The sequence below is a fragment of the Kogia breviceps genome, chromosome 13 (assembly GCF_026419965.1).
Source record: "Kogia breviceps isolate mKogBre1 chromosome 13, mKogBre1 haplotype 1, whole genome shotgun sequence".
Classification (NCBI taxonomy): Eukaryota; Metazoa; Chordata; class Mammalia; order Artiodactyla; family Physeteridae; genus Kogia; species Kogia breviceps.
Genome location: NC_081322.1, coordinates 58418488 through 59385917, shown reverse-complemented (window position 1 = coordinate 59385917; position 967430 = coordinate 58418488). Strand labels below are relative to the sequence as shown.

General features: G+C 36.3%; 1 protein-coding gene, 1 non-coding gene and 1 pseudogene across 10 annotated transcripts; 1 reads left to right on the top strand and 2 right to left on the bottom strand.

The window, feature by feature from the left end:
• Positions 1-37375: 37375 nt before the first annotated feature.
• LAMA2 (laminin subunit alpha 2) lies at positions 37376-645855 on the bottom strand. Of its 9 annotated transcripts, none has more exons than XM_059083777.2 (66): positions 645538-645855; positions 490245-490415; positions 483857-483969; positions 436395-436637; positions 378375-378554; positions 375377-375466; positions 373638-373755; positions 367709-367887; positions 361435-361534; positions 350466-350626; positions 336662-336802; positions 334130-334303; positions 290023-290124; positions 288415-288626; positions 279834-279945; positions 274419-274472; positions 274124-274237; positions 267899-268026; positions 257420-257506; positions 249006-249217; positions 244036-244142; positions 243018-243278; positions 238305-238485; positions 235326-235462; positions 223883-224119; positions 222094-222237; positions 220221-220400; positions 219924-220112; positions 219708-219841; positions 215427-215544; positions 207812-207946; positions 195351-195475; positions 188685-188771; positions 184879-184934; positions 171374-171516; positions 167907-168005; positions 155946-156057; positions 150668-150830; positions 149144-149354; positions 142175-142291; positions 141309-141472; positions 139829-139967; positions 118364-118466; positions 109348-109464; positions 107696-107878; positions 102666-102820; positions 96002-96145; positions 94861-94994; positions 92612-92771; positions 89032-89156; positions 84178-84340; positions 83354-83498; positions 76835-76973; positions 74197-74208; positions 71154-71274; positions 68495-68671; positions 64714-64862; positions 59754-59930; positions 59346-59514; positions 50073-50185; positions 49562-49751; positions 47464-47619; positions 44739-44892; positions 41938-42068; positions 39492-39714; positions 37376-37748 (listed from the first exon to the last, which is right to left on the bottom strand). In XM_059083777.2, the coding sequence occupies exons 1-66, from the start codon at positions 645665-645667 to the stop codon at positions 37591-37593; spliced, it is 9558 nt and encodes a 3185-aa protein (XP_058939760.1). In that variant the 5' UTR covers positions 645668-645855; the 3' UTR covers positions 37376-37590. The 9 variants fall into 9 exon arrangements, with proteins under 9 accessions (XP_058939760.1, XP_058939757.1, XP_058939758.1 ...); XM_059083774.2 differs by having other exon boundaries at positions 184741-184934; positions 645538-645837; XM_059083775.2 differs by lacking the exon at positions 74197-74208 and having other exon boundaries at positions 184741-184934.
• On the top strand, positions 528869-529025 carry LOC131740297 (U8 small nucleolar RNA). Its single transcript, XR_009330889.1, has one exon. It is a non-coding gene; the product is annotated as a U8 small nucleolar RNA (small nucleolar RNA).
• Positions 645856-837447: 191592 nt separating the features above from the next.
• Positions 837448-837561, bottom strand: LOC131740269 (U2 spliceosomal RNA; annotated as a pseudogene).
• Between the last annotated feature and the right edge of the window lie 129869 nt (positions 837562-967430).

Here is a 967430-nt window from a genome sequence, read left to right as displayed (position 1 = left end):
ATGAAGATTTGATCCAAATTAGAACAGATTCAGTTATTACAGTATGAAAGCCTCAAGAAATTATCTTTTTGCAAAAGAAATAGTAAATGATTTAACGGTCCCCATATATGTGAATGTTGCAAATGTATTTGTATCATAATATGTAACATAATTGTGTAACAAAAATATCTACAATAAATCTTTCAGTATTAAAAAAATATGTATTTGGAAAAAAAAATGAATCCAGAAGTTCCAAAAAGCAAAATAAATTTGCACACTCTCGCAACTATTTACATAGCATTTTTATTGTAGTAGGCATTTTAAGTAATCTGGAGATGATTCAAAGTATATGGGAGGATGTGCATAGGTTATATGCAAATACTGCACCATTTTATATAAGGTACTTGAGCATCCATGGGTTTTGGTATCTGCTAGGGTCCTGGAACCAATCCTCTGCTGATACAAAGGGATGACTGTAAATAAAATTATATGGTATGTTGAAAGGATGGAAATACAGTGGAGACAGAAAAAGGATGAGCAGGGAATGTGACAAATAATGGAGGGATTGGCTCATTCCTGTAGTAAACAGGGGGTCTCACTGAACATCTAAAAACTGAGCAAAGACTTGAAGGAAGTAAGGAACTTGCCACATGGATACCTGGAAGAAAGCATTCCAGACAGGGAGTAACCAGAACAAGGACCCAAAGGCAGAAGTGTGCCTGGTTCACCAAAGGTTAGCAAGGATGCCATCATGGCCGGAGTGAAGTGAGAGCCTGTGAAAGTAATGGATGAGGTCAGAGACAGAACACTGGGGTGAACGTGGGCGTGAGACCATGGAGGGCCTTGTATTAGGGCGACCATAATTTATTCAAATCAAAACTTTTTTTTTTTTTTTTTTTTTTTTTTGCGGTACGTGGGCCTCTCACTGTTGTGGCCTCTCCCGTTGCGGAGCACAGGCTCCGGACGTGCAGGCTCCGCGGCCATGGCTCACGGGCCCAGCCGCTCCGCGGCACGTGGGATCCTCCCGAACCGGGGCACGAACCCGCGTCCCCTGCATCGGCAGGCGGACTCTCAACCACTGCGCCACCAGGGAAGCCCCCGTAAACTTGTATTTTTATTAGTGGTATTATGATCAGTATGATCAGCTGTCAGTCTCATTTGGGGTTATTGGTTCCAATATCATAAAAGTTTTCCACCTGGAAATCCCTGGCAGTAACTCTTCCTCAGGGTATATAGGGCATTGTAAAGGGCACAGAAATAATTCCAGAACATCTTTTCTCTACTTGAAGTGAGTTCAGCTCCATTTTAAATATGATTTGTTTCATATAAGGTAAATAAACTGGCATAAGGGACAGAGTTCTCTCCCTGCATCTGAGACCTAGATGCCCAAGAAGAAAACAGACTCTTAACTGGTTTATTTTCCGTACTTGATACCTTTTTCACTCCTGGGATGGTCCTAGGCATCTCCAGTTGGTGTTCACTGCTCCTGCAGGCAGAGGTCCTGCTACATTTTCTTGGCTTTTCTTGGTCTATGATTTCTCAAATTTCGTATTTAATAAATATAGCAATAAGAATTTTCCTTCCATTCCAGTTGGCCTCACATCTTAGAATCTGCATTTGGCATCTAGTTGGTTTGTTTTGTTTTGTTTTTTCCACTTCTGGCCTAAAGTATTGCATGGTGTAACTTGGCTCTGCTAGAAAGGGTTTCATATGAAACACTAGAACCCCCTTCCTCCATGTAATCATTTCTTAAACTCCTTAAGATGTCTTTGAAAGTTTCCACGGGCTGTTTTTGCACGTAGCTGCGTACTGTATAAGAGAAGCAGATTGGCTGCAAGAAAAGCTTCTTTCATGATCTTTCCGACTAAAGCCACCGTGCACTGTCTTTGTCACAAGCAAGCTTTTTATCTTGAGATTTCCAGTCTTGATTTTTCAACCAAAGGAGTTCAGATAAGCTTCAGAGAAAGCAGCCCCACTCTCTTCCATCTTTCCTCTTCTTTTAATGTTCACCCCTTGTTGCACCGAGGCAGCTCAGTTCTGTCTCCTGTTGCATCTCCTATAACCTTTACAAAATTATGGCTTTCATGTAATCTCTGCCTTAAGTCACCAGCCCCTGCAGCCAGGGCCAAAGTGAACAAGGAATTTCCCAGGAAGGGAAGTTCATAAGGAGACTCACAGAGAGTGGCCCAATTCTGAATAGTCAGTTAAAATTTTCTCTTTCATCGGACAGTCACCTTGTCACAAATTAAAAAAAAAAAAAAAAAAAAAAAAGAAATGGTTTAATCATTACTTGTTCCTTTAAAATGCTCATTTCAATGGGAGAAATCTTGGGGCATCTTAGCTTTGGTTGCTTGTATCACCCAGTTTGTATTCAGCAATTCCACTGAGAATTCTACTGAGAACAAGAAGAATTAATTAACTATTGAGAGATTGTGCATCACTTTTGTCCAAAAATCTTGAAACACATTCTAGGCACATGCATCATTCATCCTCATTCTGTCTTCATGTTAAGGCGAGGGAAGGAATTCACATTCTTCATCGTTAAGAAACTATTAAACATTACTAGATAATGCCTTAAAGCATAGTATGAGTTCATTAGAAGATCTTATTATGATAAGGAATACTTTAAAGTTTCAGGAAGAAATGTTAACTATCTATTTGTTCCTCTTTCTTCTCCTTTCCTTTGCTTTCCAAGCATTTCAGTGCTTTCTCTTGCTGCACTGTAGTTTATATTGTGGTATTGTGAAAACCAATCACACAGTATGATGCATTTTCACAGGAGATTATGTTTAGATTTATGGGGAGCATTGATACAGGCTGGTGATAGGGAAGGTATTCTCAGCAGATGAATCTCTGATCTGAGGAAGGCAGAAATGGATGCAACTAACTATATATTTTATTTATAGATAAAATATACTGGGGAGCATAGAGAAAGGGCACCGTTAATTGGGTAATTGGTAATGGAGGTCATGGTATTTAAGCTGGAAGCCCAGTTAGGATACCAAGGACTAGACCAGGCCTGAAAAGATGAGATTCAGAATTAGGCCTATGGCAATGAAAATGGGTGAGAATGGGTTATATTGATGTTGCAGAGTTGGGGTCAAGAGAACTGGATGATTCCATTGGATAGGGAGGAGATAGGTCTCCTAAAGACCCCTAGGAGTGTTCTAATTTCATTCTTTTACATGTAGCTGTCCAATTTTCCCAGCACCACTTATTGAAGAGGCTGTCTTTTCTCCATAGTATATTCTTGCCTCCTTTGTCATAGATTAGATGACCATAAGTGCATGGCTTTATCTCTGGGGTTTCTATCCTGTTCCATTGATCTATATTTCTGTTTTTGTGCCATTACCATACTGTCCTGATTACTGTAGTTTGTAGTATAGTCTGAAGTCAGGGAGCCTGATTTCTCCAGCTCTGTTTTTCTTTCTTTCTCAATATTGCTTTGGCTATTCGGGGTCTTTTGCGTTTCCATACAAATTGTAAAATTTTTTGTCCTAATTCTGTGAAAAATGCCATTGGTAATTTGATAGGGATTGCATTGAACCTGTAGATTGCTTTGGGTAGTATAGTCATTTTCACAATATTGATTCTTCCAATCCAGGAACATGGTGTGTCTCTCCATCTATCTGTGTCATCTTTGATTTCTTTCATCAGTATCTTAAAGTTTTCTGAGTATAGGTCTTTTGCCTTCTTAGGTAGGTTTATTCCTAGGTATTTTATTCTTTTGTTGTAATGGTAAATGGGATACATCATACACAAAAATAGACTCAAAAAGGATTAAAGACCTAAATATAAGGCCGGACACTATAAAACGCTTAGAGGAAAACATAGGCAGAACACTCTTTGATGTAAATCACAGCAAGATCTTTTTTGACCCACCTCCTAGAGTAATGAAAATAAAAACAAAAATAAGCGGGACCTAATGAAACTTAAAAGCTTTTACACAGCAAAGGAAACCATAGCAACACGAAAAAACCCTCAGAATAGGAAAAAATATTTGCAAATGAAGCAGCTGACAAGGGATTAACCTCCAAAATATACAAACAGCTCATGCAGCTCAATATCAAAAAAAACAACCCAATCAAAAAATGGGCAGAAGACCTAAATAGACATTTCTCCAAAGAAGACATACAGATGGCCAAGAGGCACATGAAATTACTAATTAGTAGAGAAATGCAAGTCAAAACTACAATGACGTATCACCTCAAACCAGTCGGAATGGCCATCATCAAAAAATCTACAAACAATAAATTCTGCAGAGGGTGTGGAGAAAAGGGAACCCTATTGCACTGTTGGTGTGAATGTAAATTGATACAGCCATTATGGAGAACAGTATGGAGGTTCCTTAAAAAACTAAAAATAGAACTGTCATATGACCCAGCAATCCCACTCCTGGGCATATACCCAGAGAAAACCATAATTCCAAAAGGTACATGCACCCCAGCGTTCATTGCAGCACTATTTACAATAGCCAGGACATGGAAGCAACCTAAATGCACATTGACAGACGAATGGATAAAGAAGATGTGGTACACACATAAAATGGAATATTACTATTACTCGGCCATAAAAAGGAACGAAATTTGGGTCATTTGCTGAGACGTGGATGGATCTAGAGACTGTCATACAGAGTGAAGTAAGTCAGGAAGAAACAAATATGGTATGTTAACGCATGTATGTGGAATCTAGAAAAATGGTACAGATGAACCTATTTGCAAAGCAGAAATAGAGACACAGATGTAGAGAACAAATATATGGACACCAGGGTGGGAAGGGGAGGGTGGGATGAATTGGGAGATTGGGATTGACATATATACACTATGATGTATAAAATAGATAACTAGTGAGAACCTACTGTATAGCACAGGGAATGCTACTCAGTGGTCTGTGGTGACCTAAACAGGAAGGAAATCCAAAAAGGAGGGGATATATGTATACATATAGCTGATTAACTTTGCTGTACAGTCAAACTAACACAACATTGTAAAGCAACTATACTCCAATTAAAAAAAAAAAAAAAAAAGACACCTAGGAGGAAATGGTGGTGCTTTGCATTGAGTCCTAGAAGAAGGTAAGTACAGGTTTGGGGTGAAGGGATTGGGGCAAGAGAGAGCTGTGTATTATGGGTGTAGAAGGGAGAGAAAATGAGGATATGTTGAGGTGTGTGAAGAGCCTAAACAATTGGAAATGAAACATCTTTTAGGTAAGATGTCTTTAAAAGGTGTATATTTAGAAAATGTGTACGTCAAGATAATAGTTCAAGCCATTGGGGTATACAATCTTGAGGGCGTAGGGCCAAGAGAGTTCCAAGAACAATTTGGGGGTATATCTCCTTCCACTTAAAGGATCGTAAAGGAAGAGATGCTTTGGAAGGAGCAGTTCAAACCATAGTAGTAGTGTCAGAAGAGGAAGATCATTGGCATCAGGGAAGACAATAGGTCTTACAAGGAGGAAATGGTCAACTATGTCAAATAATTGAGAGAAGTAAACCAGATGAAGATTGATTAGAGACGAAGATTGGAGCTGAAGTTTACAAGTTCAAGGCTGACCTTCTTAGAGGGCAGGTAGTTTTGAAGTGATGGGAACAGAAGCCTACTGGAGTAGGCCAAGATATAAATAGGACTTGGAAGCTACGAGTTTAGTTGGGATTGTTGAGGGGAAGGGAAAAAGGAAGACATTTTATCAATTATTTTTTTTTCTCCTTTAATATTTTGCAGAGGGGAAACTTGATCATAAAATAGTTTTCGCACATAATTTTATAATATCTGATATTATCTGTAATTCTATACTTAGTTAATTCAAAAGCTTCTTGGTCCCTGTTATCTAAAATATTGCTCAAGTAATTGAATAACTTTTGAAGAAAACTGTACTAAAGGTGGAAAATTCCCCAAGGATTTTGTCAGTCCTTGGGAGAGATTATTTTTATTTAATTTTGATGATTTTTTTTTTTGCGGTACGTGGGCCTCTCACACCTATGTGGCCTCTCCCGCTGCGGAGCACAGGCTCCGGACGCGCAGGCTCAGCGGCCATGGCTCACGGGCCCAGCCGCTCCGCGGCATGTGGGATCTTCCCGGACCAGGCACAAACCCGTATTCCCTGCATCGGCAGGCGGCCTCCCAACCTCTGTGCTACCAGGGAACCCCGATGATTTTTAAATTTAAGACTGTTTCCCAAGTTTAAAATCAAATGATGTTAAAGTAAGCATGTTTGGAAGCTCTTGTTAAAGGGGCTGATAGCTCTGATATATTAAAGCTTGTTCCACATTAACAGCTCTGTCAAAAGTACCCTTGAGGGCTTCCCTGGCGGCACAGTGGTTAAGAATCCACCTGCCAATGCAGGGGACACGGGTTCGATCTCTGGTCCGTGAAGATCCCACATGCCGCGGAGCAACTAAGCCCATGCGCCACAACTACCGAGTCTGCGCTCTAGGGTCTGCGAGCCACAACTACTGTAGCCCATGAGCCTAGAGCCCGGGCTCCACAACAAGAGAAGCCACGACAATGAGAGGCCCCTGCACCGCAACGAAGAGTAGCCCCTGCTCACTACAACTGGAGAAATTCCACGCAGCAACGAAGACCCAATGCAGCCAAAAATAATTAAAAAATAATAAATATTTTTTAAAAAATACCCTTGGTTGGGAGATGTCGCTGTGTCTCTTCCTGCCTTTCTGCATTGCCACATATAAAAGTCATTACTCTGCCCACTATAATCTATCTAGCAAAACTTGAGGAATATATATTAGATACATTGGAAAATACGATACTTTGTAAAACAAGATTTAGGACAAGTGTTATAAGCTTTGTTTCCAAATTCTAATTACTGAGAGGTAAACAGCATGCATTGAAGTGCTCCTAATTCTCTTCTTCAAATTTTTTCATTTGCACACTCTCTAAAATGATTTTTACCAACTGTGTATCACCTTGCATATTTTTTAATTGAAATCCAAAATTTTTCATTGTAAGTTTAAATAATTGCAAAGGACATTCTAATATTTTTAAATGTTTCAAATGGAATTTTAGTACCATAGTGACTTGATACCCTGTTATCTATTTTACAAAATGCATGAAAGTTCTAATAGTAAGATATTTTAAATTGTTCTGTTTTTCCTTGAACTTCTATTTCCATTGTACTTTCTCCTTATAAATTTATCCTAAAGTAACCTATTCAGTGGTACAGATTAGTTCCATTTCTCTGCAACAAAAAAGTATATATATATTGAAGTTATAGTTGATCAAACAAAAATATATCACAAATTTTGATAGTTAATAAATACAAAATTTAAGTTTTATTGAAAATGGGGTTCTTAATGAGAAAAGGATTTTTAGGTTTTTTCTGTTTAATTATCCATGAATAGATATTACTTTTTCCTAATAAATTTAGCATCTATTTTTCAAATATATATATATATGCACACTGAGAAACTTGTTTACATACAAATGTAAACTGGAATTTAAAAAATTAGTTATAGCAGTGACAGTTTTTTAACTCCTTTAAAAGTTTACCACATGCCAAAAATTATAGCGATCTATCAGCAAAATTATTTGTAATGATCCACCAGCTAATAGGTCCTTCTTTATATTTATTGAAAACAAACAATTTGAAATAATCTGACTTGTGTATGGAATTGTTACCCAGCCGTTATGGTAATTCATTCTGTCAATTTCTGAGAAATATGCCAGCAAAATTATTACTGAATCAAAGAGTATAAGAATATTTAAAGCTCTTGTTGCACATATTGTCAAAGTGAGGATGAAGAGGCATTTGGGTAGAAGTAAACTTGTATATGTATTTGAGATGTAAGGGGTTTCTCAAACTTTTACACCAAATATATGTAAGTACGAGATATATCTAAGTGTAATTTTTATGGAACTGTCAGTCATTTGGCTAAGAAACTACATATGAAGACAATAATAAAGAGTAAGAAAAGTTAACTTATCTAGGTAGAGAAATGCAATGACTAAGATTCCAGAGATATATGATTAGTAAAAAAAAAAACCCAAATCTTTCAGTCCCAGGACAATATACAGTCAGCCTAGAAGGATCCTTTGGCATCTGACCTCAGACTGTAAGAAGGACTTGCAAATTTCTGAATGGGTGCAAAGGTGGCAGATGACTTTCAAGGATGGTAAGTACAAAGCCAAGGATTTGGGAGACACATTAAATTCAAATTTAAGACATAAAATATATTACTAAAATGTACTACTCTAGGTCTGACCTATAGTAGAAGCTTGGTAGACATTTTGTAGGTTGTTCCATGAAGACAAAGACCTAGTGACCTGTTGTGACCAAAAAGCATGCTGAGCATTTAGACTTATCAAAAGAGATGCTAAAAAACAACAGACTACACCCATGGAGCTTTAGTAAACTAAACTGTATGAGAAGTCTGGATACAGTAAATGAGGTAAGTTATAGGAACAAACTCTTTAAAGTGTACCCATCATTTTGTGAATATTAGTTATGATGATGGCAATGGTGATGATGCTATTTTAATGGAACCAGAGTAGGACTCGCAGTGATGGCCTGTGGGATGCTGTCATTTGGAAAAGATTATGATTCTCCAGTGTGAATGCGTAGACTGAGAAGTGAAATCATTATAAATCATAAAGTTGTATAAATTGTGGATTTGTGAACATGAAGTGAGCATCAAACTAAGTGTTAAAGTAGATAATGCATCCAGGAATGAGATTGTCCACACATTGAGAACAGAGTATTTTCTCATCTGGTATCTGCAGTGTTGAATGTAGTAATTCACACATGGTAGGTGCCCAGTGAATGTTCATGATTGTTGATCTAAAACCAATAGACTGCCAGTTATCTCTCCAGCAAAAATGGGTTTATTCGAGGTCAACAAAGAATTGTAATTCAGGGTTTGCAATCATGGTGGGCCCAATGCAAGTTCTTAATGAAAATGGAAAGGAGAACTCTTTTAAAGAGGGGAGAAATAAGTTGGGAGGGTTACAGCAAACAGCGTCCATTGAGGAATTGAGGGTTGGAAGTACAGTGGCTTTTTATTGACTGAGTTGTGACAGTTTCTCATTGGCTGAGCTCTTGCCAGCAAGAGGAAATCTTTCTTCTTCCTGTTGGGCCCTTCTATTGTCCTTGGGTGTGCGAGCTCCCCCTTCTGGTGGCCTTACTCTATTTTAATTGAGGTTTTGTTTATTAATTTTTACATGACTAAAAAACACTTAGAGATTACACGTATGTAATATAGGAGAATTCTAAAAGGATTCAAAGAAGGCAGGCAAGTTTAGCCATGGCAGAGGCATAATTAACTAAAAGATGCTGGTATCTTTGTCATGTTTCAAGTTGTTGTTGGTGAAGATGTCCATGTCATCCCATTAGGCATTTGACAGGACTCTGGACCTGGTGGCTGGAGGCATTGTCCTGGAGTGGCCATTTTCTATTTATTTATTGTTCTTAGATATAAGCAATGTACTCAAGTATGTAAGATACAGTCTGTTTCCTCAAGAAATAATAGTGATGTTATTAGCCTTTATTGGGCAGTTATTTTGTACCCAACAATATATTATCTGTTTTTGGTTTTTGTTTTGTTTTGCGGTACGCGGGACTCTCACTGTTGTGGCCTCTCCCGTTGCGGAGCACAGGCTCCGGACGCACAGGCTCAGCGGCCATGGCTCACGGGCCCAGCCGCTCCGCGGCATGTGGGATCCTCCCGGACCGGGGCACGAACCCACGTCCCCTGCATCGGCAGGTGGGCTCTCAACCACTGTGCCACCAGGGAAGCCCTATCTGTTTTATATACAGTGCAATCTAATTTTCACACCACACCTAAAAGGGGGTGATATTTTTATCGCCTATTTTACCAGTGAGGAACCTTCCCCACCAGGTCAATTAAGTGGCTGTACAAGGATTCAAACTGACCACAAAGCACATATCACTCACAGTGTGCAAAACGTTTACAGCCTGATCCAGGAGATGAAACCAAATGCTCCGGGGATGAGAGAGAGGGATATATTACATTACCTGGAAGGGTAAGAACGATTCCTCATGAGATGGCGCTGAGTTGGGTCAGTGGGGAGGCAAAGCCTGTCATGCTCAGTACCTGCAGGCCCTGCAGATAAGTGATCTCTCATGACTACTTGCCTTTCTGCGACTACATGCGTGAGGCTTAGTTGATATGTCAACTGGAATTAATTCAACAATATAGCTGTGATGTTGTGTCTCATGATAAGAAATATACATTTGGTCTTCATTCCCATTTCTGGCACAGAGCTCCTAAAAACCCTGGAATTTCCTAATGATGAGAGCCATAAAGGTGTCTTTTGTTATGTTAATGAGGTGAATTGGAAAGCAGCAAGGGAGCCAATCCTAATTAGAGGTTTGGAACTTTCAGTCCCACCCCCAGCCTCCAGGGAGGAGAGAGAGGCTAGGGATTCAGTTCAATCACCAGTGGCCAGTGATTTTATCAATCATACCTATGTAATGGATCCTCCATGAAAACCCAAAAGGAGGTGGTTTGGAGAGCTTCCAGGTCGGTGAACCGGAAGGCTTTCCTGTGCCACTGTGACAGGCCCCAAATTCCATGGGGACAGAATCCCCTTTGTTCAGGACCTCACCCTATGAATCTCTTCATCTGGCTGTTGATTTGTTCTCTTTAATATCCTTTGTAATAAGCAGGTAATCTAGTCAGTAAACTGCTTTCATGGTTTCACTCTAGCAAGTTAATCAAACCCAAGGAGGGGGTCTTAGGAACCTCTAATTTATAGCCTGTTGGTCAAAAGCATAGGTGATAACCTGAACTCTCAGTTGGCATCTGAAGTAGGAGTGGGGAGCAGTCTTGTAGGACTGAGCCCGTAACTGTGGGATCTGATGCTGTCTCCAGGTACGCAGTGTCAGAAGTAAACTGAATTGTAGGACACTCAGCTGGTGTCAGAGACTTGCACAGTGGTGTTGGAAAACCTACACATTGGAACTGGAGTTAGAATAATAAAAGTACTGGTGATCTTTTTTTTTTTTTTTTTTTTTTTTTTTTGTGGTATGCGGGCCTCACTGTTGTGGCCTCTCCCATTGCGGAGCACAGGCTCCGGACGCGCAGGCGCAGCGGCCACGGCTCACGGGCCCAGCCGCTCTGCGGCATGTGGGATCTTCCCGGACCAGGGCACGAACCGGTGTCCCCTGCATCGGCAGGCGGATTCTCAACCACTGCGCCACCAGGGAAACCCCTGGTGATCTTTTCAAGGCAATAATGCTATTATTTCAAAGTGACTGGCTGAGGTTGAAAGAGACTCAAAATATCACAGTACCAGGCTTCTGTGACATATGCCAATATTCATACATGTTCCCTGGTAAGGAATGAGCACATACCAGAGTCTGAATATCCTCAACTTGATGTCATCTTGTAACCTTTACTAAGACCCATGCCCTTTAAACTTACCGTAGTAAAATATAATTTGTTTAAGACCTATGAATCAGCGTGAATTCTGAACAGTCTCCAAACCCAATCCTTGAAGGTTGTGTTTGATTTCTTTTTCTAACCGGTAGATCTCTAGAAAAAGGGCATTCTACCCTGAGGAAAATCACAAGGAAACCCAGAGGAAGGATGTGGAAGAAATGGCAAACTGATTAATGTGTCTGAGTCTGGGGTACAGAAAATGAAGAGAGGGGCAAGGCAGACTGGACACACTTCTGGCATGTTTGTAATGTATGACCTGTCATGTTAGATTGGACCAAGGGTGGACACTTGAGATGGACAGTCAGTTTTCCTGGGAATTTAGAATTTAGACTGAGCGTTCTCTTGTTAGTCTCCACACCCAGGTGGGATTGCTTCTGGAACATTCAGAGTTTCCTTATCCCATCATGGCTGAGCAGAGAAAGGGAAGGTTTCCCAAAATCAGGAGAAGAATATGTAATTGGTAGGCAGTAGAGAGCCACTGAGATCTTTTTTTTATTTGAGAATGACCTGTAATCAATCATATAGTCTGCCAGAGACATCTAATACTTCTTAGTTCTGAAAATTGCTAAATTCACTGTGTGAAGGCTGTTCCAAGAGCCTGCTCTAGTGTACTTTGCTGAGATGAAACCTAAGTACTTCTTTTCCACAGGAACTCAGCCTGAGTTCATGGGGCATCCAAAGGGAAGAATGACAGCCACGTGACTCTCCTCCCTTCTGAAAAGGCTCAGTCATTTTAACACCTCTTCATTTGCTTATCCTGGACCCGGAGTTACCCCTTGGCTTTTGGAAAATTATATTATTTCTTTGTTTTTTTCTTGACCATATGCAACTTACAAACCGTGGCTGTCCAAATCCATTGGAAAGCTCAACAACGTGGGCTCCCTTAGTCTTAATAATATCTGAGATTGTCTTCAGAGTTTTATTGTTGACAACAGCAGTCTCGTTATTTTTAAGTGGTTCTTTTTCATACACTGACAATGCCTTCTGGAGAAGGTTGCAAACAGCTTCTTACCACCTTTCGTATAAAGAGGGTTAATATGCCTATGTTTTCGCAGAGAGGGCAGCTGCAGCCCAGCGAGTACGGCCAGTGTTCTCATTTATCCTCCTAGTGTGCTTTCAGATTTCTGATGATAGTGAGCCCAGCAGTCTGGGAGATGAGCTTCTCCTGGCACATCAGTACTCTCTCCCCTTGGCTCCTACCTACTTCTTCCCTTACCTGCTCTTAGCCTGCTCATTGTAAACACACTTCAATCCTTGCTTGATTAAGATTACTTGGTATTGACCCTAACATTCCCTGTACTGTTTCCTTGCTGGCCTCTTTCCTGCTTCCCTCACCTTTTAAAATGCTATTTGCAATTCCTTGAAAGTTATTGAACTGATAAACATATAAGGAAAAAAGGCTGTAACAATTAATAACATTAATAATAACAATAACAACCATTTGGGTACTTAATCTGTGCCATGAACTGTGGTAGCACTTTGTAAACATTGTCTCATTAAATTCTGACTAAGGTTCAAAAGTGAGATATTTCTATAATTATCTCGATTTTCAGAAAGAGTAGCTGAGACTCAGAGTTTAAGTGACTTACCTAATGGTAAACCTAGTAAGTGACAAAGCCAGGGCTTGAATCTACTTGTCCTGCCCGTCTATGCTTCTATACATAATACTATTATAACTCATTGCTTGGTGATACAAAATCATTTCTGAGAACCCTCAACATTGTTCATTTTCATAATATTTAGTCTTTGGCAGCCAAAATTCCCAGTGGTGATTTTGTTTCTCCTTGTTTTACTGTTATTGAAATCTGAGATCCAAGTTCTATTCAAGCTCATGGTCATCTCTCACTTCTCTTACTTCCTTTACCAGGAGGTATTTACAGACATGTTTTCTTTACCTAATCAGGCAGTGCAGAGGCCAGCTCCTTAACCCAGTGTGATTATGTCAATGTTTTATTGGTTTTTAAATACCTCTTGTTAGCTGTAATTCCCCAGGAAGATAGACAAAACAGTACAAAGGCCACTAGAAGGGAATGCTCTTGGCATGTGCGTGGATGGGTAAAAAAAGCCAGTGTGGCTGAGGCGGAGTGAGCCAGAGTAGACTTGCAGGATGATGAGGTCAGAGAGATAATAGTGGAGCCAGTTCATGTAAGGCTTTTCCTTGAATAATATGCGTTAGTCTTGGAGGGTTTTGAACAGAGCCATAAGATGCCTTGTTGTAGGTTTTAAAAGAATCACTCTGTTGCTGTTTTGAAAATAAATTCACAGCTGGGGGGTAAGGATGGGGATAACAAGAATGAGAACAAAGATCAGTGAGAAGGCTGTTGAAAGAACCTAGGCAAGAGATACTATTGGCTCAGACCAAAATGGTAGCATGGGATCAGCGAGAATTGGTCAGATTCTGGTTGTATTTTGAAAGGTAGGGCCAATGAGGTTTCCTGACAGAATGGATGTGGAAATGCAACTACAAGATTTTTGGTCTAATCAAAGGGAGAATGGGATAGTCATTAACAAGGATGGGGAGAACTATGTGTACAGCAATATTGAGAGCAAAAATTGGGAGTTCAGTTTGGGGCATGTTAATTTTGAGTCATGTTAACATCTAAGTGGAGGTGATGAGTGGCAGTTGGATATTAAAATCTGTCCATCAGGAGAGATGGAGAGATGGGCTGGAGATCCTTGTCTGGGAGTTGACAGCATGTAGATGGCATTTTAAATGATGAAGCAAAAGAGAGTCCTAGGAGATGGAGGCAGGATAAGGGATATGCAGGGGCCTCACCATAGGGATTGGAGTACAAGAAACAAAGAGTAACTGGGAAGTGTGAATTAGAAATGATTGCAACGTGTGTTGGGGAAAATCTATCTATATTACCTTAGGAAAATTAGTTGTTTATTTTCACATAGAGGGAGCTACTGATTCTCTATGAGAAAAAATCAAAGTTTTGCATCAAATCTTTTGGTCCCTTTTCTTTTTTTATTTTCGCGGTACACGGGCCTCTCACTGCTGTGGCCTCTCCCGTTGCGGAGCATAGACTCCGGACGCGCAGCCTCAGCGGCCACAGCTCACGGGCCCAGCCGCTCCGCGGCATGTGGGATCTTCCTGGACCGGGACACGAACCCGTGTCCCCTGCATCGGCAGGCGGACTCTCAACCACTGAGCCACCAGGGAAGCCCCCTTTTCCGATTAACTCTACCAAATACAATATAAGGAGTCCACTTAGGTATCAGTATTTGCATTTCTTATGCTTACGGCAGTGATATCATTTTCCAGAGCCCCATAAATCTCCACACATTGTATTTGAAGATGTCTATTCGTTAAGAAGTGAAAAAATCAGTACAGTGACTTGAAACAAGGATAATTTTGTGGTTGGGGAATGGAATTCCTAAGTGCACATTTTGTAGTCTCCCTCCTCATCCGACAGGTTGTTCTACTCTGCTCTTTTGCTGGAATTGGACGATAGCACTTACCTTTTGTTTGGCACTTTATATATTATGAAAGTTTTTCATGTATACTCTCATTTATTCCTCCCAACAGTCTTAGGATGAAGCTAATACTATTCTCATTTAGAGATGAGGAAACTTAGGCTCAGAGAGGCAAAGCAATTTACCCAAGGTCATTGAGCACATTTTGGACTTGACTCAAACTTAGAACCACCAGTTCTTTTCCTACTTCATTAAGATACACGAGTATCTTTCAATTTATTAGCTTTTTAAGAAATTTCAGTTCAGAGTAAGAAAGAGGGCAAAGGACATTTTCTGGGCTTGTTAGAAATGGGTTCTACTAGCCATTAAAAAAATACATGAGGTTCTATAAAATGTAATCTAAAGATAATTAAGCGATTATAAATTTCTTCTAGGAAATTATTCTTTCTTAGTTCTTGTGTGCTTCTCTCTTGCACAGATTAGTTAGCATATAGGACATAACTTTTCCTTGATTGTTCCCAAGCTGCCTTGAGATTGATCGAAATTGGAAAGCATCATGAAAGAAGAAGAAGGAAGCCAGTGAAGAAGACTAGGTGTGTGCCCCAGTTCACTGAAATGGGGCTTGCTAATGGTCTCCATTTTGTCCAGAAGTTTCCATCATTCTTATCTCTTATGTTTGCTAAAGTCTGTACTGTGTGAATTCCTCAAAGAGAACTAAAAAGCAATATCTTAAGTATTCTTGGATACATTTTCTGAGTATTGCTGATAAGGAGAGAGAACAGTAGATAAGGAGAGAGAACAGTACCAGAAGTGAGTGATAACCATTATTGTTATAAACAAGTTGCCATGGGGGCAGGTTTCCAACTTGATTATTTGCTGCCATGGATGAGAAGTTTGGCTTCATGAGGAAGAAGTGTGGGACTAATTTAGAGTACTGAAAAAAAGGGGGAGGCTTTAGGGAGCAAAAGGGACAGGCTAGATCAAGCTAGTCCTGATGGTTGGGAACACTGTATGTGGAAAACATTGAAGGATGACTCCAGAAGGAGGTGGGGATATGGAAATGATACATTTATTAATAAGATACACATGTAAGTGGAGATGAAACAATATATCCCAAATGACAGAATCTGAGTATATTTAGTTAGATGCTTCCATGTAAAAGAAATGAGATGTCAAGAGAATTTGGTGATGGCATGACTCAGGAATAACCATTACAGAGAACAATTTGATAAAAATGGCCTGGTGGAGGGGGAACATTTAGAAACTCAAGAGAGAGTTAAATTGAGTATTGTCAACTTCCTATCCCAACTTCCACTCCCCAACTGTGTAAAGTTGTATACAAGATATTTATGGTTTTGGAGAATATCGTTGGTTTAGTGTAACCAATATGCCCAACTGAAATAAAGTAGGATATTCCTGAAATAATTAAGTGGGCATTCCATGGCACTTATAGTCACCAAGGAGCCTACACCTATTTTACTATGTTTCCTAGGTTTATGTATGACTGAAAATAATGGAAAACTGATATTTATTATACTTAGGTTAAGTTGAAAGATAGTGGAAGAAGATAATGGTAGCAGTTAAAATTTCCATAAAAATGTGTTCTATTATAAGAAACAGGAAACCAAATCTTAAGCTTTAGATCTAATATTTGGGAGAACACTGACTTAGAAACTAGAAGACAGCTTACTCTCAATTATTAGTTTGTTGATATTGACCAAATCATTGACGTGAGGATAATAAGCCTGTGTCAGTGAGTCAACCTGTTCCGCAAACATCTCCTGGGCAAGCAGTGTGTGCCAGGCCCCGTGTTAGCCTTTGGGGAGGCAAAGCAGTCTCTGCCCACAAGGACTTCAGGATCCTCTGAATGATAGGATTGTTGTGAAGAGTAAATAGGTTTAATGAGATGCATATAACAACACTGTGTACATGGTGAGCCTCTGTAAATATAAGATAGTAGTATTTGTGTCAATGAGCCTTCATTAAGCATTGAATGTGATAGATCGTGATCAGAACATAATGTTAAACCATTACATGAGATCTTTCTAATTTTTTTTCCTGTTAAGTGTTTGTGTTTCTAAGCATAACTTCCTTGAAAACAAAGACGTTCTAAAAAGCAGTTAGAGTTTCACGCCCACGTCATGCCCTTTTATTCATTAGCTCTCTCTCTCTCTTTTTCTGTTATTTTGAAAATACTCACTTTGAAGGAGAGAAACTGCCAGGAGGAAGCGCCAGGCAAACATCACAGCTGCCACGTACACAATGGCAGAAATTCACAGGCAAAATGCAACTCTGGGTATATTTTGAAGGTAGAACAAATAGGATTTTCTGATGGATTGGATATGAAGTGTGAGGGAAATACAACATTCAAGAATGGTTCCAAAGATTTTGGCTTGAGAATCTAGAAGGATATGTTTGCCACCATTTCAGATGGGGAAGACTTCAAGGAGAGAAGATTGGGAATAGAGAGTGGTAGAGACCATATGTTTCACTTTGGGGTATGTTAGATTTGAGATGTCTACTGGCTTCCAAGGGGAGAAGTTAGTTAGGCAGTTAAGACAAGCACATCTGGAGTTCAGGAGACAGGTCTGGGTTGGAGTTTTAACTTGAGAGTCACAGCATCTTTATAGGCAGGAGACTGCGTGTGATCACAAGGAGTATGAGCATGGATTTAAAAGAGAGGGGAGCCAGAAACAGACCCAGTACGCTCCAGCTTTTAAGAAGTCAAGGAAAAGAGGAAAATGGAACCAAGAGATAGGAGGGAAACCCAGAGTGTGGCATCCAAAAGCCAAGTGAAAAAGTGTATCAGGTAGGAGGGAACCACCAGCTGTATCACCCTATCAGATAGAAACTATCAAATGTTGTTAACAAGTAAGAGGAGGACTGGCAGTTGATCATTGAATTTAGCAACATAGATTTCACTGGTGATCTTTTTTTTTTTTTTTTTTTGCGGTACGCGGGTTGTGGCCACCGTCGTTGTGGCCTCTCCCGTTGCGGAGCACAGGCTCCGGACGCGCAGGCCCAGCGGTCACGGCTCACGGGCCCAGCTGCTCTGTGGCATCTTCCTGGACCGGGGCACGAACCCGTGTCCGTTGACACGGGTTGACAGTCCTGTCAACCACCGTGCCACCAGGGAAGCCCGAGTGTGCCGATTTTTAAAATCTCATTGTATATAAGACTTTTATAATAATAATAATTATTATTATTACTATTATTATTTGGCATAGAATGACAGGACTGCTTCAGGAACTAATAATCAACTGAATTACTTTTAAGATTGCCTGGTACAAACATTCCCAGGCTGGTAGTGACCAAAGCCCATTACTGTTGAACAGTTGTACAGTAGACCACCATATTTATATTTCCCTAGACTCAAGCCTGAAACAGGAAGAATTTTCTGCCTTGGGAGCTGCCTCTCTCTGATCCTTAACTTCTCCATAATTGTTTGCTTTTTCCCTAGCTACCTCTAATTTTTGTTGTTTTGCTAAAGTCCTGCTGTGCTATCATTACATGTGCCATGAAACTTGATCACTTAGCAGAGTTGGTTATAGCATACTCGGTACTAGGAGGGAAGGCATAATCAGAAATGTGTGGAATCAGCTTCCCCTATTGCATAAGCTGTTCCCCCAAAGGGGGTTAGACTCATTGGGAGCCTGTGATAATCCAGACCACCAGGGTACTACTTCATAAATTACTATTTCTTCATGGTAAGCTTTTCTCTTTGGTTGCAATTTCCGGGGCTGCTAGTGGTGACTGCTTGCAATATCCAAAAAAGAGAGAAAGTGGGGCAATGATAGGGAAATAATAGAAGCAGGATCCAGAGCTTGAAATAGCTTTAGGACAGCATTGCTGACTGTAAAACATGGTCTACTGAGTGGAGTAATGTTAGATCTTTTATCCATCCATCCATCTGTTCACCCAGATGGCAGAATAAATAGTCTAAAAAAACCCTTGGCCATTATGGAAGGAAAGTTGTAAGATTAAATGTAAAAGAGATATATGTATATATACCCTAAATTTAGGTGTAAGAATTAATCCTAAAGTTACGGTATGGATCACCCTACCTTAAGCAAATATGTGCATGTATAAATAACAGGTGATTAAAAACTCGACATCACTCAAATAGCTGTTAAAAAGCTCTGTGATCATGTAAACAGAATTAGAATCTCTATCTCAGTGGTTTAAGAGTCATGTTTTCCTCAGTGATGTTTGATTTACATCAGGCCATTTGGTTCTGAAACCACATTTAAGAGGAGCATTGTACACTGGAAATCTCAAGCTGAAATTGGTCAGAAAGCTGTTGGAATGTGATACTGGGAGCTCTTAATGGCTATCTTTCCAGTTTATGGAGATACTTTTCTGCAATATGAAAGACTAAAGCTGATAAATATAGAGACAGATATGGTTAGTCAGTCTTTGAAGTACCTTCATCAGGAATCCACACTGTTACAGGTGGATGCTTAGCATTTCCAATATTATCAAAATCTTCATCCGAGAGATTGTTATTAGTTTAAGGGCCATTGGAAACCCTTTCTTGGTGAAATGTGTCATGTTCAAGATAGATGTTTGGTTAGGAACATTGTATATACAGGTTCAAGGTACAGAAGTCCAGGTATCTCAGAAGACTTCTGCAATTACTACTGTGCCTGAGTTCTACAGCGCCATTGGACTTATGTTCCTCCAGTTCATGAGGAACCCAGCCACCTGAACTGGCGATAAGTCTAGGTAGTTCTGCCATGAGAATACTGTTTCTGTACTGGAGCAAGGTTTTCATGCAAGGTGCTGTGAGTCAAAGACCGCAGCATGCAGTTAGAAAGTTCTTGCTAATAAATGTTTGCCTTCTCTTCTGTGGGAGACTGTTGAAGAGCATTTGGCTCATAACTTGCTTTCTTTGTGATACACCATCTGTTATTGAGGCTATGTCTGTGTGGTATATGTGCTTATGTGTGGTATCAGCTGCTACTTACCTCAAGCCACAGGAAGATAACATTTACCCCCCAAATCTGCTATTTGCTGAATGATCAAATTGACCCACATCTTTTTGCAACAAGGGGATGGGGTTTTAATACCAGGAGCAGAGATGGTGTTGAGGCTGCAGGTGCCCTGCCTGGCAGAGTGCCAGACCTGGGCTCCGTTCATAAAGGTAAATGGAAAACTGCCCTATGGGGATGCTTTCCTAAACCAGGGCACATAAGACTCTCACCATGATAAGCACTCAATCAAAAACTACAAAACACTCAAAGCACTCTACCACCCTGAGATTGTTAGCTGGCACAGAAATTGGGAGCATTCCCCTCAAGGAATTATAGATAATAGAGAAACTTAGAATAAATTAAAATATGTGTCTTTAAAATGCTTAGAGATTCAGAAGAAGTTGAATACATAAAACATGAAGAGGATATTATTTTTTAATTACAGGAAGATGTGATAAACAACAAAATAAAAATTTCAGAAATAAAGAGGCATTGAAATGAAAAATCAACAGATGGGATAAATGGTAGACTAACTTCACTGAAAAGAAAATTCATGAAACACCAAATGGAAGCTGAAGGAATCAGAATACAGTGGAAAGAAATAAAGAAATGGGACAGGTAGAGACAGATTTACCAGATTTATAAGGAAATAATGATGCTTATGTCTAGGCCCTTCACTTGCCCCTTCCAACAATACACCTCTCTTTACAATGTGTTCATTTTAGTATATGTTTGTATAAAGTTTGCAAAAGTGAGATTTTAAACTGCAGTTGGTTAATACTGCTATATCTTTCCATTCCAATTAGCCTCTGTCACACTCTCCTCGTGTTGGGTAGCATTGGAGTAATTATGTACATTTTGGGGAAAGTTGACTTGGGAATATTTGGTAGGATACACTTGTGTAGTTTGCAGCAACTTCTCTGTGTAGCTGAGTTACTGCAGGCATTCCTAGTTCCAAGATTACTTCTGCCACAACTGTGCCAAAATACCTAGCATCGTGTCACTGAAAAACAGGGCCAGAGATGATTTCACGACAGAAAAATGTCCTCTAGCCCCGGCACTGGGACAGTAAGGATAATTAAGAAGAAACAAGACTTGATATATATGGAGTCAGAAGGTGGTCTTCCAGTTTATATATGAAAGAAACGTGCTAGCAGTTTTCCCCATATTTGACAACAATCCTAGACACAGATACTACTAATGATGAGTTGTGGCACTACAAGAAAACTGCTTAAAAACAAATTATCAACAATAAGAATCAAACTAGAGAACAACAGAACAAAATATCCTTCTATTCCTTCAACTGAAAAAGATATTACATAATCATTGTCATAAAAGAATATGCAACCAAAAATGAAGGAGAAAAAACTATTATGGAGGTATTTCAGCAGTTAATATACAAATTGTATTTTTTCTAGTTTATTATGTTTGTAGTATTTGCTTTGTTTTGATTTATAATTTGTGTGATTTATTTTTTTCATTATAAAGAAATATTCACTTCAGGTTTAATTTTCTGTTCATACTTTGTATTCTTTTTTTAAAAAAGACTCCCAGATTGTGGAAATTGCAGGTCCCCAAAACCTGGATCTGTCTGTGTAAGTATGAAAGACTGGTTGAGCTGTGGAAGATAAAATGAGAAATTCCAATTTAAGTGGGATTCAAATGGAGAAATAGGAGAATTTGGAAGAGGCAATAATTTAAAAAGATATGTTGGAGAATTTCCTCAAATTGCAATAAAACTTAAGGCTTGTATTAAAAGGTACATTAAGTTCTGAACAGCATGAAGAAACCAAATCTTCACCTAAGTACGTTACAGTGAAACTACAGAATATCTTTAAAACTATCAGAGAAGGGGACTTCCCTGGTGGTACAGTGAATAAGAATCTGCCTGCCAGTGCAGAGGACACTGGTTTGAGCTCTGGTCTGGGAAGATACCACATGCTGCGAAGCAACTAAGCCCTTGCACCACAACTATTGAACCTGCGCCCTAGAGCCCGTGAGCCACAACTACTGAAGCCCATGCTCTTAGAGCCTGTGCTCCGCAACAAGAGAAGCCACAGCAATGAGAAGCCTGTGCACCGCAACAAAGAGTAGCCCTCGCTCGCTGCAACTAGAGAAAGCCCACGCACAGCAATGAAGATCCAACGCAGCCATAAATAAATAAATTAATAATAATAATAAAACTATCAGAACAGAAAGAAAACTTACAAAGATGTCAATCAGAATAAAAACAGACTTCCCGTCAGTGATAATTGTTACAGAAGTACAATGAAATTGTATCTTCAAAGTGCTAAGGGAAAATGTTAACCCAGAATTCTGTACCCCAAACTATCATTCAGTATTAAGAGTGAAAGAAAAACATTTCCAGACATTTAAAAACTAAGAGGTTTACTTTCACTGAGCTACTTAAATAATATTCCTCAGCAAGAAAAACAAACAAAAGAATCCAGAATGAAGACGTGAAAGCCACGAAGAAATGGTAAACAAAAGTTTTTAAACTAATGTATTTATTTAAAAAACAAACCCAAAACAACAACAGAAAAACAGCAACAACCAATTTTGATGGATTTAAAAGCAAAATGGAAGTAAAACACTATACAAAAGTAACATAAAGGTGGAAAGGATGAAGATGGAACATTCCAAGTTCTTTTAGACTGCTTTTTTTGGTAAATTAAATTTAGATTTTGAGTTGAATATATTAAGGTTAAAGAATTAACCTTACATTTTAAAAATTAAGAAAATAAATTAGTATAATTGCAAAACCAGTAGGAAATAAGAGAATTATTCAACATAATGCAGGAAAAAAGGAGGGAAAAATGCAAAACCAAAGTCTGTGGGTGAGGTAAGCAGAAGGTATTATTTTTATTTAGAAATGAGACAAATGAGGCTCAAAGAGTTTAAATGATTCATCTAATATCAGACACCTAAGTGGTGGAAACCAGACTTTCATCTTCTGCCTTTTAGGTAGATTATAGTTCTATCTCATTAAGCTATGTCTCTCTTTCACTTCTAAGAAGAACACACTCTGTAATATCTCTGACACATGGTTATATTTGAATACTTCCAAAATAGCCCTCAGAGCAAATGTTTCCATCAGATATTTTCTTTCTACCCAATCATCTCATCTCACACTTTTTGGTTTTGGTTGACACAGCCTTCTGAATACTTCACACAAAGCAGGAAATTTGTCCATTGTCCCTGTATCCTAACCTGCCCCCAATACAACAACTCTCATCTCCTGGCCTTAGTAAATTACCTTACCATTGAAGCAAAACAAGGAGGAATTGAAATGATGTGAAGTAAGGCCTTTGCTTATAAACTCAATTTTATTTATGCTTTTTGGGTTTACCCAAAGACATTTTTGTTGGATTTTGTGGTCATGTTGGAGTTTCCTAAGAAAAGAGCCCCCGAGAAGTCAACTGTCAGGTGTTCTTTCTAGTAGAAGCTCAGCTTGCAAAACAGTGTCAGTGGCCTTTCCCCTTTCTGCAGACACCTGGTCTTAAAGGGCGCTCGCTGCTCACCTTTGTGTCTGTGGTGTGCGGGGGAGAGGGGAGAGGTGCGGGAGGCTGTAGTTAGCAGTGCTGGTGCTTGTGCCTTATTCAACTTGCTCCTTTTGTCTGCTAGATTCTATTACATTATCTATATTTTTATCTTTTACTTTGAGATTTTATCTTGCTTGCTTTTATTCTACTCTATTACATGTATAAAATTTTATTACTTATTGATGGCTGGAGAGTGATTTATTTTAACTGAATCATTTAAGCTCTAGAAATCTGGAAACATTCTGCTTTCTTTCAATTCCCAAATTGCAACATGGCTAAGAGTACTTGGGTAAGAGGGCGTATGTGATCTGATTAGTTAGTGATCTCTCAGTTACTGGAGCTGCATCTCTCTGAGAACCAGTGCCTTTTTTGGAGTCATATAAGCTTGTTTAATGGACCAGTATCTTTTATTGAAATTGTGTGTGCACACATGTGTTCAAATAGTTTAATGTTCTTTCATTCTACTCCTTTGGTGTGAGTGAGGCAAATTTATATGCAAGCCATTGGGCTGACACAAAATAATCCCTTTACAGGAAAATAGGAAATACTTAATGTCTATAAAAGCTCTCTTTAATTCTTTGTTTCTCCTTCACTGTTCAAACCACTTCTTCCTTCACCAATCTACAGAAATAGCTTTTGTTGAGGTCATCACGTTGTCTACCAAAAGACTGTCTTCTTCATCTTTCAAAAAACACATTCAGCACATCTCGAAACACTCTCTTCTCTTGTCTTTTCTGACATCACATTTTTAAAATTAATTAATTAATTAATGTGGCTGCGTTGGGTCTTCGTTGCTGTTGCTGCCCGCGGGCTTTCTCTAGTTGCCGCCAGGGGGACTTCGTTGCGGTGTGCGGGCTCCTCATTGTGGTGGCTTCTCTTGTTGCGCAGCACGGGCTCTAGGTGCACAGGCTTCAGTAGTTGTGGCTCATGGGTTTAGTTGCTCCGTGGCACGTGGTATCTTCCCGGGCCAGAGCCCGAACCAGTGTCCCCGGCATTGGCAGGTGGATTCTTAACCACTGTGCCACCAGGGAAATCCAATTTTTCTTTAATTTTTAGTTTTTATTTTTTTGGCCATGCCCCGTGGCTTGTGGGATCTTAGTTCCCCAACCAGGGATTGAACCCGGGCCTTTGGCAGTAAGAGCATGGAGTCCTAAGCACTGGACCGCCAGGGGGTTCCCTCTGACACCACATTTTCCTGAAATCTTTTTCTGCTCCTCTCATTCTACATTGTTGACATCACCATTTCTGTGTCCAGCCTCTAAATGTGTTGGTTCTTCAAGCCTGGTCCTGAGTATCTCTCTGTCTCTCTCTGCTCTCTGCCTAGGAGATCTTACTAATCTCCATAGATCCTTGAGTCCTTGCCTCTCAAATTCATATATCTTGCCCAGATCTTTTTTTTTTAAGTGTAAGATTCACACATCTAACTGCCAATCTGACATATTCATGGGATGCTTCATATCTCAAATTCAACATGTTCATAAAGGAACATAGTTATTTTCCTCACCCATTATAGATACTGTTAGCCACCCATACATCTCTGTCTTATATCTCCTACTGGCAGAACGCTGACTTTATTTTAACGGACAATTTTTAGAGCAATTTTAGGTTTACAGCAAGATTGAGTAGGAAGTACAGAGAATTCCCATATGTCTTCTTCCCCTGCTCCCACCCTCCTCACCCCATACCGCCACACCATTTCCCCTGTGATGCACATCTTGCATTAGAGTGGTACACTTGTAACAACTGACATAATGATATTAATACATGATTATTAACTGAAGTACATAGGTTACATTAATGTTTGTATTTGTGTTGGCTTTGACCAATGCATAATGTCATTAGTTTTATTTTATTGCATTACTTACCTCTTTCTCCCCACAGAATGAAAGAGACAAGGGATTCCATCCATATTATTCAACATAGGGTCTCCAGCACCTAGCCAATGTGTGACATATAGGAGGCACTCAGTCGTAGGTGCTAGATGAAAGAGGAGCGATAAACTTTACTTTTTATTATTTTTAGGAGCGATAAACTTTTTCTTATTTTTAATAGTCATGTCCTTGATCTTAATTTGGCATTCACCAAGATTAGATTTTTTAAATGAAAGGGTGACATAGTGGAAAGGCAGAGAAAGTGGGAGAATCAGAGAAAGAGAAAAAGGTGGAATAGGCATTTAATAATTTATCACACTATGAATATTACGACCTCATTTTAGAATGTCTGATCTAGAAAGCATAAATGAAGGTTGTTATATGAGTTTTACAATTTTTATTCCATTTGGGAAAACAATCTACTTTAATTCAGTAGAGATGCTGTGGGTCCGGTGACCATATCCACTTGTATGCGTTCATAAAGTGTTTGCTGATAATGAGAAAGAGGTTACTGGGTTACTCTTCACTCTTTTTTTTTTTTTTAAATTTATTTATTCATTTTTGGCTGGGTCTTCTTTGCTGCGCACGGGCTTTCTCTAATTGAGGCTAGCGGAGGCTACTCTTTGTTGTGGTGCGCGGGCTTCTCATTGCGGTGGCTTCTCTTGTTGGCGGAGCACGGGCTCTAGGCACGTGGGCTTCAGTAGCTGTGGCACATGGGCTCAGTAATTGTGGCTCGCGGTCTCTAGAGTGCACCTCAGTAGTTGTGGTGCACAGGCTTAGTTGCTCCACAGCATGTGGGATCTTCCCGAACCAGGACTCGAACCCATGTCCCCTGCATTGGCAGGCGGATTCTTAACCACTGCGCCACCAGGGAAGTCTCCACTCTTCACTCTTGAGAGATGTTTTTATTTAATATCTGTCTTACTGCCATGAGGAAAAGTAGCTTTATTAATTTTTCAGAAATACATTAGATTGAGTCAATTATAGATATTCTGTTAAGTAAATTAGATTTTTTTTTTTCATATTTGCACTATGTGGACTGCAGTAAACACAAACCAAGCATTTTGAGTAAACCTTTAAGTTATGGAGCAATTTAGATTGATTTATTCGGCAGGTGAGGTTCTTTAAAATTTAGCAGGGGGCGATAGGATTTTAAAAACTCATTATCATTTAATCAATGACTAAATATTTTTTGGTTGTGGTGATAAAACTTTCATTTCTTTCATTTGTAATCTGTTTTTTGGAAGGATTCTATGAGACACTGCATAAATCTTATAATCTCTTTGGAAAGATCAAAAAAGTGGTAGTTTTAACATGCCAGTTTTTTTTTTTTTTTTCAGTGTCTGTTTCTGTTGTTAGATGTTTTATCAAAATATGATCCTTTCATTCATCAGATCACATTCTGTAGGAGTCCAGGTTTCAGGTCTCCCTGTTTGGATTACCTTTCCTTCTCTGAAAATCCCTAAGGCCAAGTTCAAGTCTGTGATATAGTAATTTACCAATATTTACATATTTGGTCTTTTGTCTATTTCTGGCACAGAGCTCCTAAAGACCTTGGAATTTCCCAGTTGTGAGAGCAATAAAATTGTCTTTTGTTGTGTTAATGAGGTGACTTTTGGAAAGCACCTAGGGATGGGGGCTGGTTGCTCAGAGAAACAAACATGTGATCTGAGGGTTGAAAGTTCCAGTCCCATATCCACCATCCTCACCCCCCCACCTCTGGGTTGGAGAGAGGAGATGAGGTTGTCTCATTGGCCAATGGCCAGCGATTTAATCAATCATGACTATGTGATGAAGCTTCTATCAAAACCTAAGATGATGGGGTTCAGAGAGCTTACAGGCTGATGAACTCTTAGAGATTTGGGGAGAGTTGCATGATCAGAGAGCATGGAGGCTTCATACCTCTTACCCCATGCCTGGCCCTATGCATCTCTTCCATCCGTCTGTTCCTGAGTTATATCCTTTTATAAGAAACTGATAATCTAGGAAGTAAAAGATTTCTCTGAGTTCTGTGAGTTGCTCTAGCAAATTAATTGAACCCAAGGAGGAGGTTGGTTGGAACCTCTGAATCACAGGTGACAGCCTGGAATTGCGATTGCCATTTGAAGGGGATTGGGGTAGTTTTGCACCACTGAGCCTTTAACCTGTGGGATCTGACACTATCTCTAGGTAGATGGTGTTAGAACTAGTTAAACTGTAGGACACCCAGCTGGCGATAGGGGAAAAAAACCCCACACATTGGGATCGGGTGCTGAGTCGAAGTTGGTGATCAGAAGTCAGAATTCCACCAGGGACTCAAAGCCTCTCCTAGCAGCCCCACAGAACCCCTTCTCCCCTGAACTTCTCTGTACTCTAAATTGAGCACTGACTTTGTCTTGCTGCTGTGTGATCGTTGAACAGTTTTTTGAGTTTCTGTGTAGTCAACCTCCCTATTCTCTGGGCTCACTCCCACCTCTCAGCCACTGGGGAGGGTTATAAACAGGTATATTTGTCCTATCTGATTCTTCCCATGGCCACACTGATTTGATCATGAGCGGTCAACCCTGGATTCATGCTCAGCCAGAAATGCTTTCTGTTTAGGGAATTTAAAATTTGGATCAAGAGCATCTAGTCCTTCTCTGTGGGGTCCTTGAAAATGACTTCTGTAATCAGAGGTTGTCTATTTACAGGCAGCCGTAGCAGGGTATCCCATCTGGAAAGCGGGAAGGGTGAAGCAGCAACCCAGCGGGAAGCAGAGATGGAGGCAGAATAGCTGCTGGGGAACCTGAGGGTTTTCAGTTCTTGACCGCACATCCCTATGAGGGGTCAGGCTTCTGTTGCTTCCTTAGTTTCCACGAAAACCCCTGATATTGTGATAATACACACCCTTGTGTTGCTTTGGCTGCTTTAATGGAATTACTCACATGCTAAAGAAACTTGGATAAGATCTATGCTTCTCATCTCAACAGTGCCTGTATATTTTAGGAGTTAAAAATTTTTGTGAAAACAGAGATCTGGAATGATAGCTTTTTCTCTCTCTTCTCAATGAGAACACCCCTAGGCTCACAATAACTACTTTTCAACTTAATTCGGCAAGTTCTATTTTATAAAAGGTAAGACAAGTGTAAGAAAATAATAATCGACTTTATTTTCAGAAAGTATTGAACCTAGTATGAATATTTTCAATATAAAATCAGTGGTTCCAGGACTTCCTGGCTGGGTGACTTTGGACGTCACTTAATTATTTTAAGCCTCTGTCTTTTTCATATCTAAAACGGGGATGATGACAGCACAGCCATGAAGGGCTGCTGAGAAGACTAGTTTGGAGATTGTGTTGTGCCCAGCACGTAGATGACACGTCTGTTAGAACCGATTGTTCCAAGTGAGAGAGAACTCTGATAATTGGCTTTAACAACAGAAAACTATCGTGCCACACGTAGTTGCAAAGACCAGAGTTATGACAACCTTCAGATGAGGTTTTACTCACTGACAATATGGTTTCTCCACTCTCCTTTTTTTTTTTTTTTTTTTGCGGTATGCGGGCCTTTCACTGCTGCGGCCTCTCCTGTTGCGGAGCACAGGCTCCGGACGCGCAGGCCCAGCGGCCACGGCCCACGGGCCCAGCCGCTCCGCGGCACGCGGGATCCTCCCGGACCAGGGCACGAACCCGCGTCCCCCGCATCGGCAGGCGGACTCTCAACCACTGCGCCACCAGGGAAGCCCTCCACTCTCCTTTTTGCAATACCAGTCCCATCCTCAGATTCTATCCTGTGGTCCCTTGGCAGATCTGGGCTCTCCTCTCTTGTTAGCGAATTGGATGCAGCAGTCCCAGCTCTCACAGCCTTGTGCACACTATGCCTTAGCTCAAGAGAGAGGTTGTATGTTTTCAAATGGGCCTAACAGAAAACTCATTGATTCTCACTGGATTTCTTATCATTCCAGTCAATGTAAGCAGGAGAATGGGGTGCAATTCACTGATGAATCACTCCAAACCAGCACCTATTTCTTCTGTAGGGATAGTGGGAAGGGTAGGTCCTCAAAAGTAAGAGGGATAGATTTGAGGCAGATGTCTTCTATAACTCAGCACATTCAGTAAATGTACCTTTTTTTGTTTTCACCTTCAAAAGGATTTTAAAAACCTACACAAAATAGACCATATTATCTTCCCCAATATTTTATTTTGTATGAGTTCTCACAGTTGTGTAACTTTCATTAGTTTGTATATCAGTGTGGTTTTTAGAAAGGCATCCTAAGAAATATTTTATTCTTAATTGAAAGGTTGATCTGAACAACTTATTATTTGGCCTTTCAATAGGGTTTCTACTTTCCAGAGTCTTCTAAGGAAATGGGATTTTTGCAGTGTTTTAATTAAAAAAAAATAACTTCATATTAATATGCTGGGTCCTAATGTCATTGGTTCCTGTTATATTCCTGTTCAATTATTCCTTCAAGCACTTTGTTCTCCCATGACTCTTCCTTTTTGTTACCACATCTTTTCAGAGATGAGCTTCTGGACTGAACCTCTTGGTATCTGGTAGAGTCAGAGCAATCACATCTGGGAAGCTATTTATTAAGCTACACTTTTAAATATTCTAATGTAGTTTAAGAATTTAGTTTAATAGTGTACATTACATTGGCTTAAATAAACCGATATAATTTGGATTAGTACCTAATTTTTACAAATTTGTTATTCTAATCTCCCTGAAAAAAATGTCCTTATCCCCGTTCTTCTTTTCCCATTTTATCCTCCTATTTTATTGTTTCTGATCATCTCTACTTCAAATTTTTAAACTTGTAACCTACAGAAATACATTTTACATATACTTTACATTATGACCCAGCATATATTCACACATACATATGTAAAACAAGTTTTACAAAACAATACTTACCCGTACAATGCAACTTGATGTTGTCTATTCTGTTCTGTTCTATTCCATTCAACTTTATTATATAAGTTGCTCCTTTATAATCCTGTTATTTGACCTCATGATCCACTGATGTATCTCAACAATATAACTTGAAAATTATTGCTAAAGCAGTACTTCCTCACTGGGAGATTTTTACCCCACAGGGTTTTTATGATTGTACTCAAAGGAATTTTGTCTCATAAAGGCAAAATAGCAAATATTTCTATTTCCACTTAAAAGGGCATTATACAAAATAAAATAATTATTGAAATGTTTCTCTTAACTACACAGTTGAAAGCCCACTGGAACACATCAAGTGACAGTACATGCCAGTAAATGAAAACCAGATAAACAGTATAATGATTCAGTTACACAGGTTGGTTTACTACCCAACAGAGCAATTCTGGGTACCTTGATGTTTTTTCGTTTTGTTTTTTAAATTTATTTTTATTCTACTTATTTATTTATTTTTGGCTGCATTGGGTCTTCGTTGCTGCACACGGACTTTCTCTAGTTGCGGCGAGCGGGGGCTACTCTTCATTGCGGTGCGTGGGCTTCTCATTGCAGTGGCTTCTCTTGTTGCGGAGCATGGGCCCTAGGCGCGCAGGCTTCAGTAGTTGTGGCACGCGGGCTTCAATAGTTGTGGCTCGCGGGCTCTAGAGCGCAGGCTCAGTAGTTGTGGTGCACGGGCTTAGTTGCTCCATGGCATGTGGGATCTTCCCAGACTAGGGCTCGAACCCGTGTCCCCTGCATTGGCAGGTGGATTCTTAACCACTGCGCCACCAGGGAAGCCTACCTTGATGTTTTGACTATTATGAAGTTAATTTTGGCAAATTTACATCATCAGATGCATGATTTATATTTGTCTGATAAAAATTTTTATATGATGCATTGTCTAATATATTAGAAACCAGTTTATGAGTGAAAATAAATTATTAAATTATATCATTTATTTTTTATTTACTGGGACTAAACTATTCACAGTAACGATGTGTTATTTTTGAGAAGTGCCTGCATGGAGTAATGTAAAAATTCCTTTTTTGATTGTCATTGAGAAACAAAAAATAAAAAATATCAAAATTAACCAATTGATACTTTAAAACACAAAAAAATAAGAATTGCAAACATCAGATCATAGTTTTGACCCATTTTTGATGCTGTAACACATTACTAAAATTTCAAAGTGTGTGCATTCTGCATATGGAGACCAAACAAAAGGAATTTATCAACAAATTTGCTGTTACTTATATACTTATTTATTTTTTTGTTTCTGTTTTGTTCACTAGGTTGTTGTATTTTTTAGATTCCACATATAAGTTATATCATACAGTATCTGTCTTTCCCTGTCTGCTTATTTCACTTAGCATAATACCTTCCAAGTTGTTGCAAATGGCAAAACTTCATTCTTTTTTGTGGCTGAGTAGTATTCCCCTGTGTGTGTGTGTGTGTGTGTGTGTGTGTGTGTGTGTGTGTATATATATATTTATTTATTTATATATATATATATATATATATATATATATATATATATATACACACTACATCTTTATCCACTCATCTGCTGATGGACATTTAGGTTGCTTCCATATCTTGGCTATTGTGTTGAATATAATGCTGCTGTGAACATTGGGGTGTATATATCTTTTCAAATTAGTGTTTTTGGTTTTTTTGGATATATACCCAGGAGTGGAATTGCCAGGTCATATGGTAGTTCTATTTTTAGTTTTTGGAGAAAATTCCATGCTGTTTTCCACAGTGGCTGCACTAATTTACATTCCTGCCAACAGTGTGTGCAAGGGTTTCCTTTTCTCCACATCCTTGCCAACATTTGTTATTTCACAAGAAGTGTAGCAATGGAAACATGGGGTTAGGGAATTAAGAAAATTCAATTATAAACGAACAAATTGTGTGACCTGGATTTTTTAAATTAAGCTGGTTCCTCCTCCCCTGCTATGGTATAGTTTTCAACAGGTTAAATATTCATGACCCTCAGGCAAATATAATGTGAACCCATGTCAAAGATTTTATTTAATTCATTAATTAATGAGGAAACTTGTAAGATGTTAAAACTGGTCTAAAGAGCATTTGAGAAGCTACAAACACCCACATAAGCAAAGGAATATTAGGATAAGATTTTTCAGTTAGATACAAAATTGTTACCTTTGGGGTTATCTCTGCCACCAAACAAAACAAATTATTTACCTCTCTACTAGACAAACATCTGCAAGAAATCTTTGACCCTATAGAGTTGTAAAATAGAAAAAGAAAGTCAAGCCTGGTTCTGCACTGAAAGAACACTTGGCAGTTTATTTTGCTTATTTTCAAGTTCTGAACAATTTTTCTGACACTTATTCTCTCAATATTTTTAATGTTGGAGTGTCCATAATCCTCTGTCTATACTCACTCCCTTAGTGATCTCAGTCAGTCTAGTGGTTATAAATTATATAAACATTTGGATGACTTCTACAGTTATATCTAAGTATAAATATTTAGACCTCTTTCCTCAACTCCAGACTTGTATATTCAACTGCCTATGGTACAGTGCTCTTAGATATCTAATGGACAGCTTAAATTCAACACATCTAAAACTAAACTCCTGGTTTTCCTTTCTATAAAAAGGCTATTACACCTGTATCCCCTATCCCCCAATATTGGCTACTCTATCCTTTCAGATAAGCAGACGTTATCAGTACCTTATTTTCTCACATTCTATAGGCAATCCTTCAGGAAATACCAATCCACCTTCAAAATATATCAGAATCTACTTCTCACCACCTCCACTGCCACCACCTCATATATCATTAGGTTTGTCCCTGCAGAAGGGCTGAGCTCCAGGGAGAAAACTTTCCCAAATAAAGCAGAGCTTTGATTTGTTCAAGGGTAAATGAATAGTTCTCTAAACCTGGATATATATAAATAAATATATATATATATATATATATATATATATATATATATATATATATATATAAATATACAAACTGGCTCTCCAGAAAACCTATTCTCCTGAAAAGTTCAGTAAGTGGTGTTATTGAGTAGAACGTTTTGTCTTTGATTTATAATTGCTATCTAGCTATTCCTAATATCCCCAAGCATGTATAAACCAACTTCCTCTATTTAAGTATGTTGTGAAAATTCTTTTATTTCTTTTTCAGTCTCGATTTTTTTTTCTATTCACTTACATAAGTGATAATAGTCACTGTTCAAAACAATTGATTTCTCTGATGTACATGTCACTCTTCAGGGAACCTGAAATGTGCTGATGCTTTAGGTATGTACTTGTGTATCTATGCAGAAAGGGTCTGTAATAGCTTTCTGGGACTGCCATAGCAAAGTACCACAGACTGTCTGGCTTAAACAACAGATATTAATTTTCTCACAATCCTAGAGGCTAGAAGTCTCAGTTCAAGATGTCAGCAGGGCTGATTTTTCCCTAGAGGCCTCTCTCCTTGGCTTGTAGATGGCCCTCTTTTCTCTGTGTCTTCACGTGGTCTTCTCTCTAGTCCTGTCTGTGTCCTAATCTCTCCTTATAAGGACGTCAGTCATGTTGGATTGTGGCCCACCCATTTGACTTCATCTTTCCTTAATTACCTCTTGAAAGAACCCATTTCGAAATACAGTCACATTCTGAGGTACTGGGGGTTAGAACTTCAACACATGAATTTTGGAGGGAGATAATTCATGCCACATTTTCACTTCAGTAATGGGCAGAGATGTCATGTTAACTTAGATAACTGGCACAAATGCAAAGGAGTGATCTGAGATCTGAGTCACCAGCTTGCGTGTCAAGATTGCAAAATAATGGAATTCAAGGTCCAGCCTGGGGCATTCCTTACCTTCATGTGCCCTTTGGTTTGAGGTATCTACTAATCTCAGGTCCAGCAAATGAGTACAGTATATTTGTTTGTATTTCTCTTGACTCAACACAGATAAAAAGATTGAAAAACAGAGATAAAAAAGTTGCATCAGTAACAAGTCATATTCTTTGCAAATGGTAGTGGAAAAGAAGACGACCTTCTGTACTTACGAAGACTGAGTATTGTGTTTTGTTTTCACATTAATTGTAGATACCAGTTTTATATACAAAATAATTCACTAAATAACTCACGTAAAATCAAGAGATTTTAAAATTTGTCAATGTAGTCTTTTTCTCTGTTAAGCAGAAAATCTAGAAGAGTTCTGTAGTTGGAGACAATAGGCTAAATCAAAGAAGGAGAAAATAGTTATGATTTTTAAAACCACTGAAGCTTTAAGTGTCTGCCAGTGTTCTGGTGATTTGGGGCTGAAATCTGCTCTGTTCCTTACTTTCCTTTGTCAGCAGTGTTCACCATGGCAACTTCAATAAAACTCCCCTCACAAATGTTTTTCTTCTAGAGTGCAAAGCACCTTTTTAAAGAAGGCTGACAACCTGGTAGGAATGGGTGTTTGGAAAAAATCAAATGAAAAGTATTCTGCTTTCTTCCCGATTGCTGTAGGTGGCAGGAGGTGAGGACATTATACAGGGGATAAAGTTGGGTGAAAAAAACATTTTACCTTGTTTTGAGATAAAAATTAATGGGGTTTTTTTGAGGTATAAAATTAGTTTAAAATATGTTAGAGAAACTTTTCCCTTTCATAACATTTCTTTATTTCTCATCTTAGAATTTGGACAAGCTTTGTCCATACAAATTCATGAGCCACTTGCGAATGTGGATGTTGTATGGACAGCTTTAGCCAATTACCTGATTTAGTGAAAGCTGCTTGGGTCCAGATCCATTTCTTGGGACTACTTTGGTAAGCTGAACTAATGTGGGATTTTGAGCACACCATTAAATCTCCCTGGGTTCCTTTTAGTCCCTCCCCATAAAATGTGGAGGCAGTAGAAGCCCAAGAGTCCTCAGCCTTAGAATCACATTAGAATCAAGTGGAAATGTTTTGAAAATGCCAATGCTAGGGCCTTACCCAGAGATTTTATATATATATATATAACTTTTTTTTTTTAACCCCACATTTGTTTATTTATTTATTTTTGGCTGTGTTGGGTCTTCGTTTCTGTGCGAGGGCTTTCTCTAGTTGTGGCAAGCGGGGGCCACTTTTCTTTGCGGTGCGCGGGCCTCTCACGATCGCGGCCTCTCTTGTTGTGGAGCACAGGCTCCAAACGCGCAGGCTCAGTAGTTGTGGCTCACGGGCCCAGCCGCTCCGCGGCATGTGGGATCTCTCCAGACCAGGGCTCGAATCCGTGTCCCCTGCATTAGCAGGCAGATTCTCAACCACTGCGCCACCAGGGAAGCCCCCAGAGATTATATTTTAAGGTCTAGGTGATACTCAGATGTAAGATTTTTTTTCTTTTTAAGTACCCAAGGCAATTTTACTGTCTAGCTAGACTTAAGAATCACTGTATTTACTGATCTCAAAGAATGCTTCCAACTACACCTTTCTAAGGCACTGATGTACAAGTTGACTCCAGCAGGGCTTGACTCTGATAGGAGTGCTGATTAAGTACCTTTGCTTTCAAATTTATGTATCTTTTGTTTCAAGGTTCAGGAAAGAATGGCATTAGCTTTTAATTTAGTAGCTTAGCATCTTTATTCCTGCTTATCCATTCATTATCCAGAATAAGCCCAAAAGTCATGTCAGTGTTCAGTGCAGAGGTAATATCTTCACTTTCAAAACACATTGGTTTTCAAAGAATTTTATTGCTTAGAGGTTGGTCAAAAGGCATTAACTAGATACAATATTATATTAATTTTTTTCTGTGTGTGAAAATGGCCAAGACAAAGTAAACAGCAGATTTTTCAAATGACTCCATAATTCTGTGTTGCCATAGTGGATAACTTTTCTCTTTAGAACAGTGGGTCTCAATCCTAATGGCACTTCAGAATTGCCTGCGAAGCTTTTTAAAAACCTTCATGCTTAGGCTATCAGAATCGCTGGACCAGGCACCAGTTCTTTGAAAGCTTGCCTGGTAATTACAAAATGGAGCCAGGGCTGAGAACTGCTTGCTCTAGAATGAAGTTGTGTGGACAAACTGGGTCAAGCAACTGGCCAGTGATGCAATGCTAAGAGCGTGTCAGCCATCTCCTTGATTAGAAACAGCACCTCCTTTTCCCCTGTGGATAACACTGTCAGAGATGATGATTCTTCTTTTGCTAAAATTACCACTATGAGGAAAATCTATTCCTTTAAATGTTCAGTATTATTAGACTACAACTATTTCTACTGAAGGTGGCAAATGAAACGTTTCCTTAAGTTGATGAATAAAACCTAGGCCTGTCTTCTCACAGATCCCTTTGAAGATGATTGAAATAGTGGGTAAAAGAAGGACCAAACACAACAATTTTTTAGGAAATTAATTTGTTAGGTTAAATTGCAACTCAAAAAGACCCAATGGTGTGTGCCTTTTAAGTTTCAGCTTTGTTGTTTCCTCATAGGTAAAAACTGCATTTCAGCATCATTCCTCTGTGATTTTCCTCTGTAAATTGTGATAGTCACTGGAAACTTAAAGAGTCCAGAGCCTCAATACTATAGTATCAAATGTGTGCTAAATTGTCATTCTGGGTTCTGGTGTCTCCCCAAAGCCTATAAATCATCATCAAACAAGCAAATCAAGTAATTAAGCTCTCTGGCCTGAATCTGATCTATACTCTCCACCTTAAGCCTAAAAAGGTATCCATTCATGTAGCTAGTTAAATCTTCCAATAATGAATCTGGATCAGGGAAATGATTTGCTAATGCTTTTCACAAACATGGGGAAAGGGAGCTCATTTCCTCCCATCACACACCCCAAACCCACTGTGTTTTCAGTGGCCCAACAGAAAGCCAAAGCTGACATACATGGAAAAAGGATGACAGAAGTATTAATAGGAGTTAGTAAAAAAAAAAAAAAGTGTTGCCTTCACAAATTACATCTGAGCTTTTTTTTTTTTTTTTTAAAGAAGATGTTGGGATAGGAGTTTATTAATTAATGTATTTTTTCTGTGTTGGGTCTTCGTTTCTGTGCGAGGGCTTTCTCTAATTGTGGCAAGCGGGGCCAACTCACTATCGCGGCCTCTCTTGTTTCGGAGCACAGGCTCCAGACGCGCAGGCTCAGTAGTTGTGGCTCACAGGCCTAGTTGCTCTGTGGCATGTGGGATCCTCCCAGACCAGGACTCGAACCTGTGTCCCCTGCATTAGCAGGCAGATTCCCAACCACTGCGCCACCAGGGAAGCCCCCGGAGCTCTTCTTGAGATGACTCCAGGGCATGTTGCAAATTCAACAATTTATGATCAGTTGCCTTTTATTCTTAAAATCACGCAAAACAAACAATTATTTAGAATGCAGTAAATGGTTTAATATTTATGGACTTGAGAAAGAACTTGAATTAAAATTCAGTCTGGGATCTGAATTAGCACCATCAGAATATAGAAGGAATTTAATATGCATGCACAAATTAGTTTTAATAACATACATAAGTAAAATGCATTTGTTTTACTTGATACGGTTGTCTTGGAGGACCCTTCTTGGAGTTGAACTTATTTTTATTAGTTGGCTGGGCATGATACAGGTTGAACACCCCTTAGTTCCAGGGCCTTGGCAAAATTCACCTCCAATGGCTTTCCCGTGCCTTTGGTGAGCCTTAGGGATCGGATGCAACCTCGGAAACGAATGTTGGTTGTCAGGCCAAACTGGTTGAGGCCCTCTGAAAAACCAAGCAAGGAGGGCTCAGTTTTGAAATTCAGCTACTATGTTAAGAACATGCTTCAAAGACGCAGTTGGAATATGCTATTTTATGTAAAGTTAGTGATTTTGTTCTTAGCTTTACTAACAGTTAAACTGGTAGAGAAACATCAACTTTTTTATAGTTATGTATTATGAAATATGGAGACATCTATAGTTACACATTTGAAGACATCAAAGAATTTGGTTTGGAAGGGACAAGTTTACAGTTGTGAATTAAAATTATTAAATTTTATTTAATGAACCAACGTAACTGATCAAATACTTTAAGTACTGAATTAGGACATGGACTTTTTTTTTTTTTTTTTTGTGGTACATGGGCCTCTCACTGTTGTGTCCTCTCCCGTTGCGGAGCACAGGCTCCGGACGCGCAGGCTCAGCGGCCATGGCTCACGGGCCCAGCCGTTCCGCGGTATGTGGGATCTTTCCCGGACCCGGGCACGAACCCATGTCCCCTGCATTGGCAGGTGGATTCTCAACCACTGCGCCACCAGGGAAGCCCCAGGACATGGACTTTTAATGGGGACTTTATTACTTTCTTCCATTGTAAAGATAAATCCCAAATGGTTAAGTTTGTTGTGAACTCACACAAAATCTTTCTCTTCTTAAGGAGAGAGTCCCTTCTTTTAGCAGGCCTACTAGGTGCTAAGATCCCATTTCGTAGACTGTAAATGGAGAAGTATATTATCTCCTTCATAATACCTTGGGGTTTATCCTGATTGAAGCAGGAGATATTTTTTTTGTCCCCGGAAAAAAAAATTTTTTTTTTTTTTTTTTTGGGCTGTGCCATGAGGCATGCAGAATCTTAGTTCTCTGACCCACCAGGGATCGAATCCATGCCCCCTACAGTGGAAGCACAGAGTCCTAACCACTGGACTGCCAGGGAATTCCCAGAAGGAGATATTTTCAAAAACCCAGGAGCAATTTTGGAAAGAGGAATTCAGAATTGGTCCCCATGACTTCTATATCTTTTCCATCATCAACTGCTGCTGAATATACATTTTGCTTGTTTTGTTAAGGAGAGGAGCTCTATATAAATGGGGACAAAGGTTTCTCTTGCCAAAATACTGAAAGACCGTTCCAAGAGTCTGCGTTATTACAGTATTTATTAAGAGGCTCTTGGCTTACTTCTTATCAAGTTGGGCACTCTTGTTTATAGGCACTTTAGGTAACTCTCTGTGGTTCACATGCTATATTTAATGTGCTGGAGAGGTAGTTTTGAATGCAGATTTATTGCTTGGGTTTCTTTGTAATATAAACTCTATAATAGTCTAAGGGGGAAATTAGCTATGTTTAACCCAATGATTTACAGAACTTGAGAAAATAAGTTCCATAACATTTTATGATTCCTCTGGTATATTAATTTTTGAAAAATGAGAAAGAACACCAATTCTGGCCCTGATTGCTGTTAAATGCCTCATATCTTTTATCAGCCAAATTCATTTCCTCTAGCCTCCATTTCCCTACGAATGAAATTTTGGAGGCAGTCATGAAAAGTTCAGTCCCGTGTGGTTTATGTAAGTAAAATGCTCATTTTACACACTAGAAATGTCAGATAATGTATTATTTATTGGAGCAGATTCTAAAGCTAGGAAGCAAGTATACTTAAGCACACATTCTTGGACGTATTTATAGAATACAAATGTGGTCAAAACCACTAACAAAACAGAGCAAAGATATTCTTGTTGGGGTAGGCAACACTCACCTGGGAACCCTCCAACAAACACTGGGTCATTTGTATCCGCGGATGTAGATGCTCCATTTGGGCTCTGGGCTTCCACCTGGTTCCCGTCTACTGTCAGCTCGATTCGGTGCTTGACCTTGTTGGCCGTGACTTTATGCCACTGTCCGTCACACAAATGCCCTGGGATCCCAGCATCGTAGACGGCAGTGAATCGGCCGGCGCCATTGTCCACATGAAACATAAGCTAGAAAGCAGGAAATTGAACAGCCACAGATGGTTTCATTGGAAGGGTGTCATGGTGGTTCACAAAGTAAAAATTATCTCTAGAAAAGTCATTAGCTGAAATAGTTTGACGTGAATAACTTAGGCATATTAAATTAAAAAAAAAAAAAACTGGACAGAAATTAGAATGCAGATTTAATGACCAGGAGTCACAAATTATGCTCTTTACTTTTGGACGTCGTTGGGAGCAATAGGCAAGACGTGTGAGGCTGGTAGTAAATAACTCTGCTTTCAGAAAATGTGAAATACAATTTGAGGCCAGGTGACAAAAAAAGGATGTAGTATATGCACTGGGAAAAATTCTACCACAGATCTTTTTAGAGTGTGGGAGTTCTTAGGAATCTGGTTTACAAATCCATTTGAAAGGATGATTTTTTTTTTAATTTAAGATTTTGATGTTTTAATTGTATATTTTTTCCTTCACAGAATCTATTTTATATATAGGATTGAGAGTTACATAAATTACATTTTGGGGCAAGTTTCATGTCACAGTTACCAAAGACTTTGAGCCAGAAGGCCAGCTCAATTCTTAACGATGAAGAACTTAGACTAGGAGTTCTTGTCTAAATGAGAAAAATCTGTTTTTAGTAACACAGAATGGGCCCTGAAACTTGAGATTGCAGAATCCTTTTGAAGCTGATGAAGAAAAGAAACATATTGAAACATTAAAAACAGTCAATTTGGCAAAACATTTGACAAGGTAAAAGAAAAGAAATAGGGGTTTTAAAAAGAAGATTAAAAGTGCAAGTAAATAGGTGAAAAGTTTGTAAACTATACAGTGATGTAAATATTAGTTAAGATTTTACTATATTCGGTGAAATTTGTAACAAGGGAATTTGGCATGTAAAAAGAGCTTGGTGAGAAATTCATGTGCATTGTGATGGAACTTGACACCCTGACAAGTTGCAGGGAACTGTGGTTATAATCAGGTGAAGAGCAACTGACAAGATGCAGTGAAATTGTGTGTTGAAAATCTGGCAAAACTATTAAGTGTTGCTTATTCCCCCCTTTTGTCTCTGTGCTCCTGGATCTTTTTGCTTTACTGCCTTTGAGGATGGTTTGAAGGCTGAGAGGAAGGAGGGAAGAGGATAAGGAAAGCGTATTTTAGGTCAGTGTGTGGTTTTTCTTCTTGGGAGGCAACAGCACCCTAGAAGTGGAAATGTGAACAGAGCTGAAGTATGATTCCTGTTGAAAAGGCAAATAGGAAACTTGTGCAATTTCTTGCTTTGCCTTCCTCTTTTTACCTGTGCCCTATAGTACAAAGTACATGAAAACTGGTTATCTCACTGCTGGTTGCTGCTCATAAGCAGGTAGGGACAGAAAAGGCAGTTAGAGTTAGATTATCCATTGTGAGCAAACTGACACAGTACTTTATATTCTACTAACATAACTTTATTATAAATTGTTCTATTGTGCAATGGTACGTGGATGCTTTTAAATAAATTGAGAAATCAATATGTCAGCTAGACATCTTCATTTCTGAGAGGTGCCTACCCTGTTATAAGAGGCAAAGACTGATTTTGGACAATCTAATCCCTTTTTTTCCCACTGGAATTGATAGCTTCATAGAGCATGTATTCATAAAGAGGAGAATAACTTTACTTTTAGCCACACAGTAACTCGCTTGAGATCCAAAACCACTTAGGCCATTATTAGCACAGTTGGCTTACCGTAGAATTAGCAAATTTAAAGTTTACACTGGTCTACAGAATAAGTGTGTTTAAAACACACAAGAATTGAGTTAATCCAGAAGGATGAGAAAAGATCCAATCTAGCTTTCTCCCAACAAAGACAAGAGCAAGGCTTCAAAATAGAGCAGACATAGAGAATGGACTTGAGGACACGGGGAGGGGGAAGGGTAAGCTGGGACAAAGTGGGAGAGTGGCATGGACATATATACACTACCAAACGTAAGATAGATAGCTAGTGGTAAGCAGCTGCATAGCACAGGGAGATCAGCTCGGTGCTTTGTGTCCACCTAGAGGGATGAGATAGGGAGGGTGGGAGGGAGAGGAGATATGGGGATATATGTATACATATAGCTGATTCACTTTGTTATAAAGCAGAAACTAACACAACATTGTAAAGCAATTATACTCCAATAAAATTAAAAAAAATAGAGCTTTCTACATGCAAACGACAATATTGGGAAGACAGCAGAAATATTTAGACTGCTGATGCTTACCTTTTCAGCAATCATTTCAATACCCATTCCATCCATTTTCTGGCTGCTGATTCCCAGAAGAACTCCAGTAGTTCTAGTTGTGCGGAATTCAAATTCTACAAGAAGGTCCAATCCTACTTTGAACCCATCAACTGTAAAATGAAAACATTTTTTAAAAACTGTGGATTAGAGTTGAGGAATTGTTAATTCAAGTTTGTACAATGCAATGGTTTTATTGGCTTTCAATTCATGTGTTAGACAACTGTAAGTTCCAGACTTTCATATGGCCTACACCTCCACCATTTATAGTTATTGCTTATTTTCTTGGCTGCCTTCGTTCCTAGAATATAAATTCTGTGAGGGCAAGGACTTTGTCTATATTGCTCACCATTTTATTCCTGTGCTTACCAAAGTATCTGACACATGGTGGAGGTTGAATATATATTTGTTGAATGAATGAACGAACACAGACTGATTGACCCAAAGAATCTCACAGCCAGGTGTGATTGTCAGAAGTCTTGCTGCTGGATGAAGTCAAGCATTTCAATGATTATTCAGTAAAATTTTACTGGGGCACTCTAAATGGTGCCATGATGATCTGAAAGGGCTCAGATATCCCCAAACATTTTATTTATAAAGAACGGAATTACAAATACAATTTTGAAGGATAAGATTCTGGGACATAAATAGACTTTTCTAGTTCATCAAGTTAAGTCTTTTCTCTATAATTTTCCATATTTGATTCATTGGTTTACTTAATCTTTTAGCAAGTATTTAAGACATGCTTCTTAGAAACAGTGATCCATTAAGATCAGGCTAGACTAGACCTGCATGAAATATTAGAGGAAAACTCATGGAAATTTTTTCCAGGTCTCCTATTTATTAAGCAAGAAATAAATGCTATGTGTAACCACGACTATCTCCAATGAAGGGAGGCAGCTGTTATGTGAAAGACTTTTTTCTTCTGCTGAGAACCTTGATGAGTTTGAGTGGACAAAGACGGGCTTAGGGCAGATTTTAAGAATAAAGGGTAGAAGCAGCTGGAGTTTTCGGCAAAATAAAACAATGATTTTGTTTCTGTTCCTGAAAGGAGGATAAGGAAAAGAGAGAAATAACATGAAGCCATTCAGCAGAGGATAGGGGGAGTGAAGAAGCTATTACACCCCCAGAAACTGGGTAGCTGGAAAGCTTTTAAGGACAAAGGTGTCAAAGGTTTAAATTGAAGTCGTATATTTTCCAGTAATGTAACCTCCTCTGACCACCCAAGTCTTACATTGATTGTATTACACTGTGTGTTGAGGTGATGGCAGGAGTTATTGGAAACTGGGGAAGTGGCTAATTTTCTGGTCCAGTTTGATCTCGAACCAAAAAAGCCCAGGCAGGATGGTAAGTTAATCTGTTAACTGCAGAAGTTGAAGCTGAAGCTTGCCATCAATTTGACGAAGCTAATGCCAGCTATCTGAATTTGCAGAAAACTTGAGAAAAGCTTTGGGCTTTCACAGAACATGGAATTTGGGGTTCAACATAACCTCCAACATTTCAATATTTAACATATCCTGTGTTTCTGTTTTCTGCTTCTGCACAGGGGAAATTTCCCACGTATCCCCTGCTGCAGGGCCCTGCTCTTCCGTCTCCAACCTTTGCATGTGTGTTCAACTCATCTTTTAAACCTACCTCAAATGTCAATTCCTCCATATAACCTTTCCTGATTTCCCCAAATTAATGTTTCCTTAAAATATCCATAGAACCTTGCTTGTGTGTCTTCTACAGTTTCTAGTTATTTTTTACTTGTCTTCTTGTGATTTCTGAGCATAAAGAATCTTATCTATTGATAGCATGTTCTTGAAGGAAGGGAATGACATCTTATTTACTTCTGTTTCCCATGTTAACTTCTACATATTATGTACTCATTAATTTTTTTCTGACGAGCAAATGCATGTTCCTATGGTAACCATAGGACTGATTCTATCTTAAAGTATGTTAATGTCAGATTTTTTTGTTATTATGTACAAGTTATTTCATATTTTTCTTTCCAAATTGTACATTCACTGTCAGTGACCCAGACCTGCACTGAAAATGCTCACTGGAACGGGGGGAGATACTTAAAGAAAGTCAGAGAAAGGTGCCAGTCAACATCACCATCAGCAAGAAATGGGCACCAGTACGTGTGCATTGTGTGTTTGAGGGGAGAGCATGAAATGGAGCCTTGCAAGGAATTGAAGAGAGGAAGAAAGGAAAATGCTATCTCATCTCCAGAAAGAAAGGTAGGTGGGGAAAAGTAGAAAGTAGATACATTACATAATATAAACATATGAACCTTCTTGTAGAATTATATTCATTTTGCTATTATTGATCTCCAGGGAAGGAGATGGAATAAACTCACCAGATAGCCTTTTACTTTATTTCTTCTATTAGTTCTTATCAGAATCGGACACATTAATCTTTAAGAGGCATTTTTTATTACTTCTAAAAGTTGTTTTTTTTTTTTTTTTTTGCGGTACGCGGGGCCTCTCACTGCTGTAGCCTCTCCCGTTGCGGAGCACAGGCTCCGGACGCGCAGGCTCAGCGGCCACGGTTAACGGGCCCAGCCGCTCCGCGGCACGCGGGATCTTCCCGGACCGGGGCACGAACCCGTGTCCCCTGCATCGGCAGGCGGACTCTCAACCACTGCGCCACCAGAGAAGCCCCTAAACGTTTTTATTTCTGGTTTAAATAAACGATGCTAGTTTCAGACCCCAGGGACTTTTATTTTCCCACACAAACAAGGAGTCAATATTTGGACCTAGTTTATATTCAACAGAAAGGACATGGAAGCACCTCACCTGCTTTGGCAAAACCCGTTCCATCAAAATATGTTCCTTTCTGAGCATTTGCAAAACACGTCCCGACACGGTAGCTGGAGGTTGGCTGTTCAAGATCAGCAGGGGCTTCTGCCATCTGAAGATTCCTGATGCAGCCATCAATGCTGTAGGTCACCTAGATATTCGGGTTAGAAGAAACATGTCGGGTTTTAGCAGAAGTTTGCCTTTATGTGGAATGTAATCATTGGTAAGGTGTTCTGTTTGTATAAACATCTGCCGATTGTCCTAGGCCATCTCCAAAACTGCCTGGATCGGCACCATCACCCCAGGCTTCAGAGCACAGGTGCAGAGAATCCGGTGTTGTGCTTCGCAACTAAGACAGCGGTCCCCATCCCCCGGGTGGCGGATTGGCCTGTTAGGAACCGGGCCGCACAGCAGGAGGTGAGGGGCGGGCAAACGAGCGAAGCTTCATCTGTATTTACAGCTGTTCCACATCGTTCCTATTACCACCTGAGCTCCGTCTCCTGTCAGCATTATGGTGAGTTGTATAATTATTTCATTATATATTACAATGTAATAATAGAAATAAAGTACACAATAAATGTAATGCATTTGAATCATCCCCAAACCATCTCCCCTGCCCCACGGTCCGTGGAAAAATTGTCTGCCACGAAACTGGTCCCTGGTGCCAAAAAGGTTGGGCATCACTGAACTAGGATGTTATCTAGCCTGGAATATGATTGTTTTGATATTCGAAATACTGCACACTACGTCTCTAGTGGGACCACTGGTTCGACAGAACTCTGGGCCCCTATGGAAATTGTAACTTTTAATTAGTCTCTTATGTTTCTATTTCATGTTTCTAGTAACAGTTTATTAACCTTACTATATATACATATTTTTCACAATCTATGTTCAAATTCTGCTTGAAAAGATAATTAGGTTTGGTTCAGTGCTTCTTCCTTATGAAAATCTAAGGAAAGCAGTGGATACTTTCCTAAGAAAATGCACATACACGTGAAACTTGAAAGCTTGCATGAAACATTCAAAGTTTAGGGACTTCAGAAATAAATCAATCATACTCTGCTTCATTATATTTCCTCTGGGTTAAGGGATGCAAGTTAATCACTCTTGCCACTCTCTGTTCAGAGACTCTCACTTTGATTGGCCTACATAGCATAGCCAGTAGCTGTGAAGGGGAAGTAATACTGATCATCCACAAGAGGAGTCGAGTACTGAGAATTGTAACCATCATGAACAATTGTCTTTGATGAAGAACAATGCTGCATCATCACGTGTTCTCATTTGAGCACAGAAATGAACCACACTTGTGTGTAGTGCATTTTCTAAACACACTAATCCCCTGTGCTTCTTAAAAGAATGCTTTCCAAAGCCAACCCGGACACATGGTCTGACAAAAAATTATTTTGTGAATGCTGATTTACAAAATTTGTGAGGACTTTAAACTTTGACTCCAGTATTGGATAACAGTACTCTAGATCAGGGATCCCCCATCCCAATGGTACTGGTCCGTGGCCCGTTAGGAATTGGGCCGCACAGCAGGAGGTGAGGGGCGGGAGAGTGAATGAAGCTTCATCTGTATTTACAGCCGCTCCCCATCACTTGCATTACCGCCTGAGCTCCGCCTCCTGTCAAATCAGTGGCGGCATTAGATTCTCACAGGAGCGTGAATCCTACTGTGAACTGCGCATGCGAGGGATCTAGGTTGCAGGCTCCTTAAGAGAATCTAATGCCTGATGATCTGAGGTGGAGCTGAGGCAGTGACGCTAGAGCTGGGGAGCGGCTGCAAATACAGATGATCATTAGCAGAGAGGTGTGACTGCACAGAGACCATCATAAATCAGTTGCTGGCAGACGCATATCAAAACCCTATCAGTGAGTGGCAAGTGACCATGAAGCTGCATCTTACGGAGTAGACTGGCCATAAGCAACACACTTCGGTGTCACTGTCTCCCATCACCCCCAGATGGGATCATCTAGTTGCAGGAAAACAAGCTCAGGGCTCCCACTGATTCTGCATTATGGTGAGTTGTATAATTATTTCATTATACATTACAATGTAATAATAATAGAAATAAAGTGCACAATAAATGTAATGCATTTATGCAAATGAATGTAATTTATGCAAATGAATCATCCCCAAACCACCCTGTGCCACTCTACCTCCCCGCCCCGGGTCTGTGGCAAAACTGTCTTCCACAAAACTGGTCCCTGGTGTCAAAAAGGTTGGGGATCACTGCTCTAGATACTGCATCTCTCAATATTTGCTAAATCTCTAGTCCTGAAACAATACCATCAATATCATCATTATCATCTTCCTGGTTGGCTTAGTGCTTTCTATATACTTGGTATTTTTCCAAGCACTTTAAATATATTACCTCATTTAATCTTTCCAGCAACCTTGCTTGTTTGGTATTATTTATTAAACTATTTTACAAAAGAGGGAACTTTGTCAAAGAAAAATTAAGTAACGTGCTCACGATCACACAGCTACTTAACAGTTAAGCACGTATTCAAAGCAAGGGAGTCTGGCTCCAGGGTCCACACTCTGTTTTGTAATATTGCCTCTCATAGTCAGATCTGTCTAGAAAATTTGTCACTTCTCAGAAAAGATGATTTCCTATTCATCTATAATTGGTCGTGGGCCAACGTGACCTAATAATTCAAAATACATTCATGACTCAGGCAGCTATTTAGGCCACAAAGAAACAAATTAGACACTTACTGGACCAATTCTTCGGGTAGTGTAGTTAATGGGTAGCCCGCCAATATACAGCATTCCCACAACATCCAGAATATCAGCTTTCTTGGGACTGATGGTTCTGTTGGAGGCACCGTCTACATAAATAACTCCTTCTTTCTTAATTCGAATAATCTTAATCTACCAAAAGAAGAGGAGTCATTAATACCAATCATAGATAAATTTCAAATATGCAGAGTATAAAACATAAGAACTTTTAGGATATTCCTTAGGAAAAAGTGAAACAACTTACTGAGTGCCTAATATGTAGCTAAACCCATAGTGTAAGTGAAATTAAATCTGTTTACAGAATGTCTCAAAGTCTGTCTTTTCCATTAGTACCATCTCCAAAAGAGGAGAAAATCTTCCTGGGTGAGTTTTAGATTGAAGACTCTTCTGTAGTTGCCAAGTGAGCATCTGTATCAAGAGGTATGCTTGTCATAAGGAAACTTGCTGATTGAGAGCCCTGTCATGAATTAATTGGGCTGCAAAATTCATGTCCAATTTCAAAAGTTCATTGGTTTGATTGAGCAAAGCCTGGTCTCCCCAGCACAATTTCAGATATGCTACATCCCTCTGCTTAAGAGGCACTTCTCGTGCAGAATTGCAGGAATGCAGTGCATCCGGGCTGCACTGCCATTTCTGCAACAGCTGATTAGTACAGAGTCAGGGAGAAAGATGGAAGGCTGACTGGGCTGAAATGACAGCGGTGGATTGAATTATTTTCTGGGGCAGAGTGAAATAAAAAGTGTGGAGACTAGCTTGAGCATAAAATCCTTGAGTCTGAATTTAGGAAAAGGAGCATGTAACCCTTTGAAATGCTGGAGTACAATAATGGTTTAAAAACGAATCTACATCAGGATTAGAGTAATTTAAGACCTTATTTTACACTGATCTATTCTGGTTTCAGAAATAATTTTCTAAAAACCTGCAAGGATAAAATCCCTCCTTAATTTGGCTACTTAGCGTAATCCCAGCCTCATTGTAGCCCAACAATATGTCTTTTTCTCAAGTGTCATATTTATTATGCTATTAGACAGAGATGAGAATAAACCTTAATGAGAGCTCCTGCATAAAGTATTTGCTAGTCATAAGCTCCCTAGAAAATTTCTTACGTCTAGTTAACAAATTAGTTGACTTTGCATTGATATTATATTTTATCAGGTTCCTTGGCTTTCTATATGATACGCCAAGTCCATATATGTTAATATATAAAATCCAATATCTAATAATATCTTACTCTAAAAATTAAACATTAAATTCGTCCACCTAGGGAAGCTTTACTTGATAGGCTACCACAGGTGCAGAGACAAATTTCGAGTTTTCATTTTAATCAGGCAGTATCTTATCTACTTGCAGTCATGCCAAAGAGGACAGTAAGCTGGCAGGTGAGCCTTCTGTGCCCATAACAGTACCAGCTTCTGGGTGTAAGGCCAACATTTAAAACGTTGTTCCAAATGACTGTTGGTGGAAATGATACCCCAGAGGCCTTTAAACATGAGGTAGCAGATTCTCAGACTCTTGGTGTGCTCAGACCACTATGGGGTGGGAGAGCGGGGGGGGGGGGGGGTAAGCAGCCATAGGGCCCATTTTAGTGTTGCCAGGTTTTAAGTTGGTCAAATATTTCATAAAGAGAGGTTATTTTAGCACTTTAAAAATAGGAAAATATAATCTTAGAATAAATATTATTCCTTTAAATTGAATACATAGAGCTTTATGATTAACACACTCCATTGTCCCATAATAATAATACTTACTTAGAGTATTGGAAATGCCTTCAATTGCCTGGCTCTAGTTTGTGGACAGATGTTTGGGAACCACAGATGTACAGCAATGATGGAATCTTATAGTACCCTGATGAGGCATGTAAGTGGTCCACTATAAACCTACCCAGGTTTGATCACATTTTGCAAGGTTGGGCAGTCGTATACGGCACTTACTTTATTTTTAGCCTCGGCCACATTCCGGTAGCGCCGGAGTCAGTGTCTGCACTGGCGAGATAATACTGGCACCAGGGGAATGCCGATGGCTGCCACCCAGTAAGCCCCTCGTAGGGTACTGCCAACATCCTGGGGACTATTACCTTGTGCCAGTGGCCATCATTGATTTTGGTGGGGATCATGGTGTTGGTGTCACCGCTTCCCAAGTCATAACTGAAGTAGGGCAATCCATTTCTCAGCTGCACTGTAGCAAAATCAGCATGATTGACCCGGGCCATGTAAAAGAGCAAGCCTGATTCAGCTTCGGTTCGCACTTCACATTCAATGGTGAGACTGTGAAATAAGAGTATGCGAAGTAACACAGAAGAATAAGAACGTTCTTATTCTAGGAATAGAGTGGCATCTGCTCATGGTGCTTTTTCATAAAGGATAGCAAAACCTTTTCCAAGGTGAGGACTGTCCAGGTCTGCTGAGTTCCTAAACTGGCTTCTCAGGCTCAGACAAATATTGATATAATTCTATTCTTTACAGTACTCAGTGAACTAAAACAGCTCACCTCATTTATTAATAAACATAGTTAATTAAACTTGAATAAACAAATATTTAGTACTTCCATGTATCGGTTCTTGTCTAATATCTCAGAATAAATCATACCGGTTTTTAACTTTGCTGTCATCAAATGCAATTGCAATGTGACTGTTTCTCGAAAGCCCAAACTGTTTGCTCCCTATCAGGAGAGCTGGTTCCGATTCTGCAGCGCAAGGACCCTGTAAAATACCAAGGAGAGAAGGAGCAGAGATTTTGGACTCCATTCTTTAAAACTGTAATGCTGCTGTCTAATGTTTTCTTATATTTTAATGTTCTCACAAAATCTCGTTTAAGTTCCTTAGAAATGAAAGCTGTCTCTTATTCATCTCTGTGTTCTACTACATAGTAGGTACTTACTATTTATGCTGCACCTTTGCATTGCCAAAGGAATGGTGCTCAAAAATATTAATTGATTAATGCGTGTTTTCATTATCCTTTGAGAAGATCTATTGTTTATATTTCTGAGAAAACTGGAATTTCCTTCTCACTTTTACTTCATTTATGAAGAGTTATATCGTTAGAAGATTGAACAGGGAAAATGACAAACTTGCCACTGGGTTACAAGAGTAGAAAAATGTGTCCTTATTGTCCTCCCCATTTCTCTCTCCCACCGTCTTACTTTTTTTCTTGAAAATTATGGGTGCTAGAAGGTTTCCATGAATTTAGACTTTCAAGCTGGCGTATCTCGACTCGCAAGTCAGCCCATTCAGGCTTAGCCCGTTGCTAGGCAACCCGGCACACTTTTAATGTAACCTGCCGTACACCATTTCAGCTGCCACTGTTCAAAGATCAACTTCCTAGGGTGCTTACAAGGTAGAGCTCGCTGCAGGGCCAGCTTCAGAGGCAGGCTTCCTGTGTAGTCACTGAGCTTAATGCTCTGCTGTCACCACTTTGAAATTCTTAATAATAATTTTTTTTTTTTTTTTTTGCAGTACGCGGGCCTCTCACTGTTGTGGCCTCTCCCGTTGCGGAGCACAGGCTCTGGACGCGCAGGCTCAGCGGCCATGGCTCACGGGCCCAGCCGCTCCACGGCACGTGGGATCTTCCCGGACCGGGGCACGAACCCGTGTTCCCTGCATCGGCAGGCGGACTCTCAACCACTGCGCCACCAGGGAAGCCCCAAAATTCTTAATAATTTTTGAACAAGGTACCCTGCATTTTCACTTGGCTCTGGGCCCTGCCAATTACGTAGCCAGACCTGACTGGGTAGACCTTACTTGGCTACTGTAACCCTCAGCTTAGTAGTTAATCCAGGCTCCTCAAATTACCAAAACCACAATTCCTTTCCTTGGTCTCTGTTTTCACAAAATAGCTCCAAGTACAAGCTGCTTAAGAAGTCTTTTACAACACAAAGTACATGAGAAAATAAATAACCTGCCTGCTCTCAACAACACATCTGTTTTTAAAGATCTGCACTTAATAGCTCTGGATGGGCCACTGCCCCAGTGCACCGCTGACTCAGCAGAGGTTCCCAAACAGCCCAAGGCACGCTCTTCCCAGGGTGTACCTTGGAGATGACTCATCCACGCACAGGAAATTTTTACTTGATGAGGCAAAGCCTTGCCCTCTTTTCTCTTGAGCTTAGTCAAATGGAGCACTCTGCCACAGCAGGTAAAAAGCTTTAAGTGTTTTGAAATGCTGTAAAATTGGGCTTTATGGAAGTATTTCCCTTCTTGCTTCCCAGGAGATGGTCAGTTACAAAGAGCAGACTGTGGCTGAAATTCACACGGATATGCAAAAACCCAGCGGGTAGAACAGGAACATGCTATTTATTCACACAGCTGAATGGGCCTCTCTTGGGATCAACACGTGGCACCTTTCTGATTACCCCGACTGCAAAAAGAGCCCAAATGGAAAGGCCTTGGTAGCTTAATGTCTCAGCCTTCAATGATGCTATTAATAGAACTGGGATCATTTATCAACCTCTCACAATATTTCCTGTAGAGAGGACCATCACAACACACGTAAGTAGCCTGCAGTCCTCCTCAGAAATCTCGAAGAGAATCCAACCTGCTGGGAGTCCATCAGGGGCAGAATTTAGCTAAAATATCTCTAAACCCTCTGCTCTGAAAACTGAGGGATTGAAAAGGTCACTGGATGTGGAGGAATTAGGGAACTATAATGTGTAGCCTAAAAGGAAACCCCCAGCAGGTTATTTCCGTGTGATTGTTAACATTGTCTAGTGGCTACTATATATGTTAATATAAAAGAACTTTTCTAATGTAATTTTTAAAATTATCAAAGTGGCTATTGTAAAGAGTAGGTCTTTTATTGGTAGCAGCTATTTGTCGTGGAGACCTTTTGTCTGTACATGTTTGGGGCATTGTGGCCTGAACGCCATGCTAACCTTGCTTGCTGGTGGACTGGACACGTGATTTCCAACACCGGTCTTGAGCTGAGCAGCTCTGCTACATGTTAATCAGATTTTCTAGATGAAAAAGGCCCTGCTTACATTGTTTTAGAAAAACCTTTGACTTTGTAAGGGTTCTGTTTAGAAGCGTTACATAGTACACCCACTTGAAATTTAGGAAGAGCAGTGTTCCCCGGAGAGGCCTCTGCTTCACTTTGACAACAGGTGGATCCTGAGAAGCAGGTGGAAACAGTGGCTAATAAAACTGTGTTCTCAGATTGGCCAGTTTTATAGAAGAGAGTCATAACAAATGCATCACTCTATTAGGTAAACTCAAAGTATAAAGCCGTTATGTGAGTTCATTGTTCTTTAAGGACATCCGAGTTGACATTTACTGTCATCAATTTGCAATGGGATGGATATTATGGAAACAGTTTAAATAAACTATCACCTTCCTTTATAAAACTGGCAGTTGAAAGAGGACAGAGAGGTTCCAGTGTAGAGGATTTTCTGTGTGTCTACTTTAGGATTTAAATGGGAAGAGAATTCTCCAACAATTCTCTAATCTGGTAATGTTTTTGGTGCGAGCCTAGATGTCTCCTCTCACTTGGTTAAGGGGAGGCAGGATGTAGTGTCTGCTTTGCATCACTTTGCCACGGGTGGATCTGAAACCAGGCCCGACATTCCCAGCAGGTTTGCCTCTTGTGCCTCCTCTTCCTTGTCCCTCACACCCCTCAGAGGGTGGAGCTCCTCACCTGGCCAGTCAAGCAGCTCTTTCCTTCGAATAGCATTTTAAAGAGGGACCATGTGAGATGGAATAGAAAATGCCCCAAGGTTTCACGAGAATAAAATGATCTTGTCATTAATGCATTTTCAACCCTGCTTCCCATAGAAATCTAAGCTAAGAGGAAGGGTCTTCTAATGAGGTTAATTTTAAGGAACCTTTAAAGAATGGCTGTTGCAAGATGAATCGTCCTCCTCCAAGCCAGTGTGAGCTGGAGGGGAGGCATCGTCTTTATGGATGGGATACATGACCTGTGTTATTTTGGAAACACTGATCTCTGAAATGTGTTAAAACAATAATACAAATAGCAGTGGCTCATCAATCTCAGCATGTTACAATCCTGCCACCTTGTGGGGACTCTTTAAAGTACATATGGGGGAAAATAGGAGAGGACAGGATGTGCTTGCTCCTTATTTGTCTCTGCTTGGCAGGTGACAAGATGTAGGCAGTCTAAATGTGGCCCTGCACCTGTTGGTGAGAACAAGGACACAGCTGGAGAGGATGCTGAAGGAAGCCATGCTGCCCATAGCCGTGTTTAGGCAAGTGGGTAGAGCCACAGGTTAGTAATGGAGCTTAACATTTTCACCTTCATATTGTTAATTAATTTCAGATCAGACTAAAGCATGGTCATTTCCGACTGCTGATTGTTGGCTGACATTTGGAAATGAGTTATTGGATTCAGGATGGCATATGATTGGTGGATAAGCCTTCCTTGACTCTAGATTGGTGCAGAGTAGAGACTTCAGTTGCATTGATCAAAACTGGCATCTCTGTTCTTGAAAGCACCAAATGATGAATGATATAAAAATTGCATCATTGGAGTATAATCTGCAAAAATACTGGTTCACCATGCTGTACACCTGAAAATAATGTAATATTGTAACTCAACTATACTTCAATAGAAAATTAATTTTAAATAGCATCATTTTCTTCTTTCATGAGTCAAAAATCTAACAAATGTGGGTTAAAATGACATCTGCGAAGTTGGGTGCCTCTTTGTGATGCTCTTCTTTCGGCATGAATACTGAGCGGAAGATACTTTTTACGGCACTGACTTTAATATTCTGAAACACAAAATCCCTATTCAAGCTGTTTACTGAGAAACTGAGTTATGTTAACTCCCTGCACATAAGCTTTTTTGCTAAGTAGTGGGCATTTGCGCCACTATTTACACACTAATGCCTGAACAGTAATTCTTTGCAGTATGGAAAATGTATGTTTCCCCTTTAAATACATATCAGTATCCAATTGATTTATCCTTTGGCCGGGACTGGACTTAGCTTTTAAAATCACAGCATTCAATCAGCTGGAGGAAGAGCTTTCCCTTTGCGCTCTTCTTTCCTTCTCTGCTCACTTCTTTCCCCCAACTCCCCAAGAGCCCCAAACAGCACAGGGACTCTTCACGGCTGTTTATGCTGCTCTTCTTAGTTATTCACGTTTTAAAATGTGAAGTTCAAAGTTCAACTTTCCAATAAACTTCAAGTAAAAAAAAAAAACCCAAAAAACATGCAGCCAGCTTACTGTACACAAATCCACACAGGCCATGCTGGTAGTAAAGACTTGGTATAAACGCCATATATACCTGCTGAGAACCTGTCACATTTTGACAATTTTCTGTAATACTAGAAGTCCACACTCTTAATCCCTCCAGTCCTCCACGAGAAACAGCCGCAAATATAACCTGTAGAAATGTTTTATCCAGCTCTAAATGGGCTGAAGAATAAAAGTATAAAGAGAAGACAGGCTACCATACTATCAAATGAGATAATACGCATCAAATATGCTCTCTGATCTATGATGTTCTGGCATGTATTAATAATAGGATAGACATAATCCATTTCACAGGGCAGGGCTTTCTCAAGATACTCTTAAATTGCCTTGGAGGAGAGTGAATGTCGTCCTGTTGCTGTAAATTGCTGGTGGGGAGGGGTGCGATGGCGTAAAGAAGAAAACTAAAGGAACTGAGAATAGGAGAGGGTTTCTGTCAACTGTGCTAGAACAAGTAAGAAACACATTAATATGGAATTAATGTGTAAGTCTTAACTCTTAAAATGCTGAATTCTGATTTTAAAAAAAGAAAAGAAAATGGTGAGAATTGAAAATGATAGGAGACTTGAGAGACAATAACGATATCGTGTTGGAGTTTGTTTGAAAAGGAATGCTCACCCTCCTTTTCCTAGCGCTTGATCTCACCCTAACAAACAGTGTGAAAGGTTAAACTAACTTGTTCCCTTAGAAGAATGGTGGAGTGTTACTGTGAGCCGGGCATGGTGCCGGGTGCTTTGCACACAGTGTATAATTTAGTCCATGATAACCCTCAGGGTAGATATTATCCTCATTTTTCAATGAGTTTACTTACATTTAGAGAGGACAGTAAGTTATTCAGTGAGCCCCCCTGAGTTCACTGAGTAAAGGTAGGTGGGTTATATACCAAGACAGGCAGGCAGACCCGTATCGTGGATAACTTGGATGAAAGACCCAGTTTATTTCCTCAGTGACTCTCAACGCAAAGGAGCTGAGAGGGGATCACGCACCATGTCCCTCTTCCTCAGTGAAGAAATCAGCCATATAAATGGATGTTGTGGAGGAATTAAGGTTGAAAGACTGCTGCTTTTAATTATCTTTTTAAACATTTATGAAAGCGAAACACATTTAAGAATTTTTTTTGAAATGATGAAAATCATCTCTGGACCATATACCTCTGCTGTTAGCATCTGATGCATTTCTTGGAAAGGTTTTTCTTATGCATTTTTCTAGCTATTGATATAGACATGATTATGCAGTATACAGAGTTTTATATCCTGTTTTCCCCACTTAACATAATGTCATAAGTACGTCGTCCTCATTTTATATTGTTTCAATTGAAAGATTGTAAGTATAAGAGTATGTTGGCATATTAAAATTTGCATTTTATGGACCTGTTTTCACACTTCTAGGTACCACTACCCATTTTGTTTGGATGGAGTTTAACGGTGTCCCCTGCCATGCTTCTAACTGTCCGTCTTGGAAGCTAGCAGGTTGTGTTTGCAGCCCATATTAAATAGGCATTTATCCTGACTGACCTCTACACATATTTGCTTACTGTGTTATTTATGTTAATGTCTACTTTCTCAAATATGTCTCTCAGTTTCTCTTTCTCTGGTAGGCTCTTAATAAATATTTGTCATAAAATAAATGTCATAAATGTCTTATTCATCTTTGCATTTAGTAGCCATTTTAATAAATATTTGTCATGAAATAATTGTCAAACCTTTAAGTAGCCTTTAAAAAGCCGACACTTCTCTCCACACACACAAAAAATAAAGAATGAAGATAAGGGAAAGAAATCAGATTAAAAGAAGAGATATGTATGGTTTCATGATCTGAAACCCTGAAAATACAGTACAGTCCAATGGAGATGAAAAATTCTAAAATATGTCATTTTGACCACATAGTCATAAATAATTATAATGGGCGAGATCTGATGTTCTATGAGTCTTTCTGTATCAATGCACGGGACTGCTACTCAACCTCTCTTTTGCTTTTGTCTTATCTACTAAGTGGAATGCTCTTTTTTGGAGAAGTTAAAACATATACTGCTGAGAGAAAATGGAAACTGGAATAAGACAGAAGGTTATAAGAAAACTTAAATGAGTTAACATCTCCAGTCCAGATGGGAAAGTACCTTTGTTTTCAGAAAAAGGGAAAAAATGAGATCTCTAGAAACCACAGAAGGATATGCTTGAGACCCCCTATAAAACAAAGTTTGTGTTTTAGAAACACAACTTAGAAAAGAAAGGTGATCACTGAGTACCAGCAGTGTTATTCACCAATAAACCAGACCAATTCAATGTGGACTGGCGGAGGGACCTGATTCAAGAGAAGTTCAAGTGGTACAAAGGCCCTCAAGGTTTTGGTTGACCGAATATGGTACCTAATGATGAACTAACGGCATGATCCATCCGTGTAAAACATTAAAACATTTAATGTTTTAGTAGAATATGTATTCTAGAATATGTATTCTAGGTGTATTAGTAGAATGTGATGACAGACCAGTGAAAGGAGGAACTCTGCTGTTCTCTGAACTGGGCACTCCATTTTGAGTAGTATGGTCTATTCTAGGTGCCATATTTTGAAAGAGATATTTCAAATGTAAGAATATTATCAGTGTGGATATGGGAATTAGACATTAAGAATTAAGAATGCTTGAGATAATGGAATATTCAGCCTGGGAAAGGAGAACACTTAGCTGTTTTCAAATGCTTGAAGGGGTGTTAGAGAAGATATAATGTGTTTGGCTACAGAAACACAATCATTACGTAGAGGCTATAGGGATACAGTTTTACTTCATTATAACCAATGGCTTTCTAACAACTAGAGCCTGCCTCATCATAACACTGGAAAATCCTTGTCAATGGAATGTTCAAGCAAAGGCTGTTAGTCCACATCAAGTATCACATAAAAAGATTCATGTACTAAGATGGCAATTGGACCAGCTGGTCTCTAGGGCTTCTGCTAATTACAATTTATAATTCTTAGTCAGTTGTTCAGAATTTAGGATCCACTTTTCTATAGAATCCAAAGGGACATTTGGATCCAAGGTCAAAAATGTTTAACCATGGTGTTTTAAAATTCTTCAGTTGAAAAGACTTTCCTGAGTCCAGGGAACAGACATAAGGGAGAACAGTCTAGAGAACAGTACCTGAAGCAGAAGGGAGGGAGGATCATTAGCCTTCCCTTTGCTGGGGGAAATCGAGCATAAGGTCACATTATGAAAGAGCTAAGGAAACATTCTAAAATCCATGTGGCAGATCTCAGTGAGGTCTTAGGAGAAAATCAACTCCTTGAACTAATCCCCACGTGACTGATAGCCTTTCACTTGCTAGCTGTGCTGTGTGATTGTAGGTATTTTCTTCTGTGAGCTGGGGCTAATAATACTTCCAATGATATAAATAAACATAAATAAAACTATAGCTTGTGAGAATCAAATGAAATAATGGATATACAGTGCCTGTCAGAATACTGGACACATACTATATAGTTACTTAGTAAATGCAGGGATTCCTCACAGTATCTATGTGTGTGTGCTTCTTCCACTTTTCAAAGAACTTCCACATATATTACCTCATTTGATTCTTACAATAATCCCATCGTCAGGCAAGGTAGGTGTAATATCCACATTTTACAGAGGAGGTAATGATGCTTGGAATAAATGGCCAGTTTTCCTAAAAGATTATTATTTGGCTTCACAAAATGTTGCAGTGATAAGGAACCAGATTGTATAACCAGACCCACTGGATCAAAATTCCTAACCTGTCACTTACTGGCCGTGTCTGGGTATATTACTTAGGCTAGCTAATTCTTATGAACTCAACTAAAAATGGGATGATGGTATATATTTTACACAGCTGTTTAGGAAGCTTACAATAATATTGAATGGAAATTGTTAAAAAGCAGTCATTATCATTACTGTATAGTAATTATGCTATTTATTAAATGCTTAGTATATGCTAGGGGTTTAACAAACATTTTTTTAAATCCTCATAATGACGCTGATATATGCGTTGTTACTATACTCATTGTACAGATGAGGAAACTGAGGGGAATAGAATAGCCAAGTAGCTTTCCCACATTCATACAGATGGTAGGTTAGAGTGCTGGGATTTGAACCCAGGCAGTCTGACTCTGGAACCCACACTCTAATCAAGGATATACTACCTCCTGTGCTATGAAATATTTTGTGTGTGTGTCTCTGTCACACAAACACATATACACATACACATTTAATCGTATTAGACATGCACATTTGCATGATGTTTAGAAACAATTTTAATTATATATTACTGGTTTTAAAAAACAGAATACCAAATTGTATGCATGATGTGCGATCTATGCAAAATGCAAATAAAAGGGGCTGAAAATCAATATGGCTACCTCTGTGTGGTGCTATGGTAGGTGGGTTTTATTCTTGATTCTGTAGACATTTCTGTGCTAACTTTTCAACTGAAAACACATGACCATTTTATAAACAGGAAAATTAAAGGAGAACAGATATATAAAAGAAAGTAATCCAAGGAAGATGTAAGGAGAAAAGGTTTTCATAGACAGGTGACCCCTTCCTCTAATTCTAGCAGTAGAGTATACTAGATATCCTGAATACCTTTGTTCTGAAAATGACTAAAAACACAGGGTTAAAATGAGAAAGCAATGGGATATAAACACTTACATGTGCCAGAACTGGGGTGGGTGCAGGTACGGCTGGGGTGGGAACTGGCTCTGGCTGGATAACTGTTTCAGCTGGAACTGCTCCATCTTCATCCTCAGTTGGTTTCTGATGGGCACAGCGACCGATGTCTGCATTTTTGAAGGATACGGGCTGTGCAAAGTCCATAGGGCTAAGGGAATATAATTAAAATTCAATACTTTCTCCTATTTTTCATTGTCCTGCTTCCTTACCATGACATCAAATTTCCCCTTTCCCATTTTAAAGGTCATCAGTGCAATTAAAAAACAAAAATCTAACTTGAAGATCTTCACCGTTTCCTTCCCCCTATGGTTTTGGATAGTGTAGATGCAACAGTGGTGCTCATACCAAAAAAAAAAAAAAAAATTAGTAACAAGGAGATTCACTTACACAGAGTTTATAACAAGGTTCCATATACAGCCTTCAAAAGGAGGAATATTTCTGAGTGGGGAAGGTTGAAATTCAGGTGGAGCACCCCCGACGAAAAGCTTTTTAACTTCTATCGCCTGTTCTACTGTCAGATTTTGCACATGCCTTCTGTCTTCATCAACTTGAACAGTAAAGGTGCTGATAAAACATTGAAAATAAACAAGTATAAAACACACAACGTCCAACACAACCGGAAATCCAACTCTTTCCTGCCACCCCGCACCCCTCCTTCCTGAAGCTTTTAAGAGGGCCAAATTTGACGATTAGGGATTCGACACTAAGCAAACAGTAGTTTCTCAGGATCTTGTCCGTCTGCCTCCCGTGTAAACTCGCCTTGAGAGTTTCCGGAAACAAGGCAATGGTGCAACTGCAACACTAGCCTCTGGTGGTGGTTGACAACAGCGGCCTTACACGTGAGCCTGTGGAGCAGAGGCTTCTGTAAGGGGTAGTAATGTCTAACCGCAGGAGGCTCCGTCGGTTTAGCACAGCATGGGGTCACGTTTTGTTTAGCTCTTTATTTCTTGCTTTGTGCTGGCTCTTATCTTCTTGCTAGGGAACAAACTGTACTCCTGAGAGCTTAGACTGCAGGAATCAACAGCGAACACTTACAGGATGTTTTATAAAGAATGTAGCTGCTGGCTTTTGAATAGAAGACACAGGCCAGAATACCACCATGCTCACTGTTCTCGGCCATGATTTTCCTTAGTGGCTGTTTCATTAATTTCCCTAATTTGCTTATGAGAGATAACTCACACATTACTAACTGAGCACCTCAGGCTACTTATTCACTCTGTGGATCCTGGGGCAAAGAATCAGGAGACAAAGAATTCTGCTGATGAAAATGACCAAAGGCATTTTCTCTTTTGTTCTAGAAGCAGGTTTTAAACTTTAGTCCCAATAGTCAGCATGGGGCTCTTAGTCATAAGTGTTAGTCAACAGCCTTAGGATCATGAATGGATTACTGAAAACTTATTTCACATCTGGGGAGAAAACCCTAAATACTTAGGTGGAAAACTCAGTTCTAAAATGCCATTTTACTTGATTTTAGAAAGAAGAAAAACCACATGTAGAATTAGAAACAATAAACTAGGGCAAAGATGCTCTGAAATGGCACTGAACAACTGGCCCACTTTGGGACAATTCGAATGTAAGAGAATAAGACAAAGAATAGATATTGTTGTGGCTCAAAATGTCATTATTCAGGAGGTGTAGAGGAGCAGGTTGGGTTTAGTTTCAAAGGCAAAATAGGGGAAATGATACATTGATGTTTTGCCAGACTCTGGGCCAAGGACCATAGCAATGATCCTTTCTTACTGGATCATAGGGTGGAGATGTAGAATGAGCCTGAGCTTTCAGAAGGAACAGACTGGAATTAAGCACTAGTATGGAAGCTTACTAGCTGTGTGACCTTGGGCCAGTTATTTAATGTTGCTCAGTCTCATTTCATTCATTTATAAAATGAGGATAAGAACACCTATTTCGAACCACGGAAAGCATTAACTAAGGCATTGTGCTGAGTCTGTATTACTTAATAAGGGCGTTGCTAGAAGACTATAGCTGAATCCAGTTTGTATTTTACATCCAAAATGAGGATAAGAACACCTATTTCAAACCATGGAAAGCATTAACTAAGGCATTGTGCTGAGTCTGTATTACTTAATAAGGGCATTGCTAGAAGACTATAGCTGAATCCAGTTTGTATTTTACATCCTAGGAGCATCAAATCTAGGTCATTTATTTAGTTCTTTGTAAATAGGGATATTACCTACATGTCCTCTCTGATTCTGCTGCATTTCCTTTTTAAAAAGTACTTATTCAAAAACTCTTTACTGTGGACTTACTATGTGCAAAAGGCATTATAAGAATCATTACATTACTATTAGTATTGTGATAGGTCAGCTGAATTTCCTTAAAATTTCAATAGTTGATTCTTGAAGTTTGATAATTAAATATTTTATTACTTAAATTCTATTTGTATGGAATATTGATCTAAGATTTTTTTCAAACCACCACCAAATGAATTGCTTACGTGGTAAAAAGATATTAAGAGAAGTGCCCTGATATTTGCAATTTACATGAGAAACAAAATCTGAAATTTTAAAAATTGATGGTAAGAAAGAAATATTTGGGTTGCAGTGTCCAAACCATGATCCCTTTCTGGAAACCTCAAATTACTCCTGAAATACTTGCTACAACTTTGTGGTCTTTAGCCTAATTCTGTACCTGTGTGAAGAATGCTTTCACGGAGGAGAATACCTACTTGCCCAAACGTCTACTCCAGGCTCTTAGGGTTTACTGTTTTCATCCAGTTAGAACTACCGGCCACTGAGGTGGACTCCAGGTGGAAGATCAGAGGGCCAAGCAGTTTTAAAAGGCAGAGGTCACTGGAGTACTAGGAAATTAGATACCAAAGTGCAGGGAGTGAAATTTTTGCAGAGAAAGGGGTAGAAAAGGAGGGAGAATGTGGGACGACGGGTAAAGAGAGGCAGAGAGGGAGAGAAAAGGGCAAGAGTAATATTGAAAAGTTTGCCTCTCTATTTGGTAAAAATCTATTGATTTTATGAGGTGGTATTAATGGTATTAAAATTGCCATCTTATCCAGAGCTTTAAGAAAAGAAATAACAATCGACATTTATGGTCTAAATAGTGTTGGAAGAAAGCAAATATTTCCAAGTTAATAGGAGTATCATAATCAACATGAAGTAATACAAATCTCTGAGGTCACAAAAAGGGTAAGAATAAACAGCCGGTGAGCACAGATTGGGGGTGTTAAAGTCAAGTATATCTGGGTTTAAATCCCGCCTCTGTTATTTACTAGCTATGTGATTTTGGGCAAATTAGTTAATATGTCCTCATCTGTGATGAAAGGATATTAATACAGATCTCACACATTTAGAATGACTAAAGGACATAATCTTTGTTTAGTATTTGACACAGAGCATGCCATAGAGTTGATATGAAGTATTAAAATATGTTTCTGGGAGATGTTCTTAGGGTCATTAATGATCTCTAGTTAATCAGTTAATTGAAGTGCTCGCCTAAAATAGGTGATGATTGTTTTTTGACCTCAGAGTGCTGAATGAGACATTATGGTGCAAATGAGTTCTTGCTTTGCCACAAACTGCAGTGACAACCCACTAATATGTCCAATACATTATCCCTTAATTAACAGCGAATAGTAAAACTGTTTGTTTATATTGCCAATTAACTGAATGACCAGTTTTCAGGGGATGCACTATACACGGAGCTTAATCAAATAAAGGTTGGATTGATGGCCAACAGCTGTGAAGCTGGCATAATAAAATACCCTGCTTGAAGAGACAACTGTTAAAAGGACACCTTAGCATAACATCATAATGCACTTGAGAATGTCAGAATTCTTTCTCTACAAAATAACATATTTGGATGATTTTTTGGTCAACTCTATTTGTCAGATCTGCATTTGCTTCTTGAAGTTATTTAAAATTTAAAGACTTCAGAAAGTCTTTCCTACAATGAGAAGGACTAACATTTGGCAAAGGACCTGAAATCTAGTCTAGAAGACATGTAAAGTCAGTATTCTAGAGCATTCCCTAAGATTCAAATGAGAAAATTCAGTTTGCATTTCTCTTCAGAGACCATGACTGCAATATGTGCCTATAAGATTAGTAAAGATTCTTAGTTTGTCCAAATATTGATCCCTCATTTGTCTTAATCATGGTTTCTAAACATCTCAGTTAGAAGATACTCTGCAAGAAGGCTTAGTATCAGTTCATCCCACAACCTAATGCTCTAGGTAATAGAAAAACATGAACCAAGGAGAGCTTCATCACTTACTTAGAAGACAAGGCATTCTTATTACTTATTTAAACTGTTATCCACACAAGAGGATGATTAGAAAATGGAGCTCTTTAAGTACAGAATAACATCTGCTTACTTGAACTTTTGCTACACAGTCATACTGTTGTTGTGTTTAAAAGTATTCTCTGTGTTTTGAGGTTTCATCAGATTTGATTTCCAGTTCTCTTCTATGTCTTCAGTCTAATAAATGGATTGCGGGTCTGGAGGTCTGAAGTCTCTGGGTTTTTGTTTTCTTTTTCTCTAATTGTTCTTCTAAGTTCATTACCTCTCTGAGTTGTCATACAACATTTTGATGAAAAAAAAAAAAAACCAAATGACTTCCCCAATAATGTAAGTATGAAGTACTGTAGCATTCTGAAGAAATGAGAAATCAGCTTATAACACTGATAAGCAATTCCCTGACTCAGGGCTGGGAAGCAGGTGCTCTGGTGGATCTGCAGAAAGGCAGCCTCCGTGCACGGATGGCAGGACAGCAGCCTTCTCCCTTCCCTCTCTCAACTCTGTTCCCTCACGGAGCTGTCCTACAGGGACCCAGCACACCTTGGCGGGGGTGGGGTGGGGGGGTGGGGGGGTGGGGGGGTTGAGGGCCAGGGATGAGGCATGCACAGAACCGTGCTCCGTGGGTCCTGCAGCCACGGCCGCGCTCTGTATCTGTGACAGATTTTTAAGCAGCTGCCATAACTGCTTTGGAACCTGAATGAAACAGCAGCTGCCAAAGGCTGGTGGCTCCAGCTGAGCTGTTCTGTGCGTTTCACCATGAGCATGCCCTACTTGAGAAGAGAGTATTTGAGAGGTGAGGAGGGAGAGAGTTTTCTTATCTACGCTTCAGAAGATGCACTTGGTTTTTCCAAAGGTGGAGAGGAGAACCACCTAGCATAAAAACGTTAAGAACAAAACTCCTAAGGGTCAAGGGAAATGAGGTTCCCGAAGTATGAAATATAAAGAAGATGAAATTAAACTACTTGATAGTTTTGCAATGCATCGTATGTCCATACACACAAAGGTCCAGTAAAGGACTAAGGCGAGCAAAGGAGTTCACGTTAGTTATGACAGTACAGTCAGTCGTTAGGACTATTGTTACCCTCTAGTTCTCTCTACATGAACAGAATGTTCTCTCCCGTCGTGAAACAGACTCGGCTCTGGTTTGACGGCAATTTTCCTCATTGTTCGTGCCCCTGTGGAGAGATGCACTTCCAGACGACCCTTGTTCAGGAATATCGCATAATAGGCCTGCAAAAGCAAATGGTCATTGAAGATTAAAGAGGAGTCTCATCTATGACTTAGCTTAGTTCCCTGACAGAACTGCGTATTCATCCGCTCTGAGATCTTACCTGAGAAGTTAAGACTCAGTATTTTCTTAAAAAGAGTATTTAAAGCAGCTGGAAGTAGCTTTTTAATCATTTACCATTTTTGCTTGTTAGATGATGTGGAAAGTGGAGATAGTAACATAGCAGTCTCTGCAAAGCAGCTTTGCAATGCTGAAAGGAACAGTTGTGCTGGCACTGGGCTTCTAACTCAAAAAACCCATCAGGAAATAAAGAGTGTCAATAAAATCCCTCTCCCTTATATTCACAAACGGACAGCTAGCTTCTGGGAATGAGGTCTGACTCCCAACCTCACGGCATTTTGAGTGTTTAGATTTCAATTCGTTCTCCAGGCTGGTGGAATAGATTGCTATCAACATGTAACTTGTCTCCCACATATAGAAAGAAGGAAGACAATTTTTCATCCACAAACAGGACTGCTTTCTTTTTGCCACTGTTACTATAGAAACAGTATGGTTTTGAGATCAGTTTATGAACCCCAGGGAGCTTATGCAGTCCTTGTCCCCAAAGCTGACGCCACGCTTGCTCCCTTTCTTGTGGAGCAGGGGGGTGGCACCTGATACTCGGTGATCACTTGGTCCTCTGCGAGTCACCTGAGGGAGTGGAGATGGTTTCATTCAAACATCATAACGTCTCCAATGACTTAACAAAATCGTCTGTGCCGCGTCCTGTCCACCACAAAATGGCCAGAGGATCTGGATTAGTGCTCGCCATTCATCAAAAGGGGCAACTGCCATCTACTCAATTAAAATTTTTTTAGCTGACTGAGTTCTCAAACCCCTTTAGCAGAACATAATCACAAATGACCCTATGGGTACCAAAACTGGTAGCTTTGAAAAATAAAGTATGTCGTTTAACCAGTATTGATTCTACAACAGACGTGAACTGTTTAACATTGTTTCCTCTTTCAGATAGCATTGACAATGAGATTTTAAAAGCTAGATACTCATTATCATTAAAATGTTGAAACATTAACATGTTATTTCTAATTTACTTTGTACTATAGTGCTTAATATTTTCTCATTTTAATTGTTTTAATGGGAACATGTTTTATTTTAAGAACTATCCTGAAAGCTGATGACTCAAGTCCATTTATTTAGTTCTGATGAGGAGAAATCTGAAAACGATGGCTGGTGCTTAATTATTTGACTGTGACCTAGGAAACACATATCCTGTAGTGAAACCTATTTCAGAATATTTGATCTGGCCCTCTTATTATAACTAACTTATCATTTGTAGCAGTGAGAAAATAATTTTATTTTTATGATTAAAAGATAAAGGCTTTAAGAGAACAGTTATATTTGATATTTATTCAGAGCTTATGCATCGTACAAAAATGAGATAAAATACCACTTTTTCTCCCTCTACTCTTCAAAAAATATTTTTTGGTTTTTGTTCTTCCCGAAGAAATCCTTTTCTTCCCTAAGGTCAAAGGTTATCCTTTTATATTTTCTTCTAAACTTTTAAAACTTTTTTCCTTTCATATGTAAGGCTTTAATTCATTGGGAATTTATTTTTCTGTCTGGCATGAAGTAGAAGTTAGTTCATTTTTTTCTGTATGGATAACCAGTTGCCCCAGAATCATTTACTGAAAGGGCCACTTTTTCCCTAATGATGTGCAATGCCACCTATTGCCAGATGTTGTTTCCATCTATACTTGGCTCTCTGTTCTGTTCCACTGACACAGAGTTAGCCATGAATCAACACCATACTCCCATGATTCAAAACTCTAGCTTCTAATGTGCTGATATCTGCTAGGACAGTCCACCAACTTATTCTTCTATTTCAGGAGTATCTTGGGCTTTTGATCTTTGATATAAATTTTAGAATTAGCTTGTCCTGATTTACAAAAAGATAAGGTGGTATTTTCATTGAAGGTGAATCTACATATCACTTTGTGGAGAACTGATATATTTTTAACACTGAGTTTTTCCATTAACATGTTGACTTTAACAAGTAGTCTGATGTAATTTTTCAATAAGTTTTGTAATTTTTTCCATATAGGTCTTACCTTTGTTTTGTTATATTTATTCTTAAATTATATACTTGTTCTTGTACTATATTTACTTGTTCTTTTGTTATCGTATTGGCTAAGACTGATATAGTGATAATATTCATCTTTTCTTGGGCTTGATTTCATAGAAAATGTTTATAATGTTTTCCTATCAAGAAGCCCCATCCTGTTCTTAGTTTACCAAGTCTTTTTTTGTTATTGTTTTTAATCAGGAATGTTCGTTAAGTTTTACCACAAGTTTTCTCTGCATTTATCAAAATGATTATATGATTTTAGATTGTCTAATATCAAGCCACCTTTGTATTCCTGAGATATTGCAAATTATTCATGGTAATGCATCTTTGGATTTTATTTGCCAATACTGCTGACCTTTGAACAACACGGGGCGCTGAACCTCCGCACAAAAATCTGAGTATAAATTACAGTCAGCCCTCCTTATACGCAGTTCCTCCGTATCAGATGTTCTGCATCCTCAGTTTCAACCAACCTCGGATCGTGTGGTACTGTTGTATTTACTATTGAATAAAACCCGTGTATATCTGGACCTGTGCACTTCAAACTTGTGTTGTTGAAGGGTCAACCATATTTTGTTTAGTGTTTATTTTTTTTGTGGGGGAAGAAAATAGTATTATTATATGACTACCCATTACTAAATTTTAAATGCTAAAAGTGATTTTAAAGAACATATAATCACAAACAACACAACCTGATTTACAAGAATGCATGCATATTTAAGGCTATATTTGTAAAGCACTCTGAGCTTTGGCCATGGCATACTGGTAATTCCTAAGAACACTTTCACTGAGAAAAATGAGATTAAATGGAAAAATGTATATCTTTAAAAATGTGATTGAAAGTATTGGAGGAATATCCATGCAGTAAAGAGTTACGGTGCCTAGATCAGGACAACTAAGAGACAGCTTTTAACAGAATCAAATGGCTAGGGGGTATGAAAACTAAAGCTCACAACCCTACAAAGCAGACACTGTGTAGGCTTTATTTTAATGTCACTAGTGTCCATGCCTGTGTTGGTTGTGTTCTCTTCACCTTCTCCTGCCCAGGTCCATTCTCTGCCTTCTCTCTGTCCAGAGAGGGTGCAGCAGGTTAGGGTCCAACAGACTGCATCACATTAGCTAGTGAAAATGGGAAGCTGATCCTAAAAAAATTTAAATTTAAATTTAAATGTAAGGGACTCCATCTGGTTATCTACAGATCTGGTCGGAAATTGGACTTAGAGAGAAGATTAACACCATGTGAATGTATTTTAAGCTTTCTCTCTTTATATATGCAAAACCCATATGAAATATGGATGTAAATACAGGTGTGTCTGCACCTAGAACTGAGCAACAGGAAAATCCTAGTGGAGATAATTGTCCTAAGAAGATGATAGTGGAAATAAATGATGCAAATCAAAAAATATAAAAACAATTTATAAACTGTAAATGCTTCACCTGAGTCTCTATAAAATAATTATTTTATATAAGCATTAGGGAAAATGCATTATTAGCTAGGTGTGAGGGTACCTGTCCAGTTTGCCTTCGTTTTCTCCTAGGTGGCGCTGGTGTCCCTCCACTTCCCAAGAGAATAATACCAGACTCATTCTTGGTGCTGAAGGACAGGTTGATTTCTGTTCCTACATCAACAGGCACAGGGGACAGCTCTACAAAACCAGGCTTCGGGAAGCTAACTGTGTAAACGTTCTTTGGGTAAAAGGAAAGAAGGGAAGAAAGCATTAGAAATGAACATTTAAATTAATTTCTCCATCTCACTCACCCTCCTCAATGCACTCAACGTTAGTATGAAATACAGTGCCATTTTAGAACACATAAAACCCCACAGTTACATGGAGAGCTTAAGAGCAACCAAAGAAATATTATTTCTGGCTGTAACTGAATTTTCTGAGCAGTTTGAGTTAATATAAAAATTTGGGCCTCTGCTTTTATTCTAGAACTTTTGATTTGAAATATAAAAGATTATCACTGACAGGTAACATTTTCTTTTGGTTTAATTCTGTCTTGCTAAGTCTCCCTTGAAAACTCTCTAATTGATCCCTGGAATACCATCTACCAACTAACTGCTTATGTTTTATAGCTGAGTCTGACCATGGTCTCTGTCTGCATTCTTCCTCAGTGAAGAGGCCCAAGGTAAAGATGTTCGCTGCTCTCAAGTATATAAAGACACTCTAGCGGAATTTTTAAAAAATCAGATACAATCTATATCTTAAAAATAAATAAACCAAATATTTCTTAGTCTAGTTTTCTTCTCAGAATGAAAGTAGTATCATTGTCCTTGCTGATAATAAAATTTAAACAGGAACATTTTAAATGGTAACAAAGTGCAAAAGGGAGAAAGTAAAAATCACCCCCATTCCAAAGCTGTGTAGAAGCATATAGCTTTTTCTAATCCATTCATTCACGCATGCATGCACGCATGTTTTCATTCACTCACTTTATCTTTTACACCTTGCCCTCTTCCTCTCTCCTCCTGTCTATATTTAAACTGAATCATGACAGGCACGTTCATTTGTAACTTCTCTTTCTCACTTCACATGTGGAGGATATCTCTCTGTCAGTAAACACAGATCTCATCATCACTTTTAATAGCAGGAGGTCATTCCATTGTATGAATGTGCTAGGACGTATTTAAGCGCGCCCATGGAGTCGGGCATTTAGAGTGCTTAAAACATTCATTTAAAAAGTCCTGGATTTGGCTGGAGTGAACACAAGGGATCCTTTAATGCAGGTTATTTTCCTCCACAGTGTTTGAGGCCCAGTTAAATGTGTTGTAAAGATGTATAATCTGTTTTTGATTCCAATTTTCAAATCATAGAATTTTGGATACTTCAAATAAAACTACTGTGCAGATTTTTCAATATTTATCAACTATTGAACTTTCTGCATCATATTTTAGTTGCAAATAACTCTCAGTTATTGAAAAGTGCCTTTACAGAATCATCATTTCCACACATACAGGCTATTCATTTTCTGGACAGTTTTCCATCCTCATGTATATATCTTTTGCATATGGATGACAGCTAGGCTTTGGAAGATTAAAACTTTGAGTAAAAAGAGGCTAGTATGGATTCTTAGAGATTCGATTCTGTATGTACTTCCTTTTTCCTCATTCCCAAGCTTCTCAGGGTGGATATCTATGGCTAATTCCAACTTGGAGACTGTAACTAGGCACAGTGAAGATCCTGAAAGTTCTGTTTCAGTCTTTAACCTCGTGGCTCAGTGGCGATTTACTTTTTCTTTTTCTCCAAATCCCTTCGTCTCCTATCACAATGCTTTAACATAATCTTAATTGGAGGAAGCAGCTAAAATGAATAGTTGTGTCACATCAGGGTAATTAAAAATTTGTAAGTATGATATATTTAACATGTTCTTTTTAAAACAAACTCATCACTTTTAGAATTCCCATAAAACGTTTACTAATATTTGCTGATGACTGTTGGATCTTGTTTACAGATATAATAAGAGAGTAGAGCTGTGACCTGTGTTCCTCTCTCCTGTGGGTCAGCCTCTACTGAAGAGTCAGTGCAAAATAGTCAAGTGGTATCAGGAAGCTTCTGGGCTGCTTTGGCAATAAAGAAAAGATACTGAAGATACCTGATAACGGGGGACTTTACAGTCCCGTCAAAGCTAAGTCTGTAGATGGTTCCCACTATGTGCCATTTTCAAAGAAAAGGAGGTTTGACTTCTAAGCTGTGAACAAGATTCTATGCACTAATGATCATGGTGTAGACTATTACTTGCTATTTGTGTAAACTCCTAACACATTTCAGAAAAATAATTTAAGACTGCTAATAAAGCTATATAAAATACCTGAAGATAAACTAAATCTAATATAGATGACAAAAATGAGGAAAAGAGATAAGTAGTGTGGGAAAGGAAGAAGGAACCAGAAAAGAGATTAATATTAAAAATACATGCTATGAAGTGCTGTACATGTGGGAAACTGGTTCACAATTTGGGGTCTCTATAATACTGTTCTCCTAAGTTCAGTTGATCATGAAAACTTATAGAAGTACTTCAGTCTTGCTTTATCATTTATGCATAGCTAAGACTAGGGTCAATAGGACTTTAAAATATATTAACAAGGACTGGTCCCTGTAATAGACCCAACCTAAGTAAGTGAAATCCGATATGAATGTATTTAGGAAGTCATTAAGAAGAGACCAACCTCCAGTGAACATCCTTTGGTAACACCAACATAATCAGGGCTGCTAAGTATATTATATGGAGTTCTTGAAATTTCAATATCTTTGAGGCAGCCAGAATATTTCTTCAAATTTACTTCCGGCCTGTTGAAAAGTTAAATGGAAAACAAAAGCAATATCATTAGGGCAATGGCGGTATAGTGTATGTGCCTAGTGGATGAAAGCCATATGGAGCAAAGTGCTGCACAGGCAGGCACGTCTCTCAGACTGTGCACACGCTCACACACGCACTCAACAAACTATGCTTCCATTAGCTACTGGTTGGATAAGTGGATATGAGCACGATCCTGCACAAGGAGTCTTTATGTAGTTCTTCTTCCTCTCCTTTAAAAAAATAATCTCACCTACTGCATTTAAATACAAGGTACAGGAATTAACTGATTTCTTATGAACTGCTTCATATGCATAATGAGATGTGTTTCTTTTTTTCCAACAAAGGGCAGAACTTGTGCCCTTTGATTATGGGACAGCATAATCAAACTACATACTGACAAAGTTAAATAAAATCTTGCTCAAAATTTAAAAAATATCTGGAAACATTGATTTTGAAAAGATAATATTTTCATTGAGACTGTTTTTTGGGGGGTGGTTAGCTGAAGAATCAGATAATGTCATATTTCTCTTTAAAGATTTTAATTCCAATAAAACCTGAGAAACATTCTTTTGGATTACATAGTCTAAAAAAAGGATACTTTAAAATTAAGTTTACAGATTGACCCTAAAGTCCTTATTCTGTATTGCAGCAGTAACAAAATCAAGCAACCAAAGTCACGAAACATACATTTAATTTTTCCAATAAGGTTGAAAATGGCTTCAGTACCTAAATGCCACTTGAATGTTTACTTTTTGCTCACTACTTCTTAAAAAGGGATAAACATGCTAGCACGTAGTAAGTGCTCAATAAACATAAGCTAGCAGGATGTTAATAGTGATAACACCTCTTTCATCTATAGCAGCACTGTCCAGTAGAACTTTCTGTGATGATGGAAATATTCTTTTCTGCATTGTCCAAATCAGTAATTAGTAGCCATATATGGCTGTTGGCACTTGAAAAGTAGCTTGTGCCAATGAGAAACTGAATTTTTATTGTTATTTATTTATTTTTTTGGCGGCACCATGTGGCATGCAGGATCTTAATTCCCCGATCTGGGATCAAACCCGTGCTCCCTACATTGGGAGTATGGAGTCTTAACCACTGGACCACCAGGGAAATTCCATTAAAAAATTTTTTTTCTTTAATTTAAATTTAAATAGCCACTGTGGCTAGTGGTTACCATATTGAATAATGCAGGTCAACAACAATAGAAAAAGTAATACTTTTTGTGATGTTAATAAGCAACTCTAAAAACTGTCCAATCGACACCAAGATATTATATTTATTTGGATAATGATTAATTCTCTCCTCACTGTGCCGTGATGGCAGGATTCCATTTTTTGTCTTAATAAAAAACACATGACATGAGGACAAACAGGTAGGAAAGCAAATCAGACCCTGGGAGTGTGTATCAGGTGATTTATGTCATGCTGGGTATTTGTTCTATTTGTTTCTCTCTCTCTGGGACTGTTTTATTTTCTTTGATCATTTCCACTTGTTCCCAAGGTCTTCCCCTTCTGTTCAGCCAGCTGCTTATTACAAAAAACATGCCAACTGGAGAGTGAGAATCTTGCTTATATTCTTCTTGTATAAAGTGAAGGAAATGGGTGAACTTCATTTTCAGTGTTCATTTGCTTCCATGTTCGCTTAGAGGAAAACTGATTTATCACAAGTTTCTCAGGGGTCTTATCAATGAAATAAATCACTCCTACAAGTTATACCCTTCATTGTTTCAGGGAAATACAAAGAATCATTTCGAAACACAATGATTTAGCAAGCTCGACACTATGAAAATCACAGGGTATAAGTAATCACATATGGTGATCAGATTCCTAATGAAAACCACAGGCCACTGTTTCCTCTGTTTGCCTCAGAGGCAAAATTACAAAGCTACACAATGTCATTCCAGAGTTTGATTAGCATATATTTTCACTGAAAGCCAGCCTCTGCTTTTTAGCCATCTCAGCAAACAGCACTTGATTGGTCTTATAACTGTATCGTGATTAAACAACTTGGATTGTTTTTTTCACACTTTCATTTCTATATAGTCTAGTTTCTGGTATTAAAAGTCTAGCCTTTGCTTTAAAAAATTTCTTGGATCAGCTCAGCTTCATTATGTCCTTTCGGGAAATTTGGCACCATTAGGTTCTGAAATACCAAAACACTCAGCAGTAGCTCTAGCCAGAGTTTGATCAGGCACTTACAGAGGCCTGCTGCTTACAACTTCCAAGCTAAAACCTCCTGCCTACAAATAGGAACTGAAATGCTCCTGAGAAGCTAGGACGACTGTCCGTAAACTTCCTCGTCATTAATGCAAACACTTGTTTTACATATAGTATTTCCAGAGAAATACTGACTCCGTAGCTAAATTCTAAATAAACATGGCAAGAAAGAAGCAGCTTTGTCAAGAGGTGCAAGGGCCATGTTAACGCTTGCATATTTGCAGGCTTGCAAAAAGCAACCAGGCAGTAGTACGCATTTGGGAGCACAGGTTGATTGTTCAGCAGACAGTACGGTACCTGAGAGACCAGAGTCTGAGGTTCAATCCAAGAGACCAGTTTGTTCCCCAGAACTAGATTTCGCCCATAAACCTGGCCAGCTGCCCTTAGCGTGTGCTGCTGCATGTGTGCACCTGGCGGCGCTGTGCGTGGGCGGATGAACAAATAAGCAGAGCAACTTTGTCATCACAGCTGGTGAACAAGTCAAACTGCAGTGATGGCGGGTAAGCAGCAGCATTTTTGTAAGCAAAGGGCAGCATGAGAACTATCTCAGAATGCATTACTTGTTTGTGAAATGTACTGTGAATAAAGCTGCATAGGTGTCACTCTGTTTCTGCATCACTGCTTTATCTAAGAAGCCACATTTACCCAACCCATGCACTTGAAGAAGGCATGCATAAATTTAAATTTTACCTTGCTTTCATACTAGGTCAAAGGGAAGAGAAAAAAAAATGATTTACTTATAATTACATTTTCATTTAGTAAAACAAACTTTAATCATAAATCTTTTAAAAAAGAAAGCATTTCATAGAGATCTACAAAGGAAAGGAATATAAAACACCAACAGAAAAGAAAACAGACATATACCCTTGACTACAGTGAAAATAGAGTCCAACGGTGGCCATCTCCCACACTATTCTCTTGGAAAATTTTAATTTTGGAATTGAATTTAAAGCACTCATATTTATCTTTCTTACAAATGGGAAAATGCACAAGTGTTGCTATGCTGTAAAGTTCATGAGTAGCCTGTAAGGAGAGCTTATTGCCTCTTTGAACTTAATTTGAACTTAATATACATAAAAATAATTCATGTTCATCACATCTTTTGCACTTTATCATATTAAGATCCTGTTTGTAGGCAAAATTACAGCTAACTATGAATGCATGGCTCCTTGACTAGTCACAAATATATGTCTAAAGACTGTTTTGAAATAATGTGCCATTCCATAGAAGTATTATAATTATGAAATGCTGTACTGTGAGAATAAAAATATCTTGGCAGTAAAGACTCATCAGGCACATATATACAATGGAATATTACTCAGCCATAAAACGAAATGAAACTGAGTTATTTGTAATGAGGTGGATAGACCTGGAGTCTGTCATACAGAGTGAAGTAAGTCAGAAGGATAAAAACAAATACCATATGCTAACACATATATATGGAATCTAAAAAAAAAAAAAATGTCATGAAGAGATTAGTGGTAGGATGGGAATAAAACACAGACCTACTAGAGCATGGACTTGAGGATATGGGGAGGGAGAAGGGTAAGATGTGACGATGCAAGAGAGTGGCAGGGACATATACACACTACCAAATGTAAATTAGATAGCTAGTGGGAAGCTGCCGCATAGCACAGGAAGTTCACATCTGTGCTTTGTGACCACCTAGAGGGATGGGATAGGGAGGGTGGGAGGGAGGGTGACACAAGAGGGAAGAGATATGGGAACATATGTATATGTATATGTATAACTGATTCACTTTGTTGTAAAGGAGAAACTAACACACTATTGTAAAACAGTTATACTCCAATAAAGATGTTAAAAAAAAAAAAAAAGACTCATCAGGTAAGTAGTCTGCAAACTAATACATAAACCCATCTCAATTATACACTTTTGTATACAAATATACACTTTTGTAGATAATTCCTAAAAATCACTTTATGGTAATTAAAGCTACATTATCACAAGAATAAATGAAGCCACCTTTGGATAGCCTTATTTTGGCTACATTTAATTCACTCCTAGAGAATTTAGTTAGTGATCTTGCAAAGTAAATCTTAGCCTTGAACAATTTGCTGGATCCCTAGTATTTAAATAGTACCTGGAACATAGTATTGATAGATGCTCATCAAACACCTGTTGAATGGATAAATGGATTTTCAAGTAATAACTATGCCACTATTCAAATACACTTAATCTGCAATGATTTTTCTGACCAGACACTTTAAATCTATATTCCTAATACAAATGCAATATCATGTAGACGAATGCAGAGCCAGTTTATCTGCACCATTAAAGCTTATCAGCTTATACCCTTGATAGACTGGTAACTGGACAGGTGCCTGGTTTGCGAGTTTAGATACAGAGAGGAGCAAACCTCAGTCTGCACGCTCACTATCATAAAATGAGATGGAATTTCCACTGCTTATCTGAGAAATATGAAAATAATTGACCACCGTACTTCTCAGTTATTCTGAGACCCTTCCTTTCGTAATGTGTCTTTTTAGAGTAGAAACACCTAGACAGGACTTCTGCAACCATCAAACGCTAACAAACTAAACAAAACAAAAATTAAAAACATGGTGGTCTGTATTTATAGTAAACTCTTATGGGTTAGCCAAATCAATTCATCCCATTCTAATTAGATTTAATTAACATTTATTGAGCACCAAATACCCTATACCTTGTATTTCTTATAAGTTGTTTTATAACAAGAAGCAAACTAATTAAATACCACATGAAATATTTTCTGACACTTTTTAGTTACTTCTATTAATTTTGTGAGCTAGTTAAACTGCAAGCTATATATATCTCCCTATCTGCTCTCTAAAAATCATACGTGTCATTTTAAAAAATGTTGACATGGACACGAGAATAACTAACACCACTTTAGCATCAGGCATATGGAAAAGTTCCAGTACTGTTACCATGCCTATAAAATAGGTTATACTCACAGTGTCCTGGAACACTGACTACTTTTCAGAACACTAAGCAATGTCAGTGCACCATTATCTCCACTGAATGTGCAAGGAGAAAGGCAATTACATTCAACTCCAGTTTCCACCTTTAATAACTTGTATAATTCTTTTCACCCGGTGACTGTAAGGGAAACAGTAATTCCCATCCATCTCTTCAACAAAGATATCAAATTAATCTTTAGTTTTTAAATCCTGGTGTTATTGTAACATGCAACATGAATTTTTAGATTAGGCCTTTCTGCAACTAAAGGTTATGACATTCCTGTTGTAATTAAACTTGAGAACTCTAGTGAGCCTAGTGGCCATTTAATTAAAACTTAATCCTTAGCTCTAAATATACACCAAATTACCTCAAATTTCTCAGTGTTGGCAGACCACCAAAATATATTTTGTCATCTGCTTTCAAGTCAAGACCGAAGTTGTTTCCAGGAGATGAAGTTGCTATGTTCTCCTCCCGGTTAGTATCTATATCTACAATTGATATGTTGGCTGCAAAGGAAAGAGGAAGTTTTCACTTTCTATTTGTGCAATACCAACCACATCTACATAATCACTGTTCCTTCAGGATAAATTTACTTTAATTCTCAAATTAACATTGACTTTCTCAAGCACATATACTATATACAGCTATTTAATAATTGCAGAAACGACAATAACATCAATAAATACATTGTTAAACGATCCACAAAGAAAGCACGAAAATAACAGCCTGAACACCAGTGAAGACAAACTAATCAAGATAAAAGAAAGAAGTGTAGAGGGACAGCAGAGAACCAGTTGACATAGTTTTCCATAATATAGATAGGTAGTTAGAAAATAGAATAAGATAATTAACTAATGCTAAGATAAATATCGAATTAGAAATGAGATTATTAATTAGAAATATACAGAATTTGTGGTTCCTTCTGTAAATTTCAGTATCCACAGAAGTACCGGGGTTGAAGCTCATCCACAGAGTGATGTTGATAAGACGGCTGTGCATGGAAGTGGAGAGATGCGAGTGTTTGTTTTGCAAGATGACGGGATCCACGTCCGTGGTAAATTACATTTTAGTTGGGGGATGCTGAGTGTTTTGAGAGAGGTACAGTCTTCATGCCTTATTGCTTTTCTCTCAGGTCTCTAAAGGTTCTTCCAGTATAATGAGGATAAGAATTCAGAAATAGAAAGGAAATAGGAAAAAAGAGAGGCTCTTCTCTGTTTAAACTGCTTTGTTCAGAGAGCAGATGGGAACACTTTATCTCATTGATTTTACCCTCTTCATTCTTAAGAGTCAAGCTAGGCTCCTTCTGAAGTATGTGCTTTCTCACCATAATATTTGCCTAGGCCCAGCCTTTGACCGCTAAATATATTTTGGATCCTTGATGCATATTGAGGCATTGGTTCATTAACATGACAAATTTAGCCTCTAAATCTTTGCCTGATATAAGATCTGAAATAGCAAGGGTCTAAAAATGGCCACTTGAACCAATGGATTATAAGGGCATTTCTAAATGTTTATTCTTTGGAACACTAGTTTCTTGGGTGTTCCTGGGTCACATAAATATGACAGTCACTGGGTTAAGCAAAATTAAACATATAATTAATTTTATAGCTGCTCATATCTTTCAACATGCTAATATGTAATGTGCTGCTCCAAAAGAGGGACACAGAGCATGAAATATTTCCCAAATTTGTTTGACCCTGGAACATTATTATTGTCTCTCAACTCATCATCTTTTAGAAGAGTGTTCTTTGAAAAATAAAAGAATTATCAAACCTGAAAATTCCATTGTAATCTGTAGTCCTTCCATTTCAAAAGAAGTATTTTCAATAAAGCCAAACGTAATTGCCTTATAAAAAATGTCCAAAATAAAATACCTAAACCTATTAACACTTCAAATCCTCACAGCAGAATTTTGTAAAAATAAACAAACAAAAAAAACCTGAAAAATAAGTTCCCAATTAAAAAAATATTCTGCAAGTTAAGATTTAAAAAATGAATTACTTTCCAGCACATATTAATTTCATACACACATATCTTTTTTGACCAGACTGGTGGCTGAAATAAAAAAGATTTATGAAACTGTTTTCCAAACTTTTTCACACATATTCTTTTTTATCCAGATCAGCAAAGAAGTTTTCATATAGGGCTGTTGACTGGAACATGAAAATAGCCTTTTTTTTCTACAGACCTGGTATGTATCTTAATGGTGTCTGTGAAAATGAGATTCTCTCTCTATCACAGGCAAGCCAGAGACTGGAGGTAGCTTTCCTTCTTATCCCTGAGTGAATATATGCATTTAAAAAAATCATTCTAAGAAAAACTGATTAAAAAGCAGAAACACAATTGAACTGAAACTCACTGGCCCAAGTGTTAGCTTCGATAGAGAGACAGAGGATGGCATATTTTTACTGATTTAAAGGAAGGACTCTACCCTATCCTTTATGAGTGATAGCAATGAAGTGGGTTCTGCTATGGAATGCTAACACTTGCTTTTATTTCTTGCCCTATTTCTTTCCCTTACAGAATAGCCATTAACATAAAATTTTAGAGTTGATGAGTTCAGACATCATTTATGGGTAAGCAGGGAAATAAGGGTTTTATTAAATACTAGACACAGAGTAGGGGCTTAACAAGTATTTTATAAACAATGCTATAAAGGAGTTGTTATAAAGGAATTGTTTTTACTTTGGTAATTCTTTTCTTCTCTTAGTCCATTCAAAATCTAAATGATCCATCTTGCATCCATATCCATGCACTTGGGGGGACAGGGAGCACTTCTATTAGTGACTGTGGTTCCACAGTGTATTTGAATTTCAAGGGACAGTGCTTTTACAAACTAGCTGAGAATAAAGCAACTAATCTGGTATCTGAAAAAGAGCAATGGCCTTACTTGAATTCCTATCCCACTATTCCATGGATTCTGATCTTGCTAAAATCCACAGTGCCCTCCCTACATCCAAACTCACTGGGGTCCTTTGATCCTTATCTTAATCCCTATCTATGCAGTATGTGAGGTTAAAATTTCCATCCTTCTAGAATTTTCCTCTTTGACTTCCATAATGCCAACTTCTCCAAGCTTCTCTTGCCTTTCCAACCTCATTCTCAGTCTCCTTCCCCAGGACCTATTTCTTTGAACACTTCTGAAATGCTGATGTTCCCTAGTGTGCTTTCATTTGGCCACTTGTCAGGTTGCAGCTCTCTGGGTAGCTCAAGTTTATATCTACTTACCATATGTTGACAACTCAGAAATATATATGCCTGGACCTGATTTTTGCCTAAAAATGCACATTCAACAGGTGAGTCACTATATACCTCCCCAGTTGATATTCCAAATTAAAGTGGTTCTCTTTTTCCTCCCAGATTTGTATTATTTATTTTATTTGGTGGCACTAAGACTCCCACCCAATCACCTAAATTAGAGTCATCCTTTCTCCTCACCATTCCACATATTACCAATCAACAGCCCTACTAATTTCATCTCCTAAATAACTCTAATATCTGTCCTTTAAAAATTTTTTTAAATTTATTTTATCTAATCTTTAATTTTTATTTTATTTTTGGCCATGCTGCATGGCTTGAAAGATCTCAGTTCCCCCACCAGGGATTGAACCCAGCCATGGCAGTGAAAGCCTGGAATCCTAACCACTAGGTCACCAGGGAAGCCCTCTGTCCTTTTTTTAAAAAAACACTTTTATCGAAGTAAAATTGACATAGTATAATTTGCCCATATTTAAAATGTACAATTTGACAAGTTTTGAGATCTCTATACATCATGGAATGATCACAGTCAAGAAATGAACATATCCATCACCCCAAAAGTTTCCTTTTGCCTTTTTGTCATCCTTCCTTCCAGTCCCTCCCTACAAAACCCAGCCAACAAATATCCTCTATCGGCTTTCTGTGACCATATGTTAGTTTGTGTTTTCTATATAATTTCACATAAATGTACTTTTTTGTCTGCCTTCTTTTACTCAGAAAAATTATTTTGTTATTAATCCATTTTGCGTGCAAATTAATAGTTCATTTTTTTAACCACTAAATACTATTCCATTGTGTGGATGTGCAACAATTTGTATATCCATTCACCTGCTGATGGATGTTTATTTTTTGTTTTCTGAGTATCACAAATAAAGGTGCTATGAACCTTTTGGTACAAGTCGCTGTATGGATATATGCCTTTACATATCTTAGGTGAATACTTAGGAGTAGAATGGTTGTTTCATATGACAGGTCTATATTAAACTTTTTAAGAAACTGCCAAGCTGTTTTCCCATGTGGCTGTACCATTTTACATCCTCGTCAGCAGTGTATAAGAATTCTACTTGCTTGACATCGTTGCCAGCCCTGGGTATGTGCAGTCTTTTTAATGTTTGACATTCTAGTAACCGTATAGTGGTATCACGTTGTGGATTCATTTTGCATTTCCTTACTGTCAAATCCCACTGCAACTCTTATTTCAAGCCATCATTCATCTGTCTGAACTACTATTGTACCTAATTGGTCACCCTGCTTCCAGTTTAATCTGAAAATGTACATTTCTTATTTCTCCTTTCTCTGATTATTTCCTTATAGCTCCCTTTGTGGGCTCCTCCTTTACTATACTGCTGCAATATTGCTGTTTGCTCAAGGGCTTTGGATCACCTTATTCTAGATATGACTGTTTTGTTTTTCTCATCTCTATTAAGGTACAATGATTTAAAACATGAGGATGCTTTGTAGCTATCCATCTCTGCCCCACAACTCTGCTAATCCTCAGATACGCATAACTAATTGCCTGTCAATTACACAGCTTCCGTAGGTTGCTAAGGATACTAAGAGTACCTTTAATACAGCATATCCAAAATAGAACTCAGCATCTTTTCTAAAAAACTATGCTGCATTTTTCCTGTATCCAATAGCTTGGTAAATGGCACTGACATATTCTTTGTTATTTTAAGAAAAAAAAAAAAGGAATCATTTTTGATCTCCTTTTAAAAAAAATCTTACTCTCTGCATTAAGTATATCATAAAGCTCCTCAATTTTAAAATGCTTAATATCTTTCAACTCCATTCTTTCCTATCCATTCTCAAGGTTCCCTTCTCCTTGCTCCTCCCCTGGTTTTCCTGCAGACTGCAGGAGCATCTGAAATTGTCACCATCTACCCTCCAGGTTGTTGCTAAAGAAACTTTACTAAAACACAAATCTGATGGTGTCACATTCTTGATTAAAACTCTTAGTAGTTCCCTATTGATTTCAAGAAGAGTTGAAACTCATTAGTCTCGCTCATAAGGCCCTTTATAAACTGACTCTGTATTCTCTCCAGCTTCATCTGGTAATTTTCTGCCAACATTCATCCTGTTAGCCTATGGATTGACTTGTAGTTCCTAAAGCATTTCCCAAAGTGTGTTCAGCCAAATGCTAGTATGGCATGGAAGGATTCTGGTGATCAAAGAAGTTTGGGAAGAGTTGGATCAAACAGAGTTAAACATTCTTCTTCACTACTGTGCCGAGCCTCTAACACGCAAATGTGACTTACGCGGGAACAATGTATACAGACAACAGTATTCCAATTTATTTTACGAGTGCAAAACCAGTTTTTGTCCAAACTGAGGAGTTTCTCCTGGGTTTCCTGTTCCAGGGAAAAGCAGTTGGAAAACGGGGTATGATGATGTATTATGCTCACCGAGCCCTTGAGGATTTCACACAATGTTCACCTCTCTGAATTGTCCAGAGGTGCTTTTCACCCAGAGTACCTCGTTCCTGCTCATGCCTGGGGTGCTCCCCTGGGGGCTGACCTCTGGGTTTGACTTTGACATTTCTCTCTTCTGAGATTCCTAGCCTGCTATGCAGATCTCTACATGGCAATTAGATTTCCACTCTCTAACCGCTGATTGACTTGTCTATCTCCCCCATTAGACTGCAAGTTCCATAAAGACAAGGACTTATCATAGACTTCACTTCGTTCTTGCAGAGTATTTATTTGGTTCTTGGCAGATATTTGTTAAGTACAGGAATGAAAGATGGTGCAAAAGTTATGCCTAAATTTTCATGAAATGTCACATTGGCATGTTCAAAATGAATTAAGTCTAATTATATAAACAGAAGAATCGAAGTTTCATTTGCAGATATTGGTAATGCCATAGTACATAGAACTAGCGGAATTATACTAAGATAAAAATAGCAGCCCACAAAGACCTAATAGGCTTGGATTTCTGTCTTGGTTGTGAGATCTTATGTATATATGTCTGGGACCACATATAAGTCGGAGTCTACACTTTCCTTTCTGTAAACCAGAACAAAATACCTGCTTCATGAGCAAATGAAATAATGTTTGTGAAAGTGTTTTGAAAATGTCCTGGAATCATAAAAATTACATTATAATTTTACATTATTATTAAGTTACATTATTAAGTTATTATTATTAAGTTATTATTATTAAGTTATTATTATTAAGTTACATTATTATTAATTATTAACTTGCACACATACAGATTTTTGGCATTTTCAAAAAGTAGAGAACTGGTAGCTAGCTGTGCTCTATCACCCCTACAAATTCTGCCTGTGGGCCACTCTAAAGGAAATATCTTGGCAAAACGGAAAGAAAAGGAAAGCACACAAGTTTTTCAAATCTACTACAGGATATAATTTTACAAGTTGTAAGACAGTTTTATGCTTTCAACTTAAACTCTCAGTTTCAAAAGAAAATGACAGAGAACCATTTGGCTCTTCAATCAGTCATGTCTAACCCAAACCACCTATAAGCTAAGCCAAAGAAATGACTGTCAATTTTTCACAGAATTTGTGAGTACCTAAAATAACAGACAGGGTCTTCCTCATGATTAGGTACGTGGGAGCTTTGGATAGCACGATTAAGGTGCTGAGTGCATTACTACTATAGAAACTCACCTTGTTTTTGAGTTCTTGACAAGGTGAATGATTTCCATTTCCCATCATTATGGTTTTGATTGCTGACAACAGAAGCCATTCCTGAACCCAGATCATAGCTGACTTTTATGTGCCCATCAGTGAGCTCTACACTCATGAAATCTTTCTATTAATAGAGTAAAAACACACCAGTGATTAGATACACAGAGAAACATATGGGTATTCATTTTCTTTGTGGGGTTTATAATAGGGCTTTATGGCTAAATTACTGACTGTGTTCATCTGTAATTGAAATCCATTTTTGGATACAGAATTGGTGTTACTATTTTGTGAATGTTTGTGGGTGTGATATTATGGTGCAAATGGTCACAACCAAATTACTAGGATGTATCCTTTTATGACAGGAGTAAAAGTGGATTCCTTTGAAAACATATTAAGCAAACTAAAGAGTACATTTCCTGAAAGAATTTACTAAGAAATATTGGCCTGGAAAAAATAATGAGGCTATTTAGAACCACCTTTTGACTTAGGTCTCTAGAAGAAGACTTAAGGGAGTAGTTTTTCTGCTGCATGTTTCCATACCGGGGGAATCTTTACTGGGTGTTTCTCTTAAAAGATTATAAGGGAGTTATACTGAAAATAAATAAAAATTAAATTGTATCTGTAATTAAAGTTACGATGGAAATATATAAACACTATGCACCACTCTTGGCTATTACACAGCCATCCCAGACTCCTTTGAACAATAACTGATAATTCAACAAAACTGATAACTGCATTGGAACCTTACAAAAAAGAAGCAAACATATTTTCAGTCATGAAAGATCAGCTGTGCAAATCTTTACCAGGTCTCGTGTGGCAAGGTACATCAGGAGAGCATTTGAAGAAAATGTCCTGAACTTGAACATGACAGTAGAGATGTTGGGGTACCAACGAATGGGGCGGCTGACTAATGCATAGCCTTCTCCATCAAACTGAATAGTCCCCTCACTATCTTCTACCTGCGGACTGAAGAGAGACATTTCACATGAATCACACGATGTCTGCTTGGTCCATCAGTATTCAATGCATCACACTACCGTCTTCTGAGACTGGACTGCAGGCTGTTGTAGGGCAGGAACCATCCCAGATATATCTTCCATCCTTCCCCTTCTCTCCAGCTCCACTGCCACCATCAGACCAAGTAACCACCATCTCTCACCTGACTTCATTAGGTGTTCAGTAACTAGGTCATTGATGTTTTAAATACTTTTGCTGAAGTGCTTGGTGGCTAGTTAAGTGTTTAAGTGTATTTTAGTGGTTTGAACTAGTGGGATTTTGGAATGGGCTGAGAATGCATTATTACATTCCCCCAATACATAACATAATAGGGAGTAGGGGTTGGCTGAAGAGTGAAGGTGGTTGAAAGGTGCTAACTTAAAGTTGTAAGAAAAAAAAAAGCCATACCAGGATATAGGCTTCTATTCTCTGAACTCCTGCTATGCAGTAGGTTTTTCTGGGACAGATTAAATTCAGATAATGAAGGGTTCCTCTAACTATGTGTGTCTGTTGATCTGTCTTCTTCACCAGGATGTAAGCTCTATGAAACCAAGTAGAGGTTATGGGCCAGCCTCCATGCTAGGCACATACTCAGCATCTAGTGTGGTACTTGGCTAATAGCAGAATCTGGTAGATATTCGTGGAATGAAAGGGATATTAGTAAAGCAAATTGCCTCACAGAGAATATATGTTCAATCAATATTGGTTGAATAATTAATGAATATCTAAGATAAGTCTTGTAAATATAACATTTAAAAAGATTTTTTTCAAATGAAAAGTTATCATCTATCTATCTTATCTAATTGATGTTAACAGAGTAAGTTTTGATTGTGGAGATATTTTTAAACTTTAAATATCTGCATATTAGCTTATATTTGAATCTGTGAAATTGGAGTTTTGTATTAACTTCAGAAAAGAGAGGAGATATGAGAAATTATAGTAATCTCATAAAATAACAAGAGGTTAGAATAGTATTTGCATGCAATCTTGGCTAATGAGAAAAATCATAGGGTATAAACATTAATGGACTTGAGGAGGAGGAACTGTTACACATTTTAGACAAATTGGCTTTTTCTCTGTTTCTGGAAAAGGAGAAATAAAACTCTGAAGACAAAAGGAAGGGAAGGGTCTTAACTATGCGTTTCACAGTAAGGTTTTTGTAAATTTAAGATATATCTAAATAGGTATAAGATCAGATGATGCCATATCTATTTTTTCTAATGTACACTTAAAAAATGCTTTTTCAATATTTATGAAAAGTGTTCACTGAAAGGTTGAGGGACTAAATCAGCCTATTAACAATATATGTGAATAAATCAGTTGAATAATTTTGGCCTTCCTTCATCATTATAACAAATCCATTAAAATCTAGAGCACCACATTTGAGATAAGAAAATGTAATGTAGCATCTACTTAGGAGAAGTTCCATGAGGTTCTCAAATCCTAGGATTTTGCATTATATACTGCCGTGCTACCAGTGACAACAGGGTGCGGTCACCACTGACGCTTTCCCGAGTGCTTTGGCCCAGTGCATTGTTACTCACAACTTAAAGAGAAAAAACCACAAAACTTCATATATAATGTCAGGCTAGGCACTGGAATAAAAAAATATATATCACAGTTTATTTTCCTTGTACGGAAACCCTGGGATATTTGTATCCTGGTGTTCTTATGCCCTTAATCTATTAATTTCCTCAACACACAATGGAAAAAATAGCAGAGTAGATGGCAGGTACCCTGGAGTCTGATGTGGAATCTCAGAAGTCACTTTAACACCTCAGGTTTCAGTGTCTCCACTCTGAGATGAAAAGGTTAGATCTACTCCAACCCTATTAGAGCTTCTTCTATTCAAGCAACAGGCAAATCTGCGAGCAAGAGTTTTGTACAACAATAGCAAAACATACAGATGTAAATCAGCCTACTTCATTTAATTCATTAGTCAAAACCAGTAAATCTGGCTTCAAATTGTTGACTTTGAGGTGGGGGAAAATATGAATCTTTCCAGGTATAGACTCAATATTTCAACATCTAACATTATACTAGAGTTTTCCTATTCATTTTCAATACATTTACCAGGAAGAGTGACTATTCTTTTCTAATTAATAAATGCTAAGCTTCTTAACTTACCTTTTGTTTCTCTTTTGAACCTGGATTTCTGGTCAAGTTAGTAAAGATTAATTATGCTATTTGGAACAGCCATGCTCTTCCATGTAAAACTTGTTAACCATAGAACTAGATGAATATTGAAATTTAGTATATTAATATTTCATCATTGTTTCAGTGTTCAGCTAAATACATTTTACTAGTAGCAGTTTTTTTCCCTATTTTAATCTTAATGTGATTTTTCAGAAGTTTAAGAAAAATAAGATACACTTTTTTTATAGCCCTGACAGATAATCCTTTCTAAAACATTACAAAAATTATATCCTTTTTACTGACTACTGAATAAACGCAAATTTCTAAAACTCACATTCCAAGATCTTCTACAAAATGTTCTTGGTCTATGTTTTGTAGCCTTGTCTATTTCATGTCCCCCATTTTATCATTTCTGCTCTAAAAGTGCAACCATTAATTTTATGTTAAAATGTGTTATATGTTCACCTGAAAAGAAAACAAACACCAGGAGTTCTAAAATATTTTTCCTAAAATTACCAAGGCTTATGAAAAAATAGGGCTAGGGCAAGCCACTCAAAACTTATGTGACTTGGTAATCAGAGCACTCACAAAAACAGTAACATTCTTCTTCTTTTTTTTTTTTAATAGCTCTGGGGAGTAACTGAGGCTTGTATTAGATTAATTTTTTAATATATTTTTTTAAGATGTTGAGGGTAGGAGTTTATTAATTAATTAATTAATTTTTGCTGTGTTGGGTCTTCGTTTCTGTGCGAGGGCTTTCTCTAGTCGTGGCAAGCCGGGGCCACTCTTGATCGCGGTGTGCGGGCCTCTCACTATTGCGGCCTCTCTTGTTGCGGAGCACAGGCTCCAGACGCGCAGACTCAGTAATTGTGGCTCACGGGCCTACTTGCTCCGCGGCATGTGGAAACCTCCCAGACCAGGGCTGGAACCCGTGTCCCCTGCATTAGCAGGCAGATTCCCAACCACTGCACCACCAGGGAAGCCCCGACAGTAACATTCTTGATCAAAATATTAGTATAATTCAAAAAGGTATATTAGGAATTTTTAAAATAAGGAATTATTTCAGTAAATGTAGAACTTTAGCCTATTATAATTATATTAATTCATATAATACTTTATATAATGAAGGCCTAAGGTCTTTGCAGAATTGATAATTAGTGATGCTACAGTCTTAACACATAATATGCACTGCTGAAAGGACATTTAAATGCTTTAGACGTTTGTTTGATAATAAGCTTTGGAAAATCCTACTTATAAATTTACCAAAGAAATGTTTAAGGAAAAGTTATTGTTGATTTGTGAGTAGCAGAATGTTAATGTAGACCTCATTGTTCTTGTATTGAAAGAATTTTACAGACATTCTATATTATATTTTATTGAAGATTATTAACAAAACCACTTTAAACTATGAATGTATCAGGCTTTCAAACTGTCCTCAATGCCATACTGAAAAGTCCATGATGACAAAAAAAAAAGTAGAAAGATGAAAGTTAAAACTTTTGGAGAGGGAATATTTTGGGGCTACTTTCTTCTATAAAACTCTAGAGATGTTGAGAAGAAAATGTGACGTATACTCTGCTACATTAATGGAGAAGTTAGGTCCTAACAATGTACATGTTCCCTTTATACTGGAAATAAAAAATATAAACTCCTTAGCACCTAATGATGTTAGAGTTACTATGTATATATATTAAGGTTTCAGGTATTTAATTTAAATTTTATAGCTTTAACTAAGTATAATTAAAATTGTTGTAGGCTCAGATGATCAGTGGGCTTTAAGTTTTTTATGCAGAGAAATCCTCTACTTCCTCTTAATTGTTTTACATCCTCTATTCAGGTTTATGTAAGAATATTTATATATGCTTTATATGCTCTTTAAATATTTTTGAATTCCAACATTCGAACCTCTATCTTATAATTAATGATGTTTATTATGAAACTTTCTCCTGGCTTATCTTGACCTCTGCTTCTTAAGCAGAATCTTCAAGTCCCATGGGTTTCCACTTGAAACTTTTACATGGTGCTATGTGTCATTTGAAAAATCCTGTAGGAGATAAAACCTGCAATATCATTCTATATTTTGTTGTAAACACAAGCAGTGTGTATCCAGGCTCTGAGAGGCCTGAAGCTTAATCAGTTTAGGGAGACCTTTCCTTAAGTAAAAATAAATGATGACTACAGAATATCCACAGACACGCAACACCTCCTGAACATGAAGGTAAGCTGGAGTGGAAGGAGATAGTAGTCTTAACTGATTGAGGCTAAAATATCTTACCTTTGCAAATTTTACAAAAACATATGACTGTCAAAGTACTAGGATACTTCCCAAATCCCTGGAAAGTGCTTGCACAAGTAAGGGAGGGGACTTAAAGTTTCTTAGCTTCCTGGTAAATCCACCTCTGAACATAATCACTTCAAACTTGTTGTATATCATCTACATGATAATAGAACACTGTGCAATAAAATTAAAGCTTTTGTGTTACACAGGCCAGAGAGACCTTGGAAGAGTCCTCCTCTCAACGAACCTGACGGTACATCCTTTGCAGTCACCTTCTATTTCTCGGAAATTCCACAACCCTATAGGTTTGCTGTCAAAGTATGCTTCTCCCATACAGCCAGTGAATGTAATCACACGTACAGCATCAGCCTTCTGAAGAGAGAAACATATTTGTTAGAATTTCACAAAAAAATTAAGAGCACCCATGAGGGTTATTATATGAGCAGCAGAATCTGGAGTAGTTATTATCCACTCTTCGTGAAAGTCTTGGTTGTGTACGTATCCATCGTGTGTGTGTGTGTGTGTGTGTGTGTGTGTGTGTGTGTGTGGTACGCGGGCCTCTCACTATCGTGGCCTCTCCCATTGCGGAGCACAGGCTCCGGACGCACAGGCTCAGCGGCCATGGCTCACGGGCCCAGCCGCTCCGCGGCATGTGGGATCTTCCCGGACCGGGGCACGAACCTGCGTCCCCTGCATCGGCAGGCGGATTCTCAACCACTGCGCCACCAGGGAAGCCCCGTATCCATCTTTTAACCATATAATATCCTCATGGATCCTGGTTATTCTGTGCTTTACCAGCTTATCACCATTAGTAAATAAACACTCCAAGCTTCCGACCTTAGGTAAACTGCTTATTCTGAGATTCTATTTTTTTTATTGGTTCGTAACATGAGATTATTAGGAGAATTAACTAAGAGAATCTATTTATGGTACCACATTCAGTGCCTGGCACAGAGAAGGTGTTTGATAAAAGTAAGTGCTCCTATCCACTAAGGAGGTTTACGAGAAAGGGTACATACTGACGACACAAAGGGGGAAAAAAGCTTGCATACTGATTACCCTATGATACTGCTGTCTCCAATTTTTCATTTCCTTTTACACCCAAGTAGGTTTCTAGGGCAGGAGAATGAAGGGACGGAGTAAATTTGTAAGAGAAGAGACCTTGTGGTTGTTGTTTGCGGGCATATACAGCACAGAGCCCGACATCTAATAGGGGCACAATAAATATTTGTTGAATGACAACTCTCGTGTCATTCTCACAGGGAAATGTCTTTTATAAATTTTTATTTTATATTGGAGCATAGTTGATTAACAATGTTGTGTTTGTTTCAGTTGTACAGCAAAGTGATTCAGTTATACATTTATTCCTTTTCAAATTTTTTCCCATCTAGGTTATTATAGAATATTGAGCAGCGTTCCCTGTGTTATATAGTAAGTCCTTGTTGGTTATCTGTTTGAAATATAGCAGTGTGTAACATGTCAATCCTGGGTATTTAGCAGTCAAGAAGGAGGGGAACGATCCAATCCACTCTAGAGAACCTTGCTGTAATTTAAACAACTGTTCCTTTAAGTGTCGATATATTACAATTCTATAACTTCAGAAGCACTTTGCCAAAGCGAATCCACATTTATCTGAATAACCTGGAAGGAAAAAGTGAATTGATATGTTTGCATTTTAGAAAAAATAGAAGATAGGCACTGAGTAGTTAAACATTTGTAGTTACAATTTTAGGTTAAACTCATCAACACATACATCTTCCCACCATTATGATGGTAGGGGCAAGTGGGGCACTGCTATGGAGAAGGAATGTTGTCAGACACAGACATATACAAGTCAGGAACAGTCCCCAGAATTCTCTATCATCTGTGGAAGCTTCTCTTAATTTTCCAGAGGTTGATTATCCTACTTGTGAATTGTACTTGCTTTTTGCTTTTCCTTCTTGCATCGTAAAAACTATACTTGGGATATTTTCCTGCTCCTTTGAATTTTCATTAGCATGTTGATTTAATTACTTGTTTTCAGTTTTTTGGTTCATATTCTGGTACGGCAGAAGCCTTGAAACTCTTGGCCAAAATGATGAAGATTTTCTATAGATTTCATTTGCTTGTGTTTTTTTTCCCCCCTCAGACTGGCATAAATAAGTTTCTTTATGTTTAGTGACATCTGAATAATAAGAAGAATTATTTAAGGTGCAATTTAAGGTGTGACTACCATATCTTAGGCATGTAATCTCACTATTCGTCGAGGTAGCAAAGGGTGGTGATTAAGAGTAGAAATTCTTGTGCCTGGTAATGAGTGTTCAAGTCCCACGTACACCACTGATGTCTATGTGATCTTGGGAGAATCATTTAACTTCTCTCTTACTTAGATTCCTTAACTATAAAATGAGGAGGATATTATCTACATTTTGGGGTTGTTATGAAAATTGTTAATTCGTGTAAATTACTTAGAACATTACTTAGCAAATAGTAAGGGTTATATAAATGTGAAAAAAGTGTATTATTGTATCCTACAATATGCAAGCAAGGTAGATATTTTTATCTCCCTTTCTAGTTAAGGAAACTGAAGCCCAAGAGGTTAGGTGACTTGCCTAAGGTCATATTTTAGTGAGTGACAGAGCAAGGAATTCAACCTGGAATTAATTTCAAAATTCATGGTTTTTTTGCATTACTCGGTGCTATCCCTATATTTATCTTTCTGAGGAGGAGAGAAAGTTAGCAATATGACTATATATTACTATATACCATATATATTTATATGCAGCTCTAAGAAATGAGGATGAGTTTAGTGTGTAGCTGTGGAATCCATTCCAATACTTTAGTCACATCTCATACACAAAGCAAATAAAACAACCTCACTCTATATGAAGGTTGAGTTCTCATAAATTTGGGGTCACCCTGGCTTTTCACATTTTCTGACTAATCTCATCCCAGGATGACTCTGCCAGGTCCCAGATTATGCACTGTACTTGGTTGTGCTCTTACATCTCACCCACAGGTCGTTTTCCAATACCTAACTCCATTTAATCAACACGAGCGTCTTTAAAACGCAGGCATTTTGTAATCTGAAATTGCACAAGGACCTGTCACAAAGCAATTATGAATATTAAGTGCATTATTACTCGATAAGAATGAGAAGAGCAACTTGAAAACTTTAAAAATCGGATCAGGATCTGAAGGCTTATGGCCCCTGTGATATTTCCCAAGGTATTAATAAATCTTTTAATTAGATGTGAGTTTGAACTTCATAGCACTTTGTATCAATAAATCATAAATTGATTCAGAAAATGAGGTATCTTTAAAAAACACTTTGCTCTTGAGGAAACTAGAATATCAAAAACTTGATGCCACAGATTAGGGCAAAACAACAACTGTTTAAGTAAATACACATAGGTTTAAAAAGACTGTGGGGCTTCCCTAATGGCGCAGTGGTTGAGAGTCTGTCTGCCGATGCAGGGGACACGGGTTCGTGCCCTGGTCCGGGAGGATCCCACATGCCGCGGAGCGGCTGGGCCCGTGAGTCATGGCCGCTGAGCCTGCGCGTCCGGAGCCTGTGCTCTGCAACGGGAGAGGCCACTACAGTGAGAGGCCCGTGTACCACACACACACAAAAAAAACCCAAAAAACATAAACAAGACTGTGCTTCCAGATTGGATATTCAAGGAAGAAAAATCTTACTCAACATATATTCATGTTTTCATAAAAACAAATTAAGTAAAAAGTGGTCAAGTTTTTGCAGCTCTTTATCATGTCTTTGCCCAAAGTCATCACGCCAGGAATTGTCTGCAGAGATTAAATAAACAGGATGGGGAAGAACAACACATTACCTTCAACTTCCCAGTCAAGCCACCAACAAACAGCATTGCGTTTGCATCCACATCTAGAATATTGTACCCTGGAGGTGACGCTGAATGGTATGTACTGGGCATAATGCTGGCTTTGGGTCCATCCAGAGCTCTCACGGAAATTGTTCCATTTCTCCCAGTTCTTCCAGGGTACGTGTTGAAATGAAATGAAAGAAAATACAGAAAATGAAGTATGTATCACATTTCTGGTCACTTCAGATTTAAAAGATATAAAAAGTAGAGATTTGTTTTGGAATGCTTAAGAGATAGCTGGGTGTTTAGCTTCAAACATTCCAGATTCATTAAGCTGCAAATCAAAACCCAGAATCTGCTCTCTGCTATACGTTTACCATCAGATTAAACCAGGACCACTAAGCAATCTACCCTGATTCTGAATGTGTCCAATGATAGGAAATGACACAGCAACAATTAGCTGATGGAATTGCTATTGGTTAAATGGAAAGTCTTTTTCCTCTTGCTTTACAAAACAATGTGCTACTTACCTACACGGACTATTTAAACAAGTTTATATTATGTCATTCAGCATTTTGTCTAATTTAATTCAGCAAGTGAACCCCAAATAAGGGGTTCAGCAAGTGAACCCCTTCTGCATTATAAGCTGCATAATTTATCCTAAGAGCCCTGATTATATCTTGGATCCAAGTTTGCTGAAGTAGTCTTCCTGGAATCATGCATCATTTATTGTTTGGCACACCATCTTAATGTGTACACTTTAAAATCCAGGCTACAGAGTTGTGTATTCAAATTGTACAGAAGAACTTCACATTTAGATTCAATTAATAGACTTTTGGAAACTATTATTATTGTATTTCATTTTCTTTTTTTAAGTGATTGGTTCCCATGAGTTGTTAAACATGAAAATCTGATCTTTTTCCTGAGATAAGCAGTCATAACAAAACTTTGTCATATTTCTCTCCCTACTATCTCATTTTGGTAATCTTTTTATCTTTGAGGGTGCAGTATTAACTGAAATACGTAGAAACAATAGAATGAATTTATCAAATAAGGTTCTTCTTTAACAGAATACATCTCTTCTAATAGAACAACTGGACTTTGCAAATATAAGTATTCTTTTTTTTTTTTTTTTTGCGGTACGCAGGCCTCTCACTGCTGTAACCTCTCCCGTTGCGGAGCACAGGCTCCAGATGTGCAGGCTCAGCGGCCATGGCTCACGGGCCCAGCCGCTCCGCGGCATGTGGGATCCTCCCGGACCAGGTCACGAACCCGCGTCCCGTGCATCGGCAGGCGGATTCTCAACCACTGCGCCACCAGGGAAGCCCAACAAATATGTGTTCTTAAGCCCAATAAAGTACTTACTCCGTCCCCCACCATCACACATGTAAGCATTTTATCTGCTGCTCTCTCCTCTCTCTCCCTCCCCCCCATACACACACTTTTATTTAAGATCTTAAAAAGGAATTGAAGATATTTCTTTTCATTAAGTTTCTTTTAAACTTTTAATTGTGAAAAAATTAAACATATACACACATAGAATGAAACTCTATGTATCTATCACCTAGATTCAACAATCACCAGATCTTCAAGTCTTCTTCATCTCTGATCAACTTCCCTTGGCCTTTAACAAAATCTCTTGACTGTTAGCTGCTTTGTGTTTAGTAGGTAGTTGGGAATTAGAAAAAGAAGAGGAGAAAATGAAGAGGAAGTATTGAGGACAAGAATGGATTCTACAGGTAATCTGTACACTGTTAGAAGTTAACTAAATTAAAGCATCAAGGATAGAATTAATCAATTTCCTATTCCTTCCCACAAGTAGTGTGGACCTGACATATTTTATATTCATGCCAGCATTTAGATACTGCACCCGCCTGTAGCCAAGACTGCTGTGTAGACTAGAAGAGGTGCTTTGCACCAAAGACAGATACCAATGGCACCTCTTATGCTCTGGATTGTACTGAATAAGGGCAACAGAAAACAACTTAACCTCAGAGTTTCTACAGAACAACCAGATGAGGGGGCCAAAAAAGACTGGTCATTCTGTTCAATACCTTGAAGGTTTGTCAATTCCTAACACGTTCTACAAAGGTACCATTCACACACACTTATACGTGTATATAATATATAACATTCGTATACATGTGTGTGCGTACCTACATAGCTACCTTCCTGAAACAGAAACAAAAGTTTTCTTATAAACTAGGAAACTACTTCAAAATTCTCTCAACGATCTTAATCTCTATTGAGTTAGTTACCTTGATGCCTCAATACGGTACCAATATGAGTCATCAATAGTCAAATCTGGATACTCGACACGTCCAACTCCGGATCCAACATCCCAGAGGAAGCTTACTTTGCCTTTACGCATTTCTATAGCCAGAAAGTCAATCTAGTGCAGAGAAATACAAAAATAATAGATATCAGATATAAGGCACCTTGAAAAAGGAAGCCAGCCGAGTCTTTTCAACAGGTGCCATTTACAGATATATGAAATAATTAGAAGCCTCAAAATAAAGATTCCCAAATAATATGATCTATTATTTCTATGATTAAATAATACTTTATTATTGTATCTTTACAATACAATGTCCATACACATGTTCATAGTGCTGAGGCAAATGTGTTAATTCAACCAATTCTAATTAGGTCTAACATTGAGACAAATGTCTTTCCTTACACTGATACTTGTGGTAGAGATAAAAGCAAATATTTGGGTTCAAAATTCATTGTTTTCACCATGGGCACTGACATTTTTGAGGGGCCAGGTATGCTTTTTCACCCAAGGTGATACAAAATTTCTCACCTGATTTCCAAGTATTGATTTATGTGATAAGTGGTCTCTTAAAAAGTCTTATTCATTTTGGAAGGTCTCCATGTGTATAAAGTCAAATGGGTCAAAGGAAAGGAATTAGAAGTTTGAGGTGAGCCCTTTTAGATACAATTTCTGTTATTTCAGTTTGAGACATTAATTCAACATGAATCAGAAGAGTTTTCATTGGTAAGAAATAGTACACAATTTTCAGTTTCATTTCACATGAAAGTTCATTGTAATTTCTTAGTTAGAGAAAAATTTTTAAAAAGCCTTATTCCTATTAATCTTTCTTCTTAAATAGCTGGATCTGAAAATATAATTCAAAAATAAATGCTGGCATACTCACAAATGAAAGCAGATATGCCTAAACACTGTAAAAAGTTTTCATTTCATTTGCCTCCTAACTTAATTTGACACTTCAGAACTTGGTGAGGTAAGATTCTGAGGTTTTCGAATCTGAAAGCCTACCTTATTCAATTTTGGGACCATTATATTAGACTCTATCTATTTCCCACACTACCAGGATTAACCTCTGACTATACACATACACAGTAGGCCAAAGAAAGGCTGAATGTTAGACTTACAAATTTGGCACTTCCAAGATAAAAAAGGAGGTTGTCCGCGACAGCCGTCTTTACGTTGACAATGATGTTATTGTAGCTTCCTTTCTTGATTTCTGGCTTGTATGTTCGAATGCAGTCACCTCCCGAAGACACAGATACTTTGATCTTCAAGAAAAACGAGGTACAAAGAACCAAGACTAAATCTCTCAGAAAGTTTGAAGTAGCTCCCAAACACAAAGCCATCATCATCTCTTCTTTGAAGTTATTTTTCCATCAGCAAATGGTATCATTAAATGCCCATATGCAGACCCCATTATACTCATTAATGAGGGCACAGAAGAGCACCTTTCCACCAGTATTTTGACAATGAGCTGTTCACAGTCCCATGGCTTGTTAGCACGCTACTACGTTTTGAAGCATGCGACTAACAAATTCTTGCCTTCAAAACTTACTCCTCTATGAATAGGGGAACATTCTCAAGAGGTGATTTTATATGAAGCTAATGGTATAGATCTTCATTCAGGTTGTTGAATGAAATTTTACAATTCAAATTTCAGTGATTTTGGTATCACTTAAAGTAGGAAACCATTTTTCTTTTAGTTTTTGAGAGGAGATTACCTACCCTGCCTTGTTCTTAAAGTTGAAAGAGGCCAACTACATTTTGTTCCAGATGTTCTAACAATAAGAAGAATAGTAATCATTCTACTCAGAACATACATTTCAGAATAAATTATACCTTTTTATTAAGTCACCAGGAAAAGGAACAGAAACAATTTCCAGTGGCTATCATTATTAATGTATTTAACAGCTCCTTTTTCTTTTGACTAGTACTTTAAAAATTACTATAAATTGCTAAGATAGAAATTCCTACGTGACTACAGCTGACACTGTTTGTACCAATTTTCACTTACATTTAGGGAGCCTTTCTTCAACCACAAATAACACTAGTTGATTATTCCATTTAATTTTCTTTGGTTCATGTGTACTATCAAAAAGGTATTTTCAAGACAGCAATGTTGTTGTTTGGACTCAGAGAGATTCTGTTACTTTGTTAGTGATAGTAGGAGGTGGAGACACATACAAAACTTCTCTCTGTCACTGATTCAAATTCCCGGCTTCAGGCTTCAGGAAGCCTCTTGGCCCTCAGTAGGGGTGAATTTCCATTTTCTCATCACTTACAGCACTTTGCACACTTTGGAGAAAGCCAACGGCTATTATTGTTACCTCCATAAAAGGGCTGTACACACTCCAAGCAAGATAGCCTAGGACACCAAACCCGTCTCCATCTTATGGTGAGACAAGGAGGTGTCTTGAAGAGTCTAATGAGAGAGTAGGTGTTAGGCAGCACCAGCACCCCTCTCCAAGGGTGTACAGACTACACAGAGGACGTGCTGGATTCAAAATTGGCTGGATTCAAAAGAGAAAGCTAAGGAGAGATTTTTGGTTCTGACAAATACGTAAATTCATCTATGTTTGAGAATGCCCAGGGATATAGCAGATCTGTTGAATCTCCTGCGGATCCTGTGTAAAGTCATATACTTGTACTGTTTCCTCACCTAATCTGCTATCCAAATTGCATTTCCAAGCAACGAAAACAGTGTGCTGGGAGGAAACAGGGGCTCACGCTAATGGAGTTCTGGGTGGGACCCAGACTGCCAACTGAGGGGCACAGTACTGGTCACCAGAGTGTGTGCTCTCTGTCCTGGAGAGTTAGTCTTCCTGCTTGTGTGGTTTTCAGTTAAGAAGGTAGCTCTTTGTTCCACAAAGATAAGATAGGATTTCCCTTCTACATAAAATGCTAAGAGTAGATGAATCAAAATGACGTGCAGTCATCCAAAAAGAACACAGATCAAGTCCAGAAGCCTTGACAACAGATTTTTATCAAGGATTTTTTTCCCCTAGTCTTAATGAATTTTATTAGAAGGAATAATCTCAAAATAGAACTGATAATGGTTAAAATGTCACACTGTACAATTTGTTAGAGATTTTTAAAAAGATCAAACTGCCTTAATAAAATTCATTTATTTATTTTTAACAGGAAAAAAAAAATGACTTGCAGAGAAACAGAACCAGGAAAGGTATAACTCATTTTTGTTATTTGTGATTAAACTAGCCATAATATGTTATTTTGGTTATTTCTTTTGTTATGACAAATAACTCATATGTGTTATAAAGAACACAATGTAGTAATACTCCCCGGTTACTGTTTAGAGAAGAAATGCCTGAATATGGGTGGAATGCATGACTGATCAGGATGAGTTTCTGTCCTTGCTTGGGTATACCTGGTAAAAATGGTAGGGGATTACATGACTGGAGTGCTGAAAGCGGGGTTCTCAAAGCGTTGTAGACAGGGCACCAGTACTGAAGCCTAATTCAACTGATGAGACGCCATTGGAGGACTGAAAGTCTGAGTAGCCATTTTAGGACTAAGGGTTTTTAACATCTCTAGGAGTTAAAATTAATCTGCCTTATGGCATACTTTACATATCAAAAATATATGGATCTCTGAACAACATGGCATTGTTATACCCAATACGCCAGGAATTAATCTTGTAAAGTAACCTATTGCTCAACTCTTACACATTTTTATAAAAAACCTCTGGATTTTCTGTTCTCTGGCTTACAGTTTTGAATATATCCTCAGTATCTGAAATATTCTGGCAGCCCAAACTATCGGTAACCAGTCAATAGCTACTAATCTGTTTAAATACCTTGTGTTTTGTTTTCCAATTATAGATATTTTTAAATATACATTAAGACAAGTAAATCAAAGGACAATATTTATAAATTTCTCTAGAAGAAATCTCTGACATATATCCCTCTCATAAGAGGGGAGAGATTTCTGAAATACAAACATTCTCTTAAGATATATGTTGCTATCAATTATTGTTATTTCTTTTCTGTGTGTGAATTTTTGAATTTTATTTTATTTTTTTTTTTATACAGCAGGTTCTTATTAGTTATCCATTATATACATATTAGTGTATATATGTCAATCCCAATCTCCCAATTCATCACACCACCCCCCCGCCACTAATTATTGTTATTTCTAATGTGAACCCTTAGTAAGACTTCTAAACAAAAATCACTAAGAAGTAGGTCTCTCTGAGGCATTTCTCATACAACATTATTTACCAATTGGTCATCATGAACTCAAACATTATTGAGGATCTCATTATTATATCTATTGAATTTTCACTGCATTTTTTCATCCAGTTAACTAGGTCATTCATTTAAAAAGAGTATCAGCCACTCAATTTCAGAGTCAACAAACCAAGAGAAATCTACTTTAAAATAAATGTCTTTAATTTCTTGGTCATATTGAATATGTGTTAGGGCCACATCCAGACACTCATGCCAGATTACAAATATATTTCTAAAATCGGGCAAATGTAATGTTCAATTAGTACGTAACCCATTTGAAAAAATACGTTGGCTGCTTACAAATTTATAGCATCTTACAAAAACAGAGCACTTTGTTGTAACTTCCATTTCCAAAGGTAGTTACAAATTTCCTTAAAAGGCATGGACAATGATTCTTTCTTCAAGCATGACTTTTATACCTTTCTTTCATTTTGTATTTTGAGACAGGCTTTATACATTTACATGCCAGAATTTTATCTTCCTTTCCAGGGGGGTGGGGGTGGGATGAGGAAGCATTTGTAACTGATGAATATATAGGCATATTTTTAGATTTCTTTACAGTGAAGAAATAATGAAAACGTACAGATTTCCCTGCTTGGTAACTAAGTCAGAAAATGTGGCTAAGTGTGGGATTCACAAGAGAACAGTTACTATTACTGCTTCTTCAAACTTAACATGGCAAAAATACAGGAGGGAGACATCAATCTCTTTCTTTCTCTTACCACCGCCACTGCTACAGTTGGGTCTCATTAAATTTGCTTCCTTCTTTCTAGTTTCTCTCATCTATCCCACAAACTACTTCTGGATTCATATTCACAAAGCACCGTTCTGATTATATTGCATTTCATGTTCAAGAACTTTCAGCTTCTCCTCACCAATGAGGTTTATCTCAGGTACAACTGTGGCTAAAAGAAACTGTTTAACTTACCATTCAAGGCCTGAGAAAACCTGGCCTCCGTTGAATTTTCTAGTTTAATGTTCACTCTAACAGTAGTCTTGGCGAATTAGACTGTTCTGTCATGAAATGACCCTGAACCTCCTTTTCTCACTGCCTTGGCTGAAGTCATTCCCTCTCCTCAGAATGTTCTCCTTCTTCACCTTCTCATCCCATGTCCAGCACTATCCCATTTCAGAGCCTGGCTCAAATCCTTCCCTTCAGGAAATCTTCCTGCCCCGACTAGAGGTGATCTTTCCTTTCAGAAACTTAATAGCACTTCCCAGCACTCATGGAATGTAGCACAATATTCTGCATTATCTTAGAGTTATTTGTGTACATATCTTATTTCTTCTACGGCGTTGTAAACTGTTTGAGTGGAAGAACATGCCTCACAGCGTGTAACCTTGCGCATAAGAGTTGCTTTTTCTGCATTGGTTAAATCTTAAATAAAAATCCAAACCTTGGAGTAAATCTGATTTCTTTTCACCTTGTGCTTCACATATACAATGCTCACCTGTCATCCTTACTGCCTGCAAGGTGTTCATATTGTAGTTCAATGTATGTCTTCTCAACCCTATCTGCTTCTTTTACTCTGAGTTTATGCACTTCATCTTCACTAATCTTTCTGTCATTTTCTAGGTTTCTCTTCAATTAGTCATGAATTCCTTTTCAAGGCTCACCCTGAACTTATTGTCTTGACCTGGTTTAAAGGTATCAGGTATGTATAAGGAGGGAGAAGAATATACTGTCACTTGGGCATCATATTCTTGGCCACTTACTAAAAAAATAAGTTTATGGATTAAGAAAGTTTATTTCTGGTCATTTTAGCTTCACAGTTGTTTAAAAATAGAATTTTTTAGGACTACCATATGATCCAGCAATTCCACTCCTGGGTATATATCTGAAGAAAATGAAAACATTAATTTGAAAAGATACATGCACCCCAGTGTTCAGAGCAGCCTTATTTACAATAGCCAAGATTTGGAAGCAACATATGTGTAAAGAAGATGTGGTATATATATTCAATGGATTATTACTCAGCCATAAAAACAAATGCAATTCTGCCATTTGCAACAATGTGGATGGACCTAGAGAATATTATACTTACTAAAATCAGACAGAAAAAGACAAATACTCCATGTTATCACTTATATGTGGAATCTAAAAACTAAAACAAATGAATGTATATAACAAAACAGAAACAGACTCACAGATATAGAAAACAAACTAATGGTTACCAGTGGGGAGAAGAAAGGGGAAGGGGCAAGATAGGGGTATGGGATTAAGAGATATAAACTACTATGCATAAAATAAATAAGCTACAAGGATATATTATAAAGCCCAGGGAAATATAGCCATTATTTGTAATAACTTTAAATGGAGTATAGTCTATAAAAATATTGAATCACAATGTTGTACACCTGAAACTAATATAATACTGCCAATCAACTATATGTCAATAAAAATAAATAATTAAATAAATTTTAAAATGGAATTTTTAAAATTGAAGTACAGTTGATTTACAATGTTGTATTAGCTTCTGATGTACAGCAAAGTGATTCAGTTATATATGTGTATATATATACAGATACATATGTATACACATATATATATTCTTTTTCAGATCCTTTTCCAAAATAGCTTATTACAAGATATTGAATATAGTTCCCTGTGCTATACAGTAGGATCCTGTTGTTTATCTATAATACATAAAATCATGTATATCTGTTAATCCCAAGCTCCTAATTTATCCCCCTTTTCCCCTTTGGTAACCATTAAGTTTGTTTTCTATGTTTGTGAATCTGTTTCTGTTTTGTAAATAAGTTCATTTTTATCAAAAAATGGAATTTTTGAGATGGAAGGCTTGGGTATCTAAAGAGATTTCAGTTTAAGCCTGATAACATTAAAACTGTTATTTTTTTTTCATTCTATTTCTAAAAAGATCATAAGATGACTTCACAAGGCTAAAGTTTCATATTGGTATTTACAGTTCTGTCCTCGTTCATTAAGATGCTACCTTCTAGAAAGTTTTGCCTCTATCCTTATAGTCTTCTAACTGGCTTAATAAAGAGCATAATTTTGAGACAAGTGAAGTGTTTCCTATTCTTGCTCCAAAAAACTGTAGAAATTGTAAGCAAAATAATTTTTGGTTGCTTGTACTCAAAAGAATATATAGAAAATAATAGTTCCTCTATGCTATTATTCCTTATAACCTTGTCCGTTCATTCCTTCTCCAGCCTCACTGGTTGGCCTGTTTTGCTTTCATTAAGAGCAAGGCACTCTCATCCATGCCTTTTCAGTACACAGAAATCAGGCTTTCGTTCTTACAGTTTGTATTAACTCTATTCAAACAATAATAAAATATATCAGAACTTTCATTTCTAAAACAGTAAGTAGTGATTATTCTTCTCAAGAAATGTCTTTTGAAATTTATGGGAAAAAAATCTAATCTTCCATTCCCCACCTCACCTGCAAATAGCTTCAAATTAAAGGAAAAGAACCAGAGATCATTCAACAGGATACACTGAAGGAAGGTATTCCTTCTGGGAATAAATACCCCAAATTACAATCATTTACTGATAACTGAAAGCAGAAAGAGCTTACAGAATTGGCCTGCTTCCGGGCTTGGTTTATCAGTTCTTTTATCTCAGAAATGTTTTTCTTCAGGTTATCCTCAAGTTCCTTGATCGGTTTGAGTTTATCTATCAGTCGATCAGCTTCTTGTTCTAGATTTTTTACAGTGGCATCTGCATCTGCAACTGCATAGAACAAGATTAGCGCATACCATGCACTCACACGCACACACACACACACAGACACACATGCACATGCATGCACACACAGACACACACACACAGAAATGAAAATAGCAGTATGCTTCAGTAAATAATGAAAAAGATCTCATCTCATCCACACGACAAAAGCAAGGCCATGACAGTTGAAGCAGTTTGTGATGGCAAATGGAAATATTTTAGTTGGGACTCAAGCAGACCAGAGGAGGAGATGTTAGAGAAAGAAGGCCAACACTTTGGTTTTGTGATTAAGCTGAAAGTTTGCATTGAAGATTGAGAATATGATGAACTTAATTCAATGCTTAATTTCTAGCTTCAGCCCCAAAGCTAACCTTTATAGCATAGAACTTTAGTCATAGAATCAAGGAGTTGGAGAAGCATCTTTAAAATGTCGCCTAGTCTGTCCAAGCCAGAACTGTATTTAAATCAGGGTTCTCACACAAAATTGGTTTTCCTTCTTTTTCTCACTGTCTTTCTTTGTACATCTTAACGAGAAAAGCTATAAAAATGTCTTCTGAAAAACATCGCAGCATTGAACAATCCTTCGACTGAAGGCCTATGTTATACTTTAATTAAATCTTTCATGCTGCAGTTCATTTTCATTTTGAAGAATAGTTGATTCTCCTGCTCTTTACATTAGGTTGAACCACATTAAACTGTCACTTTTGTAGTTAAAATTTAAAGAAGGTTGAATATTGACAATTGTAAAAGGGGCTTAACCCTAAAATAATTGAAGGTTATCACTGATCCTTAGACTTCCAGCTTGTGCTTTTCATAGGAGGGCAAATGACACATGGAAAATCAATTATTCTGTCCCTAGGATGCTGGCAGTCTTATCCAAACCATGTCATTAATTATCTGATCAAGTGTGTATTGTTCTGTTTTCTGTCACTGCGACCCTGATGAAAAAGAGAAACTGCTTAAGGTCCAAGGCTTTTGGCCCTGATGAACTATGAACGATCTGGGAGTTAATCCTTAGGAATGAATCAGATGTGCTCGAAAGGAAGTAAGTTATTTTAAAACCAGGTTTTGAAGTATTTTGAACTCATGCTCATAAATATGAGTTATATTGTTAGTGATGTTTAAAAAGAACTTGGTCTATTATTTTATTTTATTTTTGTAAATTTATTTATTTTATTTATTTATTTTTGGCTGCATTGGGTCTTCGTTGCTGGGCGCACGCTTTCTCTAGTTGCAGCAAGCAGGAGCTACTCTTCATTGCAATGTGCGGGCTTCTCATTGTGGTGGATTCTCTTGTTGCAGAGCACGGGCTCTAGGTGTGTGGGCTTCAGTAGTTGTGGTGCAGGGGCCTAGTTGCTCCGTGGCATGTGGGATCCTCCTGGACCAGGGCTGGAACCCGTGTCCCCTGCATTGGCAGGCAGATTCTTAACTACTGTGCCACCAGGGAAGGCCCATGGTCTATTATTAACTTCAACTAATAGAGTTGCTAGAGCAAGAACTGACTCTTCTGAAATGCAGGTTATTGAGGTCAAAGCGCTTGTTACATAACTGTATAGGTATTCAACATAAAGACAGTTACCCCTCCGTTTTTCCCCTTTAAATAAACCATTTATCTATTTTCCTCCTTCCTTTAATATTCCCCAACATTACTCTGATATTCTAAAAGTTATGCTAGAAGTGAGAAAAAGTGATTTAGATTTAGATTCATGAGAATGAAAAAAGGGCTATGCAGGGACTACTTAGACAAGTAATGGATCCTTTTCTTCTAAAGCTCCCAGAAGCTTTTATCAAATGTTTCAAAATGGAACCTGGAGGTCCCCCCATCCCCTACTTTTTTTTCCCCTCTATCTTCTGTAGCAGTCGAAGTCATATGGAAATTATCTTCTTGAGGTTTTAAAAATAAATAACCTGTGATATTGAGTCTGATGCTCTCTTGTGCAGTAGTTTTTGAAAACTTCTCACTTTCTTCCATAATTATTTGTGTGGATTTTTTTTTTTTTTTTTTTTTTTTTTTTTTTTTTGCGGTATGCGGGCCTCTCACTGTTGTGGCTCCGGACGCGCAGGCTCAGCGGCCATGGCTCACGGGCTTAGTTGCTCCGCGGCATGTGGGATCTTCCCGGACCAGGGCACGAACCCGTGTCTCCTGCATCGGCAGGCGGATTCTCAACCACTGCGCCACCAGGGAAGCCCTATTTGTGTGGATTTTAAAATCATTGCTGAAGATAGATTTTAATAACAATGTTTTACTAGAGAATTATCTATCTCTTTTAGGCTTTACAATTTATTAGCCTAGAGTTTTGCCAAGTCTTCTCTTACCTGCTAAATCTTCCCTTATCTTGTTATATCTCCTTCAGAACTTGACCTATTTGTGCTTTATTTTTCTTGATTAAGCTTGTCAGGCCTCTAAAATTTTTTATCTTTATATTCCTAAAGATCTACCACTTGAATTTATCACATCTATTATCTTCTGTCTTCTAATTCATTAACTCTTTTTTATCTTCTTTCTTTTAGTTAATTTTATTTTGTCTGACTTATACAGTTGATTGCCTAAATTGTTTATTTCAATGCTTTTTAGTAATGTCATTCATTGCATTCATTTTCCACTGAGAACTGCCTTCATCATATTTCTCAGGTTTTGATATGCTGGATTTTATTATTACTATTTTCTATTTTGCAGTTTTATTTTTGACTTGGAATTTAAACTATGGAATTGTTTAAGACAGAATATTTTTATATCCCAGTGATTGCTCACTTGTTAAGATCTGATTTTATTAATTTTGTTTTATGTGTCTCCAAATATAATGCTCTTCAAGTTGAGATTACTTGTAAGGGGGGGAGTGAGCTTCAGGGGGGACAGCAACAACAGCAATGTAGATTTTAATCTATTTTTAATCCTGCTAGAAAGAAGTCATTTGGACTTCGGTGGCTGCATATATTTTATCAAAAGCATCATAATTTAGTTGAATCTGTGGGAGAATTCAATTTTCTACTTTTATATGTATAACAGATATTTCACTAACTTTTCAAACACACAATTAAAATATTTATGTCAAATATATTCACATACTAACTTTTTGAAAGGGATGATTCCTTTATTAATCCAGCATTAATACTGTGACACTGGAAAGAATAGCTATCCAATGTTTAAAGCAATACTAAAACATTGGAAACATGCAAAGCTGAAGCTTTTTGCAATAGGCAACCAAGCATAAAAATTACTAAAAGGTATGCAAGTAAACATATACATACTGATTTCTTCAGGTAATTTCATATGGAAGTAAAACAGAAAAATAGAAAATTCATAAGAAAATATTTTTAATAGGTATTATAAAGTAGTGATTATCAAAAAAATAGAACTTTTCAGAACACGTGCTAATTACAAATTCAACCCATTTTAAGTCAAACGAGCGTTATCAAGTAAAAGTTCACAAAAACATGGCATTTAGCAGCCATTGTTCATATTAAAAGGAGATTTATTATAATGTTCTAATAAGATAGAAACAGACCCAGTTTAATTAGTGTTTATAGATATTAACTATTTCTTTTGATAGATGATAGAATCATAAAAGTGAGATAAATATTATAAAAAGGCCACTCTCAGCTGAGAATCAATCCGAAAATGAATGAAATGATACCTTAACTTACATAATAAAAGAGAGAGTGACATTTACTTTAAAATTTATTTTCATTCATTTCTTGGGGGGAAATATTGTGATTTGGCATGACTCTGAACCAGTTATTCAGATGGTGTCTTTGAGCTACAGGGGTAAGCTAACTCTGGGCTTACATAGAAATAAATTTAAAACTATATATCTCTTCTTTTTCTTCCCTGAAGAAGTGATGAGGAGTGAAATCCTTCTCCCTAGCTCTGAAGTGCATGTCAGCTGTGTTTGTACTCTTCCTTGCTCAGGAAGGAGTCATGCTAGTTGTATCTATTATTTCATAGCATCATGAGCCTTTGATCTGAGGCAAAGGTGCTGAAAAATTAGGCTCCACTACCCCGTCAAACAGCATCTGGATTATACAGTGTATGACGTCAATAACTGTGTTTTTGTTATTACACTCTACAAATGTTTTAATTCCTAATAAATATATTGGTGCTATATAAAGCGGGCTAATCTCTTGAGACTGACAAGTACAAAGAATCAAGCATCTCCTTTGGTGAAAGCACATACTAAAATAACAGTTTATCACTTGAAAGAATAAAAAATATTAAAAATCATAATGTTTATTGAGTATAATTAATAAATTTTTTTAAAATAAATTATTATATTTAGTTCTCCCACATTTTCTTGTAAATCCTTGTTAACTCAATATAGTTTAATGCAATATACAAAAGATGTAAAGAAATATCCTTCTTGATAAACTAGATAAAAATTTTAATTTCCTGATAATGTTAACTAACCAGAATCTAAGTAATAAAATATTAATATTTTCCAATTTGAATGCATTTCAAGTTGATCCCATTTAATATCCTGTTCTAACAGGCCTGCTAATAAGACTTCTCCTTGACCTCCAGGTTCTATGGAATTTCACCAACTCCGAGGGTATAATTTCCCAAGTATAACTGTATTTTCAATCACACTAAAGGATTTAAAAATATTTGGCATCGCTATACCAAATAGCATGTAGATTTGAGAATTCCTAATTTCCTCTCAATTGGATGAAATTTGAATAAGATAAGCTCTAGTGCGGAGCTGGGAGTCTTGGATTCTGTTTCTGGAGCTGCACGCACTCAATTACTGAGCCCAGTCTATGAAGGGAGGAGGGCAGACTACACCTCTACGAGGGTCCCTTCCTGCTCTAACAGTTATGAGTCTAGGATACTTTTATAGTGTGAAGAAATAAATGACATAATCAAAGTGAAAAAGCACATCTTACTGTTCTTTGAAGGATCTTTTACCACGGCATTTGTTTTGGCTACGCTGTCTGCCAGTTGATTGTAATTTTTCTTCAGGCCATCAAGATTCTGGTGGAGATCTTTAATCTGTGCCAGTACATCTTTAGCTGTGTCGTTGGCTTGTCTTGCTTTGTCCTTAACAGCTTGCAGTTTAGTGGCTGTGTCTGTCAGCAGAAGACGGTATGAGAAACAAAACAAAGGGTCTGGAGTTAGTGGCTTAATCCATGCTTGTCAAAGCGAGGCTGTGGCTGGCTGACCTCAGGGACACAGGCACAGAGGGAAAGGCTGAACTCTGTCTCATTCAGTCATAGCAAATGAAGTACATTTTTAACTAAATTGAATTTTCTCAGGGGCCTTTGCTATGAATACCTGATTAGCTCTTAAAATAGCAATGTGATTGTTCTAAATGTTCATTGTGTAAGGGTATATTGTGATTTACTGCTGAACATATTAAAGAGAGAAGTTTATCCACATGAATCAAACAGCTTCATCAAAAGTAGGTTTAAGATTTAATCTGCATTTCTGAGGAGGTGGGGGAGGGAATGAATGTGTTTCCATTTTAGTATAAAGAGACTTTTTCAGATATATTAGACCTTGCAGTTTTGTATTTATATTTGTTTTCAGCATTGGAAATTTTCTATGTACATCTTTACTACTGAAGAGGTGACATGAAAATCGGGAAAGTTACTTAGGATTTTTAATGTTAAAAAAATAAAAATCATTAAGGTTTTAATATTTCCTGTTTTGTATAGATGTATGTGTTTCCTTCACCATAATTTGTATAAAAAACATATATAAATATATGTGCCTAGTAGTATGTTGTAGATGAGTGGTTAAGACCACAGCCTCTGAAGTTAAACTGCGAGGTTCAAATCATATATGCCTCTTTTAACAATGGCCCTTAGTATCCCTAAGTTTGTCCCCTATAAACTGGAGATAACAATGCTATTTACCTTGTAGGATTAGTATGAGGATTACATACATTTAACATAAGCATATTGAAAAAGCACTCAAAAAATGTTAGCAACCCTTGTTATTGTTATATCATGCTACTAAAATATAAAAATAGTATCCCTAAAAGAATAGTGCTTTCTGGAACTAATATGAAACATTAACTCCAAGTACGTGTAATAGGTAGAAAGATATTACAGACATGGTTCAATTCTTAATGTCTTAATGTATTTGAAAGCTAAAACATTTAAGTAACAGAACTTTGCCAATAAAGATACGCTGAAAGGCAGTTGGCTCTACCTATTACTGTAGGTACTGTAATAAGCTGCAATTATGTACATCAACTTTGTAGAGAATAGTATCTGTATGATTTTATTTTTCCCACCAATATAATATTTCCTGGGCCGAAACATGGAAGGACAATACAATAATAAGATGTCTATATTTTCCTTTTTGTTATTTATTCCAACGAACGTCAGCTAAGGTAACAAATGATAACTATCACAGTGTAAAGTATGATTTGGTTTCTCATTCTCACAAAGAAGAATTCATAAGTAAGAAAACTGTTATTGAATAGCATGACAATGGTACAAATGTAGTGTTAGGGAAAAAAGGCAGAAGTTAGAACATTCTTTAAGAGTTCATATCCACTGGCACGGTTTGCAGTATCCTGAATGCTTACCATTTGGAATGGCTGATAACTTTTCCAAAGTGTCATTCAAAGCTCTCAGGAGAACCCTGTTTCTGACATTGGCATTGTCTAATCTCGTTGTCAAGTCATTCAGATGGTCATCATTTTCTGTGAACAGAAAACAAAAAAGTATGAAATAATTTTAATCATCTCTGAACTGATATATGGATATAAAATTTCAGGTTATTTTAATAAAAATTTAGTTAAAAGCAAGAAATTGATTTACTTTACTGGCATCTGTCCATAAATATATTTCAGACCAGAATATAAAATATGTGTTTATATGACCATTTGACACTTCAACATGTTCAACAATTACATTTTCCTCTTGGTATCTGATCTTTATTTGACTTAATTTCATGGTTTTCTATGGAGAAAAAACTTTGACAGATTTGGTCTTTTATTGCATTTATAATGATGCCCTCTTGACATCACTCCCATTATGTCATTATTTTAAAAATTTTATTACACTTGACATCACTCCCATTATGTCATTATTTTAAAAATTTTATTACCAAAATGAATCACTGAATTAGCTTTAAAAAATCTCAAATAGATATGATTGTTAAGCAGAATCTCCCAACTTTACTAAACATCACTTATTAATATTTATTTGAAAAAAACAAAAATCAAAAGAATGAATAAATAGCTTCTAGCACATTTCCAATTTTTTATAGAGAAAATAATATTTTACAAATTACTTCAAGTAGGCTTTATATAGTTTCTTTCTTTCTTGTTACTTTAGCATGCTTCCTTTAAAATTAAAATATATTATTTACTATTACTAATGTAATATTACTAGTGTAAATTTTCCAGCTTCTCTCTCCACTAATTTTTAACATGTCTGAATTTTAAGTTAGTTTGTATATAATATTGTATTTTATAGCAGATAAAAACTAGGAATTGAACAACTAAGACAGTTAATGATGGTGTGAGCGACAGTGTACTAAAACCTTTCTTTTTATACCTGGTTGTGCTGGTTAAATTGTTTTCTCTGTGCAAATATTTTGCTTTTTTAACTAAAACAGTAAAATAAATAAGCAACTTGGACTGGGGAAGACTGTTATTTGCCAACACCGAGACTGTTGTTTTCGTCACTTTCCTGGTACCCAGAGTGGGCAGACCAGGAGAGACTACATCTCACAGAACAGAGCCAGAACAGTCTTGATTTGATTGTGTTTCCACCCTTGTAGAGGTAGTGCATCTGGCTTCTTGCAGGAACCAAACAAGCCACTGGCAGCTTAGGGAACAATGCCTGCCTTTATTGGCCTTCGTCTGGGAAGAATAGCAAAGGGAAGGGAATATAGATGGAGGATTCTTAACTGTCAGTGTACTGGGTGTGAAAAAGAGTACTGAACATATTAATGAACGATCCACTCCATTTCATATCAGGGTTTTATAGGCGGACAAATTACACCACTGTTATACTACAGTAATATAAGTACATAATACTGTTTGAGGCATCTGCTTTTAGGTTCCAAGCCAAAGACCTAACATCACTGAAAAACAAAGCATAAAGTATTCCAGCAAAACATGGCTCTAAAATATCAGTATGTCCATTTCAGTCACTAAGATATTATTATTTTCAATTCTAGTCCTTCAAAATATACTTTCCAAGTGATTAGATTTTCTCCTCTGTCAATCACAATTCACTTTTCTTTTAATACTTCTGTTACTTTCACTGCACTAAAGTAAAATCTTTGACTAGGTAATGGAAAGAAGACTTTCTGAAATAAAGACAGTCTGATTATGACTGTGATATCTATATGAATTCCCTGAGAATAGTTAAAGGCTGCTCTTTTGATAGTAATTTAGAAGTCTTCATCAATTAAGGAAATAGAACGGTACAAATTTCACTTCTTAGTTTCTTGATTGTATTTGACTTTTTAAATAATGAAACATGTAAAATGTTCTGGCAAGTAAGATATACATATACAGTTGCAAAAATCATTAATTTAAAGGGCATCACTTGGTTTACACTATTTTATGAATTCTGATAGCAAATACTGGAAGAATAATCAGGCCAATTATTCAGAAGAACGACTGATCTGAAGAACATTGTTACTGCCGTCCCTCATGTTTCAAAGCAGTGATTTTGTTCCTCTGCTTTCTGTACTAGAAAGTCAAGATGTGAATATTCTGAGCCTGTCCTGATTTCTTTGTTTCAGCTATTTGACTCTATTTTCTTGTTAATTTTTCCTTTCTTACACTGATCATTTTTTCTGAAGTACTTTTTGGAATTTCTCAAACCAAGTCTAAACACTTTATACCTTTGTCAGTCTAATTCTTTAGATGAATAGAAGTTGTATGCAGAAAAGAATTACAGATTTTAAAAGGGAAAACTTACAAAATATTAGCCATGAAAACCTAGAAAAATAAGCACTCCAAGGCTGGCTTTAAATGCAAAGATATATGAGGCAGTGGTATCTATAATCAAAAATGTAAGGAAGAACGCCTGTGGTCCAGTTAGAATGGTAACATGGCCAAGGAAACAGAATTATTGGTAGTTAAAAAAATATCCAACCCAATTCTTTACTTGTAATTTTTGGAGAACAAGAAAAGGATCCAAATTATAATCATAGTGCATTTTCCGCTCGTTATTTCTTCAGTATTCATACTCATTAGCTGTAGCCAAGTCATTTATCTTCTCTCTAGATATCACACCCAACGAACCTCAAAGGCTACACATGTGCTCCAGCTTTGGCTCTCCCTTTCTCATCTTCTCCTCACACATCAGAAGACAAATGTCCAGGAATGGGTTCGTCAGAGACAGAGCTCATAAAGTGAGGGAAAGAAGCAGAACAGCCAGGGTAGACTGTGAACATGCCTGACAATATCATTCCCCTTTGTTGCATAACCACTGACATTGAACCAGGTAGACATATTCAGAATGAAAATCACTAGACAGAGTTGTATGTTACTTCCATTAATAATATGCATTTACTTATGTTGATCTCATTCCTGGTACTGTGCTAAATATATTAGAGTTTAGTTTACTGGGGACTGCTAACACTGAACTATGCTATGTAACATCTCAAAATAAAGGTATTACAAGTAAATCAATTATACAGCAGAAACTAACACAACATTGTAAATCAGCTATATTTCAATAAAAATTTTAAAAAATAAAATAAAATAAAGCTATTACAAGTATTTCTTGGATCACTAATAATGCATTCTTTTACAAATTCTAGCCATTAGAGAAAGTAGTGTGGTGCAATGAAATTATTACAGGACTTGGAGCTGGAAGATGTGGGTTCAAATGTCATTTCTATCCGTTTTTACCTGTGTAAAATGAAGATAACTTCCTTCATATGACTGATATGAGAAATCAATGGAAGGATGTATGAGAAAGTACTGGATTTATCATGGCAGTTACTAAATAGTAACAAATAATTCATGTTCGTTTGATAATTTACATTGGTCTGATAATTGCCCTGGTACGTTTGCCAGTTTTCAATAATATTATTTATTATTTGCTTTCTTCTTTGTTTAAACCACATCATCCAGAAACTAAAGTTGTTAATTTCTCTATTATACTTTTTTAACATATGTATATAGCTCTCATTTTCAACTAAATGTAAGAATGATTTTCATAGATTTTAAAGGGAATGTTCTATTTTGACTGTTCACACTCATGTAGTTAAGTTCCTCAAATGCAATTTTAAATTTTTTATTAATATGAACAAAGCACAAATAAATACCTTGAGAGAATCCCTCATTCACAAGGGTGAAGTTTGTAGAAATGTTTTTAATTTTGAAGGGATCTAGCTAAATGGAATCTACAGCAAAATTACCATATAGATAACATTTTGCAAGCAAAATTTTCATTACCATGACATTCGTCTTATGAGCTACTGCTTGTACTCAATATCACTTCTGACTTGCTCCTTTACCAAAAAATGGAGAAATATCCTCTCTTTAAGATTTCTTTGTAAAAAAATTTTACAAGGCTACAAATAATCTGTTTCATCTTTTGTTCTAGAGGCTCCTTCTGAATTAGAGAACAGGTTAATCTCTACAGTGCTTCTATCTGCAGTTCCGAAGCAGAAAGTTTGGAATAGGTAAGGGTTCTGTATGAAGTCAGGTGGAAACCTTGATTTTGACCTTTCTGGTAAAGAGAGATTCCTGCTACTCTCTTCCATTCACTCATTCTTTATCAAACATTTGTTAGGGCCATGAGTTTTAATGTGTCACCTCTGCACCATGGCAAAAGCCCGGCGTTTTTGTCCAGCAGTGGTTAAAAGCATCAGCTTTGAAGCCTAACTAACTTCGGCTAGTTAAATTGTTGGCTCCACTATATTTATGAAGTTTATTCAATCTGTTAGTATTTCTTCGACTTAAATGATTTTGCTTTAAATATCAAAGGTGGCCAACTGTACTAAATTATATAATATGTGATTGCTCTGTACAATTTATTAATTTTATTACATTGCATTATGTTTTTACCTTTGGATATTTTAAGAACATAAGAGGTACAATTTCCCTCAAGTTACTTTACTATAATTTTTCATCCATTTATATAGTCCTTTGTCTTCTTAATATTGAGATTTCTAAGAACCTGCCCCTAGGTCAACCCCATGACTGAGTACAGGATCCCAACACCTGTGCAGAAGGAAGAGCAGCTGTGTAAGGAAGAAAGCTGGGTGAAATTCAGAACCCTATTCCTGTCCCTAGCATCCTGATCATTGATTTGATGAGGTTGCTACACCCAGTCTTTCCACTTTGGGGTACACCTAGCCTTCTTTCATGACATTATTCCTATGCTTCCCTTTCCCCAGTTGCTGTCACAAGTTTGCAAAGTGTCCTAACTTTGATTGCCTCTTTTGTCCAGACATATACCAGTGACTCTGTATGGGAACTTCTAAGATCACTTAATGGAGCCTGTGTTTATAGGAAGGCATATTACCGATAAACTTTGTCCTGATCTAAAAGTGCCAAGTCAGCTCTTGTTCAGCATGGGCACCGTGCTTTCTAGGTCCTCAACAGCTGTTAGCTGCAACTGCACAGGCTCTTCCTCCCCACTACAGGGTTGTAGTAGAAGCCCAAGGAGAGGAGGAAGGGGAATTTGCCTGGTGGCAAGATCTCCAAAAACTTAAAATATCAGGATAGAGGGAGTCCTCCTCTCTTCAGCCAGTGGAATGAGAAATCAAAATGACCAGACATCGAAAACTCCATGTGGCTCCTTTAGGGCAAGCTCTAAAGCCTGACTGTGGGCTTGCAGGCTCGTTTTGTTTTAGCCAGCAAGATATTCTAAAAGAAATGGAATTTAAACAACTTTAAGTAAGACAAGTACTCTCTCTGGTTCTAATAGTTCCTGCCCTTCTATGTTTGGCCACTATTTTGCCCCTTTTCCTTTTAACTACTAAACCAAGCCCAACTCAGTTTTAATTTCTCAATTTTCTCTATTCACAAGGTTAAGGAGGAACAAAAACTGTATGAGGAATCAGCAATTTCTACAGGAAAAGATTGCTTTGTTCTTCAGACTACAGTAGGCTAGGTAGGGGAGCCAGGCTTGGTTTTGTCCATTTAGTCCAAAATTATTTTTTGTCAATGGAATGGATTTTGTTTGTCTTTCATATGCCTACCTATGGGAAGGCTGATTCTGGCAAATTCAAAAGGAGTATATATATATATGTATATTTTTGGCTGCTCCACGCAGCTTCTGGGATATAGTTCCCCGACCAGGGATTGAACCCACACCCTCGGCGCTGAAAGCGTGGAGCCCGAACCACTGGATCCCAGGGAATTCCCCAAAAGAGTATATTTTTAATAATATAAAAATTCTTTATTTACTTTTTTTGGGGGGGGCAAGGAATAGCGACTTTATTTGGAAAGCCAGCAGACTGAGAAGACTAGTGTCCCACAATATTTAACTCCTGAGTCATACTTTGGCTTAACATCACTGCAATATTCCTGTTTATTCTCTTTTTTTCTAATCTGAGATAATAACATAGATTCTTAACAGGTTAGTAATTTCAAGTGTTATTATATTCATGATCGCAAAACCATTCTGATACACTTGTCTGGACTTAATGACTCAGTGTCTGGAGGATCATAGTACAGAAGAAAAGTATGGATTAATTTGATTAAAGTAAATGTTTGGAATAATTCTGGCATTGTTCTGTATTTTGGACAGCATCATATGTCATACAATTCACTGACTCTGTATTCTTAAGCTTGGAAGTAGAACTTTTTATTCCATATGCATGCCGTCCGTTTTACAGAAATGTTATCTATTTGTTCATAGGTAATTAAATAATTTCACTTATTTTGGGCAAAGATGAAAAGTAGGGATAAATTAAGAAGTAAAATAAAGTTGAAAAGTTACTCTATATAAGGTATATAATTACAGAATCTTAGTATTTCCAGACTTCTAATGTACCATCCTCAGCTTCATTCCATGCCCTGTACACATTCCATGAGAACCTCAACTAGCTATTTTATTGACAAAAATCTTTTGTCAATCTACAAAGTAGTATTAATTCACCCAGTGGCATTAATTTATCTTCTAACTCTTTCAATCATCAATTTGTACCAAGCCCCATATCCATCAACAAAACAATTTTTATCTCCATGGACGTTCAATCAATTCAATGTGGAATGGCTTCAAGTCTCAAATGCACAGAAGGGCAAATTTACTTTTAACAAATGTATAGTCAAAAATTAAAAAGCAAAACAAATTGCTCCTGGCAAATTCAGGTTCCCTCAAGGCAAGGACAGCATAAAAATGGCAGGGAGAAGCTCTAAGTCATTCATGACTAAAGCTCATGAACTAACTGGATTGCACTGAATCGAACCAAGGAACAACTTAGAAATATGGAGTGTATACTGGCCTCACCATTTTTATTCCTTCTAAGTCCAGGCACCATAGAGAGAGGAATGACTAAATCTCTATTTTTAATAGCTGCTGTAAAGTATTTTGCTCTGTAGGGCCTATTTCGGCAGTTCCTGGTGGTAATATATGGCATTTCCCTGATTAACAGCCATTTTATAACTTGTGTAATTGGCCACAAATCAGGTGAATGTCATAATGTAGCAAGAAAACATTCCCATCTCCATCAGAGCCTTGGCCTGGATTTCTGGAGGAATTATTACTTGAGTAGTTTGTGGGTTTTCATTACTTTAAATAATGTACTACCTGAAGTACAAAAAAAGACATTTAAACTAATGAACATTTCTGTCACCTAACCCCTTCTACCATGCCTGTCCTTAGATTTCTTTTTCCCTTGGAAAAAATTTCTTAAAAATCGGATTCTTTTTCATTTTTATAACACCAGTATTTGTGGGGAAATAGAGGCAAGGGCAGGGCTGGAAGTAGGGTGAGGTGACTCAGGCACTCCCCTCAGGTGTGAAATTCAAAGGGGCACCAAAAAAATCAGTGATCAAGGTAAAAATGTTTTAATGCAGTATTTTTTTAAAAAATCAAAATAGATCAATGATGAGCAAATATTAACATTCAAAATAAAAACAGGATCTAACTCTGTACTTGCATGGCTCAACCTCTCTCACCTCACCCTGATCCCAGTTCCGGGCAAGGACATTGGAGACAAAGGAGTGATGGCAAAGTAATGAGATCAACTCAACTTGCCCAATAGGAAAATAGGGTTGACTCTATAGTTACTGTTCAGGTTGTAATAAGTGCAATCTCCTGCATAGGATTATATATATATATATATATATATATATATATATATATATATATATATATATATATGTATATATATATATATATATATATATATATATATATATGTATATATATATATATATATATATATATATATATATATATATATACATAGGGCTGTATTTCACCTGTGATACGTAATCCAAAGCATTTACTATCAAAGTGCCATCTATAATGGAGAAAGAACGTGTAATTCCATACCAGGCTCTATTGGAGACTCTTCGTTTAAAGCATGACAAATATAAATGATGATAAAATCTCTTTTGTTTCTAAGGTTAGTAAAGACCAACACCATTCTTTTATTTAAAAAATATGCTTATTTCCTGATTTGAGATAGTCATTGTGATACTATACACTAGAAATACAAAGTTAAAAAGAAGACCCTGTGACTGTCCTCAAGAAGATGGAAGCCAAGTCCATGGTTGCAGTGATTTGATAAGTCTATGAGAAAGGTATGCACAGAGAAGAGGCATGGAATTCAGATGGGGTGCTAGGTTTCCCAGAGAAGATGACATTTGAGCTAAATCTTGAAGGTCTGGTAGAAGGCAGTTGGATGAAAAAGAAAGAAGGATGGTGAGAAGTTCCAAAGAGAAGAATGAACACTGTGGAATGTGGAGTCTTGAAATGGTAGCATGTTTTCAGAGGACATGAATGTTTCAGTAAGGTTGCAGAGCTGGATGCAAGCCAGAAAAGGGTGAGTGAGACTGAAGATAGAAACAGGAGGCAATTAAATGAGAACAGGAGATATCTAAATGAAATAAAAACATAATAGCTTATCTAGAGTGTGGCTGTATTGAATAATACATTTTAAATGCAAAACCCAATAATATATCAGGGTAGATATATTGTGCACTTTGATCCTTCAATTAGGAATAAAATACTTAAAAATGTATTTAAAAGGTGAAAACTTTTCGAGACGTGCCCCACTAAATCGAAAGTTTCACAAGGATATTTATACTACATCTGCCTGATTCATTCCTTTGTGACTATAATTTCCAAAGTCAAAAAAAAAAGGTGGGGTTTGGTGCTCTTTAAAATTTATCATACTTTAAAAGTTCCTAAACTCCAGATACAGATGAAATGATGCTATAGAAATTAGGCTTAACAATTATGAAGTATTGCCCAGTGCAAAATGAGGTGTGAAGGCAAAATACCGTAAAACTGATCAGAGAGTTTACTTGCACTAAATCTAGAGAGTAAAAATAATCATAAAAATTATGCTGCAACAATTACACTTTTCCAATAATTTGATAAAATATCCTGCCAATTACAACTACAATTAAACTGAAAATAATAATAAAAAGTGGTCACACTAACCTTTTACATCATTTGCTAACTTCTTGGCTTCATTAAGAAACCCGAAGCTTTTCTGAAGAGAGCCTTTGGCACCTTCGTGTAATGAACCCTGAGGACCTGTTGCCTGCGGAAAGAAAAAGAAGTGTCACATATCTCAAACAAAAGAACTATGGAGCAGAGATATCTAGCAGGCATTTGGCACACAGAGTTTACCTTCAGGAAAGCATTCTGGGCTACATATGCAGAATAATAAATTATCAGCACATATTTGTGATTAAAGCCAGGAGACTGTTTATTGGGAGATGAGCAGAAAGCCTAGAATAGAACCCTTAGGAATCCCAACATTTAAAGGCAGGTACAGAAAGCTGGGCTGGCAAAGTGATTGAGATTCCAGAAAGGACAAAGAGAACCTAGGAGAGCATGATATTATGGAAATCAAGAGATAGAGAAGTGGCTCAGAGTATGATGACTGGCTATGTTGCAAGGTCAAAACTGGTCAGTACTATCAAGTGCTGTCAAATGGTCAAGCAAATTAAGAACTAAGCACATCCTTGACTTTATCCCTAAGCACATTTCATTCAAGTTGTGGGGTAAGTGGGGGAGCATTTTCTGTCCCCTAGGTGTTGAAATGAGGAAGAACACTGCTCCTTTTTTGAAATGCATCTCAGAGTACTAGGGCCAAACAAAATCTTCTAAATGCCAATCTCTGAGCCACAATCATCTCCTAGCAAAGATGGATTTGTTGAGCCTTGGACTAAAAGAGGTGACACAAAGATAATAGAGTGATATGGGAAAACGATCATTTAAATTGAATGCTTAGTTATCCATTATAACAGTGTTTGCTCTTCAAGAATCATTACATAGTACATTAATACCAAAAGATAAATCAAATGGGATCTTACCTGTAAATTTGAAATTGGAAGAGTATTTCAGGGTGCAAGAAGGGCTAGAGAACGCTAAATACTTACTGCTGAAGTTATAGATCTGAACTCAGGTTAGCCCGACATAATACTCTTCAAATACATCTCCAGTGCCTTAATAACATTTTTTATCAGTCATATGATTTAAACATTAAACTAGGAGAGATTACAGAACTTGCTACTGTAGTGGCAAAATTTATTTTAAGGTGTTATTCCAACAGTTTTAAATAATCTATTGTCCATAGAACAGATTGATTATATAAAACTATGACATCTACAAAGGGACATATTGGAAACATCCACAAAAACAAAAAGAGACATTGTGCATTTACATCTAGCACTTGCAAAAAGAGCTGTCTGACAACCCTGACAAATTATTCTATGGGAAATGGACAATCTCTTCAATTGAGAACACAGAAATTCTTAGTCCTGCAGTTTCCTGTGGGAAATGAGGTACAGTGACACCACGTAAGTGTAATTTATTTTGGAAAAAAAAGGAGGAAGAGTGTCAATATAAATGGCACAAATCCAATGGACCTTACTCAAAAAAAAATAAGCCTCCATTACCCACTCAGGTTCTATATTTGTTCCAAATTTATATGCCGTTCTTACTCCCTTGGTTATAGGTTTCCTGAGTCAAAACAGATTAGAGAAAGGACATTACAGAGAAAGAAGGATGAAGATTCTCTAAATAGGCACATGAAAACAGCTGAAGTGACAGCTGACAATCTGTCTGACAATGAGGAAAGAGAAAACCAACAACTAGAGAGAAGAGTTTTTAAATCTCAGAAATCCAAATCGATAAGGATAAGGATGAAATAGGATGCCGATATTATTGTAGTAAAATGATTAATGTTGATAATGATGACCCTGAGGCATCAGGATAACACCGATCATTCATAGTGCAAGATGCAACCAGACAAAGCAAACTTTCCCCATAGCCTTAATGTGTGAATTCCTCTCTACAAGAACATAATCTGGTGAGTATCTAACAACCAACATTTTACAGCTAATCTTGGCTATGCAAAGTGAGGCATGGGAGTAAAGGAGGGAGAGAGAGTTGACTTGCTGTCCATAAGAAAATTAAAGAAATGAGGTAAGAGAGAAGAGAAGGGCCAGACAACATGTGAAGAGGCTAAAGTCTGAGCCGTGGAAATTGTGGAGGGATTAGGAACAGTGATGGGTAATATTTATTTTTTTCTACTTTCTTACACTTTTCAGCAGTTTTATTGAGGTATAAAAACACTTCACATATTTAAAATTTACAATTTGATAAGTTTTAACATTTATACACCCATGAAACTGCCAAACAATCAAGGTAGAGAACATATCCATCATTTCTTTTCAATCCCTCCCTTCCACCCCTCCTTGTCTTCCCCCGTCTCCACTGATCTGCTTTCCATCACTATTAGTTTGCATTTTATAGAATTTTATACAAATACAATCATCCAGTATGTACTCTCCTTTCTGTCTGGCTTCTTTCATTCAGTGTAATTATTCTGATGTTTATCCATGTTGTGTGTGTATCAACATGTGATCCCTTTTTTATTTACATGGATATGCCCCAATCTATTTATTCATTCATCTCTTGATGGACATTTGGATTATTTCCAGCTTTGGCTATTCTAAATAGAGTTGCTATGAACATTTGTGTACACATCTTTGTATGAACATATGCTGATTTCTCTTGGAGTGGAAACCTCTAAGTGGAGTGGCTAGATTATCTGGCAGATGTATGTTTACATTTTTTAGAAACTATCAACATGTTTTCTAAATTATTTGTACTATTTTAAATTCTCACCAGCAGTGTATGAGAGTTACGTTTGCCTACATCCTTGTCATTACTTGATATAGTCAGTCTTAAAATTTTAGACATTCTAATAGGTGTGTACATCATTTGGTTTTAATTTGCATTTTCCTTGTGACTAATAATATTGAGCATCTTTTCATGTGCTTATTTATTTATTCTTTGGCTAAGTGTTCCAATTTTTTGTCCAAGTTTTAACTGGGTTTTTTGTTGAGTTTTGAAAGATATTTATGCATAATATGAAAACAAATCCTTCATCAGATATGTAATTTGCAAATATATTCTTCTAGTCTGTACCTTATCTTAATAAATGGTTGGATTTGATTTGTTTTAACATTGTCCATAATGTTTGAATCTATGTTCATGAGGGATATTGGTCTATAATTTTCGCATTTTTTTTTTGGTAATGTCTTTGTCTGGTTTGTACCATAGTAATACTGGCCTCTTAGAATGAGGTAGGACATATTTTCTCCTCTTCAATTCTCTGAAGAATTTACTATTTCTTTCTTAAATATTTGGTAGAATTCACCAGTGAAGTCATTTGGAACTGAAGTGTGTGTGTGTGTGTGTGTGTGTGTGTGTGTGTGTGTGTGTGCGCGCGCATGCGCGTGTGTGAATGTATGTGAGGGTTTTAAAATACAAATTTAATTCCTTAATGAGTATAGGGCTATTCAAGTTATTTATTTATGGATGAGTTTCAGTAGTTTGTGATTTTCAAAGAATTTTCCCATTTTATTCAAAATGTCTAATTCTTGGCATAAAGTTGTTCATAATTTTCTCTTATTATCCTTTACTGTATGCAGAAGTTGCTGTGATTTCACCTCTTTTATTCCTGATATTGGATATTGGTGGTCTTTCTCAATTTTTCTGATGAGCCTGACTAGATGATTATCAGTTCAATGATCTTCCATTGGACATATGCACCATCATCCAGCAACATGACTGAATCCTGACTGAAGTCCATCTTCCGATAAACTTCCCTGCTGCCAATTTCTTATCTTGCATTTATGAGTGTTGCCTGCCTTTTGCTTCCAGACATCTTGTCTTTCCTGTTTTTTAGGAAGCCAGTGATTTTTTCCTGGATTCTTAGTCAACTACTCCTTGCTCAGATGTAAGGAGATGGGTGGTATATATGGGGGCATAGGAGATATTGTAGCAACAAGGTAAGGAAAGACAAGGAGACAGGGAATTTTGATGTGTGGATGGGAGAGCAAGTATTTTGGTTGCAAAGGACTGTAGATTTTATGAAGGGCAGTGTTAAGAAGTAAGGGTGTTAGGTAGTTTGGAGTCAGTTTCTGGAAAGTTTGAATGTTAGACTAAGGAAACTGGACAATAAGCAATATGGAGCCGTTAAAAGTTTCTGAGTAGGAATGTATGCTCAGAGCAATAGTCCAGGAAGAAGAATTGGGCAGCTATGTGGGAGGAAAAGGAGATATCAGTTGGCTATTGTAATAGTATGAGCCAGAGAAAATAGAGTTGTAACCTTAGGCAAGGGCGTTGGAAATGAGAGGTTTGGGTTCAAGAGATGTGGAGGAATAGGACACGTTTCAATATTTCAAGAAGCACTTCAAAATATTAAAGTAAAGAGCTGATGGAGTACAACTGTCAGCTATAAGCAGTGTACTAACAATCCAGGTTTAAAAGACAAGCCTTTCATATGATAACAGAATGGAAAACACTAACACGTTATGGATGAACAGAACTGTTTCAATTCATTGGAATTTGGAGAGTTCATTTTCCAACATTGCTTAGTAAGTCACTGAAGCACATCAGCAATATCAGGACAGGTGATGAAGCAGCATTTTCCAAGCTAATTATACTTCATGCATATTTATAAACATCACATCTGAGTTTCTGGGCTGTGTCTACAGCATATGTGAAATATAAATGAGGTTCTTAGACTTGCAAGATATTTTGTTACTTGCTTTTTAGAGACTGTATTTTTATAAATAATAAGTTCTTCTCTGTGTATATATACATATATGTATTTATAAATTATCTAAAACCTTTTATTATATCACACAAAATAAGATCTATTATTACATGTAGGTTGCTATATGTTTTATTAGCTAATAATCATTTATAAAAAATGTGAGATAATTTAAAACATCAGAGAAGGAAAGATACAGGAAAAAGTAAAATGATAAAGTCTACAAAGATTTAACAGAGGCTTGGCACTTACTTGGCTTTTAATACATGTTAGTTTTCTTCTTCCTACTATTTGTTAAGTATTCATAGTGACTTGCTTAGGCACCATGTTATTGATTAATAGATGAATGAATTGACTGATTTACCCAATAAAAGTTTTTAGCTCTCTCAAGCACCAGAGTAAGCTCTGATTATTCAAAGATCGAAAGACTCTGCCTTCTCTAATGGAACAAGTGGAGTGGAGAGACAAACCAAAAAATCCTTATAAAGAAAATGATGACTGCCATAATGGAGTATGGAAATATCTAAGTGTTTTGTTGTCAGAGGAGGCTCTCTTAGGGGGAGGAGATGTGCAGGTGAGACCTAAAGTTAAGTTTATCAGGATGGTATACCCACACCCCACTGATGTATTATTTAAATAAGTAAATTTAGAAGTTATTGTTTATATTTCTTTCTATATTATATTTTTATTATTTTTCTGAATGTTCCTCTACTAACTTCTTTATTAGAGATAAATTTTCTGAATTCATTGAACAAGTTGGTGCTAAGGAGAGATGCATAATTGTTTTTGTTTATTTTTGTTTTCTAAAGAAAGTACTAGCTGAAAATTCATCAGCATGGTTTATAGCCTATTACATTACTTCCTCTTTATGAAATAATTTTATTTTAGAGGACAAGTCTTGCACATTTCCAAAGGGGATAATGTGTCAAGGTAATATGTGACTTAGATGATTTTAAATTCAAAATCTTTTTAATAAAGAAAACTGTTCAAAATGTGCAGAGGTATATGTAAGGGCTGATCATTAGCTGCAGTGTGTTTATGTAAAATATTTATCAGAAGAAATTTATATTTGGGCATATTAGGCTGTTGTTAAACATCAGGGAAAAATTTCTTACTATAATAAAATAAATTCTTAGAAGAAATGGTGGAATCTAGCCCTATATACATTTTAAAAGACATAACTTTTGAGAACACTGAAAAATGTGCAAATGATGTTACTAGATATATTAAACTACAAAACAGTTATGTAAAAATTACCCATTTGTACAAAAGCTATTTGCACAGGAAAAGGTAGGGGCAGATAAACAACATTATAAAAGTAATTATTTGTGGTTGGTGAGATTACACACATTTTAGATTTTCTCCCTCTTGCTTGTCTGTATTTCCTATTTTGTTTTATAATGGACATGAAATGCTTTTGTAATAATTAAAAAGATCATACACAATTTTTTAAAAAGGAAATCACTGTGTATTGATTTTAAAGGTGTTTTAATATAACCCATATTTTAAAAATCTACAGGATACTAGAATGAAATCGTGAATCAAAAATAACCCAAAGAATGACTTTGGTCAGAAATCTGGTGAAAGAAAGGCTGTAGATCCTAGCATTGCATATCCTAAAATGGGACAGGGGTTAGATGAGTCTCTGGAGGACTGGAAGCAACTGAGCACACAAAGGAGACCAAGGGATGAAATAGAAAATCTCCAAAACTACTCACAAGATTTTAGAATTCATGACTGCGAATTTGCAGCTTGAGAACACCAAGAAAGACAACTGAGAGAGGATTTAAAAGTATATAACATAATTGAAAACAGGTTTTCACCAGTCACAGCATGAGAACCATTGCTCCATCACCCTTGGGTGCCACTGGCTTGCTGCTGACAAGCTGTTGAGGGTAGGATGGGTGGGTACCACAAGGAGTCTTGATTTTGAGTACAGACAATGGATAAAGGTCTATTGAGTTAGAAAACCTTCTCAGAGGGCTTACTGCTTTCTTTCCATTTAAGGTACAGAATCAAACTCAACATGGCAATTTCACTTCTTGATTATTCATACATTTATTATTGTATTTATTCCTACTGGTGGAAATCTCAAATATCAGGTCTGAGAGCATTGCTGCCTTGAATAAAATTAGTTTAAATTTATATTGCATTATAGCCTCACCCCAAAGAGTTTCTGTGTTGCTGACTGATGTAACAAACTTTTTGATTTCATTTTTAACACTTTATGTCCTCAATTTTTAAATATGCCAAATTCTGGGTAATCAAATAGAAGTTTGTTATTCTGCTTCCAATAGATTTTCTTAAAGTTATTGACACAAATGAGTGTATCATGTACAAAGAAAATCACTAAAGTCAGCTGGCTTGATGAATACCGTTTTCACACACATATTCAATATTTTTCTATGTAACTTAGATACTCACTGACTTTTCCATATTTCCTCTTGTGTGAATCAGTTCTTAGATAAGTTGCTGAATTGCTGATGGAGAAAAAAATGCTCACCAGTTTTAGTGACAGATTCAATTGTCACACCTATTATGGATTATACTATTTTTCCATTAACACTACACTGGTACAAACTTTAAATCCCAATGATTATAGATATTAATAAGAAGTCAAAATTATTGTTTGAACGACTCCTAAGTAATCACTGGCAGAATAAAACACAAGGTATATGCGAGTTAAAGTTTAAAACTTGACTGACACTATATTATATTGGGCCTTTTTTTTTTTTATTGGGCCTTTTGAATGCAATGTGTATTCTGCCAATATTTGCACACTTCTTTATGTAGGAAATAAAAACTCAAAATGACCTTGCAAGTATTCTTTACGTATTTTGATTCATCCAATTACACAAAGCAAATATTAAATAAGACAGACTGAAAAGATGATATGACCACATTTCTGAATAGATACTCATTAGAAATACCTTAATGTTTAATCCTATTGTAAGATTCACAGTGTTTAACTATATGATGTATTGATCAATAGCAGTGATATCAAAAGACTCTGGCTACAGATTAGGAACCAAGATGGCGGAGTAGAAGGACGTGCTCTCACTCCCTCTTGCGAGAACACCAGAATCACAACTAGCTGCTGGACAGTCATCAACAGGAAGACACTGGAACCCACCAAAAAAGATACCACACATCCAAAGACAAAAGAGAAGCCACAATGAGGTGGTAGGAGGGGCACAATCACAGTAAAATCAAATCCCATAACTGCTGGGTGGATGACTCACAGACTGGAGAACACTTATACCACAGAAGTCCACCCACTGGAGTGAAGGTTCTGAGCCCCACGTCAGGTTCCCAACCTGGGGGTCCAGCAATGGCGGGGAGGAATTCCTAGAGAACCAGAGTTTGAGGGCTAGTAGGATGTGATTGCAGGACTTTGACAGGACTGGGGGAAACAGAGACTCCACTCTTGGAGGGCATACACAAAGTAGTGTGCACACTGGGACCCAGAGGAAGGAGCAGTGACCCCAGGGGAGACTGAACCAGACAGACCTGCTAGTGAACCAGACAGAACCAGACTGAACCAGACAGACCTCTCCTGCAGAGGTGGGGGGTGGCTGTGTCACACTGTGGGGACAAGGACACTGGCAGCAGGCTTTCTGGGAAATACTCCTTGGCGTGAGCCCTCCCAGAGTCCACCATTAGCCCCACCAAAGAGCCCAGCTAGGCTCCAGTGTTGGGTTGCCTCAGGCCAAACAACCAACAGGGAGAGAACCCAGCCACACCCATCAGCAGTCAAGCAGATTAAACTTTTTACTGAGCTCTGCCCACCAGAGCAACACTCAGCTCTACCCACCACCAGTCCCTCCCAATAGGAAACTTGCACAGGCCTCTTAGATAGCTTCATCCACCAGAGGGCAGACAGCAGAAGCAAGAAGAACTACAATCATGCAGCCGGTGGAACAAAAACCACATTCACAGAGAGATAGATAAGATGAAAAGGCAGAGGGCTATGTACCAGATGAAGGAACAAGATAAAACCCCAGAAAAACAACTAACTGAAGTGGAGATAGGCAACCTTCCAGAAAAAGAATTCAGAATAATGATAGTGAAGATGATCCAGGACCTCAAAAAATAATGGAGGCAAAGACCAAGAAGATGCAAGAAATGTTGAACAAAGACCTAGAAGAATTAAAGAACAAGCAAACAGAGATGAACAATACAATGACTGAAATGAAAACTACACTAGAAGGAATCAATAGCAGAATAACTGAGGCAGAAGAATGGATAAGTGATGTGGAAGACAGAATGGTGGAACTCACTGCTGCAGAACAGAATAAAGAGAAAAGAATGAAAAGAAATGAAGACAGCCTAAGAGACCTCTGGGACAACATTAAATGCAACAACATTCGCATTATAGGGATCCCAGAAGGAGAAGAGAGAGAGAAAGGACCCACGAAAATATTTGAAGACATTATAGTCAAAAACTTCCCTAACACGGGAAAGGAAATAGCCACCTAAGTCCAGGAAGCTCAGAGAGTCCCATACAGGATAAATCCAAGGAGAAACATGCCGAGACACATAGTAATCAAACTGGCAAAAATTAAAGACAAACAAAAGTTATTGAAAGTAGCAAGGGAAAAATGACAAATAACTTACAAGGGAATTCCCAGAAGGTTAACAGATGATTTCTCAGCAGAAACTCTACAAGCCAGAAGGAAGTGGCATAATATACTTAAAGTGATGAAAGGGAAGAACCTACAACCAAGATTACTCTACCAGGCAAGGATCTCATTCAGGTTCGATGAAGAAATCAAAAGCTTTACAGACAAGCAAAAGCTAAGAGAATTCAGCACCACCAAACCAGCTCTACAACAAATGCTAAAGGAACTTCTCTAAGTGGGAAACACAGGAGAAGAAAAGGACCTACAAAAACAAACCCAAAACAATTAAGAAAATGGCCATAGGAACATACATATCGATAATTACCCTAAACATGAATGGATTAAATGCTCCAACCAAAAGACACAGGCTTGCTGAATGGATACAAAAACAAGACCCATATATATGCTGTCTACAAGAGACCCACTTCAGACCTAGGGACACATTCAGACTGAAAGGGAGGGGATGGAAAAAGATATTCCATGCAAATGGAAGTCAAAAGAAAGCTGGAGTAGCAATACTCATATCAGATAAAATAGATTTTAAAATAAAGAATGTTACAAGAGACAAGGAAGGACACTACATAATGATCAAGGGATCAATCCAAGAAGAAGATATAACAATTATAAATATATATGCACCCAACATAGGAGCACCTCAATATATAAGGCAACTGCTAACAGCTCTAAAAGAGGAAACTGACAGTAACACAATAATAGTGGGGGACTTTAACACCTCACTTACACCAATGGACAGATCATCCAAAATGAAAATAAATAAGGAAACAGAAGCTTTAAATGACACAATAGACCAGATAGATTTAATTGATATTTATAGGACATTCCATCCAAAAACAGCAGATTACATTTTCTTCTCAAGTGCGCACAGAACATTCTCCAGGATAGATCACATCTTGGGTCACAAATCAAGCCACAGTAAATTTAAGAAAATTGAAATCATATCAAGCATCTTTTCTGACCACAGTGCTATGGGATTAGAAATCAATTACAGGGAAAAAAACGTAAAAAACACCAACACATGGAGGCTAAACAGTGCATTACTAAATAACCAAGAGATTGCTGAAGAAATTAAAGAGGAAATCAAAAAATACCTAGAGACAAATGACAATGACAACACGACGACCCAAAACCTACAGGATGCAGCAAAAGCAGTTCTAGGACAGAAGTTTATAGCTATACAAGCCTACCTCAAGAAACAAGAAAAATCTCAAATAAACAATCTAACTTTACACTTAAAGGAACTAGAGAAAGAAGAACAAACAAAACCCAAAGTTAGCAGAAGGAAAGAAATCATAAAGGTCAGAGAAGAAATAAATGAAATAGAAACAAAGAAAACAGTAGCAAAGATCAATAAAACTAAAAGCTGGTTCTTTGAGAAGATAAACAAAATTGATAAACCACTAGCCAGACTCATCAAGAAAAAGAGGGAGAGGACTCAAATCAATAGAACTAGAAACGAAAAAGGAGAAGTTACAACAGACACCACAGAAATAAAAAGCATCCTAAGAGACTACTACAAGCAACTCTATGGCAATAAAATGGACAACCTGGAAGAAATGGACAAATTCTTAGAAAGGTACAACCTTCCAAGACTGAACCAGGAAGAAATAGAAAATATGAACAGACCAATCACAAATAATGAAATTGTAACTGTGATTAAAAATCATTTAACCAACAAAAGTCCAAGACCAGATGCTTCACAGGTGAATTCTATCAAAAATTTAGAGAAGAGCTAACACCCATCCTTCTCAAACTCTTCCAAAAAATTGCAGAGGAAGGAACACTCCCAACTCATTCTATGAGGCCACCATCAGCCTGATACCAAAACCAGACAAAGATACTACAAAAAAAGAAAATTACAGACCAATATCACTGATGAATATAGATGCAAATATCCTCAACAAAATACTAGCAAACAGAATTCAAGAACATATTAAAAGGATCATACATCATGATCGGGTGGGATATATCCCAGGGATGCAAGGATTCTTCAGTATACGTAGATCAATCAATGTGGTGGACCATACTGACAAATTGAGAAATAGAAACCATATGATCATCTCACTAGATGCAGAAAAAGCTTTTGACAAAATTCAACACCCATTTATGATAAAAACTCTCCAGAAAGTGGGCATAGAAGGAACCTACCTCAACATAATAAAGGCCATATACAACAAACCCACAGCAAACATCATTCTCAATGGTGAAAAACTGAAAGCATTTCCTCTAAGATCAGGAAAAAGACAAGGATGTCCACTCTCACCACTATTATTCAACATAGCTTCAGAAGTCCTAGCCATGGCAATCAGAGAAGAAAAAGAAATAAAAGGAATACAGATTGGAAAAGAGGAAGTAAAGCTGTCACTGTTTGCAGATGACATGATACTATACATACAGAATCCTAAAGATGACACCAGAAAACTACTAGAGCTAGTCAATGAATTTGGTAAAGTTGCAGGATATGAAATTAATGCACAGAAATCTCTTGTATTCCTATACACTAATGATGAAAAATCTGAAAGAGAAACTAAGGAAACACTCCCACTTACCACTGCAACAAAAAGAATAAAATACCTAGGAATAAACCTACCTAGGGAGACAAAAGACCTGTATGCAGAAAACTATAAGACTCTGATGAAAGAAATTAAAGATGATACAAACAGATGGGGAGATATACCATGTTCTTGGGTTGGAAGAATCAATATTGTGAAAATGACTCTACTACCCAAAGCAATGTACAGATTCAGTGCAATAACTATCAAATTACCAATGGCATTTTTTACAGAACTAGAACAAAAAATCTTAAAATTTGTATGGAGACACAAAAGACCCCAAAGAGCCAATGCAGTCTTGAGGGAAAAAAACGGAGCTGGAGGAATCAGACTCCCTGACTTCAGACTATACTACGAAGCTATAGTAATCAAGACAATATGGTACTGGCACAAAAACAGAAATATAGATCAATGGAACAGGACAGAAAGCCCAGTGACAAATTCATGAACCTATGGTCAACTAATCTATGACAAAGGAGGCAAGGGAATACAATGGAGAAAAGACAGTCTCTTCAATAAATGGTGCTGGGATTGTGTGGATATACTACTTTTAATCTATTCACTTGTGGACATGTTAACTTTTTTCTAATTTTTGACTTTTGCAAAAGTACTATAGACATTTGTGGAAAATTATTTTAAGGACATTTGCTCTCTTTTATCTTTAGTCTATATGTTTACCATTTTAAAAAACTATTGCAAAGTAGTTGTACCATTTTACATTCCTACCAGCAGTGTGTTAAAGATCAAATGGCTCCACAACCTCTCTAATATTTGGTATGGTCCATCTATTTAATTTTAGCCATTATAATAAGTGTGCAACATTATCTCATTGTGATTTTAATTTGCATTTTCCTAATAAGTAGTGATGGTGAGCATCTTTTCTCTAAATTTAATTATTAGTTCGAATATACTTTATAGATTCGTTAAGATTTTCTGTTTTCAAAGTTATGTCGTCTACGAAAAGAGATTGTTTGCTTTTAAAAAAAATCATTTTGATATCTAATTCACATTAAAGAAATTCACCCATTTAAAAAAATAAAGTAAAAAAAAATAAATGGTGCTGGGAAAACTGGACAGCTACACTCCCTAACACCATACACAAAAATAAACTCAAAATGGATTAGAGAGCTAAATGTAAGACCAGGCACTATAAAAGTCTTAGAGGAAAACATAGGAAGAACACACTTTGACATAAATCACAGCAAGATCCTTTTTGATCCACTTCCTAGAGTAATGGAAATAAAAACAAAAATAAAAAATGGGACCTAATGAAACTTAAAAGCTGTTGCACAGCAAAGAAAACCATAATGAAGACGAAAAGACAGCCCTCAGAATGGGAGAAAATATTTGCAACTGAATCATCAGACAAAGGGTTTATCTCCAAAATATATAAACAGTTCATGCAGTTCAATATTAAAGAAACAAACAACCCAATCCAAAAATGGGCAGAAGACCTAAATAGACATTTGTCCAAAGAAGATATACAGATGGCCAAGATGCACATGAAAAGCTGCTCAACGTCACTGATTATTAGAGAAATGCAAATCAAAACTACAATGAGTTATCACCTCACACCAGTTAGAATGGGCATCATCAGAAAATCTACAAACAACAAATGCTGGAGAGGGTGCGGAGAAAAGGGAACCCTATTGCACTGCTGGTGGGAATGTAAATTGATACAGTCACTATGGAGAACAGTATGGAGGTTCCTTAAAGAACTAAAAATAGGGCTTCCCTGGTGGCGCAGTGGTTGAGAATCCGCCTGCCGATGCAGGGGTCACAGGTTCGTGCCCTGGTCTGGGAAGATCCCACATGCCGCGGAGCGGCTGGGCCCGTGAGCCATGGCCGCTGAGCCTGCGTGTCCGGAGCCTGTGCTCCTCAACGGGAGAGGCCACAACAGTGAGAGGCCCGCGTATCACAAAAAAAAAAAAAAAAAAAAAAAAAAGGAACTAAAAATAGAATTACCATATGATCCAACAATCCCACTATTGGGCATATACCCAGAGAAAACCGTAACTCAAAAAGACACATGCACCCCCAATGTTCATTGCAGCATTCTTTACAATAGCCAGGTCATGGAAGCAACCTAAATGCCCATCGACAGATGAATGGATAAAGAAGATGTGGTTACATATATACAATGGAATATTACTCAGCCATAAAAAGGAATGAAATTGGGTCATTTGTAGAGACGTGGATGGATCTAGAGACTGTCATACAGAGTGAAGTAAGTCAGAAAGAGAAAAACAAATATCGTGTATTAACACATATATGTGGAACCTAGAAAAATGGTACAGATTAACCGGTTTGTAGGGCAGAAATTGAGACACAGATGTAGAGACCAAACGTACGGACACCAATGGGGGAAAGCAGCAGGGGAGTGGGGGTGGTTGTGGGATGAATTGGGCGATTGGGATTGACATGTATACACTGATGTGTATAAAATTGATGACTAATAAGGACCTGCTGTATAAAAAAATAAATAAAATTCAAATTAAAAAAAATTTTAAAAAAATACCATAATATTGGATGAAGGAAGTCAGGCCCAACAGAATAAAAAAAAAAAAAAGAAAAATAGGCTTTTTCTGCATTTACTGGGATGATCTTGTGGATTCTGTTCTTCAGTTTGTTGGTGTGGTGTATCACATTGGTTGGTTTGCAGGTTTTGAACCATCCTTGCATCCCTGTAATAAATCCCACTTGATCATGGTGAAAAAAAAAATCTGGCTACATATGGACTCAAAAACTAATAAAAAAGAAGAAATTATTAGGAATACTACTAGTACTAAAAGAAATAACAATAAAGAAAATAATAATAAGGAATGGAAAAATTACAATAATGGAAAAGAATAAGTTATGAACAGTGCTTCTCTGGTGGTGCAGTGGTTGGGAGTCCACCTGCCGATGCAGGGGACACGGGTTCGTGCCCCGGTCCGGGAGGATCCCACATGCCACGGAGCGGCTGGGCCTGTGAGCCATGGCCGCTGGGCCTGTGCGTCTGGAGCCTGTGCTGCCCAACGGGAGAGGCCACAAGAGTGAGAGGCCCGCATACCACAAAAAAAAAAAAAAAAAAAAGAATAAATTATGAACATAAAAGTTGGAAAGTATTATTTTCATAAGCATAACAAATAATAAAAACTTAAATGATTACTGCTGGTTTGAGGACAGGCAAGAATTCTATTTATCTTTATTCCTGTGTGTTTCATAATGCTACTATATATTAAATACAATAAATATGTTTTTTTAAAAAAGCTTTTAAAAATTTATAAAATAAATTGAAAATGTGAACATGCTTAATACCTCATGTCAATAAACAGTTCAGAAGCACCTATTATAAGCACCACAACTGCATCAAGGAAGGATAGTTGGAGACTGAATATTAAACCAGATTAAAAAATAAGTGTTAAGCTTTGGGGAAGATATTAACTATCAGCATTAAACCAAGAGAGGGATCCGAATAGACTGCACAAAGTTTTTTAAAAAGCTATTACTGGGCTTCCCTGGTGGCGTGGTGGTTGAGAGTCCGCCTGCCAATGCAGGGGACACGGGTTCATGCCCTGGTTCGGGAAGATCCCACATGCCGCAGAGCGGCTGGGCCCGTGAGCCATGGCCACAGAGCCTGCGCGTCCAGAGCCTGTGCTCCACAACGGGAGAGGCCACAACAGTGAGAGGCCCGCGTACCACAAAAAAAAAAAAAAAAAAAAAAAAAAAAAAAAGCTATTACTTTAGCTGACACAGCTCAGTACATGGACAATATGCACTCAACTTGGAGACAGATCTTCTAATCCTCAAATTCTGACCTGCTATCTTCTTTCCACAGCCTGATTAGGAAATTCTGGCACACTACTTGAACCTAATTCTAATCAATAAAAAATCCTACAAGGCATCTACATTCAAATAAATATTCATAGATGATCTCAAACTAAGTAGGGAAAGTGATTTTATTTTTTCTTTGAAATTTTCTTCTCTATTCAACTTTCCTAATTCTCTTGGCAGTATATATATCTTGTTCATTCTGAAAATCTGGAGCATCCTAGCCTTTCTAGATTCCTAGTATCAATGTTTGGAGATGGGAGGGGGCAATTTACATTTAGTGATCAGCTACTATATTCCAAGTATTACCTATATGAAAATCATGGAATATATTACTTGTGAAATAATGCAAATGAAATTCTCACGGAGTTGTTCATGCTTCTGTCCCCTCGAGGTCTATTTTCAGCTTAAATTTTAATTGTGGAGACATTATTTTCTGGTAAAAGGAAGTAGAAATAAGAAAACACCACAGTCACTAAGCTGTGAAATGGTGGCAGCAGGCCATGGGAGCAGAATACCCAGAGTAGAAAGCAGGCAGAGATGAAACATCTTTCAAAGCCCCGGATGCTGTGGCTGTGCAGTTGGCATCTGACCCAAAGCCTTTTCTCCCTAATTATTTTAAGACTTTGTTTTCTTTTTCTCTTTAGTTCTGTAGTTTAACAATGATCTTTCCATGTGTGGAATTATTTTATTTATTGTGATAAGCTTCCTTAACTTGAGAGATCATATCATATCTTTCACCAGCACTTGAAAATTTTCAGTATCTCTTTTACTATTACTATTCCCCATTCTCACCCTTTTCAACTTACGGAACTCCTAATAGATTTGCATTTCATTTTTACAATCTATATTCCTTGTTTCTTACACTCCTTGTATGTTTTACCATACTTGTTGCATTCTGGGTAATGTATTCAACTCTTTCTATTAACTCATTCTCTTTTCCTATATATTTTATTTTTAGAAATTTTATTTGCTTCTGTTACAAATTTCCGTAATCTTCTGTATTTTTTCTTTTTATCACTCTTCTCTATTCTTTTTAACATTTCAATACTTTTAAACACGTTTATTGTACATTCTCTTTCAGATTTTTTAATAACTTCAGGATCATGTTACATACTTTGCCTGCCTACCCTCTTTCCTACTTGATTATTTATAGTGTATCTAAACAGACCACTTTTCTGTGTCCTTCTAGATGCTCTAGAGTTTAGAAGAGCCAGGAACAGTTCCCCTCCTCTCCCCATTAAACTTTTAGCTTGGAAAGTCTTGTACCATATGGACTTTAATCCATATATAAATATATACGGTATTAATTTGGACTTCAGTCCACAGGCTTATGGTTTTAGCAACTTATGAGAGACATTTTTCACAACTGGAGGCATGAAAAGTAACAAGGCTCCTTGGCATGTTCTGGGCTAGAAGGAGTGTTTGTTGATGAGAACAATTGTTTCCAAGTCTCACGGTTTTGCATACTTTCGATTAGTCAAAAAAGATTCCTTCTTTTGTAGGTTTAGGATGATATCTGTGATGTCTTCTCTCACTGCCTGGGCTTGCTTTAAAATCCCAGTCCCTAGACATATGACCTATATTTATGTTCCAAATTCATTGAGTCACCAAGCTGCCAGCTCTAGAATGGGCTATTCTGTTTTACTCTCGTTTTTATTTTTAGATTTTCTTTTGTTTCCTCTTTATAAAATAAAGTATGTGTAAAATTTTGGGGAGTTAGAATTTACCTAGCATTTCTGTGAACTTCTCACATTAGGATGGATCTGAATTAACTCAGACTGCCATGTTGTTAGAGCTCCCTGACTTTGCTTTCTAGTATCCTTATTTTCTATCAGGGTTTTTCTCCCCACTGATCTGTCACATAAGAGTGAATTTACAAAAATCCAATGTATTCTGTAGACTCGACCCTAAAGCAAGAAAAAACTCCTTCAAGTTTCAAGTTTTTTGAAGAAAAAGCTTCAAGTTTTTATGGATGTTTACTCTCCTCATACTAAGGAATCAACAGTGGGAAGTCACTTACAACAGCAATTCATGTATTTTTAGAATCAGGTGTCTAAGGCTTTAAACTTACTTAATTTTAGGTATATTTTCCTCCTGTAAAATATTTGTTTCAGAATTTCCCCCCCTCTTTTTAGTTCATCTAAAGCCTACATATCACTTACAAAGCACTGTTCTTTACTAACTGTCCCACTATTACTGTTTCTATGAGAAAATGCATTACTCACAAATTGCACTCACTTTCTTCTGTATTTTATATTATTTTTTCCTAGATGTGCCTGAGAAAGTGCATGCCAAAGCTATTTAGACTAATGGCTCCCAGGAGTGATGGGTAACTGTAGCAAGGGACAGAACTTGAATTTGGAGAATAAAGAGGAAGACCACATTGTGTACTGGTGTTGAAAGCAAGTATAAATTCTTCTCAATTTCTAGTGCTGATTCTTAGTGAAGATCAGACTAAACACTGAGACTGAGACTAATTGAGAAAGAGGATTCTGGATTAGAGGAAATTAAGGGATTTTGCTGGTGTGCGTGTGTGGTGGGGAGAGAGAGAGAGAGAGGGAGAGTTTCAGACAATAACAATGATTGCAGTGTAAAGAAGAGGGTATAAAAGAAAAAAGAAATCTTCAGTTGCTGTGGGAAGTGATTCTTTTTTTTTTTTTTAATGCAAGATACCTAGGGAAGGTGAGGACTGCCTACATTTTTTACACTGAAGTATATATCACAGAGCACATTCCATTCACTTTGAGAAAGGGAGAGAGGGAGAAAAGAAAGAAAGGAAGGAAGGAGGACAGCATTTCAGAATAGATGGAGACTATGTGATTATTGTTGTGTGATGATTCTTCAGGATCTTAAAGAACCAGATCTAAGGAATCCATTCTACATTAGACTTCCTTTTTGTTCCTTCCTTTTGTTTGCTGTTTGGATATACCAGATTCAAGTGCACAGCATCTAAGAACTTCCCAGTGAAAAGGGCAGAGGGTCTCCTCTCCCAGTGCTACTGATACCGTGCCTATTGCCTCTGGAGGTCATCCCAAGGATCCAGCAGCATATGAAATCTACTTTTCACCTACTTCTAAAATCTGATCTGCTTGATAACATAGGTTTTAAGTTCACCTATGATCTGGAAAAAAATTTTTTAAGGTTTAATTCTCTGTTATTTTAGAGTCTGAGGACTTTTTATAGCATCAAAGCAATAAAGATTAGAAAAAAATTACTGGATCTTCATATTCTATTTTGTAAATGGTGACATATTTCCTTTCTCTTTCTCCTTGTGCACACCAATGAGAGGTACAAAATGAGATGTTATCTTGGAGATCATGAGAACAATCTTTTGTACCAATGATATAATAATAGTAGTTTTCTGCCTAGCACTAATAGAAATAGAGTGTTTTTTCATGTCTGTTCCTAAAATAATATTTCATTTTGATATTTAAATAAATTATATATAAAAGGGGCTGTTACTCTTCACATAGGAACTATACTACAACCTTGAATTGTTTATAATCTACACCTGCTTATTATTTAATTAAAATAAAGGATCAACTTTTTTCTCACTCATATTTTCCTTTCAATTCCATTGTTGATTATGTGTGCCCTACAAATAGGTAGACTTAAGCAGATTTTTAAAAGTAAAGTGGCTTTACAAATGCTGTCAATTATGCTTTGAGACTATTCCATATTCATTTGTTTCTTTTCCTGCGGTATTTTCAATGCTTTTTTTCTTCTCACATTATCTACGTCCATCTTCTTCACAGTAGTAATTGATTGCTTTATTGCTTGTCTAATATGTCTTTTTTCTCCTCGTATAAATTCCTGCTTTGTTTCCTTGTCCTTTGTTTCTAATTCTCTGAAAACATTCTTCCTTCTTTGCAGGACTAGACTCAAATGACTCTTTCATACATAAATAATAAACTTAATCTTACTCTTCTGTGTTTATCTATAGCTCTAGCAATAATACCAGCTCTAACATTTATGGGATGCTAGTACTATCTAGGTAATTGCTCAATTTAATGGCAATTATATTTCTTTTCCAGTATAATAGCACTATATTATAATGAATTATTAAAATTAAAACTTTATTTATTCTGTTCTTGAAACACAGTCCAACAAACTTTCTGGCCAAATCAGTCTTCTGTGTGTTTGCTGATAGCCACTTAATAAATCAGTGATTCTCTTTAGCTTTTACTTTGTAATTTTTCAGACATTTAATTATTTTTACATGGCTTATAGAGAAGGAATAACAATAACAAGGGGACATGCTGTAATGCAGTAAAACTTGTCCTAGTTAAAACAAAAAACAACAACAAAAAACTTGTCCTAGCTCTATGTTTGAGTTTGGCTAGCCTATCATGTATAAGCATCAGTGTTGAGGAAAAGTGAATATTTCATGTTGGCATGAATATGAGAGTCTCCTGAGTATAAAGTGATGGTATTAAATTTGGGTGAAAATAAACAGATCTTTAACATAAAGTGTTAAAAGTTTATAAAAATGAAGCAATGACAATAGTGAGGATTTTACTGGTACAAAATGTTGTAAATAGGCATGGAAAATGTCATTTAGAATGACATTCATTCATTCATTCACTCATGAGTGTCTACTCTCTGTCAGGTACTGTGCTAAATGCTGAAAATGGTGATCCAATAAAACATGGGTCAGATGAAAATGGTGAACTTGAAGACTAGGATCTTCAAATAGATTTGAAAAATGGTTCATTTTGAAAGGATAATTGAACATAGGGAAGTTTCTGTAATAATTGTGTCATGATTTTGAATAAGAAATAAATAGAACATATGGTATTGGTAGAGCTCATTCCAGAGAAACCAAAACAGTACTAACTGCTGATGGAATATGATGTATCATTCATCATGAACATAAAATAAACCTGCTAAGAGTGTGGCAAATACCTCCAATATCCCCGAAATCCATGAAAGCATTGTGCTCAATACCAAAGCAAAGAAAATACGGATCTGTTTCTTCAACATCACTATTTATGCATATTTCATTCACAGTCAAGTGTCCAATCAAATTTTTTTCTCCTGAAATTCTGATGTATTGGGGGGGGTTCTGTGTGAAGCCAAAGCAGTAAGCGATGGTTCTGAACATTTTAACTCACCACGTGCTTCCTATGAAATGAAATTTGACCTAAAATAGTATTACCAAGGTTTATCACATAACTCGGTTACAAAATGTTGCTCTACATGTAAAGGAAAACGATTTGTTACTATTGAAGATACTCAGAAAATGTGCTATACTTAGAACCCGAAAACTCTAAAATATTAATTGCAAATTTACTTTGAACAATGACAGCAGCCAAAAGTAGCTTTGAAGGTACACATTTCAACTGATAAAAATAGTATAATAGTTTAGAAATATATAATCTAGCGTGTTTGTAAAATGTGTAACTTATAATCAAACTTTACATAGAATCAATCTGTATGTGACTATAAGCACTGGTGTTAATGTCCAAGGCACTTTCTTACTGAAGACATATGGAATAATAGTGATAAATTTCCCTGTTCAGAGTCTTATGTTTGACTGTTTTTCCTTTGCGAGTTGGTGGCACAAACTATTTGGCATCTGTGATAATTTCAAGACCCTTATTAATAGTGAAAAGCAGTAGGTGACTGAGAAAAGAGTTCTGCTATGACTGAGCATTTATTTTGGATAAAATTTAAAAGGAGCCTTTGAAAATAATACAAAACAAATATTCTAATTTACTATCATTTGCCAGAGTTTTGAGAAACTTGAGAAATTTAGTTTAGGTACTTATTCAGACAGATTGAACTCCATTCTCAGTACATAATGCTATTTATTTCTTACCAGTTCTGTGGCTTCCTGTGCAAGAACTTGGGCTTCTTTGGCAATTTTCTCAGCTTCATCAATATAGTCCTTAATATTGCTGTAAGCTTTGAAGGCTGCAGTGGCATTGAAGGAGATGTTTTTGGCCTCATCAAGGATTCTGTTGGGATTGCCCCAAAAAAGAACATCAGAGCAGCTGGTACTCAAACGAAGAACATCTTACTTATAACAAATATGGCTTCCAAATGACCATGGTCAGTATAAATATGTTAATTCCAAACCACAGTGAGGTATCTACTAATTGTAATATTGTAATTTTCAGTTTAAACTCATATTCCTAAATAATTAAGCAATGAAATACTACCAACATATTTTTAAGTACCCATAGCATCCTCCAGAAGTTTCTGCAACCATGAGCACCATGCAAGTATGAGCAGTGAGACGATTCTTTATGTTATTTGTGAAGCACGCACAAGTTTCAGAGCACTTGTTCTATATTATTGGAATGAACTTCACAAAATCTCTTTAGAGTAGGTGCACTTCTCAGATGAGGACAAATGAGTCTCGGTTAAATTGCTTGTCTCAGGTCACATGACCAACATGTCACTAATTAGCTAATTAAGGACTTGAAGCCTGCCTCTGTTGACTTCTAGCTTACTGCTCCATTTACCATCCTTCAGATAAATTAGCAAAATGTTAAAAAATGTTGTAAAATTGTTATAAAATGAATTGTATGTGAATTTTTTCCCAGGGTCTTCAAACATTAATATTTTCCTTTGTATCAAGAGTTTTAAGTATTGAAACAGAACCTTACACATGGAGTATATTAAATACAGATTCATTTAGGAAAATTATTCTTGGGGCTAATACACCTATTTTGTTATGACAACCCCGAAATCGTAGGGGAAGCACACCAGTTATACCTAGAAGGCTGTTTACTAGTCAAACACACCTCACCAGTTGCCCCTCCCTCATTGACCCGTATAAGAATCCCAGTTCTAATGAGCTGTTATTTCACAGGGCAATATGTAGTGTCTCCATGGAATTTGAAAGAAAAAAACAAGACTTAAAGGCTATGTATGGAGCCACATTTTCAAAAGCTACCATTTTCACAATAAATAGTTTGCTTTCATTAAAAATATAAAACTGAAATTTGAAGCAGAATGCGTGTTTATACATTATTATTTAAAATGCTAATAAGGAAACCGCTGTGCTCTCCAATAAAGAAAAGAAAATATTTTTTTCTAAGTGTAGCCTAAGGCAATGTTCACTCCCCACCATGCCATATTTGAATCTACTTTTAACTCAGACTTTTGATGCTGCTCCAGAAGAGCTTTGCCCAGACCCTTCTAATTAGGCTTTCCCACAGAAAGGCCATGTAGCTCGTATGTGCATAACTACAAAAATCAAGATTTGAAAGCAACTCTCTACCATTTCTGCTAGTCCAAACTTTTGGACAAGTGTCAAGATACATAGACATTTCCAACAACAAATGACATACCTATCAAGGACAGCGGATGAATCGTTTAACTGAGCCGCATGGCTCTCAGCCTGGGACACCTTCTCAGCAAGCTTCCTGTCCTTTATTTCTTGGGAGAGGTCATCTATTTTACCTTTCAGATCCTCAGCCAGGGGTGGCAATTTAGTTTGAATGTCTTCAACATACTGATATGTAGAGAAAAGAAGGCATTTTAAGTAAGTGAATCCAAGCCTCCTCCCATTTACTAATATCTCGTGGAGATCTAATTATACACGCTTAGGTTTTTATGAAACTTCAAATTTACTAACCTAGCAAAAAAGAATAGAAAATAAAAGCTATTATTTAATAGAGATTAGGAAATATATGAAGGCAATTTATACCAAGAAGAACCTGACAATCTTTTTAAATAAATGCTACTTTGTAGGTCTAAATGCATAAATGATAGTCATTAGGATCTTTTACACTATTTGCATTTCTATTACCATGCATCACCATGTATCAGTATCTACTGCATTAGACAGTATGTTAAAAGTCTGTTTGTAGCTTTACATTTCTCTTTTAACTAATATCCTGTGAATATTGAAGCAGATTTTAAGTGCCATCCTAGGAACAATAAATGCCCTTCATCACTGTGAAAAAAATACAGGTTGGTGTGAGTGTGTGAGTGCCCTCACCAGACATTCATGTCTACTGAGAGAATAATGTGAAGTTCTAATTGTTACCAATGGGTGAGCACGGTCACAATAGAATAAGGCAAAAACAACTTTATACCCACAAGAAAATAACAGTATTTGCTTATACTACTGAGATTTCTCACTGATTCCCATTTATGAGAGCTTGCGTCATTATCATCTTTCTTTTAGCTTTGGGTTTCACCAAATACTCACGTCTATGACTGAGTTGATTTCATCTGCAAGACGCTTGGCTTCATCAAGTATGTCAGTGCCTTCTTTTAAAGTGTCCTCAGTTTGTCGTTTGCCACTTTCAATAGCCTCCTTCTTTTTCTGTAGGACAGTAGAAACAAAACATCAAAATGCCCTTTGGGGAAAACCCTATCCAGCCCTGTATTCCTGACTTTCCTAAGCTGTCTAAACAAGGCTTTGCAAAAAAGATATGGCATGTTGACTGTGAGACTACATCAGAGTGACATAGACTACCCAGCCAGCCCTCCAAGAGTTACTTTATTTAAATACCTGTACAGGTACTTTCTTCCTCCTATTGTGAGAAAGTCATGCAAGAGAAGAAAAGTTATGTGATGGTAGCTGAGGAATTAAAAAATATTTTTAAAGTGAGATGGACATCCATTTTAACTGAAATGTGAGTACTGAATATGCATTGCTGAGCATGTGGTAGTACACTGAATTACATTGGAACGAGACATTAAATTCCAGAATCTATGTCCAAATGAATGTTTTGTGAGCATAAATGTAAGCAGATTTATTCTATGGGAGTTCTGTAAAAATTGGAAGATGTGGGATTTTATTTTTTTTATTTGTTATTTTTTAAAATTAATTAATTTTATTTTTGGCTGCATTGGGTCTTCGTTGCTACGCACAGGCTTTCTCTAGTTGCAGAGAGCGGGGGCTACTCTTCCTTGCGGTGCGCGGGCTTCTCGTTGCTGTGGCTTCTCTTGTTGCAGAGCGTGGGCTCTAGGCGAGCAGGCTTCAGTAGTTGTGGTGCACGAGCTTAGTTGCTCTGTGGCATGTGGGAGCTTCCCGGACCAGAGCTTGAACCCATGTCGCCTGCCTTGGCAGGCGGATTCTTAACCACTGTGCCACCAGGGAAGCCCAGAAGTGGGATTTCAAAGGAAACTTAGGGAAAGTACTTTTCAAAAAAAAAGAGAAACTCTCACATGGAAGAATACACTTAATGGACTGTTCCATAAAAAAGAGAGCAGAGTCTAATTTTTCTTTGAAACTGATAGCTTGTCTCAAACCACATGAAACTCATTCCTAGTCTGGAAGAGTAAAATCAATGAGAAAGATATAGTGTTATTTCTCCGTTTGGAACATAACTTTGCCTTTTTTTTTCTTTCTATTTCTGACTCATTCTTTCAATCACCTTTTTACCTGTGGATTTAACTGCATCAATTATAATTTTAAGCCTTTGCCATTTACGCTTTTTATATAAATAACAATGCTAGTTTATATATTCATTTAGATTTCAGTATGTGCCAGGTAGTTTATAAGCTTTTCTCATTTAATTCTATACTAACACATGTCCTGTGTTTATCACCTTTTAAATGAATAGAAAATTGACCAAGTTAAGTGATTTACCCAAGGTCACACAGTACAGTAGTTAAGATGTGAATCCCAGTCTACCTAACGATAGAGCTTCGGTCCTGAGCTGTGAAAGCACTGACTTTCCAATTGTGTAAATCACACTTCTTATTTGCACTGGATAGTGCTTATTTCAAACCCTACTTTCCCCACCTCTTCACCAACCACTTCAATCTGCTGCCAGTACACACATCTTATTCCTGCCTCTGAGCCTTTACAGTTGCAGTTGGCTTCACCATGTGCCCTTCCCCAGTTCCTTGCCTTGTTTCCTCCTCCATTTAGCTTCATGTAAAATGCTTATTCCCTCAATACTCAAAATATGGCCCATTGACCAGCAGCATTGGCATCACTGGGAAGCTTCTTAGAAATGCAAAATCTCAATGCCTTTTGGGGAACTACCAACTCAGAATCTGCATTTAACAAGAACCCTAAGTGATTGACATACACAATAAAATTTGAGAGAAATTGGTTTAGAACACAGCCTGGCACACAGTGACTACAGAATTGTTAACTATTATAATTACCTTATTTTCTTTTCCCTAGAACTCATTTATCTGAATTATATTTTATAGGGTGGCCATCGATTATAGAAACATAGATAATACGATTTTATTTTTTGTATAGACTGAACGATCTTGATTGCTTCTTCTAAGAGTTGCTAAAAGCACAGGTTATTTAATGATAATCAGACACCACTTCATCACAAGATGCATGCATAGGGAGGAGAGGAAATGTACAGCCCATTGAGCTGGACCTAGTGGATGAAGGATAACATTTAATTCATCAGGCAATATACTGAGAACAAGTCACTTATTATGCATATTAGCCCATGCTCCAGACGTTATGGCCATATTATATTCTTATTTATTGGTTTAGTGACTATCTTTCTCACTATAATATAAATTCCATAAAACAGTCTTTGTATCACTTTATCTCCAGTACCTAGAAGAGTTTCCTCAATAAATAGTTCTGTTTGCACTGGTGACTCTTGGTTCATTCAACTACTCCCATGCCTGGCTAAATCAGAGAAATTTCATTCTCCTTTCACGAACAGCAAATGTAGAGGTAGTCCTGATATTCCTGGCTATAAGGCATATCTTATTTTCCAAAGGTCTGACACTCTTATATAACTATCAACTTTAGCCCTTAGCTTTTGTATGAACTGATTTAAAATTGACCCTGGACAGACATTCAAGAAACTTTCTTTAGCATGGCTTGCTTGTATTTATGAATCAAGGTAACAAAATGCTGTATCAATAGGAGGGATAATATTTCTACCTATATGTGAGGTGAAAACCTACATTCATTTTGGTTTCAATTAAGCAGTGAGTTAGAATCTTTATAAAAGCTCTCTTTGAGTCACTTTAAGGAACCCATTGTTATGCAAAGATCAAAATGTGCTTTTTTAAAATCACACTGAAGCAGAAATGATCTAGGGATTAAAGAGATTTCAGTGGTGGATAGTTTCAGATTAGACACTAATGAAATCTAGCTTTGAACCAAGGAAAGATGAAGATTTGGAGCCCCTAAATATTGATAAAAGCATCGATATAACATTTATTTGTGTTTGCTTTATAGTACTTTCTTCACTGAGAAAGAACATTTCTGTTCTGTCTTTGTGCCACGTACTATTCTCTGCCCTGGAGATACAGTGGGCCAAAAGACATGTTTCTCATGGCTTTCTGGAGGGAAAAAAAATTGAATGAATATATTAATGTATATTTTTAATGATGAGTGCTATAAAAATAAATAAAGACAGGGAATGGATAGAGAAGGAGGTAGGATATAAAATACTTAAAGATAGGAAGCTTTGAGATTTGAGGAGCAAAAGGGGGACTCATGTTTAGACAGAATTATTCTCCAAGTGTATACCACAAGCATAATTGTTAAGTGATTCTGATTAGACACCAAAGTTGTTGTATTTCTACTTTTAACTTCTAATTAGATCTTAATTCATTCCAGAGCTTTGTAAGTTTAACACCTGTTTTGTTTTGTTTTGTTTTTGCTGAGGGGGGTTGCTGGGTGGTGGATTAAGAACTTACAAAAGTTACCTTCCTGTCTATCTTTATCTAGCAACTCATTCTTCCCTTTCTTCCAACTCCTTCCTGTTCAAGGTCATAATGGTAAATTTGGGGACAGACTGCTCAAAGCACGTTACTTTGCTTAACTGAATTGCTCATCTTCTCTTTGCCCCTCAGCCCATAGTTTCCTCTGCCTTTTCTCCATTGCTGGAAATGGCATTCTAACCCTGTCCTGTTCTAGAAAGTAGCATTCAAAGCCTTCTGTGATCTGGTTCCAAAGGCCCATGTTCAGAGCCATCTTCTGCTACAGACGTACATAGATTACGAACAAGTGTCACTGCTCTGTTCGACATTCCCTAATATCACACTTTCAGAGCTCTGTGTTTCTGCTAATGCTGCTCCGTCATTTCTATCAACTTCTATGATGTCGTCATTTGGGTGTTTGATTCTCCCAGCCCATATTAATCACAGTGTTACATATAATGAAAGGTTAAAATGCCTGAAGTTTCAGGAAATCGTAACTTCTCTGAGGCCAGAAATCATTCCTATTCAGCCTCTAACACCCTGGTCACAAACAGCATCTCGATAATAGTAGGTGTCTAACAGACATTTGCATATTACTCCTGCCTACTTTCCTAGCCTTATATCACACTATTTTCCAATACAAAACCAATCCTCCAGTTTACATGAACCACTCAGAAAGTCCCCCAAATATAATTTTAATCCATGACTCCAATATTTCAATTGCTTCTGATAGATTTCAGGATAAAACCAAATTCCTCAGCTTAGTTCTCAGAATGCAATTCTCTTATAACTCAAGGTCTGGACCCTCTCTGTCTTCGTTGGCTTTCTAACCTCTCACTGGTTCACAGGCAGTCTTTATTCCAATCCTATCAAATCACTGACATTTCTCCAAAATGCCTATATGTTTGCATGTTTTGTTTTCCTATTTCTGGAATGTTCTTCCTCTTCTACTTTGACTCATTAGAGCTCACCCTTCAGGACTTAGCATACGTGTCAAGTCCTCTATGAAGCCCTTCCTAAATCCAGGGGTGATTTCGATGCCCTTCCTTTGCATACCTCCATGATAACTCCTGTAGTGTACAGACTAGTTTACTTGTGTGAGCCTCCCACTAAATACAAGTCACCTGAAGTCATCAGAGGTGGTGTCTTAGTTTTTGTATCGATATCAGTGTCTTTAAAGCTTAAGGCTGCATCTGAATCATGGGTAGGATTTTAAAAACACAGGTTGCTGGGCTCTACTCCCAGTTTCTGAGTGGATAGGTTTGGGGGGAACCTGAGAATTTGCATTATTAACAAGTGTCTAGGTGATGCTAATTCTGCTGTTCCAAGAACCACACATGAGGACCAGTGTTTGATATACTCAGGTTTTGTTTAGTACATTTCCTGAACTTAGTAGGGGCTTGATAAATGTTTTGAATAATAAAAATTACATGCTTACTTCCTTAAATTAAAAAAAATGTGTTGGGTCTTAATTATATCACCATTTTGTGGGCACAGGCTCAATGAAGTCATTTATTTAAAGCACAACTAATTACTCAATCAAATGGATACACCATATCAGTTCTTTTAAAATCTATATGTACATCAGATTAACCCAGGGGATGTTTTAGAATATGGACCCTGGACCACACCCCAGACCAGCTACCTCAGATTCTGGGTGGGAGCCCAGGGGATGCATCTGTTTAGCAAACTCTAAACAGGTGATGCTTTATTGGCCAGTATAGCATCAGCCTTGGCAAGCAACCTTAAATAAGCTCTGCCTTATTCATATTAATTTACTCAGTTTATCTATTTATTCTAGTAAGTTTTAAACAAGCCTTTAGTTAAGCATCACGTGTAAAATGAAAATACAAGAAGGACAACTTACACTTTAATACTGACTACATAAGCTCCAGGCTTCTCTAGGGGTACCCAAGAATGATGGCTCTTGGTTTTAAACGTCACTAAAATGAAGGAATAGCTAAAAAGCACCATTTACTGTGCCACTACAACTCTTCTTGAAATACTGCCCAGATGCTTATTATACTTTCCACACAGGTAATTTTAATTTCTTAAACTGTTGCCATAAAATGGAGTGGTGCACCTCCGGGTAAGTTACACCACTGGTGTATCACTGAGCAAGGTGAATCATGCGGGAGGCTGTGATATGAAGGCAGCCTAGCATCCTGCCTAACAAGACAGTGCTTTTTCTTTAATATTGCCAGCATGTCCGTAGATCCCAAATTGGTTAAGATTAGATACATCAGTGAGTCTTCTCAATCCTCTATCAAAATGACAAGGCTAAGTCCCAGGAGAGGGATCCAGAAAACAATTCTTTTAAAAAATTAATTCATCCTTTTACTTCTTAATCCAAAGGAAAATGGAAAGAAATGAATGGATAAAAAAATCCAGATTCTTTTTATTCAACTCTCATTCCATGAACAGTTTTGAGAGCATAATATATGCCAGAGAGTGTTCAGTTATAGTTGCAGGTAAAATTTTATATTAGAAGAGATAAAGGTCTGCCGCTGTTTTCAGATCTGTTGGGGTCAAATACTTTGAAAAGAACAAAGGTAAGTTTGTTTCTGGTGAGGAAGTTTTTGTTTTTTGTTTTTTTTTTAAATGCTAAATACAGGTTTGTGCCATCATATGTGCTGAATTCACTGTAGGGAAAAGCGATCAGTTTGCCATGTTAAATATTAAGAAAGAAACGAGAGAGAGAAAGAGAGGGAGAGAAGGAAAGAAGGGAAGTAGGAAGGAAGGGAGAAAGGAAGGAATGGATGGAAGGATCTGTTTTAGTTTTAGCTTCATTAACACTCTAAAAAAGGCAGAAGCTGCCTATCATTTCTTGAGGAGAGAACTATCTCTTGTCTAAGGAAAAGGAGACAAAAATAACTCAGACTTGATCTGCTCATGTTAGTCCGTTGTAAAATATCATTTTCATAGAACATGTTGCAAAGAAGAAGAGAACCAAAATTTTCCCAGGCTCTTGTCTCTCAGTGAGCTGTTTCTTCTGTGCCCCAATTCCATTAGAAAATCCTTGGCACTTCTGTGATTTATGGCAGCCGGATGTCGAAACCATGGTTTGTGGATCAGGTTCGGTGGACTTTACAATCATATGGTATTAGTATTTGAAGAAACTCTAGATATGCCCTAGTATAATGCACTCATTGTATAGTTGAGAGACTGATGCTTTGAGACTTTAACTGACTTGCTCACACTAGTACTTCTAGTTAGTGGCACAGTTGTTGTTAAGACCAAGGACCCCTGACTCCCAGTAAAGATCTCATTCCACTGTACCATTCTTCCCTTAAAAATCTTAAATAGTTTAAGTTATCTAAATTTTATTTGATTATATGGGCAATGATCATTCATTAAAAAACAAAAAGAAGGATCATTCCCTGTTCTGCTTCTTAGAAGTCTCCTTTCAGAGTTGCCACACTTGATTTCGTGCGTGTGCATCAACTTGCATCAACTTGACTTACTCCGCCATGGTCAAATTTGCTCCCACCCTGTGCTCCCAGATTCAGGTGAAAGAGCCTCTAGGACTCACCTCCAAAGCAGTCATGTTTTTCTGGTTTTCTACAGATAAGAGATTAGCTTCTTTGATTTTATCTGTGGCTTCTCTCAACAGGTCCCAAGCATCATCAACATTGCTTTTGTAGTCTGCCAGTTTCTCCCGGAGATCCTTCTCCATTTCTTCATTTTTGCCTCGGGGTTCTCCAAACAGTTTCTTCACTTTCTTCAGAAGGCCTTCTGCAGCTCTATAAACACCCCAGCCCAATAAGAGACAATAAGCCCTTGCCACGGCCTCAGGGTTTATTGGTATTAAACAGTGTTACAAAGAAATGCTAACATTAAAAGTATGGAAAAATTAAAAACAATATTTAAGGCAGATTGACTGTGTGCTAAACCAAGTTGAAAACTGATAGCTGAAAAGTGGCAAGAGCATTTATAATTAAAACTAAAGAACAAAAAAATCCACACATTTTAAATTGATTAGTAATATAACATTTTCATTTGGAAAGGATCTCATGTTATTCGCATAACCTGGCTGATGAAATCAGTTTTATGATTTACTTCACACACCAAAAATAAAATCTACCTGATTAACCATGAGATATTTTCTCTGTTACTTTGAATATAAGATATGAATATTGATATGTTTGGTTAAAAACTGTGAATATAGCGCCATGCTGTTGACATGCTAGTATGATATAATTTTGACCTACTTTTCTTTTCCTTTGAACTGAGTGTTCTGGGAGTTTCCTGGATTCAACTTAATGGTTTTCCTAAAGTGATAATATCTGAGCCCTTTAAGGAAGGCTAAATATTTGAAGAACAGTAGTTCTCAAACTAAAAGGCATCATAATTCCCTGAATAACTTGTCAAAACAGATTGCTGGGCCCCATCCCAAAAGTTTCTGATTCAGTAGGTCTAGGGTGGGGTTTGATAATTTGTATGTCTAACAAGTTCTCAGGCGTTGCTAATGTTGCTGATTTAGCATATACTATTTGATTATTAATAACATCATCACTTTGAAGTTAGCTGACTATGAATGTAAAAATGTATTTTTTTATTGAGTGTACGGTCACAGGAATTCACTGGCATTAGTAAAATCACTATCATTAGTCACAACCTCAAATTCCCAAACTTTATTTCATAGTATTAGGCATGTATTATTTGACAATTCTTCTATTCAGTATTTCCTAAGATGACAAAATGTATAGGATGGCCTGTTAAATTCATAACTTTATTTATCCAAAGATATTTTTATTAAAACAAAAACAATTAATAGTTTTAAAGGCCCTAGTAATGGAAATTAATAAAGCAAGACCATTAGCCTAATTGCAGAAGGGACAGCACCAAAAAAGATCATTTACTTGATTATTTATATATAGGTATAAACATGCCTTTGATCCGTTTTAGAGCAAGACAAATTATAACTAAGTAGATGAAAAATAAATAAAGAACAAAGTATCTCCTACTGATATGTGATGGAAAATTTAGAAATCTCTAAACAACAATTTGGAAAGCTCAGTTTATCAAATGAAAAAGTAATGGAGCTTCTACTCACACCAACTCATCTTCAGCAACTTCCTTTTGTGTGTCTAGATTTTTCCTCCTCAGTTCTGTCATCATCTTATCAACTTCATTCTGAAGCTCTTGCAAGTTTCCCTCAAAGGCCTTGTCTTGAATTCCCAGAGTTTCATTTAGTTTTACAGCTTTTTCACTTACAGCTGCAGGGGGTAAAACAAATTTTGCAAATTAGTAAACATGCAAAAATGGCACCCAGCATCTGCTCTTCTCCACCATCTCCAAGAGAAATGTTGTTTGTCATGGGTGTTCCTGCTGGGAAACAGAGAGGCAGTTGCTATAACAATCCATAACAAACAAGGAAATGTGACATATTTCTTCATATTATATTGCTTTTAGGGGGACACAGTAATTAAAACACAGTGTTTCTACCTCAAAAGGAAGAAATAAAGTAAACAAATAGCTCAAAACTTCTTCAGGTAAGAGGTAAAAAATGAGACATGTAGCATAACACTTGGAAGCTGAAAATGCAAGGTCTGCAATGCTGATAAGACACAATCATATTCAATTTGAAAACCCTGAGTATAGAAACACTATCAGCGATGAGATCTCTCAAAACGAACCTGCCCTTGTACCTCCACACAGTTCTGTGTTGATCTGTGTAAAGGAATTAGGAAAGGAGCCCCTATCTACGGACAGGCATTATGCATTAGGGCTCACAGATACCCTCCAGCAATAACAGCCATCCTAAGAGTCTGTGTTTATTATGCACTAAATAGGTTTTCAAACTGTGCTCTTTGGAATCTTAGGATTCTCCAGGCGTTTCAGGTATTCTACAAATGATATCTATTCTGCCAAGAATCTGTTTTATAGGTTGGTGTTCTGGGCAAGATTTCATTTGAGAAAAGAATTCTATGTCAAATAATAGTTTGAAAAATTGGTGAACTGAAACATGTACACAGTTCTACCTTAGTTTTAAACCAACTTTTCCTGAAGTGTGTTGTATGGCGCATTAATTTAGCAAGATGAAGAGAGGTGTTTTTCTGAACTCTTTTGTCTTCTGAACACTATTTCTATTATATAATATTACCTATGAAAATCCCCAGAATAAAGGCTATGGGTTGGCCAAGAGACATTTTCTACCATTCAAAGCTGTATCCTAATACCTCTTTAAGACCTAAAGAATTTTCAAAACTCATTTCTATTCTTGGAGAAACTTTTCTGATTAACAATGGTGGGAGCTGTTCCAAGGGTCATATGAACAGAGCTCCTGAAAAAAGTGCACATAGTTAGGCAAAGTAGACCAGCCATGGGGATGTGACATGGTGGGTTAGTACAGTGGTTCTGAAATGTGGTCCTCAAATTAGCAACATCAGATCACCTGGGAACTTGTTAGAAATGTATATTCTCAGGTCCCATCACAGACCTATTGAGTCAAAAAGCCTGGGGTGTGGACCAGCAATTTGTGTTTTTAACAAGCCCTCCAGGATCTTCTGATGCACCTGGAGTTTGAGAATCTTGGGTTAGGAGAAGAAATTGAGTTTCAATCTCTAATTCTACCCTTTCCAAAATGCATCTTTCTAATTGTTTCTAAATGATAAATGTCTTTGGTTAGAAAATTGCTGCAGTCAACCTGTTATTTCTGATAACCATAGTTTAATCTGCAGAACAATCTAAATCAGGTCTTTTAAAGAACAAATATGGCCATTCTTAGCCCTGTGGTAGAAATTATTGCTCAGGTGCTATTCTTAGAAGTAGGTGAGGGTGCCTACTTTCTGGCTGACTACTTCATAGTCATCTCTTGACATATGCCAAAGAACCTTCTTAAGATTCCAACACTATGATTAGTAAGATATCACCTAGGCCATGTCATACTTGTTAAGGAAACATGGGAACCATGGACTGTTGATTGAGAAGCTCCTTGGTCCAGCAGACTATGGGGAAGCCATGCTAGAATGTTGATGATTAAATGTAAAAAGGTTTCTACTTTTTAGATTTCAAGAAAGGTAGTAGTAGATTTGGCTCTACTGATGATATAGCCCCATCCTTTGGTCTGAGTGCATGCCTATCTGCACAGTTGATTTTAACCAATTGTAGCATGTAAGTAATCAATGACATCATTTGTCTTCACATTTTTTTTTTAATGAAAGGGATAAGCTCCACTTTCCAACCTGACAAAGCTGTATGTTTTTTCATTATTAAATGAATACATAAATGAACTTTGCTTAAAGACGTTTTTGGAAATGGATGGTATTTAGGTCCTGGGCCTAGGTAGTATTGAGGAAGGAAGGAATGTGAGATGCAGCCTCACTATTTCTTTTGTGGTCTAATCTAACAGCTAAATTTCTACAGAGAAGAATTTGATGGAAAAAGAATGATGGAGTGAGAAAAGGAAAAGATGGATTGCATTATTTCTTTTAAATTAAAGCAATATGTAAGCAACCAGAAGAAATTATTAGGGTACACAAAAACTGCTTTAGCAAAATGATGCTATATTAAGAAAGCAGCATTATTTTAAAAGAAGAGGTCTGATTGCTCCTTTGCTTCTATACATGGAATTTGGAACTTCTCTGAGTACTTTTAAACTAAAGATAAATGTGTTATGTAGTCTATTATTCCAAATAGACTATCACTTCAGTATGTTTTCAACAGTATTAAAAATACTTGCAACATAAACACATCTTTTAAATTTAGTTATCTTTTCTTTCTAATTTATTACAAAGGGAATTTAAAGTCATTTTAAAATATCTTTAAAACAAGATAAAATAAACATAAAAGGAAATGGGGCAAAGATTTAAAAAATTAATGTAAATCAGGCAAGGAGTTACTAGACAGAAAGGCATGCTGTAATGTCCAGGGCAGTGGATCCTAAATCTAGTGTTAAGTATCTTAGTAGCCAATGCATCAGGATAAAAAGGAGTATTTTAAGAGGTATACAGTATCTATAACATACAAACTAAGTAAATAAATTCCTCAGGAGAAGCAAAGCTGGTTTTCATGCTGAATCTGAGAAAAATAGCCTATAATGGGTAAATTTATCATGAATGACTAATACTATTGTGACCTGAAGAACAGGAAAGAAGGGTATCCAGCATTTCTTAAGTCCTATTATACATCAGAACATATGCTAATGGGTTAATATATATTCACTCGTTAATTCTAATTGTGGAATAAAATATAGTTTATTCATAATCGAATCACGAGTCATAGCACAATAGACTTTATAAAATTATAGTGAGATAAGAACGCCTTAGATTAATAGAAGTTGATTTCTATATAGAGGCTATGACTTATAATGGAATATACTATGAGTAAGGTATTTCATCTATCTAAAAAGTAAACAGAAATAGACAAATGCCAGGCTGAAACATGCACTTTTCCCAAAGCAATTTATTACCACTAATAAAAATAAAAACACTGATGATTATCCACCGTTATTATAGTTTCGAGAGGGAAAAAAAAGTATAGGTATGTTGTATAACTCAAAGTTTTTAGTGAGTTTTCTTTTTTTAAAAAAATCCCGTAGACATCCAAGCCTTGTTATATATATGTAAACCCTTTACAATTTAACTCTGGCATATTCAAATTTGAATTTTCATGAAATTTTAATAGTTAGATTAATTCTGTCAAAGTTCTTTTACAAAGAGCTGTGGTTACCATTTTTGTTATCATTTACGTTAGTACCTGTTGGAAGAAGAGAGTAGTATTCATATTGTCCTCGGGTATAGGATCACAGCACTTCACATGAATTAGAAAAAGGTGCCCCATTTGGACAGACACAGCCAGACCACCTGACTGATGCACAATGTAGGAAATGGGAGACACCTTTGATGACATAACCCCTTTCTTTGATTGACAGATTGTAGATGGTGAGCCAAGCCTGGGTTAAATATCATCTCCACTCTGCCCCCTGCTGGTGCCGTTGTGGCACGCTCAAAGATGTAGATAAAGCAGGCAGTGCCGGTACTGGAGTCTATCGGAAACGTGTATTAGGATTTATTCTTATGTAGCAACGTTTGATTGAAATGATCACGATTAGTTCCTAGGATAGGCTGCTGGGTGTTAGTGTTTGAGACTGAGTTGGAAGGAAAAGGAAAGTCCCTGGAGTACTGACTAATGTCTTCAGGGATCCAGGTAGAGTGAATCTGCTCTATCTGCAATGGGATTTTTTTGGCGGGAGGCAGGGAGAGTGGACACTTTCAAACAACATTACTGGAAAATAAAAACAGGGAAAGGACAACAACTTCATCTAGCAGAGGAGAAACCACAACGAGTTAACTGAGATTTTTTTGGTAGGAGTAACTTCTGTTTCGGATCCTGACATGTCTTGCCTGAGATTATGCCTCAGATTAAAACTCTGTTGTTTCTTGCTGTGGGGAATCTTTGGAAGTTTCTTTCTCTTCTTGGCCAGTGATTCCGAAGACTGACCTGTCAGGATATGCCTTGAAGGTTCTCACATTCTGATTTATTTGGCTATATTAGAAAGCAAAGTATCTAAAATGTATAACATTACAGAGCAATAAAAATGTTTTAATTTTAAAGCAAAAATAAAACATTTTTCATATTTTTTCAACATGCACGCATGTTAATTATATATTAGTAGATATTTAAGAACTAATGTTTTGTTGTTGTTTTGTTTTTTAAGGTTTTTTTTTTTCTTCTTGCATTATCTGTTTTCTTTGAGTTTCTTAATCTGGGCTTTTGCCTAAAAATGGCTTCCACTTTGATTGTCAAATCAGATTGGTAGATGCCAAGAACTAACTCCTTGAGAATTGTGGACTAAATGCAGTAGAGCTTCTGGTAAGGTAGCACATCCAAATCCCAAGCAACAGATGTTCATTAAAAACTGGTACCAAGTATTTAAAAGCCATTCTGAGAAATTAAAGTGCTGCTTTAAGGTACTGAGCAGAAGGATAAAATTAACTTTTTTTTTTTTTAAATCAAGGATCTTTTAAATAGTTCTGAATACAAAAACAGCACCATAGCAGAGGATAAGTTGCCCATTAACTAATTTAATCATATTTGATCACAATAGCCATTCCTCAAGGATCAGAGCATTCATAAAGGAATGCATTCAATTTACTGCTATTTTGTACTCATAATTCCTAATTCACTGACTTCTGTCACAAATTTAACACTGCAGGCTGTAGATTCTCAGTTGATAATGTCCTTGAATATGTTGATCAGAAAACTTTTAAAAAATCCAACCCTCAAATTTAGAAATGTCATCTCTTACTAGAGAAATTCCAGTCCTGTGCAATCCTTTTTTTCTTTTCCTGTTAGGAGAAATAATGATTAAATTGTGACTTTTCTAATACCTTCTGCATGCTGGGCCAGGTCCTTAATGAATTCTCCTAAGGAGTTTGCTCTCGTGTTGGTCCTCTCTGCATCCTGTCCAGTTTGCTCGCCATCTGCTGTCACTTTGGTAGCCTAATGAACAAAATTCAGGAAAAGCATAATTAATAGAGATGATGAAGCTACAGCTAGATAAGCTCTCACCGGCTGCATATTCTTTCAAATATTACTTTGAGCCAAAGGAAATTGATGAATTATTGATCAGATGTACTGGAAATGATGCCCCATGCTCAAATATACAATTAAACTTTACTACTTCTTCCGTCAAATGGAAATCAGAGAGCTGTATTTGGTCTTTTTAAAACCCTCATTGTATGCAATGGCAGTAGAAGCCATAAAGCAGAATTATTTTTGAAATATTTTTAAGGTACTACTGCCAAACGTTTTTAATGGATTCTTCAGCCTGCACATGTTGCAGTTTTGTCTGCATGTTATTTACTGAAAAAGTGTGGAGTGTAGCAATGATCTCTCAAAAGAGGCACAGACAACCTTTCTCAATCGGCTTGATCCTATAGGTTCGGTTTAGATCAATGCATTAATTAAAGAAACAAAGAAAGGGAATGCTTAGCTACTAAGTATAAATGCTTGTTTTATAACACTGTAAAGATCTAGCAAAATGTTAAAGAAGAATAAACGTTAACTTTCCCCATATAACATCACCAAAAACGATTGCAGTAAACACAGGACCATATATTACTGTCAACAAAATAGAACAGAACTCTACAACAGCCCCACTTCCCAAAGAACGTCCTCATATTGTTTCACCCTTATTCACATTGAAAATCTCATTTGACAGAATGGAATCCATTTAATGTGTTCATAGTTAAGATGTACCATATATAATCAAATGGCATGTGTAACATTACAAGTTTCAGATACTACAAGGCTTAGAGCACCTTGTAATAGGTTTATACTTCATTTTTTAATGTGTATGCATATGCTAATAAATATGACTTTCTTTTCTAAAAAAATAGGGATAATCTAACTACAGAAAATGAATCAAAGAATCACAAACTGCCTCAATACAATTTAAATAAAGGTTCAAGCTGGCAGAGTATTAATACTCCACAATCTTGTACCAGAGTGCTTGCATTTTAGACATGCCCAGAGAATCTAAATTGTTTTATACATAAATGGATTTTAAATAGAACTTAAGATAGAACTAAATGTCTGGCCAGCACAGAACATGGTAGGAGGTGCTGCAGGAATTACAGTGCATTTTATGATATCCCAGGGGGCAATAAGAGGTTTAATACATGAAAGTTTTCACACTTTTAAATAAAAGGTAGAATATAAAGTCCAACCATTATCATCTAATTTCTCAACCTTCAAATGTTATCACCACAAATGAAAGAATGAAAGGAAAAGAATCCAATGGAAGTTTTAAAAAATCCTCTTTATAGTTTCAGTATATATACAAAATGATTTGGTGTGTGTTAATCAATATATTAGAATGCTCTGGATTAACTCTTCCAAAACATTAATACTGGAATTATTTTCACTTTTAAATTCGAGGTCCAGGGTCAAGAAACTCTACACATACACACCACACAAATGTATGCTCACATAATTTTTTAAATGTTGCTTTTGAATTACTAAGGTCAGCTGCTTAAGATGTTGGTCATCTAAACTGCTTTAGATGTTTGTCTAGTCTGGATTTTACTGTGTTCTATAATATCTCTACTATTTTCACATATCACAGAATACTATAAGGGATTTGATCTACATTATTATCATCTTTCAATATCTTAAGAATTAATATACCACCAGCACTAGTATCACTTACTATACAGAAAATATACGTTATAATTTGAACTAAAATTTATTTCTTGCTTCATCAGTATCTTATTTACATAACTAAAAGGTAATAATTCCTATAAATCTCATACCATCGAGCTTTCCAGCTCTTGTATGCTGAAAGCGTCTAATTTCTTGAAAATAAATGTATACTGATACACTCTCCTTTTAAAATTCTGGATGATCAAGATAATATTCATTGCCTTGACTTCTACTTATCAAATTCATTTATACAAAAATGTGTAAGAGTCATTGTTAACACCCTTATACCAATAATATGAGTACTCCAATATTAAGATGTGAAGAATTCTACATGACCCATGATAAGAAATAAGTCAAAAATGTTATAATTAAGACCCTATGCAATCAGCTTCCCTGGCTTCCTTTTATATGTAATATGCCAATCTCTTCCCTTCTTAGGGTCTTCTCATATTCTGTTGTCTTTGCCTGGAATGAGCTTCTGCTCAACACTTTAGTAGCTGGATCCTTGTCATCCATCAGCTTTCAGTTGAATAAGTATCTCTTCTTGGTGTGGCCATCCCCAGGGCACCTATCTAGGTTTCTCAACTTCCTGCAGAAGAATATTTCCTTCATAGCTCCATGCATTTTAGAATTACTATTTACGTGTTGGCATACCTATGTAACGTCTACCTGACTAAAAGGTAAGCTCTAAGAGGACAAAAACTTGGTCTGTTTGCTCATTACTTTATATCCAGCTTCTAGTATGATGTCTCACTTACAGCAAATATTGAATGAATGTTGTTAAATATATGACTAAACAATTTCCTAACTAATCTTGTCAACATTATTGCCTACATATTGCCTACTTATGGCCTACCTTTCCAGAAAAAGCTTTGTTCATACTATTGCTCCCTAACTCCTCTCCAATTATCCAAAATAAATCCAGCCCCCAAGATAACTCGCTTCCAACTTCACCTTCTCTGTGAAGCCATCCCCAGTGATTTTGACCCATACACTCCTGTCCTAGATTTTCAAAAACAACTATCATTACCACTATTCATGACTGTTGTGGGTAATTATTTTTTTAGATGTTTCATCATATCTATTGAATCGCAATCCTTGGGCCAGGGTTATGTCTTATCTCTTTTTTATTCCTCTGAGTGCCAGGCACAGTGTCTGGCAAACTGTAGGGGGTCAAGGATGTTGGGTGATTGACTGGTGTAATAATAATAAAACAAACTATCCCTTTGAAGTTCTAAAGCCTGATGGAGAAAGAAATATCTCTTTCCATATGCCTTTCTGATACCATTCAAACTGTCCATACGCCTGGTGTTTTGCTTACCAGTGAATGTGGATGGCTGGGCATTTTTTCTGGACATTTTTCACAGCCTTATAGGAAGCTGCTGCTGAAGGGCTACAGCTGAGTGCTTAGGAGGAGAGCCAGGCCTGAGCGCCTCTGGTCCCAACCATGCTGCATTCTAGTCACTGGCCTTCTGGTAACTCAAAACTAGCCTGTGATTGCACACCAAATACCACGCTGGTGGGGGTGAGTGGAGGCAGGGGCCGGGGGTGGGCAGAAATCTTTATGGCCAGCACAGTACTTACTAAGGGAGAAGATAGCCTTCCCTCTGCACAGACAAAAAGAGCTTCTTCTCTTGGCTGCACTCCAGGAGAGGAGGAGATGTGAGATTCCTGGACCAAAAGGCATTGACTTATGATATTAGCACTCTAAGAGGCGGGTTATACAGTCAGGCTCAGTTGTACCCCAGACTGATATGCGTATTCAGAGGGCTGACAATACTCTTTGTGTTTCATTTACTCTTCCTGCCTTTAGAGATACATAGAGGGCACGATCCCTATTTTCACACTGGTGAGGATGAAGGTATGAAGAGGTTAAGTGACTTATCTGAACTCACACATATAGGAAATAGGGGACAAGACACAAATTTTCTGTCTCACAGCCTTGTATGCTGTCTGTATTAAACATTAACTTATGTTTGGCTAACATTCAGGAGGACTAGGAAGATACTTGAAAAAGTTAAGCATTCTGGGTGGGAGTAGGGACACGGCTCCAGCTTTTATGTATTTTAAGTGCATAAGCTTTAGGTTTTAGTAAATATCCTTAAAAATCCATATCAGAACATCATATAGATACATTAAAAATAAATCATGTCCCTGGTGGTCCAGTGGTTAAGACTCTGCCTTCCAATGCAGGGGGTGCAGGTTTGATCGTGTGGTGCGGTAAAAAAAAAAAAAAAAAAAAAAAAAATCCTGTCTCATTACACAGTAATGAAGTTGAAGAGTCACCTTGTCAAAATCACCCAGGAGAGACTCCATAAAGGATGGCAATTACAAATACACTATCACCTATGGGGAGTGGTGATAGATTGTAAAAAGTGAAATTTACAAAAATCAGTTTCATCCAGGACAGGCTATTGATAATGTTACAGATGAAGGCTAAATAGTACATGATAGGAACTGTCTGCCTGATTCAGTTTGGCTCTTCTTGTATTTTATTAAATTGCCATCCCCATCCCTTAGTCAGCTTCCTTCTAACTATTATCTTGTCCTTTGAGCATCTGACAAATATCTTCTCATTTATCCTAATATGTTGTACAATCTTCCTTTCATTCTCTATCTTAGATTTTGTTATTTTTACTTTCTCTTACCTCTGTTCTACATATTTCCAGTGTTCCTTTGTAAATGATAGCTCACACACTGCTTTGCATGTATCTCTCTTACCTTTGATTATCTTTTTTTACTTTCAAGTTCACTCAACTAGGTATTTTTCCCTTTTATTTTTCTTTTATTTTCTTTGTGGGTTTTTTGGGGAGGTATTTATATCTAGGCAGCATGCATTACCATTAGGCACACATTCATTTACTTCTGAACAATGTAACTGTTACTTTCTTACTTTAGCTCAAGCAGTTCTCACTGTGCCTCTTGAAATCTGCACATAATTTTCTTGGTTGGATATTACTAGTGTCTTTCATTTTCCGCCTTCTTTATGTTAAAACTAAAACCTAATGGAGCACTAATGGAGCAAATCTAACTACTGAGTAGACAACATTGCTTAGATGCCATCCACCTTTGCATTTGCAGAGGTTTTCTGCTAAGTTTAAATTTGAGATCTAATCATTTACATGGTATTCTTTAGGGGCACCTTCAAACACTACTGCTTCTGTATATCCAAGGGTCAGTGAAGTACTAGGACAAGCTACTAGGACAGACAGCACACAAAGAGAGAGATAATCAACTGACCCTGGGGAATGATAATAAGTCAGTTCTATGTGAAATTTCTCCTTAAGTATTTCAGGCGTCAGTTTTGAAAGTTCCAAATAAACAAATGTGATTTGTTATACATTATCTCTCTCTCTTTTTAAAAAAATTTATTTACTTATTTTTTTATACAGCAACTTCTTATTATCTATTCTATACATATTAGTGTATACATGTCAATCCCAATCTCCCAATTCATTGCACTACCACCACCACCACCGCTTTCCCCCCTTGGTGTCCATACGTTTGTTCTCTACATCTGTGTGTCTATTTCTGCCTTGAAAACCAGTTCATCTGTACCATTTTTCTAGGTTCCACATATATGCGTTAATATATGATATTTGTTTTTCTCTTTCTGACTTACTTCACTCTGTATGACAGTCTCTAGGTCTATCCACGTCTCTACAAATTCTCTCTCTTTTAAAATATAACAGCAGAAATGAAAAACATTGTTGGCAACTTAAACATTTTAAAACTATAAATAAGGCACTGTAAATATATATATGTGTGTGTGTTTATATATATATAGTAGGCACTTAGATCATTTAAAAACTAGTTTCATCATTTTGGAAATGCCTCATCTTCATTTAAATTTGATTTTCAATATACAGTAAGAGACAAGGTAGATAAAGCTAAATTTTGATATTTTATATAGTTCAGTCTATTACATTGCATTCACCCCTTATGAAATATAAACAGTTAAGAGATGTTTATCAAAGAAAGCAAAATATTCAACTCAATATAATTATATACCTGATTTTAGTGCATTTTAGAGAAATTCAAAATTAATGCTTATTGTGGGTTTCTATACCTTTCATTTATTTTTCTGCTATTTTAAAAATTATTCACAATTAGTTAATTAATTAATTAAACAAATATTCACTGAACATCTACTATATACATGACACTGGTGATACTGTGGTAAGGGGGAAAAACCCCACACTTCCTGCTCTTTTGGAGTTTATAGTCTGGTGGGATAGAGAGGTATTTGTTTAATGATCATGAAAATAAGTTATAACCACAAACTGAAGAAAAAGCACAGTGGTATAACACAATTATAAGAGGAATCACATCACACCTGGAATATCACAGAAGACTTGCAGTAGACTTCGAGGAGCTGAGGTTTAGAAAGTGAATTGGAATTAACAGAAGTTAACAAGATGTAAGAGGAAGTGATTTACTTCAGGGCTAAAGAAAACATGTCCGGAAAGGCTCTGCGGGACAAAGTAACTGAAGGATACCATGGCTGGAGTATAGATGGCCAGGGTCAAAGTGGTGTGAGATGTGGCCAAAGTGAGACTTTGGCCTTTATCTGAAGAGCAATGAGAAGCCAGGGGGACGAGTTTAAGCACTAGGGTGCCATGTTCAAATTTGGGATAGCAAAAGTGCATTCTGGCTATACCTTGGAGAACAATCAAAGGAAAATAAGAATAAAAGCTGGACTAGCTAGAAAGCTAATGTGGTAATCCCAAACTAAGGGCTGGATGAGAGTAGGGTAGTGAAGATGAGATCTATACACATAAGTGGAACCCACTGTATTTGGCAATGGGTTAAATAAGTGGGAGGATGAGAAGGAAGAAAGTGGCATCAAAGAAGATTTCTAGGTTTCTGGCTTATATGTTCAATGCATCAGGGTCCAGATAACCAGAGCATGAGTTGGGGAAGAGATGAGGCTGAGGAATTAAGACCATGAGGAAAGAGCATCACATGTCAATGAACAAAGTGGAGAATTTGAAGGAGGAGAGTGATGTGATCAGATCTGTGATTTAGAAAGTTCACTCTGCCATAGGAATAATAATTGTTTGGAGTTAGATAACGCTTAGGAAGAGAGGTAATAGAAGACCTCTGAATTGGGTTGGGGTAGAATGAAGAGCAACCATTCAGTTCTATTTTGGGAGACTGGTAAATATTGGAGGATAAATCATTGAGGTGTTCTAAATAGAAGAAAGCATAGGTTTTAAGAGGAAGACGGTGAGTTTAATTTGAGATGTCCAGTTGATAGGTACATAGGACTGAAACAGGAGAATGAAGTCTGTCTTGAGAATATGGACTTATTAATCATAAACATATATGTGGCGATCGAAGCCAAAAGAGAGGGTTTACAAAGTGAGAAGTGGTGTGGACTGAGGACTGGACCCCAAGAAAATCGACTTTTGAGGGATGGGCAAAGGAAGAGCTTGAAAATGAAAGGTCTGAGAATTAAGATAAAAGCAGAGAGGAGAGTATGTTAAGGAAGATAGGGTCAAAAGTGGCAACTGCTGTAGGAATTTCAAGTAAAATAAAGTTTCCACTGGATTTAGTGACCAGCTTGTCACTGATTACCTTGTTGAAATAGCTTTAGTAGCAGGCTGGGAGTGGAAATCTAGACTACAGTGGAGTGAGAAGTGAAAGCAGACCAAGTCTTTGAAAAAATTTGGCTGTGAAATGGAAGACGGAGGTAAGGACAGTAGCTACAGAGGTATATGGAGTTGTCATCAAAAACATCTCAATGTTCCACACTCATCATAGTGTCTGACAGTATGAACATGTAACATATGATTGCCGTATTCAAAAAACATATTCCAAGGGGGAAATGGAATGACAATAAATTAAAATACATTGAAAAAGATACATGATTATGCAACATTTTGCTTATGTAATATTTGACATTAAATTATATAAAATAAATGTTTAAAATGTTAATCTGAGGGAGGAATATTATTCTCTTTACCATGTGCTATTAGAGAACGAAATTGCTTCATGAAAAAGATAAGCACAAAATATACAAGCACTTGCAGGACAGAAGGCAGCTCACACCAGCTATGCAGGATCAGACTCGCCAGATGTTTTGACAAACATAAAGAATGTACTAGTCATAAAGTGACTCGCCAGCTAACAAAGTAGAGAAAAGGATCCTCAGAAAGATTGGCGGTAGCAGTGAAAGCACTTTCCAGAGGAAAGGGAGCTGGAAGCCCCGGGGACCTCTAGGCTCACCGTAGTTTTCAATCTAGGCTGACATTAGAGAATCATCTGGAAGCTCTTGAAAGTCCCAGTGCTCATACTGTGCTTCAGACCAAATACGTCACGACCTTTGGGGGTGAGACTGGGCACCACGTAAGTCTAATGTGCACTCCTAGTTTAGGCACTATCTCCTCTAATGTAGCCATGGATAATAGGAAGTCATGGCCCCTGCACTTATACTCTGGGCCCAACTGCTGAATCATTCATGGCTGTGAGATAAAGGTACTGGGGGTCTCAGCCAATATTAGTGGATATTTATGTCATCTAGTCCTCTAGTTAGGATTCCACGTGTATCAATACACCTTTTGATTATCACGCTGATTGACCACAGGCAAAGAAAGAATTGATCATTTTGACTTGAATATTGAAGGTCTCCATGACAGTCCTGTTTCTGGTGGGGGCAAGGTTAATAAATAAGTGAGGATTTCTATTTCCTCCCCATCCTCACTTTATCAAGGAGATACTTACTTTTAGAAGTCTTATTTCTAGGCTTTTTATGTTATAAAATCTGAAGAATGGGCAGATAAAAATGGTATTGAAGTGTGGAAAGGGGGAAAAAGAGTAATTTTCCAGTGGAGAAATGTGGCAAATGCTACCTCAGTCAGGTGATCAAGATCCACATCAACAGTAATAAGACATATTGATTGCATGGGTTCTTAATATGATGTGATAAAATGATACATTATCTCTGTGGTCTTCCCCACAAAAACCTATATGTCTATTCTAATCATGAGAAAAACATGAGGCAAACCCCAACTGAGGGACATCCTACAAAATACATGAACTTGTCAAAACTGTCAAAATCATCAAAAACAAGGGAAGTCTAAGAAATTGTCACATTCTACAAGCCATAGCCTAAGAAGACATGATGACTTAAGGTAATATCCTGGATAGGATCCTGAAACAATAAAAGGACATTAAGTAAAACTGAAGAAAAAGCAGAGCCTTTAGTTAATAATAATAATAATCAATATTAGTGCATTTGTTGTGATAGATATATCATACCAAGATATTAACAGTAGGGGAAAGTGGGTATGGAATATATGGGAAATCTCTGTACTATCTTTGCAACAACTTTTCTGTAAATATAAAACTATTTTAAAATAAAAAAGTTTATTAAAAAATAGTATTGGAATGAACTCAAATTGGATACTAGACCTAAATATAAAATGCAAATTCTAAAACTCTAAGATAACATAGTATAAAATCTAGATGACTTTGGGTATGGTGATGACTTTTTAGTTAACGACACCAAAGCAATTGATGAAAGGAATAATTGATAAGCTGGGCTTCATTTAAGTTAAACACTCTGCCTTGTGACAGACACTGTCAAGAGAATGAGAAGGCAAGTCACAGATTGGGGGAAAATATTTGTAAGACATAGCTAATAAAAAACTGTTACAAAGAACACTTAATAATAATTTAAAAAACAATTCGATTAAAAAATGAGAAAAGTCTTATTTCATTCAGGCTGCTATAGCAAAATACCACACACTAGGTGGCTGATAAATGACAGGAATTTATTTCTCACAGTTCTGGAGGTTGGGAAGTACAAAATCACATCCCAGGCATCCCAGGTGTCTGTTGAGGGCCTGCTTCCTGGTTCATAGGTAGTGTCTTTTCACTTCGTGCTTACATGGCAAAAAGGGACAAAGGATCTCTCTGGGGTCCCTATTATAAGGGCACTAATTCCATTCATGAAGTCTCTGCCTTTATGACCTAATCACCTCCCAAAGGCCTCACCTCCTAATATCATCACCTTGGAGGTTAGGATTTCAACATAGGAATTTTGGAGAGGACACACGCATTTTTTCCATAGTAAGACCTGAACAGATATCTCACCGACAAAGATATACAGATGGCAAATAAGCATATAAAAATGCTCAACATAGTATTTCATTAGGGAATTGTAAATTAAAACTAGAATGAGATACTACTACATACCTTCTAGAATGGCCAAAATTCAGAACACTGACAACACCAAATGCTGGTGAGGATTTGGAGCAATAGGAACTCTTACTCATTGCTGCTGGGAATGCAAAATGGTATAGCCACTTTGGAAGACAGTTTGGAGATTTCTTACAAAACTAAACACACTCTTCCCATATGATCCAGCAATTGCACTCTTTGGTTTTCACACAAATGAATTGAAAACTTATATACTTGGATGTTTATAGAAGCTTTATTCATATTGCCAAAGCTTAAAAGCAACCAAGGTGTCCTTCAGTAGGTGAATGGATAAATAAACTTGGTACATCCAGAAAATGGAATACTACTCAGCACTAAAAAGAAATGAGCTATCAAGCCATCAAAAGACATGGAGGAAATCTCAATGTGTGTGGTATTTTGCTATAGCAGCCTGAATGAAATAAGACTTTTCTCATTTTTTAATCGAGTTGTTTTTTAAATTATTATTAAGTGTTCTTTGTAACAGTTTTTTATTAGCTATGTCTTACAAATATTTTCCCCCAATCTGTGACTTGCCTTCTCATTCTCTTGACAGTGTCTGTCACAAGGCAGAGTGTTTAACTTAAATGAAGCCCAGCTTATCAATTATTCCTTTCATCAATTGCTTTGGTGTCGTTAACTAAAATTGGAGGTTGCAACCTCCTTGAAGACAGACTGAGCCTCATTTTTATCTTTCATCTGCCAACACTTAGCGCTTGGGCTTTGTATGTGGTGAACATTCATATGTGCTGTTGAATTGAGATTACTTTGGCATGGTCCATTTAAAAATTCTTATTTAGTGTATTCACATAACCAATACAAAATTGTTAATTATTGCATTGATATGAGATAATTTGTACTCATTAATCTGATTAATATCTAACTACATTTGGCAAGAAACTCTGTTCTGTATTTGTACATTCCATACTGCTGGTAGGAGATTCTGAAAAAGTGTTTAGTACGCTATTGGTAACATCAGGGCCTCAGGGCCATTGTTTAGCATTACGTGCTCAGAATCCCATTTGATTTCCCTGTGGAAATTCTCCTAAGCCAGCAGCAGGTTAGGTGGAAATGGTACTGGGCCAGTGGGAATCTGGAATCTGGGTCCTACTTAGGTCCTTGAATTTGGTGAAGTACACGGCCATTGCTAATTTATTTCACTATCATGGCCTGAGGGATTTCTTCTTTAAAAAAATGGACTAGACAATCTGTAAGAACCTTCTAGCTCCAATATTTTTTGTCATTTACAGTTCTTTGATAATCAAACTGGATCCCTAAATTCCAGGCCAGTTTTCCAGTTCATGCATTTTTCCGGCCACAAGATGGCAGACTTTATGCTCTTTTCTTCATTCTGTATCAGGGAAAAGAACCTTAACCCTCTTGCAGTTTTGAAAATTTAAAACTCCCAATAGCTTAAAAAGTCTGATAAACGCAACATGGACTTTACATTCTGACTCTAAAAAGTGTCATGAATGCTTTGGATTTTCATGATAAAGAAGATTTCCTCTTTTGTGGGGGGATAATGATTTAGGCTGTATTTCTATACAAACACAAAAACCTTACGAGATCAAAGAGACTACAAGTATTTTCATTTGTTTTTCTCTTTCCTTACATAGTCAGAGCCAGGGCTTTGGGAATCCAGAATCGATAAAAACTTTACCATGGAAGCTACTGGATAGAGTACTCAAAATATACTGTCATTCTGATATTTTTAGCCATTGTCCTTGACAATTCCCAAGTATGTATCCCCATCTTTTCTTGTGCTACTGGGTTCTCAGATTTTATCTGTGGCAGAAGTAGCAAGTCAAAAATACATCTATTTCATGCACCAAATTGGGATTTAGGAAGAACAAGATTTGCATTTCAGAAATTTGAAGTAATTTTCCTTAATTATACATAATCTATCTGCTTTAAGAAGAAGCATGATTTTGCCAACTTACCCTGGTCAGAAGTTCATTCATTTCTGTCACCAGCGTGTTCAGATTGCCTTCTGCCAACTGAATGAGCCTCTCTGGGGCCCGCTGAGGTGAGAGCAAATGCTGAAAAAGATTTCATTCCATATGTTTTTTAGTAAATGGTCTTACAGCGATCATGGGTTGAACATTTAACAGAACATATTTTTTCTTTATATACAAAGAACTTAGCCTTCTCTCCTTCAGAGAAGCGAGAAAGAAACTATTTCAGTTGGGCACCTACAAAGCACCGTGCAGAATAATCTGGCAAATAATGCAAACTGCTGCAATTTATTGAGACATTACTATGTTCCAGGTCTTTTTGTTTTGTTTTGATTTTCATTTAGCTCTTACAACAGTTCTATGAGATAAATGCTGTTTCATTTTGTCTATAGAAAACTGTGGCTTAAAGAGACTTAAAAATTTATACAAGATTGCACAGCCACTAAGGGGTAGAGTCACGATGAACCTTGTCTGAGTCTTTAAGGCTCCCATTCTAATCAACAGAGGTACAGTTTACAGGTTTATTACCTCTTTCTTTGAGGACAGGAGCCCTGACAGAAGGACCGACCTGGCCAGACATTAACTAACTGCATGGCATCAATGTTGTAGGAGCTGGCCTGGCACTCACAGATGGGTCATTTTCCTCTCCTACTGAACATAATCAATCTCACCAAACACTAACAGTAGACAGGATCACTCTGTGAGAATGATGAATGAAACAAAAGATGAGACCACTCCATAATCTTATCTAAATGCAGATGAAATCAGGGTCTCTGTGCAGACCACAAAAGTACCTCCAATCCCATTTTCTGGCTAATATGAGTGACCACTGCCTCCTTACTAACTGTAGCTTTAGCCTCCCTTTTTCTTCCCTCCTTCTAGATAAGATTCATTAGAATACTTAATTATGGAATTATTCCCACTTCCGAATAGTACCCAGTCCAACACAAACCCCTGTTTCCTTGAATCTGCCCCCAAATTCCCTAGCACAAACCCCCAATACTCTAAGTGATTCCTAATGCCCTGTTATTGAGACAGCCCCAACTCCCCATACTGTGCAGTGCCCCTTGTTGCAACAAGTTAGTAAACCCAACTTTGTTCTATCACATGTGTGTTTCTGGTCATCTCTGGCTGGAACCCAGGGAGCGTTGACACAGTTGAAGGAACGGAACAAAGAGGGCACATAGCTTGCTTAAGGATTTAGAATATCAAAATGGGGTTCCAAATATCCAGATATTAAACAAATTATGGAAGAAGAACACAAACAGAATCAAGAAAGACTGGAATTTAAGGAAAATCGAGGTCATTCTGACCAATACCCAGCCATAAGGAAATAAATAGGTGACTGAACCCCAGGCTTGGTTGATGTCCACAGATTGGAACCTCTTTCAGAGGGCCCTTCAGTACTTTACCCATTGTTTAAGTTATTACTTTAAAATTATTTTACGTCCTACTGAAGTATTTGCTTCTCTAGTTTAATTTTCTTTCTTTGTATTCCTTCCACACATGATAACTGGTCAGCATTTTCTTTATTTGAACTCTGCCCTTCTGAATGCTGGGCCTACAAAGCAAACTCAGATTCCTCTGCCTGGCTTTCATGATTGTCCTTCATATCACCCCGGGCCCAGTGAAGTCTCCAGCCTTATCTTTCACTAGCAGGCCTGACTTCTAATGTCTGCTGGACAGGCCTTGCTCATCCACACATCTGCCTCTGCGCATGTGGCTCTCCTAGATTCAGTGGCAAGAGTATGTATGGATGGGCTGGGGGTCAAGGAGACTTCGCTACTGGCGGACTGAGCCCTTCTCTCTTTGAGCTGTGTGAAGGTAGTTTCATTCTCACAGGCCCTAAAGTTAAACTACCTCCTTCCAAGTCCCAGCTCTGTACCTAGTAGCCATGTGACCTTGTCTCTGTGCCTCAGTGTCCCTACCCGGCTATCTGAGACAAACATAGCTAATACAGTACTCCTTTCCTACTTCTTGGAGTTTCTGTAAAATCTAGGTATGATAATTCACATAAGACTTTAGTCAATTGTCCAGCACAGAGATACTCATCAATAAATGTTATTTTTCTATCTTCATGATTGGTTTCTTCTTCTGGTAAATAAGGATAATAATACTTACTTTGAAGGCTGTGGTCTAAATTAAAGAATATATTCCCTAGAAGAACGTCCGCCAGTGCCTAGTGAAGAAATCTTAGATTTCTCCCTCCAGTCTTCACCAATAATTCTCTGCCTATTGAAATCGTTTCTATCCTTCAAGTTCTAACACAAATTACACTTTCATTAATGATGTATTCCCTGGTTACTCTGGGTCTTATCTATTTCTCCAATCTTTGAACTCGATTGTATGTCAAATTTCTGTAAAGCACGTGGTAATTATATATTTTTGCTAATTGTTTAATTATTGTTCAACTATTTTTAAACCACATAGACTCTAAGCTTCCTAAGGGTAGTGACTGCATTATAGGGGTCATGAAACCCCTGGGGAACCAAGTGCAATACTGGGGCATTCCAGAGTTTCTTAATAAATATCCAGTAATTGACTGATAGTGTATAAGGAGACACTTTTCATCTTTTTTTTATTCAGGTGAAACAACTCCAATTTCCTTAACATTTCCTCTTTATCCCATTAACTACTGAAAGCTTTAACGATGCCTTAGAATAGTGTTTCTCTTACAACAACATTAGCTCTTGTTGAAGTACTTTCAAAAGTCTCCTCATTCTCTAGTACAAAATTTTCACCTTGTGTTTTCATTTTGACAGTAAACTTAAATGTTAATGTAAGCATTTCTGGAACCCAGGCTGGGCACCTGAGAGATGCACAGAGCCACTTGATCTTAGCACCTACATTTGCATGCCTGTTTGATCATATGGCAGACTGAGCACATAAATCACTTGTCAAGTGATGCCAAATGTCATTTCAGGACCCCTCACAAAGAGTTCTCTAGTTCAAACTGTGGAAAGGTAGGAGAACTGAGTTACTACATGTCACATGCTGATGAAAGAACCTATGTGGAAGTAATATGATATTCTTGTTGCAAGTAGCAATTTGCTTTCAGCAAAAATCATCTGTTATTTTATATTAATGTTTTTAATTTGAATTTCATTGGTTTTTTAGGCTTCTGTAAAGATTAATTTGTTTTGATTTTATAGAGCTATTAAGTATAAGGAGTTCATATCTGATTTTACATTTGCACATATTTAAGGAACATAATAAAATTGATTTAGGCCAAACACTGGGGGTACATGAGCCTCTTTTTCCATAAGAGCAATCAGTATATTATAGTTCTCAAGTTTGAAAAACACTGGTTTAGAAGGTCTTTGAATTTCCCTAACGGCTGCCTGCCTAGATTTGGGACAAAGGGAAGAGCATTTACCAATTATGGCAATTACCCCTTTGGAAGCTTCTGTCATTTTTTTCCCCTGGCTCTTGCTGTTACTGCTCCAACCTACCTTGAGTTCCTGAGTCCTATTTTCAAGACCATACAGAATTTTATAAGGAGCGGGCAGTGGGCCAGTGAGGTTGATGCTCGTGGCCATCTGCTCCAGACGAGCCAAGTCACCGAGAAGAAGGCCGGTGCATTCGTCTCCACAAACTGTGAAAGGGAAGCAGCAAAGAATGTTTACTTCTGCTAAGCATTCCAGGCAGATGTGCAAAGATTTCAGCTATGAAATACTTTATGGCCTAAGTATTATTCTATGAAAGATGATGTTTCTCATCTCAGAATATTAATGCTTTCGAATGGATGACGGTTGATAAAAGATGAAAAGAACAACAAAAGAGCAGACATGCCTGTTGCCCAGAACCTGAAATATGGATGATGATATAAACTGAGAAACCAAAGAGGAGGAACCAAACAGATTTTGAGGGTAAACGAGTGTATTACCTAAGTACTAAAGGAGAGGTGAAACATGGACTATAACATTATAAATGCCCCAGAGAGTCCCACATGAACAATCTAGAGGAACTCTGTAATTGGCAATAAAATATGCTTTGGAATCTAAAAATGTACACGTTGCCCCATTAAATTGCAATGTGGAGTGTCTAATAGCAATTAGGTCTCTACGTGTTTCAGGTATTACATATTCAAAAACTGTATGACTCTTTGGCTTGACATCTATTGAGAAGAATATTTTTTAAAGTCAAAGGAACTCTTCTTTTTACAATTTGGTTTTTTTCTCATGATGAAATATATTTATTTATTACTTACTTGTTCACTTACTTACTTATGCATTTGCCAACTCTTCCTCTTTAACTATTCAGCACATTATCACTCATGATTAGATGCAGTCCCACAAATTCCTACTTTGATGATTAACCTAATCTTGTCTCGTGGATAAATAATTGCCAAAAGCCAGGAAAACTTTATTCTTGAAGTAGCCAAGAGTGTTAGTGTTCTACCTATATTTTTGCAATGATTAGAAAGAGGGACTATTCAAATTTAGTGGTGGTGGAAGGGGGATGGATGGTAGTAGGGTGGTGGAGAGAAACAATGGTTTCTTCACCATTATCACATGAATCTCATAAATAGTACAATTTCTAAAATTAAAAGATATTGATTCTTTTTGAGGCTTTATAAAATATACCTGTTCAGTTTGGATTTTCAGTTCAAAAATTTTTTTTCACTCTGCATCAGAGTAATGAGATGTAGCTTCTCCATGCCAAGAAGCAAGTGCTACCATATTTATGATATGCGTTCGTGCATACAGTTACAATTTCTAGCTTACATTCTGCAGATAGAGGTATAAAAGCTATACACATATTAGCAGAGAGGAAAATACATAACATGAAAAATACTGAGACTTGGAGCAGCTTTGGATCATGCCCCAAACTGGCAAGAATTCAATTAGTTCTCTAAACAGGACTCCCTTGAGCTGCCTAATGGAGAGAAAACCTTTAACTGAAGCTTGTAAACAAAGAGCAGTAGTACAGAGAGTGATTCTGTGATGGGACAGCAGTTAGAGGTGAGTTACAATATCCCTTCACAGGGATTCAACTGCCCCAGCAGAGCTTTTAATAAATCAGCTCCTTGCAGGTGACACCTGTAAGTGTTGAGTGTCACCTGCAGGGGTGCTGTAAGCTCCTGATGCCTTGCAAGCTGAGTGAACAAAGAGGCTTTGGGAGCTGGAGGTGGAATCTGAAACTAGAGTTGGATCTCTTCCTCTTCTAGTCAGAATGAAAGAGAATTTGCTCTGCATGGAAACTAAGTAAAAGGAAGAGAATGCTGTGGCTTCAAACCCTCTGTTCAGTGCAAGTGCCTGAGAAGCTTCAACAGACCTCCTGACATGAAGTAATTGTAGAAAACACAACCTGGAACACAATTAGGTACCAAACTGACTATGTCTAAACACCAAGGCCCAGTCTGATTCTCACACTTGAGTGGGTTTCAGAATCATCTGAAGGCTTTCTTAAATCAAAGGAGGCTGGGCCATACACCTAGCAGTTCTGATTCAAGAGGTGATCGAATCACCTGGTTTCTGATTCTCTGACTGAGCATGTGCTTTTCTAACAAACCCCCAGGTGAACACTAACACTCTGGTCTGAGCACCACACTTTGAATAACTACTAGGTCAACAGCAATGGCATGACCTGGGAGCTTGTTAGAAATAGAATAATCTTGGGCTCTATCCTAGATCTAGTGAACCAGAATCTGTATTTTAGAAAGATTCCCATGTGACCTATGCATGTTAATGTTTGAAAAGCACTACTGTAGGTCAGTGGTTCTCCATCTTGGCTGCATACGAATCATGGTGATTTAAAAAATACAGGTATCTAGGTGTTTCCCCTACCCACCTCCAGAGAATCTGATTTGATGGGTCTGTGGTGAGGCCTAGGCATCTGTATATTTACGAGATTCCAGATGATCCTATCATATAGCCAGAGTTTAGAACCACTGGGCCAGATAACCAACTTTAGGGATGCTCTATCCTAAAGGGAGCAAGGATTTGGAGGAGGTCATTTTACTTGCTGTCTCTTCTGCCGAGAACACTTCTTTCTTCATCTTCACCCATGTGACTCCTGGAGATCTAGGTCAAGTGCTCAAGTGTTACTTCCTCGGAGGAAAAGGCCCTGATGACTCTGAAATTACTGTCCCCACCAACCACTACTGTATTCCCTTTGTCTTTTTATCTTAACACTCATGCATGTATTGGCTATCTTTTCATTTCACGTGTTTATATATTGTTTCTCTCTCCTCAGAGAGGGACCTTAATCAACTTTGGTTACAGTGCCTAAGAAAGTGTCTTGCACATAGTAAATAATCAATAAATATTTGCTTACTACTATCTTTGTGAAAGGAGAGCAAAAAATATTTTGGAGAAGATCAGGGAGTTACAAGGAGAGGATTGAGAGAAGAATAGAGAGAGGGAGAGAAAGAGATAGAGAAATAGAGATAAAAATATTGGCCAAATAGGAATTGTCTGAATGTGAGAACATTATATGTGAGACGAAATGAAGAACCACACAGTGGGAAGCTGCCGCATTGCACAGGGAGATCACCTCTGTGCTTTGTGACCACCTAGAGGGGTGGGATAGGGAGGGAGAGATAGGGAGAGAGGGTGATGCAAGAGGGAAGAGATATGGGAACATATGTATATGTATATGTATATGTATAACTGATTCACTTTGTTGTAAAGGAAAAACTAACACACTATTGTAAAAGTTATACTCCAATAAAGATGTTTAAAAAAAAAATGAAAAAAAAAAAAAAAAAGAATCACACAGATATGTGAGGAACAGAATAGCATAAAAACAATGGCCAGAGAGAGAAAATTGTCTTGTGATTGGAGAAGCAGAAACTGACTGATGTCAAGGAGATGATTGCTATGATACCTGCATGAGGTAATACTGACACAGGAAAGGTATTGGAATGGAGGAATGGAGGGGAAGAAAAGATATACAAAAAGTTAATAAAAGAAATGACACAGTCGGGTTACTGGCCAGATAAAGATGATGCTCATTTCTGGGGAGGAGGGAGGGTTAAAGGTGTTTACCATTTCTTTGCTGCTCCTCCCATTAAGAGGTGGAGTCTACTCCCCCGCACATCCCCCTTTGAGTCTGGGTTGGCTTCATGACAAACTCTGACCATCAGAATGCTTCAGAGGGACACTGAGCCTTAGCTTCAAGGAGTTCGGCAGTTTCTGCTTCCACACTTCTGGAATCCTGCTGCCTTGTTAAAAATCCCAGGCTAGCCTTCTTGAGGAAGAGAGGCGACATGAACAACAGAAAGGCAGATCCAACCATTCTAGCTGAGGTCCTACCATGCGAATAAGGCCATCTAGGAACCCGCCCCACCGCATGATAACAAAAGAACTATCCAAGGGGACCCTGTTCAAACTGCCAACCTACAGAATAGGGAGGATATATAGAGTTGTTGTATATTATCAACAACTATTAAATTTTGGAGTAGTAGCAATAGATAACTGATAAACATTCTCAAGTTTCGCATGTGTGATTTAGCATGTGAATTCAGCTCAGAGACTTCAAGTTGCAATTCATAGGTTAAAAACTATTAACAACAGTTCTTAATTTTGTTAAAAGTTAAGAAGAATGTGAAGGTTCCTTTACCACTGAATCCAAGTTCATCACTACTTTAAAAGTTCCATTCAAAGCATTGTGCTCTTTTTTCACTTTCAAGATCTTGAAAGATACTTGATAATATGACATCTCACTATGCTTTTTAGGGTAGTGTATGCTTCAGAAACACTTTGCTAGCTCTTCCTCTAATTTATCTATAATTCATAACCTACACAATTCTGAGAGGAATTGAGTCAGCTCATTGATAATGGTATGGCTAGAGGCTCTTTACTGATGGTTCCAGAAATATTTTCAGGGAAATGTTTTCTCAGTATTCTCAGTTTTCACTTCAGACAAGCAGAAATCAGGGACTGGAATGCAGAACTAGATCTGATTTACTGTAATACACTACAGAGTAAATTGGTGAGCTAGAATGCCAAGAGGCATGATGGAATACGGATTTTTCTGTCATTTATTCTACCCCTTGCCCATCTGTTTTGGCTCCTCATCTTCAGTTGTTGAAATGAAAATATACTTAATTGCTCTTTCAAGGACTCATAATTCCATTTTGTGTCTCTGTGTCCAAAGGTCTATTATTATCCCATGTCTTATGGTCTCCGTATCTGCTTTGGGGGGAACAAAGTACAAGCACATTTCCATAGATGAAAGGTAAGTTTTATAGTATGCTCCAAGTAATACACTAACATCTGTCCAAATGGGTCAGAAAGACTTAGGAATTCTACAGCCATGGGATTTTTTTCAAAGCTTCTGTACAAGTCTAGTTCATGCAGTTATAAGATAAACACATGGGGAAATGTGCCCTTTAGATAATGGTTTGCTATTTTATCCTGACACAAAATATTTAACTTACACCACAAGCTACTTTTATTTGTCCTCAAAAAGTCTGAAATGTCTGGCAACGAACACTGGAAATGGGATGCAAATTAAAACCACGTTTAATTCACTATGATAGGGAAGATGTGAAGAGTGTACAGAGACAAGGAATGTTCACATTATGTAAACAACTGTTCTTTGATAAGGGTGCAGTAACTGCTCAGTGTAAATTAACACCTATCTTATAATCAAGACCCCCAAGGAACGTCTCCAAACCATTCTCCTATTCAGCAATAGAGATAAGGTTATAAAATGAGATTCTGCCTGAAATGCATGGGAGCAAAAGCAAATATTTCAAGACTATGATTATATTTTACATGACTAAATGTTTTTGAGGCTTTGCTTATAAAAATGTCAGGATAAATTTGTGTCTAATACTAGCAAATGCAATACTACAGTCAGGTTGTTATAGCTGGGCACATGTAAGGGGCAAATCATGCAGCTGATATTACAGATCTTTCTGTTAGTAATTAGTAAAAAATACTGCATTTCTACCAGAGTCCTCCATGAATAATAACTACTGGCTTACCGTCACAAAAAATTCACACACTGCATCCAAACCAAAGAAGTCAAAGCTGAAATGAGTGCATTGCATATTTTTTAAAAGGCCAAACCTATTAACCAATTTTAGGTAAAGATATATAAATTGTCTGCTCTAATCAAAAAGGGATAAAATGAGTAAATATACATTTCTAACAAAAGATAAAATTTGTGTGTTAATGTGTGTGTTTTAATTTAATACTTGTACATTAAGGCCATTGATAATTCCTTGGGTATGGATTGTATATTTCTCTTTCCTCTTTCTTCTTGAAGAAGAAAGTTTTAGATTGGCATTTATTTAAGGCTTATTAAAATGGATTCAGTTATTCCATATTATTTATAGATAAATATCTTCTAAAATAAAAATGTGGTTTCAGACCCATTAAAAAGGCTTTTTTTTTTTTTTTTTTTTTGCCTGTTAGTTCTTTGAATAGAGGGAAAGACTTTCTGTAGGTTTAGGATGAGGCTGATGAATTTATTCATGTACCAAGTAGTTGTGATATATATACATATATAAATAGTAAATAAAATTATGTATGTAAATATATATTAAAATAAGTTTGATATGGTTCAAGTATGGTATAGCCCTTCAAAAAACAAATGGAAGCTTTGAAAGTATTATAAGTAATAATGAGACAGTAGCTTTTATCTATACAATATTTACTACATTGAAGACAATATGTTGTGTCTTACCTTCATTATCTCATCTAATGTTTTTTTTTTTTTTTTGTGGTAGGCGGGCCTCTCACTGTTGTGGTCTCTCCCTTTGCGGAGCACAGGCTCCGGACGCGCAGGCTCAGCAGCCATGGCTCACGGGCCCAGCCGCTCCGCGGCATGTGGGATCTTCCCGGACCGGGGCACGAACCCGTGTCTCCTGCATCGGCAGGCGGATTCTCAACCACTGCGCCACCAGGGAAGCCCTCATCTAATGTTTACAGCAATTCTATGAGGTAAGTACTATTAATATCCTAATTTTAAAGATGAGAAAAAAGTTACAATCATAGTGTTTATGAATCTATAAATAATGTATTTGAAGAACTTTAAGAGAAGAGAAAAGTGTAGGGTCACCATAAAAGGGGTTGTCAGTGACTTGAAAAGCCTAGAATTATTAAAAAAACAGAATTTAGCCTAACCTAACTATCTCGTCAAAAACTGCGGAGCTGCACAAAGCATCATGCTTTTGAAAAAAAAAGATCAAATAATAACCATGATGATAAGAACAGCTAAAATTTAATGAACATCTATTATGCTTAGACACCACCTGATGTACATAGGATTTTATTTCCACTTTATGGATAATAAAATGAGGTTTAGAAAAGTTAACTAATCGAATGTCACACAACTTTTATGTGGCCAGCCAGAATTCAAAGCTTCTATAGCCCCTTCACTATAGCATGCTTCCTTGCATTAGGAGATGGTCTGTTTCAGGGACACCACCGAATAGATGATTAGACTACCTCATTTATAAGACTTCCAACTTTAAGATGATGTGATCTATTTTTCTTCAAGGTTAATAAACTCCCTGGGTTCTGCAGAGTGCAAACTGCAATCAAGTAGAGTTTACTCTCAAAATAAAGCCTGACTGAAAAGAAAAGAAATAGTGATCAGCCTCTTCCATATAACAGTTCAACAGCACAACTCCTTAATCTATTAATGGAATGGCTTTCTCAATGTGATATACATACCACTGAGACTGATGGCCAATAAGAAAATTACCTGGAATCAGAGTGATAGATGCTGTTCTACAGCATTGCTAGCCTGGACCAAGGCCAAGAACGTTGCCAACAAGAAACTCAAAGCATCTTTCACTAACAAAATAGATGTGAAAAAGGTGTAAGGAGGGTGAACAGAAGTTACTTTTATAGCTATCCTGATGCCTGGATTTGAGCAACATGTCCCAGTTTAGAGTTGTAGAAAACTATAATAGACATACTGGGCTTTGAATAGGAACTAGTACTTGAGGATTAAATGGGGACAGAGAGAGGATGGTGTTTAAGAGGTTAGGATGTAAACAGAGCTGCAATGAACATTTTGGTACATAACTCTTTTTGAATTATGGTTTTCTCGGGGTGTAAGCCCAGTAGTGGGATTGCTGGGTCGTATGGTAGTTCTATTTTTAGTTTTTTAAGGAACCTCTGTACAATTCTCCATAGTGGCCGTGTCAATTTACATTCCCACCAACAGTGCAAGAGTGTTCCCTTTTCTCCACACCCTCTCCAGCATTTACTGCTTCTAGATTTTTTGATGATGGCCATTCTGACCGGTGTGAGATGATATCTCATTGTAGTTTTGATTTGCATTTCTCTAATGATTAATGATGTTGAGCATTCTTTCATGTGTTTGTTGGCAATCTGTATATCTTTTTTGGAGAAATGTCTATTTTGCAGCTCTATTTACAATAGCCAGGACATGGAAGCAACCTAATTGTCCATCAACATGAATGAAGAAGATGTGGCACATATATAAAATGGAATATTACTCAGCCATAAAAAGAAATGAAATTGAGTTATTTTTAGTGAGGTGGATGGACCTGGAGTCTGTCATACAGAGTGAAGTAAGTCAGAAAGAGAAAAACAAATACCGTATGCTAACACATATATATGGAATCTAAGAAAAAAAAAATGTCATGAAGAGCCTAGGGGTAGGAAGGGAATAAAGACACAGACCTACTAGAGCACGGACTTGAGGATATGGAGAGGGGGAAGGGTAAGATGTGACAAAGTGAGAGAGTGGCATGGACATATATACACTACCAAACGTAGGGTGGATAGCTAGTGGGAAGCAGCCGCATGGCACAGGAAGATCAGCTAGGTGGCTTGTGACCACCTAGAGGGGTGGGATAGGGAGGGTGGGAGGAAGGGAGATGTAAGAGGGAAGAGATATGGGAACGTATGTATATGTATAGCTGATTCACTTTGTTGTAAAGCAGAAACTAACACACCATTGTAAAGCAATTATACTCCAATAAAGATGTTAAAAAAAAAAAGAGGTTAGGATGGAGTGTGATCACATGTCCAACAGAGCCTCACTAATTAAATAGCAAATGGAGGTCAACTGATGTTTTTCATCATCTTTTATTATAGGAAGTCCCATTTTCTTTACAGTAATCAACCACATTCCACTATTTTGTTCCTGCTCTCATATATAGGGGACAATAACTGCCATTAATAATCATCTTTGATTATAAGAGTACTGCAGGGTTCTAGTGATAATATATAAGGGCCCCTGCATTATTGTGATAGATCCTTGCTGGCAACTGGCTATTAAAAACAATAATCTATATAAAATAGATAACTAACAAGGACCTACTGTAGAGCACAGGGAACTATACTCAATATTTTGTAATAACCTATAAGGGAAAAAAATCTGAAAAAAAATATACATATATAAGACTGAATCATGCTGTATACCTGAAACTAACAAGACACTGTAAATCAACTAGGATTCAATAAAATTAAAAAAATAAAAATAAAAACAACAATCTAGACTGTGTTTCTGCAGGTCAGTATCAAGTCAGGGTAAAACTTCAAATCTTGGGTTTTATCAAGTGTCTAGAAAGTGCACATTTTACAGAGTTAGTGCATTACCGCATTTAGTTATGCTTACCTTAGGTTACATGTAAAAAAAACAGTTCATAATTGCTTTTGCAACATTAGCAAGCAAAGCATCTTCTTAAATGTTATATTCTAGATAAATTGTGACTATAAATAATAAAGCTGATATATACCTAATATTTCATATGCTCTGAATAAAAATAGAAAGCATCAATATGATATTTATAAAATGATATTTCAGGCACTCTTTATGGAATGACATCCTGCCAACAGCTACTAATTTTAAATTCTGTTCTTTAGGAGAATAATATATTTTACTACACCACTCATAATCTATTTTAAACATTGTACAAGTTGTTCAGTGTTAATTACTAGTCTATAGAAAATAGGACATGAAAAAATCCAAGTTTTGGGCTTCCCAATACAAAACTTTACTATTAAATAAATAATGCTTTTCTTGCTGAGTCTCAGATTTCAGAAAGGCAGGTGGTTGTTCTCACTTCATAAAATGACATGTAAATTATGAATGAGGATTGAAAGAAGAAGTTGGATTTGTATTAACCTAACTTACTAGGAAGTCCTGATTTGGGAAATCCAATAAAATATCTACTCAGAACTCATCAACATCTGTAAAGAAAGAATTCATTGCAGAGCTCTCTCCAATTATTCCCACAAGAAAAAAATGAAAAGGCTTTGGAGGAAATCTGAGCACCCAGTTAGTGTGTCTTCTCATCTGTACAGAGGACAGGATTCCACTTGACTATCTCTGATGAATAAGAATCTATCATAACTACCATAATGTTTTTGGGTTTTTTTGGCCACACCATGTGGCTCATGGGATCTCAGTTCCCTGACCAGGGATTGAACCTCGGCCACAGCAGTGAAAGCTCTGAATCCTAACCACTAGACCACCAGGGAACTCCTGATAACTACCATAATGTTTTAAAACTTAGAGGAAAGAGTCTTAATGGTTAGCAGAGGGGAAAAAATGTATGTACCTACTGACATTATGCACATTAAATTTTTTTTCATTTCTTAAGCCCATTTTATCTTTCTTCTTCATAGAGGTAAGATGGGCTCTAAGCCCAGAAGAAGTAAATTAATTAAGAACTGAAATAATTAATGTTGAATATATTGGGAAAACCATGTTTGCTTTTTGTGTCTTGCATTAACAGTCAGCATAGAGGTTAAGAAAGTAAGATTTTCAAGACAGATCTAGGTTCAAATCACAACTCTGTTGAAAAGTCAGGGTGAACATTGGAAAGGTGACTTAAATCACCTAAATTCAGTTTTATTTATTTATTTATTTAAAATGTAAAAATTTTTGTTGGGGTATAGTTGATTTCAGTTTTTTGTTTTTTGTTTTTTAAATCACACTGTGGACATAATAATGTATGGGGATGTGGCAAGAATGAAAAGAACAGCATATAAAGCGCTTAACATCATTTCTGACAAATGGTAGGCTCTCAACATGGGTGAACCTTTAAAGAATTACTACTGTGATGAATCCTGTGTGGCGGAAGGGGCTGTAGGGGATGCCTGGGATTGAAAGCAGATATGTTGGTCAGGTGTGCCCAGGCACTGAGTGGGCTTGGAGGGGTTGATAACGTTGGTGGGTTGAATTTGGCTAACTATAGAGAGACTCTTGTATCTAAATATTTCCTACTAAGGGCACAGACTATTTGTGTAAATTCTTCATGATAGTAATGGAATGCCCATGTATAAAAGCCTGTGTCCTGCAAGAAATTCACTATTTTGGATTGAATAAAACCCTAGCTTGCTCTCTGGCAATTGTCCATGGCAGCTATTAGTTTCTTTTAGAAATGTAGGTGGTCAAGAAAAGTTCTTTCATGCTTTCTGCATTTTCTCTGTGTTCTCTACAGCACAATTTAAAATTATTTGTTAAATAAATTAAAAGTATAAACTAACTACACAGGGAGACTCCTTCCACCAATATGCAGCTCACCTAAGATACTGCAATGATCATGCCTACGTCATTTATCCTACATTTTTTTGGGGTATACATATCCATGATGTAGGCCAAATTAAACTGTATTTTCTAGAGGATGAACCAGAGAGAAGAATTAACTGTACAATACATGCTCCAGGCTCCAAAGAAGCTTTTCTCAGAAGATATTTCTCTTACTACATAAATATTCTCTTTCCAGGACCAGGCTACTTTCATCCATTCCCACTCATGGGCATTATAAAATTCTACTATAGGCACATGTGACAAAACAGGCCCTGCAGATCAAATGTGCTGGGTCAATCCATTCTTTGGTTTCTTGTTCTAAGTTAGCTTAAGGATATAGAAAGATAGAAGGAAAAGAAGAAGTAAAACTGTCACTATTTGCAGATGACATGATGCTATATATAGAAAACCCTAAAGGCACTGCCCCAAAACTATTTGAACTCATCATTGAATTCAGTAAAGTGGCAGGACACAAAATTAATATACAGAAATCTGTTGTATTTTTATACACTAACAACAAACTATCAGAAAGAGAAATTAAGAAAACAATCCCACTTACAATTGCATCAAAAGAATAAAATACCTAGGTATAAATCTAACTAAGGAGGTAAAAGACCTATACTTGTAAAACTGTAAGACACTGGTTAAAGAAATTGAAGACAACACAAATGGAAGGATATACCATGCTTATGGATAGCAAGAGTAAGTACTGTTTAAATGACCATACTACCTAAAGCAATCTACAGATCTGATGCACTCTCTATCAAAATACAATGGCATTTTCCACAGAACTAGAACAAATGATTCTAAAATTTGTATGGAAAAACAAAATACACGAAAGAGCCAAAACAATCTTGAGAAAGAAGAGCAGAACTGGAGGAATCATGCTCCCTGACTTCAGACTCTACTACAAAGCTACAGTTATCAAAACAGTATGGTACTGGCACAAAAATACACATATAGATCAATGGAACAGGATAGAAAGCAAAGAAACCAACAAACTCATAGAAAAAGAGATCAGATTTTTCTGATCTCACCTCTAGAAAATTAATTACTTTAAAGTTCAAGTTCCGTTAGATTAGCATTTAGGTTAGGAATATCTATATACTATTTAGTTAAATATTTCCATATTAATAATTTAGTTTTAATAATAATATTAAAATTAGTTGGATTACACTCGAAGTCCATTTCAATTATCATTAAAATATGCCATTCTACTTGAGAAGAGTGAATATGTATATACCAATAACTGAATACGATAACGTAAATGTATATTACATATTACACTTCATCTCTCCCCTCCCATCAACCTTGACACTTATTTTTATTTTAAATGCAATACACTTTCATCAAAGATTATTGAAATACATAGAAAAAACGTTTAAAAAGTTATATTCCCAAACATACCCAGTCTTTACCTTTTGGCATATCTAAAAAGCCAGCCTTAGCTTTTGAGGTAACTCATCAAACTAGAGCACAAACAAAAATTCTAGTTAAAATGTTAAGCTTTAGACACACATAAGATGTTAAAACCAGAAATACTGGCATGTGTAAATACATTAAAATAAATAAATATTGAAATAAAAGATACTCAAATAATTTCCATTTCTATTTGTTAGAAAGAATTAAGACCACTAATGTAAATTCCCTCAAGGAAAACAATACCATAATATAATTGTTCTCTCTAAATTTATAAATAACTGTTTTAGATTAGAATTTATATAAGATCCAAGAATTCTATTTAACTACTGATATTCGATGTATGTTCAGTATGGCATTACTGAATCCAGAAGCAGTTATTAAAACAAAACAAAACATATGAGTAAAAACACTTCAGTTCATTGTCACTAATTCCAGGTTCTGTAGGGCAAAAGAAAGTTATGAAGCAGGATGCCCATGGATTTCTGTAAAAACTCGGAAAAGAAAAGTCAGTTGTAATTCAAGCCTTACAGTGTCTGTCCAGCTGATTACAAATTCAGGAGGATTCTAAAAAAATTTAATAAACCCAGACCTTTAATCTGTCACAAAGGCAATGTCAGCTTTAGGTAAAACTGCAAACTCTGGGATGGGCAAAATAAAATAAAATCTGCCTCCGGGAGCTTTGCTGTAGGTCTTCAATGGACTGACTAAAGCATGCTGAGGATTTTCTCAGCTGTTCTTGGCTCAGCGGGATGGAGACAAAAACAGCAGGCAAACAGAAGAAGGTGGATAGATAGTGTCAGAGGGAATGAAGAGTAGCACTAGCTATTGCAGAATAAGAAAAAAAAGTCAGTCTTTCTCATTGGAAATGAGATAGAAATGGAACCAAGGCCCCCAGAACTAATAGCTAAGTTAGTATACGTACAAACACACTCCATGCCCTCACGCGCATGCCACTGTTTGCAGCCGTCACACTTCTGCCCTGTGGCTCCGGGTCGGCACGTGCAGATCCCTGTGACTGGGTCACAGGGGACAGGCAGTGAGCCATGGGGGTCACACTCACACTCTTGGCAGGAGCCTCCGGGGCTGCTTGGGCTGCCAGTATAGCCAGGGGCACACCTGAATTTAAACAGTGACAAAGCAAAGGAGATTAATAATAAGTCACGCCTCGAAATTGTTGTTGTGTGTGTGTGTATTGTTTGAATGAAACACAATTGATACCAAAAGTCAGTAGATGAGGGGTTAGCAAACTTTTCCTGTAAAGAACCAGACAGTAAATATTTTAGGCTTTGCAGGTCAAGAGGCAAAATCAAACTTGTGCAGTGAAAGAGAAAGAAATTTTCAAACACTGTTGGTTGATGGAATTCAAAACATAATAATAGAATATAAATTGTTTTATAATAATAATCTACTAATGGAAAACCAAACTAATAATGAGAAGAATGGGATTCTTGTTAAGGTATCAAATTTACTTAACTAGGGCTCAAATTTAGGGCTCTCTGTCATCATAGTTTGCCCATAACCGCCATTCCCAGCTTGAGTGCCATACAGGATTAGGCAATGGGCCAAATTTTGTGGTCCATACTCTGCCCACTATTGCTCTAGATCATAAACTTTATTTTGAAGGTTTCATTTTTAAATTAGAAATGAATAAAATTTTCTATTTACTCCTGGGCTTTCCTAGATGCATGCATTTTAGAGATCAAAATGACCAAGGAATTCAACCCATTAATTTTACTAATGAGCAAAAAGAAGCAAGTGGCGATAAACTACTACATTTTCTATTTAATTCAACTGGTATTTCCTTTCTACCACATCTTCCTCAAGATGGATTTTTCATTGTGTATCTCTGGAAGTGGGGTAATGTTATGCAAATAAAATATGTAACATCGACTTGAGAAATTAGAAAGGAAATCCAACTGGATGAAGCCAAATTGCCATCCACTCTCTTCTACCCGTCTGTGCAACCATTCATCTAAGTATGTACCACTGTCGGTTATGTTACTGGAAGTCTGATAACTTTACAAGATGCTGGCAAAACCATATGCTCTAGTTTAACCAGAATGGTCCCAGTTTGCCTGTTGTCCTGGCTTAAGTATTAAAAACATATTCTGTCTTTCCCTAGAGTATCCTGGATTGGAAAATAAATTATACACATAGTCAGCCTAAATATAATCAACAGTAAGAATTTTTGTTCAAGAGGAAAATATGGGAGGAAGATGAGACACAATAGGAGACTGAAGTCAAAAGTTGCAAACACTAGCCAAATAATCCTGGACCATCTTTAGTGGCCTGGGATTGTAGAAATTTGCAGGCTGATTGTGAAAATTAGTTCATCCCATGTTAGAAAAAGCGAAGCAAGAAGACAATTATCTGTAACGTTAGGTTTTTATACATTTATGGTTTTAATATTTTATTTCCAATGTACTATTACAGATGCTCAATAAAAGTATCATTTAAATAAGCCCACTTAAATTGTTTCTTAACATTTTCAGGTGAAAGAATTCAGTTCTAAGCAGGTTCAGAATGATTAAATGTTCAGAGTTTTACAAGAGTAATGAAGACAAAGCATGGGTAGGGGCTTCTACAATACAGCGACACTCAAGACGTTTAAGCAGTTTTAGACCTGAGTTGATGAGTTTGGGCAGGTCATAAGGTGATTTAAATGATTTAAGAAGCTCTCAGAAGTGAAACAAATTTATTTGGAAGGTTACAATAAAAATTTAAGCAAGACCTTTGGATTAATTTAGCTGAATAAAAGCAATTTTTCAGGGAAATATAACCGGATCATTTATGTTAGAGATGATGCATATGGAGCTGTAACAACATTTGAGAACTGCAAAAACAATTCAAGCCATTCCCATTTGATAGTGTATGACGCTGCTCATCTCTATGCTATATAAACTGTCACCTCTTATTGATTAAACATTTATTGATATTAAAAAAGTAATTTTTCTATAATCACTCTGCCTTATGACAATAATTGTTATTTCAGTGTACCCTTCCAGTCTTTTCTATATACACACTTTTATAGATAGTGGAAACTCCAGTTTACAAATGTAGCTATAGTATCAAACATTTTTTCATAAATTATGGCAGATAATCCCCTTGGCATCCAGGGATGTTTTAGTCGTCATCTTGCTGGTGTTTACAAGGGCATGAAATGAATATTAGCCTAAGCATGAACACTAAAGCATGCTGGCTGACATTAAAATATACATATTCAAATGATGTATATATCTCCACAACAAATGGAAATGTTTTTGGATTTTGTACTGCTTTTAGTTACCTAATTGTTACAAATCTCTGTTGGCATGGAAATTGTGACTGTACTGTTATATATATATATATATATATATATATATATATATATATATATATATATATAAAATATATGCAAGTAGTGGATATTGTGTTTAAAGTTACCACATACAGAATTATTTAGGAATATGTTTTGTAAACTTACAGAAACAGAATTGGAATTTATAAAACGTGTTTAATTATTTAGTTACCTATTTATTTCCATTATTAACACAACCATTGCTGGTTATATTAAAAGATGATTCTTAAATTGATGATGATAAAATTAATATTGGTTTATATTTGCAAAGAGATTCATAATTTAAGGAAGTGCTCCTAGAAGAATCCAGCAAAGGAGTGGGTGAAGCAGGAAATGGAAAAGAAAGGATCCAGGCAATGGTGTGATTCCAGGTGAGGTCCCAGTCTTAGCCTAAGTCCATGGAAAGCTCTGGAGCATAAATAGCATCTCAAGATTTGTTCAGCTTTTGGGCAAAGGAGCTGGACTTTTGTACTCGCACACTAGTGAGTCATTAGATCTGGGCCACTGGAGGAAGGCGTGGGGGGGTAAATTCTCAGGCTTTTTTGCCTCTCCTATCGGAGAGGAGACTTCTATGTAGGTACTCAGGCAGGGTATCCTCTACCTGATCTTCATAATGTCAGTGGAAAGTAAGTAGAGTATCAGCTTAGAGTATCAGGCATCAACTATTCTGATGTTATAAATGAGAAAAATGAGACCCAGCAAAGTTTGTGGAGCTCAGTTGCTCTCCATTACCTTAGAAGAATAAAAACCTACTAAAAATAGTGGTGATAAGTTTGAATTTCCAAGGTACTGATCTTATAGAAAATATGCATCCAGAAAAATATAAATTACAACCTTCCGAGACAGTCTGGAATTCTGTTTCTTAACTTACCATTTGTACTACATGTTAGCATTCAATTTAATAACTACATACGTGCATTATCAGAATTTGTATAAAATATGGTGAGAGGAGGCATTTAAATACTATTGTTTGCGTGTTGAAAAGGAGAACCAAATAACACTTTAATGTTTGGTGGTGTTAATTAAGAATTCCTGATACCATTTATACTCTGAATTCTGTGTATACTTGCTGATGTAGTGCCAGAGTGCTCAGAACAGTGATGTGCATGCAGTTAGTGCTAGCCAACAATTTCCAGTGAATTAAAATGAGAATTATGTGTGGCCAGCTTTTTATTACTGTTAACTACAGATAAGCTTTTGGAAATTGATTTATTTGTTCTTTTAAAATGCTCCCTCCCTCTGTCTCTCTCTCCCTCTCTCATCTATGTTGGAGTATATACATATATATATGCTAAAATATAAATTAGATAATTGAGAAATAATTTAGAATCTTAGAAAAGTCTCAATAGATGGAAGTAAACAACTTTCTCTGGATAAAGTCTAAAGATACAAAAATACTTTTGAAAGCATGTAAGCTACTAGAGAATCTGAAAATAATGACATAAAAATAATGAATACTTTTCTACTATGATCTTTTATTATATGATCTCTATGCATCATTGCTCTCCATGTATCATGACTGTTCCTACCGTTCGCAGTACTGGCCTTCGTATTCTCGTGGGCAAGCTGTGCAGCGGTAATCATCCAGGCCTTCTGTGACACAAGAAGGGCTGAAACTGAATCAGAAAAGAAAGATTGCAAAAAATCTTTTGACTTATTTATTTTACAAATTTAAGCAATTCTATCTATTAACTAGATGATTGGAACTATTTTTTGATGGTTAGAAATGGCATATTTATAATTATAAGTTTCTATTCGAGGGTAGGCTATCACAACTAAGTACTACTAATAGTCAGCAAATAAAGATTTTTTTTTTTAATTCCTTTACTCTTTTTTTTTAGCAAATTGTATTTTTATTTTCTTATTTATTTATTTTTGGCTGTGTTGGGTCTTCGTTTCTGTGCGAGGGCTTTCTCTAGTTGCGGTGAGTGGGGGCCACTCTTCATCGCAGTGCGCGGGCCTCTCACTGTCGTGGCCTCTCTTGTTGCGGAGCACAGGCTCCAGATGCGCAGGCTCAGTAGCTGTGGCTCACGGGCCTAGTTGCTCCACGGCATGTGGGGCCTTCCCAGACCAGGGCTCGAACCCTTGTCCCCTGCATTGGCAGGCAGATTCTCAACCACTGCGTCACCAGGGAAGCCCGAGATGGTTGTTTTTTGATGAATTCACAATGCATCTCACCGACCATGTAAAACTTTGAAATTTTAATAATTATGTGACAACCAGGAAAATATTAGATAAACACCCAGAACAAGTGTACTATTTTTCATGAATCAAAAGAAAAACATGATGAGAATTCCTGCATATTTGTCAGATAGTAGAGTAAGTATTATTGAATATCTTTTGGGTAAAAAAATGGGGACATAAAAGCTATATAATTTTTTTTTCTAAAAAGCCCAAATTGCCACTGGCATTTCAATGCATGACATGTGAATAGATGTTTCACTTAAAATAAAAGAGTGCCTTTTCTAATTTATATACAGATATCAAGCTACATTTTACTTTAAACACAAAATAATGTGATCTACTGTGAGGAAAGAAGAATGGAAATCTTTCTGCATGAAAATGAATAGCTTTCCTGACAATTTTATAATCTCTTCTAGTAAGTAGGTCTCACATAACATGCCCTGTTTTCACTACAACACTGACAGACCACGGCCAGTCAGCCTTGCTCCAGGCTTCTTGATCACCTTACCCCACAAAAGAAATACAAGACTTGAAAACTAAACTATGCTAAAACGTAGTTTTGTATTGTTACAAACTTCTCTCAAATACAAGTAGTGCTTCATTCCCACTGGACAAAATGCATGGTGCACTGGAAATTTAGGAAGAAAAGACACATATATTTGTTGCAAAATGTTAATGCTGCAAACACCATTTTCCTTTTTGTTGGTCTGCAAAAGCAGTTGATGCTGTAAAAGCAATAAAGTATATAGACCAGAGCTGCAACTCCTCTTGGCCAGGTGCCATTAGGACACTATTTCAATTGTCTGTCTAATGCACTAAATCAATAGTACATGAATGAGTAATAAACTATAACCTTTGCAAAATATGTGAACAAACTGATCAACCACTCACAACCTCATTATTCAACAAATTATTTTTTTGCCTTCACAAAAATAGACCCACAAATACATAATTGACACATTCTTGCAAGCTTCTAGCTCTTTTAACTCAGCTTGATGCTGAGTTCATCTGTGCACACACACACACACGCACACACAAACTCATATACATATATAGGCACTCGGAAACAGATTTTTAGACATTCAAGGGAAATTCTACAGAGCCAACACAATTAAATTATATTCCTTTATAGTAACATATCTGTCTCAATTACTATGCAGGAATATTATAATTCTCCTTGGATAGTAGATATAAACTTTTTTGAATTATGACATTATGGTGGACTAAACTTTTTCCTTACATCATATATAAGGACTTATGAAAGAGGAAGTAGGAATTACACCTTACTTGAGGTTAGACTTTATTCTTTATGATCCCCAATCCTTCATCTCCTCTCAATTTTCATACTGTCTGCAGGACCACTCAGAAATCCGACTGTTTTTCCTCTTGCAGGCCATCTTTTACATTCCCCTAGATTTGTTAATTCCAAAGTTGCTTCGACAGAATTTCTGAGATTTAGAGTCTGCTACTGTGTCATCCCTTGTGGAGTCTACTGAAATGAACTGGCTTCTGGGATCCCACCCCCTTATCCCAGTTCACTGATTGCTCCTTTTCAGTCTTCTTTGCTGGATCTACATCATGCCCTTGACCTCTTAATATGCTTCACAGTTCAGTCTTCAGGTTTCTCCTATCCTGTCCTGTCCTTTCTCCCCTAAATGATCTCGTTCAGTACTAAAAGGCTCTAAATATTGCATCTATCCTAACAGATCCAAAACTGAGCTCCCGTCCTCCAAAAAATACCGCTAACCATTCTATCATTTTCCCTGTCTCTGTCAATGGCCATACTTTGCTTCCATTTGCTCTGCCATAAACCACAGAGTACCTTTGTCTCCTTCCTCTCACATTCCACAGGTATTCTATCTGCAAATGCTGCTGGTGTTACCATAATTAATTCATTGCATTATCCTGTTCTAAGGCACCTGTTGCCATTGGCAGAGTTTTAGCCTTCAGGACATTTAGTTACTCACTGGAGCTTCCATGACTCCCCCTCCTGTCACCCTTCCCCTGTCCCCATTCACTCTGCTCCAGCTGCCCTGGATCCTTGCTGTCTGCTGTGTGTGGCCCGTCTCCAGGCCAGTGCACTTACTCTTTCCTCTGGCTGGGCTGCTCTGTCTCCAGATGTCAGGTGACTCTCTCCATTATTTCATTCAAGGCTCTGAACAAGCCTCACCTGTTTGTGCTTGTGAAGATCTTCAAGCACCCTAACTAAAAGGGTACCCCATTCACTCCAAATTCACTGAGGCTGCTCTATTTTTCCCTGGTGGCACTTTCACTATCTGATATTTTTCAGCTTTATTAAAGTATAACTGGCAAATAAAATTGTAACATATTTAAAGTGTACACGTGATGATCTGATATATGTGTATGGTGTGAAAGGATTCCCACCATCTAGATAATTAACACATCTATCACTTCATATATTTACCTTTTTTGTGTGAGAATTCACAAGTTCTACTCTCCTAGTAAGTATCCATTATACAATAATATATTATAAACTGTAGTCACTATGTTATAGATTAGATCCTTAGACCTTATTCATTTTATAACTGAAAGTTTGCACCCTTTTACCACCCTCCCCCAGTTTCTCCCATTCCCTGCTCCCTGGCAACTACAGTTGTACACTGTTTCCATGAGTTTGTTCATTTTTAGATTACACCCGTAAGTTAAACCATGCAGCTTTTTCTTTGTCTGGCAAAAACTGCTGAACACATCTGGAGAAGAAAAACTCTGAGAAACTCAAACTTGGCCTCATTGTAGAAGGGCGGAGAGGGCATTGAGCCTGGAAAGAGGGGTCAGATTGCAGAGGTTTTCTAATACTCTGCTAAAATATCTGAGCTTTCCTTGGTAGGCAGTGGAAAACCCTTGAGGGTATGTGAGCAATGCTGTACTGTCACAATGGTTAAAAGTTTATTGTATTTGTTTTGGTAAGAGATATTGGAGACTTGAACTAATATGTGGGTGAGTTAGTAATCACTTACTCACCATCCTCCATCTATGAAGAGGGATATCTCAGCCTCCTCCATCTATGTTTCAGAATCTTTTTTTCTTATCTCAGGGAGAAGTGCTTCTCTTCTCATCATACATAGGTCTTTACTTTGTTAATGAATGTTCCAAACTTTATGTGATTACCTTAGGGGGTCATGAAATCACTTTAGTGGGTTTTGACTAAAGTTTATTCTAATAATGCAAGAAAATAAAATTGAATAAAAGTTACAGTATATATTATATATGTATAGCTAGCTAGCTAGCTAGCTAGCAAGATATCCACACACACATTTTTTGTGTTCTAGCTTATGATTAAAAAAAGGTTTTCTTACAGTGGTTGCAATCAATAAAGTTTGAAAGCCATTGAACTAGCCACTTTGATTTCACACTTGATTCTTACAGGGTCCTTTATATAAAAATATACTTAAATTACATAAATCGTATAAAACAAAAATGAAACAAATATGAAAACACTTTTTTTTGATCCTGCTAATCAATCAAGGTAGTATTATTTCTTTCCCTTCTTCAAATTTCTTAAAGCTGTACACTCACACCCATGTGACCTAAAGTCTGCTTCCACTATTGATTGTCAAAATCCATCAGGGACCTGAACAGTTAATTGCCACTGTATGTACTTAGTCTTCCTTGGGAAAGCAGCATCCATGCTCATTCGCTCCCTGCTGCTCTTTTCTCTCACTGTGTCAGTGGCAGTGTGGCCTCAGTTCCATTGCCTCCCTCACAGCTCTTGTCTTGGCTTTTCTTTCTCTTCTGACTTCTCTAACGTACATAGTCTTATCTTTCCTTCTTTCCATGTGCTCCCGTGAGTAACATGACCCTGGAGAATCTTATCTATAACTCATTTATTAACATATCTCTTCCTTCATCTGCCCTCCCACTTTTCAGGTTTTGATTTCTTGTGGCTATTTGCATATTTCCATTCATTTAGACCTTTCATATCAATTTAACTTATTTGAAACATAAATTGTCTTTCTTCTATAGCAGCTCTCTCCTGGTTTCTATTTCAGTTAATGACCCCACCATTTTGGGGGTCAACCTGGCTACAAATCCCTGTCTTCAAATCCTGCTTTGCCTAAACCTGTCATATCTAATTAGTTATCAACCCTGTAGAGCTGCATTCAACAATTTTCTCACATCCATTTCCTTGTCTCTATTCTTGTTGCTATTACCTACTTTCAGGTTCTAATTATCTTTTGCCTAAGCTAGTGCAATAGCTTTTTAATCAGTCTCTTTGCTTTTCTTATTTTCCTGTTTCAATTCATTATACTCAATTCCATCATAATAGTCTCCCTAAAGTGTGGCTCTCATCACATTAATCTTTTTTTTTTTAATAAAAATTTGTACTGTTTCCTCATTACATAGAAAATTAAATAGCAATTTCTTAGACTGGTATTCACGGATTTCTACACTATGGCCTCCTTTCTCTCATTCATTTTCTTCTGTAATTATGAAATTCTATTTGAACCCATGCTCCAAACGCTTAACAGTTCTTAAACATGACTTGTGTTTTCTGCTGCTAAGCTTTTGCTCCTTAAATTTTCTACTATCTCCACCAGTAAAAACCCTTCAATCCACTGTAAATTTAATAATTTAAATACATTTAAAATTTATTATAAATACTCCTACTTCTTTAAATATGTTCTTTAAGTTTCCACAGTCAACTGTGGTACTTTGTGCCTTTGAATTCTCTTTATATCTCAGTTGACCTCTCTGAAGACACCTATTGTATTGTGAGCCTCTCCAAGAGATGTTATGCTTCTTTTTTATATCTCCTGGAGCTTTTGCTATAGTCCACCCAATAGGAAATTATCAATTAATTATTGAATTTTTCTAATCCAGAACATTTACATTTTAATAAACAATAAACAACATTCTCTTGTTCAAAATCTGGTCATCAGAGGTAGATTAGGGAAAGGAAAATGATATTTTTCATACATCTACCACTTGGTGCTTGGATGAAAAATAAAATCATGTATTTTATCCTCATCAATATACCACTTTCCTAAAAATTTACATTTGAGACCCTATGCAAAACTTGTGACTCTGTTCAACCAAAAAGAGGTGCTTACAGAGGAAAGGGAGACAATTACATGAAAATGTTTTCAAAATGTAAACAAAGCCAGAGATGGAAAAAGAAACTTAGTGAGTATAGGTGGAAATAGCTCTTCATCTAAGTTGCTTTGTGCTTCTTATACACTCAAGATAAGGTGTCCAGGATTCTAATTCTGAACAAAGTTCCCTACATTCTTTTCAAAAGCAAATTCTTAGAGAAATAAATGCCCTACATGTAGAGATTGATGTCTATAAATCACTTAGCAGAAAGTATAGATAGCCTTAGCAAAAAGGTAAGTGAAAACACCTAGGGGTTTTCATCAATACATAAACAGTGCAGAATGTTCTGACAGCACTAAAATAAAATATGCCAGCGTTTGTTTCCCCTTATGGCTGTGTTTCCATGGTACCAAGCTCAGACTATCTTAACAGAAAGGGGGTTGTGATTCTGGGAGATACTGACTTACTCTGGAGTATAACAATAAGTCACCCTGCTTTAACAACATTATTTTTCAATTATTTCCTTGATAATTCTTTACCAATCATGAATTAAACACATAAAATGAATGGAAACATCTATAAAATTTATATAATATGCATCAACCAATACTTCATAGCTGAATTTATGGCAGAACTATATGCAAACACTAGACCTTTCTAAAAATTTATAAAATTATGCACATTTGTACATATATTATTTATTTCATAAATATAAGTTAATATTGGTGTTTACATTTTAAGTAATAAGCATTATTTACTTGGTACAGAGTTTTAAAAGAAAAATGAACCACAGAGTATTATGTGCTCACTTTTGTCATGTTTTTATATTGTTTAAAAACTCAATCTTAAATTGAGATTTTTGTCTACATGAAAAGAATAGCTAAATCATAGAAAGCCCATGTGCTACACAGATGGTGTTACTGATTGGGAAACATGGTAATATTTTGCAATCTTACTTGTTGCTGGAAGAAATCAGAGGGCAAGCACATTGCTGACAGTCATCTGGCAATCCCTTGACAATGCCATAATATCCAAGAACACATCGTTCACAGAAGTCACCAGCAGTGTGATGTTGACAATTCTGTAAAGGAAGAGGGATGTTTGTTTTTAAATTAATGAAAGAATGTAATTTATCATACGGCTCCCCACCTACAAGTTTGTGTGCTCCTGTGAACACACATGCGCGTGTGCACACACATATCATTGAGAGAGAACTCAGTTCTTAAACATATTGATACATATTTTGAAAGAAGCTCTTTGAGAAACGAATACTGGGCTGTCTTTGATTTGAGAAACGAATACTGGGCTGTTGTAGCTATACTGACAAGAGTTTCTATTCTCTTTTCCCTACATCAATTTCTGCATTAATTTTTCTCTTACTCTAATCTGGGGAATAGACTTCACAAATTTCTAAAATTTATTGTATCATCTGGCTATTTACGTTTCTTCTCTACAAGGTGTTTAAAAAGTGCTAAAAATCCTGGGGCCTTGGTGCATACCCATCAGTGGGCTTTTTGAAACCAAACCAAAGTGGAAAACATAAATATTTTAAGAGGCAGAAATAGCGCAAAAAAAAGTCAGCCTAGTTACCACATTAAGAATGTTATTCATCTAATTCTTGCCAAATGTTGATTTTTCTTTATAGATAGAGAGGACCCAACCTAAAACCAGGGATCTCAAGTCAAGATTTTCTTTTTATGTTTGCATAGTAAGAGGCACTTGGGTAATATGCTTTAAGACACTTCTATAAGAAAATGAGAAAAGTTTCAGAATACTGTGTAAACAGCTTTGAAATTAAAATTCTCACAAAGTGGAATTTTATTTAACAATATATTTAGCAATTATTCACGCAATAAGGACTTAGGAAGAGCTACAAGCCAGGTACTGAGAAAGGCGCTGGGAGGAATCAAATGAGGGAAAAGGTAAAATAACATTCTAACCTATAAGAATTTATTTCCACTTTTGGAAAAAATTTTTTAAAATGGCAAATAAGAAACATGGCAAATAAGAAATGTGGAATTTAGTGGAAATGGGACAGTTGACTTTAGGAGTTGAGAAAACGGAAGAAATAGAAGGAATTTAGAGTTGGATTTTAGTTTGATTTTATAAAACCGCATTTGGAATGGTCAGAAGGGTAATTTCTTATAAATAGTATTTTTTAAAAGGTTAAGAAGCAAAAATATCAGTAACAAAATAAATGTATATATATGCTAGTGAACCCGTCTCCTGATCAGCTCAGCTGGAACCACATAGCCACCTGTGAGCTCTACAGTAAATTTTCCATATGCTGGGCTCTTTGCTTTATTCAATTAATGTAGAAGAACATATTTATTTTTCATGTGTCGTCTAATGGCCAGTGTTTGGTATGGTATATGGTCATTCACCACAAACAATAACTGAAGTCTCTTCCTCTGACATTTTTTATGTTTATGTTACTCTCTGGGGAGAAACCATGCCATTATCACAATGAATTTTAGAATACTGTGGGGTTTTTTTTTCATTCTTTGTTGTTATATTTGAAAATACATTGTGTTACTTACAGATAGATTTTATAATTCACTCTTAAATGGATCCAGTTTTCTATATGATAGGATGCAAATCTCTAATCTTCTAATTCCCCACCTCATTCTCAGCAGATGTTAGCCATCTATTTTCAGAGAAATGCAAGCCCTCATTGGGTGTTCCCTTAGCTTCCTGTCAAACAACACACCATCTTGTCTGCATTACTTTCCATCCATTCGACATTTAGTTCTGTCCACAAGAAGTGGTGTGTTGTTCTCTGTCTAAAGCTGCTCTCTTCCTAGACTCTGGTTTAGGAAGAAGGCCCTCCTGTCTCCCATTTCCTCCAGAACCTGCATTTTCTCCTTCTTTGATGGTTTACTTCCATTGACAGTTGAGGTTGGTCAAGCTTTTCTTATCTTAAAAAAATCTCTGGGGTTTCTGGACAACTTCCATCCTAGGTTTGATAGGCTTTCTAAAAGCACTGTTTACATTGCTGGTCTCTACTTCCTCATCTCCCTTTCACCTCTTCATTCTTTAAGCAGGCTCTCTCTCTCTCTCTCTCTCTCTCTCTCTCTCTCTCTCTCTCTCTCTCCATATATATATATATTCTTTTCCATTATAGGTTATTACAAGATGTTGAGTATTGTTCCCTGTGCTATACAGTAGGTCCTTGTTGTTTATTTATTTTATATATAGTAGTGTGTACATGTTAATTCCAGACTCCTAACTTAGCTCTTCCCCTCCCCCATACAGGCTTCTGATTTCACTATTGAAAGATAAGTCCAGACTCATGCATAAGATCTTTGTTGCTAAATAAAACTTTACTGACAAAAATCAGTCTTCATGATATATGAATTATCTGCAGCAGCTGATATTTCTGGCCACTCTTTCTTTGAAATTTTCTCTTCCTATGGGTTCTTTAATAGTACAGTATGTAGATTGTTCTCCTACCTCTATGGCTACTCTTTCTAACCCTCCTTCATGGATTCTTCTTCCCCTTTCTGTTGAGTAAGATTGGGGTCCTTGATTCTAATTTTGGCTCTTATCTCTTTTCTTTCCTACATTTTCTACCTTGGTGATTTTAACCGTTACTAGAAATTCAGCTATCTTCTATGTACCCCAAACTCTAAATTTTATATATTCTGCCTAGATATCTATCTCTAATGAGTTCCAGACTTATGGGGTTTTTTTGTTTTGTTTTGTTTTGATTTTTGTGGTATGCAGGCCTCTCACTGATGTGGCCTCTCCCATTGTGGAGCACAGGCTCTGGACGCGCAGGCTCAGCAGCCATGGCTCACGGGCCCAGCCGCTCCACGGCATGTGGGATCCTCCCGGACCGGGGCACGAAAACATGTCCCCTGCATTGGCAGGTGGACCAGACTTATGTTTCTAATTGCTTTTTAGCTAGGTCTTATTGCATAATGCAAAAGCATTTGAATTTGAGATGTCAAAAATCAAGCTCATCTCTTTTAAAACCTGCTAATACGCCTGCATTTCCCATTTCATTTGAGGTCACTATCATCTCTCTGGCATGGCAAGGAAGACCTTTATAATCTGGCTTCTGTTTACCCCTCCAGCCTTCTGTCTAGCCACTGCAAAGTTTGCACTCTATGCTAAACCCATATGCGACCATCAGAAATTCTCAAATTATGTAGTGCTCTCTCTTACTTCTAGGACTTTTCATATGCAAATCCCTTGTTTTGGAATGTTTTTCCTCCTCTTACCTGGCTAAAACCTATTCATTCAGCTCTCATTTTCACTGTTGTTTTCTCTAATAAACATTACCTGTTGCCCCAAGTCTGGGCTAAATGCTCCATCTAGCTCAACACAGTGACTGAAATATGTTGACATTCAATGACTATTTTGAATGACTGCATAAATGAATGCATGTTCTAGGTATTATAGAGGAAACTGGTCAGGCTTCTTAAGATGAAAAAGGCCAAGCTTCAAGCCTGATGACTTTGCAGAAAGGTGGTTAGCAGGGAAAGAGGATTTGTCGTATTTGGATATTGATTTAAGTACCATAATCCTCTCTTATTCAATCATCCAAAGGAACCATTGTATTTTAGCAATAAAATAGCCATTCCATATTTAACAGTAGCATGGTGAGTGATAATGGTTCCAAGATAAAATAATTATGTATGAATTGCAATCTAAAATCATTCAGCAAGGTGCCAAATGATGAATAAGTGTCAACTGGAGAGTGTTTTAAGAACACACTTTATAGTTACAGAAATGAACATGTGCCCCAAAATACATGGAATCTAGAACAATAATTATCAACTTTTGCCTTTGTAAAAAAACTAACTGCATGAGTTATTTTATGTAACCTCCTATAATGTCGATAACTGAATTAAAACAAAAAATGCTAATCATTACTAAAAATACAGAGATTGAAAAATATGGTTTGCCTCTTTTATACCTACAACTCTGTATAATTTCTTCACAGAGAAAGCAAATATTTTAACTTTCTTTGGACAGTCAATCTTTCACAGGGCTGCTGACATAATAAACTTGGTTAACGGGATCAAATGTCCCTGTTAGGTCCACAAACACAGCACATAAATCATGATGCTATTTTTGAAACTTTTTGACATCGACCTTTCATATGACTTTCCTGTCTGCTCTGAAATAATGGACATAATATTTCTCTTGTATAGAAATTAATCTTTAGGAAACATTTTTATATTTTAGATGCCTAATGAGAAGTTTAATTATCTCAAGATTAATATGTGCTACTATCTTTTCAATAGTAGATTAGAATATATGGCATTTGTTTTTGTTTTTTGTACATGGGAAAACTGGTGGTATATATTCTTTCCACTAGATCAAATGAATATTATATTTATATTTGGTATCTTAAAACTAAGGTGAGAAGTTACTTAACCTTCTTTCCTTATAGGGATGCCTCTACACATTCCCTGACATATTATTTAAATGCATGGATTCTTATAAGGCAGCCCTTTTCATCTTGTATAACTACAAGCTATAAAGTTTTTCCTTATGCTGAATGAAAACTTGTTTCACTCTAATTTTTAGTCAGTGATCCAAATTCTGCCTTCTGAAGCTATGCAGATTAAGTCTAATTCCCATTTCCTGGGGAAAGTGTTCAAATATCTAAAGAACACCATTATTTCCTAAATCTTTTTTCAACCTAAATATCTTTTTTTTTTCCCAAGCTAAACAGCTAAAAACCCTGGTTACTCAGAATTTCTCTTAAAATAGAGATTATAAATTTTGCAAATATATTTAATGTACTTCCTTCCTTGATCTTGATCTTGTACAAATGAATCTGTAGTCAAGTAAGAACTCCTATTTCACAGAAATTGCTACTATGTGTCATTTCCTTTATTCTTTCCCTTAAACACTAGAATATAAACTCCTAGAGGGCAATGTTCACACATTCCTCATCATTATTCTCCCAGCACCCACCACAGTGCCTGAACTTTGGAAATACTTATTAACAAATGCCTCAAGGATGAATAAACAAGTGAGCCTACGTAAGTTCAAAATCTATTCTATTAATTTCACCTCGTTAATTGTAGCTCATAGTTCCACCTGCCAGGCTCTTTTTGATTCTTGACCACCATTCAACACAGTAGGTAAAACTTCTAGCTTTATGTCATCTGAATATTTGATAGATCTCATCCAAATCACTGATAAAGATTTTGAACATGACAGGGTCAAGCACAAATCCTATTCCTCATCATTGGAGACATCTCTAGAGCTTATTCGAGGTCAAGCTGTTCAGCACCTTCTAACTTCTGTTAACTGATTACCACTTGGCCCATATTTTCAACCATGTTTGTGAGGATATAATGAAACATTCTATCAAATGCCTATTTAAACAAACCAGAGTTTGAACCATAGATCTAACCCTTATAGGTTTATGACTTAAGCAAATTATATAATTTCTCCCAGCATCAGTTCATCAACTGTATTAGAAGGAATAATCCTGTCTGTCTCATAAATTTACTGTAAGAATAAATGAGAAATGATCTATCTACAGTGGCAAGCCCTGGTTCTGGTACATATATAAGGTGGGACACATGGTTAGCTGTTACCATTTTTACTAAATTTGACATATGATTTATCACACTGTCTGATGAATTTGAAATTATACTGAGATTCAGTGACCTAGAGTCTCAGATATTATATACACAGTAACTCTAGCAATTAGTTTGATATGTTTTGTTTTGAGGGAACCTATTCTGATTCCTGTTTATGTTTCACTGGAGATCGAAATCAATCTGTTTCTCATATTCTACAATATTTTCCTTTAAAAAACCTGGAATGACATTTCACTGCTTTCCATCCTGTGACAAATTTCATATTTTCATGATTTGGCAAATATTTTTCATATATGGCTCTTAATCACACTGCAGATTCTAGCAGTATTCTAGGGTATAATTCACCTGGACCTTCAAATCAAACTCATTTAATCAGCTAAAAGTGTGATTACTCTCTCTCACAATCTCCAGGTACCATTTTGCAGTGGATTTGAAACCTGAGTCTAATGCTTTTTAGCCAAGGCTCTGTAAGTTAAATTTTTTTAGGATTAATTTTCAGAGTTATAATGAAATGCTAATAATTCCTACCTTGGTAAGAGGTCAGATAGATTAAATAAGAAGGTTTATAAAACACCTTAAATACAGTAGATTATAGTTATAAGATTATTTACTGAGGATATAGCTAATTGATTAACCACAGATACTGACAATGTTACAGACAACAGGGCAGATCAATGATAGAGATTTATTTTATCCTTTTCATTTTAAAATAAGAATTGTGATAGAGTGAAAATAATATTTTCACAAACTATTTGGTCTTGAGAAGTTATTTGCACTAGCTGGGACTTCAATTTTCCCACGTAAAATATAGGAGCAATAATACTGACTATAGAGCTATAGTGATAATTAAATGAGAATATATATGTTTATAAATAAATATAGGCATAGATGTGTGTGTTATATAAACTCTGAAAACTCTATCTATGTGATTGTGTGTGTGTGTGTGTGTGTGTGTGTGTGTGTGTGTGTGTGTGTGTACTGATTAGTACTAATTCACCTACCTCTTCTCCCCCTTCTGGCTTGGGGTTCAATATCATGTAGGTTTTATTCCTGTATTTTGAAGAAAATTTTCCTTAAGGGGTAATGGTCACTGAGCTATTGGTAATAACATGCCTATGTATAGAATTTATTAGCACCTACAAAGAAGCAACAGCTCTCTGTGTCATGAGGAATTATGAAGTGAATAGTTACAAAATGATGTGGGTTTTATTTAACAGTTGAAATGCCTAGACTGTGACGTTTTCTATAGTTTTATTTCTTCTCTTCCCCTTATTTTTCAATAAAGGAATAAAGAAAAAAGAAAAAAAAGTGAGAAAATCTAGTATAGCGCCAGATATAAGTGGTTTTTACATTAATTTTTGATTATTTATCATCTGATTGGTTCTTAGACTATAAATAGTGGCTAACATGTATGGTAATGATCATCTTTATCATTATCAATCATCATAGCTATAACTTCCACTATAGAGCTTATCATGTGCTAATTAATGTTCTAAGCGTTTTATCTAATATTTCACTGAATCCATAGAAAAACTCTATGAGTAGGTACTATTCTTATCTTCATTTTATAAATGAGGAAATTAAGACACCACTGAGGCTAAATAAATTGACTAGGCCCACAGAGCCCAAAAGGGATGAAGACAGGATTTGAATCAAGGGAGTTTGATCAGAGTCATGCTTATAACCACTATACCAACATAGAGGGCATTGCACTGTGTAGTGGATATGATATTAAACTGGGAAACACAGTACAAATTGTAAAGAAATCAGTATGCTTCAGTTGCCTCAGTTATAGCATCGGAGTAATAATAGCTATTTTCTATTTGCCTCATGGGGCTGTTTCAAAGATAAACAAAGTTGTCTAAATTCAGAAATTATAAGTTCCCTGAAGGAAAATATAAAAATTCAGAGCACAGCAATTTATACTAGCTGTGCATGTTTGATGCACCTATGTATTTATTTTTTACTTCATCTAGGGTTACTCAGAAAATAGACCTCTAATAAGGATCCTTAAGGCACAAAAATAGATATAATAGCCTATTGGTCAAAACAGGACAATATAATGACAGCAATTTTTTATCCTAAATAAAAATGAAATTAAACTCTATATTTTATGAATGCTTCTAAATTATTCATATGGAGTGACATTACTATTAAAAATTCCAGCGATGATTGCATAAGAAAGAAAAATGCATTTAATTCTCACTTAAGAATGCATAAGTTAACCACCTCCCTGAAATTATCTATTGAATTTTACAAGCCAGTAGACTGCTGAAAAAAATGCTACACTTAAACCAAATCATGATTATTTCAAGAATTCAAGGATGGGTAAGACCTTCACCTCCACTCCAGTCCCCACAAATAAGCATATGATAAATTTCCATACTCTGTCTTGATTGAAAGAAGATATCTTTAAGAAGTCAGGAATAAAAAGAAGTTTTCTTAACATGACAAAAAATATTTACCTTAAACTAATCACCAGCATCATACTTCGTGGTGAAAGATTTGAGGCTTTCGTATTAAAATCAGCAATAAGATAGGAAGCTGACTACCCTCCTATTTAACATTTCTTGGGAGACTAAATCAATGCAAAAAATGAAATTATTATACTAGATATAGCTCTGGCAAGGAAGACACAATTATAGTTATTGCAAATATTATTGTTGTAAATATAAAAATAACTGAAAGAATCAAGCAAGAAACTTCTAGAACTAGAAAAAAAGTGGCTGGATATCAAACACATGTAAAAAATATATTTTGTCAATATTTACCAGTAATGACCAGTTAATAAATACACTGAAACAAAAAAAAATGCAATGCTCACCATTAAAAAGAAAATGTAAGCTAAATGGCAATAATTTTAATATAACAAATGCATAGTGCATATGGATAATATTAAAAACTGTGAGACATAAAATGTTCGAATAGAGAAGCGCATCATTCCTGGGTTTAGAGAGGATAGCTGAATAGTGTAAAGATAGCAATTCTTTTTTTTTTTTTTTTTTTTTGGTGGTACGCGGGCCTCTCACTGCTGTGGCCTCTCCCGTTGTGGAGCACAGGCTCCGGACACGCAGGCTCAGCGGCCATGGCTCACGGGCCCAGCTGCTCTGCGGCATGTGGGATCCTCCCAGACCAGGGCACAAACCTGCATCCCCTGCATCAGCAGGCGGACTCTCAACCACTGCGCCACCAGGGAAGCCCAGCAATTCTTTACAAACAGGTTTAATTCATTTTCAATAAAAATTCCAGTAATATTTTTTGGGAAGAGATTAAAATAGTGAATCAAAATGTCATTTGGAAGAATATATAAGTACATCAAGTTAAGAAAATTAGGAAAAGAAGAGTAGTAAAGGGTCTTGCTTTACCAGAATTTATAACTTATTATAAAATGAAGGTAATCAGAACATTATAATAGGAAATAAAAGGTAAGCAGAAAAGAATAGATGATCCTTTAAATATATCTTAAAATGAACAGAACAAATGTGTATATATTCAGATAACATGATGTGTCAAGGAGAAAAGGAAATATTAACAAATAAATGTTTCTTTAAAGTAACATATTGAGGAAAAATGATCTCCCCACATTATAATAAATTCTGCAAAGATTAAAGAGTTGGATCTATCATTTAATCATAGAAATAATGGTAAATATTGTGAGATCTCAGTATAGATATTGAAAGTCATTGCCTGGGTGAGATCACCATGAGAATGAGTGTAGTCAGACAAGCAAATTGCTCCAAGGATTGAATCCTAGGAATACCAGTATACTGATTTCAGGTAATGAGGCACAAACAGCAAAGAGGACTGAGAGGAGCAGCCATCTAGCTTGAGAAACCCTAGAATATCATGTCCAGAAAAACAAACTGAACAAAAGCTTCGAGAGGAATGGCTGCTTCAGAGGAGCAAATGCTGTTGATAAATCAAGTACAATGGAGAGCTGAACACTAGTAGTTGGTATGCATATAGTGGTGGAGGAAAAGCCTGATTTTAGTAGTTCCAGGGAGAATGGTAGGAGAGAAATTGTAGACAAGAGTATAAACTCTTCTCTATGTGAAAGGAGAGGAATGAGGTGGTAAAAATCAAGAGGGGAAGTGGAGTCAAGAGAGACTTATTTATTTGTTTGCTTATTTATGTTTTTTAAGATAGAAGAAGTACCAAAAAGTGACTCAGAAGGGAGGGGAGAATAGGCCTGGCCAGAGTGATGTCCTTGAATCAGAGTGATGTCCTTGAGTGGGAGGGAGGGCTGGGATCTAGAGCGTAGGTGGCAGAGTTGGTCTTTTCTACAAACAAGAACAGTTCATCCAAATTGGTGGAAAAACCAGAGTAATTGCCCACAGGTGCAGAAAGGTAGGTGCATGTGTTAGTGGGAGCTTGGGTGAGTTCTCTTCTGATTGTTTTTAATTTCTCAGTGAAATAAGAAGAAACAAGGCCATCAACTGAAAGTAAGGATGGAAATGGGTCTGGGAAGGGTCTGGGATTTGAAGAGGGAAGAGAAGGTATGAAATTATCACGCAGGAATGTGAGAGAGGCACTGGACTGGAGAAACGTGGCATGATGGAAGAGCAGCATAAAGGTTCCCTTTGAAGTGAGTGATAGTGAACATACAGTCAGACTAGTCAGCATAGTCGAATTTTCCACAGCCAGATTCAGATTAGAAGACATAGCTATTGGAGTAGTAGGATTTAACCAGAGTTGGAATTCACTGAGTAAACGTAAGGAGTGGTAATCAGAGAAATGAACATTACAAAGCAGTGATATTAAAGAAGGGTCATGGGACTTCCCTGGTGGTGCAGTGCTTAAGAATCCGCCTGCCAATGCAGGGGACACAGGTTCGATTCCTGGTCCAGGAAGATCCCACATTCCGCAGAGCAACTAAGCCCATGCACCACAACTACCGAGCCTGTGCTCTAGAGCCCACAAGCTGCAACTACTGAGCCTGTGTGCTGCAACTACTGAAGCCCGTGCACCTAGAGCCCGTGCTCTGCAATGAGAGAAGCCACCGCAATGAGAAGCCTGCACTTGCCGCAACTAGAGAAAGTCTGTGCACAGCAACGAAGATCCAACGCAGCCAAAAAAAAAAAAAAGGGTCATGAATATTAAGCTGGTTAAGAAAGTGAGGGCATGAGAAACATAAGGAATGATAAAGACGTGAGCGTGGATGATGAGGCAAAATGTTGACACTGAAGTACTAAGAAGAAGTGAACTGGAAAGAAAAGAAACGGTGGTCAAAGAGAGGATAGTTGACATTGAGACTATAGAGGCACTCAGTTCCTGGTCATGACAAGTTCTCAGACAGGCTCATGGAGTGAGGACAAGATATGGGAAGAGTCCATTTTATGGGCATCAAAATCGCCAGGAATTATGATAGGAGTGGTGCTAGAGTGAACGGCAATGATGCAAAGGAGAAATCTTCAAGGAATGAGGTGGGTGACCTGAGGGTTAATAAATGGCTTCAACAAGCAGGTGTAGTGGGCAAATGGATGGAGACCTGAGGGTCAAAGCTAGGTGTTGTTACAGAAGAGAAAACAAGGATGAACTGAAAGTGGCAGTGAGGAACAGGGCCACGGCCCCACCCTCGGGCTCAGGGAAATGAAGAATGTGAGAAAAAACAGTGGCTTCCACTTGAAAGGCTGCCAGGGGAGTAGAGTGTTGGGAAACGAGGTTTCAGTTTGAGCAAATAAAGAGGACCTCAAAAGAAGAGGGAGGGGCTTCCCTGGTGGCGCAGTGGTTGAGAGTCCGCCTGCCAATGCAGGAGACACGGGTTCGTGCCCTGGTCCGGGAGGATCCCACATGCCACGGAGCGGCTGGGCCTGTGAGCCATGGCCGCTGAGCCTGCGCGTCCGGAGCCTGTGCTCTGCAACGGGAGAGGCCACAACAGTGAGAGGCCCGCGTACCGCAAAAAAAAAAAAAAAAAAAGAGGGAGATTACGTAGGGGATCTTGCTGATCTTGCTGGTCATGAGTTCCACAAAGCTCCATGAAAGAGTTTCAGGAGGTGAGGAGAGGTGGAAATGAGTTCAGCAGAGGAGATGCCCAGAGTTGCCTGGGGACCCGAAGTGGTGACACAGGAATCCTGAATTTCTCCACAGTCCTGATTGTTCCAGGGGTGACAGAGTAGGGTGTTAGCAGGAATATAATAACAACAAAAAAATAAGAGCAGTAAACTTTTTTAAAGAAATGGCTAAATTATGGGATATCAAATCAAACATTGTAAAGATTTTAGAGACTTTAACAATATGCTCATGATATGCACATTTTTAAAAATGCAGAACATAAAACTACACCTCTGGTGTTATATAAATCTTCTTTATAAACACATACATAAAATTGGTGGGAAACACATAAAATATTAAATGTTTATCTTATGTTGAATTTTGGGTGACTTTTATTTTTTTCCTTAACATTTTTCTATGATTTCCAAATGTCTTATGAAGAGCTTATTTTTATTTATAATCAGAAAAAAAAACCCTCATGTGATTTTTAAATAAATCGTTGTGTTGTCTGGTATTTGTCTACGATGCTGTTGATAATAATAATATACTATTTCTTGACATAAGCAGTGGTTTTTCCAGTTGTAACTTTTAAATTACTTTAAAAAATGCATAATATGGTAAATGTATTTTTTTCCCACATGTTTTGTTTCACACACACAAACACACACACACACACACACACACACACACACACACACATTCAGTTATGTCCCCTGCAGGTTAGCTGACCTCTGCACTCAGTATATGAATATGGGTAAAGAGAAATGAGCACATATCACTTCTCAGCCTTTTGGCTAAGATCAAGTGTAGAAATGAGCACATGGGCTTTGTTCAAGAAAGGCTTAGATGAATACCTGGCATATGGAAGTTTCAGGGTCACACAGGCTGCTGTGTCCATGACACTGACATGGAACACAGGTGCCCAGGGCTGGTCCAGGGGTATGGCCACCTGGCTCAGAACGCAGTCGATAAAATCCTGGCATGCATGCCTGAAAGAAAATGAAGCCAATTAGGACAGCCAACTTGGAAATCTTTCTTTAGCAACACTTGGGTTCTTCAGTAGTTAAAAAGGAGGATTTCTTTCCCCCCATCAGCGGTAAAGGCAACACCACTTAGAAACAATGAAGGTCACTTTTGATTCCTAACGTGTATTCTGCCTGGTCCATAGAGCATACAAGCAGCATCTGTGTCATCAGACTTTAGCAAAGGCAAGCTGTCATTCGCAAACACCACTCAGCCTGGACAAACTACAAATAGTCTTCTTTTTCTTGAAAAAGAAGTTTGTTTTTATTTTTATTTTTTATTTTTTTTTGCAGTACGCGGGCCTCTCACTGTTGTGGCTTCTCCCGTTGCGGAGCACAGGTTCTGGACACGCAGGCTCAGCAGCCATGGCTCACGGGCCCAGCCGCTCCATGGCATGTGGGATCTTCCCGGACCGGGGAACGAACCCGTGTCCCCTGCATCGGCATGCGGACTCTCAACCACTGCGCCACCAGAGAAGCACAAGAAGTTTGTTTTTAAATAAAATTGTCATATGGACTAAAGAGAGAATTCCAATGTCCTTGACAACCTAAAATCTGCTTCCACTGTGCTTGATGGGTAACTAGGAAATGTCCACTGAGACTCAGAAAAAAATTAAATAAATAAAAAAGTGTCACGGTCATGTTATTTATATCGGTATAATTTGAAGACTATAAAAGTAAGAAATTCAAAATACTAAAAGCTCTACATGTCTTGGGAATATTAGGCCACCAATAAAATGTATCTTTCCTTGACCTACTTTTCATTTTGCAATAAAAATCTGAGAGCAAACAGGAAACTGCTAGCAAAGCTGACATAGGCAAAATCAAGACTTCCGTCTTCATTCAGGTTTATTATGTAAATGTATCAAGAAACATCTCTGGCTCTTTGGAAGAAAGCCCATAGCTCTGAAGAGGGAATGAGAACAGTCTTGTGTTTTGGTCTCAGATCTCTTAGTGTGCAAAGCTGCTGCATTTATTAGCCATTGTTTGATTTATGAGTAAGAGATAAGAGTTAGTTTTCCAGATTCCACTGAAGATTAAAAAGGGATATTAGCTACGTAAAGTTTTTTTTCACAGGATATTTTGCTCCCATTGATGAGAAAAGTGATTGCTGAATAAGCAGGGGAAAAAACAGTTAATTAAGAACTTCTTAATGCCTTTGCATCCTTTTGGTCTGGACTAGGTCATCCAGAGTGGAGTATGTAGAGGTTCCTTAGAAAAAAAACGATCAATAGTCAGCACTCTCCTTGTTTGTTTTGATTTGGATAATGTGAGAGTACTTCAATTAAGCATTTAAGAGTCTCTCTGCTTTTATCTCAGCCTATAAGAAATTCTAATGAGATTTAATAATATCCTGGATTTGAGCAAGCTGATAAAACTGGAAATAGTTTTCAAAATATCATGAGTCCTATTTGTCTTATAGTGGACCTAAGATATTTTAATAAGTTTCTTCATATTCTTGAAAATAAAGGTTCATTTTTGCCATTGTTACCAAATAAGGTCTGGAAATTATGGCTGAGGAATTCATTTAAGCATAAATGACTAAACAATCCAAGGTGTGTTTAAAAATGTTACATAGTATGGGTGGTTCCAGTTCTGGTGTGTGCTGACTGTAGAATAAAATTGGATTTTCTTTATATAGATTTCATCCTTGGATATTTATATAATTATTGTTATTTTACTGGTATATTTGCTTGGTGTGTGTGTGTGTGTGTGTGTGTGTGTGTGTGTGTGTGTGTCTTTAAAAATCACACAAATTGAGAGTTCCTAGCTCTACTTTTTATATCAAACAAAAGTTTAAAAAAAGTCTTAGAAGAAGAATAACATTAAGAAATGGTACTTTTCGTTGAGGAATCATAAGAAATTCAATGTTATGGACTGAAATCTGAAGGTGAGCACTGCAGGTGAAATTTATACCCATTTTCTCTTATTACTATGGCTCTTCTCTGGGAAGAGTAGGAAAAAGTAGAAAAGCATTCCAGTGTGGGTAAAAGTCTGGGCTCCAAGTCAAGCTGTGTGTGGAAGCTTTTAGGCCTGTCTATGTGATCCTCAACCCTGGCTGCATATAGAATCGTCTGAGGAGCTTTAAATATTGGATACCTGGCTCTGCCCCCAGAGATTCTAATATAATTGGTGGAGACTAGGGCCAGGGTTTGCTGTAAAACTCCCAGGAGGGTCTAATAAGCAGCCAGGATTGAGAGTCACTGGTACACTCCTCAGTCCCTGCTGGGAATGTGTGTCTTTGAAGGGCATACAGACTCTGGTACTGTAACATCAATGACTATGGAAGCCTTGATTTTACTAGTTAGTTTTGCCTGAGGGATACAGGCAAGTCGTTTGGTGTCATTGGGATGTGGTTTCCTCATCCCACAAATGAGCAGATGTATTAACTCAGTTGATTTCTGAAGTTTCTACAGTTCTAACACTCTAGATTAATTTTGTGTCCTTATAGATTAAACTTCTGAGTTAGAAAAAAATTAAAAAGAGAAAGAGACTATTCCGCAACAGAAGAATTAGCAACTTCAAACACACTTTGTAAAGGAATGAGACATATTTATTTCTCTTTAATCTCCTCCTTTCGTGGACCCTGTATTTATTTCTTCCATTTTTCAAATATTTGAGGATGTTTTTCAAAATCAGACGTTTCTCTTGTCAGTCAACTGGGGCAAAATTCATGAGAATGATTATATTTGAGTTGGGAAAAAAAAGAGGAAAGATAATAGCTGCTTTTAAAAGTTCCATCTAAAATTCTTCTGGAACAAAATAAAGAATTACAGAAAAGCAAGTACATAAACACTGTCCTAATCTTATCCTTTTTTTTTTTCTAACTCAAACTTTTCCAAAGTTCTCTTCTTGCCTTGTGCTGAAATTATTCAGAGCTCAATTTTCTTCTGCTCTCCTTCCATCTTTGTTTTCATAATATGGTATCCCATCATAATGTTAGAATCGAATTGCACAAAAATGTGGGAGGGAGGAAAGAAGGGAATGGGGACAAAGAGAGTAAACAGCCAACATGCTCCAGGTGCCGGGTTACATAACACAGAGTTTAACAATTAAAAAAAAAATAGATACCTGTGCTGTTGCCAGTAAAAACACTATCTTGTATCTTTACATGGGTTTTGCAATCAGACAATCCTAAGTTTAATTCCTGTTTCACCACTTACTACATATGACTTATGCAGGTTTTAAATACTGTGGGCTGAAGCTTCCTCACGTGGAACGTAAGGATGTTGTATAACTTACTAGTTGAGTATTAATGTAGCTAGGTTTTTTGAAACAGACTTAGGTAGGTTCAGATTGCTGTTTTGCTGTTTTCCAACTGTGTGATAAAGGGCAGGTTTCCTAACCTGCCTGAGCTTCCATTTCCTCACCCATAAAATGGGAATTATAATGCCCTTAATGATGTTGGTGTAAGTGTATTAGGGAATGCACTTGACATTGTGCAGGATACAGTAAGCACTCAATAAATGGTCAGGTTTGTGTGTTTTTTTAACAGGGTTGTTGTGAGGATTAAATGAGATGATGTGTGTGTAGTGCCTGAAATACAATAAATCAATATGGGTGCCACTATTCCAAATAATTTTTTAGATATAGTCATCGGGAATACACTGAAAACAAAGGCAACAGTGGTCGTTCTACACTGCATTGGGAAACAAAATTACAATATATGCCACTTACCCATACCATGTTCTTTAATATTTTAATGTATATGAAAAGAGTCTTTGGGTCTTCCATGTGCAACTGAAGTGGTAAAGAGCATCCCTAGAAATGTGCATGTGTAAGAAAAAAAGTCTAGTCTCACTATTTTGTCTTTTGAATTTTATGAGTTGATAATAGGTACTGTTTGAGGATTTTTGTTTGAGGATTTAAAAAATTATTGTTGATAGCCAGTTGACGGCTTGTGAGTGGTGATCCAGTATACATTAGCCATTCAACTGTGAGCCAGAAGCCCTATTAAAACATGATGGAAAGGGGAAACAAGATGAAATGAGCAAAATATCATTAGGAGATCACCTGTGAATTTCTGACTTCCATGATCTTATTGCAGAGAACCACATATTCAGCATTGAATAGTTTCCATTTCTACCTACAACCTAACCTGAGTTTAGGTCAGTTTAGGCAACAATGTTAACCGAGACAACAGTGAGGAGTAGCTTAGGTAAAGTATGGTAAACTCAACGGCTCCCACACCACCAAATGTGGTGAGGAAATTGTGTTCTTTATTTGACTTCTAAAGGTAACCTAGTCTCTACTTCAAATCATAAATTATAATAAGTAGACATTTCTAGAACCGACACTTTTTATGAACAGGGCTACAGTGTTATAACCCTACAGGTAATAGGCAAGGCTAAGTGTCTTCACAACTGGCTATATGTACAATGGTAACCAACACTTAATTTTGTTTCTTTGCAACCACATTTCTGGATAAAAACATGAAATGAGTAGCTTGTAAAGGCAAATGTCTCTAGGATACCTTACATTTGGTGAAAATACTGTAAAGGAATTGCTTTGTGTTTTCATGACCCAAAGCATATGTTACTAGAATGGGATGTATTATTTCAAAACTGTCCTTAGTTCTTGCTTGCATGATTAGATTTTATGCCTGAGTAATTACACTTTAGATTCAAGATGAATTATAAATAAGATGTATAATGGATTAGAGGCAATGGGTTGTGGAGGAAACCTCAGGTAGCTTATTATAACAGATAGGTCTTTATCCCCTAATCTCTCCTCCAAGATATTACTGTAATTATTGTCTGTTAACAGGAGCTTAAGTGAAATTCACAGGACATAGGTGAAGCTACCAATGCAGATAATAGTTTGTATGTGTTTCTAGTTTTTCTTGATTTTCTTCATATCTCATTGGCTTTATTTGTATTTGTATTGGCTAATTTATATTTTCATATAATGATGGAAAATTACTAAAATTAATGGGAAAGTATGTTTTAGAATATACTACTTAAAAAGCCTGCTGGTCATAATAAGATGAATTTTAACATTTCAAATCTGGAATGGAAGGTGGATTGCATTAAAATAATTAAATCAATTAAATAATTAAATAAATTAAAATAATTTGCTACTCTGCTAATATTTTTGTTCTTAAGTGAAGAGTATTCTTTAAATAAATGCAGAAAAATATAGCTGTAGTAACTTTCTCTTTAAGATATCTAAGGTCAATCTTGACTACTTAATATCTTGTATAGCAAAATAACATTGCAGAATTAGATAATGTTAGAACTTCAAAACCCAACCTGTAATTTTATAGATTGGATAACTATATAATAACTAAGGCCTATAGCAATTAAGGCATTGACCAAGGTTACACAGTGAGACAGCAGTACAGCCAAACACTCCCTGGAATAAATAAAATTCTACCTCTTGTCTAGAAAAATCTCAAATTCTATCTTTTATCTTTTTCATGCTCATTGGAAAGGTAGCATATTTTGTATGTGCCTCTGTCACTGCCTCATTTTTCACATCTACAATGTGTGTGCATATATATATTTCACACACATTGGGTTGTGCATATAGGTACACTATATATACTTACTGGTGTATGTACAAATGTATACATGTGTATGTACGAGTTATGATTTAATAATGAGATGGATTATTTGGTCATTTATTAGATCAAAATAGACACATTCAAATAAATATTGCTGTTCAGATCAGTCACAAAACTATAAAATTATTCCAAGGATATTTCACAGATATTTGCAGTTATTCTTATGAAATTTGTTTTCTGACCTGTGTGGAATTCATACAATGGCAACTAAGTTGAATGACATTTCAATTTACAAAGGAGCTTTTATATGTATGATTTCATTTAAATTAATCCTCATGATGATTCTATGGGTACAAAATCCCTAAAGTTCAGCAACAAAGAGCAAATGTCCTGTTCAAGTGGAGAAGCTAGGGAGGATTCACTGAGACCAAACTCATTTTTTCTTTTCATTACACCATGCCACCTCTCAAGAGAGTTATATTCATTGTTTTTAAGTGCATTTCACCTGCCTTGTGAGCCATACTTAATAAAACTTCCTATTTACAACAATAAAACTTCCTATTTACAACAGATATACAAAATTACAGTCCTCCCTAATTATCTGCCAGGAGATTAGTTCCATGAGTCTCTGTCGATGCTTAAGTCCCAGAGTCAGCTCTCTCATATCCTCTGATACAGCATTAGTGGATTCAAGCAACCACGGATGGAATTTTTGATCTGCAGTTGGTTGGATCTGTGGACTAGAAACCCGTGGAGGGTCCACTGTATATTTACTGAAAAAAATTCATACATAAGTGGAACTAGGCAGTTCAAACTCATGTTGTTCAAGGATCAACTGTATTTATAAATAAATCAATAATTAGATCTATAATCACTTATTCCATTAATAATATTATTAACCATATTGACTTTGGTTATTATTATTATGACTACTACCAGGCAATGTGATAAGTGCTTAAATTCCAGTTCATTTAGCCTTCATGTGATTCTTCGGCTGTAGGTACAGGAGATATTAAAAATATCTAACTAGTATGTAGTGGCCACCAACCAATCTGACTAAGGGGAAAGAATCCATGCTGTAGGGCTGGAGCAGGTCCTGGAGGCCCCTCCCAGGCCAGCCTTTATTTTTTGCACTGTGGAGAGGACTATAGGGTCTGCAGGAGAAGGGGTGAGTGTGGTGGCAGTTACTCAGGGGCTTGGAGATCTACCAGCTGAAGCTTAAGCAGGTTTACAAGCTGCACAAGGTCTCAGTCTTAGTATATGATGAAGTAGAGATTCAAATCCAGGCCACTTTTTCAGCAGTTCCACCTCTCCCTAGATCATACTCTTCCTATTAAGATTTAATATTTGTAAAACTGAAATTGGTTCCACAAAATGAAGATCTAGAAGATTTACCAATTCTGAAGATAGTCAAAGGAATATCCTAGAAAGTAAAAAAATGCAGTTTTAAAAATATAATGACTGAGTGACAGTGGCACTATTGGAACAATTTATGCCCTTCTGAGAAGCCTATGTTAAAGGGAACAGTCTGATATTTATTGCCTAAGTTTTGTCATGTTCCATATAAAAACAGTCTTTCAAATCCCAATATAATCTTGTCTCATAATCACTGCAGTTTAAATGTCTCTGTTCAGAAAATGTGCCAAGAAAACAGATCAGATAAAATAAAGGGGCCTTAAGAAAACATTCTTATTTCCTGTTTCATATTTTTACAAATCTTTTAATTTTTATTAGATATTTCCCTTGAGTTGTGATTCCTACTTCTAAGGAGCAATAACATCATCCTCTTCTTACTGCATCTCATATTGTGAGTGGAAGATCAGATAAAATAGGTTGAGGGTATGCCTGAAAGTAAAACTGACTGAAGTAAAGGTGGTCCTGGGAGTATTTCCATTTGGCTGGTTGAGCGGGGCTTAAGAAGGTTAGTTGGAGGCAGCTTACCTCACAGGACAAGCCAGAATAGCCCGGAGGACAATCACATCTTTCTATCAAGTGAGCTGGAGGAGTCGTTGCTGTGATGCGTCCTTGTTCAGCTACCTCCATTGAGATTTCAGAAATCCTGGAACAGCGAGCAAATACTTAGATGGGGGTACCAGTCAATTAAGCTTACCTAGCAAACACTCAATCCTGAAAGAAGGGTCTTCTCAAGGTTTTGTCAAGAACCACAAACTTGTTCTATTGTTTTGAAGCTGCTAAACTCCAGGGGCTCCGTGTGCCACATCTTATTCCAGCATCTTTGCTTCCTCAAAGGGTGAGATTACACATTAGCAAAATATTCACATAAATCATAAAGTGTTTAGGGAATCAGATGTCTGATGTCCTATTGAGAAGTTATTATAAAGAGTTTTCTTCCCACTTTTAAAAATGTGAGTGGCTTCAGGTAGACATGGCCAATTAGTTAGACATTTTCATTCTTTCAAACAGACATCCAACATCATTCCCTGTTGGAAAATCTCCAGTCGTTACTAGTGAAATTGCTTTTAATTTGCAAGCGGTCCCAATTTCTTGCTCTTGAATCTCTGAACGTCCTTTCAAGAACTTTAGAAAACCATCTAGGAAACGACTGAGCATAAGCTAGTAATATTGATAACTTTCCAAGGATAAAGAACCTCTCAAAGTAGTCTTTTGTTAACTTTATTGAATAAATCCTACAAGTAACTTAACCCACCCTTCCTATTGGTGGAAAGGTCCTTATAATTGAAAAAAATTATTCACAATAAAAATGTTGATATCCTTTGTAATAATTTGAAATTATACATTAAAAAATTTACACAGTTCATAAACTCAGACTGTTTCATGACTAACTGGTAACATGAAATGTTCTGCAAATAAACTTTTAAACGAGACAATGAATAGTTTTGCTTCAATAAAACGCACCTCTAATAGCTTAAGGAGCTTGAATCATAAACTTTATAACAAGCATAGGTAGGTTTTATTGACACTGAATTATGAATGCGCATTCTGACTTGGCTCCCGTTGTAATCTACAATCTGAAGACCAGCCAGGCTTTATGAAACACATGTTCAGTTAAAATTCAGATTTCATGCTCCCCTCATTATAGGACGCACAGCAGTTGTGATCTGTAAATAAACCACTTCCGTCCTACAAGAAAGACTCTGGGCTCTCTGAGGGCGTAGGAAGGTGACTCGGTGTTTGTTGCAAAGTCAGCTCTGCTAGTATCTCATGGTATTTTATAACCTGAGGAGTTTCTAGCATCACGTTCCCTTCTCTGGCACATGCATGCACACAACAGACTAGTGAGTATTTAAAAACCAAGTGAAACCTGAATAGTGTTAGCAACAGACATTTCTGCAACACATCATTATTTTTCCTCAGGGAATCAGAGAGGAACTGTTTTGCTTGAATCAGGAGTTTGGCCAAACTCAGGCATCTATTTAAATGAATACTGAAAAACAAAGTCGTTAAGTTCTTCAAATAAATGTAAGAGAGGACAAAAGCAAAGAAAAAAGAAAATTTCAGCATTGCAATATGTACAAAGTCAGAACCTCAAACCACGTGTATAACAAACTCTCTGCCTCTGAGACTATTTAAATTTGTAACTGAATAAAGATGCAGGGTTATGTGTTAACTACTCTGAGAGGAAGACTCAAACATATCTCTGACCTTTGTCAAAATTCCACTGTCTTACAAAATCAAGTGCTGATCCACTGTTTTATTTGTTTTTATCGTTACTGGATGTTCACTCTAGTTTTTATTGAGCCTAGAAAAAGTGAAGTATTTACTTACTCTAGTGTCTAAAAAAAGGAACTCCTAAGCCAAAGGATATTATTTAGTGAGGTATATGAAATAAAGTGATAAGAGAAAGAGACTTATGGGGAAAAAAGCAACCTTACAGCGAAGGAAGGTGGAATCGGTGTGAGAGAGGCAAAGAAAGCGTAATGAAAAATGCATAACAACATTGTTTCTACCAGATCCACTAACAAAATGTTCTGCACACTACCAAACTTTTTTACTGAAGCATGGAACAATTTCAAAATAACATGTTTTCACACTCACAAAGTAACCTGCTGTCTTCTAGGACATGCAAACCTGCTTTGGCTTCTGTCACCTAATTTACATTTGAAATTCTAAAATAATTAACAATATAACTGACAAGATATTTTGGTATATGTTTTTAAAAATTATTTCATATAAAAGAATCTCCTGTTTGGGATTGACATGTACACACTGCTATATTTAAAATAGATAACCAACAAGGACCTACTGTAAAAAACAAAGAATCTCCTGTTAGAAAGGAGAAATATGAAAAAAAAATCAGAACAATATAGACTTAATAGTAAATTTTGGTCCTTGATTTGGTCCCTACTTTTGGTACAATCAGAAGAGCAATATGGATCTTCTGCAACAAAGAAAGGATTTTCTGCTACATGTTTAACAGTGTAAACATTTGAAACATGGTATTTTTTTAAGGTATTTTATTTTATTTTCTTAATTTTTAAATTTTTTATTTTATTTTTTTAACATCTTTATTGGAGTATAATTGCTTTACAATGGTGCTTTTCTGCTTTATAACAAAGTGAATCATCTATACATATACATATATTCCCATATCTCCTCCCTCTTGCATCTCCCTCCCCCCCTCTATCCCACCCCTCTAGGTGGTCACAAAGCACCGAGCTGAGCTCCCTGTGCTATGCGGCAGATTCCCACTAGCTATCTAACTTACATTTGGGAGTGTATATATGTCCATGGTAGTATATGTAAGTCCATGCTGGGACGAAGTGAAACATGGTATTTTTATATTCATTGGTTTGTCAATGAGAGGATTCATAATTTTGTTTTCTTTTGTGTCCTGCACTGATCTACTATTTTGTTATATAAGATTATTTCTAAACATCTATTGATTTCATATTCTTATAGACACAACAGAGAAGGTAATATGCCAGAGAAGTTGAGACTATGTGTATGAACTCAACTTTCTGCCTCCATGGTTACATTTAGCTACATCTGTGCAGTTCACCATTTTATCTCATTAGATACGTTTTCCCTTATACTTGAGGTACATGACCTCAGGTATACTCATGATGTTGAAGTATCCTGGCTTCTCCATTATTTATTTTCTCTTTATTCTATCATTTTTTAATTTATATCTTGCTACTAATTCCTCCCCTTCCCCAGCCCCATGGTATATAAACATGCTTACTTCTCTCTCTGATTAAACAATCCTCCCTTGACATTTGACACGACCTCATTCCTCCCTTTTATGATTTTGTTCATGGAGAGCAACAGTCTACATTCATAATATTAGGTTCACTGCATCCCATTCATTCCTCAAAACCTTGAGACTATTTCTGCCCCAGGACTTCACTAAAACTGGTATTATGAATGTCACCAGCGTGATCCTAAGTGTCAGTTTCAAAGAGCCTCCTTTTAATTGTCCTCTTTGGGTCATACGAAAAAACCATACCTACTCCCTTATGGTATTCTCATCCTTTGGCTTTCATGACATTCATTCTTGTTCTTCTTTCGTGTACTTTCCTATTCAATGTGATTCCCAGTCTTTTCACATCATAAGGCACAGGGAAAATGGCAATATAGTATGGCACACTGGGGTGAACAGATGAGAATGCATATGGTTGGGAGAGACAGGACCAACTTGGCCCTGCCTGGTTCCCCTGACGCTTGAAGGAGGATACCTTCTCAGCAATCCTGCAACCTATTTATAGCACAGCAGTGAATTCTCTCTACCCTGCAGGACATCTTCTCCTGAATTTCTGCCTGACATCTAAAATTCACCATGTCAAAGATCAATTCAATATTCTTCCCCTTAATCTTGCTTCTGATTCTGTTTCCCTTTTGGAGGGAATGGCAGTAATTTCCACCAGATGACCTGGACGCCATCCTTGACTAGTCTTCTATCATCACACTCCCAAACCAAACTTTTATTTTTTTATGAAAAAAATTTTTTTTTTGCGGTACACGGGCCTCTCACTGTTGTGGCCTCTCCCGTTGCGGAGCACAGGCTCCGGACGCACAGGATCAGCGGCCATGGCTCACGGGCCCAGCCGCTCCGCGGCATGTGGGATCTTCCCGGACCGGGCCACGAACCCGTGTCCCCTGCATCGGCAGGCGGACTCTCAACCTCTGCGCCACTGGGGAAGCTCCTAACCAAACTTTTAAATCTTTCTTGTCTGATGCCTTACTGGTCTCTCTTATAGACTCTAGAATAAGAAATTAACTTGGATATTCATTATAGTTTACCTGCTTTGTCTCATGATATTTCCATAGGTAGCCTTGATAAGAATATAATGGATATCATACAGTACATCCAAGAAGTCTTCACGGGTCACAGTTCTACTGATTCGAGGATCATCACCATAATATTTCCATTTTTTCTGTTAACAAGAAAAGAAACCACTTTGCCGAAACCGAGTGCAAATCACTGGCATCCTGGCACCCTACAACTAACCACCTTACCTCTGTCATTTCAATTTCATGTCTTGTCAACTGGCCAATTAGAGGAGCAGCCATATGCCTGATGATCATTCTCACATGACTAGGAGTCCCACCTCGAATGATAACTTGTGGGTTATATGTAGAGAAACCTGTCTCTTCCCGAGCCTCAAAATAGATTGTGTATTTGAGTTTGCCACCATAGGCCATCAACTGATAAAACAGAATGAGGAGTGATGAGTTAGATAAATCTCCAAATAGCATTATTCTAAAAAAATATTTTATTTTGTTCTCACGTGACTTCAAAGTTCTCGTCCTTACCTTCTTTCCTTCAAATTGTTCTGGAAGTTTCCAGTAAAAAGGTTCCAAATGGAGATCTTGTCTCACCAGATCCATGTGTGCAACAATCTCTGGATGTTGAAAAATGATGCCTCTGGTAGTTGTGTGCTGCAGCGCCTCATCCACCAGGGGCAGAATGGTCTGATCAGGCTTCAGAGTCACCTGTATGGGATCAAAACACAGCAGGGGGCTGAGTTTAAGTCTTTGGAGGGCTCCTTTAAACTTAACCTCCAAAATTTACAAGCAGCTCATGCAACTCAAGATCAGAAAAACAAACAACCCAATCCAAAAGTGGGCGGAAGACCTAAAGAGACATTTCTCCAGAGAAGACACACAGCTTGCCAACAAACACATGAAAGAATGCTCAACATCATTAATCATTAGAGAAATGCAAATCAAAACTACAATGAAATATTACCTCACACCAGTCAGAATGGCCATCATCAAAAAATCTATAAACAATAAATGCTGGAGAGGGTGTGGAGAAAAGGGAACCCTCTTGCACTGTTGGTGGGAATGTAAATTGATACAGCCTTAAAAAACTAAAAATAGAACTACCGTATGACCCATCAATCCCACTACTGGGCATATACCCTAAGAAAACCATAATTCAAAAAGAGTCATATACCACAATGTTCATTGAGGCTCTATTTATAATAGCCAGGACATGGAGGCAACCTAAGTGTCCATCAACAGATGAATGGATAAAGAAGATGTGGCACATATATACAATGGAATATTACTCAGCCATAAAAAGAAATGAAATTGAGTGAGGTGGATGGACCTAGAGTCTGTCATACAGAGTGAAGTAAGTCAGAAAGAGAAAAACAAATACTGTAGGCTAACACATATATATATATATGGAGTCTAAAAAGAAAAGGTTCTGAAGAACCCAGGGGCAGGACAGGAATAAAGATGCAGATGCAGAGAATGGACTTGAGGACATGGGGAGGGGGGGAAGGGTCAGCTGGGATGAAGTGAGAGAGTAGCATGGACATATATACATTACCAACTGTAAAACAGATAGCTAGCGGGAAGCAGCCGCATAGCACAGGGAGACCAGCTTGGTGCTCTGTGACCACCTAGAGGGGTGGGATAGGGAGGGTGGGAGGGAGATTCAAGAGGGAGGAGATATGGGGATATATGTATATGTATGGCTGATTCACTAACACACCACTGTAAAGCAATTATACTCTAATAAAGATGTTAAAAAAAAAAGAGTGATAGACTGCATGTCTATCTGCAGCCCCATCCCCTTCTGATGAAGTGTTCTCATGAGAAACAGAAGTCGTGCACAATGAACAGGTAGGAGAGGGGATAAACCCTTCTGACTTGTTTGCATAGTGAAATCCACAACATCTGTGAAAACCGGTCTTTTACACTAACAATAAGTAGAGTTTAAAAGTAGGAAGAGTTAAAGGAAAATTAAGGCAAAAATGAACTTTTTTCCACCCTAAAGAGCAATGATTCTCTAAGGCTGGTTGGACTAAATGTGCAAGTTCTGGTTTTCATTACTGCATGAACACACATCTACCTTCCTGCTCTGGTGCCCTTGCTCTTCAGAAGGCAGCTTCTTCCCATCCCCAAACATAACATTTCCCTTATAATGTTTTCCTTTTTCACTCGGCATCTATTTCCTTATCCGCAATAAATGAACTCTTTTAAAGGCAGGATAAAAACGATATTTACTCCAACTGTTTAATGGCACACGGCCCCTCTACCAGTTCTAAACGTGCGCAGGGGAAAAGGTTACTTAAATGTTTTGCCATTTCCTCCTACTCCTCAGTGCCTGGCTAAAAGACACCAGCAGGAACTAACATTATACCATTACATGGCTCAGCAGTTCCTTACTCACCCACGTATGGATCAGTCCTTTTGCTTCAGAGCACTCAGTAGTGGCGCCAAAGCAATAGCAGCTGCTGCAGCCAAGTGGGTTCTTGGCCTCAAGTCCGAATTTGCCAAGCCGGCACCTGTCACAGTGGATGCCTTCCACATTCACCTGAAGAAAGATGAGAGATCCCGAGTCCATACGGTGACATGGTGAGAGAAATAAACTCAAGAATGAATAACAGGAGCACATTTTAAAGACAATGAAACAAAAAATAAAAGAATGCTGAATATCAGACTCACATCTCAAATAGCATATGTAGTTAATCTCTTTGTTAACATGGCGTAGGTCTAAAAAAATGCTTTATTTATAAATACATGCGTTACTAAGGATATTGTATACTGTTTTTTAAATTGAAGCAGCACATTTCCCATTATTCCACTGTGAGGAATATGAAAGAGTCATGAGAATTTTGAAAGCAAAATAAAAACATTGATTCCTAGACAGTGGTGTGATGCAAAGCTGTAAAGAACAGGCAGGATGTTAAAATATAGATTTATATAATTATTATTGAATACTGTATATACACACATATAGCATGTATTAAGTATAATGTATAATCATAATTATCATATGTAATAATGCAGCATCATACTTTGTGCTTTGTCTAGGACTTTTAATGGCAGAACCTTCCATTTTCCTAAATTCTCAAGACTCTTAACAACCACTCACTAGATTTCATCTTTCTGTTTCTTCTGACTCTCTCTGCACAGATTTTTTCTTGAAAAGATACTTCTAATACAGTCTTTACTGCATTTATCCTGGGATTGATTTTCCAGAAATATCTAAGGAAGAAAAAAATCCTTCTAACCCTTTTATTGTTGTTGTTAATTTATTTTTTTAAAATTTATTTTTGGCTGCATTGGGTTTTTGTTGCAGGCTTTGCAGCAAGTGGGGGCTACTCTTCATTGTGGTGTGCGGGCTTCTCATTGTGGTGGCTTCTCTTGTTGCAGAGCGTGGGCTCTAGGCTCGTGGGCTTCAGTAGTTGTGGCTCATGGGCTCTAGAGTACAGGCTCAGTAGTTGTGGCTCATGGGCTCTAGAGTGCAGGCTCAGTAGTTGTGGCTCGCGGGCTCTAGAGTGCAGGCTCAGTAGTTGTGGCGCATGGGCTTAGTTGCTCCACGGCATGTGGGATCTTCCCAGATCAGGGCTCAAACCCATGTCCCCTGTGTTGGCAGGTGGATTCTTAACCACTGCACCACCAGGGAAGCCCTTCTTACCCTTTTTAATTGGCTGCTTTCCTACGTCATTTAACAATATTAATGAGGACTGAAATTTGCATATAGTTACTGTTTGTAATGTGCTTATACATGATGAAATTTTACTGAACTTCCACAGCAGTAAATATATTTTTCAGTGTACAGTGATTGCGGATTAATTTGAGGAGAAATTTTTCTTTTAATAAACCTTATCATTTAGCTGTGATTTTCTCTGATGATGCTTAAGAGAACCTTTTATTTCTCTCCCACATTATTCTTGTTGAAGCAAAGTGAATATGTAAAGACAAACTGAACTTTACTGTCAAAAATATATTATTTATACGAGCTAGAAAAATATGTTGGGTTTTGGTTGAAAATCAGTTCTTAAAAATCAGTGCTTAGCTGTATGCTAGAAAAAAACTGTGTCTGGCAATGAATTTTCATTTGTCTGTCTGTTTGGTCTAATGATGCAGGAATAAATAACTGAATGAAGTTAAAACTGAGCAATGGAAATAGAATTGAGTAAGGTTTTTCCTGACTGAATTTCGGCAGCACATACCTTACAAGTACACTGCCCAGTCTCATCGGTACAGGAGCATTTTTTAGTCTCTAGATCACAGGTTGAGACATCAGTCCCTGGCAGGAAGCAGTCACAGGGATTGCAGTGAGGGTAGTTCCAGTGGCCTCGATTGCACTCTGTACATTTTGCACCAGAGAATTTGGGACGACAGTTGCATTGCCCCGTGTTTATATTGCATTGGAAATCCAAGGATCCCACCGAGCTGCAGTTACAAGGCTATGGAGGAGATAAAAACAGCAATGATTAACACCATTTCATGGGCAATATCTTTAAATTTTAATTCTAATGTTTCTATGCCTCCATTAAGCACACATTAATCATGTGTCTGTTATATGCTTTGTACTGTTCTAGTTTAGTCGCTTGGGAAACATCAGTGAACATAATGTTAAAATTGCTTCCTGCATTTACTAAAATATATGAGTGTCCAGAAACCATAAAGCTATTGAATAAGAAAGAAACTGTGTTTTCTCTGTCTTTGTGGTGAGCAGGAGTTAGGTATAGGTTTTCTTCAAATACTTCTTACTTCAAAGATTGAGCTTTAGACAAAGCCATTTTACCTTATCATTTTATTTTTATAGCATTTATTGTATGGAGACATACCTTACAATCTAATGTAGGGAGAGAAGTAAATACATAAATATAACACAGTGGAATAAGCATGATATAATAGGGAAAATGCAAAGTGCTATGAGAACGTATAAAAAGCACCAAACCAGATGTGGGGAAGCCAGGGAGAATTTAGAGGAGAAGTGATATCTAGGATGTTGTGTTTTAGAGTTAGGTTTGCAGAAAAGCCCAATCTGAGGTGCTTTGCTGGTAACCTTTCTTCTTCTTCCTAGATATGCATAGGATTTTCTCTTTATATATGTAATTTGAAATTTTGCTAGAATTTTTTTTTAATGCTCATTCCAAACCTTTTATTTTAAACACTAAAAAAAAAAAAAAGGTAAAAGTTTAAGCAGTTAAAAAGTGATGAGGGGCTTCCCTGGTGGCGCAGTGGTTGAGAGTACGCCTGCCGATGCAGGGGACAAGGGTTTGTGTCCCGGTCCGGGAAGATCCCACATGCCGCGGAGCGGCTGGGCCCGTGAGCCATGGCCTCTGAGCCTGTGCGTCCCGAGCCTGCGTTCCGCAACGGGAGAGGCCACAACAGTGAGAGGCCCGCATACCGCAAAAAAAAAAAAAAAAAAAAGTGATGAGACCATTAAAAAATTCCTATTGCTAGGGTGATGAGAGGCCCTTGGAAAATTTTAACCTATACAAACAAATAAGACTGGATTAAACACATTCCACATTATTGAAGCTATTAAGATTATTATACTGTGAAATATGCTGCCAAGGAAGTGCCAGATCCACCACCTCTTGAGACACATAAAACTCAACTAACAAAACAGTACAAAATGTATTTCTGGGACAAGGAAACTAGCACAGAAGGGGATCAAGCTACTAAGTCAAGATATCTTTTTATTTTCCTTCTGATATTCATGTTTAAGCAGCTTTTTATTTTAAGAGGGAGGAGATATGGGGTTATATGTATACGTATAGCTGATTAACTTTGTTATAAAGCAGAAATTAATACACCATTGTAAAGCAATTATATTCCAAAAAAGATGTTAAAAAATATTAAAAACATAAAAAATTTTAAAAATAAAATAAAATGATGCCAAGTTTTGCTAGAATTTTTAAAAGCTTGAGTCTTTTTAAAAATTAATTTACTGGAACAGGGTGAGTTCTTTCAGTTTGAGAATAAAACTGTTCTTTAATTCAGTGCTATTTCTTCAAATTTGTTTCTGATTTTTACTTCTGTTCTAATTTACCAATATTCTTCTTCAGGATCACTTATAATTCTTAAAGTACATCATTTCTGTCTGTCTGCCAAATCAATAATATACTACTGTTTTCTGTAGTCTCTTCCCTATTTGCCTCTCAAATTTGTTCTCCATTTTGTCCCTTCCATTCGACACCATGAAAATTCTGTTGTATATATATACCACCAATACTTATTTTAATTACACTGCTGCATCTTTAGCTTCTTTTCAATAATTTCTTTATCTCATCTCATCAGCCATCTTCAATTGCCATCCACATGTCTCTTCGTCTCCTACTGCTTAAGGCTCTCTGTTTCTGATTTAGAGATCATAGTTCCTTGCATTTTAATTAAAATTCAAAGTGGATTTCTAAATGTTATTCAAGGTCTTGGAATACATCATTTTCACAGATCAGCTGTGCCAGTGATTACTCTGCTGTCTCTGAGTTCTAATCTCACTCCTCCTTGCCCTGCTTTGTGATACTGCAGTTAGACCCTGTGGACATTTCTCCCTGGCCAGGTAGCAGAACATTAGGCTTATTCATTAGGCCATAGCGATGAAAAGACATTTCTGTTCTGGGGTTTTGTTCTTCATTACTATTGCCATCATTATTATTTAATTATTTAGCATGGGAGCCCAGAGGCCCAGAAAGAATTCCAGCTATGCCATCAAGCCACTCTCTCCCCTAGGCTGCTTAGGTCGGCACACAAGCTCTGACCACAACAGGCTGCTTCTAAGTAGCTCCAGCATACCCATATCCTCCAGCAATGATGGGTAGCGTCTATAGACCAACACTTGCCCACAAACTCTGGCAAGTTTTGTGTATTATTATTATTGTTTGTGTTTTACCACCAGCAGGCTATGCATTCCTGTGGTAGCCACATTCATTTCAACTATGTCTGAACCTAAGCCTTGTTGGGAGTCGGGGGCAGGGAGATGCCTTCCCCTAGCCCTTGGTTCCTTTATTGTCCACCACTCCTCACCCTGGAAGTAGTAGCTACTCTTTTGTACCTACTACTTCAGGACATTTTATATCCCTCTTTTATCCTTTTACCGGTTAACAATTCTTTATATTCTACTTTCCCTGTTTAAACAACTAGTGTGGTTTCTGTTTCCCAAGTGAGTACCACCTGCCTCTGTGTCTGAGTTTGCCACCATACAGGATTTGTACTTAGTCTATGACCTCTTTTTGGTGATTTTCTGTTAATTATCCATCTCAGATCTACAGCTCTGTGGCATACTCATATGCATAAACAACTTGCCAAATTTCCAGATCCAAGTCTGGCTGGATCTCACTCTGCATTTCTCACACTTTCATTGCTCAGCTTAATTTTTATACCCACTTCTACTAGGGCTATTCCTGCTTCTACTCCTGCCAGCAGTTTGTTTACGGGACAACACTTTCCAGGATGTGATGTACCATCACCAGCTTTCCATCTATTATCTCTTCCCTGTTGAAATGTTTGGTGAAATATTTTCCCAGATTCTGATATTAAAATATCACCTGGCCTTATTTTTGGTGTCTTTCTGGTTCAGTATTTTTCTGTTTTCATTGCTATCCAGTAAAAAGGCCTGCAGTAGGGGGTGCCCCTAAAAGGTATTTTAAACTCAAAGATCTAAAATGTGATTATTTATTATACTACAAACATGGCCATAGTTTCCAAAGCATAGAACAAACAATTGCCATCCCCCCAAGTAACTCGTCTTTATAGAATATCAGATGTAGAATGAGAATTCAAAATAAGGATGACTGACTTATTCCTTTAAATAATTTTTCCTTGACTCATTTAAACAAAACTGACCATAATCAAAAAGAGAAAATTATATGTTATGGAAACTACAATCATGTAATAACGTTAAAAATTGTTTTATGAGATAGAGATACTTAACTAAAATAGATGTCTTAGACTTTATTAACTAAAATAACGGTCTTTAGACTTGAACTAAAATATGAAATGTCTGCTACAAATTTATTATTATAAAACAAAAGCATTAATTCTTAAAGACTAGTCAACAGTACAGATAGACATTGGGACCTTTCCAAATCAGGGAGTTTATTCAGGAAGTTATAGTAGAGAATAAAAGAGACCATTAACCATATGTTTAGACAGTACTATAGCCAACATGAAACGTAAATCATAATTAGATGTAATGTTTGTTTAGCAATAAAGGATTTATGCGCTATTCCTCTGCTAGTGAAAGATGGCAGGCTTTGTATTCTAGTTCAATAAAAGCTCAGATGATGTGTGTGCTCACACCTCAGCACAGAGAAATTATCCATGACACAAATAAATGAAAGCTATAAATCTCAAATCACTGTTCATTTAGATTATAATCATTCAAGATTTTTAAATAGTAGGATACATGCTTATAAATATTTGTGAGGGTTGTATGAATTTTTTGTAATTATTCATAATGATGAAGTGTCTAGCTATTCAGAAATTTAGATTTTTAACAGTGGTTCAAAGTAATCAAAATATTTTGATCGACATCAGTCAACATAATGCTTATTCAATCATCAGTAAATATAATGGTATCAAACATACAAATGCTTAAAAAAAACTTGGTCTACATTCTGTCCTGATTTACATCCTGAACATTAAGCATCAGCTTCAATTTCAGGAGTTTCATTAGAGGTTGGCCACATCATAGGATTTTGTAGATAACATGGAACCCTCTTAAGTTTATGTACAACTTATTCATGAGTCAAGCGATGGGGAAGATGCTTGGATTTGAGGTTGAAAATGCAAAATGTCAGTCATAGAAACTTAAAACATTGTTCATACTCATCAAAAATCTTTGGAACTCTTGAGAAATTTTTGTTTTGCTTCCAAAAATGTAGCTCCATGGACCTTCAAACTTAATAGTGCTATTGACAATAGAAAAATGAGCATCCTGTCCAGTTTTTAATTTAATCACATGTCAAACTGAAGACATGTATCTGCGCTTCCTTGAACAGTCACCAATACTCTTGTTTTCCTCTAGATCAGTGTATTCTAGACGAATGTATTCAGATATTTTATCATATATGTAAGAATGGTTACAGTCTACATGTGTGCTAACTCAGTAGAAAATAATAGTTTACATCTCTATAGAGTACTACCATGGAGTCAAACAGGCCACACTTGGTCATTGTGTTCCACTATTTCTCAGTCCAATGTGATCAACTGGAATGGCTCTCACTAACATCAAAAATGCCGTTATTTATAGCTCTTAAATTTAATGGACACAGTTCAGCCCTAATCTTACTTGACCTTTGTGTTGCACTATGCACTAAAGAATATTCCTTCTTTTTAAACAGTCTCTTAGTTTTTAGAGCACTTAACGTGGTTTATCTCCTCTCTTTTAATCTGTTAAACTACAAAACTAAAAACAAAACACATACACAAATAAAAACCAAGAAATAACTGTTTTCAAACATTGGATAACAGAAAGCGAAGGACTGTGATTTTTGAGAGAAGGAAAACAAATGAGTTAGAACATAAAGGCAGTCTAGTCTGCAACCCAAAGAGGGGAAAACCAAATAAAGTCCAAAACTATAGCTGAATTGAGAAACAGCAAAGAGTTTGAAGAAGCTGAGGCAATTAGAATTTATGGAAGACAAGTAGAATATGTGTCCAAAAAGAAGGAGGTTAGAGAGAAAATTCCAGAGATATGCAGAAGGGTTCCCTTGAGTCGTTGGCTAAGTATTGATCTATGCATGCATGGAATGAAATTCTACATGGTTGGAGAAAAAAATAATTGGAAAGCCTGAGGCTGAAAAATTCCTAGGGTCCACAGAAAGCTTGGAATAATTCATAATCCCAATATCCAGAGTGAACAGATAGTAATGCACTGGGTAGTGTTCTCAATGTATTTAGCCCCTTAGTAGTAGGGCTAAGTGATTCCTAGATTAAAGGCTGCTCTGGACCTTTCCTAATAAAATTTAAAAGCAAGCATCAAAAGGATTCAAGTGATCGGTGAGTAACTAACCTGATAGCCAGGATAAAGTTCAACTCTCTTTAAAGGAATACAGCAAAATCTAATGTGCAACAATGAAAAAATGTACAACATCTGGCATCCAAATAAAAATCACCAGTCACGCAAAGAAGCAAGAAAATATAGTTCATAACCAGGAAAAATAAATCAACCAGTAAGCATGATCTTGAAATAAAACAAGTGATGTAATTAGCAGAAAACTACCTTACAAAAACCAATATTTATAAATATTCTCAAGGATAAATGAAAATGTGAATATAAGGAGGAGAGAAATGAAAGATATAAAAAGATCCAAAAGGAAATTTAAAGATGAAAGATACATATTTGAAATGAAAAAAGACTAGCAACTGGATTAACAACAGATTAGATACTACAGAAGAAAATAAAATCAGTGAATTTCAACACCTAACAACAGATACTAACAAAAATGAAGAATATAGAAAAAAGAAGAATGAAAGAATAAACAGAATTTCAGTGAGCTGTGGGAAAATATCAAGTGGTCCAACACATACATAATGAGTTCCAGAAGGAGACAATGGGGATGAAAAACAAACAAAAATTTAAAGATATAATGGCTGGAAAACTTCCAACTTTGATGAAGTCTGCAATCCCACAGATCCAAGTCCAACTAACCCCCTGAGAAATGAATATAAGGTGACTACAAAAAGACAACATAATCAAATTGATGAAAAACAGAATTTAGGATTATATATTCAGAAACAATAACTTTGAAAAATGAAGGAGAAATAGAGACTTCTTGGTAACAAAAATTGAAAGAATCATTGTCAGCAGACCTGAAATACTAGAAATAATAATAATAATAATAATAGAAATTTGGATGTACCCAAAGGCATAAAGAGAACTGGAATTGATATTTATATAGAAAAACAGAAAATAAGTTTTTTCTCCTTTTGAAAAAATAATTGATTATTTAAATCAAAATCATAAGATTATATTGTGGGACATATAATATATAGAAGTAAACTATATGACAACAATAGCATAAAGATAAGAAAGAAAATTAGAGGTTTACCCTTATAAGTTTCTTATGTTAAATGTAAAGTGGTAAAACATTATTTTAAGGTACATTAGGAAAAGTTAAAGATGTATGTCCCTAGACAAAGACAAAAATATAAAATAAATAAGTAGAGCTAAGAAGTCAAAGTGAATATAAAATGTAATTATAAAAAATTACTCAGTCCAAAGTGAGGTAGAAAAAGAAGAAAAATGAAGGTAAGAGCAGATAGGGCAAATATAAAGCAAATAGCAAAATGTAGATTTAACCCATTCAGACTGATAATTACATTAAGTGGAAATGATTTAAATACTTGAATTAAGAGGCTGAAGCATTAAGATAAGATAAACAACAAATTTAGATATATGTTACCTAAAAGAAACACATTAAACTATTTTTTAAAAGAGATGGAATAAATGATAATGTTTAAAAATGTATACAACCACAAAAACACCAATCAGAAGAAAGACAGAATAGCTATATGAGTATCAGAAAAAAGTATACTTCAGAACAAGGAACATATCATGGATAAACAGGGATGCTTCATAATGATAAAGGCATCAATTTTTCAAAAAGAGAGATTCATCTTAAATGAGCATACACCTAATATCACTGCTACAAAATACATGAATCAAAACCCGAGAGAACTGAAAGAAGAAATAGGTCACAGGTATAGCTCAACACCCTCAGGTATTGAGAAAACATGCAGACGTAAAAATCATTAAAGATAATTGACTTTTATAGAAGATTTTATCCAACGACGCCAGAACATAACACACCTTGTTTTCAAGGACACATGTTAATCAAAATGGATACGATTCTGAGACAAAAAACAAATCTCTATATATTCAAAAGGACTAAAAAATACAAATTATGTTTTCAGACCAATACAGAACTAGATGACAATAACAGAAAGAGATCTTGAAAACTTCTAAATATTTGCAAATTAAAGAACATACTTTTAAATAATCATTGGATTAAAAATAAAATAAGTAAGAATATTTTAAACAATGATAATTGAGACATAACATATTAAAATGTATGGGATACAATTAAAGTAGTGCCTGGAAGGAAATTTATAATATGAAGTGTTTATATTAGTAAAGAAGAAAGATCTCAAGTCAATAATCTAAGTTTTCACCTTAAGAAACATGAAACGCAAAGGCAAATTAACTTCAAAGTAAGAAAAAAAAAAGGGATGTTAAAATAAACCTTTGAAAACATTCCTCCATTCAGTTCATTTAATGTTATCAAATTTATTGTTTTAAGTTGTTCAGATTATTCCCATATTATTCTTTTAATGTCTATAGGATCTATAGTTATGTCCCCTTCTTTATTCATGATTTTATTTGTTTCTTCTCTCTTTTTTTCTTGAACAATCTTCTTAGAGTATTGTCAACTTTATTAATCCTTCCAAAGAATTAGTTTTGGGCTTCACTGACTTTTTTCTAGAGTATTTTTGTTTTCTATTTCATCGATTATGTAAATTCTTCAGAAATTATGTGATGGGAATACTTCCCAATCTATTTCATGAGGCTAGCAGTACCCCAATACGAAAAATTGGAAAACAAGACTATGAAAAATATAAATCAATATTCCTTATGAATGTAGATCCAAAACCCATTTACAAAATGCTAGCAAACATAATCTAAAATAATTCTAAAAGAATAATCCCCCATGATCAAGCAGGGTTTATCTGAGGATTACAAAGTTGGATCAACATTTGAAAATCAATCAATATGATTCACCATATTAACAGCTTAAAAAGAAAAATCATATGATCATCTCAATAGCTGCAGAAATTCATGTGACAAAATTGAACACACATTCCTGACAAAAGTTCTTAGCAACCTAGGAACATGAGAAACATCCTAAAACTGATAAAGAGCATCTATAAGTAAAATATAGCTAACATCATTCTTAATTATGTTTTAATTATAAAAAGACTGGATGCTTTCTACTTAACATAAGGAATGAGGCAAAGATGTTTGCTCCAACTTCTTCTAGTCAACAATTTACTGCAGTAGGTCAAGAAAATGAAATAAAACTTATATGGATTGGAGAGGAAGAAGTAAAACTCAATTTGCAGATGACACTATTGTCTAGATAAAAAATCCTAATGAATCTACCAAAAAGCAAGTAAAACTAATAAGCTTAGGAAGATTGCAGTATATGTATGTTAATGTATAAAAATAATTGTATTTTTCTATTCTAGTAACAAACAATTGGAAACTGAAATGGAACAAATAATAGCATTTGCATCAAAAATATGAAATACAACAGTAAATTTAATAATGCACATGCAAGTCTTGCACACCAAAACCCATAAAACATTGTTGAGGAAAATGATAAAGACTTAACTAAATGGAAAGTTATGCCATGTTTATACACTGGAAGATCTGATGTTCTTAAAATGTCAATTTTTCCCAAATTGACCTGTAGATTTAACATAATCCCAATGAAATCTTAGCAGGCTTTTTAGAAAGAAATTGGCAAGCTGAGCTGTCAATTTTTATGGAAATGCCAAGGATTCAATGTAACCAAATGGTATGGGAAATGATGAACAAGGTTGGAGAGCTTATACCACTTAATTTCATTCCTTGCTAGAAAGCTACAGTGATCAAGACAGTGTGCTGTTGGCGTAAGGATAGACATAAATCAATGAAACAGAATAGAGTCCAGAAATGTGTGAACGCATATAGGGTCAGTTTATTTTGACAAAGGAATCAAAGTAATTCAATGGGGAAAATAAGATAGCCTTTTCAACAATTGGTGTTGGAAAAATTGGACATCCAGAAAAAAGGTGAATTTTGACCTTTACTTCACACCATATATAAAAATTAATATTGAAAATTGAACATGGACCCAAATTTAAGACATAAAACTGTAAAGCTTCTTGAAGAAAACACAGGAGAGATACTTCAGACCTTTAAGAAATATAAATTTACTTCCTAGATGGACCATAAAAAGCATGAACCATCAAAGAAAAAAATAATAAACTAATTTTTATAAAAATTAAAGATACTTAGAGGAATTGAAAAGCAAGTCATATACTAGGAGAAAACAGTTGCAGAACTAGATGTATTAAAGGGCTAGTATCCTGAATATACAAAGAACTCTTTCAACTTATTACTAAGTAAACAAACAACCCCAAATAAAAATAGGCAAAAGATTTAAATAGGCACCCAGAAGATATATAACTGACAAAAAAAATCACAATTATTCCTAATATCACTGGACAAAAAAAAAAGAAATGCAAATATATGAATACACACCCAATTGAATGCTTAAAATTAAAAAAAAGACTTAGAATCTTGAGTACGGGCAGGGATGTGGAGTGTTCTTGTGAAGAGGAATGAAAATGTGTCTACACACCTGCTTCTGACATTTATACACTAATGGTCACAGCAAAATTATTCATAATAGGACCAAACTGGAAATGACCCAAGTCATAGCATATCATACAATGAAAAATTATTAAACAATTAAAAAGAACTACTGATAAAATATAACAGATGGATGAATTACAAAAGCATTATACTAAGTAGAGGAAGCCAAACTAAAAATAATCCCCCCAAACAAACAAAAAAACCCTCCAAACAACAGCATGGAATATGACTATATTTATGTGAGTTTGTGGAAATGGAAAAACTATAGTGATAGAATGAAAAGAGTAGTTTCCTGGTGCTGATTGGGGGTGGGGGGGAGGGGAAGTAGACTGCAATGGAGCACAAGGGTTGGTTATATAACTGTAATCATTGATCAAAACTCCTCACTTTAAATAGGTGAATTGTGTTTTATTTAATTAAAGTCTCACAAAAAGCTGACAAAACCCCCCAAACTCATCACCTTTCCTTTTTGAACTTGCATCTCCTCCTATAATCCCTCTGGCAGTAAATGATATGATCACCTGTTGCAAAGCAAAACCTGGCAGGCATCCCTAGGCCTTCTATGTCTTACCCCCTAAATACACGAGTTCAGCAGGCCATATGAGTCTAGGAGTTCTATAACTTAGCTTGCCGCCTAAATGCTAGTGGATAATTGACTGGGGCCAAACCTCTGTCAACTCTCACCAACATTTCTGCAAAGGCCTTACAAGCAGCCTTCTACCCTGAAGCTGTATAGATTTCTCTGAATGTGAGTCTGGTCACACCACTTTCTATGGTCCACTCATGGAAAAAAAATGGGTAGTTTTGTAAGCTAAAGGTTGTTTATATGACTCTTCAGAATCCTCTCACCTACTTCCTGAAAACTGACACCTAGGTAATAAGTTGGGGGAAATTCTTATGGATTTTTGGCAAATTCTTTAAATTCTTTCTTAATTTCCTTTTACTTTGCAGATATATTCATTGTGTGTAGGTATGAAGTTATAGATGTTTCCGGTTTTATTTTAGAATTTTTGGTTCTTTTTCCTCCTTTTTTTTTTTTTTTTGTAAGTATCATGGATGAGTGTCTTTCCCACAAGTAAAATATAAGATACTGATCAATACCAGCAAGTGTGCTATAGTGATAGTTCTGTATTGTTTTGTAATATAATATTGACTTTTGAAATGCCAGACTACTGAGGTCTACCAAAATAGAAATCCTTAAAAGACATTGAGATGAAATAAAGCAATTCACTCACCTTACAACCAGTGGTAATGCTGTGGCCCCAGGTATTAGGTACACATTTAGAACATTTCTCTCCGATGGTATTGGGTGGGCAAATGCATCGACCAGACTTTGGGTCACAATTATTACCCAGATGGGAACAGTCACAAGCTTCACAGGTGAAAGGATAAAAAAGAAAAAAATAATTTGATATAAAGTGTTTGTGTTGTTTTTTTTGCGATTTGTGTTGTCTTATTTGGTTAAAGATCCTTGAAAATGACTCACCTCATTCATGTTTTATATTATAGTACAGTGTATTTCAGAGGTGTTTTTCAATAAATATATACTGAATTTCATTTAATGATTTTAAAGGGTAAAACATTTTTGCTTTTTGATTAAGGATAAAAAGAACTGATATATCAGATTCCCTGTTAACTGTATTCCCTTATATATAGATACTATCAAGGTTACAATTCTGTTTCTATATTTAAGTTCATAACTAATGTTTCTGTGTTGTATAGATTAATATTTCCTTCCTGTTGACTCAGATTTGCAATAAAAACAATAAGCTTCCTAAATTCAGTATATTGTACATTTAATTAAAATGACATCAGGATATTTCAGTTTTGCAAATATTTTTTAAATAGTTGAACTACAGAAATATATTTACATATAAAAATATTTTTTGAGTTTCATTTACCACCTGCCTTATTTCTTTCTTTTCAATGGATTTTTCATTTTCCTAGCTATGATATGATATATGAAGAGTGCAAACATCCCTATCCATTGCACTTTCTCAAAGAATGCAAAAATAAGATCTGAAGGAAAAAAAAAAAGATTTGAGAAGATCCTCAAAGCTATTCAAGACAAGGAGTGCAAGCCACTTATTAGCTATAGTTGACTCAGTTGCTGAGTATACTTTAGTGCAGCATTTCGTATCAAAAAAGTGAAAGAGAAAAATACCATCAAATACTCAGATTCAAATAGAAGACTAATGCTATGAGAAATCTTTAATTAGTTATATGTTGATTAAATCTTTCTAAAAATACGTTTCGTTTATTTGATTAAGTTCGCTTTTCAAGGGATCACAATTATCATTGCTCACAGCATTCTATCCCTCTGTGAAAAATGCTTAGCACGATGCTTGACATAAATGTTAGCTGTTGTTTTTATTATTGTTGTTGCTAATTTTAAGCCAAAGGATTTCTTTTATATATACCCTTTATTAAGATGAAACATATTTCACATTAAGTTTAAACTTATGTGCTAAAGAATGTCTTGGGACAGTTACAATCTACTTGCAAGTAGAAATTCTCTAAGTAGTTCTTCAATGGTAGCACAACACTGGATAGGAAGACTTGAGTAGTTAGCGAGTTTTCCCTACCCAAACAGAATGTTTATCACAATTGATAATATTAATAAACAAAAATGATAAGGATGATGATGATGATAATAAACACTTACATAGCACTTTTAGTGCCAGGCATTACTCTGAATCTTTTATAGCCACTAACTCAACTAATTCTTACAAAACCCCAGTGAGGTAGATACTGTTATTTTCCTGACTTAATAGATAAATTTTGCAGAGAGACAGTGAGGCTAGGTCACTCAGTCAAGGTCATATAACTAGTTGCTGGTGGAGTCACTAAACAAATCCAGGCTCTTTGGTGAGAGTCATGTTCTCAACCATACTGCTACCCTGCCTGTCCTGTGCTATTTTTACTTCTGTTCTGCTTCTCCAGGTTCGAATGCTACCAAGTTTGCATTTCTAAAATGTTATCACTGTTTCATAATTTTGAATAATTTTTTTGGTATTTATAATTTCTGGTAGTGGATATATTTGAATGTGTAGTACTTTTTCATCAATTCAGGTTCAGTGAAAGCTAGTGAGAGTTGTGTTTATAAAGAACAGAGTATATTTTTAAATGCAGCTCTATAAATTTTTTAGTATATACAGATATTGGCTTAGAGATCATATATAGATTCTTAGAGGATCTGTAATTACAATATTCAGAATAACTTATAATGGCTGAATTTATGATAAAACCTGTATACATCGGAAGTGGTTGAGAACATCTGAAAGCTATTGGCTTTTAAAAGAATTTTAAATATTATTCCTGCCACTTCTCACATAAATTTGCTACAGTAGTCAATAACAGTATCTTAAAATCTTGCCATGTATTTATCATGGTGCTGTGAGTGTAAGAGTACCATCAATGTTGCATCAGTGAGTTTAGTAAAAACACGGGTAATATTCAACCTAGTGACTGTTGGAATAGGGGTCAATTCCAACTTAGTGGCATAAAATTAAGGCAAATGTTCAATCTTTACTTTCATCTGTAGTGTGCTAATTCCTATTTTCTTCATTCAGGATCTGTAGGAAGGCTGTGGCCGGACATAGGAGAACACTGCTTGAGGGAGCCATGGTTAGAAAACCTGGCTTGCAATTTCTCAGAAACTGACAAATATCTAGAGCCAATCTATTTCTCTCTCAGAACATCACAGTTTTCAAGGCACCTGGAAGTAGATGAAAACATTTTTTTTTTGTACCAGAGAAAGATATTAACTTCCCTGATCCTTGTACCAATTTCGCAATAGGAAAAGGAAAAGTTGAACTGGATTAGCTTGCGAGCAGTGTTTAAACGAAGGTAACATTGGCACCAGAAAAATTGAACATCTGACTTTCAAGCTGCAGTAGCCTTTGAGTGACTGGCTGAATAGAGGTCACAGAAGGGGAGGGAGACAGCAGAACTGGGACCTGCTGATGGATTTTTATTGCAAGCACAGTTATTTATGGGGCAGTGTTTCAAACTGCAATGTATTTCATCTAATTTATTTTAAATATATATATATATATGTTAAGTTAAATATTATTTGCATTATATATCAATACTTGCTTGTTGTCAAAGTGTATTTCCCTTAACTTCTGGGAACCTTGTAGAACCAACTGTTACAGATGCTTAAACACCAAAAGCAGATAATGAATGCATGGAGCTTAGTCTCATTTACAGACCTGTGCATCCTCCTTCCTGAAAGTTGAAATAGCCGTGGGCACAGCGATCACATTTCTTTCCTGTTACTCCAGGCTGGCACCAACACTGACCACTCTCTTCGCAGTCAAATGATTTAGACCCAAAGGAATTGCAGTTGCAGGGAATACACCCCCTTGCTGATTGGAGGCCAAAGGTTTCAGGCTGGCATAGAAGAGGAAAGAGAAAAATTACATTTAAATCAATTAATTCACGATGGCACAAGATGCACGGTAAGATCAGGTGGGAAAAGAGGAGCCTGGGGTTATCCAGGTTCTTCAGTGATGTTATGACAACTGGGCTGTCATTTAATCCAATGGACCTTTTCTACAATGTCCAAGAGAAAAGTTCAATTACTTTGAAATTCTATCGAGATTATTGGAAGAATTAGGGCACTATTATTGTCTGTTATATTTTCACCAGTGTTTCCCTACACCTCTCTAAAGGCAATGTGGAAATAAGCGAGGGTGGCATTTCTATTTAATTAAATATTTTTCTTGTTTCATTCCTAATAATCTGAATTGATTATTTTCAGATTTTATTAAGTCCTTTTACTTGGTAAAAATGTTTTCAATATTATTGGCCAGCAGCCTAAAGTTAAAATAAATCTTTTCCTCCCTCTTATATTTGATGTAATTTTTGTCGTATATCCATAAATACGTCTAATCATCACTATAGGGCTCACATTATAAATATAACTCTTAGGTTATGCCTATACTGACAAAATAAGTGGTTTGACTGATATCTAGTTTGTTGGGTTTCATTCTAACAATCAAAACTGATTTGTGAGATCACATATCAAAGCACCAGATTAGGTAGAAAAAGGGAAACTTTCATCCTCTGATGAGTGATTCATATGCATATCTCTTATCTGTTTATAACAAATAACCTTCCATGGTCAAGCATTATTAGCTTTGGCTGACTTTCTGGAAATACATGTTATCAGACCTAGAGTGACTATGTTAGAAAATGCTGATGGGTTAAAAATTACTCCTGGGGCTTCCCTGCTGGCACAGTGGTTGAGAATCCGCCTGCCAATGCGGGGGACACGAGTTTGAGCCCTGGTCTGGGAAGATTCCACATGCCGCGGAGCAACTGGGCCCGTGCGCCACAGCTACTGAGCCTGCGCGTCTGGAGCCTGTGCTCGGCAACAAGAGAGGCCGCGATAGTGAGAGACCCGCGCACCGCGATGAAGAGTGGCCCCCGCTTGCCTCAACTAGAGAAAACCCTCGCACAGAAACGAAGATCCAACACAGCCAAAAATAAATTAATTTAAAAAAAAAATCACTCCTACCAGAAAAATGAAAAGCACATATCCTACTTAAAGTATGTCAGGGTTGTCTTTTAAATAGAAGTTTGTCACATTATTATGATATTTTTATCTGGAAAATTAGTCTCAGTAATTACTTCTTTGCAAAACTAATTCCTATTTTGGAAAATTAGACTTAATAATTACTTCTTGGAAAAAATAAATCTTGCTATTTAATGTGAGCCACCCAAAGAGAAATGAAGACTCATTATGTATTTTTGCCATTATTGTTAACAATATTAAAAATAAGTCCTAGAAAACAAAATCACACTGAAAATTAGTCTCTTAAAATGACTGTTGCTAGGAATAGTTTTGTTTTTTAAATCTAAAATGGGTTATGTTTGATAATCATTTTGATCTTTATATTTCCTGCTGACTGTATTTTTATTTCTAGTTCGATTTCAGCTTTCACTATATAATTAAAGAAGGAAGTGTGCATCACTTCTAACAAATGACCTAACAATTGATTTTGAAGTTAAATTCAGTTATAAGAAAAAATGAAAACATACAGTATTTTTATTCATAAAAAGCAATTCAATGTAGCCTTCTAATACGTAGTCAGAAATTAAGAAAATGGTTAAAGTACAAGCATGCCCATTACAATATTATTTATCATAATGAGTAACTGTAGAGGCACTTAAATGTTCAATGTTAGAGAAAAAGTTGAAAAAATTGTGATACATTCATATCATGAAATATATGCAATCATTAAAATCCTGTTTTGAAGCAGTTTTAATGATATGAATATATGTAGAATATAGCATTAAGTAAAATTTTAAAAAGCAGAATACAAAATTATATACACACTATAATTCTCATTACATATCTGTAAAAATACACATACCATTCAGACACACACTAATAGAAACATATACATAGAAATAAAAGACTAGAACATTACACATTAAAATTTTTTAAAAAGTTGTACTTCGCATTTGTCCTTATTTCCTACATTTTCTTGACTTAGAATGTGACTTGTAGAGATAGTACTTTACATTCATCTTTATTTCCTAAGTTTGCTTTACTTAGTGTATCTATCTATCTATCTTTAATGGATAAATCAATAAAATATTAAATAAACTTTCAAATCATTAGTTATTTTAAAAATTCCAAGTTGATTGTATGAAGAAATATACGAGAAGTAATGTCCCTATCATACTTTTCTAATATTTAACTAATGTAATTTTAAAGCCTAGGTTATACCAAAACAAATACTACCAAATTTCTGTAATAAAATTTTAATAAATTGGTGACCAAAACTTTATTTCACAGACCAGGGAAAACCCTGTAGCAAACAAATTTAAGGAACAAACATTCTTAGTCAGTAATTGAGATTAATGAGGTAAAACACATATGGGAGAAAGTGCCTGCCTAGTCTCAGTGGGGAGTTTGATGAGCTCCCATAAATTATTCTCATTTGGGGTAATAATAAAAACTATCACTTACGTATTGTGCTTGCTATGTGCCAAGCGCTGTTCTAAAGCCCTTTAAAAATATGCATTCATTCAAAATCTCAAGGCAATCCTGGAAGATAGTTATTAGCATCAACTTTTTACAGAGTGGTGAAACTGAGGCATAGAAAGGTCAAGTAATTTGGTTACCAGCTAACCAGTTGTGGAGTCAGCCAAATCAACCAGACTGGCTTCAGAGTCTGTGCTCTTGACTCTCACACATACTGCCTCAAAGGAAAAATGGTCTCAGGACAAAACACCACTCCATCATACGTCAGTGCTGTACGATATGTAGGAAAAGGGCATGTATCAGGGTTAAAATTCTGCTGAATTTATACTCTGGAGACATACTGATCAGTTATTGTCCTTTTCTTTCATTTTAAACGTATGTATTTATTTCTGAAAAATATAATCTCTTTTAAAGATTTCTTCATTTAATAACAATAGTAATAATAACAGTAATAATACCTGACATTTACTGAGAACTCTTCAGATGTGTGTCTTATGCACTCTTCGCATGACACCTGGAAACAGCCATGGAGGTGCCTGGATAGATCTCCCTGCAAGAGAGCCTGAAGTGGGAGTGTCGCTGATTGACAAGCCCCAGCTTCCACTCTTTTGGATCTAGTGGAGAAGCTCACAGCAAGTCACGCTTCTCCAAGTCAATGACTGGTAAACTGAAGTACTAGAATCTTCCTGCCCAATCCAAGATTCCTCCAATGGGCAAATTTTGCTGGGGCACTCCCTACTGGCCAGGCTAAGAATTTGGGATTGAGGCAGAATGCACCCAATGAGACTTTCCTACTCAATATTTCCTTCCCTCTCTCCTTTCACATGGTCAGACCCGCATTTCAGTAGAAGGCTCCCTGCATACTGCTCTCTCCTCCATCATCCTTCACTGGGGTTTCCCCCAGTAAATCTCTTGGCATTTGCTCCTTGGAGGATCTGAGCCAACACAAACCCAATGAAGTAGGTCCTACTATAGATGAAAAAGCTGAATTACAGAAAGATTTAAGAAACTCTTTTACAGTTTACAGGCAGTGTTGGAGTTGGGATTTGATCTGAGGCAGTCTGATATCAAAAGTAATTTTTTTAAAATGTCAATAAAGAGCCAAGAAATAAAACCATAAATTTGTTCTTCTTCCTCCCCGCCTTTCTCCTTCTCCTACCCCCTCCTACTTCTCCATCTCTTTTTTCTATCCCCTACCCTTAGTTCTCCTAAGCTCTGATTCTACACTGTCAAGTCCTGTCTCCTGGTACTTTGCAACTTGGCCTTGGACCTATTCTTCCCTCCTTCCTCCTCTCTTCCTTTCTCCCCTCTCCCTTCCTAACTTCCTTCCTCCCAACATTTGTTTTGTTTTGCCCTGTGAGAAGGGGGACCAAGCTTTTGTAGTAGAAGACATGCTAACTTACTTTGTGTATGTTGTACATTTATAGTGTGTGAAAGTGCATTTCTTGTGTTTGTTGTATACGTGAACAAAATTGTAATGTGGAAATGTATCAAAATAATTAATTATGATGAAAGGTCAGCCAAATGTCAGATCAATGGGCTAGATTTTCTTGGCTAGATCTCACTTTCTTTGCTAGATTTCCCTTCATTTATTCATTCATGTGTTCCCTTCATTTGCTGCAAATGATGCCCGAGGTTCCCTCCCCTTCTAAGATTGTAGGTTCCTACTGATAAATTCTTCTTTGTTTTCTACATATCCATGATCAACTGAAACTTTTATGAACCTATGAACTTGAATAGGCTTTAAAAAAGATATTGATCGCTATTTTTAAAAGGCAAGACTTCAATCAGGAATTGCCTAGTTTTCCCATTTGCAGTTTGCACGCGTAGCAACCGTTATTTGGTAAAATGGCACCAGAGCAGGTCAGTTGCAGCACACGGAACACAACATGCTGAGGCACGAGCCATGCAGCGCCTCTGGGATTACCGGAGCTGGGGGTCGATAGGCTCCCCGAGGACATCCACTGGAGCTGACACCCCACCTCTGGGGAGACCCCAGCACTGGCTGCGCTCTCTGTGGCTGCTCCTTCTGTGGGTGCACCTGCCTGCTGAGGTTGCATTGTTTCCCTATGAAGCCTGATTTACAGACACATCTTCCTGTGATATCACACTGTGGGGTCACAGAGCCAATGGGATTGCAGCCACAGGACACACAGAATCGCTTCCCTGGGTCCCACCACATAGTGGGCTTTAAAAGCCAACAGAAAAATAAAACAAAAACAACAAAAGAGAGCATATAATATTATTCACGAGATAGAAGCAAATGATATTTCCAAACTTCCTACAGATGGCCAGTTTGACACCTGAGAACTGCTTGGTTCTGGTTAACAGTGTTTATCACCAAAAAATTACATATATATGTGAAAGAGATAGTGCAAATCCATGTCCTCTTATGGAGGAATCTCAGGTGCTCACCATACTGAAGGCAGGGCAATACATGCAGGAACAGAGAGCAACATATTTTGATTCTTGTTTCATTTTAGCAAAATGGCATCTAAACAATATTTTGATTTACTTCTCTACTGAAAACTTTTGTTGAGTAGAATGCTCACTAGAACTTTTAATTGATGGAACTAGTACAAAGTGTTTGATAAAAGCAAAGGGTGTGACACTTTTTTTTTTTTTCTGCCAAAAACATAAAAGCAAAAGAAAGAATACATGACTCACCACAGACTGGGATTAAATTTGTATGTTGTTTCAGAAGCATCTGAATTACAGTAAATATTACACAAATTCACTACCAAGGAAATAGAGGTTGAGGGTCAAATGCTAGTGTATGGTAAATTTTGTTCTATTTTGAAAAACACATTTCAACGATCACAGTAATTTTATATGTACAATGAGATATTCCCGAACTTGTCTTTCAATATGCTCAGGAGTGTGTCAGTGAAAGCCAGTGAGAAGTCTGAAGGAAGAAGTAATCACGGTCAGCTCCTACTTCTTACCTTACATTCATCACACTGCCTGCCCTGCACGTTAGGTTTGCACTCACACTGTCCCGTCTGAGCATGGCAAACCTCAGAGAAGGAGCCGTTGGCGTTACAGTGGCAAGCTGCAAAGAGAAGAGAGATCTGTGACTGGGAAAAATGTTCTAACAGTCTTAATAGGCTTGTGAAATAGTAATATCCCCCAGGTGGTAACACTGGCCACGAAGTTTTAGAATAGAATGTTTTCTGATGGCTAGCGGTTCTGTTAAGCATTATATTATTTGATGTTTACACCCACTCTATAAGCTGTAGAGATATTTATGTAAAGCAACAGCACAGTTCCTGGCACATTCATATGCTATGAAAATACTAATGTCACCATTACTATTCAAATTCTGAGAATGAAGATACTGAATTTCCACGTAGCCATAACTCAAACAAGGCCACATGATTAGTAGGTGATATAGTTGACTTCAGGTAAAATCTTCTTTCCATCAGTCCTCCAGCTGTTTTGCTTCTTCATAGATACACTGGGGTAGCACCTAAAATATAATCTCAATATGAGTAATGCATACTGACTCTAGAGCTGAAATAATGTTGAGAAATTATCAAAATTAATAGCACCCATGGCATAATATTAATTCTACAATTAATGAAGCAAAATTAATTAATGTTTTCCAATTTAATGATTATTTACAATATGCCAGTTTTTGTTTTAAGCTCAAAAAATGAGCTTGAGGGGAAATATATACACACCTTTAAGATTAGAAAAGTATGTAAGACCGTAGAACCAAGGAGACATTTTTCTAAAGAGGATATCAAAGTGGCCAACAGGCACATGAAAAGATGCTGAATATCACTAATCATCAGGGAAATGCAAATCAAAACCACAATGCGCTATCACCTCACACATGTTAAAATGGCTGCCATCAAGAAGACTAGAGACAACAAGTGGTGGTGGGGATGTGATGAAAAGGGAACCCTTGTACACTGTTGATGGGAGTGTAAACTGGTCCAGCCACTATGGAAAACAATATGGAATTTCCTCAAAATGTTAAAAACAGATCCACCATACAATCCAGCAATCCCATTTCTGGATATATACCCAAAGTAAATGAAAACAGTGTTTTGAAGAGATATATGCACTCCCACGTTTACTGTAGCATTATTCACAATAGCCAAGATATGGAAACATCCTAACTGCCCATCAGTGGTTGAATGGATAAAAAGGTGTGATGTATATACACAATGGAATATTACTCAGCCAAGGAAGGAGGGTATCCTGCCATTTGGATGGACCTTGAGCACACTATGCTAAGTGAGATAAGTCAGATATAGAAAGACAAGTACTGGGCTTCCCTGGTGGTGCAGTGGTTGAGAATCTGCCTGGTAATGCAGGGGACACAGGTTTGAGCCCTGGTCTGGGAAGATCCCACATGCCGCGGAGCAACTAGGCCCATGAGCCACAATTACTGAGCCTGCGCGTCTGGAGCCTGTGCTCCACAACAAGAGAGGCCGCGATAGCGAGAGGCCTGCGCGCTGCGAAGAAGAGTGGACCCTGCTTGCTGCAACTAGAGAAAGCCCTCGCACAGAAATGAAGACCCAACACAGCCAAAAATAAAAATAAAGAAAGAAAGACAAGTACTGTATGATATCACTTATATGTGGAATCTAAATAAGTCACTCATAAAAAAAAAATAGAGAGAAATGATCACTACCATAGGATGGAGAATGGGGGGATAAAATTAATGCTGTTTAAGGGTAAAAAATTGCAACAAGTAATTAATAAGCTATAGTGATCTAATGCACAGTATAATGTTGTTTATAATACAGATAACAATATTGTACTACAAATTATGTAACAGGATAAATATCACTACAATGGCAACCATGTTACAATATATAAATTTATTAAAGTAACATTGTACACCTTAAATTTACACAATGTTATATGTCATACGTATTCAATAAAATGTATATAAGATAAAAACAACTTTTTCAAGTGTATTAGGAGTACAGCATTATAATTTTTAAACTGAGTAAGATATATACTATCCTCAGTTTATATACTATAAACCTTATCACTATGATAGTATATATTATATACTATCTCCAAAGATAGAAAATGTATTTGGTTTAAGTAACCTTTTGTCATTTTTATGTTACAAAGTTGTCTGATGTTATTCTGAAACATATAATAGTCTAAAAATTAAGAAGCTTTTTCACAAATAGAACAGTAATTAATGGTTCACTCTGTACTCTACAAGTGTATTTTTAATGGTACATATAATTGCATTGATACCAGAATAAAAATGTGAGGGGGAGACGACATGGGAATTTAGACTATTTGTAGATGGTTTTTGTAAAGTTTGTACAATATTTCATGTCTCTGAATACTTTCATTTGAGCACAACTTACAAATACATTATAAAGAGCTACTCCATCAGCCTGCACTATTTTTCTGTTCATGGGGCTGGAAGCACTACTTAGTTTTACTGCTTTCCTAAAAACTGCTTGATTTTTCTTCCAATAGTTTGGTCTTCAGTGTCTGCTAACTTAATACTTGTTGGGTGGCCATTTAAAAACTGGTCCCAGCCAGTTATCTTACTCAGGTAATAGCCTACGGATAGTCTATAGCTGGTGTGTGAGAAGAGGTTGAAGAAAATATTTTCTTTAAATATCCATTTCATTTGGCTAATAGAATTGTTACATATACTTTTAATTTCTTTATATATTTCATATATATACATGATACATCATGTATTTTTTTGCAGTATGCGGGCCTCTCACTGCCGTGGCCTCTCCCGCTGTGGAGCACAGGCTCCGGACGCACAGGCTCAGCGGCCATGGCTCACGGGCCCAGACGCCCCACGGCACGCGGGATCCTCCTGGACCAGGGCACGAACCCGTGTTCCCTGCATCGGCAGGCGGACTCTCAACCACTGCACCACCAGGGAAGCCCTGATACGTCGATTTTTAAAATCTCAAATAATTTATAAATTAAAAGCCACTTTTTCTTAGAGTGGGGAATACAAGATTAAATTTACCATAGTCATATTAAAAATAACAAAAGCAATATAGAATTTTTAAGTGGCATTTTTAAATGAAATGTATGACACAAAAATATGTACATTAATTTAAAAAGCAAAATATATTTCTTAGTAGTGGTGTACTTTTCATGAACAGATCCAGAGGCAACTAAAATAATAGTTTATTATGAATTTTCTTTTTGTAAAGGTTTACTAGCTATGCATAGAAAAGCTATTATATCTATGAAAAGTTAAAAGTAGATAATAAATGTGTTTTGGTATTTTTATATGCTAAAGAGCATTAAAAACATAATTATGTCAATACTTCATGGCAAGTGATATAAAAATTGGTGATGGTTCAAAAATGTTTTTATACCATATTCTTCTATGTGTTAAGACTTCATGCCACAGATCCTGAACTTACCACAATAAAAAGAGTGGACCTGTCTCTTCAACTTTATGGAGGGGGTTATTGGAAGATAGAAAATGAGGTCATTCGGTGAGTAACACAGTCTCAGAATTAGTGAGTATCTCTACAAAAGGAGACACCATGTGTGAGTATCCCATGCCCCAGGCAGCTCACTAGATACTCTCACGTGCTAGATCCTTTAATCCCCATTGAAAATTAGGACTCTTTATGTAAATGAGGAAACGGAATCTCACTGAGGTCAAATGTCTTGCCCAGCATCAGATAGGTAGAAAGTGTAGATCCTAGATGATGAGTTTGAACTGGAGAATTTCTTAAGTTCCTTGTGATTTTACACAGGTGCCATAAACCCACAGTGTTTAAAGGCACTTCTGAGCCTGTTGGAAATTTTGCTTTAAAAACATTTGACAATTTACACGTGATATTAATAGCTGCCGACTGTTCCAGAGAGTGGTTTGTTTTTGATTCAACGAATTGTCATTTTTAAATGACAAAAAAGCTGGCACTTATCTTCCAAACCTGTGAGGAGAAAGACACATTTCTTATTGAAATGGGGGACGCTAGCAGGTCTTTGGTGTTTACAGCAGAGATACTAACAGACACAACATTTCCAGTGGTTTCCGTATTGTTGCAGGTCCTGGGACCCAACTGAATGATTGGAAGAGTCCCTTCTTAGATAACGAAGTCTGCAGAAGTGAACTGTTGAGCTGGTATCATAACCTGCTCTGCCTAAAAATTATCACAGCAGGTGAAGTTGATGATGGCAGTGTCCAGCACTAATGTGGACTAACAAGGATGTTCATTCCATTTAATTCTTCACAATGAGATCTCTCTTGCATAATATATTACCACTAACATAAAGCATTTGTAAATTCTATGCAACACCAAAAAATACAGCTGAAGAGATCAAGATGAGGGTAGGAATGTACTGACTAATATGGATGAAGTCCTGCAATAGCTAATTTGTGGAAGTAAAACACAGAAATAGCATTCGGTGAGTAGTCCTAAGGTTAATACCTCAACAGTTACAAATGCCAGTGTGTAAGGATATTGGCAGAATTTTACAACTACTGTGAAATGCAAGAATGTAAAGTTTACATATGAAAGCATAACAGATTAATACCTATTGACAGGTACTAATGAAATAATACGGACTGATAAATTTATTTCAAGAAAATGGTTAGAAATGTAATAAACAATGAGGATAAATAGGGGCTACCTAATTTTCAAATTCTTCTTTCCTGTCACAGACAGAAACTTATTTAAAAATCTTCATCCCATGTGTAAACAGAGATATGTGTATCATTTGAAAAATGATACTTCAACAATGCAGCAGTTTTTGAAAGGATTTAATCTATTAGCACAAAGAAATGTATTAGAATATTCAGACCCTGTGTATAGGCTGTGTATCTATCTATCTTACATGTATTACACATAATTTGCTACCCTCCAATTCCCACTCAAGAACTCATCAGTTACTTTGAGGTGCAATGCATCAATTCTGTCAGGGGCATCAATAGTTCAGGACTTACACTGACAGTTCTTTGCATCAACTGCGTCTCCGAAATATCCATCAGCACAAAGCTCACAGTACCGGCCTGTTGTACCTGGCTTACATATCAGACAGGAGCCAGACAAGCTGTCACAGCTGCCAGGGATGGAGAAGTCAAGGTTGTCATTGCACTGGCATGGCTGACACGATCCTCCAGGTACAGAAGGTTGTCCAAAATAGCCTTCTGCACACCTAAGGTGAAAAGTTTCATCAGTGAGTATTTGGGAGGAACTCATGAAACCCTTTGGGGGCAATGTTTATATATTTTTTCATTCTATCCCTCTCCCAGGATATGCTTCCCTTTAAGTGCTCCTTTTCTCAAATGCAAGGTGATTAAAAGAATGTTTTTTCTGTTACTGCAGTGTAGATACAAGATGAAATCCTGCCAGCCCCACTGGTAATTAGATTTCAGCCAGAAAAAAAAAAATCTTGTCACTGGCACTGAAGACGAGACCAAAGCATAATAAGAAATCTGCCGCTGGCACTGCGGCAGGATCCAGGTCCATGCTGGAAAGCCTTTGCAGTACAACACATCATATGTACGCAGCTGGTTGCTTCCTGTACACATATGTAAGGTTCACACATTTCTGTTGCTGCAGCAAGAGCTTGTTGTGGGGAAGCAGGCTCACAAGGCAACTCAGTAGTGAGAATTCAGAGTTTATTAAATAGAAAATTGAAAGAGCCTCATCATTTGTGTGAGGGCCGTATGTCTGCCTTACTAATAGGCTTTTATACATTTGCACATCCATATGGAGTCAGGTTTCCACTGAAGAGTCTTTACTGAGTAGCAGGCCTGCTGCATATTATGGTAACATGACATAAGGCGAGGCTTAATGGTGCCCAGAGCTCTTATTAGCAAACTCCAGTTCTTATTTTTTTAAAGGACTAAACACTATTGTACATATTATTGGAAAAACAAAAGTTCATTTATTTATGAGGCATGGGAGAGATTTTTTTCAATTATAGTATCAAATTTCCCTTTAACCACACCGTTATGTTTTACAATGCTACTTAATGTTACAAATGCACAGATACACCTTTATAGGAAGCACTTATTTATATTCCGCTCTGTCTTCTCTTTCAGTTACATTTGCTTATGCTTCATATTAAGCTCCACTTGCCAAAGGAGAAATGAAACAGTACATCTGAAGTCTTATGGTCAGGCTAGCTCTGTTTTCTGTGCCATCTTAGCAAAATAGAAAGTCCTTTACAGCAAGGGTCAAAATTGAAGGGGAATACATCTCAAAAGTACATTATGTTTATGCTCATCTACTTACAGATATGTAGAGAAAAACGCTCTCTACTCTAGAAAGAGAAATGGTTTAAATACAGTACATCATATAAGGATACTTTAATAATATCATGATTGTGGGGCAAAGTCATTAATTTGGTAAGATACATTGATTAGTCTAAGTTTTCTAGAACATTTATAGGTGCCATAATAATCTTGTAGAATTAACCTTTTATCATAATTTTTAATGAGATTACTAGTTTTAATTTTAACAAAATCTTTTATAAATTGTGAAAGTCATTGTGTAAATATTGCTTGGAAGACTACTGCCACCCACAAATGTTAATTATTAATTCTCTGTTGTAAAAATGAACTAATATTATAGTGCATAAAATTCCCCCACAATCCCTTCAGGAGTGGTAGTCAATAAAGATAAGAAGAAAATCCTCTTGAATTTTAATCCGATTCTTCTTGCCTTACTTGATATTCAGAGCTCATGATCACATCCACATATATTCATATCTCATTTTGTTTACCATTAAGAGAGTGACTTAGCTCCACCAGAATAACAATATACAATGTTCATTATCACAGATAACAAACCCCCATTATTTTCAGCTCACTTTCCTCAAAATGACTTACTGCCCTCAGGAGAGATGGCGTTATATAACAAGATCTGGTAATTTTTTTTTTTAACCTAGATACCAATTAATAAGTCCCAAATTCTCCCACAACAATAATCAAAAAAACCAACTCAATCCATGAGAAAATAATTACAATTAAATAGAATAACTGAAGAGGCATCTGTCTTTTACTTTTTGTTGTAGGACATGTAAGGAGACTTACTGAATATATATGATACATCATTCATACGGCACTTCACTGAAAGTAAGCATTCAGATTTTATTAGGGGTGTGCAGGTGTGTGTGTGTGTTTCTATACATAGAACGGTATTCTTAGAGACTTACAGAAATGTTTCAATAGAAATATTTTAAATTAATTTATTATTTATATATTTTTAAATTTTTGGCTGCATCGGGTCTTAGTTGCAGCACGCGGGATCTTCACTGAGGCATGCGGGCTCTTCGTTGTGGTGCGCGGGTTTCTCTCTAGTGTGGCGTGCAGGTTTTCTCTTCTCTAGTTGTGGCGCACAGGCTCCAGAGCGCGTGGGCTCTGTAGTTTGTGGCACATGGGCTCTAGCTGAGGTGCGCAAGCTCAGTAGTTGTGGCACGCGGGCTTAGTTGCCCTGCGGCATGTGGGATCTTGGTTCCCTGACCAGGGCACAAATCCCCATCGCCTGCATTGCAAGGAGGATTCTTTACCACTGGACCACCAGGGAAGTCCCATCAATAGAAATTAAAAGGTAATTCTAGGGTTAGTGAATACAATACTGCTAATCATCTAACTTGTATTAATAATAGTGTTTTATAGTCTGATCAAGTTGGATTCATCTAATTAACATTAGTGTAAATCACAGTCCTTTAGACCTTTCCAGCTTCTCAGACTTTCACTCTACCAAAACAAATTGTTAGTTGAAATCTAAAGTCCTCTCATTTTCATATGAAAGACATCTGTAAACAGAGAGTTAATTGGATTTTTTATTTTTGCTAGAGATGGACCTTAACATGACAAGGTCCCTGTTCCTTTGTACATTTGCTAACTTTTTTTCAAATCGAATTGCAATATTTTAGAAAGAGATTCTTTAAATGTAGACAACACATGCAGTTATGTAAGATGACTTAGGAACAATATTAAAGGAAGGTATATATATATATGTCTGTCTATCTATCTAAGTGACAGCAACAGCGAGAGTGGGAGAGAGAGAGAGAGAGGAAATGACAGTGGAGAGAAACAACAATGAAAAGAAGAAAGGAAATTGGTGAGACTTTTCTCTATTTCATTCTGCTCCATCATTTTTCATCATTTTGGCTAAAATCTTTGGTTTATGTTCTTCCTATCTATAGACTGAAAACAATGCTTCAATCTCTCTAAGCAAGTTAGAAAAGCTCTTGCTTTTTTCCCCCCTCCCACTCTTCCTTAAACATCTACTGAGCACTTTCACATGATACTAATATAAATAAGGAACAGTTTTTATACTACAGTCCATGGAGAAGAAAGATATAGAGTTAAACCTTGAACAACATGGGTTTGAACTGCGTGAGTCCACTTCTACGCAGATTTTTGTCAATAAGTACTATGGTACTACGTGGTCCGAGGTTGGTTTAATGTGCGGATACCACACTGTGGATACAGAGGGTCAACTCTAAAGTTATACACTGTTTTCAACCGCACAGGGGTCGGTGCCCCTAACTCCCATGTTTTTCTAGGGTCATCGATACTTAAAAATGTAGCCGTGAACTATTAGAGATATGCAAATACAGTTAAAGAAGTATAGCAAAGGGCAACCAACTGGAACTAGGATTCATCAAGGACCCTTTCAGGATGACAGAGCTGAATTTTAAGAGCGCAGCAGAGCTGGTCTCGGGCAGAGGTGGGGGAAGGGCTGCAGTCTTCCAGGCAGAGAAAGCAGTATTGGCAAAGGCACAGGGGAGGGTGGCTGGAGTTTAAATGGGAATGGTTGTGCAACTGCACTGTATTCTTACTACCTCCCAATTGACTGAATCAGCTGAAGACTGAGGAAGTGTGCCTGCTTCTATGGTGCCTTTCGGCAAATTTTTTAAAAAAAGATTCTCTCTGGGCAGACGCAGAAGAATGAACAGACAGTAGACATGGCTGGGCACCCAAGCATGGCACAGCTAATGTATTGGCAAGAAGAGGGCACACTGGATTCGAGCCCCCAGTCTCCCCCTTGGCTGAGTACTTTTGTGCAGTGTACACACTTCACAACCACAGTTGAGCAAGTAGCCTTTTGAAACCTCACTTCCAGTCACAATTTTCCTAATGGCACTACCGAGTAAGCCTAACTGTGTCTCGTCTCTAATTTCTGTAACCCCATGCTCTGCATCCAGGACTCAGGCATCAAGGAGACTCAGCCATGAGTAGAAATTCTCACCAGCATACTGATCAGATGACAATTAGACTTGGTTCAGAGTCAAGACGTTTCTGAAGCAGAGAATATCTAAATTGGATTTTGGAATTGAAATTAAAAAAAAACAACAACAACAACAAAAAAAAGGGGCTTCTCTGACACTAAATATAAATCATGTGGATAGAACTGTAGGTAAATTTTCCAAATACTAAGCAACTGAATTCAAATACCTCCTGCATTCTCAGTGGAAATTGAGAAATTAAAGTTAACGTTGACTTCTCTCTCCCTACTTAGGGAGGACATAAAAAACAGCTCAGGAGGGGACAGGGTTTAAGGGGTCCACATAGCTCATTAAGTTTCTTGTGGTCCTATGGATCTCATTGGATGAGCTTGTCACAGTCTCTTAAAATGTCTGTCTCCATGAAGTGTGATATGTTGCTGAGGTTACAACTTATTCAGAAAATAGCTTAGTACCCAGTAGAGCAGATGTCATCAGCATTTAGCTCACTTTATTTCCTCCATGTTCCTTTTTTTTAAAAAAAAAAAAAAAAAAAAATTTACTTTTGGCTGTGTTGGGTCTTCGTTTCTGTGCGAGGGCTTTCTCTTGTTGTGGCAAGCAGGGGCCACTCTTCATCGCGGTGCGCGGGCCTCTCACTATCGCGGCCTCTCTTGTTGCAGAGCACAGGCTCCAGGCGCGCAGGCTCAGTAGTTGTGGCTCACGGGCCTAGTTGGTACGCGGCATGTGGGACCTTCCCAGACCAGGGCTCGAACCTGTGTCCCCTGAATTGGCAGGCAGATTCTCAACCACTGCTCCTCTCCCATTGGGGAGCACAGGCTCCAGACGCGCAGGCTCAGCGGCCATGTTTCACGGGCCCAGCCGCTCCACGCCATGTGGGATCTTCCCGGACCGGGGCACGAACCCGTGTCCCTTGCATCGGCAGGCGGACTCCCAACCACTGCGCCACCAGGGAAGCCCCTATTTTTCTCTTCTTGTCCAGATAATAAAAGCCTAGAATCTTAGCAAAGTGCCATGATGAATACCCAGTTCCCTCACCCCTGGTTCTCTTCTTTTCATTTTGTTTAAAACAGTCCCGAGTCAGAGGAAAGCAGTACTATCTCAAAGTATGAGTGCTTTGGCCCCAAGCAAAAGTTTCTGAAAACTGTAACCAGTGTCCTATGTGTGACAGACTATCAGCCCATAGTTTGTCGTATCTTGTTTTGCCATCCTCTTGTTCACATTTTTTCTCCATTCCCTCAATTTAAGCAGCAAGACCAACTGTGCTGCTTGACTGAGTTAAGGGATCTGACAGGAAGAAAAGCAGAAACATAGGAATCTTTTGGACTTTGGCTTTAAAGGTCACCATTTCTACGAATGTGGCACCTCCTCCTGCAGTTCATCCCCAAGCAGGAAATGGGATGGAGTTAGAAAGGCAGATGGAGGAGAAATGATGAGATTAGAGATGTTGGTGGATCCCAGTTTAGAAAGAAGACAGCAGTATGTGTCCTGTGTGCTCATAAGAGGTAGGAAAGTAGTGGGGAGAGTTATTAGGCCTGAGGAGAAAGGTAATCAGGAGGACAGGAAACAGGAAGAGGTCAGCAGAAATGCATTTGGATGAATTACTCAGAATAGGTTGGCCCTACCATATGTGCACTACCCAAAACACAGTTTCACACACACACACACATACACACACACACACACACACTTATTCCAGCATTCAAGGCTCTTGGTACTATAAGTAAGCTTGTTAGAACTTTGGTTCTAACCAAAGCTAGAGGTGGAAAATGGAGAGGAGAGAAAAATTTTAAACAAATTTAAAAAAACTGGAACATAATTGACATATAACACTGGGTAAGTTTAAAGTGTACCTGACTGAGATTATGTGTCCAAGGCCTCATAGCTCCTACATATAAAGAATTTGATCTCAAAGTAGAAATTAAACTGAGATAAAAATATAAAGTTATAATTCCCGTCTATCTGAGTCTGAGATGCATTCTTGCTATATAATAAAAGTAGGGGATTTGTGGTCACGTAGGATTAGAAAATGATGAGTTAAACAAATTGAAGAGATTTTTTTCACTCCAGGACTGGTCAGAACCTTTCACATGCTAACCGATGCTTCTCAAACGTAAGTGATCATAGAACTCTATTCCAAGAACATCTATAGCTTGGAAAACACAGCTTCAGTTTTTCAATGCTGATTTTGTGTAGATGACGTGCATAACTGATTACACCAATCACTCACAGAATAGTTTTGATTACAAGATTTTCAGTACAACCCCTACCTCCTTCCTTCCCTGACCCTTCTCCCTCACACCCCGGTCTACTTCAGCCTGCACACCCCCAAAAATGTTTCTCCTAATATTTTGGATTCATCTAATGGACTTCTTAGCTCCTACAAACACAGAGAAATGATAGACTCTAAATATTCCTGTAAAACCCTAATCTGTATTCTGGCTAGAAAAATATAATATCACATCTTCCATATAATAATGGATTAAGGTTATTTTTGACTGGAAAACTTGAATGAGAGGTAAGATATGCCAAAGATATTTGATGCATGTTTCTCTCTTCTTTTTGATCAAATTAATAAAGGTTCTAGACAGGAAATCATTCTTTCTGTCAGGTATTTCTTTCCTAGGTGAATTTTATTATTCAGACCAGAATGTTCTCCAGAATATGTTCAAATATTCTCACCCACATTAAAAATTTGAGCTGCTTGAGGGCAAGGATGGTAGGATACATCTGTTTATAGCCTATGTCTAGCCCCATGCACAGCACATGGTAGTTGCCAAACAAATCTTTCTTAAATAAAATGTAGGATTTTAAATTGTAGATGGTTCAGAAACCATTGTCTAACGTATACAGAAAATACATATCATGGAGCAAAAGCAGTATAAATACATCAGAGATAAAGTCCACCTAGATAAATGGATTTAATGGCCTTGTATGACAGAGCAGCTGTCATTTTCCAGTTGCTAAAAGAAAAGGTTGCCTGTAGTGAGCCAGAGGGATTAGGCATTTGATGTAAATCTGTCTTGGCAATGATATGTTCTCCTATTACAGTAAGTAATATGCACGCGTCCTCCTTTTTTAAAAAAAAACACAATCAAAGACTTCTAGTTTCTCAACTGCAAATAAACCCTCCTTATTTCAGTTCTGTTCCTCCACTATTAATTTACAGATGCTGCCATACTCACAAATAGTACTTGCTGCTGCTAGGAGCTGTCACTGGCACTGTGTCCATAGACTGCTAGCTGATGGCTAAATTCTCTCTGGGTGATTGGCTCTTGCTTCATTAGCTTTATGCAGCCTGGTTGAAATAGGGTTGATGGCTGCCAAGGGGACAGGAAAGGATAGGCAGAAATAGCCCTCTGTGGTGTTAGGCTTGGTGATGCTGGGTGAAAGCAGGATACTTTCTCTGCCTCTCCCCCTACCTTGACCCCCACCCACCCTCTAGTGACAGAAACAAAATGGACTATTTTCAGTGCTACACCCAGAAGATGCTGTTGTGTTTGTCAATGACATTATGGGAGAATTTTGTACCATTTTCACTGAGAGTGAAATAAGGTAGAACCTTTTCCTCCAAATGATTTTAGGAGGAAAAATAATCACACAAATTACATGAAATAACATCCCTGGCTCCACTGCAAAACAACCTAGTAAAATCAACGGGAATTAAAATACTGGCTTAGAAGTAATTAGATGATAATATAAATCATGATAATAAATTACATTTTGTTTCGATTTTCAAATATATTTAAGGTAAATTATGGACCACTTGCTGAACTATGAACTACACATTTAAGCTACATTTTAAGGACAAAAACCTACTTATGAAAAATAAATGTTGCCAACGTAGACAGTAAGATAAATCTTAAAGTGCATGACTTTCCACTTGAACAATACTTTCTAGAAAGATTGCAGGTTAATGCTTAACCTTTAAGATTAAAACATTAATAAAACACTGCGTGAATGGAGATTTATAGAGCAATTTCTAGAGAATAAGTTAACTATAAAAATATACTGCATTTGTTTGACAAGTGTGGTGAGAAACTTTATTTCACCCGAGTGTGGCGGCTTTTCTGGGGTAGTGCGAAGGATGATAATGCCTGTGGTTTCATAACTCCCAAGGTGGAACTCACATTGAAAGACAGTGTAGTATGTGCTTACCTCTCACAGTGTGGTCCTGTGTACCCGACAGGACATTCATCACAGATCAAGCCAAGACTTCGGTCCAAATGGCACGTCGGGCTAAAGCTATGTTGATGTCATTGGGAAACAGTGGGGACAAGGAAGAAGTATATACACAAAGTCATTAGCAGCATATTTTCATTTCTCTTCTTCCAGTGTTGCTGTGACAAAAGGGTACAGGCTGGTCATTCTCGTCTCACAGACGGAGAGTAGGATCTGGCCAATCCAGGATAAAATGGCATTGCTATTTCTGCAGACGTGAACACAGTCCAATGGACAATAGTATCCCTGTGATATGGTATTAACTGAGTTTTGACTGTTCTGGGTCCCTGATCATCAGTAACAAGTGGGACTATATAGCTGCTCTTGAGGGATTCCCTGGGCCTGGCAAAATACTGTCTCACATACTTTCTCTCTAGCCAAATCCTGATGAATTTGAAGCAACCCAGAGAAATCTGTTAGAGATTTTAGAAAACTCAGTATGTGGTAGTGGAAGCTGTGGTAGTGGTGGTGGTGGTGATGGGGTTCCTCTGTCCAGTACTTCTGTCATGGTTGTGGATGTGTGTGTGTGTGTGTGTGTGTGTATGTGTGTGTGTGTGTGTGTGTGTGTGCGTGCAGGCTGCTGCCCATGTGTACTCAGGGTTACGCTGTTCTGTTACACTCAGAAAAGCTTTCCAATGAGATCAAGCACGCATATTCTGCCTAAATTTATAATAAAATGAAACACACCAAAACAACCTTGCCATTTCATATCTTCTAGCATGTTCCAAAGTTTACCTCTCTCTCTTTGTACATATTTCCATCCTGGGTCTGAAATCACAGAGCTGAACACCAAGTCAGGAGCCAGCAGAGGAATTACGTGCTAGCTTTAGCCTTCATCAACCTGTTCAACTCTGGCCGTATGGCCAGTTCTTTGCCTTGAGAGAGACACTCTTCACGCATGGGCCGTTACCTCAGAAGTGACACAATGGCTCTCTGAAGAGCCATCAACTGTTTTTGAATTCTGTGAGTTCTGCTCCTCTGCTGTTTTCAAAGGAAATGCCCCCAATGACTCTCTCACTATGTTTTCCCTAAATAGATTTATTTTCTATTATATATGACAGGACAATTCAGTAGAGGTTTGCTTGATGGCTAAATGAATTAAAGAGAGAACAACAAATTAAACACTGAGCTCATTTTGCTCCTGACACTTGTATGACTTTGGAATACTTTCTTAACTTTTGTGCAGATCTGATCATGCATACTATTTTTTAAAAAATAATCTCCCTTTGGCTTAACTCATAGTAGTCCTATAAATAGTTAATAATTCTTTTATTTATTTATTTATAACTGAAGTATAGTTGATTTACAAGATTGTGTTAGTTTTGGGTACACAGCAAGTGATTCAGTTTTATATATATATATATATATATATATATATATATATATTTTAATTATTTTCCACAATAGGTTATTACAAGATATGGAATAGAGTTTCCTGTGTTATTTAGTAAATCCCTGTTGCTTACCTATTTTATGTATAGTAGTTTGTATCTGTTAATCCCGTATTCTAATTTATCCCTCTCCCACTCCCTTTCCCCTTCGGTAACCATAAGTTTGTTTTCTATGTCTGTGAGTCTGTTTCTGTTCTGTATATCAGCGATCCCCACCCTTTTCGACACCAGGGACCAATTTCGTGGAAGACAATTTTTCTATGGACCGGTGGTGGAGGGGATAGTTCAGCTGGTAATGCGAGCGATGGGGAGCGTCAAATGAAGCTTCCCTCGCTGCTCACCTCCTGCTGTGCGGCCTGGTCCCTAATACGCCGTGGACCACTACCGGTACATGGCCTGGGGGTTGGGGACCTCTACTGTATACAGATTCATTTGTATTATTTTTTGGATTCCACATATAAGTGATATCATACATTATTTGTCTTTCTCTCTCTGACTTACTTCACTTAGTATGATATTCTCTATGTCCATTCATGTTCCTGCAAATGACATTATTTTATTCTTTTTGTGGCTGAGTAATATTCTGTTTACATATATACCACATCTTCTTAAACAGTCTTCTATTGATGAGCACTTGGGTTGTTTCTATGTCTTGGCTATTGTAAACAGTGCTGCTATGAACACTGGGGTGCACATATCTTTTCAAATTAAGAGTTTTCATCTTTTCTGGATATATGCACAAGAGTGGGATTGCTGGATCACATGGTAGCTCTATTTTTAGTGTTGTAAGGAACCTCCATACTGTTTTCCATAGTGGATGCACCAATTTAGATTCCCACCAACAGTGTACCCTCTCCAGCATTTATTATTTGTACACTTTTTTTTTGTGTGTGTGGTATGCAGGCCTCTCACTGTTGTGGCCTCTCCCGTTGCGGAGCACAGGCTCCAGACGCCCAGGCTCAGTGGCCGTGGCTCACGGGCCCAGCCGCTCCGCAGCATGTGGGATCTTCCCAGACCGGGACACGAACCCATGTCCCCTGCATCGGCAAGCGGACTCTCAACCACTGCGCCACCAGGGAAGCCCTATTTGTACACTTTTTTTTTTTTTTTTTTTTTTTTTTTGTGGTAGGCGGGCCTCTCACTGTTGTGGCCTCTCCCTTTGCGGAGCACAGGCTCCGGACGCGCAGGCTCAGCAGCCGTGGCTCACGGGCCCAGCCGCTCCGCGGCATGTGGGATCTTCCCGGACTGGGGCACGAACCCGTGTCCCCTGCATCGGCAGGCGGATTCTCAACCACTGCGCCACCAGGGAAGCCCTATACACTTTTTGATGATAGCCATTCTGACCAGTGTGAGGTGATACCTCATTGTGGTTTTGATTTACATTACTCTAATAGTTAGCGATGTTGAGCCTCTTTTCATGTGCCTATTGACTATCTGTATGTCTTCTTTGGAGAAATGCCTATTTAGGTCTTCTGCCCATCTTTTGATTGGGTCGTTTGCTTTTAAAGATTTAATAATTTTTATTTTTTGATAGTAGCAAGCTATTAGAACCAAGTAGTTCGATCATTTAAAAACTTTCAACTCAATGGAACATTTAAATGAATCTGTTGAGGTAAGTGGGGAAAAGCCTGGTCTGGCATATCCTGAGTTTACAAATCTTACTCAGATAAAAGATTTCACGTTAAGTGGTTCTGGTGGCTGACACGAGCAGCAGAAGCAAGTTACACACAGCCGATGGTCTGTGAGAGGGGACCCATCTTTCAGAAAGCAGCCTGTGGCTTGCCACCCATGACCCAAAGGGAGCTCACCAAGGGTGATTTTCTTGGCAGGAGTATGACTGCACTTAGGACAAGAGGCACACGTAAAAGTGTAAAGAAACAATTGTTTTTTCCTCCTCATGCCATGATTTGCTATTGTTTTCAGACATAAAATGGAGGATTGGATTTTTACAAACCTCTGGAATGCATGTATGTTTTCTTTTAAAACTGGCATTCTTTAACTACCTCATCAGCTACAGAGAAAGAGACTCTTAACTAGAAGCCCTAGGTTTACCACCCATGTGGGACTACAATGATTGAAAGAAAACCATACCAATTGTTTATTGATCCTAAATTAGTTTACCATAAGTCATGTCAAAGGTTCTTGATAAGGCTTCTGACACTTTAAAACTATTTATAAAATAGATTTCAAATGCTTAAATATACTCATGCCTCAGTTAAGGCTGACAGAAGTAAAATAAAACACACTCACTGACAGAAATCAATGCTTTTTCAGAAAAAAATTAAGCAATAACAATATATCAGATTTGACTAGCTCTTTACATTTTTAGAGTGTTTTTATGAATAATTCTATCATATTTTCACAAAATCCTATGAGCTGCTGGGGACGGGCATAATTTTTCTTGCTCAAAGTCAATGCTTATTTCCAGAATTTAGCACGGGATCTAAAATTTTTTATTTCTAACTTGATGCTCTCTTTTCCCTATAACCATCCAGTATTCAGAATTAAGTGATTTTAAACTTCTAGTAATGTAACTATTTGACATGATGACTCTAAATAAAAGCTCCTCATAAAATATATTTGTATTTGTGCTTTAATACTCTTTAAACAATGTAAACCGAGGGTTCATTCCCTTACTGCTGTAACTGCAGTTATAAGTATGGAGAAGATGGTATTCAAATACAAACATAAAATTAGAATGAGAAATAAACGTGTACAACAAAAAATGTCTATAGAATTTGGATTGGCAAATGCAGCAACTTGACACTGATTTTGGCAAATACATGAAGCTAACTGTTCTGTGATAGAAAGAGGGAACTGTAAGATCTTTGTTGACTTCAAGTGATTCCAAGATTATGTCATCTAACTCTAGTTGGCTCACTCTACACCAGCAGAGGCAATATTCGGCTTCCTGGATTATCTACTCCATGCTACAGAAGACACAAGAGATCAAGAATAGCAGGCTTTTTCCACAAACAGGGGGAGGAAGAGAAGCTATTGCTGGAATAAACAGTAAGGAACTACACATAGAAACAGTCTTTTTAAATGGCTAAATGTAAATTTTTATATTTATAATAATCCATTTATAAGTAAGTATATATATGTACATACAAACGAATATGTATGTGAGCATATGTGCATGTATTTAGGTATGTGAATGTATAAATACAGATATAATTAGCTTTGTTCCAGAATGCATTTAATCTTACCTATCAAAATATGCACATTAAGATAAAATGATACAATTAAAGAGAAAAAAACTAAAAAATAAGATAAAATCGGGGGTAAATTTAGAGTGCAGAATGTGTATTGTAAAAAATGCATATATATGTGTATATGTATATATTGTACAATATGTTCATTGGATAGTGGCAGATCAACATATGGCTTTGAACTTCCTCACAGCCAATGCAAGAGGGAACTGAATTGCCTCTTGGTTTCTGTGATGTGACAGGAAATAATGAATTTTATCATCACTGGTATAAGTTTTCCATCATTAGGGGTTAGACAATCAGGACACGTTCTATGTTTGCATATAAAATAGGAGAGCAGGACTCCTTTTAACTAACTGTTACCTGGAACACTTGGGTAGGGGAAGACAGACCAGAAGGGATAAGATGCTGCAAAGTGTCAGCGAGTGAGGAAGCTAGGGCTAAGATGGTGTGACTGTCCACGAATAACTGCTGAAGGAGCAGAGGACTGAGAGAAAGAGGAGAAAAATGAAGGGCAAATCATCTTACTTCATGACTGTGGTTTGGGTCACATGAATTTTTGAAATTTCTCCAGAAGTTTTTTTTCTTCTTTCAGTTCAGTGATATCTGTTCTCTTTATTCTCAAGAGACGCATTTAGCAAACATATTTCTTTAATTATCTTTAAATAATGTGAAATCTGATGTAATGTCCATAATTGGATTTTGTAATTAGAATTGGGTTATTTTCTGTGTTTCTCTAAACGTGAGTTTCTCATTTAGCAAAACAGGAATATGATCTGAGTAAAGCCTTCATGCTGATAAATTATGAAAGCAAATACTTAGCATAGTGCCACAATAAATTAACTAATTAAACCTGCAGTTTTTCATCCTGTCTAGCTCCTTACATTTGAGTTAGCATAGCTGTTGCCAAACACTAGAGTCATTTTTTACAATGGACATTCATAGTCTGTCTGACATTAAGTTCTGTTAATTTTTTTTCTTTTGCTTCTCTTCAATGTCTCTGTAATTATTTCTTTTTCTATAGTGCCATTGGAAGAAGCACAGAGAGGTGAATCAGAATATACGGGTTCTAATATTGGTTCTGCCACAAGCAAGGTGTATGATCATGATCCAGGCACTTAATTTCTCTGGAGTTTAGTTTTCCCTCTGGTATATGGGACTAGGAAGATACACGATAATCACCCGTGTGTACATAAAACTATATGTGGGAAAGTGCTCTAAAATACCTAGCACACTCTAAAATTTCTAAATAAAGTTGTTGAAATGAACATGTCCTTAAATTTAAATTTTGTCTTAGAATATTTCTATTTCTCTGTTATAAGTACTAATTTTAACAACAATTCAACGTGGCCCCTTGAGTGAGTCCAAAAGTCAGCTCTAGAAGTGGTCCATCCTTTCAAAAATGTAAAGTTTAGCATTTCTGATGTGCACAAAGAAGTACTATTCACAATGATATTAGTAGACAGAACTTATTAAGAGCCTACTCTGTTCAGCTTTGTGCCAAGATTATCTCCAATTTTATTATATAACTGATGAAAATCTACGATTTCAATAATATTATTTACTCAAACACATCCTAAGTGTTCAAGGGCAGACAATCATGTGTGTCTTTCATATCATATTTAATCTATAAGCTGTGTGATGCCAGAAATTAATATAAACATTTGAAATATTTACATTTTTATTTGCTCTCTAGAGATAAATTTCACTACCTAGTTACAATCTATAGCTAGAATATATACATCACCAAGATGAGATGGCTAAGCAAACAGTGGACACTGTAAGTAGTTGATGAAGTGATATATACATATATATATATAATTTAAATATTATATGCTTGTCTGTATTCATACATAATAATTATACTGATGTATCTCTATCTCCCTACATATTTGATTTATTTTACAATATTATCTAATAAATTTGGGGCCAAAATGCTTATGATCTGTGAGATTTATGGCTGGGGATTAAATAGATAAATCACCAAGGCTAAACTATCACTAAGCCTTACAATTCTAGATGAAGGTTGCAGCAACCTTTAGTTGAATTTTTTTTTTCTGAATAACTTATGAACATTCAAATCCCATCTTCTGAATAATATGTAACTAGTCAAGTTATTCCTCATAGTTTCTAACTCAGATTATAAGTGTAATGACTTTTTAAAAACTTTTTTAAAAGGCGAGTTTCTCTAAGTCATTAAGTGTCCCCATTATTTAGCGAATAAAAAAATTCAGGTTATTAGATTAAAATGAATTTTTCTCATCACTATTGTGCAGCTAAACTATGTTAATTTTCAAAGTTGTTTTAAATTTAAAAGACCTAATACCTCTGAAAACAAATTTTTAAACAAAGTGGATCATCACTGTTCCCTCTTTCTACTTATAAAAATGCCACCTTTTTATTGAAGTATAGTTGATTTACAATATTGTTAGTTTCAGGTGTACAGCACAGTGATTCAGGTTTTTTACCGATTATATTCCATTATAGGTTATTACAAGATACTGGGTATAATTCCCGGTAAAAATGTCACATTTAAAGCTGGCATTTAAAATTGGTTTTTGCCCTCTATTGCCAATTCTACTTCTAAAGTTAAAATTATTACTTAATAATTTAATAATTATTTAATGTAAATGAAAGCACCTGAAATTAAGAATCTTTAAATATTTGGTGTAACTTACATTGTTATTATTGAGTTGTCTCTATTTTAAAGAATCAAGATCTGCATAATATACCGAACTATAAGACAATACTAAAGAACATTTTATTAGTGGACACTGGGACCTCAATCCTTTTTAGCACTGACGGATGGTATTTTAATGCTTGCTGACTTTCTCCTTTCAGGAACACAATTAGAATCCATTTTAAAGTAGAGGCACAGTAAACAGAAATGAATGGGTCATGAATGCCTATAATTAGCCAAGCAAAGTTCTCTCCCTAATGGCTCTTCTGCATTTCTAGTAATGTTGGTCTAATTTGAGGATAAATTCATAACGTCTACATAGTCACTACATTACATAATTCTGCAAATGTATTAGGCTAGGATTCCCATGGTACTATGAATGGTCAGCTGTGCTGAAGTGACAGCTGCGCTAATGCCATAGACATTTTGGCTGAGAAGGAGTGCAATGCAGATGAGTGGCCAGATGCTATCCCTTTGTTTTCCTCACCTCAGTGAAAGTTTTGTACACGTTGGATGGTTCTGGAGAATTCCATTCAGCTACGTGAGTGAGTAGGTTCTCCATTGCTTGATCTGACCCTTCATAAGTACACCAGAGAGCAAGGTTTGTGTCATGTTATGACCAACATATTCATTATTTTCCAGATCTCCTTTTGCCTTCTTCCTCTTCTCTGACATCCCTGGTTACCAAAGGATCTTCAGTTTTGTAACCACCCAGGCTCATGCCTTAAATTCTGAAAATGTTCTGATCACTAACATATAGTTACCCATTTCCCATTTAAGTCTCTTAATGCTATCACTTAAAATGCAGTGTGTTTTTTAAAGAAGCCCTCAATGTAAAACTGTAGAGGAATGGAAAGCACATTGGACTTTAAACTTAAAATTCCAATTCCGATACTTTAATATTTTATGACTCTGAGCAAATTACTTAATAATGGTCAGTCATTATATTAGGCTCACCATGTTCAAACATTGTTTTAGGTGCTTTGTGTATTTTAATTTATGTAATTCTCACAAGAACCCTATGAGAGGGTCCTATTATCACCACTAATGACAAGAGAATTGAGGCACAGAGTTTAAGTAACTTTCCCAGAGTCACACAGCTAGAAAGTATGAAACTCAGCATTTAAATCAAGGAATTATAATGCTCTTTTCCCACTTGGAAACTCTTTTCTTAATCTATAAAATAAGAGAAATAATACCCACTTATGGAATAGTTTTTGAAGGTAAAATAATGCCAAATATAGGCTTGAGTCTATGCCTAGAATGTAGTAGGCTGCTTTCATTAAATCTTAGTTCTTTCTCTTCTTTTCCAGTGACTAAGATGGAAAATTCTGAGGGAGGAAGTTTGTCAGGAAAGAGGACAAGGATTTCATGTGAGATGAAGTGTAGGAAGCATAGTTCCTATGAGGACTTTTAAATTTAATGACAGAATTATTCTCAAAGTCTTTAGTTTGTAGTATTTATGGACTCCAGTAACAAAAGACCATTTCCATTAGGAATATCTTGGGTAAGACCTCAGAGTATGACCAACTTGATAACACCTTCACATTAAAAAACTGTAACCGACAGATTTCATTAAAAATCATTAAAAACTTTTGCTCTGCAAGCATTAATACAGCATTTAGAAACAGGTGGAAAGTACATAAAATAATATGAATTTCATTAAGCACTAAACTTGCCTTTAAGAAAAATTTTTACAATTTCTTTAATTTAAAACAATAGTTATTTATAATTTTTACTAGTAAAAAGTATTGACTATTGTTCAACATAATATGTCCCATTAAAATAAAAAACATTTTTGGTTTCAGGATCTTGCTTACGTATTTGCTTAAGGGATGGCTGCTCTAAGGGGAAAGTGGATTAGAGCAGCTGAAATACAGTGTTCCCCTAAAAGGTAAAAGGAAGAGCAGACAAAATATATACTTTTAAAAGTCTGGTATAGAAAGAGAAAAACAAGTATCGTATAATATCACTTATATGTGGAATCTAGAAAAATGGTACAGATGAATTTATTTGCAAAGGTGAAACAGAGTCACAGATGTAGAGAACAAACTTATGGTTACCAAGGGGGGAAGGGGGGGTGATGAATTGGGAGATTTGAATTGACATATATACACTACTATGTATAAAATAGATAACTAATAAGAACCTGCTGTATAGCACAGGGAACTCTACTCAGTGTTCTGTGGTGACCTAAATGGGAAGGAAATCTAAAAAAGAGTAGACATATGTATATGTATGACTGATTCACTGTTGTACAGCAGGAAACTAATACAGCATTGTAAAGCAACTATATTCCAATAAAAATTGATAAAAGCAAAACAAAACAAAACCAAACAAAAATCAAAGTCTGTTACAAAAGGTTATTATTTTAGATGAACAAACAGAAAATCTTTTAAAAAGACAGAAAGAAACCTGGATGACTAGAAAAATTGTATGAAGTTTGCATTAAACTTTTTCAAGATGTAGTTTATGTAAAATAAGATGCAAATTGTCACCCATATTTCAATATTCATATAATTTATCATATAATACCATTATAACTATTTCAATAAGATAAACATATATATATACATAATATATGATAATATGATAAACCATGCGCTAAAGGACAGAACTGGTGCTTAAAGGTCAACTAACTGATTTCTTATTTTACCTTTTTGTGGGGTTTATGACTTGCCCAAGAGTTACAAATATTGTGTGACTGGGACCCAAATGAGCAGTATTTATATTAGTAGTCTTTTTATTACAGTATGAAGATGTCTGTGTGTGTGTGTGTGTGTGTGTGTGTGTGTGTGTGTGTGCGCGCAAGTGCTTGCCTGTGGGCACATGTCTACGTTTGTATAATATATGTCTTCTGTTCTTTGGAGTTGGTTTAGAAAATCTATTTGAGTTCTGTCTCTTAGATATTAAATCCCCCAAACCAGAGCTAAAATCGTAAAAATTCTGCGGAATAAATAGCCATAACTTTAAATGCTTTATATTTAGAAAAACTCACAGTGTCTTCTTGAGAAATTCATGCATACATTTATTATTTTTTTATGTGTGACAAGAGAAAGACTAATTCTATATCAAAAATGCACTTGCAGAACTAGATTCCCAGCTCATGAGAGAGGTTAAGTTTGTTACTCACTTATTGGATGGGATATTGAGTGGACAGGCACAGGGCTGACAGTCATCAGAGGTTCCTTTAGTAGGATCACCATAGAAACCAGGAAGACATTTATTGCAATATAGGCCACCAGTGTGATCCTTACAGTTCTGAGGAAGAAATGCACATCAGAGTTTATTATTTCGGTCTCAAGCATCAACATGTTACCAAAAATAGATCTACAGAATCATTAGTCTATTCCCCGCCAGAAAGAATAATTTTCCACATTAAATGGTCAATTTTACAGCTGGGAAAGAGCACTGAAAGTTAATTTAATATCTAGCTTATAAACTACACAATAATTTCAGCATATGCATACTTACAAAAAGATGATTGAAATTCATTATAAATTTTTTTCATTATGCAAATAGTATTTCCTTTTCTTTTTTTTTTTAAAGGAAATACAACTGATTGTGTGTATGTGTGTATAGTTATAGAGTCTTAAAATATGTTTAATGGAAATTGTACCTGATTTAGGTAAAAATCAATTGTTCAGCTTAAAACTGCTGATTTAATAAGAATTATGGCTAATCCTACAAGTCCTCTGACACTATGGCCTTTAACATCAGAGATTAATTTGGACCTCAGTAGGCTCTGATGATGTGGACAATGCACTAATGTATTTGAGCTGTGAAGGCCTTGCTTCACTCATAATTTAAAAATGAGAATATTGAAAAATTAAAAAATGTATACCAATAAATAATAAAACCACAAGGCACATAACAATTTCCCTCACACAGTTTTTTACTTTTTATTTATTATTTTTTTAACATCTTTATTAGAGTATAATTGTTTTACAATGGTGTGTCAGTTTCTGTCTTATAACAAAGTGAATCAGTTATACATATACATATGTCCCCATATCTCTTCCCTCTTGCATCTCCCTGCCTCCCACCCTCCCTATCCCACCCCTCTAGGTGGTCACAAAGCACTGAGGTGATCTCCCTGTGCTATGCGGCTGCTTCCCACTAGCTATCTATTTTACGTTTGGTAGTGTATATATGTCCATGTCACTCTCTCACTTTTTCCCAGCTTACCCTTCCTCCTCCCCGTATCCTCAAGTCCATTTTCTAGTAGGTCTGCATCTTTATTCCTGTCTTGCCCCTAGGTTCTTCTCACCATTTTCTTTTCTTTTTTTTTAGATTCCATATATATGCGTTAGCATATGGTATTTGTTTTTCTTTTTCTGACTTACTTCACTCTGTATGAGAGTCTCTAGGTCCATCCACCTCACTACAAATAACTCAGTTTTGTTCCTTTTTATGGCTGAGTAATTTTCCATTATATATATGTGCCACGTGTTCTTTATCCATTCATCTGTCGATGGACACTTAGTTTGCTTCCATGTCCTGGCTATTGTAAATAGAACTTCAGTGAACATTTTGGTACATGACTCTTTTTGAATTATGGTTTTCTCAGGGTATATGCCCAGTAGTGGGATTGCTGGGTCATATGGTAGTTCTATTTTTAGTTTGTGAAGGAATCTCCATACTGTTCTCCATAGTGGCTGTATCAATTTACATTCCCACCAACAGTGCAAGAGGGTTCCCTCTTCTCCACACCCTCTTCAGCATTTATTGTTTGTAGATTTTTTGATGATGGCCATTCTGACCGGTGTGAGATGATATCTCATTGTAGTTTTGATTTGCATTTCTCTAATGATTAATGATGTTGTGCATTCTTTCATGTGTTTCTTGGCAATCTGTATATCTTCTTTGGAGAAATGTCTATTTAGGTCATCTGCCCATTTTTTGACTGGGTTGTTTGTTTTCTTGATATTGAGCTCCATGAGTTGCTTGTATGTTTTGGAGATTAACCCTTTGTTAGTTGCTTCATTTGCAAATATTTTCTCCCATTCTGAGGGTTGTCTTTTCATCTTGTTTATGGTTTCCTTTGCTGTGCAAAAGCTTTTAAGTTTCATTAGGTCCCATTTGTTTATTTTTGTTTTCATTTCCATTTCTCTAGGATGTGGGTTAAAAAGGATCTTCTGTGATTCATGTCATAGAGTGTTCTGCCTATGTTTTCCTCAAAGAGTTTTACAGTGTCTGGTCTTACACTAGGTCTTTAATCCATTTTGAGTCTATTTTTGTGTATGGTGTTAGGGAGTGTTCTAATTTCATTCTTTTACATGTAGCTGTCCAGTTTTCCCAACACCACTTATTGAAGAGGCTGTCTTTTCTCCACTGTATATTCTTGCCTCCTTTATCAAAGATAAGGTGACTGTATGTGCGTGGGTTTATCTCTGGGCTTTCTATCCTGTTCCATTGATCTATATTTCTGTTTTTGTGCCAGTACCATACTGTCTTGATTACTGTAGCTTTGTAGTGTAGTCTGGAGTCAGGGAGCCTGATTCCTCCAGCTCCGTTTTTCTTTCTCAAGATTGCTTAGGCTATTCGGGGTCTTTTATGTTTCCATACAAATAGTGAAATTTTTTGTTCTAGTTCTGTGAAAAATGCCAGTGGTAGTTTGCTAGGGATTGCATTGAATCTGTAGATTGCTTTGGGTAGTAGAGTCATTTTCACAATGTTGATTCTTCCAATCCAAGAACATGGTATATCTTTCCATCTATTTGTATCATCTTTAATTTCTTTCATCAGTGTCTTATAATTTTCTGCATACACACACTGTTTTTTAAAATTGAAATTGTATTTTTCTGTCAATTAGTATTTTTTGAAACCATGTTCTTTTCAAAAATAAAAAAATCAAATTAAAGTAATTTATATCTTGATTTCTTCATATTAATTAAAGTACATTCATAAACCCACTTTGTGTTCACAAAATTGATCAAGACTGGTAAAGGTGAGCAATCAGATAATCAACAAATGAAACTGTCTATAAAGCATTGATAAGTTTTAATGATGTTCTGGCATCATGTAAACATAACTTCTTCAGTCTCCAATGATACAATAAAATGTATCTCATGCCTATTACCTATCATACGATATGGATTTATTATGACTGAAATACATTTTTAATTTTACAAGCATATAGAATGCTATTTTTTTCTCATTTCAAAAGAATTCATCAGAGCTTGGAGTGCAAAACCTTTAATTTTATCATCAATAACTAAATAGGTAGAGGAAATGGCTAATAACCAAAATATAAATTCCCTTTAAGCATAAAGTAAAAATTTATTAATCTGATTGACTAATGGGATAGCCAGTTTGATTCAATGAAAATTTTGAATTATTATTTCTTTTAGTATATTTTTAAGAATCTCAATTTTAATTACACTTAGTCAATGGATTTAAGAAAAAAACAGCCATAAATAAACACTTCTGAACATAGCTTGTTAACTTCCTTGGGGAGAGGGACAGATTCTTCATTGTAGACAATGTTAATGAAAATCCAGTAATCCACTTGCTGACATTCTGTAAATGTGTGAGTTAAGCTCACAATATATGAAGTTTTCAAGCTCTGAAATCTCATGACAGTTTCATGACAGTGAGTAGGTAATTCTTTAGTATCTGGTGACAATTGAAAATAGGTTTTTCTTTAAGGTATTTAAAATTCTCATATTTATTTAGCAACCCTCTATCAAAGTAGCAAAGGTGTTAACTTTATTATCCACATTTGTCTAAATAACAGCACATTGGGATGGAAGGTTCAAAACATGGATCAATTTGATGAAAGGCTTTCCTCTTTGATTTCATCTTCATATTAGTTCCTTGCAGTTTTCAAGTTTAAAGTTGTCTCTTACTAAAAAAAGTATGTTTTTTGCAATATTCTTTGCATACTGTCAGGTTGACACAGTCAAAATTATATCTTCAAAGACTTAGGGGCTTTAAAAAATAAGACTATAAAACTGATTATGTTTTAACCATGTTGAAAATGGTATTTCTAAAACTCAACTGAAAATTTTGCACAACCCAGAGACCCTGCTTTTCTTTACTAATTTGAAAGAAAAATAACATGTAGGAGTTTCTTACATTTCCTAATGTCATATTTCAGTTAATGTAAATAAAATTAATCTTAAAACTCAAGTGTTTCTGCAGTTGAAACCATAAAACAACATTAGACAACGATACAATGGACAACCCAAACTGAAAAAGACGAAAGGTTCGCTCTGATGGGCTGGTTATTTTTACAGGTGTCCTGCTACAGAAGTACTTTCCAAATGTCTATTCACATCGCTTATCACAAGAACAATGACAAGGAACAAGTATGCAATCTTCCCATGTGGCTTGAGTGTTTCCTAGGTCACTTCAAAAGTACTCTGAGTCAAAATGACCTTTTAATATATAATAAGTCCACCCTATAACAGAAGTCTGGATTTTGATCTGATATCAAAAAATATTTCAGTTAATTTCTAATTAGATTTCAAAGCCAAACTAAAAAGCAGTTTATCTGTAAGTTTTGTAAATTTTCTGTCTAGTGCTGGTGGGGGGAAGCATAAATAATAAAAAAAAAAAAGAAAGCTGAAATGCGGGTCAACTGAACAGTAAGAATGTCTTTGATGTGCAACATTTAAATATTTTTCTCTTTGTGGATCACATTAGAATGAATACTCTCAAAATGGAACATCAGCATTTAGTTATCAATACCATTTCAGATAAAGAGCATTTGAAAGTCTCCAGAAATATCTTACATGATCACCTATTTACCAGCTACAGTGGAAAACTCAGAAAACACCCCAGATTCTATCTCTATCATCATGATCTCTGTTGTTTCCCTAAGATTCATTGTGTTATTTGAAGTAGTCTATCTCCCTGTCTATGAAACAAAGTCAATAAACTAGGCTTCATTAGTAGAAGGCCTCACATAATCATTGATTCCCTCCCTTCTTCCTCCCAAAATTATGCTGGATGAAACTATTTTATTCTAAAACAATGGGCTTTCATTCTTAGAAATATTATATAACCAAATGAACTAACAGCATGATTTTAGACTTAATGAATGCAACATGAAATATTACTATTGGGAACATTAAAAGTCTGGTATCATGAAATATTCATTTTTGTCTTTCTAGGTTTCAGTAAAGCAAATCTATATCTGGTTTGGGCTGAATAGTTCCTATTGCATGTTAGTAAAGTGTTTAAAGGTAACTAGATATTTTTTCCAAGGTACATTTTAAAAGACTTATTGTATAATTAAAATGAAAATCACTTAGTCTTTCTATTCATAACAATGCCATTTGAAAAATCTACTGATTCACAAATTAAGGCTATCACGCTTTATACTGCAATGCAATTAAACAAAATCTTCTATACAGAAAACAGAAAGAGCATCAATAAACCTAAATGCCAAATCACATTGAAACTAAAGCCCTGAATTTTCATTTTGGATTTTTCCCAGAAGCTTTTAAGTAGAAGAAAAAGGGTGGGGGGAAGAATGAGCAAGAGAAAGAGGGAACATTAAGAAATACAGATAACAGAGTCTGCCTTAAATTCTACAGGGAAATGAGAGTATGATATCTTCCTAAACTGGCACCATTTCAAATTGTGTTTCTGCAAGACTAATGAAATGAGAATTGTTGTTTCAAGCTTCATGCCATGTCAGACAATGTAAAACTAACATGCCCTTGAGTTAATCAGAATGGTCTATTCAGTGTAATTCTCTAATCCAAAAGCTTCTTAGCAGGATGGAAAGTACTTTGCCTTTTGCAGAGCTTTTTTTCTGGTTAAAGTATAAACTTAATTGTAAAAGGAGTAAGCAGCTCTGGTGAATATGTATTGTATATATTTATTATTTTTAATCTATATATGATGCTTTGTATTTAGTTAAGTGCTGACATTTGAAAATTTTTTAAAAATGTAGTATTCCCTCATTTTCAAAGTGAAAAAAACTGAATTATGCCTATTACAGAGGTTACATTTTATACTTTTCATATTATGGGGATATAAATTATTTCATGCTACAGAAATACAGGGTTTTTTTGGTAGATTTATGGAAGGGATTGAAACCATATATATATATATATTTGTGGTAGATAGGTATCCCAGTCATTAATTATGCTTTATTATGATGTATCTGATCTTAATTCAATTCTTAGACTAAAATGAATAAACACTTTCTAATGCTTGTTAGTCAGGGAGACCACATATGAAAGAACGTTCTCAGCTTCCAACTCAGTTCAATATGAAGAGTGCCATCAAATCACTTCCTGACTCAAGTATTTAAAGTCCCAAAGGCAGTAATTGAATTGCAGGGCCTATTGAGCTGACTTCAGCCCTGTCAATCAGCATCTCCAAAGGAGAAAGCACTTACCAGGCATTCTCCAGTGATATCATCACAGGATTCCGCGTGACCAAAGCACTGACAGGGTTCACAGATGCCACCAAAAATAGTGCCGTTAACTCGTCTGTGCCTAGGCCAACAAGACTGAAAGGAAGATAAGGCTTCAAGTTAGTCTCAGGGATTTTTTAGAAGTTTGCTTTTTGTCTTTATTGGATAAAGGAAAATATTTAGGTAGCAAACCCAGCAAATGTGCTTGCCAAAGCATTGCCGTTATGGAAATATTGCTACAGAGCTATTCCTCCTGACATGGGAGTTTCGTACTAACCTTAGTGTTATTGGCAGGTATGGGATTAGAAGAAGCATTAGCTTGATGTCTCTTCTGAAATAGCAAAATAAAGCAGAGATATAAAGAACTGAAACATGACAGTCTCAAAGTAAAAAGCACAGATAAGAAAATGGAAGAAAAAGTACTGAAAAAATGCAGCCGACAGAAATGGACTCTTCAGAACCTTAGCCTAAGAGAGCACCTAATGTCATTCCAAGGAATGTAGATTCTCTGGAGTGACCTCCGTTTCCCACGTACAAACTGCCCATAACTCTGTCACTTTCAGAAAATCTTTGCAGTCATTTGGAAGAAAGGAAGCATCCGCTCTTAACATTTGATCACACGCACATATATAATTTATACCTCTCATTCTCAACTTCCTCCATCCTATTATGCTTTCTCAAATTTACACAAAATAGTTTATGATTTATTTACCATATATTTATTCCCTTGATATTTTATTTTATGGCATTATTCTACTAGAACTCTACTTATATCTATCATTTCCTTTTTAAGTGTGAAGCACTTTACCGTCCAAAAATAGAATTCTGATTAGAAAAAGGGTATTTGGGCCATACAGTATCTGTGTGTCTGTGCTGGCTTTCAGTTCACCATCACGTTTAAGTTTCTCTTCCGTGGGGGTCACTATAAATTGGACGGAATATAAAATAAGGGGACAAACTTCACTGCCTTCTAGGAGGTTATGATCTCCATCAAGTTAAAATTGCATTTTGTGGGTTATTTACCATATTTCTGGATGGTTAACTACGACATAATATATCATGAAAAGGCCTTTTTTTTCCCAGTTGAAAATGGAAACAAGACAGAAACCACTGAAGTAATAAAGATTGTAAAATTGTGTTGTGTGTTGTTGGAAATGTTCCTTCTGCCTCAGGATATGAGGACTCTTAAATGTGAACATCGATAGCAAACACATTAAAAAAAGGATGAGCTGATACTTCATATCTGAAAGGAAAACAAAACAACTTTCCTCTTAATTTGCGCAGTACAGAAAAGGTGTCAATTTTCTAACCTCTTCTAATAATTTCTCCTCATTAAAAATGTTGTCACCCTAGACTCATTATAGAAGAGATTTTGTAATGTAATATATATTTCTAAAAACTGGTGAAGCTACATATCCAGAAGGGGGTAGAAATTAAGGGTGTTGATAACAAGGAGAGAACTGATTTACTCTTTTCAGGGCAAATATTCATGAAGTTGTCATTAATAAGTGATATATATATACATATCTGCAAATGTACTACTCATACCCCATCTTCTTTCTTCAAATTTCCCAACTCTTTACACCTCTCTCTTAGCCAGTAATTTCATCTCATTAGTCACAGAGAAAATTAAAGCCATTGGAGGCCAAATTTCCACTACCAAGTCCACAAGCATAAGTGTATATTTCCATTTGTCATATTCCCCTCTGGAACAGGCATGCAGGAATCCTCATCCTCTCAAAGGAATATCATTGCACTTGTAATCTGGATTCCATTATCTATTGTCTTCCCAGTATTTCCTCTCTGTGCTGCATCAGTAATAGCTTTCCTTTCTGTTGGATCATTACTATCAGCTTGAAAGTATGATCTAGTGTCTCCATCAAAAATCAGCTAACAGAAAAAAAAGACAAAATTACTTCCTTAATATCCTGTAACTTTCAGTTACCTACCTGTCTTTCTTTTCAGTAAGACTGCGCTGAAAAGAATGGATACATATACATATATGTATAACTGATTCACTTTGCTGTACCCCTGAAACTTTCACAACATTGTAAATCAACTATACTCCAATAGAAGTTTAAAAAAATTTTTTAAAAATTAAAAAAATAAAATCTTTTCTTCCTCACTTCCCTTTCATGCTTCATTCCATCCTAATCAGTCTTGTGCTATCACCACTTGATTAAAACTGCTCTTGTCCACGTCACCAAATTTCAGGGAGCCAAATCCAATGAACAATTGTACAATCGACACTTTATTGCTCTCTCAAGATATGATTTAGTTGATTCCTATCTCCCTCAAAAGTCCTCTTCTCGAAACTTCCATGATATTACAGACCCAAAGTTTCCACCCCATTTCTTTGCTGTCTCCTCTGCTTCAACCTACTACTCATTGTCAGGAGCTCCTGGGGGCTTAGTCACTTTTCTTTTTCTTTCCACAGTTTCTCCCAGGTCATTTTATTTAGTCCCCTAGTTGATGATTCCTTCTAAATACATATCTATAGACCAGACAGATATTCTGAGTTCAGGACCTACATTGGACACTGACAATACACTTCATAGCTCTTTCAAACCTAATATTTCCAAAATGGATCATTGATTCCATCCTACACATCACAGCTGTTCCTCTCCCAGTTTTCCTCAGCTCAGTAAATGGCACCACATCCAATTGCTCAAGCTCATCATCTGACTCATTCTTAAAATCTTTAGATTTTTCAACTCTCCCATGGCATGTCTATCAGTAAGTCCTATTGGTTCTACTACCAAAATATATTTAGAATAAACACATGTCTTTCTACATCCTCTGTCATTATACTAACAAACCACTATCATCATTGCATTCTACCACAGTAGCATATTAACCATTTTCCTTCCTACCATTCCTGTCATGCACAATATGTTCTACACACTGTAGTTATAATGACTTTTTCAAAAAAATATAACTCAGATCATGGCATCACCCAGCTTAAAGTCTTCTTTCCATTGCATTTAGAATAAAACCACAAGTTCTTATCATGCATGCAAAGCTCTGAATGGCCAGCCTCCTTCAATCATACCTTGTGCCACTCTCTTACTTGCTTACTAAGCTCCAGCCATACCTGCCCCCACTCAGCTCCTTGCCGACTTCAAACTCTGTTTCACTTCCTCCTCAGCTCCTTTACCTAAGCTGACCCTAAACTCAGTTTAGATGCTACCACCTCAGAAAACCTTCCTGACAACCTCTCATAAAGTAGTCCCTCCCATCTAATCTTCCTATACCCATTCTCAGTACCTCTATCAAGGCACCCTGTTTATTTTCTTCATGGAATTTATCATATTTATCTAAATTTTCTTTGTGGCATCATATAGAAGAGGGAACTGAGATTTGAATTAAAACAACTTTTTTTAGTACACAACTTTGCTTTCACTTCCTCACCTGTTCCACTTGTCAAGTGAGATGAATTATGATGATACTAGGAAAGTATGAAAATATTTGAAAGATGAACTGTGGGGGGATTTATAAGAAGTAGAAATGAGAAAAAAAAAAGATTCTGAATCAACATTGTGGACCCAAGCAAAACAGAAGAGAATGATTTTATAATGGAGTTACAGAATGTGTTTTTGGTAAGCTAGAATTAAGACATTAATAGTCTTTGGAGTTTACTCAGCTTTTAAAGGATCCAGTGATAATAGTGATTACAAAACTAGAGTGCCTGGCGTTAGGAACTCAATAAAAAAAGCAAATGAATTTAGGAAAGGATAGGAATAGATAATAGTGAGTTTAAGGATAGGAAGTTTCAATAAAGAAAAGAAGGAATTATTAGAGGGTAGAAAAAACTAAGAAGCCAGAGAGAAACTCCAGAGTTCATTGTCTTCTGATTCAACTAAATTCTTTTATGGATTCCAAAGTAACTTTATTTATCAATGATCATGTGAGAGGCACAGGAAGGTTTTCTCATCCCTGCTCTGCTTCTTTGTTCTGACTCTTCCACACTCGCTTGCTTCTCTCTCTTCCTACCTAATTGTTACCATTATTTAGCATCCAATTTGAGGTTTTTCCACCCTAGGATACTTTCTGTGATGTCTCTCTCCACCGGAATTGCTCACCTCTTTGAAAGATTATTACACTTAAGTTCTGTACCACTTACTGGTGCCTTAATTATATAGTGCTGTGATCCAATTTTTCATAGGTATTTGTTCTGTCTCCCTAAACAGACTGTTAGCTCTTTAAGAACAGAGATTGTGATGTAGTCTTCTTGATAATCCCCTCAGCATCTAGGACAGAATTTACCAAAGATTCTTAATAAATACTTTTGAAGAAAGAAAAGAAGAAACAAAATGCATAACCAATTAAATAATTCTAATATTCAGACAATTTTAGATTCAATGGGCATTTGAAATTTGTATAAAAGATGATGAAGGGCACTGAGAGTAACCAATGTGGGAATAAGTATTAAACCAAGAATAGAATCAAGGTATTTATTATTTCAGTTGAAATAAGAACATAAAGGTTCAAAGAGAGCTTTCTGGTTTGAAATAAAAACTCCTTGGCTCTTAATAAAAAAAAATACTTTTCATCAAGTACAGTATTTATTTTACATGTAAAATCAAATTTGGGTTGACAGAGCTAATTCATTTCCATGATTATTTTTCTCTTCTCTATTTGAATTTTGGAAAAGTGACAGTGAATTACATTTAGTTTTATTTCCAGATAGGTGAATCTGAGCCCAGTTAAAGAAAACACGTCTGTCATCAGTATGACTCTAAGCCCTGAGTGTCCTCTTGTAGCAAGCATTACTTTAAAGTACAAGAGAAAAGACAAAGCAAGGCCTAGGGTATTTCTGTAAATGGCATAATGGGGTAGTGTGCTGAAGTGGAACATCTTGGTACAGTCAGATGATTTCTTAAAGGCACCATTTTTAAAGAATTTAAGTTCCCATTTATCCGCAAGCCATGCCCTCTATAAGGGAAATGGTGTTTATATTTTTTTGACCAGATTTCAAGTAAAATCAATTTTCAAACAACCTAAAGAAAATACATAAAAGTAAATAAAAATTATTACCTTAGAATGACACACTGTGATATTAAGTAAGGAACATTAATCTTATTATAAATCTAGAATATTGAGACAGCAATAAATATCTCAAACTTTAGGTGCTAAACAAATCAAAGACCTGTAGGAAATTTTCTAGATCAAGGTATTTCTTCCATATATTATGTTCTGGACATTTTAAAGATTGAGTCCTTCAGATGATTGTGATTTGGTTGTATTCTTAGGAATAAAGTAGAGAAAGAATGTGGTACATAGGATTAAAAAATGTGGAAAGGGTGAAAAAGAAAAGAAATAGTGCTAAATTCCTCATAAGTACTCAGGTGGAAATGAAACAGAAATATATTGAAATATTATTCCACCATCATTTATCCTATTTTATCAACAGATTAAATCAAAAACAAACACTTAAAAACTGAGATTTTTAGCTCTATGTCATAAGGCAAAATATCTCTACAAGAAACCTGATTTAAAGATGGCATTATATGAGTAACACCATTTGAAAGTCATGACTTTTTCGCAGAAATTGGAGTTTCTCCTTTAACTAATAATACGCTATCATTTGTGCAATCCTTGATTAAAAAACTAAGCTTATTTTAGAACAGTTTATGGAAAATAATGCTGAAGGAACTTAGAATGCACTGAAGTTATATTCTTGCAAACTTACTTCACAGGAGGAGCCAGTATACCCTGATGGACACTGACAAACTTCCACAGCTGCTGCACGGTTTCTGTCAGTAGGATAGGGGACAGCAGATTCAAGGCCAACAGAGCTCAGCCTGGAGGAGAAGGAAAAAGAAATGGTAAATAAGCAACAAACTCCTAGGTGTTACATCTCTTGAGGAATAGTACAGAAACAATGATGTAAACATAAGCAAATTTTTATGTTGAAAAAGAAGGCAAATGAATATCCATAATGTGATGCTCTGGTCATTCATCATATTAGGCAAAGTCAGCCTAGTTAAAAGTGCTCACAACCCGTACCACAATCAAATGTGGAAAAGATATGACTATTCTTGCTCATTTCTTGATTTTTGGCTATGTGTTTTGATTCCCCCCCACACACTTTTTTCTTTGAGATACAGAGTTTAAAATCACAGTTGAAGGGGCTTCCCTGGTGGTGCAGTGGTTAAGAATCCTGGTGCAGGAAGGTCCTACATGCCGTGGAGCAACTAAGGCCATGTGCCACAACTACTGAGCCTGTGCTCTAGAGCCCACGAGCCACAACTACTGAATCCATGCACCCCAGAGCCTGCGCACGCCGCAACCACAGAACCCGCGTGCTGCAACTACTGAAGCCCATGCACCTAGAGCCTGTGATCCCCAACAAGAGAAGCCACCGCAATGATGAGCCTGCGCACCGCAACGAAGAGTAGCCCCCACTCGCCACAACTAGAGAAAGCCCGCGCGCAGCAACGAAGACCCAATGCAGCCACAAAAAAAAAAAATAGTTGAAGGAATTTTTAAAACAGAAAAAAACATTCATATGACTGACTTATTTTTAAACTAAAAAAGCAGAAGGACATAATATTAATATTCAGTCCAACCTTTTAAATTTAAAGAAAAATGGAAGCAAATAAAAGAAAAAGAAAGACAAGAAAGATGGAAATCAGTTTGGTTGCTTTTTCTCAGAGATAGATCTTCATGTTGGTAGGTAAAAGTGAAACTTTTTCAAATGCTCAGTTGAATTAGTTAGAACTATTTTCCTAAATTGTTTTGGGCCTAAATTAAATTCACTATTTTCTGTACTTACAGGCTTCATTTTACTGGTACTTCTGTACAATCTGTTGATTTTAGCACAGAGATTTGGTATCATTCACTATTCCTAGGGAAAGCTGGTTTGGCCAAACTGAAAAATGCTGTTACATAAGTGGTATATATGTATAGTGTGTGTATGTATTTCTTTCCAAATATGCAACCAATATACATTTACAATTTAAATAAATGTCATTAGTGTCTTATTGGCTTTTTCCCATTAAAAAAAAACAAAATGTAAAATCTTCATTGTTACAAACACAAACTCAGAAGTCAGATCAAGATTCATATCCTGTCTCTGACATCTACCAGTCCCGTAGCCTAGGGAAAATTACTTAACATCTCTCGGCCTCAATATCATCATCTATGTAATGGAGATAAAACAAGAGTCCATACATGATGAGCTTGATTAAAGGATTAAATGAAATAATGAATGTAAAGTTCTTGATATAGTACATAACTCATATACGTGGTTATAAAATGCTAGGCATTTTATTAACATATATTGACTGCTGCAACAGGATCAAAATGACTATATGAGTAGTACAAGAAATACTATTTCCATTCCCCAAACTAGATTTTTGTCATTTTAATGTATTAAAATAAATTTTAAATAAACTCTAAGAGCACAAAATTAAATGACTGCTATTGATTCATAATGATAATTACTGTTTTTTAAAATGATTGATAGATCTCCATAACACATAATATGCCATTATTTAACCATAAAAAAGATGTAACTGATTCTTGCTAGGGTATGCATTTTTAGTTGCTTTCTTAAGAGTGGTGGTAGATTTTTATTGTTTGGCGATTCACAATTACCAAAGAGCTTGCCAGTTTGAGAATCTATGTTGTAATCAGGCCTGAGAACAAAGTTAATCAGCTCATTAAATGTATCTTCAGAAGTGACAACCTTTAACCAAGTCATAAGCTTTTCAGCAACAAGCTTCTAAAATCTTTATTGTTTTTAATCCTGATTTTCTTAATCCTACAAGCATTAAAAATCACTGTTTTACAGTGTTCAGGTTACACAGAGATTGAAAAAAATTTTCAAACGGTAATTTTTTCCACCAAATAAACTTGTATATGAAGTGTCACTGGCAATATTTTTTAAATTGAGGTGAAATTCACATAACATAAACTAACCACTTGAAAGTGTCATTTAATATATTCACAGTGTTGTACAACCACCATCTCTAGCTAGTTCCAAACATTTTCATTAGCCCCCTCCCCCCTCCACAATAAAACCCTGTATCTATCAAGCAGTCACACTCTAGTCCACTGTTCCCCCAACCTCTGGCAACTGAGAATCTGCTTCTGTTTCCATGGATTTACCTATTCTGGATATTTCATACAAATGGACATACATAATACATGACCTTCTGTGTCTGGCTTCTCTCTGTTAGCATAATGTTTTCAAGGTTCATCCATGTTATAACACATATCAGTATTTCATTCATTTTTATGGATGAGTAATATTCTATTGCATGAATATACCACATTTTCTTATTTCATTCATCTGTTCATGGATGGATGGCTATTTCTACTTCTAGGCTATTGTAAATATATTGCTATAAACATTTATATACAACTATTTTTGAGTACCTGCTTTTAATTCTTTGGGGTATATAACTAGGAGTGAAATTCCTAGATCTGGCAATTTTTAACACAACATAAGGATTGGAAGAGTTGCTAAAATAAGGATAGTACTTGTTTATGCTAACATGAGTTTATGAGTACTCCTTAAGAACAGAGACCCTGTTGTGTCATCTCTCTACCTAGCCTGATCACGTCAATACATGCTCAACACATTTTTGTTGGATGGATGAATCTCTGAATGGATAGAAGTATAGACAGATAGTGGGTAGATGAATAGATAGATGGATAAACGGATGATACAAGACCAAGTACATACATAAATGAATAAATAAATGTATAGATGAATGGAATGTAGTTATATTACAAACAATGTGTAACATACTCCATAACAAATGATACACTGAGGCCAGGATCCACATTTCAGATGAATAAAATCAGGTAAGTAGAAGAAAACTTAATTGTTTTATCTAACAAAGAAAATGAACTGCTAGCATTAGGACTTGAGGCCAGAGGCAAGAACTCATCTGAATTTACTGTGACATCTAATTAATGGACTGTCACATGACAAACTTGTATTTCTGATCACTTTAATTTCAGAATTAGAGATTACTACACTAGTTGATTATCATACAAAAGACTATCACAACTTACTAAATAGCAGCCTGGTCAATTGTATATAGATATAATCCCAGGATTTTCAATATAAAATTAATGAGCAAAACATAAAGAAAGATTACTGGAATGTTTTAAAATAGAAAAATGAGTAATTGACTGCTTGAAGAAACAATTTAAAATAGAACAAAACAAAAAAAAATATTTTCAATGAACTGCCAACCTTCATTTGTCTTTTGAGCAGTCCCAATGTTCATTAGGTTCTGCTATTTGTTAAATGGGATTTTAATGTGTTTAACAGTTTTTAGTGTTACTCATGAAGAAGGCTGCAGTTTATTCTTTTTCTCCCTTCAATACAGTCATTTTATTTTCTTGATACAGGCTGCATTCATTTAAATACATAATGCTGATAGTAATAAAGTACTAAAGTTTGGAGATGCATGAACTGTCAAAGATTTGTCAACTAAATCAAATATTTTAGCTGGCTATTTCTCTTTATTATTATGAGTGGGAAATACAGATAACATGATGGATGAAGAGAAAAGACATAATTATATAAGCTAGTATTGAAAATATTGGAATCATATAAGAAACACTGTCCTGGAACTGCCTTAAAGATTGTTCTTAATACTTTTGTTTTCCTATATTTTCCAGCAGAGTTAGCTATGTCATGCTTCACACACAAAAAAGAAAAAAACCCAAACCATTCTTTAAACAACAGGACATTTGATCTTAAAACTCTTTTAAATAATTATTTTAAATTCACCTTTTTTGTATAGAAGATATCTATTTAATTCTACTTAAACAACTATTACTTCAGGTTGGTCACCATAGATAAAGATTTTATCACTGTTCAGGTGCTTTGTTCTATTTCATTTTTGACAAAACGTAAGATAATGACTTAGAACTTCCTTTAGCCTCTGTCCTGTGGAAGTTCCACAAAGTACCACTCAATTAGTGAAGCCTGATCATTTTTACTTCAGTCCTAAAAAGGCAACAGAATCATTCACTGGTTCATTCAATATCTGAGTGGGTCATCTGGGAATGAGCTGGACATTTTCTCCAAACATTTTCACTCCCATACCAAGTAAGGAAAATAACTGACAGAATCTGCTATTGTTGCAGCCATTCATCAAAAATATATTAAATGCTAATATAAGAATTCACCTCTTCCTCCCTAGTTCCACCAGGATGCTCTATGCGCACTTCCATTGCACTCTTTATTATACTACCATAAACGTTACTACATGTCTGCCTTTCATACTTGACTATGCCTTCTTTGAATTCAATGATCCATTATCCATCTTTGTATCCTCTTTCCTTAGCCTAGAACTATCACATAATAATTACTGTGTACTGAGTGTCTTCTGTGTACTATCATAGGAACTTGAGACATAGCTCCTTTAAATATCAATGAAACTAATGTGGTAATCATGTTTTTTTTTTTTTTTTTTTTTTTTTTTTTTTTTTTTTTTTTTTTTTGCGGTATGCGGGCCTCTCACTGTTGTGGCCTCTCCCGTTGCAGAGCACAGGCTCCGGACGCGCAGGCTCAGCGGCCACGGCTCACGGGCTTAGTTGCTCCGCGGCATGTGGGATCTTCCCGGACCAGGGCACGAACCCGTGTCTCCTGCATCGGCAGGCGGATTCTCAACCACTGTGCCACCAGGGAAGCCCCGGTAATCATGTTTTTGTCCACATTTACAAAGGCATAACCTGAAGCTCAGAGAAGTAAAGTGCCTTGTCACTATAATACCATTAGCAAATGGTGCAGCACAGACTCAAACCCAAACCCAATGGTTAGCGTGTTACTCGACACTGCCTCCCAACATATACTAGATAGCAGGTCAGATGTTTTGGATACATCATTTTCTCACCTTAGCATTCAATCTTGAAAGTTAGGTATTCTTTTTGCCATTTTACAGAAGAGAGAGCTGCGACTCAAATACACAGGGAAGGCATTCAGTAAAAGCTGGCAGACTGAATGAATCCAATGTTACAGAATAGATTTGGGAGGTAGTCAAAGATAATGGGGAGAAAACACATGTGGGCATAAACCCTGGCTGAACCTCTTCCCAAGAGCAAGTTACATAAATCTTTTTAAGAGCCTGAGAGCCCTTGTCATAATAATTTCTTCAAAATGCGATTACCTGTATCATTAATTTCAAAAGGTAGAAGTATACTATCAACACTATTTCTATAAGTCTCAAAACACTCCTTTGTTTATACGGATTTTTCTAGATTATTACATAAATTCTGTGTAATATTTTTGATACCCATACCAAAAAATTTACGATTAAAAGTCATGTGAAAACATCTTGCCTTGGAGAAATTTCATATTTCTTTTCAAGCAATAAAGACACATGGGTTGTATCACAATAAAGTCATGATGGGCTCAGTTACGCTGTGGTAACAGACAACTCCAAATCTCAGTGGCTTAACAGAAAACAAAAGTTTACTCATGTGAAATCCTCTACAGGTCTGGGTAACTATTCTGGGTAGCTGACCTATGTGTGCTGTCAATATTTCAGGCTGTTTTGATCTTCTGGTAGTTAAGTAATCTCCACAGAGTCTCAAACTGGCAATTCAATGCTTTTCCAGGGCTTGGGGGGAGGAGGAGAAGAATAATACATCATTTCAGCTCACATTTCATTGGCCAAACCAAGTCCTATGACTACATCTACCCTCAAAGGAAATGCAATATTCCAAAAGGAGGAGATTAAAAATTTTATGAACTGTACTAATGTCTACTATAGGGTATAAGAAAAAATATCAAGTTAAATATCAAGGCTGCTACTAAAAATAAGGTTTGGTGAATTTAAAGGAGAAAGATACACAGTTAGGTTAAGCTGATTTCTCTTACATTCTTAAAGGAAGAATGAAAAATTTTCCATTTTTATCTTCATCTTATCAATGAGGACAATGAGAAGGAAATCAATTAATTTGATCGTATGGGCCTCAGCATTGTCGAAAAGGATGACAGCAAAATGGTCTCAATTTTAGAAATATCAGTCCACACTTTATTCTAGATGTCTCCAAGTCTTAACGGTACTTGGAAAAAATGGTATTCCCTGGAATGATGCAGGTCAGATAGAAATGCTTTGGATTTGTGTGCTGATTTGCCATTAGCAAAATGCTTTTGCAGTCCTCTAATTCCATTCTCGTAGCGACTTTCTGATGTTGGCAAGCTATTATCCTCATCCTTATTTTACAGATGAGGTGATTGAATCCAAAGAGGTCAAAATGACACTTATGTTTACAACTATTAAATAGCTAAGTTGAAAACAGAAGTCAAAATCCTGACCTGCAGCCCACTTCTCCCTCCACTATTCAATTCCAGTTCCTCCATAACGGGAGAAACATAAGCCCATTTGCTGACAGAACTACCCTGGAAATAAATCTTCCTTAAGTAATTCTAAACATGAATTTCTGTTGAGATAGCTTCAATTTACTTGTGCTTGCACACAAGCTGTATACCAAGTTGGAAGCCTACTGTGCAAGACAAGTTGAAATCAATTCAAATGATGTTTTACAAATATGACTCAATCTACTAGTAGATCAGAGATAAATAAAATATAACAAGCGTACTGACTCGGGATTCATGCTGACTTTCGGCTCACCTGAAGTGGGTAGGAGTTTCAAATATGATATGGCTTTCTCTTCTTGAACCACAGTGCCTTAAAAATGTAGGCTGCAGAAAGCATCACCTACTTGGATTAGTTCCTGTGTCAGATCCCATAGCCACACTCTGTGAACACGTTGTTCGTGTATGGGAAAACCTCAGCAGGCTCAAATGAAACTAGTGATTTTTAAGATGGGTAGACACTAAAATTATCTGACATGAATCAGGGGGATTCATGTTTTGGGATTAACTAGTCTGAGAAACAATGCTGGCAAAAATAAATAAGTCCCTCAGCTACTTTCTGTCAATTTGCTTGTCATTTATTTTGAAATCCAGAGGACTCATCTCGTTAAACATCATGGCAATCTCTATTTACTAAATGTGAAAAAACATAATTAATTCCTAAGTGCTGCTTCTCATCATCATGGCATTTTAACCCAGCTTCTAGCATAATTGACTATGCAGAAGAGGTACATTGTTTGGCAGTGGTTCTGTTTATGAATCTGAGATACTCTCCTTTGGGAGATGGTAATGATGATTACACTTAGTTAAAATACTACAAATGAAAGACAAACTAGGCCATGCAAGCATATGAAGGAGGTAGGGGAGCATCAGTAACCAAAAAAAACCCTTTTGCAGATAAATCAGTATCGGAGACATTGCTTTGATTATGGGTGTGCCAAGTTGGCGGTTTGGGGTCACATTTGGTCATCTAACTTAACCTGGTTTAGGACAAAATTGCCACGAGAGCTTGTGTTATTTACTATTCGAGTAGAAAAGGAGGAAGGAAAAGAGCTCATTCAGACACAAAGTTAAAATTTTGTCAGAAAAATACATCGTTTTAAAAATGGAAAGCACAGCAGCCTACAGTCAGCCCCTTATGGATGTTTGGTTCAAGTCAGGGAGTTCTCTCTTTAAGGAAAAAAAAATGGAGAACAGAAAGGAATAATCGTTTGAAAGTGTTCTAGGTAAAGAGCACTTTACATAATTATCACATATAATTTTCACAGCGACCCTGAAAGGTAGGCACTATTTTCTCCACTTCACATTTGAAGAAATCAAGTTTCCACAAGGACCAACCACTTGCCAAAGGTCACACATATAATAAGCAATAGAGACAATTTAATTCCTAGTCAGGTTACCTCCAAAGCTCATACTTTCCTTTATATCATGCAGTCATTACAGTATTACAGTATTTTTTTTTAAACTTGTAGTTACTTAAATGAAGGTGCTTACATTTCTCATCATAAACTATATACTGTTAAGTCAGAGACGACTGAATTAATTAATGGAAAAAAATATTTTACAAACCACTTTCTGAATACGGGTATACTGGAATTGTATCACTTTAGTTTTCCACTATCTGAGTCATCATAAAGGAGACTCTTTTCCAGTATAGCATTTCTCGGTATGGGAATCATTCTTATTGCATGCTCTGGCAGAATTCAGGAAGAATCATCAATACTAAAAAAGTACTAAGACAAATTCATCTTGGGTATGTAAAATTTTAAAGCTTAATAGAAACACTTTTCAGAAAACCAGTGCTCCGTTCTTATCCACTATTTGAAGACAGCAAACCTTAGGGATCTTCAGTCACTCAGCACGTGCATATTTGCCCCAAGGTAAATGTGTGAACACTGGGAGATGCAGTTCTTGAGTTTACCTGAAGATGGCATCCATCCCAAGGCTGTATGTGATTTGTATAAGGACTCTCTTTAAATTCACAAGCACGGTCATAAACTCTTTCCTACTGACTTGGAAATTTGTGCCATGTATGGTAAATAAATCTTCTTTAAGTGACAACACATTAATATGTTCTTCAGATGGTTGCAGATACACCTCATCTTGGGCTGTGCTGATTCTCAAGTCATTTCCCTAAAGAGAAAAAGAAAGTATAAAAGGGTAAAACTGTGAAAAAACGGATTCTCTTCTCTGTGGATTATCCTCAGTAGGTTTTTAATTTCAGGTTAGCTTCCCCTGTCAGTCAGCATATTTCTAGTATGTATAAAAGGCAGAGAAAACAATTTAAATATTAGCCTTAACCAGATGTATCACAAAGTATAAGCTTCCTGGTTATGCATGACTTTGCTTCCTCCATTAACTAAAATAATAAATACCTGGCAACTCACAGATATATGTGATTACAAATGTCTCAGTTTTACAGAAGTGTACAAAAATTGCATATTTCAAATATGCTATTTTATGGTGAATGTGGGTTGTATAGGAAAATAGGGAAGAAAACTTAGAACAGTGTATGAAGCAACTGTTTTAAAGGACTCTTCTATCTGGGGAAAAAAACCCAAACAAACAAGGAAAAAACCTGCAGTTTAATGTTCACAATAGGATAATGGCATCATTACCATTTGGGTTAACATTTTATCTTACTTCATTCGTATTAATAATATGTAACTTCTCAACATTTTACATTTAGAGAATCCCTTTTATCTCAAAGGAATTCCATGACATACTTCCAGTTTCATACACATACATATGTAATGATATATATCACCCAGATCACTTCATCTAATACTGGGAACATTCATTTTGGGGAAAGAATTTTTTTTATTGATTCTCATGCATGAAAGTTTCAAGACAAAAAACAACAGAGCCTCATGCTAAATCAACATAGATCCATTTGGACTCATAAATATGCATGAAATGTGTGCTTTTGCATGAGTTGAGGGGAGGAGAGCATGTATTATGTGAAAGGAAGAGTATGAGAAAGGATGGAAGACAGCCTTTGTGATAACTTTAGCCTTCTAGCATTTGGGAACTGCCTATGGCCCTCCAAATCCCGAAAGCAGTTTCTCCTATATTTTTCTTACCTAAATTAGGAGTTTTGAATTCGATTTAACTGCACCTAAATAAATGTTTCCTTTTCCATTTACTTCTACCTAATATAAACAAAGAAATAAACAGTAAAATCTATTTGGAAGCAAAGAGAGATGGAAAAAGTACAACTATGTAAATCTGCCATTTGCCTAAATACTTTCAGTATCCTTATATTCTTGGGAAAATGGTCATTAAGTTTTAAGTTTAAATTCCAAATCTGCTCTAAAACTCCCATTTACCACTGGAAGCCAATGCCTATGTTCAGTCTTTTAGCTATGTCTCACAGTGAAACATAAGACTGGCATAAAAAAATTCCCCAAATATGATATTTTTCTCTAGTAGTATGTAAATTAATGTTAAACTAGCCAAGTAAGGAATAACCTCAAATAACATAAGAGTGTAAAGCAGTTAAATATAAATGACACTTTCCATACTCTACCTCTAAGATAATCATAAGCTGGAGTATGTGTTCTGTATCTTCCTCCTCTTCTTCGAGGTCATATGATATAGTAAATGTCAGTTGTCCTCCAACTGCTGTGAGCTACAAGAGAGGAGATGCGTAATCATTACAGGACTAGAGATGGGTCATTAAATCATGTTTTACTTATTGTTTTAAAATTATTACATTGTTCTAGAGGGCAGGATTTGGAAGAAGCAGAAATCATGAGCGTGCAGAGTGAGAATGATAGACATTTCTTTAGGAGTAACCTTTATACGAACCTTACCCATCAATAGCAAGCCTGACACAAATATAAATTCATGTATTATTTTCCCTGGTATTGCAGGCTTGCTGAAATAGGTTAAGTTCCAGGGAACCAAACACAGCCCCTCCTGTCATTCTCCTAGTGTATAGCTTGAGCTTTAAAATTCCCAAACAGAGAAGTGTCTTTGTTAAAATTGGGAGATTTCTACCCATCCCTGAGGGTCACTCACTTTCTGTGGGTCTGAATGCTTTCAGCAAAGACATCACTCCATTTCATAGGCACTTTACCTAGACTGTAAGCTAAGCTGGGAAACGTTGTTGGTCAAAGAAAAAGAAGTGTGGCAGCAAATTTTATATCATGATAAAATTCAATCAAAACTCCCAAAGAAGATACACTTTCCCCGTGCAATCAAATATGCTTAGTTTGAATGAATGCTGTTATCCCTTTTCGTTAAACAAACTTCTTTCCATCCAACATGCATGCCGAACCCCATACAATGTATGCTTGAGGTTTACATCCTCTGACATTGACAGTAACCTTGCAGAAAGGATAAAAAAAAATAGGAAAGCAAGATCATTTACAGGATAGGAATCAACACTGGAGCTTGAGTGACAGACTCGATGCAAATGCTGCAGTGCTTTTTAAAAAATTCCACCCCAGCATTGTAAATAGACTCATAAAACAAAGCTGATGATTTGTATTCTGCAGTTTCCTCCATGCTGACAAACCGACCCAGCTTCGCAGCCCTAGGCTCTTTGTGGCCTCTCACAGCAGACCCTGACCACAAAGCAATTCCCTATGATGCTCTGGATTGAGGAGGAGGTACCCGGATTCCTCTCAGAGCTGTTCCATAGGGAATGGAACATAGCTCGCCATGGCTGATTAAACAGGGTTTTTAAATTGCAGCTCTTTAATGTCTTCTAAGAGCTCATTAGAGGGAGCTCTATAAGGAACTAAAATTCAGAAAACTTTTAATCCCCTGCTCCACTGAGAAATAGCCCTATTCTAATGTCTTTTCATATATAAAATAATAAATATCTCTCTGGACTATAGCCCTTGGCATTATTGTGAGTAATGAGGGGGTGAATCTATGTAAAAGGTTTTTGGTTCTATTAAGATAAGCTTCCAAAATTTCACATAGCATACTTGTTCAAAATCAGCCAGACATTTTCTCCACGACAGGAGTCTAGAAAGGCAGCAGAAAGAATGTTTTATATATTTCAAAGAGGACTTAACTATTCAGAATTTCCTAAATTAATAAAAATATTTAGTAGGAGGCAGGGATTGAGTTTGGGAAGGACTTTGGGACACAGACCTATAATGTCGCAAACTTTTGAGCTTCCAAATGTATTTTGATTATTTAAAATTTGGATTACATGTTATTATTCTTCTGGAATATGCTTCTCTAAAAAAAAAGACCAATGTAAATGAATTCTTAATTTCTTAAATCAATTTGAGAAACTTAGAATTAAAGGTAATTCCCACTTTGCCAATAAAAAGAGCCAAAGTGTGTGTAATTTGAGTATCCCAGATGTTAAGACTTAAGATGAAATACAAAAATGTTTGATCTGTTACAATATTTGATTTGTCAATGTATTTTTCCATACCTGCTTATAATCAAGTCATATAGTATATGAGATAATATAATATGGGAGAGTAATGAGGGTAGAAACGGGGAAAAAAGAACAAATAACTACATAGAAAAAGAGAGGGGCCTTTTGTGGGTCAATGAAAATATAAAACATGAACTAAGGAATAGAATTAATTCAACCTATTTTCCTGAGGGCTTACAATAATAGTAGTAATAACAATAATGAAAAACTGGTTTCTCATTCACATTTCATAAAACAACTGTTTTCCAAACTCTTACATGCATATTTGATACCCATGCTTTGGCAACATTAGAACCAGTTTTTGAATCATCTAACAATTTTCATGAGTGAATCTATTTTGCTTCCACCTAAGTTGTGAAAAACAGGAAATTTTAAATAGATGCATGATACTGTTAACAGATGTTTTTTCCCCAAACAGCAAGTGTTCATTCCTATAATAGTAAAATCACTGTCTACTTAATTCACCCTAAGGTATGTATTTATGATCACCTCTATATAACTACTTAGTCAAGTACTTAGGTAATTTTTTTTTTTTTTTTCGGTATGCGGGCTGCTCACTGTTGTGGCCTCTCCCGTTGCAGAGCACAGGCTCCGGACGCGCAGGCCCAGCGGCCATGGCTCACGGGCCCAGCCGCTCCGCGGCATGTGGGATCTTCCCGGACCGGGGCACGAACCCGTGTCCCCTGCATCGGCAGGCGGACTCTCAACCACTGCGCCACCAGGGAAGCCCAGGTAATTTTTTAAAAGACTAAGATATCATCCTTCAATTTAGAGATTGTACCTCCTAGGAATAATTACTTATTCTCTGTTAAACTCCTTTGCCTCTATTTTTCCTTCAACTCCATAGAGTAATCTCTTCATAAGCAATAAGACCAAGAACTTCCTGGTGGTGTCTCCAGCTAATGTGTCTTCCCCAAAAAGTACATACCATTGTAGGGTCTTTGTAATGATTCAATTATAAGATAACACCTTTTCTGAGGAATATTGTTTTGGGGGGGAAAAAGCTTTGCGAATACTCAGAAGATAAGTTGTCCTTTCATATATGGCTTGGATGAAGAATTCTGTCTCTTCTCCATCAATGTGCTGCTCCATATTCCAAATGCCATTTTTACCTGGCTCCTCCACATGCTTGCTTCTCCACTCTCCTATAATTCCTTCAGTATCCCAATCTTCACTTTCTCCATCAAATCAAATATGCACAGGGCTGCAAGTCATCAATTAACTCTGTTGTCTCCTCTAGCTGTTATCTCTGGTTATTTTTGTTAGTTTTGCTGTCAAACTCTAAGATATGCGGTATTACACTCATTTTCTTTATTTCTACCCATCCACCCTTTTTATATTTTCTTAAGCTGCAGCCTGCTTTCCACCCTTAGTACTTCACTAAAAGTGTTTCTTGAAAGGTCATTTATCAGCTTTATCTAGCAACCACTAATGGGCTTTTGTCCAGTTCTATGTGTCATGTGATAATTCTTAAGATTCTTGACTCCTTAGTCTTCTACTACATTAAACTTTTCTGATACTTCTGCCCCTGGAGTACGACAGAGATCATACCTCTGTCTCTGTGATAGATACATTTTTCTTTTATTCTATACTCAGTGTATGGATGTCTCCAAGACCCTTACTCTCTTTTTGTTATCCTTTCTTATTGACTTTCCATTCCTCTCTCATGGATTGAACTATGTTCACACCTGGTTTCTCAATCTGTATCTTCTATCCTGTCCCATATCCCTGTATTAATTTTTTCCTGGTGTCATAACAAAGGACCAGTGACTGGGTAAACAACAGAAATCTGAGATCAAGATGTCAGCAGGGTTGGTTTTTCTTAGGGCTCTCACCCTGGCTTGTATTATAGATGGTCATCTTTTTCCTGTGTCCTTCCATGGTCTTCCTTCTGTGTTTGTCTCTGTCCTAATTTCCTCTTCTTATAAGGACAACAGTCATAGTGGATTAGGGACCACACTAAGAACCCCATTTTAACTTAATTAATTAATTGGAATAAAAGATCCTTTCTCCAAATACAGTCACATTTTGAGGTTCTGGGAGTTAGGACTTCAACATACAATTCTGGGGAACAATTCAGCCTGTAACAGTTCTGTACTGAATGATTGTTCAGTAATGTATCACACACCCAACATACCTAAAGATAATCTTATTATCTGGGTCTTCCCAAGAAACAACTATTTTCTTAACTTCCATGAAGCATGGGTCAAGCCAATTGCTTTGTTTCTCTACTGTAATTTGGAAATCATAGGTACAGCATAATATTGTTTTCACTTTATTTTCTGTACCAGATTAGTGCTTCAGTCCTATTCCTTGAAATGCTTCATGTCTAACTTTCTGTTCCCATTGCTACATCACACTCACGAAATCCTCATCAAGCATTTGAATTCAATTCCCTGACTTCAGTCTTCTTTTTTGGGGAAAGTGTTATCAACAATTACTTCTGTTGTTGCAGTTGCCTAATGAAGAACCTCTAGTGGCCCTGGGATCTATGATATCATTCAAGTTTCTGTGCAGTTTCAATACTCTATAGGATCTATCTACCCCCTGTTCACAAAATCTATGCAGAGATATCCCAGGGCACTTCAGTAAACTCACAAAGGCACTGTGGGATGTTGTAAATGTTTGAAGGAAATACAGCAATACTATATAATGGTTGGACACCACACAAGCAACTAGCTCTAGGTAGTTCACAATTTTAACAGATAATGCTATATTCCTCTAGAGGATGTTCTCAAAATTTTGAGCTATGTTTTTGTTTACTTGCATTTTCAGCCATGTCATATCTTTGTTAAGCAAGGTTTTCAGTGGATGCTGTGATAAACAAAACCAAAACCAAAAACAAGCATTGTACAAAAATCAATGTGAAACAGAAAATAAAGGCAGCAATGTCTCATCTGATTCTCGGTTTTGAGAACTTGAATATTACTCAGCAAGAAAGATCCCATTAGTAAGTAATTGTGGTAATTTATGAAGAAAAGAAATTATTATATTGTCTAAATTTATGTGCATTATTTTTTAATGACTGCTAAGTTGTTAAATTACAAATATTTATTAAGGTGTTTAGCCCTAACTACTGCAGCATATTTCAGTTGATCTAGAAGGCATTGTGAGTAAAACATGGAGACACTAAGAATACCACAAATTGAAAAAGTTTCAGAACTCCCAATCTATCCTCTGTATCTATCCATTCTGCTACTTATATGTGCTTAAAGTAATTTTCCTGCTGAAATTCTCATTCCTACAGCTCTCTGACCATTCAAATGCTGCTTTTCTTTCTTTGCCTGGTTGATGTCCCGCTGGACAGAAGACTGAGGGAAAAAAGTTCTTTCAGTGATATTCTTAAAGTCTACTGAGAAGTCAGTGGCAACCACAACTAGTAAAAGAGCTAAAGGACAGAAGAACAGGTAGAGCTCTGTATAAACCAACTCATCCAATAACATTAAAGAATTCTAACCATACATCACATGACATTGGTAAGTTATGTGTACTGAGCATAACTTTAACTTTCCACAATCTTGGACTTTGTAGACTCTATTAATTTTCTATTTGAGGTTTTCATATTAATCCTTTTTGGGGACAATATTGATTTCTCTAGTTTTACAGAGCACTGCATGTATAGCCAATAGAACATTTCATTTTCTCCTGCTATTTAGGAACTAAACTGAAATATACTTTTCCACAGGTAGAAATAAGTGCAATTCCAGTTTGCTTTAGGGCCTTTCTTATATTTACTGGATGGATTAGACTATATCTACCAGAGATGAAAATTATATTCCTTTTCATTACAAAGAGAACGTGAATTTAATGAAAATATTTCATTCCATAAGAGTCCCCAAAGACCTAGCCTTTTATCTTTCCCCTTATCTATTAAGCAAAATTCTCTTTGGGGAGATTCAGATATCAAATTGCAAAGGCACTGCAAGACAAAGGAGCAGCACCCATCCATTCCTGGAGATGGTTCAGAGAGAAGCCCTTCACTCTCCTGATCCTCAAATTCATCCCATTAAGAAAAGAGCAATGCGAGTAGCTATTTCCCATGAATATCTGTTTTAATTCTACCTTCAGGGGAAAGGAACAGCTTGATTGCAAGTAACATTATAGTTACTATGCAATATATAACCTAATGTCACACTTAATAATGTAGTGTGCATACAGCACATTGCATTAAAGATCTAATGAGGCAGGAAAGTTTTTCCCCATGAGTGGAAAAGGCTAAAGTTAATTCATAAAACTAAGCTTTACAAAAGCATTTAGTATTATGTTTTGTGTGTTCTAGCCTCTCTTTTTTCCCCCCAATTTAAGAAGTATGGATTGAGGGATGAAGGGTGGATGATCTATGGAGGACAATACATCTGCAAGGAAAATTTTCTCAGAAAAATAAGCCTGGAATATTTGGTCCTCTGATGTCAGAACATCATCACTCTTACTCCACAAAATGGGGTGTGAAACCTAATATTTGCTTTTCTTACCAGAGCAAATATTTCAGAAGGGATATACTAAAATCAAATGAGGAAAAGGCTTTGTAATATTGAGCAGGATAAGTGAAACAGAGCTGTCAGTTTCAATTTAGTATCACAAAGAGGGCAGGCGATTCATTTTTCTAGATTCCAAAGCCCCAGAGTATTAAACTCTGAAAAGGTATCCTCCCATTTAAGTGTTTATTAATGCATCTATTCATGAAGCTCTCTTTCAAAACAGAAAAAAGTATTCCACTACAGGCTTTGTTATGCTCTTCTGTACATTTATAACATTGAGATAAGTGCATGTTTCTCTCCTTTCAAAACTTGATAATTAGAATAGAACCGATGCAAGGGGATGTTGAATTAGAGAACAGGCAGAATTTACATGGGAGATCTTAAAGTTACATCATCTTTAACGCACAGAAAATGGACTAGTAGTTGTGGGTGTCAAATGGGGACAATACATTCTAGAAATGTTGCTTTGGAAGGCAAGAGGCTACTTTATGCAGTCCAGGAGATACAAAGAAAAAACTCGAGGAATTTTACTTTCTGCCTGCCTTACTCCCTTTCTTTTCTTCCTCTCTGCTTGCTTTTTCTGCCTTCTTTCCTTCCTTTTACACATCTCCCTCAAACACGACTCCAACTCCCACCATCTCCTTCTCTCCTCTTTGTTCCGATTTTTTTTTTTCCTTTTAGACTTGGCCACTTCCAACCCAATAAGATAATTTTGCATCCCTCTGTACTTTGTATAATCTAAAGTTCATATGTATCCAAAGCAGTGATTAAAATCGTGAATGCATCAGGGCCAAGGACAGAGTTTTGTGGCAGCCCACCAGGGATACTCCCTCAGTGTAACACTCACTAACTGATCAGTCAGTGTCCTTGCAGCCCAGTCCTCCAACTGCTTACAGAACTACTCACTCACATTTACTCTTCCCAGCTCTCACCATGTTTTTCCAAATTCTCACAACCTACCTCCTAGCTAGTATTCATATACAATGTTTCTTATTAATAATGCCAAGAGATGTTCATTACAGCATCTTGGTAGGCAAAGGGAAAACAAAGTAATTGTGAGAGATAAGCTAGAGGAACGAAGAAGTCAATATGAGATTCCCATATGAATTTTTGTTAAATTAGTTGTTTATTCACTTGAGTAATGCCAACCTATCTCCAGCATAAGCTTTCTGTCTCCTGCATAACCAAGTGAGGCCCAATTATACTTTCCCTATACTCAGTTATGATTCAAAGCAAATGGAATTATAAAGGTTTGATCAGGAAAGAATGTTTCTGGTTGCAAGTGAAAACCAGACAATTAGTGGTTCTCATATAACAAGAAGTCCAAAGGTAGACAGATCAAATTTTTAAAAATTACAATGAATGGGTTAATGTTTTTCTATTTCATGTATTTTCTACAAATGCCTCGATCCTTCTGGGGGCACTTAAAAATATAAACATCTCATGAATAGATTTGCTAAACTTTACATAGAAGACGAAGCACTTAGAAGTACATCCCATCCATAAATTAGTATTTAGTGTTTCCTTTAAGTTCTCTGACTTAGAGAACTACTTGCTACCTTGTGACATGCACTGATCAAATATTGAGTTGAAATAGTACAGTCTCAACAGATGCGAGTAAATGGTAGCAGCCAAATTCTCCAAACTGTTTTTTTGTTATCAAGCCCAGACTCAAAAATAGGATTTTTGCAACAGCTGTTTGTCTTCTGTTTACTTTTTATGTTTGGATGGAAGCTTCCATTAGTAATCTTTCTTTGGGTTGGATTAATTTATGAGTAAATATTCAGTACAAAAAATACATGTAGTATATTATTAAACATTGATCTAATCAAATAAACCACAAATTATGGTTTTATATATACATATGTTTCATATTGACTAGGGCTTAATTTTTTTCTTTAAGTTCTCTGCCAAGAAAACAGAAAACTATATCCTCAAGATATACAACATTGATCTGATTAAAATAACAGGACCCATTTTAATCCAAGTTCCAGTAAGTTAAATAGAAACAGACTTACTATTTTCACATAAATGACGAATGAAAACAAAATATACAATCCTTGTGGAAAATTTATGAAAACACTGTAAAAAAGAGTTATCAGCATTGCTATTTTCTATGTGAATGAGAATTTTAGTTAACCTTTCTCTTACTGCTTAAGTATTTTGTCTTATAAGTATATTCATTACTTTGGATAGTATATGGCTATTATATAGCCTTTTCCCCTCACATTGCAAAAGTAGCAACAAGAGTGTAATAAACAGAGCTTTCCTCTTGCCCATAGGCAATTCTAACAGTTTAATCTTTAGCAACTCTAAATATGGTTGGAACTGCTGTATGTTTAAATAAGTTCAATTAATTTTAGGTTACATTATTTAAATAGAGGTTGTTTTGAAATAGCAGTCAACTTATCTCCCTCAAAAGCAGAAGCCAGAACACATCTTGGAATACTATTCTGATTTGATGTTAAATTGATCTACCACTATTCTCTTTTCTTTCTTTCCTCCCTCATTTGTGAACTCTGCAGGTGATTCTTTATTACAGCAATAGAAGCTGATTACGAATTTTAGAAGAAAACATTCCCAAATGTGCAATGGAAACTAAGTCACACCCTAGAGGAGAATCAACAGGCTAATAAAATACATTTAAGTATCTTCTTCCAGAATGAACAGATAAAGGGCTGTGTTAGTTATCTGATGTCTATTAATATAGGGGTCAGATATAAATCACACCAAAGATCAAGTGCATTCCTGGAGATTTTCCTGACCTAATTTCGGATCCTGGTTCTGCCTTTAAATTGCTGTATGGCCCTTGGGAAAGTTATTTATGCCTTCAGAGTCTCAGTTAATTTTCACTAAAATGAGCTGAATTACACCTACCTCAGAATTTTGTTCTGAGTATGAAATGAGAAAATACAAGGTAAATTCTACACCTGGCACCTAGCATATAGTATATAAGTAAAAAATATTATAAGTTATACTGTTTTAATATATTTTCAAAATTAAATATATACACACTTCACACAAAAAATCTAATCATAATAATATTTATTTCACGATTCTAAATGCACTTTAAAATCTTAGGTTTTCTGGAAGAGTCACAGTGATGGCAGGATTCAGATCTTATTCATGTTTTAATGTTTCCCTCTGGTACTGTGAATAAGTATCTCACAGACAGTAGATGGTACATAAATATCTGCTGAATTTTAATCAAATTCAACACCATATATCATTTCATTATATGATATTGAATAGATGGAGAAGGCATTAAAAAATCTTGGAAAATTTGTACTACTCCATGAGATAACTTGCAGTTGTTATTAAAGTAGGTCTTTATTGGTCTCTCTATTATTATCTTTACCAGTCCTAAAAACAAACCAAACTAGACATGTCTATTTGAGCTTTTTGGTGATTTGAGCTTACCACAGGAACTTACTGTACTGCTGACTGGCAAACTATAAATGCATTTGTTTTAAAATAAGGAACGTTTAGCACTGGGAAGTTTGATCTGAAGGTGAAGGGAAAAAAAAACAATATTTAAGTCATTTAGACATTTACACACATGAAGCAACTATATGCCATTACTTTTCACCAGCTTCTATATGCTAGGATAATAGCGCAATTTCCAGCACCCACTAATACATATTTTACAAGTCATATGCACATTTTCAATACGTTCGATACATTGGCAGACAATGTACTCTCTGTATTAAGAAGATACCTAGCATACAGATTAAAGGAAGCAATAATCCAACTGCAATCACAGCTAGTAGGAGCACATTCTTGATATTACAGTTTAAGAGAGTTGTTGACAAATTAGAGTTCAAAGAGGAATGACCAGGATGTTGATGGCTCTAAAAGCTGAGCAAAACGTTTAGAAAGGTAATGGGAATCTTTAATCTTAAAAAAGAAAAAACTTAGGGAAAACATGATTGTTTTCTCGAATGTTTGAGGCTCTAGCATGTATAATAGGAAAAAATCGTGCTCTGTTTGTAGCACAGAAATTGAGCCTATATAAGGAAGTGGGGAGAAGGAGTATTGTTTGGTCATGTGGAAAAATTAACTTCTAATATCTAGAACTGTTGAAAATGGAATGAACTACCTTGTAGGGTATCCATATCCCTGAAGATATATGAATAGAGCTTCATCTGTCCAGGATGATGCAGGAGGAATGCCTATATCAGCTGAAAGGTTGGACTAGATCTGAAATCACTGGGCAACTTGAAATTCCACCATGCTGTTTTATAGCTACTTTATTACAGTTGGTGACTAAATATCAGGGTAACCCTCTGCAATTTCTATTGTAGAGCCCCAGGATAGTATCAGTTTTATATACATCTGCTTTCTGCTCTGTGATTTTGGAGATAAAGAATTTATAGGAAAGAGCAACACATTTTATTAAGAGAAAACTACTTGTATACACAAAGACAGAATCGCATAGTCAGAAAAAGAACATGTTCTGGAGTTAGACTTCTGGGGAAGAAAGAGTCAGCTCTGCCACTAATTAATTGCTTATGACTAGAGTAAATTACTTAATCTCTCTTTGTCTCAAATCTTCATCTGAAACATGGATATGATACAACAGTAAATGCTTTATAGGGTTGTTGTGAGAATTCAATTGAATAATCTAGAATGGTGCTTGACACTTTACAAGTGTTGAATAACGGTTAGCTGCTATCATTGTTCTTGTTGCTATTATGTAAAACAATCTCCAAAAGTTTGTAACCATCCAGAGCAAGATTCTCTGATTACCACATCATTGTAACAAATCAGTATGATCTGGGTATTTTTAAGTTTGAAAACAAACATCTGTCACATTTTTAAGCAATATATGCATAACATAAAAGTACGGTAGGTCTCAAAAATTAAGGGACTCAATTACTGAGCCTTATATAATCAAGCAAACGTTTATATAAAACTTTAGAATTTCAATAGCACATTTGGCATCATTTTATTTACTCTTGAAAAATCTTATAAGTATTATTATTATATCATATCATATACAGGGGGAAATTAAGGTTCCAAAAGGTTAAATTTTTCAAGGTCACACTTATACTTTAGTGATATCGAGATGCAGCCTTGATTTATGTTTACCTTTTTAAATTCAAGACTCTGTATCTCTCCCTGCCACCCTCCCTCTCTCTCTCTCTCTCTCTCTCTCTCTCTCTCTCTCTCTCTCTCACACACACACACACACACACACACACACACACACTCAGTGTGCATGGTATCTATAATGCAAAGATCCTGTGCTCCAGAATAGGACTGACTCACTCTCCATTACATTTACTGTGTGACTTTAGACAAATTAATTTAATTCTATAGTATACATAGTGTTATGTCTAAAAGAGAATGAAAATACCTACCTTGAAGGGTCTTTGTAAAATAATTCATGAGAGAAACTATGTAAAACCTATTCTTCATGTTCTATACCAGGCATATTGAATTTATTCAAACATAGTCTCATTTTCTCTTATAATTATTCTGGGAATTGAGCAAGCTTAAAATAAGTTTGTTAATTTGAGTCTAAGTGTTCGTGTAGAAAAGAAAATACTGTTGTTTCTTAAACATGAAAATATATTATCTTCATTAATAATGAGAAGAAAACAAAGTAAAATTTTGCTAAAATACCATTGCTTACTCATTGAATTGGTAAAGATCTGAAAGTTTGATAACATACTCTATTGGTGAAGGGCTTAGGGAAACAAGCACTTTCACGCATTGGTGGTGTACGTATAAAATCTATGGGATCAATTTGGTAATATCTAAAGTACAAATGCATATACACTTTGATATGGCAATTTTACTTCTGGAAATTTATCCAACAGTTATACTTGCACATGTAAGATATAGCTAAGCACGTGATTATTCATTGCAACAATGTTTGTACTATAAAAGCATTGAAAATAGACCCATGTCCATCAATAGTGATCATTCTTAGACATATTAATGATAATAATGGAGATGGCAAATATTCTGCAATGTGGCTATACATATATTAACTCATTTGACCCTCAAAATAATATTCATACAGCCTTATGAGATAGGCATATTGTTATCATTGTTACATTTATTTATTTATTTGTTTGTTTGTTTTTTGCGGTACGCGGGCCTCTCACTGTGTGGCCTCTCCCGTTGCAGAGCACAGGCTCTGGACGTGCAGGCTCAGCAGCCATGGCTCACGGGCCCAGCCGCTCCACGGCATGTGGGATCTTCCCGGACAGGGGCACGAACCAGTGTCCCCTGCATCAGCAGGCGGACTCTCAACCACTGCGCCACCAGGGAAGCCCTACATTTATTTTAAAGATGAGAAAACTGAAGCATTGAATGATTACGTAACTTGCTCAAGGTTATAAAGTTGGTAGGTGGTGAAACCAGGACTTGAACCTCACGACCTAGCACTAGAGTCAAAGTTTAACCTCTTTTATGACTGCTGAATGAATTTGGGTGCATCTATTCAACAAAATAAAATTAACCAAAAGTTATATATATAAGTATATATATATATGTATATATATATATATATATATATATATATATATATATAGTTCTATACATGGAGGAGAAAAATCTTTATCCCTTAATATGGAATTATTTTCATCACATTAAATAAAAACTATAATGTGCTTTTATAATATGTATGTCATACTACCATTTACATAAAATGAGAAAAATTATATATATGCATATATAATATATATATACATAAAAAGTAATGTAGAAATAGGGAAAATAAGAGTTAACCCCAAAATACATGGCAGTTACTATTTTGATATTGTTTATTCTTAATTTATCAGATGAAATAACTAATAGAATCAGCATCACTAGCTGGGGTATCTGAGTAAGGTCAAATATTTGTAATTTAAGTACCTGCAAAATGGCCCTGGTAACCAGGGAGAAAGTGTATTTTACAAAGAATGCTTTGCAAGTATATTTAGAGGGGTTTCTGGAATAGTGATACTGAGGAAATACAAAGAAAAGGGAGTCAGGAGACTTCAGTGTTAGCTACCCCTGCTCAAACCAGATGTGTAATTTAAAAAATATTTGTTTCTGAAGAACAAAACCAAAACCAGACTCTGAATATGGAAGTGAAAAGAGCTGACATGATGTCTCAGCTCATGAGTATTTCCACAGAAGTATGACATCTGTCATACTTATATGACATATTTATCTGAAAAGAGCTTTAAAATCATCTTTACTGTGAATATTTCAATGATTTTCCTGCTATTTTACTGTATTATTTTGAGACTTCTAAGAAGTAATATTAGTATATTTTGGAGACTACATATATGTACATTTTTATTATTTGATACCTTTAGTTCTAAAATTCTATGACTAAATGACAATAGAAATCTGATACATCAGACTTCTTGCTTCAATAGTGAAACTCTAACACGCAGAAATGATTGCATTCAAGTAAATATATTACACAGTATTTCAGATATGCTTTGCCCTCATTTCTTTTCATTTTAAGTAGATAAATCATTACACTAAAATATCCCTACCTGAATCTACAAATTTCATCACTCATATATTAAAAGTACATCAGACTATAGACTCCTTAACTCAAAACAAAAACAAAAAACAAAAACCCAGAAGTCAGGGAAAAACAATAGTCAAAATTTTAAGATAAAGCTTAGTATTTCTTGTAAGATATAGGAGAAAATTTGTGATTTTCCTACTAAGTGCCCCAATTCCCATAAACTGTAGGTACGCTTTTATAACAAAGGGAGTACAAATAGTGTTCGTTACTATTTTCTAAGAAAACAGAGTTTCTGCCATACAAAGGCAGACAGACCCTTAGGACATTCCATTCTGCTAAGAGTTCAAAAAGGCGCATAAAAGCAGCCCCATCAATCACAATATGAAACACACATTTTCTCACACTCTCACAGGGGTGCAAATATTTATGCAGCTTTGGACACTTATTTTCTCTATGCACTTTCACATCAGCATAGCAATTGTATACTTTTTTTTGGGGGGGGAACATTTATGCAGTCTTTGAACTTTAGCATATTGCATTGAATTTTGTAGTACATACTTTATTTTATATACTATTTCTAAAGCTTTCAACATCTCTGTTATTTCTCTTTCTTCTCAGTCATAACTGAACATCCCTCCCACACAGACCAGCTGTTTCTCTATTTAAAAGAAGGCAAGTGATTTAACATCATAAATACCAAATTGCATCTCAAGGTCAGAGTCAAAAGCTTTTATGTCTCATTAAGTTTTAGTCTCCTCATCAGTTTTTCTCATTGAGCTACCATTTATATTTTGGTATGTGGAAAAGCGTGGGACTTGTATTATCAGTTAAAACAGAAGGCTATCTCCAGCTACTAATGACTAATATAAAACATTTCCAATTAAATGTGTAGTACCTCATATACTTTGTAAATGGCAACAGCAAAACTTCATCAGCTTTCTGGTCCATTTAATAGCAACTTCCCTTCCCACTGAGGGAGAAGAAGGAAAACACCTCTTTGAATTAATCCATCCCCTAAGTGCTGAGACATAAAAATATGGACCTTTATCTCTCCTAAGTCAAATCAGTTAGACCACTCACATAATTCTTGGAAGTGACAGATTTAATTTTAAAATATTAGATATTTCTTAGAAATTCATTAAAAGTAGGTAACAAAGAAAACCTATATGCATCACTGTCTGATTTTAGCACTCATTTATTCAATGATAAATAAGCAGAAATGTGATAACATGAAGAACCTCCCATCGTTTTAGAGTCTACAGCAGTATTTCTGAAAGTAATCATGTATGAAGAAATTGATGTCACATCAACTGACTTCATTTGTTTCCTCACCTATAAAAGGACTTTTTATGCCTTTTGGCCCCCAAACACTTATTTTATCATAAGGAAAACGTCGGACCAGAGAAGATATGTGACCTGCCCAAAGCCAAAGGGTAAATAATGGCAGAGATTCTGGGACTTGGTTTCAGTTCTGCGTCTCTACATGTGTTCATAGATACTATTTGCTTACGACAACATGTTTTCTGTTCTATTTTATTTTGTTATAATTGTTTTAAAATACTGTCACAAATTCTTTGACACCCATCCCAGTGAGAGTCAATGAGGGTGTCTGTCCTCTCTCTTGAATCTGAACGGGTTTGTGATGGCTTTGACCAATGGAATATCGTGTGAGATTTCTGAGGTAAGGTCATAAATCATCATTAAGCTTTTGCCTTATTTTCTGGGTACATATTCTATTGGAACTCTGAGCTGCCATGAAGGTTCCTACTACCCTAAGGCCACCATGCTTTGAGGAAGCCCAAACTACATATATTGGTCATGTGTGGGATGCCTGGTCTGTCTCAGGTGAGTTCAGCCTTTGAGCTATTGCATTCCAGGCAATAGTCATGTATGTGAAGAAACTTCCAATGGTTCAATTCACTCACAACCATTCAAGTCTGCCCGCCTGAGCCCCAAGATATTATTGAGCAAAGAGTAGCCATCCCCACAATACTCTGTTCAAATTCCTTACCTGCAAAATTTGTGAACATATTAAAATAGCTGTTTTATACTACTAATTTTGAGGTGGTTTGTCACTCAGCAATAGATTACTGGAAAACTCTTAGCGCTTAGTTTTTTCCCATATGGGTTAAGCATGCTGGCTAGTTTGATAGGTTTAGCTATTACCAGTCAAAAGGTATACTGTTCTATAGCTTAGCTTTTCTTAAATGACCTTTCTTTAGAGCTATAATTCTGCCATCCTTTTGCATATTATTTTTATGAGCATAGAATAGCACTTTTTTTGGTTAAATTTCTTTTTAAATTTCATTCACCAAACATGTATTGAATATATAATCTATATTTTAAAAATTAATAGATTTCAAAGATATAGAGGTGAACAGAATAAAATAATTATTCTCCAGAGAGTGTGGGGAGAGAGAGCTGCTGTGATTTTTTTGTCCTTATTTTCCTCTTCCTCCTTTTTTTATTTTATAATGAAAGCACTTAGGACTTTAGATTTACCCTGAATACTGCTTTTGCATCAGCTGAGTTTCTGCTTTATCATACACAGTTTTCTAGATTATATATATTTGTAATTTAAATTTCTTTTTGCAGGATAGTTAGTTTATAGCATGTTTCAAGATTTTAATTAATTTATTACTTTTAATTTATATTTGACCACACCATGATCAGAGACTGAAAACTAAACATTTTCTGGTTTTAGAATTTCTGAAAAGTGTGTGTGTACATGAGTATGCCTGTGTAGTCTGTCATGAGACTGATTTTTAAAATAGTCCATCAGTATAGGCCCTATTTATGAATATAAAATTAACAAAGTGCTATTATTTATTTTTTAATCTCCAGTAAGATTTATCAATGTTTACATCCTCTCTCCTTACCTTTCAAAGACTGAATCATGTATTAAAGTCTATCTCACTACTACAATTGTTTGCTTGCATATCAATAAAATAGTGTCAAGGAATATGCAGTGAGAATTCTTCAAACATAAGAAGAAATTCATGATATACTGGCATAGTTTTAATTCTAACAAAAAAAGCCTGGGGTAAACTAATGATATGTATAGTTACATATCTATAAGACAACATTTGGAGCATTTCTAACTAGCAAGTAATTCTAAGAAAATATACTAACCATATAATTTATTTATTTAAAATTGTAAATTAAGAATCAAATAATTAAACATAAACAATAAATTTCACTATTTCTAAAAATGTTATCAAATCTGACAATATACTTTGAATGCATTAAGAAGTTCAAAAATGAGAGGAAAAAGAACATCCAGGCAAAGTATTTTTTATGCAAGGTAATTTGCATAATAAATTTTTAACAGATTAATGCCATAATAGACATTTTTAGAGTTACATTATATTTAGCTAATGAGAATTGAAGAAATGTTAATGTGTATCATAATCATCAGGCAAGCACATTCATCATTTTATTAACTTTTTCTATCTATTTTATACATCTGACATTCAAGAAAATTTGATCATTTTTCTGGACCAAATAAAATTGTTATAATTTTAGTTATTAGGTAATTCAATAAGCATATTTTTACACATGGCTTGGTATTAAGCTTGGCCTTATGCAAAAGTATGTATAAATCTAAGGATATAGCAAAAAGAATCATGTATTTCTATTTTGGTTTAATTTACAAAATGTGAACCTTTTTTAATGTCAAGTTAGAAAGACAGAAAAGCCTGGTAGCTGTGTCAATGGATGAAAAAGGTGGGGTGAAGCAAAGTTTGCTCTTTTGGAGGAGTACTGATTATGCACAGCATGTGAGGGGAGAAAGCAAGAGCACCAGGGGCCTTTGAGTCATCTTGTTAAAGCTCATTGGTTCCTCACCATGGCCTGATAAGAGCAAAACAAAACAAACCCGAAGTGTGGATACTCTAGAAGCATAATTATTAAGAAGAACCCTTTTTTTTTTGTCCACAAACTCTATACACTGAAATAAATAATGTTTGTTTTCTTCCAGTTCAATTGGTTCTAAGCATCCCAGTCCCTGGAATCTTCTTGCTTGTCAATCATGCCAATGTGAACATTCAATTCTGAGTATAAAACATGCTCAGATGAGTCAATGCGCTCATGTAAAGGCTGGTATTTTGAAATTATCTTTTTAATATTTCAGAAATGTGTTTAAAATTTTACTTCCAGCTTTTAAATCATATATTTTGTCTAAAATAAACTAGAATAAGATTAACTTAATGTACTGCATTTCGTTCACTCAAGCACACAGGTCACAGTTTGTAGTAGGTTAATGAGATGAACTCACTTGAGTCCATTGACAAATTTCTCTTTTTTTCATATAGTTTCATAAAGACCCAGAGTCAATGATCAGTTTTACGCCTCCTAGTATTTGCCTAGGCTGTTTAACACTTGAATACTTAAACACACATTCCATGTAACTGATTTTCTAAATTGCATGAAAGTATATACACAATAATGAGCATACCGAGTTATTCACATCAATATGGCTTAATTTTAATAATGCAGTTTTGATTTTTCAACTGTTCATAAGTGTACCCTCCCAAGTAAACATTTTTTTGCTTCAATAAAATTTACTCATTCAATTTAAACTATATTCATGTTAATGGATTTCTTATCACAAAAATAGCTCCAACTTCCCTGGTGGTATAGGGGTTAAGAATCCGCCTGCCGATGCAGAGGACATGGGTTCAAGCCCTGGTCCAGGAAGATCCCACATGCCACAGTGCAACTAAGCCCATGTGTCACAACTACTGAGCCTGCGCTCTAGAGCCTGCAAGCCACAACTACTGATCCCGTGTGCCGCAACTACTAAAGCCCACGCACCTTGAGCCCATGCTCCACAACAAGAGAAGCCACCTCATTGAGAAGCCCACGCACCACAACAAAGAGTAGCCCCCGCTTGCTGCAACTAGAGAAAGCCCGTGTGCAGCAACAAAGACCCAACGCAGCCATAAATAAATTAATTAATTAAAACAAAATAGCTCCAGTACAACATGCGTATGGAGCAGAAATACCATTATTACATTCATTCTTCAATTTATCTCCCATTTTTGTTATACTTTGAACATCCTGACTCTGTGATATAAGTGAAAAACACAAAAGTCAGCAATAGGTGAGCTCTGAGGAGCTTCTACATAATAACAAACAGCTGGATTGGTAGAATTATTATGATAAATGATTCACTTTGGGGGTTTTAACCTAAATATGTGGCATTATACATCATTTAAAATGGCTGAATATTTGGACATTAATTACTTCAGGTTTTTCTAATGATAAATATAGTCTGTTTTACATGATGCCCATATTCCCAGACCTCACAAACGTATGGGTAGAAATGAGGTCTCACTGACATTGGTGTCCAATAAAGATAGTCTTAGACCCCTTTCATTTCCAAAGGAAATCTGTTCTAGTCGCTCATCAGGACACCTCTTCATTAGGTGGCTGCTGGTACCCATAGCAGGAACCCAGATTCATGCAAAGCTTCTCTGAACTCTCAGGATATCAAATCTGCTCTTAGTTAGATGTGGGGGAAATGGGCTTTTCCTCTGCTATGTTTCACAGTTTGTCTCACAAAATTTTCACAAAAATATCTTACTCATTTTCAGTCCTCCACCTTTTTCTCTATTGTAATGAGGATTCAATTCTCACGGCCCTCCAAGAAGGTGAGAGGAGAAAAAGGGACAAAAACTATGACATCTTTTCCTATTGATTTTTTTCATCCCATTATTTCCTCCTGGTCTTTTGCACAAGATAACTCTCACCTCCTTCTGACCAAAGATACAAGCATCCATATATATTATATTAGTTTCCAATTGCTGTCAGAACAAAGTTAGCAGCTGGAAGCAACACAAAATTATTATGTCACAGCTCTGTAGCTGAGAATTCCAACATGGGTCTCACTGGGCTAAAACGGCTAAATCATGGTGTCAGCAGGACTGCATTCATTTCTGGAGGTTCTAGGGGAGAATCCATGTTCTTGTTCATCAGAGTATTGGCAGAATTCAGTTCTGTGGTTATAGAACTAAGGTTCCCATTTCCTTACTGGCTGTCAGCCAATGCCCATTCTCAGCTTCTAGAGGCCATCCACATTCCTTGGCTCATGGGCCCATCCATCTTCAAAGCCAGCAATAATGGACAGAATCTCTTTCATGCTTAGAAGCTCTCCTTCCTCCTCCTCCATTGTCACATCACTCTGACCTTCTTTTCTGCCTTCCCCTTCTAACTTTAAGGCCTCTTGTGATTAGATTGAGCCCACCTAGATAATCCAGGATAATCTCCCCATCTCAGGGTCCTTAAACTTAAGCACATTTGCAAAGAACTTTCTGTCATGTAAAGAAAATTTTACAGGTTCTGAGGATTGGGATGCGGACATATTTGGAGGGGTCATTATTCAACCTACCACATATATCAGTCAATATAAAGAAATTCTTGAGGGGTCACTAGTCACCAGCTCTGTAAACAGATCCAGAATTCCAATTTGCAATCAAGTGCTGTGATATAGAAATAGTAAAAATAAAACGTGGAGGAAGGGAAATATGGAGAAAGAAAAAGGGACTTGCAATTATAGATTTTGTTCTAAGATACAGAATGGCTGCACAATTTCCAGGGAACAATAGGAGTTAACAGATTAAATCATAACACCCAGAAAAGGAAGGCTTACATTGAAAATTCTGACAGGTTTCTAACAACAGGACTGCAAGCCCTAGCAGACACAGCTATAATAAGACCATATACTTTCCCTATGTATCTAATGACATTTGCTGAGTTTCAAGCAGGAAGAAGCTGAGATCTCCTTATAAATCATGTCAAAAGTAAGAGTTAAACTCCAAAATAAATTAAGTAAAACTTAAAGTGACTTTTCTAAGCCTAGCACATACAGACACAAATTAGGACCATATTGTACATAAACTGTGTGATGACAATATTCTGACAAACATGAAAATGTCTTCTTTAAATAGACAGCTATATTTTTCAGGATATTGAGCTAAAAAGAAAGAACATTGTATAATGCAGTTTCAATCAAGGGCGCCTTAGTGACCACTATTATTTCTATATCATTTTTCTGCAATGTATTTGGAAGTCTATATATATTGTGTTGATATAGCTATGGTGACTACATTCAAGGCAGAGGACATGTATTCATTTACAAGTAAATGTCACTAATATCTAATAACATGCCACTCCAGAAGCTGAACATTTTCTTTAAGCAGCTGAATCATTTTATGCTTAAGATGCTCTAAGCAATATTTTGGAGGGCATATGTTCCATTGGCTTCTTTTTGTTTAAAAAAATTTAAGCTCTCCATTTTAATCATCAGTGTAAAAAGAAAGAGGAAGGAAGTGCATGGGCAGATTGAGGAACTAAAGGACAAAGAATAAAGTGTGTTTATGCCTAGAAAAATGGGTGTACTCTACAATGCTGCCTTAGCAGCCTGAAACTATTCAGTGTCAACACATGCGAATGAAAAGTGAACAACCATACATAATATTGCAAAACATTCCTCCATTCCCCAAGTAATAAGCACAGTTTTAAATTGTTTGCTATATAATAAGAATAATGATAATGGATACTTCAGAGCACTGTGTGAAGGTCAAATCAGATAATGTAGGTAAAACAATTGGCACTGTGTCATGTACACATGTGAACACAAAGTATTTCGGATATACACAAAATTACTCAATACATTTCAGTTATTGCTAGTACTAATATAATTATGAAATATGACAATTGGTTAAGTAATTGGTAAACACTCTTTTGCGTATAGCAAAGTGTTATTTCAAGACATTAACCTATATTTTCCTTGTTGCCATATTTTGTACTGGATATAACAAATAGATGATTGGCTTGTTTTTTGTCTTTGCATAAGTATTTTAATATTATATAAACTAGCTTTGCTTTGGGGGGCATGTAGAAAAAGGCCCATTTCAAAAAAGAAGAAAAGGCACTGAGGTTAAAAAACTGTTCATGATTACTTACCGTTCCCTTAATTTTGGTGAAGTGCTACTGATGTTTATTGTCTGGGGGGTCAAGGATACTAAATATTTTATAATGCCTTGCATAGTCCCATAAAACAAAGACTTATTTTACCTAAAATACCAATAGCATTTTAAATTCTTTATTTTTTGTGGCTGTGTTGGGTCTTCATTGCTGGGCGCGGGCTTTCTCTAGTTGTGGTGAGCAGGGGGCTATTCTTCGTTGCAGTGTGCATGCTTCTCACGGGGTGGCGTCTCTTGTTGCAGAGCACGGGCTCCAGGCGCACGGGCTCAGTAGTTGTGGCTCTCGGGCTCTAGAGTGCGGGCTCAGCAGTTGTGGCACACAGGCTTAGTTGCCTTTACTCTTGCCTTAAGACCCTCTTGCCCAAGATATCCACATAGTTTGCTCCTATATCATCATGAGTTCTTTGAATAAATATTTTATCTAAAATTATAGCATCATCAACCTACCATCACTCTTCCTATCCTCCTCCTTGATCTATTTCTCTCCTTAGCATTTTAAAAATTGATTTATTTTATTTTTATTTATTTTTGGCTGCATTGGGTCTTCATTGCTGTGCACGGGCTTTCTCTAGTTGTGGTGAGCGGGGGCTACTCTTCCTTTCAGTACACGGGCTTCCCATGGTGGTGGCTTCTCTTGTTGCAGAGCACGGGCTCTAGGTGCATGGGCTCCAGTAGTTGTGGTGCATGGGCTTCATCACTCCACGGCATGTGGGATCTTCCTGGGCCAGGGCTCGAACCCGTGTCCCCTGCTTTAGCAGGCAGATTCTTAACCACTGTGCCACTAGCGAAGCCCTCTCCTTAGCATTTATAACCACCTAACATACTGTATTTTATGTACTTAATCAATTTTCTCTTTTCTAACTAGAAGAAATAAGCTCTAGGAGGGCAGGGTTTTTTCTGTTGTATTCACTGCTCAGAGACTAGAAAGTTCCTGATAAATGAAAATATACATAGGTCATCAAATGGTAATTTGCAATGATAATTCTCTTAAGTGTCTGTCTTGAGTACTTAGATCCAAGTAATAGTATAATGAAGAGGAATAGAAGAATCCTAGATAACCATCAGGAGAATGGGGGCCATAGTTGGAAAGACATTAATTGTGCATGAAAGACAGACTTCATCTATTCCACAGATTTTTCTTAGGGCTGGATTTACTGCACTACTCAGTTACCTAGAGCAGGGGTCATCAGAATTGGTTTTACAATTTTAGCAACAAAAATGCTTTTTAGGGTATATACACACATATATATGAGAGTACATATATACATGCATGTGTATTGGGTTGGCCAAAAAGTTCTTTCGGGTTTTCCATAACATTTTATGAAAATCCCAAATGAACTTTTTGGGCCAATGCAATACATACATGTATCTGTACACTCTCTTTTTATATGTCATGAACTCTATGGCAAAGAAAATTTGATGTTTCTAATATTTGAAAAAAACAAATTATGAACTCTGGTGAATTTTGGTGATGCGAGCCAAGAGCTTTTGGCATTGGGATTGTGCTGGTTGGCATACATGTGACAATTATCTCCTCCTCTGTGCATTTCTAAGAAGTAAAGAGAGAAAGACACTTCTTCACTTTACTAGGTTTACCACTCTTGACTTTACTAGGTTTACACAGAGTATTCTGGAACACAAACTACTGGTTACTGGCCCAAATTTAATTTTCTCAAGGGACTTTTAGAAACATTTTTTGAAATGTGACAATATCTCTTTGCATCTGAGCTTCAGAACTAATTCTTCAAGTTATAGAGGCTGAACTGCCCCAAGCCCATAAATAGGAAGCTATCTTTGTCTGTGAATGACAGTCTAGAATAGTTTACATCCTGGAGTTTTCAGAAACTCTGACATTTGTTTAAACTTGTTTTCATTTTTTTTCGCTATGAAAAGGCTATCAACCAGATCTTTTTAACAATCTTATTTCAAAGTAGGAAGCATCTCATGTTTTAATATGAACAGATTATTTTAAAAGAGGAAAGCTTTGAATTTATTCACAACTTGGTAACAGATGATCTCCATGGAAAATGCGATGGAAACGTTTACAGGAGAAAGATTGTTGAGGTAAAGTAAGGTATAGTTCTCCATATTACTATGGTAGTCTTACTGAAGGTAGTCTGTTAACATTCTTTTCTCTAGTTTAAAGGGAAGGCTGAATTCAACTCCAAGGAGAGTAGACAATTGCCAAAAAGATTTCTAAGACTGACCAAATGATTTGATATTCACATGCATTCACATAATTACAAACCTAATAGACATAAACTGATTATAGAAACCAGATGTTCGGACTTGTATATGGAAAGAAGTAACTGATTTAAGATTCTAAAAATATGTATTTTTTATTCAAAACACACTCTTTGTATTTATCTACATTTTAAGAACATAATTATACAGCTTATTTTCCTGCTCCAAAATCTAATTTCAAAACAAAGGCCTTGGGGCTTCCCTGGTGGCGCAGTGGTTGAGAGTCCACCTGCCGATGCAGGGGACGTGGGTTCGTGCCCCGGTCCGGGAAGATCCCACGTGCCGCGGAGCGGCTGGGCCCGTGAGCCATGGCCGCTGAGCCTGCGCGTCCGGAGCCTGTGCTCCGCAACGGGCGAGGCCACAGCGGTGAGAGGCCCTTGTACCGCCAAAAATAAACAAACAAACAAAAAAAAAAACAAAGGCCTTAACCCATGTTTAGGTACAATTTGTGTTTCCAATAAGTACAATCTATACAAAGTATTCTCAATAGCTTTAAAGTATTTTATAATTTTGCGACAAAAATCATGCATCATAAATAGAATATTAAGAATGGCACTTTATATTAATGTTCTTGTATTATTTATTAAGTTAATACTCAGTGTATTAATAAAATGAAATAATAATTTCCATTAAGAGTGAAAATGGATCTCTTATATCCCTCCATGATTCAATACTAACTAGCATTTATCATGACAATACCTGTAGTTGTAATGTAGATTATTATATAATCCAAAGAAAATGTCTTTTGCATTTCAACCATTAATTAATACCTACTTGTAACATAGCATTATTCATTACACATTCCAGAGAAGCAAAAGTCTACTTATTGTAAAACTACCTCAAGGCTATTCAGATAACCATGTGTCTCCATCCTCATGTCAAGGAACATCATTTTAATTATAGGGATTGCTTAATATTTATATAATGTGCCAGAATATGCTCAAGGCAGCCCTAATGTATGAAAGGCATGTATTGCCCTAAAGGATATTGTCCTATCCTCAAACTGACATGAAAACAAAGAAGAACAGTTTTCATAAATTATAAACAATAAAGTTTCTATCTCTACAATGGTGTTTATTCCATAGAATGTCGCTGCAGGTTACTGTAGTTGTACAACTAGAGACTCCATTTGCTAGCTGATTTGTGGTTATCCATCATTTGTAAAACAGAATTTGCTTACTGATTCATGATTTCTGTCATATATTGAGCTCATTTTTGCTCTGCACAGTAGGGCATCGACAACCATTATTGTCCTTGTTCATCCTGAATCAGTAGGCAGCAATTTGTTTATGGTCACTGATTCTGTTTCTTCTCTAGATACTTTTTAAAAACCAAAGAGAAAAATAAGTGACAAGCCTCTTCCTCCAGATTCAGTTAGTCAACTGGAATCTATCATATAATTTCGCATATTAAATCAAATTATTTTTATGGGAATATCAAGGGAAAACAAAGGGATAAATAATAATCCAGTTCCTATTACATACCAGGTGTTTTATGTATTATTAAATGAAATCATCATGGTAATTCTGTGAGGTAGCATTTACAATCGCCATTTTATAACTAAAGTGATGAAGGATATGAAGTGAAAGAATTTTTCTAAAATCTCACAGCTAGTAAATGTTAGGTTTAAAAAACAAAATCAGGTCTGTTTGACTCCATCATTTTTGCTATTATACTACACAACCTTGAGAAATATATATGGGCTGGGTACCACAGCATTCGCCAGAAATGCATTATTGCAGCATAGAGTGGCAAAACTGGTATTTCTAGTTACTTCTTACTGAGGGAAAAAAAAGACATGGATATGGGGGAGTGGTCTAAACCAGAAGCTTTGATATTGGGTTACATTTGCAGCTAGCATACTGTACATACCCCCTTTATGAATCTATTGGGAATAAAAACCTCTAAGCTGGATAATCCCTTGGGGTCCCATTCAGTCTTTTACCTCCTGGAAGATAACACAGGAGACAATCTAGACGATCTTAGGTTTGGTAATGAGTTTTTAAATACAATACTATAGTTATGAAAGAAAAATAAATAAGTGGGACTTTATTAAAATTAAAAATGATCTGCTCTGCAAAAGGCACTGTCAAGAGAATGAAAAGCAAGTCACAGTTTGGGAGAAAATATTTTCAAAAGACTTATCTGATAGAGAACTTATTACGAAACATAAAAGAACGTTTAAATCTCAACAATAAAAATATCAACAATCCAGTTTAAAAAACGGGCAAAAATAGGAACTGACTACTCACCAAAGATTTTATACAGTTAGCAAGAAAGCATATGAAGTGATGCTCAGCATCATACATCATTAGAGAATCAAGAATTAAAACAATGAGATACCACCACACACCAATCAGAATGCCTAATACCTATAACCTGACAACACCAAATACTGGCAACAATGTGGAACAACAGGAACTCTCTTTCATTGTTGGTGGTAAATGCAAAACAATACAGCTAAATTGGAAAGACACTGGCAGTTACATATAAAACTAAACATTCTCTTCCAATAACCTAAAGGGATTGAAAACTTAAGCCCACAAAAAATTCTATATCCACAGTAAAACCTGCCTGTGGATGACTGCAGCAGCTTTATTCATTTTTACCAAAACGTGGAAGCAACCAAGATGTCCCTTAGTAAGTGAATAGATAAATAAATTGTAGTGTGGCCCCCAAATGGAGTATTTCTCAGCGCTAAAAAGCAATGAACTATCAATTCACCAAAAGAAATGAAGAAACTTTAAATGTATCTTATTAATTGAAAGAAACCCACCAGGAAAGGCTACATACTTATGATTCCAACTACATGACACTCTGAAAGACAAAACTATGGAGACAGTAAAGAAGAAAATGGCCTATCGCATCTTTGCCACTTCTTCTAAAACATACAGATTATGAAAGTAACACGTATATTGTCAAACAGGTGCTGCCAAAGCAGTGTCATGTCTATTCAGGGGATGCAGAGAGATAGAAAGACAGCCAGACCTAGGACATCATAATAAACATTAAAAATGCTTTAAAATGCGTACACCTCTCTCCACAAGAATACTTTAGAAATCAGCAGACTAAACAGCACTAAGTCAAACGTTTAAATTAAAAGCCACAGCTGACCAAATATGATTGTATCTGTTTATTTTACTATCTTGAAAGACAGCTGCTTCCTATGTGAAAGCAAATTAAACTTAGCTAACAAACTTCTTTAATTTGATGGCATGAACTCAAAATTGATGTTTCAAAACAAATGTCACAATTTTAACTTACCTTGACCATTATGTAAATAACCTGCCCTTTTTCATGTGTTGCATAGGAAAAATGGAAAGAGATCTGCACGGAAGTCAGGGGGTCATAACTCTAACGTCAGCCTGGTCTCTGGAGAAGCTGTGTATCTTTGTTCAAGTGACTTCATCTCTCACAGCCTCAGCTTCCATTCCATGTACTCTCAATGTGCAAACTAGATAAATACACCTGGTCTAAGAAGGAAAGGGGCTCCCTGTCTATTCCATGCCTCCTGTCCCAGCACAGGAAGACCACACAGAACACAATGTGAAAAGCATTTAATAGAATATGGCTCAAATGATTTCCAGTTCCGAAATTCTTTGTTTCTGTGTAAATATTCAAAACAGCATAACTCCCTCCTGATTCACAGAGAACAAGACTTTTACTCAAACGATGCTGCTCAGGCTCATACAATTTGAGGGCTGGAAAAGAATTTGGCAGACTATTCAGGTCATCTGCCTGGCTCTGAATGGATGTGGCCTTAAATGATCCCAGAATTATTTTTTACAACATTTAGAAAATCCAGACAGGCACTTCGGAAGAAATCCCAACCAAGTTCTTTTTCGACAGCTTCAAAACTTTTTTATTTAGGAGAATTCTACCTATATTTCCTCTTGTTCATCTTCTATGGAAACAGAAATAATAACTATTCACATAGAGCATCTATTTATTCACTCTACAGGGGATATTATTAAGTTCCTAAACAACACTAAGCAATGTCCTAAGTCCTAGAAGTACAAAGGTGAACAGAACCCAGTTGCATCCAGGAACTCACAGTTTAGGGAGGAATATTTTTGTTTGCTGGGTGGTGGGAAGTCTCAGGGAAAGAGCACAAAGGAAGGCCTAACTCAGCCTGTCCTGGGAGATGGGGTCAGAAAATTTTCCTATAGAAATCAATGCTTGAACTGCATTCTGAAGGATGAACACAAGTTAGTCACTCAGGAAAATGGTACAAGAGAATCTCAGACAAAAGGAAAATGTGAGATAGGAAAGTATGAGAGAGAATGGAATACATATAGGCATTTGAATGGCTGGACCACAGAGTTCCTTCCTGAGTACAAGACCAGAATTGTCTCAGAGACCTCACTGTATCGTTAAGACAGTGCAGTGGACGGAGGCAATCAAATTTGAGTTTTATAAAGATCTTCCTCCATCAGGTATGTGAATAAAGTACTAGAATGGGAAGGCTGGAGGTAGAAAGTTAGATGGCTTTTTCTGTAGTTTATGTAAGAAATGATGTGGGCTCAACTCTGACTATTCAGTGTCTTAAATCATTTTAGTTGCTTTGCTCTGAAACCTCCCACATTTTCTATGGCTGGGTGTACGTACCATCAAGGCATCTGGATATGGACAGTAACTCAGCTGAGAAACACTTGTGTTTTCAACTGGTATCAAGTAGCCTCTTTACCATACTTTGTAGAGTTATTATTTCATTGTTAATAGTCAGCTGATTGTATTATTCTGTTTGGTGTTAGAATCATAAAATTTTAAATGTGCAAGAGACTTTCTAAGTCATTTGGTCTGTTTGTTTTCATACCATGTTTCTCCAAAACCTAGTTTTCTTTTGGGGAAACCACAGATGAGGCTATGGAATAAAATGCAGACAGAGCTCCTGGCCGTGTCACCCAGTATAACCAGGACCGGCCCTGCCAGTCATTGTAACCAGCACCGTTCCTGTCTCCCCTGGTAACCAGCACCAGCCCTGTCACCCACTTGAAGGATTTTTCTTGATTTTGTGTGTTCTAATTAAGATTTTATTTGCAAAACAGGATCTGTTGCGAAAGTTTTAACCTCTCCCTAACTTCACCAATAAAAAATTCAAACACAATGAAGTTAAGGGTCTTGCTTGTGTTTATACTTAGCTCAAGCAGCAAAACTGTTAACACATTCAGGAAGAGCTGGAACCTCTTCTAGAATCTGAAACTGTCCCTAATCCCCAGGTCATATTCTGATCTTGCCAAGCTTCCTCATTCCAGATATTAATGGCAGGGCATTTTGGACTTCCTGTTAAAAAAGAACACAGCTTATTTCTGAGAGTCATTTTCTTCCCATGTGAATATGTATGTGTGTGCGTATTGTGTGTGGGTGTTTCTGTTTGTAATGAGATGGATATATAGATTTGGATTTACACATTTTGTGGTAGCTAAGAAAATATGATAATAGGGTTCCATTGCACAGGCTAAACTATTACTGTTGGGTAAAAAAGTCAACCTCTGAATTCAGAGTAAAGCATGCGGCAGGATTTTTTTTTTTTTTTTTTTTAAGCTTTGGAAACTTTCACTCTGGAATCATATACAGATACTTAATTCATCAGCAGTAATTTTTTAAAGTAATCATAAAAGAGTGGCTCTCAAAATGTTATGCGTAAAGAATCACTTGGGGAGGTTGTTTAAAAATGTAGATTTCCACACATTTCCCCCAGATCGCCTGACTGAGTGAATCTAAGATAGGGGTCAGTAATGTCCACTTTTAATAAAGACCCCAGGTAACTCTGATGTGGTCCTGAGCACCACACTTGAGAGACTGATGTAGCTCTAACTAGATATTAAAAAGGGGTTGATGTAAATGGTTTAGCTGAACCCCTTAACGTGGCTTGTCGCTTTCTTGTGTGTGTGCGGTACGCAGGCCTCTCACTGCTGTGGCCTCTCCCGTTGCGGAGCACAGGCTCCGGACGCGCAGGCTCAGCGGCCATGGCTCACGGGCCCAGCCGCTCCGCGGCATGTGGGATCTTCCCGGACCGGGGCACGAACCCGCGTCCCCTGCATCGGCAGGCGGATTCTCAACCACTGCGCCACCAGGGAAGCCCTGGCTTGTCTCTTTTAAGTAAAATTATCATACCACACAAGTCAGGGACATGGAACCAAACCCCATCCCTGCTAAGTCTTACAGGATCAAGTGGTCATAGGGTTCATTCCCAGGATAGTTTATATTTTCTTTAGCCTAAACGTCTTTCACCAGGCAAAAGTTCATGTGTTTGGCACAATAGAAAGTTATTTCTTGTTCCAAACGCTTACTCTATCCTTCATCCTCCAAATATCTGCTAGACAGTGAGATCCATTAAACTGCTGTGCTGTTTCCTGTGTAAAAGTTTCAAAAGAGTTTCTCATCAAGAGCAGAATTAAGATTAGATATTAACATAATCAAATTTTATCTCTACATGTGTTTTGAAAGAAAAGCAAAAAGTATTTTGACTTTTATAAAAAACCATCACATCTTAATTTAAAATTATTTGATATAAGACAATGCCCCTGTTCATTTTTTTTTCCCTGTGATGATAAGTAAAAATAAGCTTAAGGCATTAAATGGCCTCGGAGACCTTCAATGGCCTGCCAAGCTTTGTGCTTGTGGGTTATTTCCAGTTCCATTTCATTATAAAGGACTTATTTCAAGGACACTGGGGCTAATAATCATGTCAAACCCAGCCTCAGAAGAAAACTGGAAAAAAGGGTATTTACACAAAGATCAAACCACCTCTTCATAGATTTGGACTAGGAGAGAAAGGTCCCAACAGATTGTTACTTTCTAAATCAAAACACCCTAAAAAATGAAATATATATGAGCAGATTCTTCTTTACCTTTTTTGCTCTATTTCTCCCTTCCTTCCTTCCATCCTTCCTTCTTTCCTTCCTTCCTTCCTCCCTCCTTTCCTTCTTCCCTCCCTTCCTTTCCTCTCCTGTCCTTTCCTTTCCTTCCTTTCTTTATGGGTAGTTTTTCTAAAATTTCAATGAATAATGTCTGACCTCAAAATAGGCCCACTAATACTGAGTGCTTATTATTTATCAAGCAATGTCTTAAGTGCCGTATATGTATTAAATCCTCAAAATAACTCTGCTGAAATGGGTATTAGTATTATCTCCACTTTACACATGAGGAAGCAGTGGCACAAAATAACTAGGTAACTATGTTATATGATCCCACAGCTACTGTCTGTAAGAACTAAAGTCCACATAATTCCTTATTCCTATGTTAAAACTGGGAGCAAGCATAATTGATAACCCCTATTGCTGGAATATTTATGATAAGAGCTCTGGGACTTGCTTCAGTGTGGTGGAGGGAGGGAGGTGTAGGGGAATAGGTGTGATTATATTTGAAATAAGATTGTCCATGAGTAGATAATTGTTGAAGCTGGATGGTAGGTTCATTATAATAGTCTCACTACCTTGTATATGCTTGAAACATTTTATTATAAAAAGATAAAAATATATGGAAAACTAACTAACTAACTAATTCTGCAAACAAGCTCCAAGAGAACCTGGTTCCTGGACTGTGATCTGTCTCAAACAGCCCACTTATATACTAATAGCATGCTCTTCAACACTTCAAGACTCTTGTGACAAATCCAAGGCTATGGGTATCATAAATTCTGCCCACTTGCCTTCAATTCAAGATGCACCCTGAAGTCACCCAACCTTTCCCCTACTGGGATACTGCCCACGAGTATCCTCCTCTGCTCTTTCCTTTCCTTTGAGACACTACTAAGACTTTGTCAAGGTGGCTGGTGTTTTCCCTTATTACAGTAATTTCATAAACTTAGTTTTGCTTGGTGAATATGTTTTTTCAGGATATATTTGGGAGGCTGGCAACTGACCTCTGTCTAATAATTATTAGCAATTAGAAGACTGTATTTTGTTATAGACATAATAAATAACCTGTTCTCCTCTAATTCTTCTCAAACCAGAGATATCACTACTGCAGGATAAGGAAATTGATATCAACCTTCAGTAACTACTTAAAGAATTTTTGACATTTCCTTAAAATAGAAATGCGAAAACTAAAGTATTTACGCTTGTGTGATTCTTAAAGCAAAGAGCTTTACAAAAGTTCTCTACAAATAAAAAGAAGTCTCTGACTAGTTTCCCTAACTCACATCAAACATAAATTGTGAGATTTAAATTGTGAGGATTAAAATAATTAGTTTTTTAAAAACAGTTGTTTGTATAGTACAAACTTCTTCAATGTAAAAAAAATATTGTTATTCTGAAATTTTACTCAAGCAGGAGACCAAGACTGGGCAATTTAAACACCAAAAACAACAAACAAAAACTAAGACAAAAAACAAAACCGGAAAAAAACATAGTTATCTCGGAATGATGTAGCTTTCTTGCTGATAAAGGAAACATCACATGGTAAATATTTCAGGTGTGAACACACAAGGCACAAGGAGGTCCCGTTTCTTTGGAAATAGCTGTAAATATATCATCTGAGTAAAACAATCATCTGTGTCTAGTCATGCATGGTGTCTGCTCCTGTGGCTGTCACTGTTGTCCATCTGAACTTGAGAGGTAATGGCCTCATGATTCAAGGAAACTGCTGAAGTGTGTACTCAGGCTTCAGTTGAAGAGATGGGTTCATTTATCATCATAATAAGCTATTACCATCGAGAGGTCACAACTCATTGAAGAGACAGTCAGCTTTCGAAAAGTCAGGCACGATGAAAGCTGACGGAATTGGCTCAATTCCGTCAGCTTTCGACGTGCCTCAAGGAGATAAGCACTCTTTCACAGGTAATTTTCAATCACCCAACAAACTACCTGTTCAATAATTCATCACATTTCAGATTGGGATCTTACCACATAGCTCCTTTTTCCATGTGGCAAATGTTGAATTTTAACTACTTGGAATCTCCAACCTAGGTAATAGAGGGAGAGCTTCAGAAAAAGTAAGGTGAGAGAGTGTCTGCTTTACTCAACTACTACTGTTGGAAGTGACAAGAAGACCTCAGTAATATAAATGTAAGCTTTATGCTTCCCCAACATGCCCTGCTGACAATAACAGAATTTCCTGAAACTACCTGGTAAGATAAGAGTGCTATTGGAATCCTTTTGATTAATTAAGCATGACAACCATTTTTAGCTTATAGAATTGAGGCACTTAAGTGATCACATCAAAGCGATAATCTTTACAACAAAGTCTAGAATAGAAAATTAATAGGTTATAATAGATCAAAATAAAAACAGACTGTTACTTAAAATATCTTATTTTACAACTTTGACAATATTACAATCTTGAGTGGGGCAGTAGATAGTCTCTGAGGCAAACTCACCTCAAATCAAATGCTGGCTGTGACTTTAAATAGCTAAGTTACCTTATAATTACAAGCATATTATTTTTCTCCACTATTTTTTACACAAGTGATGGTCATATATACACTATTCTACTTCTAGGTTTACTTACTTAACCATATACCTTGGATCATTCCATATTCGTAGACAACTTCTTTTCTTATTTATAGTTTTATAGTGTTTGACTGTGTGTATGTACCAAAATTCATTTAATCAGTCTCTCAGTGACAGACATTTTTGTGTTTATCACAAACATTTATGAATGAATAACTTTGCATTTCACACGTTTATATATACCAGTAGGAAATAATTCCCAGAGGAGAAATATATAAGCACGTGTGCATTCATAACTTTGGTAAAGATTTCTAAATTAGTTTCCTTGGATTGCATCAATATGTATCTCCACTACCAATATTATAAGATTTTTGTCATTTAACAATCTTACTAATACTGTGCTATCCACTTTGCCATTTTGTTGTCTTTTCCAAGATAAATGACAATTTCTCAGTGTAGTTGTATTATGAGTCAGGTTGTACATTGTTTCATATACCTAAGCGCCATCTGTATTCCTTTTCTATGAACTGTTCATTCATATCTGTTGCCCATTTCTTTATTGAACTGTTGGTCTTTCTTATCAATTTCTATAACTTCTTTAGATATTAGATTAGCCTTTTGTTTGCTATAAATTAAAACAAAATGAAAATTATCAAATTTTTAAAGTTGATATTTTACTTGATTTGTTTGCTAAGGCTGCCACACAAAACCATAAACTAAGTGTCTTAAAAAACAGAAATTCATTGTCTCACAGTTCTAAAGGATACAAGTCCAAAATCAAGGTGTTGGCAGTGTTGGTTCCTTCTGAAGGCTGTGAGAAAAGGATCTGTTTTAGGCCTCTCTCCTTGGCTTGTAGATGGCTGTCTTCATGTTCACATGGCATTTTCCTTGTATGAGTATCTGTCTCCAAATTTTCCCTTTTTATAAGGATATCAGTCATATCAAGTTTGGGTCTACCTTAATGACCTCATTTTAACTTGGTACATTATAGCTGCAGGGTATTGATGCTGTTTATAATGCCTATAAAATTAACTTCCCTAATCATTTATTGATGGACAGAAATCTTAAATCCCTTTAAAAACTTCAGTAAAGCAGGAATAGTTAGATGCTTATCACGTCATTTACTTGGAAAGACAAGAAGCGATGCTTGTTTGCTTTATTTTGGTACCTTCAAGATAAAGTGTAAAACACTCTGCAGGTTTCTCAAAAATCTACATAATTGATTTAATTTTTTCACATTTCCGTAAAACTGCTGTTTAAGTCACATAATCTACTTACTTGCTAAAATTAACTCTCTGTGATTGTCCATTTTTATTTTTAATGCTACCTTATCTTTACCACCACCAGATGCTATATCAGATAGCAATAATAAGCAAGGGACAGTGTTTCAACAAGTGTCTTATATTGATATAAACATTACCTCTGTATAAATTACTGCAGCATACAACTACAGAGATTCTCAAAGCAGTTGACATTTACTGAACAGCTTCTGCATGCTAAGGGCATTTTTGAGGGCTTTGTACTATTCTGAAGAGGTGCTGGAACTCTCAATTTGCAGATATTGAAAGTAAGTCTCAACTAAATAATGGGATGTGTCCAAGATTACAAAACTAATAAGGAAGAGATACAGCATTTGAATCAGATCTGTGAAAGACATAAGGATCAAAACACCGAAAATAACTGACCAGAGCCTCCCCATGCATAAATAATAGCTTTCAATCAAGAGCAAGATGGTGGGAAAGGATGGGACACAGATATGTACAGAAAATGAAAATGAAGAAAGAAAATAATTACTCCTTTGGCAGTCCACAATCAAGATGTCAGCAGGATTGGTCTCTTCTGAGGGCTGTGAGAGAAGGAGCTGCTCCAGGCCTCTCTCCTTGCTTTACAGATGGCCATCTTCCTTCTATACATATCTGTATTCCATCCTTCTCCACCATTTTGCTCTTCTCCCACTACCAACAATTAAACAGCATACACTGGGTTACATACAAAAACCCAGTAGATAAAACACTCTGGCCATGATAGGTTCAGAAAGGGCATAATACTGCCCCCCTAAACTACAACAGCAATAGTTGGTGGGTCTGATCTATTGCAAGTGGCAGAGGCCAGCACACTGGAGGTTTGTCCCACAAGGACTTAGGGTAGTACATCAGAACCAGCAATCCACCGGTTCCCTATAGTTCTTCACTGAGCTGCACATGAAACGCGGGTGTAAAAGTGTTATTGAAAAGGATATAGTAAAAATGTAAAGTTTTTCATTAAGATTTGACTGAAACTCTTTCAAATTGATGGTGGTTTTGCTTTCTTTACTTTTGAGATAAGGAATGGGGGTTTCATGGTCTTCCATTTTACAATTCCAAACAAAAAATTATACAGAGTACCCAAATTTCTATTTTCACCTTGTGTGTTTTGTCATTCATTTGATAACCATTATGTTAAGCCCCAAGGCTAAAGAGGTGACCAGCCTGAGGTCCCATAGTAGGTGGCAATCCGTGGAGAAAGCATTATTATTTAGCTTTTGTGTTACTCTTAGTTTCTTTTTGTAGGGACAAATTTCCTCTGCTATCATATTCCTTTTACTGGAAGAACTGTCTACCTTTCTTCTAGTGATACGTTGGTGAAAAAGTATCTCACCCTTTATTTCTCTGGAATACTCTTTGTTTTGCCTTCCTTTTTCAAATATATTTTGGCCTGGTAAAAATTCTAGATTAATAATTTTTGTTTGCTGTTGTTTCTTTCCCAATATTTTAAAATATCTCTGTACTGTATTCTGGCTCTTGTGATGTCTAAGAATCTTCTATCTTATCTTTGTTCTTCTGTACATGTTGTGTCTTTCTCTGGCTGCTTTTCTTTTCTTTTCTTTTTTTTTTTTTTTTTTTTTTTTGCAGTACTCAGGCCTCTCACTGTTGTGGCCTCTCCTGTTGCGGGACCCAGGCTCCGGACGCGCAGGCTCAGCGGCCATGGCTCACGGGCCCAGCTGCTCCGCGGCATGTGGGATCTTCCCGGACCGGGGCACGAACCCACGTCCCCTGCATGGGCAGGTGGACTCTCAACCACTGTACCACCAGGGAAGCCCTCTGGCTGCTTTTAAGATCTCTTTATCTTGACCACTGTTTTTCTAATAATTTGATTCTGATGTACTTTGACATTATTTCCTTAACATTTTGGGTCTGTTTCTGTTGATTGATTTTTCTCCTGGTTATGGCTCATATGCCCCTGCTTGTTTACATGCTTGGTCATTTTTTATTTGATGCCAGACATGATAGATTTTACATTGTTGGGTGCTGAATTTTGTTGTAATTAATTAAGTAGTATTGGATTTTGTTCTAGTATGCAGTTTTGGAAAAAATTGGTTTCTTTTAAGGTCAGTTTTTAAGATTTGTTAAGGTGGGTTAGAGCAGCCTGTAGTCTGGGGCTAATTTAGCCCCTCTACTAAGACAGTACTAAGTATTTTACTGAAGTTGTCTCTATTATGACACTCTTCCCCTTTAGGTGGTGGGAAAATGAGCTAGGAATTGTTTCTTGTTACTTTTTGGTAGTTCTTCCATCAATATTAGATAGGTAGTCTTCTGCCATCCAAGTCAATATTCAGCCAGGTTGAAAGTTCCCTTTACATCTTTACAGATATCTGGATTGATTCTCTCTTCTCTCTCATTTTCTCTCCACCTTCCTCTTCCCTAATATTCTGTCCCACAAGTTCTAGCTTCCTGGGCTTCCCTGAACTCCAATCTCCCTCTTTCAAACAATGTTGTTTGGGTTTTCCCTCAATGCATTTCACCTTGGAAACTACACCCGGGCAACAATCTTGGCGGCTGTTAAGCCTGAACTCATCTATTTCTTTTTTCTCAGGGATCACAGTCCTACACCATCTGCTGTCCAGTGTCTAAAAACTCTTGTTTGACACTTTTTCTCAAGTTTTCTTGTTGTTTAAGAAACGTTTATTCAATCATGGTCAGAAGCAAAAATCCAAGGTATTGTCTTTGAAAAGCTTTTTTAGTATGATTTTTGAAATTGTAGTCTTTGATTCAATTAGAGTTTATTTTATGTATAATATTAGGTAGAGATGGTTATTATTTTTTCCTCTTTAGATAACCAGTGGTACCAGTAGCATTTATTATATGGTCTACCTTATTGTCATTGATCTGCAATATCTGTTTTGTTAAAAATCAAGTATCCATATATGCACGGGATATTTCTGGGCTGTTTTTTTTTTTTTTCAGCTCCATTGAGCATTTTTAACCTATTTTCACACCAACAGCACTTTGTCTCAGTAATTATTTCTTTTTTAAAATGAGTCCGAAGTCTTTATATCAGGTAAGTTTTAATTAATACTCCATTTCCGGCTTTCTTTAGGATTTCCTTTAATTATTTTTGGCCCTTTGGTTTTCTGTATAGATTCTATCCTTGGTACTTTTAATACTTATCGCTATTATAAAGCACTTCTTTTTTTGTTAAGTTTTCTTTTTTTTTTAACACCTTTATTGGAGTATAACTGTTTTACAATGGTGTGTTAGTTTCTCCTTTACAACAAAGTGAATCAGTTATACATATACATATGTTCCCATATCTCTTCCCTCTTGCATCACCCTTTCTCCCACCCTCCCAAGTTTTCTTTTTTTAATTGGAGTATAGTTGCTTTACAATATTGTGTTAGTTTCTACTGCACAGCAAAGTGAATCAGCTATACGTATACATATATCCCCTTTTTTCTGGATTTCCTTCCCATTTAGGTCACCACAGAGGACTGAGTAGACTTCCTTGTGCTATACAGCAGGTTCTCATTAGTTATCTATTTTATACATAGTATTAGTAATGTATATACATCAATCCCAATCTCCCAATTCATCCCAACACCCCCCACTTCCCCCTTGATGTCCATGCGTTTGTTCTCTACGTCTGTGTCTCTATTTCTGCTTTGTAAATAAGATGGTCTATATAAAGGACTTATTTTTAAAGTGTTGTTTTAACTGATTTTTTTCTGATGTAAAGAAACACAATCGACTTTTATAAATTAACTTTGTATACAGTTTCTTTCTTCATTCACCTATTAATAATTTATCTTCTGAATTCACAAAGCAGATAATCATATCATCTACAAATGACAGTTTTATTTCTTCCTTTTCAATCTCTGTATCTTTTATTTTTTACCTTACTGCACTGTCCAAATATTCTAGTACAATGTTAAATAAAAGTGGTCAGAGTGAAAATTGTTTGCGATTTTAAAGAATTCTTTCAACATAGATGCTATTCATTTTTGTGTAGATACTTTTCATCAGATAAAGAAGTGCCTTTCCAATCCTAGTCTGCAAAATTTTTAAAACATCACGATTCATTATTTAATTTTAACTATTTCTTTTTCTACCTCTATCGAAATATTTTTTCCCGCTCCTTTAATCAGTCAATATTGTCAATCACTTACACTGATATTTTGATATTAAACCAACATTGAACTCCTATGATAAAAGTAACCTGGCCAATTTAGTTTTACCATTTTTATACATTATGGATTGTTCATGCTTTGGTTAGGATGTTTGCATCTATTTTCATGAATGAGTTTGAACAGGGATTTCCTTTTTCATACCTCCCTGATATCCAGCATATTAAGCCACATAAAATTGCTTGAGGAGTAGTCCTCACTGTTCTGTTCTCTGGAAACCTTGTAAGATTGAAAAAAACTTTTAAGGTTTGAAATGTGATTGAACAAAATAAACAGAAGTAAACAAAATACTTGTTTTCTTTATGGGAAGAACTTTTTGGCTACTGATTCAATTGCTTTGACATTCATATCACTTTTCACATTTTTCCACTTGAGTCAGTTTTATTAATTTTCATTATTCTAGAAATTTGACTTTGAGTCCCCATAGGTAGGCTAATTTTGCATAGTAGACATTACCAGAACTATGGGCAATAAATGAGTTCTTGAGTTCTTTTGTTTGCTTTTTAATAAATATGTTTCCTCATTTGCCCCTAACAATTCATTTGGTTTATTCTTGACAACAGATCTTCTTCTAGTACTACTCCATTACTAAATCATTTTTTATATGATCTCATTTATGGAATAAAAATTCAATCACAGTTGATTTCTCTTATTTACTTTTATGGCCCTACCATTCACCACATACATAATATTTCCTTAATTAATCCATTTAATCTAAGACTTAAATTGGAGGATATTAAGGATGAGGGAGAGAGTTTGACCTTTATTTCTGAATAATTTTGAGGAATGTGGAGCAAAGAAGTCAGAAATACAAATTATGCTGCTAAAAGGAGCGTGGGTCATGCTTATTAGTAAGTTCTTAGTTCTTTTTTAACCAAGACTGAAATCATCTTTCAATTCTAACTTAAATCCCAACTCAAGAGTCATTTCTGAGCAATCTAATGAAAACTATTCTGTTGTTGTCAAAAATGTAGCATTGATCACAAAATATTTGTGAAGTTCCTTTTATGTAACAAGGACTACCCTGTCCTGCGAATCTCAAACATCAATCTCCTTCAAATCCACAGCTTTAATTAGGGATCTGAGGGGTAGAACTGAAAGTCAAGCAAACACAGCAAAGAAATACCAGAGATTATTTTTAGAACCTGATACTATTTTGTCCACAGACTCATAATGTGCATCTTAAGCTAAACTATAGGTATTCTTGGCAACTACATGAAACAATTTAAAAGTTTCTCTAAGCTAGAAACAGAAAAAGATAGTATAATGTTGTAGAAAATAAGCATTGTTTTGTAAAGACCAAATGACACAAGATTAATTTAATAACACTCAGAGAGAGATTTTCAAACCTTAATGGTAATGTGGGAACAGTAGATAGGCCAAGCCAGATTCTCAGGGAACTTTACGGATGGGAAGAGAATTGCTTTTGGAAGCTGCACTATCTATTTCAGACCACTAGGGTAACCTTAAGTAAATGACCATTTCAATGTTCCAATAGCACTTAGTTTACTAAAGCAGTAAATTATTCCAACTCTGAAATACCCAAACTGTTTCTCAATAGCTGTAGCCTGTAGCAAATCAGCAGGACTCTGTCCTCTAGCTCTTTCGATTCCTGCCTAGCCTAGTTTCATGCTTAAACAACTGCCCTAAAACCAAGTATTAACATGTGCCAAGCATTTTGAAAATAAGCTGCTGCCTAGTAGAGCCCTGTGGGTGCCTGACTTAATTCTCTTTGAATATCTAGAATGGAGGGGGGCACGAAATTAATACTCGATTGTGACAATTGTGCTAAATACTCACTCACACATGAGAAAAAAAAACATTTTCAAGATTGCTGTTGAGGAACTAACTCATAGTTGAGATTGTAATCCAGCAAGACCCTTTAGGGCCTTCTTGGGACAGACCCCTTCCCCCATGTCCTCTGCTGGCCTCTTGTTTGTAGAAAAGCTGTAGTCTCCCAGGCCTCCCCTGAGTCACAAAAGCCTGGCTCAAGAATTAACGATTGAATGTGTAGTGACAAAAATAGCAGTTGGGCCAGGAGAATTGGTGAGAATTTAAACAATAAATCAGCCATATGACAGTCACAGAATCTTTAGTTCCTCCCTGAAGCACCTAGATAACTGTATCTGATGCACATTTCCTGAGTTGTTTTACAGATGCTAAAACCCCTACCAAATGGAAGAAGTTAACTACTTAATGACCATAAGCACGTAGCCCCCAGACCTACTGAACCTGAAGATTGATAATGTTAAGCCCTGTGACACTACCCTGTTATCTCGCCATCAACCAATCAGAGAATTGTGCACAAGCTGATCACACACCAGGCAACTCCCCTCCATCACTTTGCCTTTAAAATCACTTTGAGGATTTTGGGTCTTTTGAGCATGAGCCACCCCATTCTCCTTGCTTGGCCCTGCAATAAACCTTTCTCAGCTCCAAACTCTGATGTTTTGGTTTGTTTGGCTTCACTGTGTGTTGGGCACAAAAAGTTGCAATTAACAACAAGATCATGGAAATTTTTTAAATGGGTAGTATAAAAATGTGCTACCTTTTTCTAGGCCTCATCCACTATCCACATACATAACTATATTCATTTATGTACTTATCATTAGTCCAAAGAGGAACTGTAGTAAATAAAAATGTTTCTTAAGATGAAAAGTATTCCTTTGCTAAATTGGCTAGTGCTCTTGAGTTTAATTATGATCAGGCAGGTTTCTATGTTAGCAAACTGTATCCCAAGTGAGAATAATTTTATTATTTGGAGTTAGGTTACAAAAAAAAAGAAAGACTGGCATGTGGCACCTTCATTACAGCAATATGTACAACACATCTCCCTTCTGGTATAAGTGGACTTATAACCAAGTAACTTGGAAAATGTTTGAAAATTGGTTATATAAATATTTAGGAAAAGCTAATAGCATCTCATAAATATATACATTATTTGACTTAGGAATTAACAATAAAAAGGCAGAGGAGTGATTATGTACCTACAGCCCCCTGGTCATGGATGTAAACAAAATTCAGTATTTAAGCAGATGTACTAGTTTCTTGATATACTATTTCTGTCAGATTCTGGCAATGGCTCTGATTCCTACAGCAATTACTGGTAAAGAACTTAGCCTCAACTATTTAGAAAAGTGGCTTTACTGGATTTACAAACAAGACCTTACAATTTTCCATTTCCTTAGCAAGATATTAAATCAACCAAGCTAAGCATGTCATCATGACTGTAATTTATGTGATATGACATGACAGTTAAGATGTACTGTGGTAATTTGTGAGAGTTGGCAGTATTATTGTAGTATCAAAAATTTATATGGTTCAGTTATTAAGGTGAATTGTTTCATTCATACTGAGATATCTGACCATAAACCACAGAGGGATTTCACATTACATTAAAAAATGTCTTCCATATTCAAACAATTTGCATACCCTGTTACGATTATTTTGTTCACTGAATGGAAACTGAAGCACCGGCAAGCACAGCTTTTTGATGTGAAAATGATCTGTGGGGGACATGAAGTACTTCGTTGTGGGTGGATATAAGAAGCAGTTCAGCCAGGATAAGGGAAGTTATCTTTGGGAACCAACAACTACGAACAGGATGTCCAAATCCTTTGCTCTGATGCTATTTAATATCGCATTTGCTTGTTTTCCTTCTGTCAGTTTGATTTTCAGCCAACAGAAAGAAAAAGCATATGACCAAAGAAGAAATTATGGAAAATATGGTAAAGAACATTCTATTTTAAAACTATCTGTAAGTAAATTTCTCCACTGTAAGAAAAGTAAGACCTCTGAAACTCATCCAATGCCTCTTCTCTAAACTCCTCAGAGCAGTTAGAAAAAAGACAGTTTATGTATGTATTTATTTTTTTGGCAATTTTAAGCTATAGACATTCAAGTCATTCAAGTCGTATATGCTATTTTATTCCTGTCAGGGATTCAGGAAGTTCCTAAATAGAATAGGATAGAAGGACTTCTTGTTGGAAAGGGCTTTGAAGTAAAAGTTTAATTGGATTTTATTACAGATAGAAAATTTTATGCAATATACACTGTCTCTTTAAAAATACATATTCAATGAAAATGTGTTTTATTCATTTACACATTTTTCATAATGGTATTCAGAAGCTTGTAAAAATAAGAAACAGGCCACGAATTAAAATGTTTTCAGTCAGCTAAAACCACTGGTTCCCATTCATATGAACTAGTAAGGTTTTCTATCTCAATACTCACATGCCACTATTAATATATTTTAATTTATTTAATCAATGAAGATTTCTTCAGAAGTAATGCTATATTCTTATAGGTGAAAACTAGGCTTAAATAGCATCAATTTGCTAATGAATTTTTCTCGGACTGTCACAATTTCTGGTGTGATTAGGTGACTTAACTATTAGCTGGAAAGGTATTAAGCTCCACAGACCAAGCAAATAGTCCCACTTAGAATTACTATATCAAATTTTGTTTCCAACAAATTGTTAAGCAAAATAAAATAAAATAAAATGATAAAAGCCAAGGAACCTATCTAGATAAAATTAATCCACAACAGGCAGTGGGGGGAGGGGGAAACACCTGCATTTCTGAGATTGCTACATTTGTTTATCTGTGTGTGTTTTTATATGTGTGTGAGTGGGCTTGGAAACAAACATGTGCTTTTAGTCTGGCACTTCTCTTAGGGTAGTTCTCTTCCTGAGCTCCAGGAAATATGGTGTTTATATAAGCTTCATGGCAAGCATTAAATTAGTTGTGTAATAAATTTCATTTCCAGTTAACATTCAGACAAGGTAGAAAAAATAGCTCTCTTGAATATCAGTTTTGAAATGAAATAGAAACAGATGAGAAAAACTTCAGTAAGTATTGCACCATAGACAACTCTCGAAAAACAGCTATTTCAGGAAACATAACACCGTCTCTTCCAATATCTATAATTTGTTTTGCAAAAAATATCCTAGAGGCTTCATTAATTTATGTGTAGATGCAAAATGTTGACACAGAACAGCAACTATGTAGAGTTGTGAAGTAGGGATGCTGTGGCCCACGGGGCAGGGCAGAATGTCCAACTTAATCTGATTCAGCTGTTTCCAGCAATTCAATACAGTAGATATTTGATTTTATCTGTCTTTAAAGAAAGACTATATAAAACCCATTATTCTTATTGATCAGTTAAAGCAAAGTAGCAAGAAGCAAGCACTATCTGGACTTACTTTGTTTCCCAGATACACAGCTGGTGCACTCCAGTAGTAGCTCTGGGGCAGGGCTCGTCGGGCCTCCACACTGCTGATGCTGATCTGCTGATGTGGATCTAATTCATCCTGCTGCGGAGTCACTCGAATGTGGCCAGAGATGTCAGTCAGATACCAGCCACTCATGTCTTGTACCTTAAAGAAAACACACAACCATCGTTACTTAGGAAAAAAAAAACCCCACCCACTTCTTTTCTCTTTCATATTCCTGTAGTGTTCATATTTGAAAATTAAAAACACAAGAACTATGAAAGCTTAGAAAAATATGAGAGTTGTGAACATCATTAAACTTATCAGATGTACTCAACTTTAGGTACCAATTATTTTTTTGCTTGATGTTTCTAAGAGTTTGGATGGTACGATATAGTAACCTGCTTTTATTGATCCAATGTGCTTTTTAAAACTTATGATTACAAATACTTCTTTCTTAAAAACAGAAACTCATTCAAAATCACACATAATGTTATATAAATTATCAAATAGTTGAACTTTGATTTTCATGTTTTTCACTCCACTAGTAATTTCCTGTTTCTTATGGAAAAAATTATTTCAAAAGGTGTTACATATGTGTGTGTAAAGCAGAGGAAGAAAAAAGATATGAAAGGTAGCTTTTCATTTAATACTTCCTTCCTTTTCATATATTTAAATTTAAACTTTGAGGCTCAAGGGCATTTGAATCTACCAGCTCACAATACTGTACCTATTCCTTCGCATGAGGTTGGAAGTGTTGTAGGAGCTCCTAGCCTAGATCCTTGGCCCAGAGAAGGAAGGAGCCTTTAAGGAGGAATTAGGGAATACATGATGATTTGCTTTTACATGTTTATACTCCAGCTATGGGTGGGCACACAGCTACAATTCAAAACCATCCAACCTCGTCAGGACAAAACACTGGATACTGGGGTTTGTGGCTACCAGGGGCCCACTAGATGTGTGTGAGCTGCTTGGTGTTGTAGGTGATGGGGAGCAGAGTGGTAATGGTGATAATATGTGGATGAAATATTTTTTAAAATTTCTTCATGTAGATGTCATTTGATTCTGCATCTCCCAAAGCTGTGGAATTGCTGGGACTGCCCTGGTCAAAGAAAGAGAGATTAAGTAAAAGCTTATGGGATAGCCACACTACAAGATACATATTACTTCCTTCTGTTCCCTTTCCAACAACATCATCAGACATACTAAGACTGCCCAGTGAGATTCACAGAAAGTTCTTTCCAGAAGACCTACTGAAATGCAAATATCAATGGACCTAGTTTCTGAAGAACAAGGCTGAGTTCTACCTCTGTTCCTCTGCTAACCATAAAACTTTAGTACATTAGTGGAACAGTCTAGAGGGTGAGGTGCAACTCTACAAACAAAAGAAAGAAGTTAGACTAGATGTTCATATGTTGTTGGTTCTATATAATCTGCTCCAAAAGCTATGCATTTGATAAAGTATGTACAGATTCAAATTTAGGTATGAGAGTATAATCAGAAACTACTCATAATATTTCAGACTTTAAAAGCAATACAGGCAGAGAAAATTTTCATCGTTGTGTGAAGGATTAGTTATCTGACTGAAGTTGAAAGGCAAGAGTAGTGTTTGGAGGACAGTTTTATTAAAATAGTGATCTTTGTAAAACCCAACCCTAATTGTAACAGTCTCCTGCTAAAATCCTCCAGTGACTCTCCAAGATTAAGAACAAACTTCTCAGCAAACTCAGCCCTATATGGTATAGTTTCTCATTCACTCTGTAGGTTTCTCTTTCTTTCCCCAGCCTGTTTCCTGTTACTCTGTACTCCTAAGTGCTGCCACATAGGCTATTTGAAATTCCCAAAGGTCCTCTTTTATAAGGAGACAAATCGCTGTCTGTGAACGGATGAAAAGGCAATGGGAGTATGGTGAGCAATGAAGGTGGGGAGGGAAACATGTTTATGTTTATGATACAGGGAGAATATCCCAGTAACTACTAAACAGGTAATAATTTGAACTTTTTCAAATCAATTAAGAATGAAGTTATTGTTCAAATTCAGTGTCTCCTTTTAATGAAGAAAGGGCCCTAGCAACATCAAACCACAACTAAAGGCTGGTGGGTAATATGTACCATGTATATAGTTATTAAAGGAGTTTTTATTAATGGGTATACCGAAAATACTGGTGAGTGAAATACATAATCCTTCATAGCACAATCTGATGTCTTCTCTGTTGAATCATCTGCCCTTGAGGCTAAAGCAACATTAATTCCATTACTGCTTCACATAATAATCATGGACACTGGAAAGGCTAGGGTTGACTTATTCTAAGAGGTTCCAGTCTACACATCGGTACAAATAAAATCTTAAAGGCTTTGGTCAAAGAGGCACAACTAGCATTTGAAAGAAAATTCTATCACTTCTTCATGATAAGTTTGAGTAGAAGCTCACTACAAGAAAAAAAATTAATTTCTTATAGAAGGAAAACAACAATAGCAAGAAGCCCCGTGGAGCAGCACATAGGATTCAAAGGCTGTTGCTTACATTGCCATAGGTCCAGTAGGAGCTCTGACATCTGTCTGAAACCCCTGAACAGAAACACTCATCACAACCTTTATGATTATCCTCTTGCAAATTGAAGAAGCCGAATTTGCAGCGACTACAGTCTCCTCCTTCGACATTTTCCTATAAACAGAGAGGTGGGTTAGCAACAGACATGCCCTTCAAAATGCAGCATTGTCTCTATTTCTGTTTATGAAAAATATAAGCTTTCTATTCTTCATTTTACCTCTTAGCCTTATTTAAAGTATAATGATATTTTAAAAAATCTTCTCAAAAGCTTCTTATTAAGTTATATGCTGTCCTAACCACATTGATGGGAAATAACTTGGATTTTAATCGACTGAAGTAAGTTACAATTTGATCTTCATCTCTGCCAAGGGTATGGAGTAAATGTCATGATAAATACAGCAATAAGTTAGACATTTGGTTTACTATTTACCGTTCTATGCTGTTGAAGTACTTCCTCTTAGGAACACAGGATATATGATAAAAATAAAAGACATTAGGCTAATACATGGATGTAGGATAGAACACTGAAATTATACAGATAGTAAAATACTTTTCACTCCACATATGAAAAATACGTATATTTGAAGCAAGCATAAGAATCTGACAGGTAGAGAAACTGGGGCAGATAGTTATACTATTTCCCTGATGAGATCCAGTAGGAAGGGAGGAAAATTTTCCCCGGTTAATTTTCAGTGTTTCCTTTAACCCGTTGGTATAGCCAGTTAATCATATAGTAACATGATGGGAAAAAAATAATTCTCATTCAGTGACTGCTCTCCAGATTGGTTTCATTAATCCTAGGCCCAATACACTGAAAAATTATTTGTTTATAGGTGGGATTCAGGCAGGGAAAGCTGACTATATGTTGAAAAACTGGGAAGGGTGTAATCTCTCAATTTAAAGAATGGTTAATCTTGACTAATGTCTTCTCAATGAAAATTCCCTGCTTTCCAGCAAACAGATTCTCAATATTCCCCACACACGAATTTGCTCCACATTTTCCCTCTTCCTTGAATTCCCTTATTACTTCAACTCTGAAGCTTTCCTTTTCCTTAGAGAACTAACTTCTCTCTCAAATGTGTTTCCACTGCCCTTTACACATTGCTCTATTCTAACCACAAAAATGTACTGCTGTATCTTCTAAGATTATTCTCTCCAGCTACATACCATAATCCATTCAGAGGTAGAACCCTGTCTTACTTACCTCTATAGTACCAGAAAATGGCAGTGTTCCTGGTACAACACTGAGCACTAGCTTAATAAAACTTTATTAAGTTTAAATAAGTCTCTTGGTGGTCATATTTTTCACCTAGTAGATGTTTCATAAAAACATTTTTGAATAAAGCAAGATTGTTCAGAAGATAGGATAATAAAATCTGCGAACATGGGGGAAAGACAGAAGAGGGAAGAACAATAGAGAAAAAAATAGACAAATGTATAAAAAATAAAGAAGTTCTCCTTGTATCCAAGAGAATAATTTATTTGAAAGTAACTTTTGGGCTCAATTTCTATGAGCTATTTACCACCTCAACCATTTCTACATTGCTGGGAACCTAAACAAAGAGGCATCTCTAGGCCCGTTTCATGTGTCAAACTTTAGCCTCCCAATATGTACACAGATTTAATGACTGCACTGATATTCTTGCTAGTTTTTGTTTCTAAGGTAAATTTCAGATTTTTTGAGATGGTAGATGTCAACAAAACTAATCAAACTAATTTCAGACCTAAGGTGACAAATAAATCCCCCAAACGCTGAAGTTGAGAGCATCTTCAGAAGAGTACACAGGCAGGAAAGATGAAACATATCTATAATTATAATTTAGCTTATCCTGTTGAAGACACAGTACAGCTGTTCTGTACACTGTGTTCTTATGTGGTTGGTCTAATCTACGTTCATTTACTCTAATTTGAAAGCTTGGAATTCCACTTTTCTGAGATTCAGACTGAATTCAACAATTAGAAACTTTTAGACATTAGTTACATTTTCTGTAGCTACATTTTCGCCTGGCAATATGACCTTGAAAAGTAATGATTAAATAATAGCAATATTCAATTTAATTTAATAAACTGAAGCATCACATTAGGGTAGACATTCTAGGGACTATAAAGATGGGTGAGTCAAGGTCTCTGTTTTTACAAGCCAGCATCTAGAGTTGAGTAAAAAGATACATTTACAATCAACCTTAATGCAAGGTGGAATATGAAAAGGGCATCTCAGAAATAAATTAATTATGGCAACACAGAGGAGGAGGGGCTAGTTTCTGCTATGAAGGCTTGAGGAGGATTTATGACAGGAGTGGAATTTGACTTAAACTTTGGAGCATGGTTTAAAAATTCGACCTGTTGGAGGGGACAGAATAGAGGCCTATGTTAGTAAAGATATTAGGAATAAGAAATAATTCAAAGCTTAGAAGATTCATTCAGTATTTACTCTTTAAAAAAATGTATAGAATATTTCTTATATGCTAGGAACTTAATTTGGTACTTGGGTTCCAGGGCCCCTGACTTCATGTAATAAACCTTTAAGGCTACCCTAAGAGATATGGGTCTTGTCTCATAGGAATTGGTGAAAAGTCATTAAAAGTTATTCAACAGGAGATAAATCAACAGAACTACACTTGAGGCACCTAAGTTGTCCATAGCAAGTAAAATGTCCATGAAATGTGAGACACTGGAACAAAGAAATCTTTCAATACCATATGGCGCAGCAAAGGATTAATTCAATGGGCTTGGGTTACTCAAACCTTGCACTTTCTAAATTGAAAAGACTGTCCCTTGAATAGCTCCTGGGAGATAACTTATAAACTCTTAGAATATCTTGCCTGCTAAGAATGTCCTTTTTTAAAAACATAAACTTATTTATTTATTTGGCTGTGTTGGGTCTTTGTTGCTGCTCGTGGGATTTCTCTAGTTGTAGTGAGCAGGGCCTACTCTTGGTTGCATTGTGCAGGCTTCTCATTGTGGTGGCTTTTCTTGTTGCAGAGCACGAGCTCTAGGCACGTGGGCTTCAGTAGTTGTGGTGCACAGGCTTTAGAGCGCAGGCTCAGTAGTTGTGGCGCACGGGCTTAGGTGCTCCCTGGCATGTGGGATCTTCCCGGTCCAGGGCTCAAACCCGTGTGCCGTGCATTGGCAGGCAGATTCCTTTTTTAAACATCTTTATTGGAGTATAATTGCTTTACAATGGTGTGTTAGTTTCTGCTTTATAACAAAGTGAATCAGCTATACACATACATATATCCCCATATCTCCTCCCTCTTGTGTCTCCCTCCCACCCTCCCTATTCCACCCCTCTAGGTGGTCACAAAGCACTGAGCTGATCTCCCTGTGCTATGCGGCTGCTTCCCACTAGCTATCTATTTTACATTGGGTATCGTATATATGTCCATGCCACCCTCTCACTTCATCCCAGCTTACCCTTCCCCTTCCCCGTGTCCTCAAGTTCATTCTCTACATCTGCGTCTTTATTCCTGCTGGCAGGTGGATTCTTTTTTTTTTTTTTTTTTTTAACATCTTTATTGGAGTATAACTGTTTTACAATGTTGTGTTAGTTTCTGCTTTACAACAAAGTGAATCAGTTATACATATACATATGTTCCCATATCTCTTCCCTCTTGCGTCACCCTCCCTCCCTTAACCACTGCACCACCAGGGAAGTCCTAAGAATGTCTTTGTATAACTGAAACCAGGAGTCACACCAGATATTTTATGCTAATGATGTGATTTATGGTGAATGCCTAGTTTTGTTTACTTGGGACCCTGGCCTTGTTGTATCAGTTTGACTTCTGAGGTTATTGGAGACTGAATAAATAAGGCCAGTTATATGAGGACTCCATATCTACTTAATTGACCCCCAATAAAAACCCTGGACACCAAGACTTGGGTGAGTTCTCCTGGTTGGTAATACCTCATATGTGTTGTTACATACTGTTGCTGGGAGAATTAACCACTCTCTGTATGATTTTACTGGGAGAGGATAACTGGAAGTTTGTGCTTGGTCTCTCCTTGATTCTTCCCTATGCACCTTTTATCTTTGCTGCTTTTAATCTGTATCCTTTTCACTTGAATAAGCCACAAGTATAACAGCTTTTCAGAGTTCTGAATCCTTCTAGTGAATCATTGAAAATGAGTGTTGTCTTGGGTCCTCCAACACACCACGGTAAAGATAATAGGATGTCTACACCTATAAAAACAGGTTAGCCAACTGGTAGTTTTACTTTGTTGATTGTGACAAATCTTTGAGGCAAAATATTTTAGATCCTGCTATAGGTCCTCAAGCTAATCCTATACTCAATTCACTTCAACCCTCTTCACAAGCAATTATCAAGTCATAAATTTACAAAGACCTTATATAATATTGTATAGCATCCCAGCTTGAAGCCACCACTTTAAGTTTCTAGACTTCTACTTTTTCAGTCCTGAGTCTATACCATACTTTTTCTTTATTTCATACTTTCACTAGCTCCTAATCAGATTGAGCTAGATTCATTCAATTGAGAAGTTCTTGGTTCTGATTTTTCTCTAGCTCTACTACAGTCAAATATTAAGCCAACACTAAATAGTAAATATGGTGGGTATAGTACCTACTTATATGTGTGTCCTTACAGACTGGTTAAAGAGCCTCTTGAAGCTGGTAGGAAAATGAAAAATCAGGGAGAATACCTTTTTAGCTCCCTAGCACTCTGCTTTCTGGACATGTATAGAATTAAATAGTTATATCAAGTTCTACTTCCTTTTTAGTTTTCTAATCTCCCTTGAGAAAGTATATATCTAATTAATTTCTTATTTAAGGATTGTGTCTCCAGAGTTTTCTTTAAGAAGATACTAGTTTTAAAACAGTGATTACTAGAGGACATTACAGTTTGATATTTAATAAATTTTAGTTTTCTAGAGTGACACAATTCAAACACAGAAGCATGGTGTTCCAGGACTTTTATTGCACCTTCATAGAGACAGAGGTTCCCCACTTTCTAGTAGTTTGTTAATACATGTGATCTTGGAAGCTTGGGTCTCAATTCTTTTTATGGGTTCCCAGGTGCATAATTGCTTTTTCAAAACTTCTTTATGACTCATCAACAACTGTCATCCATGAAGCAACCCCTGATTGTATTCCTAATTTATTTTCAGCTTGATGGGTAAGTTTTATGGTAAGTTCGTTAAGCATTTTAATTTCCTTTGCTATCAATATCAAATTATTAATAAATGCTCTGTATATCACTTCTCACTGTTTCTTTATTCTCTGTTATTATTCATTCATCAAATCATAGCTGAGCTACTACATATAAGGCATTATATGAAATGCCAGAGGGAATATAAAAAATGCCCTCAAGACAATTATAGCAAAGGAAGTAAGAATGTGGACAAATAAGTATAATATAAGGCACAAGGGAGTTACTGCCCTAAGAGGAGTATTGAGTACGTGCTCTGGATATGACACCGGATTTATGACCAAAGTTCTCCAACCTCCTGGAGGAAGAATAAGACAGAAAAGCCACAAGGCTAAAAGAAAAAGGTGTATCCCAAGGTTTGCATGATAGGAGTAAAATAGGCTACTGCAGCACTGGTCTTTTTAATTAGGATGTTCACAGATGTAAGAATGTCTATTGTAGGTCTTTTAGATCAATCAATCAATCCAAACAGTAAAACCATTTTTTTTCCTTTTCTTGCCACTTATATTACTAAGATCTTCAGAGGCAAATACCCTATAATGTGTCACCATCCAACTCAGTCGCTAAAGCACGGATGTGAAAACAATTGATCGTGAATACCTAATAATGATGGTGAGAGTCTGTGACTTCTAGCCCAAATACTATTTTAGTCATTATGAGACTTCTCTTTCCTTTAGCTATTATTCTATCACTTCTTTGCACAGATCAACTTTAAAAAGAATTGTTAACATGTAATTTAATACAAACTTTAAAAGTCGTTTTAACTGTTTATCTAAACAAAATGGGGTCTAATCTATTCTCTCTCTCAGCATTTCAAATGGGTAGCTCTTGTCAATCCAGTAAATTTATTTTAATATTTTACTGATTTAGAGTTCAATAGTGATTCTTTCTAATTTGCAAATTTAATGGTTATTTTTATACCTAAACCTATGAAATAGGTAATTTCCAGAATGCTCCAGACTTAATTTCCAGAATGCTCAGACTTTCACTCTAGAGATTAACATTCCCTTATATGACCATATTTTCCTAAAAACATATTCTGGTTTTTTCATTTCTAAACCATCACTCCAGTTGATTATATTAACAAAAATTAAACAGGAACTAATGAGAGTTAATTATTTTTTCATTGTCAAATATTAATCCACATAATAAATATTTTTATTCTCTTACATATCGTGATAATAAAAAGTGTCACTTCAGACCAGTGGTTCTCAACCTAGTTTTTATTATCTTATCCCTAAGGAGCCTCTTTAGTCATTTTTTTCATAATAATCTCCACCATGAAATTTTAATTCTACAGATATACTGCATGTGCTGATGCACTGCGTGAATATGTTTGCCTTATACATAAAATGGATATGATATTTTTGCCCCTCAAGAACAAATTTTCATCCCCTTAGAGAGAAATATGTGTTTTATATACATATTTCTGTTGAACATATTTAGCTGAGTATCTAATTAGATATTTTGCGGCCTACCCTACAAAAAATATATGTAATAACTGTTCTTTTTGTCTTTAGTACTTTTTTTCCCTAAAAACAAAGTTGAATTAGAAAAATCTGACTAGGTTCTTTTTTCTTGAAGTGAGATACTGTTGGGTTGACATCAATTTTCTTTTTGCTATAGTTTCCCTAGCACAGTTTCTCTCTTGAGAAATATAGTGACAATAGTTTCCCTGTATTCTATCTTATGAAGCCACCTTCTTAAAAATTAGGAACAACTTCAACAGTACATGTTTATCTGTGATTGTTAGCCAACTGGGAATTCTATTGACAAAGTTACCAGGAATATCTCCAGTGACATTTAAGTTATTTTTTGTGATAATTGCTTCAGAAATTTTTGCAGTCATGCTTGTTTATTGGGGTATTTGTAGTCAATTACAGATTTTCCTGTTATGGCCTTCATTCTAATGTATCCTAGTATTAAACGAAGTTAATAAAAGAAGGATAATTAGATAATTAGCATTATTTATTGAGTGTTTACTCTTTAAATATACTGTTCCAAGGCTAAATAATAAATACTTGGTGGGTTAGAAAGAGAGAGAGAAGAAAATAAATGAAAATTTAGTTCTCACTTTTTACAACCTTAACTTTTAATATTAGAAAAAACAATTAATATTTTTGAACTGTAACTGTTGCAAGAGACAAATTCTGGTATATACCTTTTATGCTAAAAATTTTACATCTGTAATTTAGATTTGGGATCAAATATATAAATAGAATGCCTCTTGTAAAAATGCCCTGGGTTCGAGCCTAACAAGTTAAAGAGGTAATCATTCCTGTGTACATAAACGGAAAAGAGGAGGGAAACTCAAACCAATAAAAATATTAGCATACACCATAAAAATCCCATTGAGGAAAAGAATGGAAACTTATCTCTACTTGTAAAAAACAATATAAATAATCAAAAAATTAATCCCGCAGGTATTTATGATTATACTTTATATTTGCACAGGGCTTCAATGTTATAATTACACCTATTGAGAGCTGGGCAAGAAAGATTTAATATCATTTTATGGATTAAGAAATGTGAATCAGACAGTTTAAGCAATTGTCAAAGCTTCACACTTTTTTTACTTTTCTCCTTTCCTTCTTTTTTATGTATGAGCCACTGTGTTATCTTCTTATTTTTCAATGACGAACAAAATATACAGAACTGATGTCATCACAGAGGTGCAACAGCCATTAAATGGATTGCAAATTGTGAAAAGATCATAAAGGAAAAGAAAAAGGTGACAAGTGACTATAGCAGAAGAACGATTTATACCGGGGGATAAAGGATAGCTTTGCTGAGAAGTGGAACTGAGCCTTGAAAAATGCCTAGGTAAGCAAAGGGAAAAGGTCAGAGTGAGGTTTTCCCAGCAGTCTGAATAGAATCTGTAAAATTCCAGAGTTAGAAAGAGGTTGATGACTCAAGAAATTTAAGCAAGGCTGGAAGACAGTGGCTGAAGCTCAAGAATATTCTGGCAAGGTAAACCAAGGTTAGATCACATCATTTTGTGCGTCAGTAAGAACTTAATGTAAAGTGCAATAAAAAAGCCAAAGCAAAACAAGATGAAAATACAGGTTTTGATTTCTAGTCTTTTACTTCACTATTTATCTTTCCATTATGACTTTGATAAAAATAAAAGCACACGTTCCTACCTAGATCAAGGTCTATTTATATTATTTATCAGAGCCTGCAATCCAACTGACTTTGGATACATAATATGATACCAAACTTCAAAAAAGCCAATTTTTAGCATGTAGTACTTAAAATGAACAAATACAAAGAGTCAGAACAACATTTACATTTACTTGATTTGTCATATATCTGAGATTGTCTTATCTCTTGTAATTTACCATAAGAGAGAGGAATTTTCAAAATTTTAAGAATGCATAACAATTAGTAAATATTTTTGTGTTGCATTGTTTTCATATTTTGAAATATAATTAGGATGGGATGCTCAGTAATATCATTATCTAAAGAAGGATATAACAGAAAATCTTATGTGTAGAGGTAATAGTATTTGACAGTGTATTAAGTGAGAAATTTTGTTCACCTATTTTTAAATCAGGAAATCCTTTTTTTTTCCTTCAATTAGAGAAAGTTTAAATCTGGAATTATTTTAAAGCATTAGAAAAGTACATATAATATGATAATTATCCACTACCCACAACCTAGAGGTAAAAAATATGAATATTTTCCCAAGTGTGCTTCAGCTATATTTTTAAAGAAATAAAACTTAAGCACATTTGAATCTCCCTTCTCTCACTGAGCTTCTATCCTATTCCTTTCCCTCTTTCTCTAGAGTTAACTATTATTCTGAAATTAGTACACATCATATCAGTGTATTTAAATTTTTTAAATTTATATTTGTGTGCTCATAGAATGTTTTATGTTTTACAACTTTACGTAAATGATAACATAATGGCATTTTTTTCCTTCACTTCACCTGAAATTTATCAGCATTTTTACATGTAAGACCTATTTCACTGACTCGAGTTGTTTTTTGTACCAGATTACATGAATATATTATAATTTATTTTTCTTCTTTATGGATATTTAGATTTTTCCTAATTTTCATTATAACAAGTAGGTCTATGTTGAACATCTTTTACATACTTTTATATGCCTCTTTATACATGTTATATAAGATTCTTTTGGGGTAAACATCTAGATATTGAGTTGCTGGCTGACAGGCTTTTAATATCTTTAATGATACTAGATAATGCCATATTGGCCTCCTAAGTAGTGGTACTAATTCATCCTAATAACAGCATTTCCATTTCTCCAGATTTTCACCAGCACTTGATATTAGCAGCTATCTCCCCATTTTAAATATTACTTTATGGTCTTCAATAATCTTTTAAAAAATACCTGTACTTGAGAACATTTATTTCTAAGCACCACATAGTTTTGTTACTATTCTAAATATTTTTATTACATTTCCTAATTGGTTATCACTAGTGTATAGAAATGCTACTGCTTTTTACAGACTGATTCTTGTATTCTGCAATCCAGTGAAACTCTTCTGGGTTCAAAATTCTTTGACTAAAGTACATATATTCTGAGTTTTTTCAGTGAAGTTGAACTGTTAGTGGGAAACACAATAATCTGATATTTGTCTCTAGTTTTGATATTTTTCTCTTTGTCTTGACTAGTGGGCAGGGTTTCTACTATAAGCCCTGCTGGTGGTCTTTTATTTTTTTTTTATCTTCTTCAAAGGATGTATAATTTTCTTTAATTCTACATAATTCTTTACTCCTTCATTATTTCTTGAATATTGTTTCTCCCCAGTTTCATTTAATCTCTTCTTTAAAAGTCCTGCTAAATTTTATGTTGTTTTATATCATTCTGTCAGCCATGCCACTTAGCATCTCATATCTTTATTTCTTTACCTCCCTATGACAATTTACAAGTAATTTCCTCCATTCTGTATTTCTGATTCTCTATCCAGCAGTTTCTTATCTCTTGTTTAACCCATTCACTGAATTTTAAATTCCAATGACTACATATATTTTTATTTCTAGAACTAAAGTAACATTTTTCCACACCTGCTTATTCTTTTAATATAGTGCCCTATTTTATATTGTTTTTTCCTATTTTTTCTTTCTTTGTTCTTTTATTTTCTAGTCATATTTTCATGACTGTACATTTTCTACATATTTTATTCTATTATAAAATTATGATTACATATTTTATGTTTATATAATTTTTTAGACTATCCTATTTTTTTTTAGTTTTTAGTGTACAAATATTCTGAATTTTATGGCTTCTGATTCCCTTTTGTAGTTATTTTCCTTCTGTGCAGTATAGTGCTTTCCAGTGAGCTCACTGTCAGTTAAGGCTATACTTTCTTTCCTATGGAAATACCATTTGCTTGACTTGTTGAAGAATTCTAGCACAGAAAGGGAGAATAAAACTGACCTCATTCCCAAGTGGCACACAGGTTTGAGGGTTTGACAATGCACTATTTTTACCCACCTAGAGCCCCAAAGAAAGAGAATGTTTTCTAGTTGCCACTCCTAGCTTGCAGGTGCAATTTTCTCATGCCTGTTTGTTTCACTGCCAGGGGACATTCTAAAGTCTAAGCTTAAGTGAATTCAGTTCCAATTTCCCTCAGTGAGTCCAAATCCTTATGTCAAGTCTCAGAAAAGCCATTAAAACTCTAAACTTTAACCCCCATTTTGGGACTATGACCAGTCTCCCATCCCACCCCCCGCCCATGACCTTAATTGCACCGTTTTGCTTGAGTTTATGCTTAACTTAGACTTCCCTCTTTGGTTTAACATCTAGGAAATTCCCTTTCTTTCCTGAATCTATGTGATTGCAAATTTATTTGCTCTGTTTTTTCCAGAATACTTGTATTTGAAATGGCAGAAATGGGAAAAGCCGTGTCAACTTTTCTCAGTACTTCATTTTAATAGAATGTTAGTCATTTAAAACTTACAACAGAAATAAATTTAGGCCCAAGACTTTATGACAAAGTACTTTCTTAAAATGTTTACAAACTTCAGTAAATATTTTTTCTAATGAAAATTATGGAAAACTGTTATATATTATATTGTAAAAGAATAAATGTGCAAATGTTTACTGGTTAATACACACTTTGGAGATGAACACTTTTATAGATATCACTTTACCTGAATTTAAGTCTCTAGTATCTTAGCTTCTCAATAATGTTTTACCTGTTAAATAGCATTTGCTATATGTTGTTTTGAATAATCAGCTGACAATCCCATGTCAAATCATGCTTTTGTTAAACATGCATATAATTCATGACTTTTAAAATTATGTAGATATCTACTGAGACTTGCTTTCTGCAAGGTTTTATCCCCAAAAACATTTAGTTTATAAGAACTTATAGGAATCTATTTAAAATATCACATAGTTGAAGGGTAACTCTTTTCATGATGCTAGTTACTTAATTTTTCATTCTCTTTTATGATATCTTAATTGCTACTTATTGTTGTGTTTTAATTGTCTATGTAGAGCTTCAAGTGACTTTGTAGAAGGCATTTTTCTTATTAGGATTATAATCATTCTCAGTGCAATATTGAGGCAGGCAGAGAGCAGGTGGTGGCTCGAGGAACTATCCCTCGGATCTCTGCTAATGGCGACAACTCTCCTGTTCTAGTCTTTCTCTATATATTTTTCAAGGAAAATGAATGGGGTCTGCCTCCTTTATGTGTTTGTTACTCTTTCCTCGAAAACTACTGGGCATCTCCCTTCTATAAATAGTATGTGTGTAACAAGATTCCCTTTCTCTTTTTTCTTATAATATTTTTTTAAAATTCATTTTTGGCTGCTTTGGGTCTTCATTGCTGCGCGCAGGCTTTTTCTAGTTGCAGCGTGCGGGGGCTACTCTTCGTTGCGGTGGGCGGGCTTCTCATTGCAGTGGCTTCTCTTGTTGCGGAGCATGGGCTCTAGGAGCGTGGGCTTCATTAGTTGTGGCACGTGGGCTCAGTAATTGTGGCTCGTGGGTTCTAGAGCGCAGGCTCAGTAGTTGTAGTGCACAGGCTTAGTTGCACCACTGCATACGGGATCTTCCCGGAACAGGGCTTGAACACGTGTCCCCTGCATTGGCAGGCGGATTCTTAACCACTGTGGCACCAGGGAAGCCCCCTTTCTTTTTTTTCCAGTTTGATTTCCTAAATTCTAGAGACCCAGGAGGTTTCTCTTCCATTCTAAGCACAGCTGTGTCTGTACTTTATTTGAGCAAGTGATAAAGGTTAGAGATCTCTGTGGAGTTTTGGAAAAGGAATAAATCACACACAGGAAATATATTTGGTAAATATTAGAGAAGATGCATTAAGAGCCTCTAGGATTGCCCCAAAAGACATACAGGATGAAGATAGGTGGTGTCCTTTAAAAAGTGATCACCCACAGACCACTCCAGTCTTGATCTACAAGTGTAAGTCTTCATTTCTGATAATATTAGAATAAAAGGTACTAAATCTAGTTAATTTACTATATTTCAGTACATGGCAACTCTTTACCATGGACTGTAGACTTTCTGCCTGTTTATATGGACAGGAGTTTTATTGTTTCAGTGGTCCAAGATAGGTACCTAAATTATCCTTGGTAAAACATACTTATTATATAACTATTACAGTATTTAGCTTCATATTTCAGACATTCCTGTCCCAATAAATGAACACTCAACATCAATACTAATATTTACTTATTTTATGGTCTAACATTTGTATACATATGCACACTCATATAACAATTATCAGCATATAATTTATAGCTGCCTAGAGAAGACTAATGAATTAATAAAAGAAAGATTCTTAAGATTCCACCTATGTTTGAGAACAAAGAAAAAAAGAAGCAACATTTATTTTTACATCAATATGGAATGCTAACTTTTTCAATGGAGCGTTTATTCTCTCAGCTAATATAGCTAACACTGTCTGATCTGAACGTTTTGGAACTGATTACTATAGCTAAAGGAAATCAGTTTTATCATTTTAGACTTGGGCTTGCCTCTACGTTTCCCCTATGTGTACATAAGCTGCAGGTGTAATGTATCCCTTGGTGTTAAAATGATGAGCTATTATCTGAGTGTATACAACAAATAAAGTTGCATTTCTGAAAGTACTCTTGGGAGGAAATATTGAGCGTTTAATCAATTCCACTAGGATTCCTCACATTATTTGGTAATTAAACAGAGGATTTTGAACATGGTATTTTCAGACCTATCTGGGTTCAAATTCAGAAGATTATTTAAAAATCTAGAATAAAACCCTTGACAGAATTATTTTCAGAATTAGATACAAAGCTAAAGTAGTTTTCAGTGTACAATAGATTTAAAGGACTGCTAGTTTTAGTGTTGTGTATTTTAAAATTAACAGACTAGAAAGGTAGTGGGGGAAACCTGTTTTTGTTATAAAATAACACATTACTAAGGTGACTTATCTTCTGTATTTGTAGGTTTTTAGACAAATGGCATGTGTCTTATGGCAGTGAACCTGGTTCTAAAGACACTTACAGGAATGCCACCAATAGAATAGAGAATGGAGATTTACAGAAGTTCCAATTGCTTAATGCCTGCAGATATATGAGAGAAACCAAGAAAAATGACCTTTGCTCTAAACAATGGGACATTACTAGAATAAACAACGTACCTTGCAGTTACAGGATCCAAAACAAGGGTCCTCATTTGTGCTCCCTGCACCACTGCAGTTACAGGGTTTGCAGTCTGGGTAGCCAGTGTAGCCCCTGGCACACCGATCACAGCTCACCCCTCTGAAGCCAGGTTTGCAATGACAGGACCCAGGTGCCAGACCTAATGGTAGATGAGATACATATCAATATTTCCTAACTGACTCATACCCCACCTCAGACTATCACAAGATGGGAAAGTGCCTTGGGCATAAAAATATACTACTTGAAAAAAAACCCTAACAACAATCATCTAAGTACAACATCACTAAGTACAACAAAGAAAAAGACTAAGGGTGTTCAACCTAAATGTCCATAGACAGATGAATGGATAAAGAAGATGTGGTACATATATACAATGGAATATTACTCAGCCATAAAAAAAGAATGAAATAATGCCATTTGCAACAACATGAGTACAACTAGAGATTATCATACTAAGTGAAGTAAGTCAGAAAGAGAAAGACAAATACCATATGATATCACTTATATGTGGAATCTAAAATATGACATAAATGAACTTATCTACCAAACAGAAACAGACTCACAGACCTAGAGAACAGATTTGTGGTTGCCAAGCAACAGAGGGTTGGGGGAAGGATGGACTGGGAGTTTGGGATTAGCAGATGCAAACTATTTATATAGAGAATGGATAAACAACAAGGTCCTAATGAAGAGCACAGGGAACTATATTTAATATCCTGTGATAAACCATAATATAAAGGAACATGAAAAGGAATGTATATATATCTTTAACTGAATCACTTGGTTGTGATTTATACAACATTGTAAATCAATTATACTTCAATAAAGTAAATTTTTAAAAGAGACCGAAGGTGTTCATGGTAATACATATTTGGGGGATAAAAAGGAATAGAAGAGGGAAATAATAGCTGTTTAAGTTTGCTTTTTCATTTTAAATAGAGAATTGCAAAAGACAATTTTTATTCTTGTCTTTGATTAGAAAAATAGAAAAAAAACCACATGAATGAATACAAGTTATTGACCTTCAAAATCTGGAAAAATATAAGAGCAAATCAGTAAAATATAGTCCACTCAAAAAAACAAAAGAAGGGGGCTTCCCTGGTGGCTCAGTGTTTGAGAGTCTGCCTGCTGATGCAGGGGACACGGGTTCGTGCCCTGGTCCGGGAAGATCCCACATACTGCAGAGTGGCTAGGCCCGTGAGCCATGGCCACTGAGCCTGTGCATCTGGAGCCTGTGCTCCGCAATGGGAGAGGCCACAACAGTGAGAGGCCCGTGTACTGCAAAAAACAAAACAAAACAAAAAACAAAAGAAGGGAGAAAAAAGCAAGGAAACATTATGCTGAGAAAACATAAAACAATGATAGAAAGAGTGCCAAACATACATACTAACAATACATAAATGAGTTAGTCTTACTCTTTCGATTAAAAATATGTACATGTAATGTTCACAAGAAATAGACAAAATGACAAGAAACATTAAAAATAAAAGAAGGTAAATATACATTAGGAAAGCATATAGAAAATTAAAAACAGTTGTAGTAATATTAATGAGGGCCAAAGTAGAATTCAATTAAAATAAATTCAATAGAACAAGCTCTGTTTACATTATTAAAGGTACAATAAAAACATAATTTAAGTTATTATATTTATGCTCCAAATAAGCACTAATTAGAAGTACAAAAAAATATAGACAATGAAATATATTGGAAATGAAAGAAAAATTGCCCCAAAATCAATGGCTGAGAATGACATTAACCTACCAACTTTAAATATTTACACATGAATTAGTAAAAAGCAAAACACAAAAATTGGAATAATCTAATAATGTTGAATTATATATTAAATGGCATATAAATATTTATTGTAGCTTGTCATTAACTAATCCACAAAAATGTTCAATTTCTCAAAGCATAAATTACTTAAGGCTTATTTTCTTAACATAAATTGCAACTTCTATATTTGTAACAAATGCCACATTAAATTAGGATTAAATTAATTATGAATATAAAACATGAAGATAGAATTTTATGCAAAACTCAGCCACTCTAAAAATTAATACACATTTCTTCCTAATAACTCTTAGGTTAAAAAGAAAATCAAGACTTCAATTGCAGGTCAAATAGTTTTTTAAATAGAATTTAAAAGCAGTAAGAAAGGAACTTAGCAATGTTCATTGGATGTTGAAAAACTGAAGCCAAACTTTTAGGCTTAAATATTCCATTATTTTTAAAAATGTGAATAAACTTAATTCATGTAATTATAAAAAAATTTAATAAATCAAAATGAACACCCTGGGAAAGAAGGTAGATTTGAAACATAAACAAAAAGAAAAGGAAGCAAAAAAAGGAAACTTAGACAAAGCTAATTAAGGATATCAAAAGAGAACAAATGATAAAAGAATTCCCACAAAAATATTTCAGTACCAGTTAATTTTTACAATGTTTTCAAAGTTTGAAACTCTTATGGAGCATATAAAAAACAGAGAGGTATGTAATTCAGTTTATTAAACTAGTGAATATATGATATAAAAATCTAACAAAGAGGGCTTCCCTGGTGGCGCAGTGGTTGAGAGTCCGCCTGCCGATGCAGGAGACACGGGTTCGTGCCCTGGTCTGGGAAGATCCCACATGCCGCGGAGCAACTAAGCCTGTGAGCCATGGCCGCTGGGCCTGCGCGTCCGGAGCCTGTGCTCCGCAACGGGAGAGGCCACAGCAGTGAGAGGCCCGCATACCGCAAAAAAAAAAAAAAAATCTAACAAAGATAATCCAAAATAAACATAATGACTAACATTTATTTATTTATTTTTTCGGTACGCGGGCCTCTCACTGTTGTGGCCCCTCCCTTCGCAGAGCACAGTCTCCAGACATGCAGGCCCAGCGGCCATGGCTCACGGGCCCAGCCGTTCCGCAAGGCATGTGGGATCTTCCCGGACCGGGGCACGAACCGATGTCCCCTGCATGGGCAGGCAGACTCTCAACCACTGCGCCACCAGGGAAGCCCACGACTAATATTTAAATAGCATTTATTTTATGCTAGGCATTACACTTTGCTTACACACTACACATATGCTAATTGAGTTAACACTCAAAATAACAATATGAGGTAGACCCTATTATCTTCCCTGCTTTACAGATGAGGAAACTAAGACACAGAGAAATTTAGTGATTTGCCAAGGTAGCACAGTTGGCAGGTGTCAGACCCAGGAACAAGTTAACATATGAATCCAGATAAGAAAATACTAATAAAATAAACACCAAGCTGAACCCTAAAGTACTGTAAATTAAAAGGACCTTCCATGATGACCTAGTAGAATTTATTTTGGTAATATAAATACCTCATTTTATTTCACTTTGTTTTATTGTGCTCTGCAGATATTTTATTTTTTACACATTGATGGTTTGTCCCTGCATTGAGCACATTTACTGGCACCATTTTTTCCCACAGCATCTGCTTACTTTGTGTCTCTGTGCCACATTTGGATAATCCTCCCAATGTTTCAAACTCTTTCATTATTATTATATTTGTTATGGTGATCTGCGATCAGAGCTTTGATGTTACTATTATAATTGTTTTGGGGCACCACTAACCACACACACATAAAACAGCAAACTTAATCTATAAATATTGTGTGTGTTCTGACTGCTCACAGACTGGCCATTTCCCATCTCTCTCCCTCTCCTCAGGCCTCCCTGTTCCCTCAAACACAATATTTAAATTAGGCCAATTAATAATTCTTCCATGGCCTCTAAGTGCTCAAGTGAAAGGAAGAGTTGCATGTCTCTCACTTTAAATCAAAAGCTAGAAATAATTAAGCTTAGAGAGAAAGGCATGCCAAAAGCTGAAATAAGGTCTAAAGCTAGTCCTCTTTCACCAGTTAGCCAAGTTGTGAATGCAAAGGAAAAGTTCTTGAAGGAAACTAGAAGTGTTACTCCAGTGAACACACAAATGTTAAGAAAGTGAAATAGCCTTACTGCTGATATGGAGAAAGTTTTATTGGTCTGGATAGAAGATCAAACCAGCCATAACCTTCCCTTAAGCCAAAGCCTAACCCAAAGCTAGGCCCTAACTCTCATCCATTCTATAAAGGCTGCAAGAGGTGAGGAAGCTACAGAAAAGTTTGAAGCTAGCAGAGTTGGTTCATGGGGCTTAAGGAAAGAAGCCGTCTCCATAACATAAATGTGTCAGGTGAGGCAGCAAGTGCTGATGGAGCAGCTGCAGCAAGTTATCCAGAAGATCTAACTAAGATAATTCACGAAGGTGAGGACACTAAACAACAGATTTTCAGTGTACATGAAACTGGCAACTATTGGAAGATGCCATCTAGGACTTTTATAGCTAGAGAGGAGAAGTCAACACCTGGCTTCAAATCTTCAAAGGACAGGCTGACTCTCTTATTAGGAGCTTACGCAGCTGATGACTTTAAGTTGAAGTCAATGCTCATTTACCATTCCAAAAATCCCAGGGCCCTTAACAATTATACTAAATCTACTTGGATGACAGCACATCTGTTTACAAGATGGTTTATTGAATATTTTAAGCCCACTGTTGAGAACTCTTGCTCAAAAAAAAAAGACTAATTTCAAAATATTACTGATCATCTTGACAATGAACCTCGTCACCCAAGAGCTCTGATGGAGATGTACAATGAAATTCATGTTGTTTCCCTGCCTGCTAACACAACATCTATTCTGTAGTCCATGGATCAAGAAGTAATTTTGACTTTCAAGTCTTATCATTAAAAATATGTATTTCCTAAGGCTACAGCTGCCATAGATAGTGATTCCGCTGATGGATCTGGGCAAAGTCAATTGAAAACCTTCTGGAAAGGATTCACCATTCTAGATGCCATTAAGAACATTTGAGATTCATGGGAAGAGGCCAAAATATCAACATTAACAGGAGTTGGAAAGGAGTTGATTCCAACCCTCATGGATAACTTTGAGGTTTCAACACTTCAGTGCAGAAAGTCACTGCAGATGTGGTGGAAATAGCAAAGAGAAATAGAAGTGGAGCCTGAAGATGGAACTGGATTGCCACAATCTCATGTTATATTTTAATGAATGAGGAGTTGCCTCTTCTGGATGAGCAAAGAAAGTGATTCCTTGAGATGGATTCTACTCCTGGTGAAGATGCTATGAAGACTATTGAACTGACAACAAAGACTTTAAAATATTACATAAACTTAGTTGATAAAGCAGCCACAGGGTTTAAGAAGATTGACTCCAAATTTGAAAGAAGTTCTACTATGCTTAAAATAGTATCAAATAGCATTACACGCTACAGAGAAATCATTCATGAAAGGAAGAATCAATCGACGTAGCAAACTTCACTGGTGTCTTATATTAAGAAATTACCACAGCCATCCCAGCCCTCAGCAGCCACAACCCTGATCTGTCAGCCGCCACTGACATCAAGGCAAGACCCTCCACCAGCAAAAAATTGCAACTCACTACAGGCTCAGATGATGGTTAGCATTTTTTAGCAAGGAAGTATTTTTTTAATTATGGTATTGTGTTTTTAGACATAATGCTATTACACACTTAAGAGACTACCTACAGTATAGTGTAAACGTAACTTTTATATGCACTGGGTAACCAAAAATTAGTGTGATTTGCTTTATTACAGTGGTCTGGAACTGAACTTGCAATATCTCTGAGGTATGCCTGTATCGTTTAACATTAATACATTTATTTTTTAAATCGTATGTATAAGTCAAATGGAAAAGAAATCCGATCAATAAAGGTTGCAGAAGCATCCTCCCAAATTAGTATTTTTTTCTGATGTTAAGATCTCCAGACCTTGAGACCAAATGCAGAAATACTGCAAGTAATAAACAATGACTATTATTATTATTATTATTTTTTTTTTTTTTTTCAGTACGCGGGCCTCTCACTGTTGTGGCCTCTCCCATTGTGGAGCACAGGCTCCGGACACGCAGGCTCAGCAGCCATGGCTCACAGGCCCAGCCGCTCTGTGGCATGTGGGATCTTCCCGGACCAGGACACGAACCCATGTCCCCTGCATCTGCAGGCGGATTCTCAACCACTGCGCCACCAGGGAAGCCCAACAATGACTCTTAATGTTTGTTTCTGGAAATATTATGAAGTAAATGTCCATAAAGGCTTCCTTGTTCAGAACACTTGACTATGCAGGATGAAACTGAAGATAGACAGTTAGCAGAGAGAGATATATATAAATTGGTTGTGCTATTATGAATAGAGAAACCCCTTGGAGATCAGAAACTAAAAAAATTACTTTCTAGAGTGGTAAGCCAGTCCTTACACCAGTGTCTTTCCTGAAATTGACTAATTCTGATTAACTAGTCTAGAGCATGAAGCATGGTTTTATGGAACAAAAGACAAATTCTAGGTACTACTCAGGTTAGGAGGACATATCAGATAACTTTACATATAAACTCAAGGACTCCTGAAAGGGTAAACTAGAAAATACACAGGTATGTGCGCACGCACACACACACACACACACACACACACACACACACACACACACACACACTATCATGAAACACACATAAAAACAAGGCCCTGATAAAGACTTTGCAGAAAAATCAAACTGTAGAATCAAATAGATAGCAGAGAATACTAGTAACAGATACAAATTTTAAAATAAACAGAGCTGTCCTCTCTTATCTGCGTTTTCACTTTCTATGGTTTCAGTTAACCTGTGGTCAAACACAGTTGAAAAATATTAAATGGAAAATTCCAGAAACAGACAATTCATTAGTTTAACATCAAGTACCATTCTGAGTACAGTGATGAAATCTTGTACCATCCCACTCCATCCTGCCCAGGATGTGAATCATCCCTTTTTGCAGCATATCTCATCCCCTGGTCACTTAGTAGCCATATTGGTTTTCAGACTGACTGTCAAGGTTTTGCAGTGCTTGCATTCAAGTAACCCCTATTTTACTTAATAATGGCCCCAAAATATGAGTAGTGATACTGGCAATTCAGATATGCCAAAGAGAAGCCATGAAATGCTTCCTTTAAGTGAAAAGGTGAAATTTTTCAACGTAAGAAAGACAAACTGTATGCCGAGGTTGTTAAGGTCTACCGGAAGAACAAATCTTCTATCTATGAAATTGTGAAGAAGGAAAAAGAAATTTGTGATAGTTTTGCTGTTGCACCTCAAATTGTAAAAGTTTTGACCACAGGGCATGATAAGTGTTTGGTTAAGATGAAAAAGGCATGGAATTTGTACAAAAAGATATTTTGAGAGAGAAAGACCACATTCACATAACTTTATTATAGTATATTGCTATAACTTTTATTTTATTATTAGTTGTTCTTACTCTTGCTGTATCTAATTTATAAATTAAACTTTATCATAGGTATGTCTGTATAGGAAAAAAACATAGTATATGCAGGGTTTGGTACCATCTGCAGTTTCAGGCATCCACTGGGAATCTTGAAACATACCCCCAGGGATAAGGGGGGACTGTATTTAATATGTTTAAAGAAACAAAAATAGGGCTTCCCTGGTGGCGCAGTGATTGAGAGTCTGCCTGCCGATTCAGGGGATACGGGTTCGTGCCCCGGTCCAGGAAGATCCCACATGCCGCGAAGCAGTGGGGCCCGTGAGCCATGGCCGCTGAGCCTGCGCGTCCGGAGCCTGTGCTCCGCAAAGGGAGAGGCCACAACAGTGAGAGGCCCGCGTACCGTAAAAAAAAAAAAAATTAAAAAAAAAGAAACAAAAATAATATTAAGTATAGGTGAATTAAAAGAGACTATTAGAAAAACAAAATGCAGTTAGAAACTTTTCTTATAAAATATACCAAAATAAATTCCAGATGGATTAAAGAATTAAGTATCATAAAAAGAAATCAAGTGGTCAAGATGAAAGTGGTCAAAGGTACAAACTTCCAGTTATAAGATAAATAAGTACAAGGGATGTAATGTACAACATGATTAATATAATGAACTCTGCTGTATGTTATACATGAAAGTTGTTAACAGAGTAGATCTTAAGAGTTCTCATCACAAGGAAATTTGTTTTCCTTTTTCTTTTATTTTGTATCTATACCAGATGATGAACGTTCACTAAACTTATTGTGGTAATCATTTCATGATGTATGAAAGTCAAATCATTATACTGAACACCTTAAACAGTGTTGTATGCCAATTATATTTCAATAAAACTGGAAGAATAAAAGGAAAGGAAAACTAAAGAAATAAACAATTTGTCTAAACTTGGAGTAGATAAGAATTTTAGGATTATAAAGGCATGTAAGAAATCCAATAGAAAAATATTACTATGCATAATAATTTTAGCTGTCATTATTATAGCTAAAGTGGGTTTTCTAAATTTTCATAGATTATATAAAAATTTTTAAATTATATACATTAAAAATTCTTATCCATAATAATGAGACACAAAGAAAATCTAGAAATTGTTCATAACAAATATGACATACTATTAGAGCTCTTACAAATCTATGGAGGAAAAAAAAACACCTTACACCGAAAAGAAAATTAAGGAAACAGAAAATTCACACACAAAGTATTTGTTTTTCTCTAGTAATCAGGTTAATGCCAGTGAGATAGTGAACATCATTTCTCACGATCTGGTTATTCATTCTGACTAAGAAATCCAAATCATTAGACTACATCTGAGACTGTTTCCTAAAGAGATCATCAGACTAAACAGGAAGAGAAAAATGTATCATGGTTATATGTCTAATTATTCACTCAAGCCCATATTGAATAAAATAGATCTAATTATAATATTACAAATATTGATTATTGCTTTCAATTTAAAATTAGAAAAATTAATTATTGGCCTGGAACCAAATATCTCTACACAATTTTTGAAAAGGTGAAGATGCAATTGACAGACATTGTCAAGTAGGTTGAAGGTCAGGGGAGAATATAAGGATGGTCTTTTTCTCATTTTGTGTAGTATGACCTCAAGGGATAAAGTCCAACTTTAATAAATCAAAAAATAGGCATTTAAACTTTTTATTTAACATGCTAAAAATACCATAGAAGAAAAAATTTATAAAAAGATATGAATGGTAGAAAGAAAGTGATATGAATGAAATGTTTGTGTTCCAAGATGGACAGTCAATAGGCAATATTTAATGGTGATGAAAAATACGAAGAATATTATTCAGATATTGTTTGAAAGATAAGTTCTTCCAAAAGAACTTAGTAGGAGGAAAGGATCAGTGTGATTAAATTTGGAAATGAGACTAGGGGTGAATAAGTTGAAGAGGACACTTCGCTGTTTATTTTATTATCTTCCCTACTGTTAAAATTTTATTTGACCATGTGTTGTTTTTATAATAATTGAAAAATCACTATTTTGTACAACTCTAACATATAATATTGTACATCAACTATACCACAATTTGGAAAAAAGAATTTAGAGCACAGAGGAAAAAAATAATTGAAAAATATTTTTATCCAGAGATCTTCATTAAAGCATTGGTTAAAATATACAAAATTTAGAAACAATCTTAATATCTATTCAAAGGTGAGTACTGTATTCAGGAGCTAAAACCAGATTTCAGAGAAATGAACATATACAGGGAAAAGTTCATCATGTAAAGTTAACACACAAATGTTAATAATAGTACTATGCTGAATTACTTCATTGAATACTCATTTTTCTACCTTTCTATTTTTTAAATCACTTTTTTCAACAACAAAATACCTACCATTTTAAACTCGGGGATAAAATTAAATTACATTGCTCAAAATAATGTTATTTAGTTGCTACCATAAAAAGATAAGGGACCATATAATGAAAAGTGACATCAATAATTCACCTTTTGAGTTTTTAAATAATCATTTTTTAATCTTTTAAGATTTAAGACTGTAAGGCTTAAACAGATAATCAAATAGTTTTGTAAAGAAAGCAGGTAAGCTAAACTGTGCCAAAGAAATATTGCCAGTCTTTTAAATAGAAGGTCTTTTGGGGAAAAAGCCTATAGCATAGCCATGATTTACTTTAGTCTTTCCACAGAAGAGAAGAATCCAGTCTTAGAAGTATAAAGAAACAGTTCCAGATATATTCTATGAATTTCCTACTTTGGCAAGCAACTTTCCTGGAAGTAGCTCCCATTTTACTTCAAAGAGTTAATTTGGCATTTGATTCCTAATGTTTGGAGTTCATCGTGAACTTCAATCCTCAAAGAAGGTTTTGGCTTAATGTCAGCCTCTTTCCCTTCATTAACTCATTCCTACTGCCTTTTACAGTCCTTTCTGTAGACTTCTCGCTTTCTGTATTATTAACTACATCTCAGTCTGTGATCTCATCTATTCACTCTTCCCATTGTAGCACACACATCCCTCAATGAACACTGTCATTTCACCCTAGAAATCATACATTCTACAAAGCAATATAATAAATAATAAGACCTCAAAAAATTATATACACCACAGATTTATAATAGACTAGAAGATATATATATAGATATGTAAATATGTATATATGTGTGTATATATATATATATATACACATGTATACTAATGCAAAACAAATGATTCAACTCTTCTTGCTTTTAAAGTATAATTAAACAAACATAATTACTGAGATGAATTAAAAACTGTTTCCTGTAGGGGACATTGATAGCTATAAGAATAAATTTATACTAAGCCCACATGTGCTCTGGGGCCCACGTGCCACAACTACTGAGCCTGGATGCTTCAACTACTGAAGCCTGCACACCTAGAGCCTGTGCTCCACAACAAGAGAAGCCACCACAATGAGAAGCCTGTGCACCGCAACAAAGAATAGCCCCACTCACCGCAACTAGAGAAAAAAGCCCGCACGCAGCAACAAAAACCCAACGCAGCCAAAAAAAAAAGAATAAACTTATTACATGAATGAAATTTATTGCAACATGTTCTTCTGAAAATAATCACACACTTGGCTTTACTTGTCCTTTCATCAAAACAACAGCCTTCTACTATAGCTCTCACCTCGTTGAGCACGTTTTTCATCCTTGACACAGACTTCATTTAAGGAACCAACTGGGTCACAATGGCATGGCTGGCATGGTCTTTGATAATTTGGAGATATCTAACAAAAAAATAAAAATTCTGTTTTAAAAACACTAAATTTTTCAATTAAGCAAGTCTTTAAAGAAAATTTTAATAAATAATAAATTATATTTAGAAAATGATAATGTAAGAAATTTTCTTTATTATATGTTTGCATTTTCTAAAATCCATTTCATCTAAGTGGATACACAGAAATAAAGAGGACAGTACAATAAACTACTAAATATTTGTTACCTAGATTCAACAATTATCAAGATTTTGCTATATGATTCATCACGTTTTATTCTTTGCTGAAGTTTATAAAGAAAATCCCAAAGTCTTTCAATCCCTACACATTTCAGTATGCATCTTTCTTTTATAATCACAGTATCATTACCATTGCAAACAAAAAGAAAAATGTTTGCTTATATAGAGAACATTAGAATATTAGAGAAATATACATTCCCTAATAAAATCTTCCTTACTGTTTTATTACAACATAGTTCAAAATTAGTAATTTTTCCCCAAATTAATTTTTCAAAAACTTTTTACATTGATAATGATATAGCTAATTAAATAGAAATTTATATTTGGTGCTTGAAAAAGATGTTAAATATTTATGTTAAAAATTTGACTTTCTCAGGAGGCAGCATAATCTGGGGGGAAACAATGTAGGCTCTGTAATTAGGAAGGCTTGAGCTCATATCCCACTGTGTCCACTTACTGGCTATGTGGCCTCCTGCAATTTATTTACTTCCTGATAATATGAGGATAATAGTAGAAACTTTACTGATGTTATTAAATTAAAATTAAGAGGAGGGCTTCCCTGGTGGTGCAGTGGTTGGGAGTACGCCTGCTGATGCAGGGGATGCGGATTTGTGCCCTGATCTGGAGGGATTCCGTGTGCCGCGGAGCGGCTGGGCCCATGAGCCATGGCCACTGATCCTGCGCGTCTGGAGCCTGTGCTCCGCGATGGGAGAGGCCAGGACAATGGGAGGCCCGTGTACCACAAAAAAATAATAAATAAAATAAATAAATAAAAATAAATAAAATTAAGAGGAATAACATATAAAGCATCTCATAAGATTCCTCACATACATTAAATACACAGTAAAACTAGTAGTCTTTAATGTTAGAATATTTTAATTAAACACACCTAGACCATGCTAATGTACCAAATATACAATATTTATTTTCAAGATGCAATAGGATAAGAACAAAAAAAATAAACAAATTCTTTGCCTAGGAAATACTAAAATACTCTGTATATAAAAAATTGTGTATATAAGTATATATATGTTTCTCTCATAAAATACAGTTTTATATATGTATATATCTAGATTTAATTGATAAATGAAAACCTGTTTGCTAATATAAGTCAAAGTTTCACAAGTAGAGAAATATTTACATATCTGATAGAATTCAATCAACTATATCCACTGATCAGTTTCAAAATCATCATTTGTTTAAGACCCATTCATTCACTTCCTATTATGAATGACTGTGCAAAGCACAGATAAGGCCTGATTTCTGCCTTAAAGAAGCTTACAGGAATAGCAGACTTGAAAGATATTGATTAAACAGAATGTGCAAAGTGATAAAATAGACACAGAAGCAGAGCGTTCTGGGGCAAAAGAAGAGAGAGTAATAACACATTGAAGTCAAGCAATGTTTCACAGAAAAAGTGACATTTAGACTGGAGCTTGAAGTATGAGTAGCAATTTGAGAGTGGAATTGGGAGAAGGGCTTTCTAACCAAGAGAAAACCAAGACGTGAAGAAAAACAAAACAAAACTCTCTGTGGGCATACAGCAATAAATTTCTTTAGGATAAATTCTTAGCTCTCACAAATATGATTTATGATTCCAATGACGAGCTTGAGTAAACCAAAGCCTCTTAATTTGTTATCCTTCTTTGTGGTAATTGGGAAAATCTGTCTGAATCAGACTGCTGATCAGGAAAAAGTTCTAACATAAGAGATTTTATAAATTCATCTACTTTATACTTGATTTTTAATTTTATTAAAATAATCAGATTACTAATCAATCCTCAAAGTAAGCACTGCTATATGTGTGTGTGTGTGTGTGTGTGTGTGTGTTTTAACATTTAATTATATGTATTTAGGAGATAAATCTAAAATTAGATTTTAAGGCAATAATTTTAAGAATATCATAGAGATACATTATTTAGCTATAAAATTTGCAGTGCACAAAACTTTTCTTTCTATATCTTTATAAAAACACAATGATTTCTACCCAAATATTAAGAACCTGAAAGATTTGAATTTTTAACCCAATATAGCATATGTATTTTTATGTGTTAAAATACCAAAATCTAGGCTCAGATTCACTTAATAACTTGTAATAACAGCTTGATCAAGCTTCCAGTTTTAATAATGGCACAGTGTCTTGTATAGGTCTAGCACATGGTCAAATGACAATTATGAATTCTGGACAAAATATAAAAATCATACACTTAAGACTTGGGAGAATAATCAAAAGCAGGCAGAAATTAGAAGGATTTGAGATTTGAAAGAAGAAAATGCAGTAGATGAGATCCATGTTCATATAAGGGTAACAACAAAATTTGCATATCAATACCCCTCAATTCTTAACTGATCCTTTAATTGTACATTAAATCAGGGGACTCCAAGGAGCCCAGTGGAAAGCAACAGCTGGAAAGCTAAATGATCTGAGTAAAATTTTCCAGTCTACACACCATAAAGTGAACAGAAACGAGAGTTTATCACCCAAGTTGGAAAGGTTAAACACCCTGAGCTTTTTATTAATCTGTCCTAACAAGGTATAAAAGCAAGCCTGCTCATTTTAATAGTGATTAGTCAGTAAGTTGATTACCTATTAAAACAAAATTCACAAATCTTCAGAAGACAACAAAATCTTGTCTCTACACTGTATCATCCTCAATGTCCTGTGTAAATCATAAATTACTAGACACGAGGAGAAAAATGAAGGTGTGGTCCTTATTCAAGAAACAGCAAGTCAATAAAAACAGACCCTGAGGTGTCCCAAGTATTGAAATTAGCAGACAAGGACTTGTACAGGTCTGTATATATGCCCAAGAATATAAAGGAAATAATGTTCATAAGGAGTAAACACATGGATTATTTCAGCAGAGAAATGGAAACTACAAAAAAACACAATACGTCTAAAAAGCTGAAAATAAAATATCTCAAGGAAAAAATTAACTGGATATGCTTAGCAGCAGGTAAGTGATGGCAGGGAGTAACTCAGGGAGTTACTCAGTAACCTATAGGACACAGTCCAGCAACCTGACCTGTATGCAGTTGGAGTCATAAAAAGGGGAAGAGAGAGCATGGTTCAAAAATTTTTTTAAAGAAATAATGCCCTAAAATTTCCAAAATGTGGTATAAAATCTCAATTTATAATTACAAGAAGCTCAGTAGCCAAGAAGGTAAGCACAAAGAAAGCCACATTTAGACACACATGGTCCAATTCTGAGATTGGAAAATATTTTCTGTAAATAAAATTGTAGGCTTTGTAAGGCACATAAGGTTTGTTTCTTCTCTTCCTCCTCCTTCTCTCCTCCTCCTCTTCCACCTACTTCTTGCTCATCTTGTTCTTCTTTTTCTTAATTTTTTGTTGTTCTTTTCATTTTCGTTCCATCTCCTTTCCCTTCCTCTCCTTTTTCTCCTCCCCTCCTTCTCCTCTGTCTCTTTGTTTTTCTTTTAACAAACGTTTAAAAATGTAAAAGAAAAATTATTTGTTTGCAGGCCATATAGATACAGGCCATGGGCCAAATTTGATCTAGAGGTCATGGTTTGCCAATACATGTTTTGGCTGTTAAAAGGCAAATAAAAAGAGGATATCTTGAAATCAGAGAATTAAAGACACTTTATATATAGAAGAAAAAAAATGCAAATGATGGCTGCCTTCTCATTAGAATAAGTGAAATCCAGAAAATACTGTATCTTTATTTTTTAAATAAATTTATTTATTTTATTTTTGTCTGTGTTGGGTCTCCATTGCTGCATGCAGGCTTTTCTCTAGTCATGGTGAGCAGGCTTCTCATTGCGGTGGCTTCTCTTGTTGCGGAGCACAGGCTCTAGGCATGTGGGCTTCAGTAGTTGTGGCACGCAGGCTTAGTAGTTGTGGCTCACAGGGTTAGTAGCTCTGAGGCCTGTGGGATCTTCCCAGCCCAGGGCTCAAATCCGTGTCCCCTGCATTAGCAGGCAGATTCTTAACCACTGTGCCACCAGGGAAGCCCAAGAAAATACCATATCTTTAAAGTACTGAAAGAAAAACAAACAACTCTTTCCATGTAATGAAAAGATACTTCAGTAATAAGGGTAGAATAAAGACATTTTCAGATGAAATAAACCTGAGAGAAATTGTCACCATCGATTCTTGCCCTATTTTTAAAAAAAGCTAAAGGAAGTTCTTCAGGCAGAAGGAAATTATACAAAATTAACAAATTAACAAAAGACATGCAAGATCTCTACACTGAAAACACTGATATGAATAATTAAAGAAGATAGAAATAAGTGAAGAGACATACTATATTCATTGACTGGAAGACTCAATATTGTTAAAGTGTTAGTTCTCTCCATATTTGCATTTAGATTCTATACAACAATCCCAACTAATATTTCTGTCATTGAGAAGTTGATTCTAAAATTTGTATGGAAATGTAAAGAAACTACTATAGCCAAAACAATCTTCAAAAGAAAGAATAGGGCTTCCCTGGTGGCGCAGTGGTTGGGAATCCGCCTGCCGATGCAGGGGACACGGGTTCGTGCCCCGGTCCGGGAAGATCCCACATGCCGCGGAGCGGCTGGGCCCGTGAGCCATGGCCGCTGAGCCTGCGCGTCCGGAGCCTGTGCTCCGCAGCGGGAGAGGCCACAACAGTGAGAGGCCCGCGTATCGAAAAAAAAAAAAAAAAAAAAAAAAACAAAAAACAAAAAAAAAAAAAAAAAGAAAGAATAAAGTCAGTGCACATATGTTTCTGAATTCTAGTTTTATTAAAGCTAAAGTCATCAAGATAGTGTGCCATTAGCACAAAGATGGACAAATAAATCCATGGAATAGAACTGGGGCTCCAGATGTTGACCCAAAAGATCAACTGGCTTTCAAAAAATGCCTCAAAACAATTTAAAAGAGAAAAAGAAGTATTTTTCCAAAAATGGTGCTGGAACAACAGATGAACCACATAGATCTCAATCATTATTTCATACCCTACACAAAGATTAACTTGAGATGGGCCATAGCCCTAAAATTTAAAATTATAACATTTCTAGAATAAAAAAGAACAATTTCTTGACTTGAAGAAATACTTCACAAGATATAGGAATAGCCAATAAACACTTAAAATAAGAATTTAATCCATGCGATCTGCTGTAAATTCATAATAGAAGATCTGCTGTAGCACCAAGCATTGATGGGAATGACTTAGTGATTGCCTAGTACCCGACTGCAATACCTACTACACCCACATCCACTAGAATGGCTAATTCAAAAAGGTAGTCAAGACCAAATAATAGAGATAATATGGAAGAACTAGAATTTACATACATTTTTGGTGAACATGTAAAACAGTATTACTAACTTGACAAAACGTTGGCAGTACCTTACAAAGTCAAACATATATCTATCCTATGAAACAAGTACTCTACTCCTAGATATTTACACAAGGTTAATAACACATGACCACAAAAAGACTCATATAAAATTGTTTTATAGGAGCTAACCAAAAACTGGAAATGACCCAAATATCCACCAACAGAAGAATGGATTAAAAATTAAGATATGTTCATGCAAAGGACTACTCCTTAGCAATTTTTTTTAAAAAAGAAATAACTACTGATGTGTACAACATGAATAAATCTCAACAGGTTAAATTGAGTGAAAGGAAGACCAAAAATTTTATGTACTTTATGATTTCTTTTTTAGGAAATTCACTAAGAGGCAAAACTAATTTATGCTCTAAAAATCAGAACAGTTTGCCTGAGGGTGGTGATTGACTGGAATGAGGCACAATGGGACTTTCTGGAGAGATGGAAATATTTTATATCACATCTTGAAAGATTTATACAGTTTCTACTATGAAATATTTGTAGTCACCTTTGAGAATTTGAAGTCCAACTATTTAGAGAAGCTATCAAAATTATTTTTCCCTACAATACATCTCTGTCTGAAAAAGCCAAAATAACACTTAATGAAAGAAAAAGCATACTTTACCCCTTTGGGTCTGAAGAAACCATCAGTGCATGTCTCACAATTTATACCAGCAGTGTTTTGAGTACAATTAATGCACACACCCCCTCCAATGTACTTTCCATGTATATTTAAACTCAGATTTCTTCTGGCAACATTTTCATCATAATAGCATTCTTCAGCTTTCCCATGACAATTGCAGGCTGCATTAGGGAAAAATAAATTTATAAACATTAATTTCAGATTTCAGATATATTTAAAAATAATATTTTGTTACATAAGAGATTTTTATACCATATGGAAAATTATATTACATTATATATATATAATCAATACAAAGGTATCTAGAAAGGTCTTGGATTTATTAGACATTAATAAATTTGCATGTTTTAATGGAACTTGAAATAGTTAAAACATAAATTAAGTTGAAGCATATGAAATTGCCAATATTTGACTGATTTTATCTTATAAAACTGATATTTCATATATTTCACACCACAATTTCCTATTATGACAAACAAATTACTGATGTATGGTACTGAATGATTAACATCCATGTAATCTGTAATGAATAATTATTATATGTGAACCTCTGTGTTAGATACTACGGGTAAAAAGGATGCTTAGTATATACACTTGACCCTTGAATAATGCAGGAGTTAAGGGCACCAATCCTCTGCGCAATGGAAAATTAGAGTATAACTTTGCAGTCAGCCCTCCCTGTCCTTGGTTTCTCATCCCCCAATTCAACCAACCACGGACTGTGTAGTACTGTAGCACTGTTGTCTGCATTTAGTGAAAGAAATCCGCCTATAAGTGGACCCTTGCAGTTCAAATCCATGTTGTTCAAGAGTCAAATGTTATTCCTTTCTTTTACTACTAATCATAACTAAAACTTAGGGATTTTTTTATATGCCACATTCTGTTCTAAATGTTTTATATTTATTACCACTGATTTTAATTCTCAAATAGTTTTGTGACTTATGGACTCTATTAACATCTTTGCATATATTAGGAACCTCAAGCAAAGAGAAGTGAAGTAACTAGTAAAAGTTCACCAAATCAGTATTGTAAGCCAAACTCTGAAGTCAGGCTCCAGAGTCTGCAGAGCTAACCACTACCACAATCCCTTCAAGTTATCTGATAAGAAAAAGCTATACGATAAGTGCCAAGGTATCAGGACAAGATGAGAACTGGTTTGCTCAGTGGTGAGATCAAGGTATTTCGTGCCAGTCTTGGACTTGGGTGTCCTCTTCACTCCTTAGTAGTCCTGTGAGGTAGGGAACTTCAGTTCACTAAGGCTCAGTTTCCATATAAAACATGAAGTGGTCAGTAGTAATTACTAGGTAGGGATATTTAAAATGCACGTAAAATCATTAGCATAATGTGTTATAAATAAGTTCCCAATTGATTTTCCCTGTTCCACTTCCTCTCATATTCATCCTCTATGTTTTCATAGCCCCATTCTCCTCTTCTCCTTTTCTTTTTCATATCACATTACAGGAGGACAGAGGAATGAAAAATGACTTCCTCAGGAAGAATTGGGTAAGGCTTTGAAAAATGGGTAGAATTTATTGTAGGATGGGAACTAGGCAAAAAATATACTATGCAGTGTCCTTCCTCATATGTTGAGTTTCTTAGGTGTCCTTGCATTGATTTCCACATGTATATGTGTGTCCGTATGTGTGCGGGCCTGTGTGAGGCACACAGCTCAATCTTTCTTTTTAGTTCCACCAAAGGGGACATTTATATACTGTTCTGAACTATTTTTTACTAACAGTAAATAGCATGGCTCCTTCTCTATTGCTATTATGTTTTCCCTAAGGCTACACTGGGTACTTCTTGATTAATTAGATGCCTAATAGTGGGTAGTTACATTGTTTCCAGATTTCTCCTTTGTAACACTGAGTACCTACCAGGAGGGCAATGGAGGTGGGGGTAGGAGTGGGGGTCTGGGGTCAGACGGCTCCCCATTTGCCAGCTGAGTGACTTTGAGGAGACAGTTCAAGTCTTAGCGTCATTTTAGTGCTTAACTCTTAGGCTGTGGTGAGAATGCAGATCATCTAGCAGAACGCCTGAGACAGTAAATACTCAGCCCTGTAAATGTCAGTAGCATCGGTATTAGCAATTGGGTACTAAAGACAGGGATCATAAAATGTCCTGTACAGATATCCAAGTCCATCTACAGATTAAATTCCTGCAAGTAAAATTTCTAGTCAAGGGGCATGGGAAATTTTAATTTTAATTAACTTGAAAAAATTCCCTCTGCAAATGCTATGTCAGATTACTCTCCCTCTGATAGATAGGATAAAACTGTTTCTGCACAGCCTCACCAAAACTGTGTAGTACCAACATTTTCCATTCGGTGAGTATTCAAACATATGTTGAGTGAATGAATGAACACTTTTGTAAGTTTAAAAAAAGTACTTTTATTGTTTTAATGGATACTTCCTTAATTATAAATAAGTGTGATAATTTCTTTATATGGTTATGTCATACTTTTTTCTTGAGAAATGTCTGTTTTGATCTTTGTTCATTTTTAACAGTTTGTTTTGAATTTTTTTCTTATTGCTATGGAAGATCTCTTCATATAGTAAGGATATTATCTCCTTTTCTTGTTTGTTGCAAATATCTTCTTCAGCTTGTTGGCTTTTTTTTTTTTTTTTTGTGGTACGCAGGCCTCTCACTGCTGTGGCCTCTCCCGTTGCGGAGCACAGGCTCCGGACGCGCAGGCTCAGCGGCCATGGCTCACAGGCCCAGCCACTCCGCGGCATGTGAGATCTTCCCGGACCGGGGCACGAACCCGTGTCCCCTGCATTGGCAGGTGGATTCTCAACCACTGCGCCACCAGGGAAGCCCAGCTTGTTGGCTTTTGATTTAAGATATAGTACTCTTGCTATATTAATCGCGAGTTTTCAAAAAATATTCTAGGGGACATGTAGTCACAAATATAAATCACTGAGCACCATAAGCAGTTTTATATCTTTAGGACAATGCACAGGAATTCTCAAAAATCCTGTAAAAATATATTGCAAGAAATAGTCAAGATTTCTGCTACAAGTACAACTAGAGGGAAATACAAAGGAATACAAATTTATTCTCACATTATTTAGAACTAGTATTGCTGACAGTACTTATAGCCATAAGCTAATGCAGGTAAAGACTGATGCCTGAGGAGCAGTCCTTTTCACACTCCATGTATGAGGGCCCTTTCCTACAGCCTTGGCTGCTGTTTAAAGGTCCTGGGCCTGCGCAGCTTTCATCTATAGCCTTAGAGGACATGGATAGTATCTACTCACAAAGAGCCATTTTTCACTCTGTCATCAGCAGTTTGTTATTTCACAGAATGTCCAAGACACATGATAGAAACTGTCTGTTAGTACAGGCTTAGCAATGGAATACATATCCTTTGCACTTTAGAGATAATAACCTGCCTCAAATAAGCTACATTGATAAAAGTCAAAATTAAATTCAAATGAATTAGAAGGCAGTTATTCATTTTATAGAGGGATTTGTCACGTTGCAGAAGGATTTTTCTAAATATTAAGAGGTGATTGGAACACAATTCAACTTGGAAAATAAAATTTTCATATAAGCTTTTACAAATGTATACATTGCTAAAAGCACAATATTTATACAAGGTTTTATGGTTAAGACCCCTATCTTTAATTTGTGGATTTCAAAAAAAAAAATATGTTTTCAGTTTGGAAATACAACCTCCCATCTCTTCCACAAAGAAAGATAAACTTGTTTTATAATAACACTATTTTATAAAAATGTATATAGCAGCAAGTGGAAATTTCCTTCTGTGTTGCTTTGTCTATCCCTCTTGCTAATAAGTCTGATCCATCCTTTCTGTTTTCTTGTTTAAATACATATACACAAGTGGAGAGCGGTAAAGGATTCTGCAGATCCACTTAACGTTACATCATGATAACTTTGTGATAGAATGTCAGAGACAACAGGAAGAATCCCTACCCTCAAATGCTCAAAAGTTCCACGTGTGACTGCTGATATTCCACAAGCAGAAGAGAAATTAATTAAATTTAAGGAAGTCTGAGAAGAGATATTCATGGTATCATTTAACTTAAATTCAGTCTTAGGAATGAATGTCTGCTCTTGTTGGGAGAAGCTGTGGAGATCCTGAGGGATCGTCAGGAATGGGGTTGGGGGTAGATGATAAAAAATAAGGGCTGGGCATCTCATACCCGCCCTTACAACACTGGGTAGTGGTGGCCCATTCCCTCAGATACATCTCAGTAACAATGAGTGATATCTAAACCAAAATATCTTCACAAGCACGCAGACACAAATCATAAGGCAAAAGAGTATGTGCAGAAAATGAAGGGACTCAAGACACCAATAGGATAGGCAGAATCTTAAACTGAAAAGAAAATGTATTTTATGTTTGGGGAATATTTTATGATTAAAGTCTGTTACAATTCAATAGTTTTAAGGACCTATCTTGTCTGACACATGATACATGATAAATATTTTTATTCAATAAATATATAAGGTTGGTATTGGTTTAAAATGTCTACCAAGCCTGTTTTGGTGACCACATACACCTATTGAACTGAAAAAATGTGATTAGGACTGATTCACTAAAATATTAATATTTGAATTCAATAGAATCGGGCTTTCTGGCTACTTTGGATTTATAGTTCAGCAGAAGTCTTTGTTTTTAGGCCTCGTCTTGGCCTGAACAGATCTCCAGAAACAGAAGCTTCTCTAGCTTCCCTGTCACTGTGTTGGGACAGTTGGCAATATTAGGCTACAAAGTCATCTGCTACCTTTCTTGGGTATTTCCCTTCGGAAAAACTTCAAAAGTGATAGTATTAAAGTATAAACGAGTACTTGTTGGCAAATGTTTGCATAGCCAGTTGTTTTATGATTTTTCATTACCGGCTTTTTCTGGGTTGTCACTGTCCAATAATTACTATAGCGTAGTTTATGCTAATGATTGTCACTGATACCATTTCTAATGTTAGCATTTTATACAGTTATTAATGTGAAACCACACATTTAAAATATTAATGCTTATTATTAAAATAAATATTCTTTCTCCACAAATTTGACTTCTTGCCTTCTATTACGTTTTACTCTCCTATTCTTCCCAGCTACTGCCCCCAAACACTACCCTTTAATAAGTATAACTAATGAATCAGAATCCTTTCTTTCCCAGATAATAAACTGACTCTAACTTGTAGGGTATGATCTCTCCCCTCTGGTTTTTCTCCATTTATTAAATGATGGGTATTCAAGAGCTATTTACTATTTACCCAAGCTATTTAGGGGAGGCACTACAAAGGGAACAGGCAGAAGGATCTGGAGCTCTACTGGTTTCAGAACCATTTTATACACATACGTGTTTAGAAGGGGAATCTTTTGATTTTTTGCGGTACGTGGGCCTCTCACTGTTGTGGCCTCTCCCGTTGCGGAGCACAGGCTCTGGACGCGCAGGCTCAGCGGCCATGGCTCACGGGCCCAGCCGCTCCATGGCATGTGGGATCTTCCTGGACCGGGGCACGAACCCGTGTCCCCTGCATCGGCAGGCGGACTCTCAACCACTGCGCCACCATGGAAGCCCTAGAAGGGTAATCTCTATACCCTGTAGGTTTTACTAAATGTTTATTTACATTTCTCTCTATATATTACCCTACAAGCTTCAGATTCACCCCTGATGACAGCAAGTGTATACTATGCTTTTATCTATTTCTCATTATTCTCACACAGTGGTAAACTCGTGGGTGTTGGGCAAATATTTGTCAAATTAAAAAAAAAAAAAAACGTGAAAACTCTAAAACAGGAGGGTAAGAGAGCTTACCAGCTACTGTCTTGGATAAAATATATGAACTGGAAGTATGCACTCACCTGAAATCAGCCCATGTTTATATCACCTGTGCCCCAGGAAAGGAAGAATTACCCATGGTGCTGGCTTGTCAAAACATACCTTCACATTCAGTTTTGGTCAGAAAAGTGCCTGCTCTCCACGGTTTCTGATGAAATCCAGGACAGCACTGATCACAGCTATCACCACACGTGTTATGCTCGCATTCACAGCGGGATTTCTAGTCAAAAAATGGGGAAAAAGCATACTTTCAGCATTCTTTGGAAGCATAAATGAGGGGCTTCCCCTGAAAGGTAGAATGAAGAGAAAAGAAAACATCAAGACTATGTACCAAAATCTAAAACTCCTGTCAGTCTGGGAGGGAAGAGGTGCCAGCCTTGGGAGTGGGTATATTTGATCAACACCAGCTTAGGGAGGGAGATCCAGGCTGGCTCTGGAATCACTGGGCTCAGACATAGAAGAGAGAAGAGGCCCAGCTGGAGGTAGTCTAGAAGACTAGAATCCCTTCTCTGATTCCTGAGATCCACAGGTCTTCTGGGTGGGATGTATCCATTTTAAGGATTCCCTCAAAGTACAATTAACATTTGGTGTAGGAAGAGGGGAAAGAGTAGATTCCTGGGCATGTGGGGGCACGGATAGAATAGAAATCTAATATCCCCAAGACTGCATCTCCTGCCTATGTGTGTTTTGAGTACAGTCTTATTTCATTACATGGAACTGGCCCTCCAAAGCTGCCGCGTGGGCTCTCAAAGTTTGGAAAATTGGGCTTCCTTGGTGGCGCAGTGGTTGAGAGTCTGCCTGCCAATGCGGGGGACACGGGTTCGTGCCCCGGTCCGGGAAGATCCCACGTGCCGCGGAGCGGCTGGGCCCGTGAGCCATGGCCGCTGAGCCTGTGCGTCCGGAGCCTGTGCTCCGCAACGAAAGAGGCCACAACAGTGAGAGGCCCATGTACAGAAAAAAAAAAAAAAAAAAAAAAAAGCTTGGGAAATACTGCTCATCAATACCCCTGATAGACAGTGCCCACACCCTGAAGAAAGCAGGACCACAACCTTGCCCAGAAAAATATGCCAGGGGTTTGAATCTTCCCGAGGAGGTAATACTATGATGCATTAGTCAGAAAACTAATGCTATTTGAGAAATACCACTTGTATTACAGTTTTAGTCGGAAAAAAAATCTTTACATAGGTAGCTACGTTCACTGAACTTACTATTGAATATATTTCTTCATACACTATAAAGTCGGTGATTTTCTATTTCACCAGTTTATTTATGACTGAGAAAAACAGATGCTCATTCATCTTCTTTTCTAGGTTATGTTCATTTAGTCCATTGTCATTAATGAAAAATTCAACCCAAAACCATTCCAGCATGTTCTGGTCTGGTGGGTTCAAGCTCTGTTGAATACTCTCTTCCACCCTACTCCTTCCTGCCCCTGTCCTACCTCAGCCTCCGGTTCCATGGTCATTTAGATTTACTTCCATGTACATTTTTCATTTGTTTGCATTAATTTTTTTGATGAAAATTCTTAAAAGACACGGTCAGGTTGATTGATGTCAGGCATCTCTAAAGCTAAATCATACAGCAGGCTGTCATAGCTAGAAAGGTTTCAGAATGTATAGACCAGTTTGGAGCCTTTTTTGAAGAAAACTAATCTGTTTTCTGATACTGTGATGGCTGCCTTCAAAGTCTATCATCCTACCTGCCAGCTCTAACCCTGGCATGGCTTTCTGTTAAGTGGGGACCTGACACCCATTCACAGCGTCCCTGTCAGCAAAGCTTCTCATGAAGCATTTTACAGTTCAGAGCTTCATTTTACCTAAGCATTCTATAAATATACATACATTTGTCACTGGATCAAGTGGACAAGCCCTGGCATGACCATAGCAGATGCACATCCCTCCAACAGAAATATCCTTGACCGAGTAGTAATACTGCAAAAAAGCAATCCAGACAGAAATCCTATTAAGACTACTGGAAGGTGAAAGCAACAAAAGGGAACATTCAGTTAAAAACTTGGCTTTCTGCTTGTATCCTTAGTTTGAAGCACTAGAAAACAACAGAAGGTGCAAAAAAGTATCCAGTAACTCCTCACATTGAAATCATAGCCCAGGGACAGAATGCCTCTAATTTACGTTAGGTGGGCATTTTAGAAATTTCTTTCTTACAGACAGTACAAAGGACTGCACAGTACAACTACTCCATGCTGGAGTATTTATTATTGAGAGCAAATTGTTATGGGGCTGGGGAGCAAGGGCACTAATTCTTCTTAAAAGTTGAAAGAAAGAAAACCTCTTTTATTATCATTATAGGGACATCGGTGTTCATGAATCATACGCAGACTGTATTACTTGATGGATTTGAAAAGAATCAACCAATTTAGGGAAATAGTGCTCATAACAACACGTTTCTTAACCATATCAAGAAGAAAATGAAAATGAATTATAAGATTGATTTAACATAATGTGAGAAGTAAACTAGACGTGCAGAACACTTTTTTTTTCATTATTATGTTAAAATGTCCATGCAATTACTTTCCTATCTCAGTTAACAGGACTGTTTCTAATTATTTTCATCTACTCAGCTATTTTTAAAAGATTATTTGTAATTACAGAACAGGACTATTTAAAAATTTTACTTAATTTGTATATAGCATTTATAGTTTTGAGAGTACTTCAAATTACCTTATGGAATCCAAATAACCATCTTATGGTAGATAGTTCTATTATTCCAATTATTTACACTAAAAAAAACCCCCACACATTTAGTGAGAATAAGTAGGTGGACACAAAGTTCCCTGACTACAAATTCCCTTTTCTAATTTACTTCTTTTTAAAATTATTTTTGTTTGTTTTTGCTATTTATATATAGTATCTTTTATAATATTTTTGTTACTTTATCTTACTTGATATACTTAGACCTCACACTGTTGTAACTTGCAAGGAAGTTTAGGTTTAGTTTAGACATTAAAAAGTCTGCTTTTCACTAACTTCATCACCTTATAATACAGACACAAACAGGGACAGTTGCTCAGAAAGCTGATACAGTAGTTTTGTAGGTGTTTTTAAAATTGGGAAATTTGCTTTAAATATAAATGTGCAATGCTTCATTTCTGTGTCATGAAGAGGAGCTAAAATTCAATATCCTATTTTTATATATTTAAATTTATATGTAGTGTTTACAGAACTTGAGTACTTTCAAAAAACATATTTATATGTTGAATTTTACTGCACTATTTTAAAGGCTCATGTCCAATGAAGTTATAAATAATAGACGTGCACCCTAACCCCCTCTCTGCTTTCTGCAAAAGATGATAAAAGGAACACATTTATTTCCATTGATTTTTTTTTCTTTGATAGATATACTGTCAAGAAAGATTAAATTTCACTTCAAAATTATTCAGTCTTCCTTGGTGTGCATTTTTAAGTCATGCCAAAATTATAATTAAAAATCTTTTTTTTAACAAGTGAAGAATCTAAACATTGGTGAAAAATAATGATTACTTTTACATTAGACAATTTACAATATACTGAAATATAAGACAAGGTAAAATTATTTCAGGTTTGGAAATATAGGGCACTAAAACATCCAACATGTGTTGCATGGGGACAATAAAACTTTAAAAGTTATTTTGCAATTATGGAGTGGTTAGGTTTGAGTAAGTTAAGTAATGAGAAGAGAAAATATGCGAGGGGTACTCAGGAATTGTGAAAAGTACCACCCTTCAGTATTCAGCCTGCCGGTTCAGCAATTTGGTAATTTGTGGCAACCGTCTAACTTAGTAGGGTCATTCTACAACAATGCTTTTTCTCACAATCTCAGTTTCTCCCTACAATCCTCTTTTCTCCTCCGCTGTTAGCATATATTTGTTCTATGGACTTGGTAATAGCGTCTTGGCTGTGTAGCAGCATATAAAAGAGATTTGTAAACCAGTGAATACGGTGAGGTGTGGATAGGAGAAAGAACAGTTATCACTCATAGCAACTTGGGCTGATCGTCTATGTCATAATCTCTCAAATTCCTGTTTAACACTGGAGAACAACACTTGTTAGCTCCTACTTTCAATGATCTGTTGAAAGGATGCTATAACCATTTTTTCCTGATATTCAATTCATAAAGGAAAATAAAATAGTATATATAATCACTTTTTTCCTATAGCAGCACTCTTTTGAACTAGCAGTGCCTTGTGATTCATTAATGAAGCATAAAACTAAATTATTTAATTAGACAAAATGGTCCACAGAACAGTGACATCCATATCACCTGGGAATTTATTAGAATTTCAGTTTCTCAGTTCTGCCCTAGACCTACTGAATCCAAATCTGCATTTCCACATCACCAGCTGATCTATGCACATTAAAGGTTATCAAGATGTCATGTGATGTGTATGTGTGTGTGTGTGTGTGTGTGTGTGTGTGTGTGTGTGTGTGTACTGAGTCATGATATAAAATGTATTTCTTAGTGTGGGCTGCAACCAAAAATGTTTCAAAGCCCATTCCCTTCCTGTAGTAACCCCCCCTCGTCCGCCAAAGCCAATTATAATAGTAGTATGGATTACCCAATGTGTCGAAAAACTAACTTAGGCCTCAAAATTAAGATAATGATCTAGGCATTACAATCTCCATTGTATCAAAGAGGAAATTAAAGTTTAGAAATGTTAAAAAGTTTGATAGATGTTACACATCTAATAAGTGGCAGAGCTTAGATTTAAACAAAGGAAGGTCTGTGGAATTTCAAAGTCTTTCACTCCTTCACTGAAAAATATCTTTTAAAACTATTTAACAGACAAAATGATGGGTGCAATATCATTCACAAGTTCCGGTATGATTCATTGTAACTTACTCTTCGTGTGACAATGGGGTCAATTTCTCTTGGGTCTTTGTGAGCAAACATCATCAAATCGGCATTCAAGGTGCGGATCCTCTGAAATCTCAGGCGAATATAGCGGGCGGAGGTAAATTCTAGCAGTTCAGGAGACAGATCATCAGCACTCGGTCTCCCATTGATCAAAGAGATGTGAATCTACACAATGCGGGAAATCATTTGACAAAGTTACCAAAAATTAAATATCCGGTTTTGTTTAATTTTTCTTAGAAAAATAAAGTTAAGCTCCCTTTCTCCCAGTTAGTCAGGCAGTTACAGTTCATATTTATTTACTGGAATGCAGTGAAGTAATTGAGGAATTTTATGAATGCTTTAGTACATATGCATGCAATTTATTTGCTTATATTTCAGGTGTGTTGTATATACTGCAATTACCCATATTTCTCTGTTCCAAGGCAGTACATCTACTTGACTTTCCTAGGATTTCTACAAATTCTTAAGTCACTCATTCTTTTTCTGAAAATTATTGTGCCCTAACATTATTTAAGACTGCAGTATATAGTGGGAAACCAGAAAACTTGTTATTAAAAAGTTACAAAATATCAGACAAAAGCAAGAAACCATCAGGAGCTTTAATATTTTTTATTCTGAACTTGAAAGTATCTAATTATATAGCTTTAAAATATGGAGAGCAAAAATGGATACATTACAAGAAAAATTACACAAATCTCCAAGCACAGTGAGAAATTTCAATAAGCTGGTTTTTGTTATTGTTGTTTGTTTTTTAGCAATTGATAGATCAAGAAGGCAAAAAATTTACCAAGGATATAACACATTCTATGAAAAATACACTGTATGAAAATATATTAAAACCTGGACAGGATGGCAATTTTTTCAGGAAAATAATTTAGCACAATTGACACCCGAAGAAATCAAATCTAACCATGCCATTTTCCATGTAAAAAATGGAGAAATGGTCAAGGATTTACCCTCCAAAGGTAATTTGGAGGCATGAGGCCCATATGTTCTAACAGGAAATTCATGAGAGCAGAGAATTAATGGGGAATAAACCATTTGATAAAATAAAAAGTACTTCTATCACAGATAAAGGAATTATTTTTCTAATGCCTAAAGAACTCCTATAAATCAACAAGAAAAAATACCAACAACACAAAAACAGACAAAAGATGTAAGAGGACTATTCAAAGAGAGGGAAATATAAATGGCTATTTAACTTTTGATAAGATAGTGAACCTCACTCATAACAGAACCATTAATTAAAACCACTCTGAAAACCTTTTCCATTTTTTCAGGTTGTCAGAATCCTAAAATATTGATAATACTCCCTGATGGCAAGACTAAAGAGGTACAGCAATCCTCACATACTTACAGGTGTGAGTATAAAATGGCACAGGCCCTTATGAAAGTGAATTTAGCAATAACTGTCAAAATTACAAATGCACAGAATTTTTTACTTAGAAATTTCAATTCTGGGAAATTATCCTACAGATATATATATATATATATATATATCACTAACATGTAATTAATGAAGTGTAAAACTATATTGAATTCCCACCACATTTTTTGGTAATAGCAGAAGACCGGAAACAATCTAATATCCATCAATGTGAGACTGGTTAAATAAATTATACATCTATACAGTGAATTATATGTACCTTACAAAAGAATAAGGAAACTCTCTATATAATGATAGGAAGAACTACTTTCACTTTTTTGTATTTTGTAAATGCATTATTACCTATGCAATAAATCAAATGAGATTAAAATTGTTAAAAAAATTGAAATTGAGTGGTAAGTTTTGGACTGAACACACACACACACACACACACACACACACACACATGCATGTGTACACACACACAGAAGGCTAAAGAGCAAAGGAAACCATAAACAAGATGAAAGACAACTTTCAGAAAGGGAGAAAATATTTGCAAATGAATCAACAGACAAAGGATTAATCTCCAAAATATACAAACAGCTTATACAGCTCAATATTAAAAAATGGGTGGAAGACCTTAATAGACATTTCTCCAAAGAAGACATACAGCTGGCCAAGAGGCACATGGAAAGATGCTCAACATCACTAATTATTAGAGAAAGGCAAATCAAAACTACAATGAGGTATCACCTCATACCAGTCAGAATGGCCATCATCAAAAATTTTACAAACAATAAATGCTGGAGAGGGTGTGGAGAAAAGGGAACGCTCTTGCACTGTTGGTGGAAATGTAAATTGATACAGCCACTAGGGAGAATGGTATGGAGGTTCTTTAAAAAACTAAAAATAGAACTACCATGTGACCCAGCAATCCCACTACTGGGCATATACCCTGAGAAAACCATAATCCAAAAAGAGTCATGTACCAAAATGTTCATTGCAGCTCTATTTACAATAGCCAGGATATGGAAGCAACCTAAGTGTCCATCAACAGATGAATGGATAAAGAAGATGTGGCACTTATATACAATGGAATATTACTCAGCCATAAAAAGAAATGAAACTGAGTTATTTGCAATGAGGTGGATGGACCTGGAGTCTGTCATACAGAGTGAAGTAAGTCAGAAGGAGAAAAACAAATACCGTATGCTAACACATATATATGGACTCTAAGAAAAAAGAATGTCATGAAGAGATTAGTAGTAGGATGGGAATAAAACACAGACTTACTAGAGCATGGACTTGAGGATATGGGGAAGGGTAAGGGTAAGCTGTGACGAAGTGAGAGAGTGGCAGGGACATATATACACTACCAAATGTAAATTAGATAGCTAGTGGGAAGCTGCCGCATAGCACAGGGAGATCACCTCTGTGCTTTGTGACAACCTAGAGGGGTGGGATAGGGAGGGTGGGAGAGAGGGTGACACAAGAGGGAAGAGATATGGGAACATATGTATATGTATAACTGATTCACTTTGTTGTAAAGCAGAAACTAACAAACCATTGTAAAACAGTTACACTCCAATAAAGATGTTTAAAAAAAAAGAAACAAAATTTAGTTATTTCTAGTGAGGTGGATGGACCTAGAGTCTGTCATTAAGAGTGAAGTAAGTCAGAAAGAAAAAAACAAATACAGTATGGAATATATATATATATGGAATCTGAAAAAAAAAAAGGTTCTAAAAAACCTAGGGGTAGGACAGGAATAAAGATGCAGACATAAAGAATGGACTTGAGGACACAGGGAGGGGGAAGGGTAAACTGGGTCGAAGTGAGAGAGTGGCATGGACATATATACACTACCAAATGTAAAACAGATAGCTAGTGGGAACAGCCACATTGCACAGGGAGATCAGCTCGGTGCTTTGTGACCACCTAGAAGAGTGGGATAGGGAGGGTGGGAGGGAGATATAAGAGGGATGGGATATGGGGATATATGTATATGTATAGCTGATTCACTTTGTTATAAAGCAGAAACTAACACACCATTGTAAAGCAATTATCTTCCAATAAAGATGTTAAAAATAAAATAAGAAAAAGAAGAAAGGAGTCCTGTGCTGGGCTGGCAGCTATTAAGGAACACAGCAATCTGTGAGTGCACTGGGAACTGTGACTTGAGGCCACCCACTGGAATTTTCATCCACTTTTGCAAGACAATATATCATTTGTGTTAATTACATTTTTTGACAGGAGAGGCAATATGTGTCTCCATTCCTAACCTTCTGCATTTAGATAATCCCTGAGAGAATTTTACAATCTGACTGCCAATAAACTACTGAGTCACCAGAGGAATAAATACAGCAAACTCTGGGATGAGAAACTAATTCTGATGCCACAAAGAATAGACTCAAAATGCTTCATGATAAAAATATGAAATGTCCCAGCTAATTGAACCTACCTTGGATACTTAGTAAAGAATAAATTCACTTAAATCAAGTTTTGAGGATGATAAAATACAAGGTCTCCTAAATAAATCTCCTAATAAATAAATAATAAATCTCCTAATAAATAAATCTCTCCTAATAAATCTCCAAATACTGAATATCCTCCCCCTCTGATGTAGAAAATTTTAAGAGTAAGACAGATCTTGTATATTCCACAGTTTTGGCATCTAACAGGTGACCCAGAAATGTGTTTAAAATCAAGTCGTCTCTACTTAAGAAGGATCCATTAAACGGTAAAGAATGAATAAATAGATGTATGAAGCAATTAAAATGAATTCCCTTACAGATTAATTGTGGCATCCAAAAATTCACCAGTGCCCTTGAATTCATGCTTAAATTTCTGCCTTATCAGCTTTTACTTGACTGCTCGTAAAAATGCTATTTGAAGGGAGAAAACCAGACCATGTCTAGAATTAAGCTTTCCAAAAATTATTAAGGTTTATTTGTCGTTAATGCTATGGTGAACTGTTATTTGCGCTGTACATGGAATCAGTAAGTGCCTCATTTAAACATACAGGAACTTTAAAAAATGGTGAACATGTTCTCATTTACGTTAATAAACCATATGATAGCTAAAGAAAGGCTTCAGCAAAAGAATACTTTTCCTCACAGCTTTCATATTTTCATCAAGCTACACCACCAAGAGATCTTGTGAGTATAGTTAGTCTCAAGCTGTTTCTGAGACAGAAAACCAGACAGCTGTTTGGCCGTGTTTTGTGCAGCTTATTTCCATCATTTTTTTTTCCTTTTTTAAAAAACTCTCCTTCAAAATAAATCATAATATTGGACAGGATATTTCCACTGGAATCTCACTGTGTAATTCCAACTCCACTGGATAGCTTAGCATACTTCCTGATTTCCTGTGGGGTGACAACTGGAGGGTGTCTATCTTCAAAAAGATGAAAAGTATCATTCCTCAAGACCACCACTGTCTTGCTGCGAGGCTGTGGGAAGTCTGTGGCAGTCTAGTGTCTTCTGAAATGATTTCCATTACAGACATGTTAGTGGATACATGTCCATGCTGTCAAAGGAATTTATTCCAACTGAAAATATCAGCCTGATTAACCACCAGTTTTTTAGATTTTAAAATTACACTCTTCTTTGAAATTAACTTTCACAGGTAAATAAAGAGAAAAAAAATACTCATGAAAGATCATCTCTTTTACGACCAAAGGACTAAATCAATATTACACTCTACCCATCCAAATAAATTATTTTTATTAGTGTATGGGTGCTATATAAATCATCTTTCCCTTGCAGATGGGTAAGATTTGAGGGCCTCTATGGCATTTTTACTTTGATAATTAGAATATAATTTAAAGACGTTTTATGCAGCAAATAATCAAAATTCTAGTATGGATAATGGCCCCTTATTATTATGTTTTTCTATTTATATTACTATATCTGCTTCAGATTACTGGAAAAGCTATATTCCTAACAGCCTCCCCAATGATAGAAGTTTATTGAGTGGATGGATGGGAGGGATGCGAGAATGAAGGCTACTTAAGGATCATTAATAAGGATAAGAAACTTTGAAATGAGTAGTGGAAGTGGATGGAGTTGATAACTTGACGAACATTTTAAAATCCCCATTATCAATCTCTAAGTGTGTCAATGAAATTGGTATAACAATTTGAAAGTAAGGTGACACCAGGAGATAGAACAATAATTTTCATATGTATAGGATGAGATCAGCTATCTATAGGTGTGGTCAAAGAACATGTATGTAAATGAGTGGTTGAGACTTGTGGAACCTCTTAAATCTAATCATGATCAATGTGATGTTAATTCAGAGAGGGAGAATAAGATCACAACGATAACTTTGAAAAATGAACCTAATCACTTGTTTTTTCCCAGCATGGGAAAAAAAAAGAAAGAAAGCATACGTTTGGAGAAAGGGGGTGATCTGTATGAAGCTTAGGAAAAGGTGACAGTGCAACAATTTGCCACTGTTGTTTCTAGCACAGCCCAAACAAAGGCTCTGACTCTGGCTCTGGGTGGTCAACAGGAGCCTCTAAATGATCAATTTTCAGTCTCCACCATACTTGATCTATTAACTGCATTTCAAACAATTGATTACTCCACTGATTTCCAGGACACCACACTGTCTTTGTTTGCCTCCAGCTACCCATTCCCAATCTCCCTCTCTACTTATTACCTTCTCTCCTCCCTAACTTTCTATTATTGGAGTACCATGGTGCCAAGTCCTTGGCCTTGTCTTCTGTTCTATCCATACTCACTTAGCGATCACATCAAAGCTCACAGATTTAAATATCATCTATACTGATGCCTCTCACACTTATATCTCCAGGCTTGATCTCTCCTAAGGTGCAGATGCAGAATCCAACTGCCTTCTTGATCCATTTACGGGACTGTCTAATAGGTACCTCAAACTTATATCTCAAACTGAGTTCCCTTTCTTTATCCCCAGTGTTCCCAATCTCATTAAATAAGTTTATCCTTTCAATTACCCAGGACCAACAACTTGGAGTCATCCTTGCCTGCTTTTGTTTTCCTTCTTCCTACCTCCAACTTTTTCTTGTTGGCTTTACCTTCAAAATATATCCAGCATCCAAACACTTCTCATCACCTCTACTAAAACCATCTTGGTCCAAGAGCTTTCATCATCTTGTACCTGTGCACTGCAATAAGGATCCGAACAGGTCTTCCTGCTACAACTCTCACCTCCTTAGGGTCTATTTTCAACATAGCGGCTGTTTTTTTGTTTTTGTTTTTTAAGTTTTTAGTAAATGTTTCCATCAATTTATTCTCTGTATTCCTTAAAAACAAAAATCATAACTTTAATATTAATAACTTAAAATATTATGGACCAAACAAAGCCAACTCTCATTCATGCTGCAAGTTGGTAGGTGTTTTCTTTACCTCTGTTCGCCAGGTGATCTTCAATAATTTCTGCCAAGAGATTCCTCTTCAATAGGTTACACACAAGAGGTAAAAGCTGGCCATCAACTTTGTGAAAATAGTGTAAACCATAGCAAAAGAGGTCCATTCCCATCTCAAACCCCATACCATAATCACACTCATCATTAGAAAACTATACCAAAGTCATTATTTCCTGAAGGTGAGCAAAAGCTTTTATTCTATCCTCCTAATTTGGTGCCTCAAAAACTGGCTTGCAAATTTTGTCAAGGACAACGTGTTTCAGGGAGCCCTCTAAATGTTCCTTGAAAAATATAACTCTGGTCATGTCATGCTTTTCCTTAAGACCTTCCAATGCTTCTCTATTGCACTACCAATAAAAGCCAAAATTTTTACAATGAATTATGAGATCCTATACTATCTGCAATGTCACCACCCCACTCCTATCCCTTAATACTGCCAAAGGAGAAAACAATGACTTTTTGGAGCTCTTTTCCTACTTTCTCCCTCATCCACACTGCTCCAGCCAGGCTGCCATCTTTGTTTGGGCATGTGAGATAGGATCTTACCTCAGGGCTTTTAAACTTGGGATCCCTTGTCTGGAATGTTATTCTCCCAGATATTACAATGCTCACTTTCCCATTTCTTTCAAACCTCGCTTAGACGAGGCCTTCTCAGTGAGTCCTTGCATGACTATCTAATTACAGTGCAAACTTCATCCTGGCACTCACAATTTCCTCTATTTGCTTCATTTTTCTCCACAGTACTTTTCTTCTAACATACCGTGAATATGATTTATTTGCTTTGTTGATTATTCCTCTCCACTCTCTAGAACATAAGTCCCAAGGGTTCAGGGATTTTTTAATCTTTTTTGTTAACTGACATAATCCCCAGAACACAGGATAATATCTAAAAATAACTGAGTGCCAAGTAAAATTTTTGAATAAACAAACATGTAAATTCTAAATATTTAGCATATTCAACTAGCTTCCTACCTGTAAAGCAATTTCATAGAATAATTAATCAGATTTTTCTGTTATTATATGAGTAAATCTTTGAGTATGGTATTTCCACAGAATGAAATTAAAGTCAGTAATCCTTCATATCACTTTCCAAACCCAAGCATTTTGGGTTAAGTTGATTTACAGAAAATTAGGCATTAACAGCTTTGATCCACAATTTCCTTATATCTAGGTCTCCTACATTTGGTAATATTAGTTAAACATCAGTTAACTTTAAGTTTCATTTTGACAGGCTATTTTCAGCTGATAAGGACATAGAAATGTCATAAGACATTGTGTTTCAACTTAAGAACTATTCAACTTAATTTCAACCAGAGCAAAGTGGACCTCACCCATTGGTTAGTTCCTTCAATCATATTCTGACTATTTCATAATCTAACCAATAAATTGGATGCGCTATTAGTCACACAAGAGTCCATGAAAACATAATAGAGTATATTTTAATTATAGAGTATATTCCTTAAACACTATGGGCATGCAACGACTATCGATAAAGTTAATTAACAATTAGAGTATCTTGTTTCTACAAGAAAAGTTTTTACTGAATGTATTATCATCTTTATGGATTGTCATTAGTTTTATTATATGTAACTGAATAATTATTGAAAAATAACCTTTCTTACCTTGTCATAAAAGTTTCACTGCAGCTTTTACCTTTCCAAATCAATGCAATATTTTTAAAGTCTTAAAAATATGAAAATACATGAATATATGAAAATTAATTCATAGGTAATAAAAACATATTAGACAAATAATAAAACTTACCTAATATGTCATTTATAATACAAGTTAATAAAATATTTTAACATTTCAGACTAGAGATTTCCCTATCAAGAAACTTTAGGTTCTTAATGAGAAGATGGGGTATTATAAAATGAATCTTTTTCTAGTCCATTATTTCCAGTTATATCAGGCACAGTTTATTGAAGTCCTCTTTTCATTTTCCTTTTCCTCACATTTGGTTACTTCCTCTAACTAGGGACTATTGTTTTATGATTATTTTTATTAATTCAAATACTGTTCATTTGTACATCCAGAAAATGAAATACTCTGAGGGCTTAAAACACATGCTTACAAAGCTTTATCTCTAGACCACGTCTTCATGCTTCAATATTTCTCATTCATTCATTTAGTCAGTCAGTCTCTCATTCATTCAAAAATATTTATTGGATGCTTACTACATTCCAGGTCACTGAATCATATTCACTTTCCCTTCTGTGTCATGATCTATCTCACCTTTGGGCCTTTTGTCAAACATGTTTTATGTCTCCCTACTGCTCCCAGTAGCACAGATATACTTTATACCTTTCAGGTCTCAGCTAAGATGTCAATTCCTTCCTTCCATGAACACTTCCATGTCCTGTCTAGGAGCTCTTCCTATGAATTCTCTGAGCTCCACTGTGATCACTGCCTATTTACTTGCTTGCATCTGCTACTAGACTGTAAGCTCAATGAGAGTAGGAACTTTGTCTTATTTACAATATAGTCTTAGTGATTAATATAGTGAGTAGCATATAGTAGATTCAATAATTATTTGTTGAATGAGTAAATCATTAACAGTGCCCAAATATTATAGACTGTGATAGAATTTCCAACGAATTAACTCTTTCTTCAAACATTCACAATTTTTGAATTGTGTATGTCATTTAAATTTTGACTTTGTATATATTTCACCTATATTTTTAATTGCATTTATTGGATGTACATCAAGAATTTTAGCATAAATTTTATTTGCCATAATTCAATAAATCTCACTAGAGGTGTAATAATTCAAGTACCTAAAAAACATTACAGGCAGATTCCTGTAGACCCAACATTTGGATAAATCATCCAAAAATTATTTAAGTCACTAATAGAGTCATTTTTGAATATAAAAATAATGCAATATACTTGTATATCCTTAGGTGCCTCAGTATTCCTACTTAACAGAACTGGAAAGATTTTCATTTCATGCAGAGTGTAGTATACTGAATTATCTTGGAAGGTCCTTAATAAACATCACACTATCATCAGAAGTTTAGAAGGCCAACCAAAACAACTACTATACTTCCATGGTTGATGACTACTGTGCTGCTGGAAAAGTAATATTTTAACATATAAAATGTCAAAGACTGTGACTGACATTAACTTCCTTAACTAATCTATTCCAAGAATATAAGGAAACATCAGCCTAATGAACTATTTAACAAATATGACTGTATCACTGACACCCTGTACCCGGAGCTTAGTCTTAACAGGTCTTTCAGACTCCCATAAGATATCTGCTTTCTGACACCTACTTAGCTCCAATTGCCCCTGAAACTTAGATTGCTTTCCTCCTGTTCTTTAGAATTACAATTCGTGAATTTGTTATTCCTGAATGAAAACTTTTCCTTCCATGAAATATTTACACAGATTCATCACTGTCAAAGCAATGGTCATTAATAAACTGCAGTAGAATAAGAAAATCAGTTTTCTTCAATGAGTATCTGTCATCTTTTTTTTTTTTTTTTTTCTCCTCTCTTAGTGAAACTAGTTAAAATATTGTGCTCCAAAGGTTGTGTAGCTTCTCTCTTGGTCAAAGAAGAGAACCTCTCTCTCTCTCTCTCTCTCTCTCTCTAACTCTCTATATCAGAGGTAATCAGAGTTATTTATTTTTTTGTATAAATACCAGATTTCATGTGGCAGTGCTTTCTAAATCCTATGGAATTAACATACAGAAAAGCTAAGTGGTTTGGAAAGATAAAAAGTCGAAGTAAAGTCTTAGCTGCTTTAGGAGTTCCAATTTTCTCAAAGTTTCAAAATTGGTAGGGTCCTTCTTTCAAAAAGTTTCTGGTGGTGTTCTTGCTTTGTACGAGTCAAAGCAATCCAGCAAAGCATTTAATTCTAAGCCCTTTTATCTTAGATTAGTTTCATCTGAAACATGTCCAGATGAGTGACACGTAATCCATCATAATTGAATAGAAGAGCCCACTGGTCATGATGTATGAAAGAAACAATGACAATTAAGTTCCTGAAATTTTCAAAAAAAGGGAATAATTATTAAATGTAAATATCTTTTTTCCCTCAGAAAGGACCTTGACACGTGACCTCATTTTACATCTATCTAAAATTTTATAATTATTTTCAAATAATACTTTTAAAAAGTACTCCAAGTTGTGAATTTTTCATTTATCAATTGTGTTTTTCTTCCTCCCATTAAAGTATACAATATTTGCATGGATAAAAGAAGAGTTGTCAAAATAGGTTTTCTCAATCTCTTTTGGGAGCGTCTCATTTAAATTTTATCAAATGCAGGTGTCATTACTAAATCTTTGTGCTGTCCAGCTAAGACTATATAGGGATATAGATATCATCTGAAATTCACAGCAAGCAAAGAATCTAAGAGGAGTTGCTTCAGAGCAGACCATGAGGGAAAAATCACCAGAAGAAAAATTCTTTCAACTCTCCTCAAACATTTGCATTGCTCCATATTTTGTTCTGGGTGTGTCTCAACTAAAGAGAGAATAAGAGAATAAATCATTAGTTACCTATTCCAACCTCATAGCTATTTTAGAAATTTCTCTGCAATATACAGGAGCTTACTCATAAAAACATCAGTGATTAGGATTCTGTACTTACTGGATACCAGACACTCTTGCATATAATCTGTGTGTACTAACTCAAATAGTATTAACTCACTTAATGCTTACAATAACCTCATGAAATTGGTGCACTATCTCCTTTTTTAAGAGAAAATAGACATTGACATTTTAACAAGGATGGCTAAGTTCATATAGCCAAGATGTGTTCTGATTCTAGTCTGACTTCTTTGGCTGAGTTCCTCAGCTCACCATTTCACTACCTCAAAGAATAGGGGTTTAGTGAGCATTTGTTGAATGAATAATAGCTGGTCATCTAGGCTCTATTTGAAGACTTCTAGCAACATTAAGCTCACCACTGGTAAGACAATCTTCTCCATAAATGCTCTCCATTATTTATTTGCCTTACTTCCATTGCAGACCTGTCTGTGACTGATACCAGTATTTTAACTTCATTTTCTCTCTATTATCCTGCTCTTGCTCCTCTGGAATTATCTATCTTGTTCAATTTCCCCACCTCTTGGCTTTTCTTCATGAATTTGTTTCAGGTTTATCCCACTAGTTTTATCTGTTCTAGACTTCCTTGGGTAAACTGTTTACCATGCCCCAGGTCACCACTCAGGACCAACCCCCAGGTCAGATGGTGTCCAGGCCTCCTGCAAAGGGGAAAGAATTAAGTATATTAAAGCACAGAGGATCACTAAGGCAAGGGATCGCCACAGACCTCATCAACATCTCCTGGCATTGATCCATATCAGTAGAGAACCTCCTGGTAAATGGAAGCAAAGCTCTACATTAATCAAAATCAGAACCAGAATCTGTCCAAGAATTGAAGGCTAAAGCACCAATCGTTCTGAAAAGAACCAACCCCTAAGGTCTTACTAACATCATAATAAATGAAATTAGTTATGACAGGTTTAGTACTTAAGCATTTTAGTAAGTGAAAACCACGTGCTGGTATGCAAAAAAATTAATTTAAACTTTACGGCAAATTCTACTAAGTAGGAAGTACTAAAATCTCAAGTTATAGAGAGAAGGGGAAAATAATGTGCTAATACCAAAAATAAATATCTGTGAAACTAACATGTTCTTCCTTATTGTGGAGAGCTATTAGAGACGGTCCTGAATTGAAAAAAAGCAACTGAGGGTACAATGACCTACATTAGTAGGATAGAACAATCAGTACACTTGAAAGACATTTAATAACAACACAAAGGAAAACTTAAGCAACATTTTCCTGTTTTGTTTTCAGTCCCTGTGTGGGAACACTTGTTTAAAATTAAAATAAAATCTTGGAGCAAGGGGTCTAAATACAGTGCCAGATCCTGTGTCATTCGATTGGAACAAAACCTAGATGTGTACTTGAAAAAGAAATGCAGTCTCTCATTCTCATTCTCTGACTCAAGAGTTCCTCAGAGAGAAGGGGGTGTGTGGTGTGTGTGTGTGTGTGTGTGTGTGTTGTGTGTGTGTGTGTGTTGCAAGTATTTAAATGAAAGCCGTAAAAACACATTAATTTGATTTTTCTCATTTATATAGAATAGCATTTGGGGATGGTCATTGGCAATCTCAACTAATTTAACATTCAGAAAGGCTCAACTTCAAACGACATGTCAGAGATTTTAAATGATCAAGACATACTAATATATACCTAGAGAGGGGTCTGAACATAGCACAAGGTCCCCAAGATTGAGCATGCCCTCTAGGCTCGGCGTTATTTCCAATGTCCCTGACCTATGTGTGTGTAAGCTGACTGCCGCGTACCCCACCCTCTGATATGTGTCCCCCAACTGCCCTCTCACACCAATATAAGGGCGGGCTCTTTCTCTGAATGTTCCCTTCTTTTGCCACCTTTCTCTCTCTCCTTTTTTTGCTTTCATATTATTAATTTTTTGGTGTCTTCTTCAAATCTTTGCTTATTCTCCACATGCCTCTTATGGTTTTTATTCTTGCCCTGCTTCATTTTATTTCATCTTTAGAGTGAAACTCTCCATCCACAGTTGATCAAGTTTCTATGCTTTCAAGTGAAAACATGTGTTCAATTACTTTAAATATGGCCTCTAGCCTAGCTTTGTAAGAAGAAACTACAGGTTTTACCTCTTTAATCCTAAGATTTTTCATTGCACAGAGTAAAAAAACATTTGTAAAATAAGTTGGGTTTTTTGTGGAACAAAATTTTATACTTAGATAACCGAGGGCTTTTTATTTCAGTGGGCTTGTAAATCTGAGTACCGATGAGTCTGTATGTAAGAATACAAAAATGTTTGTACATATATGCTTTTCTAATTTGGGCTAATACTGTTTCTGGTGCTTTGTATGATAGTATGTGTGGATGCGTGTTGTATGTGTTCAGATAGTTAATGACAGTTGAAGACCATATATGTTGAAGCAGACTGCCTGGGATCAAAGTCTGGCTCTGCCACTTACTACTTGTGTGAATTTAGGCAATTGACTTAATATCTCTGTGCCTCAGTTTCCTCTGTAAAAGGCAAGTAAGAATAATAATATCTACTTATTATGCTGCTGCTAGATTAAAAAAGATAATTCATGCAACCTGAATAGAAAATGCCTGGCATACAGGAAAAACTATTAAGTGTTAATTGTTACTCTTGAAAGAGTAAGAAAACTAACATAAACAGTTGTGTGTCTCTTTGCTAAGGAGAATGTGCTGCCCTCTTTACCTATCAGCAACCTGGACAGCCTCAGAACAATGGAAGTAGTAGTGACAAAGTTCCCACCCACAATGGAGAGGTGAATCTGGAAACACTAAGGATGTTGAACTTCAACGGGAGATTATGTGTCAAGAAGAAAGAGCAAGACCTCTTCCTGCATTTTGCCTCCTTGGTCATATCCAATTTCACACAAGCAATTAAGAGAAAGAATGATCAGAGGACTTTCTAGCTCAAACCCCCTCCAGCTCCATGCTGGGGCTGTTGCTTTGGGGATGGCTTATATCCCAATCCCCTGACATGACAACCTTTGGGCTTGAGGACAGAGTAGGTGACCAAGTGCCAATGCAAGGACTGCAGGAAGAGGAGGCTGTAGAATTACCAACAACTGGGCAGTAGTTTGTGAGAAGAGAAAGACAAAAAGGAAAAGGATCTGTCACAGGAAGGGACTCTATAAATGTGCAGTCATACTTAAAATTTCGTTGGAGTCACCAGGTTTGCAACACAGCACTGTGATGTGCACAGATGACTAGATACCATTTGAAAATATCAAGGTTTTAAGGAAGTTTTTCATTTAAGAGGTTAGGTGTTAATTTTACATGCTTTATTGAACAAGAACAAATATGATCCATGTCAACCGTAGCCGAAGTTCAGGTTCTTACCACTATTCTGTAGAGAATTGGACAATAATCATTTATTTACTAGGTTTATAAGACGTTGGCTCCTTGCACCCCTGACATCTGTACAGCACCAACAGATCTCTAGTTCCTTCAAAGAAACAGAATGCACCAAGGGACCTCTCCTCCCACACAAACAGAAGATGAAGTTTTCTGTAGATTCACCAAGTACACAGTGTTCTTGTTCCTTTGCTGGACTCCCACTAATAACTGACCACAGAAAGCTGCAGGGCCATGCCCTCAAAGAAGCTCAAATACAGCTTGTGTTGTGGTTAGCTGGCGGGGGTGGGAGGGTGCTGAAATTCAGGGTCTCATTTTCTGCAGGAACCCATGCAGAATAGCGAATATTCAGAAACATTCAAACTTGAGAAAAACGAATAAACGGCTGATTCAAGGTCACTGATCATTATCCTGTTATTTGTTTAAAGTGGATTTTGTTTTGCAACACTCCCTTTTCTCTCTCCTCTGACAAACATGGTGTGAATGAAAGGTAAAGGGAATAAAAAATTTAATCAATCATCTAGGGGCCAGGGCTGAATTGCTTTCTGTTACACATTTGCTGCCAAGTTCACAGAATCAGGTTTGTTTTAAATTATTTGTAATATGCTTTCCTAGAAGAATTTATAATAGGCTGTTTAGGCACTGTCCCCCTTTCTATTAACGACAAAAATACAACTGTTCCTCCTTAGCAAAAAAGAAAAGGAGTTAAATTAAGAAAATTGTTATGAATGCCACTGTTGGGCTTAAGAATTTTTGTTTGTTTCTCCAATGAGAAACAGCAACCAGATTGTTTCATTTCTTTTTTCCTCTTACTATGTTTATTTCCAAAATAAAAAGCTGCCATTAATCTTTTTTGAGATAGTTTATAATAATGATACCTACAAAATATTAAAAATAAGCATATGTCATGATTATCTATTGATATGTTGCTTTTGTAGTTCTAACAGCTGTGAACTTCATTCCTTGAAATAAAAGTACACTGTAGGGCTTCCCTGGTGGCGCAGTGGTTGAGAATCGCCTGCTGATGCAGGGGACACAGGTTCGTGCCCCGGTCCGGGAGGATCCCACATGCCGCGGAGCGGCTGGGCCCGTGAGCCATGGCCGCTGGGCCTGCGCGTCCGGAGCCTGTGCTCCGCAACGGGAGAGGCCACAACAGTGAGAGGCCCACAAAAAAAATAAATAAATAAATAAAAGTACACTGTAAGTCCAGTGAATATTCACTGACCAGAATGCAATACTTCCAGTCTCTCCATTTCCAAAATTACCTTTTCTCTCTCATCACAGACTTCCCTGTATCTTTTCTCTAGGCCTCCTGTATCCTGACACTATCAGCATCCCTTCCATCTTCTGTCTGATCAAGTGCTTATTAAAAACATAGACTCATTAATAGGAGATGTCATTCCTTATTAGTTGCCTAGGTATGGCAGTCTTTTGAGAGACACAAGTAAGAATCTCTGAAATCCTATTTATAGGCATCCCGTTGGGCTGATTACCTATGTGGAAAGATGACATACAGACTTTTCTTATCCCAGTCATCTCACTCCATTGCCCAGGCCCAGGGACCACAACAGCCATGCTCCAAAGCCCACCTTTATTCACAATGCACTAGAGCTGGTTTTGAAAAAATATATGGGGCCTATGACTGCATTAGTATGGACTGGGGTTTATTTGTAGATTTTTCTAAAAATCTGATCAATATTCATTCCCTTCTCTCCTGATAATCCACCTTCTTTTCTGTTTCTCTTTCTTCTCTATCATAATTAAGCTCTTTCACTGGTTTATCTCATGACCTTTCCATCCTCCAGTAATTTACTTTAGGAGAAATAGTCCTTCCTCTTAACTGCTGCATATATACCCCAGCTTCTTTAAAGTCCCTTTACTGGGTCTCAAAAGTATGTCATATTTTAAATAAAATTGAACTAATTTTCAATTTTAATTTACCACCTTGTTTTTACCTGAAATCTTCCTGCACAATTATAAATCCCTATTTTCCTACCAGTAGTATATTTAAGAAATGATGGCACTGACAAAGAGAAAGGAAAACATTCTCTTATAAATATCATTATCAATTTATACAATGTCTACAGAAGTGCACATATACCACCAGCAATACCATTTCTTCTTCACATAAAAATACAATATGTATGTAGGTCAACAAACTAGTGAATAATTTTAAAATAAGTATTCCAGAGTTCATACATTCAAGTGAATGCTGCTCTTTCAAAATACCTATTTTGGAGTGTTCTATTTACAACAATAGCGCCTTCTCCTTAATCATTTTAATAGTCCTTGTGTTTTTCTTTATTCCTGAAATTTTTCTTTAAGTGGTAGGAGGAAGATTATTTCAAAAACAAAGGTTATTGGGGAAAAGAAAAATAAGTCACAAAAATTAAAGGTCAGGATAGAAATTAAAAAATTAAAATTTTAAATAGAGAAAGGTACAGCTAGCAAAGCCTATCCACATTTTTCCTCCACCACCCAGAATTACACGGCTCCTTACAGCTCTAGCATTCCTAAAGACTTAACAACAAAGGCTGTTGGGAAATACTAAACATTTAAGAAAGAAACTGGCAATCAAAGATAGTTTACTTGAGAAATCTTTTCACTTGTCAAACCAAATACTTGTAGCCCACTGAAGACAAATAATCATTCATGATGGAAAGGATTTTACTATGTCAGTGACATTTATAAAAAAAAAAAAAAAAACTTAGAGTTAAAAGAAGAAAACCTGACAAAAATATACACTAATCTTGAACCTTAAATGTAATTTATAATTCTGCCTGCTGCTGTTTTCAGACATTAATATCATTAAAACACAACAGGTTAAATTAATTTCAACACATTATCATTTTAGTGTAAATTCTTTTATAAAATAATATACCTTATCTTTATACATCATTGGATGGATTATGTTAATAGTGTTTTTCTCTTTAACTCTGAGAAGAAAATGAACAATTATGGGTCATCTAAAATGTCCTTCCAGCTGTAGAATGAGTTGTGTTTGTATTTCAATGAACATCTGTTTGACAAATTGTAATGCTAATTATGATTTATCATTTCCATGACACCAAATATCAAGGTAGTAATAAACACTGATGACTAACAATATTTTTCCGTTTCACCCAGATGTTTGGCATCACCAAACCTAGTTTTACAAAAAAAAAAAAAAAAAATATTGAATTCTGGCACATTATGGTGGAGGGGAACTAATATGAATGACGTGGCAGGTGCTTTTATTTTTTTTCTCAATATGTAAAATTTGACTGGCAAGGCTTGTAAGATACAGAAATGAAACTGTACTTAAAAATAAATGTCTTGGGGCTTCCCTGGTGGTGTAGTGGTTAAGAATCCTCCTGCCAATGCAGGCGACACGGGTTCGAGATCTGGTCTGGGAAGATCTCACATGCAGTGGAGAACTAAGCCCGTGCGCCACAACTAGTGAACCTGAGCTCTAGAGCATGTGAGCCACAACTGATAAGCTCATTTGCCACAACTACTGAAGCCCACACGCCTAGAGCCTGTGCCCCACAACAAGAGAAGCCACCACAATGAGAAGCCTGTGCACCTCGATGAAGAACAGCCCTGGCTCGCCACAACTAGAGAAAGCCTGTGCACAGCAATGAAGACCCAACACAGCCAAAAATAAAATTTAAATAAATAAATAAATAAATAAACAAATGTCTTTCAAACTTTTACCAATGCAGCCAAAAGCCAGAATGAAAAAATAATTAAATAATTTATATCATAAAATTTTTTCAAAGCAAGTCTCTAAATTCAGAGTTTATCCTTTAGATCTTATTTCAAGAATGTACCATTGTGAGTCATCTTTGAATATATGGCATATAAGATGTGATATGACAATTTGGAACGTAGAGCTTGAAGGACATAAAACAGTATACACTAGTTTGCATTTGTTTAATGTATAGCAACGCTTGGGCTTTTCCACACCTTTCCTGGAAAACCCTAATCAAGTTCTCCTTTATGAGCCTGGAGCCCCTTCCCTTGATATTGTTTTTTTAATAACAAATAACATTTTAGTTTTAATAGTAATCAAATGGAATTAGCAAATAGTCTCCATTGTTTATTATATAAATCACACCAAGGTCTGAGTGCACATTTCCCAAAAGATTATTTTTACATCCTGCAACAAAGAAATATGTAATGCTTGCAATATTCCTGTGAGAAAACTCTGTTCAAAACTGTGTGTTTGCTCTTTGATTTTGCTGGTTCTACCTCATCTCTCTGACCTCTAAAGGTGGAAATGCCTCAGGGCTCAGTTCTAGAGCTGTTTCTCTTCTTGGTCTTCATGTACTTCCTGGGTGATCTCGTGCAGTGTTACAGCTTTAAATCCTCAAATTCAGACATTTTGGCAGTATTTCTCATCTGAACTCTAGAATACTATTGAATATATACTGCCTATTCAAACTTGCCACAATGTCTAATAGACATTTCAAGTTTAACATACTCAAAACTGAATGCCTGTTCCTCCTCATCAAAACTTGCTATACCCACGGTCCTCTCTAACTCGCTTAACTGCAACTCAGTCCTTCCAGTCGCTCATGCCAAAAACCGTAGACGCATCCTTTACTCATCTCATTCTCTCACACCTAATGGAAAATCCATCAGCAAATCCTCCTTGGCATATCCAACGGGTCAGGAAATCCTGTTGGCACTACTTTAAAAATGTATCTTCTATTCAGACAATTTTCATCACCTTCACTGCTGCCAGCATGGTCTAAGCCACTATCGTTTATCCCCTGGAGTACCGCAAAAGTCTCTTAACTGCTCTCCTGCTTCTACCCTCCCCCTCATGTGTTAACCAACCCAACACAGCCGGGGAGAGGGGGAGAAGGACAGGAATGGGGAATGGCTGTTGATGTGTATTAGGTTTCTTTCTGAGAATGTTCTACAATTAGATTCTGATGATGGTTGCACAACTCTCTGAAAATACTAAACACAACTGACGTGTACACTTTAAATTTTTGAATTTTGTGGTATGTGAATCATATCTTAATAAAGCTGTTAGTATAAACTGTGAAGGATCTGAGATTTTCGATTTTTACCTTATTTGCAAGGTAACAAGTTAGACTGACACAGTTTCCTGGATGCTGGTGGAACATATGAGACTCCAACAACAGGAAAAAGGGTCTTTATCACTCCGAGTACAGGAGGCAGCATGAGCATCAGCATATTTGATGCCAGTCTCTGAGCCTCACTTGGCCACATAAAGAGACACAATGGGGACCAGCTGATACTGGTGCTCCAGTGGGCTGTGTTACAGAAGGAGAACTCTGAGGGTAAGGAACCCAAATCTTTTACTCTGGGGGGAGATACCATCCATATCTTTCAAGGCTATAAGCAAACCTGTCCTTGGATTCACAGGGAGATACTATCACTACTATCCAAGGCTGTTCAGTCTATAAATAGCCTTGAAAAGATAACCCGGAACAAAAATGATCAATGCTGCCGGTTTCAGAATTTATAACCAATTTATCAAGGTGTGTCATCTGAATTTAGGCATAAGCTTTTATTTATTTATTTTTGTGGTACGCGGGTCTCTCACTGCTGTGGCCTCTCCCGTTGCGGAGCACAGGCTCCGGACGCGCAGGCTCAGCGGCCGTGGCTCACGGACCCAGCCGCTCCGCGACATGTGGGATCTTCCCGCACCGGGGCACGAACCCCTGTCCCCTGCATAGGCAGGCGGACTCTCAACCACTGCGCCACCAGGGAAGCCCGAGGCATAAGCTTTTAAATGTCAACTATTAACCAAAATATAACTATTATTTCAAGAAGACATCACATGAATTGGAAGGTTTTAAGTTGCAGTAATTTAAAGACAGGCATTTATATGCTGATTTTATCATTTAAGTTTATCTCTTTTAATTCTCAGGGTTAAGAAGGAATTACCATGTTCCTCATTTTTGCAGATGAGGAAACAGGCTCAGAGAGGTTAAAGAATTTGCCCAAGAGCAAACTGGTTGGAAGTGACAGAGCTGGGACAGTCTGACAGTGAATGTGTGTGGTGGGGCTGTGTGGGTGAGCTGGAGCAGGTAACCCAAGCTGAACGCACCTGCCACAGAGAAATCCTCTGCACAACTCCTGTCCTGCAAATCCAGAGATCGTTCAACACCCACAAAAACACAAGTTACAAATGTTCACATAAGCACCACTTGGGAAAAATCAGGCTGTAAACCTCATAGATAATTTTGCTTTCCAATGTTCTGTCTAGTGCTATTGGGCCTCCCAAAGATTTCCAAAGTCATGAAGCAAAGAATAGCATGAAGGCATTCTGAGTCCCATTTTCTTGAATTTTCACTTTGGACCACAAGTATTAATAAGGATATGTTTGTAGTAATGAGCACATTTTCCCACTGATGCACCAGGGAATGAAATCCTGTTGCCTAGGACACACACAGAAGTCTGCATTGGTATGAACTCAGGAAGGAACATCTGACAAATAGGGAAGCAATTCTGATATAAGATTTTTTCAAAACCACATTATAAATGTTGATTGTATAAGTGTGATTAGGAGAAAATAACATTTCCTTCAATATTCTGTTAATCATATATAAATTATCAGTTCATATGATGAAAGTATTGCATAGAGTTAAGCCTAAGTTTTCATAGGACATTTAGCTGCATATTCAAGTAGAGATTAACTGGTTTAGGAAACTTGTAAGTTATGTTTATGTGTTAAGGAGAGACCAAAAATCGTTTAGTAATCTTTTTTCACACAATGTTGAGTTAACCATAAATTTGCAATAAACATAGGAATCAATAATAATCACAAATTTGATTTTTTTCATGCTGGTCTAAGAAGTGAAGCAGCAAATAAGATATCTTTCCTTTATCTCAACTGAAGCAAATACCTCAGAAAGATTTGAGATTTCAGGTAACTTATAGATCTTTAATGGCTCAAGGTCTCAGAAAATTGACCCTGGTTAATTTTAATTATAATTTCAAAACATATCATTTACAATTTGCTACTGTCTTCTTAATTTTTTTGATCCACAGCCTTTTCCATAGTTTTCAGAGGTTCCAGATATAATTTTCTTAAAATTGATTTATAATGTTTTTTAGAAGATTTAATCTAGAGCTTCACTAACAAGATGATTTTATTTTTCTAAAGCATACAATTTCCGGATTTGGGAATATTTGTTAGCACCTCCTTCCAGAGCTTTCAGCTTTTACTCCAGGTGTTATGAGGCTCTGCCAGGTCTAACGTGTAAAGTTCAGGGAGATCTTTGGAATAGCAGACACACCACTGAAAACACATAGAAGATACTGCTAGATAGAGCTAGGATGGAAAGTTGTTACTCTACAGGAATGACTCAGGCTAAATTAAAATATCCTAAGTAAGTAAAAATATATGGAAAACAACAGTATTAAGGAGGTTTGTAATAAAAAATTGAAAGTATATTTGCAGAAGAGGTCTTCAAAAAGATAGCAAATATTTTTATTAAATTGGCAAATCTTCCAATTTAACAGCCTGGTAGACAAATTTCCCAAAATGGAACAATCACTGTGAAGAGGTTCAGTCATTTGTTTTTATAAGTGCTCTGTAAGTAATTATTTCTGAAATCCCAGACCCACCATTGGTGAGGGACAATGGGGAAGGAGGTTTTCATCTTGCACTCAGCAGGGGCCTCTAGACTAATATGTATACACACCCACGATTACCACAGCACAGTTTGTGCAATTTCACTTCAGATATTGTTAATCATTTCAGCATTCAAAAAGTCTCCTTGAAAAATCCAGCTACAGGAGCATACTGATTCACATGGCTGAAAAATATCCTGGCAATTCAGAAGCTATTTTTTATTAAAGGCAATAAGGCAGCAGCATGAGAAGATGTTAGGTACATCTGGATTCTTCTAGAGTGCTCACTTCTACATTTCCCTGTATATTTTGCCTTTATTCTAAGTCACAGCAAATGCAATAGCCAAAGACTGTGGAGACACTTGAGAATACTAATTTCCTTGAAGATTTCTCAACCAACTGGAAAAGACATGCGGAAAGCCTTAGAAAGATCACTTGATGGAGGATAAATAAGCCTTTAAATAAAACAGGACTAGAGACAAAAGTAAAGTCATCTGTGGAGAAAGGTCTGACTTTGAAGGTCATATAAATATCTAAAATCCAGAAGTTATCTTTTCTTATATTTTAGTAAACACTGTAAAACTGTTTCACTTTTCCTGATTTTTGAATCTGAAATCCCATTATTGGTTTTATTTACAAAATAATTATACGTTTTTACTCAGTATGATTCTCATAAAATATTGTCAGTTCAAAATTTTAGTAGTCTAATCATATCACTTTTTATGTGTGATGATATTTCATGGCACAAAGCTTACTGTTTTAGATCATTTGAGATTTTTTTCTCCTTTTTTGGATAATAAACTTTTAAAACTTTAAAAATGGTAATCCATTTATGGATTTTCACTAATTGGGTTCAGAAATCCCCAAACATTTAAAACTCAACTTTGAGCTTTACATTACTGTGTCAATGTTGACTCTCTTAAGAGAGAAGGAGAGAGGGAGAGAATGGAATTTTAGATATTTAAATAATTTCTTTTGATTTTTTTGAATGTACAAAAATATGTATCTGAGAGACTCAGGGTGAGACATGCTGAAATCTGCTCTGACAAGTTTAAAAAGGCTCCTGACATATTTGACTTTCCTGTGGACCCAGAAGTTTCTGGTTATAAACAGAAGTTCTTTATGACATTAATATACAAGTACTGGAAATTATATCTTAAAGTTTCTTAAGTTGGTCATGCCACAGATATAATTAGAGCTAATATAAGTGATAATAATACAATTAATAATAATAATTAGCTAATATAACTTCTATATCCCCTAGAAATATCTTTTTATTGGTTATTCACTCAATTCTGTGCCAGTGCATATCAAAATAAAATGTGTATATCCTTTGACTAGTGATTCATCTTACTAGATTTATTTACAGAAATATTCGTGGATGAATATAAACATCTTTGTACAAGATGTCCATTACAGCATTGTTTATAATCATTAAAAGTTGGAAATAACCATCAGTGAGGATATGATTAAATAGATTGTAGGGTACTTACTTTCCAATGAAGTACTGCATCACAATTAAAATAAACAAACAATGTAAATCTACCAGTACTGAAATGGAAACAAAATGTCTACATAATAAGTGAAAAAGCAAATCACAAATACCATGCAGAGGATAATTCCACTCGTGAAAAAAGCAAGAACACATAATATATTTTACACATGTTTTCATATATGCATTAAAAATAATGGCTAGGAAGGATACATATCAAATCATTAATAGTTGTTAGCAGTGGAAAGAACAGTGGGGGAAGCAAAGACTCTCTCCTTCATCTTGGCCTATTGATCACAGTGCAATTCTCCTTATATAATTACATTATATAATTTTGTACTGTTTATTTTTAAATTGACATTTAAGAAGCATTAAAATAAAAGTTTATGTATGCTATAAAACTTTGTGACCCCCTTAAGGAATTTTTAGGCTGGATCCCTCGGTCTTACACATCACCCATGAGGAGCACATCAGTACCACTACTAGTCCTGACTTCACTTCTTCCATTCTTGGGGGAAGTAGTGCAAAACAATAACATGCTTTTCAGTTTTGGGAAGTCTCTTGTCAGCTTTTGATTCTTAGAGAGATTCTGACACTATATGCTTTTGGCATATATTCCAGTCTATTAAAGTTTCCTCAAAGACAGAATCAGAGTAGTTAAGAAGAAATTTAGAGCAGAAGAAATTCCAACTTTAAATGCCATGAAATCAGCCTATAGATAAGCTGCTTGCCTTTTTTTTTAATTAAATCTTTATTGGAGTATAATTGCTTTACAATGGTACATTAGTTTCTGCTTTATAACAAAGTGAATCAGTTATACATATACATATGTTCCCATATCTCTTGCCTCTTGCATCTCCCTCCCTCCCACCCTCCGTATCCCACCCCTCTAGGTGGTCACAAACCACCTAGCTGATCTCCCTGTGCTATGCGGCTGCTTCCCACTAGCTATCTATTTTACGTTTAGTAGTGTATATATGTCCATGCCACTCTCTCACTTTGTCCCAGCTTACCCTTCCCCCTCCCCATATCCTCAAGTCCATGCTCTAGTCGGTCTGTGTCTTTATTCCTGTCTTACCCCCTAGGTACTTCATGACTTTTTTTTTTTCCCTTAGATTCCATATATATCTGTTAGCATATGGTAATTGTTTTTCTCTTTCTGACTTACTTCACTCTGTATGACAGACTCTAGGTCCATCCACCTCACTACAAAAGCTCAATTTTGTTTCTTCTTATGGCTGAGTAATATTCCATTGTATATATGTGCCACATTTTCTTTATCCATTCATCTGTTGATGGACACTTAGGTTGCTTCCATGTCCTGGCTGTTGTAAATAGAGCTGCAATGAACATTTTGATACATGACTCTTTTTGAATTATGGTTTTCTCAGGGTACATGCCCAGTAGTTGGATTGCTGGGTCATATGGTAGTTCTATTTGTAGTTTTTTAAGGAACCTCCATACTGTTCTCCATAGTGGCTGTATCAATTTACATTCCCACCAACAGTGCAAGAGTGTTCCCTTTTTTCCACACACTCTCCAGCATTTATTGTTTCTAGATATTTTTTTTTTTTTTTTTTTTTTTTTTTTGCAGTATGCGGGCCTCTCACTGTTGTGGCCTCTCCCGTTGCGGAGCACAGGCTCCGGACGCGCAGGCCTAGCGGCCATGGCTCACGGGCTTAGTTGCTCCGCGGCATGTGGGATCTTCCCGGACCAGGGCACGAACCCGTGTCTCCTGCATCGGCAGGCGGATTCTCAACCACTGCGCCACCAGGGAAGCCCTGTTTCTAGATATTTTGATGATGGCCATTCTGACCGGTGTGAGATTATATCTCATTGTAGTTTTGACTTGCATTTCTCTAATGATTAGTGATGTTGAGCATTCTTTCATGTGTTTGTTGGTAATCTGTATATCTTCTTTGGAGAAATGTCTATTTAGGTCTTCTGCCCATTTTTTGATTGGGTTGTTTGTTTTTTTTTTGTTACTGAGCTGCATGAGCTGCTTGTAAATTTTGGAGATTAATCCTTTGTCAGTTTCTTCATTTGCAAATATTTTCTCCCATTCTGAGGGTTGTCTTTTCATCTTGTTTACAGTTTCCTTTGCTGTGCAAAAGCTTTTAAGTTTCATTACATCCTATTTGTTTATTTTTGTTTTTATTTCCATTTCTCTAGGAGGTGAGTCAAAAAGGATCTTCTGTGATTTATGTCATAGAACGTTCTGCCTATGTTTACTACTTAATAACGAAGTGATCCCTGAAGAAATCAAAGATGAAATTAAAAAATACCTAGAAACAAATGACAATGGAGACACGATGACCCAAAATCTATGGGATGCAGCAAAAGCAGTTCTAAGAGGGAAGTTTATAGCAATACAATCCTACCTTAAGAAACAGGAAATATCTCAAATAAACAACTTAACCTTGCACCTAAAGCAATTAGAGAAAGAAGAACAAAAAAACCCCAGAGTTAGCAGAAGGAAAGAAATCATAAAGATCAGATCAGAAATAAGTGAAAAAGAAATGAAGGAAATGATAGCAAAGATCAATAAAACTAAAAGCCGGTTCTTTGAGAAGATAAACAAAATTGATAAACCATTAGCCAGACTCATCAAGACAAAAAGGGAGAAGACTCAAATCAATAGAATTAGAAATGAAAAAGGAGAAGTAACAATTGACACTGCATAAATACAAACAATCATGATAGATTACTGTAAGCAACTCTATGCCACTAAAATGGACAACCTGGAAGAAATGGACAAATTCTTAGAAATGCACAACCTGCCAAGACTGAACCAGGAAGAAATAGAAAATATGAACAGACCAATCACAAGCACTGAAATTGAAACTGTGATTAAAAATCTTCCAACAAACAAAAGCCCAGGACTGGATAGCTTCACGGGCGAATTCTATCAAACATTTAGAGGAGAGCTAACACCTACCCTTCTTAAACTCTTCCAAAATATAGCAGAGGGAGGAATACTCCCAAACTCATTCTATGAGGCCACCATCACCCTGATACCAAATCCAGACAAAGATGTCACAAAGAAAGAAAACTACAGGCCAATATCACTGATGAACACAGATGCAAAAATCCTCAACAAAATACTAGCAAACAGACTCCAACAGCACATTAAAAGGATCATATACCATGATCAAGTGGGGTTTATTCCAGGAATGCAAGGATTCTTCAATATACGCAAATCAATCAGTGTGATACACCATATTAACAAATTGAAGGAGAAAAACCATATGATCAATCTCAATAGATTCAGAGAAAGCTTTTGACAAAATGTTTGTCTTTTAAATTGAACTAAAATAACTTGGTACAGCTGAACATTACTTGAATGCATGCCTCTCACCTATGGCAAGTACGTTTGAATGCTGTACACTTGTAGATTGCTTTAGAATTCACAGAGGTATGCATATACAGTATTTTATTTGGCATAACAAAGCTGGAAAGTAAAGGGAGCAGGAATGTTTATCCAATTTACAGATAAGAAAATTGCACTTCTAAGAAGGCACATCAAAGGCCCCAGGAAAAGTAAAGACTAGGAGATTACAGAGACCATGAGTGGTAGAACTGGAAATTAAACTCTTTATTTTTGGTTTCCACTTCAAATCCAATGGAGTGCCCATTAGACCACAACCATTTCCATAAGATGACCACTCTTTTTGAGCCTGAGGCCATGCAATAGGTTGATCCATTCATTTGGCTATTTCAGGGTACGTTTCTTACTTTCTTCATCTCAGCCTGCTGATAACAATGCAATTCTCTTTGTAATCAGATACTGGACAGAGAGTCACAATGATGTTCTTTCATGGCTAAGGCAAGAAAATTTTAGTTATTACTCCCTTTATCACTCACTGATCGTGTCAATATTCCTTCTATATTATATGAAAGAATCTAAAATATCCCTTCTGTCCATTCCACATGCTAACATAACTTCATAAGTAGGTTGGCATTAAGTTAATGACTGTGGTTAAGCACACAGGCTGTAATATCATCCTGGGTTCAGATCCTGGCTCTGCCCTTTATTAGCTGTATAACCTTGGACAAGGTGATACTGCCCATCAATTTCCTCATTCATAAAGTGGTAGCGATGACAATATCAACGGCATTGGCATGAGGTTACTGTGGAAGCTTGAGGAGTTAAAGGATGTAAAGCACTTAGAATGGTATCTGGCATGTGTCAAGTAATAAATAAATGTTAGCTACTCTCACTCAAAATGTATGTTCAGTAAAATATATTGGTTCTAACCATAGGCCACCTGACAATGCACTTCTGTGTGGCACTGAGCTGGCTCTCCATTGGGCTGGGAGTACATTCTTTATGTTAACCACCCAGAAGACTAGCCAGCAACAAAGAACATTGATGCCTAAGTGTCAAATAATTCAACTCTGTAGATATGCCTGTGCAGTTGACATTTGAGACTGACATCAAGATGGATACAACATACAACCATCCCCTGCAATCCTTCCTGGGTTAAGTTAGACTGTCAGAAAGTTATGAAATTGATCATATTAACTTAATTCTTCAGAGATATTTCATTTTTAAATTCTTTTAACATCTTTTTTCGAGTATAATTGCTTTACAATGTTTTGTTAGTTTTTGCTGTAAAACAAAGTGAATCTGCTATATGCATACATATATCACCATATCCCCTCCCTCTTGTGCCTCCCTCCCACCCTCCCTACCCCACGCCTCTAGTTGGTCACAAAGCACCCAGCTGATTTCCCTGTGCTATGAAGCTGCTTCCCACTAGCTATCTATTTAACATTTGGTAGTATATATATGTCAGCGCTACTCTCCCACTTCATCCCAGCTTACACTTCCCACTCCCCATGTCCTCAAGTCCCTTCTCTACATCTGCATCTTTATTCCTACCCTGCCCTTAGGTTCTTCAGAACCTTTAAAAAAAAAAAAATTCCATTCCATATATAGGTGTTAGCATACATTATTTCTTTTTGTCTTTCTGACTTAAGTCACTCTGTATGACAAACACTAGGTCCATCCACCTCACTATAAATAATTCAATTTTGTTTCTTTTTATGGCTAAGTAATATTCCATTGTGTATATGTGCCAATCTTCTTTATCCATTCATCTGGCGATGGACACTTATGTTGCTTCCAGGTCCTGGCTAATGTAAATAGTGCTGCAATGAACATTGTGTTACATAACTTTTTGAATTACGGTTTTCTCAGGGTATATGCCCAGTAGTGGGATTGCTGGGACATATGGTAGTTCTATTTTTAGTTTTTTAAAGAACCTCCATACTGTTCTCCATAGTGGCTGTATCAATTTACATTCCCACCAACAGTGCAAGAGGGTTCCCTTTTCTCCACATCCTCTCCAGCATTACTCTTTGTAGATATTTTGATGATGGTCATTCTGACCAGTGTTAGGTGCTATCTCATTGTAGTTTTGATTTGCCTTTCTCTAATGATTAGTGATGTTGAGCATTCTTTCATGTGTTTGTTGGCAATCTGTATATCTTCTTTGGAGAAATGTCTATTTAGGTATTCTGCCCATTTTTGGATTGGGCTGTGTGTTCTTTTGATATTGAGCTTCATGAGCTGCTTGTATATTCTGGTGATTAATCCTTTGTCAGCTGCTTCGTTCGCAAATATTTTCTCCCATTCTGAGCATTGTCTTGTTGTCTTGTTTATGGTTTCCTTTGCTGTGAAAAAGATTTTAAGTTTCATCAGATCCCATTTGTTTATTTTGGCTTTTATTTCCATTTCTCTAGGAGATGAGTCAAAAAGGATCTTGCTGTGATTTATGTCATAGAGTGTTCTGCCTAGGTTTTCCTCTAAGAGTTTTATAGTGTCTGGCCTTACATTTTGGTCTTTAATCCATTCTGAGTTTATTTTTGTGTATGGTGTTAGGAAGTGTTCTAATTTCATTCTTTTACTTGTAGCTGTCCAGTTTTCCCAGCACCACTTATTGAAGAGGCTGTCTTTTCTCCATTGTATATTCTTGCCTCCTTTATAAAAAATGAGGTGACCATATGTGTGTGGGTTTATCTCTGGGCTTTCTATCCTGTTCCATTGATCTACATTTCTGTTTTTGCTCCAGTACCATACTGTCTTGATTATTGTAGCTTCGCAGTATAGTCTGAAGTCAGAGAGCATGATTCCTCCAGCTCCGTTTTTCTTTCTCAAGATTGTTTTGGCTATTCGGGGTCTTTTGGGTTTCCATACAAATTGTGAAAATTTTTGTTCTAGCTCTGTGAAAAATGCCATTGGTAGTTTGGAAGGGATTGCAATGAATCTGTAGATTGCTTTGCATAGTATAGTCATTTTCACAATGTTGATTCTTCCAATCCAAGAACATGGTATGTCTCTCCATCTGTTTCTATCATCTTTAATTTCTTTCATCAGTGTCTTATAGTTTTCTGCATACAGGTCTTTAGTCTCCTTAGGTAGGTTTATTCCTAGGTATTTTATTCTTTTTGTTGCAGTGGTAAATGGAATTGTTTCCTTAATTTCCAGATTTTTCATCATTAGTGTATAGGAATGCAAGAGATTTCTGTTCATGAATTTTGTATCCTGCTACTTTGCCAAATTCATTGATTAGTTCAAGTAGTTTTCTGGTAGCATCTTCAGGATTTTCTATGTATAGTATCATGTCATCTGCAAACAGTGACATCTTTACTTCTCCTTTTCCTATTTCATTTCATTTTCTTCTCAGTTTCCTGTGGCTAAAACTTCCAAAACTATGTTGAATAATAGTGGTGAGAGTGGGCAACCTTGTCTTGTTCCTGATATTAGTGGAAATGGTCTCCGTTTTTCACCACTAAGGACGATGTTGGCTGTGGGTTTGTCACATATGGCCTTTATTATGTTGAGGTAAGTTCCCTCTATGCTTACTTTCTGGAGGGTTTTTATCATAAATCGGTGTTGAATTTTGTCGAAAGCTTTTTCTGCATCTATTGAGATGATCATATGATTTTTATTCTTCAATGTGTTAATATGGTGTAACACATTGTTTGATTTGCGTATATTGAAGAAACTTTGTATTCCTGGGATGCACCCCAGTTGATCATGATGTATGATCCTTTTAATGTGCTGTTGGATTGTATTTGCTAGTAACTTGTTGCGGATTTCTGCATCTATGTTCATCAGTGATATTGGCCTGTAGTTTCCTTTTCTTGTGACATCTTTGTCTGGTTTTGGTATCAGGGTGATGGTGGCCTAGTAGAAGGAGTTTGGGAGTGTTCCTCCCTCTGCTATATTTTGGAAGAGTTTGAGAAGAATAGGTGTTAGCTCTTCTCTAAATGTTTGATATAATTCACCATGAAGCTATCCAGTCCTGGGCTTTAGTTTGTTGGAAGATTTTTAATCACAGTTTGTATTTCAGTGCTTGTGATTGGTCTGTTCATATTTTCTATTTCTTCCTGGTTCAGTCTTGGAAGCTTGTGCTTTTCTAATAATTTGTCTACTTCTTTCAGGTTGTCCATTTTATTGGCACAGAGTTGCTTGTAGTAATCTCTCATGATCCTTTGTATTTCTGCAGTGTTAATTATTACTTCTCCTTTTTCATTTTGAAGTCTACTTGTTTTAGTCTTTTCCCTTTTTTTCTTGATGAGTCTGGCTAATGGGTTATCAATTTTATCTTCTCAAAGAACCAGCTTTTTTTTTTTTTTTTTTTTTTTTTTTGCGGTACACGGGCCTCTCACTGTTGTGGCCTCTCCCGTTGTGGAGCACAGGCTGCAGACATGCAGGCTCAGCAGCCATGGCTCACGGGCCCAGCCGCTCCGTGGCATGTGGGATCTTCCCAGACCGGGGCACACACCCGTGTCCCCTCTATTGGCAGGCAGACTCTCAACCACTTCGCCACCAAGGAAGCCCCAAAGAACCGGCTTTATTTTTATTGATCTTTGCTATTATTTCCTTCATTTCTTTTTCATTTATTTCTGATATGATCTTTATGATTTCTTTCCTTCTACTAACTTTGGGGTTTTTTTGTTCTTCTTTCTCTAATTGCTTTAGGTGTAAGGTTAGGTTGTTTATTTGAGATGTTCCTTGTTTCTTGAGGTAGGACTGTACTGCTATAAACGTCCCTGTTAGAACTGCTTTTGCTGCATCCCATAGGTTTTCGGCCATTGTGTTTTCATTGTCATTTGTTTCTAGGTATTTTTTGATTTCCTCAGTGATCTCATGGTTATTCAGTGGTGTATTATTTAGCCTCCATGTGTTCATAATTTTTACAGTTTTTTTCTTGCAATTTATATCTAGTCCCATAGCATTGTGGTTGGAAAAGATATTTGATACAATTTCAATGATCTTAAATTTACCAAGGCTTGATTTGTGACCCAAGATATGATCTAACCTGGAGAATGTTCCATGAGCACTTGAGAAGAAAGTGTACTCTGTTGTTGTTGGATGGAATATCTTATAAATATAAATTACATGCATCTTGTTTATTGTGTCATTTAAAGCTTGTGTTTTGGGGGCTCCCCTGGTGGCACAGTTTATGAGAGTCCACCTGCAAATGCAGGTGACACGGGTTCAAGCCCTGGTCCAGGAAGATCCCACATGTCATGGAGCAACCAAGCCCATGCGCCACAACTACTGAGCCTGTGCTCTAGAATTCGCAAGCCACAACTACTGAGGCCTGCATGCCTAGAGCCCGTGCTCTGCAAGTAGAGAAGCCTCCACAGTGAGATGCCTGTGCACCACAATAAAGAGTAGCCCCCGCTTGTCACAACTAGAGATAGCCCGTGAGCAGCAACAAAAAAGACCCAATGCAGCCAAAAATTAAATAAATTAAAAAATTAAAAGAAAAAAGAAAGCTTGTGTTTCCTTATTTATTTTCATTTTGGATGATCTTTCCATTGGAGAAAGTCGGGTGTTAAAGTCTCCTACTATGATTGTGTTACTGTCAATTTCCCCCTTTATGGCTATTAGCATTTGCCTTATGTATTGAAGTGCTCCTATATTGGGTGCTTAAACGTTTATAATTGTTATATGTTCTTCTTGAACTGATCTCTTGATTGTTACATAGTATCCTTCTTTGTGTCCTCTAATAGTCTTTATTTTAAAGTCTGTTTTGTTTGATATGAGAATTGCTATTCCAGCTTTCTTTTGATTTCCATTTCCATGGAATATCTTTTTCCATTCCCTCACTTTCAATCTGTATGTGTCCCTTGGTCTGAAGTGGGTCTCTTATAGACAACATACGTACAGGTCTTGTTTTCGTATCCATTCAGCTAGTCTATGTTTTTTGGTTGGAGCAGTTAATCCATTTACATTTAAGGTAATTGTCAATATGTGTGTTCCTATTACCATTTTCTGGATTGTTTGGGGTTTGTTATTGTAGGTGTTTTCCTTCTCTTGTGTTTCCTGCCTAGAGAAGTTCTTTAGCATTTGCTGTAAAGCTGGTTTGGTAGTGCTGAATTCTCTTAACTTTTGCTTGTCTGTAAAGGTTTTAATTTCTCCATTGAATCTAAATGATATCCTTGCCAGGTAGAGTAATCTTGGTTGTATGTTTTCCCATTTCATCACTTTAAATATTTCGTGCCACTCTCTTCTGGCTTGCAGAGTTTCTGCTGAAACATCCATTGTTAATCTTATGGGGATTCCCTTGAAGGTTATTTGTTGCTTTTTCCTTGCTGCTTTTAATATTTTTTCTTTTTATTTAATTTCTGATAGTTTGATTAATATGTGTCTTGGCATGTTTCTCCTTGGATTTATCCTGTATAGACTCTCTGCATTTCCTGGACTTGATTGACTATATCCTTTCCCATGTTAAGGAAGTTTTCAACTGTAATCTCTTCAAATATTTCCTCAGATGCTTTCTTTTTCTCTTCTTCTTCTGGGACCCCTGTAATTCGAATGTTGGTCTGTTTAATGTTGTCCCTGAGGTCTGTGAGACCGTCCTAAATTCTTTGCATTCTTTTTACTTTATTCTGTTCTGTAGTAGTTATTTCCACTCTTTTGTCTTCCAGGTCACTTATCCATTCTTCTGCCTCAGTTATTCTGCTACTGATTCCTTCTGAAGAATTTTTAATTTCATTTATTGTGTTGTTCATCATTTTTTGCTCTTTAGTTCTTCTAGGTCCTTGTTAAACGTTTCTTGTATTTTCTCCATTGTATTTCCAAGATTTTGGATCATCTTTATTATAATTACTCTGAATTCTTTTTCAGGTAGGTTGCCTATTTCCTCTTCATTTGTTTGGTCTGATGGGTTTTTATCTTGCTCCTTCATCTGCTGCATATTTCTCTGTCTTCTCATTTTGTTTAACTTACTGTTTTGGGGTCTCCTTTTCTCAGGCTGCATTTCGTAGCTCACATTGTTTTTGGTGTCTGCCATCAGTGGCTAAGGTTGGTTCAGTGGCTTGTGTAGGCTTCCTGGTGGAGGGGACTGGTGCCTGTGTTCTGGTGGGGGGGACAGTATCTTGCCTTTCTGGTGGGCAGGCCTGCGTCCGGTGGTGTATTTTGCGGTGTCTGTGAACTTAGTATGATTTTAGGCAGCCTCTCTGCTAATGGGTGGGGTTGTGTTCCTGTCTTGCTAGTTGTTTGGTATGGGGTATACAGCACTAGCGCTTGCTGGCCATTGGGTGAAGCTGGAACTTTGCATTGAGATAGAAATCTCTGCGAGATCTCTTGCCAGTCAATGCTATGTGGAGCCAGGAGGTCTCTGGTGGTCCAATGTCCTGGACTCAGCTCTACCACCTAGGAGGCTCAAGCTTGACACCCAGCTGGAGCACCAGAACCTGTCAGCCACACGGTTGTCTCTGCACTGCTCCCCTGCTGGAAGCGTCACAATATGAGGACCAACTCAGTCTCCAGGTTCCCTTCCTCAGGAGGGGGATCTTCCAGGAGCTCCATCATCTCAGCAGCACAGCCCTCACACTTGACTCCACTCATGTCTGTGCACTCACTCCTCCACATATCATTATTGAGTGAAAATTTTAAGTCTGTATCCTTAATGTGGAAGAAATAAACAAGTAATAGTACTAGTTATGCTTGCAGATCTTACACTTTCTGCTATCTGAAGTCTTTATGTAAGGATTGCATTAAAATGTTCTCTGAGAATTCATTGCCAAGAAAATGTTTGTCTTGAAAATTTGGAAGTGGTCCTTTGTTAGACAAGGAAACAGTATAATTTAACATTTCCTCTCTTTTTTTGCCCTAATTATCTGAAAATTCTGAATTAAGTGTTCAACTGCAATAACTAACTCATTCCAGATGAACAATAAATGTGCACTTTAATATTTTTCTGGTTCAGTTAAATTTTCTCTTTTTTTGTCAGTTTAAAGTTTTGTTTTGTTATGTATGCCACCTTGACACTTTTCTTGGAAGTAAGTGGATGTACAAAAAGGAATATGTCTTTAAAAACGATGGTAATATATTCATTTATTATATCATCTGTTCATTCATTTGCTCGTCTAGTATTTTCTAGTATTATTGAGCACCAACCCTGCCAAGTATCTAGGAAAGAATGAAAAATTAGTCTGTAAACCTGTAGCATAAGAGCATGAGGAAGGAAATATTTAAGAAAATTATTGGGTTTTCAGATCATTGTGTGAAACCCATGTTATTAAAATCATTTCTCTGAACCTCTGTTAAATCATGCTCCTTTGAAAACTGCCTTCTAATCTGTGAATGTAAAAATGAAGCTGCTAATTTTTTAACAAAGAGATCAAAAAATCTTACAACTAAATGAATGAAAAACACTTTACATTAATTGCCTTAGTTCTACAGATATCCCAACAGCACTCAAGAGATTTTTTGAACTCTTCAGAGCTGTGTTCAGAACCTTCAGTAGATTCCTTTGACTAACGTGATATTACAAAATTTTATCTTTGAAGGTGAATAACGGGCGGGTGGGAATGAAGAAATGCCATTTAGAGTCAAGAGTGGTTAATGAAGTCATCAATATAAAAATAAAAGACTCCAAGAAGATTTCCACAACATTTTGAATAACATTTCTCTCACGATTATGAATGTAAAACTATTTTTACTCTTATCATAATAGTTTGGACTTAAAAGACTTTATTTTGGTATCTGAATTCCAAAGCACTGCTTAAAAATTCAAGTTACTTTGGAAGCACACATCATAGCCTGTGCTACAGAAGCTCAGAAGGAAGTGTTCTCTAGTTTCCTCAATAATGCCTTTAGCTAGCTTGATTCTGTCCTTTTCTTTCCACTCAAAAGAGCAACTTGAAAAGATTTAGTCACAGTTCTCAAAAACCTGTTCAAATTGCTAAACTGATTATATACATAAAAGCCCGTAGGAAGTCAGAAAAAGAAGAAACTCTAACTTGCATTCTGTGATACACACAAATAAATGGTAATAACAGCTCCCATTTATTGAGTCCCCAGCTTGGGCCAGATAATCTATATAAATTGTCTCATTTAATACAACCAGAATTAGAAGACATGTATTTATACTTCTCCATTCTGAGATAAGGAAACTGAACTTCAAAGAGTTGCCCAAGGATACATAGCTCTTGGCTGCCAGACCAAGATTCCAAACCAGGCCTGATTTCAAATCCCATGTGCTCAAGGACACCACCTGTTACCATTCAAAACTCTTCCTTCTACACATATCTCAACCATTTCCCCCATGGGAAAAGCTGGTAGGAGAGACAGTCAACTGTCAGGACTTTGTATTAAACATGCTTTGTGTTTCCTCAGAAATTTCAGAGCCTGTTACACTCACTTAACCATGTCTTTCTGGAATGAATAAACAGCAGCTGGGAAAATACATTTCTCACAGAAATATTCTATATGCATCAGACAAGTAAACAAACAAAAAAAGACCCTCAATTCCAGATGTTAACATAAAATTATCCAGATGCTACCAAATGATCATCCAGAACACCAGAGGCAAAAGAAAACCGAAGTGGAAATTAATTTCAAAGAGAAATCAAAGTGGAGATACCAATTTGGTTTTGTACTAAGTTACAGGAGACTGGTTATTTCTCTGCTTTTTAGAAATTACTCTCTTAAATGATGGAATAGGGTTGCAAAATTAAGTTTACTGACTTGAGTAATTAATGCACAGTCTTCAAGATAACATTCTGGGGCCTCTGTAGCATTTTGCTTATGTGTCACTTTTGGATTGAAAAAGTAGAGCTCTCTTAGGTACCCCCAAGAGATACGATACACAAAGTAAAAATTGTCACAGAAATATATTTTACCTACTAATATTCCTGTGAGAATGTTTAAATTTGAATCAAGAATAATTGATTCTCTTTTTGTTCTTGATTTTCCTGGGAGTTTGATGTTGCTCTAGCACATAAAAGAATGACACATGCAAATACTACAAAATTCTAAGGTGTTACTTTCCTGCCACACTTTTGAAAGTTATGTGGTTCACTGGTCAAGACAGTCAAACTAGATAAGTCAAGTCCCACTTTCTACTTCCAGGCAAGAATGATCCGATTTGGCTGTTGGTATGGAAGACCTTACACATATGTCTACATGATGTAAACTGTGGAGTGGGAAAATGCCAAAAGGGATAAGTCATATTCCTCTCTCTCATGGAATTCAATAGCTTTTAGCAATGCTCGGAAAACAGCAGTATCTTTCAACTACTTAATGATCTATGACAGTGGGAAAAGATTTTATGTTAAATGATCAGATATAAAATACAGAGATACTTTTTAAAAGCAAATACAGAAAACATGTTTTACCTCATCTTCATTCTTGTTATCTGACTTAAAAACTAACAGATGAGCAAATGATATTTGTATTCCTATCTCTAGAAACATCCTTTTGTAGTTTTCCTTTAGGGAATTGTATACGAGGTAACCATATCACTGAGAACTAAGAATTTTGTTGAGTTTTGAGTCTTTGGTTGTTCTTTAACCTTCCAGTCTGCTAACAGGATGACTTGTTTACTTCTGTTTCTGCAGCTGTAAGTTCTGGACAGAGTTGTACTGACATTGTTTTTCAAAATAACCTCAAATCTTCATTCCAGACCAGAATATCAAAGTATTGTTTGATTGGCATATATTTTACTGATTGCTCTTGACCTAATTATTTTATATCTTTTCAACCTTGATTTGCATTTATCTTATGCTTTACAAGTCCCCTCTTTTTAATGGATGAATATCCTATTTGTCACTATTTGATCTGCTTCCAATTTTAGAGTCTAAAGTGCCTGGAGATAGTGTTTCTTTTATTATTTTAAAACAAATCTTTGTATATTCTAAGCTGATATCAGCTTCTCTCCATATTCTGCCTTTGTTTCCTCTTTTGATAAAAATCTCATTTGGCAGAAAAGTCACCTGTGCTATTTTCAGAAATGAAAGTTAGGCACCAGCTGTGCTGTTTTTCCAGTGATGGAGATAAAATGCCCCAAACCATCTCTCCTCTCAGTACTAATGTGGAGCCTTAACCAGGGCAAGGCTGAGGGTGACTGATATCCTGAACTCCCCTCCCTGGGGAGCCTTGAAGACACTAGAGAGCCTTAGCAAACTTCAGCAGAGTGGCTCTGAGGGTAAAAAGATGGGTATAAACACGTTACATGCCCTGGATACCATTTCCCCTCATTTTGCCACTGCCCTAATGATTTGGTTTCCTGAGAACACCATTTGCAATCCTCAGTCCAAGTTTCAATACTCTTTATATGGTCACAGAGAGTTATGACCATATAAAGAGATGTGTTTTTGTTTGGTTGTTTGCCTACATTTAACATCATCTGTGTTAGTATTCAGTAAACATCAGAGGCCTAATGGAATTAACTAGAAGAGACTATGTCACAGCACACAGATAACACAATGTAAGATGTAAGTGCTGACAAAATGGGTTACAGTGGTCCCTCATATCTGCAAGGCACTGGTTCCAGGACCACCCCCATCCCCAATACCAAAATCAGCAGATGCTCAACTCCCTTCTATAAAATGGCACAGCACAGTCAGAACCCATGGATATGGAGTGCCAATTATAGTACTTTGCTTTTGGCTTTTTTCCCTACAGTTCTATTAGTTCTATCTTTCTATCAGTTCTCTGATGCTTTCAGCTAGCCATTGTCTCAAGAAACATGTAGACACTTTCCTTGGTGTGGAGCCCTGCTAACGATGAGTACATCCATATTCTACCAACTGGACTGATTCATCTGTGATGGTAAGTTAGAGGTTAAACATTACTCTGTGCTTGTTTCAGGAAATTATTAAAAAGTTACCTCCTGATGGAAAGGCTGATCAGAACACTGAGAAAAAACAAAGGACTAAAACATTGCAACTCTAGTAAAAGGTCCCTCATGCTAGAGGGCGAACCCCACATTACATGAGCCTTACTGGAAACGAATTATAAAACAGGATACATTTTATAAACTAAAGCAAAAAAGTCCAATGCTTTCATTCCTTAGGCTGATAACGTCCTTATTTTTTTGTAATTTAGCAAGCACTTAGACATAATTATTGTACAGGGAAGAATTCTGCTCTCCTAAAATCCGTTTCTGTGATATGTTTTGGCAAGGCGGGTGTTTGGTTTTTTTCTGGATGTGGGTTTAAAATCGAATTTTTTCATTCTGAAACTGTTTTACAGCTCAATACAGGCAGCCTTTCTATTCAATTTATTCAGATATGCAGTAGATGAAATAATCACAGTGCGTCAAAGCAACTGCTATGGGCACAGCCTGTCTCCCATTATCCCCTCCCACATTTTCTATGTGGCACTATTCAGTTCCCGAGATAGGTCACTGCTATTCATTCTCTCTCTCTCTGTGTCTGTCTGTCTCTCTGTCTGTCTCTCTCTCTCTCTCGGTAACCAAGACTTTTCTGCGCTACGTATGCCTTTACCACCTTGTCCAAGCCTCCAAGATGTTTTCCCTGATTTATTGAATCTCTTACCTTACCCTCATCCAAAATATAATGTCCTTTATCCCCTGCATCTAAGAGAGTGTTTGCCACATAGATGGTGATCAGTATTTGTTAATGGAAAAAAATAGCTAAATGTTGAGGACTACTCACTGGCTATATAAACCCATAACATTTATTCATAGTATCAAATCATTTGGTGGTTGAACTGAAACTGTATACTGGCCATATTTTTTATGTCCTATCTTTTCTGGTAATGCATTGGCTTTGAAGTGAATAATGTGTGAACTGCTCTATTGCAGCTAATTCAACACCAAATTTTATCTTGTTAGAAGATTAATGGATGCAACATAACAAATTATAAAAAGGAAGAACAAAATGTTTTTTCATCTGCTGATAAAAAGAACAAGTGTAGAGATAAGAAAGAAAGCAAAATGGAAACACTGCTATGATTTTTTTCCCTTTAAAAACAATAAATTGTTTCTTTTTCCTTTAACATAATCTTCAAGAATTTTCACCAATAATCTTACAAAAAGGTAATTCATACTGAAGAGTGGATAACTGCTATAAGATGGATGCCAGTTTTAAAAATATTTGAAATGCCTCTAAGAAGGTGGCAGACGTCACTCCTGATACAACTAACATCTATTTACATGATTATGCTGCAAATATATGGGCACTGGAATGTGTGTGTGTAAAAACACAGATATGCTTTACATTCTATGAACCAAAACTACTCAGCTCCCAAACTTATTCCCAGTAACCAATATACCTTCAACTCCCACGTGGTTCTCCATGGTACCCGATGTAATGCTTGATTATTCATATGAAAGTGCTATTTGCTATTCTCCCATCCACCAAAAATTAAGAAACAAATGCAATACAACTCATTTTAGCTTAATATTTACCATACAACTAACACAGTAAAAAAATAAATAAACTTCACAAACTATTATAAATTATTATACTTATAAATTATCATTTCAGTGAAGGGACTTGATTTCCTTTTAATGCTTTTGCTAAAATAATGTGTACAAGTGAGGTTATGCTGAGGACAATTTAAATTTCTGCAAATGATTCTATTCATGCTTTGGTGTATATTAGTTAAAATCATATGAAACTGCATATTTATTGTCTAAAAATAGTCAAATATTGGCAATTTCATATGGCTCAACCTGAGTAAGCTTGGTTTTAGAAGGCACTTATCTGCCGAGAAAGAAAATAAATAATTCTTATTACTGAATGAAGCTGAAGAACAAATTTACCCAAAGGCAATATAATTTTCTTCTAACTTGTAATCTTGCCAGGTTGCCATTCTCCTTTGCAAAATGAGTATCATGGGATTTTTGCTACCCATGATTAGAATTTAAATTGTATGTCTCATATGATTCCCAGGTAGCAGAGTTCAGCAGTTACTCATTTAGGTATTTTCAATGAAAATATTTGGCTGCAGTCAGTCTGCCACAGTGCAAGCTAGTACACATCCTCAGGCTAGAATGCTTTGCAGTAGATTTTTCTCCAGTTTTTATTTCATAGCAGGAGACCTGGTAAAGCAGCTCCTGATATCTTTTTAAGTTTGCCTGTAAAGTGTAATCATAACTATTCCACTCCTGAGTTACTTGTCTCAAGGACTTCTGATGATAGCTCTAGTATTGAAATAGTTTCCCCAAGGATCAGAAGCTTATTTTAATAGTTTCAAGATCCTTTGTTGTATTTTCAAGTATACTTCTGCAGTAAAGATAAGAGTATATTATCTTTCCTCTGTGCAACTGATTAACTGACACACCCTCAGGTCCTCAGGTTTTTCCCAGTAGAGATGGTGGATGGCATTTAAATACCACACAGTGTCACACAGCCCTTGTGACCAATGGTAAACGCATATTTAGAAGATGGCTGATTGGACCTAAGGGTTCAGTTTATGAAGTAGAAATATTATGAGATTTGCCATCAGAAGATTTGAACTGGACCTGAACCAGAGATTATGTTGAAAATTTACCATTATCTGACCAAAAACAAGTTATTTAACCTCCATCAGTAAAATGAGAATGATAATTTTGGCTTCAAGTGTCTCCAAGGCTTTGATAAAGATCAGATGGAAGAGTGTATGACAAGTGATTTGTAATCAATGAAGCACTCTATCCAAAATGGTCATTGCCAACATTATTGATAACAGTAACAACAGTACCCACGAATTCTCTTCCTTCCCATGGGATCTACATTTTAACTGAAGACTTAGTCCGTACTTTGGTAAGGTGGAAAAAAAATGCTGACACCATTAAGTGTAGTATGACCTGCCATTCTCTCATGGAATGTTTGCTCAGGACTTCAGACTTGATTTTAAAAGCCACAAGGTGAGTTTCAATGGTCTCAAATGCTTCTTATAATGTCCAGTGCATTTAATAGTTCTTTTTTTCCTCTTTCTGTACACAACAAATACAATTCTGTTTCATAAGTTTGTAATTTCAATATGCTTTAGAGTTGGGTCTCAAAATACTGACAACACTTTCAGAGAATTTTAACATAAGTTTTTCTATTACAAGTTGCAATGAGTACAACAAATGGAACTTGGTTTACCCAGCTTTCTTGAAATTCCTCTACAAGGTGCTCACATAACTTAAAGCTTGTGTACTTGTCTCTACAATATTTATATGGAAAAATAGCATTATTGGATGTATAAGCTAAAGACTGCATATATAATATTAAATCTTATTTCATCCTTTGCAAATTTTCTTATATAATAGTGAGGCTAGCACTGACCAGTCATCTCACATTTAGAGGGGAGCTTAAGCCAATGTTATCTACTAAACTAGAGTATTTACTATCCTATTATATAGGTTACAGGGAGGCATTACCATAAATGACTTAATTTGATCTTTATTATATCTATGTGACCTGGCTGGGGCATGAATTGGGTTGTTGACTCATCCGTCCAAGCCCCACGGTTAATCGGTGACAGAACTATATGTGAGAGACATATCTAGCGAACACCCTAAAAGAGAGTAAGCTGTGCCTTTGTGCCCTCCACCACAACCCTGCATTTCCCTTCCCAGCTTAACAGAAACCTACTCTTCTGTTCCATTTTAGTGAATACTGGAAGATCCTATTCTACAGTGTTGAGAAAACCAGGTCTTAAAAATTGGTGTTTTCTCCTCAAGATTCCATTCTAGTTCGGTTTCTGTGGCCTTCATGGTTTTTCAACAACACTGTATTAATTTAACAAGGATTACTGATATTTTCTAGGTACCATATTGTTGGGAGGAGTCTATAAAATGACCAACATAAAAGAGGAATATAATCTTCTTAATTTTATCTTTATTTAATTTCACAGGCATTTTTTTTTTTTTTTTTTTTTTTTTTTTTTTTTTTTTTTTTTTTTTTTTTTTTTGCGGTACGCGGGCCTCTCACTGTTGTGGCCTCTCCCGCTGCGGAGCACAGGCTCCGGACGCGCAGGCTCAGCGGCCATGGCTCACGGGCCCAGCCGCTCCGCGGCATGTGGGATCTTCCTGGACCAGGGCACGAACCCGCGTCCCCTGAATCAGCAGGCGGACTCTCAACCACTGCGCCACCAGGGAAGCCCAACAGGCATGTTTTTTAAATACAATGCAAATACCTTAAATGAATTATGGATTTTGGGGAGTGGAGTCAAGATGACATACTAGGAGGATGTGGAATTTGCATCTCCTCACAACTAGGGCACCTACCAGGCACTGGTGGGGGACCACGGAAACCCAAGGGGACAGGAGGAACTCCCAGCAACGGGTAGGACATGGGGCTTGGGGGAGTAAAGGGAGAGGAGAAGTGGAAGCTGGATTGGACTGGCGCCCCTGAGGGTCGGATGGGGGAGGGAAGGGATCCCATGCCTGCAGGGGGAAATTGGGGAACCGTTGAGAGGTCAGAGGATCAAAAGGCAGCATGGCCAGGTTCCCCCTGCCCACTTGGACCCCCAGGAACCTGTTGAGATCCAAGGCCTGATCCTCTGCCAACCAAGGGACCCTCCAGCCTCAGGGGTCCTGAGGGAATGGGAGGGAGAGAAGGGGGAGCAAAAGTAAAGGCTGGACCTCCCAGACGGCACCCTGAGGGGTGGCTAGGGGAGGGAAAGAGTTCCTACACCCAGTGGGATCCACCCACTAGGGGTCCAGTGGGGGCAGGGGAGATCCTGGGGCAGATGGTGGGAGAGGGTGCAAAGGAACAGAAGGGAATGGGGCCAGTGCTTTCTCTGTCCACTGGGGCACCGGGGAGCCTGTTGGGCTACCAGGCCTAATCCTCTGCCCTTGGAGCCTCCATCCTCTTCCGAAGAACCCAAGCCCCGCCCCTACACCCCCACCCAGGGCCCCACCTCTACATTCGGAGACCCCCTCCAACTGGGCTGGGCCTAAACCCCACCCACACACCCTCACTCAGGGCCCTACCTCCAAACTCCAGAACTCCACACTCCAAAGGCCCACCTTTTGACATGCTGCCTCTCCCCTTCTGCGCAGGTCCTAAGCAGAGGCCCTGCTCCATGCTTGAACGTCGCCCTGCCTAGGCCCCACCCCGTGCTAAAATGTCCCTCCCCAGCTGCCTAGGTCCCACCCCACCCAAAAACCGACCCCTGCCAAAGTTCCACCCCATACCTAAATTCTGCTACCATAGCCAAGCCTTTTTTTCCCCTTTTCTTTTTTCCTCTTTTAGACTGGGGTTCTGTTTTACCTTGTTGTTGATTCTTTCATATTTTTATTTTTCCTAATAAATCTTTTATTTTTCTAATTTTATTTTATTCTTTATACATCTTAGTGATCTCTCCTTTTAGCTTGCTCTCACCCCCCCTTTTTTTTTCTTTTCTTTTTTCTGTTGTGGTTTTATTTTACCCTGTTGCAGTTGTTTCACTTATAGTTTAATTTATTCTAATATATTTTTTATCTTTCTATTTTATTTTGTTTTTTATTCTTTGATATTGTACTGCTCCTTTTTTTCTTTCTTCCATTTTTTTTAAAACCATGCCACGAAGTTTGCAGGATCTTGGTTCCCAGGCCAGAGATTGGGCCCAAGCTCCTGAGGTGGGAGCTCCAAGTCCAAACTGCTGGACTAACAGACAACCTCGGACCCCAGGGTATATCAGAGTGAGGCGTCCCAGAGGTCCTCATCTCAGCACCAAGACCCAGCTCTATCCACCTGCCTGAAAACTCCAGTGCTGGATGTCTCAGGCAAGACAGGAATACAGCTCAACCCACCAAAAAAAAAAAAAAAAAAGAAAAAGAAAGGACAAAAAAACTTGGTAGAGATGGAGGAGAAAGGTAAAAAACTACAAGACCAAATAAATAAAGACTAAATAGGCAACCTACCTGAAAAAGAAGTCAGAGTAATGATAGTAAAGATGACCCAAAATCTTGGAAACAGAATGGACAAAATACAAGCAACATTTAACAAGGATATAGGAGAACTAAAGAGCAAACTAATAGTGATGAACAACACAATTACTGAAATTAAAAATGCTCTAGAAGGAATCAATAACAGAATAACTGAGGCAGAACGGATAAATGAGCTGGAAGATAAAATGGTGGAAATAACTGCCAGGGAGCAGAATACAGAAAAAAAGAATGCAAAGAATTGAGGAGAGTTTCAGAGAGCTTTGGGAAAACATTAAATGCACCAACATTCAAATTATAGGGGTCCCAGGAAAAGAAGAGAAAAAGAAAGGGTCTGAGAAAATATTTGAAGAGATTATAGTCGAAAACTTGCCCAACATGGGAAAGGAAATAGTCAATTAAGCCCAGGAAGCACAGAGAGTACCATACAGGATAAACCCAAAGAGAAACATGCCAAGACACATATTAATCAAACTAAAAAAAATTAAATACAAAGAAAAAATATTGAAAGCAGAAAGGGAAAAGCAACAAACAACATAAAACAGAATCCCCATAAGGTTAACAGCTTATCTTTCAGCAGAAATTCTGCAAGCAAGAAGGGAGTGGCAGGACATTTTTAAAGAGATAAAAGGGAAAAACCTACAACCAAGATTACTCTACCCAGCAAGGATCTCATTCACATTCGACACAGAAATTAAAACCTTTACAAATAAGCAGAAGTTAAGAGATTTCAACACCACCAAACCAGCTTCACAACAAATGCTAAAGGAACTTCTCTAGGGAGGAAACACAACAGAAGGAAACGACCTACAATAACAAACCCAAAACAATTAAGAAAATGGTAATAGGAACATACATATCAATAATTACCTTAAATGTAAATGGATTAAATGCTCCAACCAAAAGACATAGACTGGCTGAATGGACACAAAAACAAGAGCTGAATATATGCTGTCTACAAGAGACCCACTTCAGACTTAGGGACACATACAGACTGAAAGTGAGGGGATGGAAAAAGAAATTCCATGCAAATGGAAATCAAAAGAAAGCTGGAGTAGCAATTCTTATATCAGACAAAATAGACTTTAAAACAAGGACTATTATAAGACACAAAGAAGGACACTATATAATGATCAAGGGATCAATCCAAGAATATATAACAATTGTAAATATTTATGCACCCAACATAAGAGCACGTCAACACATAAGGCAAATGCTAACATCCATAAAAGGGGAAATCAACAATAATCACAATAATAGTAGGGGACTTTAACACCCCACTTTCACCAATGGACAGATCAACCAAAATGAAAATAAATTAGGAAACACAAGCTTTAAATGACACATGAAACAAGATGGATGAAATTGATATTTATAGGACATTCCATCCAAGAACAACAGAATACACTTTCTTCTCAAGTGCTCATGGAACATTCTCTAGGATAGACAATATCTTGGGTCACAAATCAAGCCTCAGTATTTAAGAAAATTGAAATCATATCAAGTATCTTTTCTGACCACAACACTAGGAGACTAGATATCAATACAGGAAAAAAAAAAAAAACTGTAAAAACTACGAACACATGGAGGCTAAACAATACACTACTGAATAACCAAGAGATCATGGAAGAAATCAAAGAAGAAATCAAAAAATACCTAGAAACAAAAGACAATGAAAACACGATGGCCCAAAACCTATGGGAGGCAGCAAAAGCAGTTCTAAGAGGGAAGTTTATAGCAATACAATCCTACCTGAAGGAACAGGAAACATCTCAAATAAACAATCTAACGTTAAAAATAAAGCAATTAGAGAAATAAGAAAAGAAATCATAAAGATCAGATCAGAAATAAATGAAGAAGTAATGAAGGAAATTATAGCAAAGATCAATAAAACTAAAAGCTGGTTCTTTGAGAAGATAAAATTGATAAACCATTAGCCAGACTCATCAAGGAAAAAAGGGAAAAGACTCAAATCAACAGACTTTGAAAGGAAAAAGGAGAAGTAACAACTGACACTGCAGAAATACAAAGGATCATGAGACATTACTACAAGCAACTATGTGCCAATAAAATGGACAACCTGGAACAAATGGAAAAATTCTTAGAAGAGCACAACCTTCTGCGACTGAACCAGGAAGAAATAGAAAATATAAACAGACCAATCACAAGCATGGAGAGTGAAACTGTGATTAGAAATCTTCCCACAAACAAAAGTCCAGGACCAGGTGGCTCCACAGCCGAATTCCATTAAACATTTAGAGAAGAGCTAACACCTATCCCTCTCAAACTCTTCCTAAAAATAGCAGAGGGAGGAATACTCCCAGACTCATTCTATGAGGCCACCATCACCCTGATACCAAAACCAGGCAAAGATGTCACAAAGAAAGAAAACTACAGGCCAATATCACTGATAAACATAGATGCAAAAATCCTCAACAAAATACTAGCAAACAGACTCCAACAGCACATTAAAAGGATCATACAACATAATCAAGTGACATTTATCCCAGGAATGCAAGGATTCTTCTACATATGCAAATCAATCAATGTGATACACCATATTAACAAACGGAAGGAGAAAAAACATATGATCATCTCAATAGATGCAGAAAAACTTTCGACAAAATTCAACACCCATTTACGATAAAAATCCTCCAGAAAGTAGGCATAGAGGGAACTTACTTCAACATAATAAAGGCCACATATGACATACCCACAGCCAACATCGTTCTCAATACTTAAAAACAGAAACCATTTCCAGTAAGATCAGGCACAAGACAAGGCTGTCCACTCTCACCACTATTATTCAACATATTTTTGGAATTTTAGTCACAGCAATCAAGAAGAAAAAGAAATAAAAAGAATCCAAATCAGAAAAGAAGAAGTAAAGCTGTCACTGTTTGCTGATGACATGATATTATACATAGAAAATCCTAAAGATGCTAGCAGAAAACTACTAGAGCTAATCAGTGAATTGGGTAAAGTAGCAGGATACAAAATTCATGCACAGAAATCTCTTGCATTCCTATACACTAATGATGAAAAATCTGAAAGAGAAATTAAGGAAACACTCCCATTTACCATTGCAACAAAATGAATAAAAGACCTAGGAAAAAAACCTACTTAAGAAGACAAAAGACCTGTATGCAGAAAGCTATAAGACACTGATGAAAGAAATTAAAGATGATAGAAACAGATGGAGAGATATACCATGTACTTGGATTGGAAGAATCAACATTGTGAAAATGACTATACCCAAAGCAATCTACAGATTCAATGCAATCCCTATCAAATTACCAATGGCATTTTTTACAGAACTGCGATGAAAATTTTACAATTCATATGGAAACACAAGAGACCCCTAATAGCCAAAGCAATATTGAGAAATGGAGCTGGAGTAATCAGGCTCCCTGACTTCCGACTATTCTACAAAGCTACATTAATCAAGACAATATGGAACTGGCACAAAAAACAGAAATACAGATCAATGGAACAGGACAGAAACCTCAGAGATAAACCCATGCACATATGGTCACCTTATTTTTGATAAAGGAGGCAAGAAGATACAATGGAGAAAAGACAGCTTCTTCAATAAGTGGTGCTGGGAAAACTGGACAGCTACATGTAAAAGAATGAAATTAGAACACTCCCTAACACCATACACAAAAATAAACTCAAAATGGATTAAAGACCTAAATGTAAGACCAGACACTATAGAACTCTTAGAGGAAAACCTAGGCAGAACACTCTATGACATAAATCACAGCAAGATACTTTTTGACCCACATCCTAGAGAAATGGAAATAAAAACAAAAATAAACAAATGGGACCTAATGGAACCTAAAAGCTTTTGCACAGCAAAGGAAACCATAAACAAGACGAAAAGACAACCCTCAGGATGGGAGAAAATATTTGCAAATGGAGCAACTGTCAAAGGATTAATCTCCAAACTTTACAAGCAGCTCATGCAGCTCAACATCAAAAAAACAAAAACCCAATCCAGAAATGGGCAGTAGACCTAAATAGACATTTCTCCAAAGAAGATACACAGATTGCCAGCAAATACATGAAAGGATGCTCAACCTTACTCATCATTACAGAAAGGCCAATCAAAACTACAATCAGGTATTACCTCACACCAATCAGAATGGGCATCATCAGAAAATCTACAAACACCAAATGTTGGACAGGGTGTGGAGAAAAGCGAACCCTCTTGCACTGTTGGTGGGAATGTAATTTGATACAGCCACTATGGAGAACAGTATGGAAGTTCTTTAAAAAACTAAAAACAGAACTACCATATTACCCAGCAATCACACTACTGGGCATATACCCTGAGACAACCATGATTCAAAAAGAGTCATGGGGCTTCCCTGGTGGCGCAGTGATTGAGAGTCCACCTGCCGATGCAGGGAACACAGGTTTGTGCCCCGGTCTGGGAAGATCTCACATGCCACGGAGCGGCTGGGCCCGTGAGCCATGGTCGCTGAGCCTGCACTTCTGGAGCCTGTGCTCCGCAATGGGAGAGGACACAACAGTGAGAGGCCCACGTACCGTAAAAAAAAAAAAAAAAAAAAAAAGTCATGTACTACAATGTTCATTGCAGCTCTATTTACAATTGCCAGGATATGGAAGCAACCTAAGTGTCCATCGACAGATGAATGGATAAAGAAGATGTGGCACATATATACAATGGAATATTACTCAGCCATAAAATGAAAAGAAATTGAGTTATCTGTAGTGAGGTGGATGGACCTAGAGTCTGTCACTCAGAGTGAAGTAAGTCAGAAAGGGAAAAACAAATACTGTATGCTAACACATATATATGGAATCTAAAAAAGAAAAAAAAAGGTTCTGATGAACCTAGGGGGTAAGACAGGAATAAAGACACAGATGTAGAGAATGGACTTGAGGATACAGGGAGGGGCAAGGGTAATCTGGGATGAAGTGAGAGAGTGGCATGGACATATATACACTACCAAATGTGAAATAGATAGCTAGTGGGAAGCAGCCACATAGCACAGGGAGCTCAGCTCGGTGCTTTGTGACCACCTAGAGGGGTGGGATAGAGGGGGGGAGGGAGATGCAAGAGGGAGGAGATACCGGGATATATGTATATGTATAGCTGATTCACTTTGTTATAAAGCAGAAACTGACACACCATTGTAAGACAATTATACTCCAATAAAGATGTTAAAAAAAGTGATCCAAATAAGGAAAAAAATGAATTATGGATTTTATGTGTGTGTAATTCCAATATATTTCAAGTGCTCTGTATATTCCAACTGGAGTTGAAATAAGCTGGGGGTTTTTTTGGAGGAAGCCACATAAACCTCATTGTATTGAGGCACTTTCACCTGTTGCTCCAGGTACTAACTGGCTCCATGTCGGTCAATGCAAGTGCTATATTTTATTTTTATTTTTTATTTTTTGCGGTACGTGGGCCTCTCACTGTCGTGGCCTCTCCTGTTGCGGGACACAGGCTCCAGACGCGCAGGCTCAGCGGCCATGGCTCACGGGCCCAGCCACTCCACGGCATGTGGGATCTTCCCGGACCGGGGCACGAACCCGTGTCCCCTGCATCGGCAGGCGGACTCTCAACCACTGCGCCACCAAGGAAGCCCAAGAACTATTTTTAGAGAAAGGAAATCTGAAACTCCCATAAATTATTTCCCTAAATCTCTATTGAAAACCAATACAAATTAGTGATACCCTGATGCTTCTCCTTAAGGGAGCAACTCCAAGGGTAATTTAGAAAGGCTCGCTCCACATTTCCATCCCTGCATTTCCACACAAACTCACACGTGCAATTATGCCATACCATGAACAATATCACATCAAAGAAGGTTCTCAGAAACAGGTTTTTTTTACACAGTGTTGGGTTTGTTTCTTCATTCTCCAGTATTTGCAATTCTAAGGATCACCATAATGTCAGGTGATATAAAGAGGAAGAAAAAATTCTGTCTGTATATATAACATTCTGTCACATAGGAAATGAAAATAATATCAAAGCTCTACACACAGTTTAAAGGAAAAAAAAAAGGTGTCTTCAAGAATTAATGATGGCTGCTCCAGGGAATTTATACAAGCCTGCCATGTTTCAAAAGCAGAATCAAAGTGAATCTAAGTTCCAACTGAGTTGCAGTCCCGAAGAGCTGGGAAGCGTTGTAGTAAAAAAAAAAAAGAGGAAATCATATGTGAATAACTTAAAGGTCTCTGTATGAGAAAACTGAAGCAAAAATTAATATGGTAACTATGAATATTATTGAGCAGTCTAGTGACAATCCAAAGAAATTAAAAGCAATATTCCCAGTCACAGAAAGGGGAGAGTCTCATATAACAGAAACACATTTACTACAATTTTATTTCCAGGAACCCTAAAGCAGTGCCGTCCATACAGCCCCATTCTTGTCAATATTATCAATGTGATTCTCCTCTCCCAGCCGCTCCTTTAACCATCTATAACTTAGAGACAGCTCAAAGTTTATTTACTGAACTCAAACTCACCCACAGATTCGGTCCACCAAAGCCAATCATGTTTTCTGTCAGAAAAGTAAGTCTCTTTCTTCAGTTAGAAGGAGTTAGAATGTCTGATATGCTTTCCCTAAATAACTAATGATCTGTTCTTCTCCAGGGTTTAGGAAAGCTGGAAATATCTGAACAATGAGCCAAAAGGAGGGGCATCAAAATCACCAGGAGTACTCGTTTAACACATACATAGAGCTTCTTAAGCCTTTCCCAAACCTACTGAATTAAAAACCCTGGTCCCAGAAATAGCTATCTTTCAAATGTACCCAGTGATTTCCAAGTAAAGCCAAGTTTGGGAGGAGCCATGGCTGCAATCATAGTTCACAGTGGTGCCTCCAAGTGGCGGTTCTTTTTAGCAGTTCTAAATAGCATCCAGGGGCAAGTGCTTTCAGCAGAGGCAGCACTTGGGCTGATAGCAGCTCTGGTTGGAATTGGCTCCCTGTGGCACTGCTGGAGAGGTATATCTATGCAGTTGTACCCACCAAAGTTTTTGTCTTTGGCTGCCCTCAAAGTAATGAAGGCCCCCTGAGGTCTGTTACTACATATTACACAACTATTCTGGAGCTTAGGATCATTCTCTCAAGGCAAGGCAAGCAGGGCTCCTGCTGAGCCCTCTCTTGGCACTGCTGATACAAAATCGCCTTTCTAAAATGAAACTCTTGGAAAGTTTTGCTCAAAGTCTCCTTCTGTTTACATCCTGGATAACAACATACTAGGCCATACTATTATGACCATTGTCTCCATTGCCCTCTATTATTTTTTCTCTGCCAGTCCTGAGACTTGATTACCTCATAGCTCAGTAAATTTCTCTTCTTCCTTTGGGTGCAAGTCCAGGATGATAGCCTGCAGGACTACTCTCCTTCTTGGATGCAGTTGAACCAAGTAACCTAGGGGACTGGGTATGTGCCCTATACTACCCTTCTGGCGAATCCACATGACTAACATTTGTTGATCTCTTGCAGGCAATGTGAGGTAGAGGACAGAGAGTGGACCAAGCTAGAGGGTGGAGGCCAAAAAGTGGGGGTGGCTGTAGCAACAAATAAAACTGAAAAAATAAGCAGAGATGATGCTGTTAAGATTCAAGAGGTCAGAAGGAAAGGCTAAATGGTCTCCAGTGATAAAATGGACAGAGGAGAGAGCTGAAGTTTGGATATAGTTGTCAAAGTCAAGGCTATGATATCCTTGAATTCCTAAGGTATTCACCTAAGGTATCTTTCAGCTCTAAAATGATGTACTTTTCACCTGAAATATGATATTTTGGAATGTTCCAAAAGTTATGGCACATGTCTCCAAAACTCTACAGACAAGTAACAATGTAATAAACCTTAGATTCAATAGATTTGATGTTAGTCACAGAAGACTATTTTCTATTAATGTTCTATACCTATAACATAAACATTACTTAATTAGTGTGTTATAATTGAGACATGTTTATTTCATAATGTGTTGCTGCACAGGTGAGTCTTAAAAATACTCTGCTCTTATTTTTTTTATTCCCTGACTTAAATTTATATTTAAAGGGTATTGTGAAGATCTGGAAGCAAATGATCATTCAATGCTTAGTCAAAAATATACATTTCAAATCATGGTGAATATTTAGATATTGTTGTCTAAAATAAAATCCTATCTAGAAGACAGTGAAACTTATAAACCAATAAGGAGGAAATAGGAGATGTGCATATAAAAATAAATATGAGTGATGCAATAAGAAAGTTGTTTCACCTCTGTGGTATTCTTCCCCCAAACCCAGTAGCCCAGTCTAATCATGACTCAAAATGACTAACATGTTACAAAAAACTTGACCAGTACTCTAAAAAGTGATCAAGGCCAAGGAAAACAAGAGAAGATTAAGAAATTGTCATGGATTAGAAGAGACTAAGGGGACACAATGATGCAATAAATGCAATGTAGTATCCCAACTTGGATCCCAGAAGAGAAAAAAAAAGACATTAATGATAACATGAATTAAATCTGAATAAATCTGTGGTTTAGGTAATAGAGTATCAACATTAATTTATTATTTTGACAAATGAATGGTAATTATATAAGATATTATCCTTAGTGGGAGCTGGGTAAAAGGGACATGTGGATTCTCTGTCCTCTTCTTACATTTATGTACATTTAAAATGATTTCAGAATAAAAAGGTTTTAAACAGTGCATATGAGACTATGCTTCTGTTTATAGTAAATTATATAATTATTGCTAACACTGTCAATGATAACAACTAGACCAACTGGACAAAATATATAAAAACATTTATGTAAAGCCATATGACAGCTATCAGGAAGATAAAGAATCAACTTCTCAATATCAAGGAGAAGACTGATGTCTATAGACATAATTAGTGTATTGTCACAGCTTCTGTCCTGTGGGCATTTCCCTGTTCAGAAGACATGGCTCAGAGACTGAGCAGTGCTTTGACAGTCTTGCTGTACTAGGAGGACAAAAGTTGGATTCTGGAACTTGTATGGGTGAGACTTAGGTAAATTCCACACACTTTAGTTTGTACTTCAAAGACAGGAAGCCTAGAATGGGGATAAACTAGAATTAAATCAGCTGTCATGGGAGTTCAGCACAGATCTGAGGCATCTAAGTATCCCAGAAATTGGATTAAGATGATCCATATTGCCATTGCCTGGCAGAAGCATCAGAAAATCCTCATAAGGTAGAGATAATTTCTTAGGCCTAAATTATTTCTACACACACTTTTTTCAAATACAACTTCTGATATGCAAAAATAATCAAGAATGTGAGAATACAAGACAGCATAAGAAAGAATCGGCAAATGAAACAGAAATAAAATATATTCACAAAGGCCAGATATTAGAATTATAAAATAAGAACTCAAATAATTGTTACTTTATGCTCAAGGAGATAAAAATAGAATATTGAAAATTTGAATATAATTTTATTATTAAAAATTCAATAGATATATAAAATTTTGATATAAAACTAGATACTAAACTATTTTAAATGAACCAAAGAGAAATTCTAGAACTGAAAAATATAATACATGAAATTAAGAATCTTATGATTGGTTTCAATAGTAGTTTTTACATAGCTGAAGAGAGATGTCGTGAACTGGAAGTAAGCAAGAAGAAAATATCTAGAATGAAGGACAGAAAGCCAAAAGGATGACAATAAATAAAAGAGAGTGTAAGATGCATAGTGTATACTGTGAGAAGTTCTAAATTATTCTAAATCATATTTATAGAAGAGAGATAATAGGGAAGAAGCAATATTTGGAGAGTTAGTGGCTGCATTAGTTCTTGAACTGATGAAAGACATCACTCTGCAGATATACCAACCAAATAAATCCCAATCCAGAAAATAGAAAGCTATCACCTATAGCAACACTGCCCAATAGAACTTTAGGCAATGACAGAAATGATCTATTCTGTGCAATCCAGTGTGGCAGCTGCTAGTCACATGTGGCTATTGAGCACTTGAAGTGTGTCTGTGCAACTGAGAAACTGAATTTTAATTTCATTTGAATTAATTAAAATATAAATTTAATAACCACATATGTCTAATAAAGATTGTATTGGGCAGTGCAGATCTGGAGCATCATAGTAAAACTAGTGAAAAACAAGATAAAAATCTTTAAAGAAATAAAAGACTTTACAAAGAACAATTATTAAATAGTTACCTTTTCCACATAAACAATGGAAACCAGAAGACAATAAAATATGCCAAAAAACAATAAGAAACCTATAATTCTATACCCAATAAAAATATCCTTCAACAATGGAGGTGAACTCTTGTTATATGCCTAGTTTAACTCATAGGGCATATTGGAGATGAATTTGCATATTGCCTTTGAAACTTTTGAGATACGAAGAAACTTTTGTTTCTGTTTCCCTGTACTCTGAGAATTCATCTTCTCAATGTGGCTCCTCTGGCTCACCCAGAGGGACGTTACCACTTTCTGTACACACTTCTGCTGTGGCATTTATACTATCATTTGGCATTTACTGGTTTACATATTTGGTTTGCTTACCTGAATGTCACTTCTCTGGGAAGTTTTGAACATAACCACCTAGTAATTAGATTTCAGATGGTACTCAAAAGTGAATCATTTTAAAACTAAAATTTAATGATAGTAAGATTTATTTCATAGTCACTTGTCTGGGAAATACTGGAGACAAGCATCCAAAAATTTAAAATATTCCCACATGTTATATTGTAGTTGATATCCAAAACTATTACTTTAGAAATGAAAGATGCCTTAGGACAATTTACATATAAAACTAATTCATGTATTAAAGAAATTCAAACTCAGAGATTAAGAGACCTACCCAACATCCCACAAAAACTAGAGCCAGAAGCAGAGCCCAGTCTTCCAGTCCCACGTACATTCCTCTATATCATGATATCTCAGGATTAAGAATCTTTCTACCTTAATGGATCCAGCATATCTATCTCTATATCTCTTCTAAACCATTTTTTGAGTTTAGCTATTACCAACTTTTTTAAAAAAATCGACTTCCAATCTTTAGTCTGAAAGAAACACTAACCTAGGAGTCAGGGGATCTGGATTCTTATCTCAACTTTGTCACCAGTGGATCTGGGAGTCTTGGGAGAGTATCACCTACCTTTGCTGGACCTGTTCATTCCAAAAACTAATACATTTCACAGCATAAAATATAAAATGAAGCAGATATTCTAGGAGAGGTCTGAATTTAATTCATATTCTTAAATACTATCATTCTACATCACATATTTTGAATTTACTCTCTGTTCCTCACCTCATCCACTTTCCAATGCGAGAAAAATAGACTTAAAAAAGCATGTCACAGAGGAAGTTGAATAAGTTGTTCTTAAAAGTCACCATCAATGATTAGTTTTTAGTGAATGTCTAATACAGCATAGCCAGTTAAACACAAACAAACTGAATGTGTGTTTGTTCCATGTTGACAAGTTGACATGGTCTAAAGGATGGAGAACCACCATCATTGTAGGGAGAGCATGCTTCGGGAATATACATATAACTTGTATGTTACATACCTATCTGGGTACATTTTACATTGTTCAACAAATTTCTGAATTAGACCGTTTTTTAAAGGTAAAGAATAGCTTTATAAATATTAGAAAATTATTGGTTCTGGGTAAACACTGGATCCAGGAGAAAAATAATATAAATTCAACTCAAATATAGTCTCTCTGCATTCCTCCCTACTCCCATATCCTCAGGCCAATCTGGCCAGGACTTTGGATGCCTCTGGGCACAGAGCAGGTTGAACAGCTGTTTGACTCACTGCTTTTGACTCCTTGTCATTTGGCAGATTGGAATCTCTGCTGCGAACACCATTTGGAATTTTTTTCGCCCCAAACTGATATTTTTGAACATGAAATTGAAATATAGTGAGGCACTGGTATACATTCATAGAATAATAGTGCCAAAAGAGAGTGTGATAGATTTATGTCAAAACTCTAACTTGCCCCCAGAAGTGTTTAAAGAGATAACCCTAGATTGGTTGAGGTGGGCAAGACAGTGTATGAATATGGATTTTCTGAAACCGTGAATATAAAAAATGATAGCAGCTTTAGGTGTGTGAACTGGTGGGGAGAGAATATCAGACATGAATATAAATAGAGATGTATACAAACAGGTAGGAAAAAGAAAGCTAGGCCGTACATACTGAAGGGAGACTGATTAGGGAAATGTAACTAGAGAATCCAAAAGAGTCACTAAGTCTAGGCTTGGGTATTTGAAAGGAGGCTACTACTACTATGACTATGACTACCAACAAAAACAACAACCTCAAGAGTTGCTGTTATTATTATTATTATAACAAAAGCAACAAAAATAGTTAATGCTTACAAAGCAATAGTGTATACGTCTGTCAGCACTGTTCTAATGTTTTAAACATAATAATTCATTTAATCTTCTTGACAATCATAAGAAATAAGAACTATTGTTTCCAATTTATGGGAGATGAAACTAAGGCACAGAGTATTTAAGTCACTGATTCAAGATCACACAGCTGGTAGAGGTGAAGTCATGGTTTGACTCTGGCTGAAAAGCAATGAATGAATCTAAAATCTTACCCATAGGAAAAAAATGTTATGGAGAAATTGAACACTTTTGAATTAAGCATATAATAAGCAAAGCCTGAACAAAGGAAAGAAACCCAACTGCAGTACTATGTGGTGACAGCATAAAAACATACAAAAACTGACAAAATTTCCTTCTGTTTAGGTCCTTCAGGTGAATTATATTTCTTCCCAAATTTACCTCTTTTGTCCCCATCTTCAGACCAGAGTACACACAGATCTAAGCCTTCTTTTAAGGTCTCAATCCTCCAATAATTAGCAAACTGCAGTGTTAGAAAAGTCTCTTTATATTTAAAATTAATCACTGACTTTCCAACTTAAGCCCATTTCCTCTTCTCTGATCTTTATTGGAAACGGGAGATAACACACTTTCAGTTTTTCCTTTCTATTTAATAAGTTATTTAAAATGTACTTCTGCTAAATCCTATTTTAAAATCTCCCTGACATTAATGACTGATATATTCAAGTTTTTATGACAGGCCTATTTTGCCACCTTAAACCTACTGAGGGTGAGTTTTCTCATCTTACCTCTCCGTTTTCTAAGGGGTGTATCTTGGAATAAAATGAAGTGCAGATGACCTCATCGTCTTTGGCGTATGATGGTGGTCCAGTGCGGGGATAAATATTGTAGAGTGTTAGGCACTCTGTGTCTGTCACAGCATGATACTGCCAGGGCTTATAATCAACATTGTCAAGTGAGCGTTCCAAAATCCAGTTTCCAGGCCGAGGGGAATTAGCTGCTTTCACAATCACATACGCAATCTGGAACACCTGGGGAAGAGTGACAACAAAAACATGTAACTCTGAATTCTGAAGTGTTCTCATTATTACATATCAAATATAAGGCCTACCTAAGGCTACAATAGATTTTATTCAGGTATTATTCCATAACCCTATGATATTCTCTAAATACATTTTTGCTGTTACATATTCATATTTCATACCTTTTGGCTAAGATGAGATGCTCCATTTTGTGGATTTTAGTTCTCTAATAACTCTTTAACATCATTTCATGTAACTTTTGAAGTTCTATTATAATCACAATCAGTTAAAGCATTTACTACATACCAATTTTTTCACCTTACTATGTTGGAAATTATAATATATGAGTTAGAAATTCCATGTGTGGATAGTGCTTGATAGATTAGAAAACAGTTACTTATGTCAACTAATCCTCAGACAAGTACCATCCGTTACTGTGGTACAGCAAAAACAACATAGTGATTCAGAGGCACAATCTTGTATTCAAATTGTGGTCCCAGCATTTCTGTGACCTTGGGCAGATTATTTTACTTTGTCAACTCCTAGCTCCCTTTTCTGCAAATCAGGGTCAATAATAAGAACATTAAGTACACTACTGAGAGACAATTTAGATTAAATGAGATAATGTATGCAAAATACCTAGCAAAAGCTTGGCTATAAATACTCAATAAATGTCATTTCCTTTACATCCCCAAATAGAAAATAACAGAGAGGAAATTCTAGTACATGCAGACAACTGTTTGAAACTGGAACATATTCAGTGAAGGGTTTCTGTACCTTCTGTATAAGAGGTAAACATGTGTTAAATAAAAGGAAAATAAAGGCATCAAGTGACTATAAGTCAACAGAGGGACAATTGAGGGGAATATGGCAATCCTCTATGTTCAAATCTACATAATATTTGAAGAGGTAAAAAAAAATATTCTGGATATTTTGCAGTGGTCCATGTGTGTCTTTACCAATTCAATCCAAAAGTCCAAAAGAACAAGGCACAAACATTACCAAATGACATTTATTTGCAATGTCCTGGGTAGAAAAGTAGATACAAGCTAGTTTAAGTTATTGTCGCACCATCTATGAATTGATAATATATTGTAATAATGAGATATATAATGAGTACACTAATAATAAAGCAGTGGTGTATGTTCTTTTTAGTAAATTCAGTGAGGTACAAGGAGCTCATCAACCCTAAGCTCTGGGTGACTGGGGTCACTGAAAGGATACACCTGGAGGACAAATCTGCTAAAACGTGATTAAGGGTCTGCTTAGAAGGGAGCTTGAAAGGAATGTTCTGAAAATAAACCTTATTTGCTACATGGTTTTGACATGAGACTTTCAGGAATACATCTACATTGTCTATGGTAAACTTTAAGGGACTGAATTTAAAAATACGAAAGGTTGATATATAAGACGTAAGACAGGAGATCTTCAAGATGGTGGAGGAGTAAGATGTAGAGATCACCTTCCTCCCCACAAATACATCAGAAATACATTTACATGTGGAACAACTCCTACAGAACACCTACTGAATGCTGGCAGAAGACCTCAGACTTCCCAAAAGGCAAGAAACTCCCCATGTACCTGGGTAGGGCAAAAGAAAAAAGAAAAAAAAAAAGAGACAAAAGAACAGGGATGGGACCTGCACCAGTGGGAGGGAGCTGTGAAGGAGGAAATGTTTCCACATACTAGAAGCCCCTTCGCGGGCGGAGACTGCGGGTGGTGGAGGGGGGAAGCTTCTGAGCCACAGAGGAGAGCGCAGCAACAGGGGTGTGGAGGGCAAAGCAGAGAGATTCCCACACAGAGGATCGGTGCCGACCAGCACTCACCAGCCTGAGAGGCTTGTCTGCTCACCCGCCAAGGCGGGTGGGGGCAGGGAGCTGAGGTTCGGGCTTTGGAGGTCGGATCCCAGGAGAGGACAGGGGTTGACTGCATGAACACAGCCTGAAGGGGGCTAGTGCGCCACAGCTAGCTGGGAGAGAGTCCAGGAAAAAGTCTGGAACTGCCTAAGAGACAAGAGACCATTGTTTTGGGATGCGCGAGGAAACTGGATTGAGAGCACCGCCTAAACGAGCTCGAGATGGGCTCGAGCCGCAGCTATCAGCACAGACATCACAGCCGGGAATGAGATGCTAAGGCTGCTGCTGAAGCCACCAAGAAGCCTGTGTGCAAGCACAGGTCACTCACCACACCTCCCCTCCTGGGAGCCTGTGCAGCCCGCCACTGCCAGGGCCCGTGATCCAGAGACAACTTCTCCGGGAGAACACACAGCACGCTTCACGCTGTTGCAACGTCATGCCGGCATCTGCCAACGTAGGCTCACCCTGCATCTGTTCCCCTCCCTCCCCCGGGCCTGAGCCAGAGCCCCCGAAACAGCTGCTGCTTTAACCCCCTCCTGTCTGGGCGGAAACAGATGCCCTCAGGTGACCTACAGGCAGAGGCGGGACCAAATCCAAAGCTGAACCCCAGGAGCTGTGCGAACAAAGAAGAGAAAGGGAAATTTCTCCCAGCAGCCTAAGAAGCAGTGGATTAAATCTCCACAATCAACTTGATGTACCCTGCAACTGTGTACCTGAACAGACAAAGAATCATCCCCAAATTGAGGCGGTTGGCTTTGGGAGCAACTGTAGACTTGGGGTTTGCTATATGTGACAGACGGGTTTCTGGTTTTATGTTTATCTTAGTTTAGTATTTAGAGTTTATTATAACTGGTAGATTTGTTTATTGATTTGGTTGCTCTCTTCCTTTTTTTTTTAATATATATATATATTTTTTCCTTTTTCTCTTTTTGTGAATGTGTATGTGTATATGCTTCTTTGTGTGATTTTGTCTGTATAATTTGTTTTTACCATTTGTCCTATGGTTCTGCCTGTCCTTTTTTTTGTTTTGTTTTCTTTATAGTATAGTTTTTAGCACTTGTTATCATTGGTGGATTTGCTTTTTGGTTTGGTGGCTCTCTTCTTTCTTCTTTTTTGTTACATTTTAATTTTTTTAATTTTTAATAATTAAAAAAATTCTTTTATTTCATAACTTTATTTATTTTTCTTTTATTTTCTCCCTACCTTCCATCCTTCCCCCCTCCTTCCCTCCCTCCTTCCCTCCCTCCCTCCCTCCCTCCCTCCCTCCCTCTCTCTCTCTCTCTCTCTCTCTCTCTCTCTCTCTCTCTCTCTCTCTCTCTTTTTCTTTCTTCTCCCTTTTCTTCTGAGCCATGTGGCTGACAGGGTCCTGGTGCTCTGGCTGGGTGTCAGGCAAGTGCCTCTGAGATGGGAGAGCTGAGTTCAGGACATGGGTCCACCAGAGACCTCCCAGCTGCATGCAATATCAAACGGCAAAAGCGCTCCCAGAGATCTCCATCTCAACGCTAAGACCGAGCTCCGGGCTTCCCTGGTGGTGCAGTGGTTAAGAATCCGCCTGCCAATGCAGGGGACACGAGTTCAAGATCTGGTCCGGGAAGATCCCACATACTGAGGATCAACTAAGCTGATGCGCCACAACTAATGAGCCTGTGCTCTAGAGCCCAGAAGCCACAACTACTGAGCCTGAGTGCCAAAACTACTGAAGCCCGTATGCCTAGAGCCCATGCTCTGCAACAAGAGAAGCCACTGCAATAAGAGGACTGTGCACCACAATGAAGAGTAACCCCTGCTCTCCACAACTACAGAAAGCCTGAGCACAGCAGTGAAGACCCAATGAAGCCAAAAATAAATAAAATAAAAATAAATTTTTTAAAAAAGACCCAGCTCCACTCAACGACCAGCAAGTGACAGTGCTGGACACCTTAATGTCAAACAACTAGAAAGACAGGAACACAACCCCACCCACTGGCAGAGAGGCTGCCTAAAATCATAATAAGATCACAAACACCCCAAAACACAACACCAGGCACGGTCCTGCCCACCAGAAAGACAAGACACAACCTCATAAACCAGAAGAAAGGCACTAGTCCCCTCTACTAGGAAGCCAACAAACCCACTGAACCAACCTTAGCCACTGGGGGCAGACACCAAAAACAACGGGAACTACAAAACTGCAGCCTGCAAAAAGGAGACATCAAACACAGTAAGTTAAGTAAATTGAGAAGACAGAGAAACACACAGCAGAAGAAACAAGGTAAAAACCCACCAGACCAAACCAATGAAAAGGACAGAGGCAGTCTACCTGAAAAAGAATTCAGAGTAATTATAGTAAAGATGATCCAAACTCTTGGAAATAGAATGGAGAAAATATAAGAAACGTTTAACAAGGATCTAGAAGAACTAAAGAGCAAACAAACAATGATGAACAACACAATAAATGAAATTTAAAATGCTCTTGAAGGAATCAATAGCAGAATAACTGAGGCAGAAGAACAGATAAGTGACCTGGAAGATAAAATAGTGGAAATAACTACTGCAGAGCACAATAAAGCAAAAAGAATGAAAAGAATTGGGGACAGTCGTAGAGCCCTCTGGGACAACACTAAACACACCAACATTCTAATTACAGGGGTCCCAGAAGAAGGAGAGAAAAAGAAAGGGATTGAGAAAATATCTGAAGAGACTGTAGTTGAAAACTGCCCTAATATGGGAAAGGAAATAGTCAATTAAGCCCAGGAAGCACAGAGATCCCATACAGGATAAATCCAAGGAGAAACACACCAATACACATAGTAATCAACCTATTAAAAATTAAATACAAAGAAAAAATATTAAAAGCAGCAAGGGAAAAGCAACAAACAACATAAAACAGAATCCCCATAAGGTTAACAGCTGAACTTTCAGCAGAAACTCTGAAAGCCAGAGAGTGACAGGGCATATTTAAAGTGATGAAAGGGAAAAACCTACAACCAAGATTACTCTACCCAGCAAGGATCTCATTCAGATTCAACAGAGAAATTAAAACCTTTACAGACAGGAAAAAGCTAAGAGAATTCAGCACTACCAAACCAGCTTTATAACAAATGCTAAAGGAACTTCTCTAGGCAGGAAACACAAGAAAAGGAAAACATCTACAAAAACAAACTTAAAGCAATAGAATTCAAGACTCAAATAAATAGAATTAGAAATAAAAAAGAAGTAACAACTGACACTGCAGAAATACAAAGGATCATGAGAAATTACTACAGGCAACTATATGCCAATAAAATGGACAACCTGGAACAAATGGAAAAATTCTTAGAAAAGCACAACCTTCCAAAACTGAACCAGGAAGAAATACAAAATATAAACAGACCAATCACAAGCACTGAAATGGAGACTGTGATTAAAAATCTTCCGACAAATGAAAGCCCAGGACCAGATGGCTTCACAGGTGAATTCTATCAAACATTTAGAGAAGAGCTAAAACCTCTTTCTGAAACATTTCCAAAATATAGCAGAGGGAGGAACACTCCCAAACTCATTCTACAAGGCCACCATCACCCTGATACCAAAACCAGGCAAAGATGCCACAAAGAAAGAAAACTACAGGCCAATATCACTGATGAACATAGATGCAAAAATCCTCAACAAAATACTAGCAAAAAGAATGCAACAGCACATTAAAAGGATCAAGCCTCACAATCAAGTGAGGTTTATCCCAGGAATGAAGGATTCTTCAATATATGCAAATCAATCAATGTGATACACCATATTAACAAATTGAAGGAGAAAAACCATATGACCATCTCAATAGATGCAGAAAAAGCTTTCAACGAAATTCAACACCGATTTATGATAAAAACCCTCCAGAAAGTAGGCATCGAAGGAACTTACCTCTACATAATAAAGGTCATATATGACAAATTCACAGCCAACATCATTCTCAATGGTGAAAAACTGAAACCATTTCCTCAAAGATCAGGAACAAAACAAGGTTGTCCACTCTCACCTCTATTATTCAACACAGTTTTGGTAATTTTAGCCACAGCAATCAGAGAAGAAAAAGAAATAAAAGGAATCCAAATCAGAAAAGAAGAAGTAGAGCTGTCACTGTTTGCAGATGACATGATACTATATAGAGAGATTCCTAAAGATGCTACAAGAAAACTACTAGAGCTAATCAGTGAATTGGGTAAAGTAGCAGGATACAAAATTAATGCACAGAAATCTCTTGTATTCCTATACACTAACGACAAAAAATCTGAATGAGAAATTAAGGAAACACTCCATTTTACCATTGCAACACAAAGAATAAAATACCTAGGAGTAAACCTACCTAAGGAGACAAAAAACCTGTATGCAGAAAACTATAAGACACTGATGAAAGTAATTAAAGATGACAGAAACAGATGGAGAGATATACCATGTTCTTGGATTGGAAGAATCAACATTGTGAAAATGACTATACTACCCAAAGCAATCTACAGATTCAATGCAATCCTTGTGAAACTACCAATGGTATTTTTCTCAGAACCAGCACAAAAAATTTCACAATTTGTATGGAAACCCAAAAGACCCTATTAGCCAAAGCAATCTTGAGAAAAGAAATGGAGCTGGAGGGATCAGGTTCTGGGGCTTCAGACTATACTACAAAGCTACAGTAATCAAGACAGTATGGTACTGGCACAAAAACAGAAATATAGATCAATGGAACAGGAGAGAAATCTCAGAGATAAACCCATGCACATATGGTCACCTTATTTTTGATAAAGGAGGCAAGAAGATACAATGGAGAGAAGACAGTCTCTTCAATAAGTGGTGCTGGGAAAACTGGACAGCTACAAGTAAAAGAATGAAATTAGAACACTTCCTAACACCATACACAAAAATAAACTCAGAATGGATTAAAGACCTAAATGTAAGGCCAGACACTATAAAACTCTTAGAGGAAAACCTAGGCAGAACACTCTATGACATAAATCACAGCAAGATCTTTTTTGACCCACCTCCTAGGGAAATGGAAATAAACAAATGGGACCTAATGAAACTTAAAAGCTTTTGCACAGCAAAGGATACCATAAGCAAGACAAAAAGACAGCCCTCAGAATGGGAGAAAATATTTGCAAATGAAGCAACTGACAAAGGATTAATCTCCAAACTTTATAAGCAGCTCATGGAGCTCAATATCAAAAAAACAAAGAACCAAATCCAAAAATGGGCAGAAGACCTAAACAGACATTTCTCCAAAGAAGATATACAGACTGCCAACAAATGCATGAAAGAATGTTCAACATCGCTAATCATTAGAGAAATGCAAATCAAAATTACAATGAGGTATCACCTCACACTGGTCAGAATGGCCATCATCAACAAATCTACAAATAATAAATGCTGGAGAGGGTGTGGAGAAAAGGGAACCCTCTTGCACTGTTGGTGGGAATGTAAAATAATACAGCCACTATGGAGAACAGTATGGAGGTTCCTTAAAAAGCTAAAAATATAACTACCATACGACCCAGTAATCCCACTACTGGGCATATATCATGAGAAAACCATAATTCAAAAAGAGTCATGTACCACAATGTTCATTGCAGCTCTATTTACAATAGCCAGGACATGGAAGCAACCTACGTGTCCATCAACAGATGAATGGATAAAGAAGATGTGGCACATATATACAGTGGAATATTACTCAGCCATAAAAAGAAACAAAATTGAGTTATTTGTAGTGAGGTGGATGGACCTAGAGACTGTCATACAGAGTGAAGTCAGAAAGAGAAAAATAAATACCATATGGAATCTAAAAAAAAAAAAAAAAAAAAAAGGTTATGAAGAACCTAGTGGCAGAACAGAAATAAAGATGCAGACGTAGAGAATTGACTTGAGAACACAGGGAGGGGGAAGGGCAACCTGGGATGAAGTGAGAGAGTGTCATGGACATGTATATACTACCAAATATAAAACAGATAGCTAGTGGGAAGTAGCTACCTAGCACATGGAGATCAGGTCAGTGTTTTGTGACCACCTAGAGGGGTGAGATAGGGAGAGTGGGAGGGAGATGCAAGAGGTAGGAGATATGGGGATATATGTATATGTATAGCTGATTCACTTTGTTATAAAGCAGAAACTAACACACCATTGTAAGGCAATTATATTCCAATAAAGGTGTTAAAAGAAAAAAAACATAAGACAGGTGGCTCTGATGCTGGTCTTTTGAGATCTTTACTAGGATGTGAGCATTTCTATCTGTGTGCACTAAGGGGAGAATCACGAGCTATCATATGACTGAAAGTAGGGATAGTATTTGTGTCTTAGGCACAGTTGTGGAAATACTGGTAATTAAAATACTGAAATACTTCTGTAGTTGGTAAATCATTGCTGTCCAAGCCTCCCAAATGCTTCCACTCCTGAGACCATCTGGTTAACCTTGGGATAGCAAGGAACAGCCAAGACATAGTCTCTGATTAGTCTGGGCTTTGACCAATTCTAGTTTATTGACTATCACTCCAGGTGGGAAATATTATGAATTTATATTTACAAAGGTATATAGATAAGTGTAATTGCAGATATACACACATATATGCATATGTGTCTATAATTACTGGAATAAACTTAGACATTTTGGGGAAGGGTAGATATGGACATCTTAAAGCTGTGACCAATGGGGTTTGGCAATCAAGAGTCAAAGAGATAAGAAGAGCTTTTAAATTTCATCTAATAACCTGCTATATTAATTGCATTGACATAAATGTCTTGGTTTTTAATAAAATTATTTTTTAAATAAAGAAATTTTTTAAAGTATTGAAGAAAGGACAACAGTAGGAGTAAAATGGAATATATTCTAGCAATTATAATCTAAAGTATTTGCTACTTCTGCATTTTTTTAGGTGTTATTCATAAGGAATTATATCTCTTAGACACTCTGTATTCAATAACTCATACACATGGAACTCTTTAAAAATTCACTGAAGGACAAACCTATTGATTAATCTGATAGAACAGAGAGATATTTGATTCTATTAAAAATCTGAAATACCCTGGTCCTAATTTCTGGTAATCCTAAATTATTAGTGACAAAGTCTATAAAATGATAAAGAATATGAATAAATAAATTGTGAGCTCCTAAAGGGCAGAGATGCTACAATACTTATAATTCTTTTGAAATAGTGTGCATTCAATATTTATTAGTTTTAACTGAATAACCAAAATCATTGTAACATGCTTCCATGTTACTTCTACTAGCCTAACACTTTCTTTTCTGTTTGTTAGAGCTTGAATTTCAGTCAACCAGCATATTTTGTCACTTGTAGGAACTAAGACATACATTGCTTGTATGTTCGTCCTATTACATCTCTATGAGTTGAAAAAATTTCTGAAACTCTTTTACCCTCTGTTTCCCAGTGTTTCTTTTCCAAAGTCAAAACCATGGAAAGATAATGAATATAAAATACTGCGTGGTCTTTAGAAAAAAGAATCTATATAAATATTTTAAATTAGCAAATTTCTATCCAGACAAAAAGAATGCACAGATATTTTCTTAGTGGAAAACCAAAAGAGAAATATCAAAGCATAATTAGAGATCACAGGTACAAATAAGAAAAATAAAGACACACTGATGTATGGATAAAGTACTTTGTTTAGAAACAACTCAGCAAGGAAATATAGGAAAAGGCCAAATTGTCTTGGAGCTACAACATGGATTTATGACTTAGGAGCTTCTGTGCTGGCTCTGGAATAATAGATGAAATCCATGAATAGAAGTTATACTAGAAACCACACAGACTCTTTCTATAATTCAACATAACAGGCTACACTAAGTGACATGGAAAAGCAGTCATTGCCTTTGAGAATATGTCACCCCATTTCAAAACAATATCCTTCCTTCATTTATCTTCTATGGATTCTTTCACATTTCATGCAAAATTAATTAAATTAGTTAGCATGTAGTACTTTGAATAAACTTTAAAAAATGTGGTAGACAGCATTATTGGAAAACACAATGAATAGAATTCTTTGAAGGCGTCAGGCAAAGACTGTGAAAATTCTAATAGTGATTTTCTAAGTATGCCAAAATTTTAATGACTTGAATAGAATAATTCTCTAATGTACTCATGCTACTTTTATTAACTCTGTCTTGTGTTTTCAGTATAAAGGCTCTTCAAAATCAGTAGTTATAAAACCTTATTTCCAGATGGAAAAAAAACCAATCTGTATGGGGTGCAAAAAGGAAAGCAAACATCTCATTTTAAGTACAAAAATGCTATGATGGCTAGGCTTCTATAAACCGTAGATCTCAATACACAGTACCCAAACTTTTGGAGGGAACGTTTTACAAACTTGGTGACTAAAAAAAAAAATCCCAAATAATTTTTGAAATAATATTAAATGTTTGACATTTTACTGTAACAAAGAGAACTTTCTATTTCATAGTCCATTTGTGCATCACCTAATAAAATATCATGTAATTATAATCATATGTCACTGATGTAGCATTAAATTAGATGTTCCTAGAGTATTAAGAACCTGATCTCATTTAGGGTGGAAATGAAGAATACAGTCTTTCTGAAGAATCCTTCAGTCCCAAAGTAACAAGTAACATGCAATGACCATCATATGCACTGATGCTTTCCCATCTTTTTCACATTATAGGAGGAGACCTCACAGCCTGAAGTGAACAGCCTAGGAACTTTGGCCACTCTAGATACTGTCCTAGGACAGGATATACATTAGCTCACCGGTAACCCATGTGGGTAAGTCTGACCTCCAGAACCAATTTCTAGCACATGCATTGCTGGGTCTGAATTTTTGAAAAATATTCTCTGCTATGACTCGCAGGAACCTACTTTATCCCAGTTCTTTTGTCCTCAGAAGAATCATGGATCTAGGAAAATGCTACCAAAGAGTATTGTGTTTTGGAGATTTTAGTGATACTTTTGAGTGTCACTGGCACACAGTTAAGAGAGCCGGGCCAAAGTAGGACTCCTTAATGATGTAATAAGGACAGAGGACCTCCATTTCCTATAGGCTGATCCCCCATGAAAGCCATAAAACTATTAATGAAGGCCACTCTCTGTGGAAGATGGTACTTCAGCTTTCTCATAGAACTTGACCTGAATTACTCTCTTCCATTTCTTGTTTCCTAATTTGTCAAGAGAAAAACACATGGCCATCTAACTTCTGCCCACTGATAAGCTCTGCCTCCCTCCCCCTGTTTCTATCTGTCTGTGAACTTCCTATAGCAAACAGTTGTCCACATAACAAAGTTGCTTTATTGTGTAAGAGGTTTGGCAATACTCTACTACCTGCTCTTGCCAATGTTATGGATTTAAACATTTCCACAAGCTGTGATGTCATCTCTAATATGTTTTGAACACTCCTGTGTATTCTTAGTTCTAGCATATGTTTGTCAAATACTCTTATTTATTCATATAGGTATGTTGGCTTTCAGAAAGCAATGAGAGTCATACAATATCGGAACCTGAAAGGATCCTTGGAATCATGAGTTTCAAGCTTAGTACCCACTAGAATAATCGGGGAAGGCTTACAGAAATGTGTGCATGTCTCTGTGTTTGAGCTGATAGATGGAGTTCATGTGGTTACCTGATCTTTCACCTGAGACCTAAAAAGGGGATAAATAAATAAATAAGAAACCAATAACAACAAAGATAAGAGCATGAGGAGGGTTCAGTATTTTTCTGGAAGGTCAATGAGAGTCAGCTGAGGAGGGAGAGCAGAGATCATGGCCTAAAGTACTCAGTACTTGCCCTGGGTCAAGTCCAGCAGAAACTCAAAAAGGCAGGTCTGACCAGAAGCAGGGATGAGAAGCGGGTCTGAATGTAGGAAATTCATCGAAATTCTGAGTTTAATAGAGGTTTCTCTCAAAGATGCGCCCCACCTAACCACATGTAACCAAATTCTTACTCCCCAGCAAAAATTTCTGAGCAATCACAGAAAACAAGTGGCTCATTATAATCTTAAAAATTATCTGAAGAGATTATTATACAGATTTTGAAAATATTATTACTGGACGTATTGGATCAAGTTCCAACAACAGAAGCTTTTAAATGATGCTTTAAACTTAAAACAATTAACGTACAAATAACTCTAATTATTACTTTTTGAGTGAGTTTTATGTCCCTTGTAAATTTACACTTACTTCAGGAAACCTAGAATAATGTGGTGGGGAGTCCAGAAGGAGAGCTCCTTGCCTGCCTGTGCTTTCAGACAAATTCATTTACAGTGATTTCAAAGACGGAAATGATTTGTGATTGTCACTCAGTTATAATGTGCAGCCCATTTATTCTCCTCCCCCCCAAGTGTATACTACAATTGGTGAGTGTGAATTTAGTGAGTTGCAGGTAAGCAAATGTGCCATTTCACCTCAGGGTAAGTGGCTCCCGAGTCGCCAGAGAAACAGAAACACTCTGCCCTCAATGGAAACAGATTTTTTTATACTCACATTAAACTCATGTAAAGTTTATACATTTGAAAATGAATTACTCTACCACTCCAGAATTTCTAAGAAATAATAATCTACCTGGATGACTAACGATAATCCTTTGAAGATATAATGTTCAATTATTTGTTGAAATTTTTTAAAGGGTTTTAATCAATGTCTAACTACTTATGGGAAAGTATTTGAAGGACTGCTCCACCTCACTATGCAAGGAAGAAAATCTCAACTTCTAGTTCTGAAAAGTAACAAGAGTTACTTTTTCTGCTCTAAGTTAATACATAAATCTACAGCAATTTAATTTCTTATTAAAATATTAGGTTTATTTTCCCCCCAAAGCTGGACAAATTGATTATAAAGTTGATTTGGAAAAATTAACAAGAAAGAATAGCCAAGAGAACCTGAAATGAAAGAAAAAACAGATGCAGGGATGTATTATTAAATGAAAAATAATCAACATAGAGAATATTCAGTTATACTGGACGCTGCTGTTTACTAAGAGGGCCTTTTTTGGAAATGATGGATCTGTGGTGGGACTAATGGTCATCATGGCCACTAACATCCCCAAAAGAGAGAACACAGCACCATCTATAAACACAGCACAATCTACGATTAATCGTGTCAGAAAAGTGAACCCAAATCAGAGTGGGTCTCTATATTTTTAACTATCAGTTTACAGGAAATGAGGTATCCAAGGAGCATGAAAATAGCACCACAGGAATACAATTTGCAAAATCCAGAATGTGAGAACTTTTACTAGACAAACCATATCACTTCTTCCAAAAATAAATTTCAAGAAAATAAAAAATAATGAGGTTATAGATTAAGAAAGCTTAAGACATATCAAATAAATGCAGTATGTAACTTCAGCTGTTTAAAAAATTCAATCAGCTGTTTAAAAAATTTGGAGGCAAATGTGATGAATTTTGATACTTATGAATATTTGCTAGTATTAAAGAAGTAGTAGTAATAGTATTAATTTTTAGGGGTGACAATGCTTTTGTTTACAAAAGAGCTGTATCCTTCAGAGATACATACTGAATTACAGAGGAAGTAATATGCATGGAATTTGCCTCCAAATAATCTGGTGGGTGGGGTGGGGTATGATAAATGTAGAATTGAAACAAGAAGGGACACAAGTTCATTCTTACAAGTGGGTGTTGGTTACATGTGGGTCTAGGGTATTCTTCTCCATACTTCTGTGTATGTTGGGAAATTTTCATGATTTTTTTTTCTTTTTTTTTTTTTGGTACGCGGGCCTCTCACTGTTGTGGCCTCTCCCGTTGTGGCCTCTCCCTCTCACTGCTGTGGCCTCTCCCGTCAGGCTCCGGACGCGCAGGCTCAGCGGTCATGGCTCACGGGCCCAGCCGCTCTGCAGCATGTGGGATCTTCCCGGACCAGGGCATGAACCCGCGTCCCTTGCATCGGCAGGCGGACTCTCAACCACTGCACCACCAGGGAAGCCCCACAATGAGAATTTTTTTAAAGATTACTAATACATCTCATTTTAATAAACAAATGATTCTCTTTTACATAATGATTTTAACACTATTGGTAATTCAGTGCTTGCTCTTAAAAAGCAAATATTTAATGCATTTTCTTTATTATCTTGATAAATGATTAACTCTGCTTTGTGCTGTGAAGACACTGCATTCTGAGCTCAAGAAATATATCTTAATTCTTTCAAATTAATTATCAACTCTAAAGAGCTTTGCTGGTCCAAAATTTTAGTCTCATCTTAAGAAAACTAGGAACACGAATAAATGGAATCCAAATTGCAATGAGTAAGGTCCTCCCTCAGCTTATTAATGCATTTAGTACTTTATGCTTCATTAAGTTGTTATCATTTTTAACAATGTTAGCTGCAGGTAAAATTCAGACAAGCATTTTCCTTCTCTTTAGCACTGCCCTTGACATCTGTTCTCTCCTCACATATTTCTCTCTTATCTGAAACAATCTATGGTTTCAAAACATTGACCTGCCTCCTGTGAATAAGCCATTGGCACAGCATGGCTTTCACACCAGCTGCTGGTAAAAGAGCAGGTAGGCTGAGTCCCCCATAGAACATGACAGTCCTTTCAATGAAGCCATCACAGAGGACAATATTGGTGTGAATCACAATCAGAAATGTGACATTTTAACACTTGCGTTCTAAAAATTATCCACCCTGGAGAAATACCTAGGATTGCCTTTGTTTTTGTGCTTCTATAGTTATCAGGGTAAGAAGAACCTATACCTTCTCAAATTTATGACATTGCAGACATGAATGAATCACTCTAGTTCAAAGCATTTGGGGAATAATAGCAAAGATTTGTAGTGATGAGAAGAGTTAGAAATAGAATGTTAACTGGAGGATAACAAATCAAAGACAGATGAAACTTTCTGATCTTGGTTCATGAATTCTTTCAACAGATCAGAGCCACTTAACACTTATTCAATTTTAGCCGTTACAAATGAAATAGCATCAGCTATTTTCATGCTTATATATTGCCCCACTTCCTTGTCCTTCTCTAGGGACTTTCTTAAGAGTAGTTTGTACCCTCTTTTGTTTATTACCTTAATATCTCCTCTCTATTTAACCTTCTGCAGTCCATGAAACACTCACCACCCTACCTGAATCACTTTCAGAAGAGTTACAGCAACCCATTTGGAAAATTCATGTTTTTTCCCTCCATCCTCATCTTTGAGATCTCCACAGCTTTTGACTATACTGTTCCCCCTGCGCCCATCTGAAACTCTCTTTATCTTTGGAAAAATGATATTTATTTATAATTTAGGGATTTAAAAAAAAAGAGAAACATGTTTTACTAATATGGCTTTTTACCTAAAATAGAAGGTAAACAATAGGAGAGAAGGAAGTGAAGACAAAATGAATATTCAGAAGAGAGCACTGTGTGGGGTACGCCTGCTGTGGGTCTTTCTAATTCGAATTTCTTTAACAAAGGTGTGTCCCAATGTTCTATGTCCTAATAATCTTTTCTTGGGGAAAGTAGCATTTTATTTAGTGCTTAGTTTTTGCCAGGCACTTCAGCATGGAGAAGTTTGTTTCTGTTAACAAGAACCCTATGAGATAGGTAGGAATTGATTAGAAATTGAAATGAGAGAGTTACCCTAATTTGTGTGGTAGAAAGAATAATAGCTCCTCAAAGATGTCTATGTCTTAATCCTTGGAACATCTGAATACATTCTCTTATATGTCCAAAGGGATTGTGCAGATATGATTTAGTTAAAGACCTTGAGATGGAATGATAATTCTGGATTGTATGAATGGGTCCAATATAATCAAAAGGATCCTTAAAAACAGAAGAGGGAAGCAAAAGAGGTGGCCAGAGAGGTGGAACATGAGAAAGCTTCAACCCATTTCTGGCTTTGAAGATGGAAGAAAAGGCCACAAGCCAAGGAACACAGGTAATCTCCAGAAGCTGGAAAAATCAAGGAAATGAATTCCCCTCAAGAACCTTCAGAAGGGAATGCAACCTTGCCCACAGCTGGATTTAGGCCAGTGAGGCTCATGTCAGACTTCTAACCTATTAAAATGTAAGATAATAAATCTGTGTTGCTTTAAGCCACTAAATCTGTGGTAATCTGTTATGACAGCAATGGAAAACTAGTACACTAGGTAACTTGTTCCACTTCACATGACTAGCAAATTGTGGAGCAAGTCTACAGATCCAGTTTTGTTTAATTTTGCTTTCTGCATAATACTTTCCATGTCTATGACTATTTCAACTAACTCCTTTATACAGATATGTCCCATATCTCAATTTCTAACCTAACCACATTCTCATGTCCCATTTTATATTTCAAACTAACAACTGAACATCTCTATGACAATTTAATTTTGCTTTGTAAAAAATTAATTTTGCCCTCATTTTACCACCAAAACTGATATGTTACTAGCAGTAGAAACTGTAGAATACTCTATAGATGTTTTTTAATGTCTTACACATAATTATCAATTATTTTTTAAAATTCAATGAAATAGGTGATCAAAAATGTAATGCCACCTCTGAAACAATTTAAGGAACCTCAGAAGTAATTTCTATAAGCACCTAAAGTGTGAACCTACCTAGCCACCATTCAACATTAATAAGTACAGTTGACACATCCCTCATCATTTCTAATTTCCCTGGGAATTTCTACCAAGGTAACAATCTTAAATACGTCTAAATCACATATTCTTCCTCTGAAATGAAAATCTGCAAAAACAGAATTCTGACAAGGCTTGTCAAGCTGGCCTTTACCCCAAATTTTAAAGCGGTGACTTCACTCCCAGTGAAGTGTGAAGAGTGTAAATGAAATGAAAAATGAGAAAACTGCAGAGGCTGATATCATTCTGGCTAAGATTTTAAAATAAGGATAGGAGATGGCACTCATATAACTGTATAGACATTTTCTAAAGACTGAGTGCCAATGACAAATATGCCTGAAAGGTGACCATTTCAAGAGGACATAGGATAAAGTTCTTACAAAACCACCCTGCAAATTCTTTGTTCTTTGTATTCTGCCTAGATTTCTCCTGATTTATTTATGGGTTCAAAACACACCAAATCATCATAGAACTTTGGTGATGTCAAGTCAAGAATGATTTATGAAGTGTTGAGCTGGGTTTCTGAAGCTCCAAAAGGATCCATGGCACACAGGTAACATTTAAGGAATTTTACTGTCTCCTTTATGCTGCCTTCACAAAATTGTGTTTTACTCTGTCAGCAAGTTTGACTGCTCGTGGATTTTCCAAACCTCTCCATGCAGGACTAATTAATTGGTTGCACCAAAGCAAAAGTTTTTTTTTAAAACCCTCACCCTTAGAGGAAAATCAAGGCTAATCAAATTAGGACTCAGCACAGGAAAGGGAGAAAAAAGCTTAAAAAGTGACTTAGAAAACAATTTTCTGACACTGAAATTCATCCAGTTAAGCAGGTTATGAACATCATGAAAAGTCATGGCTATAGTTGTCCTGAAAAAGAGCAAACGTTTTTGGACATTTTCTGTAGTACTACATGTCCTGCTGTGAACATTCTATCAGCCCTGAACATAATTAATTTATGTAAAAGCCTTCACTAGAAAAACCCTACACACATTTCCATTTAAATTATGACAAAATATCATTGTACTCTGATTCTGAAATTGCTATCCAATAGAACATTTGATCACAATGTCTAGAAACAAATTGTAAAGAACAATATATCTTTGGGAAACGTTAAGTAGTATTTCATCAATATGGAATCAAGCTCTATCTCATTTATGATACCCAAGGCATAAAACAGAATCCATAGGGCTTCTTGAACAGTTTGATTGACTACAATTACTCAACATCAAATAATAAAGCTGCAAAATCATCAAGAGTAAAATCCGACACTATAAATTGAATCTGTCTAAACAGCAGAGAATGGATGACAGCAGAACAACTCTACCATAAGCATATATGGAGGGATAGTTGTGAACAGAAACACTATAAACAACACTTTAACGAAGTGCTTCATTACTAAGCCAAGACTCTGTTAAACCTAAACATACGGTGGATTGTTGCAAAATAACCACAGCTATTAGTAAAGCGCTATGAGAGGTAAGAAGTTAAGCTTTCATAAAGCTTAACTTTTTCTTATTCCAGGCTTCATGTCTGCAGTGGGCATAAATATGGTATTACAAATAGTGACCATGAAAAGCAAATAGTAAATAAAGTCACTTATTGAAAGCAGACTTTACCACATTTTGTGTGAAGGAGACCTTTTTTCCATTGCTTTCCTTTCAGCGTAATACATTACCAAGTATCATCAGAGACAGAAGTGAAGAATAGCCATATGACTATTAACATTTTTCAGTCTAATCCTTTTTGTGTCTATGTCACTTTAAAATTATAGTACAAACCAAAAGGTCATGATTTGAACTGTAGATATTCTTGACGTGAACAACATTTTAGACATACATCAAGTGCTTAAAGAACACAACATACTGGAATAACTTCAGATTAATTTTTCCAGACTAAACATAAATGAAATTATTTAAATATGAACAGAATAAATTTAAATGTCTATATTCTCAGTAATCTATTTAGGGAGGTTTAAAAGAATATATTCAAATGGGAATTGGAACAACTCCTTGATTAAGAAGGATGGGAAAGACAGTTATACCTGCAGTCAAATTCGCTTGAGCTAGTGTTATGCTCACCTTTTTGTTCCAAGATTCCTATTATGGATTCTAAAATTCTGTACTTCCACACATATTTTAAAGGCTCACATAGTAATATATTAATTAGTTCATTTATTCATTTATTCTCCAAATATTACTGAACAACAGATCATTTATTGTGCCAGCCCTTAACCTAAGTGTTGAAATACAGCAGTGAGGATAATAAAATTGCTCTTTCATGAAGATTATATTCTAGAAAAACAGACAACACACCAGTAGTCTGCTGGAGCCAGCTTGCACTGACTTTCAAAAGCCAATTTTGGCAAGGATGTGGAGAAGAGAGAATACTTGTACTCTGTTGGTGGAAATGTTAAATTGGCACAGCCATTAAGAAAAACAACATGGAGGTTCCTCAAAAAATTAAAAATAGATCTAGCATATGATCTAGCAATTCCACTTCTGGGTGTACACCCAAAGGAACTGAAAATAGGATATCGAAGAGATATATACTCTCCCACGTTTATTGCAGAATTATTCACAATAGTCAAGATATAGAAACAACCTAAGTGCCCATCAATGGATAAATGCATAAAAAAGAGGTGAGATATATATATATATATATATATATATATATATATATATATATATAAAATACATACAATGGAATATTATTTCACCATGAGAAAGAAGGACGTCCTGCCATTTGCAACAACATGGATGACCTTCAGCACATACATTATGCTAAGTTAGAAAAGTCATACAGAGAAAGACAAGTACTATATGATATCACTTACATGTAGAAACTAAAAAAGCCAAACTGGTGAAAACAGAGAGTAAAATGGTGGTTACTAGGGGATGGGGAGGAAGGGAATAGAACAGATGTGGTTTCAGGGTACAAAATTGCAATGAGTGGCAAACACGTCCTAGAGATCTAATGCACAGTATAGTGAACGCAGACAATATAGTATTATAATCTTAAAACTTGCAGAGACTCGAACTAATTATTACAACCATTAAAAAATGATAGCTATTAATATGATAGAGGTATTAATTATTGCTATAATGGCAATCATATTACATTATATAAATGTATCAAATTAACATGTACAGATCAAATTTATACAATGTTGTATATCAAACATATTTCAATTTTTTAAAAAGCCAATTGTGTTTATCTCTTCCCAATTCCTTGTTCAGTGACATCATGTTGGTAGCTTGAAATCAGTCCTGATATGAATATTTACACCATGGAAATTGGCTAACACTACAAATCAGGACTTTTCTTTCACCCCCAGAGAATCAACTGTTAAACATCTACCAGGACTCCACTGCAACAGACAAGACAAATGAATAAATAATGCAATTTTGGGTAGGGGTTTCCATAATAGATGGTAATCAGGGAAGTATTTTTATTTGAGCAGAGACTTCAGTGACATGACAGAGGAAGCCATGTCAAGATCTGGGGAAAGAACATTTAAGTTAAAGGAAATAGCAAATGTAAAGGGCCTGTTGTAGGAATGAACTTGGTTCATCTCAAGAAGGCCAATGTGGCTGGAATAAAACAGCAGCTACAGATTGTTGTCAGCTATGATTTTGGAGAAGCACACAAGTGCCTGGTCTTGCAGGTTCTACAGGATGTGGCAAGAAGTGTGGATTTTGGCTTCTGTATGTTAGGAAATCATTGTAGAATTTTGAGCAATGAGGTGACAGATCCAACATATTTTTTAAAGAGTACTGTGCCTGCTGTTTGGTGAGTAGGTTATGAATAGGGGATGGGAAATCAGAGAGACTAGACAGGGAGCTATGCTAGTAATCTAGATGAGAGATGGTGGCTTTGATTAGGGTAGTAATGGAGCAGATAAGAAGTGGCCAAATTCAGGATACATTTTGTAGGTCAAGTTTTCAGAACTTGGATAAGGGGTATGAAGGGAAAAGAATAATCAAATATAATTCCCAAGGTTTTTGTTTATCTATTTGCCTGGAAAACTGAATTAAGAGTGGTACTATTACTGAGAAGGTACATGTTTGGATAAAGTAAATCATCAAAACCTCTGTTTTGAACTAGAAAATATGTGATGCTTCATTAGACATTCAAGTGGAGTTGCTGGTTGAGAGACAGAGTCAGGGTAGTGTTAAATGGGCTGTTGCCACTTGGGAAAGTTTTATAACCTTTCAGTGCCTCATTTTTTTCCATCTGGACAATGGGAGTAATAGTACATTTCCATCATAAAGTTGTGAGGATTATAAAACATAATACACATAAAGTGCTACAGCACTGTCCAGCCCATATTATACACTCATTATATATTAGTTAGCAATGCTTTCATCCATTTCCTAGCTGATACACAGGCTCTAAGTTGTTATACGTTTTAGATAACCTTGAAAGGCAAAGAAACTTGCATATAGAGTTGGCAAAAAAATCTAGATCTATTTTAAAACTATTAACTGAGACAGAGACAAAGAGCCAAAGAGAAATTAGATTAGTCAATAAATATCTTCTAAGTGGAAGCCAAGTCTACCTTAGCCTTTACTCCTATCTATCCTTATAATTCACATGCCAATAGGCATTTGGGTTTTGGTTGTTTCTGTTTTGTTTTGTCTTGCTTTGGTTTTACTATCGTAATGAACAGAAAATGAAGAAAAGGGATTGTAAATAATGCAATGGCAGAATACATTTTAAAATTTATTTTATTATTGAGATTCATTACTTGTTTTGAAAGGTCATATTATTTGCCCCAATGACATTGCAGGTAGCATAAAATTTATGGTTTTCCTAAGATCTGGCTAGGTGTCTGTCTCACTTACATCACCTTTGCATTTCAGGGAGTCCACAACTTCTAGGAGGTCTGGAAGCAGGAACATAGTCTATGAGACCATATATTTGCAATTTAATTCTTAAGTAGCTAAATTTCAAAGACTATGTAATTATATGAGGAAGATGTTCATAATATCCAGTTGACAAAACACAGCTGAAAAGAAGATAAAACTTTATGTACAGTATGCTACCAATTTAAAATTCATATGTATTTGTGTGTTCACATACACATTAGTGTGCGTGTGTAGAAGTAAAAGAAAATAAAACCAAATGTTATTGCTATTAACTAACTTTTTATAATTCAATAAAGCAGAATATATATCAAAAAGTTAGTTCATGAGAAAAAAAAAATCTGTAAATATAGCTATGCTTGCTATGAAACCTAGGTAAAAATAATCCCAAGATGTATAAGGGAGAAACAATCAATAGGAAAGTACCCATGGAAAAAGAAAATGTTTCAAGAATAAAAGTTTAAAGTACTCATTTTAAACTATACTGGATTGGGAGATTGGAACTGACATATACACACTACTATATATAAAACAGATAACTAAAAAGAACCTACTGTATAGCACAGAGAATTCTACTCAATACTCTGTAATAGCCTATCTGGAAAAGAATCTAAAAAAAGAGTAGATATATGTCTATGTATAACTGATTCACTTTGCTGTACACCTGAAACTAACACAACATTATAAATCAACTATACTCCAATAAAAATAAAAATATATATATACTGGAAATAGTAAAATGAAATGATTTTAAAGATATAAAGGAAAAGATGTTTGATGAAGCATACTTTTATATGAGCATGTAGTTCACAAATTAATTAGGAATTCAAAGTTTTAATGAAAATCAAAAGAATTAAAGATAGTCAATACAGTCAGTATTCAGATATGGAATAAAAATTATTCCTAGGAAATGGACAATATAGCCTAAATCAGAAGGGACTGTATATGAGTCCTATTTTTTACAATTTACAGTATCATCTACTTTAAGTTTGTTCCCAAAACAGAATCCCCACATTACATAATCAATAGATACAAGTGTTTCTTGTTGAAACTGAACTCTTTTGGAAACTTGAAAGTAGGCACCTACTAGAGAAGTCACATTATATCCTAACTTTATTGGATAAAGTTAAATCTAAGTTTAAAAGACTTAGATTACTGAAAAAATGTGTTAAGACTAAGAGACTGGATTAGCAATTTATGTTATTCTGGAGCAAGGAATAATTTATCTAATCATATTATAAAGGAGTGATATAATTAGAAAGTAATGTCATAGCAACACAAAGAAGAAAGTTCAGAGACAAGAAGATTCAGCAAAGCTATCCATTTATTCAACAGCTATTTATTGGGCACCTATTATATGTCAGTCACCAGTATCCACTGATGCTAGAAAAGTAATGAAAATCTGTAAAGGAATTGCCAAGAACTCTTACATATTTCTACATCTAAATAGTATCATATGCAATTACAGCTTTTAATCCAATCATACAGTATAAATTTTATTTCAAGTATAAAATATTATTTTTTCAAAGGTATCACCATGTTTTTGGAAATATTTTGATTGAGATATATGATTTTTAAAAACCTCAGCTATGTGACATACAGATTCAGCAAGTTTAAAATAAATCATTGTTTCCTATCAAGTTGTTTTAGCACCTTAACCTTCATTTTCTACATTTGACAATGATATTAAAAAGCATGTAATTTTTTGTGTTTAAAAAAATTCTACTTATTTTCTGTATCTTCAGAAATGCTTCTTTTGTAAAATTTAGAATATGGAACTCTATTTAATGTCTATAAGTACTAAGAACTTTAAAAGCTATGTTGATATGTAAATATTCAGGCAGGCTTTCATTGTGATTACTGGAGAGAAGTTTAAAAGCCCTTCCTTAGGAAAATCAATGAATAACACTAAAAATGAAGAAATAAGGATTTAAACTTCTGGAAATCATTTTAACCAAATTGGATTAATGATAATTTTTCTCAAATCTCCTAGCACAGTTTTTAGTTTATTGCAATTGTAACTGCCCAAAGAATTTTCTTATAGAGGCCCACAAATTCTGCATGATTCCTTAAAAGAAATGTACTTAAACTGAGCAATGAATAGCATTTAATAATGCAATAACTGTCTTCAAAACATTTTGAAAAGACCAAGGACACAGATATGCACTTAAATAGCCAACTGAATATTTCGAGTTATATCTATACATATATTACATGTTAGAGGTTAGTAGTATTCCTGGTAAATCTTAAATTTGAGGTAGAGTTTTAAAATTTAATACTCTTTTATATTCATCTATTCTTGTTTTTAGTGAGATGATCACAATTATTGGCCTGTACACAAGCCATTATACATGCAAATGTATACGGTATACAGAGAAGTCCTATGCTCTTAATTACTGTAAGATTCAGGTAAGGAATTATACATTGCATGAATGTCTATTGGGAGTAGAGAGGGCAGGCTCTGAAATCAGAGAGAACTGGGTTTGGACTCTGGCTCTACTGCTTCCCAGTTGTGAAATTTTGATCAAGTTGCTAAATCTCTCATCTTTCTAATAGAGTTGAAAAACCTCCATAAGATGATTCATGTAAAACATTTTGCCCCATGTCTGGGAAAAAATAGGTTTACAAAAAGTGCCACTTAAAACTCCCTAGAGATAAAACTACCTCTGCTGTATTTCTTAACACAAGTACTCTCTATATTATATTATCAAATTATTTATACTATACAAAACATAATTTACACAAATAAATTATGATAAGCAAAATGGTTGATTTCCTAACTGACTCAGAGTTATCACAGGCCTCTTTCTGATGACACATTTCTGCAAGCTGAGCAAAATTGCCCAGGATTTAACTTCATTTCATATAATTCTTTTATCTTTCATGTTTCAAGATTCTCACATTTTACATGGGCACTCTTTACTGCTATTCTTTCCAACAGCATATGGTCTAAAAGTTATTATATATGTCTCTGAATGATTTATCTCAAGTTATCTCAAGAAAGATTAAAAACTGTGAAAGAAAATCTGAACCACTACCACTTCACACCCATTAGGATGGCAACTATCAAAAAAAAATGCAGAAAATAACAAGGGTGGGCAAAGGTATGCAAACTGGGAAACTTCATGCACTGTTGGTGGGAATGTAAAATGGTGTAGCTGCTACAGAAAACTATGATAGCTCCTCAGAAAGTTAAAAATAGAATTAGCGTATGATCTAGCAATTCCACTTCTGGGTATATACCCAAAAAAGAAACAAAAGCAGGAATTCAAAAAGATTGTTGTACATCTATGTCTTATAAGCATTATTAGTAATAGCCAAAAGATGGAAGCAACCAGCCATACTTCCAGAATCATTAGTTTAAAAATTATTCTCAACACTGATGGATGGAAAAGCTTATCATCTGAAATGAATTAATTGAGGGAGGTGGCAGTAGGGATAATAATGAAGCAAACATGGAAACTGTATTTAAATATTATTACTGAGAAGATGACATATTCCAGCCCACTACTGCAAGATTTTATCACAGAAATAGTAAATACTATGATGGCAGACTGCTAAATTAAGTATTTACTCTGTATTTGCAAGAGTATCATCTGTGCTTCCCAACCTGGCTTGTTAAATTAATATAATCATAATGACCCAATGCAGAGAGGCTACTGCTCATTAGGGTTTGGGCTGATTTCCTTGGTTGTACTACATTATGATGCTGATTTTTCTTTTAGTTGTGTTCATTGTTTCAGCTAATTTGAGATTAATCTACCATGACCTTCAACAGCAAACCTGGCTGAAATACCACATTAAAATATTTGTAAAAACAAACAAAACTGAGTGTTTTGACAGGAAACATATTACTTTTAATATTTAGACCCAACCTGGCTAATAAGTAAAGGATGCTAAAATCTTTTTTTTTCTGTACTGTTTTATTAGCTATCACCTTAATTTGAAAATTATACAATCAACACATGCATGTTTAAATAAATAAACTGAACACTGATAGGTGTTGCTGTGGTGAAAGCTCCCAAATTAAATCTTGGTGTTTGGAGCCATTCACCCTGTATTAAAGTTTCTCTAATAAAAAAATATTGTCACTCACTGAAATTTAATATGGTGCTTTTTTTCTATATTCTGATATTTCCACTACCTGAGTGGTTTAACTCATCCCTCTTAGCAGCTACATTGCCACAGTTTATCGTTCTCTCTTTCTTGATGTATTTTATCTTGGCTTCTCTGATTTTACCTTCCTCTCCTCCTTACTCCACTCACCACTAAATTTGAAGTGCCTAGGATTCAATTTCAGGACCTCCTTTTAACTCTATACTGTCTTTCTAGGTGCTCTTAAACAGGGCCTTAGTATTAAATACAGTGTTCAAAAATCCAATCGTGTCTTTAATGTTTCCACTTGGATGGTTACTATGCTTTTCAAACATAACACGTTAAAACAGAGGCCTTATTTACCACCTAGTATCCCCATCCTGGTCTTTCTTGAGTCTATAACTGTCTCAGTAAAATAAATTTCTTCAGGCCAAAATCCTAGGAGTCAACATCTTTGCCTCACTCTCTTTCTCCATTCCACCATCATAAGATCCAGTCACATCATCCTCCACAGTAAATCCCAACCTACCACTTCTGTCCATCTGTGCTCCTACCACCACAGTCCAAGTCAACATCATCTCTTGGCTAGAGTATTTCAATGGTTTCCTAACTGCCACGTAGTTTTTAACTCTTGTTTCACTACAATCATTCTCCATTTAGCAGGCACAATAAAATTTCTAACAAAATCAATGAAATCATATTATTCCTTTCTTAAATCCCACTGTAGGTCTCTCATTACACTCAGAATTAAATCTAGCTCCTTATGGTGATTGACAACTCCCTCCTGCTGTAAGTAGACCTGGATATGTCCCAGACATCATCTCATAAAACCTTTGCTCTTCATCACTATGCTCTAGCCACATTGATCTTCTTTTAATTCCTCAGCCTACCAAGTTTATTCCTGCCTGGTACAAAATTTACTTAGTATTTTTCATGATTGGCACTTTCTGTTATTCAATTCTCAGCTCAAATGTCACTTTCTTAAAAATACATAGAGACTTCCCTGGTGGTCCAGTGGTTAAGAATCCGCCTTCCGGGCTTCCCTGGTGGCGCAGTGGTTGAGAATCCGCCTGCCGATGCAGGGGACACGGGTTCATGCCCCGATCCGGGAAGATCCCACATGCCGCGGAGTGGCTGGGCCCATGAGCCACGGCCACTGGGCCTGTGCGTCCAGAGCCTGTGCTCCGCAACGGGAGAGGCCACAACAGTGAGAGGCTCGCGTGCCACAAAAAAAAAAAAAAAAAAAAAGAATCCACCTTCCAATGCAGGGGATGTGGGTTCAATCCCTGGTCAGGGAACTAAGATCCCACATGCTGTAGGGCAACTAAGCCCACGCGCCACAACTAGGGAGGAACCCAAGCACCACAGTGAAAGATCCCACATGCCGCAACTAAGACGCACCGCAGCCAAAAATAAATAAATAAATATTTTTTAAAAACATAAACCATACAAATAAAGTAGCACCTTTTATTAGTCTCTATCATATTATCCTGTTTTGTTTTTTCCATGACATTTTCACTATTTTAAATTATTTATTTAATTTTCCATGTCCCTTCTCTCTCTGTAGCAACCCTCTCTACCCTTGCAATTACAATGTAAAATCTTGGAAAACAAGGACTTCTGTCTCCTTCATGGCCAGACCTTCAGGCTTAGAACAGTGCCCATCAAGTAGTAGTTACTCAATAAATATTTTTCAAGTGTATTATTGTTAAATGATTTTCTTTATGTATTATTCAGGGCATATACCATAAGGGGCATGGTGCTTCCTACTGAGGATCACATCCCCTACTTTGATTAGTATTGCTTTCGATGACAATTTCATGCATCTCAGATTTTTCAGGATGATACCAGTTTTAAATATGCTTTCTTCATAACCCGTCAAAATATTCCAATATTTAGTATATTCTAATATTGAAGCAATAATTGAAACTGTTCCTTAAATTTCACCAAAAGACACCCCCAAATTCTTATCAGATAATATTTTCTGATTTTTTAACTATAAACAAAACAAATACACATTTTCTTTCAAATAGAAGAACTATAAAAGATGAATAAAATACTAAAAACAGATGTTTGAAGGCATCAGAGAGCAAGCAAAGCAGCCAGACTTGATTAAAGAGATACAAATAAAGATGAGTTGGCCATTTTCCTCTCAGGGTATTATTACAGGAAGCTACATCCTAGAGCTTTCATCAGTCTCTCAGGATGAGAAGATGAACACTGAAGTTCATGGCTATGAAGTCAGCTAGGATGTGAAGGGCCATGAGCCACAGAGAAATGAATCCTACGTTCTGCTCAGCTTTTGACTTCAAGAGATTTGCCAAATTAAGTGGTGAAGGAGCCAGAAGATAAACATCATGCAAAAATTAACTCATAAGAAGTGAAAAGATAAGCAGATCTTTGGTAAGTCTCACAGAGCTGAGAAGACAAAATCTAAAGTTCAGAGTCTGCCAAGAAAGAAAGAAAAGGCTTTCAATTATGAACTCTGAAGGTCTACCCCTAAAAATAAGGGCAAACCAGAAACAGCCATCAGAATCCCTGATCAAGCCACAAAAATCTAAATAGCTGATTGAATCAAGGCAATCTGGTTCTACTCTAATTCTTGCCAGAATGAAAATAAATTCATTTAAGAGAATTTTTAAAAATTTTCAGATACAATGTATATTATTTAATTTAAAAAAAAAAAGCTACTAAGATTTCCATGAATCAGTAAACCAAGAAGGGGGAAAAAGAAAATAGAAACAGACTCACAGGTGTTTCAAATGTTAGTTATCAGGCATATAATTAAAAGAAACTGTGATTAATGTGTTCCAGATGACTAAATAAAGAAGTAGTCTGGAATCTATTTTTTTAAAGTATCAAATGGAAATTCTAGAACTAAAAAATAGAATTATTGAAATTAAGAGTTGAGTAAATGTGTTTAATAGAAGATTAGATCCAACAGAAGAAAGCATTAATATACTGAAAAATAGGTCACCCGAAAATGTATAGACTAAAGAAGCCTTGAGAGAGAGAGAAAGAAAAGAAAAAAATAAGGAAAAGCATGAAATATGTAACTGGAGTCCCAGAAATAGAAGAGAGAAAGTAGATAGGAACATTTGAGGAAATACTGGCTGGGAATTTTCCAAAACCAGTGAAATACATCAATCCATAGAATACAGAAGCTTTTGAATCCCAACCAGTATTTATACAAATAAAATCACTCCTAGACACAGGGTAGTAAATCCCTGAACACCAAAGACAAAGAAATAAAATCTTCAAAGGCAAAAAAGACACCTTGGGCTTCCCTGGTGGCGCAGTGGTTGAGAATCCGCCTGCCGATGCAGGAGACACGGGTTCGTGCCCTGGTCCGGGAAGATCCCATATGCCGCGGAGCGACTGAGCCCGTGAGCCATGGCCGCTAGGCCTGCGCGTCCGGAGCCTGTGCTCCGCAACGGGAGAGGCCACAACAGTGAGAGGCCCGCATACCACAAAAAAAAAAAAAAAAAAAAAAAAAAAAAGACACCTTACTTTCAAAGGAGAAGCAATGTCTTTCACTGACCTCACATAAATTAGGAAAGCCAGGCAATAATGATATAAAATTGTTAAAGTGTTGGAAAAACTTCCAAATTAGAATTTTATTCCTAATGAAATATATAAATCAAAAAATAAAGGAAGAATAAACACTTTCTTGAGAGAATTTGTCACCAGCAAATTGTCATTGAAAAATAAAGTCAGAAGGGAAATGACCTTATATGGAAGTAACTAATAAAAGAATAAACAAAAAGCAACAGAAAAAGTAAAACATGTGTTTAAAATTAAATGAATATGGCCTGTTTATGATGGTAATAGTTACTTCTTATGGAGCTTAATATAGGCATAGAATTAAACACATCAGAACTATGGGTGAAAATCTGGGCCAGGGGAGAGTGGTGGGTGGGTGGAGAGTGTAGAGTTAAAATGTTATAAGGTCTTTTGCCTTGTCTGGGAAGTGATGAAAGTACCAATTTATAGCAAGTTCTGAAATCAAAAATACATGCTATAATATTTAAATCTTTACTATCCAAAAGAACTAAAGTCAGAGGAAAAAATATAACAAAAAATAAGACAAATAGAAAACAAATGGGAATATGTCACTTTGAACCCAAATATTAATAGTGATATTAAACGCAAATAATTAAATATCCAATTTAAAGACAATGATCAGCAGACTGGTTAAATAAACAATTCAACTACATACTGCTCAAAACAGGTACTCCTTAAATATAAAGACCCCAAAATAAACAGAAAAAGCAATATTATGTACACTAACAAAAAGGAAGCTCGTAAAGCTACAAAAGTAAATCTTAAAGATAGAATTACTGCTAGCAATGGTAGTATTAAAAAGAAGGGTTAATACAGCTCAAATCCTAAATTTGTATGCCCCTAATAAAATCGCTTCAATATATATAAACAAAAACTTACTCACTGATATATTCATAAAACTGCAGCCAATGACTACAGACTCCACATTCTTCCTAAGTGCACAAATGTCAGTGACCAAATGTTAAATGAAAATGAGTTTCAAAAATTTTAATTTCAAAGAATTGGAAATATAATGATCACAGTGAAATTAAGGGAGAAAAAATAACAACAGCAAAAAGATGAGGAAAACACTCAATAGTTTGGGAATGAAGTACTTCACTTCCAAATAATCCATATATTATGGGAAATTATAATGGAAGTTAGAAAATACTTTTAAATAAATGATACTGCAAAATTTCAAATTTATAATATGCACCTAAAGCCATGTATAGAGACAATAAATACATTTGGAGAAAAGAAAGGCTGAAATATTAATAATTTAAGTATCCATTCAAGAAGATAGAAAAAAAAGTAAACTAAAATTTTAAAAATAGAAAGGAAATAAGAAACAAGACACATAAACACAGAATTCAACGCAATGTAGTAATCTAAAAAGAGAGAAAAACAACCAAGCCAAATACTGACTATTCAAAAAGTAATAAAATTATAAAAAACCTGTTAAAGCTTTAAAAACAGGTTGCACAAACAGTATTTGGAATGAAAAAAAAAAGAGGCATCACCACAGATCACTTATATATTAAAAAGTTAATAATGGTATATCATTAACAACTTCATGCCAGTATATTTGAAAATGGAGAGGAAATGGATGAATTTTTTGAAAAGTCTGACTCAACTAACCAGACAAAATAAGAAATAAAAACTGTGAAGAGTCCCACATTTATTATAGATATTGATCTATAACTAAAAGTCTATCCACAGAGAAAATGCCTGAGGCCAAAGGCTTTCAGCATTGAACAGAAGTTAGAATACTGATTATCTTTACAGGGAGAGGAGAGAGAATGTCTCCAAGAGGGTCCCAGGGTAGTTTCTGGATTGCTGGTTATCTTGATCTGGGTGGTGGTCACTTAGGTAGGTTCACTTTGTGAAAATTCATCAAGCTTTTCACTTATGATTTGTCACCTTTTCATACACATGCTTCCCTTCAATAAAAATGTTAGAAATGCACATATACATGGAAAATAAATGTTTTTTTCTAAAATAAAAACATTATCAGCCTAGTTAAAACATCAAAATTCAACTATATGCTGTCTATAAGAAACATATTTAAAATGGAAGGTGGCAGAAAAGTTGAAATTAATAAAAAGACAGAAAAAAATAAACATGTAAATTTTAACAAAATAAAGAGGATGTAAATGAAATAATACCAGGAGGAAAAAGCTTTTAAGAACATACTAGTAATGAATAAGTTTACTTCTTAATGATTAAAAATTCAAGTAATCAGGAGAATATAAGAACAACAACAAAATAGTATAGAAGGTGTTAAAAAAAGTTTCAATGCCCAAGTGACCCTTTTGGGGCTTTCTCTATATGAATATTAATTTTCATAAAATACTGAATATATATTGAATCAATACTTTATAGGCCAAGTGAAACTTATAGGTAACCTTCAAATATGTCAGTAATTAAGCTGTTTTAGAACTATTAAACCAGCTTTAGTCTTGCTTCTTTTTTGGAGATTTTTTTAAAGTGGACCATTATTTTACTCTTTATTTATTTTCTTTAACATCTTTATATGAGTATAATTGCTTTACAATGTTGTATTAGTTTCTGCTATAAAACAGAAAGTTAGTAAAACAAAGTGAATCAGCTATACGTATACATATATAGCCATATCCCTTTCCTCTTATGTCACCCTCCAACACTCCCTTTCCCACCCCTCTGGGTGGTCACAAACATGGAGCTAATCTCCCTGTGCTGTGCGATGCTTCCCACTAGCTTATCTATTTTACATTTGGTAGTGTCTATATGTCAATGCCACTCTCTCACTTTGTCTGGGGTTACACTTCCCAATCCTCATGCCCTCAAGTCCATTCTCTATGTCTGTGTCTTTATTCCTGTCCTACCCCTAGGTTCTTCAGAAACATTTTTTTTTTTTTTAGATTCCATATATATGTGTTAGCATACAGTATTTGTTATACTCTTTCTGACTTACTTCACTCTGTATGACAGACTCTAGGTCCATCCACCTCACTACAAATAACTCAATTTCATTTCTTTTTATGGCTGAGTAATATTCCACTGTATATATGTGCCACATCTTCTTTATCCATTCATCTGTTGATGGACAGTTAGGTTGCTTCCATGCCCTGGCTATTGTAAATAGAGCTGCAATGAACATTGTGGTACATGACTCTTTTTGAATTAAGGTTTTCTCAGGGTATATGCCCAGTAGTGGGATTGCTGGGTCATACAGTAGTTATATTTTTAGTTTTTTAAGGAACCTCCATACTGTTCTCCACAGTGGCTGTATCAATTTATATTCACACCAACAGTGCAAGAGAGATCCCTTTTTTCCACGCCCTCTCCAGCATTTATTGTTTGTAGATATTTTGATGATGGCCATTCTGACTGGTGTGAGGTGACACCTCATTGTAGTTTTTGTTTTTTTGGTTTGTTTTTTTTTTGTGGTACGCAGGCCTTTCACTGTTGTGGCCTCTCAGATTGCAGAGCACAGGCTCCAGATGCGCAGGCTCAGTGGCCAGGGCTCACGGGCCTAGCCACTCCATGGCATGTGGGATCTTCCCGGACCAGGGCATGAACCCGTGTCCCCTGAATCGTCAGGCGGACTCTCAATCACTGCGCCACCAGGGAAGCCCCTCATTGTAGTTTTGACTTGCATTTCTCTGCTGATTAGTGATGTTGAGCATTCTTTCATGTGTTTATTGGCAATCTGTATATATTTTTTGGAGAAATGTCTATTTAGGTTTTCTGCCCATTTTTAGATTGGGTTGTTTTGCTTTTTTGCTGTTGAGCTGCATGAGCTGCTTGTATGTTGTAGAGATTAATCCTTTGTCAGTTGCTTCGTTTGCAAACATTTTCTCCCATTCTGAGGGTTGTCTTTTCATCTTGTTTATGGTTTCCTTTGCTGTGCAAAAGCTTTTAAGTTTCATTAGGTCCCATTTGTTTATTTTTGTTATTATTTCCATTTCTCTAGGAGGTGGGTCAAAAAGGATCTTGCTGCGATTTATGTCATAGAGTGTTCTGCCTATGTTTTTCTCTAAGAGTTTTAGAGTTTCTGGCCTTACATTTAGGACTTTAATCCATTCTGAGTTTACTTTTGTGCATGGTGTTAGGAAGTGTTCTAATTTCACTCTTTCACATGTAGCTGTCCTCTTTTCCCAGCACCACTTATTGAAGAGGATGTCTTTTCTCCATTGTATACTCTTGCCTCCTTTATCAAAGATAAGGTGACCATATGTGTGTGGGTTTATCTCTGGGCTTTCTCTCTTGATACACTGATCTACATTTATGTTTTCGTGCCAGTACCATACTGTCTTGATTACTGTAGCTTTGTAGCATAGTCTGAAGTCAGGCAGCCTGATTCCTCCAGCTTTGCCTTTCTTTCTCAAGATTGCTTTGGCTAAAAGGGTCTTTTGTGTTTCCATGCAAATTGTGAAATTTTTTCTTCTAGTTCTATGACAAATGCCACTGGTAGTTTGACAGAGATTGCATTGAATCTGTAGATTGTTTTGGGTAGTATAGTCAATTTCACAATGTTGATTCTTCCAATTCAAGAACATGGTATATCTCTCCATCTGTTTCTATCATCTTTAATTTCTTTCATCAGTGTCTTACAGTTTTCTGCATACAGTTCTTTTGTCTCCTTAGGTAGGTTTATTCCTAGATATTTTATTCTTTTTGTTGCAGTGGTAAATGGGAGTGTTTCCTTCATTTCTCTTTCAGATTTTTCATCATTTAGTGTATAGGACTACAAGAGATTTCTGTGCATTGATTTCGTATCCTGCTACTTTACTAAATTCACTGATTAGCTCTAGTAGTTTTCTCGTAGCTTATTTAGGATTCTCTATGTATAATATCATGTTATCTGCAAACAGTGACAGCTTTACTACTTTGGATTCCTTTTATTTCTTTTTCTTCTCTGATTGCCATGGCTAAAAATTCCAAAACTATGTTGAATAATAGTGGTGAGAGTGGGCAATCTTGTCTTGTTCCTGATCTTAGTGGAAACGGTTTCAGTTTTTCACCATTGAGGATGATGTTGACTGTGGGTTTGTCATGTATGGCCTTTATTATGTTGAGGAAAGTTCCCTCTATGCCTACTTTCTGGAGGGTTTTTATCATAAATGGGTGTTGAATTTTGTCAAAAAGGTTTTTCTGTATCTATTGAGATGATCATATGGTTTTTCTCCTTCAATTTGTTAATATGGTGTATCACATTGATTGATTTATGTATATTAAAGAATCCTTGCATTCCTGGGATAAGCCCCACTTGATCATGGTGTATGATCCTTTTAATGTGCTTTGGATTCTGTTTGCTAGTATTTTGTTGAGTATTTTTGCATCTATGTTCATCAGTGATAGTGGCCTGAAGTTTTCTTTCTTTGTGACATCCTTGTCTGGTTTTGGTATCAGAGTGATGGTGGCCTCGTAGAATGAATTTGGGAGTGTTCCTCCCTCTGCTATATTTTGGAAGAGTTTGAGAAGGATAGGTGTTAGATTTTCTCTAAATGTTTGATAGACTTGCCTATGAAGCCACTTGGTCCTGGGCTTTTGTTTGTTGGAAGATTTTTAATCACAGGTTCAATTTCAGTGCTTGTGATTGGTCCGTTCATATTTTCTATTTCTTCCTGGTTCAGTCGCAGAAGGTTGTGCTTTTCTAAGAATTTGTCCACTTCTTCCAGGTTGTCCATTTTATTGGCATATGATTGCTTGTAGTAATCTCATGATCCTTTGTATTTCTGCAGTGTCAGTTTTTACTTCTCCTTTTTCCTTTCAAAATCTGTTGATTTGAGTATTTTCTCTTTTTTTCTTGATGAGTCTGGCTAGTGGTTTATCTATTTTGTTTATGTTCTCAAAGAACCAGCTTTTAGTTTTATTGATCTTTGCTATAATTTCCTTCATTTCTTTTTCATTTATTTCTGATCTGATCTTTATGATTTCTTTCCTTCTGCTAACTTTGGGGTTTTTCTGTTCTTCTCTCTCTAATTGCTTTAGGTGTAAGGTTAGGTTGTTTATTTGAGATGTCTGTTGTTTCTTGAGGTAGGATTGTATTGCTATAAACTTCCCTGTTAGAACTACTTTTGCTGCATCCCATAGGTTTGGGTTGTCATGTTTTCACTGTCATTTGTTACTAGGTATTTTTTGATTTCCTCTTTGATTTCGTCTGTGATCTCTAGGTTATTTAGTAGTGTATTTTTTAGCTTCCATGTGATTGTATTTTTTACAGTTGTTTTCCAGTAACTGATATCTAGTCTCAAAGCATTGTGGTCAGAAATGATACTTGATATGATTTCAATTTTCTTCAATTTACCAAGGCTTGATTTGTGACCCAAGATATCGTCTATCCTGGAGAAAATTCCATGAGCACTTGAGAAGAAAGTATATTCTGTTGTTTTTGGATGGAATGTCCTATAAATATCAATTATATCCATCTTGTTTAATGTGTCATTTAAAGCTTGTGCTTCCTTATTTATTTTCATTTTGGATGATCTGTCCATTGGTGAAAGTGGGGTGTTAAAGTCCCCTACTATTATCGTGTTACTGTCGATTTCCCCTTTTATGGCTGTTAGCATTTGCCTTATGTATTGAGGTGCTCCTATGTTTGGTGCATAAATATTTACAATTGTTATTATCTTCTTCCTGGATTGATCCCTTGATCATTATGTAGTGTCCTTTTTTGTCTCTTGTAATAGACTTTATTTTAAAGTCTATTTTGTCTGATATGAGAATTTCTACTCCAGCTTTCTCCTGATTTCCATTTGCATGGAATATGTTTTTCCAACCCCTCACTTTCAGTCTGTATGTGTCCCTAGGTCTGAAGTTGGTCTCTTGTAGACAGCATATATATGGGTCTTGTTTTTGTATCCATTCATCCAGTCTATGCCTTTTGGTTGGAGCATTTAATCCAATACATTTAAGGTAATTATTGATATATATGTTCCTCTTACCATTTTCTGAATTGTTTGGCTTTGTTATTGTAGGTCTTTTCCTTCTCTTGTGTTTCCTGCCTAGAGAAGTTCCTTTAGCATCTGTTGTAAAGCTGGTTTGGTGGTGCTGAAATCTCTTAGCTTCTGCTTGTCTGTAAAGGTTCTAATTTCTGCATCAATTCTGAATGAGATCCTGCTGGGTAATCTTGGTGGTAGGTTTTTCCCTTTCATCACCTTAAATATGTCTTGCCACTCTCTTCTGGCTTGCAGAGTTTCTGCTGAAAGATCAGCTGTTAACCTTACGGGGATTCCCTTGTATGTTATTTGTTGCTTTTCCCTTGCTGCTTTTAATATTTTTTCTTTGTATTTAATTTCTGATACGTTGATTACCATGTGTCATGGTGTGTTTCTCCTTGGATTTATCCTGTATGGACTCTTTGCGCTTCCTGGACTTGATTGACTATTTCCTTTCCCATATTAGGGAAGTTTTCAACTATAATCTCTTCAAATATTTTCTCAGTCCCTTTCTTTTTCTCTTCTTCTTCTGGGACCCCTATAATTCTAATGATGGTGCATTTAATGTTGTCCCAAAGGTCTCTAAGAATGTCCTCAATTCTTTTCATTCTTTTTTCTTTATTCTGCTGTGTGGTAGTTATTTCCACTATTTTATCTTCCAAGTCGCTTATCCGTTCTTCTGCCTCAGTTATTCTGCTACTGATTTTTACAGAGAATTTTTAATTTCTTTTATTGTGTTGTTCATCATGATTCCTAATAGCAAATTTTCAATTTCATTTATTGTATTGTTCATAATTGTTTGTTTTCGCTTTAGTTCTTCTAGGTCCTTGTTAAACTTTTCTTGCATTGTCTCCATTCTGTTTCCAAGATTTTGGATGATCTTTACTATCATTACTCCAAATTCTTTTTCAGGTAGACTGCCTATTTCTTCTTCATTTGTTTGGTCTGGTGGGTTTTTACTTTGCTCCTTCATCTGCTGCATATTTCTCTGTCTTCTCATTTAGCTAATTTACTGTGTTTGGCATCTCCTTTTCTCAGGCTGCAGGTTTTTAGTTCCCGTTGTTATTGGTGTCTGCCTCCAGTGGCTAAGGGTGGTCCACTGGGTTGTGTAGGCTTCCTGGTGGATGGGACTCATGCCTGTATTCTGGTGGATGAGGCTGGATCTTGTCTTTCTGGTGGGCAGGATCGAGTCCGGTGGTATGTTTTGGGGTGTCTGTGAACTTAGTATGATTTTAGGTAGCCCCTCTGCTAAGGGGTTGGGTTGTGTTCCTGTCTTGCTAGTTGTTTGACATGGGGTGTCCAGCAGTGGAGCTTGCTCGTCATTGAGTGGAGTTGGGTCTTAGTGTTGAGACGGAGAACTCTGGGAGAGGTCTCGCTGATTGATATTATGTGGGGCCAGGAGGTCTCTGGTGGTCCAATGTCCTGAAGTTGGCTCTCCCACCTCAGAGGCTCAGGCCTGACACCCAGTCAGAGCACCAAGAACCTTGCTCTTGGAAGGCCACGAGCCAGACAGCTCTTTATTGATTTTGTTACAATGCTACTTCTGTTTTATGTTTTGGTTTTTGGCTGCAAGGCATGTGGGATCTCAGCTCCCCAACCTGGGATCAAACCCGCACCCTCTGCATTGGAAGGCAAAGTCTTTACTACTGGACTGCCAGGGAAGTCCCCTTGTTTTGCTTTTTCAAGTCACTCCCATTACAACTCTAGCCCATTTGTTCTCTGCTCAGCATTATTATCAGTGTAGAAGGCCAGGAACTATTACTTACTGAGTATTAACTACTGTGTAGCAGTGTGCTTGGCTATTTGCCCATATTACATCACTTTACCCTATAACAATCTTCTTAAGAAAGAAGTGGTGCTATTGATTCCATTTTCCATATGACTATATTGAGAAGTATAAAAGTAGGACAATTTACCTAAGGTAAATGAGCTAGTAAGTGATAGGTCAGGAGATGGAAGTGGAAAAAATTATTGGGCAAAATTATATCTCCTCCTTTCTCCTTAGCCTCTTGCTTATCCTTCTTGCCATTTTATTATTTTTAAGACTCAGGGTCATACTGAAAACATGTATTATCTACAAATTAAAACACATATGCTATCACATAACTTAAATATACAGTCAACTTCTAGGAAGAAACTCTAATTTATATGTGCATATGATATATAACTATATATAAGTATAATTATATATATAAGCATATATAAATATAATAAGTAAAAACTTAGACTTCAAGAATAAAATGGGAGAATACACAATATTCCACCAACATGAAGAAATACAGTTGTGTTTCATGTGTGGAAGTCATCAGACAGCTGTGAAAAATTGCCCACATTCAGTCTATTTTAGGCAGTCCTCTTCAGACTCTGTATAACAGAATCAGTATGATTTAAATTTTTTAACAGATCTTTTCCCACAGATATTTAACAGATCTTTTCATTATGTATTATTATTTCTATTTTTTTAAAAAAATTCTTGAATTTATTCCCTGGTTTCAAGAATCATCTTCCAGGGTAGTCATCTTGACACTATTTGAAATAGGATCTGCATCTCTGAAACATTTACATTTTCATGATGTTGCTAGAATTTAGTTTATTAGCTATTTATATGAAAATACATAATATCTTTTGTCTAGAATCTTGTTTAAACAGCATTCTGGTGGCACTTTCCCCCTTTTATACTTCTACTTTTTTCAACTGGGAAATTTTAAAACATCAATTAAAAATTTACAGTCCTAGACTTCTCTGTTACAAATGAAGAGTTAACTTGATTAAAATCTGCTTTTCCCAAATAAAGCTATAAATGTGGTAAAGTCACACAGAGAGTGACAAATATGACCAAAGTTTAGAACATGTTTAGTAAAAGGATTAGTGAGAAAATTTACTTCATGCTATTTAACTGGAGACTTAAAGGAGAAATCATAAATTTGAAAATGCATAGCATACTTTATCATAAGAAATACAGTAAGAATATTTCTTCCTTTGCTTAATTTTCAGCTTTAATATTCTTACACTATGAATTGGTGTTTTGATTGTTTATTCATTCAATCATTTATTCATTTAATACAAATACAGATGGTCTTGGACTTATTATGCTTCACTTCAAATTCTGAATTTGTATCTTTTCCAGGCTAGCAATATGTGGTATGATGCTCTCTTGTGATGCTGGGCAGTGGCCGTGAGCAGCAAGATGCAGTCAGCCACGGGATCAGGAAGGTAAGCAACTGATACACTTTCAACCACTTTGTACCCATATACCCATTCTGTTTTTCATCTTTAGTACACCATTCACTAAATTACTGGTGAAATATTTAACACTTTATTATAAAGTATGCCTGTGTTAGGTGGTTTTGCCCAATTGTAGGCTAATGTAAGTGTTTTGAGCATGTTTAAGATAGGCTAGGCTGAGCTATGATGTTTGGTTAGGTGTATTAAATGCATTTTTAACTTACAATATTTTCAATTTGTGATCAGTTTACTGGGATGTGATTCCATCATAAGTCGAGGAAGAGCTGTAGTAAAATATATATAGTAAGTTAGACGGCCATGTACTTTATGGAGAAAAATGAAGCAGGGAAATGGGTTAGGAAGTAGGGAGGGATTTGTAATTTTCAATAGGATTATCAAGGAGGTCCTTGCTATGAACATGACACTTGAATAAAAATCCAAAGGAAATGAAACAGACTGTATGGAAATTAGGAAAAATAATTCCAACACAAGGAACAGCAAGTGCAAAGGACTTCAAGACTCAGTAAAGTAGCCAGTGGGGCAACTGAAGAGGGGAGATTGAGGCCAGGGATAAAAGGGGGTGAGATAAATCCTTGTGGGTAATTGTGCTTTTTCCATTGAGTGGCATTAGAGGGTTTTAGTGGAAGGAGTGATCTGATCCAATTTGGTACTAAAATCAATGTGAGTGCAGTGTTGAAAGTAGACTGAAGGGGAGAAAATTAAAACTAATGCTCTGCACAATACAGACATTAAAGCTGGTAGTCACCTTTATTAGTGATCAAAAGATCAGCACAAATTCAAGTAGTGAGAGAGATTACACTTTCTAATTAACCACAGATCCTACTTGTGACATTGAATCAATGATCTTAAAAAAAAAAAAAAAAACTAAAGCAGGTAAAGAATTGTGAATTTAATTATATTCTGCTACACTAAACAAGATGTATCATGTAGGACATTTTGAACATGTAGATTATAATCTCCACTATAGTTAGTTTTATATTCATCAATTTAGCAGTGACCCAAATAATACCAAGAAAAAATTCAGTGATTTGAAGAGCAACCATGAACCATTCTTTCATCAAATCTGCTGAGTTCCTGCTAGATGCTGAGTGCCATGGTGGGTAGAAACAGTCTGAGAACTCTGCCTTCAAGAATGCTCAATCTAGAAGGACAACAGGGGAGTACATCTAATCACCATGCCATGGGCTAAATCCTTCATAGAGATCTGTCTCCAGGAGACAGATCAAATAGACTGTATTGAACAGAACCATATTCAACCAGAGCTATGTAAATCTTGTCTCGTTTTTTAATATATCACGTGTATCTTCCTTATTTAGATAATGGGATATTAAATGTAGAAATGTCATTTATATTTCTTTCTACCTGTTGAATATTTAATAATTAATTGTATCTATCACTTTTTTCATGCTTTGTTATTATATAAGGAATTATTACATTAACAGTTCAAGAAAAAATGGTTTTATGATATTCACACACATTCCAAAAGTATAGCAATATTTGTATAGAAATATTAATTCATCCTCCTCTAAAACATAACTCTCATTTTAAACTGTTAACCTATCTCACTAGATATGTCTCTATAAGGTCAATGAATAAAACATTTAGGTCAAGAACATGTGGAACTTGATCTCTGTATCTGTAGACAATTTTTCTTGATAAATGCATTTTTAGTTTTGGGGGATAAACCAGGAAGAGAAGGGAATCATGTATTGAGATAAAAGAGATTCCTACACATGAACATAACTAATTCCATGGCGTACCTGGATTATCCAGGAATGAATATGACTCAATGTACGGTTTCTTAAAGGTCTATTAAAAAGCTGTCCCTCTGTATTTTAACCCACTTGCCAATCAACTTTCTTCCTAAACAAATCAAAGGGCAAGCCTAAGAAAATGGCCAGATTTTAAAGTCATAAAATGAGATCATATATTATAATATATATTGTTGTGAAAATCCGGTTGGAAAGGGACTAAAATGGAATATTTTGGACATCCTATTAACCTTCAATTTCCTATTACTGTCTTTTAAATTTATGTATATTTTTCTTTACCATTATACTGGGGTTTTGCATACACATCATTGGAACAGCTAAGCTTCTCTTTGAGATTATGCTAATAGTAGGTCTTTATGATAACTGTAATTGTCAGATGTAATTTAGTTGTTGTATTGCTATTACCGTTATTTCAACTTCTTGCCATGATATTATAATATTTATTTTGCTTATCTAGAACTTGGGGCACAGCATGATTAAATTATTTGCTCAAGATATGCTGTGAGTAAACAGTAGTATTGGGAAAAGTTAATAATCCCTTAGTAATAAAAATCTAAAAACAATCTATAAAATGAGTACCTACTTTCTTCTCAATAAATGTTATACTTTTCTAGGGCTCATCTTGAATGATAAAATGTAAAAGAAATTTCCCAGTGTAATCTGTAATGATTCAATCAAGGAAATCCAATGGTGACCTTTATTTAAAATAGTAACTTATTAAAAGTATTCCACAGAGGAGCCAAGTATATATCAACAACAAAAAACTGGCACTTGTTGAAATTCATGCATCTCAAAATAAAAAGGAGAACTAATAAATGGTCAAACCTCTTGCTGAATCAATGACAAACAAACATTTAGTGATATTTACCTATTCATTATAAAACTACTGCCCTTGACTCCCAGCTGAATAATAGCTCATATTATGATGAAAAACCTATTAATCCTTCACACTGTAGGTGAAAAAGACTGAAGTTATGCTGTTTTAGAGATATGCTAAAGTGTAGTAGAAAATGAGAGATCTAGTCCTTGTTTTATGACAAAACAGACTTTGGCTACATTCTCCTGTGTAAGCCAGGAGATGATAACCCAGTATTCCTTAAACCCAAACAATGTAGGGACCCCTTGAAATTATACACCAAAAATTCTCCCTAAGTTAGGTCTTCCAATCCCAGTTTAGGAAATATTGGCATAGTTTGGAGTCTGGATTCAGACAACTCCGTTTGAAATCCCAGCCCTGCCCATAACATACTTTAGTAAGAAGCCCAAGTCACTTAATTTTTCTAAGTCTTAGTGTTCTTCAACTATTAAAGAGAGGTAATAATACTAGCTGACTTATCAGCTAATTGTAAGAAGTAAATGATATAATAAGGATGTCCGCATTTTCTCTGTTGCCAATGTATTGTAACATGCCTTCCTGCAGCTTTGCCCCTTAATTGAATAGGTTTAAGAACCTGTTCCAGTTTGTTCCTCCAAAGCCTGAGGCTAACTAAGAGGTCTAAATCCCCTTTCTGTCTGTGGAATTCCCTTATAAAATCTGATTACAAAATCTGCTTAGCTTTTTACATTATTAAATCATTGACTAAATTAAAATGTTGGGACAAGTAGAAATAAGGATTTATTTTATTTTATAGGTTGTGTTCTCCTTCTCTTAAACACATGATGAGTTGATTTACAGGAGGTAAGAGAGGGGTGAAGTGAATAAGGGCATGGGTGGGTGCCATTCTGGGATATGAGACCATACGAGGACATATGTCTGTGCCACTTCCATGAGGTGTACTCCAGACTCTGGAGACAGGTAAACTGATCTTATAAACAGATTCCTGCCACTTGTTATGAAGACTGAACTATAAAAGATGTCTTGAGTATTCACACCTCTGAAGGCCATTAAACTAAAAGGGAAGAGGAGAGAACAGGAAAACAAAGATACCATGGAGAATGGATGAGAGGGGATGCAAAGCAAATGGGAAAATATAAATGGCTTCACTGAAAAATGGGTTTTCAGATGCACTCTTTGACCTGTGGAATTAATAATGATAGGTATGTTGAGTAAAAATGATTTAGTAAAAACCTGTGATTGTATCATCCAGTTTTAAATTAGAAGGAAAAAATGCTGCTATGTTTAATAACAAATGCAGGCATACCTTAGAGACACTGTGGGCTTGATTCCAGACCACTGCAATAAGGCAAATATCACAATAAAGTGAGTCTCATGAATATTTTTGGTTTCCCAGTGCATACAAAAGTTTTGTTTATACTATACTATAGCCTATTAAGTGTGCGGCAACATTGTGTCTAAAAAAACAATGTACATATCTTAATTTTTAAAATACTTTATTGCTAAAAAATGCTAAACATCATCTGAGCCTTCAGCCAGTCAAAATCGTTTTGCTGATGGAGGGTCTTGCCTGGAAGTTGATGGCTGCTGAATGATCAGGGTGGTGGTTGCTGAAAGCTGGGGTGGCTATGGCAACCTCTTAAAATAAGACAACATTGCTGTATTGATTTACTCTTCCTTTCATGAACAATTTCTCTGTAATATGCAATACTGTTCAATAGCATTTTACCTAAATGCTTTCAAAATTGAAGTCAATCTTTTCAAACCTGCTGCTGCTTTGTCAGCTAAGTTTATGTAATATTCTAAATCCTTTGTGGTCATTTCAACAGTCTTTATAGCACTGTCACCAGGAGTAGATTCCATCTCAGGGAACCACTTTCTTTGCTCATCCATAAGAAGGAACTCCCTATCTGTTAATCATGAGACATTGCAGCAAGTGTCACATCTTCAGGCTCCATTCTAATTCCAGTTCTTTTGCTATTTCCACCTCATCTGTAGTTACTTCCTCCATTAAAGTCTTGAATCCCTCCAAATCATCCATTAGGGTTGGAATCAACTTCTTCCAAACTCCCGTTAATGTTGATATTTTGACCTCTTCCCATGAATCACGAATGTTCCTTATGCCATCTAGAATGGTGAATCCTTTCCAAAAGGTTTTCAATTTACTTTGCCCCGGTCCATCAGAAGAATCACTATCTATGACACCTGTAGCCTTACAAAATGTATTTCTTAAATAATAATACTTAGAAGTTGAAATTACTCCTTGATCCATGGACTGCATAATAGATCTTGTGTTAGCGGGCATGAAAACAACATGAATCTCCTTGTACATCTCCATCAGAGCTCTTGGGTGACCAGGTGCACTGTCAATGAGCAGTGATATTTTGAAAGGAATCTTTTTTTTCTTGAGCAGTAGTTCTCAACAATGCACTTAAAATATTCAATAAACCATCTTGTAAACAGATGTGCTGTCATCCAGGCTTTGCTGTTCCACAGCACAGGCAGAATAAATTTAGCATAATTCTTAAGGGCCCTGGGATCTGGGGAATGGTAAATGAGCATTGGCCTTAACGTCAAGTCACCAGCTGCATTAGTCCCTAACAAGAGAGTCATCCTGTCCTTTGAAGATTTGAAGCCAGGCATTGACTTCTCCTCTCTAGCTATAAAAGTACTAGATGGCATCTTCTTCCAATAGAAGCCTGTTTCATCTATACTGAAAATCTGTTGTTTAGTGTCCCCACCTTCATGAATTATCTTAGTTAGACCTTCTGGATAACTTGCTGCAGCTTGCATCTGATCTGCATCAGTACTTGCTGCTTTACCTGGCACTTATATGTTATGAAAACAGCTTCTTTCCTTAAACTTCATGAACTAATCTCTGCTGGCTTCAAAGTTTTCTTCTGTAGTTTCCTCACCTCTCTCAGACTTTGTAAAATTGAAGAGAGTTAGGGCCTAGCTCTGGATGATGCTTTGCCTTAAGGGAAGGCTGTGGCTGGTTTGATCTTCTTTCCAGACCACTAAAACTTTTTCCATGTCAGCAATAATGCTATTCTGGTTCCTTATCATTTGTGTGTTCATCAGAGCAACGCTAAAAGGAAACTAAAAGTTTCCTTCAAGAACTTTTCGTTTACATTCACAACTTGGCTAACTGGTGTAAGAGGCCTAGCTTTTCGCCTGTCTCAGCTTTTGACATGCCTTCCTCACTAAGCTTAATTATTTCTAGCTTTTGATTTAAAGTGAGAGATGCGCAACTCTTCCTTTCACTTGAACGCTTAGAGGCCATTGTAGGGTTATTAATTGTAGGGTTAATAATTTCAATGTTGTGTGTCTCAGGGAATAGGGAGGCCCAAGGAGAGGGAGAGAGATGGGGAAATGACCGGTTGGTGAGCAGTGAGAACACATGCAACAGTTATTAAGTTCACCTTCTTGTATGGGCATGGTTCGTGAACCCCAGAACAATTATAATAGTCACATCAAAGCTCACTGATCACAGATTACCCTAACAAATATAATAAAAATGAAAAAGTTTGAAATATTACAAGAATTACCAAAATGTGATACAGAGACACAAAGTGAGCAAATCAGTTGGAAAAATGGTGCCAATAGACTTGCTGGCCACAGAGTTGCCACAAACTTTCAATCGGTTAAAAAAAAAAATGCAATATCTGCAAAGCATAATAAAACAAAGCATAGTAAAATGAGGTGTGCCTGTTAACACAGGGTTGGCTAAAAAGTTCGTTCAGGTTTTTCTATAAGATGTTACAGAAAAACCCAATGAACATTTGGCCAACCCAATGCTATTGTGGTTGAGCTCAAAGAGTAGTATAAGTGACTTGTGCAAATTATATTAACAATTGAGTCTCCTGCTCCATGTGTGATTTAAAAGAATAGGCAGAGAGTAAACCGGAGCAATGAACCATCACTATTTATTGATTCCCTATCCCAGGAGATGACCCAAGGTAATAGACAGCAGACTCACTCCTGATTGGAAAGTTGGATTGCAACTTTCAACGACCACATGATGGGGGACAACTGCTGTGACTGGCAAAGGACCAAGTTGTCTTTATCCAGAGAGGGATAAAGTCCATTTTGAGACTAGGATTTTCAGGCAATTCATGCATAAGACTTCATTGAACTAAAACATAATTGATCAATGTAGTAGTTTGCCTGCCTTCCCTGATTGTGCTCTGAGATTTCCTGAGAAATATTGTTAACTCAAGGCTGACATTCAGCTGCCGGTAGGGTAGAAATAAATAGATACCAGTTGGCAATTTAGCTGCAGCACTGAGTCCCTGCTGCTACCCTGTTGCTCAAGTCCTGAGGAGTCCCAAATGGGTGGAAAGAGCATCTGCTGTGAGACCCACCAACCGGCCCTTTGCAATTCCTGAATATGTGCAACCTGGCCAAAATGGGCCCCAAACCTGAAGTGGGTAGTTTGTATCCTATTGATGACAAACAGCATCCATTAGGGAAATGCCTGGTGCCTATCTGACCTCCTGAGAATGTGACAAACCCCCACTGGCTAGTGCTTTCCTCCACTGTGATCACATGTGGAAACACAAGCTCTGCAGTTATGGTATCCGTCATTATCTATTTTAGCCATATCCTCTCCACTAACCCCAAGCCCCTTTGCTGCTCTGCCTCTACTGGGTCAGGGAGGAATGCCTAAGTATGTTGACTATGCTATCCCAGAGAGTGAGAGAGGAACAGGCTGAGTTAAAAAAAGTCATCTAAGTTCAACATGTCCAGTCTCAGCCTTCAGTCAATCAAATAAATTTTTGTATTTGGAATAACAGTAAAATATGAGAACATTTTTCCAGACTCCATCCTATTTGCAAGCCTAAATAATTCTTGGTGAATACTTTCCACCTGACCTGAATATTGTAAACAGAAAGAAGAAAAAAAATTAAGGTAGAAGGCACCCAGACCTATGTACCACAAACTCTAACAACTTCCAACATCAATTTTATACAACTACGAGGCTTGTTACCTCATTACTGGCCCAACTTTAATTTAAGAATCAACCGTCACATCTTGCTCAACTCCCAGTAATGAGAGGCAATGTACTCAAGAGTCCTGTTATCCAAGAACCTTTTCGTACACCCACCATGAGCAGAGTGGCAGCACTGTTATTTTAAACATTTAAGAATGGCACTATTATATTTTCTTTATGGAAGATTTCGTTGATCAACATTTTTATCATTAACTCTCATTGGTCAAAACAGAGTCAGCTCCTAATTCAGTTCTAAACTTCTCATGCAAATTCATTTTATTGGGCTGGCCCAAAGGTGAGTTTGGGTTTTTCCGTAAGATGTTATGGAAAAAACCGAATGAACTTCTGGGCCAACCCAAATAGTTGTGCTTTAGAAATAAATGCCAAATATTTTAAAATAGCAATTTACTAAATGAATAAGCCCCTTTGTTCACTGTATCAAGAAAACAATGGAGGGTAATAAGAAAGAGTATTCTTTCACCAAAGAACTGCTAACTACACAAATAGCAAATCCAAGATCCAATTTCAAAGTGGAAAATGATAAAAAATAAAATGAAAAGTAAAAAAAGCCATAATACCTGCTGTAAATCCAGTGTAATTGTCACATAATGGTATTCGATTCCATTCTTAATACTGGGACTCTGCCACCAAGTGTTCTTTCCATCAATAGCATTTGTAATCGGGTGTCTCACTATTGAATCAGCAGCGGCATGTGAAAGGAGAAAAGATCATATGAAGAATTTATAGCTGTTTTTTTTAAAGTAAAACTAAGTTAAAACCATCATCATGTGAAGGTCAAACATTAAAATAACATAAAGAGAGAGCAATTCATATCTTTAACAGAATTTGGTTACTCTCGACTTTTTCACAGGGCTCCACAAGGTAGTGTGAAATGGTTAAAGACTATAAGAGAGGAAGCTGTTCAGCACTCTGGCCATCAACTAAAACGGGCAACTTTAAACATAACTACAGAAATTTAGTGTGAAGAAATGATATTGAAGTCTAATTGATGTGTCAGTCATTCAAAGAAGCAAAAACTTTACTGTTTGAGGCAGCTCTAGTATGACATCAACTTTTTGAACAGAAACATAAAATCCTGAATTGTGGTTGAAAGGTACTTGAAGATTTGCCCTTCTGACACATACATTATTACGAGGACTTGGGCAATTCAATATGTATCTGGTTTTAATAGAAAATTCTGTCAAATCCATCCTATGAGGTTTTTTGCAGTCAGTCCTCAATCTGCCAACTTTCTATTTAAACCACTATTTAAAAACATAATGAAAGATACTCCAAATCTCCCATCCAGCAGTGCCTGTCCCCATAATCACTAACTCAGTGGAAGTGTCTGGACAATAAAAGCAAGCAAAGAGAGCTCGGCACATGAAACTCCATCCTACTAACTAAACATGGATCTCCCCTTGTCTTTACTCCAGATACATGAGAACAGAACGTACTGTGAAAATTAAAAAGGAGATAGGCAATAAAAAACAGGAGGTGGACAATCGTTGCCACCTCCCACCCAAAGTTCCTTCTTACAATCCTCAAAACTCACAGATTCCTCATCTCCTCCCACTTAGTTCCATGCATCTCACAACAGCAACCATTACCTCTGGAGTGCCAAAGCTCTTGTTCCTTTTTGGATGCAGTCATTGGTTCTTATCTGCAATCTGTGCTTTTCATTTCCCAAGTAAGGAGGAACAGAACTTGTTCCTCCTCTGATCCGGCCCAGCTCAGGCACGGGTGAGCATGGCAGGAGGGCAGTTTGCTGGGGATGTTCCTATTTCTACTCCTAGGGCTGCAGTAAGAGTTAACTTCCTAACATCTCACTTGGAAGTCAGCCTACTTGTCCACAGAAATGTAAACAAAGTGGAGGTTAGCTTCCCTGCTACTCCGATTAATAATGCTTTGGAGTGTCAGTTGCGAGAACTTTTATAACACTAATTCCTTGGGAAGATGTTTCAAATGAATGGCCTAAGAATATCCTTTTATTAGAACATAATCTTTTTTTGAAAATTGAAGCAATATTTCAAATAATAAACAAGTCATATCACTATGAGGAACAATCATGGACTTTCAATCTGTGGACATAATGTAGTAATCTAGCCAGGTGTTTTAATGATAATGGTGATGAAAGAGCATAACATTTGAACCATGAAGTGCTGGAGTAGCAGGAGCTGGATAGTCTATCTGGGTCTACCATTTAGCACTTAACTGACCACAGACAAGTCACTTAAACTCTGTGTCATTCCTGAAGTGAGGATAACATAACTCCACTCATAGCACAGGTACCTAGAATCTTAACTATCAGAAAAAAGTAAAAAAAATAATAATAATAAACAAATGTGTGTGAAAGAGATTTGTGCACTTGATACAGGATTTCTAGCTCTTTATTTCTCAAAGTAATAGTAGCGTTCAGCCTACTCTTGCTATCATTTAAAATATCACTTATTTCATAAAATGGAGGACATTTAAAAACAACAAAAGTTTTAAAACAACATAATATTAAAATGTAGGATAATTCTTCAAAAGGTATCCATTTTATCTTCATAAAAAATTTGGAATTTTGTTTTCATTTTCTCATCTTGCCATGGACCAGTAATTGGATGGGAACTCTCAACTCACAGGGTTACCAGAGGAACATTAAAACCATTAATATTCTAGCCATTATTATGCATATACATAGAATTAATTATACATCTGTTCAAAATATGCAGGATTCTGAATCTTTACTCGGGACAAATTACATTTAATAAAATTTTTGAAGACAAAAACCAAGCAAAAAGAAGTCCTCAATGCAATAGGAGTCTGATAGTAAAGTAAAATTATCTTTTAAAAATTTACAAAAACTAAATATTCATTAAATTTGCCATTTTCAGATTGTGAACATTTTTATTACATATTAATTTTATTAACATAGTCTGCTATAACCTGTTTAATTGAAAATATAAAAGCTTATATCTTTGATTTACTTATGGTAACATGAGTATATAAGACAGGACAAAAATAATCTATTTTTATTGGTAAATTACTTAATTCAGCTGAACATCTGGATGGGCTTTGTTTTGTACCAAGTCTTATCACATTAGCAGTCCACTGAGATGAGGCACCTTATCTCATTAGTGAAAAGTAAAATTGCTGACTAAATTTAATAATTAGCACTAGTTAACTTGTTCTGCTGAAGCTAGGTAAAGTGTTAGGTCTTTATAACATCAACAAATACAAGAAGCATAACTGAATATCAAATAAATGTCCTTGGTGGTATGAGTGGGCGCTGAAATTGGCACACTAGGAATCAGAACCATAAATGAAATATTACTGGCACTGCTTCTGAAGAAAAATAAGTATCACAGCAAACATTCCTTAAACATCCTCCTGAATCTTCTTCACAGATTGTGTGTTTAACATGTGATAGAAAAACACACACACAACCACATTTCCAAATCACACTTGTGGCTCATAAGGTAGTTGTGAGAGGAGCTATCTAATTGGAAATTTTGATATCTGTCACCTCAGGTCAAATTGATATGAGAATTAGTCATGAAAAGGAAGACTGGGAGATGAATCAACAATTATGAAACTTTAATCATAATTAATTTGAAAATACTGATTAATTGTTGACATACTTCCCTTATTTAAAAAGAGATAGAAACTTGTAACATCCTCAACAGGGATAGTGACTCAAGTCAATCCAAAGGCTAACTGCGTCTGAAAATTGGCAAGGGAATCGTTGATGAAGTAAACCTTTCAAACTGCTATTTTAATTGGAAAGCACAATCTATTAACAGTCAGGAGGTTCAAATTTCCTTTTCTTTGTATGGTACTTAAGTACCAACCTTCCAGATTAATTCTAGCTGTTCAGTGAATTTGTGGAATTTTATCATATGTTGCTTCAACTGTTACTAAAATATATCCATGTTGATTATTGCTAGATTTTTTTATTCTTGTGGGGTATTATTCTTTCTAAATTTCTGGTTCCAAAACAGGATTTTGAAATATAATGAAGCTGGTAATTTGAAATTAAATTAATCAAAGTAAATGTAGGCTGTGATAAGTTTTAAAAACTTACCACAACTAAATAAAATGGGAAATACAAAACATACCTCATATGTGCCTTGCTTTACTAAAACAATTTATTCACTTTTTTGTCCCAAAGTGAAAGTATGGGGTGGGACTGCCTAAATACAGATGTCTCCAACTGAAAGACCCTGAATATTGAATTCTGAAGAAGGGAGTGACAGTCACTCGTAGACTTAATGTGGTGAAAACATCTCACTGATTTTGCTACCAAGAGTGTCCACTCAATTATTTTCTACCTGAATCACTGCACCTTCCTTCCATCCTGTCTATTTACACATTCCCATCTTTTTCTCCTTTTCTGGAATGCTTTTCCTTCTTATCTCGGGTAATTCAGGTTTTTAGAGCCCTTCTGAGTCTGACCACCTTCTTGGAACTTTCTCTTGCTACTTCAGTTCCCACTGATGTTTTCCTTCTTAGAAATTCTACATCATTGATAACATGTACCCTAAGGTATAGCCCTGAGTTTACTGCTTAGAATATTTAATTGTCTTCTATATCCAAGTCTTATTCACCCTAACATTGTACCTGTAGAGAGGAACTATGAATATTTATATTTTATGCATACGTATATATAGATAAACCACACATATATACACACACATATACGTGTATATATGCACACACGCACACAAACACGTATATGATTTTTGTACTTTCTCTAACTCTATTTCTCTGTCCAGCCTGTCCTAAACACACGTATACACACTCTCAACCACCCCCATCATTCCCTCTCAGCCATTCCATGCCTCCAGGCTTTCTCACATTCTCTGTGAAATCATCAAGGCCACCAATTCTTGCAACAATGGCAATTTCTCCCTATCAAGCTTCATCTTCTTCTCTAACAAACAGTCCATCAATTCATTTATTTTTAAATTCATTTTATTTTCATTTATTTACCTCAATTTTCTTGTTTTTGATGTTTCCCCAGGGCTCTGACCTAGGTCTTTTGCCCTAAACGTTCTGTACAAGAACAGCAAACAGATAGGATGTGTTCCAATATTCCTGACTCCTACACCCATAACAATCTATGCCACAGAAAATAACCAGAGTCATTTAACAGGCAAGGGAGGTTTCTGATGCTTGCCATCTTTGGTTTCTTAACTTTTTGTTTAACATTCTGTGATATACAAGACCAACAATTATATTCACAAAAGTCCCAGTTCTCCAAACATATTAAAGTTTTCAGTATCTCTAAATTGTTTAATAGAGAAGGGACTATGCATTCTTTCCTTTAACCAGCTCCAGGAAAGAATGCACAGTGCCTCCCGACTTTCTTTTGAGATTAAAAAATATAAACTGTGAGAGAAAGCTTTCTTCGTTATATGAGCATTACAACTTTTTTTAAAAAGAGAAGAAAAACTAAGTAAATTTTAAAATAGTATAATTGTGAAACTTTATTATAAAGCACCTCATTGACATTATTCACTTTATTAATCTCCCCAATATTGGATGATTTCCCAATGTATCAATATATCTATAAATCAAACCCCATCTCTAGAATTATCTCACACCATTCTCCCCTTCTCCATATAAATTCTTTACTCATTAAACCTAATTACTTATAGTTCTCTGAACAGATCATGCTGTTTCATGCCTTCAAGATTTATGGTTTATTTTAATACATATAGTACTTTTTCCCTTTTCATCTTACTAACCTTTATTTTCTCAGTACATGGTCACTTTCTCCCAGGAATCTCTAGATGTTCCCTTAGCACGCAATTTAGTTTAGTTTCCCCTATTCCCCCCTCCAAGTGCTTTAAGTCAAGGACTATGTATGATTCAACAGTCTGCTCCAGTAGAATGCATTTCTAGTAGCCTGTGTTCAAACGCTTGCTGAATAAACGCATGAATGAGTCTGAGATATCAGTGTGGTTCCTAGAGGCCACCCAAGAGGGCTTTGTACGACACCTCTCCTGGAAACACTCTTCTTGTGGTGTTTAAGAACCGTATAGTGTGATTCCAGCCCTGCACCAGACTCATTCCTACCCTCTGCCTTCTGACACTTTCAGTTGCAGCCATTCCTAACCCTCTGTAGTTCCCTGAGCAAGTACTGTTTTCCGCCTTACTCTGAAAACTCTTCCTGGCATTCCTTTTCTTCTCTCTGTCTCCCCTTTACCTGCTCAGCTCATATTTGTCCTTGGGTCTCAGTTTAGATGTCACTTCTGGCAAGCCTTTATCTACACCAGGACAGAATTTGTAACCCTCCCCTTTCTCCCTAAAGCCCCTAGGCTCATTCTTTCCTTCGTACCTACCACATTACACAGCAATAATCTGCTTTTTGCCACTTCTTCAACTGAGCCAGGGGCCACATCTTATTCCTGTTGGATGCCCAGCACAGTACCTGGCATATAAGTGACCACTGAATGACTAAAACATGAATTAATAACCACATCTTCAGATAATCTTCTGCAAGTGATAAACTTAAGGAATGCCACAAGTCTTCAGCTAGAAAACTCTCCGCAAGCACCACACCCACTACACATAAGGAATTCCAATAACGTTTGTTAAGTGACAGAAAGGGGCTGTAAGGTTCACAGTGGAAGTAAAGTTCTAAAAATTTAGGGGACCACAAACCTTTTGACTTTTTTTTTTTTTTTTTTTTTTTTTGCGGTACGCGGGCCTCTCACTGCTGTGGCCTCTCCCATGGCAGAGCACAGGCTCTGGACGCTCAGGCTCAGCAGCCATGGCTCACGGGCCCAGCCGCTCCGCAGCATGTGGGATCCTCCCGGACGGGGGCACGAACCTGTGTCCCCTGCATGGGCAGGCGGACTCTCAAGCACCGCGCCACCAGGGAAGCCCACCCTTTGACTTTAATGCACTTTGGCCTCAACATCCTCAATTACAGCTCCTACCCAGTGCCACACAAATTCATCCTAAAATACGTACGCTGTGGATTGCTGCTGTTTTGATGGCAGATCCGACATTGAGGGTTCCTCACGGGCTGCCCAGGGACGTGCTCTACCAATTTGCAATACATTTCAGGTCCTTTTTCTCCACATGTTGCATTTGTGGTGATGAGGGCACTGGAAGCAAGATTCAGGACAGCAGGGAATAAACCTAAAAAAGATGAACAAATGAAGGTGTGTGGGATGATTTTGCTGCATTTTAAAATGAAATTAAGATAGGATGTTTTCCAGAGCATTAAATTAAATGAAAATGGAATAATCAGTTATAATTAAATATCTGACTTAATTAAGTACACTACATAAGTAGCATGTGTTATCAAGCGAACATTTTTTTTTCTTTCTGGGTCTTAAATATGAACTCTAAACCTATCATCTTAATTTTTAACCTCTAATACATAATTAGAAAATCCTATCTCTAAAACATACTTTTATAAAAGTCTTCTGTTATCTTCATGTTATTGACACAAGTCTTACTGAAACCTCCATTCTGCATTTCAGCCATTTTGTGAAACTTGTCAGGTTACAAATTTTAGAATAATTCAATCATCCTCAGAACATTACATCTCTACCTGTAGACATTGTATTCTCTAGGTTGGTAAATGATTTATTATTAAATAAATAAGGTTTCTCTTCTGTCATTCATCATTATTTTGCATTTAGCTGTACAATTATTATTTCATAAAATACATGTTGAGTCAACCCAATCCAAAAATGGGCAGAAGCCCTAAATAGACATTTCTCCAAAGAAGACATACAGATTGCCAAGAAACACATGAAAGAATGCTCAACATCATTAATCATTAGAGAAATGCAAATCAAAACTACAATGAGATATCATCTCACACCGGTCAGAATGGCCATCATCCAAAACTCTACAAACAATAAATGTTGGAGAGGGTGTGGAGAAAAGGGAACCCTCTTGCACTGTTGGTGGGAATGTAAATTGATACAGGCACTATGGAGAACAGCATGGAGGTTCCTTAAAAAACTAAAAATATAACTACCATATGACCCAGCAATCCCACTACTGGGCATATACCCAGATAAAACTATAATTCAAAAAGAGTCATGTACCACAATGTTCATTGCAGCTCCATTTACAATAGCCAGGACATGGAAGCAACCTAAGTGTCCATCAACAGATGAATGGATAAAAGATGTGTTACATATATACAATGGAATAGTACTCAGCCATAAAAAGAAACGAAATTGAGTTATTTGTAGTGAGGTGGGTGGACTAGAGTCTGTCATACATAGTGAAATAAGTCAGAAAGAAAAAAACAAATACTGTATGCTAACACACCGTATGCTAACACATATATATGGAATCTAAGGAAAAAAAAGCTCACGAAGAACCTAGGGGCAAGACAGGAGTAAAGACGCAGACCTACTAGAGAATGGACTTGAGGATGTGGGGAGGGGGAAGGGTAAGCTGTGACAAAGTGAGAGAGTGGCATGGACTTATATATACTACCAAACATAAAATAGATACCTAGTGGGAAGCAGCCGCATAGCACAGGGAGATCAGCTAGGTGCTTTGTGACCACCTAGAGTGGTGGGATAGGGAGGGCAGGAGGGAGAGAGACGCAAGAGGGAAGAGATATGGGGATATATGTATATGTATAACTGATTCATCTTGTTATAAAGCAGAAACTAACACACCATTGTAAAGCAATTATACTCCCATAAAGATGACAAAACAAACAAACAAACAAACAAACAAACATGTTGAGCACATACTATGCCAGATACCATAAAAGGTTTGGGGTTTGGGAATGAAAATACTTTTAAGATGAGCTTATTGTGGGAAGTGATCCTGATCTGAATCTTGGAGGAGAAATAGAAATGTATTTGATGTAGAAAATGAAGAAGAAAAAAACAAACATACCAGGCGGACGGAATATTATATGAGTATGGACTTTATTCTGAAAGCTGATGTGGATGCTGAGTGACTGACAAGAGGACTGAATTTGTAACTGTTCTAACCTGTTAGATTATGTGATCATATATAGATACAGATATGGATGTAGATACAGATATAGTATAGCTACCTACAGATTATACACAGAGTATACACAATGGTTCACATGTATATCAACCCAAACCATTACCTGTTTGTCATTGTTAGTAATTTTAGTGGGATTTTCTTCCAGGTCTTTAAAATTATAATTTATAGTATTAAAAAAATAGGGAGTAGGAAGGAAGAAATATGCTGGGAATCCTGTTCTTAAGAGGTCAAAACACCTTGCTGGCCAGCAGGATGAAGTTAGATAGTTAAGCCCCTTCTAGCTTCTTCAAACAAATGCCACTTTACTTACACAAAAGCCATCTCAGGCAGGAGCCAATATCTCTAAAACTGCCCCAGGACATTGTCAGTGTTATTCTGTGATCTTTGTCTCCCTTGTCTCTGGCTAGTCTTGACCATGTTCCTGACTTTGGGTTCTGTTTTGTAGGTATGGGTGAGACTCCCCATGCCCTGCTTTGGTACAGCCCTGTGAGACCTAACTGGAGTTGGGTAGGCCGGGACTTTCTCAGATCTGAGGGAGCCGAGATGGGAAGATGGCTGGTGAAAATTATTTTCCTGTATGTCGTATGTTCCAAAATATAGAATTGGATTACATCCCAAATTACCCATAGCATTAAATGAATATAATGTGAGCAAAATGACATGGTTATAAAAGGATTATGGGTATAGAAGTAACATTGATTAAGAAGCTATTTCATATTCATTAATATGATTTAATCACCAGGAACCCCATTATGTAGATTTTATTAGTCCCATTCTACAAGTGAAGAAAATGCAGCTCAGAGAAGACAAACAATATGCACAAAATTATGAATTACCAAGATCAATAACTAAGATTTGAACTCAGCTCTTTAACTCAGAAGGCTAATTCTCATCAGGGCATGAAGAAAAACCTGGTCCTTGGCAGAGCTTATCAATTTACACACTTAATAAAAGAAATAACTTACCCAGTCACCACCCCTTTGTCATTTCATAGAGTTTTCCAATCATAAACTAAAGATGTTAAGATAATTTACATTTATTTTCTTTCAGTTCTTTCCATTGATTTGTTTCTGTTACATTTACTGATCATGTACTCAAAATTAACCTTTTCATAATTTAATTGCCTTGCTTTGTGATCAGGGAACAGGTGCCTTTTGAAATTTTATCAGCAATTTTGTTGTTTATTTTAAAAAATCAGTAAAGTGTATTGGTCAGGGAAGTTCCCCAAGCAGTTTCTAATGACCAATTTGAAGAGTCATTCAATATCTGAGCTTCTATTGAATTTTCAGCAGGTTGTATTATAGATTGCAGCCCATTTTCATTATAAGTTAAATCTATTAGACTGTACCTATTTATTCCCATTCAAAAGCAGCAGAGCAATATTTATTGCTATATTCAATATGGGTTACTTGGTTAAGATTACATAAACATTGCAAGTGTAAATGAACTACAAATAGATGGTGAACCTTTATAGAGTATTGACTTACAACCTCTTAATTAAATTCTTAATTTGAGGTCATGTAATGTTAATGCCATAAAAGCCAGTCATTGTTACCCATACAATTATGTCTGACATTTTTTTTTTCTGAATAGTATCTAGACTAAGTAAATTTAGTTGGACTTGTGGCTTAAAGAACAAAGTCTAAACAAAAAACAAATAATATTTATTCTTCCTATACTATATATTTTATTGGAGATGAGAATATGTATACTATATAGAGAATAATATAATAAATTCTTTTCTATAATATATACATTTAGTAAATAGTCTAGAAAAATTTATATCATGGGAAAAATAGAAATTTTGCTACAATATGGCAAACATTTAAAAATTCACCAAATTTTCACTGTTTTTATTTGAATGTTTTTAGACTATATTTGCTTACTCACATACTGTGCTCTACTCATACAATTTTGCATGATTTTGATGATCTGCCTTAAAACCCCCACATTTTGGTTTTAAATGGCAGAAGCATCTATAAAACCTGCATATGGAGGTTCTCCTTTCAGTAATTGTGGAGTAGCTCCTATTAAATTAAGTCACTCACAGATAACAGCTATGAATTCTAAATAAAATATATTTTAAAAAATCTCAAATACTTGAAGACATTGAAGAACAACTCAAAACAGTTAAACCAGGAGGATGTGTATTCTTAGAAGGAAGATAGTGGATGTGCCTCAGACTGCCCATGCAAGGTGGCTAAAACTCAAGTAGAAACCCACAATTTCACTTTTTTTTTTTTTTTTAACTTTACTGTCTTGAAGAATCAGAAAACAGAACCAAGAATGATCACAGCTGCTGTAACGTGAGGAACAAATACTGGAAAAATGAGAGCCACAGACAGGGAACCTCAAAATATGTGTATAAACTCTTCCCAAATCTCTCATCAATAACAGGTATACATATGCCCTAGGCAGACTCCAAGTACCCCAGATTGGACTAAAAGGACAAAACAGTGATCATAGTTGCTGCATTCCATAGGAAAGACAAGAGTGTTTGAGTCCAGATAAGTTAACCAGTATAACACAAAACTATAAGATCAATAACTATTCTTCAGAATATATCAGAATCCTAAGTTTTCTACCATGGATTGTTCAAAACATCCAGAATGCAATTTTACAAAAAAAATATTAGATAGACTTACAAGGAAACAATAAAATACCACCAGTACTTAGAAGAAAAGCAGTGAATGGAGACAAACACTGATATCAACCAGATGTTGGAATTAGTACACAAATAATTTTAAGCAGCTTTCATAACTATGATCAAAGACACACACACACAAATGCTTATAATAAAAAATAGAGAATAGAAACTACAAAAAATATGAAATATACATTCTAGAACTGAAAAATGCAATATCTAGAATAAAAAATATATATTACATGAGATCAGTAAAAAATTGGAGGATTTCCCTCGTGGCGCAGTGGTTAAGAATCCACCTGCCAATGCAGGGGACACAGGTTCAACCCCTGGTCCGGGAAGATTCCACATGCTGTGGAGCAGCTAAGCCCCTGCACCATGACTACTGAGCCTGCGCTCTAGAGCCCATGAGCCACAACTACTGAGCCCTCTTGCTACAGCTACTGAAACTTGTGCACCTAGAGCCCGTGCTCCGCAACAAGAGAAGCCACCACAATGAGAAGCCCACACACCACAACGAAGAGTAGCCCCCCACTCGCCGTAACTAGAGAAAGCCCACGTGCAGCAACAAAAACCCAATGCAGCCAAAAAGAAAAAAAAGAGAAATATATATGTATAAGTATATATCTGTGTGTATAACCATATATACACATATATACACATACACATATATGTACATATATGTATATATGATACATGTCATTCTTTGGCTTTTATAAATTATCAATACCAGTAACAATAGAATTTTAATTTGACATTTGTCAAATCATATGTGGAAAAACTGGTTAGATACTACAAAGGGAAATTGTTTTCAATCCTGTTCAGAATCAGAAGAATGGAGAGAAAGAAAACCCTGAATTAGCAAAATATATATATACTTATATATACTACCAAATATAAAATAGATAGCTAGTGGGAAGTAGCCACATAGCAGAGGGAGATCAGCTCTGTGCTTTTTGTCCACCTAGAGGGGTGGGATAGGGAGGGTGGGAGGGAGCCGCAAGAGGGAGGAAATATGCGGATATATGTATATGTAAAGCTGACTCACTTTGTTATACAGCAGAAACTAACACACCATTGCAAAGCAATTATACTCCAATAAAGATGTTGAAAAAATTTTTTTAATTACGTTTCATGATGAAAGTTTCCTTCTAGCTTATTTTATTTGTTTGTTTCCATCGTGCTCTTTATTTTGATTATATTTAACTGTGTGACGTTTGGTGAACCACCACTTTTAAATGACAGTGACATAACTCATATCTTAAAAGAAAATCTTCCTAATGTAGTTTGGCAAAAAGAATTCCTAAATAAATTTTCTTGTTTTCATCAGTTAAAATATTAACCAAATGAATATTGTCGAGTAGCTGTCTTCACTACCTGTGCCTAGCACACTATAATACTTTTTAATTAACATTCAGAGATATTGATAAACATGTTAAATATATCAGTTTTGTTTGTTTGTTTGTTTTTTGTTTTTTTGCGGTACGCGGGCCTCTCACTGTTGTGCCCTCTCCCCGTTGCGGAGCACAGGCTCCGGACGCGCAGGCTCAGCGGCCATGGCTCACGGGCCCAGCCGCTCCGCGGCATGTGGTATCTTCCCGGACCGGGGCACGAACCTGTGTCCCCTGCATCGGCAGGTGGACTCTCAACCACTGCGCCACCAGGGAAGCCCTCAGTATATGTATTTTAATTTCTCAAATAATGTTTCTTGTTAATATCTACAGTCCAACTCACAAAGGCCATCGTTAACATAATTGATAACAGACAGCACTTGGAGACTTGCTATGGGAAAGTCATCCAGTCAATAAATTCTTGCCAATATATTCAATTTTTAAATAACTTTTAAAAATCATCACATATTTTTTACAATAATACAATACACATTTCTCCCCCCCTTCTGTCATGCTAGTCTTGATATACAATATTTCTCTTGCTCGCTTATGCCAAGCGTCTCTCCCCTCGCAAATGAGTAAGAGGAAACTGTCTGTTTGAATGTTTCTGACTTTTCATTTCAGTCTCTAGGTCTGTGGAGCATTTTTTAAAACTCTCATGCAGGCAAACAGAGCTGTTTGCAAGTAATTCAGCATTTGAAAGACAAGAGAGAACATGCCAATTTAAAATGTTCTAAGACGTGTCAAGGAAGAAAAGGAGATACTTGTCTGAAATCCTGAGCTATGTGGGTGTGTAGGAACACATTGGTATAAAACAAAAATGGGACCAAACAACTTGCTGCTGAAGAGAATGATTTCCAGCTGTGCACTGCAGGAAGTAACTTAATGCCCCTGATCCATGATGCAGATGAGGAGTTTTACAGAACTAGGAAATCAGTCCAATTTGAACTACTAGCCATCCAGACACAACAATGTTTGTAAGCTGGAAAAAAATAATGCTGAATCCAGTTGTTCAGAAGAAAAAAAAAAGGAGGGCATGTATTCCCATCCTAACAGGCCTTTCAAATATGTCTTGTACTGTTGCTCAGTTCTCCTCTTTTCAGCTTCCAAAATAAAAGGATATTTTTGGAGGCTTAAGGGTTGATTTGGTCTCCTTTCTTCTTTTCTAATCAGAAAAAGTAGTACAATTTCTACTTAGTACATGTTAAAAATTGTTTACTTTGTTTAGTCTAAACAAAGATGAAAATTTAAGTATTTTTATTATTATCAGAAACAAAATAAACCGGATGCAAACACACATATTCCAAAGGGTTTTAAGCAAGTTTTGCTTATGGAATATCAACTCTATGTACAGATATTCTGACTAAAATAAGGACTACAAGGGCCATAATGAACTCAAATGCCATCTTAGCCACTTGACCCAACCAAGCGCTATAGGATTTTATTAAATTTCTGACAAAGCATATCATTAATCTTACTAAGACAGGATTATATCATGGATTATCAATAACCTAAAATGATATATATAAGAAAATAACTGTCATTATGACATGGATTTCTGATAAGAACACTAACAGATACATCAGGAAGGACATGGCAATACATCTCTATGACAATGACTCAAAATAAGGCATTTGTACTCAAAGTTCCTCAAAGTCCTCAAAATATATATTTTTTAAACCAACTCTCTAACTACCATATGCTCATTAAACTGAACTTGACCACACTACATCTGATCAATAAAGACTTCTTGAAATGGATAAATAAATAAAATTTATCAAAATATCATCTCTAGGGCTAGATTGAATAGATTCTTTTTCAAACTTCAAATTTATATCCCCAAAATACAGACCCCCACTACTCCCACTTCCATTATTTGTTGAGGACCTGGTGGACACTGCCCTGGTCACAAAATTTCCACTCCTTTCAATTTGCACGTAAATCTCACCCACTATCTATTTAAAATTAGTATCTACAAACTGCTTTGTTTTTATTTTTTTATTTTTTTTATGTTCCACTTGTAGAACAATCATGAATCATCCCAGAAGTTTTCAAAATCATATGATAAAAAATAATTATTATAGCTGGGGCACTTATTTAGAATATTCTAACATAAGAGTACCCAAAATATTCATTGAGGGGGTGGCAGTTAGGGAGAAATAGACTGTTTCCCAGCTTCCTCCAATCTCACTTCATCCATATCAGCAGAGCATATGTTCACTATCTGCTCTCTTCTCTCCTGCCTGGCTTCCAAAACCAAGCCTATAAACTAGATGTCTCTTTGGCAGGTCTGTCTGAAAACTCAAAATGAGAAGTAAAAAAGGCAAAGGAGAGGAAATGCGAAACAATTTTAAGTCACTGAAAACTAAATTTAGAACCTTAAATTGGCAATTACCCCATGACAGAGGTGTTTGTAATATAGCAAACAAAATAAAAACTTTGTGTCTGTGTCTGCTGTTGACAAGCCAAAGTACAAAAATGTAAGAAAGCTCTAAATTAATTGCTCTGTAAAGAGCGTGAGCTTATATTTATGGCCCTCAAACAAAAATATCAGAAGGGACTCATGTAAGCTTTGGTGCATATAATGGCAGCAGGAAAGATGCTTTTCCCCATGGGTCCTGCTCTTTAAGGACTGCTAGACAATTTCTTATTGCTAACGATGAAACAGATATTTTTTAAAACAAAACAAAAAACACTATTCTACATTGTGCTTCCTCTGGCTTAAAAGATCTAGACAAAAGGAAAAAGAAAAGTCACATTCATTTACTATGCTCTTTTTCATTTGTTTTTATCAGTAAGTATTGCACTTCCTCAGGGCTTGATCCTAGATCCTTTTCTTATTTCATTCGCATCTCCAAATAATCTCCAAATAATCCACAATAATCTCATCTATTTCTAAACCATTTGCATACCATCTGCATAGTCAATGTGGAGTTATATCTCCAGGCCAGATATTTTTCTGAAGCTCCTGGTTTAATTATCCAAATACCATACTACCTCCACTTAGGTGTCTCACCAGCATCTCAAAACTTAATCTACACAAAGCAGAGCTTGTGATTTCCAGTGCTCAGGCACCACCACCATCCCCACACAACCACCCTGAATTAGCTACCCCTGAGTTACCTCTAGCTCAACACATTTTATTTTACCCACCCAGTGAGTATCTCATACAGAAAGCTAGGAGTCATTGTTGATGCATTCCATCACCAAAAACTATTCTAACTCCAAAATTAATTTCAGATCCATACGCTTCTCCCCAGCGCCAAGGCCGAGTCACAGGCATTTTTAACATCTGGATTTTTGCAATATCTTCTTAAATGGACTCCTGACTACCCTTTGCCTTTCTTCAATCCATTTTTAACAAAATGGATTTTCTTAAGATGCAAATCTGATCAAGCCACTCTTAACATCTTTCAAGGGAGTATCAGTGCACCTAGGTTAAAATTTAAAATTATTATCCTATCTTATATAATATTCTCTCATCACACTCAAAGAATACTACCTTTAGTTAGTTTCTAGAACAAGGCTCTGTTTTTTCCTTCCTCAGGGTTTTGCCTAGAAATCTCTGCCTCTTAACTTTCCTCCACTCTTTATACCTTCCTATCTTTCACAAATCTTTTTTCCTTATACCTTAATTCCTCTGAGATCTTTCCTAACCCTTTCTAAACAATCCTCCATTTTAATCCCTAAATATGCCATACTTTGCCCATGTGTCATTTTATTTAATGATTACTTATCCAAGGTCTATCTCCCATACTGGAAGAGAAACTCCATGACGGAAGAAACCATGTTTATTTTATTTACTTTGTTCCACTGTATTCTCAGGGCCTAGTGAGGGCTGGACACACAAAGGTGCTCAAAAATATTGTCTAAGGAGAAATTCATCTTAGAATTTAGGGTATAACTGTATGCCTAGTCTGAAGAAGTGGAAAACTTCCTTTTGTCAAAATATAAAGAATAAAACATGAAAAAAGCAAAACACAACAAAACCAATACACACAAAAAACCCCACAGATACATCTCCTTTACTGTTTTAGTGACTTGACAACACAGATACTGTTAGTCTCCAGGGCTAAAACCATTATTTTCTTAAAGTTTATTGTGTTAATTGTCTTCTTAAACCCAAGTCCCTAAGCTCTGGGTAGTTTCTTATCTTCTGTCTTCGAAAATAAAACTGTCTTTTGTGTTTTATATGAGCAACTTGGAATTCTCTCTGGGATTAGATTGGTTTGGTTGATAAATCAGAAGTTAGATTTAGTGAATGATGTATTTCCCCATACCCTGGTCTATGTCCATCCTCATCCCAAAGCCTCCATACAAAAAAAAAAAAATTTGGAAGATATAAATATATAAATGTATGATTCTAATAAATACAATGTTAAAGTTATGCTCACCACTGGAACTTTATATTGTATCATCCCTTTCAAATTGTACCAGGTCTTAGCCTGATCCATAGGCTGAAGAATTAGAATGAGAGTTGTATGAAAAAATACTTCACAGCTGACTCAAGCATCTAATTCTAGTTTATGCTTTAAAAGCAAATTCTATGCAGCTTTAGTATATCTATGGAAATACTTGTTTTATGGACACATTTTTTTCAAAGTGAGATTTGACAGTGTTTATAGCAAAACACTTTGTTCTCCAGCAGCTGTTTGAACACACATATAAATATGCAAGAAAACTCACAAATATTCTGTTTGCTCTTGTAAATACTTGAAGCAAAAAATCAGCATTTTACAGTCATTTAGCATAGTGTTGCTAATAATACTTTTCATTTACCAAGCACATATAAACTCTCATATATAATGAGGTTTTTGTCAGTTTTGCTTTTGCATTTTTACCAACATTCTTTGACCACTAAACTCTAAGTTCCTTGAGGGCAGAGACCATAATTCATGAATCTTTTTATTCTCAGAGACAACTAGAGTCACTGACATCAAATAGATGCTCAGTTAATATTCATAATATTAATGAATATCAAAAGTGAATGAGATTCGGTGAATTGATTTCATCACATCAGCTCTAACTTCTCTTTAAAAATTCTAGAGTAAGTATATTTGTTCTAGTTTGAACTAAAACAAACAGAAACAAACCAAGAACCATGTACTTTCTTGTCTCATGGTACGTACAGTTAACGTTTGTTTGAGTAATGCAATTCATTGATCATAATAAAAGAGTAGCACTGAATTTTACAAAGATTTTCATTTATTGCTTGACTCTCACAACAAAACTATAAGATAGATGGCATAGGCATTATTCACTCGATTATACAGATGAAATAATAGAACATCAGTAATGATAGACCATTTCCTAAATATAGAACTTGTGTTTTTCAAATACAATCCCAGTTTTTCTTCGACTACATGTAACCAATTCATTGAATTCCTCCAACTCTCCAGGCACTCAGCTAGGCAGTGAATTAATACAAGAATGAACAACACAGGCAAACCTTCCACCTTCACAGAGCTTCAAACTAGTGCTAGAGAATTATATAACAGAATTTTTGCATAAGTTGTATTAGAAACAATAAATGAAGGACTGGAAGTAGGGGATGACAGCAGGCAGCAAGGAGAGAATTTCAAAGATACTCAAAGTGAAGAATGGCCAGAGGTCAAGCCCAGAGGGTATCCTAAGGTAAATATGGCTATAAGCCCAAAGAAACCAGATTCAACTAATCTTCACCTTAAATACCTAGGCAAGGAGTCGAAACCTAAGTTTGGAGATGCAGAAATTAAAGCTATGGATCTTTGAGAAGGGGTCTGATTCTGAGTCAGCTGCTTTCAAAGGGAAAACCTCTGTATTCTAACCTAAAGGCAGAGGTAGCCTTTGCAATGGGTAAAGGCAAGAAGGCTCTACAATTAGTTGCCCTAGAGATCTGAGGAAAAAGCAACCATGCCATTCCTAAAAAATCCACTTACGATTTTCAAAATTTGAAAATTTCTGAAAAACTACTGTCAAAATGTGACCCAAAATAGTTTACTATTGTAGGCTAAAAACATTTTCAAAAATGTCCTTTGGTCTTGTGGGGGTTTTTTCCTAGTTTTTCTCATGATTATTTGGAAGCATGTTTTTCTCCAATTATTAGTAGACATTTAGAAAATGACTCATCACCACCAACTTTATGTTCTTTAATAACTTCAGTCACTTTAAATGTTCTAATTTTCAGTAGGGTTCCTCCTGAATAAATACCACTGCAAGGATTTCAAAGTTCTTCAAGAAGTGTTTTATTTTAAAAACATCTTTATTGGAGTATAATTGCTTTACAATGGTGTGTTTCTGCTTTATAACAAAGTGAATCAGTTATACATATACATATGTCCCCATATCTCTTCCCTCTTGCATCTCCCTCCCTCCTACCCTCCCTATCCCACCCTTCTAGGTGGTCACAAAGCACTGAGCTGATCTCCCTGTGCTATGCGGCTGCTTCCCACTAGCTATCGATTTTACATTTGGTAGTGTATATATGTCCACGCCACTCTCTCACTTTGTCACAGCTTACCCTTCCCCCTCCCCGTATCCTCAAGTCCATTCTCTAGTAGGTCTGTGTCTTTATTTCTGTCTTGTCCCTGGTTCTTCATGACCATTTTTCTTTTTTTTTAGTTTCCATATATATGTGTTAGCATACGGTATTTGTTTTTCTCTTTCTGACTTACTTCACTCTGTATGACAGACTCTAGGTCCATCCACCTCACTACAAATAACTCAATTTCGTTTCTTTTTATGGCTGAGTACTATTCCATTGCATATATGTGCCACATCTTCTTTATCCATTCATCTGTTGATGGACACTTAGGTTGCTTTCACGTCCTAGCTATTGTAAATAGAGCTGCAATGAACATTTTGGTACATGACTCTTTTTGAATTATGGTTTTCTCAGGGTATATGCCCAGTAGTGGGATTACTGGGTCATATGGTAGTTCTATTTTTAGTTTTTTAAGGAAAAAACTAAACTAAAAACTAAACTCCATACCATTCTCCACAGTGGCCGTATCACTTTACATTCCCACCAACAGTGCAAGAAGGCTCCCTTTTCTCCACACCCTCTCCAGCATTTACTGTTTGTAGATTATTTGATGATGGCCATTCTGACCAGTGTGAGATGATATCTCACTGTAGTTTTGATATGCATTTCTCTAATGATTAACAATGTTCAGCATTCTTTCATGTGTTCGTTGGCAATCTGTATATCTTCTTTGGAGAAATGTCTATTTAAGTATTCTGCCCAGTTTTGGATTGGGTTGTTTGTTTTTTTGTTACTGAGCTGCATGAGCTGCTTGTAAATTTTGGAGATTGATCCTTTGTCAGTTGCTTCATTTGCAACTATTTTCTCCCATTCTGAGGGTTGTCTTTTCGTCTTGTTTATGGTTTCCTTTGCTGTGCAAAAGCTTTTAAGTTTCATTAGGTGCCATTTGTTTATTTTTGTTTTTATTTCCATTTCTCTAGGAGGTGGGTCAAAAAGATCTTGCTGTGATTTATGTCATACTGTTCTGCCTATGTTTTCCTCTAAGAGTTTGATAGTGTCTGGCCTTACAGTTAGGTCTTTAATCCATTTTGAGTTTATTTTTGTGTGTGGTATTAGGGAGTGTTTTAATTTCATTCTTTTACATGTAGCTGTCCAAAAGCGTTTTATCATCACTAGAATCAATGAGTTTAGGACACAGAGAAGAGACGAATAGGACTCTTTATAACTTGCAGTGGTTACTAGTTATCCGCATTGCAACTTATTCAGTTCTCAATCTTTCTTGGCAGTCAAGTTGACAGAGGGACGTTAATGGAGTATAGGATATATACTATTGGCCGTGAAAGAGAACATCCCAATCAGCATACAGAATGTTGATGCATCTTTGGCATATCGTTCTTACTATAAGTGTGATATCCAAAATGAGACATTCTTGCTTGAAAGATATTACAGAAGTTGTCTGTGTAACTGTTCTCTAATTAAATATTCCTAATCAGTCTCCTTTTTCAAGAGTATCACTCTACTAAAATTCCATCCACTTCTAAATTTTTATATGCCACCACACATGATACACTCTTATTTATACTCTCTAGTATTTTAATTGCATGGTAGTTAGAGCTTTTCATTGCTGATGTATAATGAGCTCTCAGATCACTATGGTATCACGAGCTATTTTTTTCTCCACACTTGCACACAGTGTAATTTCTTCGTCATCTTGTTTTAGTGTCATGAGATTTTTGCTTACAAAGTAAATTGCTCTTCAGTTTTATATAAGAAACTTATGATTTCTGTCTGCCCATTTCTCTAACTTCTCTCCTTGTATCTTTAATAACATTTAATCTATTTTTGCACTACTTGTTAATTTAATAATATACTACATCATCTAAAATAATATCTAGATAATATGTCCTGAATCACTTTGGAAGTGAGATATGTGTGTGTGTGTGTGTGTGTGTGTGTATAGATAGATAGATCTATATATATTTGGTAGATTCAGTCATGTCAAGACAGCTAAGGGTTGGTTATTTTTTTCTTGTTGATAGTGAATCTCACAATTTCCACCAGACTGGCTTATGACTAGAAGTTACTGGTCAGAGTAAAATATTCCAAAAGGTAATTATTTTACTCAAAATATTAAAATAATAACAATAAAGTGTTGATAATACAAAGAGATTAAACTTAGACACACATAGAAGATTAAACTTAAGACTCCAAAATTTATTCAAAAGTCAAGAAGGTCAACTTATTGAACGAAATGTTTTCAGTATATAGATTTATTCACTCACAAAACTGTAAACATTAACTGGTCCCAAGAATGTTGAAACAAGAGACTTAAACAACACTTTCAGAACACTATATATTTGCTTGTCTACAACAAACATGCCCAGTAAAATGTTATTCTTTAGAGATATATATTTTGTCTACCTTGTCAGTAATGAAGCAGGCTTGTAAATCATGCTCATGAAACTGACAAATGGATTTGGGCACTTAAGATTTCTAGGCAGTCATAATAATATTTTTAGATTGTCTCCATTCTTCTAAACTAAGATTTCTAGGCATTCATAATAATATTTTTATATTGTCTCCATTCTTCTAAACTAAATTGAAGACTTGTTTAACAATATATTGGGTTGGCCAAAAAGTTCGTTCCGTTTTTCCATGGGCTCTTAATGGAAAACCCAAACGAACTTTTTGGCCATCCCAATATCTGCTTAATGTAATGCTGGACCCAAGAAAATATTCAAAAAATATTTGATAAATAAATCATTTAATGCATGAATTCAACATAAAAGGCTGGTTTACAATATGAATTAAACTTACACTGCAGAGAACAATACAAATAATTTACAATTTAAATTGGATTGTCTGTATTTGCAGTTTCAAAGTGATCTAAGAAAAATTCTTCTCTTTCATCTTTGAATCATCAAATCTTATACTTATTTTTCAAAATATACTCAAAGTTTACATTATCCTCCATCAGTACTGATGCAGCCTAAATCCCATTTTTGTTAAAAGCAGAGATTATAATAATATTTTAGATTCCTGTGCATAATTGTTAAAATAAGCTTCATAGAAGTCGACTTTCTTCAAGTTCTTGCATCACTCCAGATCCTATAACTGTCACTTGACTCTAACTATAATTGTTTCATCTAGATATTTCAAGTATTCCATAATCTCACTCTAATCCACCTTTCCTACCTAAATTCCCCTAAAATTATCTTCTATTATTCTCAATTAAAATTCCATGCTCAAGTGATTTCCTTATCTTACTCTGAAAATACTATCTCATTACCCACCTCACCTAGGTTGTTTTACTTTCCCTACCTGAATTATTCTCCATGGGTCTAAATATAATATTTCCCTCAAAATCTTGATTAAAAAAAATTATCCATCCTTTCCCAATCTTTTACATTAAAAAATCAATTAATCTTTATTAAACAATTTATCATTTTAAACAATTGTTCTTTATTTTATTCTTTTAATGCAAATGTACTTACGAGATGAGAAAAAAAATGTTACATACTTGTTTAAATCACTAGAATGCCTAGCATATCAGGAAGTGCATAGTCAGTGCTCAAAAGTTCTTATCAAACTTTCTTTCATTCACTTACAGTATATAAACATACTCATCACACACACACACGTGTGTGTGCGTGCATGCATCTCCGTGTATTAAAACCTATAAGTTTCTGGGTGAAAATTTCTACAAATAAACAGGTTATTACATATGGATTCTAACTTGTTCATTCATTCATTCATTCAGCAAATATTTACGGAGGTCTTGCTGTATACAAGACAAGGTCAGCCTTTGGCTAAGTCACTGTCAAGTTATTCATTTATGTAACTCCCCCTGTGTCTAGCTAGAGCCTTACACACAATTAAACAAAACTCAATCAATAAGAAGATACGGTCTCTGTTCTAAAGGAGCTTATTTATTTTTCAGAGCTATTTATAAGACATTCACCTTAATATACTGGTTATTACTAAGCAAAAACTATATATTGCTTTTATTTTTAATATTGAGTGCTAGTTTTATGTTCTCTTATAGTCAAAACTACCTGGAATTTTCCACTTTGAAAAATGTTCAATTTTAGCTATGGCTGAATAGAGAAAGTAAGGCCTAAGCAGATGGCTGTCAAAACACCAATGACTATATACCATGGCTGAGAACTTGCACACAAAAATATGCAACTTGGTACACTGTAGACTTCTTCCATGTAAATACCAAGGGACAGCTGGCTTGAAAATTCTGCAAAATCAATTTGATGCTATTCTATATTTGGTCCGTCTTCCACGAATATTAAATTATATCAGCATCTGCTAGAATCCCTGACAGGAAAGGCTGTGTCCCCAGAACCATTTCAAGCCCTAGTGTTTCACTTTCCAACATCAGAAAACAGCTGGAAGCTGAAATCTGTCTTATATGAAGTGTATTGCTTACATGAATGGAGTTACTTGGAAAAGAGAATTCTTATGTCTGAAAGAATTACTGCATCCCTACTCTAGTGTTTCACTTTCAAGCCCTAGTGTTTCACTTTCCAACATCAGAAAACAGCTGGAAGCTGAAACCTGTCTTATATGAAGTGTATTGCTTACATGAATGGAGTTACTTGGAAAAGAGAATTCTTATGTCTGAAAGAATTAGTGCATCCCTACTCTCAAAGCACATGTATACTAATGGCTTCTAAACAGCTTTATTCTTGGAGTTTCTTTCTAAATTTGTCACCACTACCTTCATCTTTGCTGTTAGATTCAATTTTAGTGTACATTTATGCAACTGTCTTAATGCAAAATATTTTGCCACTGGGCTACTTGCAATTTGATAATATATTTGTTTTAAAACAGTGTATTATCAAGTTGCAAGTAGCCCAGTGAAAAGTTATATAACTTAATGGAGAAATCAATATTCTACAAATTCAGTTGCTACAGTATGAATGTATTTAGTTATCACAGATACTTTTTATATCTAGTCAAAGTACCTATTTCCTTCTGCATGATAGATAATTGTTACCATGATTTTAATTTCACACAATCTTTCATTCTACTGCATATTATATTAAATAAAAATCACAAATACATCTGAGATAAAACAGCCTAGAGAGAGAGAGTAAGTAAAGAGCATTTTACTGATGAGATAAATTAATATTCTAACTAAAACATAAGTTCTAGTTGATGGCTAAGTTTGACACACACTAATAAATATATAGACAGCTGGTAAACTTTGACACGTGTGAGTGTTTGTGCAGGTATGTGCACAGCAAGTATATCTATGACTGAATTTGCACTCCCCTTTAAGCGTAGCAAAATTAGAAAATGATTCTGAGATGAAAAAGAGCAAGTACTTTGTTCCACTAAAAAGAAATCACTGTAAATTTTCTTATGGCTCCATAATGTAGTCAGAACATTTCAAATGTAATTTCTTTAAATGAGCAAAAGCTGCCACAGGTTTATTGTACCCTGCATCCACTCTGACCACAGAGCTCACATCACTGCTGTTCAGCAGCTATGAAATTTCCCATTTCCCATTTAAAATGCATGAATTTGCACATCATACTGAAAGAAGTAAAAATGGTTTCCTTGATTTAAATTTTTTCAATTTAAGTTTAATTCTGATATGGTCCATCTTTTTCTCCATGGACCCTTCTTCTTAGGTATGATTTCTCCTTGACCTACTAACAAAGCTACTGATATTTCTACCTTTATAAAACAGCAATAACTGTTGTCAGATCACTATTTTTAAAAAATCTTTAATAAAACAAAATTCATGATTTAAGCTTTAATTTTTTTAAATGGTAGCATTGTCTGAATACGTATTCTTTTCTTTTAAATGTTAAGACAACGTATTTGAATATTTGCACTTTTCTTAGAAATATACTTGCTACAGATAACAAGCTACCCAGAGAGAGGGGAGGCAAAAAAGATTTTTTTTTCATAATTAGAAGTAAAAGGTCTAATTTATGTAAAAATAGCAGAAATATACGATTCATTTAATTTTTCACATTTTATAATACTTCAGTTCTCTCTTTTCCCAATGACTCAAACTAAATTACACTCCTCAAAAAATTCACTCAGATATGGACATTTACTATGTGTAATTTTTGTCATTGCAAAATTATTTTCTATACACACCCCAAAACTATTTAGCACTAAATTAATTTTTAAATTTTCAAAAGTTAAAAGAAATTATTTCTTGTGGTACTTGACCTTTTATTTTGACTGACCTTAAGTACACTTTTGCCTAATCAAGAACTGGAAAGATATTTGGACATACCATTAACATCATAACATAAACGTGAATTGGGTTAGACAGATCTACAACTATACAATATTTGGGTTGAATCTATTCCTTGGGCATATTATCATAGAAATTAGAAAATAAGTTTATCATACTTCCTAAATTTTTTCACATAATTTGACTTATTTATCTCATGTACTCTCTACATAATACTTAAGTAGACTCAGCATTGAATTGTATTTAAATTCTACATTAAATGCATGAATAACCCTGCTTTTAATACAGTCAACTTTCACAAATGCAAGGAAGAAATAGAAAACTTATCCCAGACTGTTGCTGAAACAGCTGCTGAATGATGCTTCCAATTTCAGTGACTAGCTCTTATCCATGCCCCACTATTCACTCAGTCATTATCAACTGGCTTTGGAGCAGTGAGACTGTATTTATTCACATATCTATTCACCAGAAAAACAGTTATTAAGTACTTATAACAAGTACTATGATATGGAATGAATGACAAAGACAAAAATAATATTAATATAGAATTGGTACATATGTTCATTGCAGCACTATTTACAATAGCCAGGACATGGAAGCAACCTAAGTGTCCATCAACAGATGAATGGATAAAGAAGATGTGGCACATATAAATGATGGAATATTACTCAGCCATAAAAAGAAATGAAATTGAGTTATCTGTAGTGAGGTGGATGGACCTAGAGTCTGTCATACAGAGTGAAGTAAGTCAGGAATAAGCAGGACAGGAATAAAGACGCAGACGTAGAGAATGGACTTGAGGACACAGGGAGGGGGAAGGGTAAGCTGGGATGAAGTGACAAGGTGGCATGGACATATGTACACTACCAAATGTAAAATAAATAGCTAGTGCGAAGCAGCCATACAGCACAGGTAGATCAGCTCGGTGCTTTGTGACCACCTAGAGGGGTGAGATAGGGAGGGTGGGAGGGAGAGGTAAGAGGGAGGGGATATGGGGATATATGTATACATATAGCTGATTCACTTTGTTATACAGCAGCAACTAACACAACAATGTAAAGCAATTATACTCTAATAAAGGTGTTAAAAATATATACAGAATTGGTACCTAATGAGCTAACAAAGAGCATGACTTATAAGTGATAAGTAAAATCAAATATATAATAAAAATTGATTTGATATGATAAACATTAAAAGAGAGGAAGATGAGAGGAGTGGACTGAATGGGGTTGGCAAGACTAGATACAAGACAGCAAATTGGAGTGCTATTCTAGCAGTGCAGGTGGGATATAACCCTGTCTGAGGGGTACTGACAATAGGGTACTGAGAAAAAAGCAACAATTGAAGAGATATTAAGAAAGCAAAATCAGTGAGATTTGTAATTCCTTAAATGCAGGGGTAGGAAAGGAGGGCTCAAGGGTGGTCCCCACGTTTCTTTGCTGGCACCCTGTGATGGTATACAGAAAGAACAACAGATCCGGTTGATGGTCTAGACCTCAAAGTCTCTGATATACACTTGGAATGGATGCCAAGGAAATGTGTGCAGATACACAGAGAAACTCTGTGGAACTGAAAAAATGCAGAACATCTGTATATAAGCATTATGCAGAGGAACCTACAGAGTGTTATCTCAGAAGTCAATGGAAGAGGGTTCTCAAAGAAAGAGGGAGTGCTCAGACATGTTAAATGCCACAAAGAATTCAGGAAAGATAAAAAAATAAACCTTCACTGGATTCAGAAATCAAGGGCTTATTGATGAATTTAATGAGAACTGCGGAAACAATGCAGACTGTCCCAGTCGAAGAGTGGATGGATATGAGACAGCAGGTATGGACATGGATGCAGTGGGTAGCATATAAAATTTTTTTTGTTTCACATTTAAAAAGGGGAAAAAAAGCAAACGAAATGCTGAAGGGAAAGAAATAATAGGGTGGTATATGAAAAGTATAACTGAGAGTGAAGAAAAAATGGATGGAGTGGGTTCTGATTATGGGGAAATATTGAAATTCAAGGAGTTGATCAATGTTGGCATGTAGATGCAAATAGTGTTCCCAAATATCTAAACTGGAAGCACTAAACAATTTTAAAACTCACATTACTTTTAAGTATGAGAGTATTTTGAAGTTAGTGATTCTTTTTGTTGAATTATTATTATTTCAAAAAAGTCCTCTTTGAATAGAAAGGGGGCTAGATGCTTGCTAGTTATCAACACTGTTGCTTCTTATTACTACTGAAAGGAAAAGTCTACAGTTGTGAGTTACACTAGGAAAAGCTTTTGAAGTATGATGATTTTATGTGGGCACTCCTCATGTATTTATCTATCGATTTTGTCCACATGTATCAAAATCTGAGAACATTGTGACATTATTTGTCAAAGTACTATTTTTGCTAATCTTTTTGGCTAAAAGTGATTAAAGTACAATTTCTTAAGCCTCAAGAAAATTCTGCCACTGAGAATGAATTTATAACATGCATAGCACTGAACACTTAATTTGAGAGTAAGTGAGGGTTTCATGTTGTGATTAATACACAATGAGAGCTTTTCAATGGGCAGAATTCCTTTTGAGTTTCAAGAATAAGCGAGAATGTAGAATAAGCAAAAATGTGCAGCATTATAACATTCCTTTTAGGTAAAGCAAAATTGAATCTCAGTCTTAAAAACCTCAAAAATGTATAATATTATCTTAAAGACTCCTAAAAGATTTCTTTTTTCTTTTCTTTTCTTGGCATTGCAAAGTTATATTTATATACTGAAAATCAACAAGCCAAGAAGTAAGCAAATATCCAGAACAAACCATCCAGTCAACAAAACAACAACAAAGCAGCAACAAAACTACTTAGGTTCTACCACCCAATAATTTCTTGCAGGAGAGATTTTTATTAGCATGGTTGATTTTTTTGCTGCTGTTTTCTTTCTAATACTGTTTAAAGCACTGGGGAACTCTCCAATGGATGAAATATCCTAGAACCTTGAAGTTCATAAAGCTGCCTGGCAGGTCTTTGGCCTATTTTTGGTCCATGGCCTACTTAAAATCACATTCTAGAGGAGTCTTTTTCTTTTGGAAACAAAGGTAAGTAGCATCCCAAATTAGTCCTCATCTTTCTGTAAAACCTGTAGTCCCTAAAGAAATGACTATATTGAAGTGGAGGAGCACAGCAAGCTTTTCTGGCTTTCTTCCCTTTGGCTAATTACGAGTCTCTTGTTTCCTTATCCACAAGTTCTTATCAGGGCAGGACACACTTCCAATTACAAAAAAGTCACTTACAGTTCCCTCCTGGGATAACACCTGTTCTTGCCTGAGCTATTCAAAGGGATGCTCAGGGCATTCTTTCTCCTACCTTTTCTCTCCAAAACTGTTGCTAATTCTTGTGGCTAGAGAACTAAATACACTATATATATATGTGTGAGTCTGTGTGTGTGTGTGTGTGTGTGTGTGTGTGTGTGTGTAGCAAATGGAAGAAAAATAGCAAAGTAACAGGGAGAGCTATTTAGCAGCTGAACATTTTTATTTGCAGAATTATGTGCATTTTCTGTATAATTTTAAGAAATAAGCTATGTTACATAAAACATATACTAATTCTCCCAGTTTATAAGTTATTTGAAATCGAGGAAAACATAATTTCAGCATCTGAATAATTTGCCTTTCTAAAATTATTTTAACTTTTATATAAAGAAAAGCCAACATAAAAGAGCAGTCAATTCACAGATGAAATATTTTGGAATAAATAAGTGATACAGTGTACTAAACAACTCAATATTTCGCTTGATGCATGAGATACTGTAATTTAGCAACCAGGGCTCCACATATTTAAGTGGACTATAATTCAAAAGCTGGGATTTTTCTCAAACACTAAGATTTAAGCCTACTATGCATTGAAATGTGAATCCCAAAAGGAAAAACTTCGAAGAGTTACTGGGGAATTAAAGTTACGAAGTTTTCTTCACAATCAGTTATGTGAAATAAAAGTTATTCATAAGGTACCACAACGTTAATTGCAGCTCTATTTACAATAGCCAGGACATGGAAGCAACCTAAGTGTCCATCGACAGATGAATGGATAAAGAAGCTGTGGCACATATATACGATGGAATATTACTCAGCCATAAAAGGAAACGAAACTGAGTTACTTGTAGTGAGGTGGATGGACCTAGAGTCTGTCATACAGAGTGAAGTAAGTCAGAAAGAGAAAAACAAATACCGTATGCTAACACATATACATGGAATCTAAAAAAAAAAAAAAAGGTTCTGAAGAACCTAGGGGCAGGACAGGAATAAAGACACAGATGAAGAGAATGGACTTGAAGACACGGTGATGGGGAAGGGTAAGCTGGGATAAAGTAAGAGAATGGCATGGACTTGTATATACTACCAAATGTAAAATAGATAGCTAGTGGGAAGCAGCCGCATAGCACAGGTAGATCAGCTCCATGCTTTGTGACCACCTAGAGGCGTGGGATCGGGAGGGTGGGAGGGAGATGCAAGAGGGAGGAGATACGGGGACATACGTATATGTATAGCTGATTCACTTTGTTATAAAGCAGAAACTAAAACACCATTGTAAAGCAATTAAACCTCCAATAAAGACGTTAAAAAAAAAGCATCTTACTGGGGCACTAAGCTGCCTACTGAAGAGTTAATTACCCGGGGTGTGGGGGGGAGTTATTCATAAGATGTGATTCTCATAAGAGGTGTAATTTGACAAAAGTAATGGAAACTTTTCTCTATAGGTGAACACTTCTACTTGTGGCCAAGAACAGCTGTGGCCCCAAATACTCATAGCTACTTCTCCCCCAGGAAAAAGAATGTAGGTTACCTCTCTGGAGAAATACGATCCCAGAGGAAAAAAAACATATCCTTGCATTTGATGCTGCCTCCGCAGAAGAGCTAGCTCCCTGCCTAATCATCCTGCTGTCCTGCCCTCACACCCTGGGCCCTCAGTCCTCTCAATCAGCTCCTCAAGGAGATCATCTTAAGACTTCACAGCACAATAATAATAGGGAATAAAGATAGGTAGTTTTTTCAGTAAAGAGTACCTCATAGAAAACATGAAGATTAAACAGTAAAAAAAAAAAAACCTTGAAGACAGAAGATTATATAAAGGACTGATAATACCATTTTTGAAAGAAAGAAATTTCTAATTAATATTCCTGGAGAGATTTGAGAAGAGAAAAAGAATACAGTAACATGAAAAAGTAATATTACAATTATTATCTATAATAAAGTTTCAGTACAACTTTTGAAGATAGAGTTAAAGGCATTGCCTATAAAAGAGAAACAAAAGGAAAACATTAAAAATAGGAGAAGAAAGAAGAAAAAGGCCAAATTTGAAGAAAAGGAGCTTCAAAAAATAAAATAGAGAAACTAGATACAAGAATTTCTACTAAAAAAAAAAAACAGAAATTATCCAAACTTGAAAAAATTTTATATAATACAATGACTTAAATTTTATTAAAAGGACTCAAAAAGTTTATTGTCCATGCAACATTTCTTAAGAAACTATTTGAGGATGTACTCCAGCAAAATGAGAAAGTAAACCAAAAAAGAGGAAGGTGTGAATTCCTAGACAAGGTGGATTCAATGTTGGAAAACATTACACTAAACCTAGGGAACAATGAATCAGAGTTCAGGCAAAACACAGAGGACTTTGGGCAAAGAGATCTAAAGAAAAGTGGGGCTGTTTAGAAAAAAACGAATGTACTGAAATATTTTTGAGAGGGGAAACAATATAATAGTAAATAGTACAAGAAGAATTAGAAATCCAGGAAACAAACAAATAAAAAATAACTCTCAAGACAGGCAAGAAAGATGGTGTGCAAGAAAGCTAAGATGTGATTTATAAACACAGAATGTCAATTGATAGTATATAAAATTGACAAATTGAAATATGAATAGAAGTCTATCAAAAAATGAGATGAAATTGCCAGAAATTGTTAACTTTAGACACCTAAGAGGAAAATAACTGGACAGGGATAGATAAATGTGTTTTGTTTTCTCTCAAGCTTGTTAATATTACTTAACTTCTTTGTACTTATATTTTTTATTTTAAAAAACTCAAAATTTTATAATAATAAATCTCATCAATCTTTTCTTTTGAATTTCATATCACTTTTAACATATCCCATCAATTCTTCCTTTTAAGACCCTAGTCATCATTTTTTATTTTTCTCATGTATGCAAGTTTGCCTTCAGATTAATTTCCTGACATGTTCAACCTTCTTAGAGTTACTGCATATGCTTCTTAAAGCAACATAAAAGATCATCATGTCCTTTCTTTTAGTAGATCCTTTTCTAAAATACTTAATTTTTGTTTCTTAAAAGAAAATCTTTTATTCAGCATGACGCTATTATTTCACAACCAATTCTAACTTGAAATAGCAAAAAACACTTTACAACATCCAACACAGTCATTCACTCTTGTTCCAAGGCAACTAGATTTGAAAAAGAAATATTCTCATTCTATTTTTTTCCATGCAAAGTAGACTGGAAAATCCCTTTAAATTTTTCAAATCATGTAATGGAAAAAGATGTCATCAGTAACGTAACTGCTGGTTTCCGGATATTAGGTATTTCTGTGCATATATTTAGATCTACAAGATCTAAGGTAGGATAACTGCGTTTGCTTTTATCCTCCCTTGATGCTAACTTTTTTAAAGAATCTTTAAGTATCCTGATGATAGCCATCAAATGATGGCATTCTTCTTTAAAAATAGTCAATTTTCTCTTCAATAGTATAAGTGAAATAATGATTTTAGGAAAATCACTTCAACAGTTTTAAGGCAGAAAAAAATTCCTTGTTTAAATTAACTCTCTCTGGAAATATAGGTATGATATGTATTATCGGCCATAGCACTAAGTGCCCAGCACATGACATATGCCTGGGAAATAGCAGCTTAGTATCATCTTTATCATCCTCTTAGATAATGCACCCCAAGAGATTATGAAAAGTAGTTTTTTTAAGTAATACATTATATATCTGAATAATAAAGTTTTGCTAGACTTTATATTACCGAGTTCAGCTGCCAGATGCTAGGCATGTTTACACAGATCTTCTACCTTTCATAGTGCACTTTTGAGCAGTCGATAAGTAATCCAGAGATTCACATATGTACTCACTTGCTGAAATCAATAGTACTCTTATGTACAAAATTTTCTAACTGGGATGCCACAATAGGAACATTTATTATATAAAAAACATAGTGCCTCCCATAGAGTAGGAGCAAAATAAAATGTTTTAACTTAAAATTGAAGTGTATTATTGAACTTGACGAAAAGCAAGATGAATTCAACAGACTCTGAGTTACAAAAACTTTAACGTTAAATCATGTTGTTTGCTTATAGTTAAAATACTTGAAGATTGTTAGGAAAGAAAAACAGTTTTCACTTTAATTTTTTAAGTGGCTAAATGAAATGTAACTAAACTTAGTTCTGTTTTGTGACCCATCAGAAGCCTAAATGGAATTATTGAATTGCTTATTTAGCATATTTTAACATATATATATGCATACATGACTTGTACATAACTGAATTATGTCTAGCAAAAAGGAAATGAAGTATTTTTTATATCCTGACATTTTTTTTCTTCTTTTTCTTCTTCTTTTTTCTTTCTTCTTTTTTTCTTCTTCTTCTGTATTTTTTTTCTTTTCTTCTTCTTATTCTTCTTTTTAAAGCATTTTTAAAATTGGTACATACTACATACCAACATATTATATAGTATAAATGCCATGTATTATATATATATGTATCAATATAAAAATGTACACATGTATTACTTTTTCATAATTTAAATGTAAAATCTCAATGTCTTACACTAATATTATCAATGTACTATCATAAGTAAAAACCTATATAATGATTATCCAGGTCAAGACAATATTTCCGATGAATCTACCCTCTCAATCCCTGTATCCACCCTCCTTAAAGATAACTACTCCTAAGTTCTAACACGATAGTTCAGTTGTATCTATTTTTGAATGTTGTATAAATAGAATCATGCAGTATATAGCCTTTTATGTCTAATTTCTTTTGCTCAACATTATGTTTGAGGATTTACCCATGCTGTCAGGTATAGGTTCATTTTTACTGATTTATAGTACCCCTTACATGACTACGCCAAAAAATATTTATCCACGCTTATATTTATGTCATATGTTAGTTCCAGCTTTAGATATTATTAATAGTGCTGCTACAAGCATTTTTGGATGTGTGGTGCACACATTTCTCTTGAATACATGCCTACTAGTTGAATTGCAGCTTCACAGAGTATGCATTTATTAACTTCAGTAAATAATGCCAAGGAGTTTTCCAAAATGGTTTATACTACATACCTGCATACCTGTTTTTAAAATGTTTTTATGTCTAATCTGGATCTTAGAGAATTTTCTGGCTCTGTTTGGTATTCAGATAATGGTTCTTGGTCTACTATGCATAGTAATTTAAAATTTTATTTGGTTTTATTGTTACCCATCATCATAGAGGATACCTTAAACTGTTCTTCAGCTAGACAGAAGTTTTTGTGGCATTCAGCATTTAAGCCACAAGGGGCAAAAGAAAAATCTTTCTGTCAAATATTGTATTCTATGCAGATGACAGGACCTGGTTCTTCTAAACAAACTGAAAATCTCCTGCTGATTGAAGCACAGACAAGAGTGGTGGTTTTTCTCAGTTGGATGCAAGCTTATATATTGTACATCACAGTTCCTACTGTCTTCAATCCAAATTTCCACTACAGTCAAAAGCCAGAATACAAAATACAAATGGCAATTTTAAAATGCATACGATTGCAAAAATAAGCAAACCCAAGATGCATAAACAACTTGCAAGATAAAAAGCTGTATTTTTGTGCATCATTTCCATTTTCTTGTGCAGACTACATAAGAGATCTTTTGATTAGGAACAATGAGGAATACTACATTTATTTAAGGAAATACCTTCCTTTGACAGTCATAAGAAAATTTTAAAGACTTGAACAAGTATAACATTCTGGAGTGTTAGGGTATTAAATTTCTTAATAAAGTTAGAGTTGACAAGAATATGGTCAATAAAAATAATTATCAAAGATGGTGCATTTAATATTATATACTTAAAATGTTTAGTGCTTTTTATGGTGAAATATTTTTGATTATTATTACACTAAGAAAAATATTTTTTAAAAATACCTCTACAATCCATAATACAGATAAACTGTAGGGAGAAGCAAAAGTGGTTGAGATGCTGCATATTTCCTGTTCCTTAGGGGTTCACAAGTGAGACCCCTTTTTCTGGCTCTCATTTTTCACCAGTGCTACTTAAATTAAACACATGACTTTGATGATCTCACAGCAAAGACAATCAGCCTAAACTTATACATGTGTTTTTAAGGGAAGTGGGGAAACCCTGGAGATTTGATACGATTAATTAAGATAACTTCTCCTTAATATCTGTTCTTGATTTGTATCTCCAAATAAGATTACAGCAGTTTTAAACTATAAATTGGTATCATTTAGTTAGTATGTTTACATTTTTAATGATAAATGATCTATATTGAGTTCAATTTCAGACAAGAGTGTTCTCAGCTATTTTGAAAAGTGTTAATTAGTTACCTTGGAATAAATTCTATTTAATTTCTTATTTGAAGAGATTCCTTAGTTTTATTTCAAAGCATTAAGGCTTGATAATTCTCCCTGACAGAATATAATACCTGATATACTCATGCTTGGTTAGAGTCTAATGACAATATTGAACACTTATTAGTTCATAATCCTTATGTCCTTACTTGTTCATATTTATGTTCTGCTCTGTTAGCTGGATTTTATATTCCTTGATTTAAAGATGGTAGGTTAAATAATTCCACCATAGTCAAACTTCTAGAAAGTGTGCACAGGATGAATGGTATTTTTCTTCTGTTTTGTATTCAGAAAACACAACTTTAGAGAATCTTTATAAAACTAACGAGCCATCTGAAGGCAGGTTTTATATGGATTCTTCTGATGCAGCTTAAATCTAGATGATGGAATGATGAAAACTTAAAGTTGGAATGATTAAATGCAGTCTCTTGTACTTGATAAGTTGAAACTCAATAAATATTGTGCATGAATGAATACTGACTGTAGGATGTAGAACCTAAAACCAGACCTGCCCACTGAAGTGGTAAAAGTGCAGAGGGGACAAACCCAGCTCCAGGTTTTGCTAGGTAGCCCAGACCAATGTAAAAAGTACACAGGATCCAAATGTAAGATGACCAGAAAAGGCACAGCTGAGGTACCCATATCTTCTTGCTCTTCAAATGTACTAGACTCCATCCTCCTCTGCCTTACTTTCCAATGTTGGTCTTGTCTCATACCCCTTCAAGAAATTAGAAGCAATGAGACAGAAACCTTCTCATGTTCACATCACTGTTGCTATAGAGGAAACGACACTCTTATGAAAGACCAAGCTCTCCACATGTGGTCTATAAAGTCTGTATTACAACCTCTCCCACGTTCTCAAGGACCTTGCTCTATTTTGATTCTAAAAGATGTCTCAAATTAAACTCTTTATTCCCCAGCCTTTCCTCCCTAAAAATCTTGCTCTCCTCCTAATCTAGTCCAGCACTTTCAATGACATCATCATCTACATAATTGCTCAAGACTAAAATCTAGGATCTGTTCTTGATTTTCCTTTCCTAACTACCTTAATTAAACTTTCTCCTTTTTCCCTTATCACCTACATCCAATTCAGCAGAAAGTAGTATTTATTCCGCCTGCCAAAAAAATCCCATACACATCTTCTTTTTTCTCATTTCCATGAAATCCACCCTATACAAGCCGCCCTCACACCTGGGTTCCCACAGCCTCTTAGTTCGTCTCCCTACTTCAGCTCTTGCATCCCAATAATAAATTCTCCATATGGTAGCCACATAAATCTTTCTAAAATATGTCTGAAGTAATACATATCTCTACTTACAATCTATTTAGAGTAAAATGCAAATGTTTCTCCTGGCTTACAAAGCCCTACATGTTCTGGCCCTGTCTACCTCTCTGACATTTCTTTCTAGAATAGGAACATTCTATTTCTCTAACGCATACCTTCTATGCTCCAGTCACACCAGCATTCTTTTGGTTCCTATAATGTGCAACTCTGGATTATTTTACTAGGTCTTTCCTGACCACCATAATAACTATTTGGTTATTTGTTATCACATTAGCCTATTTATTCAAAAAAAATTAATAAATATCAATATACAAAAAAGTTGAAAGACTAATGATATTTGGCTATACTTGCTTTATTTTTAAAAGTGAGTTTCATATCATAGTCTGATAGCCATAGATAAGACTTCAAGAAGAGATGGGAATTTGTAATATGATTATGTTGAATGAGAAGAGGACATTACAGCACCTTCCTATTTAAGGTAAACATTTTATATCTTATCACATATAGATGGCACATTTGTCAGTGACTCTAAATAAAGCCTTTAAGATGTATATACCATAGGCAAAAACATAATCAGTTTTTGGGCCAAGCGTAGCAGGCTTGAAACTGATTTTCTTTTTATTGTGCTTTAATTCATTTAATAAACTAAAATACATAACTAACATTGTCAATGGAACATTTATTTATTCTTTATGAACCGTCACCTTGATGAACCAGAAAAACAATACAGTATTATTCTTGTCCTTCAGTAAGCAAGCATTATTTTCATAGTATCCTTCCACTAGGACAAAACCCCATTATGTTTAAGGAAACTGCAATAATTTTGAGAGACATGTAAAAATAACTGGCTATTTCCAGTGAATAGACAAGAAGAAGGAAGTACTCCAAAAATGAACAAAGTCTTCTTAATATCCAAAATAAGTGTGCATTTTATCCATAGGAGAATGGATAAATCCTTTTTTTCATAAATAATTATAACAACTTTAATAATTTTAATTCCAAATTACAGCCGTTTTAAGGAAACAAATTAAGGGTGGTAACAGTACTGGAGTCTGGGGTTATTTGTAGATAGAGATAAACAGTTCTAAATAAATTTACAGTGTATAATGTTATCACTGTATTTAAATCAGAACTATAATTATAGTAACAGTGAATGAGTTACAAAAATCAGTAAATTTATCATCTACATTCTGTTTAAGAATACAAATAAGTGCAAAATGTAGGTAAAGAAATTTCAAATGTTCCTGCCAGAAATAATAAAAACATATATCCTAAGGGTCGTGGATGGCTGAGTTTTGAACTACAACATTACCTTTGCTTTGCAGAAAGACAAGGTACAGTATGGAACTGTGTGAAAAGACTAAAATTAATCCTGAAAGTCTACAGTTGGGCTCTGGGTTGGAGGAAGCAAAGGGAGAATATAAGCCATGGTCCAGGAGCCTAGGGTTGCATTTGCCCTCTTTCAATAAATTTTCTGTATTCAACAACATTAAACCTACTCATTTTTACAATTTTTCTTTGCTACCAGATAAAATTTATGAAAAAAATAGGATCATAAAAGAGCCTTAGTGCATATAGAATTCTATCTACTCATTATCTCCCTCCCTTTACCACTTAAAATGAATTACCAGGCACATGTAAAAAAACTACCAAAAATAGTTTTGAAAAGGAACCAGATTTGTTGAAAGGCTTTCCTCCTGACCCCGAAAGTCCTGAAGTAAACAGCGCTAGGAAAACCATGTGTTCTCAGAACAGATTTCAAGAGTAAACTCTGAAGATCTTTTCTTTGCTCAGTCTTGATGCCAGGCACACTACTGCCACCTTTCATGCTCGGAAAGTCTCAGAGATGGATGAACCACCAGGCACAGAATACGAGCAACTCCTCTCCATTAGGTAGAGCCTAACCTAATTATATAAATGCTCAAAAAGATATAAAAGACAAGTCACAGTAATTTCATAAATGTGCAAAGACATGGGGGTGGGCTCAAGGCTTGCAAATAGAACAATCAGCAGGTCTCTTTTCCACACAGGGAGCTGCTGTAGCATTTCTTAACCCTGTTACCAAAGGAGCAGGGACCTGATTTTATGAAAGACTGGTGACTGTCAGGTTTGCCACCAAGATGATGTACGTGTTTAAGTTACTCCTCAGAAAGTGGTCTGCATGTCTTGCCTTAGTAGCTGAAGGCTCTATTAGCAAAGAACAAAAAGAAAGAGAGGAAGGGGTAAGAAGAATAGTGAGTGGGTTTACAAAGTAAAATGAGCAAGGTGGGCTAGTCTCCACATAAATAAATGAGATTACGTATAAGTCTCTTTTCTCACTAATAAAATCTGAATATGAAAAAACAAACACTTGAATTTTTGGCATATGGATGTACATGTATGCATAGATAAAGGCATAGATATAGAAAACAAATATATTAAATAAAAAGTCATATTACATTTGCTTTCGCTCTAGACCATTCACCTCTCTGACAGAACTCCTAAAACATCTTCTGAAATTTTTGAGACTTTACCTTAGGGAAAACACATATTTAGACAACCAGGAATGACGGACTGTATAAAGTATGTATTGTCATGAAAACTAATAAAGTAAGCAACTACATTTCTCTCCTTCCTCTTCATCCGTGAATGTTTCTCTCTATTTTGCCTTAATGTGAAATGTCATAATATACTAGGAAGGGAGAAGTCAATTCCACATTATGACCTTAGAGTCACTTTTCCCTATTCAGAATAGGAGAAAGATATGTTGAATTTAAATAGATCATGAAAGTTTTTAAATCCCTGCTCTCTTGAGGAGAGAATTTTCTAGATTAGTGAAAATTGATTTCCTCAAATCCACTATGTCTGTGAGCACCTGCCATATGAAATTCTAATTATCAGAGCTGTATCCTCCATTTCACCTGAACCAAAGGGAAACAAAATAAAGGAATATTGTCGCTTTCCTATCTTTTCAGGCATGTTTGGTAGGGATACTTTCAATGTTGCTGTATTTCTGGGAGAAAATTGTCCTGGCTTCAGTACATGTATGGTCATTAGCCAGATTTAGAAAGTATAACTTGGTCCCAAGATATATACAGGTTCATTCCGGTTCACCACTTAGAATGAACATCTTTTGATTATAAAAAGACTTTTAAACCTTTTAAACCAATTCAGTAACCAGTTTGAATCTGATTTATTACTGTTGCCACATTGTTCCTGACAAAGAAACCTGCAATAATCCCCAGCAGCTGCCGGCCAACAGGTGCTGCCCAATAACATTGAAACACTGAGCCATAAGCTAGAATCAATTTTGTCTCCTTCACTGTTACAATGAAGCAAGCAGAACGACTGGAGCATTTTTAATCTTACCTTTAATATCCTTCAAAAACAGAAATGGGAAACAGGACCCCATCACATAATCAAGAAAGCACACTCCCTGTCATAATTGTTCTCCAGAGTCGTGCATTTTATGAGTTACATATAAAACTTATAGGGAAGGTCATCTTCTGAAATCATAACACAGCTGGAAGGCAGTAAGAATCACATTGTATACATAAAAAACTCAGTGCCTATCACATTCAAGGGTTTAAATTTTAAGAAGTGCTCATTTGCAATCTGTGAACATATATCAAGGCTATTTAAACTATTTTTGTCCTCTGGCCCCGAATCTACATTCATACCTTTTCCTTCTAACTGCTTCTTTTTGAAAATGGACATTTGAGAAGCCACAAAAGGTCAAATATTTAATTCATGAGTCTATGCTTTTCAAAAAAATTATTTCTTCATTTTTCTGAAGACTCACTCTATTGTGTGTCTCCAGCCTGGATTTTTGGATTAAGCACATTGTGATTCTTTAAAATAACTATCCCAATTCGAAGAAGTTGTGTAATATTTGGCAAAATTTTGAGGTTTTTGAAAAACTAGTCACAACACAGTTTTTAAAGAATCTGGGCCGTAACCTTGACTCTAGTATTGAGTTTTTGTCATTCTTGGCCAGACACTGTGACTCAATTTTACTACCTATGACACATAAATAACACCAGCATGCTTTATCTTCTGCAGTTGTGGTACCCTGGAAAATCTGTGTGAACCGAAGTTGGGAAAATAAAATTACAAGCTCTGAATATATTAAACAGAAAAACATCAATAAGAAACTGTAAGATGAATCCTTCTGACAAGTGAAGAATCCTCTTATACCCTATTTTAAAAAATAAATTCCAGGGCTTCCCTGGTGGCGCAGTGGTTGAGAGTCTGCCTGCCGATGCAGGGGACACGGATTTGTGCCCCGGTCTGGGAAGATCCCACATGCCGTGGAGCGGCTGGGCCCGTGAGCCATGGCCGCTGAGCCTGCGCATCCGGAGCCTGTGCTCTGCAGCGGGAGAGGCCACAACAGTGAGAGGCCCACGTACCACAAAAAAAAAACAAACAAATAAATAAATTCCCGTTTTAGTATTTTTTAAAAATTTCAGCCATAACTCCAAAGTCCTTGGAAGCAAAAAGAGAGAGAATTCCTAATAGTTGAGCGATTGTGGTCTGGCTGGGAAGATAATTAACTTATTTCTACATTGGCTCAAGTATTTTATAGGCAATTTTTATACTAAATGAGTATTTTACTAAAGAGTTAACTTCTATACTCTCCAAAGACACCCAGTGGAGAGGACTGTTTCCTCATCACCACCAGGTGAGATTTCAACGGCATGTCTTTCTTAATTAATTGTAGTTGGTAGAGATACTGGTAGGTTTAATATGAATATATTCTCTTGTAGGAAACTGTTTTCTAGCGGAAGTGCTAAAATCAGCCATTTCTACCTAGGTCTTTGGGTTATGCATACCAAAAAAAAAAAAAAAAAAAATCACAGACCACACTGCAGTAAGCACTCTACATCCTGGGTACAATATGTATTTGTGGTCCCTACAATGTTTTCCAGATTAAGTTGATTCTGTGTGAATAATTTGGAAAATTCCTACAAGTGATTCTATCCAAAAAGTCATCTTTCCCTGCCAAAGGTCCTGGCAATATACAGATCTTGACTCTATCACTATTTAGGGAATATTTTAAGAGGTAGAAAAAATGAAAAGATAAGCTATCTTTGAATGCATATTTTTCTCAGCATTCCTTTACATGTGGAGATAGAATGTTTTTGAGTCTAGATTGAACAAACAGCAAGACTTTAGTAAAACAACTACTTTGTTAGGAGACTCTATACAGTACTAATTAAAGCTACATCTTTGGATTCTTGTAGACCTGGGACCAAATACGAGCAAAGCTTTTAGTTCTCATTGGTATAATAGGACTATATTTCCACTCTCCTAGTGTTAGGATGAAATAGGATGATGGATGTAAATTCTTTGTAGTTAATTTTCAGCACTGGAAGAAAATGAGCATCTCTTACCTTCACTAACTGAATTCTTTTTTTAAAGTTTGGCAGCCTTATATTACCTTATATCCCAAAGGAGTAATCTTAAGATCAAAAAGATGGACAGCAACACTTGCATCAGTGAATGCATGCAGGGTTTCTGCAAGCTTTGGCACAAAGATTAATGCCAGCCTCTGAGACAGCATCAGTATCCCATAGTGCAGGTAATGACACCATGTGCAAGAACAAAATAAGCATGTTGTCACCATCTTCCATTATTTCAGTCCTGAACTATCATGTGTTGTGTACCTTGGTTCTTTTCTTTCAAACTGTACAGCTACTAAAATGGTGAGGGAAGTTTCTTGAGGATGTATTTCATTAGGTTTAAAACTGCCCATAAAATCTGACAATTTGTGTCAGTGTCACTGCTAGGAAGCCAATAAAGCCAGCACACCACGGCAGGTTGCATGAAATGCCAGCAGCATCTCCATCACCTGATGAGTCAACTGTACCCCAAAGACAAACTAATCAACACAGACCATTTTACTGACAGTACACTTGTGTTCCCGTATTTCAGAAAGGCAATTTGGGTATACTTGATGTGTAGCAGCTCTTAAGAAAAAATGGCAGCCTAAAATGGGGAAAGCTGGCTGTTAATATTTCTGATGTATTCCTCCATCAGAAAAGCACAGGCCAAAGCAATTCCTTTCACTAAATCTCCCTTAGTGAATAGGATATTAGACTAGTTATCTGTGTGTGATTTACATACACGTGGCAAAACTTTGGTAATCCTGTTTGAGCCCACATATCTTAATCAAATAGCATGGATCAGACATTTCATTTGGAAAAAAGGATGTATTTTAAATAGCTTCCAGTGCTACAGAGAAATTACTTTTTGAAAGCAATTTAATACGGTTCCATGAATAGCATCTAGGATTCCCAAATCACTTAACATTTAAGAACCTACTATGTACCAGCAGACAATCTGTTTGCCAAACGCCACGTGGTGCTCAGGGGACACACAGATCACACACACAACCCCTGTTTTCCAGGAGTTGACTCCATTGTGGAGGAAACTGCAGCAGTGGAGCCAAGAGTTGCTTAGCATCCCTCATACTTCGCCTTTCCTTGGTAATCTCTCTGAGCTTCCCTAAAACCATCTCAAATCAATACAATCTAAGTATAACACTGCGCTGCCACTGCATCTTAGAGACAAGTCTGCTTGGCCCCCTTCCAAGATTGCTTCCCCTGAGCTCTCTACAGAGCTACCTAAGCCCATGATGGGAAACAGCCACAAACCTTCAGTGGCAACATCATGTGATAAATAACATAAATACAAAGACCTCTGTAGCCCAGAGTGGTGACTGTTAAAAGATTAGGACATCAGGGGATAATTTGAGGAAATTCTTAAAAGGTGAGGACACGTTGCCCAAGCAAATAATAGGAAGTTTAGGAGAAGGGGCAGCCTCTGAGAAAGTGTATGCAAGTTCACTGTGCAATAACCACAAAGCACTCAGCATGACAAGGGCGCAGCGTGTCAACGTGAGGCATGTCAAAGATTAGGTTGGGCTGATGAACAGGGACCAGATTATAAAGGAGATGCCTGTCTTATTAAAAGTTCCAATATAAACTTTTAATTGGAGACCATGGCATCCTTAGGAGAATATTAAGCAACAGAGATGTGAGAATGGGAGAAGGAAGAGAGGGTGGCAGATGACTAACTTAAGAGGTTGTTCAGAAATCAAAGGAAGAAATATTTAGATTTTGAATGAAGGTAATGGCTGTAGGACTGGAAAGAAGCAGGCTTTTAGAAAGAGGTCAGAGGCAACACCCACAGCACTTGGTGGCTGAGTGGATGGCAACTGTAAAAGCGGGCTCCACGGTATGGCTTGTGGTGTGGGTAATGGGTGAATGGGGCTCTTCATCAAGATCAGGAATACAGAGGAAGAAATGAGAGGTCACGATGACTAGTGCCCAGCTGCTATTATCGAAACAAGTATGTTTAAGGCAGCTAAAACAAAATAAGATTATCACCCATTTCTTCCTAAAAGAAATCTGTTAACACAAGTAGTAAAAAGACACTAAACTCTTAGCAAAAAGCACTTTAAAATTTCACATTAAAATTCTACAAAAGTGTTATGCAGAGAACAATACAATTTCCTATATATGATCATAACCACAAATGACATGTCTCTGGGTTTCAATAATCGAAGATCACATTTTAAACACAAGCTGGTTCTTACCTGGCCTGTGATATCTGCCGCCAATATTATATATTTAATTATAGACTGATTAAATACTGATCGTTAGGCATTTATGATAAATGCCTAACATTAGGCTTTGCCATCAGAGACACTGATGGGTACTTTTCAATCTTAGGTTCTTATTGTTTTTTCTACCAAAACATACGAATAATTATATCACACTTACATATCTTTTCTTTAAAAATACAATAAATCTCAAACAGATAGTTCTCAAGAAAAAGCATAAGAATAGGAAACACCTGAAAATAGGATCTCCCCTAACAAAAACTAGAAATATGGAGCTAATAGGTAGATAAATAAATATAAAAAGGGACAGAAACACAAAAATTATATATATATATATACAATTATATATAATATACATATATTCTTTCCCTTGAGTTAAGGCATCTTTGGGTCAATCTACAGAGCTATAGAATAATTGGAAAACTTTTCTAGAATGAAACTATTGTAACTATTCCTTCAACAACAATTTATTAGTCTCTGTGTATTTAGCATAGGAACTGGAATTAATTTAAATTGTACAACTACTATTAAGTTATTGGAAATATTTTAAAGTAATGAGAAGTCGACAAGTTATCAATTACTCAAAAATTTAGTAAAATACCAGTATTAAAATGCTAAATAGCCAGGACATGGAAGCAACCTAAGTGTCCATCAACAGATGAATGGATAAAGAAGATGTGGCACATATATACAGTCAGCCTATATAATATACAATGGAATAGTATACTATTAGTATACTATACTAATAGTATACTATACTAATAGTATACTATTCTATAATACTATACAATGGAATAGTACTCAGCCATAAAAAGAAACTAAATTGAGTTATTTGTAGTGAGGTGGATGGACCTAGAGTCTGTCATATAGAGTGAAGCAAGTCAGAAAGAGAAAGACGAATACCGTATGCTAACACATATATATGGAATCTAAGAAAAAGAAAATGTCATGAAGAACCTAGGGGTAAGACGGGAATAAAGACACAGACCTACTAGAGAATGGACTTGAGGATATGGGGAGGGGGAAGGGTAAGCTGTGACAAAGTGAGAGAGTGGCATGGACATATATACACTACCAAACGTAAAATAGATAGCTAGTGGGAAGCAGCTGCCTAGCACAGGGAGATCAGCTCGGTGCTTTGTGACCACCTAGAGGGGTGGGATAGGGAGGGTGGGAGGGAGGCAGACACAAGAGAGAAGAGATATGGGAACATATGTATATGTTTAACTGATTCACTTTGTTATAAAGCAGAAACTAACACAGCATTGTAAAGCAATTATACTCCAATAAAGATGTTAAAAAAAAAAAAAGACTTGGTGCAGCCAAATAAATAAATAAATAAATAAATAACATAAAATAAAATGCTAAAAGAAATCATCAGGTAGGATAATCCTCACCTGTTCCTCCTTTTGGAGGGCAGATACAGAGTGAAGGAAGTCAGAAAGAGAAGAACAAATATCGTACAATATCGCTTATATGTGGAATCTAGAAAAATGGTACAGATGAACTTATTTGCAAAGCAGAAACTGAGTCACAGATGTAGAGAACAAACTTACGGTTACCAAGGGGAGGTGAAGGGGGCGATGGGATGAATTGGGAGATTGAGACTGACATATATACACTACTGTGTATAAAATAGATAACTAATGAGAACCTGCTGTATAGCATAGGGAACTCTACTCAATGCTCTGTGGTGACCTAAATGGAAAGGAAATCTAAAAAATAGTGGATATATGTATACTTATGACTGATTCACTTTGCTGTACAGCAAGAAACTAACATACCTTTGTAAAGGCAATAAAAATTAATTTTAAAAATTAAAAATAAAATGCTAAAAAAGCAAGTTTTCTTTATATTATCTTATTATATAAAGCACAATAGGGCTTCCCTGGTGGCACAGTGGTTAAGAATCTGCCTGCCAATGCAGGGGACACAGGTTCAAGCCCTGGTCCGGGAAGATCCCACATGCCGTGGAGCAACTAAGCCCATGTACCACAACTACTGAGCTTGCACTCTAGAGTCCACGAGCCACAACTACTTAGCCCATGGGCTGCAACTACTGAAACCCACGCACCTAGAGCCCACGCTCTGCAACAAGAAAGGCCACTGCAATGAGAAGCCTGATCACCGCAATGAAAGAATAGCCCCTACTCGCCACAACTAGAGAAACCCTGGCGCAGCAACAAAGACCCAATGCAGTCAAAAATTAATTTAAAAAAAAATTCAGGCCTGACAGGAAATGCTGCTGTTATGGCCATTTAAAAAAAAAAAACAACCACAATAGATAACGTTAGTAAATCGTTTTTTTTTAATTTCAAGGCTGAGATATTTGAGTGGGCTAAGAATGGAGCAATCTTTATCCCCTCCTCTTACAAGAAAAATGTGAGGCGTGTTATCTATAAATATTAATGAAGAAGGAAGAAAACAAAGAAAGAAGGAAGGGGAGATGGAGAGAAAAATGAGGGAGAACTTAAACTCACTGCCTTACACAAACCTAACCTCAGCGGCCAACATAAACACAGAATAAACTCTGGGAAAGAAACCTTTGCATTTTTACACAAAAAGGACAGTAAATCATAACTTATAGAAGTTTTTATCCAAAATAATACACATTAAAGTAGAATTTTCTTTCCAGTATATTTTTTCTTTCCAAAATAAATTTCTGACAACTCAGCAGATATTTTATAGAAGTTTTGAATGTTACTGAGGAATCTGATAATTCCTTAAGGTTTCACTTGAAAATCTGGATCACATAAATTGAAACCAGGGTAAAACTGTGTCAACAAGCACTAACTATAAATATGTCCTGAAGTGAATTTAGTGGGAAATATGTTAAATTCCATATAATAAATATTATGAAGCATCAAAAAGATATTAATTGTGTTTATAATTTGACAATAATTAGAACATGTCAAAATATTATATACTATAATAGAATATAAGAAAAAGAATTAGAAATAAAGCCAGAAAAGAAGAAAAGTACATTGCTCTTAATTTGCAAATTAAAATCAAAGTAAGAAAAACAAGAAACTCAGTTTACAATTTAGTCAATTAATTTCAGTCAAACTGTATTTACTAAGAGGACAATATGTTAGGCTCCGATGATTCAACAGTCCACAAAACAAACATGGTCCCTGCTCTCACAGAAATACATCCTTGCTAAATTGTTCAGAAATACATATGGGTGTAAATCAGTGAGCATTGAGACATGACTGTATTTGACTGAAAATAACCACCATCATTGTACCTCTGATTTGGAAACTTATTTTTCTAAAATGTTTCAAGACGTAGCAGTAGTTTACATGTCCACCTTGCTCCTCTTTGCTGGTACTACCAAACCAGTTTTCTCTTTCCCACCAGAAATCTCAGCTTATGTGAAGCTTCTACCATCAAGCTATACCACCTACTACATCCCCCACTGCCTTCATAAAACCACCTTCCAGGCATTTTACAGACATGGTTTCTGGTTCATCTTCCTTCCCACCTCTCCTTGTGTAACTGCAAAATCTACACATGTGACTCACCCAGTGTTCAGGTCCTTGACTTCCTCATCAACCTCTTTTATGCCTCTCCATCTCCAGTACTCACCCTCAGGGCTCTTCCCTAGACCTGGCATTCACCACACCACCTCATCCTTTCAGCTCACTCACTCTTGTACCCCATTACAACAAGTCATGGTCCTTTCTCTTATCCATCCTCCCTTTCCTGCCATCATTCCCTCCTCCCTAGCTTAATGATTCTATGATCCATCATTAAAATCACTGCATTACAAACCCCCTCAACTCTATTTCTCTTTTAAGAAAGCTGCTTCAATCTTTTACTTAAAATGCACTGGAAAATTTGAACATCTTATCACAGGTATGAACTCTTGAATAGCCAGCTTGTACCTACAGTTCCAACCTTGACTCATATTATTCCTCCCCTCCCTTACTTTACCCTAGACACACTGGCCATTTCTTGAGCCCATCAAACCCTTTCTTACTATTATGCCTATCCACTTTTGCATCATTCTGCCTTATGAGCTAATCTCCCCAACTCTTGACTTGCCAGCCTCTTTCTCATACTTCTTCTCTCAATTGCAATGTCACCTCCACATATAGTCTTCTCTGGCCATTTCATCTAAAATAACTTGATACAATGACTTTCTATTACATTGTCTTGTTTATTTCCTTCTTAGAACTAACTGTATATATAGTTATATTGTTTAATTACTTACTGGCTATCTCCTGCATTAGACTTATAAGCTCCATAAGGACAAAAGCCCTTATCTGTTTTGTTCACTTTTAAATTACGTATTAGCAAATATTAAATTCATACACAAATTAATAAAATGAATAAAAGGGAAGTAATAAGAGAGTAAGGTTTGACTATATACATGTCAAAAATCTAAAAATAGTAAAAAAAAAAAAAAACAAAACAAAAAAGTGGGTGGTGGAACTGGATGAAGGCCATCAAAGGTGCTAAAACTTTCAGTTATAAGATACATAAGTACTAGGAATGTAAACAACGTGATAAATATAATTAACACTGCTGTATGTTAAACACAAAAGTTGTTATGAGAATAAATCCTAATAGCTCTCATCACACACAAAAAAATTTTTTTCTATTTATTTAATTTTGTACTTATATGAGATGATGGATGTTCACTAAATTTATTGTTATAATCATTTCATGATGTATGTGAGTTAAATTATTATGCTGTACACCTTAAAATTATACAGTGCTATATATCAATTAAATCTCAATATAAAGGAAGAAAAATAAATGAACAAATAAAAATTGATTTAGAAAGGAAAACATAAAGAAAAATAGTAAAAAAAAAAAAAAAGTTCAATATTTATTTAGCCATCTATACAAAAAGAAACCCAGTATACACCAAGTCTACTAATTATACTCTTATTTTGGTCAATATAACTAAGAGAAATTAAGCCATATAAATGTATTTTTATGTAAAAACTGGTAATAACTAACATAAAAATTTACTAATCAAGAAAAGAAAAACCAGTCAAGTGGGTTGTTTGATAGCATATAATAAGGAAAATGATATCTGAATTCAATTTTTGAAAATTAAAATGAAAGTAGCATAAAAAACATAGATAGAACCCAGAAATTCATCTATAAGATAATCAGATTTAAATTATGAAATAACAAAGATATGCTAAATCATAAAATTTACAATAAATTCTGAAATTCACAAATATTAAGTAATTGAATATGTCATTGATGAGTCACAAATCTAACGAATCATGGGATTTCTCTATCAAATATCAGGTTCTTATCAACCCTCTCAACTTCATCCTACAGAAATCTTCCTTAACTATCCAGGTAAATACAGTATTATGCTAAGTATAATAGAATTATGTTAAATACATATATTATCTGACATAATATCTATGAGAATTTTCACTCAGAAAATAATTTCTATTGACTATATATAATTCAATGTGATAAACTTTTACATGTTCTTTATTTTCTCTGCCCATAAAACTATACCCATGAGGATACTTTTTAACTATCTCTAAACTTCTATGGGGTAGAAGACTGTATTAGATATGTGATCAGGATTTGTATAATAAGTGTTATTTTTAAAAGTAAACTTGGTAAAATATACAGTGGAACTTACATCCAATTTATTCTTCAGTTTCAAAGATAAAACTACATAGGTTCGATCAAATGGTAACAGTACAAATAAATAAACAAAAAGTACTCAGCTAAATACTGATTCAAACGACCATAAGGATCAAACTCTGAAATAGATCAGATTCCATCCCTTTAGTATTCCTTTAGCATAGGTATTATAAACTCTGGCCTACTGTCCTGGAATGGTTCCATAACCTTGGTGTGATACACTAAAAACATCTTCATTCACAAATTTGGACCATTCAGCTAGTTGGAAACTGAGTAAACTAATAAGATAACGGATACCCCAAATCCTGGGAGTCTTCCTTGCAATAAAAATCCTTGGTATTCCTTGCTTTTCTCACCTGTCCTTCTCACAGTTACAGGTGTGTAATCATACGACAGAGATTCTTAATCTATCCTTTTGATTTGGACCATCAATTTTCAGCAGTTTCAGCTGTCACAATCCATTATGCACCATTCCTTAAAGCTCTTCTGTCATAAATACCGAATTCTCTGGTTCTTAGCATTGACATAGCATTAACTCTTAAAATTTGATTCACAAAACCACTCCAGTTCTCAAATATAATACTCCCACTTGAAATTAGGCTACCAGTTTATTAAACACCACAGAGTATTGCTCAAAAAGCCCAAGCTGATTAGTCTTTAATTAAAATAGCCACAGTTTGGACCTTTAATATCTCACTGGATTTAAACTTTCTATTAATTTTTCTCTGAGTCTATTAATCATAGTAATTAACTGAGAGGAACATGTGGAACAAAGACACTACTTTCTTTCATAGATTTCTTGTTTAAAAAACACTGCCTCTCAGCCCCCGCACGAACACACACACACATTGTAAAGTTTATGTTTTTTAAAAAGCTATTATTTCTGAATCAAAAAAGCTACATATTTTCTTTAATGTAGCCAGAAGAGTCAACCATAACAATGTGTATATGAGGGCTATGTTAATTTTCAAAAAAAAGGAGGGAGCAAGGATGCAGGTAAGAGTGTCTTTCATGTATATGCTGAAAAGCTCACACAAAAGAGAACAGAAATGTACAACTAGCCTGTAATGATGTGTGTAACATATTCTCAATATAATATGTATAAAATCTAACATATAAACATATTTGAGGGTAAAGTTCCCATCCCCTTTTGAGTTGCCTAGCAACACGAAGGCACCCAGAACCACTGTCAAGACAATGTTACTGAAATTTGTGAGAAGTAACTGTTCACTCATTGTTAAGTCAGGCTCCATCTACATTATATCTAAACTCTTGGTGGATCATTTTGCAGTTTCTGCTGCTAGTAATGTTTTCATACGAAAAAGAGAGTACTTTTTCATTTTCTCTTCAGCTTTCCAGTCAGGATGTTTTTGGAATGATCGATATATGTGCATAAAAATGTGGCTGTTGTCATTTAAAATAAATAATCCATGGCACTCACTGCTGGGGTTCAGTGATTTCATTCGCAGAAAGATTTTGCAGTGTATCTCAGGGATGGTTCTCATTGACAGGTAGAGAAATTAAGTAGTACCAGCGATGTATCTGGCATATGAAACCCAAAATATTTTTATTTAAAACAAAACATTCTGCTATCTTAAATGAAATTTCCATTCTCCTTTTGGACAGCCTTGTACATAACTGAGAATTGGACCTTACTTTGACATTGTCCCAACTTTAGTTATAGTTTTCTCTTCACAGCAGTAGATTCGATGAGGTGATGCACAGGAAGTATCTACAACAAAACTGTCAACAAACAGTGAAGACAAAAAGGACAAAAGCCATGTGGAAACACTGAAATGTTAATGCACAAAATATACAATTGGTTTCTTCCTACCCTAACCTAGCTAGACAGGAATTACACTCTTCCTACTCTTCACTAAACATAAATGTAATTGGATACTGTAGAATATAGACATGTTATTTAAATTTAAATGTGAAAGCATGATATGTGTGTGTGTGTGTGTGTGTGTGTGTAGTTCACCTTAAGTGACAATTCCTGGGTCTCATATCCAGATACCCTAAACTGCAAAAAAGAAAAACAAAAAGATTTTTACTAAAGATGATAATTATTTGAATGCCTTAGAGTTGCAAACTATTTCTAATTTGCAACATTTCTCATTTAATGGAGGGCTACATCCCATTATTTCAGGCTACACCCTGAAATAATCTGATCACAGAACAAGAAATGTCTCTAACTTCAGTAAAACCATAACATTCTTGAGCGATATATCTTGGGATCACAAATCTCATAATACATAAAAAATTTAAATGACTAGAAGTTGAGCTTCTTTTTAGGTACCACTTCCTGCTATGAAACAAAGATTTTATTACTTTTTAAAAGTTAATATAAGGTGTTAATTAACTGACAACCACACTGCAATGTTGGTAAACCTGTGTAGTCAGCTGGACTCACTTACTGGCTGCCAATAACTGAAGTCAGAGCAAAAATTACTGTCCTTAAAAATTTCAAAGTGTATTACACACCTTGGAGATTTCTCACAAATATCTGAAACTGAAAGAGTTGTAACTGTATAGGGTAAATCTATAAATGCCAAGGCTCTATCACTGCATTAAAATTTTTAAACAACTGGTTATGTCAATTATTCTATACTATATGCTATAATATAAAAAGGGTTAAATAATTCACAATAAACGTGCTCTGGCCATAGAATACAGTGGCAAACTCATGCTGTGATTTAAAATAATGTGGACATAAAAGAAAATTACTAGACCATGAATGCATTTCTCAAGTTAATACTCAAATGAGCCTAATTCCAGGGTTTTGCTTTCGCTGGAAATTAAACAGATGTACAGATGTCAAGAGCACACAGGAAATACTTTGAAAATTAAAACTCAAATGGTGAGTTTGCTCAAATATTTCACCAATGAATTAGGTATGTAATTCCAGTATCATTTTATTTTATCTTAAAATAGATTTCATAGCCAACCATAAGTTTCTCCTGAAGGGTTTCTTAAAGAAGTCAGCAACTGTCACAGACTTTTGTATCCTAACAAAACAGGAAGATTTTTTTTTAAATCGTGCTTTTTGCTTCACTATTTAATATGAGAAGGAGATTGCTTTACCTTCTTCAACTTATTGTGAAGAATTCTAAAATGAATTTTTATGTGATTATATAAACATGACTGTATTTTACTTTGAAAAATTTGTAAAGCAAATATGAAGATATTTTTGCTTCCATAATAGATTGTAGCATTTTCATCCATTTACATTTTGGGGATCACTAGTTTATAGAGTGCTTCATATTTCAGGACAGCAGAAGGAAAAAGGACTATGTCAATTGATACAAATTTCTGCTTGTAAACCAGTTATCATTGTTAGGGGAAAAAAAAAGTAGAAGGAAGCAAACCTAGGAGAATAAAGTAAGCTTCCCAGCAGGATGCTGCTCTCAGGAAAAAAAATAAACACAAATCACAAGAAGGTGATTTTTCCCTTTGTATGGGACAGATTGTACAATACCCCAAATCCCAAGAATTTATTCTTTGAACGAAAATTCAACTTAAATGATCATCTCTATATTTATACTTGTTTAAACTGGTTGAACCACAATCTTCTACCCAACATTAAAGAAATAACATTGAAATTGTCCCCTTTATAATGATTAAAAAGCGTTTTTAATACCTACATTCTTAGATCTGTAGACTAGTTCTTTCAACCTTTAAACACAGGAACCCATGCTGATTAAAATATCCTCTTTATGCATATATAGAAATATACAATATTGTGTGATTTATTTACTGACAAGTCCTCACAGCTCAATTAAACACTAATTTAGCTCATTTGTTTTAGGTAACAAAAAAACACACAATGAAAGTATTTCAGATTAAAGCTTTCAACAAGGAACTCTCTGATTAAGGCAAGATAAACAAGAGTCACGGTGGCCTGCTTGAAAACAAAACAAAAATACAAACTAGTCTTTTACCATGTACTTGGCTTAAGGCAAACCAATAAATATTTAATAAGCTCAATCACAAAGAAGTCCACTTCTTCCCAGACACAAAACTCTATTGGGTGTTATTACCTCTAGCTGTGGACCCAGAGCTTCCATTAGCAGGATCTATTATAATAGGAAGTTGAAGCACAGAACAACTTATTAGGAGCTCGGGCAGCCAGCCAGGCTCTAAATGCATGTTCATATTTGAAAATATATGTTTTCTTTGTTAGATACACATTTCTGAGATGTTTCACTTGCATCTCATTTGTTGTTGTTTTATTCCTATGAATTACAATAAAATAGTCCCCAATTAAACTATAATCAATAATTAGAATAATTACACCCTTCAGGGAACCAATAGGAAATACAAAAGAGAATAATATTTTTTCTGAAAAGCACAGGCCGAGTAAGAGCTGAAAAACAAAAAAAGCTAACTAAATATTGTGTGCTGCGGAAGCCTGATAAACACTTCTCTGAAACAAAGCTATATGAGGTATCCTGGCTTGTGCTAGAGCTTTGAGTTTAGTACTATTTCAGCAGTGGCCATAATAAATAGAAAGCATTTAAAAATAATAAACATTTATAACTACTCTTAGTTCTATTCAGCAAATTATCTAGAAAAATGGCTTTTATAAATATCAATGAAGTTTGATGTGAAGTGAAAAATAGTAAGTTACATTTTATAAGCTCTTATTATGTGCCAGGTCCTTGTATGTATTATCTGTAATTCTTAGGACAACTCTGTGAGGCAGAGATTTAATAGGCAGAGTAGCTGAGGCATGAGAGGAAAATGTCTTGCTTTCTAGTAGCCAGCTAGAAAAGGTACATCAAGAATTTCAATACAAATTCAAAGGTCTATTCTTACACAGCCCATGCAGGCTATTTGAATGCTATTTTGTAAACTGATGTTTTATAAACTGAGCATATATGAGCACCTTGCATGATTTCACTCACTCAAAAGAAATTAAGTTCACATGATTCTTCTCTGCATTACTTCATCCTCATAATTTATATTTAATTTTTACAGTTTTTAAATTTTAGAACAAATGTTTCACATGTATATGCTTTACTACAATTCAGTTGTTAAAATTTTGAAGGATGGAGCCCTATTTCAGTAATTTTTTTAAAAAAAAATATATATATATATATAAAGTATCAACAAACTTGTTTAACTAAGTATTACAAAATTCAAGAAGCCAGACTCACAGTCATAATATCTTCTAGATAATCATTATTTTTAAGCAACCTACATCCACACATCACCACCACTGCCATTCTTTATAAAATGTTTTTGTGAAGACAATCCTTTCACTTCTAGAAACTCAATATTACTTTATAGAACAATTTTGTCCTGTTTTTCATTTAATTGACTACGAAAGAATAATTTCATTTTTATTCCATATCATATTAATTTGAAGTGAATCTAATACACTTGATAAACGAACAACTTTAGCATGAAGAAATTTCTCAGTTTTCTAAATCAAATGCTTCAGTTTTAATTTATTTGGCTCAACTCAGATGAAAATCTCCATCAACATAGAAAATAAATGTGGAGAACCAAATTTCTCTTAGTCCTATGATTTCAAAGACTTAAAGAAAAAAATATTTCTAATTTATTCTAAATTCTGAGAACTTATGAGAATGCCAATCACTATTTAATTGTCCAGGCAATGCTTACACAGTATTGGGCTCCATGCCTCCTGATCCCTTCTTATGCCCATGGTAGCATATGTAATGTACATTATTCTAGTGCCTTAGTCTTAGGCTGGCCTAGCAGGTTTTGTTTAATACCTAAAACTCCTTTAGTAAAACATTTGTCCAAACCTAATGTGTTTATCTTTTTATCGAAAAATTCATCTGATGGAGAAAATAAAATGTTACTTGCCCAGGATCACATTTTCATAGCCTGTGCATTGGTTTAGCACTAGCAAGTCTATTTCATTAACAAGTGGACACTTTATTTTTTTTCCACTAAATTTGCATTGTCATGCCCCCTTTTAAAACTCCTTCACTTGTCCCACCATGGTGCACTCTCTAAATAGACTAACGTTTCAAGTGCTGATTATCAGATCAAATGTTGAGCAGTACTTGCACAAATAAAAATTATAAAGTAAATAAGCAAAATAAAACCAAGCTATGGGGCTTCCCTGGTGGCGCAGTGGTTGAGAGTCTGCCTGCCGATGCAGGGGACACGGGTTCGTGCCCCGGTCCGGGAAGATCCCACATGCCGCGGAGCGGCTGGGCCCATGGCAGCTGGGCCTGCGCATCCGGAGCCTGTGCTCCGCAACGCGAGAGGCCACAACAGCGAGAGGCCAGCGTACCACAAAAAAACAAACAAACAAAAAACAACCAAGCTATGACTACACAACAAGGTCCTACTGCATAACACAGGGGACTGTGCTCAGTATCCTGTGATAAACCATAATGGAAAAGAAAATGAAAAAGAATATATATATGTATAACTGAATAACTGCTGCACAGCAGAAATTAACACAACATTGTAAATCAACTATACTTGAATAAAATGAATTTTAAAAAAAACAAACTATGACTTTGGCTGACAATCGAGTTACCCTGGTTCCTTATTTTCCTTTAAAAAAACAAATATAGTGACATAACTTGAAAAAGGCATTTCCAGTTCAAGTTGGTGACATTTTTCTCTGAAAAAAGAGGGCGAATTAATATGAATGTAAATATTTAGGTGAGTATTCAACTTAAGTGAGTACTCTGGTTAAGCTAACTTTATTTCCATCACAGTAGCAAGAGACCAATTAAGGGTCATTCATTTATTCAATAAACATTAAGTGATCAGTTTGTGCCAAGCACTAATCTAAGCCCTGGGAATACATAAACTGTTAAAATGTGAGGAATCGGTGACCAGCATGGAGAGCAGCGCGCTCTTTTTCTTCTCTACAACTTCAGACTGAGCTCCACTAGAGACCTAAACTCTAAGGGGATGTTTATCACAGTTGCAGGCTGAATTAACCCCCAGGTACTATAAAGAAGTTAGCAGACCACACCCACCAGGAGGGTGCTGTTTTCAATGGTCTTTCTTTAATTTAGGAGAGAAGATTCTTCCGCTAAACTCTTTGAACAACTATAACGTTAAGCCACTTCACAAATTGCCTACAGGGTTATAGCCTCTTTTTACTCCTAAGTAGGGTAACTTCTAAGAACGAAAGTTGGTGCTACTAGCAGTTGTATCAGGATATAAAGTGTAAACCGGCATGGTCCTGGGCAAACAAGGATATACAGTCATACTATCTATAAGGCACTGAACTGGTTTTGATTTGTTGAACTGAACTTTTTCTTCCCTCAAACCCAAACATCCAAATACACACACACACACACACACACACACACACACACACACACACACAATCATGCATGTACACTTGCAGACTGTCAATTTCAAAAGTTGATTCAACCATAGTTAGCTACATGAACTTGTGCAATCACTAAGCCTTTCTTACCCAGTTTACTTATCTGTGAAATGGGGTTAATCTCTATATTACAGATTTTTGTGATAATTATAATTATATAATTTTTAATTCAGGAAAAGTGTTTGGCATGTTTTAAATGTAATACATATTTATTATTATTTCAATTATTGTTCAACATGGACTTTGGCCTTTGGAGGGAGCACTAGAGACTATTATAACATCTAGGATAGTGGTGATCCTAAAATCATTGGTCAGTAATAGATATCCCCTTTTCTGTTCTCATCAAAACACTGTTAGAAATTTCCAAATAGTTAAAAAAAAAATCTCAATTGCTTTACATTTGAAAATTGCATGTTGAGTAACTACTATGATAAGGTATTCTATCATATATTTCATAATATCACCTCATTCAATTGTCAAGTACAAACTGGAACTTGCCATCTACCTCTAAAAGGAGTAAACTATGAGCCACTGCAGCTGCTGACCTTCAACACCCCCTAAAAGGAGTTCAGGGTGGAGATCAGGAGTGAGGCCCTCTATGCTCTGGTAAAAACTGGCAGAACAGGTCTTCAGATAGTTAGATATATTCAGGAGAAGATTTTATAAGCCAAATTCTTGCATCTCCTTGAACCTAGAAAAGCACTAAAATCCTTCATGGTGACGTCTGCTCCTCGTGACTAGCGGTAATCTTCACAAGAGTAGCAGCAACCTTCTGCAAAAATGTGTGCTTGACTGCATGTACTCCCCTTTCACAAAAATCACATATATACTGACCTTCCCATCTGCCTATTTAGAGCTGTTTCTCAGAGCTATGTGAAATGCTACCCCCCCGGGCTATAGTCCTCATTTTGCCCCAATTAAAACTTAACTCACAACTCTCAAGTTGTGCATTTTTTTTTTCAGCTGACGCAATCTTCACCACAGATCTATGGAACAAATGAAAAAAGTTAACTAACCCGTCTAAAGTAAAAAACGTAGTCATTGACAGGCCAGGAATTGAACCTGGATCTTTTAACTTCAAGTCCAGGACTGTTCCCTTCAAACTGAGTTTTCCCTTTTTCCTCTTCTCTAACCATCAGAGGTACCCTCAGAAGCTTTGGAACATAAAGTTTAGACACATGATTTGTTAGATAATCTGCAGGGAAAAATACACTATCATATACTGGTCTTGAGACTGGAAAATGGTCATACCCACACAGAGAGGAATTTGACAATATCTAATTAATTTATATTCATGTTCACCCTTTGACTGAGTAATCACACTTTTAGGAACCTATTTAAATACATAGTGAAAAACATATAAAAGAGACACACACAAAACAATTGCCTGCAGTCTACTTGTAGTAGCAAAAGACTGGAAAAAATATCCTTAAGTGGATTCTTTGTATAAACTATTTTGAGACATTCCCCTCAAAATGTAAAGATAATCCAAAACTAAAGAAAATGGTGACACATAAGGGAAAGAATAAACAGGATGGATAAACAGAGTCTAGTTTTCCCTGAACATACCTTTATTTCATAGATTTGACTTTGGAACTATGAAAAAGTTTTACATTTTTATGAAAAAACCACAAAACTTTAAAAATTGTAATGCCAGGACTTCCCTGGTGGCACAGTGGTTAAGAATCCACCTTCCAATGCAAGAGACACAGATTCATTCCTTAGTCCGGGAAGATCCAACATGCCATGGAGCAACTAAGCCCACGTGCCACAACTACTGAGCCTGAGCCCTAGAGCCTGTGCACCGCAACTACTGAGCCCACCTGCCGCAGGTACCAAAGCCCGCGTGCCTAGAGCACGTGCTCCGCGACAAGAGAAGCCGCCGCAGGGAGAAGCCCTCATGCCACAACAAAGAGTTGCCCCTGCTCACCACAACTAGAGAAAGCGCATGCGCAGCAACGAAGACCCAACGCAGTCAAAAAAAAAAAAAAAAATTGTAATGCCTTAAAGCAAAAAATCACATAAAACAAATGAAGCTGTGATTCTGTGATTAGAGTTGGTAGCTTAACCACAGAAAAACTTTTTCAGGTGAATATTTTTTTTAAGAAAGGTAATTTGGGGCTTCCCTAGTGGTGCAGTGGTTGAGAGTCCGCCTGCTGATGCAGGGGACTGCACATGCCTAGTAGGATGTTTCAGAAGTACAAAATAATGACTAGGAATTCTTTTAAAATAATTTCAGTAACTATGTTGTATATGCTAATATTGGTATTATTCTAAAAGTACATATACAGACAGCCTGACAGGGCAAATAAATTATTAGGAATAAAAGCTTTCAGTAGATGAGAAAATATATACAATGTAACATATAAAAAAATTAAACATAGCCCCATTATCCTAAATGGACATACCATCATGAGCTCATGATGTATTTTCACTATCAAAAACTACATATTTCCCACATGAGCCACTGCAAGACCGAAAAACTACCGACATATTAACAGTGAATTGCCCTGCAGGCCTAGATGTGGCCTATAAATATCATTTCCCACTACAAGGACCAGAGTTTCTGCATGAAAGGACTGTTTCTAACAGTAAGACACAAGCAAGATAATCCTGCAACATCTTCATATGCCAGACAGCACAGAAAATAGCAAAGAAAATTGAGCTGTAAAGACTAAAAAAGCCAAGTTGAAAACACTCCCACCAGACAAACATGGGGCAATTTAAGCATTGATAGAGATAACTACAATGAATTGAAGGACATCAAATATGTTCAAAATCCATGAGTTCAAAAAGATACGTGGAATCTACCAAAAAAGTACAAATGAACTTATCTACACAACAGAAATAGAGTTACAGATGTAGAAAACAAACATGGTTACGAGGGGTAAGGGGCAGGGAGGGATAAACTGGAAGATTGGGAATGACATACACCCACTACTATATAAATATAGATAACTAATAAGGACCTACTGTATAGCCCAGGGAACTCTACTTAACACTCTGTAATGGCCTATATGGGAAAAGAATCTAAAAAAGAGTGGATATATGTATACGTATAATGGATTCACTTTGCTGTACACCTGAAACTAACACAACATTGTAAACCAACTATACTGCAAAAAAAAATTTTTTTTAAAGATACAAAAAGCAAACTAGTCACCATGAAAGGTGATTAATGAGCTGATTTTTCCAAAAACTTGGAAGTAAAGGGAAAATATCAAGTATTTAATCTGTTTTCCTGTGTGAACTCTACCTGGGGTTAAAAAAAATAGTTAATGATGGAAAGCTTTTCTTTATATAAGTATTCCAGCAATTATATTAAAAAGGAATGTTAGATTATCACTGACTATTTGATGATAAAACATAATTATTATTTACTTTTCGGTGTATAATGATATTGGGATTATGTTTTTAAAAATAATCTTTGTCTTTTAGAGATGCATTCTTACACATTTGCAGATTACAGATTATATGATAAGATATCCAGGATTTCCTTCAAAGGAATCCAGTGAGGGGGCTTCCCTGGTGGCGCAGTGGTTGAGAGTCCGCCGGCCGATGCAGGGGACACGGGTTTGTGCCCCGGTCTGGGAGGATCCCACGTGCCGCGGAGCGGCTGGACCTGTGAGCCATGGCCACTGAGCCTGCGCGTCCGGGGCCCTTGCTTCACGGCAGGAGAAGCCACAGCAGTGAGAGGCCCGTGTACCGCAAAAAAAAAAAAAAAAAAAAAAAAAAAAAGAATCCAGTGAGGAAAGAGGATAGTCAGTAGGGTTTCAGATTTTAAAAAAGACTAGAAGGGTAAGCTGGGACGAAGTGAGAGAGTGGCATGGACATATATACACTACCAAATGTAAAATAGCTAGCTAGTGGCAAGCAGCCACATAGCACAGGGAGATCAGCTCGGTGCTTTGTGACCCCCTGGAGGGGACGGTAGGAGGGAGACACAAGAGGGACGAGATATGGGGATATATGTATATGTATAGCTGATTCACTTTGTTATACAGCAGAAACTAAAATACCATTGTAAATCAATTATACTCCTATAAAGATGTTAAAAAAAATAAAGACTAGGTGATGAGTAGTGCTTATTGAAGTGACTAATGTGTATTTGAGGAATTTTTTATTCCTTATTCTCTATTTTTTATGTTTGAAATTTTCCATAATAAAACATTTTTTAAATATTGGAGGATTAATGTCAGATTCTCCAGTGGGCTCCAAACCGAAGTTTTACTTTGTTTTTGTGTGCCATTTTGTTGACACTTCTAGATCTTGAGTCAAACTTTCTTATTAAAGTCAATCCCCTCCCCACAATCATCCAATGTTTTTGTCTTTATTTTTGCGTCATTTTCCAATAAAATGTCTACTCCTGCCCCAACGTCAAAACACCAGAATTTTGCCATAAGCACCGAACAGTTTAGAACTGCATAGTGGTTTGAAGTGTTCAGGCTGGTAACAGCACTGTAAACCTTGACTAATCGTATTATAAAACAGCACCCTTCAAAAAAGCCCAGGAAGCTATCAGTTTCTCCTCAATCTGCACAAGCAACCATCTGACCCACTTTCCTTCAGAGAGACCCATTCCACATTCAGGACCATGAACATCATGGACATAAATCTAAAAAGAATGAGGCAGGCTATGAACAAGAGTTTTTTAAAAGCTGTACTTACAAGGCACTATATTATGATTTATATCAAATGAATAAAAAGTGATACAGTCTTTGAATGCATAATAAAAATCATGTATTTCAGACCTACTGACTAATTTGTAGAAGATCTACACAGAAGAGCAAGAAAATGATAGTTTCTAGTAAACTTTGAAATAGTCATGAATCTTTATTTTCCATCCCGATTCAATGCAGTCAAGTGATTCCCAAGGTGCATATAGGAAACTTATGTTGTTTTTTAATACAAACACAGCCCCCTGAAAACTACCCCCCAAAGTACTCCACCCCCGGAAATTAAGGAATCAAATAAAATTTAACTAAACCATGTCTGTCACCATGTAAACTATCAAGATTAAATTACAGAAATTCAGATAGAAACCCCAGTAAGATTCGTGAGAAACGGCTCTCTTTCCCATTGCAAAAACTTCATTAAATTTTTCATCTCTACAAAGAAACTTTGTTTCTTCCATAGAAAAATGGTTTTTACTCTGAGAGATTTGTCATTTGATCCTGCAGAATTTGTAGGCACAGCATTTTTCCTTTAGAGGTGTCCAGAAAGTTGCAAGACAGGCATGTTTTGAACAGAGAAAATGAGAAGTTTAGAGAAACGGAAGGTAGCAGAGGGACTTCACATCCAGATACTTGTTTCTAATGATCTTCACGTTTAAATACATGTGAATGGGTCCTTAATGAGAGAAGTAAGTTTTCAAACATCTTCCAGGAATTGAGGAGGCATTAAGTCAAATCGGTTATACGTAGTGACTACAGCACAGTGAGAATGTGAGCAGCTGATGAACAGAAAGAGACCACGCCTGACTAAACAGGAGAATTTGCTAGTAGTTCTGAATTGTCCCAGCATCACAGCAGAAAACCAAATAAAACAAAACAGAATGATGTGGTGGTTATAGCCATATCGGGGCACGGGGAAACGAGAAGGACTGAAAGACAGGAAGGGAAAAAGTGGAATTGGCAAGAATAACCACACTGCAAAATTCAGGTAGTCGTGCATGTATCTATTATATTTATTCACTGTACACTTTTTTATGTATTAGCACTGGATATAAAATGATGAACATAGGACAATATTTAATAGGGTTTGATTTTAATAGGGTTTAATTTTCAGTTTAATGAAGGAAGAATAACTATCAGTGGTACATATTAAGTAGATGTCACAATTAATATTTGTATTATGTGCACAAAATACTTACCTGTGTACTTGACCCAAATCCCGGAAATTCAATTTCCTAAATAAATGGCAAGTGCAGCCATTTCTCTCCCCTCCCCGTGCTCATTTCAGACCATTACCATTTCTTGTCTGGTCCACCGCAATATTTTTCTAAGCTCTTTTCTTGCTTCCCTACTGCCTTGACCTCCAAAGCATCCTTCAAAGCTCATTTTTTAAAAACCAGCTCTGAAGCTGTTGCTCTTCTAGTTAGAGTCCATCAATAAATTTCCATCAACATATGATAAAATCAAAGCTTCTCAGCAGTGTGTTCTTCCATCTTCCTCACTGTCCCCTCCTTCTATCATTCTTTCACAATACAATGCTTACTGCCCACACTGCCTGCCTAGGCATAATAGAATACTCCCACTTCCTCAAGCCTGTGAACATTCACTTTTTCATTCTCTGGTGGGGGAAGACATGAATTTACAGGAAATTCAGAGTCAGCAGCATCTGACGGACCAATGGGAAAAAGCTTAATCCATTATTAATCAAAAAGGTAAATGAAGACCACAATGATATATCATTTAATGAAGACCACAATGATATATCATTTTCACTTATAAAATTGACAAAAACTAAAACTTATTTAACATTCTACATCTTGACACATTCACTCAATAGTTTTTGTTTGTTTGTTTGCGGTACGCGGGCCTCTCACTGCTGTGGCCTCTCCCGTTGCGGAGCACAGGCTCCGGACGCGCAGGCTCAGCGGCCATGGCTCACGGGCCCAGCCGCTCCGCGGCATGTGGGATCTTCCCGGACCGGGGCACGAACCCGTGTCCCCTGCATTGGCAGGCGGACTCTCAACCACTGCGCCACCAGGGAAGCCCAATACTATGTTTTTGAGGCCTATACATATGGGCATAATATTGAAATAAAATTGCAAGTAGTATCTTATGGAATGTACAAAACCATTTAAAAATTGTAAAAATACAAATGTTAATACTGACTATGTATATATAATACATATGTAAAAGTATTTTAGTGGAAAGGAAAACGGCCACAAAACCATGATGGTGCTTTCCTATAAGACAGGCAGAAGAGGAGTAGGATTTAGGGTAGAGATAGAGGTTAGTTGTATTTTATTTTATTTCTTTGGTGAGAAAAAGAAAACACGACATGTCAAAAGTTGTTATTTCTAAGAGACAGGACTGTGGGTATTTCTTTTTTCTGTGTTTTTTAATTTTCTCAGTATAAAAAATGAATAAACAAAGAAAACACAGTTAATATCCTCAAAGAACAAAGCAGTGAAGAAGACAAGCAAGGAAAACCACAATTCTGATAATGTGTGACATGTTACGTTAGAGGGCTTGACTGTGCTGTGAGAGCAAAGAGGGTGAGCTGCCTAACTGGCCAGGAATTACAGGATGGCTTCCAGAAGGAGTCACTGCCAATTAAGAGATGAGTAGAGGTTGAGGAACTGGGAATTGTGTTTTTGTGTTGAAGGCAGTAAGAATAGCATTTACAATGGAAAGGCAACAAGAGAGGATAGGATATTCTGGAGGAACTGGAAGTCATTTTCAATGCCTTGGGTTCAGATTGTGTACAGACAGGTGATGAGAATTGAGGCCAGAAAGGCAGGCAAGGGTGAGATCCTGAAAAGAAGTATTTCCAACTCTCAAGACTTTGAACTCTATCCTGATGGATGGGAAACCACCAAAGACTTTTAATCAGGGGAATGATAATATTAGGTGTAGATTTCAGAAAGATCACTGCAGGGAGACTGAACATGACCTGCACTGGCAGAGAAACAATAGAGGAGAGGGAGGGGAATCAAGAAGTATTTCAGGACTAAAAACTACAGGACAAACTTAATTACATGTGAGTATGAGGAGCAGAAAGAATAAGATGAAGCCAGGCTCTGCTCAGCCATCTGGAAGGGTGGGATGTCCTTCACCAAATAGGGAAATATGGGAAAGAGTATGTAGCTTGGTTTGGGGAAACTGGAAGAATACGAACCAAGACTTTCTAAATACTATCTTTTGTCCAATCCTACATTTGTTCAGTGACTGGTATCCCAAATTTATTTTCATGTTATTAGTACTGGTCCAAAGAAATCTTAAGGTATACATATTAAAATCAAATCTACTTTTGTTGTTATTGAAGTTCTCAAGAAGAAAAAAATAAAATATCTACCCTAACGTTCTAAAACACACACATAGTTCACTAAGTATTTGTGGAGGGAATATTAGAATAACAATCATGATATTTCAGCTGGTAGAAATATTTTTATACAAAAGTTTCACTATCTCTCTGGCACCATGGAAAAATAAGCTTATTTATTTATAGATGTGAAATTCTTTTAACAGATATGTAGACAGCTTGATAAACACAAGTTTCCTAAACTTAACCTAATATGACCCATTATTCCATGAGAAATGTCCCTCAAAAAAAAATGAGAATGGACTTTTTTGGTTAAAAAGAAAATTAAACACCAAAGAGAACCTCTTTAATCAATATGAAAATCTAGAACCTGGCATGTTATTCATATATGTGAAGTGTCATTTCAAGTGGGCTATAGTGCAGGAAGTCCAAGGATCTACAGGACAACCAACAAAATATTTTAAAAGGTACAACAAATGTTACTGTGTACGACAGCAATCTAGAAAAGTAAAAAGAACCATTTTTTCCCTTACACTGTTCTAATATATGATATCAGAAATGACTGTTGACATCAATTCATAAAATGTTTCTCCTAATAGCAGACAGACCTTTCATTGTCTTGTACCATAACAGCAGTGACATCCTACATTTATTGGGTCCAGACATGGCACTAAAAATCCAATCCATTTCCTATTTGATACTCTTCCTATCATTTTATCATATCAGTTACACTGATAGCTTTTGCAAGCCATGACTGAGCTACTCTATCCCCCATGGTGTCAACACGAGTTTACTTTCTAGGGGGTTCCATATCCAGGATAAAACCCCCATGGTTCCAAAGGGGATCCTCTACATACAAATATTTAGACTTTTTAACTACCTCTGTTGAGATTATCTGTGGTAGAAAAAGTGGTGCCCTCCAAACATCCCATCTGCTCTTCCACGTCACTCAGATACCTTGCATTAGGTGAGGCCGTGTGATGGGGTTCTGGCCAGTGACCTACAGGTGTAAGTGGTGCTTGTCATCCTGGCCAAGAAAGGAGGAGATGCATGGGATTCTCCAGGTGTCCCTACATCAGTCAAGGCGCCCCACAATGGTCCATACAGTGGAGCACCCACTAGTTTCAGTCCTAATGTGGCTATTTGAGCAGAGCTCCTCTTTCTACCTCCCTAGTAATCCAAGTTGGACAAGTAATGTGAGAGAGAAGAAAAATCCTTGTTGTATTAAGCCACCAAAACTGAGGGGTTGTTTATTATAGCAGAATAATCTTGATTAGCATGAACCAATAGAGTAAACTCCCCAAGGTCAAATGTGCCACCATCTCAACTGTCTCCTGCTATTGCGGGGAAAAGGTGGGTATTTAAAAAAATTATCCTCAGTTCCTTCTAAACAGTACCTGTTTTAAAGGGAAACTTTAGGGCTATAATTTTCAATAGTGATTTTACATCTACTTCGAGGATAATATTACATAGAACTCACATTTCTGAAGACTCTGATGACAAGAAAGAGCACATTATCTTGCATGATCTATTATCAAAGGGCTAGACTAGACAAAAGTCTTCCTCCACTTCAATATTTTTTGAGCCCCTCATCGTGCCAGGCACTGTTTTAAGATACTGAATGGAGGAAACTGAACAAAATCAATCACACTCCCTGCTCTTATGTTGCTCCCTACCAAGTTGAAGAGATGAGCATTAATAAAACAATTATTGGGCTTCCCTGGTGGCGCAGTGGTTGGGGGTCCGCCTGCTGAGGCAGGGGGTGCAGGTTCGTGCCCCGGTCCGGGAGGATCCCACGTGCCGCGGAGCAGCTGGGCCCGTGAGCCATGGCCGCTGAGCCTGCGCGTCCGGAGCCTGTGCTCTGCAAGGGGTGAGGCCACAGCATTGAGAGGCCCGCGTACCGCAAAAAAATAAATAAATAAATAAATAAATAAATAAATAAATAAAATAAAACAATTATTCAAGCAAATATAAAACTGTGTGCGATAGTCTTGAGTGCTGTTTGCCAAATACTCTGGCCAATGCATTGTGAGAAAAAGTAATATGAGTCACTTCTGCGCTAAATACTTAATTGCTCCAGAGCTATCTCTTCCCTTCCATCATGGCCACCAGCCACACTGAGACGATGACTGCTCCATTAGTGACTAAGGTTAGTAGAGCCCTGTGTTGACTACAATGAACATATATTGTGAGCGACAAAAAAGCTGGTTGCTTACAGCCACTGAGATTTTGGGGTTGTTTTTCTTTGCAGCATAACCTAGCTCATCCTGAGTAATAAATTTCTTCTAAATTGTGCCTAGTGTTATAATTCCAAAATATTTTAAATATGCTATGTAATTTTGACAAGGATTTTATGAACTTGACACTTGAGCATAAAAAAGTTTTATGAAATTACTCTAAGAAGTTAGTACCGTAATTGTAAGGGGAAGTCAAACCCACGTTTTTAAAGTCTTTTTAGCTTTTCCAGATTTCATCTGAACACTTTTATGACAGTACATCATTCTCTACAGCAAGAGCACTAAACTCAATACTTCTCAAGTAGAGAGTCTGTTGTCTATGGAGACCACAGGTGCTGTATATCAGACAAGCTGGAGCACAGCCTTGTAATACAGTTTGTTCTAGCAAGAGGCGAGTTAACGCATGCTTTGAATCAGTTCACCTCCCAAGCGATTTTTGCTTTTCAAGAAACCTTTTTAACATTTTCTTAGCACTCATTTCCTCTAGTAATCCAGTTTCTGGCATTTCGTGTTGTCTTTTATGCTCTTTCTCTTGGCAGATGAACCAGGCTGCTGCTTTCTTCTCGTGACGTGAGTTCAAAGGAAAATCAGAGAAGTCCAATTTTTTTTCTGAACCCAATTTTCAATGTATAAAGTACATTGATGCTTGCTGACTATGCACTGTTAATGTCCCCCAAATATCCCTGTGCCACTTCCAGTGGAGAAATTTGGAAATAAGGCAGGAACTTTAGGATTTACCTAATTAGGGAGTATGCAAGATAGTGCCCTTGATTTTTTTTTTGTAAATAAAGTTTTATTAAAACACAGCCACACCCACTCATGCATGTGTTGTCTACGGCTGCTTCTTCCTTACAACATCAGAGTTGAATAGCTGCCTCCATATGTTTATTATCTGGCCCTACACAAAGTAAGTTCGTCTACCCCTAACCTAAATGGTCAATATTACTTACTTAGGATAATGTACCAAATACTTAACGTAACCTTTAAAGCCTTTCTCTCTAAACACCTTCCCCAACCGACTGCCCCAATTTGCCTGATTAGCTCCTACTCATACCCCAAGAGTCAGTTTCTCAGAGAAGTGGCTCATGACTGCTGCCTGACCTGAAAATCACATTCTTTGGTGACACACCTTCGAGAACACTATTCCTTACCTTACCTCATGTTCTGTTAGCTTGATTATTTGATTATAGTCTGTTTCTCCCATAGGCTGCAAAGGTCTTCAAAGAAACTAGAGGTCTGGTTTTTGTTCAGTGTCTGTGCTTAAGACACAGAGTAGGTGTTCAGAAAAATAATTGCTGAAAGAATACTTGGATTCTTGGGATACACAGACTTAATATTTGAAGTTTCAACTATCCACATACAGTTCCAATAATTTATTACAAATATTCATTGGTAGTTCCCCTCAGGTCCTGCTTTGAATCTCAAAATTGTTTGGTTAATGTGTGAGTTCATTAGCTAGTCAGTGAAGCTGCTGGCACCCAGGATACTTATTTTATTGCAGGCTTGCTACTCCACATTCATCTTCTCTCATAGAGTAAATCAGGAAATAATTTTTTAATGGTTTCTTTTTATAAAAGAAGTTCTCCTTAAAAGAAAGTCAACTGACAGTGCTGAAGGTTCTTTTTTGTTTGTTTGTTTTTGTTTTTATTTATTTATTTTTGGCTGTGTTGGGTCTTCGTTGCTGCGCACAGGCTTTCTCTAGTTGCAGCAAGCAGGGGCTACTCTTCGTTGCAGTGTACAGGCTTCTCACTGTGGTGGTTTCTCTTGTTGCGGAGCATGTGTTCTAGGCATGTGGACTTCAGTAGTCATGGCACACAGGCTCAGCAGTAGTGGCTCATGGGCTCTAGAGCGCAAGCTCAGTAGTTGTGGCACATAGGCTTAGTTGCTCCACAGCATGTGGGATGTTCCCGGACCAGGGCTCAAACCCGTGTCCCCTGCATTGGCAGGCGGATTCTTAACCACTGTGCCACCAGGGAAGTCCCATGCTGAAGGTTCTTAACTAAAATATATACATTTGGGATTCATGTAAAACATTGATTTTGCAGTATTTCCAATCTGGAGAGGGAATGAATCAAACATATTCTCTGAGGCAAACAAGAAAAATTTTTCAAGGTCTTGAAATTGTTTCCATATGATTTCCTCTGCTATAAAACCATTTATTGACATAGTGGTAAAACTAGATAGAGGTTGAAAATAAATTAACTTTGTGAAGTGAGGACATATTCAGAAAATACTCGTCTCAACAGAAACCTAAATCAGGTGAAATGTAAAGTATATATAATCATTCATCTGAAGCAAAAGAGGCTGAAAGCAGTATTGAAGCTAATGAACCAGCATTTATGATAAGTAAAATTTAGTTTGCATAGTTTAAGAATCTTTCTCTTTCAAAAAAAAAATTAAGATGAGAGGCTGAAAGGTGATCACATAGCCTTGTGAAGTTCTTCCTAACCAAAGGTGATCATAAAGAAAAAGGTTATAGAGTAGGAAAGGCATTCATCACAGATATCACCAGAATAAAATGCATCTGTGAACATATATCTGAAGAGGAGAAATAACCAAATATGTCTTCTATTGGTAGCACATAGTGTTTTGCTATATTATACTGGGAACCCCAATTGGGGGTTATAAGAATAATAACTTATGTCCATATATTGGCATTGGGTCACAAGGCTACTGTATGGATCAGTTTCATAAGTGCTATATTTGAAGAATATCTTACAACACAACCATGAAACTTAAAGTCTCAGAATCTCTTGGTAGTCATATGTACTAAAATGACATTTACAGATTTGAAGGTCCCAAGACACATTCCTCATGAATGCTAACAGCATTCACATCATACACTCTTCATTAGTGAGATACCACTGTACAATAGTCTGAAATATGGAAAAAATAATTTCTTTTGTTATGATGCTTCTCTCAAAGAGAAAAATCAAAATGTAGAGTACACCCTCAAGCAAAGCATCTTCCTCTCCTATGCTGATGTCTTTCACAGTGTTCCTATCACTCCTTTTCACCCTACAAACTTGTCCTAGACAGCATCTCCCATTCCCCTGGGTTCCAATGACTATTTATATGCTGAAATTTCCCAAATCATTATCACCAGCTAGAGTTCTCCTGTGAGCTTTGACTCTGTTTAACTGATGCTTAGATACTTGCCTGTGAGTATCTATCAGGCACGGGAAATAAAAAGGAAAAAAAAAAAATCCAAGTGGAAAACTCCTGTTTCCTTTTGATATCTTTCTGTGTTTCTTTTAACCAACTTAGACATCTGAGGGTCATGCCTAACCCCTTCTTCTTCACACTGTACATCTAATCAGTTACCAAGTCTTTTTGAGTCAGACCACTAAGAAAAAAATTCTGCCAGTCCATTTATGCCTGTCCTACTCCACTGCCACCACTGTAGTTCGGGTCATTATCACCAATCCTTTCAGTTACCTCAATAACGTCCTAATGAATTGTCCTGTCCTGACCTCTCTGATTCATTTTCCTCCTAGCTGCCATCAAAGGGATTTCCTGAAACTCTTTATCAAGGCTCATAAAATGGTTCATGATCAGATTCTTTTGTACCACTCAACCGTCCCTCCCTCCACTCCCTCTGATCCCCACTTCCTCTTTCTTCTCCATCTTTGTCCTCACACTTAAATTCCAAGCATTCCAAATTTCTCGCTGTTCCTGGAAAAGTAAGTGCTAAATGGATTGCCTGAAACATTCTGCCCCGTCCTCCCATACCCAACCTCAATGCAAATTCTTTTTACATGAACTTCTCCTGTTCATCCTTAAAAATCTCGGGTTAGTTGTTACTTCCTCTGGGAAATCTTCCCTAACTCTTCTAAAGACCTATTTTTCTTTTTTCTGTCATATGTTCCTACAGCATCTTGTTTAATTTACTGTTGTACTTTGCTCACCAGATGCTATTGACTTTAGAAATTGTTTCTCAATAGATTGTGTCACAAAGCAGAATTCCTATTCAATTAATTTTGATATTCAAAGTTAATAAAATATATTTAGTCCAGAAGAGTGACTTGATAAATATATATTATGTGAATGAATGGATAGATAGATGGATGGATGGATGAATAAATGAATCAGTGAATCCATAGGCTCATTTCCACTAGCTTTTTCTAATTGATTTATTCTGCAAATATCTCTCTGAAAATCAATGACAGTCTAGGACAACACTTCTCGAACTTTTTGAAGGCATTAATACTACTGGCAGAAGAGTCTGAATTAGTACCCCAGAAAATGTATTAATTTGGGGGGATTATCTGAAAACTGCATATGAACGTTCAGTTATATACCATAATATGTTTGAACATATCCTAATACAAAACAGTGTTTTTCTTACCCCACACCTCAACAAAATCTTTAGGTAAAATTTATATTCCACAAGATGCTAGTACCATGTTCATGCTATAGTTTTGGTTATCTGCTGGCATGCTGCTACATACCCCAATAGATATGAGTATTTGAGTTTAAGATCCTATCTACCTCCAGGATTGATTTTTCCACAAGTCATGAAGGCATGTCTTCTAGTGAAGATTGGATGTTAGCAAATAATAGCAAATATTCTGTGATTTCAAGCAACAATTTCTGTAGAATGCCAGGATACTTTTTGTCCCACTGTGACCGCTTTGACAGTCTAGTCTATGCTTGATAAAGCAACTAGAGGGTCAACTGGTTAACTGGGCCTAAATGGAGTACCCTGAATTACAGGAAAGGCCAGCCAGAGGACATACCGTGCACAGCATGCTGGTGTCTGACTACTTACCTTGATTGAACTAGCCACTGTGTGATATATTCAGGCCTTTTAGATGGTGCACTAGATCAGTGTTAATATGCAAACGTAAAAAACAGTTGAGGAGGGAAATGCATCTACTTGAAATGTAAGGCTGCATTCGTGCTAGAAGGCAGTTCCCAGAACTGTTTATGGAAAGAGGCACCAGCTATAAGATCCCACAGCACTGTCCCCACAAAGCAAGAACTCCATCCATTCCCATGGGGGCTGACCATTTGTAGTGAGGCCCTTAGTTATTTATTCGTGGGACAGGTAAAGAAATAGGGTTAACCCTATACTTAAAGGGTCCTTTGTCTCAGTGACTCTTTCATCTCTTCTTGCAATTTGAAGCTGTGTTCAAAAAGGGAGTTTCTGTTCTTCCTCCACCCACCCCTCCATTTTCCCTCCTTCAACTTCAAATTCCCATGAAGCAAGCCAGCAAACTCTTATCATTAATATTGTCTAGAGATGAATAAACCAAATATTGAGTCATTTAGCTAGAGAAGCATATAATGAGAAGGAGAATTTTACAATCATGCCATAAATACTGTTATGGCTTCAATATTTTTAATCATCAGTAGAGTTTTTAAGGGTGTTCTGAAGGAAAGAAAAAGGCAGAAAATAGTATACTTTAAATTAAGTTTCTATTTTAAAATTATTTCCTTGTTATTTTTGATTCAAGAATTAGAAAGTGATGCTGGCAGAAGAAAATTTATAAAAATGTCAAACTCTATTATTATCAGTGTCCTTATCTGTATGCTGTCTTTGAGCCAAAGCCAGAGGTAGGAGTACTGCACAGTAAAGAAATCATGAATCTTGCTCTCAAATGAGCTCTAATGTCCTAGGCTCATTAGCACCCAAGCCAAGCTATTAAGAGGTCTGTAACATCTTACAAGGACTTTGATTTAGGATTGCCCCACATAAAAATGACTTCACCTATTAGGGCAGCAATTGTTGAATTACCAGTCTTATTTTTCCACTGCAATATAGTAACTTACTGGTAACTAATTTTAAATTAAAAAGCAAGTTGATTACATTGTAGTCCATTATTTTCTTCTGTATTCTCAACTCTTGCACTCAGTTGAAATTTTATATCTCAACAACAAAAGGTTATCAATACTAAACTGAAATACCGATATCATACCTAAAACAATGCCAATACTTTTCATAGATATTGGAAAGCCATTACAAGAGACAAAGAGATCATTTGGAATCAGAGCTATTCTCGAGGTATTACTAAAATCATCTCATTATTAATATATTTTCCTTTGCAATGAATTTTATGGATGCTCTAACATATCAATAAACCATCCTTTTCAATATCAGTGTTTTTTCTAATTCAGCATAAAGATTTACTTTTCAATGATGAGGTCAGGGAGGTACCCTAGGACACAAAATTTAAGATGACATATGCCCAAGGCATCTCATTCCCTCATCCTGGTCACAGTGTTTGCCAATAATCCACCAGAAAGAATCAACAATGGCCCCAAATACCCTGTATTGAAAGAGTAAAGTTTTACTCACTTAGGAAAGTAATAAATGCTGTTTGTTGAACATCTACTATGCACCAGGCACTCTGTTAAATGCTTCACATGGATTACTGCTTTAATACAACAAGCTTGAGGCAGACATGATTACCACATACTACAGATGGAATCTGAGGTTCAGCATGGTTCAGTAACTCACACAAAACCATTTATACAGCAAGGGACAAAGGTCCAGGTCTGTCTCACTCGACTGAAATCAAGTGCTCTTAATCAATAAACCTTCCTATCTGTAAGGAAGGGAATGCTATGGATCTTTTACTAAGTGAGCTTTTTTAAAACTGTCATTTCTTCAAAATGCATAAAGGAGCAATAGCTGAAGTTTAATACAGTATTACCAATTATAAGTCTTGACAAATCTGCATTAATGGATACTGCCCAGTAGGCTGGTCTCAGTTCCCACACCTAACACGCTATGCTCCCAACATTAATTTCCCCAGCATAGGACATTCTGCTGATGCCATGCCCAGAACCCTTCACCGGGCCTGAGCACCCCTCTCTCAGCTGCAGCCAGGGCTGGCTGTTAAGGGCTTGCAGCTGCGCCATTCCAGAGACCTGCCCTACGTGGTCGAGAGCCACCTGGCCTGTGACACCCAGCAAGTTACATCACTTGCATCAGCCCCACCCCTGGCCTGCAGCCAGTGGCTGACTGATATGGGGTGTAAAATCCTGACACCTCATTCTGTAATGAGGAAACCCTTTCTGTGATGAACTTCTCTCTCTAGACCACACCGTGGGTCAGGCTGAGGCTCTGCTTCTCCTGAAATAACATCTGTCCAGTTTCTCCCCCATCCCTTTACTGCTTCTCTCCCTCTCACAGATTTCCTCTGAGAGCATTCCCTCAGTAGTTACTCACACTACAGTTCCTGCCTCGGGCTGTTTCTAGATACTCTGCTTGGAAAACCTGTCGCTCTTCTCTCTCTAACCTTTCTCTCATTTAATCCCAACACATCCTCCAAGTCCCAGCACAAGTACACCTCTCCTAGAATGCTCTCCTTGTTTACTCACCTGGCAGTGATTCTCATCCTCCTCTATATTCTCAGATACCTATTTGCCTAAGTTCTCTGTGTTACAGTTTAATTATAATTTTTTTTCTGTGAACACTCATTTCTTTTCCAATCCATAATATAATTATGCAGTTGAAGCTTGAACAACACCACAGTTAGGGGTGCCAAAAATCCATGAGAATCATGCAGTACTATACAGTTGATCCTTGAACACAGGGGTAGGAACTGTGAGGGTCCACTTATAGGAGGATTTTTTTCAGCAGTAAATACTAGAGTACTACAAAGTCCACGGTTGGTTGAAGCTGAGGATGCGGAGGACCCTCAGATAAGGAGGGCGAACTGTAAGTTGTATGTGGATTTTCAACTATTTGGAGGTCTGTGCCCCTAACCCACACAACCCATTGTTCAAGGATCAACTACAGTATGCGCTTATTGAAAAAACTGCATGTGTAAGTGGACCCGCATAGCTCAAACTCATGTCACTCAAGAATCAACAGTATGCTTTCTTGAGGGCAGGTAGCCTACTTCATTTACACCTACAACAACACTAAGCACATAAAAATATATTAGTAATTGCCTGCTAAAAGAACATGTTGAATTTTCAGTTATCAATAGAGGTATCATGTTAAATTATAAATATAGGTAACAAAATGCTTTAAAATGCTTTCTCCATATAAGAATTTTTTCCTTTAGTCTTCACTGTGCCTTTCCAGTGCCAGGTGAAGGAGAGCAAAGGAGATGGGCTCTTGCGACTGCAAAAGCCTTGGGCACCCAAACCCTCCTGAGTCAACTGAAAGACTGGTCAGAGCAAGAAAAGAGGATACCATTGCCAGGAAATGAGAGGATTAGTTTGGGCTCCTATTCTTACCTTCCCACACAGTCACTAATAAAACCAGCCCTTCAGCAAATGAATCCTGCTTCAAGGGACATGCGAAAGAAAGCTAGCACCTCTCACCAGAGACACATTTAGCTACCAAGGTTCACAGCTATAGGCTACAGTCATTCTAAATTACAACTTAATTCACTGCACCAAAAGACAGCTCGCTAGTATAGACAAAACAATGGGGAATGATCAGCTTAGTGAGGATAATTCTATCATTAATCATCAAACACATTTTAAAAACAAGTATTCTAACAAGTTAAGAGAAATAAATTATCAGAATAAGAATACAATCTCTAACAACTGAATTTTCTATCATGAAATGAAAGTTTATTTACTGATGTTCAGGAATAAATTTTAGAGAAAAGCTGTTTGAGCACATTTTTAATAGACTGTTTTTCTTAATTAAACTGTGTTTATGTCTGTTGAACCTCTGAACCTTATCCAACTTCAGTTATAAGCCCCAAATAAGCCATCTTCTTATCCGTACCCATAGGGGGTTGGTAAAATCAAAAGCAGCTGCAAAAACTCATACAGACTCTTAACACAGTAGGTCATGTAATATAGAAGAGAACTATTTAAAGTGACAGTATATTTGAAGGCTTGTCACACTCTAATTTCCACCTTTATTTCTTGAATTCAAACTCTATAATATTTTATCCATACAGAAATTTTTAAAAATAACTTGTAGCATAATAAAAGTCACCATAAGTTTGCATTCTTTCAAGAACTGATTATTAAACAAAACAAAACAAAAACACTTATGACGAGGGGAGGAGTCAAGATGGCCGTGTGGGAAGACGCAGAGTTAGCGTCTCCACACAACTAGGGCTCCTGCCGGATGCTGGTGGGGAATCCTGATGCCCAAGGAGATGGGAAGAACCCCCAAGCGAACCAGTAGGATGTGGGGGGACTGAGGTGGGGAGGAGAAGTGGAGGTCGGACAAGACCAGTGCCCCTGAGGGGTGGCTGAGAGCGGGGAGGGGTTCCCACGCCTGGAGGAACCTTCGGGGACTCAGATCAGGAGGGAGCAGGCCCATCATTTCCCCTGCCCAATAGGCCAGGGAAGTCTGCCTGGCTCTTGGGCCAGGTCCTATGCCCTCAGAGGCCCCGTCTGGGCTGAGTTAGTCCTAGGGGTGTAAAAGGGAGTCCAGGAGAGAACAGGAGAGGCAGGCAGGAGGGGCCCTCCAGGACCAGAGGAGGAGCAGAGGGCATTTGCTCCGCCAACCAGGGCCTGGGGAGCCTGGAAGCTCCCAGGCCATTCTCCCACTCTCCAAAGCCCACTCCTGGCTGCGTGGGCCCTGGGGACATGGAAGAGAGGTCGGGGAGATCAGGAGAGGCACACAGGAGGGGCCCTCCAGGACAGGAGGAGTGGGAGAGGAGCAGAGGGCACTTGTCCCTTCCATTCAAGCCCAGGAAGTCTGCTAGGCTCCCAGGTGGGGTCCCCTGGTCTCAGCCTGCTGAGACCAGAGGTGGGAGGCACCCCAGGGCCCCTTCTATTCTGTTGAGCCTAAGCCCCACCCCACACACACCCCAGCCCTTTCCATCCCTGGGGTACTAAGCATAGGCCCTGCACACCACCCAAACCTCACCCCTGCTTAGGCCCTACCCTCCAAGCCAAGGCCTTTTCCACCTTTTTTTTTTCCTCCTCCTCTTTTTTACTATTGTGGTTCTGTTTTACCTTCCGGTTGTTGTTTCATATATATATATATATATATATATATATATATATATATATATATATATTTGTGTGTGTGTGTGTGGTACACGGGCCTCTCACTGCTGTGGCCTCTCCTACTGTGGAGCACAGGCTCCGCACACACAGGCTCAGCAGCCATGGCTCACGGATCCAGCCACTCCACAGCATGTGGGATCCTCCCAGACCGGGGCACGAACCCGCGTCCCCTACATCAGCAGGCAGACTCCCAACCACTGTGCCACCAGGGAAGCCCTTATCTATATTTTTAAAAATATTTTTTCTAACATAGCTGTTAGTTTTCTAGTCTAATTTTATTTTTAATTTGTCATTGTCCTTCCGCCCCCCCCACCCCACCCCGCACACCTTGCCGGATCTTGGTTCACAAACTGGGGATTGGACCAAAGCTCCTGTGGTGGGAGCTCCAAGTCCAAACCACTGAACTAACAGAGAACCTCAGACCCCAGGGAATATTCATCGGAGTGAGGTCTCCCAGAGGTCCTCCACTCAGCACCAAGACCCAGCTCTACACAAAAGCCTACAAACTGCAGTGTTGGAAGCCTCAGGCCAAACAACTAGTAAGGCAGTAACAGAATTTCACTCATAAAAAAAAGGAAAAAAAAAAATGAGATGGCAAAAAAATATGTCACAATGAAGGAGCAAGGTTAAAAGCTATAAGACCAGATAAATGAAGAGGAAATGGGCAATCTACCTGAAAAAAAATTCAGAGTAATGATAGTAAAGATGATCCAGAATGTCAGAAATAGAATGGAGGCACAGACTGAGAAAATGCAAGGAATGTTTAACAAAGATCTAGAGAACTAAAGACTAAACAGAGATGAACAACACAATAACTGAGATGAAAAATACACTAGAAGGAATCAATAACAGAATAACTGAGGCAGAAGAATAAATAAATGAGCTGGAAGACAAAATGGTGGAAATATCTGACAAGCAGCAGAAGAAAGAAGAAAGAATGAAAAGAATTGAAGACTATCTCAGAGACCTCTGGGACAACACTAAATGAATCAACATTTGCATTACAGAAGTCCCAGAAGAAGAAGAGAAAAAGAAAGGGTCTGAAAAATATCTGAAGAGATTATACTAGAAAATTCCTTAACATGGGAAAGGAAATAGTCACCCAAGTCCAGAAAGCACAGAGAGTCCCATACAGGATAAACCCTAGGAGAAACACACGAAGACACATATTAATCAAATTAACAAAAATTAAATTCAAAGAAAAAATATTAAAAGCAGCAAGAGAAAAACAAAAAATAACATACAAAGGAATCCCAAAAGATTATCAGCTGATTTTTTAGCAGAAACTCTGCAGGCCAGAAGGGAGTTGCATGATATATTTAAAGAGAAAAACTTACAACCAAGATTACTCTACTTGGCAAGGATCTCATTCAGATTCTATGGAGAAATCAAAAGCTTTTCAGACAAGCAAAAGCTAAGAGAATTCAGAACCACCAACCCAGCTTTACAACCAATGCAAAAGAAACTTTTCTAGGTGGGAAACAAAAGAAAAGAAAAAGACCCACAAAAAAAAACCCAGAACAATTAAGAAAATGGTAATAGGAACTACATATCGATAATAACCTTGAATGTAAATGGATTAAATGCCCCAACCAAAAGACATAGAATGGTTGAATGGATACAAAAACAAGACCCATATATAAGCTGTCTACAAGAGACCCACTTCAGACCTAGGGACACATGCAGACTGAAAGAGAAAGGATGGAAAAAGATATCCCATGCAAATGGGAATCAAAAGAAAGCTGGAGTAGCAATACTCATATCAGATAAAATAGACTTTAAAATAAAGACTGTTACAGGAGATAAGGAAGGACACTACATAATGATCAAGGGATCAATCCAAGAAGATATAACAATTACAAATGTTTATGCACACAACATAGGAGCATCTCAATACCTAAGGCAAACGCTAACAACCATGAAAAGGGAAATTGACAGTAACACAATAATAGTAGGGGACTTTAACACCTCACTTACACCAATGGACAGATCATCCAAAATGAAAATAAATAAGGAAACACAAGCTTTAAATGACACAACAGACCAGATAGGTTTAACTGATATTTATAGAACATTCCACCCAAAAGTGGCAGAATACACTTTCTTCTCAAGTGCACATGGAACATTCCCCAGGATAGATCAAATCTTGCATCACATCAAGCCTCAGAAAATTTAAGAAAATTGAAATAGTATCAAGCACCTTTTCTGACCACACTGCTCTGAGATTCGAAATCAATTACAGGAAAAAAACTATAAAAACCACAAATACATGGAGGCTAAACAGTGCACTACTAAATAACCAAGAGATCACTGAAGAAATCAAAGAAGAAATTTTAAAAATACACAAACAAATGACAAGGAAAACACAATGACCTAAAACCTATGGGATGTGGCAAAAGCAGTTCTAAGAGGAAAGTTTATATCAATTCAATCTACCTCAAGAAACAAGAAAAATCTCAAATAAACAACCTAACCCTACACTTATCAAAGAAAACCAAAAGTTAGTAGAAGAAAAGAACCCATAAAGATCAGAGCAGAAATAAATGAAACAGAAACCAAAAAAACAATAGCAAAGATGAATAAAACTAAAAGCTGGTTCTTGGAGAAGATAAACAAAACTGATAAACCATTAGCCAGACTCACCAAGAAAAAAGGGAGAGGATGCAAATCAATAAAATTAGAAATGAAAAAGGAGAAATCACAACTGACACCGCAGAAATACAAAGGATTATAAAAGACTACTACAAACAACTCTATGCCAATAAAATGGACAACCTGGAAGAAATGGACAAATTCTTGGAAAGGTACAATTTTCTAAGACTGAAACAGGAAGAATTGGAAAATATAAACAGACCTATCACAAGTAATGAAATTGAAACTGTAATTACAAATCTTCCAACAAGCAAAGTCCAGGACCAGATGGCTTAACAGGTGATTTCTAGCAAGCATTTAGAGAACAGCTAACACCAATCCTTCTCAAATTCTTCCAAAAATTGCAGAGGAAGGAACACTCCCAAATTCATTCTATGAAGCCACCATCACCCTGATACCAAAACCAGAAAATGATATCACAAAAAAAGAAATTATAGACCAATACCACTGATGAACATAGACATAAAAATCCTGAACAAAATACTAGCAAACAGAATCCAACAACATATTAAAAGGATTATACACCATGATCAACTGGGATTTATCCCAGGGATGCAAGGTTTCTTCAATATATGCAAATCAATCAGTGTGATACACCATATCAACAAATTAAGGAATAAAAACCATATGATCGGGCTTCCCTGGTGGCGCAGTGGTTGAGAGTCCGCCTGCCGATGCAGGGGTCACGGGTTCGTGCCCTGGTCCGGGAAGATCCCACATGCCGCGGAGCAACTAAGCCCGTGAGCCATGGCCGCTGGGCCTGCGCGTCCGGAGCCTGTGCTCCGCAACGGGAGAGGCCACAGCAGTGAGAGGCCCGCATACCACAAAAAAAAAAAAAAAAAACCATATGATCATCTCAACAGATGCAGAAAAAGCTTTTGACAAAATTCAACACCAATTTATGATAAAAAAATCTCCAGAAAATGGGCAGAGAGGGAACCAACCTCAACATAATAAAGGCCATATATGATAAACCCACAGCAAATATCATACTCAATGGTGAAAAACTGAAAGCATTTCCTCTAAAATCAGGAACAAGACAAGGATGTCCACTCTCACCACTCTTAATCAACATAGTTTTGGAAGTCCTAACCACAGTAATCATAGAAGAAAAAGAAATAAAAGGAATACAAATTGGAAAAGAAGAAGTAAAACTGTCACTGTTTGCAGATGACATGATACTATATGAAGAAAATCCTCAGAAGGAAAGAAACCATAAAGATCAGAGCAGAAATAAATGAAATAGAAACAAAGAAAATAATAGCAAAGATCAATAAAACTAAAAGCTGGTTCTTTGAGAAGATAAAAAAAAAAAAATTGATAAACCATTAGCCAGACTCATCAAGAAAAAAAGGCAGAGGACTCAAATCAATAAAATTAGAAATGAAAAAGGAGAAGTTACAACAGACATCGCAGAAATACAAAGCATCCTAAGAGACCACTACAAGCAACTCTATGCCAATAAAACGGACAACCTGGAAGAAATGGACAAATTCTCAGAAAGGTATAACCTTCCAAGACTCAACCAGGAAGAAATAGAAAATATGAACAGATCAATCATAAGTAATGAAATTGAAACTGTGATTTAAAATATTCCAACAAACAAAAGTCCAGGATGAGATGACTTCACAGATGAATTCTATCAAGCATTTAGAGAAGAGTTAACACCCATCCTTCTCAAACTCTTCCAAAAAATTGCAGAGGAAGGAACACTCCCAAACTCATGCTATGAGGCCACCATCACCCTGATACCAAACCCAGACACAGATACTACAAAAAAAGAAAATTACAGACCAATATCACTGATGGATATACACGCAAAAATCCTCAAAAAAGTACTAGCAAACAGAATGCAACAACACATTAAAAGAATCATACATCATGATCAAGTGGGATTTATCCCAGGGATGCAAGGATTCTTCAATATATGCAAATCAATCAATGTGATACACCATATTAACAAACTGAAGAATAAAAACCATATGATCATCTCAATAGATGCAGAAAAACCTTTGGACAAAATTCAACACCCATTTATGATAAAAGCTCTCCAGAAAGTGGGCATAGAGGGAACCTACCTAAACATAATAAAGGTCATATATGACAAACCCACAGCAAACATCATTCTCAATGGTGAAAAACTAAAAGCATTTCCTCTAAGATCACGAAGAAGACAAGGATGTCTACTCTCACCACTATTATTCAATGTAATCTTGGAAGTCCTAGCCATGGCAATCAGAGAAGAAAAAGAAACAAAAGGAATACAAATTGGAAAAGTAGTAAAACTGTCACTGTTTGCAGATGACATGATAGTATACATTGAGAATCCTAAAAATGCCACCAGAAAACTACTAGAGCTAATCAATGAATTTGGTACAGTTGCAGGATACAAAATTAATGCACAGATATCTCTTTCATTCCTACACACTAATGATGAAAAATCTGAAAGACAAATTAAGGAAACAATCCCATTTACCACTGCAACAAAAAGAATAAAATGCCTAGGAGTAAACCTACCTAGGGAGACAAAAGACCTGTATGCAGAAAACTCTAAGACACTGATGAAAGAAATTAAAGATGATATCAACAGCTGGAAAGATATACCATGTTCTTGGACTGGAAGAATCAATATTGTGAAAATGACTATACTATCCAAAGCAATCTACAGATTCAATGCAGCCCTATCAAATTACCAATGGTCTTTTTTACGGAACTAGAACAAATAATCTTAAAATTTGTATGGAGACACAAATGAGCTCAAATAGCAAAAGCAGTCTTGAGGGAAAAAAACGGAACAGGAAGAATCAGACTCCCTAACTTCAGACTATACCACAAAGCTACAGTAATCAAGAGAATATGGTATTGGCACAAAAACAGAAAGATAGATCAATGGAACAAGATAGAAAGCCTGGAGATAAACCCATGCACCTATGGTCAACTAATCTATGACAAAGGAGGCAAAGATATAAAATGGAGAAAAGACAGTCTCGTCAATAAGTCATGCTGGGGAAACTGGACAGCTACATGTAAAAGAATGAAATTAGAATACTACCTAATACCCTACACAAAAATAAACTCAAAATGGATTAAAGATCTAAATGTAAGACCAGATACTATAAAACTCTTAGAGGAAAACATAGGAAAAACATTCTTTGGCATAAACCACAGCAAGATCTTTTTTGACCCACCTCCTAGAGTAATGGAAATAAAAATAAAAATAAACAAATCGGAACTAATTAAACTTGAAAGCTTTTGCACACCCAAGGAAAACATAAACAAGATGAAATGACAACCCTCAGAAGGGGAGAAAATATTTGCAAATGAAACAACAAAGGATTAATCTCTGAAATATATAAACAGCTCAAGAAGCTCAATATCAAAAAAAGAAACAATTCACCTAAAAAATGGGCAGAAGACCTAAATAGACATTTCACCAAAGAAGACATACAGACGGCCAAGAGGCACATGAAAACATGCTCAACATCACTAATTTTTAGAGAAATGCAAATCAAAACTACAATGACATATCACCTCACATCAGTCAAAATGGCCATTATCAAAAAATCCTAGAAACAATAAATGCTGGAAAGGCTGTAGTGAAAAAGGAACACTCCTGCACTGTTGGTGGGAATGTAAATTGATACAGCCACTATGGAGAGCAGTATGGAGGTTCCTTAAAAACTAAAAAAAGAACTACCATATGACCCAGCAATCCCACTTGAGCATATACCCTGAGAAAACCATAATTCAAAAAGAGTCATGTATCAAAATGTTCATTGCAGCACTATTTACAATAGCCAGGACATGGAAGCAACCTAAATGTCCATCAACAGATGAATGGATAAAGAAGATATGGCACATATATACAATGGAATATTAGCCATGAAAAGAAACAAAACTGATTTATTTGTAATGAGGTGGATGGACCTAGAGTCTCTAATACAGAGTGAAGTAAGTCAGAAAAAGAAAAACAAATACCGTATGCTACCACATATATATGGAATCTAAAAAAAACAAAAGGTACTCATGAACCTAGTGGCAGGACAGGAATAAAGACGTAGACATAGAGAATGGACTTGAGGACACAGGAGGGGCAGGGGTAAGCTGGGACAAAGTGACAGAGTAGCATGAACATATATACACTACCGAATGTAAAATAGATAGGTAGTGGGAAGCAGCAGCATAGCACAGGGAGATCAGCTCGGTGCTTTGTGATGACCTAAAGACATGGGATAGGCAGGGTGGGAGGGAGGCTCAAGTGGGAGGGGATATGGGGATATATGTATGCATATGACTGATTCACTTTGTTGTACAACAGAAACTAACAGCACTGTGAAGCAATTATACTCCAACGAAGATCTATTAAAAAAGCAAAAAAGCCTTGTGACTAAAATATGATGTGGGGCTAGAAGATTATTTCAATTTTCATAAGAATTAAACTTGGTAATTTGCAATGATAATAATGCTAGTGATCTGCAGCTTGTAACTTATACATTTTGAGGAAAATGATATCATACTTTCCCCCTAAAAGCCAAATTCTTTATTTCACTCGAGCTATTTAATCCTGAAAAAACATTATTTCCACTTATTTTCAACACAGATTCTAGTTGTTTATTATTCCTTTCTGTACCTCAAAATAACTGCAACACCAGCTGTCATTGTATTTGGTGTTGATCTTCACACAGCCTTAGACCTGAGCCTACCTCTGGGAACACCAATGTCATATCTTCCACCTGTACAGCACTTTTGATTTTCCTTGTCTATACAAATAGTAACATTGTTGTTATGGTTTCTGTGTACAGATTAATTTGCTTTAAAAATAAAAATATATTAACCCACATATTTAAGATTACACAGGAAACTGTAATATAAAAATAAAATATATTCTCAAAGAACTGGGAATTCATGTGAACTGCCTTCAGAAATTGGAATGTCAGTGATAATTTAAGATTTCAAAACTTCTGTTAAATTGTACAAATGTGATTATTTTAAAGTGCTATTGCATCCTGTAGAGACCAAAGGAAAAGTCTGTTTGTTTTTTTAAAAAAAGGTTTCACTTTGTCATCTTCCCTATAGGTGCATTAATCCTATTCAACCGGCCAATACCTGAGCCAGAACTAACAGTTGTAATTGGTCTGAAATTTCACCTGCTCAGTTGTCTTGACCTGTAACAAATGAGAGCAATGGAGGAAGAAGCCCTAGTGGTCTCCTTCAGAGTTTGGGAATTACAGAAACTGAACTTGGCAAAGTGTCCTCTGTAGTCTTTGACTAGAAGTATCACCTGCTTCCAACGCTTGTCTCCCTGCAATCTGTTTTCCAGAGAGCAGGCAGAGTACCATCATATTAAACAAGCACAGTTTCAAAACCTTCTACTGGTTTCCCATGCACTTATCATAAGGCTCAAAGTCCCACAGTTAAAAAGACCCTACAAGATCAGTCTGGCCCCTGCATGTCTTCTGATTTTACCTCATACCACCCTTGCCCTGACTCACAGTACTGTAGCTTTTATGGCTTTGTTTCTGTTCTTTAAACATAAGAAGTTCATCCCACATGAGACATTCATTCACATCTTAGGATCTCTGAGTCTCTCTGTCCATTTAGAGCCACCTGCACCTTAGATCTCTCATAGCTGGAAAGGCCTTCAGTTGAGCTTCAGCTAACATACTGCCTCTTTTAGCACAGCCTTTCCTGACCTCCCAGTCAAACTGACTCCCACCCCATGAACTAGCACAACACCCTAGCAATGATGGACCTGAGGCTTGGTATCTTAATGGTCTTTAGACACTGAGTAACTTAGAAACAACCTGACATGCAAAGTTCAGACTCAAATTTGCTTTCCTCAGTAGAGAATGGGGTTTTCTTCCTAGAAGCCTATGCAAACCTTGTGCTCTTGATTGGCAGGGATTCCCCTACACTCTTGAGCAGGAGGGATAGTTTTTTAAATGTCTGGCAAATATATTCATCAGGTATTCCTCAGTATAGATTCTGGTGGTCTCCTCAGTACAATATCAGACAGGAGTCACATGTACTGTGAAGAGTGGTGAGGAGTGTGTCTCCAAGCTTGACATATAGCAAGTGGGTATACAAGCAGAGCACATGAGGTCAATCTAACAGTGCCCACACAGATATTTTGCTCAATGAATATTTAATTTAAAAATTGATATTGACTGTTTGTGTTGTTCTTTGGTGCCTTTTAAAAAATATTTGTTTTCTTTTCCTTTTAAAATTTATTTCTTTAATATTTCTATTTTTATTAATGTTTGATTTCGTATGTTTTGGGGAATGGTAGAGCGCTTCAATCTAGTGTTCATTAGCAGTCAGTCAGACAAACCCCACTGGGCACAGGTGGTAATGAAAGCTTCCCTGATGCTGTTTTTTGTCTCAGTGCAAAGAGCCTAGCCCTGAAAGCTTTATAGCAGCAAGAATGAATTGAGGCCATTGACTCCTGGACACATCCCTGTTCCATATTCCCAATGATATTATGTAAGTTTCTCTAACAATCTGCATAAAGTTTGTGAGCACATTTTCCCACCTACACTTGAGTTAGTCATTAAAATTTAGACCTTCACTGGCTGGGTAATGAGGAAGAATTTTGACCTTGAAATGTGTTTTATGCAATACTTCTACAGTGAAATTTAATTAATCAATTCTAGGTTCAAAACAAAAGGACAGTTTTCCTGTGTACAGTACTTTCATTATCCCAAGTACCTTATTTTGCTGAGCTGATCTTTGCTCTTCCTAAAGAGTACAGAATTAACTATTTAATAAAGAAAAGCTCATTTCTCATTTCTTTTTCCTTAATTTATCTCATTTTAAAATGTGAATGAATAGATACTTTTTATGAATATTTAGCATTCAGACAACAATTGAACCATTAATCAAAATAATAAGGATTTTTCGATCTATTCAGTTAAATGTGGCCTTTAAACACAATGCCTTTCTTAAAAAGAGCTGGCATATTCTCTGAGGCCTTGTCCAAGAAAATCCCTTGAGTTCAAATTAGTTTTTATTTTCAGTCTTTGTTCTCATGTATTGTTTTAGTTTATTTATTTGAGTTGAAAGGCCTATGTGTTAACCAGGAACAACAGAAGAGACCTCCAGAAGTTGTCCACAGAAGGTAAAAATTACAGAGGAGACTTGTATTTCCTAAAAAGAATTTAACTCAGATATTCAGTTGCTATTAAACAAGGGTCTAACTTATAAACTTGTACAACTGAGCCTTGAATAACTCAGGAGTTAGGAGCACAGGGGCGCGGACCCTCCCCCCCACCCCACCCCTGCCACCCTGTAGTCAAAAATCTGCCTACTGCTATCTCTGCCTCAAAAACAAAAGAACTGATAAATGACTCCTTAGGGCAGGAAGCTGAAACAATTTGAATAGAATCAGGACTCAAACCCTAGTTTGATTCCACATATTGTGATTTCTAATTGAACACAAACTTTTCCCCATACTTAAAGGTCCTTAAAACAAAAATACAAGTACTATATTTATTGAAAACAAAATCCACATATAAGTGGATGCATGCAGTTCAAGCCCCTGTTGTTCAAGGGTCAACTGTTCTAATAGAGAACATAACGACAGTTACATTTTAAAATCTATGAACAATTTCTGACCATTGTTTAGCAAAAAAGCAAATCAAAACATCTGCATTTCAGATACCAGGTTGAACCCAATGTGAAGTCCTACTAATTGAAAAGTTCTTTATAAAAAATCTAGTTCTGATCTATTACTATTTAAATATCAAACAAAGGTATTCAAACAAATGTTCTATTCCTGATAAGTTTATCTGTGGATTTCAATCTTTCTTATTGACAATTAATACTATACTAAGAAGTGTTTTAGACTAGACTGTTCTAAGAATTTTTTTAAAAGCTGGTTTATAGGGCTTCCCTGGTGGCGCAGTGGTTGAGAATCCGCCTGCCGATGCAGGGGTCACGGGTTCGTGCCCTGGTCCGGGAAGATCCCACATGCCGCGGAGCAACTAAGCCCGTGAGCCATGGCCGCTGGGCCTGCGCGTCCGGAGCCTGTGCTCCGCAACGGGAGAGGCCACAGCAGTGAGAGGCCCGCATACAGCAAAAAAAAAAAAAAAAAAAAAAAAAAAAAGCTGGTTTATATATCTAATCTTCCAAAGAGCAAGCTATATTTCAACAGAAATAAAGAACTATGGGAATAGAAGTATAGGCCATTGTTTATTATTTTAATGTATTGCCGATATGCTTAAAAAAGGGAACACTAGAATAACAGATGACTTTAAATGGATTCAAATATTGCTACACTGAGGGGGAAAAATATTGGCAGCCATTTCAAAGATTCATTTTTAAACATTATAAAACTAATGTAACTCAGGAGATACTTTAAAACTGTTTAAAAACAATTTTTAAATACCATAATAATGCCATTATTATTGTTTGTTTGTTTGCAAACACCCACACTCAGAAACCTATACACTTTAAATTACTTCTCATTTCCTTTAGAGAGCTTGGTCCCTCTGAGCTGAAAGAAGAGTAAATGAATGATTCAAATAAATAAGAAACAAGATAGGAGTAAAATAAAAATTGACAAATCCCAATTTTCTTTCACAGTGTTATAGTTTGGTTGATGACCACATTATTAAATCTGATTCATAATCTTGAGCCCAATTTTCCTCTAAATATAATATAACAGAGTTTGTGGTTTCCAACGTACAAACTAATATATTTGAAGAGTTTTATCTAACCTGAGCAAGAGAAAAATAAAATGATATTGGCACAGCCATCACTACACCCAAATGTCAAACAGAGCAAAATATTTCACTCAGAACAGAGATCACTGCCCTGCTTTATTTAGTTTTCTAATATATGGTCAGCTCAGTACTTCTAAAAAAATATAAACTCTTCCTCCCAATTGATATTTACAAAAGTATATATATATTTGGAGTAAGATTAATAAATCCTTGAAAGTATATTTTTTTCATGATTTAAAGGACCTTAACACCATACTAGTCACTGCAGTTGCTTGTGCTATTGCTGAATTTCATTTTATGATACTCTCACATAAATTGTTCATGAGGGGACTCCTCTTATAGACTCTTGAAACAAGAATGTATCCTGTACATTTATGTTACAGGTTTATTATGATAGATTGTTCTTGCCACAGAACTGGAAACTACCAAGCCAGTTTATAAAATCTGTTAATAAAAACAGTGCTCACACTAAAGCAAACATTTACCGAGCAACCCAAGCTTACCCAACATATATTCAATTTCCCAAATAAAATCAGAAATGTCCTGCTACGTGAGACGTGTGTGTGTAATAAGAGCAAACATTTTTGATTTTTACTTTTCTTATTAAACTTAAATGAAGATGACTTTGATGAAGCACATGTTTTTTTTAATTTCAGGTGATACACCTGTGAAACACTAAAGGTTGTATTTTTTTCAACATAATTGAAAGAGATATATGATTTAGCTTACCAAGTGTTTGAATGCCAACATTCATCTACTCAGATTCAAACCTGTTCTTTAATATTTGCTTCAGCGTACTGAAATTTGAAAGTAGAGATTCTGAACATTGTAGAAATTCTGCCCATGATGAAGGAAATTGGAGCCAAACACAATGACAGCAGAGTACTCTGCAGTCCCCTGTCCTATCAAATTATGCCAACGTTCACCATGGGAGAGGTGAAATGTATTTGACAATATATTCCCAGACACTATGTAATGAACCTTCAAACTTCAGTTAGAACCTATCAGAAAGAAAAACAAACACAATTTCACTAAGATGCTGCCTTCATAAGAAAAACAAGTCAGTTGGAAAATACAGCAAGTTCAACATCACTGAGTGCTCATCAGGCATTCCTTTCTGATGTCAGGTATTGCATAAATGCAGATTCTTTTAGTAATAAGAGAGATCACTCCCATTTTAAAAATACAGGGCATTCAACTCACTTGATACCCTTTCAATCAACAACAATTCTGTAATCCAGTCTTTAATGATGGTTCTTTCCCACTACTTACGCCAAAGTTTTTTTTTAAAGTGCATTGAATGGCCCTGCTTATGAAAGGTGATCAGCATATTCAAAGCTCAAAAGGAAAAACACAACCTTCTGGGATACCATGCGTGGAACATATAAAACATCTACATGTTGGTTTAAATTAACCTAGATGAAAAATGTTGAAGATTTTCCCCCAGATGGGTTACATTCTTCAGGGATTTGGATTCAGACTATTCAGATGATAAATTTCCCAGTGCTTCACACAGGTAACATTTCAATAAATGTTTTGTCAGTTAAAATGAAATGGTTTGTTTTTAACCTCTTTCCTCGCCAGTGTTTATTGGTAATTTGCAGAATTTTGGCCATGGGAAAAGCATTCACGAAAGGACCAAAGTGATGAGTCTAGTTAGCTTATAAGCTGGGATAATAATGCTGCCTTTGCTAATGCATTAAGAGATGAATACAGTGGTCGTTTTGAGGTTTCGCTGAGGTTCTTTTGATGAAAGTTTTCCTTTGATGTAATATTTTAAGTTAAGATCTTATGGCAGTAAACAAAGCACTTGGTAGAAAATACTCAGTGAATTTTGCATAACATGGGGTCTAAAGACAGCCATATGTGAAAGATCTGTCATACAAGACACTATTTTAATTACAATTCGATCACTGGAAGTGATAACTGCCTACTAGGTAACAAATAAGATTGTGTAAAAAACAGTCCATATCACCCCAGCATTTTCTACATACGTTTTTACAGTAATCATATGGTCATATGCTATTATTTATTTGTATGTTTGTCAATGATGTGCACCAACATTTTTACCCCTAGAATGTGAGCCAGTTGAAAGCAAGAGTCATTTATCTTAATATCAAAAAGAAAAGAAAGGCAAAATCACAGAAAGCAAGGGAGAATAGAAAGAAGGGGGCTTTACCAATCATCTAGTCCTACAGTTATCTGTGGTCACACATCAGGGACTAAATACATCAGTTAGTGAAAGAACTATATCTGAAAAATGCCATCTATTTCTCAGGCCAATATTCTTCCCCCAAAAGAACCATGTGGTGTTTTTTTTTTTTTTTTCCCCATGAAAAAGTAATAACAATAATAAGACAACAAAGCTTCTAAAATAATTAGCATAATCTCTCATCATTAGTTTGTCTTATTCAGTAGGAGGAAAAATATGGGTATTTGTTTGTTGCCCTTTCATTAATAAGGGATGTAGATGACATTCCATTCTCTTTGCCATTCCAAAAGATTCTGTTGTTAAATTTATAAAATAGAGCCACTGAACTGAAATAATTTTTAATTGATTTTATCTCTGCCATCAGCTAAATAAATATATATAAATTTTTTAAGTTAAATCTGGACATAGTTTGGATTTATAGACATCTTCAGTAACCAGAGGTCCACATCACATGGATGATAAAGTCTTGGACTAAATCACTCAGGGTGCTTTTCTTTACAAACATGGGCTAAAGAGAAAATTTCCTTCATTGTTTAATAATTAAAAACTACTTCCTGGGCTTCCCTGGTGGCTCAGTAGTTGAGAGTCTGCCTGCCGATGCAGGGGACACGGGTTCGTGCCCCGGTCCGGGAAGATCCCACATGCCGTGGAGTGGCTGGGCCCGTGAGCCATGGCCGCTGAGCCTGCGCATCTGAAGCCTGTGCTCCGCAGTGGGAGAGGCCACAACAGTGAGAGGCCCGCGTACAGCAAAAAAGCAAAACAAAACAAAAAAACTACTTCCTAACTTCTAACAAAACTTTTAATGTAGTTATACTAAAATTTCATTGTCCTTTTGTCACTACGGCAATGAAGAATAACTCATTAGCATCCTCCTCACCACAGTCATTCGATTGAAAAATCTAAGACGCCATACACTTCTGTGCATTAATGAAATGCACATAGAATTAACAAACACTTTAACACTATTTGTATGTAATTTGATTGAAAACTTAGGGCTCAAAATCATAGACTCTCAAGTAATGGGATAGAAAAAGCATATTCTGTTTGTGCTTCCCATTAAAATACCCATACCTGGGAGTTTGGTTAAAGATGGCCACAAACACACACATTTAAATCCTACTTAACCTACAAAACCTTCTAAAGTAAGGGTAAAGTAATAAAAAGATATACAGTCACTAGATAACTAGACAGAAGATGACAGCAGAAGAGAAATTCACAGAGGATGGAAAGTTAGTGGATTGAGTAAGTGGTTCTAACTCAGAGCAGAGAAGGCTGGGGAGAGGATGTGTCTGGAAGGGTAGGGGATGGGGAGGAATAGCAAGAAGGATAGTTTGATCCCCAGAAAGTCTCTGAAATGAGAGGCATCAAAAAATTTATAAGGCAAGAGTAAAAACTGAGGTTATAAAATTTGTCTTTAAAAACTAGTTAGGTCACCAAGTACCCTCACCAACCCCATAAAGTCTAGCTACCATCCCACTGCTGACCCGGCAGGATACAGGGGATTTATTCCCCAGAGAAATTAAATCAGAAAGTCTCCATTGTCCACATAGTGGAGGATATGGGTAAGGGTAGGTTTCTAAGAAAACCACTGGAGAGAGTGTTATCCACAGAAAGGTGAGAGTAAAGAGTTCTAGGATGATTGTTTCAGAAAAAAAAATTCAACTAATAGATTTTGAAGTGTTATTCAGTATACTGAGAGGAGGTTTACAATTCCATCAAAAAGTATGATTTAGAATTAAGAATGTGTCTATAGCAAACTAAGAATATAAAAAGAAAACAAGGCAATTACTAATGCTAGGACAAATGTGCAAGAAAGAAAACATAGGCAGAGTGCATCACAGAACTCAGCTGTGAGTAATATTCAAATAGTTTTAATGATGTTAACACTAAATCTTTATTTTAAAATATAAATATATATTGGAGAATATAGGAGAAGTATGTGTACAGGTTGGATGAGAGAATTCAATCTTTGTCTTCCACAGTATGAAGGGAAAACATAATATCTAAAAATTTAAAAATCAAGATTTTTTAAAATTTGGAGTTAAATGCTAGAAGAAACAGCTAAGATAGATCAGTCATTCCTCTCAGAGTGAAGAAGGGATAGACAAATTGCAATTTTTTGGTATTATCGTTTTCAATATTATTTTTTTGCTTTAGCTGGTTTTACTTAGATACAATTAAACTGAGTGAAAATACATATAACCTCTTTTAAAATTCATCCAGGGATTTCCCTGGTGGCACAGTGGTTAAGAATCTGCCTGCCAATGCAGGGGACATGAGTTCAAGCCCTGGTCGGGGAAGACCCCACATGCCAGGGAGCAACTAAGCCTGTGCACCACAACTACTGAGCCTGTGCTCTAGAGCCGGCGAGCCACAACTACTAAGCCCATGTGCCACAACTACTGAAGTCCGTGTGCCGAGAGCCTGTGCTCCACAACAAGAGAAGCCACCACAATGAGAAGCCCATGCACCGCAACAAAGAGTAGCCCCCACTCACCGCAACTAGAGAAAGCCCACACACAGCAATGAAGACACAACACAGCCATTAATTCATTAATTAATTGATTAAAAAATAATAAAATTCATCCAACCTGCTTGGGCAAGAGGCAGGTCATGTTTGGAGCACATTTATATTATCTGTTATTTCCAGATTACTAAATCTACTGTAAAGATGATGATGAGGGTGAATGTGCAGAATAAACATAAATACCATAATAATTAGTTCAAGTCATTCATGATCACAAATTATAAATTATGACCAGTTCCCTTGAGGAGAGGAGGATAGATGTGATGGTAGTACACAGTGGGCTTCAACTGCACTTGTAATACTTTATTTCTCATTTCTCAACAACGTAATAAACACATGGTACTCAAGAGTCTGCTATATCATTTTTCTGTCTTCAAAAGTTAATGTATAAAAAGATTAAAATGTATTAAACATAAAAACAGTAACTTTAAGAATTTTGCTTTAAGTCCAGAGACTTTAATAGTATCATCTGTAAGTCACAGAAAAATGTGTGCTACAGATCAAGAAGACCAACTACTGAAAAATTAAAACCAAAATATATAAATAACTGTAATTATTAGAAAACACTGCCTTGACAATAAGCATAGATTTTTTTCATAACAATTAGGTATTTTTAAAGTTTGGAATAATTTGAATTCCTTACATAAAAATACATGAAAATAACCTAGCCAAGATGAAAATGCCAAAAGCATGGTCTGAAGCTTATTAACAATTGTGTAACAATGAGAAAAACCAATAGTAAATTTTGGAAGGGGATCTGTTGATAAACTGTTTTAAGTATTACAAAGATTTTTTTTAAATTCACCTGGTAATTTTATAAAGATCACTTGATATTCTTGGAATAAAAGTAACATTCAGCTAATAAAAAAAATGTAGATGACAGACTGAAAGCCATGAAGAAAGAAATGCATATATAACATGGTAGGTACAGGTGATCACAAATATGTAAAATGTATACTTGCAAATAGAAATATTACAACATATGCTAAATACTAGCAGACATTATTTTTGATTGGTGAGATTGTTTCTGCTTTTATGATTTTTCCAAATTTTAATATAAATATGCAATATTTTATAATCAGGAAAAGGAATACATGGCAATTTTTTTAAAAAGCAATAAATAGATTAGAAATAGGAAACAGAGAACGGATAAAAAGAACCAACTGAAGATGAGATGAATTATCACCTGTATGGGCTAGGAGGATTGTCAAGTGAAACCTCAAATTTGCAGATGACACAGCTTTTCTTGATAGCCAAATACATAAAAATACATTTCAGGAAAAACTGTAAATAAAACAGGCAGAAAATTGGCGTGAAATAATACAGCCTAGAAAAAAATACTTCAAACTCTACTTAAATGAAAACTGAGCTCTGTGCTCTCAGGGACCTCATCCACACTGTCAAGTGCTCCTCAAAGATAACAGATCTAAGCCAGTGAGACAGTCAGTAAGATCAATAAAACACCGGGCATCCTTGAGAAGGATATTACAAACAAAAGGAAAAATATTATTCTACATTTGTTACCCCAAAAAGTGCCCCTCACACAGCTATAAGTAACCACAACTTTGAGAGGACACTGACGTAATGGAAGGTCTAGAAAAAGACAAAAGCAATTATTGCAATCCAGGGACTGCTATAGAACACATTTTAGAAGATTATATACATTTGAGGTCTGCAGAATGACGTAAATACAAAAAACACAGACAGTATATCAAACCCCAACTGAGTACAGGCATACTTCTTTTTTTTTCGCTTTGTAGATAGTGTGCTTTTTTTTTCCCCAAATTGAAGGTTTATAGCAACCCTGCTTTGAGCAAGTCTACTGGCACCACTTTTCCAACAGCATTTGCTCACCTAGTGTTTTGCACCATATTTTGATAATTCTCATAATAGTTCAAACTTTTTCATTATTACTTTATGTGTTATGGTGATCTGTGATCAGGGATCTTTGATGCTACTAGTGCAAAAAACAACTCACTTAAAGCCCACGTGATGGTTAAGATTTTTTAGTAATAAAGCATTTAATTTTTAATTTTTTGTCAGAATTATACCTCAGTTTAATTAAACACATTTTTTTCTTATTAGTCATCTATTTTATACAAATTAGTGTATACATGTCAATCTCAATCTCCCAGTTCATTCCACCCCCACCCCCACACCCCACCGCTTTCCCTGCTTGGTGTCCATACATTTGTTCTCAATATCTGTGTCTCTATTTTTGCCTGCAAACTGGTTCATCTGTACTATTTTTTTAGGTTCCACATATATGTGTTAATATATGATATTTGTTTTTCTCTTTCTGCCTTACTTCACTCTGTATGAGAGTCTGTAGATCCATCAACACCTCTACAAATGACCCAATTTTGTTCCTTTTTATGGCTGAGTAATATTCCATTGGATATATGTGCCACATCTTCTTTATCCATTCATCTGTCGATGGACACTTCGGTTGCTTCCATGTCCGAGCTATTGTAAATAGAGCTGCAATGAACATTCTGGTACATGACTCTTTTTGAATTATGGTTTTCTCAGGGTATATGCCCAGTAGTGGGATTGCTGGTTCATATGGTAGTTCTATTTTCAGTTTTTTAAGGAACCTCTATACTGTTCTCCATAGTGGCTGTATCAATTTACATTCCCACCAACAGTGCAAGAGGGTTCCCTTTTCTTCACACCCTCTCCAGCATTGTTTGTAAATTTTTTGATAGTGGCCATTCTGAGCAGTGTGAGATGATATCTCATTGTAGTTTTGATTTGCATTTCTCTAATGATTAATGATGCTGAGCATTCTTTCATGTGTTTCTTGGCAATCTGTATATCTTCTTTGGAGAAATGTCTATTTAGGTCTCCTGCCCATTTTTGGATTGGGTTGTTTGTTTTTTTGATATTGAGCTGCATTAACTGCTTGTATATTTTGGAGATTAATCCTTTGTCAGTTGCTTCATTTGCAAATATTTTCTCCCATTCTGAGGGTTGTCTTTTTGTCTTGTTTATGGTTTCCTTTGCTGTGCAAAAGCTTTTAAGTTTCATTAGGTCCCATTTGTTTATTTTGTTTTTATTTCCATTTCTCTAGGAGGTGGATCAAAAAATATCTTGCCGTGATTTATGTCAAGGAGTGTTCTTCCTATGTTTTCCTCTAAGAGTTTTATGGTGTCTGGTCTTACATTTAGGTCTCTAATCCATTTTGAGTTTATTTTTGTGTACGGTATAATGGAGCATTCTAATTTCATTCTTTTACATGTAGCTGTCCAGTTTTCCCAGCACCACTTAAAGAAGAGACTGTCTTTTCTCCATTGTATATCCTTGCCTCCTTTGTCATAGAGTAGTTAACCATAGGTGCATTGGTTTATCTCTGGGCTTTCAATCCTGTTCCATTGATCTATATTTCTGTTTTTGTGCCAGTACCATACTGTCTTGATTACTGTGGATTTGTAGTTATTCTGAAGCCAGAGAGTCCGATTCCTCCAGGTCCCTTTTTTTCCCTCAAGACTGCTTTGGCTATTCAGGGTCTTTTCTGTCTCCATACAAATTTTAATATTTTTTGTTCTAGTTCTAGAAAAAATGCCACTGGTAATTTGATAGGGATTGCACTGAATCTGTAGATTGCTTTGGGTAGTATAGTCATTTTCACAATATTGATTCTTCCAATCCAAAAACATTGTATATCTCTCCATCTGTTTGTGTCATCTTTGGTTTCTTTCATCAGTGTCTTATAGTTTTCTGAGTACAAGTCTTTCACCTCCGTAGGTAGGTTTATTCGTAGGTATTTTATTCTTTTTGTTGCAGTCGTGAAGGGGATTGTTTACTTAATTTCTCTTTCTGAACTTTTGTTAGTGTATAGGAATGCAAGAGATTTCTATGCATGAATTTTGTATCCTGCAACCTTTCCAAATTCATTAATTAGCTCTAGTAGTTTTCTGCTGGCATCTTTAGGTTTCTCTATGTATAGTATCATGTCATCTGCAAACAGTGAGAGTTTTACTTCTTCTTTTCCAATTTGTATGCCTTTTATTTCTTTTTCTTCTCTGATTGCTGTGGCTAGGACCTCCAAAACTATGTTGTATAAGAGTGGGAAGAGTGGACATCTTTGTCTTGTTCCTGATCTTACAGGAAATGCTTTCAGTTTTTCACCATTGAGAATGAGGTTTGCTGTAGGTTTGTCATATATGGCCTTTATTATGTTGAGGTAGGTTCCCTCTATGCCCACTTTCTGGAGAGTGTTTATCATAAATGGGTGAATTTTGTCCAAAGCTTTTTCTGCATCTACTGAGATGATCATATGGTTTTTATTCTTCCATTTGTTAATATGGTGTATCACATTGTTTGATTTGCATATAATGAAGAATCCTTGTATCCCTGGGATAAATCTCACTTGATCATGATGTATGATCCTTTTAATGTATTGTTGGATTCTGTTTGCTAGTGTTTTGTTGAGGATATTTGCATCTGTATTCATCAGTCATATTGGTCTGTAATTGCCTTTTTTTGCAATATCTTTGTCTGGTTTTGGTATCAGGGTGATGGTGGCCTCATAGAATGAGTTTGGGAGTGTTCCTTCCACTGCAATTTCTTGGAAGAGTTTGAGAAGGATGGGTGTTAGCTCTTCTATAAATGCTTGATAGAATTCATCTGTGAAGTCATCTGGTCCTGGACTGTTGTTTGTTGGAAGATTTTAAATCACAATTTCAATTTCATTACTTGTGATTGGTCTGTTCATATTTTCTGTTTCTTCCTGGTTGAGTCTTGGAAGGTTATATCTTTCTAAGTATTTGTCCATTTCTTCCAGGTTGTCCATTTTATTGGCATAGAGTTGCTTGTAGTAGTAAAGCATTTTAAATTAAGGCATGTACATTGATTTTTTTAGACATAATGCTATTGCACACTACAAGTGTGCAATGGACTACACTACAGTATAAATGTAACTTTTAAATGCACTGAGAAACAAGAAATTTGTGTGACTTGCTTTACTGTGATATTTGCTTTATTGCAGTGGTCTGGAACTGAACCCACAATATATCCAAGGTGTATTTGAAATAACCACTTACATTGTGTGGCAGGTAAATTTCAGACAGAAAGGAATTCCAGGCATAAATCTACAGGATTTAATGGTGTATAAATTGACACTGACTAAAATTAAAAATAGTCTCAAATGGTTGCCAATGGGGGTAGTGGGGTGCAAAAATGAATAATGGGGATCACAAAGTACAAGCTTTTATTTATAAAATAAATAAGTCCTGGGGATATAATGTACAAGTACAGTGACTATAGTTAACAATATTGTATTGAATATTTGAAAGTTGCTAAGAGACTAGATCTAAAGTTTTATCACAAGAAAAAAAAATTTATAACTACGTATGGTGACGGATATTAACTAGACTTACTGTGGTTATCATTTCACAATATATACAAATATCAAATCGTTACATCATAGACCTGGAACTAATATAATGTTATTAGCCAATTATACCTCAATAAAAAAATATGACCTTACATCAAAAAAAAATAGCCTCGAGAATAGCACTAGAGTCCAAATACCTTTATATCCTGGTGCCTGCCACATAATAAACACTTATAATAAATACTCAATAACTTGAATGAATGTTCGGAAAAACATTCCTAATTTGATGAGATAGACACCATGAAGGCAAATCATTTCTTTTCTTGGAAAGTGTTTGGGTTTCATAAACAAAAACAGAAGTGCGGCCTCCATCAAAAGGTTACCATCTTCTGAATGAAAGTATAACTATTAATTTATGGAAGAACTGCACTGCTTTGCTTTTTCCAGGCAGTATGTCTTATAGAGCATTTTAGTTCGAATTTCTCTTCATTCTACATACAGTCACACATAAAATCCAGCCACACACCATCATTCGATTTAAAAAAGTTCCGTCATTGTGGCCTCCTGAAACAGTATTACTTGAGAAGTGACTTTGTATGACATGACAAATAAAATGGAAGCAGTAGATGATAATATTAGCACATGTTATGATATCTTTACAGACAGAGAACAACAGTAAAAGTCTATTTAAAAAAGCAATAATTGCAAGGTGAAAAAGATTACTCAATGCACATACTTTTTAATCCTATGCTATATAAAATATCATGTAACTTTAATTTGTATTTATTTTGCCCTTTATTTTCTTTCACTAAATAAACTCATCTATCCATCCTATTTGAGTAACATCGATCAGTACACATAAGGTATATAAAAATTTCCAGCACTGTGTTTCACCTTCACCCTCAGCTTCACAGTAAGTATCAAAAATTTACTAGCAATCTATGAAGAGAATAACTATGGAAAGCCTCATTATATCAGTGCTTCTTAAACTTTTTTTCAAAATTTCCCTTAAGGTAGAGAAGAATAAATTGGATATATCCTGGGGTCTGGTGGCATAGCCCCAGTTTAACAGCCACAACTCTGAAATTTTTTTTGAAGAGTAAGACTGGATTTTTCAAGAATTCAAATAAATTTTGGTCTACTCATATATATTTTCTTTAGATAAAAATAATGTTTAAAGTTGCTCTTGAATAAAATTGATGGCCCAAAAAGATATGCCATGTTCATTCTGTGGCTTTATGAACTCCACGGCATAGTGATATCTTTAGTAGCTACTGCTCTCCACATTGCAAATTGTGTGAACTTTTTTCTCTAAAAATGGTAGTGAAATTTATAATGATATAAGAATTCTTAACTCATATGAATTCATGTATTTTGTTCAGATGAGCTTTTATTTTTTTTCCTTTCTGCCCCCAATTTTTTTAATTGAATTTTTTACACACTGGAGTTTTTTAAGATATACTAAGCAACCACACTACCTACTCTCATCTGATAAATAGATATATTTTAAATGTTTTTGAAATGATTAATTAATGGCTCTACTTAATGTTAAAACTTTGTATGGGTAGCTTGATTTTTGCTCCTCAGATTAGACAAAACTTGCAAAGAGAGATACAGTGATACAATAGGTAGATGATAGATATATTTATTTTAATAAAAACCAAATTTAGAAATCCAAACAGGATCCAAATGCTCATATTTAGAGTGGCAAAAGTAATATAAGGATGAAACTATTAAATGTGGGTTTTGTTCTATTCATCTTATTCTATTTTAAAAGTATTCCCAGTTTTGAGTGCCTCCACATATTCTGACCTTTTGTTTTCAAGTTTTGATAAAGCTAGGACTTATCTCTCTAACTCACTCGCTGTGGTCATAACTCATAGACTAGTGGTTGACAACCTAGATTATACTACCTTTTAATATGTGCCCAAATCTTGGATCTGGCACTTAATAGCTGTGTTGCCTCACTAAAGTTATTTAACCTGTACCTCTATGACTTCATCTGTAAAACAGGAATAACAATAGTTCCTATCTCATAGCAGTTAGTGAGAAAATTAATAAATTATTTGTAAACACAAGATTTATCACTATTGTAAACAGAACAATTTTGTTGACTGTCAGATTGAACTTCCTAGCTTTCTAAAGACAGTAGTTCTTATTTGTGTGGAAAAAATATTGTATGAAGCTTTTCAATAATATTTTTTGTATATTACTTTTATAATTCAGTTTTGGAAGAAATAACGGAAACAAAATCAAAATACACTCAGACAATTTTATCTATTTCGAATTTTTTAGCTCTACTGAGGTATAATTGACAAATAAAATGGCATATATTTAAAATGTACAACTCGATGTTTTGATAATACATATATACTGTAAAACTGGAAAGACCCAGTGGGTTCTCTATGTGTTACTACCTACAATTGCATGTGAATCTACAATTGTCTAAGTAAATTTTTCAATTAAAAAAATCAAAAGAAATATATTCTCAGACGTTCTCACTACATTCCTGCACTGTCACCAGGAAGGGAACTGAGATACATATTAGAAACATAATGTTTAGAAACATAATGCTGTTTGGGCATTGGGATTCTATAAGGTCTTTCGTGAAATAATCACATCTTACTGAAGTATAAACACATCTAAATTAAGCTCCTCCTCTGATCCTATAATATGAATGAGTAAACAACTATTACCTGAAGATTTTTCTATCCAAAGCTCACACTTAGTGACAAAATGACAAAGTGACACTTAGTGGTTGAGAGTGGATGCCTTGAAGTTAGCACAACTTGAGCTAGAATATGGACGTCACCAGTGAAGAGATCTATGACCTCGTGCAAGGTCCTCATCATGAACTTTCTCTGAACCCCATGCCCACTGGCCACCCTACCACTACATTTCTCCAGCAATCTGTGCGTAGCTCTAACAGCACTCAGGATCCTGTTTCGAATTCCCTGTTCTCTTTCTACTGATCTCCCCAAGATTATGCTTCATTTATTGTTGCACTAAATAATTTTATTATTTATTACTTCCCTGTGAAGAGTGATTCTTACTCTTAGTACATTCCTTGCTCACATCTGTTTCTTATAGGTTTATTTAGCTCATAAATCATAATCTTCTTCTGACACACTGAAGAATGTTTATTAATACTGCTAAAATTTAAATTCATGTGGAGAGTATTTAGAAAGATAAAGAAAATTAAGTTGGAACATGCATAGACATCTCACACAATCTAGTGTTTGATGGTAGAATACTTCTGTGCTTTAAACCAAAGGATTGTTTTAAAAGCTCAAGTATTTCCCCTTATACAATTTTGTAATTTTTTCATTCAAATGTGTCATATCTGGCTATGTACTTGAGAACAACAGAGCTTTGCTGTGGTATAGATTTATCCCATATGACAGGTCAGCACTGAGAGTAAAAATTACATCAAGGAATTGGTAATGTAAAATGCCAACAAACCCCTCTTTCATAAAAACAACTGTATGTGTTTAAGAAATATTAAATAAAATCAAATACGATGACTGTTAGCAATCTTTTGCTGATACAGATATTCCTTTAAAAGAGCTTTAAAAACCAGAATCTTCTTTCACTCAGACACAAAGAATTTCCAGAGCTTGCAATTTCCTCCTGAAATAATGTAATATAAAAAGCACATCCTAATTTAAATATTCACATCTTCACTTTATTTAATGGTATGGTACTCTTACTATAGATATTATATTTTAATGTTCCATGATGTGTCTTCCTGTTTTATAACAGCTAAAGAGCCACCTTCAAGAGTATTAAATCATCATTATGAAGTTCACATTACTTTCTCTGAAAAATGTGTTCTGCTCCTAAAAATGACAACACACTGGCACTCAAAATAAAATCTTTAACATGCATACTACATTTTTTAAAACTAGGAAATAATCCACTGGTCTAGGAGTCAAACTTCAGGATTCAAGTCTACTTTGAACAATCTTGATCTAACATTCTTGTAGAACTAAAGCATAAGAGATGAAACATGAAATTTATCAAAACAATAACAAAAAATCTGCAGGATATAATTTGGTCCCTGAACTTTTTGAAGATCAAGAAAAATCAGCTGGGATTCAACATTTAAAGGATACTACCAATAAGATATACCTAGAATAATGCAAATGTACTTTGCAGGTTTGTCATTTTGACTAGAAACATCTGGGAAATGAAACTCTTTTAAAATTGTCCTCAGAAAAGGTGGGGTGGCGGGGAGCAAGTTTATCTCCTTTAAACAGCACATCCCAAGTCATCCTTTTATCAGTTTGGAAGAAAGGAAAAAAGAAACATTCAACAAAATTATCACAGAACCTCAATAAGCTAATATCATACTTTTTCTCTCTTCTCCTTGCACCTCTCATACATACCACAATGCATACACACATACTGACACACATACACACATATCCATCTGCATACACATTCATATGCACAAGCATACATACTACAGACACAGGTTTGTTGTGGAGTACTTTTTTAACAAGGGGCATATTTGGAGGTTGGGAAATGGATCATACAGGCTGTCAAGTATGAATCCAGGAGGCATTAAATATTAAAGGATATTCTAATATTTTATAAAAACAATGTTTTTCTTCCTTAAAGATTAGATCTACTAGTGAAATCCACTCTGTGTAAAAGCTAGTTTCTTTGTGAGAAGAAAATATTACAGGGCCTTTTTATTGCTTTTTCATGAAAAACAGAATAATAGGTTTTCACACAAAATTAAAGAAACAAACCAGGAAGCAGTCTCAGTTGAAAAGTACTTTAAGCAAAGACACGGTGATCTTTTGGAAGGAGCATGGATTCCAATCCCAGCTGATATTGACTAGTTCTGGAATACGTATCAGGCGTTTTCACCTATCTGATACTCAGGGAAATGTGACCTAAGCTGGCCAGGTATCTTGGCCCCTATGAACACATAGTTGGACACGTGAACCATGCAAGCTAATCAGAGCCTGGAAGTAGGAAGTCTTTCTCCTTCTGAGATTTAAAGTGCTGAGGACCACCTAACCCTGTAACTTAGGCACCTTGTAGAGAGAGCCTGAATGAAATTAAAGACAACAAAAAGGAAAACTGAAAGCAGAGAGGGGAGAGCCACAATGAAGCAACTGCAAGCCCTCATCAACAGGTGGTTAAGTCAGGTCTCCTTTGCACTCTCTGGACAAAATACCAAGAGTTGTCAATAGAGGCTAAATTTTTATTTCCATCGCCTGCAACTGAAGACTAACATAAGAGAAACTACCTATCTTATATAATTCTAGCAATAAATAATCCAGGATAGTACATAGAAGTTACCTGACAATGCTAAATATTATTATTACTATTAATATAAAAGGGTAATTCTTTTTTCTTTTACAAAGGATGTGCTCTAATTTTGCATTATAAAACTCAACACCTATAAATATCTCCCTAACACAGGATAGATACCTAATCAGAGATTGATGAGCAAATGAATAAACACAGTTGATGGGTTTGCAACTGGAAAAGCTATCTATGGTATAATGTTTTATTTTCCAGATAGATAGCAAACAATTTAACAAGCCATAGAAGGTGAAGACCATTAAATTAATATTTCATGTTCACGAAGTAGGGGAAAATATAAATTATCATTCTATTTTCCTTTTTTCCATGGTTAAACATTAAATCTCTCAACCTTCTTAAGTAGTTTAATTTTTGTATCTAATGAGACATATTTATCAAATGTTAACAGAATTATTAGTAGGAAAATCTCAACTTTCAGCAGTTTACAACTTGAGAATTAAAAAGGCAATGTCAAAACTGGATGATAACTTGTAGATAAAGCAAAAAAAAAGAAGTATAATTATTCAAACTTTTCCATTCTGTTATCATTGAATCTTCTTTTAAATCAATAATTATAGAATAAATAAATAGAAGTTATATGTATTGTAAATAAAATATTCAGTGTTTGAGTACGGGATTATTGATTTGTAGTATTATCTTTTTAATCTTGATTTCTACTGCTGCATAATAAATTACCAAAAACCTCATGACTTAAAACACCATGCATTTACTATCACACAATTTCTGTGGGACAGGAGTTGGCATTGCTTAGATTGGTCCTCTGCTTAGGGTCTCACAAAGCTGCAATCCAGCTGTGGTTTCTTGCTGGTTATCAACCAGGGGCTGCTCTCAGCTCCTAGAGGCCCCCAAAGTTCCCTGCCATGTGACCCTCTTACAACCAGGCTATTTGCTTCTTCAAGGCCAGCACAGGAATCTCTCTGACTTCTAGGTGCTCTTTTAAAAGCTCATTTGATCAGGTCAGGCCCTCTTAGGATAATCCCCCTTTTGATTAATTCAAAGTAATCTAGTTCGAGATCTGAAGTATATCTCAAATTGCCCCTTCTACTTTGTCATAAAATGGAACTTAATTATGAAATTGATATCCCATCATCTTCACAGGTCCCACTCACACTCAACAGGAAGTAATTATACAGGACATGCAACCCCAGGGTTGGGAACCTTGGTGCCCACCACACCAAAGAACCTAATTGTCCCAAAATATGATTGTATATACACAAATCCCTCAGACATCCAGACCAGTCACTTAAAAAAAACACATTTTAAAATTACCAACTCCAAATATTTAATCTATATTTCACTATTGAAATTTACACTCAACTTATTCTTTTGTGGGAAATGAGTTGGGATTAGAGTTCAAGCTATCATAAAAACTCTTTTTGGTTACATGCCTATCCCCAGTTATTAGCACCTGGATGCTATGGCAGAAGGAGAAATGAAATAATAACAGCAGCTTTTCTCCACTTGCTGAATTAGTGTGACATGGATCAAATGGAATAGCAGGCAAACTGGTTGGTCAGTCTGATGGCAGCGATGCTGATTAAAAAGTCCAGAAGGGGGCTTCCCTGGTCGCACAGTGGTTGGGAGTCCGCCTGCCGATGCAGGGGACACGGGTTCGTGCCCCGGTCCGGGAGGATCCCACGTGTCGCGGAGCGGCTGGGCCCGTGAGCCATGGCCACTGAGCCTGTGCTCCGCAAAAGAAGAAGCCACGGCAGTAAGAGGCCCACGTACCACCAAAAAAAATAAAATAAAATAAAGGCCAGAAGGGAGAAGCTTGCTGTAGCAAATGTATCTTACTGACATAAAATTTTTCATAGGTCTTGGTATTTAAAAATTGAACAGTCATTAGAGGAAAAAGGCACAGTTACATCTACTAAAATGCATTTTTAATTTTTTTTTATTCCATAAGTATTTATTGAGAGCATTCCCAGCTTCACCACAAATACAATGAGTGAACATTATAAAATCATACCTCCTCCCTAAAGTCTTCAGTGAAAGGATCTAGGTTGAAAGGATTAGGTTGAAAGGATCTAGGTTTTGTTTAAGGCTCTGAGTCATCTCACAGTTAATAAAAATGTTTAGGTAAGTGAGGCCCACTTATGAATATACTTCTTCTTACTGATATTCTCTCAAATGTTTGAAGACAACTAGTATACCTTTTCTGAGCCTGCTCTGGTATAAGATAAATACTTACCATCACCCCAGGCATTACTCATATGGGCCTTCATTACAATATCCACTCTTTCCTCAAAAAGTAAACTGCTTTCCTATATGCCTCTGAGGTATGGGATCTGAAATTTATGTCTTCAGATTTAACTCAGCAAACAAAAGATAGATCAGAGCTATCACTTTTCTATTTTAAATCAGTGGGCTGCAAATTTAGGGGTACGTATAAGGATTTTGGTAAACATGCAAATTACTGGACCCAAATCCAGAGATGCTGATTATTTCATTTAATCTGGGTAGGGTCACTTGAATGTGCATTTTCAAACCCTTGGTAATTTGGACTCAGGTGAATCATAAGCCACTGTTTGAGAAAATTTATCTCTTGAAATCATGTAAGATTCCATTAGCTATTGTGTAATCTTATCAGAGGACTGACACCTAATGAATTCCCTGTTCACTAAATCCCCTAAGACTATATATATGAGTTCCCATGCAGTATGAAACTATCAAGTTCAGGGGACAACTCACAAGAGCTTTGACAGAGTACTACAGAAGTCCATCATAATAGATGTATCACTCTAACCTTTGACAATCTTCCAAGATCTTGATTTCATCATACATATATGTACCTAAAGAACTTGTCACCATAATTATATTTTATAAGTTGTCTCTCTAAATCTTTATTAAAGTCAGTGGCTCTTTCTTCACAAGGTGCCTCCTATCCAAAAACCCTCTCATTTGACATACTCTCACAAGGTAGATATGCTTCTCCTCTTCTTCTTTATCTTTACCATATAACTGTTTTCTTATACATTATTCATGAGAAGTATTTGGTGATTTCTTTTTAATATTATTTCTATTTTCTATTTTAATAATATTTAATATTATTTCTATTTAATATTATTTCCACTAATTTTCTCTGATAAGTGAGTGAGTAGAAAAACACTTATGAAACTCTCATCATTTCCTAGTCACATGGAAAAATGTATTATATACAAGCCCACAATGAAAATCATAGTCACTTCCAAAAAGTAGAAACTGTCCAAGATACATTCTCTGATCACACCACAATAAAAACTATGGCTTAAAAATAAATAGTTTGTACCTAGAGGGGTGGGATAGGGAGGGTGGGAGGGAGAAGCAAGAAGGAGGAGATATGGGGATACATGTATATGTATAGCTGATTCACTTTGTTATAAAGCAGAAACCAACACACCATTGTGAAGCAATTAAACTCCAAAAAGAGGTTAAAAATAAATAAATAAAGCAGGGGCAGGAGCTTCAAATAAATAAATAGAGCAGGGGCAGGAGCTTCAAGACTATGGTGGCATGAAAGCTGTGTGGATTAAAGGCTCTTGGTGCTCCAGCCAGGCGTCAGGGCTGTGCCTCTGAGGTTGGAGAACCAACTTCAGGAAACGGGTCCAAAAGAGACCTCCCGGCTCCACGTAATATCAAACAGTGAAAATCTCCCAGAGATCTCCATCTCAACAACAAGACCCAGTTTCAATCAACAACCAGCAAGCTACAGTGCTGGACACCCTATGCCGAACAACTAGAAAGACAGGAACACAGCCCCATCCATTAGCACAGAGGCTGCCTAAAATCATAATAAGGCTACAGACACCCCAAAACACACCAACAGATGTGGACCTGCCCACTAGAAAGACAAGATCCAGCCTCATCCACCAGAACACAGGCACTAGTCCACTCAACCAGGAAACCTACTCAACACACTGAACCAACCTTAGACACTGGGGACAGACACCAAAAACAACGGGAACTACGAATCTGCAGCCTGCGAAAAGGATACCCCAAAAACAGTAAGATAAGCAAAATGAAAAGACAGAAAAACACACAGCAGATGAAGGAGCAAGGGAAAAACCCACCACACCTAACAAATGAAGAGGTAATAGGCAATCTACCTGAAAAAGAATTCAGAATAATGATAGTAAAGATGATCCAAAATCTTGGAAATAGACAAAATCAAGAAACATTTAACAAGGACCTAGAAGAACTAAAGAGGAAGGAAGCAACGATGAATAACACAATAAATGAAATTAAAAATACTCTAGATGGGATCAATAGCAGAATAACTGAGGCAGAAGAACAGATAAGTGACCTGGAAGATAAAATAGTGGAAATAACTACTGCAGAGCAGAATAAAGAAAAAAGAATGAAATGAACTGAGGACAGTCTCAGAGACCTCTGGGACAATATTAAACGCACCAACATTCGAATTATAGGGGTCACTGAAGAAGAAGAAAGGGACTGAGAAAATATTTGAAGAGATTATAGTTGAAAACTTCCCAAAAATGGAAAGGAAATAGTTAATCAAGTCCAGGAAGCAAAGAGAGTCCCATACAGGATAAATCCAAGGAGAAACACGCCAAGACACATATTAATCAAACTTTGAAAAATTAAATACAAAGAAAACATATTAAAAGAAGCAAGGGAAAAACAACAAATAACACACAAGGGAATCCCCATAAGGTTAACAGCTGATCTTTCAGCAGAAAATCTGCAAGCCAGAAGGGAGTGGCAGGACATACTTAAAGTAATGAAGGAGAAAAACCAACAACCAAGATTACTCTACCCAGCAAGGATCTCATGCACATTTAATGGAGAAATTAAAACCTTTAAAGACAAGCAAAAGCCGAGAGAGTTCATCACCACCAAACCAGCTTTACAACAAATGCTAAAGGAACTTCTCTAGGCAAGAAACACAAGAGAAGGAAAAGACCTACAAGAACAAACCCAAAACAATTAAGTAAACGGTAATAAGAACATACATATCGATTATTACCTTAAATGTAAATGGATTAAATGTTCCAACCAAAAGACATAGACTGGCTGAATGGATACAGAAACAAGACCTGTATATATGCTGTCTACAAGAGACCCACTTCAGACCTAGGGACACATTCAGACTGAAAGGGATGGGATGGAAAAAGATATTCCATGCAAATGGAAATCAAAAGGAAGCTGGAGTACCAATACTCATATCAGATAAAATAGACTTTAAAATAAAGAATGTTACAAGAGACAAGGAAGGACACTACGTAATGATCAAGGGATTGATCCATGAAGAAGATATAACAATTGTAAATATTTACGCACCCAACATAGGAGCACCTCAATACATAAGGCAAATACTAACAGCCATAAAAGGGGAAATCGACAGTAACACAATCATACTAGGGGACTTTAACACCCCACTTTCACCAATGGACCGATCATCCAAAATGAAAATAAATAAGAAAACACAAGTTTTAAATGATACATTAAACAAGATGGATTTAATTGATATGTATAGGACATTCCATCCAAAAACAACAGAATACACATTTTTCTCAAGTGTTCATGGAACATTCTCCAGGATAGATCATATCTTGCGTCACAAATCTAGCCTTGGTAAATTTAAGAAAATTGAAATCGTATCAAGTATCTTTTCTGACCACAATGCTATGAGACTAGATATCAGTTACAGGAAAAGATCTGTAAAAAATACAAACACATGGTGGCTAAACAATACACTACTTAATAACGAAGTGATCACTGAAGAAATCAAAGAGGAAATCAAAAAAATACCTAGAAACAAATGACAAAGGAGACACGATGACCCAAAACCTATGGGATGCAGCAAAAGCAGTTCTAAGAGGGAAGATTACAGCAATACAATCCTACATTAAGAAACAGGAAACATCTCAAATAAACAACCTAACCTTGCACCTAAAGCAATTAGAGAAAGAAGAACACAAAAACCCCAAATTTAGCAGAAGGAAAGAAAACATACAGATCAGAAATAAATGAAAAAGAAATGAAGGAAACGATAGCAAAGATCAATAAAACTAAAAGCTGGTTCTTTGAGAAGATAAACAAACTTGATAAACCATTAGCCAGACTCATCAAGAAAAAAAGGGAGAAGACTCAAATCAATAGAATTTAAAATGAAACAGGAGAAGTAACAACGGACACTACCCAAATACAAAAGATTAGAGATTACTACAAGCAACACTACGCCAATAGAATGGACAACCTGGAAAAATGGACAAATTCTTAAAAATGCACAACCTGCTTAGACTGAACCAGGAAGAAATAGAAAATATGAACAGAACAATCACAAGAAATGAAATTGAAACTGTGATTAAAAATCTTCCACAAACAAAAGCCCAGGATCAGATGTCTTCACAGGCGAATTCTATCAAACATTTAGAGAAGACCTAACACCTATCCTTCACAAACTCTTCCAAAGATAGCAGAGGGAGGAACACTCCCAAACTCATTCTATTAGGCCACCATCACCCTGATACGAAAGCCAGACAAAGACGTCACAAAGAAAGAAAACTACAGGCCAATATCACTGATGAACATAGATGCAAAAATCCTCAACAAAATACTGGCAAACAGAATCCAACACAGCACATTAAAAGGATCATACACCATGATCAAGTGTGGTTTATTCCAGGAATTCAAGGATTCTTCAATATACACAAATCAATCAAAGTGATATACCACATCAACAAACTGAAAGAGAAAAACCATATGATCATCTCAATAGATGCAGAGAAAGATCTTGACAAAATTCCACACCCATTTATGATAAAAACCCTGCAGAAAGTAGGCATAGAGGGAACTTTCCTCAACATAATAAAGGCCATATATGACAAACCCACAGCCAACATCATCCTCAATGGTGAAAAATTGAAACCATTTCCACTAAGATCAGGAACAAGACAAGGTTGCCCACTCTCACCACTCTTATTCAACATAGTTTTGGAAGTTCCAGACACAGCAATCAGAGAAGAAAAAGAAATAAAAGGAATCCAAATCGGAAAAGAAGAAGTAAAGCTGTTACTATTTGCAGATGACATGATACTATACATAGAGAATCCTAAAGATGCTACCAGAAAACTACTAGAACTAATCAATGAATTTGGTAAAGTAGCAGGATACAAAATTAATGCACAGAAATCTCTGGCATTCTTATACACTAATGATGAAAAATCTGAGAGTGAAATTAAGAAAACACTCCCATTTACCATTGCAACAAAAAGAATAAAAATATCTAGGAATAAACCTATCTAAGGAGACAAAATACCTGTATGCAGAAAATTATAAGACACTGATGAAAGAAATTAAAGATGATACAAAGAGATGGAGAGATATACCATGTTCTTGGATTGGAAGAACATTGTGAACATGACTCTACTACCTAAAGCAATCTACAGATTCAATGCAATCCCTATCAAACTACCAATGGCATTTTTTTCAGAACTGGAAGAAAAAATTTCACAATTTGTATGGAAACACAAAAGACCCCGAAGAGCCAAAGCAATCTTGAGAACGAAAAATGGAGCTGAAGGAATCAGGCTCCCTAACTTCTGACTATACTACAAAGTTATAGGAATCAAGACAGTACGGTACGGGCACAAAAACAGAAATATAGATCAATGGAACAGGATAGAAAGCCCAGAGGTAAACCCACACATGTATGGTCACCTTATTTTTGACAAAGGAAGCAAGAATATACAATAGAGAAAAGACAGCCTCTTCAATAAGTGGTGTTGGGAAAACTGGACAGGTATACATGTAAAAGTATGAAATTAGAACACTCCTTAACACCATACACAAAAATAAACTCAAAGTGGGTTAAAGACCTAAATGTAAGGCCCGACACTATCAAACTCTTAGAGGAAAACATAGGCAGAACATTCTATGACATAAATCACAGCAAGATCCTTTTTGACCCACCTCCTAGAGAAATGAAAATAAAACCAAAAATAAACAAATGGGACCTAATGAAACTTAAAAGCTTTTGCACAGCAAAGGGTACCATAAAGAAGACCAAAAGACAACACTCAGAATGGGAGAAAATAGGTGCAAATGAAGCAACTGACAAAGGATTAATCTCCAAAATTTTCAAGCAACTCATGCAGCTCAATAACAAAAAAACAAACAACCAAATCCCAAAATGGGCAGAAGACCTAAACAGAAAATTCTCCAAAGAAGATATACCGATTGCCAACAAACACATTAAAGAATGTTCAACACCATTAATCATTAGAGAAATGCAAATCAAAACTACAATGAGGGGCTTCCCTGGTAGTGCAGTGGTTGAGAGTCCGCCTGTCGATGAAGAGAACGCGGGTTCATGCCCCGGTCCACAAAGATCCCACATGCCGCAGGGTGGTTGGGTCCGTGAGCCATGGCCACTGAGCCTGCGCTTCCAGAGCCTGTGTTCTGCAACGGGAGTGGCTGCAGCAGTGAGAGGCCCACGTACCACAAAAAAAAAAAAAAAAAAAAAAACCTAAACTAAAATGAGGTATCATCTCACACTGGTCAGAATGGCCATCATCAAAAAATCTATAAACAATAAATGCTGGAGAGGGTGTGGAGAAAAGGTAACACTCTTGCACTGTTGGTGGGAATGTAAATTGATACAGCCACTATGGAGAACAGTATGGAGGTTCCTTAAAAAACTAAAAACAGAATTACCATACGACCCAGCAATCCCACTGCTGGGCATATACCTTGAGAAAACCGTAATTCAAAAAGAGTCATTGGGCTTCCCTGGTGGCGCAGTGGTTGAGAATCCGCCTGCAGATGCAGGAGACACGGGTTCGTACCCTGGTCCGGGAAGATCCCACATGCCGTGGAGCAACTAAGCCCGTGAGCCATGGCTGCTAGGCCTGGGCGTCCGGAGCCTGTGCTCCGCAATGGGAGAGGCCACAACAGTGAGAGGCCCGCATACCGCAAAAAAAAAAAAAAAAAAGAGTCATGTACCAGAATGTTCATTACAGCTCTATTTACAATAGTCAGGACAGGGAAGCAGCCTAAGTGTCCATCAACAGATGAATGGATAAAGTAGATGTGGCACATGTATACAATGGAATATTACTCAGCCATAAAAAGAAACGAAATTGAGTTATTTGTAGTGAGGTGGATAGACCTGGAGTCTGTCATACAGAGTGAAGTAAGTCAGAAGGAGAAAAACAAATACCATATGCTAACACATATATATGGAATCTAAGAGAAAAAGAATGTCATAATGAGCCTAGGGGTAGAACGGGAATAAAACACAGACCTACTAGAGCATGCACTTGAGGATATGGGGAGGGGGAAGGGGAAGCTGGGACAAAGTGAGAGAGTGGCATGGACATATATACACTACCAAACGTAGGGTGGATAGCTAGTGGGAAGCAGCCGCATGGCACAGGGAGATAGGCTAGGTGGTTTGTGACCACCTAGAGGGGTGGGATAGGGAGGGTGGGAGGGAGGGAGATGCAAGAGTGAAGAGATATGGGAACATATGTATCTGTATAACTAATTCACTTTGTTAAAAGCCAAAACTAACACACCATTATAAAGCAATTATACTCCAATAAAGATGTTAATAAATAGTTTGTTTTAAAAATATATATTAGCGTGTAGAAATTCATGACAATGAGAGTCCTATAGAGCAGCTTGCACAAATGGCACTCTTCCTCACCCAGTAAGCACATTGCCCACAGGCCTCTAGAACAGTCTTTCAGCCAACCTTGCAATCAGTCCTGCCACCCCAAGTGAGTTTCCTCTGTTAAGTACTTCAGCTTAACTGCAACCAAGGCAGTTACCAATGGACCTGATATTTGTTCAATATGCTCCATTAATACACAAGTAAAAAAATATGTGATTTTTTTAAAATGTTATCCAAATAATACTACATATTAAGAATCCCATTAAGACATATCTTCATTAACTAAGCTTTCAAAAAAAATCTATAAAATATCAACTTGTCGGCTGAGTCTACAGGATTCTACAGAAACTAATTTTTTTAACATCTTTTTTAGAGTATAATTGCTTTACAATGGTGTCTCAGAAATTAATTTTTTTTATTCCACAGAAGCATCAACTTGAAGAAATCTGCCATTCTCAGTATATACAACTGAAAAAAAAAATTTACTGTCCATGACAACAGTGTTCAGACACACACAAAAACTTTTAGAGCCCATTTAAATGAGTCAACTAATAATTGTAAAAATTAAATTAAAAAGATAATAATTTATACAATGTTTCTGGGTGCTGTCCATATTTTATTACTTTTTCTTTTAAACTGAGCTGGAAGAAAAGGATTTCTTTAGTCTTCAGAAGTCTCAATAAACAGTAACTTAAATGACAATGGAACAGATACTTTTAAATGATATTATAAACGTATGTTACTTTAAAAGCACTTGAGGATTTGGAACCAAGATGGCGGAGCAGAAGGACCTGCTCTCACTCCCTCTTGAGAGAGCACCAGGATCACAACTAGCTGCTGGACAATCATCGACAGGAGGACACTGGAACTCACCAAAGAAGACACCCCACATCCAAGGACAAAGGAGAAAACACAGTGAGACAGTGGGAGGCGTGCAATCACACTAAAATCAAGCCCCATAACTGCTGGGTGGGTGACTCACACACTGGAGAACACTTATACCACAGAAGTTCACCAACTGGAGTGAACGTTCTGAGCCCCACATCAGGCTTCCCAACCTGGGGGTCTAGCAACGGGAGGAGGAATTCCTAGAAAATCAGAATTTGAAGGCTAGCGGGATTTGACTGCAGGACTTCAACAGAACTGGGGGAAACAAACTCCACTCTTGGAGGGCACACACAAAGTGGTGTGTGCACTGGGACCCAGGGGAAGGAGCAGTGACCCCAGGGGAGACTGAACCAGACATACCTGCTAGTGCTGGAGGGTCTCCTGCGGAACCAGGGGGTGGCTGTGGCTCACCATGGGGACAGGGCACTGGCAGCAGAAGTTCTGGGAAGTACTACTTTGCATGAGCCCTCCCAGAGACAGCCATTAGCACCACCAAAGAGCACAGGTAGACTCCAATGTTGGATTGCCTCAGGCCAAACAACCAACAGGGAGGGAACCCACCCCACCCATCAGCAGTCAAGTGGATTAAACTTTTACTAAGCTCCACCCACCAGAGCAACAGTCAGCTCTACCCACAACCAGTCCCTCCCATCAGGAAACCTGTATAAGCCTCTTAGATAACCTCATCCACCAGAGGGCAGACAGCAGAAGCAAGAGCTACAATCCTGCAGCCTGTGAAACAAAAATCACATTCACAGAAAGGTAGAGAAGATTAAAAAGGCACAGGGCCATGTACCAGATGAAGGAACAAGACAAAACTCCAGAAAAAGAACTAAATGAAGTGGAGATAGGCAACCTTCCAGAAAAAGAATTCAGAATAATGATAGTGAAGATGATCCAGGACCTCGGAAAAAGAACGGAGGCAAAGATCAAGAAGATGCAAGAAATGTTTAACAAAGACCTAGAAGAATTGAAGAACAAACAAACAGAGATGAACAATACAATAATTGAAATGAAAACTACACTAGAAGGAATCAACAGCAGAATAACTGAGGCAGAAGAACAGATAAGTGACCTGGAAGACAGAACAGTGGAATTCACTGCTGTGGAACAGAACAAAGAAAAAAGAATGAAAAGGAATGAAGACAGCCTAAGAGACATCTGGGACAACATTAAACGCAACAACATTCTCATTACAGGGGTCCCAGAAGGAGAAGAGAGAGAGAAAGGAACAGAGAAAATATTTGAAGAGATTATAATAGAAAACTACCTGAACATGGGAAAGGAAATAGACACACAAGTCCAGGAAGTGCAGAGAGTCCCATACAGGATAAACCCAAGGAGAAACACACTGAGACACATAGTAATCAAATTGGCAAAAATTAAAGACAAATTACTGAAAGCAGCAAGGGAAAAATGACAAATAACATACAAGGGAACTCCCATATGGTTAACAGTTGATTTCTCAGCAGAAACTCTACAAGCCAGAAGGGAGTGGCATGATATACTTAAAGTGATGAAAGGGAAGAACCTACAACCAAGATTACTCTATCCAGCAATGATCTCAGTCAGATTGGACAGAGGAATCAAAAGCTTTACAGACAAGCAAAAGCCAACAAAATTCAGCACCACCAAACCCGCTCTACAACAAATGCTAAAGGAACTTCTCTAAGTGGGAAACACAGGAGAAGAAAAGGACCTACAAAAACAAACCCCAAACAATTAAGAAAATGGCCATAGGAACATACATATTGACAATTACCTTAAACGTGAATGGATTAAATGCTCCAACCAAAACACACAGGCTTGCTGAATGGATACAAAAACAAGACCCATATACATGCTGTCTACAAGAGACCCACTTCAGACCTAGGGACACATTCAGACTGAAAGGAAGAGGATGGAAAAAGATATTCCATGCAAATGGAAATCAAAACAAAGCTGGAGTAGCAATACTCATATCAGATAAAATAGACTTTAAAATAAAGACTGTTACAAGAGACAAGGAAGGACACTATGTAATGATTAAGGGATCAATCCAAGAAGATATAACAATTATAAATATATATGCACCCAACATAGGAGCACCTCAGTACATAAGGCAACTGCTAACAGCTGTGAAACAGGAAATCAACAGTAACACAATAATAGTGGGGGACTTTTAACACTGCACTTACACCAATGGACAGATCATCCAAAATGAAAATAAATAAGGAAACAGAAGCTTTAAATGACACAACAGACCAGACAGATTTAATTGATATGTATATGACATTCCACCCAAAAGTGGCAGAATACACTTTCTCCTCAAGTGCACACAGAACATTCTCCAGAATAGATCACATCTTGGGTCACAAATCAAAGCTCAGTAAATTAAGAAAACTGAAATCATATCAAGCATCTATTCTGACCACAATGCTGTGTGATTAGAAATGAATTACAGGAAAAAAACGTAAAAAAAAAACAACACATGGAGGCTAAAAAATACGTTACTAAATAACCAAGAGATCACTGAAGAAATCAAAGAGGAAATCAGAAAATACCTAGAGACAAATGATAATGAAAACATGACAAATCAAAACCTATGGAATGCAGCAAAAGCAGTTCTAAGAGGGAAGTTTACAGCTATACAAGCCTACTTCAAGAAACAAGAAAAATCTCAAATAAACAGTCTAACCTTACACCTAAAGGAACTAGAGAAAGAAGAGCAAACAAAAGCCAAAGTTAGCAGAAGGAAAGAAATCATAAAGGTCAGAGCAGAAATAAATGAAATAGAAACAAAGAAAACAATAGCAAAGCTCAATAAAACTAAAAGCCGGTTCTTTGAGAAGATAAACAAAATTGATAAACCATTAGCCAGACTCATCAAGAAAAAGAGGGAGAGGACTCAAATCAATAAAATTAGAAATGAAAAAGGAAAAGTTACAACAGACATCGCAGAAATACAAAGCATCCTAAGAGACTACAAGCAACTGTATGCCAATAAAATGGACAACCAGGAAGAAATGGACAACTTCTTAGAAATGCACAACCTGCCGATACTGAACCAGGAAGAAATAGAAATTATGAAGAGACCAATCACAAGCCCTGAAATTGAAACTGTGATTAAAAATCTTCCAACAAACAAGAGTCCAGGATCAGATGACTTCACAGATGAATTCTATGAAGCATTTAGAGAAGAGTTAACACCCATCCTTCTCAAACTCTTCCAAAAAACTGCAGAGGAAGGAACACTCCCAAACTCATTCTATGAGGCCACCATCACCCTGATGCCAAACCCAGACAAAGATACTACAAAAAAAGAAAATTACAGACCAATATCACTGATGAACATAGATGCAAAAATCCTCAACAAAATACTAGCAAACAGAATCCAACAACACATTAAAAGGATCATACACCATGACCAAGTGGGATTATCCCAGGGATTCAAGGATTCTTCAATATACGCAATCAATGTGATACACCATATTAACAAATGGAAGAATAAAAACCATATGATCATCTCAATAGATGCAGAAAAAACTTTTGACAAAATTCAACACCCATTTATGATAAAAGCTCTCCAGAAAGTGGGAATAGAGGGAACCTACCTCAACATAATAAAGGCCATATACGACAAACCCCCAGCAAATATCATTCTCAATGGTGAAAAACTGAAAGTATTTCCTCTAATATCAGGAACAAGACAAGGATGTCCACTTTTTCCACTACTATTCAACCTAGTTTTGGAAGTCCCAGCCACAGCAATCAGAGAAGAAAAAGAAATAAAAGGAATACAAATTGGAAAACAAGAAGTAAAACTCTCACTGTTTGCAGATGACATAATACTATAGATAAAGAATCCTAAAGATGCCACCAGAAAACTACTAGAGCTAATCAATGAATTTGGTAAAGTTGCAGGATACAAAATTAATGCACAGATATCTCTTGCATTCCTATACACTAATGATGAAAAATCTGAAAGAGAAATTAAGGAAACACTCCCATTTACCATTGCAACAAAAAGAACAAAATACCTAGGAGTAAACCTACGTAGGGAGACAAAAGACCTATAGGCAGAAAACTCTAAGACACTGATGAAATAAATTAAAGATGATATCAACAGATGGAGAGATATACCATGTTCTTGGATTGGAAGAATCAATACTGTGAAAATGACTATACTACCCAAAGCAATCTACACATTCAGTGCAATCCCTATGATATTACCAATGGCATTTTCTACAGAACTAGAACGAAAAATCTTAAAATTTGTATGGAGACACAAAAGACCCCAAATAGCCAAAGCAGTCTTGAGAGAAAAAAAACGGAGCTGGAGGTATCAGACTCCCTGACTTCAGACTATACTATAAAGCTACAGTAATCAAGACAATATGGTACTGGCACAAAAACAGAAACATAGATCAATGGAACAAGATAGAAAGCCCAGAGATAAACCCACACACCTCTGGTCAACTAATCTATGACAAAGGAGGCAAGGATATACAATGGAGAAAAGACAGTCTCTTCAATAAGTGGTGCTTGGAAAACTGGACAGCTGCATGTAAAAGAATGAAATTAGAACACTCCCTAACACCATACACAAAAATAAACTCAAAATGGATTAGAGACCTAAATATAAGACCAGACACTGTAAAACTCTTAGAGGAAAACATAGGAAGAACACCCTTTGACATGAATCACAGCAAGATCTTTTTTGATTCACCTCCTAGCATAATGGAAATAAAAACAAAAATAAACAAATGGGACCTAATGAAATTTCAAAGCCTTTGCACAGCAAAGGAAACCATAAACAAGAGGAAAAGATAACCCTCAGAATGGGAGAAAATATTTGCCAACCAATCAACGGACAAAGGATTAACCTCCAAAATATATAAACAGCTCATGCAGCTCAATATTAAAAAAACAAACAACCCAATCCAAAAACGGGCAGAAGACCTAAAGACACATTTCTCCAAAGAAGACATACAGATGGCCAAAAAGCACATGAAAAACTGCTCAACATCACTAATTATGAGAGAAATGCAAATGAAAACTACAATGGTATCACCTCACACCAGTTAGAATAGGCATCATCAGAAAATCTACAAAAAACAAATTCTGGAGAGGGTGTGGAGAAAAGGGAACCCTCTTGCACTGTTGGTGGGAAAGTAAATTGATACAGCCACTATGGGGAACAGTATGGAGGTTCCTAGAAATCTAAAAATAGAATTACTATATGATCCTGCAATCGCACTACTGGGCATATACCCAGAGAAAACTGTAATTCAAAAAGACACATGCACCCCAATGTTCATTGAAGCACTATTTACAATAGCCAGGTGTTGGAAGCAACCTAAATGCCCATCGACAGACGAACGGATAAAGAAGATGTGGTACATATATACAGTGGAATGTTACTCAGCCCTAAAAAGGAATGAAATTGGGTCATTTGTTGAGATGTGGATGGATCTAGAGACTGTCATACAGAGTGAAGTAAGTTCAGAAAGAGAAAAACAAATATCGTATATTAACGCATGTATGTGGAATCTAGATAAATGCTACAGATGAACTGGTTTCCAGGGCAGAAATTGAGACACAGATGTCGAGAACAAACGTATGGACACCAAGCAGGGAAAGTGGCAGGGGGGTGGGGATGGGGGTGTGACGAGTTGGGAGATTGGGATTGACATGTATACACTGATGTGTATAAAACTGATGACTAATAAGAACCTGCTGTATAAAAAATATATATATATATATATATATATTATTCAAGTCAAAAAGAAGAGGAAAAAATAAAATAAAAGCACTTGAGTGAAAACCTTTGTTGATAAAGATTGTTTTTCAAGTTTCTCCTAAAAGAACTCAATAAAAATCAAAGGGGAAAAATAGTAGATGGGATAGGTGAATAACCACAAAAGTTATGGCTATGAACAAATTTTACTGTCCAAAACAGAACCTGCATAAGGAGCTGTGAAAGTAGAAGTCAAGGGAAGGTCACAGTATTTGTGCTTCAGTTGTTTGCTTTGCTCTTAATCATATATCTTGGAATTGTTTTCTGAGCTTGTTTTAATGAGATTGTTTTTGCTGCTCTTTTGTGGTGAAAACCTTTAAACACTGCTAAATTTGGATAGTGTTCTCTAGCGATAATCTTTTCAAGCTACGATAAACATAGGCCAACAATGTCCTCCTTTATCTTTTGCCTCTGAACTTCTCAGTGACAGAGGTATATGTAGGTTATGTGATGACCCCTAGCTACATGGTGTATTTGAAAAATCACTGTCAGTAGATTACAGCACACTGGGCACAGAGCATAAAACTACCATCTACTACATAAGAATATGTTTGCATTTAATGGTGTATCTTGTTAATGAAACTCATTATCATGTTTCTCACTTACATATTTATCATCTGGTTAATATTTTTTTTTTTTTAGTTCTGAGCTCATCTGTTTGTTCAGCATGTCATGTATTTTTTGTTTGTTTTGAATCTTGTAAACTATATTTTTAAAATCTCTTAAAATGAATGTAAGAGACCCAAAGGATTAGTGAAATACAAAGTCAAATTTTACAGTCAAGAGAACCAAACTGGGGCTTCCCTGGTGGCACAGTGGTTGAGAGTCTGCCTGCTAGTGCAGGGGGACATGGGTTTGAGCCCTGGTCCAGGTAGATCCTGCATACCGCGGAGCAACTAGGCCCGTGAGCCACAACTACTGAGCCTGCGCATCTGGAGCCTGTGCTCCACAACAAGAGAGGCTGCGATAGTGAGAGGCCCGCGCACCACGATGAAGAGTGGCCCCCACTTGCCACAACTAGAGAAAGCCCTCTCACAGAAACGAAGACCCAACACAGCCAAAAATAAAAATTAAAAAATTATTTTAAAAAGAGAACCAAACTGAATGAGGATGCACAGAACATTCACAAAAAGCATGACTCATTTATTTGATTTACTGATTCATTCATTCATTCAACAAACTTCCTCCCTATCCCCAATCTGTCTCTCAAAACCTTTCAGGTTAATCTCCTAACACAAACGTTGATGATGTACTTTACTTTTCAAGAGCTCACAGTAAATCTCTCCCACCTCATTTTACTTTCCTCCATTTCTCTAGCACCTAATATTAAATGGCTGGTAACTAGTAGACATTAAGTCAGTGTTCAAGGAAAGTTTGACATAAATTCATTCCATCTAAATTACTCTGAAGTTTTTCCATTTACTTGCTCCACTCCAAGCCTTATTTTCCACCATCACCCAAAGAAAACCTTCTGCTCAGGCAACTTATCTTAAAAGCCCCAGTCTTATTCCATGTCATCGCCCTTGACTTCTTTCTTTATGGAGTATGTGGTTCTGTACCCCTGTAAGTACTACACACCTTTCATTAAGATTTAAAATAGCATTCTGCATATCTAATATACCCTCTGTGTTTCCATGGCTTCTAGGTTATATTTAGGATATGGTACTCCTAGATTTAGCCATGGAGTTAAACAAAATATTTACCACAAAAATGTGATACATTCTTTATTCGTTCATGAATGCATTATCTGTTTATTCCCTCATTCAATATTGATTCATTCCAACAAATATTTATTGGGTGCCAAACAATGTGCTAAGCATTAGAGAGAGAGACGGTAAGGAAAACAGAAATAGTCCTTTCCCTCTTAAAGTTTACAATAGAGGAAGAAGGGACACTCATCAACTCATTCAAAAAGTCAGCCATTATAATCCATGAGGAGTGCTAAAACAGAAAAGCATAGGAGTATGATCTACTTGGGAGGTAGGAGGCAATCTTAAGAAGACTTCTCTAAGGAAGTGATATTTGAACTGAAGTTTGAAAAATAAATAAGCTAGGTGAGCGCGATCTTCTAAAGCAGTAGGAAGGCTCAGAGATAAGGACTTCTAATTCAGTGGCGCGAACAGAACATATTTAAGAAATCAAGAGTCTAGTATGAACAGACGCAACTTGACAAATAATGGCAAAACCCGCTAGAGGCAAGAATGGTGGAGACTTTTTTGGTGCTTCTTACAGGAACAATGGCAGATCACTTCACTATAACTTTAAAATAGGGGAATGACAAGCATCTCTGGCTACTGTGAAGAGAACAGGGAGTGAGCAAGAACTGGGGAAGTCTTTTTAGAAAACAATGATGGGGGCTTGCTCAGAGCATTCAGAGAGAATCAGGAAGGGCAGCTGAACCTGCACAGGAGAGACACTTGTTTCCCAGATGAGGTGTGCTTGAGTTAATTATCTTGTGAGAAGTAGGAGTTGGTCAATAAGATAATGGAGGTATAGGTATTATAGCCTCTACTCAACCCGAGTGACCATTTCTTTTTTGTTGATCCTCCTGTTCCTCTCTGCTTTCAATTATGACCCTACACTTTGGACTCTGCTTTCCTACCTGTAACCATGATACCCATCTGCCATCTCTGAGTGAATTTTCTGGATACTGAAATCTTCTTTACTGCCTTCCTCTAAAATAATTAGGCGTTTAACATTTGTTTATTCATATGTTTAAGTTTTGTACTGTGCATCAGATACTCTTCTAATTAGATGAATTAGAAGCAGCTGTGACTCATAAAACTTAAAGTCAAGTGAAGATGTTATAAATGGTTTGAAGCTTTCACTCAATGCCTATTTATTGAATAGCTACCATATACCAAGCATAAGGATACAGAAGTGAAACAAGAAAATGCCTGATTTGGTGCTGCTTTCCTCTGGTGAGGAAGATAACATTGGAGAAAAGAGTGGGGTCATTCTGAGGTTTCCAAATCAAGCAGCAGGAGTCATTAACTGAGATTAAGACCACGGGACGTGGAGTGCTCTGGGGAGTCGAGCTGATACAATTCTATCCCTTTGGCTGGCTCTTTTTCTTTTGCTTACTCTCAAATGTTGCTACGCCCAGGGATTTCCCTGTGGTATATAATAAAGCACAACAGATGTTTACAAATAAAGACAAACAAAAACAAGCAAAACACAAATAAGCAGGAGGAGGAATACTTCTGAAAATGACATATTCTGCCAAGTTGGAGTTGGAAATTTTAATGTCCAGTGCCTTAATCCTTTCTCATTTCCATGGAATCCAGGCACTAAATGCATACTCATCTGGGGAGGCAGATGTGGTGGTGAAGTGCTCAGCTTCCTGTGTTGGATGAAAAAACCTGAGGTTTGTATACCAGCTCCTCCATATGCTAACTGGCTTAACCTCTCCAAGTGTTTCCTCACCAACAACATGGAACAACAAAACTTTCTTCGTAAGATTGTGGTGAAGATCAAATGAAATAATCCATGTAAACAGTGCCTAGCACTGTAAAGGCCTCATAAAACATTAGTTTAAGTAATAATAATAAGTACTATTGATATATACTGTGCACTGTTCCAACTACTTTTTCTTCCTACTACTTCATTTGATTCTCATAACATCTTAATGAGATAGGCATTATCATTATTATTATTATTACAATCATCCCATTTTTACAGATAAGGGAATTGAGGCACAGAATTCTAGTGATTGGCCTAAAGTCATATAGGTTGCAAGTGCTGACGCTGTCATTTGAACATGAGCAGCCTGGCTTTGGAGTCAGAAATTTTAATTCCAGGAGATCCTGAAGTTCCCACAAGGTTCCAAGGATATCCTTGCCTGATCCCACAAGCTTTCCGCAAGCACTCACCTACTGACATCTGGCCTCCACGAAGGATTTCTCTCCTATACCATTCATGCTCCATATTGATTTCTCCTTTTACTCCATTCTTTCCACTTATAAGCTGTACAGTACAATTTAAAACTTAATCATTTACTTGTACATTTCTCTGTAATATATGTGAGTCTTGTCTTGAACATAAGCCCCTGAGGCAGGGATTATATCCCATACTTGGTATTCTCTCTAGTAATAGCTTAAGGCCTGAGTATCAGTAAGTTCTCAGTAAATACTTGTTGAGTGATTGATTCTCAGGCTCCAAGGCATCATTACTGGAAGAAACAACAACTGGAGAGATTTGCATAAGGTCTGGTCACCCCTACTAAAGTTTTCACATTAGCAAAAGTGCAGTCCATAACACAGAGCTCCACTTGTGAGAATATTGCTAAAGGGCCCATAGAGAAGAGGCAAAGCTCTTGGAATTTGTATTGAAGAATGACTTAATCTTGTTCTTTTGTTTATTACTGTGAAGATTACTTTTACAGTATAATATAGAGGCATGTTTAAGTATGATTATGCAGAATAAAAATTTTTAGATTTTTTTTTCCTTTTAATAATTACAATTAGGGCAATATAGAAGAATATTCATTGGCTTAGGCCCATATATACTCAGAAAAAAATGGTTGGTGCATTTAAAGCAGTTTGAGAAAAAAATATAATGAACAATTGATGAAGTAATAGATCTAAAATGAGTATGAACAGATTTTACAGTAACAGACCAAGTGCACTATTTAGAAAGTAACAGCTTGAAAATAAGTTCTCTAAAATAATTTTTATTTAAATTGTTTAAAAACTGGAGTCACAAAGAAATGCTTGAAAGTCAAATAAGTCAGATAAAAGAGTAAAAGTCAAAGTAGACCTTAGGAAAAAATGTTTTTAAGAAGATCATTTGAAAGAAAATGACTACCATGGAATTCACATTTTTCTAACCAGAAATATTCATTGCAGCACTTGTCTCGTTGTTGCCAATACCACACGGTTTCTAAAGAGCAAAGTGGCAGTTTTAAGTCAAATGTAACCTTAATTTCACGTATTCATTTATTCAATTTTAAGATATTTACTAGGCACCATGCAAGAGAATTTGCAATAATATGGAAGTGAAAGAAAACTATTTCCTACCTGAAAATAACTAGAAATCTACTCAGAATGGTAAGTGCGAGGTGTGAGAGCTATAATGGAGATTCAAAGTCCTTTGGAAGATGCGGGAGTTATCTCTTGCCCCTTTTATGCAAGAGTCCAGAAAAGCCCTCATAGAAATGATGGCATTTGAACTGTTACTTAAGAATAGGTAGGGGCAGGGCAGGAATAAAGAAGCATGTGTAGAGAATGGGCTTGAGGACAGGGGGAGGAGGAAGGGTAAGCTGGGACAATGTGAGAGTGACATGGACATATATACACTACCAAATGTAAAATCGATAGCTAGTGGGAAGCAGCCACATAGCACAGGGAGATCAGCTCAGTGCTTTGTGACCACCTTGAGGGGTGGGATAGGGAGGGTGGGAGGGAGATGCAAGAGGGAGGAGATATGGGGATATATGCATATGTATAACTGATTCACTTTGTTATAAAGCAGAAACTAACACACCATTGTAAAGTAATTATATTCCAATAAAGATGTTTAAAAAAAAAAAAGAATAGGTAGTACTTGGATAGCACTAGAAGGGGATGGCATCCTGGATCAGAGGAACAGAAAAGCAAATGAGGTAGAAGGTGTTTGATGTGTATGCATGTAGAGAAGCAGCAGGGTTGTTTAAAAGGAAGTTGAGATACATGTGATGTGGGGACCAGAGTGAAGATAACAGGAAATACTGAAAGATTTTAGTAAGGAATTTATATAATTAGACATATTTTAGAAAGATTAATTTGACAGTGATAGAGAATAATTGGAAGGGGCAGAGACTTTGAGTAGAGAAATCAGTTAAGGTATACTATCTCTCAGGACAGGTAGGATGTTGTATAAACAGAAACTCCCAAGTCTCAGTGGATTAAACTAACAGAGACTTATTCCCTGCTCCTGCTCCATGTGATGTAGGGGCCCACAGGGGGCACTGAGGCATATTTTCTGCACTCAAGCATCTATTTGGAAGATCATTTGTCTCTACAGCATGGTGAATTGTACACTGGATTTTAAAGGACTCCATCTAGGAGTAACACATGCCACTTCTGTTCACATTGCATAGGACTATGCCTAACTTCAGGGGATGGGCAAGTACAATCCTACTATGAATCCAGGAGAAGAATTGGGAAATATCCACAAACAGCACCAGTGACTACCTCAAGAGATGACTGCCATAGTTCAGATAAAAGGTAATAAGGATGTAAGCAATGGGAACTGAAAGACGTCGAAGAGTAAAAGAAATACTCTAGAAATAGAATCAAGGCCTTGCTGACTGATATAATATAGGAGGAAAGAAGGGGATCTAGTATGACTCTAAGGGCTTACCTAGAAGACTAATGGTATCCTTAGCAGAAATTAGAAAATAAGGAGAAAAGAGTTGATTTGAGGGGTGAAGAGTGGTATAGAGGATGGGGAACTTCAAAGAGAGAATGCTTAGTTGTTAAGTTATAAGTCCTTAATAACTTAATAAATAAATATCCTTATTTATACTTTGTAAATAAGGATATCCAAAGGACAGTTACAGTTGAAAATTAGGAGGGAGCTGGAGTTCACAGAAGAGTTCAAATGTGGAAATAAGGATTTTAGACTCATTGACATAGAAGTAATGTGTAATGTTTAAATCTATGGGCTTAGATGAGACTACAAATTTTGCATCATTAGACTGACCTTACCACATTCTTGAGCCAATAGAGAGAATGTTGATCTTATTTTACTGGCTTCATATTCCTGAAGAAAATACACTACCAATGATAAAATAATGCAGACAGGGGGCTTCCCTGGTGGCGCAGTGGTTGAGAGTCCGCCTGCCGATGCAGGGGACGCGGGTTCGAGCCCCAGTCCGGGAAGATCCCACATGCCTCGGAGCAACTGGGCCCGTGAGCCACAACTACTGAGCCTGCACATCCGGAGCCTGTGCTCCGCAACGGGAGAGGCCACAACAGTGAGAGGCCTGCGTACCGGAAAAAATAAATAAATAATAACGCAGACAGGAATTTGCAGTTGTTCTGGAGGAAGATACACTACTATTTTAAGTATTCAAATTGGTGATAGTTATGAATTTCAAATCTGTCAGAAGTCTTTTGTCAATACAATCTTACAACTTTTATATCTCATTCCTAGAAGGTCACCATGTAAATGAAAGTGAAGACTGCTAATCTCTACTGGGATAATTAATAAGCACATACTTAAAGATAATCCTCCTCATGGTGTTGTAACACTTATGCAATTTTTAAAAAGAGAGCTTTCCTTTCCCTTTGCCTTAGCGTGCACAGACATCAACATTTAGTAGAGAGCTAATAAGGTAAACCCTTTCTAAAGAATTTCAAGCAAATTTCCTGAACAAAGCTTTGAGCTCATAGAAACATTTTACTTGTCTATGCAGGTAAATATGAAGTGATCCATTATTCAGTCAACACACATTCAATTACTCTCATAGTGAAGTCAAATATATAAAATGAAACACTCTAGGGAGGATTTTTCAAATTGATTTTACGATCTGTGAGTGGATATTTAAATCAAGTTAGTAGGTTAAACCTAGTATTAAAATAAAGAATATCGAGTTAAAATATTGGAGTGCACTGAATTTAATAAGTCTAAGTATTGCTTGAAGACACTTTATGACATTTTCAGTGCGTGTGTGTGTGTGTGTGTGTGTGTGTGTGTGTTAGAGAGAACTGGTCATAATTTAATTTTTTTTTTTTTTTTTTTTACCAAGAAAAGAGTTTGAAGACCACTGCTCTACAGGAGTAAGGAGACAGGAGGGAGACTGGTGTGTTAACCAGGAAATGCTTTAGCCACTTTATTAATTACAGGAAAATACCAGCTATGGATCCCACTTCAATAGCCATAGAACATTCTCAGTCCCTTAAAATCCACCAGGTCTTTGTGTTCTGCTGCTTTCAACTTCACCGTTTTCTGCTTGGTTGATGATTTATACCCAAAACTATACCTTAGAGAATGAATGTATTCAAACTGGATGTCAACCTTAATCAGATTCAGCATATACATACTTATTCTCCATTTCATCTTTGTTAGCAGAGCTTAAGTGTACTGGGATTTGTTTCACAATCTTACCAGTAATACTATAACATTATATCTGTTGAATACTAAAACACCTTATCAACCCTGAACTTGACTACTATACTAAATGTTTCTAATTGCCAAAGTGGTCTTTATCTACTTCAAAAGGAGTGAGGGGCTCAGAAGAAAGGTCAAATTTCCTGAACTTATCTCAGAAAAGGATCACCAATTTTTAAAATGAGCATAAATGTTCAAAATATCATCTATAATATATTTTATTAATCAAGACACAATATTAGTGTTAAATAAGGATTAGATATGGAGTATCTCACTGTTATTTGGAAATTTCCTTATGTTGAAAAAAGAAACAAGATTTAAGCTGTCTTGGTTTTTTAAGCATTTAGGTTTTGAAACTTTTCTTCCCAATCCTTCATCTTAGGTTCACCCTAAATACTCAGAACAAATAATAATATTATTGAAGTATAAAATATCTGAGTAATCTCTGAGAATTATAAATTCGGGGTATGATATGTTCTCAACCTTGAAATTGTGAATTGCTCATATCTAAAGATTAGAGACCTGAAGGAAAACTAATATTTGTACTCTAACCCCTACTGTCACCACCACCAAAAAGGTTTTTTAAATAAATTCAGAACAGAATCAAGGCTAAGGCTATTTGAAGAGTTGTAAAAAGATGTGATTTCACCTTTGAAGCTCAACATTCCACTCACACCCCTAGATGGATGGATAGATAGATTCTATCTAGGTAGACAGACACATAATCTTCAGTAGAAAAGGGAATTTGGGAGAAGCAATATGGAAATGGTGTAAAGGCATAAGAAAAACCTCACAACTGAAGAATAAAGACAGTGGTTTTCTCTGGGTAGAGCACTAGGCATGTGTGAATTTTTTTAACTATGGTAAAATACACATAATATAAAATTTGCTGTTTTAACCATTTTGAAGTGTACAGTTCAGTAGTTTTAAGTACATTCATATTGTTGTACAACCATCACCACCATCCATCTCCAAAACCCTTCTCCTCTTAAAAAACTAAAACTCTGCACCATTAAACAATAACTTCTCCCTTCCCCCAGCCCTGGCAACCACAATTCTATTTTCTATCTCTATGAATTTGATAACTTTAGGTACCTCATATAAGTGGAATCACACAGTATGTGTCGTTTATGATTGGCTTATTTCATTTAGCATAATGTCCTCAAGGCCCATCTATATCACAGCATGTGCCATAACGTCCTTTCTTTTTAAGGCTAAATAATATTCCACTGTTTGTATATGCCACATTTTGTTGATCCTTTCATCTGTACTTGGACACTTGGTTGCATCTAGCTTTTATCGATTATGAATAATGCTACTATAAATACAGGTGTCCAAATATCTCTTTGAAATTCTGCTTTTAATTCTTTTGGATAAATACTCATAAAGTGGAATTGCAGGGTCATATGGTAATTCTATTTTTAATTTTTTGAGAAACTGCCATACTGTTTTCCATACTGGCTGCACCATTTTATATTCCCATCAACAGTGTATAAGGGTCCTAATTTCTCCACATCCTCACCAACACTAATTTTGTTTGTGTGTTTGTTTTTTAAGGTAGCCATTCTAATATGTGTGAGGTTACATTTGAACTTTTTACAAGCAAAATATATTCTTATATTACCTTTGCAAACACATATCTTAATGTTGCTGAGACTTAAGCATGTATATTCTGTAAAAGGCTTTTTAATGTTATTCCTCATCCCTAAAACAGATGTAATCCTGTAAAGAGTAATTGCAACCAGCTTGATATGAAAGGGTAGTTTGGCTTGTGGTGGAGTCAGATAAAGCATCTACATGCTGGGTAATAACTCTTTGGTATGAGCTGCACCTACAAATCTAGGGGGAAGTTAGGGGGCACTCTAGACACCTGTGCACTGAACTCTTACAAATATCTAACAGAGGAGTATAAATTTTTTTATGAGTCTGAGAAGAGTGTTGGGTAAAGCTTTAGTTTGTTATGAAATTTTTTCCTGAATTCTGATAACTGATTATTCAATTGACAGAAAAATAATGCAGGTAAAATATCAGGTTGTTTCTTTCACTCTAAAATCTTTAGTGGATGCCTCCTCCTCCCCCTCCCCCTTCCCCCTTCCCGTCTCCTTTTTCTTCTTTATTTTTACTTCTCATCTTCTCCTCTTCCTTCTCCTCTTCCTCAGGCTCCTGCTTCTCCTCCATCAGAAACATTTCAAACATATTAGAACTGAACATTAATGAATGTTTAAATAAGGAATGATTTTGGACAGAGAAGAACTTTAACAATGTTGTCAGTAGTCCTGGCATAGACAAATGTAACGCTGTGGAAACTGGAAGGACGTGTAATAGCTGCATATACGTAAAAAGAAGCTTTTAAAAGACTATTACTAGGATAAAAAGAAACCAAAACTAGGGAGTAGCTGGAATCTTTGAGAAGACAGTGTGATATTCATAGATGTTGAAGACTATTTTCTTTTGCCATTATGATTAAGCAGAGATAGTTGTTCTCACCAAACATTCCTCATGACCCCTATACTTTTTAGCTCCCTTGCAGTTAGGAAGGGCGTATGACTATTTCTTGATAATAAAATGGAGACCAGAAAAATGTGCCTGACTTCCTAGATGAAGCGCTGAAGAACTGGAGGGCCAGTTCTGCCCTCCTCTCATCCTCTGAGCCTTTTGCTGAGTTGGAGACATCACAAGAGGAGCAACACAGGGACTCTGAATCACCGGATGGGCCCCTCTTGCACACTGCATGATTGAGAACGAAACCTCTGTCATGCTCAGCTGTTAAGATTTTGAGGTTTATTTGCTCCTACAGCAAGGCCTAGCCCTGATCAGGCTACTACAGTAGATGAATCATTGTGAAATTTTGTTATTAAAAGAATTAGCAGTGGGATTGAGAGCAATAAGAAAGCACAGCACATAATTTAAATCCTAACTAAGTATCCCTCTGATCATTCGACCATTTCTATCTCCATCTTTTCCATGTCAAATATATTGGATATACTTTGTTTTCTTTTTCAAATAGCTATATTAGTTTCCTAGTACTGTCATAACAAATTACCACAAACTGGGGGGCTTAAAATAATAGAAATTTTTGTCTCTGGTGGTTTTGGAGGCTAGAAATCTGAAATCAAGGTCGAAGAATCTATTTCATGCCTCTTTCCTAACTACTGGTGGTGGCCACAAATCCTTGGCATTGCTTAGCTTGTAGACCCATCACTCCAATCTCTACCTCCATGATCACAGGGCCTTCGCCCTTTATCTCAGTGTCTCTCATCCTCTTCTTATAAAAACACCAAGCATACTGGGTTAGGGCCCACCCTCACCCAGTATGATCTCATCTCAACTTATTACATCTGCAAAGCCCCTATTTCCAAATAAAGTCACATTCATAGGTACCAGGGATTAAAACTTCAACGTATCTTTTTGAAGGATACAATTCAACCCATAATAATAGCTTGCAAACAATAGCTTTCAACAATAGCTTACAAACAGCTTCCCACTTTCATTTTCTGGAAGTGAATGCTATAAATTGGACTTAAACAGCCCTTACGTTTAGTCATCATTTCAGAAATTATTCTGTTTTTGTTTACTATAACTGTTACCAACCTTTTTTTTTTTTTTTTTTTTTTTTTTGGGGTACTTGGGCCTCTCACTGCTGTGGCCTCTCCCACTGCGGAACACAGGCTCCGGACGTGCAGGCTCAGCGGCCATGGCTCACAGGCCCAGCCGGATCCTCCTGGACCGGGGCACGAACCCGCGTCCCCTGCATCGGCAGGCGGACTCCCAACCACTGCGCCACCAGGGAAGCCCTGCTACCAACTTTTAAAAGGAGAGATTATCGTAGTACAATACTTCCTCAAATTCAAACATAATTACTTTCTGCACTTACTGAAAATTACGTTACTATATCTGATGCTCTAATAAGTTTGCACACTGCAGGCAAACTATAACGGGTTTCAGGCTTTTTAAGTGCCCTGCTGCTCTCACTTAAAAAGTGAGAGCAGCAGGGCAAAGACAGGATCAGATGATCAGAAGTGGAACGTACGTGTCCATCCAAATTGTCAGTTCAAAGCCTCTCAGTTTTTTTTCCATTTGTTCTTTTCTTGATACTCAAGACTTAGTCCCTTTTCTGGTTTCCCTTTCTCTTCTTCTCCTTGTTATAGTGTATAGTCTCTCAACATCTCTCTCATAACATAAAAAGTCAGGAGCAGGTGTCAAAGTGCAAAGTCACCCTAAAATTGTTTTGTCTCATATATTCATTCAGCACATATATTTTTAGTAACATCTATGAACAATAAGCACTTATTAAGCCCAGGAGATGCAATACTGAATAAACTGAGAGCCCTGTCTTGCCAGAACTAACACTCTGAAAGGAAGCACAGAAATCAGATACAAACCTGGTTAAATGGGAAGAGGTTTTGACTGGGGTGTACAGAGCAAATATGAGTACAGAAAACTGGGGAATTCAAGCTGGTCTAGAGATCAGGAGGTGCTTCTAGCAGTAAGTATATAAATGCAATCATGACAAATTGGCACAAATTAAGCTAACAGAGGGGTATTGCAGGCAGCGACATCATCATGGGCCTGCACTCAGAACTGAGAGACAGCGTGACATGTTCTATAAATTCAAAGGAGTTCAGCATGGCTACAGCTCAAATTGTAACCTAAAAAGTGGTGAGAGATGAGGCTGGAGAGAAATGCAGAGGCCAGTTCATAAGGTACCTTATAAATAAGGTGATCATATAATTCATCATCCAAACCAGGCCACTTGTGAGCTAAAAGGGGCACCTTTAATAATTAAGCTGGGGCAGCAGGATAAACCAGGGCTGTCAGAGACTAACGGGGATGTATGGTTACATGACTTACAAGCTACATTAACGGAGCTTGGATTTTATACTAAGGTCAATCAGATGTCATGACAGAATTTTATACAGAGAAGTGGCTCAATACCATTAAATTTTATAAACCTTACTCTAGCTGCAGTATAACAAACAAATGGGAGAGGGTGAAATGAGAAGAAGGAAGATCCATTAAAAGACCGCTGTGATACTTCTAGTTGTGAGATGACAGTGTCCTGAATAATTGTAATGATTGTGAGTCTGTAAGGAAATTGATGAAGTAATATTAGGTTGAACCACATGAAATTGCTGCCACTCACCATTTTTAAAGTACTAAAGTGGCAGTTTCATAAGGTTCAACTAATAGATTTGCAGGAAATGGGCTAGATTGGAGTTCTTTGGTGAGTGTGCACTAGTCAAATTAACAATTTGAAACATTAATGTGTTCTGGTTTTTCTCCCATGTGACCAATACTGGCTGAATCTTAGACTATAAGGGCATCCTTTTCCTGGGAGGAGTCTGAGACTGGCAGCAAGAGGAGGAAAAGAACAATAAATAAATATGTCAAATGTGTGGTTTCTGAACCTAAAAGGTCAGAATTCAAGAGAGAGTTAGTGGAATAGTTGAAAGCAAATGAAATTTGTTCTCCACTGAACAAGTTCCTCCACAACCCTCCACCACCATCCATCCCCTGGCCTAGATCAGCCCCCGGACCACTGAGGACAAAAGAATTGGCAGAGGGCTTCCCTGGTGGCGCAGTGGTTGAGAGTCTGCCTGCCGAGGCAGGGGACACGGGTTCGTGCCCCGGTCCGGGAAGATCCCACATGCCGCGGAGCGGCTGGTCCCGAGAGCCATGGCCGCTGAGCCTGCACGTCCGGAGCCTGTGCTCCGCAACGGGAGAGGCCACAACAATGAGAGGCCCGCATACCGCAAAAAAAAAAAAAAAAAAGAATTGGCAGAGATGAGAAGAGAAAAGTTAAACATATGGGTGTACCCCACCGAATTTAGGAATTAACAGGGCAGACCCTAATGTCATAGGACCTGGTTCTGCCACTTAAAAGCTATTTAACCTTATGCCCCAAATTTCTCATCTACAAAATGAGAACAATACTATCTACATCATTATATTGTCTTGAGAATTAAATGAGTTAATATATTTCCAGCACTTATAATAGTACATGGCAAATTTTAATCACTATACAACTGTTACATGATTATAGTAGTAATAGCTGTAGTATGAGTACTATTATCAGGATTGACTGACACCAACTGTACATTAATGTTTCAAACATAGAACACTCAAAATTGCTACCTCTAGATATTGGGAGAACAGCTGATGGTATATGGCTCCTGCATAAACAGGCACAAGCAAGGAATCAATCTGGACAATCCCCATGAGTGCTCCATGGTTCTCAAGGGGGAGGGAGAAGAAAACCCCAACACTCTTGTGGGCCCATCAGTGAGGAAACTGAGGGGAGTCAGTTCATTTGCTAGAGATCACCAGTGCAGTGCAAAGTGACCAGCTTAGGAGAAAACCGTGGGCCAGATGGGATGTATGGTTGAAGTGAATACTGAAGTTACTATGGGAAAACTGAATCTGTATGAGGAGGGATTCCTGAACTCCACTGGTTGGAGTAATCACAATATACTCTCTATATTGATACATTTAATCAGGATCCAAAATGCACTCCTCCTTGTCCTGACACTATGACACTATGATGCTACATATGCTCCCCTCACCCCCCACCCAGATCTTATATCAGGACAAAGATCAGGAGGCTGATGCTTGCAATGAGTCAGTTTTAAATTGAAAAGTGACCCCAAAAGTACCAGATTGAATTCACGTTACCTGAAAACACCTAGATTAAACTGCTTACCCTGAAAGCTCAGAGTTACAAATCAAGTTCTATACTAGAAATATTAAATTTACATTTTTTTGCACAACACTGCTAAGATTATTCCTGTTACAAGAGAATGTTGAGTATAATGGAGGGGAGGAAGAAAGTGAAGATTAGGAAGACAAAAAGTTTCCGGTTGGACAACAGTTTGGGTGACAGTGCTTCTCCAGTGTTCAGTGTAGGAGAGCTGGAAGAGGAATAGAAGACGATAAATGTGCAAATTCTAACTTCCAACATTCTTCTATTTCTTTTTTTAACTCCCACCTCTCTTTAGATAATTCAGCATTATGTAGATTTTTATGATAAAAACATATTAAATTTTCAAACACAACCATTACTGGAATGCAAACATACATACATTCATTCCAGCAAGTTTACTTAGATCCCGAAGTGTATGCTTCCAATATTTCTAGAATCAAGTACAGAATTCCTACTTCACTAAACTGAATTATAAGTTCAGAAAATTTACAGTAATGATACCAGTTTTTTGGTAAACATCATCAAGCCGGGGGAATCACTTTTGCTCCCAACCTTTCATTCACAAGAAAATAACAAAACTAACCTTTCTGTCACACTAGGTTGACTCAACCACTCTATAAAAATGAGGTTAAATGAAAGGGAACAAAGAGGACAAATAAGGAATATTAAGATGAAAGGAAGACAGATAGAAGGATATAGAATAAAATAAAGAGAAAAATAGATGTAAGAAAATGAAATGAAATGAAATAACATTCACCATTGTACACATTCAGTAAAGGGGTTGTGGTGGAATTAAAATACCATGGGGAAGAACTAGTGCTGACGTCAGGCTCTTCTCATTTCTTCTCATTTTCCTCACCTCAAGAACTAAAAACGAAAATATATAAATCCCGAAGCAAGTAAAAGGAGCCTCTTTCTCCACTGAAGTTAATAGGCCTTATACAAAGCAAATAAAATTTAATTTAGCTTTTTTGGCATGGAAAAGGAGAAAGGTGAAAGCAAAATAAAAGATAAAATGAATTTTTAAACTGAGAACACAATAAACTCTTAAATAGCTAAGAAAAATTAGGTAAATTATACTTCTCTCTATATAATTACAATTCTTCAGTGCTTTCGATTCATTTCTAGTTTGGAAAGACGGAATTTTTCTCTTTTTTGCTTATAGTTTCTAAATGTAATGCGTGAGTAATAAGCATATATTACTTTTATCATCAGTTTTATTTTTTTTTAAGAGGGGGCTTCAATTTCATATTCCACCGCGGAAGGGGGAAGAAAAGGAGAGGCAATGAGATACCAAGGAATAGAGGAAATGGAAAGAAATCCAACACAGGAATGAAAGAAAGAACAAGAATTCGGTGGGTTGAGTTAGAGAAGGGGGAATAGTAAACATAAATGTAAAGATAATGGGGTGGGGGAGGGGCAGTCAACACTCCTCACCTATCTTAAATCTAATGCTTAAAAGGTTCTACTTCTGTAGGGCTTCCCTGGTGGCGCAGTGGTTGAGAGTCCACCTGCCGATACAGGGGACACGGGTTCATGCCCCGGTCTGGGAAGATCCCACATGCCACGGAGCGGCTGGGCCCGTGAGCCATGGCCGCTGAGCCTGCGCGTCCGGAGCCTGTGCTCCGCAACGGGAGAGGCCACAGCAGTGAGAGGCCCGCGTACCGCAAAAAAAAAAAAAAAAAAAAAAAAAGGTTCTACTTCCCAAATCTCCACCGCTTCAGATCCACTCTTATCATCTGCACAATAACTTACCCAAATCATTCCTATTAAAACAGAGAAAAGAGCCAGCTTGAGGACCAATGGGTTTACAATTTTATTGGAATACTTGACCGATCAGATGGAAAAGAAGTTGGGCGGGAAGGCTTTGGATCACCTCTAGCCGTAAGTCATGGGCTGCTCTTACAGCCACTGTTGACAGGACACAACAGCTTCTCAGAGTTATGTGATGTCCCGACATCACACAACTATATCCACACTATTCGAGAAACCCCATCTTATAAGGAATGGATCTTGGAGTTGTACGCAATCAGATTCTAACTTAAAAAGCAGTCGTTGAATAAAGACAAAGAAATCACAAGGGAAGGAAGAATTAAAATGCCAGTTATTTTACTGAAGCATGATCATAGTGGTGAGACTTTTCAGATTATACTGCTCAACTGCCATGCCCAATTATAACAGCATTGCATACACCATTTCACAAGTAGTCACATAACTAGTGAGTTATTCGTATATCAGAAACTCAGTGATTCAAATACCAACTATTTCAGTTGCTAAACTCAGTACCTACACTTAGTGTTCTCTCTGATCATTGCATTTATTCTGGACTGCCTACCAACTCAATGAATAGAATACAAATTAATAGAATTGAAGTCTTTCAAAAATTTGCCAAGGACGTTGAAAGTTTTGGCCTCCATTCCCATATCTTCATTAGGCAAACACACTCTTTGGTTACCTGTCTATTATTCTGCCCAGCTAGGACCATGAAATCACTACTAAAATTTGCCATAAGAAGCAGGACTATCATCACCCAGGGAGATGGATGGTGACAACCAGCAGCAAAAAATGGCACAGCAATTAGATAATAAATAAGAGCAGCAAAAGGCAGATAATCAGGTATCAGGTACATATGCAATTAAATATTTCAATTTCAACAAAATTATACTTAGACACTTGAAAACAACAGTGACTTATTAATTATATTATACATCTTATTTTAGAAGTAAAGAACAGGGAAGTTATCTCTCATCACATATACTCGATGGACTACGGCCAAATGACTAAGTTTACAATATTTACCCACAAGGAGCAATTATAGTTTTCACTACAGATAAAGACTGGGGTTTTATATTGCGGCCTCAGAGGTCCATTTTTTAAACTACAAATAACTGGCAGACTATCCACTTGCATAAACATCACTCCAAATTGTGATACAACTCTTGTCAGAAAATGTATTTCATACTATTTAAGTAATACTCCCATCGAGTGGAGTTATATAAGACACTGCCAAGTTTACCTGCAGAGCAACACACTTCAATAGTTCTCACACAGCGTGAAGGCATTTATCATTATTTAAATGCAGAAGAAAAGGTTCCGGTGTTTTTGACACTGTAACTGGCTTGTGGTAAACTGCAGTTAAGCAGTGTTCAGTGGGCTGTACTTATCCTACACAATTGGAAGAGACCTCTCATGCTGTTCCACAAAGTGCTAAGGGAATCAGAAAAGCTCCGGGTAAAATGCCTTCCTTAGCTCTCACCCTGTGCTCCCATAACTCTTCAAAGTCAACCACAGACTAATCCGAAAAACAGATTAGCAATTAAAAGGGGGAAATATTTATGCGAGTATGTATGTATGTGTGGTCTTTTTTTTAAGAAAATAAGTATGTTTTTTCCATTATCCTTTCTGTCTTGTTCATGTGAGTGTCCAAGTGGAATGTTTACAAAATGTTTTGACACAGGCAAATATATGCTGATCTTCAGCCCTTGGACAAATATTGAATACATAGCAATGGCACTCAGGCTAAGTTCCACGTAAAGCAAAGTACTTCGAATTAGACCAACTATCTCCCATCTTGACCTTATCTCTATCACCTAATAGGGTCTAGAAACAAACTGCTCCAAGTAGAACTTATTCACAAATTGATCTAGCCATTTGTATTAAGTGTTCTTACTATTACTCAAAATCAGTAATGTATATTAAGTATAAAAACATTTGGGGGGAAATGTTTTTATTGTTGTTAGTAAAATAGAAAAAAATTTAAAAGTCCCATATATTATGAATATCCTATTGAATTTAGAAATTTGTAAAATACTAAACAATATGAATATCCTACCAAATTTAAGAACACATTTTTGATACTATAAATTAAAACATATTTAGGTTCAATAGTAATGAACTCAAGAATGACTAACCCATGTTCAATTATCAGTCTGTTTTAAAGAATATGCAATCTTCACCTTAAGGGTCAAGTAAAAGAACTATCTTAAGACTCCTGTAAATGGAAGTGTCCATGAAAGCTGACTTAGTTATCTAACTAGGTGGTACACCTTTAAAACTAAAACAAATAAAGTAAAATAAAAATAAAGCAAATTCTTTCTTTGAAGTGAACATAGCTATTTCAAAATTAGACATGCTTGAGACCAGACTGGGATATACAGGGCCCAGAAGCTATGGTGAATTGAAGCAAATATTAACATACATATGCTATGGAGGATGACACAGCCAAATTATAAAGGTCAGCTCTTATCATCAGCAGTATTTCTCTGTCACTCACTTCACATCTGTTTGCTAATTTCAACATTCACGTTTCTAATAAACACGTATATAGTTTCTAAAGTGCAAAATCAAATGCACCTAAAGACTATTTAAGCAGCATTTATCTCCCTATTTACACCAGGAAGGCAATGAACACAAACCACTGACTTGAAGAATCTAATACAACATGTGCCCCAAACATGTGGCTTTTGAGAGCTGTGACAGTTAAACAATGGAAACAAACCCTGAGCTAGATAGAGTTATTTTCTAATTAAAAGTTAAATCTCCATTTTTCTGTAACTATTAAGGTTGGAAATTATTTGGGCCAACAAACTTAAGAAAAGAAAGGATGAGGAAGTTAGTTTTCCTCTATTCTTCTAATTTTGTTTCTCTTCCATTTCCCTACAATCTTTTTAATTTTTCTAATTTTGGATTAGGTTTGCCATTTATCTGTACCTATATCTGTACCCACAGCAGAAAAGCAGAGCCACATTTAACGGAACCTACGCTTACTCTCAGAGGATACCTAAAACTTTGGCTGTGATATTATAAACATATATAGTCTATCTAACAGATAAATTTTCCCTTTTCCTGTGCACAAACCTCAATTATAAACTCATTTAATTTAGATTAACCATGTGCTGAGGTAATTCCACTACATAAAAATATGTTTATGCCTGGTATTTTTTTTTTAACATCTTTATTTGAGTATAACTGTTTTACAATAGTGTGTTAGTTTCTCTTTTACAACAAAGTGAATCAGTTATACATATACATATGTTCCCATAACTCTTCCCTCTTTTGTCACCCTCCCTCCCACCCTCCCTATCCCACCCCTCTAGGTGGTCACTAAGTACAGAGGTGAACTCCCTGTGCTATGCAGCAGCTTCCCACTAGCTATCTAATTTACATTTGGTAGTGTGTATATGTCTGGTATCTTTTGACTATAGTTTATTGTTAGTAAGCACGTCTAATCTTCTCTGAGAGCTTAACTCTGATTGCTTTATTACTGCAGCTTTAAAATGTACTGTAGACACTGACCACAAATCAGATTCTGGAGGTAGAAGTATGTTGCAATAAGATACAAGTACACAATTGTTAAAGGAATTTTCTATTAAAACACCTCTAGTTAATAAGTTAAAAACCAAGTTATTAAAGTCACCTAAACAACTGGGATAAAGAAATAGCTTAAGTTCCTGTGGATGTTTATCCAGTGTGAAAAGAAGCCTGAGTAGAATAAAACTGTTCTCTTTTTTTTTTCATAAGAATGTGTCATTTAAAGAAAAACTACACCAGTCAAATAAACCATTGTAATAATTGGTTAAATCAATGGTGGCATGTCTTTTTCTCTGGCTAGAGTAATCAAATTTGAAAAGTTACTAAAAATGTGAAATTTGAAAGTCTGCAGCCACTTAAAAATGCTAACATAGTGATGACCTTTCTCACACCTTCCAGACTTCAACAAAGCCAATGGCTGGTGGCAGCCTTTCATCTCAATAACATACAAGGAGACCTCACCTTTAATTTTCATAATTTCTCTGAGTGGGGACATTTTCAAAATTTAATTTTGAGCCTTCCTTTCTCTCACTGAAAACGAACTTCTTTCCTCAGAAAATAATAAACCTAAACTTCATCCTTTATTCTCCCAGTTCATCAACTCTGTTTAACTTATCTGCCTCTCTGATCAGCCATACCCCACAACCCACCCTTCACTTTCCTGAACTGTTCTTTTCCTGATCTGCCTATTAAAATTCTTCTCTTCCGTTAGGCTCAGCCAAATTCCATCTTCTCTGTGAAACTGTCTCTACTCCTATGAGACGGAAATCTTTCTGCTTCACTAAGAATTTTACTTTATTTTTTATTGGAGTATAGTTGCTTTACAATGTTGTTTCAGTTTCTGCTGCACAACTAAGTGAATCAGCTATATGTATACATATATCCCCTCCCTCTTGGACTTCCCTCCCACTACCCGCGCCCCCATCCTACCCATCTAGGTCATCACAGAGCACTGAGCTGAGCTCCCTGTGCTGTATAGCAGGTTCCCACTAGCTATCTATTTCACACATGGTAGTGTATATATGTCAATCCTAATCTCCCAATTTGTCCCCCCCTCCCCTTCTCGCCATGTCCACATCTCCATTCTCTATGTCTTCATCCCTACTCCTGCCATGCCAATGGGTTCATCTATACCATTATGTTTGATAGAATTCACCTGTGAAGCCACCTGGTCCTGGACTTTTATTTGTTGGAAGATTTTTAATTACAGTTTCAATTTCATTACTTGTGATTGGTCTGTTTATATTTTCTAATCCTTCCTGGTTCAGTCTTGGAAAGTTGTACCTTTCCAATAATTTGTCCATTTCTTCCACTGTACATTTTATTGGCATATGGTTGCTTGTAGTAGTCCCTTATGATCCTCTATTTCTGTGGTGTCAGTTGTAATCTCTCCTTTTTCATTTCTTTTTTTTTCTTTTTGTAGTACGCGGGCCTCTCACATTGCAGAGCACAGGCTCAGCGGCCATGGCTCATGGGCCCAGCCGCTCCTTGGCATGTGGGATCTTCCCAGACTGGGTCACAAACCCACATCCCCTGCATCGGCAGGTGGACTCTCAACCACTGCGCCACCAGGGAAGCCCTCCTTTTTCATTTCTAACTTTACTGATTTGAATCCTCTTCTTTTTTTCCTTGATGAGTCTGCCTAAAGATTTATCAATTTTGTTTATCTTCTTAAAGAACCAACATTGATCTTTGCTATTATTTCCTTCATTTCTATTTCATTTATTTCTGCTCTGAACTTTAAGATTTTGTTTCCTTCAACTAACTTTGAGGGGGTTTTTGTTCATCTTTCTCTACTTGCTTTAGGCGTAAGGTTAAATTGTTTCTTTGAGATTTTTCTGGTTTCCTGAGGTGAAATTGAATTGTTATAAACTTCTCTGTTAGAACTGCTTTCGCTGCATCCCGTAGGTTTTGGGTTGTCATGTTTTTGTTGGCATTTGTTTCTATGGGGTTTTTTTGTTTTTTTTGTTTTTTGGATTTTTGGGGTACATGGGCCTCTCACTGTTGTGGCCTCTCCATGGCGGAGCGCAGGCTCCCGACATGCAGGCTTAGCAGCCATGGCTCATGGGCCCAGCCGCTCTGCGGCATGTGGTATTCTCCCAGACCGGGGCATGAACCCATGTCCCCTGCACCAGCAGGTGGACTCTCAACCACTGTGCCACCAGGGAAGCCCTGTTTTTATGTATTTTTGATTTCCTCTTTGATTTCTTCAGTGACCTCTTGGTTATTTAGTAGCATATTGTTTAGCCTCCATATGTTTGTGTTTTTTACAGTTTTTTTTCCTGTAATTGATTTCTAACCTCATAGCACTATGGTTGGAAAAATGCTTGATACTATTTCAATTATTTTAAATTTTCTGACGCTTGATTTGTGACCCAAGATGTAATCTGTCCTGGAGAATGTTCCGTGTGCACTTGAGAAGAAAGTGTACTCTGCCAATTTCAGGTGGAATGTCCTATAAATATCGATTAAATCTGCCTGGTCTGTTGTGTCATTTAAAGCTGGTGTTTCCTTATTTATTTTCTGTCTGGATGATCTGTCCACTGGTGTAAGTAGGTTGTTAAAGTCCCCCACTATTATTGTGTTACTGTTGATTTCCCCTTTTATGGCTGTTAGCATTTGCCTTATGTATTGAGGTGCTCCTATGTTGGGTGCATAAATATTTGCGATTGTTATATCTTCTTCTTGGATTGATCCCGTCCTTCCTTATCTCCTATAACAGTCTTTATTTTAAAGTCTATTTTGTCTGATATGAGAATTGCTACTCCAGCTTTCTTTTGATTTCCATTTGCATGGAATATCTTTTTCCATCCCCTCACTTTCAGTCCATATGTGTCCCTAGGTCTGAAGTGGGTCTCTTGTAGACAGCATATATGGGTCTTGTTTTTGTATCCATTCAGCCAGTCTTTGTCTTTTGGTTGGAGCATTTAATCCATTTACATTCAAGGTATTATTGATATGTATTTCCTATTACCAATTTCTTAACTGTTTTGGGTTTGTTTTTGCGGGTCTCTTTCTTCTTTTGTGTTTCCCTATACTAGAGAAGCTCCTTTAGCTTTTGCTATAAAGCTGGTTTGGTGGTGCTGAATTCTCTTAGCTTTTGCGTATCTGTAAAGCTTTTGATTTCTCCGTCAAATCTGAATGAGATCCTTGCCGGGTAGAGTAACTTGGTTGTAGGTTTTTCCCTTTCATCACTTTAAATATATCCTGCCACTCCCTTCTGGCCTGCAGAGTTTCTGCTGAAAAATCAGATGATAACCTTATGAGGATTCCCTTGTATGTTATTTGTTGTTTTTCCCTTGCTGCTTTCAATAATTTTTCTTTGAATTTAATTTTTGTTAGTTTGATTAATATGTGTCTTGGTGTGTTTCTCCTATGGTTTATCCTGTGTGGGACTCTCTGTGCTTCCTGGACTTGGGTGGCTATTTCCTTTCCCATGTTAGGGAAGTTTTGAACTATCATCTCTTAAAATTTTTTCTCAGACCTTTTCTCTTTCTCCTCTGGGACAATTATAATTCGTATGTTGGTACATTTAGTGTTGTCCCAGAGGTCTCTGAGACTATCCTCATTTCTTTTCATTCTTTTTTCTTTATTCTGCTCCTCAGCAATTATTTCCATCATTCTATCTTCAGATCACTTATTCATTCTCCTGCTTCAGTTATTCTGCTATTGATTCCTTCTAGTGTATTTTTTATTTCAGTTATTGTGTTGTTCATCACTGTTTGTTTGTTCTTTAGTTCTTCTAGTTCCTTGTTAAACATTTCTTGTATTTTCTCGATCCATGCCTCCCTTCTATTTCTGAGATTTGGGGTCATCTTTACTATCATTACTCCAAATTCTTTTTCAGGTCCGTTCCCTATTTCTTGTTCATTTATTTGGTCTTGTAAGTTTTTACCTTGCTCCTTTCATCTGTAATATATTTTTTTGTCATCTCATCTTTTTTTTGATGGGTGGGGCTGTTTTCCTGTCTTACTGGTTGTTTGGCCTGAGGCATCCAGTACTGGAGTTTGCAGGCAGTTGGGTAGAGCTGGCTCTTGGTGCCAAGATAAGGAGCTCCAGGAGACCTCACATCAATTAATATTACCTGGGGTCTGAACCCCTCTACTCCCCCAGCCACCCCTCAGGGGTACCGCTCCCATCCCAACTCCACTTTTCTTCCCCTCCTTCTCCCCCCCTACATCCTACCCAGTCATTCGGGGATTCCTCCCATCCCTTTAGGTGTCCGAGGTTGCCTACCAGTGCCCTGTAGTTGCCTAACTGTGAGAAGACGTGAACTCTATGTCTTCCTACTCTGCCACATTGACTCTTCCACTCCACTAAGAATTTTAAAACATTTTAAATAATTTCATTAAATCCCTTTCCACATACATACTGCCTGTATCAATTTCATTGCATACATACATTTATGTTTTTCTCTACTTATACAATTCTGCAGGAAAATATTATGTCTTTCCCATCTTTGTATGTACAATATAGAAAACTATTTTTTACTCATAGTACATGTTCAACACATTCTTATTTAATGAATAAATTGGAATTTTTTTCTTTTCCCATTAATATTATTATTATTGCTTTACCCATGATCATAGTACATGTAAAACAGTTAAATAAGATGACCAATAACCTACTTTAAAAGTTGAACAAAGCATATTTATTCTGCTTTGTATACCTATGTAGAATTTTAAGAAATCCTAAATTTACCAGAAAGCCTCTTGAAGAATAAAATCTTCTTTTTTTAAAATTTTCTAAAAAAAGAGAGGGAAATAGAAAGAAAGGAGTAGAGAAAAAAATGGTCAATTGTCATATCATTCCTTATCCCAAAATTTAGCTTACCAAACATTTACGGTGCTTGAAGTAAGTAAACATCACTAGATTAAGGTCATGTCTTTGTCTTGGAAAAGTAAAGCAGTACAATCACTCTGAAAAACAATTTTCCCATTTCTTATAAAATTAAATGTATGTTTACCATGCAACCCAGGAATTCCACTCCTAGATAAATATGAGAAGTGAAAACATATGTCCATAGAAAGTCTTGTACATGACTCATATACAGCAAATTTATTCACAACAGCTAAAAACTGAAAACTATCTAAAAATCATCAACAGGTGTTAAATTTAAAATTGAGATATATTCATACATTGTTAATTCCTAGCAATTAAAAGGAACAAAATATTGATGAACACAAAAATATGGATGACTTTTACAGAAAAGTTGTTAAAAAAAAAGTAGAGGTTGTGGGCTTCCCCAGTGGCGCATTGTTTAAGAATCCACCTGCCATTGCAGGGGACGTGGGTTCAAGCCCTGGTCTGGGAAGATCACACATGCCACGAAGCAACTAAACCCGTGTGCCACAACTACTGAGCCTGCGTGCCTAGAGCCCGTGCTCCGCAAACAAGAGAAGCCACCGCAATGAGAAGCCCGCACACCTCAATGAAGAGTAGGCCTCGCTCGCCTCAACTAGAGAAAGCCCACTCACAGCAACGAAGACCCAACGCAGCCAAATAAATAAATTTAATTTAATTTTAAAAAAATAGAGGTTGTGCCTTTATGTCATACTGTAAATATTTTACAGTCATATGAACCTCATCTTTTCATCCTGATTCTCTAGAATGGTAACCATAAAACCGGTCCTCAGGGATCTCAGAAATAGTAGAGACAAAGTGAATAAAATGCCTGACACATAATTGGTACTATCCCTTCGGTAGAACAGGAAAATAGTGAAAGCTTGTGAAAGTTAAATGGAAATAGGTTTAAACTCAACATACATATTTCCCAAAGAAACCTCTTTACACACATCTACATAAATGTGTTTAAAATAGATAATTATCAAAATACATATCAGAAAACAACAGTGTTTTAACTGCAAGATGTCATTTAGGCTAGGGTTCTAAAAAATGAAGGTTAGTTTTGGAAATAGAGTTGCTTCATCTGGCTTAACAGTTATACTACAGGAAACCATGCCCAGAATACAATGCACAGTATAGAAAGATATTGGAAGTTATATGGTTTCTAGAACTTTATAGCACCATTTAGATGAGTACTTGTCAACCAGTTTCCAATTAAAATTATAAAATAGTTTACTATTTCATTTAGCTCATTAATTCCTTCATCAATTAAAATTTGCAAATAAGCAAAACATACACATCTTGGGAAAGAGAGATATTATTCTGTTAATTCCCACACATACACAAGAAGGCTAATCTTAAACAGCTGTCTTTTTCTTTAACTAAATTAACAATGCTTATTAGACTCTGGCTTCCAGATGCAGAACAACGTTTCACTTTAATATGCCTAGTTTCTGACCTAGAAATAATGCTAAGGAACTCAGCAGGAAATCTGGCCTCCAGATACTCTTATCTTGGGAGATAGAGACAAAGGTACACGATTCTCTGAATTACTTTATTGTGGAATTTTAAATGCTCATTAAAACATCATCAAGGGCATCACTATTTCAAATCTGTTACCTAAGTTTCAAACACGATGCCCCCAAACCAAGCTGGAAACCTAAAACTGTGGGTGGCATAATGATGAAATATAAAGCTGTCTTTTGAGGTGGTTACTAACTGTCCCCACAGAAAGAACAGAAAGAGTAGAAAGAAGAGGAGGTGTGGTAAGGTTTAAGCACAGACAAAGGAGGTCATTTTGACCTGGATGAATTTCAAATGTTCCTCCCATCAAACTAGACTGAGTAGAAGTATCCTCAGCCTTGGTAATCCCTGTGTCTTGGACCCTTGAGGAAATGGTTCTAGAATTAACGGCTTTAAGACTATTCTAGGGCGATTTCCCCCTTGTATCTGGCACTCTAAGTGCCCCTCTCAGCCAAAAAGGGGACTACCTGCAGCTGGATGCCTATGTCTGAGATTTTCTAGGGTGAAAGGTGAGGAGGTCACAATACCAGCCCTCTTAGAACCAAAGTCCATTGTCTTTGTCACCTTCTTCAGCCCAGCCCCCTCCTTCTCCGGCCTCCACAGCAATAGCTCTGCCATCTAATCCCAGAAACATGTATCCAGACAAAAGATCCTATTCTCACCAAGCTTTTTCCTGAGCTTGAGACAAAAGAAATATTCTAATTTTACTCTTTAAAAGAGAAAGGCATTCTCAGCACTACATAAAATACTTAATTTTCTCCAAGAGTTTTCATAATAAAGTATAGAATAAAAGAAAGTTACAAGAGAAAGCTACAATTACTGCTAAGTTCCACAAAGGCTTTATAAAAGACCTACTGTTAGAGAAAACTCATGCAAATATATTTATAATCCATAAGTTTTACCTTTTTTATACAATAGTTGCAACTACACGAAGAAATATTTTTGAATGATTTCAGAAAGGAAAAAAAAAGCCACCATTAAATCAAGCAATGGAGTTTAACAGAATTCCTCTATACAACAACTATGTAAATCAACAGTAGTTTCTTTGAAACAGAACTGAAAGCACACATAATGCATTTTAATGCAGTGTACAAAGACACTAAGATCTGTAATTCTACTAAATGTCAACGATACTGTAACCCGCTTATTGTAGAGTCAGATATAATGAAATTCCATTTATAGTGAAGTAGAATGGAAGTTTAAAATTACATCAATGGAATGTAATGCATAAAATATAATTCCAGTAATGGTGAATGTCTTATTAGAAAGAAATCTTAGTGAAATGATGATTTCACTATAAGTCTCCAGTATCTCTCAAAGGTGATATTCAAAACAACATTAGATTTTAACATCAATATTTTACTCAGTGAATTATAATAAATTCAGTTTATAATTCCCCAGTATATGAAACCATATACAAGTCTACCAAGAAAGACAGAAAATACATGTGTATTAATATAAAACAATACAGAATACATATTCTAAGTTGTGTCTGGTCGTATTTATGAACAGAATGTAAAAAATGAATTAAACACTTCAATTAAGTTATAGAAGGAACAAGAATTATCTTAAACACACAGATAAAATGAATGGATGTTTCTCTCTGGAGAACATGAGAAACCATCATTTTTGACTGAATTAAAAAAACCTGTTATAGAGTATCTATAGAGTCAGTTTTCAAAAATCTTAACCCTACCCTCCCTAAATATTGTTATAATGCTGCAATTTTCATATTAGCTTTCTCCTTTTAAAAATTGCTATTTTCCATACTAGAAAGAAGAATTTATATAGAACTGAAATGCACGTCTGGGATTTAGAAAATCTGGGATTCTATATCTCCATTCTTATTTTGATCAGGCTAAGTCGTTCATTTTAAGTATTGACCCCAATGTTACTCCAACTGTAGGAGTACACTGCTATATACAACAATACTCAAAAGCTTTGTGTGGAGGCACAGAAGTGGTGATGAAACAATAAAACATCCTAGATGCCAGATGCTACACAAATGTAAAGCATATGATAGCAGCATGGTGGAAAATGAGGCGGTAATTAAGGCTATCAGAAAGGATTTGATTTTATCTCTCCAAGGAAATCATGATAACTATGTTATGGAGTTACTTAAATTTAGAAACTTAGTTTATAGGATCTGCTCTATCTTAAAGTTATACTAGCTAATCACTGTACAGAAATTTTTAAACCATTTAATATTAATTCCCAGTTGTAGCAGAACACCTAACTTGAAAGAAATTCTCTAGTATGCTAATAATTCTATAGTTGACTGCAGAATTTTTTTATTATTTGATTTATATTGTCTTTTCAGTCACTTTACTGTTTCTTCATCTATGAATAATATACACCAAGAGAATAAAAATTAGAGTGGCAAGCCACTTTTCTATTCCCTTTAAGTAATCTCAGCTGAAAATATTGCCCTGGCCTGGTGAGTTCACGTAGAATTCAATCACTAGTGCTTCAATTGGTATTATATAAAATGAAGAAAACACATCTAATTTCAACAGAAATGCCTACCCATCCCACACTCTCAGCTCATAAACACATAGATGAAGTAAGACAACTAAGAAAAACTTCACATACATAATATGATGCATATTTTTACACTATACGTAATGATATGTGGGACTAACGTTACAGAAGTGATCAGACACAGGTGGATTCACACCTGAGGACTTGGAGGAAAGGAGCTTTTAACTCCGTTTTAAAAGTGCAAGAGAATGTAGGGTGTTCAAAAGCAGGGTGGGTGAGGAAAAAGAAAGGTGTCTTGATGGTTCAAAGAGCTTAGTAAAGGCAGAGAGGGTGAGAATTACCTTTCTGCAAAAAATGGATGAAAACAGATTAATTTGGAAAAAGTAAAAAAAGGAATCCTTTCCAAGCTTGTAAAGTGGAAGAGTTAGGAAGGAAAGTGGTGGGGAACTTTGAATATTAGTGTCTATAACATATCTAAAATGATAGCTGGTAAACATTTTAATCCTTTGTATTATAATTCTCATCCAAAAAGACCTCACATATAGAAAAGGTCTCACTAAGCAAAGAAATATGCATTCCTCATCCAAAGCTTAAAAATTGCTCAGCTCTCACTGGAATATCCTTAGGGAAAAAAAACATGCATCAAGAGCAAAATAAAGTATTCTAAAATATTTCTAAAATATTTTATTTATCACCTAAGTGGCATTGATAGCAATACCTTGTATCTGTGCACACTGTGTTTCAGTATTTTTTGAAATGTATATCTTATAAAAATATTCATTTTGACTATGAAAGCGTTAGGAAAAATAATACATGTACAACAATTTTTAAAGGGAACTCTTTTAGTCTGTCCAAAAAGAGTGGCTTCTTCATTCATTTTATAAGTTTTATTGTGTGCCTACTATATACCAGACAAGAGACAGAGCAGTAAATAACAAGACAAAAAATCCTATTATTATGAAACTTAATATATTAATTTCTAACCATCACATAGCTGAAGATCTTGGAAGAGGAACTAGTTAATTATATGCCCTTCTAGCTTTCTGAAACAGCAATAGCTCTTGAAGTTTGTATAAGATTGGATTGGTCATTCAATTTATTACATAGCTGAAAATCATAAAACAAGACAGATTAATTATATACATGAACCAATTTTGACCTAATCTATGGAATTACGTTCAGAAGAGCCTGAATGCAGTCATTTGTTAATTCAAAAAACAAAGGCAGGGGGACTTCCCTGGTAGCACAGTGGTTAAGAATCCACTTGCCAATCCAGGGGACATGGTCCGGGAAGACCCCCACATGCTGCGGAGCAACTAAGCCCGAGCGCCACAACTACTGAGCCTGTGCTCTAGAGCCCGTGAGCTAGAACTACTGAGCCCACGTGCCACAGCTACTGAAGCCCGGGTGCCCAGAGTCCATGCTCCACAACAAAGAGAAGCCACCGCAATGAGAAACCCGCGCACCGCGATGAAGACTGGGCCCATTCGCCGGAACTAGAGAAAGCCCGTGTGCAGCAACGAAGACCCAACGCAGCCAAAAATAAACTAATTAATTAATGATTTTTAAAAGTAGGGATCTCCTAGAATATGGAAAATGGTCTGAGAGTGCAATGTTTTGTGCAAAGGATCTAAAGTTAAAATTTCAGATCCTAGATGGATAGGAACTTTAGGTTAGTGTTGCTTTCTTAGCACGTCTTAGGTAGCACATGTTAGGAAGCCTGTGGATAAAATCAGTTCTTGAAAGTTGAGTGAAAAATATTTTATACCAGCTTGAGGAAGATAATAAAGAGAAATAAAAAGTATTTTGAAGAATTTTTAAACATATCATTGTCTGTATACAAAGTGTATCTATAGCTATTTACAAAACCAATAAAGAGGGCTTCCCTGGTGGCGCAGTGGTTGAGAATCCGCTTGCCGATGCAGGGGATACGGGTTCGTGCCCCGGTCCGGGAAGATCCCACATGCCGCGGAGCGGCTGGGCCCGTGAGCCATGGCCGCTGAGCCTGCGCGTCCGGAGCCCGTGCTACGCAACGGGAGAGGCCACAACAGTGAGAGGCCCGCATACCACAAAAAAAAAAAAAAACCCAATAAAGATAGGATATGCATTTTAAATACTTCATTTCCATACCAATTTACTTTTTCTGTGTTACCGGGAGATATGTCACAAAAAAAGAAAAAAAGAAATAGAAGGAAGATGCGCCATGGTTTTCAATATACAAGAACTAAGTGTATTAAGAGCTACTAGGGGGAAAAAAATCAAAGAAAGGGAGTGAAGAAAAACTTTATAAACCAACAATGCCTTTGACCAAACCTATCATTTATTATAATACAGAGTAGTAGTATTAATAATACTATTTGTATGGAACATTTTATTTAACTCTTATAACAACCCCATGAGATAGATTTGAACATTATGCTCTCATTTTTTTAGATGGAAATTGAGTTTCAGAGTAGTTAAATGACTGAACTGTTGTTTAAGGTTACAGCTTTAGGAAGATCTAGAAACAAAACCTGTATCCTGGAGTTCCAATTACAAATCCAGTGATTTTTCCAGTTTACCACAGTGAAAAATTAAATAGTTGTACATTACATGTTACGCATGATTGAAACTTTTTGAATAGGAAAAGGGCCTATAGGAAGTGTTTTGTCTGAATTAATTTTCAAAATCTGATATTCCCAAGTTTAAAAAGCAGGTTTCCCTAGAGATCTGTTGGGGTTACATGATTTCCTGAGGTAGCTTCTGTTTTTTTTTTTTTAGTAATTTACCATTAGACTTAACACATAGGTAGACACACTAAAAATTCTCCCTATTCAGGTTGATATTAAATAATGTGTTCCAAGACTATTTTTCACCTTAGTGAATAGAGAGAGTCAAAATAAAGAGGATCTATCTTGAGAGCTTTTCTACAATCCAATTAGCCTTTGCACTGAAGACCATCCTGAAATTAATTTCCATTGTGTGTCAAACATGCTGAATTGTCATCTCTACTCAAGCAGATGTTAATGAAGACAAGCTTCACAGGCTGAAAATAATAACTAATCTTTACGAAGCACTTACTATGTGCCATACATTTTTCTAACACATTACATATATTAAACGTCTTTAAAAAGTACTTTATCAATCCCTAATAAATTCATGTCCAGAATTGAGAAATTCCTTTTAAAAGTTTATTATATATTTGAAATATAAAAAGCCACAAAGTACTGCTAAAATTTCCATTCTGTTGCCTGTTTAAATCACTTCTCACATTCATCTACTAACGTAACTATTAGCTAATTATAGGACCTTGTGTTTCTTCCTATCTCTATTACTGACTTGTTGTGTGACCTTGATAGAATTCTTCAGTCACTCTGCAGTGACATAGTTTACCATCTATAATCTCTTAGGGTCTACTCAAGGAAGCTTTTAGAATATTTTGCTCTTCTTAAGCTAATGGGGTGTCATTTGCACTGCAAATATCATTTTGAGCTTTGTGATCAAATAAGAAGAAACTAGCTAATATTTACTGATTAAATGCCAAATATTTTCACAAATATTATCTAGCTTAATTCTATTTTGCTAATAGGAAATTTAAACTGTCGACTCAGGGTTTTGGTCTCAGTAAGAAAATACTTTCCATCTCCCAAGTTTATACTTCTTCTGCTATTCAAAGTTATCTTCAAAGCAGAGGAATGTATATGGAAATTGAAGACATAAAGAAATATATGTTATAAAAAACAGACTTGTGGTTGCCAAGAGGGAGAGGGGTGGGGGAGAGATGGAGTGGGAGTTAGCAGATGCAAACTAGTATATATAGAATGGATGAATAACAAGGTTCTATTGTGTAGCACAGGGAACTATAGTCAATAGCTGGTGATAAACCATAATGGAAAAGAATATAAAAAGAATGTATATATGTATAACTGAAGCATTTTGCTGTACAGCAGAAATTAACACAACATTGTAAATCAACTATACTTTAACTAAAAAAATACGTATATGTTAATGAGTATTTTTGTAAGCTAATCTATGAAGTTCAGAATAGCGAAATACTACAACACAAATTCCAATTAAAATTGAATTCATACATTTGTGTTTTCAAGTATATGAGCAAATACCTCCATAAACAACCTCAGCTGAGTTTGGTATACCACAGTATTGGAGGAAAAAAGTGCTGCTTTAAGCCAGAAGACACCATGACAATTTTTAGACTTAATTCATTTTTCTTGAGGCATTTTGAAAATTCACATTGAGTCCCTAATACATGCTCTATGTTTTATATACTCCTCACAACAAACCAATGAGATGAAGCAGCTACCTGAAATGACAATTGCATGACTTTGTGTTCTCCTTCATACTTTCAGCCTTATTCAGTAATTGAAAAAGGCATAGCAGGCAATAAGCCAGAAGACTGGGGTAGCTATACAGACTTGTGGAAAAATATATCTGATGTGGCAAGCTCGACTAAGCTTATTTCCTCTTTAGAATAGGACCTTATATGTTACAAGCAACTTAAAAAGATTTACCCTTAGAGTTTTAACAGTACAGCTACCAGGCTGAAAAATATAATGATCCCATTTACAGTTTATTCTGTGGTCCACAATCATTTATCAAGGCAACTAGACTTTTCTGCAAATTCAGAATTCTGAAAATTTTTAGATTCCCTTATTCTATACTTTTGTTTATAAAACTGAAAATCTAATGATTTAAAAAAACAAATCACATTGGAATATACTAAATATATTAAGTACTGTGAGAGTGTTAAACTATAAATGGTACATGCATACACATCCTCTCAAAATCTCAGAGGCTTGTAAAATTTTCTCCCTTAACTGAGAGGTTCAACTTCAAATAGAATGTTTTAAATCTTTTTATGAAGATGCCAGTGTTCTACACTTTTTCAGAAGGAATTTTGAGATTCACTCTGCTCTGATTCTTAGGTGTATCTATTTGATTCTTGCTCTTTTCATTCACAGACATACACAGTGACTATGTTTTAAAGAATCTTTTGTATAATAAATATCATTATGTTTCTAGCCTGCTGAAGTAATTTCTGTAAGGTAACTGCAGAAAAGCCAATAATCAATTAATACTTTCTCACAGTCTAGTGCCCAATAATCCAAATCCTAAGAATTTAAAGACTAAAATTTGATGAATACTTTTAAATTTATGCATAGTTTTGAGTAATGTGTGTATGTCTGCATAGTTTTAAGTAGTGTGTATATGTGTTTAAATGAAAATGAGTTTTGAAGACTACACATTTTATTTTTCTTGTTCTTACATAATACCTAGTGAATCTCCAGTTTAAGATTAGACTACTAACATAACTTAGAAATGAAAATATGATTTTTGAGGTATTTTATAAAAGATAAGAAAGGATCTAAAACTCCAAAAGAGATGACAACTTAGGATCCATAAAATCAGGAGCAGGAACATATTCTGATTTCTAATTCTAAAACTAACATTGGAACTTGTGTTTGTCCTTGACAAATTTCTCCTTCTATAAAATGAGGATAATTATATTAACCTACTAAAAATTTTTGCTATGTAAATGAATGTGTTAACATTCACAATGCACTAGATACTATTCAACCAATCTAAAGCATCTGGCACTCAAGATGCAGTTAAACAAAGAGCCTCAGGAAATGGCACAGCCCAGTGGTCAGATGAGAGGACCGTACAAGGAGAGACGTAGTTAACATTGCACAAGGTGCCTTTCCCAAGTGCCAGGCATGAAATAGTTGCTCAGGTGTTCTCATTCAGAATTTGCACAGATGAACTTGCTATTTGTATTAGATTAGTCCTGTTACAGAAAGCCAGTGCTATGAGTAATAAACCACTAATAGACTACCCTCTATGATCTTTTTCTAAATGTCATGTGCCAAATAGGATAAAGCTCCCATATTAAAATCCACATTCAAGATGACTGGAAATACACTATTTTTTATTCATATTCTACATCTTTGGCAGGCAACCCCCTAGCTTTAAATCACCACGTAAGTTTAGATTATGTCTCAAAACTATCTTTAGATAGTAATTATCAATGGCTTTTAATAAGAAGAAAGATTTAAGCAAAGTTTTGCCTTTCGTATCTTCTAAACAGTTATATTTGTTAGAATCATCTCTTCGAAAACCATATTGTATTCACAATCATGGTACTACAGGAGAAAAGAAGGAAGGGAGAGAAGAAAGGAATGAGGGAGGAAAGGACGGAGAGAAGGAGAGAGATTAGAGAGAGAGAGAGGAGGGAAGGAAGAGAGGAAGGGAGGGAAAGAAGCTATACAATTTTCTTCACTTAAGTTTGTTCTAAATGACAGAACTTAGGCCAAAATTGTGTTACTTTATTCCAAAGCTTACTACAAGACTTACTGAGACCCTTAAAGAAGTTATAAAAATCGAAACAGAGCGTAGAAAAAGTTTCTGATTGTAAAAATAGGTAACATTTCAAAGTTCATTTCATGAAAGAAGTCATCAGATCAATACATCATTGTGTCATTTTTAACAACAGTATCTAAACTTTAGCTCTGATACGGAAATGAATAATAAAAAAAGAGAACTCCAAGGTACACACATATCCTCGTGGGATTGTGGATAATTTTTGTTTTAATGTGCACATTAGTTAAAAATACTCTAAGAAACCTATGCAGTATTTCTAAGAACACTGGGACAAAATAAAAGGATATGTAGAAATTCCTTGCACTTGAGCAGTTTTGAGGTATTGATATTCTTTTAATCATGGAATGCAAGTGAGATGCCAACAGCAAAAAAAAGAAAAAAAAAATTTTACAAAGACACATCTGAGCTTCCCAATGGTAAGATTGCTTAGGTGGAATGCTCTGAAATGAAGTCACTTAAATATGCTCTATGAAGAAAAGGTTTGGGGCAGGAGATGAATTTAAAATAATCCTACATTTGTACTACTGGCCTAGTCCAACGGATTAGAGGCTGCTTGAGATGAAAAATATTATTTCATTCGTTCATTTAATTCTACTCAAAACTCTTCAATACCACCCATCTGACTTAGATTAAAAGGCAAAATCTTTACAATGATCTAGCCTCCCATTACTTCTCTGTCCCTTCTAACTGTGCCTTAGACCTTTATAAGCCTGTTCTCTGTGCCCAGACTACCCTTCAAGCTGATATCTGTATGAATCACTCCCACATCAGTTTCAAGTGTTTGCTCAAGTGTGACCTTCTCAGTGAGGTCAACCTTTATCACTATTTAAAAATAGCAACCATCCTTCACTCCTAGAACTCCTGACTCCTCTTACCCTGCTGTATTTGTCCAGAATCCATCACCCTCTACATTCTACACAATATAGGTATTCATTATATTATTTATTCATTATATATTCATCATATTTCTGTCTCCTCAACTAGAATATAAACTCCATAAGAGCAGGGATACATGTGTGGGGTTTTTTTGTTTTGTTTTTGGCTCTCTTTTACTTACTGAACATATTCATTCATTAACCAATGAATGAATACACATAGGCCCAACCCCACCAATTTCCTGCTCAAATTCTGACCTTTGAACTCAGTCTTAACCAATGGGTACAGCCCAGAATCTGTCTTCTTTCTGTCTGCCTGGCATACAAGCCTGGCATGAGTCTTGAGAACCATGTGCCAATCTGATGCCATCTTTCTCTAACCTCTACCTTGTTTTCTCATTCACTGCAACTAGGCTTCTGCCGTAGTTCCCGCTTAGCAACCCAATTCAAAGTTGTGACTCTACACAAATCCTAAACCCCAATCTTCTAGATTAGAAACTAAACAATTTGGCCATTGACAACATTTTCTTCCTGATCTCTTCCACTGGGTCTCCGGGTGCTAAATAAGGACCTACTGCAAACTAGACAGATGATGACGTGGAGTCACCTTTTTTTTTTTTTTAATTATCCTCTTGGAAACATGATATGTTCTACCCACATGACAGAATCCTACTGGATAGCTAATGCTGACTGGACTCAAGTGTGCATTTGATACATCCTTTGGACTCTACAACTTAGACAGCTAGCCACCCCACAAATCTTGTTATGTATAGGCTAGGTTGAAGTTAGTTTTCCCTATTCTGGACCCCACTAGACCTCTATTCCTCCTCTTCCATTGTTGCCCACAATTGTAGTTCCATAATTCTAAAACAGATTATGAAAGAAGATATGAGACCTCATACAAAGTTTAAGTGAATTTCTTTTTATATTTCACTGCTAAATATACTTGGATTAAAAGAAAGAACAATGATTCAGTCTCAGAGGTCCACACTGAAAAGTCTAGTGCATTAGTCACTGTCAATGAATAAGTAGTATTTATTAAATGTATGAATAGAAAAATAGTGGCAATGATCTGCTTTAGATAAATGGGAATGGAGAAAATACTGGGATGTGAAATCTACCAAAAAGTAAACTTTTTTGAGTAGTACCTATTACAATATAATTCTAAGGTGTCAAAATTCCAAATACTACTTCAGAAATTCTTCTTATTTAAATAAATCCATCCCATCAAAAAACAAATTCATGTTTTTCTTACAGCAGTCATATCTGGGTAGAACTCTTGGGATATCTATTTGAGCTGTTAAATAATTATATCTGAAGAAGGTGAAGAGTGTAGTTATTACAGTGAGGTGACAGTTATCCCATCTCTCAGGAGCCACAGTAACTGAAGTGTACTAAGAAAGGATCAGCAGAGCAGGCACAGTTCTTTCATAATCCCTAGCAACTCTTGATACAGATTCAGTTCATCACTCTGCATGAAATCTTAGAAGAAAAATATTTTAGGAATAAGATATATCAGCAATCTGCATACATTGATATATATTTTTGAAATATAATATATAATGTATGTCATTTTAAAAAATTCTAACACATTCATAATATAATAGTTGATGTTGAATACATTCTTATTCTTAGCCATACATTTATCTATTATTTATCATTTTTACCAAACTAGTAGGCCAGTACGTAGTGAACAAGCCAACAAGTTACATGTGTAGCAAAAGAAAATATCAAAAAAAATAAATTCCAGCTTTACTGCCACAATAAATCCCCTGAAAAGTTCTCTGGTAATTTATAAAGTGTTCTCACATTTTATAGCACGAGATGTTTTAGAACTGTGCAATTTATGGTGATGTGGATGTTCCATATTAAATTTTTAAGTATTCTTGCCAAACGTGAGTGAGGATCGTCTCAAACATATTTTTATTTTAAATCCCAGAAGACATTTAAAAACACATTTATATTCATTTAATACTTTCTTGACATTTTTTAAGAATTCAGAAGTTCAAATACAAGTATGCATTCTGAAAACAATAGAATGTAATACTAGAATCTTGGACTTGAAAAAGGACTGGAGACTTGATGAGTCTTAACTTCCTCTCTGTAGAGGCATTCAGTCCTAAATCATCTCTGACAAGCTGCACATCTGATCACTGCATGGACATTTCCAGAAGCTGGGTGCTCCAGCACAACCCAGTTATTTCTGAAGAGCTCAGAATAGGGAAGGGAGAGGAGAGGGAAGAGGTTTCCTCCCATTTTATTTAACTCAAACATTCCTCTTTGTCACACTCTTCTATGGATCCAAGTTCAGGCTTTAGAAAGAATATTTTAGTCTCCCTTCCAAATAACAACCCTTCTAAAAATTCAAAGATATATCTTATGATTTCCTAAGTCTTTCCTGCTCCAAATTAACAGTCTTTACTTGGAATAATTCTCCTCTGAAAATCTTTTCAGACTTCTAACCATTCTACTCTCCCTTCTCTGAATTTACATCCATTTGTTAATGAAGCACCCAAATGGATATTAAACAAACCTACCTGCTTCTGAGTTTTTTATAAAATTGAGTTAATTTTTCTGTCACCATATCACACTATATGTTCATATTGAACTTGCGGCAACTCAGGCTGCCTTTCTCATCCTGTCTTTGTACTCATTCCTGTACATATAAAGGAGAAAACAAATTTCCAGAAGAAAGCAAAATGAAATTAACATCTGGATACAAATAATAAAACCAACTCCATGTAGGTTCTATTCATGGACCAGGCTATAGAGACATTTATAGATTCCTGAATCTGATATTCACCAGCTTAGCTACCTGAATCAATTTTGGACCACCTGCAGTTGTCATATGCTTGGATTTTATTTTCCATCAAGCCATTACCAAGACAAATGAACATAAGGAAACCTCTGTCACAGCCCTAAAAAAACTTCTTTCTGAATTGACCGTTATCCACCATGCAATAGTCTTTGGAAACTGTTTTCAATCAGTGGCAATTTACCTACTATCACATTTCCATTTCCACATATTATTTACACAGATGTGAGGAAAAGATTTTTTCTGCTGCCTTGCTGAAAAACAGAACTACTCTGACTACATCGTTTTCCTATTTTGTCAATCTTCAATTTAGTTAAGGAATTTCCTTGGAATATCTTTCTTGCTGAGTCAATGCTATTCATACTACAATTCAGTGTGTTCTAGAAACTACACAAGATTTCAAATAAAATAATTTTTTAAAAACCTGTTTAAGCTTCTAACTTAGTTACAATATCTGAAAAAGTTTGCTTCGTGTCAACATTCTTAGTAAACTGGCACCATACTATAAGGGAAAACAGAACTCATTCTAAACAATTCTTGGTCAGGAAGGTCGGTGCTAGTATAACTGAAAAGAGAAAATTGATGACAGCCAAGAAAACACCTGTTCAATCAAACTCATATTCAATGATCTTCACTGAGAGCTTGCTTTAACAGAATGGCATTGAAAAGGAAACATGGCCTCAAAAATTAAATGGAAAGAAACTTTGGTACTATAAAAAGGGAACTTTAGCATAAAGTTCCTTATAAAGTTCCCTTTAGCATAAAGCAATACTAGAAGTGCTCTTAGTTGTTAAAAATTAAGTTATTATCATTTGCATGAACTTAAGAGACAGCTATTCCAAGCCCCAGGTTTTAAATATGTCCAACAATAATAAATAATGGCTGGAGGTGAAATAATCTCACATATATAAGGCATTTTAAAATTATAAAGCACTATACAAATTTAAGGCATTATGAAATATATTTTACGTAGACTTTTAATATTAACAAGTTTTAACCATTTATCCAGTCTCTAAACATATTGCAAATAATCTATAAAATACACAATAATTGATGTTAGAATGCAGAATTTAGCAGTGTATATAGTAGACTCTGTGCTATAGTTATTTTGTATAGAATTCCTTATTGTGTATAATCTTCAAGTTATCTCTCAACAGAATGGCAGTATAAATTCTCCCTTCTGAATTCACTTCATCTTGTGCCTGGACCATAGAAATCAGAGGTAATTTTACCTCAGATAAACCTGGGGAGGGGGGATGGGAAGGGAGAGAGAATAAGAGAAAAGGGGGATGGGGAGCACACTATGGGAAATTGTCAGGAACCCACTTGATCCCTACTCTGCATGCTTTGAGCTTCTGCCCACTCCAAGTGAACAGAGGATTGGTGATCTTGGTCTCTTCACTCCCAGCTGCCTAACAGTATTAAAATAGTATGTATTGTTAAAACATACCACGTAATTAAGCTAATATTTAAAAGTAGTATTTTTAAAACCCAGCTGCCAAAGATATTCTCCAACTCACTCTCATAAATTCTATTCATTAAGCCACATTGACCCCATTTTACTTCTCAAAGAAGGAAAAGCAAAAATAGAAGGAAAAAAGTTTATAGTGAACTTAAGATCACTTTCATTCTAAGAATTTTAATCAAGAGGTTATTATTATAGCAAGGAGCTTCGAGTGCTTTTTCTACTCCTTTTAAAATAAAATAGTAATGTTAGACATGCTATATTACAAGCAGAAAACCTATCAGAACTGTTAGACATAGCTTTATTCCAGGTAACTAAAAGAGGGATAAGTATATTTCAAAATTTTGACAGATTCACCCTCATCAAAACTGTCAAAAGCACTAATCTCCAGATTTTGTACTCTTAAGGTAAATATTTTGATATTTGAAACCAAGCCTTAAATATTTCTTAATTTTTAAAATTTGATACATGTTTTCTAACTTACAGAAAAGATTTCTGAAATTTTGTATTATAAATTATTTTTTTAACGCTGCACATGTGCTTCTTTTAAAATTCATGATCATAAAGTAACTCTTCAAAGTCTCCCAAGAGTTCCAGAAATGATATGCATATAAACATTAAAGCGCTCTGAGGAGTATAATTTGAGTTACATTAAGTGCAGCTGTTTTCCGAAGTCCCGTGAAGGATATATCTGGTCACTGTGGTCTTAATTAAAATACAAATGACATAGAGGTCTCATGTGTATTTAAGCAAGCGGAGACATTTCACTATAATAAAATAGGATACCTAAAATAGGATGTGCGTAAAGAAAAGGTGAGGCTGGAAGCAACACTGCCATGAAAGAAAAAATCCACATGCTTAACGCCTTTACAAACCCCGTTCAAAGAGTTGGAAACAAAGTCCTTAAAAAAAAAATGTATCAGCTGCCCTCACTTAAGTTCCAAGACGAATCACAGATTGGGAAAGCTCTCTACGTAGGGATGGAATCTAATTGGGAGAAACTTTTAAAAAACATTTAATTGGTTAAAAGTTTGCCTCTTGGAGAGATTTAGGAAATCAATTTGCAGGATGTATAGTGATAGCAAGTCCGCTTAGAAACGAATGAAACATGAAAAGCGCTTCGTGTTCTTTTGGGGGAGGGAGGCAGTTCCCCCTACACCGTGAACTCAGGGAGTTGAAAGTGAACTTTTATCAAGCTTAGCCGCTCTTGCCCCAAACCGCACTCCTCAAGGGCAAAGCAAGAAAGCGGTCCCTCGCCTGCAACTGTGAGAAGAAGGGACCCGTGAGGGGCCGCGGGCCCCGGCAAAGGGTGTCACCTGGAGCCCGTGCCTCGACTGTACCTCTTTGCTGATGCGCCGGTGGCTGCCGCTGCTGCTGCTGCTGCTGCTGCTGCTCCGGACGCTGTGCCTGGCCGCCCCCGAGGCCTCCGCTGAGCAGCAGGACCAGGAGGACCCCGGCGCCTCCAGGCATTGCGGCGGCCCTAGCAGATCCACTTCTCAGGAGCCGGCGTCTCTGCCGCCCTCTGCCCTGGCCAGAGCTTGTGAGCCGAATGAGCCGCAGCTGCTGGGTAAGGAAGGAGACAGCCCCCGCCGGCGGCCGGCGCCAGAGGGTGGGGGGAGAAAGAGGACACTCCCCCTCCCTCCCCCTTCCCGGGCCCTCGCCCCACGGACGTCCCGGCCCAGGCCCTTAAAGGGTCCTCCGTGAAAAACGCCTTTCCTACGGCGGTCCTTCCCTCTGAGAAGGGATTGGCTTGATCTGTTAACTGAACTTAACTTTAAGTTAACTTAAAGTTAAGTTAACTTAACTATAACTTAAGTTAAAGAAAGTAATTGATATGAGAGCAGTTTGTGATCTTTAAAATCCCTCCACATGGAAGGCATTACTTGTGGGAAATCTGCACAGCTGGGGTCTTTACCGAAGCTGAGTAGATTACCTCCTGAGAAAGGCCTGGCAGAGCTGTGTGCGAGGACTGTGGATCCAGGTGATCCACGTTGGTGGTAAGACTATCCAAAGGTCTCGTTGACTGCGAAGTTACCAGGAGGCAGAAAGTGGTCCCGGGGATGCTGCAATCAGGCAAGGAGACTTACTGCTTGGTAGACTGCTGGCAAGGCAGCAAAGGGAGGACAAAATAAAACAAGCCCCCTTCAACCACTGCAATGTTTATGACCAACATAAAGGTAAAAATTAAGGTTTTCCGTTCAGTTAGGAAACATTTATTTAAAGTGGATAAAAGGTCTTTTCATCTGTTTCCCTTCAGACTCAAAATTTCATGTTTCCATGAAACAGAATTTAACTCAACAGAGTTTCTGCAAGTTTTTCTAACACCCCATGTTCAGATGACAGTTCCTTACTAGTTTTTTCTTTCTTTGTTTGTTTTTTTATGGTCTGTGGTTCTCATAAGGTTTGGAACAGCTCCTTACTGGGGTTTTATGAGAATTGCAGGATGTCTTTTGGTGTACTCAGCGACTAGGGGTACTACTGGCATCAGTATACAGTGAGGTCAGAGAGCTAGTTGTCCCACAATGGGTGGGACAGTCCCACACCATAAATTGTCCCCCATGCAGGTCTGAAAGGGCCGCTGGACATTCATGCAGGTAAAAACCCTTGCATTATATTTGAAGCCCAATGTAAGTCTGTTTTGCACTCAAACAAAATTTTTCACACAGTTTTTATTTTCCTGGATGCATCTATTATGTAAATTGAGGAAAGAATATGTCTGTGTTTTTTAACCTCATGAGGATTTGTTTAACCATTTCAGAAAATCACATAACTGATAACAGTTCTGCTCATGGTATTGACTACAGGACAATAACAATACCCCACCTGTCACATTGATGGTGACTCTGGGAATAGGTTCACGCTTCTGTTTCATTTTGCCTGCTAAGGTGGTTTTACCCGAACATTTACACATTGAAATACATATGGTTTTATATAGATAACATTTTTCCCCTTTATTTTATACTTAAGATTTTACATTGATTTTTTAAAAATATTATATTGAAGTTAGGTGATATTATCTATGGATTTCCTTTCACTAAAATAAAGGAGGTATTGTTCCTAATAGGATTGATTGAGACCCATTGGCCAAATGGTACTGAAGTGAATGAATATCCCTCAATATTACCCATCTTTCCGAGTTTTATTAATATTAGTACTAGGAAACTGTAAAATCAATTTTTCTTTATTGTAGAAGCAAAATGGAAAATGGCCCACACCTTGAGAATAAGACTGTGATCTCTGCTGTCAACTTTACTTGTTTGATTCAACACAGGGAAAAAAAATACAAAATTATTTAACCAAAATTAAGATACAAAACCAGTACTATTAGAGCTATAACTTTTTTTCAAATAAACCTAATTGAGGTACAATTTACACAAAATAAATGCATCCATTTGATATGTTTAAAAATGTAAACAACCGTTTGACAACTACTCAATTAATATAGCCTATTTCTATCATTCCCTCAAAGTTTTCTTTTCTGCCCTTTTGCAATAATTTCCCCAAACAGCATTCCTAGAAACAGGCAACCACTGATCTGATTTCTGTCACTATAGATTATTTTAGCTCTTCACAAATTTTATATAAATGGGATAATAAAATAATAATCTTTTGTGTCTGTTTTTTTCACTCAGTACAGTGTTCTGCAAGTATAGCCGTATTGTTACTTTATGTCAGTAGTGTTTTCCTTTTCATTGCTGAATAGTATTCTATTGTATGGATATATCAAAATTTGTTTATATATTTACCTGTTGAAGTACATTTGGACTGTTCCAGTTTTGAGCTATTAAATATAAAGCTGCTATGAATATTTGAATACAGTATTTGTGTGGACATATGCTTATATTCCTCAATTCCTGAGAGTGATATTATCGGGGGTCTTGGTAGGTATATAATTGAAATTATGAAACTGTTTTACAGTATGGCTGTATCATTTTAAATTCCTCCAGTAGTATATGAGAGTTCCAGATTATCTGCATTTTTGCCAACACCAATAATTGAAATTATTTAATTTTAGTGACTAGTATCTCACTGGCCTATTCATGTGCATTTCTCTGGTAATGCTGAAAATGTTTTCAGGGCTTACTGGGCATTCCTATGACTTTCTTTTGTGAAATGTCTATTCAGATCTTTTGTTCATTTTTCTAATTGTTTAATTTGCCATACTATTATTAAGTGATAAGATTTAAATATAAATTCAGGAGAAAAGTCCTTTGTCAAATATACTTAATGTAGTGCATATTGTTCTCAGTATGTGGCTTGACTTTTCAACTTCTCGACTACTGTTGGAGGAGGTCATCGGGAGGAGATGACAGCCGGTTGAGCCGGGCAATTGCAGGCTCCTCTCCTGCTTCCCTATCCATGGAAAGTGCATTAATGCTGCCTGCCTTCCCTCCACTAGAAGCGGCCTCTAGGACACACCCTTGAAACAGTAATGTGTTGTTGAGATCATCTGGACGGTATATGTGACTGAAGCCAACTAAGGCCTCCATATAAACTTTAGGATTCCAGCAGGCTGGTATGGAGATCTATGCATCTTGCAGCTGCACAAGACAAGCCTCCCTTGCTTGTTAAATCTGCCACCTACAAATCCTCAGTGGTTTGCCTCTTCTGTCTCCTCTTGCCCTCCATGTACTGGGGCCAGTTTGTGAGGCTACAACTGCTTTAGCAGAAGTAGTTAATTGTAAATTCCAGTTATTAAGCCTTTTCATTTATGCTTAATAGTTTTTGTGTCCCATTTCAGAAATCTTTGCTTTCTGTATTTTTCCCTAGGAATTTTATAGTCTTGGGTTTCTGATTTATTAGTGTTTGCTATGAAGTAAATGCCTTAGGTCAGGGATTTTTTTTTTTTTTTAATGCAGATATCCATTCATTTTAGTACTGTTTGTTGAGAGAATTATTATTTTCCCATCTGATTACCTTGGCCCTTTTTATAGAAGTCAATTGATCAAATGTGGGTCTAACTTTAGACTCTCGTTTCATATATCCAAATATATATATATGATAGTTTATGCCAATATCATAGTCTTTATTAGTGTAGCTTTTTTTTTTTTTGCGGTACGCGGGCCTCTCACTGCTGTGGCCTCTCCCATTGCGGAGCACAGGCTCCGGACGCACAGGCTCAGCGGCCATGGCTCACGGGCCCAGCCGCTCCGCAGCATGTGGGATCTTCCCGGATCGGGGCACGAACCCCTGTCCGCTGCATCGGCAGGCGGGCTCTCAACCACTGTGCCACCAGGGAAGCCCTATTAGTGTAGCTTTATAGAAACCTCGAAGTTAAGTAATGTAAATCCTACAATTTTGTTTTACAAACAAAACTCTTTTGTCTAGTCTAGGTCCTTTGCATTTCCATACAATTATTAAAGTCAGCTTGTCAATTTCCATCCCCCAAAAATAGTGTCATAGGGAGTTTGACGGCAATTGAGTGGAATCTATAGCTAAATTTGGAAGGAAATTGATATTTTAGCAATACTGTGCCTTCCGATCCATGAATATAGCATGTTTCCATTTATTCACATCTTCAGTATTATAAGCAGTGCTTTTCAGTTTTCAATTTATGTCTTCAACATACTTCCTAAAATTCATGTTTTTGGATGCTATCATAAGCAGTATTTTTAAATTTACTTTTTCATACTAATGGTAATACAAGTGATTTTGGTTATATACATTGGATCCAGCAAAATTGTTAAAATAACTTCAAGTAGCTTATATGTAGATGCCTTAGAATACCTCATGTACAGGATCTCCAAAATAAAAGCAATTTTCCTTCTTCCTTTTCAATGTGTAGATCTTTTATATTTTTTCCTTGCCATATTGTCCTGGATGTGACCTCCAGTAAAAAGTTGAATAAAGTGTTGAGAATAGATGTTTTTTGCCTTATTTCTGATCAGAGTGGAAAGCAGTCATTCATTCACCATTATGGTGATGGTTATTGGTTTTCAGTAGGTGCTTGTTATGAAGTTGAAGGAAATTCCACTCTTCTACTGAAAGTTTTTGTGATAAAAGAGTATTAAATTTGGACAATGGTTTTCTGCATCTATTTAAATAAACATTTTTCTCTATTTGGTGAATAGTTTTCTCTATTTGGTGAATTACAGTAACTGATTTTTCAATGTTAATCAAACTCACAGTCCTGGCATAAACCCCAATTTGTCATGAGAGATTATCCCTATTATATGTTGCTGGTTTCGATTTACTAGTATTTGATTAAGTATTTTTATGTCTGTGTTCATGAGGGTTATTAGTCTATAGTAATTTTTCTTGTAATATTTATATCTGGTTTTGGTATCAGAATAATGCTGGCCTTATATAATTAGTTGGAATATCGTCCTTCCTGAAAGAGTTTGTATAGAATTTATACAATTTCTTCCCTAAGTGGTTTTTTTTTTTTTTTTTTTTTTTTTTTAATTTTTGCAGTATGCAGGCCTCTCACTGTTGTGGCCTCTCCCGCGCAGGCCCAGCGGCCATGGCTCACGGGCCCAGCCGCTCCGCGGCATGCGGGATCCTCCCGGACCAGGGCACGAACCCGCGTCCCCTGCATCGGCAGGCGGACTCTCAACCACTGCGCCACCAGGGAAGCCCTCCCTAAGTGTTTTATAGAGCATACTAGTGAAACCATCTGAGTCCACACTTCTTCTTTTTGAAGATTTTTTGTTACAAATTCTATGTTTTATTTAAGTATAGAATGATTCAAATTTTCTGTTTTATCTTGAATCAGTTTTGATAATTTGTATCTTTTAAGTAATGTATCTATTTGGCTAAGTTGTCATATTTATTGGCATAAATTATTCTTAATATTTCTTTATTATCTTTTTAATGTCTATGGCATCTGTAGTAAATGACACCTTTTTCCTGATATTGGTAATTTGCACCTCTTTTTTAAAAAAAATAAATTTATTTATTTATTTTATTTTGGCTTCATTGGGTGTTCATTGCTGCACGTGGGCTTTCTCTAGTTGTGGCAAGTGGGAGCTGCTTTGTTGCAGTGCATGGACTTCTTATTGCGGTGGCTTCTCTTGTTGCGGAGCATGGGTTCACGGCAGGTGAGCTTTAGTAGTTGTGGCATATGGGCTCAGTAGTTGTGGCTTGCAGGCTCTAGAGCGCAGGCTCAGTAGTTGTGACGCACAGGCTTAGTTGCTCCGCGGCATGTGGGATCTTCCCAGACCAAGGCTCGAGCCTGTGTACCCTGAATTGGCAGGCGGATTCTTAACCACTGAGCCACCAGGGAAGTCCCTCCTCTATTTTTTTTATATCAGCCTTTTTTCATAGAAGCTTGTCAATTTTATTCATTCTTTCAAATAATCAACTTTTGGTTTCAGTGATTTTTTTTTTTATTGTTTGTCAATTTTCTGTTTCATTCGTTTTCCCTTGTATCTTTAAATTTTCCTTCCTTCTATTTATTTTAGGTTTCCTTCAGTCTGATTTTTAGCTTCTTATGGTGGAAACTTAGATCACTAATTATAGACCTTTCTTCTTATATAACTTATATCACTATTATAACTTTATATTAATATTTATTAAAAGACTCTTAAAGCTCTGAATTTTTCTCTAAGTAAAGCCTTAGCTACAAATAACAAATTTGGAATTTAAAATTTTTTTAATTCAATTCAAAAGATTTTTTAAAATTTCTTTTGTGATTTCTTCTTTGACATATGTGTTATTTCGAAGTGTGTAGTTGCTATGGTCTCAATGTTTGTATCTCCCCAAGATTTATATGTTGAAATTCTAATGCCTAATATGATGGTATTAGGAGGTGAGGGCCTTGAAATGTGATCAGGTCATGAGGATTGAGCCTCATGAATAGGATTAGTACCCTTATGAAAGAGACTTGAGAGCTCCCTTGCCCCCCTTTCACCATGTGAGGACACAACAAAAAGACCTGGAAGCAGGTCCTCACCAGACACCAAATGTGCTGACACCTTGATCTTGTACTTCTCAGTCTCCAAAACTGTGAGAAATAAATGTCTGTTCCTTATAAGCTACCCGGTCTATGATATTTTGTTATAGCAGCTGAAATGGATTAAGACAGTTGTTAATATCCAATTTTTGGAGGTCTTTCTAGATATTTTATTGTCATTAATTTATAGTTTCAGTCTGTTATGGTCAGAGATTATATTTAAATACTTTTAAATATATTGAGACTTGTTCTTAATTCTAGCACGTTGTCTATCTTAATGAATGTTCCATATTCAGTTGAAAACAATGGCATTCTGCTGTTCTGGGGTGGAAAGTTCTATAAAGGTTAATTAGGTCAAACTGGTTGATAGTGGGTTTTTTAATACTATTCATTTGCTTTTTGGTCTATCAATTACTAAGAGATAAATATTGAAATCTCCCACTGTAATTATTGATATTTCTATTTTACCTTTCCAGTCTTATCTATTGCTTCATAACAAATTATGCCCACATTTGGAAGCTTAAAATAATAAACATTTACTGTCTCAAAGTTACTATGGATCAGGAATTCAGAACCATTTATTTGGTGGTTTTCTTCACTTGGGTAAAGAAAGGAAGGAGGAATCTACAATGCTATTTATGACCTAGTCGCAGAAATCACATACCATCTCTTTTGTCAAATTTTATTCATTAGAAGCAGGATAAGTACAGATCACACTCAAGGAATGGGGCATTAGCCTCCACCTTTTGAAGAAAGAGTATCGAAAAATTTGTGGGTATGTTTTAAAACAACCACAATCCTGTAAGATTTTGCTTTGTGTAATAAGAAGCTCAGTGTATACACACTAGTATTGTTATGTCTTCCTCAAAATTTAATCTGTTATCACTACGAAATCTCTCTTTATCTCAATATTTTTCATCTAAAATCCATTTTCTTATTATTCATATATCTACTCCATATTTCTGATAATTAATGTTTGCTTGGCATATTTTATCCATCCTTTACTTTTCAATCTGAATCTTCATATATAGAGAGTGTCTCTTACAGCCAATATATAATTGAATCTTGCTTTTTCATCTAGACTGATAACTACTCCTTCTTATTGGAGTGTTTAGACCTACACTGTCTAATGCAATAACCACTAACCACATATGGCTGTTTAAATTTAAACTTAAATAAATTAAAATAAAATTAAAAATTCCAATCTTCATTCACCCTAGCCATAGTTCAAATGTTCAAAAGCCACATGTGGACAATATAGGCTATATGTGGACAAGGAACATTTCTTTTATAACTGAAAGTTCTATCATGCAGTTCTTATTTAGACATTTTACACTTAATATAATTATTGATATGATTGGGTTAAATATACCAGTTTTTATGTTTTCTATTTCTTCCATCTATTCTTTATTGTTTTTCTCTTTTTCTGCTTTCTTTTTGAATAATTATTTTTTAGTATTCTATTTATATCTGCACTATTGTACTATTGTGTATATATGTGGTATATACACATATATGTCTAGTACATATGTACATTGATAAAATAACACTATTATACATCATACCTTATTATAAATAATGGTCTACATATATGTACATATATTGTGTGTATATATAAATGGCATGCAATATGCAACTTTTAGATGTTTCATTATATTCTAGATTGCATAATTTCTGATGACAAGTCTGTAATTATGCTTTTGTTTCTCTTTATTCAGGCTGATTTTAAGATTATTATATAATCCTTGGTTTGGTACATTTTTTTATTATGTACCTTGATATGGATTTCTTTGATGTTTATACTGCTTACGGATCATTGAACTTCTTGGAACTGTGAGCTTAGAGTTTTCATAAAATTTAGGAAAATTTATATAATTTCTTCTATAATCTCTTATGTCCTTCCCACCCCTGTCTGCCTCTACTTCTGAGATCAGTTCTCATTCTATTCATTTTCTTAAAATTCTTTTTTCTCTTTGTGCTTCAGTTTGGTTACTTTCTATTGCTGTATCTGTGTGTCTTTGTTTAGGCTGCTATAACGAATTATCATAGACTTGGTGGCTTATAAACAACAGAAATTTATTTCTCAGAGTTCTGGAGGCTAGGAAGTCCAAGGTCAAGAGGCTGGAAGATTCAGTGTATGGTGACAGTTTATTTCCTTTTTCACAGACCACATGGCAGATGGGTAAGGGAGCTCTCTGGGGTCTCTCTTATAAGAGCACTAATCTCACTCGAGATTAGGTTTTATCACATGATTTTTGAAAGGACATAAACATTCAGTCTATAGCACTATGTGTTATCTTTTCTTCTTCAGCATCTAATCTGCTTTCAAGCCCATTTACAGTACATTTTTTCTGTTTTATATTGCACTTTTTTAAGTAAACAAATTGTTAGTTTTAATTTTATGCTTCCCTTTTCTAGTCTTCTTGTGTTCAAATTTAACTTTTAACTTTTTGAAAATATTTACAATGGATGTTTTGAAGTTCTTATCTGCTTATTCAAACATCTCTGTTATTTCTGATTCTGTTTCTATCAACATATTTTTAACATATTTTTTTTTACCATGGATCATATATTTCTGCTTCTTTGTGTGTCTAGTAATTATTGACTGACTGTTAAAGTGATGAAGTATTATAAATTCTATGTTGTTGAGTGTCTGGACTTTGATTTCTTCCTTTGAAGAATAACGTTTTTTGTTTTGTGGATTAATCGCTTCTTGGCCTTTTGGCTAAGATTAAGTGTTTTGTGGATCAGCATGATCCTTTCAGTGTTAGTTTTTAAGATATTTTTAGGGTATAAATATGGTAGCCTTCACTTTAGGTTTAGTTTAGCTCTCCTATTAATGCATCACTCCTCTAAGGTCAGTACTGGATTATAGAATTGTTAAGTAATATCTCTTCATTGTGGCTGGCTGGAAATGACATGTCTTCCAGTCCTGTATGTTCAACTACAACTCTCTTGTAATTCTTTGCATGGTTTCATAGAGTTTCAACTTTTGCTGGAGAAACTTGACATTCAGTCAGAAATACAAGGGGACCTGCAAATAGATTCCTGGAGCTTTATCCCTCAAAATCACTCTTCTCCAGTACTCTGCTTTGTGAATTTAAGTTGCCTCCCCAAACTCTGATCTCTATCTCTGCAATTCAGTGGGACTGCTATAGTTCATAAACTGTCTCCAGCAGAAAGTTCGTTCAATCACTGGCACTATCTAGTGTGTTTCTTTTTTCTCAAGATATACAGATTTGCACTGCCTATTATCTAGCGTCTTAAAACAGCATATTTATATTTTCCCCAGTTGTTCACATTTTTCCCTAGTTGTTTATATATAGAAAATTCAGTGCCTATTAGTTCCTCATGGCTAGGAGTAAATGTCTCGAAGTCACACTCTTTAAATAATTTTTTTTAAAAAGACTAGATACAAATAATGATAATTCATCCTAAAGATTTAAGAAATGTAATGAGCAGAACAGTTTTGATGATCATAGCCTGAGACTATTTTATTACTCTTCGTATTAATAATATGACCTTTGAAATGGCTCACAGTGTTTAAAATTTTTTTCAAATTATACTAAACAGCTCCTCACAAGCTTTACTTTAAGAAAACATGAGAAGATCAAGAACAGGAAAAATAATTTTGGTTAACCTAATTAACGTTTCTTACAAATCTGTAAAATTATGTCAAACTATTTGTTGAATTTATCCATATTAAATAATGGGGAAGTCATAGCACTATTTATTAATAAGCTGAAGACTTATTTACCAAAATATATTCTCTAAGTAATTAATCACAAAATATTGAATTGGCAATAAATGTGGGAACATTTTACCCTACAAAGTAGTATTGAAGGTCAGGAAATTAAAGAGTTGATTTACAAAGCAGGAATTTTTTTTTTCTAAAAGACTGTTTTATCTATATACAGTTGACCCTTGGATAATACAAGTTTGAACTGTGTGGGTCCGATTATGCATGGATTCTTTTTTTAATAGTAAATACCATACTACATGATCCACGGCTGATTGAATCTGAGGATGCAGAACTGCAGATACAGAGGAACCATGTATGTAAAGGAACCATGAATATGGAGGGCCAATTATAAGTTATACATGGATTTTCGACTGAATAGAGAGTTGACACCCCTAACCCCCACATTGTTCAAGGGTCAACTGTAATTTAAAAGACTTAACTTAAAAAGAAAAATGTATAAGTAAAAACAGCATAGATCTGAAAGGAACACAGTATAATTCAAAACAAAATTGCTAAAACACTCTGCAAACGAGAAAACATAGAAATACTATTTTATATTTTACTTCGAAGGAATTGATTAAATCATATCATTAAATTGTATGGAAATAAATTTAGTAGTAAAAAACTCCCCTATATATTATAGGACAAATATGATATAGAAAACTATTAAAAATGAATTATATGGCCAATACACAATTTTAATGTCAATTATGTATGATTTTTAAATTATTTTTATTTAAAGAGGACGAGATATTAAAATTTAAATTTTTAGTAATTGCCACACACAAACATATAATCTGCAGAAGAGATAATGGCATAAGACAAATCAACCCCACAGGCTAATCACAAAATACAATTATTTTATGTGTAATTTCTATAGCTCTATCTAGAAAAAGTGTTTAACTGTTAAGATTCTAAAATATAGAAAAAAGCTAACAATTGAAATTTTAAAATAGAAAAATAAAGGAAACGTATGGAAAAGAGAAAAAATAAAACTTTATGAAAAAAATTAAGACAAAAACATCTGTGAAGAAAGGATAAGGGTGGGATAGGGAGGGTGGGAGGGAGACGCAAGAGGGAGGAGATATGGAGATATATGTAGATGTATAGCTGATTTACTTTGTTATACAGCAGAAACTAACACACCATTGCAAAGCAATTATACTCCAATAAAGATGTTTAAAAAAAAGGATAAAATAATCTATACAAATTCATAAGCTTTTTTAAATTCCAAAACTATAGAGAATCATGTTTTTTAAATGCATAATTTAAGACCAAATATGAATTTTAAGATTTTGACCTAGTACTGTATATTCAATTCTACTTAAAATCTCATTTAAAGTACATTAAAAGTACTTCTAATTTTAGTTTTTTGAGAAACCGCCATACTGTTTTTCACAGTGGCTGGACCAATCTACATTCACACCAACAGTGTACAAGGGTTCCCTTTTCTCCACATCCTCACCAACATTTGTAATTTGTGGTCTTTTTGATGATAGCCATTCTGACAGGAGTGAAATCACATCTCATTGTGGTTTTCATTTGCATCTCCCTGATGATTAGTGATGTTGAGCATCTTTTCATGTGCCTGTTTGTCTTCTGCATTTCTTCTTTGGAAAAAATGTCAGTTCTTCTGTTTATTCTTTTAATCAGGTTTGCTGTTTTTTTGTGTATTTTTGATGTTGAGTTGTATGAGCTGTTTATATATGTTAGATATTAATCCCTTACTGGTCATGGCATTTGCAAATATTTTCTCCCATTCAGTAAGTTGTCTTTTTGTTTTGTTGGTGGTTTCCTTTGCTGTGCAAAAGCTTTTAAGTTTAATGAAGTCCAGTTTGTTTATTTTTGTTTTTATTTCTGTTATTCTAGGAGATGGATCCAAAAAAATATTGCTGTGATTTATGTCAAAGAGTGTTCTACCTATGTTTTCCTCTGGGAGTTTTATGGTCTCGAGTCCTACGTTTAGGTCTTTAATCCATTTTAAGTTTATTTTTGTATATGGTGCTCTAATGTTCTAATTTCATTCTTTTACATGTAGTTATCCAGTTTTCCCAGCACCACTTGTTGAAGAGACTGTCATTTCTCCATTGTATATTCTTGCCTCCCCTATCATAGATTAATTGACCATAAGTGCATGGGTTTATTTCTGGGCTTTCTATCCTGTTCCATTGATCTAATTCTATTTTCATGCCAGCACCATACTGTTTTGATTATTGTAGCATTGTAGCATAGTCTGAAGTCAGAGAGCTTGATTCCTCCAGCTATGTTCTTCTTTCTCAAGATTGTTTTGGCTATTCGGGGCCTTATTTCCATATAAATTTTAAATTACTTTTTTCTAGTTCTGTGAAAAATTCCATTGGTATTTTCATAGGGATTGCATTGAATCTGCAGATTGCCTTGGGTCGTATGGTCATTTTAATAATATTTATTCTTCCAATCCAAGAACATGGTATATCTTTCCATCTGTTTGTGTTGCCTTCAATTTCTTTCATCAGTGTCTTATACTTTTCAGGGTACAAGTCTTTTGCCTCCTTAGGTAGGTTTATTCCTAGGTTTTTTATTCTTTTTGATGCAATGATAAATGGGATCGTCTCCTTCATTTCTCTACCATATGACCCAGTAATTTCACCACTGGGTATATATCCCCCCAAAAACAAAAACACTAATTCAAAAAGATACATACACCCCAATGTTCAAAGCATCATTATTTACAATTGCCAAGATATGGAAGCAACCTAAGTGTCCATCAAGAGATGAATGGATAAAGAAGATGCAGTATATATATGTGTGTGTGTGTGTGTGTGTGTGTGTGTGTGTGTGTGTGTGTGTGTGTATAAAATGGAATACTACTCAGCCATAAAAAAGAACAAAATTTGCCATTTGCAGCAACATGGATGGACTTGGAGGGCATTATGCTAAGTGAAATATGTCATACAGAGAAAGACAAATACTGTATAATATCACTTACACGTGGAATCTAAAAAATACAACAAACTAGTGAATATAACAAAAAATGAAGCATACTCATAGATAAAGAGAACAAAATAGTGGTTCACAGTTTGGGGTTGTGGGAAGGGGCAGTGGGAGGCACAAACTACTGTGTATAAAATAGGCTACAAGCAGCTGCACAGCACAGGGAGATCAGTTCCATGCTTTGGGACCACCTAGAGGGGTAGGATAGGGAGGGTGGGAAGGAGACACAAGAGAGTGGGGATATGGGAATATATATATATATAGATATAGCTGATTCACTTTGTTATACAGCAGAAGCTAACACAACATTGTAAAGCAATTATACTCCAACAGAGATGTTAAAATAAAAATAGGCTATAAGGACGTATTGTACAACACGGAGGATAATAGCCAACATTTTCTAATAATCGTAAATGGAAAGTGACCTTTAAAAATTGTATAAAAAATTTTAAAAGATATACCAAATTCCAAAAAGAAAAAAAGAAAAATATTGCTGTTTTCCTATTAAAAAAATAGACTGGGCTTCCCTGGTGGCACAGTGGTTGAGAGTCTGCCTGCCGATGCAGGGGACAGGGGTTTGTGCCCCGGTCTGGGAGGATCCCACGTGCCACGGAGCGGCTGGACCCATGAGCCATGGCCACTGAGACTGCGCGTCTGGAGCCTGTGCTCCGCTACGGGAGAGGCCACAACAGTGAGAGGCCCGTGTACCATAAAAAAAAAAAAAAAAAAAAAAAAAATAGACTAAAAGTAATTTTACCACTTTTTATAGGCTGTGGAAATTGATGTCTATCTTGTACTTATGAAGATAAAGAAAATTTTTAAACTGGGAAGTAACATGATCAGATTTCTGTTTTTGATAAACAATTCTATCAGTGTGGAGGGTTGATTAGAAGAGAAGAGTATGGAAAGTGGAATCAAATGACCCTAATAGAAAGCATTGTGTTCTTCATTCATTCACTCTTGTAACAAATCTTTATAAAGTGCCTGCTATGAGCTAGAAACTAGACATTGTGGCTACTACAGAAAACAAGATAGGCAAGGCCCTACTGTCATAGCACTTACATTCCAATGAAGAAACAAATAATTAGTAAAAAGTTTTAAATGTCATTACAATTTGTTATAACACTATGAAGGAAATAAACAGGGTGATATAAGTGTAACTGTAGAGTGAAGACTCTTTAAAGAGTGTGTCAGGAGAGCCTCTCTGAGGATGTGACACTTAAGCTGAGACCTGACAGAGCACAGGACTCTGATGCATGCAGGGTCAGTAAGGAGAAGAGAAAATATTTTGGAGATGTTTGAGCAAGTGCATTAACAAGACGTGCTAACCAACCGGATATGGGGATTTAAGGATCATTCTAAAGTTTCAGGTTGGAGCAACTGGCTGTCTGGCAGTGTTAATACTGAGATAGGAAATACAGGAAGACTGCCAGGTGAGTTAGAAATGTTGAGGTAACTGCCATTGGAGATATCCAGTTGGTTATTTTTAGTTCTTCTATCACATTTCACAGTCATCCCATGAACAGACTACACAGTCAAGGGAACAGATTTTTCTATGAAGTTGAGGAGTGGGTGTGAAGGGAATAATTAGAAGACATAGCTAGTCTAGAAACAAACGTAAGGGGACAAAATAATTTAGAATAAACATTTGCACTAAATGTTCTACTAGAAAACAAACTCTGAAGGAAACATATTTCTGCTAATGTTTTATTGGGAAGTTCAATCCCAGGGAAGCATGAACACTGGGAAAATGGAGTAGAGCGGGGGATGAGATAGAACAAAATAAGGCAGAGTGTTATGGATCAGGACACAGCTTTATGCAAACTGATGGCTGGGTCATGCAAGACATTTTCAGAGAGATCACACAAAGCTACTCTGCCTCTAAAAAGAGGAAGAAGAGGGGCTTCCCTGGTGGCGCAGTGGTTGAGAGTCTGCCTGCCGATGCAGGGGACACGGGTTTGTGCCCTGGTCCGGGAAGATCCCACATGCCGCGGAGCAGCTGGGCCCGTGAGCCATGGCCGCTGAGCCTGCGCGTCCGGAGCCTGTGCTCCGCAACGGGAGAGGCCACAACAGTGAGACGCCCGCGTACTGCAAAAAAAAAAAAAAAAAAAAAAAAAAAGAAAGAAAGAATTTATCCACTCACTCCCATCCCCCCTTCAATCAAAGTTCATCTTTTAGGAATTAGCCCCTCAGACTTCCAAGCCGCTTAATGTGCGGTGCTTAATGAAACAGAGAGCTGCTGCCCATGTCTTGAAAACCAGTGGCAACATGGAACACAGAAACAGGAAGCAAGACGGGTTACACCCAGACTTTAAAGGGGGATCGGGAGCAGCAGGCACAGTGGCAGCGTCGACCTAAAGCAAAAGCAGCTGCCATAGCAGCAATCTGGCTCCAGGCCTGTGGGGCAGAGCAAGCCACTACTCTAAGTAGAAAGCAAGGCAAAGTGCACAAGTCAGGGGTTGGGTATAAACTGAAGCCAATGCACAGTGGAAGATGGTGAGGGACAGAGGAAGGGGTAGACAAAGTGGTGAGCAACAGGTAGGTGGTGATGGGGCCAGATCATTTTAGCCTTTTTAAGGACATTGGTTTCACTCTGAGTGAAAAGGGCAGCTATTGCTATATTGCTTTTTAAAAAGATGTCTCTGGTTGTTTTGTTGAAAGTAGCCTGTCATGAGCAGGTGTATGCATAAGACGATGAGTTAGCTGGCTACTGCAGAAATCCAGAACTTGTGAAGGTGGCTTGAACCGGAAGAGTAGCTGGGGTGGAGAGAAGTGACAGATATTGGACATATTTTAAAGGTACAGCCCACAGGATTTCCTTGCTTCACACTTTTCACAAAATCAAATTTCCAGTGGATTAAGAAGCTAGCTTTTAAAACTGTTAAAAATAAAATTATAAAAGCATTAGAAGGAAATACAGTCAAAGGGAAGACAACATTCTAAAATTCAAAATTCATAAATAGTATCAACATTAAAATAAATAAAATGAAGATAAACAACAGACAAGTAGAAAATATGTGTAATATTTAAGAGATTAGAGTTTAGTACCTAGAATATATAAAATACCTTTATAAATTCAACAAGAAAAAGGAAAATTGAAAATTGGGCAAAGGATATATGGAGGATATTCACAGAAAGTAAAACGTGAATAGCAATACACAAACAAAAGAGCACTCATCCTTGGGCTTCCCTGGTGGCGCAGCGGTTGAGAGTCCGCCTGCCGATGGAGGGGGCACGGGTTCGTGCCCCGGTCCGGGAAGATCCCACATGCCGCGGAGCGGCTGGGCCCGTGAGCCATGGCCGCTGCGCCTGCGCGTCCGGAGCCTGTGCTCCGCAGCGGGAGAGGCCACAACAGTGAGAGGCCCGCATATCACAAAAAAAAAAAAAAAAAAAAGAGCACTCATCCTTGTAAGTTAGTAAGAAAACACAACTTAAAACAATGAAATGACAGTTGTCAACCATTAGGTTGGCAAAAATAAGTCAAAACTTTCAAGGGTTGGACAAAACATGATAATGGGGTGCTCATATACTGTCCAGGGAAGTGAAATAAATTGATCACAAAATTTAAAGGTTAATTTTACCTAGTGCTGGTGAAAATAATAGGAAAATAGACTTCCTCATACTCTGTGGTCAGAAATTCTTATTATGCTTTTGAGGAACAATTTGACAGAATCCACACATTTGAAACATACATTGCCTTTGACCCAATTATTCCTCTTGCAGAAACATATATTTCAAAAACACAGTCTGTTTTTACCTCGGTCCATGTTTCTCTAATTTGAATTACTCATACTTGATTCATAAGTAAGGGAGTAGATGCAAAAACACAGATGCTATGTAGATTTATACATTATTTTTTCCAGGCAAAGGAAGCAGAGAAAGCAAGAGTAAAAATACAACCTTAAGCAGAAAAGGAAAAAGCCCATAGCTGGGCTGATGATACAGTAGAATCAGGACTCCATTCAGCTTTTTTAAACAAAATTAAAAATCGTGCCTGAGCCCAGGCCTCTCCCATGATTGCTCACCCTCAGCCTTATGTCGCTTTCATCTTTGGCAATTTGTATTGCCACCTTCATGGTATCCACCCTGTTTATGGCTACACTTAACCTGTACACCTTCAGCACCACCAGCCCTACTCTTAGCAGCATTTTAAGTTAGTAAGTTTGTACATTTTTAGTATCCGGCACACAAAGCTCTCTTGCCCTGACTGTCCACATGATCTTCCTAAGTATCAATTTGGTTTTGTGGTGCTCTAGTTTCAAATGTGCATAGGTATTGAGTAGACTGCTACAACTCTATTTTATGTCCTGGTATTTTAATTGCACTATTTTGAAGAACATGAGGTTTTTAGGAGCACATACATAGCTGTAGGAAAAAAGCTTATACTTGCACAAGTGAGCAAATAAATATGGGTACACGGATGATCATTGCAGGAGTGATTGCAATGGTACGTAATTGGAAACCTGAAGTCTATTCATTGAGAACTGGTTAGATAAATTACCATCTGTCTTTTCTATAGAATGCCATGCATTTTATCAAAACAAGGCATGGAAATTTTACGAAGATACTGTTTAAAAAGTCTCTAAGCAATATGTATTTTTATATTAAAATCAGGAATATAAAACTATCTACTTGTACCAAATTGTTCTCAGTGGTTACATATAAGGATGCAAGTGTTATTAATGGAGAATTTTCAAGTTTTAGTAAATATGTTTCTGTACGATTTAAAGCTTTTTAAAACAATATGCATATATTCACAGATCATCTTTGTAGTGATCTTAAAAAACCTACTTTAAATTCAAACACTAAAAATCTACGAGGAAATGTTCAGCTCTTAGGAGAGCGGAGGATAGAAATGAAAACAGATTTTAAAAGACAAATAACCTTTATTAGTAAATTTCATATGTTTATTTTCTTAAAAATTATAAATAAAATGAAAATATAAACACAAACATGAAAAATACATGCAAAAGATATAACTGATATAAGTCAATATCTTCATTAACTTAGGAGCACATCAAAAAATATGTGTTTTTCTGAAAATATAGATGCCCTTCTCCACCCCCAGAAATTCCAATTCAATCTGGCAAAGAGGAAGAGGAAAGCTGGATAAAATAACATGGTATTGTAAAGTTGTTAATACGTAGATGTAAGCAAAGTGTAGGAGTGGTTAAAAGAGGGATAGATGGTTAGGGTTTGAAGAACAGCAATATTTTTCCTTGCCTGAATTCAGAATCAATTCAAAGTTAGACAAAGAAGTCAGGCAGAAGAGTAATGGAAAATCAGTATAACATGATAGTACTGTTGGAGAATGTAGCTTAATTGTGTAGCCACAAGTCCTTAAGCCCCAACCCCAAAGTTAGTCAGATACTTATCCACCTACTGACAGTCAACTTTGGGGATCTACAAGCACTCCCATGGAGCCCACCCACATAAAACTTTGTTGTGGGGCTGAGAACCTGAGCAGGCAGGTGAACACCAAAAGCAGAAAGCCTAGGCTTCACATACCCAATTCCCACTCCGTAGTTATCAACCAGAGAGTTCTCTCTTCCTCCCATGGAGAAGATAGAGTGAGGAGACTGAGAGGCAGGAATGTCAATCCACATCCCTCACAGAGAACAAGAAGGCAAGTGAAAGGAAGGTCCATCCCTTCTTACAGAGACTAGAAGAGAAAGTAGAGATTTAAATGTGTAATTAGGGGATGTCTACCTCAGAAGAGATGAAAAGTTTCAAAGAATAATTCTCATGGCTATTAATGTAAATTATAAAGCATACTATAAAACAGCTTCTACTATTTTAGAGGAAACTTGCTCCTTTTGGGGTTTTTTTATGTAACTTATGCTGCAGATAAACTTAAAACCCTTATATGAAACATAAAATGCATCATTAACCTTGACTTAGAATTTCAAAAATATAGAATGATCCCTGAATCAGCATTCTTCTGAGAAGAAAAAATAGAGTTGAAATTTATATTTTAATGTCAAATAATGTTCTTTAGGATTAAATGTCCCACCAGCCTATTTTGCCTCACATTGTATCACAGTTTGAGAGCAAAATATTTCCATGATCTACATGAAGGCAAAAATTATAAAAAGGAATATATAAAGAATGACAAAGTTCTTATAGGTTTATTATAACTAGTGTAGTACTACAGAAATTTTCCACTGAAAGAACACTTACATCAAAAGGGGTATTCAGAAAGAAAATGATTTGACAGACTGGTAATTTTCAGTTAGTGAGCAAAATGCCCTTACACAATTCAAACACCCTGTTCTTGTCAGGACACACAGTCTCAGAACACTCTTAACCAGAGTAATTTGGGAATGGCTAGAGGTGACATTCAGGATAAAAGGTCAATTTTAACTCTCTTACTTTTTTTTTTTTTAAACGTCTTTATTGGAGTATAATTGCTTTACAATGTTGTGTTAGTTTTAACTTTCTTACTTCTTATTTGATCTTTTCTACCTCTTCCCACATTAGAGAAATAACCAACTTACAACTGAAAGTCTTCTCTCCTTACATATTTTTTATGCAAGCCTACAGGGCTTTGTCAAGACCTCTTTTAGCTGTATTTGCGACAAGTGCTGCAAAAGATACTGACCCTACCCATGGGGAGATTACACCTCCCCACTGTGTTGAACACAGGCTTGCTGTGTGACTTGCTTTGGCCAGTGAAATGGGAAATGTGACATTTGTCACTCTGTGCTTCACTATGCTTCTTCCCCACTCTCTCATGAGGACTAGCAATGCTCCAAATAAGCCAGGACCATCGGCCTGGGTTTTAAAGTGACATGTAGTGTAAGTGAGATATAAACATTTGCTGTTATAAGAACCTGACAGTTGGGAATTGCTGTTGACTACATTAGAGCATACCTATCCCTATGTACCAAGAATCATCCAAGAGAATGGAGAAAAAAAGCCTTCAGTATACTTTCCTCTTCTGGATTAAAAATAAATGAAAATCACTCATTTTTAAATTCATCTTTAAGTCCTTGAATTGACTGATTAAAACAGAAAAATGATCACTTGGTCTAGTGATCTATAGACTTAATCCCTTACCATCTTTATTTCTGTAAAAACTGGTAACTTCTTACTAAATACAGAAGTTTATTTTAGTCCTGCCTTTTAAAAAAATTGTCATCTGATAACTGATCTGGAATGAAAAGAAAAGAATTAAATTAAATTAAAAGAAAACAAAATAATACCAACGTTTTCCCATTAGGAGAAAAATGCATTATTCTCTAATTTCTGAATCAAACAAACTTCTATTTATTTTCACTGTGAACAAGCATAGTTTACATTAATAAGAAAAAATGATGGTGCTTTTAGAAAATTATGTAATTTTCAAATGAAAAACAGTAATCTTAACACTTTCTTGGGCAAAGAAGATTATGCTATTAAAGAGAGCTTGATACTTTCAATTAAAAAAATTATTGAAGAGAGTCTCTACCACCTTTACTTGAATAGTACCTCTGTTGCAAGAGAAAAGCTGCCAAATGTGTCTAGAATTGATTCATAAGGAGAATAGTTACTTCCTACTAATTTAATCTTTTTACAGCTTTGCCTCTCATGGGATAAACATGAGGACTATGTGGCTTTATAATCAAATCTGAATCTAACCATTCCCTTGCCAGCAGCCAATGAGGTACAAACACAAATTAAACTAGATTGAGTATTATATTGCATGGCTGTTTGAAATTTTACATTACTTGCAAAGCACACAGGCAAAGAGTAGCAGATGGGCAGTACTGAGCAAAACTTTCTGGATATTGCCCATCTGTTTTCCTTCTTTGCATTTCTACTTCAAACTATTCTAGATGTCCTAATTTTCCTGTCTTTCTTTTTTCATGGTTTCATAAATTAGTTACTTGAATTTTCAGTGGTCAAACAACATAGGGTTGATGATTTCAACATAAGCAATAATAATAATTATTAATTTATATGTGTTCTTACTAGATTCCAGTCAGTCTGCTAACGCTTTTAAATGTCTTACCATTTTGCCATAACCACTAAGTAGATACATCTATTATCTCTATTTTACAGATGAGGAAATTGAAGAATAAGTTCAAGATAATTATCCAGTTCACAGTGCTAGGAAATGGTAGAATAGGGACTCAATGCTGTTTTAAAATATCAAGCCTTGCAAGAAATAAAAAAACTTTTTTGCTCTAAAGTTAAATGTACTATCTATTATTAACATTTAAATTTTGTATTTATAATCAAACTTAAAATACATTTTATTTAATTTCTCTCAAATTCATCAAAGAATATAAACAAAAGATTTTACATATTTCAAGTAATTGGTAGGATGTTATAAGTGGTGAGATTTTAACTACCAAGCCATTGAATTTCAGATTTGGAGTGGACACAAAATATCATCTTATCTAGTGCTTCTCAAAAGTCTTTGTGCAATGGAATCTTTTCTTTAAATAAAATATGAGATGAAAATTGAAAATAGAGAACAGGTAAAGTTAATCTAATATATAGAACCAGATCAAAGTACCTGAATACAATTGGGAGTGGGGGAGAAGGAGTTGCCATGGAAAGGAAGAGGGAAGAGACTTGGAGCCTTGCCTCCTCAACAGTTCTCTGCCCTTGTCCCTCTTTTCCCCTTGCACTGGTCCCCAGCACTCCATTTTGGACCTCTAGTGCATCATGTATGCCTGAATAAAACTAACAAAACTCTCTAATGCTGATAACTGCCTAATGAGAAGATAATATTTATTTTACAGGTCTCAGTTTAACTAGAACTCAATTCACAAAAAAAATCTCAAAATGTAACCACTTACCTTTATCCACTGCTTCCATCCTCAGAAGCCAATCTGTGACACCAAAGGAATCTCCAGAAAAGCCTTCAAGTTTTTCAAGGGATTTATGTATTTAGAAATAGAAAAAAGAAGGACCTGTAGAAAGCAGAACAGCTTTGGTGAACCAACCTTGGGAGCAAATATATATAGGCAGAGCAGCCTACCAACATGGTGTTTCATCCACCCGAATTGAATGCCTTCTCACTTTTTGCATGCAAATACAGTGCTATAAATATTAGTGTAAATTAATTTTTAAAAATTAGATAATTTTGGAACAAGGATCGCTTTAGATCATGCAGTAAGGTTGGGTCAGCACTATGCTTCAATAAATAGGTTAGCAATTCAAGTTCAGTCAAGGCAGTAAAACTACAAAAGGATCAATAAGCAAGATGGGAAAATCTATTTTGCTCTGTTTTGGTTTGGTTTTTAAGACCTAAAGACAGAAGAAGGCTCTTCTTTCTTCTATTGCATTTCATGGCTGTTTTTTCACAGGACCTAAAATCTACATCTTATTATCATACTGTATCTACAGTCTAATGGGACTAAGTTGGCCTTTGTGGGCTGGCCTAGTAACTAACATGATTAAGAATACAATACGTTTTTGGAGGAGCTTCAAGATGGGGTAAGAGTAAGACGCAGAGGTCACCTTCCTCCCCACAAATACATCAGAAATACATCTACATGTGGAAAAACTCCTACAGAACACCTACTGAACCCTGGCAGAAGACCTCAGACCTCCCAAAAGGCAAGAAACTCCTCACGTACCTGGGGAGGGCAAAAGATAAAAGAAAAATCAGAGACAAAAGAATAGGGATGGGACCTGCACCAGTGGGAGGGAGCCGTGAAGGAGGAAAGGTTCCCACACACTAGAAGCCCCTTAGCGAGTGGAGACTGCGGGTGGCAGAGGGGGGAAGCTTCGGAGCCGCGGAGGAGAGTGCAGCAACAGGGGCGTGGAGGGCAAAGCAGAGAGATTCCCACACAGAGGATCGGTGCCGACCAGCACTCACCAGCCTGAGAGGCTTGTCTGCTCACCCGCCAGGGCGGGGGGGGGCTGGGAGCTGAGGCTTGGGCTTTGGATGGATCCCAGGAAGAAGACTGGGGTTGGCTGCGTGAACGCAGCCTGAAGGGGTTAGTGCACCACGGCTAGCCGGGAGGGAGTCTGGGAAAAAGTCTGGACCTGCCAAAGAGGTAAAAGACTTTTTCTTGCCTCTGTTTCCTGATGCGCAAGGAGAGGGGATTAAGAGTGCCGCTTAAGGAGCTCCAGAGACCGGCGCGAGCCGCGGCTATCAGCGCGGACCCCAGAGATGGGCATGAGATGCTAAGGCTGCTGCTGCCGCCACCAAGAAGACTGTGTGCAAGCACAGGTCACTATCCACTTCGCTCACCCCTCCCGGGAGCCTGTGCAGCCCGCCACTGCCAGGGTCCCAGGATCCAGGGACAACTTCCCCAGGAGAATGCATGGCACGCCTCAGGCTGCTGCAACGTCCCGCCAGCCTCTGTCACCGCAGGCTCACCCTGCAACCATACCCCTCCCTCCCCCCGGCCTGAGTGAGCCAGAGTCTCCCAGTCATCTGCTCCTTTAACCCCGTCCTGTCTGAGCGAAGAACAGATGACCTCAGGCGACCTACACGCAGAGGCGGGTCCAAATCCATAGCTGAACCCCGGGAGCTGTGCGAACAGGGAAGAGAAAGAGAAATCTCTCCCAGCAGCTTCAGGAGCAGTGGATTAAATCTCCACAATCAACTTGATGTACCCTGTATCTGTGGAATACCTGAATGGACAACGAATCATCCCAAATTGAGGAGGTGGACTTTGGGAGCAGCAATATATATATATATTTTTTTTTCCCTTTTTCTCTTTTTGTGCATGTATATATGTATGTGTCTGTGTGTGATTTAGTCTGTATACTTTGCTTTTACATTTGACCTAGGGTGCTATCTTCCCGTTTTTCTTTCTGTTTTGTTTTGGTTTTTAATTTTTTTCTTAAAAATTATTTTTTATTTTAAACATTTTATTTTATTTTACTTTATTTTATTTTATCTTCTTCTTTCTTTCTTTCCGTTTTTTCTCCCTTTTATACTGAGCAGTGTGGAGGACAGGCTTTTGGTACTCCAGCCAGGCATCAGGGCTGTGCCACTGAGGTGGGAGAGCGAAGTTCCGGACTCTGGTCCACAAGAGACCTCCCAGCTCCATGTAATATCAAATGGTGAAATTCTCCCAGAGATCTCAACGCCAAAACCCGGCTCCACTCAACGACAAGCAAGCTACAGTGCAGGATGCCCCATGCCAAACAACTAGCAAGACAGGAACACAACCCCATCCATTAGCACAGAGGCTGCCTAAAATCATAATAAGGCCACAAACACCCCAAAACACACCACCAGACGTGGACCTGCCCACCAGAAAGACAAGATCCAGCCTCATCCACCAGAGCACAAGCACCAGTCCCCTCCACCAGGAAGCCAACACAACCCACTGAACCAACCTTAGCCACTGGGGACAGACACCAAAAACAATGGAAACTACGAACCTGCAGCCTGCGAAAAGGAGAACCCAAACACAGTAAGTTAAGCAAAATGAGAAGACAGAGAAACACACAACAGGTGAAGGACCAAGGCAAACACCCACGAGACCTAACAAATGAAGAGGAAATAGGAAGTCTACCTGCAAAAGAATTCAGAAAAATGACAGTAAAGATGATACAAAATCTTGGAAATAGAATGGAGAAAATACAAGAAACATTTAAAAAGGAACTAGAAGAACTAAAGAGCAAAGAGTGATGAACAACACAATAAATGAAATTTAAAATTCTCTAGAAGGGATGAATAGGAGAATAACTGAGGCAGAAGAACGGATAAGTGACTTGGAAGATAAAATAGTGAAAATAACTACTGCAGAGCAGAATAAAGAAAAAAGAATGAAAAGAATTGAGCACAGTCTCAGAGACCTCTGGGACAACATTAAATGCACCAACATTCGAATAATAGGGGTCCCAGAAGAAGAAGAGGAAAAAGAAAGGGACTGAGAACATATTTGAAGAAAAACCTTCCCTAATATGGGAAAGGAAATAGTTAATCAAGTCCAGGAAGCGCAGAGAGTCCCATACAGGATAAATCCAAAGAGAAACATGCCAAGACACATATTAATCAAACTATCAAAAGTTAAATACAAAGAACAAATAATAAAAGCAGCAAGGGAAAAACAACAACACATAAGGGAACCCCATAAGGTTAACAGCTGTTCTTTCAGCAGAAACTCTGCAAACCAGAAGGGAGTGGCAGAACATATTTAAAGCGATGAAGGAGAAAAAAACACAACCAAGATTACTCTAACCAGAAAGGATCTCATTCAGATTTGATGGAGAAATTAAAAGCTTTACAGACAAGCAAAAGCTAAGAGAATTCAGCACCATCAAACCAGCTTTACAACAAATGCTAAAGGAACTTCTCTAGGCAGGAAACACAAGAGAAGGGAAAGACCTACAATAACAAACACAAAACAATTAACAAAATGGTAATAGGAACATACATATCAATAATTACCTTAAATGTAAATGGATTAAATGCTCCAACCAAAAGACAAAGACTGGCTGAATGGATACAAAAACAAGATCAGTATATATGCTGTCTACAAGAGGCCCATTTCAGACCTAGTGACACATACAGAATGAAAATGAGGGGATGGAAAAAGATATTCCATGCAAAAGGAAATCAAAAGAAAGCTGGAGTAGCAATTCTCATATCAGACAAACTAGACTTTAAAACAAAGACTATTACAAGAGACAAAGAAAGACACTATATAATGATCAAGGGATCAATCCAGGAAGAAGATATAACAATTGTAAATATTTATGCACCCAACATAGGAGCACCTCAATACATAAGGCAAATACTAACAGCCATAAAAGGGGAAATCGACAGTAACACAATCATAGTAGGGGACTTTAACACTCCACTTTCACCAATGGACAGATCATCCAAAATGAAAATGAATAAGGAAACACAAGCTTTAAATGATACATTAAACAAGATGGACTTAATTGATATTTATAGGACGTTCCATCCAAAAACAAGAGAATACACATTTTTCTCAAGTACTCATGGAACATTCTCCAGGATAGATCATATCTTGGGTCACAAATCAAGCCTTGGTAAATTTGAGAAGTTGAAATCGTATCAAGTATCTTTTCCGACCAGAATGCTATGAGACTAGATATCAATTACAGGAAAAAATCTGTAAGAAATACAAACACATGGAGGCTAAAAAACACACTACTTAATAACCAAGAGATCACTGAAGAAATCAAAGAAGAAATCAAAAAATACCTAGAAACAAATGACAATGAAAACACAATGACCCAAAATGTATGAGATGCAGCAAAAGCAGTTCTAAGAGGGAAGTTTATAGCTATACTAGCCTACTTTAAGAAACAAGAAACATCTCAAATAAACAACCTAACCTTACACCTAAAGCAATTAGAGAAAGAAGAACAAAAAATCCCCAAATATAGCAGATGGAAAGAAATCATAAAGATCAGATCAGAAATAAATGAAAAAGAAATGAAGGAAATGATAGCAAAGATCAATAAAATTAAAAGCTGCTTCTTTGAGCAGATAAACAAAATTGATAAACCATTAGCCAGACTTATTAAGAAAAAAAGGGAGAAGACTCAAATCAATAGAATTAGAAATGAAAAAGGAGAAGTAACAACTGATACTGCAGAAATACAAAGGATCATGAGAGATTACTACAAGCAACCATATGCCAATAAAATGGACAACCTGGAAATAATGGCCAAATTCTTAGAAATGCACAACCTTCCAAAACTGAACCAGAAAGAAATAGAAAATATGAACAGACCAATCACAAGCACTGAAAGTGAAACTGTGATTAAAAATCTTCCAACAAACAAAACCCCAGGACCAGATGGCTTCATGGGCGAATTCTATCAAACATTTAGAGAAGAGCTAACACCTATCCTTCGCAAACTCTTCCAAAAGATAGCAGAGGGAGGAACACTCCCAAATTCATTCTATGAGGCCATCATCACTCTGATACCAAAACCAGACAAGGATGTCACAAAGAAAGAAAACTACAGGCCAATATCACTGATGAACATAGATGCAAAAATCCTCAACAAAATACTAGCAAATAGAATCCAACAGCACATTAAAAGGATCATACACCATGACCAAGTGGGGTTTATTCCAGAAATGCAAGGATTCTTCAATATATGCAAATCAATCAATGTGATACACCATATTAACAAACTGAAGGAGAAAAACCATACGATCATCTCAATAGATGCAGAGAAAGCTTTCGACAAAATTCAACACCAATTTATGATAAAAACCCTCCAGAAAGTAGGCATAGAGGGAACTTTCCTCAATATAATAAAGGCCATATATGACAAACCCACAGCCAACATCGTCCTCAATGGTGAAAAACTGAAACCATTTCCACCAAGATCAGGAACAAGACGAGGTTGCCTGCTCTCACTATTATTCAACATAGTTTTGGAAGTTTTAGCCACAGCAATCAGAGAAGAAAAAGAAATAAAAGGAATCCAAAATTGGAAAAGAAGAAGTAAAGTTGTCACTGTTTGCAGATGACATGATACTATACATAGAGAATCCTAAAGATGCTACCAGAAAACTACTAGAGCTAATCAATGAATTTGGTAAAGTAGCAGGACACAAAATTAGTGCACAGAAATCTCTTGCTATCCTATACACTAATGATGAAAAATCTGAAAGTAAAATTAAGAAAACATTCCCATTTACCGTTGCAACACAAAGAATAATATATCTAGGAATAAACTTACCTAAGGAGACACAAGACCTGTATGCAGAAAATTATGACACTAATGAAAGAAATTAAAGATGATACAAATAGATGGAGAGATATACCATGTTCTTAGATTGGAAGAATCAATATTATGAAAATGACTCTACTACCCAAAGCAATCTACACATTCAATGCAATCCCTATCAGATTACCAGTGGCATTTTTCACATAATCAGAACACACAATTTTACAGTTTGTATGGAAACACAAAGGACCCCAAATTGCCAAAGCAATCTTGAGAGAGAAATCTAGAGCTGGAGGAATCAGGCTCCCTGACTTCAGACTATACTAAGAAGCTACAGTAATCAAGACAGTATGGTACTGGCACAAAAACAGAAATATAGATCTGTGGTACAGGATAGAAAGCCCAGAGATAAACCCACGCAAACATGGTCACCTTATTTTTGATAAAGGAGGCAAGAATATACAATAGAGAAAAGACAGCCTCTTCAATAAGTGGTGTTGAGAAAACTGAACAGATACATGTAAAAGTATGAAATTAGAAAACTCCCTAACACCATATACAAAAATAAACTCAAAGTGGGTTAAAGACCTAAATGTAAGGCCCAACACTATCAAACTCTTAGAGGAAAACATAGTCAGAACACTCTATAACATAAGTCACAGCAAGATCCTTTTTGACCCACCTCTAGAGAAATGGAAATTTTTAAAAAATAAACAAATGGGACCTAATGAAACTTAAAAGCTTTTGCACAGCAAAGCGTATCATAAACAAGACCAAAAGACAACCCTCAGAATGGGAGAAAATATTTGCAAAAGAAGCAGTTGACAAAGGATTAATCTCCAAAACATACAAGCAACTCATGTAGCTCAATATAAAAAAACAAACAACACAATCCAAAAATGGGCAGAACACCTAAGTAGACATTTCTCCAAAGAAGATGTACAGATTTCCAACAAACACATGAAAGAATGCTCAGCATCATTAATCATTAGAGAAATGCAAATCAAAACTACAATGAGATATCATCTCACACGGGTCAGAACGGCCATCATCAAAAAAATCTACAAACAATAAATGCTGAAGAGGGTGTGGAGAAAAGGGAACCCTCTTGCACTGTTGGTGGGAATGTAAATTGAGACAGACACTATGGAGAACAGTATGGAGGTTCCTTAAATAACTGAAAATAGAACTACCATATGACCCAGCAATCCCACTACTGGGCATATACCCTGAGAAAACCATAATTCAAAGAGAGTCATGTACCAAAATGTTCATTGCAGCATTATTTACAATAGCCAGGACATGGAAGCAACCTAAGTGTCCATCGACAGATGAATGGATAAAGAAGATGTGCCACGTATACACAATGGAATATTACTCAGCCATAAAAAGGAACAAAATTGAGTTATTTGTAATGAGGTGGATGGACGTAGAGATTGTCATACAGAGTGAAGTAAGTCAGAAAGAGATAAACAAATACCGTATGCTAACACATATATATGGAATCCAAAAAAAGAAAGAAAAAAAAAAAGGTCAGAAGAACCTAGGGGCAAGATGGGAATAAAGATGCAGACCTACTAGAGAATGGACTTGAGGATACAGGGAGGGGGAAGGGTAAGCTGCGACAGAGTGAGAGTGGCATGAACATATATACACTACCAAACGTAAAATAGATACTAGTGGGAAGCAGCCGCATAGCACAGGGAAATCAGCTTGGTACGTTGTGACCACCTAGAGGGGTGGGATAGGGAGGGTGGGAGGGAGGGAGATGCAAGAGGGAAGAGATATGGGGACATATATATATGTATAACTGATTCACTTTGTTATAGGCAGAAACTAACACACCATTGTAAAGGAATTGTACTCTAATAAAGATGTTTTTTTTTTTAAAAAGCAGCCTGCACACTGCAACAATGAGTAGCCCCCACTCACAGCAAGTAGAGAAAGCCTGCAAGGAGCATCAGAGACCCAACGCAGCCAAAATCGAATAAATAAATAAATAAATAAAATCTATTAAAAAAAGAAAGAATACAATGTTTTTATTTAGGAATAATCCAAAGCCCATGTAACCAACTATACAGGAATTGTTAGAAATAAATCTCTTTCTATACTGGGGTTGTCTTTGCGCACACACACATACACATGGTGACTGTGATTAATCAGCCTCTCAAATCTAAAGAACAATTAAGGACACTGATCTGATTCTTGGCATATACATTTGCAACCTCATCCCTCATCTATGTTCATTCTCTCACACATGCTTTATCACAATGTAGCTTGAGGGGACCTGGAACATCCAGACATTCCACAGAACAGGAAAATGTTTTCCTATATATCAATGACAGCATCCTAAAGGGGCCACATAAGCAATAAGAGGCAACTAAATTGGAAGCCCTGATAACACAAATGAGCTCCCAAAGGGGAGAAATAAACTACTAAAATTCAGGGGTCTCTGTGTTAGTGAAATTTGGGGGACATGCCAGTAGATCCTTTTGAAAGAACAGGACAAATCATTGTATCTTACATCTCCCAACATTAAAAAGGAAGCATGGTGCCTTGGTGGGCTTCCTGGGGTCCTTTCAAGTCTTTGATGATGGTATCAATTCCCTCCAGGGAGAGGGTGTTGGTTTCAAGTTATTACCTTGCTAGGAAGGGAAAGCTCCAGGGCATTTAATTTGGCCCTCCCTACTATAGTAACCTATATTTCATGGTTCAGATGGGTAAATAGGAGGTGTTGCTAGTTATTAAATACATGTATTCTAATAAAACACTCAAGATCTGGTAAAATAAATATGGCATGTTGTGGCAGAGTTTATTGGTTGATAACTTAACATCCATGCCCCACTTCATCCTTGCTAATGTCCTCATTTTAATTCAGGGGAGCAATGAGCCCAGCCCAACTGAATGTATCATGACAAACCTTTCTTGTTTTTCCTATACTTTCTTATTGTCAGGGTGAATACATACTACACAATCCTAGAAATGATCTCTTAGCAGAGTCAAATTGATGTTATTTCTTGGAAAACTATTTGCTTTATAAAAGGGGAAATAGGCAGAAGATTAGCCTTTTTTCCTTACCTTGACCTTGTCTTGAACATGAATGTAGAGGTAGGAACTGCAGGGGCTGTCCTTTGACATGAGGGAATGGCAAAGGGAAACAGAGCCGTAACCTCTGACACCACAGAACTATTCAACACATTGACATCTGCTACCGCCACACCTCTTGGGATAAGTGTAACATGAATGCTTGCTTGTTTAAATCACACCAGTTGGGCTATTCTATTATTTGCAGGCATACACAATCCTAATGAATACAGATGGATTTATCTGAGCCTAATGGGAGGTGTGCATGGGTCAGAATTCTATTTATCAATAACTTCCTTAAATTTTAACTCTTCCCTGAGGCTCGTCAGCATACTTAGTCCCCTAAAACCAGTGTTCATTCAGGCTGTGGTCCAATCATTCCTGATTCATGTGGGAATTTCTCTTTTCACAGAGCACAATTATCCTGGTTAATGGTATTCTGTGTATTGGGCTGTTACTAAGAGGTCCTCCTTCCACAGACCTAACCTCCCTTAATCCAGGGACTGAGAACCTGTAAATAGACTCAGGTCTTATGAGTTCAAGTTGGGCCTCTGTTCTTCAGACCCAGAGCTTTTGGTACATATAAATCAAGTAGGGCCTTAAAGAATTGTCCATCTCTTTCAGTGCTAGAAATTCCATGGTCAATTAGCCACTTCAAAACAACAACAAAAGCACCACCACAACACCTGTGTGTATGACCAATACAATTTCTAAGATAGTCCTACTATCTTTTATGGAACCAGCCCCATTTTGCCTCAGAAAATGAAATATTCCTGCAGGCTTCTGTAGATTTACATGGGTGGAGGACATGACAGATTAGGGAGGAAGTGAGTGCTTCATATACCCTAAATCCACTCCAAAATGTCCAACATCTTCAATACTGAGACTGTTTTTTCTGCTCTATCATACTGGAGGAATTTCTGGCACCTAACATAATGTAGAGTCTGTCACTACTGAGTCTAATGCAAAATAGAAGTTAAAAATTCAGATTACTTCCAACAGCATATTGGCTCCAGAATTGCCAGTGTGGCCAACCCAAATCAATAAGTCCAGGCTGATTCAAAACTTTGTTCTCTTCTCTTAGCTTAAACAGGGGGTCAGCAGACTTTTTCTGGAAAGGTCTAGATAGTAAAGATTTTTGGCTTTTCAGGTGGGACAGTCTCCACCATGACAATTAAACTCTGCTCTTGTAATGATCAAGCAGCCATAAACAATATGTAATTGAAAGAGCAAAGTTGTGTTCCAATAAAATTTTCTTTATAAACACAGTTAGTTGAGCAGATTTTGTCTACAGGTGACTTCTAATCTAGACCCTCAGAAAACAATCCCACATATGTTCATTAGATTTTTACTACACACAGTTGCAAGTTCTTACAACTGTTTATCTGTGTGTGTTTGTGTGTGTGTGTGTGTGTATGTGTGCGTGCATGTATGCACAAAGGTTTGTAAGATCTGAGTTTGTAATTGTGCCCCAAAGCATGCTGGGGTCTAACTTTTCTGATTGATTTAAAGATGAGGGAACTATTGGGATAGGGACATGAGTAGAAGTGGCTTCCTCCTGGCAATTCCTTCATTCATCTCTTAGGTGAGACAAGCAAGAGAGGGGCAACCACATCAAAACAGAGGAGTGATAGCTTCCTGAAGGCAAAGGAGGCTCGGAAAGCATTGGAGGCCCAGGCTTCTCTGAATTTTCCAAACATCTCAATTCCAATGTTCATGGGCACTTTTTTTTTTCAAACAGTGCTCTAACTTTCATCCAAGAAAGTCAGTGGAACAATGAATTCACCCAATGTAATTCAGCAATGCACAGACTCAAACTTATGTTTAGTTTTCAATATATTAGCTCCGTGCAACAAAAGATTATAGGGTTTCTTTTTTTCTTTTAACACAGACATAAAGATTCTCTTATTTACAGACTGTGCTTTAAGGCAAGTATTTTGAAAATGAGCAAGCCATTCACTTTTTTTAAGATGTCCATGCATTTAGGAAAAAAAAATCTCATACTCATTGAATTGCCCTTCATACTTCACTGTAATAGCCACTGGTGCCTCACAGCCTTGCTTTGAATTGTTATTTTATAGTAGATAACCCCAAGGGATAATTTAATTAGTGGTTCAGGTACCACAAGCCATTGGCCACTAGAGTTCTACCCTTTAATATTTGCTAGAATTTTTCTGCCTTTACGCCAGTTAACAAATCTCAGACCTTTCAATGTGCATGTGTTCATGTGCTCTTTTCCCACCCCACCTCCTATTTTCCCTTAAGCTTGTTGACTGCAAACATTTCTGGTCCTAGTTTTATATGAGGGATCTTCACTGAAAGCAGCAAACACTGACACTGGCTGATTCAAGATAAAATAATGTTTTGAAAGGAATGCCAAGGGGGCTGGAGAACAGACTCAGAGGCCACACTACCAGAGCAGCAGCCAAATCATACCCTAGAAACTGGCCACTTCTTGTGCCGCTATTGTCACTGCTGAACCTTCAAAGCCACAAGAAACACCACTGACAATTCTGGAAGTCACTGTCAGGCAGGACCCCTGCTATTGCCCTGGAAGGTGGATGTTACTGCTACAGTTGTCTTGGTCTTCTACAGAATAGATTCACTTCTGTGTATATTTCTTTGCATCATTATCTCATAATTTAAAATGTTGGCTATATGCATCTGGTTTCTAAGCCTAAGTATAAAGGAGGCTAGACATGCAATCATCATAAATACTTGCCATTTAAACTTCTATATAAGACTGTTGACTCTCCTTCTTCCCAAGGGGTTTTAGATGGGGAATTCCCTATGTATAGGAAGATGGTCTGTATGATAGACAAAGAAGAAGAAAGGCAAATATTCAATATAAATTGTTAACATTTATCAAGTTCTTATCATTGCCAGGCACTGTTATGAGCTTTCTATCTGTTAATTTATTTAGTTCTTCCATTACTCCATTTTTCCCATTTTTGGAGAGGACACTAAAATACAGTGAGTTTAAATAGCTTATCTGAAGTCACAGATAATAAGTACCAGGAAAAAAATTCTATTTCAGGTCTGTCAGATGCTAAATCCACCCTCTTAGCTTTTATGGACATTGTTTATAATTGCATAATAAACTTCTCACAAGGTCCAAAAGTATTTTGTAATTGTGACATATAATATTGCTTTTTTTTGGAGAAAACTGATAAGGTGCTAAAGAAAAGTCATATGAAAGAAGAAGAATATAAGATTGTGATTGAATTTAAAACCTGACACATTAGATTAAGACGGTTGCTATAGGCATAAAATTTCTTAGGATTGTGAAATTGGGTCAGAAGTCTCTAGCTGCAAAATTAGACTTTAGAATATATTGTAAAACTCTGAGAAGACCTCAGCAGACATTTTTTTCTGCTTTAGTACAAGGAGTAAATATTCTGCTTTCTGGATAACATCAGCAGAGATAATAAAGAAAGTGATATTGCCAGAGGTACTTTTCCCTTTACTGGACAACAAAATAGCAAAATAATAGATTCTGACACTGATAACAATTATATGTTATAGAGGAATACTTACTTTCACAACCATTTTTTAACTTAATTTTGTCTTTGTTTATGAGTATTTTTATATTTTAGTTTGATGGTATTGTTTATATGCATTTTGAGGTAGCTTGGTCAAAAAATTAGAATACAAAGACTGACATAAGGTTATAGATTTGTATTACTTGTCAGATATAATGGTCTCAGTCCTGCTCAATATAGGACATGAAACATAATAGGTTTAATTGTTTATTGATTGAAGAATGCCAGTATTTTGACTCATCACTAATTATCTATCTACACTAGTCTTATCAGGTTTTCCAAGTCTCTTTTCCACTTCATTCAAGCTTAAAGCTTTCTTGCCCCTTTATCTCAACAGTTAATTTCCTCTTGTAGTTATTAAAAAAAGAAAGAGCATCTAACATGAACTCTCAACATTTTTCTCCATTTCAATTTTTTCCCTTTTTCTTCTTCTTGTTCTTCTTCCTCCTCCCCCAATTTATAGAACAGGAAACTGAGGCACAGAGTGGATAAGCAACTTATCCAAGGTCAGACTGCCAAGGCATAGATAGAATTTTAACTCAGGTGGTCTGACAGCTGGGTCAAGAATTTTTGCCACTTTACGCGTTAACTCCAACTTTTCTGGGAATGGTTTGAAAGATAAATTATAAATGGAAACCCTAAAGCGACAGAACTCTATAAGAGGTAATACCAGATGACCAAACAACAGATGCTGAAATCTATGATTACAAAAAAAGGAGTTGGGATGAATAGTTGAGACCCACTTTTGCAGTAAAAAGCATAGAAACTTGATGAACAACTAAATGAAAGATAAGAGGTAGAGGGTAGAGTTAAGGACAATTCCAAACTTTCTTACATGGATATCCATGTTAGTGGTGTTACTGAGATAGTGAATTTGAAAGAATACGTTTGCATCCATAAACAATAACGAGTTCTTTTAATATTAATTAATCCATGCATCCTACTAACAGGAGCAAGCAGAATCCCAGTTTTCACAAGTGAAAAGGTGAGAGGTAGATTGGTGGTCATGGTGATGATGCTGAGCTTCAATCTACCGAAAGAGCAATCCTTACTCTTTCTTCCCTTACGGTTAAACCGGATCTAGAGCAAAGTTAGTGGAGGAACTGACTGTGAGAAAAGAAAAATTGCAGACCCTGAAGAACAAGTTCAACCCTGACATCCAGTTTAATAATCTAAAATAATACCATTAAAGATGTATGTGTCCTTTAGCAATTCCATAGAAAACAAGATCCATTTTACTTCATGTCTGTTGTTCCAGACAAGGTTCTTGGTTCAATATCTGAAACTAACATTTCTATTATAAGCAGAACAAAGAATATATTGAAAGGCCATTGTATAGCCTTTCATATACTTGAAATTTATGCTACCAAAAAATTTCTACATAAATTCATAATAAAACACCAGAACGAGGGCAATAGTAGTCATTTATGCCAACCTATCAAAGACATTCCATGTCTTTCTCATAAGTGAACACTTCTGAAATCTATTGACCTTAAGCAATCTGAAGAATTACTTTCTAAAGTTTTCCAAATGTAATGCTATCCTCCCATGTTATAAAAAAAAAAAGACCTCTGATTATTCCTTTATTCATTTAATTCTTCACATTTCAGGCAATCAAACTAATCTCTAAACTTAAAGTAAGAAACTGACTATCATTTACACAACTGACATTAGAAGTAACTGCCATGGAAACAACGTAGGAGGGACACAACTCTTGAAATACATGGTGTAAATAAAATATACCATTCTTTGCCTTAAGATTCATTAATCATCTTTGTTTTGTTCATTTGATTGTTTGTTTAGTTTTTTTAAGATCACAGAGTAGATCACAATAGGCTATTGTCTGCATCCCTTACTAGTACGAAATAATCTTAACAGCAATACTTCAAATATCACTGGATTATGACTCCATCTGTCTATGAAAAAATACTCAACATCCCCACCCAGTTGCCCACCTCCTGTTGTTTGTCTCATATATGCTCACAAATAATTTTCAGGTCTTAGTCCAACATTTCCCTGAAGTTTGCTGTCTACCATGGCTCTCTGAGTGGGCCCCCTCACATTGCTTCTGCTGTCTGTGTGCTTCATGAAAGTATTATTTCAGGATAAGGGTAGCTTCTCTTGTTGCTCATAAAGCTACAGAACCACTAGAGAACAAAATGATACTGCACTTACTTCACTCTTCACTGTGTCTGCTTCATGCTGTGTTGCTCTGAAAAAATGAACAAGTGGAATGTGCCTCTCCAGACACATTTTAAACCAAAGCACTGAACTGCTTTGCTGGAGCCACCCTTCGTTTGTGGGGTATTTTATAAGAAGAGTCCATAGGTCTATCTCTGCATGGCTTCACACTACCACCCAACCAGGTGCAAACCACGTCTAAGTCCTTTCTCCTTCATGTAAATAAATTAATGAATGGCCTGACTGGGCAGTAACTCATTTAACATATAGTACACAGTATCTTGACTATTGGATTGTTGGCTGAGCCTGCTTTTCTGGAGGATTTTAAGAAATGTTAGAACCATACCTTTCTGGAAAATGTTAAGCATGCTTTAGCTTGAAGATAGTATAGTATTGAGGTGTCCTTCCTAGAACTCTTTTCAATGCTAAATGATGTTTCCTATATCCCTAATCCTTCTAATTCTTTCCTCCAAGACAGTCATATACAAATCCATGTTCATTTGTTCTGTATAGTTGTTACATGTGGTTTAAAATGTATTTTTTAAAAACTGAAGAATTTTGGCTCTAAAACTTTAAAAGATCTGGAGCAAATCCTTATATCTTATTCATTTGAACTGTAAACAGAATTGCCTTTTTCAGTCCCTAGAGAACTTAAAGTATCTGTCAACTTTTAATACAAATCATCCTTAACTTGTACTGCAATATTTGCCTAGTGTTCTCAAGTTTGTTCCAACTGGAGCTTTGCCTCAGCTCACCTGAAGTGATTTGCTAAAACCAAAAAGACAGAAAAAAGAATGTTAACTCTTTTTTCCCTCTTCGGACACAGCTGTCAGTTCTGGAAGTCAATTTGAAATAAGGTGGTGTGGTTATTGCCAGCATCAGAGAAATGGGAGATAGAAAACCATTTACAACTTTGATGTAGCATTTTTAAATCGTTCATTATTTAATCAGATCTATAAAGGCAATATTTCTCATGCTTCCAGATGAAAAAGTGTCTGAACTGTGCATGATGGAACCACATGACAAGTGTCTTCCAGATGCTATCGAGAGCAAGTTACTGGGAGGTATATTTTCAAAACAAGTGTTCAGTTCCCATATCTGACAATGTTCTTGGTTGGGACACATTACTCAATACTCACAGGCACAGTCATTTAAGACACCTGGATCTCCAGATCCATAAACTTCAACAAAATCTACAAAGAAAAATAAATAAAATTTCTGGGAATAGAGGTTCTATTTAAGAAAAAAAAAGTTAAGGGATTACTGTAATAACTGTAGATATGTTCTTTATATATGCTTTTATTTATTTCTACAAGTAATGTAAGATGTATAGTTATATTTAGAAAATCCCCAAGATTCATTTTTATTATTTTTGTCATTCTTTTTGCTGACTTTGATCAAAGTGCCTGCAGTGGATTTGCTGGTCACCTATTCAGCATCTATTGGCTCCTTTATCTTTCCTAAAGGCTTTATTAATTTCAGTTTGGGTATCTGCCACTTCACTATGCAGCCCATATGTTCTGGGGAAAGTTAAATTTGATAGAGTAGCATTTGATTGACTTAAGCCAATCAGCACATTTCCATTCTCTTGCATAGTGATTGGTTCAGACATATGTGATCTTAGTCAATCCAAGCAGAAACTGAATTTTTTTGTTGTTTCTGTTTTTTGGTTTTTGTTTTTTTTTGGCTGTGCCACGCAGCATGTGGAATCTTCATTCCCCGACCAGGGATTGAACCCATGCCCCCTGCATTGGAAGCGAGGAGTCTTAACCACAGGACCACCAGAGAAGTCCCAGAAACCAAATTTTAAAAAGTAAATTTTAGGACTCTGGCTTAGAATCCTAAGAAAGAAACACTCCTGTTTCTGGAGGATGTGTGTTTATAAAGACTGGAACTACTGGAGCTATTTTGTTAATATGAGGAAACTTCTAAGGTGAACTTGACAATGGAAGGAAGAAGGAAAAAATAGGGGTCTTTAAAGGTATATTTAAGTTGCTGAATCAAAATGAATTCAGCATGCTTCCAGATTTATATATTTATGAAAGCCAATACATCCTCTTTAATATTTAAACCACATTCACTGGGATTTTTTTTAGTTACATGAAACATTAAAAAAATACAAAAATACAGTATCATATAGTGTGGTATAGTATAGTATAGACAAGATATATTAGCTATGGAAATGAATTGCTGATCTCTAGAAATTTCTCTTCCTGGAGGTTCTACTTTTAAAATATGGCATTAGGCACAAACAGCTTTAATCCTCTGTCATTGTTATGTGATAAAAGATAAAATAAATATCAGTTACTTTAATTACTTATATTTTTAAAATATTTCTGCAAATGGAAATAGTAATAATTTCTTTTAAACTTACATTAGAGTTGTTGAAAGCCCACATGATTTTTGCTTTACCTTGGAGATTACATATACCACCTGCTTCACTAGTGATGGAAAGAGCAGAAGGAGATGTTAATATGTTAAAATATTTTAGAATTTGACTAGAGGCAAATCCTAACATTTAGGAATTTTTTTCTCCAAAATCTCACCCATATTTTTAACTTATTGTGTGTTTTGATAAAGAGATGAACTTCTTAATATTAACACCTTATTTCTCAAAAGTCAATAATAAATTACTTTTAAAAATCAATAATTACAAAAGATAAATATCAAATCTTTAAAATATTTAATTTCCTGTTATTCTTAGGAATGTCATACATTAAATTATGTAACTATGTCATATTTTAAAGTATGAGAATGTATATTTATCATGATTGACAATATTAAATTACATAAATATCAAGAGGTTTGATACTTATAAACACTTAAATGTTTTAATAGATATTTTAAATGTTTATAATTCGAGCTTTTGTACTAATAACAATAATAATTTAAATTTTTAATTTAATTTAATTTAATTTTGCTGCTTAATAAGAAATACATATCTCATATATTCCTCATAATAATTCTTGGAGGTTATTATTCCTTATTTACAAATTAAGAAGCTAAGGTTTATCGAAGTTCAATAACCTGGTCAAAGTAAACAGCTGGCAAACAGAGAGCCAAGGCTGAAATCCATGGAATCCAACTTCAAGCCTATGGGATTACTCACTGAATGATTCTTCCCAGGATATCAGAACATTTTCAATTTAAAGTTTAGCAATATAAAAATTTTTAAATTACTACATATATATGAGACAGATGATAGGCAACTGAAGAATAGACTTAAATCTAGAAATTTTAAAAGGTAATTATTTTCAGTAGTGATGTATATTTTGTGCAAATGATACACCAAGGAAATAATGAGTTACAAAGTTTGTACGTTCACGTAGATTAAACCTAGAAATATTTGCCTGAGGGGATGAAGTTTTAGAAACTATTTAAAAGATGAATTTTCTTGTTAGTCATAATATACTGCATTTTAGAAAGCCAAGAATCTATGGAAAGATGGGTGTAAAGTGATCAGATAGTGGATTTATTTACAAGTGTTCCATTTACTTTGATAAATGATGTGAAAATATTTTTAAAACTATTTGTAGTTTTTGTTGTTTTGTGTTCATAAGTACTTGGTGATTTCCTATCATTCTATCAGGACTCATCTACCTTATCACTTAATAAATTTCATGCTCACACAGTGTCCTAAAAATACTATCTAATTATGTTGAATCCAAGTACCATCCAGCTACTTTAGCAGTTTCTGAAATTATACAACTCTTTCCAAAGATAGAAAGATTTTGTCACCCCAGGAATACTGCCAAGATTTTACCTTCAAAGCCTTCTCAAAGAAATAGATTCCAGTAGGGCATATTCACTGCACAGATTGAAAAAAATATCTTACATCAGCTATGGAATTACCATGACTCTGAGTACAAGCTTAGGAAAAACTTAGGCCACCATTAAATAAATTGGTCAATTGATCAAAATTGATTTTTGATAAAATGTAAGTTTGTGACACCCAGTGATCTTTCTCTCTGCCTGAGCCTCCACTTTTGGTAAATTACTTAGCTCATGATTGTTTACTGTTCTTTATAGCTCTGTGATTTTTGGCATATGTTACTTAGTGTTCTCCATAATTTGATTTCAAGTGCAAAATATGAACTTTATTTCATAACAATAGTGCTGACATACAAATATTCTTGTTCGTAGATAATATGTTAGAATGGCTGTTCTAACTATAATCTTGGGCCCTCTGCAGCCTCTATGCTGGTGATTTGCTATTTCCCCTGGACTTCTCTCCCCATCTATTCTTCTCTTTCTCTGCTAGTCCCAGTAGACTACATCACTCAAGTTCCCTCATTGTTTGACTTCCTGTAGGATTTGGACAAAGGAAGGCACCATCAAAATAGAGAGCAGGAGAGAAACTAAGATATTTTATTCTAACCACTTCTTTACTTCCTTACTTGGGGCCATGTTTCTGTCAGCTCCCACTGTGTGTCCCTCCCTTCATGATTTCTCTACTTGCTGGGCTCCAGTACCAGGAATTCCTTACTTGGGCCCTTCAGGCCTAGGGATGGTAATGGCTAGGCTCTGAGAATATCAATATACCTTGTTTGTTTCTTCAACCTTGCCCACACCTGGCTAAGTAGTTCTTTTTAGAAGAACCTTCTTTTTAGTCATTTGGGGTAAAATTGTTTCCTGATAAGATCATTTGGTCTCCAAAACAGTTCTCTCCAGTATTGCTATGGATAGCTTGATTTCCTTCTGCTAGTGTACTTTCACTTTTCAATTGCCTCCTAGACCACAAGCTCCACTGAAGTACGGATTTGTCTTTCTTACTCAGTCCTGTATTTTAAACTCTCAGAAAGTACCTTGAACACAAAGTCCAGTAAATATTTGTTGAAGAATGGATGGAAGTTGCTGCTAAAGATCAAGGAAGAACCTGCTTGCTGCTGTGATTAAAATTGTCCTCATTTTACCACTTGCATCAAGAAAATCTAAATTATATTTAGTCCAAATTGGAATTAGTTTATGTTTGAGTTATACAGTAGTTCAACCTCATTATAGATTAAATAGACTCTTTGAATTCTTCTAGGAAACTGACCTTCTGCCAAAATATTGTTTCTTAAAGATTATGCATCATAATTTGCAAATAGACAAATTTACAAACAAACATGTAGAAATAACCTTCAAAATTGAAGACAAAATAAGCTTTCTTTATTCCTTTTGCTCCCACTATAGTCCTGGAAATGAAGCCTCTTAATATTTGGTTATAGAGTGGCTGATTATGGGGAAAAGAAAAGATGATGTTTTAGATACAAACTCAGGAGAACAATTTTAAAGTTGTATCTTCAAAGGTATGTTTTCTTGTAACAACTGTGAGCATCTTTAATGGGATGAAATGTGTCCAACTAAAATTCATATTTTGAATTCCCAATCCCTAGTACCCCAGAATGTAACCATATTAGGGGACAGGCCTTCAAAAAAGTGGTTTTGTTGAAATGAGGCTTATAGGGTGGTACCCTAATCCAATATGACTGGTGTCTTTATAGGAACCAGGAATGCTCAGGTACTGAGAAAAGGCCATGTGAGGATGCAGTGTGACGAAGCCCATCTGCAAGGCAAGAAGAGAGGACTCACAAGAAACCAACCTTTCTAACACCTTGATCTTGGACTTCCAGCCTCCAGAACTGTGAGAAATAATTTTTGTTGTTTAAGCTATGGTATTTTGTTATGGCAGACCTAGCAAGTTTAGTATCTCAATCTACTATGTATAAGATCTTCAAGGCTACCTTGCTTTTCAGATTTACTGAGGTGGCTTTAAGTTTGATCCATCACATTTTATTTTAGGTCAAATTGTCTTAAGCTGTTAAAGAAAATACTGATTCATTCCCTATAGAAAAATCCTTAAGTGATGTAACCATAATGTGGAAACATGAAATTGCAAGTAGAAGCTAAACACTGGCAATTATTTTGCAATATGAAGTGAACATGGACACCTCAGGATAATTTCCTCCAGTAAAGAAAATGTAACTTCTCTACCTTTTTATTCCCAGATTTTATCACATAGTACTCAAATTTTTATAGAATGGTTGAATTGATAACTGAATAAATTCATATCATATTTCACAGTAGAGGTTCTTAAAGTGTGGTCCCTGGGCCATCAGTTTCAATGCCACCTAAGAACATCTTAGGAACAATCCTGAATCCAGCTCTAGACTTATTGTATCAGAAACTCTGGGGCCCTGCAATCTGAGTTTTAAAGGCCTTCAGGAGATTCTGATACAGGCTAACATTTCAGAACCACTGCTTGTCACCACATAAATCCAAGTGTCTCAACAATAAATGAATGATTTTGAAAATGTGTGTGGGGAGAAAGCATTCCTCATCTTATAAACAAATTGAATTATTTCTTCCAGATATTATTTTAATAACAATTGATATTTATTAAAATGGAAAGTGTTTTGTTAATTATTTGGATTCCAAATCTTGTAATATTTCAAATAAGAACTCATTAGTATAATATTAAATATTGACAATATAGTAATAAATTATAACTTCTTAAAAATCTAAATTTTAAGTAACATTTAAAATATTTACGATGGTCTTTCAAAAATACACAGCGTAATATGTCGCACTCATACAGTGTACCATTAGTAGCATTTGTCAAACATTAGTAGTACTCCTAGTTCATCCAGTATTACTCACCTAACAATTACATGGTAGGAAAGACTTAAACGAAACATGAATCCCTAATGTTTTCATGTCACCTGTAATTTGATGAATGATTCTCAACAAATTAAGAACTTTTATAAATCTTCAAATAAAATAGTAAAAAGGAATTATCTCTAACAAAGGTATTATCTTTTGCTGCTCTTTATTTTCTTCATCTCCAAGTGAATCAATGATTTTTAACTGACTTAGATTTGTCAAAAGAAATACATTAGAATCCACTTCAACACAAACACTTCTAAGAATCTTTCATATATGTAAACAGCCTCCCTGTAATCAACTTTCACTACTATTTTTTCAGCATGGGAATGTTTTCATTACATAATACAGTGTTCAAAGGGAACAGAATAAAGAAGACCAAAAGAAATATCTTTGCTACAGAATTTAGAACCAATGAAAAATCCACTACCTAATCTGCTTGTAGTCATAATAAATTACATTCAATAGCAAATACTGTATTTACCTCAATGATAAAATGTTTTAAACTTGCTCACTTTTTAATTATAGCTTTTGCACTCATTTGTGTTACAAAAGGCTACTGTATTTTTGTAACACAGAGTGAGAATTGAGAATTCTCATATGGCTTCTTAAGGTCACTATGTCATCACTGAATAATTACTAGCCCCAGGTTTGACCCTTAGTTGGCCAGCCAGGTTTGTGGACAAGAAGACTCTGATTAATTGGAGTCTAGTGGAGTATCTAATAACTACAGTAAGATTTTAAAGTAATCATGAAGGAAAATAATATTTCAAGGTTTCTATAACAACTGTAATATAATATGGACATAAAAATTTCTATTTATGACAAATAGAAATAAATATAGTAGTGCTAATACTTCTGTGGTTTGTTGCCCATATTCAACATGAAAGAAATGCTAAATTTCTGTTAAACATTAGGGAATTTAAAGATGTCTTTTTCCTAACCCATGTCATAGAATCCCTGAATTCTAGGAATCTGAGACCCTCAGATTAAGAACTCTGGTGTGGAGGAGTATTATAGAATACCATGAAGTTATCATCAGTCAAAGGCAAAGTATGGGAACTTCCACAGGACATAATATCCAGTTACTTCAACAAATACTGTGTGTGTGTGTGTGTGTGTGTATATATATATGATTTTTAAAAAGACAAATATAACAGATTTTTTTTAAACTTAAGGGACATTCAACCAAATGCAATGTTAAGATTGTAATTCAGATAAACCAATTATAAAACACATTTGGAAAATGTCAGGTAAAAATGAACGTGGACTGGGTATTAAATTGAGTTTATTTTGCTAAGTATAACAATGGTATTATGATTAGGTTTAAAAATTGTTATTTCATATAGATATATACTGAAGTTATTGTGGATGAAAATTAATGTTACCTTGACTTGTTTTAAAATACACAAAGAGAAAAGAGAAAAGGTATTGATGGAATAAGAGTAGCAGATTACCAGTAGATTTTTTTTAAATTTTTCAATTTTATTTTATTTATTTTTTTATAGAGCAAATTCTTATTAGTCATCCATTTTATACACATCAGTGTATACATGTCAATACCAATCTCCCAATTCATCCCACCACCACCACCACCTGCCACTGCTTTCCCCCCTTGGTGTCCATACGTTTGTTCTCTACGTCTGTGTCTCAATTTCTGCCCTGCAAACTGGTTCATCTGTACCATTTTTCTAGGTTCCACATATATGAGTAAATATATGGTATTTGTTTTTTTCTTTCTGACTTAACTTCACTCTGTATGACAGTCTTTAGATCCATCCACATCTTTACAAATGACCCAATTCGTTCTTTTTTATGGCTGAGTAATATTGCATTGTATATATGTACCACATCCTCTTTATCCATTCGTCTATCAATGGGCATTTAGGCTGCTTCCATGTCCTGGCTATTGTAAATAGTGCTGCAATAAACACTGGGGTTCATGTGTCTTTCTGAATTATCATTTTCTCTGGGTATATGCCCAGTAGTGGGATTGCTGGGCCATATGGTAATTCTATTTTTAGATTTTTGAGGAAGCTCCATACTGTTCTCCATAGTGGCTGTATCAGTTTACATTCCCACCAACAGTGCAAGAGGGTTCCCTTTTCACCACACCCTCTCTAGCATTTGTTGTTTGTAGATTTTCTGATGATGCCCATTCTAACTGGTGTGAGGTGATACCTCGCTGTAGTTTTGATTTGCATTTCTCTAATAATTAGTGAAGTTGAGCAGCTTTTCATGTGCTTCTTGGCCATCTGTATGTCTTCTTTGGAGAAATGTCTATTTAGGTCTTCTGCCCATTTTTGGATTGGGTTTTTTTTTTTAATATTGAGCTGCATGAGCCATTTATATATTTTGGAGATTAATTCTTTGTCCATTGATTCATTTGCAAATATTTTCTCCCATTTTGAGCATTGTCTTTTCGTCTTGTTTATGGTGTCCTTTGCTGTGCAAAAGCTTTTAAGTGTCATTAGGTCCCATTTGCTTATTTTTGTTTTTATTTCCATTACTCTAGGAGGTGGGTCAAAAAAGACCTTGCTGTGATTTATGTCAAAGAGTGTTTTTCCTATGATTTCCTCTAAGAGTTTTATATTGCCCAGTCTTACATTTAGGTCTCTAATACATTTTGAGGGTTTTTTTGTGTATGGTATTAGGGAGTGTTCTAATTTCATGCCTTTACATGTAGCTGTCCAGTTTTCCCAGCACTACTTAATGAAGAGACTATCCTTTCTCCATTGTATATCCTTGCCTCCTTTGTCATAGATTAGTTGACCACAGGTGTGTGGGTTTACCCCTGGGCTTTCAATCCTATTCCATTGATCTATATTTCTGTTTTTGTGCCGGTACCATATTGTCTTGATTACTGTAGCTTTGTAGTATTGTCTGAAGTCAGAGAGTCTGATTCCTCCAGCTCCGTTTTTGTCCCACAAGACTGCTTTGGCTATTCAGGGTCTTTTGTGTCTCCATACAAATTTTAAGATTTTTTTGTTCTCATTCTGTAAAAAATGCCACTGGTAATTTGATAGGGATTGCATTGAATCCCTAGTTTTTAAAGCTGGATCCATGGGGTTCTATTACACCATCCATTATAATTTTGTTGATTTTAGAATTTCCTTAATAAATAGATGCTTAATGATGAAAAATTGCCAGAAGCCCTTAAGATGAAAGAAATTTAACCTAACTTGATAGGAAATGAAGCTCCTAGAGGGGTTACATCCGACACATCCTTCCACACCTCCCATCCACTAGACCCAACTTTTTATTGCAGATGTTGTTGCAGCTACCAGCTGTGCAGAGGTTGACACCTACATCTTACTTCAGCTCGTCCTCATCTCTCTCACTTTCTAGCAAGAGGATGATTCTCTGCTATCCCACAGTTGAGTTTTCAGTAGGAGTCTATTCAGCCATTCTGATACACAGGCTAATCTGGTAATGTAAGGGAATTAACACCCCAAGGGCATCCCTTGACCAGTGAGAGACTGGGGCTGATGAAAATTACTCCCCTTTTCCATTTCTCCAGGAGACAATTCTGCAGCCTCCCCACTGGTCTTTAGTGGAACTTAGTCCCAGTAGCTCTCAATGGTCATCCTAACTACTTTTGGATTATCTGTTTCACTCTGTCCATTGCCCCATCCTTGTTCCCTAGAATAATTTAGCAAAATAAGATGTCTGGACATAAGTTCTTGTCTCAAGCTCTGCTTCATAGGGAACTTAAGGAGTAAAAGGGTAATTAGATTATAAACTATGGTGAATTTTTTAATCATTAAACAAAGCAGTTAAAATACTATGTCAGTTAAGTGCCCTGGGAAGTCATCTCTGAAATAAAAGGCTTTGTTGAGTTATAATGCCTATAAAAGATAAAAGTTGGAAGAAGCAGAATCTTGCAGAGAAAGACTTGAGGTCATGATAGTGAAAATCTGACACTTATGAAAGGAAAAGTAAGCTATAAGAAAGATTGGACAAGGAGATATTCTAACAGTGAAGTGGGTCTAACAAAATCTCAGCCAACCAGTTGGGAGCTCTGAAGCAAAGCCTGTCTCATAGTAGAGTTCTGTATGTATTGAACAGATATGCCAGGACCAGCACCTGTAGCAGGCTCAGTCATGACTATGGGCTGGCTGGGAATAGCATGGCTTGGCTAAAAGGCTAAGACAGACACTGCAATTCTTCCAGCTGTAGATTATAAGATCACTGTACTAACTACAGTTGAACAAAATGTATTGATATTTTCTTGGAGGAAGGTTCAAACAGCCCACCTCCATGGCTGCCAAAGGTACATTAAAAAAAAATTAATTCATATATTTGATTACCCCTCTTTTTTCTAACCTTAGTGAAACGGACTATATGAAGGTGAAGTTAAAATGCAGTAATAATTGAGAAATATAATTATACATTGTTAGTCACTTGTGCTGAAATCAATGAAGAAAATCTCACCAACTCTGTGATCTTGTAAAGCAGTCTGTGACAGTGTTCAGAGATGAGGAAAATAGTGAGTGAGAAAAAGAAGTTTGAATTAATATTCTAAAGGTAGACATGAGGGATGTGCACTCAGAGTCCTGCAGGAGCTTCTCAATGGTAGTGGAAACAGTCACCACAGTAAAAGATTACAAGGACTCCCAGAGAATGGGAAATTGAAAACATAAGTACATGAACCAGCAGAGTGACAGGGACTCTGCAACGATGCTAGGTGAGGACTTACAGACTGATGCCTCTGTTACTCTTGCTCCAGACTTAGCTTATTCTTGAGGCTGGTGTCCAATTCCTGAGGACAGACTAAGAAACTCAAAGATAGTGACAATAAATTATCAGCACCAATGTATTTCTCACAGACTGTGATCCTCCTTTCAAAAAGTCTCTTTTCTGGACACTTTGAATCCATAAACAGGAAGTCAGCCATTAGAAAGGCAATGCAATTATACATTAAAAAGAAGGACCAATCCATAACTATTGAAGAGTTAAGTATTAACAGTTACAAAGCATGTGTAAGTGTACCACAAAAAAGTCTAGACATAAACCTCACATCATCCCATTTGCCACTGCAAAAAACCAACAATCAAAACCAGTACTACATGTCTATCATATTGAATCTTTTTCCTTTTAGAGTTCTGCCTCACCTTATCGTATTTAATCAACTTTAAATAACACTTAGGAAGCATATAACTGGTCACTCTTAAATTGATCTCACCAAGTATTGCCAAACAGTCTTTCTAGTATTAATTTCTAACGCTATTCAATTTCAATATAAGAATCAGTTGAAAGGTATTGAGGCAGAATAGCTGAGGCATTAGACCTGAAGTGCTGTAGCAATGCCCATGGAAAAGGCTTCATTTGCTCACAACTCTCCATGGCTTTCAAGAGACTGCTTTTTGTCTTTGAGAAAGCTTATAACTAGAGAAGAGGACCCTTAGGCAATTTCTCATGGGAATAACAATCACAGATATTCTTAGAGAAAAAATGACTGTTTCTCCTTCCCTGTCACAACTCAGGGAGAAAACTTTTGTTATGGTCAGTAGAAGTAAAAACACAGCTCTGTCTGAAGAACAAATGCAGAAAATATATCATCTTGCCTTTCTTAATATTATCAGTTACTCCTTAGAAAAATACTACCATAATTCAGTTAATCAAATGCCAATTAACTGGGTACATGATTCTCATTTGCTATTTAGAATAACTTAGAAAATTATTATTCAGAAAGCTCTGTGATAAGGATATTGAGAGGGATAATAATTTTATATCAGTAGTCCAATTTACTATACTGGTTTTTTGTGTGCAATATTAATATCGTTCATAAATGTCCTAATGTTCTTGATTTTCTTTTATCTTTATAGAGCATAAAAAGAAAAGCTCAACCAAGCACTATTCCACTTTTTATTTATATTACAGCAAAATCTGTAGGTATCTAATAACCGGTTGACTAACCCAGAGACATTGGGGATAGGTCTATAATTAGTTGCTACATTTATATATAACAGAGCAAAATACAAGCAGCTATTTATGGTTACTGCTTCACCGATTCTGAGAATAAATTTGTAAAGTCATGTGTGCATGGTGTAACCGTTCTGTTTTTGTTGTGTTCAATAATATACACAGAACATTCCAGTGATTAGGGGATTGCCATATCACATTACCCCGTGATGAGCAACATCTCTTATTTAGTGATATTCAACAAATTCTTTCCATGCTTACCTCATGTCATTTTATAATTATAAATACCCCATAGATGCAGAGCCGAGCAAATCGTTGATGGCAGAAGGAAAATAGTAGAATGACAAAAGGAAGGTCATAAAGATGTCTGACAAGGAAGAGAAGTGGAAGAGGCACTTGCCAACACTGAATAATCTGCTAACCACTCCTTGTTAGGAAAGATCCAAGTGTTTGTATTGTCCAGAGGTTCAAGAATCCTTCCTCCACCCACACAAAACCTTTCTTTAAGTCAGTAAGCACAAGCACTTAATGAACATCTGCCATGTTCTTATCTTGGAATTTGCACTATGTGGGATTCAAATGCACATCAAGTCCTGACAGGAGAGGAGTTTACAATCTATTTGTGATGCTGTAGCTAACACACAAAATCATTAAGGCCTAATGAGTGGGACTCATCTAAAGGAAATAGTAGACTGAATCCAAACAAACTCAGTAGGGCTTGGGGTATCTTCATGGAGTAGGTAGGTCCTGTGATGAGGCTTAAGGGTTGGCCATGATTTTGTAAAACTAAAGGAAAAACAATTTCAAGCACTAGAAATAAACACATAGGGTTAAGTTGATGTTAGGTATCCTGATAGAAATAATCCTCTGATTTCTAATGGAGTTGATTAACATGGTATTGGAGAGAATGTGGGTAAGCATTTTAGGATACAGGGAAAACAGAAATAAAAATTGTCTATACAAAAGAAAAGAAAAAGATCAAACACTAAATGAGAGGTTCACTGATACAGAGCAGTGAGAGACAAATAAATACTTGTGATGACTGAAGTACTCAGTGATATAGGGCAGAGGAGACAAAGGCAACTAATATTTATGCACAACTTCTATGCTCAAGCAATGTGCTAAGTGTCTTATTAAACTCTAACCAAATTAGGTATGAATGGCTTTATTGCAGTGTCCTCCAGATATCCCTGATTGTATCCCTAATATTCCACAGTCAGCCAGGACCAGGTTATAACTTTGGACGTGACTCTACCTAAAGACTGGGTGATAATGGAAGAGAATTCTTGAACAGTAACTTATACTATGATATATAGAGTAGCTCAAGCCCTAGGAGCTATTTACCTGGCCTGCCTCCCCATGTCCATAGGCATCTCAGACCTCACCCCAAAAAACTCTCCTGGCATCTCCAAGTCTCAGAAATGTCTCTGTCTCTGATTGAGGTACCCATTCATATCTGTCTAAACCAGATTTTTTAAAGTGTTGAAACTCATTTCCTTCAAGAAGAAAATTTCTTTTTCTTCCAAAGTCTCCATTATTCTCCATCTTCCATTTTTCTCCATCTTTGTTTTGCTTCCATTATCTCAGCAAACATCCATATCAAATCCTCTACATTTCTGATCCATCTAATGTAATGACTGCTGCCTGCCTCTCCAGGCTCTTCAGACTTTAGAGACTTCATCTCTTCCTAGAAGGTTGACAGCCACTACTGGCTGTTGACCAATCAGGCTGCTTCTGTGCCATTGGGCATATTGGTATGTTGTTTGCCTGCCTTTTCTAAAGAATCATTACCTCCATTGTGAAATCTAGCCTAACTCCCCAAGGCAGATTTAATTTCTTTTATTCTTTTAAAAAATTCTGAGTACTCTTCTATGCCAATCACTATTCTAGGAACTGGAAAGGTAATGTTGACAAAACAGGTAAGGTCTCTGCTCTTACAAATTGAGCATCCAATTCTGAGAATTTGAGACATTAGAGCTTTTTCATCAATATTTCATGTATATACCAAGCATACCTCTCCAAAGTACATGGTAATGTCCTTTCTTGTTTCCTTGTCTCTTTCTCATTATATTATAAGAAGCTTAATAGCAAGTACTGGGACTGTCACCTGAGGGTCTCTGGTGCCTAGCAAAGCATCCGGAAAATAGTTCTGCTATTCAGCACTCAAAGGAGCATTGTCATCAATCAGTGTCAGTGGAATCATGGAATCACGTTTAATAAACGGAACTTTTCACATATCAAAGGGCTTTTTAACATTATTATTACTATTATTTATGATGGCAGCTTTTCAATAAACAGCTCTTGTTATATTCCAAATTTGGATGAAAAGTATCCCCTAAGCCCAATACCAAAGAGTTTATTATTTTTCTTCTAAGGATACATTCCCTCTAAAAATACTTCAAGCATTGTATAAATATCATAAACCTTTTGCTAAATGATTTCTTGTTTAATAAATATCAATAAATGTTTATTTATTGATTAGTTTCAATTCTGCCCTCCTTCTCAAGTGTTTTTCTCCATAAATACATTGAGTTGTTATTGTTGTTTGGAGGGGGGCTGGTGGTGGTGGGTTTTTGCTTTTGCCATTGTTTTGCTTACTATCTAATACATCTGTCCTCCATCTCTGGAAACTGGGAACTGACTGAGAGAAAACAAAGAACATCAGTAATCCTAAAACATGTTCATTCTTCATCTTTTTTATTTTTCACTCTTAAGTCAACAGTTTCTGTTTAGCTCTCTTCTAAGGTTTAGATCTTTAGGCTTCACAAAAACTTCTGTTTCTTAGTTTATATACTCTAACTTCTGAAAGAAAAAAAATGACTTTTTTTTATCCAGTTGTATCTCCACCAATTTTCTATAACTAAAGCTGTCACTTTCACCTGCTGAGTCAAAAATATTCTACGGGGAAGATAGCAGCTTCTGCTCATCACCTTTTCTCTCTCATAGATGGAGGCCAAATGTGAAAAATATACAGAAAGATTTTAGGACATTATTTTCTGAGGCAACATGACTGACGTCACTTTGTATTCTTTCTCATCAACTTACTATCTTTATATTGCAATATATGTTTACTATTTTTTTATATTCCAGTATATGGTTATGACATAATTCCTTAACTAAAAATCAGCACTTCCTGTCTAACACCCTTTTACTTTCTAAAGTCTCAATAATGAGTCTTTATCTCCTTCTCAAATATCATCCTCTCATTGTTTAGACATCTCCCTGTACCTTCTAGCTTCCCAGAGTTGCTCCTACTGTATTTAATCAAAACTACCAAACATTTAATATTAGAACCATCCTGTACCAGTCAAAATGCAGCTGTCCTGGGTCAAATTCTCCAAATATTAGACTAGTTAACTACTTGAACTAATAATTTGCATTCAAGATCCCATTTGTAATGTTTACTGGTAAAACTTCGGCAAATTAATCTGACTTGTCACTATCATATGGTTGTCTCCATTGCACACTAGTTTCAAATTTTATTTTTACTTTGAAGCAACTTCACTTCATTTATTTACCTTGATTATCAATACAGTATTTCTTTGTATGACATAAATATAATTTCTTGTCCTCTCCTTTACCCAGCCAAGTATTGCTGAGCTTTTTTTTCCTTCATGTAACCTGAAGGGACACTCAGATGCTTTCCTAAATTTTTATTTTAAAATATTTCAGGGATGTAAATCCTCTCAACAACCATATTAAGGAATTATAGGGAAAGGGAGAAGCTGGACTGCAAATAAAAATGTGCACTTTTTACACAAGTAAGTCAGTTGTTGGTCTGGGAAAGGAGCCCAGGAAACTTGCCTCTTATGTTAGCATATCAGTAAATAGACTAATTTTTTATTTTCACTTCAGATAAAATCATAAGACTGGAAGGGACTAGTTTCAGTTATAGCCTAGGCAGAATTCTATCAATGCTCTGCGAGAAGAAAGGTTAATTTCACAAATATTTATAGAATTCTTTGTAATATGCTTCCATGATTTTTTTTTCTGAAATGATAAAGTCAGAGAACTGTAACTCTGTGTCTCAAATTAGAAGCCAGACTAACCAAGAGAAATGGCATGCAATTATTCTTGAAGAAAACAATAGCGTCATTGTGATATTCAAAAATGCTTTTTTTGAGCATGCTCTCTAAGTCCAAAGCTATCTTGGTCTTAAGCTGTCATTTATTTATTTATTTGTTCAATAATTATTTATAAATATTATATGCCTATCCCATCCCCCCAAATTAGCCACAATTCCTTCCTCACACAGCTTACAATCTTTTAGAGATTATTTATAGTGTGCTAACTCTTACAGTTGAAAATGTACAAAGCACAGTAAAAGCACATGGTCAGGGCAACTTCATAAGATTTCAGGGCTCAATGAGGCTTTCTAAAGGAAGCAGCATCTTAAAATGAGGCTTGAAGGGTGAAAGAAAGGGACAACACAGTCAAATAGGAGGTAGGGTAGTTAAAGAATATTGTAAGTAGAGCACATACAAAGCCACAGATGAAAGACAGCGTAGCATATTAGATGACCTGTAAGAAGTTTAACATGGGTAGAGTGCAAGAGTGGGAAATGACAGAGATGGGGGTGGTAAAATACCCAGGGCTAGTGTGGAAAATAAAATAGAGCAAGAGTTGACAAACTTTTTGTAAAGGGCCAGGTGGCAAATATTTTAGGATTTGCATGCAGTCTCTTGTCTCAGCTACTCAAATCTGCTATTGCAGAGCTAAAGCAACCTTAGACAATATATAAATGAATGTAATCCAATTGCTATACAGATCAATTTGTGGAGAATTGACATCCTAACAATATTTAGTCTTCTGATCCATGAACACAGTGTATCTCTTCATTTATTTAGCTGTATCATTTTACTGAGCAATGTTTTGTAGTTTTCATTGTATAGGTCTTGCCCTCTTTTTTTTCAGATTTATTCTTTTTTCATATTTTAGATGCCATTGTAAGTAGCAATTATTTTATTTAACTTTCTTATAGTTGCTGATAGTATGTAGAAATATAATAGACTTTTGTATATTTATCTTGTATCCTACAACATGTCTATATTCACTTATTAATTATAATAGCTTTTTTGTGGATTCCAAGGAATAATCTACAAATCATCATGTTCTATACAAATGAAGTGACTTTCTTTCGAACCTGGATTCCTTTTATTTCTTTTGCTTACCATATTGTACTGGCTAAAACCTACAGTATAAGGTTGATTAGCAGTGGTAAGATTGAATATCTTTGACTTTTCCTCATCTTAGGAAGATAGCATTAATCTTTCACCATAAATTTTTCACCTACAAGATTTGCTGTAGGTTTTTCTTGGAAAGTGTTTATCGTGTTAAAGGCGGTTTCCTTCAGTGATGGTTAATTTTATGTAACAACTTTGCTAGGCTATGATGCCCAGTTATGTCATCAAACACCAGTCTAGATTTGCTATGAAGATATTTCTTAGATGTGATTAACATTTTTTTTTTTGGTGGTACGCGGGCCTCTCGCTGTTGTGGTCTCTCCCGTTGCGGAGCACAGGCTCCGGACGCACAGGCTCAGCGGCCATGGCCCACGGGCCCAGCCTCTCCACGGCATGTGGGATCTTCCCAGATCGGGGCACGAACCTGTGTCCCCTGCATCGGCAGGCGGACTCTCAACCACTGCGCCACCAGGGAAGCCCTAACATTTAAATCAGTAGACACTGAGTAAAGCAGATCACTTGCCATAACGTGTGTGAGTCTCATCCAGTCAACTGAAAGTCTTAAGATAAAAGACTGAGATCCCTCAAAAAGGAAGGAATTCTGCCTCCAGATTGCCTTCGTGCTCAAGACTGCAACGTCAACTCCTCCCTGGGCTTATAGCCTGAGGGTCTGCCCGGCAGGTTCTAAACTTGCCAGCCCCTATGATTACATGAGCTAATTCCTTAAAATAAATACTTTCTTTTACCTCTCCCTTTCCCTCTTCCTTCCTTCTCTCCCTCCTTCAACTTCTCTCCCTTATCAACCCTCCCCCTTTCTCCAGGTAGGTAGATAGATAGATAGGTAGACAGATAGATAGATAATAGATAAATAGAAAGATAAAAAATATAGATATCTTATTGGTTCTGTTTCTCTGGAGAATACTAATATACCTCTATTCCTAGTTTGCTGAATATTTTTAAAAGGAATAGAAGTTGGATTTTTAACAAATGTTTTTTCTGTATGTGTTGAGATGATCACATAATTTTTCTCCTTCAATTTTTTCATTTTTGAATCATATCTTTAATTTTCAAATGTTAAATCAAACTTGTATTAATCACATGAAACTTGGTCATAATATTTATATATATTGTACTTGACTGCCTAAAATTTCTTTAATAATTTTTCATCTGTGTTTATATGGGATATTAATCTATATTTTTATTTCCTTGTAGTGCATCTGTTTGGTTTTGATGTCAGAATAAAGCTGGCCTCAAGGAAAATATTCCTTCCTTTTCAATTTTCTATCTATCTATTTATCTATTTTCTAGAAGAGTTTGACGGTGCTAAATAAACTCATTAGATCTAGTAGGCTTTGTTTTTGTTTTGTTTTCTTTTGTAAAATGCATAACGTTTATTAAGTACACATGTCATCCTTAAATAAAGTTTTACATCTTCTTTTCTTTTTTTTTTTTTTTTTTTTTTTTTGTGGTACGTGGGCCTCTCACTGTTGTGGCCTCTCCCGTTGTGGAGCACAGGCTCCGGACGCGCAGGCTCAGCGGCCATGGCTCACGGGCCCAGCCGCTCCGCGGCACGTGGGATCTTCCCGGACCAGGGCACGAACCCGTGTCCCCTGCATCGGCAGGCGGACTCTCAACCACTGCGCCACCACGGAAGCCCTACATCTTCTTTTCTAATTTTCCTTGTTGCTTTGTTTTACTGGCTAGAAGTTTAATTTCAATGGTGAATAAAAGTGGTGTGACTGACGCGTCTATCATTCCCCATAAGGAGACTTTCTAGTCTTTCACCATTATATGCACTGTTAATTGTAGTGTTTTCACAGATGTCCTCAATAAGGTTGGAAAATTTCCTTGTTTTCTTGTTTTGGGTAAACTTTTTTAAAAATCATGAATCAGTGTTGAATTTTGTCAAATGATATTTTTGCATCTATTGAGGTGATCATATTTTTTTCCTATGTTTATGTTCTCATTTTGTTCTGCTGAAATTACATTGATTGACTTCAAATATTAAACCAACCTTGAATTCAGGGAATCAAGTGAGCTTGGTCAAGACTTATTATCTTTGTTATATTTTGTTGCATATGATTTGCTCATTGCTAGGGCTACCAAAAAGATGTACATGACTAAGTGGTTTGAAAAGAAATTTATTGTCTCACAGTTTTGGAAGCTAGAACTTAGCAACATTTAAACAGTAAACTCGGGCTTCCCTGGTGGTGCAGTGGTTGAGAGTCCGCCTGCCGATGCAGGGGACACGGGTTCATGCCCCCGTCTGGGAAGATCCCACATGCCACAGAGCAGCTGGGCCCGTGAGCCATGGCCGCTGAGCCTGCACGTCCGGAGCCTGTGCTCCACAACGTGAGAGGCCACAACAGTGAGAGGCCCGCATACCACACACACACAAAAAAAAGTAAACTCTTTTTTTCCCAAGCAATGGTCAGCGACTCTTCCCAAGCAATGGTCAGCGACTCTTCTCATTTCTTTAACCTCCAAGCTTCTGCTTTCCTTTTGGCTCTTTGGAGTCTTGTTTATCATATACACATTTTAGGAATTATCTAAACAGTTGAAGGAAATATGTATGCAGAATTTGGGGATGGGCATCCTTTCCTTCTTTGCTTCCTAATTTCTGAGGTCTTTCCTAAATTTACATCTGTTCATGTCTTTTTCAACCTCTGTATCTTCAGTCCAGTAAGACTGCAAATTTTTATTTGAATTCTATTATTCTGTATGTCTCAGGAAACTGGGGAATGGCCTAGAGGGAAAACCAACTAAATGTCATTGTGTTTACTTCTTATCTTTAGAAGATTGTGGCCCATACAGTTTCTGATGGTTGCAATTGCTTTTAACGTCACTAAAAAGTTTTTTTAATTCAGAGTTGTAATAGTTATCAACAGGAGGATAAGTCTCATAAAAATTACTATTACTGGAATGTGAACTCTAATCAGTATTCTATTGGTTAAAAAAAAGTTTCATAATGCAACCCAGTTCATGATTTCTATATATTAATGTACTTTTCTTTTTTTTTAAACAACTTTATTGGAGTATAATTGCTTTACAATGTTGTGTTACTTTCTGCTATATAACAAAGCAAATCAGCTATATGTATACATATATCCCCATTAGCCCTCCCTCTCGCATCTCCCTCCCAACCTCCCTATCCTACCCCTCCAGGTGGTCACAAAGCACCGAGCTGATCTCCCTGTGCTATGAACCTGCTTCCCACTATCTATTTACATTTGGTAGTGTATATATGTCAATGCTACTCTCTCACTTCGTCCTAGCTTACCTTTCCCCCTCCCCATGTCCTCAAGTCCATTCTCTATATCTGAGTCTTTTTTCCTGTCCTGCCACAGTTTCATCAGAACCTTTTTTTGTTTGTTTTTAGATTACATATTTATGTGTTAGCATACAGCATTTGTTTTCCTCTTTCTGACTTAAGTCACTCTGTATGACAGTAGCTAGGTGCATCCACCTCACTACAAATAACTTAATTTTGTTTCTTTTTATGGCTGAGCAATATTCCAGTGCATATATATGCCACATCTTCTTTATCCATTCACCTGTTGATGGACACTTAGGTTGCTTCCATGTCCTGGCTATCGTAAATAGAACTGCAATGAAACTGTGGTACATGACTCTTTTTGAATTATGGTTTTCTCAGGGTATATGCCCAGTAGTGGGATTGCTGGGTCGTATGATAGTTCTAATTTTAGTTTTTTAAAAAACACTATACTGTTCTCCATAGTGGCTGTATCAATTTACATTCCCAACAACAGTGCCAGAGGGTTCCCTTTTCCCCACACCCTCTCCAGTATTTATTGTTTGTAGATATTTTGATGGTGGCCATTTCTGACCAGTGTGAGGTGATATCACATTGTAGTTTTGATTGGCATTTCTCTAATGGTTAGTGACATTGAGCATCCTTTCATGTGTTTGTTGGCAATGTGTATATCTTCTTTGGAAAAATGTCTATTTGGGTTGTTGGTTTTCTTGATATTGAGCTGCATGAGCTGCATGTAAATTTTGGAGATTAATCCTTTGTCAGCTGTTTCATTTGGAAAACTTTTCTCCCATTCTGAGGGTTGTCTTTTTGTCTCATTTACGGTTTCCTTTGCTGTGCAAAAGCTCTTAAGTTTCATTAGGTCCCACTTGTTTATTTTTTGTTTTATTTCCATTTCTCTAGAGGTGGTTCAAAAGGGATCTTTCTGTGATTTATGTCATAGAGTATTCTGCCTATGTTTTCCTCTAAGAGATTTATAGTGTCTGGCCTTACCTTTAGGTCTCTAATCCATTTTGAGTTTGTTTTTGTGTATGGTGCTAGCGAGTGTTCTAATTTCATTCCTTTACATGGAGCTATCCAGTTTTCCCAGCACCACTTATTGAAGAGCATGTCTTTTCTCCATTGTACACTCTTGCCTCCTTTATCAAAGATAAGGTGACCATATGTGTGTGGGTTTACCTCTGGGCTTTCTATCCTGATCCATTGATCTATATTTCTGTTTTTGTGCCAGTACCATACTGTCTTGATTACTGTAGCTTTGTAGTATAGCCTGAAGTCAGGGAGCCTGACTCCTCCAGCTCTGTTTTTCTTTCTTAAGATTGCTTTGGCTATTCAGGGTCTTTTGTGTTTCCATACAAATTGTGAAATTTTTTGTTCTACTTCTGTGAAAAATGCCATTGGTAGTTTGATGCTGATTGCATTGATTCTGTAGATTGCTTTGGGTAGTATAGTCATTTTCACAATGTTGATTCTTCCAAACCAAGAACATGGTACATTTTGCCATCTGTTTGTATCATTTAAATTTCTTTCATCTGAGTCTTATAGTTTTTGTCACACAGGTCTTTTGTCTCCTTAGGTAGGTTTATTCCTAGGTATTTTTTTCTTTCTCTTGTAGTTGTGAATGGGAGTATTTCCTTAATTTCTCTTTCATATTTTTTTCATCATTAGTTTATAGGAATGCAAGAGATTTCAGTGCATTGATTTTGTACCCTGCTACTTTACCAAATTCATTGATTAGCTCTAGTAGTTTTCTGGTAGCATCTTTAGGATTCTCTATGTACAGTATCATGTCATCTGTAAAGAGTGACAGTTTTACTTCTTCTTTTATGATTTGGATACCTTTTATTTCTTTTTCTTCTCTGACTGCCATGGCAAAACCTTCCCAAACTATGTTGAATAATAATGGTGAGATTGGGCAACCTTGTCTTGTTCCTGATCTTAGTGGAAATGGTTTCAGTTTTTCACCACTGAGAACAATATTGGCTGTGGTTTTGTCATATATGGCCTTTATTTTGTTGAGGTAGGTTTCCTCTATGCCTACTTCCAGGAGAGTTTTTATCATAAATGGGTGTTTTATTTTGTGAAAAGCTTTTTCTCCATCTATAGAGATGATCATATGGTTTTTATCCTTCAATTTCTTAATATGGTGTATCACATTCATCAATTTGCATATATTGAAAAATCCTTGCATTCCTGGGATGAACCCCACTTGATCATGGTGTATGATCCTTTTAATGTGCTGTTGGATTCTGTTTGCTAGTATTTTGTTGAAGATTTTTGCATCTATGTTCATCAGTGATATTGATCTGTAGTTTTCTTTTTTGTGACATCTTTGTCTGGTTTTGGATCAGGGTGATGGTGGCCTCGTAGAATGGGTATGGGAGTGTTCTTCCATCTGCTATATTTTGGAAGAGTTTGAGAAGGACAGGTGTTAACTCTTCTCTAAATGTTTGATAGAATTCACCCGTGAAGCCAACTGGTCCTGGGCTTTTGTTTGTTGGAAGATTTTTAATCACAGTTTCAATTTCAGTGCTTGTGATTGGTCTGTTTATATTTTCTATTTCTTCCTGGTTCAGTCTCAGAAGGTTGTGCTTTTCTAAGAATTTGTCCATTATTTCCAGGTTGTCCATTTTTTTGGCATAAAGTTGCTTGTAGCAATCTCTCATGATCCTTTGTATTTCTGCAGTGTCAGTTGTTACTTCTCCTTTTTCATTTTTAATTCTGTTGATTTGAGTCTTCTCCCTTTCTTTATTAATTTATTAATTTATTTTTGGCTGTGTTGGTTCTTCGTTTCTGTGTGAGGGCTTTCTCTAGTTGTGGCAAGTGGGGGCCACTCTTCATTGCAGTGTGCGGGCCTCTCACTATCACGGCCTCTCTTGTTGCAGAGCACAGGCTCCAGATGCACAGGCTAAGCAGCTGTGGCTCACGGGCTTGGTTGCTCTGTGGCATGTGGGATCTTCCCGGACCATGGCACAAACCCACGTACCCTGCATTGGCAGGCAGATTCTCAACCACTGCACCACCAGGGAAGCCCCTCCCTTTTTTTCTTGATGAGCCTGTCTAATGGTTTATCAATTTTTGTTTATATTCTTAAAGAAACAGGTTTTAATTTTATTGATCTTTGTTAACGTTTCCTTCATTTCTTTTTCATTTATTTCTGATCTGATCTTTATGATTTCATTTTTCCGCTAACTTTGGGGTTATTTTGTTCTTCTTTCTCTAATTGTTTTAGGTGTAAGGTTAGGTTTTTATTTGAAATTTTTCTTGTTTCTTGAGATAGGATTGTATTGCTACAATACAATAACTTCCCTCTTAGAACGGCTTTTGCTGCATCCCATCGGTTTTGGGCTGTCGTGTTTTCATTGTCATTTGTTTCTAGGTATTTTTAAATTTCTTCTTTGATTTCTTCAATGATCTTTTGGTTATTTAGTAGTGTATTGTTTAGCCTCCATGTGTTTGTATTTTTTAAAGCTTTTTTCCTGTAATTGATATCTAGTCTCATAACATTGTGGTCAGAAAAGATACCTGATACAATTTCAATTTTCTTAAATTTACCAAGGCTTGATTTGTTACTCAAGATATAATATATCCTGGAGAATGTTCTATGAGCACTTGAGAAGAAACTGTATTCTGTTGTTTTGGGATAGAATGTCCTATAAATATCAATTAAGTCCATCTTGTTTAATGTATCATTTAAAGCTTGTGTTTCCTTATTTATTTTAAGTTTAGTTGATCTGTCCATTGGTGAAAGTGGGGTGTTAATGTCCCCTACCATTATTTTGTTAGTGTCAATTTCCCCTTTTATGGCTGTTAGCATTTGCCTTATGTATTGAGGTGCTCCTATGTTTGGTGCATAAATATTTACCATTGTTATATCTTCTTGGATTGACTCCTTGATCATTATGTAGTGTCCTTCTTTGTCTCTTCTAATAGTCTTTATTTTAAAGTCTATATTGTCTGATATGAGAATTGCTACTCCAGCTTTCTTTTGATTTCCATTTGTACGGAATATCTTTTTTCCACCCCCTCCCTTTCAACATGTATGTGTCCCTAGATTTAAAGTGGGTCTCTTGTAGACAGCATATATTCAGGCCTTGTTTTTGTATCCATTCAGCCAGTCTATGTCTTTTTTTTTTTTTTTTTTTTTTTTTTTTTTGCGGTATGCGGGCCTCTCACTGTTGTGGCCTCTCCCGTTGCGGAGCACAGGCTCCGGACGCACAGGCCTAGCGGCCATGGCTCACGGGCTTAGTTGCTCCGCGGCATGTGGGATCTTCCCGGACCAGGGCACGAACCCGTGTCTCCTGCATCGGCAGGCGGATTCTCAACCACTGCGCCACCAGGGAAGCCCCAGTCTATGTCTTTTGGTTGGAGCATTTGATACATTCACATTTAAGGTAATTATCGATATGTATGTTCCTATTCCCATTTTGTTAATTGTTTTGCATTTGTTTTTGTAGGTCTTTTCCTTCTCTTGTGTTTCCTGCCCAGAGAAGTTCCTTTAGGATTTGTTGTAAAGCTGGTTTGTTGGTGCTGAATTCTCTTAGTGTTTGCTTGTCTGTAAAGGTTTAAATTTCTCCGTCGAATGTGAATGAGATCCTTGCTGGGTAGAGTTGTATTGGTTGTAGGTTTTTCCGTTTCATCACTTTAAATATGTCCTGCCACTCTGTTCTGGCTTGCAGAGTTTCTGCTAAAAGATCACCTATTAACCTTATGGGAATTCACTTGAATGTTATTTGTTGTTTTTCCCTTGCTGCTTTTAATATTTTTTCTTTGTATTTAATTTTTGATAGTTTGATTAATATGTGTCTTGGCATGTTTCTCCTTGAACTTATTCTGTATGTCACTCTCTGTGCTTACTGCAATTGATTGACTATTTCCTTTCCATGTTTGGGAAGTTTTCAACTATAATCTCTTCAAATATGTTCTCAGACCCTTTCTTTTTCTCTTCTTCTTCTGGGACCCCTATAATTCAAATGTTGATGCATTTAATGTTGTCCCAGAGGTCTCTGAGACTGTGCTCAATTCTTTTCATTCTTTTTTCTTTATTTTGCTCTGCAGTAGTTATTTCCACTATTTTATCTTCCAGGTCACTTATCCGTTTTTCTGCCTCAGTTATTCTGCTATTGATTCCTTCTAGAGAATTGTTAATTTCATTTATTGTGTCCATCATTGTTTGCTCTTTAGTTCTTCTAGATCCCTGTTAAAAGTTTTTTGTATTTTCTCCATTCTATTTCCAAGATTTTGGATCATCTTTACCATCATTACTCTGAATTCTTTTTCAGGTAGACTGCCTATTTCCTCTTCATTTGTTTGGTCTGGTGGGGTTTTACCTTGCTCCTTCATATTCCTCTGTCTTCTCATTTTGCTTAACTTACTGTGTTTGTAGTCTCCTTTTTGCAGGCTTTAAGTTCACATTCCCCGTAGTTTTTGGAGTCTGCCCCCAGTGGGTAAGGTTGGCTCAGTGGCTTGTGTAGGCTTCCTTGTGGAGGGGACTGGTGCCTGTGTTCTGCTGGATGAGGTTGGATCTTGTCTTTCTGGTGGACAGGTCCACGTCTGGTGGTGTGTTTTGGGGTGTTTGTGGCCTTATTATGATTTTAGGCAGCCTCTGTGCTAATGGATGGGGTTGTGTTCCTGTCTTGCTAGTTGTTTGGCATGGGGTGTCCAGCACTGGCACTTGCTCATCATTGAGTGGAGCTGGGTCTTAGTGTTGAGACAGAGGTCTCTGGGAGAGCTCTCACTGACTGATATTACATGGGGCCGGGAGGTCTCTGGTGGTCCAGTCCTGAACTTGGCTCTTCCACCTCAGAGGCTCAGTCCTGACACCCAGCCAGATCACCAAGACCCTGTCAGCCACACGGCAACTGAGGAACTCCCAGGCAGACAGGAATGTTAGAGAGGCTTCCGAGCCTGAGCCACCATCAGCCACTGAGCTTCCTCTGCCACCACAGCCTCCCTCTACCCTGTAGATGTATTTTTGATGTATTTGTGTGGAGGAAGGTGATCTCTACATCTTACTCCTCTACCATCTTGAAGGTCCCCCCTACTATTTATTAAAATAATAAATTTAATACATTTATTATTTATTTTAATAGTTAAAATTTGATTTTATGAAGCTTTTAATTTTATAATATAATAAGCAAAAAGCATTTCTAAAAATAACATTCAACACTAGTAGTGAGGCGCAAATATGTATTCCTTGTTTTTCAACATAATTCCATAATTTTTAACATAATACTTTAAAATAATATCACATAAGCATGACTTAAAATATTATATGCAAGAAACTCCTTGGTCTGTTCATGTTTTTATTACCATTAGCATCTCTTGTTTCTTTTCCCTGTTTTGTGCAGACAACATAGTAACATACTTACATTAGCCAAAATTTGATGTAATTAAGAGAGGTACAAAAATCATTCTGTGTATAGAATTATAAAAGACTAGAAATCAGCCTTGGGAGAAGGTGAAGGTAAAATGAGCTGCTTTTGAGCTAAATTCTATTCCGCCAAAAGAGAAACTTAACTAGTCACTACTGCACCTCTTTCCCTTCCCTCAATTTTTATTGGTACTTTCAATTATTAAGTAGACTTATCCCAGACCCATAATACATAGGACAGAGTTGACCGCAAACTTAAGAAAAACCACTAAATAAATGTTTCCTTTTGATATGTAGGACAATTAAATCTGCAAATGATTAATTACACACTATTAATGTTTCACCTTTTTTTTAATGGAGGGGAACACAAAATCACAGAATGCTATTTTGACTTGCATGATACTGAGAATGATGTTCAGCATTGTATTCCCATAAAAACTTTTCAAGAGACTAATATGTTGCCACATTGTGTTGAGTATAGGAGATGTGAAAATGAGCTAGATGTAACCTTTACCTTGCAAAATATATGGTCATTCAATAACTCATCCTCCTTCCCAAAATCTCTCATGCCTATATCTGCCTCTCTGTTCTCATTGCTTAGTCTCTAATATACATTTTATAACAACACCTCTAAAATATAGCTACTTCCTGTGAGGCAGAGCATTATGGTAGAAATAACATGATCTTTGAAAGCAGAGAGACTTTTAGATTCAAATCTTAACATTAACACTCATGAAATTACGTTTTTGAAGAAGTTACTTCAACCCTCTTGGCTTAATTTCATCATTTGTAATATATGGGCATTAACACCTATATCAAAGTGTTTTTGCAGGGAGTAAATGAGATAACAGTTGTGCAAGTCTCCTCAGAAATTATCAAGTCTAAATAAGTCTTTATTTCCTATCTTCTACTGGCATTGAGAAAATGGATGTAAACATATTTTATAAACTGTAAATTAATCTAGTAATTTTAATTTTGTTTTGAATCCATCAATCATATTGCAGATAGACTAATCTCCTTAAATTTGCTTTAACACAGAGTATGCCTCAAAAACCTTGATCAGCTTTCCATTTTTTTCCTCAGGTAGTCTAGCTCCACCATCCGACTTTCAAGGTCATCAAAAGTTGTTCACATCATCCCTATCCAATCATTTCCTGATTACTTCTTGAGGTCTACTGTAATTTCTAAATCTTCTGCATACAATTTGAACAGGCATGCACATTCTCTCCCTTCTAGGCCTTGGATCTCACTTCTAGGACTTCTAGTCTCCAGAACTACAAGACAATACATTCTGTTGTTTAAGCCACCCAGTCTGTAGTACTTTGTTAGGACGGTTTAGCAAACTAATACATGTCATTTTCGAATCTTTGTTAATGTTCCCATAAAACCAGATGGAACACTCAGGGTAGCAAAATCAAACACTGTGGAAAATAGGTGACGATACACACCTCAAGAACAATACCCAAATAGTTTTGTTGGGTGACTCTGCAGGAGGAAGTAGAGGAAAGGCACAGGGATTTTTTAGAGCCATAAGAGCTAGAGAACCCTCAAATTATCAAGCTCTGAAAAGCTTGGGAAGGAAATATGGGAAGATTAACTTATTTGGAAAAGGACTTGACAGCTTTCAATTTGTGGGTACAATATAGGAAAACATGGTAAGATCACATGGTGTTGGAGTAGTCTGAACTTTCGAAACTCTATTTAAAAAACAAACAAAACAATCAAAACTCCTTCCAAAATCTGCTGGAGAGTAGAATGAGAAATAGGGGAGGGGCAAAGAAAGAGAAAGGTCATCTAATATTGGAGAGGGGGAAAAAAGACATAAGATCTCGGAGAGTATGAAGACATATTTTCTCCAACACTTCATTAAACTAACAGAAGAGAGAAGTCTAGAACCATGAAGCTAGGAAACACAATTGTACCCACTTTTCTCTCCTAAGAATATAAGAAAATTAATCTGAAGCATTAACAATGAAAAGGATTGCAGCCAAATCACAGATAAAATTATTGTAGCAAAACTGAAATTAAGGAGAAAGTTTATGTCCCTACAGACAATGAAAGTGCACTAGAAAGATATTCCCACAAAACAGTTACCTAATCATTAAATATTAGTCCAAAGAATTTGAGAAATTTTTACAAACTATGAATTAACCTAAGATTAAAATTAGTTAACTAAAGTTAACTAATTAACTTAACTAATTTAGCTTAACTAAAGAATTATATAAATTCATAAATGTGATGACTAGACAAAAGTATGATTTGAAAGATTGCTGAAAAAAACTTAGAAAGAATTCTAAATAAAAGAAAAAAATCACTTCAGAAATGAAGACTAAAATAGAAGGGATACACACATACACGAACCCCCCCCCCCACACACACACACACCAGCATGATTAATGGCTTAAGAGAAAGAAAAGATGGAAAGGGCTTAATGTTTGAAAAGCAAAATAAAATAGAGATAAAAGGGGATACAAAAGAAAATGATAAAGATCACTGGAAGTTAGGCAAGATCCAACATATGAAAACCATGACCATAAAACAGAACAAATACTAAAAACACAATTCAAAAACACTTTCTTGAAAAAAAGAAAGGCTGAAAGTACATATTGTAAGGCACATTATATATGTGGACAAATGATCCAGAAGAGGATACATTCAGTCACATTTAGGAAAACAAATGAATTTTTAGAAAAAGGAAAAGGGGGTGGGGGGGTAGTTTGAGCAGTTAGGCAAAAACATCAAGATATCTAAAAGGAAAAGGAAATTAAATTGTTGTTAGACATTTTGACAGCAGCACTTTATGCCAGAAGACAACTGAAGAAACAGATTTGAGAAACACAATGAAAGAAAATGGAAGCCAATAATTATACAGCAAATTGCCATACATACATACAAGCGTACTACATATACAAGCTGGAAAGCATCCAACTCTTAGGAATATCAGGAACCCAGAGAATATTACTTCCATGAGCATTCTGAAGGAATCTATTAAAGAAAAAGTTTCATGCAAGTTAAATAAATTGAGAGTCATCAGAAAGATGTCTGGAAGAAGCTTTAAGGATATATTTATCTGCAGAACTAAAAGTAAATTATGGTTATAAAGAAAATAGTATAGTCACAAATAACTACATCCTCTAAAAGTATAGATACACTACAATTATTTTACAATGAGTATGAGGAGCAAGAACTGACACTAAATGAGGTAGTCCAACAGATGGCACCCCAAAATAATTTAAACCTAATTCTAAGTTTCTACATATAAATTACTTTCTATAGGTAATACTGCAGATAGAGAAACAAGTTAAATGATACCACAGGAAGAAACGTGTCAAACCCAGAATTCCTCAGGACACCTGACCCAGGTTCTTCAACAAGTCAATGGCATGAAAAACTAAAGGAGGACCATTCAACATTAGAAATAACCTAAAAAACATAATAACCAAGCACAGTGAGAGTTCCTTGCTTGGATCCTAATTCAAACCAACTGCAAAAAGATATTTTTTAGATATTTCGGGACATTTGAATATGAACTAGATATTAGATAATAATAAAAATTATAATCATGTAAGATGTGATAATGGCACTGTGGTTATGTAAGAAAATGCCTCCCCTTTTCAGAGATACATACTGATACGGTTAAAATGACATGAATTCTGCGATTTGCTTTGAAATACTTTAGTATAAATAATTGGAGGATAGATGGAGCAAGTTTGTCAAAATGTTGATGATTGGGTGATGATAGTGTTTCATAATAAAAGTTTTTTTAAAAAAAAGAAAAATGGCACCCAAAAGATTTCCTAGTCAAATCCCTGGAAGCTTTAAATGTTACCTTATTTAGAAAAAGAATCTTTGCAGATGTAATTAAGGACCTTGAGATCAGATCATTCTGGATTATCTGAGTGTTCCTTAAATCTAATGACAAGAACCTTATGAGACAGACAGAGGAGAACAGACAGAAGAGCAAGGAAGTAATGTGGCCATGGATGCAGACATTGGTGTGGTGCAGCAAAGGACTGCCAAGGAATGCCAACTGCCACCAGAAGCTTGAAAAGACAAGGAATGCGATCTTCCCTAAAAGTCTCTGGAGGGGACTTGGCCCTGCTGACAGTTTGGGCTTGGACTTCTGGCCTCCAGAACTGTGAGAGAATAAATTTTTATTGTTCTAAACCACTAAGTTTGTGGTAATTTGTTATGGTAGCCCTATGAAACAAACACATTAAATTCATTAATAGTCATAGTATGGTGGGGGAAACTCAGCAGGGCCTAGAGTCCACTCTGTGTCCCATTGTCTCTGCATGGCCCAGCAAACATTTGCTTTTCCATCTCCACGTGAATTGCCTTCTCCCCTCTGTAGTACCAAACAACTACCCCCAATATCTTTTGTCTTCAGCTGAGAATGATATTTAAGGTGAGGATTTTGGCCTTTGTGGTGAGTTACTCAGTTTTCCTAGGCCTCTCCTATGTATACGTGTTATTAAACTTTTGATTTTCTCCTGTTAATCTGTATTATGCCAATGTAATTCTTAGATCAGCCAGAAGAACCTAGAAGGGTAAAAGAATATTTCTTCCTCCCTAACATAGGAAACACATTCACCTCTTAAGGTTCTGAAGCAACACATTTCTCACTGAGGAATACTGATCTGGTTCATATACTGGATACCATGAGATACTGCTGTCTTGTACTGGAGCAGATAGGGTATATGAAATGGGTTCAGGCATGCTGTAAGGAGCCTGCTGCTTAGGCTATACAAATTAGTAGATCCTATATTAAAGTGGAAGTCTCAGTGATAGCTAAAGATAGTGAGGGATTTATGGAAAGCCCCAGTAGGTGAATCACAATGCAGGCAGCTGGGGTGATGGAGCAAAGCCATGCCGTCTACAGTGGAGAATTATACACTTTTTGAAAAACAGTTCCTAGTGGGCTACTGGGCCCTGGTAAAGATGAAACACTTGACAGTAGAACACCAAGTGGTCACACATAAGGAACCACCTATCATGAGTTATGTTCTGTTAGGTCCACTAAGTCATGAAGTCAGGTAGACACAACAGCCATCATAATAAGATGGAAGTGGTACATCTGGGATCAAGCTCAAACAAACCTAAAGCACATTAATAAGACACTAAAGCAGGCATCCCATAATCCTGTATCACCCACCATGCTTGCACCAGAGCCACTCCCTCAACCTACACTGATGGTCATATGAAAGGAGGAAGGTCCAATACAAACAAATGAAGAAATAGGAAAAAGGCTGAGTTTGGTTTACAAATGGTTGAGATTGCTTTGTCTTTGTATTTATATATGACGATGCAATACGGGAATTCAGGAGTGGATAGCATACAGTAATAAAGATTGGTCACATGTTGATACTTGTTAAAATTGTATGATGAATACATAGAAATTTATTATATCATTCTCTCTCAATTTTTATGTTTGGCATTTTCCGTAATAAACATTTTTGAAGTAAATTAAAGGTGATTATACACAAGAAAATAAGGAAGTCCTTGGTAAATTCCATAATATTAAATCTTCAATATGAAATATAATTTCTTGGAGTGATATTCCACATTTTTCCATCACCAAGCCGATTAGCCTACCAAGAAATTTACAGTGATGAATAGCAGTGGATTGGAATGTTGTGGTATTTAAAGGATTATTTTGTATGTAAGAGGTCATTTTCTGTCTATTGCATTGGCAAGATGCTGAATGCTGAACTGAACTGTAAAAAGAATAATGTCTTTATCTTCAAAATCAAGAGCCCACAATATATTTATTGTTCTGTTACTACAAAATGTTCAGTTTGCAATCCAGTTTCTTTTGCATTTTAGTAGAGCAAATCTCTTAATTATACAGTCACATAAATAGAATCATAGCATTTTAAAAGTCAGAGAAAATTGAAAGATCATTTACTCTAACTCTTGTATTTTACAAAAGAGGAAACAGGATCTTTTAAAGTTCCCAAAGTACAATATTATTGACTGAGCTGAGACTAAAACCCAGAACTTCTGCCTCCCGACCCAGTGTTTCTTCCACTACCCACCCTAAAAACATGATAAGATAATGTCCCTTTCAAAAAAATCCATTCTGGCTGCAACTAATGCAAACTTTCCAGTGAATATTGAAGAATATTGAAGAAAGGTTTCAATTTTCAATCAATTAACCTTAATTCTCCAAGATCTATCACAGTACCTGACATACAAGAGGCAGTTAATGAATGTTCACTGGAGAATAAAGGATGTGGCAGATCTACATGTCAACAACTGCAAAACTTCATCTGAAAGCAAAATAATTGTCACTTTTTGTCAAAGAGATGACAGAGGTGATGTGATATATTTCTGATATATAGACATAAATAGGTTTGAAGCATTATTGTTGGTGTGGGTTTTTTCTTTGTTTGTTTGTTTTGTGAAGCGAAACAAAACTCACTTCCAACAGTCCAACTTGGTATAAGCAGTATGTAAAGTGTTTCTTGATTTATGTAAGGCTCATAAAAACCCAATATATAATTTTACTTAACCTAAGTAATGAAGAAAAATTAATATAATCTAACATGATGTATTAAAGTTTTAAAGTTCATAATTAGAATATATGCTAAAATCTCATCACTATTTCTCCCAAATAATTTAAAATTCTTTTTAGAGTGGAAAACTATTTTTTAAGTGTCAAAGAAAAAAAAAAAAAAAAAACCCTGACTAAATTCATTTCCATGCCTGAAACAATCTATGAAACAATTTTTAAAACAATAATCGTTATAAATAAATTCTTATCTGTTGTATTTTATTTGTAAGGGAAATTCATTTTTTGCTCCTATGCACATAATCTCTAATAATGTAGGAAAGTTCTTTGAGTATGAACACCTCCATGTGAATCCAATAGAAACATTTTACTGCTCTAGATAAATGAGTTACAGCAAATTAAATATCTGATTCTTGTGTTTATGAGTGCTTCTTAGTGCACCCTTGTGGTCAAGTCATAACTTACAAATGCAACCTTAAAAATTTCAGAGCATAAAGCCAGATGTAAAAGAAGCAACTGTGAGTCATCTGTTTGGTACTTTCAGAAAGCACCAGCCATTGTCCTACGTGGTTGTGGAAAAAAAAGGTTTAGTGTGACTTTTGTTTTTTGAAAAGGAGATATGAGGTAAATGATTTGAATAAGAAGGCTAGGACACAAATATTATCTCACATTAAGTTTGTAAGAAAGGCTATTCAAAATGATGTTGAATAATATCAACACTGAACAAATATCAGTAGATTTGTTAACTGCAATTTGCTTGTTCAAACTTCTGTGTTCTGTCATATGAGAAAATGGTATTTGGACAGTGCTTTCTAGTTTCTTTCAACTTGTCAAATCTACTCAAAACTCTTCTCTACGTTTTTCTTTTTTTTTTTTTTTTAGCTGAACACAAATCCTTGTCCTGGACAGAAATTGATGTTTTCTTCACATCAACTGACATACCAAGTGAGATAAAACATAGTATTTACCTTTTTAAAACAATTAAGCAAAAGAGCATTGTGCATACCTTTGAAAATAAGACAACAAAGAAAAATATTTGCAGGTTGGACAGCAAATTTGAGATTTCTGACAAAATTAACTTTCAAAAAAAGTATTAATATTACATTTGTAAACATGTGTATATCACAAGAAATAGAATTTTTCTGGGATACATAAGTTTATATAATAGCAAAACACAGTCTAAAACATTTCTCTTGTTCCTGATAACTTTTTAAAAACTTGTGGTTAACTCAGATAATTTTATATTAAAGAGATTCTGATGCAAAAGTAAATAGACATATATACAGAATATTTATATCAGTAGTGTTTGTAATAACAAAAATTTGTACACAATCAAAAGTACACTGACAGGCAAATGGATGACTAAATTATTGTATATTCACAAAATGCAATAATGTCAAATAACGAACGAATAAATGTTACATATAATAACACTAAGGAATGTAAGCAATCTAAATTTAAGCGGGGGAAGGTCAGTTGTTTGATAGGGAAGAGAAGGATTGAGGGAGTGCAGACCAGGGCTTGGCTCTATAACCTTGGCGTCCATGAGTGAGGTAACTAGTCTCTGGGAGTGGAACTTAGTACCTTGATGGAGAATTATCAATGCAGAGAGAGACAGACAAGATGAAAAGGCAGAGGGCTATGTACCAGATGAAGGAACAAGATAAAACCCCAGAAAAAGAACTAAATGAAGTGGAGATAGGCAACCTTCCAGAAAAAGAATTCAGAATAATGATAGTGAAGATGATCCAGGACCTCGGAAAAAGAATGGAGGCAAAGATCAAGAAGATGCAAGAAATGTTTAACAAAGACCTACAAGAATTAAAGAACAAACGAACAGAGATGAACAATGCAATAACTGAAATGAAAACTACACTAGAAGGAATCAACAGCAGAATAACTGAGGCAGAACGGATAATTGACCTGGAAGACAGAACAGCATAAAGAAAAAAGAATGAAAAGAAATGAAGACAGCCTAAGAGACCTCTGGGACAACATTAAATGTAACAACATTCGCATTATAAGATTCTCGGAAGGAAAAGAGAGAAATGAACAGGGAAAATATTTGAAGAGTTTATAGTCGAAAACTTCCCTAACATGGGAAAGGAAATAGCCACCCAAGTCCAGGAAGTGCAGAGAGTCCCATATAGGATAAACCCAAGGAGAAACATGCTGAGAACATAGTAATCAAATTGGCAAAAATTACAGACAAAGAAAAATTATTGAAAGCAGCAAGGAAAAAACAACAAATAACATACAAGGGAACTCTCATAAGGTTCACAGCTGATTTCTCAGCAAAAACTCTACAAGCCATAAGGGTGAGGCATGATATACTTAAACTGATGAAAGGGAAGAACCTACAACCAAGGTTACTCTACCGGGCAAGGATCTCATTCAGATTCAATGGAGAAATCAAAAGCTTTACAGAAAAGGAAAAGCAAAGAGCATTCAGCACCACCAAACCAGCTCTACAACAAATGCTACAGGAACTTCTCTAAGTGGGAAACACAAGAGAAGAAAAGGACCTACAAAAACAAAACCAAAACAATTAAGACAATAGTCATAGGAACATACATATCGATAATCACCTTAAGCATGAATGGATTAAATGTTCTAACCAAAAGACACAGGCTAGCAGAATGGATAAAAAAACAACACCCATATATATGCTCTCTACAAGAGACCCATTTCAGACCTAGGGACACATATAGACTGAAAGTTAGGGGATGGAAAAAGATATTCCATGCAAATGGAAATCAAAATAAAGCTGTAGTTAGCAATACTCATATCAGATAAAATAAACTTTAAAATAAAGAATGTTATAAGAGACAAGGAATATGCACCCAAGTTAGGTTGGGTGTATATATATATATATATATATATATATATATATATATATATATATATATATATATATACTTATTTATTTATAATATAAATATATATCTAAATACATTTATATTATAAATATAAATATATATTTATAATTGTTATATCTTCTTTTTAAATCCAAGAAGCAGATATAACAATTATAAATATATATGCACCCAACATAGGAGCACCTCAATATATAAGGCAACTGCTAACAGCTCTAAAAGAGGAAATCAACAGTAAAACAATAATAGTGGAGGACTTTAACACCTCACTTACACCAATGGACAGATCACCCAAAATGAAAATAAATAAGGAAACAGAAGTTTTAAATGACACAGTAGAACAGATAGGTTTAATTGATATTTATAGGACATTCCATCTGAAAACAGCAGATTACACTTTCTTCTCAAGTGCACACGGAACATTCTCCAGAATAGATCACACCTTGGGTCACAAATCAAGCCTCAATAAATTTAAGAAAATTGAAATCATATCAAGCATCTTTTCTGACCACAAAGCTATGAGATTAGAAATGAATTACAGGGAGAAAAACGTAAAAAACACAAACACATGGAGGCTAAACAATACGTTACTAAATAGCCAAGAGATCACTGAAGAAATCAAAGAGGAAATTAAAAAATACCTAGAGACAAATGACAATGAAAACACTACAATCCAAAACCCATGGGATGCAGCATAAGCAGTTCTAAGAGGGAAGTTTATAGCTATACAAGCCTACCTCAAGAAACAAGAAAAATATCAACTAAACAATCTAACCTTACACCTAAAGGAACTAGAGAAAGAAGAACAAGCAAAACCCAAAGTTAGCAGAAGGAAAGAAATCATAAAGATCAGAGCAGAAATAAATGAAACAGAAACAACGAAAACAATAGCAAAGATCAATAAAACTAAAAGCTGGTTCTTTGAGAAGATAAACAAAATTGATAAACCATTAGCCAGACTCATCAAGAAAAATAGGGAGAGGATTCATATCAATAAAATTAGAAATGAAAAAGGAGAACTTACAAGAGACACCACAGAAATACAAAGCATCCTAAGAGATTACCACAAGCCACTCTATGACAATAAAATGGACCACCTGGAACAACTGGACTAATTCTTACAAAGGTATAACCTTCCAGGGTGAACCAGGAAGAAATAGAAAATAGAACAGACCAATCACAAGTAATGAAATTGAAATTGTGATTAAAAATCTTCCAACAAACAAAAGTCCAGGACCAGGTGGCTTCACAGGTGAATTCTATCAAACAGTTAGAGAAGAGCTAACACCCATCATTCTCAAACTCTTCCAAAAAATTGCAGAGGAAGGAACACTCCCAAACTCATTCTATGAGGCCACCATCTCCCTGATACCAAAACCAGATGAAGATATTACAAAAAAAGAAAATTACAGACCAATATCACTGTTTAATGTAGATGCAAAAATCCTCAACTGGGCTTCCCTGGTGGCGCAGTAATTGAGAGTCAGCCTGCCAATGCAGGGGACACGGGTTTGTGCCCCAGTCTGGGAAGTTCCCACATGACGACAGCGGCTAGGCCCATGAGCCATGGCCCCTGAGTCTGCACGTCTGGAGCCTGTGCTCCGTAATGGGAGAGGCCACAACAGTGAGATGCCTGCATACCGCAAAAAAAGAAAAAAATCCTCAACAAAATACTAGCAAACAGAATCAAACAACACATTAAAAGGATTATACAACATGATCAAGTGGGATTTATCCCTGGGAGGCAAGGATTCTTCAATATACTCAAATCAATCAATGTGATACACCATATTAACAAATTGAAGAATAAAAACCATATGATCATCTTAATAGATGCAGAAAAATCTTCTGAGAAAATTCAACACCAATTTATGATAAAAACTGTCCAGAAAGTGGGCATAAGGGAATGTACCTCAACATAATAGAGGCCATATATGACAAACCCACAGCAAACATCATTCTCAATGGTGAAAAACTGAAAGCATTTCCTCTAAAATCAGGAACAAGACAGGATGTCCACTATCACCAGTATTATTCAACATAGGTTTGGAAGTCCTAGCCATGGCAATAAGAAAAGAAAAAGAAATAAAAGGAATACAAATTGGAAAAGAAGAAGTAAAACTGTCACTGTTTGCAGATGACATGATACTGTACGTGGAGAATCCTAAAGATGCCACCAGATAACTACTACAGCTAATCAATGAATCTGGTAAAGTTCCAGGATACAAAATTAATGCACAGAAATATCTTGCATTCCTATAGACTAATGATGAAAAATTTGAAAGAGAAATTAAGGAAACACTCCTATTTACCATTGCAACAAAATGAATAAAATACCTAGGAATAAACCTACCTAAGGAGACAAAAAACCTGTATGCAGAAAACTATAAGACGTTAATGAAAGAAATTAAAGATGATATCAACAGACGGAGAGATATACCATGTTCTTGGATTGGAAGAATCAATATTGTGAAAATGACTCTCCTACCCAATGCAATCTACAGATTCAATGCAATCCCTATCAAATTACCAATGGCATTTTTTCCGGAACTAGAACAAAAAATCTGAAAATTTGTATGGAGACAGAAAAGACCCCGAATAGCTAAAGTAGTCTTGAGGGAAAAAAACGGAGCTGGAGGAATCAGACTCCCTGACTTCAGACTATACTACAAAGCTACAGTAATCAAGACAATATGGTACTGGCACAAAAACAGAAAAATAGATCAATGGAACAGGAGAGAAAGCCCAGAGATAAACCCATGCACCTATGGTCATCTAATCTGTGACAAAGGAGGCAAGGATATAGAATGGAGAAAAGACAGTCTCTTCATTAAGTGGTGTTGGGGAAACTGGACAGCTACATGTAAAAGAATGAAATTAGAACACTCCCTAACACCATACATAAAAATAAACTCAAAATGGATTAGAGACCTAAATGTAAGACTGGACACTATAACACTCTTAGAGGAAAACATAGGAAGAACACTCTTTGACATAAATCACATAAAGATCATTTTTGATCCACCTCCTAGAGTAATGGTAATGAAAACAAAAATAAACAAATGGGACCTAATGAAACTTAAAAGCTTTTGCACAGCAATGGAAACCATAAACAAAATGAAAAGACAACCCTCAGAAAGGGAGAAAATATTTGCAAACAAATCAACAGACAAAGAATTAATCTCCAAAATATATAAACAGCTCATGCAGCTCAATATTTTAAAAACAAACAACCCAATCCAAAAATGGGCAAAAGACCTAAACAGACATTTCTCCAAAGAAGACACACAGATGGCCAAGAAGCACATGCAAAGCTGCTCAACTTCACTAATTATTAGAGAAATGCAAATCAAAACTACAATGAGGTATCACCTCAACCAGTTAGAATGGGCATCATCAGAAAATCTACAAACAACAAATGCTGGAGAGGGTGTGGAGAAAAGGGAACCCTCTTGCACTGTTGGTGGGAATGTAAATTGATACCGCCACTAAGGAGAACAGTATGGAGGTTCCTTAAAAAACTAAAAGTAGAATTGCCATATGATACAGCAATCCCACTACTGGGCATATACCCAGAGAAAACCATAATTCAAAAAGACACATGCACCCCAATGTTCATTGCAGCACTCTTTACAATAGCCAGGTCATGGAAGCAACCTAAATGCCCATCAACAGACAAATGGATAAAGAAGATGTGGTACATATATCCAATGGAATATTACTCAGCCATAAAAAAGGATGAAATTGGGTCACTTGTTGAGCCATGGATGGATCTAGAGACTGTCATACAGAGTGAAGTAAGTCAGAAAGAGAAAAACAAATATTGTATATTAACACATGTATGTGGAACCTAGAAAAATGGTACAGATGAACTGGTTTTCAGGGCAGAATTTGAGACACAGATGTAGAGAACAAACGTATGGGCACCAAGTGGGGCAAGTGGCAGGGTGGTGGGGGTAGTGGTGTGATGAATTGGACGAATGGGTATGACATGTATACACTGACGTGTATAAAATTGATGACTAATAAGAACCTGCTGTATAAAAAAATAAATGAAATAAAATTCAAAATGTAAATTAAATAAATAAATAAATATATTTAAGTGGGAATAATAAGTTCAAAAACTTAAAATATTGTATAACATATTCTTATAAAATTAAAAAATTAAAACAATCTACTTGTTAAATATGTCTGAGCAATGACTAAGACATATTTTTAATAGCAACATAATATCCCTATATGATCCAAGATAATAGTGACAGAAGGTGGTGAGACTCAGGTTGGGGTAGAAATAGTAAAAGCCAGATCATTAGATGTTTCATTTTTTAAATTGGGTGTTACGTTAATTGGTATCAGTTATACTACTGCTTGCAAGCTAAACTAATATATAAAAACAAACTAATAAGATATGCAAGAGCCACTGATGAGTGTGTGTGGTAAAGATAAATATTAGTCCAATCCTGTTCCCCTGTGATACAAACTTAGAAACACTAAGATACAAAGGAAGATAAATGTTAATTAATGTATGTTTCTACAAAGTACAAAAAACATAATAGGTATGTAGCATAGTTAGGCATTATAGATGTTGTGAATTTTGTAGCTCATCCTGAAATCAATAATTGGCCTTCTATGATCTATTCACATAATTATACATGACAGCAGAGACCACATGTCTTTTGTTGTTCCTTATGTGTCCCACATAAGGATCAACAAAGGATCAACAAAGCACAGGGCTTTGCATATAGCTCTGCTTAATAAATACTTTATGACAAATGGATATATGATTCAAATATTAACCCAGTCTATACTCAAGAAGGCCCCTAAAATAAAAAGCAGGAAAATATAATTATTTTCCAAAAAACATTGTACACATACTTTTTTTTTTTTTTTTTGCAGTATACGGGCCTCTCACTGTTGTGGCCTCTCCCATTGTGGAGCACAGGCTACGAACGTGCAGGCTCAGAGGCCATGGCTCACAGGCCCAGCCGCTCCACGGCATGTGGGATCTTCCCGGACTGCGGCACGAACCCGTGTCCCCTGCATCGGCAGGCGGATTCTCAACCACTGCGCCACCAGGGAAGCCCTGTACACATACTTTAAAGTCATTTAAATAAAAAAATACTCTGAAACACGTTCCAAAATATATGACAATAATTAACAACATCATCTTTTTATGAGAATATTCTCTTGAGGATCTTTATCTAAAGTGTAGAAATAAAATTTTGCACTTTATTTTCAACTTTTATGATTTAAAAAAATTTAAATGCCATATTTTCTTTCTAAATAATTTCTACTTGGTGATTTGTAATGAGACTAGGAATTCTGCCCACCAGCAGTCAAGACAAATAGTCTTTGCCTCATTAGAGAATCTGGTGTGTTATGAGAAAAAGCCAAGGCAAGAAGAACCTGGAACATGAGATAGGCCACGAATATTGCAAAGGATTTTAAGAAGATGCCAGCTGGCTTCGGGAAGAAGTAGAAGAGCCTGTCCTGGAATAAAATTGAATGATCATGCCAACCTAGAACTGGGTGAAATCTGGCACTAAATAGAGAGCCCTGGAGAAAGGCCAAGATGACTTAGTAGGAAAAACGAGAAAAGGGAGCAGGTGGGTAAACTCCATTGCAAACTCAAGTGTTGAAAACAGCCACTCTCATAACTCTTCAGTAGAAATTGAAAGATCTTGAGAATATAAACATTAGTAACTTAATTTTATGTAGAATTCATTTAATTTTAAAAATAAAATGTCCCAGACATACAGGATTAGTCTATTTTCAACATATCCTTCCCACACCAACCTCAAATAACAACATGCTAAAGGAAATATTTATTTGCCTGTTATGTGCTAAGTACTTAAGTTAAACCCAGAGAAAATATACTTCAAATGAAGAAGTGAAGGGTGAACAGAGTATACGTAGGAGAAGGGGGTAAGGACGTGTGAACATCTAAAGATGCAAGACTATCTCGTACATTTGAAGAACTCCAAGTTAAGTGAGGCTGGAGTATAGGGTATAAAAGGAAGAAATGGAAGATACTGGAATGGAAGGACTATGGCCAGATTTAGACAGAAGGCCTCAAAATCATATTAAGCTTTAATTAGATTTTATTTTTCATGCTAAATGCTATGAGAAGTCATGAAGTGTTTTACCAGAGTTCTTGATCAACTATGTATTTAGAAGGATTATTCTGGTTGCAGCAAAAGGAATTTATTAGAAGAGAGTGAAAATGAAGGAAGGGAGAGATATAGGAAACATTAAAGATGTCCAGGTAAAAGAGAATGGTGGAACTTACACATCTGGCCAAGAAGACTCGAGTAGTGGGGACTGAATTTACCTTCCTACTTGAAACAACTGAAAAACGAAAAGAAAATATATGAAACATTTTCAATATATCACATGAAGGGCAGTGATTCCTGAGATATGAGATGCAAAGTGGTGACTTCTACTACTGTCCCAGCTTACTGCCTTAAAACTATTTCCAGGCGTCTTTGCAGGGAGGGGTCGCAATGGAGGATACTAACAGATTCCCTGCGTAGAGAAAACAGAGCTGAAAATCCAGAAAGACCAAGGTGACAAGAGTCAAAGGAAAGGGTATCAGTGAGGATACAGCTTCACAGAGATTGAACCCCAGAGAACTACTAGGTTTCCCTCTAGTATATAGACAAGTACTCACTGGTGCATTAATGTGAGGAGATCACCCAAGGCCAGGGGACAAAAAACACCTTAAATAAATAAAGGGAGCAGTATCTGGTGCTCACCCAAAACCAGAAATAGTGCCTGTTCCCACCAGCCAGACTGGAAAAACCTCATAGTTCAAGGTGCATTGTGTAGAGTACTCAGAAGGGTCTCAACTCAGTAATGGAGTAAACTTAGACTTAAATGGTGCACTTGTCCTGAAAATCAAATTTTAAAAACAGGACCAGAATGAATCAAACTATTTTCAAGTATTAATAACTGCATTGAGAATAAAGATCAAGAATATTTCTAGAAATACAAAAGTACATAGCACCAAATAAGTAAACTTTATATTTCTGCCATTCAATTAAAAAAAATCAGCAAGCACCCAAAGAACAAGAAATTATGTTAGGACAAAAACCAATCAACTGTAACTGACCCAGAATTGGAACGGATGTTAGGATGAGCAGACAGAACATGAAAACATGTTCATCGTTATAACTGTTTTTTATATATTCCAAAGCTACGAAAATTGAGCATGTTAAGTAGAGACATATGAAAAGATACATAGAGATCATACATCATGATCAATTGGAATTTATCCCAGAGATGCAAGGATGGTTCAATATCTGCAAATCAATCAATGTTATACACCATAGTCATACACTGAAGAATAAAAATCGTATAATCATCTCAATAGACGCAGAAAAAGCTTTTGACCAATTTCAACATCCATTTATGATAAAAACTCTCAACAAAGTGGGTATAGAGGGAATATACTTCAATATAATAAAGGCCATATCTGAGAAGCCCATAGCTGACATCATACTCAACAGTGAAAAGCTGAAAGTATTTCCTCTAAGATCAGGAACAAGACAAGGCTGCCCACTCATACCATTTTTTTAACATAGTATTGGAAGTCCTAGCCAGAGCAATCAGACTAGAAAAAGGAATAAAAGGAATCCAAACTGGAAAGAAAGAAGTAAAATGGTCAGTTTGCAGATGAAATGATACTACACACAGAAAATAATTAAGACACTATCAAAAAACTACTAGAGCTCATCAATGAATTCGGTAAGATTGCAGGATACAAAATTAATATGCAGAAATCGGTTGCATTTCTATATACTAACAATGAACTATCAGAAAAAGAAATTAAGGAAACACCCCATTTACCATCACATCAAAAAGAATAAAATACCTATGAATAAACCTACCTAAGGAAGTAAAAGAGTTATACTCAGAAAAATATAAGACATGGATGAAAGAAATTAAAGGCAATACAGGTGGAAAGATATACCATGTTCATGTACTGGAAGAATTAATATTGTTAAAATGATCACACAACCCAAGGCAATCTACATATGCAATTCAATCCTTATCAAAATACCATGGGCATTTTTCACAGAACTAGAAAAAATAATTCTAAAATTTGTATGGAAACACAAAAGACCCTGAATAGCCAAAACAACTTTGAGAAAGAAAAACAAAGCTGGATGTATCATGTTCCCTGATTTCAAACTATACTACAAGGCCACTGTAATCAAAATAGTATGGTACCAGCACAAAATCAGACACATAGATCAATGGAACAGAAGAGAGCCCAGAAATGAACCCACACTTATATTGGCAATTAATCTATGACTAAGGAGACAAGAATATACAATGCGAAAAAAGTCTTTCAATAAATAGCGTGGGGAAAATGGAGCAGCTATGCACATAAGAATCAAACTGGACTAATCTCTCACACCATGCACAAAAATAAATTCAAAATGGATTAACTGGCTTCCCTGGTGGCTCAGTGGTTGAGAGTCCGCCTGCTGCTGCAGGGGACATGGGTTTGTGCCCCGGTCCGGGAAGATCCCACATGCCGCGGAGCGGCTGGGCCCATGAGCCATGGCCACTGAGCCTGCGCCTCCGGAGCCTGTGCTCCGCAACAGGAGAGGCCACAACAGTGAGAGGCCCGCGTACCGCAAAAAAAAAAAAAAAAAAAAAAAAAAGGATTAAAGACACATGTAAGACCTGAAACCATAAAAAACTTCTAGAAGGAAACATAGGCAGTACTCTCTTTGACACTGGTCTTAGTAATTTTGGGGGGGATATGTCTCTTCAGGCAAGAGAAGCAAAAGTAAAAATAAACAAACAGGACTACATCAAACCAAAATGCTTTTGCATTGTGAAGGAAACTATCACCCAAACAAATATACCACCTACTGAATGGGAGAAGATACTTGCAAGTACTATATCTGATAAGAAGTTAATATCCAAAATATACAAAGAACTCATACAATTTAACATTTTTAAAAAGCTAACAAACTGATTTAAAAATAGGCAGAGGATCTGAATAGAAATTTTTCCAAAGAAGACATACAGATGGACAACAGGCACATGAAAGGATGCTCAAAATCACTAATCATCAGGGAAATGCAAATCAAAACCCCAATGAGCTATCACCTCACACATGTCAGAGTGGCACTTATCCAAAAGCCCACAAATAACAAGTGTTAGCCAGAATGTGGAGAAGAGAGAGCCCTCCTGCACTGTTGGTGGGCATGTTAAGTTGGCATAGCCACTACACAAAACAGTATGGAGATTACTCAAAAAGTTAAAGACCGAACTACCATATGATGCAGCAATTACAATCCTGGGTATTTATCCAAAATAAACACAAATACTAATTAGAAAGATATATGTACCCCTATGTTCACTGCAGCATTATTTACAATAACCAAGATATGGAAGCAACCCAAGTACCCATCAATAGATGAATGAATAAAGAAGATGTGGTTATATACATACATATATGTGTATGTGTGTGTATACACACACAACACACACACACACAAAATGGAATATTACTCAGCCATAGAAAAGAATGAAATCTTGTCATTTGCAACAACGTGGATGACCTAGAGGGCATTATGCTAAGAAAAATACGTTAGACAGAGAAAGACAAATACTGTATGATTTCACATATATGTGGAATCTTTAAAAAAAAGTGAACAAACATCATAAAACAAAAACAGAGTTAGAGCTAGGTGGTTTGAGACCACCTAGAGGGGTAAATAGGGAGGGTGGGATGGAGGAAGACGCAAGGGGAAGAGATAAGGGAACATATGTATATGTATAACTGATTCACTTTGTTGTAAACCAGAAACTAACACACCATTGTAAAGCAATTATACTCCGATAAAGATGTTAAAAAAAAAAAAAAACAGAATTATAGATAGAGAACAAACAGGTGATTACCAGAGGGGGTTTGGGGGAAGGAAAGAAATAGGACACAAAGATTAAGAGGTACAAACTTCTAGTCGCAAAATAAGTGGATCATGGGATGAAGTGTACAGTGTGGGGAACACAGTTAACAACTAAGTAATATCTTTGGTCAAATATCATAGCTAGACTTATTGTGGTGATCATTTTGAAATGTATGGGAAAAAAAATCACTATGTTGTTCAAAAGGATCTAACAAAGAGTTGTAGGTAAACTATACTTCGAACATACAAACTCATAGAAAAAAAAAAAAAAGATCAGATTTGTGGCTACCAGGGGCCAGGGATGGGGTAAGGGGATTGGATGAAGGTAGTCAAAAGGTACTACAAACTTCCATTTCTAACATGAATAAGTATTAAGAATGTAATGTACAACATGATAAATATAATTAACATCGCTATGTGTTATATATGAAAGCTGTTAAGATGATAAATCTTGAGTCCTTATCACACAAAAAATTTTTTTCTGTCTTTAATTTTTTATCTATATGAGATGTTGGATGTTCACTAAACTTTTTCTGATAGTCATTTTCACGACATATGTAAGTAAAATCATTATGCTGTACACTTTAAACTTACTTACACAGTGTTGTATGTTCATTATATCTCAATATAACTGGAAGAAATTAATTAATTAATTAATTAAAAAGTAGAGACATAAATTTATATATATATATATTACAGTGTATGAAAATTAGGTAGTGTGATTCCTCTAGCTTTATTCTTCTTTTCAAAACTGCTTGGGCTATTCTAGTTCCTTTGCCTTTCCATACCTATTTTAAGATATATTTGTCTAAGTCTACAAAAAAGATCTTTTTGACAATTTGATAAGAATAGTGATTAATCTATAGATCAGTTTGTGGAGAATTGACATCTTTATTATGTTGAACTTTCTAATCCATGAGCATTGCTTCCCTTTCCATTTATTTAGATCTTCTATATTTCTTTTACCATGGTTCTGTAAAAGCATGCAGACACATTAATGGATTTTCAAGTGTTGAACTAGCCTTGCATAGCGGGAACAAAATCCACTTGGTTATTATACATAGCATTTTTAATACACTGCTAGATTCAATTTGCTAATATTTTGTTGCTGATTTTTGTGTCTATGTTCATGAAGAAGTAGTTTGTTTTTTTGTACAATCTTCATCTGGTTTTCGTAGTAGGGTCATGCTAGCCTCAAAAAAAAGGGAAGTGTTTCCTCCTCTCTTGTCTTCTGGAAGAAATTATGTAAAACTGATCTTAACTATTCTTTAAGTACTTGGTAGAATTCTCCAGTGAAACCATTTGGGAATGTGTTTTCCAGAAGCTTTTAAATTAAAGATCAATTTCTCTATATTCACAGAAGTATTCAGATTATCTATTTCATCTTGAGTGAGTTTTGGTGGTTTGCAGTATTTGAGGAATTGGTCTAGTTAATTGTAATTTGCCAATATCCTGTTTTGGATAATGTACTTTGTAATATGTCACCACTGACAGAAGCTGGAGGATGCATACTCTCTGTACTATTTTCGCAACTTCTAGTGAAATAAATAAAAAGTTGAATAAAAAGAAGTATACGTATTTTTAATAGTAATTGTTAACAGTTTGTTAAATTGTACAAATTAATTCAACTATTTACTACTATGAGAGTATGAATAAATAAGAATCTACCATGTGATTCTTAGTTTGTTATTTATTTCTTTGATTGTAATCACTTCTGGTTTGAAAAGGCAAGAAAATAAAATAACAAAATAAAACTCAGCCTTCTCAATCCTTAAATTAATTTAGTAGGAAAAAATCTCTCAATACTGCTGTCTGTACTCACTTCTTGTAGGCAGTATATCATACAATCGTGATAGGTAAGCTCTTTCAGACTGGAAGAAATCTTTTAGGATATGCTGTTATTATTTCAGTTGATAGGAATTTATTTTAATTATAACCAGTATTCCCAAGACTTAACAGATTGTGATTTTTTTTTAAATTGAGAGATATTTAATTATGAGTCATCAACCTCTCTCCCACTTGCCTAAGCAAGAAATAAGCTCCCCTCAACTTGTTCTCCAGGTTTTTTAGCTTTTTCTGGAAGTGCTCAAAGAATGTTTCAATTACGCTTAAAAAACAGCCTGTCAGCTGCAGTCATCATTTCACATTTATACTCATCTTCAGCTCTCCTTTCAGGTTTAACATAAGTTCACACTCCTCAATCGCAGAAGCCCTTGGAAAAGAGTGGCTGCTTCTAGTAATGAAAACTCCAGTGCCCCATGTTGTTGGACTCTAAAGGACTAGAAGGATGCTGTATTCAATGCAGATGTGGGAAGAATAACCTTTTACTAACTTTGGGCTATACTTTGACTATGAAAATAAACCCTGCTCTGCAGGGCCCCTGGATGTACAACATCTACACAAAGAGTTCTGTTAAATTTGGTCATAATCTCTTGCCTGAATACCACAAAGTTCTTTCAAAGGATAAAGGAAATTAAATCTCTTTACAACCCCTGTGGTTGAGTTTAATTCCCTTTTAAAGGGCTCAAAAGTTGAAGAATCAGTTTCTCTATCCTCTTGCTCTCAAAAAATCCATACTCTAAAATTCTTCCCTCTTTTTCTAATTAGGAAACAAAGATACTTCACACATGTGGATACTGATATTTGTAGCAGGTAGAGCTAGAGAAAAGTGTCAGCAGCATCTTTGCACTATCTTAGCTAGTCAAAAATTTCCTGTTACTAAAGGATATGTGGGAAGAAAGGAAAATGGGAACAGCAACAAACCAGACCTCATAGACATTGAAATATAGTGGTAGCTCTAGCAGAAAATCAGACAAACCTGGCTCTTATTGTTTTATCAGAAGTGACTGTTTTGAGCCTAGGACTTAACCATTATGGGTGAATTATCAACATTCTGGCTCTCCATCCAGTATTCATGAGATTAAAGACTCCCTCTCAGTATGTCGGATATTCAAATTCCATAAGAGAAAGTCTGGAATTGTTCATTTAATCACCTATGATCGCTGTTTGGCAGAACTCATCAGGCAACTGATCATCCATCCTTGGGTCAGAAACTTACCTCTAATGCAATCAGCCATGGAAAAACCTATTAGCACTCTTAAATGTGCCAAGTTCCAAGAACGTAATAGATTCTTCTGCAATTGAGATCTTGGTAGTAGATGGTCATGTTCAATGTCTGAAGTATCTTAAATAAACAGAATAAAACTGTTAAGCCCATCCATTGCTAGCATAAGCTTTGGAGACAGAGAGACCAAAATTCTACTATATGGGTGCCTCTTATTTACAAATGTATGTCTGATACATTTTGCCATGTGAATATTTGTTGATTAAATGAAACAATTTAATCTATGTTTCTGTTTGCCTATCTTTAAAATAGAAATAAATATTAGTAGTACAGCTGTTACAGACTGTTTGTGTCCCCCCTAAAATTCACATGTTGAAATTCTAATCCCTAATGTGATGATGGTAAGAGGTAGACCTTTGAGGAGTAATTAGTTCATGAGAGTTGGACCCTTTTGAGTGCGATTAGTGCCCTTATAAAAAAAGAAATTGAATCTTGCTTCCTCACTCTCTGCTCCGCACCATGTGAAGGTACAAGAAGAAGACAGCCATCTATAAGCCAGTAAGTGGGCCCTCACCGACACAGGATCTTCAAGCACCTTGATCTTGGACATCCTAGCATTCATAACTGTGAGAAATAAATGTTTTTGTTTAAGCTGCTCAGTCTGTGATATTCTGTTAGAGCAACCCAAACTGACTAACACAATAGCTCACATATGACCAGCATCTGTGAATTAGTCAGTGAATGATAAGTGAGTTATTAATAACAAGCTACTAGTAGGTGCTACATTTTTTTTTAAAAAAAAAGGATACCAAAGTTAAATCATAATCAAAATCTTTTGGGAGCACTTATATTAAATACTATTCTAAGCACTTGACATATATTAACTCATTCAATCTTCACAAGAAACTTATGAGGCAGTTATTATTATTATCTCCACCTTATAGATGATGAAACTGAGGAACAAAGAGATCAAATAACTGGCCAAAGGTCACCCAACTGGCAAATGGCAGAGTCGGAATGTGCTATTGAGTTGCCTGACTACAGACTTTGAGCTCCTAACCAATGCACTAAACCACTTTTCAAATAAACTTAGGAATTATTTTGCCAAGCAGATTTCTTCAATAAGACATATAAGAGAAACTATTATGTTTAAATTCATTGAATCTACAAGATGAGACATAGTTTATGCTTATTATACTGCATATTATACCAAAAAACCCTTTGTGCTTTCATGAATCATACCACAGGATATTCTGTAGTCTTGTTTTAGGACATGATGCTCAAGGTATAAAAATTCTTTCCATAAAAATCAGTCTCATTTTTCCTTTAGAGTCAATTTCCACTTATTAAATTCCTAAAATTTGAAAGTGGAGAAATTTTATGCATGGTACCAGCATTGTGCCTTTACAATGTCCTTCACATGAAGAATACATATGTCAGTGACATAGAAACTAGTAAGAGGCAAAATTCCAGGAAGCTAGCATTAGAGCTTTAATTGTTTATTCACTTGTTTGTTTCAGAGACAAAGAAACTGTGGTTTGATCAAAGAGAGTATTCCAAGATCCCTGGGACAGGAATAAGTTCTATCAACACTAGAAAGAATATAGGGAAGTGTCATGATATCTGTATCCCAGAAGATAAAGATAATAATGCTGGGGTTTGGGAGGGAGAAGGAGAGAGTAAATTTCCTTCAGAGTGACACATTTAAATATGAGAGTAAGTAAAAATTTCTCAAGAAGTAAATAACCAGTGCACCAGACTGTCAGTGACTGTCTAATGTAGGACAGTGCAATAGATATCTACTTGATTTTTTTCTGTCAATGCTTATGAGTTCATGAAAAGCATAGAAATATACTGTAATGAAGACTTGGATGGATGTGTAAATTTGTAAATGTGATTTCTGTTGCATGCAATCCTCACTTAGAATTTGTCACAGAGAATTAATCAGAATTTCTTGCAGTTACTTTTAAGGAGTGCAGGGGAGTATTGGGGGGCACAGTTTTTCTGTGTTCTCATATGTTCTGGAATGGCATGCCTAAGTCCCACTTCAACTAAGGAGGAAGCACAGATGATATGAGGGTAAAGGAGGAAGTGAATGATTAGGGCAAGACAAAGTTAAAGAAGCCATATGAGTAACATGGCAGGTGAAGCAATAATACTGGTTTGAACTCCTGAGGTACACACACAAGAGGCATGGTTTCAGAATACGATCTTGTGCTTAAATATCTTTAGTCTCCTTTTCATGATCTCTCTGTTCCCCCAGGAACTGCTTTCTCTCAAGCACTTAACTGGCTGAAATTTTTATTTTCTCAGGTTTAAGGGAAGCCCAAGGGAAAGAAGAAATTCAGAGGGACAAATTATAGATCCTTTTTCTCATTGATTAAAATTGTGGTAACATTTGTGACAATTTTTTTTCAGTTGTTAAGATTGCTAGGTTGTCCAGAAAGTAGGTATAGAGGGAACATACCTCAACATAATAAAGGCCATATATGACAATCCCACAGCCAACATCGTCCTCAATAGTGAAAAACTGTAACCATTTCCACTAAGATCAGGAACAAGACAAGGTTGCCCACTCTCACCACTATTATTCAACATAGTTTTGGAAGTTTTAGCCACAGCAATCAGAGAAGAAAAAGAAATAAAAGGAATCAAAATCAGAAAAGAAGTAAAGCTATCACTGTTTGCAGATGACATGACACTATACATAGAAAATCCTAAAGATGTCACCAGATAACTACTACAGCTAATCAATGAATTTGGTAAAGTAGCAGGATACAAAATTAATGCACAGAAATCTCTTGCATTCCTATACACTAATGATGAAAAATCTGAAAGAGAAATTAAGGAAACACTCCTATTTACCACTGCAACAAAAAGAATAAAATACCTAGGAATAAACATACCTAAGGAGACAAAAGACCTGTATGCAGAAAACTATAAGACACTGATGAAAGAAGTTAAAGATGATACAAAGAGATGGAGAGATATACCATGTTCTTGGATTGGAAGAATCAACATTGTGAAAATGACTATACTACCCAAAGCAATCTACACATTCAATGCAATCCCTATCAAACTACCACTGGCATTTTTTACAGAAATAGAACAAAAAATTTCACAATTTGTATAGAAACACAAAAGACCCCGAATAGCCAAAGCAATCTTGAGAAAGAAAAATGCAGCTGGAGGAATCAGGCTCCCTGACTTGAGACTACACTACAAAGCTACAGTAATCAAGATAGTATGGTACTGGCACAAAAACAGAAATATAGATCAATGGAACAGGATAGAAAGCCCAGAGATAAACCCATGCACATATGGTCACCTTGTCTTTGATAAAGGAGGCAATATACAGTGGAGAAAAGAGAGCCTCTTCAATAAGTGGTGCTGGGAAAACTAGACAGCTACATGTAAAAGAATGAAATTAGAACACTCCTTAACACCATACATGAAAATAAACTCAAAATGGATTAAAGACCTAAATGTAAGGCCAGACACTATTAAACTCTTAGAGGAAAACAGGCAGAACACTTTACGATATAAATCACAGCAAGATCCTTTTTGACCCATCTCCTAGAGAAATGGAAATAAAAACAAAAATAAACAAATGGGACCTAATGAAACTCAAAAGCTTTTGCACAGCAAAGGAAAATGTAAAAAAGATGAAAAGACAACCCTCAGAGAAGGAGCAAATATTTGCAAATGAAGTAGCTGACAAAGGATTAACCTCCACAATAAACAGGGAGCTCATGCAGCTCAATATCAAAGAAACAAACAACCCAACCCCAAAATGGGTAGAGGACCTAAGTAGACATTTCTCCAAAGAAGATATACAGATTGCCAACCAACACATGAAAGGATGCTCAACATCACTAATCGTCAGAGAAATGCAAATCAAACCTACAATGAGGTATCACCTCACACCAGTCAGAATGGCCATCATCAAAAAATCTAGAAACAATAAATGCTGAAGAGGGTGTGGAGAAAAGGGAACTCTCTTGCACTGTTGGTGAGAATGTAAAGTGATACAGTCACTATGGAGAACTGTATGGAGGTTCCTTAAAAAACTAAAAATAGAACTACCATACGACCCTGAGTCCCACTACTGGGCATATACCCTGAGAAAACCATAATTCAAAAAGAGTCATGCACCACAATGTTCATTGCAGCTCTATTTACAATAGCCAGGACATGCAAGCAACCTAAGTGTCCATCGACAGATGAATGGATAAAGAAGATGTGGCACATATATCCAATGGAATATTAGTCAGCCATAAAAAGAAATGAAATTGAGTTATTTGTAGTGAGGGTGGATGGACCTAGAGACTGTCATAGAGAGGGAAGTAAGTCAGAAAGAGAAAAACAAATACAGTATGCTAACACATATATATGGAATCTAAAAAAAAATAAAAATTGTTCTGAAGAACCTAGGGGCAGGATAGGAATAAAGATGCAGACATAGAGAATGGACTTGAGGACACAGAGTGGGGGAAGAGTAAGCTGGGACGAAGTGAAAGAGTGGCATGAACATATATACACTATCAAATGTAAAATAGATAGCTAGTGAGAAGCAGCCACATAGCACAGGGAGATCAGCTCAGTGCTTTGTGTTCTCCTAGATGGGTGGGATAGGGATGGTGGGTAGGAGATGCAAGAGGAAGGAGATATGGGGATGTATGTATATGTATAGCTGATTCACTTTGTTATACAGCAGAAACTAACACAGCATTATAAAGCAATTATACTACAATAAAGACGTTAACAAATAATTAATTAATTAATTTTTTTAAAAAGATGTGGATGACATTTCAAAAAAGAAAGATTGCTAGGTTATTTGCTTTGTATAAAATATGCAAATATAATAAAGCAGTATTTTTAAACCTGGATATATTGATAGTAGGGTAACATAATTCATAATATTAGCATGGTTATCATTTAGTGTTACAAAATTTATAGATCATATATCTATTCATTAAGAGAATAACTATATTATTAATTTTAACATTTGTATAAAAATTAATTTGATCTTTATGAACATGTGAATTCACTGAAGTTAAAGAAAGTCTTATAATCACTTTATTCTCCCAATAAATATCCATGTGTTATACTGAAGATGCTATCTAAGCTCAGTAAATGTTTGTCGATTGAATAAGTCAATTAATGATCAAAGTGAAATCCTTCTACGGTCAAATGAACAATTTTTCTTCTTTCACATACGTCTCCTGCATTTACGTAAGGTTTTTAATATTTATGTTTCTTTCTGCAAACTTAATTTCAACTGTAGCTTTCATATATGAATTTCTCATATCTCTATATAATATTATATTCAGTTTTCAAAAGTTCATACTTTTATTGGAATTTTTATTTACTTAGTTAAATTCAATATCTTTCATAAGTTACTCAACCTTCAAAAATATACTTCTATTGTTATAAGACTGAATCAAATCAAGTTCTCAATTCCTTAGGTAGACTGTTCATCTTAAACCCTTACATTACATTTAATATTTATAAGTTTAAAATTATTAACATTACTTTGAATTTGTACAAGTGTCTCACTAATAGCTCAGATATACCAGTTCATCCCTTCATCTACAACATAGCATAGAGAAAATAAAACTGTTTTAACAAGGAATAGTTTCTTTTCTTGTTCTTCACCAAATCTAAACACTACTAAACAACTAAGTTCAGAAAAATATATAATTTACCAAAATAAGGTTAAATTATATTTTTAATAAAAGAAGAAAAATTCTGTGGATAAATGGCATATTAAAAACAAATATACAATATCTTATATTCCTATTTTCATCATAGCATATCATACTTAATCAATTACAAGAAATGAAAGATCATTAGAAGGTATTACACTACAAGATTTTAAAATATGTTTTCAACTTCCTATTATTAAACTATTAGATACTTCCTTAAGTATAAACAAACATATGAATAGCAAGAGAATAGCAAGTCTGGAAAGAGATATAAGTATAATTAAGAATAAACTTTATGATAAAGTTGATATTTCAAATCAATGAATAAAGATTTAAACAGTGTTTTGAGAACTCATTTACTAACTAGAAATTAAATTATTTTCTTTTCCATTACATACAATGTTTTTTAGGAGTTCTGCTTCTGACCAAGGTAGAGTACCAAAAGCCAACTAGCTCTTTCACCATTCATAATGAAAAAACTGCACAAAAAATATATGAAACAACTAAGAGACAGAAAACAAGTCAGTGAGACTTACATTGCCCTGGATTTCTGTCTGGAAGCACAGTCCAGATCTAAGTTCATGGGGAAGATTCCAAAGAATACACAGTGATTTCATTGAGTTAAAGAGTGAAAAGCTGGATTGAGGGAAGTTTAGGTAGCTGGAAATTACAGAACAGTATTCTACAGATGAGGGAGCTACGCAGAAAAGGAAGTCCAGAAAGATGCACAGTGTTGCCCTTAATTCTTTGGCTGACTATGTGACTACTTTATATATTAAAGACTTCAAAACATTGTAGGACAAAGTTTTAAAACATCTAAAAAAATGGTGAGGTAGACCATGTTCATGAATTCGTAGGCTTCTAATTGTTGAGATAATTCTATGTAAATGAAATATAGCTTTGATATTTACAATTCCAACAAAACAAGCAGGCTTTTTGTGATAATTAATAAGTTGATTCTAAAATTATATAGAAATACAAAAGACCAAGAATAGTTTTTAAAAAGAACAAAGTTGAAGAACATGCTTTATTTGACTTCAAGACAGTGTAAAGCTGAAGAAATCAAGACAATTTATCTTTGGTATAAAGATCAAGCCATGGATTCAAAGGAACAAAATAGACCTACACATGTATGGTTAATTGATTTTTGATAAAGGCAATTCAGTGGAAAAAAAACTGTAGTCTTTTCAATAAATGGTGCTAGAACAACTAGATATGAATATGAAGAAACATCAACCTTGACCCTTATCTTACAGCACACAAAAAACTTATCTCAAAGTGGATTATAGACATAACCATAAGACTTAAAAATACAGCACATCTATTAAAAAACATAGGACAAAATGTTTGTGATTCTGGAGTAGGCAAAGATGGGGGAAATAGCATCATCCATTTTAGAAAAATTGGCAAGCTGGATTTCATTAAAATTCAAAACATCTGCTCTTTAAATGACAGTGTTAAGAAAATAGAAAAAGCAATCCACAGACTGAGAAAAAAATGTCCTCAATATGTATATTTGGAAACTGACTTTTATCATCAACATATAAAGAACTTTTACAACTAAATATTTAAAAGACAAAGCACTTCCTCACCAAAATAGAAAAAAGACCTAATTAAGTACCTCACAAAAGAAGACATACTAATGACAAACAAATACATGAAAAGCAGTTCAATGTGATCAGTTAAATGAAAATTATAACCACAATAAGTTTCCACTATGCTGTACACTGAATATTTGTGTCCCTCAAAATTCTTATGTTGAAACCTAATTCTGAATGAGATGGTATTTGGAAATGGGGCCTTTGGGAAGTGATTGGTTCATGAGGTAAAGCCTTCATAAATGGGATTAGTGCCCTTATAAAAGAGAACCCAGAGAGCTCTCATTCTCTTTCTGTCATGTGCAACAAGAACAGTCATCTATGAGCTAGGAACCAGGCCCTAACACTAGCACCTTGATCTTGGACTACTTATCCTCTAGAGCTACAAGAAGTATTGATACATGTTTGTTGGTTCCCCAGTCTACAGTATTTTTCTTTTGGCAGCTTGAACTAAGACACACTATGCAACCGTTAGTATGGCTAAAATAAAGAAGATTAACAATACAAAGTATTTGTAAAAATGCGGAGCCCCTGGAACCCTGATACATTACTGGTAAGAATGTAAAATGATTTAACCACTTTGAAAAACTTTTTGGCAGCTTTTTTATAAAGGTGTACACATTCCATGCAACTTATTAATTCCGTTCATAGTTATTTACCAGTTGAAATGGAAACATCATATGTTCACATAAAGACTTGTAAAGATTCTTAGCAACTTCATTCAAAATAGCTAAAAACTGGAGCCACACAAAAAAGTCCACCAGTAGACAAACGTATAAGTAAATTTTGGTATATCCATATAATGGAATACAACTCAACAAAACAAAAATAATGAACTACTGATAGATACTAGAAAATATTTAGCTAGACAATTTTATACTAACAAAAGATTCAGACACAAAGAGTACATTGTGTATGATTTCATGCAGGACAAATCTTATTTATAGTGAAAGAAAGCATCAGTAGTTGCCTGTGGCCAGGGTTGAAGAGAATTTGTGTTTAAAAAGGAGGGACTGATAAGAAAAAAAAAATCCAAAACTTGGAAATAGGCAAATGTATGACTGCATGTCCTTTCAATGTCATGTTAGATCCTTTTGTAGCAGGTTTGTCTAGCAAGTATTAGCTAACTCCTAGGGGCATGTACATTTGATTGTGGTATTTTGCAACGCTGTAAAGGTAGGTGTTGGTGAGTATAAAACTGCCAGTGATGTGGATGATCCTGTTTCTATAACAAGGCAGATTAATTTTGTCCTGTAGATATGCAAATTATTTTTATGCCATAGAAACCCTTACATATCCTGTAGGGTATTGAAATTTTTTGTATGTGATTTATAAATCTTAATCTAGCATTCTTTCTTTCCATGGCTATAAATAATTCTATCTGCCTTATAATTTTTTAATCAGCTTTACCATTTTATTGATTCCGTCAATAATGAGTTAAATACATCTTTGATATGTTATCATTTTTAAAAAATAGCCTTCTCCAAAGATTCCTGTGAGTTAAAATATTCAGACTACCACTTCATTCCTGCTGCCCATTGCTGTAAATGTACCTACCTTGCCTCTGATCCTACTTAAGCACTGACACTTAGGTTACATCATTCTGGATCCCATCACCCCTAATAAAGCCAGAGAATATATCTCACTGGCAGCATCTCCTGTGGCCATCACTAGCCTACAGAATACAGTCACCACTAGGCTTTTTAAGGACACTGGTGGTCAATGCCCTAGTTAAGTGAGGATCTTTTAGGTCTCTTTAGAATATATAAAGATTAGGGAATGCACAGGTCATACATGATAAATATTTCAACACTCATATTTCCTTAGACTTTTGGATTCCTCCCTTTACGTTATTCTAGGGAAGTTCTGGATATCAACCTCTTTCAATCTAAGTATCAATCAACAACAAAACAAATTATTAAAGCTCTTTCCAACTGTTCAAGTTAATATATAAAATCTAACATAGCTAGCAAATTTACACATTTCAAAAACTGATCCAATCTAATGTTACACTCTGTTCTCCTTGGTCTAATACTCTTAAAAGGCACTCCCACATCTATTCCTCCGGCATCTGCAACATACATTAGAAATTTTCTGCAATTTTTTTGGTAAATGAGTTATTTCCTCCCTGCTCAGACTTTGTACCTGGCTCTCTGAAGCATGCTGATAAATAACCAAAGTTATGAGACCAGTGGCAACAAGGGTACTTGAATGGTGTGGTAGGCAGGGTAATGGCCCACCAGTGCTTTCTACATTATAATCCCCAGAACCTGTGCATATGATACCCTACATGGCAAAAGATGTTTCAAGTGTGATTAAGTTAAGAATATTGAGATGATTATCCTGAATTATTCCAGTGAGTCCAATGTAACCACAAGGTTCCTTAAAAGTAGAAGAGGGAGAGGGAAGGGGAGGTCAGTATGATGGGATTTGAGAAGGACTCAACCCCCATTGCTAGTTTTGAAGATGGAAGAAGGGGATCATGAATTGCAGGTAGCTGGAAAAGGCAAAAAATGGATTCTCTCCTAGAGCCTTCAGAAGAGAATGCAATAAATTATCCTGGATTTTATGAAATGTAAACATAAATATCAAAAAGCAGATATCAAGAAAAAAATCAGTCCATTATACAAATTTAAAGAATTATTTTTATATATTGTCTAAAAAATTTCTGCTAAGTATCTTTTTTTAATCATGCTTTTGTCTATTTTTCTGTCTGTATAAAAGGTATCAGTATACTAAGTGGTCCTAGAGTTCTCCTTTCTACTCCCAGGAGCAAAAAAACAACAAATCTTTTCCTGTTAATTATAAAGGAGAATTAAATCAATTTAATTTTTAGCATTTAAACATTTAGTACTGATTTAAAATCCAACCATGGCAAGGAAACTTCTCTATTTCTTTTATACTAGCAAACAAATGGTGAAGTTAGGGACTCTCTGGTAAGATTGACATTTCTTTAAACTAGTGGATTTTTTAGGCCACTCGCAGTCCCTAAAGCCACTTAAGTAGTCATTGTTTCTGCCTGTCAAGCAAGATAGTTGTTAGCCTCTGTGAATATTTCACTAATAGCTTCACCAATCATTTTTATCCCTGCTGCCAACCTGAACTTTCATTAGCAAGTGTGAAAAATGCTCACAAAGTAACATAAAGAGGTCCTGGACCAATTCAGTCTTTCTGAGTTTTTACATCCTGTGAGAATTGTTACACTCCTAGGAAAGACTTTGGAAATCAGTACATATCTAATATTATTTTTCCCTCTCAGTAAAATAGTAATGTCTATTTTTCCAGGTTTTTAGTCAAAAATCATGGAGTCATCTTAGCTTTTCTTCTTCTCACGTTCCATATCCAAACATCAGCAAAGCCTGTTGGTTCTACCTTTGAAATGGAGTGAGAATCTCACCCCTCTACAGATCCTACATCAGCCCAAGCATCACCATTTCTTATCTGTTTTATGCTAATAGTCTCCCAATGTATCTGCCTGCTTCTACATGTGTTCCACTGTAGTCTATTTATATATCACACACATAGCATTTTTTAAAAACATAAGCCAGATTATGCCCTTCCTCAACTCAAAACCCTCCAGTATATGCCCATTTTATAGAGGAAAAAATTCTAAAGTCCTTATTAAGGCCCACAAAGCCCTGCGTGTCCTGGTTCCTGGCAACACCTCAGATCTCATTTCTCACTCCTCTGTCCCAGTGCTCCACCTGCATCACTTCTTTGTGATTCCACAAACATACAAAGCAAGCTTCTTCCTTGGCCTGAATTGTTCTTTCCTGAGATATTGTCCTGTCTCACTCTTTCACTTAATTTATGTCTGTACTGAAATGTTACTACATCAGGGAGGCATTTTCTGACTAGCTAAAATAGCAACCCTGTGAATTTCTCTGTCCCTTTCTTTATTTTTCATATTAGTTTGCATCACGAAACACACATACATATATATACATTTAAATGTATGTAGACATGGCATATATGTGTATGCATATGTATGTAGAGAGAGATACACATATGTGTGGTGTATATACACAAAATCTTTACCAACCAGACTATACAACTGTAAGTTCCAAGCAGATTATAAATTCCATGAGAGCAAAGACTTTGTTTTATTGATTGCTTTGTGCCCATGACCTAGGATAAGGTCTGACACATAGTAGGCACTTAATGAATTTTTTTAAATAAATGACTAAATCTCTACTAAAAGAATATAATCCAGATAAGAGTTTATACACACACATATTTAAGAGAAAAAGAAAGCCCAAGATGCAACAGAAAATATGAGTATCTTTCAAAGCTCAGACATTAAATTGAAGGATGTGAATGAATTTATATAGTGGTTATGTGAATAAAAGATGATGAAATATTTTGATCTGACTAGTTTGTTTCTGAATTTATGCTCTTGAAGATTCACTCAAGAAGCAGGTAACTTGAGCAGGGGCTGACAGATCCCAGGTGCGTAACTATGCCTCTTTTCATCCACTTGTCCTTAGTGCCAGAAAAGGAATATGCACCAACACTGTCTTCTGTCCCCTAAAATTATTCTCCTAGTTATAGTACTGTCTGAACTTATGAAATTAGTGAAACCACAGTATGGAAATGCAAACCAGATTGGCTGGATGAGTTAATCAAAATTAGTCATTAGGGCAAGAGCTCTGACATTTTTCATCCTTGATTAAAGATTCTAACAATATGTTTCAAAACCTAAAATAATAAAAGAAGACAAAATCTGTTCAAAAACTTGTAAAAATTGTCTTGATATCTTTGAGTTTGTCAAGAAGCATCAAAGTAAGACTAACTCAGGCAATTCATATTTGAGTATATCTCTTCCAGAGACCCTCTGCTTTACAATATTTAAGGGAAATCAGTTTAAAACAAAAAAAGGAGGTCAAAGAATCCATGTATATTAAATCCATTTGTGAATTAAATTGATAAATTATTACTGACACTAAGACAAGTTTAAGAGGGGTATAGTAAAACACGAGGCATTAAAAAGAGCATTGCATTTGGAAATGGGAGACATGTGTTCTAATTCTAAATCTTCACCTAATTTTCTGGACCTAATTTTTGTTCAGTGTTGAACAAAACTGACTCTCAATTGCCCTGTTTAAAAAATGTACTAGATACAAGCTTTTAAAGGAATGGAAAAGGATACAAGAATTATTCGGAGGATTTTATCAAAGTATCCATGCCCTTCTGTAGCCTCTCAGTCCCTCGCCAAGAGGATGAACTTACACCCTTTTGGGAACACTCCAGTTGTTACCTATAGGAGTTGGTTGTTTCCATCAAGTGTGTTGAGTAGGGAGAAAAATGGTTGAGGACCACAGGGAAATAGCTCTTTTCAGCTCTAAAATCTCATTTGTTATACAGAAATAAACTACAGATAAGTCTTTAGAATGTACAAAATCATCAAGAAGATATTTATCCTAGAGGGATGATTATAAGGGTTCCTTTAAAAATTGTCCAAAGTTGGTAGCTATCTTCCTTGTTTATACACTCCAATTACATGTATTCCCCTATATTCAATGTAACCATTGTTTCTGCTATAATTTTAAATCTCTATTATTCCAAAAAAATAAAATGTGTACTTAAAATACTAATAAAATTCCTCTTATTTTACTTGAAAATATTTCATAACTTCTTTTCCCATCTCCTCTTCTAATAATAATATTCTCTGGAAGAATCAACCTTAAATCTAAATTTATAAATTAAAAAGTTCCTGTTAGTTCCAAATGTAAAAATTCTTCTAGTTAGATGAATACTTTAGGTAGCAGTTTACTTCTTTTTAATTCCAATTATATTCTATTTTATTTCCTGATTTACTGCTTAATTTAATAATGGGAAAGTTGTGATATTTAGTAAGTATATGTAATCTGGAGAGAAAGAAACTGGTGAGGAATTTTGTGGGTTTAATAACTGTTCTTTTAATATTTTTTATGATTTATCACCAAATTTTTAGAAACCAAGACTATAAGTGATCGTTTGAACTTTTTTTTAATTCCAAGAAAATTCTTTAAAATATTTTTAAGTAGCAACACCAAAAAAAGATTTTCAATTATAGTTAAGACCACCAATTATAGTTAAATAATCACGAAGTCTAGGTGCTGATGATCCCAACAAGCTGGAAGTGCTTCTTCTAACACAGGTGTAATCAGCAGCCGCATTACTGGGCTGCTTTGAAGACAACAAACTTCTTTGCTGCTTCTTGGAAATATCTTTGTCTCTGGCTTGAAATTCCCATTAATAGAATCACTTATATTGGATTATGACACTGACGTCAAAAGACCACTATTACCTTGTGCATATGTTATATGAGTTGAAAATTGGGGAATTAACCCGTTATTATTCACTTACAACGCAGCTCAGTTTTGTCAATTTGCTAATTGTCATCTTAAAAAACAGGAAGAAGAATGCTGAGGAAATTATCCTCAGGAGAGAAGTGGAATTCAGAGAGAAGGTCTTGGGTATAGGATACAGTGCAATGAAACTAAACTTAGAAAGTGTTCAACAGTGGGGCTCTGGGCATTCATCCTAGTTGTAATGTGAATAGGGTTGCCAGATAAAATACAAAACATCTTGGTAAATTTGAGCAAATATTGCAATTTGGGACACATTTATATTTAAAAATAATTCCTTGTTTATCTAAAATTCAAATGTAACTGGATGCTTTTTATTATTATTATCATTATCATTTTTGTTGTTGCTTAGTAAGTCTGGCAACCATGGTATGAAGGCAACACAACTTTGGGTAAGTGGTTTGAGAAAACAACCATTGTCCATTGTCCTCTTGCCTTTCGATTTATTCTTGTTTGCAGCTACAACTAAAGGGAAAAAAATCTTCAAAATTTACCTTGCCCACAGAAATGTTGCTTTTTCTCATTGAAATTCATCCACATTATTACACTCTTTATACATCAACTCCTCCATTGAGTGTATAGCTTGTGTAATATATTGCACCGAGCATGCACTATGATATAAAGAATGCAAAAAAATTCCTTTCTTTACTGAACTTACACTCTTGTAGCACAGCAAGAACAAGCATGCAAACTAGCAATGATATAGCAATAGCACAGAGCATGTTATAAATATATAAAAAGAGAACTGAAAAGTACTGGAAGGTTTCAGAGGAAGAAAAAAAGTATTTCCAGATTGTATGAGTGAAAGGTTAAAAGCTACATGAAGGTCTAAGAAGTGACTTATGTTTCCTGAGAATATGACACACTAGATATTGTCCAACCACTGAACACCTAGAAATGCGGGATAAAATATAGAAAACAAGCTTTTATAAGCATAATTTATCTCATTTGAGAGTGAGGAAATTCCCAATGGTGGCTAAAAGAGTAAGAGAAGAAAGAAAAGAGAAAGCACTGACAACCTGCATAGTATACTAAAACCTCAGGATGATTCTTCAGGAAATATTTATTGATTTTAATACACTAAAGGCTTGGATTTTAAGGCATAGATGGAAGTAAGAGACAAGATCTTGGACATAACTATACACTGGACTCATGCAGGTAAAAAGGTTTTGTAGGAAAAAAATTGGTCTGACAGCAAACATAGATAATAGGGATAATTCTGTATCTTTAAGAACAGAAAGAACAATATAATACAGTGGAAAGAATTTCTGCTTCTGAGTAGGATGTAGAGAAATGCAAAAAATACAGACTTTTCATGGTAGCCACAAGAAAAATGACAAATAACAAACCTATACATAATAGTCTATGGGAATATCAAAGGCTGATGGATTCATGGAAGCCTTGAGAAGCTAAACCCCAGCAAGAAATGAACCATGCACAGAAAAGTAGTGAGCCAAGATAGCTTCCGTGCCTGAGGTGCATGCTTTTTCTGGGTACAAGTGGGCAGTAAGTGGGCTTGTCATAGAAAAACTTTGCAGAAATGAGGAGAAACCAGCTTAGCTTTTTAAAAGTGTACACTGGCAAAGAGGATTAAAATATGGAAGATCCCCAGATACCAATGTACCTGACAATTTCTCCCAAAACTCCCTGAATTTTGGTGAACACTGGCAATGGAAGAAGAGTATGAAACAGAATTCTTGCAGTGTTATGCCTTCTGGGGTGTAAAGTTTCCAGAGCCCTGCTAAAAATGAATCCTCAGAGTCACACCTGAAAAGGGCATTCAAAGAAAAGAAAACTACAGAACAATATCTATCATGAATATAGATGCAAAGATCCTTAATGTATAAACAAACCTAATCCAGGAATATATAAAAAGATAATATATCTTGACTAACTGGAGTTTAACACAGAAATACAAGGTTGGTTTAATATCAGAACATCTGTCAATGTAATCCACCATATTAACATAAGTCATATAATAATTTCAGTAGGTGCAGAAAAAAACATTTGACAAAACTTAGCACCCACTCATGATAGAAATCCATAGCAACTAGGAATAGAAGACATCATCAGTCTAATGAAGGATACCTGCAATAAATCTATAACTACTTAAGTAGAACATCAAATGCTTTCACTTGATATATGAAATAAGACAAAGATGCCTACTCTTGACACTTTTACCCAAAATTTTACTGCAGTCTTCAGAGATACAATAAAGCAAGAAAAAGACATTTTTAAAAATAATAACAATATGAAAGCAAGAGGTAAAACTGTGTTTATTCACAGACTGAATCATTATATATAGACTTAAATAATCTATAAAGTGAATGACTAGAATGAATAAATGAGTTCAGCAGGGTCATAGAATACAAAGTCAATATCTGTTAAAAATCAGTTTTGTCTCTATTAGCAAGAAACAATTGTGAAAGGAATATTTTTTAAAAATACCATTTATATAAGCGTTAAACACAAAATACTTGGAAAGAAATTTAAAGTTAGAGATACCTGTCCTATATACTGAAAATTACAAAAGTCATCCAAGAGAAATTAAGAAAAACAAACAGGGATATTCTATGTTCACGGAGGAGACTGGTTTCATGAGAGGCGGCTACAAGGGCTTTCTCATTCATGGCTCCAGTGCTGGTGAGGAATGAGATTCTGTTTCCCTCTCCCTGCTCCTTCCCTCACTTCCTTCAGTACCCTTGTAGGCTATAAAACTGCTTAGCTACAGTATAGATATAAAAATTATCTAAGACATAGTTTTTGCCCTCAAGTAATTTATAATATTCACAAAAGACCAAAATGTCCTTGATTTTAGCAACGAACTGTACATATTAATTTTTCCAGTGTTGGCCCTAAAGGCAAAATAAATACCTCACAGGTAGGTCTTCCTCTACTTTGTCTATTAAAAAAATTTCATTGTGGATCTAGAGATTATCGTACTAAGTGAAGTAAGTCAGAAAGAAAAAGACATATGCCATATGATATCACTTATACGTGGAATCTAAAATATGACACAAATGAACTTATTTATGAAACAGAAACAAACTCACAGTCATAGAAATCAAATTTATGCTTACCAAAGGGGAAAGGGGGTGGGGGAGGGATAAATTAGGAGTCTGGGATTAGCAGATACAAACTATTATATATAAAATAGATAAACAACAAGGTCCTACTGTATAGCACAAGGAATTATGTTCAACATCCCGTAATAAGCCATAATGGAAAAGAATATGAAAAAGAATATATACATACATAAACTGAATCACTTTGCTGTACACCAGAAATTAACACAACATTGTAAATCAACTATACTTCAATAAAAAATAAAATGAATAAAAAATTTTAAAACTCCAGTGTAAAATCAAAAAAAAAAAAATCCTGTATTAAACAAGAGAAAAATCAACAGGTCGATTATACTCTTAATGATGATTATAAAGTTGAAATCAATTCATTTGCTATCAAGTTAAAAAAAATGCAACTACCTTACTCAATAATAAATCAAGCAAAATGAACTACAATAAAAATTTACTATGTATTTGATCAGATCTAATTAGCATTTAATATGTTGTTTAAAACTTTTTAATGGTGTCTTTATTGTGTCATACTGGAAGGTGCCTTTTGAACAGGAACTCAACTAGAATGAATGAACTCAATGCGTTATAGACACAATATTTCAGCACTAATTTAATAAGGATATTGGAAATGGATAACTAATAAGAGGTTTTCATTAAATCTAAATGGGTTCTGCAGACTAGTAGGAGGCATAAGCTCAGTAGGTAAGATTGAGCAGTTTCTAAAAGCCATCTCATTTGATTCTGAGATGCAAATAAATATATCCATGGATGAATGTAATTGTTTTAAATGTTGCTATTTGTAAATTAAAACCTAAAAAGTAGTGCTTCCAGGGACCTCCTTCGTGGTGCAATGGTTAAGAATCCGCCTGACAATGCAGGGGACACGGGTTCGAGACCTGGTCCAGGAAGATCCCACATGCCACGGAGCAACTAAGCCCTTGTGCCACAACTACTGAGCCTGCGCTTTAGAGCCCATGAACCACAACTGCTGAGCCCTCATGCCACAACTACTGAAGCCCGCACGCCTAGGGCCTGTGCTGTGCAACAAGAGAAGCCACTGCAAGGAGAAGCCCGCACACCACAACGAAGAGTAGCCCCTGCTTACCACAACTAGAGGAAGCCCGTGTGCAGCAACGAAGACCCAATGCAGCCAAAAATAAATAAATTAATTAAAAAGTAGTGCTTCCACATTAAATGGTTAGTATAAATAATCAAGAGTAGATATTTAATTTAGATTTAGTACTATAGGACTTTTTTGATGTGTTATGTTGTTATTGCATCTCACAAAATATGTTCTCCAATTAATTGGGCTTGATACTGCAGTGTGTATCTAATATATGCAAACAGCCTGTGAGTTTGAATTTATACTGTCAAAATATTCATCTCTCTTGTCTGGAAGTATGGGCTTAGGTCACAAATGAGAAGACCATAATTATCGTTTGTTTCTTCCACTATTAAAGTATGAGTGATTTTGAGAAATTAAGCATTTCAGCACAATATCTTTAATTACACACATTTTTATTTGTGTATACTCTCCATGTTTAAGAGGAGTTAGTTTTGAAAGGCTAATCTAAATCTTGAAAGTTTGTATAACTTCAGGACTCTATTGCTATTGCAGGTAGAATTAAATGAGGATTTATACAAGATCCACATATAAAACACTCTCATCAAGACCTTTTTATTTTTAGTGTCTTTAATTAAATTCACTGTGAATAGGTTAAAATTCACAATTACTCTCAAGTAAAATGTATGTATTTTTTAACATATGTATCATATAATAGAGTGCGTGAATGATTGCTTTCAGCTTTTATTTATCATTTTAGTGATACATGCTCCTAGATAAGTGATTTAACTGAAATGTTTTACATAATGGCACAGAATACATGGCATTTCCATTCCCACACAATGGACACCTCATCAACTCTATTTAAATTTGAATGTGGGTATAAAGTTATTGTGATGAGAGGTAAGCTTTGTTTACGAATTTAAAACCATTCAGTTTTTTCATTCAGAAAGTCTTCTGTGAGAGAACTGGTTAACAGAACAAAAAAATTCTGATCCCTCTTCACTAACATAAGAGTTCCTGTGGGAAGCCTACCCATCCGAAGTCTAACTGCCACCTTTAGGCAGTGACACCAATGTAATGTGAATCAAAGTGATATCACCTCAGGCTGAGAAACAGCCCTGCTTTATTTACACTCTCTTGTCTTATTTACCAACTAAATGCAGAGGACTTCGAGGTCCTAAAGGATGGTGGAAACATAAGAAGAAAGGAGCCTGAGGTCCTGAATCACTTGATACAAGGCAAATTATCAACCAAGAGCAACTATATTGGATATTACTTGAGCAAAATATAATCTTCAGTCATATAAACCAAAATTTTGTTTTGTCTGTACTATTTGTTAATTTTGTAGCATCTGGTATTATTTTAATTAATAAAGATATTAGTAATTTGAAGTGGGATACTTCCTTTAAGAAATATTTTGCAGTGTAGCACTGGCTTAGTGATTAGGCAGTAGACAGTGAGGAAACTGATATTAGAAATGGAAAAAATGGATAACTATATTATCCAATAGCAAAATATTTGGTAAAACTATAAACATCAATACGTTGAAAGTTACCCAGCTTGTAGCTCTAGGGAAAGAGGTTAGAAAAAGTAAGAATGTTAATAGCATAGATTGGTTATTATCCCCTTCATATTTTGTATTTTCATGGATTTTAAATCTTCACATATTTTTAGCACCATAAATCATTACTATTATTGTTGTTTTTATGGACAATCTAGGTTTGGATTTACCTACATATTTATCTGACCTCCTGAATTTCCATATTTCTATCTGAAATTATTTTACTTCTGCCTGAAGAATCCCCTAAGTATTTTTGTTCATTCAGATCTGCTGGTGATGACTTCTCACTTTTTGTTTGTCTGAAAATGTCATTAATTATTTTGTCTACATTTTTAGAGGATTATTTTGTTTGATATAAAATTAATGCAGGCATGTCTTTTCTTTAATATTTTTAAGATAGCATTCTACTGATTTCTGGCTTCCATCATTTTCACTGAGTAATTAACTGTCAGTCTATGAAAATGAAGTGTCTTTTTCATTTTTGCTGCTTTTGAAATTTTCTGTTTGTCTTTGGTTCTCAAAGTTTGTTATGGTATACCTGGGTATGATTTCTTTGTATGTATTCTGCTAGAAGATTTCCAGCACAGTTTTTCTTCCAGTCATTCTATTGCATCTTTCATCAATGTTAGTAATTCTTGGCCATTATTTATTCAAATATTGCCTCCGCCACATTTTCTCTCTCCTCCTAGAACTCTAGATCATATCCATGTTTCCATAGGTCACTGATGTTCTTTCTCTTTCAAGGATTCAAATTGGATATTTTCCATTGAATCCAGTCTTCTGTTGTTTCTAATCTTTTATAGAGTTCTTTTTTTTTTTTTTTTTTTTTTTTTTTTTTTTTTTTTTTTGCGGTATACGCGGGCCTCTCACTGTTGTGGCCTCTCCTGTTGCGGAGTGCTCCAGATGCACAGCCTCAGTGGCCATGGCTCATGGGCCTAGCCACTCCACGGCATGTGGGATCTTCCCAGACCGGGGCACAAACCCATGTCCCCTGCATTGGCAGGCAGACTCTCAACCACTGCGCCACCAGGGAAACCCAAGTTCTTAATTTTAGTCCTAAAATGTCAAAGTTTTTTCAATTTCTAATTCTATAGTAACATTCTCTAACTTTTCATATTTTCACAAATTTTCCTATTTTTTTCATGAACATATTAATTATAGTTATGTTAATGTTCCTATCTGCTAACTCTGATTACTAGATTCCCTGTGATTCTGCTTCTATTGTCTATTTTATCTCTTAATTCTGATCCCATGATTCTATCTCATAACGTGCCCAGTGTTAATGAAATAGCACAAATTTTGTGTAAAAAATTGTAACTCCAGATAATATTGACTTCCTCTAAGAGTTTTCTTTTTGCTTGTTTGTTTGTTTTGTTGTTTTGTTTTTTTAATTCTCTCTGCCTAGAAAATACAGTTGTATGGAGTAGCTATCATCTTAATCTAATCAGGGACTAAGCTAAGTAGAGTCTGACTACAGTTTTGTTAAGACTCCTCTGAATTTTATTCACTCCTAAGGTGAGCCCCTCATTGTTTTCATCTGAGATTCAGGTGTGTTTACTAGTGCCTCTTTCCCTGGTGGATCTTGAACACTATTCTTGTATAAGAGAGGTAACAGTAGGCCAGGTCATGCAGGGACTTACATGTCATTGTATGAACTTTGGCATTTACACTAATTAAAATGGGGAACCAATGGAGCTTTTCAGTAAAGACGTGACATGAAAATGAATTGTGTTTTAATGCATCACTCAGTTACTGTAATGGGAATAAATTGTAAAGAAACAAGACAAGAGGCAGGAAGACTATTTAGAAGTCTAATGAAATTGTCTACCTGTGGTGGTTCAAACAGTACTAGTTAGATGCTATATATACTTTGAATTTACTGCAAACAGGATTTCCGGATGATAGAATGTGGGATAAGGGAGAAAGAGAGCAGTCAAGGATGAATTCAAGTGCTTCCCTGGTGGCACAGTGGTTAAGAATCCACCTGCCAATGCAAGGGACATGGGTTCAAGCCCTGGTCCAGGAAGATCCCACATGCCAGGGAGCAACAAAGCCCGTGCACCACAACTACTGAACCTGTCCCCTAGAGCCTGTGAGCCACAACTAGTGAAGCCCAGGTGCCTAGAGCCTGTGCTACACAACAAAGAGAAGCCACCGCAACGAGAAGCCTGTGCACCGCAATGAAGAGTAGCCCACTCTCTGCAACTAGAGAAAGCCCACATGCAGCAACGAAGACCCAATGCAGCCAAAAATAAAATAAATTAAATAAATAAATTTTAAAATATTTTTTAAAAAAGGATGAAGTCAAATTTGGGGTCCAGAACAACTGAAAAGATTTAATGATATCAATCAAGATGCAGATGACTTTTATGGAGTTTGAAAAGAATGAGGTGGTGAAGAGGGGGGCCAGACTGGGAATTCAGTTTGGGATTCATTAATTTTAAGCAGGTAGATATACAGTCTGATATTCATGGGAATGATCTGGCTGGAAAGAGTAATCTGTGAGTGGTATTTAACCACTGAAATTAATATAAATAAAACATGAAGGGCTTCCCTGGTGGCGCAGTGGTTGAGAGTCTGCCTGCTGATGCAGGGGACGAGGGTTCGTGCCCTGGTCTGGGAGGATCCCACGTGTCACGGAGCGGCTAGGCCCGTGAGCCATGGCCACTGAGCCTGCGCATACGGAGACTGTGCTCCACAACAGTGAGAGGCCCACGTACCGCAAAAACAAACAAACAAACAAATTAAGAACCCCTAAATGCATGGAATTCAATTGATAATTGAGAATATTTTTGTGAGATTTTTTTTCCATTTCTGTCATCATTTTAAGGCCATGTTGTCCATAAAGAGCTGAGATAACTGCCTAAATTCCAATAAAAAGAATGTGGTTTTGCCAAAAGAAACGAGCTTATCAGCACTCAAATGGGAGAAAATTTGAAACTTTCAACACATATTTTTCAAATGTCAGTAAGGCCCAGGCTAAATTTGATGTGAAAGATGTTCAGAACATTCAAATTTCTATCTAGGAAGATGACTGGATTTTACCACCATAGTACATTCACTCTCTATTCTGTATTCATTTTAATCATTTCCATCAGTCTTTTTCATTACATATCAGTTCTTACAACCTAAAAATTTTCAATATGTCTTTATGTCAGTAGAAGACAATAAACTAGTAATGACATAATTTTAAATTGTTTGGAAAGAAAATAAGCTGTTGTAATAGAGATTAGGGTAAAAGACTGAAAAAGAAAATACTAGATACCTTCTTATAATTGGGAGTCAAAGATCTAGAGAACAGCTATATATGAAGTTGAATGATTTTGACAACATTGTTAAATAGGTTGGTGATACTTGATTTGTTTTCAATTTCTGGCCAGAACTGGCATTTAGAGAAAAGGATGAAAATGTAAGATACATCTGCAACATTTCAGAATGTCAGCCTCCTCATTTCAAATAAGTTGGTGATAAAAGAAAAGAAATAAAGTTATTATTAGTTTAAGAAGGCCAATTTTAAAAGACAAAATATATGTGTGATATATGTATATGTATATCATTTTTCTTAACTATGGTGCCTATTTTGAAAATAAATTTTAAAATGAAAATTTAGAATGAATTACAGTATTTCTATAATTAGTAGACATGTTTATGTTCAGGATACTGAGAAATGATACATATAACATAGGCAAGCTCATCTTAAAAACGAATCCATGTACAATCTGTGAAATATATCTGCAATCACCAATCATTCCTACTAAAAAAGTGATGGTTTTGTGTGTGAGTGTAAGACAGATAGACTTTCAAAATGTTTTCATGGTAAAGAAAAGTAATACAATATTTCTAGAAATGTTACAAAGCAATAATACAATCTGTCCAATTCATATTTGCAGCCCATGAAAAGAAACAGAATACTTTTTTTAAAAACACAATAATGTAAGTTTAAAGCTCTATCTTCAAAACATATCCAGAATCCTACCATGCAAAATCTAGAGTCTGGATCACCATCATTTCTCATCTTTTTTAACAGCCCCCCAACTATTCTTTCTACTTTGTCCTCTTCTCAGCACAGCAACCAGAGTGATCCTGAGATAATATGACTCTACTGCTCTCACTTCTCTTTCTAATATTCACTTCACTCAGTCACTCCTGACTCTTGGCCCCCTTGCTATCCTCCATCACCCCAGGCATACTTCTCTTCAGGGACTCTACTAGTTTCCTCTCTCCACCATACAACTTACTCCCTTCCTCTTTCAGGTTTTTGCCCAAATATCACCTTCCCAATGGGGCTTACCCTGACCCCATCATGCCCCTAATACTCCCATCTGCTTACCCTCCTCTGCTTCCTTTTCCATTGTGCATTCTTCTTCCCTGCTAGAGAGTGAGCTCTGAGAGGGCAGTAATCTTAGCTGTTTGATTCACTGATATATTCCGAATGCTTAGAATCACTCCTGTCACTTAGTGTTTATAGTAAACACTTCATTAATGAATGAATAAAAAGTTCAGCTTCAACTTGAAGACATTATCAAAAATATTTTCTTAAAAGGAAGAAAATTTAAAACTGTCCAATATTATCCAAAAAAAAAAAAAAATCAAGAGACAACACATAGCATGTTATAGCTATTTCTTTTGGATTCCAAGCTCATTTCACCACTTAATTCCCATACATACAAGTGATTCTGCTTTGCCTAAAATTGCTGAATGAGAAATCACAATAGCAGCAAAAAGAAAACTACAATTAAGTTGGGTTCATTTTGGTAAAGAAATAGGAAGGAGGCAAAGTTGAAAAAAAATAGTGTTTTGTTTACTGACACAGTGGGAGTGTTCTAATGGACACATTATCACATTGTACTTGTTTAGTGTTTGTGTTTACTTAAAACGAATCATAGTCCTCTGTTTCTTTTCTAAATTTCCTTATGACATTGCTAAAGTACTAATATGACATAATATGGTATTAAAGAAAAGTACTGAATAGATTTAATAAATAAGTCATTGAAAAGAAAAAGAAAAAGTTTTCGAATGTTAGTTTGTGGTACTGACAAAAATAGTTATAGTAAGCATATTTCTTATTATTAAAATATTACTTTTTAGATAAAATAATAACAATACTGACATGTCAAAATAGGATAAAAACAGCAGCGTTTATATTTTCTGAAAGAAAACATTTTCAGCGTGCCAATCAGAAAAAATATATATATACCAAATTGTATACTTATGCCCCCAAATCCTAATATAATAACAAATTTATATGAATATTCAGTCTACTTGACTGACTCAACAAAGTAAGCTATTCTCTCCATTTCTACTATAGGGATACTGACTAATGTCCATTGATTCCTGAATGCTGCCAACTATTATCCAAGTGCCCTTACGCTGCTGCTCAAAGATAACTCATGCTAAAGAAAATCTTCAGCCAGAATGCATACCTTGCTCAAAGTAAAAAAAAGAACCTGTGGTGGATGGCTGAAAAGACTGGTCACATATTTAGCCAGATCACATATCTTTTTCAACCTCAGAGAATTAACACTAGGAAAAAATCCTCTGAGTGCATTGAATGTGGGAAGGTCCATAGTAATAGCTTCTAACTTAAACATCAAGGACCTCAGGCAAAGGAAGGACCATACACTTGTTGTGAACCTGGGGAAGTGTTCAGGTAGAGAACATCCCTGATTTGTGACAGAGAGGCTGTAGTTATTTACTAATAAATATTTATTTATTTTCTAATCTACCTTTCCATGCTGGCAGGGATTCTCATCTGTTTTACTTACTCTCATATCACCAGGACAAAGCTCAGAGCCTGGTACACTAAAGTACTGAAGGAGTGCAGAACATACCACTTTAGCATATTTATTATTTTGAGCTGAAGGCACTTGAGAAACAGCAGATGCAAGAAGGGGTCTCTGACCTACCACTTTCTACCTAAAAGCAAGTCGTAAAATTTCCCATGAGAAAGATGTGTTTCCCGTACCATAGCAAGAAGAACATTCTTACCACCAGAGACTAGGAATCAACAACAAAATGGATCTATACAAAAAAATCTGCTAAAATAACCCTTTTCTTCCATTAGTTTCCCCTGTATATTTCCTAATAACTGTACCACTGTCCTACTTGCCCCTAGCCCAAGACCGTTTGTCTTGTCACATCCTTACAATTTATTATTCTTTCTTTAAAGATATATGTTTTAAGATCTAATGGCTTGTTTGAATCTTAATTTTTCTTTTAAAAACTGTCATGTACATGTAAAAATATTAAATAAAACTTGTATGGTTTTTTTCCTGCTAATCTATGTCTGTTTAATTCTTAGGCCCAGCTACAGAACCTAAGAGGAAAGAAAGAAGTTTTTCTCTCCTGAATAGTCAGTGAATACTTTTTTAAGTGGATATGCTTCCACTAGTAGAATTGTATGCTTACCAAGATTCAGTTGAATTTCCTAACTGTTTATGCCAGTTGAACTTGTTGCTACAATTATGTAATTAAATTAAATTTTATGCAAATTGATGAAATGTGATTGATGATGGGTGTGCTATGTAAACTAAGTTAAATGCTGTGAAAGATTTCATAATTGTTAAGTCACTAATGCGTATTCTCTGTTGTATGAAGTATAGACAAAACTGTTAAAAGTTGACAGGAGACAAATCTAGAAGGAATTTGTTCTCAATTTTTTTTTTTTTCAAGGGCATGGGCTCTCATTCTAATTTTAAGGAAACCAAAATCAAAAATTACAGAGTGCATTATAGATATGTTTACATAAAAAGGAAAAAGTAGAACTTCTCTCAGCCATTCCATCAAAGTAAAGGTTTTGAATTTCTATCTGCAGATTGGCAAATATACAAACTGACTTTCTAAAATTAAAGTGGAATGTTGAAATATGTATCTATATTTGTTTCTGATATTCAACTTAAAACAACTACTTCAGTTAGCTTTCCACCACCATTCCTGAATTGAGTAGGAGGGATATTGTTACATAATGTATAGAACATGTAACCTAATACATACTTTGGAAAGGTTTTTTTTGTAATTATTTCATGTTGTTGATGAAAGTAACCAAGTTTTGACAATCATAATGAAAGCGCATAAGAATATTGTAGTTTTACTTCATGCTTTATCTGCAGCAAACTATTAATATTCCTCTTCCTTTGGAAACATTATCTTTGATGAAAACATTGTTTATGTAAATAACTGTTCCAGACAACCCAAATTTCCAAGGAAACATGCTTCAAATTCTTCAACAAAATATGCAAAAGGAAACCTCTGAGTGAGGGACAATGCCTGAAACAATAAGCCAATTTAAAGATAAAAAGAAACAACAACTGGCAAAGTGACTCCCGTGGCTTTGTTCAAAAGCCATGAAAATCATTCTCTTCTCTACAGATTTTAGTACCCAGTATCAATATTTGCCTATTGTCAATGGGGGAGAGATTAAAAATAAATTGGGTTTAAATGTTCTTGAATTTGCATGGTGGTGCCTTTGTCCCTCAATGATATCCATTCAGCTAGCTGACTGTTGAGATTAAATTGCCTTGTAGAGCAGTTTGTGAGTTTTTAGCCTTCTTTCTATAGCTGAAATCAATGTGACTTCCCTGATGAAAAATGGAAACAACAGAGACTATAAAAAAAAAATAGAGGAAACTAGAAAGCTCCTGCTACTTGTAACATTACTAGTTCGTTGTGTATCCAGAATACATTTACAAAGATTTACCATTTGACCAATTAAATAATTATCTTATCACTATACAAAAAGAGGAGGATGAGGAGAAAGAGAAGTAGTAGTGCTACAAAATACAACTACCTCTGACTACTATAAACCAAGCTCTCAACCAAACTATCTACTACTCTACTCTTTTAAACTCATAAGTCTAACAAATAGGTCTAATTTTCTATCCCCTAAACACACCATGCAATCACTCCTTTGCTGGTACAAAATGAACCAACTCATAGAATCTGTTTTGGAAGAAAAAGTTAGAGCCTTTGACTATGCCTGCTCCAAACTGCAAAATTGGTTTTAAAGACTATCTTGTGAATCTAGCATTTTTTTTCTTTAGCTTATAATATTTTGAAAGAGGAACAACAGAAAAAAAATTATCTAAAGAAGAGTCATGTAAAAGAAAACCAGAGCTGGAGAGTAAAGAGTAAAAACATTTTATTCAAGACTATTGCAATAAAGGGAAAGAGACTTCTGTAAAGAACTGTTCTCAATTCCAAATCCAACAAGTAGAAACTGGAATTTATAGTCAAGGAGCTGAGGGTGGTGGGTGGAGTGGCACTGAGTGGAAAATTACTAAGAGGAAACATGAAGATTACCTAAGGGAGGATTCTAGCTAAACTGACATAACAGGATTCTTGATGTAGGTAGGCCCGGATGATCAGATAACACCTGGGCGATGGCGAGAAATGAAGAACCTGATCAGAAACCAAAGGTGATCAGATACCTAGAGTAGGGGATTCTGGCTAAACCAACTTAACAGGGTTCTTGCTAAAAGTGGGCAATGCAAAGACGAATACAAAAGTCCAAAAATCAAGGCCTTACTGGACAGTATTCAAAGGAGTCTGACTAGGGACTTCCCTGGCAGTCCAGTCGTTAAGACTTTGCCTTCCAAATGCAGGGGGTGCGTGTTCGATCCCTGGTTGGGGAGCTAAGCTCCCACATGCCTCGCAGCAAAAACCCAAAACATAAAACAGAAGCAATATTGTAACAAATTCAATGAAGACTTTAAAAATGGTCCACATCAAAAAAACCTTTAAAAACAGAAAAAACAAAAACAAAAGAGTCTGACTAAAGTTTGGTCAAAGAGAGACTCTTTGTGAGGCCCTAGGAGTAGGCAAGGGAGAATTTTTTTTATAAACAGCACTGGTAGAACTTTGCACCTTTTGCAAAAATAAGGTGACTTCTCTTATGGAGTAGTGAAATAGTCAGCACATAGAAAAAGCAGGCATGAGTGTAAAGAGCAAACTAAAATATTCAGAAAAGAGAGCCAAAATGCTGTACCAATATCTACTGTGAGATCAAGTAGGAATGGATAAACACTAGTTAGAGTATGTGAACACAATGGTTGGTATCTGAGGTTGAAATCCCCGTGAAGCAAACCCAGAGAAAGGGTAAAATAAGTAATTTGCTTGGGAAATGATCCAGGTAAATATCTATAAAAGAGTGGAGAGAAAAGAAAGGAAAGGAAGCCAACAAAATATGTAATACAAGTTACCACTATGGGCAACTGGAACTAAACCCACTAAGTAACTATGGTAGATAGTGTAGAACATGCTTTGGAGTTATCCCAAATGAGGGGCAGGAACCTGTGATGGTTACACACCATGTCATATCCAATTTTCTGTGGACTGTTTCCAAAGGCATTAACATTCTAGTACTTTTCGTTTGTACTGCATTTAGGTTAAGCAAGATACTACAGCCATAAAGCACCCTCAACAACTCTTAGGAGAGTGGAAAAGCTTATAATTCAATAGCCAGATACTAAAAAAATTTAAATTGAGCTTAAAAAACCTGTAGCTAACTTTCAAAAATTATCACAATATCAAGAAAACAAAATAAAACATGGGTCAAGGCAAGAAAGCATGATGAAAGGGTGAACATTAAGCTGAATAAACATATACACAGGTCAAAATAGTACAAAGGGTATACCCTTTGATAAGCTCCCTTGATTCATAGTAATGACAAATAAAAACAGAAAAACTAAAATGATGTAGCCATACTGAAATTAACAGCAAATATCTCCATTGACCAGAAATGGAATGTAAATGCAAAACAGTGTGAGAGCTTGATGTTTCAGGACAAGGAAATAGACAAAAAGACATACAACCTTATGACAGGAGGCTGAGTCAAATTGATCACTGGCTTTGTGAATAGATCTGGTATTCCCAGTATCACCACTGGGCAAGGAAGTATTGATTGTCATTACTTGACTTGTTTCTGAAATAGATGATCAAGGGCCAGCTAGAAGCAAATTCAACATCTTGGGTGGGGAAGTGTGACAGAATGGGAGAGAAAGAGAGAGAGAGGAAGTAAAGGAGGGAGGGGAAGAGAAAGGGAGAGAAAGAAAGAGGAACAGTAAAAATAATACACATAAAGAAATATAATGTTAAGAGACAATCAAGAAAGTCAATAATTTAAAAATAAATTCATTTTAACTAATTTAAGTTTATTGTTAAAAATTGGGGCAAGGATTTAAAAATAAATATGTTGAAGACTTTCAAGAGAAAAGAGAGACACAGTTCCCTTTAAAATTTCAAATTTTGGAATTCTTAAGAAATAAATTAAGAATATAGAAAATATCATTTAAATATACTAAAAATGAAAAATAATGTTAAATTAAAATACAATATATGTAACTAACATAGAAATGGAAACAAATATACAGAATGGCTAGGAAGGTGAGCATAAAAAAAGGTCTCATCCAGAATGCAGTTCAGAGAAGGAAAATAAATATGACAAAGCAGTGAAGAAATATGGAGGATGGATTGAAAAGCTAAAATGCTGGTCCCATAGGGAGACTGATAAATATGCAACATTTGAACACATAACTACTTGAAAATTCTCCAGAACTAAAGAAAAGTATGAGCTCTCAGATCAAAAGTACACTCTGATTTGTTGGTAACTTCTATACATAGACACAGTTCACTAATACATACTATAGGGCATCAGGGATAAAGTGACACTCCTGAAAACTACCAGAGCAAAAAAGACAAATTACTTACAAATGACAGACAGAACACATACATCTCATCTGCAACAAAGCATTTCAAAATTCTATAGAATAATTATATACAAGGACAGATAGATGGGAAAAAAAGAAAACTGCCAAGATATAATTTATACTTAACAAACTATTATTCGAGAGTGAGAACAAAATAAAGATGCTTCAGACATAAAAATATCTAAGATCATTTACTCACTAGCCATTCTCTTAAAAAAAATCGAACCATGTATTTTATGGAAAGAAAAGTGAAGAAGGAGGTAAGGTAGGGAAATGATGAGCATTGAAATTGATAAAAATACTCTAGTAAATTCAACTAACTACCCTTCAAAAATAAAAATTTTGTCTTTTAAAGTAGGAAATTAAAATTCTTTTTTTTTTTTTTTTTTATGGTACGCGGGCCTCTCACTGTTGTGGCCTCTCCCGTTGCGGAGCACAGGCTCCAGACGCGCAGGTTCAGCAGCCATGGCTCACGGGCCCCGCCGCTCCGTGGCATGTGGGATCTTCCCGGACTGGGGCACGAACCCGTGTTCCCTGCATCGGCAGGCGGATTCTCAACCACTGCGCCACCAGGGAAGCCCAGGAAATTAAAATTCTTAGTTAAAATTAAAAGGTAAGGCAGTTTCAGACATTGTTCAATGAGCAAATCGTGCTAAGATATTTATTGTTGTGTGTTTGAGAAACAGAAGTTCTAAAAAATTATAGATTTGAATTAAAAATTATCGTTATTTATGTTAATTTAGGATTAAACAAAATAATAATATTTAACTGCCAAATCCATACAGAAAAAAATTTAAACAAATATATATATTCTACTTTTAAGCATCATGCCTCAAACAAAACCACACAGAAAATTTGAAAATAAAGAGATTAAAAAGATACAGTGTGCAAACAGAAACAGATACAAAGGTGTTGAAGCAATATTGATAGTAATATAAGGGAAAACAGAATTTTCAGCAAAAATAATAATAATAATAATAGGAATAAAGGTTGCTATAGTCACAAAATTAATAATCATCTTCTGAGAAGAAAAAATAACCATAAAATTATATGCACTTAACAATACAGGCCTGAAATGTAAAATGTAAAAATCTGCCTGAATTATAAGTAGAAATTTAAAAATCCACAAACATGGTGACAATTTTTGACAAACCTCTATCAGAAATGGATAGAATAAGGATAAAACACATAAGACAAACTATAAAAGATTTTGATAGAGCTATTCAGGATATTTATTAAACATATGGGAGCAGGCAACCAATTCATTTTCCTCAAATTAATTCTTCTCTTCCCCCTTTAAAATAGAATTACCACTTTTTTCTGAGCATACATGAACTAATTTTTGCCATAAAACTCAATAATCAGTAGAAAAACTGAATAAACCAATTATAATTAATGAACTTGATTTTGTAAATATATATATGTGTATATGTATATATATACATTCCCACATATTTATTTACTTAATTTTCACTTAAAGAGGTAATTTCCATAAAAAATTCAAGGAACAGATCTCAATCATATGTAAAATGTTCCCAAGATAGAATACTTTCCAACTAATTTTATGAGCCTAGTGTAGTCTTGATGCTAAGACTGGACCAGGACAGTTAGGAAAAAGGAAAATAGATATCAATATCTTTTATAAGCATATTTGCAAACATTCTAATATTAGCAAGTCACAGTCAGCAGTATCTTACACACATATGCATACGTACACATGCATACACACACACACACACACACACACACACACACACACACACAAACATCTAGTTTGGTTTTACCATAAGGATAATTGAATGTTAATGTAAGATACCATTTTCTCATATCAAAAGAGTAAACCATAGGTAAACCTCAGTAGATAAATACACTTGACCAAATTCAGCATTCATGTTTTTTTAATTATAAAAAGAATTAGAAGATAATTACTATATCTTGAAAAAAGACATTTTAAAAAATTCATAGGAAATATCCTTGACATTGAAGTCAGAAGAAGCAGACCTGATATCACTATCCTACTGAACATCATACTGATGACTTCAGCCAATTCAAAACGACAAGAAAATTAGAGAGTTATAAGAATATGAATTGAGAAGATAAAAGTGGAATATTTTTATAAAACATGGTTGTTTAATTAGAAAATCAAAGACAATCTAGATTCATAATGTTAGAAACAATGAGGCATTGAAAATATTATTATCAGTAATCTTCCATTATAAAATAATAGAAAATGAGATTCAATTTGCAATGTCAACAAAAAGTAATTTATAGTTTCTTTGCAATTCTAAACAAAATCCTGACAGAATTTCATGGAACTTGATTTTATATTCCTAAAATTCATATGGAAAACAATGATTCTACCAATAAAAAATAAAATTTTGGAGAAGAAAAGTAGAGATGCTGCCCTACCATTATAAAAAGTATAATAATTATGGCAATTATTACCTCAATTATTAAAAAATAGAGAACAGACAGCCTAGAGTTAGATCTCCACACATATGGAAAAGATATGTAACAGAGGTAATGCAAATCAGTGGGGAATGATAAAAAATCCAATACTGAGTTTGTCCAAGTGGTTGTCTCTCAGGATACTTTGAGAGCATCCTTCTCTGTTGATCAGATCAAACTTGCTAATGTGCTATATCTTTACTATTTATTTTGTCTCCTTGAAATATGAATTCCTGTTTTAAAATCTACTCAGATAGTATATTTGTTCATTTATCATTTAAATGTTTTCATTTTATAGCAAATTTAGTACCTTTTTCATATTTAATAATACATTTTGCTTAAAAGTCTAAGTTGTCTGATAATATAGCTTTCTTTGATTTAGTTTTTTTTAGAAGGGTTATCATTTTCAATTTTTTAAATTTTGTGTCTTTGTAATATTAAACATGTCATATAAGCAACAGATATTCTAATTTTTACTCTAGTTTTGATAATTTTTGTGTTAACTAGAAATTTAGTTCAGTCATATATATTTATTGTGATTATGGCTGTGTTTAGATTTACTTGTATCACTTTATGTGTTTTTATTATTGTCCTGTATATTTTTTCTGTTTCTTTTTTGCTTTTATAAATTTCTAGCCATCTTTTGGACTAGAAGCTTGTTTTCCTCATTACAGTCTCCTGTTAGTTTGGAAATTATATGCTTAGAGTGTAACCCATTTATATTTGTTGTGATTACTGCTCTGTTTGAATTTATTTATACCAACTTTTTATGTACTTCCTATTGTTCTGAATTTTATTTTCCTCTTTCTTTTTTACTTTTACTAATTTCTTGTATTCTTTGAGATTGGTTTTCTTCATGACATTTTTCCTTCTACCTGTTAGAAATTATTGTCAGTATACACTTTTTTAGTCACCCTTACAATTTTAAGAGGCATAGCTAACAAAGTCTAATGTGTTGAATCTTATTGTGAAGTCTATTGATTCATCTGACTCTCTCCTATGTTCTATTATGTGTGTGTGTGTGTGTGTGTGTGTGTGTGTGTGTGTGTATGAGACAGAGAGAGAGAGAGAATGAGATTTTTTAAATTTTGCACTCAGATTTTTGTGAACTTGATGTGAGGAAATTCTTTGAGGACTTTTCTGAAGTTGTATTTCTCCAGAGAAGAATTGTGTTTGTGTATGGAAATTGCCTGGAGGCACTAACAATCCTAGAGAATTTTAAACTATATTCTCCATTTAAATGTTCTAGATCAACACAGTGTGAATTTGGATCTCAAATCTGCTTGAGGGTTGGTTTTTGGATATGAATTCTCATATTATTTATTTTCCTTATTCCCAGAACAAAAGTTGAGACAGGAAAATGCCCTTGCTGCCCACTTCAGCATTCTGATTCTTTTCTCTATATCTTTATAAAGAGTCTCAGCTTTATTCAAATGTCTCCTATAAGCCTCTGCATCCTCCATAAGTTCTAGGCTTTATAGCCTATTCCCTGCATCATGTGCCCTTCCAAAGATAAGCTTCAGATCTTTCACAGTGAAAGCAAGTTTCAGCTCTTCCTTATCTCCAGAGGTTACTGCTTTCATTTTGTGTTTGTCGTTTCTAAATTTCTTTCCTTTGTGCCACCTAAGCATTATATTTCAAGATATTTACATATTTTTAAAGCTTTGTAATTATTTTGTTTGGGAGGGTCGTTTAAGGTATTTCACCCACTATATTTTTGGAAATAGCAGCAAACCAGTATTATACAATTGAGATCAATTAGTTCTTTTTTATTGTCTTAAGTTCCCAGTAAAAGCTCACATTAAATTTTACAAATCAAACTCTGAAATAAATTAGACCAAGTGAAATTTCTAGAGATAATTATATTAGTTCCAGTTATCAGCCTAAATGTGCATTTAAAAAATCACTAAGCAAGTTTTAATACATGGCTTCAGAGTAGGGACTAACCCTGCTTGAATAGTTCAGTAAGCTTGAAGTTCACAAGCCAGGACCAGATTTCCCTGTTCTTGATGTTTAAAAGTTGCTAGATAAGATATTCCTGTTTGCCATCCTTAGTTTCAAATAATAGGAGCTGGAGGCAATCTAGTCTTTGTAAATTTATATTCCATCCATTTTGACAAACTTAAAATTTTGTACACATTCTGAGGTGTGCAGTAAAGCCTGGCTTTCTAATCTGAATTTTCTTGAAATAGAGTGGGCAGACTAATCAGGGAGAAAACTGTGAACGTTGTTTTCTTTCTTCTGTATTTGACCATATTTATTATTCCTATGGAAATTGGAGCAATTTTCTATTTAATCTCTCTTGTCTCTGAAACTTTATAGCAATTTGCTAGACCTTCTGTTCTTATTCTTACAGTCTGCCTTGAGGTAGAGCTGCTTGTGGGCTTATCTTAGGCCCAGGATGAATGTTAAATTTCTAGACTATAGGGGCCTCTGAATTTTTTTCATACTGCTGGAAACCTTCACAGAATTGCATGTTGTAGATGTTCAATAAATGATGGGTGAATGACAAAAAAAAAGAAATAATAAACAAATAAATATATAAATAAAATAAAGTTTGCCAGATCAGAAATCATGAGAGGAAACAAATTTAAATTGAGCTTGCTATTTTTTGACATTTTCAACAATATTTACTTTTTTATATTCTGGCCTCATAAACATAATAATAGCAAAAGACCATTTGATAATTATTTCTTGTTAATAAATAATTCATATAGTGAAAATTTGTTCATTCTAATTACCATGACAAAATATTCAGAATTAGTCATTTATTTCATTGAAATTAGGTGTTTCTACCTATGGTTTAATAGATTACTAATTATACAGGGGTATGTGTTTCACATTTTAATAAATCCGTTTAACATTTGTACTATTGTAATGTCTGGCTTGCCCAATCAATAGTTTTCATTGATGAAGAAGAATTGCAAAAAGTAAATGTAAAAAAATCATCCTTCAAGTTAAGATTGTGAATCTCAATTCACTCATCCAAAGAACAAAAAGAAAAAAACCAAATGTCTTATGAAGATCCTTTTCATATTCCATTAATTTCTGTGAAGTAAGATATTATAAAGGAATTAATAGGAATCTCACCATGGCATTTATTTAGAAATATTGCAATATTGAAATAATGAAAAATTATTAACAGTTAAAACTCAGACTTCCTCTGAATTTCCTGTGTATCAGTGTGGGTATGAAAAACTTTCATTGTGAATATGAAATAGTTATCTGTCTTTTGTATTTGTTGATCTCTTCCTTAATTCATCTGTTCACCAGTGTTATTCACTGTGTGAATCTGAGTAGAATGTAGAGCCATTCAGAATTGCTTTCTACTTTGTTTACTCAGTTGATAAGTTTGAGCAAAGCTTGATATGTCAAGAAGTAAGTTTATAAAAGAAAAAAAAACAACAGACCTTAGAATATTTTGCCAAGACAATGGCACTATCCTTCTACTACTGATTAAAATGAAGTCAAATGAAGAGCCAAATAGAATTCAGTAGCATTGTATCCATATACATTTTAGTAACAGATTTGATCTGATTGTTCAAGATTTAAGAATTTTTCTCAGGGGACTTCCCTGGTGGTGCAGTGCTTAAGAATCTTCCTGCCAGTGCAGGGGACATGGGTTCAAGCCCTGGTCCAGGAAGATCACACATGCCTTGGAGCAACAAAGCCTGTGCGCCACAGCTACTGAGGCTGCGTGCCACAACTACTGAAGCCCGTGTGTCTAGAGCCCGTGCTCCGCAACGAGAAGCCACCGCAATGAGAAGCCGACACACCTCAACGAAGAGTAGCTCCCGCTTCCCGCAATTAGAGAAAGCCCTCATGCAGCAATGAAGACCCAACACAGCCAAAAATAAATAAATAAAATAACATATATTTGTTTAAAAAATAATAATAATTTTTCTCAGAAAGATGGGAAATGATAATGGTTGAATAGTGGACATGTTATTCACCGGTATCTAACCAACCACTTGGAGGTATGCTAAGTATATAACTCTCTGCATACATGACCAGTGCTCAAACCTCAAATCAAAGGAAGAGACAAAAATATAGTACACATGATATTAGAATATCATGTAGAATATCACATCTATTATATTATTGTTTCTTGCTGCTGATGAAGATGATAGGTACTAATTAGAGTATTTACTATGAGCCAGGTCTTTACCATGAATCAGTTTCATTTACTTCTCTAAGAGCCAATGGAATAAATAGTGACATTAACTCTATTTTATAGAGGAGGATATTTCCCAACCTACACCATATCAGTCTCCTTAGTTAAAAAAAAAAAATCAGTTTTTAAAAATCATATGATTGATATAATTGTTCTTTGTGATTAAATTATGAGGACAATCTCTTTTTAAATAATGTAAATCAGATCATTTTATTCATTCTTCCTAACTTCTTGGCCCCTTCATCTAGTGCAAAAAAAAAAGAGAAAGAGAAAGAAAGTCACCCAATCAAAGTGTCACCCACTTAATCCAATACCAATCATTCTAAGAGGACAATCTTAAAGACACATAATATTTGGCTATCTAAAATCACTGACTCTTAAATTAAGCCAATAAAAAATTATTATGAGAACAGTGGCACAAAAGAATTTGAATTGTACCTACAATTCAAGAGGAAATACTTTTCTAAATTAAATATTTTCTAATTATAAAAGTAATATTTTTTTAATTGGAAATGTACAAAAGTATAAAAAGGAAAAAATAATCATAAAAAATTCCCACCTATCCAGGATAAACAACTGTTAACATTTTGGTACATATATCCTTTCAATCACATAAATATATATATATACATGCTTTTTAGGTTTCTTGTAAAATTAGTTATGTGTTGTTTTGCAACCTGATTTTTTCACTTAATAAAAATATTACAACATTTTCCTTTGACAGTAAGTATTCTTCAAGATGATTCTTAAGGCTACTCATTATCCAATCACATGACAAATATATTTCATCAATCCCTTATTATTGAACAGAGATTATTTCTACTATTTGTAATAAACATTCTTGAACATAAATCTGTGGGGATGCCAAGTACTTTTCCTTAGGGTCAATTACCAGAAGTGGAATTTTTAGCTCAACATATACACATTTAGGCCTTTGATATCTGGATCTTTTTCACTGGTTCCCTCAAAGTAAATACAAATGTGGCTATTGCAGTGTGATAACACAAATTAGGAGGAAGTTTGGTGTTCTTCCGCTTTACCCTCCAAATTATTCCTCCTATAACTGCTGGGCTAGAGGAGTAGAGGGAGGTATCACAGTTCTGTAGCCCCCCTGGTGGTTGCCCTCTAATCATGCAGTCTTCCTGCTCTTTTCCATAGCCGGGGCTCAGCGGCCCTGCTTTCTTCTGGACTTCAGAATACTGGTGCTTTTTTTTACCTGTCAGCCAACAAGCAAGCTCTCCCCTTTTCAAGACCTTGCTCTTTCACAGGAAATTGGGCCCCGGGTGACAAAGTTCTTTCCTTTCATACATATCCCTGGCCTTTTTCACAGGTAACAAAGGCAGGATTGGGGATGGACAGATTTCTGGTTAGTAGATGGTCGAGCATGCCCCATGCATGGACCCTAGGCACAGACTTCCAGCTGAGCATCTACTTCCCAGTTCCCTGCAAGCAGGAAAGTTTGGATGACCTCTAGGGGGCAGTATTGCCTAAAACCACAAGCTAGCTTGACAATTGTAGCTGACCCAGACTAAGTACTGCCCTCCGGAAAAAAACGGTGTTGCTAGAACATCTGTGTATTGTGGTGTCTATTTCTCCACACGTTTGCCAACACCATTATTTTTTCCTTTTCTTTCTTTTAAACTAATTTGAAAGGCAACAACAGTATCTTATGTTGTTTTAATTTGGATTTCTTTGATTACTAGTAAGGTTGCCCATTTTTAAAATTCTGATTTTTACAAACAAAATGTACCTTTTAGAAAACACACTCATACCACTTAAAAATACACAAAGAAAGTACAGTCTGTCATAATTTCACCTGCAGAGGAAACCACTTTTATGTATATGCTACCAGAATGTCTCCTATGAAAACATACTTATATACACAATATCTTTTATATACATAAATATCTTTTATGCCTAGACACACAGACCTAAGCTTACCTCACTATTTTTACTAGCTACTCAAGATTTTACACAATGAATACCATAACTTATTCAGCTAGTCCTATACTGATGAACTTTTAGCTTGTTTCTAATTTTTCACATGACTAACAGTGCTACAGTGAATACTGTTTTACATAAACCTCAGTGCACTTGTGCAAGCTCTAAGATAAATTTCTAGAAGTGTAATTATTGGGGCAAAGAGTTTGCACACTAAGTTTGATAGAATGAAATTACATGAGGTCAGAGATTTTTGCCTATCATGTCCACTGCTTTAACCCCAGTGCCTAAAATAGTAATTGGCACATTTATAAGCACTTAATGAATATTTGAGTGCATGCTTGAAAATATTTTGCCCAATTCTCCAAAAATTTTCACCAATTTACCCAACTGTTTATTAAAAGACCTTTTTGTTACACAGTTCTCATATTAGAGCCTGGTGAACCTCTCCTGAAGCCTTGAGTGCCACATACAGGATGAGAATCACCAGAGTCACAAAACGTGCACACAGCCTGAAAGTAGAAAGACCTTGGTAGATTCAATGCACAACAATGTGAATGTACTTAGTGCAACCGAATTTTACACTTAAAATGATAAAATGCTATATTTTTGTTACATATATTTTACCACAATAACAAAAAAAGTAGATTCTGCCATTTACTGAATAGGTGACACTGGGCAAGGATCTTAACCATGTGGAGTTTTAGTTCTTTTTCAGCATATTGGCATAAGTCAGAACTTGGTTAACAGGACATTAAAATTGAACGGTTTTATCTCAGTTTTCTGCTAAAGCCCTGAGACCACATATCAAAGTCAGGTGCAAGGCCACCAATGAGATTTGCAGAAAATGGTGAGAGGAACTGATTTTGTGGGTCTTCAACTCCCACCCATACCGAGTGTATAAAAGGGCTGGAGAACTTTGGAGAGTTGGTGTGCTAAGCTTCTCCCATAGGAAAAGGAATTAGGGGTTCATTTGTCTTCATGTCAAAACCAAAGAGAAGGCCTTTGAAGAAACCATTTAGAGAGAGTGATGTATGTCTAAATATGAAGGTGAGACAGGAACTCTCCCTCGAGGAAACAACTGGTGTGAGACTCTCAGCAATGTGAGGTGAAAGGAGAGGAGTCTGTGAGGAACTCGCCAAAGTGCCTTAAGAGAAATGGGTAGTTTGAAACAACATCAAGTCCCAGGGAGCTTAACGCCAGCTCATGAAAACATCACTCAAGAAAGAACTTTCCTGCTCATTTCTTCTTTTCTCTCCACCAGCTAGATGCAAGACCACAGGAGGGAGGAAAAGGGATTTACTCAGAGAAAACAGGAAACAGAAAGTCTAAGAGCAGACAGAAGACAATATAAAGTTGGGCAGGTGAATGCTGTCTATGGCTTCATCAGTCTTAGAGTTTCTAAACTCAAAAAATACTGAGGGTGAGTGAAAATGCTGCGGCAAACATGGGAAACTGCCAGATTTCATGACCTGACTGATGGCAGAGCAAACAGCACGTGGAGATGCAGTGAAAGAGATGCCTTAGTCGGTGTCTAGATTGCAAGAGGATGCTTGCTCAGCTCCCAAATCAAGTTTTAGTCAACTCTGAAGATTAAGTGAGGAAAATTTAATTTCCTATACCAAACTCAATTTTGCAAAAAATTATTTGAACCTTTCAAGTACAATATACAGGCTGCCATCTAGAAATTGACACAGAACAGCTACCTGTCCAGCAATGGGACAAGCCTCATCACTTCCCTTCCCTTTCTGGAAGTTCCATTTGGGCTTGCTCTCTCTCTCCCTTTCTCCTAATCACCTATATCACCTTCTGTATCTGCCTAGTAAAGCATTCTTGTACAACCCAGCCCCAATTTCTATCTTTTTGGTGTTGAGCAATATGATGATAGTCTCATATTGAAAAATATGGCAAAGAGTCCTTTAAAAATTGAGAGTTCATTTCTTCTTCACAACCATTTTTTTAGTTTCTCATATGTTTGACAATGTGATACATATTGGGCATGCTACAAAGAAAAAGACATTGTCTCAGCTTCAGTGAATTTGTAGATTAGGTGCAGAAAGAGGAAACTGAAGACATAATTATGAGGTAATGAGAAAATTATAGTAAAATATATATACAAATTGCTATAGGAGCACAGAGAAAGGAGAAATTTGTTCTTCCTCTGGACTTATGAAAACCTACATGCAGGAAAAAAATAGCTAAAGAACCAATTAAATGTAATTGAATCCCCATTTAAGCATTCCCTGTCTTCCATTTCAGCACACTGGAACATCACTGTGAACAAGCAGCAGGAATGCATCACCTGGTTATTGCCATGGAAAATGCTGGCCCTGCCTAACCACCTGTATGAGACTCTTCCCTCCAAGTTGACATGGCTCCCTTTGTATGGAAAATTTAGGGTTTTGTGTGACCCTCACTGTCCCTAAATAGCTGCCCTAATAATCCCACTACTGTCCAAAATGCCACTATTAGAATCACTCCTTTGAAATTGCATCACTATCTTCAGATGGCTACAGATAACCATACATTTGTTGCCTGATGTTTAAATGTCTCTTTGGGTGTTTCTACATGTGTGCTGTGTAATTGGTATACAATTTTGTGGGCAGCTGGCAAACTTAGCATAGCCTAGAGTTTAGCAGTATGATTTCTGCAGTCAGGCAGCCTCAGTTCAGACCCTACCTCTGGCACTTTGCACACACAATGGTTTCATTGTGTTTCGGTTTCTTCATCTACAAAATGAAGATGTTATGAAGACTTAATGCCTAGCACATAATAAGCATTTTTTAACTAAAATTATTGTCTTTATTATCTGGAAACCCATTTAAAACAAGGAAAAAGGAAGAAGAGGCCAAATGTAAGAGTTTCTAAAGGAAAGAAAAAAAACAAACTTAAGACTGTTAAACAAAATTCTTGGAAGAAGAGCACTCTTTGGCATTCTGAGTGATCTCTTTTAGTGCCACATTATGTTTGAAATATTCCAGAGAGAAACATGCTTCCTAATAAAACTGTAAAACCTATCCTCAAAGTTGAACTGTGGAATAAATCTTGAGGTAATGATTGCTAGTCTTGCAACTTCTTTGCATTATTATAAATAGGAATATTCTTTCAAGCAGACACACACACACACACACACACACACACACACACACACACACACACCAGAGAGTGAACATTATATAGTTCAGCATATCCTTTATCTACAATTTCATTCTAAGATAATTTTTATAAACCCATAGTTATGATATATATAATCATTAATTACCTAACACCTCCCATTTCATTTTATGAAGATATTTGTACTATTTTATTAAGCAACATATCTTATCTATAAGTAAATTATTAAGTGAAAACCTCATTTTAAAATTTAATGGTTTTAAGTAATGCCCTACATATTATATCCTAAAATGCTTACTGTCTTAAGAGCCCTGCTTCAAAGCAACTAAGCTGATTTTTATTCTCAAAATAGTTTTTGCCCAAAAAAGCTCAACAACATTCCCTCATTCATAAAACTCTGTTACAAATTTGGTCTTTACGACAGGGCAAGGACAAGAAGCAAAATTACTAGCACTTAGTGCAAAAAGTATTTTGCTTTTCTTTACAAAGTTGCTTACTTCCTTCTGAGATTAATGGACTGTCAGTGGGTTCTCAGCAACGACTAAAATTTTAATATAAGGAAGGGTGACCCCTAGTGTTGGCCTTTAGAAACCAAATTCAAGTAAAACCACAAAGCTCCAAAAATGTGGGGGAAAATTCAGTAGCATGCGTTATAAGACAAGTCAAAATACCTAATTTATTTGCCTTAATTGTCTATTGACACATAAATCATTATTATTTAAGATATTACTAAAATGTTTAAAGAAAATCTTTCAAACAACACAGTTCCTCCTACATAAACTCCCTTTCACTGACTGAAAATGTACAAATTGAAAAAGAATAAAATCAGAGGAAAAGGCACAAGATTTGCTTGAATAAGCAAAGAGAAAACTAGCTAAGGAAAAAATAATGCCCAAACATTAACTCCACATTGCACTGTAGATGACAAATTATATAAGCCACAGCATTAGACTTGTGGGAAGTATTTAGTAAGGAAGTCTTGAGAGAATCATTTACTTCCTTACTACTTTTTGCATAGAAAGGTTCACCTTCAACAAACGCAAAGTCGCCAGTTCTGCAGAAAAAGGAAAATAATTCAGCTTAAACACCTGTCACTTGTGACAAAATGAAATGAGAGGTCAAAAGTGACTTACTGCGTCCTTTGAACTCATTGTCACTCAACAGGAGAGACTTTGGCAAAAAGAAGACATGCTGGGACAGAGAAACCTTACATGTGAAGGGGAGTTCTTCCTGGAGAAAAAAAATATATAGTATGTAGGAAAGTCCTGCAGTTCGTTCCTATTTAGTTTTATTGCCATTATTTACTAAGGTTCTTGACTGGAGCTGACTTGACACCAGCACAGAGCTAAGCAAAAATTAGACATTTAATGCTCTCCTTTTGAATTTCAGGTGCCAAAGTGACATAAGAGTTTCCTAGGCAAAGTTTGTGCTGAGGACAGCACTGCTACTTCCTTTTACTCATATGAACTCAACAAGGAACAGTACAGACTGATGGGGAAAATAAGGAATAAGAAAGAAATTGAATGTGGTGATGACATTCTTGATTTAATATGGGAGGTAGAACTTAAAAGGATAGCAGAACTTCTGCTATTAACAATGACCGCTGACACATCACCCATTACTCATACAACATTCGTTCTTGGGATATGGATTCATTTTCTTGCTTCGTTCTAATGTGTCCATGAAAAGAGAACCTTTTGCTTGGTGAGTGCTTCACAACTGGGACCTTAAACTTTCCAAATGCCAGTTCTATCAGCAAACAATGTCTATTGGTCATTTAAAATCTAAACCTTCCTTAAGTCCCTAAATTTTGTTCAAAGTGGATTTTTCTTTTTCTTTTTCTCTTATACCCTCTGATTTTACTCTGTAGGTCTCCTTCACCTTTATCAAGAAAGAAGTACCTTTATGTTTCACATAAATGGTTCCTAATAAACATCTTTTATCTAACTTGTAACTGTAAATTATTTAGATCACACATGCTAACTTAAAATAATGCTTTGAAAGAATTGTATTTATATTAACAAAAAGCACAATTTTACTCTCTAAGATGATTTAGTACTAAAAGATTTATTTTATTCCTTTTATGTTTCTGATTTCAAACATTTGGGAGAAAGTAAAATATTCCTTTTTTAATCTGCATTTTCCATATTTTGTAAAAAGCATTTATGCAAACAGGTGGCCTCAAGTTTCTGTTGTCATTATACACCCACAACCAAGGACTTTCAGCTACAAGAAATATGTCTCATTAAAAAATTTCATTTACTTAGCAAGAAGGTAACCCTTAATAGGTGCATACATAATTTCATTTTATATGACTGATTTACCTACCTACTGATGCTCATTCTAGCAGATCCTTAGCACTCTCTGGGAACTTTGGTTTCTTGTAAAAGCTGCATCAATTCCTTCCAGTGACTAATTTCATAAGACACTGAAATGGTTTCTCTGAATTTCAGCTTTCAAAAATGCTGAAATCCTAGAAAAGAACTTATGCACACATTTTGCTTTCTTTTATATATAAGTCCCACCAGGAGCATAGAAAGCTCCTAAGAAAGGTTGGAAAGACAATCTTTCCTTGTCAAATAATAGTACAAAAGAATACCCTATTCAAACACACACACACACACACACACACACACACACACACACACACACACACATACACATACACACTCCTAAACCCAAATGCATATGAAAGTTAAGTAGTAAATACAGTGCTTTGGCAAGTTGCTATTCAAGGAAGCATGAGAGTGATGATATTAACAAGAACACATCTTCTTGGAGATGGAGACTCAACTTTATTCAAGATTTGGTAGAATAAATGATTTATTCTATTTCATATTTGAAGCCACAATTTCATATTACAAAGTGGAATTCAGCCAGACTTGAATTATAGAGATAAAACATGGGCCTTCAAAGAAATTTAGTATTTGCTGGGTGCTTTAAGCTATTTTCCCAAGTCCTTTGGGTTTATAGAGATTTTATTTTTCTATTTGGAATATTTCCATGGAAAGGCTTGTGGTCAAGTTCTCTGTTCAAATTTAGACTCTCCTGGGAGAGGTAACAAATAAAGCTGTTAAAGGGAAAGTATATGTATCATATCCATGTGAAAATCAAGGGCAGCTGCCTATACAGAAAAAAATAGGTGATAGATGGATAGATAGATAGATAGATAGGTAGGTAGATAGATGATAGATAGGAGAGCAATTTGACAGAGGGTGAGGTCCATATTTAAGGGCTATGTAGGGGAGCAGGGATGGCTATGTTGAAAACTTGGGGAAGAATGACCATACAATGCTTCTGGGTGGGATCAGGTTGGAGACAGGGCAACAAAAAGAAAGACAGAAATGTGGGAACATCCCAAGGATAAATAGCTGACATCACAGTTTTGTGAAAGTCTACCTTTCTTTTACCATCTATATCCTTGAAACAAGGAGACTTTTGATACTAAAACTCAGACTTATATCCTCTCTTTGTTTCTATACAATAAAAATAATTAAGCTATAATTTAGATATATGTGTAGTATGTCATAAAACTAGGAAGAAAATATGGGGTTTTTTTGGTCTACCAAAAGTTCCCATACCATTTGGATTAGGTGCAGAGAATAGGCTAAATTAACAAAATAATATTAAATGAGATCAATGTAAGGTCTTGTGCTTAGATCTAAACTTTTGATTGCAAAAGCAAGAGTGTGATTTAGATGAAGTGACTGAATCTGGTTTCTAACACAGATCTGCTCCAAATTATTAAATGGAGAAGAGGCTAGATGGAAAGAATTTTTCTGAGCCTAACTTTGTCCCAAAAGTCTATGTCTCTGACTGTAATTCCAAGCTAAGCAACATGTTTATCCAATATCTCTGCCAACCTCATGACTTTTCCTAAGACTCGACTTTTATTTTAATCATAAAAAATTGTGTTCTTGTTGTTTAAAAAAAAACCGAGTGTTATAGAACTGTATGCAACAAATAGTAAAGTGTCTCCAGTGCCTCATGAGTTAACATTTGGATGTGCATCTTTTGAGCATTTTCCTCTATATATTCAAATATATCTAAATGTATAAATATGGATTTTTAGCGAAATGAAATTATATTAAACATAGTTTTTCAACTTGCTTTCTTCCCTTACTAATATCCCCATCAATCAATCAATATCCACCTCATTGCTAGGTCAAAGAATATGCACATTCCTCATCTAGATATGTAATGCCATATTAGCCCCTCAAAATATTGCAGCAAATAACACTCCCACCAAGCATAACTAAATATGTCCATTTCTTTGCAAACATTGATTAATTTAATTCAGATGAAATTTAGAATCATGACTATTAAAATTTTTATTTGAATTACACTCAATTTATACATTAATTTAGGGACAAGTGATATCATTCCATTTGAGAATCTTTTATTTATTAACCTTTAATATTTTTCTTCAAGAAAACTATGCATATAAATTTAGTGTTTAATTTCCTTTGATTATAAGTTTCCAAGTGTTAAATTATTTTTTTTCTTTTGGATTGAATTCTTATTACTAGTTCTTTGTTGAGTTAAACAAGTCCACAAATTTTAACAATTACCAAACATAAAATGTAAACTTTAACTAAAAATGCATTTCTTAGTGAAATGGAAGGGACTAAAGATTTTCTGTTTTTCCATTTATTTTTTATTATTAATTCATATATTTATTGGTGAATGTTAATATTGCTTGAATGAGATAGGGCTCAACATTCATATTATCCATATTTTCATTTTCATAGATTTAAGTGCTGAGAAAGTTTGTTCATATAAATTAAAAACTGGTCCTAGAAGAAGTTTTGATATAGTAATGCTTTGGATTCTTTTAACTTATTATCATTTACATGACAAAAATTACTTAGTGATATTTCTTTTAAAATTATTATTAATGATTAATCAATGGAAATTCTATTAACTTCTCCTGAAATTTTATTTAATTCTATGACAAGAAATCTCCTGACTTGCAAGAGGATTTGTTAACCAGTCATTAGGCATTCACTTCTTCAATACCGACATCAACATTTCCAAATGTTCTTTCTTTGGCACCCTGGTGTTTTTTACATACTGGTGAAATTAACCATTGTAATATTCAAGAAGCCTGAGTGAGATGTATGTCTTTTTTTATAATGGAGAAAAGGGATATTGTGAAAATTAAAATGAGAAAAGCATAACTAGAGTATGAATGGACGATAAGGTTGTGGAAATTGATTCCTTTAATCTATCCATGAGTCCCAGTAACTTTTGGAGAGTCTGAACATATGTGCAGAAGCACAGTGAACCCCAGATGAAGTCTACTTCTCTATGCTCTAACCACTCTGGATCTTGGTTTCTTACAATTTTAAATGTCAAAATTTCAGGGGGCAAATCATAATTGGTCCAGCTTGGGTGAGTTCTCCAGCTTACTCAGTGAATGATGGCTACTGGGAGAGGATCACATACTATAGACAGGGCCACTAAGAATCGATCACTGTGCTATACAGTAGGTCCTTGTTGATTTCCACTCAATATTATGTAATAACCTATATGGGAAAAGAATCTGAAAAAGAATGGATATATGTATATTATAACCAAATCACTTTGCTGTATACCTGAAACAACACAACATTGCAAATCAACTATAATCTAATATAAAATAAAAATTAAATTTTAAAAAATGAATCAATCACTATTTATTGGAGGCCAATCCTAGAAAAGGTGAAATTGTGAGCTGTACCACCCTCACAAAAGTTACCTACAACAGGTCTTAATGTGTTTTCTCTCTTTTTTTTCTATTCTTCAACTTGCCAATTTTCTCTTTTTCATTTGTTTTCTCAAAGAACCAGTAAGAACTTAGTCTTATTTTATTTGTTTTATTTTATTTATATTATTTATTTTATTTATATTCAGTTCCCACTTATAGCTTTCTTCATCCTTTCCACCTATTTTACCTTACTTTCTTAATTACACTTTTGTTTAGCTAAATGTTTATTTACTTTCAACGATTTAAATAGATCATTTTACTGTTATAAATTTCTCCCCAGTATCACTCTACCTATATCCTTTAAGTTTTAATATGTAGTAATGGGCTTCCCTGGTGGCGCAGTGGTTGAGAATCCGCCTGCCGATGCAGGGGACACGGGTTCGTGCCCCGGTCTGGGAAGATCCCACATGCCGCGGAGCGGCTGGGCCCGTGAGCCATGGCCGCTGAGCCTGAGCGTCCGGAGCCTGTGCTCCGCAACGGGAGACGCCACAACAGTGAGGCCCGCATACCACAAAAAAAAAAAAAAAAAAAAAAAAAAAAATGTAGTAATGTCATTAATTTCTAAGTAATCTATAATTTCAGTAGATTTGCAATGTCAAGACACAATATCTTATTCTGTACTTGCCTATTGCCAAATTTCAATGGACTATCTATAATGGTCATGTTTTAAATATTTTATATTTAAAATATAAGTAGGTCCTGGGAGAAGATGGTGGAAGAGTAAGACGCGTTGATCACCTTCCTCCTCACAGATACATCAGAAATACATCTACACGTGGAACTTCTCCTATAGAACACCCACTGAACGCTGGCAGAAGACCTCAGACCTCCCAAAAGGCAAGAAACTCCCCACGTACCTGGGTAGAGCAAAAGAAAAAGTAATAAACAGAGACAAAGAATAGGGACGGGACCTGCACCAGTGGGAGGGAGCCGTGAAGGAGGAAAGGTTTCCACACACTAGAAGCCCCTTCGCGGGCGGAGACTGCCGGTGGCGGGAGGGGGAAGCTCCGGAGTCGCGGAGGAGAGCGCAGCAACAGGGTGCAGACAGCAAAGCGGAGAGATTCCCACACAGAGGATCGGTGCCAACGGGCACTCACCAGCCCGAGAGGCTTCTCAGCTCACCCGCCGGGGTGGGCGGGGCTGGGAGCTGAGCCTCGGGCTTCAGTCGGATCCCAGGGAAAGGTCTGGACTTGGCAGAGTGAAAACAGCCTGAACGGGTTAGTGCACCACGGCTAGCCGGGAGGGAGTCCGGTTGAAGTCTGGAGCTGCCGAAGAGGCAAGAGACCTTTTCTTCCCTCTTTGCTTCCTGGGCGCGAGGAGAGGGGATTAAGCGCGTGGCTTAAAGGAGCCCCAGAAACGGGCGCGGAGCTGCCGAAGAGACAGGAGACTTTTTCTTGCCTCTTTGCTTCCTGGGGCGCGAGGAGAGGAGATTAAGGGCACCACGTAAAGGAGCTCCAGAAACGGGCGCGAGCCACGGCTGCCGGCGCGGACAGCAGAGACGGGTGTGGGATGCTAGGGTTGCTGCTACCGCCACCAAGAGGCCTGTGTGCAAGCACATGTCACTCTCCACACCGCCCCTCCCGGGAGTCCGTGCAGCCCACCACTGCCGGGGTCCCGGGATCCAGGGATAGCTTCCCCAGGAGAATGCGCAGCACGCCTCGGGCCAGTGCAGCGTCACACCGGCCTCTGACGTCGCAGGCTCGCCCCGCATCCGTGCCCCTCCCTCCCCCCATCCCCGGCCTCTGCCAGAGCGCCCGAATCAGCTGCTCCTTTAACCCCGTCCTGTCTGAGCGAAGGGCAGACGCCCTCGGACGACCTACACGCACAGGCGGGGCCAAGTCCAAAGCTGAACCCCAGGAGCTGTGCGAACAAAGAGGAGAGCGGGAGGTCTCTCCCAGCAGCCTCAAAAGCAGCGGATTAAAGCTCCACAATCAACCTGAAGTGCCCTGCATCTGTGGAAAACCTGAATGCACAGCGAAATTTCCCAAGTTGAGGAGGTGGACTTTGGGAGCAAGACATACTATTATTTTCCCCTTTTTTCTTTTCGTGAGTGTGTGCTGCTGTGTGAGATTTTGTCTGTATAGCTTTGCTTTCACCATTTGTCCTAGGGTTAGACCGACCCGGGGTTTTTTGTTTGTTTTTGTTAATAGAAATTTTTCTTCTTAATAATTATTTTTTATCTTAATAACTATATTTTATCCTACTTTATTTTGTCTTCTCCCTTTCTTTCTTCCTTTCTTCCTTCCTTTCTTCCCTACTTCCGCCTTTCTTCCTTCCTTCCTTCCTCCCTTCCTTCCTCCCTTCCTTCCTTCCTTCCTCTCCTCCTTCCTTCCTTCCTTTCTTCTTTCCTTCCTTTCTTCCTTCCTTCCTGCCCTCCCTCCCTCCTTCCTTCCTTCCTTTCTTTCCTTTCTATTTTTTCTCCCTTTTATTTTGAGCTGTGTGGATTAAAGGCTCTTGGCGCTCCAGCCAGGTGTCACGGCTGTGTCTCTGAGGTGGGAGAACTAACCTCAGGACACTGGTCCACAAGAGACCTCCCAGCTCCACACAGTATCAAACGGCGAAAATCTCCTAGAGATCTCCATCTCAACACCAAGACCCAGCTTCACTCAAGGACCAGCAATGAACAGTGCTGGACACCCTATGCCCAACAAAGAGCAAGACAGACCTACAGCCCCATCCATTAGCAGAGAGGCTGCCTAAAATCATAATAAGGCTACCAACATCCCAAAACACACCACCAGACATGGACCTGCCCACCAGAAAGACAAGATCCAGCCTCATCCACCAGAACAGAGGCACTAGTCCCGCCAACCAGGAAACCTACTCAACCCACTGAACCAAACTTAGCCACTGGGGGGACAGCCACCAAAATCAGCAGGAACTACGAACCTGCAGCCTGCAAAAAGGAGACGCCAAACACAGTAAGATAAGCAAAATGAGAAGACAGAAAAACACACAGCAGATGAAGGAGCAAGATAAAAAAAACACCAGACCTAACAAATGAAGAGGAAATAGGCAGTCTACCTGAAAAAGAATTCAGAATAATGATAGTAAAGATGATTCAAAATCTTGGAAATAAAATAGACAAATTGCAAGAAACAGTTAACAAGGACCTAGAAGAAATAAAGAGGAAGCAAGCAACGATGAGCAACACAATAAATGCAATGAAAAATACTCTAGATGGGATCAATAGCAGAATAACTGAGGCAGAAGGACAGATAAGTGACCTGGAAGATAAAATAGTGTAAATAACTACTGCAGAGCAGAATAAAGAAAAAAGAATGAAAAGAACTGAGCACAGTCTCAGAGACCTCTGGGACAACATTAAACGCACCAACATTCGAATTATAGGGGTCCCAGAAGAAGAAGTGAAAAAGAAAGGGACTGAGAAAATATTTGAAGAGATTATAGTTGAAAACTTCCCTAATATAGGAAAGGAAATAGTCAATCAAGTCCAGGAAGCACAGAGAGTCCCATACAGGATAAACCCAAGGATAAACACGCCAAGACACATTGTAATCAAACTGTCAAAAATTAAATACAAAGAAAACATATTAAAAGCAGCAAGGGAAAAACAACAAATAACACACAAGGGAATCCCCATAAGGTTAACATCTGATCTTTCAGCAGAAACTCTACAAACCAGAAGGGAGTGGCAGGACATATTTAAAGTGACGAAGGAAAAAAACCTACAACCAAGATTACTCTACCCAGCAAGGATCTCATTCAGATTTGATGGAGAAATTAAAACCTTTACAGACAAGCAAAAGCTGAGAGAGTTCAGCACCACCAAACCAACTTTACAACAGATGCTAAAGGAACTTCTCTAGGCAGGAAACACAAGAGAAGGGAAAGACCTACAAGAACAACCCAAAACAATTAAGTAAATGATAATAGGAAAATACATCTCAATAATTACCTTAAATGTAAATGGATTAAATGCTCCCACCAAAAGACAAAGACTGGCTGAATGGATACAAAAACAAGACCCATATATATGCTGTCTACAAGAGACCCACTTCAGACCTAGGGACACATACAGACTGAAAGTGAGGGGATGGAAAAAGATATTCCATGAAAATGGAAATCAGAAGAAAGGTGGAGTAGCAATTCTCATATCAGACAAAATAGACTTTAAAATAAAAACTATTACAAGAGACAAAGAAGGACACTACATAATGATCAAGGGATTGATCCATGAAGAAGATATAACAATTGTAAATATTTATACACCCAACATAGGAGCACCTCAATACATAAGGCAAATACTAACAGCCATAAAAGGGGAAATCGACAGTAACACAGTCATAGTAGGGGACTTTAACACCCCACTTTCACCAATGGGCAGATCATCCAAAATGAAAATAAATAAGGAAACACAAGCTTTAAATGATACATTACACAAGATGCAGTTAATTGATATTTATAGGACATTCCATCCAAAAACAACAGAATACACATTTTTCTCAAGTGCTCATGGAACATTCTCCAGGATAGATCATATATTGGGTCACAAATCTAGCCTTGGTAAATTTAAGAAAATTGAAATCGTATCAAGTATCTTTTCCGACCACAATGCTATGAGACTAGATATCAATTACAGGAAAAGATCTGTAAAAAATACAAACACATGGTGGCTAAACAATACACTACTTAATAACGAAGTGATCACTGAAGAAATCAAAGAAGAAATCAAAAAATACCTAGAAACAAATGACAATGGAGACACGACGACCCAAAACCAATAGGATGCAGTGAAAGCAGTTCTAAGAGGGAAGTTTATAGCAATACAATCCTACCTTAAGAAACAGGAAACATCTCGAATAAACAACCTAACCTTGCACCTAAAGCAATTAGAGAAAGAAGAACAAAAAAAATCCAAATGTAGCAGAAGGAAAGAGATCATAAAGATCAGATCAGAAATAAATGAAAAAGAAATGAAGGAAACAATAGCAAAGATCAATAAAATTAAAAGCTGGTTCTTTGAGAAGATAAATAAAATTGATAAACCATTAGCCAGATTCATCAAGAAAAAAAGGGAGAAGACTCAAATCAATAGAATTAGAAATGAAAAAGGAGATGTAACAACTGACACTGCAGAAATACAAAAGATTATTAGAGATTACTACAAGCAACTGTATACCAATAAAATGGACAACCTGGAAGAAATGGACAAATTCTTAGAAATGCACAAGCTGTCGAGACTGAACCAGGAAGAAATAGAAAATATGAACAAACCAATCACAAGCACTGAAATTGAAACTGTGATTAAAAATCTTCCAACAAACAAAAGCCCAGGACCAGATGGCTTCACAGGCGAATTCTATCAAACATTTAGAGAAGAGCTACAACCTATCCTTCTCAAACTCTTCCAAAATATAGGAGAGGGAGGAACACTCCCAAACTACGAGGCCACCATCACCCTGATACCAAAACCAGACAAAGATGTCACAAAGAAAGAAAACTATAGGCCAATATCACTGACGAACATAGATGCAAAAATCCTCAACAAAATACTAGCAAACAGAATCCAACAGCATATTAAAAGAATCATACACCATGATCAAGTGGGGTTTATTCCAGGAATGCAAGGATTCTTCAATATACGCAAATCAATCAACATGATACACCATATCAACAAACTGAAGGAGAAAAACCATATGATCATCTCAATAGATGCAGAGAAATCTTTTGACAAAATTCAACACCCATTTATGATAAAAATCCCTGCAGAAAGTAGGCATAGAGGGAACTTTCCTCAACATAATAAAGGCCATATATGACAAACATATATGGCCTTTATATTGTTCTCAGCATTGTTCTCAATGGTGAAAAACTGAAACCATTTCCACGAAGATCAGAAACAAGACAAGGTTGCCCACTCTCACCACTCTTATTCAACATAGTTTTGGAAGTTCTAGCCACAGCAATCAGAGAAAAAAAAGAAAAAGAAATAAAAGGAATCCAAATAAGAAAAGAAGAAATAAAGCTGTCACTGTTTGCAGATGACATGATACTATACATAGAGAATCCTAAAGATGCTACCAGAAAACTACTAGAGCTAATCAATGAATTTGGTAAAGTAGCAGGATACAAAATTAATGCACAGAAATCTCTGGCATTCTTATACACTAATGATGAAATCTCTGAGAGTGAAATTAAGAAAACACTCCCATTTACCATTGCAACAAAAAGAATAAAATATCCAGGAATAAACCTATCTAAGGAGACAAAATACCTGTATGCAGAAAATTATAAGACACTGATGAAAGAAATTAAAGATGATACAAAGAGATGGAGAGATATACCACATTCTTGGATTGGAAGAATCAACATTGTGAACATGACTCTACTACCTAAAGCAATCTACAGATTCAATGCAATCCCTATCAAACTGCGAATGGCATTTTTCACAGAACTAGAAGAAAAAATTTCACAACTTTTATGAAAACACAAAAGACCCCAAAGAGCCAAAGCGATCTTGAGAACGAAAAATGGAGCTGAAGGAATCAGGCTCCCTGACTTCCGACTATACTACAAAGTTATAGGAATCAAGACAGTACGGTACGGGCACAAAAACAGAAATATAGATCAATGGAACAGGATAGAAAGCCCAGAGATAAACCCACACACATATGGTCACCTTATCTTTGATAAAGGAGGGAAGGATATACAGTGGAGAAAAGACAGCCTCTTCAATAAGTGGTGCTGGGAAAACTGGACAGCTACATGTAAAAGTATGAAATTAGAACACTCCCTAACACCACACACAAAAATAAACTCAAAATGGGTTAAAGACCTAAATGTAAGGCCAGACACTATCAAACTCTTAGAGGAAAACATAGGCAGAACACTACACGACATAAATCACAGCGAGATCCTTTTTGACCCATCTCCTAGAGAAATGGAAATAAAAACAAAAATAAACAAATGGGACCTAATGAAACTTAAAAGCTTTTGCACAGCAAAGGATACCATAAACAAGACCAAAAGACAACCCTCAGAATGGGAGAAAATATTTGCAAATGAAGCAACTGACAAAGGATTAATCTCCAAAATTTATAAGCAACTCATGCAACTCAATAACAAAAAAACAAACAACCCAATCCAAAAATGGGCAGAAGAACTAAATAGACATTTCTCCAAAGAAGATATACAGATTGCTAACAAACACATGAAAGAATGCTCAACATCATTAATCATTAGAGAAATGCAAATCAAAACTACAATGAGATATCATCTCACACCAGTCAGATTGGCCATCATCAAAAACTCTAAAAACAATAAATGCTGGAGAGGGTGTGGAGAAAAGGAACACTCTTGCCCTGCTGGTGGGAATGTAAATTGATACAGACGCTATGGAGAACAGTATGGAGGTTCCTTAAAAAACTACAAATAATACTATACCATACGACCCCACAATCCCACTACTGGGCATATACCCTGAGAAAACCATAATTCAAAAAGAGTCATGTACCAAAATGTTCATTGCAGCTCTATTTACGATAGCTAGGACATGGAAGCAACCTAAGTGTCCATCAACAGATGAATGGATAAAGAAGATGTGGCACATATATACAATGCAATATTACTCAGCCATAAAAAGAAATGAAACTGAGTTACTTGTAATGAGGTGGATAGACCTGGAGTCTGTCATACAGAGTGAAGTAAGTCAGAAAGAGAAAAACAAATACCGTATGCTAACACATATATATGGAATCTAAGAAAAAAAAAAAATGTCATGAAGAGATTAGTGGTAGGACGGGAATAAAACACAGACCTACTACAGCATGGACTTGAGGATATGGGGAGGGGGAAGAGTAACCTATGACAAAGTGAGAGAGTGGCAGGGACATATTCACACTACCAAAGGTAAATTAGATAGCTAGTGGGAAGCTGCCGCATAGCACAGGGAGATCACCTCTGTGCTTTGTGACCACCTAGAGGGGTGGGATAGGAAGGGTGGGAGAGAGGGTGATGCAAGAGGGAAGAGATATAGGAACATATGTATATGTATAACTGATTCACTTTGTTGTAAAGGAGAAACTAACACACTATTGTAAAACAGTTATACTCCAATAAAGATGTTAAAAAAAATTTTGTATGTTTGCCAGGATTACTGATAATAACCAAATTCAGAAAAAAATGGCATGTGCGTCCTGAAGTTTATTAATAAATTTATTAGATTATTTAAAATTTTTTTAAAAAAATAAAATATAAGTAGTTCCTGGCGCTCTTCTCAAAATCCTACAATAGATGTTCATCAAGTTTCAAATAAATTACAGACTCCTTACCATGGCTTAGGTCACTTCCTTGATTTGGCCCTATACCACACCATCCTCACCTGCTATGATTTCATCCTCACTCTCCCAGTCTGTCTACTCTGGCCAGTTTGCTTTTCCTGGAGTACAACAAGCTTGTTCCTACATAAAGGACCTTGCAATTGCTGTTTACTTTCCCTGGAATTTTCTTTCCCCAAATCTTCACTGGATACGCTCAGTCACTTCATTAAGGCTTCTGCTCGAATGAGACCTCCTTAGGGACAGCTTCACCACTCCCTTCATTATTTGTATTAAAAGCGGGAAGAGGGGAAGCGATGAGGATAGAATATATATATTGTATTTGTTTATATATAGAACATCTCTGGGAGGAGTTAAATGGTGAGCTGCTAAGGGCTAGACTGTATATGTCCCATGGTACCTTCTGAATCTTATAATAAGCGAGTAAATCATCTATTTTAAAAGACTATGTGGGGCTTCCCTGGTGGCGCAGTGGTTGAGAATCCGCCTGCCGATGCAGGAGACACGGGTTCGTGCCCTGGTCCAGGAAGATCCCACATGCCGCGGAGCAACTAAGCCCGTGAGCCATGGCCGCTAGGCCTGCGCGTCCAGAGCCTGTGCTCCGCAACGGGAGAGGCCACAACAGTGAGAGGCCCGCATACCGCAAAAAAAAAAAAAAAAAAAAAAAAAAAAAAAAAAAAAAAAACAACTATGTGTATGACATTAAGAAAGGGGAAAGATTAACAAGAATAAGAGGGAAAAATTGATAGGGGAATAAAAAACATTTGTTGGGTCATGGAGTTTCTGTAGATTTATGTAAAGTGATGGGAGAGAAGAAGGCATTCCAGGAGACTTAGACAGCATGTATGAAAGCATAGAAGGCGAGAGAAAAATAAGGTGCTACTGAATATTTTATGCAAATTCATATCTTCAGGGCCTCGTTTACTAGAGACAAAAAATATACCTGTCTTGGTAGAGCAGTGGAAGCTTGTTAAGGAATAATGGAAAATATTATTGCCTAGGAAGAGTAGGAACAGATGGAGATTTTAAAATTCAACGGAGAAGCTTTGTTGTGCTAGGTAAAAGCAAGCCATTGAAGGTTCTTGAACAAGGATATCATATGGTCAAATCAGTGTCTAAGGAGGATTATTCTAAATCATTGTAATGAAAGGATTAATAGAGCTACAACCTGGAGGCAAGGTGTCCAAGTAGATGACACCTATAGTTATTCTCAAAGGATATTGGGACCTGATTAGGAAAGTGGCTTTGGTTTATAGAAGAAAGTAATAAAGATAAGAATTTGTTTTAATCACCAGGATTGGGAAAGTGTCTGTATATGAGAAATGGAAAAGTGATATCAAAGCAAATTCAATAACCACAGGCTTTTTATATATAAGCCACTCTGTTATTCATGTTTGTTCATATAATTCATGTTTGTTCATGTAATGAACAAAATGCAAAGATGTACAAAATCTGACTCCTCTGTTCAAGCACTTGATTTTAGTCATTATTTACATTTTACAACAAATCTTATAGTTTATGAACATCTCAGAGAAAAATTTCTCATCATATCCCACAAATACTCACTTGAATTATAATCCATCCCACTGTATAGCAGAGATAATAAAAGTACAATGGGTTTAGGTGTTATGACCAGGTCACAGCACTGTTAAGCCAAGGGGCACAAAACTGGGAACTGAATATTCAAACTCTAGGTTCTGCATATTTTTACAATATTATGCTTTAGGAGGTGATCTTTTGAGTATTTACTATGTTCCAGCTATGTGCATTATTTTCTAATTTAATCTTTTTAAGCATCCCACACACCAGGCATTATTAATATTGTTTACCGCTATGGAAAAACGAAGCTTCAGAAAAGTTAAGTGGCTTGCAACAAGTCATCCAGCTTATAAGTGACGGCACGAGGATCAGAATACAGGCCTGTCTAACCCAAGAACCTGAGATCTGAAAACCACAGTATTCAGCGGTATCATGATGGGAATAAAAAAGTGCCACAGGAGCAAAGAGTTGTGAAAAGGTTCCTAAGAACCCTGGGATCAGGTGAAATAGCATTTTAGTTGGCTTTTGAAGAATGAGTTGACAGGTGATGAAGAGGACCACTGTGATATTGTGATATAATAAGAAATATATATTTGGTCTTCATCCCCAATTCCTGGCACAGAGCTCCTAACATCCTTGAAACTTCCTGAGTGATAGGGATGAGTATGGTCTTTTATTATTCATAGTAAGTCCCTTTCAACTGTATCTGAGTTTATGTTGAGAAGGCGATTCTTGATAGGTCCTTAGATAGCTTCAGAATTGGCGATGGTTGCCAGACGAATCAACCATGTGATTAGAGGGTTGGAACTTTCATCCCCACTCCCTAACCTCCCTCTGAGGAGGAATGAGGGGGCTGGAGGTTGAGTTAATAATCACAGTGGCCAATGACTTAATCAATTACTCCTACATAATGGAACCTTCGTAAAAACCTTAAATGAAAGTGTTTGGAGAGATTACAGATTGGTGAATGCATCCTTGTACTGGGAGGGTGGTGCACTCCATGGGGACAGAAGTTCCTTTCCTTCCAGACCTTAATCCATGTGCCTCTTCATCTGGCTGTTCATTTGTATCTTTTACAATATCCTTTATAATAAATTGGTATTAGCAAGTGAAATGTTTCCCTGAGTACTGTGGGTCATTGTAACAATGTAAAGAGATGGCCATGGGACCTCTGATTTATAGCCAAATTGGACAAAAGTGTGGATAACCTGGGGGCCCTCCACATGTGATTGGTATCTGAAATGGGGGCAGTATTGCAGGACTGAATCCTTAACCTGTGGCTCCCAGTAGTTGGTGTCAGAATTGAATTATATTGTAGGCAAGCCAGCTCGTGTCCACAGAGAAATGGAAAATTTCTTGGTGTGAAAAACCCAAACACTTGATACCAGAAGTGCTGTGGGTAGAGACAGATCATTGTAGCCACCACGAGATGATAATCCAGGTTAATCGGGTTAGAAGTCTCTATTGGTTAAAATCAAACTTAAGTGAAGATTTTTGAACTAAATGACTTGGCTAGTATTATTGGCTAGTTGGCTAGTTGTATTATTAAAGCCCATAGCAAAGTTAGAAGACACTGGATGGGACAGAAAAAATAGATTATAAATTTAATCCTGAATGTGTTACTGCTCTATATTGAATGCCTAAGTACAATGTATGTCCAGTTGACTTTCGGAAAGTGGCCAGATAGTTGGAAACTGAAAAATATGAATTCAGGAGTCTATAAAATGAGTACAATAATATCGACCTCACGGGTTCATATTGAAGATTAAATATAACCATACAAACAAAAACTCTTTAAAAATGGGAAGACATTTTTTAAAAATAATTTTTCACACAAAAGGGAGAGTTGCAGTTCTGGGAGAGATGAGATCTCTGATGTGTATTATTTAATAGAGAGCACAACAGAGGAGTGAAAAGAAATATTTGAAAAAGACTGAGCATTTAAGAGATAGGAAGAGGAGAATTTGAGAACTGCAAAGCAATTTAATGTGCTTTCCCAGAAGTCAAAGAAACACAATTTTAAGGAGTGAAATGCATTAAAGAATTAAGTAGATTGAGGACTTCCCTAGTGGCGCAGTGGTTAATAATCTGCCTGCCAATGCAGGAGACATGGGTTCAAGCCCTGGTCCAGGAAGATCCCACATGCCGTGGAACAACTAAGCCTGTGTGCCACAACTACTGAAGCCACGTGCCTAGAGCCCGTGCTCTGCAACAAGAGAAGCCACCACAATGAGAAGCCCACGCACGGCAGCGAAGAGTAGCCCCCGCTCACCGCAACTAGAGAAAGCCCACTCGCAGTAACGAAGACTCAACACAGCCAAAAATTAATTAATTAATTAATCTTTAAAAAAGAATTAAGTAGATTGAGAGTGAATACTAAAGTTGACAATGAGTAGATCTTGAGAGGGTAATCCCAGTAGAATGAGAGAGAAGAAAAAACAATTACATGAATTTAAGATCATGTGAATAGACCTGAAAGGGACATTGAAGATGTTTAGCAATAGAGGGAAAAAAAGGAAAGAGGACTGTAGCTAGAGGGGGATATGGGAACAACTGTGAATGTTAAGAAGAAGATTCTGGCCTGGAAAAGAATATCTGTGAGAATAATACTGCTTATGAAACAGGAAGAACTGGGTCAAGGACAAAGAGACAGTTTGGTTGTACAGTATAAACATCTCTTTCTTTTAAATTGAAGGGAATCACAAATTGACAAGCCAAGAAGGAGAGAAAGTACGCTGAATCTTTCCAAATAAATAGGAAGAATAATCATTTGATGAAGACTAAGGATGGAACTTGAGGAAGAAGAGAATATGGAATTGGAAAGATCAGAGGAAAGATGAAAAATAAAAACCCACAGCAGCTACTCTTTTGAATATTTTGTTAGAGACCCACCGAGATAATTTTTTTAAAAGAGAAGGCATGAGCTCAGTCAAAATTGGCATGAAATTGTGGTGAGCAAGAGCTGAACAATTCTGTGGTTTGTTTGTTTGTTTGTTTTTGGTTTTGGTTTTTTCCCTATACAGTTGTGAAGCCAGGGATAAGAATCAGATTACACAGGCAAAGCAAAACCCTGGTAAATCAGAAAATCAAGAGTGCTTCAGACCTTTTTTTTTTTTTTCCTGCAAACAATGCATTGAAGTCAGAATCTAGATTTCTACACTTCAGCTTCATTATGAGATAAACAAACCAGTTTGGGGATCATTCTTGGACCAAGTCCTACTCCTTAATATTGCTGCAGTGGGAAAATTTTTCCAAAATTTGTAAACAATGATATTACACATGAAAATTTTTAAATCTCATTCATTAGTTATTAATTGCCTGTTAAAGAAGTTGATTTTCAACAGAAAACTGTGTTTAATAAGTAGTTGAAGAAATTAGTTATGATGTTTTCATATTTGCAGTTCCATAGCTGGAACATTGAGAAAAATATCATAGGAAGATCTACTTGTGGCTATATTTCAAGTTAAAATAAGTCAATACAGACATTTCTAGTAAGCAAGAAATTTTAAGGAAAGTCTATACCACAGGGATTCTGAACTGTTTACTGCAGTTTGTTTCCAAAACTATGTAGAATTTGTATAAAATGTTAGGCAAAAGAGAAAGATAATACATTCAAATTTATATTTTAAATTTTCTTAGAAGAAAAATGTCAACACACACACACACACACAAAGTGGAACCATTTCTTGTTCGTGGAAGAAAAAAAAATTGGTGGGAAAAAGGAGAGAAAAGTAACAAAGGAATGAGAAAGGAGAGGAGAAAAGAATAAAAGAGAAAGGAAAATTAATGAAGGGAAAACCAAATATAAAAAATTACAGTCTAAAAAAATGTATAACATTTGTCAAATACACATTAAATTCAATGTTGGTCACAACATTTCTCTCATCTTTATTTTTTCTCAATTTTAGTTTGTTCCTAAGTGGTTCACTAACATTCTCACATTTTCCTGTACTATACCTATTTTCTCAGGAGAGTCAGAGGGGAAAAATGCTTAGAGTATAACTAATTACCCTACAGATACAGGCTTTTGGGAATTTAGTACATATACTAGTAAAAAACAGTGAGCTTATACAGCACAAATATTAAGTACGAAGTTCTTTAAACAAAACATAGTTCTAAAGTTTGAAGCTTTGTAAAACATAAGCTCAAAACATTATCTTACTTCAATTCTTATACTTATTTCACATACAACAAATAGACAAATATTTCCTAAAGCACAAAGAAGGAGGGAAGGAGGAAGAGAGGAAGGAAGAAGAAATAACAGGCCATAGCACTGGATTTTAAAAAGTTACAGAATGTAATGGAAGACTTATGTACAAAATATTAACTATGAGTCCAATATTTCTTTATAATCTCAGCAAAATCAAATATTTTAATTTAACAGCTTCCAGATAAATAGCTTATTAGCAAATGATACAAAAGTAAAAAGCTTCAGGCATACCCCCAAGCCTTCTCAAACGGTACTTTCCTTCCAGATGGCTGTTAACTCTGACTCAGATGTAGTTTTCAGTCCAAATAAATGAATCACCTCTTACCATTTTCAGCTTTTTAATAAACAATAATTAATTAATCTGGCACCCAGAAATGACAATGAAGCTTCTTTTTATTATAACAAGCTTCCTCATTGATTATAATGTCTGATTGCCTTTAAGCGGTTGATATATGTTTTTAATCATATCAGCATTAAATTTTAAACAGAAAATTTTCTTTATTGTTTTATTTTATTTTAGATCTTTTCATGCATATTTTGGGGGGATTGATTGTTGGTAATTTAACAGCTTTAAACTTGTAGTTAAGCAGCCATGATTTACTAAGACTACAAAATATAGGCACTCACTTGCAAAAACTAGTGCTAATTCTTGCCCTTAAGGTTTTATTTCTCTTATTGTTTCTTTCCTTGTTACTTTCTTTTTCTTCTATATGGACAATTTCCATCTTTCCTGGCTGAAGACATGCTCTTCTCCGCACTCACATTATTGAACTGTTCTTAACTTATTATCCTGTCACAGGGCTTGGTTGTTAAATGGCAAAATTCCAATGAAATACCTATGAGCTAAAATAAAGGCTAGGCATAAGAATGAGACGCTCAGAAGATGATGTTGCTGACACCTGGTATAAGGAGCTGTTACTCAAATGAGATAGCAGTGTTATCACTGTGTCCAGGTCTTGGATCATGATTTACATTCAGCAACTTCTTGTTAGTAGTAACTTGCTGATATTTAGAATTGCATCTGTTTGAGAGAATTGCATGAACTTTAAAACAATTATTTATATATATTTATAAATTTATATATATGTAAACTTATTTTATCTTAAAGTTATACCATACATTCACACACTGCTTTACTTCAAAGACCACTTAAAATAAGCATTATATTTTAAGTGCTGATTCCCTGTACATGTCCAAACTTTCAAATTTATAATTAAGCTTAGTCTGTTCGGTTTTCTAGTCCATTCACTTCTGTTTTATGGTGAAGACTTATTGTCTGACCAAAATATATAAGGAACCCTAAAAAAAAATTCATATTGCCCAATGAGTTTGCAAACTGGTATGATAATTTTCAGTTATATTCCCATAATTTCTTTTTCTCATGAAAGGGAAGTCATGTAGGTGTTGAGATGCACATTCTTTCTGTCCAGTGTATGTAAGGAGACGTTCATACTACATCCCTGATCCAAAGAAAGAGACCTAAAGGAAGGGTCATTAATAACTTCTTTCAAATGCCAGGGAACCTGGACCTCATCCTGAACACTCAGCTGTCTTCTCCATTTCCTTCAGTTACATATGCAGAAATACTTAATACTTTGACATTTGAGTGGCAGCTGATTTCCTCTCCAAGCTTTGATTGTTCTTAAATGTTCCTCCATGTAAAGTAGGCTTGTACCTCTGCCCCATTGTGCTTGAAAAATGGGCCAGACCAGCAACATCAAAGGACCAATCATGATTTTTACTCTTTCCCTCACTTGTTCAACTGAAGGTAAGGGAGTGGGGAGTGAAGGTGATTGTTTTTGTTGAAATATGAAAACATTTATGTTCTTTTTGGCTTTAATTTATAGCCCCAAAGTAATAATAATATGTATGAGGAAAGGATTATGAAAAAATTTGAAAGAAGGAAAGATGGTTGCTCAAATGATAAAATTTTAAACACTTAAAAAATAACAAATGCATTATAATGAAAATATTGGTCAATAAAAATTTACTTTTTTCTTCATATTATATCTTCCTAAAAAGAGGGCTCTTTCTGAAATCCCACAACAAATAATTTACTTCTCTAAATTTAACTTCCAATCAATACATCCTATTATTTTATAAGCTATGCCCTTGGTAATTTATTAAAATCCACACAGTTTGGTAGGCTTCGGAATAATTAAAATAAAAATTGAATCAAATTAATGTCCCTATATCAGACTGACCAAAATTTATATTTAATTGATGTAATGTTTTGTTAATAATTGAATTTATTACAGACACACATACATACATTTAAGGTTTTCATCTTAGGAAACCACATGAAACAAAATTGATAAAATAATATATAAACAACTTATGACAGTAATAAAACATAAATAACAATTGTTAAAATGGACAAAGGATCTGAATAGATATTTTTCCCAGAAGATATACAAATGGCCAATAAGCACCTGAAAAGATGTTCAAAATCATCAGGAAAATGCAAATCAAAATCACAGTGAGATATTGCTTTATTCTCACTAGGATGGCGATAATCAAAAAGACAGATAACAACAGGTGCTGGCAAGGATGTAGAGAAATCGGAAACTCAGACACCACTGGTAGGAATGTAAAATGGCACACACTCTTTAGAAAACAGCCCAGCAATTCCTCAAATGACTATTCATAGAGTTACCATAAGATCCAACAATTCTACTGCTAAGCATATACCCAAGAGAAGTGAAATATCCACTTAAAAACTTGTACAGGAATGTTCATAGCAGCATTATTTATAATAGCCAAAGGATAGAAACCACCCCAATGTCCTTCAATCAATGAACGGATAAATAAAATGAGGTATACCATATAATAGGGTATTATTTGGCATTAAAATGCTATGACATACTGATACATGCTACAACATGGATGAGCCTTGAAAACATTATGTTAAGTGAAAGATACCAGTCATAAAAAAACCACATATTGCATGATTCCAGTTATATGAAATGTTCAGAAAAGGCAAATCTATATAAAGACAGAAGTTAAATTAGCTGTTGCCTAGGGTTAGGGTGGTAGGAGGATGGTTGGGAGGAAATGGGAAGTGATTGTAAATGAGTATGGGATTTCTTTTGGGGATCATGAAAATGTTCTAAAATTAACTGTGCCAATGGTTGCATAACTCTGAATAGACTAAAAACCATTGAATTGTATACTTTAAGTGGGTGAACTGTGAGGTATGTGAAATATATATCAATAAGACTCATAACAAAAAACTTAATAGAACAATAGCTGTTGAGAATAACACATCACTTAATATTCACAGAAAGGGACCTGGCTTGTTAAATCACTCTAACTAAATAAAAGAATCATCTAGCACTCTTATTATTACCAAGTTGGTGAACAATCCCTCTCCTTCCAATAAGAAAACCAAAAGATGATGTTTAGAACAACTAAAAGTTAGTCTTGAAGTTGTTTTCTTGCTCTGCTTAATAAATAAGAATTTTTTTAACAAAAACTTTAACTAGGCATCCAATGGACAATTTAGGCTTTAACTTACAGATTATTTGTAGTAGTAGAAATCTGTAAATGATAGTAACATTTCTGCCCTGCATTTGTAAGTGTGACTTCAAACAAACGTTATCCATCTCTGATAAAGTACTTTGGGACATGGAACAAGACCAGAAACAGACATTTATTTAATAAACATACACTGAAAAGATATAAAATTTTATAATTAATTGTTATAAAACTCCTCTAGCCTACTTCCCAGAATTCATGTCTGCATGAAGACACTTTATGATTAGTTTATTACTATTAAGATTAGTTCTTTATTTTAAATATTCAATATATCGTTCACTTTCCTTATTACATAGAGTGATGCTGTTTGGATTTCCTTCATTCAGCAAAAACACAGTTTTACAATTTATGATGAAGTAAAGCAAACTTAATAAGCAAAAACACAAAGGATGGGCTTCCTGGTGGCGCAGTGGTTGAGAGTCCACCTGCCAATGCAGAGGACACGGGTTCGTGCCCCGGTCCGGGAAGGTCCCACATGCAGCGGAGCGGCTGGGCCCGTGAGCCATGGCCGCTGGGCCTGCGCGTCCAGAGCCTGTGCTCTGCAACGGGAGAGACCACAACAGTGGGAGGCCCACGTACCACAAAAAAATAAAAAATAAAAAACACAAAGGACTTACCTTCTTTGTTCTTAAGAGATACTAAGAGACCAATGTCACCATTTATTTCATACTGTTTACAATTTATTACAATAGGAAGCAATTCATAAAGGACTGTTAAATACATATCAATGTTTTATATTAAATATATTACATTTATATTTAATTGATTAAAGTAATTTGAAAGAAGAAGTTGAAATTTTCACTGAGTAGTGTCAACCCTTACTGAATTATATTAAAATCACCCATCAACATTAGCTTGGACATATCTGCCCTTTAGTAACAAACAATTTATCTACCAGTAATATTTTATGCAAACCAGACTTTGAAACAGTCTGAGAAGTATTTGGCAAAAAAAATCTAATTTCCTATTATTGTGATATAAGCAACTAAAACCAGCTTGAAGTCATATTTTTGAGATGTGAACTAGCAGAGATCTGTAGAGTTAAGTATAATGTGACAATTGAAAGAATATTAAAATTAAATTTTTGTAAAAAGTTACAAGCATCTATAGAAATTTTAGTACACATTGACAAGGAACTATAGTTTTCAGATGTCTGTGAACTTATTTAAATAACAACCTTTTTCCTTAAGAAATAATATAGCCTTTTTATTTTTATGCATTATGTACAATAAAAGAAAGAAGAAATGTGCAGTGATATGGTTGAAAGGTTATTATTACTCCAACGACAGAAACAAAAGTATATTATCACTTGGATGATGTCAATGAAAGGGTATCATTACTTTTTCTGAGGAGAATATTCTGGTAAGTAAACACACAAGTACAGTATTTATTACATTCTATGCCACATGTGTCTCCAAGGAAATCAAAAAGAAATGCAATTAGTTTGTGATGTTGGGGAAAATATCTTTGGTTTCATTTGTTCAACAAAAATCTCTGAATCAATTATACTTCTATCAACTTTCCCTTCATATCCTAGCATTCTATTTCACCATCCACTCTATATTTTTCACACATATCTATCTCAAAGTTATCTTGCTAGGGAGAGTGAAAACAAAAATCCAAATTCTTAAAGAAAGTGTTTAAACTTTCAATGTTAAATCTATCAACAGTTATGTATATTAAACCGAATCATGTCTATTGTATCCTTTTAAGCCTCTGAAAATAAGCATATTTATGCTAAGAAATGTCATTGTGATATACAAATAAATAAAATTTTCCATAATTTAGATTATTGTAAACTAAAATTAAGCTAATTTGTTATTCAAATGACTACTTATTAGCTCTTTAAAAATCAGTGTTCATTGTTCTTTGCATTTGTCCAAGTAAATTGTCAGGTGTAGAAACTTTTAAATACCACTAATGATGCTATAGGTACAACAGATCACACCTAAAGGAAAATACTTCAAAAGCAGAACTATTTTTGCATTAAAAAGGTAGCAGCTGAATCATAATATATTTTAACACTAATGTTTCTCTCACCAAACTTTTCTCTCCACATCTACATAGTACCAACCAAAAAATAAATAAAATAAATAGGAAACTACAAGCTCCAAAGCACATTGCATGTCTTACACCTCTATTGTCAGTCAGGTATCTGGGATAAACTATGTAGTCTCTACATAGACAAAGCTCTCACCATGAAAGTCAAGGAAGATCCAGCTGGGCATGCTGGCTAAATGACATTTTCCTGTTGCAGTTGTCATTAACTAGAGAAAGTGTCTAGGTACCTAACGGTCAGGAAGAATATATACTTCACCTTGCAGTCTTGTGTAAACAGTTTGATTAACCCATCAATGGGTGGATCAATTCAGAATGATCATCTTTATACTTCTTTAGTCCCCTTCCAGAAATTTCTTCTTCTGAGTTTTTTTTCCCCTACATCACTGATAATTTACCTGTTCTTTTCCTTTTCTTCTCCTCAGAAATCTGTCATTGATATTTTGATTTTCTTATCTTTAATTCCCATTCGTTTTTAATTATTTAGGACAAAAGTCATGGCTATTACCCCTCTCTGTTTTAGGGTAAGTCTATTCTCAGCTTTTTTCACAATCCCTGAAAATGGACTGTAATTCACTGTAATCATGGCAAGAATGAATACCCAGTTTCCCACATAATTCTAACTCTAACACGGCATCTAAGCAGTGGGAAACGATTGACATACATGACTTATACCTAGACAAACCTGCTAGGAGGAATCATGCATTTAAAAGGGTTTGTGCCACAGTGGCATATAATTAGTATAATAATATCACGCTACCAATTTTTTGTAATCATCTCCTTTATATGTACACACTTTAATTATTTTATTGATAGCAAAGACAGTATTTTCTTGTTGACAGTATTAACTCATGTGTTTTGAGCTTCAGATGGCAGAATGGGGACCAGTAGGTAGTAACAGATTTTCATTATGCATGAAAAAGACTTTTGCAGTAATTAAAACTTCCAACATTTCAGCACACATATCCTAATAAGGGCATGCTTCTAAAAAGGTACAATACCACTACTAAAACTAAGAAATATTAATAAAAATTTCATAATATCTTCTAATTCAGTTGTTATTCAAATTCCCCCAATTATGCTCAAAATATATTTTAATAGTTTTTTGAACTCCAATATCCAAATAGTCATTTATTGCAATAAAGATTGTTAAGTCTCTGAAATCACTTTTAATCTAGAGAATCCTTCAATTGTTTAGAGAGTATTTCTTCTTTTCTCTTGACTTTTTAAATTTTTTTCTATTGACTTTGACTTTTTAAAAAGTCCAGACACGTTGGCTTTGAGAATGTCCCAAATTATCGATTTGTCTGATTGATTCATAATGATGCTATTTAACTTGCTTCTTTAATTCCAATACTTCTTGTAAAATGCAAATTAGATAGATGCTTTATTCAGAATAAACATTCTTGGCAAAATCACTTTATTGTCAATGATTTAAATACGTTATATTACATAGAAGAGAAGACACAAACTGTCAGATCATCCTACTATTAGCAAATACTAAGACTGTCTACTTGGTTGGGGTAGTGACTGACAGATCTTTTCATACTAAAGGTACATTTTCCCCTTTGCAATTAGTAAGCAATCTATGGAGTGATGACTTATCACTGTGAGACTATCGTGTTACCCAACAATCCATTGGCCAAAAATTTTAGCCTCCATTGACATTCCTGCCTGAATCAGATACAACATTGATGCTGCAACAGTGATTTTTTTTTTAATGTATCTTTTTTCCTATAATTTATTAGTCTCTCCCTCTCTTTTCTTTTTTGGGATATCTCTGGTGACTCATGAATTTTTGGTTTGTTTATTCAAATTTCTGTGATCACTTACCATCATTGTTATTTTTTTTAATGTTCAAATTTTCCCAAATTAGACCAGTCAGAGACCCTTCAATGTGATCTCTGAGTCCTTCTGACATGACCCCATTAGTCTCTGACCACTTCCTTTATTTCGAGCACCACAAGATGATCTGCCTTGATTGTATCACACATAACCTGTAATCTCAGTCATTTCTCCAAAGAGGCTTGGTTCCTTTAGAAGTTAATGGTATTCAGAAACCAAGATCTGTGCCCTAGGTGTCTGCTGGTGGGATGTCACTACTTTCATGACGGTACCTTATTATTAACGAAGAAAGACAAAAACAAAGAAACTTAATAACTACCTTAAAAAATAGAAAATAATTTTAAAATATATAAAAAAGACAACACAAGTATTTCAAAAAACTACATGAGTCTGCAGATGAAGAAGACTTTCTTAACCAATACTAGGAAAAAATTCTTACAGCAAAGAATACCAAAAGCAAAACCAATAATCAAACAATATGACTGGGGGAAGTATTTGCAATCCAAATAGCAAAAGCTAACATCTATGATATAATATCCAAATAGACTTATATTCTGAAAAGAAAAATGCAAATGACCAATAAAAAAATGTACGAAAGTTTAAATGGGAGTTAATAGATAAACAAATCCAATCAATTACCAAACGTGTGAAAAATGCCAAAATGTGCTAGTCATCATAGAAATGCACATGCCCAGTCACATTTTACCTTCCTCACTGGCAAACATGTTTAAATGGACATCTCTCTGATTTGTGTGGATATGGGAGAAAATAAGCTCAGACATTTGGGAGAAAAGTGAGTTATCACATCCATTTCAGAAAGCAATCCAGCAACATCTATCAAAGTAAAAAGTAAATACAGCCTTTGAGCCAAAAATCTTACTCATATGCTTCAAGCTATAGAAACAAATGCACCAATACTTAGAACATCTAGGTATGGATATGAGTGTGCCTGTTGTTTCACTGGTTGTTGCGAAGGGAAAAAATAAACCTAGAAACAAACTGAACACTCATCAACGGGGAAATAAACACCATGGAATAGTATGCAGTCATTAAAAATAATTAATTAGAGCCACTGGAAGAATTTCCATGAGGTAATGCTGAGTGAGAAAATCAAGGTGCTAAAAGGTATGCGGAGTTAGATTTTATTTTAATAAAACCAAAAGCCCAAATAAAATCTCTAACATATGTACATGTGTATGGATACATATGGTTATATATCCAAGGCTTTAAAAGACGCCGTAAAGAAAATGAAAAGACAAGACACAGGCTGAGAGAAAATATATGCAAGTTATATCTGATAAACGTCTTGTGTCCTCACTTCTGAATGTGAGTCTACGCACTGTGTCATCCACAGAGAAATGCTGGCTAGCTGAAAAATGTCACCTGAACTTAACAACATTTTGCAGGATGTGATTAAACTATCAGCCACGTTAAAGTACGCGCCCTTAAGTCGTCTGTTCGCGCAGCTCTGTGAGGAGATGGACGCAGAGCACACACGTCTTCTCTCATACACAGAAGTGAGATGGCTGTCTAAAGGTAGATCACTGGCCAGAGTTTTTGAGTTATGAGAGCCGCTCCAGAGATTTCTTTTAGAAAAACAGTCACCACCGGCAGCACACTTCAGTGACACAGAATGGGTCGCAAAACTTGCTTCCTTGTGTGACATACTCAACCTGCTCAACGAACTCAATCTGTCGTTTCAGGGGAGAACGACAACTGTATTCAAGTCGGCAGATAAAATGGCTGCATTCAAAGCTTAAACTGGAATTACGGGGGCGACGAGTGAACATTGGGATTTTTGACATGTTTCAAACATTAGCAGAGATTTTGCAATAGACTGAGCCAGAGCCTTCTTTCTCCCAGCTGGTGCATGATCCCCTATCTCAGCTTTCAGAAGAGTTTGAGCATTACTTCCCAAACACGAAAGACCCCTGAACTGGGAAGGAATGGATCCGCGACCCATTTGTGAATAAGCCAGGGGAATCGACTTGTCCGTGCTAGAAGAGAATCAATTGCTTGAGATCGCAAATGATGGTGGCCTTGTGAAGCAGGGTTTTCTGCAGTGACAGCAACCAAAACGAGATTACGGAGTAGACTGGACATAAGCAACACACTTCACGTGTCACTGTCTCCCATCACCCCCAGATGAGACCAGCTAGTTGCAGGAAAACAAGCCCAGGGCTCCCATTGATTCTGCATTATGGTGAGCTGTATAATTATTTCATTATATCTTACAATGTATTAATAATAGAAATAAAATGCACAATAAATGTAATGCACTTGAATCATCCCCAAACCTTCCCCCACCACCCCGCCCCAGTCCGTGGAAAAACTGTCTTCCACGAAACTGGTCCCTGGTGCCAAAAACGTTGTGGACCACTGACATAGAGAATATCAAAATGGTTCTGTGAAACAATGGAAATGTGAGGTGTGTCACACTTAAAAATAAACAAATGAATAAATAAGCTAACAGATAAATTCTTCAGTAGATCCTCACAGGTCATAATATGAAATTTAAACTTTTCTGGACTCTTTCCTTTGCAAGAACTCTTTTTATAAGCAGCTACCATACGAGCATTACCCAAGTCATGTTTTCCATACATAAAAATGAGGTCCTAGATGGGTAATATGAGGAAAGCTTAGAAAGGACTTTTTATAAACATGTAGACAGGTTCATAAAGAGGGACAGTGTAAATTCAAAAGGCTTGCAACAGGTGAGAAGTACTGCCAGCCTTAGGTCTAAAGGGGTTAGGAGAAGGAGAAGTTATAGGAACTCAGAGAGGGTAGCTTTATGAGAAAGGCCATCTGAAAGGAGTTGTGGCCTTCAGCTGAGGGAGCAGCTAATCTGTGGTGACCTGGTTACTTGGAAGAGGAATAAATATCCTAAATACTCTCTCCTCCCACTATTACCTTCTGAAAGTACAAGTGTCCCAATTAGGCTAAACACAACCAAAAACAAACACGGGGGCACTCGAGCACGCAATCCATAAACATCAGCATCCTGGGAACAATGTGAAGAAGAGTAGAGAGTAGATCTGGAAGGGTCAACAATGGATGCTATCCAACACATCACAGGTTGCTAACAGCTACACAAAAGGAAAGAAAAGGTATGTTGGCAAAATAACTGTTGGCTAACATAAAGCCAAATCCTAAGGCAAGAGGAAGGATATAGTGTGTACTCTTTTCAAAACTTCATTTTTAATTGAACTAATTTTAAAGACACTTAGTAGAATCGGTGTTTCACAGAAATCAAATGCAATGTTTCACTACCCATACAATGGCTGGTTTACCTGACTCTCTCCACCTACGTTGCAACCTTGAGAGCAGAAACTATGTTTCTCATCTCTCTGTCCCCATTGCCTGAGATATATTTACTGAATGAATAAGTGAGTGAAAAGAATGAATCAACTCTATAGTCTAACCTAATACTCAAGGCTCATCTAATAACATTTTCCTTTTAAATTTTTTTTAATTCAAGTATAGTTGATGTACAGTATTATGTTAGTTTCAGGTGTACAAAATAGTGATTTGACAGTCAAATACATTATGAAATGATCACCATAATTAAGTCTAGTAATCATTTGTCACCATAAAAAATATTAGACTATTAATAACATTTTCAGTATTACCTACCTCTATTTCTCTACTCCTGTCAAACTAATTCCAAGCATCCTATACTTCCTCCATCTGGTAACTTTGATAGCCCTGTGTTCTCTTCAAGAACGGAATTTCTCTATTGACATTAAAGTCTGATTATTCTTTGTTGTGAGGAGCTGTCCTGTACATTGTAGGATGTTTAGCAGCATCCCACTAGATGTCAGTAGAACTTCCCAAGTTGTGATGGCCAAAAATCAAAAATGTCTCCAGACATTGCTAAATGTCCCCCTGGGATGGGAGTAGGAGGTAGGAAAGGGGAGGACTGTCCCCCATTGAGAACCACTGTTCTACAATACCACTCCTCCTTTTTTTCCTAGTAAAGCCACCTCTAAGATGCTACCTTTACAGAAATTTTGTATTTCTTGAAACTGTATCTCCCTTTTCTCAGCCATTGTAATAATGACTTTTAACCTTCTATAGAGAACCTATCTCTTTCCACCTTGAATTGAATTGTTTGAATTCTTCTATTAGATGCATTTGCCATGAAAATGAGAACATTTCTATATTTCTCAATGTAATTGGTGATTTATCTTTTGTATGTTTTAGTATATGCTCAATAAATATTTTTTAAATAAATTAATAATTTTGCTTTTTCCATATGTAGAATTGCCATAATATAGTCATGGGTGCTCTTTGCATTAAGCAAAGGGCTTTAGAGAAAGGTGAGTCTTTGAGGCTCTGGTATGACAAATTTCTTTTTACAATAAGGAGGTGGGAGCGATTTTGCTCACTCCCTGGGATATAAAAGAGGCTTATGACCATGAGAAAAACAAAATTCAGAAAAACAAGCTATCCATGATTTCACAGCCTAAACATCAAAATTCAAAGCAGGATTTCACATCCTCTATATAATAGCTGGGTTTTTTTTTTAAGATTCCTAATTAAACATTTGAAGAGAAATTGAAGAGACCAAATGCTTGGTTTTCGTTGGTTGACATTTACCATAACAATTTACCTTTAATAATGACGCCTATAAAGTTGTTTTCATCTTCAAAATGCTCTAAGACATTAGTGATTGCAAGACTCCTGTGCAATAAATAATTATTATTATCTCTCTATTGATGGGAAAATGAAACAAAATTGTTTAAGAACTTTCTCCAGCTTACCTAGGTCAGCTACAGTGTTAAATATCTAATTCCTTTCAGCACACCGTTTTTTTTTCACTCTAAAACCTGATTTAAGAATGATTTTTACAAAATATATTCTATGAAGTTTGTTAACAGAAACCTCAAATAATTTTTAATATCAGAGATATAAATAACACTCTCCTCTTCCACTAAATACTAAATCAAACTTCAATCTTCAGCATTCCAGTTTAAACTATAAAATTTTAAAAAGTGATAAATGATTTCTAGAAATTACTTTTCCATTCCTTCAGCATCATTAGTAGTAACTGGATGAACATTTTCTTCAAGAAAATATGTAATCTTTTAAAAATTCTAGCTCAAAGAGAAATAAAGTTCAAAACATAGTCTGATGATATTCCAGGATTTACAAACCTAGAACTTCCATTGGGAAATAAATGACATGAAATATACTATGTTGTCATATTTTATAATGTTTTTGGAAATAAAATGTTGGAAAAGTTTTGCATATTTCTGTCAATTTTGTGTTTGTGAATTTGCAGTTTCAGATGAATCATAGGATATGTTCACAGATTTAGGAAAACAAATTTCTTGTCCTATCAATTCCATAGAATATGGATGCGTCTTTGTATTTGCACCACTTACTTACAATACATATAATCAAAATGGTGTCTACATCCACTCAGTCAACATAAATGGATCTTTTCCTTGAGATTGTTAAACATTTCTGTGCCTCTTTTCCAAAGTGGTCACTTAAGTAGCAGCTTCTCACTAAACACCCAGTTTCTACAATCATACCTTGTCTTCTGTTGAGCATATTAACTTGTACGTAATAGGTCAATCTACAATTTCACTTCTTCAGAAGATATAAACTAATTCACCAGTTTTAAAATTGTATCCATTAGTTGCTTAATAGTTTAGGATTGCAATGCCGGAAGCATTTAAGAAAGGAAGGAAGCCAAGAGAGTGGATGGTGAAGAGGATACGTGTCAGTGCTTAACATTTCAAATAAAGGTTGTCCACTCAGTGTAAAGGAAGGTGAGGAGAGGAAGGGATGTGATGGAGAAGTACTAGGAATTTCCATAGTAGCAGAGAGGAGAGGTTTTAGAAGAACCATGGTCAGTGCTATTACTTCTTCACCAGTGGAATGACTTGACTGCTAACTCTCATGGAAGTCTTGAACTCGTGGTAGGAAAGAGACATGGTGAACCCCCCACAGAACAGCCACTTCAGAGCACTGCCCCAAAACAGCCCTTTTCTTACTATGTATACATTTTCAGGCATCCACATGCTTGCCACCACTATGACATTAATCAGAATGTGTGGGTGAGTGAAATCAATAGAATGAGAAAATACCCCTGAGAGGAAACAGAAAGCAGCCAATACTAACATTTCCCCTAAATTCACACGGAATATTCCAGTGTAAAACTATGGTCAGAAATATTTCGTTTGCTCCTTTGTTTTTCTTGCAGAAGTTAACTGAGTCTCCAGTGATTGAATAAAAATTTGGCAAAAAGCGACTTAAGAGGTATATTAAAGTTAAACCTTAGATTAGGATATTGTTGTCTTTATTAAAGTACAAACATTTGGAAAGACGGAGGCAAAAAGGGAGGGATGGAAAGATGGATGGACATAAGAAAAAGGGACAGAGAAAATCTTCCTTGACTACCTACCTACCTACTCTATAGGATGCATCTGTTAACCATTTTATATACATCATGTTTAATTCTCACAGTATGCCTGTAACACGGATTTATATACTAATCTTTATAAATAAAAAAGTGCTCAAAACTATTAGGCAATCTGCCCAAGATTATTCAATTAATATGATTAGTAATAGTAATTTTAAACCAGATCTAATTCTCTAGAGCAACCTTTTTGTACTTCACAATTCTAATACCTTTTTACTAATTTATACTTAAGTGAACACTTAAAAATCTAATATCTTAGTGAGAGCACTGGGGCCAAAAAAAAAGTGGCAAAGAGAAAACAGTGGGACAGGGAGACAAGACCATTCAAGAAAATAGGGCAAGAAAAAAGTTCTAGAAGAAAGTTGTGTCCTCTCCAAAAAACTTTAAGAATAAAGGAAACCATATAGATCAGGAGATTACAAAAGAAGCTTGCAAACACTATATCTATGAAATGCAGCTTTGTGAAAAGCAATGACATTAAAACTAAACAAAACCAATTTATGATCAATTCATCAGTAAATCATCATTAATCAAAATTCTTAGGGAGTACAACAGTCCAATATGTGATAAATATTTATTTATGAATTGGTTATAAAACTGTATAATATGATCCTTTCATAAGACTAATAAAAATGTGCTGAGAAAGACAGAGAGAGAGAGAGAAAAGAAAGAGAGAACTTCATAGCACTGACATATTTCTGGACAGCTCTGCCAAAAATTAATGCAATGCCATTAATCTTAACATGTATTTATCACCACCAGACAGTTTTCAATTCATTCAATGCCACTCATTTTTCAGCTACAATGACAGTGCCAATTAAAATTAATTTTTCACATATTTCTTCAGGTACTTTTAATGGTTTATAAAATTCCAGGAACTACATACTGCATCTACTGTCTTTCTTCTATTCTCAAAGTTTGTAATTCGACATGAAGCTATCCATCTTTTATTTTTGTTGTTTTTTGCGGTACTCGGGCCTCTCACCGCCGCGGCCTCTCCCGTTGCAGAGCACAGGCTCCGGACATGCAGGCCCAGCGGCCGTGGCCCATGGGCCCAGCCGCTCCGCAGCATGTGGGATCTTCCCGGATGGGGGCACGAACCTGCGTCCCCTGCATCGGCAGGCGGACTCTCAACCACTGCGCCACCAGGGAAGCCCGAAGCTATCAATCTTAACATAATTTATCCTTTATAAGACCATGTTATTGTTAATTGATCCCAGTGCTCTCTAAATTTTCCAAGATGCTAATATATATATATATATATATATATATATATATATATAGCATCTTATAGGAAAAACAGGTTTACCAAAATCAATTAAAATTTTTTTATGATCACATACATTTTCTATTTCACCTTCCACAGTATCTATATATTTCATATAGATATGAAGATCTAAAAATAGAGTATTTTCTGTTTTCTTGAATGGTTATTTTCTAAAAATATTGGTTCCTTAAACATCCAGAAAGTCAAAGAGGTTACTTATTTTACAGAACAGAAAATAACAGAGAGCTCTAGATTTTTTTTTCTTGATAAACTAGATGGTAGTTTTGAGTGGTTTGAGAATGGCAGAAAGTCAGAGGTTACATCTTTTATTGATTTTTTTTTTTTTTTTTGGTGATTTTGCTATCATGAAACTCTGATGTCCATCTGGAAAGAATCCGAAATATAAAGTATCAAATCTAGGTTCAGTGTGCCATGGAGTTATTTATGTTAAATGATGGTATCTCTTGATATACTATTTAGGATTTAGGATTTGGACCAGCTGCATGAGACAGAAAACAAAAATTACTAGTGGTCTGAACAAAACAGTAGTATACTTTTCTCTCATATGAAATAATTTGGGGGGAAGGCAGTCAGAGCTTTCAGAGACCCAGACTTTTTCTCTCTTTCTACTCTGCAATCCTAGTACATGCTTCCCATTCTAAAGGTCAATCATGGTTCAAAAAAAGAGGAAAGGAAGACAAAAAGCATACTTCCTCTTTTTAAAGAAGGCTTTGCATAAATCCCACACAATATTTCCACTTATATCAATGGAAATAAGTTAGTCAAATGATCACACTCAACAGCAAGACAGGTAATAGTCTTTTAGTTGGGCAAAAAATCAGAATTTTGTCACAAAAGAAGAAATGGACATCAGGGGGCAATTAAAAATCCATGACACGAGAGTGTTCCCTCCTTGTCCCTCATTTTTTTTTTTTTTTTTTTTTGGTGGTATGCGGGCCTCACTGTTGTGGCCTCTCCCGTTGCGGAGCACAGGCTCCGGATGCGCAGGCTCAGCGGCCATGGCTCACGGGCCCAGCCGCTCCGCGGCATGTGGGATCTTCCCAGACCGGGGCACGAACCCGTGTCCCCTGCATCGGCAGGCGGATTCTCAACCACTGCGCCACCAGGGAAGCCCTGTCCCTCATTTTTAAAAGCATTCTTTAAATACTTTTAAAATCATCTGTTATATTCTTTCTTTGGGTAATGGCTTTCATTATCCAATATCCAACTTATCAACCCAATGTAATTGTCATTATCTTCAAAGCTATATTTATTATTCAGTCCTGTCTCCTAACTTCCTAATTTCAAAATGCCTATTGTCATCTCTGCTTGGATTTTCGACAGTGTGACAGACATACTGCTATGTACTCACCAAACCATTCTATTTTTTTTTGGCAGAGAGGGGGATGGTGCACACAAGAAGACTACATTTACCAACCTCCCTTACTATAAACTGAAACCATAAGACTAGATTCAGGCCAGTGGAACACTGGAAGAAGTGATATATTCTTAAAAGGTCCCATGCGATAGTTCACTCTTTCTGCTATATCTGAGGCAGTGATGATGGACTCCAAGATGGCAGAGCTAAAGAACTGAAGGAGTCTACAGGTGTGAGTCACTGCTTAGAGATGAGCAATCCAGGAAAAATCATTACACAAACCCCTATCAGACTTCCTATTAAAATTATGAGATTTGCAAGGTTATTTGTTCCATAAAGCATTAATTACACTGATGAACACAAACACGTATCAATAATTTAAAGGTTCATTATATGTTCTAGTGACTCAAATATAGTTCATACCAGATTAGTTTTGTTAGGTAGACAAACCATGTTTAGAATTACAGGTTTTCTTGATATCAGCCAGACAGACTGAAATCCAATGTTAATCAAATTATGAAGGTTAGAGGAATTATATATAATAGCATAAAGGAGAAACATCACAATCAATTAGGGCAAATTCTGGGGACTCTTCAAGTAAGTCTAATGATTTTGATTACCATTCCTTCAGTGCTATGTATGTCTACTGTCCCTACTTGTGATCAGAGTTGTTGTCTAATTTCTGTTTCTGCACAAATACATAGTATCTTACTTTGTATGGAATAAGTGTTCAATGATAATAATGATAATGTTGAGGAAGATGACAGTGATAATGATAGTATTAATAGACTTGAAGTAAAACTGTACATTGGTGTCATTTTATCAAGATTAGTAAATATATAATAAATACTTTCAAATAATGAGTTTGGAGGTGGAATAGTTTAAAGCTATCCCCCCTTTATTTAATTTTTCTTTTTTTTTTTCTTTTTTCTTTTTTCCCTTTAATTTTTGGTTGCCTCACCTCTTGTATATATACCAAGTTTTATCATATGATCACTTTCTCAAAATTTTTCACTTTTGAGCTTTCTTCTAAATGTATATTTGTGTAAATGAATCAGTACATTTAAATCCTAATTGTCATCCTCACCTTTTATTAAAAACAAAAGTCAATACTTGCCACCTCACTTTTTTCCCTGCTGACATTTGACTAATTATTCTTCCAATGTCTCCACACCTGAAAGAAGTCACAAGGATTCTCTACTCAAATAAGGAAGAATTTGAGTAAATAAGCAATACAGCTCCATCTACAGTTTTTGAACACTTAAACATGAATTGCAATATATATAAGTGTTTTTAGATGAAAAGTGCAAGGACAGAGTCTTTTTCATGCTATGTAAGCTGTGCAGAAATAATGGTGATATTTATTCTAGTTGTCTGAGCAGAGGTTACACTGAAGTCAAATGGAAGATGTATGACGAGAGGAATAAAGAGAAACTTTTACAAATATAATAGGACCCCTATTAAAGGAGCTTTAAAAAAACTTCAGTAAAAACTTGTACTGTTAACTATGACAAGAAAGACAAAAGAGAAGAAAGGGGAAAAGGGGTATTCAAAAGAAAGAAAAGCATGGACAAAAGTTTGTTGTTTGTTTTTTTAAGTACTGCAGAAAAGAGACAGAAAAAAATTATGAGATATAATAAAGAGCACAAAATAATACAGGTTTGTCCTATTCTACTTTATTTCAATTTCCCCTGAAAAGAAAAATGGTCATGAAAACAGAAAAGAGACAGGGTTACCGCAGGTAAGAAACCATTAGGAAACAAGCATGTGGAGTACAAGGACAGTATCAACTATGGAAGAAGACTGTTGCAAGTACAAAGGAGAAAATAACCTGACTCATTTGGTAACAGACCACTCTCCCCAGTGCCCCCCCCAAAAAAGATTTTAAAAATCCTTTATGTTTAAATAGAAATACAGTCAGATACTAAGGAATTAAAAAGGGCTCCAAGTGCCTTCTTTGTGAGTGTCTGCCTCTGTGTTCACCTTCATGTCCTCATCCCCAGTCCCCAACCTGAGCTCCCACCTTATAGAGTATCTGGCACAGAGTGAACTGTCATTAAATGTCTAAGGAAATGTTCATGAATTCAAAGTGCTCTTTATAGAGGGGTACAAAAAGCTTTCCATATGCCCAATGATGTTTTATATGTTGGATACTGCACTGAACTGATGTTACACTTATGTACTTGATTTTCATACCTTCGATGAAAACCCTTCTCTACCTTGGAAGGTATCTTTAAACTGTCCAAGACTGCAAACTGGTAAAGGACACAAACGGAGCAGTAGAGAAGAAAGAGGATAAACAGAAAACAAATTAATTCAGCCAAACCTTCCTTGGTGATTAATGGACTGACAGATGTCAATGCCAAATCACCCTTGTATCTATAGACTCTAAGTGTTAGTTCTCAGTATTACTCTACTTCTTGGACTAATACTTACTCTAAGTATTACTAAAGAACCAATTTAGATGTTCATAATACAATGACTTTTGACCTGATGAGAGTGATGCATAGGCATGGAATAAATATCAGAGTTGGCAATTCTATCAAAAGAACCTACCAATTCCAAATGATACGTTTCTTAAAGACCTAGAATATCAGAGCACTTGCTGATAGGACATGAAGATAACAGGGAGATCTAGACATTTTTTTTCTTCCTGAAATAGATTATAATTTTGAGCAGATTATAATTTTGAGCAGCTTGAGAAATGACAAAAAGTAATGAGCTACCTCTTCTGTTGATTTGTTATGCTTTTGTTGTCAGGTACCTCTGATGACTACCTGGAAAAAGTCAGAAATATGCAGTATCCAGTCGGGTTTCAGTGTGCCATGAAGTTAGGCTAAAGGAAATGCAAGATCTACAGAATTTAATCTTTTTTTCTTTTCTTTTTTTTTTTTTTTTTTTTTTTTAGCGGTACGCGGTCCTCTCACTGTTGTACCCTCTCCCATTGCGGAGCACAGGCTCCGGATGCACAGGCTCAGCGGCCACGGCTCACGGGCCCAGCCGCTCCGCGGCGTGTGGGATCTTCCCGGACCGGGGCACGAACCCGTGTCCCCTGCATCAGCAGGCGGATTCTCAATCACTGCGCCACCAGGGAAGCCCCCAGAATTTAATCTTTACATTTAGAAGAACAATGCGTGGATAACATAAACCAGGAAAATATGAGGAAAGCTATTAGGGAGTAGATAACAATATAGAATAGTCTATTTAAAAAAGAAAGAAGGAGCAAAATCTAAATCAACAAGGACCCCAGACATAGGCCTTAGGGGCTTTTCAGCCTATTTGGCTCACAGAGAAGTCATAATTACACACCAGAATTAATTTTATATAACAATCTTGTTCTGCAGAGGATGTTCCTGGATTTAGTACTTTTAACTATTATCTTGTAACACTGTACAACTTAAATCTGTATAATGCTTTTTATTTTTCAAGGTTCTTTCATTTATGTTAATTTTCTCTGTGAGATAAGATAAATATAGCTCCTCCTGGTTTTGAAGATGAAGAAAACAAAGCATCAAAAGGTCACAGGGCTAAATCAAAGTATGGAACACACCTCACAATTCCCAGCTCATTGAGAAAATGGAAAAGTTAAATTCTTTGCCCTATATTTACCCCAACCCCCATCCAGCTGTACATTTCAACCACATACTTAACCTAGTTTGTAATTAAATATTAGTGAGATATTTTAATTAATATCTTACCTTCCAAGAATAAGCTCCATAAGTGTTTTTTTTTCTTCATCATAACTCTCACACAAAGCATAGTCCCTGGCACACTAGAGATGGTCAATAGATACTTGTTGCATGAATGGATGCATGAATTTTTTTTCATCAAATGGTACATAATCTTTGTCCCTTCATCTAATTGTACTTCAACTATATCACTTGCAGCTTTTTGTTACACTTGGTTATCTCTGCATGTATACATCTATTTCCTTCTGCTAGAGTGTAGATTCTTAATTATCTATGACCATCAAGACCTAATACAGGTCTCTGTCCTGATGTGGTAACCAATAAATGGTTGAGAAAATTTAATTTTTCTCCATGCAGCCTAGGAAGTTTACTAGAATGATTTTTTAAATGCTATGATCACTGATTAGAGATAAGCCACCTACACAGTAAGCCCTTGATGAATTTCAGGACATACAACATTTTCCAAGTGAGTGAATAATTCTCTCTTGGTCTAGAGCCATGACACATATTACATGAGCCATGACTGCTGCCTGTCAATCCATGTGAGATCACCTTCTTCCTTCAAAAGACACCCTTCTTAAGCCAGTATCAGAGAGCAGGTAAAAACTGAACATTCAGACAGGCCATTTGAATTCTGACATTTCTTACTAACATGTTAATACTGCCAGTAATTGCTCTTGGTTGGGGACTGAATTCCCTAAAACAGATGGCGATTTTTTTTCTTGTTTTTACATGGGCATCAAGCCCTTACCCTTGAATGTGAGAAATGCCAGTGGTAAAAAATTCTGACCTAACATTCTATACAAGTAGAAGTTGCACTTCGTGAAACTAGAAAACTGAACATTTTAAAAAGATTTCGTCCACACCTCACACCTCAAAGGGAGAAGTGACATTTTCAGTTCTTGCTTCTCATTCAGGAATAAAGATCTCCCAATGTAAGAAGGGAAAACAGCAGTAATTCAGAGACATTTTAAAGTCCAGTAATATATGACATAGAACTGAAGTCTGTGAAGAAAACCACTACTTTGAAAGGATAAAACTATCCACTCAACCTTCAGACACACTAATTAAAATGATATCTTCCTAAAGAAAAAATGCTAAGTCAGATACTTTACAAAATAACAGCCTAGTTTCACAGAAGTTCAATTTCATATAAGCAAGAGCTTCTTAAATGTCATTCAGATCCCTACACAAATGGTATCCACAATGACATAGAGACAGTTTATTGATCATATGATTCAAATCTCTGAATTTCCTTATTCCCAATCTTTATTTAGGGGTTAAATTTTGTCTCACTTATATGTCTTTTTAAGGAACAGTTAAAGGCCATCCACTTGCTTAAGTTCCCTACAGAGCTGCATTTATTTTTATACCTGAAAAATAGCTGTCTGCCTGATCCATCACTAGTTCTTAATCACTTGCTTTTAGTCTTTCTGTTTTTACTCTTAGTAATGATAAAAACAAGAAAAGTGTCTTAATTGTAAACTATTAAAGCCTTAGTTTAAAACCTGCCTGTGGATTTTTTTGTAAATCATTTAAATTTTGTTCTTTATTTCTCAATTTATTTATCACCTCCAGCCTTGCTCTAATGATGCTTAAGATTTGGGTTTACTATAGACATAAAAATTATAATTTATAAATATGTCTAACATGAAAACAAAACCCCCTCCAATCTGCTTTAGCTCCTAGAGGACACATCACCTTGAACAAAAGGCTCCAGTTGAGCCTCTGGGGATACAAGAGTGGGTATCTTAATTAGCTCAGGCCACAAACGAAAGACCATAAGTTAAGTGGCTTATAAACAACAAAATTTTATTTCTTACAGTTCTGGAGACTAGAAGTCCAAGATGAGCATGCCAGCATGACTGAGTTCTGATGAGAGCCCTCTCCTGGGTTGCACACTGTCAACTTCTTGTATCGTCACATACTGGAGAGCAGAGAGGGAAAGCAAGCTCTTTTGTGACCCTTGTAAGGGAAATAATCCCACTCATGACAGCTCATCTAATCCTAAATACCTCCCAAAGTCCCCACCCTCTAATACATCATTTTGGGGGGTAGGGTTTCAACACATGAATTTTGGGGGGACAAAACATCCAGCCATAATATGAAATAATTGCTATATCATGTAGAATGCTGAAGGGGAGTAGAATATACTACTTCAACATATGTCACTTGGCATAAGGAATATTTTGAGCCAAGGGCAATAGAGAAGCAGCAGGTACAGGAAGAACTTTCTGCACTCCCCCATTTTTCCTAAAAGGAGAGCATAAGTTTCCATTTGTAAATGTGTTCCCCTCTCCAGGAAGAGGAAAACAACTCTTATCTGCATAACAAACCGCACTCAATAACCCTTATCTACTATATATTTCCTAGTCATCTTCCCATAATTTATTGCCCCTAGTAACCCAAACCCCCTTTTCCTTTGTCTAATCATTTCTCTGCAATTTATGACCCTTTGTTAAAATGGTATACATGCCCCAAATCTGTGTTTTCACTTTTTATCTGTGTGGTCTGCATACACATAAAATATTTATATCAATAATGAAACATGTGCCTTTCTCCCATTGATCTGTCTTCTGTCAATTTAATTTGTAGTCTCCCAAACTTTGATCCTAAAAGGGAAGAGGAAAAGTTTTTCCATCCCAGCAATGCTTTTGGCTGCAAGAAAGAAAAACGCCATTAAAACAAAATTGGCTTCAGTAAAGACATTTGTTAGGTCATATAGGAGTTCATAGGTATGGGAGGGTAGGAATGGTCAGTTGGTTAACTTGTCAGCCCATTATACCATGAAGAACTCAGGTTCTTTCCATCTCTTCCATTCTGCCATCATCAGAATGTAGACATATGTCCTTAGGCTTGTCTTTTCCTGATAGCAAGATGGCTACAGTAGCTTCAAACATTACATCCTCATACAACAATATTCAAAAGCCAGAATGAAGAAAGGGCATATTCTCCTTCTTCACATCCCTAAATAAGAATGGCTAAAAGTGTCCCAGAAGCTGTCCAAATGATTTCCCTTTACATCTCACTTGCCAAAATTCTGTCACATGCCCATGCCAGAATGAATCACTTGGCAGGGGTATGGAATTACCATAATTGGCTTGGACTAATCAAGCTTCACCCCTGGAGTTGGGGAGGAAGCCAAATTCTCCTGATGCTCAACATCCCTGGGTAGAGCATGAATAAAATCAGTGAATGTTTGCATGTAGTCCCCCAACCAACACTATCTATCGTGGTTTCTAATGCTATCTCTTTGTTCTGCTCATACATTTCTTCTCTTTTACTTTTGTTATATACTTAAAATACTGACTTACTTGTTTTATTTTCCACCACCCCAAGTTTGTAGCACCAGCTTAAAGAGTTCCCACTAGACCACTTTGTGGCATGTCTTATAAATAGTCCAACATTCAGTTCACAGAAGAAGCACTTACAAGCACATTAAGAAATGCAATTGTCCATTAACCTTCCTGATCTTTGATGATCACCAACATAATTCACTCAGGATACCTGGGGGGCAGGAAGTAGCCACAACATCACTCAGCAGATTCTATTACTTTAGTTCTTCAGCCTCAAAGATCGTGATGTTTGTGGTAACTTATAAATTCCTCAAGAGCAAGACTGTCATCTCCCACAGTGATATGTTATGGGCAGTTAATAAAGATTTATTGGATTAATTAATAAATTAGAATTATTCATTTTGTGACTCTCTTCTACAGTCTGACTAGATGAAGATCGCCTTTTGGAAGCTCATTAAACCTCCTCTATCTATTTATGGTCTGACTCTCCTTCACCCCAGAGAATCTAGATTCATCTTGCAAAAATGACCACTTGCTGTACATTAGACCAGAGGTCCCCAAACCCTGGTACCGGACCACAGCCTGTTAGGAACCGGGCCACACAGCAGAAGCTGAGCGGCGGGAGAGCGAGGGAAGCTTCATCTGCTGCTCCCCATCGTTCACATTACCGCCTGAACCATCCCCCCACCACCCACCCCTGTCCATGGAAAAACTGTCTTCCACAAAACTGGTCCCTGGTGCCAAAACGGTTGGGGACCACTGCATTAGACTACACCATCCTACTTCACAACACTCCATAGATTTGTGTTATTGCTTGACACAAATGTACGTTTGGGGATTATGATGACAGCATTATTTCTTCTCACATTACAGAGTTCAAAAGAGTCCACTTCAGAATGCTCTAACACGTGCTAGTGGGCAAGGCCTCTCATCACTCAGCCTTTGTCACAGTCCAGGGTCATGTCATGCCTTTTGACAACTCCACCAATATTCTACCATTCAGTTTTCAATTTCCTCAGCGTTCTCTACACCTCTTCAGTGCATTTGCCTGTAGAGTTTCCTATGCCTGAAATGCCCTTTCCTACTTGTCTACCTTTGAGACTTATCTTGAGATTCATTCTTTGGGCATAGCTTGCCAGATAACCTCAGGCAGAATTAGACATCCTTTTTCTAAGCTCCATTAACCATGTTTTATTATAGCTTTGTTTCGGTTTGTTCTAACTTTTAATTAACATGCTTGTTTCCCTATTTAGATGGTGAATTTCTTGAAGACAAATTGTCTTTTATTCTTTTTTATAAAATTTCCATTGCCTTTTACAGTACCCTGAACATAGAAAGTACTTATTAAATATTTGCTAAATTAAAATTTTGAATTTCACATAAATCTAAAAACAAAGAAAATTTCTAATATCATTATAGGACTGGGGTCCTGTGTGACTTGTAGTAACTTATTGCCAATCCTTTCTCAGTGCTTAGTAAGACCATAACTAGTCAGTCTCACAGACAGAAATACTCTTGAGGGAAATGTATTTCTCAGACTTAAATCTCACTATTACAAACATGAATGAAAACTGCCATATGTTGAAGACTTTTTGTTTTATAGCATGTTTAATACCCAGGCGATTCAATGCCTCTCTCCAGCTATCCAAAGCACTTCATATTTTTTTCCAATTCTTTTTCATCTTTCTTTTTTCTTTTCTTTTTCCTTTTCTATCAGGTCACTGTAGAACTTTCAGACTGATAAAGTATAAGATGATTCTGAAATGTTTAATTTAAATACTCTTCAGTTACTTTATTCTTTAGTTCAAATGGAATATTAGTGACAAGTAATATCATCTCTTCCAGACTCCAAGGAGCAAATTTCTTGCCTACTATTTTGGCACAAAAATTTAGAAATACCTCCACAGCTTTGTAACAGTTTACCCTTTCACAACTAGCACTCTGTGGTGCCATAATTGTCCCGTTCACTTAGAACTTCTGTATCATCCCCTAGAATGTAAACACCTTAGGAGGAGTAACGTTGCTTTGTTCACTGATGTATTTCAAATGCCTGGAACAGTGCCGGGCTCATAGCATAGGCCCTCAGTCATTTTTGTGGGGGTGAATGAATGTATTTATAGCTCCTATATCCATGCACATATAGTTAAAAACAGCTTTCAGGGGTTTTTCTTATTTTCTCTCATCCTAATTTCTTCTTTTTCTTCCTCATATTAAATTTTATATGAACTTATATATGCTATGCAAAAAAAAAAAAAAATCTTACACCAACTTCATCTCTTTTCACTTCCCAGTCTTTTATACACCACAATCAATTTTAACTTTCAAAAGCATTTAAAGACCCCATTCTACCAATAATATCTTAATTGGAATCCAAAGACTTCTATAATTCAGCCCAACTTAATTCAGCTCTAATTCAATTGGGCTGCTTACTCATCCTTTTTGAACCAATTTACTTTATATTTTCCTGTCTTATATCATTATTTGTACTCTTGATCTCTCATAGAATGTTCTCCCTTTAACTATGTGTCTCCACTCACAGGCATCTTATGCAACTTTTAGGTGCTAAGTTTATCTTACTTCCTCCAAGAAACCATCACTGATTATTGCAAAAGATCCCCAACAATGAAAGCAATTATGGTTTTAAAGTTTGAGGAGAAACTAATGGAATGTACAAATCCTTTCTTCAGAGAAATATGAATATACACATCTGCCCAATATTCTCCTAAGGAGTCAAAAATGCCTTTGGTATCCTGTGCCACTCACAAGCTACCTTGTATCTTCATTGTGTCAACATTTTTTTCTCCAACTAAATTATAAATCCTTGTAGAGTATGGACCATATCACGAACGTGTATACATTCTTCTATAAGTGCCACAGTGTCTTAATTAGAGCTAAAAATTTTTTTAACTTAAAAATCTGTTGTTTATTGAAGTCCATCTTATAAACAATTGTAATAGAATTAATGACAACTGAGCTTGCATACCTACTCATGCTACCTACTGCATAATTACTTATAATTACTTATGCATGTGCTCATAACTACACTTTACAAAAAAGTCCAAAATCATTTAATACCATTCCAATTTGAGAAATTCCAAAAATCTAAATATATTTTTTATAACACTTCGTTTATACAGGAAGAAAAAAAAGCAACTTTCTGGAGAATTTTGTGCCTTTGTTGCCCCATAGCTTCACTTTTCCCTATACTTTCTGCTCCAAAATCAACCATCATATATATATATATATTTCATAATATATAACATATATATATATATATATATTATGAAAACAAATGGATACCTCCCTTAAGTCAAAACTGTAGTCAAATGCTTAAGTGCCAAAGTGCAAAAATGTGATGGCGGCCAGAGAAGAGAATCAGAGAGAGAGAAAGTATCTCCACAAAGGAGAAAAATAATTTCACAACTTAAAAAATGTCATAGTAACATGCAGGAAAATATATTTTTAAATCCCTAAATGGAGTTATTTTATGTTATGAAATACTCTTCTCTAGAAGAAACTAAAATCCCTTCTTTATTATAACTTGTTTCTGCAATCTTACCTCTGCTATTAAAAATATGAAATACTGTAGCTTTTTAATATACAGCATTCAATTTGTAGAGAATTGTCACAATCAAAGATAAAGCCAATTTCAAAGGAATAGGTAACAACATTAGGATTCTACTGCAAGAATGTGCTTGTTTCACTCAGATTCTCCAGAGGAAATAACACATTTCGAATATACAAAGTACCATTCATCATTTTGTTAAAAGTATAAATAATCCATTAGGGGGAAATGTGGGGGAAAAATAACCCAAGAGCACTATGTGACTCTGGAATGCAAAATTAGTTTAGACAAATTATTAGAAAACATACTGTAAAAAATAATCCTTTGCTCTTCACAGACTGAACAAAGTGACCTAGAGAGAAATTCACATTTTTTTAATCCAATAAAACTCTCCCTCTAGAATAACTGAAAATATGAATCAATCTTTCAACAGGACAATTAATCATTCCTTAATCTGCATTATTCTCCAGCTTCTGCAAAATATCTTCACATTTTTAGGACTCTCCAAATGGACATATCACAGATTCAAAGATGGAATGAGACTTTCAAATGTCAGAAAGTCCCAGGTTCTATCCACAAAAAAAAACTATGCAAATCACAAAAACCAGCTATTTATTAACGGGCTATACAGGTATAACAAACAGCCTCTGAACCAGCTCTAAAATCCTTACAGCTTCTGTGTTTGGCCGGTTTCTTCAGTCTGCAGATTCATGTAGACTTTGTGGTATGATATTTTTATCAGAAGCCCCAAGGTTTCTAGCCCTGAAGATAATTAAGTCCCATGGAAAGAGAAGTTTGATCCAAATTTTGCTAACTCAGGAGTGAATTTAGGAGTCTCAACAGCTCTTGTCCCTTCAAGTAAGAATTTGAAATCTCAGATTCTTCTAATACTTATATGCCTGAGCTTATGATACATCCAGGCTAACTTGGCATGTCTGGGCAAGACCTGGACTGTCCTTGTAAAACTAGAGGAAAAAAAGTCTAGATCCACTCTTTCCTCTGCATACCACAGGTCACACTCCTAGTTCAAACCCTAATTACCTCATATTTGCCTTTTTTTTCCTGTAATGGTATATTATTTACAATTTCTGTTATGAGCTATTCATGCACACAGCCTTTATTTGATTTTTAAATATTTTATTTTAATTTCATAAAATAACTTTAATAAAATATATTTTAACAACCATTTACTTTGGCCAGTCATGATTCTAACATGATTCTAACACTTTACAAGTATTATTTCAATTAATCCTCATTACAATTCTATGAGGTATGTACTATTACTTAACTATAACTTACCTATTACTATAACTTCTCATTTTAAAGATAAAAATGCCACAAAGAGGTTAAATAATTTTCCCAAAGCCACATAATTTGTAAGTAATGAAGTTGAGATTTGAATCCAGGCAGTCTGACTCTAAAGAACATGCTTTTAATCACTAGGTTCTCTGAAATATTCTCCTTAGATAACCATTTTGATTCTACAATTGCCATATTTCTTCCTCAAGAAAAAAAGAGAAGGAAAAAAAAACCAGCTAGCCAATCAATTTAAATTAATGCTCTTGACAAGGGCCCACTCGTTTTGGCCAATTCCACCATGGTCCAGCTAGTGCTCACCAATGAAGACAAAGGAATTTTCTTTGTCTTATAATGAACTTGTCTTCCTTGACAGCACAAGACACTACTTGTACCTTCTTCCTCCTTACAGTCCATGCGTTTTCTGCACCATGCACCTTCCCTCATAAGGTTCTGCTAAAGGCCACGTGGAACTGCAATTTGTTTGTAATTTCCTTACCAGAATCATCGTCTAATAGAACCTCCCCCTGCTAGCTGGAACATGACCTCTTGCCTGCTAGATCTACAGTGCCAACAAGATTCTTTCTACATAATTGGACTTTTGGACTTGGTCCTAAATAGCCAGTTTTGCCCTAAAACGGTCATTGTTCACTCATGATATCATCCCTCCAAAAAGTATGGCTCTTTCCTTCTTCAAATATTGCTCAAGACTAATCGTAACAGTACGTTTAATCTAAGAAATATATGCATTTGTTTGTATGGCAACATATTTGTCATTACATTAACATATTTTATATTCAGTGAGCTCTCAATATACATGCGTGGAAGGAAAAGAAGTTAGGAAGAAGAAGTAATGGAGGTGGGGGGGAGGCAGTGGGCAAGAGATGGAGAATGACATGAAAAGAGATGCTCATTTAAGGTACTGTTTAAAAGGATAATTTTAAAGCAAATTTATTGTTCTCTTAAATTTTTAACCTAAACTTTGACTTCCAAAGGACAATTATAACAGTTAACTCTTTAATTATATCTATGGCCTAACAGACCATAGATATGCAAACAAGGATAATACATGTACCACCAACCCCACCCATAAAACTTTATCTAATAACCTTGAATTCCATTTTTAAAGCCCAATCTTTTAAGTAATGATTTACTTTTTTATCATTTCTAAAAATATTACTCCAGGGGGAAAATGAGACCCAAAAAGATAAATGTTAGCAATTAAAGTAGAATCTTCTATCTTATGCTAGATGGTGCATTTATAAAGCCACAGAGAAAATATGAATCATCTTTATGACAACTGTTAAAAGAATCATTAGTACTAGTCTTGCATTAAGTAAGAAAATAAATTGCTTTGCTCAAAATTTATTCCAACTATTTTTTTTACATATTTGCTAAGGCAAACAACACTTTAATTGCTAGAAGGGCAGCTAAGGACGCTAAACTCCTTGAAGCAAACAATTAATATGCTTCACTACTATAAAACATCTAAGTGTTAGTATAATTAGACTAGATAAAATGTAGAGGCTTATTTAATTATTTTGATTGACCTGATTTGTCAAATCAAGTCACTGCCATCAAATAATACTTGATATGGACAAACAATCCCAGGCATGTGAATCCCATTTCATAACCCATTACAGTAGGGATTTTGAACAGCATAAATAAGAGAGTAGATTTTTTTTAAAAAAAGACATCTTATATAGCAATAACAATGATAATTTTCACAAGAGTTGCTACTTTTCAAAACACATGACATATTATCTTTTCATCTTTCACTATACAAGAATTAAACTTTTGATATATTCCTTATTTACATACTTCTTCTCTCTTTAGCCAGATACCTATTAGATATTTATCTAATAATTTACATTATATCTGCTTTTGAAGAAGAGTCAAGTAAAGAAGACAAACACAAACCAGTTCCTTATGCTCTTGGATAACTGCAAAATATTGATAAAGGAGACCTATATTTACTGTTTACAAAAAAAAAAAAACACCAGTTTTGAGGGCTACAATGCAGTTAATTCGTCAGCCTGATGGACCTCTCAAGCAACATGTATCACTATCATTTCTGTATAATTGGCTCTGCTGCATCTGTTCCTGTTTGGAACTGCCTCCACATTGTCACTTTTTAATTTTTTTATAAAAATCCATCCATTCATGTCAGTCCTGTGCTTTAAAATACTGGTTAGTTCTCCATGCCTACAGAATAATTCTTTACCATGGCAATAATACTCAATAATTTGACCTTAAATGAGTTCTAAGCCCTTTATCTTACTGCTCCACCATCTTGTTCCTGTACCCAACTCGATAGGCCTCAATCACTCTGGCTTCTCTTAATTCACTATACTCTTTCATACCATTTTTTTCTGTTGGAATGCTCTTCACTGCCTCGCAAATTCTTATGCATCTCTCAAGGCCCAGTATAAATGTTATTTCCTCTGTGAAATCATGACCTGCTATTCAAGGAAGAGGGGGTTGCTTTCTCCCCGGTTTTCCAAACGGACATTTATTCATAATTATTACATCATGCATTAAATTATTTGTTTACATGAGAGATATTGTAGTATATTGACAACAGTTTGCCATCTAGAGTCAGCCTAAGTTACCTCACCGGGTTTTTATATTAGATGATGTAGGTAAGTGCTCAGTCCTTTATTTGTGTTTTGCTAAATGAACAAGCAATAAAAACTTTCACTTTCCTTTATATGAGTTGATAACTGAAGGATATCCTTCAAATATATAAAATAATTTACTTTTAAATGAAATGAAAGAAAAAAGAAAGCACAAGGGTAATTATATGTCTTGGTTTATTTACATGTTCAGTGTTAATCTCTATAAAGTGGGGATTCCATATCCCATATACTGACAGTAATGTCATAGAATTTAAAAGTATAACATCATCCCTAATGACTTTTTAAAAGTTTATTTTAAAGTGCTAATAATGAGTCTTTCATTGGTGATCTCAAGTCTCTTTTTAAACATATTTTTGGAGGGAGCTGGGAAGATGGCGAAGAGTAAGATGTGGAGATCACCTTTCTCCCCACAGATACATCAGAAATACATCTACAAGTGGAACTGCTCCTAGAGAACACCCACCGAACGCTGGCAGAAGACCTCAGACCTCCCAAAAGGCAAGAAACTTCCCATGTACCTGGGTAGGGCAAAAGAAAAAAGAATAAACAGAGACAAACAATAGGGATGGGACCTGCACCAGTGGGAGGGAGCTGTGAAGGAGGAAAGGTTTCCACACACTAGAAGCCCCTTTGCGGGCAGAGACTGTGGGTGGCGGAGGGGGAAGCTTCAGAGCCATGGAAGAGAGCGCAGCCACAGGGGTGCGGAGGGCAAAGCGGAGAAATTCCCGCAGAGAGGATCGGTGACGACCAGCACTCACCAGCCCGAGAGGCTTGTCTGCTCACCTGCCGGGGCGGGCGGGGTCTGGGAGCTGAGGCTCGGGCTTCGGTCAGAGGGAGAGGACTGGGGTTGGCTGCGTAAACACAGCCTGAAGGGGTTAGTGCACCACCACTAGCCGGGAGGGAGTCCGGGAAAAGGTCTGGAGCTTCCAAAGAGGCAAGAGACCTTTTCTTCCCTCTTTGTTTCCTGGTGCACAAGGAGAGGGGATTAAGAGTGCCGCTTAAAGGAGCTCCAGAGAAGGGCGTGAGCCATGGCTATCAGCGTGGACCCCAGAGACGGGCATGAGACGCTAAGGCCGCTGCTGCTGCCACCAAGAAGCCTGTGTGTGAGCACAGGGCACTCTCCACACCTCCCCTCCCGGGAGCCTGTGCAGCCTGCCACTGCCAGGGTCCCGGGATCCAGGGACAAGTTCCCTGGGAGAATGCGCTGCACGCCTCATGCTGGTGCAACGTCATGGTGGCCTCTGCCGCCGCAGGCTCGCCCCGCATCCGCACCCCTCCCTGCGCCCGGCCTGAGTGAGCCAGAGGCCGCGAATCAGCTGCTCCTTTAACCCCGTCCTGTCTGAACGAAGAACAGACGCCCTCCGGCGACCTATACGCAGAGGCGGGGCCAAATCCAAAGCTGAATCCCGGGAGCTGTGCGAACAAAGAAGAGAAAGGGAAATCTCTCCCAGCAGCCTTAAGAGCAGCGGACTAAATCTCCACAATCAACCTGATGTACCCTGCATCTGTGGAAAACCTGAATAGACAATGAATCATCCCAAATTGAGGAGGTGGACTTTGAGAGCAAGATATATTATTTTTTCCCCTTTTCCTCTTTTTGTGAGTGTGTATGTGTATGCTTCTGTGTGAGATTTCGTCTGTATAGCTTTACTTTCACAATTAGTGCTAGGGTTCTGTCCGTCCGGTTTTTTTTGTTGTTTTCAACTTTAAAAAATTTTTTTTCTTAATAATTATTCTTTATTTTAATAACTTTATTTTATCTTACTTTATTTTATTTTATTCTTCCTCCCTCCCTCCTCCCCCCTCGCTCCCCCTCTCTCTCTCTCTCTCTCTCTCTCTCTCTCTCTTTCTTGCTTTCTTGCTTTCTACTTTTCCTCACTTTTATTCTGAGCCATGTGGATGAAAGGCTCTTGGTGCTGCAGCCAGGAATCAGTGTTGTGCCTCTGAGGTGGCAGAGCCAACTTCAGGACACTGGTCCACAACAGACCTCCCACCTCCACCTAATATCAAATGGCGAAAATCTCCGAGAGACCTCCATCTCAACACCAACACCCAGCTTCACTCAAGGACCAGTAAGCTACAGTGCTGGAACACCCAATGCCAAACAACTCGCAAGACAGGAACACAAACCCACCCATTAGCAGAGAGGCTGCCTAAAATCATAATAAGTCTACAAACACCCCAAAACACACTACCAGATGTTGACCTGCCCACCAGAAAGACAAGATCCAGCCTCATCCACCAGAACACAGGCACTACTCCCCCCAACCAGGAAACCTACTCAACCCACTGAACCAAACTTAGCCACTGGGGGCAGACACCAAAAATAAAGGGAACTACAAACCTGCAGGCTGCAAAAAGGAGACCCCAAACACAGTAAGTTAAGCAAAATGAGAAGACAGAGAAACACACAGCAGATGAAGGAGTAAGGTAAAAACCCAGCAGACCAAACAAATGAAGAAGAAATAGGCAGTCTACCTGAAAAAGAATTCAGAATAATGATAATAAAGATGATCCAAAATCTTGGGAATAGAATGGAGAAAATACAAGAAACGTTTAACAAGGACTTAGAAAAACTAAAGAACAAACAAACAAGATGAACAACACAATAAATGAAATTAAAAATTCTGTAGAAGGAATCAATAGCAGAATAACTGAGGTAGAAGAACGGATAAGTGACCTGCAAGATAAAATAGTGGAAATAACTACTGCAGAGCAGAATAAAGAAAAAAGAATGAAAAGAAATGAAGACAGCCTACGAGACCTCTGGAACAACATTAAATGCAACATTACAATTATACGGGTCCCAGAAGAAGAAGAGGAAAAAGAAAGGGACTGAGAAAATATTTGAAGAGATTATAGTTGAAAATGTCCCTAATACGGGAAAGAAAATAGTCAATCAAGTCCAGGAAGCACAGAGAGACCCATACAGGATAAATCCAAGGAGAAACACGCCAAGACACATAGTAATCAAACTGTCAAAAATTAAATACAAAGAAAACATATTAAAAGCAACAAGGGAAAAACAACAAATAACACACAAGGGAATCCCCATTAGTTTAACAGCTGATCTGTCAGCAGAAACTCTGCAAGCCAGAAGGGAGTGGCAGGACATATTTAAAGAGATGAGGGAGAAAAAACTACAACCAAGATTACTCTACCCAGCAAGGATCTCATTCAGATTTGATGGAGAAATTAAAACCTTTACAGACAAGCAAAAGCTGAGAGAGTTCAGCACCACCAAACCAGCTTTACAACAAATGCTAAAGGAACTTCTCTAGGCAAAAAACACAAGAGAAGGAAAAGACTTACAATAACAAATGCAAAACAATTAAGTAAATGGGAATAGGAACATACATATCGATAATTACCTTAAATGTAAATGGATTAAATGCTCCCACCAAAAGACATAGGCTCACTGAATGGATACAAAAACAAGATCCATATATATGCTGCCTACAAGAGACCCACTTCAGACCTAGGGACACATACAGACTGAAAGTGAGGGGATGGAAAAAGATATTCCATGCAAATGGAAATCAAAAGAAAGGTGGAGTAGCAATTCTCATATCAAAATAGACTTTAAAATAAAGACTATTATAAGAGATGGAGAAGAACACTACATGATGATCAAGGGGTCGATCCAAGAAGAAGATATAACAATTGTAAATATTTATACACCCAACATAGGAGCACCTCAATACATAAGGCAAATACTAACAGCCATAAAAGGGGAAATCGACAGTAACACAACATAGTAGGGGACTTTAACACCCCCCTGTCACCAATGGGCAGATCATCCAAAATGAAAATAAATAAGGAAACACAAGCTTTAAATGATACATTATACAAGATGGAGTTAATTGATATTTATAGGACATTCCATCCAAAAACAACAGAATACACATTTTTCTCAAGTGCTCATGGAACATTCTCCAGGATAGATCATATATTGGGTCACAAATCTAGCCTTGATAAATTTAAGAAAATTGAAATCATATCAAGTATCTTTTCCGACCACAATGCTATGAGACTAGATATCAATTACAGGAAAAGATCTGTAAAAATACAAACACATGGTGGCTAAACAATACACTACTTAATAACGAAGTGATCACTGAAGAAATCAAAGAGGAAATCAAAAAATACCTAGAAACAAATGACAATGGAGACACGACGACCCAAAACCAATAGGATGCAGTGAAAGCAGTTCTAAGAGGGAAGTTTATAGCAATACAATCCTACCTTAAGAAACAGGAAACATCTCGAATAAACAACCTAACCTTGCACCTAAAGCAATTAGAGAAAGAAGAACAAAAAAAATCCAAATGTAGCAGAAGGAAAGAGATCATAAAGATCAGATCAGAAATAAATGAAAAAGAAATGAAGGAAACGATAGCAAAGATCAATAAAACTAAAAGCTGGTTCTTTGAGAAGATAAACAAAATTGATAAACCATTAGCCAGACTCATCAAGAAAAAAAGGGAGAAGACTCAAATCAATAGAATTACAAGTGAAAAAGGAGATGTAACAACTGACACTGCAGAAATACAAAAGATCATAAAGATTACTACAAGCAACTCTATGCCAATAAAATGGAAAAACTGGAAGAAATGCACAACTTCTTAGAAATGCACAACCTGCCAAGACTGAATCAGGAAGAAATAGAAAATATGAACAGACCAATCACAAGCACTGAAATTGAAACTGTGATTAAAAATCTTCCAACAAACAAAAGCCCAGGACCAGATGGCTTCACAGGCGAATTCTATCAAACATTTAGAGAAGAGCTAACACCTATCCTTCTCAAACTCTTCCAAAAGATAGCAGAGCGAGGAACACTCCCAAACTCATTCTACAAGGCCAGCATCACCCTGATATCAAAACCAGACAGAGATACTACAAAAAAAGAAAATTACAGACCAATATCACTGATGAATATAGATGCAAAAATCCTCAACAAAATACTAGCAAACAGAATCCAACAGCACATTAGAAGGATAATACACCATGATCAAGTGGGGTTTATTCCAGGAATGCAAGGATTCTTCAATATATGCAAATCAATCAACATGATACACCATATTAACAAATTGAAGGAGAAAAACCATATGATCATCTCAATAGATGCAGAGAAATCTTTTGACAAACTTCAACACCCATTTATGATAAAAAACACTGCAGAAAGTAGGCATAGAGGGAACTTTCCTCAACATAATAAAGGTCATATATGACAAACCCACAGCCAACATCATCCTCAACGGTGAAAAACTGAAACCATTTCCACTAAGATCAGGAACAAGACAAGGTTGCCCACTCTCACCACTCTTATTCAACATAGTTTTGGAAGTTTTAGCCATGGCAATCAGAGAAGAAAAAGAAATTAAAGGAATCCAAATCAGAAAAGAAGTAAAGCTGTCACTGTTTGCAGATGACATGATACTATACATAGAGAATCCTAAAACTGCTACCAGAAAACTACTAGAACTAATCAATGAATTTGGTAAAGTAGCAGGATACAAAATTAATGCACAGAAATCTCTGGCATTCCTATGCACTAATGATGAAAAATCTGAAAGTGAAATTAAGAAAACACTCCCATTTACCAGTGCAACAAAAAGAGTAAAATATCTAGGAATAAACCTACTTAAGGAGGTAAAAGTCCTGTACTCAGGAAAGTATGACACTGATGAAAGAAATTAAAGATGATACAAACAGATGGAGAGATATACCACATTCTTGGATTGGAAGAATCAACATTGTGAAAATGACTCTAGTACCCAAAGCAATCTACAGATTCAATGCAATCCCTAGTAAACTACCACTGGCATTTTTCACAGAACTAGAACAAAAAATTTCACAATTTGTATGGAAAAAACAAAGACCCTGAAGAGCCAAAGCAATCTTGAGAATGTAAAATGGAGCTGGAGGAATCAGGGTCCCTGACTTCAGACTATACTACAAAGCTACAGTAATCAAGAGACTATGGTACTGGCAAAAAGACAGAAATATAGATAAATGGAACAGGATAGAAAGCCCAGAGATAAATCCACGCACATATGGTCACCTTATCTTTGATAAAGGAGGCAAGAATATACAGTGGAGAAAAGACAGCCTCTTCAATAAGTGGCGCTGGGGAAACTGGACAGGTATATTTAAAAGTATGATGTTAGAACACTCCCTAACACCATACACAAAAATAAACTCAAAATGGATTAAAGACCTAAATGTAAGGCCAGAAACTATCAGACTCTTAGAGGAAAACATGGCAGAACACTCTATGACAAAAATCACAGCAAGATCCTTTTTGATCCACCTCCTAGAGAAATGGAAATAAAAACAAAAATAAACAAATGGGACCTAATGAAACTTAAAAGCTTTTTCACAGCAAAGGATACCATAAACAAGAGCAAAAGACAACCCTCAGAATGGGAGAAAATATTTGCAAATGAAGCAACTGACAAAGGATTAATCTCCAAAATTTACAAGTAACTCATGCAGCTCAATATCAAAAAACAAACAACCCAATCCATAAATGGGCAGAAGACCTAAATAGACATTTCTCCAAAGAAGATATACGGATTGCCAACAAACACATGAAAGAATGTTCAACATCATTAATCATTAGAGAAATGGAAATCAAAACTACAATGAGATATCATCTCACACCTGTCAGAATGGCCATCATCAAATAAATCTAGAAACAATAAATTCTGTAGAGGGTGTGGAGAAAAGGGAACCCTCTTGCACTGTTGGTGGGAATGTAAATTGATACAGCCACTATGGAGAACAGTATGGAGGTTCCTTAAAAAACTACAAAGAGAACTACCATACGACCCAGCAATCCCACTCCTGGGCATATACCCTGAGAAAACCATAATTCAAAAACAGTCATGTACCAAAATGTTCATTGCAGCTCTATTTACAATAACCAGGAGATGGAAGCAACCTATGTGTCCATCATCGGATGAATGGATAAAGATGTGGCACATATATACAATGGAATATTACTCAGCCATAAAAAGAAACAAAATTGAGTTATTTGTAGTGAAGTGGATGGACCTAGAGTGTGTCATACAGAGTGAAGTAAGTCAGAAAGAAAAAAGCAAATACCGCATGCTAACACATATATATGGAATCTAAGGGGGAAAAAAGGTCATGAAGAACCTAGGGGTAAGATGGGAATGGAGACGCAGACCTACTAGAGAATGGACTTGAGGATGTGGGGAGGGGGAAGGGTAGGCTGTGACAAAGTCAGAGAGTGGCATGGACATATATACACTACCAAACATAGTATAGATAGCTAGTGGGAAGCCACCGCATAGCAGAGGGAGATCAGCTCAGTGCTTTGTGACCACCTAGAGGGGTGGGATAGGGAGGGTGGGAGGGAGGGAGACACAAGAGGGAAGAGATATGGGAACATGTGTATATGTATAACTGATTCACTTTGTTATAAAGCAGAAACTAACACACCATTGTAAAGCAATTATACTCCAATAAAAATGTTTTAAAAAAAAGAAAAACAAAAACCAAAAAAACGGCCTGCCCTGGTGGCACAGCGGTTGACGGTCTGCCTGCAGATGCAGGGGACACGGGTTCGTGCCCCGGTCTGGGAGGATCCCACATGCCGCGGAGCAGCTGGACCCGTGGGCCATGGCCACTGAGCCTGATGACCCAGAGCCTGTGCTCTGCAACGGGAGAGGCCACAACAGTGAGAGGCCTGTGTACTGCAAAAAAAAAAAAAAAAAAAAGAAAGAAAAACCAAAAAAACACTTTGTCTAAACATGAAGCATACAAAATTTTAAAAATACAGAAAATAATATAATAGACACCTATATATCAACCATCAATTTAAATAGCTGTTAATATTTTGCAAAATTTATTTCACATCTCTCTGTTTAAATATATAAATTAATATTATAATGTTTATATCTAAGGCTATCTGTCTCATTCCATTTCCCTCCCTATCCCAGAATTATCCAGCAGTTGCAATATATTATTCCCATATGTTTTTATACCTTTTTTTGCCTTTTATATAAATGCCATTATTCAGGTATTTTTAAAACATATGTGTGCATATCTCTGTATGTTTGTGGCATTATGCCATATATTTTAATTGGCAACTTGCTTTTTTCAATTCAACGACATGATGTGAGGATTTAATTCATTCATTTACACTCCTGTTTAGTATTCCTTTGCATGAATAAGCTACATTGCATTGCCTAATTGAGGGAAACTTGGGTGTTTATGCTTTTTTTCTGTCACAAACATTGCTACAGTAAGTGTTCTTTATATGTCTCCTTTTTCATACATTTAACAGACTTTTAAAGTAGGTATCTAAGAAGAGTAATTGCTGGATCTTAACGTAGGTGTATCATCAACTTTACCATGCAATTCCAAATTGCTCACTAAAATGGTGAAACCAGTTTATACTCTCACAGAATTTCCATATTCCAATGTCCTTATTTTTCTGGTTCTAACAGGCTATTCATTTTTGCCAGCTTAATTAATATGGAATATTGTTTCATTGTTTATTTGTACATTCTTGATTATTAGTGAAGCTGAGAATTTTAAAATATTTTATCAGCAAGTCATGTTTATTTTTTAGTGTTTCCTTTTATAGCTTTGCCCATATCTTCTATTGAATCACATTTCTTTTTCTTATTGATTCATAGAAACTTTTATATATGCTGGATTATAATCTGCTTTTAGATGCAAATATTATAAACATCTTTTAATTTGTGACTGTTCTTTTTATTTCATTTATTTTGTCTTACAAATCCTTTTTTTTTTTTTTTTTTCGCGGTACGTGGGCCTGTCACTGTTGTGGCCTCTCCCGTTGCAGAGCACAGGCTCCGGACGCGCAGGCTCAGCAGCCATGGCTCACGGGCCTAGCTGCTCCTCAGCATGTGGGATCTTCCCAGACCGGGGCATGAACCCGTGTCCCCTGCATCGGCAGGCGGATTCTCAACCACTGCACCACCAGGGAAGCCCACAAATACTTTTAATTTAAAAGTAATATTTATCAATCTTTTCTTCTATGAACCCTACTTTTCATAGTTTGTTTAGAAAATCTTTCCGCTCCCTCTAAATCCTTGCACAGGAATCTTTACATCTTATTGTCTCATTTGAAATACCCCCTGCTTTCTTCATTATGATGAGATCCCACTTAACACCAGGATTTAAAATTTAAAAGCAAATGATAGGAAAGAAGCCATTTGGAAAAGGCTACCTACAGTATGATTCTAACCACAGGACATTCTAGAAAAGGCAAAACTATGGAGGTATTAAAAACATCATTGGTTACCACGGGCTTAGCAAGAGAGAGGGAGGGATGAATAAATAGATCACAGGGGATTTTTAGGGCAATGAAACTATTCTGTATGATATGGTAATGGTAGATACATGACAATATACATTTATCAAAACTCATGGAATATATAAACACAAAGAATAAATCCTAATGTAAACTATAATTATTGGTTAATTAAAAATATATTAATATTGGCTCATCAGTTATAACAAATGCACCACACTAATGCAAGATGTTAATAATAGGAGAAAAGAAACTGGTGCGGGGGGAGAGGGGAATCAGGGGGTATATGGGAACTCTGTACTTTCTGCTCATTTTTTCTGTAAACCTGAAATTGCTCTAAAAAATAAAGATTCTATTAAAACGAAAAAAAATACATTTTTGTTCAGATTTTACATATTTAATTTTGAATCCCGTCTTTTTCTAAATCTATGGTTTTGCATAAAAGGCATGATGTTAAAAAACTAATAAAATACGTTCTTAGCTGGAGGAATAGTTGTTATTTCAAGGAGAAACCCCACAGGTGGCACTTTAAAATGAGTAAAAAAGGAGTTTAAAAAGAGGGACGAAACAGAGGATATGAAACCAACCCGTACATCCCCTATCACTAGCGATGAATAAATAACTAAACCTAAAATAAAGCCAAGGTAAGAAAATCTAAAATAAGCCATGTCCCCGAAATAGGTGGACTGAAAGGTTACATGCAAAAAGTATTACTAATTTAAATATTCAATATTTTTGGTTTCACAGATCCAGACTGTAATATAATCTTCATGCAGATTCTTTGAATGTGTCTTTCATGAACAGTTTGGGAAGTTTCTACACAGAGAACTGGGGGGTCGGGGGGGAGGCAAATCTAACTTGCATATACAGGATAAATACATACTTTTGCCATAAATTATATTTGGATGGGGGTACATCATTAAAGCAACATCACTTGAAACAAATATCAGAAAGCAGATTTTGTGCTTTGCAATAATTTTACACTGACTGAAAAGCTACAAAGGTTGGATCATAATCACTGAGACCCAGAGTAGAGCAGATGGATCATTATCTAAGCGCACAGGCTAGACCAGCAGAGCTCAAGCATCTTTCTGCCCATGGAGCTTTATGGGCCTTGTTAAGTAGGCAAATTTTCTGTATTATTCACGATAAAATGTCCTCACAAACAGCATTATAAACAAGGACAAAACAGATGTGCACTTATATGTGTATATTCTCTATATACAACATTTCAAATGTATGCCATGCAAATCATTTAGAGAAAAACTATAGTATAATTCCAGATGGCTGCTTAATTTTATGATGAAATTTATTTCAAAATCTTCAGACATTTTACCACTGATAAACTATAGTGGCAAAGATATATGTGATTGATTAAAATCGATGTTTATAGCAGGTGGTCAAATTACACAAATCTGCTTTGCTGTGAAGCTGTATTAAAAACACTGCTCATAAAACTAATCTGCCATTTTAAGGAAACAGTTCTTGCCAATCCAGTAGCTGTTGCTTTCTTAAAATTTTTGACCATGCCCTACCAATATGCTAATACCCATCTGGGACATAATCCATTAAAATAATCCAAAGATGCCAAATGAAATGACGACCAGACTCTTTCATCTGATGACCCAAAATAAGCTGAAAACATTTCTAAAGCTTTATTTTTCTCAACTATTTTATGTGAAGTTTTATATTATGTTGGAAACTTGTGAGCAAAATTTCATGCTGACCACAGAAACATCTAAATTCTCTTACACTAGGATTTGTTATATACTTAAGTAAGACTGGTGAATGTTTCCCAATATGCCACCTGCCCACTCTAGTTTATAGAGCCCAACACTATTTACAAAGATGGCATCTAGGGGGTAAATAAATTATGCAGATGATAATGATCAGAAAATAAATGACTCCTACTGACCATCTCATGTTTGGTGACAGTGTTGATGGGAACAATGTAGTGACAGGACTGGATATCAAGATATGTCATCTACAGCTGGCTAGTAATATGCTGACATCAGCTGTGCCACAAGCACAACCAAGTGGATCATTTTGTTAGAATTCATTACTAAAATTAAAATAAAACAAATCAAAAGAAACTAAATAAAATAAATTGGTTTATATTTTAAAAGTCATAGATCTGACTTCAAGGAAATACTTATAAAATCTGGATTCCTATCAGAAACTCTGATTGTTGGGGGTAGAAAAAATGGGTGACCGGTTTTTGAATTTTTTTTTTAGTTTAAATAAATTGAACTTTTAAAAAAGAAAAAATCCAGAAACTCTAATGAAGTAATTTTTTTAAGTTTTCACAATTTCATCTCATGGAATTTTAAAAAATCTAGTTAATAAGTGTGTGTGCATAGCACTTATATATAGCTATATATATTATTTTGGTGTATATATTTACATATATATATTTTAGATGGCATTTTGGTTTTATCACTCTAGCAACAGTTGATACTGTCACACTTGTTGGTATAATTTGAAGTCTTTAATGTTACAGGAAAAAAAGTGCTATTAGGCTTGGGAAAGATGGATTAGTTATAGTCCATAGGATATGGAACCACCAAATTTATATCCAAGTACAAGATGTTTTGAAGTTTCTTTATCATTTATTTGGCTAACTCCTTCCATTGCCTGTGGGCAACTTCACATACATTTAAATATGTACAATGTTGAGTAGGATTCTGTCTTTAAAGCTGAAAAGTTTCAGTTCTCATCCATCTAAGAACCTGAAACTTTGCTCTGTCCATCAAAGGAACTCTAGCATTTCTGGTCACAGTGGGAAACAATTTATACTCATGATATTTCCTTGGTACCTACAGGGTGAAGACTCAAATCCTCTACTAGGTATTCAAGACTCTTTTTCATTCATTCATTCACTATTTATATTGAGTACAATTGCATCTGTTACAATGTAAGACTATCTACAATATATCCAATTTTATGACTCCTACTTTATTTTACACTGGTTCATTTTATTTTATTTTATTTATTTATTATTTATTAATTTTTGTGGTACACGGGCCTCTCACTGTTGTGGCCTCTCCTGTTGCGGAGCACAGGCTCCAGACGTGCAGGCTCAGCGGCCATGGCTCACGGGCCCAGCCGCTCTGTGGCATGTGGGATCTTCCTGGACCGGGGCACAAACCCATGTCCCTTGCATCGGCAGGGACTCTCAACCACTGTGCCACCAGGGAAGCCCTACACCTCGTTCATAAACACACACACACACACACACACACACACACATAGCACTCAACTGGACTGACCTGTCTACTCCTCCCTCAAATACACTGTATTCCTTCCCATTATTGCTGTTTTCCACACACCATTTTAGGCAAGGATGACGACACTAAGCCAAAACACAGACTCAGAATCCCTGTCTTCAAGAAGACTGCAAGCTTCTAAGGGTAGAGACTTTCTTTGTTAAACTCTTAAAATCACTCTCTCAACAGTTCTCATTATTTCTAAATAATTAATTATTGGAAGAAGAAATACCTAAAATATATACGATTATAAGAAGCTAATTTAATATGTTGCATGGGTTCCTTTAAATGAGCTCTACATAATAAACCATGGCATTACTACATAAAAATATTTTGAGGGTTTTATGTAGTATAATATCCCTTTTATTAAACTGATAATAAGAGATACTACACTTGATCTTAGCCAAAAGACAGAGAAGCAATGTAATATCTCTTTTAAATCCAATTTAAATAACTGCTCTGAAAATGGCAAAATTCATAGATTCTCACTGTCAGTGTTCATAGATTATTGTTTATTGAAAAGAGTAAAATATTCTTCAAGGCATATTTTTAAAATTCTAAATTTTCTTAATGCTATGAGTAATTATATAATCCAGCATCTCTAGTTTTAAGCCAAATCATTTCTCTATGCTTCTAAAAGTCAAATCTGTCCAATATCCCAGCATGATGAGTAACATCTATTAGTTTGGAGAGGATACACCTGCATGTGTGGTAGGTTCTGTTAAACATTCAGTATTCTCTTTGACAAATGACCAAGAGATTAGTTCATCTGGACACAGAATACCACATTCTGGAACCCAGCAGTACATTGGAATGACCATTATTCTTCCAAAGCAAGTTAACCCATCTGTACAGAGCACACACTGGCCAGTGCTCCTGAACTATCTCTTACCCTCTTTACTTGTGTCCAATTTCTGGGCCTCAGAAGGCAAACAGAAAATGACAACAGAGATCTGTACTCCTTAAAGTCAAAATCAGGAGAGATTAAGCAGGGTTTAAGAATGAAGCAAGAGACTTTAAATGAAACTCTTTAAGACATATTTCTTTTCCTTTGTTCTCTGATTAAAAGAGTAATCCATGGAAGTTATGGAGTAAGGCAAGAGAGAAAAGGACAAGGCTGCCTCCACCTTAGCCCTTTCTCCCATGGCTACTGCAGGTGTTTATTTGACCCAGACTCCCCCATGGCAACCTTACACACTGTTGTATAACTCTTATGACAAAGTCTCTTAAATCATCCCACTGCAAGATTGAAAATTTAATATAAAAAATATTCTAGAGGGACAGTGGAGTAAGTATGGGTGGGTTCCCATGTGGGTTAGAGGAAAAACAGGTACTGTTGTAAAAAATATCCATGCAGTTTTAGGCTTAAGTCCATCCATGGAACTTCCCTCACATTTCAGTAGGCCATTCTGCCATTCCAAATCTCTGCCAACAACAAATCTACAGTCAGCGTGTGTAAGAAATCGGAGGGAAGTTACCTTTGGTGAGGAAGGAGGTACACAGTAACTGAGCAGAGAAGTTTGGGGTGCCAGTCACACTGTGTTTCTTGATTTGGATGTTTGTTACACCAGCATGTTCACTTTGTGGGAATTCATCAAGCTTTTCACTTATGATTTGTGCAATTTACATGATATATATTTTTAAATTTTCTAAAAATGATAAAATTAAATCTGCTACCAAGTTAAAAATCTAACACTTTCCCTACTGTCAAATGACTTCGAGCCTTCTCAATTTCACATTTTATTTGCCAGTACAGAAATGGCCTTCCTGCTAAGTCCTGAGAAGAAAAAATGATGCAACAACTTGAAAATTAATAATGAAAATATGATACTTTCTGTCCTAGTATTAAAAATGATGTATATCATCTAATATAATTAATGTCTACAGTTATGAATCTATTTATTTCTCTTTAAACCACCAGAATAGTACTATAATATCCCAGTATCTCATAAAAAATTCCCCTCCAGGGAAAGAACTCAACTTTGGATATCACCATAACTTTTCACTGGGGGCTGTTTCTTTCTCTTATTCACTTCTTTGAAGTTTAGCAAGAACCAGTGTTTAGCATCCATGATCCTCTGCAACACTAGCCTGCTACATGGAAAGAAGAAGGCAATAAGGCAACAATTTCTACACTAGGATTCCAGCCTAGAAAGTAGAAGTGTCATTTTGTTCCTTTCCCTTTGCAGCATCCTGGGCTCTACTAAAGTGTATTGTTAAGTGATCTCTCTTTAAAATACCAGTTTTTCACAGCTATTCACTACAGAAGAAATTCTAGTTTAAGATAAGTCCACCTTGTTCCCTAACAAGGGAAGGAAGTATTTATTATTATGCTATCAGCATAAGAGAGATGACCCATGGCAGCTATTTGTACAGCATGCCTGGTTGGCTGTCCGCTCATGCCTGCCTTCACTGCCCTCTTTTCAGGGTAAAGCAAGACAGAAAGGAAGTGGATTCTGGATAGAATACTCAGCATTTGAAATATAGATGCACCCAAGCTCCTCTATGGGTATGGAAGTAAAACATATTTTATTACCTAGGACTGTTACAGTTATGAGTAACAGCAAAAGGCAAGTCATGGTGGCTTGTGGGAAACAAAGAGGGTAGGGTAATCTATAGGCTTAAGAAACTGAACATTCAAAAGGCTCTAGATCCAGTGCCTCGAACTATATTGATAAGGACTTGGTCTCTCCTCTCTTTTCTCTGCGTGGGCTTCATTCAGTCAAACTTACCCAGGGAGTAACAAAATAGCTGCTAGCAGCTCCAGGCTACATTTTCTACTTTCAGCAACCACAGTGGAAAGACCTCCTCCTTTTCAATAGTTCAACCCTAGGATTGTTCTGCGAGGTGTGATTCCCACCCTCCCCCGCAAACCATGCTCTGTAGGCACAGGAATTGAATAAAGTCATTGTCTAGACCTGGATCATAGCCATGTAAGGGTCTAGGTAGGTGCTCATCTCTTTCAAAATATAAACCCTAAAACTGGGAGCAGGGTGAAAAAAAAAATGTAAGAGAGAAAGGTAACGGGTTCTAGGTGAGCAAAAGTAGATATTCAGTAGTAGGTATATTCAGATGAGTATTTTAAAATAAAATGTCAACTTCCTAAGGACAGTGGAAGAAAACACAGTATGTCAATTTACAAATAAAGTAATCACAGCTTTGTTCAGTGTCTTGTGCCAGTCTGAATTAACGTTCCTAGTTCACATCGTCTCTGACAAAGACACTAGTCTGCCTCTCCAAGAAGTCTCCTCTGAAGACAAAGTCCCATCTTTCCCTCTTATTAAACTACCTACTTAAGCCCTTTCACACTCAGCCTGTATCTTTCATCCAACTTTAATTCTACTACCATTTAAAATAGCCTCCGTCATTATTTCTTCTAAACTTTGTCTAAAGCCAAAGGAGTGCTACATAGAATACAAAAGACAAGACATGATCTGTATACAAGTGTACACTTTAGATAAAATTAAGGAAGGAAGTATATGTATACTTTCAAAAGAATAAACTCATTCCTCCCAGGGGTCTATTAGTTAAGATACTAGAATGACATGATAATAAGATGAGCTGTTGATATCCTGTGCTAGTACTATATTAAGAAGAGACTTGGAAAAAGCAAAATCTTTGAAAATGTATCTAAAAATAGCCTGCCAATTAGATGTTTTCCACAGAGCTTACAAAGGAAAGATTGTGGCCTCTTCTTCACAGATTTTTAATAACCAAGAGAGATGTTTTAGATTAGTTTGAATGCTATTGGGCCTGGAGTCAGGAAAATAGTCTATATATAAGGCTTCCCAGGCTATAAATTCAGGGACGGTCAAACCACTCAATGATAGGATAATCTACAAATCAATTGTTATATGAGACATTCAGGAACAGGCTAAGTAAAAAACTTAAAGACAGGGCTTCCCTGGTGGCGCAGTGGTTGAGAGTCCGCCTGCCGATGCAGGGGACGCAGGTTCATGCCGCGGAGCGGCTGGGCCCGTGGGCCGTGGCCGCTGAGCCTGCGCGTCCAGAGCCTGTGCTCCGCAATGGGAGAGGCCACAGCGGTGAGAGGCCTGCGTACCACAAAAAAAAAAAAAAAAAAAAAAACTTAAAGACAAATTGCAGGGTAAAATCCTGGACTGCTAGAAGATGGAGTCTTTTACCCAATTACCCAATTTTACCTGTTGTTCTCGCTATTTTACTAGTTGTTATATGGTAGATTCTCTCTGAGAAAAAAAATAACGTTCAGTATCAAGTATTGTGAAAATAAAATGCCCCCATAAAATCTGTATGATGGTATCCTTATTTCTTTAGGGATCTGAACATTCTAAGCTTTCAGGCTTTAGTGTGGTTTTCTAACATAAATGGTTTTCTAACCCTTTAAGACTGCTTCATGAAGATCTAGACTTCCTTTTTCCTCTTGAAGGTTACAATTTTTATATTCATCTTTCTGCCAAATTTCTGCTGATTTCCACTTTTACTTATCAATATTATAAAATAATTTTTATCCTCATTCTTGACTAATTTTTTTCTCAGATTGCTGTTGGATTTTGATTTTCCTTTTCTTAGAAAACAAACCTAGATTAAGGGAGATTTTTCCTCCTTTCATTCAAAAGGACCTGGTAAAAATTCCCAGCCCAGCAATTGCTATCAAATGATTTAAACTATTTAACATTTTTTACTATTAGCTAATATTTTAATTTCCTACTTCATCTGCTTGGGTCACCATCATAAAATGAGGATAGTTAGGAATGTAATCCTAGAAAAAGAAGTATCTCAGAGACAAATACTGGTAGTGCTCATCTAGGTATTGTTTAGAAAGAAAATCATGGCCAAAGATGTGACATGACCCATTCTGGTAGGTATATCCCTATTGTGCAGATGAATGTATCAGGGTCTCCTTGTCAGATGCCATTAAACATCACATTACATAACTTACTATCCTGTCCAGTCAAGTGAGTTCTTGAATTTCCCATCCCACACTAGGATATGCTCTCCAGGGAGCCCAAGATGGGTACAGGATTAAGCTGCAGTTTTTTAAAACAAAATAAGTCATTTGAGAGGAAACACTTCAGGGAAAAGTTGAAAAGAATGTTAAATCAGACATCTGACTGAACTATCAATATAACGGGATTAAGCAAAAAGGAAGAATTAGAAGAGGCAAAAGAGTAGAACCAGAGGAGAGAAAACAGGTTGAAAAAGAAATTCAGGTGGAGAGTTGAAAGTGGAGTATCTGGAGGAACATCCTTAGCTGGAAAGTGCAGCCAGCTTTTCAAATGATGTCCGCAGCATCAGATAAAAGGAAAAGAACAGTTAGGGGGTAGCCATTCCATGCTTTTCAGAGTCTTCAATAATGAGTACTCTGATCAGATGTGGCCTTAAGGAATCTAATTTTATACACATGAAACACATGAAAATGTGTGTTTCCTGTGTGGTTTCAATGTGTTTCAATGTGAGTTCACTGCTAGACAGTGACCTGTTCTTGATGTGTGATGAATCAGACATCCTTGCCTGAAATGCTTCAGGACAGACCTGATACGGTGATGAAAGCATGACACTGTGATGAAATGCTGCCCTCTGGGTCAATAGCCAGAACATCCTTCTCTGAGATCAAGTCTCTGTGAAACATGGCAACCTACAAGACTGAACCATGGTCCAGAAGGAACCTTTAACACTACAGCAATTTAAATGAATTTACCTAGATACCCAACCAGGAGGGTATTCCTGGAGAGGGTGAGAATGGGAGAGTAGGCACTCAGTAGGCACTCTTTTTCTTTTTTTTTTAATAATTTGTGTAAGGAATGCTTAATTTGGTTGAAGCTTGTAGTTGGGCTACAGAAAATTTAATTAATTTTTTACAAATTATTTAATGGTCCAAGAAGTCATTCTGCAAGAAAAAGTCATTTGTCACTATATTCCAGTAACCCACTCAGCCCAACTCAACCAGACCAATGGAGAAAAACATCAGAATGTTATTCCCTGCACTTGATATATTTGTAAGAACTTCTTGATGGAAAGAAAAAACAAAAATCAATATAAAATATTCTGTAAGTAAGCTTCTTGCTTTAGAATCTTGAACTCTTCAAATAAAATATGGTAAAAACAAAAATAACAAAACAGTATTGCCAGTAATTAACTAGCAAAAGATAAATAGAAAATTCTTATTTGTACAAATGATACATACAAAAGAATGCATAAAGCTAAGTCATAACAGGCAGTTTATCATTCCTCCAAAGCTACGCCTTTTTTTATTCCCTTCTGATAAGAAAGAAGCTTTAGGGGAGACATTGTGTTCAACTAGATGAATGTTTGAATGTTGTTTAAATGTTTTTCACGCAATGCAGGTCTTTTATGTAAACGTTTTTTGGAAATGTGCCAAAAGTTTTCTTACAAGAAATTTAACTTAGCTCTGTTTCTAAAAGTACTGTCTGAAAGTGGAATCCAATCTCAAAATTCAAGGGAATTACTTGTTACTGGTTTGATACAGGCGGCGAAAAAAAAAAAACACCTCAATTTCAGTTTTAGCTCAGATTATAATATAAAGGAATCTCACTACATTCTTTTAATTTGAGATCATTTCCACAACATATCAGCTTTAAAAAATCCTGCCTTTGCCATCAATCTCCTTAGCTTGTTTGTTTCTTCTGTCCTATTAACATCTATTAATGGAGATAGACATTTAATCAGCATTGGGAACTTCAATCAAAATCTTTAAAATAATTGAAAGAAATTAAAGCATATGTGCTTCTTACTTGATTATTTCAATCCATTTTATTTGTGGCTAGTTTTTTCTGTTACATTTACTTTTTCATTTCAATCAGCTTCAATATAAGTATGGATATTGAGTTACTTATATTACTTTAAAAAATATAAAATCTACACAGGCACTTTACTAGTTTCTTTACTAGTAGAAAAGCCATTCAATAACTGTGAGCTAATATTTATCATCTCCATTTTACAGATGACATAACGGAGACTAATAAAGAAATTATTTTGTCCAATCTATATCCAAGTCTCTATAGTTTCAAAGTATTGCTACTTTGTTTGAGATTCTAAAGCAAAACAATAAAAAATTTGAATGCTTTTTAAATGTGAGAGGTATTACTAATCACATTAAGTTAAAATAACTTAAAATTTCACTTGTCTCAAAAACTGCATCCCCTTTTAGGTGTCATCTCAACTTGCTGTGTTTTTTCCTTACCACTCCTCCCCACTTCTCTCACCTCTTAGTACCTTTCTTTTCATAATGATTTATACTTTGCTTCACCTTCTGTAATGCTATATTTTCAAAAACTCATCTTTATCCATTCTAATCCTTCCTTTCTACTTGAACATCTTTCATCCCCAAATGCCAAATTTCTTCCCATTATAATTCATATATACTATCACTTGGTTACACTTGACCCTATTTGTCACAGTTTTTAAGAAGCCACGGATAATATTCATGTATTCATGTTGTAGTGCTCTGTCACCAAGATAAAAGTTATAGTTCACAACTTCTTTAAGTCTGGTGTTTGCGGTTTATGTTGGTGCAGTACTGTGTACACATGACCAAAAATCAATAGGCAGTTAATGGAAAGCAAATATCATAGGGAGAATCAGGCACTATACTTAATGTACTCATAGAGCAAGAGGGAAAACATTTCAAGCAAATGGATAAAAACAAGTTTGGAAAGTTGAAGAAAAATGGATCAATTGTTTTATATGATGCTTACCTTTAGGGAATCTATAACTTGGTCTTAGGTTCAGTATGCTTTCACTCTCTCATCCTATAAAAAATGTCTGTTTGGAACACCTTGAGGGAAACACCCAGATTAAGATGGTTCACGAGGGTGTGCTAGGAGGTTCATGTATCCTCTTATTCTCAGAATTCTAAGAAATGAAATCTCAAAGGCTTGAGTAGCTCCAAAAGACAGATGTAATGAATAGCTAAGATAGAAAAAGCCAAGTTCTAAGTTGCTCCAGCCACTGACACCTCTATCCAGGGAGGTAGAATAACTCCAGCCTCCTGAATATTTCTATTGACCAAAATGCTGCCCTTTAGAAAATTAAGAATTGGGTTCTAATAGAAAAGGTAATTTTAAATTATAATATGAATTATTCATAAGCATTTCCTGAGCACTTCATTTACGCTTCATATGTACCCACCTTGGTGTTACATATCTCAATTATTCATTCACTGATTTATAACAGAGGAGGTCGCAGAGCACAGTGGTTAAGACTATAGGCTTTGGAGTCAGACAGAGTTTGATTCAAAACTGCCTTCCTGCTGTAAAAGTCTAATGCATAAAGTTGTGTGAGAACAACAACAACAAAAAGAATATAGAGTATTTAACCAACTATTTGTGCACAGTATGTGGACAATAATGTAATCTAATGTTATTATTTCTACCTGACAGTCATATTAAGTTTCCTGTTATCACTGTAACAAACTACCACAAATTTAGTGACTTAAAGCCAAGCTGATTTATTGTCTCAGAGTTCTGGAGGTCAGAAGTTCAAAATGGGTCTCAGTAGCCTAAAATTAAGGTGTCAGCAGGACTGCATTACACCTGAGGCTCTAGTGGAGAGTCTGTTTTCTTGCCTTTGCCAGCTTCTAGAGGCTGCCTACATTCCTTGGCCCATAGCCCTCTTTCCTTTTCATAGCCAGTAAGATTCTGGCTAGTTTCTCACATCAAATCACTCTGACTCTAATCCTTTTGCTTTCCTCTTCCACATTTAAGGGCCTTTGTGGTTACTTTGTACCCACCCTGAAAATACAGGATAATTTCCGTATTCTAAAGTCAGTTGGTTAGTAGCCTTAATTCTAACACCCCCTTGCCATGAAATTATGCCAACTTAATTTATTCACAGACTTGAAGATTAGCAGGTAGATATCATTGGGGTGGGGCCATTCTCCTGTTTACCACATACTGAGTAGTTAAATAATATTATTTAATTTACTAACCATAACATTTTTTAAAGTTAGACATAATAGGAAAAGATTGATACTTACAAGATCCCTTTTCAAAAGAACCCAGTGATATTAGATAACAACAAAGTCAGCAAACTGTATATGTATTGTTCATTAAACATATTTTATTATTATTTTTACAAATAAAAAAATTCTGTGAACAATAATCAAATCAATTGTAAACTATAGAAATGTAGAAATACATGATGGTAGATGAATTTTCACTAGAAAATTCAATTATATATATATATATATATATATATATATATTTTTATTTTTTTTTTTTATTTTTTTTTTTTTTTGTGGTAAGCGGCCCTCTCACCGCGGTGGCCCCTCCCGTTGCGGAGCACAGGCTCCGGACGCGCAGGCTCCGCGGCCATGGCTCACAGGCCCAGCCGCTCCGCGTCATGTGGGATCTTCCCGGACTGGGGCACAAACCCGTGTCCCCTGCATCGGCAGGCGGACTCTCAACCACTGCGCCACCAGGGAAGCCCCAATTTTTTACAATTTTAAGAAGCAATAATATAGGTTACTTGTGAACAAAATTTTTAATTAACCTTTAAGATTAAACCCTTGTGCAAGAAATGAAGGGGAGATACAAAAGTCATTAAAAAAACTATGCCTCTTGGAATTTTCTATCTGATCTCTAAGAGAAGCCATTCATTTCGCAAGCCAGTAAGTAGCATGTGAACCAGTTTATATTTAAGTACACTACATCTTTCAGAACTACTTCCAGAGTGAGATAAATGTGGACGAGAGTCTTCCGGGACAAGGCAGGATTTTTGAGCAGCTACCTACAATTTTGACTCATTGTTTTCTCTTAAAGCTGGTAAATATTATGGACTCACTTCTCTTGTCCAATCTTGACTCTGAAATACAATTCTAAGTTTTCACTGACCCCCTGAAGCCTATGCACAAACTCCAAATGTGTCTAAACCTTGGTGAAAAAGGTCTGTTCTGTTAGAGAATTAGATATGGTTAGACTGATGAGGAAAAGAATAAGTTTTTAAGGACAAGGAAGCATCCAAAAATGCCCAAGCACCTCCTATACAATCTGGCACATAATTCATACTTAAAATCTGTAAGTTCTCCTACATTCTTTCTCCTCCCAGTGAGTGAAGGTCTGGAAAAAAGTCTGAGCAATATGAGTTGGATAGCAGAAAGAAAACAAGTCTTACTGAAACAGTGTAAGGAAATATATATAACCAACTAAGTTTACTTGATAGTTAAAGCCTTTCTACTTAGAATGGTAGATTTCTTAGGCAGGATAATTCTTTGCATTCACTGCATCCCACTGACAAAACTAGACAATGTGTATTATTCTCTGCATTTTAAGACTTAAGACTAACACTTATTTCAAGAAGAAAATTAATGTCAAAGGCATAAAAAAAGAACTCGGAAATTTAAACCCATACACTTTTACATTTCTCCACTTTTTTATTACAAGTAATTATAAACTGATTTTTTTTTTTTATTCCACAGATTGGAACAAGTCTGAAACTTTAACATCTGGCTTAGAAAATATATGCAAAAACACATTATTTCAGTTCCTCAAAGAATCATTCCACGTTATTCAGACTTGGTCAAGTTCCTTCTCTTAATGGTTCTCCTGAATAGTACTCATTACAGTTAACAATGAAGTAAATAAATGTGTAACTAATCATTTAATATCTCCCTCTTCCCTCCCCACAAGAATATGCATTCCTTAAGGAAAGGGCAGTGTCTGCCTTGGTTTCTGCTATATGTTCAGTGCCTTATGCTTCTATAGCTGCCCAATGAAAAAATTAAATGAATAACTAAACTCCTTATCCTTGAGATTCACCCTAGATTAATTCTGCATGGATTACCTCATTTTCCTAAATGTTACTTCCAGCCTTTTCCTATCACCCTTCCAACCTGCTTCAGTCCCATCTCCAGCTCTAGAGTACCTGGTACTTAAACTTCCCACACAGAATTTTTTTAAACCTGGCTCAAGTCTAACCTTCTTCTTAGAAATTATAGAATCTGATATAAATCTGCATTATCAGCCTCTGGCTTGACCTTAGCATCTTTCTTCTGCAAACTGACTTCGTCTGCTTCCCAGGAGATGATATACAGTTTAGGGTAGATGTTGGATAACATATCTGATGGTTTATACCAAAATTTTACTAAAATAAGTTGAATACTTTATTAACTCCTGCCTTATAAGCATTATAAACTAATTTAGCTAGATTAAGCAAGAGAAAGAAAGAATTTATTATAAGGTAATAGGTACATTTCATTAATACCTAAGGACAGGAATGTAGGCTGGCTTTTGAGAAACGCTGGAACTAGAAAAGTGGAACACATCAAAAACCTGGAAACTTTCTCCTCCCCTCTGCTTCTTGCTGAGTACTAACTTCACCTATTCATCTCTCTCTGAAGGTTACAGAGATACAGTGAACAAAGATGCCCATCCTATAGCATCCTAACGTTGCATCTAACCCATTCAAGTGGCTCCCCTAATTTTCAATTTAAATTTTAGAGCCCAGATTTAAAATCCCATGAACATCCATCTTGATTCAGATGATGGGTAAACAAATTGGTGATGGGTAAACAAATTGTGGTATATTCACACAATAAATATTGTGAAACAGAATGAACTATTGAAACATGCTGCAACATTAATGGATCTCAGAAAAATTACACAGTGATGTATATAAATGTCAAATCACTATGTTTTACACCTGAAACTAATGTAATATTTTATGTCAACTGTATTTCAATTAAAATATATATATTAGACAGTTAAATGAAGCAGACTCTATACTGCTTGATTTCCTTTATATGAAATTCTAGAATAGGCAAAACTAATCTATAACAAGTCAGTGTTTGTTTGGAAGGGAGGTAAGTAGAGGTTTTGACTGCAAAGAGGCACAAGGGTACTTTTTGGATGAAGGAAATGTTCTATATTTGTGGTTTTGTGGAGGTTACAGTGTACATATTTGCCAAAATTCATCAAATTATCCAGAAATGAATGCTTTTGTGTATATAAATTAATGCCTTCAATTGTTTACTTCTTCTTAAAAGAGATGGCAGACCTACACCATGGAAAATGGATAACATTTTTCCCATTGCTCGGAATTTTGAAAGAAAAAAAATAAAGGATTGATAACAAGAAGATTTGAGTAAGAAGTGATAAACTTCTGGGAATGAGTAAGAGTTTGAAATTATTTGTGCCCAAGTAAGTGCTCACAAACAGGCATCAACTGCAAAGAACTTCCTCAGTAATAAAGTGGAGAAAATAACACTTTCTGTGCATATTAGCCACCCTCTTTCCCCAGCCACTCCAGCTTAACCAATGAATGGGCTCGTGAACAAAGTACTCAAGGCATCAGTGATAGAGGCTATGAATGGGTTAAAAAACATGGTCTTCCCTTTGACAAGAACAATTCTGACTGTTATTATTGCTAAATATCTGATATGCCATCAGCTGAGCCTGATGCTAATCCCCTTTTGTGGCACCGTACCCAAGGGGATTAGCTAGCCAGGATGATCACCCCATTATAGAGGAGGAAGCAACATGTCATGAGAATAAACACGATAGATATACATATGCCTTCCCTGTCTGCACTGTTTTGTAAGCACCACTACCCATAAGCTAATGAAATTCCTGATTTTCTATTGTGATAGCCACAAAATTTTGCTTCTGGCCAAAGAACGCATTTACCAGCAAAGAAAAAAATGAGGAAAATGTTCACACCCTTGGAATTTATCAGTTTTGTTATTTGTCACATCACTTCGAATTTCCTTGCTTGATAGAAAAAGTGGAATACCCTATTAAAGACCAGTAATAATACCTTGTTCAGCTAGGTGCTATCCTACAATATTTTGTGTATGTTTGGAACCAGCAACCAATATTATATTTGTCTCATAGCCAGAAGATATTGATTAAGGAACCAAGAATTGGGAATGGGAGTGTTTCCTCTCCCTGTTATTCTTAGCACCCAATCACAAAAGCTTTTGTTCCCATTCCCCACCTTTTGGCTTTACAGGTTTAGGGGACTTAATTCCTGAAGAATAAATGTTTCCACTAGTAGACCTAAACATGATTCCACCGAACTTGAAGTTTAAACCTTGAACTCTTCATGCCACTAAGCCAATAGGCAAAGAAGGGTTTGCTGTACTAACTGGAGTGATTGATCATGATTATCAAGGAGAAATATAGTTACTGCTACATAATTAAGGCAGAGAGGATTCAAGGGATTCTCTGGGTTGCCTCTTAGTACACATATGTCCCATGAAAAATAGGTTAATAAAGTAGTGGAGCAAGCCAAAACAGAAGGGCCAGAAATAACTCCAGCCATTCAAAAATGAAGTTTTGCATCACCCAATCAGGTAAAGAACCATAACCAGCTAAGGTGCTAACTGAGGGCAAATGGAATGGGTAGTGAGAAAAGGAAATTACAAACACTGACTGTGGCCTCTTATTTACTTGTGAAAATGAGGCAGGTAGGAGCTAAGCCTATTTCCTTTTCTGACTTATGATATACATATTTGCATATATCAATCAGTTTGTTTTCTAACCTTCCTCTTATTGTATCTAATATAAAGTGTATTAGTAGAGATTAATCTTATAGTTCAGTCTGTAAGTTATAAGCTATCAAAGGAGAATTGGAATTAAGTTAGAAAAGGAATGGACATCACCTAGGGATAGATAGTGACTCATGGAATTATGTGTCAACCTTTTTGGAGAAAAGGTGAGCTATACGTGGCCAGATGTAAATATGGCTATATAAAGCAGAGTTATATCATATTATATAGAAGCATGAAGTTGAATGGTTGTTGTTTTTGAAGTTAAAATATGAGTAGAAAGGCATATATATAGACTTTGAGTTGACAAACTGTGAACTATGCCAGACTGTTCAACTTGGCATCACTCCTGTTCTCACTTGCTTTGGACTGAATGTTTGTGTGCACCTAAAATTTGTATGTTGAAGCCCTAATCCACAATGTGATGGTATTTGGAGATGGGGCCTTTAGGAAGTAATCAGGGTTAGGTTAGGTCATAGGTGGGGCCCTAATGAAGGGACTGAAGCCCTTATAAAAAGAGAAAGAGTGCTTCCCTGGTGGCACAGTGGTTAAGAACCTGCCTGCTAATGCAGGGGACACGAGTTCGAGCCCTAGTCCGGTAAGATCCCACATGCCGCGGAGCAACTAAGCCCGTGCACCACAACTACTGAGCCTGCGCTCTAGAGCCCGCATGCCACAACTACTGAAGCCTGCGTGCCTAAAGCCTGTGCTCCGCAACAAGAGAAGCCACTGCAATGAGAAGTCCATGCACCACAACCAAGAGTAGCCCCTGCTTGCTGCAACTACAGAAAGCCCACACGCAGCAACAAAGACCCAATGCAGCCAAAAATTAATAAATAAAATAAAGATTTTTTTTTTTTTTAAAGAGTAAGAGACATGAGATCTCTCTCATTGCCATGCGAGGATAGAGTGTTAAGATGGCAATCTGCAAACCAGGAAGAGCTCCCTCACTAGACACTGGATCTGCTGGCACCTTAATCTAGGACTTCCCAGCCTCCAACACTGTGAGAAATAAATAGTTGCTGTTTAAGTCACCAAGTCTAAGGTATTTTTGTTATAGCAGCCCCAACTAACTAAGACAGCATTTTATCTTTTGGTCTGCTTGAAGGAAAAGAACTTGAAACTCCATTTCCCAGACCTCCTTTCGATGTTTCCAAGTTAGTCTGCAAAGGGCAAACAAACAATAACATGCAGAAAGTAGCAAAGAAAAGAAGCATTATTTTCTGGCAGCAGTTAAAGAAATATGCATAGGTAGACATGAGATTCTGAGATAAGGGCTTCCAAATCATCCACTTTGGGTGCCTGAAGCAACATGAATATTAGTAGCCACTTCTTGGAGATTCTTAAGATTCACAGGTTCCAGAGGAACTCTTGAAAATCCACTCTAGGTCTGCTGGCCTCTGAGTCTTGGCTTCCCTACCCGCAATCACCAGCCATAACTATGGTTACATCTGTAATTCTTGTGTCCAACCCCTTCCTGTTGAATAGTCAGAGAGGCTCCTGCTTTTTAAACTGAAACCTTCCAATACAGGAAAATATCACAAGTTTGAAATGGCCAAAAAGTAATTGAGAAATAAAAAGAAAAAAAAAACAAATTACAACAAAAAACCACCCTTAATATCAGTTCTGATGAAACCAAAGATCAGGGGATTTTGCTATATAATAGTCTACCTCAAGGGCTACTTGTATGGGAAACAGAAGGGCTCTTGTTATCTTCATTTATTGTAAGAAATTATTCAAAAACTTTTTTCTGGTTATGCATTTTTTGATAGGAAAAGGAGGAAAAGCAGTTCACTACATGACTGTGAACTCAAAGCTTTAGTCAAAGGAATGAACCGTCTTTTTGGTTCTTACTCTCAAGGCAGGATAATCCTTCACAGGCATATCTCTCAGCCAGATTTCAGTTAATCTCAGCAAATTTATTATAGGTGAGCTCGTATTACTGTATAAAATCTACCACATTTAATGTTATAACAATAGAATTGAAGTATTTTGTAAATTATGCAACATTTTAGATCACTGAAAATATGTCATTTAATATCAGAGGGCATCAAATGATGAATGAATTAGTGCTCAAGGAAAACAAATTCCAGTTTCCTGCTCCAAGAAACATCTCATGCCAGTGAGTAAAACTGGGGGGTTTGTTTCAAAATTAGTCATAAAACTAATGCTGATTAGGAAGAGATCTTTATGCATGCAGCAGTGAAGTTAATCTGAACGAAGTCTCACTTCTAAGTATTAAAAGTTCAAAATGAAAGCTCTCTCTGTTTGTGATTTTACGTTTAGCTTAAAAAAGATTACTCCCATTTAACAGAAAATACTTGTGGTTGTCCAAAGAAACGTTATGGTCAATTAATGGTGCTGGTAAGAGCATTTAAATATTTCATTGTTACAGAAAACTCATCATTCAAATCACTGAATATTTATTCACTTTTCATGTGTTAAGAACAAGGCTAAATTAAAGAGGTTATTCATTAAATATCTATTTATCCTATAAGAACTAAGTGAAGCTCTTCCAACTAAAAATAATCGTGGCCTCTTGCCACATTTTTAGCATGCTAGCAAATGACATATTGACATACAAAGAGCTAAACATCTACAGTGAACTCAATGCATTTTTAGCAAGAAGTCAAACAATGTTCTATGAAGCAACACTACTGTCTACTATACAATGTGACACCTAAATCTATCAGTAACATCATATTCAGCTTCCAGATAAGTTTCACTGCTGACATGTTCCTCTTAGCATCAAGTGACAAGGGAAAAGTGTCCATTAAAAAGTTCTGAACTTCAGGCACTCCAGAGCCATGACAACCAAATCTACGTTCAACTAAGCATTTTGGTCAACTGATAAAAATGTAACAAGTGACAACCAATTGTGGAAGAAGTTGATTCTAAGGCAGTTGCACAGAGGGCAGAATACCTGAAATGGTTCCAGAACATGGTACAATACAATCTGAAACAATGCATGAACAGGACAAGAGCCAGAAAGTGATAACTGCAGAGCAGCTACAGCTGTCAGAGATGGAGCAGAAGAGAAAATATAAGTTTGAGAAAGACTGAATAAAGCTACAATCTGCAAATGACCTCCAAAGAAGCAGCATTTTCTAATGGGCAAAGATCGGTAGAGAAAAGACAAGAGCTGATTATTTTTAGGCAATATTGTTTAGTCCTCAGACAATGTAATGTTAATTTTGAGAAAATAATGATAATAATTGTCATTTGTTGATACCTACTAGATGCCAGGCATTGTATCAGGACTTCTATTTCTTTATCTTATTTAATCCTGGTGATAACACTTCAAGATAGTCATTATGTGAATTTTATAAATGAGGAAAGTAAGATTCAGAAGCTAAGCAACTTGCCCAAGATCACACACCTAGCAAGTAAAAGTGCCACAGAGGATAGATTAGGAGGATGTAGAAACTGGCCCAAATGATTCAGAAACTGGAGGTTGATTTTCTGGAGAAAGTGCTAAAAAATATAGTCCTGCATTAAACAGAAAAAGTTCTGGAGATTGTAAATACTGTGTTGTTATGTTTTTTCCTCAAGTCTGAAAAATAAGAATGGAGTCCTCTTCAATTTATTGAGACTGATGATTCAGTCATATGCTACCTCTTCATATAATTATCTTAGGTAGCTCTCTTTAGCTGTCTTCAGCTATTTTTTAAAATTTCCTTTCTTACTTTGTTGAGTCAACCTAGCAGAAAGTTCAGAATATCTACGATGTGTTTCCCTAGTAGTTTAAGAGAAAAATCAGGTGAATAAAAGCATCTGTATACTCAGATACTAGCAAACCAACAACTTTTTCTAATTAGCTGCGCAAAGTTCAGCAACTCAATAGCTTTGTTTGTGCCTCATTTTCCTCCACTATAAAGTAGGGGAATTGGACTGGATGACATCTAACAAATTTATCAGCTCTAAATTCTGCAGTTTTGTACACCAAGCTATTAACTGTGGCTGACTCCAAGGAGTGGACATCCATAGGAATGTCTGCCTTTATTACAGCTCTTGTTTTTCTTCTTTTCTAATAATATGTAGTACTTTTGTAAACAAATATTACTATAGATTTTTCAATCCATTATTTTGTGATAACTGGCGTAACAGAATTCTATTATCTTTGGTGCATACCACAGCAAATATCCACTAAGTGTCTTTTAGAAGTAATCCTCTGCATACACATTTTAAATAGCAGAGTACCCTCCCTTCCTCCTTTTACACTGAGAGGGGATTGATTTCATTGGTCCTTTCAGTAACTAAATACCCCATTCTTTTCAATTTCTTCTTTTCTTTCCCAACTTTATTTTACATACTCTAACAAGTGACTTGACTGGGCCCCTCACACTATCTGACCAAACTCAGTGTGACTTGAACTCTGAAAAGAAAACCTTTGCATTTCCCTTTTGATCGTTTTAAGGGTATGTCAGTCTCTGAATATCACTCTCTTGTTCTAGCAAGAATAAGTCTGGTCGCCACTGCCAGGTCGTTATCAAATTTCTCTTGCTTTTGTGATAAGCGTTTGCGATTTCAACTAACTGAGGGAAGGCTCCCTGAGACTGGGGCTACAGCTGGATTCCCTGAATTATCTGTCCCACATCTCTGTGCATCAATGGAGCTAAAGCCTGACAGCTAGATTATAATGTTGCCTTTGTGTAACATGAAAAACTTTTCTTTTGTCTGTCAGATGTAAATTTACTAGGTCTGGCATCCACAAGGTCATTTTGAGGAAAGAATGCTTTGGAGTGGATCTAGTTTGAGTTTTGAAACAGCAGTTGTTTTTGCCCTTTTTTTAACCTGGTGATTTAAACCATTTCTTTAAAAAGAACTGTTCTTCAGGTCCAGAAAAATGACTCAGACAATTTTCCTTCTATTGGTTTCCTTATTGATAAACTATAGCATACATCCTATTTACTCAACCACGCAATTTTGAAGGATAATCCAGGACTTGGATTAAAAAAATAAAAAAACAGAGTATCTGGCACCCATTGTCATCCAGTGTTGTAACTAACACAACTTCTTCCCATCTAGGTGGTTAGATTTAATATCTCAACTAAAAGGGAGATTGGGGCACTCAAAAAGAGACCTTTTCCCTCTTATTCTCCCCTCCTTTCACTTTCCAGTTCTATTACAATAGCAAATGCTATTGTTGCCACTGTACTGCTAGATACCTCCCAAACTGCCTTTAATATGGTGAAATTTTACCTTTCACCATATTAAAAGCACATTTAGAATCATGTTTCTCCCCCAAAAATTGCAGTGAAGATGTTCTCCAAGGAAGGAGTTATTTTAGTTACTGTATTCATTTCTTGGGTTGCAGTAAGAAATTACTACAGGACTTCACTGGTGGCACAGTGGTTAAGAATCCACCTGCCAATGCAGAGGATACAGGTTCAAGCCCTGGTCCAGGAAGATCCCACATGCCGCGGAGCAGCTAAGCCCTTGCACCACAACTACTGAGCCCACGTGCCACAACTACTGAAGCCCGCGTGCCTAGAGCCCGTGCTCTGTAACAAGAGAAGCCACCACAATGAGAAGCCCACGCACCGCAACAAAGAGTAGTCCCTGCTTGCCGCAACTAGAGAAAGCCCGCGCGCAGCAAAGAAGACCCAATACAACCAAAAATAAATAAATAAATTTATATTTTAAAAAAGAAATTACTACAAATTTAGTGGACTAAAACAATAGGAATTTATTCCCTCACATTCTGAAGGCCAGAAGTCGAAACTCAAAGTGTCAGCAGAACTTTATGCCCTCCAAGGCTCTAGGGGAGTATACTTCCTTGCCTCTTCCACCTTCTGGTGGCTGCAAGCACTTTCTTGGCTTGTGTACACATCACTCCAGTCTTTGCCTCCACAGTCACATGCGTGTCTATGTGGAGTTCCCCTCTGCCTCTAACTTATGAGGACACGTGTGATGGTATTTAGAGCCCAGGGAACAGGCCACCGTAATCTCCTCATCTCAATATCTGTAATTTAGTCACATCTGCAAAGACCTTTTTTTCCAAACAAAGTAACATTTACAAATTTGAGAGATTAGGATTTGATATATTTCAATGGTATCTGCCATAGAGGGCCTGGGCCATAAGTAATTTTACTTCTTTGGATCCTTAGAAGAAATATTCACAATTTATCTTGTTAAAGAGTTGATATCAAGTATCTTGATGTTCATTTACATGATGTCAACCTACACTGTCCTCTTAATTTTCCTTATCAACCTTGAATATTTGTCCCAAGATGGGGCAATTGTCCCTAAACTGTCCCTACCTCAGAATGATTTCTCTACCTCCTTCAAATGTCTTCTCTACTTTTTATCAATTCTCTGAAAAACAAGGTTTATTCTTTTGATTAATAAAAATATTTATTATATTAAAGGCTACCTTTATCTCCCTCTGTATTACTTTTTTCACTTATTTTTTGAGTCTCTGTAAGTTTCCAAGGTCTATGAGAGACACTGATTTTAATCCCAAAGTCCCCTACTCTTAATTTACCCAGGAGTCCTAAAGGCTTTCATGAAAACATTCTTGTAGCCTGTCTTGCCAGTAAAGTCGTCAAACTAGGCAGGCAGCTGTTTAGAAAGCTATGGCCAAGCCTCTGAGGACTGCAAGATATCCCCTGCTGACATACCAAAATTTCAAATACTTTTGGAGACACTCATTACACCCTCAGAAGTTCTAATAGAGTACCTTCAGTAAAGCATGAAGTTTGCCAGCATGTCAGTGAATAACTAAAGGTAGAATGGAATAGTTTACCATTTCAACCTGAAGATCCCTTTACCCAAGGGAGGTGCCGCAATCAACAGCCTGCCATGGGGAATGGTTTCTTAAGAGGGAGAAAAACTAAGTACTCAAAGTCCAGAAGAAAGTAACTCTAACCTGGAGATACAAAAGTTAGCCCAGGCAAGGAATTGTCATATGAGCAGGAGATCCCACTGACAAGGTAGTTGGTCAGGGAACCAGATGAAAGGAATCTTCCTGTAGAGAAATCAGGAATTATATTGTCAGAAATTTTTCTAAGCTTTTTTTTGTAATTATAAACTTAATGTAAACTTGTAGAAAATTTGAAAAGTAGAGATATGCATTTTAAAAGACTTATAAAAATTATTCATAATGCCCATCACCCAGATAAAATCATAATTAATGTTTTGCTGTATTTCCTCTAAGTCTTTTTATAAAAATACATGTTTATTGTTTATTGTAACATTAAAGTTATTTTGTTTATATTATTTTGCTTCCTATTTTGTATTTTTGCTTAATATTGCATGGAGATCATTTTCGAATTTTGTGGGGTATTCTTTGCAAACATGAGCCCAATGAGTGAATATTACCCTATCACGTAACTTTACCTAAGCATTCTTTTTTTTTTTTTAAACATCTTTATTGGAGTATAACTGTTTTACAATAGTGTGTTAGTTTTTCCTTTACAACAAAGTGAATCAGTTATACATATACATATGTTCCCATATCTCTTCCCTCTTGCATCACCCTCTCTCCCACCCTCCCTATCCCACCCCTCTAGGTGGTCACAAAGCACAGAGGTGATCTCCCTGTGCTATGTGGCTGCTTCCCACTAGCTATCTAATTTACATTTGATAGTGTATATATGTCCCTGCCACTCTCTCACTTTGTCACAGCTTACCCTTCCCCCTCCCCATATCCTCAAGACCATGCTCTAGTAAGTCTGTGTTTTATTCCCTTCCTACCACTAATCTCTTCGTGACATTTTTTTTCCCTTAGAGTCCATATATATGTGTTAGCATACGGTATTTGTTTTTCTCCTTCTGACTTACTTCACTCTGTATGACAGACTCCAGGTCCATCCACCTCACTACAAATAACTCAGTTTCATTTCTTTTTATGGCTGAGTAATATTCCATTGTATATATGTGCCACATCTTCTTTATCCATTCATCTGTTGATGGACACTTAGGTTGCTTCCATGTCCTGGCTATTGTAAATAGAGCTGCAATGAACATTTTGGTACATGAGTCTTTTTGAATTATGGTTTTCTCAGGGTATATGCCCAGTAGTGGGATTGCTGGGTCGTATGGTAGTTCTCTTTGTAGTTTTTTAAGGAACCTCCATACTGTTCTCCATAGCGGCTGTATCAATTTACATTCCCACCAGCAGGGCAAGAGTGTTCCTTTTCTCCACACCCTCTCCAGCATTTATTGTTTTTAGAGTTTTTGATGATGGCCAATCTGACCGGTGTGAGATGATATCTCATTGTAGTTTTGATTTGCATTTCTCTAATGATTAATGAGGTTGAGCATTCTTTCATGTGTTTGTTAGCAATCTGTATATCTTCTTTGGAGAAATGTCTATTTAGTTCTTCTGCCCATTTTTGGATTGGGTTGTTTGTTTTTTACCTAAGCATTCTTTATTCTTGGACATTTGTTTTAGATTCTGTGCTATATAAAATTGCTGCAGCAAACATCTTAGTGCATAGTTCTTTATATGGATCATTGACTATTACTATAGTATAAGTACCTAGATGTAGAAATACACACACACACACACACACACACACACACACACACACATACACAGAAACACATACCAACAAGTATTTAAGTGTTTTTCCATAGACTTAGGTAGTCCATCTTTGGTCACAGTAGAAAGAATATAATCTTATATCTGAGCTCTAATATTTATAATTGTGTGATATCAGGGTATCACTTTTTAATAATAAAAGATTTTTTGTAAAGAAATGTACTTTATGATTACAATTAGTTTTATAGTTTGCTTTCAAAATTATAAAAGTAGAATTATTTAAAAATTAGGTCTTCCCTGGTGGCGCAGTGGTTGAGAAACTGCCTGCTAATGCAGGGGACACAGGTTCGCGCCCTGGTCTGGGAGGATCCCACATGCCACGGAGCAACTGGGCCCGTGAGCCACAATTACTGAGCCTGCATGTCTGGAGCCTGTGCTCCGCAACAAGAGAGGCCACGATAGTGAGAGGCCCGCGCACCGCGATGAAGAGTGGCCTCCGCTTGCCACAACTAGAGAAAGCCCTCACACAGAAACGAAGACCCAACACAGCCATAAATAAATAAATAAATAAATTTAAAAATTAAATAAATTAATTTTGTTTATTTAAATAAAGCAAATTAATGTTAAGGACATCACCATTTTTACCAGGTATATTTAAGTTTTTAAAATATCTAGTTTACCCTCTTAGTAATTTATTTTGAAACTTTTTCACTCATGCTTTTTATTTCCTAAAAGCTTTTTATTTCCTAAAATACAGATTATCAGAGAAAATCCCAAGTTTCCCCATATCTTTCAGAGCATATAAAATCAGGGAATTTGAGGGTCAAAATACTGCTTTCTGGAATTTCATCTCCTTTGATCTTAAAATTCCATACAAATTCTCATATTCTTCAAATTTAAAGTAATCAATTACTTTTAACTTGACTGTGAATTTTTACTTGTGAATGTTGTAAGTTATATTTAATTAGTAATCAAGAAGATAAAAATCCAAGTTTGAATGTTCTGGACTACATTTAACCTATGTCTGTATCATTAGAGAAGCAGAAGGTGCCCGAAGACTTCAGGACCACCTGGCGTAGCAGCAACCATCAGACAAATTTATGGGCAAAGATGGCAGCATGAGTTAATGTGATAATAATCACATAATCTTAGGTAACACAAGCAATAAAACTTATTTTCTTCTGTGCCATCCTCCTTCCCACCTTTCACTTTAATCCAATAAAAATGCCCAAGAAGAACTTTACAAAAGATCATGCCAAGGTTATGAGTTACTAAGAGGCAGGACTGGAACAGCCAAGAGATACTTGGGACCCAAAACTGATGGAGCTGAAGGTCCTAAAATGGTGTCGGAAGTGGAGTTGGAAGTATACAAACACCAAAGATCAAAGATGAACTAAATAGCTGATTACAAGTGCAGCAATAAGGTGACCTTGAAATTATAAAAACTTAGGCTTCCCTAAGTAACTCCTAAACATTTCCTGCTCTGGCCAGACGGGGACATGATCATTCTAGAACCCAGCAGGAGAAGGCCAGTGAGCCAAGATTAAAATATAATAAACAAACTATTATAACAAGAGTAAAAATCATGCAGTCACCAAAAAAAGAGCTAGTCCCCACACGGATTGGCATAATGCTTCCAATAGTAGGTCATTAGTGTGCTGATGATAAAGATATTTTTGACCAGAGTGTCTTCTCTCTTTCTAAGTCCTTTTGTGTCTACTTGCTTTTCCTCTCTATAATTTTAATTTAAAATAAAATATTTAAACATCAGCTATCTATCTATCTATCTATCTATCTATCTATCTATTTATCTATCTGATACTGGGCTAAGGAGATAGAGAACACAAATCTGAAAAAGAAATTTTGTGCCTTTAAGGAGCTTATAAAATAGTGTGGCAAATGAACAAATTAAACAAATAAGTGTAACTATATGAAGAGTGAAGTATTTTGTGCAGTCAGAGGAAGGAGAGATTACATTCAGTTTAAAAGATTAGGAAACGGCTTCACAAAGAAGTGACATTTGAGAAAGAAACTGAAAATGATTAAGATTTTTGTCAAGTAGAGCTGGGGGAAGAGTAATTTGCTAGCAAATACGCAGTCACTGAATATTTTTGAACAAGAGTGGCAGGCATTGGAAGTCAGAAAGATGTCACCCTCTGTAGCCAAGTTTTGACAAGGAGGAGCTAAGGTATTGCCTCAACATCTTCAGTGGCAATTTTATTCATTCTGAAGGGAGATTCTGGCACTCTTTCTAGCACTGTTTAATTTGTCCCAGCAACTCTCACAAATTTAAAAGTGGTAATAAATTTTATGGAATAATTAGCCATTCCTATGACAATTCATTCACAAGATCATACAAATCTGAACAATGACCTGTTCCTAATTGATAACCTTTGGTTATCATTTGGCTGATAACCTTTCTAGAGAAGTATGTCTCTTTTCTAAAGCACATTTGTATATTTCTTAAAAAATTATCTACTCACATCAAGCAAGACAGACATAAATATCAGGACTTGAAAGTTTCCATCACAGAGTGTAATCTCATATTTTCTTGAGTCATGCCCTGAAAACCTTGTGTGTGTTCAGGTATATGTGATCCATGTGCTTATATGGATACATGCAGTGATTTTCAAAGGCGTGTTAAGTTGTATGTATGGTGCTAGATTATTGAAATATTTAGGTAAAAATTCTAATTCACTTCCAACTGAAATGTTTTAAAACCAATAAGAATTATAAAGGAAACTGCCGCTTCCGGATATAACTCCAAGGGCGATTGCTAGAAAGTACCTCTCTGTCTCTGTAGAGACAGAAGCTCTTCTGACCCTCACAAACTGGATTAGAGGACATCAGAGCTCTATGGATGCTCTGAAGGCCAAGGTTTCCAACCAGCTCTGCTAAATTCATTGAGAGAATAGAAATCTCTTCATCAGTCTTGTCTTTGCCCCTTGTGTGAACAACAGATCATGGAAGTAAGAACACATCTACATATCCACTAAGGAGACCCTGACTTAGGAGGTGTTATACTTTGTGGAACTTTCCTTTTTAACTGTAGAGCAGTTCTATTTATTGAAAAATGTTTGCATTGACCTGGAATGAAATAATTAATCAATTTAACTTCTCTGAAATTCTTTTTATTTTTTTAACATCTTTATTGGAGTATAATTGCTTTACAATGTTGTGTTAGTTTCCACTGTATAACAAAGTGAATCAGCTATATGTATACATATATCCACATATCCCCTCCCTCTTAAGCCTCCCTCCTACCCTCCTTATCCCACCCCTCTAGGTGGTCGCAAAGCACCAAGCTGATCTCCCTGTGCTATGCAGCTGCTTCCCACTAGCTATCTATTTTACATATGGTAGTGTATATATGTCAGTGTTACTCTCTCACTTCATCCCAGCTTACCCTTCCTCCTCCCCGTGTCCTCAAGTCCATTCTCTACATCCTAACTACTGTAAATAGTGCTGCAATGAACATTGTGGTACATGTCTCTTTTTGAATTATGGTTTTCTCAGGGTATATGCCCAGCAGTGAGGTTGCTGGGTCATATGGTAGATCCATTTTTAGTTTTTTAGGGAACCTCCATACTGTTCTCCATGGTGGCTGTATCAATTTACATTCCCACCAACAGTGCAAGAGGGTTCCCATTTCTCCACACCCTCTCCAGCATTTATTGTTTGTAGATTTTTTGATGATGGCCATTCTAACTGACCAGTGTGAGATGATACTTCACTGTGGTTTTGATTTGCATTTCTCTAATGATTAGTGATGTTGAGCATCCTTTCATGTGTTTGTTGGAAATCTGTATATCTTCTTAGGAGAAATGTCTATTTAGGTCTTCCGCCCATTTTTGGATCGGGTTGTTTTTTTGATAGTGAGCTGCATGAGCTGCTTGTATATTTTGGAGATTAATCCTTTGTCAGTTACTTCATTTGCAAATATTTTCTCCCATTCAGAGGGTTGTTTTTACATCTTGTTTATGGTTTCCTTTGCTGTGCAAAAGCTTTTAAGTTTCATTAGGTCCCATTTGTTTATTTTTGTTTTTATTTCCATTACTCTAGGTGGTGGGTCAAAAAGGATCTTGCTGTGATTTATGTCATTGAGAATTCTGCCCATGTTTTCCTCTAAGAGTTTTAGAGTGTTTGGCCTTACATTTAGGTCTTTAAACCATTTTGAGTTTATTTTTTGTATGGTGTTAGTAAGTATTCTAATTTCATTCTTTTATATGTAGCTATCCAGTTTTCCCAGCACCACTTATTGAAGAGGCTGTCTTTTCTCCATTGTATATTCTTGCCTCCTTTGTCAAAGATAAGGTGACCATATGTGCATGGGTTTATCTCTGGGCTTTCTACCCTGTTCCATTGATCTATCTTTCTGGTTTTGTGCCAGTACCATACTGTCTTGATTACTGTAGCTTTGTGGTATAGTCTGGAGTCAGGGGGCCTGATTCCTCCAGCTCCGTTTTTCTTTCTCAAGACTGCTTTGGCTATTCAGGGTTTTTTGTGTTTCCATACAAATTGTGAAATATTTTGTTTTAATTCTGTGAAAAATGCCATTGGTAGTTCAACAGGGATTACATTGAATCTGTAGATTGCTTTGGGTAGTAGAGTCATTTTCAAAATGTTGATTCTTCCAATCCAAGAACATGGTATATCTCTCCATCTGTTTGTATCGTCTTTGCTTTCTTTCATCAGTGTCTTATAGTTTTCTGCATACAGGTCTTTTGTCTCCTTAGGTAGGTTTATTCCTAGGTATTTTATTCTTTTTGTTGCAATGGTAAATGTCCAAAATTCTTAACCACCTACATTGCAGGTCCTGCATATCTAGGAAACATAGTTCACATAATCCTGTTTCAGGAAGTGAGTAGCCTCTTGGAAATATGCCAGCCTTTCTTAGGCCCAAAATGTTATTCCTGCTGCCATTTTTCACCAGTTCTCTCTCATAATATTTCATGTTTGGCATCCAGTTCAGTACTTTCTCTGCTCTCCTCTAGTGCCCAAGGCTATTTTGAGCTTTTGTGATCACTCTACTTTGAGATAGAAGTTGACCTGTGGTTTAAAACAATACTGTTAAGTAATGGAATTAAGTATTTGTATTTCTCTCCTCTCTCCTGTCTTCACTGTCACCAAGTTCAAACTTCATGTACAATGTTTTTCATATTTTTTAAGGGTTAAACTGGAAAATCTGAATCAGTTGGAAAGCAATCCAGCTCCAGGCATAAATTTTCCTTGATGCTTTTAGTTTACTTATTAACCTGGGGAAGCCCCTCTTCCTGAGAGGTTCTATGGAGTTAAGAAAAAAAAAATTAAATACTGTCTTAATTTCTTCCAATACTGATGTTAAGTTTTATACTATATATATATATATATATATATATATATATATAATGACCTCTTAGAATGGCTATTATCAAAAAGACAAGAGATAAATACTGGTGAGAATGTGGAGAAAAGGAAACCCTTGTACTCTGTTGGTGGGAATGTAAATCGGTGTGGCTGCTATGGAAAACAGTATAGAGGTGACTCAAAAAATTAAAAATAAAACTACCATATGATCCAGCAATTCCACTTCTGGGTATATACAAAGGCAATGAAATCACTGTCTCTAAGAGATATATGCATTTCCATGTTCATTGCAGCATACTTTACAATAGCCAAGACATGGAAACAACCTAACTGTCTATGGATGGATGAATGGATAAAGAAAATGTGGTATTTACAGTTGACCCTTAAACAACATAGGTTTCAACTGTGCAGGTCCACTTATATGCGGATTTTTTCCAATAAATACATACCACAGTACTAAATGATCCACAATTGGTTGAATTCAAAGATGTAGCACCAGGGACAGAGAGTACTGCCTGGAGAGTCAGCGTCCTTAACCTCTAGCTTGTTCAAGGGTCAACTTTATATACAATGGATATTATTCAGTCAAAAATAGAAAGAAATCCTGGCATTTGCAACAACATAGATGGAACTTAAGGGCATTATGCTAAGTGAAATAAGTCAGAGAAAGGCAAATATTGTATGATCTCACTTACATATGGGTTCATGTAAGTGAGAAAAAAAGAAACTCATAGAAACAGAGGATAGATTGGTGGCTGCCGGAGTTGAGGAGGGTGGGGGAAATAAAGGTGAAGGTGAAGGTGGCCAAAAGGTGAAAACTTCCAGTTATAAGTTCTGGGGAATCTAACATATAGCATGGTGACTATAGTTAATAATACCATATTGTATACTTGCAAGTTACTCAGAGAGTATCTCAAAAGTTCTCACCACCAAAAAAAAAAAAAAAAAAAAGGGTAACTATGTGAGGTGATGGATGTGGTAACTAACATTACTGTGGTAATCATTTCACAATATATATATATCAAATTATCATGCTGTATACCTTAAACTTACACAACATTATATATCAATTATATCTCAATAAACCTGGAAAAAATTTCACATTACAATAGCTACATTATGAATTTAGAACCATTAATGCTGGTCTAGAAAATGATATTCAGAATTACTATTTAAATTAATAAAAGAAATACAAATAATGCCATGAAAAGAAAGAAATAGAATCGGATAGGCCAATTTTGTCATTTTGATTATATGAATTTACTAAAATCAACAATTCTCTGAATTAATAAGGGTGTTGAAGGAGCAAATGTAACTCCTCCCCTCTTTTTTTTTTTAAACCAAATGACCAAAGGGTCTTGTAACATTTAGAAAAATAAGTAAAGGAATACTTTCATGGTATCAGAGTGGGTTTTGATTGATTTGATTTGGCTTCATCCTTCCAAGATAAATCCTTTTGCTTAACAAAAATCCTTAAAATGTCACCTGAATTTTCACAAATGAGGAAATGCCCACACCTGACTTTTTAACTTTTAAATTGAGTGAACACTCGTAGGTCCCCATCTTACTTGACCTCTCAGTCACTTTTGACATGCTGACTGTTTCTTCTACCTTGTAATTATTTCCTCCATCATCTTACAAGATTCTGCTATGTCTTGGATTTATTCTTACTTCTACGGTACTCTTCCTCAGCTTTCCTTAAGTTTCATCTTCCTCCTTTTCCCTGTAAATACAGGTTTTTCCCAAAGTTTCTTCATTTGTACTTCTCTGATTCCTATTAACCCTTTGTCCTGAAATATCTTAGCCAATCCTGTGATTTCATCTGTTCAGCAATGAGTTTCAAATCTATATTTGTCTCTCAGATCTCTCTCCTGAGCTCCAACCTATATATCTATATGTCTATTATACATCATTCATTTCTAAAGCAATAGATCCACAACTGAACTCACCATTTTTCCTACCTCTTTTTCATACCTACTCCTTCAAAACTCTCTGATGTGGATCATTAACTAACCATTAGGCTGAGCCAGAAACTGAGCAAGCAACTTTAACCATTCTATAATTTCCATCACCTATTTAATTTTTCATACTGTCCTATTGATCTAACCTCCTTAGTATCTCTTAAACCAGTCCCATTCTCTCAGCTCCTACCACTGCTGCTTTGGCTCAGGCACTCTTCACTTCTTACTTGGAATACCCAATAGCCTCCTCACAAATCTCCCAAGTTTATTCTGAAACTTCTCTATCCACATTTCATACTGATCCTAAAGCTGTTATTCTTAACTTAGTGACTAGAAGAAAATCACATAATCCCATTTAAATGTTAGGGAAGGAGTGGAGTGAAAGAAGAGAGTCTTCTTTAATTAAACAAATCATATTACTGATAAAGTAATTTGGAAAATCTTATTGGAGAGTAATAATTTTTATTTTGAACTTTAAAATCTTTTAAAGGAGGTCATATTATTTCTATGTATATTGAAAAAGAGCATGTATTTTAAAAGGAAAGAAAGGAAAAAAAACTATACTGAATAAGATTCTTCAGTGGGTCCACATTATACTTAGAAGAAAGAGCCATTTGTTTAGCATGTTTTATAAGGTTCTCAATGATCTGGCTCCTATTTATCTCCCCTCAGCTTCTCATCAATGATTACTAAACATAAATACTATATAGAGCTACAAGTGATAAAGAGCTATTTGATGCCTTAATATCTTTGCACATGGTATTTTCTCTATTTGAAATACCCAGCCTACAGGCGTGCACACAGACACACACACACACTTTTCCTTCTGGCTGGTATCTTCTTTTCCTTCAAGAAACCCATCAAGTATAACTGCCTTTAGAAAATCTTCTTTGACAACAAAATAAATTATTTCTAGTACAAAAAAAAAATGCCTCTAACTCTCTGCTCTCATCTTTAAATATTGTGTGAATTCCTCTATTATATTACTCATCACACTGGAATGAAATGCTTGCTTTCTTTATCTATATTCCCTACTAGACAGTGAGCTTCTTGAGAACAAAGATTACATTTTTCATCCCTATATCCCCAATATCTAATCTACTATTTATTAGATGTTTTCTGAAACCACTGAGACTTTTTTAATGTTTTAGTAAATAAGAGGTAGTAACAAAACACCTTAATACAGATTTGTTTTGAATATTTCATATGTGAAATTCTTTAGCTTAAAATGTAATACCTCCATAATATTCAGAGAATAATCATTAAATAACTAACTCCAGTCTACAGATTATGTAACAGGGAAACTGAAGTCTAAAGTACTCAATGAAAGTCATTAAAGACAAAATAACACAAAATTCCACATTTTTTAAATTCTGTAAAAGTAAAAGCCAGTCAGTTAGTTAAATTAGGCTTAGTTCATTTGGTGATTTTCTCTTTAATTGGCTTTAAAACTCAAATTTATAAGTTTATTAACAAAAGAAGACAAATTACTTCCAGTAGACAGAATGTAAAGAAATTTGGTGAATGCAAACTAGCCTGAATAAATTATATTGCAAATCATTTTGGGAAAAAAATAGCCCATTTAAGGAAAATAAACTTGCTATTATTAGCTAAAATGGTCCTTTAATGTCTTTATTATGTGTATTATTATACAACCAACTAGTTAGGTCAGCTTAGATTTGTTCGTATTGAACATACAATTAAGTTATCACGAAATTTGAGCATACAAATAATGATGTATTCATGAACATCCTGAAAATACGTTTGAAACATTTGACTGCCTGCCAAAGTTGTTTATCATCTCATGCTAAAGAATTGCACAGGGAGTTGAAGAAATGAAAACAGCTTTTGTTTACAGCTCACCTGGCCTGTTACACAATTACTGTATACACAGTGTGTAATCAGAATCCAGGGTAAGATAACAGCTTTGCTGCTACCAACACAATCAGAGAAAAGAGTCACCTCCAGGTCTCACATTGCTCCCTGGCCATGGCCAACACTTGGGCATTCAGGCCACTGGTACCCAACAGGCTATAAATCAGGGCACAGAGCATAGAACCTTTAGTGTATTATTCAAGGTCAACTCTGCTGACTTTCTGTGGTATCCCTGGACCTACTTCCTTCATTGTCTAACCCTCTAATTATCTACTAGGATCATCCATTCTTCCACTCATTCATTTATTCTTTCACAAAAAATGTATTAAGTTCTCACCTTGTAGAGGCTCTGTGTATCATACATAGTACATGGAGGATTCAAAATGAGAAAAAACGAGCAAGGTTCCTGCCATTATGGATTTTATAGTTTATCTGAGGAAACAGGCATTATTCACTTAAATAAATATAATTCTTACCAAGTGTCATAAGAGAAAAATATATAGGATAATGAGGATATCTTATGAGGAAGTGAGAAAAGGATCTCCTTTAACTCCTCTTAGTCTTACTCCCTTGCTCAGAAATTGTCTAGTAGCTGTCCATTGACCAAAGCCTTATTTTTCAAACATCTTCATGACTCCATACATGAAACATGAAGATGTTTGAGAAATATTTTCAAGTGACAGGGGTATTCCTCAGATGTAACCAAATGTTTTTAAAATATCTTAAGTGTATGCCCTTAAATTCCATGTATATTTTCAGCTTGTGTAATTTCTTGGAATAATAATTATTATAAGCTTATTGCCCATTTTGTAAATGTAAAAAAGAGATCTTTGGGTCAGTGAATGGACTTATAGGAGCTTTTGGCCTATTCTAAATGTTGAAGCTTTGATGGAGTTGTCCAGAAGTTATGGTGAATATAAAAATTTAGCTAAGACTCTTTTCCATTAGAGTTAGACGGGAGAGAAAAAGAAGAATAGTTTCAAAAATCTCATGGTTATCTTGAAGGATAATAATAAAGTTATCTTGTGGGAGACAATTACTGTGCACTAAAAGTGGCCCAGCACTCACATTACCAAGTATGAGTCATACCAGGGTGATATTTAAAGCATCAGAAACTGTAAACCAATGTCCACTGTTTAAAAACTTATGCCTGACTGGTTTTGCATATGGAGCAAATTCTGTAAAAAAATATTAATTTGACAACTGTCAGTTCCACATATTCAGAGTTAGTGTTACATGAACTGTCAACCACAGTCTGGTTGAAGAGAGGGTGGATATACTCTGGGAAACTTATCTTATCAGTCTGCCTCACATCATTTTTTTTAAATAAGGGAGCTGACAAAGTCAAGGGCAAAGTAAGGAGAGCTACAGTTTACGAATCTCTCAGATTAGGGTTTTACTGCTTAAGTACAGATGCATCCTTGGCTTTAAGATTCCCCCTTTCACTAGCACAAACTCCTCCTTTCCTAGCTCCAGGGAATGATTTTGCCACTGAGGACAAAGATCAATAACATGTTCTGATTCAGGACACAACGAATTTTTCTGGGGGACCAAAGATATGATGTTACTTTCAAGTAACAGGGATTTTCCCAATTTTTTCAAGATTTCAGACTTGAGCATTCCACCTCACGGGAGAGTAGAAAAGGCAAAGAACAACAAAGCAGCCCTTAGCCAAAAAGACCTTAGAGGTCAGGTGTCCCCTCTCAGAGCCACAAGTTCTTGGAGCTCTTGCCATGCCTGCCTCTGCCCAACCTGTCTGATCTACTTGACTTTGTGCCAGTTCAAGTGTTTCAGATCAAACCACCTGCTTAGTCCCTCCCCAGGACCTTGATCTAAGCTGCTGACTGCAGCTTCTCAGCCCCGGCAACAGGCTAGGCCAGCTCGTTAGCCCAAACTAGGGTGCTGCTGGCTAGTCCAGTGCTCCCTCCTGACTCCTGTGGCTTCTCACCCACGTGAAGCTGTCAAAGCCATGGGCACAAGCTAGGTTTAGCTTTGAAAACGATAAACACATACACAGTCACTGCTTTTTGCAGAGTCTTGCACTGGGCATTCATACTTTATTCTCGCTTGGATCAGCTCAAAACTTCTCTTGAAAAGACTCCCAGTTTGTGTTTCGTACCTGTTCTTTCTGACAAGGTTATTTTTTTTCTGTGTCTTACCATACTGCTTCATTTTTATTTATTTATATTAGCCAACTCCTGGTGAAGGTTTTCTACCTCAACTCCATGGAATCACTATTTAAATATACTAAAATTATTAAACTACCCATATCCATCCTGTCTAGCACAGTGGTACTGCAATAGCATCATTTGTTTTCCAAAGAGTTTTGAAACTGTTACCTTGATCACATGTCAGTTAATATTAATTGCGGTTTCGAGATGACGATGATAAAAATGCAGTATATTTAGCAGATATAGCTTACTAAACCACATTCAAAATTGGAAAGTACTATACTATCCAGTGTAAAGTGTTACTTCCCTGCATGAGTGGCTATTTGCAAAGCTGATTTACAGTGTAGCAAATAAGAAAATGGGATGATATACAGCAGTAGAGATGCTGCAAGAATTGCCGTGCAGGCACTGTTCGCAAGTACTACCTACCATAAATTTTCACAAGATAAAGTATATACCAGAGGATGCAATGAACCATTTTCTTTATACTTTTTCCATTCTGCCAGAACTCTAAAATTAAAATAGGAAAAGTGAAAAAGAGCCTCTACTTTGAAATCATAGTGGACAGCGCTAAAGAAGAGATGTGACTGGTTCCAACTCTGGATGGACTTATGTGACCTTGGGCAAGACTGAATCTCAAAATTCTCAGTTGCTTTCTTTTTTATCTTTATTTTTTTAAGGAACAAATATCTTCTCTATCAATGTGAGGATACTATAAAATTGTCATGTGTCACTAAAAACTGGTATATACATGTGTATGTGATAAAACTATATAATTTGACATGTGATATATAAAAAATTCATATGAAATAATGTCATAAAAGAAATACAGTGGTTGCATATACCTGGTTACTACATATGCACAGGGCAAGTTTGCCACTACTCCAGTTCCTGATATTATGAGCTCCCCAATAACGTGAGAATTCTAATTATAGGTAGGTAAGGGAATTTATTATCTTTTCTACTTAATTTAAAGAAGGGAGATAATTTTTGAATTAGTTTTATCTAGCAATATTGAAAGGGATACAAAAGCCAATAACTTGAAAATCGGTCTGAAACCAGCAAAAACATACAAAACAACAGAAATGCATAGCAATCAGATATCATAGAGTCAACTGTCCCTCAGATGTCCCTGATATATCTTTGAAATGATCTTGATAAAAGAAACAACCAAAAGGATTTTTTCCCAATCCAAAGTGATAAATTTATGGTATATAAAAGCTATTAATACTAAAGATGTTGATGAACTTTGATGCTCATTTATATTTTAAACTTTTTTATAATAAAGATATAAATAATCCCACATATTGGGTAGAATTTTATTTTATTTTTTAAGTTCCCAGGCAATAACAACAAGAAACCATCATTCTTATAGTAACATTCCAAACAAATCTGAGAGCTTTCCAGGATATTTTGCAACTAAAAAGAGAGAGTAGATAAATGAAATTTAAAATTACTTCAGGCTTTCTTCAAAAATCAGTGAAGCTTGGCACATAAAAAGTATATTTTAGAAGTAATTTATTTGGGAAAGTCCTACAAATATTAAATGCCTAATATTAAATGCCAGTCAAAATGTTAGATGTGGGGGATATATTAGTTTAAAAGATAGCTAGTTTCCTACCTTCATGGAGCTTACACCAGTAGGAAATACACAAATTAAACAGATAATTACCAGGGTTGAATAAATAATTATAAGGGTGCAAAGTGCTGCAAACTGAGTGGTTGAAATACATATATGATCACTACACAGAAAATAAAGTTTTAATTGGATGAAGAAAGTTAATAATAAGGACTTTGAGTCACTTGAGATTCTTTATTCATGAGATGAGAATTACACCATTAGGAGAAAATAAAGATCAGCATCAGTGAGTAAGTGAGACTGGCCAGTTGGATGCAGAGACCTTTTCAACTTAGCATTTGAGACTCTTCTCAGCAAGACTTGTAAGAGTTTCAGAAGCACAGTGAAAAAGTCTGTTGTATCCCTAGATTTATGTTACTATGAACTCCTGAAATTTAGTGATTACAAGACAGAGCAGACATTTCCTGGACACTGAAACTTACATGTAGTCAGTTGTCTTTAGTTTATCATACTTATCTGAAATTCATAAACTTGATGCAATTGCACCCATTAAAGCAGAAACATAAGATTTTTTTTCCTAAAAACTGTTAACCACAGTTTTTTTATATTCTAACTAACATGTAAGGAATGAAATAAAAATTCATATAAATGTTTAAGATATAAGAAGAAACTTAAAGACAACTACCTTCCCAGACACTCCCCAAATACATGCCTATGCACATAACTACCACAGGGACATAATTTTACTCTCCTATGACTTTATTGAAACTGTAATCAAAAGTATTTTGGGCAGAACTTTTCAGTGTATATCCTAGCTTTGCAACTAAGTGGCTTTTTGACCTTTAACAAATTACTTAAACTTTTTGAGTCTTGGTACCTTCATATGTAGGAATAGAATTAATACCTCCTTGACAGATTTGCGAGATTCCAACTGTGAAATGCTAACTCTTACCTAAAAGAGAGAAGGTACTCAATAAAGTTTCCCAGTTTCTTTCTTTCCCAGCTTCTATCCTTCCCACTTTGCTAAAACTAAGCAAGAGAAAGGAAAACAAAAGGAGAGAGAAGAGGAAACTTGCTTCTTTTTCCAACAGAGCTGGAATCAGAATAAAAGATGACTTCTAGGCACAAAGAGAAATTAGTGAAAAGAAATTTGCATTTTAGCTATCAAGTAGTGATTGAGTAGAGAACCTCTACCCCTATTTCAGTGACAAATACAAAATAGGTGCTTAATAATTATTAAATTAATTGAAGATAATGAAAAGAATGACTAAATTGAATGCCTAAACCGAAGGAATAAATAAATGAACAGAAAAGGAAAATAAGGAAAAGAGAAAAGAAGGAAAGAAAATGTAAAATGCAGTCAGTTCTTTAACTCAGCATATTAATTCCTAAAAATGACTGTCTTTTGCAAAACCATGCAATTAAAAGGCTTATGGGAATAATGGGGTTGGGAGTACAACACTCAAAAGACTTTGTCATTGACACATTAATAAAAAGATTGGAACCTAATAAAAATGAGGGACAGTTATTCCCTCTTCTATATGCCCCCAGATAAAACTATTTAAATGCTTTTATTTTCTCTCTTACCCATTATAAACTCTGAGGTTTTGCTCAAATAATGTACTTTTGGTTGTGGGTAATAGTCAGTCCTCATATATCCTTTCAGTTTCAAGACTCCATAATTAACACTACCTTAACAGTCCAAATCAGTAGGATATTATTATCCACATAGACTTAGCTATATGGTTCCATATCCTCTCTCCTCTCCTCTATTTCAGTGTCTCTCTTCTATTTTACTTGTGATTTGAATATATTGTTATCTCAATTATTTTCTTCTAATGCAGCATATACTCCATGGTTTGCATAATCACAAATATCTTTCCTACACTCTGAAATATGGGTATCTTCCATGAGTGCATTACGATTCTTGGCTTGAAGTCTTTCTCCCTTCAAGATGTTATTCCACTCTCTTCTATACTACCTTTTATAGATGAGAAGTCCATTGACAGATTCTCCTTCCTTTGTTAAGATTTTTTTTTTTTTCTTTTTTGGATAAAGGCTTATAAGGATCTTTTAAAAAACATTTTACCATGAAATCCTTAGGTGCATGTATTTTCTCATCAATTTTACTTGAACATCACTAAGTTCTCTTGGTTCTCTCTTCATCTCTAGGAAGTTTTCTACTGTTGGTTTAATCATTTATCTGGTTTTATTTCTCGTTCTGGAACTCCATTTCTTCACATATTAGTTACCTTCCAAATGTCCTGACTTCCATAAATCTTTTTTTTAAATGTACACACTGAGATATTTCTTTCCTTTGATCTTTCAAGCCACTCATTTTCAGGTCACCGTATTCATTAACGTATACTTTAGGCATAACAGATAAACTCAGTTGCTTAACAGTATTACAGTGGATTTCTTGATTGCATAAAGTGTAAGTGGTAAAAGTTGGGGTGGGGGGTCTGCTCTGCTCAACCAAACTTGTTTGACAGAAACTTGTTGTCTTCAACATAGGACTTCTCAGGTCACCTCAGACATCTCCATCCAGCCAACAAACAGGGAGAGAGTGGAGGCTCACCATTAGAAGTTTGTCAGTTCTGGAGCTGGTGCACATCACTTCTACTCACATTCCATTAGCAGGAGCTCTATGGCATGGGCATTCATTCGTTAATGCAAAAGGGGCTGGAGAATGTAATCTACCCACACGCCCAGGACAAAGAAGGGTCAGGTTTTGTGGAACATATAGCAGTCTCTGTCACCTTACCGAAGATTGTCAATCCTTCAGTTCTTCTGGTAAATTCTTCAGTTAGAAAATCATATTTTTTCTCTTTTGAAGGGAAGGAGTGGATTTTATTTTTGTTTGTTTATTTCAGCTTCAAAAGACTTCTTGAGAGGTACTTGAATCTCCTTGAGAATTCTAGATTGCAGTTGAAATTATTATCTACCTCATCCAGAAGTTCAATTCTGTTTGGCATGTGTTTTGTTTGTTCTAACCCATCTTCCTCTCTAGTTGCTGGGCTCCTTTAGATGTTTTTTGTTTTGTTTCATTTTTCCTGCTCAGTGGTACTCAGGTCTGGTTGTATAGTACCAAAGTGATGAAAGTTACACGTACATTGGAGGCCTCTTTGGTGACCCACCAGTAGTGTAGAAATTCTTGCTAAAGCAGCTGTCATTCTCTCCCAGACTTAGGTACATGGAAAACATCTGAGAATTGTGCAATTCTCTTCTCCTTTATTAAAAACAAAATGTTATTTCTCCTTTGGAAACCAATGAAAACCATGTCCACAAACATGGTGATCTTCCACTGGGTTTCCATGAACCTCTAAGGGCCAAGCTCTCTACAGATTCTAGTGATTAACAGCCCAAGGCTCCTTTAGTGGTCCTGGGCATTTGCCCCACCAGAGTGGGAAAAATGAAGGCTTTCTTTCCACCTAGTCGTTCTATGAGTCCTAGCAACCATTTGACTCAGGAAAGACAGTTTGGATGGCATAGGTAGGTAGTGGAAATGAAGAACACCCAATGTACGTTACCATCTTCCTAGAATCTCATGTTTTTAATATTGTTTTTAATCTTTGCACATTGATTTAAGGAAACATTTTTTCCCAATGGGAAAGATTCAGTGTTAATCTTTTAAACTCTATCTGCTTGTTCCTGTGTTATTTAATGAAGAAATATATGAACAAAATGCAAAAAACAAAGATTCTATGATATTTTAAAAGAAATATAGTTGCATCCACCCCAAATATATATTGTAATATAAACTCAATTACTGATGAATCAAGATCTTATTATATGTACCTTGGGAAATAGCTATGATTCCATTGTAATTAGCATTAACTCTATAAACAGAACTATGCCTTTTTTTTTCTTTCTTTAAATACTGTATGTAGGTTAACCAAATCGTCTAAACTTTCATTTTTACCATGAACATTTTAAAATAGACAAACAAAACAGAGGCTTTCCTCATGGCACAAAGGTTAAGAATCCCCCTGCCAATGCAGGGGACACGGGGTTGAGCCCTGGTCGGGGAAGATCCCACATGCCGCAGAGCAACTAAGCCCGTGTGCCACAACTACTGAGCCTGTGCTATAGAGCCTGTGAGCCACAGCTACTGAGCTCAGGTGCCACAGCTACTCTACACCTAGAGCCCGTGCTCTGCAACAAGAGAAGCCACTACAACGAGAAGCCAGTGGACTACAACAAAGAGTTGCCCCCACTTACCACAACTAAAGAAAGCCCGTGGCAGCAATGAAGACACAATGCAGCCAAAAATAAATAAATAAATTTATAAAAAAATAAAATAGACAAATAAAACAAACTTCAGAATAAAATATTTGATTTATCGTAAATTTTAAGCAATTGTCAATTAATAAGATTTTATTCTGAAGACAAAATATAAAATAAGGTTCTACATAACAGTAATATTCATGTGTCTTTTTTTTTTTTTTTTTTTTTTTTTTTGTGGTACGCGGGCCTCTCACTGTTGTGGCCTCTCCCGCTGCAGAGCATAGGCTCCGGACGCGCAAGCTCAGCAGCCATGGCTCACGGGCCCAGCCGCACCACTGCATGTGGGATCTTCCCAGACCAGGGAACGAAGCCGTGTCCCCTGCATCGGCAAGCGGACTCTCAACCACTGCGCCACCAGGGAAGCCCTCATGTGTCATTGTATTAGTTTTTTTTATACAGCAGGTTCTTATTATTTATCTATTATATACATATTAGTGTATATATGTCAATCCCAATCTCCCAATTCATCCCACTATTACCAGCCCTACGTTCCCCCCTTGGTGTCCATATATTTGTTCTCTACATCTGTATCTCTATTTCTGCCTTGCAAACTGGTTCATCTGTAACATTTTTCTAGATTCCACATATATGCATTAATATACGATATTTGTTTTTCTCTTTCTGATGTACTTCACTCTGTATGACAGTCTCTAGGTCCATCCACATCTCTACAAATGACCCAATTTTGTTCCTTTTCATGGCTGAGTAATATTGCATCGCATATATGTTCCACATCTTCTTTATACATTCAACTGTCAATGGGCATTTAGGCTGCTTCCATGACCTGGCTATTGTAAATAGGACTGCAGTGAACATTGGGGTGCATGTGTCTTTTTGAATTATGGTTTTCTCTGGGTATATGTCCAGTAGTGGGATTGCTGGGTCATGTGGTTATTCTTTTTGTTTTTTTAAGGAACCTCAATACTGTTCTCCATAGTGGCTGCATCAATTTATATTGCCACCAACAGTGTAAGAGGGTTCCCTTTTCTCCACACCCTCTCCAGCATTTGTTGTTTATAGATTTTCTGACGATGCCCATTCTAACTGGTGTGAGGTGATATCTCATTGTAGTTTTTATTTTCATTTCTCTAATAATTAGTGATGTTGAGCAGCTTTTCATGTGCCTCCTGCCCATCTGTACGTCTTCTTTGGAGAGATATCTATTTAGGTCTTCTGCCCATTTTTTGATTGGGTTGTTTGTTTTTTTAATATTGACCTGCATGAGCTGTTTATATATTTTGGAGATTAATCCTTTATCAGTTGATTCGTTTGCAAATATTTTCTGTCATTCTGAGGCAGAAAATACTTGTTTATAGTTTCCTTTGCTGTGCAAAAGCTTTTAAGTTTCATTAGGTGCCATTTGTTTATTTTTGTTTTTATTTCCATTACTCTAAGAAGTGGGTCAAAAAGGACTTTGCTGTGATTTATGTCAAAGAGTGTTCTTACTGTGTTTTCCTCTAAGAGTTTTATAGTGTCCGGTCTTACGTTTAGGTCTTGAATCTGTCTTTTCTCCGTTATATAGCCTTGCCTCCTTTGTCATAGATTAGTTGACCATAGGTGTGTGGGTATATCTCTGGGCTTTCTATCCTGTTCCACTGATCTATATTTCTGTCTTTGTGCCACTACCATATTGTCTTGATTACTGTAGTTTTGTAGTATAATCTGAAGTCAGGGAGTCTGATTCCTCCAGCCTCGTTTTTTCCCTCAAGACTGCTTTGGCTATTCGGGGTCTTCTGTGTCTCCAAACAAATTTTAAGATATTTTGTTCTAGTTCTGTAAAAAATGCCACTGGTAATTTGATAGGGATTGCATTGAATCTGTAGATTGCTTTGGGTAGTATAGTCATTTTCACAATATTGATCCTTCCAATACTAGAACATGGTATATCTCTCCATCTGTTTGTGTCACCTTTGATTTCTTTCATCAGTGTCTTATAGTTTTCTGAGTACAGGTCTTTTGCCTCCTTAGGTAGGTTTATTCCTAGGTATTTTATTCTTTTTGTTGCAATAGTGAATGGGATTGTTGCCTTAATTTCTCTTCTTGATCTTTCATTGTTAGTGTATAGGAATGCAAGAGATTTCTGTGCAATCATTTTGTACCCTGCAACTATACCAAATTCATTGATTAGTTCTAGCAGTTTTCTGGTAGCATCTTTAGGATTCTCTGCATATAGTATCATGTCATCTGCAAACAGTGACAGTTTTACTTCTTCTTTTCCAGTTGTATTCCTTTTATTTCTTTTTCTTCTCTGATTGCCATGGCTAGGACTTCCAAGATTACGTTGAATAAGACTCGTGAGAGTGGACATCCTTGTCTTGTTCCTGATCTTAGAGGAAATGCTTTCAGTTTTTCACCATTGAGAATGATGTTTGCTGTGGGTTTGCCATGTATGGCCTTTATTATGTTGAGGTAGTTACCTTTATGCCCACTTTCTGCAGAGTTTTTATCATAAATGGGTGTTGAATTTTGTCAAACACTTTTTATGCATCTATTGAGATGATCATATGGTTTTTATACTTCAATTTGTTAATAAGCTGTATCACATTGATTGATATGCGTATACTGAAGAATCCTTGCATCCCTGGGATAAATCCCACTTGATCATGGTGTATGATCCTTTCAATGTGTTGTTGGTTTCTGTTTGCTAGTATTTTGTTGAGGATTTTTGCATCTATATTCATCAGTGATATTGGTCTGTAATTTTCTTTTTTTGTAGTATCTCTGTCTGGTTTTGATATCAGGGTGATGCTGGCCTTGTAGAATGAGTTTGGGAGTGTTCCTTCCTCTGCAGTTTTTGGGAAGAGGTTGAGAAGGATGGGTGTTAGCTCTTCTCTAAATGTTGGATAGAATTCACCTGTGAAGCCATCTGGTCCTGGGCTTTTGTTTGTTGGAAGAGTTTTTAAACATAGTTTCAATTTCATTACCTGTGATTGGTCTGTTCATATTTTCTATTTCTTCCTGGTTCAGTCTTGGAAGGTTACACCTTTCTAAGAATTTGCCCATTTCTTCCAGGTTGTCCATTTTATTAGCATAGAGTTGTTTGTAGTCGTCTCTCACGATGATTTGTATTTCTGAAGTTTCCATTGTAACTTCTCCTTTTTCATTTCTAATTTTATTGATTTTGAGTCCTCTCCCTATTTTTCATGATGAGTCTGGCTAAACGTTTATCAATTTTGTTAATCTTCTCAAAGAACCAGCTTTCAGTTTTATTGATCTTTGGTACTGTTTTCTTTGTTTCTATTTCATTTATTTCTGCTCTGATCCTTATGATTTCTTTCCTTCTACTAGCTTTGGGTTGTGTTTGTCCTTCTTTCTCTAGTTCCTTTAGGTATAAGGTTAGATTGTTTATTTGAGATTTTTCTCTTTTTTAAAAAACATTTACTTTTGGCTACGTTGGGTCTTTGTTGCTGCGCACAGGTTTTCTTTAGTTGCAGCAAGCAGGGGCTACTCTTTGTTGTGGTGTCTGGGCTTCACATTGTGGTGGCTTCACTTGTTGTGGAGCATGGGCTCTAGGCACGCAGGCTTCAGTAGTTGTGGCACACGGGCTCAGTAGTTGTGGCTCACGGGCTCTAGAGCACAGGCTCAGTAGCTATGGCACACAGGCTTTGTTGCTCCATGGCATGTGTGATCTTCCCAGACCCGGGCTCAAACCTGTGTCCCCTGCATTGGCAGGCAGATTCTTAACCACTGTGCCACCAAGGAAGTCCCAAGATTTTTCTTTTTTCTTGAGGCAGGATTGTACTGCTATAAACTTCACTCTTAGAACTGCTTTTGCTGCATCCCATAAGTTTTGGATCGTCAACTTTTCATTGTCATTTGTCTCTAGGTATTTTTTGATTTCCTCTTTGATTTCTTCAGTGATCTCTTGGTTCTTTAGTAACGTACTGTTTACCCTCCACGTGTTTGTGTTTTTTACATGTTTTTCCCCGTGATTGATTTCTAATCTCATAGCGTTGTGTTCAGAAGAGATGCATGATATGATTTCAGTTATCTTAAACTTACTGAGGCTTGATTTGTGATCCAAGATGTGATCTATACTGGAGAATGTTCTGTGTGCACTTGGGAAGAAAGTGTAATCCGCTGTTTTTGGATGGAATATCCTATAAATATCAATTCAATCTATCTGGTCTATTGTGTCAGTTAAAGCTGTGTTTCCTTATTAATTTTCTGTCTGGATGATCTTTCCATTGGTGTAAGTGAGGTGTTAAAATCCCCCACTCTTATTGTGTTACTGTTGATTTCCTGTTTCACAGCTGTTAGCAGTTGCCTTATGTATTGAGGTGCTCCTATGTTGGGTGCATATATATTTATAATTGTTATATCTTTTTCCTGGATTGATCACTTGATCATTATGTAGTGTCCTTCTTTGTCTCTTTTAACATTCTTTATTTTAAAGTCTATTTTGTCTGATATGAGAATTGCTACTCCATCTTTCTTTTGATTTCCATTTGCATGGAATATCTTTTTCTATCCCCTCACTTTCCGTCTGTTTGTGTCCCTAAGTCTGAAGTGGGTCTCCTGTAGACAGCATGTATATGGATCTTGTTTTTGTATCCATTCAGTGAGCCTGTGGCTTTTGGTTGGAGCATTTAATCCATTCATGTTTAAGGTAATTATTGATATGTATATTCCTATTACCATTTTCTTAATTGTTATGGGTTTGTTTTTGTAGGTCATTTTCTTCTTTTGTGTTTCCCACTTAGAGAAATTCCTTTAGCGCTTGTAGAGCTGGTTTGGTAGTGCTGAATTCTCTTAACTTTTGTTTGTCTGTAAAGCTTTTGATATCTCCTTTGAATCTGAATGAGATCCCTGCTGGGTAGAGTAATCTTGGTTGTAGGTTTTTCCCCTTCATAACTTTAAATATATCATGCCCCTCCCTTCTGGCTTGTAGACTTTCTGCTGAGAAATCAGCTGTTAACTTTATGGGAGTTCCCTTGTATGTTTTTTGTCATTTTTTCCCTTGTTGCTTTCAATAATTTTTCTTTGTCTTTAATTTTTGTCAATTTTTTTTCTTTTTTTTTTTTTTTTTTTTTTTGCGGTACGCAGGCCTCTCACTGTCGTGGCCTCTCCTGTTGTGGAGCAGAGGCTCCGGACGCGCAGCCTCAGCGGCCATGGCTCACGGGCCCAGCCACTCCGCGGCATGTGGGATCTTCCCGGACCGGGGCACAAACCCGTGACCCCTGCATCGGCAGGTGGATTCTCAACCACTGCACCACCAGGGAAGCCCTAATTTTTGTCAATTTGATTACTATGTGTCTCAGTATATTTCTTCTTGGGTTTATCCTGCCTGGGACTCTCTGAGCTTCCTGGACTTCGGTGGCTATTTCGTTTCCCATGTTAGGGAAGTTTTCGGATATAATCTCTTCAAAATTTTTCTTGGGTCCTTTCTCTCTCTCTTCTCCTTCTGGGACCCTTATAATGCAAATGTTGTTGCATTTAATGTTGTCCCAGTGGTCTCTTAGGCTGCCTTCATTTCTTTTAATTCTTTTTTCTTTATTCTGCTCCATGGCAGTGAATTCCACCATTCTGTCTTACAGGTCGCTTATCTGTTCTTCTGCCTCAGTTATTCTGCTATTGATTCCGTCTAGTGTATTTTTCATTCCAGTTATTGCATTGTTCTCCTCTGTTTGTTTGTTCTTTAATTCTTCTAGGTGTTTGTTCTTTAATTCTTCTAGGTCTTTGTTAAACATTTCTTGAATCTTCTCAATCTTTTGCCTCCATTCTTTTTCTGAGGTCCTGTATCATCTTCACTATCATTATTCTGAATTCTTTTTCTGGAAGGTTGCCTATCTCCACTTCATTTACTTCTTTTTCTGGGGCTTTATCTTGTTCCTTCACCTGGTACATAGTCCTCTGCCTTTTCATTTTGTCTTTCTTTCTATGAATGTGGTTTTCATTCCACAGGCTGCAGAATTGTAGTTCTTCTTGCTTCTGCTGTCTGCCCTCTGGTGGATGAGGCTGTCTAAGAGGCTTGTGCAAGCTTCCTGATGGGAGGGACTGGTGGTGGGTAAAGCGGGGTGTTGCTCTGGTAGGTAGAGCTCAGTAAAACTTTAATCTGCTTGTCTATTGATGGCTGGGGCTGGGTTCCTTCCCTGTTGGTTGTTTGGCCTGAGGCAACCCAGCACTGGAGCCTACCCGGCTCTTTGGTGGGGCTAATGGCAGACTCTGTGAGGGTTCATTCCAAGGATGACCTCCAAGAACTTCTGCTGCCAACGTCCTTGTCCCCATGGTGAGCCACAGCCACCCCCAGCCTCTGCAGGAGACCCTCCAACACTAGCAGGTAGGTCTGGTTCAGGCTCCAGTGGGGTTACTGCTCCTTCCCCTGGGTCCTGATGCACACACTACTTTGCGTGTGCCCTCCAAGAGTGGAGTCTCTGTTTCCCCCAGTCTTGTCAAAGTCCTGCAATCAAGTCCCACTAGCCTTCAAAGTCTGATTCTCTAGGAATTCCTCCTCCCCTTGCCATCCCCCAGGTTGGGAAGCCTGATGTGGGGCTCAGAACCTTCACTCTAGTGGGTGGATTTCTATGGTATAAGTGTTCTCCAGTTTATGAGTCACCCACCCAGCAGTTATGGGATTTGATTTGTGATTGAACCCCTCCTACTGTCTCATTGCAGCTTCTCCTTTGTCTTTGGATGTGGGGTATCTTTTTTGGTGAGTTCCAGTGTCTTCTGGTTGATGATTGCTCAGCAGTTAGCTGTGATTCCAATGTTCTCACAAGAGGGAGTCTCTCGTTCTACAGGATGGAATTTCTTCTGCACTCTGCTGTGTACCTTCCACTCTCTCCTCTTCAGAAATAGGACAGCCAGTAGTCCTCCCTCCAAGGAGCAAGCTCTGTCATGACTATGCAACAAAGTCATTTTTACTCCATTGGAATCACTGTTTAAAATTTCACATTGAGCTTTTACATTTCCTTAATATTCAAGAAGGGGCTTGGGCAGTAGACAGGGTCCAATCTTTAGTCTGTATTGGATTTTGGTAACCAGTACTTCCTAAATCTATTTGTACTAATTATTCTCTAGAATAATCCTGCATAACAAAGGCATTTTCTGTTCTTTATGATTTTAACAATCACTCATTATAATTAAAATGGCTTAAAAATATCTTATTTGCCCTGGAATGATGAAAAAACTTAGAAAGAACTAAAAAGCTATTATTTTGACTTGAACAACAATTACCCTTTCACTCCCATCACAACTCTTTCTTACTTCCAATACAGGGTTTGGTAATTTGGAAAAAAGAAGAGACAGGTAATAAAAAGAATTATATGAAACTATCTCTTTTAATCAATTCAAAACTTCACTTTTAGAGGCCAAGTGACTACTGTATTTATTATTCAATAAACTTTAATTTCTAACAATGACGCAAAATTTTATAACAATCAGGCCATTTGTTTTTCCCAGGAAGCTTGTCATAATAGAATTATCTTTCAAACTGCATACTGTTATTATTCAGTGGTACTAAAACACTCCTACTGTGAGCATTAATTTGCACAAACTACCATTGCACTTGTTACTCATGAAAATATAAATAATAAATTACACATTTCAAAACTACATTTGAATTTGAAAATATGTCCAATATCACTTGTTATCCCAAATAGAAGGAACTAGCTGTGGTAACTGGGTAAAAATATGACGGCTTACATCTGATGTTTTCCAATAAGAGAATTTCATGTGCAAGAAAAAAATGTAGTTAGTTATAATTATGAGGACTGTTTTTTGCGAGCCATCCTCCTCATTTCTCCTTTGAGAGAAAGCCAATACAGTAAACTGTGGCTCTCCCATAAAATTTAGGGTATATGTTTGTAACACCTAATTTGTACCCGATACTGGGAATATTGATAGAGACTAAGTCTGCAGGACGGGCACAGTCTAGTGGAACAATAGGCATACCCATCAATTACTACACTTTAAGTTATAAGGGGGCTAAAAGATCCAGTGAGAGCTATATTAGTTAAGATTAAATTAGCAGCTATAATAGATAAATTCCAAAATTTCAGTGATTTAACACCATGGAAGTTTGTTTATTTCTCACTCCTACAATGGTCCCATGCAGGAGTTGCTAGTTGGACAGTTCTCCTCCAAGCAATGACCCAGGCACCTGGTCTCTCTTTTTCCAACAGTTCTACCAGCCTCAATACACAGCTCCTGAGATATCCTTGAGGGGTTCTTAAACCAGCCATCTGAAAGTGGAGGATGTCATTTGGGAGGAATTTAAAGTGGAGCCTAAGAGCTCCACTAAACACATTGTTTCCACTCACATTCTATGGCCATGTCAAACAAGTGAGGCTCTGCAATGTTTCCTTGTGTGCCAGAAAGAAAAAGAAATGTATTTGTTATTCTCCAGCAAGGTCTGCACAGAAGTAAGGAAATAAAGGGAAATTTCACAGGGATGTTAATTCGCTACTAATTTTTCAGAGACATATCCACTTTCCAGGTAAACTATGCATTGCTAAGAACAGCTGAGGCAGAGGTAACAGCTTATGTAAAGGCAAAGAAACATGGAATCATCTGGAGTATTGGTGGAAGAGTAGGCTGTACAGTGTGGGTGGAGTGTAGGATGCAAGGGTAGCAAGACATGAAACTAGAAAACCAGAGACCAGATTATTTAGTTCACCTCCACAAAACTTATTGCATATTATATTTTATATGCTTTTAGGAGTTGAAATGAGAAAGAACATACAGAAAAACCCTCATCAACAAAAAGCTGCTTCCAGTTCAGTGGAGATCACAAGAAGAGAAACCTGATTAAGAAAAAAGACTCATGACATATTTAAGGGAAGAATCAATAGGACTTTGTGTCTGATGGATGGGAGGTGGCAGGAAAGATAAGAAGAATAGGCAAGGATGAAAAGAGAAGTATAACATGACTTCCAGGCTTCTCATTTGGGAGACTGGATAACTAGGAGGGGGAATGCAGGAATAGAAATATATCTGAGAATGGGTAGGGTCAATTAATGAAATTTATTTTAAACTTTTTGAGCTCTAGGATATGGGACATCTATCTCAAGACTAGCAAGTCTTTTTTTTTTTTTTTTTTTTTTTTTTTTTTTTTTTTTTGCGGTATGCGGGCCTCTCACTGTTGTGGCCTCTCCCGTTGCGGAGCACAGGCTCCGGACGCGCAGGCCTAGCGGCCATGGCTCACGGGCCCAGTCGCTCCGCGGCATGTGGGATCTTCCCGGACCAGGGCACGAACCCGTGTCTCCTGCATCGGCAGGCGGATTCTCAACCACTGCGCCACCAGGGAAGCCCCAAGACTAGCAAGTCTTAAAATTCACATTTTGTGTAATTACGATTTTGCTCAATCATGGTGAAATGCATCATGGAGGAGTAGCGGGGGAGCACATCATGGAGTGTGGCCAGTGAGCTGCACTTGGAGATCTGCCTGAAAGACCCAGAGGAGAACCACACCTGTGTTACTATCAAAAAAATCCCACCCGGATTGCAAATTGGTGCAGCTGCTAGGAAAAACAGTATGGAGGGTCCTCAAAAAACTAAAAATAGAGTTGCCATATGATCCAGCAATCTCACTCCTGGGCATATATCCAGACAAAACTATAATTCAAAAAGATACATGCACCCCTACGTTCATAGTAGCACTATTTACAATAGCTAAGACCTGGAAGCAACTTAAATGTCCATCAACAGATGAATGGATAAAGAAGATGTGTTATATATATACAATGGACTATTACTCAGCCATAGAAAGAATAAAATAATGCCACTTATAGCAACATGGATGGACCTAGAGATTATCATACTAAGTGAAGTTAAGTCCAAAAGAGAAAGACAAACACCATATGATGTCACTTACACGTGGAATCTAAAACATGACACAAATGAACTTACCTATGAAACAGAAACAGACTCAAAGATATAGAGGATAGACTTGTGGTTTCCAAGGGGGTGAGGGAGGGAAGGGTTAGGTGTTCGAGATTAGTAGTTACAAACTATTATATAGAGAATGGATAAACAACAAGGTCCTACTGTGTAACACAGGGAACTATATTCAATATCCTGTGATAAATCATAATGGAAAAGAATATGAAAAGGAATATATATGTATAACTGAATCACTTTGCTGTATAGCAGAAATCAACGCAACATTGTAAATCAACTGTACTTCAATAAAGTGAAAAAAAAAATCCCACCAGTCATCTAGTACTGGGGAGACCATCATCAAGGAGTCCCCACAAGCACAACAGGCTGTACATGAAGGCAGGGCCCTTCCTCGACTCCTTGGTTGAGGACACCGTCAAGGGCCAGGTGTTAGCCAGCCAGGAGGTCAAGTAACGGGCCTCTATCTGGCCAAGAAATATAAATGGAATCTGGCCCAGGCCGGACGAATGCCGTTCTTTGGGCCGGCCAGCACCAGCCCTATCATTTTCCGCGATATCAGCAAGGGTGCGCAGAACCTCAAGGAAAACAGTGCCGCCTGGTGGCCGGCCTCCGGGGCCCACCGAGCAGGGGCGCTGCGCCAGTAGCACAGGCGGGGCCCTGCGCCTCCACGTGACGTGACGCTGCGTGGTTCCATTCTGAGCGTCCCCACGCCAGGGCGCTACCTCTACGCCACGCCGGCAACCAGCCCTGCCCCGAGCGCCCATCTCCTTGTGGAGGTTTGTGTCTGCACCAAGGGCCTGGTGGCATCTACCAGGTCCTGAACAGGTAGCGGGGCCATGTCTTAGAAGAGGCTCCGGTGGCCGGCAGCCCCATATTTGTCGTGAAGTCCCATCCGCCAGGCCTTTGGCTTCACCTTCAATCTGAGGTCCACACCGGCCGTCAGGACCTGTGCGTGTCTGACCTCCGCCGACCCTGCCCGCGGACCCCTTCCACCACACCGGCAGCCCCAGCCAGGTTACGCGGAGACACATAAGCACAAAGGCCTGAAGGAAGGCGTCCCAGCCCCAGACAACTTACAGGACATATTATAGGCGGCCTCGCAGCCCTTCTGCCCAGGCGGGACTCGGCGCAGCACCTGCGTCCCGCTGGCGATCCACCGCAGCCACGAGCCCTCGCGTCCTCCTGGAGACTCCTCGCGAGACTGTCCGGAGCCTTGATGCCCCGCCTGACAGGGTTCTGGGGCCCACTGCGTGTCATCTCTCCACGTGAACACTTGATACCGTTTCTTTCCTTATCTATTTCAAGATTTCAGAGCAACAGAAATGCCCTCGCAGCAGGTACTTATTGGCTGGTGGAAGTGGCTTTGGGGGTGAGACCCAACACATTTCTTCAGGGGGAACTCAAATGTCCCTCCAAAACATTTAAAATTAACGCATTAAGAGGTTTATGTGGGTACAAATTTTTTTTTTTTGCTCAGTCATTCATAGCTGGCTAGAATCAGGCTCTATCTATTGTTTCTGTCTCTTCACTCTATTTGCAGTCTCTCCTACTCGAACTTCTTCCGAGTTGGTCAATAACACTGTTTTATTCTATAATAAAAAAGCAGCCCTCCTATAAAATACCTCATCTAGCTATCACTCCATTAGACAAAATACTTTCCAAAAAAAAAGAGAGAAAGAAAAGAAAGGAAAAGGACTTCCTCACTTCCTCTGTCCACCATAGAGTTCTGTCCAGTCACAGGAATGAAACTGCTTTCATTAATGTATGCCATGAATCATCTTCTAATTGACAAAACCAGTAGATTCTTTTCACCCAGGCTACCAGGAGTCTTTGGGAATGTGGCTTTTTTTGACCACAGCCCTCCAATTAACACTATCTGCCCCCTCTGAGTGTGAATGATAATGCTCTCTCTTGCCTTGTAAATACTATCCTCTGCTGCCATTCCAACATACACCAAATTGTGATGATTGAAGCTGAGGTTCAGAATGTTTTAAAAAGTTTAAATAAGAAATCTATCATAGACAATAAACTCTCCTTCCAGAATGGTGCCATGAAATCATGACCTTTTGACCAAGGCAGATAGTTACTCTCCATCTGTGAGGACATCAACAATTATATGTCCAGCATCACTCCTTCTTCAAGTCATGGAACCTCTCCTTTCCTCCTGATGACTGCCTGTCTCCCATTCTGGAGTTAGTGGTTGGGTGGGCAATCAAAGGGCCACATTTACCCCATCACACTACAGGATTGGAAATGTGTATTAGTTTGCTAGGGCAGCCAAGACAAAGTACCAAAGACTGGATGGCTTAAACAATAAAAATTTATTTTCTCACAGTTCCAAAGGCTAGAAGTCCAGGATCAAGGTGTCAGTAGGGTTGATATCTTTCAAGGCCTCACTGTCTGGCTTGTAGACGGCCATCTGCTCCCTATACCTTCACATGGTCTTCCCCTCTGTACACATCTGTGTCTCAATTTCCTCTTCTTATAAGAACATCAGTCATATTGGATTAGGGCCTGCCCTAATGACCTCATTTTAACTTAATTACATCCTCAAAGAACATATTCCAAGAAATACAGTCACAGTCTGAGTTACTAGGGGTTAGAAATTCAAAATACAAATTTGGGGGAGAATACAATTTGGCCCATACCTGGGTGAACCAAAGCTGGCCAATCAGTATATCCCATGCCCCTAAATAGAGAGGTTGGTCCCATTTGGGGATATTTTCAGGCAAGATTATGCAGTGTCTTTTTGAGGATTTATAAATATGTGGAAAAAGAAAGGTCATATCCTACTTTCTGAGATCCACAGTTCCAAAAATGATATAGGTTTGGAGCTTACCTATAAGCTTACAAAGCTTTTTTTTAGTCACATAGAGAAAAACTGTCAAGGATCAACATGAGGAAAAAAGAAGTGAGAGATAGAGAGGAGGAGAAAGAATTCTGATATTTGACCACACATATCCAGCATGTCTAAACTAGGGAACTTCTATAATTTTTACTTGAGGCCATATGTTTTTCTTTTACTAACTAGTGTCACTTCCAATTGAAAAAAGCCAAACAAACTGTACCGTGGAAAAATAGATATATTTGGCAAAGTAAGGTAGACTGACTGTTGTGTTGCTGTCAGTGTGAGTCAATCATAGGTTACCAAACATTGCTAACAGTCAGTGCCCCTACTGAAACAAATCTAAGATGTGTTGCAGATCAAGTGATCACTACCCTCCAGAATTTTTCTCTGTATGGAACTTCTTGGTAAAGGGAGGCCATGGCAAGTCCTTGGTAATAACTTGAGAACAACTTCAGTTCCTCAACCAACTTTTTATTGGACTCCACCAACATACCCATTAATATGCAAGACAAGAAGAGCATGAACAAACAATTCACAAAGGAGAAATTTCTCAACTGTTCTTGCAGTATTTATGCAAAATAAAGCAAGGTGTCATTTTTCCACTATGAAATTTGTGACAATGTGTCACACAATCCTAGTGTTGATCATGAAGTATTTTCTAGCTCTCTTCCTTTTTTGTACATGGTAGATTTGTATTTCCTGGGCAACTTATGACTGGGTGAAGCCATATGACTAGTTTTGGCTAATGGGGATGTGAACATAAGTGCTACTTTTCACTTCTGGCTTAGAATATTCCATTTCTGATTTAAAACCCTCCAGATCTCTCCTGGGTAGGATTCCAGAGCAGAGTGCCCCTCTAGCCTGAAAAAGATATATAGTTTGAGCAAGACATAAACCTAAGTTACTGTAAGTCACTAAGGTTTGGGGGTTGTTTGCTACTATGGATAATATAGCCTGTCCTGACTGAAACAAAATGTAAAACATGACAACACCCTATTTTGATGAAGCAGATTAAAATTGAATATATATTGTTAGTGACAAGTAAATTGGGGTAAATTTTTGAAGTATACATTGGCAGGATGTCCTATGAGATCATTAAATTTTTAATCTTTCTTCTGTTAATATATCCTAATATAAAAAGGACAAAGGGAGAAAAGAAGTATTAGCACTGATAACAGAAGTTTTATTTTCTAGAAAATTTAGGGCCCAATTAGTTGTAATGAAGTTCCAGTGTATCATAAGTTAAAAGTGCCTAAGCTGAGGTCAGGCCCTGTATTAGGGTTCTCCAGAGAAATAGAACCAATAGGGCATATATGAATATTTATTTAGGAATTTGTTATAGATTTATTATAGGAATTGGCTTATGTGGTTTTCGAGGCCAAGGAATAGGACAATCTGCTGTCTGCAAGTGGAGAATCAGGAAAGCTGGTGGTATAATTCAGTCCAAAGTCTTGAGAATCCTAGGGGTGATGGTGTTAAGTGTGAGCACAAAAGATGGATATCTCAGCTCAAGTAGAGGGTGTGAATTCCCCCTTCCTCCACCTTTTTGTCCCATATAAGTGCTCAACAGTTTGGATAATATCCACACACATTGGTGAAAGTGATTTTCTTTACTCAGTTTACTGATTCAAAAGCTGCTTTCTTCCAAAGATACTTTCACAGTCACACCCAGAAATAATATTTTACCAACTATCAAGGCATCTCTTCACCCAGTTCAGCTGACACATCAAATCTTCCCCTCATAAGCTAATTTTTCAAAGAAATTAAAGTCCATACTTATTCCTCTACAATTACTGCTGAATCCTGGTAGAAGCATCTCACTCAGACACCAGGGTGGGTTTCAAGTTTCTTCAGCAGCTGTGGCCTGGGATTTTTTGTTACTGGACCGACCGCTTGTGGTCTCTCATTCATGTTGATAAGTCCAAAGAGTTAGATGATCACACAAGATAATCAAGGCATGCACCTGTTAACAGTTTAATTTGTTTCTTAAATTGGCCTCGTTATTTTATGTAGGTCTCTCACCATTTGTAGGTTTTCGGTGACTGGTTTTCATTTTCTTGACCTCTCGGTTTCTCTCTCAGGCCTGGCCATTTGTTTCATTTGTTTTTCAAATCATACTCTTTATATCTCTGGCGTAACCACATGAAGTCTGTGAGTTTTTTATGTTCCAAAGGTACCTTCCCCACCCTAGAGTGGATAATCTCACCAAAACAGTAACAAACCTTGGCCTGGATTTAATCTTTTGCCTGGCTTACATTTAATATGGTTCAATTTGTCTGTCTTCCCTTAAAGTCTCCATCTACTCATTTTTTTGAACATGTTCCCTAAGGACACAGGACTCTTCATACTGACTATCCACCAGTAATAGCTTTGTCACCTCAAAACCCATCCAGCAGTTCTTTGAAGTGTTTACATTGCTCTTCCTTTCTCAGATCTGCTCAGATTTCTGTAACCATTTGATATAGCTCCCCTATCTTCAAGGGGCAGTTCACTACTTGCCCTTTCCACAAGTATGATTGGAGTGAAAGGTAAGTAAATGGATGCCAACACCATTCTTGCCTGGAAGCTGGGAATTAAGACAAATGACATTAGTCATGCAGCCCAGCTCCAAATCTGCTTAAACTTCTAGTTGTCCTCACTCCTTCATTGAAGAACTAATCCACATTAGAATGGGATCTTCAATCACATATCAAAAGAAGTGAGAGGTTTTAAAATTTACAGTTTGAGCCTTGGGGCATTTCATTAGATTAACAGATGGTATGCAACATATTGGGAAATACAGGAGCTAAAAAATGGGATTAGCAAGGCTATACTCTCAGGGATCATTTCTATAGCTCCTTACTGGAGGAGAAGTTTCCCTGAACATGTAGAGCACTGATAATAAACCAGTGATCTAGTAAGTTAAAAAAAAAAAAAAAGGCGGGATAAAACTCCCATAATAATGGGAGTTATGTGTTTTGTTGTAGAGGAACTCTTTATTTGTCTGCAAGACCCAGAGCCTTTAAACTTTAAAATAATAGAACAAACTCTGGAATTTACTAGAATAGTTTTGAAGTTCTGGAGGCCAGAAATCCAAAATCACAGTGCCAGCAATGTTCTCTTTTTAAAAAAATTATTATTTATTTATTTGGTTGCGCTGGGTCTTAGTTGCAGCATGCAAACTCTTAATTGAGGCATGCACGTGGGATCTAGTTCCCTGACCCTGGATCGAATCCGGCTGGGCCCCCTTCTTTGGGAGCGTGAAGTCTTAACCACTGTGCCACCAGGGAAGTCCCCACCAGCCATGTTCTCTTAAGGCCTCTCTTTTTTGGCTTGCAGATGGCCATCTTCTCCCTGTCTCCTCCCGTGGCCTCTTCTCTGTGCATAGCCATCCCTGGTGTCTCTTTATCTTCTTATAAGGATAGCAGCTACATTGGAATAGGACGCCATCTTTAGGACCTCACTTAACTTTAATTACCTTTTTTTAAAACCCTGTCTCCAGATACAGTCACATTGGGGGTTAAGGTTGGATACATGAATTTGTTGTGGGGGAAGGGGGCACAGTTCAGTCCATAACACCAGGTACATGGTGTACTTCAATAAGAAAGTTAAAAAAAAGATGAAGCAAACTCCATAAAATGGGAACACTTTAATGTAAACAAAGAGACTGAATTCACTGTATGAGTTTAAGATATCCCAAACCTTCCAAGAAAAAATTTGATAGTGGGAGTGGGCATGAAGGTAGAGATGGGAGGCAGATGGGGGAGAGTAACAGGAAGGAGGTAAGAGAGAAAGAGATGTGGGGAAGGAGGAGAGAGAGGAGGAAAAGGGAAAGATGAAGAGAGGGGGTAAAGAGAGAGGAGAGGAAGAGAAGGAGAAAGAGAAGGAGGGAAAGAGGAAAAGGGAGAGAACGAATAAATGGGACTCCACAAGAAGCAAATACATGGTTTAATGGTTAAATAAATGAACTCTGGAGGGTGACTGCCTAGGCTTATGTCTCAGTTCCGTCGCTTAAGAGCTATGTGACCATGGGGAAATCACTAAATCGTTCCATGCCTTAGTTTCTTAACCTCTCAAATGAAGTAAAGAATATACCTACCTCATATTATAATTTACAGGATCAAATGAGCTAATACATGTACAGACTGGCATATGTTTAAGCAAGTGCTGTGTAAACATCTACTATTATCAGTCAAGTTTAAGACTTCCACCTGAGATCCAACATATAAACAAGAAATGAGGACCTACCTGCCTCTGTAAAGATCCAGTGACAGTGCACAGCTTGGGAAATAGCCCGTTCCCTTTTTTCACTCCCATGCTTGCCTCTCCTGCTTGGGCCTAGGTTTGAATAATCACAGCCAGCTCTGAATATAGAACTAGACAGATTGCTCCACTGAGCTGTGCTGAGGTGGCTGGGATGTACACTGTAGTTCTCATGTGATTTTATTTATGCCTGATATTTCCCAGCATAAACCTAATTTCCCATCTAGGAAATGCTCATATCCTGCCTTTCCATGATAAGGCTAAGTGAGAAATCTGTAGTTCTCAAATGTGATTTTCTCTACATGGGTTATCTTGCTAAGTTTTTTGCATTCAAACAACCAAAACAAAACAACACCTCAGCAAAGACCTTTTTATTCCCCTCCAGTTCACTGTGATACAGGTTGATAGAGCACACCAACCCTGAAGATGATCCTCTCTGAAATGTGAGAGTGTCGGTGTTTTGCTCATTTCCTACATGGGCACTTCCAGAGGCTACAACACCATGCAGTAACCGGGAGCTGGAAAACCACAGGTAACGTTTACTCTGTGTGTTTATTAAAAGGCGTTAACAAGTAATTGCATGGCATCACCCACTTAGACACATCTGAAATGGTATTTTTACCCTAAGTCTGAGGTATGTTTCCTTGGCATAGATTTTTATAGCTTTTAAAAAGAATATGGTTCTATAGTAGATGCCAAATGTGTGGCTTCATCCAGTGCAGTTCAGATGGCAGACAAGATGTGGTTCAGCAGTTATGGGGGTTGCAGTGAGTCAGCTATGGAGGCAAACGTTTCCATGGTGACCTTCCCTATTCATTCAGTGTGAGGCCTCCTTACAACCATGAGGATTAATGACATGGCATTAACACAGATAATCATAATGAAGAGAGCTCTCTGACAGTGGGGCAACCCAACCCTGACATTTGTGAGGAAATAGGATGGAGGAATTTAACCAATGGGTAGAGGAAGAGAATATTGAACTACAGGGAAAGGAAATCCATTTCTTTTTCTTTTATGGAATAGTTTTCCTTCAGAATGGACCCTGCTGCTGACAGACTTCTATAGTCTCCCCTCTGAGAATTCTCTTACTACTACGACAAAGTGAGGGTGAAAATAAGTAACCCAAAGAAGTGATTCACTAAAGGTCAAAAGACACAGGATGAGAGAATATAGAAGGGGCATAGGCTTAAACTCTACTCAGTCATCCTGGTTTGTTTAAACACTTTAACATGTTCTTTAGGAGGTCCTTTAAGGAAAAGTCTTTTTCCTGAAAGACTTACCTTTTTCTATAGCTTCATGGCAAAATGTTTGTTCCTTTCAGGGAAAAAGTGCTTTTCACATTGTGCTAATAAGAGCACTTTACTTCTGTGTTCACAGATGTAGGGCATTGTACAGAGAATGTGAAACATTAGGAGTCTACTCTCTAACTCAGATGCCAGCCTGGGTAAAATCATAGACACAAAGAGAGATTATGCTTTCTGAGAGCAGGATGCAGATTTTCACAGGCTCCCAGAGGATCGGGCCTCGTGATTTAGCTAGTTGTTTGCATGGTTATCTCATTTATTAAATTTTAAGATTCCATAGAGCAGAAACTTCATCTTATTCATCTTCAGCATTATCAGCTCCACTCCCACTGCACGCACACATGCAAATATACACAAGTACATGTGCACACACAAACATTAAGCTAGCATTGTTCTTTATACACCACACACCATGTTACTACATATTTATTAAATGAGTGAATTTGATCAGCAACATAAAACCTCCGGTGAGGCAGTTAAGCACTTTGTATGTGAAGTTTTAGAAATCCATAGAGCTAAATTACAACAGTTTTTAAAACTATGTAGCACTGTTTCGCTTTTTTGAATGTTTACACAAGTGGATTTGACACAAATACAATAAAGCCTGAGAGGCAGTAAATGAAAAACATGTGTGAAGAAAATTAAGAGGCTCTGAAGGCAGCTGAACTATTCAGATTAATTAAATGACATCTGCAGAATGCTGATGGCTGGACCTACTGTGGCATTTATTAATCTATCAAACATTTATTGAGAACCTACTCTAATAGCTATTTGCTCTGTGCCAAGCACTAGTCTAAGTGCTTTATGCATATTAGCTTATGTAATCTTCCCTAAGAGGTAAACACTGTTATTAAAATACCTATTTTTCATGCAAGTAAACTGAAATACAAGTAATTTAAGTAACTTGCCAAAACCCACACAGATAGTACAGCTGGAGTCATAAATTGAACCAAGCAGCCAGGCTCCAGATCACAAGCTCTTAACCGCTATGTGATACTGCTGATCCTTGGGCTGGGAACTCAGAATAAAGCCATAATCAGGAGGTACATGCATTTTCTTTGTTTTCATGAAGCTTAGAGTTTTGAACGAGAGACATGCTGAAAACAACCAATTACAATCACAAGTCGCAAGTGCTATATGAGAGCCAAGGAAGAACTGTAGACAGAGCAATATAAATGATCATAACCTAAGGATTGTGAGGCTTCTCATAATGAGGAAAAGATCAAATAGTAAATGAGGCGAGTGCCATTTTTGTACTGACCTTGTTTCCTGATGGTTGTTGGTGATGAGGTATGAATGGCTGAGCCAGAGGTGTTGAGTCATATTCAGGAGGGAATCTTTCCAAGTGATTCCTAAGGTCAGCTGATGATCTTTGAGAGACACACCTCTGGTAAGTGTGTCACAGGACAGACAGATAGCATCTGACTAGACAGGGACCATCATACCAGGTAAAATTTGTCAGCAGAGACTGTTGGGAGGGACAGTATTGCCACAAAGCCAGAAGTGTAGATGTGGACCTTCTAGAAAATGGCACAGTAATAATACTGAGAAGCTCTGCTAGGGTAAGAGAATGCCATAGATGTGAGAAACTTCGGGGAGCCAGGCACCTTCTAGAGAAAGTCCCTCTAAAAGTCAATCTAAATCTTTATGATCATTACACATTTTTATTCATCACCATAAAAGTTAGTACATATTGAACAGTTTCTACTTATCCAGCTTTATGCTAAGACTAGGGGGAAAGTATTATAATTACAATTATTGTCATCGTCGTCATCATTGTTGTTTATCCTGATCAAAGTTACGACATAGTAGAGCTGAAGCTTTGACCCATTGTCATCGCACAACCCCCAGAAGTTGTTTGTCACTTAAGGTTGCTGATTGCCACCCTTTTGACTCTGAAGTTTGATAGTCAAGTCTATGGGGACACATTGAAAAAAATGTAAGTTTTTTTTTTCTCACTTCAAAGTTTTTATGAATTTCAAGTGTTGGTTGATTAGCTTCTTTCATAAAACACTATTTACAGCAAAATATGTAGGGACAGGGCAAAGTGGAGGTCAGATGAAGCCCTAAAACTGGGGAGAAATATATTTTAAAACATCAGGGAAATGAATAAACAAAGAATCAAGAAGACAGACATAAATATGGGAAGTCAGAGCAAGTCAGGAGTTTTAGAGGCCCCAGCAAACAGCTTCTAGATGATCAGCAGAAATAGAAGGGGTAAAAGCGAAAGGTGTGACCAAACAGGCAGGCCATCAGAAATTGCCAGGGGAGCCAAAGAACTGTAAAGACAAAGCACGACTTGTGGGACAGGAAGCCAGGACGGGGACCCTGAGCCCAGGCGGCCTGCTCTCCTGCACCTGCTTCTTGGGTTCCCTACCATCCTGCTGAGAATGAATGAGCCTGGGTGGACAACCACATATGGGGAGAGCAGAAGGCAGTAACAGGAGTGAAGCTGTGTGAGTGGAGGCAGGTGCTGCAACATCTGAGTTAGTTTAAATTGTTAATGGCCTTTCAGTGTTTCCTAGGTATACCTCAATGATTAAAATGGCATTCATTTTTAAGAAATAAATGACTGAAAAATCATTCTTAAAATCTTCTGGGATAAGAAGGGTCTTATTTGGGAGCCACAAAATTTTAATGCTTTCTAGTACAATTCTTTCCTTCTGCAATTTTGCAATTGCCCTGTACCTTGCTTTCTGTATCCTCTCCTAACCATCATCCTTTCCAGGCTCTTCAAAGAGGCCAAAATGTGGCATACTGGGGCATCATTTGGAGTATGTATTGCTCCTGACACCCATGTTTAAAGGCACTTTATGCATGCCCTAAATTGTACCTTTACATTTGATTACAATTACTTTACAGAATATTTGTTCATCTTTCTTGCATCATTACTAGGACTGCTAAATATTGGGTTAAGGGACTTGAACATATCCTTTATAAATTATGACAATGTTTAGATAAATGTATTTTCAATATCTAGGCACAATTAGTTAACTATACTATTCCTTTTTTAAAATATAGGGGCAACATAAGGTTGTTGAACTCAAATAATGTACTTATTTGAAGATCTATACCTGAATGAGTTTCAAGGAGAGTCCTCAAAATCTAACCAGTTCACTAATATTGTGGACCAGGAAGTAACTTCCTTATTTTAGCAATAGGAAGTATTTTTATGACCTATAGTATCTTGGGTGGTACTTTGGGGAATTATGAAGCAAGAATTTCCTTCCCTGTTTGCAAACCTCTAGCTACAAGTTATTGCCCTTGGTCTTGATGCTTCTGCTGGCTTATTAAGGGTCTGATGTATTGTCTTTTGTCCTTTTGGCTTCTGTCACTGTCTTCACTTTCCTGTCCTTTTTGTGGTATCTTCTTGGTTCTGGAATCTCTTTTTGGTTGCTTTTTCTCCCTTGTACAAAATGTTGTCTTGTCTTTTCAGCATTTCAAAAGGTTTCCCCAGTGACTTGAATTTGAAGAAAGCTGCAGGGTCACAGATCAGTGGAAAGCTTAGAATGACAGTGAAATCCCTAAACGGGGACTACTGTTTCTGAATAGGGAAACCTAAAAATAAAAGCTGTCTGCAGCTGGGACTGTGTGCCAAGACAACTATCACTGAAATGCAGAGGAAATCGAAAGCATAAATAAAAAACAACCTTGCTAGAAAGCACTAACGTGATAAATTGGTGCAAGGATAGAAATCTGGAAAAGGCCAACTTCATAGTAGGTGGTTTATCACCCACAGATAGTTTAATATGGTGGAAGTTTGATTCATCCAAGAAATGTCAGCCCCAAGAATACAAGGATACAGCAAAGAGGCTCTAAGTCAGCCTAACTTCCCCAAAACAACTGGAGAGCTCCACGTTTCTGGGGCACCACTATCTGCTTTTCTTCATTCTACACGAGGAGCCCTGATTATTTTCCACCAATGTGCTCTTTTGGAATGGCGATTTTTTTGAATCAGCAGTCCCAATTCCAAGTCTCCCTCTCCTTAACCCCATTCTTGCCTGGACTACATTTCACATCCTCCTACTTTTGTGCTCCTGTAATCTCACTCCTCCTGCTGTTCCAGTGCATTTTGACCTCCAGCTTTTCAACCCCTCCGTCTTAATCCTGTCTGTCATCCTTGCATAGTTTCACTTCCTTTTCTCTTGGAAAAGTTTAGACCACCCCCTTGGTTATCACTTGTTTGTACCCAGGCTGTGATAACATTTGAGGAAAAAGGAACATACAAATGTGCAATTAGCGCTACTGAAAATGTACAGTCATCTCTTCACGGGACCATCCAATGCTGCTCGGCAATCCAGCATGTCCCTGTTTCAGCTCCCTCATCTATGAGCCGCAAATATGACTTCAAATCTTCACCAAGCTTCAAAATCCTCTTTATTCTGTATGTCCCATTTTTTCTTAACATATGATCTGTATGGAAAAAAGTGGGGCTCTCTATAGTACACAAGACTTCAAATTATTTCTATCTACATGGCATATCACATACTTTCTACCAGCGTAGTTGAAAAAGTGCTCCTTCTAGTTCTTTTTATTTGATCACCCACTCTTCTGGCTTTCCTTCAGATTATAAAATCATGCTTATTTTTCCTAATTTAGCAGGAAAAAAAATCTCTCAAACGTATGTTCCTTCTCTAGCTACCTTTCCTGCATTCTCCATCCTTCTATTGTTAAGAATAGCCTTCACTTACCATCTTTACTTATTTACTCACTTCACCATATTTATTTTAAAGAATATAATTCTTTAACATCATCATAAAGGAATGCATGTACCTATTTTTAAATGAAGAATAGTCATTTCCAGACCTACCACTGTCCACCTCCCGATTTGGCTAGTCTTGGGCACCTCTTTTAACACTTTCGGCCACATGAACACTACCATTTTAATATTTCTCTTCACCAATGGATGTATTTTTTTTCTTCCCTTATTTAAGTAGAGTGGATTCTTCAGTTCTGATAGAGCTTTCTGAGTTCTTGTGTATCTGAAAATGTTGCTGTTCTACACTCATGCTTGATTAATAGGTGGTTTGGGCATTGAATTATTTGCTGAAAAACAGTTTCCCTCAGACTTTTGAAGTCAGTACCCCTCTATCTCTAGCATCTAATGTTACTATTGAGAAGTTCAGTGTAATTCCGATTATTGTTCTTTTTTTTATAGTCAATTTTAAAGTTACAAAAAATTCTCAAACATACAGAAAAGTTACATAAGTAGCACAAAGAATTTCTTTTTCCTGTTCTATTTGAAAATAAGTTATCAATCTGAAGCCTCAATACACTGATTATTTTAGTATATATTTCCAGAAACAAAGGTATTCAATATGCTCCTACATAATAAAATGCAGCCACATCACAATTAGAAAATTAACATTGATGCAACACTGTCAGCTAACTGGTTTAATTCTTTAGGCTGGACCCTATTCAAGTTTGCCAGTTGTTCCAATAATGTTTATATTTAAAGGATCCAGTTCAGAATCACCTCTTACAGGTCTCTTTAGTCTCCTTCAGTCTGGGACAATTCTTCAGTTTTTCCTTGGCTTTTATAACATTGACACTTTTGAGAAGGACAGGTCAGCTATTTTGTGGGACAAATGACCCTCCAGTTGGGTTTGTCTCGTGATTAGATTCAGGGTATGCATTCTTGGCAGGACTATAACAGAATTGGTGCTATATCCCTCTCAGTGTATCATAACTGCTTTGTAATGCGTGGTCCATCTCTTTCCATTCTTTAGCTTTTAAACCTTTAAACCTGTGTCATTATATTAAAAGTATATCTCATGTAGACAACATGTAATTGCATACTCCATTATTTATCTATTCCGACAGTCTTTGCCTCTTAATTGGTGTACTTAAATCATTTGAATTGATGTAAGTATTGATAGGGTTGCATTTAAGGCTCCAATCTTACTATTGCTTTCCATTTGTCCCATTTCTTCTTTGTTCATTTTTTTTTCCTCCTTTGTATCTTTTGGATCATATAATTATTTTGTAGTAGTCAATTTTCTCTCCACTGTTGGCTTATTAGCTGTATCTATTTGCTTTATATTTTTAGTGGTTTCTCTATGGTTTACAATATGCATCTTAACTTTTCACAATTTGCTTTTAAAAATTATTAAATTATTTAAATGAATTATTCAACATAAAAATAATATTATACCTCTTCATGTATAACGTGAGGACATTACAACTGTAAACTTACATCTCCTCCACTTGGCACTCTTGTTATCATATATTTTGCTTCATCAATCCCAAAATACATTGCCATTATTTTTGCTTTAAATAGTATGATATCATTTAAACAAGTGAAAAATAAACAAAACCAAAAAAAAAGAATTTTGTGGAAGCTGAAAAGGTTCTGGACATGGATGGTGGTGATGGTTATACAATAATGTGAATATACTTAGTACAACTGATCTGTACACTTAAAAATTGTCAAAACGGTAAATTTTATGTTATGAATATTTTATTACAAGAAAAAAGAAAATATTTTATATTTACTGCTAATTTACCATTTCAGGCACTTTTGAGTCCCTTGTATACATATATGTTTCCATCTGGGATCATTTACCTTCAACCTAAGAACTTTGTTTAATATTTCTTGTGGTTAAAATATGCTAGCAATTCTTCCAGCTTTTGTTTCTCTAAAAACAGTCTTGCAACAAAAGCAAAAACGAACAAGTGGGACTAAATCTAACTAAAAAGCCTCTGCAACAAAATGAAAAGGCAGCCTACTGAATGGGAGAAAATAATTGCAAATCATATATCTGATAAGAAGGTAATATTTGAAATATATAAAGAACTCATTCAAATCAATAGCAAAATGCAAAACAATCAGATTAAAAATGGGCAGACTGGGGCTTCCCTGGTGGCGCAGAGGTTGAGAGTCTGCCTGCCAATGCAGGGGACACGGGTTCGAGCCCTGGTCTGGGAGGATCCCACATGCCACGGAGCAGCTGGGCCCGTGAGCCACAACTACTGAGCCTGCACATCTGGAGCCTGTGCTCCACAACAAGAGAGGCCGCGATAGTGAGAGGCCCGTGCACCGCGATGAAGAGTGGCCCCCACTTGCCGCAACTAGAGAAAGCCCTCGCACAGAAACAAAGACCCAACACAGCCATAAATAAATAAATTAATTAATTTTTTTAAAAAATCGGCAGATTATCTGAACATACATTTTTTTCCAAAGAACACAAACAGGTAGCCAACAGGTACCTGAAAAAAAATGCTCAACATCACTACATCAGGGAAATACAAATCAAAACCCCAGTGAGCTATCCTGTCACACATGTTAGAATTGCTGTCATCAAAAAGGCAAGAAATAACAAGTGTTGCAAGGTTGTGGAGAAAAGGGAAGCCTTGTGCACTATTGGTGGAAATATAATGATGCAGCCACTGTGGAGAACAATATGGATGTTCTTCAAAAATTTAAAAATAGAACTACCATATCATCCAGCAATTCCACTCCTGGGTATTTATCTGAAGAAAACAAAAACACAAACATGAAAAAATACGTGCACCTCTGTGTTCACTGCAGCAGTTTTTACAATAGCCAAGACATGGAAACAAACAATTGTCCATCGATGGATGAATAGATAAAGAAAACATGATATATACATACCATGAAATATTATTCAGCCATAAAAAAATGAAATCTTACCATCTGCAACAACATGTATGGACCTTGTGGGCATTATGCTAAGTGAAATAAATCAGACAGAGAAAGACAAATACCATATGGTCTCACTTATATGTGGAATAAAAAAAAAAAGACAAAACAGAGCTCGTAAATACGGAGAACAGATTGGTGGATACCAGAAACTGGAGGTGGGGAGGTGTAAAGAGGTGGAATGGGTGAAGAGGATCAAAAGATACAAACTTACAGTTATAAAATAAGTCCTGAGGGTGTAATGTACAGCATGGTGACTATAGTTAATAATACTGTATTGCATATTTGAAAGTAACTAAGAGAGTAAATCTTAGAAGTTCTCATCACAACAACAAAAAATTTATAATGTTTGGTGACATGTTAACTAGACTTATTGTGCTGATCATTTTGCAGTATGTGCAAATATCAAATCATCATATGGTACACCTGAAACTAATATGTTATATGCCAATTATACCTCAAAATTCTTTTCAATAAATAATTATCTAAATAAGTAAATAATTTAAAGTCCTTATGTGTGTGCTTTTTTTGAAAATATTTTGTTGGATATAAAATTCTTTTAGCATTTTAAAATACTGTTTCATTACTTTCTGACTTGCATGTTTTTGAAGAGAAGCCATTCTCATGTGTCTTTTTTGCTTCTGGCAGGTAGGGCTTAAGTCATTTGTGAAGGAATTACAGTGCTCTGCTATCTTTTGGGCAATGTCTGAAAATAATTGTTTCATATATTTGGTCCAGTTTTCTAATTGTTTACAGAGAAAAGGCATATTCTATACCAATTTCTTCCTCATGGATAAAGCAGAATTTACCATCTCATCTCACAAATTATATTAGATATAAATAAATTACTTCTTCCTATTAAAAGACAGAGATTCTTCACCTGGATTAAAAGACAACAACAACCACCAAAAACTCAATACCAAACTATAACTTTTTATTCATTTTCTTTTCCTCTCATCTGTTAATTTGTTCCTGTCTTCTAGATTAACTTGATTATTTTTTTTCTTTGAATTCCTTTACTAGCTTTTTTTTTTTAGTGGATGTTTAGGGGATTTCAACATGCATTCTTAACCTACCATGGTCTACTTAGAGTTAATTTTATAACATTTTAAATAAAATGTAAGAACTTTGCAAAGAATTCCTTTTATCCACTCCTGTCCTTTTTGTTATCGTTGCCATACATATTATTTCTACAAATACAGAGTTTATAGTTTCAATCATATAGTTTGTTTTCTCAATCATAGGTTTATAGTTTTGGTTTTTATCATATGAGTTTTACAGAAAGTAATTGAATATAATTATATGTTTAGCCACATATTTACCAAGCATAGGTGAAAGAGATGGAGTTAAGAATGTGCTTGGGTCCCCATATTCTCAGAATTCTTTATTCCACCCTTCTTGTCATTCATGAAGGAAAGCAACTTCTCTCCCTCTCTTCCATACTTCTGTTTTTATTCCACTGTAGTAGAGACTTTGTTAACCAGAAGTAAAAGCTAGACTCTGAAATGTTTCATCTCCATTTCTTCCAGTATCTGGTGTGTTCTCTCTAAAAGAAAAAAAAAAAATGTAGCATATTATTTTTCTTGCTTAACTTTGCTGACTCTTCCCCTGACACATATTTTGCTGTTTGAAATCCACTCTCTGTCTTGATATCATCCATTAAATGGGCCTTGACTCAGTCTTGAGCCTTGTCTCTCATTCTGCTTTAGCCAGGCTGAGCTCCTTGTTGTTTCCTGAATTCACCCTGCCATTTCCCAGCCTGTGTTTTTCCTCTGGTTCTCCTTTGGAAGAAGAGTACCTTCATCCATTGACCATCTGGAAAAGCTCTTTTGAACACTCAGGTCACGCATCATCTGTACCCACAAAGCTTCTGTTTCATCTCCCCTCTCTTAGATGGTAAAAACCATACCTTCCTTTGGGCCCCCAGAGTGCCCTGTATCTCCTTCTGCCTTTGCTCTCTTAACATTTAACTGCGCTTGTTTGTTTACCTGGCCTTTACAAGCATTTTTAGATCATAGAACACATGTCTTTCCTCTTTGTTTCCAGCACAGTGTTAGCGCTAGAAGTTGCTGAATGAACAAATAACTAATTGACTGAATATATGAAGGAAGTAATATAAGTTTGAATGTATTAAGTTGTAGTGGGTAATTTTAAGGTAGTAAATTTTTTTTTTTTTTTTTTTTTTTTTTGCGGTACGCGGGCCTCTCACTGTTGTGGCCTCTCCCGTTGCGGAGCACAGGCTCCAGACGTGCAGGCTCAGCGGCCATGGCTCACGGGCCCCGCTGCTCCGCGGCATGTGGGATCTTCCCAGACCGGGGCATGAACCCGTGTCCCCTGCATCGGCAGGCGGACTCTCAACCACTGCGCCACCAGGAAAGCCCGGTGGTAAATATTTTAACAAGGAAGCAGTGTCTTAAACTGAAAAAGTTAAACTGAGACGAAAATGTAAAGATTATATCACATAGAAATAGTTAAGAATGACAAAAGATCCTATCTGAGATTTCTAAATATAAATTGGATCCCTGTGTACAAATTTTTCCACTTTTTCCCCTTGAGAAATATAGATTGGCATGCAATCTATAGCTGATTGGCATAGGATGCTCACAGCATCTGACCAAGCATAAGAAGCCAGCATAAGAGAGTTCAAGGAAAAGAATGTCTTCTATGGAAAGACAAAATGCAAATGCAAATGTGCTCGACCATTTCAGGAACTGGTAGAGGAATGGATTTAAAATTCTAAAAAATTTAAGTCCAAGGCAGAAAAAAATATATCTCTTAAAAATCAGTGTTTCAGTGATGAACAATTTTGCCCAATTAAAGTTTAGACTAATTGCTATGGTGATTTTGGAAAAGAAGGAAGCTAATGAGTTTCTGAATGTCAACTGCAATTTTTGAGTACTTTTAATTTGCAATCTCTTTATTTAATGGAGAAAGCATTGAAGACTCAGTCTGAATGTATTCAAACTGCATTTTAGTCTTTACAGCTGTACTTTACCATAGGAATTATATTTTACTATAATATCCGCTCAGTTTTTAGAAGTAAAGTCTTAGATATCTCCTTTAGGAGTGTCAAATCATACCCTTTGTCAGCTTCTAAAAATAAGTTTGTTCAGTGTTATACAGGATAAGACTCTGGCCTGATATACTAATCCTCTGATCTAGAGGAAAATAGTTGACAGATTGCTTGACCTAGCAAATCATTCAGATAGCTCTGCTAGGAGCAATGGCCCTGCCATTTTTTTTTTAATATAAATTTTTGATTTTTATCAATTTTCACTGAAGGAAACTTTTAAAAAAATGCCCAAGGGCTTTTGAATTCACTGTAGTTTAAATGTCTATTTCAAGTATATAGAAAGCAATCCCATCTTTCCTACTTGTGCAGAGGCAATTGGGGGAAATAATGAGTGAAAATTTGTCTTTTCCTTCCTGCTTTATATATTAATTACAATAAATGTAAAAATACAGCGCAGCCACCTACACATTTAAATCTACTTCAGCCTAGACATTTACCTAAAGATCAATAGCTAGAAACCCTCACAAACTATGTGCATACATAAATAATGGGTCCTTTTCCTCCCACTTTAGAACTTTCCTTTTTATTTCCTAGTATTGATGTCTACAAAGAAAGGAGTGAAATGACACTACAAAGTCTAATGCACCAATCACATGAGCCCCATCATACATGGGAGAGAAGTAATGAGATGATTTTTTTTTCATTTTTCTGCCTGCATTTTCCCCTCTTGATTTTTAGCGCCAAGGTAATATTTGATATCAGAAAAAAAATGCACCAAAATAAAAACATGAAAAGCAAAAAAAAAAAAAAACCACGGCATCAAACCAAGGGTGACTTTCTGTGTCTGCATTTGAGATTCACACTGCCAATTATTTCAGACATAAGTAACTCAGAGACACAAAGATTACCTACTCCTACAAATACATTATTTTCCCCTTAGTTGTCAGGGTGGCAGGCAACACAAAAACAAACATGAAAATATGTATTTTCAATGTTTTTATATTCAGTTAATGGTTTACTAGTCCAACATTCACTAAAGCAAACTACTGTAGAAAAATGCCTGCCCTGTGGTTTCTCTCTCTCTGTCTCTCTTGCAAGTTAAAGGCTTTAATGAGAAATACCACTAGTTCTGAGGCTTTTAGTTAACATGCATAGGACTGAGTTATGAGCTTTGACCTTTCCCTGACTAACTCGGGGGCACTGATCTTTGCCTTTCTTTTTATTTTATTTTACTTTTTTGTTACTATCATCCATTCTGTTTGTTTTCTTTTTTAAAATTGAAATATAGTTGATTTTGAATGTTGGGTTAATTTCTGCTGTATAGCAAAGTGATTTAGTTATACATATATATATATATATATATACATTCTTTTTTTTGTATTCTTTTCCATTATGGTTTATCACTGAATATTGAATAAAGCTCCCTGTGCTATACAGTAGGACATTGTTGCTTATCCATTCTATATATAATAGTTTGCATTTGCTAACCCCAAACTCCTTGATCTTTGAAATAAACTTTGCTCAAGATAAACAAACACACAAATGAGGAGTTCAGTACAATTACTTGAGCACTAGATGGCATTAAATTTAACAAATAATATGTAGGCAATGGTCCATGTTATCTATAGATCTATTATGCTAAATTATATCTAATTGTACTTTTACAATAGACATTCATATACTTTTATCTCCATCAGTATTTGAGGCAAATAAATTCTAAGAGAGAACTTGCACCCCTCTCCAGTAGTGGTCAGTTATCGGAGCAATATTATACTTCAGTGATTTTTTAGACTCTCTACATACTACCTCAGTGTGCCTTCAAAATATTTTTCTGTAAGTATTTAAATAATTTTTCAAAATCATACCGTGGTATCTGAATAATTTAATAATATTTTAGAAATAGGAAGACTTTAAAGATTTTACACACAAACAAAAGATTTATAGGCAGACCTCTTCCTTTGACATAAGAGATACAAGGCCTTAAGAGATTAAGTGATCTTCCCAAAGTCAAATGTTGAGTTAGTGAACAAGGCAGAACTAGGAAACAAAGACTTCAAGTGTGAGATACATTCATGAGCACTAAATCATGACGAGATGTCAGAATGTTTTCATTGTCTTTTTTTTTTTTTTTCTCCAGCAGTTTATATTTTTAAAAGCTGCTTTTAATGGATTATTTCCTATGTGGTCCGTAGGCAGAGTCAAGATGGCGGTGTGGGAAGACGCGGCATTAGCACCTCCCCACAACTAGGGTGCCTGCCAGCCGCTGGTGGGGGACTCTGATGCCCAAGGAGATGGGAGGAACCCCAAAGTGAACCTGCGGCTTGCGGGATCTTGTTTCATGAGCGCGGGGTCAGGTCGAAGTTCTTGCGGTGGGAGCTCCAAGTCCGAACCACTGGATAATAGAGAACCTCAGACCCCAGGGAATATTCATCAGAGTGAGGTCTCACAGAGTTCCTCATCTCAGCACCAAGACCCAGCTCTACCCAAGAGCCTACAAACTCTAGTGTTGGAAGCCTAAGGCCAAACAACCAGTAAGATCGGAACACAATCCCACACATAAAAAAAAAAAAAAAAAAAAAAAAATTGAGACGGCAAAAAAATATGTCACTGATGAAGGAGCAAGGTAAAAACATACAAGACCAAATAAATGAAGAGGAAATAGGCAATCTACCTGAAAAGAATTCAGAGTAATGATAGTAAATATGATCCAGAATCTCGGAAATAGAATGGAGGCACGGATTGAGAAAATACAATAAATGTTTAACAAAGAACAAACAGATAAAAAACACAATAACTGATATGGAAAAAATACACTAGAAGGAATCAATAACAGAATAACTGAGGCAGAAGAATGAATAAGTGAGCTGGAAGACAAAATGGTGGAAACAACTGCCAAGGAGCAGAATAAAGAAAAAAGAATGAAAAGAATTGAAGACAATCTCAGAGACCTCTGGGACAACACTAAACACACCAACATTCGAATTATAGGAGCCGCAGAAGAAGAAGAGAAAAAGAAAGGGTCTGAGAAAATATTTGAAGAGATTATAGTTGAAAACTTCCCTAACATGGGAAAGGAAATAGTCACCCAAGTCCAGGAAGCACAGAGACTGCCATACAGGATAAACCCTAAGAAAATCACACCAAGACACATATTAATCAAACTAAAAAAATTAAATTCAAAGAAAAAATATTAAAAGTAGCAAGAGAAAAACAAAAAATAACATACAAAGGAATCCCCATAAGGTTATCATATGATTTTTCAGTGGAAACTCTGCAGGCCAGAAGAGAGTGGCAGGATATACTTAAAGTGATGAAAGAGAAAAACCTACAACAAAGATTACCCAGCAAGGATCTCATTCAGATTTGATGGAGAAGTCAAAAGCTTTTCAGACAAGCAAAAGGTAAGAGAATTCAGCACCACCAAACCAGCTCTACAGCAAATGCTAAAGAAACTTCTCTAAGCAGGAAAAACAACAGAGAAAAAGACTCACAAAAACAAACAAGAACAATTAAGAAAAGAGTGATAGGAACATACATATCGATAACAACCTTGAATGTAAATGGATTAAATGCCCCAACCAAAAGACACATACTGGCTGAATGGATACAAAAACAAGACCCATATATATGTTGTCTACAAGAGACCCACTTCAGACCTAGGGACACATACAGACTGAAAGTGAGGGGATGGAAAAAGATATTCCATGCAAATTGGAAATCAAAAGAGGGCTGGAGTAGCAATACTTGTATCAGATAAAGTAGAGTTTAAAATAAAGACTGTTACTAGATATAAGGAGGGACACTACATAACAATCAAAGGATCAATCCAAGAAGAAGATATAACAATTATAAATGTTTATACACCCAACATAGGAGCACCTCAATTCATAAGGCAAATGCTAACAGCCATGAAAGGAGAAATCGACAGTAACACAATAATAGTAGGGGACTTTAACACCCCACTTACATCAATGGACAGATCATTCTAACAGAAAATAAATAAGGAAACACAAGCTTTAAATGAAACAATAGACCAGATAGATCTAATTGATATTTATAGAACATTCAACCCAAAAGTGGCAGATACACTTTCTTCTCAAGTACACATGGAACATTCTCCAGGATAGATCACATCTTGGGTCACAAATCAAGACTCGGTAAATTTAAGAAAATTGAAATCATATCAAGCATCTTTTCTGACCACAACACTATGAGATTGGAAATCAATTACAGGAGAAAAACTGTAAAAAACACAAATACATGGAGGCTAAACAGTGTGCTACTAAATAACCAAGAGATCACTGAATAAATAAAAGAAAAAATTTTAAAAAAACATAGAAACAAATGACAATGAAAACACAAAGAATCAAAGCCTATGGGATGCAGCAAAAGCAATTCTAACAGGAAAGTTTATAGCAACACAATCTCACCTCAAGAAACAAGAAAAATCTCAAATAAGCAATCTAACCCTACACTTAAAATGACTAGAGAAAGAAGAACAAGGAAAACCTGAAGTCAGTAGAAGAAAAGAAATCATAAAAATCAGAGCAGAAATAAATGAAATAGAAATGAAGAAAACAATAGCAAAGATCAATAAAACTAAAAGCTGGTTCTTTTAGAAGATAAACCAAATTGATAAACCCTTAGCCAAACTCATCAAGAAGAAAAGGGAGAGGACACAAATCAATAAAATTAGAAATGAAAAAGGAGGAATCGCAACTGACACTGCAGAAATGCAGAAGATTATAAGAGACTACTACAAACAACTATATGCTAATAAAATGGACAACCATGAAGAAATGGACAAATTCTTGGAAAGGTACAATTTTCTAAGACTGAACCAGGAAGAATTAGAACATATAAATAGACCTATCACAAGGAATGAAATTGAAACTGTAATTAAAAATCTTCCAACAAACAAAAGTCCAGGACCAGATGGCTTCACAGGCGAATTCTATCAAACATTTAGAGAAGAGCTAACACCAATCCTTCTCAAACTCTTCCACAAAATTGCAGAGGGAGAAACACTCCCAAATTCATTCTACGAAGCCACCATCACCCTGATATCAAAACCAGAAAAAGGGGCTTCCCTGGTGGCGTAGTGGTTGAGAACCCGCCTGCCGATGCAGGGGACACGGGTTCGTGCCCCGGTCCAGGAAGATCCCACATGCCGCGGAGCGGCTGGGCCTGTGAGCCAGGGCCGCTGAGCCTGCGCATCCGGAGCCTGCACTCTGCAACGGGAGAGACCACAACAGTGAGAAGCCTGCATAATGCAAAAAAAAAAAACAAAAAAAAAACAGAAAAAGATATCACAAAAAAAGAAAATTATAGACCAATATCACTGATGAATATAGATGCAAAAATCCTGAACAAAATATTAACAAACAGAATCCAACAGCACATTAAAAGGATCATACACCATGATCAAGTGGGATTTATCCTATGGAGACAAAGATTCTTCAATATACGCAAATCAATCAATGTGATACACCACATTAACAAACTAAGGAATAAAAACCATATGATTATCTCAATAGATGCAGAAAAAGCTTTTTACAAAATTCAACACCCATTTATGATGAAAACTCTCCAGAAAATGGGCATAGAGAGAACTTACTTCAACATATTAAAGGCCATATATGATACACCCACAGCAAGCATCATACTCAATGATGAAAAACTGAAAGCATTTCCACTAAGATCAGGAACAAGACAAGGATGTCTACTCTCATCACTCTTATTCAACATAGTTTTGTAAGTCCTAGCCATAGCAATCAGAGAAGAAAAAGAAATAAATACAAATTGGAAAAGAAGAAGTAAAACTGTCACTGTTTGCCAACAACATGATATTATACATAGAAAATCCTAAAGATGCCACCAGAAAACTACTAGAGCTAATCAATGAATTTGGTAAGGTTGTAGGATACAAAATTAATTCACAGAAATCTCTGGCATTCCTATACACCAACAATGCAAAATCAGAAAGAGAAATTAAGGAAACACTCCCATTTACCACTGCAAGAAAAAGAATAAAATACCTAGGAATAAACTTGCCAAAGGAGGAGAAACACTTGTACTCAGAAAACTATAAAACCCTGAAAGAAGTCAAAGATGACATGAAGAGATGTTCTTGGATTGGGAGAATCAACATTGTGAAAATGACTCTACTACCCAAAGCAATCTACAGATTCAATGCAATCCCTAACAAACTACCATTGGCATTCTTCACAGAATTAGAACAAAAAATTTTATAATTCGTATGGAAACACAAAAGACCCTGAAGCCAAAGCAATCTGAGAAAGAAAAACAGAGTTGGAGGAATCAGGGTTCCCAACTTCAAACTATTACCACAAAGCTACAGTAATCAAGACAAGTATGGTACTGGTACAAAAACAAAAATATAGATCAGTGGTACAAGATAGAATGCCCAGAGATAAATGCATGCACATCTGGGCACCTAATTAACAACAAAGTGGGCAAGAACATACAATGGAGAAAATGCATGCACATCTGGGCACCTAATTAACAACAAAGTGGGCAAGAACATACAATGGAGAAAATGCATGCACATCTGGGCACCTAATTAACAACAAAGTGGGCAAGAACATACAATGGAGAAAAGACAGCCTCTTCAACAAGTGATGCTAGGAAAACTGGGCAGCTACATGTAAAAGAATGGAATTAGAACACCACCTAACACCATACACAAAAATAAACTCCAAATGGATTAAAGACTTAAATGTAAGACCAGACACTATAAATCTCTTAGAGGAAAACATAGGAAAAACACTCTTTGGCATAAACCACAGCAAGATCTTTTTTGGCCCACCTTCTAGAGTAATGGAAATAAAAACAAAAATAAACAAATAGGACTTAATTAGATTTAAAAGCTTTTGCACAGCAAAGGAAACCATAAACAAGACAAAAAGACAACCTTCAGAATGGGAGAAAATATTTGCAAATGAAACAACAGACAAACGATTAATCTCCAAAACATACAAACAGCTCACGGAGCTCAGTATCAAAAAAACAAACAATCCAGTTAAAAAATGGGTGGAAGACCTAAATAGACATTTCACCAAAGAAGACATAAATGGCCAAGAGGCACATGAAAAGATGCTCAACATCACTAGTTAGAGAAATGCAAATCAAAACTACAGTGAGGTATCACCTCACACTGGTCAGAATGGCATTATCAAAAAATCTAGAAACAATAATTGCTGGAAAGGGTGTGGTGAAAATGGAACCCTCCTGCACTGTTGGTGGGAATGTAAATTGATACAAACGCTGGAAAACAGTATGGAGGTTCCTTAACAAAACTAAAGATAGAACTACCATATGACCCAGCAATCCCACTACTGGGCATATACCCAGAGAAAACCATAATTCAAAAAGAGACATATACCACAATGTTCATTGCTGGACTATTTGCAATAGCCAGGACATGGAACCAACCTAAATGTCCATCGACAGATGAGTGGATAAAGAAGATGTGGCACATATATACAGTAGAATATTACTCAGCCATAAAAAGAAACAAAACTGAGTTATTTGTAGTAAGGTGGCTGGACCTAGAGTCCGTCATACAGAGTGAAGTAAGTCAGAAAGAGAAAAACAAATACCATATGCTAACATATATATATAGAATCTAAAAAAAAAAAAAATGGTACTGGTGAACCTAGCTTCAGGGCAGGAATAAAGAGGTAGACATAGAAAATGGACTTGAGGACATGGGGTGGGAGGGCAAAGCTGGGGCAAAGGGAGAGTAGCATTGACATATATACACTACCGAATGTAAAATAGTTGGCTGGTGGGAAGCAGCAGCATGGCACAGGGAGATCGGCTTGGTGCTTTGCATGACCTAGAGGGGTGGGATAGAGAGAATAGGAGGGAGGCTTAAGAGGGAGGGGATATGGGGACAAGTCTATGCATATGGCTGATTCGCTTTGTTGTGCAACAGAATCTAACAATATTGTGAAGCAATTATACTCCAATAAAGATCTATTGAAAAAAAAACAATCATGTGGTCCTGTGGACAAAGCCAAACATATTCAAATAAATGCTTAAATCCTAATTATTCACTAACACTTTATAGATAATCCTCAAACCTACTCAGCTGTGGGTCCCTGAATTTCTAACTGGGTTGATCTTATTTACACTTTATGTCAAGCAATAATGTTAAGAAATTAAAAAATAAAAATGGATTATTTTCTCACCAATTCCCTAAAATATAAGTTTTTATTTTCAAACTTTAAGTTTTTTTTTTTTTTGGAATTAAAGTATTTTCTGTTGAAGACTTAAGGGTTTTGTACATTAGGAAAGAATAACTTAGAATTTGGAAATTGACTTTAGAACTTCAGAAATGTTTGACAGTTTATATTTCCCCTGAAAATCCATTTGGTATTCAAGACATTTATTCATCAAGGATTTAGGGGTACTTCGTTATACAATGCCAAAAGTGCACATGTATGTTTGACATCTGATTTTGGTTTTTTCCCGTTCCTACTTTAAGCCCATTTGGTATTTGGTGACAAGTAGAAGACTGCAAACTCAGTCAAGAAAAAGAATATTTTAAAAATAGACAAGTTAATAACTTTCATATTTCTTCAAGGGATTTTATAGAAACTGACTGGCCCATTGAACTAACTGTGTTCTTTTTTTTAATGTGAACGTCTTTGCAAATCCTTTAGTTTAATTTTGAAGAAGAGTAGTTTGTTTGTTCTGTAGGACCTTGTGTCTAATGATGTAGCAGACATTAAGCAAATGTTACTGGAAATTATTTGAGACTGTGGTCTGGGACTTTTTCATTGTACAAAATATAAAGTCTGATATTTTATATTATATTTATACATGTAAATGCCTCACCACTTAGTCACTCGTGAGAGAAATAGACTGCAGATTTAAGAGATCAAACCATAAGGGATCAGCAAAGCCATTCAAAGTTCCCCAGTTAACAAATTTATGAATCGATTGTTTTTTTGAATCGATCTTTTTTATAACTCAATTTAATTGCTATTCCTTTTGTTATAGATTAAGAACTGAATTACACACACACACACACACACACACACACACACACACATTGGCCTGGTGTTCCATATTGAGAGATATGCATAAGTGATTGTTTTAAAGTGACTAATCGTCTGTCCCGCCCTTACACAGATTGTACCCAGCCAGCCATTGCTCAGTGACAGAAGCTGCTCTCCATGGGATACAGCTTTGTATGTACACCTCTAGTCTAACAATTATAATGGTGCAATGGTGCTTTTTATCATAATCACAAAGCATTTAATTGCACAGAGCAATTTAGGAACAGAGTCTAGGTCAAGACAGATCATAATCTAAGACAGATAACACTGATGTGGAAAACATACAGGGTAGGCAGACAACAAAATAATAAGCAATGAGGAATTATAAAGATGAAACTTAGCAGTTTCACTGTATTTTTGTTCAGCGTAAATGCATTTTAGACAACTCACCTTTGACTGCTAAATGCTTTAAAGGGTCATCAGATGCTATTATTTCCTCACTGAGCTTTCATTACTCCAGAAATCATACTTTCTGAGCACTTTATCACTGGGTAAAGCAGTAAGGGGTGAGGTGAGGAATATAGTGAAAAATAAATAAGTTCCAAGAGTCATTTCTGTACATCATTTAAGCCAGGTGTTCTCACCTCACCAACATGTACACAGCTAATTACTAAAGACCTCCCTCCTTCATACAAGGGATGACTATAATTATCAAGCATTTTTTGCATTCCTTAAAACATTGATTAAAAACACAAGAATAGGGCTTCCCTGGTGGCGCAGTGGTTGAGAATCCGCCTGCCGATGCAGGAGACACGGGTTCGTGCCCTGGTCCGGGAAGATCCCACATGCCGCGGAGCAACTAAGCCCATGAGCCATGGCCCCTAGGCCTGCGCGTCCGGAGCCTGTGCTCCGCAATGGGAGAGGCCACAACAGTGAGAGGCCCGCATACCGCAAAAAAAAAAAAAAAAAAAAAAAAAAAAAAAAAAAAAAAAAAAAAAAAAAACACAAGAATAAAAATATTTTGGAAAAGGGTAAATAGGACAAAGAAATATATATTCAAGGAAATAGTAATAACAGTAATAATGATACAACAAACAGCTATTCCTATTAAATCTTCCTACAATGATGTCAGACTCCTAATATTCTTTAAAAACCTTTTGGCTCTTATCAATATATCTTTATTTCAAGAAGAGAAGGAAAATTTGGGCATCTTCAGGTATTTGTGTATTACAATGATTGGTTAGCAAAAAGAGGAAATTAAGGAGAAATGCATTTTTTTCTTGGAATGTTTTCTGGTATGGACTAATATATTTTAGTACCTACAACCTGCAATTTTGGAGTCAAACAAAATACATGAATATGTAAACTGGTAAATATTTTAAAGGCTATCACTCCCTGGTGGTAAAAACTTTAAATTCAGTTTTCTATGCTTGCTAATGAGGAAACAAAATAATTATAAGTGTAAAACAAAAAGTTTGCCCTGAAATAAGGATTATAATAGTTTTAAGTTTCTAAGTTCTGATCAAATCACACTCAGTTCTGCTTTAATGGAACATAGGTGTTTCTAAAACTCTCCACACTGGGCTTCCCTGGTGCCGCAGTGGTTAAGAATCCGCCTGCCAATGCAGGGGACACGGACCCGATCCCTGGTCCGGGAAAATCCTACATGCCCCGTGCGCCACAACTACCGAGCCTGCGCTCTAGAGCCCGTGAGCCACAACTGCTGAAGCCTGTACACCTAGAGCCCATGCTCCGCAGCAAGAGAAGCCACTGCAATGAGAAGCCTATGCACCGCAACAAAGAGTAGACCCCGCTCGGGGCAACTAGAGAGAAAACCCGCGTGCAGCAACGAAGACCCAATGCAGCCAAAAATTAGTTAATTAATTTTTTAAAATTTCCACACTATGCAGAAGAATGCAAGTAAAACCATAGGGGCTGGGGCATGATACTCCAAAAATTTGTCAGTGGAGCATTAAAAAAAAAAGTATAAAACCTAATGAAAATGGTAGCACAGTTTTACACTTGTTAAATGGATAAGAAATACATAAATACTACAATAAATATGGCACTTTACTTTGAAAAGGACCTGAAGTTTGTGAAAGGGTCGCAGTTTGTGAGTCATTGTGAAGTGTGGAAGGAAGGTTTTCTGAGTCACCAGGAAGTGAAGCATCAGATATGGATGAGTGTGAATCACTAATTATCCTTGTAAGGTGTGAATGTGTGTACATTTTGTACGTTCCTAGGAGGCTCAGCTCAGCAATGTTCAGTTCCTGTGTTTACCTGTGTTTTTTTTATAGCAGATGAAACGGTGCATAAGCAAAATGTGTGATGTGAAACTTGTTTCTTAAAATATCAATTGCATTGGAACAAATCCATATTTTTTAAAAAATAATCATTATAACAGAACTGACTATACAAGGTTGGTTGAATTCAAAATTTTATTGGTATGTACCAGAACATAACAAGAAAACAATTTATCTGGGTCTCAATTGTCTGGTACAGCTGAGTCTCAAATAGCAATTAAATGAAAGTAAATGATCCTATGAAGTACACATGGAAACCACAGGGTAGTGACAGTTGAAAGAATTGTTAGACCAGAGCACTGGTTCTCAAACTCTAACGTGATCAGAATCAACTGCCAGTGTTTGCTAAAACTCAGATTTGCCCACTCCCAAAGTTTTTGTTTCAGTGTTTGCATTTCTAAATATTCCCAGGAGATGCTGATGCTGCTGGTCCCTGGGCCACGCTTTGGGAACCACTTGGTTGAACCATACTAACTACTGCTGAAAACAGTTGACAGTACTGTATGTCAGTACTTACACAGATGAAAAAATCTTTTTTCATCATGGTTACCATTAAGAATGTGACTTTCTCATCAAAAGGATCCCAATAACCTTTCTCTAACTTTCTTTGCTCCTCTGTTAGTGGAAAAAACAAACAAAAAGAATAAAGACAAATGTAATATTTAGGTTCATGCTGTATGATGGGCATTTTGATTACCACCTACAAGTATTTGTCATTCTCCATTGTACAGAAACCATGCACGTGTGGTGCAATAGGCCTCCTCCAAGGATGAACCTTGATTAGAATAAATCATTTAGGTTAAACTCATTCCCCCTGGGCATCCATGATGGATTCACTCAGAGAAAAATTTAGAACTTCAACAGTTTGGGAAGCAATGTTTGCTTTTCTACAAACCTGAATTAAGAAACAGGTCACTCCAGAAGCTGCTGGCAGTCATTTTATAACCGTAAGGCAAGACAGGCTGAGGGCAAAGCTGAAACTGCGGGAGGCCAGAGCCAAGAGAATTACTGAAAAATAGGGCTGGATTCTTCACTGAACAGAACATGAAGCTCAGACTACCACTATGACTCTCAGTTATGAGAGTGAATTAACCACTTTTAATTTTTAAGCCACTTTAAGTTCGGTTTCTTGTTACTTTAACCAAGAATAAAACAAACAGGGACTTCCCTGGTGGTCCAGTGATTAAGACTTCGCGCTTCCACTGCCGGGGCTGGGGGCACTCAGGTTCCATGCCTGGTCAGGGAACTAAGATCCTGCATGTGGCATGGTGCGGCCAAAAAGTTAAAAATTTTTTTTTAAAAAAAAGTAGCTGTGGGGAAAAAAAAAAAAAGAATAAAACAAAGTCAAAAAACCCCCACAAAACTCCTACCTGAATAGATACAGACAAAGGCAAGAAAAGACCAGAGCTAATAGGTAAATCAAGCAGCGAGCATATGGGAAGGATGCAACGTCTCCATAAAAAACTATTGATAAACCTTCTACTTAAATCAAACTTTGGCTATTTATACATCCAAGGTCCAAGATCTTATTAGTAAGGATTCCAGGGGGAAAAAATTTCAGTTCTAACTAGTAGAGCCTGGAGAAATCCCCAAAAGGATCAAAGGAAACAAAGTGTCTAGAACAATTAAAGGTACGAGCTATTTCCATGGCCACCCTACCTAAACTTAGGTGACCTATCCAGAAGATGAATGTAATCCACATTCAGGAGTGCAGTTAGTCATTCTTAATAATTATTTTGGTCAACTTCACAAAGTCTCAAGTAAAAAGAATCTTTCTGACCTATTATCACATACAGATATCTGGACTGAGTAGACTCTACTGATTATTATAGAGTTTTGGGCAAAAAGTGAGCAAACCCAGTTAGGCAGTCTTACTTCCACTCAACTTACAAAACGTCACCTTAATCAAATTTACTTCTGCCTAAATATGTTCAATTGTTACCAACAGAAAACAAACAAAAAACAGAGCCATGAAAAGTAAAAGTTCCACAGTCAAGAAAAATAAAGTTAATTTGCCAGTTTGCCTATCAGAAGAGAGATTCTTTCACTGTCATTTGGCCTAAGGGTAAATTAGGCCCACTAAACAAAATAGTAAACAGAAAGAGCTTTATTTTAGGAGTGAGATAATCTGTTGAAATCCCACCTCTGCTACTTAACTTTAGACAAGCTATTTAACATTCTTGAGTACCAGATTTCTCATCTGTAAAATAGGGATAATATGTAATTTATAGAGGAAGTTTTCTGGTGTGAAAATTAAATAAGACACCATGTAGAAAGCACCTCACAGTGCCTGATGGATATTAGATGCCTAATATATGATGGTTTCCTATCTTTCCCTTGCTCTAAATACCTCATTAGCCTCTTAAAACAAAATATAAAATAGCTATATTTCACCAGATTATTTAGGCTATTCATGGAGGAGGGCAATCTGAGTCCTGTTAACCATAGGTGCCTTGAGGGTATGGCTGTATTGGAGGGGTTATCATTTTGAGGGTCCTCTAAACAGTATTGGGTAAGGGGTATCTACTGGCAAAGGAAGCCATAATAATATCCAGGGCAACATTCAGTTATATACAGGAAGGATAACAATTAGTTCCATAGAAACCAGATATACAAAGTGTTTCCTATTAACAAAAAGGCAGAAGTTCTTTATGTGCCACTTGACCAGCAGCTTTCACATTTGGCAGTGGGACATGAGACCTAAGGACTGAGTGTGTCCATGGAAAGTAAGTCATCAAACAATGAAGCTGCAGGAAAATCATGTGGCATTTTAGGACTCATTTATAAATACATTTTCCTGGAACACTTCTACAAAGCTGGTGAAATTGTGGTCCAATTTACTCCTGCTTTGCCAAACAGTAACAATCTCAAACTGCTGAGTTTAAGAAGGAAAAGGATACCTTACCATGTATTAATGGATGAGTAGCTAGAGTTTTATTTTGTTTTTTTCTGGTTGTTTTAACCTTATTTTGTCACCTGCAGTGTACTTTTTAAAAAGCCTTGTCTGAATGATAGGTTCAGCTAAGAAAATTGTAGAATATAGTCTGAAAAACAATGCATAGTGTAATAGTTTTGTGATTTTGCTGCCTGCCACTGTCACCTCATTATTCAAATGGTGTACCTGGGTGTTATTCAGAATATGTAATGTTATAAGAAAATTTAATTTCATGGGATATTAATTCATAAAGCATTCAAAAATTTCTATCATATTTATGGTGAATTTGTAGGACTCTGCCTAAAAGAATATAGAGAGATTAAAGAAAATATTTGTCTGGTGTTTAGCATACAGAGATGATTTTTTTTCAATGAACGTGGCTGGATTCCCCGTTGCACCATTACCAGCTAGATGACCTTGGACAGATAACCCAACAATTCCACACCATTAGGTACCAAAATTAGAGAGGGATCAGGGATCATAGATCGTTGTGAATAACAAATTAAATAATGAATATAAAGATATTTTCTAAATTGAAAAGTACTGAGGCAGTTTTGGAATATTTAATTGTTCTACATTCAAGCAGCTCAGCTACTTATACCTGTGTGAACTTGAGAAGTTATTTTGTCTAAGAGCCCAAGTTTTGCATCTATACATGGCAAAAAAACAGTAATAACACCTATCTTCTTACCTTATCTGCAGAATTCAAATGAAATTGTATTCTCCAAAAGAACATGGTCAACTGTAAAATATTATAAAATTTTAAGTGAATAGGTGTTCTTGTCCCAATTATACTATCATGAATTCTTAAAACAGAGACACTTCAGTTAAAAATATTAGATTATAAACTCCATGAAGTTAGCGATTCTGTTTTGTTCCTTGATGTATCTTGAACTCCTAGAGCAATATCTGATACATAGCAGGTACTCAGTAAATACTTGTTCAATAAATATTAACATAAATATATAGAAAAATATATTGAAGTTTCTATGTTAAAAGTGACAGGTTGGAAAAAGGAGATGATTTGTGTGCTACTAAGAAATCAACTGACAATGAGAATGAAGAATTTTCTGGAGGGTAAGGAAATTATTTGAGAGAGGACTGTGTACTTCTATTCCATGATTTACATTGGGAAAGAACAGCCATATTACATTCTCCCGGGGGCCAAGCAATACATTGGTTTTCTTCCATATATATGAAAAAGAAAATAAACTAGAAGCAAGCATTCAGCAATCTAGGCATCTTTTCAAGAAATAATGTGATGTACCTCCTCAAATTGACATCCATTTGTCCCTACATCCTATATCTCTATCTACATGTACACCTAAAGCTGAATTAAATAATTATTGCTCATAATAGTGACTCAGAATTCTCAAAGAAATGATGTCACATTCAGTGTTGTTCTTTCTAATTCAAAGAAGTAGGTAATATGTTTCATAAGTATATCCTACCAAAAAAAGAATTACTACTTTTTTAAGTTATGGTATTTACTTCTTTCCTCCATACATTTTAATTAAGCATCATGTGTCATGAAATGTAGATAATTCAAAGAAAGAATAAATATTACCCATATTGTAATGGAGATTGTAACTCAATGAAAAATAAAGAGAAATTTAACCTTTTTTATTTAAATTATTTTATTCAGTAAGTCTATTTTCCTAGACCACCAGTCAGTATATATCAGGTTTATTTTCTGTAAAATTTAAAAAACTAAGACGTTAATATGCATCTGGGTTGATATGCATTTTCCTTTCTGGATAGCTTTGATTCTTTCTATTAGTTTTTTTTTTTTGCTTTTGTGTATTTTTGTATGTGTAAGTGTATTAGTCAGGGTACAATGATGTTATCCTGTGTTATTGTCTAGCAGCTTCCTATGTATATTTCTATCCAAGTATTCATCCACAGTGTATTATAATTATTAATTTACTTGCTTATCTCCCCAGCAACTATAGTCCGGGTTTATTAGAGTATAGATTATCGTTTGACTTTGTTTCTCTAATATGTAGCTCAGTACCTGGGATATTATATACACTAAATAAATGTAGAAGGATGAAAGAAAGAAAGGGAAGGAGGAAGGAGGTAAACATTCATGTAAATACATGTCACAGTTTATTCCAATGATCACATGATCTGAACCTGAAGAAGTTTTAATATAGAAGTGAATATATTGATGCCAAATTATGCTGGAGATTTCAAAGCATACAAAAGCAAAAGAAATAAGGCAATAAGTGATAAGTTTGGAATCAGGAATTAGATCATGTCTATCTACATGCCCTAGTTAATCTCATATATCCTTTTCTTAAAAATATCTTTATTGGAGTATAATTGCTTTACGATGTTGTGTTAGTTTCTGATGTACAACAAAGTGAATCAACTATACATATACATATATCCCCATATCCTCTCCCTCTTGAGCCTCCCTCCCACCCCTCTAGGTGGTCACAAACCATCCAGCTGATCTTCCTGTGCTATGCAGCATCTTCCCATGAGCCATCCATTTTACGTTTGGTAGTGTATATATATCAGTGCTACTCTCTCACTTCGTCCTACCTTGCCTTTCTCCCCCTGTATCCTCAAGTCCATTCTCTGCATCTGCATCTTTATTCCTGCCCTGCTACTAGGTTCATCAGTACCGTTTTGTTTTAGATTCCATATACATGTGTTAGCATCCGGTATTTGTTTTTCTCTTTCTGACTTACTTCACTCTGTATGACAGACTCTAGGTCCATCCACCTCATTACAAATAACTCAATTTCATTCTTTTTTACGGCTGAGTAATATTCCATTGTATATATGTGCCACATCTTCTTTATCCATTCATCTGTCGATGGACACTTAGGTTGCTTCCAGGTCCTGGCTATTGTAAATAGTGTTTCAATGAACATTCTGGTACATGTATCTTTTAGAATTATGGTTTTCTCAGGGTATATGCCCCAGTAATCTCATACATTCTTTACACCACACAAAGAGAAGTCACAGCCTACTGAGCTGGATGGAGTCTACTTTCACAATACAAGTCACCTTGAGCCACCAGAGGTTCAGGTTTCCATAGCCAGACGAAAGCAGAACATTGTGGTTGTTGCCTCAGTGACACAAGCAGGAGGTAGAAGAAGCCTTAATCATCCTCTCTTTATTTTTACCTTTGGGCCTAAACTACCTAGATAATTGGCTTACCTCTCCATTCTGCCTAGAATGTGGAATGCTGGCAGAGCTGCAAGAGGAAACTTGCCCAGACTTAACCCATGGTACCAGTTGCTTCATTATTATTCACCCCACACTCTAAATTTTAAACAATAAAACAACTAGAAACTTGCTGAGAAAGGTTCTGCCAAAATGACATGCCTGCTGCTTCCAGACCTGAGAAACAAACTCAAAAGTGATTTTCAGGAAAACGAAAGCACAAATAAAAATCTAGTCTGGTGCAGTCCTACAGAGCAGGTTTTACTGGTAGAGCGGCAGTCTCACTACTATACTATGTGAATGCTCTGTGCTTCAGCCCTAAGGGCGTGCCCCCAGGGTTCTGGGATGGCTTCCCACCACCATTCTGTCCACAGAGGGCATTTCTCACTGGTATCTGTTAGGACAGCTGGAAAGATATTATTTTACCAAAATAAATTTTTTTTATTAAAAGTTATGATTGCACCTGCAATACAGCCCAGCATGTGGCATGTCAGCTTTGTTGTACCTTATTTTCCTTACTATTCCAGGAAAGATCTCTATCAGTGACTGCCTGCAGAGTAGGGAAAAAATCTAAAATGGAGCATTATAACTTATAGCCTAGAGGATACAAAAAGAAAAGAAAACACAGCAACAACAACCTGGGATTCCATATCCTCCTTTCCCTTAGGAGGATTCCATATCCTCCTTTCCCTTGATTTTGAGTAGCTTAGTTCACATATGCAAGACTATTTTTTATAAGTCTATGAGAAGAGAAAGTGCTGCATCCAAGCAATTTTAAACGTATTTAAAATGTGGATGGATATTGCCAAATTACATGCCAAAAAAATGCCTTACGTATATGACCTCTCAAGTCTTACCCAAACCACATGCAATTCATCCTCCATACTGGCTTTTGTGCAGGCTTGGGAGGCTGTGTTTTCCCCTATCTTTCTCCCTGTCCAATCCTTTGTCTTTCTTTTTTTTCTTTTTTTTGCGGTACGCGGGCCTTTCACTGTTGTGGCCTCTCCCGTTGCGGAGCAGAGGCTCCGGACGCGCAGGCTCAGCAGCCATGGCTCACGGGCCCAGCCGCTCTGCGGCACGTAGGATCTTCGCGGACCGGGGCACGAACACGTGTCGCCTGCATCGGCAGGCGGACTCTCAACCACTGCGCCACCAGGGAAGCCCTGTCTTTCTTAATATTTAGCTTAGGGACTTCCCTGGTGGCGCAGTGGTTGAGAATCCGCCTGCCGATGCAGGGGACACGGGTTCGAGCCGTGGTCCGGAAATATCCCACATGCTGTGGAGCAACCAAGCCCATGTGCCACAACTATTGAGGTTGTGCTCTAGAGCCCGTGAGCCAAAACTACTGAGCCTATGTGCCACAACTACTGAAGCCCCCGTGCCTAGAGCCCATGCTCCTCAACAAGAGAAGCCACGGCAATGAGAAGCCCACGCAACGCAACGAAGAGTAGCCCCTGCTCGCCACAACTGAAGAAAGTCCGCGTGCAACAACGAAGACCCAATGCAGCCAAAAATAAATAAATTAAAAAAAAAAAAAAAAAAAAGGTCTGAGAGCCAGAGAAGTATTAAAAAAATAAAATAAAATAAAAGTGTAGGTTAACCGGTCCCTACTCAGAGACACCTTTCTTCCCTACTGGGTTGCTTATGTGTTTTCTTAATCAAAATTTTTACAAATTATTACTGCTTAATCTATTTGCTTACTTGTATCTGTTTCCATCAGTAGAATTTACATTCCCAAAGGGCAGGTACCTTCTCTGTCTTTTTGATCATTGCATTCTCAACACCTAGTTCTCTGCTTGACATATATTAAATACTCAGATATTTCGTTAAATGAATGAATGAATTGTGTAACCTGGTGTTAAATAACCATATTTAATTTATTGACCTTGCTGTTTATTTACTGCATAATCTTGAGAGTTAATTACCTCCCTAAATATCTTTTTATTTCCTTCCTTTTTAAAAATAATAATAGTTCTAACCACATAGAGATGTTGTGAGCATTAAGTGAAATTATGAGTAAAGAGCACCATGTGTAACAAAATAGAATTCCAAACAGTTATCTTTTATTGCCTAAACTAGAAAGAGGGGCAGGGAGATAGGTGAATGAGTGAACCCAACCAGGAACTCAGTGGGAGTTGTATATTCACTCATGGCAAGTGGAGGCAGTTTGAGTTGTTGATTGGCAGTTTTGTGGAGGCAGAAGACCAACATCTGGTCGACCACAGTTTGATTAGAAGGTGCACACATGCCTCTAGAAGGAGGAAATCGTTAAGGATACTTCTCCCATAAGACATTCAAGGGATAGGATTTCCACTAATTATTTTATTCAACTCCTTCTGGATGCTGTGGTGTCTTTCTGTAGGTCATCCCTGGAGGGAACCAACTGTGAAATAGTTGTGAGAGGGATAGGATTTTCAGAACTTTATCTTCAATGCCATCCTACCATCACCTCCCATCACTGCATAGCTAGAGACAACAAAAGGTTGGGAGAAAAAATCTGAAACAGAATATTGAATCACTCTATTGCCTTTATTAAGGAAGCCAAAGAAATCTTTTGGAGGTTCATGTTTTGACTTGTAACATCAGAGATGAGATTTACTCATTTGGAAAATGTGGAGAATTTTTTTTTAAAAACCTAAAACATTCTACTTTGATATATATTTGTATGTAAACTATCTCCATAAAAGTGAGGAATCTTTTGGTAATGAATTACATTATAAATCATATAAGTGAATTAAAAGTGTCACAAGAACAATACAATATTTATTTTAACTTTGAAAATGTGTGCAGATTATCATTTGGTAGCCAACATAAAATTAAGACACATTTTAATTTTTACCTAAAGTTTTTTTTTAAAGTAGCCCATTGTTGGTTTGAATTGTTTAATTTGCTTAATCTTCTCCTATTGCTTTGTTAAGCCTTTAGCGAAGTATATTACACAAGCTCTATTTCAAACACTAGTCACAGGTTTACCAGAAGTTCTTTTTTTTAAATTTTTAAAAAATTTTATTATTTATTTATTTTTGGCTGTGTTGGGTCTCCGTTGCTTTGTGCAAGCTTTCTCTAGTTGTAGTGAGTGGGGGCTACTCTTCATTGTGGTGCATGGGCTTCTCATTGCGGTGGCTTCTCTTGTTGTGGAGCACAGGCTCTAGAGCAAAGGCTCAGTAGTTGTGGTGCACATGCTTGGTTGCTCCACAGCATGTGGGATCTTCCTGGACCAGGGCTCGAACCCGTGTCCCCTGCATTGACAGGCAGATTCTTAACCACTGCACCACCAGGGAAGTCCTCATTGATTGATTTTGATTGGCTGATTTTTCCCCTTAATGTGGGTTGTATTTTTTCCATTATTTTTATGTCTAGAAAAATGTTATTAAATATCAGGCAATATAGATTTTACCTTATTAGGTACTGGATATTTTGTATTCTAAAAATATTTTGAGCTTTTTTGAGATAAAATAGTTTGATCCTTTGGAGTCCTGCTTTTAAGATTTTTTTAATGCAGACTAGAGTCATGTGTATTTTAGTTAAATATTCCCAGTGCCAAGACTAGACCCTACTACCCAGGGCCCTGTGAATTGTGTAGTTTTCCAGTGTGACTGATAGGTGCAATGACTATTCTCCATCCTGCATGATAGATGGGTCCTGTTCCCTTTAATCATTTTGGGTGTTCTTTTCACCTCAGTTACTATGGAGGTAGTTTTCTCAAATGTATGCACTGATCACTGCTTTGCCGACTATACGAGGGTGATTCTCAGTAGTTGTCCAGAATTTTATTTTCATGTAGCTATTTCCTTTCTGGTACTCTAGCTGCCACGTGAACTTTAACTACGTTCTTCTTGGGTTCTTAGCTCAGCCTCCTCAAATCAGGAAGTCCATTGATCTCCACCTGAGTTTACACTCCATATAATCTGGACATTCTCTCAAGGTTGGCTCAGTCAGAAGGTTCATCTCATTTGTTTCCTATCTGTGAGAGATCGCTGTGCTTTATTATTTGAGGCCAATGTCTTGAAAACTGTTCTTTCCTATATGTGTCCAGATTTTTAGTTCTTTCAGATTGAAGAGTAAATCTTATTTTTCTTGTTCTGTCTTGGCCACAAGTAAGGTCAATGTGCCTTTTAAACTCCATCTATGTCTATATCTATCTACCTATATGGATTTTTAATATATTCAGTTTTTAAGTTGGAGTTTAAATTCATGAGTCTAACCTATTTACATTCATCCTTATTAGTCATATACTTGAATGTTTCACCAACCTTATTTTTGTTTACTGTTTCTTTTTAACACTTTATCTCTTAAAAAAAACAAATCTAGTCTTCCCTATTAAGACAAGAAATTAGCAAGTTCTTAAATTCCTTAATTCTCCTCCACAACAATTCACATCATGTAATGTTTTTCAAGACTTTTAATTCTGGATTATTGTGGATGTATTTCCTCTTTTTATTTAGTCTTAAATAAGTGGCTACAATAAGAACAAACTTCGCCAAGCCTGTCAATCAGCTTTAATTCATATATCTTTTGCAGCATCTCTTGGATTTTTCTCTCATCTTTACTTAAAACTGTTGTCTCTGTGCGTTATCTCATGGCAATTCTCTTGAAACTTTCCATGCCTGAGAATTTTTTTTTATTATGCTGGCATATTTGAAAATTCTATATTTTAAATTATTTTCCTTTAGTACTTATAAAATACCTCTTCATTATCTTCTTATGTATGTTTGTTGAAAAATCTGATATCAATCTGATTTTAGAATCTGTTAGTCTTTTTTATATGTATATGGTGTGAATTTGGCTACCCACACTCTTATTTATGTATTTTGTTTTTTATTTTTCTAATATCTTCCATAATTTTAAATTCGTAATCTGCTTCTGTGGAGATCTGTAATCCAGAAATTCGTTTTGAAATGGCTGTGCTCCTCACGTGTCCTGTTATATTATTCTGTGAGTGCTTTTTCTTTAGGGATAGCTCCCAAGCTTTGCTGCCCATTAGAATCACCTGTGGAACTTTCAAAATCCCCGAAGTCAGGTCCCACTCCATAGCAATTAGATCAACATGTGTAGGAGTGGGAGCTAGGTGTTAGTATTTTTTAACATCTCCATGTGATTTCAACAAAATTTGGGAACCACTGTTCTAGAAGTATCAGCTTTGCTGTCAAGCAATGTGTATTTCTGGATGTGTCAGCTCATTGAGTCAGGGAGTATCTGTGAGGGGGTTTGATGACTCCTAAGATGAAGAGTTCCAAATTCCAGAAAAATCACATCTTACTCCAAAAACCTCTCAGGTCAATGCTTCACCTTTCACCACCCTTGGTAGAATCAGTATTAGAGGGAGATACTTCTCAGATTATAATTCTTTAGTACTAAACTGTATAGAGAACCACTTAATCACCAGGCCACACCCTATACCAACAAAATCCAAAGCTGTTAAGGGTGGGACCCAGGCATTCATTAGTATTTCTTAAAGTTCCATAGATAATTCCATTGAGCAGCGAAAATTGAGTACCACTCTCCCAAGAATTTGGAGAATGAGGATGGAGACACAATTGCCTGAGGTTGGATTGTCTTCACCTATTTTTCTTAGTTCCTTAGAAGGAAAGAACTGTTTCTACTGACCAAAATTTACTCTTGAGGATATTGTGACAAGAGTTCTGAGCAGGGATTTGGAGCAGGTGTTAACTGTACCAAGATAAACGGGGACAGGGGAGCAAGAACAGAACTGCATCTTATCCCAGGCTAAAACCATCTGAGGGCACACACGCGTGCGCGCGCGCACACACACACACACACACACACACACACACACACACACACACATACATATATACCAATTGCTGAGAGAGCAACAGAGAGGTGATAACCGAGTGTTGTTGATTTTCCTGTTCTGGCTGCTGAAGGTTGAAAATAAAAGAGGAATCTAGCAGTTGGACTAGTTTAGTATCTCGATTGAAATCAGCATCAAAATCAGTGCATATGAAAACCATTTCAAAAAATTAACTGAGGATGCTTCCCTGGTGGCGCAGTGGTTGAGAGTCCGCCTGCCGATGCAGGGGACACGGTTCGTGCCCCGGTCCGGGAAGATCCCACATGCCGCAAAGGGAAGCAGCTAGGCCTGCGAGCCATGGCCTCTGAGCCTGCGCGTCCGGGGCCTGTGCAAAAAATAACTGAAATAAAAGCTTTGTACATAATGAAAGACAGAGTTAGGCTCTGGGTTCAGATGAAGTTTTGAACACCTTGTGGGCATGTGAATGTCATGCACGATTTCTTGTTATGTAATTCCCTGTTATATAGAACTGCCCTGCACATTGCAGGACATCAATCATCCCTAGCTCCTGCCTTTCCCTCCAAATAATAATATATTGTGCCAAAATGTGAAGGGTCTTGCAAGCCCTGATAAATTTGAACCTTATCCTAAAAGTCACTGGAATATGTTAAAGTTTTTTTTTTTTTTTTTTTTAAGAAAGGAAAATACAAGGTTTAACTGAGCAGTAGTGAAGTAGACCAGGCTCTTAGTTCCTTAAGGGAGGCACCACCTTGGTGCCTTGACTAAACCAGGGTTTAGTCAAGAACACGGCATACAATAGACAGTAAATAGATAGGTAGACGGATGGGTGGAAATAAAGAGAAAGAAAGAAACAGGGACAGAGACAGAGAGAACAGAGGCAGGAAGACCAGTTAGGGGGTTAATATAATTATTTAGTTAATTATTAAAGAAGTACCAAATTAAAGTGATAATAGTGGAATAACAAGAACTGAATAGATGAGAAATACTTAGAAGAAATAATCAATAGGTCCTGTGAAATTGTGCAACATAGTAGCCAGAACAAGAATTCTGTAGCCCAGATAATCCCTGATTTAGGTAATAATTTCTTTTTTTTAAATTATTTTTTCTCTATGTAGTTCATTTTTTAAAATTAATTTATTTATTTATGGCTGTGTTGGGTCTTCGTTTCTGTGCGAGAGCTTTCTCCAGTTGTGTCAAGCAGGGGCCACTCCTCATCGCGGTGCACAGGCCTCTCACTATTGAGGCCTCTCTTGTTGCGGAGCACAGGCTCCAGACACGCAGGCACAGTAATTGTGGCTCACGGGCCCAGTTGCTCTGCGTCATGTGGGATCCTCCCAGACCAGGGCTCGAACCCACGTTCCCTGCATTGGTAGGCAGATTCTCAACCACTGCGCCACCAGGGAAGCCCTCTATGTAGTTCATTTTTGTTTTGTTTTGTTTTGGCCGTGCTGCACGGCTTGCGGGAACTCAGGGATTGAACCCAGGCCAGGGCAGTGAAAGCCTGGAATCCTAACCACTAGGCCACCAGGGAACTCCCAGTAATTCCTTTTAAGCACAGAGAAAGGACAATCATATGAGAAGTCCAAAGATAAAGCTACTAAATTGTTTATTTCTGTGTGATATGCAGTTTCTCAAACTCATCTATATTTTTCATATAATGTAGCAGCATACTCAGGTATATAATAAACTTCAATAAATACCTGTTGATTTTGTATAAATAAGAAAGGCTGTATTTTATTCACATAATCAAGCTGCTCAAATTTCCATTACTGTTGCAGCTTCAACAGTGAGTCTTTCTGATATTAGCTGTGGTTGAATGAGCAGGATCTGGTGCACATGTACAACCATTTTTTAACTGTTTTTCTAATTTTACACTTTATCGTTGTGGATTTTTGCCAGTTCTTTTTGGACTGATCATATTTTAAAAACACCTACTCATGCACATCATTAATTATCAAAACCAGTAACATGTATATTTAAAAGAAAGCTTAGGGTGTGGCAAAGGAGTTTGAAGGGTGTTAGGTATAAAGGATATACATTGCTAATGTAGAAGTGAATTGAACAAACGCAGCAGTTTATGAGAGAATAAAATCATTTGGAATGTAGGAGATTAAATAGTTTAGAAAAAAAAATGCAAAAGGGCAAGAAAAATTGAAGAGAAGTAGATCATAGATATCAGTGCAAAGAAGTCCCTGACAACCAGAGCGCCAAGGGCTAAGATTAAATGGAGCAGATTACAGAGAGCTTGAAAAAGAGAGAGAAACAAGAATGAGCAAAGGCTTGGTCATTGATTGATTGGGGTGACATTGAACATCTTACAGAAGGATATAAAGAAGATGGGTTTAGTGAGAAGAAAAAAATTAAACACCAAAAATATTTACTGCAGCATTATTCATAAGATATTATTCACGGGCTTCCCTGGTGGCACAGTAGTTGAGAATCCGCCTGCAGATGCAGGGGATGCAGGTTCGTGCCCCAGTCCAGGAAGATCCCACACACCGCGGAGTGGCTGGGCCCGTGAGCCATGGCCGCTAAGTCTGCGCGTCCGGAGCCTGTGCTCCACAACAGGAGAGGCCACAGCAGTGAGAGGCCTGCGTACCACACACACACAAAAAAAGATATTATGCACAAAATTTGGAAACAACCTAAGTGTCAGTCAATAGGTGAATGGATAAAGAAGTGGCATATATATACAAAGGAATATTATTCAGCCATGAGAAAGAAGGAATGCTACCATTTGCAACAATGTGGATGGATCTTGAGAGCATTTTGCCAAATAAGTGAGAAAAACAATACTGTATGATACCACTTACAAGTGATGTGGAATCTAAAAAAGCTGAACTCAACAGAAACAGAGAATAGAATAGTGGTTACCAGGGGCTGGGGGTGGATGGGGCTGGCAGGGGGGTAGATATTGGTGAAAGAGTGAAAACCAAAAAAAGCCACAAAATACAGTGAGAAGAAAACAACAAAAGACATGTTAGTAAAATTAAAGTCACCATATGAAAGTTATTAAGTGAAGCAACAGAATTGAGGGTGTTGCTACAGAGATGATAACTGAACTCAGAAAGAGAAAAAATCTTTTAGAGAAGTCAAACTACAATAAAACCCAAAGGAAGACACAAGTATTTATGATGTTTTTCATATCATAGTTCCAAGTAACAAATTTGTTTAATACATCTGAGCACAGAACAAACAAAAAGCTTTCAATGGTGTCAGAGAAAAAGTATACCTGGGAGTATATTGAAGAGGGCAACCTACCTGTGCTCTCAAATCTAATGTACAGAAACTAAATTATAGCAAGAGATGAGAATTAAATATTGAATAGTCAAGTAATTATGGCAAAGTTTTGGACATTGGGACAGTTGGAGCACTTGTGGCCCGCAAGACCATCAAAATGACAAAGCAGTTTGTCCTCAGTTCCTCCCATGTGTTAATCTTCCTTCCTTTTGAGTCCATCTAACCTCCCAGGTTCTTTGTCTTCTCAAGGCCCTATCTCTTTTCCCCAGGGCCTGCCATTGGATAAGCATGGATAATCGCCATTAAAATGTTGGTTGATAATAGATTAATGTGTTTGGCATTTAAACAGGAAACACTTGTACAAATCCTTTTAGGCAAGTGGACAACAGCATGTATCACTGGGTGTTAAGAATATGACTGAGAGGAGTCAGAGATGTCAAGACTGCTGGTCTCCCCTAGGCCCTTAGATGCACATCTTTTTTTTTTTTTTGCATGTACAGTATTCTATAAAGAAATATACATATGCCATGCCCTTCCAAAGGAAGATTTTATATCCCCATAGTCTAGAAGAAATTAAGGAAATTTGAATTAAACCTAATATTCATCATCCTTCATCCCCACCCTTACCTTTATGGAATTATAAGCAGTGGGGAGAATTTTAAGGTGGACAGCATTCTAGGTGATAGAAAGGAGGAAAAAAAATGGCTAAAAAAGAAATGTGGTAGTATAGATTAACGTGAGTGGTGAAAATGTACATTTTCCAAGCTAATAGTTCTTTGGAAACTTAATGATTTTGAAGGCTAAGGTAATAACAAAGTGTAGAAAATGGAAAGTAATTGGAAGAAAGGGAAAAAATAGCATAGAGAGTAGGAAAGCAAACAGGATAGAATAACCTTATAATAATGTTTATTTTTTAATAACTTACAGCAGATCTTGATCAATTATAAAATGTTTCTTCTACTCCATTCTCTTCTTACATACTTTGTGCCTCTTATCTATTCACAGCAGCATATGAGCTTGTTCTCATCGTAAGAGTAATTGACTGTGAACATTATTTGAGCAGAGAAGGCTTTCTGAAGAAAGGTGTTGTATTGTTTATTGGTGGATACTGTCTCACACATACACAATGCATACAGATCTCTGATAATATTTTATATCACATTTTGTGAAAATAAAGTATTTTATAAACACTAATTAAATACCATAGAAGCTCCTATTAACAACATCTAAAGGGAAATAACATAGTTAACCTACCAGTCCTGAGATTATTGGACAAGTATGAAGAACACAAATTCAAGAAGACTGTTGTGGGGCTTCCCTGGTGGCGCAGTGGTTGAGAGTCCGCCTGCCAATGCAGGGCACACGGGTTCGTGCCCTGGTCCGGGAAGATCCCACATGCCGCGGAGCGGCTGGGCCCGTGAGCCATGGCCGCTGAGCCTGTGCGTCCGGAGCCTGTGCCCCGCAATGGGAGAGGCCACAGCAGTGAGAGGCCGGTGTAATGCAAAAAAAAAAAAAGAAGAAGACTGTTGTGACCTCCAGATATCTATTCTCTTCATGGTTCTGACAAATCTATTATAAACCTCTCCAATCACATATCTGATCAAAAATAAGCTGCATTTACATAATTATTTAGTAGTTGTTTTGAATCAAATTATCATTTCATAAAGATATTTGTGAAGTTATAATCCTATATATTATTCTAAAATGTTGCCCTAAAGTGCAATTTAGGTTATTATTTTTTTTTCTATCTCTAATATTGTTTCAAACTTTCTTGTTTTTCCAGGGCACTGTCTTTCTGATTCTTCCTTTCTCCTGCTTCCTTTTCAATGTTTATTTCCTCTCCTTGATGTAATGTACCATCTTTTAATTATTTTGTGTGCAGTCCATCTGTTAAAGTTCTGTTTCTTTTTCTTCTATTCTCTCAATCTAATACATTATCCTCTCTGGATCCTCTATGTTTTGCTCTCTCAGTATTAGGGGATTCCTAGTTATTTGCAAATAATATCACAAACTGATGCTATATTGTAATAAGCCAGGGCCAAAATACAGAAAGGCAAGGGCCAGGGAAGGAGGCCAAAAGAATAATAATTTGACAGGATCAGTGCCAAGACTTCCAGTCCTAAAATTATTTGAAATTTTCATTCATTGGTTTGCTTTATATTGGTAATTTTCCACTTTGATAATTGCTCAAAAAATGTTTTTAAAAGAGAACCTCAGGGACTTCCCTCGTGACGCAGTGTGTAAGAATCCGCCTGCCAATGCAGGGGACACGGGTTCTGTTCCTGGTCCAGGAAGATCCCACATGCTGAGGAGCACCTAAGCCTGTGCACCACAACTACTGAGCCTGCGCTCTAGGGCCCGTAAGTCACAAGAGAAGCCACTGCAATGAGAAGCCCAAGCACCGCAACAGAGAATAGCCCCTGCTCACCACAACTAGAGAAAGCCTGAAAAAAAAAAAAAAGAGAACAGCAGCTGTGTTAAGTAGCTGATAAAGTGATGGTACACATATTGTGTTTTTCTTTGCAGAATTTCAGTATCTGAAGAACATCAAAATGTGTCCTCTTTTTGTAGTATAGCTTATTGACTTCATCAGTTAGATGTAGGTAATTGTCCTCCTGTAATTGTGCACAAAAGCAGTTTATGATTTGTCATCTTTCCTACAAACTGTTCTCTCAGCATTGTCTGCATTCCCAGCCAAGTCATGAGGTATGTAGGGCTTGAAGGGCTCTATTAAATAAAGAATCTCCTTGATTAGGAGTTATCTCACTTGTCTGGAGGATATTGTGTTAGTTTCCCAGGGCTTCTGTAAGAAAATGCCACAAACTCTGTGGCTTAAGACGGTAGAAATGTGTTGTCTCAAAGTTCAGAAGACTAAAAGTCTGAAATCAAGATGTCAGCAAGGCCATACTCTCTCTGAAAGTTTAGTAGAGGATTCTTCCTTGCCTCTTTCTAGATTCTGGTGGTAGCTGGCAATCCTTGGTGTTCCTTGGTTTGTGGCAGAATAGCTCCAATCTCTGCCTGTCTTCACATGGCCTTCTTCCTGTGTGTCTCTGCGCCTCTGTTTTCTCTTCTTATAAGGACCCCAGGCATCAGATTAGGATCCACTTTAATCCAGTATGGCCTCATCTTAACTTGATTACATATGCAAAAATCCTGTTTCCAAGTCAGGTCACATTCATAGATCCCAGGGTAGGACTTCCACATATGTTCTTTGCTGACACAGTTCAATCTATAACAGATAACTTTCCTTTTGTTTCTCCCATTTGAAATCACAGTGATGAATTACCTAATATGATGTCATATATACTGGAGATGTTTAATTCACATTATTTGATTTTGATTTCTACACATATGCTTTTTACTATTAGTTATACTGGTGGTAATGGTCATAAGAAGAAAACTGCCAATGAGAAAGGATTTTCTGCTCTCATCTGTGAAAATCAGGTTGAAATATAAGTTTTAGTAATGTATGTCACTCGATATTTTATATGTTGCTCAAATAATATTTTTGCTTTTATTTTTAGTACATTTTTAGAAACACAAAATCCTTATAAAAATAAATTGAACTATGCTAAAATATCCAGGAGTAAATTGAGAAACTATCTTCATATGAAATAAAACTAGGACTACTTTAAAACAAAGTAATGCAACTCAGGCTTCGCTTGAATGAAGAGCAGATGTAAGACCTGAATATTCAGTAACTACTGAGCAGAAAGAGTAAACCTCTATTTTTTGTTTGCTTCAGTTAATTATACTAATTAAAATTAGAACTTCCACCATTAAAATTACCTGCAGCTGTATGGTTCTTGATGCTATTGTTGGTGTACACTGAAAATACTCCAACAGAGGGCACCAAGAATTGCTTGTGATTAACATACCCACACATTCTTGTCCCTTTGGAAAGACTGCAGACAGCATAACAAAGTTATTGTGCTCTTGTGAAAGAATAATAGCATGTTTGAAGAGAGTGTATTAACCCCGTTGTAAAGTATTGATTGCACTCTGTATTAAAGGAAATGAAAGAACAAAGATAAAGTGTTTTTAATTCTTACCCTGTTTGCTCTTGCTTGTTTTATTCCATTTCAATTTACACCTATATTCAAGAACACTAAAAATATATCACCCAGCCTCAAAGGCAGTTTTATTTTTCCTACACACTTTTGTAACAATTTGATGCTTTAAAGAACAGATGTATAATTTAACTTAGGAAGTGATGAATAAGAAATATTGTCCAATCTCAAATAACTGTGAACTCAATTTGCTATGTTCACTATTATAAAAAAGGAAAAAAAGGAAGCAGGAGGATAGGAGAGAGGGGAAGGAAAGACAGAGAGACAGAGAGAGAAAGAGAGAAGTTTTGTTATTTTTACTTTTTTGTTGATCTTCTGAAATTTCTATTTACTGGATAATCCTGGTTTTAAACTCCCAGAGAATATAACAATAAGTGAACAATCAATATTTTTGATATCCCAAGTTTGAAATTATAAATTTTTAATATTGTGCTGATCCTCATTAAAGATTATTAATGCCAATAATATGTTCACAAATAAGAATATTCATCCAAACCAGCAACCCCTGTATATAAAGAACAAGCTCTTTGAAGATACAGAAATAATGGAAATTATTTGAATATTGGACTATTTTGTCATTGTTGAAAACAGAAAAGGGAATTACTGAAATTTTTGACTACAGAATTTATAACATTGTTGCTACTCCTTTGTTATACTACATAAAAAAAAACTATGCCTGAAAATAAGTAATATTTACATATAGATTGCTTCTCTATTCATTGTGGTGTAACAAGTATTCAGAGTATAGCTCATGAGTATTGATGTATAAAAATAAATTGGATTCCAAATCAATTTTTTTTAATGTTCATAGTTTAAAATTTGAAATATTTTTTTAAATGAAAAAAATCACAAGATGAAGCTCCACAGTTCTGAGTGGCAGTTGATGGCCATTTCATGCATTTTATTAGATATAATCCAATATTTAAAAATCAGATCAAATTCTCTTTTATTGTTAATGAACATGATTTGAAATTATCCTTGTGTGGTGATCTAGTAAGTATAAAAATCAGTCACCTTTTTTGAACTACTTCTTTTTTTTTTTTTTTTTTTTTTTTTTTTTTTTTTTTTTTTTTTGTGGTACGCGGGCCTCTCACTGTTGTGGCCTCTCCCGTTGTGGAGCACAGGCTCCGAAGCACAGGCTCAGCGGCCATGGCTCACGAGCCTAGACGCTCTGCGGCATGTGGGATCTTCCCGGACCAGGGCACGAACCCATGTCCCCTGCATAGGCAGGCAGACTCTCATCTTGATTACTTCTTTTAAGAGCAGAGTTCCTGTAATTGCATTCTCATCTTTCTTTCTTTCTTTCCTTTTGAGATGTAGCTGTAAAGACATTTGGCATCTCATCAGGAAAAACAGCAGCTGGAGAAAGGCCTTCCTATAAGCTCTGTCAAGAGAATTGCAAGTTTAGGTGGGGTTTTAATAGACCTCAAGGATTTACTGACATAACATAGATTGCATGCTTTCATTCTATTATTTGTGCCTTTCTCTTTTAATGGAAATGAAAACAATTATAGAGCAGAAAAGATAAAGCTCCCCTTTGAGAGTACTGTATTATAGTCCATGAAGAGGTATAAACTGACAAATACACACATAAGGTAGGTATTTACACATCAGATGACGCTAGTTAAAATTAATTTCTATTTTCAAATTTTGTAGGGAACATCTGTGAAAATCAACCTAAGGCAACAAATCAATAATATTCCATGTAAGTCAAGGAAGGTTTTATTATTATTATTTTTATTCCGATTCACATGTTTTCTGGAACTGCTAGTGATTATCTGACATTTTTATACTTCTAATGTTGTTAATACATTTTTTTAAGTTTGAAATTTAAAAAAATACAAATTAGGGCTTCCCTGGTGGCGCAGTGGTTGAGAGTCCGCCTGCCGATGCAGGGGACACGGGTTCATGCCCTGGTCGGGGAGGATCCCACGTGCCGCGGAGCAGCTGGGCCGGTGAGCCCTGGAGCAGCTGGGCCCGTGAGCCATGGCCGCTGGGCCTGCGCGTCTGGAGCCTGTGCTCCGCAACGGGAGAGGCCACAACAGTGAGAGGCTCGCGTACTACAAAAAAAAAAAAGAAAAAAAAAAAAAGCTTTGTAAGTTCTAAAGTCTTGAGTTTTATTTTTTAAATATTTAAAATTCCATGTTGCATCTGTGTTTGTTTTAATTTTAAGTATTATTTATTATTAAGTAAAATAAACAGTGAAAAAAAAGCAGATGGAGAGTAATCAAATTGGCCGAGCTAAATGAAGATGAAATCTAAGACCTGTAAAGGAGAATTTTGAAGATTAGCTAGCAGATTCACCCCTCAGAATCCCAGAAAGCCTTGGGACAGAGATCTCAGGACTGGTACAGACAGATGTGTGCCTTGGAGCCCATGGACCCTCAGATCAGCTCCCCAGTTCCAGCAGAAGGCCTGAGGTTTAATCTGAGATACTGAGGCATTGCACTGACAAAAGGAATAGGTTAAGTGAAAGACTAAATGCTGAATACAGGCACACCTTATTTTAATGCACTTTGCATTATTGTGCCTCATAGATAGTGAGGTGGTGTTTTTTTTACAGATTGAAGGTTTGTGGCAGCCCTGCATCAAAGCAGGTCTATAGGTGCCATTTTTCCAACAGCATTTACTTACTTCATGTCTCTGTGCACATTTTGGTAATTCTCACAATATTTCAAACTTTTTCATTATTATTATATTTGTTATGGGAATTAGTGATCTTTGATGTTACTGTTGTAATTGTTTTTGGGGTACCCCCAACTGCATCCATGTAAGACAGCAAACTTAACTGATAAATGTGTCTGTCCTGACTGCCCCCAGAATCAGCTGTCCCCCCATCTCTCTCCCTCTCCTCAGGTCTCCTTATTGCCTGAGACACAACAATATTGAAATTAGGTCATTAATAACCCTACAATCGCCTCTTAAATGTTCAAGTTAAAGGAAGAGTCACATGTCTCCCATTTAAAATCAAAAGCTAGAACTATGATTAAGCTTAGTGAGAAAGGCATGTCAAAAGCCAAGATAGGCTGAAAGCTAGGCATTTTGTGCCAAGTAAATAGCAAAGTTGTGAATGCAAAGGAAAAGTTCTTGAGGGAAATTAGAAGTGCTACGCCAGTGAACACGCTAATGATAAGAATGCAAAACAGCCTTATTGCTAATATGGAGAAAGTTTTAGTGGTCTAGACAGAAGATCCAACCAGCCACAACATTACCTTAAACCAAAGCCTAATCCAGAGCAAGTCCCTACCTCTCTTCAAAGCTATGAAGGCTAAGAGAGGTGAGGAAGCTGTAGAAGAAAAGTTTGAAGGTAGCAGAGGTTGAGTCATGAGATTTAAGGAAAGAAGAAATCCCCATAACATAAAAGTTCCAGGTAAAGCAGCAAGTGCTGATGTAGAAGCTACAGCAAGGTATTCAGAAGATCTAGTTAAGATAATTAATGCAGGTGGCTATACTAAACCACCTTCTAAAAATCTAAAAAAGATTTTCTTTTTTTTTTTTTTTTGAAATCAGTCAATGTTTTATTTAGAAATTAGAAGCTCTTCTAAAAAGGGATTGTAGGGGCTTCCCTGGTGGTGCAGTGGTTGAGAATCTGCCTGCCGATGCAGGGGACATGGGTTCGTGCCCCCGTCTGGTAAGATCCCACATGCCGCGGAGCAGCTGGGCCCGTGAGCCATGGCCGCTGGGCCTGCATGTCTGGAGCCTGTGCTCCGCAACGGGAGAGGCCACAACGGTGAGAGGCCCGCGTACCGCAAAAAAAAAAAATAAAAATAAAATAAAAATAAAAAGGGACTGTATATTTAGGAAGTACACTGGAGCACAACACTGGAGTTATGATGATTGTTATTACATTCTTATAGCTGTGTGCAGGTCTTTCAACAGAAACAAAAAATAGCTTTTCAGAAAGCAAGAATTTTTAGACAACAAATTTTCAATGTAGGTGAAACAGCCTTCTATTTGAAGAAGATGCCAACTAGGACTTTCATAGCTAGAGAGGAGAAGCCAATGTCTGGCTTCAAAGCTTCAACAAACAGGTTGATTCTCTTGTTAGAGGTGATGTAGTTGTTGACTTTAAGTTGAAGCCAATGCTCATTTACAATTCTGAAAGTCCTAGGGCCCTTACGAATTATGCTCAATCTACTCTGCCTGTGCTCTATAAATGGAACAACAAAGCCTGGATGACAGCAAATCTGTTGACAACATGATTTACTGAATAGCTTAAGCTCACTGTTGATACCTACTGCTCAGAAAAAAAAGATTTCTTTCAAAGTATTACTGCTCATTGACAATGCACCTGGTCATCCAAGGGCTCTGATGGAGTTGTACAAGGAGATTCATGTTGTATTCATGACTGCTAACACAACATCTATTCTGCAGCCCATGGATCAATGAGTAATTTTGACTTTCAAGTCTTATTGTTTAAGAAATCCATTTCATAAGGCTATAACTGCCATAGATAGTGATTCCTCTGATGGATCTGGGCAAAGTAAATTGAAAATTATCTGGGTAGGATAAACCATTCTAGATAGCATTAAGAACATTTGTGATTCATGGGAATAGGTCAAAATATCAACATTAACAGGAGCTGGGAAGAGGTTGATTCCAACCCTCATGGATGACTTTGAGGAGTTCAAGACTTCAGTGGAGAAAATCCCTGCAAATATGGTGAAAATAGCAAGAGAACTGGAACTAGAAGTGGAGCCTGAAAATGTGACTTAGTTGCTGCAATCTCATGATAAAACTTTAACACATGAGGAGTTGTTTCTTATGGATGAGCAAAGAAAATGGTTTCTTAAGATGAAATCTATTCCTGGTGAAGATGCTGAGAAGATAGATGAAATGACAAGAAAGGATTTAGAATATTACATAAACTGAGTTGATAAAGCAGTCGCAGGGTTTGAGAGGACTGACTCCAGTTTTGAAGGAAACTCTACTGTGAGTAAAATGCTATCAAATAGCATTGCATGCTACAGAGAAATCATTTGTGAAAAGAAATGTCAACCGGTGTGGCAAACTTCATTGTTGTCTTATTTTAAGAAATTACCACAGCCATCCCAGCCTTCAGCAGCCACCACCCTGATCAGTCACCCACCATTGACAGCGAGGCAAGCCCCTCCACCAGCAAAAAGATTATGATTCACTAAAGGCTCAGATGATGGTTAGCATTTGTTTAGCAACAAAATATTTTTAGATTAATATATGTACATTTTTAGATAAAATGCTATTGCACACTTAACAGACTACAGTGTAGTATACACATAATTTTTATATTCACTGGGAAATCAAAAATTCATGTGACTAGGGGCTTCCCTGGTGGCGCAGTGATTGAGAATCCGCCTGCCGATGCAGGGGACACGGGTTCGTGCCCCAGTCTGGGAAGATCCCACATGCCGCGGAGCGGCTAGGCCCGTGAGCCATGGCCGCTGAGCCTGCGCGTCCGGAGCCTGTGCTTCGCAACGGGAGAGGCCACAACAGTGAGAGGCCCACGTACCACAAAAAAAAAAAAAAAAAAAAAAAAAAAATTCATGTGACTAGCTTTATTGCAATATTTGCTTTATTGTAGTGGTCTGGAACCAAACCTACAATATCTCAGAGGTATGCCTGTAGTTATTACTCCCATCCCACTAACAGCTCTCTTCCATTGCCAATGTCCAAGGACATCAACAACAAGCTACAAATCCCAGCACACTTGAGGAAAACTTCCAACATTAAACACAGAGAACAAAATATGAAATTTGACAGTTTACTCTCTCATCAACAGTATATGGGAATACCTATTATTTCCACACCTCCTTCAGTCTTGGATATCTATAATCATTTAAAATAAAATAATCTCTTGTTAAGAATACTTATTACCACAGTAAATAAAATAAATAAATAAGCAAACATACAAATAAATAATAATTAAAGCAGTGTTTATATAAATTGTCCAAAGCATATAAGTGATAAAGTGGTACAAGTAGGATCTGAACCCAGTTAGTCACGCTCCAGAGCTCATGCTTTTAGCAACCTAAACCCTTGAGAATATGGATTATTCATATTACTTTCCAATTTGTTGTTTGCTTTCTGAACTTTGATATTTGTAAATTTGTTGATTTATTGCTGTTCAGATGGCTAATTTTTTGGTATTCAAATCTGCCCATCCTCTTTTAATGGCTATTTTTAAAAATGAAAAATTTTCCACATCAAGACTGTATCAAATATAATGGTAATTCATTCCTTTTTATTGCTGAGTAGTTTTCATGGAATGGATGTACTTTTGAGAGACATTCAACTATTTAGAGACATTTTAGCTTTTTCCAGCTTGAGGCTATGGCAAATAAAACTGCTAAACATTCATGTACAAGTTTTATGTGCACATTAATTTTCATTTCTCTAGGATAGATGCTCAAGAGTACAATTGCTGGAATGTATGGTAAATATATATAGTTTTTAAAGAAGCTGTCAAACTATTTTCCAGAGGGGCTGTAATTTATATTCCCAACAGCAAGTATGAGAGATTGGGTTTCTCCACATCCTCACTAGCATTTGGTATTGTGACCATTCTTTTATTTTAGCTATTTTAGTATATGTGAAGTGATATCTCATCATGGTCTTAATTTGTATTTCTCTAATGGCTGATGATGCACAACATCTTTTCGTGTGCTTATTTGCCATCTGTATAACCTCTCCATTTGCTTTGAAATGTCTCTGCTTTGTTTGAATTTTTTTTTTGTCTTTTACTGTTGAGTTATGAGAATTATTAAATATTCAAAATAGGAGTCCTTTGTCTGATGAGGTATACAGACAGTTTCTCTCAGTCTGTAGCTTGTCTTTTTATCATCTTAACAGGCTCTTTTGAAGAGCAAAATTTCTTAATATTGATGAAGGCAAGTTTATTGGATTTCTTTTCATCTAGAGATCGTGGGGTATTTTTTGTTTTTTGGCAGGGTGTCACATCTAAGGCTGTTCACTAAGCCCTAAATTCTAAAGATTTTATCCTATATAATCTTTGAAACATTTTACAGTTTTTGTTTTACACTTAAATCTATGATCCATTTTGAGTTAATATTTGTATAAGGTGCAACATTTTGGTGAAGGAATTTTTGCCTGTGGTTATCCCATTACTCCAGCACTATTTGTTTAAAAAGACTCTCCTTCCTCCACTGAATTGCTTTTATCATCTCTGTAAAAAATCAGTTGTCCATAGTTGTTTAGAGCTATATATGAGTCTTTTATTCTGTTTTATTGATGTATGTGTCTCTCCCTGAACCAACACCACAGTTTTTATTACTGTAGTTATGTATGCATTGAAATCAAGTAAAATAATTTTTCCTACTTTATTCTTCTTTTTCAAAATGCTTTCCTGTTTTAGTTCCTTTGCCTTTCCAAATAAATTTAGAAAGAAATCTTTTTTATTTCTAAAAGCAAATATCTGTGGAATTTTGACAAGAATTACATTATACTTATATATCAATTTGGGAAAAATTGACATCTATACTATGTTGAAACTTCCAATCCAAGAACATATTACATCTATCCATTAATTTAGAAATTTAATCATGCCTTCCCTCATCATTTTATAATTTTCAGCATACAAGTCCTGGACATGTTTTGTTAGGGTTACACCTAAATTTTTTGAGTGATTGTAAATGATATTGCATTTTTAATTTCAGTGATCGTGTATTCATTGTTAGAGTATAAAAATGCAATTGATTTTGTGCCTTGATCTTGTATCTTGTGACTTCGTTAAACTCAATGATTAGTTCTAGGAGTTTCTTTGTAAACTCCTTAGAATTTTTTATGTAGAATATGGTGTCTGCAATTAGAGACAATTTTGTTCCTATTTCATCTGTATGCCTTTTATTTCTTTTTCTTAATTTATTGTGCCAGCTACAACTTCCAGTACCATGTTGAATAGCCATGGCGAGAGTAGACATACTTGCCTTGTTCTTGATGTTAGGAGAAAAACAATAAATCTTTAACCATTAAGTATATCAGTTAGAGGTTTTCTGTAGATGTTCTTTATCAATCTGAGAAGCTCCCCCTCTATTCCAAGTTTTCTGAGAGTTTTTATCATAGGTAGGTTTTGAATTTTATAAAATGTTTTTCTATAATATGATCATGTGATATTTCTTCTTTATCTTATTAATATGATGAATTATATTGATTGCATTTCAAATATTGATGTATGCTTGTATCTTTGGACTAAATCCCACTAGCTCATAGTGTATAATTCTCTTTACATTGCTGAATTCAATTTGTTAATATTTTCTTAAGAATTTTGGCATCTCTATTTAGAGGAGATATTGATTTATATTTTCTTCTTTTGTACCATCTTGTTTTGGTTTTAGTATCAGGGAAATACTAACTTTATAAGATGGTTTAGGAAGTACTCCTGTTTTATGCAAGTGATTATAAAGAATTAGCATTGACTCTTCTTTAAATATTTGGTAGGATTCTGCAATGAAACAATGTGAGTCAATATTTGGGAAGAGAGTTTTTAATTATAAATTCAATTTTCTTAATATTTGTAAGGCTATTCAAATAATCTATTTCATATTGAGTTAATTTGTGCTTTTTTGAGAAAATATTTCACCTCAGATAAGTAGTCAAATTTATGAGTTTAATGTTGTTTGTAGTACAGTATTCCTTTACTATCATTGTAATGGCTGCAGGATAATGTAGTGATATCCCCTGTTTCATTACTGGTGTTCGTAATTTATGCCTTTTTGTTGTTGTTAGTTTTACTAGAGATTGTTAAATGTATTGATTTTTTCAAAGAACTGTTTTTTTCTTTATTTTTCTTTTTTTAAATTTTCTTTATTTTTTCCATAGTTTTTGTTCATGTATTTCTGTTCTTTATTATTATTTATTTTTAAATTATTTCCTAAAAAAAAAATTATTTTCTTCCTTTTGGTTGCTTTGGTTTTGTTTTTCTTATTTTTCTAGGTCCTTAAGGACCGAGAAAATAAGTTTAGATTATTGATTTGAGACTTTCCCTTTTCTAATGTAAGCATTTAGTGCTATTAATTTCCCTCTCAGCATTGCCTTACCTATGTCCCATACATTTTGATTTTTTTTTCATTTTCATTTTGTTCAATGTATTCTTCTCCTTGAGACTTCTTTTTTGACCCATGAATTATTTAGAAGTGTGTTGCTTAGTTTCCTAGTGTTTGGAGGTTTTCCTGTTATCATTTTTGTTATTGATTTCTAGTTTGATTCTGTTGCCATCAGAGAACATACTCTTTATAATTTCAATTCCTTTTAATTTGTTGAGGTTTGTTTTATGGCCTACAATATGATCTATCTTGGTATATGTTCTGTAGCACTTGTAAGTATTCTGCTGCTTTGGGGTAGAATTTTCAATCTCAATTAGATCTCACTGCCTGATGGTGTTGTTGAGCTCTTCTAAATCCTGTCTTGTTTTTCTATTGATTTTTGACAGAGGATGGTTGAAGTCTTCAAGTATAATTATGGCTATACCTATTTCTCCTTTCAGTTCTATCATTTTTTACTTCACACATTTTACAACTCATTGTTCAGTGAGTACACATTTAGGATTGCTGTGTCTTCTTGGTGGTTTGACCCTTTTGTCATTGTATAATGGCCTTTTATGTGTCTAGTAATTTTCTTTGCTCTTAAGTCTACTTTATCTGATATTAATACTGCCACTCCTGCTTTCTTTTGATTAAGGTTTGCATAACATACCTTTTTCTATCCTTTTCATTTCAATCTATCTATGTCATTACACTTGAAGTGACTTTCTTGTAGACAGTATATGTTTAGGCCATGTATTTTTATCCACTCTGACAATATCTGTCTTTTCCTTGGGTTTGTCTAATTTACATTTAGTGCAATTATCAATATGTTAGGGTTCAAGTGTGCCATTTTATTTTTTGTTTTCTGTTTGTTCTCTTTCTTTTGCATTTATGTGCTTTTTTCTTGCTGTCTTGCAGGTTACTTGAACATGTTTTAGAATTCCATTTTGATTTATCTACAGACAGTCCCTGACTTTGATGTTTCAACTTACGGTTTTTTGGCTTACTATGGTATGAAAGCTATATTCATTCAGTAGAAACTGTACTTCAAATTTTGAATTTTGATCTTTTCCTGGGCTAGTGATACAAGTGTGATTCTTTCATTATGCTGGGAAGTGGTAGCAAGCTGCAGCTCCCAGCCAAACACATGATCCCAAGGGTAAACAACCAATACACTTATAACCATTTTGTACCCACACAACCATTCTGTTTTTCATTTTCAGTACAGTATGCAATAAATTACATGAGATATTCAACACCTTATTATAAAATGGGCTTTGTGTTAGAAGATTTTGCCTGACTGTAGGCTAATGTAAGCATTCTGAGCACATTTAAGGTAGGCTAGGCTCAGCTATTCTATTCAGTAGATTTGGTGTATTAAATGCATTTTCAACTTATAATGAGTTTATGGAGACATAACCCCATCATGAGTTGAGGGGGTTGTGTATAGTGTTTTTAAGTGTATGTCTTTGTATGTAATTTTTAGTGGCCATGCTGTTTATCACATTATATGTACCTAACATACCACAGTCTACTGCTGTTGATAATTTACTAGGTCAAGTGACATGTAGAAACCTTAGCTCCCTTACAATCCTTTACCCATTTATAATAAGTCTTAAATATTTCCTCTACATACCCTTAGAACCACATCACACAATGTTATAATTATTGCTTCAACTGTCAAACACAATTTGAAAACTCAGAAAGAGAAGAAAAAAATTATTGTAAGTAAACACGTATTTACCTTTCCATTTTTTTCAAGATTTATCCTTTTATTATTTCCTTCCTGTTAGGGAACTTCTTTTAGCCATTATTTGAGGATTGGTCTACTGGAAACAAATTCTCTAAGTTTTTCTTCATCTGAACAGTTCTTGATCTCCACTGTATTCTTAAAGAATATATTTGCTAGATATAGACCTCTGGGTTGACAGACCTTTTCTTTAACCACTTGAAAAATATTGTGCTGCATTTTAGTGGTCTTCATGGTTTCTGATGAGAAATCTACTGTCATTTGAATTGTTTTCTCCCTTTGGGTAATGTGTCATCTCTCTCTCTCTCTGCTTTAAATAGTTTTTCTTTGTCTTTAGTTTTCAAAAGTTTGATACTCATGTAGCTTAGTGTGAATTTCTTTGTGTTTGTCTTATTCAGGTTTATTCACCTCCTTGAATCACTCTATATTTACCTGAAAAAATTGAATTTGTAGTTAAAAACTTTCCCACAGGGCTTCCCTGGTGGCACAGTGGTTGAGAGTCCACCTGCCGATGCAGGGGACATGGGTTCGTGCCCCGGTCCGGGAAGATCCCACATGCCGCTGAGCCTGCGTGTCCAGAGCCTGTGTTCTGCGATGGGAGAGGCCACAACAGTGAGAGGACTGCGTACCGCAAAAAAAAAAAAAAAAAAAAAAAAAAAAACCTTTCCCACAAAGAAAATTCTAGTCCTAAATGACTTTACTGGTGAATTCTGCCAAACATTCATTAAAGATATAATACCAAGTATTTGCAAAGTGTTACAGACAATTAAAGAGGAAGGAATACTTCCCATGTCACTCTATGATGCTAGCACTAGTATGCTAATACCAAAATCAGCCAAATATTTATGATGGACGTAGATGAAATAGTTCTTAAAATTTTAACAAAACTGAAATCAATAATATAGAAGTTAACCTAAGTAATTCACCATATTAACAGACTAAAAAGGAAAAACTCTGCAGAAAAAAATGCAGAAAAAACATTTGACAAATTCAATGTTCACTCCTGATAAGAACTCTCAACTGACTAGGAATAGAAGGAAAGATCTTCCACTTGATAAGGGCCACAATCTGCAATTAACCTACTTGTACTTAGAGTAACAGCATGGATGGGTTTTAAAACAGACTGAGCGAAATAACTCAAGTCAGAAAAGAAATACACATTGTATGATTCCATTTACATAAAATCATAAAAAATACATACTAATCTATAGTGACAGAAAACAGATTAGTAGTTGTCTGAGGACAAGATGGGAGAGAAGGCCCAGAGGAGTGGAAGGAAAGGGTGACAGAAAATCTTGAAGAAACTTTTGGGGGTGCTGAATAAGTTCATTATCTTGAGTGTGTTGATGTTTTCACAGATGTATACATATGTCAAAATTTATCAAATTGCGTACTTAAATATGTGCAGTTTATAGTAGGATACTTTTACCATTCTGAGTTGATAGAAATTTTACCAAGTTAAAGAAGTTTACTCTCAAATTCGTATTTTTCTATCCAGACCAAATGTCATTAACATATGAGCTATGTTTGCTTAATTTATATGATCATATTATCATTTGATCAAGTGCTATCTAATAACATTTTCATAATAAAGACAGAGTTAATTACGATTGTTTTAAATAGGGCAATATTCATGTTTTTAACTTCCATATGAGAAAAAAAAAACATTGTATTTCAAGAGAAGGGCTCCACATTGCATCAGATTTTTCAAAGATAATATTCATTTGAAGGAAGAAAGGACAAATGAGCAGGAAGCAGGGAAGAAAAGATGGAAGGAATAAGGGAGGGAGAGAAGAAAAGAAGGAAGAAAGGAAGGGAAAGACCTAACATAGGCAAAAATTTATATCTTTTTGTATTAATAACTTGATTTCTGAATTCCCATATATAAAAATCATAAAAAATTTTTATCATCAAAGAAAGGAAATATAAATATTCTGGGTTTATATATGAGATATAGTACTAAATGGGAAAGAAATGGACCGGTACAGTAAACAATTACATGATTCACAGAGCAGGATGGCAGAGCACCAAGGGCCATCTATCAAAAACTTTGAAAACAGCTGGATTATAGTAGATAATCATGGGACTCTTAGCAGTTAGTATACAGTATCAGGCATCACTTTTTGAGATGTATTGCTAAAATGAAACTTCTGCATTTAAATAAGATTACCTAGAATTTACCGTTCTATTTCCCACCGTGATAAGGAATCATATCTTTTTGTTTGTTGGTTTTCAAATGGATACCCTTGTATAACATCTAATGTTCTCTCCTGTTCTGTAATAGAAATAATTTCAATTCCACTTTTAATAGCTCACAAAAGAGCCTCTGAATTATTAACCCCTGATCAATTTCTAAACAAAGCTGACCTTTAATGTAGTCCAAGTTTACTGAAATTTTACAAAATAGAAATAAAGAAGAAAAGTTGAGAGTCAATACAACAAGAGTAATCCTAAAGGAAATCCACATCTACAACCTCTTTCCTGAAATTCATGGGGCAAGATGTATATCAAAGTTACGAACTTTTAGATTTTAGAGCAGTGATATGGTACATATACCATATATCACATACATCTACAGTAGGGTCTGTAGAAGCACTGTAATCAAAGGCTCACCTATTTTTGCAGGGAAATGTGTTAGCATCCATAAGTGTGTAAAATTGAGATCATAAATAATCTCATGTTCAACTAGGTTTTGCCGTCATATGAGTTTCAAAACATCTGGTATTCAGACTATTTTGGATTTCAGATTTGCAGATAAGGCATTATGGACCTGTAATTTCAATATGTTGAGAAGAAGAGAAGAAAACTGTGGCATAAAACTGGAGGAGATAGCCTTAAATATGAAAAATAAAGTATATGCACACATTTTAACAGATTGCCATTAACTTTCAAAGAGCTGATAATATAGATATACAGCTGGTAGTTTTCAACTATTCTATTTCAATTTCATTTTTCCAGAATCTTAACAGAATGGCCATGTATTTTCTGAAAAGTGTGGCTATGGACCACAAAACCAATGTTTTTTTAGAGAAAACCTCAAGAATTATGAATGGTAGTGTGGTAGGCAGAACTGTAAAAATTATAATATATCATATTTAAGATAGCATACTTAAGATATACTTTCATATATACTTATATTAAATTTAAGGTAGTAAATCATGTTCCTATTATATTGGAACCTCATTATGATACTATCATCAGGGTCTGTGTAGAACAAACTTATAGATAAGACTATCACAGTGAAATCTTTCAGGTCTAAAATGTAGTACATTGAGAATGAGGGCCAACTGACTTCTGTTTCCTTTTTAATGAAAGAAAAGAAGATAGCAGGAAAGGAAGAAGAGAAGGAAGGAAGGAAAGAAGGAAGGAAGGGGGGAAGGGAGGGAGAAATCAAAGTGTATTTCATTCTGGTGAGTAATGTATTAGACATTTCATATTGGATGATACAAATTGTTAGCTCAGGCTTCCTGCTTAAATAAAATATGCACTTAATTTCAGAATGGTTTTCATAGGTAATATTGTTTTTTAGACACCTGATTTTTATTCAGATTAGGTTGGACTTTGATAAATTGAAAAGAAATTCTGAGTGCACAAAGTAGCCTGAGTATTTATAATGTTAATACTTCTAAAATGCCATGTGCCCATTCCCACTCCTAAGCAATTATACACTCTAATATTATTCTCTGAATCATCTAATGAGTAAATCTTTCTCTTCATTTCGTTGACACCTTCTCCCTTAAATTTCAAAATGTTTACCTGTATAAAGAAACAAAATTATTATAATTAATTTTGTATATATATAAAATATAGTAGACAAACAGCTTTCTCTTAAACATGATTATTTTTAAGCGTAGTTGAGGTCAGATGAGGGAAGAAAAGGATAACTATTAAAACAACAATAAGAAAACCATTCTGTTCCCAGCACCATGTGAAGTCATTTCACATATGTTACTATTATTTAACCTTCATCACAACACCCTCATATGTATATGTATATTTTACAGGTAAATTAATGAGATTTACCGAAGTCACAGTTATGAACAGTTTCTCTGTCTCTGGATTTGTAGCCTTTTCTTAATATCAGACTACTTCCTTTTTTCCTCATTCTGCAAAAGATTGAATCTATAGACCCATAAATATTTTCCTGATGCTAAGAGCTTAATGGAATTCTCAACCAAATTCTCCCACTAAAACATCAAAGCATACAGATTCTCCCCCAAAGTTTCTGGCAACAGGCTTACCTGATCACTTTGTATCTACACAAAGTAGAGTATAAGAAATTGAATCAGGAGCTCAGAAGATTAATTTGTGCTATTATCCCCACACATACAGCCTACTAGTTGTTTTTGCTTCATATATTCCCTAATCTGCAATCTGGGGCTCTCAATGCCCATCATTCTTGTGTCTCTCTATTAGAATGGGACATTTTAAGATTGAATGAAATTAGATATGCTTCAAAAGCAGCATCTCTGAAATATTATTATGCCCTATTGCAACCCACATTTCTCTCTCTTTGTTCAGGCCACTTCAAGTAGGGCCCAGATGTTTTGAGACATTTGATTAGCAGGAGTTACTCCTCTGAAAGTGTGAGGGATTTATTTTGAGACGTGTGCTGTTACTCTGACTGCTGCTATAAAGCAGTGGGTTGTTCTTTCCTTTTTGCCATAGGAGTACTTTATAATTTCAGTAAGATTCTCTCTGCATGAAATAATGTACTTTAATGTAGATTTCCTGCAGCAATCCACAAATACTTCTCTGTGGGATTTTACATTTCAACCAATTCAATGTACTCATATCACTTTTAAATTCATTTTTACTTACATTTTTATAATGTTCACCCTGACTAGTAATTTTAGCCTTACCATAGATATTTTTTGTCATGTTCTCTCTAAATCTTAAAGCCCTAGAACTCTGAACCACAAGGCAAAAGTTGTTTGTTTTTTTTCTTGGACCTCCTTTCTAATATGGAATGACAAGTCTTAGGTCATAAAATATTAAATAAAAAGAAAATTTTCCCCAATGTTAACATGATTAGCTTGGATTGAAAAATAAGAGTCTGGCTTTTGCTGACTTTCATTACAGTCTGACCAAGGTAGAGCAACATTCTTATTTGGGTACAGCCTACGTACATATTTTTTTCCAATCCCAGACTGGTTCTTTTGGTTTAAGCTTTTTAATTCCAGTTCCAATTTCAATAAACTTTATTGGCATGGCAAGGAATGCAAGCGTGGCTAGAATCCATAAATTATGTTTGTGACTTTAAGGCAGAAGGTTTCACAGAGGAAATGGGATTTTTCTCCTTGCATCTTCATTTTCCATTAAGTACGGGAAATGGAAGAGAATATTTCAGTCCTAGTAAGAGAGCAGAAGAAGGAAAAAAATGGACTTCTCAGTGGGGCTGCTTTTTGCAATGAGCCATGAGCTAGAAGCAAACGTTATCTTTAAAGAAATAAAAGAAATACCAATTCAGTATTTTATATCAAAATAAAATGTGTATATATAAGAGAATTTGTAGGTTCTGTGAGGCCTGAAGTCTAATACAACTATGTGGACCCTTTTTTTTTGTGTGTGTGGTACGCGGGCCGCTCACTGCTGCGGCCTCTCCTGCTGCGGAGCACAGGCTCCGGACGCGCAGGCTCAGCAGCCATGGCTCACGGGCCCAGCCGCTCCGCGGCATGTGGGATCTTCCCGGACCGGGACAAAAACCCGTGTCCCCAGCATCAGCAGGCGGACTCTCAACCACTGCACCACCAGGGAAGCCATGGACCCTTTTTAAGAAAAGAAATTACAATTAAAATTTAATTAGATTCAAAAGTGAATATTTAAGATGATAAACACAATAAATGGTGCATTTTTAAAAGCTGACAAACCACAAAATTCAAGGAAAAACAACATTATTAATGTCATTAATTAATTATAATTAATTAACTGCCCATCATACTTGTATAATACTTTTTTCTTTATGTGACGATTTCTATGTTTTCTTTAAATGGAATGAAAAGATAATTCAGCCTGTCTTCCAGTCTTGTAGAACAAATGAGTTTTAATTAATGCTGGTTTAGAAACCTTTATTTGGGCCTCACAACTGGTGGTTGGTATTGTCATTGCCAAGATGCCCTATATTGGAATGCCCAAAATAGGTGACTTTAAAAAACAGACATACACAACGTTTGTAGTACTGCTTTAGGTGTGTGCCCTACAATCAATCTGAAGAGTTCTATAAATTCCATTTTGCATAATTCTCATCAAAAAGAGAAAAATGTATGGTGCATTTACAGTTGTATATGCTGTGTTATTTAGTATGTTTCCAACAGAAGAGGACTTCTGTTTTGAGTAGTCAGCCTCCCCTTGCTTTCGCTATTTAATGTTTGGAAAAGTTATCTCGGGCTAGCTTCTGGCTCCACAAATTTCAAAACCCTTTTCTCCTCCGCAACCTGCTTATATACTCTACTGTCAATTACTGTAGAGCCAGTTCACATACAATTTCTGCTCTTCCATCTTCATATCATGACCCTGGGGGTGTCAGCACAGAATATCCATGGAAGCCATTTCTACACCAGGACGACCAGAAATAACTTAACTCTACATGAAAGTGATTGCAAACCACAAAAATGTGTTCCACTAAATCAGGATTTCTCAGCCCGGCAATATTGACATTTTGGGCCCAATAAATCTTTGTTGGTGGGAGGGAGGGACATTCTTTGAATTCCAGGTGTTTGGCAGCCTCCCTCTCCTCTATATGCCAGTAACATTCCCACCTCCCAACCAAGCTGTGAAACCCAAAAACGTCTCTAGACATTGCTGAATAACTCTTGATGGGCAAAATTGTCCCCAGCTGATAATCAATACATTAGACAATCAATTGCGTTCCCAGCTCACCTAATTAACTGAATACCAAAAAACTTCACCACTACTCCAATATCTCTCAGTAGGGCAAAACATGGCACAGGGAAAGATGAAGAGGAAAGAGACAAAATCTTAACCAATTGCACATATAATAACTTTTATCTTCCACAAATTTTACAAAAAGCTTATGGTGATATGTACACCTTGTTAGGGACTTCCCATGGTTTTGGAAGGGGTCAATGTAAGAGGCTTTATAGATTAAGGTTCATTAACTTTAATAAATCCATTTCTGTTTGTAGTTCAGACTAGAAAGAAAATAATAACCGGTGATATTTTTATACTCTATTATTCAGGGGTTCCCTAAACTTGGATAAAATGTTGCTAGTAGGCAGTGGTTGTTTAAATTGTACTGAATAGGGAAAAACCTGGGTCTCCTCATTCATTATTACTCTCCTTGATCTCTAGGGTGATGTGGCTGAAAGTCTGTTAGTGAAAAACATATGTGTAGTGTTCAAATAATAAGGAACTGAGCATTAAATTAAGTTAAATATGTTTCTTGCCCGCGGTGTGGTGTTTTTCAAGCACGGTTGGTGATAAAGCCCTTTTTCAGTGAACAGTCTTATTTTCTCACCAGACACTAGTATCATTTGGAAAAGAGTTTGATGAATGCTGGTGTTATGGTAAGAAGATGGCATTTGGCACGAGGCAGTTTGGGGTCCAAATCTTGGCTCAGCTCTTTACTGCAATATGGCCGTTATAAAGTCAATTAACCTCTCCAAGTCTCTGAAATCTTATCTACAAAACTGGGATCAAAATACCTGCCCTATTGTATTATTGTGAGGTTTAAACACAACCCATAGAAAGTACCTTGTGCCTTCTATGGTACATGGTACATGTACCCATAAATCACATCTCCTGTTAATGTTTTAGTGTGTTCCTTGAAACACTTTAAGGAAGCATTAATCTGAAATCATAGGGAAGACATTTGTATGGAGTTGTAATTCTATTAGTTTTTACTTAATGTAGATTGAGTTTCTAGGGAGAATAAAATCTGCCTGGATTTCTTGAACCCCATGAAATGCTCAAGAGTAATTTGTGTAAAAATCTCTCAGCTCTAGAAGAAGCAAACAGCTTTTTCTAGTAGAGATTGATTCACCATTAATTTAATATGGTCTTACATGAAATAGTAGTATTCTTAGTAAGGTTATACACCAAGTAGCAACCATGGTTGTGTCTAAGTGGGTATGAGTTGTGACATTTTACAAGTTATCTTCTTTCTAATTTTTCTGTCATGGATGTATATTATTTTTTGTAATGAGGAGATAAGTTATTTTAAAAATTTAAAATAGTAAACTCCTGAGTTCTTTGGTGTCAATGTGCTGGTAATGCTTATGTTCCTAGTAGGAAGGTAGTGCTGTACAAAACACAATTCTTCTGAGACCTAAAAATAATCATATCCTTTAAAACTAAAATCAATCTTAAGGATCATCTTTACCTGTGATTTCCTATGAAATATGAAGAAATTGATTCCTGGAAGTTTAGCGTACTTGCAAGCAGTTATTTAATGATAGAACCAGGACTCCTGTGCTTTTCAACGTGTTTCTGTGTAACAAACAATGAAGATCCTAGGTGACTGGGAGAAGGGTTGATTAAAAGGATTGTTCACGATTCATGTACTGTCAGTTCCATTATTCATATTTTAATTCCTTCCAATTTATCCTACTAGTGGAATCCTAACTGCCTTGTTGCTTTGACTCTTAAAACAAACTCTCAATAGCAAAGTCTAAAATAGTCACAGACTGTCTTATGATCTTCCCCTGTCCCCATCTCCCTTTTGACATTTTCTCCCAAATTCTGAATCTATGTATTCACTACCCACTGTCTTTCGCTATTCCTGGCTGCTTAAAGTCTCTATCCTGGCCTTCACGCCAAACCTCCCTGTTTTAAAATGCTTAGGATTCCAAATTCTTCCCTCCTTCCCTAGCTCTGGTTAACTCCAACTTAAACGTCAAGATTTACCTCAAATCTGTGATCCTCTCTCTGAAGCCTATACCCAGTTCCCAAGGAGCACTGGTGGTTGTTCCTTACAGCTTTCATTTATTAATGTTGTGGTGTGTTTTCCCAACTGGCATATGAGTCAGACAAGTCTTCTCCATTTTTGTAACAAGTTAACCTGAAATAGGATGCTAAATAAATAGAGCCTAAATGAGTGAATTAGCCTCTGGAAGGTAGCTCATGACTGCTAGATGTTTAGGGGAAAAGGATGTGATAAAATAATTCAAACTGTGGTATAAATGACTGATAGAACTTCTACTCTACCCTCACAGGAACATTTGAATGCTTGATGAGACAAGTAGAATGATGGCATTTTAGACAAAGTGACTCTGGAGAGTGTCTATAATTCATAACACAGGCAACCAGGCTGTCCTGTTACATAGTCTGATCTGTACTTGAAGTACTCAGCGACTAGAATAGTCTGGTACAAGGAACTAGTAAGGCAAAACACTGGGAAATCCTAGGATGGCATTGGGAAGTTGGAGGGAGAGGAAGAAATGAGAAAATACGGCTCAAACAACTAGTATTACAGGTCCTAAAGCAGAAAATGGCAACGGAAACCTAGGATCACTGTTCCTCATAGAGATTTGGTCACCAAACTGCTCTTTCACGATATTAAATTAAATACAGCCTCTTCTATGGTTGACATCAGAATAAATTTCATCCTCCAGTTTCACATTTCAGTAGCGGAAACAGACAACCCAGATCCCAAATTGTACCCATAAAAAGTGAGAGAAACAGATGGGAGGGGAATAAGCAGAGTGAAGATATTTTGTCACCCATCCTTGCTTAGAAAATGACAGAAATTAATTGCTTCTCTATCTGTGTTTTCACAGCCGGTTGTTTGCACCTCAATTTTGCCTATCATTTTTGCCTTTACTCCTAATTCTTTTCCACATGTCACCCTCCAAGTCCCCACATTCATCATTAGATGGTAGCTTAAGCTCTTGGAGGTATGGGACCCTGTGCGCTACCTCCTTACCCTTCAATGCCTGGTAGAGAGCATTAAATATATCAGTAGAAAGAAAGGGAGGGGAAGGAGAGGGGAAAGATGCAGAGAGAAATTGCCCTATTAGGAAGGTATTGATTAGCATGAAGTGGGCGTATGGGGTGGCCGGCGGGCAGGGGTGGCGGCTGCAGGGGAATGGAGGTAATTGGATGCGCTGCAGTTGGAAAAATGGAGGTAGGAGGTTTAAGAGGAAGAAAAGGGAGATGGAGATGATAGACCAATTGCAAAACCTAGTTTCAAATTCACTTACATTTTCTATGATTACTGCTGAGAGTTTTGCAGAGTCTGCTGTTTCAATTTGTATTGAAGTAGTTAGGGCCAACTTTTCAAATTATTCCACTGCTAAATAATTAATCTACCCCTGGGCTCCTTAGTAAACTGATCAGCAGCTGTATTACTACCGGACAAAATAGTTCTGTGATGTGTCTTGTCACTTGCCAACTCAGGTGTAATTTTTCTTCATTGAGAAATCATATTTTTGGATCTGAATCACATACTTTCTTTTTAATGCAGGAGTAGGTTGCAATAATGTAAAGGCATTTCTAGTGTCTTACCTAGTCCCCTCAAACGTCTATTTGCTAAGATTTATAGATTCTGTACCAAGATTTATTTTTCTTGATGGTTTTGTTAAGAATTTGGAAGACCTGGTAGGTCATCCTAATCCCTTTGTCTCACCAAAATCCAAGGATAACTGGCAGAATATCACATAGAGGAGATAGAAACTTAAAAGCTACTAGAATTCTGTGATTTAGAGATGAATAAACTTAGGTTACATTTTAACCAGTAGCCTTTTCTTATGTAGATACCATTCCTGGCACCATTCACTCTGACAAGGGGTTAATTAGCATATGCTTGAGGATGCACTATTAAATCTTAGGGCACTTTAACTTTCTGTGACTTGGCAATTTTCATCTAAAAAGATTTATGAAGCAGGAAGGTAAAACCTCTTGAGTTATGCTATAGATCTATAAAACTTAAGTACCCATTCTCCTGGGGTAGTTTTGCTTACTTATTGGGAGACTTAGTTTTTGGTTTACAAAAATAAAACCAATACACTAAAATATAAATAAGTAAATGTATCAAGGTAAAAGGAAAACCAGGGTAGAAGAGTAAAATGAGACCACTGGAAATTGAGTATATAAAAATGTAGACCAATAAGTTGTACATAATTGCTAAATAATTACCACAAATTTAGCTCTGAGTTTCCCAGCAGCCAAAGTAAAAAAGGAAACCCAAATAGTCACACAATTATTCATAAAATATAAAAAGAAATGGTTTCAAAGAAAAAAATGTTATCTCTTAATCATACAATATTTTCTTATACTGAGTAAAAATTTTACTTTTGCTAACATTATTACCAAAGTGAATTGAACCCAGGCTTGGTTTCAAATGCAAAATACATTAAAATTATCTATGTTTGTGACATTTTTGAGATATCACAATATCAGTTGTAATGATGGCAGTTATTTCTTGGCCATCTATATATTTTACTTGTTTATCATCCATCTCCCTCTGTTAGAATATAAATACAGTGCAGAGATTTTTTTGCCTACTTTGCACCCTGTTGTTTAAGCAGAATAGTACCCAGCACTGTGAGGCACACAGTGAATATTTATTAAATAAATGAAGAAAAAATCAGGTTGTGTAGGACAGGCTGACAGGAGAGATGTCTGAGTCACATCACCCTAATTAAGGGCGTATAACCAGTAACTGGATCCTACGCTATCAACCTGATTATGATTTGTTTACTGAGATATTTTACAATGGAAAGACAACATTCTGAATATGAGGTATGAACTTACCTTTCCTTTCCTGAAGCTATCTAGAAAGGGACAAAATCCTCAAACACTCAGATCTAAGATGAATTAAACAGCCCTAAACTGTTTTAGGGTGGAATCTCACTTTTCCCAGGATGCCTTGGATTTAGAATCACAGCTCTCATTGCTGCAGCAGGAACTGAGTTCTGAGTATCATACGATGAGTTGTAAACCTAAACCTTCAATATCTCTGGGTGCAGATAAGTGATGTTGACAGCCGTTTGTTTGGCACAAAAGAAAATATTTCATTACCAGGAAGAACACAAAAAGAAATAAACAAATATGTCTGCATTCTTGATCAATATTGTAGCTATAAACAAAAATGTATTAGAAATGAAATAAAGGAAAAAATGAGCTTCAATATCTTGCATCAGAATAATAGTTTTAAACTCCAATGGCCATAGGAGTTAAGATTTTCTTACTCTGTTCTTTTGTTCTTAAACCTTCTCTTCAGGGGTTTGTTCTTTCATTATCTCAGAATTCTACATCTTTTCCTGCCAGACTATAAAGCCATTTGACCTTGAAAAGTCTTTTCATTCATCCATCCATCCACCCATTCATTCATTCCTCAACACCATGCATCCATTCATTCATTACTCAACTATCATTAATTGAACAACCATGTGACAGTAATTATTTTATGGGTGGAGATACAATGATAAACAATACACAATCCTTGACTTCCACTAAATTAGAGTGACAGCCTATGCACCAATGAAACAAAAATTTGATTTCTGAGGAGGCAATGATCCCAAGAATTAATGACCAACTGATTCACGTAAAAAAGATTCAGGCAAGTGGTTATGATGACATGGCCTGTGGACCTTGTAGAAAACAGAGGAAATATAGTCTCAGCCCTTTCAATAGGTTATAATCTATAGAAGACAATACAGTGAAAGTTACCACAGGAAATATACCAAATGTAAATAATGGTTAACCTTCAAGATAACTATTATAAAGGCTATTTCCTAGTTTATGTGTTCCTCTATAAGAATATAGTTATACCAAACCAAAATGTGATTGCTAGCATTTATAGTAAAGGATTTGTAACAGAAGGTTAAGAAATGTATTCATGGCAAATACAGAAACTTACAAATACACTTCTAAAATTTTATAAATTTTCTATCACAAATGAACCTTTGTATGATATTTCAATATATTTTTACCATCCAAAATTAGCGGGATGTTTTAATTTGGAGGAAAGTTTATTTTATTTTTTTTTACAGTTTTATTGAATATGTTGACATACAGACTGTATAAATTTAAGGTGTACGGTATAATGATTTGAGTTACATACATCATATGATGACCACAATAAGTTTAGTGAACATCCATCATCTCATATAGATACAAATAAAAGAAAAAGAAAAAATATATTTTCCTTGTGATGAGAACTCAGGATTTACTCTCTTAATAACTTTCATATATAACATACAGCAGTGTTAATTATATTAATAATGTTGTACATTACATCCCTAGTACTTATTTATCTTTTATTTGGAAGTTTGCACCTTTTGACCACCTTCATCCAATGCCCTGCGCCCCTTCTCTGGCAATCACAAATCTGATCTTTTTTTCTATGAGTTTGTTTTGAAGTATAACTAACACTATGTTAGTTCCTTTTGCACAATGTAGTGTGATTTGATATTTCTATACATTTCAAAATGATCACCACGATAATTCTAGTTACCATCTGTCACCATACAAAGATATTACATTATTATTGACTATATTCCCCACACTGTACATTTCACCCCATGACTCATTTTGAAGTTTGTACTTCTTAATTTCCCTCACCTATTTCACTCATCCTACACTCCCATCCCCTCTGGCAACCACCTGTTTGTTCACTACAGCTATGAGTCTGTTTCTGTTTTGTTGTTTGTTATTTGTTTTGTTTTTTAGATTCCATTGTACATATAAGTGAAATCATATAGTGTTTGTCTTTGTCTGATTTATTTCATTTAGCATAATGTCCTCTAGGTCTATCCATGTTGTCACAAATGGCAAGGTTTTTAAGGCTGAGTAATATTCCATTGTATATATATATATATATATATATATATATATATATATATATATATACACCACATCATCTTTATTCAACTATTGATGTCCACTTAGGTGCTTCTGTATCTTGGTTATTATAAATAATGCTACAATGAGCATAGGGGTGAATATATCTTTTCTAATTAAAGTTTTTGTTTTCTTTGGAAAAATACCCTGGAGTGGAATTGCTGGATATATGGTAGTTCTATTTTTAATTGTTTGGAGGAAACTCCATACTGTTTTCTATAGTGGCTGCACCAATTTATGTCCCCACTAACAGTATACGAGGGTTCCCGTTTCTTCACATCCTCATTGACATTTATTATTTCTTGTCTTTTTGATAATAGCCATTCTGACAGGTGTGAGGAGGTAACTGATTGGGGTCAAAGTGAGTGTTTTTAAATGGCATATTTCTTAACACTGCAGACTGTAGAGTCAGAGTGCCTGGATTTGTGCTTTAGCTCACCACTTAAGCAAATTGCTTAATCTACTTGAGCACCAGTTTTCTTATTTTTCATTTGAGCTTGTAAAGTGGGTATAATAACTTTAAGGATCAAATGAGATAACCCATGTGTATTAAGCTTCCTACTGATGCTGTAACAAATTATTACAAACTTAGTGGCTAAAAATTATACAAATTTATTATCTTACAGTTCTGGAGGTCAGAGAAGTGGATTTCAGTCGACTAAAATGAAGGTGTTAGTAGGGCTGCATTCCACATGGAGGCTCTAGAGGAGAATCTATTCACTTGACTTTCCCAGCTTCTAAAGCATTTCCAAGCATTCCTTGGCTCCTGGCCCCCTTCTCTGTCTTGCAAGCTAGCAGTGTAGCATTCTCTCTCATCTCTCATCTCTGCTTCCATCCTTCCGTTTTTTTCCCCCTTATTCTATTCCTTCTCTCTTGTAAGGACCCTGTGGATTACACTGGGCACACCCAGATATTCCAGGATAATATTGCCATCTCGAGATCCTTAACTTAATCACACCTGTAAAGTCTCATTTGCCATGTAAAGGAATATATTCACCTATTCACAGGTTCCAGGGATTTTGGGGGGAGGGTGGGAGCTTGTCATTATTCTGCCTACCAACCTACATAAAGTGTTTTTTTTTAATTAGCTAACATTATTTCCATGTACATTCCCATTGACCACCAAGCTTCTCTAAAATTTATAAAAATTAGTTAACTGACCATTTTACATTATGCAGAAAGTGAAATAAAACTAGGTTTTAATCAACTCAGCCTCTGATTCTTTTCCCAGACTATTGTAGTTTGTCATCCTTTGACGTTCTGCTGAGATCAGTGGACCATTAGCTTATATCAGCTGTAGTTGTCAAGAAGTGAAGAGCTAATTGACTATTTCATTATGGCCCCAAAGAAATTACATGTGATTTTAATACTCCCCTGTGCTTCTACGGCTATTGCCTAATGAACTCTGAGTTTATTTTGTTTAGGCAGTTGTGAAGCTTTAAAAGCATATAAACGGATGTTACGACATAAAGGTATTTTATATGTCTCCTGACAGAACTTCCCAGGTGATTTAAAAACGTTCAACAATGAAATGAGAGCTTACTTCCAGGATAGGCAGGTATTGCAGTCAATGAGAGGCACATTTTGAGCAAACTACTTCATATAAAGCCCGTTCAAGGAAGTTCAAGCTCAAAAAAGTAGTTTACATCTCATGCCTTTTTTCCCCTGCCAGTCACAACTATCACTTTCTTCAAGATGTAGCTTAAAACTCGTCATCCCCCAAAGCTTTTCCCTCCTACTGCACTTCATCAGGACCTAATATTTTGCTCTCTATTTCTTCACATTTTGAATATATTATATCACACACACACACACACACGCACGCACGCACACACACACACACACACACACGTTTTCTCTTATTTTTTTTTTGCCTGTTAATCTCAAATGTAAACTGCTATCCTGTATCTCCCATAGAGTAACTAGCAGCGTGTTGTACACTTAAAAAAAAAAAATTATTTATTTTTTTTTTAACATCTTTATTGGAGTATAATTGCTTTACAATGGTGTGTTAGTTTCTGCTTTACAACAAAGTGAATCAGTTATACATATACATATGTTCCCATATCTCTTCCCTCTTGCGTCTCCTGGTACACTTAATAAATGCTTGCAAGTGACAAAATGAGTTCTTTGCTTTGGTTAAAGAGGACTTCAGCACTGAAATGAGCCCCTGTGTTTGTGTGTAGGTTTTAATGGTTCATTTTCTTGTCTGACTTCCCCTGGTTATGAATGTGGTGGCAGCACCAACAGTGCAGGGAGGATTTTATTGAAGAACATTTGGAGGATTAGAAAAATCTCTAGAGCTTTGGAAGCACCACATTTTGTGTTCAGAATTCTATTTCATTCTGTCTCAAGACCAGAATAAGCAAAGAAGAAAGATGGCAAGATCCACAGGATTCCATATGTGAAGCCAGCCCCCGCCCCTCCGAAGTAAGTAGGAGGAAGGAAGGAACATGATCACTAGAGAATTTCTCATTCAGCTGTATTAATTCTCCTCGGGCTGCAACTTTGCATACAAGCTTTTAACCCTGCAAAATGTATTATTGAATACATGATGTATTTAATTAGTTTTAAGAGTTATCCTCTTTCTTCGGTTTTACTAAAATAAAAAACCAAAAAAAACCCCAGGATAATTTGTCTCTTCAGACCAAAATAATTCAAACAGGATTCAGTGAGATGCTGTATAGCTGGTGCCCTTTATGCCTTTTTTCTTATAGTGAGCCAGGGAAAAATATACTTTTTTTTGGTGTGGAAATTGCCCGCTAGTATAAAGGGTGAATAAGATAACATATAGATACCATATAGGTACCATATAGTACCCCAGAAAAAGTGATTTATCAAACACATACTAAGGTATCATGAAGACCAAACATTTTTTCCCTCAATCTTTTATTAACATCATTAGACTAGGCTTTTTGAAAATGGGGAGAAACTCGGAAGTCAGAATATACCAAATCTGGAAGTGACTGTCACTGTCCCATCCCTCCACCTCAATCCAATTCACGCTTTTATGATTGGCTTCCTTTTTGACCCATGCTTGTTAATTATATCCAGCTGTAGGCAAATTGCTCTTCCAAATTGACAACACTGAGCTCTCAAGCTGCCCACATTTTTTTTTTTTTTTTCCTTCCCTGGATAAAACCTTTGGATCATGCATTATCTTGACTAGTGTTTTCTAAACTAATCTTCAGTTATGGATATTTTAAAGGGTTCAAGGGACTCACAGAATAACTCTGGGTTTGCATACAGTGCGTTTCTTTCCATTTGATCCAAAATTTCCTAAGAGCATACAGAGAGGTGGATTTCCTTAGAGACTTATAAGCACATAGCTATCACAATTCCATTTGTTTCTGGATCCTCTGGTGTCAAGATCTCAGTAGTAACTGGCCAGGTTCCAGCACTACTCCTGGGATCAATGGGTTTGCCCTCCAGTCTCCAACGCTCATCCAGAACAATAGCTTTCAAAGGCATAACACTTTTTTTTTTTTTTTTTCTGGAAGTCCCTGTTCTGTTCAAGGGCTTTGTCAGAAATTCTCTGCCCCTCCCTTCCTGGAGGACTCTACTGACAACATAACTTACCCATGCAAGGCTATGACTGTGAGGAAGTGCTTTTAGTTTTTTGTTTGTTTGATTTTGTTTTTTCTTTCAGAAAGAAAATAGAACCTCATTTCCATCCACCAGTCTAAGAAGCTCTATCTGATGAATTGGCATTGCGAATTTTGACAGCTAATTCACATGAACGTTTTTAGAGATGAGAATTAGGTACATAGATATTGGGGGAATGGGGGAACAATGAAATTCAGAATCAGAATATGCAGTTCAGAGTGACAGCTTTGCTATTGACCAGCGTCAAATTTTGGCCAAGTATTTTAATGCCTCTAAACTTGGGTTTCCTTATCAGTTAAGTGAAAATTAATAATGCTACCTGCCCTGCCTACTTTGCAGGGTTGGAGCGAGGATAGATTGAGATCATGTGGGTGAAAAGGCATTACAAACTGAAAAGCATAATATAAGCAAACAGTTGTTATTAACAAACTGAGAATATTATCTAATTGCTTATAAATACATGCTGTGGATACACTCATGGTCTCTCAGTGGGTAAATAAAACCTTGCTTTTGCTGGGTACATGTTTGTACATAATCCTTCAGTGGAACAAGAAAAGAACATTTACTCAGCAATTAATATCATCTGGGCCCTTTCATATCTATACCTATAACTAAATTTACATCTTTACAAAAATACATATTAAAATATACTATATTTCATTTAGTCCTCTGAAAAATCTGATTGATAAGCCTCAGTTTCATATGAAAGAAACTGAGACGCAGAGATGTTAAATGCTGCTTAAAACAGTGCTTCCCAAATTCTGTTCCCTGGAACCCTAATCCTGAGAAATACTTCTCTTTTAAAGAGTTCTATTGTCCAAAACCTTGAGAAACAATGTATTCTTTTCCTCTCTCTAACAGATTCACTTTGCACAATACCATACTGGTAACCATTGAAAAGTTATGCAGTAAAGATATATGCATTTAAAGATATGCAGTAAAGCTCTAGTGAAGGAACCTGTTTAACTTTGCTCAATCTAGAGTTAAAGTTAATTTGATCTGAAGACCCTATTTTCCAATTTTACTTGCTAAATTTTGATAGAACTGGGATTCTACAGAAAACATTTTGTCAAATGTAGATCTAAATTTTTGACTGGAGTTATTTCCTGGTAAATCTGCAATCAATCAGACCACAAACCTGTCTTCTTTAAAAAGATATACTATAACCACATACCAAAAACGGTAGGAAAATAGGGAAGGGCAGTTATAAGATGTTACTATTCTACATTTACTTCTAATTATATCAATATTATGGTTTATCGGGCATTTTTTTCAGCCTTTTTTCTTATTTGTAATCTTAGTATACGTTGACTTCATCTTCCGATTATTTAAATGTAGTAAAACATGCATAACATAAAAAGCACCACTTTAACCATTTTTAAGTATACAGTTCCATGGCGTTATGTACTTTTACATTGTTGTGCAACCATCACCACCATCCATCTCCAGAACGTTTTCATCTTCCCAAACTGAAGATGTATCTGTATTGTCTTCTGATCTTTTTTTTTACCCAACATTTTATCAGAAACATCTTCCCACTTTGCAGCTTACTCTTTCTTTAATACCTTCATTTCTAGTAGTGGCTGTGAGATATTCAATCCAGATAATGCTCATGAATCTGCCCATGGTTAGACTTTTGTATTATTTCCAGTTTTCCCTTTTGTAAGTGATAAATATCTTTGTGTCTATAACACTTCCCATATTTTGGATTATTTCCTTAGAATAGCTAGTAGATTAAAGAATACAAACACTTTAGTGATTTTTTTGAACACATGTTGACAATTTTTTGTTGTTATATCAAATTTACACTTCTATTGTTTGATTGATACATTCATCCATTCTTTCAAATTAACAAAGACCTAGTAAATTCCTAATATTTGCCGAGTACTATGTGAAAGACACATATATTCTCTACTCAAATGATTTCAATATACCGTGGCCAGCATTAGGTATTGTGGCCAGCATTAGTGACAACTAAGGACAAAAGTACTGATTTACTTGTCCAAAAGTTTTGTTGCATTGCTTTGATTTTTAGTGAGAAGACATCCTTGCTAATTTGCTGACTCCATTTGAGGATTTCCTTGTCCCTCTTTGTTTCCCCTCTCCCACTTCTTACCCATATATGTGCTGTTGGACAAATTACTTAATCTCTAACTTTGTTTCCTCATTTGTCAAATGAGAGTAATGACTGTACTGATGTCATAGGATTGTTGTCTTAACTCAAGGAGACTTTGTATATCTTAATGTCTCAACGAGACATTATGTATTTTAAACCAGTGCCTAGCACATTGTAAGCACTCTGTAAACATTACTTGTTATTGTTATTACTTCCTGAATGGAGAAAGTGAGATGAATCTTCTGTCAGTTGACCCAAGGAATGGGCAAGCTAGAACGGTGCGCACTTTGCCCTGGCACTGTATGTCAATTTTTAAACAAGCTTTCTGTGTGTTTAAACAAACACACCTACCAAGTCATGAACTCTCTGTCAGGAATAGAACAGATTAATTAGTATATGGATGGGGGAGGAGGGGTGTTTGTTTTTCCTGAGACATATTATTTCTAAGTTTTACAAAGTTCTGCTAAGTCCTTTAAAAGGAAAATATATGTCCTTCAGTTTTTTGTTACCTAGGATTTAGGAATATTCTTCAATCAAAGAAATAGGAACAGTGATGTGTGCTAACAGTTATAGGTTAATGACTTAAAAAATAATCTACATTGCACCCTAAGGAAGAATGAACTTATTGCTGAATTGAATTGACAAGTGCTGAGCTAGTCAGTGTGCCAATGAGCCAGCTATAAGACTGCCGGTTACGTTTAATCAAGCGTCTATTCTTATCAAAATTTTAAAGAAGTATTTTCCTTGCTGATTGGTATATATATATATATGTGTGTGTATATATATATAACGAGTTCTATCATAAACCTGGTCTTTAATAGCGTATACTTAATCTGAATAAAGGGATATGTGTCCTGGTAAATTGTGTGAATATTATATTAAATTGAATGTCACATTGTCCATGATTTACAAAAGCTAAAGATGTCTGAGTAACTGACAGATGTCAATCAAGAGATTCCATTGTTCTAGGAATTGTATATATGACACCAAAATTCTAAAAAAAATTGTTTATTCTACTGTGAACACATCTATTTTATTCGCTATTTTACAAAAATGAATAAAGTATACACTATACAGTCTTTTCACAGAAGCACGTATTATAAATGTGGCATATGGTGAAACCACTTCAAGCTTCTGAAGAATCAGCAAACTGTAAAATACTTTACTGTCATAATACAGCATTATTTTCCTCCAGATGAAATCATTTGTTGCTGTTTTCATTGTCCGTGTAAAGTTCTTTTGTTAAATACTTATGTCTTAAATATCTCTTAGATATTAAAATCAAAACAAAAAGCCTTTCCTACTCCAGCATACCCTCGTGAAAGGCAAGGATAATAAGCCCTGATGCAGTTGTTAGGTTCTTCCGG

Excerpts from the sequence above, each read along its gene's own strand:
- LAMA2 (XM_059083774.2), bottom strand. The coding sequence starts at position 645,667 with ATGCCTGGAGGCGCCGGGGTCCTCCTGGTCCTGCTGCTCAGCGGAGGC. Across the intron at positions 244,143-249,005 it reads TGATGCAAAGAACTGTCAGT|CTTGCCACTGTAACGCCAAC; the intron begins GTAAGTCCTGAA and ends TTCTCTTTGCAG. Across the intron at positions 141,473-142,174 it reads AAATCAACTCAGTCATAGAC|TATGTTGAAGACATTCAAAC; the intron begins GTGAGTATTTGG and ends TCTACATATCAG.